Below are 1153433 nucleotides of genomic sequence, written 5' to 3'. Positions count from 1 at the left end.
GGTGACCTCCTTCCAGCCCGACAGTTCACCTTTCAATACGACCCTCTGGAGTCTCCCCTTTAACCAGTTCCTTATCCACCTTACAACCTATATATACCCCTGCCGACCCAGCCACCCGTCAGTTCCTTCTTACCACCCGGTGCCAGAGCCCATGCCCGGCTCACCGGGTTTTAAACCGTGCTCGGCCTGCCACAAGCCGATGCCGACAGGAGATCCGCACAACTCCTGCTTGAAGTGCCTCGGGGAATCGCGCTTGACAGCTAAGTGCCCCATTTGCAAGGCTTTTAAGCCAAGAACAAAAAGGAGCGGGACTTTCACTTATCCCTCCGCCTTCGGCACCGAGCGATGGTCAATCGGCGGGCAGAAGCGCCTCCTCGGCACCAGACCCCACCAGTACTGCCAAGGCCTCTCGGCACCAGCCGTTGCCGGCACTGAAGTCGACTCGGCACTGCTCCCTCTCTCTGAGGTCGAGAAAGCCTACGACTCCTCCTGCCAGTACCTGACAGCTCCCCGGCCGTGGTTGAGCTCCCTGCTCCTGCTGCTTCTCTGCCAATTGCACCGCAGCCAGAGAGCTCATCTAAGTCGGATCGCCCAGCACCGACACCTGCCAAGGCACTGATGATGTCGGCACCGTCGATCCCGGTCCCATGAGGGCCGTCGAATCCAGTGCCTGACAGCTCCCCGGACGCACTGTGGTTGAGCCTACTGTTCCCTCCACGCCAGAGACATTCCCAACGGCGAGGGATCTCATTGCCATGACAGAGTCCATGCTGCCTGAACCCCCGGCACCACCGGTGCAGGTAATACAGTCTCTTGGCAATCCTCCCTTGATATGACCATCCTCTGTTGGCACAGCAGAGCGGCACCGTTCATGATCACGATCACGGTCCCACAGACGCTCCAGGTCCCGTCGGCACTCCTGCTCCCGACACCACTTGCAGTCCTGGTGCTGTTCTCCTCCTCAGTACCGGTCACACTTGCCGCACGAGTCGGTATCCCGTTCGCCAACCTGCTACTCTCGGCACCGTTCCAGCTCCCAGCACCACTACAGGCACCATGATTCCCGTAGCTGCTCCCGATGTCGAGCCTCGAGATCTCGGTCGACCTCTCAGCACCGCTCTGGTCGCAGGTCTGGATCTCGTTCCAGGTACCGGTACGCCTCCTGGTACCGGTCCCTGGTGCCGAGTTGGGCAAGGTCCAATAGAGTCAGAGACTCTGCCCATGGTTTTTCAGCACCTCCATGGCCATCCAGACATGCATCAGTCTCATCCCACGTGGACAGCTCTTACGCTCAGGACCGCGATTCTGATGTGCCCACCAACAACCTGAGAGCCCATCAGGACCTCCTAAGGAGGGTAGCACTCAATATGGACCTCCAGGTAGAGGACCCAGTAGTGGGCACTCTATTGGCAGCTGCCCCACTAGAGGGGCCCTACCCGTTTATTCGGACCATCCAGGCGAATGCCGATACTATGTGGCAGTCCCCAGCCTCTATCCCTCCAGCGGCCAGGGGAGTAGAGCATAAATATATGGTGCCCTCTAAGCCGTACGACTACTTGTATGTCTGTCCTCCTCCCTGCTCACTAGTCGTTCAGCCCGTTAAGGAGAGGGAATGGCATGGCCAGCAGGCGCCAGCCCCGAAATCGAAGGAGGCTAGGCGAATGAACCTACTCGGCCGCAAGGTGTACTCTGCAGGGGCCTTACAGCTCAGGGTGGCAAATCAACAAGTCTTGCTTAGCCGCTATAATTATAACACCTGGGTGGCGGTGGGTAAATTTATGGAGCTTCTCCCTCAAGACTCCTGCCAAGAGTTCGCTGCCCTCTTGGAGGAAGGGAAAAAGGTGGCCAGAGCTTCCCTCCAGGCCTCGTTGGATGCAGCAGACTCAGCAGCCAGGACTCTGGCCTCGGGTGTTGCCATGAGGCGCATCTCATGGCTTCAGGTTTCAAACCTCCAGCCGGAGCTGCAATATACCATTCAGGACTTACCATTTGATAGTAAAGGCCTCTTCGCAGCAAAGACAGCCCCAGGCTGCAAAGCCTGAAGGACAACAGGGTCCTAATGCGCTCTCTCAGCATGCATACGCCGGCGACCAAACGCAGGCCTTTCCGTCCCCAGCCACACTGCCGTACTCTGTGCCTAGCCAGAGACAGGACTTTGACAGACGGTGCGGCCGAGGTGGTCGCAGACAACCGTCAGGACCCCTAGAGGGCCAAGATCAAGGTCCCTCGCAATCACCACTGGGACCAAAGATGAACTTTCGAAGGTGCACCCGAGGGCAGCATACCAGTTACAGGCTGGGATCCCACTCCTCCTTCCTCTTGGCGTGGTCCCAGTTAACTTCAGATCGCTGGGTCCTACACACGGTGGAGTATGGGTACCACCTCCAATTTGTTCCAACCCTGTCCCCCTTCAGGGACCCCTCTCACGAGCAACTCCTCTTACAAGAGGTGCAGACGCCGATAGACAAAAGGGGCAAGGGGTTTTACTCCTGTTATTCCCTAATCCCCAACTCGTACGGAGGTCTCAGACCTATCCTAGACCTGTGAGGACTCAACCAGTTTATGATAAGGTTGAAGTTCCGCATGGTATCCCTGGGAACCATTATCCCGTCCTTGGAGACTGGTATGCCGCCCTCGATATGAAGGACGCGTACTTTCACATCGCCATCTTCCCTCCACACAGGAGATACCTCCGCTTTCTAGTCAACCATCAGTACTTCCAGTTTACGGTCCTGCTGTTTGGCCTTTCTACACCCCCATGGGTATTGACCAAGTGTATGGCTGTAGTCACCGCCTACCTCTGCCGACGTCGGATATGCGTTTTTCCGTATCTGGACGATTGGCTTATCCGAGGAGACTCCAAGACACAAATCACTCAGCATGTGGGCATTGTCAAGGACCTATTCACACATCTAGGCCTGATGATTACTATAGAACAATCCACTCTGGTTCCCATGCAGAGGTTAGACTTCCTAGGAGCTATCCTGGACTTCGACCTAGCCAGAGCCTGCTTACCACAGCTGCGGTTTCAGGTGATGGCAACAATCATCCGAGGTCTGCAGACTTTCCCAGCCACCTCGGCTCGCACTTGTCTCGGTCTCCTGGGTCCCATGGCTGCCTGCAAGTTTGTAACCAAACATGCCAAGCTCCGCCTCCGTCCTCTCCAAGTTTGGCTCAACTCGGTGTACCGCCCGGACAGGGACCCAATGGTCAAGACAGTCACCATTCCCTCGAGCACCCTAGGCTCCCTAGAATGGCGGCTAACTCCCTCCCGGTCATCTTCGAGCTTAAGGCCTTTGGTCTTCTCAGGAGCTGGCATTCCACATCAATGTCCAAAAATGAGAGCAGTCTGCCTGGCATGCCAGGGGTTCCAGCAGCAGCTGTGAGGCTGTGGTTTCTCAGTGTTTACAGCCAACACAACGGCCATGTGCTACATAAACAACCAGGGAGGGACATGGTCCTCCCCCTTTTGTCAGGAGGCCATCCATCTCTGAGGCTTTTGCATAGCCCACTCGATAAACCTGGTAGCGTCCTTTCTCCCAGGTGTTCGGAACGCCTTGGCGCTTCGACTCTCAGCAGGTCTTTCCTGTCTCACGAGTGGTCGCTCTGCCCCGATGTGATGCATTCTGTTTTCCAGAAGTGGAGACTTTTCCCCACATAGACCTGTTTGCTTACCGTGAGAGTAGGAAATGCTAGATGTTCTGCTCCTTCCAAGGTCTCTTCCCAGGATCGATCTCGGACGCTTTCCTGATGCCGTGGAAGGGCCAACTCCTTTATGCCTTCCCACCGTTCCCGCTGGTTCATTGGGTCCTGCTCAAACTCTGCAGGGGCAGAGTGCGCATCATCATGATCACTCCAGCGTGGTCCAGGCATACACCACGTTGCTCGACCTGTCAATAGCCAACCCAATTACCCTGCCACTCTACCCAGACCTCATAACTCAGGACCACGGCAGGCTTCGCCACCTAGACTTGCAGTCTCTTCACCTCACAGTGTGGCTGCTGCGTGACTAAACCAGGATAGCAGGCAGCCTTCCACTTGGTCAACGTACCTGGCCGAGTGGAAGCGTTTCTCCTACAGGTGCGAAACGGTTGATCTTACTCCTACTGAGGTCTTGATCCCCTCTATTTTGGACTAGCTCTGGCCTATAACAGCAGGCCTAGCGGAGTCATCGCTGAGGGTACACTTGGCAGCCACCTCTACCTTCCACCCAGGCTAAGGAGGTCGTTCTGTGTTCTCACACTCTATGGTTTTGAGGTTCCTCAAGGGCTTGGAGCGCTTACACTCTCAAGTACGCCGCCCAGCCCCAACCTGGGACCTCAACCTGGTTTTAACCAGACTTATGTCTCCCCCATTTGAGCCGTTAGCGACCTGCTCGCTGCTATGCCTGTCTTGGAAGACAGCTTTCCTCATAGCCATTACATCGGCCAGATGAGTCTCCAAGCTCAGGGCTCTTACGTTGGTTCTGCTGTACACTATGTTTCACAAAGACAAGGTGCAGTTACGACCACACCCGGCTTTCCTCCCTAAGGTGGTTTTGGCCTTTCATGTTACCCACACTCAACGCAATGGGAGCAACAACTGCACTCCCTGGACGTCCGTAGAGCGCTCGCATTTATATTGAGTGGACAAAACCATTTTATAAAATGCCCCAACTCTGTCACGGTAGCAGACCGAAGGAAAGGCCTACCTGTTTCCTCTCAGAGGATCTCATCTTGGGTGATGGTGTGCATCCGCACTTGTTATGATTCAGGTCTTATTTCCCCGAGGCACATCACCGTGCATTCTACCAGGGCTCAGGCTTCATCTGCCGCCTTGCTGGCTCGTGTACCTACCCACGAGATCTGTCGCGCAGCTCCATGATCCTCTGCCCATAACTTTTGCTTCGCATTATGCTCTGGTTCAGCAGTCAAGAGATGCTGCGGCCTCTGGCTCAGTAGTTTTACATTCTGCCACATCTCACTCCGACCCCACCACCTACGTATGGCTTGGGAATCACCTAACTGGAATGGATATGAGCAAGCACTCGAAGAAGAAAAGATGGTTACTCACCTTTGTAACTGTTGTTCTTCGAGATGTGTTGCTCATATCCATTCCAAACCCGCCCGCCCTCCCCTCTGTCAGAGTAGCTGGGCAAGAAGGAACTGAAGGGTGGCTGGGTCGGCAGGGGTATATATCTGGTGCCACAGTGGCGCCATTCCAGGGGGCGCCCAGCCGACCCACCGAGTGTTGCTAGTGTAAAAATCTTCCGATGAACGTGCACGCGGCGCGCACACCTAACTGAAATGGATATGAGCAACACATCTCAAAGAACAACAGTTACAAAGGTGAGTAACCGTCTTTTATCTATGAAGGGAACAAATATTTAATAATGAGCTCACCAGTCTAGCAGAGAAAGTTATAACATGATCCAATGGCTGGAAGTTGAAGCTAGGACTAAGCTGTACATTTTTGACAGTGAGGGTAATTAATAATTAGAACAATTTACCAAGGTGGAGTCTCCATCACTGACCATTTTTAAATCAAGATTGGCTGATTTTCTAACAGATCTGCTCTAGGTATTATATTAAGGCTGTAAGAACTGCCATGCTGGGTCAACCCAAGTGTCCTACTAGGCCAGGAACCTCTCTCCCACTGAGGCCAGTTCCAGAGCTTCGGGGGGGGGGGGGAGTAGTTGTGCTATAACACTGTTGGAGAGACAGCCACCTTTGTCTTGCTCATCTGGTGTGGGGCAGGGAAGAAACCCTGAGCATTGGGTTATATCCTTGACCATCTTTGCTAATGGCTATTGATGGTCCTATCCTTCATGATTTTATGTAATTCCTTTTGAACTGTCGTACATTTGGTCATCACACCAGCCCCTAGCAGTGGGTTGTCATAAACAGATAGTTAAGGGTTAACAAACAGTAAACCAAAAACAGCTGACCAGAGGACCAATCAGGAAACAAGATACTTTAAAATCTCGGTGGAAGGAAGCCTTTGGTTGTGTTTTTTGGGTTTTGCTTTATTCTCTCTGGATTCTGAGAGGGACCAGACATGTAAGGAGATTCCTCCAATCTTTCTGAAAAAAATCTCTTCTGTTCTAATTTTAGTAAGTACCAGGAAAAGGCAAGTTTAGTCTTTTGATTGTTTTCTGTATTTGCAAATGTGTAGTTTGCTGGGAGTATTTTAAATTGTATTTTGCAGGGGGGAGGCTTCTCTCTAGTGTCTAAGCTGAAAGACCCTGTAACTTTTACCATCAAAATCACAGAGACAACTTTTACTTTTTTTTCTTCATTTTATTAAAAGTTTTGCTTTTTAAGACCTGATTGACTTTTTCCCCTTGTTGAGGCTCAAGGGAATTGAGTCTGTACTTACCAGGAAATTGGTGAGAGACAGGGAGAGAGAAGGGAGGGGGAAAAGGTGGAATCCCTTTGTTTAAATTCACGGAGCTTGAATCTGTCTATCTCTCCAGGATAGCCCAGGGAGGGAACGCCTGGGAGGGGGAGAGAAGGGGGGTGGGGGGAAAACCTGATTTCTCTGTGTTGTGATTCAAGGAGTTTGAATCACGGTGATCTCCTAGTGTACCCAGGGCGGGAAAGAACTGGCAGGAAGAAAGGAGAAGGGGGGGAATGGTTTATTCCCCTTTGTTGTAAGACTGAAGGAATTTGGGTCTTGGGGTCCCTAGGGAAGGCTTTTGGGGGGAGCAGAGTGCCCCAAAACACTATATATTTTTGGGTGGTGGCAGCTTATCAGATCTAAGCTGGTAATTAAGCTTAGAGGAATTCATGCTGGTACCCCATCTTTTGGACTCTAAGGTTCCGACTGGGGAATTATAACATGACATGGGTTCCACAGGTTAACAGTGTACTGTGTGAAAAAGTATTTCCATGCATTGTATTAAAGCTGGTGCCTGTTAATTTAATCAGCTGCCCCCCCCCACCTCATTTTTGTATTGTGCCAAAGGATACATAACATGTCTAGTCACCTTTTTTCACACCATTCACGAGTTTATTGACCTGTACTTCCCCCTTAATCATCTCTTCTAAACTGCACCTACCTCAATTGTTTTTAATTTCACCTCATAGGGAAGCTGCTCCATTCTTGTTGTCAGGTTCTGACCCTTTTCCAGTCCCCTAGCTTGTTTTTGAGACAGGGTGATGCGAACAGGCCACACTATTCAAGGTATAGGCACAGCCTGGCTGTAGCCAGGCTATTGTGCAATTGTTCTAGCATTTGCTTAATCATTCCTAACAGTATTAGCTCTTATGACCACTGCTGCTCCTTCGTCTGACCATTAGAAAGGCAAAGGCACAAAATGAGCTCAAACCAGCTACAGGAATAAAGGGAAACAAGAAGACTTTTTATCAATACACTAGAAGCAAGAGGAAGACCAAGTACAGGGTAGGCCCACTGCTCAGTGAGGAAGGGGAAAGAGTAACAGGAAACATGGAAATGGCAGAAATGCTTAATGACTTCTTTGTTTCATTCTTCATCGAGAAGTCTGAAGGAATGTCTAATATAGTGAGTGCTTATGGGAAGGGGGTAGGTTTAGAAGATAAAATAAAAAAAGAACAAGTAAAAAATCACTTACAAAAGTTAGAGGCCTGAAAGTCACCGGTGCCTGATGGAATGCATCCTAGAATGCTCAAGGAGCTAACAGAGGAGGTATTTGAGCCTCTAGCTATTATCTTTGGAAAATCATGGGAGAGGGGAAAGATTCCAGAGGACCGGGAAAGGGCAAATATGGTGCCCATCTATAAAAAGGGAAATAAAAACAACCCAGAAAACTACAGACCAGTTAGTTTAACTTCTGTGCCAGGGAAGATAATGGAGCAAGTAATTAAAGAAATCATCCGCAAACACGTGGAAGGGGGTAAGGTGAGAGGGACTAGCCAGCATGGATTTGTAAAGAACAAATTGTGTCAAACCAATCTGATAGCTTTCTTTGATAGGATAACGAGTCTTGTGGATAAGGGAGAAATGGTGGATGGGGTATACCTAGACTTTAGTAAGACATTTGATATGGTCTCACATGATATTCTTATCGATAAACTAGGCAAATACAATTTAGATGGGACTACTATACGGTGGGTGCATAACTAGCTGGATAACCATACTCAGAGAGTAGTTATTAATGGCTCCCACTCCTGCTGGAAAGGTATAACAAGTGGGATTCCACAGGGGTCTGTTTCGGAACCAGCTCTGGTCAATATCTTCATCAACGATTTAGATGTTGGCATAGAAAGTACGCTTATTAAGTTTGCAGATGATACCAAACTGGGAGGGATTGCAACTGTTTTGGAGAACAGGGTCAAAATTCAAAATGATCTGGACAAATTGGAGAAATGGTCTGAGATAAACCGGATGAAGTTTAATAAAGACAAATGCAAAGTGCTCCACTTAGGAAGGAACAATCAGTTTCACACATACAGAATGGGAAGAGACTGCCTAGGAAGGAGTATGGCAGAAAGGGATCTAGGGGTTATAGTGGACCACAAGCTAAATATGAATCAACAGTGTGATGCTGTTGCAAAAAAAGCAAATGTGATTCTGGGATGCATTAACAGGCGTGTTGTGAGCAAGACAGGAGAAGTCATTCTTCCGCTCTACTCTGCGCTGGTTAGGCCTCAAATGGAGTATTGTGTCCAGGTCTGGGCACCGCATTTCAAGAAAAATATGGAGCAATTGGAGAGGGTCCAGAGAAGAGCAACAAGAATGATTAAAGGTCTAGAGAACATGACCTGTGAAGGAAGGCTGAAGGAATTGGGTTTATTTAGTTTGGAAAAGAGAAGACTGAGAGGGGACATGATAGCAGTTTTCAGGTATCTAAAAGGGTGTCATCAGGAGGAGGGAGAAAACTTGTTCACCTTAGCCTCTAAGGATAGAACAAGCAGCAATGGGCTTAAACTGCAGCAAGGGAGTTTTAGGTTGCACATTAGGAAAAAGTTCCTAACTGTCAGGGTGTCATAAACAGATAGTTAAGGGTTAATAGAACAGGAGTACTTCATGTCTCTTTCACCTGTAAAGGGTTAACAAGTTCAGTGAGCCTGGCTGTCACCTGACCAGAGGGCCAATCAGGAGACAGGATACTTTCAAATCTTGAAGGAGGGAAGTTTTTGTGTGTGCTGTTAGTGTTTGGTTGTTGTTTTCTCTGGGTTCTGAGAGCAACCAGATGTGCAACCAGGTTTCTCTCCAACCTCTCTGATACAGGCTCTTATGTGCTCAGAATAGTAAGCACTAGGTAGATAAGGTGAGTTAGGCTTATGTTTGTTTTCTTTATTTGCAAATGTGTATTTGGCTGGAAGGAGTTCAAATTTGTATTTTGCTGAAAGGATTTTAATTTATACTTGTATACTTAGACTGGGAGGGTATTCCCAGTGTCTATAGCTGAAAGACCCTGTAACATATTCCATCTTAAATTTACAAAGAATTTTTACTGTTTTTCCTTCTTTAATTAAAAGCTTTTCTTGTTTAAGAACCTGATTGTTTTTTTCTTTTATTCTGGTGAGATCCCAGGGGCCTAGGTCTGGATCAACCAGGGAATTGGTGGGGAGAAAGGAGGGAAGGGGGAGAGAGGTTATTTTCTCTCTGTGTTAGGATTACTTTCTCTCTCAGGGAGAGTTTGTGAGGGGGAGAGAGAAGGAGAGGGGAAGGTGGATTTTTCCTCTCCATTTCAAGATTCAAGGAGTTTGAATCACAGTGATCTTCCAGGGTAACCCAGGGAGGGGAAGCCTGGCAGAGGCAATGGTGAGGGAAAGGGTTTACTCTCCTTGTGTTAAGATCCAGAGGGTCTGGGTCTTGGGAGTCCCCAGGCAAGGTTTTGGGGGGACCAGAGGGTACCAGGCACTGGAATTCCTGGTTGGTGGCAGCGCTACAAGTACTAAGCTGGTAATTGAGCTTAGAGGAATGCATGCTGATACCCCATCTTTTGGACACTAAGGTTCAGAGTGGGGGTAGCAGTTTTCAGGTAACTAAAAGGGTGTCATCAGGAGAAGGGAGAAAACTTGTTCACCTTAGCCTCTAAGGATAGAACAAGCAGCACTGGGCTTAAACTGCAGCAAGGGAGGTTTAGGTTGGACATTAGGAAAAAGTTCCTAACTGTCAGGGTAGTTAAACACTGGAGTAAATTGCCTAGGGAGGTTGTGGAATCTCCATCTCTGGAGATATTTAAGAGTAGGTTAGATAAATGTCTATCAGGGATGGTCTAGACAGTATTTGGTCCTGCCATGAGGGCAGGAGACTGGACTCGATGACCTCTTGAGGTCCCTTCCAGGCCTAGTCTCTCTGGATCTATGTCAGAGCACTAGCCTCACACACATCACAATCTCTTGAGTGGTAACAGCTACTTGAGCCCCACCTCCTACTATACTTGTAGTTGGGATGATTTTATTTCACAGGTACATTACTTGCCCTTTGCAGCATTGCATTTCAGCTGCCATTGAGTTGCCCAGTCACTCAGTTTGTGAGCTTTCCCCTCTAACTCTTCATTCTCACTTTTCAACTTAGCAATCTTGAGTGATTTTTGTATCATCTGCAAACATTGCCCCTTCCCGCTTAGTCCAGGACCGTTTATGTTATGGGACTTCAACAAACACATTTTGAAAATTTAAGTATACTCTATCCACTGTATCACCCTTGGCCACATGCTTATTGACACCTTCAAAGCATTCTAGTAGATTAGTGAGGCATGATTTCCCTACACAAATGGTGGGTCGAAGCTTCCCTAACAAAGTGTATTAAGCTAGGTTAGTGTTTCTGCACTGGTGTGCTATCAGATCCAAACACGTGTGCTGTGAAATGTTTTGAAAAATTAGAGTGAGGGAGAAGCTATCTTCCTCACATGCTTCATGTGAATTCCAATCAGGCTGTCAGTGCACACCATGTGCACAGTCATCAGAAAGTTTTCCCTTAACAGCTCCTGTCAGATCAGCTATGGAGCCCCCTGGAGTGGCACCTTCATGGTACTCAATATATTACCCTGCCAACCCAGCCCCTACTCTGTTCTTTCGTACTGCCAGTGACGGGCACTGGAACTGCAGTCACTTGCTTTGTGTTCTTTCAGATAGTTAGCTTAGCCTAGTTTAGTTATAATTAGTCGAGTGCATATAGTAAGATTTGGGAGCAGGGGTTCCCCACTCTTAACTCCCACCCCCATGCGCTCCAGGGCATGCTGCAAGCCCAAGGCTTTAAACCCTGCAGAACCTGCAGCAAGCCTTTGCCAATGAGTGACCCCTACGCTTCATTTCTGAAGTGTTTGGGGGAGGTGCACCATGCAGAACAGTGCAAGAGTTGCAGGGCTTTCCTCTCCCAAGAACTAAAAAGGAGTGCGATTTCCAAATGAATCGGTTGCTCAGGGAATCCGCCTTTCGTGCCCAGTCTGCTGCGGACAACCCTGCACTAAGCACATCCGTATGGAACGCCCCAAGATCGGTATGTGACACACTGCAAAGGAAGGATGCTAGTCTAAGAAACCCTGGCACCAGCACTCTCCAGCCCCAGAGGCTGCACAGACAAGCAGGCACCGCTCACAATCACAGGTGCCGTACAAGTAGCACAGAAAAGCTGATGGGGTACTCCCCAGTACAGAACGCAGTAGCAGCTGCAGGTGTGGTACCAGGGCGTCCTGTGAAGGAGTCCTTAGTGTCCAGAAAACAAGAGTCTGTGCGGGCAACTTCCAGGATGGGCAGTGCCAGGTGAAGGAGGGAGTTACCCTCCACCACAGACAGGTTTGAAGTTGCCAGAGACTTGATAGTGATTATGGTTCCTCAGGCCCCTCCCGATCAGAGAGAAGCACCAGCACTGCCACAACTGGCACCATCTATAGGCAAACCGGTCATGATGCAGTGGTCACTCTCTCGTGCCTGGCACCACTCCAGATCGCCATCCTTAAGGCACCACTTTCTGGCACTGGACACCCGTGAAGGGTTCCCTGGTACCAGGGCACAACACGCCCCGGCACTGATGTGATAGCCGCAATCCCCAGCTCTGAGAGAGGACCGGCACCAAACCCTCAGCACCAGACTCCCAGTTTTGGTCATCAGACTGGGATCTCAACACTGGTCCCCTGCATCATCAACTCAGCACAGGTCCCCGACACAAGACCACGGTGGCACTGCATGGTAATCTCAATTGAGATCTGTGCCTTCAGACTCGGATAGTGACTCATATTCCCATTGCAGCAGGCACAGATCCAACAGGTGATGGAGGGAAGCACCAATGGCATGGCAACCCCCATGGCAGTCTCTAGCCCAATGGCCTTTTTAGATCCCCTGGGCTCACCATCAGGCCCAGGGCTTCCATTTGGTGGCCTCAGAGCTCCAACCATCCCAGACAGCCAAGACTCATGGTGCTGAGGAGACCTTGGCGCAAGGCCCACAGCCCAGGTCACCGGTGAGGCAACTCTGAGGCATGACCAATTGCAAGGCCAGGCTACTGTCACCTCAGCTACAATCGCCTCAGACACTGAACAGGAGGTCAGGGAGCCGGAGAGTCAGGAGAACCTCGTACCACCTCTGGCTTCCTCATCTTCGGCCCCAGATGAAGCAGTGGCAGGAACTTCAACCTTGGGCCCTCCCTCAACTGAGCACAGGGCCCACTAAGATCTTCTATCAAGGATTGCCCATAACATGGGGTTACAGGTGGAGGAAGTGGTCCAATCCCAAGGCTCAATGGTCAACATCCTTACACCAGAGATATCATCCAGGGTAGCTCTGCACTAACAAAAACTATCCAGAGCAATATTAAGACTGTGGCAGACCCCTGCCTCAATCTCACCTACCGCCAGGGGATACGAGTACCTGTTCTCTCACCTGCAACCATGCTCCCTCAGTATCGGCAGTGAATGAGAGAGAGAGAGAGAGAGAGAGACAAGGGCAGCAAGGGCCGGCCTCTAAATCCAAGGAGTCAAAAAGGATGGACCTTTTTGGCAGGAAAATCTATGCAACTGGGGGTCTGCGGCAGAGGATAGCTAACCAGCAAGCTATCCTCAGCAGGTACAACTTAAACCTCAACATGGAGGCCCACAAGTTGAAGGAGCTGATTCCACCAGACTCGAGTTCTCAGCTGTCACTGATGAAGGGAAGGGAGTGGCATAAACCTCCCTCCAGGCTTCATTGGACTCGGCCACCTGCACCCTTTCCTCAGGAGTATCCACGAGGAGGGGCGGCAGCAAACCCTGCAGGACCCACTATTCGAAGGCGCAGGATTATTTTCAGACAGACTCCAAGCTGCAGAGTCTCGAAGACTCCCTGGCGACTATGAAGTTATTGGGTACGCACAGCCCAGCAACCCAATGACATTTCAAGCCCCAACAGCAACAAGACAGGATTCTTGTAGGCGTAGGGGCAGGAACAGCAGGTGCAAACCTTCCAGTCCCGTTTCTCGGCAGAGGCCAAGGCCCAACCAAACCTTCAGCTTGCTCTAGAAAGGCCTTTTGAAGGGACGCCTGAGGACAATGCACTCGCCATGACACTGGATCCTTCCCCGTTATGAATCATCTGCCCCACTTCTACTGTGCTTGGTCTCAAATAACATCGGACCACTGGGTTCTTCTTCGAGTGCTTGCTCATATCCATTCCAGTTAGGTGTGCGCGCACATTTGTCGGAAGATTTTTACCCTAGCAACCCCCGGTGGGTTGGCTGGGTCGCCCCCTGGAGTGGCGCCACCATGGCACCGGATATATACTCCTGCCGACCCAACCGCTCCTCAGTTCCTTCTTACCGCCCGTGTCAGTCGTTGGAACAGTGGAGCACGGCTTAGCTGTTCTCCACCTCCCTAGCTACTCCTTGTTTCTTCACTATCGTTGTTGTATATAGTTGGTTTTATATATAGTTATAGTTAGTTTGATAGTTCTTGAATAGTTAGTGTATATAGTTACAGCGGGGTTTGGGCATTAACCCCTTCCGCGCATCGTGCTGGGGCCCATGCCCGGTTCACCGGGGTTTAAACTGGGCTTGGCCTGTCATAAGCCGACGCCCACAAGCGATCCCCAAGACTCTTGTCTAAAGTGCCTCGGGGAATCGCACATTACGGATAAGTGCCGTATTTGCAAGGCATTTAAACCGAGGACAAAGAGAGAGAGACTTTCGTCTGAAGAATCTCCTCATGGAGGCAGCTTTGAACCTTCCATCCTCGGCACCGAGCATTGAGCACTCTGCTAGCAGCACTTCTCTGGCACTGGACCGTGCCAGCACCGCACCGTGCCGGCACCGCCAAGACACTGAGGCACCGGCCATCTCTCTCCCCAAAGCAAAAGAGGTCAAAGTCCTCCACTACCTCTGTGCCCTTGGTGCAGACACAGCCTCGTGCGGACCGCCCGGCACCTGCACCTGCCGTGGCACCGACTGCTGCGGTGCCGTCGAGTCCCGTCCCTGAGAGCTCCCTGTCAAGGCGTGTGGTTGAGCTTAAGGTCCCCTCTACGCTGGAGACATTCTCCACAGCCAGGGACCTTATAGCCATGACAGAGTCTGTCCTGCCTCAACCCCCGGCACCGCCAGTGTGGGTATTACACTCCAGAGGCAAGCCAGCCATAACGAGACTTCCTTCAGTCAGCTCAGCAGACCAGCACCGATCACGATCCAGGTCCCGGTGCCATTCGCGGTCTCATCAACGATCATGGTCCTGACGCTGCTCGCAGTCCCGGCACCGATCGCCTACTCGGTACCGGTCGTACTCACAGCATAGATTGACGTCTCAGACCCCGGCCCGGTACTCTCAGTACCGCTCCCGCTCCCGGCACGACGACTCTCACAGCCGTTCCCGCCGCAGACCTTCGAGATCCAGCTCGACCTCCCGGCACCGCGCCAGTCGCAGGTCCCGGTCTCACTCTCGGCACCAGCATGACTCCAGATACCAATCCCCGGTGATGAGGAGATCACCAACGGCGAGAGAGAGGGACCCTTACCATAGTCTTTCAGCTCCTCCCTGGCCGTCCCGGCACCCGTCTGTGTCTTCACAGGTGGACAGTGCATATGACCAAGACAGAGACACCGATGTGCCCGCCACGATTTTCCACGAGCCCCAGGCTCAGGATCACGGACCTCAACAGTGGGCATTCTGGACACCTTGGGCATATCATCAGGCCCAAGGTGCACATCCAGGCCCATCGCGCTCTGCCACATCAGAACACCAGGTGCCGGAAGCCACCATAAGCCGCCCTCCTCCTTCTGCTTCAGAGAAAGTGTCGGTCCAGCCACAGGACTCCCAAATCCCAAGGAAGACAGAGGCTGTCCACCACAATGAGCCCTCGACTGATCGCTTGTCCCAGGTCTCTCCTCATCCTCCTCCCCTGATGAGGCGGTAGCCAGAACGTCATCTGTAGGCCCTCCACCAATCGACCTGAGGGCCCACCAGGACCTCCTCAGACGTGTCGCACAAAATATGAACTTGAAAGTCGAGGAGGTCCCAGAGGTAGAGGACCTAGTGGTGGATATTTTATCCTCTGATGCCCCCAAGAGAGTGGCCCTCCCCTTTATACGGACGATCCAGGCCAATGTCAATACAATCTGGCAGGCTCCGGCTTCTGTCCCACCTGCTGCCCAGGGAGTGGCACGTAAATATATGGTGCCCTCCAAGGGCTACGACTACTTTTACGGTCATCCCCCTCCTTGCTCCCTCGTTGTCCAGTCGGTCAACGAAAGAGAACACCATGGCCAGCAGGCTCCAGCCCCGAAATCAAAAAATGTGAGGTGCGTGGACTTGCTGGGGCGCAAAGTCTATTCTGCAGGGGCGCTCCAACTCCGCGTGGCTAATCAACAGGTCCTCCTTAGCCGTTATAATTATTATACCTGGGCGGCGGCAGACAAGTTCAAGGAGTTGCTCCCGCAGGACTCCCAACAGGAATCTGCGGACATCCTGGACGAGGGGAAAAAGGTGACTAGAACCTCCCTCCAGGCTTCCCTGGACACTGCGGACTAAGCGGCCAGGACCCTAGCCTCTGGGGTTACTATGAGGAGTATCTCATGGCTGCAAGTCTCAGGCCTTCACCCAGAGCTCCAACATACAATTCAGGACCTCCCCTTTGAAGGGCAAAGGCCTATTCTCCGATAAGACAGAGCCTAGGCTGCAAAGCCTAAAGGATAACAGGGTCATTATGCGCTCACTGGGCATGCACACACCAGTGACTCAGCACAGGCCCTTCCGCCCCCAGCCACATCGCTCTTACCCTCAGCCCAGACAGAGGCAGGACTTTGCTAGAAGGCGGGGTAGAACCGGTTGCCGGAGGCAGTCAGGCAACCAAGGGGGCCAGAACACCAAGGTCCCTCCAAACCTTCAACAGGGCCAAAACCCTCCTTTTGAACGTGCATCTGAGGGCGTCATACCAGTATCGTCAAAGGATCTGTTCTCTCCTTTCTCCAACCGTCTCTCCCTTTTCCTCCCTGCGTGGTCCCAGCTAATGACAGATCGCTGTGTCTTACGCACACTGGAATTTGGGTACCACCTCCAATTTATTTCACGCCCCCCCTTCCACCCTCCTTCCTCTTCAGGGACCCCTCTCACGAGCAACTCCTCCTCCAGGAGGTGTAGACGCTCCTTGCCAAAGGAGCCATAGAGGAGGTACCAGAACATGAATGGGGCACGGGGTTTTACTTCCGCTACTTCCTAATCCCCAAGGCAAAGGGGGGGGGGGTCTCAGACCTATCCTCGATCTGCAGGAACTCAACAGATACATGATAAAGTTGAAGTTTCGTATGGTATCCCTGGGGACCATCATCCCATCCCTGGATCCTGGAGACTGGTATGCCACCCTCGACATGAAAGATGCGTATTTTCACATAGCCATCTACCCACCTCACAGGAGGTTCCTCCGGTTCGTAGTCAACCGCCAACATTTTCAGTTCGCGGTCCTACCGTTCGGCCTCTCTACAACCCCAAGAGTATTTACGAAATGCATGGCTGTAGTCGCCGCCCACCTCTGCCGCCGGATACACATTTTTCCATATCTAGACGACTGGCTCATCCGAGGGACCTCCGAGGCACATGTGATCCATCACGTCCGCATTGTCAAGGACCTTTTCTTACATCTAGGCCTAATGATCAATGCAGACAAGTCCACTCTGATTCCCACTCAGAGAACAGACTTCATTGGCGCCACCCTGGACTCCATCCTCGCCAGAGCTTGCTTACCGCTGCCCCGGTTCCAGGCAATGGTGGCCATCATCCAGAGTCTGCAAGCTGCTCCCTTGACTTCAGTTCGCACTTGCCTCGGTCTTCTGGGTCACATGGCAGCCTGCACGTTTGTAATGAAATACGCCAGACTGCGCCTCCGTCCCCTCCAATTGTGGCTCAACTCAGTGTACCGACCAGGCAGGGATGCCATAGACATGATCACCACCATTCCCCCGAGCATCCTAGGCTCCTTCGACTGGTGGCTGACCCCCACCCTGGTGTGTGCAGGGCTGCCGTTCTATCCGCCCCAGTGCATCCCTGACAACAGACTCATCATCTCTTGGCTGAGGTGCTCACTTCGGGCATCTGCGCACGCAAGGCCTTTGGTCATCTCAGGAACTGGCCTTGCACATCAATGTCCGGGAGCTGAGAGCAGTCCACCTTGCTTGCCAGGCATTCCAACAGCACTTGCAAGGCCGCTGTGTGTCAATATTCACCGACAACACAACAGCCATGTACTATATAAACAAAACAGGGCAGGACAAGGTCCTCGACCCTTTGTCAGGAAGCCATTCAACTCTGGGACTTTTGTATAGCCCATTCTATAGACCTCATAGTGTCCTTTCTCCCGGGAGTTCGGAACACTCTGGCAGATCGCCTCAGCAGATCCTTACTTTCTCATGAGTGGTCACTTTGCCCGGACGTTATTCTTTCGGTCTTCCGGAAGTGGGGATTTCCCCATGTAGACCTCTTCGCGTCCCATGAGAACAGGAAATGCCAGATGTTCTGTTCCTTTCAAGGCCTCTCCCAGGGTTCGATGGTGGACGCCTTCCTGATACCTTGGACAACTCAGCTGCTATACGCTTTTCCACCGTTCCCGCTCGTCCACAAGGTCCTGCTAAAAAGTACGCAGGGACAGAGCCCCCTTGATCATGATCGCTCCAGCGTGGCCCAGGCAGCACTGGTACACCATGTTGCTAGACCTGTCAATAGCCGACCCTATCCCGCTACCTCTTCACCTGGACCTGATCACTCAGGACCACGGCAAACTGCATCACCCAGACCTACAGTCCCTCCATGTCACGGCATGGCTCCTGAGTGGCTGACCCAGTCTGAGATGCACTGCTCTGCCCCAGTGCAACAAGTACTCTTGGGTAGCAGAAAACCTTCCACTAGAGTAACATATCTGGCCAAGTGGAAGCGTTTCACATGCTGGTGTGGCCAACACAATGTTCTTCCCGCCAAGGTCTCCATCCCCACCATCTTGGACTACCTCTGGTCCCTTAAACAACAAGGCCTAGCGGTATCATCTTTGAGGGTGCACTTGGCAGCCATCTCTACCTTCCACCCAGGGGAGAATGGTCGCTCAGTGTTTTCACACCCTATGGTATCCAGATTCCTCAAGGGCTTGGAGTGGCTATACCCCCAGGTACGCCGCCCCGCCCCAACCTGGGACCTCAACTTGGTTCTTACCAGACTTATGTCGGCCCCATTCAAGCCATTAGCAACTTGCTCCCTTATCTACCTCTCCTGGAAAACCGCTTTCCTCATGGTCTCACATCGGCAAGACGAGTTTCCGAGCTCTGGGCTCTCACGGCAGACCCTCCATATACTGTGTTCCACAAGGACAAGGTGCAGTTGCGACCACACCCAGCCTTTCTCCCCAAAGTGGTATCGGCCTTCCATGTTAACCAGGAGATCTTCCTTCCGGTCTTCTTCCCGAAGCCACATTCATCGCGCAGGGAGCAACAGCTGCACTCCCTAGACATCCGTAAAGCACTCACTTTCTATATCGAGCGGACAAAGCCCTTCCGCAGAACCCCCCAACTCTTCGTCGCGGTCGCAGAGCGTATGAAGGGCCTACCCCGTTTCCTCACGGAGGATTTCATCCTGGGTGACATCGTGCATCCGCGCCTGTTACGACTTGGCTCACGTTCCGTCGAGCCATCTCACAGCCCACTCTACCAGGGCTCAAGCCTCATCTGCTGCCTTCCTGGCTCACGTGCCCATCCACGAGATATGTCACACAGCTACCTGGTCCTCGGTCCATACCTTTGCCTCTCACTATGCCCTGGTTCAGCAGTCCAGGGATGACACAGCCTTTGGCTCCACGGTGTTACACTCTGCGACATCTCACTCCGACCCCACTGCCTAGGTAAGGCTTGGGAATCATCTAACTGGAATGGATATGAGCAAGCACACGAAGAAGAAAAGACGGTTACTCACCTTTGTAACTGTTGTTCTTCGAGATGTGTTGCTCTTATCCATTCCAAACCCGCCCTCCTTCCCCACTGTCGGAGTAAACGGCAAGAAGGAATTGAGGAGCGGTCGAGTCGGCAGAAGCATATATCCGGCGCCATGGCGGCGCCACTCCAGGGGGCAACCCAGCCGACCCACCAGGGGTTGCTAGGGTAAAAATCTTCCAACAAACATGCATGCGGCGCACGCACACCCAACTGGAATGGATATGAGCAACACATCTCAAAGAACAACAGTTACAAAGGTGAGTAACCGTCTCTTCTTCGCATGGTAAAGGTGGGATATTCTCTCCAATTCTGCTCCTTCCCACCTCCCTTCCCCGTCCCTCTTCAGGGACCCTTCTGATGAGCAACTCCTTATGCAGGAGGTGCAGGCTCTCCTTGCAGCAGGGGCAGTGGAGGAGGTTCCTCAGGAGCTAAGGAGCCAGGGACTGATTCAATTCCCGGTATTTCCTAATCTCCACAAATGCGGGGGCGGGTCTCAGACCTATCCTAGAGCTGTGAAGACTCAACTAATTCATGATAAAGTTGAAGTTCCACATGGTCTCTGTAAGTACAATTATCCCTTTGCTGGATCCGGGGGACTGGTACACCACACTCGACCTGAAAGATCCGTATTTTCACATAGCCATTTGACTGGCACACAGACGATTTCTCTGGTTTGTGGTCGACCAAAAACATCTGCCCACAGTCCTCCCCTTCAGCCTGTCAACAGCCCCCTGAGTGTTCACCAAGTGCATGTCAGTCATTGCAGCCTTCGGCCGAAGGCAGGTGCAGGTATACCTGCCTTGACGACTGGCTGCTCAGGGGCCACACAAGAGACCAGGTGGAGTCTCAAGTCCAACTAGTCATATCTACTTTTGAGTCTCTTCCTCAATGTGAACAAGTCAACCTTGTCACCGACCCAAAGAAAAGAGTTTATCGAGGTGCTATTGGACTTGGTACAGGCAGAAGCGTTTTTGCCAGAGACCCAATTCCAGGTTATGATGGACACTATTCAAGGCCTCAGGCGATTCCTGACCAACACAGCAAGGGGATGCCTGAGTCACCTCAGTCACATGGCGGCCTGCACTTATGTGATCTGCCATGCCAGACTGAGGCTCAGACCACTCCAGGCGTGGCTCACTTCGGCCTATTGCCGACAGGTCACGGTGATAGGGGAAAAAGTTGAGTCCCTCTGATGGTGGCTCGACCCTTGGGCAGTCTACGAGGGAGTCCTATTCAACAGCTCCCAGCCCTCCTTGTCCCTTTCAACAGATGCGTCAGCTCTGGGATGGGGTGCACATTTGGGAGACCTCCAAAGAAAGGCCTGTGGTCACTGGAGGTGCTTCCCCTTCATATCAAGGAGCTCAGGGCACTAGCATTAGCATGCCGGACCTTTCCGGCCTGCCCATGAGGTCAGTGTGTGGCAGTGAGGACGGACAACACCCCTGCCATGTTTTACATCAACAAGCAGGGTGGAGTCCGTTCCTCCCCCTTATCTCAAGAAGCGCTCAGGGAGTTCTGCATAGCCCACTCCATTCATCTGGAGGCATCCTATCTCCCAGGAGCGCAGAACGAACTAGCAGAGCACCTCAGCAGATTGTTACAAAATCACAAATAATCCATCCGTCCAGATGTCATTTACTCCATCTTCCAAGGGTGGAGGTTTCCCCAGGTGGACCTATTTGCTACCAGGGGCAACAGGAAGTGTCCAATGTTCTGCTTCCAGAATCACAGTCCTGGCTCAATCACAGACATGTTTCTGCTTCCCTGGAGAGGCTGCCTGTTGTATGCCTTGTGCGCGAGAGGAATTAGGGAAAAGGTACTTCCCGGTTTGCAGGGACAGACTGGAGGTCATTTGGGTGGCCTTGGCTGGGGGTGGAAGGAGAAAAAAGCCCCTGGAGCTCAAGATGTGCCACGACTAAGAAAAGGGTGGGAACCACTGACTAGGTATCGAATAGTTCTGTTCTATGCTATAGCTTCTACCTCGTGTCTGTCCTGAAGTCACCAGTCTAACTGGAAGGCTCAGCTCTGTTACATTACCTATGTGCCAGTCCTCTAGTACAGAGGCTTGGTTCAGCAATAGGATACACAGCAGTTACTGCAACTTCCTCTTTGAAAAATACCAATACTAATTTCCCCGTACTGTTACTCACACCTTCTTGTCAACTGTCTGAAAGGGGCCACTCATTACCACTTCAAAAGTTATTTTTCCTGATACCCTGCTGTTAATTGATTTATCTTGTTAGACTGACCTCACACTTGGTAAGGCAAATCAGATCTTTTCATATATTTATATCTGCTCCTGTATTTTCCACTCCATGCATCTGATGAAGTGGGTTCTAGCCCACAAAAGCTTATGCCCAAATAAATTTGTTAGTCTCTAAAGGTGCCACAAGGACTCCTCATTATTTTTGCTGATACAGACTAACACAGCTACCACTCGGAAACCTTCCTCTGAGTTCCTTCCAAAGTCTTGGGCAAATGCCAGCTGGTCCTGCTAAGTTACTACTTATACTTTTTCTATTTGTTTGAGTCTATTTGTTCAAATGTGCAGCTGTTTCTGGCCTGTACTCTACAGGAGGTCAGGCTAGATGATCACAATGGGCCCTTCTGCCCTTAGAATTCTCTAAAAGCCATTGGGGTAACCAGAAAGTTTGATAATAGTCAGCTGCATTTGAGTGTTCACTGGGCAGGGGCTGCTCCCATCACAGCAAGGGGCCACGGGACAGCTGTGGGTACTGCAACGAAGTCGGGTTCTCCATAAAGAGCAAAGGCTCAGGCTGCATAAGGCAGAGGAGTGACTTTCTTTGTGATATCATCAGGTCCTGAGTCTAGCACTTAAATGCCCTGACAGAAAATGGAGGGGGTTCACAGCCAAGCAGCCAGTGACTAGTGCCACCCCCTGCCCCACAGCATTGGAACCCAGGCCACACACAGAATTTAGGTCAACAGCTCTATGGCCCTCAGGGGTGTGGAAAACCCACATCTGAGCATTGCAGCTATGCTGACCTAAGCCCTGGTGTAGATGTAGCTAGGTCAATGGATGCATGGTCAGGCCAGTGCTGTTCTCCCCTCACTGTAGGAGTCTGTGCTACAGGACTACGGCAGCATAGCAACGGCACATACCTACAGTGCTACAGCTCCTGTCAGCTAGGCACAGAGAGGGCAGAGCAGGCCCCGGTGCTCAGTCCTGACAAGACTTGAGTGTGGAACAATGCAAGGCTCTGCAGCAGCAGGCAGCCAGCAGGTGGTGCACATGGCCCAACATTCAGGTGGTGGGTTTTTCCTTAAATTAAGTGTGTGGGGGGGAAGGGGGGTAATTGCAGGAGCTGAAGGAGTTTGAGTGGGAAAAGGATGGAGGGACTGGACACAGCCAAATCAACAGCAGGTAAAACTAGAGTCCCCCCAGTAAGCCAGGGAGGAAGCTAGCACTGCTATCTAGGCATTACAAAAGCCCAAAACTGGATGGGGCACAGTGCCACCTGGATGGAGGTTAGGATCCTAGCTCATAGCCCCAAGGGTCTGGGGTAAGTCCATCCCCAGGGTGACCCCCCCCAATGCATACTGCTGCTACCCAGTCTGACTTGCAGCGGAGACTGCGGCCTTGGCTACACTTGGGAGTTACAGCGCTGGCGGTGGCTTTACAGTGCTGTAACTCACTCCCCGTCCACACTGGCAAGGCACATACAACGCTGCATGTACTCCACCTCGACGAGAGGAATAATGAGAACAGCGCTGGTGCTGCAGCGCTAGGGCGCCAGTGTAAACAGGGAATAATCTTACTACACTGTAACTGACGTCCGGAACCTTCCCGTAATGCTTTTAAGTAAAGATTACTCTCTTTGTTTTGTTGTGATGCCTCTCTGTTTTTTGTTGTGAACTCGGGGCTCCCAGAGCTGCTTATCAAAAAAACAAATACAGCTACTGTGAGTTCCCTTTGGAATGCCCACAGCTAGTGTTTCCTTGAAGAGAGGGGAAGGAAGGGGCTTGAGGAGGGCAGCGTGGCGTGCAGGAGGGAAGGGGGGGGGGTCCGTTTCGGGAAGGCTGCTTATCTGGTCTGTGAGGAAAAAAACAAAGAGGGCTATTTGCTTTCAAGGAATGGGTCGGAACTTGCAAAGCAGCTGCTGACAGAGTGTCGACCCCAAAAATCCACTCTCTCTCTCCCCTCCACACTCCACCTCACCCCCCTCTTTTGAAAAGCATGTTGCAGCCACTTGAATGCTGGTATAGCTGCCCATAACGCACCGCTCCCAATGCCGCTGCAGATGCTGCTGATGTGGCCATGACAGTGCGCTGGTAGCCGTCAGTGTGGCCAGACTGCAGCGCTTTCCCTGCTCAGCTGTACAAAGACAGGTTTAACTCCCAGCGCTGTACAGCTGCAAGTGTAGCCATACCCTGCATCCCAGCCACTTACTCTGATGCTAGAGCCTATGTTGCAGCAGGGACAGCCCTGGGAGTATATTAGTTCTATTGTGCCAGCAGGGCTGAGTCTGTCTCCTCCACAACTAAGCTCTAAGCCCCTTCTTGCTCTGAGCCCATGTGGCTATGGCAGAGTTCCTGCCCCCTCCAGCTTGGCTGGCTGCCTGTTCAAACAGCTCCCGTGTGCTCCCATACCCACCACCCTCCCTGCTGCCTCCGTCCCCTCCCTCCCCTTTCCATTAAAGCCAGGAGTTATTCAGTTCTCGGCTACTAGTTGGGCTGAGCCACAGCTGCCGTGTGGAACAGGCAGTGAGCACTTTGGCCCCCGCTGCAGTATCATGGCCTGCAGCATGTGCTAGCCAAGGGGCTTTGGGTGTCCCCATTGCTGACACTGGGGCACAGGCCGCCCTGCCCATTTTCCCGAGACACACTTAGGAGGCATGACTGGGTGCAGAGCACTAGTGCTCCCATTTAACCCCTAGGTTCTGGTCTCTACTCTCAGCCAGGCAAGGCCAGCCGAAAGTGAGTGAGACCCAGCTGCTAGCGCTACAGGACCAGCGGCTGCAGCCCCAGCTCCATCTTGTGCTGTACAGCCTCATTTTCACATCGGGCAGGGGATGGGCTGACCCCGGGCCCCCACCTAGCTTGAGGCCTGGGACAGGGATTTAGACTCTGTCACTTCAGAGGGAGGGTCGATTGTCTACCTTTATTCAACGTGCTAGAGCAGCAATAATCAGGCTGAGGCTTGCGAGCCACAAGTGCCTCTTTAAGGTGTCACCTGTGGCTCTTTGCAGCTCAGGACATTAGAACACTGATTTAGTTAGGAAAATCTTCCTGATTGGTTAATAACATTAACCAACTGTAGTTGATAAAATACTTGGTCATTTTGCTCAGAATCATATACATAAAAACTAAGCATGTCCCTGTTATACTGTTTAAATATGAATATACAGCACTCCAGTACCTGAAAAAATGAATTCACACACCTGTGGCTCTTTTGGGTAATGTCGCTCACTAATTTGGCTCCTTAAGCACTGAGGTCAGAGTATCACTGCAACGAAGTCTCCAGCCAGGGCCTCTACCTGGGCAGCTGGTGTACACAGTTGTCTGACTCATTTAGGAAGACCTTACCCCATACTTAGCATCCATTCTAGGAGTACTACAGGACTGAGCAAGCACATCCCAGCTCATAGCAACCCTCCTCTTCTAGACTGCACTTTTCATCGCTAGCTCTCAAAGGGCTACACAATCTTTAACGTACAGAACCTCACAGCCCCTGGGAGATGGGAGGCATTATTATACCCATTTCACACATGGGGAACAGAGGCCCACCCAGGCTCAGCGACTTGTCCAAGGCTCCCAAGGAAGCCCATGGTGGAGCAGGGAATTGAACATGGCTCTGCTTCATCGTAAGCCTGCAGTGGATCAGCTCGTTGCTTTAGAATAACTTCACTTACCCCTATATAGTGTTGAGCTCTCAGTTCTCTCTAGGAGCAGAGTAGATTGTTAATAGCTCAACGTGCAGCCCTGATCCAAAGAAACAAGGCGGTTGTAGTTACAGGGAGAACACATGGAAGGCATTGCCTCTCCGCTTCTATCCCTCAGTCCCTAGGCTAGCATCCCCTGCCAGAATGCGGTGCTCCAATTGCCTTCACACTACAAGGTGAAGGGAGCCAACCTGGTCCAGAAAGCTAGGCCTGGAAGAGCTCCATTCAAGGAGGGAATAAAAACATTTGGACTAAACCATTTGGAGAGATGACATAAGTGACTCAACAGCTCACAAGAGGCTTTCACCTTCCCCTGAATCAAAGACAAGGACACATCTTAACAGATATTGCTGAGGGAATTCTGCACCAAAAACGTAAAAACTCTGCATACTTTGTCAAAACAACGCAATATAATCACACCAGCTTACGATATTTTGGTAATTTACTTCAAAATACCTGTCAGCAAGTATGTCTGTAACAACAGACAACAATTTCAACAGGAGTAGAGAGCTAAAGAAACTCCTACGACAACCCAATTCCTGTTTCACTGCAACGCTTCTGTTGGGCACCTCACTATGGGTGTATCACACATGCCAACTAGGCACACCTTGGGGGAAAACACTACCCCCTCAGGTCTCAGATACCCACACACCCCCCAGAACCCAGCTGCAGGACACCCCCTGAGATCCCAGGGATCTAGAGAGAAACAGCTTGATGCTGGGTCCCAGGCTTGTGCAGAGTTCCCTACATGCTGCCTCCTTCCTTCAGGACATGCTGGGACCACAGCTACCCAGAACCCTCCAGCTTCTTCCCACCCCCCAGAGTCCTATATTTGAGAGCTAGAGAGCTGGGCTCTGCTGGGTCCAGTGGCCCCTAGTGGCAGCCAGCAGCACCAATTCTCCAGGGAAAAATAAAATTCTGCACAGAAGATTAATTCTGCACAAATTCTGCATTGGTGCAGAAATTCCCCAGGAGTAAACAGACCACATCCAGAATCCACAAAGCCACAAGCAGTAGGACACCTGCCCACAAGATTGAGGCAAAGAGTTTAGCACAACACCAGGCCTTAAATGGATAAGAATATCCAGAGTTGCATTAAACAGGGACAAGCATTCCCATCTTCAGTGGCTGAACTAACCACTCCTGCCTCCACTGGGGGGTGTGTGTGTGTGTGTCCATCATTGTGCTGCCCCCCGCCCCAAGTAGCACTTTCTCCTGTCATTATCAGGTACTGGTCACTGTCACAGCCACAATACAGGACGAGAGTGCTGGGCACAGCAGATTGTCAATCCCTTTGTTGCTAGCCTAGGGTGGATGAGCAATAGAGTGCATGGTGGTTGGAGGTGGGGGGGAAGAGAGCCTAGGAACCTCAGCATTGCCTGAGTCGATTAAACCCAAGGCCCAGCTAGCCCACTATCTTACCTCCAACAGGGAGGACAGCCAGCACTTTCAGAGGAAAGTTGTGAGAACCCCACAGTAGCATGTGTGGGACAACCTGCCTTGCAGAGTAGTCCCATGATAGTCCCTACTAGCTGGAGATAATCTTAAACCCTGAAACAAGTTTTAGTCCCTTCCAAAATGTATCACTGCTGCTACTGAAAGCTATTCCTGATAGTCATCTAAGCATCCAATCCCTTTGTGAACCATGTTAAATCCCTGGCCTCAACAATTTCCTCAGTCTAGTTACATGTTCTGTTCCTTCCATTTACCACTGCTCAGTGGCGCTGTGTGGCTGGTAGGAGCCTGGGCCAGAATCTTCTTACTATCCATCTGATCTGCTTTAACACGCCCCTTCATCCCACCCTTGCGTAAAGCTGGAAGAGGAGGAAGTCCCTGGTCTGGAGGCACTGGGAGTGCACGTGGCACATGCCTGATTTCTGGCCAGCATCCTGCCCCTGGGAACGGTAACGGTTCCTCTCACACACCCAGCAGCTGGAGAACAATCCTGAGTGTGGACTCTAGGGGAAGCACATGCAGGCAGCTTGCTGGCTCTCCACATCAGCCCAACTTTGGGCTAAAACCAAAACGCCTTGGCAGACATTCCCATCTGCTGGAGGTTTGGTTCCTGCCCCATTTCTGCCCTAGCAGTTGCACAGAAGGACCCCCATGAGCAGCAGCGGCTGGACTGCACCCTCCACCCCAAACGCTTTGCTCTCTGCTTAGGCTTTAGCCACCCGTCTGGTATTTGCTCTCAGCTGTGGTTCCCACCTAGGGTTGTCAACTCTCCCAGATTGGCCAGGAGTAGCCTAGAGACAACAAACAAATCCAGGAGATTTTAAATAGGCTGCTAAAATCTAGTGGCACAGTAGGGTTAAGGCAGGCTCCCTACCTGCCCTGTCACCACATGGTTCCTGGAAGTGACCTGCACATCCCTCTGGCTTCTAGGTGCAGGGCAATCAGTGGGCTCTGCACGCTGCCCCGACTGAGCGCCAACTATACAGCTCCCATTACCTGGGAACCGCAGGCATGGTACCTGCAGGCAAGGGCAGCATGCAGAGCTGCCTGGCCGCCTCGAGCCTAGGAGCTGGACATGCCAGTCGCTTCCAGGAGCTGCCCGAGGTAAGGGTCGGGCAGCCAGAGCCTGCACCCTTCACCCCCTTCCACACCCCAACCCCACCCTTCGAACCTCTCGGCCCCACCCTCCCAGCCCAGAGCCCACACCCCCTCCCACACCCCAACCCCTTGCCCCAGCCTGGTGAAAGTAAGTAAAGGTGAGGGAAAGTGAGCGACGGAGAGGGGGAAATGGAGTGAGTGAGGGGGTGGAGCCTCAGAGAAGGGGCAGGACAGAGGCATGGCCTTGGGCTGGGGATGGGGCAAGGGTGTTTACGTTTGTGCCATTAGACAGTTGACTACCCTATTCGCACCCCTACCATTGTTCTTCCCAGAGTGCTCTGAGTCCAGCTGCCTTCCCCAGCAGAAAGTGATTCTAGTATCTGCTGCCTTGTTAACTCCCTCCCAGCCACGAGCAGCTGCCCTCAAGGAAGCGAGTTCACTGCAGGTGCCTGCTGTCTCCCTGTCATGTTCTGCCAGGGAAAGGCACTTCTTTCTTTCACGTCACATCTCTATCTAGCTCAGGCAAGGCTGGGAAGGGTCACTGAGTTCACACTAAAAAAAGATCTTGGAAAACAAGAGGGTAGAGCCGCTTCTCCTTCTGTCTTTATTTCTGGAGATACACAAGAGCAGCCCGGATTGGGGGGGGGGGGGGAAGGGTGCTCACGGTCCCCTACTTCCCCCACAGGATGCACACCAACAAGGCTTGGACTGCAGCCAGAGTGGGAGATGCCCACTGACCAGCTGCTGCACTACTCCCAAATGCAAGAACAGGCCCCTCATGCCAAGTGGAAACACTTACAAGGCACAAAGGGCGCTGTCCTGGGAACCTGCACAAGGGACAGCAGGGCCACTGGGAGGAAGAGGGCTGAGGCCATGCTCTGACCTCCTCTCACTGTGCACACGGCTGCTGGGCTTCAGCGTACTATTGGTCCAATGCCACGGCAGCAATGGAGCAAATTCCAGGGGAGATTATTGCTCCAGTCTTGAGTTTACGGGTATTAAGCAGAGGGAGACAAAAACGCAGCTGCTCCGACACTGGACCAAGCCATAACCTGAAGAGGCTAGCTCTCAGGCAGCCAGCAGAGGCATAGGCAGCCATGGCCAGAATGGACTCACTCGCCCCAGCCAGCCAAGAAAGAAGGGTGCAGGCAGGCCGGGAGCATGCGCTCTGGGAATGGCTTTTCCCCCCCGAGTGTCAGCATGGCCCATGTGTGTGCAAGGCACAGGGTGAAAAGGGTCAGCCAGTGCACAGGGGTGGTAGGCCCAGCCTCACATTCAAGTAGTAACCAGAGTGGGACCTGACCCTGCACCCAATCCAGCTGTCCTGGAGTGCCAGAGCTCTCAGTGCAGGGCCCAGCAACCCCTCGCTATGCATACTGGAGCCGGGAAGGAGCAGCACAATGAAATGCAACGAAGTGGCAAGGACAGATGGTGGATTAGGAGGACCCAGGGTCCTTGAGGTGGGAGTGAGGCCCAGGGCCTTACACTCCCAGGCAGCAGTGCTGAGAGCAGAGGGGCACAGGGAGCACCTGGAGTCAAATGGAGAGTGACTCCCCTCATTCACATAGGGCCCAAACACATGGCAAAGGTGGGGTGGGCTCCATGTTTGGTCCTACTCACCATGGAGCAGCCTCCTGGTGCAGGAAGGGGGCCCTGGCAGAAGGGGCAGACAGGCACTTAAGGGGAAGTTCCTTTGGAGACAACAGAGCAGGGCTGTAACCCCTCTGCCAGCGACGCAGGTGGCTGCTCCTCTGCTCACGTGGCAGGAAGCAGCAGGAGCCTCCCCCACAATGGTGGGAGGAGCTACCCAGAGCAGAGGGGCCGTGCCTGAAGACAGACAGGGCAGCAGGGAGCAGGGCCGGGCACTTGGGATACAACAGTCTGTAGGCACTTGATTTGGCTAGTAACACCCAGAAGCAGGGGGACAGTCCCAGCCACCTCTGCCCCGGGGCTCTCATTGGCTCTGGGAGGGGCTGGCCCTCTAGTTGGCTTTCACTTTGCCGTTGGTGACAGCGCTGTTCTCGTGCAGGCTGATGCCGTTGTGTTGGAGCTGGGCTGGATACTGGGCCCCCTTGGGCAGCCGCTTGCCCTTGGTGTAGGAGTGGTACCAGAAGTTGGAGAAGAGGATGAAGAAGATGGTCCCATAAATCCAGATAAGGTGAATGAAGATGGGGTACTGGTACTGGCAGCCGGGCATGAAGTAGTATTGGGAGATGTGGATGGAGACAATCACGAACTGCGCCTGGGAGCCAGTGTGGAGTGTGCGCAGCAGGAGAAGGAGGTAGAGAGGGGACCAGTTACTTGAGGGGGAGGGGAGGAGAGGAGCATCCCAACTGCAGCTACGCCTCCATCCCCTAGCCCATGGGAGAGCGCCCATTCACACAGGGCACACACTGAGAACAGCACCACGAGGGTGACCCTGGCGGGGGCGAAGGCCCAGCCCTTTCCAGGACAGTATATGGAGCTGCTGCAGACCTCAGCTGGTCACAGCACCCAGACAGGCACAGCCTGCTAAGGTCCTCAGTGTGGGATGGACACAGCCCCACCTGAACCCTAATGAGGGTGCTGGTCCTGCCAGAGGTTGACATGGATCATTTCCAGAGCGACCCTGCCCCCATGCTGTGCCTCCACAGGAACACCCAGCCCCAGGGGTGTATGGGGCATTTGTGGCTGCTGCGCAGCCCCGACTCACCAGCTGGACAGCTGTGATGTGCTTCTTCCACCACAGGTACTTCTGAAAGGCAGGCCCTGCCGCCGAAAGCCCGTAGTAGGAATACATGACGACATGCACCATGGAGTTGATCATGGCATGGAAGGAACCCATTCCCCCTGCCGGGCAGGGAAGAGATAATTAGCGCTGTGGGCCACTCCCACCCTGTGGTGCTGCACCCCCCACCCCCACCTGACAGGGGCATAGGCTCCCAAGCTCATGGATGACCTAAGCAGCAAGCCAAACTGCACTACAGCCCTCCCCATGCCCACACAGGGCTCCCAGCCCCCACAAAAGGGGAATAATGGGTGTGAGGGGTGGGTAGGGAAGGGGTTTGACTCAGCCACTGGCTGAGAATGGGGGCTACAGCCAGGCATGGGAAGACTGTGCATGCACTCCTACAATGGTAGTGATAAGATCTTCCCTTGCAGGGCCCACGGGGAACAAGGGCAGAAGAGCCCTGAGGCCAGCAGGGTGGCGTAGGCCTCTCACTGGGAGACTGGGACCAGATCTCCCCTCCCCTCCCCGCAGGGTGGTTCAGTGTGCCAGCCCTCACCTGGGCCAAACTTAGCACCCCACCACCAGCTCCAAGGGAGGACAGAATGGTGGAAGAGGTGCAGGAAGGTGATCTGCTCATTCTTCTTGCGCAGGACGAAGATCACCTAGAAGCAGAGAGAAGCAGGTGGGTGGCCGAGTCAGCAGAAGCTGGAGCAGGTGGGACAGGACGGCTATTGAAAGTGAAGAGGTTCTGCCAGGGCTCTCAGGAAAAGACGGTTACTCACCTTTGTAACTCTTGTACTTCAAGATGGGTTGCTCATGTCCATTCCAATTAGGTGTGTGCACACCGCATGCATGGCTGTCGGAGAATTTTTACCCTAGCAACACTTAGTGGGTCAGCTGTGGAGCCCCTGGAGTGCCGCCTTTATGGCACTGAATATATACCCCGGCCAACCCATCGCCCCTTCAGTTCCTTCTTGCCGGCTACTCCAACAGAGGGGAAGGAGGGCAGGTTTGGAATGGATATGAGCAACACATCTCGAAGAACAGTTACAAAGGTGAGTAACTGTCTTTTCTTCTTCAAGTGCTTGCTCATATCCATTCCAGTTAGGTGACTCCCAAACCTTACTTGGGCAGTGGGGTCAGAGTGAAGTACTGTGGATTGTAGGATTGCTCTACCAAATGCCGCGTCGTCTCTGGCCTGTCTAACGATGGCATAGCGTGAGGCAAACGTATGCACTGACGACCAAGTAGCAGCTCTGCAGATCTCCTGGATTGGCACCTGGGTCAGGAAGGCTGCTGACGAGGCTTGAGCCCTCATGGAGGGAGCAGTGAGACAAGGGTCAGGGCCCCGGCCAGGTCATAGCAGGGACAAATACATGATGTGATCCAGGACGAGATCTGCTGAGAGAAGACTGGAAGATCTTCCATCAGGTCTGCTATCGCGACTAAGCGCTGCGTCGTTTTCCACTGGGGAGCAGTGTCAGGACCGGGACCGGCACCTGGACCTGGGTCTCAAGAACAATGACCGGTGTTGGGAGCGGTTTCGGGACCGGGACCTACTCCTGGATGGTGACCGGCGGACGGAGTGGTGTCGAGACTGGTGCCGGGACTGCGAGCGGGGCCGGGACTTGCCCGACAGTGCCAGCAGGTGAATAAGAGCCAGTTTGCCCCTGGATGGTGCCACGTGGATAGGTGGTAGTGCCTTGGTCTGTTGAGGGGATGCCGATACAGTCATGGCAATCGGATCCCTTGCCGCTGCAAAGGTATCTGGTGTAAATGGCAACTGGACCTCAACCATGCTGTGAGGTGGAAGACCAGTTGCACTGACTCAGCTCCATCCCCAGGGCCAGAATCAACAGTGCTGAGGCCATCACCTGTGTCCCCGGGCACTCTGCTGGGGGACGAGGTTCTGAAGGCGGATCCGGGAGGGGTGGAGGTGGGCCAACCTTTTCTGGTGCCACTTCTGGTCAGGTGAGAGAGAGCAGTGTCGGACTGCAGAAGTTGATTGTGGTGCCGGGGACCGCAGAGTCCGAGCGCGGTACTGTTCCTGTAGCTGAAGCCGGGGCGCTGCGTACCGAAGCACTTGGCACCGGGTCTTGGCATGCCCCTGGAGGCTCAGGACTAACAGCCACCTCCATATGGAACTGTCTTAAAACTAAAGTCTTGCTCCGTCTTAGTCCGTTGGCAAAAGCTCTTGCAAATCCTGCACTTCTCCGCCTGGTGAGATTCCACCAGACACTCCAGGCAAGAGTTGTGGGGGGGGGTCACTTTTTGGTATGGGCTTGAAGCAGGATCCGCAGGGCTTAAAGCCTAGAGCTTTGGGCATGAGCCCAATCAAATATGGGAAGGAGGGGAAAACCTCTTTTCCCCCACTAATACCAACTACTGTAATAGTTGTAGTTCTAATTACAGTAAACTCTATAACAAACTATTAACAAACTGTAGGGGAATGCTAGGGAGAGTGAAGAGTAGCAAAGCCAAGCTCCACAAGACCATCACGGGAAGTAAGAAGGAACTGAGGGGCCGCTGGGTCGGCCGGGGTATAAATCCAATGCCATGAAGGTACTACTCCAGGAGGCTCCACAGCCGACCCACTGGAAGGTAAAAATTCTGACTGCACGCACACACCTAATTGGAATTGATATGAGCAAGCACTCAAAGAAGAACCTAGAGTGACTGCAGAGGCTCCAGCAGCAGGGAGGGTCCTTCCAAAGCTCAGGTGATGTGTTGGGGAGAACCCACTGCTTCTTGTCCTGTATCCTAACATCTGATTCAGCAGCCACCAGGGATGATGGTGCCATGCTTACCAGGGCAGTGCCAATTCCCAGTAATCAGTGAATACCTGCGCAGCCATCAGGGAAGGTGGAAAAACTGCAACCTGCCCCCGCTCAGGAAGGGGAGAGACTGGCACTGGCATGAAAGGAAGTGCTCATCTCCCATGGACTGGGCTTATTTTTTGGATGGGTCCTGGCTCCCTCACATTCATTTCCAAAGCCCACGAAGGGAATCTCTGGTCACTGCTCCAGGGCAATGACCTGGTACGAGGTATAGGGAAGCTCCATCACTAGCTACCACCCCATGCTCTGGGTATCCCTAAACCTCTGACTGCCAGAAGCTGGGACTAGATGACAGCCGATGGATCACTCGATAAATTGTCCTGTTCCATTCACTCTCTCTGAAGCACCTGGCACTGGCCACTGCCGGAAGACAGGATACTGGGCTAGATGAACCACTGGTCTGACCCAGTGTGGCTGTTCTCATGAAGCTCATTATTCCTAGTCTCTGTATTTTTCCACGAGCACTGCTGAGGCCCAGCACTGGGGTCTGGGCCAGGCTCATTTGGATTTGCAAACCACTCTAGGAAATTTGGAGTGCTGGGGAGGCAGAGTGGGGCTGGGTGCCTGATTACCACTCCCCCAAGATCCATCACTTACCGTGTCCATCAGCTCAATTAACTTGGAGAAGACAAAAAGCCAAGCTACACGGACCATCTGCAACAAGGAGAGAGCATGTGCGTCACAGATCAGGCAATGCCCACCCAGCTCTGCCCTGGTGCAGGGTGCCCCACTGCCCTGTAGTCCAACCCTCCCAGACAGGTTCGTTTCAGGCAGCTAGCAAGGGCCAACAAATGTCAGGGCTGTGACACTTTCCTCTGTAGTTCAGTAGATGGACTCCTGGGTCTCTGCAATCCCATAATGGCACCCACACCCCTATCTCTGGAAGGCACTGCCTCTTTATTCAGCTCCCACTGCTGCTTTATAAGCCACAGGAGACACCCAGCCACCATCTTGGGCCAGAGGTCCCCAAGGCCAATGGCTACAGCAACAGGAAGGAAGCAGCTGCACGCTGCCTGGGGCCTGTGATTAAGGGTTGCATTCTGCTTGCAGCAAGAGGGGAGAACTTACCCGAAGGGCCTTGGGGTCCTGGGAAAAATCCACAGGGTCACATCTCCAGGTGTATCCCGTCAGCCAGCCTGCCATCAGGAACTGCAACAAGGGGACACCGCCAGACCAGGTTTAGCACATACCACACCCCCATGCCCACCCTCCCCCTCAGAGAGAGGGCAGGCCGAAGCTCCCAAGGCAACCACAGGGGGATGCCTCAGTCACCGGGCAGCCAGGTGCCCTCTGCCCGGCAGCTCGGATTGTCCAGGGGCAGGGACTGATGGCCCAAACGCATGGCATAGACCGCACGGCCACTGGCACCTCACCTCATAGACGATGTAGAGTGAGAGGCCCACCAGGAAGAAGTTGTAGATCACCATGAACTTCTTCAGGTCAAAGGGCTTCCTGTTCGCCATCAGCCGGGGGCCCAGGGACAGCACAAAGTAGACATAGCCCAGCAGGATCCCCATCATTAGGAAGGGCGACTGCATCAGTGGGTACTCAGCTATGCGGGGGTCTACAGGGAGAGGCACAAAGGATGCTGGTAAGGATGAAACCACTCCCCAGTCCGAGCCCCTGCTTCCCTTTGCCTGCAGTCAGGGCACTGCTCTGAGTGAGGAGATCTGGACTCTGCCACTGACCCAGAGTATGGCCCTTGGAGACCCCCTGCTCCTCCTGGGCAATCACGGTTACATGGCGCTCAGGGAGGAAGGTGGTTGGGAGCACCTGATGAACCCCAGTAATTCCTAATGCACACCAGGCTCCATGGCAGCCACAAACCACTTTGGGTGAAGGCTCCACTCCAGGACTTATCCCCTGCCCCTCAGATGGCATCACAATACCATGCAGGAGGCACTAAGAGCAGCAGCATCCCAGGACACCCAAAGCAGAGCAGGAGTTCCACAGCATGGCTCAGTAATGGGGGCACCCCAAGGGCATCGGGAGCACAGAACAGGGGTCCTGCAGCATAGCTCAGTACCAGTGTGAATCCAAGAGCTGTGGAACTGTATTCCACTGAGTGCTGTGATAGCCAGCAAGCAGGGCGAGTCCTTCAGGCAGCTCCCGTGGACTCCATGCATCTGAAGAAGTGAGGTTTTTTACCCACAAAGCTTACGCCCAAATAAATCTGTTAGTCTTTAAGGTGCCACCGGACACCTTGTTGTTTTTGCAGCTCCCATGGCACCCAGCTCCCTGGCCAGCAGCTGGGCACGGAAGGAAGATCTCACCTGTTCCCTTCATGAAGTCCCGGTACATTGTTACAATTGCTTCCATAACAGCTGGAGTTCTGCAGAGAGTCAGGGAAGGGTCAGGTTTTCTGGGCTCAGGATCCCCAGCTTCTGCGGTGAGCAGAGCCTGCTGATTTACCAAGCATGCGAGCTTCACCGTAAAAAGTGAAAGTTCACCAAGTGCCACAGTAACCTATAACAATAAATGTGATGGGAAAAGGTGCACAAGGGAGATTTGTTTGAATAAATTCAGTTTGAGGCCCACTAATACGGTGCCTCTCAACCTTTCCAGACAACTGTACCCCTTTCAGGAGTCTGATGTGTCTTGCATACCCTTAAGTTTCACCTCACTTAAAATCTACTTGCTTACAAAAATCAGACATAAAAATACAGAAGTGTCACTGCATATTACTGAAAAATGCTTCTTTTCTCCTTTTTATCATATAACTAAAAAATAAAATGATTAGATTGCCCTCACATTTCAGCGTATAGTATATAGAGCAGTAGAAACAAGTCATTATCTGTATGAAATTTTAATTGTACTGACTTTGCTAGTGCTTTTTACATAGCCTGTTTTGTAAAACTAGGCAAATGTCTAGGTACGTTGATATGGCCCCTGGAAGACATAAGAACAGTCACACTGGGTCAGACCAAAGGTCCATCTAGCCCAGTATACTGTCTGCCGACAGTGGCCAATGCCAAGTGCCCCAGAGGGAATGAACAGAACAGGGAATCATCAAGTGATCCATCCCCTGTCACCCATTCCCAGCATCTGGAAAACAGATGTTAGGGACACCAGGCCTGCCCATCAAGACCTGTGCGGGTACCCCTGGTTGAGAACTATTGCACTAATACATCTCAAGAACTGAGTTAAAATTACGCCAGGTAAACTGGAGAAGTGTGGAACTGGAACTCAGTGGACCAAAGTTGGTGCGCTGGAAGTTAGCCCTAACTCAGGGGTTCTCAGACTGGGGGTTGGGACCCCTTAGAGGGTTGTGAGATTATTATGTGTGTGGGGTGGGGGTTGGCAAACTGTCAACCTCCACCCCACACACCACTTTTCGTCCAGCATTTATAATGGATCTAAAGCCCACAGGTAAGTGGGGAACAAGACATGGGAGATGGGTTGGAAACAGGAGGGAGCACGGGCTATAATGGCAGAGAGGAAGGAGGGTCAGGGCAAAGCTGGGAGGCAAGATCAAACCAGTATCTTAGATGCCTATATACAAATGCAAGAAGTATGGGTAATAAGCAGGAAGAACTGGAAGTGCTAATAAATAAATACAACTATGACATTATTGGCATTACTGAAACTTGGTGGGATAATACACATGACTGGAATGTTGGTGTGGATGGGTATAGTTTGCTCAGGAAGGATAGACAGGGGAAAAAGGGAGGAGGTGTTGCCTTATATATTAAAAACGTACACACTTGGGCTGAGGTGGAGATGGACATAGGAGACGGAAGTGTGGAGAGTCTCTGGGTTAGGCTAAAAGGGTTAAAAAACACAGGTGATGTCGTGCTGGGAGTCTACTACAGGCCACCTAATCAGGCGGAAGAGGTGGATGAGGCTTTTTTCAAACAACTAACAAAATCATCCAAAGCCCAAGATTTGGTGGTGATGGGGGACTTCAACTATCCAGATATATGTTGGGAAAATAACACCGCGGGGCACAGACTATCCAATAAGTTCCTGGACTGCATTGCAGACAACTTTTTATTTCAGAAAGTTGAAAAAGCTACTAGGGGGGAAGCTGTTCTAGACTTGATTTTAACAAATAGGGAGGAACTTGTTGAGAATTTGAAAGCAGAAGGAAGCTTGGGTGAAAGTGATCATGAAATCATAGAATTTGCAATTCTAAGGAAGGGTAGAAGGGAGTACAGCAGAATAGAGACAATGGATTTCAGGAAGGCGGATTTTGGTAAGCTCAGAGAGCTGATAGGTAAGGTCCCATGGGAATCAAGACTGAGGGGAAAAACAACTGAGGACAGTTGGCAGTTTTTCAAAGGGACACTATTAAGGGCCCAAAAGCAAGCTATTCCGATGGTTAGGAAAGATAGAAAATGTGGCAAAAGACCACCTTGGCTTACCCTTGAGATCTTGCGTGACCTACAAAATAAAAAGGCATCATATAAAAAATGGAAACTAGGTCAGATCATGAAGGATGAATACAGGCAAATAACACAGGAATGCAGAGGCAAGATTAGAAAAGCAAAGGCACAAAATGAGCTCAAACTAGCTATGGGAATAAAGGGAAACAAGAAGACTTTTTATCAATACATTAGAAGCAAGAGGAAGACTAAGGACAGGGTAGGCCCACTGCTCAATGAGGAGGGGGAAAACAGTAACGGGAGACTTGGAAATGGCAGAGATGCTTAATGACTTCTTTGTTTCAGTCTTCACTGAGAAGTCTGAAGGAATGTCTAGTATAGTGAATGCTTACGGGAAGAGGGTAGGTTGAGAAGAGAAAATAAGAAAAGAGCAAGTAAAAAATCACTTAGAAAAGTTAGATGTCTGCAAGTCACCAGGGCCTGATGAAATGCATCCTAGAATACTCAAGGAGTTAATAGAAGAGGTATCTGAGCCTCTAGCTATTATCTTTGGGAAATCATGGGAGACGGGGGAGATTCCAGAAGACTGGAAGGGGGCAAATATAGTGCCCATCTATAAAAAGGGAAATAAAAACAACCCAGGAAACTACAGACCAGTTAGTTTAACTTCTGTGCCAGGGAAGATAATGGAGCAGGTAATCAAAGAAATCATCTGCAAACACTTGGAAGGTGGTAAGGTGATGGGGAATAGCCAGCATGGATTTGTAAAGAACAAATCATGTCAAACTAATCTGATAGCGTTCTTTGATAGGATAAAAAGCCTTGTGGATAAGGGAGAAATGGTGGATGTGACATACCTAGACTTTAGTAAGGCATTTGATACAGTCTCGCATGATATTCTTATAGATAAACTAGGAAAGTACAATTTAGATGGGGCTACTATAAGGTGGGTGCATAACTGGCTGGATAACCATACTCAGAGAGTAGTTATTAATGGCTCCCAATCCTGCTGGAAAGGTATAACAAGTGGGGTTCCGCAGGGGTCTGTTTTGGGACCGGTTCTGTTCAATATCTTCATCAACGATTTAGATGTTGGCATAGAAAGTACGCTTATTAAGTCTGCGGACGATACCAAACTGGGAGGGATTGCAACTGCTTTGGAGGACAGGGTCAAAATTCAAAATGATCTGGACAAATTGGAGAAATGGTCTGAGGTAAACAGAATGAAGTTCAATAAAGATAAATGCAAAGTGCTCCACCTAGGAAGGAACAATCAGTTTCACACATACAGAATGGGAAGAGACTGTCTAGGAAGGAGTATGGCAGAAAGAGATCTAGGGGTCATAGTAGACCACAAGCTTAATATGAGTCAACAGTGTGATACTGTTGCAAAAAAAGCAAACATGATTCTGGGATGCATTAACAGGTGTGCTGTAAACAAGACACAAGAAGTCATTCTTCCGCTTTACTCTGCGCTGGTTAGGCCTCAAATGGAGTATTGTGTCCAGTTCTGGGCACTGCATTTCAAGAAAGATGTGGAGAAATTGGAGAGGGTCCAGAGAAGAGCAACAAGAATGATTAAAGGTCTTGAGAACATGACTTATGAAGGAAGGCTGAAGGAATTGGGTTTGTTTAGTTTGGAAAAGAGAAGACAGAGGGGACATGATAGCAGTTTTCAGGTATCTAAAAGGGTGTCATCAGGAGGAGGGAGAAAACTTGTTCACCTTAGTCTCCAATGACAGAACAAGAAGCAATGGGCTTAAACTGCAGCAAGGGAGATTTAGGTTGGACATTAGGAAAAAGTTCCTAACTGTCAGGGTAGTTAAACACTGGAATAGATTGCCTAGGGAAGTTGTGGAATCTCCATCTCTGGAGATATTTAAGAGTAGGTTAGATAAATGTCTATTAGGGATAGTCTAGACAGTATTTGGTCCTGCCATGAGGGCAGGGGACTGGACTCGATGACCTCTCGAGGTCCCGTCCAGTCCTAGAGTCTATGAGTCTATAAATATATATTAAAAAGTGTTTTTAATTTATAAGAGGGAAATCGCACTCAGAGGCCTGCTATGTGCCAGTACAAAAGAGTTTGAGACTCACTGCCCTAACCAATGGGCAAAATAACGAGTGACGGGCTATTCCACCCACCATCCCTTCTGGAGTCCTTAAAATAAAAGGATTTTTTTGGTTTGAGGAAGGGGGGAGGGAGCAAGAAATGAAAAAGCTGTCTGACAAAACCCCTAGCTGATGGAATAGAAGACGACGCAAGCTTCACCATCAGAGCTGCCATCCCCACTGGGTTCCCAAGAGGTATCACACCACCACTGGGTCCTCATCGTCCGGATCCTGAGTGCTATCCTGACCAGACCAGCCCAGGGAAAGAGACCCAGATCACAGCATCACCTCCACCAACTTCAGCCAGATCCCCACCACCACCTGGGATGTAAGAATGTGTCATCCCTCTCTCCTCTGCCCCCCCGCCCTTGTGTCCTTTTCCTTCCCTATCTTACTTCTCTCCTCATCTTTCTAATCACAGTCTGTCTCAATTTTGCAACATGGCTGTGAGCCAGTAACAAAAAGAGACAAACGAAAGCAATGTCCTAAACAGCCCAATGCTGGTACAAGTTTGCCAGGCCTCGGAATGGCTAATAAAGTCAAGCACTGGGCTTGTGTTTCCCCAGCAGCAAGTGAGAGTCAACAGCAGAGACAGAATCTGCATTTTTTATCTTCTGTTTTCTTCTCCCTTCATAGGTTTTGTCTCATCTTCTAGAAAATGGGAACAAATGTTACCAGCAACAGCAGCTCCAGCACCACTCAGCTACCTTCTTCTCTTTTCCCCAAAAAGGACTAAGATCATCAAACAGCAATTTTCCCTTTTAAAAATGTTACTGCTAAAAACCCAAGGGAAAAAAAAAGGGGGGGTGGTTACAACATAAGCCTCACTTAATGCATGAGCTGTTTCTCCTTTTCTGCGTCTTAAATAAAAAGATTTTTAATACTGTGTTTGCCATGGGCTTATGCAGGCTGAGGGCTCTCTAGTCAAACCCCAAACCTTGTTTAAAGTTGAACAGTGTCAGGGTCGTGCTAACACCTTCCCCTGCATCATGCGGGTCTGGAGGTCACTTCCCAGGATTATCTGGACATCTCACAGAATCATTGCCCTGTCATTGCAGGGGCCCCAAGCACTGGTGCACCTCAGTCCCCTCCACTCTCTGCCTGTGGCACATCCCAGTCTAGTTTCCTGTGGGCCTTGTTTTGGTTGCTGGGCTAGTGTGCAAGTGCTGGTGGCCCGTGAGGCACAGGACAGCCTAGATGAGCCATCAGGCCCTTCTAGCCCTACTTAGACACTGGAAGAGCCCAGCTGCAGCAGCACCCGTTCCTCCCCATCAGGCTGTTCTCAGCCGGCTTCTTGCTGCACAGCTCAGTGCCATGTGGGGGCAGGGCTCAATGCCAGCCACATCTAACAGCTTCACTCCATTTGCTGCAGTGGAGAAGCCACTTACGCCAACCCAGTTCCCAGAGCTGGGCCATCTGCACCCTCCAGCACTACCTTCACCCTCCCCACACAGAAGGGGCTTCTTCCCGGACCACGGCCATGCCCAATCCCTCTCACGCCTGAAGAGAGACCCCAGCCCTCCACATGGCTGCAGCCTGATTCCCTCACCGTGCCCCTTTAAGCACTTGCCCAAACCAACTAGGGTGATCCCACTCCTTACACAACAGAGCCAGGAGGGTGCCATGGCACCAACACCCCTCCCTGCTGCTCACATACCCATCATCTGAGCAAAATGAAGTTATTCCTGCCAGGACAAGGGCAAAGAAGGGAGGGGCCACCGCACACAGGCCTCAGGGCATCAATGGCCACCAGAACACTGAACATAAAGCTGTGAGCTTCTGCAGGTCCCAGCCAGGGAGGGGGACAGCCCCTGGGCAGCAGCACCCAAGGCAGAGGAACAGCAGGGCTGGGTGAAAGCTGCCAGCTCAGGCAACTGGACACCAGCTCGCTGGTCTCCAAATCCCATGCATGGCTCCCTATGACCTACCCCTGGCCTTGGGAGGGTGCTAGCCACAGAACCCCAGCACTTCCCAGACCATATGTCTCCTATTGGCCTCATTAGCTGTAGTACCCAACAGTCGTCCACACAGCTCACTCTACCAAGCACACAGCAAGCCAGGTGCTCTCCTGGAAATGGGACAGCAGGCATGGAACAGCTCTGAGGACAGCCATCTGCAGTGCCTTCCTCCACCTGCCATGCCCTCCTCCACCTGCCCGAGGGGTGAGTGGGACAGGAAGGGAGGGGAGAGTGTGCCTGGCATAGCTCTGACTGCAGGTCCAGCCCTGCCTGACTCACTCAGAGCCAGCCCAGAGAGGGAACTCCCTTGGCTCTCCTGCCAAGAGAGACACTCCACCCACCCACCTCCTACAGACAACAGCCCTCTCTCTGCAGTTTCTGTGCAGGGTAGGCCCCAGCCTCTAGCACAGTGAAGGGCCCCAGGGAAGGTGCAGACACACCCCACAGGATGGGGGATGCCAGCCCCCAGCAACCCGCCAGGGAGGACACTGGTACACAGGACAGATGGCACTGAGCTCTCTCCTAGAGAGTCACTGCCTGGCCCACAATGGCCAACCCATGGGCGGCAGCTCCTCCACCACAGGGCACAGTTACAGCAAGAGTGACCCCACTAGACCCCATTCCACCAATCTGTTTGGCCACTGCCCCCCTCTCAGCACCCAGCACTAGTGAGCTGTCTGGGCCAGGGGGATGACATGTTCAATCCTTCCCATCCCCGTGGCACCTATCTGAGGGCTTGTCTCAAGCTACGAATTCTGTCTAGTGAATTGTGGAAGAGAGTTTGCCTGTCCTGGTGGGCATGGGGGAGAAGGGAGAGAAGACAATCATAGGAGGTCATTGGAGGACGAGGGCATTCATGTGGTGCTAACAGGCCATTCTTTGCTCTGGACACATGTTAACACAACTCACATTAATATATTCCAAGCCCAGAAGGGACCGTTTCTGCTCTAGTCTGACCTCCTGCATCACACAGGCCAGACCCATGCCCTGTATTAATTCCTGCTTCAATTCCAATAGCTGTGCTTGAGCATCTCTCTTTGGAAAGCAACCAATCTTCACTGAACCATTTCCAGGGATGGAGAACCCACCACAGCTGTACCAATGGTTAATGACTCATTGTTCCAGCTCGGCACGTTATTTCTAGTCCGAATTTGTCTTGCTTCAGCTCCCACCCATTGCATTGTGGTAGACTGGTTAGCCAAACTGAAGAGCCCTCTACTGTCAAACATCTGTTCCCCATGGAGGTACTTACAGATGTAATCAAATTACCCTCAGCCTGTGGTATGTTAAGGAGCTCAGTCTCTTTCACTTGAGTCTCTCAAAAGAAAGGATTGGAAAATAAGGCCTTACTCTCTCTCAGGGCTCTTCTGTGAGACTCTCCAATTTTGCCATATCCTTCTTGGCTTGCGGATACCAGAACTCAACCTTGGTGCGACGACCAGCGAGAATAACCTAATCCTCAAGAGTCCCCTTTCTACATCCAAGGATTGCGTTAACATAAGAACGGCCGTACCAGGTCAGACCAAAGGTCCATCCAGCCCAGTACCTGTCTACCGACAGTGGCCAATGCCAGGTGCCCCAGAGGGAGTGAACCTAACAGGCAATGATCTAGTGATCTCTCTCCTGCCATCCATCTCCATCCTCTGACAAACACAGTCGAGGGACACCATTCCTTACCCATCCTGGCTAATAGTCATTAATGGACTTAACCTCCATGAATTTATCCAGTTCTTTTTTAAACACTGTTATAGTCCCAGCCTTCACAACTTCCTCAGGCAAGGAGCTCCATTAGCACTTGTGACTCCCACCCTCACCCTGCCAATTTGAATTAAACACACCATTGAAGTTTAGCCGAAACATGTAAGCTATGGACCACAGAATATGCCCCCAGAAACCTTTGCAGCATCCTCTACCTAAGAGAAGTGTGGAGAATGTGAGTTAACGCCTCTGAAGACACATCCATAGAGCAAGAGCTCTTTAGAATATCTTGCCTGCCAACTCAGCAATATAATCAAAGCATTATTGCTATCACCCTCACTCATCTCTTCACTCCTATGCCTTGGGCCCCTGCAGATTCAGGGCAGTGCCTGCACTCCAAAGTCAGAGGGTATTGAGAAGCAGATGCACTGCCCAAACTCCCTGCAAGCCTGGGAAACCTGCCCAGCCTACAGAGCCAGGATGCCTGGATTAAGGGAGAGGTTCACCCAGCTGACCATGGGAATGAAGTCATTATAAACATCAGCCAGCACTGCTGGCACCAGGATGACAGGGGACTACCCAATGTCACCAGCCAGTCAGTGCTAGAGCTGGAAATAGAGCCCAGGAGCCCCAGGTCACGCCTGGTGCTGAGACCAAATGGTTGCTCTTCTTTCTGTGTGCTTCAGAAAGGGAGCTGGAGAGCCAGCAACTGGTTGGCACAGGGCTGGGGTACCATGGAGGCCCTAGCCAGATGACAGAAACAGCTGGCTCCTGTGCCTCTCATCATGCTTGTCAGGAGGCAGGAGCTGGAGAACCATGTGGTGATGCCCAGGGAGGAGACCTCCCCACCCCACCCACCATGCAGAGAAGACCTTTCTGACAACAGCAGAAACCATAACAGTATTGTGTATGGGAGCCCACCCACGCGCACTGCTGAGCATACATCCACACACCACATTTCCTACCACCCTAGAGATCAGCAGGGCATCTCTTTCCCTGAGACGTGCTGAGAATGCTGCAGTACCTGGTGCCAGCCCCGAGATAAGGCAGAGTGTCACACACACACACACAGAGCGCTGGCTGAGCAGGGACAGAGATTCTGCTGCCTAGGAAGAGCAATGCACTGAAAACACCCAAGTGCTTTACAATGGTAGGAGCAGCTGCCAGCAGGAGTCAGTTCTACGGTTGGAGAATCTAGACCCCATGAGGCTGCAGGTGGCAGCCAGAAGACAGGGATGCTGTCAAGGGCCAGGACTTCCCCTTGTTTCCCCCCTTACCCAAGTTACAGAACTTACCTTACACCTCCACTTTGAAGGGCAGGCTGCTCTACCTCAGCTGACCTTGCCCCTTCCATTCCAGGCTTGCAAGCCCTGCTCCCTCCACCCCTCTCTACCAGCACTATAAATAGGGCCTTGAAGGGGTGGGAATTGATTTCTTACTTCCCCTGCTCCCCAATTAACTCCACTGAAACACTGCGCTGGGACAGCCCGATTGGAACAGTCACAGACCTGCCACTATGGGCAGATCTGCACTTAATGCTCCTACACTGACAGGAGAGCTTCTCCCAACAATGCAGGTACTCCACCTCCCCAAGAGCTATGTTGAGGGGGAAGCCCTCCCCTCGACAGAGCACTGTCTACACTGGGCGACACAGGCGTAAGTTGCTAACGTAGATCAAGCCTAGGCAAAGCATCAGAGAGAGGGAGGGGCCCATAAGCAGGAATGCTGACAGCACACAGATCGCAGTGATGGGCCCTTTAGGAATACCCAGCAGCGGGCAATAGGAGATTAGACAGGGGGTTGCACAATGGTATGGCAGCAGTAGAGGCAGATGTGGTTAAGAGCTACAAAGGCAGAGGCCTCATGTCCCAGCTGGGAGGGGAAGATCAACACCTGGATACTACACATCAGAACGGTATGCACAGCACTGGTGCGACTGCACCGGAGGTAGTGCACTACACTCCAGGCACCTCAGTACTGGAGAGGCTGAGGAGTTGGAGGGAAGTCAGAGACTGACTTAGTACATGGCAAACAGCCATGGTCAACGGTTAGGTCACTCGCAGAAGCAGCCATGGGATGCTGCCCAAGCACTTCTAGGAAGATGAGGGAGTGAATAAGCAAGGGCCAAGCAGTACCATCATGCTGAGGATACGCTATGTTCAAAGTTGCCAGGCTGAGTATTATGGGACAGCCAAGCCCATCTCTTCCCCCAGTGTGGTCAGGGCAAAATCTTACTCAATGTCTGCCCCTTAGAAAGTTGAAGCAACAGACCAAAGTGAGGAAAAAAGCACTGAATTTAGGATTGTTCCCTAAAGCCCCAGCGGCACGTGGCACATGAGGAAATTTCTAACTCTCAGAAAGGCAGGAAGCAGCCAAGGACTCCAGCCTCCGATCAGGCTGCCTGACGTGTCTGTCCAAGGAGTAGACCCTCCGGCAGTCTCATTTCCTGACAAAATTAGACTGTAACCCAGAGGTGCTTAGACTTGGGCCTCCCAGAGTAGCTATGGAGATGCCATGCAAACAATTCAGCAGTCTCCTGCACCCAGAAGAAAACTCCAACATCATGGCACCAGCCTCTTGGATTCAAACCTGGCAGAACCAGTTCAGCAGCTTTAAAATAGGGGAAAGGTGAGCTTTCCCTTCCTACTGTTTGATTCCACATGCCTGGTGCAGGCTTGCAAGTCAGAAAAAGACTGAAGAGTTCTGCTGGACCAGAATACTCGAACACCAAGGTCAGTGCACTCCCGGAGAGTTCCCTAAACAGATTTCTGAAGGAGAACACCCTCAACCGAACAGATTCCTATGTCACAGTTCTGAGAGCCCAACTATGCAGCCTGTCTAGGCAAGCAGCCACCCCAGGTCTCCTTCTTACCGACAGGCAGAGTGGCTTTAGAACCCAAGTATGATCGGCTAGCTTGGGGCTGGTGGCCTCACACCAGTGAACTGACTGCATGCTCTGCATCCATTCCTCCAGTGCACTGGATTTCAAAAGTGTACGAGGCACAGGTGTTAACAGGGAGCGTTTAATAAATTCCATATAGGTAGGGAGGGTCTGGGATTCCAAAAAACAAACTGACAGCCCCTCTGCTAAGAGGAAGGGACCTGTGCAGTTACAGCACAGACCTGGAGTCTGCTAGTCCGGAATCTATTCCTGACTCTATTGCAAATCACCAAGTGACATTAGACAAGTCACTTCCCATCTCTGCAAGTCAAGTTTCCCCATCTGTGAAGAGGGGTGTGTTTCAATACCACTTCCTTGCCTTTTAAAGACTTGGACAGGCTGCAGCAATGTTTGTAAAGCCCTTCAAGGACCTTGAATGAAATCTTAGAAAAGGTGGGGGTGGGGGAGAGAGCAGAAGCAAGTCTCAGAACCCAGGTCCACTCATTCATCCTTGCAAGGTTTGTGCTATGGGGATAAAAATAGCAGCATAAGCACTTCTGCTTGGGCTAGAGCCTGGGCTCTGAGATTGTGTGTATGCGGGGTGGGGAGAAATCACTCACAGAGGCCAGGTCTCAAAGCCTGAGCGGGAACATCTGCATTGCTATTTTTATTCCTGTAGCTTGAGCCCCGCAAGCCCAAATCAGTTGACCTAGGCTCTGAGACTCGCTGTCAAGGGTCTTTTTTGGCAGTGTAGACATACCCTTCAATTCTCATTGCCTCGCAGCAGTAAGAGTATCAGTAAAGAACAGCTGCACTAATACCATTAGAACACAGCCTGCACGTGCAGCAGAGCAGCACAGGATCAGAAATGGGCAAAGGTAACAAAGGGAGCAGCAACCAGAGAGGCTTGGGCAGAGCATCTGGAGCAGGAAGGGATGAGATGAGTGATATCCGAGCAAGAGCTCTTCCTGCCCTGAGCTGCCTGCAGCCTATGGCCAGTGTGGAAACTCCAACACCGTGCTAGTAATCAACAACAATTGTGGGGGCAGAAGATTAGACCGTACAGCTACAGGCAGCCCAGCCCAATGATAATTAAGGAGGTGGAACCCAGCAGCTCTATACAAATATCTAAAGAGTGGAGAGGCCAAGGCAGAGCAGAACTAGCTGGGGCACAAGCGGGAGTGTGTGTGGAGGAACAGTGTTACAACCAGTGCAGTTAAGTCCCAAGGGGAACAGCTTCCTGACAGGCACATGGGTTAGGCTGACAGCCTTCCAGAGGCAGAGCTGGAAGTCCCATTCCCTGGGCCAAAGCCCCAGAGGAGCCCACTACTCGGTGAGAGCAGACAGGGCTTCACCAGCACCCACCTCAGTTATTTGAAACACACAAGAGTGCAAATTCCAGGCTGCAAGGCTTCAATTTGATTGTTGGGACAGGCCCTGTAGTTACCAGCTACTACTCCACTCTCTCGCCCTGGCTAGGCCTTGGCTGCAGCATCACACAGACAAGGACTGAACAGACAGCTTGGAGAAGGGCACAGGCACACTAAAGGGTTTGGAAAGTAAGAACCAGGAGAAAAACTTTGAGGGCTCTAACGACTGAAACTCCACCCTTGGGTCAGCCCTAGCTACCCAAGAGATGACACTCCCTTTGCAAGCACAACGTCCCCCGAGAGCTACCACCCAGCAGAATGCGGCTATCAGCCAGCAAAGGAAGCATGGAGGGAGGAGAGAAAGAAAGTTTACCTGGGAGCCAAAACTAGGCTACGGAATGCTCTTCTGCAACATCCAAGACCCCAGGCCCCACATTCTGCTCTGAGAGGTCACTTCCCCTCAGCCAGCATCTCCCTCTCCCACACCCTCTATGTAGGGCAAAGAGTATTTGGTGTTGATAACACTCGGCAGGGGCTCCAATCCTATGGGGAAACCGCATGTCCTAATAAACCCAAGGCACCGAGCATCTTCACCCAGGATCCCCAGCCCCCACCTCAACAATGGAGAGATTTAGTATCAGAGGGGGAGCCGTGTTTGCTGCTTTTACAGATCCAAACTAAGAGTCCTGTGGCACCTTATAGACTAACAGACGTTTTGGAGCATGAGCTTTCGTGGGTGAATACCCACTTCGTCAGACGCACCCACAAAAGCTCATGCTCCAACACGTCTGTTAGTCTATAAGGTGCCACAGGACTCTTTGCTGCTTTCAATGGAGAGACTGACAGCTCAAGACCACAGAGGCAGAGCTGGGATCAGCACCCAGGCTGACCCTGTGCAACAGGGACAGGAAAGACCTGTCCTCTCTGCAGCCTCACTCTTCCCATTGATCACGAGAGAAAAGCATGATCCAGAGTAACCTTTGGATTTGATGCCCATGGGGATGCACCAATCAACCCAGAGCCTGACTGCAGATTCCCAGGGGCCCCAGGAAGAGCCTGGGAGACTCTGGCTGACCTTCATATCACAGGCTGGGATGAGATAAGCTATCCCAACTGTCCTGTAGGCAACAACCAGGACCATGGACTAAGTGATGCTATAACACAGGGAGCGAGCTAGCTGACCATGCCTGGCATCAAAGCAAGGTAGTTTCCTATAGCAGGCTCTTGGGTTTCACTCCCAGTAAACAGCTGCCCACCCTGATCCATTCTGGGGGTTACTAGAGTGAATTTACTCCCATAATGATCCCTGCACCAGGCACAGGATAGGATATAAAGAACCCATGAGATCCCCTGTCCCCAAACATGTCCCCAAACTCTCTAGCCCCCACTCCTCCACTGGAGCTAGATAACGCTCCAAGAAGGCAGGAGAGTATAGCACCCAAACTGGATACTGCTGTTATCAGAAAGTGACAGCTTCCCCAGTGCTCTGGACCAGCAGGGATGTCTGCATTCCCAGAGCCTAGCATCTCTGCTCTTCCCCGCATGCAGAAGTTCTTGTTCTTAGGGACTGGCTTGGAGAAGTTCTTATTCTTAGGGACCGGCTCCTTTCCAGATGCATCTCAACTTGCTCCACCCGTCTAACAGGAAAGGGCAAGACATTCCAGCCAGAGAGCTCCCTCTGCCCCAACAACTGTGCAGTAGCAAGGCACCATCTAATCCAATATGTGGAGGTTTCTTCCAGAGCCTCTGAGGGTTTATGCTCCTCTTGGCCCTGCAGCACTCAGGAAGAGCAGAGCACGGAACAACATTCATCCCTCCCCAACCTCTGCAGGAGGATCAGTGCCTGTACCTGCCCTGCTCAGTCTGTACACAGGCCAGGTACGGGGAGAGAACGCTCTCTCCCTGCTATTACTCTGTGGGGCAAATAGGAGGTTCCCCTGAATCCAGACCAACATGCGTGGGAAGAAGCAATGAAACCTGAGACCCTGGGCCTCTCCCCAACTCACACAGCACCAGGAAGACAGACTCAGCATGGCTCAGAGATTCAGAAAGCACTGGGCTTGCTACTCACTCCCCCACAAATAAACAAGTTTTCCTACCTGCTCTGGAGTGAGTGGGGAATTAGGTCTTGTGCTTCCTCCCACACAACGCTCTGCCCTAGGGGACCATCTATGTCACATACCTAGAGGCATTACTCCTCCCTTCATTCCCCCTGAAACTGCACAGATCAGAACCCAGCAGAGGCCTGGCTTGTGTGTGGCAGGGCCTGGCAGCTCCAGAGAGAGCAGCATGCAGCAGCTTGGAGCCAGCATGTTACCCTCAAGGCTGGGCACTGTCACTGGAACAAAGAATTGCAGGTTGACTGGTATGCACTAACCTCTAAGCCAGGGGAAGTCAATAGGGAGACTGAGGGCCAAATCCAAACGCTTGAGCGGACCCCAAAATCTTATTTACTTATTATCATCACGATTGGGGCGGGGGGGATAATGATTTTTTTCCTCTGGAGTCTGGACCTTGACTATATGTTGACCAAGAAATTTGGACCTTGACAAAAAAATAGACTCCCCCTGCTCTAGGGACGTGTCTACACTGCAGCAGGCAGCAATTCTCCTAGCCCAGGCAGACAGACTCACTCTAGCATGCTAAGAATGGCTGTATGGACACTGCACCTTGGGCAGAGCTTTCACTTCAAACTTATGTTGACCTAGCTCCATTGCCCAGGGACTAGGAAAAACGCATTCTCCTGAGAGACATAGTTAAGCCAACCTAAGCCTCAGTGTAGACACTGCTAAATTGACTTTTCTTTATCAACCTAGTTGCCAGCTCCTGAAGAAGTAGATTTACTGCAGAGACAGAGAACCCCTTCCACTGCTGTAGTTAAGTGTCTACACTGCAGTACTGCAGCATTTCCAGTGTAGACTCTTCCATAGGTTAGCCACCCGAGCTCAAGACCATACAACGGCCCAGGCTTGAGCTCAGATGGCTTGTCTGACTCACTGCCAGAGCCACAATGTCCACATAGCTATTTTTAGCATGCTACCTTGAGCCCCTCTAGCACCTGCCTGCCTATCCAGGCTCATGAGACAGCATCTAGCAAGCCCCTTGCCACTAGGCAAGCTGTTTGATTCAGGGAGCCCTCTGTCCCTGGGAAGCTGTTTAGCAGGTCTTGCTGGAAGGTCAGGAACCTGCCCTGCCCACATTCTGCAAGGTGGGAAGAGGCCCCAGCCCAGAGCCTGTAACCCACAGCAGCTGGATACATGCCTATCATTCACACAATGCTTGTTGCCCTTCAGGCCTGGGGAAGAGACCTTCCCAAGGAGACTCTCCTCAGCTCCCACGCTATCAGCCCAGTCTGCTTACCACTCCTGCAACCACTTGCCTCTCTCATTTCACCCCTCTCCACCACAGCCACTTCTTCACCAGGCTCGTGCCTCCAGCATCTCTGAATTCTCCCATTTCTCTAGTTACTAAGGTACCCAAAACAAAGCAAGTCATCCCAGGGGCAGCTGCACAGAGCATTCCAGAGACTCCCACTCCTGCTGCAGCAGGTGTAAGCCCAGGTGCACACACAAGAACTGCCCACCATCTCCACAATGCCTCTATATATAGCCCCTTCACCCACCACAACCCTAAGGAAAAGCTCTAAAAAAAGGCAACCACACGTGGAGGGGGAAGAAGCGGGACAGTAAGCTGCTGAGTCACCCCTAGTCCCGCCCAGGAGTGGGGGCTGACAGCTACTGAATTATATGGTCCAGGAGATTAGAAATTCCTCTACCTCCTCCCTACACAAGCAGCAGCACAGATCCCCTGTGCATGATAACCACACAAGCCTCACATGAGTCTGGCACTGGCCTCCCAGTGCTAGTGCTGCACACTCCCAAGAGCCTCCTTCCCACAGATGTTCCTGAAAAAGACCCACACAGAGGCCATGCACCTACACGAGCTGGAACTCATGAAAGCCAATGTTTTATTACAGGCAGTGCACAAGGCCTGGCACTGCCATCCAGCACAGGGAGGGGAGGAGGAATCTCTCAATGGGACATTGATGCAATGGCCTAGAAGGGAGAAGGAGCTCTCATGCTACAAAGCAGTCAGCCAATCACAAGAGTCAGACTGCCTTTGCCCTGCAATGCAGAGGTCTGAGCATGGCAACTGCTGCAGGCTCAGCTGCAAAGGGACAGCATGGTGCCCTGCAGCAGGAGGTGGGCACTGTCACGTGACTGTTCCCAACTGAAGATTTGACCTTCTGTGCCCCCAAACAACTCCCCTCAGCGACCTATCAACCTGGGTCCAGGGGCCTTATTTACACAGCACATGCAACTTCCCTCCAGCTTTGGCTTCCGAGTGCAGGAGGTATGAATTTGAAACCAAGAGGAGAGGGGCACTGCTGATGCAGCCCCAGCTGAATTTTACCTTTTCTCCAATCAAAGACGCCTCTCTCAGGAACAGGCCCCTGAATTCTTCTCTGGGTCACAGACGTGTTGCTAGCTGTAATGAGACAGGAACTCCCTTAGAACTGAGGCACTCACTGAGGGAGGGGAAAGCAGTAGCAACCGTTGGGGTCAGGGAGAATGGTCCAGCACAGAGCTGGGGTGGCCCTGGGGAAGAGCTTCAGTAGCCCAGGTGAGAGATGATGCAGGCAGAGAGAGGTGCTCAGAAAGGTAGAGCCATGAGGTTTGTGACAAGGCTGCCAAGGTAGGCCAGTGTATATGAGATGGGAGACAAGAGTAAAGGTCAGAGTGGAGGACTGGGAGTAGCAGAGACAAGCAAGGGTGTGAATGCAGAGGAAGAACAAGATGGCACTGGGCTCCTTTGCCTTGGAGAGATCAGAGGACAAACCCAAAAAGGAACCTGTGTCACCCACTTGACATTTGCAGCTCCTACTGTTTGAGCACCTGGGCTGAGGCAAGCAGGAGGGGCAGGGTGTGTGCCTGGAGACTGAAATGACATCCAGCTCGTGCTTGGGACATACACGTTTTCACCCTATAGGCTGGAATCACTGAAGGCTGCACCTGGTAAGGGGCGCTGGACAGAAGTCAGTCTGCGGCTGGGGTAGGTGGTGAAGCTTTCTGCACAAGAGGAACACGTATGTGCAGTCCCTGCACTAAGTGGGAGCACACAATTGAGTCAGGCCAGCTTAGCCGCACAGCCAGAGGTAAAAAGCCACAGCAACAACTTCTCCCTAGCTCAGCCAGCTGCCAGAGGGCAAAGCCAGGCAGGACCCCTGTCTGCAGGGACTCAGGCTCGTCCCCCGACCTCCAACCCTACCCCCGCAGGCCTGGCCAACACGGCATCCCCCCCCCGGCACCCTTCCGCGGCGCTCTCCCAGGACCCCAGCACACAGCCCGGCCTTGCGGACACCCAGGGGAGCGCGGGGCCCGGAGCCCGCCTGGGCCAGGCCCACGGGAGAACAGCCGGCTCCGTCCCCCCCCCCCGCGCTGGGCCAGGGCTCCGGCAGCCGCGGCCCTTGTGCCCGGGAAGGGCCGGCAGCGGGGCCATGAGGCACCGACGCCGAGCTCGGGCCGGGCCGGGCCCCGCCTGCGGGGAGAGGGAGGGGCCGGGGCCGGGCCCAGGCACGGGACAGACCGACCCGGCCCAGGCCCCGCGGCGCCCGAGCCCCCGGCCAGCGCCCCGCTCACCGCGCCGCGGAGCCGCGCCGGCCTGGCCTGCCCCGCCCCGCCCCCCAGCCGGCTGCCGCGAGCGGCGGGCGGGGCGCCCCCGGCGCTGGGCACCGCCACGGGAGGGGGCGCCCGGGCCAGTCACAGCGGCGGCCCCGCCCCGGGCGCAGACGGAGGCGGGGTGGGGGTGGGGGCAGGGGCGGTTAGGGGCAGAGGCTGAGGGGCGGGGTTGAGAGGGGGCAGGGGGCTGTCAGGGAGGGGCAGGGGAGGGGCGGGGCCGTGAGAGCAGGGGGCGGGGTTCTGAGGGGGCAGAGGACAGCCGGGGAGGGGGACAGGGGGAAGGGTCTGGGGGGGAGGGGACAGTCGGGGAGGGGGACAGGAGGAGGGGTCTGAGGGGGCAGGGGTCTGAGGGGGCAGAGGACAGTCGGGGAGGGGTCTGAGGGGGGAGAGGACAGTCGGGGAGGGGGACAGGAGGAGGGGTCTGAGGGGGCAGGGGACAGTCGGGGAGGGGGACAGGAGGAGGGGTCTGAGGGGGCAGGGGTCTGAGGGGGCAGAGGACAGTCGGGGAGGGGTCTGAGGGGGGAGGGGGACAGGAGGAGAGGGTTCTGAGGGGGCAGGGGGCTGTCAGGGAGGGGGCAGAGGGAGAGGGCTGAGGAGGGCTCAGAGGGCTGTTAGGGAGGGGAAGGCTGGGAGGGGGCAGGATACATCAGGCAGCAGGTGGGCATAGGCTGGGAGCCTCCCCCAGCTCAGGTGGAGGAGGGCCCTGTGGGAAGAGGCACAGCTGCCTTCCCAGCCTCCATGCAGCACAGGCCACTTCTGCCCCCTCCTTTGGTTGTGGCTTCTGTTGCGGTCACCCTCATGCCCCTCTCTTGTGGGGCAGGACCCTCCTTTCCAATAGTCAGTTATTCCCAGGGGTCCTGGCAGGCCACAGGACTGAGCTCTCTAGGGAGGCTTCAGGTCCCATCCTGGCTCTTGCACTCTATATATCAAAATGTGTGTTGTGCCCTGCCCCCATCTACCAGCTTTGCTGAAGGGGAAGTGCCAGCTTTCATAAGCCCCCCCTCCCCATGGCCCCCAACACACCCAAGGGTTTCAAGTGGAACTGGCTTCTCACACAGGGACAACTTCCCAGATAAGAAGGGGCTGCTAGTGCTGCTTGCTGGAGGGTGCATGCTCAGTCCCCGAGGGTAGCATAAATATTTAATTCTCAGGGCATCACCTCCAGACTAATCGGAAAGATCTCAGACCAAACACGCCCCATCCTCCATTCTGTCTCACATACCATCCCATAACATTGCATCAGTATGATGCACTGTTGCCAAAGTCAGTTAAGAGCCACAAACTCCACAATCAACAGCAAAGTTACAGTTCAAATCAGAGATGGGAGAATACAAAGGTTCAGAGTTCAGACAGATATCCACAAAGAGATGCTTGCATGACTCTGTGGAGGCTTCTAATGCTTCCTGTGACCCTCCCTTTGGTAGGCCTTGATTTCCACTCCTTGTCTCCTCAGCAGCACCAGATACTACAATGACTGGAGCCAAACTGATTGCTTACATTTAGAGCCTCTTAGAGCAGTGGTTCTCAAACGTTTGTACTGGTGACCCCTTTCACATAGCAAGCCTCTGTGTGTGATCCCCCTTATAAATTTAAAACACTTTTTAACATTAACACCATTATAAAAGCTGGAGGCAAAGCAGGATTTGGGGTGGAGGCTGACAGCTCAAGATCCCCCATGTAATAACGCTGAGGGGTCCCAACCCCCAGTTTGAGAACCCCTGTCTTAGAGGGATGGGAAAGTTTCGGCACTGCCAAGCTAATATTTAATGGGAAGTCAAAACTTTGAAAGCAGAGACCACGAGTGTGATATCGTAACAAAAGCAAATTGACTGCAGTGTCCCAGTGTGGTACTAGGAGGTGCAATGCGGCAGGAGTAGGGTGGGGACTCATCAGGGGACCCTCTCCCCCCAACGCACTGTCTAGACTAATATTTAAAAGCATGATGCTAGCCAACATTACAAACGCCAACTAGGACAGCACAGGTTACACGCAGTGTGCCATGCCTACACTAGTCCTGAGCACTGGTTGGTAACAAAAGTGTGATGTATGCATATAAATCCTCATCTAGAGAAGGCCTCAATGAGTCCAGATTCCCGTGTCTTGGCCTTCGGCTCCTGAAACTGCCATCTTCCCTGTGATACTTCAGGAGCTTTATTTAGTCAGATTTTTTTGAGGCCAAAGGGAACCATTAGTTCATCTATGCAATTTGCCACCTGTTGACTCAGGCTGCAGGTCTCTTTAATTGGGCTGTAGACACTCTGGCTCAGGCTCCAGCCTGAACTCTGGAACCCTCTCACCACACATGGTTCTAGTGCCCAGCCTCCAGCCTAAGCCCAGAAACCTACACTGCAATTAAACAGCCCCACAGCCCAGTGAGCCCAAGTCAGCAGGCATGGGCCCAGCTGTGGGGTTTAATTGCAGTGTAGACATACTGCCAGTCTGATCTCCTGTCCATCACTGGCTAAACAATTTTGTTAATTTACCCCGGTATTGCGACCAATAGTTTGTGCTTGACTAGAGCACCTCTTCCAGAAAGGCCTCCACTTCCTTGGGAGTTTGTTCTAGAAGTAGATCACCCTCAGTGGGAAATATTTGCGTCTAATTTCTAATTTGATGGTCTGGCTTCAGCTTGCAGCCATTGATCCTCCCATGCCTTTCTCCATTAGATTAGAGAGCCTTTTAGTACCTGCTGTTTTCTTCCTATGAAGGTACTTACTTGCTAATCAAGTCACCTCTGGATTTTTTTTAAAACAAACTAACTAAACAGATTGGAGTTCTTTAAGACTCTCTCACTTTTAAGGCATTTTCTCCAGCCCTCCAATCCCTTGTGTGGCTCTTCTCTGCACCCTCTCCAATCTTTCACTGTTTTTATAGAAAGAGCTTGGAATTGGATCTAGGTGTTTTTGTCAAATATTTAAAAGTGATAAATCTAAATTTCATCTCAACTCCCATAGCAAGAGATAGCCAGACAAGAAAAACAGAAGGGGCACTTCCCCATGCTGTCTCCAAAGGGCCTGAACGTTCTTTACAGGACACACTAAAATGAACAGAACTGAGATATTTGGGGGGGGGGGATGAATTCCAGGGCAGAAGGGCCCTCAGAGAACACTGACTCCAGCATCCTCCATTTAAAACAGAGGCAGCTCAGCTTGATCCTTTACACAGAGCCTTCGTGTTCACAAGTGTCTATGTCTATGCTACAGACCTTACAGCAGCACAACTACACCCGACAATGGCACAGCTGCAGCAGTCTCCTGTGTAGCCGATCTATACCAATGGAAGAGCACTCTCCTGCCAGCATACTTAAACCGCCCCCAACGAGTGGCAGTAGCTATATCGGCAGGAGAGTGTCTCCCACTGACATGGCACTGTGCACACCAGTGCTTTTGTCGGTGAAACTCGTGTCAGTCAGGAGTGTGATTTTTTTTCCACACCCTGAGCAACACAAGTTATACCAACAAAAGTGTTAGTGTAGACAGCCTGAGAATCACATAACACCTTTCACAGTGCAGGGATGTTTGCTGCAGGATCTCAGACATCTCCCAGTGTGAGGTCCTCCACCTTCCTGCAGGTTAACTGGGACTCCATCCTCACCTTCCTGCTCTGAGTTTGCAAGGGGAGGGATCCCCATGCTGTGCAGAGTGCTATGGACTGTAAGTGTAAGGTGTTAGTGTTACTACAGCTATGTAAAGGAAGGGGGAGAGGAAAAGATTGTCTCAGATGTTACAAGCCCCGCTCCCAATCTGCAGCAGCACTTGGAAGTGAGGGAATGGGGGAGAGCGCTAGCTTAGCTCCCCAGAGAGCCACACTCTGAGGGCACACTAAGAATCTTTTTCCTCTGTCCAGTTGCTCCTCACCTCACATCTCAGCTACTCACCCCAATCAAAACACTGCTGCCAAAAAATCAGTTTCCAGGCACATCACTTCAGTGTGTCACAATTCTATCTTCCCCTTCCCACTCCCTCTATAAGTCCCTCCACTGGCTTCCACTCCCGCTAGTTGGGGTTGGTCCTACTTTGAGCAGGGGGTTGGACTAGATGACCTCCTGAGGTCTCTTCCAACCCTAATATTCTATGATTCTTTATTTCTTCAGACACAAGCATCTGATCCTCACCTTTAACACTCCTCATGACCCATCTCTGCCCCACTTTCTGCATCTATCATCTTACTGCATCATTACCTCCTGCCTGTGCTCTGAAAATGTCCATCCTTCACTGTCTCACACAAGCATATCCCTCCCCACTTTTTCACAGCTGTCCCCTGCCTCTGGCACAAACTCTATAGAGTCATCTGTGTTAAGATGCCTCCCAGCCCCATAGCTGATAACAGGTACTTGTTGCAGCCGGCACACAGCTAACCTATGCATAAACTTGCTCTGATTATTGGTCCCATTTCTTCCCACACAACCACCCACTTGACCTCACTTGTCATTAACTTGGGCCTGGGCTACACTTAACATGTAAAGTGACTAGCTACAGTGTGCAGGGTGCACTCCAGCCAGGCTGAGCTAACCGGCAGGGAAGCTGCTGCTAGGCTGATGGAAGAACAGTTCTGTTGACCCAACTCCTGCCACTCAGGCAGGTGCAACTCCGACAGTGAGAGGAAAAAACCCTTTTGTCATTGTAGGCTGTGCCTACACTGCAGGCTTATGGTGACAGCTACAGGGCCATAGCTGTGCTGCTATAGTCCCCATGGTGTAGACATGGCCCGAGACCAATGATACTCAGACCTCAGTGGTTCATTAGCGATCATCATTACCCAAAAGAGCCATCATGCTGTGAATTCATTTCCCTCTCTTTACTATAGCTTCAGCATGACTATGTAGCCAATATGACAGAGGAATATATACATATATTCTCACAGCAATGTGACTGACCAAGTGTTATTATATCAACTACAGTTCACTAACATAGTAAAAGCCTCCTGATTGGTGAATAATTAAATCACATGGTTTTGATATCATGCATGGCAAAGAGTCTCTTGGGACTCACAAGCCTCATTCTGAGTATCACTGGGCAGGGGTTATCACACCTGAAACCTCTCTCCAAGGAACACAGAGGGATAGCCGGTCTCAGCCTGGCCACAGGCTTGGCCCTGGGAAAGTTTTGCAAGTGAGAGAAAGGGTCTCCTCCAGGTAATGGGTAAAGTTGATGCCAACTCAGGATTGGAAGGCTTTCAAAAAGCTAGGCCAGAGCCCAAAGAAGAGCTATGGGCTCGATGCAGGAATCAGTAGGTGGGATTCTCTGGCCCACGTTATGCAGGAGGTCAGAATGGATGATCGTAGCAGTCCCTGTGAAGTTGGCTGAATCAACTTGAGTCTTTGAAGCTCTTCTCTCGCCAATTCCAAGCCCTGCTGACTCAGACCACTACACTATTACTGCCAACCACAGGGCCCACATGTGCAGTGCTGGGGGGAAATGGACCAGACTCTCATCCCCTTCCCCAGCAGGGGACAGGGGGCACCATGTCACCCAGAAGGAGCCACCCTGCTCTCCCCCGAAGAGCTCTGCACAAGGGCTTCCAGCAAGAGATCAGGGACAGTCAGCATGGATTCACCAAGGGCAAGTAATGACTGACTAACATATTTGCCTTCTATGACAAGATAACTGGGGTCTGTGGATGAGGGGAAAGCAGTGGATGTGTTATTCCTTGACTTTAGCAAAGCTTTTGATACGCTCTCCCACAGTATTCTTGTCGGCAAGTTAAAGAAGTATGGGCTGGATGAATGGACTATAAGGTGGATAGAAAGCTGGCTAGAACGTCAGGCTCAACAGGTAGTGATCAATGGCTCCATGTCTAGTTGGCAGCCAGTTTCAAGCAGTGCGCCCCAAGGGTTGGTTCTGGGGCCAGTTTTGTTCAATATCTTCATTAATGATTTGGAGGATGGCATGGACTGCACTCTCAGCAAGTTTGCAGATGACACTAAACTGGGAGGAGTGGTAGATACACTGGAGGGTAGGGATAGGATACAGAGGGACCTAGACAAATTAGAGGATTGGGCCAAAAGAAACCTGATGAGGTTCAACAAGGACAAGTGCAGAGTCCTGCACTTAGGATGGAAGAATCCCACAAACTGCTACAGACTAGGGACCGAATGGCTAGGAAGCAATTCTGTGGAAAAGGGCCTAGGGGTTACAGTGGATTAGAAGCTGGATATGAGTCAACAGTGTGCCCTTGTTGCCGAGAAGGCTAATGGCATTTTGTGCTGTATAAGTAGGAGCATGGCCAGCAGATCGAGAGATGTGATCATTCCCTTCTATTCGACATTGGTGAGGCCTCATCTGGAGTACTGTGTCCAGTTTTGGGTCCCATACTACAAGAAGGATGTGGAAAAATTGGAAAGAGTCCAGCGGAGGGCAACAAACATGATTAGGGGGCTGGAGCACATGACTATGAGGAGAGGCTGAGGGAACTGGGATTGTTTAGTCTGCAGAAGAGAAGAATGAGGGGGGATTTGATAGCTGCTTTCAACTACCTGAAAGGGGGTTCCAAAGAGGATGGATCTAGACTGTTCTCAGTGGTAGCAGATGACAGAACAAGGAGCAATGGTCTCAAGTTGCAGTAGGGGAGGTCTAGGTTGGATATTAGGAAAAATTATTTCACTAGGAGGGTGGTGAAGCAGTGGAATGTGTTCCCTAGGGAGGTGGTGGAATCTTCTTCCTTAGAGGTTTTTAAGGTCAGGCCTGACAAAGCCCTGGCTGGGATCATTTAGTTGGGAATTGGTCCTGCTTTAATCAGGGGGTTGGACTAGATACCTCCTGAGGTCCCTTCCAACCCTGATATTCTATGATTCTATGATCAGGGCTGGGAATCAGATCCTCAGCTATGCTCCTGCATAGCTGTGCACAGCCCTCTCCCCCACCATAGCAGTGCAGAGAGTACCCTTCCCACACAGCCCTGCAACCCCCACCTAGGGTGACCAGATGTCCCAATTTTATAGGGACAGTCCTCACATTTGGAGCTTTGTTTTATATAGGCACCTGTTATCCCCCACCCCATCCCAATTTTTCACATTTGCTGTCTAGTCACCCTCTTGTAATGCAGAGAGCCCCCTGCCAGGGGACCAGTCCTGTGCCCCCTTCCCCGCCCTGAACCCCTGGAATGCAGAGAGGGCCCTGCCATGGACCGGCCCCATGCCCCCCTTCCCTGCACCCCCTGTAATGCAGAGACCCCCCTGCCAGGCACGGCCCTGTGCCCCCCTTCCCTGCCCTGCAACTTCTGTAATGCAGAGAGCCCCCTGCCAGAGGACCAGTCCTCTGCCCACTTCCCTGCCCTGCACCCCCTGGAATGCAGAGAGCCCCCTGCCATGGACCAGCCCCGTGCCCCCTTCCCCACTCTGCACCTCCTGTAATGTAGAGACCCCCCTGCTGTGGACTGGCCCCATGCCCCCTTTCCCTGCCCTGCACCCCCTGTAATGCAGAGACTCCCCCTGCCAGGCATAGCCCTGTGCCCCCTTTCCCTGCCCTGCACCCCCGGAATGCAGAGACTCCCCTGCTGGGGACTGGCCCTGTGCCCCCCTTCCTGCCCTGCACACCCTGTAATGCAGAGAGCCTCTTGCCAGGCACGGCCCCGTGCCCCCTTTCCCTGCCCTGCACCCTCTGTAATGCAGAGACCCCCCCGCTGGGGACTGGCCCTGTGCCCCGCCCTGCACCCCTCAGAATGCAGAGACCCCTCTGCCAGGCACGGCCCCGTGCCCCGCCCTGCACCCCCCGGAACGCCCAGACCCCCCTGCAGGCACAGCCCCGTGCCCCGCCCTGCACCCCCCGGATTGCAGAGACCCCCCCTGCCAGGCACAGCCCCGTGCCCCCTTTCCCTGCCCTGCACCCCCCGGAACGCAGAGACCCCCCTGCAGGCCCGGCCCGGCGCCCCCCGCGCAGCAGGACTCACCCGCCTGGCGCTGCCCGGAGCTCGCGGCGTTTCCTGACCAGCCGACGCGCCCGGCTCACGCTGTCACCCCAGCGCTACGGGGGCCGCCCCCGGCGCTCGGCGGCCGCTGATTGGCCCGGGGGCCCCTCGCAGGCGGGGCGGGGCGGGGGAAGCCGCCCCTCAGCGCCCCCTCCCGGCGCGGGCGCGCACAGCAGGGCTGGCCCCCGCGCCTGGCAGCTCCGCTCGGGCGGCGGCCGCGGGTCGTGCGCGGAGCTGGAGTCCCGCTAGCGCCGCTTTCGCGTCGGAGGCTCCATTGTCCGCGGGCCGTTAGCGGGGGCCGGGCCGGGCCGGCCGGAGCCGCGCTCCAGCCGCAGCCAGGCCGGGCCTGCGGGGTGCGGCCGCGCGGAGCCCGGGACACTGTGCTAGGCGCTGTACGAACAGAGCCGTTTGCCCCTTTTGCAGAGTCTGGGGCAGCCCAGTTTAAAAGACCCCGGTGCAGGGGGGGCTCCCTGGGGTGATCAGTCCCCAGCCTGGTGCCGCTTCCCCTCAGGGGATTTGCCCTGACAGCCACCTAAATTGTTCCTCTCTTCCCTTCATCCATGTACTCTGCAGAATTGGTCTCTCCCCCTTCATGGTGCACAGCCCAGCTATGCCTTTCTCTCCGGTCAGCCTCTCACTTCCTTGCTGTTCTCTGGGCTGTCTCCACTTTGCGCCCATCTCCGGGACACAGTGGAGGCAAGGGCCTTCCTTCCCTGATGTCTCTGTCCCTACAGCGCCAAACAGCAGTGGCCTGTTTCTAGCCCTATTCCATTGCAACCTGTGGGTGCTATTTTGGAATCAAAATGATTTTAGTCCACCCTGGGAGTGCATTGATTATGCCTGAATAGAGCGATTTAAAGACTAAAGTGAATAACATGACAAGGAGCTATTCCAGAATAGTTTATTATTATGAATAGCTTATTATTGTAAGGGTTATAGCTTGTGCCAGTCAGTTTCCCTATCCTGACAAGACATCAGTCAAACAAGAAATTTGGTTCAGTATGGGGTAATGGGGTGAAATTCACTGGCTGTGATATACTGAGAGTCAGACTAGACAATCTAATGGTCCATTCTGGCTTTAGGCTTATGAATTGATGGAGGTCAAGTTCTGATGTCTGCCAGGCCTTGTCTCCACTCAAACTTTCACCTGTGTCAGTGTAGTCAAACTGGTGCAAACCTGGGTGTGGATGTTCTTACTGCAGTGTAATTTAAACCTGCTCCTAATCAATTTAAACCAAACTGAAACCAATGCAGTTTAAACTGAAATTAAAGTGTCCGCACAGCCTCTTTCCAGCAGATCAGCTAAATCAGTTTAAATCCACACCTTCATCTGCATGTAGACATGCTCCAAGCAACACATAGGCAACAGCACCATACTGACCATCCCCTCACAGGTTTCCATGTGGGAGGGTCCTGCCGTGTGGTAGCCAGACATTTGTCATTAACTCAGCAACCCATAAACCAAGCACAGTGCCTTCCATTTCTGTCCATTGAGACAGCACATTGAGAGAAGGCCAGGCACCATACCTAGCTCTAATGGCTCATTGAGACATTGACCATCACCTTCATGCTGACAGCTTTTCATAGAATCACAGAATATCAGGGCTGGAAGGGTCCAGGAGATCATCTAGTCCAACCCCGTGCTCAAAGCAGGACCAATCCCCAACTAAATCATCCCAGCCAGGGCTTTGTCAAAGGGCTTTTCCCACAACCACCTTCATACTTCCTCCCACACCACCTGGTCCCCATGGGGAAACTTCTGACTAAATCTGCTTTGCCACAGCCATCATATTCCTCTGAAAACTCATCTGGGCCACAGTGCCTGCAGGCTGCTGACAGCTGGTATTGGCCAAGGAGAGGAGAGCCATAAATCATGCTAAAATGCAGTGTGCTTGAGCAGTTAACCTCCTTCCCCTATGACCACACCCACCACGCTCTGCTCCACTTATCTGTGGTGCCCTATAAACTGTAAGTGCTTAGTGCAAGGATTGTCTTCTTAATACATGTTTGTTCAGTGCTGAGCCCACAGGGAGCTCTCAGGCACTGCTGGAAAACACACACATCCCCACACACAAGAGCAGAAGCAGGAGGAGCATGCAGCATCCCAGCAGAAGCAACAGCACTCAACATTCTGAAACATATTGCTTCACACAGGGAGACAGACCTTTCAGAACAAGCTGGGTTTAGGGTTTCATTGATTGGAGACGCTCTGTCAGAGAGAGAAAGTGCACTACACATATACCCCAAATTATAGGCAGAGACCCGTGTATGACACAGCCCCACAACCTCAATTTTAATTTTAAAACAATGGTTTCTAGCTCTAATTATGAAGAAAGGCTTGACACCATAAGTGTAACCAAAGCAGCAAGACACCCAATGCCATGTCTACATTAAAAAGCTTTACCAGTGGCCAGCATACAGCTACTGACCTTACTATGTCACCAGAGTGTGTTCACACTTCTTTGCCTTGGCCAGTGCCATATGTCCTTATGGTGAGAAGCTATCCTGGCAAAAGATGTGCTGCCCTGTGAGTAGAGGTTCCAGTGTCCCCTGCACCACCATACGGGACACTGCCTTGTGGGGCATTTCTGCAATGTGTGTAGAATAACACTAGGAACTTGAGGTCATGTTCTCCAAATTCCCTTTGTTCCAACCCACAATCTGCTATTTTTGTGGCTTTCAAAACAATCCCCACAGTTCCTCTGTTATAGCCCATAGGCAGTTTCCCAGTTCTTGCCACTCCAGCTTCCTCTTTATGACCCAGCCTTCACCCAGGTCACTAACTGGTTTCCCCTTCCAGGGTGGGAGACTTTCCAAGTGTCTCTGGACAAGCAATGTCAACAGTCCACACACCCGCTCCCCTGCCTCTATCAGTCCTGCCATGACTCAGACAGTCCGCTAGTTCACTGCCCCGGCAGTACCATCCAGCTGTGGCTGGTAGGGAGCCCAGGCTCTCCCTCTCCTCTGGGTTTCAGACCAGGGTCCTGCAGCAAGCAGTCCAGGTCTGCAGCTTCCCTGACCTTACTACTCTGGACTACTAACTACCTTGCTGCCAATATTCTCGTCAGAGCCCTCTCTCCTAGCATCTGCTAGGTCACCCTGCAGCCCTATCTCTGTTGCGCCAGTTCCCTTCCAATTAGCGGGCTTCTGGTAGCCTAAATCTCTCTCATTTGCTGCTTCATTGGTTGATTTGCCCTGCCTGGTCTAATTCAACCCTCTCTGGGCTGATGTGGGGAGTAGACCCCATCATAGCTGCTCTGGAGAAATGTATGGCCATCGCACTGTGGAAGCTTGCAACTGCGGATTGCTATCAGTCAGTGGGTAACCAATGGGTGACTGATACAATAGGAGCTGCCATCACCAGGTCTGCAAGGCCATTAAGCAAGTCCTGCTGCACAAGACTGTGAGTGTGGGCAGTAAGTAATTGAGGGATTCAATGCAATGGGCTTCCTTAACTGGAGCACGGTGGGGTGACAGATGGGACATGTATCTGGACTATAACCTCCACCTATCTTGCTTCTGAGTACATACAGCAAGAGGGGTGCTTTCCAATGGTGATTTAACACTGGTGGGTCACCAGGAATGTTTCACTGAGACGAACGAAGCATGGTTGGGGAAAGTGCATGATGCTCACAGCTTTACTACTGGTTTATCTGAAAAGATGCAAGCAGGGACATTTTTTTCAGGCTGGCACATTCACATCAGTGAGGCTGCAATGTGGATAGTGACCTTTGGAGACCAGCCTATGCTTTGCTTCCCTGGCTCATGAAACCATACACCGGGTGCCTGGAAAGCGGCAATGAAAGATTTGACTGCTGCTCGAACAGCTGCAGAATGACTGTTGAATGCATTTGGTAGACTGAAAGGATGCTAGTGCTGCCTTCTGACTAGTCTGGATCTCAGTGATCCAAATATTCCCACTGTTATTGTTGCCTGTTGTGTTCTACATAATATTTGCAAACCAAGGCAGGGCAGGGGGGAGTGACCAGCAGAGTGCCAAGGGGAAGTGGAAAGACTCTCTGGCTGTTCACAATCAGCAGACACAAGGTGCTGTACTGCTGAAGGAAGCCTTACAAGATCACTTTAACAGTGTGCCTGGGTCCTGGAGTGTATTGGTTTGGTGTGCTTAGCTTCTATATGAATTTTAACCAATTTGTTAACACCTATTATGAGTCTGGTGGGGGGGCTGATTTCTGCTATCACATGTCTGCTTTAGAGAGACCAGGTGGGAAAGGTAATATCTTTGATTGGACCAACTTCTGCTGCTGTGCGAGACAGACAAGATATTGAGCTCACACAGAGGTTTTCTTCAGGGCTGGGAAAAGTACTCTGAGGATCAAAGCTAAATGCAAGATGGATCAGATTCTTTAGCATAACATTTGCATAACTACTTCTGCTAAACAACCTGTTCCATCTTGCATTTAGCCAGGACACTCAGAGTACCTTTCCCAGACCTGAAGAAGAGCTTTGTGTAAACTCTAGACAAATTCCTGGAGGATGGGTCCATCAATGGCTATGAGCCAGGATGGGCAGGGAGAGTGTCCCTAGCCTCTGTTTGCCAGAGGCTGGGAATGGGCGACAGGGGATGGATCACTTGATGATCCCCTGTTCTGTTCATTCCCTCTGGGGCTTCTCGCATTGGCCACTATTGGAAGACAGGAGACTGGGCTAGATGGACCTTTGGTCTGACCCAGTGTGGCCGTTCTTATGTTCTCAAAAGCTTGTTTCTCTCACCAACAGAAGTTGGTCCTCACCCAACTTGTTTCTCTAATACCTTGGGACCAACACAGGTACAACTGTGCTTTGTGAGACATAAATAAATCATGATTTTTATCAATTAATCTTCTGAGCAGTACAAACAACCAACTTAGTAAATACTTTAAAACATTAAAAATAAGGGTTGAAAGCAAAGTCCAAAGTGCTCACTGCTCCTGCATGAATTCATGGGTCAGCCTATGGACAGTCATAGCAGTTCTCTTTGAATCAGAGAAGATTAAGGTTGGAAGAGACTTCAGAAGATCATCCAGTCCAACTCCCTGCTCTGAGCAGGACCAACCCCAGCTAAATCATCCCACTCAGGGCTTTGTCAATCCAGGCCTTAAAAACCCCTACAGATGGAGATTCCACCACCTCCCTAGCGAACCCATTCCAGTGCTTCACCACCCTCCGAGTGAAATAGTGTTTCCTAATATCCAGCCTAGACCTCCCCCACTGCAACTTGAGACTCTTACTCTTTTTTTGTCATCTGCTACCACTGAGAACAGTCTAGATCCATCCTCTTTGGAACCTCCTTTCAGGTAGTTGAAGGCTGCTATCAAATCCCCCCTCTCTCTTCTCTTCTGCAGACTAAACAATCCCAGTTCCCTCAGTCTCTCCTTGTAAGTCATGTGCTCCAGACCCCTAATCATTTTTGTTGCCCTCTGCTGGACTCTCTCCAATTTGTCCACATCCTTTTTGTAGTGGGGGGGCCCAAAACTGGAAGCAATACTCCAGATATACCTCACCAGTGCTGAATAGAGGGGAATAATCACTTCCCTTGATCTGCCGGCAATGCTCCTGCTAATGAATTTGCTGTCTGAGGAGCTGCATTATGTCTTGGCGCACTTCTCATTGCATCTCTCAGTTCTTTTGCCTTTTCTCAAGCATGTGCACTTTCCAATCCCTTGCTTCTTGTAAATCTCATAAGAAGATCTGAAAAATGTCCTGCCTTGTGTGTTTCTTCTCTCTCCTCAGGTGCGGAGGAATGTGGGGTGGGGAGGAGGACACTGAGGTCGCTCAGGACCAAGACAAAGACATTGTTAGATTTAAAGGCTTCACAAGCAGGAAAAGATACGAATTCCTACAATTTCCCCATGAAGTTCTTCATTATAGTGGTGCTCCTGTTCTGCTGCAGTGAAGGTTGTGTCACGACTTCTCTGCAAAGATTGACCTTTCTAAAATTGGCATGCTTACTCAGATTCCCTTGAAATTTGGTGTTCCTCAGGAGGATGCAGGGTAGTGTTAGTGACTCAAATTTGGGGCCATTTGAGCTAAGAGTTGAGGTGATATAAGCCCTGAAAAAAATAGCCATTTTTGAAAAGCTCTTTAAGTGGTTGGTTTTTTTGGTGTTTTTTTGCACAGAGCTAGGGATCAAACTACTGATGTGACCTTGTTAAAATGGTCTCAGTCTGTCAGGTTTTACCCAAGGCAATGCATAGCACCCATGACACTTTTGGGAGACCCCAGTCCAAGAACATTGTTTAAGAACAGGTTTATTTCTGCACTTGCAGAGATGTGCAGCCCGGAAGGCTTCCACTGCGCATGCACCAATTTGAAAAAACAAGTGAGAGGGTTTCTATGGAGCCACTTTGCACTTGCCTGGGTAGCTCAAAGGAATGTGCTGACACTATTCCCTCTGGGGAACGCCCCTCCGCTGACATTCAAGCCTAAGCTTTGTAAACCTTTACGGATTGTAAAGATTTAGTAACTCATGTTGTTGTTACATCCTATCTCTGTTGTAATATAACATGTTTTATTTTACGGGGAAGTTTACTGTGAACACAGCAGAACAGTCAGCAGCTGGAGTACACTGTGACATGGGGGTTGATGACTACAGGCTGATTGGGATGGAAAGAGGTGGTCTGAGTTGGCATCTTGTTTTGCCCACTCTGCAGCCTCTCACCGGTGATTTACGAGATTGTGAGCTACTGGATATTGTGGTGATTCACTCAGGTTGAAATGATCTGGGCGTTAGTCCTGGTGCACACCTCACAAAAGGTATGAGGGCAGATTTGGACCCCATCAGAGCTTTGTGTCCAGGAGCTGTGATCATTTTCTCTGGGTTGGCAGAGCATCTGAATAGTTGCTTCAGTGATGAGATGAAAGCTGTTAATCAGTGTTGGAAGAACATTAACTGGGAAATTGAAGGGTTCATGGCTGACCAGAAAATGTAGGGAGTGGCACAGAAACATTAGGAGCTCTGACACCTCACTGGTTCTTAGAGAGGGGGTACGTCTAGTGATCAGGGGTTGGAGGATCTCTCTCTCAAACATAAAGCTGTCACTGTTTTGGAACGGAAACCCAGTCTGTGATGTCTCTTGCTGGCCCTGCTACAACTTCCCCCTCCAACCATTCTGCAACACAACCAGACAGTAGGGAGGCGACTCGTCTGGTTTTGATCTTATGTATGTAGTGTCATTGTAGCCCTGTCGGTCCGAGGATCTTAGTGAGACAATGTGGGGGAGGTAATACCTGTTATTCAACCAGTTTTTGTAGGTGAGAGAGACAAGCTTTCCAGCTACACAGAACTTTTCCTCAGGTCTGGGAAAGGTGCAAAGAGTGTCACAGCTAAATACAAGGTGGAACGGATGGCTTAGAACGGGTGGCCAACCTGGGGCTCCAGAGCCACATGCAGCTCTTCAGAAGCTAATATGCGGCTCCTTGTATAGGCTCCAGGGCTGGAACTAAAGGCGCCAACTTTCCAGTGTGCCGGGGGTGTTCACTGCTCAACCCCCAGCTCTGCCACAGGCCCAGCCCCCACTCCACCCCTTCCTGTCCCCTCCCCTGAGCCTGCTGTGCCCTCGCTCCTCCCCCACCCCCAGAGCCTCCTGCACGCCATGAAACAGCTGATCGGGAGGTGCGGGAAGGGAAGGGGAGGCACTGATCGGTGGGATTGCTGGTGGGCAGGAGGCGCTGGGAGCGGGGGTGGGGGGAGCTCATGGGGGAGCTGCTGACGTATTACTGTTGCTCTTTGCAGGGCCGGCTCTAAGATTTTTGCTGCCCCATGCAAAAAAAAAAAAAGTGTCTGAAATTGTGCTGCTCCTGAAATTGTGCCACCCCAAGCACATGGTTGGTTTGCTGGTGCCTAGAGCCGGCCCTGGCTCTTTGGCAATATACATTGGTAAATTCTGGCTCCTTCTCAGGCTCAGGTTGGCAACCCCGGTGTAGAACTTTAGCATAAGCAGTTAGCACATGTTCTAAGGGCCCATGCAAGGTGAAGTGGCCCATTAACACCCATTAATAGGACAAACGGGTTAGTGGGTTACATACTGTTGTAATAAGCCATAAATCCAGTGTCTCTCTATTCAGTCCATGATTTTAATGTCCAGCAAAGGTATGAATTTAAGCTCCCAGGTGCATCTTTTGAAAATGTTGTGCAGCTTTCCTTGGAGGATGAGGACTGAGAGGTCAGATACAGAGTGATCGCTTTGTATCAAGTGTTCACCCACATCTGCCACAGTGTTTTTGTCTTTTAACATTTTCCTGTAGCAGTTCATTTGAGAGCGTGGAGGTTGTGATCTTGATAGTCCTCTTTTGGGGTGGTTTGTCCCCCATCTGGGACAAAAGTGCACGTGCCTTTGTCTGATGTCAGATGGGGGACACCATTTTCAAGAGTGCGCTGCTCCACCACCGGAGGAAGAGTCATGCCAGTGGGGTGGGCCCACATGGTCCCAGGAAGTACCAGGATGTCTGGCAGCCCAGAAATGGGTGAGAGGCCACCCTAACAGGAATACCATGCCATTGTAACATAGCTGTCCTTTGCTCTCAGCAATGCATGCGAGTGGGGTTCTGGGGAGCAGAGGAAGAAATGGCTATAGAAACATTTGTATACCAGGGAGTGATGACTTCAGGAAGACATGTTCCCTGCTTGTGGGGGGAGGGGGCTGAGTACACTAATGTGAAGGGGGCCAGGTTGGAAGGGGAAGGCAGTAAATGGGTTGGGCGGTGTGCTGAAGCAGGGCTGGTGGGGCTCAGCTCAGCTTAGGGGGGACTGGCTGGTTTGATATGAAAAGCATATGACATGATACATACAATTGGCAAAATGACTGCTAACTCCCACCACCATGTCTTCTTCTGTTCAACCCTACTAGGAAATTCAATGGCAAAACCCTAAATTAATGCAGAGTCAGGGCTGCTTGGTGACATGTCATTCCCTTGTAGAACACTGAGCTGAGCAAAATTCAAATGTCTGAAAACCAGGAAAATGAAGGTTACTTACATGTAACTGAGGTTCTCGCATATTCATGCTAATGGGATACCCCAGCTGGGGCAGCCTGAACGGTAGAACTCTAGCTAGCAGTAGCCACTCGAGCATCTCACCCTCCCTTCCCCCACCGTGAATGCTGAACATTCCAGGGCAGGGGTATAAAAGGGCCATGGCGCTCCAGCCGCCTCAGTCCCTCCCATTGTGGCCCCAAACCCCTTGGTAAGTAGGAGGCGGATGGGGAGTGTCAACGTGCAGAGTCCATCTCGAAGCATCTCCGTTACAGGTAAGTCACTTCTTGGGGCAGATTAATAAGCAGTTCTCTGACCCAGGCCAGTGGGACCATGGAGTCCTCACTGGAGGAGGACAGCAAGAAGTCTGTGGCAAATCTCACCTCAGCTCTAGATTCTAAATCTAAAGTACAGTGTAGTAAAGGTGTGACCAGAACTCCACGTTGCTGCTCTGCAAAGCTCTATTAGAGGTGTATGTCTAGAAAACATTATCGAGGCTACCTTTGACCTAGTAGAATGTGTTCTAATTCCCTGGGGAACAGACAAACTTTTATATTTGTAAGTTTTGTTAATACAAAATCTAATCCAGCTTGCAAGTATTTGTACAGAAATAGCCTTAACCTTATCTCTCTTTTCATAGGCAATAAACAATCTTGGAGCCTGTCTAAATTGCTTAGTCCTGTCTAAATAAAAGGCTAAAGCTCTTCTAATAGTTAGCATATGTAATTTAACTTCCCCTTCCTGAGCACAAGAGTTGGGAAAAAATGGTAAAATTATAGAATGATTTATGTGAAAGTCTGAGTCTACCTTTGGCAGAAATTTATGAAGAATTACTTTATCCTTACAAAAGACAGTGAATGGTGGATCAGCCATTAGTGCATGTGATTTACCTATATGCCTTGCAGATGTACTGTACTTTCACCTCGTGTAGTAATAATAATGTTTTTATTAGATTACACATTTGAATTTATATTCTTGCAAAGTGCCGTTAACAGATAGGCCTGCAGTATTTGGGACGCTGTGAATATGTATGTAATCCTAGATAATTATACATGTATACATAGACATCTTAAGATATTTCAGCATGGCCCTCTTTACCCGCGGTCCATTAATACGCAGTCGTGATGGCTTGACTCCCGACATCCACGTGTAAACAGGTCTGTACTGTATTCACTACACAAAACTCTGTTTTAATAGACAGCTGAAACAAAGAACAACTTCCCAAAGGTTCCAAGGGAGGTTTCATCAATTGCAATAGCACTAGGTTCATACCCTAAGAAGGCACAGGATGTCTTAGTGGAAGATATAAATTATTAAGGCCTTTTAAGAATTTTTTGACTACATCATTAGTGAAAACTAATTTACCACCTGCAGGAACATGGAGCTATGGCTGAAAGGTGAACTTTCAGAAGATAGTGAAAGAGTTGCTATCTTAAGAGTCAATAAGCATTCTAAAATATACCTAATTGGTTCTGTATACCTCAGACACAGAGATCCACAACAGCAATCTTTTCCACTTATGACTATAACATTTTTCTGTGCACTCTTTCCTGGAATGTAATGAATAACTTTTTTCTAACAATCCCGGACTCCTATGCCTCTTGCTGCTGGATGAAGAGCCTGAAGATCTGGGTGATAAACCATCCTGTGCTTTTGCGACAAGTCCGGTACTAACGGTAGAGTCTCTATTAGTCCTCTTGATCAATGAATTAAGTCTGGGTACCATTGTTGTGCGGCCCATGCTGATGCTATTAAAATTATCCTGGCTTTGTCTTGTCTTATCTTGTTTATCACTCTCTGAATGAGGGGAAATAGGGGACATGCATATGTTAATCCCTGACCCCAGTGTTGGGGGGTGCCCAATATTGGGTCCCTGTCTCTGCTGGATCTTGAGCAAAAGTTCTGATGCTTCTTGTCGCTGCTGGATTGAACAATTTCCTTTATTGGATTCCTCCAGAACTGGAAGAGCTGTGCTGCTATTTCATCCTTCAGAGCCCACCTGTGCATTTCACCTGCCCAGATGATCTGCTCCCCAGATACAAGATTGCTGTTGGGTGAACATCATGTTTTACAAACCAGTTCCAAAGGCTCTTTGCCTCCAGGCATAACTGTAGGGAATGAGCCCCTCGCACTTTGCTTGTCCAGATAAATATAACACGGTCATATGGTCTGTTACTCTCAATTATCCTGTGTTTGACCTGAGGTAGAAATGACTATAGGGCCAGCCTGATTGTTCTCAGCTCTAATATATTAATATGTAGATTCTTTCATTTTGATGACTAATGAGCTCTGACTAACAAATTGTTAGAGGCGAGGTAGGTGAGGTAATATCTTTTATTGAAATAAGCTCCCCATACCAGTGTAGATGTGTCAGAGGAAAGTATTGCTAATGGCAGAGGGAAATTACAAAGCACACCCTTCATTACATGTCGAGGGTTTGTCCACCACATTAAGGATAGTATCACCTGTTGTGGAATTACTAGTTTGCGATGCATGTTGTTTAAACCTGGCCTGTAACTTATTGCTAACCAGTGCTGAGGATCTCTCATCTGAAGATGCGCATATGGTGTCATTGAGACTGGTGATGCCAACAGACTCAGCAACTGGAGAACAGAAGAGAATTGATTGTTGTGGGGATTGGAGAAGGAGATATTTAGATGTTTTTATAAGTCTCTCCTCTGGGAGAAAAGTTCTTGACACAGCTGAATCTAGTATGGCCCCTATAAAAAACATCCTCGGAATTGGTCTTAGCAAGGAACAACTTTTCCCAGTCTAGTAGTAATCCCAGACGGGCAAAGAAGGACCGTATTTGTTTTACATGTGATGGGATGTAGGTATAGGTGTACACACATCTGCTGCCTTCTTAGGTTCATTGCTATTACTACAGAGAAGTATTCTGTAAACACTCCAGGAGCTCTGGACAGCCCAGAAGGAGCTGCAAACCAAACCTGAAGGAAAAAGGAAGGGATTAAGAGGTAAGAGGTAACAGGAGAAAACAAATTTCTTTATACAAGTGTTTAGTTTTCTTAAATCCAAGATAGGGCAACAGCCTCACCTTTTTTAAATTAGAAAATATCATGAATAAAACCCCATCCCTCTCTGATCTCGCAGTACTGTCTCGATCACTCCTGACTACAGTAGAGATCGAGCCTCTTTTCTTAGCAAATCAAAGCAAACTTGATCCTTGACCTGGGATGAAAGAGGTGGGTTGTTCAGGGGGAAGGATCTCGAACTGAACTGTATAACTGGATCCACCTATCAGATGTTATTAATTCCCACTGCTAATAAAAATGGGACAAACGGTCCCCAAACTGTGGATAAATGATGTCCAACTGGACTGGTTTGTAACCCCACATCCTCACGTCAAACCTGAGACCCTCCAGGAATCTTAGCAGCTGAAGAAGTGGAAGTTTTCCCTTTATTATTATGAGGTTTATACGACTCCTTCGATGTTACTGCTGAGCGAGGCGATACTGAGGCTGGTGATGATAAATTCCTTCTGTGATAATGGTGAGGAATTGATGCAGAGGAAGTCAGATGATGTTGTTGTTATCTGAATAACGGAGTTGCAGAGGCTCTCTTCTCCATAGTAAAAAAAACTTAGAGATCTAGCTGTTGATCTCACATTTTAAATCTTTTCTAACACTTAATCCCTCCGTACACTAAAGAGACCTTCTCTTTCAGAAGGAAGGTTTTCAATCCTCACCTTTGTCTCATGAGGCAGACCTATCGACCTGAGCCATGCACGCCTTCTTATAGCGATGGCTGAAGCTACTGCCACTGCCAAAGGATCTAAAGGAACAAATGCTGCTCCCAACTGATGTTGGAAACATCCTGCCCCTCGGGGAGAAGAGTATCCACTAACCTCAAATGTTCTTCAGGTAAAGTATTGAGGAATGATAGCATTTCCCCCCACAGATGGTACCATACTGGGATCTCACCATGTCAGCTTCATAATTCAAAATACACATGACTAAAGTGGCTGAAGAAATTTTTTTCTCACAATACCATCCAGTGTTTTTCCTTCTTCATCAGAGGGAGTGGAGTCCACCTGAGCACTTTTTGATCTTTGTAATGCCGCTTCTACAACTAATGAATTGGGAGATGGGTGGGTGGGTGTGAAACATAGCCAGAGCTTCCTGTGGAAACTGATATAATTTGTCTGCCCTCTTCACTAAAGGCTGAGACAATGGCGTATTCCATACTTCTTTTGCCAGTTGGAACAATCCTTCCATCAAGGGGAGTGTAACCCTTTGTAGGGTAGCTGCTCCCAGTATATCAAAAACTGATTTTGAAATTATTTCTCCAATGAGCTTGAAGGAATATCCAGATTCTTTACCATGCAATCCATCAGCTCATGGAATGCCACTGCATCTTCTGATGGTGCTGAGGCTGACTTGTCCCCCACACTTTTATCTGGACATGTCATCCCTCCAGAGTCTGGAGCCAACGTCTGAAATTCCATTAGTTCCTTCTCTAACAAGAGATCCCTAACTGCTGTATGAGACCCATCAGGTCTTATAGGGCTTGTTCGACATATCCTTCCTATCCGGTAGTTGAACATCCTCTCTGTACCAAACTGCTGAAAGCCTATTCTCATACCTAGAGAGCTCCAGATAAGGTGCAGGAAAAGCCAGTGTGACCATCTAAGTCAAGAAGGACTTGCCAGTCTGGCCAGAAACCCATATTCAGACCTGATCGTAAATATCTTTGTTCACACGAATCCGAGGTACTCATGAGGTACATGAGTGTCTGGGCCTGGACGTCTGCCCTAATGGTATGATCCCAGAGTAGAGTCATGGTCAGGAATCACATCAAGAATCATAGCTGGAGTTGGAGCCAGAAGCCACGCCCAGCATTAAACCAGCACCAGAGCCAGAAGTCTGCAGCGTGGGGCATGGGTCACTTGCTGGAGGATTCTCTGCAGCTTGAGGTCTTCAAACCACAATTTGAGGACTTCAATAACTCAGACATAGGTTAGGGGTCTGTCATAGAAGTGGGTGGGTGAGATTCTGTGGCCTGCATTGTGCAGGAGGTCAGACTAGATGATCATAATGTTCCCTTCTGACCTTAAAGTCTATGAGTCAAAACCAGAGTCACAGTCATGTCAAGGGTCAAGCCAGAGTCAGCAACTGGGGCCAGGACAAGGGAGCAGGAACAATGAACAAGGTGAGGTAAGAGGAACAGCGGGAACCAGGCATGGAGGCAGGAACTTGGTCTCAGGAGTCACTCAGCAGCAGGCCTAGCGACAGGGCATGAGCAGGAACAGGAATCTTTATGCTAGGTTGTGACAAATTAGCAGTCTGCTGCTAGTTAGCTGAACCACAGAGTCAGCTGGTGTAGCCCATTTGCGGGGTATCAGCTGCAGTTTGTAGCATAGGGGTGCAGAGAAACAGACTCTTTCTCAGCAGCCCTGGGAGGCCTGATGCTCTGCCCACTGAGAGTGGTCCCTGGTTGGCCCAGGACCAGGCTTTTCAGAGTGATCCCTGTAGAAAGCCTGTACTTTTGCAGGGGTGTGCATGCAATCAGCTGGCTCCCAAGGGCGTTCTTTGGGTCCATAACCTTCCCAGTCAATCAAACATTTCATTGTTCCTGGGTGTATTTAGGAATCCAGGATGGTCTGAACTACGTATTCCTTGTGGTTCTGTACCTGAACTGGGGACGGGGGTGATGGACTCTGGCCAGGAAATGGATCACAGAGAAAAGACTTTGAGAAGAATACATGAACTATTGGCTGGATCTTCCAGGATCGAGGGAGCTGCAATTCAAATGCCACTTTATTGATGGTGCAAGTGCCTGCGTATTGGTGGTCTAATTTGTGCCCAGGTCGGCTGGCATGTAGATGCAAGTGGACAGCCACACCTTTTGACCAGCGTTCAGCAGTGCGGTATTTGTCAGCGTGATTTCTGTAGGCTGTTTTGGCAGTCTCCAGGTGATCCTGCAAGTTAGCTTGTGGCTTATGAATAGTCAGTACCAGATCTGAGGCAGCAGAAACCGCCATGGACAAGGGGACAGAGGGATCAAACTGTGGATGAAAATCATAATCGGAGTAGAAAGGACTGAATTGGGTGGAAGTGTGTTCTGCGCTATTATAAGCGCATTTGGCTAATAGGCATAATGCAACTGTGATAGGTGTTCAGATGACTGAATGGCCTAGTGGTTAGTGCACTTGACCTCCAACCTCTTCTCTCTCTGTTTGGGGGGAGGGTCAGTAACAGTCCTGGTTCCTGACCCCAGGCTGGGAATGTCTGGAACCCCCCCCCTGCATCAAAGCCTTTGAATGGAGCCTAGGAGGAGGACCCAGGCCTCCCTCTCCACTGCGACCCACCCCAGGGCCCTGTGGGAAGTAACACTGGCAGGTTCTTCCTTGTAGTAAGCCTGACTCTGCCACCCTAAGCTACTTCCTACCTATGTGGGCCTTCAGTCTGGGGCATGGCCCGTATGATCCAAACAGTCAATAGCTTCCCACAGATCAAAGGAGCAGGGCCCTGCAAGGCCTGCTGGTTCTCAGAGGGTGGTGCCTGAGGGCCTTACTTGCTATGTGGCTCCCTCTCGGGCTCCTTCTGTCTGGCTTCCTGGAGAAGGACTCTTCTCTCCTGCCGCCTGTCCACTACCCCCTGCCTGGGCTTCTGAGCACCTTTGACTCCACTTCTTCAGCTGGAGCATGCTCAGCAGGCCTGTATGGGTGGGGATATCTGGGCCCAGGAGTGCCTTTTAACCCCTTCAGGCTCAGGGTGGGATTTGTATACCCCATCTCAGCCACCCAATTATTTTGGCAGTGGTTTGGGAAGCAGTGTAGATACCATTCAATTACCTGGTTGACCAGTTCCGACTGGCCAACTATCAGGAGGTGGATGCATGGGAACATACATCCAGGAGAATAAACACTTCCTTCCAAACCTGGATAGAAACTGAGAACCTTGATCTGTGGTAAGAAGATTAGGAAGCTGTGGAGGCAAAAACATGCATAATTTGGACTTGTGTAGTAATTTCTGCAGTCAAAAAACATACATGATATAAATGGGCCAATTTGGTGAGCTGATCTACTTATAATTCTGGCAGTTCTACTACGAAATCAAGGGTTATACGTGATCAGGGTCAGGAAGAGGGTCTGGACAGTATCAGGAGGCCAAAAGGCTTGCTTTGGGAGATCTTAGTCAGAGCACGAGTGTTGCAGGACCTGACGTAGGCTAGGACATCATCCTGCATCTGCGGCCACTGAATGAGCGATCTACTGCACGCCAAGTCTTGGATTGTCCAAAGAAACACGGGGGCTGTGAAGGCACATGCGCAGCATCTCAAGTCATGGGGGACCCTCAGGGACATAGAGATGGCCATTAATATAGACGAGAGTGTCAGCCCAGGAGTAACACTGGAGGCTGGTGCCAGGGAGGCCCTCCTTGGATAACATTATAAGCTTTACAAAAGGATTGGTAATGAGGTAAGGAAATCCTATGACACAGATCCACAAAGGAAAAGGTGTGGTTTCAGTATGTCAGGTGGTGGTTCTCTGGGATTCACAAGCTCTGTATAGCATTCTCCCTTCTGTGGAGGCGTGTACTGGTCTTGTGGCCTGGATGGTACGTGATCATGAAGTCAAACCTTGAAAAGGACAAGGCCCAATGAAACTGCTGTAGATTCAGTGCCTTGGCGAATTATACACACTCCAGGTTTTTATGGTCTGTTAAGATGATCATGGAGTGCTTAGCCCTCTCAGGGTAGTGTCCCCATGTCTCAAGCCCCACCTTGATTGCCAGTAATACTTTGCTGGCTGCTTCATAGTTACATTCAGCTGAAGTAAGCTTTTGAGGGGGAAAAAGCACATCCCGTTGGGATCCCATTCTTTTGGGTACAACTGCCTCATTGGCTACATGGGAGGTGTCAGTTTCAAGGATAAAAGGTTGGTCTGGATCTTGGTGGGCCAGGACTGGGGCTGAGTCGATGAAGACTACCTTCAGATGTTCAAATGCTTGATGGGCCTCTGGGGCACAGTGAAACTTTGCAGGTTCATGAAGGATAGTGGTTATGGGAGATGTGATTTTTGAAAAGTTGGGAATAGATCTCCTATAGAAGTTGGCAAACCTCCTGAATTTCTGAATGTCTCAAATAGTATGGGGCTCTGCCCAGACTGAACTGCAGATACCTTCTGAGGATCTATCCATAGCTCTCCTGCTGACAGGATAAACGCCAAAAATTCAATGGATGATGACTGTTCGAACGCACACTTCTCTAGTTTTGTGTACAATCCATGCCGGTGTAATCTTGTGAGAACCCCAGGGATCTGGTGGTCACGGCTGGCTTGGTCAAAGGAGTACATTAAGAGATCATCCAGATATGTGAACACATATTGGTTTAGGATGTCTCAAAGAATATTGTTAATTAGGTGCTGAAAGGTGGCAGGGGCATTAATAAGACTGAAGGGTATTACCTAATATTCTAAATGCCCATAGCTAGTTCTAAAGGCTGTCTTCCACTCATACCCTTTCCTGGTGTGAACTAGGTTATATGGTCCCTAAGATGCAATTTGGTGAACACCCAGGCTGACCATACTTGATCCAAAAGCTCTGGAATTAACAGCAGTGGGTACCAATAGCATATAGTTATTTGGTTAAGTGCCCTGTAGTCCACACAAAATCTCAGAGAGCTTTCTTTTAACAAAGCGTACCAGAGCACCTGCAGGGGAGGTAGAGCCGTGGATAAAGTTTTTTCTAGGTTTTCCTGGATGTACTCTCTTAAAGCTGCAAACTCCAGCTTGGACATAGAATATATGTATCCAAACTGAATTTTAGCCCTTGGTTGAAGACAAGGCAAGATTTTGAAACCTATAAGAGAGAAAACCTACAGGAAAAGAGTAGTCAGCAGGGAGATGTCTTGTTTATTACTAAGATCAAAAGATTATACTTGTGTGACGTAGTAGGGTGCGGGATGGACTGACCTGGGAATGTCGTTTAGTTTTACTGGGACTGTCTGCATGGGGGATGGGAGAGCAGGGGTTGACTTTAGGTGAGAGATGGTACCTGAGCCTGTAATCTGAGCCAGGACGGGGGGTGGGGCGAGTCAACACCTTTGCCGGGAAACTGGACAAAGGGAGAGGGGGAGAGAAGAAGGGGGAGAGAGCCGGGAGGAGGGGTTTTGGGTTTCAGTTTTGGGCTGGTTGGGAAGAGGCAGGGAACCCCAAGTCCGGGGTCTAAGATCCTTGCCCCCCAGAGGGACTTGGCTGAGGGGTCCTGGTTGTACCTACAAGCCCTGTTTGGGACAGTGTTCCTGTCATCTAATAAACCTTCTATTTTACTGGCTGGCTGACTCCCCCACACTCTGTGACAACTTGTACATCAGGTGACTCCAGGAAACACACACAGCATTCTTCAACCAGGACGCAAGCTGATGGCATGGCTTGTCTTACGAAAAAGGCAACACAGCCTGTCTATCTGCCTGGAAAGCACTGGTGAGCAATACTTTATTAGATGTGTGAAATTCTCATTAAATAAGTGTAGATTCCAGACTGTGTTATGATTTTATATGTACCCATTTGTTCCCAACACATCTACTTGCTACCACTCGAATCGCTGGACTTTGTTAAATAAACTTTTACTTGTTTTCCCTGTAAACGTATCTAAGTGCCGTGTGCGAAGCAGAGCAGTGATCTAGGGCGCAACTGCTGAACTGGGGGCCCCGTTCTTTTGGTAGCAGTGACTATGTGAATACTGCGAGTGCCCTGTGAACACTCCAGGGAGATGGTGGGAGGGTTCACGGAGTGTGCCTATCACTAACCTGAAGAGAGAGCAGGGCCTGCACAGGCTGAGATGGGAGTGCTTGTGTGGCCTGTGGCTAGCAGAGTTGGGGAACGGACCCCTAGCACACATAGGTAAGGCTTTCACACACTTACCGCAGATGGTAGCGAGGTACTTCCAAGCTAAGGTGACCAGACAGCAAGTGTGAAAAACGAGGATGGGGCTGGTGGCTAATAGGAGCCTGTATAAGAAAGAGACCCAAAAATCAGGACTGTCTCTATAAACTTAGGAAATCTGGTCACCCTATTCCAAGCCCTGGGAAGCATCACTGTAGCCGGCAGGATCTACAGCCTGTCTGCTCATAAGCCAAGGATCACGCTCCAGACCCTTATGCACCAGATAATACAGATATTGAGAAATTCAAAGGTGAGCAGCTTGAAAACAGGTAAAGATAAAAGGTCACAGTTTGTTATTTTCCATTTGTTTATTTGGGGTAAGGGAAACAGAACAAAGGGAAGGACAAGGTGAGTAAGCCGGAGACATCAGCTAAATATACCACACTGCAGCAGGAAAAGCTCAGTGTCGAGCATGGCCCAGGAGGTCCAGTAAACACTGCAGAGGGGATGAGACCTGTGCTCCTGGAAGATGACAGACATCAGGAGGAACTGACTAATCTATTCAAAGTGCCTGAGGCCAAGAGGGGTGTGGGCTTCGGACACCAGCCTGGCACATGTCCCAGTGAACAGCAATGCAGTTGGAACTGGCCAAACTAGAGATGAGAAAACTGGAAATAAAGGAAAAAGTCCACGAAATGGAGATGCCAGCAAAGAAGCAAAAGCGAGAAGCGCAGACCAGGCTGGTAAGAGGAGGTGTTAGCGAGGTGCCTCCCCCCTGGCTACGCCTGGGAAGGGTCACAGTGTCCTGCCATGGTGAATGAGCCGAGGCTGTCCTTCCCAGGCATGTTTAGTCACAGATTAAAGAGCATCTGCTTCAAAACGTTACTGGGATTGTGCGAGAGGACAAAAAGGGATACATGCAAGATCAGTTAAAATTTCACAAAAGCAGAACTCTGCTGCTGCAGTTACTTAGCTCTTCAAGCCAGTACAAAGCCAAGCCCCCTGAGCCAACAATCGACCATCTCTACCTCCTTGTATCCCTGAATCCAAGCACACCATGTGAACGATTTATTTCGGACTTGTGCTCTGGGACTGGAAAACCAAAGCCCTGACTTTTGCAATGGTGATGTTGCACATTCAGTGTTCAAGTTTATTCATAAGGATCAGGTCATCTGAATGGCCAGTTACTGGACTGCTTGCAAGGGTTATTTGAATTTTTTCGTTTTTTATTTGAATGGCTCAGTATCAGTGTTTGCAAGGAATAAGACGGTTACTCACCTTTGTAACTGTTGTTCTTCAAGATGTGTTGCTCATATCCATTCCAGTTAGGTGTGTGCGCCGCGCGTGCACGTTCATCGGAAGGTTTTTACCCTAGCAACTCCGGTGGGCCGGCAGGTCGCCCCCTAGAGTGACGTCGGCATGGCGCCCGATATATACTCCTGCCGGCCCACCCGCTCCTCAGTTCCTTCTTGCCGGCTACTCCGACAGTGGGGAAGGAGGGCGGGTGTGGAATGGATATGAGCAACACATCTCAAAGAACAACAGTTACAAAGGTGAGTAACCGTCTTTTCTTCTTCGAGTGATTGCTCATATCCATTCCAGTTAGGTGAATCCCAAGCCTTACCTAGGCGGTGGGGTCGGAGTGAGAAGTCACGGCATGGAGCACTGCAGAGCCGAAGGCCGCATCATCTCTGGACTGCTGGACCAGGGCATAATGGGAAGCGAAGGTGTGGACAGAGGACCAGGTCGCCGCCCTACAAATCTCCTGAATGGGCACGCGGGCGAGGAAAGCCATCGATGATGCTTGTGCCCTGGTGGAGTGCGCAGTCACGTGGCCTGTAGGAGTGTGAGCCAAGTCATAACAGGTCCTGATACAGGACATCACCCATGAGGAGATCCTCTGTGAAGAAATGGGTAGTCCTTTAACTCGGTCCGCTACTGCCACAAAGAGCTGGGGGGATTTGCGGAACGGTTTGGTCCTCTCCACATAAAACGCGAGTGCCCGGTGGACATCAAGTGAGTGGAGTTGTTGCTCCCTGCGGGACGAATGGGGCTTTGGGAAAAAGACGGGGAGAAAGATCTCCTGGTTGACATGAAAGGCTGAGACCACCTTGGGGAGAAAGGCAGGGTGTGGACTCAGCTGCACCTTGTCTTTATGGAAGACCGTATACGGGGGATCTACCGTGAGGGCCCGGAGTTCTGACACCCGTCTGACTGAGGTGATGGCCACCAGGAAAGCAGTCTTCCAGGAGAGATAAAGCAGAGAGCAAGTCGCTAACGGCTCATATGGAGGGCCCATGAGCCGCGTCAGAACCAGGTTGAGATCCCAGGTAGGGGCAGGGGGTCGAACCTGGGGGTAGAGACGTTCTAATCCTTTCAGGAATCTGGTCACCATAGGGTGAGAGAAAACCGAACGGCCATCTCCCCCCGGATGAAAGGTGGAGACAGCCGCCAGGTGAACCCGAAGGGACGATATCGCCAGGCCCTGCTGCTTGAGGGACCAGATGTAATCTAGAATACTGGCGATAGAAACCTCCATAGGGAGGGAACCCCTCTCCGTGCACCAACAGGAGAAACACTTCCACTTGGCCGAATACGTCGCTCTAGTGGAAGGTTTCCTGCTGCCCAGGAGTACTTGACGTACCGGGGTAGAGCACCGCAGTTCTGACCTGGTCAGCCACTCAGGAGCCAAGCCGTGAGGTGCAGAGACTGTAGGTCCGGGTGACGGAGCCTGCCGTGGTCCTGGGTGATCAGGTCCAGGTGAAGGGGCAGGGTCGGTTAGAGACAGGTCCAGCAACATCGGGTACCAATGTTCCCTGGGCCACGCTGGAGCTATCATAATCAAGCGGGCCCTGTCCCTGCGCACCTTCAGAAGGATCTTGTGGATAAGTGGGAACGGAGGGAAGGCATAGAACAGGTGCGTCGTCCACGGAATAAGGAAGGCATCCGCTACCGACCCTGGTTCCCGGCCTTGAAAAGAGCAGAACATCTGGCATTTCCTGTTCCCTCTGGACGCGAAGAGGTCCATCCAGGGACAACCCCACCTCTGGAAGAGTGAGAGGGCGATGTCCGGGTGAAGTGACCATTCGTGCAAAGGAAGGATCTGCTCAGACGGTCTGCCAGCGTGTTCCGTACTCCGGGGAGAAAGGATGCCATGAGGTGAATGAAGTGGGCTATACAAAAGTCCCAGAGCTGCATCACCTCCTGACATAGGGGAGAGGATCTCGTGCCGCCCTGCTTGTTGATATAGTACATGGTCGTCGTGTTGTCGGTGAATACCGAGACACAGCGACCGTGAAGCTGATGGGAGAACGCTTGGCAAGCAAGGCGGACCGCTCTCAACTCTTGTATGTTGATGTGGAGGGCCACTTCCTGAGGAGACCACTGGCCCTGTGTCCGCAGGGTTCCGAGGTGGGCCCCCCAGCCCAGGTCTGAGGCATCCGTTGTTAGGGATACCGAGGATTGGGGCGGATGAAACGGGAGCCCCGCACACACTACGGACTGGTCTAGCCACCACCGGAGGGAATCCAATACCTCCTGGGGGACGGTGATAACCGCGTACAGCAGATGCCTGGCCGGACGGTATTGGCTGATAAGCCAGGACTGGAGGGGCCTCATGCGAAGCCGCGCATAACCCGTAACAAAGGTGCAGGCCACCATGTGGCCTAAGAGGGTTAGGCACGTCCTTATGGAGGTCAAGGGAGCCCCTGTAGACGCCGAATGATGGCCGACAGCGTCTGGAACCTGGACAGCGGCAGAACGGCCCTGGCCAAGGTGGAGTCCAGAATGGCTCCGATGAACTCTATCCTCTGCGTGGGAAGCAGAGTGGACTTGTCCACATTGATGATGAGGCCCAAATCTCCAAAGAGTCTGCTGATCTTGCGGACGTGGTTGAGGACCTGTGACTCTGACGTGCCTCGAATCAGCCAGTCGTCGAGGTAGGGGAATACGTGTATGCGACTGCGTCGAAGATAGGCAATGACGACAGCCATGCATTTCGTGAATACCCTCGGGGCCGTGGAGAGGCCAAAGGGAGGGAGGACCGCAAATTGATAATGGTGGCGGTCAATCACGAACCGAAGGAAGCATCTGTGTTGTGGGAAAATGACTATATGAAAATAAGCGTCCTGCATGTCGAGGGCGACGTACCAGTCTCCAGGATCCAGAGATGGGATAATGGTCCCCAGGGATACCATGCGGAACTTCAACTTCACCATATATTTGTTGAGTTCCCGCAGGTCGAGGATGGGTCTGAGGCCTCACTTGGCCTTGGAGATCAGAAAGTAGCGGGAATAAAACCCCTTGCCCTTTTCGTTCTCCGGAACCGCTTCTATAGCTCCTTTGTCAAGGAGCGTCCGCACCTCCTGAAGGAGGAATTGCTCGTGAGAGGGGTCCCTGAAGAGGGACGAGGGTGGGGGGCGGGAGGGAGGATGTGAAATAAATTGCAGATGGTATCCCGTTTGCACAGTGTGTAAGACCCAACGGTCGCAAGTTATTTGGGTCCACGCCGGGAGGAAGAACAAAAGGCGTTTGGAAAACGGAGGGGACGGATCCGTGGAGGAAACTGGTACAGCGTCCTCGGGCGCACCTTCAAAACGAAGGTTTTGGGCCAGGTGGGGCTTTAGAGGAGCCCTGATTCTGCCTCCCTTGGTTGCCCGATTGTCTGCGCCGGCCATTCCTGCTTCGGTGCCTACTAAAGTCTTGACGCTGGCGGTACTGGGGATAGGGCCAGCGCTGCTGCTGCTGCTGAGGCCGGAAGGGTCTGCACTGCGTCCCGGGCGTGTGCATCCCTAGTGAGCGCATGGTGACCCTATTGTCTTTCAGGCTTTTCAGCCTGGGGTCAGTCTTCTCTGAAAACAGGCCCTGACCTTCAAACGGGAGGTCCTGGATGGTATGTTGGAGCTCCGGAGGAAGGTCAGAAACCTGTAGCCAGGAGATGCGGCGCATGGTAACCCCCGAAGCCAGAGTTCTGGCGGCCGAGTCCGCCGCGTCCAAGGATGCCTGCAATGAAGTTCTCGCGACCTTCTTGCCTTCCGCGCTCCACAGTTCCAACGACCGACACGGCGGTAAGAAGGAACTGAGGAGCGGGTGGGCCGGCAGGGGTATATATCGAGAGCCATGCCGGCGCCACTTTAGGGGGCGACCTGCCGGCCCACTGGAGTTGCTAGGGTAAAAAGTCTTCCGACAAACGTGCACGCACGGCGCGCACACCTAACTGGAATGGATATGAGCAATCACTCGAAGAAGAAGTATCGATTTTTGTTGTTAGAAATCCAATCTGGCGGCCTGCGAAAATCTAGCAAGGTTTATGTGCTGGTGATCTTTACAGTACTCTAGTTTTACTGCCAGGGCACATTTCTGAAATACAATTTCTTCTTCAAAAGGCAATATATGTGTTCTCTGTGTGCGCTCTTGGCCACCATTTTGGAAAGGGAGGGAGGATGGAGAAGGGGGAGGTAGTTTCAGGGTCTGTGCAGAGAGTGAAAGGAAAAGAGCAGCATGAATTAATACAGCTCCCTATGCTGCCTTCTGCGTTCTGTCTTGAAGCTTGTCTAGGTCACGTCCTGCTGGGCTCAAAGAACATCTGGCAGTCCACAGGCCCTGAATCCCCTTCCCCAAATGAGCTCGTCATCAGGGCACCGGTTCCTGCCTTCAGGGCTTGTGAGGTGTCCACTGGCACTGGCAGGCTGGTGGGGGGGTCCCCATCAAGGATGGCATTCAGCTCCGCACAGAAGAGGCAGGTCTGGGTCAATGTCAGCTTGTGTTGGTCTCCTTTGCCTTTTGTTAGGACAGGCACAGGTCCTCCCATTCACCCAGCATTGCTGCTCATCCTCCAACTGCAGCACACCCTCTGCAATATCTGAAGACAGATGCCTTTCGGCAGCTGGGTTATTATGCAGCTGTGTTTGCATTGTCCCTTCTTCCCACAGGTCAAGGAGATCCAGGACTTCCCTGGATCTGGGACCAGGCAGCAGCATGAGGTTTAGCTGTAGCTTTATGTGGAGCCAGGCCTGTGTGCCTGCTCCCCAAGGCGGGTGAGCAGGAAGATATGCACTTCAAAAACACACTGGGGATTTTAAAGGGTGATGGGCTTCTGGTCACCACCGCAGGGACAGGGACACTGCAGGAATGTTCCTACCGGCACAGGCAGTGCAGTGTCCATACTGACGCTGTACCAGGCAATCAGTGCCAGCAGGCAGTGTCATTCGGCTAGCAGGTTTTCAGTCACTGCCAGAAAGTCAGAGTTTTATCGCCAAGACCTAGAAGAGGGCATTCATTCATGCCCACAGCAATTACCAAGAAAAGGCAAGTTTTGCTAGTAAAACTTTCTAATGTGGCCCAGGTCTAAGGCTGAAGACAGCCAGGAACAGCTCCGAGAAAGGGAACTCCTCAATCATTTCAATGGGGTATTAAAATTGCAACCAAATTTGGTAGTATCAGAGTGAACACCAAACTAGTGTGTTTACCCCTTGATCTGAAATCATCTCCCCAGCTGCTCAACCCCCAGCTCCCTCCTCACAGTGCAGTCATGTGGGGTCAGTGCCTGGAGCAAAAGCAGACTCATTTTTGGGAGCACATATACCAAGCAGACCAGCACCCCAGCTCCTCTGAAGGCTGCTCTGTGGGGAGAAAAAATGTCCTGTAGCTGAAGCTGCTGCAGAATTTCCATGGACCCAGCAGTACCTAGGAGCCCCGACGTAGAACTTAGGTCCCAGCTGCCATGGGGCACAGGGGCCTTGGTCACCAGGCACTGGCATCCAGAGAGGGGCAGGGGAATTCACTGGAGTCTGGCTGAACAAGCTGCTGTTCTCTGTGGGACAGAGGGACCCATTGTCACAGCAGAGAAGAGAGGTCACACAAATCTGGAATTGTTTCTCAGCCCCCAGCTGGTCTGGACTTTGGCCTCCTTGCATTTCTGAATGCTGAGCATAGAAGTGGCCTGGAGCATTGCTGAAGTGACTGTTACAACTACCACCAGTTACATTCATTAAGGGCCAGTGCCTTTCCAAGGACATTCTGCCCATTGCCCCAGCACAAACGTCCTCTTCTGTGATCCTTCGAAAGCCCAACTAGCAGCAGAGACCTGCCCCGAGCTCTTGGGGTGAGTGGGGAGGAAGAGACTCTCAAACAGCTTCCCAGAACGTATGAGAGGACAAAACGGTTACTCACTTTTTGTAACTGTTCTTCGAGAAGTGCTGCTCATGTCCATTCCATTGTAGGTGTGTATGCTCACCACACACACTGGTGCTGGAAGTTCTTCCCTCAGTGATTTCTGTAGGGGACCGGCTCTGGTGCAATCTGGAGTAGCGTGTGTATCTGTCAGCATAAGGGGCACAACCGGCTCCCACCTCCCTCAGTTCCTCCTTGCTGGGACTCCGACAGAGGGGAAGGAAGGTGGGTATTGGAATGGACATGAGCAACACATCTCAAAGAACACCAATTAAACTGCTCTACAGCCAAAATGCTTCTGAAACAAATGTAGTCCAACTTTACTAATTCTGGGTCACTGAGAACGAAAATGATGCTTAAAATTGTTGATTGGCTCTAGTTTTCAAGATATGCTATTGGGTCAGTATATACGACCCTTGACTTGGGAATGGTGGAGGATAAGTGAGTGAGTTAGAAAGGGAAGGGATCTCAATTTAAACCAGAAATGACTAAAATACATCTTTGACTGGATCTATGAATAAATCTATGACTGGGTTTGGACAGTACTTGCTTTTTAGGCAAAACAATGAATGATGCAATCTGAAGCTGGTATTGCATCATACATGATATGAATTGCATCATGTTATTCCTAGAAGTCATGAATGATGCAATCATAACGAAGCTTACAACAATTTGCTGAACAAATTGCCATATATCAGCTCTAGAAATCATACAGTGTCGTGCTCTCTCATTTGTCAGTGTTTGATTTTGCAAAGGGACACATTTCTGTTTAGCCAAAGTGAGCAGAGATGCCTCATACTTGTGTGAACAGTGCAGATAACTTCTGCTATGTTTGTGGTGAAGTGACTTTTGCATCACAAAAGCGCAGTATAACCACTATGGTTAAGAAAGCCTATCATCTTTATTTTGGCTGCAAAATTGGAGATCAGGACAAGAGGTGGGCCCCACACATATGCTGCAACACTTGTGCAACAAATCTTCGCCCGTGGTTGAACAGGAAAAGGAAATCTATGCCTTTTGCAGTGCCAATGATTTGGAGAGAGCCAACAGATCATATCAGCAATTGTTACTTCTGCATGGTGCCTCCAGTTGGGAAAGGTGTGTCAAAGAAGAAAAAGTGGACTGTGCATTATCCAAATATTCCATCAGCTATACGCCCAGTACCCCACGGAGAAGGACTGCCGGTTCCTGATGCACCAGAATCATTCTCACTTGAGTCAGACGAGGAAGAGAAAGAGGAAGAGGATGAAACTGCTGGTCCTGAACTATCAATGTCACAAGACCCACATTTTCTCCCATCCTCCTCCTCTGAACCACACCTCATAACACAAGGTGAACTGAATGACCTTGTCAGGGATTTGGAACTACCCAAGAGTAAGGCAGAGCTGTTGGGCTCCAGACTACAGCAATGGAATCTCCTGGCAGGCTATCAGGGCAAATGGAGCCCATCAATGCTTGCAGACTACTGCTGGACAGTGACAAGAGATGCTCCATTTAACGAATACAAGAGACAAGCCAAGAAGCACCAAGTAGACACTGAATAGGACTAAACTATGTACATAATAGTTTTTTGCCTTTTGTTTCATAATAAATTTTATTTATATAACCCTTTTGCTGATTTTTAAAGTGTTACATAAACAGGACAGGTGAAATATTATCACGTAAAGCAACCATAAACACATGAAAAGACCTAGGTTTACAATTTATGATTAAAACTCTACTATCTACACAATATACATAGATATAAAATGTAAAAACTTAAATATCTTAGAAAGAGTAGCCAATCAGTTGTTTTAATTGTCATATTTGAATTCAGCACATCAAAATACATAATAAATATCACATTTTATCTCTGAAGCAGACGACTTCTGAAAAATTGTAGACCAGTGTTATGGAAGGTGAGTAACCGTTTTTCTTCGAGTGCCTGCTCATGTCCATTCTAATGTAGGTGACTCCCAAGCAGTACACCTCCAGAGGTGAGTAGTAGTTCATGGATGTGTCGATTGCAACACAGTTCTGCCAAATCCAGCGCCATCCCTGGCTTGCTGAGTGAAATGGAGTCCTGGTAATGGTCACCGTGTTATTCACTGCAAAACCCCCAAACAACTATACTATTGCTGTTATTACAGCAATGCCTAGAAAAAAATTGAGTGTACAAATTCAAAATAATCAGAGTTGTGGTTCCTCAGCAACATTAAGTAGGACATACTTCACATGGGTAACACTCTGTAATAGTGTGTTAATTAGCTGCTGGAATTACGTTTGTACAGTGCTTTAAAGTCGTTTCCCGAAGATGCTGATAGATATCTGAGTTTTTACAAGAATAGAAGGATTCTCTTGTGCAAGGCACTGGACTGGGATTCAGAAGTTCCTGAGTTCAATTCCTAGCTCTGACCCAGACTCTCTGTCTAGCTCTTCAGGACAGGGCCTGTCTCACATGCATGTACAGTGCCCTGATCTCAGCTGTGACCTCTAGGCACTACTGCAATATAAATACCTAATAATAATAACCAGCTGCATCAAACACCAAATTTCAATCTGTGACTCACAGGGACAGCTGCACTCCTCTGGGACAATGCAGCTCACAGCCCATAATGCACCGCAAGAGAGTGGGGATAAAACATTCTCTGCCAAGGGATCTGGCTGTGGAACTTCCAGAAGAGATCTGGCAAATCCAGGCTCCGAGCCTCTGTATGAATTGTTGCAGAACCGTCCTTTTCAAAAGGATTTTCTACCCTAAGAATGACACTCTCACACTGACAATCCCCTCTAGCCAAAAACCCAAGCAGCCAGCCAAAAGGGGAAAAAAGAGGAAACTGGAAATTAATAAAATACAATAAATGAATTAATAAAGAAATCAATCACGCAAACCTTCCCTCAAGCAGGGTCTTTACAAAAAAGCAGGCAAGCCAGAGACCACATGAAATCCACCAGGAACTTTGCTGTCGCTACCATCTTGACGTGGTAGACGCTCATATACTATGGCAATGGACCCCAGGATAAACCCCAAAGAGAGAGAGAGAGAATAATAATATTACCCTAAAACATGGCCAAGTTAATTGCTGCAAGAGCTGTAACTTTTTATTTCCTTTAGGATGCTTACATCTCACCCTGGGCACTGCATTAATGTTGTTTATGCTGAATTTCCTTTTAAAAAAGAAAACCAAATTAACACACCACCCTTTAGCCCAGAGCTCTCCTAGATACACAGGGTCACCCATTCAACGTAATCACAGAGGTACTTATTAATGATGGTGCAGTGCTCATGGATGTAGCTGGAACTGCATCACCGTAGGCAGCCATAAATGTACCGAGAAATCACATCCATCCAAGGTGCTTTCATGGCCTCCGGCAGTGTAAACACTTCCTGATTTCTACTGAGTGAGCTTGTCTGTCAGGGCCAACTAGCTGCTAGCTAAGTGAGCACTAGCCTCTTGTCCCTTGATCACCCTTCCCATGTATTAACAGGGGGGCGGAGGGACATAGGCTGACGTACGGGAGAAGGGCTTAGAAGCCAGACACTGAGGCCTGGTCTACACTAGAAAATTAAGCCAGCTTAACTATGGTGCTCAGGGGTGAGAAAAATCCACTCCCAAGCGGCGGAGTTAAACTGAACTAATCTCCAGTGGAGGCAGCACTAGGTGGATAGAAGAATTCTTCCATCAACCTACCTACCCCTCTTGGGGAGGTGGGTTACCTATGCCGACAGGAGAACCCCTCCTGTTGGTGGAGGTATTGTCTATACTGAAGCACTGCAGTGGTATGGCTGTAGCATTTCAAGTGTAGACAAGCTCCAGGTGACCAAGGAGGAGCTAACACCTAGGGCAGTTGAGAGGCACTTTGTAGGAGGGAGACAAGAGTAAAATCACATGGTTCCAAAAGGCCACATTGCCTATGCTACACCCAGTTCCTCCATCTGCACCTGCATCCAGACAGAGACACCAGCCATGGATGCCTTAATCCAGGCACTGGTGTGGATTTGCAGAGTCTGGGGCCTATGTTTCCCCGTCGCAGAAAGCCAGGTTGGGGCACTGACTGGTGTGAGAGATGCCTACAGGTAGAGTCTCTCAGGAAGCAAGTGGGAGAGCTGCAGGAGCAGGTGCTACACTGAGAAGCATCCGTACACACGAGGAAGCCGTTGAAAATATGCATATGGAGATCTCCAAGGCTGAGGAAGCAATGCAGCTGGAGAAGACTGCAGGAGAGCCACCAGGGCAGGAGGAAATGGCTCCAGCACAGGGCGGAATCTGGCTGCAGGTTATTTCTGGCAGCAAGCATTGCTACACCTCTGCTCCCAATCCACCGTCCCTATAGATAAAAACCATATGCTGCACTGGCATCCAGGTATAAGGAACCTCCCTGAAAGGTGGAGGAGGAGAAGCCGCATACCCCCAAGACTGGGAGGATCATGGCCACCACTCCCAGGAGAAAACAAAGGGTGGTGGTGGTTGGTGACTCCCTTCTAAGTGGGAAGTGAGGCATTCAGCTGCCAGCCTGACACGGCATATCCCGGAAGGGCCCATATCCGAGACATTCCAGGAGGACTGCTGAGGATCGTCCGCCCTCTGTCTACCACTGCTTATCCACATGGGCACTAAAGGTTCTGCAGGATGTGACCCTGAACAGATCAGATAGGACTACAGGGCTCTGGGAGTGGGGGAGTTGGTGGTGCAGATGGCGTTGTCATCAATCCTTCCCATCAAGAGTAGCGGCCCAGGCAGAGCCAGACACATTCTGGAAGCAAAACCATGGCTGGTATTGCCAGGGCTTCAGCTTCCTCAGCCATGAGAGGCAGTTCTGAGAAGGACTGCTGAGCAGAAACAGGGTCGGCCTATCAAGGAAAGGGAAGAATATCTGGATACAGACTGGCTAACCAGTGAGGCAGCCTTTGAACTAAGGCCTGGTCTACACTACAGAGTTAGGGTGACATAAGGCAGCTTACATCAATCTAGCTCTGTAAACATCTACACCACAATGTAGCTCCCGCCAACGTAAGTCGCCTGTGTAGACACTGCATTGCCAGGCGGGGCTGCAGCCGGAGCCCCACCATGTGGCACTGACACCCTGAGCCTGGGTGTGAGGGAAGGAGAGCCTGAGCCCGGGCTGCCTCCTGGTGAGGAACTGGTGGTGGGGAAGGAGAGTCTGACCCCAGGCGGCAGGGCTCTGGGGGAGGATGTGCACCACTGACAGAAACAGCATAGTGTGGGCTTTAAAAGTCAAATTAATTACTCCAGTGGCTGAATGACAACTTAAGTTGACTTAATTTTGCAGCGTAGAAATGCTCTTAGTTTGATGGGGGCAGGAGACAAAGGCCCACAGATGAGTCCAAAACACAATGACCTGGATGAATGGTCAGAATCTGGGGGGCACATGGACAATCATAGCAGGGTCAAAGGAGAGACAGAAGGGAATGTAGGAGGGAAATCTAATGAACATCTTATCCATCTGCATACTAACATAAGAAGTTTGGGGAATTCACTAGTATTTCTAGTTCTTCCTGTTAAGAGTCACAATTACAACATAACTGGTATCACAGAGACTCAATGAGATAATTCACATGACTAGAATATTAGTACAGGAGGGTACAGGCTGTTCAGGAAGAACAGGCAAGGAAAAAACAGAGGCGGTGTTATCTTGTATGGCAAAGATGTCTTCATTTGGATTAAGGTCGAAATAGAAGTGGGAGGCAGCCCTGTTGAAAGTCTCTGGGTAAGGATAGAAGGAATAAAAAAACCCCAAGGGTGATGTCATGGTAGGAGTCTGCACAGACCACCTGACCAGGAAGAAGAGGTGGATGAAGCTTTTTTTAAACAACTAACAATCATCCAAAGAAGTAGTGACAGGGGACTTCAACTTACCCAGACAACTGCTGGGACAGTAAGACAGCAGGGGACAGATTACCCAACAAGTTCTTGGAATGTATTGGAGACAACTTTTTATTACAGAAGGTGGAGAAAGTCACTAACAGAGAGGTTTTACATTTGAGTCTGAAAAACAGAGAGGAACTGGTTGAGAATTTGAAGGTGGAAGGCAGCTTGGTAAAAGTGATCATGAAATGATAGTTCATGATCCTAAGAAATGGTAGGAGGGAGAACAAGCAGAATAAAGACATTAGACTTCAAGAAGGCAGATGTTAGCAAACTCAGAGAATTGGTAGGCAAGATCCTGTGGGAAGCAAGTCTAAGAGGAAAAAAGAGTTCAGGAAACTTGGCCGTTTGTTTTTTTTAAAAGAGACATTATTAAGGGCACAAGAGCAAACTATTCTAGTGCATAGGAAAGACAGGAAGTAAGGTATGTGACCATCCTGGTTTAACCAGGAGATCTTCAATGACCTGAAAGGGAAAAAATGTCGTACAAAAAGTGGAAATTAGGTCAAATTACAAAGGGAATATAAAAAAAAACCAAGACAAGCATGTAGGGACAATATTAGAAAGGCCAAGGCACAACATGAGATTGCACTAGCCGGGGACATAAAAGGTAACAAGAAAACATTTTACAAATACATGAGAAGCAAGAGGAAGACCAAGGATAGGATAGACCTGTTACTTAATGAGAAGGGAAAGACAACAGAAATTCAGCAATGGTGGAAGTGTTCAATGCCTTTTTTGTTTCAGTTTTCACCAAAAAGATTAACAGTGATTAGATGACTAATGCAGTGAACATCAGTGTAAATGAGGTAGAATCTGAGATCAAAGTAGGGAAAGAATAAGTTAAGAATTACTTAGACAAGTTAGATATCTTCAAATGGGCAGGCCCTGACAAAATATAACCTAGAATACTTAAGGAACTGGTTGAAGAGATCTCTGAGTCATTAGCATTTATCTTTGAGATCTCATGGAGGATGGGAGAGATCTCAGAGGACTGGCAAAGAGCAACATAATACCCATCTATAGAAACAGGAATAAAAGTAACCCAGGGAATTACAGACCAGTCATCTTAACTTTGGTACCCAGAAAGATAAGGGAGCAAACAAACAAACAATCAGGTTGTAAGCACCTTGAAGATAATTAGTAACAATTAACATGGATTTGTCAAAAACAAATCATGTCAAACCAACCTAATATCCTTCTTTGACTGGGTAACAAACCTTGTGGCTAGGAGGGAAGCAGTAGATGTGATATAGCTCAACTTTAGTAAGGCTTTTGATACTGTCTCATACAGGGGGTTGGAACGGAGCCCGGAGCTGGAGCGTGGAGCAGCTCCAGAGCACAGCTCCAAAGCCCTGGTCTCGTATGACCTTCTCACAAGCAAAGTAGGGAAATACAGCCTAGATGAAACTACTGTCTGGTGGATGCACAGATGATTGGAAAACCATACTCAGGGCTGGTCTACACTAGGGGAGGGGATCGATCTAAGATACGCAACTTCAGCTACGTGAATAACGTAGCCGAAGTCGAAGTATGTTAGATCAAATTACCTACCATCCTCACGGCGCGGGATCGACGTCCGCAGCTCCCCCTGTCGACTCTGCTACCACCGCTCGCTCCCGTGGAGTTCCAGAGTCGACAGGAGCGTGTTTGGAGATTGATATATCGCGTCTAGATGAGATGCGATATATCGATCCCCGAGAAATTGATTGCTATCCGCCGATACGGCGGGTACTGAAGACGTAGCCTCAGAAAGTAGTTATCAATGCCTCACAGTCAAACTGGAAGGGCATATTGAGTGGCGTCCCGCAGGGACCTGTCCTGTGTCCGGTTCTATTCAGTATTTCCATAAAAGATTTGGATAATGGCACAGAAAGCACATTTATAAAGTTTGTGGATACCACCGAGTCGGGAGGGGTTGCAAGCGCTTGGAAGGACAGGATTAGAATTCAAAATGATCTTACAAATTGAAAAAATGGTTTGAAATACATAAGATGCAATTCAATAAGGAAAAATGTAAAGTACTACACTTGGGTAGGAATAATCAATTTCACAAATACAAAATGGAAAATGACTGCCTAGGAAGGTGTACTACAGAAAACGTTCAGGGGTTATAGTGGATCACAAACTAAATATGAGTCAACAAAGTAATACAGTTCCAAATTAAGTGAACATCATTCTGCGATGTATTAGCAAGAGCATTGTAAGCAAGACCCAAGAAGTAATTCTTCCTCTATACTCAGCACTGATAAGGTCTCTGTTGGAGTACTGTATCCAGTTCTGGGTACCATACTTCAGAAGAAATGTGGACAAACTGGAGAGAGTTCAGAGGAGAGCAGCAAAAATAATTAAACATCTAGAAAACATGACCTATGAGGAAAGATTGGAAAAAAATGGGTTTATTTAGTCTGGAGAAGACTGAGGGGGGACATCATAACAGTCTTAAAGTATGTAAAAGATTATTATAAAAAAGAGGGTGATAAATTGTTCTCCTGATGCACTGAGGACAGGATAAGAAGTAATCGGCTTAAATTGCAGCAAGGGAGATTTAGGTTAGACGTTAGGAAAAAATTCCTAATTGCAAGGGTAGTTAAGCACTGGAACAAATTACCTAGGGAGGTTGTGGAATCCCCGTTCGTTGGAGGTTTTTAAGATAGGTTAGACAAACACTGGTCAGGGATGGTCTAGATAATACTTAGTCCTGCCTCACTGCAGGGGACTGGATCGCATGTGGGGTGACCAGGTGTCCGGTGAAAAGGGACCCTGGCAGCTCTGATCAGCAACCATTAAAAGTCTGGTCAGCGGTACTGCGGAGCTACAGCAGGCTAGTCCCTAACTGTCCTGGCTCCGCGCTGCACCTTGCTGGCTGCTTCCGGGGCACAGAGTGGTCCATGGTGCCAGGACAGGCAGGAAGCTTACCTTAGCCCCCACACTGCGCTGCTGACTGGGAACCGCCAGAGGTAAGCTCATGCCCCAACCCCATGCCCTGAGCCCGCCTGAACCCAGAATCCCCTCCTGCAGCCCAAGCCCCTCATCTCTGGCCCCACCTGAGCCTGCACCCCCAGATGGAGCCCTTACTACCCTGCACCCCAACCCTCTGCCCCAGTCCAGAGCCCCCTCCCACACCCTGAACCCCTCTGCCCCACCCGCAGCCTGGAGCCCCCTCCTGCACCCTAAGCCCTTCATCCCTGGCCCCACCTGAGCCCACATCCCCAGATGGAGCCCTTACCCTCCCTACACCCTACCCCCTGCCTCAATCAGCAGCCCCCTCCCGCACCCTGAACCCCTCATCCCAGCCCCACCCCAGAACCCACACTCCTAGATAGAGCCCTCACCTCCTCCCGCACCCCAAGCCCCTGCCTCAGCCCAGTGAAAGTGAGTGAGGGTGAGGCAGAGTGAGCCACCAAGGAAGGTGGAATGTAGTGACCGGGGGGGAGGGGGAGAGCAGGGCCTCGGGAAGGGGTGGGACGGGGCGGGGCCTTGGGGAAGGGGCGAGGCTAGGGTGTTTGGTTTTGTGGGATTAGAAAGTTGGCACCCCTAACCACATGATCTATTGAGATCTCTTCCAGTTTTACATTTCTATGATTGTATTTACTCTTACAACACTCCTGTGAGATATGGAAGTGCCTTTATCCCCATTTTACAGATAACTGAGGCAGAAAGAGGCTCAGTGCCAGATTTTTACAGGTATTGATTTGCCGAGGGATGCAGCAAGGTACCCAGTGGAATATTCAGAAGCAGCCAGATGCCTCTCTGCATCCTTAGCAAATTAAATACCTTTTAAAACCTGTTGCTAGATGACTTGCCGAAGTCTCACAGCGAGTCTGTGCAGAACAGGGAACTGAAGCTAGGTCCCCCAAGTCCCAGGCTCGCACTCCAACCACTAGGCCCTTCTGCCTCTCCATGTCCCTCACTTACCCTATCTGACATTTTGGAGCACCTTACTCTAAAATGTCTACAAGCAGCTTGTCCTTCACAAGCACTAAGTTCAGGTCCACTGCTTTGGGAGTGATCTGAATGCAAAACCAAGCTCAACATTTCTATAAAGTGTGAGCAGAGCTTACTCTCAACACAACCTCAGTCGAAACCCCTGGGCACATCTGCCTCTGGATCCAGAGCATACATAGGACATGTCCGTCAGAAAGTCATGTCATTAAAGTAATTGCCTCCAGCCATGACTACTGTTCAAATACAAGTCAGTGGCACAGACTGAGTCAGCAAGCCTCAAGTTATGGCTTTGGTTAGGTACAGAAAACCGATACTCCCTAACAGGTTCCTTCCTCCCTGTATATGAAGAGTCTGCTAAACTCCCCTGCTGTAGAGAGCTCTGGGCTGGGTTAGTACATGCAGATAGTAGAAAATCCATCACTAGATGGAAATGGTAGAATGGTCAATACAGATGTGAAAAAGGCAGAAGCGATTATGTTCTGTATCTGGGAAAAAGCCAACCATATAGTCCTATTGTACGATCACAAAACTTTCCATTCCAATAGGAACTTGGGAGGATGTTAAACAGCTACTAAATTTAGACATTTAAAGTGGGTGGCTCAAAGTGCCATGATTTGGCCACTGAACCTGAGCAGCACCTATGTAGTAAGAGTGCAGAGAACATATGTTGTAGATATTATTTTGGGGAAGTTCTATGGCCTATGCTATACAGGAGGTCAGACTAGAGGATCACAGTGGTTCCTTCTGGCCTTGGAATCTATAAATCAGCTGGTCCAGATAACTTGCACCCAAGAGTTTTAAGAGAGCTGCCTGCCCAGCTCACTGGTCTGTTAATGATGATTTTCAATACATCTTGAAACACTGGGGAAGTTCCCCGAAATTGAAAGAAAGCTGATGTTGTGCCAGGGTAAACAGGACTACCTAGATAATTATAGGTCTGTCAGACTGGTATCAAGCCTGCGCAAAATAATGGAATGGATGATAGGGGACTCAATTAATACAGAATTAAAGGACGGTAATATAATTAAGTGGAGCAGATTTATGGAAAATAGAGCTTGTCAGAATAACCCGATTTTTTTTTTAATGAGATTACAAGTTTGTTTGATAAAGGTAATGGTGTTGATGTAATATAATTAGACTTATGTAAGGCAACTTACTTTGTACGGTACAACATTTTGAACTAGAATGATGCAAAACTAACATGGCACTCAAATGGATTCAAAACTGGCTAACCAATAGGTTACAAAAAGCCAATACTGCAACAAAGAAAATGTCCTTCTGGGATGTACTAATAGGAGTGTTGTATGTAAGACCACAGGAGGTAACTGTTCCACTCTACTTGGTGCTGTAAGGCTTTAGCTGGAGTGTCATGTCCAGTTTTGGCAACCACACTTTGAGAAAGATGTGGACGAACTGCAGAGAGTTCAGAGGAGACCATCACAAATGGTAAGTACACCTCTACACCGATATAACACAACCCAATATAACACAAATTTGAATATAATGTGGTAAAGCAGCGCTCTTTGTGGGCGGGGCTGCGCGCTCCGGTGGATCAAAGCAAGTTCGATATAACACGGTTTCACCTATAATGCAGTAAGATTTTTTGGCTCCCAAGGACAGCATTATATCGGGGTAGAGGTGTAGTTTAGAAAACATGACCTGTGAGGAAAGACTGAAAGAAATAGGCATGTTTTTGTCAAGAGAAGACTGAGGGGGAGAATTTATAAGTCTTTAACTATGCAAAAGATTGTTATAAAGAGGACTATGATCAATTGTTCTCCATGTCCACTGAGGATAGGATAAGAAATAATTGGTTTAGTTTGCAGCAGGGGAAATTTAGGTTAGATATTAGGAAAAGATTTTGAACTATGAGGATACTTAAGCACTGGAGCAGGTTACCTACAGATGCTGTGGAAGAGAAAATTACTGATGTTATAACAGGAGGTTCTTTGAACGTGTGGTCCCTATCTGTATTTCCCGTGAGTATGCATCTGGTCCATGCACCTGTACTAGAGAACTTTGAAAGCAGAGTTCATTGGTCCACGCACACACCCTTGCTCTCCTTGTGCCTCCAACTGAAGATACAAAGGGCAAAGTGGACTAGCCACCTCTCCAGTTCCTTCTCTACTGCAAATCCAAGAATGATGCAAAGCAGAGGAAAAGGAGGGTGGGTAGTGGAATATAGATAGGGACCACACAGCTCAAAGAACCTCCACTTACTATAAGGTAAATAACTTTATCTTCTTCTCTGAGGGGTGGTCCCTATACGTACTCCATCGTGGGGACTGACAAGCAGTCAGGATGCAAATGCTATGAAACTTTGTCTCTACAGAATGTGATGCAAGGTGGATCCACCATCAATGCTCCAAGATCACCCACTGCTGCAATGATAAATAATCTTTGAAATTATTAATATGGAAAACCACTAATTTAACCATTGTGGCAGGGCACCGCAAGAGAAGCCCTTAATCAGCTCCTGCCAGTCCAGGGCTGGGTGAACTGCCCTATGTTTGCCTGGTAACCGACACACCTGCCAGCCTCATTAGCAGGCGCTATAAGGCTGGAAGGAAGTGAGAGAAGGGTGCGGGGGGTGGAGACTAGGGGCTGGTCTACAGTGGGGAGGAGAGGGGGGAATCCATCTAAGATACGCAACTTCAGCTACGCGAAGTCAAAGTATCTTAGTTCGATTTACCTGGCTGTCCTCACAGCGGCGAGTCGACTGCCGCGGCTCCCCCGAAGACTCCGCTTACTCCTCCTGCCGAGGTGGAGTACGGGCGTCGATTAGGGGATTGATTTATCATGTCTAGATGAGATGCGATAAATCAATCCCTGACAGATCGACTACTACCCGTCGATCCGGCGGTTAGTGTAGACATGGCCTAGTATTGGGAGATCAGGCTCAGAGGGAGTAGAAGCCTCCTAGTCTGTTGCTGGGCAGGCTTGTGGTAGGCCAAGCAGCTGTAAAGCCCATATATAGCTGGAAACGGATCACAAATAAAGAACACGGGTGTTGCACCAGACTGAAGTGCCCCTGATTCATGGAGGAGAGGGCCCAAGGGGCAAAATCCAGAGGGGTGCAGTGTGTACCCCATTACAACCATAAATTCCTCTATTAAATCCAAAGACAAACTTATAAAATTACTCTAAACATGTCTAAAAAACCTAAATAATAAGCAATGTATCCAAACAGTAACATAACATTATACTACTCTAAAACATGTATAAGTATTTGATCAAGATACTTACAAATGGGCTAAAAGTAAGGAGTGCTTAGACCCACATTGGTCGGCTCCAGCTTGGTCAGGCAGATATTAGCAGTGAACCCTTTAAGAATTTACTATTTATATCTTTAACAAACAAGTTATATCACTTCCAATTACTGACTTCAGCAAAAGACAATTGGAGACAGTTCACCCTTATTTCCAGCCTTAATCCAGGTAAGATTTACAACCTCCTTTCTTCCCAAAGCCTTTCCTCTCTCCTCCTTGCTGTCCAACAGTTTTCCCATTGCACCTGGGTTCACACAGGCGTTAACATTGGTTTGTGGGCTGGTGAAGGGAAGGGTTGGCTCATTTAAAGACAGAATCTCTTTGTTTTATTTAAAGCCATCTACAGCTTCCCCTGTTGGTCAGAGGCCTTCTGTTTAGAAACTTCCCTTTATCTCACTAGTTGTTCTTTGAACCAGACGTCCTCCCTACTTTAGTCCTTCTGGCCTTATCACTTAAGCTAACTTCAATTCTTTAATTTTGTACTTATCCTACACCCACCTCCTGGCTGAGGTTATGGCTACCAGGAACGCAACCTTCATAAATAAGCGAGACACGGAACATGTAGACAGAGGTTCCAGGGGTGGCTTTGTGAGCACCAAAAGAACAAAGCGTAGGCCCCACTGAGGAGCAGAAAGGTTCTAACTCAGCCCTTCCAGAATCAGGCAGTCAGCAGGTAAACAAAAATTGAGTTCCCATATGAAGGTAAGTGGTATGCACTGATAGGTGCCAGGTCAACTCATAAAGAGCTGATGGAAAGACCAGCTGCTTTGACGAAAAGAAGATAGTCAAGAATAAGGGGAATACCTGCAGCTTCTGGGGATATAAGTTGCTGTGCCCAGACAGAGAAACACTTCCACTTGGCTAAGTAGCCTTTCCTAGTGGAATCTTTTCAACTATTAGTAAGGATGCTTTGCATGGCTTCAGAGCAGAAATGTTCCAGAGTTGATGCCCATCCAAAAACCCATGCTTGAGATGGAGCGCTTGGGGGTTGGAATGCTTGATTCTGCCCTTCCCCTGGGTCAGGGTATTGGAAAAGGGCTGAATATTGATCTATGACAAAGATGACAGGAGTATGAGACTCGGGAATCAAAACTGTCTGGTCCAGTTGCGGGCAATGACGATGACTCGTGTCTTGTCCTGATGAATCTTCTGCAAGACTCAAAATAGGAGTGGTAAGGGAGGGAAGGCCTAGTTCAGATGATCTGACCGCAGAAGGAGAGTGTCCCCCTACAAATGAAGCCCTAGGGAGCCTCTGGAGCACTATATGTTTACACTTCCTGGTTGTTTGAGAGGTGAACAGGTCTGTGGTGGGGGTTCTCCATACAGCAAAAATATTGTTTATCATGGAGTCATGTAGCTCCCACTCATGGTTGATAGCAAAGCGTCTGCTGAGCATGACCATTAGCTCATTTTGATTCCCTGCAAGGTAAGCTGCCAAAAGCCTGATCTGATTGCTGATGCACCAATTCCATGGATTGACTGCTTCTGCACATGGGGATGGATCTCACTGCTCCCTGCTTGTTGATGTAAAAGATGGTTGTCATATTGTTCGATATTACCAAGACATGGGGACATTGTATGAATAGGAGAAAGGCTTTGCAAGCCTCTGATTGTCCACAATTCCATAATGTTCATATACATCCTGGTCTCTCAGGATGTTCAAGAGCCCTGTGCTGTATGACTGTCCATCTGGGCTCCCCAGCCTAAGAGGGAGACATCTGTAATGATCACTGTGCCTGGTGAGAGGAAAGGAAGGGAACACCTACGCATATTTGGTGGGATCCTTCCACCACAGTAGAGATGATTACTGTGGTGGGAACTATTACTCTTGTGTTCATGGACAGTTTGTTTGATGAGTCCACTGTCTGAAGCCATGCCTGTAGACAGCAAAGATGGAGTCTGTCAAGTGATGTGATGTAAGTGCATGAAGCCGTATCTGCCGAGAGAGAGAGAGAAATTTTGGTTGATGTTCAAGGGCTGTTTGTGACCTGATCCATAAGGTCATTCATTGCTTGGAACCTGTCCATTGGCAGGTAAGCCCTTGCCGTGACTCAATCTAGGGACACCTGGACAAAGTCTAAAGTCAGTGTTGATATTAGGCCAGCAGGCACTGCCTTCAAAATTCTCCAACTCTGGGTGCATGCAGCGCATGTGTACCCACAGTGGAATACACAGAAGGGCCAGCAATTGCAGAAGAATCTGTTATTGGATGGAAGAGTACAAGGGAACAATGGGACAACACAACTCAGTATGCCGGACAGTGGTCTTAGCACACCAACAGCCTAACCTTAGTCAATTTTTTTGTAGGCCTCGGCAAAGGAGTTTTAAGGAGGCATTTGTAGGAGGATAATGAGGTAGCTTTGTAGATGTTTACGGGGAGCTCCTCCTAAGCCTGAGGGGCAGCATAGGAGAAAGCATGAATATGTTTGTTTGAAAATCAGAATGGATATAAGCAGGGCAAGACAGCATTTGTCAACGCCACACAGAAGGATGTGGCAATAATCAAGAGAACGTGGATGACAGTTTTAGCTCTTTGGGTGGAGAGAAAAAGGCCTTATCTTAGAGATGTTATGCAGAAAGATTTAGCAAGATTAAAACATAGTCTGGATGCAAGGACTTAGACAGGGGTTTGAGTCGAAGATGATGCCCACGTAATGGGCCCAAGTGACAGGCGGGCAATGGTGTTGTCATAGAATCATAGAATGTCACGATTGGAAGGTACCTCAGGAGATATCTAGTCCAACCCCCTGCTCAAAGCAGGACCAATCCCCAACTAAATCCATAGTGATCAAGTAAGCAGGCAGTAAGGAGGACATGGGGGGAAGGTCAGGAGCTGTTTTAGCCACGTTGAGCTTGAGCTGATGGCTAGATATCCACAAGGAGCTGTCAGAGACAGGCCAAGATTTCAGTCTGGACAGGAGGAGACATGCCTGGAGCAAAGGTAGAGCTGAGAGTCATCAGCATCCAGATGGTAGTTGAACTTGTATTTGTGGATGAGATTACCCTGTATAGACGTGTAGAGGGAGAAGTGGACCAAGGGCAGAGCCATATGGAGCCACCATATAATGTTGGAGTGCAGCTGAGGATCCCACTCCAAAGGGCATGTTGAATGTGTGACTAAAGACGTAGGAGGAGAACCAGGAAGGGGCAAAATCACCAAAGCCAAGGGAGGACAGGATTTCCAAAAGAAGAGCATGGTTGATAGTGCCAAAGGTGGCTGACAGATTGAGGAGCTTTGTCTAGGAAGAGGTTATTAGAGACTATGGCAAGAGTGCTTTCAGTGTAATATAAGGGCGGAAGCCAGATTGGAGAGGGCCTAGGATGGAACTCCAGACAGCAAGTTCTACACTTTGTTTTAGGACGATAGACAAGATGATCAACAGTGGTCTCTGCTGGCCTTGATAATCTATTATTTTAGACAGTGTGTTCAATGAGCTTTATAGATGGAAGGGAAATGGGGCAGTAGTTGGAGACACAAGTGGAGTCAAGCGAGAGTTTTTTAAAATAGGAAAGGCTAAAGCATGTTTGTATTGCGAGAGGAAAGAGCACGAGGAGAGTGAGAAATTATGGAGAAAAGTGAAAGTTGGTGCGAGGAAAATCAGGACATGGGATGGGATCAGGGCAAGTGGAGACATTAGAGGTGTGTAGATAATAGAACATTTATGCTTCTGTTCCTGCAGCTCCCTCTGCTGTGACCCTCACAACACGGCATCTTGAAGGGTGGTACAGGGTTACTCATTTTCCCCTTAGATGGATTTTTTTTCATTTTAGGACTGGTGCCTGGGGAATAGCTATTTGTGAGTTTTACAGTAAACAAAAATTATGCTGCTCATGGCAGGGAGTGCTGAGTCCAGGTGAAACCCAACAGCAACTCCTGGATTCAACCTCATTATCAGTATTCAATAGAGAACAAGATGTCACATAAATGGCCAGCTCCATGCCATGTTTAGAGGCAAAGCTGTTCTACAGCCATTCCCAAAGAGAAATGAGAATCAGGCTGTGAGGCTCCTTGGAACCTGCAACACAGACAGCAGTGGTCACACTTGGCATAGTACAGGGTCTTTATTCAACAATGGGAGGCAAGGGAAAGGGAGGAGGCAGTGCAACCTTCATGCACCTCCTTACACAAAAGCCAGGAGAAGAGTTTCCTCTGAAGCCGTTCAGGTTCTGCATTTGGATGAAGAGTATGGGCCCTCCAGGCCAGACCAGGTGGGAGACAGGCTTTCCCTTGTCTAGGAAGCTCCCACCCTAAGCATGTGGCCACCAGCAGCTATGCACAAACCCTCCAGCACGGAATAAAACCAGATGGAGGAGACAGCCTGGAGCTCACAGGAGGGGAGAGCCCACCCACAAATCTCTCTGCTGGGGATGATGAGTGGAGGCTTGAGGGGCTCTGACAGGCATGGAAGGAAATCCTCTAGTGGCAATTGACAAGAAAAATGCTGGTGTTGTGTGGTCAGCCAGGATGAGGCTCCTCTCTGCTCATCTCTGGTATGGATGCATTGAGGCAGATTTGATGTTGGTCTTTATGCCACTGGGTATCTTACCTAGAGAAGAAAAAGGAGTCATGCAGTCACTTGAAAAGAGAAAGGGTCTATGCAGGACAGCACCACATCAGTGCAGAAATAGCCCTATTGGGAGCCATTCAGTCCCAACCCCAGGCTCCAGGGCAGGACGGTTAGAACATAAGAATGGACACACTGGGTTAAACCAATGGTCCATCTAGCCCAGTATCCTGTCTGCCGACAGTGGCCAATGCCAGGTGCCCCAGAGGGAATGATCAGAACAGGGCCATTATCAGGTGATGCTCTCCTGTCATCCAGTTCCAGCTTCGCTCCCATCCTAAAAAAACTCTTCCCTCTTCCTTACGGGTTACACCCTTCCTCACATTTGCAGGCAGGGAGGTTTGCTACCACTGGTCAGTACTTTGGCTAAGCCATACATTATAATTTGTTCTTCTACAGCACTTGCCACTTCACAAGGATCTGAGAGCATTAATGACTAACACTACACTCGGTCTTCCTCCATGTTAATTTAGGGTTAAGGCTGCTGCTCAAAGGTATTTTCCATCAACACTATCATTGCACATCCAGGACCTCACCAGTAGGCAGAGTTACATCCACGCTAGCCTCAGTTAATACCTCCTTCCCCAAACATCATACCCACCATCCCTGGATTCTCTGGCAGCTTCAAGAATAATTTAGAAAATTGAGGTTTTTAGTGAACTAAATAGGCGCATGCGTAATTCAATCAGCTCAGCTTTCCTTATGATATTTAATTCAGTTGTTTCTGGGCTGCCCTAAATTCAGTGTTGTGTGCTACAGAATTCTGTATTGACACTACATTGTCATTTCATTGCCAAAGCTGGGGGTGGAAGTGGAGGTGTTAGCAGCTGGGCCCCCCACACCCTTGGAGTAACACATTAACTTGAGGTTTCTGCTAACAGGACCAACCATGAAATCGCTAACAACGCTGTCATTTACACTGTCATTGTCAGGATTCATAATTTATCACCCCACTGAGATAAATGAGGCCATTCTACCTCTCTGGGCCATTGTTTCAGACTGTTTGCTGACCCCGGCAGACACACTGCACTGGGTATGCTGGGTTATATTTCAAAGGATTCCTTCACAACCCTAAGGGCTAGAAATGTGCGTTTTGAATAAAGCTGAGTTTCTGGAAGACACTTACACATCACAGATCCATGGGCCTGGAGTGGATCCTAGCACCAAACTTAGCCAGGGTCTGCACCTACGTAACTCCCTGCTGCTTTGAGCATCCACAGCACTCACGTTCTATTGCTCGGAGTCATGCCAAGGAGTGCCTTCCTGCTGACTTCGGCATTTCTGGCTAATGACCGATATGACAATCAAGGTCCAGACACCCCGGGGCAGAAGGGGAGTGAGGCAGTGATTTACAGAACAAGAATACCGCATGCAAAGTATATTGAGTAACGTCTTCTATCACAGCCTGTCGTGTTCTGAACGTGGTAGTCATAATGAAATAGGTATACAAACTGGTTATGACTCTAAGTATTTTTATCTATAGAAGAGTGTGCTAATAACCTGTACTACAACTTCAGCTCCACCTCACAGCAAGGAAGGGCACCTCCTAAGGCAAGTGGCTCCATGTAATCATCATGGTCCAGCCCAGGAACAGATAATGAAGAATGATGACAGTTAATGGGGAGACACATGAGACATCCCCTGCTATCACCTCAAGAGGGAATTTCCCCAATCTTAATAACCACGAGTCACCATGGTTTTGGGGGAGATCCCCTTAAAAAGGAGGCTTTCATCCAGAAACCGAGGGACACTTCTAGGCAGGAAGCTGTCAGTGAATGCCAGGTTCCACCCGTGTATTAAGAGAATATAGGTTCATTTCACAGTTTGTGTCCCTTTGTTGACTCCAGCTCTGAGTTAGTATTTTATGGCAATTTGGATCGTATTATGGGTTAACCCAGATCCCCAAGATACCGAAGTCTGCTCAGCTACACCCTGGCGTCCTCCACAATCCCACATCCTGGCAATTATTGTAACTCCGCATGTACGGTTATTTAGCCAGGTCTAAAGTTGTGCGAGTATCAGAGCCATGACAAACTGAATTCTTCTGTTAAGAAAACAGCATCAAATGGAAATAAGATGCAAACAGTGAGGGTAACTAACCTCGAGAACAGGTTCCCAAGGGACATAAGCAAGTTCTCCATCACCTGGTATCTCATGACAGAATTTCTGTCTAAAAGATCTGCTCTAGCTCAGCCACAGGGTACTGGGCTGGAGATAGGAGTCTCTGGCCTGTGCTACACAGGAGGTCAGATTAGATGGTCATAATGGTCCTTTTTAGCCTGAACACCATGAATCTGTGAACAGTTCCATAATATCTAGATTTTAATAATGAGAGGTGTCCCTCAAAGCCAGGTCTCTCCACTTCCATGCTACCTATGCTCTGCTCTCCCTGTCCTGAGCCCCCACCTTGCCCCAAAGAGGTCTCTATCAAAGCCAGGTTTCCCCAGCTCCATACCGCGTATCCCTCTGCTCTTAGAGCGAGCTCTCCCCAGCAGCACAGCGAGCGTGGTGGTTGGGGCAGGACTGCTGATGTGCCTCTTTTTTTCCCCACACACCAAGCACTCTTGGGTGTTCTTATTTACCTGGCTGGCCTGCCTGTGACATCTGCACTCCTCCAAGCATTGGCTGCTGTTGGCTAGAAGCACCTGACATCTGGACCTGCTGGATGCCTGAAGCCCCTGCTATGATGGCACCGGTAGCTGGCTGACTTGCTTGGACAGGTCCCCCTGAGCCTGGAGGCCTCCGGTTCGACAGCCCTTTTCCAAATGCCACGGCTGCCACCAGTGCATTGGTATCAGCAGGGTTAAAAGTCTGCTTGTTCTGCCGTAAACCTGCAGGGAAAGAGAAGATTTCTGGAGCATTTCAACAGCCAAGCCCATTGCACACTTCCCAGGAGACAACCTGGGCTCACTACTGTCCTGACTCTGTAACAATGAACTTGGTGAGGATACCAGCAGATGAAACTGAATAAGGATGGGCCAGCGTGCTAGTGGCACTCAGGAGACTGGGGCTCTATACCCCTCAAGGACTCCTTGTGTGACCTTGTGCAAGTCAGTCTCTGTGCCTCAGTTCCCAATCTGTAAAACAGAGACAATAGCCCTGCCCTGCCTTACTAGGGTGTATGATGGTAAGTTCACTAAAGACTGTGAGGTGCTCAGACACTATGGGACATCTGCGATACACCCTTGAGGCCCCTTTCTCCAAGATACCATGCTGTGGACTGGCAGATAACAATGGAATAAGAAGGCCCAGCCTACCCAGGCTGTTGGAAAATCAAACCTACTTTCAAGAACTGAACATACGTGGGTTCAGGTAACAGGGTCATGCTGTGCGTGATCAGTCCATGTTGGCCATGGATACTGGAAATACCTAAGATCTGTTTTTAAAAACAGTAGATTTCCTGTATAGATAAAAACTAATTTCCCCATGCTAATTTCCCTCTACTGTTACTCACACCTTCTTGTCAATTGTTTGAAATGGGCCACTCTCATTACCACTACAAAAGTGATTTTTCCTCCTGTTGATAATAGCTCATTTCCACTTTTAATTCAATTGTCTCAGAACTGACCCCCTCACTTGATAAGGAAACTCCCATCTTTTCATGTAAACTTTGAAATGGGCCACCCTGATTACCACTACAAAATTTGTTAGTCTCTAAAGTATATATTCTGCCTACTGTATTTTCCACTCCATGCATCTGTAGTAGGCAGAATATATATACATAGTACATTTATTTGGGCATAAGGTGCACAAGCACTCCTCGTTGTTTTAATTTTAGAACTGAGACTCCTAATGGCATATAAAATGGTTATTTGCCTGTTCAGTAACTGCTGCCCTTCACCATGTGCTGCACAAGTCCATTCCACTTCAGGGTGAGCACGTGTCTTCAAGTGCACCAAAGCCAGAGCTCTTTTTCCCATACCAGTACCCATAAAGCAGCGCATGCACTATCCACATGCTTATAATAAAATGAAATAATAATTGGAGATATACCCATCTCCTAGAACTGGAAGGGACCTTGAAAGGTCATGGAGTCCAGCCCCCTGCCTTCACTAGCAGGACCAATACTGATTTTTGCCCCAGATCCTTAAGTGGCCCCCTCAAGAATTGAATTCACAACCCTGGGTTTAGCAGGCCAATGTGCAAACCACTGAGCTATCCCTCCCCTATCCTTGTGTTGCTTGCCAATGGTATAAAGATGTAGACCTGACTTGACCTGACCTGACCTTCCCTCAGTTCCTTCTTACTCGAAAACAGTAAGTTGGAGTCTAATATAGAGGGTAGGAGGGTGGGTCATGGAATAGATGTGTGCAATACAGCTCAAAGAACAATTGTTACAGAACAGGTGAGTAACTTCTTTTTTTTCTTCCTTCAAGTGATTGCTCATGTCCATTCCACTTCAGGTGCAGTGCAGAAAGGAGGAAGGTTTCAGAGTCTATCTGAACAAGAACTGCAATACAACTCATCCAAATATGACATCTTCCCTTGATGCTTGCACTTAGGATGGAAGAATCCCATTCGCTGTTACAGACTAGGGACTCAAGTATCAGAGGGGTAGCCGTGTTAGTCTGGATCTGTAAAAGCAGCAAAGAATCCTGTGGCACCTTATAGACTAACAGACGTTTTGGAGCATGAGCTTTCGTGGGTGAATACCCACTTCTTCAGATGCAAGATGCATCTGAAGAAGTGGGTATTCACCCATGAAAGCTCATGCTCCAAAACGTCTGTTAGTCTATAAGGTGCCACAGGATTCTAGACTAGGGACTGAATGGCTAGGAAGCAGTTCTGCAGAAAAGGACCTAGGGGTTACAGTGGACGAGAAGCTGGATATGAGTCAACAGTGTGCCTTTGTTAGCAAGAAGGCTAACTGCATTTTGTGCTGTATAAGTAGTAGCATTGCCAGCAGATCGAGAGATGTGATCATTCCCCTCTATTCAACATTGGTGAGGCTTCATCTGGAGTACTGTGTCCAGTTTTGGGTCCCATACTACAAGGAGGATGTGGAAAAATTGCAAAGAGTCCAGCGGAGGGCAACAAACATGATTAGGGGTCTGGAGCACATGACTATGAGGAGAGGCTGAGGGGACTGGGATTGTTTAGTCTGCAGAAGAGGAGAATGAGGTAGGATTTGATAGCTGCTTGCAACTACCTGAAAGGGGGTTCCAAAGAGGATGGATCTAGACTGTTCTCAGTGGTGGCAGATGACAGAACAAGGAGTAATGATCCCAAATTGCAGTGGGGGAGATTTAGGTTGGATATTAAGAAAAACTTTTTCAGTAGGAGGGTGGTGAAGCACTGGAATGGGTTACCTAGGGAGGTGGTGGAATCCCCTTCCTAAAAGGATTTTAAGATTAGGCTTGACAAAGCCCTGGCTGGGATGATTTAGTTGGGAATTGGTCCTGCTTTGAGCAGGGGGTTGGACTGGATGGCCTCCTGAGGTCCCTTCCAACGCTGATATTCTATGATTCTATGAAAATATTATGACTCGGGTACATATTTTCATATCCAGGTTGTAGCCCTGCAAACGTCATTTATGGGCACCTTACCCAAGGAATGCAGCTGATGCTGCTTGAGCTCTTGTAGAAATGAAGGTTACCCACTTGTAACTGGAGCTCTTCAAGATGGACTCTGCATATTGCCCCTCATGGGATATGTTGAGTAACCTGGGCTATCACTAGCTCTATACTGAATAGGCTAGCCAATTTAGTCAATTTTATATATTGTCTTTAGGAAACAACAAAGGTTATTGAGATTCGCAGTGTCAAGAGGAAACCACACAACAAAGGTGCTGCCATCTGGGAACTGGTTATCCTAAGAGCTTTGATTTCTTAGATCAGTGGAAATTATACCAGAGCTAAAACACAGAATTCAGCTGAGTGAAGCCAATGTTTGTTTTTACTTGGGTACACACCTGCTAAACCACAGCACACATGCTACAATCCTCTGACAGACCCTGCTCAGGGAAGAAGCTCAGGCTTCACCATGATGAGAGTGGGTTCCTCCACCTCTTACTGTAATAGTGACATCGGACGCCTCCAAAACAGGTTGGAGAGTGTGTCAACAATCTACTACCATAAATATGTATTTGGTGTTTAAACTTCATGAAAACTATGGGATATTATAAGCATTATTTTCACTTATCTGTATCCTGTTATAATGTAATGGCAAACATTTACATTCTCATTTATTTAGTGGCAGAGGTATGACAAAGACGCCTTGTATAATGCAAACAAAGCATTTTAGCAGGAAAGTACTAATTAGTGTGCATTTGAAGGCAAGTGGTAATTGTGTGTGATAATCAGCGATCCAAGACCCTAAATAGACTCTGGGTGGTGACCCTGTCAGTTTGCTTTCTGTAAGAAGCAGCCGTAAGTATGGATTCAGGGAAAGATTCTGCATCCCTGGCCTGTTTGGACTGGATGCAAAGCAGGGGACCCAGAGAATCTGGCACCTTGAAAAGACCATTGGGAAGCTGGCAGTTTGTTACATCGCTGCCATCGTTTGGAGTTACCAGACTGTGGGTATGTCTACACTATGGGATTATTCCGATTTTACATAAACCGGTTTTGTAAAACAGATTGTATAAAGTCGAGTGCACGCGGCCACACTAAGCACATTAATTCGGCGGTGTGCGTCCATGGTCCGAGGCTAGGGTCGATTTCTGGAGCGTTGCACTGTGGGTAGCTATTCCGTAGCTATCCCATAGTTCTCGCAGTCTCCCCCGCCCCTTAGAATTCTGGGTTGAGATCCCAGTGCCTGATGGGGCAAAAATCATTGTCGCAGGTGGTTCTGGGTAAATGTCGTCAGTCATTCCTTCCTCCGGGAAAACAATGGCAGACAATCATTTCGCACCCTTTTTCCCTGGATTGCCCTGGCAGATGCCATAACAAGGCAACCATGGAGCCCATTCAGCTTTTTTTTACTGTCACCGTATGTGTACTGGATGCCGCTGACAGAGGCGATACTGCAGCACTACACAGCAGCATTCATTTGCCTTTGCATGATAACAGAGATGGTTATCAGTCGTTCTGTACCGTCTGCTGTGCCATTTGAGATGACAGTTATCTGTCGTTCTGTACTGTCTGCTGCTGTCATGGGTGCCCCTGGCTGAGGTCAGCTGGGGGCACAAAGACAAAAATGGGATGACTTCCTGAGTCAATCCCTCCTTTATGGTATCTAAAAATAGAGTCAGTCCTACCTAGAATGTGGGGGAAGTGTACTAGAGAACCAGAGAGCACAGCTGCTCTGTGTCAGATCCCGCAGAAATGATGAGCTGCATGCCATTCACGGGGGGTGCCCCTGCAACAACCCCACCCATTGCTTCCCTCCTCCCCCAACCTTCCTGGGCTACTGTGGCAGTGTCCCCCCCCCATTTGTGTCATGAAGTTATAAAGAATGAAGGAATAAGAAACGCTGACTTGTTAGTGAGATAAAATGATGGGGAGGCAGCCTCCAACTGCTATTAGTCCAGGCAGGACATTAAGCGGTGTGGGGGAGAGGAGCCCAGCATCCCACTACAATGATAGTCCAGGCAGTACAGAATCTTTTCTTTACACATGAAAGGGAGGGGGCTGATGGAGCTCAGCCCCCAATTGCTATGATGAAGACAGTTACCAGCCGTTCTGTACCATCTACTGGGAATGACCGGGAGTCATTCCTATTTTTACCTAGGCGCTCCCAACCGACCTCACCTGAGGCCAGCCAGGAGCACTCAGCAGATAGCAAGCATATTGTATCGTCTGCCACCGGGGAAGGAAGAGGAGTGGATACTGCTCTTTACTGCCGCAGCATTGCGTCTACCAGCAGCATTCAGTAGACATAGGGTGACACTGAAAAAAGTCAAGAAATGATTTTTTTCCCTTTTCTTTCAAGGGAGGGGGGAGCGTGGAAGGGGGTACATTGACGAGCTATACCCTGAACCACCCCGGACAATGTGTTTGACCCTACAGGCATTGGGAGCTCAGCCAAGAATGCAAATACTTTTTGGAGACTGCTGGGGACTGTGGGATAGCTGGAGTCCTCGGCACCCCCTCCCTCCCTCCATGAGCGTCCATTTGATTCTTTGGCTTTCCGTTACGCTTGTCACACAGCACTGTGCTGTGGACTCTGTATCATAGCCTGGAGATTTTTTTCAAATGCTTTGGCATTTCATCTTCTGTAACGGAGCTGTGATAGAACAGATTTGTCTCCCCATACAGCGATCAGATCCAGTATCTCCCGTACGGTCCACGCTGGAGCTCTTTTTGGATTTGGGACTGCATGGCCACCCGTGCTGATCTGCGCTCCACGCTTGGCAAACAGGAAATGAAATTCAAAAGTTCGCGGGGCTTTTCCTGTCTACCTGGCCAGTGCATCCAGTTCAGATTGCTGTCCAGAGCGGTCACAATGGTGCACTGTGGGATACCGCCCGGAGGCCAATACCATCAATTTGCAGCTACACTAACCCTAATCCGATATGGTAATACCGATTTTAGCGCTACTCCTCTCGTTGGGGAGGAGTACAGAAACCGATATAAAGAGCCCTTTATGTTGATATAAAGGGCCTCGTGTGGACGGATACAGCGTTAAATCGGTTTAACGCTGCTAAAATCGGTTTAAACGCGTAGTGTAGACTAGGCCTGTGACTACACCATGATAGAAGGAACGCAAGAGGTGAAGTGCTTGATTTTGATGGATATTTTGGATTCTTTAGATACATTACATTGGTATGATACAGGGCTATTATGTTTTGAGGCTGCGGATCCTTAGCCAACGTTGGACCCACACTGAATTCACAAACCAAGGGATCTGATGAATAACCGGAAATGGGCAATCTTTTCCAGCTCTGAGATGTTTCATTCTGGCTTTCCGTTTGCTTGAACCGATGTCCCCAGGTCCAATGTGATGTCAGGGCGTTTAAGTCCTGTGTCCTGAATGGTCTCAGTAGAGGGCTGTACCCTTCTTGCAATGGGGTCTGAATCTTTAGCTACTGAATGCTTGGTTGCCTTGGAACTAGAGCTCAGTGCAGAGGTTGATGCCTTTGGCGTAACCAACTTCCTCAATCTGGAAATGCCCGGGGCTGATTCAGGCCACCTGTTCTTTCCCTCAGATAATTCTGATACCCCTCCAATCCCGAAGGGGTAACAGTCAAAACTTCTTGTAATAAGAGGGCTTGAAATGTTTTGTCTCTCCTGCTGGACATGGGGAGTGAATGTGCAACAGACAGCACAACACGAAGGACGGTGTCTTTTCTCTAGGCATTTAAAGCACATGGAGTGGGCATCCAGAGCTAGGAAACCCACGGAGCATAAAGCGCATCTTTTAAAGCCACACTTCTTTGTCTTCGGCCCCACCATAGACATTGGTACTGGCACTAGATACTAAAACCGAGACTAATGCTATTTACTATGAACTACTGGCTAACAAACTAAACGTACTAAACTGTCTGACTATCCTAAGAGAATAAAGGCACTTATCAAAGCTATTACAGATCCACAAGATCCGGAGAAGGACCATATCCATCCCCAGCGCTTCAGTTGGAAGGAAATGTAAAAGCAGCAAAGAATCCTGTGGCACTTTATAGACTAACAAACGTTTTGAAGCATGAGCTTTCATGGGTGAATACCCACTTCGTCAGATGCATGTAGTGGAAATTTCCAAGGGCAGGTATATATATGCAAGCAAGCTAGAGATGATGAGGTTAGTTCAATCAGGAAGGATGAGGCCCTGTTCCAGCAGTTGAGGTGTGAAAACCAAGGGAGGAGAAACTGGTTTTGTAGTTGGCAAGCCATTCACAGTCTTTGTTTAATCCTGAGCTGATGGTGTCCTGAGCTGATGGTGAGCTTTGTTTAATCCTGAGCTGATGGTGATTCAGAAAGATTTGAGAGCCTGGATTGACGCCTGGTCCCTCTTAGGACTAAGAGGGACCAGACGTCAATCCAGGCTCTTCAAATCTTTCTGAATCATCATCAGCTCAGGATTAAACAAAGACTGTGAATGGCCTGCCAACTACAAAACCAGTTTCTCCTCCCTTGGTTTTCACACCTCAACTGCTAGAACAGGGCCTCATCCTCCCTGATTGAACTAACCTCATTATCTCTAGCTTGCTTGCATATATATATCTATCTATATCTATATCTATATCTATATCTGCCCCTGGAAATTTCCACTACATGTATCTGACGAAGTGGGTATTCACCCACGAAAGCTCATGCTCCAAAACGTCTGTTAGTCTATAAGGTGCCACAGGATTCTTTGCTGCTTTTACAGATCCAGACTAACAAGGCTACCCCTCTGATACTTGGAAGGAAATGAGATGGTTGGGTTGTGCTGTCTCTTTGTGCTAATATTTTTGTTTCCCTTTTATCTAAACCAACCTAGTGCTGTGTCTGAACTGAAGTAATTGTTAACTCCAGTTAAAGTAGTGAACTGCGATTTTGTCTCTTCAGAGGAGCAACAAACTTGTCCCCAGAGAGGGCTGAGCAGTTCAGGACAGATGGTTCTGGGGTGCTTTGGGGCTGGGGCGTGTTGAGGTCACCCTTCAAGTAGTAACCGAGGCTAGGGAAGACTGGGGGAGGGGAGGGCCTGCTGGAGTCAGATCGCTGAATCAGGGCTGCAGAGCACACACCACTCAGGGCACTGCATGCTTGTCTGGTGGCTGTTGTTCTGCAGGCTGAGAGTCACAGCAGCAGAGCAGAGTTACAGGGCCTCTCACTGGCCTGGGTGGAACCCCAAAATGTGACAGCCCCTAATAATGAGTCGATAACAGCAAAGCAAATACCTTAGCCCCCCTCACCCCCACCCTACATTCTGGGCTTCCCAGGGTGTCCTGTCTGTTACACATCTGTCTTGGTTAGATGGTAAGCCCTCTGAAGAAGAGAAAACCTGTATTTTGGATTTTGGACAGCACCACTCACAGCATCAGCACAGAAAAAACAAGAAATAGCAGCCTGCATGGAGCGGTGCTGTTTATGCAGACAGAAGCATGGCTGGAGATAAAATGCAAGGGTGCTCAACACTGTGTCACCCAAAGTGAGTCAGAGCAGGCTGTTGCATGTCTTGAAACATAGGGCATGAACAAGCCTAGGGCAAGGCTACCAGCTGGCACATTCTTGACTCATTCAAAACATGGCTAAGGGGTTTCTTGTTTTCTCCTGTATTTGCATTGTCATTCTAATTACTTTATGCTGATTAAGATACTGTGTGGGGAAACTCCAGGAGCAGCATTTAGGGTCACCTAGAGGGATATAAAGTGAAGTTGCAGAGATGGCCAGAATGACATTCCTGATGGGATCAGAACTCACCTGAATGATGCTAGTTTGGATCAATTAGATTTCCCTAAAGCAAAGAATAGCTATTGCCTGGCACAAAGGAAACTCATCTCATGCCGTCTGGATTCCTTTCTAAAAAATGGCTCTTCTGGCTCAGCCTCTCTTCCCCCCACCCACCCCGAACTCTTTTCCCATAAGGCCCTTCCGCTATCCCCAGGCTCTATGGTTTGTGTTCTACTTGGCCTCTCAAGCCTTCCCCCTGGACTCTCTAACCCACCTCCACCTTAGTGCCATACCTCCACTCTCAGACTCTCGCTCCTCCTTGCTGATTTTCTCCAGCAGATTTGAGCACATTTTGTTCAGGCTCTGGATCTGTTTCTGCAAAGTGAAAATTATGAGAAAATGCAAGGACACCTTCAGCATGGTACAAGACAGCAAGGTTAGCATATAAAATCTTTCCCAGCGGCTGTGTGACTGAATGAGGCATTTAGGGAGTCTGGATCCAATAAAAGGTTGGCGGGGAAGCCATGTGAACGACTGTGTACTCCTCATCTCTGCTGATCAAACAGCAGTTCCTACAGAATGGGAAGTGGTTATGGTGCTGTCACTGTAGGAGGAGGTGGAGCCCAATGGTCTGGGGCAGCTGGAGCAATCACAGAAGGGGAAAGGGAGAAGGGCCAAGAAGAAAAGCAAATTGCAACAAGGACAGAATGGCAGGCTGTAGCAACTCAGGAGCGAGACAGAGAAATGGGGAGCGTGCACCTGTTCTCTTCATTGAAGGTGGGTGCAGCACCTAGCTGTTCCTCCCCTACCTGTGCCACATCAGAGCTGATTCGAGTTGCATCTGTAATCAGCTGCTTCTCCTGCTCCTCCACCTCAGGGTCAGGCTTGGTACGGAGGTGGTCCGGCACCACCTCATGGCTGAAGACTGGCACACGCCCTTCTGTCTGTCGCTGGAACAATCAGAGAATCTACGATCAGAGCCCAACCCTCTAGCAGAGCAGTCACACAACTGGAGCAAAGAATGCTGGCTAGGAAGCTAGAGCCCTGCTAACAATTTGCTGTTGAGGGATTTTGATCTATAAAGCATTAAATGGTTTGGGTCCTATCTAATTAGGTTCTTACACTACGCTTGTCCTCATGGTATCCAAACATTCTAGGGGCTACCCGAGATCGCTCTTCTCTCCCACAGCGATGCCTGCCAGGACAGCCACATTTAGCTGGCATGCTTGTGCTAACAGCCCTCACATTTCAATATCGGGGGGGCCTGGGAGTTCTTAGTGGTGTGTCTTGGACTGTGGTATTTACTACACTGTTGGTCAGTTAGCCGAGGACATGATGCAAGATGCAGACTTTTTCTGGAGAGAGCATGGCTGAGGCTAAGTTCCTGGGCAGCCAGTGGGGAGGCCTGTCAGTACAGGGATGCTCTCTCTGGGGGGCCTTGGCTGCACGGTAACTGCATTTTCACAAAGTGGAACAAGGAATATAGACTGTACCAAAGTGCAAGTTGGAAGGTGAAACCTCTCCACAGAGCCACTCTGGGATGAGCCACCCCTCCCCCAAACTGTTCATCCCCCTCTTCCTTCTGTGGGAAGGCTGTGTGTGTTAAGCATTAGGAGGTTGTAGGTGAGTTGGAGATAGTGCCTGAAGCACATTCCAGCACTCCATGGGTATCTCTCATCAGAGCAAAGCTGCCAGGTTCTTACCATGATCTCCTCATCACGGTCTGGAGATAGCACCAGGGGGATGATGACCTGGTTGCGCATTAGGGGTGTCTTCTCATGCTTCAGCACTTTGTTCAGCGTGTTCAACTGGCCTGAGAGCAGCGCAAAACTGTCCAGTACTGAGGGCCTGGGAAGGGAAAGGGGATGAGTGAGACCTGGGAAGGGATGCAGGAGACAGAGAGAGCTCTCTCACAGCTCAGCCTCGGCTTGTCATCCACTCGTCTCTGCAAGACCCCCAGACCCAGGGGCAGAGCAGGCTGGAGGAGGAACAGTGATTTCTGGTATTTGTGAAAGAAGCCTGCCTCAAAGCAGGGACTAATAACTCCCCCTTTCCCTGTATGATGCCATGGGTAGCGCCATTCCCAGCACCACTGGAATAGAAAAGGGGGAGGAGGTGCCTGTAGGTTTTAAATTACATGCACAGAAAGAGATGCAGTTTTCCTCATCGCTCACTTCCCATTGTGATCCTTATGGCAGTGCCTGAGACACCCTTTTAAGTTCTACCCAGCACCTGGCACTAGGAGTAGAGAACGTGCTCATGGTTTGGCTGTTGAGATTAAGAGCCAACAAAGTAGATAATGTTTCAGGTGGGAAGTTTGCTTAATAAATACCATCAGCGAAGCCCCCTTCAACTTTCTTTGATTTCTTGGAGAAATCATCAAGGAGGTTCTGACAATTCTGCAGGCCTTTTACAATGCTGCATATAAACAGTGACTCTCTCCAATGTTTCACTGTGGTACCTTACATTAAAGAGAGACTCCATAGTTTAGTTAGCAGCTCAGCCATTTTGTCCTGAATGTCCTTCAGAAGGTGAATGTCATTATGTGATTGACGTCAAAAACCTCTATGCAAATGCATAGCAATGTCAAAAAACAAATGCAAGAGCTATGTTTGTGCAGAGGTCAGGTGGCATAGCTGGCAAGACCAAGAAACGTGGAACAAACAATTTACCTATCGTATAGTAAATGTGGGTTTTCAAGATGTCTTCTCCAAGTGGATCCCACTCAAGAAGTGCTTGGGGAGCCATGCACACAGTTTCATGCACTAGGCCCAAGCGCGTCATGTAAGATTCACATGGACAAAGATTCAAAGCAACAACTACGATTTTTACTGCCACACATAGGGTGGGGCTGTGGGGAAGGCCTGGGTAAGATACAGAGACAGATAGTGGCCCTAATCAGGAGTAGTAAAAGAATGAGATGGATCTGGTCTCTCTCAGATCTCAATGTGATTCTGTCTGTGGCTGGAATTAAGGATCTCAAGGCTCCGTTGACGTTCCCAATTTAACAAAGATCCCAGTCTCCCTTGGAATTGTACATGCCTCGGTTTGGTACCAAGGAGTTGCAGGCCAGTGCCGAACCAAGGATGCAGCTCAGAACTGAGGATAGATCATACAAGTCCTCATACATCCCCTCCACTAGAACCCCTTTGGAGGATGACTCCTAGTGGCATGGGCAGACAGATCTGAAGGCCATCTCTAGATAGGGATAAAATCCAACTGGATCTTTCCTTTCAGTGAACTCTCAGATCTGAGAATGATAAGAAAGCTGGCTGCACTGAGGCCTGACCAGATCCACCTGTCCGTGCCTTTGCATATTCATTCACAGATTCACAAATTCCAAGGCCAGAGGGGACCATTGTGATCATCTAGTCTGACCTCCTGTACAGCACAGGCTAGAAAACGGACCCAAAATAATTCCTAGAACACGTCTGCTAGATAAACATCCAATCTCGATTTAAAAATTGCCAGTGACAGAGAATTGACCAAGATGTTTGGTAAATTTTTTCAGTGATTAAATACTCTGTCAAAAATGTACACCTTATATCCAGTCTGAATTTGTCTAGATTGGATCAGCCATTGGATCGTGTTTGACCTTTCTCAGCTAGACTGGAGAGCCCATTATTAAATATTTTTCCCACGTCGGTATCGTACTTATAGTCTGTAAGTCAGTCCTTAACCTTCTCTTTGTTAAGATAAATAGATCGAGCTCTTTGGGTCAATCACTATAAGGCAGGTTTTCTAATCCTTTATTCGTTCTTGTGGCTCTTCTTTGACCCCTCTCCAATTTATCAACATCCTTCTTGAATTGTGGGCACTAGAACATAGTATTCCAGCAGCGGTCACAACAGTGAAAAAGAGAGAGGAAAAATACGACAAAGAATCCCGTTTCACCTTATAGACTAACAGAAGTATTGGCGCATGAGCTTTCGTGGGTGAATACCCACCTCCAGATGCATCTGACAAAGTGGGTATTCACCCATGAGAGCTCATGCTCCAATACTTCTGTTAGTCTATAAGGTGCCACAGGACTCTTTGTCACTTTTTACAGATCCAGACTAACACGGCTACCCCTCTGATAGAGGAAAAATAAACTCTTTTACTCCTATTTGAGATTCCCCTGTTTATTCATCCCAGGATAGCTCTTTTAGTCACAGTACTGGGCGCTCATGTTCCAATACTTATCCACTATGATTTTTTTCAGAGTCTCATAGACTCAAGGACCGGAAGGGACCTCGAGAGGTCATCAAGTCCAGTCCCCTGCCCTCATGGCAGGACCAAATACTGTCTAGACCATCCCTAATAGACATTTATCTAACGTACTCGTAAATATTTCCAGAGATGGAGATTCCACAGGCAATCTGTTCCAGTGTTTAACTACCCTGACAGTTAGGAACTTTTTCCTAATGTCCAACCTAAATCTCCCTTGCTGCAGTTTAAGCCCATTGCTTCTTGTTCTATCATTGGAGGCTAAGGTGAACAAGTTTTCTCCCTCCTCCTGATGACATCCTTTTAGATACCTGAAAACTGCTATCATGTCCCCTCTCAGTCTTCTCTTTTCCAAACTAAACAAACCCAATTCCTTCAGCCTTCCTTCATAGGTCATGTTCTCAAGACCTTTAATCATTCTTGTTGCTCTTCTCTGGACCCTCTCCAATTTCTCCAAATCTTTCTTAAAATGCGGTGCCCAGAACTGGACACAATACTCCACTTGAGGCCTAACCAGCGCAGAGTAAAGTGGAAGAATGACTTCTCGTGTCTTGTTTACAACACACCTGTTAATTCATCCCAGAATCACATTTGCTTTTTTTGCAACAGTATCACATTGTTGACTCATATTTAGTTTGTGGTCCACTATGACCTCTAGATCTCTTTCTGCCATATTCCTTCCTAGACAGTCTCTTCCCATTCTGTATGCGTGAAACTGATTGTTCCTTCCTAAGTGGAGCACTTTGCATTTATCTTTATTGAACTTCATCCTGTTTACCTCAGACCATTTCTCCAATTTGTTCAGATCATTTTGAATTTTGACCCTGTCCTCCAAAGCAGTTGCAATCCCTCCCAGTTTGGTATCATCTGCAAACTTAATAAGGGTACTTTCTATGCCAACATCTAAATTGTTGATGAAGATATTGAACAGAGCCGGTCCCAAAACAGACCCCTGCGGAACCCCACTTTTTATACCTTTCCAGCAGGATTGGGAGCCATTAATAACTACTCTCTGAGTACGGTTATCCAGCCAGTTATGCAACCACCTTATAGTAGCCCCATCTAAATTGTACTTTCCTAGTTTATCTATAAGAATATCATGCAAGACCGTATCAAATGCCTTACTAAAGTCTAGGTATATCACATCCACCGCTTCTCCCTTATCCATAAGGCTCGTTATCCTATCAAAGAATGGTAACAGATTAGTTTGACACGATTTGTTCTTTACAAATCCATGCTGGCTATTCCCTATCACCTTACCACCTTCCAAGTGTTTGCAGATTTCTTTAATTACTTGCTCCATTATCTTCCCTGGCACAGAAGTTAAACTAATTGGTCTGTAGTTTCCTGGGTTGTTTTTATTTCCCTTTTTATAGATGGGCACTATATTTGCCCCCCTCCAGTCTTCTGGAATCTCCTCCGTCTCCCATGATTTCCCAAAGATAATAGCTAGAGGCTCAGATACCTCTTCTATTAACTCCTTGAGTATTCTAGGATGCATTTCATCAGGCCCTGGTGACTTGCAGGCATCTAACTTTTCTAAGTGATTTTTTACTTGCTCTTTTTTTATTTTCTCTTCTAAACCTACCCTCTTCCCGTAAGCATTCACTATATTGGACATTCCTTCAGACTTCTCAGTGAAGACCGAAACAAAGAAGTCATTAAGCATCTCTGCCATTTCCAAGTCTCCCGTTACTGTTTCCCCTTCCTCACTGAGCAGTGGGCCTACCCTGTCCTTGGTCTTCCTCTTGCTTCTAATGTATTGATAAAAAGTCTTCTTGTTTCCCTTTATTCCCATAGCTAGTTTGAGCTCATTTTGTGCCTTTGCCTTTCTAATCTTGCCTCTGCATTCCTGTGTTATTTGCCTATATTCATCCTTTGTAATCTGACCTAGTTTCCATTTTTTATATGATGCCTTTTTATTTTGTAGGTCACGCAAGATCTCGTGGTTAAGCCAAGGTGGTCTTTTGCCACATTTTCTATCTTTCCTAACCATCGGAATAGCTTGCTTTTGGGTCCTTAATAGCGTCCCTTTGAAAAACTGCCAACTCTCCTCAGTTGTTTTTCCCCTCAGTCTTGATTCCCATGGGACCTTACCTATCAGCTCTCTGAGCTTACCAAAATCCGCCTTCCTGAAATCCATTGTCTCTATTTTGCTGTACTCCTTTCTACCCTTCCTTAGAATTGCAAACTCTATGATTTCATGATCACTTTCACCCAAGCTTCCTTCTACTTTCAAATTCTCAACGAGTTCCTCCCTATTTGTTAAAATCAGGTCTAGAACAGCTTCCCCCCAGTAGTTTTTTCAACTTTCTGAAATAAAAAGTTGTCTGCAATGCAGTCCAGGAACTTATTGGATAGTCTGTGCCCCGCGGTGTTATTTTCCCAACATATATCTGGATAGTTGAAGTCCCCGATCACCACCAAGTCACGGCTTCCCAGGATACAGTCCGCATCCTGTATTCTGTTCCCAGATGTATCCATTTAGCTTTATTAAAACACATTATTTGTTTGTGGTCAGCTTAACCAGGAGATCCAAATCACTCTAAATCAGTGAGCTGTTTTCTTCATTATTTACAACTTCCCCTAATTTTTGTGTCATATGCAAACTATCAGTAATGATGTTGTGTTTTCCTCCAGCTCACTGATACAAATGTTAAATAGCGTATGGCCAAAAACTAATCCCTGCAAGACACCATTGGAAACACATCCACTTGATGATGATTTACAATTACATTTTGAGACCTATCAGTTAGCCAGTTTTTAATCCATTCAATGTATGTCACACACAAATTTTATTTCCTTCTAGCTTTTTGTTTTGTTTTTTTCCAGGCAAAATGGTGTGCAGTACCAAGTCAAACACCTCACAGAAGTCTATCTATATTCGTCAACACAAATTCCTTTATCAACCAAACTTGCAATCTCATCAAACAGAGATGTTAAGTTAATTTGACAGGATCTATTTTCCATAAACCCATGTTCACTGGAATCAGTTACACTGCCTTCCTTTAATTCTTTATCAATCGAGTCCTATATATGGAAATACCCCTTCCTTTCCTTGTGGGTGGACACTCCTTTCCAGAAGGACTGACTCACAAGACAAGGTCACTGTAACGAAGTGGGAATGTTCTTGATGTGTTATTTGAATGCTGAGTGGGGAGTATTGACCTGGGAAGGTTGCAGGGGAGTTTTGCTGGGACCATCTGCATTGGGGAAGAGATGATACCTGAGCATGTGACATGAGAACCCAGGAGGGGGGTTGGAAGCCAGGTGACACCTCTGCCTGGGAAATTGGACAAAGGACCCAAAGGCTGGGGGAGGTGGTGGGGGGAGGCTGAGTAAGAGGCTGGAAGGAGTTTCAGTTTAGAGCTGACTGGAAAATGGAGGGGGGGCCCCAAAGGGGCTTCCCAACATGGCTGTGGCCTCCCTGGGGCCCCCAGATGGACCTAACTAAAGGGGGTCCCATTATCTGTACTGACAAGACCTGTTTTGGACTGTGTTCCTGTCGTCTAAATAAACCTTCTGTTTTACTGGCTGGCTGAGAGTCCTGGTGAATCACAGGAAGCCTTGTGTTCCCCCACACTCTGTGACAGTCACATCTCAGAGCACATGCAGTACTGAGTTGTGTAGAGTAATTCTATTCTTTCCAGGGTCTTACACCGTGCCCATCACCACGGCATCTGAATGTGTAAAATGTGGCAATTTTTAGAAGTGGGAAAAGTGGGGAGTTCACCCACCCGGAACTCAGAAACACCAGAAAGGATTGTGCTCAAACTCTCCTATGAAGTTAATCTCTGGGCAAAAACCAAACCTTGAAAATTTCAACCCCAAAGTTGAATTTTCACAGTTGAAAAGTCATGACAGCATATAGGGAGAGATGTATCTCCCTCAAGCACTTCAATACTGTGGTGATAGGCGCTGCATAAAAACCCTAGGACAAAGACCTAAACCGAGATTTAGAAATCAATTGCAATGCTGGACTAACAAGCAAGAAAACCACCCACATTAGATCAGATGACAGAACCAGACCCTTTCTAGCATGAAGAATATCGTGCACAACTATCCTTATATTCCCTAGAAGTTCTGTGGCCTGTGCTACACAAGAGGGTCGACTAGATAATCAGAGTGGTTCCTTCTGGCCTTAGAATCTATACAGAGCAAGGGAGGGTCCCTGCTTACTCCATTCCTGACTGGTTCTGAAGCACACTTTGCTCAGGAGCCAATACAAGGAGCAGGCACCTCTGTAGTTTGCACTTCTTCTACAAGGCTTGTGGCTGCTTCTTTGTTCAGAAGATCATCTGCCAAACCCAGTGTGTGGGCACCTTCCCTCCAAAATCACCTGATCATCATGTGGTAACACCAGCAATTGCTAACATGAAAAGTTAATATTAAGGAAAGTTTTGTTGGGTGGAGATTCTTTTCATGGGATTTATCAGCTGGAAATAAGGGCCACGTGTGCTGTCAGGCCTCTGTGAACCCCAGCAAGCAGAATGTAGAGCACATCTTGCACAACAGGACAGATTAGCCATGACACCCCACACTCGCAAACATGCACACCCTCTTACCATGTGAGCCGGTCATACTCATTCTCTAGCTTATAGATGAAGCTGACCAAGGAATTCTTCAGGTCAGCCACCTGGCTAATAAGCGCCTCCAGGGACAATTCGAGCTGCTTCTCCTCCCTCTGCAGAAAGTGGGAAAGAGAGGGGTTAGGACAAGGCCTAGGGCTCTCCTCAACCCCAGAAATGCACAGAGGTCATCAGACACAAACATATATGTTTTTTTCTCCTGCTGACGATAGCTCATCTCAATTGATTAGACTCTTCCAGTTGGTATGCATACTTCCACCTTTTCATGTTCTCTGTATGTATAAGTATCTCTTGTCTGTGTGTTCCATTCTATGCGTCCGAAGAAGTGAGCTGTAGCCCACGAAAGCTTATGCTGAAATAAATTTTTTAGTCTCTAAGGTGCCACAAGTACTCCTGTTCTTTAAACACATATGCATCGCCCCACTCGCCCTTATCAGATAGAGTAACACCACTCTTCCAGGAGAGAAACACGCTGGAGATAAAATGCCCGGGGTTTCTTCTGTCACAGCCCCATTTCCCTTCAGCCAGGAACTCAATCTCATGCAGCTCACAGGCAGCTGGTCTCTCCTGCATTTCCTAAGCACCACTAGACCCAACCCCCTCGGGTAATCACCTGAGAGTCAGGTACCAGCCTCTTTCCTTCACTCCCTGCCTTTGGTCTTGCACTGACCAGGTCATTTCCAGTGGCCATGGAACCTGTAGGCTCCCATGTTTCATCTGTCATTTTTAATTTGTGGCTGGTGCTCAGACACTGCAGTGATTAGGGTCATATAAATACCTAGACCCACAAAAAGAGTTGACTAGTGCCTTTCATTTCAAAGTGTTTCATACCTACATACAGCCATCTCACTGACATCCTCTGGGATGGAGGGTGGCAGACAACTGGGGCACAGCATGCCACCTAACAGATGTGCGGGTATCTGCAGCCTAGGAAGCTGGGTCAAACCCTGGACTCTTACAAAAAGCACCCTAGGATCTCGGCTATTATATGTTACTTACACAGTAGCAGAGTTGCATAAAATTCTTTATGAAACATAGTTGGACTAGGTCCCTGCCCCAATAATTTACCAATGTAAACCACAAAGAGAATAATACGCCAAGGAGGGTGAGAGAGAGCAACCAAACAATGGGAAGGGAATGCTGATTGGGAAAGCTGATCATGACACAGTCTTTTTACAGGCATCCACCCACAGCTCTCACCACACCCTTCCTGTCTCAGAGCAACCATCCTTCTCCATCCTCCACCTTTCCCCCTCACTGGATCCATCTCCCCATCCTGGTTACATCACCCCTCTATGGTTCCCACCAGCTCTACTCACTCCTCTTCCCATTCCAATGTACCACTCCTCCCACCACCACAAATCCAGATCCCACATTCACATCCTTCTCTACCACCTCCTCCTCCTCACCTCTGCTGACATTTGCACCAGTCCTGGTCCTGTCTGCATCCCTACCCACTCCACCTCCCACACACATGTCCACCATCACCTCTGCTCCCTCATGGCACCATTCCCAATCTCACACCCATTCTCCTCCACCCCCATGCCCTACCCTGTCTCTCTTTGGAACATTACACCATTTCTAAAAAGATTACAGCCATCCACGAACTCTCCATATCTCCCTCCTACCAGGACCTGGTTCTCACAGAGACCTGGATCCCTTTGTCTCATCCAGCCTTTGCAGCTGCCCTCTTACTGAGGCCCCTCCTTCTCTTACATTTCCCACCCTGGATCAGACTGTAGTGGAAGTGTTGGACCTCTCCTCTCCTGCTCCTACCGCTTCCATCCTCTCCCTCCTCCCCTATTTTGAACAGCACTACATGCGACTCTTCTCTCCTCTCCCACTCCACCTTGCTCTCATCTACCATCCACTTAGCTCCTCCCCATCAGCCTCCCTCTGGCTCTCCTTCCTCTCCTCGCAATCTCCCACATTCATCCTCAGTGACTTCAACGTCCATGTTGATAACCCATCCAACCTCTCAGCTGCACATTTCCTTACCCTTCATTTGACCTGCAGCCCTGGTGCCACTCTTGCACTCACCAAAAGGACCATTCACTTGACTCAGACTTCACCAAGCACTGCTCTCTCTAACTCCTGCGTTCCCTCTCTCTGACCATCATCAGCCCTCTTACAGCGCCGCTCATCAGCCCCTGCCCTCCCGCCCTGGCACTCACCTTTTCTGTTTGCCTCCAGCCCATCAGCGCTTCTCTTCTGCTCTCAGCCCTCTCCTCCCTTCATAGGATTGTTGATTCACTCCAGGCTTCACTCACCTCCATCCTTGATTCCTTTGACCCTCTCTCTTATCACAAGGTCCACCTTGTCAATCCCCAGCCTTGGGTCACCCCCAACATCTGTTTCCTCTGTGCCTGCTCTCACACTGCAGAGCATCTCTTACGAATGAGCAGGCTGACTTCCTCCACTACAAATCTGTTCTCCTCCATTTCAGTTCTGCCATCTTTCTACCTAAATAACACTACTTCTTCAACTTCACTGACTCCTATGGCTGCAATGCCAACTGCCTTTTCACCACCTTTGACTCAGACTTTGTCTACACTAGCACTTTTGTTGAAAAAACTTTTGTGGGTTGGGGTGTGAAAAAACATACCCCTGACTGACGTAAGTTTCACTGACAAAAGCACCAGTGTGGACAGCACTATGTTGGCAGGAGACACTCTCCAACTGACATAGCTACCGCTGCTCATTGGGGGTTGTTTAATTATGCCAGCGGGAGAGCTCTCTCCCGCTGGTGTAGAGCATCTGCACAGGAGCTCATATGGCGGCGCAGCTGCAGAGATGTAGCTGTGCCACTGTAAGGTCCATAACGCAAACATGGCCCTACTCTTCAAACACACTCCTTCTCCTGCCACAGGAGCTCACTGATTTTCTTGATGAAATACAACATGACCTTCCCCCTCCCCTTGGCTTGCCTTTCCCTTCACCTTTCCCCTCCAACATCTCTCCCTCTGCACTGTTACACATACAGAAGTGTCTCATCTGCTCTCTTCCTCTAACCCCTCCACTTGCCCCAGTGAACCAATCTCCTGATCTCCCTCACTGCCCACTCTGATCCCCACCCTCACTTTTCTCCTTAACCTCTCATCATTCTCAGGCTCTTTCCTCTCTCACAAGATAAACGTACTTTAGTCTCTCCCATATTAAAAAAAAAACCAAATTGCCTGTAACCTCACTTGCCTCTCCAACTGTTTCCCTGCCTCCTACCTCACTGAACATGCTGTCTACAGTCCATGTTAGACCCTCTTCGATCCAGCTTCCATCCCTTGCACGCCACTGAAATCACTCGCAGCAAATCTCTAACGGCCTCTTCCTAGTCAAAGCTCCGAACCAGTACTCCATCCTCATCCTCATGGACCTGACAACGGCCTATGGCATAGTCAACCATACTCTTCTCCTTAAAATCTTGCTCTCCCTTGGTTTCCAAGATTTGGCTCTCTCCTGGTTCTCCTTCTAACTCTCTAATCGCACCTTCAATGTGACCTCATCTGCCCTTCAAACTTCTGCCATTTTTCACAAGGCTCTGTCTTCGATCCCCTTTTCTTCTCACCTTATCTTTGGGTAATCTCATCTGCAAACTGACATTCAACCACCATTTCTATGCCGATGACTCGCAGACCTACCTCTCTGCTCTATCCTTGTCTCAATCTGTCTCTTTCACATCTCCTTGTGGATGTTTAGCAGTCAGCTTAAGGTTAACATGGCTAAAACAGAGCTCTTCCCTCTTTCTGCCCTATCTCTTCTTGATCACTATGGACCACCTTGTGGACAATGCCACCATACTGCCTGCCACTTGGGCCTGGAAACCTGGGTCTCATCTTCCACTGGACCACTCTCTAAGTCCTCACATCCAAGCTCGCTCTAAATTTTGCAGATTCTTTCTGCTTAAGGTTTGTCAAAGATGGACTGTTGTATCCCTCTACACAAGTAAAATTCTCATGCAGGCTATCACCATTTCACATCATGATTATCGTAGCATCCTTCTCTCTGGCTGTGACAAATGCAATCTTGCCCTGCTCACATTCATTACTTATAAGGAGAGACTGAAGGATCTGCGATTGTTTAGTCTGCAGAAGAGAAGAATGAGGGGTGATTTGATAGCTGCTTTCAACTACCTGAAAGGGGGTTCCAAAGAGGATGGATCTAGATTGTTCTCAGTGGTACCTGATGACAGAACTAAGGAGTAATGGTCTCAAGTTGCAGTGGGGGAGGTCTACGTTGGATAGTAGGAAAAACTTTTTCAGTAGGAGGGTGGTGAAGCACTGGAATGGGTTCCCTAGGGAGGTGGTGGAATCTCCTTCGTTAGAGGTTTTTAAGGTCGGGCTTGATAAAGCCCTGGCTGGGATGATTTAGTTGGGGATTGGTCCTTCTTTGAGCAGGGAGTTGGACTAGATGACCTCCTGAGGTCCCTTCCAACCCTGATAGTCTATGATTCAGAATGCTGCTGCAAAGATCATTTTTGTAGACAGTTGTTTGACCATGTCACCCTTCTCTTCCCATCTCTTTCCTGGCTCCCTGTCCTCTATTGCATCAAACATAAGCTGCTTAACTTCACTTTCAAGGCCTTTGTGACCTGTCCCCACCTTGCCTATCATCTCTCCTTCACCATCAAGTTTTTGACTCTTGTCTCTGAGCAGCCCATGATGTGAACCTTCATCGCCCACTTGTGATATTTTAAAATAAGCCATGCCCCACCCCCACTCCATCTCACACAGTCCCCAGTCATATCCCACTCCCCTCTGTCTCAGAAAGCCCCACAGCCATGCCCCTCCCCCCAACCCCCAGCCATGCCCCGCCCCCTTCCCCCTCCCCCAACCCCCAGCCATGCCCCGCTCCCTCCACCTCCCCCAGCCATGCCCCAGCCATGCCCTCCGTCTCCCTCAGCCATGCCCCGCCCCCTCATCTCACACAGCCCCCCCCAGCCATGCCCCCGGCCCCGAGGGACACGTTCACACGGACTCCGAGTTCGCGGCCGCCTGTGGCGATGACCAGCCCCACGGCTGAGTCTCGCGCACCTGCATGACGCAGCCTCCTGCTCTTCCCTGCGCGCAGGGTGGGGGCTGGCTCGGCTCCCTTCTACTTCCGGGTCACGGGGTGAGAGGTCATCGCCTGCCAGAGAGGGGAGGGCGGAGCGGGGCAGGGCCGACATGGCTGCCTCCGAGCGAGCGGACTCTGAGGTACACCCCCACCGGGCGCGCCCTGCCCAGCCACCCGCCCTGCGCGGCCGCTCCCCGGGGGGCGATGGGATGGGCAGGGGAGCCTGGCGGGGCGGGGCTGGGCCTGGCGCGGGGCGGGAAGGGGGCAGGGACTGGGCCTGGCGCGGGGCGGGGGGAGGTGGGGCTGGAAGGGGGCAGGGGCTGGGCCTGGCGCGGGGCGGGGGGAGGTGGGGCGGGAAGGGGCAGGCCCTGACACTGTGTGGGAAGCTTGGTCAGGGGGAGCTGCGCCTGGCACTGGGCTGGGGCCTGGGCCTGAATCAGTAGAAAGGGTCTGAGCCTGATGTTATCAGGGGGAGATGAGGGTTGGTGCTAGGTCTGGTTGCAGGTTTGGTGGGGACAGCATGTGCTGGTTGCAGCATTTGGGCCCAGGTCTGCCTGAACTGTGCCATTTCCCTAATGAATAGTGTTGGTGCCCTGCTGTGACTGTGGTTGTTCAGGGTTGCAGTGGTGCTAAACCTGGGCCTGTTGTACAAGGGGCTGCACAGACATCTAGCAAAGCACAATCCCTGATCCAGATCCTACAGTTTTGGCTCGAAATGAGGCATGGTGTGTGGGTGAGGATGGAGAAGCATCATGTATCTGCAGAGATGAGCAATATGCAGTTTTAGCTGTAGAAGGGTATTTGTTAATGGGAAGAAATAAGCAGCTTTGCTTTTGTGTTCTCTGGTCATCTCCTGCCTAGTGATATGGTGACCTGTTCCCCTTTGCTGCAGGTGGAAGACGCAGGACAGGTCTTCCTCCTGATGAAGAAAGATTATCGGATCTCCCGCAACGTGCGCCTAGCTTGGTTCCTCAATCACCTGCATCAAGTCATTTGGGCTGTGCCTGAGTTAGAGCTGGTGAGTACGTGTGCCCAGGCAGGATGGCGCTGTGTGCTGATCAGTGCTCTCTGGCTTTGGCAGTTTGGCCAAGTAGGAGAGAAGCTGCAGGACTTTTGGCTACTACTGCTCCTTGGGAGCCTAGGATTCCTGTGAAAAGCTTTCGCCCAATTCTTGTTTGCTCCTTTTCCTGCTCCCCTGCAAGGCTGGCTTTCGCTCACTTGCTGTTTCTTTTATCCTGTAGGTGAAGTCAGATAATGAACTGGATGTTCTCAGCATCCTGCCAAATGGGTGGCAGCCACATGAGTCTGTGCGGCCTAGGCCCTACCTCCTTGTGCCCTCCACACAGGTCACCTTCCTGGCACGACAGTACCGCTTTGTGATTGAGCTCGACCTGAGCCCATCCACAGGGATTGTGGTGAGTGTATGCGTCTCTGCCTCTCCCCGGGTACCCCATGGCTCTGCCCACAAGGCGCTCCTGCTGCCATCTCTGTTTGGGAATGGCTTCCTCTTGTGCATTTACTCCCAGCATGCATCTTACTTCTGTGTGCCACGAGAAGTTGGCTCCCACAGGAAGCAGTGTGTGCCAGTAGTTGCCACTTGGCCAGTGCCACTCCTGGGCCAGCTCCTAGCAGGCAAAACCCATGCACAGATCATCCCTGCAGGAAAATCCCACCCCTTTTACAGGGATTATCTGTGCATGGGTTTGCCTGCTAGGAGCTAGCCCAGGAGTGTTTTCCTCTCCATGCTGGGGCTCTGCAGACTATTTCTAGAAGGATGTATGAGTAACTCCATGTGCTAGGGACCCTTGTCAATACACCAAAGGGGAGCAGCTAAAATTTCCTGTTTGTACTTCTGCAGGATGACTCAACGGGGGAGATCATTTTTGATGAGGTGTTTCATGCCCTTTCCCGATGCCTAGTGGGATTGCTAAAACCCTTCCGAATTCCTGGTTCAGAAATTACTTACCAGCCAGAGATCTTTGTCACTATCCAAGCATATTCCTCCATCATTGGCCTGCAGTCCCACCAGGTAAAGTTCTACCTCCTTCCCTTCCCCCAGTCTTCGTGTGAGAGCACTTTTTGTTGCCCTGGTTGCTGCTGAGCTCTTAGGGAGATGGAGACGGGAGTTGTCTGAGCACTGCTATGTGATGCTGTAGTCTTGCTTCATGAGAGCCTGTAGTCTGAGCAGCTCCTCTAGTGTGAGCACAGCTCCATCGTGTTCTGTGGGCAGGAGGCTGAGGTTTGGCATATGTGGGAAATGCCAGGCAAAGAAGGGGATCTGTGAGCAGCAGCTTGCTGTTAATTAAGGGAAGTACATCTAGGATATATTTTGCCCCAGTGTGACTTGAACTCTCTTCAGTTTACTTTTTGGGTGGCTTCCTGGTGAGATTGGACCGTAGCTCAGGTGCTCTGTAAACCACACATGTAAGGGAAATTCCATTTTAAACAACTTAATTCTGGTTGGTGGGGCCAGAAGGCACCTATGCAGCTAATCCCTTCCCAGCAAAACCTTAACCCTCAAAAATCATGGTGTTACCATGCCATTTGCAGACCATCGCTCTTCTCACCCTACTGATGTGTTCTATCCCTTTCCTCTGTCTTCTGTCTGTGTGTTTGGAATGTAAGCTGCTTGGGGCAGGGATTGCTTATTACTCTGTCTGTACAGTTCTTGTACAATCCTGGTTAGTCCCTAGGCACGACCATAATAAACATAACAAGGATGCCTCCCTCTGTCCTTCCCATTAGCCCTCTGTCACTGATGTCAGCCTGGACTGCCTGCTTGGCCAGTTCTCCCATAACTGTCTGTGTGCTTTGTTCTAGTGCATCTCCCCTAGCGACATTGAATTGATCTGCAGGCCACTATCCTCTCCTCCTTCAGATCCTTTCTCAAGACCCACTTCCTCCATGAGACCTTCAAGAAACTAGCCCGGGGCTGAGGGGCAGATGGAGATTGCTGTGCATACGTGAGGGAGGAGAAGGGTGTATGTGTGCAACTCATCTGAATAAAATTGTCCATATTCTAGTTGTTTCCCTCTCCCCCACTCTGTTACTCATCTCAGGGGAGGAGAATGAAGCTAGCAAGTTGTGTGCCGATTATCTCCTGAACTCTCTGCTTGTATGTTGCATCACATTCCCCTCCATGTCATCTTGTAAATTCTTTGGGGCAGGGGCTCTCTCTTACTCTGGGTCTGTGCAGCACTCAGCATGATGGAGCCCTGATCCATCATGGCTCCATCATGGGGCCTGTGGGTACTGCTGTAATATAAATGGTAAGAGCATCATCTCTAACCTGCTGTGAATTATCTGCTATGATTGGGCTCCCACCTCCCTAACCAGTGGACTTCACTATCCAATTGCTCAGGCTTTTTCCCTAGTCTCTACCCTAATTTTTTTTCTTTTGCTTCAGGCTGCTGTTCCTTATTCCTGCCAGTTATCAACAGGTAGTGGGATCAGGCTGCATGTGAGTTAGAGTAGAACAAATGTGCCTTCTTGAGAAATGTTAGGCTGAAGTTAGAGGCATCTAGGAGCTTGGACAAGGAGCCCTACTTCCTCCTGTTCAGTGCCTTCCCTCTCCCTGACTCCTAGGGCAGCAGGAACCTCTTGCCCCAGTTTGAGGTTGACAGGGGCATGTTGTGGTGGATCCCAGGATCACAACACAGAGGTGGCTGGTATGAGGCCTTTCTTGTCATGACTTAATGACCTGCCATCTCTTGTGTTCCCCCTGCTTTTCCTTAGGGTAGTGCATGTGTGTGTCTGGATCAGTGGGTTAGAGACCGCTGTGATGGGTGTCCGTTTAAAACCCTACGGTAATATCTTTCCCATGTGTCTCTGGCTCAGGTGCTATTCCAAGGCTGTCAGCTGGATGAGACCAAGAGAGAGACCTTCCTGCAGCAAATTTACACACAGCTGTGTGCCTTTGAGAATAAAGTGGCTGAGATGCTCCAACAACAGTATGAACCCAAGCCGCAGGTGAGGCAGGCAAAGGTGATGGATAGACTGGAGGAGAGATCTAGGCTCTCTGGGGCTGCTTTCCTGTCCTGCCACTCCTCTGGGAGAGGCTCATAGGATGCTGGCTTGTACTAAAACGGGCATGCTATGTAAGCCTCAGTTGGGAGTCTGTCCTTTCTGAGGAAAAGCCTCGTTCAGTGGCTGAGAGAACAGTGCCTGCTTGCAGGGATAAGTGGGCTGAGGGGTTTCCATAGTAGGTAAGCAGGACCAAGAGGTACTTAGGAGGTATCGTGGGAAATATTTACCCTAGCTCGGGGTTATACAGTTAAGCAACTGGATTTATGTGAGATCAGTGGTCAGACCCCACCTCTGCACTCCCGCTCCCAGGTAGTTCATATCTCTGAATGGCCCCCAGCAGGGTTCAGTGTTAGTACTTACATGGGAAGGGTGGCTTGTGCGGCTTCCTCTTTGGTGTAATAACTGACTCTTGAGCTGCATAAACAGTGAGGCCCAGCAGTTCCTAATATCATTTTGAAACAATGGTGGCTGAGGGATTTTTAGCAAAGGATACAGATATTAGCAAATTAACAGGAAGTGCCCTCAAGTAGCTGTTCGGGGTCATGGGGGTTCAGAGTTCAATGCGACCCGTCCATAAGAACAAGATCTGCGGAATGAAATGGAGGGGATGGAGGAATAAGACTGACCCTGCAAGCGCCTGTGTTTGTTTAATGGGATCCCCAGAGTACAGCCTGGAACTGGGGTACCGATATGCTCCCATAACTCTCCCACTCGGGCTGTCTCTCAATGCTTTGCTAGTGACAAACAGCCAATCCCTGTAGGCACTGTTATCACTCAGCATAACAGCGTGTGGAGCCCCACACCCAGCTAAATTGCATGAATGCTCCCTGAGCCACTCATGAATCACACAGAGAAAGGCTCCAGCAAATCTCCCAATCCCCCAGCCTTGCACCCAAGAACTGTACCTGACCAGTGTATGTTTATTACCCAGTCCACCCCTCTCTCGATGTGGAGAGAGAGCACACACTAGCCTTTGTAAACTGATCACTTCGACCAAAACCTACTGTTTTAGGTAAAATATGAAACGGAAAGATTGATTGTAAGTAGTTGGCACAAAAGGTCAGAGATAGCTACCAAAGAAAATAAAAATAAGCATGCAGTCTAAATCTTAAACCTTATTTACACTAAGCAGTATTTGGATCAAAAACCTCACTGGATGTTGCACGTAGGTTACAGTTCTTAATACGCAGGCTTCCCCTCTAAGCCTGGGACCAGTCTCCTCAATTCAAGTCTTTGTCTCCTCAGTGTTCTTGTTGCCTCCGGAGTAGGTATGGGAGGAGAAAGGCCAAAGCATGATGCCACTGTTCTGTTTTATATCCTTGGTCCATGTGCCTGGGAAAACACTAGCCCAGACTTGGTCATGGTGGGCTTTGCTGAGTCACAGGGTTGAGCAATCCCCATTGTGTGGTGCTTCTCTTACAGAATTGTAAATCCCTTGTTTACAACTTCCCTGCTGATTTATGGTCACTTACCACCGTCTTGGGAGTGGATCTCCACATAGCAGTGGAGACTTTCAAGTTTACAACATATTTCAGTAACAGCCATCCAGCAAAATCTCATAACTTGGTACACACGGATGATATATCTATTTGCACAGAACAGTAGGTGTCAGCAGATCATGACCTTTCATGACACTAAACTGGGAGGGATTGCAACTGCTTTGGAGGATTGGGTCATAATTCAAAATGATCTGGACAAATTGGAGAAATGGTCTGAGGTAAACAGGATGAAGTTTAATAAAGACAAATGCAAAATGCTCCACTTAGGAAGGAACAATCAGTTTCACACATACAGAATGGGAAGAGACTGCCTAGGAAGGAGTATGGCAGAAAGAGATCTAGGGGTTATAGTGGACCACAAACTAAATGAGTCAACAGTGTGATGCTGTTGCAAAAAAAGCAAACATGATTCTAGGATGCATTAACAGGTGTGTTGTGAGCAAGACAGGAGAAGTCATTCTTCCGCTCTACTCTGCGCTGGTTAGGCCTCAACTGGAGTATTGTGTCCAGTTCTGGGCACCGCCTTTCAAGAAAGATGTGGAGAAATTGGAGAGGGTCCAGAGAAGAGCAGCAAGAATGATTAAAGGTCTAGAGAACATGACCTATGAAGGAAAGCTGAAAGAATTGGGTTTATTTAGTTTGGAAAAGAGAAGACTGAGAGGGGACATGATAGCAGTTTTCAGGTATCTAAAAGGATGTCATCAGGAGGAGGGAGAAAACTTGTTCATCTTACCCTCTAAGGATAGCACAAGCAGCAATGGGCTTAAACTGCAGCAAGGGAAGTTTAGGTTGGACATTAGGAAAAAGTTCCTAACTGTCAGGGTGGTTAAACACTGGAATAAATTGCCTAGGGAGATTGTGGAATCTCCATCTCAAGATATTTAAGAGTAGGTTAGATAAATGTCTATCCAGGATGGTCTAGACAGTGTTTGGTCCTGCCATGAAGGCAGGGGACTGGACTCGATGACCTCTCGAGGTTCCTTCCAGTCCGAGAATCTATGAATATAATAGTTTACGTGCCATGCTTTGTATAAAATAGATCATAAGTGTATGACAGTGTGAATATGGGGGTTCCAAGGTGCTGCTTTGAGGTACAGAGTGCCACAATCTGTACCTTTATGCACAAGAGCAATCTCATTGTAAAGTTATGTGCGTGTGTAAGTGTTTTCAGCATCGGGGCTTAATACAAGAACAAAATTGCTCAAATCCAGGGTAATGAAACAGAAGCTGCTTCTGTATTTAGGTCCTGCTGCTGGTTTTTGTGAGAACCTTAGACAGTCACACATTTAAAGGGGCACCATAAACTTCATATTGTGACTGGAAAGGTTTGACCTACTAATGTCATGAGTAACATTTATCATTCCTAGAACTGAAAGAGACTTGTGGAGATCCTGTTTAGCAGGTACTTTGTCAACATTTTGTGCCAAGTCCCACTCATTGTGTTCCTGATAGAATCAGCAGCCCCTGTTTATGTGGCATTCTGCCACACACAGGGGGAGAGAGAAACACTTATAAACAAGAGTTGTTGTAAAACCACGGAAACTGCCAGTGGCCTTGGGCAGGAGGCTCTGGAGCAGAGGATATGCTAGAACTGGAATTTATTTTTTTTATTTTTGAAGTTGCCTAGATTTTCAGTTGACTGTGTCCTTGCCAGCAAACACTGATGACTCTCTGTTGGATCCAGTGAATTAAAGGTGTATTGATGCCCACTGAGGGATTTTAATTTTTGCTGATCATGTATCTTTCCCTAGCCAAGAGCAGCCCTGTGATTGTGCCTGGAAAGGTTATTTTTACCCTTACCTGTTTCAAGAGTACAAAATAATAGTTATATGGGATGAGGCTGGCAGAGCTGTCCCAAGCCATCCCAGATCAGAAGGGCTCTTGGTTTCATATGACAAATACTTATGTACCTTAGGACCACACACCCTCTTTCACCCATAATAGCCTTTGGGCAAATGAGGGGAAAGACTGGGCAGCATTTGTATCCGTCTTTGTAACAGGACTTGTTCTTCTTGTACAGATCTAAGCAAATAGATACACATTTGTTTATGACCTGAATCCGCAGCACCTCCAGGAGCAGTGCCCCAGGCAGGGTAAAAGAGACCTACCTTTCATAGATGCCCTGCAAGAGAGACCTTGGGCTGCACTGTTAGAGATGCTGCGCAGCAGTAGTTTGCACTAGATTGAAGGAGTTAGGGTCTGTCAGACACCCGCGGCTGGCCTGGGCCAGCTGACTCGTGCTTGGGCTGTGTAACTTTCCTTGCAGTGTAGACTTACAGTCCGGGACCCTATCTGGGCTGCAGCCTGAACCCAGAAGTGTACACTGCAATGAAACAGCCCCACAGCCTGAGCCCTGCGAGCTCAGGTCAGCTGTCAGGTCTAATTGCAGTGTAGACATACATCTAGTGCTGACTGCAAAAGGCTAGTGGCCCCGGCATCTCCTCTACTCACCCCATGGGGAGATCTGGTAAGCCCAGGCTCTACCCAGACAGAATATGGGGCATATAACACCATAGATGCCTTATTCTCAGGACCAGTAGGAGTGAGAGCTCAGGGGAAAGCCACATGAAGGGGATTGAGAAGGGTTAGAAGATTAAAGGTTAGCATAGTACTAGGTAAATCGCATTACCCCAGCCCTAGTGTATGGAGCTGTTAGGCTCCAAGCTCCTGCAAAAGGAGTGAGTGGAACAGGGTCAGAGTGTGGCTGATGGCATCTCATTGGTTTCTTGTTGCTAGGTAGATTTGTCGCCCCTCAGCCAGGAGAGTCCTTGTGCCACACAGGAACTCTCTGGAAGGAAGCCGGGTATCTCCATGGTCACTGCTGACATTGGCCTTGTCAGCATGATCCGACAGGGGATCTTAGCACTGCAGCTGTTGCCTTCTAACTCCAGTGCAGGTTAGTTCCACTTCCTGGGCTCCAAGGAGGCTGGCCTGGAAGTCTGTATCCCTCTAGCCGTAGGCTCAGGGTGGGCATGCCCAAGGAGTCATGTTGGGCCCTTCAGCCGGGGGAGGGGCAAGGCTTCGGGGTAGCAGCTCTGCGGTGCAGCAGTTCATGATCCCATTGTGGTGTGGTAATGCAAATAAAGCCAGCGAGTGCACTGGGGCCGTAGAGTGGGGAGTCTGATCACAAATGGGGGACGGTGCTCTGAGATGGTGCCTTGTTACCTACAGGAATCATCATCATCACAGACGGTGTGACCAGTGTCCCAGACGTGGCTGTGTGTGAGACTCTGCTCAACCAGCTGCGAAGTAGCACTGTGGCCTGCTCCTTTGTGCAGGTATGCCTGGGGCGGGGCACTGCAGGCTGCACCATGTATGCTGGTATGCCAGTCTCAGGCAGAGGGTGGGCGTGGGGTGAGGATGGAGAGATGCTAACCTCTGGTGCGGAGTGGGGACGGGGATGCCAATCCAGGGCGGGGGCACCATGCTGTATGTGCTCTCCCTTTTGGGGGTTTGATGCTCACTTGCCCCTAGCAGGATGGAGTGGAGCTTACCTCTGCAGCTCTCTCTCCTCTCCCCACCCTTTGCTCTGTCTCACATGGATCTCTCTCCTGCACCTTCCCAGGTGGGCGGAGTCTACTCATATGATTGCAGCTTTGGCCACGTCCCCAATGTGGAACTGATGAAATTTATTGCTATGGCAACTTTTGGTGCATACCTGTCCACCTGCCCTGAGCTGGATCCCTTAAGCCTCGACCTGAACGTGTATCACAAGGCCTTCCTGCTGTATTCCTTCCTGCGCACCGGGGAGTCCCTGAACCCAGAGTATTACTGTGGTGAGGAGAGCATGTGTGTCCTGCTCCATCGTATGGGGGGCCTGGAATTCCTTCATGTGGTGGGGCCTGAATACATCAATGTCCCCTTCGTACCCTTTCCTGGTTGCTTCCAATAGCAGTGGATGAGGGAGGCAATGGGGAGAGGCTTTTTCCAGCCCCTTTTACCTACTGCAGTGCACACAAGACAAGGGAGTGGTCCTCTTTTTTTCTCCAGCAGCCACGAGAGCTTGGTTCTGGGGAGGACAGCTTAACAAGCATGCTGCTCAGAGGATTGTAATGTGGTCAAGGCCCGCAGAATTCTAGGCCTTCTCAAGGCTCTGAATACTGGATGCTGGAGCAGAATCTCTGTGGCTCCCTTCCTGGGGCATGGTGCTTTAGGGAGCACTAGCTGGGGAGTTGGGTGCTAACGTGCCTTTCTCACCACTGCTCTCAGCTTGCCTACCCAGCCCAAAGGGGAATGTTTGTGGAAGCCTGAGCACAATCCCCCTTTCCATGGGAGTACAGTGAGGGTGAGGAAACATTCACTGGCCCCTTTGCACATGGAGGCCCTCTGAATGCTGACCTGGTTGGCTGTGCTCTGCAGAGCACATTGAGACTATGTTTGCGCATGGGAACTTGGCTTACAAGGTTATGGTCCCTAGAGAAATGGTCACAATGCCAGCATCTGGTTGCTCCCACTGAGGATGCAGGGGGCACACAACAGTTTGTGTCCATTGAAAATTGGCCTTAAGGCTCCAAAGCATCATCAGTTCTTGGAAAATGCCTGCTGTCTGTGGGGGTGGTTGAGATTCCCCATGCTGATTCAGAGGGGATGTGGCCTGAAGGACTGGGGGGAGGGGTTCAGGTGCTGGGGGAATCTGATGCTGTTTAAAAGCTGTTAGTTGTTAAACCCTGCAGTGAAGGCCGTCAGGGCCCTACTAACCGGTCATTATACAGCACCCAGGGTGGGCATGAGACTCCCTGGGGACAGGGGGAAATGGATCCCTGCCTGAGGAGCTTGCAGGTGGATTAGCAGAGTGGCCTTGCCATTCCTGTCTGGTTAAATACATAACCCTGTTGTGCTGCTCCTGATTATCACACCTGTCCCGTCATGTGCTCAGGCTGGGTCCCTGCCCTGTTACACATCTCCTCTGCACCAGCAGGCCTCTCCTGTCCCCTTCCTGAGCAAGCCTGGAGGGATGTACTACTCACTGGGAGGGAGGGAGGGAGGGATCCCACAGCTGCACTCGCCAAGTGCCTTGGGCTCCTGCTGCAGGCTGGGGAGTGGAGGAGCTGCTCCTGCGTGACCCATGTGCATGCTGCTGTTTGCAGTGTCCCAGCACAGACTGTTCAATGAGCACCTGGTGTCCGCAAGCAGCAACCCGGCTCTGGCCATGAGGAGGAAGAAGCACACGGAGAAGGAGGTGCATGCAGACCTCGTGAGCATAGTCTCTGTCCGGCTGCGTGAGGGCTACAGCATCCGTGAGGTCAACATCACCAAAGGTGACTTGCCTGCGCCATGCCATTCTGTGACTTGGGGCTCCATTCTCAGTTACACAGACTTAAGTGCAGGCTTGCCATAGTCTGACCAGCCTTGGTGGGGTGAGGACAGGAAACCATGGCCTTGGGGAAGGAGCTTGTTCTCCATGACAAATGTACTGGATTGCATGGTGCTTGTGTTCCTGCTAGGCAAATCCTGTCTCACGGTATGGAGATACCAACAGTTCAGAGGTGGGGAGAAGCTACAGGGTGAGGGGGTGCCCCATAGGTGACAGCGATGCAAGGTCTGATGTGGGCACACGTACTGAACCAAGGCTGCAGACTAGGAAGGTGCAAATAGCAGCACTTTATGCAAAGAGAGTAGTGCTGTATTTATAGTAGCCTAAGCCTTCTGCATTCCTGCCAGCACAGCAGTGGCTGCAGCAGAACCAGGTGAGTGGCTGCAGAAATGATAGCATGGGCAGGATTTCAGTAGCACCATAAATGTACCTGGTCCTTCCTAGACAGCGAGAGAGAGAGAAAATGGAAATCTTTAGTGAAGCCAAGTAAAGAATCATAAATTCCAGCAGGAGAAACGTGCAGAGTAAACTATGGTGAGAACAGGACTTTTGAAGAGCAAACTTCCAAACACAAATAGCAAGAAATAATTTGTGTGTGCAGAAACAGGACACCTGCAGGAGAATCATTGTGTCTGTTTGCCTAGCTGAGAGTCAAGGGAGCAGTTGAGAAGGATAAGGCTATAGCAGAAAAGTTATTTCTTTGCATCACTCTTCAGCTCGGAAGGTATTGGGGAGATACCTACTCGGACAGTAAAGATGAAGCACTGTCAGGGGCTGGAGTGTCAAAAGTAGAGTTGCTGGAACAAATAGTGACAAGTCACCTGGGCTGGATAGTGTGCTGAACAAGTTTCAGAGTGAAGTATATGAGCTAACAAAAAACTGCAATCTTTTATTTAAAATCTACACATATACCGGAGGCTCAGAGGGCAGGAAATGTATCTGCATCCTGTAGGATGTTTCTGGGAATTCTGGCATGTAAACTTGCACTATGTAAATTAGTCGAAACAACAGTTTTTAAAATAGAAATTATAAAATGGTTGGAAAATTGGACATGACCATGTAATCAGCACAGCCTCTGCAAAGGAGAAGCAGCAGAATGGAGCTGACCAGACTCTTTCTTATTGGTGTCACTGCTGTGGGTGTGGTTCTGGGCAGCTGCTGACCAGAGTCTAGTTCAGGAGTCGGCAGCCTTTCACAAGTGGTGTGCCGAGTCTTCATTTATTCACTCTGATTTAAGGTTTCGTGTGCCAGTAATACATTTTAAGGTTTTTAGAAGGTCTCTTTCTATAAGTCTATAATATATAACTAAACTATTGTTGTATGTAAAGTAAATAAGGTTTTAAAAATGTTTAAGACACTTCATTTAAAACTGAATTAAAATGCAGAGCCCCCCGGACTGGTGGCCAGGACCCAGGTAGTGAGTGTGCCACTGAAAATCAGCTCATGTGCTGCAGGTTGCCTGCTCCTGGTCTAGTTAATGTCATTCTTGCTCTGGGTAGCTCTGTGCAGAGGAAGCTGAGGCTGGCTGCAGACTCAGGCAGGCAGCACTGCATCAGGTCTGGTTGGGATGATTTGGTTCTGACCAGTGACTTACCTCCTTTGATGGCTTAGCATTTCCAGCCACTCGCCAAGGGAAGGTTTGATAAGCCCTGCTAGCTGTGCAGCACTGAGGACCTAGCGGGGGAACGAGTGAATGAGTCGGCAGTATGATGACCTGTTTGATTGGGTTACGTCCATAGGCTAGCGTGTGGGATGAGTGTTCTGCTCCCCTGGTCCGGCTAGGCTCTCCTTGGGCACTGCCATCGCTCTTCCAGTGAGCGCTTGGAGCGGGCCCCAAAGAGCCGAAGGACTTTGGAGAACAGCCCATGGGGCAGGCTGGCTTGTTCACTTTGGGGCAGGCATGTCTGAGGAGAGATAGGACCAGTGTGACATGAAGGCTGTCAGCCCTCAGGGAACTCCAGCTGGTACTGAGTGCTGCGGTATCCCGTACTCGTGAGCAAACCACATCTGTCCAATGCTCTGCATTGGCTTCCTATAGCCCGCTGAGTTAGGGGCAGGGTCTTGGTTCTAGTGTACATAGTGCTCCATGGCTTAGGCCCAGCACATCTGAGAGCCTAAAGCTCCAGGATGAAACCGCTGGCTGACAGCTCTGCTCCTCTGGCACCATGGAGTTTCCTTCACAAGGGGAGAGCTCCTTTGTAGAGGAGACAGAGCTCTGCTTTTCTAGTCTGAGTCTGCCTGAGGAACTGGCCTCTCATTCCAAAGGCCAGGTGCATGTCTGTGACCCGCACACAGGAGTGTGTGCTTTTCAGAACAGCTCCCCAGTAAAACGCTGTATTGCACAAACACCTCTCTCCCTGGGGGGTCGCGAAAGAGAATGAACCACACATGCCCGCGCTCAGCGTGTGATTGGAAGGTGTTTGGGGGTTAGGATGACACCCGTACAGGACAGAGTAGCCTCTGCCAGTTCCGAGTGGTATTTGGGTGGGCCTGGACCCACATGTGCTCCCATGCTGTGGGGCGCAGAACAGGCAGCACTGGCCAAAGGAAAAAGCCAGGGTAAGTGGGAGGGGGCTTGTTTAGCTGGATGGCCCACCCAGCTGCCAGAACAAGCTGCAAGGGGGCGTTGTGGAGTCCCCATTGCTGAGGAGTCAGAGCGGAGCCTTGTGCTTAGGGCAGGCTGGGGGTGCTGAGTATGGCCCTGACCCCATGGAGGAGAGGGACCATCCTACCCAAAGGATTCTGGCAATCATCTCACCTGTTCAGGGACCCCATGTCAGTTGAATCTTGTATCTTGGGGCAAGAGGTGGTGCTGCTGGGTCATGGCCTGGGTGGTGAGCTTGATCGCAGCTCTCACTGCCTGCTCTCATCCCATGCAGGTGGCTCCCAGCTGGAAGTGAAGCTGGTCTTGCTGTGGAAACACAACATGCGGATAGAATACCTGGCTGTAGCAGCATGGCCCCTGGACCCCTCCAAGCGCAGTACCTGGGTGGAGGTGACAATGGAGGGCAGCTATGACATCCTACATGATATCAGCTGCACCATGAGGAAGCCTATCACCAGCCTGTACCGTACTACAGTGATCCGTCGCTTCTGGAACACGCTGCAGAGGTGAGCCTGGCAGTTCCCTGCAGCTCTCGTAGTCTGACCCCAGCACCTGCTGGCTCCAGGATGCCTCTGCAGCCCCTTTCTCTGCTCACCTGGGCCCCCCAGTGGGGGTGGCCTGAAGAGGGATGTGAACTGACCTGTGTCTTAGGCGGTAGGATTCCCAGAGCTGACGGTGCTGCGTTCCCTGGGCCCCGCTCTGTTTGCTGTCACTAACCAGACCCCAGGCATTGAGAGGGTCTGGGCTGTGAGCAGGGGATGTGTGTCCCTGGCACCACCCTGCAATGCTGCCTTGCTCTGAAGGTCAGAGCTGTGGATGATTCTCTCTCAGGTAGGTGGGGTGTGTGGTTGACCCCAGATGACTTGTGGGCATCTGCCCAGTGTTCCCAAGCTCTGCAGAGGCTGGGGCATCTCCCCCTGTTCTGTGCAGTTGTTCCCTACCTGCTGTGCTTTGAGGGAAGGACTCGGCCAAACCCTTTCCTAACTCTCTCCTTGCTGTCGCTGAGCTCTCTCGCCTCGGGGTGGGCTGCTGCATCCGGGCTCCCTCTAGTTTGCCCTTTGCCAGGCCTGGGGGAATCCTGCTTCCCCCAAGGACATGCCCCCATCTGGCCTTGCAGTGCCACCCGTGCAGGCAGCACAGCTCTGAATGCTCGATTGGCTGGGAGCGCCCCGGAAACTTACTGATGGCTTTTGTCTTGCAGCATCAACCAGACAGATCAGATGCTGGTTCACCTGCAGTCTTTTGACACCGTTCCAGAGCACTTCACCATCCCTGAGAGCACTAAGAACGGAGTGCCCCTTTTCTACATCCCACCAGGCTCCACCACCCCGGTACGCCGCCTCCCGCTGTCCTCAGAGCCCTGGGAACAGGTGCCCTTCTGTTCTGTATCCTGGTGTCAGAGGGCTAATCCATGCAGGTGGCTGCCATGGTAACTGCCTCACAGGAACAGCCCAGAGGCTGTTCTGCTTGCTAACAGTTGCACTGCTCCACTTCCACATGATGCTGTGTGAACCGGCCCTTCTCATGTCCTTTCCCAAACATTATGCGCTCCATGGCACCACTTAGGGTGTCTGCTCCAGCAGCTGCTCCTGGAAAGCCATGGGGTGAATAGCAGGCAGCCCATTCTAGGCAATGTGCAGAATGTTCCCCAGTGAGTGTGTGGGGTGAACACCAGCTGCTCTCCCGCTAGAGAGGGCAGGAGTGCCGCAGGCTCAACCTGCCTCGATACGTCTAGGGATACCTTCCCATTGGTGCGAAAGCCCATACTGTCTGTCCGGCTCCCTTGCTCAGTTACCTTGCTGAAAGCATTCATTCTCCTCAGAGACAATGCTCTTCAGCCAGCCTGCTAGGCTCAGACTCTGGGGAGGCCTGGACCTTGTCCGTGAGGAAACCAACAGCTTGCTGCTGAGCTCTGTAACCCCAGCTCTTTCTTTCTTTCTTTCTCTGTCTGTCTCTCTGTCTCTCTCTGTCTCTCTCTCTCTCTCTCTCTCTCTCTCTCTCTCTCTCAGGTGCTGTCCCTGCAGCACAGCGGCTCTGACTGCAGCCATTCACAGTTTGCCTCCTACTGGAAGCCCATCCTCTCCATGGATGCCAATTTCTGGCAGAGGTGGCTGCATATGCATCGGATTGTTCTCATGCTGGAGCATGACACGTACGTCTGTGGTGGGGCTAGGGCAGTGTGACCTGGGCAAGTCGCTGTGGGTGGGAAAGCGGCCCTAGGGACAGCAGGAGCCAGACTGTGCAGCCAGAGCCTGCAGGAGCTGCCTCGCTGACAGAAGGGGGCTGTGCAGGATGACTCTGTGCACAGGAGGGCCCTGGGAAGGTGTCTGCTAGCTGCATGGCACAGGCAGTAACAGACTGGGCTCTCAGGCATGGGAAGGCCCATAAGCCTGAAGAGACCATGCAGTTTGTGCGTTAACCCCCTGCAGGCTGGGAAGGCATCCTGGCTGGAGGGGGAGGGGAGAAGAGAGGCAGCTCCTGGGAGTATTGGGTGCCTTCAGGGTTTGTCTGTGCCCGAGAATCCGATTGCAGGCTCTCCTGTGGGCCTCCCAGCTGGAATTTCACCCTGTGGCTCAGTAAGCCTCCCTGCAGGGTGGAGAAGCTTAGGGTGTGTCTACACTACAAAATTATGTCAACCTAAGTTACGTGGATGTACAGCGCCGCATGTCCACACTATGCTCTGTGTTTCAGTGGTGCGTGTCCTCCCCAGGAGCACTCACACCGATCGTACGGTCAATGTGGGTCATTGTGGGACGGCTCCTGAAAAGCAGCCACAGTTGATGTAAGCAATGCAGTGTCTTCGCTGATGCTGCATCAACCTAACTACGCTGACTTAAGCCTCTTGCAGAGGTGGAGTTAAGTCATGTAGTGGGCGGGTTACGTCAGCGGGAGCAACATTTTATTGTTGATGCTCACAGAGTTAGAGCAGCATAAGCTGCCTTACGTCAACCTAACTCTAGTCTAGCCCAGGACTCAGTATAGTGGGGCTGTGGCCTCTTTCAGGGGTATCAAAGGATGGGTACAGCCTGTTGTGTCCTGCTGAGAGGGGGACTGCCAGTTGTTCACAATGGCCCTCTGTGACGAACTGGGAATGTTCTTAATGTTTTGGTGCCTCAGTGTCCCCTATGCAGTTCTTAATATCTAGGTGGTGGAATAAGGGTGTGTGATTGCTGCAGAGGAAGGGACCAGTGCACCTAAATGCCTGGCACTCTGTCTCCTAGCAACTAATGTCCTGTGCCCCTCCTCTGCACAGGTGCCAGCTGAAGGTGTTGGAGACAGAGGTCAGGTGACCTCCTGGCCCAGGAAAGGAGCTGAGGAGAGGGGCTGGAGGGGGTGGTTAGTCTAGAGCTGGCTGCGGATGAGGAGTGAAGTGCAGACATAGGGGTCTGGCTCACTGCCCCCCCCCAGAATGGACCCTGCCGAGGGATCCGGTTCGCTGTATCTACAAGCTCTGTTTTAGACCCTGTTCCTGTCATCGAATAAACCTCTGTTTTACTGGCTGGCTGAGAGTCAACATCTGACTGCAAAGTGGGGGTGCAGGACCCTGTGGCTTCCCCAGGACCCCACTGAGGTGGGCTCGCTGTGGGAAGCGCACGCAGGGGCAGAGGATGCCAAATGCTCCAAGGAGAGTCCCAGGAGGTGAAGACGTGTGAGCGTCTTACCATGAACAAGTCTGCTCCAAGGGAGAGGAGGCTCCCCAAAGTCCTGACTGGCTTGGTGGGAAGCAGTTCCAGAGCATCGCTCGGTGACTCTGTGACACCCTCATTTCCGTAAAACGCTGCTGGAGTCTGCTCTGATTCCTGCCTCAGGCAGAGCCCAGGACCTGGAACCTCTGGAGAGCCGGAGGTTCCAGGAGTGGGGCCAATTTGAGTCCTGATATTATGGCAGGTGATTGCTAAGCTCCATTGGCTCAGATGGACACAGTGGCTTGCTGCCCACCCTGACATCATCTGAAGCTAAGGAGGGGAGGGCGCCCTGTCAGCAGGGGGGCTCATCCCAGCCAAGGATCAGTGTGGCTAATCCCCAGCCCTGATCAAAGGCTTACCCCATAGGTCCCTGGAAAGCAGGTAGGTAATGCTACCTCCGTTGTACAGAGGGGGAAGTAGCAGATCAGCCTAGGAGGAGAGCAGGGTTCCTGTGAGAGCAGAACTCCCTGCAGATGCAGCAGAGCCAGACGGTGCCGGAGAGGCGTTAGTGACAGCCTGTGGGGCGGGGTGGGGTGGGGAGGAGCAGGTTGATCCTGCCCAGGCTAGTGAGGGAGGGTGAATGGGCCAGGGGCTCTGCAGGGCCCCTTCCTGGGCCATGGTGGGAGCAGACAGGAGGGCTGGGCTAGTGACGCACTGGTGTGTTCCACAGACCCGTCCCAAAGCACCTGCACACACCAGGCAACAATGGCCGGTACAGCACCATCCAGTGCCGCATCTCCCACTCAGCACTCACCTCCCTGCTGCGGGACTGGAGCAGCTTTGTGCTAGTGGAAGGCTACTCCTACGTCAAACTGATGCCCAGGTGAGAGGCTCCTTGTGCTGCTTCTGCTGTGCTCCATAGAGAGCCTGGCGGGGCAGGGGAGGAGTCAGGGTTCCTTTCGTGCACTAACACCATGGCTCATGGGCTGTTGGAACTGCCGTTCAGGTGTGCCCTGTTCCCCCCCCTTCCATGCACTGCTAGAGCCCTCTTCCCCTCTCTCTGCTCCTGGCCCCCTTTCTGCCCCATCTGCCTGGGACAGGCCCTGCTAACCTGAGCACAGTCCCTCCTCTTGCCAGGAAGCCTTCCAGCTGTAACCCCCATGTTAGTACTCTGTCCTCTCTCACTGGGGCCCGGGAGTGCGTCTGACTCAGCAGCTCTCTGCACGCCTCTCATGCTGTGCAATGGAAATAGTGCAGGCGGATCCCTGCTAGCAGGGCCTGTGTGGCTCCGCCTGACTGACCCCAGTGCTGGTTCTGTCTCTGCTGCCAATTTGCAGTGGAAATCTCTGAATGACTCCAAACCCAGCTTGCAGCTTGCCCATAGCAGGAAACTTTCTGACCTTGCTAGCTGGGGAAGAAGCATCCTCTCTGCATCAGGCCCCAGAGTACCTTGAGCTCTGCCGCTGAGGCCATGCCACGCAGTTAGACTATTCTCCCTGCTACCCAGTCAGTGACTAACTCCTCTTCCAGCTCTGAGGATCCAGCTCCTTCCTCGTTCTATGTGGTCCGGATCATCTCCAAAGCTCCCTGCATGGTTCTCCGGCTAGGGTTCCCCATTGGGACACCTGCCCAGGCCAGGAACCAGGTGAGTCAGAGGGAGAATACTTTGGGGCAGTGGGAACAGAGTGAGCAGCCTGGGAGGCATGAGGGGGCTGGCATGGAGAAGAAGCAGGTGGATATATTTACAGAGCTGACACCTTGACCAGGCAGCTGTTTGGGATTTGGGACAAATGAATTTAAAATGTAGCTGCTGTAGCAGAGATTTGGAAGGTGGCAAGATATTGCACCTGTATTTTAAAGAGGCTCCAAGGATGATCCAGGGAATTGCAGACTAGTAAGCCTCACATCTGTGCCTGGTAAACAGGTCAAAATGATGATTAAAAATAGTAGAATAAAACCTCTGAAGATTATATGATTTGATCTAACCAGCTTGGTTTGTGCAGAGGAAAACCATGACTCCCTGAGCTATTAGAATTCTTTGAGCATTAGTAAAGTAGTGGATAGAAGAGAAAACTAGTTAACATAATTTAGATTTTGACAAAGTCCCAGGCAGGAGTTTACTAAGAAGCTAAGATGTCATGGGCTGAGAGGCCAAGTGAGAGATCAGGATCTATGAAGGAGACAGGAAACAGTGGGATTAAATGTTCAGTTCTCATCCTGGTGCCCGCAGGATCTGTACTAGGTCCTGTGTCCTTTAATGGTCTGGAAAGGAAAGGAGGCAGAGAAAAGTGAAACTCCCTGCAGATGTGGCAGACCAGACAGCGCAGCAGGTGACTTCATAAAGGTCTCTGAAAGGAGTGGACTAGAGAAAGGTAGTCAGGAGCGTTGTTCTGTCTCCTAACACAAGAATAAGGCACGTTCAATGAGGTTGAAAAGTGGCAAATTAAAAACATAAAAGGAAATTTGACTGTGAAAGTCACAGGAAGTTGCTGAGGTGAAAATATAACAAGATTCAAAGAGGGGTAGGGCCTTTACATGAGTACAGAATAACCTAAAAAACCTTGAACTCGGGGGCTTAACCCAACCTGTAACTATTAGAAATCAGGGGACCTTTATGGGGACAGATTATCCCCCACGTGCTACAGCAGGGTTTTTGCACCTTCGTCTGCAGCCATTGGAGCCAGGACACTGAGCTAGGCAGATCTGTGGGTTGGACCCATCTGGCAGTGCCTGTGTAATGGTATTCCTGCAGACCCAGAATGGGGCAAGAGTAGGGATTGGTTCCCCTGGTGCCTCTCTCCACAGAGCAGAGCTGTTTGTTGATCAGGAGTGGGGAAGGAGTGGTTGATTCACAGAGTTTAAGGCCAGAAAGGATCATTGTGATCATCTAGTCTGACCTGCTGTGTGACACAGACCATTACACTGCACCCAGCTACCCCTGTGCTGAGCCCAATAACTTGTTTGGCTAAATCATCTCTTCAGAAAGGCCTCCAGTTGGAGAATCCATCTCCTCCCTCGGCATACTGTTCCAGGGGTTAGTCACCCTCACGGATTGAAAAACAATTCTGCCTTATTTGTCTGGCTTTAGCTGTCAGCCATTGGTGGTTCCTGTCCCAAGTTAAAGAGCCCTTTGGTACTGGGTGTTTTCTCCCCTGGGAAGTACCTGTCACTGGAATCTAGTCACCTTGCAATCTTCTCTTTAATAGCTGAACAGCTTGTGCTCTTTAAGCCTATCACTATAAAGCTTGTTCTCCAGCGCTCAGAGCGGTTTTGTGGCTCTTTTCTGCCCCCTCTCCAATCTTCAATATCCATTTTAAAGTGTGGACCCAGAACAGGATTCTGTATTCCAGTATTAGCCTCACCAATTTCACATGCAAAAGTAAAATCACCCCCTGGTTCACTGCTCCTCTGTCTGTAAATCCCAGGATCACATTCACCCTCCTTGCCAAGGCACTGCTCTAGCAGCTCACATCGAGTTACTTGTCTCTACAGCAGGCAGCATGGACGTAGCTAAGCCCAAGTCTGCAGGACCCAGGCTTGTAGACTCGATGGTTCCAAGCCCTGCTTGAGTATCCATGCTTCATTGTAAATCTGGGTTTGCACTGGCTGGGCCTGGCTCCCTCAGATGGGCTAACACATCCACACCATGCTGCGTGGCCCTTCTGATTGTGGCTTGACCTGCAGCCATGCTGCAAAACGAGAGGGCTTCAGCCCGAGCTGTGGCTAACTCAGGATCTGACCCTCTCCCCTAGCAGGGTCCTAGGCCCCAGGCTCTGAGTGCCTGCCGACCCGGGTCAGACTGATCTATTCGTGGATGGAAGGGGGGCTTGGACTCAGATCTCAGGTGGAATCTGGGTGTAGTGTGCAGTGCAGACACCCTGTGATCCCTAGGTAGAGATGCTCAGGCTTCCTTTTCCTCTGTCCTGCAGATAGTGGAAGAGTTACAGGACCGGATCCTGCAGCTGCGCTTCCCCCACAGGGTTCAGAGCAAAGAGGCAACTCCCAAAGTGAAGAGGAAAACTTTCGGCAGCAGCTCTCCCTCGAAGTCCCAACCCGTGGCTGGGGCCCCGCCAGCCCTCTCGGACAGGCCCTGCCTTGTAGTGCTGCACAAGCCGCTGGAGAAGCTCCTGATCAGGTAGTGGCAGAGGGACAACAGGCTGCCAGGGCTCCTCTTGCTTAGTAGTCGGGGTGGGGAGGGGAAGCACTGAGGGTTAGCCCTATGCCCAAGGAGAGACCAGTGGAAGGCTGGTGCTGCCGGCAGCTGAGGAGTCTGTGCCCGTGGGGTGGCTTCAGCAGGCATGTTCTCTGACAGAGTTATGGCCATGGCCCAGGAGTGGCTGTGACTTGTAGGGCTTGGGGTCAGTGCTGTGCTGGAGAATCGGAACCTGGCCAGAGCGGAGGGAGGAGGAGAGAGTATCACTGGCCTCCGAGGAGGGACTGAAGTGGAGCAGATTCCAACCTTCCTGCTGCCGCCCCCGTGGAGTTAGATCTAGGATCAGGCCTGCTGTCCAGAAGTCCAGGCCTTGTCTGGAGACCCTTCCCCCTCGGCTGGTCATTCTCCTTTCCACCCTTCTAGGTATGAGAAGCTGCCTTCCGACTACCGGGCTCCCTTCATCCTCACCCTGGAGCACCCCCCTGTGTCCGGCCCCCTCACTATGGTGGCCAACCGCACCGCCTCCTCCACCCTGGCTTCGCTCTCCCGCTACTTCTATCACCAGCGCTGGATCTGGTGCATCCAGTCGGGGCTAGCCCCAGCGGTGCCTATTGCAGCTGTTGCCCATCTCCTGTCCACACTCACTGAGTAAGTGTCACGACTGAGGGGGCAGGGAGCTGCCCTTTCCGAAGGTGCGGACCCCAGGGCAGGGCCAGATGGTTTGAGGCTGGGTTGGGGTCCCATAACCCATCTCAGCACTGCTCTGATTCTGTGAGCAGCGGCCAGAACTACTAGGTCTGGGGTGTTCACCCAGTCCTGCTGCCACCAGCTAAGGGAGAGTGGGTTTCCTGACGTGAGGGCGCAGGAGGCATCTCCTGGAGCATGTCACCATGGTCTGGCTCCTACCTCTATCTGAGCTATGTCTGTGTAACATGCCAAGCTACTCCCAGTGTGTTGGGGCTAGCTCAGATCCAGTCCCTGCTGGGGGGGCCTGAGGAGTTCTTGTGGCTGAGGGGCTCCTGTCAGAGGAGGAGGAGTGGAGGAGTTGCTCATCTCCCAGTGCTTTTCTGTGGTGCTGCCCAGGGTCCGTTTGTCAGAGGGCTTCCATTTTGCATCCAGTGGAGACGGAATTATCAATATGGTGCTGGAGCTGCCCATACGGGTGAGTCCTGTCCCTACCACACCCAGCCTGCTCTCCCAGCCCCTTCAGGGGAACATGCTCTCTGAGACACCATGGGAACGAGCGTGGGGAGACCCACTTACTTCCCTGGGGCTCAGCGGCTCCTGTCTCCTCCCCAGCCCTGGGGCTGAAGGGTCCCATGGAGCACTAGGGGGCTCTCTGCTGTAAAGGTGAAGGCTCCCCCTCCACTTCCCTGCCACAGGGTGGGGATTGGGGGAGGGGTGGGGATTGGGGCAGAGGGATGTGGTGGACTCTGTCATGGGATTTGAGGGTGGGCTGTTGCAGGGGCATGGGGAAGTAGGTCAGAGGGATTTGGGGATCTGGGGGAGCAGTGACAGGAGACTGATTTGGATGTGGGCTGTGTTTTGGCAGCATAGTGACTGGCCTGAGGGGTTTGGTGGTGGCAGAGGGTAGGCACACATTGTTGCAGGTGTTGCCAGTCCAGCGGTGGGTTGTGTTTCGGGGGCTGAGGGGTTGGGTGGAGGCAGGGGGTAGGCACGCATGGGTGCAAGTGTTGCCAGTCCAGCAGTGGGCTGTGTTTTCAAGGGCACAGTGACGGGGCAGAGGGGTTGGGTGGAGGCAGGAAGTAGGCACACATTGGTGCCGTTATTGCCAGTCGAACTCATTCAGCATCTTGGCCGCAGAGTGACTCCTCCAGTGATGACTGCAGCGGCAGAGAGAAGCACACTTGCATCGTGCAGTATGTCCTCTTCCCGCCACACTCTACCTCCACCAAGGACAGGTGAGGTCAGGGGTCAGTCTCCCAGGTAGCACTGAGAGCCAGCCCCTCTGGCTCCTGGCCTCGGGCCTGTCAGGCAGTGTGTGGGGATGGGGAGGGCTTGTACCTAGCGCACCTTTGGCAGCTGTTGGGCTGTGGCTGCTTGGAGCTGCAATGCCCATGTGCCTCGCTGGGCATGGCCTGCTGTGGCAGCAGGCTAGCCATTGATGCCTGTTCTCTGGGGGTAGAAGGTGCTACAGGGGTAGGCGGGTGGTGCTTGCCTGGGGGGTTTCTGGAACCCGTGCAGCATGGTGGAGAGGCCTGAGCAAACACCTGGATGTGCAGGATGCTCACCCCACCTTCGCTGTTCTCCAGCTTCTCTACAGATGATGACAATGACACAGAGGTGGAGGCCATCGAAATGGACACCGAGCTGAACCTGGTCACTGAGTGCTGGGTGGAACCACAGAGTGGCCACATCCACAGCACTGCTGAGAACTGGAGGTATCTCCAAGGGCTGCCCTACCAGAAGATCCCCAAAGCTGTGAGTCTCCAAGGGTAATAGTAATAATTGGAGATATACCAATCTCCTAGAACTGGAAGGGACCTCGAAAGGTCATCGTGTCCATCCCCCTGCCTTCACTAGCAGGACCAATTTTTGCCCCAGATCCCTAAGTGACCCCCTCAAGGATTGAACTCACAACCCTGGGTTTAGCAAGCCAATGCTCAAACCACTGAGCTATCCCTCCCCCTACACCACTGAGATATCCCTCCCCCCAGAGGGCAGAGGGGTTGGGTGGAGGCAGGGGGTAGGCACGCATGGGTGTGGGTGTTGCAGGTCCTGCAGTGGGCTGTGTTTCCGGGGCTGAGGGGTTGGGTGGAGGCAGGGGGTGGATATGCATTAGTGCCATTGCTGCCAGTCCAGCTTTGGGTGAGGATGGTGAGCCCAGTCATGTGCCAGGCCCCCATTGGGCCGGGCCCTGTGCAAATACAAACCAAAGATTTCTAAGCATGGGACATTAGATGGTCGGACAGACGGCAAAGTCAGGGAAACAATGGAACAGTATTACTCAGCAGGATGGGCAGCTGTCTCAACACTCCTGCGGCCTTGCCGTTGTCAGGTCTTTTCTGGGCATCATGGCCAAGGAGACCTGGGGAGGTCAAAGCTATCTGGTGGTCCTTTTCAAAGCTCTCCTTTGCTGTGATACCCACAGAACTATGGCAACCATCTGCTGGTGCGCTGAACCCACTACCCATCATGATGATAAATAGGATTTCACTGTCTCTGCGGGCTCCCCCGTCTGCCTGTACCCCTCTCTGTCTTATGCTCAGACTGGAAGCTTTCTGGCACAGGGACTGTCTTTGTTCTGTCTGTGCACCGCTTAGCACAGCCCGTGACTAGGGTTCCTAGGCACAAGGATAAATCATTAAGGGAGATTTGAAGGAGGGTAGTGAGGCAGCTTTGCAGATGTTTATGGGATGCGAGGGGCAGCATGGGAGAAAGGTACAAAGGTGTTTGTTTGAATATATGCCAAGTGGGTGAAGGAGGCTGGCCTTGGGATAGTGAGAGGCAGGAGTGGACACCACAATCATGAATGAGAGAGAGAAAGTGAAAGCAAGTAGCTTACATTTGATGCAGTAAAGCAAGGGGAGCTGGTAAAGAGTTGCAAAGAAAGGAGTTTGGTCAAAGCAACGGGGTAAGAAAATGATCTCTACAGCAGCACTGGCTGCTTTTGGCATGGCCAGGAGGAGATTGTTGCAGCGATCGAGATGTGGAGTGATTAGCACCTGGATGAGTGCTTCAGCTGCGTGCGTGTCTAGGAAAGGCCCTATTTTACAGATGCTGTGGAGAAAGAATTGGAGCGACAGATACCCAGATGTGAGGACCTAAAGAGAGTCTTAGTCAAAGGTGTTCCCGAGTGACGGGCAGGATGGTGATGGTGTACGCAGTGACTGAGAAAGGAGATGCAGGAGGGAGGTTAAGAGCTCTGCTTTTTAGCCAGGTTGAGCTGGAGCTGATGGCTAGTTATCCATGAGATGTCAGGGAGGCAGGCCAAGATTTTAGTTTGGACATGTTGATAAATTGTATGGACAATTGTTTGACTTTGGTTCACTATGAAAGATACTCAGAGACCAAATAGCCAATGTCAGTTAGGTTTATTGCTGAGTAAGGCTGCAATTTTAGTCACGGAATCCGTAACTTCCAAAGACCTCTGTGACATCAGCCAGCGCTGGCTGGCAGGAGGGACCCCTGCCGCTCCCTATCCCCACAGGTGGCAGGGGGGACCCCAGAGCTCTGGACCACTGCAGCTTGGAACCGCCACCGGAGGGGGACCCTGGAGCTCCCAGCTCTCCTCCCCTCCACCCACACCTGAGCTGCCCAGGCTACCTATTTTGTCATGGGTAGTTCTAGTAAAAGTCAAGGACAGGTCATGGGGTTCCATGAATTTTTCATTATTGCCCGTTACCTGTCCGTGACTTTTACTAAAAATATCTGTGACAAAAACTTAGCCTTAGCTATGAGGCAATAATAATGTACAGGGGAAAAGGTTCTTTGTGATACCAGTCTTCAGGAGCCATTTACATTCACTTTATGCAGAAGGTGTGCTCCCAAAACTATGCAATTGCTATAATATTTGTGTTTAATAGATACTAATATATATAATAGTGTGGATAATACCTAGTAATACAAGATAGATAGATGTGTGTATATGCTAGCCAGCACGTACTGGTTAACAGAGACAAGGAGACAGGTCTGTAGCAGAGGTATATCTGAGAGTCGTCAGCATAGAAGTGGCTGTCGAATTTGTGTAGATGGATGAAATTACCTAGAGATAAGGTGTCGAGGGCTAAGCGAAGGGCATCAAGGACAGAGCCCTTTGGAACCCCCCCCCCCCCCCCAGCAAGGTGCAAGACACACAAGGACACACTGAAGGTGAGATTAGAGAATTAGGAGAGGACAGTCACAGAAGCCAAGGGGGCCAAGGTTTCAAGAGAAGCATGGCTGATAGATCATGGAAGGTGAAGGCGGAGCACTGGTTCTAAGCTTTGGTTAGGGAGAGGTCACGGAGTCCTCATCAGAAGTGGTTTCCTGGAGTGCAAGGGGCAGAAGCTGTACTGGAGGGTCTAGGGTGGAATTGGAGGAGATGAACTCAGTCACCAATTTATGGATGGTGCCTTCAGCGATGGAAGGAAGATGGGGCAATAGTTGGAAGTCCACCTTTGACTCCTGTTGCCTCTCCAAGATGAGAGAGACTAAAACATGACAGTATTGTAAGTGAAAGAGCCAGAGGAGAGCGACAGGTTAAGCAGGGGATGAGGGTGGAAACAAGGGAGATCAGGACGGTTGGGATGGACCCTCCTGCCTTCAGACTTCCTCTGCCCTGGGTCGTCTTCTGCTTGAGGCTTGTTCAAGACTGAGCCTGTATCCTTCTTGCAGCTGTACCCCAGGGATCTGGCCTGCATTAGCACCATGCTAACTTTCGAGTACATCAGCCAGCTATGCCAGAACAAGGAGTGGGTGGCCCCGGCTTTGGAAGCCAAGGCTGATGAAGGTGAGTCAAGAATCTGTTTCTGCTCTGGCATGATGGACGGAACCAGGGGCAGAGCCTATTGCCAGCAAGACGAAGTTCTCAGCAGCTCATTCTGAAGCTCTGACAGCTCCCTCTTTCTGTCCGACAGCCTCAGCCTCCTGTGCAGCTCCCACAGATCACCCAGCCTGTGGCTCAGCTGGCGAGGAGGTGAGCGGGCTTGTGAAAGCCGGCAGGCACCCTGAGGTCTCAAGGAAGGGGAGGAGAAATCCTCTGCTCTGGCTTGCGGAGCAGTTCTGGGCAGGGAAGAGCTACTGTCTGTCTCCATTCCCTGTTCCCTGGCTGGGCACTGTGAGTGTCTCAGGTTCTTTGCAGAGAGAATCCCTCTTAGGAGCAGGCGCTCACCTACTGTGGGCTGAACACCTAGATGGACAGCTGAATGTAGGAAGGGTTACAGACCAAACCATGAGGAGCTCCCTTCATGCTCCAGGAGCTCTGCTCTCAGGACCCTTCTGAGCCTCTTGGAGCACTAAATCCCTTAGCTAGAAATTGCAGCTACCTGTCTGTGGGTCATGTTCCCTTGGCACCTCCTGATTTGGTGCACTAGCTGCCCAGAAACCTCAACTCATTTAACCTGGGTGACCATCCCTCCGGAAGCAAAAGGGTCCTGGCGGGCAGCACAGCAAGGGGACACGTTCCTGCTCGTGCAGTTTCATGTTGGCACTGCAGCTAGCCATGGTCCACCAGTGGTACGGGAACTAGAACAGCCCCAGAGGCTCTCTGTCAGCAAGGTCCCGGCAGCTGGCTCTCTGTTGTACAGCTGGGGGCCAGGCTTTCAGGCAAGCTCCGTTCCAGCATCTCCACTGTTCTCGAGCAATGAGTACTTCCCCTGGGAGCTGAGCTGTTCTGAAAGCCCTTCCCACTCTGGAGCCACTGGCCCTATGTTATGTGGCAAGGTAAACCTGGCACCATTGGGCAGTGGGATCTAACCACCAGCCAGTGTGGCTCATAGTCATCCTGTGATCAGTCAATACTCCGAGGTCCTTCTCCTTCTCTGTTACTTCCAACTGATGTGTCCCCAATTTATAACCAAAATTCTTGTGGTTAATCCCGAAATGCATGACCTTGCACTTTTCACTATAAAATGTCATCTCATTACTATTACTCCAGTTTACAAGGTCATCCAGATCTTCCTGTATGATATCCCGGTCCTTCCCTGTATTAGCAATACCTCCTAGCTTTGTGTCATCCACAAACTTTATTAGCTCATTCCCACTTTTTGTGCCAAGGTCAGTAATAAAAAGATTAAATAAGACTGGTCCCAAAACCAATCCCTGAGGAACTCCACTAATAACCTCCTTCCAGCCTGACAGTTCACCTTTCAGTACAACCTGTTGTAGTCTTCCCTTTAACCAGTTCCTTATCTACCTTTCAATTTTCATATTGATCCCCATCTTTTCCAATTTAGCTAATAATTCCCCATGTGGAACTGTATCAAATGCCTTACTGAAATCGAGGTAAATTAGATCCACTGCATTTCCTTTGTCTAAAAAATCTGTTACCTTCTCAAAGAAGGAGATCAAGTTGGTTTGGCATGATTTACCTTTTGTGAAACCATGTTGTATTTTGTCTCAGTTACCATTGACCTCTTTGTCCTTAACTACTTTCCCCTTCAAATTTTTTTCCAAGACCTTGCATACTAGAGATGTCAAACTAACAGGCCTATAGTTACTCGGATCACATTTTTTTCTTTTCTTAAAAATGGGAACTATATTAGCAATTCTCCAGTCGTACGGTACAACCCCTGAGTTTACTGATTCATTAAAAATTCTTGCTAATGGGCTTGCAATTTCATGTGCCAGTTTCTTGGATGAAGATTACCTGGGTCCCCCAATTTAGTCCCATCAAGCTGTTCAAGTTTGGCTTCTACCTCAGATGTGGTAATATCTACCTCCATATCCTCATTCCCATTTGTCATCCTACCATTATCCCTAAGCTCCTCATTAAAGACTGAGGCAAAGTATTTATTTAGATATTGGGCCATGCCTAGATTATCCTTAACCTCCACTCCATCCTCCGTGTTTAGCAGTCCCACTTCTTCTTTCTTTGTTTTCTTCTTACTTATATGGCTATAGAACCTTTTACTATTGGTTTTAATTCCCTTTGCAAGGTCCAACTCTACATGGCTTTTGGCCTTTCTCACTTTATCCCTACATGTTCTGACCTCAATAAGGTAGCTTTCCTTGCTAATCCCTACCATCTGCCACTCCTTGTAGGCTTTCTGCTTTTTCTTAATCACCTCTCTGAGATGCTTGTTCATTCCACTTAGGCAGAAGGTATAGACTGTGACTTTTTTCCCCTTTCTTGGGATGCAGGCTTCTGATAGTTTCTGCAACTTTGACTTGAAGTAATTCCAGGCCACCTCCTGCCTTTAGATCCCTAGTTCCAGATCTATTTTTGTTTATCTTTGCATCTAGTTTGAACTAGTTTTGTCGTCTTACGATGTTTACCGAGGATGTCCATTGCTGCCTCATTCATTACAGCATTGAAATTGTTGATCATTGTTTCTACATATTCGTCTAGAGCAAGCAGTGGGGCAAATTTTCTGCTGATCATTGCTTGGAATGACTCTTCAATGTTTTGGTCTCTGAGTCTTTCTAAGTCAAACTTGGTTCTGGTGAACTTTGGCCTGACAGTTTTCCTTAGCCTCAGCCAAAAATTTAGCATCACAAGGTTGTGATCACTTCTAATATCAGCACCGGAAAAGCTCCTTGTTTTAGCTCTGTTAATCCCAGAATGAAATCAGGTTGGCACCATGATGTAGTCGATCTGGCTGTGACATAGGTGTGTGCCATGTTGATCATCTGGATGCTTTATTTGCTCCTAATGTGTTTGCAAGAACCAGATTGTTATAGCTGGCAAACTCCAAAAGTCTTACTTCTCTCGCATTGGTTACCATGTTACAGAAAGGGCCACAATAATCTCACCAATCTGCCTGTGCGTCAGTACCCATGTTAACATTCCAATCTCTTTGTACAATCAGGATATTGTTCTTGTGTACCTTATCGATGATATCTTGGAGCTGATTGAAGATTTTTACAGTTTCCTCATCGTCATAATCTGTTGTAGGAGCGTAGACTTTTACCACTGTGATATTAAATAGTACTGCCTTTAAACAGATGGAAATAAGCCTGCTGGACACTGGGCAGCATCCTAATACTTAATTCTTGATATCTTTATGCATAAGAAATCCTATGCTGTTGACATATTTGTCCTCTCCACTGTAATAGAGTACATGTCCTTCTTCCATTAGTACCTCTCAGAAGTTCTTCCATCTGACCTCAGAGATTCCTAGGCAGTGCCAGGTGTATTGTTCCATTTCATATGTGAGTTCTTTCAACCTCCCTATTTGTCTCAATGTCCTTACATTCCATGTATCAGAGGGGGAGCCGTGTTAGTCTGGATCTGTAAGAGCAGCAAAGAATTCTGTGGCACCTTGTAGACTAACAGACGTTTTGGAGCATGAGCTTTCGTGGGTGAATACCCACTTCATCAGATGTCATGCATCTGACGAAGTGGATATTCACCCACGAAAGCTCATGCTCCAAAACGTCTGTTAGTCTATAAGGTGCCACAGAATTCTTTGCTGCTCTTACATTCCATGTGACTACGGTGATGTTATCTCTTCCACGGCTCCTCTTTGTTGGCGTTACACCTGTAGTATACTTGTCGCGTCTGCCCTGTTGGAGACGGATGGCGCAGTCATTATTAACAGGGGCTGTGATCAATCTGGTATGGACATCCTTGACTTGCTCATCATATGGTGTCTTGGCAATTTCTAACCTGGTGGAGCCCATCCTTCTCCAGGCAGCCCCCTTTTAGTCCCCTCTTACAATATGCAGAAGGAGCAGTGGGCCTATTCTGTCCCCAAACCCACAGGGAGAATATATACAAAATATAAAGTATTTCCCAGTCATACTGTTTAAATATGACTCTACAGCACTATAGTAAATGAAACAATCACTTCACACGGCTGTGGCTTTTTTGGGTAATGCTGACTACTAATTTGGCTACTGAGATCTGAGTATCACTGCTCTACAGGATCTCACTGATTTTCTTTCAAGAGATAATTGAAAAAATGCATCGTGCCCTGCAACAACTCTCTCCTTCTTCCAGGTCATAGCAGACAAGAAACGTCTGCATCTCTCGCTCTGTAATCTGTTTGCCACTCATCCCATCTCCTGATCTCTCTCCATCCTCTCTCATCCCCCGCCTTGCTCTCCTCTGGCTTTTGCCCCTCACAGGTTTCTCCCATCTTAAAACCAAAAAACCATCCATGGCCCCACTTGCCTCTCCAGCTACTGCCCTGTCTCCTGTCCCTCTCTGAACTCCCAGAATGCATTGTCTGGAGCTCCTCCTGTCCAGTCCCAAACTAGACCCTCTCCAATCCATTTTTCGCCCATTGCACTCCACTGAAAATGCTCTTGCCAAAGTCTCTGATCTCTTCCTAGGCAAAGCTCAGGACCAGCACTGCATCCTCCTCCTCCTGGACCTGTCAGCTGTCTTGGACATACTCGACCATGCTCCTCCTCTTGAAATCTTGTCCTTCCTTGGCTTCTATGATTCTGTCCTCTCCTGGTTCTCCTCCACCTTCAGCATGTCCTTAGAGGATTAATCTTATCCCCTGCCCCACATCCAGCTTTCATGTGGGGCTCCCAGGGCTCTGTCCCCTTGTCTTCTCCCTCAACACCTTCTCTTTGGGTAATCTCTTCCACATCCACAAATTCAACAATCGTCTTTACGCTGATAACTCAACCTCTGCCTTTCTACTCCAGACCTGTTGTCTTCTGTTGAAACTACGGTCTGGGCCTGTCTTTCTCATCTCCTTGTGGATGGCGAGCTGCCAGCTAAAACAGAACCCTAACCGTTGCCAGACAAACCCTCCCTGCTACGTCCTTTTTGCGTCACCGTGGACAACACCATACTATTGGTCACTCAGGCCCTCTGGTTCACGCCTCTACCTGGGTCCTTGCATCTATGCAGTACCTAGTAGTGTGCTTTTACTTAGAATGCTGCAGCGTTTCAGCCTAGACCCTAGCTAGGCCAATGGGAGGGTTCTCCTGTGAGGGTAGGTAATTCAGCTCCCCGAGAGGTGGTAGCTAGGGTGACAGAAGAGTTCTTCCGTTGACCTCTCACTTTCTAAACCAGGGATTAGGTTGGCTTAACTACACTGCTCAGGGGGATGGATTTTTCACACCTTTGAGTGACATAGTTAAGCCGACTTAATTTTCTGGTGTGGACCAGGCAGAAGTCTTGTGTATTCTTTCTGCATGCCATCTTATCAGAGAGAAGTGGGGGAGGGAATCTCCTGTAGTGGATAACTTCTTGGTGATATCACCTCCCCCACCGTGTGTCTGTGATATCCTGGGACCAAGACGGCTACGGTAACACTGCACACATGTCTAAGATACTGCTTTTCTATCTAGCCATGCAGCTAAACCTCTCATCTTGGCTCCTGTTATCTCTCATCTTTTGATTACTGCAGCATCCTTTTCTTTGGCCTCGACCAATGCAATTCTACCCCACTCATATGGATTCTGATGCAATCCTACCCCACTCATATGGATTTCCTGCTGCGTAGCTTTGACCACATTACCCCTCTGTCAAGGTTTTTTCCCCCACTTTGAACTTTAGGGTACAAAAAGTGGGGACCTGCATGGACACTTTTAAGCTGAATTACTAGCTTAAGTTTGGTACGCTGCCACCAGCCAGAATTTAGTGTCTGGCACACTTTCTGTTCCCCCAAAACCTTCCCTGGGGAACCCAGACCCAAACCCCTTGGGTCTTAAAACAAGGAGAAATTAACCATCCCCCTCCTTCTCCCCTCAGACTTTCCCCTCCCTGGCTTGCCTTGAGAGGCTTCACACCAATCCAAACTCCTTGGATCTTAAAACAAGGATGAATTAACCATTCCCCCTCCATTCCCCCCACCAATCTTTAGTGAGTTCAGATTCAATCCCTTGGATCTTAAAACAAGGAAAAATCAGTCAGGTTCATAAAAAGAAAACTTTTAATTAAAGAAAAAAAGTAGAAGTTATCTCTGTAAAATCAGGATGGAAAATGCTTTACAGGGTACTCAGATTCATATAGACTAGAGGGACCACCCCCCCTTAGCCATAGATTCAAAGTTACAGCAAACAGAGGTAAAAATCCTTCCAGCAAAAAGACACATTTACAAGTTGAGAAAACAAACATAAGACTAATCCGCCTTGCCTGGCTACTACTTACAATTTTGAAACATGAAAGACTGATTAAGAAAGATTTAGAGAACCTGGTATGATATCCCAGCCTCTCAATCCCGAGAGCGAACAATGAACCAAACAAAAACTTCCCTCCACCAAGATTTGAAAGTATCTTGTCCCCCTATTGGTCCTCTGGTCAGTTGTCAGCCAGGTTTACTGAGCTTCTTAACCCTTTACAGGTAAAAGAGACATTAACCCTTAACCATCTGTTTGACACCCTCTCTCTGCATCCTTTCACTGGCTTCCTCTTCTCTTGTTATCAAATGTAAGCTCCTTGTTTTTACTTCCAATGCCCTTAACAAGCATCCCCACCCTATGTATGATCTCCCTTGGTGTAGAAAAGCCAGATCCCACCTCCATTTGGCCCTAGGTGCCACCCTCCAGCTTCCTCTTGTTAAATTCTCAAGCAAGCCCTTTTGTGATTTGTCCCCTGCTGCCCCTCACACTTGGGTGGAGCTCCCTATAAACAGCCCCCCAAAGGAACCATTAGCCTCCTGCAAAATCTGTTTTGCTCTGCCGCCTACAATCAATTGTGTGCTGAGACCGCTGCCTGTCATGCTGACCAATGGCATGCCTTTGTGGCCATCTCTTGTCCTTAGATGGCAGCTCTGTGGGACAGGGGCGCTCTCTTTGTTCAGGGTTTGTCCAGTGCCTAGCACAGTGAGGTCCTACTCAACGACTAGGACTCCTAGGTGCTACCATAATACAAATAATTAATAATAAATCCTGTGTGATTCCTCCCCCTCCATGGCTTTAGATGCCACCACACAGTGAGCAACAAAGGCGTCTTTAGTGTGCATGTCTCCCAGCTGGTGCTGCTTCCAGCTGGCAGGCTCTCCTTGTGGGTCCAGCCACCTGGTGCCCCAGAAGGGAGCAGTGCCTTATCTCCCTTGCTCTCCTTGCAGACCCTGACATGGGTGCTGGCTCCAATGTGCATGAGATTCCATTCCAGTTCAGCCTCCTGAAGCTGCTACCCAAATGCCAGCAGATCGAAATGTTCTTCCTCATGCTGACGGGAGGTGAGCACTGACAGTTGTTGGAGATAGGCAGCAGAAGGAGGACAGTGAAGCCTGGGGAACATGACATACTGGGTCGGGCATTCATTGTAACCACACTCCTTTTGCTGCAGAGTTGTTAGCAGGGACAGTCCTTTCCATAGTATTGACTGTGGTAATTGTGCTTTTGGGGAAGAAAGGAGGGCAGGATTTGCTGCTGCTTAGTTTCTTTGTTTCCTTCAAAACCAAGCCAGATGCGCACCTACAAAGGGGAGAGAAAAGCAAAGCAAAGGGGATATGCAGCTGCTGCCTCTGGTGGTGGCTCACTTGCCATCTCTCTGCTGGAGAAACACAAGCACAGCACAGAGACTAATCAGCAATCCAAGCTCTGGGAAACTAGTGCCACCCTCAGGCCGTTCAGGAAATTGCTTTTTGTTGTCTTTCAGGCTCCCACAGGAAAGAGGAAATCAGGTGGGGAAGGAAAAAGAGGGAGAAGGGGCAACAGCAGAAACGAATGCCTTGCGTTCCCGGTGGTGGTAGGGATCTAGCTGGAGCCAGGGAGATGTGAGGTGATCTCTCTCTCTCTGGCCCAGTCTGGCCAGGGCAGCTCTTAGGATCAGGCCAGTGAAGGCCCATCAGTATTGCTGTGGCGCCTGGTGTGCCAGAGTGGGATGGGGGTCTTTCAGCCAGTGCTCTCAGGACCCCAAACGAGGTGATGGGTGCAGTGCCCCAGCGTGTCATTATTTTGTTCACCAGTTGGATCTAATTTATGACACACCAGTTCTGGTCCATCGATTTCTGTCCCGCAGTCCTCCAGCAATATTCCGACACTCTGGGGTGGTATCAGCAGGCTGCCTAGTGTTGGATGGATGTGGTCTGTCTCCCTTCTGTACTTTTTCTGTTAACATTGATTGATGTAGGTGATTGGAACGTTTTTATAAACTTTCATCTGCTTTCGCACCATTGACCGCACAGCTGAGGGAGGCCCCTTGGGCCCCAGTTATTACAGCAGTGCAAGGGAGCTGCCTCCTCTCCTCCCTGCAGTGGTGCTACCTTGTGTCTCCCAGCTGGGGCATGCGGAGTGGCTCCTACAGCCCCGGGGTCACTGACAGAGATGTTGGGGGTTGCTGCTGCTCCTGTGCTTGTGTTAGCTTGGTAGCAGGTCTGTTTGTTAGTGCCAGGCCTGGGTCTCTGTGTTGTCTTGTGGCCTCCTACCTCTTGAACCTTGTCTTCAGCGTGGTTCCAGTATCTGGTGTGGGTGGGTGCAGAAAGGTTTGTGTGGCTGGTAGCAGAGGGCTCCCTCTCAGCCTTGTATAAGCTCACCTTGCAGACATAATGGGAAAACCTCCCCAGCCACATGCAGCTGGCCCTTTGCAATGGCCTGCCTGGCCGGAGGGGTGCTGGGACAGTAGCTGGCTGGAGCGGGTCTCTGATGCTGGTGGTTATGTTCTGGAGCAGAGGATGATGTGATGGCCAAGGACTCTTCGTTTGCACCCAATGAAATGCTGCTAGAGTTCTTCCACGGCTGCCTTCAGCATGACCTCAGCGACCGGGAGATCCCCTTGGCGGACTCGGATCACATGGCCTTCATGGAGCAGGTCCTACAGCGGGAGCGCGATGGCCACCTGCCCCCATTCACGCTCCCAGTGATCCGAGGTAAGGGGTGAGAGCCTGGCAGCTGGAGACGTGAGCAAGGCAGGGCCCTTGGTGCCCTGCTCCTGGACTCCCCTCCTCACAACCTGTCTCTTTGGTTCCAGAAGAGCCCCTGAAGGCCCGTGCACCCCTGGAACAGCAGGATCCCTCTCTGGCTGCTCACCCTGTTGGCAGTAGTGCTACCAGGGACATGAGTGGCTCCACGAGCGCCCTGCAGGTACCTCCCCTGGCTCCATGTCCCTCATGCTGCTGGGGGCCTCATGCTCCCCTGCCCCGGAAACTCCTGAACATGGCACAAAGGGGGCAGCTGCTGGAGCACAGTCTGAGCCCTGTGGCAAGGATTGAGATGGAGCTCTTCAAATCCAGCCCCCGTCTGTGATGACCCACCAGCCTCTCTTGGCTGCCCAGGAACTGGGAGAAGCGAAGGCCTCGCTCTGGGGCAGGCACACAGCTGGCAGAACTGCCCCAGCTGGCACTGCCTATGGAGAGGGCAGCGATAGAAAGGGCTAGGGATGACACAGGACAGGAGCGAGGCTGAGGAGGGCCTGGGGAAGCTGGCCCAGGGCCGGCTCTAGCCATTTCACTGCCCCAAGCACAGCGGCACGCCGTGGGGGGCACTCTGCCGCTCGCCAGTCCCGCGGCTCCGGTGGATCTCCCACAGGCGTGCCTGCGGATGCTCCACCAGAGCCTCGGCACCAGCGGACCCTCCGCAGACACGCCTGCGGGAGGTCCACCAGAGATGCCTGCCACCCTCCCGGCAACCGGCAGAGCGCCCCCCGCGGCATGACACCCCAAGCACGCGCTTGGCGCTCTGGGGCCTGGAGCCGGCCCTGAGCTGGCCCCATGGTCGCCTGTGCTATACCTGCAGTGGGGGAGCCCTAGCCTACGCAACGTGCAGCAGCCCAGGTCTGAGCCAGACTGCTCTGTCAGCAGGTCGAGCGTGTGGACACGGAGGCTGCTGCACCTGAGGGCCGGCCAGCCCCCTGGAGGTGTTTCTGCTCTGTATCATCCCTGCAGCCTTACCCTGCTGTGCTCTCTCCTCAGAGCCTGTGCAGTGCAGAGCTGCCAGAGACCGACGTGTCCCCGGCCAGTGCTGCTGGGCTGCTTCTGCAGTGGCGATGCTACGCCAAGCTGGTCAGTCCACAGCACCTCTTCGTCACCTTCCTGCCAGCCACCTTCCCTGGTGAGTCTGCCCCGCTGAGCCAGAGAGCTGAGTCAGGCAGCAGCGGGAATGCTGAGTGACTCTCTCGGGGGGACAGCCTTCCTGCTGTGTGGAGATGGGCAGAGCTTGGGCCTGAGGGGCTTAGCAGTGGGTCTCTTGTAGTGCTTGGGGACCTGCCTGGCTGTTGTTTGGCTCCCGTGTGGCGGTTTGGTTTTCCCGTTTATTACCACCTGGTTTAGGGCATGCCTAGAGCTCCCCACCCCTGCCACGGGGGGATCTGAGTGAAGCCCGCTGGGGTTCCCAGGAATGAAGGCTGGGGCAGCTGGCAGGGCGTTCTCTGAGGGACCTTGCCTCTCACAGGAAGTGAATATTTTAAGGATTGATACCAGTTACCCAGGCTGAGCTACTGAGTTGGCTGCTTCTCTAACTTGGGTTGAAGGCACCTAGACAGTGGCTGGCCCTCCAAGCTGTCCTTGGGGTGCTGGGCTAACAGTGGCCCCCACCCGTCAGGATATGCGGGAAGGGCTTGACCTCTTTTTCTTTTCTAGATGTACAGAAGCTGATGGCTTGTGCGCTGGAGGAAGCCGCAAAGGAGGACGGCTCTGCAGGAGAGAGCCTGGATCCTGTCTGTGGGGAGCTGGGTAGAACGAGATTCGAAGAGGCGGCTGCGGCATTCCCACCTGCCCTCAGTGTAACGCCAGCCAATGGTACTCGCCTCGGCTCCCCACCCCATGTGTTCTGTGGGCAGAGCCCATTCCGGAGCCCAGGAGAGTCCTCCTCTCCCACTCAGAGTGCCTGCCACCGCCAGGCAGACCAGAGGCTTGTGCAGCATGTGCTGCTCCTGGCTCAGCCTGGCATGGCTGTGTGATATGCCCATCCCCTGGTAGGGGTGTGGGGAAAGGCTGAGGAGTCCCCGAGCAGCACAGCTATGAATGCAGCCTGCTCGGCACCCCTCCAGAGCGGCTGCTCCTTGGGAAATGGACGTCCACTAATCTGGCGCACAGGCTGCAGACAAGGTGACTCTGCCTTCAGCAAAGCAATGGGGCTTTCTCAGAGTGAAGCTCTGGTGACAGACAGACACCAGCTCTTCTGCCATGAAGGCCCCTGGATCTCACACAGACCCTGTCCCGACAGGCTGTTCGGAGTGTGCTGTGTTGATCTGGTAGCATGGAGCGGAGCCACCTGCTCCCTGCTGGAGATCACAGCCCCACAGGGGCAGGGGAAGAGACAGCACTGCAGGCTGGGGGTGTTCAAGCCCCATACAAAGCCCTCGATATTGAAAAGGGGAGGGGGAATCAGTTGGCTGGCTAGTGTCTGAGGAGCAGAGGGTCATGCTGCAGGGGACAGGAGCTGTGGCAGGGGACAGGAGTGGGAAAGCCCTGGGCCAGTGTGTTCAGGTGTGGAGAGTCTAAGGGAAGTTACAAACCGGCCTCATGCTCCCTGTGGGCCTGGAGAAGACATCTGTTGAGGGAGCTGGGAGCAAGACAGAGGGGGGCTCTTGGGAACAAGGATACCAGCGTACTGAGCTGAATGGACAATCCAGTGAGGAAAGGGCAGGCCCAGACATAGTGGCTGGTGTCTTGGGCTGTCAATGGGGAGCTCTCCCTCAGGGCGTCTCTCTTCTGCAGAAGCAGGCCAGGACCCAGGAGAGCCAGGCACGTCTCTGCGAAAGGACATACACATCTCCTTCAACTGCCAGGCCTCGCAGCCCGAGCTGAGCGAGGGCCACCGACTCCGCTGCCCCATCTACATCTATAGCTGCTCCTTGGAGCTGCTGAGGGAGCAGATGGTCAGCCCCCGGGCACACCGGCCTCCGCGGGACATCTTTTTTAGGTAAAGCCAGCTCCCATGGCGCACCCCTTGGGGTGCAAGTGCAGGGACCTCAGGGCTGCACAGTCGAGTCTTTCCTGTGCAGGATGCTGGCTCCAGCCTTGCCCTGGTCTGCTGGCATATTCCTTCTCACTCACAGCACTGCCTGCCTGCAAGAGCTTGTAGGCTGGCCATGGCCCAATCTGGCACAGGTCACCTCGTCCTCCAGGGATGTGACACGCCAACAGGGCTGAGTGGTGACGCTGCTGCTCTTTTCCAGGTCCCAGTTTCTGGAGCGCCCCCCAAATGCCACCTGGCTAGACCACAAGCACAAGGAGCTGGTGAGTTACTGCACGCTGCTTCAGGAGCACTCACACCAGTGCTACGTGAAAGGTAAGGAGGGGCATGGCAAGGAGCTGTGCCTTGGCCTGGAGCAGGGCTGAGCCAGGGCCTTCCCTAGACCCCACTCTTTGGTGGGTGAGGGGAGGGGAGGGGAGAACTCTCTGCCCGGAACTAGTTTCTTGTCAGAGTTGGCTTAAAGATGTTCCTGCATGGCCCCTTGGGTCCCGGGTCTGTGGGCACAGCTGTGGGGAGCTCAGCCCAGAGCGGGCACCACTTGCTAAGCCCTCTCATTGGGGTCTTACTGAGCTGCCAGAGTAACCTTCCCACCTCCCGCCCTGCTGGGCACAGCCGTGCACTCAGCCTGGTGTTGCACCCGCAGGGCTGTTCAAGAGCCTGCAGCAGTCACATAGCATCAGCTCCCAGGACCTTCTCACAGCTGTGGACTACTGTGAGGAGCTGCTGCAGGAGATCGACATCACCCACTTCCTGCTGACCCTCTGCAGCCATGTGCGGGCCTTCCGCGAGAGCCACCGGCACTTCCACACGCACCCCAGGGCAGCCAGCCAGGAGCAGGAGGAGGAGCTGCCCTCCAGGGAGAGGGGCATCCTCATCTCAGAGTCTAGGTAGGAGCCATCTGCCACCCTTTGTATTGACTCAGGGAAGAGCCGTGAGCTCCTGGCCCATCATGGGTCGTTGCCACGCAGAGGAAACACAGCATCATGGAGCAGGAGGGCTAAGGAAGTGATGCGGCATTGGGCTGGTGGCTGCAGTGTGTCCTGCCCGGTTCCCACTCCCTGGTGCTACCAAGGGGTACAGTGCCTAGGAACAGAATGGTATGAGATGTCTGCAGGATGGGTTCTGTGGCTGGCGGACTTCATGCTGAGCCAAGGTCTGTGGCGTGACTGCAGGGCCCTGAATCCCTGCTACGTGGAGTGCGACGAGCCCCAGTCAGCACTGAGCAGGGACACTGCTGCACTCTGCCCACTTCTCCAGAGGCACCGCCCCTTCCCTGCATGGCTGAACTCTGTCAGTGTGTCTATCCAGACCCTGGTCTGATTCCCTCGGCTCCTCTCCTGAAAGCCTGGCAAAGGCCTGGTATAGACTCAGCTCCCCCCCAGCCCTCGTATAGAGTCCAAGACCTTATACCTAGCTGCTGTCCCTCAACTCTTCTTCCTGGGTCCTACCCCCCAGGGCTTAGCGGGGGGGCACAGTACCCAGCAGGGCCTGCGTGGCAGTATGGGTACCTAGTGGAGTCAGCTGCAGTGGACAGAGGTGTTTCCTTCACTTTGGGCTGAGTGGGTTATAGGTCTGGTAGGTGGCTAGGGATGACATTAAACTGGGAGGAGTGGTGGATACGCCGGAGAGTAGGGATAGGATACAGAGGGACCTAGACAAATTAGAGGATTGGGCCAAAAGAAACCTGATGAGGTTCAACAAGGACAAGTGCAGAGTCCTGCACTTAGGACGGAAGAATCCCATGCACTGCTACAGACTGGGGAGCGAATGGCTAGGCAGCAGTTCTGCAGAAAAGGACCTAAGGGTTACAGTGGACGAGAAGCTGGATATGAGCCAACAGTGTGCCCTTGTTGCCAAGAAGGCTAACGGCATTTTGGGCTATATAAGTAGGGGCATTGCCAGCAGATCGAGAGCTGATCATTCCCCTCTATTTGGCACTGGTGAGGCCTCGTCTGGAGTACTGCATCCAGTTTTGGGCCCCCAACTACAAGAAGGATGTGGAAAAATTGGAAAGAGTCCAGTGGAAGGCAACAAAAATGATTAGGGGGCTGGAGCACATGACTTATGAGGAGAGGCTGAGGGAACTGGGATTGTTTAGTCTGCAGAAGAGAAGAATGAGGGGGGATTTCATAGCTGCTTTCAACTCCCTGAAAGGGGGTTCCAAAGAGGATGGATCTAGGCTGTTCTCATTGGTGGCAGATGACAGAACAAGGAGTAATGGTCTCAAGTTGCAGTGGGGGAGGTTTAGGTTGGATATTAGGAAAAACTTTTTCAGTAGGAGGGTGGTGAAGCACTGGAATGGGTTCCCTAGGGAGGTGGTGGAATCTCTTTCCTTTAGAGGTTTTTAAGGTCAGGCTTGAGAAAGCCCTGGCTGGGATGATTTAGTTGGGAATTTGTCCTGCTTTGAGCAGGGGGTTGGACTAGATACCTCCTGAGGTCCCTTCCAGCTCTGATATTCTAGGATTCTATGGAGGCGTTGTACCTGAAGGTGACACTGACTCTGTTCATGGTTCGTATTGTGCCCATCTGGCTTGTATGCATGTGGCCTCATCAGTGCGGAGATGGAGGACTACAGCGAGCAGGACCACAGAAGTTTCTCATGCCCCACTGAGGAGCCAAAGATCAGCGCCAGCTGCTGCCCAGAGTTTCCCCTATCCCTGCTGGAGAATGGCCAACCCTGCCAGGTGCACCCTGACCTGCATAAAATCATCCAGGTGAGGGAGAGGGGCAAGCATGCAGTGGGCTGGGGCCGGAGGGAGTCAGTCTCACATTCACCATCTCATGTCTCTCTCGGCAGGAGAAGTTCCTGGAAATTGGGAGTTTGCATTTTAAGCCAGTGCTCTCGAATCCTCATTATTTCTTCTACTGTCCGCCCTGTGCCAAGAAAGAGGTGTGTGTAGGGTGGGGACTCGGGTCCCTGTGCCTAGCTCTGCCCCAGTGCCTTGGTGGTGGGACAAGTGAACTAGGCTCCTCTGAGGAAGGAGGTGCCATTTGTCTCCCCGAAGTCTGCCCTTTGGGCATCTGCTGAGCTGCTGGGGCACTGGAGCAGTGATGACTGACACGAGGTTGTTCCCCCTGCTCAGGAGGAGGCCTCCCGGGACCAGGCAGACAGGAAGGGCAGCGAGGACATGGAGGGGTCGGAGGCTGAACTGGCAGCTGAAGAAGGTAACTCTCTGTCCTCCCTACGAGAGCGTGTGCCTGGCACTAGTGCCGGGGGGGCTGGACTTACAAGGGAGGGGAGCTCGGCTGCAGTGCACTTAGTGTTCCAGCATCGTTCTTGGAGCAGTGTGAAGATCTCGCCCCCAATTGCCGTAGCTGTATGGGCAGAAGCCCTCGTGTAGCCACAACTATAAATGCAGCTCATTGAGGGGCCAGTCCTGGCCATGTTGGCAATGGAGCACTGCTGCTGTGAGCTGCGTCTCCACTAGCAGGATAATGGTGTGGTTACACTGTGTGCGTGTGTGTGTGCAGGGACCGTGTCTGGCTGCTGCATTGCCACGGAGAGTGACCCAGAGCTGGAGGTGGAGTATCGGGAGAAGCTGGAGAACGAGTTCCCAGACTTGGGCTCCCTTTCGGACTCGAACACCGTCAACCACGACGATGACTCGTTCAGTGTCCTGGGCGGGGACTCGCTGAATGAGCAGGAGCTCCTGGAGCAGGAGATGCCACCGCTCTTTGTGCACCTGACCTGCTCAGTGAAGCTGCGCAGCCAGCACAGCTCCATGCCTGTGCGGTCGCTGCCTACCTGCCTGGGTAAGAGCATGCCTGCAGGCCGCCAAGGCTAGGGCCTTGGCTGCATCCTGAGCTGAAGGGTTCCAGCGGGGAGCCCAGGTCAGTGCCAGGCTGCTGGCTGAGTGAGTGGAGCCCCTTGGAGCACAGCACGCTCGTCTCTCCCTCTGCCTCAGATACTGCTTGCTTGAGGCAGGTTCCATCCCAGGCTGGAGGCCAGATCTCCTAGTACTGTGCTGGTGCCATCAGCCAGCCAGCCCTCCTGGTCCCTGGGAAAGTGGCTCCAGGGTGCTGCACAGGAACAGCAGGACTTGGGCTCTTGCCTCATGGCACTCCTCAGGGGCCTGTTCCACCTGTCTGTGCCGAACCCCGACCTGCCCAGGACCCCCATGCCAGCCCCTTCCCCTGACCACCTGGTGTCCTTCCTCAGGGGAAGTGCTGAGTTGCCTGGAGAGCTGCCAGGCTATGGCTAGCATTGACCTCAGCGACCTCTGTGTGACCCTGGACATCTTTGTGCTGACCTTGCCGCTGGAGATAGAAGGTGTAAATGCTGACCTTCACCACAACAGGTGGGTGTGGGGCTGGGCTGGCTACCCTAGCCCTACAGACCGGGTGCCTGACTGGCCTGGCTCTCCTGAATTGACCCCTCCAGACAAAGAAGATGGAATTCCCCCTTGCATCATGGACCTTCCTGCCCTGATTCCCTGTGATGTGGCACCAGGGTCCCTGGCTATGGGAGAAATGGCCTCCCTGTTTCACAACTGTTCAGCCCTTGCCTGGGGCCCCCGCACTCCACTGAAGCCACCTCCGTGTGGCTCCTGCCTGGGGCTCGGGGGATGTTGTCCCAGCCTGCGCTCTCTTCCCATGGCAGGTACACATCTGAGAGCAGCATCTCCTTCACTCGCTCGCCCGGGCAGCCCTCCTCCTTTCGCTCTGACGAGGAGATCATGCACAACCTGGAGCGGCTGCCATCTACGGGAGGCGAGAGGTACTGCAACCCTTGGCCTGGCAGCTGGGCTCCGTGCTAGGCTGCAGTGCAGGGGGTGCGGGAGAATGAACCCCACTCTTCCCTCTCTCATAGGCACCCAGCGCTCTCCAACCTCCCAGGGGTACACAGACAAGCTGTCGAAGCCACCATGAATGAGGTGAGCCCTGGGTGCCCTCCCTGGGCACTACAGTGCCGCCGCCTTGCCCAGCCAAGCGTGTCTCAGGGCAGGGACCTTTGCTGCTTGCAGCAGGCTGCATGCTGAGAGCAGGCCCCAGGCCTTGCTGAGGACGCACAGGACACTGGCTGTGTGCTGCCCACCTGCTGGGCAGGCCTGTCTGAATCCAGCCATGGCCTGGGGTTGATGCAGGAGTGTCTCTGACCTCTGGCCACCAGTAGGCATGGCTGGGGAGGGAGATAAAGGCCTAGGGTGCATGGTGGGGAGTGTGGGCACAGGTCACCCAGATCATGTCCTTGACCCTTAGATCCGCTGGCTTCTGGATGATGAGATGGTGTCTGCGCTGCGCCATTCGCAGGCGGTCAGCGCCTCCATCCTGGAACGGGTCGCCACTCACGTCTACAGCTCCCAGGGGAGGCCCAGCTGCCACAGCGAGGTGGTGCCACTGCAGTTTGTCTTTGGGCCTGAGCACTCCTTGGAGAAGTTCAGAGAGGTGAGAGCCGCACAGCCCCTACCGATGTACCCTACCTCACCCCTCGTGTGCATGCCCAGCGTGCTTTCTGCTCTGCCCTTGGCAATGCCTGTGCTCTCTGCTCTCCCCTTGGCAATTCCCGGCCCCCCCTTACAGTGCACTCTCCTGGGCTCTGTGTTGCAGGAGTTCCGGAGAATGACCCTGCCGGGCTATGTGCTCAACGTAGAGGGCAGTGATTACCACTACGTCTCCGTCAGCCGCCTGCACCCCCTGGAGACCCCCGCCAGCGCTGTCCCCAGCCTGCAGCAGCCCACGCCAGGAGGGAGCACCAGAGCAGCCCAGAGCCACGTTGGGCAGGAGAGGAGTAGCGGAGCAGATGCCGAAGGCCTCCAGCCAAACCATCCAGTGCCCTCCCTGCTGCAGGCGGCTGAGGGCCTCTGGGCCTGGCCCGTGGGTGAGAGCCAGTTTGGGCCAGACATGAGAAATCCACTGGGCGAGAGCAGCCAGACGCAGGATGAGGTGAGAGGGATGGATGCTGTCAGGACGGCATGGGGGAGCTGAACTTTGGGAACCAGCCTGGGGGCAGGTCAGTAACACAGCCCCTGGTTTGGGCGCAGGAGCCAGAGGAGGTGCTGAGGCCGGAGCCAAGTGGAGCAGTGGGGCACAGCTCGCTGGAGGAGGCAGCTCAGGAGATGACCCCCCTGACCCCTCCCCACTCTCAGTTCCTGCCCTTGTCCTCCGAGAAGGGGAGTGGTGAGAAATTGCCATCTGCAGCAAGCCTGGCTGACTCCGGGACCCAGGGCAGGGAAGGTAGGAGCCCTGCATGGAGCTGGGCTGGAGCCCACAGCACGAGAGCAGCTTCCTTGGTGCTGCCGTGTGGTCCCTGCTTGACACAGGTGTTCTGCGCAGGGGGAGCCCTGCTCCTGGGAACGGGGTGTCTCAAGGCCAGCTGCCTCCCCCTTTCTGTGCCAGCCTGGGGGGTTGGTTCTGCTTGTTGGCACATGGGGGTTTGGAACTGGGCTGTGCTGGGTGTCCCTAGACATGCAGGCCGCTCCAGAGTCAGTCCCAGGCCCATCGCTGTACCTCCTGGCACCCTGGGCCTGTGCTGCTAGTCAGCAGGTGTCATGTCCCATCCTGCAGAGTCTGGGAGCCTAGGGTCTGTGCGCTGCAACAAGTGCTCTGCTAAGTGCTCCCTCTTCCCCCGCAGGTGCCAGCAAGCAGCGTCCCAGCCGAGTGCAGAGCCTAGTGTCAAGCCAGGGCAGCATGGACTCGGATCACTTAGGTGAGATTCCCCTCGGCGAGAGCAGGCAGCGTGGGGCACGGGACTCCCCTGGGAGGGGAGGGTCGCACAGGATCAATCACCCACTACCCTAGGCAGTGGTGTGGGAGGGGCTGGGTTGGGGCACCTCCAGGGCAGCGGGTGGGGCACTGGGCTCCAAGGTGCCAGCTCCTGCTCTGGAAGGAAGCGGAGGGGCTTGTTCACAGGGCCCGTGTTTCTGTGTCAGGTTACGACGGAGGGAGCAGTGACTCGGAGTGCGAGGAAGCCCTGATGAGCGACCATGACCCCAAGTGCCCCCTGATGCCGGATTTCTGGCTCATTGTAAAGATCCAGCAGGACCGGGTGGAGGTGTATTCTCACACACGGTAACGAAGGTCATGTGCCAGCTCCCCTCTTCCCCCACCCCCTCCTGTCACTCACATTGGCCCGTGGACTTCTCCCGCTCTCTGCTTCGAGTGCCTTTGCTCCCCTCTGTCGCATGCTCCCAGCCTTGCTCACTCCTTGTGTCTGCTCTCTGTCTCTGGGGCGCCTTGGTTGCCCCAGCCCACCACTGGGGTGTTTGGGTACCAACCATGTCATACGGGGCCCAGGACAGCACAGCCCCTGTCACAACCCTCACGATCTCAAACAAACAGCTGGGCAGTTGGTTCTTACGCTTGGCAGGGCAAGCTGGGCTAATGCTGCCAATCTCTGTGACCTGAGTTGGGTGGGGCTTCCTGTCGCTCTGCCCTCCCAGCTGCCCCCAGCCATGACTGTGGCCAGGGGGTTGGGGCAGGCACCGAGCCACTCATGGGATAAGCTGCCTTCCTTGCTAACAACTCTGCTGCTTTTTGTCTGAAGCCTCACACCCCACTCAGCAGGACTCTGCTCTAGCTCTGTGGCCTCTGCTGCTCCCAGCCTCTCCCCACTGGCTCCCACTTCCTCCTCTCTGCTGATCCTTCGCACAGCAGACAGAGTCTCGCTGCAGGGTGCGAGTTCTCGATGCCGCTCCAGCATACCTGCCCCAAGCCTGCTCTCGCAGGGTCTGAGAGCCCCTTGCCTGCCCTTCTCTCTAGGACCCCCATGTGACTGCTCTCATCGCCAGCCCTGCGCTCCAGTCCTGGGTCTCTGCTCTCACAGCCCCAGTTCCCATCTCCTTGCCAAGGAGTGACCCATTGTCTCTCCCTCTGTTGTCCTGCCAGCCTGTCCGGCTGCTGCTCTCTCCATTGTCCAGGCGTGGGGTCCTGACTGTGTCTCCTCCCCTTCTCCATCCCTCCTGCCTACTGGGAGACCAGCCCTTTCTGCCGGCGTTCCCTCCTCCCCTGTCCCTGCCAGCTGCAAAGGAGCTCCCCAGTGTGGCTGGGGATCCTGGGCACTGTGCCCGTCGCTGGGCCCCGTAGCTTGCACCCCATAGGCCTGCTGACCTCCCTCTCTCACTCCCACGAAGCAGCCTGAGTGCGGAGCAGGTGGCGATGGCTGAGGCTGGGAAGGAGCCGGCCGGGGAGTGTCTGCATCTCCACCAGACCGTGGTGAGGAAGATTGGCGAGATCTGCAGGGTCGTTAACCAGGTAATGTGGCTCCTGGGGAGGCTCTGACGCTCTGAGGCTCAGCCTGGCTCTTGAATGAACAGGGGTTCCTAGGCTTGGCCCAGCTTCCAGTTCCCTCTGCAGCACCAGTGCAAGGAGGCCTGGGCCCTGGGCTCCAGCCTTGCTCGCCCTGGGGCCCGGGCCATGGCAAGCCAGCCTGAGCCCACCCCGTGTCTGTTGCAGCGCTTGCTGCTGCAGGACCTGCACGACAGCCATGTCTGCAACACGCTGCTGGTGGCGGAGAGCGAGGAGGACATCTGGAAGAGCGAGACTCCCTACAACTCTTACCGGCAGCGCGCCCAGCCCACCGATGGTAAGCTGCTCTCTCTCCTCTCCCCTCCCCCTGCAGCCCCGGTGTGACCAGAGTGCCATGCCCACATGACCCACTCTCTGCCCTGCAGATTACTCCACTGAGGAGAGCTACCAGCCCCGTGACTACCTGGCAGCCACCATGCAGTTCATGCCAGGCCACTTCGCCTGCCCCGTCGTGTGGAGCACCCTCATCCATGTGCACTCCCGTCTCAAGATGGGGCCCAACATGGGGGTCTCGCGAGGTGCGTACCATCGGGGTCCCCTCGCTGCCATAGGGACCGACTGCTCTGCTGACGGGCAGTCAGGCCCTGCCTTTCCCAGACATGCAGCAGGCGGGGGTCTGAGCAGTGCCTGCCAAGGCACCATGTCTGCGCTGGGGAGGGGCAGAGAGCTCAGTGGGCTGCAGAACAGAGCTGTGTCCCGTGTCTCCGCAGCTATCCAGGCACTGCGCTCGGTGCTCAATGCTTTCTGCGTGGTTAACAGGAAGAACATGTTTGTCTACCAGGAGCGATCCACCAAGTCAGTCTTCTACCTCCGGTAAGGAGCCCCCTTCCTCAGCCCTGCCCCTGGTCGCCTTGTCCCTTGGCCATATTCTTCTTCCCCCTCCCCCTGCACCCCCCCCGGGGGGCTATTTCCCTGGATTTCTGGGCTCCTTGGGGCAGGGACGGTCCGTGTCTGGCAGTGCCCTGCACATGCTAGTGCAGCAGCCACAGTGACCGCACCATTCCACCAGTGCTGCCAGGCAGACTGGGTCCCTCTTGCTCAGTGCTGCCTGGCCCTCCACACGGAGATGGGCTGAGCCTTCAGGAAAAAAACCCGTTGAACTCTTGCTCCTTTTCACTGACACCTTAATGCCCCGGACCCCACCCCCTGGGGCTGAGGCTGCTGCCCCACACACCTCTCGTCCCTCTCTCCCTGTGCCCAGACTCTCTGAAACCACCCACAGTGGGAAGGCGTGGGAAGGGGAGAGCATCCAAGGCTGCATGTGCCGCTCGCTGGCTCTGACGCGCAGTCAGGAGCCCATTTACATGGAGGATCAGACAGTAAGTCTGTGTTGCTCTCTGCCCATGCGGGATCTGGGGCAGCTCCTCAGGGTTGTGGAGGGGCGGGTCAGTGGGCCGAGCATGGGCACGCAGTGGTGGTGGGTGCCGAAGGCCTGGGATACAGGGAGCAGACCCATCTCCTCTCTGGCAGGCAGTTGTGGGCTTTGAGGGATTGTGAGGGAGTGCATGTGGGGCATAGGAGGGTTGAGGGTAGAGGTGGGGGAATTACAGGCAGGGTGGGGGGGAAGTGTGGGGTAAGGGGGTTGCAGGTAGGGCAGGGGGCAGTTCTGGGTGGGACTGGATCTAGGGGGCTGCGGAAGCAGGTATGTCTAGTGTAGCCCCCTTTTTTCCCCCCAGGGTTCGCGCTCTTCCCTGGACACAGCCTCTTGCCGCAGCGCAGACTCTGCCCGCCCCGTGGGACAGGTGGACAGACACATCCAGCTCATGGTGCATGGGGTTGCCCCAGCAGGTGGGTCATGACCTCCTGGGAGGGGAGGGGCGCACAGGATCAATCACCCACTACCCTAGGCAGTGGTGTGGGAGGGGCTGGGTTGGGGCACCTCCAGGGCAGTGGGTGGGGGGTGGATTGGGGGCAGGGTCGCCTCCAGGGCAGTGGTGGGGGGTAGGCTGGGGTACAAGATTCTCTGCCCTGGCTTTTGTCTGAGTGATGCCTGGTGCTGAGGCATGGAGTCTGCAGCTCAGCATGGCATGAGGCATGTCTCAGTTCAGGGGGAACAGTTTCTCCCTTGGCCCAGTGTGGGGGGAGGCTGCTTCCTTGTCCGTGCCAGGCCCTGTTCTCCCCTTGCGCCCCAGCTGTGCTGGGCATTGATGCCAGATGGCCCTAGGGTCTAACTCCATGCACCACGTGCGGCCCAGACAGTGCCATGCCTTCCCAAGTCGGTGCCAGGGCTGCTCCTCCGATGGGAGCAGCTTGTTCTGGCACGTGGCCTCTCGGGGTTTGCTGTGACAGGCGGGTGCCCTGCTTGAGGGGCAGGGTGGGACCTCCGTTGGTGGTGCCCCGATGAGCATGTTGTGCTGGGGGCTGCTCTCATCTCTGCTTCTCCCCAGGGCCTGAGATCACAGACGAGCTGGTGAAGGTTCTGCGCAGGCGTCTGGATGAAGCCACCTTGGACATCATCACTGTAATGCTAGTGCGGAACTGCAAGCTGACCCCGGCTGACGTGGAGGTAACGCTTTCCCAGGGCCCACAATCACAGCCCGGAGCCAGATCTGTACCCTTGCTAAAGGCCAGGAGCCATCAGTCCTGCTGCGCCCCTGCTGTCCCCTACCCACGGGCCAGCCACCCTGTCTCTGCACGGAACATCTAAAAATCAGCATCCTCTGCCTTAGGCTGTCTCCACAGCCGGGGTGCCAGGCGCTGGGGTGGCGCAGGGCCCCTGCCAGCTGTCTGAGTGCAGACCCCCTACTTCAGGCCATCTCTGGAACAGGGTGCCTGTGAGCACCCATGGTGCGTCCACTGGGTCCTTAGAGGGTTCTGTGTGCAGCAGCACTCGGAGGGGCCTGTCTGATGCTGCCTCTCCCAGGAATGCTTGGCCCAGGAATTAGCAGGTTTCCTCTTCACAGTTCATCCAGCCCCCAGGCTCTCTGCCCACAGAAGTCCTCCAGTTCACTCTGCCCCCAGCCTCTCTGCCCTGGCTCCATGCTGTGGCCTGTTACCTGCGCCAGAACCTGCTCATCTTCCTGCACACTCCCAAGTACACCGACAGCAACGTTGAGCACCACTTCAAGGTGAGGGGCCGGGGCCCTGTGTGCGGCTGTGTTCCCACAGTGGGCTGGGGGGGATGGCATCAGAGCAGGGCTCCCGACTGGGTAGAGTGTGCAGGTCTGTGGCAGTCTTGCTGCACTCGTGGGCAGTGGCAGAGTGGTCAAGGCTGACGCTTGGCTCCGGAGCCTGAGGAGAGTGAATTCCCACCCAAGGAGAAGAGCCCCCAGGAGCGGTTGGGGCAGGCAGCACTGCCAGGTGCTGGTTCCTTACCCTGCAGTCACCCCCCACTTCCCTATTGCACGGCACTGGGCGTTGTCCCCACGGACAGGCCGATGCCCCACAGAGCTGGGGCTCTGCACAGCATAGCCCAGCTGAGGGCTGACGGGAGTGGGGAGGGGTTTGAGGGGTGACCCAGAGGACAAGGAGGGTGGGGAGTAGGAGGGGCCCAGCTGCAGCACTCATCTGCATTTAGCTAAGTTGATGGTCCTGTTCCCAGCTGTCGCCGTGGAGACACCCCTGCCACATCTGTCTCTTTTCATTGTGACAGTGCCTCGTGGCTCTGTCTCCTGGCCCCACTGAACCAGTGCCTCCCGCCAGCCATGCCACGCCTACAGAATGAGCAGGGCTGCTGTGCCAGCCTCCATGTGGGCGGTGAGCCTGCCCCTGGGTCTGCTGGGGGGAGGGATAGCTCAGTGGTTTGAGCATTGGCCTGCTAAACCCAGGGTTGTAAATTCAATCCTTGAGGGGGCCATTTAGGGGCCTGGGATTGGTCCTCCTTTGAGCAGGGGGTTGGACTAGATGACTTCCTGAGGTCCCTTCCAACCCTGTGATATTGTGATTGGCTCTGGCTTCCTGGGTGTGCTGCCACGTGGCTCTGAGGGCTTCATGCCTTTAAGAAAGGCTCGGCCTACAGCCCCTCCCACTCTACATTGAGGTGTGGAGATGGGGTGGCCGGTGGTGGAGAGTTCGGTGCCCGCTGACCCCCAACAGTGCACTGCTTGGTTGGCAGGCTGTCTGCTCCCCTCCCTTCTAGCTGTGGGGCCTGGCAGGTTGACAGCCATCCTAGGCAGCCTTTCTGGGCTTGTGGGTGAGGAGGTGATGCCACCAGCATGCAAGGCAGGTTACTAGGTGCCAGGGCCCATCAAGTCACAGAGGCTGGTAGATGATGAGGGCCGAGCATGGAGGGCAGGGCTGAAGCAGATGAGGCAGGTTCATGGTTAGCAAGGGACCTGCTTATGTGGCTGGAGGCAATGCGCTTACAGTGGGTGAAGCCACGCTGGGCTGGCACGTGCCCACCCTGAGACAAGGCTCTGCTCGCCTGCCGATGTGGCTGGGGCCGCCTCCCATCGCTCAGCGGGGTGCTTACCCTGGCACACCCTTCACCCCTCTCCTTCTCTGCTCCCCAGCACTACTTCCAGCAGGGTGGCAGTCCCGACCTTGATCTCTACCTGTACAACAAGCCCGGTGGCCAAGGCACTGGTGGCAAAGGTACTGGGGCGCTGGGCTCTCTGGCATTGGGTGAGGGGCTGAGCAGCAGGGAACTGCTTTCTTGTGCTGAGCGTCCCACAGGGATAGGAGGCAGCACGTGCCCTGTGCGCAGAGTGTGGATGTGGGGCTGTGGGGATCATCTGTTCCCTGGAGAGTCCTCCCAGGGAAAAGGCCCATCGTGGCAGCTGGAGCCCAGCACAGCTTGGAGAGGGTCCCCTGCCCCATTCCTTTCCTTTGAAGTGTTGGGGAAGGGCAGGTCCGTGGGGTGCAGGCACCTGGCGATGGGGACCCTTGAGCTGCCGAAGATTAGTTGTGGATGCGGTGCCCTGCCCCCTCTTGTGGGCTGTTGCAGGAGAGCCTGCCCGTCCTGTGCTTGGTGCTGGTCCCTTGTTCCCCTCCTGTGCTGGGTGGTGGTGTCCCGTCTCTGTCTGCCTGTGGCGAGGCTGGTGTGGCCCTCTGTGCCCTCTGAATGCTCTTCTGTTGTGTAGGAACCATGTCGGACCTTGTGCAGCACCTGTTTCCGCTCTCCCACTTTCAAGGTAGCACCTGTGGTTCATGTTGCGCTGAACCGCTTTCCCTCCCCTCGCCTGACCCCTCTGGTTCCTGCCATGGACTGGTTGGGTTGTATTGTGGCTTCAGTGCTGGCTCGTCTTGTGGCTGTGTGACTCCCAGGCTCCCTCTTCCCAGCTGCCTGTGGGGTCAGTGAGCAGGAGGCTGCTGCTGCCTGGGGCCACAACCCTCAAATCCCTTGGAGAGAGAGAGAGTTCTGCTGCTGGCTCCCACCCCCCACTCTGCCCGGGGAGCTCTCTGCAATGGGAACTCGTCTCCTGCCACCAGGGCATGCTGCAGGCAGTGCCCACAGGGTACAGGCTCCCTCTACGGCTGTGTCCACAGGGCCCTGAGAGGTCACCCTGCACCCCAAGACCCAGGTGGCTGCACTGGGGGGTTTATAGTGTGATGAGGCTGGGTGGAGGGGATCCGGTGAGATGGGGCTAGGTGAGTGCTGCGGTCTGGCCAGCACTTCCAGTGGGAACCAGGGTAGGAGGGGACAAAGTCCCCAAAGTCCCAGTCTCCGTCATCGTGGGTCTGGGTGGGAATCCTGGCAGGAAGTGGGGGACCATGTTCTCAGTTGCTGTCCGTCTGGGCTGTGCCTGAGAGTGGGTTTCCAGTTTCAGCTGGGCCTTAGACATCGTCACACCAGCAATGGTTAAGGCTCCGATTTTCTTGTGGAAGTCAGAGTCCCTGACTTCACAAGACCTCCAAGACCAGCCTGCGGCGTCTGGGAGCTGCAGGGTCCACCCGTGGCATGAGGCAGCAGAGGAACCCAAAGCTCCTGGCTGCTGCGGGTGGCCGGGGGGACCCTGCGGCTCCCAGCTGTGGGAGGAGAGGGGCAGAGCTCCAAGCTGCTGCAGGCATCAGGCCCAGCCACAGCGGGGCCCTTGCAGCTCCCAGCTGCTATGCCCAGCCTGGGGACCCCTCTGCTCTCATAGTGGGACTGCAGCATTGGCATCTGGAGGAGTAGCGAGCCCCCTGCAGGCACACCAGTGGGTCTGCTCTGGTGGACCCCAGCCTGTTCCCCTGCTCCAGAGCATTGTGACTGGATCCTGGCTGGCCTCTTGTGCTGGGGCAGCCCATGGAAACCAGCCGTCTACCTGAGGCAGGCACTTGCAGAGCGGGCCTGAGGAATCAGGCAGGTTACAGAGCTTCATGGCTAGCTCTGCCCCAGGGAGGGGGTAGCAGCCATCCTGATGCAGGCAGACAAGGACCAGCCCTGGATACTGTGTCCCGTTGAGGTGTGCACGCGTCAGGGGGATGGAAGGTGCAGGAGTCCCGAGGAGGACTGGTGAGCTGGAAAGCCTGCCTGCTCATGAGAGACTAAAGGAGCTCGGTGTTGGCAAGAGAGAGAAGGGATGACTTAGCACGTCTGAGCACCCTGGGTGGAGCCTCGTGTTCTGCTAGCAGAGGGCTCTTCAGGCTGGCAGACAGGCCGAACAGGCTCCGAGGTGGGAAGCTGAACTAGACAATTCTGACTATAAACAAATTAAACTTTGGACGTAATTAGCCATTGCTCTAGCTCAGAACGAAGTTCTGGGCTGGATCCAGGAATCCCAGGGGAGATTCTCTCACGCCTGGTCAAACTGGAGGATGATCATAGTCCTCGGTGAACGTCTCTCAGCATCCACCTTGCTGGGAATCTGCCACCGATGTTCAGTGCATGTCCTGGGAAGGGCAGGCTGCAGGGAACCTATCAGCGCTCTGCTGCCATTCCAGTCTGCAGAGCTCTGACATGTGGGCACCAGGAAAAGGCACCGCCTCAGCACCTCTCTGGGCTGCCAAGGTGGGTGCTGCGCTCTGGAGTGTGTGTAGCAGGAGGCACCACTTGCTTTTCTTCACCTTCCTTTGTGCCCCCTCCCCCAGGGGAAGTGGCCCAGCACAGTTTGAGGTGCAGCACTAATGGGGTGAAATGGGCTGGAGGAAGATAAAACCCTACCGTTTTGCTGACTCCTGCTCCGCTAGAAGCATCCCCTGGCCTCTAGTGCTGAGTGGAGGCAGGCCCCGGCCACCTGCTGCCCTCCGTGTGTGATGGGCAGAGCTGGTGACCCACTGTCCCAGCTGGGTCGCTGGCACCCATGAGAGTGACTTACTGCGCTCTGCAGGGGAGGGCGTTACCCTCCTGTGAGATAGATTGGAGCAGGGCCCTGGCGGCCCCTGTGATGGCCACTGTTGCTGACATGTAACTGGCGCACCTAGTTCATGGGTCCTGCGTGCGTTCACGTGCCAGCAGCTGTGTGGTGACTTGCCTGCCTCAAGTATCAGAGGGGGAGCCATCTTAGTCTGGATCTGTAAAAAGCAACAGAGAGTCCTGTGGCACCTTGTAGACTAACAGACGTATTGGGTGAATAGGTCTGACAAAGTGGGTATTCACCCATGAAAGCTCATGCTCCAATACGTCTGTTAGTCTGTAAGGTGCCTCAGGACTCTGTTGCTTTTTGCCTGTCTCAGTGCCCTTAAGTGCAGGTTCCTGGGCCACCTTGCACATACTGCCCCTAGGAGAGATCTTGTCCTTACCCAGCCAACTTCCCTGCATCCTCTCCCAGTTGCCAGGGCCCTCCTGGTGGCCCATGGGGAGCCAGCCAGCTCCATGTCCAGAGACACAACAGTGTGGGGACCCCACACAGGACGATGTGTGCAGTGGACACAGTGCTCTTGGCCTCCTTTCCTGCACCGGTGCCTCCTGCATGAGCTGCTGTCCACAAAATAAGCGTGGTGCTGCCACTCCGGCTGTTTGGAGAGCTGCACTGGGAAGCACAGTGTGGGGTTGGGTGGCTGAGTTATGGTCCCAGGGCTGGGCTGTGTCACCTGCTCTTGTCGCTGCTGCTGTCTCCCTCTCCCTCCTCCTCCCGCAGGTGCCCCTTGTCCCAATGGAGACTGCAGACCCCTGGGGACGAGGCCTCTGGCTGTGTGTGGCACAGTGGGGCTGATGGAGGGTCTGGCTCCTGCCATAGAAAGAGCTAACTGCTTTATGCCCTGAGCCCCTCACTCTGTCTGCCCCTACAGGGTGAGTCCCTGAGGGGGTAAAACCCCAGGCTAAGGCTCAGCTCTTCAGAGTGAGGCTGCAGCCCTGGGGCCTTCCCAGCATCACCACCAGGAGCTACAGGTCCTGCATCACTGTGCTGGCCCAAAGGGGGCTACTGACGAGTGTTGGATGCTGGTATGGAGAGGAGCAAGGATACCAGAGCCCTGCCCCTGGGATGGGGAGGGCATGTCCTAGCCAGAATGCTGCGGGGACGTCCAGGAGCACACTGAAGGGCTGGGGGGAGGGGGTGGTTTGAGGGCAGCATAGCTGGACTCCTTGCACCAAGCCAAAAATACAAATGCAGCATGATGGGCACATGACCTACACACACCTCCTCCAGGCATCATGTGAGCATCTGCAGCCCATCCCCTCTGCTCCCCCAGGGACTCCGTGCAGCTGTATACGTGTCGGAATGCTAGCGTGGCAGCAGGGCAGACCTAGCTGCATGCCAGGGGTGGCATTCCCCTATTGGCTGTGGGCACTGGCTGCAGTGGCAGCTCTCGGCAAGGGCCGAGAGTCCTTGTGGGCTGGGGGTGTCCAGTGCAGGGTTGACACACAGTCACTCGGGCTCTTCTCTCCTGCAGGAATTGCGTGCATTGCTCTGTCATTCGTGGATGAGCATGGCAGCCCCCTCTCACTGGCACACTGGGAACGGTCTAGTTCCCTGAAGCTGCCCCCATCCCTGCCTGGCACAGACCTGCTGCAGGATGCAGACTTCGAGAGCCTCACTGCAGTCAGCAGGCACCATGCTGAACCTGGCACCCTCAAACCAGGTGAGAGTGCACATCTTCTGTACTGGAGCCAATCCCTGCCGCTGAGCCTGGGCAGGAGCTGCTGCCTGATGAGGGAGCTCTGGGCACCGTGGACAGTGGGCTCAAGGCTCTGCAGGGGGGCTGGGTGGGGAGCCCGTCCAGCCATGTCCCTGGGATGGCTCGCTGGAGCTGAGGAGGGCCTGCTGTGCCCAGGGGAGAAGACATCGTGTAGCAGTGGGTGTCTGAGCTTGGGGGGGTGGGGAGCGGTATCATCCCTCTGCAGGGGCCATGCAGCTCTGGTGACTACCATCTTCCCACAGCTGCCTGCACCCTGGTGCGCTTGGACGTCTGGGAGAAAGGGAACATCAGCCCCCTGCAGCTGTCCGAGAAGCTGCGCAGCGCCGTGCGCCATGCCCTGTGTGACGCAGTCATGGAGTTCCGAGTGCTACCGGCCCCACTCTGCATGGAGGCCGCCTGCCCGCTGGAGGAGCTAGGCAGTGGGGGTAAGCTCTGGGGCAGGATTGCTGCCATCTGGCTGTGGGGTCTCTTCTGGGTCTTCTCGCCACAGGCAGCTGTGGGGCCAGGACCTCCAGCCAGCTGTGTCCTGGAGTCCAAGGGGGCGGGATGGGCCCTAGCCCAGGAGCCAGTGGGAGACTGGCCCCTTCCCCCTGGCCAGGGAGATCTGGTTCCATGGGGAGGCTGCTCCGGCGCTGGGTCCACAGCCTCTGCCCGGGTTCTGATGTGCACTCTGTCTGCAGGAGGCCTCAGGAGGACCGTGTCGGAGACCAAGGGGCTGGCTCTTCCTGCGGGCAGTGCGGGTGCCAGTAGAGCGCCCCCACCCCCTCTGCACTTCACCTCAGCTTCCAGCTCTAGCTCTGGCGAGCCAGTCACGCCCACAAACAAGATGGGGCGCCGGAGCTTCTGGGACATGCTGGTACTGTCAGAGGGACATGGGCTGTAGCGGGGTGCTCAGACTGAGCCCTGCCCCAGGGCTGGGGTCACAGCGAGGCCTGGGAAGGGAGGAGCTGGCTATGCTGGGTTGGCAGTGGGCGGGGTGGGGGGTGGGTTGGGCCTACAGCTGGAAGTCAGCTGGGATGGGTGGGCAAGGGGAGGTCAGAGCTTTGCCCCCTCCCTCCAGAGTAAGGCCGACTCCTCGGAGCTGGGCAGCCCCAAAACCACTGACGACATCGTGCTGGAGCGGCCAGAGGAGAGTCGCACCCGGCGCCGCCATAAGACAGAGAGCGTCAAGCAGCATCTGAGCCAGGAGCGTGCTTCCGCCACGGCTGAGCTGGAGCAAGCCCAGAGGCAAGTGCCCCGGTGCTTCCTGCACGGCCGGCCAGCTGTACCCACAGCGTTTCTGGCTGGCCTTGCTGCTGCTGCTACTGCTGTGTGCGTGACAGGACTCTGAGCAAGAGGGGCTTTAGCCCACTGGGCCCGAGGCTTGTGGTGACCCACACGGGCATTGCACATGGACAAGATGTGGCCAGACATCATATGTGCCGGGGGCGGGCAGGCACCACATTCACTCATCCCTCTAGCTTCTGCTTTGCACTGCCTCGGCTGCATAACTAGTGCCCTGCCCCCACAGGCGTCAAGTCTGCCAGCTCCAGGAAGGGGAAGTGGGCACCATGCACCCGCTCTTCAGTCAGACCTGCCAGCAGTGGATGGCTTTCATGAGTCGGCTGGGTATGTACCACGGGCCCATCTCCCCTGCCTCCGAGGATGGGGCTGGAATGGGGCTCTTCTCCCCGAAGCTTTGCCAGCAATCCCTGTGTAACCATTCCTTCCTCTGGCCCACGCTGACCCTGCCCTGTGCCTCTAACCCAGCATGTAGGTGCTGTTTGTTTCCATAAAGGCACCATGTGCCCGGGGTATGGCATAAGCAGTAACACGGCCTCCGACTGATGGGCCTGCACTGGCCAGCCAGTGGCCTAGTGCTGCACACGTTAGCCTGGGAGACCTGGTCACTCTCCCCAGCCCATCAGGAGGGCTCGATATTGGAGAATCTCCTAGGCGTCTGCAGCCACAGGGCTCCTGCTAGAGGGAAGAGTCCAGAGCACAAGCCCTACACAGTGGGCTGGAGATTCGGGCACTGTCCAGCTCCACAGAGGAGAACTCTGCCTTTGGAATACCTGCTTGAGATCCTCGCAGCTCCTCCCAGTCCATGCCCTCTGGCTCTGCCAAGTGCATCCCAATTAGGGTACTTACGAACACTCTCTGAGAACCCAGCAGGCTGCTTTTGTAGCTGGGTATGTCTGTGGCTCATGCCGCTTCTCCTGGGCCGGGCAGGGTGTCCTTCGGTGCAGCAGTGTTCGGTGGAGATCGTCTCCCGCTTCCTGCTCTCCTCCATCCTGGAGGAGGTGGTGAGCCTGGTCACGGCCCTGGCGAGCGACACCACTGTCAAGGTGTTCCAGCAGCACTGGTGAGTGTCGCGCCGGGGGGATCAGCCGTGGGGTTGGGAGAAGGGCCCAAGGAGTCGGCTGCCCTGAGCTCAGCTGGGAGGTAGGGTTGGGGGTCACTGCCAGGCTCCCTGTTGCAGCTGGCAGGTATTGGGTGGGGCGGCTCCTGGCGGCCAATGCTCTGTGTGGTGCTCTCCCCTGCAGCTGCCCTCAGGGTGCCACCTTCCTTCCATATAACCCCCATCAGAGCTCCAGTCCTCGGCCTGCAGCCATCAGACATTTCATCCTGCTGGGACGCAACTTCCACCAGTGGCGCTACAAAACAGAGCAGGGTGAGTGCGGGGCCAGGTGCAGGCATTCTGTGGGCCTGGGGGGGCTGCCAAGGGGGCCCCAAGCAAGCAGTGTTGGGAGAGGGCAGGTGCCCAGGCAGAAACTTCTTGTGTCCAGCTCCATGCCCACAAGGCATTTGTTCTCAGACTTGCTCGTGGCCCCTGTCTGACTTGTTTCACCCCAGGGGGTTCCCCCAGGTGGGACTCAGGCTTGGGCAGTACAAGCTCTACCCCAAGGAGCAGTTCCTGTCTCCCAGTCTGCCTGTGTCACACTGAACATGCCACGTGGCACATCCTCCAGGAGGAGCCATTGCTCTGTGACACGCTCCAGGCAACGCGCGTGGTGCAGGCTGTGCCATGCGCCCCTCGGGCCGGCACCAGGCTGCTGCTCCAGCCCAGAGCAATGTGCAGTGGCTAAGCAGAGGGTAACTCCTGGGCCAGGGCCCCCTGAGTTTTTTTTATCCTGTCTCTGCTTTGCCGGAATCTCTCAGCACAGCGAAGGGGGGTGGCTTTTTCCTGTGGGTGGTGCGCTGTATGGAGAAGGGAAGGCCAGGTCCATTTCTCCTCCTCACAGACCGGTCCTACAGGGACTGCAGGGAGGGACAAGCTAGTGCCCCTGGGGAACACACTGTGCTGGTCCCAGACATGCTGCTCCTTCATCAGAGTGGTTAGCTGGCTCAGACGATGCCCACCCTGGCTGGCCTCCCGTGGGGATTCTGCCCTTAGTCCCCATGTGGGGCAAAGGGAGGGGAGTGAGGTGCCAGCAAGACAGGCTCAGAGCTAGTGCTAAGCAGAATGTGGAGAGCAGCAAAAGGAACTTCTCTGGCATCGGCTCTATCAGAACTTCATCCTCCGCTGAGAGAATCACGGGGGGCTGCTGCTCGGTGAGTGGGTGGGTGTATGTGCACCCAGGGTCCAGTCCTTCCCATTAAAATTCAGGCCTGGTTTCTGGCTGGCTGCAGAGCTCTGGGCCTCTGACCATACCAGCACCCAGGGTTGAAGCTGCCAACACTCTTGTTCAGCTCATGCACTCTGCAGGAAAGCTCTTCGGGAAGGGTTTGACCCTCCCATCATGTGCCCACGACCCTGACGGAGCCAGGGCAGATGAGGCCTGATGTTCCTGACTAGAAACCACATCTGCTTCCCGAGAAGGGCCAAGCCCAGTGCCTGTAGGTGGTCTGAGCAGGTTTTGCCATCAGCTCCTCTCCAGCCCTCAGGGTGGGCTCCAGGCACAGGCTGGGCACTTTGCAGCTGCACACCTTCACTCTTGCAGAGCACTCTTCCAAGCCACACCCACAAAATAAGCGCCGACGACGAGTGTCTGCCAGCCTGGTGCTGCTCGGGGCAGATGTCACACACAGGAATGCGCAGCGCCCAAAGCTGCCCTGGGTTCCCCAGGGTGGGGTGTGCACATGCCCCTGGGCCTGGCACCTTGGCTGGGGAAAAATAAAACGGCTTCCCAGCGCCATTCACTCGTGGCTCCAGAATGTGGGCACCCGCAGTAAATTGCACAGGTCTGTGACCCGCTCGCATGGGGGCTGAAATAGTGAGCAATGCTGATGTCTCCGTGATTATCGCAGGCAGAGGCGCTTACCCCTTTGCGCTGTGCAGACCCCTTTCTGCAGCAGCTGCACAGGTGTCACGGCATTGAGGTTTTCCTACAAGCTGAGAGTGGCAAATGAGAGCCGCGTGGGAGAGGTGGCTCTGCATGGTGCCAGCCTGACCCGAGCCCTGCTCCTGTCTTGCCTGAGCTCTCAGCCTTAGCCCTGTCTGGAGTCAGGGATGTGCCCCTGGGCCCATCTTTGGCTCAGGACTGGATGAGGAGAGGGGGCCTTGGCTCCACCCTGGACTTGGCATGGCAGCATCACGGGCCCTTCGTTCAGGCTTGCCTGGGCTATGCTGCTCCTTAGTGACTGGTCAGTATCATGCTGCTTTGGGGACTGGCCTGGCAGACAGGGCTTGGGAGCACAAGGGGAGTGCTCCTTACAGCTTGGTGGCACTCAACGTTTGGTCATTCCCTACATACCCACTGAAATGTACCCACCTCTGGGAGCGGAATGGGTATCAGACATGGGCACAGAACACTGCAGCCCAGCATGGGCCTGGGGCAACTTTGCCAAGTCGCTCTGGGATCTCAGTGCTGAGGGTGGGGCGTGGGCTGGCACATGTGGTTGGGGATTAGGCTGGAACTTAGAGTGCAGCCCTCCTGGCCAGCTGCATCTTGGCAGGCTGCAGCGCTGATACGCTCAAGCTGGGTCCTGGCTAGTTGCTGTCATGGGCTTCCTTCCAGAGGACCAGGGGCCTGTGGCACCCATGTTCCTGCCGATGCCTCCCTACAGGGTGCAGGCAGTGATCAGCAGGAAGGCACATGGTGGTTCTCTCTGGTCTCTTTCAGCCCACAAGGGGCTCCAGCACTTCGAGGCCGTGGAGCTGAGCTTGACTGAGAAGGGCTCCAACTCCAGCCCCTCACTGGCCCCGCGGCAGAGATTCCTTCTCTTGGAGATCCTCGACAAGAAGGTGGGCACAAATCCAGCCTGGCCCTGCAGCCTCTCCGGGCAGGCCTGTGGTTGAAGGCAGCCTGGCCTGGCTCCTCACAGGGCCCTGTGTAACAGTGGGGTGGGGCAGGGCAGAGCAGGCAGCCGAGCCAGGGCAATGCTGGGCAGCTGCCTTCCTGTCTGCCCTTGCACGGCAAACCCGTGGTCTTTCTGTGGCCTAGTGCTGCCACCCCGTCTGGACGGGCATGCTGATAACGGCCATTGTTCCCAAGGGCCCAGGGCCAGCCTGTGCTCCTAGGCACCTTGCAGTCAGCAGCTCTGGGCCCTCCTGCTGCATGGTGATGGGCTGGGTGCTGAGGTGGTGCTGTGCCCCCCATCTATCCTGTAGGGGAAGCCGGCTGGGGGTGTAGCAGCAGGAGCCCATAGGCTCTTGAGTGACAGCGGCCTGGCCATGGCTCAGTTGGTGCCACCCCCCCACCCCCCACCCCCAGCAGAGCACTCACCAGCTCCCTTCCCCTCTAGCTGATGCTCTACACTTACAACTGGTCCCCGGACCTGGGCAGCTCCTTGAACAGCTCACTCACCCGCCTGCTGCAGTGGCAGAACGCCCGCTCCCACATCGTGCATTGCCTCCTCAGCCAGAAACTGGGGCTCTTCCACCACTACTGCCACCTGGACACACCCTGGCATGAGGACAGCAAGCAGGTAATGGCACTGCCAGCCCCACAATGCTTTACTGCTGTAGCGCCCACCTGGGCCGCTCACAGGTCACCACGAGTGTCTGTGTACAGCCACAATTCTGTTTGGCAATTCTAACCCAGAGCCTGTCTGCAAATGCAAGGCACACGCTGGCTCCTAGCAGCCTTGCTTACTACCTGTCAGGTGACCCCAACGCACTCCCAGTCCCGAATTCCGCCCCCCCCCAGAAATGTATGTGCTATTCTGAGCTGTCCAGATAGGTCCCTTGTTCCTGCACGGGAACGACATAGAGCAGCTTGCTGCCTGCAGTGGAGCTACCCCCAGAGCTCACAGCATGGGACTGTGACGATGTGGTTCTGGCGGGACCCAACAGAGTGCCAGTTCAGGACCAATTGCTCAAACAGGGCAGTCACAGCCCAAGGCTGGGGTTTTTCCACCTCTAAGGCAAACCAAACCAGCCAGACAAAAAGGACTTCGGTTTCACCCCACTGGCTAACCACAAGTCACACAAGCAATTTCCTTAGACACTCCAGTCTCCCAGTGTCACCACCAGTGCTACTCATCATGGGGATGAATGGTTATGAAAACCAACACCCCAGTAAAAGAAAAAGGTTCTCTCGATCCCAAAGGACCAAGCCCCGGACCCAGGTCAATATATACATCAGATCTTACCCACAAATCACACTGTTGCCAATCCTTTAGAATCTAAAATCTAAAGGTTTATTCATAAAAAACTAGAGATGAGAGCTAGAATTGGTTAAATGGAATCAATTACATGCAGTAATGGCAAAGTTCTTAGTTCAGGCTTGTAGCAGTGATGGAGTAAACGGCAGGTTCAAATCAAGTCTCTGGAGTACATCCCCTGCTGGGATGGGTCATCAGTCCTTCGTGTAGAGCTTCAGTTTGTAGCAAAGTCCCTCCAGAGGTAGGAAGCAGGATTGAAGACAAGATGGAGATGAGGCATCAGCCTTATATAGGCTTTTCCAGGTGTAAGAACCTCTTTGTTCTTACTGTGGAAAATTACAGCAAAATGGAGTCTGCAGTCACATGGGCCAGTTTCTGCACACCCTGCTGAGTCACAAGGCATATCTGCCTCCTCTCAATGGGTCAGTTGTGTAGCTGATGGTCCTTAATGGGCCATCAAGCAGGCTAAGCAGAGCTAACACCCACTTGTCTGGGATCTTTCCCAGTAACACAGCATAAGTTTGAAATATAGACAGTATACAGCCAATACTTATAATTTCAACTACCAAATGATACATACATACAGACAGCATAATCATAACCAGCAACCCGTAACCTGGTCTTGGACACCTTATATGACCCCCTTTACCTAAGATCTGGTGCCACTACAGGACCTTGGTTGCAACCCATGTTCTATATGGTCCCAGTTTATATCAATAATGTCACAGGAACTAATTTTGATTGAGGAATAAAACCAGTGTCTTTAACAACAGAAGATCAGATTTGAAGTCAGTACCAGTAACGAGGCGTTAAAGTCAGAAGTGGTTACAAGAGAAATAGATAAAGCACATTCTAACCTTAAACTAGCCTTGGTTCAAGGTGAAATTCTTACCACAGGTTTTCAGTAGCGATGTTGACCAAGTTTCAGGTCAGGCTCTGCTCCTAAGGTCGGTGGCTCTTTCTGCTCTCTTACGTGAAGAGAGAGAACGAACTTGGGGTGGTTTTGTCCCTCACCTTTACAGGTCAGTCTCTCTTTGAAGTTCATTTTCCAGAGAGTGACACCTAGATAAAGATCTTTCAGGCTCAGAGAAAGGAGACACGGAGTCTGATGGGAAAGAGGTTTCATGCTGTTGTTTGCTAAGATGCAGAATTTGTTTGGCAAGGAAGGGGGTCAGGAAGAAAGAATGAGTGCTTGAGAGGTGATGGCTAAGGCTACGTTTTAGTCACGGGTATTTTTAGTAAAAGTCATGATCATGGTCAGGTCACTGGTAGTAAACAAACATTTGTGTCCTGTGACCTGTCCATTACTTGTACTAATATACCCCTGACTAAATCTTGGGAGCTCGAGGGGGATCCCCGCTGTTGCTGGGGGCGCTGGCGGGGCTGGCAGAGTTCCTGCCTGGCTCCGAGCAGCTCTCTGGAAGCAGTGACATGTCCCTTAGCTCCTAGGCGGAGGCATGGCCAGGGATTTCTGTGCACTGGCTTCGTGGTGCCCATTGGCCAGAAACTGCAGCCAGCGGGAGCAGCGCCTGCAGGCGGAGGCAGTTCATGGAGCCACCTGGCTGCGCCTACGTTCCTAGTAGCCGAGGGAGGGACATGTCACCACTTCCGGGGAGTCCCCCGAGGTAAGCTCAAGCCGGAGCCCTCACCCCCTCCTGCACCCCAACCTCCTGTCCCAGCCCTGAGCCTCCTCCCACACCGAAATTCCTGCTGGGGTGGGGTGACCTGAGACTGCCCCAGCAGCAGCCAGTGCGGCTAACCCAGGGGCTGTCAGAGCTGCTCAGGTGGCCCCCGGATCAGCTGTACTGATCGCTGCAGAAGTCCCAGCAGTCCCAGGAAGTCATGGATTCTGTTACTTCCGTGACGAACTCGCAGCTTTAGTGATCGCCCATCAACTTCGGTGACACCTGGCTAGAAGCGTCAACTTGTCCGTTGTTTTTGAGAAACTCGTTTACCAGACAAATCTGAGGAATGGGTAAACACACATCAGTCATGATTCCAACTCATGTTCATGCTTTTACGTGTCATGTTGCTACATGCGTTTCACCATGATATTACTGACCAGCAAGTTATTAGTTTTCAAGTGATATCTCACCAGGCCTGTTCGTACACAGATGACTACACTAGTGTGAATCCAGTGTGCATTCCATCACACTTTTTTTTCTTAAGACCCTACTGAAGGGAGCGATGGGTGGAATAGCTCTTTTCCTCATTGTTTTGGTCAACAATTAGACCTAACATCCAACATACCAATTTTGGTCCACTGATTTCTGATCCCACCCTGTTCTTGTTCACCATGCGTGACCTTAACGCAGTCCTCGCGTTCTATCCGGAGGCCCTTTTGTTGGGACTAATTCAGTGCGTCTGCCTTTGGCACCTTTTCCCGCCAACTGGTTCTTATGAACTTTCACTTACTTACAGTTCTGGTAAAATTATCACAGCAGCAGGGGCCAAGGGCATGAAAGTGGGAGGCAGAGGCGGCTCTAGGCACCAGCAAAGCAAGCAGCTGCTTGGGGCAGCCCATTCGCAGGGGTGGCAGCCAGCAGGGATCCAGCCTGGGAGCTGAGAACCAACAGGGGTCCCTGGGAGCTGTAGTTCCTTGGTTAGCGCCCTACCTACAGAGTCAGCCCTGGAGCAGGGAAAGAACTACATTTCCCAGCATTCCCTTGGCCTCGATCAATGGGAAAGGGAGGGGGAGGGAGTATGGTAGCGGAAACCTCATGCTGCAGTTTGCTGTGAATGGAGCGCTCACTGCTAGAGTGAGGTGGCTCTGTGAATGGGGAACAAGTGTGCCCAAGGAGTAGGAGGCTTTGCCCCAGATATCCCCTTCAGAAGACATCCCCGGACTGGATTAGGGATACTGGTGTGACCTCACCTTGCAGCCCCCAAAGAAGAAATTGGGGGGACTAAATGGACAGTGCCCTTCTCTATCTGAAGCCTGGCAAGGGAGGTATATGAGTCCCACTAGAATTTAAAATGAAAAGTAAGGGAGGGGAGGTTCTCTACCTGGGCAGCTTTAGTTACAGCACCAAGCATGTAGGAGGATTTCCACTTCTGAGCCATGGAAGCAGAATTTGACTTTTCCTTCCCAGATGTAGCTAATATTCAGACAGGGAATCTAGCACTTGCCTTCCAGATTTGAACACCTCAAAATTCAGGAGTGCTCAAGCTCAGTTTGGGCAGCTGTTACTTCATTTCTCCCCAATCAAATATACTGATCCACTGCAACCTGCTGTAGAAAAAGTAGATAAAATTGAGCAAGAAATGCTTCCCCATGGTTTTTAGGACTGGAATTGCTATTTTCAACAGCCATTGCCTTTGTTTGTTTAAAAGGAAGACAGTGATACTGCATTGGCAAATTCCCCATAGAAAGAAAGAGTGGAACAAAAGAATAATAAAGGCACATAAACTTTTCCTCATTTATGGAGGCCAGTCTTATAATATGCATCCAAAGATCCTCCAATCACACAAGCTGAAAATTGTTCCACTTTACTGCAGTTCTGTAACCACATGGGAACCAATCCCGTCTGTGTTCTGTGCACATCCAAAATTCCTGCTGAATGACCCACCCTGGGAGCGAATTACCAGTGATCCAGGGCTGGGGCAGAAGGAGGGTGCAGGTGGCAGGGAGTAGGGGGAGAGCCCAGGGCTGGGGTGGCAGGGGAGTGTGGGTGGAGGGGGCAGAGCCCAGTGCTGGGGCAAAAGGGGGGTGCGGGTCAGGTGGGAGGTGGGGAGAGCCCAGGGCTGGGGTGGGGGCAGCCAAATTTTTTTTTGCTTGGGATGGCAAAAAATCTACAGCCGCCTCTGGTGGGAGAGGTAGGCCATGCCAGGCTGGGGAATTCACTGCCTATGGCAGGGGCCACATTAGAAGTAGGACTGGGCAGAGCCCTGGGACTAGGCTGTTGGGCAAGGTCTAGACGGGTGTTCAGGGGCTTTCCCAGCTCCCGGGCTCAGGGTGAGGGGTGTCTTAGGGCTGTCTCTTGCTTACCTAGGAGCCAAACCCCTTCCTGAACTCTACCCTGGAGGTGGATGCCCTGATCCGGAGCTCGAGCCCTCCCCCCAGCAAGGAGCAAGGCCGGCTCAGCAGCTCCGCGCGCAGCCTGCCATCCCTGCACTTCCCACCTGACATGATGCCCTTCGACGAAGCTCTGCGAGATGTCACCACCCTCAAGGGCGTCCCCCTCATCCCAGAGCTGGGGCCACGTGACCCGGTGTCTTGGCATGGTGCCCAGTTCCTGGAAATCAAGAGCCTGGAGAGGAGAGGTAAAGGGGGAGCCCCCCAGCCCCGGGCACTGGTTTCTGGGGATGGGGGTGCTCACAGCCACAGCATTTCAGCCTCCCCTGCTTTCCAGCCCTGGCCTCTCCCAGCAGGAGTGTAGGGAGCCTGGCCCGCAGTTCAAGGGGGGTTGGAGGCTTTACTTTATGTGAGGGGATAGTGTGGGGGGCCTGTGGGGTGGGAGGGGCCTGGCTCTGGCTCCCATGGCCATTCCTTTCCCTATTAGAGCTGGAGAAGCAGATGAAGATTGAGAATCTCTTTGTGACTTGGCAGCAGAGATCGGCACAGTCCAACATGCCCATCAGTGTAAGTGCTACCCATCAGCATGAGCATCCCGCCCCGCTCTGACATGGTCACTGCCCCCAGGGGTGGCCGGGGACATGGGGCGAGGGGAGGTGTTGCCCCAGGGGTGGGGGATCCTGCATTGGGACTGGTGGGGGGGAGGGTTGCAGAGCCAGTGGTTCCCCTGGGCAGGTGGGTTGGCCCTGAAAGGGCAGGACTCCCAGCATGGGCCTGGGGGAAAAGGGGGCTCCCATGGGCCGTGGAGGGGCATGGGCCACCTCCTGCAGCTGTGCCGCTTGTACTGTACAGCTGGCAGACCTGGAGACCCTGAAGCAGTCCTCGCGCCTGGTTCACTATTGTGCCACACCACTGCTCTTCGACCCAGCTTTCCGGCAGCAGATCCAGGCCGACCAGCAGGCGAATCTGGAGGGGAAGGTGAGCGACTCACCAAGTGGGAGTTGTGCTGTGATGGGGCCCACCCTGCCTGAGTTGCAGCTTTGTCCCAGGGAGGGAGCCAGCTTCCCCAGAGCTGGAGGAGGGGCTCTGCCCCAGCTGTGCAGGGCCAGGCCACTGGGCCAGAAGGCCCTCGGAGCTGTTCCAGCCGGGCAATTCCTGTGTTCCAGCACTCGGGGGCAGCAGCTGAGCAGCTATCAACCAGCAGGTCCCTCTCTTCTCGGGCAGGGCAGCGCCTTCTGGCCGTTCTCTACCGCAGGTGCTAGCTTACCCTGGCTCCCTTGTCTTTCAGAAGCGCCATCGCTCAAGCGACTCAACGGCGTCGGGGCGGGACCGGAGCCACAGCTGTGACTCGGCAGAGGTGCTGCCCTGCAAGCTGAAGGAGGAGCCCTGGCTGCAGGAGATGTGCAATGCCTTCCTGCAGCAGTACATTCAGTACCTGCAGAGCATGGGTTTCATCCTGGTGCAGGTGCGGCCCCCCTCACCCGCCCGCAGGTCAGTGTGACTCAGAACCCCCCCCCCCGTGCATAGTGACGTCCGGGCAGGCAGGGCATGTTTGCAGGGTGACTCTGGTCAGCTGACTTTGTTCTGTCTGCCTTGCAGTAGCACGAGCCGGATGCGAGCTCTGGCATTCCTGGGCACTGAGGGGAGAGGCTCCTTCTCCTACAAGCCCAAAGCAGACGGGAGTCCGAAGGTGAGAGCCAAGTGTTGGGGCGGGCATGGGTCACTGCTCCACTCACATGCCTGCTCTTGGCTACTCACCAGGCTGCTGAGAGCAGAGCCAATCACGGGATCCTGGAGGTTCTACACATCCCTCTCCTGGGGCCCCCAGGCATGCTCTCAGCACGCCCGTCCAGTATCTAGCACCCTCTTCTGCAACCCAGCAGCCCCCTGCCCAGTCCCTGGACGCAGTTCTGACCCTTCGGGCTCCTTCCACAGCTTATTCATCCCCTCTCCCAGAGCTCCAGCTTAGTGGGGGGAGGGCGTGTTCTGGGCCCAGGTGCCTCTCACGGGGCACGTGAATAGTGTAACACAATGCAGTGTGATGCTCTGCTTGTTGCACGAGGAAAACCTGCCTGTAGGAGACTGGAGGAGCCCAGTCTGTGGTGGTGAGGGGAATTGGTCGTGGCTGCGGTCACACCTGGGGAGGAGAGCTCCATAGCGGAGGGCTCCTCTGCTGGCTGGGAGCAGAAGCGAGACCACCCAGACTAGAAATAAGGCACAAATGAAGCTGTGAGGTTGATTAACTAGCAGAACAACTCACCCAGGGATGTGAGTGGACTCTCCAGTTTCCGCACCCAAACCGGGAGTGTCTTTCTGCAAGATCTGCTCTAGCTCAGGGTGTGTCTACACTTAAAATGCTACAGTGGCACAGCTGTGCCATTGTAGCACATCAGTGTAGGTGTTACCTATGCCAACGGGAGGAAATCTGCGGGTAGTCCACTTCCCCAAGAGGCGGCAGCTGGGTTGGCAGAAGAATTCCTCCATCAACCTAGCATTGTTTACATGGCGGGGTTAGGTCGACTTAACTTTGCTGTTCAGAGGAGTGGATTTTTCATGCACCGAGTGACCTAGTTAAACAGAGTAAATGCCCAGGCCTCAGCGAGAGGTTCTGGGTAGGAATTGGTTGGGCGGGGGGATCTCTGTGCCAGGCTGCAGGGGAGAACAGCCCCTCCAGTGTCCGGTCAGGCTTAGTCTCCAAATGCCAGTGAAACCACCATGGCCCTAGGTTTGTTGTAATGCAGGTTACGGACCCTTGACCAGAAACCACCTCCCAAGGCGGGAGCCTCCAGACAAGTCTCCTCTTCCCCTTCTCTCAGATAAACAGACCAAGCCCCAGGTGTCCCTGGGTCTCCCTCCTGACTCCAACAGTGGGGGGAACAAAAGCTGGCTCCAGAGGGAGGAATGCCCATGCCAGCTGCATCTCCTAGTTGGTGCCGCCTGGCTGTTGGCATGGATGACAGCTGCTGATGGGCGCCAGCACCCACCTGCCTTCTGACCAGCTCTCTTCCTCTTCTCTGCAGAGCACAAGCCCCCCAGTCACCACCTACCACCTGCAGAGAGCCCTCCCAGGTGGCATAGTGCTCATGGAGCTGGGCTTCCAGGTGAGTGGGCAGGAATCTGTCATCCCCACCCGGGTGCTCTGTGCCCAGCTCACTTAGGGCTCCCATGGAGCTTGTGCGTAGTGTCTGCAATGGTGGGCTGCAGCCAGCCTGGGGCCTTGTTCTCATGTGCCAGCCATGCTCACGCTGTGCTGGGCGCTGCCCCAGTGCGGGCGGGCGCTGCCCCCACCCTGAAGAGCTAGCTGCTGAAGGAGATGAGCCCCACGTAGCAGGTGGGAGCGGAAATGCTGTCTAGACAGAGCTGTCCCTGCCCAGCGCACTTCCTCACAGATGAGCCCAGCAAGGGCCTGACATGCCCAAGAGGCAGCGCGGAGGGTAGTGAGACAAGCAGGGAGGGCATAGGGCTCAGCCACGCCCCAAGGAGAGGGCTTTCATGGCTGGTTGGGACTAGAGTGGTGAGGCCACAGATGGGGGAAGGCCCAGGCCGGGAGATCTTACGCCTGGCGCAGGGGAGCTGAGGCAGGATTGGGGTGTGGTCTGGCTATTTGCACAGGATCCTGCTGGCCCTTTGGGAGGCTGTCGGCAGCCGGGCCATGCCTGCCCATGGGCCACATGCTTAGTGCGCTCTCTCCGCAGGGCTGTTACTTCTGCGTGAAGCAGTATGCGTTGGAGTGCTCGCGGATTCCCATGGGCCAGTCCGTCAACTCGCAGGTAACAGCTGGCCTGCGGTGCTTGCTCCATCCTGGGCAGGCAGGGCTGGAATCTCCTGCCGGGACAGGAGGGCAGGACTGCAAGGGCTTTGGGTAGCACTTCCACCTTTCCCTAGGCCTGGCCTGGGGTGGCTGCTCTGGGGCTCACTTCCTGCAGTAAAAGCAATAGCTCCTCTGCTTCACTGGAACAAGGGGGGAGCAGGGTCAAGAATGCACATGGACCGACCTGGGCTGGGAGACGCCTATCCAGTACCATGCACTGCTATGCCCCCTGCAGTGCCTTGGGGCTGCCCCGCTCCCCATGGAGCCGCAGGGGAGCAGTGATCGGGTGTAGAGCGTGCCAACTTTCCTGGTCTCTCTCGTGAGGAGTGGGCTGCTGCCAGAGGGGCCAGCTGTCCATTGCCTGCTGCCCTAGCAGTCTGTGCTGGCTGCAGGAGGCCTCTGGGAATGGGGCACATGCCCTCCTTCCCCAGGGAGCCAGCACCCTATACGTTCCAGCTGGGCAAGGGGCACGGGACTCGGTCGTACCGAGAGCTGATCACCCCGGCTGGCTGGTGGGGCTGTTCTCCTGGGTTGAAGTCTGCCAGGCCCTCGAAGCAGCTGCTGAGGGTGCATGGAGCCTTCTTTCTTGGGAACCTTTGCGTGGGGCCCAGCTATGAGCTGAGCTCCTGTCACCATAGACCCCTGTAGGCTCCAGCAGGGGGCCAGGTCACCCCAGTAGGTCACCCAGGATTTTGCAGTGGGTGGCAGGCATTGTCCCACCTCTGCTGGGGCATCTGATGAGGAGATAGTGCCCAGTTCTTCAGGGGTGCTTGGCCTCCCTCTGCAGTGCAGGGAGCACTGGGCAGGGCTGGCTAGCATGGGGCTCATTGCAGGGGCTGAGACTGCAGGGTCAGCCTCTCTTCCACAGGGCTGGAGTGCTGTCTCCTCCCTGTGGCCCATGGAGGGCGGGCAGGGCACAGGGGCAGGCTTGGGCAGTGCCAGGCAGTGTCCCCTTGTCCCACTGGCTGCGCGTCTCCTCTCTCCATCAGGGTGCTCTCACGGCCAGAGCTCGTAGCAAGAGCTGCATGGGACCCAGCTCCATCTCTGAGTCTGCGGTACGTCCTCTCCTCCCACTACTGCCATGGCACTGCAGCATCTCCCCGTGCAGGGCTGGGGCTCACCCTGCCAGGCATGCTGGGTGCTCTGTACCCACAGCCCCTTCCTGCCCTGGGTGCTGGCTGATGCTGGGCCTCTTGCTAGGTGGTTCCCATGGGAGAGACATCCCAGCAGGCACCTGAGCCCTCAGGAGAGGGCTTGGAAACAGCCTTGCGTGTCTTGCTTCTCTCTCCAGGGCTGGGGCAAAGGCGCTTCTTGCTGGGCTCACTTCTTAGATCCGCTTGGTGTTCTCTCTGCTGCTGGCACAGGGTCAGGGTACTGCGTCTGGATGCAGCGAGTGCTGCTGCCCCGTCCCCTTGGCTGCTTGTTCACTCCCATTTCTCGAACGCTCGGGGCCAGCTCTGTCCCCTTGGTGCCACTCAGAGGGCATCCCTGTAAGGAATGAAGGTGCTGGAGCCAGCCCAGCAATGCCAGTACCTCGTGGTGAGCTCTGGTGATCCTGGACCAGGGCAGGGACTGCGGCATACACAGGAGTGCCCTTGAGGCTGCACTAGCTTGTGCTCTGGCCCAGTTGGCCTCTGGCTGCCCCAGGATCTGGATGGGGGAAGCCACCTCTGCCTCCTCTCGTCAGGCCTTCTGGGAACTGGCCTTGTGTGTCAGCTGTACTCAGTTAGGATGGGGTGTGTCTGCGGTCAGAGCTGGCCCAGGCAAGCCATCCGCAGCGGGTTCCCAGCAGCTGTGCTGCGTCCTGCAGGGGCTGCCAGTGGCTGAGCTCAGCAGGACGGATTGCATCCAGGGGCGTGTGGGGAAGGGCAGAGGGGGTGGCTGGGCAGGAAGTGTGGAGACTGAAGCAGGCCCTAGCTCCCTGCTCTGGGGGCAGCTCGACTCTCTGCCCTCACCCTGCTGCAATCCTTGCAGAGCGCTGCGCCGCCTGCCCCAGACTCAGAGCCCGTGGCATGACTTTGCCTAATGCCAGCCTGGAGGGGTCCTGACTGGTTGGAGGGCCGTGCAGCAGGGCCAAGATCTAGGCTAATGATGGGAGAGCTGAGCTGCTGCAGGCTGTCAGGTTTGGGGTCCTGCCACTCAAAGCCAGCTGTGGGTCCGTCTGGTTCCTAGCAGCCAGGTGTCCGCAGCACCTCTGCACCAGGGCTTGGAATTGAAGCGACACAGACACAGCTGCCTCGGGCTGGGCGCAGCCTGGGCAGAGAGGGGTGAATGGGCAGCTCCCCACTGCCAGGTCCTGTGCCTTCGCCAGGAGGCTGCTGGCATGTCTCACTCTGCTGCCAGCAGGGCACAAGGCATTTGGGGCTCCCCTGACCCTGTGCCCCTCCCCAGCTCTCCATGCTCTTCACGGAGGAATGTGACAAGGTGCGGGACCTCATGCACGTGCACTCGTTCAGCTATGACTTTCACCTGCGCATCGTGCACCAGTACCTGCTGGGCTCCCACATGGCCCTGCGCCAGGGCTACCACCTCACCAGCTTCCTGGAGGATTTCATTGCCCACCACCCCGACATCCCCAAATTCGGCCGCAACCACGTCTTCCAAGGTGAGCTGGGGAGGGGCGCTGCCAGTGGCCCTGCAAGCCCTGGTGCTCTTGGCTCAATCCATCCCCCCCATGCAGGAGCTCTGGCCCTCGCCCTTCCCCTAGGGGTGGGGCTGCTCCCCAGCTGGAGACGCCTTTCTCAAATTCAGTGCGTCATCCAGCCCATCCGTTCCTTGGCCTGGATGGACCCACTCCGCCTGGGGCACACTGTGCCACTGCCCCCAACCTGCATGGTTCCAGGGCGCAGCTGTCTGGGACTGAGTGACAGCTGGGGCTGTGCAGAGAGCCCTGCCCAGGGCCTGCGGGGCGGGCGACGTTGCCTTGTGAGTGTGCTCTGGGGGCTGGGAAGCAGATACCTGGTGTCCGGCTCTGGGGGCCCTGACCTGCCCCTGAAGACATGGGGACACTCTGGCAAACACTGACTCTTCCTCTGCTAGGCATGCTGGCCATGCCCACCAACATGATAACAGCCCACCAGCTCTACAACTACGTGGCAGACCATGCCAATACCTACCACATGAAGCCCCTGCGCATGGTCCGGCTGGCTGTGGGCAGCGACGGCAGGAAGGGGACCCCGGGCATGGAGCAGAACGAATACGCACTGGTCTCCATCTGGAACAGGTGAGCACCTGGGAGTGCCCGTCCCACTCAGGGCATTGCCTGGCCAGGGCGAAGCAGGACTGGGGCTGGGAGATGCTCTCACACCAGCTGCTGGTCTTGGGCTATGGATGGTGGGTGGGTGCTGCAGCTGGTTCTCCTCACCCCTCTCCAGACACCTCCTGCAAGGCCCTGCTGCCCAGCTGTGGTTGGGAGTGGCACTGCCTTGGCCCCCAACACTCTGCTTGTGCCTGCAGCTCAGGCTCCTACAAAGACTCAGAGGGGTTGCGGCACCATGACGACTTTGATGTGTCCCTGCTGGTGTGTCACAGCGCTGCGCCGTTCGAGGAGCAGAGCGAGGCGGAGAGGCACGTGCTCCGGTGAGAACCAGAGCCCTTGGTCAGGGATGGGTGGAGAGGCCGAGGGGGACTTGGGCGGGGAAGTGCCTGGGGAATGGTTGGGGGTTGGTGCACAGGCCAGCACTGCAGGCCAGGGCTGCTTTCACGGCTCAGTTCCTGGGGACACAGTGTGGTTGTGCCAGTGCAGTCCCAAGGTAGCATTGGCTGGCAGGGGGGGTGAGGACCTGGGTTGGGTGGGCACTGGCTGGCACATCTGCCTGGGGAAGGAGCGTTTCCAGAGGCCCTGGGGGCACAGAGCCTGGCTGGCAGGGGCGCTCCCTCCTCACAGGTGTCTCCTCTTCAGGCTGCGTTTCTACGTCATCATGACAAGCCAACGGGAGCTGTTCCCCCGGCTGACAGCTGACATGCGGCGCTTCAAGAAGCAGCCGCGCTTGCAGCGGGAGAGCACGCTGGAGCCAGCGGTGGGCCGGGCGGCGCAGGAGGTGCCAGAGCCGGGTCAGGGCTGGCAGCAGCAGGCGGAGAGGGAGCTGTGGCAGGAGGTAGAGGATAGCAGCGAGTTCTACGCAGGCGGTGCCCAGGTCAAGCTGGGCCCTGGGCTGTTCTACACCTCGCCGCTCTTCCCCCTGCTGGCCTCCGAGGTGGCCGTAGCCCAGAAACAGCTGAGCAGCATGGTGCAGCTGGCCAAGTGCCACTGCCGCAGGGACAACCTCTGGAAACGCCTCTTCCTGCTGGAGCCGCTGGCCTCCGACAAACTCAAGCTGGGCAAGCTGTCACTGGGGGAGCTGGAGGAGCTGTTGAACGCAGTGCACGGGAAATCCATTGCTGACATCGACCCCCAGCTGGTATGGGGCAGGGGGCACACACACCTGGGACCCATCACCCCACACTGGAGATAGGCATGTGTACACACACCCCCAGGGCCCATCAGCCCCAGCTGGTGGGGGGAGGCACATGCACACGCTGGGGACAGGCAGAGTCCCAGCATGGCGTCTGGGAATCATCGGGAACATTGTCCCCTGCTGGTGAGGGGCGGGAGTGGGCACTGCTGAGGATGTAGCATGTGGGAAATCCCGGCTAGCTGTGGGGCATGGTCCACTGGGCTGTCAGGGAACGGGCTGAGCGCACAGCCTGTGAGTGCTGGAGCTCCTGGGCTGTGTTGCTCCTCTGGCCTGGTGGCCTCACCCTTTCTCCATTCTCACAGGGTTGCTTCCTCACCATGACTGTGCCCTGGTACCAGAGCCTCATCAAAGTGCTGCTGAGCCGCTTCCCGCAGAGCTGCCGCCACTTCCACAACGTTGAAACTGGCACCCAGTATCTGGTAAGGGCCAGGGCCCCTGCAGCCAGACCCCCTGGCCCTGCAGTGCCCCCGCTCCTATGGCCAGGCCCGCCTTTTTTCTGCCCCATCCCCTGCAGCCAGACCCCCTGGTCCTGCAGTGCCCCCGCTCCTATGGCCAGAGCCGCCTCCTGCCCTGGGACGCTTTTTTCTGCCCCATCCCCTGCAGCCAGAGGCGGATCCCCTGCCCCAGGACTCTCTTCTGTCCCACCCGTGTCAGCCCCCATGGCCAGACGCACCCCAGGGCTCCTGCCTGCGTCAGGGCTGGATGTGACGCCTCTGTGCCTGCTTTAGTGAGGCTGCCCTGAGGTGTGATGTCATGAGGGCACAGCAGGAGTCGCAGTGCCCCGACTGCACCATGCACTGACCCCCACCCCACGGTGCTGTCGCTGCTCCCCCTGGCACGCCCCCCAGTTCTGGCACTGTGCCCCCAAGCACATCAGGGAGCCCCCAGCCTGACAACCTGTCGCGCTCTCTGCAGGTCGTGCTCAACCAGAAGTTCACAGACTGTTTTGTTCTCGTGTTTCTGGATTCCCACTCAGGGAAGACGGTAAGAGCTGCTCCCCGCGGGTGCCTGGCGCTGCAGGCGTGCCCGGCCCAGGGGCAGTGGGAGGGAGTGCACTTCCAGTGCCCAGGCAAAGCCCAGAGGGGATTCACCATCAGGCTGGGCTCTGCCCAGAACTGTCAGAGCTAAAATTTTCCCCTCCCTGAAGAGCAGGTGTCAGCTCCCGAATGGGAATCAAGTGGGAACAAATAGGGGGCCAGGCAGGGGCCGTGTCTAACACATGAACCATGCTGCGGAAAGTCCAGGAGCCCTGACTTGCTGCATTTCAATGAGGCAGCAGCCTGGAGCCCAGGTATCCAAGGGCCTGCTGGTGCCCTGCCCCCCAGCTGGGGGTCTCATCCCATCCAGGAGCCTGTGCTGTCCCGTGCCCCCCTGCCCCCAGCTGTGCCTGTCCCTCTGGGAGCCGGTGTTGTTCCCCCCGCTCCCCTGTGCTGGCAGGTGCAGGGATCCTCGCCAAGAGCAGCTACAGGCACTGAGCTGGCCCCAAGCCGGGCAGGGGCTGGGGGCCAGTGGCTCTGCTGTGAGCAGCTCGTTCCTCCCTGCAGAGTCTGACGGTGGTTTTCCGGGAGCCGTTCCCCGTGCAGCCCCAGAATAGTGAGAGCCCCCTGCCGCAGCTAGTGTCCACCTACCATCACCTTGAATCTGTCATCAACACGGCCTGCTTCAACCTGTGGACAGGGCTGCTCTAGCCAGGGGCCAGCACCTCCCAGCCAGACACACAGAGCCACACCCTGGAGCTGACCTCCAGCAGGATCCCCCCAGCACTGCTGGCAGCACGGGGGTCACGTGATGCACGAGTAATGGACAGAGTGGAGGGTGCCTGGGGCTTGGCGGCACCCCTGGACCTGCAGCTAGCCCAGACTCCCCAGAAGGGGTGGGCTGGGGTGTGTCCCCCCTTCCTGGGTAGGGGAGCTGCTGTTAAGGACACTCACGTGTGTTTGACACTGAATGGATCTGAAACGGAGACCCAGGGATGGTCCCGGTGGCCCTGGCACCAGGAACTTCGCACAGCTGCCATCTCGGGGCCCAGAAACCTGGCATCCATGTATGCACATCCCTGGGCTTGGTGACAAGAGGTGCCTGGTATGCTGGGCCAGGGCCAGGCCCAGTCCTGAGGGCAGCGAGCACAGTTGCTGCAGGCTGTCATTTCGATGGGTGGAAGCAGCGTGGGATTTCAGTGCTGGGCCAGCAGAGGGGTGGTTACGAGGATGTACTGAAGAACGTCACTGTCAAATAAACTGCCTCAGACTGGCCCGCTGCTGCCTGGCTCTCAGCTTGGTGCTGCAGGGGGGGTCCCAGCCTTGCCCATGGCCTTCTCAAGCCCAGCTGGCCCAGTGCCCACATGGCCCACTACCCTCTCCCCCCAGCACACTGGGGAGGCAGAACTAAGCCACCCACCAGTCAGCGTTCTCCTGGCCCTGTAGCCTGGCTGCTGAGCTGGGGGAGGAGCCAGGAACAGAGTCCTGTGGCGGTGGGGCTGCACGGAGGGCAGAGCACGTCTTGAAGGACTCTGAGGGCCCTTGGCTGTCGCCGCACCGTCATTCCAGCCACTTGGCTCTGGGCATTCCACAGGTTGGCCTCCCTTTGCCCTCCCAGCCTTTGAGCCCATGTGGGGGGGTTCTCCTGGGTGCCATCAAGGGAGCAGCTGCTCCCTGCCCCTTCTCTGACCCACGCTGCTCAGTAGTGAGTTACCAGTGCTGTTTGGAGTCCCCGGGCTGAGGCAGACAGCACTGGCCCAGTTATTGCTGTTGCCTTTAAAGGGCTGTAGCCACACCCAGAAGGGCTGGCGGCTTGTCTTGGGTAGATGGGCTGACAGCCCAGCCCTCTCGCAGGGTTGGCTGGTGCAGGAGCAACAGCCTTCGCCACCCCTCTGCAAGCCAGATCCTGCCTGGTGCCAGCTGCCTGGTGGGAAGGTGCTGGTTCCCCACTCCTTGCCATCACCTGCGACCCTCAGCAGGGACCAAGGGCCCAAATGGAATGCTCCCAGCCTGACCAGGGCAGGCTTGGCCAAGTAACTGCCCTTTCCCAGAGCTGCAAGCAGGCAGTTTTGGAGCCTCTCCCAGGAAGAGCAGAGCCCTGGACCCAGACCTGCCCCCATGGCAGCTGCCTGCACCTGCTCTGTGTGGGGCAGGGCACTCCTCCGGCTGCAGGTGGCCCTGCTCTCCTGTCCCAACAAGCCTCAGGGAGCAGGTGTGTGTGCTGCTTGCTCTGCACTGGCCTGGCTGCTGGAGCTGGCACACTGGAGAGGCAAGGCAGCCTCCTGCGTAAGCAGGCAGTGTGAAGGGAGGGGCACTGGGCTGTGAATCCCCAGACAGACAGGGGAATCAGTGCACAGGACAGCTGCTCCCTCCACATCTCAGCCATTGATTGCTCTTTATCCCAGCTGCTGCAGCCTCCACCTCAGCTCCACCCATTTAGTGGGCACAGCTGGTGCTGGACACGAGCAGACTAAGCAATTGCTTGGGGCCCTGAGTGGCGAGAAGGCCCCTATTTGCTTTTTACTAAAGAACTTGCCTGTTTTAGCAAGGGGAGGGTTACAAATATTCCTGTGTAGGGCCCCTGCTGGGTTAATACCGGCGTTGCTGCTGGCCTCGGCTCTCCCAGTACGCGTGCAACCAGCCCAGTCCTTCCAGTGTGTCTCCTGCAACAAGAGCCGGATCCGGGGCTTTGAGAGCAGGGCAGGGCTGGTACCAGAGGGAGCAGTAGCTACAGCCCAGTTCCTGCCAGGTGAGTCCTGCAACACTCCCTCCCCTAACGCATGTTCCTCCCCCAGGAGCGCTGCTCCAGCACCCACTGTCTGAGCCACAGTGGGCAGCCCCCTCCCAGCCCGGCAGCGCCTGCCCCTGGCAGGGGCACAGCTCCCAGGCCCTGGCTCTGTCCAACCCCCCCTTCCCTGCCCACTGGATGGAGCTCGCTGGGCAGGGCCTGGCTCCACTCCAGTGTGTGCTGGGGTCCCTGTGCTCCAGCCCCACTCACCTTGCGGGGTGTATTCACAGCCCACGTAGCCCTCGTACCCGAGCGACTCCAGCAGCTGGAAGAGGTAGGGGAAGTTCACCTCGCCTGGGCTGTCAGGTTCGTGCCGACCAGGCACCTGCCCGACCTGGATGTGACCTGGGGGTGGAACCAGCGTCTCTTCAGGGTGTCCACAGCATCACTGTAGTGGGCACAGCCCCGAGCTCCGATCCACAGGGGGGCACAGCCCCTAACGAAGAGTCCTGCCCCCACCCAATGGTATGAGGTGTCCCTTCCCTCCCAGGGGCCAGGCCTCCCCACAGCCCTTGACTCAAACCTCCCACCCCATGCCCTAGGCCCAGTGCCTTCCCCACCATGCTTGGAGCAGAGCCCTGGTCCTCACCAATGAGCGGGAAGTACATCTCCAGGTTCCGTGTCAGGTTCCCATCCATGATCTGGCAGTGGAAAATGTCCTGCAGGAACCAGAGCTGCAGTTCAGGGTCTAGGGCAAGGCTGCGGCTGCGGCTGCAGGGACTGACTGTGCCTCCTGGCATGCCCAGGGGCTCACCACACGGCTGGCAGCAGAGACCTAGTGCCTGGGATGTGTCTGTGACCCTCTCCCCTGCCCCTCGCTGCACACAGCTCAGCGCTCCCTGGGGCCCATGCTGCCTCCTGCTGGCTGGGGAATGGTGGGGGCATGGCTCCACCTGGGGCATGGCATCATCACTGACCCACCGCTGGCCATGCCAGCAGGCTCCTCTGAACTGCTTTGGTCAGGTTTACCCACCTGCTGCACCCTGTGATTGGCACCCACCTCTGGCTTCCCCTGGCACCAGGGGCTGGGAACTTACTCTACTGTAAAGGAAACAGGGCCAGGTGCTACAGAAACCACCAAGCCACAGCCACTCACCAGCTGCAGCCGGAGGTTGGGCCTCCCCACCTTCTCCAGAATGGCTGCAGCTGTAGAGGAAGAGGCAGGTCAGTCACAGCAGGGGCCCTGCAGCCCGAGTGCCCAGCTCCCCTCAGCTCGGTCCGGGGCAGTCAGAGTGCGGCAGGGCCCCCTTACCTTGGTGAGGGGTGGTCAGGAAGTAGCAGGGGTCAGTGATGCGGCTGTTCATAGGCTCCAGCAGGCCTGTCATGTCCTCCTGCAAAGCCACATGTGAGCCCCTGGGTGCTTGTCCCCTCAATGCCTGTATCCCATTGCTGGCAGGGCAGGGCAGCCATGGCTCCCTGCAACCTCACCTTCCTCCCCAGCCACCCCTTCCTCTCCAGCTGGTGCTGGTGTCCCACGTAGGGGCTGCTCCTCAGCCAGAGGCCTAGTCATCTCATGAACTGTGTGGCCCCACGCCCCCCCCCCCCCCCCGGGGAGTCTCTGCCTCTCTCTCATGGTGCAGGAAAGTCCCGGGGGGGCGGGGGCACAGCTAACTCCTAGTGTCCCCCTCATACCTGGGCCAGGATGTCAGCAGCATATCTGAGGTTCTCGATGAAGGTAGCTTCCATCTCCAGAGCCATTGCTGCCCGCTCGGTGCCCGCAGGGAGCCGCCCAGCCATGAGATGGATCCTGCAGACAGACCTGAGTCAGAACCCACAGGCAGGAGCTGAGCTGCTCACAGGGCACAGAAGATGACTGCGCATGGGACGGGAGCAGAGACAGAGGATGCAGAAAATCGCTCCAGGTGCCCAGTGCAGGAGGGGTGAAGGGAACAGCAGCTGCAGCACCACCAGGGCACAGGTCCTAGGGCACTTGCCCTCCTGCAGTGGCTGGGGCGCTGGCCCAGGCCACCCCAGATGGGGGGAGGTGGGGTACCACTCCCTCTGAGGGGGAGATCCAGGGGCCCTCAGCAACATTGCCTCAGGTTGGGCAGGCAAATGTGGGCTTTGATACCTCCCCCTGCCTACAGGCCAGCCCTCACCCCTTGGGAGGGGGTCTCTACCCCTCAGCATGCCCCCCATGTTAGCACACTCCAGCCCTAGGGGGCTGTAGCCACAGGTGCCTTCCAACCAGAGCCCAACTCCAGGGCGGGGGAAAGTGTGTGGAATCTAAAGGCTAGAGAACCTCAAACCTCACCCAGAAGTACACTGCACTCAGATCTCCATGTCCGGAGGGACGGGGACGCCACCCAACCGGATACCACACAGCATGCACAGATAGCATGAGCAGCCAAGGAGGAGTGTGCTATCACCTACAGGCTGAGCAGGGGGAGAGTATTTCTGCTGGGATCCCAGCTGAGCTGGAGTTGGTGTGCAGCCAGGTGTCCGCCTCGGTGATTTACACACCGGCAGCCAGGGGTACATGGCTGTCGATGTGCAAATCACCAAGGGGCCCTTATGGGAGAGGAACACAGTCAGGCCCCTGTGAGCAAGACTCACTGGAATGCCAGGATCTACAAGTGGCTGGCAGGGCAAATGCTGGGGAAGGACACCGCTCAGGGCTGCCACGCCCACAAAGGAGCTACAATCACGCAGGGCCAAGAACAGATGTTCCAGAAATGCCCTTTCTACAAGCTGCTGGAACAGACTTGTGCAATGGAGGCCACCACTGAACCCTAGCACAGGGTGCTGCAATTTGGAGCAACTGCAGGCCCCAACCTCGGGATTTCCCCTGGGCAGCCCAGAGAACCAGGTGCTGGAGACAGCAGCCAAACCCAGGGGGCGAGAGCTGCGGTGTGGTACTCTCCCATGGTGCTGTATGTAATCAGGGCCGGCTCTAGCCATTTCGCTGCCCCAAGCATGGCGCCATGCCGCGGGGGGCGCTCTGCAGCTCGCCGGTCCTGCGGCTCCGGTGGACCTGCTGCAGGCGTACCTGCGGATGCTCTACCAGAGCCCCGGCACCAGCGGACCCTCCCCAGGGACGCCTGTGGGAGGTCCACCGGAGCTGCCTGCCGCCCTCCCGGCAACCGGCAGAGCACCCCCTGCAGTATGCTGCCCCAAGCACGCGTTTGGCGCGCTGGGGCCTGGAGCCGGCCCTGTATGTAATACAACAAACAAACAGCGATTTGAACAACTTTCCTCCGCCCCCTCTCCTCCTATTTCCCCAGCCCTAGCTGTGGGATCCTGTCTGAGTTCTCAGGGCAGCTGATCAGCCCAGGCCTAGGACAAGATGGGCATGGCTGTTCATAGCACTACTGCAAGAGACTCATCCATCGCAAGGCCGGAAGGGCCCATTGTGATCGTCTGACCCCTGCACAGCATAGGCCAGAAACCTGCCCCCATGGCGCTCTGCCAGGTGTAACGCTGCCGCAGGGAGCTGGGGTGAGAGCTACCTGCCCCCATCCCAGGACTTAACTGGAACTGACCATGCTTGGCACTGCCTTGTCTACCTCCCAGCCCACCTGTCCATGGCTGCTAGCAGCCACTCCCCTATGCCAACACCCCGGGGCAATGGCCAGGGGATGAGAGTGGAGCCTTGGCTGAGTTGTGGGCATGGGAGGAGCCCAGGCTGCCTAGCAGAGTGTGGTGGGTCGGGACCAAGGCACGGGACCAGGGCTGGGGGGCCCCAGCATACCTGGCCATGGCTGCCTCTCCCTCCAGCGCCCCTGGCTGGAGAATCCCAGCTCCCACTGCAACTAAAGTGACACCCATGATCTCGTCCTCCCTGTATGTCGCCAAGACCCAGCTCTTTCCCCGGCCCATCCCCTGGCCAGGGCGGGAGGGCTGGGCTGGTTCCCTACCTTGGGCAGCCCAGGGTCTTTGCGTACTTCACGGCCAGGGCCAGGCCTTCCCGGAACGCGGCCTGGCGGCCGGGCACAGCACCCAGCCCCTTCTCGCCTTTGTCCTCATCCCCTAGGGAGAGAGCAGCCAGGACAGCCCGGGTTAGAGGCAGGAGCAACCTCGCCGACCCCTGCCCAGCCAGGGACCGGGACACCTGCGCCCACGTGGGAGGGGCTGGCTCCAGGGCCCTGCATCTGGTCAGTCAGTACCCACATCTGGCCATAACCTGGGGGCTGCAGCCCCCCAGGCGCCAAGACTCCATCCAAGGGGCCAGGGCCCTGAGGAGCTGCCTCCTAGACAGCCACCGTCAGGCAGTAGCAGACTATGGGGGACCCAGGACCAGTTCAGCACTTGAGGGCCCAGATCCAGGTGTGTACCTGGCCGGGGGGGGGGTGGGGGGGGGGTCTGGGCCAGGATCGGGGTGGGTACCTGGCCGGGGTGGGGGGGGGGGGGTCGGGGCCCTGGCCTGGTACCTGGAGAGTTGTCGGGCCGGTGTGACGACGTCACACCGGACCTGGGTCGGTACCTGGCGGGGTTCGGGGGGGCGGGGCCCGGGCCGGTACCGGGCGGGGACGGGGGGTTCGGGGCCCAGACTCGGGACGGTACCGGGCGGGGTTCGGGGGGGCGGGGCCCGGGCCGGTACCGGACGGGGGGTTCGGGGCCCAAACTCGGGCCGGTACCGGACGGGGGGTTCGAGGGGGCGGGGCCGGGGCCGGTACTGGGCAGGGACGGGGGGTTCGGGGCCCAGACTCGGGCCGGTACCGGGCGGGGTTCGGGGGGGCGGGGCCCGGGCCGGTACCGGGCGGGGGACGGGGGGTTCGGGGCCCAGACTCGGGCCGGTACCGGGCGGGGGACGGGGCCCAGTACCGGGCGGGGTGTTGATCAGCACCAGATCCAGCCCAGCCCGGTCCGCAGCCCCGCGCAGCAGCGTCGGGCACCAGCCGTAGGGCCCGGGCACCTCGGCCGCGCGGAACCCGGCCCGGGCCGCCGCCTCCAGCCGCTCGGGCAGCGCCGGGCGCTCGGCGAAGAGCCAGTCCAGGTTCGCGGCGAAGCGCAGCGGGGCCATGGCGAGCCTGAGGGCGGGGCCATGGGGAACCTGGGGTGGGCGGGGCCAGTGGATCGGGGGCGGGGCCAGCGGGGCCTGGGCTGGGGCGGGGCCCTGGGGAGGCTGGGGTGGGCGGGGCCAGTGGAGCGGGGGCGGGGCCAGCGGGGCCTGGGCTGGGGCGGGGCCAGTGGAGCAGGGGCGGGGCCAGCGGGGCCTGGGCTGGGGCAGGGTCTAGGAGTTTGCCACCTGCTCGTGGCTGGGTTCTGGGGGTGCTGGAGCAAAGCTGGGGAGCCTGCGTGTCTGCCAGGATTCCGGGGGCCTGGGTCTTCCTGCCACCGAATTGATGTAGAAGACCTGGTGCACCCTGATGTCCCCGTGCACTATGGCTGACCTCTCCGTGCACCGCGCTGACCTCTCCGTGCACTATGGCTGACCTCTCCGTGCACTGTGGCTGACCTAACGGGCCAGCTGCATCCCTACCCCTTGGCTGGGCTTGCATGGCTCTTAAGTGTGTTCTTGCTCTTGTCACTTACTGAGCCAGCGCCTGAATCCTGCTGGGTGCTGTACAGAGGGAGCCATGGCTGAGCCCCTACCTGCACAGCTCCCAGGCTCTTTTTCACAAGAGTGAATAACATGTTGAGGGAGGGTCTAAGGCACCGCACTTGTCTCTACGTTTCCAGGACATGGCAGTGAGAGCTGGTCCTAAGCTTCAGCCAGGCTGCGCTCTCTGCACCCCAAGCCCCGCCACTGGTCTCTGCAGCCCCTGCCCCTCCAGATCCCTCCACAACACCCGCAGCTGCCCCACCCAGCACCTGATGCTGCTGCTGCTGCTCTGCTGTTTTCTCTGGGATCTGCTTACTGCACTTTCTGCATGAGCTCAGCGGTGGCGATATCTGACTGAAGCACCTGATCCTGTGGGTGCTGCGCACTCTCCAGGCCTAGCAATGAGGACCAAGCATGTTCTGCACTATGCGGAATTGGGCCTGTCACAAACCAATCCATCCGGGATGACCTGCGTGCACTCAGGCCATGTCTACATCTAAAATTTTGCAGCGCTGGTTGTTACAGCTGTATTTGTACAGCTGTATAGGGCCAGCGCTGCAGAGTGGCCACACTTACAGCAACCAGCGCTGCAAGTGGTGTTAGATGTGGCCACACTGCAGCGCTGTTGGGCGGCTTCAAGGGGTTTCGGGGAACGCGAGAGCAAACCGGGAAAGGAGACCAGCTTCGCCGCGGTTTGCTCTCGCGTTCCGCGAACCACCCTGCAAACCGGAGGGAAGGAGACCTGCTTGCTCGGGTTCGGGGAACGCGAGAGCAAACCGGGAAAGGAGACCAGCTTCGCCGCGGTTTGCTCTCGCGTTCCGCGAACCACCCTGCAAACCGGAGGGAAGGAGACCTGCTTGCTCGGGTTCGGGGAACGCGAGAGCAAACCGGGGAAGGAGACCAGCTTCGCCGCGGTTTGCTCTCGCGTTCCGCGAACCACCGTGCAAACCGCAGGGAAGGAGACCTGCTTGTTCGGGGAACGCGAGAGCAAACCGCGGCGAAGCTGGTCTCCTTCCCCGCTTTGCTCTCGCGTTCCCCGAACCGCCGAGCAAGCAGGTCTCCTTCCCTGCGGTTTGCAGGGTGGTTCGCGGAACGCGAGAGCAAACCGCGGCGAAGCTGGTCTCCTTCCCCGGTTTGCTCTCGCGTTCCCGGAACCACCCTGCAAACCGCAGGGACGGAGACCTGCTTGCTCGGGGTTCGGGGAACGCGAGAGCAAGCCGGGGAAGGAGACCAGCTTGATTACCGGAGGCTTCCTCAGGTATGCTGGGATACCTGCTTATTCCACGGAGGTCAAGAAAAGCACTGGTAAGTGACTATACTTGATTACCAGCGCTGGATCACCAGCGCTGGATCCTCTACACCCGAGACAAAACGGGAGTACGGCCAGCGCTGCAAACAGGGAGTTGCAGCGCTGGTGGTGCCCTGCAGATGTGTACACCTCCTAAGTTGCAGCGCTGTAACTCCCTCACCAGCGCTGCAACTTTCTGATGTAGACAAGCCCTCAGGCCCTTCCCCTGCCCTGCCTTGCCGATGCCCGCTGGAGTTTGCATTGGGCACGCAGCTCTGCTGCAGAGGAGTGATGCACAGCGTACATTTGTTTTTACATGATAAAATAATCTGTGCTGATGATTAAATACCATCAACCTACGCATAGAGTTTATTGATACCAGTGTAACTGGCTCTTGTATCAAACTCCAAGCATCTCCTGACAACTCTCCATTCAATACCAGCATTCTCCAAGCTAATCACTCCCATTGACCAGTCAGAAAACGGCCACAGGCATGAGGGTTAGCCATGCAACTTTCCACACCCTGGGGCAGCTGGGTCAGCCCCGAGGCCCCAGAGTGTGTGCGTGACAGGGATTGCTGCAAACCCCCAGGGTACGTGCACAGCCCCAGTGTGAAGTGGAATTTGCAGCAGAGACATTTATCCCAGGTGCAAACATCCCTAGTGTGGCTAAGAACATAAAAATGTAAGAATGGCAGGGTGACCAGATGTCTCGATTTTATAGGGACAATCCCGATTTTTGGGTCTTTTTCTTATGTAGGCTCCTACTACTCCCACCCCTGTCCCAATTTTTCACACTTGCTGTCTGGTCACCTTAAAGAATGGCCAGATTGGGTCAGACGAATGGTCCAACCAGCCCAGTGTCCTGTCTTCCAACAGCGGCCAATACCAGGTGCTTCAGAAGGAATAACCAGAATAGGGCCATTATTGAGTGATCCATCCCCAGTCATCCAGTTCCAGCTTCTGGCAGTCAGAGCTTTAAGGACACTCAGAGCTTGGGGTGCAGCTTCCCTGACGATCCTGGCTAATAGCCAGTAATGAAACTATCCTCCATGAATTTACCTGATCCATTTTGAACCCAATTATACATTTTTGGAGCTCTTCTCTGCACCTTGTCCTATTGTAATATATCTGTTCTGAGATGGGGCAACCAGAACCGCACACAGTATTCCAGGGGCGGGTGTACCGTAGATTTATACAGCAATATTATGATATTTTCTGCCTTGTTATCTATCCCTCTCCTAACAGCTCCTAACATTCGTTCGCTTTCTTGACTGCTGCTGCACATTGAGTGGATGTTTTCAGAGAACTACCCACAATGTCTCCAAGATCTTTCATGAGTGGTAACAGCTAATTTAGACCCCATCAGTTTGTATGTATAGTTGGGATTATGTTTTCCAATGTGCACTACTTTGCATTTATCATCTGCCATTTTGTTGCCCAGTCACCCAGTTTTGTGCGATCCCTTTGTAACTCTTTGCTGTCTGCTTTGGACTTAATCCTGAGTAATTTAGTATCATCTGCAAGCTTTGCCACCTCATTGCTTATCTGTTTCCAGCTCATTTATGAATATGTTGACCAGCTCCAGTCCCTGTGCAGACACCTGAGGGACACTGCTATGTACCTGGCTCTCTCCTCTGTGAAAACCGGCCGTTTCTAACTGCCCTTTGTCTCAGGCCCTTTGGCTGAGCCCTGGGGGGTTTGGCCGGGGGGACTAATGCTGAATTGAGGGGACTCGTCTCTCAGAGCTCAGACTGAACTAAAAGATCCCATGATGCACTGGCCCAATTTCAGCTTGGCTCATTTCATTCTGCCTGTCTAAACTCCCCCTGCAGTCTCACTCGGACGCAGTATTTTTCACTTCCTGCCCTGACTGGTTGCATGATGGTGTTACGTGACTTTCGCCAACCCCATATCTCCCTCTGAGGTGCATGTGGAGAGCTTGTGCTGTGGGTGCTTTGGGATGAACGGCTTTATGGAAATGTAGGTGTAGCGAGGTGGCGTGGGCCGACAGGGAGGAACCAATCCCCGCCCCCTGGTGGGTGGAGCCAGGCCAGGCACGGCCCCCTGCTGGAAGCAGAGGAGCAGGACAGGAAGTATAAGAAGCAGGGCCTCCAGGTCAGCTGGGAGGGAACTGGATGCTGCTGTGGTCCCCTGAGTCAGGGATCGAGCTGTGCCACCCCTCCCCCAGAGGGATACCCCGAGGAGCTGCCCCCCCCCAGAAAATACCCCGAGGAGCTGCCCCCCGGCGAGTACCCCGAGGAGCTGCCCCCCCAGAAAATACCCCGAGGAGCTGCCCCCCGGCGAGTACCCCGAGGAGCTGCCCCCCCCAGAAAATACCCCGAGGAGCTGCCCCCCCCGCGAGTACCCCGAGGAGCTGCCCCCCCCAGAAAATACCCCGAGGAGCTGCCCCCCGGCGAGTACCCCGAGGAGCTGCCCCCCCAGAAAATACCCCGAGGAGCTGCCCCCCGGCGAGTACCCCGAGGAGCTGCCCCCCCCAGAAAATACCCCAAGGAGCTGCCCCCCGGCGAGTACCAAGAGGAGCTGCTCCCCCCAGAAAATACCCCGAGGAGCTGCCCCCCGGCGAGTACCCCGAGGAGCTGCCCCCCCAGAAAATACCCCGAGGAGCTGCCCCCCGGCGAGTACCCCGAGGAGCTGTCCCCCCCCAGAAAATACCCCGAGGAGCTGCCCCCCCGTGAGTACCCCGAGGAGCTGCCCCCCCCGAAAATACCCCGAGGAGCTGCCCCCCCGCGAGTACCCCGAGGAGCTGCCCCCCCAGAAAATACCCCGAGGAGCTGCCCCCCCGGCGAGTACCCCGAGGAGCTGCCCCCCCAGAAAATACCCCGAGGAGCTGCCCCACGGCGAGTACCCCGAGGAGCTGCCCCCCCCGCGAGTACCCCGAGGAGCTGCCTCCACCGTGAATACCCCGAGGAGCTGCCCCCCCTGGCGAGTACCCCAAGGAGCTGCCCCCCCTGGCGAGAACCCTGAGGAGCTGCCCCTCGGCGAGTTCCCCGACTTGCTCCTGGAACTGCCGGCATCCGAGAACCCCAAGGAAGTGAAGGCCTGTGAGCGACGAAGCCCAATGAACAGGTTGGAGTAGGTTTAGCCTAGGGACATCAGACATTAGTCTAGGTCAGCGTGTTTCAGTGGGATCCCTGCTGACCCAGGGGTGGGATTCGCTGCCACTGCCAGGGCCCTGGGCTGGGACCTGGTGGAGTACAGTGAGTCCAGGTCCCCCTGCTGCCAGCCCCATCCCTGGGGTGGCTGCCTGGATTCGTCTACAGTCTGCACGGCTGGTGAGCTGGCTACAGGCCACTACAAGAGAACCTCGGAGTTACCGACACCTCGGGAATGGAAGGTGTCCATAGCTCTGAAATGTCCGTAACTCTGAACAAAGTGCCATTCGGGCTCCAGACTCCGAGCGAGGCTTCAGCAGCAGCTGAGCTCCCTCCTCAGCCCTGGTATGAGTTTGCAACCTTGTCTCCATCTCATGTTGTGTGTGTGTGGGGGGGGGTGTTTAAAAACAGCGCATCCCCTCCCAGTGGAGGAGAGGAAGGGTGAAAGCGGTGCAGACCCCAGTGCTGCTCCTGCTCTGCTGGCTCTGGCAGCTGGTAGCCCTGGCATCTTGCTGCAAGTGGCTGCCCCGGGGTGGGGGTGGGCTGGGGACAGGCAGCCCAGATGTGCCTACCTTTAAGATGCAATACAGGCACATTTTGTGTGTGTGTGTCTGCTGCTGCCTGGCTGGTTACTTCTGGTTTCACTTGGTGGCCGGTTGTTGACCAGTCAGTCCATAACTCTGGTGTTCGTATCTTTGAGGTTCTGCTGTATTGCTCTGTCCCACCCAGAGGGCTGGAGCCTGACTACACTTTGCTGCAAGCTCACCCCAGCCAGGGGGCTGGGCTAAAGGGGCCAGGGCCCTAGACTCTTTACTGACTTACCGTGCTAACCTGCTGTTGATCAGCTCTCAGCTGCCAGGGACTGCCTACATAGGGTTAATACTTGTGTCTCTTATTAGAGCTGCATTTCACATGTGTCTGGCTGCAATAGTGTGGCTTTTTCTGGTGGTGGAGGAACCTACACAGTACTGTGTGTTCCAGCATTTGTGTTTCACAGCTGTGTAATGTTGCCGGGTGCAAATGCAGGCATCAGGGGCCTGAATGACATTGCTGTGGGAACCTTCTCTCCAAAGTCCCTGAGTGTTCTGAGAGCATCTCAGCAAGGTTGCACTGTAGCCACCAGAGCAGGGACTTGGATGACATCATGTATTTAGATTTTCAAAAAGCCTTTGTCCAAGTCCCTCACAAGAGACTGTTAAAGAAACTAAGTGGCCATGGGCGAGAGGCATGATGGTGCCACAGATCAGAGTCTGCCAAAGAGACAGGAAATAAATAATCAGTTTTCAGCCTGGCAGAAGCCTGACATGAGGCTGTACACTAGGACCAATGTTGTTTAATATATTGTTACCCCCTCAGTGGTTAGCCAATGTTTGGGGCTTTTTGGATGGTTTCTATGAAGAGGAAATATTGATTGATGCAATCTGATATTTCTTTGATGCAATCCTGTTTATTCACAAGGAATGTCCATAAATTCTGGTTCTCCTGAACACAGCAGGCTAAACAGGAGACAGTTTCCTTTCTTACAATTCCAAGCCTCTTTCCAATCAGCACTCTGCCCAAAAAGTTCTCTCTTGTGTCGCTCTCTCTCTCTCAGGTCTATGCCACATGTACATTTCTTGCTGTCATTGGCTTTCTGCTTCTTTCACTAGCTGCTCTCTGGCTGCTTTGACTCACACAGGCACCCACACAGCTGCAATGAAATCAGCCTCCAGCCCCTGCGTCTGCATCCGGTCTAGTTTTTGGGCTGTAGTTTCCATAGTTTCACCTCCCACCAAACAAAGAGTCATTTAGTTATTCCCTGATTTAGCTTGAATGGAAGGCAGCTAGCATGCTCAATGAGGTTTGTGACTGCTCATAGATCAAAGACACGATGTGGGGAGCCACCCAGCTGCAAGCGTAGGAATATTCATTAACAACCTGGAAAACAGGCTGAGCAAGTGGCTACGTTTGCCAGTGACACAAAATAATTTAGTAAACACTGAGAGGAACTTCAAAGGAGCTGAAACCAGGTTGGTGAACAGGTAACACGCTGGCAGCCAGGAATCGGTGTTGAGAAATGCAGCATCTCATAACACAAGAACAAGGGGATAATTAAATTGAAAGATAGCAAAACTAATCTATAATAAATGGAAGCCAGGGGCTATTGCTAGTCATCGCTACACATATTATAGATAAGACTCGGAAGCTAGGCATTATAGAAAACTGACAAAATAAAAAAAGGCCACAAGGTGAAATCCATGCCCAGCAGAGTTAAGGAAGTATGTGTAACCCTTCTGCAAGCAGCAACAAGGGCTGGGTTCAGTATCTAGGGATTCCTTTCCATCAATACAACACCAAACTGGCTGGAGCCCCCACCCCGTAACCTGGGAAAATTACACACCACCCCTGGGCGCCTCTGCGAGGAACACTTCCCACTCACAAGCACAGAGTCTCAGTGTAGAAAAGGAACTTTGAATAAAGGAAGGGCAGTAACTCAGAGTTAATTTGGGAAAACACCACAAACAGGGTTAATAAACATAAACCATGAGTAAAAGACCCACCCCGAAGTAGGTTGGGCAGTGCCCTTTTCCCCTCAGGTTCTTAAGTCCAGCTAAACACTTGCTCGTCCCTTCTCTGCATCCTTTCAGGACAGTTGCTGTCCTTGGTCAGTGCAGACCCAGAGTTCAATCTGCAGAGTTCACCTCCTACCCTGGAGGCGGGGAGGGCAAAGAAGCATCTTACTTGCTCCACTGGCCACTTGCTGCCACCTGCTCATCACTCTCGCTGGCCCCTCCACCAGCCACCCTGCTGGCCACTCATCAAGCTCTCTGCCACCGCCCTGCTGGTCACTCATTCCCCAGCTGACTGTCAGTCATCTTCTGCTGCTCTGCGGTGACCTCTGCACACCATTTTCTCAGTGATTTCTACTCTTTTGAGGCTGGGCAGAAACACACTCCTACCACAGCTGGTTTCAGCTCTGATTGAGCAACTAAAATAACAAAAAAGTCTCCTAATAAAGCCTATTTAGCTCTATTCTTTGAACAGTGGGGAAGACCAGGTTAAGCTAGCCTAGAGAGAACCCCTGGAAGAGTTGTACAGTCTCCTGACCAGAACTCCTGTCCCCACCCCTCTTACTTTCACAGGGCTCTGGCATTCGAGCCCTTGGCTTAACCAGGTTCTTTCAACTGAGGGTGCTCCCGCTATCTGGGACAGGTTAAGCATGTCCTGCCTTTCTGTATTCCTACAATAATTATGACATTGGTAACCATATTTCACTACCCTGCATTCAGTACTAAGGGCATTTGTACCTGTCAAGGCTGATTCCCCACTCTGGCTTTTGGAGTGCAGAAGGTGGGGGCCCACAAGGACTCTAAAAATTAACACTGGGCACTCCAGGCTTGTATTAAACTCCCAAGGTTACAGCTTTTCTCTGACCTTGGATTGGTAGCTGCTGCCACCACCCAAGTGCAGAACCTTTTTGAGAGCCCAGGAAGGTGCACGTGGGAATTCCTTCCTGTGGGTTACCATCAAGCCCTTTCACCCGGCCCCTGGGGAAGAGCTGAGAAAGGAAAACAAAGAAATTAGCTGTTGCCACCAGCTAACTAAAAAACATGCACAAATCTCTTAAGACAGAAAAATCCAAATCCTGTTCTTAAAAAAGGTATATTTTATTAAAAATAAAAGAAAGAAAATACATCTGAAAACTGAGGCTATTGCTAGATTTTTAAAAGAGCAATTCCAAAAATTAAGCACCCAAAATAGCAACAAAAGCATCTGGGGTTAGCACAGAGGAATCCACAAGCCATAAGAAATAAACAAAATAAACCTAGTCGTGTCTTTCTACACATTTTCTGATCTACTTACATATCTGGGTTTCCAAATAAGCAATTTCTAGGTATGATTCTGCTGATTCTGCTGCTCCTACAACAACTGAGCCTGCGGACAAGGCTACCCAGGGGGCTGGCAGCAGCCAGGCACCGGAGGACGTCTGTGGTCACTGTCTGTTTAGTCAAGCGGGAAGAGGGGAGCGCTAGGGGGTCTGGCCCAGAGGGAAGGGGGTACCTGAGGAGAGCAGGTGGAGAAGAAGCTGTGGGAGGGACACATGGGGTAGGAAACAGCGAGGCTGGGAACTGAACAGACCTTGGCTGCATGTTGTCAGGTCCCTGGGCTGGAACTCAGCGTACGGGTAGTTGGACAAGGGGCACTGACAGGGCAGTGAACTGGAAGACTGGTGGCTCACTGCAGGAGTGACAGGGTCAGCGCCCCAGTGTGAGGGCTGCCAGATGCCTCTTGAACGGACAAGCCTCCGAAGGACTCGGGGAGCAGGGGATGCTGGCTGACCGGGCCGGGGGGCTGAGCCATGAAGAGGCAGCAGCAGGCCCTGGAGCGAGCGAGGAGCTGCAGACTGAGAGACAGTGCGCAAAGCAGGAAGGGGGGCCAGCCATGCAGAGCTAATCCCATCCTGTGATGAGTACAGCACGCCATCACAGTGCCCAACCCCTGCAGGGGCCAGGGGGGCTGGAACAATTTGTATTGTGGGAGTGCTGAGAACCATTGAACCAAACAATGAATCCTGTATGTGACGGAAACTGCTTCAAGTCAGGGGGTGCTGCAGCACCCCTAGTTCCAGCACCTTTGCTAGGGGCTCCCGAGGCCCCACCCCTTTGCCATGGATCGGCCTTGCTTGGGGTGTTACTGGAAAGAGCCATCCATACAGGGGCCATTTGCTCAGCTCGGGGGGCTGGCACCTATCCCTCTCTGCACTGCTCCCTGGCTTTACATAAGCTGAGGCCTGTCTGGCAGGAAGGAGGACACTGCTCCCATCCACCCAAGCACAGGACCCTGGGGGCCCTGTGAGCCATGATGGGGTGACAGTGAGCCCCTCCCCAGAGCCCACCCAAACAGTGTGTTTTACATAAAATATATGAGGTGAAGAGTAAATCACCGCTCTCCGAGCAATGGGCTCAGGCTCTCTGCAGATACAGGAAGTGTCAATGTGTTGGTCACACTCAGGACAGTTCCCTTCTCCAAGCAATGGGGTCAGACTCTCTGCAGACTCAAACAGACATTGCTGCATCATTTACACTTGGGGCACGTTCTCAAGTTTTTCTTCACAGTCATAAACTGAATTGCTTCTGACCCTTAACTCAAAGCTGACATTCTTTCGTCGTCACGTGACACCCGGTGCTGGGCCGAGGGCATGGATCCATTGTGCCTGTGCCTTAATCCAGCTCCAACACGTGCATTCACACCCACAAGGATACCAGAGCTGCTGAAGTATAGCGCGGTCAGAGTCCTGCGCTCTGTGTCGGGGCGCTGCCTGCCCAGGCCAGGACTGCATGCTGTGCTGGGGGTGGATCTCTGTGCCCATTCTGACGTGGCAGCAGACGGGTCCATAGCACAGGGCTGTGCCTCTCCTTTCCCCGGGTCCAGGAACAGCATTTCCTCCGCTCTCTGATAAAGCATCTTTGATGGTTCCAAGAATCTGAGGCAAATGTCTCTGCTATGGGGACATGGCAGTAGATAGGGCCTCTGCCTGTTGCTCTGTCCCCTGCCCTCCTGAGTCTCTCCTCCCAGGGCCTGTGTTTCTTGCACCCCGATCACCAGCTCTCCGCAACGGCCAGTGAGGCTGTAATGGGGACAGCCTTAGCCTTGCACTTCCCACCATGGGAAGGCCTCAGTGGGAATCGGCAGCAGGTGGCTGCTTGGCTGCATTTCTTCTGCTTCTTCTAGCCGTGGCTATTCCCTGCTTTACGCTGCAACGAAAACGCAGTCCCTGCCCTTAGGTGCTCATAGCTGAGTTCTGCCCATATCGGAGGCTTGCTGCTGGTTTCCCATGCCGAGAGTGACCTGGCCAGGGGCTCAGAGCTGTTACCCTGAGGATCCAGAGAGTCCTAGGCCAGAAGGGTCCAATGTGATCAACTAGTCCGACATCGGGTGTAACACGGGCCAGAGACCTGCCCCGCACTCACTCCCAGAGCAGAGCTGTTAGACAAACATCCAATCGCCATTTAAACATCATCCATGATGGAGAATCCACCACAACCCTTGGGAAATTGGTCCAATGGTTAATTACTTTCACTGTCAACAATGTACCTCTTATTCCTGGCTTCAGCTCCCAGCCCTAGTACCACAACAGACCTGTCTGCTTGGCTGAAGAGCCTGTTATATGTTCTCATGTCAGTATGTATAGACCATGATGAAGTCACCCTTCACCTTCTCTTTGTGAAGCTAAACAGATTGAGCTCTTTGAGTCTATCACTATGTGTCATGTTTTCTGAGCTTTTAATCATTCTCGTGGCTCTTCTCTGACCCCTCTTCAATTTATCAGCATCCTGCTTGAATCGTGGGCACCAGCCCTGGACACAGGATTCCAGCTGCGGTCGCACCAGTGCCAGATCCAGAAGTGAAATAACCTCTCTGCTCCTACTCCAGATTCCCCTGGTCATGCATCCCAGAATCCCATTAGCCCTTTTGGCCGCAGCATCACACTGGGACGTGGGTTAGGGTTAGGGTTTGCTGCTTTGGCTGAGGTGGCACCATGAACGGAGTGCTCTGATTGGGGGGGCCAAACAGCCAGGCAGATCCACTTGTCCACCCACAGAGTCCCCTAGCAATGTTACGAGACACCCCCTCCCCCATCCTCCCTGCCCATGTGCACACGGTGCCCTGGCCTGTTCCCCAGCATCAGTAGGACCCTGTTGCATTCTGCGCTGAGGCTGGCAGCTTTGCTGCCTTTCTGTCAGGCGTTTAATACTCTGCTGCTGAGGTCATTGGATCGGCCACTCCAGGGCTGGCCCTAGTAGGCAGAGCCAGGTTCTCCTTGTTCTGTTGTACACCGGTGATGTTGCTGTCATCACAGAGGGCTGCAGGATGCTGTGAATGACCCAGTGAGGCCTATGTGTTCCCTGGGAAAGGTACTGTCACGGAGTGGGGGGGAGGCAAGGCCCTACACCCCTGGCTTCCTGCGACTCACCATGACTCTCAGCCAGCCAGTAAAACAGAAGGTTTATTAGATGACAGGAACACAGTCCAAAACAGGTCTTGCTGGTACAGACAATGAGACCCGCATTAGTTAAGTCCATCTGAGGCCCCCAGGGAGGCCACAGCCCCGTTGGGAAGCCCAAGCCCCATCAGGGCGCCCCCTCCATTTCCCAGCCAGCTCCCAACTGAAACTCCTTCCAGCCGACTCACTCAGCCTCCCCCCAACTCCTCCCTCAGCCTTTGTCCAGTTTCCCGGGCAGAGGTGTTACCTGGCCTCCAGCCCCTCTCCTGGGTTCTCAGGTTACATGCTCAGGTATCCTCCCTTCCCTAGTGCAGTCAGTCTCAGCAAAACTCCCCTGCAACCTTCCCAGGTCAATACTCCCCACTCAGCATTCACATGTAAGCAGAGTCAGGATGAGCTCTACCCTGACATCTGGTGGTGAATTATGGTGAGTGTGGAAAAGAATTTCAGAAGCTGATCGTGTTTGCATAGACACACCCACCCCGACTAGCATAGCTCACAGCAGCCTAAAATGGTTACTTTGACAGCTGTGGGATCCCAAATTTCTTTGTTATTGGGGCCGGAGGAATAAAGTGTTGTCACTCTGATTATGTGAATGAGGAACTATGAAACTGCTTTATGACAGAGGATCTCACCATCAGTGAAATAGCACTTGCTAGACAAGGGACATGGGTGCCAAAACCTAGTGAATTCAGAAAGGCTGGGGATTGGTGTGTGTATCTGATGGTATGGGTGTCCTTTAAGAGCCTGCAACACCAATTGTATCTGTATCTCCATCTCCATGGTTGACAAGCAGAGTTAATTTTGATTCTATTAAGAGTTCATCTAGAGGCTGCTGAGCTGAGCTCACTTTGGGCTAATGGTGCACCAGCACTGGGGCTCCCCTACTACAGGCTGAAATCACTAAGAGCTGAACCTACTGAGCTGAGATCACTGAGTGCTGTGTTAACTAGTGGGGGAGCCTGAAGATCTATTGCTGAACAGCTGGCAGAGCGGAGCAGTTTGCAGCAGGGTTGGAGCAGCCCCTGGAACAGTGAGTGGAGCCGAGCTGTGCAGTTGTGGGACCGTTGAAGCAGCCCATGGAACAGTGAGCGAGCGGAGTGGTTTGTGGGACGGTTGGAGTGGCTCATGGAACAGCGAGCGGAGCGGAGTGAAACGGTTTGCAGAGATGGCTGGAGGAGCAGCACAGCTGGTGGAGTGGAGCCGGTCATGGTGAGGCTGCAGCAGAACTCCACGGAGAAGAAGGGCAGTCAGCCCCGTCCCACGTAAGGTGCCCCTTAATACCCTGCGTGCCCCCCCCATTTCCGCCCAGACTGGGGGGGTAAAACTCTGCAGATAAACTTTTGAACTCTGGGGTGGCACTGACCAGGGACAGAGACTTTTGGGTTGTTGGGCTTTGGGGTGATTGGACTTAAGACCCTAAGGGGGAAAAGGACATTGCCAAAACTTACTTGGTGGGTCTTTTGCTCATGGTTTACGTTATGAATCCTGTTTGTGGTGTTTCCCCAATATGATGCCACATTGTTTCCCTCCTTTATTAAAAGGATTTTGCTACACTCAGACTTTGTGCTTGCGAGAGGGGAAGTATTGCCTCCTAGAGGCGCCCGGGGGTGGTATGTAATTGTCCCAGGTCACTGGGTGAGGACTCGAGCCGGTTATGCATTGCATTATTGAAACGGAACCCCTGGATACTGAACCCAGCCCTTGTTGCTGCCAACTCAGAGGGGCAGAAGTGTTACACACATAACACACCAAGAACATTCCCACTTTGTCACAGGTGCTTTTGCCAGGTGTTGGCCTGACATGTACCAAGCGCTGTGTTAATGAGTTTCCGGGGGAGGCTGTCTGCAACAATGGGTCAGTACGGGAGATGGCGCTTTCTCTTCTCTCATGGATTCTGCATATTTTACCATAAAATGAAAGTCTCTGGCTGTGCAGAACGGGGATCTCATACCAGATAGCTTGTCCCTGGCTCCCTGCCAGACAGAGAAGCCAGATCTGCAGGTTCCCCACGGAGCCTACCCCCTATCCACAAGCGCACCCCCGTTTTCAGCCACCAAGACCCCTGTCCAGCCCTGCAGCTGTCTGAGCACTGCCCGGCTTCCGTGGGGACTGTTCCCTGGGGCACGGTGAGTGCTGGGCTAAGCAGGGCTGGAGGGCTCAGCCAGGCCCGTCCTTAGGATTTATGGGGCCCTAGGCAGTATTATTAAACTGGTGCCCCTATGCCGGATGGCAGCCCAAGCTCACAGCCTGGTGGGGGAGGGGGAGGAGGGACTTGACAGCAAAGGATAATGAGATGCCCAGCCTGCCTCATGGTGGCGGAGAGTCACAGTTCCCCGCAGAGACTTCCATGCACTCTCCCTCATGCAGAATGGACATGAAGAAAGTACCTAATTAAAAGCACTAAAATTTGGGAATAAAAAATGTCAGTCACAGGTTTTTTGATATGCCCTGAAGTTTGTCAGAGATTTATTTGCAAAAACTTCATAGTAAGGGTGAGTCCGCTGTCCTGCTGAATACAACATTACATATAATGGAATACATGATGCAGCTCTTCTCTGTTTTACTTTTTCTTCATCAGTATTTCTAAGTTGAATTTATATTTTAAATGTACTCAAATCTTAAGCCAGCATTCCATATTACTACATATTTAACTCACTGAAACAAAGACATTCTTTTAAATTAATCAGAGAGATTTAGTGTGTTCATAACAATGTTCATTGCTTTTAGAAAAAGGGAACAGTAATTTACTTTGTGTGATCTCCATAACAAGAGACATGGTTATGAAATGTCACCAACTTTAAAAAAATATGTTTCCAATGATTTTAGGTATAACAAGGATTTTGTCTTACTAAGGTACTGATTTTGCTGGAGGGTTCTTTTAAAACTAGTTTGTCGGATAGTCAGAAGTAAAGAAAGGGAACTTTGTCCAGCTATCTGGAAGGGAAGGACTGTTGTCCCTTTAAGGGCTCTCTTCAGTGGGGAGTGGGGGGAGATGTGGTGAAGGGATGGACAGAAAGGACAGCAAGACTTGGAAGCACTTTTTTTTTTTAACTATAGTAATAAAAATGTGTATTTTAGATAAGGGAGGTCTTTTGAAGGATTTATTTAAAAAACTTTGTGTGAAGATCCACACATTTAAGGCTAAAGATGATTGTGGCATCTAAAACTCTATGCAAGCATTTTTGAGAAATATGATTTTATAATCTTCACCAGCTCACTAATGAAATATTTTTAAAGAAAATTTTAAACTAAGGTCCTGTAGACTGACATATTCTGTGTAAATATTACATTAATGCACAACTGTTTTTGTCAGAAACTGACAGTATAAAAATTTATTTGGGCATAAGCTTTCGTGGACATCTGATGAAATGGGTTCTAGTCCACAAAAGCTTATGCCCAAATAATATGTTAGTCTTTGAGGTGACACAAGGACTCGTCCTTGTTTTTGCAGATACAGACTAACAGGACTACCACTCTGAAACCTGTCAGTATATACCTTAGGGTTGGCAAATGCCTGTTAAATGGTTTTATTACCCCTTGAATGTCTCTCTAACAGTTTCAATGTTGTGCTAATAGGTCTGGCAGGCTGGAGGTTTTTTCACTTTTAACTACTAGATTCCCTCCCAAGGAAGACTCACCAGGCTAGAGCAGCCATCTGTGGGAGCCTGCAGGAAGGGTCAAAACAGGGATAGGAAAACAAGAGGGTGGACACTAAGACCCAGTGGTGCCCCAAATTTTCAGGTGCCCTACGCAGCTGCCTATGTTGCCTATGCCTAAGGACGGCCCTGGGCTCAGCAACCTGGGGCCTGAGCCCTAGGAAAGGGAAGAGTTAAGCTGAATGTCAGGAAAACCTTAACTGAGCAGCTGGGACTTCTGTCATGGACTGAGCCAGCAGGGAAGCTTCCCTGCCCTTGCTCTAAGGCACTGTGCCCCAACGAGGAGTGAAGGCCAGTAACTGACAGCTCACAGCAGTGCCCAGCTTCATCTCCAGCCAACACTGAGTCTGGCTGGAGCAGGTGGCTTTCCGCAGGAGAGCGGTTCTGGTCAGTGCAGGTGGCGGCGGTAGGGAAGGATCAGTGACACTATCCATCAAACAGTTTCAACTCAATTAAGGGTATTGATTAATCAGTACAAGCTTGACTCAGCTTCTCAGCAATGATCAAAATCCCCGTCTGGTGATGAACAGCTGTGCACCGCAAAAACAGAAGCAGATTTTTCAGCACATGCCGGGAATTTCATTGGGCCATTTGGTTTGCATGCTGGGGACCATTCCGGTGCCCAGGCCGAGTGCCGGCTCTGCGTGCTGGAGGGAAATCCCCCAGCCTCATTTGACACTGCAGGTTTTCAGCACCGCAGTCTTTTCCCAGCAATGTTCCAGCTCCCAAGACAGCAGCATTGATGGTGCAAATGTCAGCCATTCGCAAGGGCCAGCTGAAAGATCTGTGAGGTGCCTGTTCTGCTTCTGTTACAGAAGAATAAGGGGATGAACAAGAACACATTAAAGGCAGAAGAATTCAGCCTGTTATAAGGAGATACTTCAGCCACTTGTTTCACACGGGTTGCAGCAAGCCTGGGGAACTCTCTATCACAAGATGTCACAGAGGCCCCAGACTCAGCACAATTCAAACCTGGGTTCTCATACTGTCCTGGGAGGCAGCTGACCTGATCCTGCTCAGCGGTGGATTGGAGTAGCTATGGAAGGGTGACCTCACAGCCAGAGCACTAGCCTGGGACTCAGGACTCCTGGGTTCCATTCCCACCACTCCTGGTGTGCTCTTGGCCAAGCCAGTCTTTCCGCCCCTCACCTAGGCAATGGGGAAACCACCCTTTCCTGTTGGTATTTGTATCCTAGCAGCGCCTAGGCAGGGGCCAGGGCCCACGGTGTTGGGCGCTGGACAAACAGAACAAAGAGCCGGGGGATTAAAAAGACTGCTTGGAGCTGTGCACGACAGAGCCTCCCAAGCCTCAGGGCAGCACGGGGGTGTTTGCAGGTGTAACATATGGGCTGGGGAAAGCGATCCTTGCTGGGCTGTAACGCTGCAAGGCAGGGACACTCTCACTGTGCAGCTGGGCAGTGAATGGACTTGACCTGCCAGGCTATCACAGAGTCCCCGGGCGATGCTCTGGAACTGCTCCCAACAAAGCCAGGCAGGACTTTGGGGAGCCTCCTCTCCTTGGAGCAGACTGTCTTCAGGGCAAGAAGCTCACACGGCTTCACCTCATGGGTCTGACCTTGGAGCATTCAGCACATGCCTCTCCGTGTGCTTCCCACAGTGAGTCCGCCCCGGCGGGGTCCTGGGGAAGCCACAGAGTCCTGCACCCCCACTTCGCAGTCAGACGTGACTCTCAGCCAGCCAGTAAAACAGGTTTATTAGATGACAAGAACAGGGTCTAAAACAGAGCTTGTAGATACAGAGAATGAGACCCCTCAGCCGGGTCCATTCTGAGGGGCAGTGAGCCAGACACCCACGTCTGCACTTCACTCCTCGTCCCCAGCCAGCTCCAAACTGACTCCCCCTCCAGCCCCTCCTCCTCTGGGCTTTGTTCCTTTCCTGGACCAGGAGGTCACCTGATGTCTTTGTTCTCCAGCACCTTTAGCTACCTCCTTGCAGGGGGGAAGGGCCTGGCCATTAGTTGCCAGGATACAGAGTGTCGGCCATTTATGCACACTGGAGACTTAAGAAATGCATTGGGGAAACTGAGGCACCCACACGGTATTCAGAGGAAACATTAAGAACAGTTCCACTTTGTTACCCAGGCACAGGAATGCGTTTGCATGGTGCTTCCGGTCTCTGTTGCACCAGGGTCACGGCAGCGCTCTGGGCTATGGCAGGGAGGCGGAAGAGCAGGTGGAATTGCAGCAGAAGGACAGAGAGCTGCGGGTGGTTCTGCTAACGGGCTGTTCTGTTCCATGGCTGAGGCCTGGCCCTGGACCCCTCACAATCTCTCAGCGAGAGCAGGCTGACAGCTGTGCTGCAAAGCCAGCTAACAAGCAAGGCGTGCCCCATGTGAAGCAGCCCCTGCGTGCTTGGAGCTCGGTTCTGCTCCTCTCCCAAGCAGGCTGGAAGCGTAAGGAGCCGTTTGACTGGCTGCTGCAGCCTGTGCAGAGACTGAGAAGCGCAGAAATGCTGCTGCCTGCTCCGCCCGCTCCCCATACTAAGGGACCACTAATAGCAGCTCCACACTGTGCCTCTCCGAGCTCCTCTCCTGACCCCAGTGCATGCCCCTAGGCCACAGGCCATGGATGGCTGCAGACTGCCCAGGAGTCGCTGGGCCCGGCACAGAGCAGGGCTTCACAGATACAGGAATAAACAACCCCAGAGCACCCGGAGCATTTAGAGGGATTTCCTGATAAACAAACAGCGTAAGCCGGCTGTGCTGGCGGGATCCCAGGTGCAGGTGAGCACGGGCTGCCGGCAGCCTAGCTCTGTGCCAGAGGGAAACGTTCAAAGGGAAACGAGTGTCCTGTATTAGGGCTCTAATGCTGCTGTTTAGGCTGTGCAGGCCACCGATTCCCCAGCCCTTTGCGGGTCACCCCTAGCCTCTGGAACGGCTCCTGAGAGCTAGGTGCAGTGGGGTTTAGTGCCATGGCCTTTCCGGCGTGGGTCTGTGTGCGGGTCGCAAGACATCTGCCCTGGGGGTGCAGCCACGCAGGGCTCAGGCGGTGCTCAGCGCCGAGCAGGGGTTTTAGCATGGCTTGAACTGCCTCCTAGCCCAGGCTGAAGAGCCCTGCTGGGGCAGAGGCAGGCGTGCCCACACACTGGAGGTGTGACCAGCAGCATGGTCCCATGAAGACAGCCCCCAACTTACCGTGGTAGATGCTGTGATTGGATCGCCCTGATCAGCACCCTGATGGGCAATAAATAACATGGACTGAGCGACCGTCAGCCAGAGCTGGGCGCTGGCTGGGCTGCTCAGGCTGGGCAAGGTGCTTACATACGGGCCAGGAGTTCCGGCCTGTGACCCTGTGCTTGGGCACCTTACTGCAGGGTCTGCGTGCCAAGCTCTGGGGCACCCAGCAGCACCTGTCACCTCTGTGGGTGTCTCTCTCTGTGCCCAGGACCCAGGCTCTAGGCTCCTCTCTCTGCAAGTCCTGGCCCCTCTGCTGTGGCGCACTGGCAGCTGGCATCCCCACTGGCCAGAGAGGAGGCTCTGGGGCTGCAGCTGCCTTTCATGCCAACTGCCCTGGGTGTTCGTCTCCCTGTGATAAGTCCAGAAGCAGCCACACTCGACTTGTCGACGTCCAGTTGAACACTGACATCACTGCACCTCTCCAGGCGAGCCCAGCACCTGTCGCACGTCGCTCCCCATCCCTGCGCCGCGCTGCCGCAGCCCTTCGGCAATTCCAGAGGAGGATGGAAAAGGAATGTCTCCCCATCCACCAGGACCTTCACAGTGTCCCTCACCACTGCCTGGCATTGCCTGAGCCTGTTTGGACCCACACGATTCACCTTCCATAGTGCAAGGCCCCACGCAGACGATCCCTGGCTTCGATCTCCCTCCAAGTTCCTGGGCAGCTCTAAACCACAACCACACAAACCAGGGCAGATGCAGATACTCGCTGCACAGATAGAACATTCGAGACTCTCCAGTGGTCACCCAGAGAGACCATGGAGCACAGAACAGCTGTGCCCGATTCACAATGACACAGGCGGCATCACAGTGCTACACTCCGCTGTGCCAGACGCGGGTCTTTGGCTTAACCATCTGTCATGGAGTCACCGGGCGATGCTCTGGAACTGCTCCCTGCAAAGCCAGGCAGGACTCTGGGGAGCCTCCTCTCTCTGAGCAGACTGTCTTCAGGGCAAGGAGCTCACATGGCTTCACCTCCTGGGTCTGACCTTGGAGCATTCAGCATCCTCTGCCCCTCCTTGCACTTCCCACAGCGAGCCCGCCCAGGCTGGGTCCTGGGGAAGCCAGAGGGCCCTGCACCCCCATTTTGCAGTCAGACGTGACTCGTAGCCAGCTAGTAAAACAGAAGTTTATTAGATGACAGGAACAGGGTCTAAAACAGAGCTTGTAGGTACAGAGAACAGGGCTCCTCAGCCGGTTCCATTCTGGGGCCCAGGGAGCCAGACACCGACGTCTGCACTTCACTCCTCGTCCCCAGCCAGCTCCAAACTGACTCCCCCTCCAGCCCCTCCTCCTCTGGGCTTTGTGCCTTTCCCGGGCCAGGAGGTCACCTGATCTCTTTGTTCTCCAGCACCTTTAGCATCCCCTTGCGGGGGGGGAAGGGCCTGGCCATTAGTTGCCAGGAGACAGAATGTCGGCCATTTATGTGCACTGGCCCTTTCCTCTGCAACAATCTCACCCCCTAGAGACTTACGAAATGCATAGGGGAAACTGAGGCACCCACACAGTATTCAGAGGAAACAGTAAAAACAATCTCACTTCGTCACACCATCCGAGCATAAGACGAGAGCTGTTGCTGTGCCTCTACTTCAGCCACACAGAGATGCTCTCCAGGGATGGGTGCTTAGCTGGCTCTTCTAAAAACCACCTGAGACTGATGCGCTATCCTCCGCTCCAGAGCCTGCACGCTGCTCTGAGCTGCACACGCAGCATGGCAGGCAGGGCATAGGCACAGCAGGAGCTGCACACGCAGCGCGGCAGCTGCGACAGGGCACGGCGGGAGCTGCACATATAGTACAGTGGACATGGCAGGGGTCCATCGTCCTATAACTTTCCCCAGGGCCAGGGAGCAAGAGGGGCTCCCATGAGCACCAGCAACCGGTGCCTGCCACATGGCACTGTGGGCAGTGCCCAAGCAGCAGGGTGAAGGCGGTGGGGTAAGAACCCAGGTGCGCCCGGTGGCGTTCTGAACAAGTTCCTCAAGGTGCAGCCCTACCCTGCCAGGGAGGCTCCCACTCCCGCTGGGTGGGTCTGGGCTCTGGGGGTGTCCACATGCTTTCAGCGCTGGGGAGAAGGTAACAATGGGGACTTAGAGGAGCTGCAGCAGAAAGGCCACCCACAGGCCAGAAGCCCTGGACTCGGCTAGGAGTCGGCCAAGGGACGTTCCTGCTGCAGGTCATGACCTGGCAGCGTTTCTGGGATGTTGCCTGGCAGCGCTGAGCATCTGCAAGCAGAGGGATGTTCCAGCGTCCCTGCAAACCGCTTCAGCTTGTCTGTGGCAAGCGGGCGGCAGCCTTGGCCCCAGGCCAGGGGAGTGGAAGGTCGCCCTCTTGTAGAGGCTCTTGTGGCTGGAGGAGTTTTATTCGCCCTGAGGCTCTGGCTGGTTTGACTAGCGGGACGTTTCGGTGCAGACCTGGCTCTGGTCTCTGCCGATCAGTAATGGGAATGAAAAAAACTAGCCGAGTGTCTGCGTTCCCAACCACTCACTGACGGCCAGGCTGCCAAAGAGCTCAGCTCCAGCTCCGCCAGCAGGCAGCCTTGGGGCTAGGGAGACCCCTCCCGCAGCCGCCAGGAGCACTGGGTCTGGAAATTCAGAACAAGTATTAGCTTGTGAGGGAATGAATGGTAAACACGGCCAGCGAATGGCATTAATCTTGTGCCATGCCAGTCACCAGGCTGCTTCGCTAGCCCATAAATCCACAGCTCACTCCACTTCAAAGAGAGCTTTTCCTCTCCTCTGACATTGCTTTAATTTCCACTGATCTTTCCCTGTTTCCAACCACCTGCCTAGCTCCTGGTTCCCCAGTGCGCGGATGGCTGAGGCTGGCCCTGGCGGGGTGGGGGTTTGGGGGAAGGGGCTGAGTGGGGGCGGAGGCTTGGGGGGGCAGGGCTGAGGGCGGAGTAGGAGGTTGAGCACCACCGGCGCTCAGCGGAAGCTGGCACCACGTGTCGTCTGCAGAGCGATGCTGAGTGCAGGGCGAGTTTAGCACTTGAAACTTCATCAAACCCTAATCGCTGCTCTGTCTGTGGCTGAGCAGCTTCCAGCCAAACCCCACCCAATCCCTGTTCCCTTGGGGTCCCCTCAGTAGCAGCCCTTCCAGGCAGCGTGGGCCATCGACTCCATGATACAGACACTCGTCAGCATGTGGCTGGGCAGCACCCATGCTGGGCTGTGCTCCTTCTCCCTTGAGCACTGGGATTGCCTGGCTGGGGAGTCCTTGCCCCATGGAAATGCACAGCAGGGTGGGGTGTGGCCTCAGGGAACAGACCAGGCTTTTCCAGCCCTAAGGTCTATCCCGTCCGTCCTCACCGGTTGCGCTGTGCGGCACCAGGACAGCGGTTGTGCCGTGTCCCACGGGTGGCTGCATTCAGGAATGCAACGTGCTCAGGGATGACATGCAAAGGGGAGGTCATTACAGTAACCAGAGCCATCCCTAGGGTACGGCAAATCGGGATGACTGCTGTGGGCCCTGTCCTTTGGGGGCCCCGCGGGCTGGCACAATTGAGTGGCATGTGAACCACTGGGTGGGGGAGGCTAGCCTCCAGCCACGCCCCTTCCACCCGAGGGAGAGTGCACCGGAAGAGCAGGTGGCGTGGTCCCAGCCCCCTGGAGCCCAGAAGCACCGCTGAAGCGCGGTCCGGGGGGTGCGGAATGGAAGGAGGCTATGCCTGGCTGTTTGAGGAGGTACTGCCTCCCCTGCCAGCACATTTGGTCCCGGAAGTGAGAGATTTGTCACTTCTGCCCCGGGCTCTACACCCCCCTACGAACAACCCTGACAGTAACTGCCGTCTGGCTGCTGCCAGCGTTGGGCTAGTGTCACAGGCAGAGGCAAAACGGACACTAGGGATTGTACAGAAATGACGCAGACTGAACCCAGCAGGCAGGATGGTGTGCTCTGGCCGCCTTCTCACTGCCTCACCTGGAGACTAAACTTCATAATGCAGTTTAAACTTTCCATGCCATCGCCCCCTTTTTCATTTCTCTTTACTGCATTTTAACTATTTTAATTTTTAAAACTGCTTTAAACTAACTTTAAATCTCCACACGTCTGTCTGTTACTCACCCCTCACTTGTCGTGTTTGCTTAAGTGTATGGCCAGAATGGGTCACACCTGGGTGACGAGGCTGGCATTTATCTGCAGCAGCTGGCTCAGGCCGTCTGGAATACGTTCAGCTTCATCTCCTGCTTCCACAGCTGCAATTTGCAGAATTTGCTCAGTCTACTGTTGAGTCTCTGGAACAAACTGAAGATGTTCATAGTTTCCATTGAATTCTGCAGTGTCTGTCTCCATAGTATAGGAGCTGGTCAAGGCATTCTTGTTCTTTACAGCAGTTGGAGTTCTCCATCCTTTTCCTCCATCCAGTTTGAGACAAACATGGTCACTAGGTTCCAGATCAGGCAATTTTCTAACTGAGTGACATTGGCTATAAAAGTGTTCATAAGCTCTTTTAGCCTTGTAATCTGATTTATCTACTCTGCCTACATCTGGCCACTTTGGGACAGGGCCGCCCAGAGGATTCAGGGGGCCTGGGGCAAAACAATTTCTGGGGCCCCTTCCATAAAAAAAGTTGCAATACTATAGAATATTACATTCTCATGGGGACCCCTGTGGGGCCTGGGGCAAATTGCCCCACTTGCCCCCTCTCACCCCGGGCAGCCCTGCTTTGGGGCTAGATTCTTTTCCAGGGTTGGAATGGTTGCCTTCCCATCAGAAGCTGACCTGAGGTACAGCTGGTAGCTGCTAATAGTTTTGATCTGTAGATCAGAAGAGCAGGGACCAGATCATCCTGCTGCAATATTTTTTTTGGCTGTCTGTATAATCCTCTCAGTCTCTCCATTTTCTCATGAGTAACGTGTGCTGCTGGTGATGTGTTCAAAATCATATTTTGTTTGGAATGACATAAATTCAGGTGCAGTGAATTGTGGTCTATTTTCTGTCAATAGTTGTTTTGGAATTCTGAAATGGGAGAATGTGCTCTTTAATTTCTCGATAACACTGTTACATGTTGTATCTTTCAAATATATTATTTCAACATAGCTAGAAAAATAATTCACTACGACTAAATAATGCTGTCCTTTGATTTTGCATCAATCTGCTGCTGGCCTCTTCCAGGGTCTGTCCAGGAGAGGTGGTGTTATTAGAGGCGCTTTGCACTGTGTTGGTCTATCAGTTCTGCAATGTTTGCATGAAGATACTTTATTCTCCATGTCCTTACTGATTCCAGGCCACCACTCTGACTGATTGATCAGTTCACGGCATTTAGTTAGACCTTGATGTCCTTCATGGATGAGGTCTAAAATCTTTCCTCTCAAAGCACTTGGGAGGACAATGTGATCACCGTTAATCATTAGCCCATTGAACTTGCTTAATTGTCCGCATACAGCAAAGTGGTCTCTTGCCACAGCCATAATGTTCTTAGATACTTGGGCTACCCTGCCCAAACGTAGCTAAAAACTTCTTGACGTTGCTTATCTGCCAAGGTTGCTTTTTGTAGTAAGAATAGTCTCCTACTTGACACTGGTCTGTAGGCTTCCACAGGATCCAGGTGAGCCTTTCCATGTTCCTCTAGCTCACAGGTGTTTGAGTGACACTGGTCTCTGTGACAGCGGGTCTGCTATTGTCAGATTTTCACCAAGAATATATTCAGCGACTGAGTTAAATCACATGAGCGTAGTCAAAAGACGCTGGTATCTCAGCTTTACTTGATCCAGGTCCTTTCTATTGATAAAGGTTCCAGAAGGATTCTGGTATCAGAGGGGTAGCCGTGTTAGTCTGGATCTGTAAAAGCAGCAAAGAATCCTGTGGCACCTTATAGACTAACAGACGTTTTGGAGCATGAGCTTTTGTGGGTGAATACCCACTTCATCGAATGCAACAGGATTCTGGTTGGTTATCAGCTTAAAGGAACGCAATCCACACAGCTAGCTGTAGAAGTTCTCCCGTGCTCACACTCTTGCCTGGCATGGCTCTCCAATCGGAGCGTGTTGTTCTTCTGCTTCTCTAAGTGCACGAGGGCAGACAGAACTGGCTTCCACTCAGCTCCATGTCACTGTAAGAGTAACAGTAAAGGCCATGGCTGCTGGCATCAGCACTGACTCCTGGGAGTTTGTTTAAATCTGGAGCAGCTGAGATCTTTTCTTTTACTCTTCTGAAGAGAGTCTCCTGGTTTGGAGCCAGGGTGCATTGGACTTTACTGGTTCCTTCAGGGGTTTGTCACTGTAGAAAAGTCTTGCTGGTATTAGCCAAGATAATCCCCAGCATGTCTCTCAGGACTGGTACACTTGCTGGTGCATTCAATGCTCTAATTGCTTTTACTTTTTCCAGACTAGGACTAATTCCATCTTTGTTTATCTGTCCCAAAAATTCAATCTGATGTAGGCAGAAAACACACTTTATTTAGCTTGAGTCTGGCCCCACCGATTAAGCTCAGAACATCATTGAGGGTTTTGTCACGGTCTTCCGCTGATGACTTGTATACTCGTTAGACCCACAACAGAGGTCTCTCTACGAGATGGGAAGCAGGCAGATACCGGACACAGTGTTAGTATTTAATACTTTAAATGCTTTTTATTCATTCCAAAACAAACCTTACTCACTCCACATTCACACCCCAAACATGCTATACCAGAGTCCAAAGGTCAGAATGGTCTCGATGGCCAGTTGAGATTCCTTCCAATCATAAGATGCAGGGAGCAGGCAAAAACCACATCTATATCCACACGGGACTCTGGATCAATAAACGACTGCAATTTGCAGAAGTTATAGGCAACCATTTATAGTTCATTCCATCATGTTATCAGTTCTTTGCTTTTGTTTACTAGGCTTTCTATCCACACAATTCCAAACAGAAAATCCTGGGCGAGCCACCATGATGTAAGGCATGCCATTTTTTTCAATTTTTATACAAATTTTTATCAGTCCCACTGGTGGTGGTGGTTTTCTTTTCTGATTTTCTACATTTTTCTCCAAATATAACAAGATGGTTTTTGCACAAATAGTTTTAATTGTCCTTGATCTTAAGTTCTTGCTTTGGTTGCCAACTTGCAATGCATGTATTTATGTTAAGCATGTGTCATTCATATCAGGTCATATATGAATCACAATGTGTATATAGATACATATAAAATACCAACATTCCCCCCACTTAATACATGATTAATGCCATTAATTATTGTATCACTTTATAATTTTGCAAGCGATTCAATTTTATATATTACTTGCTTTACAACTGTTGATCACTGATTACTCTTGCCCCTTGCTCCACCGATATGGTCACAAGGTGCCCGTTATCTACCGGGTAATGAGCGTTGGGATAGGGCGGAGGCTCGATCACTGGATGTCCTCGGGAGGGGTGACAAGTGCCCTGAAGGTAGCAATGGGGATAACACAAACAATGAGTCGTGGGGTTAAAATTGAGGGTTTATTGAATGGATCACAAGTGAGGATGAGGAACAACTTAATACTAGTTACAACTTGGGCTTACAATATAATACCAGAACAAATAATAAAAATACTGCAGTTACAAACAGAAGCTGACCCTGGTACCGCTCTAGGTCCCAGTAGTTATTCAGGTCCTTCCAAGGATTAGTAAGGGTGCTATTGGTGCTATTATTAAGCATAAATGCAATTACTTGTCTAAGTAAAAAAAAAAAAAATGCAATAAGACAGTTAAAGATTGCCGTGAGACTCCGGTCAATCCCCCTTGCGTTCAAGGTTTCCTGGTTAACGGGTTTCCCCTAGCAGGAGCCTTGGAGCAGCTGGGATCGGCTTTCGTCTCCGGCTTACAACACGATTACAGGCTCAGTTAGTTAGCAGAATTAGCAGCTAGGCATACTTACACACACAAACCACAAACGTTTCATTACCACCGGCAGACGGGTAGGCTTCTGAGAACACGGAGCCGAGGGAGACTTCGAGTTGATCAGGCTCGGTTACGGGTACAGCTTTCTGCGTTTCTCCCTGCCCACCCTTGCACGGTGGGCAATTTATAAGGGTAATGACGTGTTCAGTTTTTTGGCCAGGTTTCTCCTAATTAGGAGATTTACAGGTGCCTCGTTACCACCCTCGGGGGGGGGGAGGTTCCTGGAAATGGCTGACCACAAAATTTGCCTAGCCCCAACGGTTACTTTCAGGAAATGTTTCTCTCTTGAGAGTACGTGCATGCTCGTTTCCTGAACATGGAGGCCAGGGCAGAACTGCTTAGGGCTGCAGCACTAACATAGGCACTAACAACAACTTTTTGTTGCTTTTTTATTTGGCAGTATAAACATAGCATAGCACAAAATTATTAATGCAAATATTATGAAAATAGGATGTAGTATTACATTTAGAAGAGCTGTGACACTGGGAGACCATTTGTTAAACATTATACCAATGAGAAATTGCCATTAAAAAAAATTAATATTTGACCATTGTGGATTAAAATGTTTATTTTTTTCTTAGCTGAGCAGACTTAGATACATTTTTTGCATATAGCCTGATTTTTTTGCTTTTATTAATTAATTTTTTTAATAGTTTTAATGTGAGAGGTAGTGGGATCGATGCCCACATTCGCCACTGTCTGAGACCAATGCAAGTTTGAGTAAATATTTGATTGAGAGAGGAAAATCAAAATGTGATAGATTGAAATTTCAAACCACATGGCAGTTTATTAATGGGGATAAGTTGCAACTTGGGCCAGAGAAGAGTAATTTATCAACTAGAAATGCTATCAGAATAAAACCATACACAACTTGAAACGGTCTAGTTACATCCAACAACAAGAAACCAAACGATTTATGATCAACTGCTCACTAAAATCCAAAGCACAATCTCCCAGATGGTGTGATGAGTGTATTAGATTAGCACTCTCTTTGGCCAAAGGAATTTGCCAAAAACTACTTGAGGCAGCTAGCTTGGAGACCACGGTATCTCCTGCCACTTTAGGTAGGAAGTTGTCTAGTGCTGGGAGGATATGCTTCCCTTCCATAAACACTTCATTTAGTCTTTTAAGATCCATACAGATTTGTATCTTCCCCGTTCTCTTTATAACAGGTAACTTCAGTGCACACCGTGCAGTTGTCTCAAAGATTGTCTCACTTATGCCATTCTTTTCCATTCTCTTTAACTCTGTCACTGCTTTATGAATGAACAGGACAGGTATTCTGGGGGGCATTTGTGTGGGTCAGCATAGTCTTTCAAAATTATTTCTATTGGCTCTCCTTTTAAAAGTCCAATTGTGACATACTATAGAGCAGTGCAAGGCAGTATATTCCGGAGGTACAAGGCTGGGGGTTCGGGGGATTTGGCTGGGGCCTTTCTCTATGTTATTCATGAGCAGCTCTGGGAGCATTCATGCAGTCTAGCTGGGTGTGGGGCTCCACACGCGGTTGTGCTGCGTGATCACAGCACCTGGAGGGGTTTGCTGCTTGTCACTAGCAAGGCATTGTGAGAGACAGCCCAGGATGGAGCAATAAAGGGACATGGTGGTCCCACAGTCCCAGGCTGCACCCCGGGGATCCCATCACACCAATATCACTAAATATTCCACCAACTCTTCCACCTTGCTCACTAGACCCATCTTGGCAACCATACTGCAACTATGGAGACTGGCAGCCTCTTGTCCTCTAATCAAATAAACATTATAATTAAAGTTTTGTCTTTTTAGGTTGTTTCTGTGGAAAATTGTCCAACACTGTTCAAAATACCTCCCCAGCTATTGAGGACAGGGTCTGCTGGTTGCAGCTCGGACAGGGGTGGAAGGTGATTATAAATCCCTTCTGATACGACAATTACGTTTGCACCCATACGTATTTACATCTATTTTAAAATTAGCAGTCTTTCTACAGATACTCAGCTCCACCCTCCAGGCTGGCTCTGTGTAATCACCCCCATCTTTCCCCCCCATCTTTCCCACATCCTGGGCTCCTGCTCTAAAAAGGGCAACATTTTGCCCGGGGCTGACACCACATTGTCTTTGCGGATTTACTACAATTGCTTTTTGTAACTGTGCTGTGATTCCTATCGTGTAAGTCACTTCCTCAAAGCTTCTTTCTGGCAGTCACTGGTCTCGGTTTTGATTTTTAATCACCTCTGATTGCCTTGCCATTTCTGTGGCTGTGTGAAGGGTTAAATCTCCCTCCATTCAGTTTCTCTGACAGGCCCTTGTCTGATGTCAGTCATGACGCTGTCTCTAGCGCACTTTTCTCCTTTGTCTTCAAAACCACAGCTTTCTGCTGTGACAGGTTGGATCACAGAAATCCCTGTGGGAGCTGCCAACTCATGTGCCAAGACTACTTCTGCCCCTGCTTTCCTGCCAGCTTGGGACTCCAGCACCCTGTCTTGTTGAGCCAGACACACAAGCCTGCTCCAACACAGACCAAGAGTCTGAACTATGTGCCCCAAAGCTGCAGAGTTAACTGAAAGCAATTTAAGAAGTGTTCCTGTCTTTAACATTCAGATATCCAACTCCCAATGGGGTCCAAACTCCAAATAAATAAAGACTGCATGAAGCTTATACAGGGTAAACTCATAAATCGTTCACCCTCTATAACACTGATAGAGAGAGATGCACAGCTTTTTCCGCCCCACACCCCCAGGTATTAATACAAACTCTGGGTTAATTGATGAGTAAAAAGTGATTTCATTAAATACAGAAAGTAGGATTTAAGTGGTTCCAAGTAATAGCAGACAGAACAAAGTGAATTACCAAGCAAATTAAAATAGAACACGCAAGTCTATGTCTAAGAAAACTGAATACAGATAAAAACCTCACCCAGTAAGCTTCCTTTTACAGACTAGTCTCCTTCTAGTCTGGGTCCAGCAATCACTCCCACCACCTGTAGTTACTGTCCTTTGTTCCAGTTTCTTTCAGGTATCCTTGGGGGTGGAGAGGCTATCTCTTGAGCCAGATGAAGACAAAATGGAGGGGTCTCCCAGGGATTTAAATAGACTTTCTCATGTGGGTGGAGACCCCCACCTCACTCCTATGCAAAGTCCAGCTCCAAGATGGAGTTTTGGAGTCACATGGGCAAGTCACATGTCCATGCATGACTCAGTTTTTACCAGCCAAGCCACATTCCTGGGAACGCTCAGATGTGGATTGGCATCTTCAAGTTCATTGTTGGCTTAAGTGTTCTTGATTGGGCATTTAATTTGCACATTCATTTTTCAAGAAGCTGATCAAATGCTGTACTAGGCTAGTTAAAATCAAGCAAGTAGACAGCCAATATTCATAACTTCGAATACAAAAATGACACATGCCTACAAATAAGATGAATACATTCAGTAGATCATAACCTTTACATCGATAAGTTACATGGCATATGTAGTATAAAAGATATTCCAGTTGTGTCATATAGATACATTCATAAGAATATTTTCATAAAGCCTTCTGGGGATCACTGTCACATCTGCCTCGTAGAAAAGATTCCACAGGCTGCCCAGGTATTTGGACACACTGGTAGGCACATGCTCCCTCACACCACATTACACTGCTGAGGTATAAAATGCTCCTCACACTTAGCCAGTGTAACTAACTGTTCTCAGGGCTCCTCGCCAAAGGCAAAGGGTTGAAAGAGGCGTTCAGCTTCCCCGCCGGTGGCCTAGATGAGGAACGTGCCTGCACCGCTCCAGGCTCTGCAGGGCATCTGGCTGCCATGTGAAAATGTGCAAACCATTCCCTCCAGCCCGGGCTGTCGACGCTGATTCTCTCTGAGGCACCCAACTGTGGCACTGGGACGAAATTCTGCAGGATTATTGTTGTTGGGTTAGTTGCAGAGGCAAAATGGACACCATCACCAGCAACCTTATTGCAAAAAATAAGCTAGATTGCCTCCAGCGTGCCGCAAAGATGTGCTGCAGTGGGATCATCTCAGTGCTAGCTAATGACTAAACAGGGTAATGCAGGTTAAACTTTGTGCGCACGAGCTGGGGCTCCTGTCTGGCCGCAGCTCCTGGGAGCAGGCCCTGGGCCTCGTCCATTACCCAGCAAGTCAGCAGTATGGAAGTCACATTGCAATCTACAGTGCATCTCTTTCCATTGGTGCTGGTTGATTCCCCAGGGAGCCCACTCAGTGGCGAACACCGATCTCCCTCCAGATGCTCCTCTTCCCCTTCAGAGGCTCTGAGCCCGGCCCCTCTGCTCCGAGGGCCTCATGCTCCACCGACTACAGGCCCAGTGAAGCAGCTACTAGGTAAGTGCCGTAGGTCAACTCTGCTTCCTCACAGTGGAGACTTCCCTTCCTCACTCAGACTGCTGGCTTAGGGCTCTGCAGCTGGCCCAGCGATGGAAGCTGGGCAAATTTGTTCTCACTGCAGCCCGGGAGGCTGCCAGGCCACTGCACGTGGCTGGACTGGCAGCCAGCAGAACATCCTCCACAGACGTAACCAGTTCGGGGCATCTCCAAGCGGCGCTGCTGAGGGTCCGCTTCAAGCCAGCAAGGAAAGACGTCCCAGGGCCTCATCCCCATGTAACTGCAGGTCTGGCAAGCAGCCTGGGTCGCTGGTTGGATGAGCCCTTCCTCTCCCGAGGGCTTAGCATCCGGACCCCAGAGAAGACTGTGGGACCTCCATGCTCTTGGTGAGGTGCCCATACTGAGAATCCAGCAGGACTCCCGCACTCCCACAGTGCCAGGCAGGGGCATCGGGCAGCCTGGGGCTGGTGCAGAAAAGCAGTTTGTCCCACTGTCCTGCAGGGACTCTAAAGGGCAGGTACCAGCCTCAGGGCACTGTTAGGAACCAGGGCACAAACCCCAAACCGGCTGTGAGGTCTGTACTTGGATTTCACCAACCAATTATGGAGTGTGAACTGCCCAGGCCCTGTAACAGCCTCGCCATGGAGTCACTGACAGGCCCCTGGGGTGCTCCGACCTGTCTTGCCACTCTGATGAGCCTGCCTCTGTGATAGATTCACCAAGGAACACAGCAACACTCAGGTCACTTCCCATCCCAAGGGACCTGTTGCCCTTAGACTCAATTGCAATTGCACCTTAGACTCACACCACAGGCATAAATTCTCCAAAGATGTATTAAGTAGGAAAAGGTCCATCTAGCCCAGGAGCCTGTCTTCCAACAGTGGCCAGTGCCAGGTGCTTCAGAAGGACTGAACAGAACAGGGCAATTATCAAGTGATCCCCCTATCATCCAGTCCCAGCTTCTGGCAGTCAGAGTTTTAGGGACATCCAGAGCATGAGGTTGCATCCCTGACCCTCTTGGCTAATTGCCATGAACATACCTAATTCTTTTTTGAACCCAGTTATAGTTTTTGGCCTTCACAACATCCCATGGCAAGCAGTTCCACAGGGTGACTGTGTGTTGTGTGAAGAAATACTTCCTTATGTTTGTATTAAACCTGCTGCCTAGTAATTTCACTGAATGACCCCTGGTTCTTGTGTTACGAGAAGTAGTAAATAACAAGTCCTTATTTACTTTCTCCACATCAGTCATGATTTTATAGACCTCAATAATATCCTTCCTTAGTCGTCTCTTTTCCAAACTGAACAGTCCCAGTCTTTTTAATCTCTCCTCAGATGGAAGCCGTTCCAGACCCCTGATCATTTCTGTTGCTCTTCTCTGTACCTTTTCCAATTCTAATATCTCTTTCTTGAGATGAGGCAACCAGAACTGCACACAGTATCCAAGACATGGTTGTACCATGGATTTATATAGTGGCATTATGATATTTACTGTGTTATACTACTTATCCCTTACCCAATAGTTCTTAACATTCAATTCGCTCTTTTGACTGCCTCCGCACATTGAGTGGATGTTTTCAGAGAACTAACCACTATGACCCCAATATCTCTTTCTTGAATGGTAACAGCTAATTTAGATCTCATAATTTTGTATGTATGGTTGGGATTATGCTTTCCAGTGTGCATTACTTTGCATTTATCAATACTGAATTTCATCTGCCATTTTGTTGCCCAATCACCTAGTTTTGTGAGATCTCTTTGAAACACTTCGCTGCCAGCTTTGGATTTAACTATCTTGAGTAGTTTTGTATTGTAGTTTTGTATTGTCTACAAATATTGCCAGCTCACTGTTTACCCCTTTTTCTGGGGTTGCATCTGACGAAGTGGGTATTCACCCACGAAAGCTCATGCTCCAAAACGTCTGTTAATCTATAAGGTGCCACAGGATTCTTTGCTCCCTTTTTCTGGGTCATTTATGAATATGTTGAATAGGATTGGCCCCAGAACAGATCCCTGGGAGACACCACTATTTACCTCTCTCCATTCTGAAAATTGACCATTTATTCTTACTCTTTGTTTTCTGTCTTTTAACCAGTTACCGATCCATGAAAGGACCTTCCCTCTTATCCCATGGCAGCTCACTTTGCTTAAGAGTCTTTGGTGAAAGACTTTGTCAAAGGCTTTCTGAAAATCTAAGTACACTATATCCACTGGAGCCCCCTTGTCCAGGTGCTTATTGACCCCCTAAAACAATTCTAATAGATTGATGAGGCATGAGTTCCCTTTACAAAAGCCATGTAGGCTCTGTCCCAATATATTGTGTTTATCTATGTTTCTGATAATTCTGTTCTTTACTAGAGTTTCTACCAATTTACCAGGTACTGAAGTTAGCCTTTCTGGCTTGTAATTGCCAGAATTGTCTCTCTGGAGTCTTTTGTTTAAACATTGGTGTCATGTTAGCGATCTTCCATGCATCTGGGACAGAGGCTGATTTAAGGAGTAGGTTACGTACCACAGTTAATAGTTCTGCAATTTCACATCTCAGGTCTTTCAGAACTCTTGGGTGAATACCATCTGGTGCTGGTGACTTATTACTGTTTAATTTATTGATTTTGTTCCAAAACGTCCTCTAACGACACCTCAGTCTGGTACAGTTCCTCAGACTTGTCACCTAAAAAGAATGGCTCAGGTGTGGGAATTTCCCTCACATCATCTGCAGTGAAGATCAATGCAAAAAATTCATTTAGCTTCTCTGCAATGGCCTTGTCTTCCTCAAGTGCTCCTTTAGTACCTCGATCGTCCAATGGCCCCCACTGATTATTCGTTTGGCAGGCTTCCTGCTGCAGGTGTACTTAATTTTTGTGTCTTTTGATGGTTTCTTTTCAAATTCTTTTGTGGGCAGTGTAATTATACTTTTACACTTGACTTGCCAGAATTGATGTTCCTGTCTGTTTGTCTCAGTAGGATTTGATTTCCAGTGTTTAAAGTTGAGGCCTGGGGACCTTGGCCTGACCTGGCACCTGGTCTACCAGCATCACACAGGTTTTTGGGGTGTTGGGTTTTTTGGAAAGCTCACAACAGAACTTCACACAAGCGGTGGGGGAGGGAGGAGAGCCTTAGGTAGTTAACAGGTTCACGCCCTGATTTGAGCCAGGTTTTCACAGCCCACTGACTCTGCAAAGGCCCCAGGAGCTGGTTCTGCTCACCTAGAACCATGCTTAGGCAGAAACCCCTCCACTCCTTGGCGTGATGCGTGGGATTGGGGACTGTGCACGTGCAAACAGGCACATATGTGCAGGTGCGCACTGGATAGTAGCCATGCAATGTTCTCTCACACACACATATACACACACACCCATGCACACACACCGGATAGTTGTCCCCACATGCGTGTGCACATGCTCAGAGAAGAGCATCCATGCTCACAGATACATGCACCCATGCCTGCCCCCCCCCATGCAGACACACACTGGATGGTCACCTCCCTGTGCACATGCGCACACACACAAAGGACAGTAGCCATGCTCTCACACACATCTGCACACTCATACATGGGATGGTCGCCCCCGTATGCGCTCACAATCCAAGGTAGTAGGGTTGCCACCCATCCAGTTTTTGGCTTCTGTGTCCAGATACCATTTAGGGTCGCCAGCTGCCGGCTTTGGGAACCTGGCAACCCTAAATGGCACCTGAACTAAATTCTTGGTTACCACATGGCACGGGGAGGCACCAGCCCCTGCTCTGCCAAGGCCCCCTCCTGTGTGTAAGCAGGTCCTGAAGACAATCCAGTGAGCCAGGGGAGGCGAGAGCGATGGGGGCGGGGTCTTGGGGAAACAGGTGAGGCGGGGGCAGGGCCTCGAGGTCCAGTTACTAGTTCAAAAGGTGAGAACCTTACTAACTGTGCTCACACTCGCTGCACACGCGTGAGCAGGCACACACAAACACACACTGGATGACAGCCATGTGATCGCTCTCTGATACACACTCATGCGTGTGCACACATCATGGTGGCCATGCTCACATAGAGGTGCACACACACACACACACACACACACACATACCCAGGCTGGTTGCCATATTCACACATGTGCATGCGCATACACACACACACCTTGGATGGCAACCAGGCTCTCTCTCTCACTCACACACACACATATCCTGGAGGGCAGCCATGGTCTCTTTCACACATACACAAACATACACAGTCTGGATGGCTGTCACACTCTCTCTCTCACACACACAGATTTGTGCACGCACACGCACGCGTGTACACACACACACATGGTGGTGCCCATGCTCTCTCTCTCTCTCTCTCTTTCCCTCGCTCCTTGGCTTCGCTGACAGGGCGAACACGAAGGCTGGGGTCAGAGGAGCCAGGCCCACCTGTGCCCGGTGCTCTCGCTCTCTTTCTCACGCTGCCTGGCGCTGAGGGCCGCTGGCTCATGGGGGCCTGCAGCCCTGGCTCGGTCACACGTGCAGATCAGCCCAGCTTCCCAGACAAGCACCATGGCCCCAACGCCCCTGCTGCCTCCCCACGCCCTGTGCTAGCAGATTGGCAGTGTTTGTCGACCAGAGCGCGTCCGGCAGCACAGCCGGCAGCCAAATTAGGGCAATTTGCTATTTTCCTTAACTAACTGGAGCAGGATCCGCTCTTGGTCCATCTGCCTCCTCTGAGAAGCGAGGCCTCGTGGCTGCACTGCACCACTGGAGAGAGTGGACAGGAGCAGTGGGGCAGTGGTGTCAGTGCCAGGGCTGCTGAGAGCTGCGACCTCCTGCGGGAGGGGGCTGCCCAGCACTGTGCCCAGCCAGCGCCTGGTGGTGAAGGGTCTGTCAGACTCCAAGCTGTGGCCTGCTGGGACCCACCTCCGCTGGGCTTGGCCTGAGTCCATGGGGAGCTGCTGGAAATGGGTCTGGAACCAAAGGGTTAATGATCATTGGCTGGGAAGTACCCCAAGGCGCCCCTCTACCCATTTCTCCAGGGCCTGCCAGCGGGCCAGGCCCTGCTACAGATGGGGCAGAGCCATCAGGCCAGGGTGGGAGTGCAGCTTGCAGGGCAGCCGCATTATTAGTGACCGGCTCTTGGTTCTTGCCCCATCCCCCGTCCCCTCCACTTGCTCTAGGGACACAGCACAGAGCGAGCCCTGCCCCAGAGAGCTGCCAATCACGTGTGTGGGCTGTGGTATGGGGGGAAAAGGAGAGCGAATGGGGGGCGGGAAGCCCTGGCATGGGATGGGGCAGGGGAGCCCCAGCATGGTGTGGGGAGGGGAGGGGGTCCAGGCATGGCCTAGGGGGAATGGGGTCTGTGTGGATGGGAGCAGGGCGTGAGGGGGATGGGTGGAGGGGGAGAGGACCCCAGAGTGGCGTGAGGGGTAATGGGATCTGTGTGAGGCCCTGGGCTGGAGGGCAGCATTGCAGGGTTTGAGAGAGGCAGTGTTCATCTCTCATCACTCTCTGTGGTCCCTGGATGGGGAAGGGTCTGTGCCCTGCCCCCCTGCAGGGCTCCACTCAGTCTCCGGTGTGGCCTCCGCCCTCACCAGGCAAACAGCAGCCCAGGCTCTGCCAAGCCCCTGGAAGCCCAGGGGTGCTGGCCTGTTTCCTCGCCCTGGGTTCCCTGTCCCTGCCTGGCTGCTCACAGAGGGTCGGCTGCAGGCGGGATGTCACGGCGAAGCTTGGTTTGCTCGCGGGATCTCACCTCCCAGCTTCTGCTCACATCCCACCCTCCGGGCCGTGAGGTCCCCGGCAGCATGGACGGGATGGGCTGACAGAGCAGGCGTGTGCCGCCCTGGCCCGCTTTCTGGGAGAGGCATGAGGACAGCAGCTCTCACTCACAGGGAGCATGTGGCCTGCGCCAGTGCCCACGGGAAGTGGGGCAGGTGGTAACGGCAGCCCCAGACTGGCTGTGGGCCCAGGCCAGGGGGGCACAGTGCCAGGCTGAGCAGTTGTGTGCTCTGCCCCTACCTCATCTCCTCTGCCCAGCCTGTGCGTTCCCCCTGGAGAACGCTAACGAGCCTTCAGAGGTCCAGGGGCTGGCGAGTGGGAGCAGTGCATGTGGCGGCTGCAGACACGGTGACTCATTAGCTGCCTTTGGGGCCAGCGAGGCAGCTGCATCCCTGGCTGGGCCTTCATTAAACTGCTGGCTCATCAGCCAACCCACCAGCATGTTAATGAAGAATCTTCCTCCAGCTGAACGCCCTCCCAGTCCCCGTCTGCACTTCCAACGCCCTCAATTAGCTGCTTAGCATGGACAAGCCTGCAGCGCCATTGGCCAGGAATGCTGCGCGGGCAGTGGGCTGACTTGCCATCCCTCCGTCGCCCCAGTCTCTGCCTCCATCCCTCTGCCATGTGTCTCCGTCTCCGCAGCAGTGTCCTCCTGCTACGAGCCCCACGGGCCCCGGGAACCCCTTCCCCTCTCAGTCCCACGGCTTCGCTTCTCTGAACAGGGGCCCCACAGCCCGACCGACTCGGCCTGGCCACCAGGGATATTCATCCATATTAGCACAGCCTGGCTGCGTGGCAATGCCTGGCACAGGCAATTCTGCTGGCAGGGGCTGTCCGGGAGTGGGATACTGCACTTCCCAGGCAACGCTGGCACTCAGACATTCTCCTCACCGGGTGGCAGCAGAACTGCCTCCCTTACACTCAGTGTGTGTTCGTCACAACAGTTTTGTCAGCTCTGAGCAATTTCCCTGCACCCCTGTAATCTGGGTGCCAGTCAGCCCCTTAACAGCTACCTTGGTGAGAAGTGATTTCCCAGCCAGCCCAGGGCTTTGTCACTTGGCAAAAATATTTAATCAGACCCTATAATCACGCTGTCAGCAGATCCCTCTCAGGTGCATGCTCGGCCCACGGCGCTGCACAGCCCAGCTGCTTCGCAGTGCCACAGAGAGGGAGGCAGAGCTCTGCCCAAGGGGCTGCCCCCTCCAGAACTCTGGCTCTGGGGCAACTGCTCCCATCCTGCCCTCCCCAAGGGCACGGGTACAGCAGCCCTCTGGGCTGAGCCAGGATAACCCTTCTCTGTTATGGCCCATTGCCACCACTGCCCCTTCCCATGCGCTCAGTGGGGCTGGATCCTGGGCTGCCAGGCTGGGCAAAGCAGGGGAGACGAGAACTTGTTCCCTGGGTGGGGTTTGGTGTGTTTCCCCTTTGAGAGGTGGCAGCTGCAGGAAGGTTTGAGGGGAGAATGAAGGGCATGGAGCAGAGGGCATCCTTAGAAAGATGCCAAGCAAAACACCTGTTGCCTGTGGGAGTTCCTGGCAGCTCATAAGGTCTGTGGCTGCCTGAGCTGCAGGCGAGGGGCCCGCATGTCTTGGGGGATGGAGTGAGGCCCAGGCTCTGGGAGGAAGCAGCAGCACTGAGCAAACACAGGGGAATCTTCCCCCAAAGGCTGCTTTTAATTCCCCAATGAGTGGCAGAGGAACATAGTTACCAGCAGACTGGAGACCCGGCTAGCCCAAATCCTGCCTCCAACAGAAGCTGCAGAGGAAGATGAATTCTTCCAGTCCATCCTCAGATCACAGAATCGTAGAATATCAGGGTTGGAAGAGACCTCAGGAGGTATTTAGTCCCATCCCCTGCTCAAAGCAGGACCAACCCCAACTAAATCATCCCAGCCAGGGCTTTGTCAAGCTTGACCTTAAAAACCTCTAAGGAAGTAGATTCCACCACCTCCCTAGGTAACCCATTCCAGTGCTTCACCACCCTCCTAGTGAAATAGTGTTTCCTAATATCCAACCTAAACCTCCTCACTACAATTTGAGACCACTGCAGTGAGTGGTTAACCTTGACTTCCTGAGGCAGTGAGTTCCACACTCTGATTATGCAGTGAATGGAGAAGTATTTCCTTTGACCACTTTGAATGATCATCAGTGCGGGGTTGGGTGTTTGCCCTGTGCACTAGTGCCTGATCACAGGCTGAGTGCAACATTCAACCCATGCCAGCTTGGACTGGGTTAGCGCCCTACACCGCGGGGGTTGGTCTGTATGCCCTGGCTAGCTCGTCCCACATCAGCCAGGGCCTCATGCTGAGGGCATGGGCCTGGCCCTGGAGAACTGGAGCCAACCGGAATGGGGCTGAGTAACTAAGGCATCCAGGAGCCTTGTGCAGGGTTTCAAAAATTTTGCCAACTTCAAATAAGGCAAAATTCCTCCGAGAAGTGAGCCAGTGTCCTGTGACACTCAGCCAGAGCGGCTCCCGCCCAGCTGGGGCACTGAACACAAGCAGTGGCTTAAGTGAGGGCCAAAGGCTCCGGTTAATATCAGAGACATCCGCCCACGTGACTGCTTCATTTTGCAGCCAACCAGGTGGGCTGGCGAGTCCACGCTGGGAAGTGGCACGTGTAAAATATGGAGCCAGTGTCTGTGTGGCACAGTAATAAAAGCAGCAAGCAGCGCTGGCTCATCGAGCAGGAGCAGAGATTGATCGCAGGCCGTAGCAGCATGTTAGCGAGTCTCGCTGCACATCCCAGGGGGAATTAGTGCAGAGACAAATTAATAGGAACCTCCTGGCCTCAGCTCCTTTCCACGAACAAGCAACAGCCAGAGCTCTGCTCCACGGGGGCTTCCTGCCAGTGACGCCAATGCTGAGACTCTGAACTTCGGCCTGGCCTCCTGCCTGGCTGCTGTGAGCCCATGGCCCCCAGGGAGCCAGACACCACAGCTGTGCATGCCCCTAGGGACCCCGGCCTGCCCCCAGGGACCCAGACACCACAGCTGTGCATACCCCCAGGGAGCCCTTGCCCACCCCGAGGGAGCCAGACACCACAGCTGTGCATGCCTCCAGGGACCCCAGCCCGCCTCCAGGGAACCAGACACCACAGCTGTGCATACCTCCAGGGAGCCCCCATCTGCCCCAGGGAGCCAGACACCACAGCTGTGCATGCCTCCAGGGACCCCAGCCCGCCTCCAGGGAGCCAGACACCACAGCTGTGCATACCCCCAGGGAGCCCCCATCTGCCCCAGGGTGCCAGACACCACAGCTGTGCATGTGTTGCTAGTCACCAGTGCTAGCCCACAATTCCCAGGACCTGCATAGTCCGACCCTTCTGCCAACTGCCTGCTGGCATCCCACGCCAGCTGGGAGCTACCTGCTGGTGGAGCTACAGCCACTGGGTTTTAACCCTGCATGGCTCGTGGCCTGCTGCAACAAGGCACCGCTACGTTAGGCTCAGCATGCTGCTCGGCAGCCACAGGCACATGCCAGGTTCAGCTCAACCTGTGTTTGAGGCATGCAAGGCTGAGGATTTCGGCAAAGCTGCATGTCTGTGATGAGGTCTCCAGAAGGTGAGCGTTAACCAGGCCACTGCCCCATGCAGGGGGCACATCAACATCACAAGAGGAAGGGTGGGACTAGCAGTCCCCCAGCTCCCTGCCCCTCCTGTGAGGAGTTCAGCTGGGTGCTCACAACTGCCCAAACACAGAGCCCAGCGTCCAGCGTGACCATGCCCTGAGCCAGGCCAGCAAGAGGCCGCACTGGCAAAGAGCCTGGGGCAGTAGAAGCACATGCCAGGCAGAGCTGGAACAGGCCCTGTGCCAGGCACTGGATCGGTGAGCCTGTATCCTGAAACTCCATTTGGGGCTGGGCCCAGGGAACAGCCCAGAGAGGCAACGGCAGTCCCCAGGCAGCCCTGGGGCCAGGATCTGTGGGCTCCTTTCCTGCTGAATGGGGTCCAGGACACCCCTCCCCCTGTCTCTGGCATGTTTGCCCAGGGCCCAGCTTAGCGCGGTTAGGGCATCACCTGGGAGGTGGGAGGCTGGTTTGTCTCCGTGGTGCAGCCTGAGGGGAGAAGGGATTTGGACAGTGCTCCCCAAGCCCTGGCTAGGGGATAACCAGACGGGAGCTCCCGGGGCAGCTGTTCCCCTCTGGACACAATGAAGAAGCCGCTGGGCCAGAGCCTGCGAGCTCAGCAGCATGAGAGGAAGCTGCAGCACCCCTGGCAGGCGACGGTGTGATACAGGGCCAGGAAAGCGTAACTGGGAGAGTGAATCACACACACACTGATGTGTGGTATGACTGTGCCTGGTAAACACGCGCCGTATGGGACTGGAACCTCATGGCCCAGAACTGGATATCAGGCCTAAGGGGTGGACTGAAATAATGAGAGGCTGGACTACTGCACCCCCCACACACACATACTCCCCTTTTGGGGTCCTCTCAAAGAGACCTTGCGGGCACTGACAGGCCTGGAGACTGAAAGATGCGAGAGAGGGAAGGACCATGGCTGCCAGCCTGGCCATCTCCTGGCCTGGGATCCGCTGTGGCACTGCTGGGCCTTCCTGGCCCTGACCCACAGAAACGGCCCCTGTGCCAATGCCAGGGAACAGTCTCAACCGAGAGCCTGCGGGAGCCCCATAGCCCAGGGGCTAGGACACTAGCCGAGTGGTGGCAGAGCCCTGGTCAAAGCCCGTCTCCCCTCAGGCCGAGGGGCGTCTCCCAGGGCGTGCTTGAAGCACTAGGCTAACGATGATTCGGGCAGTCATGGTCCCACTGCTCTCCCCACCCAGCGTAAGGGAGCCTACGGGGCCTGGGCCCTGGGGAGCTTGGCACACGCCTACAGTGGCAGTCGGGCACCGATGGCCCTTCGGGAATCTAGCCCTGCAGGCTGGAGACGCACCACGTCTCCCGGAGAGTTGGCCCCCCGGTTAATCCCCCTCCCAGTGTAAATTGTGACAGTCCCAGTCTGAATTGACTTCTTCACCTTCCAGCCAGTGACCTCGTTCAGCCACAGGCTGGGGGCTGCTCCTGAAAGGGGCCGTTGGTGGTGCCCAGGATGGACGTGGCAGGCCCCGCTCAGCCGTGGCCTGTTGCCTCTGGTGGTTAGGGCTGGGTCATGGCAGCGCCGCGCTGGGCTGGGGAGGAGACGAAGGGGAACACGTGCCGGAGTGTTTCTGTACCAGTCACTCAGCCTTGCTGGGGGTAGCAGGGGGCCAGAGGGACCTAGCCATGGCTGAGCAGGCATTGCCCCAAGCCTGGGGGGCAGGGCTGCATGGGAAAAGGGACGAGGCCTAGCCTTCCTCCCACCCTACTCTGTGAATGGTGCCACCCACAGCTGGGCTGCTGCCCCATTGCCCTGCTTTGTTCTGGGTGCCTGGGAAAGAGCAGGAGGGGAAACAATAGGGTGACAGATGTCCCATTTTTAAAGGGACAGGGCCACTCCCCCTGCCCGTCCATTAGCGCAGCCCCTGCTTTGTGCTGGCTCTCGGCCAGCAAGGCCCCACGCTGTGTCCTGTTTCCAGCTGGCACTGGCTGCGAGCAGCAGTAGTTGCTGAGTGTGGGCAGGCACCAGACAGCGGCTGGTTACGAGTCACCTCTGTGGCATAGTTCTGGTTGATTGCTGTTGAACTCGCTTGAATACAAGTAATTTTACCACGTGTCCCGTATTCAGCGTAGGGAAATATGGTCACCCTAGGAAAGAGGCCAAAAGTGGCTAGCAAATTAAATCCTGGATGATGGTGAGGCTGGGTTGCCTGCACCATGCCACATGGGGCCCCTGCTGCCCCACAGGTGAGATCGGGGTGGCTGAGACGGCTGAGAGTCCTAAGGGGGCAGCCCTGTGCCACAGCGCTGCTGGTCTAGTTTAGAGGGCACGAAGCAGCCCGGAGTCGAAGGGGTTAATGGGACCCTGACACTGTCCAACGGTACACAAGAGTCAGGGTTTGGTGTCCAGAGACCTCCGCCTGCCCGAGCCCACGGCGGAGACCCAAAGAAGGGCACCCTCAAGATTGGAGGTTTGCAGGCAGGGCACGCAAGGGAAAGGAGCTAAACCAAGTGACACAGCACGTCATTGGAACGGAATGATTATAAAAACAAATGTAACCAAGCCCTGGGAGGACACCAGTCAGTCTGGTTGTGTGGGCCACCTTGCTTGCTGGGATGGAAGGTTAGTTTGGTCTGCTAGCATGCCAGGGCTGGCGGGGTGGCCCTGCTGAGGTCTGGACTGCTTTGAGGTCGTGATGTGCAGGATCCTGGGCAAAGGACGAAATCCCTGGAGTGGTGCAGAGGTTTGATGGCCTCACGGGTTAGACTAACTCATCTGGCTGATTCATTGCTTGTGTCACGGAGTGTGGGGGAGTCCGGCCCTGCACCCCTCTTCCTGAGACCCACAGTGACTCTTAGCCAGCCAGTAAAACAGAAGGTTTATTGGACAACAGGAATGCAGGTTACAGCAGAGCCTGGAGGCACAACCAGGACCCCTCCATCGAGTCCTGCTGGGGGTTCAGGAAGCTTAGTCCCCTGAATTCTAGCCACCCAGCCCAAAACCGAAACAGAACTAACTCCCCCCAGCCGGCCCCTTCCTTTTGTCTGGCTTCCTGGGCAAAGGTGCTGACCTCCCTCCCCTCCACCTGGCTCAGGTTACAGGCTTAGGTCCTGTCCATCACCTAAAGACATCCCTGGCTCTCCCATCCCCCACACAGACAGTCCCTCTGCATTACAGCTTGTGTCCTTTTCTAGGCACCACTGGGACTACAGGGGTGGCACCATCTTACACCCTTCCCCAGCAAGGTGCACCGCAGATAAGCCTGCCAGCCCCCCGGGGTGACAACAGGGGCCAGCAGGTCCCAGCCAGGTTCACACACACACGCCCCCCGCTCCCAGAGCACTGGCCCGCACAGGCTGCAAAGCCAGCGCCTGGCCCAGAGCCCGGGAGGAACAGTGCAGGGAATCACGGGGGATGCACCAGCTGAGCCACCAGAGGGCACTCTCGCCCCACCCCAGGTACAACCCCGGGGACAGCGCCCCCTGCTCCTCACAGCTGTCCAGGGAGGAACTGGCCTGGCTGCATGAGACCAGGGCTGAACAGAAATCGGCCCCCACAGTGGCAGAGCACCCCCTTGTCCAGCAGCCTTCGCCTGGCAGTATAGATAGTGCCCTTGGCCAGGTCAGGAGGAGGTTGGGGAAGAGGTCTCCCAATCTCGCAGGGAATGGCTGGCTGGCTGCACCATTGTACTGCTGCCCAACACTGCAGTGTCAGGGCACCAGCCCGGTGATGAGCGGGGCGTAGCCAGGAATCTTCGGCACCTTAGTAGAGTGACCAGACAGCAAGTGTGAAAAATCGAAACAGGGTCAGGGGTAATAGGCACCCATATAAGAAAAAGCCCCAAATATCAAGACTGTCCCTATAAAATCAGGACATCTGGTCACACTGTACCTTAGTGTCCAGCACATGCTGCTCCAGAGATCAGGAGTAGCTGAGGAATTGAAAAAAATCAGAGCTTGAATAATGACAACATCTCCCCACTCGCTCTGTGTAGAGGGTGTGTGCGGGCGGGCGGGCGGGCACGCACGCACACACACACACAGCCCCACCCTCCCCAGCCTGCTCATTGCATCTGGTCCACGGCCTCACACTGCAGCAGGGAGCGGACTGTCTCCCTTAGCTCCAGCTGCCGGGGAGGAGGCTTGGGGTTCTAGACTGACTGGGGGCTTGGTGCTGCTTGCTGATGCTCACCCTGTCCCTGTCCATGGCTCTTCTGGTGGTTGACTGGAGGAGGAGTGATGAGATGGCTCCAGGAATCGCTGGGTGGATGCGTGCCCCAGGCTCCTTTCAGCTTTGCAGCATCTCTGGCAATATGGGGCAGGGAGTGGCTGCTGCCATGCTGGGGGGGGGGGCAGTGCCCACCCACAGTGCTCCATAAATACCCTGCACCTGTCATGTTCGCTTGCTGTTTGCATTTGTGCAGCCTGGGAACAGCCCAGCATCCCGGGACCCTGAGGTGCTGAACCAACACTGGCTGCTGCTGGGGAGAGGCCTGACCTCATTCCCCCTGCTGCCAGGACTGGCATGTCTGATGCAGTAGGGACTGTCTGTGTGGGGAGTGGGAGAGCAGGGGAGGACTTTAGGGGATGGACTATGCCAGGGCCTGTAACCTGAGCTAGGTAAGGGAGGGGAAAGGTCAACACCTTTGCCCGGGAAGGGGACAAAGGAAGGGAGTGGCTGGAGGGAAGCAGTTTGAGTTTGGGCTTGGGGCTGGATGGGGGGAATTCAGGGTATCCTAGCTAGGATCCAAGCACCCTGAAAGCCCAGAAGGACTCGGAGGAGGGGTCCTGACTGTGCCTGCAAGCTCTGCTGTAACCTGTGTTCCTGTTGTCCAATAAACCTTCTGTTTTACTGGCTGGCTGAGAGTCACTGTGGGTCCCAGGAAGAGGGGTGCAGGTCTGGACTCCCCCACACTCCGTGACAACTGACCACGTCCATGTCATAGTCCTGCAGGAGCAGGCTCCACCTCAGGAGCTTGGCGTTGGCTCCTTTCATCTGGTGCAGCCAGGTCAGGGGAGAGTGGTCGGTGCACACGGTGAAGTGTCGCCCAAAGAGATATGGCTCCAGCTTCTTAAGGGCCCACACCATGGCCAGGCATTCCTTCTCGATGGCCGCGTAGCTTTGTTCCCGGGGTAGCAGCTTCTTACTCAGGTACACGATGGGGTGTCTCTCCCCCTTTTCATCCTCCTGCATTAACACCGCCCCCAGTCCCGTGTCTGAGGCATCGGTGAACACCATAAAGGGTTTGTCAAAATCTGGGTTTGCCAGAACTGGGCCGCTAACCAGAGCCTCCTTCAGCGCCTGGAAAGCCTCCTGGCACTGCTCAGTCCAGATCACCTTGTCTGGCTTCCCCTTTTTGCACAGTTCAGTGATGGGGCCGGGTATGGCACTAAAGTGGGGCACGAACCTTCGACAGTACCCCACCATCCCAATAAAGGCCTGGACCTGCTTTTTAGTTTGGGGAGCAGGCCAGTCTCTGATCACCTCCACCTTGGCTGGTTCCGGCTTCAGGCAGCCGCTCCCCACCCGATGGCCCAGGTAAGATACTTCAGCCATCCCCACCTTGCACTTCTCAGCCTTTACTGTTAACCCAGCCTTTCGGAGTCGGTCCAGGACTTGTTTAACCTGGGACATGTGGTCTTCCCAGGTCTGGCTGAAGACGCAGATGTCGTCAATATACGCCACGGCAACTCTCCATCCCCCTCAGTAGCTGATCCACCAGGCGCTGGAAGGTGGCTGGCGCTCCCTTGAGGCCGAAGGGCAGGGTCAGAAACTCATAGAGCCCCAGAGGGGTGATAAAGGCCAATTTCAGCCTGGCATCTGCATCCAGCGGCACTTGCCAGTAGCCCTTGGTAAGATCCATAGTGGTGAGGTACCGAGCACCTCCCAGCTTGTCTAGGAGCTCGTCAGGCCTGGGCATAGGGTAGGCATCAGATACGGTGATGGCATTGAGCTTTCGATAGTCCACACAGAACCGGATTGACCCATCCTTCTTGGGGACCAGCACCACTGGCGAGGCCCAAGGGCTGGAAGACGGCTGGATCACCCCCAAAGCCAGCATGTCCCTGACCTCTCTTTCAAGATCCTGGGCAGTTTTACCAGTGACCCGAAAAGGGGAGCATCTTATAGGGGGATGTGACCCAGTCTCCACCCGGTGGACAGTCAAATTAGTGCGTCCAGGCTGGTTGGAAAACAGCTGTCGGTATAGATGCAGCACCTCTCTGATCTCAGCGTGCTGGCCCGGGGTCAGTTGATCAGAGAGGAGAATCGCCTCCAGGGGGGAACCAGTTTTTGTCCCAGGGAATAGATCTACTAAGGGGTCATCTCCCTGCCCCTCCCAATGTCCACACACGGCCAACACCACATTCCCCCTGTCATAGTATGGTTTCATCATGTTCACATGGTACACCCGACGGTGATGTGCCCGGTTTGACAGCTCCACCACATAGTTTACCTCATTCAGTTGCTTGATAACCTTGAAGGGCCCTTCCCAGGCGGCCTGGAGTTTGTTTCTCCTCACGGGGATGAGAACCATCACCTGATCCCCGGTGGCGAAGGCACGGGCCCGTGCCGTGCGGTCATACCAGACCTTCTGCCTTCTCTGGGCTCGGGCCAGATTCTCCCTGGCCAGGCCCATGAGCTCGGCCAGTCTTTCCCGGAAGGTCAGGACATACTCCACCACTGACTCTCCCTCGGGAGCGGCCTTCCCCTCCCATTCGTCCCTCATCAGATCTAGGTGCCCCCTTACCTGCCTTCCATACAACAGTTCTAAAGGTGAAAACCCGGTAGATTCCTGGCGTACCTCCCTGTACGCGAACAGCAGGTGAGGTAAGTACTTGTCCCAATCCTGCGGGTGCTGGTTCATAAATGTTTTTAGCATCATCTTCAGCGTCCCGTTGAACCTTTCTACCAGCCCATTGGACTGGGGGTGATACGCTGAGGCCCAGTTGTGCTGGACCCCACATTTCTGTCATAAGGACCGGAGCAGGGCCGACATGAAGTTGGACCCCTGGTCCGTTAAGACCTCCTCGGGGAACCCCACCCGGCTGAAAATTGTCAGCAGCGTATCTGCCACTGTGTCTGCTTCGATAGAGGACAAGGCCACCGCCTCGGGGTAGTGAGTGGCAAAATCCACCACCACCAGGATGTATTTCTTCCCTGACCGGGTCATCTTGCTGAGGGGTCCCACTATGTCCATGGCCACCTTCTGGAAAGGCTCTTCTATGATGGGTAAAGGCCTCAAAGCCACTTTCCCCTTGTCCCGGGCCTTCCCCACCCTCTGGCAGGGGTCACAGGATTGGCAGTACTGTCGGACATGGGTAAAGACCCCAGGCCAGTAAAAGTTCTGTAGCAGCCTCTGCCTGGTGCGTCGGATTCCCTGGTGCCCTGCGAGAGGGATGTCATGGGCCAGGTACAGCAGCTTGTGACGAAACTTCTGGGGAACCACCAGCTGCCTCCTGATCCCCCATGACTCTACTTCCCCTGGGGGAGCCCATTCTCGGTACAGGAACCCTTTCTCCCACAGGAACCTCTCCTTGCAACCTCTCCTCATGGTCTGTACCGCACTAAGGTCAGCCCGGTCCCTGTGCTTCCGCAAGGAGGGATCTTTCTGCAACTTGGCCTGGAACTCAGCAGCTGGGACAGGGATGGGGACCGGCTCTCTCTTGCTGGCTGGGTCTGAGGCCGCAGCCTCTCTGAACCGTGCCCCTGGGCGTTCCCCGCTCCCTGGGTTAGGGTCCTGCACCTCGGGTCGAGTACCTTCCCCATTGTCGGGGTGCAGTGCCCTTTGCCGACTCCGACTACGAGTCACGACCAGGGCACTCTGGGTGTTACTAGGCCAGTCCTCGAGGTCCCCTCCCATTAACATGTCAGTGGGCAAATATCGGTGTACCCCCACATCCTTGGGGCCCTCCTTGGCCCCCCATTTCAGGTGTACCCTTGCCACGGGCACCTTGAATGGGGTCCTGCCCACGCCCATCAGGGTCAGGTAGGTGTCGGGCACCATCCGATCTGAGGCCACCACCTCGGGCCGGGCCAGCGTCACCTCTGCGCCCGTGTCCCAGTACCCAGTGACCTTCCTCCCATCTACCTCCAGGGAAACAATGCACTCCTTCCGGAGGGGCAGCCCCGCGCCCACCCGGTAAACCAAAAACCCGGAGCCTGGAGCATCCACAGGTGGTATGTTGCCAGCCCCCCTTTCCTGGGAATGTAGCCCCTCCTCCAATTGGGTTTTTACCCAGTCCACCCTCTGCGGGTTGGGTCTGCTTGGTCTGTCCCTGAGCTTGGGGCACTGGGCCTGTATGTGACCTCGTTGGCCACAGCGATAGCAGCCCATGTCTCGTGGGTCCCCTTGAGTGGGTCGGAGGAACCTGCCGCTGGATGTTCCCCTTTTGGGGGGGTTCTCCATAGGACCCCGCTGGGAGGTCCCATGGTGACTCTCTCTCTGCATTGAGGCAGGCTTGCTCCTTCAAGACTCCTCCCTGCCATCCCCTGCCCGACTGTCCACAAATTGGTCAGCCAGCTGGCCTGTGTGCTGTGGGTTCTCCGGCTTCTGGTCCATCAACCACAGCCTCAGGTCGGACGGGCACTGCTCGTACAGGTGCTCCAGTATGAATAGGTCAAGCAGGTCCTCTTTAGTTTGGGCCCCAGCTGTCCACTTGCGGGCATACCCCTGCGCCCGGTTGACCAGTTGTAGGTATGTGACCTCATGGGTTTTACGCTGGCTCCAGAACTTTTTCCGGTACATCTCAGGAGTCAGCCCAAACTCGCGGAGCAGGGCCTGTTTGAACAGTTCATAGTCCCCTGCCTCCGCCCCTTTCAGTCGGCTGTACACCTCCACGGCTGTGGAGTCCAGTAAGGGGGTGAGAAATGAGATCCTGTCTGCAGGGTCAACCCTGTGCAGCTCGCAGGCATTCTCAAAGGCCGTCAGGAAGGTATCTATGTCCTCCCCCTCCTTACGCCGGGGCAGCAAGTGCTTATCAAAGCTCTTTGTAGGCTTCGGTCCCCCCTCACTCACCGCAGCCGGGGCCTCACTTCTCCTCAGCTGGGCCAGGTCCAGCTCATGTTTACGCTGTTTCTCCTTCTCCTCCCGCTCATGTTTACGCTGGTTCTCCTTCTCCTCCCGCTCATGTTTACGTTGGTTCTTCTCCTCCCACTCACGCTGGCGCTGGTTCTCCTCATGTTTATGCTGTTTCGCCTTCTCCTCCAGCTTTTGCCTCTTTAACTCGAGCTTCTCCCTTTCATATTCCAGCCGCATCTGCTCCACGGATGCCGAGCGTTGCCGGGAGGATCCCCTGCTGGAGGGTGGGCTTCGCCGGGAGGATCCCCTGCTGGCCGGGGGTGTCACGGTGCCATCGGTATACACTGGGCTCCTCCCCGCCCTTCCCCTAGGCACAGGAAGGGGGGGTCTCGGGAAGCCCTCGTCCGCCGGCTGACCACTCCCCGCGGGGACAGACCCTGGTGCCTGCGCTGCATCTGCCCGGCTGCTTCCCTCAGAGACAGGGCTCCATTCATTCATGCGGTCTCCCTGCTCCAGCTGGGCAATCAGCTGGTCCTTGCTGAGCCTCCCTGGGTGCAGCCCCCTCTGCTTGCACAGCTCCACCAGGTCACACTTGCACTGCTTGGCATACATCTTCCTGCTGGCCACTCACAGGCCGGGGTGCTCGCCGCTCCCCACGGTTTCCAGGGGGACCCCTAGTGCACCAGCCGTTCTTGAGGTCACCACCTCTCTGCCAGGGTCGAGCTGCAGACTCCTTCGCCCCTGGGACTGCTCGCTGCAATCCCCCGGGGGACCCTGTTACTGCAAAGTCCTTCTCACTGGGCACACATTCCCAGGGGTTAACCACCCCTTCGTTTTACTGCTCCCCAGTCACTTACTGCAGGAAGCGCCGTCCACGGGGTGCAGTATATCCCACCGCTACCACCAGTTGTCATGGAGTGTGGGGGAGTCCGGCCCTGCACCCCTCTTCCTGGGACCCACAGTGACTCTCGGCCAGCCAGTAAAACAGAAGGTTTATTGGACAACAGGAACACAGGTTACAGCAGGGCTTGCACGCACAGTCACGACCCCTCCATCGAGTCCTTCTGGGCTTCAGGGTGCTTGGATCCTAGCTAGGATACCCTGAATTCCGCCCACACAGCCCCAAGCCCAAACTCAAACTGCTTCCCTCCTGCCACCCCCTTCCTTTGTCCCCTTCCTGTGCAAAGGTGTTGACCTTTCCCCTCCCTTACCTAGCTCAGGTTACAGGCCCTGGCATCATCCATCCCCTAAAGTCCTCCCCTGCTCTCCCACTCCCCACACAGACAGTCCCTACTGCATCACAGCATGCACGCTGGCTCTAGTGCTGGTTCTGCCGCCCCTGCTAGTTCAAGCTGTGCCCAGAACTCTCCCCTGGGCCTGGGCGCAGAGCCCCTGCAGCTCCCCACAGCAGTGCTGGCGAGTCCCAGGACAGCAGAGGCTGTGGGCCTGGGCCTGCCCCACACTGGGCCTGGCACTCAGGGTTGCAGGGCAGCGTGTGACCAGGCAGGACGAATGATCACAGCAAGATGGAGAGGAAGTGATGCTGAGCTGTTTCCTTATCTGCAGCATCAGGGCTTTGCTGTCATTACCAGAGCAATTATCATCTCATTGAGAGTCTTCAGCTGCCCTGATCTGCCTCTCCCATGGATTTGCTCTGCAGGCTGGAGCTGGCGGAAGGGAAGGCAGTGTAATAAAAAGGAAAAGGGATCTCTGGCTTCTGCTGTGGAATCTCCACCAGACAGAGCAGCCTGGGGCCAGGTGGGGAATTCGGAGAAGGACATTGCAGCCTGTGTGTGCATCTCTGACAGGGGTGGGTTGGCCCGGGGCACTAGGGAGGTAACCAAAACCCCCAACCCCTTACCCTCTGCTTAGCAGGATGGTTGACCCCCCAGCACCCTGTATCCGCAGGACAAGTTGGGGGCGGGGGTTGGGATTGGGAGAAATTGCTTAAGGGGGACTTGCTCCTGCTTTGCACCAGGGAGGTGCCAGGGCTTCAGCATCTGCCTCTCCTTTCTCTGGCCTCCATTCCAGCAGCACTAGGCCTGCTCCCTCAGCAAGCAGAGAGCAGGACCATGGCCTGGTGTTTAGGACAGCCTGGAGCCGGCAGCACTGTGGGCTGGCTGGGGGACAGAGGGCTTGTGGCCACTAGCAGCTCCTCCCGCCCTGTGCAGCACAAACTGGCCCTGGCGTGGGAAAAGGCTGAGCCCAGCCACGGCACTCAGCCTCCAGCTGCAGCAGGAGGCATGGGGCACATGGACCTCATCAAGGTTTTCTCTGCAAACAGTAGCATAGCTGCCCTGGGAGCTGGGGTTGGGGCCCCAGCAGCGGGAGCTGGAAAAGACCCCTCCCTCACACCAGCTCCAACCCCCAGGGGAGTGGCAGGATGGGTCCCTGCAGGCCAGGCTTCAGCAGCTCACCTGGCATCGGCAGAATAATGCCAACAACATTATAATGCGAATAGATCCATCAATGGCAGAGCTCGTCTGATACTACATACTGGTCCGGGCACCCAGCACAGACAGGGCTGTGCAGAACTAGAGAGGGCTCAGAGGAGCAACGAGAAACATCGCCTGGGAAAACTCTCGTGTGAAGAGATTGAAACGACTAGGACTGTTAGAGGAGATGAACAAGAGAGGTTGTGATTAAGTCTATAAAATAATGACTGGCCTAGATAAGAGAGATTGGGAGCATCTGTTCTCCCTGGCTCCTAGCACCAGGACAAGGGAAAGTTCAATTACATTAAAAGTTAGGAAATGCAAAACATGACAGGAAATTAGACTGTGGAACTTACTGCTACTTGATGTTGTTGAGGCCTAGCACTTGGCAAGGTTAAAGAGGGAGTGATCATTTGTAGGCTAACGAGAATAGACCAAGTTATAATAATTGCTAACACAGGGTCAAGCAGCCTGCAGTAACAAAAAGTGTGATCACCCATCTCAGGGCAAACTTTTAAGAACCAGAACAAACTGGTGGTGAGTTCTATGGTTGCTGGAAGCTAAGCAATCAAGTGTGAACTCCTCAGGCACTGTAACAGCCTCGCCATGGCATCACTGACAGGACCCTAGGGTGTTCTGACATGCCTCACCATCTCAGTGAGCCTGCGTTTATGACAGATGGCCCCTTACACCAAGGATCACAGCAACATTCAGGTCACTCCCCATCCCAACAGGCCCATCACCTACCCCAGATCAATTGCACCTTAGATCTCACACTAAAGACAACACTTCTAGCCACTCCTATAATAAACTATGCACAGATTTATTAATAGGAAAAGGAAATGAGGTATTTATATTGTTAAAGCAGGTAAATATAGATACACAAATGAGTTACAATTTTATGTTTCAAAGGGTAATAGAAGCTTCTATAATTAGTAAGTTCTATATGCTCTTTAGGACTAACAAGCTAAGCAGCTGGAGATCCCTTGCTTATGCCTGGAAAACCTTGCCCACCAGAGTCCAAGTGGAACAGAGCTACAGTTCCTTCTTGTTAGGTGTTGGTATTCCCTCCTCCCCCACCCCGTACTCTGAGCTGAAAACTCAGCTGATGAGAGGAATCTATTTGCAAGACTCATCTTCATGGGAGAGAGCAGAGCAAAGCAACAGAGTCTGTTTTCCTCTTTAATGTTTCACAATAGTCCATCTGGTGTCGATGGACCTTCTCTGGTGGCCAGGATGTAACACCTTCAGTCGCAGATCGCCACTTCACACTAGCTAGTGTCTCTCTCCTGGTGGGCGATTTACATGGTCACAGAAACTCACAGTACCAATGCTCAAATAGCCCTTTACAATATGGGCTACAGATGCTGTAAGTGAGATGAATGGTGGCAGCCATTCACAAACATTCATTAAATCTAAACACCTTCTTACAACTCTAATCCCTATTCCAACAGTACTAACGCACATGTGAGCCAGACTGGTTCCACCTCTTTATTCTTCAGTTGAGACAAAGGGAGCATGGCATGAGCTGGCACCTGGTCTGGCAACACCACACAGAGCATATTAGAAGGAATTAAAAACTTATGCTTTGGGACTTAAACTGGTCTCTAACTCCTAGGTATTAGGACAAGATCTTCATGGGGGATACTATCCCCCACCTGTCTGCTGCAGGTTCTCACACCTTCCTCTGCACCAGCTTCCTTAGAGGTTTTTAAGGTCAGGCTTGACAAAGCCCTGCCTGGGATGATATAGTTGGGGCTGGTCCTGCTTTGAGCAGGGGGTTGGACTAGATACCTCCTGAGGTCCCTTCCAATCCTGGTGTTCTATGGTGTTGGCCACGCTCAGAGATAGGATCCTGGGCAAGGTGAACTATGGGTCTGATGCAATCTCGCAATTACTAGACTTCAGAGTCAGAGATTCCAAGGCCAGAAAGGCCCACTGTGGTCATCTAGTCTGACCTCCTGTACAGCACAGGCCGGAGAACTGCCCCACAATAACTCCTGCTCTTTTAAACAAAATCTACTCTTGATTTAAGAATGGCCACTGATGGAGAATCCACCACAAGCCTCCTAGATGATGTTCCATTTATTCACCCACCTATTAAAAAAAAATCTCTTCCCCTGTGGGCACTTTCTGCTGTGGGACCTCTTGAGGGACACCTGGATAACTCCTTTAGTTTTGCTGCAAAGCAGGTTTTCACAGCTCTGTTTGAAGTGGACACAGTGTCCAGTTGTCATAAACAGATAGCTAAGGGTTAACGTCTCTTTCACCTGGAAAGAAGTAATGTGAAACACCTGACCAGAGGACCAATCAGGAAACAAGACTTTTTCAAATCTGGGTGGAAGGTTTTTTGTGTGTGAGTCCTTTGTTCTTGGGTCTTCTGCCTGTACTCTCTCGGCTATGAGGAGTGAATTTTTCTATTTCCTGCTTTCTAATCTTCTGTTTCCAAGTTGTGAGTACAAAGATGGTTTGTTGTTTTGTATTTACATGTCTATAGTTGCTGGAGTGCTTTAAATTGTATTCTTTTGGAATAAGGCTGTTTATTCATATTTGTTTTAAGCAATTGACCCTGTATTTGTCACCTTAATACAGAGAGACCATTTGTATGTATTTTTCTTTCTTTTTTATATAAAGCTTTCTTTTAAGACCTGTTGGAGTTTTTCTTTAGTGAGGAACTCCAGGGAATTGAGTCTGCAGCTCACCAGGGAATTGGTGGGAGGAAGAAGTCAGAGGGAAATCTGTGTGTGTTAGATTTACTAGCCTGACTTTGCATTCCCTCTGGGTGAAGAGGGAAGTGCTTTTGTTTCCAGGACTGGAATTAGAGAGGGTGGACTCCCTCTGCTTAGATTCACGGAGGTTGCTTCTGTGTCTCTCTCCAGGCGCACCTGGAGGGGGGGGGAAGGGAAAAGGTTTATTTCTCTTTGCTGTGAGACTCAAGGGATTTGGGTCTTGGGGTCCCCAGGGAAGGTTTTTGGGGGGACCAGAGTGCCCCAAAACACTCTAATTTTTTGGGTGGTGGCAGCAGTACCAGGTCCAAGCTGGTAACTAAGCTTGGAGGTTTTCATGCTAACCCCCATATTTTGGACGCTAAGGTCCAAATCTGGGACTAAGTTATGACACCAGTAACAGTCTCACTATTGCTGTATACAGCGGTGATACCATTCGAGATTCCTCTGCTTAACGGTGCAAGGCTCACAGTCACCCTCGTAGGGCTTGTTGACCCAGGGAAATCTACCAACCAAGTCACCCCAGTAGAGCTATGCCAGTCACCTCCCCGAGCAGACAAGCCCTGACTGAAAGCATTATACTGGGAGCTCCTGTCCACCTGGTTTTCTACTCTGACCTCTGTGTCCTTTCCATGTCCTCACATTCTCCTATGCAGTCCTCCATCTTATAAGGGTCTTTGTTTCTAGACCCCTGACCTTGCATTTGGCTCCATTAAGATGCATGCTGCTCAAATGAGCCCCTTTACCAAGGGACTGCTCTGTAGACCTGCCCTGCCCCCATCATTTGCCACGCCAAAAGCTGCAGTTTTATCAGCAATGGTTGTATCCTTTCCTCCAGCCCACTGATAAAGACATGACCTAGCCCTGGGCCGAGAACAGCGCCCTGTGGCCCCTCACCAGATCCGCACCCTGGAGGATGGCTCCCCAGTGGCATTTACTTTTTGAGGCCTGAAGAAGAGCTCTGTGGAGCTCACCAACTTGTCTCTCACCAACAGAAATTGGGGCAATAAAAGATCTCACCTCCCCCACCTCGTCTCTCTTTGCGATCAATCAGTTAAATAGTTTTTAATCCATTTTACACAGGCTACGCTGATGTTGTAGAGTGCTGGTTATTTAAATCCCACTGTCACGCAGGCTGCTATAGAGCGTTTTACTCAGTCCAAAGGATTATCCCTTTTGGGCCTGTCATAAGCAGATAAGCAAGAGTTAACAGAACAGAAGTACTTCTTGTTAACCCTTTACAGGCAAAAGAGACATGTTCAGTGAGCCTGGCTGTCACCTGACCAGAGCACCAATCAGGGGACAGGATACTTTCAAATCTTGAGGGAGGGAAGTTTTTGTGGGGGCTGTTAGTTTTTGGTTATTGTTCTCTCTGGGTTCTGAGAGTGACCAGACATGCAACCAGGTTTCTCTCCAATCTCCCTGATACAGTCTCTTATATGTTCAGAATAGTGAGTACTAGGTAGATAAGGTGAGTTAGGCTTATGTTTGTTTTCTTTATTTGCAAATGTGTATTTGGCCGGAAGGATTTTAATTTGTACTTGTATACTTAGGCTGGGAGGGTATTCCCAGTGTCTATAGCTGAAAGACCCTGTAACATATTCCATCTTAAATTTACAAAGATAATTTTTACTGCTTTTTTCTTTCTTTAATTAAAAGCTTTTCTTGTTTAAGAACCTGATTGTTTTTTTTTAATTCTGGTGTCAGATCCCAGGGGACTGAGTCTGGATCCACCAGGGAATTGGTGGGGAGAAAGGAGGGAAGGGGGAGAGAAAGGTTAATTTCTCTCTGTGTTAGGATTACTTTCTCTCTCAGGGACAGTCTGGGAGGGGGAGAGAGAAGGAGAGGGGAAGGTGGATTTTCCTCTCTGTTTTAAGATTCAAGGAGTTTGAATCACAGTGATCTTCCAGGGTAACCCAGGGAGGGGAAGCCTGGGAGAGGCAATGGTGAGGGAAAGGGTTTACTTTCCTTGTGTTAAGATCCAGAGGGACTGGGTCTTGGGGGTCCCCGGGCAAGGTTTTGGGGGGACCAGAGTGTACCAGGCACTGGAATTCCTGGTTGGTGGCAGCGCTACAAGTACTAAGCTGGTAATCCAGCTTAGAGGAATTCATGCTGGTACCCCATCTTTTGGGCACTAAGGTTCACAATGGGGAATTATACCATGACAGGGCCAGAGTGGTGAGCCAGCATTCATGGCCTTGTGGACTGTTTGCCGCAGAAGTGGAAATGAGCAATGTAGCCAGGTAGTTCTTTGGGTCAGTGCTGTTCACGGACACAGCATGTACACAGCCCTGTTCCCACAACAGGGCAGACAGCTCCCTTGCTCAGAAAGCCAAGCCTGCATTCCCATGTCCCCAGGAGCTCTAACTCTGCATCCTCCTGGGGCCCTGCTCACTACTTCTCCTGCTATCTGCTGGCTTTCTCCCTTTCCCACCCTGAGACACACAGCTGCTCCCAGCCCATGGTTGGAGTCACCCCAAGGATATCCTCTGCCCACCTTGCCATGTGGCTCAATGCCTTGGGCCGGGCAGCAGCTTCCTGTTGCTTCAGCTACCCCCTACACAAAGACCGGAAGAAGAGCTCTGGGTAGCTCAAAAGCAGGAATTGGTCCAGTAAGAGATCTTACCTCCCCCACTTTGTCACAGGACACAAAGGGTCATTTAATCGCTCCTTCCAGTCAGCTCCAATGAAAGGTGGTTGGTTACTGTCCCTGAGTGTCCTAATCTCTGATTGTTCCACAGATCAAAGACATGGCTGGGGGAAGCCATTAAACACTTTCCTGTCTATCTCAGTGTTATCGTTAGCAACCACACTTATGAGCTCATTTTAAAAATGTCAAATTTATTTGACAAGACATATTTCCCATAAAACTATGTTGATTGGCATTAATTATGCTACCAACCTTTAATTCTTTGCTGATTGTGTCCCTTTACTAGCTACTGTTTAACATTCTCTTTCGTAGCTGATAGAATAGAACACACGCAATTATCACACGAAGATATGAATACGTCTTTCTGCTTCTTTCCAAATACAGAACAGAAACATATACACTGAAAACATTTGGTTTTTCTGCATCATGATTGACAATCTTACCGTCCTTATCTAGACTCAGATGCAAACCATTGCTAGGATTTGGTTTGTTCCTGATATATTTAAAAGAATTCATTCTTACTATCAAGTATCAGAAGGGTAGCCGCGTTGGTCTGGATCTGTTAAAGCAGCAAAGAGTCCAAGGAAAGCTCATGCTCCAATACATCTGTGTGACAAAGTTCCTCCTCTACCTTGGTGGGTCCTGTGCTTATTGGCAGATTTGCTCACCTCAGTGATCTTCCCCACCATCTGGGTCAATTCCTCCTGTGTCTGATCAGGAGTTGGGAGGTTTAGGGGGAACCCAGGCCCACCCTCTACTCTGGGTTCTAGCCCAGGGCCCTGTGGATTGCAGCTGTCTATAGTGCCTCTTGTAACAGCTGCATGACAGTTACAACTCCCTGGGCTACTTCCCCATGGCCTCCTCCAAACACCTTCTTTATCCTCACCATAGGACCTTCCTCCTGGTGTCTGATCACGTTTGTACTCCATAGTCCTCCAGCAGCACAGCCTCTCACTCTCAGCTCCTTGTGCCTCTTGCTCCCAGCTCCTCTCACACACACTTCCTCTCCTCTAGGTCCCAGTCCCGGTCCCTGTGCCTGACTGGAGTGAGCTCCTTTTTAAACCCAGGTGCCCTGATTAGCCTGCCGTCATTGGCTGCAGGTGCTCTAATCAGCCTGTCTGCCTTAATTGGTTCTAGCAGGTTCCTGACTACTCTAGTGCAGCCCCTGCTCTGGTCACTCAGGGAACAGAAAACTACTCACCCAGTGACCAGTATATTTGTCCTCTACCAGACTCCTGCACCCCACTGGCCTGGGTCTGTCACAATCTGTTAGTCTATAAGGTGCCACAGGGCTGTTTGCTGTTCTTATTATCCTTAATCCTTCACTGATACAAACAATTGAAAAAGGAAGCTAAAAATGTTTCCTAGGTGCTAATTTGTATTGGTACTCATTGCTATCAGCTTTTCTGTTTGCTAAATATCTATTTTTAATTGCTTCTTCCATTACCCCTCATTACCCTTATGGTTGCAGAATTGTGTTTTTTGAAAGACTGATAAAGTATTCCTAAAGAACTCCAGATTTTCTGTTTCACGTTTAAATATTTCCTTCCCCTCAGTTTTGCTTATGATTGTTTTCAGCTTTGGCAAATGGGCCCTTTTAAAAGCACCAGGTTGTACATATTGCTGTTCAGGACTACAAGGTTAGTGAGGTCGTATCTTTTATTGGGCCAACTTCTGTTGGTGAGAGAGACGAGCTTTTCACACTTACAGAGAGCTCTTCAGGTCTGAGAAACGTACTCAGGCCATGGCTACACTCACACTTTACAGCGCTGCAACTTTCGCGCTCAGGGGTGTGAAAAAACACCCCCCGGGCGCTGCAAGATACAGCGCTGTAAAGCGTCAGTGTAATCAGGATGGCAGCGCTGGGAGCACGGCTCCCAGCGCTGCACGCTACACCCGTAAGGGATGTGGTTTACATGCAGCGCTGGGAGAGCTCTCTCCCAGCGCTGCCGCTCCGACTACACTCACACTTCAAAGCGCTGCCGTGGCAGCGCTCCCACAGCGCTGCCGGGGCAGCGCTTTGAAATTCCAAATGTAGCCATACCCTCAGTGTCACAGCTATCTATAAGGTGGAACAGATTGTTTAGCACAAGTCGTTAACACATCTATCCCTACAGACCAGGACCCACCAACCCTCCCAGAACAAAAAGAACAGGAGTACTTGTGACACCTTAGAGACTAACAAATGTATTTCAGCATGAGCTTTCGTGGGCTACAGCTCACTTCTTCGGACGCATAGAATGGAACACACAGACAGGAGATATTTATACATACAGAGAACATGATAAGGTGGAAGTATGCATACCAACTAGAAGAGTCTAATCACTTGAGATGAGCTATCATTAGCAGGAGAAAAAAAACCTTTTGAAGTGATAATTAAGATGACCCATAGAAGGTGTGAGGAGAACTTAACCTAGGGACATAGATTCAATTAGTGTAATGACCCATCCATTCCCAGATTTGTGTCCATTTATCTTTTGCCTAGAGACTGCCATCACCTACAGCCCCCAACTAAAACCTCTCCAGCATATCATCAAAGATCTACAACCTATCCTTAAAGATGATCCCTCACTCTCACAGATCTTGGGAGACAGGCCAGTCCTGGCTTATAGACAGCCTCCCAACTGTCTTTTCATGTTCTCTGTATGCATAAATATCTCCTGTCTGTGTATTCCATTCTGTGCATCCGAAGAAGTGAGCTGTAACTCACGAAAGCTCATGCTGAAATAAATTTGTTAGTCTCTAAGGTGCCACAAGTACTCCTGTTCTTTTTGCGGATACAGACTAACACGGCTACTACTCTGAAACCTCCCAGAACAGCAGATCCAAAACACACAGACAGGATCCTACATGTGGTGTACCGCATCCAGTGCGCTAAATGCCCCAATAACTACTATGTGGGTGAAACTAGAAAATCACTGCACTCTCAGATGAACTCTAGGGTGACCGAATGTCATGATTTTATAGGGCCAGTCCTGATTTTTGAGTCTTTTTCTTATATAGGCTCCTATTACCCCCCACTCCCATCCCAATTTTTCACATTTGCTGTCTGGTCATCCTAATGAACTGGTGCCTGACTGGCCTGCAGGGCAGCAGGTTCTCATCCTACGCAACAAGAGTCTTGGGGGGGAGCAGATCAGCGTCCCCCTGCGTGATGGTCGTGGCGGCTGGGAGACGACAGGGGCTGGCCTACCCTGCCACTAATGCAGGATCTGAGCCCCAGCTGCCACTCGGCTCAGGCTCAGGGCTGTTAGCTGCACACAGTGTAATAAAGGGCCCATACAGGCCTGATGGCACAGCCCGAGCACAGCCTCATTTCCCATCTGCACCTTAAGCCTCCCAGCCAGCTCGGTGCAAGGGCTGCCTGCTAACAAATGAGGCCCCCTCATTGCAGCCTGGTCCAGAGCCTGTGGCTGCCCTGGCCAGATCCCCCCCCCGCAGCATCCCTCAGAGCTCCCTGCTGGGGAGACAGCCCTGCGCTGGCTCAGTGGCCCTGCAGTCGGCTCCTTTCCGCTGGCCTCACCCTGTGCCCAGCCCCTGCACCAAGGACATATAAACCAGGCAATAGGAGGACAAAGCAGCAGAGTGGGGCTGGGAGGGAAGGGGGTTCTCCCTCAAGGAGCCAAGGACCTGCCCTCAGGCAGGAGCCTAGTGATTTATTCCCCACCACCACCACCCCAGCGGCCAAGCTGGGCGCCATGCTGGGAGTAGCCTCCTTCTCCTAGCTAGCAGCGTGGGCCAGACCCTGGAGCAGCACTGGGGAAGACAGCCCACCAGTGCAAAGGCAGGTGTCCTAGGGCTTGATCCCACACAAAGCCCCCCCAGTGTTCCCCCAGGACAGGGCAGGCCCCACAAAGCCCTCAGTGTTCCCCCAAGGGCAGGGCCCCCCCAAAGCCCCCCGGTGTTCACCCCAGGGCAGGCCCCACAAAGCCCCCAGTGTTCCCCCAAGGGCAGGGCCCCCCAAAGTGCACAGTGTCGCCGAAAGGGCAGGGCCCCCCCAAGGCCCCCCGGTGTTCACCCCAGGGCAGGGCCCCACAAAGCCCCCAGTGTTCCCCCAAGGGCAGGGCCCCCCAAAGTGCACAGTGTCGCCGCAAGGGCAGGGCCCCCCCAAAGCCCCCCGGTGTTCACCCCAGGGCAGGGCCCCACAAAGCCCCCAGTGTTCCCCCCAGGGCAGTGCCCCCTAAAGCCCCCCGGTGTTCCCCCCCCAGGGCAGGGCAGGGCCCCATAAAGCCCCCTTGTGTTCCCCCCCAGGGCAGGGCAGGGCCCCATAAAGCCCCCTGGTGTCCCCCCCCCCAGGGCAGGGCAGGGCCCCATAAAGCCCCCTGGTGTCCCCCCCCCCCAGGGCAGGGCAGGGCCCCATAAAGCCCCCTGGTGTTCCCCCCCAGGGCAGGGCAGGGCCCTACAAAGCCTCTCGTACTCCCCCTAGGGCAGGGCTCGCTGAAGGCTGGGGGGCCCAGGACAGCACCGTGGCAAGGCTTTGGGATGCCATCCTCACAAGCACAGTGGGGGCCACAGGGGCTGGAACTAGGGGTACTGGGGCTCATATCCAGGGTCCATAGTTAGGTTCAAAGGCTCTCAGCCCCACACTATACACATTATTCCAGCCCCCCTGGAGCCGTCTTAGGGGGCAGCTGGCTCCCAGCGGCAGGGCAGTGTAGGGGAAGGGGTGCTCTGACTTGGTCCTCATGCTCCTTCACAGCCCTCACCACCCCTGCATGTTAAGGGGATTCCCAACTCCCCTCCCCTAGGCGTCAGTGCGCTTCTGGGGCAAGGGGGGGCAGGGCTGGCACCTGGCAATGGGGGCCGGGCGAGGCTCACACAAAGGTATTCTGGAGAACGAGGTCTTCAGCTAGAAGCTGGAGCCCGGACAACGGGTCTGAGGGATCGAGAGAGGACAGCCTACCCTGGGGTAGCGGATGCTCGCTGGGGCTGGATGGGGATGGAGGATGAAGGGAGGACACAGTCTGCCCTGGGGGTAGCGGGGGCTCACTGGGGTGGATGGGGATGGAGGGATGGAGGATCAAGGGAGGACATGGTCTGCCCTGGGGGTAGCGGGGGCTCACTGGGGCTGGATGGGGATGGAGGGATGGAGGATCAAGGGAGGACATGGTCTGCCCTGGGGGTAGCGGGGGCTCACTGGGGCTGGCCCCTCATCCTCTCATCAGTGATTTTGAAGTTCTTTGTCCAAGGCCACAGATAGCAATGAAAACAAAACCCATCTTCTGAGCCTTTGCTCTGCTCACTAGACCCCACTGCCTTCCCAGAGCCAAGCATGGAACCCAGGAGTCCTGGCCCCCAGCCTCCCTCACACTCTACCCACAAGACCCCTCCCTCTCATGCACATGGGGCTGCACAGTTCCCCAGTAGCCCCCTTGCCCCCAGAGCCTGCTCCTGCTCTCAGCCCACGACCGCACCCACAGAACACAAGGCTCCCTGTGGGTCGCTCACACGCACAGAGAGGCCCCGGGCCTGGGGCTGTCGCTCAGCCCCTCCGCCCCGGGAGGAAGGACAGGGCTGCAGGACGCCGTCTGTTCACCCCAGCTGCCCAGGCTGCTTGCAGCTCCCCTGCCCAGCCACGTGCTCTCAGGGCACCTTGGGGCGCAGCAGCTAGTTCCCCTGGCTGAAGAGAGCAGCTGGCAGGGCAGGGCAGGGAGCCCCCTTTCCCCCAGTACATCCCCTCAGCCTCTTTCCCTGCCAGGCCAAGAAGCCCGACCCTGGGGGCCTCATGGGGATGTTGCTCAGCACCCCGCCCCTGCCCCTAACAAGGGAGCAGGACAGGCCACGAGGACGAGGCTTAGTTCGCAAAGGAGATGAGCCTAGAGCTGTGGGGGAGACTGCAGGATCATGGGGCTCAGAACGGGCTCTCTCTCTTCAGTCAGTACTGTCCCCCCAATACCCCACAGTTGGGGGGTCCCAGTCAGGGTTCTCCCCCCTCGGTCAGTGCTTCCCTCTAATACCCCACAGCTGGGGGGGTCCTAGTCAGGGGTTCTCTCCCCTCAGTCAGTGCTGCCCCCCAATACCCCACAGCTGGAGAGTCCCAGTCAGGAGTTCTCTCCCCTCAGTCAGTGCTGCCCCCCAATACCCCACAGCTGGGGGGGGTCCTAGTCAGGGGTTCTCTCCCCTCAGTCAGTGCTGCCCCCCAATACCCCACAGCTGGAGAGTCCCAGTCAGGAGTTCTCTCCCCTCAGTCAGTGCTGCCCCCCAATACCGCACAGCTGGGGGGTCCTAGTCAGGGGTTCTCTCCCCTCAGTCAGTGCTGCCCCCCAATACCCCAGAGCTGGAGAGTCCCAGTCAGGGGTTCTCTCCCCTCAGTCAGTGCTGCCCCCCAATACCCCAGAGCTGGAGAGTCCCAGTCAGGGGTTCTCTCCCTTCAGTCACTCCTGCCCCCCCAATACCCCACAGCTGGGGGGTCCAAGTCAGGGGTTCCCTCCCCTCAGTCAGTGCTTCCCCCCAATACCCCACAGTTGGGGGTCCCAGTCAGGAGTTCTCTCCCCTCAGTCAGTGCTGCCCCCCAATACACCAGAGCTGGAGGGTCCCAGTCAGGGGTTCCCTCCCCTCAGTCAGTGCTGCCCCCCCAATACCCCACAGTTGGGGGGTCCCAGTCAGGAGTTCTCTCCCCTCAGTCAGTGCTGCCCCTCCAATATCCCAGAGCTGGAGGGTCCCAGTCAGGGGTTCCCTCCCCTCAGTCAGTGCTGCCCCCCCGATACCCCAGAGCTGGAGGGTCCCAGTCAGGGGTTCTCTCCCCTCAGTCAGTGCTGCCCCCCAATACACCAGAGCTGGAGGGTCCCAGTCAGGGGTTCCCTCCCCTCAGTCAGTGCTGCCCCCCCAATACCCCACAGTTGGGGGGTCCCAGTCAGGAGTTCTCTCCCCTCAGTCAGTGCTGCCCCTCCAATATCCCAGAGCTGGAGGGTCCCAGTCAGGGGTTCCCTCCCCTCAGTCAGTGCTTCCCCCCCGATACCCCAGAGCTGGAGGGTCCCAGTCAGGGGTTCCCTCCCCTCTGTCAGTGCTGCCCCCCAATACCCCACAGTTGGGGGTCTCGGTTAGGAGTTCTCTCCCCTCAGTCAGTGCTGCCCCCCAATACCCCAGAGCTGGAGGGTCCCAGTCAGGGGTTCCCTCCCCTCCATCAGTGCTTCCCCCCAATACCCCACAGTTGGGGGTCCCAGTCAGGAGTTCTCTCCCCTCAGTCAGTGCTGCCCCCCAATACCCCACAGCTGGAGAGTCCCAGTCAGGGGTTCCCTCCCCTCAGTCAGTGCTGCCCCCCAATACCCCACAGCTGGAGAGTCCCAGTCAGGGGTTCCCTCCCCTCAGTCAGTGCTGCCCCCCCAATACCCCACAGTTGGGGGGTCCCAGTCAGGGGTTCTCTCCCCTCAGTCAGTGCTGCCTCCCAATACCCCAGAGCTGGAGGGCCCCAGTCAGGGGGTCCCTCCCCTCAGTCAGTGCTGCCCCCCCAATATCCCAGAGCTGGAGGGTCCCAGTCAGGGGTTCCCTCCCCTCAGTCAGTGCTGCCTCCCAATACCCCAGAGCTGGAGGGTCCCAGTCAGGGGTTCCCTCCCCTCAGTCAGTGCTGCCCCCCAGCCCCAGTGCAGTGATGGGAGCAGGGGGGGGTTCAGTCATGGGGGCACACTCCCCTCGGTCACTGCTGTCCCTTCCCACCCCAACCCCTTGTGAGGGGCAGCCTCTATGGCCTGCCTAGTGCTAACGGCCCAAAGCCTGGGGCTCCCCACACAGCACCCCACAGCCCCCCAAACGCTCAGCCAGGGAGCTTATCCCAAAGTCCTGCCTCTCTCCAGGCCACCCACTCCTCATCCCAGCCTCAGTTTCCCTCACCCCTATCCTCAGGCCTCCCAGCCAGATTCACCAGCCATGCAGCCCCCACACTCCCCCAGCAGGACCGCTCACCACAAGTGAGGGGGGGGGCAGGGCAAACCCAGACTTTAAAGGCCCCAAACTCCTCCCCTTACCCAGCATGCTTTGCCATGCCTCCCCTTCCCCCACTCTGTTGCCACCAGCCCCACATGTGCCAGCCCTGCGCCCCAGACCACGGGCATTGGGGAAGGGGAGCTCCAGCTGCTTCCCCCGCCCCCCAGGAGTCCCAGCTGGGCAGCCAGGGACAGGGCCAGCTCCCTCCCTGGGCAGCTCAGGGGCAGGGGCTTGGGACAATCCACTTACAGGGGAGAGGCTCAGATGGCACCGAGCTGCCAGGGCTGATCCTAGGGCAAGGCCCAAGCCAGCTGTCTTGGGTGCAGAGTCTGTGGGGTGGCCTTGGGAGAAGGGGTCCCAGCACCGGCCAGCTTGTTCCAGGCCTCGGGCACCCTGAGGACGAGCGCAGCGCCCCAGCCCAGTCCCAAAAGGGCAGAGAGCCTGCGTGTGGTGGGCGTTGTTGGCAGAGGGGTGGGGCTGCAGGGTAAGCGGCAGGCAGCCATCTCTCCCATGCAGCTGGGGGGCTACGGTGGCGTGTCGTCCTGGGCTGCACAGGCCCCAGTCACCAGGAGTTCCCTTTGCAGTGACTCCATCCTGTGCCCATCCATCCCAGTCACCAGCCATTCCCTGGGAGCTGTCACTTCAGATAAACTGCTGCCACCTTCCCCTCGGAGCAGGCTCCCACTCCCATTCAGGCTACATCTCAGGCTGTCCTGAAGAGCTGCGACCTGCCAGGCCCGCAGGAGGCCAGCCATGCACAGGGCCCCAGGTGAGTGGGGAGGGAGCGCTGCAGCACACCCTGGGCACTAGACAATCGATCTGAGACAGGACCGGCTTTTGTCCTCTTTAATGTTCCGCTCTAGTCCGCCTGGTGTCGCTGGGCCCCCCGTGCGGCAGGACAGAGCGCCTTGGAGACGTTCTTCACAGTAGTTAGTATCTCTCCTGGCTGGTGAATTATAGTCACAGAGGTTCATGATGCAAATGCTCCAACATTACCGTACGAGGCAGGATACAGATGCCGTAGGTGAGATTAATGCTGCCAGCAACTCACCAGCATTCCATAAAGTGCCAACACTGAACCCTTCTGATAACTCAAATACCTGGTTTACCAGTACTAGGCCATCGGTGAGCCAGCCTGGCTCCAGCTCCGGGCTGGTCAGTGTTCACTGGGCTCCGCTGGGGTGTGGACAGCAGCTCCCCCCCAGCTCCCCCACAGCATGGCAGTGCCATCTGCCCCCGGGGAACGGCACACACCACAGCCCCTCCCCTTGCCAGCTACACTCGTCACAGCAGCTTAATGGAGCCCATTTATATGCAAAATCTCCAGGAAAAAGCAGTAATTAATGAAGTTCCTTTCATTACCATTATGCAAATGTGATTAATTTCAGCTGTTATAAATATGCAAATATTACAATTATTATTTAATTGCCAGCGAGTGTAGGGGAGCAGGGGGGATGATGAATCACAGTCTTGGCCCTGGAGCTGCCAGGCTGGCACATGGCACATGGAACACAGAGCAACAACAGCACCTGGTGCAGCCACTGAGCGCTGGCCGCAAGGGGCCTGAACACAGGAGAGGGGCAGGGCCTGCGGGGGTGGGGGGCATGAAGGCAGGACGCTGGGGTGAGTTTTCAGAGAGGGGAGCAAGAAGCACAGAGAAGTGACTTGCCTGAAGCCATGCACCAAGTCTGCAGAGCAGGAAGCGAACCCAGGAGTCGTGGCTGCCAGTGGGGTCTCCTCAGCACGAAGGCCATGAGCGCAGTTCCACTCCAGTCCCCATGCATCTCTGCTGGGAGGGTTTTGGTGGGGTCAAGGCACCTAGGAAGGGAGGCACTGCCACTCTATGCAGAGCCCCAACAATACCCACCTCACCACCCTGCACCAGGGCAATGGGTGCTCCCGGGATGGGAGGTGCAGGCTGGGGGGCCTTCTCACTCAGACTTGTGTGGCAGGCCCAGCAGAGCCTGCGCCAGGGAGGGGGACACACACCCGGATGGCAGGGCAGGCAGCTGCACCTCCCCCCATCCCAGACGAAGGCGATTCTGTTTCTTCTGAACTTGCTGTGCCGCCTGGCCGCCCTGATGCTGGCCAGCGCAGCCCGGGGGCAGGGCCCTGCACCACACACTCCTCCCAGAAATTATTTATCTACAGAAAACATTTAGGGCTTGTCTACATCAGAAAGTTGCAGCGCTGGTGAGGGAGTTACAGCGCTGCAACTTAGGAGGTGTACACATCTGCAGGGCACCACCAGCGCTGCAACTCCCTGTTTGCAGCGCTGGCCGTACTCCCGTTTTGTCTCGGGTGTAGAGGATCCAGCGCTGGTGATCCAGCGCTGGTAATCAAGTATAGACACTTACCAGCGCTTTTCTTGACCTCCGTGGAATAAGCAGGTATCCCAGCATACCTGACGAAGCCTCTGGTAATCAAGCTGGTCTCCTTCCCCGGCTTGCTCTCGCGTTCCCCGAACCCCGAGCAAGCAGGTCTCCTTCCCTGAGGTTTGCTGGGTGGTTCCGGGAACGCGAGAGCAAACCGCGGCGAAGCTGGTCTCCTTTCCCGGTTTGCTCTCTCGTTCCCCGAACCCCGAGCAAGCAGGTCTCCTTCCCTGAGGTTTGCTGGGTGGTTCCGGGAACGCGAGAGCAAACCGCGGCGAAGCTGGTCTCCTTTCCCGGTTTGCTCTCGCGTTCCCCGAACCCCCGAGCAAGCAGGTCTCCTTCCCTGAGGTTTGCTGGGTGGTTCCGGGAACGCGAGAGCAAACCGCGGCGAAGCTGGTCTCCTTTCCCGGTTTGCTCTCTCGTTCCCCGAACCCCGAGCAAGCAGGTCTCCTTCCCTGAGGTTTGCTGGGTGGTTCCGGGAACGCGAGAGCAAACCGCGGCGAAGCTGGTCTCCTTTCCCGGTTTGCTCTCTCGTTCCCCGAACCCCCGAACAAGCAGGTCTCCTTCCCTGCGGTTTGCAGGGTGGTTCGGGGAACGCGAGAGCAAACCGCGGCGAAGCTGGTCTCCTTTCCCGGTTTGCTCTCTCGTTCCCCGAACCCCCGAACAAGCAGGTCTCCTTCCCTGCGGTTTGCAGGGTGGTTCAGGGAACGCGAGAGCAAACCGGGAAAGGAGACCAGCTTCGCCGCTGTTTGCTCTCGCGTTCCCCGAACAAGCAGGTCTTCTTCCCTGCGGTTTGCAGGGTGGTTCGGGGAACGCGAGAGCAAACCGCGGCGAAGCTGGTCTCCTTTCCCGGTTTGCTCTCGCGTTCCCCGAACCCCCCTTGAAGCCGCCCAACAGCACTGCAGTGTGGCCACATCTAACACCACTTGCAGCGCTGGTTGCTGTAAGTGTGGCCACTCTGCAGCGCTGGCCCTATACAGCTGTACTAATACAGCTGTAACAACCAGCGCTGCAAAATTTTAGATGTAGACATGGCCTTAGTCAGCGATTCCCTCCATAAAAGCCAGTTTCCAGCACAGGCCCATTGCTTGTGCCCTGGTGCACAGTGAGGACACAGCAGAGGCAGGGATGCAGATGGGGGGACTGGCTGGCGATTGGGGGAGGGAGGAAGGGAACTTTCTGCATCTGGGCGAAACAAAATCTCTTTGGAAGCATCTCCTCTGCGTTGAACCAGCGCTGCCCCCTGGCCACACGCAATGGGCCGTGTTTCTGAGCCACGCAGCCAGCTCCTGGCCGGGCCAACCCATCACCACCCTGCTCCATGGAGCCCGACATCCCCAGCCTAGCACTGCGGCTCGGCTGCCAGCAGCACGTGAGGCGCTGGGGTCAGCACTGGTCCCCCAGGGTTCTGAGCCGCTCACAGTCACATCCCTACTCCCCCAGCCCCAGCTGTCTGTGCAAATGCCCGCGTCGGCACGGAAGCACATACACATGTGCACACACATATGTAAGCATCCTGCCATACGCACACCGAGACACACATGCACATGCAGACAGATGCTGGGACGTATGTGCATGCACAGACTGACGGACGTGCCCACGTACACACACACGTACAGAGACCCACAGACGCACAGAGCCAAGCCAAGCCACACAGAGACACGCACACAGCCTGACAGCTGGGAGTGCCTGCGTCACAGGCGGCTCTTGCTGGAGAAACCCTTAGAGACTCGGCTTTCCCGTCACAACTCAGGCGGCCCCGGCTCAGGCCTGGGACAGCTGCCAGCATGGGTCCAGGAGCATGCAGGTGGGCTGGCTGGTCTCAGGCTCAGCCAGGGACGGGACTGGCTCTGGGGGGCCTAGAGTAGCTGGACACTGGCCGGGCAGCAGCTGAAAGCAGGTGGCAACATGCCCCAGGAAGCTGGGTGATGGCCAGGGCCTTGGAAAGCTGAGGCTGCTCTGCCAGACTCCCTGCATGGCCAATTGCCCTGCCTTGCCCCAGGAAGTGTGGGGGTAACGCCAGCCCAGAGCACAGGGCAATCAGACACAGGCTGGGGGGTACCAAGGGACAGCGAGGTATGGGGCTGTACCCCTTTAAATCACTGGGGAGCCAGCTGTCACGCGCTGGTCCAGAGCCCGGTGCCTCACGGCTGGGGCAGCTCGGCAGGGCAGCACCCTCCACTGGCAGCTCTGCACAGAGCTCAAGGTGACTCCAGCATCTCCACAACTTGGGCCTTCTGATGGAGTAAGGACTGTCTGTGTGGGGGATGGGAGAGCTGGGGATTTCTTCAGGTGTGGGACTAGGACCTAAGGCTGTAACCTGAGCCAGGGAGCAGGGAGGGGGGTCAGCACCTTTGCCCGGGAAGCTGGACAAAGGAGGGGGCCGGCTGGAGGGCGTTGAGTTTAGTTTCGGTTTGGGGCTGGGTGGTTGGAATTCAGGGAACGGAGCTTCCTGAACCCCAGCAGGACTCGATGGAGGGGTCCTGGTTGTGCCTCCAGGCTCTGCTGTAACCTGCATTCCTGTTGTCCAATAAACCTTCTGTTTTACTGGCTGGCTGACAGTCACTGTGGGTCCCAGGAAGAGGGGTGCAGGACTGGACTCCCCCACACTCCATGACAACTGGTGGCAGCGGTGGGATATACTGCACCCCGTGGACGGCGCTTCCTGCAGTAAGTGACTGGGGAGCAGTAAAACGAAGGGGTGGTTAACCCCTGGGAGTGTGTGCCCAGTGAGAAGGACTTTGCAGTAACAGGGTCCCCCGGGGGATTGCAGCGAGCGGTCCCAGGGGCGGAGGAGTCTGCAGCTCGACCCTGGCAGAGAGGTGGTGACCTCACGAAGGGCTGGTGCACTAGGGGTCCCCTTGGAAACAGTGGGGAGCGGCGAGCACCCCGGCCTGTGAGTGGCCAGCAGGAAGATGTATGCCAAGCGGCGCAAGTGTGACCTGCTGGAGCTGTGCATAGGGGGCTGCGCCCGGGGAGGCTCTCCAAGGACCAGCTGATTGCCCGGCTGGAGGAGGGAGACCGCTTGAATGAACTAATCCCTGTCTCTGAGGGAAGCAGCCGGGCAGATGCAGCGCAGACACCAGTGTCTGTCCCCGCTGGGAGTGGTCAGCCAGCGGCTGAGGGCTTCCCGAGACCCCCCATTCCTATACCTAGGGGAAGGGCGGGGAGGAGCCCAGCAAATGCCAAGGGCACCGTGTGACGAACTAGGAATGTTCTTAATGTTTGCTCTGAATACTGTGTTGGTGCCTCAGTGTCCCCATGGCAGTTCTTAAGTATCTGGCAGAGCAAGGGGACAGTGCACCTAAATGCCTGACCCTCTGTCTCCTAGCAACTGATGGCCTGGGCCCCTCCTCTGCAAAGGTGCCAGCTGAAGGTGTTGGAGACAAAGGGATCAGGTGACCTCCTGGCCCGGGAAAGGGGCTGAGGAGAGAGGAGGGGCTGGGAGGGGTAGTTAGTCTGGATCTGGCTGAGGGCAGACGTGGGGGTCTGGCTCACTGACCCCCAGAATGGACCTGGCCGAGGGGTCCGGTTCGCTGTATCTACAAGCTCTGTTTTAGACCCTGTTCCTGTCATCGAATAAACCTCTGTTTTACTGGCTGGCTAAGAGTCACATCTGACTGCAAAGCGGAGGTGCAGAACCCGGTGGCTTCCCCAGGACCCCGCTGGGGTGGACTCGCTGTGGGAAGCGCACGGAGGGGCAGAGGATGCTGAATGCTCCAAGGAGAGACCCAGGAGGTGAAGCCGTGTGAGCTTCTTGCCCTGCACAAGTCTGTTCCAAGGGAGAGGAGGCTCCCCAGAGTCCTGCCTGGCTTTATGGGGAGCAGTTCCAGAGCATCACCCGGTGACTCCGTGACACACCGTGACCCCCCGGGCAGCAAAGGATCCTCCCGGCGAAGCTCACCTCCCAGCAGGGGATCGTCCCGGCGACGCTCGGCATCTGTGGAGCGCAAGTGGCTGGCATGGGAGAGAGAGCTAAAACTGGGAGAGCTGGAGGATCATGAGAGACGGAGGGAACATGACCGGGAGGAGAAAGAGAGACAGCGTCAGCATGAGCTGGAACTGGCAAGGCTGAGGGGCAGCGGGCCCCCGGCTGCGGTGAGCAAAGGGGGGCCCAGGACTGCACGGAGCTTTGAGAAGTGCATCCAGGCCTGGCGTAAGGAGGGGGAGGACATGGATGACTTCCTGGATGCCTCTGAGACGGCCTGCGAGCTGCACCAGGTAGATCCTGCAGACAGGCTCCGGGTTCTCACCCCCTTACTGGACCCCAAGGCCATGGCATTGTACCGCCAGCTGGAAGAGGAGGAGAAAGGGAACTACGTACTATTCAAGCAGGCCCTGCTGTGCAAGTTTGGGCTGACTCCTGAGATGTGCCGGGAGAGCTTCCGGAGTCAGGATAAAACCCCTGAGGTCTACTATCTGCACCTAGCCGTCCGCATGGAGGGATACGCCAGCAAGTGGGCAGATGGGGCCCAGACAAAGGGGGACCTGGTTAAACTGCTGGTACTGGAGCAACTGTATGAGCGGTGCCCATCCGACCTGAGGCTGTGGTTGAGGGACCAAAATCCAGAGAACCCGCGACATGCAGGGCGGCTGGCCGATGACTTTGTGAAGAGCCAGTCGGGGGGTGGCAGGGAGGAGTCTCAAAGGAACAGGCCCACCGCAATGCAGAGAGAGTCATCCTGGGACCTCCCAAAGGGGGACTAGGGAGAACCCCCTCCCAAGGGGAACGCCTAGCATCAGGGACAACCGACCAGTTCGAGGGGACCAACGGGACATGAGCTGCTATCAATGTGGCCAGAGGGGCCACATACAGTCCCAGTGCCCCAGGCTCAAGGACAGACTGAGCAGACTGACCCCACACTGGGTTAACTTAGTAGAGACCCAGCTGGACGAGGGGCAGCGTTCGCAGGAAAGGAGGACTGGCCGCGTACTGCCTGCGAAGGAGGGAGGAGGGCCCCAGGTCAGCTCCTCTGTGGGGCTGGATGCTCCAGGCTCCGAGTTTTTGGTTTACAGGGTGGGCGCGGGGCTGCCCCTCCGGAAAGAGTGCCTGGTTTCCCTGGAGATAGATGGGAGGAAGGTCACTGGATACTGGGACACGGGCGCAGAGGTGACGCTGGCCCGGCCCTAGGTGGTGGCCTCAGATTAGATGGTGCCCAACACCTACCTGGACCCTGATGGGCATGGGCGGGACCCAATTCAAGGTGCTCATGGCGAGGGTACTCCTGAAATGGGGGGCCAAGGAGGGCCCCAAGAACATGGGGGTACACCCACATTTGCCCACGGAGGTGTTAATGGGGGGAGACCTGGAGGTCTGGCCAAGCAATGCCCGGGGTGCCCTGGTTGTGACCCGTAGTCAGAGTCGGGGAAGGGCACTGCGCCCTGATAACGGGGAAGGTACTCTGCCCGAGGGGCAGGACCCTAACCTGGTGGGGAGGGAAAGCCCAGGGACACGGCTCCGAGAGGCTGCGGCCTCAGACCCAGCCACCGAGAGAGAGCAGGTCCCCATCCCTGTCCCAGCTGCTGAGTTCCAGGCCGAGTTCCAGAAAGATCCCTCCTTGCGGAAGCCAAGGGACCGGGCTGACCTCAGTGCGGTACAGACCATAAGGAGAGGTTGCAAGGAGAGGTTCCTGTGGGAGAAGGGGTTCCTGTACTGAGAATGGGCTCCCCCAGGGGAAGTAGAGTCATGGGGGATCAGGAGGCAGCTGGTGGTGCCCCAGAAGTTTTGCCACGAGCTGCTGTACCTGGCCCATGACATCCCTCTCGCAGGGCACCAGGGAATCCGGCTGTCACAGAGTCATCGGGCGATGCTCTGGAACTGCTCCCCACCAAGCCAGTCAGGACTTTGGGGAGCCTCCTCTCCCACGGAGCAGACTTGTTCAGGGCAAGAAGCTCACACGTCTTCACCTCCTGGGTCTCTCCTTGGAGCATTCAGCATCCTCTGCCCCTCCGTGCGCTTCCCACAGGGATCCCGCCTCAGTGGGGTCCTGGGGAAGCCACAGGGTCCTGCACCCCCACTTCGCAGTCAAACGTGACTCTCAGCCAGCCAGTAAAACAGAGGTTTATTCGATGACAGGAACAGGGTCTAAAACAGAGCTTGTAGATACAGCGAACCGGACCCCTCGGCCGGGTCGATTCTAGGGGGCAGTGACCCAGACTCCCCACATCTGCACTTCACTCCTCGTCCCCAGACAGCTCCAGACTAACAACCCCTCCCAATTCCTCCTCTCTACTCAGCTCCTTTCCTGGGCCAGGAGGTCACCTGATCCCTTTGTCTCCAACACCTTCAGCTGGCACCTTTGCAGAGGAGGGGCCCAGGCCATCAGTTGCTAGGAGACAGAGTGCCAGGCATTTAGGTGCACTGGCCCTTGCTCTGCCAGATACTTAAGAACTGCCATGGGGACACTGAGGCACCAACACAGTATTCAGAGAAAACATTAGGAACATTCCCAGTTTGTCACACCGGCGCACCAGGCAGAGGCTGCTACAGAACTTTTACTGGCCTGGGGTCTTTACCCATGTCCGACAGTACTGCCAATCCTGTGACCCCTGCCAGAGGGTGGGGAAGGCCCGGGACAAGGGAAAAGCAGCTTTGAGGCCTTTACCCATCATAGAAGAGCCTTTCCAGAAGGTGGCCATGGACATAGTGGGACCTCTCAGCAAGGCGACCCGGTCAGGGAAGAAATACATCCTGGTGGTGGTGGATTTTGCCACTCGCTACCCCGAGGCGGTGGCCTTGTCCTCTATCGAAGCAGACACAGTGGCAGATACCCTGCTGACCATTTTCAGCCGGGTGGGGTTCCCCAAGGAGGTCTTGACGGACCAGGGGTCCAACTTCATGTCGACCCTGCTCCGGTGCTTGTGGGAGAAATGTGGGGTCCAGCACAACTGGGCCTCAGCGTATCACCCCCAGTCCAATGGGCTGGTAGAAAGGTTCAACGGGACGCTAAAGATGATGCTAAAAATATTTATGAACCAGCACCCGCAGGACTGGGACAAGTACTTACCTCACCTGCTGTTTGCGTACAGGGAGGTACCCCCGGAATCTATCGGGTTTTCACCTTTCAAACTATTGTATGGAAGGCGGGTAAGGGGGCCCTAGACCTGATGAGAGACGAATGGGAAGGGAAGGCCGCTCTCGAGGGAGAGTCAGTGGTGGAGTATGTCCTGACCTTCCAGGAAAGACTGGCCGAGCTCATGGGCCTGGCCAGGGAGAATCTAGCCCGAGCCCAGAGGAAGCAGAAGGTCTGATATGACCGCACGGCACGGGCCTGTGCCTTCGCCACCGGGGATCAGGTGATGGTTCTCATCCCCGTGAGGAAAAACAAACTCCAGGCTGCCTGGGAAGGGCTCTTCAAGGTTATCAAGCAACTAAATGAGGTAAACTATGTGATGGAGCTGTCAAACCGGGCACATCACCGTCGGGTGTACCATGTGAACATGATGAAACCATACTATGACAGGGGGAATGTGGTGTTGGTCGTGTGTGGACATTGGGAGGGGCAGGGAGATGACCCCTTAGTGGATCTATTCCCTGGGACAAAAGCTGGTTCCCCCCTGGAGGCAATTCCCCTCTCTGATCAGCTGACTCTGGCCCAGCAAGCTGAGATCAGAGGAGTGCTGCATCTATACCGACAGCTGTTTTCCAACCAGCCTGGACGCACTCATTTGACTGTCCACCAGGTGAAGACCAGGTCACATCCCCCTATAAGATGCTCCCCTTTTCGGGTCACCGGGAAAACTGCCCAGGACCTAGAAAGAGAGGTCAGGGACATGCTGGCTTTGGGGGTTATTCAGCCGTCTTCCAGCCCTTGGGCCTCGCCAGTGGTGCTGGTCCCCAAGAAGGACGGGTCAATCCGGTTCTGTGTGGACTATCGAAAGCTCAATGCCATCACCGTATCTGATGCCTACCCCATGCCCAGGCCTGACGAGCTCCTAGACAAGCTGGGAGGTGCTCGGTACCTCACCACCATGGATCTTACAAAGGGTTACTGGCAAGTGCCACTGGACGCAGATGCCAGACTGAAATCGGCCTTTATCACCCCTCTGGGGCGCTACGAGTTTCTGACCCTGCCCTTTGGCCTCAAGGGAGCGCCGGCCACCTTCCAGCGCCTGGTGGATCAGCTACTGAGGGGAATGAAGAGTTTTGCCGTGGCATATATTGACGACATCTGTGTCTTTAGCCGGACCTGGGAGGACCACGTGTCCCAGGTTAAATGTGCTGGACCGACTCTGGGAGGCTGGGTTAACCGTAAAGGCTGAGAAGTGCAAGGTGGGGATGGCTGAAGTATCTTACCTGGGCCATCGGATGGGGAGCGGCTGCCTAAAGCCGGAACCAGCCAAGGTGGAGGTGATCAGAGAATGGCCCGCCCCCCAAACCAAAAAGCAGGTCCAGGCCATTATTGGGATGGCGGGGTACTATCGAAGGTTCGTGCCCCACTTTAACGCCATAGCCGCCCCCATCACTGAGCTGTGCAAGAAGGGGAAGCCAGACATGGTGGTCTGGACCGAGCAGTGCCAGCAGGCTCTCCGAGCGCTGAAGGAGGCTCTGGTTAGTGGCCCAGTTCTGGCAAACCCAGATTTTGACAAGCCCTTTATGGTGTTCACCGACGCCTCAGACACGGGACTAGAGGCAGTGTTAATGCAAGAGGATGAAAAGGGAGAGAGACACCCCATCGTGTACCTGAGCAAGAAGTTGCTACCCCGGGAGCAGAACTACGCGGCCATCGAGAAGGAATGCCTGGCAATGGTGTGGGCCCATAAGAAACTGAAGCCATATCTCTTTGGGCAACACTTCACCATGTGCACCGACCACTCTCCCCTGACCTGGCTGCACCAGATGAAAGGAGCCAATGCCAAGCTCCTGAGGTGGAGCCTGCTCCTGCAGGACTATGACATGGACGTGGTCCATGTGAAGGGAAGTGCCAACCTGATAGCGGACGCGTTGTCCCAGAGAGGGGCACTGGGCAGAGTGACCCCGCTCAGTTCAGTCTCGAAGAGGGGAGAGATGTGATGGAGTAGGGACTGTCTGTGTGGGGGATGGGAGAGCTGGGGATTACTTCAGGTGTGGGACTAGGACCTAAGGCTGTAACCTGAGCCAGGGAGCAGGGAGGGGGGTCAGCACCTTTGCCCGGGAAGCTGGACAAAGGAGGGGGCCGGCTGAAGGGCGTTGAGTTTAGTTTCGGTTTTGGGCTGGGTGGTTGGAATTCAGGGGACGAAGCTTCCTGAACCCCAGCAGGACTCGATGGAGGGGTCCTGGTTGTGCCTCCAGGCTCTGCTGTAACCTGCATTCCTGTTGTCCAATAAACCTTCTGTTTTACTGGCTGGCTGACAGTCACTGTGGGTCCCAGGAAGAGGGGTGCAGGACTGGACTCCCCCACACTCCGTGACAGGCCTTGCAGGCCTCGCGCTGGTGTCAGACAGCGCCTGCCTCCACTCTTCCCTTCCCCTGCCCTGCATCCTGCCCCGAGTCCCGTGGAGCCGTGGGCTCTGCCTGGGAGGAACTGCTCCTTGGAGGAGCTGGCACGTGTGCCCCTTGCTGCAGCAGCAGCCAATATTTTATTTATAACCCTGTAATTAGTGTTTTCCCTGCGAGAGGCAGAAGCTAAACATTGCTTATTAGAAGGGCTGAGCCTGATGCAAGCTAATGCCAGCGCCTGGCTGGCTGCAGGCCAGCCCTCCCGAGCACCTCTGGCCCCCATGCACCTGCACGGCCCAGGCAGCTGCCAGGGGCCAAGGAGCCCAGCTGGGAAAAGGACATTTCCTAGACTGGCCCCCGGTCGGGTTTGGCCCAGGTGGCAGCATCGCTAGTGGCTAGTGTGGCACTGCCAGCCAGAGCCCTCCCACCAGCTGGGGCCTGGGCACTGCACAGACACGCAAGGCAGCTCGGCCCTGCCCTCAGGAGACATGCCGGATGCACACAAAGGGGAGCAGGCTGCAAAGCGCTTGGCACAGCCCCAGCACTGGGCTGCCTGGGGTGGCTCCCAGCATGACCTGGCTGCAGCCAAGACACTGAGGCCTCCCAAGTGGCAGACAGCTGGGCTGGGCTTACGGAGATGGTGATCACCAGAAAGCCCCTGGTGCTACAGCAGGCAGTACCTGGCCCCAGGGTGAGCACTGGAACATGGCCCCAGTGTAACAGTTAATATCAACGTGTGGCTAGAGGAGAGGTGGGCAAACTACAGCCCACGGGCCACATCCGACCTGCCAGACGATTTAATTTGGCCCTTGAAGTCCTGCTGGGGAGCAGGGTCTGGGGCTCCCACACTTCAGCCAGGGAGTGGGACTGGTGGCCCATCCACATGCACATGCCGCGGCTCTTCGCGGCTCCCAGAAACAGCGGCATGTCCCCTCTCTGGCTCCTATGTTTAGGGGCAGCAAGGGGGCTCAACGTGCTGGCCCCAACCCAAGCACTGCCCTCCCAGGTCCCATTGGCCGGGAACTGCAGCCAATGGGAGCTTCAGGAGCAGCACCTGCGGATGGGGCAGCACGGAGAGCCGCCTGGCTGCACCTTTGCGTAGGAGCCGTAGGGGGGACATGCTGCGGCTTCCGGGAGCTGCCTGAGCTAAGTGCTGCTCGGAGTCTGCTGTCCTGAGTTCCTCCCATGCCCCAGCCCCCTGCCCCAGCCCTGATCCCTCTCCTCCCACCCTCCAAACCCCTTGATCCTAGCCCAGAGCACCCTCCTGCACCCCAAACACCTCATCCCCATCCCAGAGACTGCACCCCCAGCCGAAGCCCTCCCCCCACACCCCAACCACTTGCCCCAGCCTAGAGCCCCTTCCTGCACCCTGAACCCCTCATTTCTGGCCCCAACCCAGAGCCCGCACCCCAATTTTGTGACCATTCATGGCCCACCATACAATTTCCATACCCAGATGTGGCCCTTGGGCCAAAAAGTTTGCCCACCCCTGGGCTAGAGGCATCTTCTAGACCAGACGCTGTGGTGTTTGCAGAGCACCCGAGGAGGCCCATGACTAGAGCACTCAGGCCCATAGCAAGGATGGGCTTGTGTGTAAGGCTGTGGGGGTTTGGCTGTAGGAGCCCTGGGTTCAAATCCCTGCTCTGCCACAGACTCCCTGTGTGACCTTGAGTAAGTCACTTAGTCTCTCTGGGCCTCAGTTCCCATCTGCCCAAAGAGGGTCAGAGCCCTTCCTTTCTCCCACCCTGCAGCTGTCTTGTCTAGTTAGATTGCAGGCTCTTTGTGGCTGGAAATACCCCTTGCTACGTTTGTATATGCTGCCTGCCCAGTGGCATCCTGGTCTCGGCCAGCATGTGACTGTGCAGTGCCTGACACAACAGGGCCTTGATCTCGGTCACTTGGGATCTGGGTAGTGCCCCACACACCAGGGGTGTGCACAAGGGAGGTCAAGCAGGAGCCCAGAACTCCTCTGGAGCCAGGGAGAGCGAGCTGCCCCAGGCCATGGCAGAGATGACAGCTTCTCTGCCTGCTAGGGGAGTGAGCTCCACCAGCCCCAGGGCTGCAGGGGCAGAGCCAGCTCCTTTGGGTGCATGGGGGGAGAGGGGGAGAGCCAGCTCCTCCAGCTGTGCGGGGACACAAAGTGCCTCTCCAAAAGCAGCCACATTTTTATTCCTGTACACGCCCTAACCTGGACCCTGATCTCAGTCACTGTCTCTGCAGCACCTGGCGTGATGAGGACTCGTGGGGCCACCATAATAAAATAAGTTCTTCTTCGAGTGATTGCTCATATCCATTCCAGGTAGGTGTGCGCGCCGCGTGTGCACGTCTGCCGGAAACTTTTTACCCTAGCAACTCCAGTGGGCCGGCAGGTCGCCCCCTAGAGTGGCGCCGCCATGGCAGCCGATATATACCCCTGCCGGCCCACCCGCTCCTCAGTTCCTTCTTACCGCCGTGTCGGTCGTTGGAACTGTGGAGTGCGGCTTGCTGTCCTCCACGTCCCTAGCTCTCCTGTGCTTGTTCGTTGTCTTAGTTGTAAATAGTTCATAGATAAGTAGTAGATAGAGTGTTAGTATAGTAGTTGATTAGAATTTTGTATATAGTTTTTAACATCGCTCGCGGGTGGGCTGTTGCCCTCCCCGGCGCCCGGCACCAGTCCCATGCCTGGCTCGCCGGGCTTCAAGCAGTGCTCGGCATGTAAGAAGCAGATGCCTACGAGCGATCCCCATGATGCGTGCCTTAAGTGCCTGGGGGAATCGCACATCAGCAAGAAGTGCCGCATTTGCAAGGCCTTTAAGCCTCGCACGAAGAAGGAGAGAGACCAAAGACTCCGCGCTCTCCTCATGGAAGTGGCTCTGTCTCCGGCACCGGCGGCGCAGCGGCCAATGCTACTCCAGCACCGGACCGCGCTGGCACCGGCAAGACTCCCCGGCACCGACCATCTCCGGCACCGGGAGCAGACTCACGTCCCTCGGCGTCTGCAACACCATCGAGGCAGGCCCGAGTGGAGCGCCCGGCACCTACCCTGGCCGCGGCACCGCCTGCAGGGCTGCTGTCGACTCCGGGCCCGGAGGGTCCGTCAAGCCCAGCCCCTCCTAGCTCCCCCTTAAGATCAGGGGTCGAGCTACGGGTACCATCTACGCCGGAGACCTTTGCCTCGGCACGGGACTTGATCGCGATGACGGAGCCATCGCAGCCTCAGCCGGCACCCCCGGGACGGGTAACCTCCAGGGGTAAACCGATGCTTCGAGCGCTGTCTCCTGAATCCCGGCACCGATCACCCTGAAGGCGTGAACGCTCGCGCTCGGGGCGCCGCTCGGAGTCCCGGCACCGTTCTCCCAGGCGGTACCGGTTGTACTCGCGGCACCGATCGCCATCTGCACGGTCCCGGTCGGGCTCCTCTCACCGCCGGCACCGAGACTCCAGGAGCCGTTCACCTCGACGTTCGGCTCCTCGGTCAACCTCCCGGCACCAAACCGGTGGTAGGTCCCGATCCCGGTCGACCTCCCGGCACTGCGCCGGTGGCAGGTCCCGGTCTCCGCTGCCGTCCTGGCAACGCACTCATCGAAGGTCACGGTCCCGCTCCCGGCACCGACATCGCTCCCGATCCCGATCCGGATCCCGGCACCGGTCATCACGCCGTTCCCGGTCCCGATCCCGGCACCGATGTGGGTCGCGGCACCGACCCTCGGCACCGAGGGGAGCGTCGGGCTCAGCGCACAGAGCAGCGCCTCCGTGGCCTTCTAGGGAGCCATCGGTATCTTCCCAGGCCAACAGCGCCTATGCCATGGGCCAGGACAGACACTCGGCCCTGTTCCAGGACCCTCCACCACAAGAGCGAGGGCCTCAACAGTGGGGGGTTTGGACCCCATGGGCGTATTGCCAAGCCCAGGGTCCGCAACACATTACCCCCCGCCCTACGGGGGAACGCAGATCACCGGAGGCGACAGTGTCTAGACCCCCTCCCTCCCCGGAAGCAGACGGCATGTCCAGTCACCAGGACCCAGAGCTCCCTCCAGCGACGGAGGTGCAGCCCCACACGGAACCCCCCGTGGACACTTTGTTGCCGGGGGTTTCCTCGTCGTCCTCTCCGGATGAGGCACTGGCGGGTACCTCGTCCTCCAGTCCTCCCCCGCTGGATCTTAGGGCGCACCAAGACCTCCTCCGCCGGGTGGCACAGAACCTGGACTTACAAGCGGAGGAGGTGTCTGAAATTGAGGACCCGGTGGTGAGCATCCTTTCCGCCGATGCTCCCACCAGAGTGGCCCTGCCCTTTATAAAGACAATCCAGGCCAACGCCGCTAACATCTGGCAGTCACCGGCCTCCATCCCTCCGACCGCTCGAGGGGTGGAACGCAAGTACATGGCCCCCTCCAAGGGCTATGAATACCTCTACGTTCACCCGACACCCTGCTCATTGGTGGTCCAGTCGGTGAATGACAGGGAGCGCCACGGGCAAGAGGCCCCAGCGCCCAAGTCGAAGGAGGCGAGACGAATGGATCTCCTGGGCCGCAAGGTCTATTCGGCGGGAGCGCTACAGCTCAGAGTCTCAAATCAGCAGGCCCTCCTCAGCCGCTACTCCTTCAACTCGTGGGTAGCGGCAGGGAAGTTCGCGGAGCTCTTGCCACAGGACGCCCGCCAGGAGTTTTCCACCATTCTGGACGAGGGCAAGAAGGTAGCAAGGACATCGCTACAGGCCTCCCTTGATGCTGCCGACTCGGCCGCTCGGACCCTGGCCTCGGGGCTCACGATGCGCCGAATTTCTTGGCTGCAGGTCTCTGGCCTTCCACCGGAGCTCCAACATACTATCCAGGACCTCCCCTTTGAAGGCCAGGGCCTGTTTCTATAAAACAGACCCCAGACTAAAAGACCTCAGGGACAACAGGGTCATAATACGGTCGCTGGGAATGCATACGCCTGCGACACAGCGCAGGCCATTCCGGCAGCAGAACCAGCAGCAGCAGCGGCGGCCATACCCTCAGTTCCGCCCGCGGCAGGACCTCTCTAGGCGCCGCGGCAGGAACAACCGCCGCAGGCAGTCCGGTGGCCAAACGGGACAGAACCCAGGCTCCGCCAAGGCCCCTCCAGGACCTAAGCCTTCATTTTAAAGGTGCGCCCGAGGGCGCAGTACCAGTTTCCCCTCCGGATCCCTCCCCGCAGTTTTCCAACCGTCTTTCTTTTTGCCTCCCGGCGTGGACCCGAATAACATCGGACCGTTGGGTCTTGCGTACGGTGCAGGCCGGTTATCGCCTGCAGTTTTCTTCGCCCCCTCCCTCCCACCCACCATCCCCGTCCCTCTTCAGGGACCCCTCTCACGAGCAATTCCTCCGTCAGGAGGTGCACACGCTCCTTGTCAAGGGAGCCATAGAGGCAGTTCCGGAAAACGAGAAGGGCAAGGGGTTTTATTCCCGCTACTTTCTAATCCCCAAGTCCAAGGGCGGCCTCAGGCCCATCCTCGACCTGCGGGAACTCAACAAGTATTTGGTGAAGTTGAAGTTCCATATGGTATCCCTTGGAACCATCACCCCATCCCTGGATCCCGAAGACTGGTATGCCGCCCTCGACATGCAGGACGCTTACTTCCACATCTCCATTGCCCCCCAACACAGACGTTTCCTCCGCTTTGTGGTCGACCGCCAACATTATCAATTTGCGGTCCTCCCGTTTGGCCTCTACGGCCCTGAGGGTGTTTACGAAATGCATGGCAGTCGTCGTCGCACACCTTCAACATTGCTGCATTCACGTGTTCCCCTATCTGGACGACTGGCTGATCCGAGGCACATCGGAGCTGCAGGTCCGCGACAATGTCGACAGGATCAGCACCCTCTTTGCTGCCTTGGGCCTCGTCATCAATGTGGACAAGTCTACTCTGCTCCCCACGCAGCTGATAGAGTTCATCGGGGCCATTCTGGACTCTACCCTGGCCAGGGCCTTGCTACCCTTGCCCAGGTTCCAGTCGCTGTCAGCCATCATTCTGCGCTTGCAGGTGGCCCCGCTGACCTCTCTACGAGCATGTCTGGCCCTTCTGGGCCACATGGCAACCTGTACGTTCGTGACGGCATATGCCCGACTCTGCATGAGGCCTCTTCAATCTTGGCTCATCGCGCAGTATCGGCCGGCCAGACATTCGTTGGACACAGTCGTCACTGTTCCTCAGAGGGTGCTGGACTCCCTTCGGTGGTGGCTGGACCAGTCCGTAGTCTGTGCGGGGCTCCTGTTCCATCCGCCCCAACCCTGGGCATCCCTGACCACGGATGCCTCAGATCTGGGCTGGGGGGCACACTGCGGCACCCAGAGAACTCAGGGCTTGTGGACACCTCAAGAAATCAACCTCCATATCAACATACGAGAGTTGAGAGCGGTCCGCCTTGCTTGTCAAGCGTTTGTCCATCTCCTTCAAGGTCGTTGTGTCGCAGTGTTCACCGACAACACGACAACCATGTTTTACATCAACAAGCAGGGCGGCACCAGGTCCTCTCCCCTGTGTCTCGAGGCAATGCACCTCTGGGAGTTTTGCATAGCCCATTCGGTTCACCTTTCTGCCTCCTATCTCCCGGGATTGCGGAACACTCTAGTGGATCGACTGAGCAGATCCTTCCGTTCGCACGAGTGGTCCCTCCGTCCAGACGTCGCCCTCTCACTCTTCCAGAGGTGGAGTCGTCCCCGGATGGACCTCTTCACATCCAGGCAGAACAGGAAGTGTCGAGCATTCTGCTCCTTCCAGGGTCGGGAGCCAGGGTCTCTAGCAGACGCATTCCTGATCCCAGGACAACCCACCTGTGTTACGCATTCCCTCCCGTTCCGCTGATACACAGGGTTGTCCTCAAGGTGCGCAGAGACAGAGCTTGGGTGATTCTCATAGCTCCAGCATGGGCCAGACAGCATTGGTACCCCATGTTGCTGGACCTCTCCGTAGCCAACCCAGTTACCCTGCCCCTACATCGGGACCTGATCACCCAGGACCACGGCAGGCTCTGTCACCTGGACCTTCCGTCTCTGCACCTTACGGCATGGCTCCTGCGTGGTTGACAGGCTCCGAGTTGCGCTGTTCTACCCCGGTTCGGGAGGTTCTCATGGGCAGTAGAAAGCCTTCCACCAGGGCTACTTACTCAGCTAAGTGGAAGCGTTTCTCCTGCTGGTGTTCAGAGAAAGGTCTTCGCCCTATGGAGACTCCCGTCACCACTATTTTAGACTACATCTGGTCCCTCAAGACCCAGGGTCTGGCGTTGCCGTCCCTCCGAGTCCACCTAGCGGCCATCTCCGCATTTCATCCTGGAACGGACGGATGTTCTGTCTTCTCCCACCCTATGGTGGTGAGATTCCTGAAGGGACTGGAGCGGCTCTATCCACAAATCCGCCCTCCTGCCCCTTCATGGGACCTCAACCTGGTCCTAACTTGCCTCATGGGCCCTCCATTCGAGCCATTAGCTACTTGCTCCCTGATCTACCTCTCGTGGAAGACTGCCTTCCTAGTGGCCATTACCTCAGCTAGACGAGTGTCAGAGCTGAGGGCCCTCACAGTGGACCCACCGTATACCGTCTTCCATAAAGACAAGGTACAGCTGAGGCCTCACCCTGCCTTTCTTCCCAAGGTGGTCTCAGCTTTCCACATTAACCAGGAGATCTTCCTCCCCGTCTTTTTCCCAAAGCCCCATTCGTCCCGCAGGGAGCAACAGCTCCACTCGCTAGATGTCCGTCGGGCGCTAGCATTTTATGTGGACAGGACCAAACCATTCGGCAAGTCCCCCCAGTTATTTGTGGCGGTAGCGGACCGGGTCAAGGGGCTGCCAATTTCCTCGCAGAGGTTATCTTCCTGGGTTACCTCCTGCATCAGGACCTGCTACAACCTGGCCCATATCCCGACGGGCCGTGTGACTGCTCACTCCACCAGAGCACAGGCATCATCGCTGGCTTTCCTTGCCCGCGTGCCAATCCAAGAGATTTGTAGGGCGGCGACCTGGTCATCGGTCCACACATTCGCTTCCCATTACGCCCTGGTTCAGCAGTCCAGAGATGATGCGGCCTTCGGCTCTGCAGTGCTCCAGGCCGCGACCTCTCACTCCGACCCCACCGCCTAGGTATGGCTTGGGATTCACCTAACTGGAATGGATATGAGCAATCACTCGAAGAAGAAAAGACGGTTACTCACCGTTGTAACTTTTGTTCTTCGAGATGTGTTGCTCATATCCATTCCACACCCGCCCTCCTTCCCCACTGTCGGAGTAGCCGTCAAGAAGGAACTGAGGAGCGGGCGGGCCGGCAGGGGTATATATCGAGCGCCATGGCGGTGCCACTCTAGGGGGCGACCTGCCGGCCCACTGGAGTTGCTAGGGTAAAAAGTTTCCGGCAGACGTGCACGCGCTGCGCGTACACCTACCTGGAATGGATACGAGCAACACATCTCGAAGAACAACAGTTACAACGGTGAGTAACCGTCTTTTTCCCATTGGGGAGCCCAGGTTCTGCCTCCCCCCATTTCCCCTGTAGGTTTTTGGCTATGAGATTCTCTTGCTGGGCAAGCCCTTCAGCCCGGGCACGAGGCAGCTGCATTTCAGCGCTGGGCCAAGAGCTCTGCAGTGTGGGCTGAAACGCTCCCTAGCAATGTGCTCATCCATCTCCATCCCAATTAATCCTTAGGAGGGAGCCCTGAGTGGCTCCTATCAGCAGCATCTTGGCTCTGCTGCATTTGGGGAATTTGGTAACTAGGCAACTAAGGAAGCAAAGTATTAGAGTGACACTGAGTTACCACTGAAACCAACCTGCAGTTAGAGATCCGTCCAGACCCCGCTCTCCCTACCCGCATCTTGGACACACTCAGCCATGCGGCCTGCACGGGGGCTGTGCCATTACCAGACCCCAGCTCCATGTCAGGACAGTATCTCTAACCCACCCACATGGTGTCCCGTGCTGGCACAACCCCCCCTCCCAGGTTCCTGCTGTAAGCCCTTCTGTCCCTACTCCACAGAGTTTGTCCCAGCCACACGTGTGCCAGCGTCTTGCTGTGCACCTTTGGGCTGATCCTGCACCTCCTTGCACTCCTGAGCCCCAGCCCGCGCACAAGCCTTCGGGGCTATCAGGGCTGTCTCTTGCTCCTGGGGAGGGGCCGACGCCACAGCCTGACCAGTGCTTTGGGGTACACAGTGGGGAAGGGGAGAGTGTGAGTAGACCATTCAGCCTCTCTGGCCTGCAACTCCCTGGAACAGGGTGGCACTCACCTCTCGCGAGCCCCCGGGTGAGCGTGTGTGTCTGCTGTCTCAGTGGTGGTGACCAGGCGGGTTTTCAGTGACTCAGCCCTCTGGCTGAGTCACACACTATGTGGAACAGAACAATCCCCTTCTAGGATATTAAGCCTTTAACTTGTCCCTCAGGGCTTCCTCCCTGGAGGCAGTCTTCCTGCAGCGCTCCCTGGGCTTGGGCCTTCCTCAGTCCCTGCAGCCATCCAGGAGCATAGCACTCTCTCCTCCAGCTCCAGGCAGCAACTGACGGACTCTGACCCTGTAGCCTCCCTCACTGGCTGCTTCCTCACAACCATCTAGGTGACTTGGAGGGCTTCTCTTCTGCTCCTTTCCTGAGACCTCCTGCTCTCAGGGGTGCTCCAGCCACATCCACATTCCCTGCACCCAGGCAGCTGCCAGGCCCAACCTCACCCAATCAGGAGGGGAGATGCCAAGGGCACTCGGTCTCCAGCTGTGTCTGGCGCTGGCCCCGACCCAGGCAAGCTCAGGCTGTTCTGGCAGGTGCTGTTACTGCCCAATGGGAGCTGCAGTTGGATGTGGAGGGGAGAGCCTGTGCTCCTGAGTGGGCTGTATCCACCCCCAGGACTAGCAGCTTCTCCTGACAGGGACCATGTCCCACTGAGGGCATGTCCTGGGCTGAGCGACCTTGGCCACTGCAGAGGAAGAGATTTCCTCCAGAGCAGAACAGTGCATGGAAAGCACAAGGAACGTGCTCTGTCCTAGCAGAACCGGGGTGGCCTGCCCCTGTTCCCTGCCGGCCCAGCAGGGAATGTCTCCACCCCATACAGCCATTGGAGCAGGCGTGGGGCAGATATTCTGCTTTCACCCCACAGCATTGTCCTGAGAGAGTTCGTCTGCAAGGAAGTGTTCCAGCTAGCCCAGCCCCCAGCGGCCATGCACTCCCTCCTCCCGAACTGACGGGGAGCAGCATGGCAGGTGCAGAGGGCTGGGAGTTACAGAGTTCCAGCATTTCACCAGCTTTGTGGGGAACTAAGAGTTACATTTGCAGTGACAGAACGTTGCGGGGCGCAGCCTCACCTGGGACTCCACAAAGCTGCCGTGCTGGTCGGCACCGCCCGAGAGCCTTTCCCAGGCTCGCTGGCACCCGGCAGGAAAAAAGAAGGGAGATCGTTTTCTCTCAGTGACAGCAAACAGCCTTCACCCTTTGTGATTCAAGCCCAGCACAGGGACTCAGCCCCAGGGCTGCCCCTCGGGGACACAGAGACCTTCCAGGGAGGGCTCCCCAGCCTTTGACAACTTCCTTGCTGGATATTCGTAGAAAGTGGGGGACTGATGCCATCAGCATCCGCACCTCACACAGCGAGATTTCTGGCCTCCTGCTAGGTGCTGGACTGGGGCACAGGGCAGAGTCAGGGACACCCCAGCAAGCTCAGCATTTCCAGGCTGGCTGCAGCTTCTCCACTAGGCTCAGACAAGAGAGCAGGGTGGCTGGATACAGGACAGACAGGATCCTACCCAGATGACACCTGGAACCATCCCTGGCCCAGCAGGCAGCTCTGTCCTCAGCCCAGGTACCCAGGCCCTTTCCCTGCGCCACCTGGGAGAGTCCATGCTGGGTCCCCTCTCCTGTGCTCTCAGCCCCCCTCTGTTCTCTCTGGGTGCCTGTAGGAGGTGGGCTAGGACACCAGCGGGCTGCACTCCCACAGCGCATGCTGCAGAATGTCATGCCAAGGAAAAGCTGACATGGGCATGCGCTCGTGCCAGCGAGCTGGTGTCATTCGGGGCTGCAGGCCCCAGGGCTGGCACCTCAGGAGCATGTTCTCTTTCCTGCACCACTGCACTGACACCATCATGCACGGATACACAGAGGGTTTCACCAGCCCAGGGGTAGTTACAACCACTCGCTCGCTCCGTCAGCAGCTGGTCCTGCCATGGGCAGAGCGACTGCACCCCCGCCCCTGTGCGCCTGGCAAAGGCACCTTCCCCTGCGATGGCAAAGCCCCCACAGCCACCTCTCCTTGTCCATGCGCCACGAGGGAGCGAATGTGTGCTGGTCACTGCACCCATGAGATTGCAGGGGCCTATTCCCAGGGCTCTGAAACCCCAGTGCCAGGATCTGCCCCATGGCATCAGTGGCTGGTCCTGTGCATGACTCCACAGAACTGGCATGTGCTGTGGAGCCAGAGGAGTGATGCCAGGCCAACCCAGACACCCTGCATGACGCCTCGCCTAGTGCACATGCCTGGACACACATCACCCCACATGGTAGTGCCAGCCCCACCTGTTCAAAAATCAGACGCCAGACCCCCAAACCCACAACGCTGGCCCCCAGACCAATTTTTGTAAGGATGGAACTGTGCATTTGGGTCCCTGCCTCCTGCCCCTTGCACGCTGGCAAACAGCTCTGCTCCCAACTCATGCCCTTGGACCCTGTGCCAGGAGCACTGGTTAGCGGCACCAGCTGAAACTGGGGCTGCATCATGCTAGACCCCATAGCCACTTGGAGCGTGAGAGTCCCTGCCCCCAGGAGCTTACAGTCCAATGGAAAGTGGTGGTGAGTTTGTAATGCGGAAACTAGGGCCACCAAACTCATCCCCTATAGGGACCATGGCACAGCTGTTCACCCCTGCTGGGCTGGCAGGAACCAGAGGGGGACCCCCAGTGAAAGGTCATTAGCGCACCCTGGGGCAGCAGTCCCTGTAAGCCCCGAGGTGGTGCCTGGAAGAACCAGGCTGTGGAAGGCTGAATTCCTGGGGCGGCCTGGCCACCTGCCTGGCCCTCATGCTGGCTCTCAGCCGGGCCGGCTCTAGCCATTTCACTGCCCCAAGCACAGCGGCACGCCACGCTCTGCCGCTCGCCGGTCCCGCGGCTCCGGTGGACCTCCCGCAGACGTGCCTGCGGATTCCCCACCGGAGCCTCGGCACCAGCGGATCCTCCGCAGGGACGCCTGCGGGAGGTCCACTGGAGACGCCTGCCGCCCTCCCGGCAACCGGCAGAGCACCCCCCACGGCATGCCACCCCAAGCACGAGCTTGGAGCGCTGGGGCCTGGAGCCGGCCCTGGCTCTCGGCTGCCACACCAGGCAGCTCCCACTCACCAAAGCAACAGTGCACAAGTATTGGTGAACCAGCCAAATCCACCTCTACGCACACCGTGTCGCACAGCAGAGCATCCAGCCGGCGCGCCAGGCCTGACACCAACTTTCCAACACAGACGTCAGGGGATTTTCTCCCCCGCCTGGGGCAGTGTCAGCACCCACAGCCCTCAGAGCCACAGCCCAGCCGCCTCCTGCTTCAGCTCCGGGAAGGACTGGGGCTGGGGGGGAGCAGGCTCTTACTCCCACACACAGAGCCACAATACATATGCCACCAGCGGCTTCCTACCAGCACTGGGCCCTGGGCAGCAGCGTTCTTGGCTTTCCCTGGCAGTGAAAACTACAGTCTGGCACTAGAGAGTGACACAACACTGTGCTAATGTCGGTTACTCAAGTCACAAGCTCCTAATCTTCCTGCTGAAAGGAGGCAAAGTGGAGTGGACCTGGCCTGGATATGGGAACCCTCCAGGTCTCCTTCCGGCTCTGCTGAAAATCAGTTTGGGCAAGTTCTTGGCCATGGCCTCTGAAACCTGCCGCCCCAAGATCACAGAGCGGCCTCAGCTTTCCGTGCCATCGCAAGCCATCCTGCAGCAGGGGCCACAAACGCACTGTGCTGGGGAGAGCTGGCACCGCAGCCCAGGGCAGGCTGGCACAGAGCAAGGAGGAGGAAGGTTTAGGCCGAAGCTGAGGCAACGTCTCCCAGTACAGTTACACCAGGATCGTCTCCCCAGGCACAGGGTGGAGCTGCACTGCCTGGGACAGCAGCTAGGCCCCCCGAGCCTCAGTGACGAGGCTGCAGGACCCAGCTAGCGGCATGGGCCAGTGGGGCCATCCCACTCCACTCCTCCATGCTGGGAGTTCACAGCTGGCCCAGCACCGCAGCTGCCGCTCCAGTCAGTTCCCACAGGCACAGCGGGGAACAGGAGTCCCCGGGCGGGAGCTGCAGCTCAAACCGTCCCCAGTGGAGTGTAATCGGCTTTTAATTAGCGCCGTCTCCTCTCACCTCGGGGGAGGGATGGAACTGTTGCCGGCAGATAACTGCCTGAGGCCAAGCAACAGCGGGGGGGTCTGTCGCCTGGTGTGCCGCGCCAATAAACACACCAGGGTGGAGAAGCAAACCAAGTTTATTTGAGATCTCAAAGCGGTGCAGGGAGATTGACTCAGATCAAGCACACCTAAAACAAGCAGTCTGTTCCTTTATATCCATGAGAACTTTTCTCACTGACTAGCAATCCCCCGTTTCCCCTCCCTCCTCCTCCTTCCTCCCCCTGTAGCAGTTACGTAAGCGCAGGTGCATTAAGTAATCTTGGCCGCGGCAGCTCGTTAGTAAGTTTTCCTTCTGCAAGTTATCTTGTCCTTCTGCTAAAGGTGCACAGGCCTCATTATTTCTGCTTTAGACCAGTTAGAACTGTTGCAACTGATAACGGCTGTTACACCTGGCCTTTTCGGTCGATTAAAGTTCAAACATGGAGGGACTCTTGTCTGCTGAGGCCTAAAACCAGGAAGGCTCCATACTCTTGTGGCCTTCCACCCTCCTGAGTTACGTAGGGTTATGCTTAGTGACACCAACAACTCCCTCCTTTGAGAATACTCAACAAACTTTTGGCTGAGTGTTCTCACATTTAAAGGATAACATGTGATTTAGCTCTAGGGAGCTGAAGTGCTTTACAGCAAGCAAGCAAGAGAAGAGTAACAATACACAACACCACACCAGTGAGCAGGAGGTGAACAATGCCTTCCCCTATTTTTCCCAGGTTAAGTAACCAGCCCCAGAGGGAATCAGAAATAGTGGGTTTCCTTTCCTGGGCCTTCCACTGTTTAAAAGCCTGTTTGGCTGACAGGATGTACTTTTTAATATCCTGTGCGTCTTCTGGGACATAAGTACAGCATTCATCCCCTATAAGGGCGCACATCCTGCCCTGGGAAGCCACACTTCCACCCAGGAAGTGTCCAAGTATGTCTCCATGATCACAGATCAGATGGTATTTCTGATGCGTCTGTAAGGGCAGTGGGCCAAGTCTGGTACTCAAGATCACTTCAAATGGCCATCATCTGGTAATTCAGGAAATCCCGAATTCCTAAACATACTAGATCCCACTGCAATGCCTTCCCAGCCTCAGTGATATTCAATACCATCTTTCCTTGGTGTAGTACTATAATACACCTGTTATTTAACTATTCTCAGGTACTTTCAAAAGGCATCAACATTAATAGCATAGGAGGGGGGTTACATTATTAGTCACTCTCCAGGACACAGGGCGCAGCCTGTAGAATAAACCCCAAAATCCAATTAATACCACATTCCCAAACATGGGTCCCACAAATGTCCTCCCACCAGTGTATAATTCTTTGTTTCTTCACCAGGGTCAGTTCTTAATGTTCTTTCTAGTCAGGAATTCCTGGACTTTGGCAATTTCAGTGGAGCGAGTGTTCCTTCTTCTTTCCCAAAACAGTCGTGGTGCAGCATCCTTGTACTTTTTCCCTACTGTCCAGAAGGCACAGTGGAGCTAGAAGGTGAAATAGGCTAATCATCAGTAGGAGAATTCTCCCGATGTGGAGGGGTCTTTTTGCCATGAGAATCTTGGGTCCATGCAGTCAGTCTTTGACATTTTACAGCGACGGTGGTAGTCACCGGGACTTAAGGGCCTTTCCAGGGTGGAGCCAGAGCAGACTTTCGTCGGTGGACCTTTACATCAATCCCGTCTCCTGGTTCCAAAGAGTGGTAGGGCTGCTAGGGTCTTTGGGTAGCGCTTCTTTACCTGTGAGAAAAGAAACTTAACACATTTCATTAGTGCCTGGCAATGTTTTGCAAATCTCATAGCTGCGTGGGCAAATTCAAGCCCTCCTTTTCCTGGTTGTTAGCCAAGTCTTAACTGTGAGCAGTGTTCTTGAATGGAGTCAGTGTCTTATCTATAGCCTGAGCTTGCTATTTTATTTTATTTTTTTTCAGTTAATTCATTCTGTTCTTTGTCCTTCTTCCCTTCTTGGCTTCTTTTAACCTGCAAAGGAAACTTCCACTTTTTACTTATACACCTTCTTCCCAACAATGAAGACATAAACATTGTCATTATACAGTACATTAGTCTTATTATTTAATATATGCCACACACACCCTTTTGCTAAAATAACCTTATTACAGAGCTTTGGAGCAACAAGCCAGGACAAGCACACCCACTTTGAGGAGTTCACTCAATACAACCTCTAGTCCAATAGCCTTTCACCATCCCCAGCCCTCTGGCTAGAAATCTGAGGTAGCCAAAAAGATCCCATGTACAATATGGGGAGTGGGTTAACTTTTCATGTCTTTGCTTTCAAAGACTGTTGGTATGCAAATTTTAACAACAATTTTTGCAATTAACAGTTTGGCCAATGAAATTTCTTTTCTTTACTTAAGGAAATGCATTAGACTTTAGTATATTACATTCTCCTGATTTATCCAAACACTTTGTATTCCAAGTTGAACAAAACAAATATCTGCATTTTAATTTAATCTTTTTGTTTGATTTTAAACTAGACTATTTTATAAAAATATTAAACACAAAAATTCCGGCCACAAGACAAGCACCACAGGACAGAACATAGAACACAAAACATGATTCCTATTGTGCCAGTAAATGCATGGTACGTTGAATGCTGTTCAGCTGGCATCAGTTTTCTCTGATTATCTGAAAGACAAAAAAAAGAGAGGTCTACCCACCCCTTCTGGGCAGACAATCATCGCTTGAAATATACAAATACTCTTGTTGGCTTCAGGCAAAACAGAGGAATTACCCCATAGTTTCTTGTATTTGTTTCATAGGCAGCCCAGGTTTTCAATTACATAACACTGTATACATTCTTCAGCTAATTCAACTAAATTGTTCATAGCCAAACCAAATGATTGCAATCCAATAACTTCTTTTCCTGAATTTATTTACAAACATTTCACAGACACCAAAAACTTTTTTTTTCTTTAGCATTTTTACAAAGTTCAACTGCTGTTTCGTTCAGCAACTACAGAGTTAACTTCTCACTCTCCCTTAAATCACTTGCTTGTCTCCCAACAGCCACTTTTATCAACTTAAATCACCATTCCAAGTAAGTCCTGGGTATTTGAAATTTCCATGCTTACACTTACTGACTCCTTCCTTCCACTACACCCTTAAAGTTTTCCAACCTGTTTTCCAATCTCTCTGTCTGTTGCCTGCCCGCCTGGGCCCGATCCTGCTTTTCTTGCTGAACCGTCCCTTCCATGGGCACCAACTTGTTCCACTACCAGTTTAGCTAGGAGGGTGGGCTTCTCATCTAGCCCCCACCCCTCCTGGTCTCTTCCCTTAAACATTCTTACTCACAAGACTACCCGAGTCCTCCTTCATGAGGCTTGCCACCTGGACAAAAACACATGGCCCATTGGGCAAAGGCCATTTACTTAACATATAATTTAAAGGACTATTCTTAGAGGGTTTACCCAGAGACTCATTCATCTGTTTGACACTTAAACAGAAAAGAGAATTACACAGAGAGCAGAGGGAATTACAGTTTAAGCCAGACTTTCCCACTTCTATACACTGACCGCTACAGGGGACGGGACAGAAGGATCTCAATTCAACCTCAGAACTTTCTTGCACACATGGCTTCCACTCCGAGGAATTACGAACAAGAGGTTCAGTTCTGCCCACACTCCTAACGCCCAAATGAACAGAGCAGAAAAACAACAGTAACCGGTTAAACAGAACAGAACCAGAACCAGATAGCGTTTTCTTATCCTATTAGGACTCACTTTTACTCATGCAGTTCTCAACATATAACACCAACAGTACCAAGCAAAGCAAACACAAAATAACAAGGGTAAAACAAATAGATGGTGTAAATTCTGCAGGGCTCCCCCCTTCTTAATTGCTCACCAAACTGTGACAAATTTCTGTTACCAATCTATCCCTCGTGTCAGGTGATCAGGCTGACACTACAGGATCGTTGGGGGAAGATAAAGAAAACACACCATATAACTGTATTTTAAAGCTCCATTAATAAAATAATAAAACAACAACGGAGAGTGTTGGGAACGCTCCCTCATCACTCAGGAAAACATTAATGCCCCAAGCCCCTTTCATACCCACACACGTACGTCCAGACTGGCCACTTCTGTGTATAATGTTCAGAGAAGGGGGGAGAGGTGGACTGGAGATTATCCTGTATACAGCTTGTCCAGAATTTCTAACATGCTTCTGCTCTTTGGAGGGCTGTTCTCTTGCACCCTGGAATCTTCTGCAGCATCTCTTTCAGAGATTCCAGTCCAGGTCAGCTGCCTGCGGCTTCTTCAGTGTCACCAAGCCACACCGGCTCCGGGGTCACAAAGGCACACTGTTGGATCTTACTGGACAGTTAAGCTTTGCAAATGTATTCTCAATTCTGTAACTTGTATTTCCTTTGCTTCTCCTCTGTCTATATTTTTTCCTTCACAGCCAGCTGGGGCCGAAAGCAGCCCCTCCCTGCACCAAGCACAGTCCGCGCCGATTCCTGACCCTGAACGCAGAGCAATCCTCCCCTTCCATCCCTGGGCCAAGATGATTTTTAAATTAACCCGTTCCTTTCCTCAATAGACAAATTTGCTCACTCTGTGTCAGGGCTTTTTGGTGATTAAACGCTCCTCTTAGATGTATGATCTTATCTAGATTGAAGTACCTTCTAGTGGGCATTATTTAGATGGATTTTCACGGTGTAAATATTCCAATTCTCTAAATACCTGCAGGTTGTTGAACTATAATGTACGTACATGTAATATGCTGGGGTACCCTTAGGGGGTGAGATGGAATGTTTAGACTGCCCCCCACCCATTTTCCACTTACACACACACGGAGGGTGCCCTGTCCGCGCTAGCGGCTCATAAACTAAGGATTTTTCCCTACAGGGTACTCACACAGGAGAGGCTAACGAGGATGGCCACGACCCTCCTACACCTCCCTTCAGCAAAGAGCGTCGGCTAGTCTCTGGGAGACGGCGCCGCTTACTCTGATTGCATCCAGTGAGATGATCAGACTGTCAGTAGCCCACACAGAAAGGAAAGGGGAAGGGAAGATGGGTACACACACTCCTAGACCCAGGCAGCTTCCTCACCGGACGATGCCAGGCCAAGTCAGCCCACCATGGGTTGGACCTCCTAAAGATCCACTAGTTACCGGGCTTGCGTTAGAGTAGTCCTGGTCACGAGCTTTTGCTTCACAGGGTACTCTGGGCGTCTTCCGGTAACAGTCATTCACACTGGCCCCCAGTACCATTCTGCATTTGATCTTGCTTTTTAGCTACAACAGGGAGAGAGTGCACTAGGACATGGGGTCTCCCCTTTCTAAACAGGTCCCTCCTTTGTCCCTGCACTATCCCTAACCTGCTTTTGGATCCCTGCACTCTGCCAGACAGAGGGAAGAACTGGAGCTACAGTGGGGTATTTTTACAAGAGCTCTCCATACAAACAGCTTCAGAAGCTACCCATTTACTGACAAAACAGGAGTAATTGGAGGATCGTGTTATAATTAAGTGATCCTTCCGGTGGCCACCTTTCTGGTCCTCTAGTTGATATTGAGGCCAGTCTACTATACAGAACTTTTTAGTTTGCTTTTAGTTAGTGGATCTGATCCAAGCACTTCCCAATTCGCTAGAATGCATTCTAAGCGTGTACACTGTGCCCTGCCTGTACTCTGTCCCTGCCCCATATCCTAGGGTGACACCGGGCATCCCCAGGTCATAACAGGCAAAAATCCAGACCACTGGACTGTTCCTACCTTATCCAAGGGACCGGTTCCTCACCGTCGCCCTCAACTGCTTCTCCACTACTCGAGCGCGTTGCACCGTTGTGCCCTCTGGGGTCAGTCGAACTGTGTCTCCGCCGAGGCCCCCGGTGAAGTCACCGGTGCGCGCTGGGCGTCGGTCGTCGCCGCAATCCGTCGACCACCAGAAGGGATCCAGGCAAGGCTAATTTTAGCCTCAATGCCCCACGTTGGGCGCCAAGAACTGTTGCCGGCAGATAACTGCCTGAGGCCAAGCAACAGCGGGGGGGTCTGTCGCCTGGTGTGCCGCGCCAATAAACACACCAGGGTGGAGAAGCAAACCAAGTTTATTTGAGATCTCAAAGCGGTGCAGGGAGATTGACTCAGATCAAGCACACCTAAAACAAGCAGTCTGTTCCTTTATATCCATGAGAACTTTTCTCACTGACTAGCAATCCCCCGTTTCCCCTCCCTCCTCCTCCTTCCTCCCCCTGTAGCAGTTACGTAAGCGCAGGTGCATTAAGTAATCTTGGCCGCGGCAGCTCGTTAGTAAGTTTTCCTTCTGCAAGTTATCTTGTCCTTCTGCTAAAGGTGCACAGGCCTCATTATTTCTGCTTTAGACCAGTTAGAACTGTTGCAACTGATAACGGCTGTTACACCTGGCCTTTTCGGTCGATTAAAGTTCAAACATGGAGGGACTCTTGTCTGCTGAGGCCTAAAACCAGGAAGGCTCCATACTCTTGTGGCCTTCCACCCTCCTGAGTTACGTAGGGTTATGCTTAGTGACACCAACAGAGAGAATAAACACAGCGGGGTGGCAAATGAGTGGCACACCACCGGCCTACTGTTCCTGCAGCTGACAGCGCAGCTCTGTGCCACTAGTGCGGGGGGGAGCCCTGCACCATGGGGTGTGGGGGGGTGTAGCTCTGCACCCCAGGGTCTGTGGGGTGGGGGTTGTAGCCTTGCAGCCCAGGGTGTGTGTGTGGGTGGGGGAGTTGTTGCCCTGCACCACAGGGGCAGGGGGCTGAGAGGGGAGTGCTGAGAGGGGGTGGGGTGCTGGGGGGGCTGAGAGGAGAGTTGAGGGAGGGGGCTGAGAGGGAGTGGGGGGCTGAGGGGGACTGAGGGGGGCAGGGGGCTGAGAGGGGTGGGGCTGAGAGGGAGCGGGGGACTGAGGGGGACTGAGAGGAGTGGCCGAGAGGGGGCTGAGAGGGGCGGGGCTGAGAGGGGGCAGGGGGCTGAGGGGGACTGAGAGAGGGGTGCTGAGAGGGGGTGGGGTGCTGGGGGGGCTGAGAGGAGAGTTGAGGGGGAGGCTGAGAGGGGTGGGGCTGAGAGGGAGCGGGGGGCTGAGGGGGACTGAGAGGGGGTGCTGAGAGGGGGTGGGGTGCTGGGGGGGCTGAGAGGAGAGTTGAGGGGGAGGCTGAGAGGGGTGGGGCTGAGAGGGAGCGGGGGGCTGAGGGGGACTGAGAGGGGGTGCTGAGAGGGGGTGGGGTGCTGGGGGGGCTGAGAGGAGAGTTGAGGGAGGGGGATGAGAGGGAGCGGGGGGCTGAGGGGGTCAGGGGGCTGAGAGGGGTGGGGCTGAGAGGGAGCGGGGGGCTGAGGGGGACTGAGAGGGGTGGCCGAGAGGGGGCTGAGAGGGGTGGGGCTGAGAGGGAGCGGGGGGCTGAGGGGGACTGAGAGGGGGGTGCTGAGAGGGGGTGGGGTGCTGGGGGGGCTGAGAGGAGAGTTGAGGGGGAGGCTGAGAGGGGTGGGGCTGAGAGGGAGCGGGGGGCTGAGGGGGACTGAGAGGGGGGTGCTGAGAGGGGGTGGGGTGCTGGGGGGGCTGAGAGGAGAGTTGAGGGAGGGGACTGAGAGGGAGCGGGGGGCTGAGGGGGATTGAGGGGGGCAGGGGGCTGAGAGGGGTGGGTCTGAGAGGGAGCGGGGGGCTGAGGGGGACTGAGAGGGGTGGCCGAGAGGGGGCTGAGAGGGGCGGGGCCGAGGGGGGCAGGGGGCTGAGGGGGCGGGGCTCTACCACTGGTCAGGATGGGGCTGTGCTGGGCCGGACACTGGACAGAGTCCCGGGGAGACTCAGGCCCTGCCCCAAGGAGCTGCCAGTCTAGAACAGCAGAGGCTCTATAGCCATTCAGTCCCCATTCACTTGAGCCCCTGGAGCCTGCACCCCGGCCAGGCACTGCCACTGTCTTGCAGCCTCTTGGCACCCCCTGCCCGGCCCCTGGAATCAGTGCTGAGCCCCCAGGCTCCCCAGGGCTCAAACACCCACTTGGGGGGCACATGGGAGGGCAAAGGCTTAGCACAGCCACATGCTTTGCATGAGGTTCTAAACCACTATTGCTCTCGATAATCACACGAGAAATACACAGATCTGTACAACCTCACGTGCACTTCCCTGCCTCAGCTTCCTCACCACTCCCGAGCACTCTGAGCTGGGAGCAAGGTCACCCGGGGCTGCCGCATGAATGCTTCCTGGGGGTTCTGGCACATGCAGCCTGCCTCTCCCCCCAACTGACCTGCTCTGACCTGTCCAATCTCTTCCCCTCTCCTGGCCACATGCACCTGTGTGGTCCGGAGTCATCCCGGGAGCCCCTTTCATAACCACCTGCCAGGTCCCTCCATCTTTCTCCTGCCTGGGGATTGCCACACTCCACTGCCCCGTTCCCTTCACACAGGAGGGGGAATTTCATCTCCCAGCTCCAGCAAACCCCTTGTCCTCAGGTGCTGGACCCGGGCTGGACAGCTGTTGAGCTCTAATAACTCCCCATGGGCCCTGAGCTGCTGCGGCGGGTGCATAGAGACAGAGAGGGCATCCCTGACACAGTGACTTTCATAGCAACGTCTGCTTAGGGAGTGCATACCATCAACCACAAGGCGTAAGTCGTACATAGGTTCCCCAAACCACCGCTGTTCCTGATCAGACCCAGGTGCCACCCTCTCTCCAGTGGCACCAATTCAGATACTTCTCGGAGGGAGCAAAGTCTGATCCCTGCTGTGACGATGCAGCCCATGGGAGCCAAATGAGGTTACTCAATTAGAGTGAACTGCAAACAAAATGGGGCAGACAAACCCAGATGCTGGTGGTTATTCCAATACTTAGATTCACCAACCAGCACAGAACAGCTCCTGTGTTACCTCACTGGTTACTCAGACGTCCAAACACTACAGTTCCCTTAAAGTGCCCAGTCTCCGGCCTCCATCCAGACACACCTGTCAGATATGATGATGGTTACTGAAAATCTTCTCTCATCATATAAAAGAAAAGGTTCTTAGAACATAAGAATGGCCGTACCGGGTCAGACCAAAGGTCCATCTAGCCCAGTATCTGTCTACCGACAGTGGCCAATGCCAGGTGCCCCAGAGGGAGTGAAGCTAACAGGCAATGATCAAGTGATCTCTCTCCTGCCATCCATCTCCATCCTCTGATGAACAGAGGCTAGGGACACCATTTTTACCCTTCCTGGCTAATAGCCATTTATGGACTTAGCCACCATGAATTTATCCAGTTCCCTTTTAAACATTGTTATAGTCCCAGCCTTCACAACCTCCTCAGGCAAGGAGTTCCACAAGCTGACTGTGCGCTGTGTGAAGAAGAACTTCCTTTTATTTGTTTTAAACCTGCTGCCTATTAATTTCATTTGGTGACCCCTAGTTCTTGTATTATGGGAATAAGTAAATAACTTTTCCTTATCCACTTTCTCCACATCACTCATGATTTTATATACCTCTATCATATCCCCCCTTAGTATCCTCTTTTCCAAGCTGAAGAGTCCTAGCCCCTTTAATCTTTCCTCCTATGGGACCCTCTCCAACCCCCTAATCATTTTAGTTGCCCTTTTCTGAACCTTTTCTAGTGCTAGAATATCTTCCAATCCCAAAGGATCAGCCAAACACCCAGGTCCAATTATAACTTAGATCTTACCCAAATTACATGCTTATAGCCAATTTTTATTAAATAAGCTAAAATTTATTAAAAAAAGAAAAGAGAGAGAGTGTTGGTTAAAAGATCAATATACAGACAGACTTGAATTAATTCTTGAGGTTCAGATATATAGTAGAGATGAGCTTGTAGTTGCAAAAGTCCTTTTAGAAATAGTCCAGAGGTTCTAGTCCAATGTCCATATTCAGCGTGACTCCAGCCAGTGACTGGGGCTCTCAAGCCTTATGGCTTAAAGTTTCCCCCTCTTGAAACCCAAAGCAGATCTGAGATGAAGAAGGGTCGTGTCTCAGGGTTTTTATACATTTCCTGCAGCCTTTTGGCCTAAGAAAACAATAGGCTTAACTCTCCTTCTCCTAAACATTATGGCAATTAGCACAGAGTAATTTATCCATTAAACAGTTCAGATACAGGTTACCACAACCTTCAAAGAGACAATAATACCATTTCACTCAAGTGGCTTCCTAAATGTTAATACTCCTTTTTTGATCTTTGAATCAAAGCTATAGCAATAGACAAGACGTGTTTGCTTACATCCCAAGCCCTGAGCACACAGCTCCCCTTCTATCTCTAACAATGCGGCTGCATTTCAAAGCTCTGTTCATTTACAGATCTTCCTAACCAGTCTCTAAAGTTCGGCCATGGGTCAGGTCAGTCTGTGAGGTAATTAACGCTTTCTGGCCCTGTGACCTTTCAATGAGATATTATATTACACTCATAACGTCACACCTGCCCAGCAGCGACCTGTTCTCCCCTGACCCCCTAGCAGGGCAGCCAGAGACAGCAGAGGCTGAACACTTGCTTCCATAAGGGACCTCTCAGCAGGGCTAAGGAGGAGGCAGCAAAGGACTTGCAAGGCACCCTGCCCATATGGGGACCAAGCACCAGAAGCAGGACGGTGCTGTCCTGCAAAACCAAGGCCTGGCCCTGGGGGCCCCTGTCAGCTCATCGGGGCCTACAAGTGAGCGGCTGTGACAGGGACCCAGTCTCTGCAGTCGCAGCAGGCTAGAGAGAGCCCAGCCAGACACAATGAGCAGAGATCTCCCAAATCCTGCAATCTGCTCCCGGCATCCCCGCTGACAGCTCCCGCTGTTCCCACTTGCACTCAGCTCCTGCACCCTGGGAGATAAAGCTCTCGTGATGCAATCCAGCCATGAGCCGTGTATCTGATCAGGCGAGACGATGCCGACATGGCACAGGGATAATTAGCCAAGAGAAAGGGAGGGTTCCCCTAAGATCCGTCTGTTCTTCTCCATGCCTACAGCCAAACTTCTTGTTCCTGCTCCATTCTGTCCTGCAATGTCCTCCCACCAGGCCTGTCTCTTTGACACCAAGCCCTGCTCCATGGGTGTAGTCTGTGGGGCACAGGGGGCATTGACCCCAAACTACAAGGTCCCCACACACCTCCCCCACTCCATGCTGAATGCGGTCAGTTTCATTGTGACTCCGTATCTGCTATTGCATCGGATTTCAACTCCCTGACACTCCCTGCAAGGCTCCTTGTTGGCCATGGGCCCGTGTGTCAGATCCTGGCAGCTGCGCTCCGAGGTTCTCCCATGCAGCTGTCTGTGCACGGTGCTGCCTCACACAGTTCACACCACCCCTGCCACACTGCAGTCCCACCTCTCCCTGCTGCCTCCAGGGAACCAGGTTGTCTCTGGATAACTCACTGCCTTCCCCTGACCTTGGCCTCCTGGTCTGCCCTAAGATCAGGTCGGGGAAACCCGCCGCACAAGGGGTGCTACCACCAAGAAACGTCGGGGAAATGCTGCCTTCTCAGAGGGACCCTGGCCAGGGCCGGATCCAGGGGTTGTGCCGCCCCAAGCAGCAAAAACAAAACAAACAAACAAAAAGCCACAATTGCGATCTGCGGCAATTCAGCGGGAGGTCCTTCGCTCTGAGCGGGAGTGAGGGACCCTCCACTGAATTGCTGCCGAATACCTGAAAGTGCTGCCCCGCTGCGGAGTGGCCGCCCCAAGCACCTGCTTGATAAGCTGGTGCCTGGAGCCGGCCCTGACCCTGGCACACGGGGGCAATCCTGCAAACCCACCTCGGAGGTATCACTATAAATCCTCCTCCACTGCCTCCCTCATGGCCCTGCTGATGCCAGCCATGGGGTCATTGCAGTAACATCACCAAGGTTACCATGGCCAGAGGCTGATGTCATAAGGAGAGCACTGGGAGGAAGTAGGAGAAGCCACAAACCCGGCCTCATTCAGACAAGGGCTGATGTCCTAGGGTAGCTGTCCCCCCGCAGCACTGCCCCAGCCAGCTTTGCCCCCGGGGAGAACAGGCAGCACAGCCTGAGTTCTGAGTGTTGAGGGGTGATGGGCAGGAGCTGCCCCTTGGGGGAGATCGGCCCCTCTGGCTGAATGTCCTGTTCCTGGCCAGACGCCCCCTGCTCCCTGCTGTGCCACATGGCTGTGGACAGCTGAACCAGGCACTGCCCAGGGAGAGCATCCCCATGTGGCCAGGGCCTGGCCCATGCCAATGTCCCAGCCACATCAGGGCACGGCTTCTGGATCTGCTATCTGCTGCTGGGATCTGAGAGGCAGAGGCCAGCTGGCAAGGTGGGCTGAGCCGAGATCCAGCCAGGCTTAGCTGCCCCTTCTTGCCGCAATGACCCACGTGTGATCCAGCCAGCTCCCCGGTCCAGCTGCCTCTCCCCAGCACGCCCGCAAAGGTGGGGATCGCAGCTCGCTAAGCCCATGCTCCTGAACAAGCTGCGTCTTCGTGGCCCTGCTCTCTGCCCTGGATCTCTGTGCCCGCCCCAGCATGCCAAGCCAGTCAAAGCAGCTCACAGGTACAGGAGCTCCATGGGGCACCTGGGGCATCCACACTCAGACCCTACCCCCCACCCCCCGAGCTCTACAGACACTTCTGGCTCTGGGAAATGAGAACAGAACCTCTTGGTCCCCTGCAGGTGGCTGCACTCAAAGCCCTGGGAGCCTGGGACCACAGCGACCGTCTACAAGGGAAAAGGGAAATAAGCAAAATCCCCAACCACATCTCAGGAGTGTGGCCAGCCCCACAGCTCCAAGTATTAACTGTGCAGCTTCCTGTGTCTGGCCCGCATTACACACCATCCCCACCCACTCCCGGGTCCAAGTAGACTCGGTGTAGTAGAGAGTATCAGAGAGGGGCTCGGGGTGATCGCAGGATGTGTCAGGCGAGGCACTAGATGTATTAATGCCATTGCACAAGGCACTAGGAAGCTCTCATCTAGAGCGCTGTGTGCAAGTCTGGTCAGCCACATTCAAGACAGGTGATTTCATGCTGGTGCAGAGAAGAACTAGTAATAGGATCGGCCCGATCTCATGAGAGGAGACTAGAAGAGCTTGGCTTCGTTAGCGGAGCAGGGATCTGAGTGCTCTATAAAAACCAGGGAGGGGGAAGAGCTATTTTAGCTAAAGAACAATATTGGCCGGGGTTTTCTGAGTGCCCGGGCCCTGTCCTGGGGCCTTCTGCTCCCAGCCAGGACAGGCCCAACTTGTTGGACCAAGGTCTTTCCTTGCAGCAAAGGGGGGTTGGGGCTCAGATCTCCCCAAGATCCAGGCCAGAGCTCCCAGAGCTACAGCATCACACATATATCCCCCAGCACAGCCTGAGAGACCCCCAGCACAGTGCACCAGCTCAGCCTCCCCCACTGGGCTCCTCGGGTGAGTTAAGGGGCCCCAGCTCCTGTGTTTGGGGGTCAGTGGAGTGGGGGAGGGGCCCACTTCCCCAGTGTGTGGTAGGGCCTAGCTCTCCTGGGTGGCATCGGGGAGGGGAGGGTTGCCCAGTAATTTGGGAGGTGGGGGGGGGGAAGAAGCTTCAGAAGGAACGGTCCCTTCTGTTTCTATGGTGACTGCACTTAATGGCTCTTCAGCCTGACAGGTTCATTACTCTGCAGCTGAACTCCTCAAGGAGGGAGAAAGTGAACACCGTGGGCACATCACCCTGTCTGGGGGGATAGTGAGGGCCATGGGCACCCTATCCTGCTGGGGTGGGCAGTAGGGGACATGGCACCCTGCCCTGCCTGGGGGGGGCGGCAGTGGAGGCCATGGGCACCTTGATATGCCTGGGGGAGCAGTGGGGACCAAGGGTACCCTGCCTTGCTGGGAGGGGCGGTGGGGGCCACAGGCACCCTGCCCTGCCTGGGGGGGCAGTGCAGGGGGGGCCATAGGCACCCTGAAGTGGGTGGTGAGGGCTGTGCTGTGACCAATCTCCTTGGCCTTGCCCACTCTCACCCCATCACCCAGTGCTCCAGGGAGTGGGCTGCACAGAGTCCTCGTCCTCCCATCCCTGGCCACCATGCACACAGCACTGTGACACCCAGGGCTGGAGGGGTGGGGCTGGAGGCAGTTGCTGGACCCCAGCTCAGTGCTGTCCCAGTGAGCAGGGGCCAGTGCTGCCAGCAAGATGGCCAGGTGGCTGCTGCACACCTCACGTGGCGTTGCATCTCCCTGCGATGACCGATTCTCCAGCCGAAATGCCCAGCGCATGCTCCGATCCACAGGCTGCGGAGTGAAGCTGCTGGCCAGGAACCTCTGTCTGGGCACAGGGAGCCCAAGCCTAGCAGCATGCATGCGCTGAGACGGAAGACGTATTAGCAGACAGCAACAAGCAGGGCCAAAGCAAGCAGACAGGTAGGTCAGCCCCACAGGAGGAGACGTGTGGCATGTACAGGGTGAGGAGACCAGGGCAGCCGGTGCACGGAGTGGCTGCTTCCCAGCCAGCCAGAGCCCTGTATCTGCACCCCTCCCTTCCAGCCCAGCCCACCACCTCGCCACCCCTGGACGGCCCTGTCACCGAGTTGAGCAGTGCAACCTGGGAAGGAGGGGCACCCCCTGAGGAGCAAAGAGCACCACAGGAATCCACCTCCTGAGTCTTGCTCCTCTCCACCCTCCCCTGGGACCAGCCTTGGCTTCACTCGAGGGCTCAGCCAGGCCCAGCGCAAAGGGGCCCGTGCCACCAGCCACGCTAGCCCGGCGGAGGCAGGACAGGTTGTGCCAGGTGTCCACGCTAGCGTTGCTCTAAACCTGGTTGGGTAGCAATGTCCTCTGCATACCTTCCCCACAATTCCTGGCTCCGCTCCACAAGCAGTGCATTCTGGGAGATTTCAGGGCCACAGCAGCTGGGCTGATTGAAACATGTCAGCCCAACATGCATCAGGCTGACCCACTTCATGTTCAGCTGGGTATTAAACCTGCGGAGAAGAGAGGCTGTCTGCTCCAGCCACGTCTCAGCCTCTGCGCGCTGCTCTGCGGAGGTTCCCCGCCTGAGCTGTACGTGCAGCCCAGCACCATGCGCTCAGGAGATGCCAAAATCTCTGGGCTCAGTGCACATCTGCCAGAGCACAGCAGCGGCCTCCTGTCCCATCCAGCCTGCACAGCGCTGGAGGGGGCCTGAGGGGAGCCCCCCCGCCTCTCTCAGGAGGGGCTATACTTTGCAATGCTTTTCCTTCCACTGGTATCTCTCGACCGAAGCTCCTACATGTTTAAATCAGCAGGCCAGATAGCTTGCACCCAAGGGTTTTAAAAGAGCTGGCTGCGGAGCTCGCTGGACCTTTAGTGCTGATTCTCTGTAGGTCTTGGAGCCTCGGGGAAGTTCCAGAAAATGGAAGAAAGTTCACATTGTGCCAATTTTTAAAAAAGGTAAACGGGCTGATGGGGTAAGTATAAGCCTGTCAGCTTGACATCAGTCCCAGGCAAGACAATGAAGCACCTGCTACAGGTCTCGGCTAACAAAGAACTGAAAGAGGAAAACGTAATTAATGCGAATCAAAATGTGTTTATGGAAACTAGCTCCTGTCACACTAACTTGATAGCTTTTTTGATGAGAGTACAAGTTTGACTGATAACAACAATAGTGCTGAGGTAACATAGACAGATTCTCTAAGGTGTTTGACTCAATGCTGCATGACATTTTGATTAAAAAACTAGAAGAATCTAAAATTATCCTAGCACACATTTAACGCATTATAAACTGGCTAACTGATAGGTCTCAACATGTAACTGTAAATAGGGAATCAGCACTGAGTGAGTGTGTTTCAGTGGGGGCCAGCAGGGATCAGTTCTTGGTCCTAGATCTAAGTTCCCTGTAAGCTGTGTGATGCCCCTGCCCCAGCCCAGCTACTGCCATGGCCAGGGAGAGGCGCCTCTCACCCAGCCCCGAGCTGCTGCAGCAAGAGAGAGCTGAGGGGAGTCCTCTCCCCCCACTGCTGCCCTAGGGCAGCCTGCACCCTAAACCCCTCATCCCTGAGTCCACCCCAGAGCCTGCACCCGCCCTGCACCCCAACCCTCTGCCCTAGCCCTGAGCCCCCTCCTGCACCCCAATCTCCTCATCCCCAGGCCCCCCCTAAGCCCACACCCCCAGCCAGAGCCCTCACTCCCCACACTCCAACCCTTTACCCCACCCCATAGCTCCCTCCTACAGTCTGAACCCCTCGGCTCCACCCCCCACCACACATCACCTGCATTTTGGTGCACATAACAAAATTCATTCCGCACATGGATGTAAAAAAATAGAGGGAACACTTTCCTACACTATTTTATATTTTTATCAATGACTTGGAAGAAACAAAATCAATGATAAAGTTTCCAGATGACACAAAAATTGGGCAAGTGATAAATAATGAAGAGGAGAGGTCACTGATTCAGAACAATCTGGATCGCTTGGTAAGCTGGGCGCAAGCAAACAATATGCATTTTAATACAGCTGAATGTGAATGTATACATCTAGCAACAAGGAATATAGGCTATACTTAAAGGACACAAAAAGAACAGGAGTACTTGTGGCATCTTAGAGACTAACAAATTTATTTGAGCATGAGCTTTCGTGGGCTACAGCTCACTTCTTTGGATGCATGGAATGGAACATATATTTGTTAGTCTCTAAGGTGCCACAAGTACTCCTGTTCTTTTTGCAGATACAGAGTAATACGGCTGCTACTCTGAAACTTAAAGGACGTGGGACTCTATCCTGGGAAGCAGTGACTCTGAAAAATAAATAAGGTCACGGTGGATAATCAATAGTACATAAGCTCCCAGCATGATGCTGTGGCCAAAAGATCTAATGGGATCCTTGGATGCATAAACAGGGGACTCTCGAGTAGGAGCAGAGAGGTTAATTTACCTCTGTCTTTGACACTGGTGTGACCGCAGCTGGAATCCTTCGTCCAGTGCTGGTACCCACAATTCAAGAAGGATGTTGATAAATTGGAGGGTTCAGAGAAGAGCCATAAGAATGATTAAAAGATTAGAAAACCGGCCGTATAATGATTGACCCAAAGAGCGCGATCTGTTTAGCTTAACAAAGAGAAGGTGAAGGGATGACCTGATTACAGTCCCTGAGTACCTAAACTGGGAACTCATATTTAATAATCGGTTCTTCAATCTAGCACATAAAGATCTATAACATGATCCCAGGGCTGGAAGTTGAAGCTAAACACAGTCAGACTGGGAATAAGGTGCGGGGGCGCAGAATGCAGACTGCTGCAGGCAGCAGCACTGGCTGTGAGGGGAGCCCCTGGTTACTTCAGTCTTGGCCGGCTGCTGTAGGGTCAGGGCAGGAGCGGTGGCAGCTCCCAGCTGCTCCAGCCCTGGCAGGGGGCAGTGCAAGGCACAGAGGCCATGGTGCGTGAGCGCTGCATGGCTGCGCCCCCTCTGAGATGGCGGTTGGAGGAGCTGAGTGTTCGTGGCAGTGCCCTGCTGATGGAGATAACACCCTCAGCTAATCACTCTCCCTGCGAGGGCCTGTGTATTTTCTAATCTAATTACATTCAGAGAGATTTCTTCCTGGCAGCAGCAATCGATGAGCCTGTGTTCCGCGCCCCCTCCCCCGCAGCACCAACTATGGATACGGATGAGGGGGAAATTGAATTTGCAGCCATTTTTATTGGGATTTAATTGGCTAGTCTCACCCCACTGCCTTAATCCCCGGCGCTGACACACGGCAGCCCCCCTTATTTATCACTCTTCAGATATTCGCCTTTTGGCAGTTGTGGGAAATCAGTGGCCTTGCCCGGGGCATGCTGGGAGTGGCCACACAGCCAGCCAGGGATCCATCAGCCGCTGCCATTGCTATCGACAATGTGATTGGGCTGTAAGAGGTGCTTTGATAACAGAACTGGCGCGCATTAAGTGCTCGTCACCAGGGATGATCATGACTTATTACAGCTAATTCTTCCTGAACAATGGCAGCAAGCCGAGGCCTCTGCCATGCTAACAGACAGGCGCCTCGCTCTGTGATTGCACTGGGGACCCTGTCTGCCCTGAGTCCCTATGGCCCCACTGGGGACCCTGCCTGCCCTGAGTCCCTATGGCCCCACTGGGGACCCATACCCAACGGACAGCTTGATCCAAAGCTATTTCAACTCACCCCATCTTGGAGGGGGAGGCCTCCAAGTCACCTCAGTCCACCCAGAGAGAGGAATTAGAAATCTCTGATCTGTCCCAGCCCATGGATGCCAGGTGAGCCCAGGGGCCCAGCAGCCTGGGCACGTGGATCCCAACTAAGGCCACGAGTCTGCGGGGCTCTCGGGATAACACCTGCCATTGAGCACACAGCAGCTACGCTGCCAAGCTGTCCTCAGCCCCGACCTCACCCCCAGAGCCGTGGGGCTCAGGGAGCTGTTCGGGCTGAAGAGACGGGATGGGAGTCCCCAGGCTAGGATGCAGTGCGGAGCTGAAGGGCTGCAGGACACTCTCTGTCTCTGCGCATTATGGGGAGCAGTTCTCTGTGCCTTGCATTTCTGTCTCTCTGAGCCCAGCAGAGTCCAAAGGCCAGACCTTCCCAAGAGCTCCGTCCCCATCACGCAGCCGAATACGTGACAGGCTGCTGCGCTCAGCACACTGGGTGCCAAACGCAGGGAAACCCAGCCCCGAGCATGGGAGGACCTGGCCATATCGCCAGGCGCAGTGACGGCAGAACCTGGCTGTAACGGGGACACTCACCTCTTGAGCACCTCCTAGCAGCTGGGCGTGGCACTGCCGTCCTCTTCTAACCCCGGCTCCCCCAGCACGCTGCCGGCTGACCTTGGTGGGTCCTCCACGGCCTACCCTCCGGCCAGGTATCACAGTCAAAACGAACCCCTTCCAGGGTAGCAAAGCCCACCAAAAACGCTCTGCCTGCCCCCACCAGGGGCTTCGGCCCCAGCTCGGGCTTTTACATTCAGCCCTTCACTCGGGCTTCGTCCCCTTCTCGGGGTTTACAGTACTTCACGGCCACTCTGGGCGCCAGCCTGGGGATCCAGCCACGTACAGCTCCCTGCACCCGCTGCTGCCTCCTCCCAGCCCAGCAAACGCAGCCAGAGCCCAACTCTGGTTCTCCCTGGGGCTCTGCTGGGCTCCAATTGGTGCTTCACATGGCCCCTCTAGGCAAGCCTGAAGGACTCACCTTCGCTGCTCTGTCCCTGCCACATTGCAGCTTGCTGGGGAGGGCTGGGGGAAGGCCCCGGGGCCTCGTGTAGGGAGCCGCAAAGGCCAGGTGCAGCCCCATACACCCTGAGCGGGGGGAACACAGGCCCTGAGCACAGGGAACCTGCCCCAAGGCCCTGCCTGCCCCATGCCTGCCCCTGTTTGGCGCCTGTCTTCCCTCACCCTCCTCCAAAGGTGGGTGGAGGCAGTGTGGAGCCGGGGCCCGCGGCCCGTGCAGGACATGCAACCAGACCTGGCTGCGGCATGTGGGGATGCTGCCCCTGCTGGCAGTGCTCACACGTGCCTGAGCAGCACTGAGCCTGGGAGGGGGAGCCCTGCGCTGGCTGCTCGTCCTGCCGTGGGGCTCGCAGCAGAACTGGTCCCAGCCTCAGCGCTGGCTCTGACCTTTTCCAGCTCAGACAGGCTCTCGGTCGGGCCAGCCTACCCCCAGAGCCGCAGCAGCACGCTGGGTACGTGGGGGGGCTCTGACGGTGGGGGGATGGGATGGGGGGGTTTTGCTGGCCAGGACCAGTGCTGTGTGCTGCAAGCTGGTATCAACCTGCCTGGCTCGTCTCCTCCACCAGCCATCGCTCCAAACACAGGGGGCACGAGGTGGGGGGGCGCTGCTCTGCCCTGGCACCGAGTGCTGCTGCCAGGGAGCCAACCCCTCAGCCTGTGTCTCCAAGTGGGAAGGGACGGTCACTCTCCTGCCCCACAGGTGGGGCGCTGGGACAGGCTGCAAGGATCCAGTGGGCTGGGGTAGCCGTAAGAGGTCAGAGTCTGGGCAGGGCCTTCCTGTCATTGCTCCCTATTCTAAACAGTCACCCCAGCTGGGACACATGCCCTCCTGGCAGCTCCCTGCCCTGCCTCAGTGCCAGTGACCTGGGCCCTCAGCCCAGCCGACTCTGCTGCCCTGGCAGTGCCGGCTCTCAGGTGAACGCTGCAGAATTCATTTCGCCACAAGCTTCCAGGAAGCTGGAGCTGGCTGCAATCGACCAGGTCACCCCCACGCTGCCCTGGCCCCTGGGAAAGGGACAGCATAGCTGTGCCCATGCACAGGCTGGCAGCTCCTCCCCCTCCAGCCACCCTCTGGAGCGTAAGCGCTCAGATCGCATCCAGCCAGGCATGGCAATCGCGGGTGCTGGCGTTAGCTGCCAGAGGGGCAGTTTCAGCCCAACAGCTGCTGCCACTCAAAGCTTTTCAGCTCAGGTCTCTGGCTTCAGAGCTGGCCTGGCTCTGCACTGCCTCCTCCCCTCATGTTTCCCGGTGCAGCCCCGGGAGCTGGGGCTGGAGGAGAAGCTGTGGCACATGCTGAGGCCGAGGGCAGCAGCTGCCAGTGCATGCCCAGGGCACAGGGTGCTCTGTCCACGTCCATGTGAACAGGCTGGGCTTGTACAAGGGTGAGGGGCCCTCTAGCTACAAGGCTGTTGCTGCCAGTTCCCAGTCTGCCCACCCTGAGGATCGCTCCCCCACATGTCCTGAGCTGCTCCAATGGCCTGGAAGGGACACGCTGTAATAACGGGGCCCATACGTACCGAATTGTGAGCTCTGCTGTGAACAGCGAATGAAAGCTCACAAGGTGCCAAAATAACCTGTAAACGGTGCCCAAGGGAGACAGAAATAGTCTAAACACCACGGCCTCCTGATGTAACCCCAGCACTGGGCTAAGATCATGTTTTGTAAACAAGGAGAATTGGGGACCAAAACTTAATAAACCTAAATTGCTGTGTCAGATATTAGGCCTCTCTGGTGCACAAAGCAATGAGCTGTCCCCTCATCCCTCCCTTTTGGGAATTTCAGAAAGAGACTTTGCAGGAGAAAAGCTGGCTTCACCTTCATGGCTACCGTCCCCCACCATCTCCTGGGACCCACACCTTCTTCAACCTCCTCTCGAGAGCTGTCCTGATCAGACTGGGCCAGGGAGAGGGACGCAGATGACAGTGCCACCTCCACTGGCCCCAGCTGAATCATACATATCACCTGGGATGTGGGTTGGGTGACCAGGTGTCCGGTTTTCAGCTGGAACTCCTGGTTGAAAAGAGACCCTGGCAGCTCTTGTCAGCATCACCCACCAGACTGTTAAAAGCCCAGTCAGCAGTGCTGCGGGGCTAAGGCAGGCTAGTCCCTACCTGTCCTGGGGCACCGCGCTGCACCCCGGAAACAGCCAGCTGGTCCAGCTCCTCAGCAGGGGGGCCACAAGGCTCCATGCGCTGCCCCTGCCCCGAGCACCGGCTCCGCCCTCCCATTGGCCGAGCTGGGGGGGCGGTGCCTGCAGGTGAGAGCAGCGTGCACTGTGGAGCCTCCTGCTCACCTCCCACCTAGGAGCCGGATCTGATGGCTGCTTCCGGGGCGCAGCCCGGAGCCAGGACAGGCAGGCAGCCTGCCTTAGCCCTGCTGTGCTGCTGACTGGGAGCTGCCCAAGGTAAACCTGTGCCTCAAACCTGAGCCCCCAACCCCTACCCCAGCCCTGAGTCCCCCCCAACCCAGAGCCCCCTCCTGCACCCCAGAGCCCTCACCCCCAGCCCAGAGGCACTCCCACACCCTGAACCCCTCATCCCCATGCCCCCCCCGAGCCAGCACCCTCAGCTGGAGCCCTCACCCCCCCACACCAACTCCCTGCTCCATCTCAGAGCCCCCTCACACACTCTGAACCCCTCATCCCCGTGCCCCCCTGTCATAAACAGATAGCTAAGGGTTAATGTCTCTTTCACCTGGAAAGAGGTAACCTGAAGCACCTGACCAGAGGACCAATCAGGAAACCAGACTTTTTTAGGTCTGGGTGGAGGGAAGTTTGTGTCTGAGTTCGTTGTCTTGTGCCTATCTCCCTCTCGGCTATGGAAAGGATTTCTCTATTTCCTGCTTTCTAATCTTCTGTTTCCAAGTTGTGAGTACAAAGATAGGTTTGTTTTTTTTGTATTTACATATATGTAGTTGCTGGAGTGTTTTAAATTGTATTCTTTTTAAATAAGGCTGTTTATTCATATTCCTTTTAAGCAATTGACCCTGTATTTGTCACCTTAATACAGAGAGACCATTTTGATGTATTTTTCTTTCTTTTTACATAAAGCTTTCTTTTTAAGACCTGTTGGAGTTTTTCTTTAGTGGGGAACTTCAGGAAATTGAGTCTGTGCTCACCAGGGAATTGGTGGGAGGAAGAAGTCAGGGGGAAATCTGTGTGTGTTAGATTTACTAGCCTGACTTTGCATTCCCTCTGGGTGAGGGGGGAAAAGAGATTAGCTCTCGGTACTTCTGATTTCCAAGGCTGGAAACTGGGAGGGTGGAATCCCTCTGTTTAAATTCACGGAGTTTGCTTCTGTTTATCTCTCCAGGAACCCAGGGAGGGAATACCTGGAAGGGAAAAGGGAAGGGAAATGGTTTATTCCCCTTTGTTGTGAGACTCAAGGAATTTGGGTCTTGGGGTCCCCAGGGAAGGTTTTTGGGGGGACCAGAGTGCCCCAAAACACTCGAATTTTTTGGGTGGTGGCAGCTTTACCAGGTCCAAGCTGGTAACTAAGCTTGGAGGTTTTCATGCTAACCCCCATATTTTGGACGCTAAGGTCCAAATCTGGGACTAGGTTATGACATGGTGGTAGCAGTGGGATAGATAGAATCCAGAAGCCAGTAGGAATATTATATTTTTCTTTTCTCTGCTAGGGGCTTTTAAGCAGAGAGAAACAGTTTGGTTTTAAAAGGAACCAGAGAGAATTTTTTTTTTCCTCTGCTCTCTCTTGCAGTTGTGGCTTGCATATTAAGCAAGCAACCATTAAGTAACTATTACGGGTCTTTTGTCACACAATAGCACTCCCATTAGGAGTCAAATACCAGCACTATACACATGCAAATAAAGTGGTTTTTCTGGTTTACTTTACATTGAAAAGATTAGCTAGAGGAAGAAAGGGAAAAAGGCACTGTTGCTAGGCAGATGCCAGGAGACAACAGAGCCTACAGTTCAGACAACAAACACCAGAGGGCACCCCAACACAAGAAAACAGGAACCATGACTTCCAAGGAAAAAAGGGAGGCAGAAGAACAAATCAAAGAAGCTGAACACAGGTGACAACTGGAAAAAAAAACAAACCTATCTTTGTACTCACAACTGGGAAACAGAAGATTAGAAAGCAGGAAATAGAGAAATCCTTTCCATAGCCGAGAGGGAGATAGGCACGAGACAATGAACTCAGACACAAACTTCCCTCCACCCAGACCTGAAAAAGTCTGGTTTCCTGATTGGTCCTCTGGTCAGGTGTTTCAGGTTACCTCTTTCCAGGTGAAAGAGACATTAACCCTTAGCTATCTGTTTATGACACCCCCCGAGCCCTGACCCCCAACTGGAGCTCTCACCCCCTCCTACCCCCCTGCCCCAGCCCAGTGAAAGTGAGTGAGAGTGGGGGAGAGTGAGCCACTGAGGGAAGGGGGATGTAGTGAGCAGGGGGGGCCTCGGAGCAGGGGAAGGACTAGGGTGTTCGGTTTTATGCCAACCCTAGAGGTGGAACTTTGTGCCCCACTCGCACTGCCACAGAGCCTCAGAATTGGTGCTGCCCCCTAGCTTTTCCATGGCCTCTTGGCAGAGCCCCCTCAGTGTGGGAGCCCCCCAAGGAGTCTCATGAGGCCATGCAGCCTTACCCCGCTCCTGGAACAGGACCTGGGCTCCAGCACCCATTTCACACCACGACCCCTGGCAGAGACTTGTGCGCTCTTCGTTCAAGGACACAGAGCTGGACTCAGTGCTGGATGGCCTGAGGTCAGCCCTGAGAAATAAAGCTTCAAGCAGGGCCCATGCTGGACAAGCCAGCGCAAAGCCCCAGCGAGCTGTTGCAGATTCTGTCTCAGGCTCTGACCCTCTGACTGCTGCAGGGAGTCCCAGGCAAGAGCAGCCAGCTTACCAGGAGCCCAGACTTAATTCCCTGCTGGTCACCTCCCAGTCCCCTGTTCTCCATGCGGAGATCACAACTCCCCTTGCCAGAGCTTTCCACAGCTGAGTGTTGAGTTGCTGGAGTTTGTATTTGATCTGGGTTGGTGTCAACCAGTTCCTTAGCGACCCTATTCACCCACCCAGGCAGCGAGGTCACACACACACACACACACACACACCCCAATGTCTCTTGTGCTCTTTCAGAAGCTGTGTTACAAACACCTGCCCCAAAACTGGGTAGCAACTATAGAGGGAAACTGAGGCACACATATGATCCATACAAATATTACCGCAAATTCCCACTTTATTACACCTGATGTGGCCTTTTCCTTCTCCACGTTAGTTCTTCTCTTTCCTACCCCCCTACTTTTTCCTTCTGTCTAACAAGAGCCTGGCTTAGCTGGCCAAGGCTGCGTATTGTGCAATACGGCTGTGAGCCAGCAGCCAGCCCAAGGCAGCTAAAAGCCAGGGGCAGCTCTAGCTTTTTTGCTGCCCGAAGCTCGGCAGGAAGGCTGTCTTTGGCAGCTTGCCTGCAGAAGGTCACCAGTCCTGTGGCTTCAGCACACCCGCTGCCAAATTGCCATCGAATCCACGGGACTGGCAGACCTCCTGCAGGCAAGCCACCAAATGCTGCCTGACTGCCACCCTCGCAGGGACCACCAGGGCGCCCCTCGCGGCTTGCTGCCCCAGGCACAGGCCACCCTCCCTATGCCTGCTCCCCTCCCATGCCCCCCACCTCCCCATGCATGCTCCCCTCCCATGCACTCTTCCAACTCTTACCCCTGAAGTGCTGCATGCTCACTTCTGCCCCTTCATCTCACCCAAATCTGCCTCGCTTATGCCAGGCAGGAAAGAGCATCTCTGACGGGCAGGGTCCTGTAGCCTAGTGAATGTGATGAAGATGAACGGAAGGGAAGGGAGCCAAGCGGGCGTGTGCTGGTGCTGACTGCACTGGTGCAAGCTAGCAAGAGTAAGGAGGTATCACCATCGAGACTACAGGAGTTGAGACCAGGGGAAGTGGGGAAGTGTCACGGAGTCCCCGTGCGATGCTCTGGAACTGCTCCCCACCAAGCCAGGCAGGACGTTGGGGAGCCTCCTCTCCCTTGGAGCAGACTTGTTCAGGGCAAGAAGCTCACGTCCTGGGTCTGACCTTGGGGCATTCAGCATCCTCTGCCCCTCCGTGCACTTCCCACAGCGAGCCCACCCCAGCGGGGTCCTGGGGAAGCCACAGGGTCCTGCACCCCCACTTTGCAGTCAGACGTGACTCTCAGCCAGGCAGTAACACAGAGGTTTATTCGATGACAGGAACAGGGTCTAAAACAGAGCTTGTAGATACAGCGAACCAGACCCCTCGGTCTGGTCCATTCTGGGGGGGCAGTGAGACAGACCCCCCATATCTGCCCTCCACTCCTCGACCCCAGCCAGCTCCAGACAAACAACCCCCTCCAGCCCCTCCTCTCTCCTCAGCTCCTTTCCTGGGCCAGGAGGTCACCTGATCCCTTTGTCTCCAACACCTTCAGCTGGCACCTTTGCAGAGGAGGGGCCCAGGCCATCAGTTGCTAGGAGACAGAGTGTCAAGCATTTAGGTGCACTGGCCCTTTGCTCTGCCAGATACTTAAGAACTGCCATGGGGACACTGAGGCACCAACACAATATTCAGAGAAAACATTAAGAACATTCCCAGTTCACCACAGGGAGTCTCAGCCAGGACATCTGCCGTGGGAAGCTGGTGAAGGGCCCAAGCCCCTGACGGGCAGGAGCCTGGGCAATGACCCAGGGCTGAGTGCTGAAGAGGGGCTGCATCCTGGAGCCTGGTACCCCAGGCACAATGCCAGCCCCAAGCAGTGCGGTTCCTGCCATTGGGCTGCACAGCCCAAAGGGAGGCGGGGGTGGGACGCCACTGACCATGGGAATCAGCCTCCCCTTGCCACCTCCAGAGATAGGAGGCATTTCCTGGGGGGTCTCCTGGTGACTGTGCCCCTTCCCCCAGGCTGGGTGGGGTTGGGAGCAGGGAGCTCCTCTCCCTACACACCCAGGCTAGCAGAGGTCTCCAGGCGGCGGCCAGGCCTACTGGAGCTGTGAGGCGAGATGCTGATGGTAATGAATCCCAGGCGGATGCGTCTCCTCTCCAGGAGCAGCGTGTGTGGCCCACTGATCTCGTCCGACTTCCTGCTGCTCGTACCAGGCAGCCCAGCTTGGGGACGCTCAGCTCCCTTTCAGAGAGTGGGTTTAATTACATCCCTCAAAGATCAAGCCTGTCAGAGATGCTCGTCCTGCCCTGCATGAAAGATGCTGAAATTGAAACAGCCACAGAGCAGAGCGCACTGGCCCCTGCTGCTCCCAGACAGACGCTCCCAGCGGCTGAGCATAGCCCACGTCACAGCCCAGAGCCCCCCAGGGTAACTCTCTGCACTGCCACCCTGCTCCCAGCATCCCCCAGTGCCCACCCAGCACCCCCTCATTACCCAGAGCCCCCCAGCACAGCTCTCCGCATTGCCACTCTGCTCCCAGCATCCCCCAGTGCCCAGCCCCAGTGACCCCCATTACCCAGAGCCCCCCAGGGCCCACCCAGCACAGCTCTCTGCACTGCCACCCTGCTCCCAGCATCCCCTGGTGCCCAGCCCCAGTGCCCCCCCATTACTCAGATACCCCCAGGGCCCACCCAGCACAGCTCTCAGCACTGCCACCCTGCTCCCAGCATCCCCCAGTGCCCAGCCCCAGTGCCCCCCCATTACCCAGAGCCCCCCAGGGCCCACCCAGCACAGCTCTCTGCACTGCCGCCCTGCTCCCAGCATCCCCCAGTGCCCAGCCCCAGTGCCCCCACTCTGTTACCCAGAGCCTCCCAGGGCCCACCCAGCACAGCTCTCAGCACTGCCACCCTGCTCCCAGCATCCCCCAGTGCCCAGCCCCAGTGCCCCCCCATTACCCAGAGCCCCCCAGGGCCCACCCAGCACAGCTCTCTGCACTGCCGCCCTGCTCCCAGCATCCCCCAGTGCCCAGCCCCAGTGCCCCCCCCATTACCCAGAGCCCCCCAGGGCCCACCCAGCACAGCTCTCCGCACTGCCGCCCTGCTCCCAGCATCCCCCAGTGCCCCCCCATTACCCAGAGCCCCCCAGGGCCCACCCAGCACAACTCTCCGCACTGCCACCCTGCTCCCAGCATCCCCCAGTGCCCAGTCCCAGTTTCTCCCCTCTGTTACCCAGAGCCCCCCAGGGCCCACCCAGCACAGCTCTCCGCACTGCCATCCTGCTCCCAGCATCCCCCAGTGACCAGCCCCAGTGCCCCCACATTACCCAGAGCCCCCCAGGGCCCACCCAGCACAGCTCTCTGCACTGCCACTGGCTCCCAGCATCCCCCAGTGCCCATCCAGCAACCCCCCATTTCCCAGAGCCCCCCAGCACAGCTCTCTGCACTGCCACTCTGCTCCCAGCATCCCCCAATGCCCAGCCCCAGGGCCCCCCCTCTGTTAGCCAGAGCCCCCAGGGCCCACCCAGCACAACTCTCCGCACTGCCACCCTGCTCCCAGCATCCCCCAGTGACCACCCAGCAACCCCCCATTACCCAGAGCCCAGCAGCACAGCTCTCCGCACTGCCACTCTGCTCCCAGCATCCCCCAGTGACCAGCCCCAGTGCCCACACCCCATTACCCAGAGCCCCCCAAGGCTGCTGCACAAAGTGGGGGTTGATGCCTGCCGCACTAAAGGGCATGGACATGCAATCGGGTTTCCTCCCCCAAGTCTGGGTGGGGAGCTCCCAGGGACAGGGCCTGGGGGCAGGAAAGGGGCAGGGTGCTGCTATGGCGGGCAGGGCAGATGCTCTTGGAGCTGCTGCAGCGCCAGGAGCCGAGGCAGTGGGGAGGGCGGCATAAGCCAGCTCCAGACTCAGAGCCCAGGGGCTGGCAGGCAGCGAGCAAGGCAGCTGCCACAGACGGAATCCGTCTCCCAGGCCCAGCCACCAGCATAGGGGCAGCAGGCGAAGCTGCCGCAGGCCAGGCCCAGGAGGAGACACAAGCAGCATGGGGAGGCACTGGCAGCGCACCCGGGGAATGCTAATGCTGGCCCAGCACAGGGTGGCTGGGATTCCCCCTCGAACATCCCCTCGGCCCTGAGCAACCCCACTAGGCCCTGGGAGCAGCAAGCAGGCAGCAATCTGGACCAGAGCCTGGCATCATCCGGGATGAGACGCCCCCAGCATCCCCCTGAAGGGGACATGGGAGCTGGGCTGGACTGCTACCAGAGCAATCCAGGGAGGGACCAGACAGCGCGCACACGTGCGCACGCACACACACGCACACGCACACACACACACACTCCTCTTCCTGCCCCCAAGGCCCTGCACCCTGCACAGATGGTACCATGCCCACCATGCAAACCCCAGCACACTTCCCACAGGACCACGGAATGCACAGCACACGCTGCACTTCCCAGGGCAGCCGAATGCCCTGCCTATGTGACCCACACACCTGGGTGTGGTGTTCTGTCCCCTTCAGTGGCACCGAAACCACTTAGCAATTAATGAGTCTGCTGCAGCCTTAGCTAAGGGCCATGTGGCTTGGAGCTCATGCACTAAGCTCCAGAGGTCCCAGGTTTGATCCTGCCCACTGCTGACCGGGGTTACACCTGCACTCTGGGAGGGTCAGATGCCCTCTCCCAGTACAGTTATGGCCACCCCAGGGCTGGCCCAGCATGCACTACACCCAGCGAGGCCCTGGCACAGCCTGGCAGAGCTCAGGCACCTGGGGCGAGCCCAGCATCCATCTGCACGGTGGCCTAGTAGAGCAGCAAGGCAGAAGATGTGCTGTGGTCCGTGCAGGGGGAAGCTGCCTTTTCCCCCAATCCTTCCCAGGCTGCAGCAGACCCAGCAGTGGCCCCACAGGGCAGCTGCAGCTCTGTGGGAAGAGCTCCCCAGCCCCACCCTGCACAACGAGCCCATTAGTGGGAAATCAATGGCAGCTGGAACCAGGAAAGAGAGCAGCTCATGTGTCAGGTCCACACCCAGCCCCTGGCAGGCTCCAGGCCACACTGTGCACTTAGCCCAGGCTCCTTCACCCCCTGGGGCACCACTGCCCGCAAAGCTAGAGCCCTCCGTCCCCAGCCCTGCTCTCCCCATGCTGACCTGGCCAGCGTCTGAGCCCGGACAACCCCTGAGATCCTGACTTTCCTGCAGGAGCAGTACAGCCCCTCTCTTGACATGAGCAAGGTGCAAGCTGGCGGGGAGGATGGCCGGGGCACACGGGGTGGGGGGCACAGTTTCCCCTCTGCCAATCTTGGGGGAGGGCACAGCTCCATCCTCCACCCGCTCACCTCTCCAGCAATGAGCCAAAGTCCAGCAGCCCAATTCCCCTTGCACTCAGGAGACGAGGAACTCCCCGCTGCACCACGGGGCTCCAAACAGATGGTGCCTGGGACCGCCCTGGGGATGTGCACACAGCTAACCGCTCTGGCCAGCACTAGCCCCTGGCTACAGCCCCGGTGGGGCAACAGGATTGAAGGAGCCAGGCTGCCGGGTTAACATACCAGCTGGGTAATTTGTAATGAGAGAGAGCAAGCAGGGCCTCAGCTTTACGGCTCGTTCCAAAGATGGCACCTGCTGCAGCACAGCTGAGCGCCCCAGCGAGCCTGCTCCCAGAGGCATCGCTTCCCCCACACGAGCCCCCACTCTGCTCCCTGCAGCACAGTGCCCCCCTGGCAAGCACCCCCTTCTGTGTCAGCTGCCCCGCTCCCTGCCATCTGGCCCCCCCGCTGGGTCCTCTGACCTGCTCCCTGCAGCACAGTGCCCCCCTGGCAAGCACCCCCTTCTGTGTCAGCCGCCCCGCTCCCTGCCATCCGGCCCTCCCACAGGGTCCCCTTCCCTGCTCCCTGCAGCACAGTGCCCCCCCCAGCAAGCCCCCGCCCCGTGCCTTGTGGCACAGCACCCCCTGCTGAGTCACCCGCCCTGCTCCCTTCCATCTGGCCCCCCCGCTGGGTCCCCTGCCATGCTCCCTGCAGCACAGTGCCCCCCCCGGCAAGTTCCCGCCCCATGCCTTGTGGCACAGCACCTCCTGCTGAGTCACCCACCCCGCTCCCTGCCATCTGGCCCCCCCGCTGGGTCCCCTGCCCTGCTCCCTGCAGCACAGTGCCCCCCCCCCGGCAAGTTCCCGCCCCGTGCCTTGTGGCACACCACCTCCTGCTGAGTCACCCACCCCGCTCCCTGCCATCTGGCCCCCCCGCTGGGTCCCCTGCCCTGCTCCCTGCAGCACAGTGCCCCCCCGGCAAGCCCCCGCCCCGTGCCTTGTGGCACAGCACCCCCTGCTGAGTCACCTGCCTCGCTCCCTGCCGGCCGGCCCCCCCGCTGGGTCCCCTGCCCTGCTCCCTGCAGCACAGTGCCCCCCCGGCAAGCCCCCGCCCCGTGCCTTGTGGCACAGCACCTCCTGCTGAGTCACCTGCCTCGCTCCCTGCCGGCCGGCCCCCCCGCTGGGTCCCCTGCCCTGCTCCCTGCTGTCTGGCCCCCCCCCGCTGGGTCCCCTGCCCTGCTCCCTGCAGCACAGTGCCTCCCTGGCAAGCCCCCGCCCCATGCCTTGTGGCACAGCACCCCCTGCTGAGTCACCCGCCCTGCTCCCTTCCATCTGGCCCCCCCGCTGGGTCCCCTGCCCTGCTCCCTGCAGCCCAGTTGGTGTCAGCCTTGTGTCCAAGTACACACCTTAGCATCATGCCACAGCGCTGGGATGAGCAGCGACTCGGAGGGACGCGCACCCGCACTGCAGAATCTGATGGGCTACCCCCATCTGAGGACTGGCCCAATGTAACTGATCTCAGCTTGTCACCAATGGGAGACTCTGGAACGGGTCTGGCTCCAGGTCCGTCTCTTGCCCCACCTGCACTGGTGCAGACACTGAGCCCTTCTCCAAAGCAAGCCTGCCCGTGTGTTAGGAAACCGCCAGATGCATTTCGTTGAGTCTTGTCGCTTGGACGACATCCAGTAAGGAGCCGCCAGAGAGAAGAGACACTTGCAGCGAGCAGGCTCTGCTGTGGCAGCAGAAATGACTCCGGCAGCTCTCGGACCTGCCAACTTGGCAGGTGCTGGGCGGCTCTGGTAGTGGTGAGCTCAGAAACAGGCCTTTGCCAGCTGCTGGTGCAAACTGATCTTGCCTGATGCTCTCTGACTGGGCACACCAGCTTGGCTCCCGCTGCTCTGCCTACCCTGGTGCAGGGGGTCACCAGATCTCCTCATCTTGATGGGCACAGAAACCCCTCCCAGCAGGCCAGCCCACGGCCCGGATGTAACATGCTATGACGAAGTGGGGGATTTTTTTATTTTTTCATGGTTTTCCAATGGTTTGCACGCAGAGGGGGTGGGACTCAGTGTCCCCGGGTGTTACTGGTTTAATGAGGGGAGAAGAGAGGGAGTTTGTTGTTACAGAGGACTGGAGAGGGGACTTGGGGACCACAGCCAACAGCCTGGAGGAGGGACACCCCAGCGGCTGGTGACCTGATGACCCGGAGACCCAGCTCAGGAGTCGCAGCCGGTTCTGGCCAGTGGGAGGACAATGGGCTGGGGAGAGAGGACCCCGGTGACCTGACCAGCCGGTTCCAGCCAGAGCAGGGTGGAGAGGAGAGGAGGCCCAGACGACCCTCTTTACCTGGAGAGAAGACAATGGACAGAGGGGGGCCCTGGGGCGAGTGATATCAGAGGCCCAGCTGGGAAGCAGGGGGGCTCAGGGCTGGAGAGGGGAAGCAGGCAGAGCCCACCTGGATGCAGGGGGACTGGGATGTGCTGGGCTGAGGGAGGCCAGGCCTGAGGGTCAGAGAGTTTCCTGTGCTGTGTTCAATGCTCAATAAACCCTCCTGTTTTACGCTGGCTGAGAGTCACTTGGGGCTAGAGAGCAGGGTTGCATCAACCCCTTTGGGGGTGAGGAGGCCCGGGGGGGTCCAGAGCGAGGGGACTCTCTGGGGGGGCCCACGGCAGAGACAGACGTGCTAAGGCTCAGAGCGGTGTGGCTCCAGGAGGTGGAGGGGCCTGACCCCAAGAGAGAGTGGACCCCTGAGAAGGGCTGTTGCACTGAAAGGGGCACCCCCCACGGACCACACAGGGCCAAGAGTGGGCACAATCTGTGAGTCCATGACACATGCCAACCCACGGGAAATGCTCCCCCATGGCAGGCTGCAGGAGCCTAGGCTAGAACGGCAGCCACAGGCAGGGCAAGAGGGTGGCTGAATTCCCGGCGACATGCCAAGCTGGGACAGGCAGAGTCATGGGTGCGGGAAGACAAGGCAGGGTCCAGGGCCTGGTGAGAGGTGGCAGGCACAGGAGGAGGCTCCCCTGGCAGAGGAGTCCCCCCGTTTGGGTTCCCAGTCAGTTGTCGTCACACTGCACCTGCTGCCCCTCTGCTGGGCTCCCCCTCTGCACAGCCCTGCTGCCAGGGCCCTTTCCATGTGTCCAGCCCTGCCGGAAGCAGCCTGGGACACACGGGGCTGGACAGAGGCGAAATCGAGCCCCAAGGCCACTGGGCGGAGATGAGGGCAGGAGGCAGGGAACAGCGGGTCGGGCTGGGTGGGTTTCGCACAGGTTCAGGGCAGTCCCTGGGGGCGGGGGGGGGCAGATACCACAGGCCCTCAGTGCAGCCTGCCGCCGGGGAGGCAAGGGGGTGTCAGCAGTTCAGGGACTAATGGGGACTGAATGCATCGTGTACCTGCCTCGGTCATGCACTGGGGATGCGACCCGGAGCCCAGCCAGGGCTCAGCAGACAGCGCCACGCTGAGGGGCCTCTGCACACCCGCAGGCTCACCCAGGGCAGAGCCCCCATCACCTGAGCAGGGTCGGCCCCTCAGGGGCCCTGTCCCCTGCCCTGGCGCAGCAGGGCCCTTACCCCCTCCCCACCACGCCCAGAGCGGCTCTGCATTGCCCTGGCAGTAAAAGCAGGTGCATAGTCAGCCAGGCCCCACGTGCCCCCCCGGGAGTTCCAAGCAGCCAGTATGTGGGCAGGGGGCCAGTGAGGGCTGTTGGGGGGCTGGGAGTGAGGGCACTGCAGTGACACTGCAGGCATGTTACCCCTGACTCTTGGGGGGGGTCCAGCCCGCCCCACCTGCCCCAGGACCTTCCATGGGCGGGGTGTTCACGCTCCCTGCTGCCCCGGGGCTGTGGGAACGCCCCAACTCCCCGTGCCACCCCGTTCACCTCCCCGCCCCCCCCGGCACCGTTGCCGTGGTGACAAGCACTCGATGCCTTTTATCCTTTTCTTTAGCGAGGGACCTAGTGAAACATTTCAAATGAGACTTAATGGGCCTGTGACGCGCCCGCTCCACCCAGGCTGGGCTCGGCTCGCTGCCCAGGCAGACCTGTCCTCTGCCCACCCGGCCACCTCCCTGCTTCTGAGCCCCCTGCATGCCTGTGCCTGCCCCCATCCCTGTGCCAGGTCTGCTCTGCCTGTCCCCACCCCTGTGCCAGGTCCACCCCACCTTCCCCCACCTCCTGTGCCAGGTCTGCTCTGTGCCCTCCCTCCGCCCCCCTATGCCAGGTCTGCTCCGCCTGCCCCCACCTCCCTGTGCTCTCCCCAGCCTGTGCCTGCCCCCACCCCTGTGCCAGGTCCACCCCACCTTCCCCCACCTCCTGTGCCAGGTCTGCTCTGTGCCCTCCCTCCGTCCCCCTGTGCCAGGTCTGCTCCGCCTGCCCCCGCCTCCCTGTGCTCTCCCCAGCCTGTGCCTGCCCCCACCCCTGTGCCAGGTCCACCCCACCTTCCCCCACCTCCTGTGCCAGGTCTGCTCTGTGCCCTCCCTCCGTCCCCCTGTGCCAGGTCTGCTCCGCCTGCCCCCGCCTCCCTGTGCTCTCCCCAGCCTGTGCCTGCCCCCACCCCCCTGTGCCAGGTCTGCTCCACCCTGCCTGCCCCTACCCCCCTATGCCAGGTCTGCTCCGCCTGCCCCCACCTCCCTGTGCTCTCCCCAGCCTGTGCCTGCCCCCACCCCCCTGTGCCAGGTCTGCTCTGTGCCCTCCCTCCACCCCCCTGTGCCAGATCTGCCTTGCCTGCCTCCACCCGTGCCTGCCCTCAATCCCTGTGCCTGTCCCCACCCGTGTGCCCTGGGCCAGGTCTGCTCAGCCTGCCCCCACCCCCTGTGCCCTGCTCTGTGCCCTCCCCAGCCTGTGCTCTGTCCACCCGCCCTCCCCCACCCCAGTGTGCCCTGCTCTGTGTCTGCCCTCAACCTCTGTGCCTGCCCCCCTGCCATGTGCCCTGTGCCATGTCTGCCCTGCCTCCCCCATCCCCCTCTGCCCAGCTCTCTGCCTGCCCTCAATCCCTGTGCCTGCCCCCACCCGTGTACCCTGTGCCATGTCCGCCCCATCTGCCCCCACACCTCTGTGCCAGGTCTGCCCCCACCCCCATGTGCCCTGCTCTGTGCCTGCCCTCAATCCCTGTGCCTGCCCATACCTCCATATACTCTGTCAGGTCTGCCCAGCCTCCCCCCACCCCCCTGTGCCAGGTCCACCCCGCCTGCCCTCATCCCCCGTGCCCTGCTCTGTGCCCTCCCCCAATGCCCTGTGCCACATCCGCTCTGCCTGCCCCCACCCCACCGTGCCCTGATCTATGCGCTCTCCGCACCCCCATGCCATGTCCGCACCGCCTGCCCTTGCCCCCCTGTGCCAGGTCCGCCCTGCCCCCCCGCCCCCCGTGCCCTGCTCTGTGCCTGCCCTCAGTCCCTGTGCCAGCCCCCACATCCATGTACCCTGTGCCATGTCTGCCCCATCTGCCCCCACCCCCTGTGCCATGTCTGCCCCGACCCCCATGTGCCCTGCTCTGTGCCTGCCCTCAACCCCTGTGCCTACCGCCCCCCCGCCATGTGCCCTGCTCCATGCCCACCCCATCCATCCCTGCATTGCTGCCCCCTGGTAGCATGGAGCCGGCTGTGGGGCAGAAGCAGGCATTGGTCTGCTTGGGCAGGATTTTGGCTGCCTTCCATACTCCCATGCCGGGCTCACCTAGGGCTGGGCCTGCTGCTGGGATCTGGGCTTCGGCTGCACCACCCACACGCTGCTGAGCGAGCAAGGCCTCTTCTGCCCGTATCCCACCATGGCAGGACCTCTTTGTTCCTGGGAACCGCGCCAAGCTGGCATCCCAATCCCTGGTTCTGCCTAGGAGACCCAGCAAGTCACTTCACTGCTCTGGGCCTGCGGCTGCTCTGGGCATCCCGATCCTGTGGGCAGAGCCGTGCCCAGCTGCTCCCTGAGGGCCACACGGCTCCAAGCACGGAGACCCTGAGCAGGGACAGTGGGAGGCAGAGCACCATGCCCGTGAGCTGCACCGACTTCCTGCCACGGCCTCCACAGACATCTCCCGCCTGGCTCAGGTCCGGCTGCCCCCCATGTCGCACGAGGAGACTCACCCTGTGGCCAGGGGCTCCGAAAGGTGCTGAGCTCCTAACAGGGAGGAGGGTGGGTGCAGGTGGCGCAAGGCCCACTGGCAGAGGAGGAGCTCGCCTCATGACCGAAACTCTGATTGTGGGGCTGGGAGGGCCCAGGGGGCAGCAGGAACCAGACACTGAATAGGATCCCAAACCTGGATTCCCTTTGGGAACTGGCCTGGAGCACCCAGCACTCCGCAGCAGCGAGCAGAGACAGCAGGGCCTGTGCCAGAGGCAAGGAGACCGGCTGGTGGGTAGCGATTTCCCTGCCGACAGGACGGCCTCCAACAGGCACTGCTGGGCAGGAGCAGCCAGGGGCTGCCCCTGGAGGGGTTTCCCTGTGCTGGGGCGCGCTGCTGTCTAACTCTCTCTGCCCTTCTCCCCAGCGCCCAGGGAGTCTGAGCCCTGCCTGGGATGAGCACAGGAGAACCCCAGCGGAGGCATGTCCCCTCCCACGTGCACACCAATCCCCATGCACTCAGCGTGACGGGGCCGGGACAGGTGCTAGACCAGGTCCCTGGACCTTCGCCATGCCCTGATCCATATGGTGGGACCCCTCCCGTCTAGCCCTAACAGCCCCTCTTGCCTGCTTGTGTCCTGGTGGGGTTCTCCACCCCAGCAGAGCACCCCCAGGGCTGGCTGATGGGGATTTAAACCCAGTTTGCCCCGCGAGCAAGCTCTGCCTTTGCCCTGGAGCTGGGTCCAATCCCCGCCTAGCTGGCTGGCTTCCTGCTGTCTGCAGGAAGGCTGCCATGCTGCACCCCACCCTGAGCTGGCTGGCTAAACCAGCTGGGCCTCCTGCTTCTGCCCCCGGGGCCGGGGGAGGGAGGGGGAAGAAGTGCCAGGAGGAAGCGGTTCCTGAAGCAGCCCAGGCTGCTGCACAGGGGTGCAGCTCGGGCAGCCCACTCCCTCTCACGCCTGGCTCCAGCCACGCTGACAGCCCTACAACCCCTCCCCAACCAACGGGCCTAGTGCCAGGGCAGAGCCAGGCCAAGCAAGCACCCCATTCTCCAGCCTGCCACGCCCTAGGCAGGGATTCACAGGGAGGAGTGCATGCTCTCAGGGCTCCCATCAGCACGGGCTCTGGGCTCTGGGATGGGCCCAGCTATGCAGCAGGAATGCAGCATGTGGGTCCAGTGCAGACATTACAAAGCATTCACCTGGAGTTCCTTGTCAAAGCAGCTCACGCCCATAGTTAGAACACGAGCAGTGACGTGTTATGACAGCACATTTCTGTCCTTCAGCCCCCTCTGTGCAAGGCATCCAGGCAAACGGGGGCCCAGAGCAGGGGAAGGCATGCAGTGATTCAGCAGCCGGGCCAGGGAGAGAACCCAGGTGTCTGGGCTCCCGGGGCAGGGCCGGCTTTAGGCACTGTGATGCAGTAGGGACTGTCTGTGTGGGGGATGGGAGAGCCAGGGATGTCTTTAGGTGAGGGACAGGACCTAAGCCTGTAACCTGAGCCAGGTGGGGGGGAGCGGTGTCAGCACCTTTGCCCAGGAAGCCAAACAAAAGGAAGGGGCCGGCTGGGGGGAGTTAGTTCAGTTTCGGTTTTGGGCTGGGTGGTTGGAATTCAGGGAATCCCTAGCTCGGGACTAACATTCCTGAACCCCAGAAGGACTCAATTGAGGGGTCCTGGTTGTGCCTCCAAGCTCTGCTGTAACCTGCATTCCTGTTGTCCAATAAACCTTCTGTTTTACTGGCTGGCTGAGAGTCACTGTGGGTCCCAGGAAGAGGGGTGCAGGGCCTGACTCCCCCACACTCCGTGACAGGCACTGCAGGGCCCAATTCTGAAGAGCTGCTGTGAAGACAGCAGTGAGACTTTGGCGGCAGCTCAATTGGCTGATGGTGCTTTCGGCGGCACGGCAGCGGAGGGTCCTCATGGATGTCACGGGGTCCACTTCGGAGGAATCGGGTGAATCGCCCTAAGGCTGGCCCTGCCCAGGGGCAGCATTTTGGGGTTTCACTGTTCCCAAGTGCTTGTAGCCAATAGGAGCAGAGCGCCTCGCACAGCCCCAGCTGAGCCCATGTGCATCTACTCTCCAGTCACTGTGACCCCTGCTCAACATCCCCTCATTCCCTGGTGCTCTCGGGAGCCGCCCTTTGGTTCCTGTCTTAAATGCAGGTTTCGGGCTGTTCAAGGCCAGGCCTAGCTCTGTGATGTGTCCTGCACCTGGCACCATGGGGCCAAGACCCCCAAGCGGCAATGCGACAATGTGCCTGGCTCTTAGCAGCCCCCACTGCAGGCCCGGGGTGGCTCAGTGAGCAGGAGCAGAACAGCCTGGCTCCAGAGGCCGCTGCCCACCCCTTCACCTGCCTCGCAGAAGGGCTGCCAGGGTGCAGCCGGGGTTTGTGCCCCGATGAAGGATTCTGCCTACAGCTAAAGCCCAGCTCATTGGATTTCTGCAGCACGATCTATGCCACGGGGAGCCAGGAGTAGTGAGTTCCAGCTCAGCACAGAGACGCAGCCATGTGGAGAACCTGGAAGGGAGAGTGCAGGGCTAAAGCCAGAGCTCCCGGGGCTCGGCCAAGGTGGGCTTTGGGCCCAGACCCCTCAGGATCGTTGCTGAGTACTGGTGTGGGCCCCATGGTGCTGCATGCCTCTCCACCCTCACCCCCTGGGGCATGAGGAGCCAGGCAGCTGAGAACTGCTCCTAGCACTAGGCAGTACTGTTCCAGGTCACTCACGGGGCCTCACGGCCCCTGGGTGAGAGTTACTATAAACCCTGAGCCGCAGGCCAGCACCGCCCAGCAAGCAAGGCCTGCGTGCACCTGCTCCTCAGAGCGGCTTTGCTACACCAGCCTATTCCCCAGAGCTCAGGGCACTTGATACTGGATACATAGATTCACATGCCATCCTGATCTGCACCCGTACGGCTGAGCCCCTGGCACCATTCACGCCCATGGACCTGCCTGTCCACACCCACCTCAGAGCCGCAGGCTTTTACACCTCTATTCCAACGGGCAGTTTTCTGAGTAAGCCACCCCCAAGCAGCCCCTGTATGTCTCACCCTGGCCTGGCAAACCGGGCAGCGCAGAAGATGGGAAATCCAAGTTATGAGGCTAGAGACACAGCTCCTGCCTTATGGGAATCGATTCACAGAGACTAGAGCTGCCATGGCAGCGGCACCGGGGCTAGGGCTTCGCACAAGGAGAATTTGTTTCCTTGTTAAGTGAGATTTTTCTGCGGCCTGGTTATGGGACTAGAACCACCCCAGGCGTGAATTATTCATGAGGCCCTGCAATCACGCGCTCAAAATATCAATTTCTCCCAGTCAAGCCAAGCAGCACTTAGGCCTAAAAGCCTCATTAAATGGAGCTGTGCCCTGGTGATGGGGGGAAAGAAGCCGAGGGTCTCGGCCACTAACGCTCACAGCGTCAGTCTTAGGACACGCTGAGGGCTCAGCAGATGGTTTGCAGGGAGATACTGGGCGCAGCTGAGCCCAGGACAGCAGTGCAGTCAAAGGTGCCATCCAGGGAGACGGTGCCAGCTTCCCCCAGCCCACAGGACCCTTCTGTAGGGCCCTACCAGCTGTGTGCCCTGTGCAGCAGGCTGGCCCCGGTGCCAGGCCCAGAAGGCGAGCTCCTGCCCACTCCACTCTCCCAGCAGGGGCCAGGCCAAGTAGGAGGCAGTCCGAGCCCCTGGGTGAGGAATCGGGGGCTCCCTAAAGGCACGCCTGTCCCACGGTGTGGCAATTGCAGGATGTTTACCTGTGGGTTCTGGAAGGGGCCTGGAGCCCTGAGGGCTGGCACAGAGCTGCCAAGGGTGTGGCAGAGGGCGGAGGCAGCTCTAAGTGCACATGGGGACTAGCTAACCACAGCTCCCTTGGCCGGCACGGCAGGGCTCCTGGCTGAGTGCGGCTCCACCAGGGATCACAGGCACAAGCAGTGCTGGGAAGCAGCCTCTGCGCTGCTCTTCTGGCAGCCGTCACTCAGGGCACAGAGACCTTACCCCCCTAACTAGCTCCCAGGGCCTCTCAGGCTAGCCCCATGCAGCTCCCCCTCCCCCCGGTGTTTGCATTCCCGCGGCCTGCACTTTGCAGCGCATGCCCCCTCCACCCAGCACCTCTGTCCACCGAAGGGCTCTTGTGGGTGCCGCCCCCTCCCCTCCCCTCCCCTCCTTGCTAGCGAGGGTCTAGCCAGAAGCTCCGCTGGGCTTGGGCTACAGGTCTGGGCAGTTTGGAGAACCAAGTGCCCCGTGCCACGCTGCTCAGCTGGGCTCCCCGGCCAGTGGACAGAGCCGCCCACGTGCATCCTGGGGAGCTGCTCAGCAGCCAGCCTCCCCTGACCCCAAACACAGGCCCAAGAGCCGGCGAAGGCCCAGGGCTGGACTGAGCATGCACCAGCCTGTGGGGACACACCCTGCGCACAGCTAGCCCTCCCAGGCAGGCACCGGCAGCAACATGCCCTGCACACGGCTGTGCAGCCACACATCTGCAGCGCACCCCCACTCCTGCTAACCAGTGCCGCATTCCCCAGGCGCAGGCTGCAGGAAACACTCACGCATCAGTGTCGGACTCTTGGCATCTCAGTGAGCCCTGCAGCCCCGCCCAACTGGGCTCAGCTGCGGTGCCACATTCCTCTTCCATTGACTGTGTCTGGGCTCGCTAACCACAGGGGCTTCCATAGCTAGGGTTCCCCACCTCGCCCGGAGACTGGGGGAGAGCTTGGCAGTGGCTGCAGCAAGGCCCACGATGACTGAGTCGGGCAGGCCTCCCACCGGCCCCATGGGCAGGGCCTCTGGCTGGCGCAGAGTGGAGGAAGACGCTAGAACAGAGTGTCAAAGAATTCACACTAAATGCCCCTTGGCCTGGGAGCAGAGTGAAAGAGAGCAGAGGGAGGGCTGCGCCGCACTCGGGGTAATGGGAGCACCCGCAAAGAAAGGGGCAGGAGCGCTGGCTGTGGGACAGGTCCCGGCTACTCCATCCCCAGGAGGGGGCGCTGTGGGGAGTAGGGCAGGAGCGCTGGCTGTGGGGCAGATCCCCACTACTCCATCCCCAGGAGCGGGCGCTGTGGGGAGTAGGGCAGGAGCGCTGGCTGCGGGGCAGATCCCCACTACTCCAGCCCCAGCCGCTCCCAGGAGCTGCTCTGCTCTGCAGGTTTCTGTGCAGCTGAAGTGCCGCGTGGTTGGCAGCCTGGGGCCGGAGATCTGGATCAGGACAGCAGACCCCACTGAGAGCCAGCTGGCTCAGGAGGCAAAGATGCATTGAGGGCAGGAGTCCACTTGGTGAGCGGCACCCAGCGGCCCCTATGCGCAGCCCAGGCCCCGCGCTGCAGGAAGGACCAGCCGTAGCAGGAGCACAGGGATGCCTGCAGGGCTGTGGTTTGATCAGAGCATCCCAGGCGTAGCCCCAGGAGGGCAGTCAGGGCTGCTGGGATGCTCTCCCACTGCAGAGGGGCTCATCGGCCTCCTGGCCCCCACAGTGACGCAGCAGCAGCCTCCGGTTGGGGAGGAAGGGGGCCCAGGTGTGGGGCTGGCTCCTCTTGCCACGGCACCGTCAGGCAGGTGCTGGTTTCCTGGGGGTCACTCTGGAGCTCGTGCAGCAGCCGCTGGTGACCCACCCGGAGCCTGCAGAGGTGGAGCGCCCCCAGCTGGCAGCTGGAGGAGATGGGCAGAATGAGCATTTCCAGGGCTGACTCTACAGTGGGAAGTAGATGCAGTTATGACCCAGAGCCCTGAGCTCCAGAAAGCCACAAGCACGGGGGGCGGGGAGGTCTCCGAATATCCCTCCAGCAGGTCTCAGCACCCCACAGTCTGCTGCAAAGGAGCTAAGAGCCTGTGGCAGCTTCCTGCAGAGGCTCCATGCAGCCTGCCCGCTACAGAACCTGTCCCTGCCATCTATAACCACCCGCCAGCTAGCACTGTCTGGAGATACTGACCGTCACCAGCCTGTACGCAGCAATGATACCAGCCCCCGGTAAAAGCCCGGTCAGCAGTGCTGCGGGGCTAAGGCAGGCTAGTCCCAACCTGTCCTGGGGCACCGCGCTGCACCCCGGAAACAGCCAGCTGGTCCAGCTCCTCGGCAGGGGGGCCACGAGTCTCCACGCGCTGTCCCTGCCCCGAGCACCGGCTCCGCCCTCCCATTGGCCGAGCTGGGGGGGCGGTGCCTGCAGGCGAGAGCCTCCTGCCCCTCCACCCCCCCACCTAGGAACTGGATCTGCTGGCTGCTTCCGGGGTGCAGCCCGGAGCCAGGACAGGCAGGCAGCCTGCCTTAGCCCTGCTGTGCTGCTGACTGGGAGCTGCCCAAGGTAAGCCCATGCCTCAGCTCTGAGCCCCCAACCCTTACCCCAGCCCAGAGCCCCCTCCTGCACCCCAAAGCCCTCACCCCCAGCCCAGAGGCACTCCCACACCCTGAACCCCTCATCTACATGCCCCACCCCAGAGCCCTCACCCCCCCTGCACCCCAACCCCGTGCCTCAACCCACTGCCCCCTCCCACATTCCGAATCCCTCAGCCCCACCCCCCAGCCTGGAGCCCCCTCCTGCAGCCCAAACCCCTCATCCCTGTCCCACCCTGGAGCCTGCACCCCCAGACAAAGCCCTCACCCCCTCGCACACCTCAACCCTCTGCCTTAACCTGCCACCCCTTCCTACATTCCGAATCCCTTGGCCCCACTCCCTAGCCTGGAGCCCCCTGAGGCACCCCAAAATCCCTCATCCCGTGCCTCACCCCAGAGCCAGCACTCCCAGATAGAGCCCTCACCTCCCCCCACACACTAAGACCCTGACCCAACCTGGAGCCCCTCCCACACCCTGATCCCCTCATTTCTGGCCCCACCCCAGAGCCTGTACCCCCATTTAGAGCCCTCACCCCCACTCCTGCTGGCCAACCCCTTGCACCAGTCCAGTGAAAGTGAGTGAGGGTGGGGGAGAGCGCGCAACTAAAGGAGAGGAGATGTAGTGAGTCAGGGGTGAGGCATCCGGGAAGAGGGAGAAGGTGACAAGGCTCCTCCCACAAACCCTGGTGGGTAGGTGGGCGATGATATAGCTCCTTCCACAAACCCAGTGGGCGGGGCGAAGGTGACATGGCTCCTCCCACAAATCGTGGTGAGTGGGTGGGAGGTGACATGGCTCCTCCCACAGACTCTGGTGGGTGGGTGGGGGGAGGTGACAAGGCTCCTCCCACAGACCCTGGTGGGTGGGCGGGGGAGGAAGGTGACATGGTTCCTGCCACAAACCCATCTGGACGCTATATTCTGGGGGGTCGAATACAGAACAGTCTCTGCCTCACCCCCTGAATCTCTCTGCCTCCCTGCACCCCAGGAGCCTGCGTGGTTCCCCCACAGGCCTGGGCTCTGCCCTCCCTGCAGCAGCAGTCAGTTTGGTGGCGGGGAAGTGGGGGCTACCAAATAGTCTGTGTGTCCCCAGGGCCTGGCACGCCAGGATCTGGGCTGCCCTCTGCCCGGGCACCCTGAGGGGGAGGGAGCAGCATGGCTGTGGGGGAATGTGCTGGGCCGGATCACCTCCCCTGGTGTGCCCAGGGCTGCCTGCACCGAGGGCCGGATCCAAAGCCTTGCTCTCGCCCCGCAACCCTGCTGGGGTGGCCCCAGAGCACGCAGCAGCAGCTGACAGGGAGGAAGGAGGCAGCAGCTGGGCAGGAGCCGGCGCTGCTGCCTCTGTAATTACTAATTAAAATGCAGATGCTCCCGAAACTGTAACTTCTAATTTACGGCACAGGCGCTAAATCAAAAGCAACAAGACAGTAAAACCCTGGCTGTGTAAGGGGAGCTGTAACGTTAGCAGGGGGAGGCTGTGCCGCCGAGCTGCACACAGGGCTGCTTCACACGCCAGCCACAGCAGCCGCTGTGCTGCGACACAGACATCAGCCCCGCGGCCAGCTCTGCCCTGCCCAGCCGACAGCAGGGGCAGCTGGCATGGAGCGGGCGCAGCCTGGGGCATGGAGCCCCATGGCAGTGCATCCCCACGGGCCCAGCCACAGGGACACGGGCGTGCAGGGCAGTTGCTCCCACCGGGGACCAATGGGGCACATTGCACTGACCCAGCACCAGACGACCCTAGGGAATGGCCTCAAGGACAGGGCCGGGTGCAGCCCTCATGCCAAGCCCAGCTGGTGAGACCCTCCCTTGCAGGGGCTGCTCCAGGCACCAGCACGCCAAGCGCATGCCTGGGGCGGCAAGCCAGAGGGGGGCGCTCTGCCGGTCGCCACGAGGGCGGCAGGCAGGTTGCCTTTGGCGGCCTGCCTGTGGAGGGTCCGCTGGTCCTGCGGCTTCGGTGGACCTCCTGCAGGCTGCCACCGAATCTGCGGGACCGTGGACCTCCCGCAGGCAAGCCGCCGAAGGCAGCCTGCCTGCCGTGCTCGGGGTGGCAAAATACCTAGAGCCGCCCTTGCTCACTCAGCAGCTGTTGCTGCAGCACGAGCGGCAGCCGGGGCCCACAGGATCCCTGGGGTCCCGAACCGCAGGGTGCAGCCGGCATTGCCTCCCCACCGCCCCCAAGGAATGGAGGAGTCGGGCCTGGGGAATCACCGCCTCAAGGGACTCCGGTTACTGAGCCCTCGTGCCACCAGGCTTTGACAATCAGCTCCGTTTGCACTGGCCCTGCCTGCTGGCGTCACCAGAGCTAGCACTCCCGTCCCTGAGCAGCACAGGCAATGCGGGAGGGACACGTGGGGGCAGGGGCTCCCCAGAGTTGCTGTTTGGCTTGTGCTGAGCATGCTCAGTAACATCTGCTGAAGCCGCTGCCCTCACTCTGCCCCCCGCCACCCCCAGCAGGTTCGGGCCGTCTGCTGAGAAGCACCCCAGACGCCAAGCAGAGCAGCTGCACTTGTTCCCCCAAGCCCCGCTGGCTCCAGACCAGCGACAGCGTATCTGCAGAAAAGCAAGTTCCCAGCAAGGACCGTCCAGCTCCTGGCTGCCTTGGAAATGCCGGCCCCGGCTGCTCTCCCTGTGATGCAGTAGGGACTGTCTGTGTGGGGAGTGGGAGAGCAGGGGAGGACTTTAGGAGATGGACGATGCCAGAGCCTGTAACCTGAGCTAGGTAAGGGAGGGGAAAGGTCAACACCTTTGCCCGGGAAGGGGGACAAAGGAAGGGAGTGGCAGGAGGGAAGCAGTTTGAGTTTGGGCTTGGGGCTGTGTGGGCGGAATTCAGGGTATCCTAGCTAGGATCCAAGCACCCTGAAAGCCCAGAAGGACTCGGTGGAGGGGTCCTGACTGTGCCTGCAAGCTCTGCTGTAACCTGTGTTCCTGTTGTCCAATAAACCTTCTGTTTTACTGGCTGGCTGAGAGTCACTGTGGGTCCCAGGAAGAGGGGTGCAGGGCCGGACTCCCCCACACTCCGTGACAACTGGTGGCAGCGGCGGGAGATACTGCACCCCGTGGACGGCGCTTCCTGCAGTAAGTGACTGGGGAGCAGTAAAACGAAGGGGTGGTTAACCCCTGGGAGTGTGTGCCCAGTGAGAAGGACTTTGCAGTAACAGGGTCCCCCGGGGGATTGCAGCGAGCGGTCCCAGGGGCGGAGGAGTCTGCAGCTCGACCCTGGCAGAGAGGTGGTGACCTCAAGAAGGGCTGGTGCACTAGGGGTCCCCCTGGAAACCGTGGGGAGCGGCGAGCACCCCGGCCTGTGAGTGGCCAGCAGGAAGATGTATGCCAAGCGGCGCAAGTGTGACCTGGTGGAGCTGTGCAAGCAGAGGGGGCTGCACCCAGGGAGACGCACCAAGGACCAGCTGATTGCCCAGCTGGAGGAGGGAGACCGCATGAATGAACGGAGCCCTGTCGCTGAGGGAAGCAGCCGAGCAGATGCCGCGCAGGCACCAGTGTCTGTCCCCGCTGGGAGTGGTCAGCCGGCGGACGAGGGCTTCCCAAGACCCCCCCCTTCCTAGGCGTAGAGGAAGGGCGGGGAGGAGCCCAGTGTATACCGAGGGCACCGTGACACCCCCGGCCAGCAGGGGATCTGCCCGGCGAAGCCCACCCCCCAGCAGGGGATCCTCCCGGCAACGCTCGGCATCCGTGGAGCGGATGCGGCTGGAATATGAAAGGGAGCTGAGACGGGAGGAGCTCGAGTTAAAGAGGCGAGAGCTGGAGGAGAAGGCGAAACAGCGTGAACATGAGGAGAACCAGCGTAAACATGAGGAGAACCAGCGTAAACATGAGGAGAACCAGCGCCAGCGTGAGCAGGAGGAGAAGGAGAACCAGCGTAAACATGAGCGGGAGGAGAAGGAGAAACAGCGTAAACATGAGCTGGACCTGGCCCAGCTGAGGAGCAGTGAGGCCCCAGCTGCGGTGAGTGAGGGGGGACCCAAGCCTACAAAGAGCTTTGATAAGCACTTGCTGCCCCGGCGTAAGGAGGGGGAGGACATAGATACCTTCCTGACGGCCTTTGAGAATGCCTGCGAGCTGCACAGGGTTGACCCTGCAGACAGGATCGCAGTTCTCACCCCCTTACTGGACTCCACAGCCGTGGAGGTGTACAGCCGACTGAAAGGGGCGGAGGCAGGGGACTACGAACTGTTCAAACAGGCCCTGCTCCGCGAGTTTGGGCTGACTCCTGAGATGTACCGGAAAAAGTTCCGGAGCCAGCGTAAAACCCGTGAGGTCACGTACCTACAACTGGTCAACCGGGCGCAGGGGTATGCCCGCAAGTGGACAGCTGGGGCCCAAACTAAAGAGGACCTGCTTGACCTATTCATACTGGAGCACCTGTACGAGCAGTGCCCGTCCGACCTGAGGCTGTGGTTGATGGACCAGAAGCCGGAGAACCCGCAGCATGCAGGCCAGCTGGCCGACCAATTTGTGGACAGTCGGGCAGGGGATGGCAGGGAGGAGTCTCGAAGGAGCAGGCCTGCCTCAACGCAGAGAGAGAGTCAACATGGGACCTCCCAAAGGGGGCCTATGGAGAACCCCCCCAAAAGGGGAACATCCAGCGGCAGGTCCCTCCGACCCACTCAAGGGGACCCACGAGATATGGGCTGCTATCGCTGTGGCCAACGAGGTCACATACGGGCCCAGTGCCCCAAGCTCAGGGACAGACCAAGCAGACCCAACCCGCAGAGGGTGGACTGGGTAAAAACCCAATCGGAGGAGGGGCTACATTCCCAGGAAAGGGGGGTTGGCAACGTACCACCTATGGATGCTCCCGGTTCCGGGTTTTTGGTTTACCGGGTGGGCGCGGGGCTGCCCCTCCGGAAAGAGTGCATTGTTTCCCTGGAAGTGGATGGGAGGAAGGTCACTGGGTACTGGGACACGGGCGCAGAGGTGACGCTGGCCCGGCCCGAGGTGGTGGCCTCAGATCGGATGGTGCCCGACACCTACCTGACCCTGATGGGCGTGGGCGGGACCCCATTCAAGGTACCCGTGGCAAGGGTACACCTGAAATGGGGGGCCAAGGAGGGCCCCAAGGATGTGGGGGTACACCAATATTTGCCCACTGACGTGTTAATGGGAGGGGACCTTGAGGACTGGCCTACTAACACCCAGAGTGCCCTGGTCGTGACTCGTAGTCAGAGTCGGCAAATGGCACTGCACCCCGAAAACGGGGAAGGTACTCGACCTGAGGTGCAGGACCCTAACTCAGGGAGCGGGGAACGCCCAGGGGCACAGTGCAGAGAGGCTGCGGCCTCAGACCCAGCCAGCAAGAGAGAGCCGGTCCCCGTTCCTGTCCCAGCTGCTGAGTTCCAGGCCGAGTTGCAGAAAGATCCCTCCTTGCGGAAGCACCGGGACCGGGCTGACCTTAGTGCGGTACAGACCATGAGGAGAGGTTGCAAGGAGAGGTTCCTGTGGGAGAAGGGGTTCCTGTACCGAGAATGGGCTCCCCCAGGGGAAGTAGAGTCATGGGGGATCAGGAGGCAGCTGGTGGTTCCCCAGAAGTTCCGTCACAAGCTGTTGTACCTGGCCCATGACATCCCTCTCGCAGGGCACCAGGGAATCCGGCGCACCAGGCAGAGGCTGCTACAGAACTTTTACTGGCCTGGGGTCTTTACCCATGTCCGACAGTACTGCCAATCCTGTGACCCCTGCCAGAGGGTGGGGAAGGCCCGGGACAAGGGGAAAGCAGCTTTGAGGCCTTTACCCATCATAGAAGAACCTTTCCAGAAGGTGGCCATGGACATAGTGGGACCTCTCAGCAAGACGACCCGGTCAGGGAAGAAATACATCCTGGTGGTGGTGGATTTTGCCACTCGCTACCCCGAGGCGGTGGCCTTGTCCTCTATCGAAGCAGACACAGTGGCAGATGCGCTGCTGACAATTTTCAGCCGGGTGGGGTTCCCCAAGGAGGTCCTAACGGACCAGGGGTCCAACTTCATGTCGGCCCTGCTCCGGTCCTTATGGCAGAAATGTGGGGTCCAGCACAACTGGGCCTCAGCGTATCACCCCCAGTCCAACGGGCTGGTAGAAAGGTTCAACGGGACGCTGAAGATGATGCTAAAAACATTTATGAACCAGCATCCACAAGATTGGGACAAGTACTTACCTCACCTGCTGTTTGCGTACAGGGAGGTACCCCAGGAATCTACTGGGTTTTCACCTTTCGAACTGTTGTATGGAAGGCGGGTGAGGGGGCCCCTAGACCTGATGAGGGACGAATGGGAGGGGAAGGCCTCTCCCGAGGGAGAGTCAGTGGTGGAGTATGTCCTGACCTTCCGGGAAAGACTGGCCGAGCTCATGGGCCTGGCCAGGGAGAATCTGGCCCGAGCCCAGAGGAGGCAGAAGGTCTGGTATGACCGCACAGCCCGAGCCCGTGCCTTCGCCACCGGGGATCAGGTGATGGTTCTTATCCCCGTGAGGAGAAACAAACTCCAGGCCGCCTGGGAAGGGCCCTTCAAGGTTATCAAGCAACTGAATGAGGTAAACTATGTGGTGGAGCTGTCAAACCGGGCACATCACCGTCGGGTGTACCATGTGAACATGATGAAACCATACTATGACAGGGGGAATGTGGTGTTGGCCGTGTGTGGACATTGGGAGGGGCAGGGAGATGACCCCTTAGTGGATCTATTCCCTGGGACAAAAGCTGGTTCCCCCCTGGAGGCGATTCCCCTCTCTGATCAGCTGACCCCGGGCCAGCACGCTGAGATCAGAGGGGTGCTGCATCTGTACCGACAGCTGTTTTCCAACCAGCCTGGACGCACTAATTTGACTGTCCACCGGGTGGAGACCGGGTCACACCCCCCTATAAGATGCTCCCCTTTTCGGGTCACTGGTAAAACTGCCCAGGATCTTGAAAGAGAGGTCAGGGACATGCTGGCTTTGGGGGTGATCCAGCCGTCTTCCAGCCCTTGGGCCTCGCCAGTAGTGCTGGTTCCCAAGAAGGATGGGTCAATCCGGTTCTGTGTGGACTATCGAAAGCTCAATGCCATCACCGTATCTGATGCCTACCCTATGCCCAGGCCTGACGAGCTCCTAGACAAGCTGGGAGGTGCACGGTACCTCACCACTATGGATCTTACCAAAGGCTACTGGCAAGTGCCGCTGGACGCAGATGCCAGGCTGAAATCGGCCTTTATCACCCCTCTGGGGCTCTATGAGTTTTTGACCCTGCCCTTCGGCCTCAAGGGAGCGCCAGCCACCTTCCAGCGCCTGGTGGATCAGCTACTGAGGGGGATGGAGAGTTTTGCCGTGGCGTATATTGACGACATCTGCGTCTTCAGCCAGACCTGGGAGGACCACGTGTCCCAGGTTAAACAAGTCCTGGACCGACTCCGAAAGGCTGGGTTAACAGTAAAGGCTGAGAAGTGCAAGGTGGGGATGGCTGAAGTATCTTACCTGGGCCATCGGGTGGGGAGCGGCTGCCTGAAGCCGGAACCAGCCAAGGTGGAGGTGATCAGAGACTGGCCTGCTCCCCAAACCAAAAAGCAGGTCCAGGCCTTTATTGGGATGGCGGGGTACTATCGAAGGTTCGTGCCCCACTTCAGTGCCATAGCCGGCCCCATCACTGAACTGTGCAAAAAGGGGAAGCCAGACAAGGTGATCTGGACTGAGCAGTGCCAGGAGGCTTTCCGGGCGCTGAAGGAGGCTCTGGTTAGCGACCCAGTTCTGGCAAACCCAGATTTTGACAAACCCTTTATGGTGTTCACCGATGCCTCAGACACGGGACTGGGGGCGGTGTTAATGCAGGAGGATGAAAAGGGGGAGAGACACCCCATCGTGTACCTGAGTAAGAAGCTGCTACCCCGGGAACAAAGCTACGCGGCCATCGAGAAGGAATGCCTGGCCATGGTGTGGGCCCTTAAGAAGCTAGAGCCATATCTCTTTGGGCGACACTTCACCGTGTACACCGACCACTCTCCCCTGACCTGGCTGCACCAGATGAAAGGAGCCAACGCCAAGCTCCTGAGGTGGAGCCTGCTTCTGCAGGACTATGACATGGACGTGGTCCATGTGAAGGGAAGTGCCAACCTGACAGCGGATGCGTTGTCCCGGAGAGGGGACCCTGAACTTCCCCAGGTCACTAGGCAGAGTGACCCCGCTCAGTTCAGTCTCGAAGGGGGGAGAGATGTGATGCAGTAGGGACTGTCTGTGTGGGGAGTGGGAGAGCAGGGGAGGACTTTAGGAGATGGACGATGCCAGAGCCTGTAACCTGAGCTAGGTAAGGGAGGGGAAAGGTCAACACCTTTGCCCGGGAAGGGGGACAAAGGAAGGGAGTGGCAGGAGGGAAGCAGTTTGAGTTTGGGCTTGGGGCTGTGTGGGCGGAATTCAGGGTATCCTAGCTAGGATCCAAGCACCCTGAAAGCCCAGAAGGACTCGGTGGAGGGGTCCTGACTGTGCCTGCAAGCTCTGCTGTAACCTGTGTTCCTGTTGTCCAATAAACCTTCTGTTTTACTGGCTGGCTGAGAGTCACTGTGGGTCCCAGGAAGAGGGGTGCAGGGCCGGACTCCCCCACACTCCGTGACACTCCCCTGGAAGCAGCGCCACGGATCAGGGCTTGCCCCACTAGCACTGGCCCCAGAACAGCCAGCGCAAGGATGAGGCCACAGTGCCTGGGAGCGGCTCTGTCTGAGAGGTCCCGGCTCAGGGAGCCCATCATGGGCCCTTGACCCCAGCAGAATGGGGGGGCATCGCTGGGCCATGGCAGGCGTCACCTCTGCCCGCTTCCAGCACAGGGACTAGCCCTCATAGCCCCCACAAAACCAGATTATCCTGTCTACTTCGGGAATCAGCCCCATGGGTGAGGCCCATAAGCTGTTGAACAGCTGGATCCTATCTAAAGCCAGCATGTCCTGGACCTCTCTCTCCAGGATCTGGGTTGCTTTCCCAGTGACTCTGAATGGGGAACACCTGATGGGGAGATTGTCTCCCACCTCAGGGAAGAGATCCCCCAGCGGGTCTTCCCCCTTCTCCTCCCAATCCTCCCCTTTCAGGTCCAGGGGTCCCCTCACTCTCCTCCCGGCAGCTTGAAAGGGAAGAACCCTGTGGATTCCTGGGGTACACCAGCTGCCTCCTGATTCCCCCCAGTTCTACTTCCCCTTGGGGAGCCCATTCCCGGTACAGGAATCCCTTCTCCTGCAGGACTTTGTCCCTGCAGCCTTCCCCAAGGGGGTTTGCAGTGCTGTGGCCAGCAAGTTCCCTCAGCTTCTCCAAGGAGGGATCCCTCTGCAGCTCGGTCTGGGATTCAGCTGTTGGGGCAGGGAGTGGGACCTGCTCCCTCTCGCTGGCTGGGCCTGGGGTCACAGCCCCGCTGAGCCCTGTCCCTGGTAGCTCCCTCCCTGCTGTGTAATCACTTCCCAGCAGCACATCTGGACCAGGCAAACCTGGCTGGCAGCTGACTTGCCCTGCCTGGGTGTCCCCCCACTCAGATGGGATCTCAGCTCCCCCCGTGCTCAGCGCTGCCCTTGCTGTCCCAGTGGGGCCAGGCAGCGAGCTCTCTGCTCTGGTCACAGCATCAGAGCCAGCATGAGCCCCCTCTCGGGTGTGCAGGGGGGCGGGGAGCATCTCTCCCTCCCACTCAGCCCCAGGGGGCTGGTTATAGGTAGGCAGGTATCCTGAGCCCAGCAGCCCCTGCCCCCTGCCAGCCAGGTCATTTGCATTTTCACTGACCATTTCCATCCCAGCCAATTGGTTCCCTGGATTTGAATTCAAACCCTCGGCCGTTACAGGAGACAGTCACCCCCCAACAGGGCCTCCCAGCCGATATCCTGGAGAACCCCAACTACCAGCCAGCCCGACCCCTCCTGGGTCTGCACAGGGATCTGGGCCATAGGCAGGGCGAGGGGCTTCACCTCGGGGACCTTCACCCAGGTCCCACAGTCCCTCAGTATCTGGGGCTGCACCACCACAGTTCTCTCTGTCCCAGGGTCTTGCCCCCACAGGCTTGTTTCCCCACTGACCCCTGGGCAGCCCCCTATGTCTCTCTGCTCCACCATCACCAGTCCATGCTGCTGCTGCTTCTCCTGCAGCTTTTCCTCGGGCTCTAGCTTTCTCTCACAGTCCTCTCGCTCTCTCGGGCTCTGCTCCCATCCCATCCGTCTCCAATCTCCTGATGGGGAACCCGATCGTGAAGACCCTCGTCTGATTGGGGACCAGACTCCCAGGGATGCCTGGCTGATGCTCCAGCTGCTCCCAGATCCTCTTGTAGCCCCATCTGGGCCAGGAATCTGCTCCTCAGAGCGGTCCTTCTCCTCCAACTGCACGATTAACTGTGCCTTGGTGAACGTCCCCATGCGTAACCCTCTCTTTGTGCACAGGATCACAATGTCCTTCTCAAGGAGATGGTGATAGGCCATCACTTCACCGTTCCCAAGTGGCTCTGGACTCACAGGCCTGTGTGCTCTTGGCTCCCCCATGGTTTCCAGGAAGAACCCCTGGTGTGCCAGCCCTTCTCGTGATCACCACCTCTTTGCCAGGGTCGAGCTGCAGACTCCTCCGCCCCTGGGACTGCTCCTGCAATCCCCAAGGGAACCCTGCTACTGCAAAAATCGTTCTCTCTCCCAGGGTCGAGCTGCAAACTTCTCTGCCCCTGAGACTGCTCGCTGCAATCCTCAGGGGGACCCCATTACTCCAACAGTCCTTCTCGGTGGTCACACACTCCCAGAGGTTAACCGCCCCCTGAAACCATCTCTCTCTGAGCCTTCAGCACGCCTGGTCCTCATTATCCCTCCTTTGTTTTACTGCTCCCCAGTCATTTACTGCAAGAAGCGCCATTCATGGGGTGCAGTACGTCCCACCGCTGCCACCAGTTGTCACGGAGTCCCCGAGCGATGCTCTGGAACTGCTCCCCCCAAGCCAGTCAGGACTTTGGGGAGCCTCCTCTCCCTTGGAGCAGACTTGTTCAGGGCAAGAAGCTCACCTCCTGGGTCTCTCCTTGGAGCATTCAGCATCCTCTGCCCCTCCGTGCGCTTCCCACAGCGAGCCCACCTCAGTGGGGTCCTGGGGAAGCCACAGGGTCCTGCACCCCCACTTCGCAGTCAGACGTGACTCTCAGCCAGCCAGTAAAACAGAGGTTTAGTCGATTACAGGAACAGGGTCTAAAACAGAGCTTGTAGGTACAGAGAACCGGACCCCTCGGCAGGGTCCATTCTGGGGGGCAGTGAACCAGACCCCCCACGTCTGCACTTCACTCCTCATCCCCAGACAGCTCCAGATTGAACCCCCTCCAGCCCCTCTCCTCTGCTCAGCCCCTTTCCCGGGCCAGGAGGTCACCTGATCCCTTTGTCTCCAACACCTTCAGCTGACACCTTTGCAGAGGAGGGGCCCAGGCCATCAGTTGCTAGGAGACAGAGTGTCAAGCATTTAGGTGCACTGGCCCTTTGCTCTGCCAGATACTTAAGAACTGCCATGGGGACACTGAGGCACCAACACAGTATTCAGAGAAAACATTAAGAACATTCCTAGTTCATCACACACTGGCCCCAGATCAGCCAGCGCAAGGATGAGGCCACAGTGCGTGGGAGCGGCTCTGTCTGAGAAGTCCCAGCTCAGGGAGCCCATCATGGGCCCTTGACCCCAGCAGAATGGGGGGGCATCGCTGGGCCATGGCAGGCGTCGCCTCTGCCCGCTCCCAGTGCAGGACTAGCCCTGGGCCGAGCTAGGCCAGAAGCAGCCTTGGCTGCAGGGTGGCCGGCGTCAGCTCGGGCAGGGTCGTTACTGCAATGCAAGGCCCAGGTTAGCCCCGCCGCACCTGCTCCAGCAGACCCACTCTGGACCAGGACAGAGACTGGGGAGCACCTGCAAACTGTGCACCCCCAGCCCTGCTGCAGTACAGGCTGGGCTGCGCATTAGGCTGGGGTCACCCACTCAGGCCCCCGCCCTGCACACGCACCCGAGGCCACCCAGAAAGCAGCTCGCTGTGGGCACAGAGGTGCTGAGCTGCTCCCCTTGCCCTGAGCAGCACAAATGCAGAGCCGGGTCCTGCAGGCCGACACACTGCGCGCCCAGATGACCTGACATTCCCTCCCGCTCTGCCTGCCCCTCAGCGCTCCCTGCCTCCCTGGCACTGAAGGGCTGCCCTTGGGTCCATGGGCGGCGGGTACCATAGGCTGGGGGAGGCCCTGCCTCCCCAAACAGTCAGGCATGGCCCTGCCCACGCTGCACCCCAAGGCCCCTGCTTCTGCTCTGAAGCTTAGCTCCAGGGGCTGGGTCGCGCCGCCCTCCCTCCCACTGCAGGGGCCGGCGCCCGCGGTGCAGGGACTCTGGGCTCTGGTGGGCGGGGGGCTAAGCTCCCCCTGCGGGCGGTTCACACACCGCCCATGTCTGGGTCCCGAGCTTAGGACATATTCAGAGTGACGCAGCTGCCACAGCACAGTGCCAGCACCAAGGCAGGCCACAGATCCAGGCTGCCCCATTCCAAGCCCCCCAGAACCCTATCCAAGCCCCAGCCTCCCACACCTACAAAGCTGGGTAGGAATCAGCTCCTCTTCCCCTTCCAGCCCCCTGATACTGGGCTGGCCAGCACTGCTAAGGCCCAAGAAGGTGAGTTATGCATGGTCCAAGCCCAGTAAAGTGACCCCCTCCCATTTCCCACCCCCCAGGGCACTCCCTGCTCTGCACACCACACAGAACTACCCATTGCTACTTCTGCCCCCCACCCTGCCCTGCCCACACCAGGGTGACCCTGATCTGGGAGGGTTCTGTCTTGGGGTGTCCAGGTAGAAAAGGGTCCCCAAACCCCAGGAGAGCCTGGGGGGCCACAGGGTGCATCCCCGTCCTGGCACTAAGCTGTCCAATGCAATCCACTCACTGGGCACAGATGGCACCACAGGCATAGTCAGAGGCCAGGTAAGGGCTGGCTGGAGAGATGGCCTCCAGCTGTGCCTGGCACCCCCAAAGCACCCCCCTCCCGCCCAATCATTAATGCACAGCCCTGCCCCCAGAACCCCCAGACACATACCACTGCTCCGTGAGGCAGGGCCCTCTGCCCGGGACCAACGCCTGGGCATGCGGCAAGCTCCAGCCCCTCACCAGCTCTGGGGGAGGGTCCCTCACATCCCAGCCTCTCCTTTCTCCAGGATGTTGCATTTGTGCCATCACAGTGTGACAGGTAGTGCAGGGCAGGAGAAACCCAGCTCCCTGCTGGCGGCTCAGCCAGGCTGCCCTTCGCTGAGCCATGGCAGTCAGCCACCCTGTGGCCAGGCCGGCCTCGGTTAGCTCTGCTCAGGTGTGCATTCTCTCCGGGTCATGAGCCCGCATGCTGATCTACAACAGGAGCAAAGGCCCGGGGCTAGGCTGTGCCTGTGTGTATGGCCCCGCGTTTAGCACAGAGCATGGCCAACCCTTTGGGCTACTCTGAAAGTGTCTGGCCTAGGGCGGGTTTGGGATGTCGGACGTGCTTGGTTGTTGTTTTCCCCAGGGTGGGCGGCCGAGGGCTGTGGTCCCTTCGCATAGGGCCACTGCTCCAGTCAGGAAGTGGGGCAGGATTTGCTGGCAGCTCCAGCCAGTCGGGGCTCTCTGCGAGGTAGGGAGTCCCCAGTCAGGCCCCCGCGTCAGGGCCAGCCCCCCAGAGCTGCCCTGATCAGTGGAGAGGGAGCTCGGCATGTACCCAGAACAACCTCCCCTGGGACTGGGAATGGGCATCAGTGACAAACAGACACGGGGCCAACCTGAAACACAGAGTGTAACCCCATCTGGGGCGGGCCCCACCTTCCTGGGACAGAGCCCTGCAGCTGCTGGGCCAGACCCTTGGGCCACATTTACCCAGCCTGCCATGCCAGCCGTCCCATGGAATTGAGTTTGGAGTGGGTGTGAGAGAGAGACACACTGCGTGCGTGTGTATGAGAGAGAGAGCGTTTGTGGGGTGTGAGCAAGACAGAGAGAGTTGTGTGATGGGGTGTTTCTGACGTGTGGGGTGTGGAGGGGTGTGTTTGTGGGTGTGGGTGAGTTTATTGGGGTGTTCGTGGGTGTATTTGTGGCGTGTGTGAATGTAAGGGGGTGTTTCTGGGTGTGGGTGAGTTTGTGGGTGAGATAAGGAGTGTTAATGGTATGGTTGTGATTTTGGGGTGTGTTTGTGGGTGTGGGAGAGCATAAGGGGGTGTTTTCAGGGTATAAGTGAGTTTATTGGGGTGTCTGTGGGGGTGTTTATTGGGGGGTGTTTGTGGGGTGTGGTGGGTGTTTCTGGGTGTGGGTGAGTTTATTGGGGGGTGTTTATGGGGTGTGGATGGGTGCAAGGGGGTGTCTGTGGGTATGGGGGAGTTTATTGGGGGGTGTTTGTGGGGTTTGGGTGAGCATAAGGGGGTGTCTGTGGGTGTGGGGTGTTTATTGGCGTGTTTCTGGGTGTGGGGGAGTTCATTGGGGGTGTTTGTGGGGTGTGGTGGGTGTTTCTGGGTGTGGGTGAGTTTAGTGGGGTCTGTCTGTGGGGTGTGGGTGAGTGTAAGGGAGTGTCTGTGGGTGTGGGGGAGTTTATTGGGGGGTGTTTGTGGGGTGTCGGTGAGTGCAAAGGGCTGTCTGTGGGTGTGGGGGAGTTTATTGAGGGGTGTTTGTGGGGTGTGATGGGTGTTTCTGAGTGTGGGGGAGTTTATTGGGGGTGTTTGTGGGATGTGGGTGTTTCTGGGTGTGGGTGAGTTTAGCGGAGTGTGTTTGTGGGTGTGGGTGAGTGCAAGGGGGTGTCTGTGGGTGAGGGTGAGTTTATTGGGGGTGTCTGTGAGGTGTGGGTGAGGGCAAGGGGCTGTCTGTGGGTGAGTAAGGGGGTGTCTGTGGGTGTGGGTGAATTTATTGGGGGTGTCTGTGGGCCGTGGGGGAGTGTCTGTGGGTGAGTTTATTGGGGGTGTCTGTGGGGCGTGGAGGAGTGTCTGTGGGTGAGTTTAGTGGGGGTGTCTGTGGGGCGTGGGGGAGCTGCGGGGTGTCTAAGTGCACATGTGGGGGTGTCGCAGTAAGACACTGCTCTCTGCCCAACATGCCCTCACTGCGGTACCCAGCGAGTCTGTTGGCCAGCGAGGGCTGCCAGGGAGAATGGAGTGGGCACTTAATCTCTCCTGAGACGTTTAATTAATGGGCTGCAATGCTCACTCGGTGCGGCTGCCTTAATTGGTACAAGCTGCACACACTGTGGAGCTGGAAAAACACATTTGGAAATGAAAACTATATTAAGCAGCAAACAAATCAGTGACTCTTAATGAGGCTGGTTCAGGGCCGTCTGTCCTGTGGCGCCCCAGCTCACACCAGCTCTGCCTGCCGTGGGGCGGCCGTGCCCTGCTGGCTTTGAATGCTCCCAGGGCACCCCAGCCTCGGTCGCTCCAACATGCATGTGGTGGGTGGCTGGGAGCCGCCAGTGCTGTGCCATCACTCCAGGTCCCCTTGCTGCCAGCACCTTGTCCCCGGGCCGGTCTCCCGGGGCGTCTGTCCCCCTGGTTTGCTGGGTTGGGTCAGCATGGGGCTTCTCCGTCAGCCCGTGGGAAGAGCTGGGCCTGTGGCAGGCTCAGGGGAGCAGCTGCTATCTCAGGTGGGGAGCCGTGCAGCAGGCTCCCAGGGCAGATGCAGGGCCGCAGGCAGCACCAGACATGCTTTATGCTGTTGGTTTAGCAGGTTTGTCTTTACACTGCGTGTGTGTGTCTACACACGGTGGGTGGGGACGGGCCCAGGCTTGATTTGCGTGAGGTGGCACAGGGCCAGCGCTGCTTTGCTAAGGACTGTAATTGCCTTGGCTCTGCACAGAACATTAGCTGTGCTGCCTGGCAATTTACACCGGGGAAAACAAAGTCATAACTCACCCAAGAAACAGTCTTCCAGGCTCTGCGCAAGGAGCAAGGTAGCCCAGCCCTTCACCCAACCCCGCTGCATCAGGCTGACAGATGCTGTCCCGCTACCTCACACACAGCCCAGACCTCCCTGCAGGCTGCACCCAGCAGCAGGTGAGCTGGCGTGCTGACTAGTGGGCACGGCCGTGTGGGGTGGCGAAGGAGCAGGGCATCGGGGCAGGGTGATGTGGGGCAGGGAAGGAGCACGAGGGCATCGCAGGGCGACATGGTGCAAGGAAGGCACACGAGGGTGGGGCAGGGCGACGTGGGGCAGCGAAGAAGCATGAGGGAGGGGCAGGGTGACGTGGGGAAGAGAAGGCGCACAAGAACATTGCAGGGCGACGTGGAGCGGCAAAGGAGCAGGGCGGCGTGGCTGGTTGACGTGGGGCAGGGAAGGCGCACAAGGGCGTGGAAGGGTGACGTGGGGCAGGGAAGGAGCATGAGGACATGGCAGGGCAACATGGGGCAGAGAAGGAGCTCGAGGGTGGGGCAGGGCGACATGGGGCAGGGAAGGAGCGTGAGGACATTGCAGGGTGACGTGGGGCAGGGAAGGAGCACGAGGGTGGGGCAGGGCGACGTGGGGCAGGGAAGGTGCACGAGGGTGGGGCAGGGTGATGTGGGGCAGGGAAGGAGCACAAGGGTGGGGCAGGGCGACGTGGGGCAGGGAAGGAGCACGAGGGTGGGGCAGGGCGACGTGGGGCAGGGAAGGAGCACGAGGATGGGGCAGGGCGACGTGGGGCAGGGAAGGTGCACGAGGATGGGGCAGGGCGACGTGGGGCAGGGAAGGCGCACGAGGATGGGGCAGGGTGACGTGGGGCAGGGAAGGTGCACGAGGATGGGGCAGGGCGACGTGGGGCAGGGAAGGAGCATGAGGACGTGGCAGGGCGACGTTGGGCAGGGAAGGCGCACGAGGGTGGGGCAGGGCGACGTGGGGCAGAGAAGGGGCACGAGGGTGGGGCAGAGAAGGGGCACGAGGGTGGGGCAGGGCGACGTGGGGCAGGGAAGGCGCACGAGGACGTGGCAGGGCGACGTGGGGCAGGGAAGGCGCACGAGGACATGGCAGGGCGAAGTGGGGCAGGGAAGGCGCACGAGGCCGTGGCAGGGCGACGTGGGGCAGGGAAGGCGCACGAGGACATGGCAGGGCGATGTGGGGCAGGGAAGGCGCACAGAAGTCTCCTGAGCTCACTGCAGTGAGCTGGGAGGGGCCTATCCCCACACACCCCTTCCCTCTCCTGGCACCTTATGGCCCTGGCTGGGGGGAGTCCTGGGGATCTACTCAGCCATATCACCCCCCGTTACCCAGTGGGGTCTGTTTTAACACATCCCCCCAGTCAGACGACCAGGCCCTGGGAGGCAAGACGTTCTCTCTGCCATCCGCCCGGCTCAGCTCTGCGGGGAGCACTGTGGGCTCCCGGCCCCACTAACCCAATTGCTGATAGCGCAGCCTCTAATGGGCACGGCCTGCTGTCCGCTGCCTGGGTGCGACTAGGGCTGCCCAGCGCCTGGGGCCGTGTGCACATCGTAACATGGCACATCACCTTACACCCCCAGAAAGGGTGTCAACGGCTGGACTCCGCCAGTCACTCGCCTGTGGCACGAGGACGAATCCTGCTCCCACCACCAGAGCTTTGCTGCCCGGCCCTTAACTGATTGTCCCATTACTGAGGCCTTGGGACTGCAGGGCTGAACCCTTCGTCAGTCCCCCAGGCCGAGCACCCCCAACAAGAGTCTGGGGGACACACACTCCATGTCCTTCCTGGCAGCCAGCAGCGTCTCAGCATTCCTCTTGGAGCAATCCAGCCCCACACGCAGCGCCTGCTCTGCCCCCCTGCCCCACTAAGGGGGGAGGGTCTGACACCACCACATGGCAGGGTGCACTAGCCAGGGCAAGTGCTAGGCTGAAAGGCAGCATGCCCAGTGTGAGGACGGGCCAGGAGTCACCCCACTCCACCCCCGCAGGTTCCCCTCTGGTACAGGGATAACGATCCCAACCCATCTCCCAGGGCCAGCGGGGTTGATGACGACGCTCGTTTCGATTGTGAGCTCTCTGGGCCCGGGACCCAGTCTGTGTCTGTGCACCCCCAGCCCCCCGGGCACCCCGCCATGTCAGCGTTGCCAGGAGCCAGCCTGGGGCCCAGCCTGCGGGTGCTGTGCAGACACAGCCCTAGCGCGCTGGAGTCAGCAGGAGCAGGTCCCACAGCGGAGGGAGAAGAGGGGAGTTTATGACACACCAGCCAATGAGGTTCCTGTGAGTCACACGCTGCTCTGGACGGAGCCTCCTTTGGGGTCTTCCCAGCAAATGCAGGGGCGGGGAGTGCAGTAGGAGATGCCAGCCCTGGGGCAGCTGCTGGCCTGGCCCTGGCTTTGCAGACCACACAGACTGGGGTGGAGCAGCAGCAGCTCCAGCCAGCACAGCGTCTGCAGGGGAAGGCACAGGAACGACACTGCCCTGGACTGCACATGGGGAGCTCCCAGGGACAGCTCGCAAGTCAGGCATGGGCCCCCGGGAGCCAGGGGGGCAGAATCGAGCCTGGGGTCACACAGGTGTGTCTCGCATGTCAAACCTGGCTGCACCAGCCTTGCCACAGTACACAGTTGGGGGCATCTCTCGCAGCGAACCCCCAAGCTGGGATCCCAGCACGGGCACCAAGGCGAATGCCGGAGTCCCCAGGACAGTGCCAGGAGCACGCAGTGACACATGGAGCAGGGCCACTGCAGCCCTAAGGCAACAATGCCAGCAGCACAGCGCCCCCCAGTGCTGCACTGAAGCACCAGGGTCAGCAACAACTCTGGGAGGAGAGCGCCCCCTACTGAGCCCCCCACCCCACTCCCTGCAGGGCCGGGCCCCCTCACACTGCACTGGGGCATGGGGTGAGCACCCCTCGTCACTCACCTCTTCCGAGAGGAAGCCCAGCCGCCCTCTGGGTCTGCAGCAGTTTCAAGAGCTGAAATTTTGTGCTAACCCCATAGTCACCCCCTTAATACTTACCTCCTGTTACACCTGGCCTCGCAACTCAGCTTCTGCAGGGCCAACCACACCGCCAGGCCTGGGTGTAGCTGGGTTGTTCCTGGCCAAATGGATTCTAGTTATCAAAATGGAGAAATCACTGAAAATAACAAGTCCTTTGCCCGTGTTGAGTGCTTCATGCGCTCAAAGCCCTGCATGCATATTCACAAAATCACAGAATATCAGGGTTGGAAGGGACCTCAGGAGGTATCTAGTCCAACCCCCTGCTCAAAGCAGGACCAACACCCACTAAATCATCCCAGCCAGGGCTTTGTCAAGCCTGACCGTAAAAACCTCTAAGGAAGGAGATTCCACCACCTCCCTAGGGAACCCATTCCAGTGCTTCACCACCCTCCTCGTGAAAAAGGTTTTCCTAATATCCAACCTAAACCTCCCCCACTAATGAACCGCATGAAACCTGCCTGAGCCAAGCTTCCTACCCTTTCCCAGGTCTGGGCACCGGCTTCTAAGGTCTAATCATTTCCCACCCAGCAAGCTTATAAAGATAGTGTCAGGCCCGGCTGAGGGTTTGGGCTGCAGAGACCTCGGCCATGCAAAACACACCAGAAAACGGCCTTGTCTCCTTTCCCTACCGGTACAGGAAGAGGGGAGTTCAAACACCACAGAAAGGTGCAGTATTGAGTGAGGCTGTCAGAGTGACAATGTCCCTGGGTCCCAGTCCCTGTAGCTAGAGATAGTTTTTGAAGGAAAAACTCCCTTGTTGGACAGTCTGTTAGCGAGTACTAAAGACAGATCTCTGGTCTTTTGGGCCAAGAGAAGAGGTTAGTGGAGCTGGGCTGGAGCTGCTGCTGAAGCTGGATCCCGTTTCCTAGCTGACAAAACCAGATGAACACACGCGACGGGGGAGAGAAAAGAGCAGCAGAGAGCGAGGCTGCAGCTTCTGTCCCTGGGGTGTCCCTCACTTGCCACCTCCCTGCTGGAGAAACCCAGGCCCAGCCCACATCTGGTCAGATCAGCCATTCCGAGACCTGGCAAACTCGTACCAGCGCCGGGCTGTTCAGGGCGCTGCTTTTAGCTGCCTTAGGCTGGCTGCAGGCTCACAGCCATGCTGCACAATAAGCCAAGCTCTTCTTAGACAGAAGGCAAAGGAGAGAGGGCAGAAGAGAAAAGAACAAAGAGAGGAAGGAAAAGGATACACCAGGTTGAGGAGCTGGACAGTGTGACAGTCTCCCATCCCAGGTGGTGGCTGGGATTCAGCTGGAGCCAGGGAGGCAGCGCTGTGATCTGGGTCCTTCTCTCCCACTCAGTCTGGCCAGGTCAGACCAGCTCTAAGTATCATGGGGATGAAGGCCCAGGGTACCAGGAGATGGGGGTGGCATCCAGGATGGTGCAGCTTGCTTCAGGAGTCAATTTTCCCCCCAAAGTCTCCTTTTTTAAGGACCCAAAAGGCAGTGATGGAAGGAACAGCCCACAGCCTCATTATTTTATCCACCTATTAGGCCTAGTTTCTGAGAAACCAATTTTGGTCCATTGATTTCTGATCCCACCCTGTTCTTGTTCACCATGGGTGACCTTAACACAGTCCTCGAGTTCTATCTGGAGCCCTTTTGTTGGGATTAATTCAGCGCGTCTCCCTTTGGCACCTTGTCCCACCAACACTGGTTGTTATCAGTTATTGTGACATCTTAGCAATTTACATTCACATTTGACAGTTGAGCTCACAATTAGGGGAAATTTGTACTCCCAATTATTACAACACACCTTCCTGCGCCCCCTGGGATCTGCACGCATTTCAGTGACATCTCTCTCTTGCCATTCACCGCGAGTGAATCTATCAGTCCCTTCCCCACCAACTTTATCTGAACACATTTAATGGCGGTGACTCATCTCGCCAAACACAGAATGCTTAGCCGTGGGCTTTGGTTCCTTTCTATTTTGATTGTTGGTTGAGTTACTAGTGAATATTTTATCTCCAGGATTGTGAAACTGTCACATTTCGGTTATCATTGTATATGCATTTCTGGGAATCTTTTGCAAGCTTCAGAGCACACTACAGAACTATAAACCACTGAAGTGCAGGGATCACGTCACTTCACTCACCACTGACATGCAGCTGCTTCTGGAGCAGGATGCAGTAGCTGCTTAACAATGGTACGCAGCACTATGGGAGCAGGGGGACAGGAATCCTGCTAAAGGATGAGTAAATTGCAGTTACTCAGGTCACAAATTCTGCCACCTCTCATCTTGCAAAACAAGGGAAACAGGAAGGCAAGGGGTAAATGGCAGGTTCCCAAGGGTAGTCAAGCCAAACAGAAATCCTTCAAAGTGGAAGTCTAACCATGGCAAAGCCAACACACAGGAGCAGAACTCACAACAGGTGATAAGAAAGAGGAAAATCAGAATGGCCAAAATGGAGTTCGAAGAACCAATATCTAACAGTGTAAAAACAAAAGTTTCTGTAAGTCGATCAGAATCAGGAAGCCTGGGAAAGAACTGGATCACCATGGGTTAAATATCAGAGGGGTAGCCATGTTGGTCTGGATCTGTAAAAGCAACAAAGAATCCTGTGGCACCTTACAGACTAACAGACGTATTGGAGCATGAGCTTTCGTGGGTGAATACCCACTTCATCGAATGCCTGGGTTAAAGGAGCAGTAAAGGAAGTGCTGGACATTGCTGAGAAGATTGAAGCAAATAATTTCTTTGCTTCAATCTTCAACACCAAGGATGTTGGGGAGAGCTGACCCCACACTTGCTGTATTCTGTGACCAGTGCAGAGGTTCTCTCAGAGACTGAGATGCAAGAAGTAGGAGTGCTGAAGCAAATTGATCATTTAAAAACCAGTCCCCAGGCCCAGATGGTCTAAATCAAGGAGTTCGTGAAGGAGTTTAAATATAAAGTAGCTGATCTGCTAACAAAACCCTGCAATCTCTTATTAAAACCAGACACTGTTCTGGAGAACTGGAGGGCTGCAAATGTTGTACCTGTATTTTAAAAAAAGGTCTCGGGGTGATCTGGAGAATTATAGACCAGTACACCTTACATCTGCATCTGACAGATTGGTAGAAACAATAATTGAAAACAGAATAGCAACACCTGGAAGATCATGATCTGGCAAGATCTAGCCAGCATGGATTCTGCAAAGGAAACTTGTGTCTCTCGAATCACTTGGAATTCTTTAAACGTGTCAGTAACATAGTGCATAGAGGACAAGTGGCTGACATGCTTTATCTAAGTTCCAAAAGGCCTTTCACCGGGCCCCGCACAAGAGGCTACTAAGGAAGCCAAGTCATCACTAGGTGAGATGCAAAGTACCATCATGGATCAAAAATTGGCTAAAGAGACAGGAAACAGCATAGGAGTAAATGGTCAATTCTTCTCCCAGCAGAAGGCGAACAGCAGGGCCGCAAGGCTCAGTACCAAGTCCCGTGCTGTTCGATATGTTTATTAATGATCTGAAAAGGGGAGCAAAATCTGCAGCTGACACAGAGTTATTTAGATTAATCAGGACCAGAGAGGACTGGGAGAACTTCAGAGAGAGCTAAACAAGCCGGGTGAATGGGCAACGATAGCAAATGGAATCCAACAGCAAATCAAAGTAATGCACGAATAAGAGGGGCCATGATAAAGCCTATAAAAAAATGCCTGTTCTAGAGACAAGCGATCAGGAACTTTTTTCTTCTGGGCTCACAACACACAAACAGGGGGACATTCAATGAGATTAGAGGGGGAAACCGAAAACCAATACGAGGAAATCGTTTTTCCCACAATGAGTACTTAGCTGGCGGAACTCATGGCAATAGGAAATTGTCGAAATCAAGACCTTAGTAAGATTCAAAAGGGGGTTGGATATTTCTATGGCAAGACTATCTCCAGGGGTATCAATATTAATGGTAACAGATTTTGTGGCAGGGATGGTAAAGCTGCTGCTGTGAGGCTTAACCCATCTCTGGATATTAGGGACCAGGAGGAGAACGAATATGGGGTGCAGATTATTCCACTGCTATTGCAGAGCTTTTGCGCCTTCCACTGAAGCAGCTGGTGCTGGCCTCTGCCTGAGGCAGGTTTCTGGGTTTGGGGCCTCAGGTGGGATAATGCTGCAGTTTGTATGCAGATGCAGCCCGGGTTTTGCTGCCCTCCAGCCAGGTAACCCTGTGCTGGGGTGTTTGGGTCAACACTGACTCAGGGAGTGAGAGCGCCCTGCCCCACACCTGCAGCACAGCAAGACTCTGAGCACCCCTTAGCGAGTCCCATCCAAGTACTGATTAGACACAACCAGGTCTGGCCCTGCCTGGCTTATAAGAAAAACTCACCTCCCATCCTAAGGCAGCATTCAATGCTTTCCTGCCTGCAGCTCACCTGTCACCTCCCCTTGGTTTCAGCAGTCGGCAGCCAGGCCCACACCCAGGTAGAGGAATGCCAGGTGTGCTGGATTCTGGAGGAAGGGTGCAACAAGCCCACAGTTGTGTCGGGAAAGCCACCCACGTCCTCAGCTGAAAATTGTCCCATTGTTTCTGTTAACAAATCCCTCCTGCCTCTACCATGCTCGCTGCCCTCACTCCAGCCAGGCTGTGAGATCCTGGGAGCCCACTGGGTGCCTTGTTCTGCAGGCGCCCAGCTGTGGTGTCCTCACGTCTCTGGCGTCCCATCAGGTGCTCAGAGGAAACCACGTGGCCATGAACACCTCAGCCCAGGCCCACGCTGCGGCAGCGCCAAACCTGCCAGGCATGTTCCAAACCCTCCATAGGGGGAAAGACGGACAGGGGGTGCAGGAAACGGATGTGACGGCCAAGCAATGAGATGGGGGGAGCAGCTTGTTGGTCACACGTTTGTTTGGCTGTCGTCAGCACACTCAATTCTCCCCACTCCCAACCACCCTCCTGCTTTTCTCCCACTCCAGTCCCAGAGGCCTGGCATACCTCCCGAGCCCCCTCCTCCAGGCACGGGGGCGGTTCACTCTGGAGCTGAAAGAGATAAGCAGAGGGCTTGACCAGTTGGATCCTTGAGGGCACCATATGTCAGGGACTGGGCTGTAGCCGGTGTTGTCAGAGCAGGAGTCAGGCCTAGTGGTCAGAGCAGAAAGTCTGAACCAGAGTCCCAGTGCCAGAGCCAAGAGCCAAGACAGAGTCAGAACCAGGAACCCTGGTCGCGGGTCCCTGCAGGAGCGAGGCAGGGACAGGACCAGATCAAGGGCAGGGTCCAGGCTGGGGCAGGGCAGAAGCTCACGTCCAGCTCGTTAGGCCAGGAGGGATTGGAGAGCCACTAGCCTGGGGAATTCAGCGCCCCAGCTGCTCCTTGCTGGCACCCCAGCACCAGCCCGAGGCCTGGCTGGAGAAGGGCTTTCCTCCTCCAGGTCAGCTCCACCCGTATCCCGCAGTGACATCACGACCCTGGGCTCAGGGCATCTGCTGGTGACTACAGCAACGACTATGATGTCACAAGCGCAGAGTTGAGGAGCTGGGGAAGGAGCCACCCAGAGAGCTGTGTGGTAACCATCTCAGAGCAGCCGTGGGACAGGGTGGGGCTTGGCCTCCCTGGAGGTGAAATGTCTGCCCCATTTGATGCCATGGAATGAATTCCAGGGCCAAGAGGTCAGCAATGGAGACAGGAGTAGAAGTCACCCAGCTCCCCAGTGACTGACAGGAAACACTGGGTTTATTCCCAGCAAAGAGTGGCTTGGAGGGACTCAAATTAATAACACAAACTTTGATTTAAAATTCTATTAGGCCATCAATGACTGCCCACATGTCTGGGCACTCTGCCGGCAGCATGCAAGGGCCAGTTGTGATAAATGGTTTTATCGGGATTTCATAAGGGCTGAATTAGTTGCAGATAGGAAATTTTCTGATATTAATTACAATTTTGTAACAAGCTAACAGTTACCGGCATTTCCTCTCTCAGCTGGACTGAGATCCAGTCCCGCTCCCTTCTCCAAAGGAACCCTGCGTGCAGCAGTGAGCGATGCTGCTAGAATCTGCCTGCCTACAGCAAAAGCGCGTGGTCTAATGGATAGGACAATGGCCTGGGACTGGGACTCGGGAAACGTGGGCTTTACGCCATCTCCATTGCTCGCCTGCTATCCGACCTTGAACAGTCACTTTCCCTGCTCTCTACCTGAGTTTCCCCTCCCACCTTTGGTCTGTCTCCATTGTAAGCTTTTGGGGCAGGGACTGTCTTTCACTGGGTGTCGGTGCAGCGCCTGGTACGGTTAGTATGAGTTGTACTGTGGTAGCACCCAGGAGCATCAGTCTTGGACCAGGACTCCAGTGTGCTAAGCACTGTCTAAACAGAACAAAAAGGCACTCAAGCCGCAGAACGTTTACAGTCCTGGGCCCGCTGATCTGACACCGAACAGCCAAAACTCGGTCTGACGGTGTCTATCTGCGCCCATAGCTCCCTCGAGTTGGGAATTGCACCAGCGTAGATGGTGAGGGGCAAACAGTGCCACGCTGCAACATGCACTGACGCCCACCACCCAGTGTAAGCCAGGTGTGAGTGCCAATGACCTGCACGGGGGCCTGCATCATACCACGGGCTGCCACCCAGGACCGGCCCCAGTGTGCACAAGAGCTGAGTGGAAGGGGTGACATTGACCCCTGGGAATGACAGGCCGGGAGAGGTTTCCCCTCGCATGACAGGTCGGGCTGCAGCAGACTTGACCTGCGAAAGATCTGGAAGATGCTTTTGAGCCTTTAATCTCCTGTGAAGAGCACGAAGAGGAGCAGTGTGGGCAGGAAGCACTAATCACCTGGTGCCTGCTGGCCAGCACAGATAAATACATAATTCCTGAAAGCCCAGTGCTGAGTTAGCGCTGCTGTCAGCTACTCTCCTGCCCTTAGTAAAGTGGGGTTTCCTAGCCCGGCTCCAGTCAATTTCATTTTTGCAGAGGTGTTGTGTCCTCTCCCTTACCCTCGGCTGAGCAGCCCCTGGCCCATCAAAGTGAGGCTCGCAGCTGGGGAATGTAAGAAAGACTCGGCGCACAGGGCTCCAGCCAGGATTGACTCTGCTGCACACCTGCTCTTTGATCAGCCAGCGAAGCAGAGGGGTGGGGAGCAGCTGGCAGGCTGTCCTGTCCACAGTAATCAATCCAAGACTCGCCTGCAGGGGAAGGGGGCTGGATTTATCCCTGGGGTTGCAATGAAGCAAGTCCTGAGATGTCGATTCAGATCTGGAGAGTCCTTCCAGCAGGGCCCGGAGCTCTGGCCCTGACAAGCTGTCGCGGAGTCCACGGGCGATGCTCCGGAACTGCTCCCCACCAAGACAGTCAGGACTTTGGGGAGCCTCCTCTCCCTTGGAGCAGACTTGTTCAGGGCAAGAAGCTCACACGGCTTCACCTCCTGGGTCTCTCCTTGGAGCATTCAGCATCCCCTGCCCCTCCGGGCGCTTCCCACAGCGAGTCCACCCCAGCGGGGTCCTGGGGAAGCCACAGGGTCCTGCACCCTCACTTTGCAGTCAGACGTGACTCTCAGCCAGCCAGTAAAACAGAGGTTTATTCAATGACAGGAACAGGGTCTAAAACAGAGCATGTAGGTACAGAGAACCGGACCCTTCGGCCGGGTCCATTCTGGGGGGCAGTGAGCCAGACCCCCACGTCTGCCCTCAGCCAGCTCCAGACTAACTACCCCTCCCAGCCCCTCCTCTCTCCTCAGCCCCTTTCCCGGGCCAGGAGGTCACCTGATCCCTTTGTCTCCAACACCTTCAGCTGGCACCTTTGCAGAGGAGGGGCCCAGGTCATCAGTTGCTAGGAGACAGAGTGCCAGGCAGTTAGGTGCACTGGCCCTTTGCTCTGCCAGATACTTAAGAACTGCCATGGGGACACTGAGGCACCAACACAGTATTTAGAGAAAACATTAAGAACATTCCCAGTTCGTCACATCTCTCCCCCCTTCGAGACCGAACTGAGCGAGGTCACTCCAGCCAGTGACCTGGGGAAGTTCGAACCCACCAAGGTTCCCATGGATGCCCCAGCATCTCTCCCATTTTTTGGTGTGAGTTACACCAGGACAGTCCAGTCTCACGCCCTTCCTTAGGTTGGGTGTGCTTGATGGCACTTGCAGGCCGCATGTGGGAAGGTTTATGCAGCCCACACCCTTTGCCACCCCAATACCCCTGGGGTTCAAGCTGGGATTGGGTTTTTTTCCAGCCCTCTGGTCTGCGATTTGGGCTCTTTTGGTTAAGAGCCCCCATCTTGGCCTTTGCCAGCTTTGGGCTTGGGGCAGCCGCTTCCCACTTTGTGGCCCAGACACAACACCTCTGCCGTCCCCACCTTACACTTTTCAGCTTTTACTGTCAGTCCCACCTCCTTGAGGCAGCCCAGCCCCCTCTTCACCTGGGACACCTGTTCCTCCCAGGTCTGGCTAAAGATGCACATTATCAGTGTCTGTCAGGGCCAAGTTCTCCATCGCCCTTTGCTTGTCTAGAATCTCCCCAGGCCTAGGCATGGGGTCGGCATCGGACACTGTGATGGCTTTAAGCTTCTGATAGCCCCCATAAAACCAGATTATTCTGTCTCGCTTGGGGATCAGCCCCACGGGTGAGGCCCATGGGCTGTTGAACAGCTGGATCCCATCTAAAGCCAGCATGTCCCTGACCTCTCTCTCCAGGTTCTGGGCTGCTTTCCCAGTGACTCTGAACGGGGAACACCTGATGGGGAGATTGTCTCCCACCTCAGGGAAGAGATCCCCCAGGGGGTCTTCCCCCATTTTCATCCAATTCTTCCCCTTCAGGTCCAGGGGTCCCCTCACTCTCCTCCCATTCAGCAGCTCAAATGGGAAGAACCCTGTGGATTCCTGGGGCACCACCAGCTGCCTCCCGATTCCCCCCAGTTCTACTTCCCCTTGGGGAGCCCATTCCCGGTACAGGAATCCCTTCTCCTGCAGGACTTTGTCCCTGCAGCCTTCCCCAAGGGGGTTTGCAGCGCTGTGGCCAGCAAGTTCCCTCAGCTTCTCCAAGGAGGGATCCCTCTGCAGCTCGGTCTGGGATTCAGCTGTTGGGGCAGGGAGTGGGACCTGCTCCCTCTCGCTGGCTGGGCCTGGGGTCACAGCCCCCCTGAGCCCTGCCCCTGGTAGCTCCCTCCCTGCTGTGTAATCACTTCCCAGCAGCACGTCTGGACCAGGCAAACCTGTTTGGCAGCTGACCTGCCCTGCCCGGGTGTCCCCCCACTCAGCTGGGGTCTCAGCTCCCCTCCGTGCTCAGCGCTGCCCTTGCTGTCCCAGTGGGGGCAGGCAGCGAGCTCTCTGCTCTGGTCACAGCATCAGAGCCAGCGTGAGCCCCCTCTTGGGTGTGCAGGGGGGCGGGGAGCATCTCTCCCTCCCACTCAGTCCCAGGGGGCTGGTTACAGGTAGGCAGGTATCCTGAGCCCAGCAGCCCCTTCCCCCTGCCAGCCAGGTTATTTGCATTTTCACTGACCATTTTCATCCTAGCCAATTGGTTCCCTGGATTTGAATTCAAACCCTCGGCCGTTACAGGAGCAGGGCCTGGATCCTGTCCCATGGGGAGACAGTCACCCCCCAACAGGGCCTCCCAGCCGATATCCTGGAGAACCCCAACTACCAGCCAGCCCGACCCCTCCTGGGTCTGCACAGGGATCTGGGCCATAGGCAGGGCGAGGGGCTTCACCTCGGGGACCTTCACCCAGGTCCCACAGTCCCTCAGCATCTGGGGCTGCACCACTACAGTTCTCTCTGTCCCAGGGTCTCGCCCCTGCAGGCGTGTTTCCCCACTGACCCCTGGGCAGCCCCCTATGTCTCTCTGCTCCACCATCACCAGTCCACGCTGCTGCTGCTTCTCCTGCAGCTTTTCCTCGGGCTCTTGCTTTCTCTCACAGTCCTCTCGCTCTCTCGGGCTCTGCTCCCATCCCATCCATCTCCAATCCCCTGATGGGGAACCCAATCGTGAAGACCCTGGTCTGGTTGGGGACCAGACTCTCGGGGATGCCTGGCTGATGCTCCAGCTGCTCTCAGATCCTCTTGTAGCCCCATCTGGGCCAGGAATCTGCTCCTCAGAGTGGTCCTTCTCCTCCAACTGCACGATTAACTGTGCCTTGGTGAACGTCCCCATGCGTAACCCTCTCTTTGTGCACAGGATCACAATGTCCTTCTTAAGGAGATGGTGATAGGCCATCACTTCACCATTCCCAAGTGGCTCTGGACTCACAGGCCTGTGTGCTCTTGGCTCCCCCATGGTTTCCAGGAAGAACTCCTGGTGTGCCAGCCCTTCTCGTGATCACCACCTCTTTGCCAGGGTCGAGCTGCAGACTCCTCCGCCCCTGGGACTGCTCCTGCAATCCCCCGGGGAACCCTGCTACTGCAAAGATCCTTCTCTCTCCCAGGGTCGAGAGGCAAGCTCCTCCGCCCCGAGACTGCTCGCTGCAGTCCTCAGGGGGACCCCGTTACTCCAACAGTCCTCCTCGCTGGTCACACACTCCCAGAGGTTAACTGCCCCCTGAAACCGTCCCTCTCTGAGCCTTCAGCACGCCTGGTCCTCATTATCCCTCCTTTGTTTTACTGCTCCCCAGTCACTTACTGCAAGCAGCGCCATTCACGGGGTGCAGTACGTCCCGCCGCTGCCACCAGTTGTCACGGAGTCCCCGGGCGATGCTCCGGAACTGCTCCCCACCAAGCCAGTCAGGACTTTGGGGAGCCTCCTCTCCCTTGGAGCAGACTTGTTCAGGGCAAGAAGCTCACACGGCTTCACCTCCTGGGTCTCTCCTTGGAGCATTCAGCATCCTCTGCCCCTCTGGGCACTTCCCACAGCGAGCCCACCTCAGCGGGGTCCTGGGGAAGCCACAGGGTCCTGCACCCCCACTTTGCAGTCAGACGTGACTCTCAGCCAGCCAGTAAAACAGAGGTTTATTCGATGACAGGAACAGGGTCTAAAACAGAGCATGTAGGTACAGAGAACCGGACCCCTCGGCCGGGTCCATTCTGGGGGGCAGTATGCCAGACCCCCATGTCTGCCCTCAGCCAGCTCCAGACTAACAACCCCTCCCAGCCCCTCCTCTCTGCTCAGCCCCTTTCCCGGGCCAGGAGGTCACCTGATCCCTTTGTCTCCAACACCTTCAGCTGGCACCTTTGCAGGGGAGGGGCCCAGGCCATCAGTTGCCAGGAGACAGAGTGTCAGGCATTTAGGTGCACTGGCCCTTTGCTCTGCCAGATACTTAAGAACTGCCATGGGGACACTGAGGCACCAACACAGTATTTAGAGAAAACATTAAGAACTTTCCCAGTTCGTCACACAAACATTGACCCTGCTCATTGCCACCAGGTGCCGGCGTGGCTAGCAGTCAGGTCTGTGGGAGCGGAGCGTGCCGAGCAGTGCCCGCTGGCCCGGTAGGCTGAGCTGTCAGCTTGCAAGGCAAGGCGCTACCCAAGGAGCTGGGGCCCGGCTAGAGGTTGCTCTACCACCAGCAGGGGATGTGTGGGGTGGCTGAGAGTTCAGTGGGGCTGGGCCTGTGTGCACTGGAACCAGGAGCTCTGCGTCAGAGCCCCAGGTTACTCAGAGCCAGGATTGAACAAACTCAGGAAGAAAGCTCCCAGCACCAGGAGGGTTTCTGGAGACGGCCAGGAAGGGGTGGTCAGCCCCATGAATTCATTTCTGCGCTCCAGCCCAGCGCGGAAGGAGTTGGAGGGGTCTATTGTCATCCCTAATCCCAGGGCATTCTGCCCACATCTCCCCAGGGAGCAGCACCTCTAACTCCAGCACAAAACGGAGCCTGATCCAAACACAGCCAATCTCCTGCCACCACGGGCTGCAGCTCCCAGAGGCTTTTCCCGTGGCCTCTCAGTGCCGGAAGGAGGACACCCTCTTCCTTTCCTTTCCATCCCCTGCTGCAGGAGCCGCTTTCCCAACTGAGCCACCTGCTGCTTGACTCCTTCCCAGCTGGGTCTGAGGACTTGACAGACCCCGGCCTCCCGGCCCTGAAAGGAGCAGCCCAGCCTGTTACAGGGCCTTCCCATGCTCGTGGCATGCTCGGAAAGCCTATGTCCAGCTGCTAGCTGCAGAGCTGGGGTATTCCTGACCCATCCTTCCGGTCTGCAGGAAGGCCAAGGTCAGAAGGATCCCACCAGCCTAGGGTTGGCAACTTTCTAATGGCACAAACCGAACACCACTGCCCCACCTCAAGCCCGCCCCTTTCCCAAGGCCCCGCCCCTTCTCTGAGGCCCCACCCCCACTCACTCCATCCCTCCGTCACTCGCTTTCCCCCACTCTCGCTCACTTTCACTGGGCTGGGGCAGGGGGGTTGGGTGTGGAAGAGGGTAAGGGCTCTGGGGTGGGGCCAGAAATGAGAGGTTCAGAGTGTGGGAGGGGGTTCCTGGCTGAGGCAGGGCTCCAGCTGGGGATGTGGGCTCTGGGTGGGGCCAGGGATGGTGGGTTTGGGGTGCAGGAGGGGGCTCTGGGCTGGAGCCAAGGGATTCGGAGTGCGGGAGCAGGCTCAGGGCTGGGGCAGGGGGCTGGGGTGTGGGCTCCAGCCGGGGGCTCTGGTGTGGAGCTGGGGATGAGGAGTTTAGGGTGCACAAGGGGGCTCAGGGCTGGGGTTGGGGTGTGGGAGGGGTTGCAGGGTGCAGGCTCTGGGAGGGGATCGAGCTGGGGCAGGGGGTTGGGCTATGGGAGGGAGTTAGGGTGTGTGCATACACGGGCCCAGGAAACAACCTCCTTCACCCTGTAATTGACTCACATGTTGGGTTTCCATCCTGCAAAACAGAGCCCATGCTCATCCTTGGGGTAACTCCTGCAAATCACTTCCCTGCTCCCTCCTGTCAAGGGCCAGCCCCAGCCCCAGCCCCAGTGCAGCTGGAGTGGGATTCCCAGCACTGTAACAATGCTGGTTCTGGCAGGACCCAACTGAAAGTGCCAATTCTGGACAAATTGCTTAAAGCAGGGCAGTCACTGCCCAAGGCTGGGGATTTTCCACCTCTAAGGCAAACCAAACCAGCCAGACAAAGAGGACTTTGGTCTTACCCCACTGGCTAACCACAAGTCACAAGCAATTCCCTTAGACACTCCAGTTTCCCAGTATCACCACCAGTGCCACTAGTTATGGGGATAAATGGTTTTGAAAACCAATACCCCAGTAAAGGAAAAAGAGTTCTGCTGATCCCAAACAACCAAGCCCCAGCCCCAGGTCAATATACAAACCAGATCTTACCCACAAATCACACTGTGGCCAATCCTTTAGACTCTAAAAACGAAAGGTTTATTCATAAAAGGAAAAAGATATAGATGAGAGCTAGAATTGGTTAAATGGAATCAATTACATATAGTGATGGCAAAGTTCTAAGTTCAGGCTTGTAGCTGGGATGGAATAAACTGCAGGTTCAAATCAAGTTTCTGGAACATCCCCCACTGGGATGGGTCATTCAGTCCTTTGTGTAGAGCTTCCTTGTAGAAAAGTCTCTCCAGAGGTAGAAGCAGGACAGAAGACAAGATGGAGATGAGGCATCAGCCTTTTATAGTCTTTTCCAGGTGTAAGAACCTCTTTGTCCTTACTGTGAAAAATTACAGCAAAATGGAGTCTGGAGTCACGTGGGCAAGTCCCTGCATACTTTGCTGAGTTACAAGGCGTATCTGCCTTCTCTCAATGGGTTAGTTGTATTAGCTGATTGTCCTTAATGGGCCATCAAGCAGGCTAAGCCGAGCTGACACCCACTTGTCTGGGGTGTCTCCCAGAAGCACAGCATAAGTTTGAAGTACAGACAGTATAGAGCCAATATTCATAACTTCAACTACAAAACTGATGCATACATATAGACAGCATAATCATAATCAGCAAACCATAACCTTGTCTTAGACCCCCTTTATAGAAGATTTGGTGCCACTACAGGACATTGGTTGCAACCATGTTCTATATGGTCCCAGTTCAAGTCAATAATATGAGACAGCCCCAGTGCAGCTGGAGTGGGATTCCTAGGTGTCAGGGGTACATCCCTCCCTGCCTTATGAGAATGAGCACCTGTGGCTTGGAGGATGTGGAGAAAAAAAGGGGTAACTGCACCCTGGGCAAATCAGCAATGAGGCAACTGCAGAAGATCCAGGCTTCCACTTCAAAAGCCGGTTGGCTTCATCCTTGCGAGTGGCAGGGTCTTCTGCAAGCATCACAGTGCAGATTTTCATTTTACAAGGTCAGGAAACGTCTATAGTCGGCCTGATGAATCGGCCTCACAGCCACATGCATGGGAGGGACTGGAGCACACACAATATTCAGTGCAAATAAAATAAAGAGCAATTTCTGGAGGCCCACAGCGAAGTCTCCCAACCAGCACCTGGGCAGTTAGACAGATTTCTGGCCCCCCTGTATAGGCGCTGACTCTGGGGCTGGAGCATCCGCAGAAAAAAAATAGTGGTTTCATGAGGAACTCCAGCATACGGAGGAGGAGTCAGCTAAGATTAGTCTCCATGTTTCATGCTCAAAGACAAAACTGCAAAATCTAGGACCAGGTCCTCCCACAACTCCAATCTCTCTGAACAACGAAATTGTCAAATAGTTTCCAGCTTCTGCTATCTGGGTTCTATACTTACCAGCTCCTCCAATTCTCACATGGAGGTTCTCTATCAGATTGGCATCGCAGCATCTGCCATGAGCCGTTTACAATGGAGATGGAATCAACATCATCTTAGTATGACAACCAAGTTCAGGATTTATTCGAGCCATATCCTTTCCGTAGTGTTTTACGGCTGTGAAACATGGACACTACGCCGCTGAGACTGAATAAAGCTGGAGGCTTTCCACGCAAAATGTCAACATCATATATTGGGCATAAAGTGAAATGATGTCATCTGTAATGCAGATGTTTATGGTCACTCGGGTCTACAGACTACTGGGGCCATTGTCCGCAAGCGGCACCTTACACTTTTCGGACATGTTGCAAGGATGCCACAAGACATTCCAGCGAACACAGTTCTCCGGGTGGCTTGTAACATCCGGGATAAAATCCCACCAACCGAGAGGTGGAGACGACCCAGAGCAGACCCCCTACTACATGGGTTCATCAAGTCTGTTCCGATGTTGGACTCTCAGGCTGACAAGTCTTTGTGGTTGCACAAGAATGGACCAAATGGCGAACGATCACTACGGCCGACTGTCTGGTTAAGCACTGAAGAAGAGAAAGAAGTTCCCACTGGCAGCCCTGCAGATCAGCGCCTCCCCTCCCAGCGCGTCCCACCCGCCAGCAGCCTCACAAATCAGCTCCTCTCCCTCCCTCCCAGCACATTCCTCCCACCATGTTCAGCTAGCTGTTCACCAGCATGCAGGAGGTGCTGGGGGGAGGAGCAAGACAAGAAGAGGTGGAGTAGGGACTTAGAGGAAAGAGTGGAGTGAGGGAGAGGCCTGGGGTGGAACAGAGATCGAGCACCCCCCGGGATCTGAGTAAGTCAGCGCCTATAGCCCCCTGTACGTATCCTCACCCCAGAGTCTGACATTGGATGCACCTTTACAATTAGCATTCTTAACAGCAAGAGGAGCTTTGTTTTAGTCCAACAAGTTCCTATATCTACAGTCAACCACCACCTCTCTGTGCAAGAGATGAACCTGAGGAACCCATCCGTCCATTCTCCTTCCACTCTGACTTCGCCAGCTCCGATAAGATCTCGATTCCCTACCCTCCTCAACCTCGGCCATAACATCTGATGGGAAGGTCTTTCAGTGCACAGGGCTGGAGGAACTCAAGTACCAGGGAAGCATTAGCACTGCTGGGTCTACTGGCCCTGGATAGTACACGCAAGAGTTCTGAAAGAGCTCAAGTATGAAGTAGCAGAGCAGGTAGCAAAAAAATATGCAAACTCTCATTGAAGAGAGCTACTCTACCCGAGATGGAGGGTAGCAAATGTTGTACCTGTATTTTATTAAAGAGGCTTTGGGATAATCTGGGGAAATGGAGACCAGTCAGCCTTAGATCTGTGCCTGGGAAATTGGAGGTTAAAACAATAATTAAAAATAGAATAATAAACATCTGGAAGATCAGAATATACCAGGCTATAACTAACATGGATTCTGCCAAAAAAAAATCACGTCTCACTGATCTATTAGAATTCTTCACACATGTTCATAAATGGGTGGATAAAGAAAAACCAGCTGACATAGTTTATTTAGCTTTGCAAAAGGCCTTTTGACAAGTTCCTGCTCGACAGGTTACTAAGGAGCTAAGTCACCAAGGGGATGAGAAGCAAAGTATTATTATGACTCAGAAACTGCCCCAAAAGGCAGAAAACAAAGAGTTGGAGTCACTGGTTAATTCTCCTCCCAGATGAAGGTGAACAGCAGGGTCCTCAACGGTCCTACTAGGTCACACGCTTCATATATTTATTAATTCTTTGAAAAGGTGAGCAGCGAGAGGCAAAATGTTCAGGTGAGCCAGTTATTTAGGTTAGTTAGGACCAGGACCAGAGAGGGTTGTCAGGAACTCCAGAGAACAAGGCAGGGAATGGGCATCATGACAAATGAAATCCAGGCCTGACAAAGTAAAGTCATGCACATTGGATAGAAAAACAAATGCCTTGGACACCTGAGAGGGCTCTAAATGAACTGCAACGGCTCAGAGGGGGCCTAGGTGTCACTGCAGACAGCTCAAGGGAGACCTCTGCTCAGCGTGCAGCTGCAGGCAAAAAGGCAAACATGATGTTAGATGGCATCAGGAACAGGACGGGAATAACAGAGAATATTTACACAGCTTGTTGGACACTGGGTGCAGCACTGCTCTCAGCATCTCACAGAGGTTAGCGCAGAACTAGGGGGGCTCAGCACAGAGCACCAAGAATGATCCCAGGGCTGGAAAATTCTCTTAGGAAGAGAGATTGAAATGACTGGGATTGTTACCTAGGAAAGGAGATGAATAAGAGGGGACAAGATAAACCTCTGTAAAATCATGGCTGGTCTAGAGAAGGGAGAGCAGGCGCTACAGTGTACTGTGTCCCACGGTACAAGGACAAACAGTTAAATGAAAAGATGGCAAATTCAGAACTGATCAATAGAAATATTACCACACCAAACGTGTACTTGGACTGGGGAACTCATTGCCATAGGATGCTGTAGAAGCCAGAAAATGTAGCAAGATTCCAAAAGGAACTGGACATGTGTCTGGCTAACAGAATATCCAGTGTTCTCACTATTAACAAATATTGGACAAACATTTAACCTCAAGATTTAAGCCAATCACGGACTAAAGGGCTCAGAGTGGGACTTAACAAGAGGACAGATTATCCCACATCTGCTTCTGGGAGGGTCTTACCACCTTCCCCTGCAGCATCTGGTGCTGGCCACTGGACTAGATGGACACTGGGACTGATCCAGTCGGTGATGCCTACATTCCTAGGACCCCTTTGTAATGCTGCTTGTAATGCAAGGACTCTAGGGTGCGGGTACCAGCCTCAGGGCACTGATAAGAACCAGGGCACAAACCCCAAACCGGTTGTGATCTCTGTACTTGGATTTCACCAACCGATTATGGAGTGTGAACTGCCCAGGCCCTGTAACAGCCTCGCCATGGAGTCACTGACAGGCCCCAAACTCCCATAGCAAATAGAAAAGCCCAGAATCACAGGCCCTAGAGAGAGCCCGAGAGGCTGCGCTAGATCAGGCAGTGCTGGCAAGTCTGTGGGGTGGGGTGCAGGGTGGAGGTGCTTTGAGTCTTGCTCTGCTATAATAACCTGGCAGAAATGGGATGTTTCTCTATCTGCCCAGCTCCACACCCCTCTGCCCCTCTGCTCACACCTCTGTCCTGCTCCGAAACATTACTGGGAAGCCAACAGGAGGCCCCCTCTCCCCTAGCCCAAACCTGGGCTCCATCTGCCCCCTCCAGACCGTCAGTCACGTCAGCCCATGGATGGAAGAGATCGTAAGGCAGCCCCTCCAGGGGTGCCCTCCTCTGATGGGCTGCAGCACAACAGGTGTGTCTGCCTCAGTTTCCCTTCCAGTGGTTCCCAGAAATAGTCCACAAAGGTTTTCCAAGTATGTAGAGCCCATGTGGGGTTAATATGGAAAAGCCCATCTACATACAGCACAACCATTGTCCAGACTTCCCCGGCACACTACAAACCATACAGTCTGTCTTCACGTCTCAAGAGCCTGGCCATGCACCAAGCATTTCTCACCATGCTCATCTCGCCGCTGCCTCCTGCCCCCTCTGCCTTGCTGGCTTTAGCTCTCCTGCTCAGAAAACCTGTCTGCTGCCCTCCGTCTTCAGCCCGCACCCACCTTCTCCAGCCGTGGCAGGCCAGCCCCTCCGCTGCCTTCCTGACAATTCCTTTCTCTTTCCAGGAAGGGCCTGCAGTGTCCGGCAGAGAGCCCAGCGCACCGTAAATCACAGAATAAAGGGACACAGCACTGGGAGCAGCCCAGTCCAGGGCTGGGAAGGTTTAATGAGGCCACCTGGCCCCATGGAGAATGAGAGGAACTCCATTACTAGTAAGAGATTCCTGGCCTGTCCCGCTGCACCAATCCACCAATGGATCTCCTACATGCCTCTGCCAGCCTTAAACAAACACGGCTGGGCCTCGGTGGAGCGCTTCATGGTCACATGGCCCCGGCAGCACACGGTGTGGCTGGCATAGGGTGCACAGAGCCACGCATGGAGCAGGGCTGGCTGACAGCTGGGGCGACCCACAGCACTCAGTGCCCCAGCCTGGGGACGGATACGGCTTCACTTGTGGAGTTACAGGCATTTCTATAGTGCCTCCCTGGGCTGTCTGAGCACAGCCAGGACTTCGTGCCTTGACCCAGGGCAGGCAGCTGTTCCTATCCTGCCCACCCCGGTGGCTCTCACCCACACCCAGGCAGAGCTGTTGTAAATAGCTGCCCCCGCCCCCTGGCAGGGCAGATTTGACCTGGGAATGTTGCCTGGGAGTTACATTGGGGATAAGAAGGAAGCTCCCTGAGCTGTAACCAGAGCCCCGAGGGGGGCTGAGAGAAGTGTCACCTGCCTAGCAGACTGAACAAAGGAGAGGAGGGGCAGAGGGGAGGGGGGAGAAAGCTGCTGGAGGAATTTTTAGTTTCAGTTTGGGCTGGGGGGTGCAATGCAGGGAACCCGAAGCTGGGGCCTAAGCTCTCTGGACCCCCCAGAAGGACTTGACTGAGGGGTCCTGGTTGTACCTACACGCTCTGCGTGGGACAGTGTTCCTGTCATCTAATAAACCTGTGTTACTGGCTGGCTGAGAGTCCCGGTGAATCTCAGGAAGAGGGGTGCAGGGCCCTGACACAACAGGGCCGGGCACTGATAAGAGTGAGTCTTACTGTCCAGTTTCACACAAGGCACTCTCCTGATTCCCAGTCCTGTACTTTCCAGCCTCTTGTCTCACACCCCGTCCTGGATGGCACCAGCCAAGGGGTACAGCAGGCATGTGGGGCAGAAGGTAAGTGGCTGTCTCAGTGCCCATGTTAGGTAATAAAGCAAGTCCTCACTCACCTCTCCAGCACCCGAGTTCGTGCGGAGTTGGTATGGGGCACACAATTCTGTCAGAGACCAGACACCAATGCGTTGATCAACGGGCTCACACTATCCTTAGCTCTCAAAGCTTTAGATTAAGTGTGGCCCCTTTATTAGGGGTGAGCATCAATATTTATACACAGAAGTAAACAAAGTGATTAACAAAAGATAATGGTCATGCATAATCAATCAATATTTTACAGGAAAAGCAAGTTTAACAAGTAAATGCATAGAGATAAAGGCTAATGGCTACTTAATAAAGGGGGTGTCATGAGTAGTTTGCAGGTCAGTGCTTTGTTCGATAAAGGGTTCAGAAAGGATTATGCAGAGACGGCCAGTCTGGGTGTGTTTTGGCTCCCCAAAGTTCACCAAAAGTTTAGACCCAACACCCATATGTAGCCCATCATTCCTGGTGCTGCTGTGCTGGAGGGAACTCGATGGGGGCAGCCCAGCTACATGGCTCCTCCTGGCAGAGACATAGGTGGAACGGGACCCGTAGGGGACAGCCCGGCTGCGCGGCATCCCAGGCAGGGCTGTTAATGGAATGAGAACCATAGGGGGCAGCCTGACCACGTGGTGCCCCAGGCAGAGATATAGGTGGAACGAGACCCGTAGGGGGCAGCCTGGCTGCGCGGCGCCCCAGGCAGGGCTGTTAGTGGAACAGGACCCGTAGGGGGCAGCCCAACTGCTTGGTGCCCCAGGCAGAGATATAGGTGGAACGGGACCCATAGGGGGCAACCCAGCTGCATGGCGCCCCAGGCAGGGCTGTTAGTGGAACGGGACCTGTAGGGGGCAGCCTGACCGCGTGGTGCCCCAGGCAGAGATATAGGTGGAACGAGACCCGTAGGGGCAGCCCGGCTGCGCGGCGCCCCAGGCAGAGATACAGGTGGAATGGGACCAGTAGGGGGCAGCCCGGCTGCGCGGCGCCCCAGGCAGGGCTGTTAGTGGAACGGGACCCGTAGGGGGCAGCCCAACCGCTTGGTGCCCCAGACAGAGATATAGGTGGAATGAGACCCGTAGGGGGCAGCCTGGCTGCGCGGTGTCCCAGGCAGAGATATAGGTGGAACAGGACCCATAGGGGGCAGCCCAGCTGCATGGCACCCCAGGAAGGGCTGTTAGTGGAACGGGACCTGTAGGGGGCAGCCCGACCGTGCGGCGCCCCAGGCTGGGCTGTTAGTGGAACTGGACCCCGTAGGGGGCAGCCTGACCGCGTGGTGCCCCAGGCAGAGATATAGGTGGAATGGGACCCGTAGGGGGCAGCTCAGCTGCACGGCGCCCCAGGCAGGACTGTTTGTGGAACGGGACCCGTAGGGGGCAGCCCAGCTGCATGGCGCCCCAGGCAGGGCTGTTAGTGGAACTGGACCCGTAGGGGCAGCCTGACCACATGGTGCCCAGGCAGAGATATAGGTGGAACGGGACCTGTAGGGGGCAGCCTGGCTGCACGGCGCCCCAGGAAGGGCAGTTAGTGGAACGGGACCTGTAGGTGGCAGCCCAGCTGTGCGGTGCCCCAGGAAGGGCTGTTAGTGGAACGGGACCCGTAGGGGGCAGCCTGACTGCTTGGTGCCCCAGGCAGAGATATAGGTGGAACAGGACCAGTAGGGGGCAGCCCAGCTGCACGGCACCCCAGGCAGGGCTGTTAGTGGAACGGGACCCGTAGGGGGCAGCCCAACTGCGTGGTGCCGCAGGCAGAGATATAGGTAGAACAGGATCAGTAGGGGGCAGCCCGGCTGCGCGGCACCCCAGGCAGGGCTGTTAGTGGAATGGGACCCATAGGGGGCAGCCCGGCTTCATGGCGCCCCAGGCAGGGCTGTTAGCTGTCTGATATTAGATTGCAGCAGCACAGGTGCCTGGGCTGTACTGAACAGCTGATCTGAATGATCAGCTACAGCAGCAAGTGCATGCTGCCCTGGGCATGCAGCGGGTGAATCACCGTGCAGTGGGGGCAGCTGAGAGCTGGTGTCCTGGCCCAGCTTTCCGAGGGTGCTGCACAGTGCAGGTGGGCTGGGCAAGCGTCCTAGGAGCGCAGCAGGTGTCTTGTACCAATGCTTGGTTGCATAATGCAGATACCTTCTGCCCAGGCTTCTCTGAACACGACAGGTTCCTTCTTTGAGCATCCCGCAGCACACTGGTTGGCGGAGCTCCACCCCAGGTGCACTGTACACAGCAGGGCCCCTCCAGCAACGCGCTGTCGCCTTGTGAATCACAGAGCCAGGCTCACTCCAGTGCTGCGCAGAGCAGCTGGGTCCGTGGGGCTGCCAGGACACTGCTGAGCCCAGAAAGACCCCAGCGTGGAACACACTCAAAGAGCCAACATGCGTTGCACACCCCGGCTCAGGCGAGGCAGGCGGCCGAGGTGCTGAAGAGGGTCACGTGGACAGCTGCAGCAGGCCGGGATTTCTCGGTTCCCAGGGTTACTCAGGCCTCAGCAGAGCAAGCTGCCTTCCCCAAGGGAGCTCAGAGGCGCCTTTGTGCTCCCGGGTGCTGAGAGCTGCCATTGCTCACACAACTGCCTCGGACTGGGCTTCGATGGAGAAAGGGCCCCTCCCTTTGCTGGCAGCAGCTCGGCATGCAGGTTCCACTTGTTATGCTGCTGAGCCCCAGCCAGAGCCCCACGGGGGCAGCCCGGCACGTCCCCGACCCCCTGGCCCTCACGCTGCAGGAAGACACACAGCCCCAATTTTCACACAAGCCTTACTGCCGTCAGTGCCACCCCACTGCAGATCCCTGGAGCCAGCCAGCTCCAGCTCCCAAGCTCTAGCCATTTGCAGCACGCAGGCCCCCACCTTCTGCTCCAGGCTCTCCCGGGGGGACATCCCGCTGAATTGAGCTGGCACCTGCAATCTGTATCGTCAGCCCGTGCCCAGGGCTCCTAATGGCACCAGGACAACGACAGCCTACAGCTGGGGGCTGTGGTCCCCCACCACACAGCGCACAGCAAGGAGGAATCATGCAGGGCCCCAGGGAGCCTGGCTGGAGCCCTGCTAACCCGCAGCCAGCATCTGCGCCGAAGGCAGGGAGTGCTGGGGCTGCAAGGGGACCGGGGGGATTTCCCAGAGAGGCAAACGCCACAGGCTCAGCCTAGCACAAAGGGAGTGTGTGATGCCATAACTCCTGCACCTGCCCTGAGCTCAGTCACACCCATGGGATTGCTCCCAGCCTCCGGCAGCGGGGGCTCAGCAAGGCGGGGCGCTAGGAGCAGCACCAGCTCCCGCGGTCCCCCACAGCTGGAGAGGACAGGGCCTGACGCCACATGGGGCTCAGCCTCTCAGGCCAGGCTGGGACAGCCACTCCCAGCCACACTGCAGAAGGCTGGCAGCCTGGGCCTGAGGACCACACCATTTGCATCCACGGGCTGACATGCTGCCAGCTGCTCTCTGGGGCAAGAGCCCTCACAAAGCCTCCTTCCACCTGGCCACTGCACCTCCCAGGAGCCGCCAGGGTGTGCAAAGCAGTGAGGGCCCTTGGGCTGCCTAGTGCCAGTCACCAAAGGGGCAGGACATTGGGAAGTTAGAAGACAACTCCGGCCGGTTCCAGGGCCCCCCAGCACCACCCCATTGGACTCTCCTGCACCATAAGCCCTTCACAGGCCCTGGACCAGTGCAAGGAAGTGGCACTGCCAGTGGGAGGAGCAGTGTGTGAAAGAAAAACTCTGGGAGCTTTGGGGGAGCCCCGGGCATTGCCCTGTCCAGGGCCCTGGCCCTCCCAAGCAGAGGCAGAGACACCCAAACCATGGCCGGCTGGCTCTCCTTTGTGCTTCTCCCCTGCCTCCCTGATCCTGGCCTGGCAGGCTGGCACGGGCTGTGCGGTGAAGCCCCTGGGTCACACAGCCACAGGCAGGGGTGAGATAAGAAGCACAACAGGGGCCTGGCTGCAGGCACATGCCCAGACCGCCCCTCCAGGTGTGTCCACGGCTTGCAGAGGCAGGGCACTGATAAGCGATGAGAAATGTAAACAGCCTCTGCACTGAGGCATCCCAAGCATCTGAAGCAGCGAGTGAGGCCTCAGAGGCAAATTCCTGCCATTGTGTCTGTGCTGACGGGAGAGCCCCAGGGCTCCTCCTGGCTGCCGTGGGAATGCTGGTGGCAGCCAGCGTGCCCAGTGCTGAGTGGGCAGGGGCCTGGCAGCAGGCGACGATGGGGCAGGCATAGCGGGATCCCAGGTGCAGCACGGGCTGGAGGGACGTTCCCATGCAAGGGGCAGTGAAATGGGCACATAGCTTCTCTGCTGCTCTTCTGTTTTCATTCTCACCCCATCTGAGCCTGCGCCAAGCCGCCCAGCCCTTTCCCCCTCTCCCTCTGCCAGCGTCTCTCCCGCTCCCTCCAGCACCTTCAGCTGGGGGATCCCTGGGGAGGTTCTGACAGCACACGGTGTGGTGCTGAGTGCCAACAGGCACTGGTTTGAGGCGGTGGGTGAACGTGCTGTTCGGGAAGGCCAGCCAGCCCCCAGTCCCTTCTCCTCTGCCTGAGGCCTCTCCTCCCTCCCCTGCCAGAGCCTAGAGCACAGCCCCCATGGCCACTGGCCCCCCCGCACACTCCCAGCCCCAGTGCTGGGCAGAGGGCGCAGCCGGAGCCCCCCCAGTGCCAGACAAACAGGTGGCTCAACATGGCCCCAGGCCCCCTAGCCCTGGGCCTTGTGCACACCAGCCCCAGGTGCCTGCCCCACCTCTCGGCTACAGAAGAGCGGGAAGGCAACTAGAGGCAGGAAGAAGAGCCTGGGGTGGGGTGTGGGCGAGGCCATGCCAGGCGGCTTGGGGAGGCACAGCCTTCCCCGACCTATGCTATCCCCTGCCCACGGCTGATCCTCCTCCTACTCAGGCTGTTCTTGTCAGACAAAGAGCGTCTGTTACAGAATTGCCGGAAAGCAGCCAGGGGTTGTTCAGCACTGATTTCAGGAACAAGAGGCCGGGAACATCAGCACTGAAGGACCCTTTGAAGAGGCAGCCAGAGCCCGCAGCGTAGCACGAAACAGTCAGGCCCATGGGCACAGCCCGCAAAGGGTGGGTTCCCCCCTAAGGCTTTTCATTAGTTTCGGAGGGTTTGGTGTCCCCTCGTTGCTAGTCAGAATTCACAGCTGTTCATGGGACCGATTGGCTCTGCCATGATGGCGCTACACAGAGGCAGCTGCTCCAGTACCCCAGTCTGTACAGGACACTGGGAGTAGGGCCTGTGCTCAGACACAGCCTGCTCCCCGGGGGTCTGGGTTTAATAACACAGAAAAGAGCAATACAGGAAAATAAATTCCACCTCAGTGTGACAGTTTCCCCCCGGGTGCCACCTGGAACTGGGGTACCACTGAGCCCTCTGACCCACTAGCCTGGGCTCCCTCTCCCACTGTGCACACTGCAGAGCCCTCCAGCCTGCACTTTCACCAGCATTCTCACAGGTCGGGACACACCCAGCTGCAGTTATACTCAGGCTCTCTAACCACCAGCCTCCCAGCCTAGGTCCCAGAGCAGAACCATCCTTCCCTGGCCAAATCTGGCCAGTCTATGGGTTTAATACCCGGTCTGCTGCTCCCACAGTGTGAAGAGGACAGTGCACACTTGTGGTAACCAAGCTGAGATTTTCCAGACACCTTAGTCAAACGCACACTGGTTTGGGTTAAAATAAGTTTATTAACTACAAAAAGATAGATTTGTAGTGATGATAAGTGATAAACAGATCAAAGTAGATTACCCAGTAAACAAAAATGCAAACTGAGCTTAACATACTAGATAGGTAGGAGATGAATTAGCAAATTCTCACCCTGAGTGATAAATGGGCTGACAGATTCTTAAGCCACAAGCTGCCTTTGCTTTGCAGCCTGGATTTTCCCAGGTTTTCATACACAGGCTAGAAATCCCTTTAGCCTGGGACCATCACTTCCCCCAGTTCAGTCATTGCTCCTCAGGTGTTTCCAGGTGTAGTGTTGACGGGAGAGTGAGGTCCCATCATGATGTAATTTCCCCCCTTTTATATCTTCTTCCCTCTTGCTGGAAAGCTCTTTTGCTGTGACCTGGGTCAGACAGCTCCCACTGTGTAGTGCTAGCTCTGAGAGATTTCCATTGTACACAGTTCCTGGGGTAAACCTGGTTCTTGTGTGCATTTCCTCAATAAGCCATTAATGTTGTTTGGCCTTTTTACTGTTGTACCTGAAACGCTGCTTGTGGGTGTTTTCAACCTCACAATACAGCACATACATAGCCAAACTTCACAACTTCACATACAATGATAGCACATACAATCCAATGAGATATTAATGTCTAGCAGATCCAGACTTTTAGAATATTACCTCACAAGGCACACTTTGTGCAAAACATATCCTAATTACATGTTAGTGGTGAACAAGGGTGTCACACTCAGACCTTCCCCCAGGCTGGGCTGCTCCCAGGGCTCCTCCTTCAGGCTTGCTCAGCCCACACCCTGGGTCCTCTCTCCCTTCCCACGTGTTCAGGTGGGATAAGGAGCCACCTGCCTGAATGAGTCAGCAGCACCCACTTGACCCTTTTCCCAGCTGACTAGGAGGGGTGTTTCAGGTAGGCTGCTCCAGCACCCTCTAAAAGGGCTCTAACAGCCAGCAGAGCTTTGTGGCAGAGCACAGCAGCCTCCCTCAATGAGGCTCTGAGGGGCTCCTGCCAAGGCAAATGGCAGCATGCCCCCTGCACCCGACCTGCACACCAGGCTCCCCAACCCTGCACTTGTCTGAGGCCACCTGCACAGTTGGTGCTGCCCTGGGTCAGGAGCGTTAACCCTTCAACTCCCTGACCACCATCACATGTGGGGCCAGGAAAAAGAGCTCAGCCTCTGGCCAGCACTCCTGTGCAGCTCACCTCCTCATCGCTCCAACCAGCTGCTCGGCCTGGCCTGGCCACGTTAACGGCTGCCCAGAGGCTCAGAGGTCTAGGCACCAGACAGACAGAGGGCCACCTGCAGGTCAGGGGCCCAGCCATCATGCCGACATTTCAGCTGGCCAGACTCGGGAGTGCTGGTTGCTAGGGTACAGCCTGGGGACAGGGGCTCAAAGCCTGGACCTGGTCAAACCAGAATGAGAGCGTGGTGGTTTCAGCCTATTGGGCTTGATCACAACCCCCCGCCCTACAGTTCACCCCAGAAGAGCCCCAGAGAACCGGAAGGGGGCTGAGGCTTGGGCCTGGGGCCTGGCCGGGGCAGTCTGGGGGCTCCGTGGAACTATAAAACACTCAGCCTGCGTGTAGCGCATGCACAAGATAACCCAGAACACGGTTGTCTGCTGAAGGAGCCTGTTGATATGGCAACCCTGTGCAGGAGCCCAAGCTCTCGGCTCTCTTTCACGTCCCATCGTGCCCCAGCCGCGTCACAGATGCCTGGGCAGAGTGGGGAGCTCCCCTGACAGTTCATGGGGAGTGCCATAAAGCGGGACCTGCATAAACAGCTCTCTGGAGCACAGGGGGTATTTTTCCATCTGCTAATCAGAGCAGCCAGAAGGAGGTGGGAACTTGCAGGCGGTGTCTGTCCCTTGCAATACTGACTGGCCTCTGTTTTGCTAGTTTCAGAGGAAAGTCAGAGTGAAGTAAAACCCTCTCACAGCTCCTGTGAATCTGAAATCCTAGAGCTGCTGGGCTGGCAGCAGTGCCCAGACCACGAAGCTTTACACACTCTGCAGCATAGACGCTTCGGGGGTGTGACGATGCGGTTCTGGCGGGACCCAACTGAGAGTGCCAATTGAGGACCAGTTGCTCAAACAGGGCAGTCACAGCCCCAGGCTGGGGTTTTTCCACCTCTAAGGCAAACCAACCAGCCAGACAAAAAGGACTTCGGTTTCACCCCACTGGCTAACCACAAGTCACACAATCAATTTCCTTAGACACTCCAGTCTCCCAGTATCACCACCAGTGCCACCCGTGCTGGGGATGAATGGTTATGAAAACCAATACCCCAGTAAAAGAAAAAGGTTCTCTATCCCAAAGAATCAAGCCCCAGACCCAGGTCAATATACACATCAGATCTTACCCACAAATCACACTGTTGCCAATCCTTTAGAATCTAAAATCTAAAGGTTTATACATAAAAGTAAAAAGATAGAGATGAGAGCTAGAATTGGTTAAATGGAATCAATTATATACAGTAATGGCAAAGTTCTTAGTTCAGGCTTGTAGCAGTGATGGAGTAAACTGCAGGTGCAAATCAAGTCTCTGGAGAACATCTCTCGCTGGGATGGGTCATCAGTCCCTTGTGTAGAGCTTCTGCTTGTAGCAAAGTCCCTCCAGAGGTAAGAAGCAGGATTGAAGACAAGATGGAGATGAGGCATCAGCCTTATATAGGCTTTTCCAGGTGTAAGAACACTTCTTTGTTCTTACTGTGGAAAGTTACAGCAAAATGGAGTCTGCAGTCACATGGGCCAGTTTCTGCACCCCTGCTGAGTCACAAGGCATATCTGCCTCCTCTCAATGGGTCAGTTGTGTAGCTGATGGTCCTTAATGGGCCATCAAGCAGGCTAAGCAGAGCTAACACCCACTTGTCTGGGATCTTTCCCAGTAACACAGCACATGTTTGAAATATAGACAGCATACAGCCAATACTTAAAACTTCAACTACAAAATGATAGACATACAGACAGCATAATCATAACCAGCAACCCATAACCTGGTCTTAGACACATTACATGACCCCCTTTACATAGGATTTGGTGCCACTACAGGACCTTGGTTGCAACCCATGTTCTATATGGTCTCAGTTTATATCAATAACGTCACAGGGGGTTTGGAGGGAAGGCCTGACTTTTCCATTCTGTACAAGCTGCCAGCAGCTTATAGATCTCTCTGGGAACCGGCGTGGAGGGACCCAGAACAACTGTTTTGGAACATTCACAACTTGTTAAAAGAAACAACCAGCAAACATCAGGCGACTTAGCGCTGGGGCGCAGCCCGTGAAATCCAGGCACACGCTGCTGAGAAGGGAAGATTTGCTATTTTGGCAGGAGGACATGCAGATGTATAGGGGAACACTGGTGTTGGATTGCCAGGAAGCACCAGTTCGCATTGGCCTGCAAAGAATGGACCTTTTGCATGTAACCACAGATGTCCCACGTGGCTGGGCCGAGCTGCCTGGAGCTGACACTTTATCTTTCATAAGATAAAGTCTCCATGGCCTTGGGGTGTCACGTAAGCTACCTCCTCAGGAATCAGAAACAGAATTGTTCCTGCAGGTGTGACCTTGTGCCTGTGAAAAGCGCACAGCTTATGCTCCAGGCTGCTCCAGGCCAGTTCAGCCAGCCCTGGCAGCACCCGCCCCAGTAGTTTGTAGTCTGGAAGGAAGCAGGGAGGGAGAAGAAGTGGGAGGGGAGAGCTGGTGAAGGCAGCTTCATAACAGACTCTTAACTCTCAATCATTTGCTTTTTAAAAGCTGCATTTGCACTCAATTCGGAGTCTCTGGTGGCTGCAGACTCCAGCTCTTTAAAATCAAATGATGCTTAAAATTAATTCTCTTCGCTGATGAAAGAATTTTGATTGATGAATTACATTTCTCTGCATTTCTAAATGAACGGGGGCCTGGGGGTCTCTCCACAGCCTCACACCCATCCCCCAACTCCTACACTTTGACCTCATTGCTGTCCCCATGGAAACACACTATGACATCAGAGCGAAGGGGAGAGGAAAGTCCCGGGCCAGGGGGGCGTGGGTTCAGGAATTTGTTTCGGAGAAGGAGGAACCGTTCTCGTTAGTGGCTGCCTGAAAGGAGTAGGGAGTCCTTCCTGCACAGAGCTTCAAGGGCTGGGACTCACCTCCCTCCTCTGTAGCGAGCTCCTCAGCTGGGGCTCTAGCCCATCACAGCCAGGTGACGAGTGAGGAAACTGCTCGTGGACATTTGAGGGCATCAGAAAAGGGATTTGGGGTGTTCACCCCCTGCCCCCGCTCGCCAGCACTCCCCCAGGCCTGGACCAAATGCACTGAACCCTGGGGAAGGCCCTGGTTGGAACCCCAGCACCTTAGCGGTTACACGAGACGAGCGGAACAGGGTGCTGGCTGCCCCTGGCCACACGTAATTCAGTGCCTGACTCCGGCCACCACCGTACAATCGCCCATTTCCCCAGCAGTCAGGTCACTCCGGAATAGCCCAGGAGAGTCTCAAGGAGGCCGCCGTGATGCCACAAGCCACTCCCAGCCTGCCCTGAGGAAGTCACAGGCCCAGAGATGGAGTGCTGCCCTGCCACTCTGTCTCCATTGCACATTCCCAATCCCAGCACAGGTGCCACCATGTGACTCAGGAACCGGGAGTACTTTAGCTATAACAAGCATCAGCTAGCCCAGGGAACAGGTGTGCTCGGTGTGATCGACCCCCAGGAGTGCTTGGGAGAGCACGTTTCCTAGCCCGCTTCCTCAGACGTTGGTCCGGGAAGGAGTTAAGGCCCCAGTCCCACAGCAGGGCTCCATGGGCTGTGGTCCAGAGAGCTCTCTCCAGCATGCAGCATTCTCCAGAGAAGAGCAAATAATGAAATGCCCTCCAGCTGCACCTCAGGGTCTGAGCTGGATGCAGGAATTACTGGGGAGGGTCCCTGGCTGGGACCACACAGTATGGCCCCTCTCTCCTAAGTCTCATGACGTTTGCCATCTACCTTGTTCCCTGCAGGTAGCTTCCCCGGGGGCTCTCCTGCATGCATGCCCACTGAGGAAGAGGGGAGGTGGGGGCGAGGGGCCTCAGTCTGCTCCATCTCATGACAGGGCAGGGGGGTCTCTGGGCTCCTGGTACACTGCCAGCTAAGCCCTACTCTCTGCTGGAGGAGTGGTGCAGCGCCCTTCTCCGCTGACAGCTCTGTCAGAGGGTCTCCATCACTTCACACACCACTCTGTGCTGGAAGGGTTCCTCTGCTCAGCCAACTGCTCTTTACGAAGCTCTGGGGGCTGCAGACGCCCTGCCCTGACGGATGGGGGAGGTTGTGATGGTTCTCACCCCGCTGGGACCTGGCGCTCCTGGTTTCTCCTTCCCCCTGCTGGGTTCTTTTTGCAGCTTGGCGACAGAGCTGGTGGCAGCAGACTGAGAGGAACGTGCTCCCCAAGGACATTACGCAGACACCAAGCCTGCGATTGATCCGGAGGCTGCTGAGCGAGGCACACACAGCAAACACCCCCCTCCGCAGTTCATGTGCTGGTCAGTGGGGAAAGCCATCTGGCAGGCGCACTCAGACCAGGGGCACCAGAATGGGGCGGGGGGCAGAGGGCCATGACCCCCCACTTTTTACCAGCCATAAGAGTGAGCAATGGGGAGAAGGAGCAGAGAGGAGCGAGTGGGGACAGCGTCTTGGGGGGGGGAAGAGGCATCATGGGGGGGCATGGTTCAGGCGCTGGTGGCCCCCCCACTTTTAGGGACTTTCTGCTGCTCCTGACTCATACAACACCATAGGAATGCTTCCATTTTAAAGGCATGGCTCCTCCAGCTCCCAGCCCCTCCCCCAGCCCTGAAAAGCTCGCACTCAGAGAAGATAGCAGGAGAGCGCCACGGTGGTGAGGGGGAGAGGGGGTCACCCCGTCCCTTCCAGCCTGGCGCTACCCCAGCCAGCTTAGCTCTCCTCCCAGGATCGTCTCTGGGCACAGCACAGGGGAGGGCTGCCACGGTGAAAAAAGGACATTTCGTGTATGGGACAAGGGTGCCTGGGCTGCCGCAGTCCTGGATGGCTGGACAGGAGAGAGATTCCCCATGAATAGGAGAAAGGGGAGCGAAATGTGTACCCTGGCTGGCTGGTGCATTGTCCCCGGCAGCGCCCCTGTTCGCGCTCTCCTGAGCCCAGTGGGAGGTTACACAAGAGGTGGAGGCACAGTCAGATGCAGATAGCGAGAAGGCATTAGTAACAGGACCACAGCAATTACCCACGTACGCCATGCCAGCCACAGCCTGCATCAGCTGAGCACCGTGCTTGGGGAGGGGACTGGGGAAGGGCGCCAGGATGCTATTACAAGCGCTGTTCTGTGCCAAGTTAATTGTTAATGGGTTATTGTCCCAAGCCTGCTCCACACAACGATTATTGAGAGCAGTGAGCTTTCCCCTGGGACAAAGCCATTCCCAGAACAGCCGCCCAGCACTCAGCCAATGCACAAAGAAACACCCTGCAGATGGGGAGAGAACAGGGCAGGAGGAAGAACATAAGAAAGATCATAGTAGGTCAGAACAAAGGTCCATCCAGCCTAGTATCCTGTCTGCCAACAGTGGCCAACACCAGGTGCCCAGAGGCAATGAACAGAACAGAGAATCATCAAGTGATCCATCCCCTGTTGCTCATTCCCAGCTTCTGGCACACAGAGGCTCGGGACACCCTCCCTGCCCATCCTGACTAATAGCCACTGATGGACCTGTCCTTCATGAATTTATATAGTTCTTTTTTGAACCCTGTTACAGTCTTGGCCTTCATAGCTTCCTCTGGCAAGGAGTTCCACAGGTTGACTGTGCATTGCGTGAAGAAATACTTCCTTTTGTTTGTTTTAAACTTGCTGCCTGTTAATTTCATTTGGTTCCTGTGTTATGAGGAGGAGTAAATAACATGTCCTTATTTCCTTTCTCCACATGATTTTATAGACTTATCATATCCCCACTTAGCTGTCTTTTTTCCAACCTGAAAAGTCCCAGTCTTATCTCTTCTCCTACGAAAGCTGTTTCTTACCCCCAGTCATTTCTGTCACCCTTTTCTGAACCTTTTCCAACTCCAATATCTCTTTTTTGAGATGGGGCGACCACACCTGCCCGCAGTATTCAAGGTGTGAATGTACCATGGATTTATATAGAGGCAATAGGATATTTTCTGTCTTATGATCTATCCATGTCCTAACAGTTCCCAGCATTCTGTTTGCTTTTTGACTGGCACTGCACATTGAGTGGATGTTTTCAGAGAACTATCCACAGTGACTCCAAGATCTTTCTTGAGTGGTAACAGCTAATTTAGACCCCATCATTGTACATGTTTGGTTTTTTCGGTGAGTTTAGTAAAAATGTAACAAGTTTTAATGATGGCTATTTATACTGGATGTAAGCCAGCAATAACATGACATGAATAAAACAAGGGTTTAACTAATGTCTTATATGTTGTTGGTCCCAAGACACCTTTATCAAGCTGACAAATTTTAAAAATTTTTCATTTTTAGAGGTTTGAGGTGATAAAGAAATTTGGTTTTCAGAATGTGTGAATGTTTGACTCGAGTCCCTTGTAGTATTATACAGCCAAAGGAAAACTGGCAGAGCAGCCCCAGCCAGATGCAACAATAACTCCTCCCTCCCCACAGGATCTTTCTGTTCCTCCCTTGCACTCCCCTCCTTTGCTCCAGAGAGGCACTGAAAATGTGTGTTTTCAGAAAAGGTCAGCAGCGGGGCAGGGACGTGCTTCTCATGAGCCCCAGGGTGCAGCCACTCCCTTTGAGAGCTGGCCTTGCCCAATTCCAGTTCCTGCGGCTGTGCAGTCCTGCCAGCGCTGGCCCCCGGTGCAGCCGAGAGAGATTCTGCAGCACCAGGGAAGGTGCCAAGGAGCTGAGCCTGATGTGAAATCAGGGAGATGCCTTTGAAACTGAGGGGGGAGAGAAAAGGGAAGGGACTCGGACACAACACAGAGACCGGGCTTCCACCCAGCTAGCACACTCAAGGCCCCGGCTCCTGTTTGATAGTGTCCCCAAAGACTCTCACACAAAACTCTGTCATTTGGTTTTCGAACATCGGAGGATTTTCTCCCTAAATTTAAATAGCCACCCCTGCTCTCTGCCTCCCAGAGAGCTGCTCCCGGCCTGCCAGCCAGGCCCAGTGCTCTTTAGATGGTAATGGCTCTCCACTGTCCAGCCCCTGCCGATGTCACCGCCCTGGGGTTAAATCACTATTTGCATTATTCCTGGCACCTTCACCTTGGCCTCAGAGCGAGCAGCACATGGTCAGGGCACAGAGCAGGTCAGCTGCCTGGTTTTGACTCACCATGCAGGGAGCAAGCTCCCGGGAGCAGCCAGCTCCTCCCTCTCCTTTTCCCAGCCAAAAGGGCAGTGGGACCCACCCCGGTGCCACGTCCCAGCACTACACCAGCCTATGGGCTGCAGCCCTCCCCACCCCAACTCCCAAAAGAGCCTAGAACCTGCACCTCCGTTGCCTCCCACTCCTCTCTACTCTAGAGCCAGGTATCAGCAGCCTTCCCTCTGCCCATGGCTTTGCCACAGTACCGTGCCCAGCAGTCAGGCACACAGCCCAGATCTGATCTAGAGCAGCCACCACAGCTCAGCACCCAACACGTCTTCCCAATCCACACCCTGCCTGCAAGAAACACCCACAGCACAGCAGCCAATCAAATGCAACAATACAACAGCTGCTTCACATCAGTTTACAACCAGCAAAAACACACACCAGAGTCTGAGGCTCCAGCTGATCAGTGCCAAGGCTCTGCTCAGAAAGTCCTTTATCATCCACGATCTCATCATGTCCTGGTTCAGTAATGTTTTCATTAATGACTGGGATAACATAGTGGAAAGTACACTTATAAAATTTGCAGAGGACACCAAGCTGGGTGGGGTTGCAAACACTTTGGAGGTCAGTTAGAATTCAAAACAACCATGATAAATTAGAGAATTGGTCTGAAATCAACAAGATGAAATTCAATAAAGACAAGTGAAAAGAACTTCACGTAGGAAGGAAAAAAATCAAATGTACAACTTCTAAATGGGCAGAAGTGGCTAGGCGGCAGTGCTGGTGCAGAGGAACTCGGGTTACAGTGAGTCACAAATTGAACACGAGTCAACAATGTGATGCAGTTGCGAAAAAGGCGAATATCCTGGGGTGTATTAACAGGAGCGTTGTATGGAAGACATGGGAGGTAATCCTACTTGATACTGGTGAGGCCTCAGCCGAAGCACTGTGTCCAATTCTGGGGGGAGCAATGAAAAGGATCAAAGGTTGAGAACACCTGACCTAAGAGGAAAGGTTAAAAAACACTGGGCACGTTAAGTCTTCAGAAAAGATGATGGAGGCAGGACCTGATAGCAGTTTTCACATAGGTTAAGGGCTGTTATACAGAGGACTGTGATCAGTTGTTCTCCATGTCCACTGAAGGGAGGACTAGTAATGTGTTTAATCTACAGCAAGGGAGATTTAGGTGAGATATTAGGAAAATCTAAAGCTAGTTAAGCACTGGAACAGGCTACCAAGGGAGGTTGTGGAATCCCCACCACTGGAGTTATTTTAAGAACAGGTCAGATGAAAGGAGATATCTAGCGGTGTTTTCTCCTGAGCTTTTCCATTTTTTCTTTTGCCACTCTGGAACTCATCCAAGCCTCCTCAACTTTGGAGAAGGGACAAAGTGGCAAAATGAAAAACACAACTATCACTCTGGACCTTCACTAAAGCTGGGGAAGTCCTGGAAAGCAACAATAGCAAAAAGAGAAAAATGAGACGTGAAGGGAGAACTCCTGGATAATCATCCACTTTATAGTACTCAGTGACAAGAGAAACAAGGAGAGAGAGGATGAAAATTGAAATAAAAAAAAATAAATCCTGAATAGATTATTCTGTTTTGAACCCTGCAAAATGGAAACATGTTTGAATTTTTATCATTAAATTGTTTTTCTATTTTTCTAGTCTGGAGTCTAGAAGTGAAGAAAATCAGCTGTCTGAAAGAGCATTCTGGGTAATGACAGCATGCAAATGAGCATCTCATTTCGCTGAAGAAATCCTATCCGCAGCTCCAGCACAAAGCAGCTGCTGAACAGGAAGAGAGTTTAACCAGGCCAGATGTGCAGCTCTAAGGACATGTTTCTCCATGTTAGGACTCAGTAGTCTGGGGTCTGCACAGGACAAAAAATGCATCTATGTGACTAGTACAGGAAATACTAAGAGAGAATTAAGGAGGGAGTAGGCAAAATATGTCAGAGCCCGTCTCTGCACTAACTCTGCAAATCAGGGGAATAAGCAGGAGGAATGAGCGGTTCTCATGCATGAACACAATTGTGATTTTGCTGGCATTACAGAGACCTGGTGGCATGACACGTGACTGGAATGCCAACAGGGGACTACACAGGGAAATGCATCATTAGGGGGAATAAAGGATGTAACGCCATATATCAAAATGTACATAAAAGCCTTGGAGTGCAGACATGCATGGGAGGGAGGCGGAGATAGTGAAAGCCTATGGATGACAATAAAGGAAGCCGAGAGCATTGTGAAGGCTAAGCACCAAGTCATTAGTATGTGAGCCACCGTGCAAATGAGATGATGTAATGTTAATGTGGATGCAATTGTGCTCAGCTCTTGAGCATGCCCAGTGCTAGTCGAGATGTTTCCAGATGCCAGAGCAAAGTCACGCGGAGCCTCATGCAGCCAACGAGAAGTGCGGGGCATTCTCTCCTGGCAAGCCTGGCTCCTGCACGCTCACTAGTAGCATATGGAATCAGAAGCGCTTTCAAACAGCCACCCCCACCAAACCCACTCGACTCACAAGGCAAACTTCCAGAGAGAGTGCATTCGTTTAAGCAACAGTTTGAACCATTTCTCATCACTCCTGAGTCTGCTGAGGAAGCAGCTATGGAGCCAGCGGGATATCTGCCCACATAGTGAGCTGTCTAGAGCAGAACCAGCTGGCTTCATGGCTCTGTTCTGGAGCCTGTGGCGTGGTGCCAAAGACGTGGGCTGAAGTCCAGCTGGCGTAATAAGTAGTATTGTAGGTTCATGATACTTCCCCAGGAGAAAAGGCTTTGCCACAGATTATGGAGACTTCTGAGCAGATCTCTAACTCCCAAAGAAAGTGTTATTTGGAAGAGGGACTCATTTTTATTCATAATTAAGATCACTGCAAATTAATTGATGCACATGTGACAGACTTACACCTTAAAGTTCGAACGTAGGCTCTCAGGAAGCAGAGTGACTCATTAAGAACAGATAGACTCATGTGCAGAATATAATGAAGTAAGTGAAGCACAGAGTGCTGTGGGAAACTGACTGAACCCGACCCTAAGCCAGAGACATCTGGGGTGAAGTTCACCCTGCGCGAAGGAGGGCCAGCAGCAGGGCTATGTCCCACTCCATCTCTACTGGAGGAGAGGGTGAATAGGCCTTGCAGAGGTAAATGCAAATTAGGGCTCTAAATGAACAGCTAGCATATTGTTCAAAGACAGGAAGCTAGATATGAAGGGAAGCAAAGAGGAATCAGGAGTGAACTGACAGGTAATATTCCCTGCATACAAAGACTGGCTGAGAACACAGGCCAAGGACTTGCTTCAAATTTAATCAAATTGGCTATCATTGCAACAGAAAGCCATTTTCAATAGTACGTTGCGCAGTTGTCCCAGGGTGCCCGGCACCATGGAGAACAGTGAGACAGAGCCCCCCTGCCAGGGGCAGAGAGCAACTGCAGAGCCACTGCTCCAGCATGGAAAGCGCTGCAAGGGTCAATGCTAGCAGGGAGAGGCCCAAAGGCACAATGTCAGGTGGGCTCCCACTGAAAGTCAACAGTTGCACCAAGCCTGAGCATTTGATAACGGTGAGTCAGCCTCTAACACCTTTGAGATGTTTGAAACCAACACATTTTGCGTTATCTCATTTGTCTTCTGGACTTTGAGCCTTAGGGGGTCCTTGGGGCCAGGTTTTCAAGCAATTCTCTGCAACCATGAGGGCTAGAAACACGCTTTAAAAAAAAAGCTGAGATTATTTTATCATCACATGACTCCAGGAGATGGGGCTTTAAGGAACAAACACAGCAAATACTGAGATATTCATGAGTTAGCAACACAGAGCTGGACTCCAAACTCCCACATTGTTCCTTTGAAAACCTCCCTCTGAAGCCAAGATTTTTCAAAAGGAACCAGTGACATTGGGTGTCTAACTTGGGAGACCCAAAAGGGAAAAATGTGCTGAACAAGTACTCTCAACACCAGGCCTCATTAGGGCCCAAACTTGAGTGGCCCTAAAGTCATTCACTAGTTATTTTTTAACACCTTGGCTTAAATTTTCAAGTGTCTGTCTGGTGAGTACCCAACCTGAGACAACTGGAGCGAGATTGCCAGAGGTGCTGAACACCCACGACGCCGGCTGAAGTCAGCAGACAATGCAGGTGCTCAGTGCCTCGGAAAACCAAAGTTAGGTGTCCCAGGTAACACTGGGGCAATCAAAAACAGTGGATGCTTTTGAAAATGTAGGTTTAAATGATAGCTTCTAAATTGAAAACAATGCACAATGCAATATTACCTTAAGGACAACACAGAATAGTGCAGCTAAGGAAACTAGTCAGAAGCCTAAAGCGATGCTTTTGTCATAGTTTGGACATACAATATACCAGCACAACAGCTGGTACTTGTTTTAAAAATTAGTATCATGTAATAACTTCCCAAATAATAAATCCCAGTGCATCACCTTAGTTAGAACCCAGAGCCTCTCCTAGCTGTGAAATTAATTAGAGACGTTTGCTGTAAATGCCACAGAACTGCATATAGGATATTCACCTGTGCAGTGGGCCAGCCCAAGTTCTATGCAACAGTTAAGCCCAGACGTTCGCATACAAAGCTTCACCTACGCGAGCAAACTTAGTGCTGGCTTTTCAGCAGCTATGTAGCTGCACTGGTTCTCAAAAACAGGCTCAACATTTGCTATCATAGGCCCTGCCTAGAAGAATTCCCAGATGTCTGGTAAGGCTCAGGTTGTTAGGAAAGAGAATACCATGCTAAGATAGATTAGTGCTCCAGTGACCCATCACAAAGAACAAATCCATTAGCCTGAATAGATAAAGCAAAAATGTAACATAATATGGAAAAATCTGGGGGTTAGTGCCAAGTGCAGCAGAGAGATGTTTTAATGAATAATAATACCCTTCACAATCTTTTAATGTATTTATCCTCATGACAGCCCTAGGAAGCAGGGCGGGCCTCAGACAGGGAACTAGGCACAGAGAGGCTATGCAACTTGCCCAAGGTCACACGGGAAGTCCATAGTGGAGCAAGTAATTGAACCTGGGTCTCCCACATCCTGGGCCAAGGCCCTAGCCACTGGACCATGCTTCCTCCCAGTAATTTATCTCCTTTAAACAACTCTATCAAACTAGCATTACCCTAGGACAACAACTAGCATAGCAGCTAAGCTCTCAAAAGAAAAAAATCATTTTCAGTATTAAATGAGGGACATCTATTTTGGTAAGTAAACGTCAATGAGACAAGCTCCCAGCTAGCTCCTACACCATCTTTAATGTATCCTCTGGCTGTTATACATGTAAGCGAATGCCCTTTAGCATTAGTCCTGCTCCTGACATATTTCAAACAGTAATTGCACAGATCTTTGAGGGTTGAAGTGTTGCAGTTTTGATAGCTGCTATTTTAAATTGGGCTGGGACTCTTAAAAAGCACAACTGAAGACAATGTAAATTTTATAGAGAGCAAAATAGAGACTTCAGAACCAACCTGAAAAGTCAATATTCCCTTACCAGAATAGCTGGCAACTGAAATTGCCTGGCATTGAGCAGACAGATGAACATGCAATGGAAAAACTCTGGTCATTAGAAATCCTGTATCCAGAGTCACTGCAGTCACTAGCCTCCCAAGGCTGCCAAAACCCAGGGGTACCAGGTTGAAAGCACAGAACAAGGCTGGTGTGAGCTGTTAGTGGCCCTGTCCCGAGAAAACCAGCCAGCCACTGAGCACAGAGATAGATTACAGCTGACTAGTTACCCAAGAGCCTTTGAAAATTATTTAAAAAATAAAAAAATCTATTGGCCAGCTTCAGTACACATCACATTCTCTTAAAGGTAAAAGCTTCCCATTCCTGGTGGCTCATTCTGAGCCCCACAGTGCAAGTCTGGCTCCACTGAAGTCAATGTCAAAACTCACAGTGACTCCAGTGGGGCCAGGATTCCCCCCTGGTGGTTTAACTAAGAATTACAAGGTGATGCTAAGAACAGAATGTGAGGTCTGAATATCAAGGGAAACGTGACCTGACAGGGAGAGTTGTCAGCCACATTACTAAGACTATAAGCTCTTTTGGCAGGGACCCTGTCTGACAGGTGTTCATACAGTACCTAGCACCATGCAGCCCTGGCTCTCGGCGTTTCCACAATACAAATAAAGAGCAGGCTGTGGATTCCTCTCCCAAGAGAATCCCTTGAATTGTTTAAGCCTAAAATGGTCCAACCACTGGAGGATGTCCCCCAAAGAACAGGCCTGCTCTAACCCCATTGAAAGTAGGAGTTAAACTGCCTGGTCTCTTCTCCTGGGTGGAGCACTCTGAGCTCTAGGGCTGAAAAGCACTAATTAATACTACTACTACCACAACCACCAATACCAAACTCTCATATTTTCCATTTCTTTAAAAAAAAAAAAAACCCACACTCCCACACACTGTGTCTTCATTGTGGAATTTTTAACCATTTTACAAATCCTATCCATGTGCATATTAGAGACTAAACTATAATCATTACAATAGTGAGCCTTATTCAGTAATATAATTACTGGTCTCTATTTTACAGTGCGTGACCACGCGACAGAGTGAGCACCTTTGCACTACTCATGACATGGTGCTTGTAGTGATTTTATAAAATTGAGTAAATTCTCAGATTACTCATATTTAACAAATGAGGCATGTCTATCAAATGTTCATATTTTAAAAATAAATTAACAGGTGTACTAGGGTTTTTGGTTTTGTGTTTTTTGTTGTTTTTTTTTTTTTGGCAGGTGACTGTATTTTATCTGAGTATTGAATAAATGGTAACCAAACATGTAAGTATCTATTTCTCTTCTGTCTGTTTTGCTGGGTAAGTAATTGGTGAGTTAATTTTCCCATAAACAGCCACCTCCCCTATTTTTTGAACCATTCCTTGAGAACTGAACTATTTTTCTTTTTCCAAAGAAGCCTATCAGTAGCCTAGCAGAGGAGAGATTAATTCTTCATTTTCTTTTGTGGGACCATTTCTGCTAGGAAGCCCCAGGAAGATTACTAAAAGATCATTTGGTAATACATATCAAACATCTTATGATATTTGGTTCTGAATTGCATCCCGATACTCTTTAATGACTGCACACATCTACCGTATATGCATAAAATCTCTTCTTTCACCACAATTTCTCCAACATTTTTCCTCGTTCTATATAGTGAGGTACCACTGAAACAGTATCTTAAAGACATTGTCTCTTACTGTGCTGCAGATGGAGGTTGCTCGTCCTCCTTTCCAGATCCAACCCCATTTGTCTGTCCAGGTCCTTTTCCCAGTGTGTCGTATTATGGCCTTTTTTAGTTAGGAAAGCAGTCTGCAAAGTTTGATATAAATTAGTTATAGTTTTATTAGTTTGTTTCCTAATTGACCAGATGCCATTATTTCTAGACAAATTCAGATTTGAAACAAGGCGTACATTTTTTAACAGAGAGTAATTAATCATTGGAGCAATTTGTAGGGTGACCAGATGTCCCAATTTTATAGGGACAGTCCCGATATTTGGGACTTTTTTTTTTTTAATATGGGCTCCTATTACCCCCCACCTCCATCCCGATTTTTCACACTTGCTATCTGGTCACTCTAGCAATTTACCAATGGTCATGGTGGATTCTACATCACTGACGATTTTTCAATCAAGACCGGATGTTTTTCTAAAAGATCTGCTCTGAGAATTATGTTGGGACAGGTCTCTGGCCTGTGCTAAAACAACGAGGAGTCCGGTGGCATCTTAAAGACTAACAGATTTATTTGGGCATAAGCTTTCATGGGTAAAAACCCCACTTCTTCAGATGCATGGAGCAGTGGATTTTTTACCCAAAAAAACTTATGCCCAAATAAATCTGTTAGTCTTTAAGGTGCCACCAGACTCCTCATTGTTTTGTGAATACAGACTAACAGGGCTACCTCGGTACTTGGTCTGTGCTGTACAGGAGGTCAGACTAGATGATCACAACGGTCCCTTTTGGCATTAGAAACTATTAAAGTTAGTTTTCTGTATAAAAGAGCATAGCCAGAAAATTGAGAACCATAATGCGTCACTTGAAAGTACTGGTACCTGGAGAGACGGAGCCAGCTAAAGGTAGTTTTGATCTCTAAATAAAATTAGAAAAGTTTCTTTGCTGAACAGCTGGCCAACCATACATAGACTCATAGACTCATAGGTCAGAAGGGACCAATATGATCATCTAGTCTGACCTCCTGCACAAGGCAGGCCACAGAACCCCACCCATCCACTTTTATAACAACCCCTAACCCAGGACTGAGTTATTGAAATCCTCAAATTTGGTTTGAAGACCTCAAGCTGCAGAGAATCCACCAGCAAGCGACCCATCCCCCACGCTGCAGGGGAAGGCAAAAAACCTCCAGGGCCCCTGCCAATCCGCCCTGGAGGAAAATTCCTTCCCGACCCCAAATATGGCAATCAGCTAAACCCTGAGCATGTGGGCAAGGCTCACCAGCCAGTACCCAAGAAGGAATTCTCTGCAGTAACTCAGTTCCCATCCCATCCAACATCTCCCCGCAGACCATTGAGCAGACTTATCTGGTGATAATCCAAGATCAATTGCCCAAATTAAACTATCCTATCATAACATCCCCTCCATATACTTATCAAGCTTAGTCTTAAAGCCAGAAAAGTCTTTTGCCCCCACTACTTCCCTCGGAAGGCTGTTCCAGAACTTCACTCCCCTAATGGTTAGAAACCTTCGTCTAATTTCAAGTCTAAACTTCCTTATATCCAGTTTGTACCCATTCGTCCTCGTGCCTATATTAGTACTAAACTTAAATAATTCCTCTCCCTCCCTAACGTTAACCCCCCTGATATATTTATATAGAGCAAGCATATCCCCCCGAAGCCTTCTTTTGGCCAGGCTAAACAAGCCAAGCTCTTTGAGTCTCCTTTCATAAGGCAGGTTTTCCATTCCTCGGATCATCCTAGTAGCCCGTCTCTGGACCTGTTCCAGTTTGAATTCATCCTTCTTGAACATGGGACACCAGAACTGCACACAATATTCCAGAGGGGGTCTCACCAGTGCCTTATATAACGGTACTAACACCTCCTTATCCTTGCTGGAAATACCTTGCCTGATGCATCCTAAAATCGCATTTGCTTTTTTAACAGCCGTATCGCATTGGCGGCTCATAGTCATCCTGCTATCAACCAATACCCCAAGGTCCTTCTCCTCCTCTGTCGCTTCCAACTGATGCGTCCCCAACGTATATCTAAAATTCTTATTATTAATCCCTAAGTGCATGACCTTGCACTTTTCACTATTGTATTTCATCCTATTACTATTACTTCAGTTTACAAGGTGGTCCAGATCTTCCTGAATAGTATCCCTGTCCTTCTCCGTGTTAGCAATACTCCCAGCTTTGTGTCATCCGCAAACTTTATTAGCACATTCCCGCTCTTTGTGCCAAGGTCAGTAATAAAAAGGTTAAATAAGATCGGTCCCAAAACCGATCCTTGAGGGACTCCACTAGTGACCTCCTTCCAGCCTGACAGTTCACCCTTCAATACGACCCGCTGGAGTCTCCCCTTTAACCAGTTCCTTATCCACCTTACAACTTTCATATTCATCCCCATCTTTTCCAATTTAACTAACAGTTCCCCATGTGGAACTGTGTCAAACGCCTTACTGAAATCGAGGTAAATTAGATCTACCGCATTTCCTTTATCTAAGTAATCCGTCACCTTCTCAAAGAAGGAGATCAGATTGGTTTGGCACGATCTACCTTTAGTAAATCCATGTTGCAATTCGTCCCAATTACCATTGACCTCTATGTCCTTAACTACTTTCTCCCTTAAAATTTTTTCCAAGACCTTACATACTACAGACGTCAAGCTAACAGGCCTATAATTACTCGGATCACTTTTATTCCCTTTCTTAAAAATAGAAACTACGTTAGCAATCCTCCAGTCGTACGGCACAACCCCCGAGTTTACATATTCCATGGCTCATTCAATCTCTAGTGCGCCCTGGTTTGTGGTTTGGGTTAATATCTGGATTGTTGGCAATGGTGAGGGGAAAGAACTTCTATCATCTCTGGTTTGGTCCCAAACCCCAAGGAGCAGTTTGCACTAAAGGATGTTGTATACAGTTCTGGAGGGCATGATTTTTTTGTGTTAATTAATCCCACGGTAGCCTAGTAATGTTTACACTGCTGCCATTTTCTTGTTCAATAAAGACCCAGCGTTTAATTGGTTAGAGCAATCCCAGTCCATTACTGCTTTGACCTGGCTGGCTTGTTGGTACCATAGACTATCTGTAAAAGCTAGTCCACTCTGTTTAATGGCGATGTACAAAGTGTCTGCATTCACTCTTGATCCTTGCTTATTTCATATAAATTCTAACATCCTCTGTGTTCCTGACAGGTTTTTATCTGAGAGGATCACTATGACGTTACATTCCATATCTTTATGATAATATGCTTATAATATGGACATGACATAACTGAGATGTACTTTATGCAAGATGGCTCTTGCAAGGTATCATTGGAAAGGTTATGATTTACTGAATGGAATTATCCAATTTGTGTGCATGTATCATCTCTGCAGCTAAAGTTAGAAACATGGACTATGTAACCATTACAACTGAGTGTGTACAGGGAAGACACCCACCAGACGATAGGTCATCACATTTGATGGGCCATCAAAAAGGAACAACAAACCCATGAAGATACTAATCTCTCTCCCTTCTGGGAGGTGTCCAGGGACATCACTGTGACACTGCTAGGTCAGGTGGTCTTGTCACCTGATTCTAAACATTTACAAGAAGTCCTAGGTACTTTCCACTGGAAGGGAAAGGGGATCAAGTTTGGGAAACAAGGGATTCCTGCCTTATGTGAATCCTATTTAAGCGTAGGGAGGAAGGCACACGGGACCCTTCCTCTCCATGGCCTGTCTGCCCAAGAAGAGAGACTGCTAAAGGGAAGGCAAGTGGGGACTCCAGACTGAGATAGGGGCCCAGTCTGAAAAGGAATAGAACTGGAACTCTGAACCACAGAACCTTTGCAACCTGCCTAAAATGACATTTAGGGCACGACATTCCATTCGGTGACCTGCGTAAATAGATTGAGCTTAGCTTGCGTCCTTTGGTTTATTTGCTCTTATAGTCACTTAAAATTCACCTTTTGTAGTTAATAACTTTACCCTGTGTGTACAATTCAGAATTGAACGGGGCGAGAGTAAGAGGCTGTGCGCACCTTCCTCTGCATTGAGGGAGGAGGCAGATTTCATAATACAGCTTTGGGTCTGCACTCCAAGGGAGGTAGATACTTCAGTGCTGGGGCAAGTCCCTTAAGATGAGCCTTCCCAGAGCTGATCTCAGTGTCTGTTTCATTCTGCAGTTAAGTGTGGCCCTGCCTCTGTGTGTGTGCAGGAGGAAGCTTAATAGGTTGACTCAGCAAAACAAGTAAAACAGGGCACCCACGTTGGCATAACAGGCAGGCACAGGGTATCTCAGCACATCAGATGGCATCCAAAGGGGGCAACCCATCACAATCACAGGAAGACTTTAAAACAAGAAAGCTATCCTTGGCAAAATGTTCATTTTGACTGTGGCTGTTCTTCCCAGCCAAGAAATTGCAGACTTCCCCCAGCACCTCAGATCTCTTTTTATTTGCTGAAGAAATGATTTGACATTTAAGTCACAGAGATCATCCAGGTTGCTTGAGATTTTAATTTTTTTTTTCTTCCCCATTTCTAACTTCTGTGGTCATCAAACCACCCTGGACAAGCAATTACTCTGCATGTTTCAGTTAAAGGACTCAACCCTTGGAACTGCTGAGCATCAAAGCCTCAATCCAGCAAAACACATTCAGAACTCCTGATAAGGGAATTTCATAGCTGCTTTCAACTACCTGAAGGGGGGTTCCATAGAGGATGGCGTTCGGCTGTTCTCAGTGGTGGCAGACAACAGAACAAGGAGCAATGGTCTCAAATTGCAGTGGGGGAGGTCTAGAGTGGATATTAGGAAACTGTTTCACTAGAAGGGTGTGAAGCACTCCAATCGCGAATGGGAAAAGGCCCCAAATGGCTGGAAAAAGGCTAATGTAGCGCCTGTCTTTAAAAAAGGGAAGGAGGAGGATCTGAGAAACTACAGGCCAGTCAACTTCATCTCAGTCCCTGGAAAAATTATGGAGCAAGTCCTCAAGGAATCAATTCTGAAGCACTTATTCGACATTGGTGAGGCCCCATCTGGAGTACAGTGCCCAATTCTGGGCCCCACACTACAAGGAGGATGTGGAAAAATTGGAAAGAGTCCAGCGCAGGGCAACAAACATGATTAGGGGGCTAGAGCACATGATTGTTTAGTCTGCAGATGAGAAGATTGAGGGGGAATTTGATAGTTGCTTTCAACTACCTGAAGGGGGGTTCCATAGAGGATGGCGTTCGGCTGTTCTCAGTGGTGGCAGATGACAGAACAAGGAGCAATGGTCTCAAATTGCAGTGGGGGAGGTCTAGAGTGGATATTAGGAAACTGTTTCACTAGGAGGGTGTGAAGCACTGCAATCGCGAATGGGAGGAAGCCCCAGATGACTGCAAAAAGGCTAATGTAGTGCCCATCTTTAAAAAAGGGAAGGAGGAGGATCTCGGGAACTACAGGCCAGTCAACCTCATCTCAGTCCCTGGAAAAATCATGGAGCAGGTCATCAAGGAATCTATTCTGAAGCACTTAGAGGAGAGGAAAGTGATCAGGAATAGTCAGCATGGATTCACAAAGGGCAAGTCATGCCTGACTAACCTAATTGCCTTCTATGACGAGATTCATAGATTCATAGACTCTAGGACTGGAAGGGACCTCAAGAGGTCATCGAGTCCAGTCCCCTGCCCTCATGGCAGGACCAAATACTGTCTAGACCATCCCTGATAGACATTTATCTAACCTACTTTTAAATATCTCCAGAGATGGAGATTCTACAACCTCCCTAGGCAATTTATTCCAGTGTTTAACTACCCTGACAGTTAGGAACTTTTTCCTAATGTCCAACCTAAATCTCCCTTGCTGCAGTTTAAGCCCATTGCTTCTTGTTCTATCATTAGAGGCTAAGGTGAACAAGTTCTCTCCCTTCTCCTGATGACACCCTTTTAGATACCTGAAAACTGCTATCATGTCCCCTCTCAGTCTTCTCTTTTCCAAACTAAACAAACCCAATTCCTTCAGCCTTCCTTCATAGGTCATGTTCTCAAGACCTTTAATCATTCTTGTTGCTCTTCCCTGGACCCTCTCCACTTTCTCCACATCTTTCTTGAAACCCGGTGCCCAGAACTGGACACAATACTCCAGTTGAGGCCTAACCAGCGCAAAGTAGAGTGGAAGAATGATTTCTCGTGTCTTGTTTACAACACACCTGTTAATGCATCCCAGAATCACATTTGCTTTTTTTGCAACAGTATCACACTGTTGACTCATATTTAGCTTGTGGTCTACTATAACCCCTAGATCTCTTTCTGCCATACTCCTTCCTAGACAGTCTCTTCCCATTCCCATGTGTGAAACTGATTGTTCCTTCCTAGAGTGGAGCACTTTGCATTTGTCTTTATTGAACTTCATCCGGTTTACCTCAGACCATTTCTCCAATTTGTCCAGATCATTTTGAATTTTGACCCTTTCCTCTAAGCAGTTGCAATCCCTCCCAGTTTGGTATCGTCTGCAAACTTAATAAGCGTACTTTCTATGCCAACATCTAAGTCGTTGATGAAGATATTGAACAGAGCCGGTCCCAAAACAGACCCCTGCGGAACCCCACTTGTTATACCTTTCCAGCAGGATTGGGAGCCATTAATAACTACTCTCTGAGTACGGTTATCCAGCCAGTTATGCACCCACCTTATAGTAGCCTCATCTAAACTGTATTTACCTAGTTTATCGATGATATCATGCGAGACCAAATCAAATGCCTTACTAAAGTCTAGGTATACCACATCCACCGCTTCTCCCTTATCCACAAGACTCGTTATCCTATCAAAGAAAGCTATCAGATTGGTTTGACATGATTTGTTCTTTACAAATCCATGCTGGCTATTCCCTATCACCTTACCACCTTCCAAGTGTTTGCAGATGATTTCTTTAATTACTTGCTCCATTATCTTCCCTGGCACAGAAGTTAAACTAATTGGTCTGTAGTTTCCTGGGTTGTTTTTATTTCCCTTTTTATAGATGGGCACTATATTTGCCCTTTTCCAGTCTTCTGGAATCTCTCCCATCTCCCATGATTTTCCAAAGATAATAACTAGAGGCTCAGATACCTCCTCTGTTAGCTCCTTGAGTATTCTAGGATGCATTTCATCAAGCCCTGGAAAAATTGCAGGCATCTAACTTTTAAGTGATTTTTAACTTGCTCTTTTTTTATTTTATCTTCTAAACCTACCCTCTTCCCATAAGCATTCACTATGTTAGACATTCCTTCAGACTTCTCAGTGAAGACCTAAACAAAGAAGTCATTAAGCATCTCTGCCATTTCCAAGTTTCCTGTTACTGTTTCTCCCTCCTCACTGAGCAGTGGGCCTACCCTGTCCTTGGTCTTCCTCTTGCTTCTAATGTATTGATAAAAAGTCTTCGTTTCCCTTTATTCCCATAGCTAGTTTGAGCTCATTTGTGCCTTTGCCTTTCTAATCTTGCCCCTGCATTCCTGTGTTATTTGCCTATATTCATCCTTTGTAATCTGACCTAGTTTCCATTTTTTATATGACTCCTTTTTATTTTGTAGGTCATGCAAGATCTCGTGGTTAAGCCAAGATGGTCTTTTGCCACATTTTCTATCTTTCCTACCCATCGGAATAGCTTGCTTTTGGGCCCTTAATAGTGTCCCTTTGAAAAACTGCCAACTCTCCTCAGTTGTTTTTCCCCTCAGTCTTGATTCCCATGGGACCTCACCTATCAGCTCTCTGAGCTTACCAAAATCCGCCTTCCTGAAATCCATTGTCTCTATAACTGGCTCTGTTAATGAGGGGAAAGCAGTGAACATGTTATTCCTTGACTTAAGCAAAACTGTTGATACGGTCTCCCGCAGTATCCTTGCCAGCAAGTTAAAGTAGTATGGGCTGGATGAATGGACTATAAGGTGGATAGAAAGCTGGCTAGATCCTCGGGCTCAACGTGTAGTGATCAATGACTCCATGTATATTTGGCAGCCGGTATCAAGCGGAGTGTCCCAAGGATTGGTCCTGGGGCCAGTTTTGTTCGATATCTTCATTAACAATCTGGAGGATGGCATGGACTGCACCCTCAGCAAGTTTGCAGATGACACTAAACTGGGAGGAGTGGTAGATACGCTGAAAGGTACGGATAGCATACAGAGGGACCTAGACAAATTAGAGGATTGGGCCAAAAGAAATCTGATGAGGTTCAACAAGGACAAGTGCAGAGTCCTGCACTTAGGAAGGAAGAATCCCATGCAGTGCTATAGACTAGGGACCGAATGGCTAGGCAGCAGTTCTGCAGAAAAGGACCTAGGGGTTATAGTGGATGAGAAGCTGGATATGAGTCGACAGTGTGCCCCTGTTGCCAAGAAGGCTAATGGCGTTTTGGGCTGTATGAGTAGGGGCATTGCCAGCAGATCGAGGGACATGATCATTCCCCTCTATTCGACATTGGTGAGGCCTCATTTGGAGTACTGTGTCCAGTTTTGGGCCCCACACCACAAGATGGATGTGGAAAAATTGGAAAGAGTCCAGCGGAGGGCAACAAAAATGGATTAGGGGGCTGGAGCACATGACTTATGGAGGAGAGGCTGAAGGAACCGGGATTGTTTAGTCTGCAGACGAGAAGATTGAGGGGGGATTTGATAGCTGCTTTCAACTACCTGAAAGGGGGTTCCAAAGAGGATGGATCTAGACTGTTCTCAGTGGTACCTGATGACAGAACAAGGAGTAATGGTCTCAAGTTGCAGTGGGGGAGATCTAGGTTGGATATTAGGTAAAACTTTTTCAGTAGGAGAGTGGTGAAGCACTGGAATGGGTTCCCTAGGGAGGTGGTGGAATCTCCTTCCTTAGAGGTTTTTAAGGTCTGGACTGACAAAACCCTGGCTGGGATGATTTAGTTGGTGGTGGTCCTGCTTTGGGCAGGGAATTGGATTAGATGACCTCCTGAGGGCTCTTCCAACCCTAATATTCTATGATTCTATACATATGCTTAACATTAAAGGAGGTGCTTTGCAGGATCAGTGTCCTGTTACTCAGTGTCTTGCATGATCAAGCCCACAATGAGCAGCAGGAAATAGTTAATACTGCTGAATCATCATCATCATCATCATCATCGGGTTTCGGAATCAACATCCTGTTGAAGAGATTGCAAGATGTTCGTCCCTCTCTTAGAGCTATTTTTTTAGGCTGGTTCTTCCTGCAGACTCAGGAATTCAGCACTGCCATCAGGTAGTATTTGGAAAGTTTTCTGTGCAACCAGCATAGCTAGAAACTTAGCTTAAATTATTTTAAAATGTGTATCTCAGAGGCACTGGTAGTGCTGCCAGAACTGAGCTGGAAGTGCAGTCCAGCCTCTTCTAGCTTTCCTTGCAGCCACGTCATACCAGCAAACACGGAGGTGCGCATGCAGTCCCATTGATACCCTCTGATCTTGCAGGTCAGCATACAGGCAGTGCTTAACATTCACACACCGCTGGGAGCATTCGGAGCCTGAAAGCAGTTTCCATAACCTAGGTGATCCTTCAGCATTGGAGGCTTTAGTCAAGGACAGAGTATGGGTCATTTTGCAGTTCAAGGCAATTTTCTGGCACCAAGGCAGAAACCCTGTCTGAGGTGCTGCTTTGCGCTCAGACCCTGTCCATGTTGTGTCTGTGGCAGGAAAACATTTGGGGTAGCAGGTGTCACACTGGCACAGGGCAGTTTTCACAACTCATTTGGTTTGTAAATGGCACCAGCATTAGCATCCTTCAGCTCCTGGGATACCACTTTGTTTCTCCATATGGTCACAGAGAGCAAGTGAGGGTGCCCAGCAAGCGCTTTGCACTGACACGTGTTAGTTTCTGCAGGAACTCCAGCCACCTGGCACCAGTGTGTGCGCTACCATCATCAATCTGCTGTGCTCTGTCTGCAACGCCAGCGGATGCAGTGCCCATTGCCTCATGCCCATTAAGATCACACTAGCTGATAGTCAGATCTTTGTCACTGAGGATAACGGATGACCGGGGGGATGGACAAAGGGGCCAGACCCCATTTTACAGGATGACTGGCTGGCCTGTGAGCATACTTGTCACGGTAAGAGTTCACAGCTGACCCAGAGGTATAAGACAGCCAACAAGAAATACAGACTTAGGAAGGCAAAAAAGCAAAATGAAATTACACACAAGTGAGGTGAGTCGCAGGAAATAAGCAAAGAGTCTATAGAGGCAAGTAGAGCCATGACCTGTGTATTAATACACCAAGAACAATAGGACACAGAATCAGCATAAAGATCAGCAGGTGACAGCCTAACTTTGTACTCACAATACAAAGTCTTACCTGAAACATGCTCAAATTGTGTACATTAAACATCCTTCATTTTAACAGCTTTGCTCCTGCTCACCTTGCAGCAGTTAACAAGGGAACATTGCAATTTAAACACAAGCATAAAAGAGGAGAAAGAAGGACAGAATGAGAGCTGTGCAACAGAAGAGGAGCGAGCTGGGGAGGCTCCACCACAGCATAGATTTCATAGAACTATTTTTGATCACTCTTCAATAATCATAGAAATGCAGGGCTGGAAAGGAGCTTGAGAACCCATCACTTCAACCCCCGGCACCGTGGCAGGACCAAGTAACCCTAGACTATCCCTGTCAGGCATTTGTCCAACCTGTTCTTAACCACCTTCAGTCATGGTGATTCTACAACCTCTCTTGGAAGCCCGTTCCAGAGCACAACGACCCTTAGAGTTAGAAAAATGTTCCTAATATCTATCCCGAATCTCCCTTGCTGCAGATTATGCCCATTACTTCTTGTCCTACCTTCAGTGGACATGGAGAACAACTGGTCATTGTCCCCATTAGAACAGATCTTGACATATCTGAAGACTTACCAAGTCTCCAATCAATTGTCTTTTCTGAAGAAACACATCCAGCGTTTTAAACCTTTCCTCACAGGTCAGGTTTTCTGAACATTTTATCACTTTTGTTGCTCTGCTCTGGACTCTTTCCCAAGTATGTTGCCAAAAATTGGACAAATAATAATAAAATTGGGGAAAATCAGGGAACCTTGTGCAGGAAGCAGAGAACTTATTAGAGAGCAGCTTGAGAGGCCAAGACCAAAAGGTAAGAGTATCTGACAAAACTACACCTATATATTGTAAACCTGCAGGTCCAGATATGGTTTGCCTGGGAATTGTAAAAGAAGTCACTGAAGAGAAGCTGTGAAAGATAATCATCCATTTATCATGGGACTCAGAAGAGGTACCTGGTGCCCGGGAAAGACCAAATGTGGCTCCTGTATTCAGAAAGGGTGGGAAGGGAGGACAGGAGGACTCTACCAGCCAACTCACCACACTTCCTTTGCAGGCAAAATATTCAACCACTTCTCTCTCTCTCTCTTCGTGGGCCCCTCATCTCTTCCCTTTCTTTTTGTTACCCTCTTGCAGAACCTCTGAGTGCTTGCCGAGGGCCCCCACTAAACTACAGTAATCAAAACATTCAGGTAAAGCAGCTTGCTTGTTGCATTCTCTCTCTCTCTCTGGCTTTGTTTTAATCCAGAGGTAGGCAACCTATGGCACAGGTGCCAAAGGCGGTACGTGAGCTGATTTTCAGTGGCACTCACACTGCCCAGGTCCTGGCCACTGGTCCGAGGGGCTCTGCATTTTAATTTCATTTTAAGTGAAGCTTCTTAAACCTTTAAAAAACCTTATTTACTTTACCTACAACAATAGTTTAGTTATATATTATAGACTTATAGAAAGAGACCTTCTAAAAATGTTAAGATGTATGACTGGCATGCGAAAACTTAAATCAGAGTTGTCATAAACAGATAGTTAAGGGTTAATAGAACAGGAGTACTTCATGTCTTTTTTGACTGTAAAGGGTTAACAAGATCAGTGAGCCTGGCTGTCACCTGACCAGAGGGCCAATCAGGGGACAGGATACTTTCAAATCTTGAGGGAGGGAAGTTTTTGTGTGTGCTGTTAGTGTTTGGTTGTTGTTCTCTCTGGGTTCTGAGAGTGACCAGACGTGCAACCAGGTTTCTCTCCAATCTCCCTGATACAGGTTCTTATAAATTCAAAATAGTAAGTACTAGGTGATAAGGAGAGTTAGGCTTATGTTTGTTTTCTTTATTTGCAAATTTGTATTTTGCTAAAAGGATTTTAATTTGTACTTGTATACTTAGGCTGGGAGGGTATTAGCTGAAAGACCCTGTAACATATTCCATCTTAAATTTACAAAGATAATTTTTGCTGTTTTTCCCTCTTTAATTAAACGCTTTTCTTGTTTAAGAACCTGATTGTTTTTTTTATTCTGGTGAGACCTCAGGGGACTGGGTCTGGATCCACCAGGGAATTGGTGGGGAGAAAGGAGGGAAGGGGGAGAGAAAGGTTAATTTTCTCTCTGTGTTAGGATTACTTTCTCTCTCAGGGAGAGTCTGGGAGGGGGAGAGAGAAGGAGGGGGGAAGGTGAATTTTCCTCTCTGTTTTAAGATTCAAGGAGTTTGAATCACAGTGATCTTCCAGGGTAACCCAGGGAGGGGAAGCCTGGGAGAGGCAACGGTGAGGGAAAGGGTTTACTTTCCTTGTGTTAAGATCCAGAGGGTCTGGGTCTTGGGGGTCCCCAGGCAAGGTTTTTGGGGGACCAGAGTGTACCGGGCACTGGAATTCCTGGTTGGTGGCAGCGCTACAAGTACTAAGCTGGTAATTGAGCTTAGAGGAATTCATGCTGGTACCCCATCTTTTGGACGCTAAGGTTCAGAATGGGGAATTATACTATGACAAGAGTGAATAAATGAAGATTCAGCACAGCACTTCTGAAAGGTTGCTGACCCCTGTTTTAATCTTTCCAGAACGTCAGGTGGGAATCCGTTTGAATTTGACCTTTGTTACTGCACCTGGAATCATTCCCCAAACTAAAGCTGTGGAGGTTTTTTGGCAGGCGGAGGGGAGAGAAGTACAGCAAGTCCAGACCAAGTAACCGTTTTGGGTGTTTGTGGTGTCTGCAGTAGCAGGGGAGGCATCTTCCACCCCCAGTTGCTTTGCGGCCAGTTCTGCAGCCTCGGCGTTGGTGTAGCACACCCAGCTCTGGACCCCATTCTGCCCAGAGGAATGGCCAGTGGCCTGTGTAGCTGTGAAACCGCCAGCCCTGACCCATCCCCCTTTTGATTAGAACAATTTTGCTCCCTCTTTACCAAAAGACCATCCTCATTAAATAAGTGACTGCTCAGTCCCCTCACTTCAGTTTTTGTTGCAGCCACAAAATAAACTGGTTAAATTCCAACTAGATACAAATATTTCAGTGTGGGCTAGGAATTGCTGATGAGTCAGGATCAAAGAGTAACCATTAAAGAGAAAACCTCCAACAGGGGTAACAGCTTTGAATAGGTCACTGAAGGAGTCAGCACTGGGACCTGTATTTAAAATTTCATTAAGCAGAGAAAGATGTAATATCATCCGTGATTGATTTTAACCAGATGGACAGTAAACACACAGCAGAAGGCATCCAAAGTAACCCGGAGACACTGAGGCAGTGGACTGCATGAACTGTGATGGAGATTCCATGCCAGTAAATACAAACCCACAAACCTAGGGAGAAGAAATAAATAACAGCAAGTCTGAGCGACTGAGGCTAACAGATGATAGAGCTACTATTGTATGATCCTGAAATATAATGCAGTGGTGAACAAAGCCAAGATCTTTTCCAGTGTGTCTGTATGGGGGTGAGGAGGAGAGAAAATGCATGTCCAGACATGCCTTGGTATGATGTCATCTGGAATGCGGGTGACCCTTCTGGTTTATTCTGTTTGTCCAGGTTCTCCTCGCCATAGTGTCTGAGCACCCTCCAACCATGCAGTAAGCAACATAACTAACATCCACCAGACGTCCTTTGTTCTCTCTCCCCCGCAAGGGGAGCATCGTGAATGCAGCAGGGTGTTCTGTTTTGGTGGGGCTTTGGAGGTTGGTTGAGTATGCATGCTGCTTTGTGTTTATGTTAGAAAGATCCCCAAAGTTTTGGAAAGATATAGACAAAACTCCAAAAATGACACCGGCTTGAAGCATACAGCACAGAGACTATTGGAGCTGAAGTTTTATAATTTAGCAAATGGAAGAATCAGTGGAACACAATCTCTGTCTATAAATACCTTCTAGGCAGGGCCAATGCAACCATTTAGGTGACCTAGGATTTGGGGGGTGGCATTTTCTTCAGCAGCGACAGCAGCGTCCGGATCTTTGGCCATGACGGCAGAGTCCGGATCTTCGGCCGCCCCGGTCGCCACCAGCATTTAGGCGGAGGGAGCTGGGGCAAGGGAGCGTGGGGAGGGCTGCCTGCAGCAAGTAATGGGGGGATGGCATGCAGGGGAACACCCCACCCCAGCTCATGCCTGCCCCGCCCCCTCCCCGAGCACACCGTGGCCGCTTCACTTCTCCCACCCCCCAGGCTTGCAGCGCCAATCAGCTTAGGCACTGCAAGCCTGGGAGGCAGGAGAAGTGAAGTGGCCACGGCGTGCTCAGGGTGCTGTGTGCGGAGCAGGGGTGAGCTGGGGCTAGGGGTGGCCTCAGGGCAGGGGCGCGGGTGGGGGCAGGGCGCAAGGTGGAAGTTTCGCCTAGGGCACGAAACATCCTTGCACCGGCTCTGCTTCCAGGTAACAACATAACAGAAGGAAGGGGATTAATTCACAGTCTCAGAAGATGGTAGGACACAGAGCAAGTTCCTGGAGTTAAAACAGGAAAGCATAGGCTAGATATTAGGTTCTTTCCAGTAAGGGCAATTGGGCAGTAAGATAGGGTTGCCAGGAGTCCGGTTTTTGACTGAATGCCCGATTGAAAAGGGACCCTGGCAGCTCCAGTCAGCACTGTTAAAAGTGCAGTCAGTGGCGCAGCAGGGGTCCGGGGCAAGGCAGGCTCCCTAACTGCCCTAGCTCCACACAGCTCCCAGAAGCGGCCGCCAGGTCCTTGCATCCCCTAGATGCATGGGCACCCAGCGAGGCTCTGCACGCTGCCCCTGTCCCAAGGGCCTGCACAACACTTCCAAAAAGACGAGCCTGGGAGCTTAAATTCATAACTTTGTTAGCCACTAAAAATCGTGGTGTCAGTAAAGATGCTGGATTTATGGCTCGTTACAGTCTGTAACTCATGAACCCCCCTTTTTGTTCTATGACTAGAGAGGCGTTAACTGGTCACTTTCCCTTGAATGGGCTCCTGCAATGCCTGTTAACTTCTTACAAGGTGGGACAACTTGTTTAGTGTATGTAGCTCCAACACTCTGAGGCTTGGCCTACACTACAGCCTTCCGTCCGCATAACTACAGCACTCAGAGGTGTGGAAACCCCGAGTGACGCAGTTAAACACCCTAACCCCCAACACAGACAGCGCTATGTTGACTAGAGGCCTTCTCCCACCAATTCCGCCTCTCAGGGAGGGGCAGTACCTATGCAGACAGGAGAAGCTCTCCCTTGGGTGTAGGGAGCGTCTTCACTAAGTGCTACAGTGGTGTTGTGTGTGTAGACAAGCCCTGCAGTACGCTTGTCTTGCTCACCTGCAGCAGTTGGTCCAAGAATTTATCATCTCACCCACCTTGTATCTAGAACGTGCCAGCTGCATTTGGGGCTTCCGCTCTGTGGCTGCCCTGCTCTAGAAGCAGAACTAGGTCTACCAAACACTTACACTCACTGCCAAGCTCAGCTGGATTAGAGCAGTGCCCCAGATGTTGTACGTTCCACTAGCAACCCTTGAGCCAGGACCCTCCTGAAAGCACACTCTGCCTGATGGCCTGCCAGTGAGCACACTTCCAGTATCCAGTGCTGCCACACAGTGGTAAAGTGGCATTTCAGAAGGCAGGATCTGCAAAGCCTCCTAATAAAACATCTTTGATGGGAGCCTGAGGCAGCAGAAGGGGGTTGGAGCCTCTTCAGACCCCAGAGTACCCTTTGACCAAGCCACGGTAGAAACTAACAAGTAGGAGTGCATATTAAACAGAGATGAAGGAAATCTGCTAGGGGATCAGCTGATCCCCAGCCAGCTCAAATTGTTCCCTCCAGCGTATTCCCCAGGACAATGTCTCCAGCAAGGTTAAAATTGGATGGGTGGGGTTCTGTGGCCTGCCTTGTGCAGGAGGTCAGACTAGATGATCAGATTGGTCCCTTCTGACCTATGAGTCTATGAGTCTATAAGGTTCCACCATCTCCTTTGGGGGAAATAGCCTGCCAGTCTTCTTCTTTCATAGGAGGCTGAGGGGGCAGGAATGGGGAGAGAGATCTGGGACATGCAGGAGCTACCGATACATTTCTGCCAGTTGTCACAATATCTGGTGTTTTTCTCAAAGCCCCAGCTTCTGGAGCCGTTATTTATGATTGAAATGAAATTGGATTGTAATCCCCCCTTCTGATGGCTCATAATGTTCACATACAAACTCCTTTGGGGCTGAAATCTTAGCCCAGATGGGACTGATTCTTTTTGAACCTGTCAGTAAATCCATTCTGAATTCTACCTTTATGTACAAGAAGCCGACAAGCATGTGTCCTGTAATTTCTAATCAGAATGATCATATATGGTAAAACAACAGCGTCTGAACAAATTTTGTTCAAACTTAGCTTGCTCCATAGATCTGAGATCTAAAAACAAGCCCATGTTTGAAGGAAATGTGGTTGTTTTGAAGTTGGGGGTCTATTTTTTTAAAATGCATTTGCCATAGAGATTTTGAGTTTTCAAGTAAATCAAGTACTCAAAAGTCACAGTTAATCATCCTTAATGTAGCATTAATGGTAGGTTTGGTTTTCTTTGACATGGAATTAGTGAGTTCAATAATTTATTGATATTCAGACCTCTGAAGAGAGACGACGAAATCCTGGATCCACCAAAGTCAATAGGAATTTTGCCATTGACTTCAATGGAGCCAGGGTTTCACCCATAGCAATTGGAGCCTTGTTAGACAGCAGAACGGCAGCTCTTAGTGTCTGTAGAGCCCAGCACAAATGCAATGATTGTATAACCAGGCTGGCAGGCCATGCCAACCAGTGAGGGCAACCACAACCCCATTTTCATTTTTTAATTTAATTTTTTTTGTTTTTTTTTTGCAATTTGAATTAGATATTTATAACTAAAATATGGTAAGTTAGTAACGATGAAGCTGTGTTAAAGAAAACATCAAGTTGAAGAGTTTTCCTTTCAATCCAGAATGCGAGTTTGTTAAAACAGTTAGAGTTTAAGTTAAAATGAGACTGAAAGAATGGGTAGCTAAGGCTGCCACTGCCATCCTTAAATCTTGCTGGTATGATCCTTCTCTTTCTAAACCAGAATCCTGTGTGTTAAGGATGGAGTCATCCGTAAATTTGAATGTACTTTACTTCTGCCAGTATATCAGGCAGCTGACATTCTTTAAAGAGAGATTTTCAAGGTTGCAAAGCCCCACATTTGCCACACTTCTCTTCCCATGGCTGTTTGCAAAGTTCTTGGAATTCTTTATATTTGCTTTTCTTTTTAGTAGATGTTATAGAACTAAAAGCACCGAAGCAAACAAACACAACGATATCTCCTCTAGCTCCAGCAGTCATGAGTGATCCTGAAATAACAACTGAGACTACATGGTGGAGTCCTAAGGAGCAGTCCTTTACCAAGTCTGGAATGCACCCCAAAGACCCAGGAACAAAGTGTCAGTAACAAACTAGCATGTTCAGCCTGGAACTCGCTACAAGAGCAAACTCAGAGGCATATTGTCAACACTCAGGATAAACCCTACAACCTAACGCACACAAACACCCCATGCATGCTGGGGTTCAAGAGCAAATCCAACATCACAACACAACACACACCTGCTCACTGAAGGGAAAGATGCTTATTCGGGGCAGAGGGGTAGTATCAGGCTTTCCGGAGGGTGTTATTTCTAGAGTGCTGAGATTATGTGTCTGTTGGAACAAAAGGCAAGGCCCCTGCACTGAAAAGCTCAGAGTTCAACTCAGACAAAGTTTACTCCAAGTTATAGTGAGACGAAAAATGTTTAAAAAGCCTTTAATGACACCCTTTGAAAATCTTATGTCCTGTGGATTTTTCTTAAGAGGTCATAAAACGTGCGCTTTACATATCTTGGCTAAGAGCAAAAGCAGGCCAATTTCTCAAACATGTTTGTGTATGAGCCAAGGTGACTGTTACTGGCTCCCTCTGTCAGGTAAACACGTAATTAGGATGTTTCCAAATGCATTTATTACGCACATGACTGAAGCCAACCCAGGCAGCAGTATAAATATTCTGCTTTTAAACGGTTGCAGAGGCAATGCGGGGGGGCGGGGGGCACCGCAGTAGGGTGACCAGATGTCCTGATTTTATAGGAACAGTCCCAATTTTTGGGTCTTTTTCTTAAATAGGCTCCTATTACTCCCCAACCCAGTCCCGATTTTTCACATTTGCTGTCTGGTCACCCTAGGCAGCAGGGTCAAAGGACCCCCAGATTTCTGCCAGGGTTCCCATCAGAACCTATAAATTGTGTCATCGCCCCCACCACTATTAACAGTTACGTGTCACCTCTGCCTGGCAGAAATCCGGGAGGGCTCAGCGTGGCTGGTCTCCAAGGCTGGCTCAGAGCACGTCTCCCTAGAGCAGCAAGCAGCTTGCCCTGCTCCGGAGGCATCTCAAAGAGCTTTACAAGCTGCAGGGCACCGCTGGGAGTAAGTGGGGGTCCCCCAGCATAGAGTGGGGGAGGTTTCACGTTTAACCTCCTGTAGCTGTGCAGGTGCGTGTGTGTGCAGGGACTGCACCTGCAGCCCTGAGAACTTGGCCCAGCTGCCTTGTCCAAGCTCACAGTGTCCACCACGGCCGTACTGGGCTTACGATGGTCCCAGAATCCAGGCCCACACCCTGAAGGACACCGCTCCTGCACTCCGCACCCTCCCCACCGCTCGCTCCTCTCTGACCCTCCTGCTGTGCGAGCCGCAGGTGGGGCCTTGGGGCAGAGCAGTGGGGTGGGACCACGGCTAGGGCCCCTAAGGTTAATTCGTCTCTCCATCAGAGAGCCAGAAATAGAGCCTCGGAGGCTGGGATCATGCAGCCAAAGGCCGGGTGGGGACTGGGAGTCTGTGGCCCAAAAGTGAGGCTGGCTGGGGAGTTGGCCGGGAGGCCAACCGGGGGGCCAGGAACTGGCTCTGAGCAGGGAATTTGCTTCGCATTGCACTGAGGAAGACGCAGCAAGTGACCGGGAGACCACAAGGCCATATGGCGTGCCCCCTCCCTCCCATGCATCACCTCTGCTGCCAGGGTTCACACCACAACCTTTGAACTGGGCCCACCCCCATATCTACAGTGACATGTCACTGATGGAAAGTTGCATAAATTACAAACTTACCCATGGATGCCCTCTTGCCTGTTCAGCATCTGCTTCTGAACGATCACTTCATGCAGTACGCGTGCAGCTCGCCCACAGGTGCTGTAGCAGAGTCTTGCTGCACACAACAGAGCTGATTTTTAAACAGCAATAGATTGGCTCTTTCAAAATAACATCTCTGCTTCAACTACTGTTTGCCTAATTGCTTCTCAGATTTATTGTTTAATTAAAACTGTTCCTGGGTTATACAAGCAACAAATCTCAGTAACAGTTTGTTTTTTCAGAAATTATTTTCAGAAGGGTTTTGTATCTTCTTCACCTTTTGCAAGAATTCCTCTCTCCAGTCTGAGAGGCTGTTTGCCAAGTTTCACCTGGTAGTAAACGCTGGAAGTTGAAGTCTATAATGGGAACACTGACAAAGCTTTATCTAGCATCACAAGTGGCAACACTAAACACCGTTTGAAAGACCAATGCAGTCGGCATTTTAAAGCAGTGCAATACAACATATTCTTCATTATAGTGCATCCTTCAGACTGAGTGTCTCAAAATGCTTCAGAGAGAATTCATCACAAACGAGAGAGAGAACGAGGCAAATAAAGCTTGCGGGTGACACTTGGAGAGAGGAAGCAGCTTGGATACAGTGCACGTTGTGTAGATGGGGGAAGGGAGACTTTCCTTACCCAAGGAGAGTCATGGGGGAGAGGCAGAGAGGAATGTCATGAACAGGAGATCAGAGAGTCAGGTTGGAGCTATCCACAGAGCCTGTAACTTCAGATAAACTTAGCACTGGAGTCAGTAACTGGGTTTCTCTGGTTCCCTTGTAGGCCAGCCTTGGGAGCTGGATTTTGCAGCTCAAACATCTTTCTGAAATGGATCAGATCTGAACACGGCACCTAAACACCCTGAACTTGGGGAAATTTGGGTGAGGACTTGATTCCAGGAGTGTTTGACACCTGGATTTGCCAGTTGTAAAATCTGGAGTTCAGATCTGAGTTTTCAGTGAGGACTCTTCTACAACAGAAACTCTGAAAATCTGGAAAATGATGCAGAGAGCAGAAGCCTTAGATAATCCAACTCCTGCAGTGATTCTAGGCAGCATGCATACTACAGAGCTCTTTGGTCTAGCAAACAAAGGTATAGGGGATCAAGTGGTTAGAAGATGAAGCTGGACAAATTTGTACTGGAACCAAGGCGCACAGTTTTAACAGTGGGATTATTAACCGTTGGAACAGGTTCCAGGGGGATGTGGTAGATTCTCTGTCACTGGCTGCCTTTCTAACAGATACGTTCTAGGTCAACCACAAGTTATTGGGTGGATGCAAGAATCACCAGGCCTGAGAATTTCACCTGTGTTATACAGAAGGTCAAAATAGCTGATCACAATGGTCCCTTCTGACCTTAATTACTTCCAATCTATGCTGTTAATTTTCACTGCTGTAAAAGTGACGTTGGATCCCACTAGGAAGGTTTACAGGACACTCAAGATGCTTCTTATTTAAAATATGATTCTGAATTGGAGGCCTTTGCAAGCAGGGCACAGTCACACTTCGCATTGGGAGCCTTTCCTCCAGTTTTGAGAGCAGAAGGGAGAGGGGGAATGGTTCCATTCTCTGGAGGCCAGGTTCCCCATCTCTCTCTGGAGTAACCAACAAGGGAAAAAATGGACTAGTTAAATATATCGCCTCAGGTTCCCTAGTACAGGGTGACTGCTTCATGCTGATCTGGCCATGCAACACACCTGAAAAACCCAGCTGAGCTTAGCTGGCTCTGTGGCTGGTTTGCACTACTGGAGTGGCACCACTCAATCTGGCCCATAATATTAGTGTATTGAGTCTGCAGGGCTTCAATATGCACCTTGCTATAGAGAAGCCTTTTAGATTCCACACTTTGGGCTAGGTGATGCCCTCCCCTCTGTGTGCAGAGGATGCTTTCCATCCATGGACCTTTCTTGTTCAAGGCATGGGGGAGGGAGTCAGCAGTCTCAGCTGCACTGCCTGCCTTGTGCCTGGCTCTCTGGAAAGCAGTCATGGGGAAGGGGAATGTGTGGGAGAGAAGGATATCACTCCCCTCAAGCGCTCGTAGTAAAATCATGGAAGAGCTGAGGCAGCCTAGAGCTTGCTTTGTGACTCATTCTTTGCAGTTTCAGGCTTTTATCAATTTCGATTGCTCTAAATTGACTCCTAAGACAGTGCCAGGGCGTTGTGATGATCTATAGAAATGCCTTGCACTCAGCAAAGCTTATTTGTATTATTTTTAAAAGATTACTTAGTATTTCATTAGAGTTAAATTTTCAGTGAAGGTTTGGTTCCTTGCCTACCCAGATAAAGTGAATAGCTGAGAGTTCTTTCCAAATCCCCTTCCCCCACCCTTTTTGCATGTCTATTTTTCTCACCTCTCTTTATTATTGCTCCTTTTTTTTTCAGCTGAAGACTGATGGGCAGGGACCATTTAGACTTTTTAAACCAATGTTGGAGCTGATAATTGCATTATTTTCTTTCAGCATCTTTTAGATAGTAGAATTCTTAATGTAATTAAAAACACAAAGCTTACAGAGAAGAACTCCAAGAGGCTGTCTTCTTGTAAATAGCCATTGTAATAAAAATGTGGGAAGAAAAGTAAAGAGAAAAGGTAGTACTGCACAGGATGTCCTTCTGCTTTTGTGAGGCCTTTCCCAGCTGCCTTGAAGGACATGAATAAAGATTTCAAAATATAGGAATATAAGAATTGCCAGACTAGATCAGCCCCCATGTTCATCTAACCCAATATCTTGTTTCTGACAGTGGCAACATCAGATGCTGTAAAGGTGTAAGAATCCTGCAACTGGCAGATGTGGGATAATCTTCCCCTCACATTAATTCCTATCCTGGTCTCTAACAGCGAGGGATTAGCTTAAGTCCTAAAGCATGTGGTTTAATATCCCTTCCAACTTTTTTCTTGATATTAATTATGACAACTCTGAATATTCTTGATAGCTATATGAATATAGTGCATGGATAAAGTAAAGATTGACTTGCAGCCCAGTCTCTCAGTGGCTGGGGCCCAGCATATCTAAAAGAGCATAAAACTCTTGGACAAAGGCTGTGTGGTCAGCAACTCTGCTCCTCAAGCACAGTGGAACTTTCTACCACAAAAATAAAGCTCAGCAGGGTGGATGACAGGTTTCTCAGAGGCTACTTTTAGACTGTGAAGCAAATTTCCACAGGCACTAAGGACCATCACAAATCTCTCCACCTTCTGCTCCCAGGACCCGGTGCACTTCTCCAACCTGCCTTCTCCACCATAAACACAGAACAGTGCGTACATTTAAAAACAAAAATATCCCAAAACAGGACACTCCACTGCACTCAGGATTCTCCCCTTTGGGAGAGGATGAGAGAGAATGACCTGCACCCAGCAGATGCTAGGCAAGCACTTCAGTGCTCAGATACTATAGGGAGGAGATCAGGATAGAAACCTGTGCAGAAGAGATGTGGCAATGCTGCACACGTAGCAAGTGGTGACTTGTAGATAGGAAAATGTGGGAGGGAAAAGAAAGTACAAGATCAAGGATGGCTTAACTTGGGAGTTTGAGTCAGGAGGAGTCAGAGATGGATCTGATGCTGAAAGAACAGCTAGTTCCCAGAGGGATGTGACTTCAGTCCTTGAAGCATTCAGAGCAGGGAAGCTGGATAGGTCAGGGAGCTGAACAGTGAGGGGTTATCAGAACAGAAAGACATACAAGGCTGAGTAAGACTTTCCAGTTTGAGGAGGGCAAAGGATGAAGCCTTGCAGCTCTCCACACAGAAAGGGTTGGGGAGAAAGGGAACTAAGAAGTGTTCAGCTAGTCAGATTATTTCATTTGTTTAAAATGCCAAACCCTTCAGTTTTGGAGAGAGGTGTCCCCAAGATGCTGAGATGAACAAAAACAACCACCACTCACTCTGCTGTATTTGCAGAGCGCCCATTGCTACGGGAGAGAGCCATCTCTCCCCCGCTTTAAGTGATACCTTTAAAAACTCTTTATTCCAAAGTTCGATCAATGTCCACCTCACATTTATTACTTGACCCTCCCTGGTTTATTGGTCTTGTATGTTTAAATCTGTAGCTTAAATTTGTAACCTCTAAGACTTGGAAATGTATGTTAAGTGGTTTCCATGCTGATGTAAAACCACCCTGAGCATCCTGATGGCAAATATTTATAAACGACATTAATTATTATCTCTACCTTAGCTGCTGTTCTTATATTTACAGGACTGTACCATTTGGATGGAATTGAGATGGGTGGTTATTAAATTCAGACGAAACTGATATTCTGAATATCTGAGTCCCTTGATAGTTTATCCATTTTGAACTTGCAACCCTCCCTCACAGTCCTGGCACTCATACAGAACCATTCGTGGCCTCACAGCTGATGACTCAAGCTGCTCACAAGGCTGTACCTGTTGGTCCTTCTGGCACAGGTGACTTCAGAAACAAGAAAACTATTCTATATAAACACTGATCTAAGGAAATCTCCCAGTATCTTCCCAGATAGTACCCAAATGTCTTTCCTCGGCAAAACCATGTACTCCTCTTGTATCAAATACAATAAATCATGACAACCAGGGACTCATTTGAAGGCAGGAGCCCACAGCAAGAGGTACATATGCTGAAAGGACTCTAACCAAACAGCCTCTAAAATATCAAGCTATGAAATATGTATCTGTATAGGGTGACCAGACAGCAAGTGTGAAAAATCAGGATGGGGGTGGGGGGATAATAGGAGCCTATATAAGAAAAAGACCTAAAAATCGGGGCTATCCCTATAAAATCAGGACATCTGATCACCCTAATCTGCTAGTACAAGAGCATTTTTTTAAATGATCTGGCAAGGCGGCTTGCTCAGGCTTACCCGTAAAGGCTGCATTAAATGCAAAAACACTCAACAGGGGATAGCCTCACCCTGCTCCCATGCTCAGAAGTTTCCCCAGCTGAAATTCAGCGCTGTGCAGAGGGGCTGTGAAAGCCCCATGTCCTGCTCAGACTCATAGGGATTAAATAATACAGAGCCGTTGTACTGGCCTTCTGCCCAGGGGAGACAATCACTCCCTGAGAATAATGGGAGTTCTACACACAGACCAGAGGGAGGACATTATCCTGTGCTGGTGTAACATTAAGACAGAGATATTAATTGTACTAAGGTCAGGATAGGTGGCATTATGGTTTTCCTCAGCAGCTGGGAGGGTACCTAGCCATGCTGTGCATCTGTATTAATTCTGGTCTTTGCAGAAAGCTGTCTACAGCCACATAGCTAGTTACAGTGGGGCATAATCCTTCCTCTCCCACGCCTGTGGCAGGGCATGCACAGCATCTATAGTTTCAAGGCTGCTGTAGTATGCATGGCTAGCTCTGGCTCCTAGACATGAGTTTTGGCCTGGGGATCCAGACTTTCACATATCCACTGGACAGGCCCTCCACTCTCCTCCATGGACCCACTGCAGAGGATTGCTATATCCAAATTCCTCTGCCTGGCTTCTTCAGACACTGACTCTCTTTGCAGAACAGAAACGTGGATTATACTGGCGGTGAGGGCAGGGCTCCTGTGACCATTATAGGCCCAGGAAGAATTGACACAGCCCTTGCTGCATGCAGGGAGAGAGAATACTCACATACAAGAGGTCTGGGATTAGCTGCCGCAAACACAACACATTAATTTTTTCACTTTCTCAGGCTTACAAATCTAACTACAGCGTGGGTCTGCTCTGAAAGGGGACTCTGTCAAAATGGACCTCCCTGCTTATTGTGTTCTCGCAACCTCAGGCTCAAATTTACTCAGTTTACAAATTAATTAATTAAATTAATAAATGTATGTTTTTGTAAGTAGCAGCCTTCTAAACTCATCTTGGGACCTGAAACTCTGTCTCGGATCTTTCCTGTTTGCTTGTCATCCTCAGCAGGAAAGCTGCTGCAGGACCACCCCACACCTCAATGACACTTGTGCAACCCACTGAAGAAGATAATTAGAAATTTGTACATGTGCAGTGAGGAAGAACTGGGCCCTGCAGTCGGAACTCAGGGGCACGAGAAAGGACAGAATGTGTTCTGTAATGCTAAAAAGAATACAAAGCAAAAAAATAATTTTTCTGGTTTCAGAGTAGCAGCCATGTTAGTCTGTATCCGCAAAAAGAACAGGAGTACTTGTGGCACCTTAGAGACTAACACATTTATTTCAGCATGAGCTTTCGTGAGCTACAGCTCACTTCTTCGGATGCATAGAATGGAACACACAGACAGAAGATATTTATACATACAGAGAACATGATAAGGTGGAAGTATGCATACCAACAGGGAGAGTCTAATCAGTTGAGATGAGCTATCATCAGCAGGAGGAAAAAAAAACCTTTTGAAGTGATAATTAAGATGACCCATAGAAGGTGTGAGGAGAACTTAACATAGAGACATAGATTCAATTAGTGTAATGACCCAACCATTCCCAGCCTCTGTTTAAGCCTGAGTTAATTGTATCTAATTTGCACATTAATTTGAGTTCAGCAGCCTCTCTTTGAAGTCTGTTTTTGAAGTTTTTTTGTTGCAAAATTGCCACCTTCAACCTCTCTAACCACTCAGTGACAGACTTGAAGTGTTCTCTCACTGGTTTTTGAATGTTATGATTCCTGATGTCAGATTTGTGTCCATTTATTCTTTTGCGTAGAGACTGTCCGGTTTGGCCAATGTACATGGCAGAGGGGCATTGCTGGCACATGATGGAATATATCACGTTGGTAGATGTGCAGGTGAACGAGCCCCTGATGGCGTGGGTGATGAGATTAGGTCCTATGATGGTGTCACTTGAATAGATATGTGGACAGAGCTGGCATCGGGCTTTGTTGCAAGGATAGGTTCCTGGGTTAGTGTTTATGTTGTATGGTGTGCAGTTGCTGGTGAGTATTTGCTTCAGGTTGGGGGGCTGTCTATAAGCGAGGACTGGCCTGTCTCCCAAGATCTGTGAGAGTGAGGGATCATCTTTAAGAATAGGTTGTAGATCTTTGATGATGCGCTGGAGAGGTTTAGTTGGGGGCTGTAGGTGATAGCTAGTGGCATTCTGTTATTTTCTTTGTTGGGCCTGTCCTGTAGGAGGTGGCTTCTGGAAATTAGAAACAATTAATTTAGGCTTAAACAGAGACTGGGAATGGTTGGGTCATTACACTAATTGAATCTATTTCCCTATGTTAAGTTCTCCTCCCACCTTCTATGGGTTATCTTAATTATCACTTCAAAAGGTTTTTTTTTCCTCCTGCTGATGATAGCTCATCTCAATTGATTAGACTCTTCCTGTTGGTATGCATACTTCCACCTTATCATGTTCTCTGTATGTACAAATATCTCCTGTGTGTTCCATTCTGTGCATTCGAAGAAGTGAGCTGTAGCTCACGAAAGCTCATGCTGAAATACATTTGTTAGTCTCTAAGGTGCCACAAGTACTCCTAATCATTTTTCTGTTACTAAAGGGGGTAGCTATCACTCTGACAGAGGCAGGGACCAGAGCTATTTGAATGAACAGCTGCTATTTTTACAGAATAATTTTTTGAGATCAGAATTGCATTTTAAGATATTTTTCTTGCACTGGTATGCAGTATTTTGTATTACGGCATCTGCTACATGGGGTCACAATTTGAAACTTTCAGGAGTATTTTTGTTGCAGGAAGAAGGTGTTGAGAGTACCCTCGGTCTAAAAAGTACCAAACCCTTTAACAAGGTCCATAAATTTGCTGTAAGACTAAGGTATGTCACTCCCTTTCCCTTCTAAATGCTTATCAGGAAAAGCACTTAATCAAAAATCCACACTTGTACATAGTAGATAGAATATGATAGCAGCATTCCTCATCCCGTACGTACAAGCCAAGTTTGAAGTTTTAAAACAACATTATGTCTAAGATATTTGAGCATAAAAGTCTCTACCATATCAACTTTTCATACCTGCTTTTTTTAATGTTTTAAAACACGTTCTGGTAATAAAGACACAAATAGAACAAGCCAAATTGGGCTAAAATAATAGTTGATAGAAAAGATTCACTCTCTCAGCTTGAGACCAAGCAGGGGATCTTTCAGCCCTAAAGGTAAATTTTATGGCAAAGTTAAAGTTAACTGGGTACAGGAATTTGGGCAGAATATCAGGAAAAAAGTTTCTTGACAGTGAGTTATATTGACCTGTGGAAAAGACACCTTCCTTCCCCAAGGCAAGTATCAAAATCCCCATCACTGGTCCAGGCCAACGATTCTCCCGCAACAAAGCCTTGAGTTTGATTTCAGATCTCAGTCTCTTCTCCAGATTGCAGTGGTCTGTCAGCTGAGTACTACAGAGGTGAGTGGGGGTTGAGGGTGTTCAGTATGGAACCCTGGTGCCCAACCTGGAGAGGACCAACGTTGAAGGGCTCCAGAAGAAGTCCTGGCTAGTTCTCATTTGCTGGGCATAGAGGCCATGCTAACAAAATCAGCAAGAACCTGGAGATCCTCAGAGACCTAAGAAGGGTGGGGAGGAATGGTGGAAAGACTCTGAACTCTAACAGGCAAGATAATGAGATTGAAAAAGGCAAGCTTGAGAGTTTTTATAAGGAGACTATTACATTTCCCAGTCTGCAACTTTGGACCTGTGTGAATAAAGGAAGGTTCTCAATTAAATATTATTTATAGTGGAATGGTGCCTTGAAGCTCCAGCCGAGATCAGGGCCCCAGTGCCGGGTTTACAATGGCACCAGTGGCACCGTGGAGCCAGGCCATACTCATAAGGGCCTGTGGACGAGGGGGTGCCAGGGCACAACCCACCCTGGGGAGGAGGGGAGCCACACCGGCCTCGTCTCGTTGTCCGAGGGCCTCTGCCCTCGGGACCGCAGTCCGCTCCGGCGGTTCGGGCCCTGTGTGTGGGACCGAACAGCGACATAGTGAAATAATAGGGGCCCAGCCCTTGGATCGGGCAAGCACCAACAAATGCAGCAGTAGTTTCTCAGCTCTGGCCCTTTAGGGGAGGGCAGAGCAGCGGCAAAATCAATAGGGGCCCAGCCCTTGGGTCAGGCAGGGCACCAAACACAGTTACAGTTAGCTCTGGCCTTTGGAGCAGGGCAGACCTCTTGACACTAGGCTGGGAAGAGGGGGAGCCTGCCACCCGATTATGGATGGCAGGGGAAACGCAGGCCCACCCACTCCTCTGCGTTCCAGCCCGGGGCCCTAGGAGCGGATGGCGCCGCTAGTGGCAGTCAGTGGGGGGGCGGTCCTGACCGAAACACACTGACACAGGCGCAGGGCCTTCTGCAGCCTGACTGTAGTCAGCTGCCCCCGGGCTACTTCCAGCCTCCCCCCGGTTCCTACCTGGTCCGCTGGGGCGTCCAGCACCATGGGCTCCTCCCAGTCAGGGCAGGGCGGTAGGTCCGGGAATACCTCCGGGACGGCGGGCCAGGTCTGGTCTGGGGGCTCCTCAGGGCCGTAGTGGGGACAGGGCGGCTCCGGCAGCTTCCCGGTGATGAGGGTCAGCGGGCACATCTGCTCCTGCCAGCAGCCGAGCCCTGACTGAGGGCTGGGGCCCGGCTTTTATCCTTCCGGGTCGCCGCCTGACCCTTTGAGGGGCAGGACTTCCTCCCAGTGGTTCCGCCCTGGGGGGTGATTGACGGGGCTCAACCCGCCCTGGGGAGGAGGGGAGCCACACCACCTCTCTACAGGGCCCCTGGCCTGCTCTGCTTGCACTGTGCCCTGAGACCCCACTGGCTCCCCCTGCCCACCACTTGGTCCTCTCAGGCTGCTCGCCGACTGGCTGAGGCCTTCTCTCCACCCCCTGGCCCCACCCTCCTGTTCCTCTCTGCCCCCTGGCCAGGCCCAGTGCACTTCCAGCTCCAGGTGGTCTCTGCATCCCATCACCTGTGGGGCCACATCTGTCTCCCCAAAGCTGAGCTGCCTGGGACTGGTGCAGAAGCCTGGCCAGTTTCAGCCAGGCGGGGGTGGAAGAACAGTGTGAGGAGCTTAGCTGGGCCCCTCCAGGCAAGTGCATCTTGAGGAGCCCAGCCAGGGCAGGCCCTGGCTGATCACATCACTCCTGAAGGGCCGGAGCGATTCCCCACCCCGGGACCAGCCCTGGCTGCGCTGCTGTCTCATTCCAGCATGCACAGTCACCTCCCAGAAGAGCAGGTGAGTGCAGTCAAGAGGCAGGGCACGGGAGAGTGGGTCTCTGGGGTGTGTGCACTGTGAGGGAGTGGGGAAAATGTGTGTTGGGCACTAGAGAGTGGGGGTTTTGTGGGGGTGCTGGGCAGTTGTGGTGGGGGGGCTGGGCAGGGGAGGCTGGGCAGGGGTGGTGTTGTGCAATGCGCAGTGCATTTGTGGGGTGAGGGGAGGCACTGGGAATAGTGGGTTGGGGGGGCTCTGGCTATAGGAAGTCAGGGAGTGTTGGGCGGGGCGGGGGCTGGCTGTATGGTGCAGCATGGGCCTGCCCCCGAGGAGAAGTGACACACTGGCAGCACAGGGCCAGGCAGGCCACTGTGCGTCTGGCAAGTGCTGCTTTGTAAATAGTGCCCTCGTGCTGGGCGGAGCAGGGCCACCCTTGTCATGCCCCATTGCCCCCGCTGACCCCTCGCTCTGGGGACTGACCTCCCCGTGCCAGGCTCCATTGTGTCCATGAGGGCCCACAAATCTGTTTGGCGCTGGGCCCAGAAAAGATTAATCCTGCCCTGCAGGGCCCCATGGTGTTAAGCATTGCACAGACACATGGTAAGACACAGTCCCTAAGACAACCACCACCAGAAACCACCAGAATCGGAGACCTCCTGGACTACGACTGGCAGGATCCCTGAGTGCTCAGTCAGTGCATGGGGCTCTCCACCCTTCAGACCCCCTGAGGGTACACTAGAGGTGGGGGCAGCTTTATCGCCCACCTCTTGGGTTTTCCTTGAGCGGGTCCTGAGAGAGGGTGCTCCCCCCTGCCAGGCCCTCCAGACATTTTCATCAGATCCCTGTCCTGTGAGCCCTGCAGGCCCCCTCCCTTCCACAATCCAAGCCACTTCCGAACCACACCAAGAGAACAACTTTACACACTCGTGCTCCACACATTTCACTTCCTCACCCTCGTGTCCCGCCCCAATACCAAGGGACAGGACCTACTACCACCTGCAGAAGGCGAGGAATTCCAGTTGGCCAGCCTGTACTCCACCCTGGTCCCATGGCCTGCTGGAGATTGGTTGGCAGCTCCTTCATGGAGCCTTGAGCATGGGCGTGTACCTGGCACGGTTCACCCCCTCCCCACTGCCTGTCCATTTTGTGGCATGAGGGAGACCCTGGCACATGCCTATTTGGAATGCACCAGGTTGCAGCCCCTCTTCAGGCTCCTCGAGAACCTCCTGTTGAGGTTCTGGCTGCACTTTTCCCCACACCTGTTTATCTATACATATCCCATCCCTGGCCCCATGAAGTCAATCTCTTCCTGTCCCTGGCCCAATTGGTGCAATATAACCCAGAAAGGGGAGGTGCTCTGTGACTGTGGGGCTATTTCCATTCCTCCCTTGTCTCATGCATCTGAGCAGAGTTCTTCTGGGCGGCGTCCGCTGGCTCCCTGGACAGCTGTGAGGAGCAGTGGGCGCTGTCCGGGGTCCTCTGCTTGGTGTCCCTCTCTGGATCCCTAGTTTTGAACTTGTGACCTTCACTCCCAGCCCTGTTATTCCTTAGTTGTCTCCCCTCTTCAGCTGAGTCCCAGGTCCAGTGGCTCCACCCCAAAGGTTGGGGGAGGGGCCTTTAGTCAATTTCAATAAGGCCCTAAGACAGACAGAGGGTGGTAAGGGAAACAGGGGCTGATTAGTTTTAATTATATTTGGTGAATCATAGACTATCAGGGTTGGAAGGGACCTCAGGAGGTCATCTAGTCCCACTCCCTGCTCAGAGCAGGATCAATCCCTAAATGGCCCCCTCAAGGATTGAACTCACAACCCTGGGTTTAGCAGACCAATGTTCAAACGACACAGTGCATAAGAACAGCCATGCTGAGTCTTCCAACTGTAGCCAATGCCAGGTGCTGGAAATGAACAGACCAGGGTGATAGTCATGTGAAGCGATCTATCCGCTGTCATCCAATCCTAGCATCTGTGGCTGAATCCCATCTAGATGAGACCAGGCAAATACCTGCTTCAATAAAACACAGTTCGAGACTGTCTTCAGACTGTGCCTCCAACCCAAGGATGAAAATGTGTCTGAGTCCTGTGCGGATAATGCTCTCAGCGAGGCATCCCTGTACTTGTAATCCTTCCTCCAGGTGCTGTCAGCAGCAAAAACAGACAGGTTCAATGTTTGAAGATTTAACAGTGGTTCAAGACCACACCCAGAAACCTGGGAAACTATTTACACTACCCTAGGCGGGCAATACTTTCCCACTCGCGAGCAGCAAGTCCAAGAATTTAAAACAAAGAGGGAGGGAGACAAGGGAAAACACAGAAAAACCAGCATCCACAGTCCCAATCTCTGCTCTCCCCTGGGAGTGAGTGGCAGCTGTGTTTGAGCCACTTTCCTCCTTCCTAGCTGGGCTCCCCACTCAGTTTGCTGTCCTGAGTTGGTGGAGTACAAAGATTCTGCAAGGACAGTGCTGCCTGGTCTCCTCCAGGGGCTCTCCCACCTGCCACAGCCCAGGTGATTTCAGCTTTAATTGCTGGATAGGGAGACCACACCTGACTCCCTTAAGTAGGTGGCTGCTGCTGCTGCTCCTCTCTTCAGCTTCAACCCAAGCTTCCTCTGCTCTGTGCTGTCCATTGTCTCAAAACCACCTCTGCTCTTCCAAGAGAAGCCACTGGTATCTAGGCCCCTTAACAGAGTCCTGACAACCAGGCAGAGGCCCTCATCGGAAAACAACATTCTCTTTTCCCTTCACTGTAGCCCAATCCAGGAGACTGTATCTAGCTATGCCTGACTGAGTGACCACAGGCTCATTTGGTAACTGTCTTCTGCCTTCAGCTTCCAACATGGTCAATAGCATTTTGTTGCCCCCAAGCTCGAAACTTAATTGCATTTAACCAAAATGCCCCAGATGGTTACATAAGAGAAAGCAAACAAAGCCTGGACCATTCAGTCAGTGCCCCCGGCTCTCCCACAGATCCTGCGCAGAGCTCCCTCCGCTACAAAGCCCGTCCGTCTGCAGCTTTTACACAGCTCTGGGCTGCACTTCTCCCCCCTCACCAATAGGTGTCAATAGTGAGCTCCCTTCTTTCTGTGGCTTCAAGTCATAGGGTTTACAGATTGAATGTAACTGCACAGAGGTGGACAAACTTTTTGGACCGAGGGCCACATCTGGGAATAGAAATGGTATGGCGGGCCATGAACGCTCACAAAATTGGGGTTGGGGTGTGGGAGCAGGTGAGGGCTCTGGATGGGGTGGGGGCTCCAGGATGGGCCAAGAAATAAGTTCAGGGTGTGGGAGGGGGCGCTGGGATTGTGAAGTGTGGTGGAGTGAGGGCTCCAGCTGGGGGTGCAGGCTCTGGGATGGCACTGGGGGGTTCAGAGGGCAGGAGAGGGCTAGGGCAGGCCAGGGGGTTGGGGTGTGGGAAGGGGTGCAGGCTCCAGCTGGGGATGAGTGGTTTGGGGTGCAGGAGAGTGCTCTGAGCTGGGATCGAGGGGTTGGAGGACAGGAGGTGGATCAGGGCTGGGGCAGGGGGTTCGGGCACAGAGGGAGGCTCAGGGGTGCAGGCTCCAAGCGGTGCTTGCCTCAGGCGGCTCCCAGAAGCAGCAGCATGCCCCTTCTCCGGCTCCTATGTGGAGGCATGGCCAGGAGGCTCTGCACACTGCCCCTACGCAGGTGCCATCCCTTATTCACACAGTTCCTAGCCAGTGGGAGGTGCAGGGGTGGCACTTGGGGTGGGGCAGCATGCAGACCGGAACCCCCTGGCTGTCCCTACACATAGGAGCCAGAGGGAGGACATGCTGCTGCTTCGGGGAGTCAGGTGGAGCAGTCCCCGACCTGCTGTCCGGCTGTAGTGGGGCAAGCCCCAGACACCGCGCTGGATTAAAATGGCTGGTGGGCTGGATCTGCCCCGCGGGCCGTAGTTTGCCCAGCCCTGACCAAGCGTCACCCAATTAAATAGGCAACGGGCAGAGACAATGTGTGTGTGAGGCATGCAGGGTTACGCTCCTCCCCCACCCCCGATTTCTTGGGTCGTCTCTTGCCAGGACGACCAGCAGTGAGGAGGCAGCGTTTCCTCCATGTGGTGGCACCCACCTTATTATGTCTTTGCAGTGCAGGGAGTGAGGAAGCAGCAGGATGGCCAGCTGACCATGGGGATGCTTCTCCTTCTCTGCTGCTGGAGTTCCAGCTCTTTCTGTTGCCTGCTTCGCAGACCACTGAGATGAGGCAGAGGCAATAGGGTGGTGGTCATGAACCCCCCTCCCCCAGAACCTTTCAAATGTGCCCCCCAGCTATCCACAGTTATGTGTGGCCTCAGGAAGCAGGTTTAAAACAAACAAAAGGAAGAACGTCTTCACACAATGTGCAGTCAACCAGTGGAATTTGTTGCCAGAGGAATTTGTTGTGAAGGCCAAAACTATAACAGGGTTCAAAAAAGAACTAGATCACTTTATGAAGGATAGGTCCATCAATGGCTATTAGTCAAAATGGCCAGGGATGCAGCCTCATGCTCACTTTCTGACCTGGGCCGGATTCAAGCCAGTTCCCTAAAGCCATTTCTTTATGAAACCATTAATATGTAAAAGCTGACTACTGAGCATGCATTAAAACTCTTCTGGTATTAATTTATTCATATTAGTGTTGTGATGGTTCCATGTTATGGATCAATGACAAAATGAGTAGGATTTACATTGTAGATAATATGTAGATGAAGTGCACTACTTGCTAAAAAACAAATTAAAATAAATTCTGGGATTAACAGAAAATCACTCCCTTTCCCTTCCTGTGAGGTGTGGGGAAGGGGAACAAAGGCATTGCAAGAACTCTGCTGTTCCCAGCTTGAATGAAGGAGGAGAACCCTCATTTCCCGAGACAGAAGGCTCATTCTAATGGGGTCATTGTCTCCTTGGCTTCTCTGAACCATCCCCTTCCACCCCACCCAAAGTATCTCTTTACAAGATATGCACCATTCCGTCTTTGATGGAAAGGTGACATGCAGTTGCCACAATCTGATTAATTATCTGATTGCTGCTGTGGCTGCCATTGCAAGGCATATGTAGCATCCCCATGGTCTACTGAGGAATCTCTGCCCTTCCCTGCTGAGATTGGGCTGAACCCACCCAAATGTTACTTTTTCAGCAAAGTTGGGGGTGATAAGAATCCAGGGAAGAGAGCAGTGATTGGGGATGAATGAAGGAGTGGAATGATGTAACTAGGTGGGATGAGAGAGAAAAGAGGATAGGAACAATAACTCTGTACTTCTGTATTGTTTGAGGCAAGGATCTGGGAGTGCTTTACAAACATTAGATAATGGAGCATCACAAACCTCCACAGAGGCAGGATTATGAGTCTCTCACAGATGAACAGTGCTTGTATTGGCCCAGTGTGGCTGTGTAACATATCACCACCTTTCTGCTACACACCTGTCCCCCTGGTGCGCTTTTGTTCTTTCTCAAGGGTTGTTGAGCTATGAAAGGTGGTCCAATCCCTGCTGAGGCCCTCGTTCAACCTTATCTGCTCTTCTCCATAAACTTCTCACTAACTCCAAACCCACTTCAATCCTCACCTGCCTCCTATTTTCCCCATCCCTGCCTATCCTACCCCTTAGCACTGGAGGAGCTTCAAAGCCACTTGCACTTACCAGCAAGCTATGTGGATGTACCCCTCAATCATGCTGGATGAATGACATGGCAAAGCTTGTAGCAATAAGACAGGAGTTCTGGAAGCTGGGGAGGACTGAGCTGGGATGAGGGCCAAGGAAGACTCTAAACTGGAGGGGAGCTGCAAGGGAGGAAAAAAGTGAGTTCTGATCTGGTGAGCCTGGCAAAGGAAGACGTGGGCTGACTTTAGTAGGGGAATGAGGACAGAAAGATTTGAATGTAGGAAGAAGAGCAGTGCCTGAAAGAACACAAGGAATAAATCCAACAGAGGAATGGAGGAACAAAAGAAAGCGAGAGATAGGAACTATGAGAACAAATCTACAAGGGATTTAAATATGTTCAGGAGAAAAAAGATGAGGAAGGTGAATATTGTTTATTTTATTGGATTTTTATTTTACAAATGGCAGGGAGAATGGTTTGGATGATCCTGGTTATTGCTCCTTTTTGGTCTCCAGCAGCTCCTTAATTTTGCTGCTTTTGCCTGTCTCCATCTGTCTCTTGTTTCTTCTTTTTGTCTCCATCTTTCTCTCCAAAGGTGGCTCAGATATGGATCTTTAGTAAATGCCTGGCAAATCATGGCCTAAGGCCATGCCTGCCCCAACAAGCATAAACTAATATAACACCATTAAGAGGTACCTGGATTCAAAACATGGTTGAAAATGCACAATGTTGCGATTTTTATTAATGATTTTGAACAGCCCCAGGAATATGTGAGGTGCACTGGGTGCCAGGTTGATGCAATGTGGTGCACACGAGTTCAGGAGGAGCGCCCCTCACAAAAGAGGGATAGCAGGTTTGTTTGCTTCCTGTCAGACATCACCTGCCTCCACTGCGGGGGTGGGGGTGTCCTGCAGGCTATGAGCACCACCTGAAACAACTGTGGAGCACAGGGGGAGGGGAGATCTGCAGCTGAGATTAGTGTGGGGGCTGCTCACACATCCCTGTGAACCCAAAGCACCAGAGCAAGCAATCGTTTCACTCTTCCCTGCCAGTGAGATCACCCAGGGCAGGCTCCATGAGGCAGGCTGGGGACACCTGGGGAGGGCAAGGAGCAGCTGAGCCCAGGCTCCCAGCCCAATGTGGGTGGGGCAAGGATGCTGTGGGGAGCTGGACACTGAGCGGGGAGCAGTGCTGAGGGGAGGAGGGAATAGGGGCCTAGGCACTGAGGGGGACCAAGGCAAGGACGGGGCAGCAGGAGGCTGGGCGAGGGAAGCTGGAGGCTGAGCCCTGAAGGGGAAGGGGCAGGGGAGGCCAGAAGGCTAGGTGCTGAGGGGGCAGGGGGAGGGGAGGGGAGGGACTAGGTGGAGGAGTGACTGAGGTGGGCGAAGGGTGGGGCAGTGGGGTGAGGGGGGCTAGGCACGGAGGGAAGGGGGTGGGGTGAGGGAGGAGGAGCGGGGTGAGGGACTGGGTGGTGAGGAAGGGGGGCAGCAGAGGCAGGGGGCAGTGGGGTGAGGGGGGGCTAGGCAGGGAGGGAAGGGGGGTGAGGTGAGGGGGGGCTAGGCAGGGAGGGAAGGGGGATGAGGGAGGGAGGAGGAGCAGGGTGAGGGGCTGGGCGGTGAGGGAAGGGGGGCAGTGGTGTGATGGGGGGCTAAGCATGGAGGGAAGGGGGTTTGGGTGAGGGAGGAGGAGCGGGGTGAGGGGCTGGGCGGTGAGGGAGGGGGGGCAGCAGAGGCAGAGGGCAGTGGGGTGAGGGGGGGCTAGGCAGGGAGGGAAGCGGGGTGAGATGAGGGGGCCGGGGCAGCGGGGTGATGGGGGGCTAGGCACGGAGGGAAGGGGGGTGGGGTGAGGGGGGAGCGGGGTGAGGGGCTGGGCGGTGAGGGGGGCAGCAGAAGCAGGGGGTAGTGGGATGAGGGGGGGCTAGACAGGGAGGGAAGGGGGGTGAGGTGAGATGAGGGGGCCAGAGCAGTGGGGTTAGGGGGGACTAGGCACGGAGGGAAGGGGGGTGGGCAGTGAGGGGGGGCAGCGGAAGCAGGGGGTAGTGGGGTGAGGGGGGGCTAGGCAGGGAGGTAAGGGGGTGAGGTGAGGGGTCTGGGGCAGTGGGGTAAGGGTGGGCTAGGCATGGAGGGAAGAGGGGTGGGGTGAGGGGGGAGCGGGGTGAGGGGCTGGGCGGTGAGGGGGGCAGCAGAATTGGGGGTAGTGGGGTTGGGGGGGCTAGACAGGGAGGGAAGGGGGAGAGGGAGGGGTGGCAGCAGAGGCAGAGGGGTGAGGGGAGAGTAGGCAGGGAGGGAAGGAGAGTGGGGTGAGGGGGGGAGCGGGGTGAGGGGGGCTGGGAAGGGGGTAGTGGGGTGAGGGGGCCGGGGCAGGGGGGTGAGCAGGGGGCTGGGCACGGGGAGAAGGGGGTGGGGTGAGGGGGGGAGCGGGGTGAGGGGGGCTGGGAAGGGGGTAGTGGGGTGAGGGGGCCGGGGCAGGGGGCTGAGGGGGGCTAGGCACGGAGGGAAGGAGGGTGGGGTGAGGGGGGGAGCGGGGTGAGGGGGGCTGGGAAGGGGGTAGTGGGGTGAGGGGGCCGGGGCAGGGGGGTGAGCAGGGGGCTGGGCACGGGGAGAAGGGGGTGGGGTGAGGGGGGAGCGGGGTGAGGGGCTGGGCGGTGAGGGGACAGGGGGCGGCAGAGGCGCGGGCGCGGGGCCGCCTCTCGCAGCGCCGCTGTGGAGCGGAGCGGAGCGCAGCGCAGCCTGGTCTCGGGCACGCGCGGCTCGCCCCGGCGCTGGCGGGCGGGCTGTCGGCGGCGCGCGGGCACGGGCGGCGGAGCGGGAGCGGGAGCCGGAGCCGGAGCCGGAGCCGCCGGGCGGGCGGGCAGTCGCGCAGCCGGAGCGGCGGGAGGCAGCATGCGGCCGGGCCCCCAGCAGCAGCCCCCCCGGTGAGTGAGAGCCGCTAGTGCGCGCCCGATCCCGACCCCCGGGGCTCGGCGCCCCCAGCTCTGCGAGCCCCAACGCCGCCGCCTGTTGAGCCGGGTCCGGATCCTTCCCGGGGAGAGACCCCCGGGCAGCCCCACCCCGCCCCGGGCAGCCCTACCTGCCGCGGCGGGCTGGAGCCCGCGGGTGGGTGGGACCTGTGCCCGGCCCCCTCCCCCCCCCCGGGGGCTCCATGCGGGCTCCCTCCCCCGCCGGGGGCTCGGTGCGGGCTCCCTCCCCCGCCGGGGGGCTCGGTGCGGGCTCGGCTCCCTCCCCCCCGGGGGGCTCCATGCGGGCTCCCTCCCCCCCCCCGGGGGGCTCGGTGCGGGCTCGGCTCCCTCCCCCCCCCGGGGGGCTTGATGGGGGCTCGGCTCCCTTCCCCCCGGGGGCTCCATGCGGGCTCCCTCCCCCCCGGGGGGGCTCGGTGCGGGTTCGGCTCCCTTCCACCCCCCCGGGGGGCTCGGTGCGGGCTCGGCTCCCTTCCCCCCGGGGCTCCAGCCCGGCTCTGGACACGGCTCGGACCCGGATCCCGGGCCCCGCGCTCAGCCCGGCTCCCACGGGCCGGCGGAGGAGCGCGGGGCTCCAGCGCGCTGCAGGGGCCGGGCCCGGGCCCGCTGCCCCATGGCGGGGGCCGCAGTCTCTCGGAGTGCGGGAACTGATCGTACCAGCTCTCATCCGCCTGGAGCCGAGGTGCTGCCTCGAAACCCGCTTTTAACCTTTCACTGGAAGGCTTCAATTTGCCTTAACCCAAGGAAACAAAATACAAAAAGCTATTTAATCACAATGGACACTCCATCCTGAACTCGGGTCTCTGGAAAAAGGAGAAATGTGAAGCCAGGATCTAGGACTGGAGTTTAGCTTTGTCAGTACTCTGGCTTTGGTTGGCTCATCACAGCCTCCTCTTACACGTTTTTGTATTTCATTGTTAAAAACAAAAAACTGTGTGTGGACACTGAGACCATCCAGCAAATCAGCCCCCCTTTCTAAGGTTATTCTGTTTGCATTCGTTGGTTATTTATAATTAAATAGCTCTTGTGGACTTAGTTGTACTTGATTGTAACTGTTTTATATATTTATATTTATATATTTTTTCCACCTGTGTATTTTAAATACTATTTTTTGGCGAGCACAAAACTCCTTTTTATCAAATGGTGGCATTGGCTGATTTGCAGCAGAAAGAACAGGCACTTTAACAGACACACAGTTAGATGGTTGTAGAAAATCTTCTCCAGTTTTAGTCTTTGGATTTTTAACCCTTTTAAAAACTAATTTACTTGGACAACAAGTGAAACATTCCAGGTACAAATTACCTAAGGAGAGAGGAAGCGGTACTGATGTAATGAATCTTCAATTATTAATGAAAATGGCTGAGTGACCTTTCTTAGTGGAAGAATGTACCTAAGTCATCATGGTTTTGAAAAGTTCATCATTTCTGGTTTCATATAAATGTTTCTCCCATTTGGCACTTTTAATAGGTAAGGAATACACATGATCCAGACGATCTGACTTTACCTGAGGTGCCTATGATAGGAAACCATAGAAATGTTGCCTTTCCTGCTTCTCCACTCAGAGACAAATGTTCAGAAACAAAATTTTGGATTTCAGTGAGGTCTACCAAGCAGTCTGGAAAAGAGGCAATGGGCAATGACACCACTCTAGCAGTAACCCTCAAAACCCAGATGCTTTCAGAATGGCTGCTTCACCCTTTCAAATGGCAACGGAAAGTGTTGGGCTTTTTATCTTCAAAGCTTTGTTCTTTCCACTGCAGATGGATTGAGAGCAAAGATAGAGTACAATGGGTTTCCTGACTTTGGTTATACTGGTTTGTGGTTTTATGCTTTCAGATAGCTTTAGAAAAGTGCCTTCTTGTTTCAAAGTATATGATTACTGATTTAAGCTAAATATGGGGTAATTAGAAAACTACCTACAACACATTTTTGCACTGACAATTGATTATTAGCATTTATCATTTTTACTTCCAAGAAAGAAATGTGTTAAAATGATTTGTGAGCCTCCTACTCAAGCTATTTGCATATTTTTTCTGTGATGAAGGTCAGTGGTGATCACTTTCTGCTCATAGAATAATATTAATGGATGATAAAGAGAAAAATGTTATGAACTCTCAATGTTATGAATAGTGGTAATGGTGATTCTTAAGTATTCAGTAGGTCTTATGGGTGCTAAGAACAAAATGGTTTTGATAAAAGCAGCAAAGAATCCTGTGGCACCTTATAGACTAAGAGACGTTTTGGATAGTAATTCTCAAAGGCCTTTAACAAGGAGTGGAAAAATAATGGAAAAATTCCCCTCAGAGTTAGAGAGGAGGTATTCAGTGATAGCTGTCTGTCTGATAATTTGAAACTGGAAAAAATCTCTTTAAACTGTCAACTATATCCCCTCCTTTTTCTCACAGTTTGTTCTCAAAGGGGCTCTAAAGTAAAATGCCTAAGATTCCAACTTTTGCCCCCTATTGGACTGGTGAAGTGATCTCTAGATTAGAAGAAAAAGGCCCCTTTTTAAAATGCAAATGGTGTAGGTACTTTGTGAGCAGTCTCTCACTCAACCTGTTGATTTGTTTTATTAACAGAGCAGAGACTAACATTGTATGAAATCCCAAAACCTCTGAATTATCAGGATCTAAAGTAGCATTTTTGGTGTTTAGCTTCTAGGAGTTTTTAATCTTCTCGTGCTGGGCTGTATGGCAGTGCAAAAGTGTAAACCGTGAAGTCACAGCATGGAATCAGAGTTCAATTTAGATGACACAAATGTGGCTAGAGAAATTATTAATGTGGAAGAAGGAAAAATGTATGCTCCAAACTAATGCATTTAGCTTTCTGATATTTCCAGTATTTTGAAACTGTTTTTAAACCCTAACTCAGCATTTCAGTTGCAGTTTAAATGCTTAGCATAAATTTAAATTTATAAAAAGTATTTCCACACTATTAAACCAAGATACAGTCACGTAGAAGAAGATGGATTCTATTTCCAGGGCATTGATTGTGTTAACTGTTTTAAAGCATTTTGAAGTTCCATATTTATTTCAACTATCACAGATGTAACTAAATTAAGTTGTACTGTCAATATCAAATAAAATGCTCTTTTGTCACACATAGGATTGAATTATAAAGTGATTTATTCTGGAGCGAACTGGGTAATCATAGCTTCAAATGTGCATTTTGTAGACTATTTGCTGGTTTGGAACTCTCTGAAGACAGTTAACTTGAGCAGGGAAGACAAGCAAATGCATTCTCTTTATATTGCTTGTATAACCACTTTTGTTAATTTTTCAAAGTAAACGTTAGAGATATGACAAATTTAATTTCAGATTACCAAAATCCTGTGCTGTAAATTACTTTGCTTTGTGACTGGGGTGATTGTTCCAAGTCTGCCGACTGGTTTTAAAAACATCTTTATTTAAATAGTGTACAGCACTCCTTATGATAATGTAGGAAATGCTTGGCTCACAAGAACAGTATTATGATGGGTGTCAGTGACTTTAATCCTGATTTTTATTACTTCTGCCAGGGTGGCCTGTTATGGGTCTGAGAACTTATTTGTGGTATGGATCCATATGTTAAAGTGTACAATCAGCAAACTGAACTTTGTAATCAAGAAATAAAAGCTGCATATCACAACAGCCAATCTCCGACCTGAATGTGTGGTAGATAGTAGTCTCAGGTTGTCTGAGTTTCTAATGTGCTTTTAACCCCTTGACTTGACTTGAAGTATGGTTTTCTTGACATGTATCCTATTGCTGGAATAGGATGCACCATGAACATTCATACTAAGGAGTTAAAACAGCTTATGGATGAAGAGTTAATGGATCACTTTAGCTCAAAAGATTTTTTATAATTCAGCTTAGTTACAAATATTGCCATCTGCCATTTTCTTTTTATGTGCATGAACATAGATGTATCTTGGATAGATGTACTGTTGTGGTTCTTAGCAAAATAATAAAGCCATAGTTAATGTTTTGTTCTGATGCATTCTGGTGCTGAAAATGTAAGTTATTGGGAAATTGAAGTGGTTGTGGATTGAGAGGTGTTTAGGTATTTTTAACTTGTTTTTTTGCTTATGGGACTGTTTTTGGGTATGTTTGGACTAGGTTTTATGCTTCTGCCAATGACACTTGCGTGAGCTTGTGATTATAAGCAGAAAGGTCTAAGCTTGTGGGTAACGAAGAAGAAATGTTTTCCTCTTTGTGTCTACATAATGCAGGGCTGTGGGAAGAGATGCTTAATGAGGATGATTATTGCTGTGTCTGTGGCTTTCTATAAATCCCCTTGTAATGGAGGCTTGTACAGTTACTTCTGAATCTGTGCATTTAAAAACTGCAAATAGCGATAATGGAGCTGGCTAATAGCAGACTGTCAAGTAAGTGCAATCCTTGTGATAACATTCAGCTATAGATCTCAATTTAAGTATTACTTTTACCAGCAAATGTTTCTTGTAGTAGTTGCTGTATATGTAGTTAAAAAAAAACATTTGTTGCTGCCTGTTTCATCCTTACTTTCTTGAATCTTCACTAACTTTCTAATTAAAAACAGGTTTTTCTTTCTCTCTACTCTGTCTCAGGGAGACTGTAGAACAGATTCAGACCGTGGATATTTAATAGATTCAGATGATCTGCAGTTCAGCAGGAATTTTTTTTGATGTTCAGAGACTACTAGTAGCCAGTAGGAAGAAGTATAGTAGCCAGTTTAAACAAAAACATGATTCATATGTTCATATTACATAATATGCAGCTACAATTTTTGTAATGTGGTTTCCATGATTATGAATGAGAAGTTGAGACATATATGTCACAATAGGATTGTACAAGTACAAACCCATTAAGCATTTGTTGGATCAGCTAAATGCCACTAGGCAGCAGTTTTATCTGGTCTTGTTAGTACATTATAAAGGGGAAACCTTTGCATTCCAATTTTACAGTGGGTTTTAAAGTGCCTTTTAGAATCTAGACCTAAGAGTTAAACTACTTAGTTCCATTATGCAACTTAAACACATACTAAGATGGCAGGGGAAAATGCTGATGTTATGCTAAGACAATACGGAAGACTTGGTCCACAGTGTTGTGGATGTCTACTTAGTTCATTCATTTATTTTATTATATAAAATGATGACTTCTTCAATATATCAATAATACTTTCTCTTTTCTATTACCATCTTGTATAAGTATACATGCTTCATTTTCTTTCTATTATCTACACAAACGTCTTTCAGTGCTTGGAATATTTAACCAAGGAATCAAGCTCAGAATCTTGCCAAACTCTTTGGTAACATCGCTTGAAATGTATTCACAAAGTGAATACTTAACCCTATTCAACGGGGTAAAGGTGCAGTAATTGCAGATTAAAGGGGAGGGAACTACTCTCCCATTGGAGTGGTGTGGGTTTTATTTGTTGATCTTTCATATTTGTGTTTTTCACTTATTGTGCTCATGACATATTATTGGAAACTCCACAGAACTATAGTGAAATTGATGGCTATCCTCCAAGTTTTGTGATTAGTCTAGGATGCATATGAAAAATTTTTTAGAAAAAGACTTACTGGTCATTAGTGGATAGCAAATTACATATGAAGTTGCAGTTGGAGTATGGATGCAAACGTGACTGACTTTGGCTTGTGGAGAGAGAGGAAGAAAGTCTTGTACCAATAAGATAATAGTCCCCCTCTCTATGGCTTTGCTGAGATTATGTCTAAATGTGCAGAACATCTAAACTGTGGTAAATTATTCTAGTTAGAAAGCAAATCCTACTGATTTGGAGGCCAACAGTGTCCATGGGCAATGCCTGGGTGAGAATCTCATGAATGGCTTCTTGGAGTGTGGTGTTTATTAGTGCATCATGCTGGAAGGACTATCCATGTTTAACTACCTTATTTAACAGGTGGCAAATTTTGAGTGGCATCCCCATCTCTTCCTCCCATTATGTTCTAAAATATCCCTGACCCATCCTGTTACTCATCCCACTCCTCCTTCACTCTCTCCATTTTCCTTCTTCTTTCTCCATTATGGGTGTGTGTGTAATTATCTGGTATCAGTCTCAGGGCCACCCAGAGGTTTCAGAGGGCCTGGGGCAAGGCTGGGTCTTCGGCGGCAATTCAGCGGCAGGTCCCTCTCAGAGGGAAGGACCCGCCGCTGAATTGCTGCTGAAGAATGAAGCGGTGGCAGTAGAGCAGCCTAAGTGCCACTGGTTGCGGCTTTTTTTTTTTTTTTTCCCCCACCAATTGCAGTGCTTGTACTCATTGGGTGGCGCTCTGAGGCTTTGGCAGCACTTCAGCGGTGGGTCCTTCACTCGCTCCAAGTCTTCTGCTACACTGAAGGACCTCGCTGAAGAGCTCGAGCGAGTGAAGGGCGTGCTGCTGAAAACCTGGAGCGGCTCACGGGGCCCCTGCGGGGCCCGGGGCCTGGGACGAATTGCCCCACTTGCCCCCCTCCCCTTCTGGGCGGTCCTGATCAGTCTTCACTTCCCATCTCTTCTGGAAGATGTGATTGGCAAGTGCCAGGAAGTTCTTCTGCCATCTGTGGAAGGTCTGAGATCTTCTGAGACTCTTATTAGAGACCCAGGGAGGGGAGCCTGAACAGTTGCTGCTGTTAATATTTGTATACAGTGTATGGATGCACATTGTGCTTTACGGAAAGACACAGTTCCTGCCCCCAATCAAGGGGCTTACAGTTTGGGAACCTTCTCTTTTCCAGATCTTAGGGTATTGTTGGGATTTTGGGTGCTGGGCTGTGAGGTTCTCCATTGCTTTGGGGAGGAGAATGGGAGTAATATAGGTAGCAAACCCTGATTGGCAGCAGAACTGGAGAAGCATCCCACAGGATCAGGTCAGACCACTAGCAAGAACATCTCTCCTCTAATTCTGTCACCCAGTGCAATCCTTTGTATGGCAGAAGCATGGAGGGAGTATTCTCAGCAAAGGGGCAGAATGCATGCAGAGTAGTCTTCTGATCCTTACCCTTCCTTCAATAAGCATATAAACTTCTAGGATACAGTCTTTCAGAAAGCTATTTATTTTTTAGCACTAAACTCTCAGTTGCAGTTGACATGTAGGTAAGTACTTCCTTCAGGCCTTACCCGTGAGGAGAGGAATTATTTAGATTGGCATGAGGGGGCTATAATTGGGAGTTGCGGGATGAAATTGAATAGAGGAAAAATGTAAGGTTGAATATGTGGCATCTTGTCTCAAGGGCAATTGTAGAACAATATCACTTATTTAAGCAAAAGACTCTTATTTTACTAGGGAGAAGAATCCTGTACTGGGGTAATAAACCTCTACCATTTATAACTTCTAAAATTCTGTGAAGTGTTCAGCATTGAACTGCATGAGTTTCCTTACACTTGTGTTCCAGGGATAAAATTCAGCTCTGTCTCTGTAAGACCCATATAGGGCAGCTGCTTGGAAGTTTTTTTCAGTGTCTGGCTTCTTTGTGTTTCATTTTAACAGATGAAATCAACTGGGATCCTTGAGCTTTGTACCTTTGGGCAACAGGAAGTTATTAACATAGGACACTTGATTCTTGGATTAGATTTCCTTGTGTTTGGCTTGAGAAAACCAAAGTTAGGCCTTGTAGTGTGCCTCGAAGACCACTCTGCCCATGTGGCTGTGGAAGAAAACAGTCTTCACTCAGGTTAGTTGCAGCAAGTTAGAGACAGTTTATTTTCCTGACATTTGCAAGGGGAGAGTACACCGGGACAGGGATTCCCCCAGTACCAGTCAGGTCTCTGTTAGATAAACAATTAGGGCAAGCATTTATGATCATCAACTGCATCTTGTTTATAGGTATACCTTCTGATATCTTACTTTTATCAGTAGTTCCTGCTGCAGTCTGTATTCCATTCATATCTAACACAAGGTCGAAAAACAGTATCTCTTACAGTTTTTTTTGTTCCACTCGTTTTCCACTTGCCCAGGCCCTGCCTGAAATCTCACGTTATTAGAGCTAGTGGTAGCCTGACTATTACTTTATTCCTAAAAGTTAAGATATCTGCATTCAAATTCCTTTTATCCTTTTCTCTGCTTCCACATGGCTGTGTTAGGAAGTTTCTATTTCTCATTTATGTGGGGTAGTTTTTGTAACTGTTGGTATGTCAGTTTGTCAAATATTTTTTTTTTAAATTCTGCATGTGCCTAGAGATGTTTTGATAGGTTCACTATATAAACTGTACCTCTTCTCAGATTCATTTACTCTTTAAAGTGGAGGATAATGTCCTTATCTTTGATGTTATATGTATATATTTTATGATATGTGTTTAAAAATGTAGTTTGTAAAGAGCTTTGGGATCCTTTGAGTTGAAAAAACACTATGGGCTTGTCTACACTGTACTTTGCAGTGCTGCAACTTTCTCACTCAGGGGTGTGAAAAAACACCCCCTGAGCACTGCAAGTTTCAGTGCTGTAAAGTGCCAGTATAGACAGTACCAGTGCTCTCTCCCAGTGCTCTGCCATGACTACACAAGCCACGTTAAAGCACTGCCCCGGCAGCGCTTTAACGTTGCCAGTGAAGACGTGCCCTATGGGGATGGTGCTGGTTGTACACCACATTAAACCTGTCAGATTAAATGTGTTACAAAGATGCTATATCTATTTTGTCTAATATTTATCAAGATATGACATATCTCCAAGGAGGAAAAACTGATAATATGCTCTCTAAGAGAACTTCTTAGTAAGGTGCCTATTACACCTCTACCTCGATATAACGCTGTCCTTGGGAGCCAAAAAATCTTACTGCATATTATATTGAACTTGCTTTGATCCACTGGAGTGCGGTACGGCAGTGTTCGGGGGGTGGGGGGGCTGCACATTATATCGGGTGGCGTTATATCAAGGTAGTGGTGTACTTCAAATGTGAAACAGTTATGTTTGCTTATATTTTGTTAAAGGACTACCATCAGGGCAAATTTGGCCCAAAGTTTAGGTTTTGCAAAATATAAAAACAATAGAAATGTTTCAATTAAAAAAAAATCCAAAGGAAAGTTTTATAAAATACAAATTTTCCATTGCAATCTTTGTAACTTGTAGCATGCATAGAACTTGACAGTGAAAGTGACTGGAAGCTGACAGTGAACAAACATAAGAAATTCAGTAATCTTTTTCATTGTCCAAGCAGAAAGAAATGCAAAAAGTAAATAGCATAAATAGTAAACATTAGAGTACTAAAGCTACAAACGTGTAAGCAGGAAATAATTTCATGCATGTATATAGTTCTATTGAGTTTGGGACTGCTTACATGATTAGGATCTTAATTAGATTTTTAATAAAACCTTTTGTATTAATATAAGGTAAGCGAACCCATTTAAAAAAGAATGTTAACTTGTCAGTTTGAAGTGTGCATTTTTGACCACGTTTTAGTTATCTGTTCTAAAGGTGAGTTGGCCAGATGTTGGTGGTTGAGACATTTCTCTCTTTAAGGTATGTTCACTTTTCTCTCTCCAGGGAGAATTTGATTGCTGAGGTTCTGTTTCCTTGTGCTAGTCTTGTTCCTGGGTAACTTTCAATCACTGCAGTGTTAGATATGAAAAAGAATAAACGCATGTAAACAAATATTCCAGCAGATCGTAAGGTTATGGATTTAGTTTTCCAACATCTCTTGCTATTAAGATAAAAATGGTAAACTTTTGCAAAAACCTGATTGTTTCCTGTAGACCTGGGAGATTGAAGTTTCTATATCTAAAACGGTTGCTTTTCTCACTGGTTTTATTAATGTGCGTGGTTCTTACTAGTATTTATTTGGTGCTTGGAAGCAAATTCTTCCTGCAGGGTTTGAGTGCTAGGACAGAATCTTTAATTTACAGAGTGGTGGGAGTTGCTTCCTATCCCATTGTAAAACTAATTTAAAAAATCCATCTGCCTTAAGTTTAGCCTCCTTCCCCACCACGTTCTACAATCCATATAATTTATGAAGCTGTGAAAGGACTTCGCGATTTTACTTGATTGTGTCCTGTGTCCCCATCCCCCTGCTCTTCATCTGTCGAGGTCTTTAGGCTGTAAGCCCTTCAGGTTTGGGATTCTCCCTTTTTTGGGGGTTTGTATAGCACCTAGCACAATTGGACTGTGATCCCAAGACCCCCTTGATGCTCACTGGCAGAGTTCACTGTTCTGTAACAGTAACTCTTACCATGCCTGACAAACTCACTACACCTAACACTTTGCTGCCATAGTAGTTATAATGTGAGATCTTAAATGAAAGCCAGGATCATGCTGGTCATTAATATCATTATGCAATGTATGTATAGATTATATTTAAAAAGCTATGTCTGTATACTGAAAATATATCCTTATAGTTTGTATTACGGTTTTACTCCCCAGTAGAGGTGAAAAACTGGTTTTGCCAGACAAAGAGAGGTATTTTCAAGCATTGTAAAGCCAACACAATGGAAGATCTATTTACATGTGAAAGTCAACAGGAAAAACCGGTCAACTGGGGAATGTGAAACAAACAGGAGTCTGGGAAGACATGTTGGAGCCAGCACCCCAGGAAGAGAGTCACAGAGGTTATCCCGTCTTTGGGGGAGAAAATAATGTGTTTGGTAAATACAAGGAGAAGCAAAAAGACATTAGGAAGCAAAAAGGACAGTGCTTTTTGTATTATTGAAAGTTGGATCCTGACCATAAGCACTAGCGATGTTGGAAGGTTGCTTTAGGTGAGAAAATATTTTTAGGTAAGGATTTTAGAGTGTTAAAGTTAAGTTTAGGAAGCATCCTTTTTGTTTTACATGTGACCTGTTCTTCTTATCCTTGCTCACTGTCTCTTAAATCTTAATCTTTGTAAAGAAACTTGAATTTGTTTTCAGGATAAGTAGATTCCAATGCTGTGTTATATAGGGAGCTGATTCTGAGTTGTGCCAGTCAAGCTGTGTGTACGCTGTCTCTTTGGGGAGAGCTTACTGATAATTACTGAAGAGTGTCCAGTGATTCACTGGATCCTGCACGGGGTGCTGCTGCAGAGATCAGGGACTGGAATACATCAACTGTTAACCTGCGAGGCAAAGTAGGGGCTGGCAGAGTCCTGAGGGGAGTGCTTGAGTGGCTGAAGGGCTTAGAGTGTGAGAGAGATGAATGACATCCAGCTATCACAAGTAATACTCCTTCTTGCTGGAGGCGGTGATTCTCAATCCTGAACACCCTGAGAAAGTGTTAATAGCATTCCCATCCTGATTGGGGCTTTTTGGCAGGATCATAACATAACTAATACTACTTAGAATAAAATAATTTTATTTTCCTGAAATTTTGCATTCCACGCTTTGTTGTAAGTTAGTTTTTCTGGGAATTTGGCACACTTCCCTAAATTTAACTTTTAAGCTTATTTAAAAACTTTTTGAGGGTTCTTAGTACGTCCAAAAGGACACTCTCTCTATATATTTGGCCATGATGAAATTGCCTTTTAATAATTTGGGGTGGAAGGTGTGAAGGTGTTTTACAGCATTACAAGGTGTATAATAAAACCAGTTTGTGATACCAGGTCTGCACTAGAAAAGATCTAGTGGTATAACTACACAGGCAAACCGTCCTGGTGTAGATGCAGTTTATACTGGCAAAAAAAGTACTTTGGCTAGTATAGCTTACACCAGCAGTTCTCAAACTTTACAAACCCAAGGACCTCCATTTTGATTTTAAAATTTTCACCCTCATTCTACCCCTTCCCCAAGGCCCCACCCCTGCCCCTCATCTTCCCTGCCTCTCTTGCGACATGCGGGAGGCACTGGGGCTGGGGGGGGAAGGAGTTGATCAGTGGGGCTGGCAGCCCCAGACATTATTCCACCCCCTCCCTTGAGTGTGCCCTGTTCCCGCTCCTCCTTCCTTCCACTTCCTCCTGCATACTGCTGAACAGCTGTTCCCTGGTGTGCAGGAGGTGCTGGAGGGAGCAGGAGGAATTGATCAGCAGGCCAGCAGACCCCCTGGTGTACCCTCACAGACCCTCAGTGGTCCACAGACCCGAGTTTGAGAAACATTGGCTTACACTGATTTCCTGAGTAAAATAAAATATACTGGCAAAAACAGGATGGTGGTTGTTTTTTCCCCCTCCTGATACTGCATCTTTGCTGATATGAAAATATTACAGTTACATTGATATAAAGCAGGTTTCAGAGAGGTAGGCGTGTTTGTCGGTATCAGCACAAACAACGAGGCGTCCTTGTGGCACCTTAGAGACTATGCCCAAATAAATTTGTTAAGCTTTCATGGGCTAGAACCCACTTCATCAGATGCATGGAGTGGAAAATACAATAGCAAGTATTTATACATAGGACATGAAAAGATGGGAGTTGCCTTAGCAAGTAGGGGGTCAGTCTTAACAAGACAATTCAATTAACAGTAGAATACCAAGGGAGGAAAAATCACTTTTGTAGTGGTAATGAGAGTGGCCCATTTCAAACAGTTGACAAGAAGGTGTAAGTAACAGTAGGGGGAAATTAGGATGGTAAAATTAGGTTTTGTAATGACCTGTGCCCTCCCAGTCTTTAGTTAGGCCTAATTTGATGGCGTCCAGTTTGCAAATTAATTTCAGTTCTGCAGTTTCACGTTGGAGACTGTTTTTAAATTTTTGTTGTTGAAGAATTGCCATTTTAAAATCTGTTATTGAGTGACTAGGGAGGTTGAAATGTTTTCCTACTGGTTTTTGAATGTTGTAATTCCTGGTGTCAGATTTGTGTCCATTTATTCTTTTGCATAGAGACTGTCCAGTTTGGCCAATGTACATGGCAGAGCGGCATTGCTGGCACATGATGCCGTATATTACACTGGTAGATGTGCAGGTGAACAAGCCCCTTATGTTGTGGCTGATGTGGTTAAGTTCTATGATGGTGTCTCTTGAATAGATATGTGGACAGAGCTGGCACTGGGGTTTGTTGCAGGGTTTGGTTCCTGGGTTAGTGTTTTTAAGTAATAATTGGAGATAGGTATATCTACTAGAACTGGAACGGACCTTGAACAGTCATTGAGTCCAGCCCCCTGCCTTTCTAGCAACACCAAGTACTGATTTTTGTCCATAGATCCCTAAGTGACCCCCTCAAGGATTGAACTCACAACCCTGGGTTTAGCAGGCCAATGCTCAAACCATTGAGCTATCCCTCTCTCCTGTTGTGTGGTGTGTAGTTGCTAGTGAGTATTTGCGTCAGGTTGGGGGGCTGTCTGTAAATGAGGTCTGGCCTGTCTCCCAAGGTCTGTGAGAGTGAGGGATCGTCTTTCAGGCTAGGTTGTAGATCTTTGATGATGTGCCGGAGAGGTTTTAGTTGGGGGCCGTAGGTGACCGCTAGTAGTGTTCTGTTAGTTTCTTTGTTGGGCCTGTCCTGTAGTAGGTGACTTCTGGGTCCCTTCTGGCTCTGTCAATCTGTTTCTTAACTTCCCCAGGTGGGTATTGTAGTTTTAAGAAAGTTTGATAGAGATCCTATAGGTGTCTGTCTCTGTCTGAGGGATTGGAGCAAATGTGGTTGTATCTTAGAGCTTGGCTGTAGACAATGGATCATGTGATATGGTCTGGATGAAAGCAGGAGGCATGTAGGTAAGTATACTATACTTATCTAGAGCATAACACATGCCTTGTGACAAAATTGTAAGAGTTTTATATGAGGAAAGTATGACTGTTTATGCTTAGCTCTTACTATACTTATAAAGCTCTTACGGACTTCAATGACAAAACTGTATTATTACATTAACTCTTACACCTGTGTAATCTCTGCATAGGTCTTTGCTAATGTTAGGGAGCAAAGAGAGGTTGGGTGGCATAAACTAACTGGAGTAAGAGTAAATTCTGTGGCATTGTATGGTAATGAGCCACAGGCTGCATGGCTTTCTGTTGATCTCCAGCCACTTTATAATGTTTGGTACCTTTTAAAGCTGTAGAGTTTTTCTAAAAAAGTGAATAAGAGTTTCTGCAGGGGCTCAGATACAATGGTGATTAGGGCCATGAAAGTAGCTAGATACAGAACAGACCATTGTGTACTTCTTGAAAAATAGCCTTCCCAAAATCACAAGAATCAATGGTCTACCCACAGTGACAATAAGAATAAGGGTTTTAAATACACAACAAATGACATGTTTTGCTCTATTTGTTCAGTTTGCAAGCTGTGCAGGGGAAGGGATTATGTGCACTTTATCTGTACTGTTTGGTGCTGAGCATGTTAGTGCTGTAAAATATTTAATATGAATTTGTTCTAGTAGTGAAAAATATGTTGTCTGTTAATAGAAATCTGAGTTAAAGGTGGAATATTCTAAATTTATTAAACTTTAGTTGTATTTTGGAGATTAATGTCTTGTCATTAATGTATGTCTCCTTTAGCAAGTATGTCAGGGCTGTACTGCTTTTACCTGTTTTTCTTTTCTTTTACTCTTTATCACTAAAGATGTGTGCTGTTTTTAGATGTGATCAGAAGCATTAACATTTCAGTTTGGGTCTGGTGTATTGTCATGACATCTTGGTGCTGGAACTGGCCAAATAAGCATGTCATGTAGCAACTGAGGGGCAAGTGTTCTGACTAGAGCCTGTTGTGAAATTATTGGTTTTCTGTGTATCTTAAGTGAGTTGACAGCTCGCTGGATTCTAATTGCACAGTGTAATTAAAATAAACACTATAATGCTAATCATTTATGTATTTTACCTTTGGCTGAAGTTTTAAATTAGAAGCTGCTATACTTTTGGTGAAAGTAGTTTTAACATTATTTATTTATTTATTATTTGGCTGCCTGTTTCCAGTCCAGTAGTATTTCTGTGAGAGTGGATAAAATATTGTTAGGCAGACTCATTTTCGTTTTTCATTACCTAATAGTATATTCTAGAAATAAAGTAATTATTGATTTTAAGAAAAGCTGCCACACTTGAGTGTTTAATACCATTAGACTCAAGCAGTCACTGATGAAGTGAATAAATGACAGGTTATACATAGATGTAAATTTGCAATTATTTACTTCTTTGAGGGGAAAATAATGATATTTTGTTTCTGTCCAATGACTAGTGTTAAAAATCAAAGCAACATACCAGATGTTTTTCCTAATAACTGCAGTCCAAGCTCTCTCTTGTATGGAGGAGTGTTTGAACGGAGTTCAGTTCCTGTCTTTGTAGTTTCTCTTGCTTGTTAGTGCAGCACTTCTCTAACTGGTTCGTTCAGCAGATCACTTCATGGGAGAGTTCAGTAGACTAACTCCCCTTCCAATCTCCTGCTGCTTCTAAGGGCTTGTCTACATCAGAAAGTTGCAGCGCTGGTGAGGGAGTTACAGCGCTGCAACTTAGGAGGTGTACACATCTGCAGGGCACCACCAGCGCTGCAACTCCCTGTTTGCAGCGCTGGCCGTACTCCCGTTTTGTCTCGGGTGTAGAGGATCCAGCACTGGTGATCCAGCGCTGGTAATCAAGTATAGACACTTACCAGCGCTTTTCTTGACCTCCGTGGAATAAGCAGGTATCCCAGCATACCTGACGAAGCCTCTGGTAATCAACTGGTCTCCTTCCCCGGCTTGCTCTCGCGTTCCCCGAACCCCGAGCAAGCAGGTCTCCGTCCCTGCGGTTTGCAGGGTGGTTCCGGGAACGCGAGAGCAAACCGGGGAAGGAGACCAGCTTCGCCGTGGTTTGCTCTCGCGTTCCGCGAACCACCCTGCAAACCGCAGGGAAGGAGACCTGCTTGCTCGGCGGTTCGGGGAACGCGAGAGCAAACCGGGGAAGGAGACCAGCTTCGCCGCGGTTTGCTCTCGCGTTCCCCGAACAAGCAGGTCTCCTTCCCTGCGGTTTGCACGATGGTTCGCGGAACGCGAGAGCAAACCGCGGCGAAGCTGGTCTCCTTTCCCGGTTTGCTCTCGCGTTCCCCGAACCCGAGCAAGCAGGTCTCCTTCCCTGCGGTTTGCAGGGTGGTTCGCGGAACGCGAGAGCAAACCGCGGCGAAGCTGGTCTCCTTTCCCGGTTTGCTCTCGCGTTCCCCGAACCCGAGCAAGCAGGTCTCCTTCCCTGCGGTTTGCAGGGTGGTTCGCGGAACGCGAGAGCAAACCGCGGCGAAGCTGGTCTCCTTCCCCGGTTTGCTCTCGCGTTCCCCGAAACTCCTTGAAGCCGCCCAACAGCGCTGCAGTGTGGCCACATCTAACACCACTTGCAGCGCTGGTTGCTGTAAGTGTGGCCACTCTGCAGCGCTGGCCCTATACAGCTGTACTAATACAGCTGTAACAACCAGCGCTGCAAAATTTTAGATGTAGACATGGCCTAAAAGTACTTCATTCTGTGGACAACTGGTGAGGCATCTATGGGGTGTAGCTGGTTCATGGCTCAGAGTCTGAGAGCCTCTGTTAAATGATCTATTTAGCTTATGTAATTTAAATAGGTACAGTGTTTTTCATAAGCTATTGACTGATAGTCATGTACAGTTGGGAATTTATGCAAGTGAATGATTAGCTAATGCTGCTAAAGTTCTGCTCCAGTCCTAACCTGTAAAGGTTTTGCTGTCCTAGCCTTGTCCTGAAATAAGACCCTGCCTACCACGGTAGCAGCAACAGTGTTTAAGGGTCATTGTACAATTTTTGTGAAAGATAACAGGCAGGAATATTTTAGTAACACAGTTGAGAGAAAGTTCTTTTTCCAGGGAAACAATGAAGACACGCAGTTGTTGCTAGGATGCTTTTGGTCAGCATGGTTTAGACCAGGGATTGGAAACTTTTTGGCACGTGACCTGTCAGGGTAAGCACCCTGGCGGGTCAGGCCAGGTTGTTTACTTGCTGTGTCCGCAGGTTCGGCTGATCGCAGCTCCCACTGGCTGCGATTCGCCGTTCCAGGCCAGTGAGGGCTGCGGAAAGGCTGGCCAGCACATCCCTCGGCCCATGCCGCTTCCCGCAGCCCCCATTGTCCTGGGACGGGGAGCCGTGGCCAGTGGGAGCTGCGATCAGCCGAACCTGTGGATGCGGCAGGTAAACAAAAAGGCCTGGCCCCTCACGAGGCTTACCCTGGCAGGCCACATGCCAAAGGTTGCTGACCCCTGGTTTAGACTGAATTTTAGTGAATTATGTGGCAGTTATTGTGATATGACAAACCGATTAGTACTGAGATTTCACACTAATCCTAATCAAATTTTATGACACAATCAAGTTTTGAATCTGCATATGGAGAGCTGTAGTTTGTTAATCCACTGTATCAGTTGTTCTCAAACAGGGGTATGTGTACCCCTGGGGATATACAGAGGTGTTCCAGAGGGTCAACTCATTTAGATATTTGCCAAGGTTTACGACAGGCTACATAAAAAACCCTAGCAAAGTCAGTACAAACTAAAATGTCATACAGTGAGTTGTTTATACTGCTCTATATACGATAAGACTGAAATGTAAGTACAATAGTTATGTTCAATTGATTTATTTTATAATTATATGGTAAAAATGAGAAAGTATGCAATTTTCAGTAATAGTGCACTGTGACATTTTTGTATTTTTATGTCTCTTTTGTAAGCAAGTAGGTCTCATGTGAGATAAAACTTGAGATACGCAAGACAAATGAGACTCCTGAAAGGGGTACAGTAATCTGGAAAAGTTGAGAGCCGCTGCACTGCATCATCTAAACCAGAGTTGCCATAGATCACCATAATGATGGGGCTGTTTAGTGTTGATGTTAATTACGGTGATTTTTCCCTCTCCTTTCTTACAATAGGGCTATGTCTACACTACCACCTATGTTGGCAAATCTAATGTCGCTCGGGGGTGTGAATATTCCACAGTGCTGTATGTATTGACATGGCCTCGGTTAAAGTTCTCTCTGCTTCTAAGATGTTTATATACTGCTTCTATGGCAAGAAGCTTTCAGATTTCCTTGGTATGTATAAAAAGCCCTTGAAGAAATTAAGATAGTTCTTGGATTTTATAGAGATTATTAGAAGAGTCAGTTAAAATATATCAGAAAAAACGTCTTGTGGGCATAACTGCTTTTCTTAAAACAATGAAGAGTCCTGTGGCACCTTGTAGACTAACAGATATATTGGAGCATAAGCTTTCGTGGGTGAATATGAAGTGGGTATTCACCCATGAAAGTTTATGCTCCAATACATCTGTTAGTCTACAAGGTGCCACAGGACTCTTTTATTGTTTTTTACAGATCCAGACTAACATGGCTCCCCCTCTGATACTTTCTTAAAACAGAAAAACTTGGCTCCTTTTTTTGTTGAATCAGATTGTCATTCCAAGGTCTCTAAATGGTATAAAAACATAATGTTTAATAGATTCCTGAAAGGAGATTATTTTATCTGGTTCAGTGAACATTCAACACAAGTTTATTCTTGAAATCAATTACATACCTTTAGAAAGACATTGCAAAAAAATTCCACTAGCAATCTTGGTCTGAGATTTGTCTGGGCAGGTGGGCATTAGGGAATTTCATAGTTTTATTTTTATAATGAAATTATGTCGAATTAATATTGATTTATTGTAGCAGCTTGCTAGCACCACTATATCTAAGGGTCACTTGCCAGTTCTGCTTGTATAGTTGTGCCTCTGCATACTTGCTCAGTTAAGATCTGTTGTTGCAGAGGTGAGGGAGTAATGGGGACATTTTATTATTTTTAAAAATCAATTTTTGAAGACTTTATTACCTGACTTAAGTTCTTATTGGGCTGAAAAACAGCACATAAATTCTTGGGGAATAGAGGCAAACACTGTTAGAAATGGGTTAAATTTCCATTTCCTGTCCCCAATTTCTGCACTCAGTCCTAGTGTAAACTGGTGTATTTTTGTTTAAGATATTTTAAATGCTTGGGTTTAACTATGAAGAGCAGCTATTGTCCATTTATGTTTCTATTAACATACATATTTACATTCCGTATCAAGGGTTCTATCAAAAATCCCATTGATTTCAGTGGGAGTCTGACTCCCACTGAAAACTAAATCAATGTTTAGTATTTTATTACATGTTGAAGAATGGTTCATTCATATTGGTGTAAAACAGTTTTTTTCTAATACTGTTTGGGAAAAGTAGGGATGTGACAAATATTCCATTTGTTTGCTTTGTATATGAACAGTCATCATTTCCCAGGCTTTTAATGTAATAATTGTGATCCAAGGAAAAAGAGCAGAAATAATGAACAGTTTTCGGTGATGTGGCAGTTAATCTGATTGTTTTTGAGTGCTGTTTGCAGGTGTGTCAGTGCAGTATTTGGACAGTCAGCATTCCAGTATGGCTAGTCATGCTTCATTTGGTAGGAGGCCTTTTTGGGGGTGTGGGGGTGGGGCAAATTTTGCTTTTATTGTGAAGTCTCATGTTGTGAATACTAGAACTTCAAAGTGCATATTTTGCACTGACTACTAATGCAAAAACTGATACCATGCCACAGATATCAATGGAAGACGACTGTGGGCATGTTAGACAACGATATTAGACAACATTCTCATCTTCTAAAACAGACTTGCACAACTTTATTCACCCACTTGCAGGATAAGTAAATTTTTTGTCATGGCAGACCAATAAATTATTATTTTTAGTTATAATTTTCACCCCGATAAAGGCTGGGCAAATAGACTTTATTTAGTCTGGTAAATTGATAATGAAAATTTTTGCAGGGCTGCCCTGAAATATGTAGAAAAAGCCGTGGGTAATCTTATTATCTAATCTCTTGAGGTAATACAGCTGTAGGCCACACAACAACCACAGTGATGAACTAAGTGAAATTCTAGAATGCCAAAATGTTCTAATTTAAATAACTTCTCAGAAAGATATTTTTCCAACAAACTGACTGCTGTGAAAATATGTAATTCTTTTGCCAGATTTCTTGCTGAACAGCCATTTTTATTGCCAACTAGTATTTGTTGCAAGTCTCTTTAGCCTACTTACCATTGGTTTGACCAATATTTCACTAGAAAAGTTGCTGTTATGTTCTCCTAACCCAGTATTTTGTAGCAGTCATTGCAATCAGCTGGATAGTTGGCCATTTTTAGCACTCAGCCTGCAGCTCAATTGCAGTATCAGATTTAAGAAGGTAAAAATCCATTTAAGATCCATGTTTCACATTATCTTATTTTAGTTTGATACCACCCGTTACTGTGCCAAAGAAATCTATCTAAACATTGACAGCATTACTGAGCAAATCATGGCCATATATGTGATAGTAAGACAAAATATTTTGGAACATTCAATCGAGAATTCATATTTCAAGTCTATTGTTGGTGGGAAAATAATACAATAATCTTTGTTACTGATTCATCAGCATCAGTTGGCTGCTAGTTGGCAGCCAGTATCAGCCAGAGTGCCCCAGGGGCCAGTCCTAGGGCCAGTTTTGTTCAACATCTTTATTAATGATCTGGATGATGGAATGGATTGCACCCTCAGCAAGTTTGCAGAAGACACACTGCTGGGGGGAGAGAGGTAGATACACTGGAGGGTAGGGATAGTGTCCAGAGTGACCTGGACAAATTGGAGGATTGGGCCAAAAGAAATCTGGTGAGGTTCAACAAGAACAAGTGCAGAGTCCTGCACTTAGGACGGAAGAATCCCATGCACTGCTACAGACTGGGGATGGACTGGCTAAGCAAAAGGACCTGGGGATTACAGTGGACAAGAAGCTGGATGTAATTGTGCCCTTGTTTCCAAGAAGGCTAATGGCATATTGGGCTGCATTAGTAGGAGCATTGCCAGCATATCGAGGGATGTGATCATTCCTTTCTATTCGGCACTGGTGAGGCCACATCTGGAGTATTGCATCCAGTTTGGGGCCCCTCACTACAGAAATTAGAGAGAGTCCAGTGAAGGGCAACAAAAATGATCAGGGGACTGGGGCACATGACTTACGAGGAGAGGCTGAGATAATTGGGCTTGTTTAGTCTGTAGAAGAGAAGAGTGAGGGGGGATTTGATAACAGCCTTCAACTACCTGAAAGGGGGTTCCATAGAGGATGGCACTCGGCTGTTCTCAGTGATGGCAGATGACAGAACAAGGAGCAATGGTCTCAAGTTGCAGTGGGGGAGGTCTAGGTTGGATATTGGGAAACATTATTTCACTAGGAGGGTGGTGAAGCCCTAGAATGGGTTCTCTAGGGAGGGGTGGAATCTCCTTCCTTAGAGTTTTTTAAGGTCAGGCTTGACAAAGCCCTGGCTGGGATGATTTAGGTGGGGGATTGGTCCTGCTCTGAGCAGGGGGTTGGACTAGATGACCTCTTGAGGTACCTTCCAACCCTAATCTGTGATTCTGTGATCACAACACAGACCTATTGTATCTTTAAAACCAATGTGTTCTATACCTCTCTTTATCACTGGAAGCACTATACTATCCACTATACTATGCCAAACCTTTTTGTCCCAAAGTCTCTCTTTGTATCCATTATTTGTCAAATAGTGCTAAATATCAAAGAGAATAACTCTCAGCTACTTAAACCCTAGACACAATACAGTATATTTGCAGGATATACTGTACTGTCATATCCCCTACTCTGAACTACTTCAGTAACTTACTATATTGTAAAAACAACGAGGAATCCTTGTGGCACCTTAAGAGACTAACACATTTATTTGGGCATAAGCTTTCGTGGGCTAGAACCCACTTCATCAGATGCATAGAGTGGAAAATACAGGAGCAGGCATAAATACATGAAAGGATAGGGGTTGTCTTACCAAGTGTGAGGTCAGCCTAATGAGATAGATCAATTAATAGCAGGATACTAAGGGAGGAAAAATAACTTTTGAAGTGGTAATGAGAGTGACCCATTACAGACAGTTGACAAGAAGGTGTGAATAACAGTAGGGAGAAATTAGTATTGAGGAAATCGGGTTTAGATTTTGTAATGACCCAACCACTCCCAGTCTTTATTCAGGGCTAATCTGATGGTATCCAGTTTGCAAATTAATTCCAGTTCACTCCTCCTTGTTTTTGCTGATACAGAATAACACAGTTACCACTCTGAAAGCTGTCACTATATTGTGCCTAGGTAAAGACGCTGCACGCTGTTTATGCTGCAAATCTAACCACGTTTAAGCATAGCTGTGAAATATTGTTACGGCTAAACCCTTCTATAACATTTTTGCTTACTGATGTGGACAGAAAATAGTAATTTTATAACCAAATTACAGAACCACGTTTTAGCTTATGTTTGTCTAAAACTGTCTGTGCTAGGCTTTCACCCTTAAAATTTCATGCCATTGCAGTTGCTAGTGAAAATGCTAATGTAGATGAGCTGCTGGTGTTCTGACTCCTGTATAGTCTAACCTAGAGGGCAAGGTTTTTAAAAAGTTGATGATCAAGGCCCCTTGTCTAAACTGGGACTTCCATTGTTGCTATTACCTGTGGAGTTGCACTGGTGGTAGTATTACTGGTAAATTTTAGGGGAAGAAAGGCTAATGTAGAAAAGGACAATAGAGGTTATAATATGCTTCTGTAATATGGTGGTAAAATTTTTCTGTCTATGCCAGCAAGAAAAAAAGCATGTTAATAATATGCGTTGATTTTGTGTGGCATAAGCAGGATTCTACTCTGAATTTTCTGATTGTAGTCGACCCAAACCCTGCTTAACACATCGGTTGGCACACATAAAATGAATTAGAAGTTGGCTAACTGCTGGGTCTCAAAATGTAATGGTAGACAGGGAAAAATCATTCAGTGAGTACATTTCTAGCGGGGTTCTGCAGGGATTGGTTCTTGGCCGTAAGCTGTCTAACATTTTTAACAACCTGGAGGAAAACATAAAATCATCATAGAGTTTGCAGATGACACACATTTGGGCAGTGGTAAATAATGAATAGGACATGTCGCTGATACAGGGCGATCTGGATTGCTTGATAAACTAGGTGCAAGCAAATGTGTGTTAATGACTAAATGTAAACAAATACATCTAGGAACAAAGAACATAGGCCATACTTACAGGATGAAAGACTATATCCTGGGAAGCAGTGACTGAAAAAGATTTGGGGTGATAGTGGATAATCAGTTGATCATGAGCTCACAGTGTGATGCTTTGGTGAAAAGGGCTTCTTAACGCGATCCTTGGAATCTCAACTAGGAATGAGAGAGGTTATTTTACCTCTGTATCTGGTACTATGACCTATCAGGGAAGACTGAAAAAACTGGGTTTGTTTGGAGAAGAGAAGACTGAGAGGGAACAGTTTTCAAGTATATAAAATATTGTTACAAGGAGGAGGGAGAAAAATTTTTCTCCTTAACCACTCAGGATAGGACATGAAGCAATGGGCTTAAATTGCAGCAAGGGCAGTTTAGGTGGAATGTTAGGAAAAACTTCCTAGTTCTTGGGGTGGTTAAGCACTGGAGTATATTGCCTAGGGAGGTTATGGAATCTCCATCATTGGTGATTTTAAGAGTGGATTAGACAAACATCTGTCAGAGATGGGCTAGAACAGGGGTCGGCAAACTTTTTGGCCTGAGGGCCACATTTGGTTTCAGAAATTGAATGGAGGGCCAGTTAGGGGAGGCTGTTCCTCCCCAAACAGCCAGGCATGGCCCTGCCCCCGCCCCCTATCCGACCTCCCCTGCTTCTTGCCCCCAGATGGCCCCCCCCAGGATTCCTGCCTCATCCAACCCACCCTGTCCCCTGATGGCCGCCCAGGATCCCTACTCCATCCACCCCTCCGTGTGCTACCCTATCCAACCCCTCCTCTCCTTCCTGACTGCCCCACCTGGGACCTCTGCCCTCATTCAACCCCCCTGTTCTCTGCTCTGACCCCTAACCACCATCTCAAACTCCCCTGCCCTCTATCCAACCCCCCTTGCTCCCTGCCCCCTTACCACACTGCCTGGAGCACCGGTGGCTGGTGATGCTACAGCTGCACTGCCCAGAGCACCAGGACAGGCAGCTGTGCCACCCGGCTGGAGTCAGCCATGCCACTGCGCAGCACAGAGCACCGGGTCAGGCCGGGCTAAGCAGCTGTGCTGCCCGGCCTGAGCTCGCAGCCCCACCACCCAGAGCATTGCACCAGCGGCACAGTGAGCTAAGGCTGTGGGGGAGGGGCAACAGCAGGGGAGGATCGGGGGCTTGCCTCCTGGGCCAGGAGCTCAGGGGCTGGGCAGGAGGGGCCCGTGGGCTGTAGTTTGCCCATCTCTGGTCTAGAAGATAATACCTAGTCCTGCCACGACTGCCGGAGACTGGACTAGATGATCTCTTGAGGTCTCTTCCAGTCCTACGATTCTGTAAAGAGGAGGGCGATAAATTGTTCTCCTCATGCACTGAGGACAAGACAAGAAGTAATTGGCTTAAATTGCAGCAAGGAAGATTTAGATTAGACTTTAGGAAAAACTTTTGAACTGTAAGGGTTGTTAAGCACTGGAACAAACCTAGGGAAGTTGTAGAATCTCCATGACTGGAGGTTTTTAAGAACAGGTTAGACAAACACCTGTCAGGGATGGTTTGAGTCCTGCCTTGGTGCAAGGAGCTGAACTAAATGACTTATCGAGGTGCCTTCCAATTCTACATGTATAGGTTTGTTTGATCAGCACTATTGCAATGTTTTTAATAGAGTTTACTGAAAAACAAACATTTTTTGGCTGGGTTTAAATTTCAGAAAGTGTTGCAGTTTTTCTTTAGCTTGTGTTCTCAACTAAAACCGTTCTACGCACCTCTGTATAATCTTGTTAATTAAAATAAATGGGTTTTGCATGATTTCTGAAGCATTTCTGAATAGATATTGTTTTTTGGGCAGACCAACAGATTTAGGTGATTCAGTGCTTGAAATACAAGCTTTTAAAATGGACAAGTTCACAGTTATGATTGAAGCATTTGTGCAGAAATGGGTATGCCTTGTGTTTTTCGAAATGTTGATTTGCTGAGAGGAGCACAGTTGCGTATTGCTGTGCACTGGTTTGGAGACAAGGCTATATTAGGATACAGAAAGGGGAATAAAATTAGTTTGATTTGTTGAAATACGTAACACTTTTTGTTCATTTGTTATGGTGCATGAGATACTGTTGGGTTTAAACAAGTGAATAAAACTGCTGTTCTCATTTTTAGAGTGGCTCAGGGACATTTCACTTGTTAAAATATGCAATTGCCACATGTAAGACACCCTTAAATTTTTTGGTCATTTGTCACATACCTTTTAGATTCTGTTATACTTTGGTTTAAGTTAGATAATCCTTTTGAGAGAGCCTATGAGCAGTTAACTGGATATGTATGAATTCACAGAAGGTATATTTTATAAAGGCACCTGTCATCATGAAGGTAACTACAGGAAACCAAACCAGCCTTGTAGCAGTAGGTTCAGGTTTCAGAGCAATTCTTGTGACCTTAACTGTGCACAGAAGAGCTAGGTATGGTACTGAGGAGTTGCATGAAGTCCTGTGTGGATGCTTGCCCTCTTTGGTTAATGGTGGAAATTTTTTCTTTTTTAGGGCTGAGAGTTCCCAGATACCACATTTTTTTTAGATCCTTATTTGAAAGTGTTTTTAACAAGGGACATGAGAGACCGAGATATAAAGAAACCTTTTGAAGTTGAAAGTGGGTCTGCATGAAAATGAACTGTTTGTCTGTAAAAGGAGTCAAGTGTGAAAGAGCAGGATAGTTTCACTAAATGAAGTTGATAGTCTGAATAACACATGATAGCAAGGCAGAGAGGAGAATTTGTAAAGGTCAGAAGTGGTCACATGATCTCAAACTAGGCAGTGGAAAGACATGAAAGGAATTGAGTAGAAATGCTTCAGTTTACATTTTTCTCTTGGAAGTGATCTTTTTTGGTTATAAAGAGAGAACTTTAGAAATTCCCTGAAAGAAGCAGGGAATCTGATTCCTCTGGGATCTTGTCCTTTTTCATTCAACTTTTGCAAAGTTTCACATCTTTGAAAAATCAAAGAAAAAAAGCAGTTCATGCACTTTTCCATTAAAATAACAATCTATGCTACATACTGTATTCATTTAAATCGCCTCTGCACTTTTTTGTCCTACGTACAAGATTTCTTGTTACTGCATGTTTTTTCATTAATGCTGTCACGGTCAACATAATTTACATAATTTACAGATTTTCTAACTGAAATATGTTTAGATTGTGAAATGTCTTCTGAATACCAAATACTGTTTAAAAAGGCAACTAAAATCTAGGACTGTGGTACATGGATGGTCACATTTTGTTCTGTCCCATCCAGGGCAACTGAGATTGCTGAGTTGTGATCACTGTCCTCAGGTTATCTGGATTGAGTCTGGGACGTGGCCTTCTTGGTTTCAAAGCCTCATTTGTGGATGAATAGCTAGCTAAAACTGAATGCAAGTAAGATGTACTGTAGGTGGGCAGAGAGAAACCTTTTGAAGAACTGGTCAAAACGATAATGTTGCCATCATTTGAGGGCATTTGTTTTCTGATAATCAGGCTGATCCACATTGTCTTCTGAACTCACACAAACAGCTTTAGTAAAGAGAAATGCCTTATACTATCTTTAGCTGGTCAAAAGACTCTGCCCTCCTTGCTGAATGCAGGTATGACCATAGTGATCCAAGGGTTTGCAGCCTTCAGACTTGACTTCTGCAGTGCTCTATGCCTATCGCCAGGGCCAGATTTAGGGGCAGGCGGGGTGTGGGGCTTTGGGGCCACCAGGCTCCAGGTGCTGTTTTTGTTGTTAGCGACAAATGGGAAAATAGAATGTTTGAAGTAACATGTTTCAGGTATTCTGTATTTGCTTATATATGACATGAATAAATACAGATTTACAGAGCTTGCTTGCAAATTTATTGTTTTATATGACAGGGATAAATCATGCGTGCAGATCATGCATCAGAGTTGTGAAATGGGCTACAAATGCCAAAAAAAAAAAAAAGGGTATTCAAAAGTTTAACAAGTCGGGGAGGGGCACCAAAGGCTCTCCTTGCCTATGCGCCATTTGTTCTAGGGCTGGCCTTGCCTGGTGCTGAACGTGAATGTGAATCCTGTGAAGAAACACTTAAGACACTTGAGTCACATTCCCACAACACCAACATTGTAGAAAATATTTATTAACCTTTAGGCTGAGATAAAGAATATATGTCCCAAAAGGCAAACATTTGGAAAAGGTCAGATAGAGAGAAATTCAGAGCTACAATGGAAGTCTTGTCCAGCGTGTGTGTGTGTGTGACAGAGAGAGAGAGTGGGAGATGGCAGGGAGAGGGTTGTGATGTTGTTTGCTGTGGCAGGGGACCCAGGAAATCTGCAACTCTGATTCTTATGGGTTTGAGAAGACTAGTTGTCTCTACATTTTTTAGATACTTTTATATACCAAATATTGCATAAGGTCCTAAACCATTAACAAACTGTGTATAAACATAAATTTGTATAAGTATATTTGCATTTGAAACAAAAGACCTTGACTTCATGGCATAGTCTTTCTCATGACATTACGGACCCCATGGCAGTTCTCTGCATTTATTTATTTATTTGTTTGTTAAGCACCAGCAAATGCTACTGTGCAAGATGTGAAGGAGGATGTGTTCGGAGCCCAAGCAGCTTCCACTGAAGATACTGTAGGCATATTTGAGACATACAAATGCTGGAAGACGGAAAGGACAATGTTTATTAAGTGTTAGGCGGTTCTTCTACAAGAGCTGAACACTGAGGTGTAGGCAGGAAACATAACTTTGTTTACTCTTAGACTCATAGACTCATAGGTCAGAAGGGACCAATATGATCATCTAGTCTGACCTCCTGCACAAAGCAGGCCACAGAACCCCACCCATCCACTTTTATAACAACCCCTAACCCAGGACTGAGTTATTGAAATCCTCAAAATTGGTTTGAAGACCTCAAGCTGCAGAGAATCCACCAGCAAGCGACCCATGCCCCACGCTGCAGGGGAAGGCGAAAAACCTCCAGGGCCCCTGCCAATCCGCCCTGGAGGAAAATTCCTTCCCGACCCCAAATATGGCGATCAGCTAAACCCTGAGCATGTGGGCAAGACTCACCAGCCAGCACCCAAGAAGGAATTCTCTGCAGTAACTCAGTTCCCATCCCATCCAACATCTCCCCGCAGACCATTGAGCAGACGTATCTGGTGATAATCCAAGATGAATTGCCCAAATTAAACTATCCTATCATAACATCCCCTCCATATACTTATCAAGCTTAGTCTTAAAGCCAGAAAAGTCTTTTGCCCCCACTACTTCCCTCGGAAGGCTGTTCCAGAACTTCACTCCCCTAATGGTTAGAAACCTTCGTCTAATTTCAAGTCTAAACTTCCTAATATCCAGTTTGTACCCATTCGTCCTCGTGCCTACATTAGTACTAAACTTAAATAATTCCTCTCCCTCCCTAACGTTAACCCCCCTGATATATTTATATAGAGCAAGCATATCCCCACGCAGCCTTCTTTTGGCCAGGCTAAACAAGCCAAGCTCTTTGAGTCTCCTTTCATAAGGCAGGTTTTCCATTCCTTGGATCATCCTAGTAGCCCGTCTCTGGATGCTTTTGCTTTTTTAACAGCCGTATCACATTGGCGGCTCATAGTCATCCTGCTATCAACCAATACCCCAAGGTCCTTCTCCTCCTCTGTCGCTTCCAACTGATGCGTCCCCAATATATATCTAAAAGTCTTATTATTAATCCCTAAGTGCATGACCTTGCACTTTTCACTATCGTATTTCATCCTATTACTATTACTCCAGTTTACAAGGTGGTCCAGATCTTCCTGAATAGTATCCCTGTCCTTCTCCGTGTTAGCAATACCCCCCAGCTTTGTGTCATCCGCAAACTTTATTAGCACATTCCCGCTCTTTGTGCCAGGGTCAGTAATAAAAAGGTTAAAATCCCAAAACCGATCCTTGAGGGACACCACTAGTGACCTCCTTCCAGCCTGACAGTTCACCCTTCAATACGACCCGCTGGAGTCTCCCCTTTAACCAGTTCCTTATCCACCTTACAACTTTCATATTCATCCCCATCTTTTCCAATTTAACTAACAGTTCCCCATGTGGAACCGTGTCAAACGCCTTACTGAAATCGAGGTAAATTAGATCTACCGCATTTCCTTTATCTAAGTAATCTGTCACCTTCTCAAAGAAGGAGATCAGATTGGTTTGGCACGATCTGCCTTTAGTAAATCCATGTTGCAATTCGTCCCAATTACCATTGACCTCTATGTCCTTAACTACTTCCTCCCTTAAAATTTTTTCCAAGACCTTACATACTACAGACATCAAGCTAACAGGCCTATAATTACCCGGATCACTTTTGTTCCCTTTCTTAAAAATAGGAACTACGTTAGCAATTCTCCAGTCGTACGGCACAACCCCCGAGTTTATCGATTGCTTAAAAATTCTCGCTAACGGGCTCGCAATTTCACGCGCCAGTTCCTTTAATATCCTCGGACGGAGATTGTCCGGGCCCTCCGATTTTGTCCCATTAAGCTGTTCAAGTTTGGCCTCTACCTCAGTTGCGGTAATATCCACCTCCATATCCACATTCCCGTTTATCATCCCTCCATCAACGCTAAACTCCTCACTAGTCTTATTAAAAACTGAGGCAAAGTATTTATTTAGATATTGGGCCATGCCTAGGTTATCCTTAACCTCCATTCCATCCTCAGTGTATAGCGGCCCCACTTCTTCTTTCTTTGTTTTCTTCTTATTTATGTGGCTGTAGAACCTTTTACTATTGGTTTTGATTCCCTTTGCAAGGTCCTGTTCAATGCGGCTTTTAGCCTTCCTCACTTTATCCCTACATGTTCTGACCTCACCAAGGTAGCTTCCCTTGCTAATCCTGCCTTTCTTCCACTCCCTGTAAGCTTTCTGCTTTTTCCTAATCCCCGCTCTGAGTTGCTTACTCATCCAGTTTGGCCTACAACTCCTGCCCATGGTTTTTTTCCCCTTTCTTGGGATGCAGGCTTCCGACAATTTCCGCAGCTGCGACTTAAAGTAATTCCAGGCCTCCTCCGCATTTAAATCCACAAGTTCCTCCGTCCAATCCACTTCCCTAACTAATTTCCTTAACTCTTTAAAATTAGCCCTCGAGAAGTCGAAAACCCTAATCCCAGATCTACATTCGTTTATCCTTCCATCTAGTTTGAACTGAATCAGTTCATGATCACTCGAACCAAGGTTGTCCGCAACCACCATTTCTTCTACGAGGTCCTCACTGCTCACCAAAACCAAATCTAAAATGGCATCCCCTCTCGTAGGTACTTCAACTACTTGATGAAGAAATCCATCCGCTATCACATCCAGAAAAATCTGACCCCTATTATTCTTGCAAGCACTCGTCCTCCAGTCTATATCCAGGAAGTTGAAGTCTCCCATAATCTTAACATTGATTAGAATACTATAGCTGTCCCTGTATTTTGTTAATGATATGAGATCCAACAGTGTTTTCACCTTATGTTTTCAAATATACTTTGGTTCACGTTTAAGATACAGTACTACTAATCAGCCTTGCAAAACTCAGTTCACCCACTAGCCTGCAATAAATAACTTTGTCTTTATTTTTTGGTTTTTTTTGGACAGGGCAGTATCATTTAGATTTTTCATCATGACTTCAGTAAGGTCGGGTGAATAGATTCTGCACTGGGGCTGGTAAATTTTCATGATTTTGCAGGACTGTGTTGATATTTTTATTTTTTTTGGGCCTTTCTATGACCTACTTTACAACAGTCATATGGTATTTGGAATCTTACAGACTAGTTTTTGTTTTTGAGAGAGCTTTGCAGTTTGTCTTTAAAGTGTAGCTAAATCAGTTTTTCTAATTAACTAGCTAGAGAACGTTTTAGCAGTTTCCTCTATTTAGTCAAGTTTACGCAGTATAGTTTGATTTAACTGAAATTAAACGGCAAGAAGAAAACAAGTGGACTAGCAAGCTTATTCTAGAGTGATGCGATTAACTACCTGACTTATTTTTCCCTATCACTCTCTCTCTCATATGTTCTGGGTTTGTTTAATCTTTATTGTTTTGAATTCCAAATCTTACTACTTCCTTAAAATATTTTCCTCAGATTTATTCCAATAATGTACTGTTCAAGGAGAAAAATGACCCTTTATGGAGTAGGACAGATATTACACATAAAATGTTAGGAAAATGGTGGATTTTGAAACCCCAATATGGAAATTGGTTTAATAACACGGGTGAGTATAATGTGGTTGCAGAAAAGGAGATTTTTTTAGTTAGATGTTGATGCAGGTACTTTAGGGTTATGGATTCTAAGCTTGATGTATAGATTGGTTAACTGGGCAGTGAACATTTAATTTTGTGATGAAGAAAATCTTGAGGGGGTAATGCAAATAGAAATATAGTTTCAGTGATGCAAAAGTAAGTTTTATCTCTAGGATGCGTGTGTGTTAAATGACATTGATCAGCATAGTCAAGGAGGTCTCAAAATTTTAAACTGCAATTACCTGGATTTCTTCCATTTAATAAAAAGGAAGGGCCAAATCATAACTTGTTTTAATGATTAAGGGAAATCATTTTGTGGGAAAACCCATAAGCAGGAAAAATGTACTCCTTAAAACTTGTGGAGTTAGTCGCTTCTTCAGAAACCATGCTGCAGTTCTCAGCTGCTCTGCCCTTGTTCCACAAAGGGTAGTAGGTGCTGAAAGTGAGATAATGATCTAAACCAGAGGTTCTCAAACTGAGGGGCGTGCCTCCTGGGTGTGTGTGTGTGGAATGTATTGGGGGTGGGGTGGGAGGGCATGAAATGTTTTAGGAACTTACTGCGCATATTGTACCCACAGCAATGAATAGCAAAGCTGATTGCTCCATACATATCACATCCTCAGATGGCACTGTATGTTTGACTCTAGATGGTGTTGTGCATTTTGACAGATTTCTGTTAAACTTGCAGAGCATTATACAAAGTCGTTGCCATCTGTACTTTAATCCTTTTGCTACGATACGGTGTGTACATTTAATTGTAAGCATACCACCATCGCAGTTTTCCTTGGCTCTGTTTGAATCAATGCTTTATTGTTTTTAACATTTTGTGAGAGTTGCATTTTGTTTTTTGTATCGGTTTATGTACTTGTATGGCAGGGGAGGGGCCTAAACTACTACAGATACAAAGAAAGGAGGTGTGATCAAATACGTTAGAGAACCACTCAGGGATGGCTTTGGCAAGTGCGGGGCCTGATTCCTGGGGGGGTGGGGCTCCCAGTCTTCCGCAGCACTTCGGATTGCCGGTCGGGGCTGCGGGGCTTGCCGCGCTCCGGTTGGGGCTGCGGGGCTTGCCACCCTCTAGCTGGCAGGACTTCAACTGGGTTCTTCTTCGAGTGATTGCTCATATCCATTCCAGGTAGGTGTGTGCGCGCCGCGTGCACGTTCGTCGGAGAAACTTTTTACCCTAGCAACCCAGGCGGGACGGCTGGGCGCCCCCCTGGAGTGGCGCCTCTATGGCGCCCAATATGTATCCCAGGCGACCCGGCCACCCTTCAGTTCCTTCTTACCGCCCGTGTCGGTCGTTGGAACTGTGGAGCGCGGCTTCGCTGACCTCCACACTCCCTAGCAGCTCATTTCGCTATCGTTGTATATAGTAGTTATAGTTTATTGTTGTACATATATAATATAGTTATTAGTCAGTTAGTTATCTAGTGTTATTAGTGTAGTTATTAGTTGTAGTTTGAGGGGATCGGGGACCCCCCCCCCTTCCCCGCACCGGGAGCCGGAGCTCATGCCCGGCTCATCGGGCTTCAAGCAGTGCTCAGCTTGTCACAAGCCCATGCCAGTTGGAGACCCCCATGACTCCTGCTTGAAGTGCCTCGGGGAGTCACACTTATCGGCCAAGTGCTCAATCTGCAAGTCCTTCAAGCCGAGAACCAAGAAGGAGCGTGACATTAGATTAAGACAGCTCCTTATGGAAGTGGCCCTGACACCTCCGCCCTCGGCACCGAGCACAAGTCAGCCGGTAAGCAAGGGCACCGCCACGGCACCGAGTGCTGCCACCAAGAAGCCGGCACCGAAACCGACTCCGAGCCACTCCCTCTCCCCGAGGCCGAAGGCGGCGAAAGCGCAGATCATCCCACCACCAACTGCCTCGCAGTCAGAGCCTGCGCCAAAGACGGATCGCCCGGCACCGATACCTGCCGCGGCACCGTCTAAGCCGGTACCATTGACTCCGACCCCACGAGGGCCGTGGAGTCCGGCACCTGGCGGCTCCCCGGTGCACACCGTGCTAGAGCCTGCTTCGCCTTCTACCCCGGAGACGTTTGTCACAGCGAGGGATCTGATCGCGATCACCGAGGCACCGTTGCCCTTACCCCCGGCACCGCCGGTGCGGGTCCTACACTCCATGGGCAAACTGACCCTGACCAGACCAGCTTCGGTCAGCATAGCAGACCGGCACCGTTCCAGATCGCGGTCCCGCTGACGCTCTGCATTGAGGCGTCGCTCATGCTCCCGACGTCGATCTCGGTCCCGGCACCGGTCAGACTCCCGGCACCGATCACCTCGGCACCGGTCAGGCTCCCGGCACCGATCACCTCGGTACCACTCACGCTCCCGGCACCGGTCAGGCTCCCGGCACCGGTCGACGTCCCGAGCGTCAACCCGGTACTCCTGGTACCGCTCCAGCTCACGGCACCGTGGTGGGCGCCGCGCCTCCAGGAGCAGATCAAGACAGAGGCACTCGGGATCCCGGTCGACTTCCCGGCACCGAGCCGGTCGCAGGTCCCGGTCTCGCTCTCAACACCGTCACCAATACCGACACCTGTCACCACTACCCAGAGGTGTAAGGTCTGTCGGTACCTCGGCACCGACTTTCGCCGCTCCACCTTGGCCATCTAGAGGCACGTCGGCATCCTCCCAGGCGGGTAGCTACTACGAACGGGACCAGGATCCTGAAGTACCGCTGGGAGTGTTCCAGGACCCCCACCCGCAGGACGCGGGTGCCCAACAGTGGGGTTTTTGGACAACCTCGGCATATCATCAGACCCAGGGTGCCCCCGTGCCCCAGACACGTTCTACCGCCTCAGAACATCGGGTGCCAGAGGCCACTGTTTCCCGCCCCCCCCGTGGTTGAGTCGGACAAACAGCCGCCACCAGACTCCCCGGGTCAACTCGAGCAGGAACCAGGCCAGGAACAGGAGACTGCACAGGATGCCGTCATCCCCGGAGTATCCTCCTCCTCCTCCTGGCCAGATGAGGCAGTGGCTGGGTCTTCAGCGTCAGGACCCCCACCGACAGACCTCAGGGCCGACCAGGACCTCCTCTGTAGAGTGGCCCTTAATATCAACCTACCTGTGGAGGAGGTCCCAGAGGTTGAGGACCCGGTAGTGAGCATCCTCTCGGCCGATGCACCTACCCGGGTAGCCCTCCCATTCATAAAGGCTATCCAGTCTACTGCCGATAACCTGTGGCAGTCACCAGCCTCCATCCCGCCGACAGCTAAGGGAGTGGAAAGGAAGTACATGGTACCCTCTCGGGGGTACGAGTACCTATATGTCCACTCTCCTCCTTCCTCCCTAATTGTCCAGTCTGTCAACGACAGGGAACGGCACGGCCAACAGGCTCCGGCCCCTAAGGCCAAGGAAGCTAGGCGAATGGACCTCATGGGGCGCAGGGTGTATTCGGCTGGGGCCTTGCAACTCCGTGTGGCCAGCCAGCAGGCCCTACTGGGATGTTATAACTATAATATATGGGCGGAGGTGGGTAAGTTCTCCGAACTTCTACCCCAGGACTCACGCCCGGAATTTAATGCATTCCTGGAGGAGGGTAAGAAGGTGGCCAGGACCTCCCTCCAGGCCTCCCTCGACGCGGCTGACTCAGCAGCCAGAACCCTGGCCTCCGGAATAACCATGAGGCGCATCTCATGGCTTCAAGCCTCCACACTACCTCCGGAACTCCAATATACAGTCCAGGGCTTACCCTTTGACGGGAAAGGGTTGTTCTCGGACAAGACGGACTCCAAATTACAAAACCTGAAGGACAATCGAGTCGTCATACGCTCGCTGGGGATGCATACACCTTCCACCCAGCGTAGACCCTTCAGGCCCCAAGCATGACGCCCATACTTCCCACCCCGTCAGAGGCAGAACCTCAATAGACGGCGTGGCCTGGGGGGCCGCAGACGCCAATCCGGCTCCCAGGGAGGCCAAAGCCAAGGGCCCTCCAAGGCACCACCGGGCTCCAAGTCCGGCTTTTCAAGGTGCGCCTGGGGACGGCATACCAGACGCAAGACAGGATCCTTCCCCTACCTTCTCCAACCGCCTCTCCCACTTCCTCCCGGCGTGGTCCCGGTTAACTTCAGACCGTTGGGTGCTACGCACAGTGAAGCACGGATACCATCTGCAATTTGCTTCCTCACCCCCTTCCCGCCCCCCTTCCCGGTCCCTTTTCAGGGACCCCTCTCACGAGCAAACCCTCCTGCAGGAGGTTCGTTTCCTCCTCGCGGCGGGAGCTATAGAGGAGGTACCTCTAGGCGAGAGAGGCAAGGGGTTCTACTCCCGATATTTTCTGATCCCCAAGTCCAAGGGAGGTCTCAGACCCATCCTAGACCTGCGGGGCCTCAACAAATGGATGCTCAAGTTGAAGTTCCGCATGATCTCCCTGGGAACCATTATCCCATCCCTGGATCCTGGAGACTGGTATGCCGCCCTTGACATGAAGGACGCGTACTTCCATATTGCCATCTTTCCACCGCACAGGAAGTACCTTCGCTTCACGGTCAGACATCAGCGCTTCCAGTTCGCAGTCCTACCCTTCGGCCTCTCCACGGCCCCGAGGGTGTTTACCAAGTGCATGGCCGTTGTGGCCGCCCACCTCCATCGGCGGAAAATCCACGTCTTTCCGTACCTCGACGACTGGCTCCTGAAAGGGACCTCCCAGTCACAGGTGCGGCGACATGTCGAGGCCGTTACGGACCTCTTCTCCCAGCTAGGCCTGCTTCTCAATGCCGGGAAATCCAGCCTGGTCCCCACACAGAGGTTGGACTTCATAGGCGCGACCCTGGACTCTACTCAAGCCAGGGCTTACTTACCTCAACCCCGCTTCCAGATGATAGTCGTGATCATACGGAGCTTGCAGGCCTCCCCAATCACCTCGGCTCGCACCTGCCTCACACTACTAGGGCATATGGCCGCATGCACTTACGTGACGAAGTATGCCAGGCTCCGGATGAGGCCCTTCCAAACGTGGCTTCATTCCGTATTCCGCCCGGGCAGGGACCACCTGAATGTATTGGTGACGGTCCCCCCTGACCCTCTCCGCTCCCTCGACTGGTGGCTGACCCCATCCCTAGTATGCGCAGGGATGCCGTTCCATCCACAGCAACCGTCGATGACTCTAACAACCGATGCATCATCCCTGGGGTGGGGGGCCCACCTAGGACACCTGCGCACCCAGGGCCTCTGGTCGTCCCAAGAGCTGTCACTCCACATAAATGTCCGGGAGTTCAGGGCAGTCCGCCTCGCCTGCCAGGCGTTTCAACGACACCTGCACGGCCGTTGTGTTTCCGTACTCACGGACAACACAACGGCCATGTATTATATCAACAAACAGGGGGGAACCCGTTCGTCTCCCCTATGTCAGGAAGCCATTCGACTCTGGGACTTCTGCATAGCCCAGTCGATAGATCTGGTGGCATCCTTCCTCCCAGGGGTCAAGAACACACTGGCGGACAGACTCAGCTGATCCTTCCTATGCCACGAATGGTCGATCAGACCGGATGTCATCCATTCCATCTTCCAGAGGTGGGGATTTCCCCGCATAGACCTCTTCGCGACCAAGTCCAACAGGAAGTGCCAGGAGTTTTGCTCCTTTCAGGGTCTCTCTCCCAGGTCGATCATGGACGCATTTCTCCTGCCATGGACCCGCCACCTACTGTATGCCTTCCCTCCATTCCCTCTGGTGCACAAAGTCCTGTTGAAACTACGCAGGGACAAAGCGCATCTAATCCTGATCGCACCTGCGTGGCCCAGACAGCACTGGTTCACCGCCTTACTGGACCTATCTGTGGACCCTCCAATTCCCCTTCCTCTCCACCCAGACCTGATTACGCAGGATCATGGCAGGCTCTGTCACCCGGACCTATGAGCCCTGCACCTCACGGCATGGCTCCTGCGTGGCTGAACATGGCGGAGCTCAGCTGCTCCGCACCGGTCCAGCATATCCTCCTTAACAGCAGGAAGCCTTCCACTCGCTCAACATACAGGGCCAAGTGGAAGCGCTTCTCTTGCTGGTGCGCTACTCAGGGGGTGAACCCTACGCAGACCCCGATTCCCACGGTCCTAGACTACCTCTGGTACCTTAAGCAGCAGGGCCTGGCGACATCCTCCTTAAAGGTACACTTAGCGGCCATATCCGCCTTTCGACCAGGAGAGGGTGGCCGCTCCGTATTCTCCCACCCCTTAGTCGCCAGATTTGTTAAAGGCCTGGAGCGTCCCTACCCCCCCCCCCCCCCCGTATGCCGCCCTGCTCCTACCTGGGACCTTAACTTGGTCCTGAACAGGCTCACGTTCCCGCCATTCGAGCCACTGGCGACTTGCTCGCTCACGTACCTGTCATGGAAGACGGCCTTCTTGGTGGCCATTACATCGGCCAGACGGGTCTCCGAGCTGAGAGCTCTCACAGTGGACCCACCCTACACCGTCTTCCATAAGGACAAAGTGCACCTGCGACCCCACTCGGCGTTCCTCCCTAAGGTTGTTTCTGCCTTCCATACCAACCAGGACATCTTCCTCCCGGTCTTCTTGTCGAAGCCACACTCTTCTCGGAGAGAGCAGCAGCTACACTCCTTAGATGTACGCAGAGCGCTCTCTTTCTACATTGAGCGAACAAAGCCATTCCGGAAGTCCCCTCAGCTGTTTGTGGCGATCGCAGAACGGATGAGGGGTCAACCAATCTCCTCTCAGAGGATTTCCTCCAGGGTGACTGCATGCATTCGCGCATGCTACGACCTAGCTCGTGTCCCCTCTAGCCACCTCATGGCACATTCCACGAGAGCTCAGGTGGCGTCGGCAGCCTTCCTGGCGCACGTGCCTATCCAGGAGATATGCCGTGCAGCGACCTGGTCATCGGTCCACACATTCACCGCACACTATGCGCTAGTCAGACAATCAAGAGATGATGTGGCCTTTGGCGTAGCAGTTTTAAATACCGCCACATCTCACTCCGACCCCACCGCCTAGGTAAGGCTTGGGAATCACCTACCTGGAATGGATATGAGCAATCACTCGAAGAAGAAAAGACGGTTACTCACCTTTGTAACTGTTGTTCTTCGAGATGTGTTGCTCATATCCATTCCAAACCCACCCTCCTTCCCCACTGTCGGAGTAGCCGGCAAGAAGGAACTGAAGGGTGGCCGGGTCGGCTGGGATATATATTGGGCGCCATAGAGGTGCCACTCCAGGGGGTGCCCAGCCGACCCGCCTGGGCTGCTAGGGTAAAAATTTCTCCGAACGTGCACGCGGCGCGCACACACCTACCTGGAATGGATATGAGCAACACATCTCGAAGAACAACAGTTACAAAGGTGAGTAACCGTCTTTTTCTAGGGGAGCAGGTTACAAAGTGACTGTTCCTGGCTCTAGGCAGACACATTCCTTTTCCAAATCCATGGAGTTAGAACTGCACAGTGTTTTCTCTAAGGCAGTAGTTCTCACCAGGGTGTCTGTGGCCCTCTGGGGGTCCATGAGCCCTTTCAAGGGGTCCGTGGGGCCCTGCAGCTGAAGCCCTGATCTCCGATACCCCCTGCGGGGCTGAAGCTGGGAGGTGCTGGGCTCAGGCCCGATTCCTGGGGCGGCACTGGGCTGGAGTCCCGATCCCTGGCGCCCCCCGCGGGGCTGGAGTCCCGATCCCTGGCTCCTCCCTCTGGGCTGAAGTTGGAAGGTGCTGGGCTGAAGCTCTGATCCCTGGAGAGGCGCGGGGCTGGCGCCCCGATTCTTGGTGCCCCCCGTGGGGCTGAAGCCGAGAGGTGCGGGGGCTGAATCCTGGAGCCCGAGCACTGGTGCTCCCTGTGGGGCAGAAGCCCTGAGCCCATTGGCAGAGTTACCCCCTGCACGCACACAGCCCCTAGCTAGCCGTCTCCCTGCACCCTGAACTACCCCCCTGCACGCACACTGCCCCTAGCTATCCCCTCTCTGCACTCTGAGGTACCTCCCTGCCCTCTCATAGCCCCTCATACCCCCCTCCCTGCACCCTGAGCTACCCCCTACCTGCACACAGCCCCTAGCCACCCCCAGCCTGCATCCTAAGCTATGTCCCTGCCCACACACAGCCCCTAGCTACCCTCTCCCTGCATGCTGAGCTGCCCCTGCCCCCTAACAGCCCCTAGCTATCCCTTTCCTGCCTCTGCTCACCTCAAATAAAAGTCAAACAATGCCTATGCCCAAGGCCCCTGCCCTGGGTGCCCCCTCCCTCCCCACTGAGCCCTTGAGTTTTCATAGTATGTCTACAAGATTTGCTGCAGTCCCTTAACTAGTTACAAAGATTACTCCTAAAAGAGGATTCTTGCCTGATCATGTAGTTCATTTCTGTACAAAACATCATTTGACTAAGCACATTCACAGCATGATGCAAGCTGTGGATAGATTCTTCAAATGCCTGCAAACTGTGCATTGCAGCCACGGGTATAAGCAATATCTTTCTCTGCTATCATTATGCTTTTAAACTGTTCAAAAAGGTTGCATTTATTTACAGTTGCTCTCTGGGTAATTTTTAGGATATTATCAGTGTGGAATAGTTTGCAAATAACCAAGTGGTAGGTCAGTCAAATAGTAATTTGTGACTCATTTTTGAAGTAACAAAAATACCTTTATTTCATTTAATACATTTTCATGCTAAATCAAAATAACTCAGTTAAAAAAATTCTTCTGATCTACTGTAGACCACCACTTTGAGGTACGCAGAGGCATACTAAGTGTGGGGCTCTCGTAGGCGGTCCATTAGCCACTGGAAGGTTGCTGAGGTGCCACAAAGGCCGAAGGGTATCTGAGTGAATTGGTAGAACCTGCATGGTGGCGAAGGCTATTTTTTCTTTTGACCCTGGGTCCAGTGAGATCTGCCAGTAACCCATGATGAGATCAAGGGTTGTTATGTACTGGGCCTCTCCGAGTCGATAGAGCAGATCATCAATCCAGGGCATTGGGTATGCATCAAATTTGGATATTGCAGAAGTGAAGAGTCCTGTCCAACTTTGGGACCAGCACCATGGGGCAGCATCACTGGCTCTGTGACCTATCGATACCCCCTAGGTCCCCCATTGCCTGGACCCCCTTCTCTAATGCCTCCCGCATTTGTTGCAGGAGAGGTCGTGTCGCCTTGCAGATTATCTCTCAGAGGTTTGTCAGGATGATGTGCCGGACTGGGATGGCTTGCCCTGGTAAGTCTGTGAAGGTCCTGGGAAAGGCCTCCAACAGGCTTCTGGTCTGTCTCTGCTGCTCCTCAGCGAGGGTATGTCTGAGCAGGAGCTGTTCGAATCCATGGTCGGAGCCTGTCTACACTAGCGCTTTAAAGCGCTCAGACTTGCTGTGCTCAGGGGGATGATTTTTCACCCCCCTGAGCCAGCAAGTTAAGGTGCTATAAAATGTAAGTGTAGACAAGCCCTTAGATCTTTATAGGGATCACCTGGCCCTTTCCAGCTGGGTCTGAAAATGGAAGAGGACTGCCTGGGCCCTGAAAGGAGCAGACCATATTGTTATGCTTGTGTTTTATGACGTGGGGGACTGATCTATCTTTGTTTGGCATTGAAATACTGATCAGGGAAAGTTTTTTAATTGACTGTAAGCAAGAACTTTGTGTACTATTACCCTGGGAGGAATTACCCTATTCACATGTTCCCAAAAGCCTGCCCCAAAGTATTACCCAGCTAGTAATATTTTTAGCAGTCTTAGGGTATGTCTACAATACGAAATTAGGTCGATTTTATAGAAGTCAAATTTTAGAAATCTATTTTATACAGTCGACTGCATATGTCCACACTAAGCGCATTAAGTTGGCGGAGTGTGTCCTCACTACCGTGGCTAGCATTGACTTATGGAGCAGTGCACTGTGGGTAGCTATCCCACCGTTCCCGCTGCACATTGGAATTCTGGGTAAAGCTCCCAGTGCCTGATGGGGCAAAAATATTGTTGCGAGTGGTTTTGGGTACGTCGTCAGTTGCCCCTCCCTCCGTGAAAGCAACGGCAGACAATCATTTCGCGCCTTTTTTCCGCACAGATGCCATACTGTGGCAAGCGTGCAGCTCACTCAGCTCAGCTCACAGACACAGCCGCTGTTGTGTCCTGGGTGCTGCTGGCAGCAGTCGAACAGTAGGACTGCAAACCATCGTCCTCCATCGTGTCCGCTGCAACTCTGCTCTCCTGGTGCAATGAATCCACCTCACAGGTCCTCTTGTTGTTCAGTATAAATATTTATTCTCATGGCATATGTTGTCATCCACCGATTCTGCTGCAACTCTGCTTTCCTGCTCTCTTTCCGACACCATAGCACGGCAAGCATGGAGCTCGCTCACTGCTGCTGTTGTGAGCATTGTAAACACCTTGCACATTATCCTGCAGTATGTGCAGAACCAGAACTCACAAAAGTAGGTGAGGAGATGACAACAGCGCGATCATGATAGTGATGAGGACATGGACACAGACTTTTCTCAAAGCACGGGCCCTCGCAATTTGGACGTCATGATGGTAATGGGGCAGGTTCATGCCATGGAACACTGATTCTGGGCCTGGGAAACAAGCACAGACTGGTGGGACTGCATGGTGTTGCAGGTCTGGGATGATTCCTGGTGGCTGCAAAACTTTCACATACATAAGGGCACTTTCATGGAACTTTGTGACTTGGTTTCCCCTGCCCTGAAGCTCAAGAATACCAGGATGAGAGCAGCCCTCACAGCTGAGAAGCGAGTGGTGATAGCCCTCTGGAAGCTTGCAACTCCAGACAGCTACCGGTCAGTCGGGAATCAATTTGGAGTGGGTAAATCTACTGTGGGGGCTGCTGTGATCCAAGTAGCCACATGGGGCCACAACCGTGGTACCCCTAGCCCACCCAGCAATATCGTCAATCTATCCAGCTATACACTCAGCCCAGAAGAAAAGTCTGTCCTATCTCGGGGACTGTCTTTCTGCCCTGCTACCCCCACCAACGTGATACAGTTCTGCTGCGATCTGGAACCCTACTTTCGCCGTCTCCGACTCAAAGAATATTTTCAGGACAACACTGAACAGTGCACTGATACACAGGTACCCTCCCACCAACAGCACAAGAAGAACTACTCTACATGGACTCCTTCTGAGGATTGAAATGACAGTCTGGACCTATACATTGAATGCTTCCGCCGACATGCACAGGCAGAAATTGTGGAAAAACAACATCGCTTGCCTCAGAACCTAAGTCGTGCAGAACAAAATGCTATCCACAGCCTCAGAAACCACCCTGACATTATCATCAAAGAGGCGGATAAAGGAGGCGCTGTCGTCATCATGAACAGGTCTGACTACCAAAAGGAGGCAGCCAGACAACTCTCCAATACCAAATTCTACAGGCCACTTCCCTCAGATCCCACTGAGGAATACACTAAGAAACTGCACCATCTACTCAGGACACTCCCTACACTAACACCGGAACAAATCAACATACCCGTAGAGCCCCTACCAGGGTTATTCTATCTACTACCCAAGATCCACAAACCCGGAAATCCTGGACGCCCCATCATCTCGGGCATTGGCACTCTCACTGAAGGACTGTCTGGATATGTGGACTCTCTGCTCAGACCTTATGCCACCAGCACTCCCAGCTATCTCCGTGACACTACTGATTTCCTGAGGAAACTACAATGCATTGGTGACCTTCCAGAAAACACCATCCTAGCCACCATGGATGTAGAGGCTCTCTACACAAATATCCCACACACAGATGGAATACAAGCTTTCAGGAACAGTATCCCTGATGATGCCACAGCACAACTGGCTGCTGAGCTCTGTGCCTTTATCCTCACACACAACTATTTCAAATTTGATGACAATATATATCTCCAGATCAGTGGCACCGCTATAGGCACCCGCATGGCCCCACAATATGCCAACATTTTTATGGCCAACCTGGAACAACGCTTCCTCAGCTCTCGTCCACTCACGCCCCTTCTCAGCCTACGCTACATTGACGACATCTTCATCATCTGGACTGATGGGAAGGAGACTCTGGAAAAATTCCATCACAATTTCGGTCCCACTTCCTGCCCCAACAGCTGAATCCCACCGCTTCCACCAGTTGTCACGGAGTCACCGGGCGATGCTCTGGAACTGCACCCCACCAAGCCAGGCAGGACTTTGGGGAGCCTCCTCTCCCTTGGAGCAGACTTGTTCAGGGCAAGAAGCTCACACGTCTTCACCTCCTGGGTCTCTCCTTGGAGCATTCAGCATCCTCTGCCCCTCCGTGCGCTTCCCACAGCGAGCCTGCCTCAGTGGGGTCCTGGGGAATCCACCAGGTCCTGCACCCTCACTTTGCAGTCAGACGTGACTCAGCCAGCCAGTAAAACAGAGGTTTATTCAATGACAGGAACAAGGTCTAAAACAGAGGTTGTAGATACAGCGAACCGGACCCCTCAGTTGGGTCCATTCTGGGGGGCAGTGAACCAGACCCTCCACAGATGTGACGAATTGGGAAAGTTCTTAATGTTTTCTCTGAATACTGTGTTGGTGCCTCAGTGTACCCTAGGCAGTTCTTAAGTATCGGGCAGAGCAAAGGGCCAGTGCACCTAAATGCCTGACACTCTGTCTCTTAGCAACTGATGGCCTGGGCCCCTCCTCTGCAAAGGTGCCAGCTGAAGGTGTTGGAGACAAAGGGATCAGGTGACCTCCTGGCCCGGGAAAGGGGCTGAGGAGAGAGGAGGGGCTGGGAGGGGTTGTTAGTCTGGAGCTGATGGGGTTGAGGAGTGAAGTGCAGACGTGGGGGGTCTGGTTCACTGCCCCCCAGAATGGACCCGGCTGAGGGGTCCGGTTCACTGTATCTACAAGCTCTGTTTTAGACCCTGTTCCTGTAATTGAATGAACCTCTGTTTTACTGGCTGGCTGAGTCACGTCTGACTGCAAAGTGAGGGTGCAGGACCCGGTGGCTTCCTCCCTGCTGTGTAATCACTTCCCAGCAGCATGTCTGGACCAGGCAAACCTGTTTGGCAGCTGACCTGCCCTGCCTGGGTGAACAGCTTCCACCCCACCATCAACCTCAGCCTGGACCCATCTACACGGGAGGTCCACTTCCTAGACACCATGGTGCAAATAAGTGATGGTCACATTAACACCACCCTATACCGAAAACCTACCGACCACTATGCCTATCTTCATGCCTCCAGCTTCCATCCCAGGCACATCACACGATCCATTGTCTACAGCCAAGCACTGAGGTACAACCGCATCTACTCTAACCCCTCAGACAGAGACCAACACCTACAAAATATCCACCAAGCATTCTCAAAACTACAATACCCACAGGAGGAAATAAGGAAACAGAGCCAGACATGTACCCAGAAGCCTCCTACTGCAAGACAAACCCAAGAAAGAAACCAACAGGACTCCACTGGCCATCACATACAGTCCCCAGCTAAAACCCCTCCAACGCATCATCAGGGATCTACAACCCATCCTGGACAATGATCCCACACTTTCACAGGCCTTGGGTGGCAGGCCAGTCCTCGCCCACAGACAACCTGCCAACCTGAAACATATTCTCATCAGTAACTGCACACCGCACCATAGTAACTCTAGCTCAGGAACCAATCCATACAACAAACCTCGATGCCAACTCTGCCCACATATCTACACCAGCGACACCATCACAGGACCTAACCAGATCAGCCACATCATCACCGGTTCATTCACCTGCATGTCCACCAATGTAATATACGCCATCATATGCCAGCAATGCCCCTCTGCTATGTATATTGGCCAAACTGGACAGTCTCTACGGAAAAGGATAAATGGACACAAATCAGATATTAGGAATGGCAATATACAAAAACCTGTAGGAGAACACTTCAACCTCCCTGGCGACACTATAGCAAATCTTAAGGTGGCCATCCTGCAGCAAAAAAACTTCAGGACCAGACTTGAACTGAAGCTCAGCAGTTTCTCTTTGATCTGCAAATTTAACATCGTCAGCTCAGGATTAAACACAGACTGTGAATGGCTTGCCAACTACAAAACCAGTTTCTCCTCCCTTGGTTTTCACACCTCAACTGCTAGAACAGGGCCTCTTCCTCCCTGATTGAACTAACCTCGTTATCTCTAGCTTGCATATATATACCTGCCCCTGGATTTTCCACTACATGCATCTGAAGAAGTGGGTATTCACCCACGAAAGCTCATGCTTCAAAACGTCTGTTAGTCTATAAGGTGTCACAGGATTCTTTGCTGCTCTTAAGTAGCCAACACAATCACTGAACTGCTGCTATCAAGGTAACGACTCTGGGAAATGTGCAGCTCATAGTGGATGGCTTTGCTGCAATGGGATTTCCTAACTGTGGTGGGGTGATAGCCGAAATGCATTTCCCTATCTTGGGACCGGACCACCTTGGGATCCAGTACATAAACTACAAGGGGTACTTTTCAATAGTGCCGCAAGCACTGGTGGATCACAAGGGACATTTCACTGACATCAATGTGGGATGGCTAGGAAAGATGCATGACATTCACGTTTTCAGGAACTCTGGTCTATTTGAACATCTGCAGGAAGGGACTTACTTCCCAGACCAGAAAATAACTTTTGGAAACGGTGAAATGCCTGTAGTTACCCTTGGGGACCCAGTCTACCCCTTAAAGCCATGACTCATGAAGCCAGACACAGGCAGCCTGGACATTAGTAAGGAGCAGTTCAACTATAGGCTGAGCAAGTGCAGAATGGTGGTAGAATGTGAATTTGGATGTTTAAAAGCTCGCTGGTGCAGTTTACTGACTTGGTTAGATCTCAGCGAAACCAGTATTCCAATTGTTGTTGCCACTTGCTGTGCGCTCCACAATATCTGTCAGAGTAAGGGGAAGACGTTTATGGCAGGGTGGGAGGTTGAGGCAAATCGCCTGGCCGCTGACTATGCTCAGCCAGACAGCAGGGCAAGCAGAAGAGCGCAGCAGGGCATGGTGCACATCAGAGAAGCTTTGAAAACCAGTTTCATGACTGGCCAGGCTATGGTGTGAAAGTTCTGTTTTATTCCTTGATGAAAACCCATCCCCTTGGTTCACTCTGCTTCCCTGTAAGTCAGCTGCCTTCCCCCCTTTGATCAGCTCTTTTAGCGGCAATAAAGTCATTATTGTTTCAAGATCATGCATTCTTTATTAATTCATCACACAAATTGGGGGATAACTGCCAAGGTAGCCCAGAAGGGATGGGGAGGAGGGAAGCACTGGCTGGGATAGTGGATGAGCGTAGGAGTGAAGGACAAGGCCACACTGCACTTCGAAACTTATTGAATGCCAGCCTTCTGTTGCTTGGGCAGTCCTCTGGGGTGGAGTGCCCCTGCATTCTTGGGCGTCTGGGTGAGGAGGCTATAGAACATGGGGAGAAGGGCAGGCGGTTATACAGGGGCTGCAGCGGCAGTCTGTGCTCCTGCTGCTTCCTGCAGCTCCAACAGATGCCGGAGCATATCAGTTTGATCCCCCAGTAGCCGCAGCATTGCATCCTGCCTCCTCTCATTGCACTTCTGCCACCTCTCCTCTTGCTCCCGCCACCTCTCATCTCACTTGCCCCTCCTGTCCTCGCGTTCATTTTCTGCTTTCCTGGACTCTGACATGTTTGCTTTCACGCATTCTGCTGAGCTCTTTCAGTGCGGGAGGACTGCATGAGCTCAGAGAACATTTCATCGCGAGTGCATTTTTTTTCACCTTCTAGTCTTTCCTAGCCTCTGGGAAGGAGAAGATAGTGTGAGCATTGAAACATTTGCAGCTGGTGGAGGGAAAAAATGGAAGAGTGGTAGTTAAAAAGACACATTTTAGAGAACAATGGGTAGATTGTTTTGCGGTGAACCAAGCTGTTAACATTACATAGCACATGTGCTTTCGGTTTAAGGTCGCATGTTGCCTCTTATATTGAGGGCCTGCCGGTTTGGTGTGAGGGATCACACACAGGGCTGGGCAACAGAATTTGGCTTGCAGGCAGCCATGGTAAGCCACAGTTTTTTGGCTTCGACTTTCATAACACGTGGGAATGGTTTCAAACAACAGCACCCTCCTTTCGCATACCAAGCGCCTGTTGGGTTGGCCATTTAAAAGGAGGGGCTGTACTGGCTGCGAGTGCATCCCAAATCTTCAAGGCAAATTAATCATTAAACACGCTTGCTTTTAAACCATGCATTATATTTACAAAGGTACACTCACCAGAGGTGCCTCCTCTGGCTTCATGGTCCATGAGCCCGGGTTGGGAGGGTATTGGCTCCAGGGTGATAAACAGTTTCTGACTGTAAGGGAGGATGGTTTCTCTGCTTGCGTGCTGTGCACTATCCTCCTCTTCCTCCATCTCCTCCTCTTCCTCATCCCCCAAATCCTTATCCCTGTTGCATGAGACTCCCCCTTGCAGGTGTCCATGGACAGGGGTAGGGTAGTGGTGAGGGCCCTCCCTAGAATTGCATGCAACTCATTGTAGAAGTGGCATGTCTGGGGCTCTGACCCAGAGCGTCCGTTTGCCTCTTCGGCTTTTTGGTAGGCTTGCCTGAGCTCCTTAATTTTCACATGGCACTGCTGCGGGTCCCTGTTGTAACCTCATGCCCTTAGAGATTTTTTTCAAATATTTTGGCATTTCATCTTTTGGAATGGAGTTCTAATAGAACGGATTCGTTCTTCCAAACAGCAGTGAGATCCAGTACCTCCTGTTTGGTCCATACTGGAGCTCTTTTGTGATTCTGGGACTGCATGGTCACCCGTGCTGATCAGCTCGCCGCGCTGGCCAAACAGGAAATGAAATTCAAAAGTTCGCGGCGCTTTTCCTGTCTACCTGGCCCATGCATCTGAGTTGAGAGTGCTGTCCAAAGCGGTCACGGTGGAGCACTCTGGGATAGCTCCCAGAGGCCAATACCGTCAAATTGCATCCACACTGCCCTAAATTTGACCCAGTGATGTCGATTTCAGCGCTAATCCTCTCGTCGGGGAGGAGTACAGAAATCGATTTTAAGGCCCTTTAAGTTGACAAAAATGGCTTTGTCATGTGGACAGGTCCAGGGTTAAATCGATCTAATGCTGCTAAATTCGACCTAAACTCGTGGTGTAGACCAGGGCTTAGTTTCTAAAGCAGGGGCGGGCAAACTTTTTGGCCTGAGGGCCCCATCTGGGTACAGAAATTGTATGGCGTGCCATGAATGCTCATGAAATTGGGGGTTGGGATGCAGGGGGTTTGTGACAGGTTCTGGGGTGGGGCTAGTTATGAGGGGTTTGGGGTGTAGGAGGTTGGGATCAAAGGGTTCGGAGGGTGGGAGGGGGATCAGAGCTGAGGCAGGGGGTTGGGACACGGGGGGGAGGCCTAGTGGTGCAGTCTCCTGGTGGCGCTTACCTCAAGCAGCTCCCAGAAGCAGCGGCATGTCCCTTCTCCAGCTCCTACGTGGAGGTGTGGCCCCGGCCAGGCGGCTTTGCGCTCTGCTCCATCTGCAGGAGATACCCCTGCAGCTCCCATTGGCCATGGTTGCCAGTCAGTAGGAGCTGCGGGGACAGCGCTTGGAGCAGGGGCGATGTGCAGAACCCCCTGGCTGCTCCTGTGTGTAGAAGCTGGCGGGGGGGACATGCTGCTGCTTCCAGGAGCTGCGCAGAAAGCCCCCGACCCCACTCCCCTGCACAAGCGCTGGAGCAGGGCAAGCCCCCGAGCCTGCTCCCCAGCAGGTGCTCGAGGGCCAGATTAAAAGTTCTGACTAGCCAGACACAGCCTGCGGGCTGTAGTTTGCGCACCACTGCCCCATTTAACTTCTTTTTCTCTCTAATTTGTCAGTAAAAGTTCTTTTGTTTAAGGCAACTTGAATAGAATCTCAAAACTGGGGCAGTCACTGAAGGGCACCTCAGAGAAACTATCTTTTAAATCTCCTGAGACAAAAGGTGAGTAAGGTAACATCTTCGATTGAACCAGCTTTTGTTGGTGAGAGAGACGGACGCTTTTGAGCTTACACAGAGCTCTTCTTCAGGTCCCTGTGTGAGCGCGAACGCTTGTCTCTCTCACTAACAGAAGTTGGTCTAATAAAAGATATTAACTTATCTACCTTGTCTTGCTAATATTGTGGGGCTACAGCAACACTTTGAATCCTGTTATGCAGAGCCAGAGGTATGTAGCAGTTTAAGGTCAAAGTGCCAGGCAGAGCAGCAGTCATGATCTCCCTCCCTGAATTGTCAGAGGAATACAGGGAGAGTCCAGTGACATTGAAAGGTGTCAGGTGTGGTCACCTGCACATCAGTCTTCATAGCACCCCTGCCAGGCAGGCAATATCCTTGGTCCACAAATGAAAAGATTGAGGCACAGAGGTTTCATGGCTTGCTGTTTCCTGGATCTGTGCTTGAACTACTGTACCACACCAGTCTCTCAGTGAAAAGACTTTATTCCACAGACATGAAGTTCAATAATTTGCATTTAGAATCTTGTTTAAACTTATTTTCAATGGAAAGTAGACTCCTTCTTGCAGAATTACATTTCTTTTCTCGGTGCCCCATGTCACCTCTCCACCCCAAGACCCCATCATAGATGTTAACAGAAAATCACTTTGTGTCAGAGAAGATTCTGTAGCAAATGCTTATCTGGATTTTGGTGCAGCATATGCCAAAATGATACCATTAATATATTATATTTGGTAAATCTTGTTACAGTAAGAATACAAAATAAAGAATATGATTCAACAAACCATAGAATCATAGAAGATTAGGGTTGGAAGAGACTTCAGGAGATCTACTCCAACCCCCTGCTCAAAGCAGAACCAATCCCCAACTAAATCATCCCAGCCAGGGCTTTGTCAAGCCTGACCTTAAAAACCTCTAAGGAAGGAGATTCCACGACCTCCCTAGGTAACCCATTCCAGTGCTTCATCACCCTCCTACTGAAATAGATTTTCCTACTTTCCAACCTAAACCTCTCCCACTGCAACTTGAGACCACTGCTCCTTGTACTGTCATCTTCCACCACTGAGAACAGCTGGGCTCCATCCTTTTTGGAACCTCCCTTCAGATCGTTGAAGGCTGCTATCAAATCTCCCCTAAATAAGCCTAGTTCCCTCAGCCCTCTAATAATTTTTGTTGCCTTCTGCTGGATTCTCCAGTTTGTCCACATCCTTTCTGTAGTGGGGGGCCCAAAACAGGACACAGTACTCCAGATGTGGCCTCACCAGTGCCAAATAGAGGGGAATATTCACTTCCCTCTATCTGCTGGCAGTACTCCTTCTAATGCAGCCTAATATGCCATTAGCCTTCTTGGCAATACGGGCACACTGCTGACTCATAGCCAGCTTCTCTCAACTGTAATCCCCAGGTCCATATTTCTTTAAAAGTTCTGATATTAATATTTATCTTCATGGAGTTCTGAAATTGTACTTTCTAGGCATGCTTAAACAACGTGTTCTCTGAATAATGCATGCTAGTAAAAATGACTATTACTGCAGAGACTCAAGTAAGTTATACATAGGCTAGGTAGTCAAATGCTCCAGAAAGGGAATGGGAAAAAGAAGCAGGCACACAATAGATGAAGCAAAGGCTGAAATTCACTTTGTTTATTTACTTTTGTTTATGCACTTAGTGTGCTTGGCCCTGTACAAGATAAAATGGAAGACATAATCCCTGCGCGTTATGAGTTTACAATTTAAATAGGTAAAGACTAGACACAGATGTGCATTAGGAGACTCAGAGGATGGTGCTAATTTGGAGTGTAAATTGTTTTGTTTTAGCAGTGGTTTGAGACCCCTGCCCTCCTTTTTTGATTACTGATGTGGATCAGGATTTGCAGGCTTCATAGAAGAAAGTGGGTTTTAGGGAAGGTTTTGGATAAAGAGGATGGACTATTAGTAGAATTGAGAGGAGGCCCCATGAGTTACTCCTCCATCTCCAGCCTGTTCATCCCGATGAGGTATGAACTTCAAACCTAGTTGGAACTATCCAAATGCTAAGCGAGATAGGTAATTTTTTGTGTTTCTTGCTTTCTTTTATAAAAGCAAGGAAAGAAAATACGAAGTGCTGCTAATGCAATATTCAGATGGAACAGTTAAACTTACAAAAAATCAGGAAATATAAAGTCCTCATAGCAATATTCACTCAGTCCCACTGCACTTTTGTAGTGTGTTGTGCTTTTTTGTTGTTGTTGTTACTGGTTAAATGCTTGTAGAACAAAATAATAATAAGTGGTAGAGAGGGGAAGTTGACAGTAAAGAATCTAAATCAGAAGTTAGGAATTGTAGAAAATTGACAAGGGAAGCAAAGGGACACAAGGAGAAATCTATGACCAGCAGAGTTAAGGACAATAAAGAGGAGTTTTTAGAATGTATCAGTAATAAAAAGAATCATGACAATGGTATTGGTCCATTGTTAGATGGAAATAGTAGAATTACCAATAAGGCAGAAAAGGCAGAACTGTTCAATAAATATTTGTTTTGTATTTGGGGGAAAACATGATATAGTCTTATTATATGGAAGACATTGTCCATTCCATTAGTATTTCTGGAGGATGTTAAACAGAAGCTACTCAAGTTAGACATTTTAAAATCAGCAAGTTCAGATAACTTGCATTCAAGAGTTTTAAAAGAGTTGCCTAAGGAGCTCCATGGACCATTAATGTTGATTTTTCAATAAATCTTGTAGCAGTGGGGAAGTTGCAGAAGACTGGAAGAAAGCTAACGTTGTGCCAGTTTTTAAAAAGGATAAACGGTAATATCCAGGTAATTATAGGTCTGTCAACCTGACATGGATCCCTGGCAAGATAACGGAATGGTTGTTAGGGGACTTGATTAATCAAGAATTAAAAGAGGATAGTGTAATTAATGGAAATCAACATGGGTTTATGGAAAATAGATCCTATTAAACTAACTTGATATTTTTTTTTTGTGAGAGTACACATTTTGTTGATAAAGGCGGTAGGATTGGTATAATATACTTAGACTTGTGTAAGGCGTCTGATGTGGTACTGCATAACAGCTTGATTAAGAAGGTAGATATAAAATTAATATGGCACACATTAAATGGATTAAAAGCTGGGTAACTAATGGGTGTCAGTGTAGTTGTGAAGAGGGGATTGTTATTAAGTGGGTGTGTTTCCAGTGGGATACGCAGGTGTCGTTTTTTGTCTGTATGCTGTTTAACATTTTTATCGATAACGTGGAAGAAAACATAAAATCATCATTGATAAAATTTGCAGATGACAGAAAATGGGAGAGAAATTGGTAAATGACGAGGACAGCTCACTGATTTAGAGTGATCTGCATTGCTTGGTAAACTGGGCGCAAGCATGAGATGTGTGTTTTAATATAGTTAAATGTAAATGTATATATCTAGGAACAAAACGTAGGCAATATTTACAGGGTGGGGCACTCTATTATGGGAAGCAGTAACTCTGAAAATGATTTGGGGCTGGTGGTGGATAATCAGTTTCCAATGTAATGCTGTGGCTGAAAGAGCTAATGCAATCCTTGGATGCATAAACAGGAGAATGTTGGGTAGGAGTAGAGAGCAGACATGCCAAATCTGCAGGGAAAAAAAGTAGGAATTGGTCTTGTTTTTGGCTTAATTGGCTTACGAGTTGCTTGTTGGCTAGTTTTTTGCTTGCAGCTTGCTGCCTTTTTGGATTGGCTCCTGGCAAGCAGGGGCAAGGAGGGGAGAGGGGTGCACAGCAGGCCCACCACAGTCTGACTGCATGCCGTGGGGATCTAGTCACATAGAGTGTTGGGGTTCTTAAGAAGTGGCTTGTTTTGGCCTTGTTTTGAAGTAGGATTAGCTTGATTTTTGGCTTATTGTGAAAGTTGGCAACTGTGGTAGAGAGGTTATTTTTCCTCTGTATTTGGCATTGGTTCAACTGCTGCTGGAATAATGTGTTCAGTTCTGGTGCCCACAATTCAAGGAGGATGTTAATAAATTGGAGAGGGTTCAGAGAAGAGCCATAAGAACGATTAAAAGATTAGAAAACATGCTTTATAGTGATAGACTGAAAGAGCTCAATCTTTTTATCTTACAAAGAGATGGTTAGAAGTTGTTAGAGTACAGTCTATAGGTATGATTGGATGTTTTTCTAAAAGATCTGCTCTAGGAATTATTTTGGAGAAGTTCTTTGGCCTGTTCTAGATAGGTGATGAGACTAAATGATCTCAGTGCTCTCTTCTGGCCCTGGAATATGTGAATCTATGAAAATACTCTATTTTATGTTGTTTGCTGTATTTCTGCTGTGAAAATGGTTGTTTTTTTGTTTCTGGAAGAAAGTAAATATGCTTTTCATTCCTCACTGAGAATTTCATTGCTTTTGGCCGATTTTAGAAATCACACAGTCCATCTCTCTGGCCCCAATTCAGAATTGTTTCCTCTTGTACATTTGTTCGTGTCTTGTCCAGTCCAGCTTGAAATGCCCTGTGTGGTGGGGTTTCCACTGCATCCTATGAGAAACTACTCTCTACCGTACAGCTCTGATCTTTCAGTGTGACTTCTATGTGTGTGGACCCCCGTATCTATGCATGGTCAGAGTGTAGGACTGTGGCCTGAGAAGGGGCCACATTGCGATAAACCTTCCAGATACTCATTTTAAGTATTTCCACTTCTTAATTGTATCCATTTACTCCCATGTATAATTCTGATTAATTCCTCCCCCCTCATTTGTGTTTACATCCTTTTAATATTTGTAGACTGTTATTGTGTCCCTTGTTGTCTGTTAGCCAAGCTAGATATATTTAGCTACTGCTGCTTCTTCAAGTAGTGTCCCTATGAGTGTTCCACTTCAGGTACGCATACACCTTTGGAGATTTTCCGTAGCAGTGAAATTCAGTGAATTCTATGCCAGGTGTGTGCATGCCACATGCACAGGTGCTGGATATTTTTCCCTTAGTGGTATCCATAAGACTGGCCCTAATGCTCTTTCCCCCTCCCACGGAGGTAGTTGCCGTCTCCTTGTCCATGGAGCCAGTCACAGGCCCCTCTAACCCATACCCGCCAGGTGATTTCATGGCCCATCAGGAGCACCTGAATAGGGTTGCTACAAACTTGGGACTGGAAGTAGAAGAACTGAAGGAATCCACGCACAGGCTGATTGATACTCTTGCTACAGGGGCTCCCTCCAGAGTGGCCCTGCCAGTCAATGAGCGGTGTTGGGACCAGTCAGGGCACTTTAGCAGGGCACTTTAGCAGACCCCTTTGTCTCTGTCCCCACCTCAAAAAGGACGGAGAAGTACTATGTACCAGCCCGTGGGTTCGAGTACTTATATTCACACCGGGGTTTGAGTACTTCTGCTCCTCCCCCCGGTCCCTGGTGGTGGTAGTCACAAATGAGAGGGACAGACGGGGGCAGTACAGCATCACCCCAAAGAACAAAGAGGCTAGATCTGTTCGGGAGAAAATTTTTTTTTTCATGGGCAGCCTCTAGCTCCGTATCTCTAACCAGCAGGTGTTGCAAGGGGAGGTATGATTTTAACCTATGGGACTCCGTGGTCAAGTTCAGGGTCTCCCTGCTGCAGTAGTTCATGGTTCTGGAGGAAGATAAGAGGGTGGCCTGCCGGTAGGCAGCCTTGGATGTGGCTGACTCAGTGGCCAGAACGATGGCCTTGGCAGTCATCATGAGGCGCTGTTCGTGGTTACAGTCATCAGGCCTCTCGCACGCACTGCAGAAATCAATCCAGGAACTCCCCTTCGAGGAAACCTCTCTGAACAGATGGACTCCAAACTCCACAATCTCAAAGATTGGCCTGTATATGCCCCTGGCCCCCAGCATTTCAGGTCTCAGCAGCCCTACAGGTTTTCAGGGCCTCCAAGGCAGGAACCCTATAAGAGAAAAGGAGAAGGGCTAGAAACGTCAGCAACCCTTCCTTTCTATCTCAGCTTCCCAGTCGGGTTCAAGCAGGTACCCCGATGAGGCCAGACAAGCCTTTTGAAGGTATGCCCGAAGACAACGTGCCAGATTCAACTCGGGATCGATCCCCCTTTTGGTTTTTTGATCCCCCATCACCCTTCTACCCTACGTGGTCCTACATAACATTGGACCGTTAAGTATCCAGGGGTAGCTGTATGAGTTTGTATCCACAAAAACAACAAAGAGTCCGGTGGCACCTTGGAAGTGATTTTTTTAAATTTACCCACGAAAGCTTATGCCCAAATAAGTCTGTTAGTCTCTAAGGTGCCCAAATAAGTCTGTTAGTCTCTAAGGTGCCACCAGACTCATTATTGGGCCGTTAGGTGCTCAGGACTGTGACAGTGGGTACACCCTGCAGTTTTCAGCTGTTCCCCTCCTCTGAGCCCACAACATCATCCCTATTCAGCAGTCCTTCTGATGCGCAGCTTCGTATGCAGCAGGTGCAAACCCTCTTGCGTGTGGGGGCCATAGAAGAAGTTTTTCAAAACTTGAGAGGGAAAGGGTTTTACTTCTGATATTCCTAATTCTGAAGGCCAGAGGGGGCCTGTATCTCATCCTGGGCCTGCATCACCTCAACAAATATCTCAGATGAAATTCAGTGTTGATAAATGCAAAGTAACGCACATTCAGAAACACAGTACCAACTATATGTGTAAAATGATGGGGTCTAAATTAGCTGTTACCACTCAAGAAAGAGATTTTGGAGTCATTGTGGATAGTTCTCTGAAAACATGCACTCATTGTGCAGTGGCAGTCAGAAAAAGTACAGAATGTTGGGAATCATTAGGAAAGGGATAGATAATAAGAGTCAATATGATATTTTCTGTCTATGTAAATCCATGGTACGCCAGCATATTGAATAGTGCATGCAGATGTGATCACCCCATCTCAAAAAAGATATATTGGAATTGGAAAAAGGTCAGAAAAGAGCAACAAAAATGATTGGGGGTATGTAACAGCTGCCATATGGGGAGAGATTAACAAGACTGGGACTTTACAGCTTGGAAAAGAGACAACTAAGGGGGAATATGATAGAAGTCTATAAAGTCATGACTGGTGTGGAGAAAGGAAATAAGGAAGTGTTGTTTACTCATAACACAAGAACAAGGGACCACCAAACGAAATTAATAGGCCGCAGGTTTAAAACAAACAAAAGGAAGTACTTCTTCACACAATGCACAGTCAACCCCGAGGAACTCTTTGCCAGAGGATGTTGTGAAGGCCAGGACTATAACAGGGTTGAAAAAATAACTGGATAAATTCATGGAGGATAGGTCCATCAATGGCCATTAGCCAGGATGGGCAGGGAGAGTGTCCCTAGCCTCTGTTTGCCGGAAGCTGGGAATGGGTGACAGAGTATGGATTACTTGATGATTCCCTGTTCTGTCCATTTCCTCCAGGGCACCCTGGCATTGGCCACTGTCAGCAGATAGGATACTGGGTTAGATGGACCTTTGGTCTGACGCAGTATGGCCGTTATGTTCAAGAAGTTGAGGTTCTTCATAGTCTCCCTGGCCTCCATCATTCCCTCCCCGTATCAGGGAGACTGCCACCCTAGATTTAAAAGACACTTATTTCCACATTTCCATCTTCAGCAGACACAGGAAATTCCTCAGGTTTGTGGTGGGCCAATGTCACTACCAGTTCGCTGCACTTCCGTTTGATCTGTCAGCATCCCCCATGGGTTTTTACAAAGCACATGACAATGGTTGCAGCTTACCTGAGATGTCGAGGCATATAAGTCTACCCGTAACTCAACGATTGGCTGATCAAAGGCTGCTTGCAGGCTCAGGTTCAGCACCGCATTGGCATAGTACGGGCCACTTGTCAGGTGCTGGCCCTGTTAATAAATGAAAAGAAATTGACAGTAGTTCCGGTGTAGAGAATAGAGTTTATGGGAGAAGTGCTTGACTCCACTGAGGCCTACCCACCAGAGGCCACATGGTAGTATATACTTACGTGGTGCGATACGCATGGCTGCTACTCAGATGTGACTGTCACCAGTCTACTATCTGAGCAGATAACACCTGGACTTGGTTCCCACAATTCCGTCGACTGTCTTAGATTCTCTGGCTTGGTGGAGAGACCTGTGTTCTGTGATGAAAGGGTTGCCTTTCGCTCCCTGTATCTAACAGTAACTTTGGTTTCAGATGCATTGGACCTGGGGTGGGGAGCCCACCTTGGCAGACTCAGAACCCAGGGTCTCTGGCCCCAGGAAGAACCCTCCCTGCATATGAACATCAGGGAGCTTGGGGCAATACGCTTGGCCTGCCAAGTGTTCCTTCCCCAGCTCTCAGGCAAGGCTGTGCAGGTCTTGACAGAGTACACGGCTTCAGTGTTTTATGTCAACAAGCAAGGGGGAGCTCATTCCTCAGCCCTGTGTCATTGAGGCTCCCCGACTGTGGGATTTCTGTGTGAAGCACGCCATTCACCTTGAGGAGTCGCATCTCCTGGGAGACCAGAATATGTTGGTGGATCCCCTCACAGGCCCTTTGCCTCTCGCCACAAGTGGTCTCTTCCTGGAGATCATCAGTGTTATCCCCCAGAAGTGGGGGACTCCCCAGGTTGACCTGACCTGTTTGCCACCAAACAGAGCAGGAAATGCCATTGCTTCTGTTCTATACGTGGGCTCAGTTAGGGCTCCCTGTCCGACACTTTCCTGCCTTCGTGAGCAAACGGACTGCTGTATGCCTTCCCGCCAGATCCCTTGGTTCACAAGGTTGTCCTGAAGATCAAGAGGGACAAGCCAAAGGTTATCATGACAGCTCCGGTGTGGCCACACCAGCACTGGTTCAGCACACTTCTAGATCTCTCAGTAGCAACTCCACCAGCACTCACACCCCGTCCGGACTTAATTTTGCAAGACCACAGCCGGTTGCTTCCCCCTACCTGCTTCACCTCCCTACAGCTGGCAGCATGGCTGCAGCATGGCCGAACCCCAAGGAGCAGACCTGCTTGAAGCAAGTCCAGTCAGTCTTGCCAGATAGCAGAAAACCCTTCTTGTTGGGCCTCTGAACAGAATCTTTCTCCATTTTGGTCTTCCATGTAGTCCATTTTAAACTGTGCTCCATCTGACAGATCAAGGTCTGGTCCTGTAATTTATCAAGGTTCAATTGGCAGCCATCTTGACCTTCCATCCTCCAGTACAAGACAAATCAGTCTTCTCCCACGAGATGACGGTCAGTTTCCCCAAGGGCTTGTAAAGACTCTACCTGCAGGTTCCCGACCCAATTCCCCATTGGGACTTACACCTGGTCCTGTTGAAGCTCACGGAGCCCCCATTCAAGTTGTTGGCATCTTGTTCCTTACAGCTTCTCTCTTGGAAAGTCGCCTTCTTGGGGGCGAGTACTTTGCCCAGAAGGGTCTGGGAGATCAAAGCCTTGACGTCAGAACCTCTTTATATGGTGTTCTTCAAGGACAAGGTCCACTGCGCTCCCACCTGGCTTTCCTACCAAAGGTGATGTCACAGTTCTATAACAACCAGGGCTTTTTTCTGCCTGTCTTCTTTTGAAAGCCTCACAGCTCCAATGAGGAACGTTGCCTACACATGTTAGACCAGGGGTTGGCAACCTTTCAGAAGTGGTATGCCGAGTCTTCATTTATTTACTCTGATTTAAGGTTTCGCATGCCGGTAATACATTTTAACATTCTTAGAAGGTCTCTTTCTATAAGTCTATAATATATAATTAAACTATTGTATGGAAAGTAAATAAGGTTTATAAAATGTTTAAGACGCTTCATTTAAAATTAAATTAAAATGCAGAGCCCCCTGGACTGGTGGCCAGGACCCAGGCAGTGTGAGTGCCACTGAAAATCAGCTTGCGTGCCACCTTCAGCACCCATACCATAGGTTGCCTACCCCTGCGTTAGAAGTTAGGCAGGCCCTGGCCGCCTATATTGAGAGGACTAGTCCCTTCTTCAAGTCTACGCAACTTTTTGAAGCAGCAGTGGAAAGGGTTAAAGGACTATCATCATCCCAAAGAATCTCGTCCTGGATAACCATCTGTATCCGCGTTTACTATGAGCAGGTGAAGGTTCCACCTCCAGCCATTGTAACCGCTCATTTCACAAGAGCCCAGTCTTTTTCAGCAGTGTTCCTTGCACAGATACTAATCCAGGACATCTCCAGAGCTGCAACATGGCCGTCGGTTCATACCTTTGCATATTACTATGCCAGGGTGGGCAAACTGTGGCCCATAGGTTGCATCCGGCCCTCCACCTGTTTTAATCCGGCTCTTGAGCTCCTGCTGGGGAGCAGGCTCTGAGGCTTGCCCTGCTCTGGTGCTCGAGCTGGGGAGCACAGTTGGGGGCTGTGGTGTGCGGCTCCCAGAAGCAGCAGCATGGTTCCCCTCCTCCAGTTCCTATGCATAGGGGCAGCCAAGGGGCTCCACTCTGCATGCTGTCCCCACCCCAAGCGCTATCCCCACAGCTCTCATTGAGCAGGAACCGTGGCCAATGGGAGCAGCAGGGGCGGTGCCTGAGGATGGGGCAGCATAGCCCCAACCTACTGCCCCCGCCTGGATTCCCCTCCCACCCTCCACAGCCTTTGGTCCCAGCTCAGAGCACCCTCCTGCACCCCAAAACCCCCAGCCCCACCCCAGAGCCTGCATCCCCAGCTGGAGCTGCCCCTCCTGCACCCCACCCTCCCTGCCACAGACTCCACCTGCACCCTGAACAACTCATTTCTGGCCCCACCATGGAGCCCACACCCCCAGCCAGAGCCCTCACCCCCTCCCACACCCCAACCTCAATTTCATGAGCATTCATGGCCCGCCATGTAATTTCCATACCCAGATGTGGCCCTCGGGCCAAAACGTTTGCCCACATCTGCACTATGACATCACCCAACAGACCTGTGACAATGTCAGTTTCGTGAGAGTAATGTTGCAATCAACATATCCATGAGCTCTGAGTTCACCTCTGAGGGTACCGCTTATGAGTCACCTATCATGGAATGGACATGAGCAAGCAATCAAAGAAGAAAAAGCGATTACTGACTTTCTGTAACTGTTGTTCTTCAAGATGTGTTGCTCATGTCCATTCCATGATTTGCCTTCTTTACCCCTCTTTGCTGTTACCAGCAAGAAGAACTGAGAGGGTGCGGAGGTGGCGGTGCTTCTTATATGGGTGCATGTGCGTGGGGCTCCAGGGGCACCAGGCTGGTTCCATGGATACCACTAAGGGAAAAATCTCCGGCAGCTGTGCACATGGCATGTGTACACATGTAGCATGGAATGGACATGAGCTACACATCTTAAAGAACATTACCTGGCCTCTGTTTGCCTGAAGCGGGGAATGGGCGACAGGGGATGGATCACTTGATCATTACCTGTTCTGTTCATACCTGGCATTGGCCACTGTCGGAAGACAGGATACTGGGCTAGATGGATCTTTGGTCTGACCCAGTATGACCATTGTTATTTTCTAACAACAGTTACGGAAGGTTAGTAAACATTTTTTCTTATAATTGGAATGTATTTTAGGGTTCCACAAATTTGTTCCACACTGGGGGATTTTAATATTTCCTCCTATGTGACCTTACTAGACTTTTAATTCCACAAAAGTTTCTTTCCTGAAATGAAATAAATTCCTTTGTTCTGCTACATGCTGTGAACATTCTCCCATCTCAGTTTCATGCTTTGCTGAATTAGAATAGCTAATGGTCATTGGCATCAAGCTTTTCTATTTTCACATTCTCAATAGGTTCCTTCTTATTGGTGAGAAGTAGATCCAGGATGGCTTCTCCTCTATTTGGAACCTCTTTCTTGAGACTATAAGGTTATATGCTATGTAACTTAGGAACCTCTTTGATGCCTGTTTGGCTGTATTTATACAATGGCTAACTGGCTAATTAAAAACCCTCATGAATAGTCTCTCCTGTGGCTTCTAGTATTTTGGGAGTTGGTCCAGGAATTCTGTCCTTCAGTTTTTGGGGTCTAACAGATCCCACAGTTGTTTCTCCTTTCTGTTTTTTTTTTTTTTATTCCTTGTATGCTTAACAAAATAATTTCACCACCACACTCTTTTTCTTGTAAAAAGTCAGTATTTGTTTTGTTATTGACTTGGAATTTTTTTATTTTCCTGTAATTCTGATTTCTCTTCATAATCCTCAAAAATTGCTTTGCCTTCTCTTCTTCCTACATATTTCATTGCAAGTTCTTATTGTCCCTAGAGCTTTTTTGGTGTTGGTGCTTTCTAGGTTATCTTTCCCCTCCCGCCCACTGAATATCTATTTTGGATTATTTTTCTCCAGCTTTAATTTTTCCAGGTTGAATCTGATTTTATTCTGTTTTAATTTCTGTACTCGTGGTCACTGGGTGGTGTTTTGCTGTTTTCGGTGTCTCCCAGTTTAATATCTGAAAATGTAATTGTGGTGTTTATTCCATCTTTATATTATTAATGCGCATATTAAATATGGCCGGGCCAAATTCTGATTCCTATATTACCTTATTGGGAACATTTCACAGTATGCTTCAATGATATGTGTATGTTAGACTTTCAGTAGGTCTCCAATTCATGTACTGGAGCCCATAGTTATATTCAAGCTTGTTTGAAATTAATTTTTTGAGGAACAGTTTGTCTCCTGAATTTTTTTGTTCCTTTCAAAGAGAAATAACATGTTAAAAAAATTCTTTTTGGTCCTGTACCAGATGTCTGAAGTCCAAAGCTGTCTGTGTTAATACTGATTCTTGGGTGAAACTTTAAATATATGTTTTTTAGCTAGTGGCTGCCAATTTAGTATACAATCTAAACTAGTTAGGTTGGCATGAAATGGTCTAAAGTACAGCCAGGTGGACGTGCTCACTGGCTTTGCATGCTACAAATAAACAGTAGCTCTTAACTGATACAAAATTATCTTCCCTTGCCAATAATGTTTTTTGTTCAACACAATGGCATATAATTTTAATAAGAAATTAATCTAAAATAGCACATGACAGACCAAGAGAGATGGGGTAACAAAACTTGGTTTTTAGAAAAGTGTGTAGTTTTTTAATTAACTGTGGGTTGAAAATATACAGATACAAAGATACAAAAACAGAGCAAAGTCATGTACTTGAGAGGTCTAGTATGGGAAATTCCTTCTGTCTCCATTTTAGTTATAGGAAAACCAATAATTAACCTTTACAATGAACAATATGATGTTGTTTTTGAAGGATATTTAAAATAACATCTGTCAACACAAAAATTGGTAGGTAGATTTTGAGTAGATCTGGTGCAATTTTAAAAATTGGATTTAGAGTAATTTTTAGCTGTAATTCATCAGAAATGAAAACTTATGCACCAACAGTGTGGATAAACTTTAGGGGTAAATATAAAAGTTCCTAACTGTCAGGGTGGTTAAACACTGGAATAGATTACCTAGGGAGGTTGTGGAATCTCCATCTCTGGAGATATTTAAGAGTAGGTTAGATAAATGTCTATCAGGGCTGGTCTAGACAGTATTTGGTCCTGCCATGAGGGCAGGGGACTGGACTCAGTGACCTCTCAAGGTCCCTTCCAGTCCTAGAATCTATAAATCTAACAGGCCTGATAGACTGATATTAAAGCCTGGCTGGTAAGGGTAAAATTGTAAGTTTCGTATGACAAGAAAGCTGCATTAATTATCAACAATCATCTGTCTATTGAACATTATGTATTTTTAATGAACCCAAGACCCTGGGACTTGGTTGCTCTATAGGTAAATAAAGAAGAATCTATTTTATCTGAAAGGGTGCTCAGGATTTTGTCTCTTTTGAAGTGTGATTTTCTTCCTTTGTTTTCATTTGGGAGACGGGTTATTAGAGGAAGGACTTTCACAAAGAGGTGTATTGTACACTGATCTCTGGAAGTGGGCTTAATCTTGTGATGGTGTGGCATTGAACGGTTGGGATGGGAGGGCTGCCACTGAAAGTGCTCAACTCCTGAAAGTTTCATCGTGGTTTTAGTGAGCCAGAGCGTCCCTGGGGATTACAGCTGTTGCTGAGGTGAATTTATGGAGTTCAAAGCAGTCTGAGATAATGGGATCTTTATTATTATAAATGTAAGTAGCAGTCAGGAGATCTCAGTCAGAATTGGGGTCCCTCTGTCACTGAATTCTGTAAAAATAAGCATGACCTTGAAGCAGTTCTACAGTGTTAAAGTGTAGAACAGGTTAAAGTGTACAGCACCAGTGTGATAATGGTGTTCACCTGTTTGTGCTAGCTAGGAAGCAAAATGATTTGTGATGAGGAACAATTACAAACAGTTGCAGTGCATCTCCAAAGTTGTAGGCTGTTACTTATCTTTAAGTGGGCTGTGAAAAACATTTTAAATATTTTTGGAGAAGGCTTGTTCCAGCTGATCAAGTGTTCCAATCTAAATGCTCAATCCAGGGTACCATTGCAGTGATTTGGTAATGCAAGGAAATATGGGGCAGAGTATTCTTATCTTAGCTGGAAAATAAAGTATCTTATTGTTGGGTTTTCCAGTCCAGCAGTTGAGGAGGACCAGTTTTGCATGCTAATTAATATAGCCAAGCAAATGTTATCCAAATTTTTCCTCCCCATCCTCAAAACGAATTCCTGGACTAAGATCACATAGGCTCCCAGTAAAATTGTTCCAGACTAAAACTTGGCAAAGTGATAAACTTCTGAAAACAGAAGCTTATAATGGGAATGCTGATGCTAGCATAACCACAGCGTTGCATATTGCTCATGAATAGCCCGGAGGTAAAAGGATTAGTATTTATTAATACTGTATTAAGTCTGCTACGTTTTTTTTTGGTTGCTGGACTCAACACATACACTGTGTAGTGTATATAAGCTTAATACTATATGAGCCTTTTGCTCTGTTCCATTTTTTCCCTCTAGCTGATCATTCTCTACTGGTGTGAAGAGAAGCCTTTGTTGTCATTTCAAACTTCCTGCATCCTCTACCAGGATTTGTCTGCAGAGAGAATTTAATACCAGAAATAACAACTTCAGCTCAGTTTGTTGTGTTCAATTTGCTGTCTGGAAGTACTTTTGTGTATTTTGTGTTGGGGGAGGGGGACCAGATGGTGAAAGGGGGGGGTGATGATTCTGTCTAAAAACAGCATGCTTGCCCTTTGTTAGGTGAGGCCACAGTACTAGAGGTAAAACTGTAGATTTAACCCCCTTTTATGGAAAGGAATATGGAAAATAAAGTGCCTGCCATGCTGACAGTTAAGAGCTGAAATACTAGCCACATTATGGGATCTCTACAGACAAGCTTGTGGGTTTCTTTATTGGCTATAAAATGAAGTATTTTTGTGTGAATTTGTGTTTGTCTCTATATAAATCCTAAGTTTCTCTTCTTTGACTATTTCCATCATGTAGAAATGACTGCTCCCACTGCAGCCTGTCTGGAAATGCTTATATGTTCCCTTAAGAATGAAAACAAATAAAGAAAATCCTGAGTATCTGGTTAAATAGCTCAGCGTCAGTCTCTTTTTTTTCTCATTGCTGTTGCCATAGTCACCCTGTGGCTGGGCTTTATGCTGTCAACTTTGCAGGGAGGTGTCAGCAAAACATGGTGTATTTTAAATATAATCAGACACCCTCCAGCAGCAAATCAGCTATTTTATTAAAAATCCCTTTCCTCCACAAAATCTTCACTTTATTTAATTTTGTTTCTGGCAGAAACGAGAACAAACTTTCATTACTTTAATTTTTAAACAAAATTTTATAAAATGGATGATATGCATGATTAAAGCCGAAGTACAAGGACTGCTACTGATCATTTACAATAGGAAAGGCCTTGATATACTACTGCTAAGGTAGGTAAATATATAGGAATCATTAATCTATGTGACAAGTGATATCAGTGGAAATTCTGTTGGCCGGAACATAGAGCTCTTGTACAAACATGGCATTACGTTTTTTTTGAGAGTGTGTGTGTTTATATAGTAAGATAAGTATGTAGATCAGGTATGAATTAAAACAATAAAATCTAAGAAATTGAATTATCATTATTGTCTTAATTCACCCTGTTGCTGTACCAAGCTTTTTCAGACTATATAGCTCTGGTTATTTATTATGCGAAGGTCTTGGAAAAGCTGAGTGCGCTTCAGTATGTACTGTGTGGGGTTTGCTGTGGAGAATGAGTTAAAGGGACACCACGGTAGTCTTTTTAATTTCTTTAGCTTTAACAAAAATAAATGCACAAACAAGTAATGTGCATAGTTAGGATACACAGTGGAAGGAAATGACCCTTTATGAGGACTTGAGCTAGCCAGTGTTCTAATTAAAGTCTTCTGTTAATACTTTTTAATATAAACTTTTGGACTTCTGAAGGAGAGTTGTCTTCAACTCAATTACTTTTCCAAGAACGTGAACTCAAATTTCTCAGCTATATTGAGATGCTTCCCCTTTTCCAATTCCAAATTCCACCACAGTGAAACATCACTAATTGGCACTAATCACTAACCAGTCTCAGTAACTGATTTTTTGCAAATGAGCTATTACACAAACAAGTGCAGTGCTTTGCACTAGAGCATTATTCCTACTGATTCAGAAACCAGTTACATTGAATCACTGAGACCACCTGATGTGGACATTCCTATTTTGTACTGAGTACCGTATTCTAATGTTGCTGGAGTTGGTGAGGAGCCGATTTAAGCAAAATCAAAGTAAGGCACTCTTAATCCAAAATGAGTGTGCGTACCATAAGGTGTTTGAAGAGTTCTTGTAGCTGTGTTGGTCCCATGATATTAGAGAGACAAGGTGAGTGAGGTGATATCTTTTACTGGACCAGCTGCACTTGGTGAAAGAGACAAGCTTTCAAGCTTACACTGAGCTCTTCTTCAGGTCTGCTCAATCAGCTCTGCATAGGCTTGTCTCTTCCCCAGCCAAAGGTAGTTCAATAAAAGATATTACCTCACCTGGTTTGTGTCTCTCACATGGTAGGGTTGGATTTATGACATCTGGACCAGCCCTGAAAGGTGTGTCTACACCTCCTGGAGGAAGGGACACGTTGTACTCTGTCTGACTTGGCATAAGACTGCTTAAAAAAAAAAAAGTGTTGATTTTATTTACTTTAACTTTTTACCACTGTCTTCAGCAGCCTTCCACAAGAAACTAAAAATGTTCCAAAATATCTAGAGGATTTAAAACAGGCTTTCCTCTTGAAATGGTTTTCTCTGAGAGGCTTGTATCAGAACGGAAAAGAATCAAATAGGGAAAGGGAGAGCAATGGGCTGTTTGGGGCTTCTCAAATTCACAAGTGCACATGAGTTTGAAAGAAAATTTAAATGGACATTTATATTGCTCTTTGCAATAGTGTCTGAGACTGTCTACACTACAAGCTGTGGTTGGTGCAGGTTATGTCAGCATACAGCCACCAAAGTTTGTGTGGTGTTTGGCCACGTGCATATGCGGCTGCTTGTACTCACCAGGAGTGCTTATGTCGATGCAAAGTGTGGTGCACCACAGATAGCCATCCCAGTGTGCCACACGCTGTTGTCTCATGCAATGCCTTTTAGGAACTTTTCATAATGTGTTGTGGGGTTGAAATGAGCCCCCCAGGGATCTTTGGGAGCTAAGGGCAAGGTCCCAGCATGAAACTTTCTTGAGCCCTAATTGCCATCAATAACTTTAAACACCCATAACTTTTACATCTTTTTTTTTTAAATCCCACAAGAGTGTGTGGTGCTTTTCCGTGTCTGCCATCTCTGACAGGAGCATGATGCCCCCAGAGTGGTGCACTATTCTCATAAACATTGCAAATGCAGATTGTATGATTTTTCCTGTATTTGCAGACCCACAGGAAGTACCGCAACAATGGAGGATATGATTATTTGTTAAAGGGCAGTTTGCAGAGGGACATAGTAAGAAACAATTCAAGGTTATTGGTGGCATTCATGGAGTAGCTGGAGACAGCAGACCACTGCTTGTGGGTCTGAGAAGCAAGTACTGATTGGTGGGATCACATCTAATGTAGGGTTGGGGTGACAAGCCATGACTGCAGAACTTTTGTGTACGAAAGGCCACATTTCTGGATCTGTTTACTGAGCTAGTCTCAGCTCTCAGCGCAGGGACACCAGAATGAGAACTGCATTGACAGTGGAGAAGCAAGTGGCACTTGAGAGCCTTGAAAGGCTGGTTTACTGCCTGTTAGTGAGAAATCATTCTGGAGCTGTAAAATACACAGTGGGGGGCCATTGTCATGGAACTGGGAACCGTCATTAATTGTCTCCTGTTATGCAGAACTCTAACTCTTGGCATTGTGCAGGATAGAGTAGATGTAGTCACAGCTGTGGGGTTACTGACATGTAGTGGGGTGATAGATGACGTGCATATTCCTATTTTAGCACCATCCCACACAGTGCATCAATGGAAAGGGCTACTTTTCTATGGTTTATGCAAAGGTTGATGGATCATCCTGGGTGCTTCACTGGTATCAGTGTGGGCTGGTCAGGGAAGGTGCATGATTGCTCATGTATTTAAAAATACAGGACTGTTCAGAAAACTGCAAGCAGGGACTTTCTTTACTAGCTGGCAGATTATCGTTGGTGGTACTGAAATGCCAATAGTGATTCTGGGGACCCAACCTACCCCTTGCTCTACTGGCTCATGAAGTTGTACACTCAGTAGCACCAAGGAATGATTCAGCTGCTGGCTTAGCAGGTGCCGAATGACCGGAATGTGTTTTTGCTAGATTGAGAGTACACTGGCAGTTTGTACTCACTAGATTGGATCTCAGTGAGAAAAATATCTGAATGGTTATAGCTGCCTGTCTTATCCTGCACAGTATCTGTGGACATGGGAGAGGTTTGCTGACTTTGAATCGCTAGACGTAAGGACCCTTAGAAGGGCTCAGCATGGAGCTATGCAGCTGAGGGAGGCTTTGGTCAGCCACGGTAGTATTCTGTTTTGGATTGTTCTCTTGGTCTGAAGCTTTTGGTGGTTGTAGGAACTGTGCATCACTTGATATACAGTTATAAATATTAGACTGTGTTTTATTGTGCTTATGTGCTCTCTGGTGCTTGCTGTATGTTTACAGTAATGTGTCCTTTGCATAATACCATGGATTCTGCAATACGTGTTCTGAACTAATAAAGATAATTTAATTCTCCAAAGATAGAAATTTATGGAGTGGCAAAGCCAGGGCAGAAAACCAATGTGTAAAAAGTCAACATGCAATGCCATATGAACTTTTAACATAAATTAATGGAAGGGAAGTTTAAAATGGGAAAGGCAGAAAACATTTCTGGCCATTTCAGTGCACATCTGTAGTTTGTGGCGGACGTACACAAGCCGTGCTTCTCACAGGTCAGTGTAAGTGAAACTGTGGTTTTCCTTGCTGTCTCCCAGCATGGAGTGATAGGCATAAGGATGCAGCTTGTGTTGCCATGTGATATGGTGAAAGGTGTAAAGAACTCCTACCATGGAGTTCTCAGAGTTTGTAAAGTGCGGGAAGTCTGGAATTTTGGGACCTGTAGGTCATCCAGGGTCGGCAGCAGTTGGGTTTGGTGCCTGAGAAAGATCCATTATGTCCTGGTGCATTTTCCTCTTGTTTTCTTGCTGGACCTCCTGGTCCTTTCTCCTATCCATGCTGTCTGCCACGTTGGCCCACCAGGCTCTTTGTTCAGTTTGATGAAGCAGTGGCTTGCAGGATCTGGCTGAACACATCCTCCCTAGTCACAGTCTTTCTCTGCCTCATTAGGGGGCAGGCATTTTGCAGGTTTGTAGGGGGCACCCCTCAAGGCTGTGATGGCAGCAGCTGCTGATAAAGGAGATGTATCATTGGATTTACAGTCAAAACCGAAAGGGAAAGCTAAGTTTCAAAACTCCCTTCTCTTATTCCCATAAAAGCTTTTAATAAGACATGGTTATTGACACTTCAGCTTTGGAGTGCGTCTGCACAGCACTGCTCTCCAGTTGCAGCCATGTTGAGCATGTCTGGGGAGTGAGGGGGATTTTGGTTCCATGGAACAATAACATTTTCATCCCTATTCCATGAGTATGAGTGTAGGGCAGTGGCACTGATTATTGGCAATGTTTTTCACAGGCAGTGGTGGTCTTGACTGAGATCTCATGCCCTCGCTGCATTTCACCCCCACTCCCCCATTCCATGTCTTGGGCTTCTCCGACGTATCCATGGTAGTCTGTGAGGTGCTACTGGGGTCTCTGCCAAGTATGGCATGCAGCTTCTTGTAAAAGCAGCAGGTCTGCGACCAGCACCAGATTGATGGTTAGCCTCCCTTGCAAGCCTTGTGGTATCCTTGCAAAGTTTCTTTGCTTTCATGTTGCACTGCTGCTAATCTCTGTTGTACCGCTTTGCGGGCATCCCCCGTACAATCTTTTCAGTGATGTCCGTATTACTGTGTCTCGTCCATAGTTCTGTTTGCACAGCTTCTTTTCCTCCCAGGCCCAAAATATCCAATACCTCGTGTCTATTCCAGGCAGGAGTGCATCTAGTGTGCAGAACTGACAGTGTCAGCTGGGCAGTTGCACACTATAATTGAGAGCACCTAGGTGTGCTCACCAAGGTAAGCAATCAGGTAAAGGTCTTTCAGAAGTGGTGGGGTGGGGCAGTGCTTTTGGTCTAAGTGACCCCTGGCTAGTCTAGTTTATTGCTGTCATAGAATATCAGGATTGGAAAGGACCTCAGGAGGTCATCTAGTCCAACCTCCGCTCAAAGCAGGTCCAGTCTCCAACTAAATCATCCCAGCCAGGGCTTTGTCAAGCCTGACCTTAGAGGTTTTTAAGGAAGGAGATTCCACCATCTCCCTAGGTAACCCATTCCAGTGCTCAGGGAATGGGGTATTGTGGGACAGCTGCCTACACTCATGCTTTGTCGACTTTAGTAGGTTGACTATGGCTCTGCTCTGTTCGGGGAGGTGGTTTTACTATGGCACCATAATGGGGCACCTATGTCAGCCAGAGATAAATGTGAGTGTTAGACGTATGCATAGACACGTTGACGCAAGGCAATTTATGCCAATTTAACTTTGCCGAGTAGACTAGGTGTGAGCAACATGGTCTTAATCTGTGCCTCTATTTACCCATCTGTATAATGGACTTAATACCCTCATAGAAATAATTTTTTGAGACTTGATTGTTTTTAATTAATTTGAGGTCCTTTGTGGGAATATGTTCTATAAATGCAAAGGAATTCTTATTCATATAGTACACTAGGGAATCTCCTGCTCCTCTTTTCTGAAATGATTTCTGCTTGTTCACTTCAGGATCTGCTCACTTATTCTTCAGTACTTAGTATTACTTAAGCCGGTCATGAGACCACTTTATTGTATCAGAAAACAGCTGGTAGAGGAGCCCTTATAAACATATATTGTAAAATATCACTAAGGTTAAGATTTTGTCGTGGTCATGGGCAAAAAACAAAAATTGAAGGAAACCTGCCACCTGTCTGTGACTTTTAGTAAAAATAAGAGGTGGGGGACGCGCGCCAGAGTGACCGCTGCAGGGGAGTGGAGCCCGAGCCCTGCAGAGGGTGGGGGACTGACAACCTGAGCCTTGCTGCAGCTGTGGGGGCTGACAGCTCCAGGCCTCACCACAGCTGGAGGGGACGTGAGGGGGCACAAGCTGAAGAAGTCATGGAGGAATCCATGACCTCTCTGACTAAATATCACTAAGAAATATTACATAGCAATGGGCATTATTTAAAATATGTTTGCAGATTTTTTGAAGTGCCTGTGTAGCATGAACAATGACTTTATTTACATAGGACTATTTCTTAGTATGTGGTAACTTCTTGTTCTTTGCCTAAGTCTTACTCAGACTTATTCAGTCTTAACTAGTGTGCCCTTGCCTTATCTGGAATGTTGGTGTGTGTAGCGAGGCGCCCTGGCTCCCCGCCGCCCCTGAGAGGGACGGGCCAGAACTGACGCCGGAGTGAGGGGAGCCACTGCCGCCTGTCCCCGCCCCCCGGAAGTCCAGGGGTGGGACAGTAAGTATAAAGACCTGGCCCTAGCACTCAGTTAGGCGCAGGCTGCCGGAGAGGACAGATGCTGGTGCTCGAGCTCCCGCATGGCCCAGCCTGCCCCATGCTCGCTACCCTGAGGAGCACTGGCTGAGTCTGCCCTGTGCCCGGTACTCAGAGGAGCGGCCTGAGCTTCCCTACACCCGGTACCCAGAGGAGCGGCCTGAGCTTTCCTACACCCGGTACCCAGAGGAACGGCCTGAGCTTTGCTACGCCTGGTACCCTGAGGAGCCCATGGTCTGGGACCCACCCGTCAATGCTGGCGAGAGACAGGTACCTAGAGATGGGGAGATTGGAAATGGCCCGGGGGTAGCTGACCCCAGTCTGGCTCCAGGGGACCCCAAACCGATGTCAGTGTGTTGTGGCCAGGAGCCCCACTGACTGCAGCGAATCTTTGCCGCTGTTAGGGCCCCGGGCTGGAACGCAGTGGAGTGGGAGGGCCTGTGTTCCCCCCGCCACCTTTCCAAGGGTGGCAGACTCCCCCTCTCCCTGGCCTGAGGAGGCCTTCTTTATAGACTTACTGTGGGAACTGCTGCTCAGCCCCTGCCTGAGGGTCTGAGCCCTGTGCCTGTTTATTGCCCCGCCTTGAACCAGGGCTTGGGGATTTATAGACTTCCTCGTGGAACTGCTTACTGCCCCGCCCTGTCCAAGGGCCTGGGCTTATCTACTGAGTTTGCTCAGCCTGCTGAAAGGCCTGACCGGAACTGGCCGGGCTTATAGACTCTGTATTTGCTTAGCCCCTGCTGAAGGGTCTGAGCCCTGGACAGATTGCTGCTGTGTAGCGAAGCGCCCTGGCTCCCGGCCGTGCCTGAGAGGGACGAGCCCCAGCACCGGACCCTTACAGTGTGTCTTGCTGAAATTCAGATGTTTCACTGCTTTATAAGAGTATATTGTTGAGTGTCAGTAACTTCTTAAAAAAACCTTGTTTTGAGTATGTTATCCTTGATTTCTTAAAACAACATAGTCAAGGGTTTAGATCTCTTGAACATTGTAAAGTCATATTGGCTCTTTTAACTAAACAAGGAGTTGGCAAGCAATAGATCTTCTCTCTGGTCCCAAGAACATTTGTGGCACTTACTTTCTATTTGGGATTTAATTAGGTTCAGAATGGTTTAGGATTTTCTTACATGGGGCAATATTCTGGATTAGCAATTCTGGTCAAGCTCTGTGTCTGGACACACTATTCCAGAATAAAAATAAATGATTCTGGAATAATTGATGTGCTTCCAAATTGGAATACTTATTCTGAAAAAAATCCATAGTGTCCAGAGGTGGAGCTATTCGAGAACAGCTGTTCTGGTTCGCTCCACCCTGTAGATTAGCCTTTACTGTAAGCAGAGACCATGCAAGCTGTTGAACTGGAAGTGTAGATCTTTGCTCATAGTCCTTCTGGCTAGGGACTGTTTGTTCAGTAGAGGGGGCATGTCACTGTTACGCATTGTCTAAAAATATTTTTACTAGTTTTACTCATGTGTTTGGTTTACTCATATATTTTTTGGGCTGCATTTAGTGTATTTGTGAGCAGAAGCTTCCAAGATAATACTGTGCATCTTTCTTATGTCAGGGGTAGGCAACCTATGGCACATGTGCCGAAGGCGGCACGCAAGGTGATTTTCAGTGGCACTCACACTGCCTGGGACCTGGCAATGGTCTGAGGGGCTCTGAATTTTAATTTAATTTTAAATGAAGCTTCTTAAACATTTTTAAAACTCTATTTACTTTTCATACAACAATAGTTTAGTGATATATTATAGATTTATAGAAAGAGACCTTCTAAAAACGTTAAAATGTATTACTGGCACGCGAAACCTTAAATTAGAGTGAATAAATGAAGACTCGGCACACCACTTCTGAAAGGGGTTGGCAACCTGTCTTATGTAATGTTTTTAAGACATATACAAAGTATGGGCTCATAGTGAAACTAAGTACAGCAGAATCTCAGTTATGAGCCCCGGCGTTATGTTTTGACTGGTGAACCACACACCTTATTTGGAACTGGAAGTACGCAATCAGGCAGCAGAGAGTGAGAGGGTGTGCTGCTGGAGGACTGAGGAGTACAAGCATTATCAGACACCAGGAGGAAGGTCCTATGGTGAGGATAAAGAAGGTGTTTGGAGGAGGCCATGGGGAAGTAGCCCAGGGAGTTGTAGCTGTCATGCAGCTGTTACAGGAGGCACTATAGACAGCTGCAATCCACAGGGCCCTGGGCTAGAACCCGGAGTAGACGGCGGGCCCGGGTTCCCCCAAACCTCCCAACTCCTGATCAGACACAGGAGGAGTTGACCCAGACTGTGGAATCCACCAGAGGGGAAGATAACTGAGGTAAGCAACAGCTCACTTCTTCGGTGAGCAAATCCGCCAATAAGCGCAGGACCCATCAAGGTAGAGGAGGAACTTTGTCACAATATAGATAAGAATTGCTCATGTTTGCTTGTATTCCTCTCCTCCACCCGTTGTATGTCACTTGGCTTCTTAGAGTAGAGGAGTGGTTCCCAAACTTTAACAGACTACAAATCCCTTTCACTAAAATGTCAAATCTCGTGAATCCCCCCGCTTAAAAATGAATATTTCCTGGGATTTTCTCCTTTACCTGAGTATAAATTATAAAAGCAGAGATCTTCGAAATATAAAATTAGTTTTGTGACATGCTTATTACACACTATTATTATTATTTATCATTACAGTATTTTATTATATTATGAAAATGGCAACACTCTTCCAAGATCTCACTTTCGTAGCATGTATCACTTTGAATAAACCTGTTATAAGACAAGGCTCCTATATTTCATCAAGGAGTATCAGATGTGAAACAGCATGAAGGTATTTAAGAAGCCAACTCAAAGGTTCCTCCTACCCAAGCATTCAGGTCTTGAGCAGTCTAGGCAGACAACTCATGTTACAACAAAGCTTAAACTTGTTCTTCGTGATAATTTTAAAAACAATACTAGCTGCCTATTTAATTTTAAAAACAGCAAAAAAAAATCCACCTCCTTTTCCTTTTTTTATAAGGAGTCTTGAAGTTTAAATCTCCTCAGTGTGATAGATATGTTTGCTTTGATCTGCTTAGCTCTTGGCAACTGGCCCCGTGCTGCCTGAGGTCCCTAGGAACAGCTCTGTCCGCCATTAGGGATTTTTTCCTGAGAACTCCCGGGGGTTCATGAACCCCAGTTTGGGAACCACTGGAGTAGAGTGTAAGGTCTTTGGGGGAGGACCCACATCTAATTTAGGATTTTACAGAGGCACCTCTTATATTAATAACAATGTGCTTTCCAGGTTAGATTGGAATAGTTGGAGAGCCTAGTGGATTTTATGGAGTCTCTAGCCTCCTGATGACTAGTTTCCCCTATACCTTGGTGTTCCCCTGCAGCTTCAGCGTGATGAAATCAGCCTCCCACCTACTGGCTCCTACTTGGTGGTTTGGGCATAGGTGACCCAAGGCCTACCCATTGGTGAGCTGGTTTGTTGGTCCCTTGGAGTTCTGGTGCCCCCTTCTAGTCCACCTGGTCCTGCCTCTCTTGGTTTCCTGTTCTCCTGCTCAATTTGCTTCATGCTGCCTCAGAGTCCAGGTTCTCATCTGGTCCTTGATCCCCTCAGTACACTCTCTTTCCTGTTTGCACAGTTACATGCTAGCGGTGGGACTGTTGGGGAAGCTGAAGGGCTTGAGAATCATAGAATATCAGGGTTGGAAGGGACCTCAGGAGGTATCTAGTCCAACCCCCTGCTCAAAGCAGGACCAGCTCCAACTAAATCATCCCAGCCAGGGCTTTGTCAAGCCGGGCCTTCAAAACCTCTAAGGAAGGAGATTCCACCACCTCCCTAGGGAACCCATTCCAGTGCTTCACCACCCTCCTAGGGAAATAGTGTTTCCTAACATCCAACCTAAACCTCCCCCACTGCAACTTGATACCATTACTCCTTGTTCATCTGCCACGACTGAGAACAGTCTAGATGCATCCTCTTTGGAACCCCCTTTCAGGTAGTTGAAAGCAGCTATCAAATCCCCCCTCATTCTTCTCTTCTGCAGACTAAACAATCCCAGTTCCCTCAGCCTCTTCTCATAAGTCATGTGCTCCAGCTATTAGGTGAGCTTTTATCAGCAGGAGAAAAAAACTTTTTGTAGTGATAATCAGGGTGGACCATTTCCAACAGTTGACAAGAAGGAATGAGTAACAGTAAGGGAAGAAATTAGCATGGGGAAATAGGTTTTACCTTTAAAAGTTATTTCCCCATGCTAATTCTCCCTCCCCCACCACCACTGTTACTCACTCTCATTACCACTACAAAGGTTTTTCTCCTCCTGCTGATAATAGCCCACCTTAATCGATTACTCTTGTTACAGTTGGTATGGCAACACCCATTTTTTCATGTTTTCTGTGTGTATATATATATCTTCCTACTGTATTTTCCACTGCATGCATCCGACAAAGTGGGTTCTAGCCCACGAAAGCTTATGCTCAAATAAATTTGTTAGTCTTCAAGGTGCCACAAATACTCCTCATTCTTTTCCCCCCCTTATGATGTTCTCCCAAGAGATCCAGCCCATCAGTTCCCTGAGGGAGTCAGTCTGTTTTTCTGAAGTCCAGGGTCCATATTCTGCTGCTCTCCTTTCTTCCTTGTGTCAGGATCCTGAACTTGACCATGTCATGGTCACTGCCTCCCAGGTTCGGATCCACTTTTGCTTCCCCTACCAATTCTTCCCGGTTTGTGAGCAGCAGGTCAAGAAGAGCTCTGCCCCTAGTTGGTTCCTCCAGCACTTGCACCAGGAAATTGTCCCCCATGCTTCCCAAAAACTTCCTGGATTGTCTGTGCACCACTGTATTGCTCTCCCCGCAGATATCAGGGTGATTGATGTCTCCCATGAGAACCAGGGCTTGTGATCTAGTAACTTCTGCTAGTTGCCAGAAGAAAGCGTCGGCCAGCTCACCCCCTGTTCTGGTGGTCTATAGCAGACTCCCACCACGACATCACCCTTGTTGCTCACACTTCTAAACTTAATCCAGCGACTCTCAGGTTTTTCTGAAGTTTCATACCAGAGCTCTGAGCAGTCATACTGCTCCCTTACATACAATTCAACTCCCTCACCTTTTCTGCCCTTCCTGTCCTTCCTGAACAATTAATATCCATCCATGACAGTGCTCCAGTCATGTGTTATCCCACCAAGTCTCTGTTATTCCAATCACATCATAGTTCCTTGACTGTGCTAGGACTTCCAGTTCTCCCTGCTTGTTTCCCAGGGTTCTTGCATTTGTATGTAGGCACTTAAGATAACTCGCTGATTGTCCTGCTTTCTCAGTATGAGGCAGGAGTCCTCCCCTCTTGCGCTCTCCTGCTCGTGCTTCCTCTTGGTATCCCACTTCTCCACTTACCTCAGGGCTTTGGTCTCCTTCTCCCCGTGAACCTAGTTTAAAGTCCTCCTTATAGAAGCACTGCCTGTTGGAACTGCAACACCTCGACTTCTCAAGCTGTTTCACTTTAGGCTGTAGGGTACCACTTGGCAGTCTACTTGGTCAAACTAATTTTTATCCATTGCCTCTGTGCAAGTTGATTTTTTTCAAGTGCTGACCATAACTACTCTGTGGTCTGGTCTGTATTGCTCAGGACAGTGAAAAATTTCACTCCCTGAACACTTTAGTTAGATTGACCTAGTCCCTGGTGTTGATGCAGCTAGGTTGACAGAAGAATTTTTCAATGAACCTAGCTACTGCCTCTTGTAAAGATGGATTAACTATGTAGATGGAAAACGCCTTCCATCAGTGTAAGAAGTGTCTACACTGTAGTGCTGTAGTGACATAGCTGCAGTGCCACTGTAACAGTGGTAGTGTAGACATGCCCTGTGTTTGTGTCTGTTTAAATGCTTTGAATAGCATAGACAGGGCCATAGATGCTTCACTTTGCTTATAGCAAATTTCACTCGACTGTAAAGGACTTCACTGTGCTAATCCTCTTGGATTGTAGCACTTGTCATCTACCAGATAGGTGTTAAATACTGCTTTCAAAGGGGATTATCACCTGCTCTGGTTGCAGAAAGGAAGAAGAGAAATTTCCACTCTTCTTTGAGGAGGTAGTAAAGGGGAATCCCAGTAATATGATTGTAAAGGTTTAAAGCATTTTGGAATCCTGCGGGATAAAATATGGTGTTCTATAAATGTAGGGATTCATGAATTTTATATAGCTTTTAATTAAAAAACCATACTCTGAAGGTGCAGTTATTGTATCACTTGAACCAATGCAAGTTCATCTTTGCCATGTAAAACCTGCATGTTAACATATGATAGTATTACTATATCAACATATGATTCGTTCAGTCAGGCTATGTTGTTCGGGCACTAAATGTTGCATGACCTAATTGAAATTCTGCTCTGCCGTGATTCTGGTCTGGTAGCTGTCATGTTTCACAATAAATTGATATTTTCAATTTCCACAGGTTCTTTAGGTTGTTGCTGATTTTGTAAGGCATAATAAAAATATGTAAAAAATCCACGTTGAGTAACAATAGAAGTGTGTGTGTGAGAGAGAGAAAACAAAAGTGTTGCTAGACTCTGGTCTGACACAGATTTTCTACTGTTACAATATTTTTCAAAAGTAAGTTTAAAAAAGAACAAACAGCAGGGAACGTGGATTGCTGTTGTGCAATAAAGGATCCATTAAGTAGACATATTCAACCTGAGAAAACTCTTCAGCAAGCTTTGCTTGATCTTTACAGACTGTTACCAGTCTTTTCTAATTGAGTTTATTATAGCAGTGTCATATTTTAAAATACAGACTACAAATTAAAACTGATTTTCATCAAGTTATTTCAGCATTCAGCTCAGCTGGTGACTTAATGAACAGCAAATACAGGGTATGACCACACAGCAAAGGAAAAACCTGTGGCTGGCCCATGCCAGCTGACTCAGTCCCACTGGGCTTAGGCCAAGGGACTGTTTCGTTGCTGCGTAGACTTCTGATCTCAGACTGCATTCTGGGCTCTAGGACCTTGTCGGATGGGAAGGTTCCAGAGCTCGGGCTCCAGTCTGAGCCAGAACATCTCCACAGCAGTGAAACATCCTCACAGCCTGAACCCCACAAGCCCAGGTCAGCTGGCACGAGCCAGCTGTAGGTTTTTCTTTGTTGCGTAGACATACTCACAAAGGTAAGAGTTGGCTTCTTGCCAAGGGCAGCTTCTACCCAACAGTATGGCCTGTTTATCCCTAAGAGCCGTACTAGCTTCAGAAATACTATATTAGTAGATGTGCTGCCTGCGCAGTGATGAGGAAAACAAGGATAATGTATGCTGCAGGGAGTTTCTTATGCATCTGTCCAGTTTTATTTTTATATGGTATATTTATACACATGTGCTACCACGCCATTTTAGCTCTAAAGTCAAGTCATCTGATTCTGGGTGTGCAATTTTAAAAGAGGGAAAATGATATAAAGGAAGGAAAAATGACTTGTAAAACCTGGTAGAATATATATGAATATATATTATATATAATCTCATTTTATATATATATATATATATATATATATATATATATATATATATATATATATATATATATATATATATATATATATATATATATATATTAACCCTCCCTCCCAACTTAGAAACATTTTGCTTCTCTAAATGAATTATTGCACCCTGTATGTAGCAAATAGAATTCTGACTTGAGAATTGTAGCAAAATGCTAGGAGATTCAAGCTGTCTGATTGTAGGCTTTAAATACCCAGAATGATTCATCCTGCTTTCTTGTTGTCTAAACCAGTGGTTAAAAATTACCATATACTTTAAGAAAATTGAAGAAGGGTTGCCACAAAAATGGGAAAATAAACATGAATGACAAAACGTCAAATTATTTCAATTCCTTCTTTATAAGACTGTTCTTTGATCAAAGAATGATTATTATTGACCTGCAATGCTATCAAGAAGGAGTTCAGAATTTTCAGTGGAGTTGCCACTCAAGATTTAGCAGTTGTGTATTCAAGAAATGTAGGCGAGTTAAGCAAATTGTGAGAGTTGGCAGTGTGTGACGTGAGCGGCTCCCTTCCTGTTAGATGAGAACTGGAGTGCACAAGATAGCATATACAAACCACTGGTAAATTACCACAGAGATATTGTTTTAGCACCATTTCTCTTTTCAGTCTTCTCAACAAGTCCAGGTATTTTAGTGTCCGTTCCTCCCAATGGTCAGAGACAGATCATAAAGTCTTTTCAGTATGTCAACCCAGCTACGTATAATTCTCTCACTCTCCATCAGACTCTAGTGGCTCCAGCAGGTGGAGGAACAGTAACCCTCCTAGGTTCGTTGACTGAACACTGGAAAAGAGAAGCAGGCCTCCGAGATCGGGAAGTTATCCACCAACACTACTCTGCATGGCTGCCTCCATAGCTGTGCATGAGGCATGTGCAACTTTTGGGCATTCAGTCCCATGTGCAACAGGCACCTTTATCAGTGTTCAGCATTTGCCCAGTTTAAGCCATAAAGGTGTTTTCTGCCAGGCTCCTTTGCAGCCAAGCAGAGCAAGGCCTTCTACTTGAACCGTTCAGAAGAGAGCTGGATTCAGTGGACCCCCCTAGCAGTCAAGTGAGGCTGGGAGCGAGGGGTACTCTTGAAGAGTAGGCCATGGAAAGAGCTACTTCTGGAGGAGTGCACCATGCAACATGTCCTTTCCTCATGCTCATGCCTCTAGGTGCCTGGCCTGCAAATCTTCCAGAAAATGAGAAGAGGAAGAGAGATGAAACAGTATACTTGTTTCTCCCTCATAAAGTGAGAGAAGATATATTGTAGCCCTTGCTCACACACCTCTGGGAAGCATGTAATAGACCCCCGGAGAACTGGTTCCAGCTTTTCCATCCCCACCATTGTGGCTGCAGCAAGAGATCAACTGATTTTCTCCAGCAACAGTGCTTCCTTGAGGCAGGCCAAGTGGCTTGGGGATTAGGATGCACGACTTAAAGGTGCACCTCACAAGTTGGTCTCACAACCACAAGACAGTGCCACCAATTAGGAATAGGGGCCATCTGATGTTTAAGATCATTCTCTGTCTCCTCAGAGTAAACAGGCGGAGGGATAAGTAGAAAGGGTGCCAACAAGACTTCTCTTTCTAGAAAATCCCTCTGTTTTTGTATAATAAAAAGAGATAAATGAGAGCACATCACTTACCTTCTCTGAGCCATTAAAAATAAATAAAAAAAATAATTGGAGGTATACCAATCTCCTAGAACTGGAAGGGACCTTGAAAAGTCATCAAGTCCAGCCCCTTGCCCTCACTAGCAGGACCTATTTTTGCCCCAGATCCCTAAGTGGCCCCCTCAAGGATTGAATTCACAACCCTGGGTTTAGCAGGCCAATGCTCAAATCACTGAGCTATCCCCGTTGATTATTATCTATGTCTCTATCATGGCTCAAGAGAGACAAGGGGGGTGAGGTAATATCTTTTATTGGATCAACTTCTGCTGATGAGAGAGACCAGAAGAAGAGCCCTGTGGAGCTTGAAAGCATCTCACTTTTTATAGGACCACTTTCTGCAGTGAAAGTGTTAACTAACCCACATTGTCTTTCTCATAGCCTGGAACAAACATAGCTACAGCAGCACTGCAAATATCTATTACATCTTCTCTTTTCCATTTCTGTTCTAAACCAGAGAGTCCCAGTCTTTGCTCATGCAAGTATCTCTGGGCTTCTAATAATCTTTGTCACCTGTCTTCCAACCCCTTCTATTTCTACCCTCTGTTTTGAGATAAAGTGACTAGTACTGAGGAATTTTTGGAAGGCTCATTATGCTGTTTGCAAAGCATGTTACTGTTCTTTGTATGGTATTCTCTATGACCAGATGTTTAGTTTACTATTCTGACCTTGCTTCTGGGTCGTTTAGTAATAGGGAATGAAAAGAAATACGCTTATTTTTTCAGTTGGCATGGGAAGATGGAAATTAAACAGTGAGTGTGCAGCTGGGCAATCTAGTCATGAGGGACATACAAAAGGGGAAGGATTGAAGGGGAAAGAAACCAGAAAGTAAGACTATTTTTTGGGATATTTTAGGTCAATACAAGAAACTTCTGGAACTGAGGCTGTCCTTTACTTCAAAAAGGAAGTTTATTACCATCTGATGGCTATTCTACAGGCTAAGGGTATGTCTACGCTGCCCATGTTACAGCGCGGCCGTGGCAACGGAACCGCAGCAGTGCTATGACGTGAGCAATGTAGTTGCGCTTTATTGCCGGGGGAGAGCTTTCCCTGCAATTAAAAAAACCAAACAAACCCATCCTGAACGAGTGGCGATAAAGCACTGTCTATACTGGTGCTTTTTAAAACTTTTGTCCCTTCTTTCACACCCCCGAACGACTAAAGTTTTAGCGCTAAAAGTGGCAGTGTAGACATAGCCTAGGAATTTGACTCAGAACTCTCCAACTTCATTTCATGTAAAAAAAACCCCTACCAACACAACTGGTAGTGACTTCACTTCTCTTCACTGCTGATCTGAAAGGGAGGAGGCAAGAACTGAATAGGCCACAAAGAAAAAACTTTTGTTACCCATATCAGTAGCACCACACCCCATAACTGGTGGGGCAGTGTGGAATAATCTCATTGCTTCTTCATGCTGTATGTCTTGAGGATGTCTGTCTTCAGGACTTCCAGTCCAGCACAGACATGTGGGAGAAACGTGTGAATCCCCCCCTGCTAAAACTGTTAAACTTTTTTTTAAGATTAAAGAAATCCCATAGCTACAAGTTCTCATAGCAATGGGGAAGATGGAGGAATATTTCAATTTTATTATCTAGACTGGGGTTATCATCATAGCTTATCACTACAAAAGTGCTGCCAAAATCCGGTACTCCTTGGGAGCACATGATGTGGACAGAAGGCACTACATCAAGCAATGTTCAAGTGTCCTCCTGGGCTTTACATTTGGGATTGTTCCACAGCTTCTGCTTGGTCATATTGTCACCAGTCTTTGCCACCCAAGCTCTCCCTTGATTTAGAGTAACCCAGTGTTTACCTTTGAGGTCAGTGCCTGGAGGGAGGAGTTTTGAAAGAACCAGGTTCTGCAAGATCGTTATTTCCTGGCATTTGTTACCCCAAAATACCACTGTGGAAGGCTATGGAGTAGGGATTTTCAGAAGCAAAGCTCTTTTTGCACTTCAGCCTCTTAGATGTGGAAAGTGTCCATGAAGGGGATGTCTTGGCTCATGCATCTGTTTTTGATGTCTCTATTTTACTGAAGGCATCTCGTCTCACTGATGAAGTGCAGTCCCTACAAGGCAGTACAGTGACAGTGTGGAATTGCTGTTTAGGAGCTCTGTGATGACCCTACAGGGCTGATTACATTTGGTATAAACTTTGTGTGCATGTTTCAAGCATGACCATACTAGGGCACTGTAGCCCTCCGTTGAGTAACACAGGGTGAGACTGCTCACAGTGTTTGGGGTCAGCTCCCCGTTTTCTGTTGGCCCTTTTCTGGAGTACACAATTCCTGCAGTTCGCTTTCTTTTTCTCCTTCTTAATGTGTGCCCTTTGAATGTCAGCTTTCAGTCTTGTGACCCCAGGGTACACTGGCAATTCATGTAACATCTCCCGATATCTGGAGTTTTTGTTTGGTCTGACAGTGGAAGGTGCAAACTTACGTCTTAGTAGGGTTGGTATTCAGGAACCATGTGTGATAGTTAAGGCAGTGAGTTTGTCACAGAGGTCACGGATTCCTGGGACCTCTGTGACTTCTGCAGCAGCTGGTGCGGCTGGTCTGGGGGCCGCTTGAGCAGCTCAGGTAGGCCCTGGATCAGCCACACTGACCGCTGCAGGGGCAGTTGCAGGCCACTGTGCCCCACCCCAGCAGGAGTTTGCATGTGGGAGGGGGCTCAGGGCTGGGGCAGGAGGTTGGGGCGTGGGAGGGGGTGAGGGCTATGGCCGGTGCTTACCTTGGGGAACTCTCTGGAAGCGGTGACATGTCCTTCCCTCAGGTCCTAGGTAGAGGCCCAGCCAGGCAGCTCCATTCACTGCCTTTGCCTGCAGGCACTGCCCCTGCAGCTCCCATTGGCCACGGTTCTTGGACAATGGGAGCTGCAGAACTGGCGCTTGGGGCAGAGGTAGTGCTCAGAGTCCCCTGGCCGCGCCTCTGCCTAGGAGTCAAAGGACATGTCACCACTTCTGGAGAGCCACGCAGAGCCAGGTAGGAAGCCTGTCAGCCCCACTATGGACACTCCCACCCCTGCATTCACGGTGCCCACCAGACCTCCCCCCCCCCCCACCCCAGCACCCAAGATTTAGTCAGATGTATATAATAGAAGTCATGGACAGCTCACAGGCCGTGAATTTTTGTTTATGGCCAGTGACCAGACCATGACTTTTACTAAAAATACCCGTGACTAAAACATAGCTTTAATGATAGTTTTCTCCAGGTACACTGAGGGAGCTAGTTAGAATGTGCTAAATGTCCTCAAGTGATCCCCTAGACTGTGGTGAAAGATTTAAAAGCAAAGTATGTTGAAAGGTTTCTAAATTACCTTTCTTAATTTAAAATACATTTGAAAATCAGAACTGGTCATTTATAATCTTGTGTTCTGTACACATTCGTGGTAGTGCTGAATCTGATATCCCCCAGTTCAGACAAACAAAGCTTTGCCACTCTTGATCAAGGAAAGTGCAACCACAGTATTATAAAGGTTTGGAATTGCCATATCTTCAGTCCAATCCTCTCTCTGCTCAAAGTGCAGTCTCTCTTTGGTTTGTCTTGGCTCACTGCATGCATGCCTTCGCACTCTCCTTTTGTATTTTATTTATGCCACAAGTCTTATGTTTTGAAGCCTTCTGTATTATCCAAAAGTTGGGGTCCATCTCCAGATTTTGCCCAGCATGCTTCAGATTGTACTTTAGCACTACTTAGACTTGATAACATCACTAAACTTGGTTCTAGTTGGAGCAAGACTTTCATAACAAATATAGAGCTGAAGAAGATTCTTGAGTTCATTACTTGGCCCTGTTAAAGAATGTTCCGTATGATGTATTCTCCAATGCTTTGTCAGACCCAGTTTAATTGACTAAAGTGATGGGACTTCCATGTCTTCACTTGACAGCCTGTTCCACAGCCTACAGAAATAGATCTCATTGTTAGGAACTATCTCTTGATAGCTAACCTATATTTTTCTTTGCTTAATTTCGTCACTTTTCTTCTCGACCACTATATAATAGTCATTTACTTTCCTTGGTGTTTACACCTTGCAGATATTAATTAGATGGTTATCATACTTACCCTATATTTACTGTTAGGCCAAATAATTATACTTCCTGTAGTCTTTCTTTATAGGTTATCTCCTCTAATCCATTATTCAATTTACACACTTTTCTTAAATTGTTTACATATTTCAGTCCTCGCCACACTGCCCAGTATCTGCAAATGTGGCTAATTTTCCCTTATTTTCTAGATTACTAATAAATAGGAAGAGGTCAAAGACTGACTCTTGAGACACTCCAGTGTGTCCCACCTCAACTCAATAAGTAATCAATTAAGGTGGGCTATTACCAGCAGGAGAAAAGAACTTTTGTAGTGATAATCAGGATGACCCATTTCCATCAGGTGAGAAGAAGGTGTGAGTAACAGTAGGGGAAAATGGTTTTACTTTGTGTAATGACCCATCCACTCCCAGTCTTATTCAGGCCTAATTTAATGGTGTTCAGTTTGCAAATTAATTCCAATTCTGCAGTTTCTCGTTGGAGTCTGCTCTTGAAGTTTTTTTGTTGAAGAATTGAGACTTTGCGGTCTGTAATTGAGTGACCAGGGAGGTTGAAGTGTTCTCTGACTGGTTTTTGAATGTTATGATTCTTGACGTCTGATTTGTGTCCATTTATTCTTTGGAATTTTCCTCCCTACTATTACTTGCACCTTCTTGTCAACTGTTGGAAATGGGCCATCCTGATTATCACTACAAAAGTTTTTTTCTCCTGCTGATAATAGCCCAGCTTAATGGATTACTCTTATTACAGTTGGTATGACAACACCCATTTTTTTATGTTCTCTGTGTATATATATCTTCCTACTGTATTTTCCACTGCATGCATCTGATGACGCGGGTTTTAGCCCACAAAAGCTTATGCTCAAATAAATTTGCGAGTCTCTAAGGTGCCACAAGTACTCCTAGTTGTTTTTGCTTATACAGACTAACACGTCTATCACTCTGAAACCTGACTACATGGAGCGCACCACCGTGTTGTGCACTAACTCGTCTGTGTAGACACTGCTGGCATGAACTAAAAATTCCCTAGAGCCGTTTAATGTAGTGCTCTTTCTCTAGCGTGCATTGCTGCTCCATATTGACAAACCCTTAGCTGAAGTTGCATCCAGTTAGTTTTTTAGTTACCCTTTGATGCTTTTGCCTTAATGTTCTCTGATTACTGTCATATTTACCTTTTTCTTAACTTACCCTCTCTCAAAGTTTAGTATCAAAGGAGGCTAATAGAAGTGTAAATTCTTCTGCCCTCAGTTAAAATATGTGCTACTTTAACAAGAGTTGAAGGCCACATTGTGTATGCCAATGTTTCATTGTAAAGCACTTGGCATCTATCAGTATAACATCATGCCATTATCACTTCATTGAATTGGGAAGAAGAATGCTGCTAGTAATTTGCACGGCATCATTTAATCTTCTTTGTCAAATAATTAAGTTGTTATTGATTTGAAGCTGCTGGTTAGCTTTAAAGAATTGTATCTTAACTTGCTTCAGTCATTTTTGTCTAAAGAATGTAGTGCTGTGCTACGTATTATTACATTTAAAAAAATGGTAAAAGAACATCAAGGTTGCAAATTCAAGCACTCAGAAGTTAGGAGATGAATGTCGTCCATGCCATGCACTGAGTGTGACAGATTGCTGTGGAAGAAATAGTACGTAATTGTGTAATTAGACTATCATAATGCATTTGCACAAAGGACTGAATTAAGGTTGCATGGACAACTGTAATTCTGGCATTTCCTAACTTCTAAATGCCTGACTTTGCAATAAAGAATCCTGTGGCACCTTATAGACTAACAGACGTTTTGGAGCATGAGCTTTCGTGGGTGAATACCCACTTCTTCAGATGCATGTGGTGGAAATTTCCAGGGGCAGTATATATATGCTAGCAAGCAAGCTAGAGATAACGAGGTCAGTTCAATCAGGGAGGATGAGGCCCTGTTCTAGCAGTTGAGGTGTGAAAACCAAGAGAGGAGAAACTGGTTCTGTAGTTGGCAAGCCATTCACAGTCTTTGTTCAATCCTGAGCTGATGGTGTCAAATTTGCAGATGAACTGAAGCTCAGCAGTTTCTCTTTGAAGTCTGGTCCTGAAGTTTTTTTGCTGCAGGATGGCCACCTTAAGGTCTGCAATAGTGTGGCCGGGGAGGTTGAAGTGCTCCCCTACAGGTTTTTGTATATTGCCATTCCTAATGTCTGATTTGTGTCCATTTATCCTTTTCCGTAGAGACTGTCCAGTTTGGCCAATGTACATAGCAGAGGGGCATTGCTGGCATATGATGGCGTATATTACATTGGTGGATGTGCAGGTGAATGAACCAGTGATGGTGTGGCTGATCTGGTTAGGTCCTGTGATGGTGTCGCTGGTGTAGATATGTGGGCAGAGTTGGCATCGAGGTTTGTTGCATGGATTGGTTCCTGAACTAGAGTTATTATGGTGCGGTGTGCAGTTACTGGTGAGAATATGTTTCAGGTTGGCAGGTTGTCTGTGGGCAAGGACTGGCCTGCCACCCAAGGCCTGTGAAAGTGTGGGATCATTGTCCAGGATGGGTTGTAGATCCTTGATCTCGGAGACTCTCTTTCTGCCCTGCCACCCAAACCAACATGATACAGTTCTGTGGCGATCTGGAAGCCTACTTTCGCCGTCTCCGACTCAAAGAATACTTCCAGGACAACACTGAACAGTGCACTGATACACAGGTGCCCTCCCACCAACAGCACAAGAAGAAGAACTCCACATGGACTCCTCCTGAGGGTCGAAATGACAATCTGGACCTATACATTGAATGCTTCCGCCGGCATGCACAGGCAGAAATCGTGGAACAACAACATCGCTTGCCTCACAACCTAAGTCGTGCAGAACGCAATGCCATCCACAGCCTCAGAAACGACCCTGACGTTATCATCAAAGAGGCTGATAAAGGAGATGCCGTTGTCATCATGAACAGGTCTGACTACCAAAAGGAGGCCGCCAGACAACTCTCCAATACCAAATTCTACAGGCCACTTCCCTCAGATCCCACTGAGGAATACACTAAGAAACTACAGCATCTACTCAGGACACACTCCCCACACTAACACCAGAAGAAATCAACATACCCCTAGAGCCCCGACCAGGGTTATTCTATCTACTACCCAAGATCCACAAACCTGGAAATCCTGGACGCCCCATCATCTCGGGCATTGGCACTCTCACTGAAGGACTGTCTGGATATATGGACTCTCTACTTAGACCCTATGCCACCAGCACTCCCAGCTATCTCCGTGACACCACTGATTTCCTGAGGAAACTACAATGCATTGTTCACCTCCCAGAAAACACCATCATAGCCACCATGGATGTAGGGGCTCTCTACACAAACATCCCCCACACAGATGGAATACAAGCTGTCAGGAACACTACCCCTGATGATGCCACAGCACAACTGGCTGCTGAGCTCTGTGCCTTTATACTTACACACAACTATTTCAAATTTGATGACAATATATATCTCCAGATCAGTGGCACTGCTATGGGCACCCGCATGGCCCCACAATATGCCAATATCTTTATGGCCGACCTGGAACAACGCTTCCTCAGCTCTTGTCCACTCACGCCCCTTCTCTACCTACGCTACATTGATGACATCTTCATCATCTGGACCTATGGGAAGGAGACTCTGGAAAAATTCCACCATGATTTCAACAGCTTCCACCCCACCATCAACCTCAGCCTGGACCAATCTACATGGGAGGTCCACTTTCTTGACACCACGGTGCAAATAAGTGATGGTCACATTAACACCACCCTCTATCGAAAACCTACCGACCGCTATGCCTACCTTCATGCCTCCAGCTTCCATCCCGGACACATCACACGATCCATTGTCTACAGCCAAGCACTGAGGTACAACTGCATCTGCTCTAACCCCTCAGACAGAGACCAACACCTACAAAATCTCCACCAAGCATTCTCAAAACTACAATACCCGCACGAGGAAATAAGGAAACAGATGAACAGAGCCAGACGTGTACCCAGAAGCCTCCTACTGCAAGACAAACCCAAGAAAGAAACCAACAGGACTCCACTGGCCATCACATACAGCCCCCTGCTAAAACCCCTCCAACGCATCATCAAGGATCTACAACCCATCCTGGACAATGATCCCACACTTTCACAGACCTTGGGTGGCAGGCCAGTCCTTGCCCACAGACAACCTGCCAACCTGAAACATATTCTCACCAGTAACTGCACACCGCACCATAATAACTCTAGTTCAGGAACCAATCCATGCAACAAACCTCGATGCCAACTCTGCCCACATATCTACACCAGCGACACCATCACAGGACCTAACCAGATCAGCCACACCATCACTGGTTCATTCACCTGCACATCCACCAATGTAATATACGCCATCATATGCCAGCAATGCCCCTCTGCTATGTACATTGGCCAAACTGGACAGTCTCTACGGAAAAAGATAAATGGATACAAATCAGACATTAGGACTGGCAATATACAAAAACCTGTAGGGGAGCACTTCAACCTCCCCGGCCACACTATTGCAGACCTTAAGGTGGCCATCCTGCAGCAAAAAAACTTCAGGACCAGACTTCAAAGAGAAACTGCTGAGCTTCAGTTCATCTGCAAATTTGACACCATCAGCTCAGGATTGAACAAAGACTGTGAATGGCTTGCCAACTACAGAACCAGTTTCTCCTCTCTTGGTTTTCACACTTCAACTGCTAGAACAGGGCCTCATCCTCCCTGATTGGACTGACCTCATTATCTCTAGCTTGCTTGCTAGCATATATATACTGCCCCTGGAAATTTCTACCACATGCATCTGAAGAAGTGGGTATTCACCCACGAAAGCTCATGCTCCAAAACGTCTGTTAGTCTATAAGGTGCCACAGGATTCTTTGCTGCTTTTACAGATCCAGACTAACACGGCTACCCCTCTGATACTTGACTTTGCAATGTTACTATAGTTTTAATGTAACTTTTTGTATGTAATATGCAGCACTGCACTATGTAGTTTTTGGTATGAAATAACAAAGCAAAGTAAAAAAAAAAAAATAAAAGTTCCATCGTGTGGAACACACTGATCTCCATATGGTTTATCATCAGGTCTGGGACCTTTCATTGTCCCAGAACAGATCTCTCTACCCCTGCAGCTAATAGAGTAACTGGTAGCTAAGGTGGACCAGCCACTAGAAAAGAATGGAGGATGTGTTTTTGCTAGTGGGATTCACAGCTGGCTTTTAGATAGCAGAGGAATGTTGTGATTAATCAATCATGGGTTCAGTGCCAGGTTGTGGCAGGGAATGTATTGTGGTTATAAACCCTTCGGCCTCTGTCCTAACAGCATGTCCCTGCCACTTTCTCCTAATCTTTTCCCTCCTCCCCCACCCCCTTCCCCTGCCTTCTGTCCCATCCCCCACATTCCTCACCCCTTTGCATTAGAGTCAAGTTGCTTCCTCCTCCTCCATGCTGGCTTGGCACTAGTGAGGAGTGGAGAGAGAAGGGGGGAGGAATCGAGAGCACAGGAGAGAACATCTCAGTTCTTGCAGTGCAGTGTCCCCTGACAATTGGGGGGAGTAATTGTAGGAAAAATCCTGCTGAGCCCTGTGGTGGAGTGTGTGCAGTCTGGCTGGCACACAGGATCTTTGTGGTGATGGACTATGCTCACTGCGGATGGAATCTTTGGAGAATAATATTGCCAACCTCTAACAAACCTCTGAGCATGTGTGAGTGTTCTGATTAACTCTTATGGGTGCTGCTGCGTCCTCAGCAATTTTGGAGTGACTAAAGATATTTTGGATTATTGTGCAAATGAAAGCTATTTAAGTAGAGTGGAATGAAAAAAATTACAAACAGTATGAACGCAGTATATTTTCAACCCATTGTATATCAATGTGCATTTGGTTGCAGCCAAAGAGGTTGAAACAACAGGGCCAACAGAGGTAGACATTTCCAACACTCTACTTTAATTGGGGTGTTTAATATTAAGCTTAGTTATGATTTCGTAAATGCAGCTTGCTCCCAACCCCATTCAAGTCACTTGAATCTCTTCAATAGTACATATAAAGGTAGATGAGTCAAATTTTAGTTTTGAAATAAGGAATAAAAATCTAGCAAAACTAAACTGAACTTTGCCATCCCAATGCCAGCTGAGTGGACTTAAAATAGTGAAAGGCAGTTTTTAGTCTTTTATCTCTCTTTAATGGGCATATTACTTTAATTAATGCTCAGTTTAGCTAGCCTGCATGAAATCAATAATTTTTACAAGTGGCAGATTATTTTTCCTCCTGAACAAAAGAAAATGATATCTCTGCAGATTTAGATTGTCCTTACTCTGAACTATAAAATCACTACTGCTGAGAATTTTTCTCCATTTATAGACCAAACTATATGCTCAGCTTCCAAAGGAAGGATTTAATATTTGGGGTTTTTTGTAGATACTTGAGAGATTTATGCAGTTTGATTCACATTGGCTTTTTAATGATTCACACCTCAAGCTTTTATTACAATGGAAAGAAAAGAAATCAGTTGTTTACTTAAAAGCCTAGCAGAGCCTCCTAAAAGTGTGTATCCCACTCTAAATCCTGTCTTGTGAATGATCCAATTTTCTACACAGTCAGAGATGGGGAAATCTACAAACACTTATTCTTAGTCTTTGTTTTGGAATCACCATTTAGCTACAGTCAGTTTCTGTAAATGAGACCATCTACTCTCTGTTAGAGGAAGCAGGAATGTTTTCTAACTGATTAAAATAAATCAAAAATTCTTTTAAAAAGAAAATTGTATGCAAGATTGCCCTGCTCACATAAAGATTGCATTTGAAGCTTCCAGCATGCACTGGATTAGAGTGAGCTACAGAGAGTTACAGGTATGCTGTGCTGTCTCATTGCCTGCCTATGGGGAGCGTTGCCCTGAAATAATGTCGTCTACAGATCATAAATCGGCATTTTACTGTCAGCCACCAGGTGATTCTCAAATGTCAACTAAAGGTGCATGATCACTCCCAGATTGCTCTTGGAGCTGCCATCGTATTGTACTAGACAGAATTTTTTAGGAGGAAAATTTGACCTTTGTTAAATATTTCAACTATACCATCAGAAGTATGTTTTTAATTAGTCTCTGAAAATTTAGAGCCATCTAGACCGAAATCTGCATCAGAACCCAGAGTATCTGCCCTAGTGAAAAGGACAAGTCAGGAAAAACTTGGCATTATTGGAGTAGGTACCCAGCTCTAACTGTAATTTCCTCTCGTGACAGCAAGTTAAGAAGTTGGCTTCACTGTAACACATCCGTGGTAGATCTGCATATTGACTGTATTTGTGACATTAACTTGTATCTCCCCTTTTAGAGGAGACATAAACCAGGAAAGGTTTTGCAGGACCTTCTTACAATGCTAGACTTTTATTTGAAAAAACTTGTTGAGAAATGTTATGCACTGGGAACTGGGTCTTCAGTTCTGTCCTTATTCTTGAGACTCCTTTGTTTTTTTTATCTTTTAAAAAACTGGTGGGAGAGTGAAAAGGAAAGAGAGCTCAGCTAAAATGGTGGCTTCAAATGCAGCCCTGGCTCTCCTCACCACCCACACCTTCAAGTCACACACAATCAGGAACTGAAGTTAGGAAAGGTATAATGAAAATAGGCAGAAGTTAACTATAAATTGCCAGCTCTCTTATTACATTCACTGTTCTGTAGGTAAACACGGCTGGAGAATAGAGAGAGAAAATAGCATGATCCAAAGTAGGCAAGCATTTGTGTAACATCTTTCATAAAACTGAACGTTAATTGTTGAAATGCTATGAATTGCATCTCATATGGCCAGAGTTTAAAATTACCCATCAAAACACTTTCCACAACAGTGCTCACCAGGTGCTCAGCAAATTCTTTCAGATGACCTGATTTGGGGATTGATATGTATGCAAACCAGAATCATTATGAGAGTAGAGAAGAGGCTGTCTCCAGAGGCTAAGAGACTGCTCCCTTCTCCCTGTATTTTATCTTATTAGAGGCAGTCAGCTGAAAGGTTTGAGCTCACAATTCACTATGTGTATGTAAGCAGGGGCAGGGCTTTCAATGGAACTTTGCATTTCATTCCCCCTGGCATCAGTTGTGTCATTCTTGGGATGAGGTTTGGTGATGCCTTTTATTTGTATAAAGTACCATAAGGGTAGAAGTAGCTGCATCTCATCAATGAAATCAATCTGAGTGAAGCAAAATAGTAAATCTTTATTTGAGAGAGTCTTAAACTGAAATTCTTAAAAAAAATTGTGGTGAAATGTGCGGAGAAGATGACATTCTATTTGGCAGCTGAACTGGATGTCAGTAATGCAAATGAAATTAGTGTTGAGATTGCCACAAGATTTCAGGAAAGGGCAAAGCCAGGCTGTTAAAATATCTCTGTTGGCATAATGGCATGGGAGGGAGGAGAGGGCAGGGGCAGAGGTGGAAGATAAACTCTATGATTTTGTGTTGCTTTAAATAAAAGGTGGGAAAAGCTTTCTAGTCAGGGTGGGCATGAGGATACAACATTCCAAAGCATGGTATAGTAAGACTGGTACCTTTCAGTAGGGTGTAACCCCCTCAAGAAAAACTCAGTTTTAAGACTGATTAATCACCATGAAGGTTGCTTTTATATCTCCCATGGTTGCTAAAATAAGACAGTCTTGTTGGCACAAATTATTGAGGCAAACGTTGAGTCTCTCCTGCATTCAGGAGTCCTTTGAGAGAGAGGTTTTCAAACTTACCCATAAAAGGCACAGTTTGGTAGAGTGGTATTAGCCATCCAAGGCAGAGAAACAAAGTACAGTAATTGCAGCTGACATTTTTAATGCATCCGATGAAGTGGGTATTCACCCACGAAAGCTCATGCTCCAAAACTTCTGTTAGTCTATAAGGTGCCACAGGACTATTTGCTGCATTTTTAGTACAATACAAGCAGCTGAAACTAAATAGATGAGCTAAAGAGGCAGTTTAATATATATAATAATACATAGTTAGATGGTTCACTAATGGTAGCTCCCTTTGTATTTTAGGGTTGCCACATGAGTGGACTTGAGCATTTGGTGTGAAAAGGAGTTGCAATTCCTCCTCATCAAGGTGCTATGAGGAGGTTTGCTGGGCGCAGGAGGACTGGGGTATGGTATAAGAATGGCCAGACTGGGTCAGACCAAAGGTCCATCTAGCCCAGGATCCTGTCTTCCGACAGTGACCAATGCCAGGTGCCCCAGAGGGAATTAACAGAACAGGTAATCATCAAGTGATCCATCCCCTGTCACCTAAGTTCCCTCTAAGATGTGCAGCTGCCCATTAAGAGCCGTGCAGGTGCTGAGGGCTGCAGCTGGGGGAGATACCTCTCCTCCAGACCCAGACCCAACCTAGCCCAGCCCAGCCATGGATCTGCCATTGCTGGGAGAGATGCACCCCTCCCCTGGCTCCAACCTGGCCTGACCTGGACCTGCTGCGGCCGGGGGAGAGACTGCTATCCCACAGCCTCAGCCCCGGACCTGCCATGGTGGGAAGAAATGCGCCGCCCGCTGCCGCCCCCCCCCAACCCAGGTGCTGCTGCGGGGAGAGAGCTGGGAGGAGTTCTCTCTCCCCGTTGCAGCACGAGGCAGCCTGCACCCCATATTCTTCATTCCCAGCCCCACCCCAGAGCTCGCATCCCCAGCCAGAACCCTCACCCCGACGCACCCCAACCCTCTGCCCCAGTCCTGAGCTCCTCATCCCCCCTCACTCCAGCCCTCTGCCCCAGCCCTGAGCTCCCTCCTACACCCTGAACCTCTCGGCCCCACCCCCACCACATGACTCACCTTCATATTGGCGCACATAACAAAATTAATTTCGTACATGGATTGGAAAAATTAGAGCGAACACTGTCTGTCACCCATTCCCAGCTTCTGGCAAAACTGAGACTAAATGGAGTGAACATATGGTTACGTTATTTACCTGCCAGTTTTACAGTTAACAGTTCAATAATTTTTCAGTCATCTACTTACAAAAAGGTGCCAGATTTTTTTTTTTAAATAAATCATTCAAGTGTTTGTTTAAATCTCCATCTTTGTTCCAAAATTGCCAAAGATGGGTCTGGGATTCAAATATGAAAAAATACCTTTGAGCTGTGGAGCAAGGATGGAGAACGGGTAAATGCGTTGTTAAGATCTGAGCATGTTAAAGCAGGGTTAGAATGGACAGTGCATGCAGGTTTAACTGTGCTGCTTGCGTCCAGCTTGATTGCTATATCGTTCAGTGTACAATTTAGGCTTATGGGACTTCCTCGTGTGAGTTTGAGGATATTTTCAAATACACAAATGGCAATTAGGCATGCAGTTCCCATCTGTGCCTTTGAAAATCTTGCCTTTGATGTGTGTGTTTTATGCTTAAGGTAAATAAATCAAACCTCCCTATGGCTGCTGCTTGATTTCTGAGCATCTAATGCAATTCTGATAGATGCTTTTACAAACCTTGCATCTATTTCAATGATGTTTTGTTTTTGTAATGCATGCTCTTGTAGTTAAGAGTGGGCAACAGTTAACTTGTGAGGATATAAGTAGTAGCAAACGAAAGCTGTATTTACTCCTTGGAAGTACAGCCAGTGATTTAAATCAATCCTTTATACTCTCAATCCTACCTACCTCAGCTGGGTACAATCAAATGATTTAACTGCATTTTTTATCCACTGCAATGCTCAAAGAGAACAGCCTTGAAATATTGGGATTTTCATTTATGGTCTCACTTGAGCAGGCACAAGCAGTCCAGTGAATTTGTAGAACTTTGAGCATGCACCTAGATTGTCTCAAAGCTCCTGTTAGTTTCCTTGGTTATATTCTGCCCCACACAGAGGGAACAACATGAGTGATTGGCTCTCTCGTTTCAACATTTTTCTTGAATTAGGAGTATTCCCACAGTTCAGCTAGTCCAGCCACGTCATAAGAAAGTATTGGAAAAGATGAAGGTTGGCAAGGAGAGCTGTATTTTAAAGAAGCCTTATTGAGGGCGCAGAAACAAATCATCCTGCTATGCAGAAAGAATAGCAGATATGGCAGGCAGCTAGCTTGGCTTAACAGTGAAATCTTCGGTGAGCTTAAACACAAAAAGGAAGCTTACAAGAAGTGGAAACTTGGACAGATGACTAGGGAGGAGAAAAAAATAGTGCTTGAGCATGCAGGGGTGTAATCAGGAAGGCCAAACCACAACTGGAGTTGCAGCTAGCAAGGGATGTGAAGGGTGACAAGAACGGTTTCTGCAGGTATGTTAGCAACAAGAAAAAGCTCAGGGAAAGTGTGGGACCCTTATTGGATGGGGGAGTGTAAGGGTGTGGGACTCACCCCTGCGGCGCCTCCTGCTGGTCGTCTCAGGGAATTAGCGCTTTTTCAACCTGGGCGTCCTCTGCAGGCTGGTGTCCTGCTTGTAGCTGGCCCCCTGTCCCCCTCGGACCCCAGTGCCCCTTTACCCTGGGGCTGCCCCCTGGCAATACCCCACTAGTCTCTATGTATCTCCCCTCTCTGGGGAACCCTGAACCCTCTAATCCCCACCTTGCCTCAGTCTGGGCTACTGCCAGTCATCACCAAGCCCCTGCCCCCTGGGGAAGACTGCAGTGTAAAAGCCACTCATCATTGGCGAGGGGGTTCAGACCTGCTGCCTTCTAATACTTCTGTGGGCCTTGGACCAGGCCCTGCAGTCTGGGGGGTTGCCAGCCTGGAGCTCCCCTGCTCTTTTGGCCTTTCCCCAGCCCTGCCTCACTCCCAGTACCCTTTCTGCAGGCAACCAGGCCCTGCTGTCTCCCAGCCTGGAGAGAGACTTCTCTTGGGCCTCTGGCTCACAGCCTTCTTATAAGGGCCAGCTGGGCCCTCATTAAGCCAGCCATAGCTGTGGCTGCTTTCCAATCAGCCCAGCCTTTCTCCTGCCACAGCCCTCTCCCAGGGCTGTTCTAAGCCCGTCAGGGCAGGAGTAGGGTAACCACCCCACTGAAGGAGTTAACCTAAGTGACAGATGATGTGGAAAAAGCTGACATACTCAATGCTTTTTTTTGCCTCGATCTTCACAGATACGGTCAGCTCCCACCCTACTGTCCTGGGAGACACAGTATGGGGAGGAGGTGAGCAGTCCTCAGTGGTGAAAGAACAGGTTAAGCACTGATTAGAAAAGCTGGACATGCACAAGAGCCTGGGTCCAGATCTAATGCATCTGAGGGTGCTGAGGGAGTTGGCTGATGTGATTGTAGAGCCATTGGCCATAATCTTTGAAAACTTGTGGTGATCAGGGGAGGTCCCGGACGATTGGAAAAAGGCAAATATAGTGCCCATCTTTAAAAAAGTGAAGAAAGAGAACCCAGGGAACTACAGACCAGTCAGCCTCACCTCGGTCCCTGGAAAAATCATGGAGCAGGTCCTCAGGGAAACCATTCTGAAGCACTTGGTGGTAAGGAAGGTGATTAGGAACAGTCAGCACGGATTCACCAAGGGCAAGTCATGCCCAACAAACCCGGTTGTCTTCTGTGGTGACATAACTGGCTCTGTGGATTTGGGAAAAGCAGTGGACATGATATATCTTGACTTTAGCAAAGCTTTTGATATGGTCTCTCACAGTATTTTTATTGGCAAGTTAAAGTAGTATGGGCAGGATGAACGGACTATAAGGTGGATAGAAGGCGGGCTAAATCGTCGGGCTCAACGAGTAGAGATCAATGGCTCGATATCTAGTTGGCAGCCGGTATCAAGGGGAGTACCCCAGGGGTGGGTCCTGGGGCTGGTTTTGTTCAACATCTTTCTTAATGATCTGGATGATGGGGTGGATTGCACCATCAGCAAATTTGCAGATGACACTAAGCTGAGGGAGAGGTAGATACACTGGAGGGTAGGCATAGGGTTCAGAGTGACCTAGACAAATTGGAGGATTGGGCCAAAAGAAATCTGATGAGGACAGATGAATCCCATGCACTGCTACAGACTGGGGACTGACTGGCTAAGCAGCAGTTCTGCAGAAAAGGACCTGGGGATCTTACAGTCGATGAGAAGCTGGATATGAGTCAGCAGTGTGTGCCCTTGTTGCCAAGAAGGCTAACGGCATATTGGACTGCATTAATAGGAGCATTGCCAGCAGATTGAGGGATGTGATCATTTCTTCTCTATTCGGCACTGGTGAGGCCACATCTGGAGTACTGTGTCCAGTTTTGGTCCCTCCCACTACAGAAAGGATGTGGACAAATTGGAGTGTGTCCAGTGGAGGGCAACAAAAATGATCAGGGGGCTGCGGCAGATGACTTATGAGGAGAGGCTGAGGGAACTGGACTTGTTTAGTCTGCAGAAAAGAAGAGTGAGGAGGGATTTGATAGGAGCTTTCAACTACCTGAAAGGGGTCGGGGGGTTCCTAAGAGGATGGAGCTCAGCTGTTCAGTGGTGGCAGATGACAGAACAAGGAGCAGTGGTCTCAAGTTGCAATGGGGGAGGTCTAGGCTGGATATTAGGAAACACTGTTTCACTGGGAGGGTGGTGAAGCACTGGAATGGGTTACCTAGAGAAGTGGTGGAATCTCCATCCTTAGAGGTTTTTAAGGCCTGACTTGACGATGCCCTGGCTGGGATGATTTAGTTGGGGTTGGTCCTGCCTTGAGCAGGTGGTTGGACTAGATGACCTCCTTCCAACGCTTTCCAGCCCTAATCTTCTATGATTTTATGATTCTATGAACAGAAAAATAAATAAGTACTTCTCTTGTGGTGAAGCTTTTCATCTTGCTTCAACTAGAAGGCATTGGCTATCATACCAGATTTCTCAATTGCTGTTTGTAGTGATCTGAGGAAACTCCATCCTGGGAAGTAGTGAATCTGAAAAAAATTTGGAGGTGCTAGTGGGTAATCAGCAGAACATGGGGCTCCCAGTGTGGTGCTATGGCCAAATGGGCTAATGGGATCCTGGGATGCATAAATGGGAATCACCAGTAGGAATGAGAGCGGTAATTTTAGCTCTGTATCTGGCACTAGTGTCACCGCTGCTGGAATCCTGTGTCCAGTTCTGGTCTTCACAGTACAAGAAGGATGTTGATAAAACCATTACATGTAAGATGTACAAAGATTAATGTTACATTCTCCATCGTTGGCAATTTTTAAATCAGGATTTGATTTTTTTAAAAAAAGCTCTTCTCTAGGAATTATTTTGTGGCTGTTCTCTGGCCTGTGTTATATACAGGAGGTCAGACTATGTGACAAGGGTGGCCAAACTGCGGCTCGCAAGCCACATGCGACTCTTGTATAGTTAAAGTGTGGCTCTGGGGAGCCAACCATGCCCCACCACTCTCCACTTACCAGATTGGGGCAGGGCGAGGGGTTAGTTTGGGGCTTCTGCCCTGTGGTGGGGCTAAGGGCTTCTGCCCGGCAGGAGGTGCTTGCCAGGGCTTCGAGCTTCAGCCTCTCTGTTGCTGAAGCCTTGAGCATCAACAGGTACCTCTGATGGGGGTGAAGCCCTGAACTCCACCACCCTGCCACAGGGCAGAAGCCCCGAGCTCTGGCAGGTGCACCCGGCTCTCAAACTTCTGAAGATTATCATATGTGGCTTTGAGTATCTGTAAGTTTGGCCACCCTTGCTATATGATCACAGTGATCCCTTCTGGCCTTGGAATCTATGCATCTGTGATATTATTATTACCTCTGTATACAGCATCACTGAAAGCATTACTGGAATACTGTGACCAGTCCTGAGAGCCACATTTCAAAATATACATTTATAAAATTGGGGAAGGGCTCAGAGAAAGCCACAAGAATTATTTGAGTTCTGGGAAACTTCCTTATAGTGAGAGACTAAAGAAGCTGTAAATCTTTGTGGCTTAATCATGAGAAGGTTAAGATGCGACATAATCACCTTAAGTCTATATGTACCTACAAGGAAGAGAATATCTCATAGTCTTTTTTAATTTAGTAGACAGAAGTGTAAGAAGATCCAGTGGCTGGCAGCTGAAACTAGAAAAATCAAATTGGAAATTAGCAGTTAAAAAAAGAAAAAAGTGAAGGAAATTTGTCATTGAAACAAATTACTGAGCATTGTGGTGGATTTTCTTGTGTTCAAAGTCTTTAGATTTCTAAAGATCTGCTCTAACTCAAACAGCAGTTTTGGGCTTGATGCAGATCCTTGTGGGTAAGGTTTTGTGGCCATTTGATACACAGGAGGTCGCACTAGGTGATGGCAATGATCACTTCTGGCTTTAAAATCTGTCACTAGGTTTGTTAGAGTAAAGAAAATGTTACTGTATCCCATCACCCCTTACTGCTTTCAAAATAATACGTAGCCAGTTTAGCCTTATTTTGTTTGTGACCTAAAATATAGACTAGAAAATGAAATGCTCGAGATCTTGTGAATATTAGAATACTGTTATTTTAGTTAATTATTTGGCATTTCATTATTTGGATGTGAAAAACTAGTAGTAGTTTGACACATTTCTTTCAATATCTGATGCAAACAACTAGGTTGGCTCCTACCAGAATTGAACCTTTCCTCTCTGCTGTTTTGGTTTAATCCAGGGGTAGGCAACCTATGGTACGGGTATCGAAGGCAGCACAGAAGCTGATTTTCAGTAGCACTCACACTGCCCAGTCCTGGCCACTGGTCCGGGAGGCTCTGCATTTTAATTTAGTTTTAAATGAAGCTTCTTAAACATTTAAAAAACCTTATTTACTTTACATACAACAATAGTTTAGTTATATATTATAGACTTATAGAAAGAGACCTTCTAAAAATGTTAAAATGTATTACTGGCACGCGAAACCTTAAATTAGATTGAATAAATGAAGACTCGGCACACCACTTCCGAAAGGTTGCCAACTCCTGGTCTAATCCATGCTTAAGATAACTTTCAGGTACAATTTATATAGTTTGTTGGTGAAACTCCTTGTGAAAAGATGGTTGATGTAGCATTGCTGCAACAGGTTACGGTGAATCTTTAAATCTAGTAATGCAGTGTATTTTAGAGTTTAGCTATTTGGATTTTGTTGTAAACCTCTTAGATATGATACAGTGGAATCCTCTTAAACACAAATTCCATGTACCAAGTGACAGAACATAATGAAAGCATAAACTGTAACACAAATAAAACTGTCAGATGCATAACACTACTGCTGTACACAGCTGTGGATTTCAGTATTTCACTGATTTTAGCGTGCTGGATTAGGATGCTTGTTTGGGGGTCAGTTTTGACTTGCATGGAGGAGTTTTCAGTGGTATCAACATGAACTAACATTTCCTGGCTTGAGAGGGAAACATTTGCTGTCAGTATTTTGAAATATCCATACTTATGAAAAATTAATAACTGATCTTACATAATGGTTTACATGTTCATAGCATTGTACAAACATTAGATTGCTAGGAGATGCTGAGTGTCTTGACTATTCAAGTAAATTCCTAAAATTGTGTTGTGAATTCATCCAGTATTTTTACATTTATATACAATAGTTAGATCTATAATAAATAGTATAGTACTCAGCTCTGTAAAAGCAACCATGTTCATAACTCTGGGATGGAGAAAAGGCAGTATCATTATTGCCTTTTTACAGCCGGAGGAACTGAGGGATAGAGAGTGGAAGTGACTTGCCTAATGCCACATAGTGAATCAGTGGCAGAGCCAAAGAATGGACCTTGAGAACTCCTCGTTGTTACCCTGATCTCAGGTTCTGGACCAGGCTGCCACCCATAGTAATAATAATAAAATATTTTGCTGTACTTCTCAGGGAGTTGAAGTAGTTGTGGAAGAAGTAGTGCTGTGCAGTAGCATGGTGTTATCTTTATCTTTGCCAGAACTGCTACTCCTGTTTCTGCTGTAGAAGCAGTAAGGTGTTGGGAGAACATAGGCTCCAATGTGGCTGCCAGCGGCCAACTAGCAGGCACTCCACTATTTTTCAGATTCTTCTTCGAGTGATGGTCCCTAATGCATTCCCCTGAGGGTTATATGCATGTGCCATGCGACTGGAGCTGGAGATTTTAAAAGTAGTCACATGCGTTGGTCCATGCATGTGCCCTTGCTCCTCATGGTTTCGTTCGAGGCGATAAAGGGCAGGGTGGACCAACTGCACCCTTGGTTCCTTCTCATTGCCACGTGGTCTGAGTTGGAGCCTCTTCTGTTCTCTCATCTCTTGTGATGCACTTCTACAATCTGAAAAAAAGACTCCTTTATTCCTGTTAGTATTTTGTTATTTTTTGTAGTATTTTTAGTGTTAGTTGTTTTTAGGGTTTGAAGGACTTTGGGTCTCCGTTTTCACAGGTCTCCCTCTGCCCCCGAGCACCCATGCCTGGGTGCTGGATTATGGTGAAGATGCCGGGGTTCAGGTCCGCGATTCCTGCCCTTGCTCATTCTCCATCAGAGATGAGAATCAACTCTGCCTTTACTCCATGGGAGAGATCCATGTTGCATCCAGGTACAGTATCTCCTTTTCCTTCCCAGCGTGTACCCAAGAAGGCCAGGCTCTCTGCCTCAAGAAGCACCTCATGGAGGTTGCCATGAGGCCGCAGTTGGATCCAGGTTGGAGAACTCCCTTGTACGTCGGCCTGAGGAATCTAAGAGCATGCCTCCTACTGCAGAGCTCCAGACCAGTTCCGCTGGTACCAGCACCATGGACCCCATGTTGGGGCCTAGCTGTGAAGCAAGGAAGCATGCACATAAAGTCTTCCTTTCGGGCCCAAGAAGGATATTGCTCCATCCAAGAGTTCTGGCCATGGAGAAGTGGCACATTCCAAGGTGCACAAGGATGACTAAAAGCTGCACAGACCATCAGTTCTGTCCACCGAACATTGTACTCGTTCTGGGTTGACTCTGCTGAGGTCAAGGGAATCTTTGGTTTCAAGGCAGTCCTCCATTCCGGTTCCAACTGAGGAGCATGTACTGGTGACACCTGGAAGACTAGGGTCAGCCCCTATGCCTCATGAACTGTTTGCGTTAGCTAGGTGAGGTCTCCGTACCCTCATAAACCGTTGCCTCCTCTGAGGATGTGTTCCCCTACAATAGACTTGTCTCTTTCGGGCTGTCTTCCAGCATGCTCCTCTGAGGCTCCTGCAGTTCTGCTAGCACCATCAGTTGAACTGGCCTCTGATTTCTTATGCTCAGAGTACTCGGCTGGAGCATAGGGTCTGCCCCTCCTGTACTGACAGTGACACTACCCCAAGGCCCTGCCAGCTCAATGGCAATATCCTCCTTTTACCTAGCAGCGGGGTCATTTGGTACCTTGTTCCATGCGGCCCTTTTCAGCATCCACTGGAACCGCTGGGATGACTATACTGGGGATCCTGGTTAGAGTATCCACCATCGGAACCTTCCCACTTTACTTGTGAAGAGTCTCCAATTCTCCCCTCTTTGGCCATCATCGAATAGGTGTTCCTAACTGCTATTAGAAGATGCACCACTTAGCCTGACTCCAATGGTACTGCCAGAACCAGATCATTTTCCCCTGGACATCCCCAGATGCCGCAGTGTCTTTGACTCCCTTTTTGCCCCCCAGTGGCGACTGACAATTCTAAGAACTGCTTTGTAGACTGGCTGGTGCTCTCAACATCCCACTGGAGGAAGTGCAAGATAAACGACACCAGCTACTTGATATCTTGCATGTCTGGGTACTGACCAGAGTGGCCCTACCAAACAGTGAGACCATCCTTTATCCACCACACCCCAGCCTACCAGTAAACCCACTCCCAAAGGAGCAGAAAAGAGGTACTATGTGGACTTCACAGACAAATTTCCTCCGCAGGATCAAGCCTGATTCCAAACAATCCTGTAGGAGGGAAAGCTGGTTGTGAGGAAAATGCTTGTGCAGTTCCACCAGTCGCACTACAGTGTGGACAAGGCACAGGCATCTGCTGGTGTTCTTACCATCATGTCCTTTAACTCTGCTCTGCCCAGGGTTAGATGATACTCTGGGTCAAAAACACCCAAGTCTTATGTTTACTGTCGCTTCTATCTTTGCTATACCACTGGAGTTGCACCAGCTGTGAATTACGGCTATGAAGTTTGCTAGTTCAGACTAGGTACATGTACACTAGAAAATGTATCTATTTTCCAGAAATGGTAAAGCTGCAGTGGTGGTAGTAATGATGTGTAAGTGCTAGTGTAGACAGTACTTAGGTGTCCCTACCTATGTATCACCTAATCCTGTTCAGAGCAGGTTTCCATGGTGCCTAACAGTTATATTGCAGCTGGAAAAAGTTACATTTTCTAGTGTATATGAGACCTAATGTTTCCTTCCTGCTCAACTTGTAAAATAGGTTATGTTTTGTATCCTGCTTCCTGGACCCGGGTGCCTTTGATTCATAGAAGTTCGGTAATCCCTTAATGTACTCATTGTATTATAGTTGAATATTTGGCCTCTCTGCCCCTTAATTGTACCAGTATCAGAGGGTAGCCGTGTTAGTCTGGATCTGTAAAAGCAGCAAAGAATCCTGTGGCACCTTATAGACTAACAGACGTTTTGGAGCATGAGCTTTCGTGGGTGAATACCCACTTCCTCAGATGCATACATGCATCTGAGGAAGTGAGTATTCACCCACGAAAGCTCATGCTCCAAAACGTCTGTTAGTCTATAAGGTGCCACAGGATTCTTTGCTAATTGTACCAGGGATTTCCACACGCCTGTGTGGCCTGAGACCCATGAACATGTGTATACATTAAGGCATCTAATTCATTTTGTACAGTACCTAAAATGCATTGAAGTGTTTTGGGCTGCCTGCGTAATTTAAACAAAGTGATTTTCGCCGCAGTGAGGTTACTCTGGTATGAGGCTTTAAGTAATTTGGATGACTTTTGAGTGCATGCAGTTCATATTTTGCATAATGCTGAGTTTTCAGGTGACCTGCTTTGTGACCCAGTATTCACTTTTTCTGGCAGCTTTGTAAATGTATGCAGTGTGAATTTGCTGTGCAGGGCATGCTCTCCTCTGCTGCTACCATTTCCATGAAAAGAATCTTTATTGCAGTGCATGAGAGTTCAGTGAAACTTTGTTACATCATTACTGATATGGCTATTCCATTTGTGTTTGTACAGTCTGACAAATAACATGTTGATAATCTGGGGATAAAGAGACTCTAAAATGTTTTGGTTCAATAAAAGAAACCAAAGCAGAAAGTGCAAGAGGGAGGGGACACCTTATTATGGTTGAAAATCCTGGTTATTGGCTGAGGTAAGTGTAGCCATTGAGTCAGACTATGGAATCACGGTCCTAAAAAGACTGCCTACAAACCTCCCAGCACACTATAAAGGGGGAAATAATGGTTGGTGCTGAGCTGGCAGCCCTTTCAGAGGAAAAAGCCCTACTTTTTAAAAGATTCACTAATGTTCCTTTTTGGTGTAATTTATGGAGGGAGCTTGCATTGTCTGCCCTTACTGAACAACAGAATGTTCTCCAGGAAAAGTCCAGCAATAGAATGCATACTTGAACATATTGCTTTCAGTCATAAAAATTAATTACAGGAATATTTATTAAATCAATCAGTTTATTTCCAAAGTTTATAAAAGTTACTGTTAACAGTTATAAAGGAAGATCTGCTTCTTGTAGCATTGGTCTTGACTTGAAAGTTTCCAAAAAGAGAATTTAAGGCAAATAAAATGAGCACAAAGGGATGTGTTTTGTTTATATACATAAGGATTGTACTTCAGGGATTTATGTGAAACAGAAAACCTTCTGCAAGTTGCATGAAGTGTTATAAATTGTGCCTGAAAACACCCCTAGTTTGACTATAAAGGTCTTATCTCACCTGTGTAAAAATATTTATGTGTAAATGCATATTTTATATTTGCCTTACCATCCTTGAGTTGCTTTATACTTTCATAAATGGCATCTGTGGTATTTTTTTGTAGTGGAGACAGCAAAAAATGTACACTTTATTTGATGTTACTCCTTTGACTATTTTCAGTTTATTTTGGGTACAAAGGAGGATTGAAAAGGCTGGTTAGAGTATAAAGATGATAAAAGCAAAAGTGGAAAGTTGGAGATATTTTTGGAGCTCTTTGTTTAAGTTTCAGGTTAACTTAGCAACTCATCACTTATCCACATTGGTTTTAAATTTTTTTGTTTAGTTTTACATACTGGTATTCTCTCTCCTGGTGGCAGCGCAACCCCCTCTTCAAACTCTAGCCATTTTTCCTCTACAGTAACGTGATATTAACATCAGAGGGGTAGCCGTGTTAGTCTGGATCTGTAAAAGCAGCAAAGAATCCTGTGGCACCTTATAGACTAACAGACGTTTTGGAGCATGAGCTTTCGTGGGTGAATACCCACTTCTTCAGATGCATGTGGTGGAAATATCCAGGGGCAGGTATATATATGCTAGCAAGCAAGCTAGAGATAACGAGGTCAGTTCAATCAGGGAGGATGAGGCCCTGTTCTAGCAGTTGAGGTGTGGAAACCAAGAGAGGAGAAACTGGTTCTGTAGTTGGCAAGCCATTCACAGTCTTTGTTCAATCCTGAGCTGATGGTGTCAAATTTGCAGATGAACTGAAGCTCAGCAGTTTCTCTTTGAAGTCTGGTCCTGAAGTTTTTTTGCTGCAGGATTAACATCAATCTATATTTAACATGTTTCCCAGTGTGCTTCTATTGTTAGGAGGAATAACAAGATCGTAATATTTATAAACAGGAGAATATTGAGTACAGATATCAATGTGATCGCTGTTGGAATATTATGTTACTTTTTGGCGTTAACACTTCAGAAAGAATGTTGAAATTTGGAGTGTATTCAAAGAACTGCTTTAAGAATTATTCAAGTTCTAGAAACACTCTGCAATGAGAGACTTGAGGAGCTCAGCTGAATAATTTATTGAAAAAGATGTGAAGAGGTGACTTGATCATAGTTTATAAGTACCTACCCAGGGAGAAGATATCTGATACTAGGGGCTCTTTTATTTAGCATAACAAGATCCAGTGGGTGATAGTTCAACCTAGAAAAATTCAAACTGGAAATATAGTGCAAATTTACCAGTGAGGGTAGCTATCATTTGGAACACCTTACCTAGGGCTGTGATAGATTTTCCATCGCTTTAAATCTTTTAATTTAAGATTGAATGACTTTCTAAGATATCTTTTAGCTTGAATACAAATAATTGTGTTTGGTACAAGAATCATTGGGTGAGGTTCTATAGTCTGACCTCCTGCATTGTATAGGCCAGATGATCATAATGGTTCTTCATGGCCTTAAAATCTGACTCAGTTTTATCCATCTGAGTCTCAGGCTTCTTTGAAATAAAGAAAAAAATTAAAACATTTTCTGACCTTTTTCTTCTTTTTTGATTTTTGTCTCCACGATACTTGTAGCTGAGTACTTCCTTATCCTTAGACATAATAGATAAAACATATCAAGCCAGACAGATTTACCTAGCTCCCTGGGTCTCCATGTGACCCAGAATAGCCTGCCAAATCATAAAGAGGAGAGTATACCGTTAAAATTGAACGTAGAACACACATCTCCAGAGGTGATCCAGCCCATTGTCTCTCCTGAGATTTGGAACTTGATGAAGTAGGGAACAATTCAATGACTACCTGCAGGAAAGCCTGCCTTGAACTAAAGCATCTTTTTTAGGCTTGTTGAAAGGCAGTGAAAATCTATCTCACTAGCTTCTGAGAAACTGATGAAGGTGAGATTGTAGTAATGTGCTCGGTTTTCCAAATCTTCTAGCCAATGAGGAAGTGAGTGATTATAGAGCCATCTTTTATGGACAAATCTCCCATGTTGAGTGATATGTGGGTCATAGCCTCTGCAGTGTGTTTTCCTTGTCCTTTTTGAAGCATTGGTGGAGAGAACTTTGCAAACCTGATGTTTGTTTTAATTGTTCCACATTGAAGTAGGTACAAATCTCATAGCTATCTTATATATTTCCTGAGCTTATTGAGGTCTTAATCTTTACTCCTTCATCTGCTATCCTTGATGCTAGAAGACAGTAATGCCTCTAGACAGTCTTAATAAGGGAGACTACTGTGTGATCAAGAGAAAAAGCACTTGCAATGTGGCTAACAGAGATTTTAAATCTCCTTCCCCAAAACAAACACTCACACTCTCTCTTTCTCTCTCTCTCTCTCTCTCTCTCTCTCTCTCTCTCTCTCAAATGGAATTATAAAGTCTTGGAGCTTTCCGCTTAAGTCACCATCTTGTCCCATGCTCTTTGACACTTCCTAAGGCAATAATCTCTGTAGGAAGAAATTGGCTGGTATTATAAGTAAATAGCTGTGTTTTCTTCACATTCTTGTTTAGTTATCTGGATTCTTTACATCTCTTAGCTTCCTTTGTTCCCCAGACTTGCTAAAGCTTTTAATTCTCAAATGTAACTTGGCACTTTCACTCAGATTTTTAGGAGTTGGACTGAAGTGTAAAATATTAAATTTCTTCCCATTAATGTTAGCCTCTTCAAATAAGTAGTATAGTAGCAGAGCGGGACTGGCTGTATGAGCTGATAATAATGATCAGTGGAGAGGGGTAATTTCTACTTGGCTCAAATAAATATGTGAGCATTCAGAAGTAAAATCATTAAACTGTAGTTACTGCGATCTCAAAGTAAAACCTTTATGAATTTCCAGCAAATGGGAATCTAACATTTGATATCCTAGACGCCGTATATTGGCATGTCCAATTCTTCACTGGGAAGCCTATATAAGTTTGGTTACAGGGAGGAAAAGAAGTAGCACAAACAGAGCAAATGTTAACATACACTAGAACCACCACCAGAGATTGACGGAAGAGGCCTTTGCTTGCTTGATGACCCTTGAGACAAGAGCACCTTCGTGTCTCCCCCCCCACAGTAACATACTACAGTGTCAGCCTTTGGGATGAGCCCAAACTCTCTGCTGAAACTTGAACCCAGAATATACTAAACATCTAGAAACTGGTTACATTTTTTTACTGTGATACACTGACTGTTGTTTGAATACATGTTGATTTACTTACCAGCAAGGAGCCCTGACATGAATTTATGACAGCATTGTTACCCTGTTATGGAGGAGTTTTATGTTTGCATTTATATAGATATTAAGAAGTATTTATTTGGAGAAGGGAAACACAAATTTTTGATTGTGAAGGAAAGCCACTTGTTTCAAATATGTTTTCATAGAAGGATAATTTTAATTACTTTTTGAGGGCATTGAAGCCCAAGACATCTTGCTGTGATTTCCATGATATTACAATAACTGAATTACAAGACATCTATTTTAACTGCACTTTAAAGAATTTTAAGAGTGCCTGCTGAAGAAGATTATGCTGATTTATCACAATCAATTTAGAAACCGATTTAGTTAAATCAATGTAATTTCTATGTGTAGACAAGCCTGAAATTCATGTACATGGTCAGGGAGTCTGAAGAAAGTTGTAGTATACATGAACCTACACTCTGAATTTGAACCAGAGACTGTGGTAATGCTGCACTAAAACAGTAAGTAAATTATTGTGAATGAACACTTAGGGGTTGAATGTTTCTTGATCATACTAACTTTTATATAAGTTCTAGAGTTTAACTTGAAACCTGTTTCTGCTGTATGGAGAAGCAATGTGATAACGGCTAAAAAACCAGCAGATCTTTAAATCAGTTCGATGCATTTAGAGTATTTACTGGAAAAGGATAAAAGCCTAATTCAAATAACTGTAGCCACAGAATTTAATGGTAATGTTTTCATAGGGCACACAAAAGTCATTACGTATATTTCATCAGAAAGCACAAATCATTAGGGCTTGAGAGCACAGCTGGAGATGGATTGTCAGAAACTCCAATTAAATGTCTGTTCTGAAAGCGGGTAATGATGTAATGCATAACCAACAAATTATGAGTGTCTTTTGGCCAAGAGTCAAGACATGTCTAACTCCCTGCAATTAGGAAATTACTTTGGGTAAAACCAAGATGCAGTATCATAAATAACTGCACAGAGTTTTTGCAGTTGCACAGAATTAATTCTGCACCGTGAAAAGTTGATTGCAAGTCTTAGGGACAGGTTAATAAGAATGCTCTGTTGAAAACTCTCATCTTGATCTGGTCACATAGGTGCCAACTTTTCCCGGTGCTGGTGAGTGCTTGACCCCTCTGCCCGACTCCAGCCCTGCCCCGCTCCCATTCCAAATCCTTCCCCAAAGTCCCTGCCCCAACTCCGCCCCTCCCTGCCCCATTGGACTCTTTCCCCAAATCCCCACCTCGGCCCTGCCTCTTCCTCGAGCATGCCACATTACCCCCCTCCCTCCCAGCGCTTGCTGTTGCGAAACAGCTGTTCTGTGGTGGGAAGAGCTGGGAGCTAGGAGGAGAACTGGGGTCGCAGTGTGCCTGTGGAGGAGGTGGAGGCGGGGCAGTGAGGGGAGCTGCTGATGGGTGCAGAGCACCCACCAATTTTTCCCCATGGGTGCTCCAGCCCCAGAACACCCACAGTGTCTGCTCCTATGGATCTGGACACTAGGTTTATCTTTTTAATTAGTGTAGATTACAATTTTATTTGTAGGCAGATGAAGGGATGATGATGTGTAGTGATCTGGCAGTTTAGAACAATATGCTGGTGTTTGTTTCTCTCTAATTTATATACTTCATGCTAAAAGAGCTGACTATCAGGTTAACAATATTTCTTCCAACACTGTAGTTTTTGAAAAACATTATTTTGCAAAAATCAAACTAGTTCAGAATTACCAGACAGAGAAGAGAATTAAAGAGATTTATTGTAAAATCCCCTCTGTTAAAAATATGTATTTAATATGTATATATCCAGGCAGTACCTAATTCAGAGCATTTTCCTCTGTGCTTCAGAGGCAACATAATTTTTATATATTACATATAGAAGACTCATTCAAATACAGGTTTTGAATTTTTTTTACTGCCTCAACAGCACAGGCTGCATTTTTTTTGTATGAGTGTGTTTTTATTTTAAAAAAAAAAAGCAGCTATGTTTAGAAACATGTTTCCGGAAGATTATTTTTGTGAGTTAGCAGAAAGTACAGACTATTAATGCAGTTGGAACAGCTTAGTAGTTAGTACTCAGCTAAAATTTAACCTGAAATTCTGAAGGGTGGCACTTACTGTTGTAAATGATGCATACTTGAAGTGAACATTCTGTATTGTTATATTAAGCAGTGGTTTAACCTTGATATATTTCAGGACAAATACACTAGGCAAATGTTTTATATACTCATTATGGGGTAATATGTGAATATAAACCTTTTCTGATTATATATTAATGTGAAATAATATCAAGATGCTTTGAAGATTTCTCTTCCTTGTTCTCCTCTCTATTCAAGATACATTGTTTAATCTTAGCACAAGAAACTATACAGACACTGGAATTTGTGAGCTTGTAGTTCATAGAAAAATTGCATTTGGATTTTGACTTGAAACTTTCCATGGAATGGTATATTCTGTTTTAAATACAATTTAAGCAGAGATTATTTCCATACAAAGTGACCTAACAAAGTTTGATTACATTAACATCAAAGGAACATGCCAAATTTAGTTTGAGGAAACTGTAAAAACACGTGGACCTTAAGAGCAGTAAAGTGAGTTGAACAGAGAGTCGCAATATTACAACAAAAAAACTTGAAAAACAGACTCTGAGAGACTGCTGAATTGGAATTAATTTGCAAATTGGACACCATTAAATTAGGTTTGAATAAAGACTGGGAGTGGATGGGCCATTACACAAAGTAAAACTATTTCCTCATGCTTCTCACCCCCCTCCCCTTCCAGTTCCTTATCTCCTTGTCAAGTGCTGGAAATGGGCCATTTTCATTACCAGTACAAAGAGTTATTTTTCTCTCCTGCTAACAACAGCTCACCTTAACTAATCACTCTCCTTATAATGTGTATGGTAACACCCATTGTTTCATGTTCCCTGTGTGTGTATATATATCTTCCTTCTGTATTTTCCACTACATGCATCCGAAGAAGTGAGCTATAGCCCACGAAAGCTTATGCAACAATAAATTTGTTAGTGTCTAAGGTGCCACAAGTACTCCTAGTCTTTTTGAACAGTGTGTGTTATCTAATGAAAAGGAATATGTATTTGAAATTACTTGATTTTGGGGAAGGGGCTGTTTGTGCAGTCACGTCAGAGAGAATTTGGTTGCCCTGGAGAATAATATGCTCTATGTCAATCCAAGTACAAGAAACTGGGATTTTTATCTACGTAGGTTGGGGGTTAAACATCTGTCCTGCTACTTTGATCATTGACCAAGCTTCCGAAAGCCTTATTCTTTAATCAGGGGCATTTCTCTGTGTGTTTGTCTGTCTGTATATAAGGTGATAACTTTTAAATGCCTCATTCTGTTTGTTCCAAAATTTCAGACAAAAGTTCGTTGATTTTGGGAGAAACTGGAGAACCGAAAAGGGAAAAAAGGGAGACATATGAAAGATCCTGCCAGTCACAGCCTCAGCCTCAAATACCTCTGCAACTGTTTGTAGAATCTGTAGGTCGAACAACATGTAGATGGGCTCATTAACTTCTTCCAGTTTAACAATAAACCCCATCTCAAGTCTGCCCATCCTCCCAGTAGAGGTTAACGTGTTGACATTGAATGACAACTCCCAGATAGAGAAGAATTGTGTGTATGGGGGTGGGGGGAAGAACGGGAGGCTTGTGAGGAGTTCCAGGGATTTCCTGATGAAGGAGGTCATGGGAGGGTACCACACAAGGGAGCTTGTGAGGTAGGGACAGACACAGGGAGCCTGTGGGCTGTGTGGTGAGCTCGGCCAACAGAAGCTACAGAGTGTCACACCCATGCTTATGTTATTAAGTTATGTGATTTTATGATCTGTAGTGGAAGCTCAGCGTGTGACATAGGGAAGGAACTTGCCCCTGGAAGCAAGGAATGGGAAATGTCTGTTGCCAGAATCTCTTGCAGTCCGCTGTGCGTCCCCATTGCATGAAGAATTCATGTCAATGCATATCAGGTGCCTGTTGTTCTTTGACTCCTAGACTTGCATTCTTTTATAAGTAAAATTAACCAGGTTTTCTTAATTACAAAATGATCACTGTTTAAAAGCAGCAAAGAATCCTATGGCACCTTATAGACTAACAGACGTTTTGGAGCATGAGCTTTCGTGGGTGAATACCCACTTCGTCAGATGCATGTAGTGGAAATTTCCAGGGGTAGGTATATATATGCAGGCAAGCTAGAGATACTGAGGTAGTTCAATCAGGGAGGATGAGGCCCCGTTCTAGCAGTTGAGGTGTGAAAACCAAGGGAGGAGAAACTGGTTCTGTAGTTGGCAAGCCATTCACATTCTTTGTTTAATCCTGAGCTGATGGTGTCAAATTTGCAGATGAACTGAAGCTCAGCAGTTTCTCTTTGAAGTCTGGTCCTGAAGTTTTTTTGCTGCAGGATGGCCACCTTAAGGTCTGCTATTGTGTGGCCAGGGAGGTTGAAGTGTTCTTCTATAGGTTTTTATATGTTGCCATTCCTAATATCTGATTTGTGTCCATTTATCCTTTTCCGTAGAGACTGTTCAGTTTGGCCGATGTACATAGCAGAGGGGCATTGCTGGCATATGATGGCGTATATTACACTGGTGGACGTGCAGGTGAATGAACCGGTGATGTTGTGGCTGATCTGGTTAGGTCCTGTGATGGTGTCACTGGTGTAGATATGTGGGCAGAGTTGGCATCGAGGTATGTTGTATGGATTGGTTCCTGAGTTAGAGTTACTATGGTGCAGTATCAGAGGGGTAGCCGTGTTAGTCTGGATCTGTAAAAGCAGCAAAGAATCCTGTGGCACCTTATAGACTAACAGACGTTTTGGAGCATGAGCTTTCGTGGGTGAATACCCACTTCTTCAGATGCATGTGGTAGAAATATCCAGGGGCAGGTATATATATGCTAGCAAGCAAGCTAGAGATAACGAGGTCAGTTCAATCAGGAACCAATCCGTGCAACAAACCTCGATGCCAACTCTGCCCACATATCTACACCAGTGACACCATCACAAGACCTAACCAGATCAACCATACCATCACTGGTTCATTCACCTGCACATCCACCGATGTAATATACGCCATCATATGCCAGCAATGCCCCTCTGCTGTGTATATCGGCCAAACTGGACAGTCGCTACGGAAAAGGATAAACAGACGCAAATCAGATATTAAGAATGGCAACATACAAAAACCTGTAGGAGAACACTTCAACCTCCCTGGCCACACAATAGCAGACCTTTAGGTGGCCATCCTGCAGCAAAAAAACTTCAGGACCAGACTTCAAAGAGAAACTGCTGAGCTTCAGTTCATCTGCAAATTTGACACCATCAGCTCAGGATTAAACAGACTGTGAATGGCTTGCCAGTTACAGAACCAGTTTCTCCTCCCTTGGTTTTCACACCTCAACTGCTAGAACGGGCCTCATCCTCCCTCATTGAACTACCTCATTATCTCTAGCTTGCCTGCATATATATACCTGCCCCTGGAAATTTCCACTACATGCATCTGATGAAGTGGATATTCACCCACGAAAGCTGATGCTCCAAAATGTCTGTTAGTCTATAAGGTGCCACAGGATTCTTTGCTGCTTTTACAGATCCAGACTAACACGGCTACCCCTCTGATACTGTTTAAAAGATCAGTATTAAGTTTGTAATTTCATTTTTTTAAGTGGATCTCGGTGTAAATCATTGATTTGTTTCCCTGTATTGTTATAATCACTGGGCCACTGAATAAGTACATCTATAACATCTTGATGTTACCTAGGGCTAGTCTACACTTAAAACACTGCATCGGCGCAGCTTCACTGATGCTGTGGTGTCACTGTAGCACTTGAATGAAGATGCTCTAATCTAACGGGTGAGAGCTCTCCCATCAGCATAGGTAAGTCACCACTCTGGGAGGCGGTCGCTGTGTTGACAGGAGAATCTCTCTGGCCAACATAGCACTGTCTACCTTGGGGGTTAGATCAGTATAACTCCATTGCTCAGGTGTTTGGCTTTTTCGCTCCCCTGAGCAACATACCTATTTTAATATAGGTCTGTACAGTAGACCAGACTGTAGCCTCTTACTCTGGAATCTAGGCCTTAATCTTTCTGTAGCCATAATCAAGTGGATGTTCAGTTTTCCTGATAACTTTTATATTTTCACTTCCAGCCCTGAGAATCCTCTATAATCTTGTAATAATTGTGTGAGAAATTCCTCCTTTGTAATGGTCTAAGTATTTATCTGTTAGTTTTTGGATGTTCTGTATGTACTCCAGACGGTGACTTTTGGAAAGAATAGTCAGCCTTACTTAAGGTCACACATGAATCTTTGTCTAGTAATTCATTTAAGGTGGAGATTTTCTTATGTTTGGTATCCTGCTGGAGCCTTGCCTGTAATGGAGAGTTTAACTGGGTATATTTAAGTTAGTATTGGCTTGTGTTTAACTGGCACTATCGATCATATTCCTTTGCATATATCTCCACATTCATAGTAAAGCAATGCAAAAGACAGTGGTGCAGGGCTAGTTGTAATGTGCAAGCTAATTTGACCGTCCTTGTGGACTATTCTAGCACTATAATGTTACGGGCTAGCATAATGTAAGAGTGTTTTTTTGCAGCAGGGCTAAGATTAGTTGTGCAAAACATAGTATTGTTTGGCATGGCAAAATTCTGTAGTGTAGATGAGACCTAAGAAACTTTATCCATGGGATTTGACTTTGTGTGATTTTCAAGGATGGGGCAGTACTTTGCCCACAATCTTGGAGTCAGTATTTATAGAGAATTCTTTGTGAATGGAAGGAAGCAGAAATTAATTCTGAATCTATTTTGGCTTCTAAAATAAAAATTGTGATCTGTGGGCAAGTATCTCATTTGATAGTCTGGAACGCTGGGATCTAATTATTCTTTTAGGTGCTGAGTGCCATCTGCTATATAGAGAGGTAGCTGTGTTAGTCTGGATCTGTGAAAAGTAACAGAGTCCTGTGGCACCGTATAGACTAACGAATGCTATATGCAATTTAATATGAGCAAAATGGGGTCAGTTCTTCCAAACCAAATATATCTTCTCTATACATATATTTTGCCAATACATAGGTGTGAATTGATACTCATGAATACTGCTAGCAAGCAGTTCAGTCAAAAAGGGTTGTCTACAAGCTTTTAATGAGCAGCTAAGGAGAAGCCAGTCGCATAGAACGGAAGAATAAATTTTGCAGTGATAATTACAGTTTTTAGGTGAGGACTGAAAGTAGGAGAAGAGGCCTCGAGTGCTGTGTGCTTGAATGTATTTGTTTATGCTGTCCTCAATGTAAAATGACCCTTATTAGAAATTTCTATTTAAACTTCCTTTCTTTCCCTTCTCCCCCCACCCCCCCGGGGACCATCCTGAGTATAGGTAATGGGAGAATAATTCTCAGTCGGTAATGTTTCCAGGTTTTCTCTGTATTGCCTGGTGAGCTTTTGGTATCGTGTTGTCACCCCTATAGTTACTAAGATGTATTAGACACAACCTCACTCTAAGATAGCTCTGGGCATTGGTTGATTTTTGCTTGAGTTGCTGTGCATGCCAACGCTAACATGTCAGATGCAGTTTACACAGTTTGAATGAACATCAGCCCTCTAGCAGGGACTTTTAAAAACATTACTCCGTAAAATTCAGTGCAGAGTTGAGGCAGCAAAGAAGATAATCTTCCATTTTGCTTGTTGAGGTGGTGCTTATTTAAAATAGTGCAACTGAAGAGGGTACCTGTTGCTTGCAGTTCTGTGGGGGATCTATGTTAGCATCTTAGACTTTGTGCAAATTTGCATGGTCTCAGAACAGAATTTCTGAGTGGAGTGTCCATGCATTATCTAATTTTAAATGTCATCTGTGCTTTTATGTAGAGAGAAGGCAATTCTTGTCTCCACAGTTATTGTGCTGCCAGCTATACGGGTTTAAATGCAAAATGCCAGTACTTGTACACCTTAAATGTTGGAAACATTGTAGTGCTGTTTGTAAAAGCGTCATGTCCCTTTGGCTTTCGTAGACCTGACCCAGCTTTCTGTGGTTAATTCACTCTCTACTGAAACATTAAGCTTTGCTGAAATTGGGAGGCTGAATCTTAAATTTTAATTTGCTATCAGCCTTAAAAATTAAATCAATAATATGAAGCGCTGAAGCTCCTCATACAGAATAAAATTCCATGATTGTGTCTGACATAAATCTCAGCCCTGAAAGAATAGCAGATTTTGCCGATCTTTTCTTGTGTGCATGTTCTGTTCTCATTGCACGCTATCTGGGGTCTGTGGTGCACCTGTTGTGATTGTGTTTCATTTCGGAGGTAAAAGGAAGTAGAAGATATGGAAAAATGAGAGCTCTGGCCAGCACAGTAATAGAATGAAGTAGATCTTTAATTCAGTTGTTGGCTGGAGTAAATCCTCCCTGCACAAGGTCCACTCTCCTCTATGCCCAGCAGCTTTGTCACTGGGGGCTGCTTCCTTTAGAGGAGTTGCCAGAATGTCAGGCCATAAGCTATTTTCCCTACAATTAACACAGTTGGTAAATTTTGTAACTATGGGAGCTTGATTCCAGAAATCCTTTTACTACTGCTTATATTGGGTTTAAGATCAGAACAAACAAACTTGTTGAAGACTACATCTAAACAGGAGGAGGAAATTTGCCTCATAATGTAAATTCTATAATCTTTTAAAACAGTATTAGAATCATGCAAAGTATGCATTGAGAGCTTAATTGCATAGACAGCGATTTAGAAATGAAATGGAAAAGAGCGAATTCGGTCGCTTGAGGAACTGTCTACCCAACAGAGAGACTGTTTCTCCTTCTGTCCAGCATTGCCATAGCTGAAGTCATTGGAGATGTTTGAGCTGGAGCTCCCTTAGTATATAAGAACTGTAGTTGCCGACAGGGTGTTCTCTCCACTTCAGAATCCACTCACTCCTTGATCTGAATAGCCTGAATCTGTTGCTGTTAAAGGCCGTTACAAAGCCCATCTATTGAGGTTGGCTGTTAGAGTGCTGTGGTGTGGCTTTCTGTTGGCCCACCGTGGCTAATTTAATGATAATTGGCCAATGTATGGATTCAAACTTCTCCAATAGAAAGGCATATAGTGTTCCATATTTAGTCTAAATGAGACATCCTGTATTACTGAGCAGCAGAATGGCAGGTTATTGACTCTTCAGTTCATAATGCACCAGCCAAGAAAACTATACTTACATCATTAAATATGAGATCTTTACACAACTGATATAGCAAATTAGTTATGCAATTTTTATAAGAACTCATACATGTCTAATTGTAATAAGGCTAATTTACTAGCACATTTTAATGGGCTTGTCATACCATCTGGGGAGGTGGTGAAATCTTCTTCCTTAGAGGTTTTTAAGGTCAGGCTTGACAAAACTCTGGCTGGGATGATTTAGTTGGGAATTGGTCCTGCTTTAAGCAGGGGGTTGGACTAGGTGACCCCCTGAGGTCCCTTCCAACCCTGATATTCTATGATTCTGTGATCTGTTACCAGTGAAGAGAAAAGTCATTTAGATAAATTGTTCTCTAACTCTGGTGCCTCGACCACTGGTGGTTTGTGGGAACACTGTGGGTGATTCACCAAGCTGCATTCTGAGAGATGTGGAGCTGCTTTTGTCACAATAGTAAGTCAACCATCAGCCTTCAAAGTGACGCTTCCTGCCAGTTGTAGCCTGCTCTAGGGTATGTCAGGATTTCTGAAGGTTTTATGATCAGCTAAACTCACAGGAAGAAGAAAAATCCAAATATTTCCCCTCAGAACTGCTTCCTACCAAGGTTTTTTTGGTATAAATTCAACCATGATCAAATATGCAGATGAAACTAAAATATGATGGACAATTAAACACTGGAGGACAGAACCAAGCTTTAGAAAGTTTGAAGAGATTAAAGCAGTGGGGATTGCTGGTAACAAGGGAAACTACTAACAAATATGAAGTTCTACGGACTGAGAAAGGAAATGAAGAGCACAAAATTAAATGAAAATTTGCAACCAAGCAGATGCACCAATTGCCTTAAAATTAATGTATTTGCACCATGTTGTCTTAATTTCATCGTATTATCACTTTTTCATGAATTAGGGTACTCTTAATTACTTCAGGGAGGGTGTAGGATTGGGTTAGAGAGAATCTATATTTTAAGTAATGGTCTGCAATGGTCTAAGGACCATTGTTTTAGAGGATTTCAAAGTAAATTACTGAAGTTCTTAAATGTGTGCGCTAACAGGACCAGGTGTGTCTTATTTTACATTCAATGTTTGTGGATGCAAAGAAAAAAACATACTTTGCAATAGAAAGATTACCATTTCTTTGACCAAAAAGATAAAGACCCCTAACACTGAGAAAATAAGCTCCAGGCTGAGAAGAGAAAATAGGTTATTAAGATCCATTGTGCCGTGTTAGGCAGAATTACTGAGAACTTAATACCAAATCTGGCAGAAATGCAAGGACACTTTTCCATTTGAGGTGGAAGGTCAAAGATTTGTTTCCCCTTTTCATACTGTGTTGCTAGATGCAACAAAGGCTTTTGACAGCGGGGAGTGGAACTCCTTGTTCTATATCCTGAGGCCATTTGGAGTTGGACCTTATTTTACTAAAAGTATTGCGCTTCTTTATACCAGTGACATCTAAAATGTGTAGTTTTCCACACTCACGGTTTTCATGCTGTTCAGAGACCCTAGACTATACTGTCCACTACCTTGTAGTTTAAAGCCTCTGGCAATAACCATTAGGAAAAATGCATCACTAAAAGGGATCGCTGTGGGGAATGGATTATACAAAGCATTTTATTATGCTGGCAGTATGCTGCCACTCCAGGGAATTACTATGGATCCATAGAACTTAAGTATTTACTGATGTTTAACAGACGTGTCCAAATTCTGTGACCGTAAAATTAAATAGTTTAGGAAAAGTGTTGCTGTTGTGTTTGGGCTTTCAGGTGGATGCAGTATGAGAGTTCTTGTGGAGAGCTTGCATAACGGGATTGTCTTGACTGTAGAGTAAGGGACAGTATTACTCCACCATGAGGGGATTCTGTTGATATTTCACATTGGGGGAGCTGCATGAACCTTGCATGGAGCTGCGCAAAAAGAGTTAAAGGGCTATTCTGTCATTCAGCTTCAGGTGTATGCACAGTAATTTGCCATTGCTAGTTCCAGTTTTGGCAGAGAAAAAATACAGAGAGTAATTTATGTGGCACCAAAATATCATGGTTAGAAAAGAAGCCCACTTCCCTTGCTGGCTAGTGGGTGAGTCCCAACCGTGATTTAGCTGAAATTAAATTTGCCTCATTCTTTTGCTCTGTGCTTTGTGCTTAGTGAAATGCACAAGTGAAACAGTTCACATTCTTCTAAACTTCACTCAACTGTTTGGAAAGCTGTGGTTTTGTCTACACAACAAAGGGAAAACCCACAGTTGGCCCCTGCCAGCTGACTCAGGCTCATGAGGGTCGGGCTGTGGGGCTCTTTCATTGCTGTGTAGACTTATGGGCTTTGGCTGGAGTCCGAGCTCTGGGACCCTCCCCCCTAGCCAGGGTCCTAGAGCCTGGGCTCCAGCTCAAGACTGGAAGTCTACATATCAGTGAAGCAGCCTGGGAACCCAGACCCTGGGAACCTGAATTGTCAGGCACAGGCCAGCCATGGGTGTGTAGTTGCTGTGTAGATATATCCTTTTGAGAGTAAAAGATATATTGATGTAAAGGCATTTCTATTGTACTCATCACTGTGGTATGTAGCAGGAGTAAAGGATGAAATGGAGAAACTTCCTCATCCTTTTTCTGTCAGTGGACAGGAGGACCGTGAGGACTTTCTCCTGGGGAGTAGAGAGAGTACTCCCATCTCCAGGCAAGCAGGTTGAAAAGTTCCATGACCTTTCTAGCAGGAGGGATGGAAGGAGAAAAGAAAGCAAGTATCCCCTTCCTTAGTAGCCCTGGTTAGAAGGGGGGCAAAATGGAGAAGCCCATGTTAATCGGACATCCACAAACTGAGGCCCATATGAAAAATAGGATATCCCATTTTACATTCTTTGCTCAGTCATTAGTGTCTCTTGCAAAGGGTCCTGTTTTGATTTGTTTGCTAGATTTTCTGTGGCAACCTTACTGATGCTTAAAAATATATTCCTATTTTATGTAGCATGTCATGCTCTCAGAATTTCTAAAAAAAACTATTCTTGGTCAGCACTTGATTTATTCAAACAGTGAAAGGAAAAATGGAGAAGAGAATTAGGAATATAGTTTTTGAACAGTTCAAAGTCTGGATTTATGAACTTTACTAACAGTACTTCAGGGCTCAGTTAAGTTAGCGTGTTCCAAATTGTGCATAGAAGGTATTGGACACCTGCGCTTCTTAATAGACATGAGTTGTGAGAGCCTTGTGCTTGTCAAAGTTGTAGAACAGATTGGGCCAGTGCTATTTAAGTCTGTCTTTTAAATTAAACAATATTAGGGATGAATAATGAATGTTGTTGATAGGCTGCTGGAGTGAACCTTAATTATTTGCTCATTCTGCATTATTTTCCGTCACTTCCTGGAGGCTGAGCTGGATCTAGGGACAGAGGTTCCTTGCTGCTGCCACTCTCCAAGACCAGGCGGCATTGTATGGGATGTTTCTCTTTTCGTGTAACACAGTCTACTGTACATTACGGGATGCCTAGTGGTTTTATTGATGCAGTTCAGAATCTTGTTCCTTTTTCTTATTTATCTTGAATTATATTTATTATTCTTATATGTAGCACAATAGTAGTTGCATTGTGTCTGTATGGTCCTTATTGTGAAAGTGTTGATAGCAGAGTTAGAGAGTATTTTCTAATGTTAGAATACCAGGGTTGGAAGGGACCTCAGGAGTTCATCTAGTCCAACCCTCTGCACAAAGCAGGACCAATCCACAATTAAATCATCCAAAAGATTTTTGCCCCAGATCCCTAGATGGCCCCCTCAAGGATTGAACTCTCAGCCCTGAGTCTAGCAGGCCAATGCTCAAACCACTGAGCCATCCCTCCTCCCTGCCCTTTTTTTTTTTTAAACTGTTTGTTTATTCATTCTGGTGGTATGGGAGTAAATGGCTAGTATCTTAATTTTATACCTATCTCATAGAACTGGAAGGAGAACTTTGAAAGGTCATCGAGTCCAGTCCCCGCCTTCACTAGCAGGACCAAATACTGTCCCTGACAGTGTTTTTGTTGTTGTTGAATTTTTATGTTTTTTTTTGCCCCAGATCCCTAAATGGCTCCCTTAAGGATTGAACTTACAACCTTGTTTTTAGCAGACCAAAGCTCAAACCACTGAGCTTTCTACATTTACATGGCTAGTTGAGGACTCATTCTGAAAGTGAGTTTACAGCATTCTGCTAGATCTCATCATTTACTAATGTGAATGTATTGTGTATGTTCTTTGTCATTGTGTCTTTATGTAGAAGATACAGAAGATTATTGAAAGACAGGGTAATTTAGATAAACAAAATACCTCTACCCCGATATAGCGCTGTCCTCGGGAGCCAAAAAATCTTACCACATTATAGGTGAAACTGTTATATCGAACTTGCTTTGATCCGCTGGAGCACACATCCCCGCCCCCCCGGAGTGCTGCTTTACTGTGTTATATCGGAATTTGTGTTATATTAGGGTAGAGGTGTAGTGAAATCATCATAGCATGCATCTAATGTGTTTACTAATCAAGGCTTGTATGAAGCAGAAGTAAATTGCTTGTTCGTTTTTGCTCATTTCTCACTTTCATTTACAAAGTACATTAGTTTTAAAGTGGTGCCTTCACTCTTTTTTACCCCGTTAGTCTTAAATGAAGTTCTAACCGTGATGCCATTTTTTTCCCCTTTATCTTTTGTTGTATTTATTCAGCTTTCTTTTGACAGGTTTCCCAAGATTTATTTTCAGTATTGTTATCTGATGAACTAATGTAAGTCAAGATCTTGACAAATGGTGGAGCTACTTGGAATATTTGGTGCTTATAGGTGGTCACTGTTCATCTGCATATCTTCACAGCTGATCATTTAATTGCTTTACCAAGGGTTTGAAGAAGAATACCCAATGTATCTGTTAAATGTGGCTTTAATAATGAGTAGAATAAAAACACAATTTGGTCATTTAGTAAAGATTATAATCAAGTTATTATGGAAATGTAAGTAGTTTGGGGGTGTTTAAAGAGAATGCTGTTAAATAGTTTAGGTTTCATATTTGACTGACTTTCAAATTGCTATAATCTGATGGAAAATGTTCTTTTGATTCTAAGTAATTTTAATAACCACTTTGGTTCCCCCTGCCCTCCAATCAAAACAAAGCAAAATACACCATCAGACAATCATGAATTTCAGGCAAAAGACCCTGTGCTCCCTCTGCTAGCCCTGCTGCAGCTGTTTACTAATAAAGTTTATTCTCTAAGCTGAGCTGGTGTGTGTGCACACAAAGTAAGAGATAAACACACACAAAGTTCTTTTAAAAGCATGGGAGGAAAATTCTTGGTTTGTCAGATAGAAAAGGAAGAGGAAGGTGTCTTATTTTCAAGGGTCTAATAAGGTTTTACTAACAGTGACGGAGTAGTAACTCCAGAATAACAAACCAATAAAAAGCAGTGTCCTTTTAAGGTAGTTTGTGAAAGAGAAGATAAATAATTATTAAAAAACCCAGTCATTTTAGTAATCAGTCAGGGAAAGCTGAAGTCCTTATCAGGGTGAAGTAAGGCTCTTTGAATATGATTTGGAGAACCCAGGGAATTAAATGTACTTTTAGGTATAATTTGATCCCAGTGACTTTTTTCTTAGAAACCAATGAATGTGTGTTAAATTTATCTTGGCTTATGAAAAAAGATGTTATGACTTCTGCTAACAAGATAAAGGAGAAGGCAGCACTTAATATCCTAGGTAAAACACAAAATAAAAATGATTTGCATGTCTTCAAATGATTATGCGCAACCTTGTTAAATACAGAACAATACAAACCGAGAATAAATGAGTTACCTAGATAGGATCCTTTTTTGTAATTCGAGACTGCTGTCTACAGAATTCCAATAGATGGGCAAAGCAAACAGAACTTATTCTCCAGCGGCTCTCGAGTTTTTGATAATCATTGTTGGCAAGATGATTTGAGGAGCACGATGAAATCGAGAACTTTAAAAAAGCAATGAAATGTCAGTATGAGATTTCATGGGTTACACAGTTGTGGTTTAGTGAGGATGTGCTCATTAACAGAATCCAAATTGGCTACTTTAAACTCCTCTATACATATTTGTGTTTTTCCCTGATTTCTGTGAAATATAACTCATTAACTCTGGTTTGTTTTGTTTTTTTCCAAAGATTCTCCCAATAATTTGAGAATTTCTGCTTTCAAGCATTTTTCATTCAAATAAGCTCTTGGAGGTGATTCTAGAGGGCAGTTAGTTTATTTGCAGACTGTTGTAATGCATGATGGGACTAGTGATGATAGATAGCCAGCCGGTGTACAATATATTGACTAGTGTAGTGCTGTAATGAGGCATAGGAAGCTTTATGCCCAGTTCTCTCTCTGAGAATTGTCAGCCATGGCTGCATCATGGCTGAAACAGTTTATTGAGTATGACTGCCAAATCTGACACAAGCGCCAGATTAATTTTGATGTATCGTGCTTATAGCAATGACTGTGGATGCTTACTTTCAGTCTCTTCTGGAAAGCCATTAGAGGAAATGTTTAAACAATCAGACCAAAATAGCTGTAGTACTATAAATAATTATCTCTAATTCTTTACAAATGTCTTTAATGGGAAACTAATACTTATGAATGGTGCCATATTTCAAATATAAGACTAGTCTAATATAAAACTGCACTGAGTTCTCAGAGTAGTTATGTCATAGGTCGGGGCTGTACAGAGTGGGGATAAGCAGAGGACACTCAAAGACGAACTAAGTAATAATTTTTAAGGACTGCCTTATGTCTTGTTGCAGTGAATTGAGAGCACCAATTGGATTCACTTAAGTTTCCTGGTTTCTGAAAATGATTTAGAAGTGATATTTACCAATTCAGTGACTTAAGGTTTTGTTGTCTTAGTAGGTCTGTTTGTAGTCTTGGTCAGACCTTCATGGGGTTAGTGTCTTCTGAGGTAATCCCATCCTTGCTTTTATTTTGTTGTTTCTGACAAATGAATTAATCTTTAAATCTATTCCTTAATAAATCTACTTAGATGTGTAATATCTAAATCGATACAACGCTTTGATGGGGGATGGTAGGCCGCACTTCTGCAGAGTGAATAAAGAACACAGTTTTTCCTTTGTGTATCGTACTCCAACTTCAGGATTTACAGTATATTGTTTTATTTGAGTGAAAATATTTAAGGTGGTGAATAGAATCTTCTTAGCACATGTAAATCTTGTGAAATATGACAAGATAATGAAGAGGCCAGAGACCAGAGGCACTGGTGAGGCCACATCTGGAGTATTACGTCCAGTTTTGGGCCCTCCACTACAGAAAGGATATGGACAAATGGAGAGAGTCCAGCGCAGGGCAACGAAAATGATCAGGAGGCTTGGGCACATGACTTAAGAGGAGGGACTAAGGGAACTGGGCTTGTAGTCTGTAGAAGAGAAGAGTGAGGGGGGATTTGATAGCTGCTTTCAACTACCTGAAGCGGGGAGGGTAGTGGCAGATGACAGAACAAGGAGCAGTGGTCTCAAGTTGCAGTGGCAGAGGTCTAGGTTGAATATTCGGAAAAACTATTTCGCTAGGAGGGTGGTGAAGCACTGGAATGGGTTACCTAAGGAGGTGGTGGAATCTTCATCCTTAGAGATTTTTAAGGCCCAGCTTGACAAAGCCCTGGCTGGGATGATTTAGTTGGTGTTGGTCCTGCTTTGAGCAGGGGGTTGGACAAGATGACCTCCCTAGGTCTCTTCCAACCCTAATCCTCTATGATTCTGTGATTTAGCTTGTTCAGTGTATTCTTTGTTTTTGCTGCCTTGAGTATGTTGAATCGAAAAATACTCATTCACTGAAAAGACGAGAGAAACCGAGGTAACATTTGAGATTCAGAATCTAGAATTTATTGGTGATTTGTTATTTATTAGTGGTGAAAAGAAAGTGGTGTCTGAGTTCTGACATTCTAGTTAGTGCTGCATTTTGGATGTTGGATGTCCGTTTCCCCCATCTGTAATTTTTCCTTTTGATAACCATTGTATAAAAGTTATTCAGCATTTCCATTTGGTGTGTTTCCTGTTCACATATTTAATAGAGGTGTATGAATTTTTCTATTTGTATCAGCCTGTAGAAGAAGGACTGAAATATTAGAGCGTTTCTGTGTGTGTTTTTGCCATTTAACAGCTCTTTCATTTGGATGTTTGTGATAGAATGTGCTGATTCCTGCAGGACCAATCTCATTTAGTATTTCTGGCAGCATATATTTGCTTTTGTTACAAGGAAACACTCCAGAAAAGCAAAAGAATGTTTACAAAATGAAAAGCATTTATCATGGTGTCTGTAGTTTATAGGAGGCTTTGGGGAAATGAGTGTGTGTAAGTCTGTATATGAGGCAACCTCACCTTTAATAGTCTAATTCAAACCACCTTTCCCATTCCTGTCTCCACCCTTTCTACTCCTTGTGTAGACAGCAAATCTAATTCTAGGAAGGTCACTGGGATACTAAAAACAAGCAAAACTGTTCTATTTTCTTTTGAGAGCTTTATTGTTTTATTACTTTATTTCTGTTCACTTGTGCCATCAGTGCAATAATTGTCACAGTATCCATTAATACAAAATTTCTCCTCTTGGATCATATTTAGGACATTTAGGATATTTCATTTATGGTTAAAGGGAAGTGGATTGTGCTGCTGAAAATTTGGAGGAGCCTAGTGAGAAGTGATCAGTACTTCTCAGGCTAAAATAACAACTGTGACCAACTCTTACTTCAGAGTACAGAGCTAAAGGTCTTTAGGGATTAGAAAGGGATTCCTCACACCTTTCCACTGTCTAACATTTTGCAGCTGAGGTGCATTGTTGTTTTTTTTAAATCCTCTTCTGAAGTATGAGGTACTGTAGTGACTATTGCTTGAGGTAGGGATACCAGACTAAATGATCTCAGTCACTATAGCAAATTGAACTTTTCTGTGTAGTGCAGCACTCAAGTGGGTTACTCTTCCCTGCAATTCCTAAGTACACCAGTACAAGTTAAGACTACTTTTCAATTCTGTCTCTGAATTGCAGAGAAGCTAAATGAATTCTCTGCATCAGTCTTTATTGCAGATGATGTGAAAGAGATTCCCACTTCTGAGCCACTCTTTCAGGTGACAAATCTGAGGAACTGCACCAGACTTAAGTGTCAGTAGATAAGGTTTTGGAACCAATTGATAAATTAAACAGTAATAAGTCACCAGCACCAGATGGTATTCACCCAAGAGTTCTGAAAGGCCTGAGATGTGAACTTGCACAACTATTAACTATGGTATGTAACCTGTCACTTAAATCAGCCTCTGTACCTGATGACTGGAGGATAGCTAATATAAAACCGGTTTTTAAAAAAGGCTCGAGAGATGATCTTGGCAATTACAGGCCACTAAGCCTAACTTCAGTACCAGGCAAATTGGTTGAAACTACAAAAAAGAACAGAATTATCAGACATATAGATGAGTGTGATATGTTGGAGAAGAGTCACCATGGCCTTTTGTAAAGGGAAATCATACCTCACCAATCTACTATAATGCTTTGAGGATGTCGACAAGCACATGGACAAGGGTAATCCAGTGCATATAGTGTACATGGACTTTCAGAAAGTCTTTGACAAGGTCCATCACCAAAGACTCTTAAGCAAAGTGTCATGGGAAAAGTGGGAAGGTCCTCTCATGGATCTCGGTAACTGGTTAAAAGACAGGAAACAAAGGGTTGGAATAAATGGTCAGTTTTCAGAATAGAGAGAGGTACACAGCATTGTTCCCTGGGGATCTGAACTGGGGGCAGTGTTATTCAGTGTATTCATAAATCGTCTGGAAAAAGGGTAAACAGTGAAGTGGCAAAACATAAGAACAGCCATACTGGGTCAGACCAAAGTCCATCCAGCCCAGTATCGTGTCTACCGACAGTGGCCAATGCCAGGTGCCCCAGAGGGAGTGAACCTAGCAGGTAATGATCAAATGATATCTCTCCTGCCATCCATCTCCACCCTCTGACAAACAGAGTCTAGGGACACCATTCCTTACCCATCCTGGCTAATAGCCATTAATGGACTTAACCTCCTTGAATTTGTCTAGTTCTCGTTTAAAACATCTGCCCAACGTGCAACAGCAGTCAAAAAAGTGAACAGAATTTTAGGAACCATTGGGAAAGGGATAGATAATAAACAGTAAATATCATAATGCCATTATATAAAATCCATGATACAGCCACACCTTGAATACTGCTTGCAGTTCTGGTTGCCCCATCTTATAAAAGGTACAGAGAAGCACTCCTCCCACCCACCCACCCCAAAAAGAAACCAAAAACCGATGAATGATATGGAACAGCTTCCATATGAAGAGAGGTTAAAAAGACAGTTCAACTTGGAAAAGAGACGACTAAAGGGGGATACGACAGATGTCTATAAAACCATGACTGATGTGGAGAAAGTGACCAAGGAAGTGTTATTTACCCCTTCACATAACACAAGACCCATGGGTTACCGAATGAAATTAATAGGCAGCAGGTGTAAAACAAACATAAGGAAGTACTTCTTCACACAATGCACAACCAGCCTATGGAACTCATTGCCAGGGGATGTTGTGAAGGCCAAACTGTGTGACTGGGTCCAAAAAAGAGGTAGGTAAGTTCATGGAGGGTAGATCCATCACTGGCTATTAGCCCAGGTGGTCAGGGATGCAACTCCATGCCCTAGGTGTCCCTACACCCATGACTGGTAGAAGCTGTGACTGGACAACAGGAGATGCATCACTCTATAATTGTCATTTTCTATTCATTCCCTCTGATGCATCTGGCACTGGCCAATGTCAGAAACAGGATACTGAGCTAGATCTACCATTGGTCTGACCCAGTATGATCACTCTTATGTTCTTAATTACCTTCCTTTAGTGGAGTTTTGTTAAATCTGTGTCATAGTGGGAAATAGATTATTACTGTTTGCTAAAATATTTATAATTAAACTCTTTAAAAAAAAAAAAAAAAAGACCGAACTAGTAATGAAGTTGTGATGATCATCATCCTGTAAGAAACATTGTCTTAGCTGCCAAGAATGATTCCCTTGTGGTTTTTATTAATGGAGAGAAATATTTGGCTGTTTTGTTAATTAGGAATCATTACCAATCTGAGTGAGCAGATGTGACTTTATCTGTTAGTTTTCAGATCAGTTATCTGTTTGAGTAGAAACGTTATGGTTAGTATAAGAGAAACTTCTGGTGCCTTAAATTTTGCTGCTGAATGACAAAATTAAAACAATTACATTTATACACAAAATTAGATGAACCATCTGTCTGCCCTTTACCACTATGCTACCTAAGCACTCATTTGAAAGGTTAGTTTGAAAGATCTTGTTGAGAGCTGCACAAGACTAGATTTTAATTGAGGAAAGGCTTATTTAGGAAAGTATTCACTGGTGTATTAGGATCGTTAGAATTGTTTCTAGGTCACTGGTTATTTTTTAATGGCACTGGGTGACTGAGGACCTAATCATTCATCTGAAAAAAAAATCCCTGTCTTTTCAAAATGTAGTCTTAAAAATGTAACTGATAGCTAAGTATGCCTCTCAATAGTTTTCCTGTTGGAAAAAAATAGGAAAAATCACAGCCAGCCTGCCTATCCATCCTCTGACCCCCTACACCAGCTACGTTCTTGCCCGAATCTCCCTCAGCTACTAGCGGCAGAGTGACTAACTCAATTCCTTGCTTTTGACATTGTCTTCCACCCCCGTCTCCTATACTCCACCTAACAGGGATAGGCATCACTGGAGTTTTTATTCTCCATTTACCTGCCCACATATATTTGCTCTTGGTTTCAGTGACTGTGCAAGCAGCCCCATGAAGAGAAAATGAGGACAAAAAATCCTCAATGTTTTTGAATTCCATGTTCATCACAGCAGTAGGCAGCACTATAATCTCTACAATATTTCCAAGCAAATAGTTAAGAATCTAAAGTTATTTACATATCCTTATAGCAAAAAAATAAAATAAAAATTCTTTGCTTTTTTTGTAGGTTTTCTGATCAAAATATTGATCAGGACTGTTCCTGTTTAGATCTAGTCCGATATTACAAGTTACTTTATATATAGGATTTTAGTACTCTTATAATTGTGGTATCTGACTGAAGTAGGATTGTCTTACGGGATTGTAGCAACGTAGGCCTGGAAGGAACCCTCACAGGTCATCTAGTTCATCCCTCAGTACTGAGGTAGAACCCATAAACCTAGACCGTCTCTGACAGGTGTTTGTCTGTCTTGTTCTTAAAAACCTCCAATGAGAGGGATTCTACTGTCTTCCCTGGTAACCCATTCCAGTACTTAACTGTCCTTATAGTTAGAAGATTTTCCTAATATCTAACCTAGATCTCATTACTTAAGATCATTACTTCTTGTCTTACCTTCTGTAGACATGGACCAATTGATCACTGTCCTCTGCATAACAGCCCTTAACATATTTGAAGACTATTATCAGGTTCCCCCTCAGTGGTCTTTTCTCAAGAATTTTTTTAACCTTTCCTCATAGGTCAGGTTTTCTAAACCTATTATCATTTTTGTTGCTCTTCTCTGGACTTTTTCCAGTTTGTCTACATCTTTTACTGTGGTGGTCAGCACTGGACACTACTCCAGCTGAGTTCTCACCAGTGCCAAATAGAGCAGATGAATTACCTCCCATGTCTGACATATGACACTCTTCTTACTACACCCCAGAATATTAGCCTTGAAGTACCTGACTGTATACGTGAAGTATGAAGTGTTAAAACAAATTTGTTTTAGAGTTGTGTACAAGAAAGCAATGGAAAAATTGTCATGGTCATTAAACACTACCTGTATTTTTATAACCCTAAATGAAAAACTGAAAGGATTTTCATCATTTACCAAAAACAAAAAACTCATTCACTACTACCACCACAACCAAAAACTCCCTTACCCACCCAATACAAAACCTTCCTGGGTCTAAAGCTTGAGTCATTTGGTCAACGGAGTGGATTGATTTGAGAGAATAATAAATAAAAACAATCTCTCTGAGCAGGGTCATATTGATGTAGTTTATAGATCAGTCATTGCCAATCTAAGTGACTTGAATGAGTTATCTGTTTGAGTAGAAACATTAAGGTTAGTCTAAGACAAGCTTCTCTTTAAACCTTAAATTTTGCTTTTGAAATGACAATAAAATTAAAACAGTTAAATTTATCCACAAAATGAGCTGAATATTGATGATACTTGTAGAGCATCATACTAGTCCAGCAGACTGTCATGGACTCCAAAGGCGCAAGCACTGTGAATTGGTTATTTCATTAAAAACAATGGGCCACATGACCCTGGTTATTCTAGGGATAGCTCTTCTTGAGAGGCTAATGTTATTGCAAATTGGAACTTTAAAGCATGGAGTCATCCAGTGAAAATGTGTATTAGTTGCTGAGAGCTCAGGTTAAGAAGTTGTCCAAGCAACTTAATGGCTTAACTTCAAAACATTGGAATTGCTTTAATATGTTTTTGTAGCTGCTTGTGAATGTATTGATATACTGATTTGGATTAAGATAAAGCTGCTTCATTATTCAAATATTGATAGTCGTGTTTTTTGAATGTTATGTCTTCCTCTTTTTAAAATCCTTTTATATTCCTATCCCTATTAATTTTTAACTCAGTGGGGAATGAAGGACCTCAGGAAGCTGTTTTCTCCTGATGGTGGAAATAAACATTTGGAACTCCACAGATAAATGAAAGATAACAGATTACTTTTCATAAAGAGTGTGAAAGCCCCATATCTCACCAATAGCTGTTTGAGACAATGATGTAAGCAGCAGTATTCAGGAGAACTCCCAAGCTTGCGTGTTTTGGGTACATGTTGTGCTTTAATGTATTGCAAATTATATTTTTTGAAGATGGGGATAAATTCATTAATATTAATAAAATAAAGACAATAATCAGTGCCCTCTCTTGGCCAGGAACACTTGTTAATGTAGTTTAATAACTTGTGTTTTCCTCTCTCTACATTCTGTAATATCTGAATGTCAAGGTTTGTTGTCATTGCTGGTCAGTTTTAGTGGGTTAGCTGTCCAGTAGACAAAGGTTTTTAAACTGCAGAATGAGCCTTGAACAAGCTTTCAGCGTGGATTTATGTTTTTTTCTGCCATGACGTGGCAAATGACATTACTAATACTTTAAACAAAATCCTTTTTATACAGGAAGGACAAATCAGTCTTGATGAACCATGGCTTTGAGGGAAATGCAGTCATAAAAAACAAGTGTAACTCCGATCTTTTTAGGACTATTTTGTATACTCTGTGTATTGTACAATAAATTGAGAAGTGCCTATTTGAAATGAAAATCTGAAATGCAAATGCAAAATTTATTAGCACCCAGAAAGATTGTGTTAGCACCTAAAAAGGCTCACCAGGGGTCCCATTTGTTCTGGGTGCTTTACAAACATATTAAGATACAGTCCGTGTCCCAAGAATTATCAATCTAACTTAAGAGAAGATGGAACAAATGAATATAACAAAATAAATTCAGGAATGGGGGAGGTAACATTGACAGGAAAACAACATGGTTACTTAGATTGGGTATCTGAACGACCCACAAAAAAAACGAGGAGTCTGATGGCACCTTAAAGACTAACATTTATTTGAGCATAAGCTTTTGTGGATAAAAAGCCCACTTCTTCAGATGCATGGAGTGAAAATTACAGATACAGGCATAAATATATATTGGCACATGAAGAGAAGGGAGTTACCTTGCAAGGAACTTATCCTTACCTTGAAACGATAAATGGACTCAAATCAGGAATGGTAACATACAAAAGCCAGCAGGAGAATCCTTCAATCTCCCTGGACATTCAATAACAGATTGAAAAGTAGCCATTCTTCAACAAAAAAACTTCAAAAACAGACTTCAAAGAGAAACTGCAGAGCTACAATTCATTTGCAAACATAACACCACCAATTTGAGCTTGAATAGGAACTGGGAGTGGCTGGCTCATTACAAGAGCAATTTTTCCTCTCTTAGTAGTGACACCCCCATATCAGTTATTGCGAGTGGACCACATCCACCGTGACTGAATTGGCCTTCAGAATTGGTTCTCCTCTTGTAAGGTAACTGCATGTAACTGGATAGAACATGGAGTACCTTGAGAACTAACTAAAGTATAACTTAAAGGTGACAATTTCTAAGTGTGCTTTACTGTTGGTTCTCTTGCCTCCTCTCTCCTGCATGCTTGTTCTTCTTTGAATGATTGTTCCTATGTGTAGTATACTCCTTGCACGTGCACTCCATTGGCCCAGGACCAGAGAATTTTCTTTAGTAGTGTGTGTAGTCTGTGCATGCATCCCTGCTCTGCACTGGGGAAATATTGGGGCCTGTTGGAACACTTGTGGTCTAGGGGACAAAGCTTCAGTATGCGTGCTGACTTCTTCAACTTCTTGCTGTAAATAGTTTTAACAAGTTTTTATAGTATTAATTTTTAGAACAGTTAGTTAGGAATTAGTTTAATAGCAGTCGGGTTCCTTATCTTTGAACCACACACTGGGGTGGGAATCTGTTGCTGTAGCCTCCACTCTCCTCCTGATCTTCTAGTGGTTGTAGAGTAGTGTGGCAAGGATTCCTCGCTTTTAAAACTGCGATGTATTCCACAAGCTGCTCCTGGTCAAAGACTGCCATGACAGCTGTCTGTACTGCTTGGAAGAAATGTACATTCTTTCTAGGTGCAGTATCTGCAGGTAATTTCTGAGTAGGAGTAAACAGTCTTGGGAATTTTGGCTCTAAGTTTCTCATGGAGAAACCCAAGAAGGTAGGGAACAGCTTTTATCCAGAGAGACCTCCAGTACCTTGGCATGAAGAAGGTAGGAATGACCCTTTTTCTGTTTTGATCCCAGGTGATCCGAAGACCTCCACCCCTCCTCCAGCCCTTGAGAGACATAAGTGTTCCCATACATAAAAAAGGAAAGGTTCCTTGTCCAGGGTCTCTAAGGGGCAGATTTTTCTGTCCCAAATTTAAGTCATTGGGAGCTTCTTGATCTGGAGAGGGACCAAGTGCTACCAGCAAGGAATGTACTGAGTCTTCAAAAGGGAAAATAGTATCAGAGGGGTAGCCGTGTTAGTCTGGATCTGTAAAAGCAGCAAAGAATCCTGTGGCACCTTATAGACTGACAGACGTTTTGGAGCATGAGCTTCCATGGGTGAATACCCACTTCTTCAGATGTGAAGAAAATGTCACAGAGGAAATTACTAAGATTTGTGACTGTCACAAAGCACTACCAGTACGGAGTTCTGTCCTTTGGGCTCTTATTGGCACCGACTGTTTACCAAGGCAGTGTTGGTGGTAGCAGCTCGCTTTCATCAGCAGGGGGTAATAGTTCCTTCAAGGAAAGCCATCTTACCAGGAAGCAATCTCTGTGCTTCTCCATTCTTTTGAGAGGCTTAGCCTCATACTGAATCTCGTGAAGTCCACCCTAGTATCTTCACAATTGACAGAATTCATCAGGAACAAGGCTGGACACTGTTACAGCCAGGGCTTACTTATCAGAGGACAATTTCCCCTGCATACTGGGCTCCTACAGCAAATCCATTTGAGCCTCATAATATCCATACGATCCTGCCTGCATTGTTGGGCCAAGTGGCCATGAGTACTTACATAACCTTGTTTACAAGGTATCAGTTGTCTACAGGCCTGGCTGTGAATTGTCTGTTTCAGGGTAACACAGTTTTGACCTACTAGTTATGATTCCCCTAAGGGATATAGTCCCCTTACAAGTCCGTGCTTCACATCAATGGGTGAGAGCTGAGAGCAATTAGAGTAGCCTGCAAACAATTCCTCCCTTGTATCCGTGGCCAGGTGAGGTGTTGTGTGACAACATTATAGTGGCCTATTTATCAACAAATAGGGAGGTGCACGCTCTTCCCAGCTCTGCATGGAGTCCATCACCCTCTGGAAGTGGTGCATTCCCATGTAGATTACCTCAACTACAGTCCATCTACCGGGGTTCCACAGCTTCTTGGCAGATTCTCTGAGTAGACACTTCTCTGTGAATAGGAGTTGCATGATCTATGGGGAGGAGGTGACCAGCCCTCTGTGGAGAAAAGTGGTTCAGGACTATTTAGAAAAGCTGGACGAGCACAGGACAATGCATCTGAGGTTACTAAAGGAGTTGGCAGATGTGATTGCAGAGCCATTGGCCATTATCTTTGAAAACTCCTGGCGAGGGTCCGGATGACTGGAAAAAGGCTAATGTAGTGCCCATCTTTAAAAAAGGGAAGGAGGAGGATCTGGAGAACTACAGGCCAGTCAGCCTCACCTCAGTTCCTGGAAAAATCATGAGCAGGTCCTCATGGAATCAATTCTGAAGCATTTAGAGGAGAGGAAAGTGATCGGGAACAGTCAGCATGGATTCACCAAGGGCAAGTCATGCCTGACTAACCTAATTGCCTTCTATGAGGAGATAACTGGCTCTGTGGATGAGGGGAAGGCAGTGGACATGTTATTCCTTGACTTTAGCAAAGCTTTTGATACGGTCTGCCACAGTATTCTTGCCAGTGCATTAAAGAGGTATGGACTGGATGAACGGACTATAAGGTGGATAGAAAGCTGGCTAGATCGTCGGGCTTAACGGGTAGTGATCAATGGCTCCATGTCTAGTTGGCAGCCAGTATCAAGTGGAGTGCCCCAGGGGTTGGTCCTGGGGCTGGTTTTGTTCAATATCTTCATTAACGATCTGGAGGATAGCGTGGACTGCACCCTCAGCAAGTTTGCAGATGACACTAAAGTGGGAGGAGTAGTAGATACGCTGGAGGGTAGGGATGGGATACAGAGGGACCTAGACAAATTGGAGGGTTGGGCCAAAAGAAATCTGATGAGGTTCAACAAGGACAAGCGCAGAGTCCTGCACTTAGGAAGGAAGAATCCCATGCAGTGCTACAGACTAGGGACCGAATGGCTAGGCAGCAGTTCTGCAGAAAAGGACCTAGGGGTTATAGTGGATGAGAAGCTGGATATGAGTCGACAGTGTGCCCCTGTTGCCAAGAAGGCTAACGGCATTTTGGGCTGTATAAGTAGGGGCATTGCCAGCAGATCGAGAGAGATGATCATTCCCCTCTTTTCAACATTGGTGAGGCCTCATCTGGAGTACTGTGTCCAGTTTTGGGTCCCACACTACAAGAAGGATGTGAAAAAATTGGAAAGAGTCCAGCGGAGGGCAACAAACATTATTAGGGGGCTGGAGCACATGACTATGAGGAGAGGCTTTAGGAACTGGGATTGTTTAGTCTGCAGAAGAGAAGAATGAGGGGGGATTTGATAGCTGCTTTCAACTACATGAAAGGGGGCTCCAAAGAGGATGGATCTAGACTGTTTTCAGTGGTGGCAGATGACAGAACAAGGAGCAATGATCTCAAGTTGCAGTGGGGGAGGTCTAGGTTGGATAGTAGGAAATCCTTTTTCACTAGGAGGGTGGTGAAGCACTGGAATGGGTTCCCTAGGGAGGTGGTGGAATCTCCTTCCTTAGAGGTTTTTAAGGTCAGGCTTGACAAAGCCCTGGCTGGTATGATTTAGTTGGGGATTGGTCCTGCTTTGAGCAGGGGATTGGATTAGATGACCTCCTGAGGTCCTTCCAGCCCTGATATTCTGTGAACTCACTGGGTGGTGTTTCATTTGTGGGGTCTCCCATCCACTGATCTCATTTCATCCATTCTGCTATAGGGTTTTTGCGGCCCAGGCTGTCTGGGCAATGTATTATTCATAGAATAATTAGGAGATCAGAGAGGCATTTCTCTCAATCCCACTTTTACCTTGAGTGTTGAGGAAAATCAGACAGGACAAGGCGCAGGTCATCTGTATAGCACGGAATTGGGCTTGACAGTTCTGGTGGCCTGTGGTTCTACAACTCTGTCCAACCTCCTCTCCATCTTCCTGAGTGTGGCCATTGCTAACCCAGAACGAAGGACGGATTTGCCACTTCAACCCAGCAGTGCTTCACCTGAGGGCATGGTATTTGGATGGATGTCAGAGTTAGAGACCATTTGGTGTCACTGAGAAAGAGTTTTCCTCTTTACAGACAGGGATGTGCACAGAAATTTAACTTTGACCCCCTGGGGGGAGGCACGTTGTATGCCCCCCAACCCTCTGCTCCAGTAGGAGCTCACTTTTCCCTTTCTTCCTCCCTCGCGCCCAGGCTCCGGCAGGAGCTCACTCTTCTCCCCACGGCCTCAGGGACTGGGAGGAGTTCTCTCTCCTCACCACTGCAGACCCAGGGCTGGAGGAGTTCTGTGCCTCTGACGGTCATTGGGGAAGAGGCCTGTGCCACTGCTTACCCTCCCCCTCATGCACACCCCTGTTTACAGACTAAGATCCCAGATGTTTTGGACTACGTTTTATCCTTAAAATCCTCTGAGCTATCTCTTAGCTCCCTCAGGGTACACCTTGCAGCCATCCATGCATATAATCCACCAGTAGATACCTTCTCTTTGTTCTCTCACCCGGTCACTGCCTGCTTCTTGAACGGTGTGATTCGAGTTTCCCTCTGGTGGCAAAACTGGCACCGGCCTGGGACTTGAATCTTGTTTTATCAACCCTAAGCGTGTCACTGTTCGAGCTCCTGACATCCTGCCCTCTACTACATCGTTCCATGAAAGTAGCATTTTGCTAGCTATCACTTTGGTCACAAGTTGATAAACTAGTAGCACTCAGCGCTAACTCTTCCAGTGCAGGTTTTTACGAGGACAAGGTATGCATTAGACTACAGCCAAAGTTTGTCCCTAAGGTGGTACTGGACTCCCACATCAACCAGAGTATCCACCTACTTGTGTGTAATCTTATCCCTCATTCTACCAGCGAGGAGGTCACGTGGCATTTGCTAGATATACGATAGATTTACCTGCAAAGCAAATTTCCTTTTGAAAGTCCCTTAGACTCTGTCTCTTTTGCGGAATGTATGAAAAGAGAGGCTGTCTTCTCCTAGCAGCTATTAAAATGGATCTCAGGGCTCATCTGACTCTATGAGATGGACAGTGTCCCCCTTCAGGGCAGCAGGAGAGCTCATGCAGCTTTGATAGCTTCCCTTAAAGGCATCTCGATTGGTGACATCTGCAGAGTGGCAACGTGGAGTTCCTTACATCCCTTCACTGAATACTGTGCATCGATATAAGCAACCGTTTCTGATACCTTTCTAGACAGGGCACTACACACAGGGACAATCACTCCAAGGAGAGTTCCGCTCACCTTTTTAATAACTTAACATCTTTGAGATGTGTTGTCCTTAGTGTAGTACATTACTTGGTTTCCTTTCCCCACTGCCCAATTCCCTCTCTGGCACTGGTGGTGGAGAAGAAACTAGGATGGCAGCAATGGGCAGCGCCCTTTATTCCCTCGGTGTAAAGCACGAGGAGAGCACAGGTGCATGTGTGGAGTACACAAATACTGATTCTCTGGTTCTGAGCGCAGGAACAACCTAGCATACGCACTATAATTAGGGACATTGTATCTTGAAGATCTCAGTACAAGGTGAATAACCTTTCCTTATATCTCCTTGTTGTTTCTTGTTTTAGGTTATAATCTCTTTGAGGAACAGTCTTGTACATCACTCAACATGGTGGGGCACTGGTCCTGTTTGGGGCCTGTGAATGCTACTGTAATGGAAATAATAATCTGTGGAAAGATTTTTAATGTATGAAATGAAATGTTAAGGAGTAATAGTTTAAATTTCATATAACCATAGTGATATGCAGTCAAGTTCAAACTGGTTGGAATCGGACAATCAAGACTTCTAATATTCCCTCTCAGTGGGTTACCTGCTCATAAAATTTCTACCAAGCCCATTCACAAGGAATTGAAATGAAAACAGCAATGTGAATGCAGTGTTGCTCGTTCTTTTAGTTCTCAGCAGTCTTTTGTGTTACAATATGGACGTTGGTTACATAGTTGCCCAGCATTCAGTAATACATTTAGTAAGCGTATTGTGAGGAATGCAGCAGGAGCAGCCTCTTCTGGAATTGGTGTAAGGTACCTGGGGATAAGGTGTTTGGGTGCTACCTGTCCAACTAGCTCCTTGTTAAAGTATTTAATTTCTTTGCATGGTTAAGCACTCAAAAGTCGGAAAATGCCTATGTTAGTTTTGCCTCCTTGTTTGTATATGTTGAAACATAACCATTCGATATGCTATCATAGACTGTTTCTTGAACATGAGATAATTGTTCCCTACAACTTGTGTAATACCTTCTAGTATTGTCTACTACTCTGCGTATGCCATTCAAACAACATTTGTGAAAATCAACTATATGAAAAGTGCACAATAAAATGTACTTGCACAACATGCTACAGATTATTTACCATCATAAAGTATTGTAATAGTGAAAGTGTGCTGCTGTATATAACTCAGGTAAATTTGCAGCTAAGGTTAGCTTTGTTATAAATATCTCGTCTACTATATTGCTCTTAAGGAAGGATTCAGTCTGCATGTATGTGCAGGTAAATTAGTTTCATAATTGCTTCATCCCTGGTATTTCATACATAAGGAAAGCTGTGCTGATAGCTGAAAAAAGAATGTGTAGTAACTGGTGGAGAGTGTAGAGGTTAAAGAAGTTACCCTATAAAAATTCTAAGTCAATAAAGATGTTCTGGCCCTACCTGCACGACTTTTCACCTCATTAGGCTTGCTGTGTGTGCCTTAGTACATGCCTCTTATGGAGGAAGGGTGTCCTCTGGTAGAGGTCGACTGTTACCTTTCTCTTTCTGTTGGCTGGTTTTATGTTAAATGTTTGCCCCATCAGTTTCTTGGCCATGGGCAGAGCTTTGTGTTTCTGATATTTAACACTTGTGTTTGAGTAAAATATCTCTGGTGGGGATCTGTGTAGCTATGGCAGCTTTTGTCTCTCCTCGTTTTGATCTCTTTTTATGGGGAATGCTAAACAGATTCTGTTAGAATGTGTCTGTCGACAAAGACACAGAAGAAATGTTGTACCTCTTAATTTCTATGTCCTCCGATAACACAGTGATGAGTACTGTGAAGAAACCCAAATAGAACCAGATAGATTCTTCTGATCCAGACACTTGTCTTTACTTAGGCAAAAGTCCATTTTCTGTTAGTTGAAAGGTTGGTTTATCAGGAATTACGTTGGCCTCTGAGGCCAAACTGGGAGATTTTAGGTGCTGAAAGTACAGCAGTGCAGTGGGGCTGGGGCAGGCTCCCAAAAGTGGCAGGCATGTCCCTGCAGCCCCGGGGAGTGGCAGCTCAGTGTGCTGACCCAGCGTCAACTCTGCAGCTCCATTGGCTGGGAACTGCGGTCAATGGGAGCTGCGGGGGCGGCGCCTGCAGGCACAGGCAGTGCGCGGAACCACCTGCAACCCCTCACCCCCAAAGGTAAGCACCTCCAAGATGGAGCCTGCACCACAGTCCCTTACTCCAGCCCTGAGCCCCCTCCAGCACCCAAACTCCCTCCCAGAGTTTGCATCCCACACATCCTCCTGCCCCCCACCCCCCTGCCCCAGGCTCAGCCAGGAGTTCCCTCCCACACTTTGAACCCCTCGGCTCCACCCCCCAATGCAAAGCCCACACACTCTCCTGCACCTCAACCCCCTGTCCCAACCTGGTGAAAGTGAGTGAGAGAGTGGGTGACAGCGAGAGATGGGTGGATGGAGTGAGTGGGGTGGGGCCTTGGAAAAGGGGTGGGGAATGGTGGGGCCTCGGCAGGAGGTGGCGCAAGGGTGTTTGGGTTTGTGTGATTAGACAGTTGGCAACCGTAGGAAGATCGCAGAATTGTTGCTGGTGTATATGTTTTAGTAGCAGTGTCTAATGCTAATGACTTGGTGTGTGGCACCTGGAAATTTTAAAATCAAGGTTGGATGTTTTTCTAAAAGCTGTATTCTCTAGCTCATATAGGAATTAATTCTGGGAAGTCCTATGGCCTGTATTATACCAGAGGGCAGATTAAATTATCACAATGGACCCTTCAGGCTTTATCTATGAATCTATGCTGTGAAGAGTGACTAACAGTCTTTTCCTGCATTTGGTTTCCCTCCTTAAGTTACTGATTGTTGATATTTCATAGGGTTTTTTTTCTCTTCACCTCACTTCTGTGTAGTTCAGTGTTCATTAAAAGTCACTCTCTTGGGGAATGTGTAAATATGCCAAGTGATAATGGAGGGTGGGATGGAATTCTCCAGACATTAGATAGGACTCCACAAGAAAAAGGTGACCCTAAAGATTTGTTATGTTTGTATCATATGGGTGGTTTTTGAGACCCAGGTATAAAGGGAGGTGGAATGTTCAGCTAGTGAAAAAGGAGTTTACAGTGCCTAGGATATTCTTCTGAGCAGTTAGGCTGTTTCCTTGACATTTATTTCAGACTCCTCTCCCTGGTTTACATTTTCAAGTGATTCTGTAGAAACTTTTAATTTTATTTAAAGGTAAAATGGAATATATATTTAAGACTGCTAGAAGGAGTATCATGCCATATATGTAATTTTCTAAATGTGGTTCACGTACTGTATATTAACTTTGTATGCAACTATGTAAAATGAGCAAGAGACTAGAGTTGTACAGTTGAGCATGAAATGCCTTATCAACAGAACTGAAGTTTATCTAATTTTAGAGAAGGTATTTTAGGCAAACTATGGATTTAATTTTTATTTCAAAAGGCAGATCACGTTGGGGAGAGGAGCAGGAGGCATTGGGAGTTTTCTGACGAGAATGTTTATGGCATATTTTCTCATGGAATTCCCTCCCGAGTGTACTCTTGTATTAGGTCCTATTTCTTTGTTTACTTTGCTCACCACTAATTGAAATAATCACTTCCAAAGTGCTAATATAGTGGGATGGTGGGTGGTGGTGAGGCAGAAACATGAGTCGAGAGAACTCTCAGGGATGAGCAAGTTACCTCTGGCTTGGGTCTTTCTCACAGGTGTATTCTTGCAGTTTTATTAGGTGGATCATGCTTGTGAATATCATACCAAATTTATGTAACTCATCAATTCAAACCAAAAAGTTAACATAACCTGAACTCAGTTTGTACTGAAACTTAATCCTCTGAATGGCTCTTTTGCAAGCACATGAATAATACATTTAAAGAAAACCGTTCTTTAAAAAAAAAAAAAAGGTTAGATCTAGATTTAAAGGAAAAACATTTCATTAACATAACATAAAAACATAAGAATGGCCGTACCGGGTCAGACCAAAGGTCCATCTAGCCCAGTATCTGTCTACCGACAGTGGCCAATGTCAGGTGCCCCAGAGGGAGTGAAGCTAACAGGCAATGATCAAGTGATCTCTCTCCTGCCATCCATCTCCATCCTCTGATGAACAGAGGCTAGGGACACCATTCTTTACCCTTCCTGGCTAATAGCCATTTATGGACTTACCCACCATGAATTTATCCAGTTCCCTTTTAAACATTGTTATAGTTCCAGCCTTCACAACCTCCTCAGGTAAGGAGTTCCACAAGTTGACTGTGCGCAGTGTGAAGAAGAACTTCCTTTTATTTGTTTTAAACCTGCTACCTATTAATTTCATTTGGTGACCCCTAGTTCTTGTATTATGGGAATAAGTATATAACTTTTCCTTATCCACTTTCTCCACATCACTCATGATTTTATATACCTCTGTCAGATCCCCCTTAGTCTCCTCTTTTCCAAGCTGAAGAGTCCTAGCCCCTTTAATCTTTCCTCCTATGGGACCCTCTCCAAACCCCTAATCATTTTAGTTGCCCTTTTCTGAACTTTTTCTAGTGGCAGTATATCTTTTTTTGAGGTGAGGAGACCACATCTGTACACAGTATTCGAGATGTGGGCGTACCATGGATTTATATAAGGGCAATAATATATTCTCCGTCTTCTTCTCTATCCCCTTTTTAATGATTCCTAACATCCTGTTTGCTTTTTTGACCGCCTCTGTGCACTGCGTGGACATCTTCAGACAACTATCCACGATGACGCCAAGATCTTTTTCCTTACTCGTTGTAGCTAAATTAGCCCCCATCATATTGTATGTATAGTTGGGGTTATTTTTTCCAAGGTGCATTATTTTACATTTATCCACATTACATTTCATTTGCCATTTTGTTGCCCAGTCACTTAGTTTTGTGAGATCTTTTTGAAGTTCTTCCCAATCTGCTATGGTCTTAACTATCTTGAGTAGTTTAGTATCATCTGCAAACTTTTCCACCTCACTGTTTACCCCTTTCTCCAGATCATTTATGAATAAATTGAATAGAATTGGTCCTAGGACTGACCCTGGGGAAGCACCACTCGTTACCCCTCTCTATTCTGAGAATTTACCATTAATTCCTACCCTTTGTTTCCTGTCTTTCATGGATTGAGAACTGGTTAAAAGGACCTTCCCTTTTATCCCATGACAAGTTAATTTATGTAAGAGCCTTTGGTGAGGGACCTTGTCAAAGGCTTTCTGGAAATCTAAGTACACTATGTCCACTGGATCCCCCTTGTCCACATGTTTGTTGACCCACTTCAAAGAACTCTGATAGATTAGTAAGACACGATTTCCCTTTACAGAAACCATGTTGACTATTGCTCAACAGTTTGTTTTTCTATGTGTCTGACAATTTTATTCTTAACTATTGTTTCGACTAATTTGCCTGGTACTGACGTTAGTCTTACCGGTCTGTAATTGCCGGGATCACCTCTAGATCCCTTTTTAAATATTGACATTACATTAGCTAAGTTCCAGTCATTGGGTACCGAAGTCGATTTAAAGGACAGGTTACAAACCTTAGTTAATAGTTCTGCAACTTCACATTTGAGTTCTTTCAGAACTATTGGGTGAATGCCATCTGGTCCCGGTGACTTGTTAATGTTGAGTTTATCAATTAATTCCAAAACCTCCTCTACTGAACTTCAATCTGTGACAGTTCCTTAGATTTGTCACCTACAAAAGCCAGCTCAGGTTTGGGAATCTCCCTAACATCCTCAGCCGTGAAGACTGAAGCAAAGAATCCATTTAGTTTCTCCGCAATGACTTTATCGTCTTTAAGCGCTCCTTCTGTATTTCGATCGTCAAGGGGCCCCACTGGTTGTTTAGCAGGCTTCCTGCTTCTGATGTACTTAAAAAACATTTTGTTATTACCTTTGGAGTTTTTGGCTAGCCGCTCTTCAAACTCCTCTTTGGCTTTTCTTATTACACTCTTGCACTTAAGCTGGCAGTGTTTGTGCTCCTTTATATTTGCCTCACTAGGCTTTGACTTCCACTTTTTGAAGGAAGTCTTTTTATCTCTCACTGCTTCTTTTACATGATTGTTAAGCCATGGTGGCTCTTTTTTAGTTCTTTTACTGTGTTTCTTAATTTGGGGTATACATTGAAGTTGGACCTCTATTATGGTGTCTTCAGAAAAGGCCCATGCAACTTGCAGGGATTTCACTTTAGTCACTGTACCTTTTAACTTTTGTTTAACTAATCCCCTCATTTTTGTATAGTTCCCTCTTTTGAAATTGTGCTCCAACAGTGTGTCATTGAAAAAGAACCTCACTTATCAATATAGTATGTCAATGTGTTCACATTCTCCATTACTGGTACTGTAATGTGCCTGCTCTCAGTGCTGGGTGTTTTCCCTCCCACCCTGGCTGAGCTAGAAGGAAAGGTTCTAGCCAGTGGAGGGATGGCTCTGGAGAGAGTCAAAGGCTGCATGAGAGAAGGAGCCTGGGAAAGGGCTACAGAAGGAAAGCCAGGTAGCAGGGATCCTGATTGCGGAAAGCTGAGGGCAGATTAGAAAAGCAGCCTGTTGCTGGCATGATGCCAGTGGTAGTTGCATCAGGAGGATTCAGTATAGTGGTCTGCAAGTAGGAAGCCTGGGGGCAACTGCACATGCATAGCAGGAAGACATTTTGGAGAAGACCCCAACAAGACACCCTTTATTTTCCCTATATTGGGCTGCCCCAAGTGTCTTGGTTAGAAACTGTTGGGTTGATTATTGTAACTTAAAGAATTGTGTAAATACTCCAGGCACATTTTAATTCTGTTAGCGCAAGTCAAATGAATCCTTAGTTACTGAAAATGTGTGAACGTTTAAGCGAAGGAGCCCACAGAGAGGCTACAATCTTTAGAGTCTAGTGCTTAGAGCTTTGAGTTTGCCTCCAAGGTGTAGTATAGTGGGGAGTGTTTGACAACACTGTGTAGTTGGCCTGGTTACAAAAGGGAGGGGTTGGCCTCCGTTTTGATGAGCGTATAGAGCTTTGAAGTTGTTCAGTTTGTGACTAATCATGGCTTTCATCCGTTATAGTTGCCTTCTGTAGTGTAGAGTATGATCAGTTTATTTTCCAGAAATATGGGAAAGTTTGCCTGTTGGAAAATAGTTTGTTCACTACTGTAGTTGCCACACTTCCAATTGTTTTCAATAGAAGGGACCTAACTATGTCCGTAAAGAAAAACGTAGACAAAAGAATCACGCTATATCTTGATTAAATTTACCATTTTATTTAAAAGACAAATGCAAGTTGATATACTGCCAGTAAAAGTTTTTGACTGACACCTAAAAGTTTCCATAAGAAAAATAAGCTAATCTTGGTTAAATATGGAGATCCTGTAGATTATGTTCTTTTTATATCCAATATAATTAATAATGTAGTGAAATAATGTTCTGAAGCAGTACCAAACTTGTGAGATAACTGCAGAGAAGGTCTGATCCCTGTATTAGCAGAGCGGTAGCTCGAAGATGGATAATTTTAGAATTGTCATTTCCCAAATTTATAACTTTCCCTTGCTTAGATGCTGTTACGTTCTTCATGTGCAGCTCCCATGCATTTCTACAGGCTTTAGCAATGTGTTACCCACTATAACTGAAAAGTTTTTGAAGGCCATTGTGTCTTAACGAAGCATTAGAGCTCTCACGTCAATGTCCTCATCTGATGAGAACTGCAACTCCTAAATCAGCGCATTGAAAGACACAGCAGAAATACTGAGAGAGGGTATGCGTCTGGATAGATATGGGAAGGAAGTCTTTCATATACTTACCTTTGGTTTCTCATGGGTTGAACAGCGGTTTCTACTCTCTACATTGCTGAGACTGATATAAAAAGGTAGAGTCCTGTGGAGATCCTCTCACAGGCAAGAACAAAGTTTTAGTCTGATATTAATAAATCAGTATCTTGGGATCTCATTGCTTCTGCCAAAACAAGTGATAGGTGGTTGTAAGCTATTCTGGGGGAGGGCGTGTGTGGGGTCTGATTTCTAAAAAAAAACACTAACATGCCCATTAATTGGTCTGTATAGACGATGCTGGTGCACACTAAAGATTCCCTAATGCACTTTAACATAGTGCTGTTTCAAACAGTACTACAATAAAGCACACTATGGAACCTTTTAGTGCACACCAGCAGGGTCTACCTGGACCAATCATTGTGCAACACATTAGTGTGCTTTAGAAATCACACTCCTGCAGTGCACTTTGCTGTTCTGCGTATAAAAGCTGAAAGCGAGAGAACCATCACATGCTGTAGGGTCTTGATTCTGACTGGGGCTTCTGTGTGCAACTACAATACAAATATTAAATAATTTTGGTTGAATATTTTTCTCCACAATGCTGAAAAAATTGCCCTTGGCCCAACTGTGCCTTTGGGTGAATTACTCTAGGGATGTATCCTACAGATTTCAATTATATTGAAAGAAATTCTAAATGGTCCCCTCCTTAAGAGTACGAAGGATTTCCATTTAGTTTCATAGTGTTTAATTAATGTAAATACACCGAGGCTTTGGCAACTGGTGTATATTTTAAAAATAGAACTACCAAAATTAAATAGAAATAGAATGTTGTAAAGCATAGAAAACTTATAAAATTATGTTGATAGAATGCTAAAAATACAGTTTTAACAAAAAATCCTTACTTTTGAGTGTTTTAAACTGTATCTTTAGCATCCTAGTAACATAAGATGATAAATTCACTAGCGCAAAAGTTTGTGCATTACAGTCACAACAAGGAGTCCCGGTGGCACCTTAAAGACTTAAGGTTTCATAAGAACTGGGATTTTACCCATGAAAGCTTATGCCCAAATAAATGTTAGTCTTTAAGGTGCCACCGGACTCCTTGTTGTTTTTGTGGATACAGACTAACATGGCATTACAGTGTTCATTTCTATTCTATTTAATCTTCATAATTTTATTATTACAATATATACCGATTGTATACCAATACTCAACAATATTGTACATACTGGACCCAGTTTTGTTTGCCCATAAATGTGGGCGGCTCCCGTTGAAGTCAGCATGACTATATGAAGGGATGGTACTGGGATAGATCCAGTTTTCCGTGCCATGTGGATGAGTTAAAAAGTTTGAGTGTTGGTGGTTGAGAGCTTGCAATGTAATTGAGACAATTTACAAACAACGGAAAAGGAAAAAGTGACTCTGTAGAATGTTATCCTAAGAACCCATGTTTATTTTCTCAATGACTTCTGTTTGTTTGTTTGTTCTGATTGGAAAAACGGGTATTTTCCCTACCTCTAGCCCTGTAGAGGTGACTTTATGTCTGTGTGTGAAGCTGGATTCTTCCTGGCATGTGCGTTTGTACTGGTAATAGAGATTCTGCAGGTATTTTAACCTGTTAACCACCACTTCTTTCAAAAAACAACCAACCAACCAAACAAAAACAACCCTCACCAGTGGTCCGTGTTTCTCTTTCTTCCCCCCGCCCCCCAGTGGCATGAACTCAGAGAAACTAATTCTCATAGTCAGCAGTAATCTTCTAGATCAGTGTTTCTCAACTTTTTTGATACCAGGGGCTGGCTTGCTGTCTTCCTAAACTGTCAGGGAGATCTCAGGGACCGGTGCCAGTCTGCAGACTGGTTGTTGAGAAACGCTGTTCTAGATGTAGTCATGGCTAACATATGCTGATAGAACTAAAGGGGAGCAACATTGTAGTCTGCCGAATAGGTTTCATTTGCAGTCTTGCAAATAGTGAAATGCAGTTGCCTCAAGAGCACAATTACCTCTTCTTTTTGGAGGGAAAGGCAGATGTTTTGATACCTTATTTTATGAATGGTGTACAATTTGAAGATATTCTCCATAGTAAATATTAACTGATGCCCCTACACTCACTTTATAGTGTCTGATCGTAGCATACACTAAGATCTAGGTGGCCAGTCTATATTTTTTCAGCAAAATATGTTGCCCTCTGCCTCCTTCAGAGACACTTTGTTTTGTTAAAATTGCTTTTTACGTCCCTTCTCTGGATATTATTCCAGAAGGTTCCTCTGTGAAAAGTAAATTTCTCACTACCTGGTAAAGCTCTTTCTGCAGTGGTCTTTCAGAAATGTTCCCAGAGTCATCCTTCCCCCTCCTTTATCATTGCTCAGCTGCCTCTCGCAGCAGAAGAAGGTGGGTGTCTACCTGAAGTGTTTTCTGCTGTACGTTCCTGGGGTAATTTTCCAGAACAAGTCAAGGAGAAGCTAAATATTTTAAGTATGGGAATTGTTGAATTAACTCACTCCATGCTACTCTGTTGACTGCAAGATCATTATCGCACAAAAATGCCTTTCTCAGACAAGGACTATCAGGTTGATTTGATTCCAGGTGGACTTGTGCATGTATATATAAAAATAGGCATCCAAACCAGAATCAAATGATTTGTGCCCATAAAGTACTGAGTAACTGGACTGAACAGAGTCCTTTCAACATACACTGCTGTTCTGCACTTAGCTATACCTTCTATGTACAAGAGTTCACATATTTTGACAACATTATTGTTCTGCAAAACCTAAATGTAATCAGTTATATGAATGCAAATTATTCAAGCTACAGAATAATTCCCTGCATCTGCCATTTCACATGCTTCATTGTTGTGGACAGAGGCCAGCAAATGATAAATTGCTAGGAAATCAGAAATTGTTCATCTAGAAAGGCTCAATGGGGGAGTGGGAGGAGGACGTGTGAATGTTCTTTTTAAAAACAAACCACAGTCTTCGGCATTGGTAAACAGCAATTTTTCCCCACATTGTTAAACTGAAAAAAACTGTGGAAATAATGAGAATTAGAACCGTCTTTGTCGTCAGCGTAGCAGCATTCTGAACAGAATTGAAAAACTAACCAAATGACTAGGCTGTTGTATTTCAGCTATTGATATTTTGAAAAAACCAGAACATTGTCTAATGTTATAGCCCCAGTTCCGTGGATGTGTTTATTGTGTTCGTGTAGCTGGAAAGTACATCTCGGTCTTGTTGAATTTTATCCAGTAGCAAGATGGATTGAGATGACTTGCATATCTTACTAGTAATTATTTCATCTAATTAATGAGGAGGAAATGTAAAGAATACTGTCAGAATATTTTGTCTCACATGTAGAAAATGTTACTTTTATTGCATTACCTCAAAAATAAACTCATTTACTGCTGCACAAAAATGATTACGCCTTGTGTTGCCTGCTATAGATTTGATTTATTCCTGTAGTAATTAAAGTGGCTGATTTGGTGAAAGTTGAAAACATTTTTCTCCGAGCAGAACAAGACTTCTGTGTTCTCATTGCTGGTGCATCGCAACGCTTTGCACGTGCTTGGTAGACATGACAAAAGAGTTTAATTAAAATACTAAAACATAAAAGAATACATTTGTCTGCATTAACTTTGTACATTTCTTATAATTCTAGTAATAAAAGGAAAAAAGTGCATGACTGAAATAAGAGGTTGCTTTTCCTGCACCAGGAAAGGATTGTGTCAGAGCTGCAGGATATTTTGGTTATTTTACGTCAGACCCTGAAGTGCTATTGGAATTGTAGCTATTGTTAAATAAGCTGGTCAATAGGAAAGATGTGGGTCTTCGCTCACAAGTCTTTAAGGTGCCACAGGACCCTTTGTTGCTTTAAACAAAAGCTTGATTCTCAGCACAGTCATGAGTGTATTATAGTGACCTGGGACAACTGAGCATTTTCAACTTGTTAACAATTTTCAAAAGGCTCTTTCCCATTAAAATGAAACCAACCCCCCAAAACCTGACTCTCTCTCTTTATTAAATACAAGTTTCTGGTGCTTACCTTTTAAGCATCTGATCAAGTATGAGCAAATCACCCCCTGTGATACTGAAGGAATAAGTCCAGTGTATGACAGGCAGATGTGTGCAGTGATTTTGGTGGAACACTAAATAAGGAGAGGGGTTTTCTGCAGTGCAGAACCTGTACGTAATAATCTTTGTGTGTCTCGTTTACTGTTGTAATATTGTAATCACTTTATGAGAGTGGTGGTAATGGTGCTTTAGTTAAGGTTCCAACTGAGTTTTAGTTGGAAGCCTGATTTTTGGCGCCATCTAAAATCCTGCAATCAGAGAATATCAGCCACAAAGCTGGTAGGTTAGCTGTGGGGCTGAAGTAGAATTTCTCTAGAAAACTTCAAGTGATGTTTGACAAATTGCTCCTGAATTGTGATACAAACAGAGCTAGTCACCAGAGTTCAAGAAGTCTGAGTTGTTTTTTGCCACATCTCCCATATTTCTAAAAATCAGCCCCTCTTATCTTCCCCCCTCCGCCACTTCGGAAACAAAGACCCACAACTGCAATGTGGAAAGAAGGAAACTTAAGTTTTTGAGGGTGAAGCTTCTTCAATGCAAACAACGTAGGTACAGTACAAAGTTAAGATATTCATCATTTTTTATTCCTGTTGCAATGTTAAGTTGGCCATTGTGTGAAGAGTTTACTGTTTTATACTGTTACATTTACTACTTAATGCATATCTTTAGTGTGGTCTTCAGTGTTATTGTGGAAACCTTAATTTTATCTTCTGATGCTTACCTTGTCAGTTTTCATAGAATCATAGAATATCAGAGTTGGAAGGGACCTCAGGAGGTCATCTAGTCCAACCCCCTGCTCAAAGCAGGACCAATTCCCAACTAAATCATCCCCACCAGGGCTTTGTCAAGCCTGACCTTAAAAACCTCTAAGGAAGGAGATTCCACCACCTCCCCAGGTAACCCATTCCAGTGCTTCACCACTCTCTGAGTGAAAAAGTTTTTCCTAATATCCAACCTAAACGTCCCCCACTGCAACTTGAGACCATTACTCCTTGTTCTCTCAGTGTCTATCAGCTGGGGCAGGGAAGGTATAGCAGTTATTGATTTCAGGAGCGGAAATCTGAACAGATTCTATACTGTGATGTGCACATCCCCCAAATAGTCTTGGTGGGATTAGTCTAGTGAATCTCCCTCAGCTGGCAAGAGCCCCTGGTGGACACTAGTGTGAGAAATGTCAGGCAGCCCCTGTTCGGAGGAATGCCTGAGGTGTAGCTATGAGCAAGCCTGGACTGCACACTTGGGCTGGAGTTTAATATCTGTCCCGCTTAGTAACTCATGGGTATGTTGTAGGGTTTCAAGGCAAGTGATCAACAAGCAATAACCTGACTCTGTGCTAAGATATCCTTCCCTCAAAAATTTCTTATCCTGCAGTGCACACGTGCATTCCTGAGGACTCAAGGTTTCAAACAGGTTCAGCTCACTGGGTGCATATTGGGTGCAGCTTGGCCAGAAGCTGGGATAGCCAGGGAGCTTCAATGGTCCTATTCAGAGGACCTGTCCCCTGCTGGCTCCTTGTTGTCTTTTCCTGTCACAGGCCTTGCTGGCGCAGTACCAGCAACATCTCTGCCTCGCAATGTAATCCCCACTAGTATGTGAGGGTGTCACAAGAGCAGTCCAGCTCCTCACTCTGCCTCATGGGCCACACTCAGGAAAGAAAAGGCTCAGTCTGTATCCTTTCTGCTAGCTGCTCTACCAAGGCAGCTGAGGATAACCCTGACACAGGGCTTGGTGGAGCACATAGCTTGAAGCACAGACACCTGGGGCCGCTCCAAGTTACGCTGGGAGCCATCTTGGTCTTTAGCCAGCCCAGGACTGGGGAGGCAGAAAGATGGTTTTGAGTCACCCTCTCTCCCTGTTCTCCTCGGAGTGGCAAGTGTAAACTCAGTCCAGCTGAGAATGGAGCCTTAGATCTTCAGATGGATCTTGGATTCAGGAAGAAACATGTTTGTCACCAAATGCAGCCTGGCTGCTTGGACAGCAGCCTTGAGGAGCCTTGGCTATTGATAATATTCTCAGAGTCACTGGAACATGAGTGAGACAGGCCCCATGAGCTCACTAGGTCAGTCCTGGCACTGTTTCGCTCCATAGATTGCAGACAATATCATTGAGATGAGAATATTTTCATGCTACTGGCACTCCACACAAATGGCACACTGCTAACTGCACTCGTTGTGTAAATCCCGTAGATGGCATGCTCATGGCCTTGGGACATGGGAGTCATGAGAAATTAATTTGCAGTAACCTGCTTGAGTCCAGTGAAGGGCAAAATATACTGTGTGGGGCAGAATCCTTGGCATGCTATCGTCCCCCAGGGCCGCCCAGAGGATTCTGGGTGCCTGGGGTCTTCGGCAGCTGGGGGCCCCCGCTATGGCAGTAATTCGGCGGCGGGGGGTCCTTCCACTCTTGGACCCGCCGCTGTGGTGTCCCGGGGACACGCGGCGGGGGTCCCCCGCCTCCGGGTTACCGCTGAAGCGGAACCCGCTGCTGAAGTGCAGCCGGGTCTTCGGCGGTGATTCGGTGGTGGGGGACCCCGCCGCGGGTCTGTGGGGCACTTCAGTGGCTGGTCCCGGAGTGGGGGGGCCCCCTGCTGCCGAATTACCACCGAAGACTTGGCTGCACGTCAGCTGCAGGTCCCGCTTTGGCGGTAATCTGGCGGCGGGGAGTCCTTCTGCCCTGGAGCGGAAGGACCCCCCGCCAGTGAAGACCGGGAGCAGAAGAAATTCCGGGGGCCCTGTTTCAGGGGCCCCGAAAAACTCTCCTGGGGGCCCCTGCAGGGCCCAGGGCTTGGGGCAAATTGCCCCACTTGCCCCGCCCCCCCCCCCCCCCCCCCCAGGCGGCCCTGACGTCCCCCATTAGGCAGAAAATTTCCAAAGTAAGTCTAAGTAGTCAAGCAAAGGGACCTCCGGCCTTTCCTTGGGGAGCCGACCCAACAGCTTGATATTTCTCTGTGTGGAATTGAATTTCCTGGAGCTTTTAAAAAGAGAGGAAAGTTTGAAATAAATAGAGATGTGGAATTAATGAGTTAAATATGAAGCATGTATTGCATTTATTTCACTGTTCTTACACATGTATGCAATTGGATATTAGCTTATTATTTGAATGTATAACTATTAAAATAAATGCAGTAACATGGTTTAGATAATGGTTTATGTGTAGCAGATATATTTTGCAAAATAATGTACAGTGTATGTATAGTATACAATTTTTAATTGCTCTTAATTTTATTATTTCAGTTTTAGCAAAGCACTCATCGGGGATTATATCCATGACAATCTTGAAATGTTTATAGTGAAGCTGGTTTTGACTTCTCATAGAGTATAAAAAGGATATTTTTGGCAAAATATTTTATTTTTGTGTGTGTGTATACACACAAATAAAATACACACACTCTCTCGCGCTCTCTCTCAAACCCACCCTGCTGCCCTTAAACTTCAGAACAGGGTCAGACGTTCCAACCTGAAAGATGCTTGTTGCTTTCAATTTCTCAGTTTGGTTTTAGAATTGAATGGCCATTTTGGCTTTGACTATATCAGGAGTTCTCAAACTTCATTGCAATGTGACCCTCTTTTGACAACAAAAATTACTAGACAGCCCCTGCAGGGGAGACCAAAGCCTGAGCCCTCTCACCGGGTAAGGGGGAGGGCAAAATCTGCACCCAGCTGCCCTCCTAAGGGCTTCAGCCCTAGGAGGGGAGCCTGTAACCTTAGTCCCAGCACCAAGAGCTGAAGCCATTGTGCTTTGCCCCCAGCAAGTCTAACACCAGCCCTGGCAACCCCATTAAAGTGGGGTTGCAACCTAAGCTCACTAAGCTGTGCAGCCGCACAGCAGCCTGTTCAGCAGTGCGCAGTCGCGTAGGGAGCCCACCCGGGGACCTGCCATGGCCAGGGGTGAGGTGCCCCAGCCCTAACCTATCTTGGTCCCCAACCTGCTGCGGTTGGGGCACCCCTCCCCCAGGGTGCCTGGACCTGCCACTGCCCGGACCCAGACCCAGACCCACCCTGGGGCGGTGTGGTCCAGCCTGGCCCGGACCCAGCCGAGACTGGGGTGCCGCTCCCATGGTCTAGACCTGCAGTAGTGCCCATCCCCGGCCCGGACCTGCTGGGCTGGTGGAGGGTCACCCATCCTGTAGACCCAGCCCTGGAGCTGCCTCGGCAGGGAGAGGTGCAGCTCCCTCCCAGCCCAGGTGCTGGTGCGGGGAGAGAGAGCTGCACCCCCAGGCAGAGCCCTCACACCTCTGCACTCAGCCCCGGCCTGGACAATGTATTCCACAAAGTCAAGGTGGTATTTAAATGTCATTCATAGTTTTTTAAACAAAATTATATTGATTTGAATCTCAGATTAGTTAATATCACTTCTGGGGAAAAGGCGTGTTAGCAAGTTATTCAGAGAGGTCTAACCAGTTCCGAAAATCAAGCAGACTATTTATGACCTTCGGAGAAAAAAACTAAAGGTCAGTGCATCTCCGCTCAAAGGCTGTGTAAATGAAAAAGACTGTCCAGTCTGATGTAGGCCAGGGGTTCTCATTGTACCACAACCCACTTCTGACAACAAAAATTACTAAATGACCCCGGGGGAAGCTCAATCCCGCCGCCCCCGGTGGGGGCCCAAAGCCTGAGCCGCACTGTCCTGAGCAGGGAAGCCGAAGCCCAAGGAGTTCAGCTTCGGCCTTTGGCACTGGGGCTTGGTTACAACAGTGACTTTTTTGCTCTGTGTTTTTTCTCCCTAGAGTCACACTGATCCTCCTTTAGCCCTTGCCACCTCAGAGCCCAGCTCCAAATAAAGCTTCTGGATCTAGAAGGGAACTGTGGGCTGGTGGGTGGAATTTAAATCTTGGGTCTATGTAAAGAAGTGCTCAGGGTCCTGTGGCCATAATGCAATAAACGCAATATTTGGAAGGCAAGATCAGGGCCTGGAGTTCACAGTTACAGAGAACAAAAGTTTCTGTTGGCAAGGTCCTCCTTTTAATGATTATTTATCACTTGTATTACAAGAGTGCCAACAATGTGATGGGGTTGGTGTGTATGCATACATATCAGACACACTCCCTGTGTTCTGAAGGGTACGTTTCATCGATTCCAAGGCCAGAAGGAACCATTGTTATCTAGTCTGACCTCCTGTATAGCACAGGCCCGAGAACTTCCCCCAAAATAATTCCTAGAGCAGATCTGTTAGAAAAACATCTAATCTTGAATTAAAAATGGTCAGAGATGGAGAATCTACCTTTCTCTTGGTACTTTGTTCAGTGGTTCTCACCGTTATAGATTTACACCTTTATAATGGTCTGAATTTGTGTAGCTTCAACTTCTGTCCATTGGATTGTGTTATGCCTTTCTCTGGTAGGAGGAAGAGCTCATTATTAAACATTTTTTCCCCATGTAGGTACTTCAAGTCTGTGATCAAGTCACCTCTTAATCTTGTTGTTAAGCTAAGTAGAATGAGCTCTTTGAGTCTATCACTGGAAGGCATGTTTTCTATTCCTATAATGATTTTTGTAGCTCTTCTTTGAACCCTGTCCAATTTATCAACATCCTTCTTGAATTGTGGATACCAGAACTGGCCCCAGTGTTCCAGCAGTGGTCACATCAGTGCCGGATACAGAGGTAAAACAATGTCTCTACTCCTAGTTGATATGCCTCTGGTTAAGCCTTCCAGGATTACACTAGCTCTTCTGGCCATAGCGTCACACTGGGAGCTGTTGTTCAGCTGATTGTCCCAAATCTTTTTTTAGAGTCACTGCTTCCCAGTGTAGAGCCTGCCATCATGTATGGATGGAATACATTGTTTGTTCCAGGATGTGTATGTTTACATGTCGCGGAGTTAAAATGCATGTTGTTTGCTTGTTCCCAGTTTACCAAGCAATCAAGATTGTTCTGAATCAGTGACCTGTCCTCGTCGTCATTTGTCACCCCCAATTTTTGTGCCCTCTGCAAACTTTATCAGTGATGATTTTGTTTTCTTCTAAGTCACTGACCTCTACAGGACCCTATAGGAAAAATGCCCCACTCGATGATTCCCTGTTTACAATTACATTTTGAGACTTGTATCAGAGGGGGAGCCATGTTAGTCTAGATCTGTAAAAGCAGCAGAGAGTCCCTTGGCACCTTATAGACTAACAGACGTATTGGAGCATGAGCTTTCGTGGGTGAATACCCACTTTGTCGGATGCATGAGGCTTATCAGCCAATTTTTAATTAATTTAATGTAATACGTGCCATGTTAATTTTGTCATTCTGTTTTTCTAATAAAATGTCGTGTGGTACCAGGTAAACACATTACAGGAGGGAGGGATAGATAGCTCAGTGATTTGAGTGCTGGCCTGCCAAGCCCAGGGTTGTGAGTTCAGTCCTTAAGGGGGCCACTTAGGGGTCTGGGGCAAAACCAGTACTTGGTCCTGCTAGTGAAGGCAGGGGCTTGACTCAATGACCTTTCAGGGTCCCTTCCAGTTCTGTGAGATAGTCTGTGTATTTGATCAATACTATTACCTTTATCAACCAAACTAGTAATCCCATCAAAGAGCTAGGTAGTTTGACAAGATTTGCTTTAACTATGTTACTGTCCTTTAATTCTTTGTGAATCAAATCCCATGTCAGCCACTCCATTATCTTGCCCAGGATCAATGTCAGGCTGCCAGGCCTATAATTACCTAGGTCGTCCCATTTACACTTTTTAAAAATTGGCACAACATTAGCTTTCCTCCAGTCTTCTGGAACTTAAAGAAAATAAACATTAATCGTTTAGCAAGCTCCTCAGCCAGCTCTGTTAATACACTTGGGTGCAAGTTGTCTGGATTTGCTGATTTTAAAATGTCCAGCTTTAGAAGCTTCTGTTTAACATTCTCCAGTGATACTAGTGAAATGGAAAAAGTGTTGTCACTATGTTATAAAACTCTATCATCTGTTTTTCCCCAAATACAGAGCAGAAATATTTATTGAATGCTTCTGGCTTTTCTGCATTACTGTTGATAATATGACCAATATCATGGTCAGGATTCTTTTTATACCTAGAGTATCTTTTGAAAATCTTTTGAAAAACTCCTTATTGTCCTTAACTCTGCTGGCCTTAGATTTCTCCTTGTGTCCCCTTGCCTTCCTTATCAATTTTCTACGATTCCTAATTTCTGATTTCCATTATTGCCATCTTCCCATTTCCTTCTATGGCCATGGCTACACTCACACTTTACAGCGCTGCAACTTTCGTGCTCAGGGGTGTGAAAAAACACCCCCCTGAGCGCTGCAAGATACAGCGCTGTAAAGCGTCAGTGTAATCAGGATGGGAGCGCGGCTCCCAGCGCTGCACGCTACACCCGTAAAAGATGTGGTTTACATGCAGCGCTGGGAGAGCTCTCTCCCAGCGCTGCCGCTCCTACTACACTCACACTTCAAAGCGCTGCCGGGGCAGCGCTTTGAAATTCCATATGTAGCCATACCCAAAATGTCATATGTTATTTCTTTATAGGTGCCTTCATATCCCCTCTAAACCAGGTTGTTCCTTTATCCAGCTTGTCTGCCTCCTTCAGTTGTGGGATTGTGGTTTTTTGGCATTTTGGAAAGTGTTCTTAAATGATTCCCAATTATCATTCACATTTTTCTGATTAAATTCTTCCTCTGAGGGAAGCAGAGGGATATAGAGACAGTGTGTGCAAGATTTTTATTATACTGTTTTAAAAGTGTGTTGATCAACAAGAACAGGGTCACGGAGTGGAGGAATGTGTGGGAGTACGGGGAGAATCAGGATTAGGAGAGAGGTCACTAGCAGGCTGAGGCACACACTATGTAACTGGTGAATGGGAGGCTAAAATATTGTGCGTATGGGAGTGAATGGGCAGATGGGAGATGAGGAATGGAGGTAGTCAAAAAGTTTGAAAAACCTGGTTGGAAAGTGCAGCATATTGCTAGAGCAGGATTGGGAATGTAGTTCTTAAAGGATAGCGAGGGAGAATCCTTTGGGACTAAAAGGTCACACTTTTCTGAAAAAGCAGAGTGCAGTATTTTGTCATTCAACAATTGGTGAGTTCTTCAACCTTAATTTATTATCAGTTTACATGGTGAGAAATTAACACTCAGTCCAACTGTCTCCTATTATTGGATGCTGATCATTGTATTTTGGGGTTGGAAGGGCAAGGGGATGGGAAAGAGCATACTCTCTGTTACTGCCAGGGAAGAGGAAACCAAATATCCCTTGAGCTAGTTATATTCACCTGTGTGCTTTTGTTTGTGAGGATAATCGCTAGGAGGATTACTATAGAGATCTAAAGGAAATGTTTTATGTTCTAAAAACTTCCCTTTTTGCAGTCTGAGATTTATTTATAATACCATAGGTATGTGACGTGGAATCCCATATGCATTGGCTCCTCTCTGAGATGTGGCTTTTAGCTGCTTCACTGGAAACCCTAAAGCCAAGGATTGAAAGAGCATTTGTGTAGAGGTTCTCCCCATCCTTAGGACCTTGAGGTTCTTAGCTTTCCCTGCTTTAAATCTATTCTCCACTCTAGACACCTGATGTTATAGCCATAGTACATCCTTCTGAGGAGGATTGAACCAGACCTCCTTCAGAGTCCATTAACACCACCCCTTTAATCCCTCAAAAGGGGATTGCTACTGAGTGACACAAGGCAGTCATTGTTCCCTGCCTCACCTCCCCAAATCAAATGAGCTGTAAAGTCATGGGGCTGGGAACATCATTACATTTTAGAGCAGCTGCATAGTTGTTATAAACCTCTGAAGTGAAAAATTCTTGTGGCATTGTAATATGCAGGGAAGTGGAGAGCTGAGTAACAGGTGGGATTTAGAAACTAATTAATATTTGTGAATAACAGTGTGTTACTGGTAAGAAAACAAATCAGCTTGTATGTGAATATTTATGATGGTTTTCAGTACTGCTTGGATCACACAATCCTTTTCCAGCTGCCGTGTCTCTTCTCATGTCATAACATTTCACAGAAAGGTGAAAGCCTTCTACGGTGTGAAGCCATGTTGTTGGGAGCCAGCCAATTGAGCAGATTAGCTGAGTGCAATTTTTGAGCAGAATATTCTTGATAGCTGGATATTAATGGGCCACCAGGTCCCAAACATTTTAAATATTCTTTGCCGGTACAGTAAGCCATTCAATTTAGTTTGAGATTCCATCCCATTAAGAGCCCAGCCTTGCACACAGATAATGCTGTGTTTGAAGTGAAAGCAGGTGTTAAAGGTTGTTCTCTCTCTGAAAGTTGTATACAAGTGTTTTACAATAGATCAAACTTGCTGAATGTAATCTTCATAATACTTTCATTTGAATTGCTCCCTATAGTTTGCGTTTGTGGAAAGAGAAGAATCTACTTTGTTTCCTGGTGGGGTGGGGTTTTCTATTTCACACATTCCCTTTGCCATTTGAAAAGGATAATAGCTTTTTAACCTCTGTGAATGTTCGATTGCTGTATTTGTGCTCATGGGGTTCTGCTGTTTCTTAAAGCTTTGCAGAGAGAGCTAAACTTGCTGTCCAGGTTTTCCAGTACTCTTTGGGTATATCTGCTCTGCAGTTAAAACCTGTAGCTGGCCCATGCCAGCTGACTGGGGCTCACAGAGCTCCAGCCGAGCACCAGTTTAACTGCAGTGTACATCTGGGCTCAGGCTGCAGCTCAGGCTCTAGGACCCTGTGAGGTATTTTTTCCAAGTCATTGGACTTCCGTAATTTTTCACAGTAGATCCCTTGCTGTGACCAAGCTATGGTGATCTTACCAAAATATGAGGAATGTCATTGCTCTGTGTGCCAATTCTATATGAAATTAGAAGCTTGTGGCTGCTCTAATTGTGTATTCTTGTATTAAATAATAACTGTCAAATAGAATCGTAGAAGGGCTGGAAGCGAGCTCTGAAGTCCAGCCCCCTGTGCTGTGGCAGGACCAAGTAAACCTAGACCATCCCTGATGGGTTTGTCCAACCTGCTCTTAAAAACCTCCAGTGATGGGGATTCCACAACCTCCCTTGGAAGCCTGTTATAATTAGAAAGTTTTTCCTAATAGCTAACCTTAATCTTCTTGCTGCAGATTTAGTCCATTACTACTTGTCCTTCTGTCAGTGGACATGGAGAACAATTGATGACGACTGTCCTCTTTATAACAGCCTTTAACATATTTAAAAATTATCAGGTTCCCCCTTGATCTTCCTTTCCCTCAGCTAAACATGCCTAACCTTTTTTAACCTTTCCTCAAATCAGGTTTTCTGAACATTTTATCATTTTTAATGCTCTCTTCTGAACTCTCTCCAGTTTGTCTGCATCTTTCCGAAAGTGAGGTGCCCGGAACTGGACTCAATACTCCAGCTGAGGCCTCACCAGTGCCAAGTAAAGCAGGACAGTTGCTTCTCATGTCTTACATGTGACAATCCTGTTAATACACTCCATAATAGTCGCCTTTTTTACAGCTACTTCACATTGGTGACTCATATTCAGTTGTGATCCACTATAACCCCCAGATCCTTTCCAGCAGTACTGCCTCCTAGCCAATTATTCCCCATTTTGGAATTGTGCTTTTGATTTTTCGTTATTATGTGAAGTACTTGTCTCCGATTTGTCAGGGTCATTTTGAATTGGAATCCTGTCCTCCAAATGACTAGCAACACTTCCCAGCTTGATGTCAACTGAAAATTTTATAAGCATACTCTCCACTCAATTATTCAAGTAATGAATGGAAATATTGAGTATTCTGGACCCAAGACTGCCCCCTGTGAGGCCCCACTAGAGATGCCCTTCCAGTCTAACAGCGAGCCATTGATAAATATTGTTTTGAGTACAGTCTTTCAACCGGTTATGCACTCACCTTATAGTAATGTCATGTGGGACTATGTCAAAAGCCTTAACACAATCAAGATATATCACGTCTACTGCTTCCCCATATTTACTAGGCTAGTAAACCTGTCAAAGAAGGAAATTAGGTGGTTTGGCATGGTTTGTTCTTGACAAATCCATGCTGGCGGTTCCTTAGAACCCCATTATCTTCCAAGTGCTTACAACTTGATTGTTTAATTATTTGTTCCAGTATCTTTCCAGTTATTGAAGTTGTCTGATTGGTCTATAGTTCTCCGGCTCCTCTTTGTTTCCCATTTAACATAGGTACTATCTTTGCCCTTCTCCAGTCTCCTGGGACCACACTTGTCTTCCAGAAGTTCTCAAAGCTAATTTGCTTTAGGGTGTGCGTGTAACCCACTCTTCAGTGCAGGGTGGATTTGATTTAAATCATGATTTAAATCACTAGTCACGAAGACTCAATTTAATCATGCATTTCTACATTAAAAAGTTTATACCCAAATAAATCTGTTCGCCTTTAAGGTACCCACCAGACTTCCCTTTTTTGTGGATACAGACTAACATATACTTGCTACATAAAAGTGCATTCTTTTTGGTTGTTATAACCTTAATACAGATTCTTCACAACGCAGAGATAGATGTAGGTTTCACTTTTAGAAGGTGCACACTATACATTTTTAAAGTGATTTATTTTGAAAACTCTTTAGATTAGTTTTACAGCTATATCAGAAAATGAATGATTGTTTCGTTATTTCATTTATCAAAGGTAATTGAAACAGCTATCCTTGAAGTCATTGGGAGGTGAACTATCTCCAATTCAACAGGTTAATCATTAATTTTTAGCGGATTTCCTTGACATGCTGTATTAGGAGGAGAACATCACCAGACAGACATTTAAATTGTTCTTTTTAACTAAAACAATGTTATGTATTCTGGATTTTTGCCTTCAACAGCAAACATATAATATTTTAACAAAACCAGCATATGAATTTTTGAATTTTATTAAACTTGATTTTAAAAAACATGAATGTTTGTTTGTTTTTGTTAAAATTGTTTTTAACTAAAAAAGTTAAATGAAATGTTTAAAAAAAAAACCAACAAAAATTAAATTGACTGTGTCAGCCAGGTCACCATGAGAAACTTAAAATACAGCTAACTCAGTCGTTTACACCTTCATTTTTGCTGTTTGCTTATAATCTGGAAAAGAAAAACAAGCTTTGCTGCTTTTTCAGGTCCCAAATGATTTCTCAATTTGGAATGAATTAGTCCAAAGGAAGAAAATATTCTTTCTACACTGGCAGAAGAAGCTATTGCTGTTAAAAGTGAGATTGTCACTTCTGCAGTCTCTGAATCCAAGTGCTTAAGTGACTTCCACCAGTTCACTGGTGTGACTTTCTTTAAACCATCATCGGCAAACATATATTTCTTGAATGGTTCATGCTTAGCTCTGAAGTTTATTATAGTTAGCTATCATCCCTCCATAAATGCCATGACATGGACATCCAGCAGACTCCTCCTCCTCCTTCAGCAGTTAAGATTTGACCCTGGTATCGAGTACTGAGAATATCTGCAAGAAAATGAGATGGAGATAGTGCTTCTCCCATTTGTTTTTTAATGCTTGTAATTTAACTCTGTCATTGCATATTTCTCTCTTTAAGATCTCACTTAGTTTCTTCCAAATTTCAACAGCGTCAACAATAAAACAGCTATTTCCCTGCATTTTGTTCAAGGCCACAGAAATAGGCTTCAGGGTACTCAGCATGTGTTCAACGTTTCTCTTAAGCCCAATGTTGAGAACTTTGGCTGTGACAGTGCCATCTAATGTTTCACAATTTTGTTCACAAACTGTCATCAGATTAGGCCAGTTCTTGATATAGTGCTCAAAATAGTCCATACAGAGTTCCATTGCACATCTTGTGGGAGAGTTCGTTTGGTTCCTCCCACTTTTTTCAGAGCAGCTGCTGCAAAGTGGTTGTTACGAAAGTATTTTGTAATTTCAACATCATTAGCCTTTATTTCTGGAACACCGAAGTCTTTGCCTATAGGAGGTGCATAAAATGAGCACTGCAACTGTACGTTATTAGTTTGGGACTCTCGTCTAAATAATTTCTTGTCAAGTATCAGAGGGTAGCCGTGTTAGTCTGGATCTGTAAAAGCAGCAAAGAATCCTGTGGCACCTTATAGACTAACAGACGTTTTGGAGCATGAGCTTTCGTGGGTGAATACCCACTTCCTCAGATGCATGTAATGGAAATATCCAGGGGCAGGTATATATATGTGTGCTAGCAAGCAAGCTAGAGATAACGAGGTCAGTTCAATCAGGGAGGATGAGGCCCTGTTCTAGCAGTTGAGGTGTGAAAACCAAGAGAGGAGAAACTGGTTCTGTAATTGGCAAGCCATTCACAGTCTTTGTTCAATCCTGAGCTGATGGTGTCAAATTTGCAGATGAACTGAAGCTCAGCAGTTTCTCTTTGAAGTCTGGTCCTGAAGTTTTTTTGCTGCAGGATGGCCACCTTAAGGTCTGCTATAGTGTGGCCAGGGAGGTTGAAGTGTTCTCCTACAGGTTTTTGTATATTGCCATTCCTAATGTCTGATTTGTGTCCGTTTATCCTTTTCCGTAGAGACTGTCCAGTTTGGCCGATGTACATAGCAGAGGGGCATTGCTGGCATATGATGGCGTATATTACATTGGTGGATGTGCAGGTGAATGAACCAGTGATGGTGTGGCTGATAGCAGACCTTAAGGTGGCCATCCTGCAGCAAAAAAAACTTCAGGACCAGACTTCAAAGAGAAACTGCTGAGCTTCAGTTCATCTGCAAATTTGACACCATCAGCTCAGGATTGAACAAAGACTGTGAATGGCTTGCCAATTACAGAACCAGTTTCTCCTTTCTTGGTTTTCACACCTCAACTGCTAGAACAGGGCCTCATCCTCCCTGATTGAACTGACCTCGTTATCTCTAGCTTGCTTGCTAGCACACATATATATACCTGCCCCTGGATATTTCCATTACATGCATCTGAAGAAGTGGGTATTCACCCACGAAAGCTCATGCTCCAAAACGTCTGTTAGTCTATAAGGTGCCACAGGATTCTTTGCTGCTTTTAAATAATTTCTTCTCATCTGGGATACATTTGCAGCATTGTCTGTGACCAAGCTGCGTATTAGACATTTGAATTATTTTCCACAGTTTGTTGTAGCTTTTACTGCTACTTTTTGTAAGTATTCTGCTGCGTGGGCATTTCCTGATGCTTGTTTCTGTAAGGAAGACATTCCCTTCTTCTGTTGAGTCACAAGCACACACAACAGGATCATTGTGGTCATTGCTCCACCCATCAAGACTCAGGTTAACAATGTCACCCTCTAGACCTTTAGCACACTGCTCAATTTCTTTTTCATACACATTATCCAGCAATTTGCCTGTGACATCTGCTCTCTTAGGTGGACTGTATCCTGGTCTTAACTACTGAACCATATTAATGAAGTGTGGGTTCTCAATTATAACATTGGGTAGAAAGATTAACCTAAATAATGCTTCTTAATTAAAACCATCTTCAGATGGGCTTTTTCCTCAAAAAGCATTTTATCAAAAAAATCCGAATTAAATAAAAAATATCTGTTGTTTATTTATTTATTTTATTTTTAAAAGCATTGTTTTTTATCCACCCTGCTGCAGTGTGTTCTGTGTCACCCTGTCATGGTATAATTTCCCACTCTGAACCTTAGCGTCCAAAGCTCAATTACCAGCTTAGTTCTTGTAGCGCTGCCACCAACCAGGAATTCCAGTGGTTGCACGTCTGGTCCCTCTGAGCCCCCAGAGTGACAACCAAAAACTAACAGCACACACAAAAACTTCCCTCCCTCAAGATTCGAAAGTATCCTGTCCCCTGATTGGTCCTCTGGTCAGGTGACAGCCAGGCTCACTGATCCTGTTAACCCTTTACAGGCAAATGAGACATGAAGTACTTCTGTGCTATTAACTCTTACTTATCTGTTTGACACATCCTCTATGTCCAACCTACAGAGAAGGAGAATCTGTTACAACCCCCAGCAAGAAAGCCTGGCTCTTCTGCTCAATTGCAGAGGCTCATGCGTCAAAAAGTATCTAGTTTGTTTCTAGGAGTTGTATAAGATCATAGTTGTCATATCTGCATATCATTAATCTCCATTGGTTATTTGCATAGGGGGTGCCTCTTGGATTTGGAACAGTTTGGGTGTATTTTAATGCCTGGCAGATCCATTTCTCTGCTTTCACCATATCTGAAATGGTGATGCATGCTCCGTCTCCTCCTTCTGGTTGAGAAGGTTTTTATGTGGAGCCTTTCTTGCTATGGAAGTCATAGCAGAGAGGCCAAGGATAGAATGTGTGTGATCCCCTCATCTTTGTGGAGAACTTTATACTGCCATTCTCCATGGTATAAAATTTGTGTCAATATATCATCTCCCCAGTCACTGTAGATTCTAATGCCCTGAGCCATAGGTGCCGGCTCCGTGGGTGCTCCAGGGCTGGAGCATCCACAGGGAAAAATTAGTGGGTCCTCTTCACCCACTGGCAGCTCCCTGCCCCGCCCCCCCCAGCTCACTTCCGCCTCCCCCCCGAGTGTGCCTTCTTTGCTTCTCTCCCTAGGCCCCAGGGCTTGCCGCTGCGAGACAAGCTGTGGGAAGGAGGGAGGGAGAGGAGCGGGAACGTGGCGTGCTCAGGGGAGGAGGTGGGGCCAGGGCAGGGATTTAGAGAAGGAGTCCAATAGGGGCAGGCAGGGGGCAGAGTTGGGGCGGGGACTTTGGGGAAGGGGTTGGAATAGGGGCGGGGCAGGGATGGAGTCGGGATGAGGGGTGCGAGCACCCACCGGTGCCATGAGAAGTTGGGGTCTATGCCCTGAGCCTACGTCGTAGAGGATGCAGTGTATTGCATGGAAAAATTCATCACTGCTGGTTAAACTTCTTGTTAATATTTAAACCTAACTAGTAAATGTGCAGTGTTTTTACTCGCCTCTGTGTAAAACAGAAAATATTTGCTCTCTGTAAATCTGGATACACTATCCAAAACTGAATCAGAGTCTAGCATTCGCAGCTGACAGATTACATATAGGTTTGTAACTGAAATTGACAGAACCAAAGACATTCAGAGCTAACGTGAGCATACAGTTTTGACTGATCTTACTGTAGTTGGATTTTTTGGTGGCCTGAAATTGTCTGCTGCAAAATCTGGGCATGACTGAGAGTGAGTTCCAACTTTAACCTTGATTTCCTTGCCCCTCTGTTTGTCTCTGTCCTATTATTTCCAGAACAGAAGGGTGTTTTGGTAGCACATTTCCCTTTTCTATGGTATTATGGAGAGAAGAGCCATTGTGTAAGAGAGTTTCTGATTTAAACTGTCCCTGTTATATAAATACAGTATGTATTTAAGTGTCTAAAAAGAAACGTCAATGTGTAAATAAGTACAGGTATACAATAGGAGACTGCTATTATATATGTTGGGGTTATAGCAAATTACATAAGGTGTCCAGAGAATAAATGTAAAAGAATATAAAAAGCAATATGACAGTTTGCATTAGAAATTGATACTAGAAACATGGGAAATTAATATGAATTGCTGGCTTATATAAATTTCAAGCATTTTCTATAGGTTTAATAAAGGGCTCTTAGAAACATAGAATATCAGGATTGGAAGGGACCTCAGGAGATCATCTAGTCCAACCCCCTGCTCAAAGCAGGGTTAATCCCCAACCAAATCATCCCAACCAGGGCTTTGTCAGGCCTGACCGGACCCTCTAAGGAAGGAGATTCCACCACCTCCCTAGGTAACTCATTCCAGTGCTTCATTACCCTCCTAGTGAAAACGTTTTTCCTAATATCCAACCTAAACCTCCCCCACTGCAACTTGAGACCGTTACTCCTTCTGTCATCTAGTACCACTGAGAACAGTCTAGATCCTTCATCTTTGGAGCCCCCTTTCAAGTAATTGAAAGCCGCTATTAAATCCCCCCTCATTCTTCTCTTCTGCAGACTAAACAATCCCAGTTCCCTCAGCCTCTCCTCAGAAGTCATGTGCTCCAGCCCCCTAATCATTTCTGTTGCCCTCCACTGGACTCTTTCCAATTTGTCCACATCCTTTCGATAGTGGGGGGCCCGAAGCTGGACGCAGTACTCCAGATGAGGCCTCACCAGTGGTGAATAGAGGGGAATGATCACGTCCCTTGATTTGCTAGCAATGCCCCTACTTATACAGCCCAAAATGCCGTTAGCCTTCTTGGCAACAGGGGCACACTGTTGGCTCATATCCAGCTTCTCGTCCAGTATAACCCCTAGGTCCTTTTCTGCAGAATTGCTGCCTAGCCATTCGGTCCCTAGTCTGTAGCAGTGCATGGGATTCTTCCTTCCTAAGTGCAGGACCCTGCATTTGTCTTTGTTGAACCTCATCAGGTTTCTTTTGGCCCAATCCTCTAATTTGTCTAGGTCCCTCTGTATCCTAGCCCTACCCTCCAGCGTATCTACCACTTCTCCCAGTTTAGTGTCATCTGCAAACTTGCTGAGAGTTCAGTCCATGCCATCCTCCAGATCATTAATGAAGATATTGAACAAAACCGGCCCCAGGACCGACCCATGGGGCAATCCGCTTGATACCGGCTGCTAACTAGCATGGAGCCATTGATCACCACCCATTGAGCCCGACGGGTAGTCATGTCTCAAGATAAAACAGCTTAAGTATCCTTCTCCATAGATAATACATCCCAGCATTTAACAAGCCACTTACTGACTGAAATATTGTTGGAAAGCTTCCATTCTGATGTGACTGCCACACTTGCAACAAGGACGAGCTGATGAAGAAGGGGGTGAAAAGGGCCAGTATGGAATCCGTCATCACATTGGTACTTCAGGGGTTTTTTTTTAAGGCATATTTCACCCACTAGATTATTACAGGTCTAAATCCTGTGAATGATATAAAATATATTTAGGGTGGTATTAAAACCTCTAAACATCAGGTTTAGGGTAGGAATGTGAACACAATCTGAATGTTGTAACTGTGAACTCAGACTGTGTGTACATGTGCGCATGTGCATCGGTGTGTGTGTATATATGTGTGTACTATAATATTACAAAATGTATACATTTTTAAGCCTATTTAAGTGTAATTTCTTATAAAGCAGAGGCATTAGTTAGAGGATTGCATTCTAATCTTGCAGAGTGAATGTGCATTATTTTTGTCTTGCTCAGCACTTAGCATACAGTCTGTGCTTAACAGAAAATAAGAAATGATTAATAACCAGGTTTAAGGAGAATACTGTTCAGTGTTCAAAATGGTGCCACAACTCTTCAGGAAATATGTTGTTTTTTTGCAGAGTCTTTTTTAATAACAGATTTACACGTTTGTTTAATCTTAAATAATTTCCTTTGTTTAATAGATGTACTCATTTGCCTTGTTTTAACTAACAGTTAACAGCTAATTCAAGCTCAGACTGTCCCAAACATAGCAGAACTTATGTTGTTTTTGTAGGATGTAAATCTGGGGAATCCATATATTGGATCTGCAACCACTGAGTGTCATGGAGCCCAGTTCCACTGGGGCACTGTGCCCCATCACTGCGTTATGAGGTTGGGGCAGTGCTGAACTGAGCATGAGACTGGTGGATCCATAGGGAATTGTCCCCCTCCATCAGTTTTCATGGTGGCTGAATGGGAATTTGTCACCCCCCACCCCCACGCCAGATACACAGACTTGGCCCTGGTGGGGGATTTATGCCCCCACAATGTGAGGTTTTAACCCTTTCATTCTGTGAATTCCTTTGCTACTATGCTTATGCAGGAGACTTATTTTTATATCTTTTATTTTTCTAGGTACTTTTATGGCCACTGTCACTCTAGTATTTGAGCGGCTCCCAGGCATTTATGGATTTATCCTCAGAACATCTCTGTGAGGTAAGGAAGCATTATTGTTTCCATTTTACAGGCTGGGAATTGAGATACAGTGAGATTAAGGTGAGACAAGAAGTTTGTAGCATAGCCAGAAATTGAAATGTGATTGCCACTACCTTTTGCCTTGCCCACATACCTGCTTTTGTGTTTTTTCCTCTTCTAAGCTTTACTAGAATCTTGGCCGCTGGGGCTGGAGAAAGACCCTATGAAAATATGGCTAGGGTTTTAATGTCCTTTTAAAGTGTTGTTAGAAATGAGCTGAAATGCCTTTTTAAAAATATCAGAACAGTTTATGATGATAAATCACTAATGTGTTGACTTTCTATAGATAAGCTGAAAAACATTTTTGCAAGTTAATTCCTCTTTTATCTACCTGCCTAGATTTGAGGTTAGTGTTCCGTTTTACCCTGTGTGCATTGATGACATATCTATCGCCTAAAGCAATGCAGAGCATGCTGCGTCCTGGTCTGTCTTGGGCGTTGTCATCAGTGCAGACCCCTGAATTCATGTCTGGGCAGATGTAGAATTTTTCACTCACGTTTATGTACGATTACTGCTTCACTTACATAATTTTTCAAAGGTCACTCCAGTCCTCCTAGAATGTTCAGTTTTGCATTCCTAAATTCTCCAAGTGAAATTTTGGTGACTGGTTAGTGATGGTGTTGCTTTTCAAGCAAGTATATCAGGAACCCTGCAATATTTGTGCACATTGAACTCAGATTGAGATTGTAAAATCAAGCATCACGAATAGCAGCCTGGAATATGTCTTTTTTTAAAGCAGAGAAGTTTTGAGTAGGTTCCCCTCTAGTTTTTCCTTCAGTGTAACTAGTTAGTATTTAAAGCATGACATTTACTGTATTGGAAATGTTCTTAAAGCTACAGCAGTGTTACAAATTGTAGAGGAATCAGCAGAATCCTGCAGTTTAATATTTTATTGTCTATTAAAATAAGCAACAGGATTACATGTGATAACATGGAAAAGGGAATATTTCATGCCATCTTTCTAATTTAGCACTCTGTAAAATACACACATTTCACACTATGTATGCATCAGCATAAATCGTAGGACAGGAAGGGACCTCGAGAGGTCGTCTAGTCCAGTCCCCTGCACACATGGCAGGACTAAGTGTTATCTAGACCATCTCTGACAGGTGTTTGTCTAACCTGCTCATAAAAATCTCCAATTACAGAGATTCCACAATCTCCCTGGGCTATTTATTCCAGTGCTTAAACACCCTGAAAGTTCGGAAGTTTTTCCTAATGTCCAACCTAAACCTCTTTTGTTGTAATTTAAGCCCATTGCTTCTTGTCCTATCCTCAAAGGTTAAGAACAACAATTCTTCTCCTTCGAGTGCTTGCAAGTATCGATTCCAGTTAGGTGTGCGCGCGCCACATGCATGATCGTCGGAAGATTTTTACCCTAGCAACACTTAGTGGGTCGGCTGGGTCGCCCCCTGGAGTGACGCTGTTATGGTACCGGATATATACCCCTGCCGACCCAACGGCCCTTCAGTTCCTTCTTACCGCCTGTGACGGTTGTTGGAACTGTGGAGCGCAGCTTTGCTGATCTCCACTTCCCTATCATTCTCGTAGTTATTACTCTTAGTTCGGTTTATAGTTTGAGTTTTACAGTTATAGGTAGCGTTAGGGGTGTGTGTGTGTGTATATATATATATATAAGGTATACTGTATAAAGCTGAGGGGGGATCGGGGATTAGCCTCTTCCCTTCACCCCGGTGCCAGTGGTCATGCCAAGTCACCGGGATTCAAACTGTGCTCGGCACGTCAAAAGCTGATGCCAATAGGGGATCCCCACGACTGCTGCCTCAAGTGCCTCCGGGAATCCCACCTTGCTGACAAGTGCCATATCTGTAAGGCAGTCAAGCCGAAGATGAAGAAGGAGCGGGACTTTCGCCTGAAACAGCTCCTCATGGAGGCGACACTTAGCCCTGCATCCTCGGTACCGAGCGCTCAACAGCCTGTTTCTGTAAGGAACGCCTCTTGGGTGGTGGACTGCCCCGGCACCGTGAAGGAGCCACGGCACTGACATCACTGGGTCCGTTGCCGGCTCGGCACCACTCCCTGTCCCTGCGGCCCAGGAAGCAACCCAGCGTTCCAGCTGTCTCGACATCCGCACAGAGGAAGGAGTGCCCATCAAAGATGGATCTCCCGGCACCGTCATCTGCCACAGCACCATCGACTGCGGCACCGCCGACTGCAGCACCGTCTACTCCGGTCCCGCAAGGTCCGTTGAGTCCGGTGCCTTAACGCTCCCCGGCTCATGTGTGGTCGAGCTTGTGCTCCCATCTACGCTGGAGACCTTCTCCACGGCAAGGGAGCTGATAGCCATGACAGAGACCGCGCTGCCTCAACCCCCAGCACCGCCGGCGCGGGTCATCCAATCCATCGGCAAACCTGCCTTGATGAGGCCACCCTCCATCGGTTCCATAGAGAGACGTCGTTCATGATCTCTCTCTCACCGACGTTCTCGATCACACCACTAATCCCGCTCCCAACACCGCTCGCAGTCCTGGCACCGCTCGCTGTCATGGTACCAGTCACACTCGCAGCACTGCTCGGCCACCAGTTCACCTGTCAGACACTCTCGTTACTGGTCTGGCTCCCGGCACCGTGCATCTTGCAGCCACTCTAGGTGAAGAGACTCGAGATCCCAGTAGACCAACCAGATATGTGGCTCCCTCGCAGAGTCTGTCAGCACCACCGTGGCCATCGAGGCACGCCTCGGTATTGTCACAGGCTGGTAGTGTGTCCTGTCCACAGGATCGTGACTCTGATGTCCCCAGCCATATATTTCCAGAGAGGAAAGGCCACAAGCAAGGACCTCATCAGTGGTCTTTTTGTACACCGTGGGCGTACCACCAAGCCCAAGATGCTCCATCAGCTGCGACGCGGTCTGTTCCGTTTGAACATCGGGCACCAGAGGCAACCATAAGCTACCCCCCCACCATGGGTACGGATGTGGCTCCGGTACCGCCTACAGGCACCCACGTCCCACCTGAGCCTGATGAAGCTCCTCAAGATCAGGAGCCCCCACAGGACCCTCTTGTCCCTGGCCTCTCATCTTCCTCCTCACCAGATGAGGCTGTGGTGGGGACATCTTCCTCTGGCCCTCCTCCAATTGACATAAGGGCCCGTCAGGACCTCTTGCGACGAGTGGCGCAGAACATGAACCTGCAGGTGGAGGAGGTCCCTGAAATAGAGGACCCTGTAGTGGACATCCTATCTGCAGGTGCCCTTACAAGAGTGGCGCTGCCTTTCATCCGCACGATACAGGCAAACGTGGACACCATTTGGCAATCCCCAGCCTCGATCCCCCCCCACAGCGAGGGGTGTAGAGAGAAAGTACATGGTACCCTCCAAAGGGTACGAGTATCTGTACGTACATCCTCCTCCTTGCTCCCTAGTGGTCCAATCTGTAAACGAGAGGGAGTGTCATGGCCAGCAAGCGCCTGCTCCTAAGTCAAAGGAGGCTAGGTGCATGGACCTATTAGGATGCAAAATATACTCAGCTGGGGGCCTTCAACTTCGGGTGGCAAACCAACAAGCCCTCCTAAGTAGGTACAATTACAACACGTGGATGTCCTTGGAGAAGTTCACGGAGCTCCTTCCCCAGGAGTCCCGACAGGAATTTGCGGCCCTGTTTGAGGAGGGTAAGAAGGTAGCAAGAACCTCCATCCAAGTGTCTCTGGATGCAGCAAACTCGGCGGCCAGAACTCTGGCTTTAGAAGTGACGATGAGGCGTATCTCCTGGCTCCAGGTGTCAGGCCTTCTTTCTGAACTACAGAAGACTATTCAGGACTTACCCTTTGAAGGCCAGGGGCTCTTTTCAGACAAGAATGACCCCAGATTACAAAACCTGAAGGACAATCGTGTAATCATGTGCTCACTGGGGATGCACACACCACTGACCCAACGCAGGTCCTTCTGGCCCCAGCCGCACCGTACTTACCCCCACCTAGGCCACGACAGGAATTCAGCAGAAGGTGTGGCCGGGGGAACCGATGGAGGCAGTCAAGGGGGTCAAAATCAGGGCCCGCCTAAACCACCGGCGGGACTCAAACAGACCTTTTGAAGGATGGCCCACCAGTTGTTTTCCCGGATCCTTCTCCTCCCTTTTACAACCACCTCTCCCATTTCCTCTCTGCGTGGTCCCAGCTAACTTTGGATTGTTGGGTCCTCTGCACGGTGGAGTTGGGATACCATCTTCAGTTTGTTTCAACCCCACCTTCCCACCCTCCCTCCTTGTCCCTCTTCAGGGACCCCTCTCACGAGCAATTCCTCTTACAAGAGGTCCAGTCGCTCCTTACCGTTGGAGCTATAGAGGAGGTACCGAAAGATTTAAGGGGCAAGGGGTTTATTTCCCGCTACTTCCTAATCCCCAAGGCAAAGGGAAGTCTAAGACCAATCCTAGACCTGCAGGGACTCAACAAATTTATGATAAAGTTGAAGTTCTGCATGTTATCCCTAAGGACCGTTATCCCATCGTTGGATCCCGGAGATTGGTATGCCGCCCTCGATATGAAGGATGTGTATTTCCACATCGCAATTTACCCACCACACAGACGGTACCTCCATTTTGTGGTCAACCGTCAACATTTTCATTTCACAGTCCTTCCATTCGGCCTTTCTGCGGCCCTGCATGTATTCACAAAATGCATGGCTTTAGTCGCGGCTGCCCTCCGTCATCGACGAGTGCACGTTTACCTGTATCTCGACGATTGGCTCATTCGAGGAACCTCCTAGTCACAAGTGAGACATCACCTGTGCGTCGTCAAAGCTCTCTTCAGGAGCCTAGGCCTGATGCTCCTGGAGAAGTCTACTCTGATACGTACGCAGAGAATAGACTTCATTGGGGCGATTCTGGACTCCAATCTGGCCAGAGCCTGCCTGCTGCAGCCTCGCTTTCAGGCGATGGCTACAATTATTCAAGGCCTCCAAACCTTCCCGACAACGTCGTCTCGTGTGTGTTTCAGCCTGCTAGGTCACATGACTGCCTGCACCTTTGTGACCAAACACGCCAGACTACGCCTCTGACCACTTCAAACCTGGCTTGCCTCAGTTTACAGACCGGATCAGGACAGCCTGGACAAGATACTCACTGTTCCTCTGAACGTTCTAGGTTCCTTAACCTGGTGGCTGACTCCCACATCAGTCTGTGCAGGGATGCCATTCCACCCACCTCAACCTTCGATGGCCCTAACCACGAACGCATCATCTCTCGGTTGGGGTGCCCATCTAGGAGTCTAGTTACTCAAGGCCTCTGGTCGGCCCAAGAACTAGCCCTACACATCAGTGTTCGCGAGCTGAGGGCAGTTTGTCTAGCGTGCCAGGTGTTTCGTCAGCATCTCCAAGGCCGTTGTGCCTCAGTGTTTACAGACAACATAACAGCCATGTTTTATATAAACAGGTAGGGCGGAGCACGCTCCTCCCTTCTTTGTCAGGAAGCCATTCAGCTCTGCGAGTTCTGCATAGCCCACTCAATCGATCTGGTAGCGTCCTTTCTCCCAGGAGTTCAGAACACCCTGGCAGATCGCCTCAGCAGATCCTTCCTAGCCCACAAGTGGTCAATCCGTCCGGATGTCATCCATTCTGTTTTCCGGAAGTGGGGTTTTCCCCGCATACACCTCTTTGCCTCTCGCGAGAACAGGAAGTGCCACACTTTCTGCTCCTTCCAGGGTTGCTCACCGGGCTCCCTTTCGGACACATCCCTAATACCGTGGATGAACCACCTGCTTTACGCCTTCCCACCATTCCCACTGGTTCACAGGGTCCTCCTCAAGCTCTGCAGAGACAGGGCCCACCTGATCATGATCGCCCCGGCATGGCCCAGACAGCGCTGGTACACCATGCTGTTCGACCTCTCAGTGGCAGACCCAATTCCCCTGCCACTCTACCCGGATCTCATAACTCAGGACTACGGCAGGTTCACCATCCAGACCTGCAGTCTCTTCACCTCACAGCGTGGCTGCTGCATGGTTGAGCCGGTCCGAGTTACGTTGCTCTGTCTCGGTCCAGCAGGTGCTCTTGGGTAGCAGGAAGCCCTGCAGTAGGTTGACATATCTGGCCAAGCGGAAGTGTTTCTCCTGCTGGTGCGCTCAACGTAGCACTGTTCCCACGCAGGTGCCAGTTCCTGCTGTCCTGGATTACCTCTGGTCCCTGAAAGAACACGGCCTAGCGGTCTCTTCCATAAAAGTACATCTGGCAGCTGTCTCTGCCTTTCACCCAGGGGACAACAGGCAGTCAGTCTTCTCTCACCCCATGGTTTCAAGATTCCTCAAGGGCTTGGAGTGTTTATACCTGCAGGTTAGATGCCCCACCCCCACCTGGGACCTCAATCTGGTCCTTGCCAAGCTAATGGGTGCTCCCTTTGAACCACTGGCCACCTGCTCGCTGCTGTACCTCTTCTGGAAGATGGCCTTCCTCGTCGCTATTACATCGGCAAGGCGAGTATCTGAGCTTCGGGCCCTCACAGCGGACCCCCCATATATGGTGTTTCATAAGGACAAGGTTCAGCTGCGACCACACCCCGCCTTCCTCCCTAAGGTGGTATCTGCTTTTTGTGTCAATCAAGAAATCTTCCTCCCGGTCTTTTTCCTGAAACTGTACTCGTCCCATCGAGAACAACAGCTGCACTCCCTGGACTTCTGCAGGGCCCTAGCCTTTTATATTGAAAGAACAAAACCCTTTCGAAAGTCACCTCAGCTTTTTGTAGCGGTGGCGGATTGTCTGAAGGGCCTGCCGGTCTCCTCGCAGCGAATTTCATCATGGGTGACATCATGTATCCGCGCCTGCTATGATTTGGCTCACGTTCCAACTAGCCACCTCACCGCCCATTCTACTCAGGTTAAAGCTTCATCTGCTGCCTTCCTGGCCCATGTACCCATCCAGGAGATATATCGAACGGCTACCTGGTCATCAATTCACACCTTTGCATCACATTACGCATTGATACAACAGTCCAGAGATGACGTGGCATTTGGCTCAGCAGTTTTACATTCTGCGACATCTCACTCCGACCCCATCGCCTAGGTAAGGCTTGGGAGTCACCTAATTGGAATCGATATGAGCAAGCACTCGAAGAAGAAAAGACGGTTACTCATCTTTGTAACTGTTGTTCTTCGAGATGTGTTGCTCGTATCCATTCCAAACCTGCCCTCCCTCCCTCCCCTCTGTCAGAGTAGCCGGCAAGAAGGAACTGAAGGGCCATTGGGTCGGCAGGGGTATATATCCGGCTCCATAACGGCACCACTGCAGGGGGCGACCCAGCCGACCCACCGAGTGTTGCTAGGGTAAAAATCTTCCGACAATCGTACATGCGGCGCACGCACACACCTAATTGGAATGGATATGAGCAACGCATCTCGAAGAACAACAGTTACAAAAGTGAGTAACCATCTTTTCTCTCGCCTCCTTGTAACAACCTTTTATGTACTAGAAAACTGGTATCACATCACCTCTCAGTCTTCTCTCTTCCAGACTAAAGAAACAGTTTTTTCAGTCTTCCCTCATAGGTCATGTGTTCTAGACCTTTTAATCATTTTTGTTGCTCTTGTCTGGACTTTCTCCAGTTTTTCCACATCTTTCCTGAAATGTAGTGCCCAGAACTGGACACACTACTCCAGTTGAGGCCTAATCAGCACAGAGTAGAGTGGAAGAATTATTTCTCGTGTCTTACTTACAACACTCCTGCTAATACATCCCAGAATGATGTTTGCTTTTTTGCAACAGTGTTACACTGTTGACTCATATTTAGCTTGTGGTCCACTATGACCCCCCCAGATCCCTTTCTGCAGTACTCCTTCCTAGGCAGCCATTTCCCATTTTGTGTATGTGCAACTGATTGTTCCTTCCTAAATGAAGTTCTTTGCATTTGTCCTTACTGAATTTCATCCTATTTACTTCAGACCCTGTCTCCATTTTGTCCAGATCATTTTGAATTATAATCCTATCCTCCAAAGCACTTACAACCCCTCCCAGCTTGGTATTGTCCACAAACTTTATAAGTGCACTTTCTATGCCGTTATTTAAATAATTGATGAAGATATTGAACAGAACCAGACTCAGAACTGATCCCTGCGGGACCCCACTAGTTATGCCCTTCTCGAATGACTGTGAACCACAGATAACTACTCTCTGGGAATGGTTTTCCAACCAGTTTTGCACCCATCTTGTAGTAGCTCTATCTAGGTTGCATTTCCCTAGTTTGTTTGAGAAGGTCATGTGAGACAGTATCAAAAGCTTTACTAAAGTCAAGATATACCATGTCTACCACTTCCCTGTTATCCACAAGGCTTGTTACCCTGTCAAAGAAAGCTCTCAGGTTGGCTTGACGCAATTTGTTCTTGACAAATCCATGCTGACTGTTACTTAATCACCTTATTATCTTCTAGCTGTTGGCAAATTGATTGCTTAATTATTTGCTCCATTATCTTTCCGGGTACAGAAGTTAAGCTGACTGGTCTGTAATTCCCTGGGTTGTCCTTATTTCCTTTTTTATAGATGGGCACTCTATTTGCCCTTTTCCAGTCTTCTGGAATCCCTCCCATCTTTTGTGACTTTTCAAAGATAATCACTAATGGCTCAGATATCTCCTCAGTCAGCTCCTTGTGTATTCTAGGATGCATTTTATCAGGCCCTGGTGACTTGAAGACATCTAATTTGTCTAAGTAATTTTTAACTTGTTCTTTTCCTATTTTAGCCTCTGATCCTATCTCATTTTCACTGCCGTTCACTGTTAGACGTCCAGTCACCACCAGCCTTCTTGGTGGAAACTGAAACAAAGAAGTTAAGCACCTCTGCCATTTCCACATTTCTGTTGTTACCCCCCCCCCCCATATATTATAATGGTTCCTGTCAGTAAGAATAAAAACTATAATGACTCATGGAACTGTCTGAGAATATACTAAATAAGACTAAAGTGTTGGCCATTGACCTTAACAGTCAATTAGGCTATACATTACTCAACTGGTATTTGGGGGAGAAGGGTGCAGAAAGAAAGCTAAAGCTCATTAAATAGGATACTGTTGTTTGAAACAATTAGGATGTCTGTAAACCAGGAAATTGGTCATGATACCTAAGCAGAGACTTAGAGGAGGAAGATCTTGTTGTGTGAAGTATTCTTGAAAGAACATAAGAACGGACATACTGGGTCAGACCAAAAGTCAATCCAGCCCAGTATCGTGTCTACCGATAATGACCAATGCCATGTGCCCCAGAGGGAGTGAACCTAGCAGGTAATGATCAAGTGATCTCTCTCCTGCCATCCATCTCCACCCTCTGACAAACAGAGTCGAGGGACACCATTCCTTACCCATCCTGGCTAATAGCCTTTAATGGACTTAACCTCCATGAATTTATTCAGTTCTCTTTTAAATGCTGTTATAGTCCCAGCCTTCACAACCTCCTCAGGCAAGGAGTTCCACAAGTTAACTGTGTGCTGTGTGAAGAAGAACTTCCTTTTGTTTTAAACCGGCTGCCCATTAATTTTATTTGGTGGCCCCTAGTTCTTATGGGAACAAGTAAATAACTTTTCCTTATTCACTTTCTCCATACCACTCATGATTTTATATACGTCTATCATATCTGCCCTTTGTTTCCTCTTTTCCAAGCTGAAAAGTCCTAGCCTCTTTAATCTCTCCTCATATCGGACCCATTCCAAACCCCTAATCATTTTAGTTGCCCTTTTCTGAACTTTTTCTAGTGCCAGTATATCTTTTTTGAGATGAGGAGACCACATCTGTACGCAGTATTCAAGATGTGGGCGTACCATGGATTTATACAAGGGCAATAATATATTCTCCGTCTTATTCTCTATCCATTTTTTAATGATTCCTAACATCCTGTTTGCTCTTTTTTTGACTCCTGCTGCATACTGCATGGATGTCTTCAGAGAACTATCCACCATGACTCCAAGATTTCTTTCCTGATTCATTGTAGCTAAATTAGCCCTCATCATATTGTATGTATAGTTGGGGTTATTTTTTCCAGTGTACATTACTTTACATTTATCCACATTACATTTCGTTTACCATTTTGTTGCCCAATCACTTTGTTTTGTGAGATCTTTTCTAAGTTCTTAACAGTCTGCTTTGGTCTTAACTATCTTGAGCAGTTTAGTATCATCTGCAAACTTTGCCACCTCGCTGTTTACCCCTTTCTCCAGATCATTTATGAATAAATTGATTAGGACTGACGCTTGGGGAACACCACTAGTTACCCCTCTCCATCCTGAAAATTTGCTGTTTATTCCTACCCTTTGTTCCCTTTCTTGTAACTAGTTCTCAGTCCATGCAAGGACCTTCCCTCTTATCCCATGACAACTTAATTTATATAAGAGCCTTGGGTGAGGGACCTTGTCAAAGGCTTTCTGGAAATCTAAGCACACTATGTCCACTGGATCCCCTTGTCCACATGTTTGTTGACCCCTTCAAAGAACTCTAATAGATTAGTAAGACACGATTTCCCTTTACAGAAACCATGTTGACTTTTGCTCAACAGTTTGTTTTTCTGTGTGTCTGACGATTTTATTCTTTACTATTGTTTCAACTAATTTGCCCGGTACTGACGTTAGACTTACCAGTCTGTAATTGCCGGGATCACGGCTAGAACCCTTTTTAAATATTGTGTTACATTAGCTATCTTCCATTCTTTGGGTACAAAAGCTGATTTAAAGGACAGGTTACAAACCATGGTTAATAGTTCCACAATTTCACATTTGAGTTCTTTCACTCTGGGTGAATGCCATCTGGTCCCGGTGTCTCCCAAATGCTGCTGGCATGGTCCTGGGGAGGGTGAGAGGAAATGAAGTCTAACGACAAAGCTGGAAGGGAGCAAAAACTGTCAGGATCTAAGTGTTTTAGGGTCTACTCTGCCAAGAAGAGATAATGTTCAAATGGCAACCGATATCAGAGAGAGTACTGGGAAGTGGCTTGTGCAAGTCAGGTCAGAAATAGTGTTAGCTGAAGATGGTAAGAATGGGAAAGTGAGTGCCAAAGTCCTTGTGCTTCAAAGGGAAAATATGACAGAGGGGAAGTTGTTGGCAAGTATGATTGGGATCCTTCTTTTGCTTACAGATGGCAAGTTTTGGGTTCCGGCACATGCTGGATTATTCAACAGAGTGGGTGAGGAACACTTGCACATGTTTGCACACTACTGTTAAGCATTGTTAGAGTTTGTGTCTACCTCTCAAGCAGGTTGGGAAATGGAAAACTGAGGGGCAGTTAATGCTGAAAAAGTACAGCCAAGTCTTATCTACCATGAATTACCCTCAGTAGGTGTTTAATTGGCCCCCTTTTGATTTTCAGCACAATAGCCCCAAGCACATCAGGAAAGTGGATAAAACCTGTCTGACAAGAGGAAACATCAGTGACTGTGTTGGGGATTATACTGTGTGAGCAAGGAGACAAGCCCAGAAATCATGAGAATTATAGGAAATTTCTGTAACGTATGAGAGAGCATTCCATAATTATCTGATTACGTGTGATCCCGTAGACAGGAGCATTCTCTGACTACCTAAGGGAGAGTGTATAGAAGATTGTCCGTGCCCTTAAAGGAGGGCTAGCTAAGTGGTGACATACTGAATCAGTGCGCTGTGTTAATGACTGACTGTCTTTGCTCTGTCTGAATTTGCATTGGTTATTCAGGCTTGATGTTATTGTTATTCAGAGAAACATCAGTTTAGATGAATCTCAAGTGTTTCCCAATTTCATAGCACTTGTGTGCTATATATACAATTAGGAAACACACACTTCTGAAAGTTTTCAGCTGGCCTTGAGTAGTTGTCATTCCATGGTTCCTAATATGGACCTAGCTTTTCTGAAAATCTAAGAAAAATAATTATTTAACACAGGCAAGTCTTGTCCATGCAATATATAGCTGAAAGTGAGGTCTGAGTGACATATAGTAAAATCTTTTAAAGTAACTTTTTTGTTTTACCAGTTAAATTGGGCAGATTCTTACTGATCTAGGTCATAGTTTAACTTGGGGGAGGAGGTTCTTTAAAATAATTTCCTTAGTAAGATCAATCTGAGTTGAATGAAAAAAACCCCCAACACAAACAAACCCCTAACTCCCACTCCTTTGCTCTGTTCCTGCTATTCAGATGAATGGGAGTGAAAAAGAAAAGGAGAGAGTTTTCAGAGTTACTTTTTCAGTCACATCAGGCTGGATCTAAGTCAGAAAGGAATGATTTTACAAGAGAGACCCTAAAGATAAACTGTAACCTAGATTAGCAGAATTCAGCTTGTTTTGTAAAATTTGGTAACTGCGTTACTTCCTGAAGCATGCTCTACAAATTTGTTTTTATCACAAATCTTTGTATTAGTGCTCTTTCAGGAATTTAACATAACACAAACAGTTTGCTTTTGGATATTGTAATCATCAAGTTAATAAACTCCCTGAAGTGAAAAGCTGCTCAGTACAAACTATTTTAAAAGTGCAGTTTACAAGAATTTTCTTTAGAAATATGCATCCCTCGGCGGAGAGTTGAGGGTGTGGGGTGCTTTTTGTTTTTGGTTGTTTTTTTATTTTTTTAACACAGAAACTGCCACAATAGCAGTTTGGAAGGTTCCGACTTAATTTGGAACACATACTTTAAATTGAACTTTCTCTTTGCAACCAATATTCTAATCCCAAATTACAAAACAGTAATAATGATAATTGATGTCATTTTCTAATTCTTTGAGTACTTCTGTTTTTAACTTCTGGGCATTTTGTAAGATGTGTTTTGATGACATGTTTTTTTCACCTGAAAGCATCTACTATGAATGATGGTTTCATATTTATATACCTAGATCACACTGTTACAAAATATAATCAGTTCAGAGTGGCTCAATTATATATACCACTAACATGTTTTATTGGCCAGAGCATCTTATACTTAATTGAAAATTGTAAAGTTCTGGATACTTCTGTCTGCTATATAATGAATCGTTGTTTGCAGTGTTGTAACTGTATTGGTCCCAGGATATTAGAGAGACAATGTTAGTCCAATAAAATATATTATCTCACTTACCTTGTGTCTCTAATATAATGAACATGACTTTCTGGTTCACTATCAGATGAAAACTAGTGAATAACATCACAGAACATTGTGGGCCTATCCCAACATTCCTGCATATCACTGTGTAAGGCCCTTTGGACTCAAGTCATGGTACAGTTCATTTTACCTAACAAATGAGTCAGTTTTCGTGTCCTTGAGTATATTGATACCTCAAGGGGTTAGCTGTTGGAGTTACCATTAGTTGTGTATGTGTTTTAAAGGTGCAAATTTAGACTAGTGTATACTGATGGTGAAGTTCATCTTTTAGCTGAAGCTGCATGCTTACTTATCCTGCATTAGGGATTTCTTTGCAAAACTGAATATCTTAGAAAACAATATTAACAAGCAGCTGAAGATGGTGAAAAATGTAATCACATTTGCAAAACCGAACATAAGCACTAAGGTTCTTTTAACTTTCCTTTTGTTTCATCAGAACATTTCATAGATCACAGAACTGAAAGGGAGCTTGAGAGGTCTTCTAGTCCAGTCCCCTGCACTCATGGCAGGACTAAGTATTACCTAGACCATCACTGACAGGTGTTTGTCTAACCTGCTCTTAAAATTCTCCAGTGGTGGAGATTCCACAATCTCCCTAGGCAATTTGATGGTGGCTTTTGTTTTGACCTAGTATCTACTAATTATTTTTGTTACCTGAAGGTTATATAATAAAGGAGATTGTAGAATCATCATAATTGACAATTTAACTTTGTCATAACACACAGTTAGCAATTGCAAACACTCTGAAGCAATGGGTTTGAATAGCTGCCACACTGTGTGCATGCTTTTAAACCAGAAACAAATGCTGAACTCATTAAAAATACAAAATATACATGTCTGTACGTATAAGGAGTTTTGGTGCCAAGGTCTCCTTTGAGGATACGTTTAATGCTAATTAAATTGGTTACGTTCTATCCGGTATCAGGGCAATGTTGATGTTTGGTTAACTACTGCCAGACTGACTCAGTTGTTAGTATTGGAATAATGTGGGATGGGGTTTCAAATGAGAAAGGACTGTGTAATTAAAAAGTAGCTGGGTATTTTTTGTGGTAGGGAGGAATGGCCCATAAGTTGCCATTCCAGGTTCTTTAGTCACAGTTGGTGACAACAGCTGGGAATCTTTGTGCAGCTAGTAGCCTCTAACTGTAGAGTTTCTGGATAAAAAGTTCCACGCAGAGTGGATGTGTATCACGTTACCTTCTTAGGCAAGACTGAAATAACTGGGTTTGCCATACAGTAGTTGAACAGTTATGTGGTCAGCAGACTCTTCTGATCCAATCCAAACAGCATCTGAATTTTTTCGGTAGTAAACTGGAAAAGGAGAAGTAGAAAATTACTGGTATTTCATTGGCTCTGGCTTTGTTCTGTGTTCTTTTTTTGTGAATCTACCACCAGTGCCAGAAATGGCCTATCTCCTTCCCCCGCTCCCTCCCCCTCCCCCATTTTAACAAAAGAAACATACACACTCTGGGATATTTAAGTATTAATTCTCCACCACTTTGGCCTTGCCTTTCTCCCACACTTTTATAAAGATTTTCAGACCATTGTTCTCCCCCCGCCCCCACACCTGGCTGGGAGGGAGCGAGTCATGACCTAGCCTGGTTGGCCGGCACCAGGGTCCTGCTTTGCATTGATGGTAGCTGGGTCCTTACCTATCAGCTACCAAAACTGCAGTAGATGGTCCTATTGGTGCCGGGGACCTGCTACCTGAGGGCTTTGGGTTGGTCAGTAGGGAGAGAAAGGTAAGGAGAATGTGTGTGGGGCGGGACTGGGGGGGTAGGGCTAAGACTCCGGGCGGGTTGGGCCCTTTGGGGTGTGGAGGGGTCTTTGGCAGTCCTTCTGACGCCTGTGTTGTCTATCCATTATAGCGCAAAGATCATAGTTAAAGGACTGTTCAAATTATGAACAGTTTTTCATTAGAGACAGGCAGCAGGAAAGGTCTTATTGACAGTAATATCTGACATATGAGCAGTTAAGAGGTGCATGTGTTGAAGAAAAATCTTTTGGTATAGTGATATAGGAAGCCTTCTAAACATTATCTGCACTGAAAGTAGACATCAGTACTTTGTGAGCCAAGGGTATGACTGATAGCAACTATCCTAGAGGTAAATATCCTCATACAGATTCATATTTTGGAGTAGACTGTTACAATATTGTCTTGTAATACTGAAACAATCATAGAAATGAAGGACTGGAAGGGACCTGAATAGGTGATTTACTCTAGTCCCCTGCACGCCAGGCAGGACTAAGTAATAATTGGACCATTCCCTGACCAGGTGTTTGTCTAACCCAGTGGTTCTCAATCTATTTATCATTGTGGGCCACACATGCAGTTCTCTGTGTTATGTTGGCCGCATCCACACAGTATATATACTACCTGCATGGCCCTGAGGATGTCACATGGGCTGTAGCTGTGAGCTGATTGGGCTGCAAGAGGACTGTGGGCTGAGAGCCACTGGTCTAACCTGTTCTTAACCTCTTGTGACAGAGATCCTTCATCCTCCCTAGGCAATTTGTTCCAGTACTTATCTACCTTGACAGTTAGGAATTTTTTCCTAATGTCCAACCTAAACCTCCCCTGCTGCAATTTAAGCCTGTTGTTTCTTGTCCCATCCTCAGAGTTTAATGAGAACAATTTTTCACCCTCTTCCTTGTAACAATCTTGTTTGCACTTGAAAATGATCATCATGTCCCCTCTCCATCTTCTCTTCTCCAGACTAAACAAGCCCATGTTTTTCAGTCTTCCCTCATAGGTCATGTTTTCTAGACCTTTAGTTATTTTTGTTGCTCTTCTTTGGACTTTCTCCAGTTTGTCCACATCTTCCTTGAAATGTGGTGCCCAGAACTGGACACAATACTCCAGTGGAGGCCTAATCTGTGTGGAGTAGAGCAGAATTACTTCTTGTGTCTTGCTTACTACACTCAGCTTCTAACACATCCAAGAACGATGTTTGTTTGTTTTTTTGCAACTGTTCACTGTTGACTCACATTTATCTTGTGATCCACTTATAAGACCCAGATCCCTTTCCACAGTTCTCCTCCCTAGGCAGCTATTTCCCATTTTGTAGATGCAATTGATTGTACCTTCCTAAGAGGAGTACTTTGCATTTGTCCTTATTGAATTTCATCCTATTTACTTCAGACCATTTCTCCATTTTGTCCAGATCATTTTGAATTATAATCCTATTCTCCAAAGCACTTACAACTTCTCCCAGTTTGGTATTGTCCACAAACTTTAAGTGTACTCTCCATGCCATTATCTAAATAATTAATGAAGATAATGTAATTGTTATATTGAGTTTTTATAGGTGGCAATAAGTAAGGTTGCATTGCTACAGAAAGGGATAGCTCAATTAAAGATGACAACCAATTTTTTTTTTAATTATTACTGATTTTTGAGGGCTCAGCACTTTCTCAAATCACAGTATTTCAAATTGGGCACATAGGAAATGAGGCACTCAAATCACCAAACACTTTTGAAAGTCTTTGCCAGAATCTCCACTCAGGCTGCACCTTCAATTTATAGGAACATAACCTAGCAGGAATTGCCCTACTGGAACAGGCCAGTGGTTCTTCGAATTCAGTATCCTGTCTCCAGCAGAGTTTAGTACCAGATAATAATTCAGAGGAAGGTGCAGGAAACCCTGCAGTAAGTACTTACTGAATAACCTGCCCACAGGGGAAGCTTCTTTCTCACTCCCTTCTATTAGTGGTTGGTTTATGCCTTGAAGCATAAGAGTTGATATCCTTTCCAAAGCTTACTTTTTAAAATATTTAATCCTTACTATTACAGTAGATCAGTAGTTCATAGAAGATTAGGGTTGGAAGAGACCTCAGGAGGTATCTAGTTCAACCCCGTGCTCAAAGCAGGACCAACCCCAACTAAATCATCCCAGCCAGGGCTTCCTCAAACCAGGCCTTAAAAACCTCTAAGGATGAAGATTCCACCACCACTTCCCCTAGGTAACCCATTCCAGTGCTTCACACCCTCCTAGTATAATAGTATTTCCTAATATCCAGCCTAAACCTTTCCCACTGCAACTTGGAACCATTACTCCTTTTTCTGTCACTTCTCAAGCAAAAATTCTCACTTTTTTTTTTGAGATGGGGGCCCCTCTTTGAAAATATTTCAGCTTGACAACCGGTGTTCCCTCTAATTTGTCCCACCCATATTGGTACACATAACAAAATTCATGTGGTGGGGGTGGGACCAAGGGGTTTGGTGTGTGGGAGGGGGCTCATTGTTGAGGTGCAGGGGTATGAGGGTTCTGGCTTGGAATGTGGGCTCTGGCTTGGAGTGTGGACTCTGGGGTGGGACCAGGGATGAGGGATTTGGGGTGTAGGAGGGTGCTACGGCGCTATGGTGGGGAGAGAGGACTCCTCCTCCTCCCAGCTTTCTCTCCCTGCACCTGGGCAGCTTCAGGGCTGTGGCCAGAGGATAGACACCTCTTTCCTGGCAGGTCCAGGCTGGGGGAGAGGCACCTGGCCTCAGCTAGGTCCAGGCTGGGGGAGGAGTGCCGCGGTGGTCTGGGCTGCCCTGGCTACAGCAGGTCCCCGGGCGAGTTCCCTGAGCACCTGCATGGTGCTAAGAAGGCTGCTGCATGGCTGTGCATCTTACAGGAAACTTAGATGACAATCTTCCCCCCACCCCCAGGTGACGACCCCGCTCCCCATACAATGCAACACTTACTTCTTGCTGCTGCTGGCAGCAGTGCTGCCTTCAGAGCTGGGTGCTTGGCCAGTGGCCATTGTTCTCCACCTGACCAGCTCTGAAGACAGGGCAGAAGTAAGGGTGACAGTGCCATGATCCCCCTGTAATGGACTTGGGACCCCTTTTGGGTCAGAACCCCCAGTTTGAGAATCGCTGCAGTAGATGCTCTTTAAAATCTGTCTTCGTTTAAACTGTCCCAAATAGTCTAGGCTAGTGATATTCTGGCTGAGGCTCGTGACCCGCAGGTGGCTCTTTAATGTGACACTGTGATTTAATTATTAGCCAATCTAAGTTATTAACCGGTAAGAATGCTTTTGCTATGTTATTAACCAATGGTCATCAATAAAATAATATTTTGCCAGTCATTTTGCTTTGAGGAAAAAATGCATATACATAAAAGTAAATATTTCCCTGTCATACTGTTTAAATGTGAATATATAGTAAATGAAAACCACTTAACACGTTTTGTTCCAAGAGTCCACTTTTTGTCTAGCACCTTGTTCAGTATAGTCCTTTGAACCACCATGACTCCCACCTCCAGGGCCGGCCTTAGGATTTATGGTGCCCTAGGCGAGATTATTAAACTGGTGCCCCTGTGCCTGATCTGCTCTTAGCAACACAAACATAAGCTTACAGTACTGGAAAACTTGCCACATTCACGTTATTAAAACCAGTTTAACTTAATTAAGCACACTGTAATGCTGATGGACTAGCACTAAAGAAGCAGCACTATAGAAAATATTCTGATATGACAGAATGATGCAAATAATATATATTTTTTTAATTTATCAACATTTTATTGGAATTTTATATGAAGAGGTATTGAAACAAAGATTTGTTTTTAATTAAAAGCAATCTTTCTGGCTTTTTTGGCTGCAAAATCAGTAATAATGTCATCGTATGACAAAGACAAAGTCGTGTCTTGTTCGATTGCAAGAATAGCAAGACCAGTTAAGCGTTCTGGACTCATTGTAGAGCGGAGATAGTTTTTAATGAGCTTTAGTTTTGAGAAACTCCGTTCTCCTGATGCTACTGTTACAGGAATTGTCAGTAGAATACGAGTGGCAATGTACACATTAGGATATATGTCAAGAAGTTTGCGGGTATGAATAAACTGTACAATGTCCATCACCGATTTTGCATGTGGCAACATTGATGACAGTGTACTCAATTCTTCGTACAGTTCAAGTCCAATTAAATCAAAATGATCACTGTGCTTCAGGAGGCTCTCTAGGTTCTTGCACTTTGTCATTAATTGCTCTTGTTTTCCTATTTCGTTGAATTTAGTTATGTCATACAAAAATCCAAACTGTTCATGGTGTACTTGCAAGGTATTAAACCTTTCATCAACAGCAGATACTGCCTTATCCATCACAACATTAAAAAATTCAACCTCAGATTTCTTTTCTGGATCGTCTATGGGCATGATCTGCTGTACAGATTCTTCACAAAGAAGTGTCCCTGGCCTTTTTAACTCATATTAACTATGTATTTACTTTATGAAAGTTGGAGAAAACATTATGAAAACGTAAAACATTGGCTGCTCAACTTCTGGGCTGGCAAAAGTTATAGTGACTCACAGGGGAAAAAAAAGCAGGAGAATCTTAGTACAGCATATGGTCATTCTATACCAGGGGTCGGGTCGGCAACCTTTCAGAAGTGGTGTGCCAAGTTCACTGTAATTTAAGGTTTCTCGTGCCAGTAATACATTTTAATGTTTGTAGAAGGTTTCTCTCTATGTCTATATTATATAAATAAACTATTGTTATTATCTGAGGTCTTGGCCACCGGTCCTGCTCAGGCCACTGCCAGCTGAGTAAATGAAACCCCAAACCGGCAGCGGGCGGGTGGCTGGAACCCTAGACAAGGATCCCAGGCCCTGCTCAGCCCGCTGCTGGTCTGGAGTTCTGACCACCAACTCCTGCCAGCCAGGATCCCGGCCGCCAACCCCCCTTCAGCCCGCTACCAGCCTGGGATTCTGATCACCCAGGCTGGCAGGAGGCAGAGTGGGGCTGGCGGCTGAGCTCCTGACTGGCAAGGGGCCGGCAGCCGGAACCCCGGAGTAGCAGTAGGCTGAGTGCTGCTGGCACCTCAGACTGGCAGCAGACTGAGCCACTCAACCCCCCACCGGCCCTGCTCAGCCCGCCACCAGCCTGCTCAGTCCGCTCAGCCCGCTGCCGGCTGAGTGAATGGGACCCCAGGCTGACAGCAGGTTGAGTGGTTCAGCTGGCCTGCTGAGCCCACTGCCAGCCTGGGGTTCCTGGGGGTCCCCAGGCCAGCAGCAGGTGCTGAGTGGGGCCAATGGCTGGTATCCCAGCTGGCAATAGGGCAGCAGCCGGAACCCCAGAGCAGTAATGGGCTGAGCCACTCAGCCTGCTGCTGCATACCATCAAAAATCAGCTCACCTGCCACCTTTGACAGGTGTGCCGTAGGTTGCCGACCCCTGCTTTATACGCTAGTAAGGAGATGAGCATATTACAGTTGTTGGAGGGCTCTTATCAGGAGTAACAGGCTACAGGAAAGTCAGTCAACATTTTTTGTTTCTCTGATGAAAACTGGCCCACTCCCTGCCTCAAACCAAACCTGTCACTAATAATTGTCAATAACTTAATTTTCTGTTTTTGGCTAAGATATTGATTTTTTTTTTTTTTTAAAATATTGAAATTGGATTCAGGATTGTTAGCAAGAATTTTTGGCAAACAAAGTTGTTAAATGACAGTCTAAATGGCAACACAGTACTGCTTTCATGCTTGGCTCAACCTGCAGCCCGCTGTCCAACAGCTGTAGTAGAGGAGGAGACAGGTGGAAAACTGCAGGACCCCAAAATCCACCTCTTGGGGTGCAGAGTGGCAACAGCAGCAGCAAACCCTCAGGTCCAATCACACGCCAATGGGCACCACCACCAGCCTTACGGACATGGTGAAGTTAGCACAGCATCTGATCTCAGGGACGGGGCACCCATGGTGCCACAGCAGCTCATCCTGCCCTGTGCAGCTCCCCCCGGATGAGATGGATCGCTGGCAGCTGCCAGCCCGGGGGAGAGGCGCTCCCCAGCCAGGGTGTCTAGATCCAGATGTCCTGATTTTATAGGGCCAGTCCCGATATTTGGGGCTTTGTCTTATATAGGCACCAATTACCCCCACCTAGAATCACCAGACAGAAAGTGTGAAAAATCAGGACAGGGATGGGGGGGGGGAAGGAGCCTATATAAGAAAAAGACCCCAAAATTGGGACTGTCCCTATAAAATAGGGATATCTGATCACTGTACCCCAATCCCCTATCCTGATTTTTCACACATCTGGCTAACCCCAGCCAAGCCCTGTGTGACATTCCAATCCTGGCTGCCTGCCGAGGAAGTGAGTTATTTTCACTTTCATTCCTCAGCAGGCAACCAGCCAGCCTCCTCCCCCCACCTATCCCCCAGCACCTCACCCAACCCAGCCCTGACGGAGGGGAGGGAGGAGAGAGAGAGGGGTGCTCCTGGGGAGGGGGGAGAAAGGAGGGGGTGCTCCCTGGGGCAGGAGGGAGAAGAATAGATGTTATGGGAGACAACAAAGGATACTGGTTCCAGAGCCACAGAGCCTGCCTCACCTGACCTCAGCCGGGGGGAAAGAGTCACACTCACAGGTGAGCTCCTTTCCAAACCCCTACCTCCTCCCCTTCCCAGTGACCCCAGGAGCCAATCCCATTCCTCAGACTGTGCTGCATTCGGCTCTCTCTAGGACCCAGCAGCCCTGCTTCTACATTGTCTGGTCTGCCTGGAGAGCGGTGCCCCCAGGCAGAGTGAGGCCCTACGCGGCTGCCTATTCTGCCTATGCCTAAGGACGGCCCTGCCCACCTCCCCTCCCCACAAAAATACATACATCATTAAATTAATACAACGGACCCCAAAGATACTAAACTTAATTTATAGATTCCAAGACTAGAAGGAGCCACTTTGACCATGTAATCTGACCTCCTGTATAACACAGGCCCGAGAACTGACCCAAAATAATTCCTAGATGATATATTTTAGAAAAAACATTAAATTTTGAATTAAAAATTGTCTGTGATGGCGAATCCACCATGACCTTGGTAAATTGTTCCAGTGGTGAATTACTCTCTCCATTATAAATTAAAGCCTTATTTCTACTCTGAATTTGTCTAGCTTCAACTTCCAGCCAATGGATCATGTTAGACGTTCCTCTGCTAGATTGAAGAGCCCAGTGTTAAATATTTATTTCCATGTAGATACTTAGAGACTATAATCAAGTCACCCCTTAACCTTCTCTTTGTTAAGCTAAGTAGATCGAGCTCTTTGAGTCTATTACTATAAGGCAGGTTTTCTAATCCTTTAATCATTCTCATGGCTCTTCTCTAAACCTTCTCCAATTTATCAACATCCTATTTGAATTGTGGACACCAGAACTGTACCCAGTATTCCCTCAGCTGTCTCACCAGTGATAAATCTAGAAGTAAAATAGCCTCTCTACTTCCACACAAGAATCCCCTGTTTATGCACCCCAGGATCTCATTAGCTTTTTTCGCCGCAGCATCATGCTGGGAGCTCGCGTTTAAGGCTTGCAGAGACCTCCCTGACATTCTCTGCTTCAGCCCCAGGGGCTGCAGGACTCTGGAGCTCACAGCCAGTGGGGCCCTGGCTGGGTTCTGGTGGCAGCAGTGAGAAGTGACGGGGCCCCCTGTAAAGTTCTGGCACCAGGTGGCAGACCCCTGAGGGTTCCAGCAATGGACAACTGTCTCGCCTCGGGCAAGCGGCTGGGGTGCCCTGTTTTCTATTTGGGAGATATGGTCACCCTGCAGCTCCCAGCCGTCAGGGGCAGAGAGGTAACCTCACAGCTCCCAGCCACCACAATGGTGGGGGAAACCACAGAGCTGCAGCAGCAAAAGTCACAGACAGGTCACAGCTTCCGTTAATTTTTGTTTATTGCCCGTGACCTGTCCATGACTTTTACTAAAAATAACCATGACAAAATCTTAGCCTTAGTCATGTTCAGCTGATTATCCATCACAACCCTCAAATCGTTTTTAGAGTCCCAGCTTCCCAGGACAGAGTCCTCCAGCCTGTAAGGACAGCTGACGTTTTTTGTCCCCAGCTGTATTCATTTACCTTAGCTGCGGTTTGTGCCCAGTTTACCAAGCAGTCCAGATTCCTCCGGATCTTTTACGTGTCAGCTTCATTATTTTACCATTCCTCCAGTTTCTGTCCTCTGCACACTTTATCCATGTTCATTTTGTGTTTTTCCAGGTCATTGATAAAAATGTTAAATAGCATGGGGCCCAGAACTGATCCCTGCAGGACTCAAGTGGAAACACACCCTCTCAGTGACAATCCCTCATTTACAATTACATTTTGAGTCCTGTTAGCCAGTTTTGAATCCATTTCGTATATGCCATGTTAATTTTATATCATTCTAGTTTTTTAAACAAAATGTCATGTGGTACCGAGTGAAATGCCTTACACAGGTCTAAGTATATGACGTCAACACTATTTCCTTATCAAAGTTGTAATCTCATTAAAAAAGATATCAAGTTAGTTTGACAGGATCTGTTTTCCATAAACCCATGTTGATTTACATTAATTACATTACCGTCCTTCAGTTCTTTATTAATTGACTCTCATATCAGCCGCTCCATTATCTTGCCTGGGATTGATGTTAAACTGCCAGACCTATATTTACCTGGGTCATCTCATTTACCCTTTTTAAAAGTTGGCACAATGTTAGCTTTCTGCATTTCTACCAACTTCTATTTTCCTTCCATTTGTTACATTATTATTATTTTTTTTTTTATGGCTACCTTCACTTCCCCCCCCAGATCTGTTTTTGAATCGGCATGGCTTTCTTCCTCAGTTGTGGCTTTTTGGGCATCTTGTAAGGTGTTCTTAAATGAATGCCAATTATCGTTCACATTTTTCCATTTAAATTCTTCCTCCCAGCTGATTTGGTTCATATTTGTTTCAGCTTTATGAAATCGGCCCTCTTTAAAGCAAAATATATATCACTGGTCTAGACTTTATTCTGCTCACACATTAAGTGTGATCAAGTTATGATCACTTATATCTAAGATACCTTTATTTTTTTAGTTCTGTGATCAGTTCCTTTTTTATCTGTTAGGTCAAGGTCTAATAAAGAATTCCCCTGTGTTGGCTGCAACACTTTCTGAATTAGGAAATTGTCATCTGTAATGTTTAAGAATTCCAAGGATATTTGAGTACTGCCAGCATATGTCACTCAGACTGAAGTTCCTCATGATCATACAGTTTTTCAATAAAGTCTTGCAAGGATATTGCAGGGAATTGCTGTATCTGTTACAACCATAGCCGTACCCAGTATTCTAGATGAGGTTTTACCAGTGCCTTATGCTATGACAGTACATACGTCCCTATTTCTGCTGCAGATGCCTCACCTGATACATCCTAGGATCGCATTTGCCTTTCTCTCTCAGGGCTGCATCACTTTGGTGGCTAATAATTGTCCTTTGATCAACTTAATACAGCCAGGTCTTTCTCCTCCTCTGTCGTTTCCGATGAGCCCTTGTTTGTGAAGATGTAATCTGTTCATATTTTTTGAAAGGCACTGTTTATACAGAGCACAGATCAAAGGGAGACCAGATCCTGATTGGGGCCTCTGTGTACTAACATTAATCCAAATTATTAATAAAGTAAACAAAAATGTACAGTGTTGGGAAATAGTGAGATGTTTACTTGTATACACACATTTTGGAAACTTAACATTCTACCCCAAATTACTCTCCTTAGTGTATGGGCTGTGCAGCAGGCTGGTGTGCTGGGGATCCCATGGAGGAATTTTTGAGGAGCCAGCACAGCAGTGACTGGCTTATGTTCCAGCTTCAGAGCTGGAACTAAACTGGGAGGAGTGGTAGATACGCTGGAGAGTAGGGATAGGATACAGAGGGACCTAGACAAATTGGAAGGTTGGGCTAAAAGAAACCTGATGAGGTTCAACAAGGACAAATGCAGAGTCCTGCACTTAGGACGGAAGAATCTTGTTCCCTGTTACAGACTAGGGACCCAATGGCTAGGAAGCAGTTCTGCAGAAAAGGACCTAGGGGTTACAGTGGATGAGAAGCTGGATATGAGATGACAGGGTGCCCTAGTTGCCAAGAAGGCTAATGGCATTTTGGGCTGTATAAGTAGGGGCATTGCCAGCAGATCGAGAGATGTGGTCATTCTCCTCTATTCGACATTGGTGAGGCCTCGTCTGGAGTACTGCATCCAGTTTTGGGCCCCACACTACAAGAAGGATGTGGAAAAACTGGAAAGAGTCCAGTGGAGGGCAACAAAAATGATTAGGGGGCTGGAGCACATGACTTATGAGGAGAGGCTGAGGGAACTGGGATTGTTTAGTCTGCAGAAGTGAAGAATGAGGGGGGATATGATAGCTGCTTTCAACTACCTGAAAGGAGGTTCCAAAGAGGATGGATCTAGACTGTTCTCAGTGGTACCAGATGACAGAACAAGGAGTAATGGTCTCAAGTTGCAATGGGGGAGGTTTAGGTTGGATATTAGGAAAACCTTTTTCACTCAGAGAGTATTGAAGCACTGGATTGGGTTCCCTAGGGAGGTGGTGGAATCCCCTTCCTTAGAGGTTTTTAAGGTCAGGCTTGAGAAAGCCCTGGCTGGGATGATTTAGTTGGAAATTGGTCCTGCTTTGAGCAGGGGTTGGACTAGATGACCTCCTGAGATCCCTTCCAACCCTGATATTCTATGACTCTGTGGAGTAGCCCCTATTCCACCCGTACTTCCTCTCCATGAGGGAGATGGCTGATAGTTGTGCATAGCCACAGATCCATCAGACTTGCTCTTTTTGTTGACTTATCCAGAAGTCCCTACTGAGGAGAGGCACAGAGTCCTTGTGCCGCTCCCATGTATACATCCCTGTATAGCCTTCCCAAATCTTACCCGTCCTGCTGTGCTGCAGAAACATACCAGTTCTGCTGCAGACATGACTCTGTTTCTTAAAATAAAAAAAACCCAAAAAACACAAAAGGAAAAGAAATACTCCAGATATCCTTTAGAACAGGATTTACTCCTGAAAGAACTGATGGTGCATATTTTTCAAAAGAATCTTTGACCCTTAAGTACTGCACAGTCTCCTATGATAGTCTTCTGTTTATTTTGGTCAAGGTGCTCTCCTTTATTCCCTGACTAAATCAACATGTGCTACTTAGCATACTGTCATTTAACCTCCTTGGTAAATTACAGTTGCATGTGTACCCTATAATTGCCAGTGAAATAACCTGTAATATTTTTACACAAAAGAAACTACACAACCCTGCATTGTACTGTACTGAATATTAAATGGCGATCCTTGCTTTGTAGTTTAGGGTAAAACATGTGCCTGATCAGAGTGGCACATCATCTTCTGTTGCTATAAACTACTAAGAAAGCATGTTATCAATGACTTCCAATATCTGATTCTTCAAAACATCCCTGCCAAAGAAATAGTCATGAGCTTGTTAGTTGTATACAGTCCATAACATGCAATGGTTGAGCATTAATATTCATAGACTGTGCTTAAAGATCAAGAATGAATCCTGTGGAATGAAACCTAGGCAGTCTGATTGTTGGCTCTGTGAAATTTCATAAGGAGCTCATAGAGATTGAAGTTTTGCCTTATGAAAGGAAGTCACTGTTTCATGAACTTGATGAACAGTTAAATGGAATTGCTTGTCTTGGAAAGGTTTTGCTGATCTAGAATATTGAAGAATTTAGACTAATGTGTCTTTCAAGGGCTGATTTAATCACTTAAAAATGTAGCTAGGCTGCTTGACAAAGGACCAGACTGTTACTCTGAAAGACAAATTATCTTTCTTGCCCATCTTTCCCCATTTTGTTAATCATATAGATGCCCTTTTCCAAGCAGTTCCATTAAATTAATGAGGCCACCTCATTCAAAGGTGTGGCTGATTTAAGATTAACTTCTTTGATAGCCATTAGCAGTCTGCAGAGTCTGATTTCTTCAGTTAGTGATTAGGGAGCTGACCCTGCTTGTCCATTGGAGCATAGTGCTTTTCATCCAGAGAAATGGTATTTATATGGTCCTTTAGAGATTGGAGACCATCTGTGTAATCTGGGTTAATTGCATTATATAATATATTCCTTTCCACTTTATAATTTTTTAAAAGCCTTAAAATTAAGAGTGTAAGAGTTTGAATCCTCTTTTGGGTATCTCACTGAATTCTAAATTGATTCTTGTTTAAAATTTTCCACATTTTCTTTGCAAGTGTTTCCCAGTAGTGTTCCACTTTGTCATCCACCACACAGGGCCAAGGAAAAAGATTTCCCCTTGATTTTTTGCTTTAGCACAATTATTGCCAAATGGCAAATACTTTCTGGCAAATACTTTTGTCTGCTCGGTCAAGGGGTGTGCTGTTGGTATTGAGCTAAGTTTCCCCTAAGCTGCACATGTTTGCAGCAGGCTATCAAGGGCCATGCAGGCGGGGAGAGGCACCTCTCCCCTGGCTGCGGCAGCGCTAGGGCCCGGGGAGAGGCACTTTCTCCTGGCCCTGGGCTGCTGTGGCAAGAGAGGGCTGGGGGGAGTCCTCTCTCCCTGCTGCAGCCTTGGGGCAGGCTGCAGCCTCGGGGCAGCCTGCACCCCAAATCCATAATTGCCGGAGCCCTCAGCGCCCCTCCCCCGTCCCGCACCCCAGCCCTCTGCCCCAGCTGTGAGCCCAGTCCCACACCATGAACCCCCCAGCCCCACCCCAGAACCCTCACCCCCAGCTGGAGCCCTCTGTCCCAACCCTGAGCCCCCTCCTGCACCCCAAGCCCGTCATCCCCGGCCCCACTCCAGAGCATGCACCCCCATCCAGAGCCCTCCCCCTCCCACACCCCAACCCTTTGCCCAAGCCCTGAGCCCCCTCCCACACCCCAAATCCCTCTGCCCCACCTCTACCCCACATCACCTCCATATTGGTGCACATAACAAAATTCATTCTGCCCATAGATGTAAAAAATAGGAGGGAACATTGGTACAGAGGTGTGCGAAAGAAGGAACATTGGATAGGGTTTTTTTGATGTTTTAACTTGCCCAGAGAGTACTACCCATCGGCACTGTCTGAATCAAGGAGTCTTAACTGACAAAACGTGCTAGGAAGAAGGGCTAGTAAAACCAGTCTATAGATGTTATGACAAGTATGTTACATTTTTTCCTCAATAGCAGAGTGACTGATTGGCTGTAGATGTTCCTGACATCATCTGACAGAAAGGGTTACTTTATCTGAAAACAGCACAGTTACAGATGAGAGAGCTCCAGAAAAGTGTCACTCATTTTTACTAAAAGCAGCAAAGAATCCCGTGGCACCTTATAGACTAACAGACTAATAAGGTGCCACAGGATTTTTTGCTGCTTTTACAGATCCAGACTAACACGGCTACCCCTCTGATCATTTTTACTAGTGACATCCATCACTTCCTAATTATAGCTGCTTTCAAGTACAGAAACAAGTTCTCTTCACTGTCCCTTTAGAGACGTTTTTGGTACTGCAGTACCCAGACAGGGTTAAAGCATTTTCTTTATGCCAGTGGCACTGGAAGCAATAGGATTAAATTTATTAACTTAGTGTGTGTATGTATTATATATACATACACGTGCATACACATGCTCTGTGTAAAATTGGCAATGACCACAATAGTCAAGGTTGCATAACCCTTTCTAGTGTAAGCACCTGTTTTCAGCTACCAAATATTGGTGGAGCGTTGAAGGCTGAATTTTTCCATTTTAATGCATTTTTTAAACATAGATCAAAAGAGTTTAAGCAGTTTTGAGAGTAAGAAGAATGGCAGAAAGAGAAAGCTTTTCCATTTAAAAAAATAAATTTGGTAGTGAAATGGAGAGGTGACTTCTACTGTTCTGAAAAAATGTCGCTTTGTGCATGTTTGTTTGTTTGGCCTGGAGTTGTATGTTTTTGAGATGTTAGTAACAAATTATAGATGTGTAAAATTTTCAACAGCATCAAAGTGATTTAGAAGCCTAAATCCCCATAGAAACAAAAAAATTTTGAGGGGTTAAAATTGGTTCCTCTGTAACTCATCTCTTATTTTCTTACTGTTTTGGGGCTCCTCAACATCCATTTCATCCTGATCTCCAAGGCCTGAAATGAGAGGTGTGTCTTTTAATCTGTCCAGGGAGGGCTGGACATGGCTTGCTCCCTTACTCTGTTCCTGGATTCACTGAATGGGTGTTTGGAAGCTCTCTCTGCTTGCTGTGCCTCCTCCTAGGGACCGAGCACTCTGCTACCTCAGGATTGTGGCTTGTGCCAAGGTTTCTTGAAAAGCAGTGTAAAATGGGTCAGTTTTGTTTTGATAGTGGCGTTATGGTGAGCTTTTCAAAAGCATTCAGTGTTGGCCTACCTGAGCTCCCATTGAAGTCAGTGGTAAAGCTCCCTGAGTTAGGTCAATTTTGAGAGCTTTTGAAAAATCTGATGGCCACATTTCAGATTTCTAGTGCAAGCACTGCCTAGAGCTTTCCAGTGCTGATTCCAAAGCCACTTCTGTTTCTTGGCATAAGAGCCGATGTTAGCAGCTGCATCTATTATCTGATGGACTTGTTAATCTGAAAGCTTCCTGTCTGCCGGAGTCCTCTGAATAGTTGAGTATCTGAATTTTAATTTGTTTGATCCTAAATTCCATGTAGGTTTCAACTCTTCTACTGGACACTAAGATTTATTTTCCTTACAGATGGTGTATCCATATGAAAACAATTGGCTTGTATTCACCTTAAAGTGAAAGGAATACGGTAGATTTACTTTCCTGGGTGTGGTATTGTTTACAGTTCAGATAAAACTATATGTCAGTTGAAGTACTATGTGTGCTTACTCACATATATGCTACATGTTGTACCCATAAGAGAACCTTACTGTGCAGATTTCTTTTGCTGTATCTCTTTATATGCTGAACATATATTAAGCCATGCATACATAGGCATGTGGATACCATGCTGTTCGTGTCAATGTAAGTACTGGTGTAGATATATACATATGGTTTGGAAAGGGAAGAATGGAATAATGAAGATTTTTGGGGGTTGCTGTTTAAATCAGATGACTTTGCAGATGGTGAAGAATTTACAGTTGTTAAGACTTTGCATTGCCCTGTGATGTCTTGTCTCTTTGAAGAGCAAGTGCCTTGCAGCCATTTCCTTATTGCTGTAAAAGCAATAATTAAACACACCTGGTAATGACATCCCAGCACTGATACGCATTCTGCCACAGACGCTGATTTCCTGAATCGAGAACTCCCATTACATTTGTACACTGACCCTCCATTGAAATTCAGACTGAAGGGTAAAATCCACAGTCCATAAATGATGTGGGAGCAGATCTCTTATTTCCCTACTAGATACATTCTTGGCTTCCTCTTGGTGAGTAGAGTTTGGGCAGTCAGTATTTTCCTGTGGGACTAAGACACTTGTTTATTTCTTATTATTATTCTTGTAGGCACAACAATGTGCTGGATGTTTTGCAGGGAGATGCAGGCGCGAGGCCCTTACCCCGAAGCGTGCCCAGTGCTGCATACATTTCATAGTAAAGCACTACGCTTGGTAGTTAGTGTTTGCAAACAGCAGGTGAATATCTCCTGTCCTAATCAGACTGGAAAGCTCTCTGGATTTAGGGGTATCCGTAAATACCTGGAAGTTATAAACAAACCTGTTGTAGATTTGAAGGGTTTGAGTACTAATATGGTTGAGTAATCTGCAGCCTATATTTGAGGGGATGAGTACTGTCCCAGTTTATGCAGGTATAGCCTGGTGTCTGTTGCTATTTAGTGGATGTTGTTAGGAAGCATGATGTGTGCTTATACTTCAGTAATAATTTTTAATTTTATTCTCTCCAATTTAAAACACGTTTTTAAATCATGTAAAACCGCACAGATAGAAGCAGAGTATTTACATAGCCCAGCTACAATATCATCTGGGTTTTCCTGTTCAGATAACCTGTGTTTTGGGATCAAAGCCTGGTTTTGTTGCCTTTTTTATTATATGGTTTCCAGAGCTGTGCTAAACATCTCTCAAAAGGCATAGAAAATCCCTGCACCAAAAAGCTTATAATTTAAATTTAGACTTGAGTTAATGGTGAAGGGTGAGAGACAGAAAAGAGCAGAGGGGATAGGTAATAATAATGTGGTTGCTTTGTTTAAGGCACATGCATCTTCCTATATTTTTTTAATGTATGTCAAAATAAAATGGCTCAAATTCAAAAAAATAGTGAAAGTAATTGACTCACTCATTTTATACATTGTGGGAAAAATGTGTTTTCAGAAGAAATGCTAGGTAACTTCATAACAACAGAGGCAGGCTGCAGGAAGCAGCACCATAGCATTCTTATTAGCCACCCTTTCAGTGGCCAGCAAACTGCTGCTGCTAATACAATTGATTTGAAGACCCTCTTCTCCTACCACTTGATAGGGTTGCCAGGCCTCCAGTTTTTGACTGGGACACTCGGTCGAAAAGCGACCCTGGCGGCTCTGGACGGCAGTGCCGACTGGGCCATTAAAAGTCTGGTTGACAGTGCAGTGGGGCCCCGGAGCTAAGGCAGGCTCCTTACCTGCCCTGGCTCCGTGCTGCCCCTGGAAGCGGCCACCAGGTCCCTGGGGACTCTAGGTGCTGGGATGGCCAGGGACTGGGAGGCTCTGTGTGCTGGCTCCGCAGCTCTCATTGGCTGGAAACCACGATCAATAGGAACTGGAGGGGGCGGCACCTGCGGGTGCGAAGGTAGCACGCTGGCCTCCCTTGCCGCCCATGCACCTAGAGGCCACAGGGACCTGGTAGCTGCTTCCTCGGAGCTGCAGTAAGCACCGCTGGAACCCCGCTCCCCCTCCTGCTCCTCTGCCCCTGTCCCAGCCCAGAGTCCCCTCCCTTGAACTTGCTTTGATCCGCTGGAGTGCACAGCACAGCCCCGCCCACCCGGAGCGCTGCTTTACCACGTTATATCCAAATTCGTGTTGTATTGAGTGGCATTATATCGAGATAGCGATGTATTTTAAATATATGTATTATTCGTTGGTGGAAAGATTGAAGTGGATAGTTATCTACCAGCTCCTGAAAGATTCATTTGTGGGGAAGGTGTTGCCAGAGTGCAGTCTTTTACACGGAAGGTGAGTGAGGCCATCTGTCAGGGTTACTCTGTGCTGCTTTTCTGATGCTGTTAGAAGCAGATCGTCAAGGAACAGTCTTTCTGCTGCAGGTAAAGCCTGTTTCAAGTCCTTGTGCACTGATACGGAAGTGAGACATGGGTGCTCCCGGGAAAGTGGCATTGTGAGAGAAAGTGTTCTCAGGTATGCACGTAGCTTAAATGCCATCTTGGATAAAGATAAATCAGATGTTAATTGTCAATCTGGATTCCACTTAGATATTTTTTCTCATTAAAGAATGTAGTCTAATTCAGTGTATCTCAACACAGTCAACTTCTGTGGTTATCCACCATAAAAATGTTCCTTTGAAATAGTTCTGTGATTATGGAAATACATTGTTTTAGACTCATAGTCTTTAGGGTCAGAAGGGACCAATATGATCATCATTAACAGAGGGGAGAATAGATTTTGGAAACTGATTAGGAAGAATGTTCTTTTTGCTAGATTGACTCTGAGGGCAACAGCTGATTTTATCATTTGTTTTGAAGAGGGGTATTACAGGTCCATATTTTTCTCGTCCATTAAATAAGCAGTTTGACTAAAATAGCAGTTTTAATCTGTTTTAATGATGTTTTCCCTGTGTGGAAGGGGCTATGAGATATTTAAGTCTAAAGGTCTAATAGTAATTGACTAAGTTATGGGAATTGTTTACAAATCATACAGTGACTATTGCTTTCCATTGCTAATTATATATAGCTGACCTTTATTCTTGGTGTAAAGTGTAATTAAGGAATACATGCCACTGTGTATTCAAAATACAATAAAACGATCTCATGCTCTGATTACAGTATAGTGAGTGACAGGTACAAATGAAACATTTGTATTTTAACTAAATGTACCTTTTCTTAAGAAAATACCATGATTCCAGTCTTTATTTGAGGACTTCATCAAATATTTTTCTGCTACAGTTCTAATAATATAGCTAGCGAGATCTCTATGTAAACATGATTTTGGCGAGCAAGAGGCTTTTTTTTTTTTTTTTTTGGCCAGTGTAGGTAAGAGACCAAACTCTGTTTCTTTTTCTTTTGTTCATCATGGTGGTATCTGAGCACGTAAATACACAGAGTGAATAGACAGATAATATATGATGGTGTGGTATAAAGATGTTATTGATGTAACTTTTTTAATATGCATATTACTTATACTGGTTTTTCAGATGATCCCCCAAAAGTGCTCATAAAACATCCATTCCAGACTACTCCATGGTGTATTCTCTGTACAGGATATCACATTTTACAATTTTTTTTAGCAGAGACTTTCCTGTACCTCCCACTGTAAAGACAGACTCCTTTATTTACTGTGGGTCCATTTTTAGAGACCTCCGAGGAGAGAGAAATAGATTCTCTGTTCATAATACCATGATTCCTTAGGACTCATATCTCTTGATCTGCCAGGGCTACACATAAGTGTTGTGTGCTGCTGGGGAACCTCTGCTTTCAGAGGTTTAGCACATATCGTAGAATCATAGAATCATTGGAAGAGACCTCAGCAGGTCATCCATATCCTCTGCTTCTAGGCTTGATGATTTCAGATATTGGCGCTTATACCTTTCAGTGGTCCAGGATTGAATATTGTCCATCAGTCCTCAAGGCAGTGCATTTTTAAAGGGGATTTTATATTTGAGGGGAAAGGAGGAGATTTTTCTCTGTCTGGTGGCATAGGGTGACCATATGTCCTGATTTTATAGGGACAGTCCAGATATTTGGGGCTTTTTCTTACACAGGTGCCTATTACCCCCCACCCTCTGTCCCAGTTTTTCACACTTGCTATTTGGTCACCCTGTGATGGCGACAGTTGTTTTTTGAAAGGAAGCTGTGGGGAGCTGCTCAAAAATTTTGAATGTATTCCCGGTGGAGATGCATTTGAAGGCAGAGTGATGCAGTGGTGGTCAAAGCTACATTATAAATAGAGAGTGTATGACATGGGTTTCACTTCCATCCATATTCTTTATGCCATTTTACAATGCTGTGCTGTATACTAGAGCTCCCAAAGCATTCCTGAGAGTAACGCAATCTAATTCAGTATAAATCAGACATTAAAACTGCTGGAAAAGTTGTTTCCACGTGTCCTTGCTCTTTTATTCCTACTCATGCCCATGCATATTGTGCTGGATTGCTCTCCTAGCAGGGGGCACCTGCTGAAGAGGGCATCTTGGTCCTTACTCAGACACTAACAGTCCTTGTCTTCTTCATTACTATTGATTCCACAGTGATGCAGGCATGATAAATGTATAGATTGACCCTCACAAGTGCTCAGATACTACAATGAATGCTGTCTAAATGTTTCGATAGCACAAGACTATGCCAAGGCACAATAACTGTGGAAAAATGAATGCTGCCAATGCATAGCCAATTCCTATGTCAACTGCAATGCTAGTCCAACCTGCCCTGAAGTGCAGGAACTCCTGAATTTCTTCTGCAGCCAATCTATCATTTATTCACAATGGCTGAATTTTATATAAATAGCCCTACCCCACCTTTTTCTCACAGTTGCACTGTTTGAGCCATAAACAGCAAATAGAATGATGCAGTGCTTTTAAAGAGAAGAAAGTAAGCAAGAAAAATGTACCTCCAAACAGAACACAGGCACAGTTTAGAAAACAGTGGCTGGAGCACCAATACTTGGTGAACAATCTGTCCTGCCGTACTGTATGATAAAAGATATCACAGCATGCAGTGGAAAAGTCTAAACACAAGCACATGCACTCTCTCACCCAAGAAAATGCATGGCTAGCTGGAAAGAAACCATAGCTTTCTATGCAAGAAATTGGGTTAAAAAATAATCACCAATATTTGAGGAAAAACACTGCCCTGCCTGAGCACAGTTAGCTGATGTCGGCTCAGACCGGGCTTCCAGTGAGTAAACTTTTATAATTGTCCCCAGAGCAATTGGCTAGTAGCATGCTGTGGAGTATTGTTTTGGTACATATGTCCTTCTCTGACACCTTCCCTATGAGGATCTCAAAGTAACTTAACAAACGGTAAGGAATGTATCCCCACTGCGTAAGTAATGACTTACCAAAGACCTCAAAAACCCTGTGTAGATCATAGTTCTACTTCCAATATTATGCTTTAACCCAAGGGTTCTCAAACTGGGGATCGGGACCCCTGAGGGGTCGCGAAGCGCGAAGCTATTACATTGAGGGATTGTGAGCTGTCAGCCTCCAGCATTTATAATGGTGTTAAATACATTAAAAAGTGTTTTTAATCAATAAGGAGGGGAGGGGTCACACTCAGAGGCTTGCTATGTGACAGGGGTCACCAGTACAGAAGTTTGAGAACTCTTGCTTTAACCACACCACTAACCTTCCTTTCCAAAGCTTTATTTTAACACTGGTAACAGAGTGATAGCGACCGCTTCAGAAGGACACTAATTTACAAAAAGGTGGTTTTCTTTAACCTATATATTGTGTTCTAACCTGCTTGAAGAGGAATCAAAATCCAGCTGTCTTGGGACTTGCTTGTTATTGCCCAGGATTGGTGAAAACAATTTTAAAAGTCCATTGGAACACAACAAATGTTACAAGCAAACAGTCACATTTCTCTAATATTCTCTGTTTCTTTTCCAATTATTCATCTAAAATTTGGTGCATAATCAATTTGTAGTTTACCGTAGAAAGATCAAGACCACAGCAGAGGTATGGTACTCACTTTTCTCTTCCTATTACCCAATACAATGAAGTCAAAATCCTGCATTTGGCATCCAAGTTTGTTGCTTTGCTGACAGATTGACGTCAGCAGCATACATTGTGATCTTACTGAATGGTAAGAAAGTGTAAGGGAAAAGGGCTAATCGCTTTGTATGAACTTATCTTTGAAAACTTTCAAGGTGATTTGGAATAGGATTGTTTACATATTAAATTGAAACTCTATCAGTGTAATGTTATGACTTGAGATTTCAATGCCTAAAATCCAGGAAATATTAATATTAAAACTGTTCTAACAGTTGGCATGTTGCCTGCCCCTTTCTGCCTGTGCATTATGATACTGGCTTTAATCTTTGGTAACACAGAGTTTCTCAAATACAATAGATGTACACTTTTTTGCAGTTATTTAATTTTGGAAATTATTTCATTTAAATTACTTGAAATCTTTTTCTACAAGACCTGAAAATATAAATATTGTATGTGATTCTGGGTTTACCAAATGAGACTTGTGCTCCTAACTCCCATAGGCACTTCTGAAAATCTCCCTCTAACGCGAGTGAATGTATGTATATTTTTCGTATGAAGGATACTATTGAAAGTTAATGTGCTTGAGAAAAGTGGCTTGCCTGGGGTCTGCATGAGCAGCGCCTGGGTCAGCCACACCAGCCACTGCTGGGGCAGTCTCGGGCCACTTACCCCTCCCCCCAGCAGTTTCTGTGTGGGAGGGAGCTCAGGACTGGAGCAAGGGGTTGGGTTGCAGGGGGCATAAGGGATCCAGGCAGCACTTACCTTTGGGGGGCTCCCTGGAAGTAGCGACATGTCCCTCCCTCAGCTCCTAGGTGAAGGCGCTGCCAGGTGGCTCCGTGTGCTGCCTCTGCCCGCAGGTGCCACCCCAGCAGCTCCCTTTGGCTGCGGATCTCGGGCAGTGCTCCATCCCCCCACCCCCTCGCACCAGTGGCTTTCTAGGGCTCCTCCCTCCCCCCCCAAGCACCTGCGTCAGGGGTATATAGTACAAGTCATGGACCCGTCACGGGCTGTGAATTTTTGTTCACTGCCAGTGAACTTCCATGACTTTTACTAAAAATACCTGTGACTAAAACATAGCTTTTCCTATGAGGTACTAACATACTGTGATCAAGTAATCGCTTAACCTTTCCTTTGTTAAACTAAGTAGATTGAGCTCTTTGAGTCTATTGCTCTAAGGCAGGGGTTCTCAAACTGTGGATCGGGACCCCATTTAATGGGGTCGCCAGGGCTGGTATTAGACATGCTGGGGCCTGGGACCAAAGCCCAAGGGCTTCAGCGCTGGGAGGCGGGGCTCAGGTTACAGGCCCCCCTTCTAGGGCTGAAGCCCTTCCCCCTCCCCACCTCACACACACACACCTGGGGCGAAGGGCTCAGGCTTTGGCTTTGGCCTTCCACAATGGGGCCACAGGGCTCAGGCTTTGGTCCCCCCTGCTGGGGTCGTGTAGTAATTTTGTTCTTCTTCGAGTGATTGCTCATATCCATTCCAGGTAGGTGTGCGCGCCGCGCGTGCACGTCTGCCTGAAACTTTTTACCCTAGCAACTCCAGTGGGCCGGCAGGTCGCCCCCTAGAGTGGCGCAGCTATGGCACTAGATATATACCCCTGCCGGCCCGCCCGCTCCTCAGTTCCTTCTTACCACCGTGTCGGTTGCTGGAACTGTGGAGTGCGGCTTGCTGTCCTCCACTTACCTAGCTCTCCTGTGCTTTGTTCGTAGTCATAGTTGTAAATAGTTTATAGATGGTTCATAGATAGTTTGATAGTATATTAGTTAGTTAGTGTATTGTATATAGTTGTTTAACATTGCTCGTGGGTGGGCCGTTGCCCTGCCCGGCACCGGGCCCATGCCTGGCTCGCCGGGCTTCAAGCAGTGCTCGGCATGCAAAAAGCCGATGCCTACGAGCGATCCCCATGACGTGTGCCTCAAGTGCCTGGGGGAATCACACATCAGTGAAAAGTGCCGTATTTGCAAGGACTTTAAGCCTCGCACGAAGAAGGAGAGGGATCAAAGGCTCCGCGCTCTCCTCATGGAAGCGGCACTGACTCCGGCACAGGCGGCGCAGCCGGCCACTTCTACTCTGGCACCGGACCGCGCCGGCACCGGCAAGACTCCCCGGCACCGACCATCCCCGGCACCGGGAGCAGACTCATGACCCTCGGCGTCTGCAACACCATCGAGGCAGGCCCGAGTGGAGTGCCCGGCACCTACCTTGGCCGCGGCACCACCTGCAGGGCTGCTGTCGACTCCGGGCCCGGAAGGTCCGTCGAGTCCAGCCCCTCCTAGCTCCCCCTTAAGATCAGGGGTCGAGCTGCTCGTACCATCCACGCCGGAGACCTTTGCCTCGGCACGGGACTTGATCGCGATGACGGAGCCATTGCAGCCTCAGACGGCACCCCCGGGACGGGTAACCTCCAGAGGCAAACCGATGATGCGAGCGCTGTCTCCAGAGTCCCGGCACCGATCTCCCCGGAGATGTGAACGCTCACGCTCGGGGCGCCGCTCGCAGTCCCGGCACCGTTCTCCCAGGCGGTACCGGTCGTACTCGCGGCACCGATCGGCATCTGTACGGTCCCGGTCGGGCTCCTCTCATCGCCGGCACCGAGACTCTAGGAGCCGTTCGCCTCGACGTTCGGCTCCGCGGTCGACCTCCCGGCACCGAACCGGTAGTAGGTCCCGATCCCGGTCGACCTCCTGGCACCGCGCCGGTGGCAGGTCCCGGTCCCCACTGCCATCCTGGCACCACGCCGATCGAAGGTCGCAGTCCCGCTCCTGGCACCGACATCGCTCCGGATCCGGACACCGGCTACCACGCCGTTCCCAGACCCGATCCCGGCACCGATACGGGTCGCGGTACCGAGGGGAGCATCGGAGTCGGCGCACAGAGACACCTACCAAACAGGCTCAGTGCCTCCGTGGCCCTCTAGGGAACCATCGGTGTCTTCCCAGGCTGACAGTGCCTATGCCTTGGGCCAGGACAGACACTCGGCCCTATTCCAGGACCCTCCACCACAGGAGCGAGGGCCTCAACAGTGGGGGTTTTGGACCCCATGGGCGTATTGCCAAGCCCAGGGTCCACAACACATTACCCCCCGCCCTACAGGGGAACGCAGGCCACCGGAGGCGACGGTGTCTAGACCCCTCCCTCCCCGGAAGCAGACGGAAGGTCCAGTCACCAGGACCCAGAGCTCCCTCCAGCGACGGAGGTGCAGCCCCAGATAGAACCCCCCGTGGACACTCTGTTGCCGGGGGTTTCCTCGTCGTCTTCACCGGATGAGGCAGTGGCGGGTACCTCGTCCTCCAGCCCTCCCCCGCTGGATCTTAGGGCACACCAGGACCTCCTCCGACGTGTGGCACAGAACCTGGACTTGCAAGCAGAGGAGGTGTCTGAAATTGAGGACCCGGTGGTGAGCATCCTCTCCGCTGATGCGCCCACCAGAGTGGCCCTGCCCTTTATCAAAACAATCCAGGCCAACGCAGCTAACATCTGGCAGTCACCGGCCTCCATCCCTCCGACTGCTCGAGGGGTGGAACGGAAGTACATGGCCCCCTCGAAGGGCTATGAATACCTATACGTTCACCCGACACCCCGCTCACTGGTGGTCCAGTTGGTGAACGACAGGGAGCGCCACGGTCAAGAGGCCCCAGCGCCCAAGTCGAAGGAGGCGAGACGAATGGACCTCCTGGGCCGCAAGGTCTATTCGGCGGGGGCGCTACAGCTCAGAGTCTCAAATCAGCAGGCCCTCCTCAGCCGCTACTCCTTCAACTCGTGGGTAGCGGCAGGGAAGTTTGCGGAGCTCTTGCCACAGGACACCCGCCAGGAGTTTTCCACCATCCTGGATGAGGGCAAGAAAGTAGCGAGGACATCCCTACAAGCCTCTCTAGATGCTGCGGACTCGGCCGCTCGGACCCTGGCCTTGGGGCTCACGATGCGCCGAATTTCCTGGCTGCAGGTCTCTGGCCTTCCACCGGAGCTCCAGCATACTATCCAGGACCTCCCCTTTGAAGGCCAGGGCCTGTTTTCCGATAAAACAGACCCCAGACTAAAGGACCTCAAGGATAATAGGGTCATAATACGGTCGCTGGGGATGCATATGCCTGCGACACAGCGCGGGCCATTCCGGCAGGAGAACCAACAGCAGCAGCGGCGGCCGTACCCTCAGTTCCGTCCGCGGCAGGACCTCACTAGGCGCCGCGGCAGGAACAACCGCCGCAGACAGTCCGGTGGCCAAACGGGGCAGAACCAAGGCTCCGCCAAGGCCCCTCCGGGACCTAAGCCTTCGTTTTGAAGGTGCGCCTGAGGGCGCAGTACCAGTTTCCCCTCCGGATCCTTCCCTGCAGTTTTCCAACTGTCTTTCTTTTTTCCTCCCGGCATGGACCCGAATAACATCGGACCGTTGGGTCTTGGGTACGGTGCAGGCCGGTTATCGCCTGCAGTTTTCTTCGCCCCCCCCCACCCACCATCCCCGTCCCTCTTCAGGGACCCCTCTCACGAGCAATGCCTCCGTCAGGAGGTGCACGCGCTCCTTGTCAAGGGAGCCATAGAGGAGGTTCCAGAGAGCGAGAAGGGCAAGGGGTTTTATTCCCGCTACTTTCTAATCCCCAAGTCCAAGGGCGGCCTCAGGCCCATCCTCGACCTGCGGGAACTCAACAAGTATATGGTGAAGTTGAAGTTCCGTATGGTATCCCTTGGAACCATCATCCCATCCCTGGATCCCGGAGACTGGTATGCCGCCCTCGACATGCAGGACGCTTACTTCGACATCTCCATTGCCCCCCAGCACAGACGTTTCCTCCGCTTTGTAGTTGACCGCCAGCATTATCAATTTGCGGTCCTCCATTTTGGCCTCTCTACAGCCCCGAGGGTGTTCACGAAATGCATGGCAGTCGTCGTCACACACCTTCGACGTTGCCGCATTCACGTGTTCCCCTATCTGGACGACCGGCTGATCCGAGGCACATTGGAGCTGCAGGTCCGCGACCACGTCCGCAGGATCAGCAGCCTCTTTGCTGCCCTGGGCCTCGTGATCAACATGGACAAGTCTACTCTGCTCCCCACGCAGCGGATAGAGTTCATCGGGGCCGTTCTGGACTCTACCCTAGCCAGGGCCTTGCTACCCTTGCCCAGGTTCCAGTCTCTGTCAGCCATCATTCTGCACTTGCAGGCAGCCCCGCTGACCTCTCTACGAACATGTCTGGCCCTCCTAGGCCATATGGCAGCCTGTACGTTCGTGACGGCATATGCCCGACTCCGCATGAGGCCTCTTCAATCTTGGCTCATCGCGCAGTACCGGCCGGCCAGACATTCGTTGGACACAGTCGTCACCGTCCCTCAGAGGGTACTGGACTCCCTTCAGTGGTGGCTGGACCAGTCTGTAGTCTGTGCGGGGCTCCCGTTTCATCCGCCCCAGCCCTCAGCATCCCTGACTACGGACGCATCAGATCTGGGCTGGGGGGCACACTGCGGTGCCCAGAGAACTCAGGGCTTGTGGACCCCTCAGGAGAGGGACCTCCATATCAACATACGAGAGTTGAGAGCGGTCCGTCTTGCTTGTCAAGCGTTTGTCCATCTCCTCCAAGGTCATTGTGTCGTGGTGTTCACCGACAACGCGACGACCATGTTTTACATCAACAAGCAGGGCGGCACCAGGTCCTCTCCCCTGTGTCTCGAGGCAATGCGCCTCTGGGAGTTTTGCATAGCACATACCGTTCACCTTTCCGCCTCCTATCTCCCGGGAGTGCGGAACACTCTAGCGGATCGACTGAGCAGATCCTTCCGTTCGCACGAGTGGTCCCTCCGTCCAGACGTCGCCCTCTCACTCTTCCAGAGGTGGAGTCGTCCCCGGATGGACCTCTTCGCGTCCAGGGAGAACAGGAAGTGTCGAGCATTCTGCTCCTTCCAGGGTCGGGAGCCAGGGTCTCTAGCAGATGCGTTCCTGATCCCATGGACGACCCACCTGTTTTACACATTCCCTCCCGTTCCGCTGATACACAGGGTTCTCCTCAAGGTGCGCAGAGACAGAGCTCGGGTGATTCTCATAGCTCCAGCATGGGCCAGACAGCATTGGTACCTCATGTTGCTGGACCTCTCAGTAGCCAACCCAGTTGCCCTGCCCCTGCATCTGGACCTGATCACCCAGGACCACGGCAGGCTCTGTCACCTGGACCTTCCGTCTCTGCACCTTACGGCATGGCTCCTGCGTGGTTGACAGGCACCGAGTTGCGCTGTTCTACCCCGGTTCGGGAGGTTCTCATGGGCAGTAGAAAGCCTTCCACCAGGGCTACTTACTCAGCTAAGTGGAAGCGTTTCTCCTGTTGGTGTTCGGAGAAAGGTCTTCGCCCTATGGAGACTCCCGTCACCACTATTTTAGACTACATCTGGTCCCTGAAGACCCAGGGTCTGGCGTTGTCATCCCTCCGGGTCCACCTAGCGGCCATCTCCGCGTTTCATCCTGGAGTGGACGGATGTTCCGTCTTCTCCCACCCTATGGTGGTGAGATTCCTGAAGGGGCTGGAGCGTCTCTATCCACAGATCCGCCCTCCTGCCCCTTCCTGGGACCTCAACCTGGTCCTAACTCGGCTCATGGGTCCTCCATTCGAGCCATTAGCTACTTGCTCCCTGCTCTACCTCTCGTGGAAGACCGCCTTCCTAGTGGCCATTACCTCAGCTAGACGAGTGTCAGAACTACGGGCCCTCACAGTAGACCCCCCGTATACCATCTTTCATAAAGACAAGGTGCAGCTGAGGCCACACCCTGCCTTTCTTCCCAAGGTGGTCTCAGCTTTCCACGTTAACTAAGAGATTTTCCTCCCCGTCTTTTTTCCAAAGCCCCATTCGTCCCGCAGGGAGGAACAGCTCCACTCGCTAGATGTCCGTCGGGCGCTAGCATTTTATGTGGACAGGACCAAACCATTCCGCAAGTCCCCCCAGTTATTCGTGGCGGTAGCGGACCGGGTCAAGGGGCTGCCGATTTCCTCGCAGAGGATATCTTCCTGGGTTACCTCCTGCCTCAGGACCTGCTACGACCTGGTCCACTTTCCGACGGGCCGTGTGACTGCTCACTCCACCAGAGCACAGGCATCATCGCTGGCTTTCCTTGCCCGCGTGCCAATCCTAGAGATTTGTACGGCGGCAACTTGGTCTTCGGTCCACACATTCGCTTCCCATTACGCCCTGGTTCAGCAGTCCAGAGATGATGCAGCCTTTGGCTCTGCAGTACTCCAGGCCACGACCTCTCACTCCGACCCCACCGCCTAGGTAAGGCTTGGGATTCACCTACCTGGAATGGATATGAGCAATCACTCGAGGAAGAAAAGACGGTTACTCACTGTTGTAACTGTTGTTCTTCGAGAATTGTTGCTCATATCCATTGCACACCCACCCTCCTTCCCCACTGTCGGAGTAGCCGGCAAGAAGGAACTGAGGAGCTGGTGGGCTGGCAGGGGTATATATCTAGTGCCATAGTGGCGCCACTCTAGGGGGGCGACCTGCCAGCCCACTGGAGTTGCTAGGGTAAAAAGTTTCCGGCAAACGTGCACGTGCGGCGCGTACACCTACCTGGAATGAATATGAGCAACACATCTCGAAGAACAACAGTTACAACGGTGAGTAACCGTCTTGTCAAAAGGAGGTCATGGTGCAATAAAGTTTGAGAGCCCCTTCTCAACAGCATGTTTTCTAACCCTTTAACCATTGTCATGGCTGTTCTCTGAACCTGCTCCAATTTCTTAACATCCTTCTTGAGTTGTGGATACCAGAACTGGATGCAGTGTTCCAGCAGTGGTCACACCAGTGCCAGATACAGAGGTAAAATAATCTCTCTACTTTTATTTGGGATGCACCTGGTTAAACATTCCAGGGTTGCATTAGCTCTTTTGGCCACAGTATCGTATTGGGAGCTCTTGTTCAGCTGATTACCCATCATCACCCCCAAATTGTTTTCAGAGTCACTGCTTCCCAGGATGGAGACCCCTGTCATGTAAGTATGGCCAACATTCTTTGTTCCTAGATGTGTACATTTACAATATTCACATTAATACGCTTATTGTTTGTTTGTTTGCCCTGTTTACCAAGCGATCAAGATTGCGCTGAATCGAAGACCTGTCCTCTTCATTATTGACCTCTCCCTCAATTTCTGTGATGATTTTGTTTTCTTCCAGGTCATTGATAAAGATGTTAAATAGCATAGGGCCAAGAACCAATCTCTGTGGAACCCCACTGGAAACATACCCTCTCGATAATGATTCCTTATTTATAGTTACATTTTGAGATCTATCAATTAGATAATTTTTAATGTATCCAATTTCTTCCATGTTAATTTTATAAATCAAAATGTCATGTGGGTACCAAGTCAAACACCTTACACAAGTCTAAATATATGACATCAATGCTATTACCTTTATCAACCAAATTTTTAATCTCATTAGAAAAAGATATCGTTAGTTTGACAAGATTTATTTTTTATAAACGTATGTTGATTTGCATTAATTACATTACCCTCCTTTAATTCTTCATTAACCCAGTCCTGTATCAGCTGTTCCATTACCTTGCTTGGGATCAATGTCAGACTGACATATATACCCAGGTCATCCCTTTTCCCCTTTTATAAATTGGCACAACCTTAGCTTCCTTCCAGTCTTCTGGAATTTTCCCAGTGCTCCAGTTTGCCAAGGTGGAGTTAGAATAAATGAAAGAAAAATATGTATCTGTAGGAAAGGAACAGTAAATGGCATGCAAGCAAAATCCTATTCTTCCATGAAGATGTTCACCACTGACTTTTGTGAGAGTCTATCGTCGCTTCACATAGGCACTTGATATTCTCTGACCTGCTTTGTCTTTGCCTGTACTAGTTCACAAGATGCTGGGGACAGGGTATGCTTTATGTTTCTACAGCTCTGAGCATTCCATTCATGCTTCTTTATTAAGTGACATCAATTTTAATGATTAGAGGGCCAAACACCTCTCTTCTGGTGTGCTGATACAACATTTGCATAATACTCTCCTTGAAGGAACAAGTATATGTCCAGTCTCAGTTCTGGATGGGATGCGCTGTTTACTGCCTTGATAAATGTAAAAGTACGAAGCGGAAGCAGCAGGTACTACAATATCAACAGCAACTCCTGATGCTTAATCAATCTTGATTCATAGTCCCTCAGGTAGGTGACATGAGCATTTCTTCATATTTGGAGTTAGGGAGAATCTCTCTCCCTTGCATTGAATTCCTTGTCAGCCATTACAGTATTTATGGCCATAATGGAGGCTGCAGCAGCTAAACCGAGACAGAATGGAATGTATGTACATCCATATCTCAATATTTTTTTACATCTACTAGTGCTTGGTGTCAGAAAGAATGAAATCTTTGAATCGCATCTTTATTTGTTACAAAAGAGCCATCTGATACCAACATCACATATTCCTTCCTTGCATTCGATTTTCAGTACTGAATTTGGATTGTGTTTTTAGTCATGTTTTGCTGCGTTGAATGAGAACTATTCTCTTGGGCCAGATGGCATCTGCCACTGAAATAGTACCTTGGGCAAAATTACTAGATCAGCTATTTCAATATGTGATTCCAAGAACTGGAAAGTTGAGGAGAATAGATCTTTAGACAACTTAACTCTCCCTGTAGATTCGGAAAACAAATAATTAGGTGAATTGGGGGGAGGGGAAGGAGTAGGAAGCTAGTCCAAGAAATACTACCTTCTAAACTTTTTTTTCTTTTAAATATAGCCCTTACACACAAAGGACAGCGATCAAAATTTTGTTCTTAGTTAAGACAAATGATGAAAAATTTCTTGTCGTATTTCTGGTAACATGTAGCCTATACAGCAGGAGTAAAATATTAAATATGTAAGTTTTCAAATTCTTTACATTTTTTCTTGATATCAATGTTTTAGAAGTTGTTGTATAGTGCAGTATCAATTTTGTTCTCTTGTATTCCTTCTAAATATATGCTGAGCTAATTTTTAAGGTAAGGTATTCTGCATTTCTCTAGGTAAGGTCTGTTGTTTCTAAAGAACGGATCTTCAGCCAGCTCTGAGCGTATGAGGAAGGCCAAACCGAACAGTCACATAGAATGCCAAAGGGCCTGTCAGTTTAGAGAGATGCTGTAGATCTAACTTATTTGTGATATTAAACTGAATAACTGTCTAACAAGTAAAGACCATTTTCTCGTTCCTTCAAATAAAGGAAGGATATTTTCATGTCATATGGATACATTTCCCTATTTTGCCCAAAAGGCTACTGTATAGAAGGGCAAGGTTTCTAACTAGTTCCTGGTGAGAGCCCTTCCTAAAAGACATTTCCTTCCAGAGGCCTGGAAGTCCTAATCCCTGTACACCAGGGAAGTGTACCAATAGATGAGAGAAAAATATTTTAGCAAAGAAAGCTAAATCAAAATGGTAGAATAGCGTGACACATGCTAAACATTCCCGCTCAGCTATGCTATTTATTGTTCCATTGTTATATCTGATCATTCTTCTCTCCGTTGGCCATGTTGTTTGTGCTTTTGGGGGCCAGACTGCAGTCTTACTGGGTTTTTTAAAGTACCTAGAATATAGTGTGTATTATATAAACAGTCTTCTGGTAAATCAGGTGAGCCCTAGTTGTTAATGAGACTAGAATACATGGGTGCTACTGCTGCATCTTCAGTGTCCTCCAAGTACTTGGATGCCAAGCATCTGCCGGCAGGTGCAGTTCTGGTCTGAGTCCAGTGTTGTATGATTCTGACTTAGACTGATTTCTTCACTTTTCCTGACAGAAATTGCGAAGTCTACAAAGGTGCGTTCAGAGAATTCAGCTCTCTATCCATAGGCTGTTTTTGCTCTTCTAGCTACTAAGTCTTTTCTGCAACTCTTACAAACTTTCAGGTGCTATCATGTTTCTACACTTCAATCAGTTGGTTGGATTCCCTGAGCAATTCATGAGAACGAGGCACAAAATCTTTGGTTGGCCTAGGAAGGAGATAAATATCTGATAGTACATTTCCAAACAGGATTTCCCCATATTAATTGGTCATTATCAAGATCTAGATCGTTCAGACTAGGGGAGTAGTAAATCTGCAACTCTTTAGTCTCCTATTCAGAACATCTGTCATAAAGGGTGTGATGCATGTGGCAGTTACTTTGACACAAAATTTGGTTAGACAACCCACAAGTGTTCAGCAATAAACTCTACACTTGTTGGAAGGTGTGATATTCCTGAAGGTACAGAGAAGAATTTCTTCTGTTAATTCTGAAGAGGGGAGAAGAGCAGTCTTTCTGTTTAAAGTCCACCCTTGCTAGTGCTTCCTCTTGGGGTCTGTTGCCTCCAGAAGCAATTTAGACTTTAACAAATTGTGGTCAAGTGTTGTCACTGACAAGTAGAGTGGTTCCTCAGAAAAATTCTATTTTGTAAAAGCGAAAATCCGTCTAAATAGTCCCCTAAATTCTTCTTTAGAAGATGGTAAGGACTTGAACATGCATTTGATATCGAGTCTTTGTTACCAGAGATGGCATATATTATATTATACAACTAAAGAGTATCTGAAAATCCAGGCTCTGCACCATGGCCTAGCGCTAGTTCCTGTAGATTTGCAAGTCTCTTCTACTCATTTAAGGGAATATGTTATTTTTAAATGATTGAAGCCAAAGAAAATTAGACACGGTCTTCCACAAAGCACATGATTACGCTATTAATATCAGCATTGCCCTATTTTATTTAAAAGCTTTGGGATTATAGAATATGAAATTGAAACAAGAATCCTCACTTGAGTTACCTACAAAACAGAAAAAGATGATGTCAGACTGGAGACTAATTTTTTGTTATAATGCGGACCTTTTCTTGAGGGCCTTGAATTACACCTCTACCCCGATATATGTGACCCGATATAACACGAATTCGGATACAACGCAGTAAAGCAGTGCTCCGGGTGGGGGGGGGGGGTGCGCACTCCGGTGGATCAAACAAGTTCGATACAACATGGTTTCACCTCTCACACGTTAAGATTTTTTGGCTCCCAAGGACAGTGTTAAATCGAGGTAGAGGTGTATGTTCTCAGCTGCTTAGTACCCATGTCATCAGTTGTAAAGCTTTTTGGGTAAGACTCTGGTCAAGGGATTTTTCTTTGAAGTGTTTATTGAGTCTATTTAAGGGCCATCATCTTTTTGGAGACAAAATTGACTAAGCACAAAAGATTTGGTAGCTTGAATAAGGTTCTCGGTTTCCCCCTCAGCAGACTAGACTGTTCTTTCATCAGGAACTACACTCTGAAATCTAGATTTGGGTCTTATTTTCAGTGCTTTTATCCTGATAGAGGACAAGGGATTGTCTCAGAGACACCTATATGTTCAAACCTGAAAGAAGGCTAGATGTAACAAATCTACTTTTCCCTGTTGACCCCTTCAATGGACTGGATGGCTTATTTCCAGAGACCAGGAAAATACTGTATTTAATGAAGGACAAATGGATATTTCCGTTATTCAGCGTTCTTTATAGTTGGAGGAATATTTTCTTTCATTTTATTCCATCTAGTAGCTTCAAAAGCTGCAATAAACAAATAATGTTGGACTCAGTTAGTCATTTATATGAAATTAAAATTAGTTGTCCATTCTCTACTCTTGAAGAGTGTGTAGAGGTGCTCTCCGTTCTTTCTAGTTTCAAAAAGAACATAGCAGTTCAGACCTTTACTGCATCTGAAATGGGTGAAACCTTACATCACATACAAGCACTTGAATATGGACGCTGTAATTATTCTTTGCTGCAGTATCAGTAGTAACAGTAAACCGTTTGTCATGGGCAGTTTTCATTACAAAGCACAGTCATGTTCAAATAAAATTAAAACCTTAACCCCTTTCAGGGCAGCACCCCTCTATACCACAGTGCAGTGTTTGACACTTTCAAGGGTAAAATTGACCTTTTAAAGGATCATTTTTAAATGCTTTCCATAATTAAGGTAGCTTGCTATAGCCTGTCATATTATTTATCTTTTGATCTAGCATGTCCCATATTTAGATCTCAGAGCAATTTTCAAAGCTGGATGAGTTTAGCCTCACCTTGTCCCTGTATAGTGGGTAGGTAGGTCAATATTACCCTACTTTACATATTTGGAAAGTTAGGAACAAAGAGGTGACGTAATCTGTCCAACAGTATTGAAGGCAGCTGGCAGATCAAAATAAATCACTGGTGTTGGCATCCTTTTGTCTGCAAGAGATGGTGGGAATTGCAGTCTATGATGTCATGCATCTGAATAAGTGGGGTTTTTTACCCACAAAAGCTTATACCCAAATAAATCTGTTTGTCTTTAAGGTGCCACCGGACTCCTTGTTTTTGTGGATACAGACTAACATGGCTACCCCCAAGTCTATGATGTAGACCAGGGGTTCTCAAACTGGGGGTCGGGACCCCTCAGGGGATCGCGAGGTTCTGACATGGGAGGTCATGAGCTGTCAGCCTCCGCTCCAGATCCCGCTTTGCCTCCAGCATTTATAATGGTGTTAAATATATTAAAAAGTATTTTTCACTTATGGGGGGGCGGTCACACTCGGAGGCTCGGTATGTGAAAGGGATCACCAGTACAAAAGTCTGAGAACCACTGATGTAGACAGTTTAAAAATCCTCTAATGAGGAAAAAAGCAGAGTTTTTACCCCTAAAATGGAAGAGCGGCGGGGAAACTGTGAAGTCTACAAGGGACTTCACTATTGCTATTGATTTTATAAGGAAGATGCTCATAATAGGGTGATGGGCAGCAGTATAAAATTCTTCGATAGATAGGAGTGAAGTTTAAAATCTCCTCCTCCTTTCTAAATCAGCTTTGTCATCCCAGCTGGGGATACTTGTTGGAAAACTGAAGACCCACTCCTCCACGCACTCTGGAAAATGGCCCCTCTGTAGCCTGGGAATTCAAAGCTGGTATATTTTGTAAAAGGGACGGAAAGGACTGAGGGGATGAACATGAAGAAGGAGATTGTATATCCAAGGAGTTTGGGTGGTTAAGGGAGACAGATCAGAGAATGAAGTGTAGAATCCAGATTTGAGATTTCAAAACTGAATGATTCCTGGGGCACCAAGGGTCTACCAGCTGTAAGGATGATCATGGGGAGAAGCCTGGGAGACCCTCGTCTTTCTGCCTAGTCTTTTCTGGAGTTGCTGCTGAGAGGAGAGGGAGCACCGGGGAATGAGGTCTTACATAGGCCTCCTTGTGGCTCTTCTTCACAGACATAGGGCCTCCATCTGGAAAGGGAGAGGGCAGGTTGTTGGTCTCACTGTCAAAGGCAACCTGTGCTAGATCTGGGGAAGAGAGAGTTGCTAGGCAGGCCTTAGATACCCCCCTTCTGCCATTAATTTCTTGATTTATTGTGCCCAAATCTTTAAGATGCTCTGGATACATATTGAAACTTTCAATAAATATACAGTACCTTCAAAATGAGCTGTTTGAATATGCAGCATTCATTGTGGATCTCTCCGATCCACAGTATAAGGAAAAATAAATCAGCAACCTTGTAAGTTGCTAGAAGGAGTTTACTGACACAGTGTCTGTTGTATACCAGGCACCGGGCCTACTTGACTGGCATCAGGAAAGCCTGGGGACTAGAGGTGATGCCAGAATTACTCTGGTGCAACCTTCCTGCTGGTCTTTCCCTCCAAAGCAGAAGATTGGACACAGGTCAGCAGTAAGATTGTCAATGTGCAGAGATGGTTTCTCATTTACTAGGGAGAGATTATCACACAGTGTCTTCAGAGGTGAAAGTAAGCCGGTCCGGTGAACTGGCAAGAGCAGCTGGTAGCTCCGATGGGGATTTAAAGGGCCCGGGGCTCCCTGCTGCCACTACTGCAGCCAGAGCCCAGGGCCCTTTAAATCTTGATTTAAAGGGCCCAGGGGTTTAAAGGACCACATCTTCTGGTTAAGGCAGCACCCCCTGGCTGGGACTCTGGCATACTGGTAAGTCCTTTAAGTTCCTTTCACCACTGGTTATTTTAGACTCCGATTAGTAAAGGTTTTATGAGGAGGATCTTACATGCATCAGTTAGAAGTTATGGGCTTGATGTAGGAATTCAATGGCCTGTGTTATGCAGGAGATCAGACTGGATGATCATAGAATGTCCCTTCCTGCCTTAAAACGTATGGAACCAGTGCAGATCACAGAAGATAGATCTACTGATCCCTTCCCCATGTACTGTCGAGCAACGAAAATGTTATGCTTCCTCTGGTGGCTCAGCTGCAACAGATAACTAATAATAAATCTTGTTTGCAGAGGAGGGCTGATATAATTGAAACTGGAGGTTGTTTGGTATGATAAGGTGCTATGCAAGTTTTTTGTTAAGAGGCTGGAGTCTGTTTCATTTGAAACACGGAAAAAATATTGGACAAATGAAAGAATTAAATCAGAAGGGATACTTATTGTCCAGCTTCTGAGATGGTATTGCTTATATTGAGTGGTGAAGTAAACAAATAAAAAACCCAACTAATGATTTCCCGCAGCCTCCTTTTTAATCTAAAGCTAATTCATCGAAATCGAGGTGCACTTAGTACTCTACCGAGGTATTTCGGGCTCTGGTTTGGCCATTAGTTGCCCTTTTTGCAAGTGACAGGAATTTCCCAGCAGCACCTAGTCAGTGAGGCATGTAGACTCTGCAGCAGCTCAGCAGTATGTACATTTCATAGCTCAGTGGGTGAGTCCAGAAGTTATAAAATGTGCCTATCTTACAGACAGACAAAAGATTTTACTTTTTTACTCTGAACAAAAAAGTTAACTTCCTTTCAGTTTGAAATCTAAACACTGATAGGACATGTAACGTATAAATTCACATAGTTCTGGGCTGAGTAGATCTCACTTCATTTTCTCTGTTGAGGGTCAGAGGGAATCTGTTCTAGCAGAACCTGTGACATCATCCACTTTGCAGACAGTTGTGAGACTGCAAAATAAAGTAGCAGGCTGATTCCAGTAGTTTGGGGGTTGGGCTTTGTGCTGAGTAGGAGTAAAACAAAACCAGCTTTCGGAGGGGTGGTTTCTGTGCTTCTCCAGAGGAGCTGTTAGAAAGTCTAAATGATAGATTTTCTGAAGGCTATTTGAGCAAGGGCAACTAAAAGTATGTGGGTGGGGATGTTACTGGCAGAGCACTTGTTGGAACTCTCAGATGGTTGTTTAAAAAAATTAGAAGTTTCCATTAACTGATGAAGCAGTACCAGTGGAAGGTTTGTAAAGTCTGTTCAGCATCAGTACAGGAAAGCAGATTGCCCGTCTCTGGGAGAAAATACTGGGTACTAACAGGCTCTTTTAGCAGAGGGAGGCAGAACAGGAAGCGATGGCTGGAATCTGAAACCAGACAAATTCAAATTAGAAACCAGGTGCACATTTGTAACAGTGCAGGCGACTAAGCCTCTTCTGGCCTCAAACTCAATTAATCTGAGTCAGAGAAACCAGCTCACTAAAGGCAGATATTTTCAGTAGTATCGGTCCCAGCATCACAGGAGCGCCATTAAGGACCACCAGATCATTGAGTGTGAGCTCCTGTAGTTCCCAGGTCACTAACACTACCCAGTCAACCCTACACCAAGTCTAACAGCCAAAATTAGACCAAAAAAATTGAAGCCCACGTGAGTCTAAACTACTGTGTTCCACAGGTGGCAAATCATAGACTATTAGGGTTGGAAGAGAGATCAGGAGGTATCTAGTCCAACCCTCTGCTCAAAGTAGGATCAACACCAAATACATCATCCCAGCCAGGGCTTTGTCAAGCCTGACTCTCTCCAATTTGTCCACATCCCTTCTGTAGTGGGGGGACCAAAACTGGATGCAGTACTCCAGATGTGGCCTCACCAGTGCTGAATGGAGGGGAATAATCACTTCCCTCGACCTGCTGGCAATGCTCCTACTAATGCAGCCCAATAAGCTGTTAGCCTTCTTTGCAACAAGGGAACACTGCTGACTCATATCCAGCTTCTCATCCACTGTAACCCTTTGGTCCTTTTCTGCAGAATGCTTCTTAGCCAGTTGTTCCCTAGCCTGTTGTGGTGCAAATAGGAGTGATCAAGATGCATCAACTCCTCAGGCCTCTGCAGTGGCAGGGGATTAAGTGAGCTCTACTCCATTGACCCAAGCAAGCAACCTGCGCCTATTTGCAGAGGAAAGCAAAAAAAACCCAAAAGCTCCCTGCCAATCTGAGATGGGTGAAAATTCCTTCCTGATTCCAAATATGGTGATCAGTTAGACCCTGAGCATGTGGCAAGACCCACCAGCCAAGCACCTGAGAGTATTCTCAGAACCATCTCAGAGCACCATCCCATACCATCAAGTGTCCCATCTCTAACCCTGGCCATCCCTGATGCTTTGAAGGAAGAGACAGGGAGAGGAGGAGTCACCAAACAAACTCAGAATACATCCCAACACAGGGCTGGGGTTTCTGTATTGATATTTGGAGGTGACTAGCTGAAGCGTGGAAGCATGAGATTTTTAGGAACATAAGACACAGAACCAGAAGAGACCTCCGAAGCAGTTGAGCCTAGCCAAGCCCCCCACCATCTCTGGCAACCCTATGATATAATCCTACTCGTAGTGTCTTAAATTCTTTCTTAAAACTAATTAGGATATTTGCCTCCACGACACCTATTGGGGGGGCTGTTTCAGAGCCTCACTCTGTTGGTTAGAAACTTGCAAGGTTTGTACATTTTAAAAACAAGCAAACCCTAAGCATTGATTTTCATTTGAGCATATTCAGCTGAATTTGACCAAATGGTTTCTCCGAAGATGCAGATATATTTTGCATTAGTAAGTTTCTAGAGCGTTGTCTGATATTTCTAAAGAAGATAGTAATGTTGGTAATGAAAATCTTGCTGTCCTGCGTTCAGTGTGCGATTTGTTTCTCTCTAAGGTATCCTTGTTTCTATTTAGTATTCTGTGTACCATGCTGAGACCTGGGTCTTGTTTAATCAGTTTGGTTCTGATTGCTTCCTTGTATCCATGGATCACATCTTGAATTCAGTGTTTTGCATTACAAATCGGCTCTCTTGAGATGGGCAGACTATACAGCTCCATCTGCCATGTCTAGTTTTAGCCTTTTTTCAATGCGTTGTGTTAAAAGGTGAAATATGCACTCCGCCCACCCCCAAAGTCTCCAGTATAGAATTAAAAACGAATGCTGACCAGATACTGGACTGCAGCCTGGTAAAACTATTGCAAAGCACAAACGATAGGAGGTGTTAACTTTTACTTTGGGTACAGATCACGTGGCTGGAGTCATGTGATCTGCTTTTACTTTGAATACTGAAATGCATCCTGCAGGTTAGACTGTTCCACCTGTGTGTCCAATTTTAAGTGCCCGTAAAGATAGAAGGAAGGTGGATCACTCAAAGGAATATCATTTGAGCTCTTCTGATCTTTGGGATTTGGCTAGTAATATTTCTGAAATGATTACTTCTCATTATTACTATTACATAAAGGAGTTTATTCTAAAAGCACTATGTGAAAATGCTAATAAAGACACTAATACTGTGATCAAGGCTTAAGTAGGGACTGTTATATTGAATATCTACCGCTCAGCAAGTCTTCTGCTGGAATTGTTTTTTAAAAAGGTGTATTCATTTTTGTACTCTTTCATGGCTGATTCATTTTTGCTTCAATTTTCACCAAAAAAATCACCAGCTGGCTATTGACTCAGCTAGAAAAATAACAGTTTTGGGGGAGTTTTAAGGAGTGAAAACAAGCTAGACTAGAAAATGTTTAGAAACTTAATCTCCTCCAACACTTCTAAAACCCCAGTAACTAGAATTATACCAAGAACCTTCTCATATCTTCAGGATGACAGTAATAATACTTGACAGCTTTATAGTATTTTTCATGGTCAGAGCACTTAAACTGAGTCTCACAAAAGTTCTGAATAAGTATTTTCCCTGCTCCCCTGATGGGGAGCTGTGATGGCGTGTCCACCCCACACAGGGACTAAATACGTAAAACAGGCCAGTTAACCCTGTGACGGGCTGCACATGGAGGAGAGTCAGAGCTGATCAAGTCTCACTGATAATGAAGCCCAGCTGGGCAGGTGCAGGCTGAGCTGGTATAAAATCAGAGGTGAAGAGCAAGAAGGGGCTGCGGGAAGGAACACTGCCGTCATTCCCTAGAGAGAAGGGGAGTGGTGAAGAGAAAAGGGAGAATCCTGGGGGGAGTAAACCCTGGGATCCTGTCTGGGGATTACTGACTCTGACCCTAGGGTAGGGGAGGTTAGCTGCAGGGAGCAGAGCAAGCTCCAGTGGTTACCTAGGGGGTTGGAAGATACGTAAGAAAGTCAGGAAAGAGCCCAGGGAATTGGTCACAAGGTTGGAGCTTGAACAGACCTTGGTTGCTGGGCATAAGGTTCCTGGGCTGGAACCTGGAGTACTGGGTGGGCCCGGGTTCCCCTACCAGCCATCAGAGCACTGGCACAGTCTGGGCAGTGAACCAGAAGACTGCCTGAGCTGGATTGTCCAGTGGGACTTGGTAACCTTGGAAGGGGAAAGCTGTGCTGACTTGGCTGGAGGGCCAAGCCATAAGAAAGGAGTAACATGAATCCAGAGATTGGGAGGAGGAGGGAACCATGGGGCAAGCACTGAAGGAGGGAGTGTGAGAATAGTTGAGAGCTAATCCCCAAATGAAACACAAGGAGGCACTCCCTGCATTGAATAGTAAATCTCATGACAGGAGTGTCATGCAAAGAAGTGAAGACCTTGCCAAGGTCTCAGGAGGAGTCCGTTTCAGAGTTGGATTAGTGCTTTGGGCTACATGATCTCTGGAACCATACTGAAAGCACAACTCTGTGCCACTCTTCCTTTTCCCTCTCTATCTTAATGCACAGAAGTGCAGTACAGCTTTGAAGAACAGATACTTTCTCTCTTCCTGACATCCTTCAAGTGGTAATGAGGGGTGACCCTCAAGATGTATGGCAGGACACTTGTATACATTGGAGGTAAAAGGACATAAAAATCGAAGTGGAAATCAGCTGAAGATGAAATAGTGTAGGGTGTGGCAGGTTCTCCTGTTCATGACTGAAATTTGAAATGTGATATTTATGCTAAGTTCTTTAGAAACAAAATTTTAGAGTATTTACAATGAAGTCAAGTAGCCAGGAGACGTTTGTAAAGTAAGGGTCTGAAGAGCAGCATTTATCTTGGTTTGTGGCACTTGCAAATCAAAAGGAAGGTGAAAATACCTAACTTGGTTTCCTCTTCTGAAAATTCTTTGGCTTCAGGAAAACCTCATTCCAGGGTTTTCTATTTGAGACACTATCTCATAGGACAGGAAGAATTCACCAGCACTGGGAAGTCTAATTTAGCGATGCCACAGAGTACAAGAATTCCTTTTAAAGTGGCATAAGACGTGAGAGGTGCTGACGGACATTTTAAATACGATAGATGGATTTGTTCCATCCCCTTTAAAATGTACAGTTGCCTTAGTAGGTGCAATGTATTTGGCAACTGAAACGCAAAACTTCTCCTTGAACAATATAGATTAAAATTAGGGTCATGCTGTTGCGAGATGAATCAGAAATGTAGATTTAGATTAAAACTATTTCCACATCCAACCTGCATTTTATACTGTGGCTGCCACTAAAACGCCCGCGACTGATGATGGCATCCAGCACTGCTATCGGAGGTAGCACAATTTTTCTTAGCCACAATTATGTCCTACTCTGCATAGTATGTGGTATCTTTTTAGTGGTGACCGCTACACCTGATGGGAGTTGCCTTTTCATTATGTGAGCCTTAAGAACGACGTGCTGCGTAAACTGGCCGCAGCATTTTTATGAAATGTGTAATTAGTCGTCTTCAGCATAGTCGCTTTGAAGCCAAATTAAGTTCAGAGCTGGAAAGCTAAGTAAATCGAAAATGTGAGTGAGCAATGGTGAAGCAGCCCAAAAATGTTTGGCTGATAGACTGGAAGAGTGGCCAGTTGGTCTCTTCTGTGGGGCACTATTTAATTCATGGCAGTGGGGACGGGCTGAGTAATTGGGCTTCTGTGAAAGAGATGTAGGTTAGATTAAACAAAACATTTAACCATTAGGTTCATTTTTAGTGTTGAGATATTTCATATAAACACTAGGGCTCATTTGATAGTTTTATTAGAAAGGTTATTGCCTGTAAAAGGTGTAAAAGCCCAGGCAATAGAAATATATTTATGATGATTACAACTGGTATTCCCCTCAGTGGCCTGATGGAATAGGCAATTTGTTCAGCAGAGTGATGTAAGTTTCGTTATGATTGCATCATCCATGACTTCTAGGAATAACATGATGCAATTCATCTCATGTATGACGCAATACCAGCTTCAGATTGCATCATTCATTGTTTTGCCTAAAAAGCAAGTACTGTCCAAACCCAGTCATAGATTTATTCATAGATCCAGTCAAAGATGTATTGTAGTCATTTCTGGTTTAAATTGAGATCCTGTCCCTTTATAACTCACTTATCCTCCGCCATTCCCAAGTCAAGGGTCGTATATACTGACCCAATAGCATATCTTGAAAACTAGAGCCAGTCAACAACTTTAAGCATCATATTCATTCTCAGTGACCCAGAATTAGTAAAGTTGGACTACATTTATTTCAGAAGCATTTTGGCTGTAGAGCAGTGTAATCATTCTTTGATTTGTGCCATTAGAATAAAGCTCAGGCCACTAGTGGTGACAATACGATATTCTCTGAAGTTGGTTTTGTTATTTGTTCCTGGTGCTATTGGCTTGGGTGCATTTAGAAATAGCTTTAGTTCATTTCTGAAACTTAAGAGTTCTATGCCTCCAACTAATTAAACTTCTGTTTTCTCAGTGCTTTGACTCCAGGTGTGGAGGCAACAGACTCACTTCTTTGGTTGGACTGGGAGATGCTTAGCTGTCAAGCAGTCTGGCTTCTCCCAGCTCTTCCTTTCTCATCACTATCAAGCACTTCATTTGATTAAACCAAGGAAAGCACAGCTGAAAACATCAGTCATGTGGTTTCTGGGGATGCTGGATCCACCATTTGTGAGGCCTCTTGTCTCGTAATTTCATGCTTTTCTTTGTTCTCCCTCCTGTTGAAGATTAATGCAGCGGAATTACTTTTCATAGCTTGGAGGTACACGGGCTTATTGGTGCTGCATTCACTGCACCTGCTGGTTTGCCATACTCTGAAGTCACTTGCACTGGCACCTCTAGCAGCGCAGTAGGTGTGTTCTGTTAGGATCTACTTGGAGTATTCAGCAGCAGCAAGATGGATAATATTAGGATTTTCTTGTTAGTGTGAATTGATGAATATGGGTAAACTGTGCTGCATTAGCTGAATGAATGGCATGTCATTTTATTCCTAACTTTTGAAATGACAGGTGAAAAGCTTCAGCTAATGTGTCTTTAATAATTAATTGGTGTGTACAGGCACATCTTAGAGCCATTTTCATTTTATATGGTATGATAGAACTGTGATTGATTAATCCTGCTTGTAAAGTTGTAATAGATTAGTGCATTACTTAATGGGAGGAAAGCCTGTACTTTTCTTGTCATTGACCAAATAGTAATGAATTGGCTAAGTTGAAGCTTATTTATTTAATAAAAACGTATATATTATATAAAAACATATCTTTTGATTATATCCCTCTTCCCCAGTATCCTGTGCTGCTTGTGCTCTTAGGTTGGACTGACTTTTGTGAGCACTGTTGGAATACAAGTAAGTTAGTATTGCAAAGATGAAGTAGAATAGATCGAACCAGTTAGTTCTCTACTCTGCTTGCTTACAGATTTAAACTACCAGGTGTGAAAGCTAGATCCAGATTGCAAGCAGTGTACTTGGAATCCATCTGTGATGCGAACTCCAACTTTTCCCAGGAGCTTCTTGCAGTAACAAGCACAAGGGGATATGAAAAGGGGACTGAAGGGCAGGCTGAACTTCAGGAGTTCTAGAGCAGGGTCTGCTGCCAGTTAAATTATACGTAAGCTTTATAACTTTGATTGCCTGGGGCATGGTGAGGAAGAGGGACCCTACGAGCAAGTTCTTATATAATCCGTCATAAAGTCTACCGCAAGCTTGATTTTGAATATCAAATGGAGACCTTTATTGGATTTAATATGAAAATAAATAATAGGATAGTGGCCCCATGATTGTTTATTTTGATATTAATTTTTACATGTAGAAACTGTTTTCCTCTGTGTAATGTGAATGACAGGAGTTGTATCTTCTACTTCCGGATATTGCTTGATACTGTTTCATACACCATATATAATCTATAGAATGTGTGTATGTTGTCCCGAAATGTGTGTGTTCTGCTGAAAAAATAGCACAGTGAGAGGAATGCTCAAAAGTATATTTTAAATCAGTACTTCATTGTTCTTGTAAAGGATGAGTGTGTCCCACAGATAGCGTAAGGAAGTATTTTACCACATTAGTGATCATGGGGTCAGATATTAACACATAGCCATCCTGTAGCTTTGTGCATCATCACTATTGTATGAAAGACTGTAATGGTATGCAGTACCTATTCCAGCTATTAAGAGTTCCTGGGGGAGAAAAGCAATAAAGTAATGCAGTAAAAAATGGCCCAGTTGTCTCTGCTATAAAATGCGGTTGGGCCTTCTGGCTGAATGTAGTGAGCAAAGAATGGGGCTGCCCAGCTGTCAGCAGTCATTTAGTAATGAAATACCACACAGTCATTCAATAATTCTCTCTCCTTCCTCAGCACTTTGCTGTTGAGCTCACTAAAGAGAAGAGTCCATGAAATCAATTAACAGATCTGCTTGTTTCATGTTGGGTGGAATTAGTTGCATGGAGAGTTTTCACTCTATTTCAGTATTTGGTGAATTATGAGACCAATTAGTCACCTTAAACTTTCAAGAAGAGGCTTGTGAAAATAGTGCAGCTAATTTGGCATATAGACATCAATAACTTTACCAGTAGTATATGAGCTGGCCTGGTTAGTAATGTTAGCCATTTAAAACCTCAGTCTGCCCAGTTTTTAATAGGATACTAAAATCTTGTGTTTTTTGAATTATTGCTAAAACTGCTCTGCTGCTCTGCCTTCCTCCCACTTCTGAATTTCTTCAGTACACATGTATATTAACTTCGCTTCTACTGAAGATTGGCTGACATGCATGCAGGACTTAATCTGATTCTGGTAAATACATATTCTCACCATTGTGAGATGTGCTGCTTGCCCTTGTGTTAGGTAATGTTTTCTTTAGAAGTACCATATCTACATTTAAAGGACATTTTTGATTCTCTGAACTCCCCACTCCCTGGCCCTTCCTTATCAGTAGCTGAGTATACAATGGATCAAAAGATTGTCTTGTACCGTTCAAGATTCAAAATCACTTGAATAAATTCAGGACTCTACTAAACAAAAGACCACAGAGCTGGTTTTCTGTTTTTTCCCTATGCAGTTGCCTCAGGCTTTCAGCTGTCCAGAAAAACGACAAACAGAATTGGTGGCAAAGCATTTTTTGCTAATATTTCATTTCAAAAGAATTCCAGTCAAATTTTATTTTTGCTGTTTCTAATGCACTGTATTGGCAATTAACAGCTTGAAACCTGTTAAAAAGAGCTTTAAAAATTCTATGATATGAATCATGAATTTACGAAGTCCCAAGAGGTAGACATCTTTCTGTATTAGTGTTAACTGGACATGTTTTAAGGTAATGGTTTAATAAATATTTTAGCATTGTCTTAGTAGAATTTTTGACCTTTTCATTGCCCCTCTGAGCTCAGGATGTTAACAAGGGAAATTGCAAATGATAGGAGTGAAAGGCTTGGGCTAATTTACTAAAGTCTACAGGCCCTTTCTTGTGGGGAAAAAAATATTTAGACCTCTGTAATTTGAGCTTCTTTGCAAGTTACAGTAATTACAAGCAGTACTATTTAACGCTTAACTCACAGGCATTCGACAGAATGCATCTTTGCATACAAAGATGGGAATATGCACACAGAGTCTCTAAAGGGTTAAAAAAGGCTTGTAGTTAATCCAAAACACACACATGCTGTTACAGCAGAATTGCTTCAAGCTCTTTTAAAAGTCCTTTCAAGTTACAATGACATTGCTCTTGGTTTAGAAGTAACATATTCAGTAAAGCAAGCAGGCAGCTCTACTAGCTCTTCTCACTCCCTGGTGATGAAAGGGGGTTTATGAGATTCTCATTCAGCTAGTTGAAGTCTGACTTGCATGCGGTGTGATAAATTAAAATGGAACTTTTTTTTAAAAGACTGGTCCAAGTGACTGTGTTCTCAGCCACCAGCAGCACGTTAGAAATCTTTTAGTACAGCCTGGTGAGAGCAGGGTTGTGTAGTGTGTTCCCAACAAAACAGGGACAGCATCCAGTTGTAAAAGATTTGGTCCTATGGGTCAGACAATTGCCCCTCAGCTAGCAACTTGCAGTTTAAAGCAATCTTTTAGTCGCCGTCAGCCGCACTATCAGCATTATCTGAATAACTGACTGACTTTCTTTATAACTCCCCCCTCCCCCCCGCAGAGCCAGAACTTATGATCAAGTCTCTCTCGTCTCCCTCCCCCGCATAAATGGAAGAAAATATTTCTGGCTTCTCTTGGAATGTGGGTGCTGAATACCGAGGAGTCCAGTAAATAAGATCAGAGCAGTGACATTGGAACATTTTTAGTGATGGGGGTGCTGAAAGCCAGGCCTCAGCCCATACCCGTCTGTCCACGTGCCCGTTGCTTCTCTCCCCCACTTGCCCCCAAAAAGCTGAGACTGCGAGCAGGGCTGTGTCTCTGAGAGGGGTTGACCTGGACAGGTGTAAGGGGACTGAGGCTGTGACTACAGCTGGGGGTGAGTGTGGGGCCAGGAGCAGAGGCCTGGGAATGGGGGGTGGGGCCAGACATGGAGCCCTGGATGTGGGCACAGGGCCAGCGGCCAGGGAATGGGGCTGGTAGCCAGGACCTGAGCCCTGGGCGCAGGACAAGGGAGTGCAGTCCTGGGAGCAGGGCCCCGGGTGTGGAGCCCGTAGCCCCCATGACCCAAGCTGGAGAGTGGATTCTTGGTTGCAGGGCCAGTGGCCCTGCATAAAACCTGGGGGTGATCCAGCACCTGCCTGCACTTCTACTTCCTGTGTCTATGGATCAAAGGGGCGACCCTTTCAGTCACGGTTGTGGTCTCTGCCTGGTCCCTGAAGTGTTTCCTTCTTCCTTCCCAAATCACCTCCATCTTACTAAGGCTGAGCTCGAGCCTTCTGTTTTTCATTCAGTAAAATTTCATATGTCTTCAGTCGTCACTGGAAAGGATAATGGCAACCAGATACAACAGGTTAAAGAATAGTTAGATAAACTAGATATATTCAAGTCAGCAGGGCCTGATGAAATTCATTCTAGGGTACTTAAGGAAGTAGCTGAAGCAATCTTGGAGCCATTAGCGATTATTTTTGAGAACTTCTGGAGAATGGATGAGCTCCCAGAAGACCGAAGAAGGGCAAACTTAGTACCTACTTGGTATTGTCCGCAGACTTTTTAAGTATCAGAGGGGTAGCCGTGTTAGTCTGGATCTGTAAAAGCAGCAAAGAGTCCTGTGGCACCTTATAGACTAACAGATGTTTTGGAGCATGCGTGACGTGCATCTGACGAAGTGGGTATTCACCCATGAAAGCTCATGCTCCAAAACGTCTGTTAGTCTATAAGGTGCCTCAGGACTCTTTGCTGCTTTTAAAGAGGACTGTGGAATTATTCACCAGTTAGCCTAACTTTGATATCTGGCAATCAATTTGTAAGCACATGGAGGGATAGCAAGCCTGGATTTGTCAAGAACACACCATGCCACACCAACCTAATTTCCTTCTTTGATAGGGTTACCAGCTTAGAGGCTACAGGGGAAGCACTAGATGTGATATATCTTGATTTTAGTAAGGCTTTTGATACAGTCCCACACGACATTCTCATATGCAAACTAGGGAAATGCAATCTAGATGAAATTACCATAAGGTGGGTGCACAACTGGTTGAAAGACCATACTCGGAGTACTTATGAATTATTCACTATGAAACTGAGAGGGTTTATGTAGTGGAGTCTAACGAAGGCCAGTCCGAGGTCTGGTACTATACAATATTTTCATTAACTACTTGAATAACGGAGTAGAGAACGTGCTTATAAAATCTGCAGAGGGCATCAAGCTGGGAAAGGTTGTATGCACCTTGGAGGACGGGACTAGAATTCAAAAGGACCTTGACAAATTGGAGAATTGGCCTGAAATCAACAAGATTAAATTAAATAAAGAGAAGTGCAAAATACTTCACGTGGGAATGGAAACTCAAATGCGCAACTACAAAATGGGGATAACTGGCTTGGTGGTGGTAGTGCTGAAAAGGAACTGGGGTTATAGTGGCTCACACTGAATACGAGTAAATAATGTGATGCAGGTATGAAAAAATCTAATGTCACTCTGGAGTGTTTTAACAGATATCTTCTGTAAGACATGACTCAGCTGGAGTACTGTGTCCAATTCTGAGCACCATACTTCAGGAAAGATATGGACAAATTAGAGAGAGACTAGAGGAGAATAACAATAATGATAAAAAGGTTGAAAAAACCTGACCTTTGAGGAAAGGTTAAGAAAACTGGGTGTTTAGTCTTGAACAAAAGAAAATGGGGGGGGGGGGAATGGACTTATCAGTCGGCAAATACATTAAGGGCTGTTGTAAAGAGGAGAGCGATCAGTTGTTCTCCATAACCACGGAAAGTGGGGCTAGAAGTAATTAGTTTAATCTGCAAGAATGGAGACTTATGTTGGCTATTTGGAAAAACTTTTGACAGTAAGGATAATTAAACTCTAGAACAGGCTTTCAAGGGAAGTTGTGGAATCCTTGTCATTGGAAGTTTTTTAAAAACAGTTTGGACAAACTCCTGCCAGGGATACGCTAAATAAATGTAGGCTATGTCTTCACTACCCGCCGGATTGGCAGGCAGTGATCAATCCAGTGGGGTTCGATTTATCGCAGCTCCTGTACTCCAGCGCTGCAAGAGGCGCAAGCAGAGTTGATGGAGGAGTGGCAGCAGTTAACTCACTGTGGTAAAGACACCATGGTAAGTTGATCTATGTACGTTGACTTCAGCTACGTTATTCACAGAGCTCAAGTTGCGTAACTTAGTTCAATTCTCTCTCCTCTCCCCCTTTCTCGTCCCCCCCCCTCCCGCCTCCAGTTTAGACCAGGGCTCAGACAGACACGGTGCAGGGAGTTGATGACCTTGAAGTTCCTTCCAGCCCTACGTTCTCTCTCTCTCTCTCTCTCTCTCTATTTCATAATTTTTATTTCTCTTACGCTTACATTTAATTCTTTGAGTAGTGAGTTTTAAAATGCCCAACCTGTCCTGGCTGCAGTATTTATCCCCATGGTAACTTTTTAAAAATCTATATTATATCTAGGTTGTTTGTTTCTACTGGTGGCACACAGCCGCACATACCTCCATATTGGTGCGCACAACAAAATTCATTCTGTACATGGATGGAAAAAATTAGAGGCAACATTGCAGATAAGTCTGCTCAGTCCATTTCCCTAACGAGTGAGAGGTTGGGAAGGTTTTGGAGGCGGTAATGACTGATCCTGAAAGAGGTACAGATGATTACATCTCCAGCTTTGATACTGAGGCTGAAGTCTATAGTGCAATCTGGACACTATCTGGGACAATCTGGTATTTGCAATAGCTGATTGGAGATCCTTAGCTAGTGTGCTGGGGGGCACTTGCATAGATATTAAAGGCAAGTTGTCAGTTCCATTCCAAGACTTGATAGTATTTCTGCTAGACATGGTACAAATCAGATGAAGCTGTGCAGTGGTCAGTGTACTACTAGGATTCCTTCACTGGGTTTGTCTAGGGCTGCCAACTTTCTACTCTCACAAAACCAAACACCCTTGCCCTGCCCCCTGCCCCACCTCTCCTCCTCTAGTCATTGAACTTTTTGAAACTTTTGCACTTTTAGAGAGAGATCAGGGATTGACTCTTTGTACACAAATTTGCAGAGGGACAATAAGGTTGAGATCTGTTATCGCACCTCTCTCTATATTATTCATTTAAAAACAGTTTTGCTGTTAACAAGCATGTTACCTCTGGAGAGACAAATCTACAGTTTGAAAACTGCAAAACTAAGCATCTCTGATGGTATCTTCTAGACTGAGCACTGACTCCGACTGGGTAGATAGAAAGATTCACCTAAATAATCTGTACAGAAGCCTGTGGAACCCCTTAAAATTGGGTCCCTAATCCATGAACTGTTGGAACTCATTTACAAAACTTTTCTTAAACATGACATGAATATATTGTCTCATACTATAGAATTAAAATTTGTAATCCCCATTCCATGGTGAGAGATCTTTGAGCTAAAATGTATCGTAATTAAAACTATCTTTAGATAGGTTTTTTCCTCAAAAAGCATTTTATAAAAAAAAAATCTGATTTAAATGAAAAATCTGATTAAAAAATTTTTTTTTTAAATAATTGATTTTTATCCACCCTGCAGTAAACAAAAATTCACAGCCCATTACCTGTCCATGACTTGTACTATATACCCCTGATTAAATCTTAGCTGTGGGGTAGGAGGTGCTGCTCTGGGGGGGATGTGGAGGGGCACCGGGGGGCTGCTGTTGGAGGGGATCTGGGGGGGCCAGCAGCACCAGCTGCCAGGGGCCATGAGCAGCGGCTGCTCTGGCTGCCCCCAGGGCTTCCCACCCGCTGCTGCTGAGACGGTCTCCAGGGCCAGCTGTCCAGGGCTGCCCACCTGGCAGTGTTCCAGCTGCCCCCGGGACCACTGAGCTGCAGGTAGTCCGGGGAGCAGCCACACCCAGCAGCCCCGGGGCCGGCTACCCAAGCAGCGGCCAATGCGCCTGGCTGTGGGGCCGCCCGAGCAGCTGGCTGCAGAGCCATTCCAGCAGCGGCCGGTGTGGCTTTCCCCACGGCTGCCTGAGCAGCCCTAGCGTCAGCCATACCGGCCATTGCAGAAATGAAGGTTGCAAAAAGTCCCGGAATCCGTGACAGACACGGAGCTCTAATTATAAGTGCCCTGTTGGAGGGATGACCTTTTGTTCCATGTTTCTACACTGCCTAGTGCAACAGGCTCCTGGTCCATGGCTAGGTCTGCTAGAGCTACAGTAATACAAACACACGGAAGGGTGGGGTGAATGGACATCTGGCTGGGCAGCAACAGTTTATCTATTATCAGAACTGTGCTGACCTTGATTACTTTCTGCATAGGCATAATGAGCTAGCTTTGTTAATGGCAGCTTCTTTAGAAATACAGCCAGGCACTACCAGGCAAGGCAAGTGCCATGATATTACAATGAAAATGTAATAAACATTTTGTGGTTTTAATATTTGAATTAAGTTTTTTATGTATTCAGTCTATAAAATGTGCTGATTGTTAGCTCTTGGTGCATATGGATTATTATTATTGAAAACCACTGGATTAAAACAGAGCCAAGAGATCTCATTAACAGACCAGTAAAAGGAACTTTGCCCTTTGTACCATACCTTCAGGGGAGAGGCTGAGTAAATACATGGTCCTTGCTATATGGCTAAAGGTTAAAAAAAAAAACACCTCTGACTTTTGGACCAATAAAGGATGCACGTAAGTCAGGTTTCTTTCACTGTGAAGGTTCTGTGTCTGGCTCCCAGACACGTCTTTAGAGGCAGTTAGTCAGAGCCTGAGCTCTGTTCATGGAATATGGGGGCACAGTGTCTTCGATAGCTGGAATGCCAGTCATATAGAGTTTTATACCACAAAGCCCAACAGCTTGAATTTGTGCAGGTTTAATATGAGAAACAACTAAGCTAGCAGGCAGCCGATTTGCACATGAAGTGAAATTTCAGAGTGGTGTTCAGGGGTAGCAGAAAATGGAGTTTATTGCTGCATCCAATCTGCAGGTGACAAAGGCCTGGATAGCTGGTGAGGTCCCATATCATAAGGTAAATGTCTCAAGCACCAGAACAATATCTGCTAAGAGGTGCAACAGCTGAAGAGCAGCACTCCATACTTCTGTTAATTTGATATGTTTGGATTTGATGAATAAGATGCTGTCTTCGGTCAGTGGGCGAACTTTAGCATTAGCTCTGTTTAAGAGCATAGATTAGCTATTTCCTTTCCTGGAGGTTTTAGTTGTTGAATGCTGTATGAGGGTTTCCTTTGTTTTTCCTTAATTTGGAAACAGGCTAACAATTTTTTCCATTAAAATTTGCTTTGTTCCTTTCTCCGTAAAGCTTTTGCTTTCAGGAATTTAAGTTTTGGCAACTGACAGAATTAAAATGGCTTTCCTCCTAAGTGCTGTAAAGTGTGTGAGTGTGTTGAATGCAATCCTAATGACTCAGTGTACATTTCAGCACATAAATGCATGAATGGATTGAAAAACCAACTAGCTGTAATTTCTTTCCTTGTAAAATTTTACTGAATGGTATCTCAGGAGGCTGCACGTTGTGTATCCCCTTTATGTCTTATACAAGGTCACTGAAAGGCTGTAGCCTGGAAGGAAAGTGTGAATAACTTCAATAGCAATGGAGTGAAACTTCTACGGAGAGCAGATGGAATGGACCTTTTTTAAAAGGTCTGTCCATTTGGTATCAGCAAAAATCTTCATTACGAAAGGGCACTCCTGTGTGAGATACATCACTCTCTCAGGTGGATCTTTTATTAGGAACCAGGTTTATCTTGAATCAGACTATTAGTATGGGACAATTCCCTTGGTAAAGAGGATATATGAAACTTGTGAGGTGTAATTGAGATATAAAGAAAACATCCTTGTAATTGTGATAGTGGGAGCTTCTAGAGTAAATAAGAAGTCAAACCTGGACCTCTCTCTATTAAAACAAACTTCCTCCTCCTCACTTTTTGATGAAAGATGAGCAAATAAAGAGAGGTGTTCAGCTCTTGAGTGGGCTTATCATGGAAAGTGAAGATTATCATATCTGTCAGATGCACGTAATGTTTGAATGTAAGTCCCTGGTTACTGCTGCAATCTCTCACATGTATAGACTCATAGCCTTTAAGGCCAGAAGGGACCATCATGATCATCCGATCTAACCTTCTGCACTTCATAGACCACAGAACTTCACCCACCCACTCCTGCAATAGACCCATAACCTCTAGCTGAGTTATTGAAGTTCTCAGGTAATGACTATTTAAAGACTTCCAGTTACAGAGAATTCACCATTTACTCTAGTTTAGACCAGCGAGTGACCTGTGCCCCTTGCTGCAGAGGAAGGCGAAAAACCCTCAGGGTCTCTGCCAATCTGACACTGGGGAACTGATCTTTCCCAATCCCAAATATGGCAGTCAGCTAGACCCTGAGCATGTCAGCAAGACCCACCGGCCAGTCACCTGGGAAAGAATTCTTTATGCTATAGGAACTCAGAACCCTCCCCATCTAGTGTCCCATCTCCAGCCTTGGAGACATTTGTTAGTAGCAGTCACAGATGGGTCACATGCCATTGTAGGCAGTCTCATCACACCATCCCTTCCGTAAACTTATCAAGCTCAAGTATCAGAGGGGTAGCCGTGTTAGTCTGGATCTGTAGAAGCAGCAAAGAATCCTGTGGCACTTTATAGGCTAACAAGACGTTTTGGAGCATGAGCTTTTATGGATGAATATCCACTTCGTCAGATGCATGTAGTGGAAATTTCCAGGGGCAGGTATATATATGCTAGCAAACTAGAGATAATGAGGTTAGTTCAGTCAGGGAGGATGAGGCCCTGTTCTAGCAGTTGAGGTGTGAAAGAACCAACCTATGCAACAAACCTCGATGCCAACTCTGCCCACATATCTACACCAGCCACACCATCACAGGACCTAACCAGATCAGCCACACCATCACCGGTTCATTCACCTGCACGTCCACCAATGTAATATACACCATCCTATGCCAGCAATGCCCCTCTGCTATGTACATCGGCCAAACTGGACAGTCGCTACGGAAAAGGATAAATGGACACAAATCAGATATTAGGAATGGCAATATACAAAAACCTGTAGGAGAACACTTCAACCTCCCTGGCCACACTATAGCAGACCTTAAGGTGGCCATCCTGCAGCAAAAAAACTTCAGGACTAGACTTCAAAGAGAAACTGCTGAGCTTCAGTTCATCTGCAAATTTGACGCCATCAGCTCAGAATTAAATAAAGACTGTGAATGGCTTGGTGACTACAAAACCAGTTTCTCCTCCCTTGGTTTTCACACCTCAACTGCTGGAACATGGCCTCCTCCTCCCTGACTGAACTAACCTCGTTATCTCTAGCTTGCTTGCATATATATACTGCCCCTGGAAATTTCCACTGCATGCATCTGACGAAGTGGGTATTCACCCACGAAAGCTCATGCTCCAAAATGTCTGTTAATCTGTAAGGTGCCGAAGGATTCTTTCCTGCTTTTATCAAGTTCAGTCTTGAAACCAATTAGGTTTTTTGCCCCCACTCCTTTCGATGGGAGGCTGTTCCATATCTTCACTCTTCTAATGCTTAAAAACTGTCATCTAATTTCAAGTCTAAACTTGTTGAGGGCCAGTTTATATCCATTTGTTCCTGTGCCATCATTGATGCTGAACTTAAATAACTCCCCTCTCTCCATGGTGTTTATCCCTCCAATGTATATATAGAGAGCAATCGTATTTCCCCATAGCCTTCATTTGGTTTGGCTAAACAGGCTAAGCTCTTTGAGTCTCCCCTCGTATGGCAAGTTCTCCATTCCTCTGATCATTTTAGTAGTCCTTCTCTGCACCTGTTGCAGTTTGAAATGATCTGCTCTAAGCATGGGAGACCAGAATTGCGCATGGGTATTCAGGATGAGATCTCACCAGTGCTTTGTGTAATGGTAATAACACTTCCTGTCTCTATTGGAAATGAATCTTAGGATTGCATTAGCCTTTTTCACAGACACATCACAATAATGGCTTATAGTATTCTGTGATCCACCCTTTACACTCAGATCTTTCTCCTCCTCTTTTGCTTCCAACTGACATGTCCCCAGCTTATAGTAAAAATTCTTGTTACTCCTTTGCACTAGTAAATTCTGTCCTGTTTCTACTACTCCAGTTTTCAAGATCATCCAGATCTTCTTGTATGATAGTCTGGTTCTTACCGTATTGGCAGTACCTCACAACTTTGTGTCATCCACATATTTGTTTAGCAAACTCCCACTTTTGGTGTAATGAAAATGTTAAATAAGTTTTTTCCCAAGCCCAATCCTAGAGGAACTCCACTAGTAACCTCCCTCCAGCTTGACAGTTCACCTTTCAGTATGACCTGTTGTAGTCTCCCTTTTAACCACATCTCTACCCTGATATAATGCTGTCCTCAGGAGCCAAAAAATCGTACCATGTTATAGGTGAAACCACGTTCTATTGAACTTGCTTTGATCCACTGGAGCGTGCAGCCCTGACTCCATCAGAGCGCTGCTTTACTGCGTTATATCCAAATTTGTGTTATATTGGGTAGCGTAATAGCGGGATAGAGGTGCAGTTCCTTATTCACCCTTCAATTCTCAGTATTAATTCTCCTCATCTCCAATTCAACTAATAATTTCCTATATGGAACTGTGTCAAATACCTTATTGAAATCCAGATTAGATCTGCTGCATTTCCTTTGTCTAAAATAAAATCAGTTATCTTCTCAAAGGAAGAAATCAGGTTGGTCTGGCACAATCTACCTTTTGTAAACCATATTGTAGTTTATCCCAATTACCTCTATGTCCTTAACTACTGTCTCTTTCAAAATTTGTTCGAAGACCTTACATGCAATTGAAGTCAAACTATCGGGCCTGTAGTTTTCTGGATCCCTTTTTTCCCTTTCTTAAAAATAGGCACTATATTAGCAATTCTCCGATCATAGTATATGATCACAGAATTTATGGATTCATTAAAAATCCTTGCTATTGGGCTTGCAATTTCATTTGCCAGTTCCTTTAATATTCTTGGATGGAGATTATCCAGGGACTCCTGTTTTGTTCCCAGTAAGCTGTTTGAGCTTGACTTCCACCTCGGATGTGGTAATTTCTACGTCTATAACCTCATTTCCATTAGACACTCTGCCACTCCTCCTAAGCTCTTCAGTACCCTTATTAAAAACTGAGGCAAAGTATTTGTTTAGGTGTTGGGGCTTGCCTAGATTATCTTTACTCTCCACTCCATCCTCAGTGCTTAGCAGTCCTACTTCTTTGCTTGTTTCCTTTTTATTTATATGGCTGAAGAACCTTTTGCTATTGGTTTCAATTTTCTTTGCAAGGTTCAATTTTATTTGGCTTTGGCAGTTCTCACTTTTTCCCTGTACTTTCTGACTTCCAAGAGGTAACTTTCCTTGCCGATCCATCCCATCTTCAATTCCTAATAGGCTTTCTGCTTTTTCTTAATCACCTGTTTGAAATGCTTGTTCATCCAGTTTGGTCTGCAATCCTTCCCTATGATTTTTTTCCTGTGCTTAGAGTGCAGGCTTCAGATAGTGTCTGAGACTTTGATTTGAAGTAATTCCAAGCCTCCTCCACATTCAGATCCTTGAGTTTTTCAGTCCAGCCCACTTCCCTCACTATCTCCCTAACCCTAACCCTTAATTTTTTAAAGTGTGCCCTTTTGAAATTAAGGACCCTAGTTGCAAAGGTGTTTTTGTTCATTCTTCCATTTATTTTAAACAGAATTTGCTAGTGATCACTTGAACCAAGGTTGTCCTTTATGACCGGTTCTTCTAGAAGTTCCTCAGTACTGACAATACTAAAACTAAAGCGTCATCATCTCTTGTTGGTTTGGTGACTATTTGGTGAAGAAACCCAGAATATCTGGGCCCTACCATTATTAGTAATGCTTGTCCTCTAATCTATATCTGGGAAATTAAAGACTCCCATAATCACACTATTCCCGGTAGTTTTTATTTAATTGAAAATATTATTGGTGACTGTCCATATCGGATCATAGAATATTAGGGTTGGAAGGGACCTCAGGAGGTATCTAGTCCAATCCCCTGCTCAAAGCAGGACCAGCCCCAACTATATCATCCCAGCCAGGGCTTTGTCAAGCCTGACCTTAAAAACCTCTAAGGAAGGAGATTCCACCACCTCCCTAGATAACCTATTCCAGTGCTCCTAGGAGTCTGTGGCTTACCCCACACACTATCCCAATGGGTCTCTATTAGCTTCTCCAAAGGGATTTTGACCTGAACAGATTCCGTTTTATCCATTCCATCACTTCATTTCTTTAGTTTACCACCTCATTAATATACAATGCTACTATACTGCCTTTATTTCTGTCTTTCCTGAACAGCACATACCTTCAGTACGTGTACTTCCGTCATGACTACTGGTCCACCATGTTTCTGTTATCCCTAGAATACAGAGGTAAAAGCCACCATAAACAGATATGCGACCATCATATACTCACAGATTTGACTGCTGGTCACGTGGTTTTTGTAGTAATCAGTGTCGTCCAGGTACCACGATACAAGCTGAGTAAGTTTGTAGTAACTCTTACGGCAAATGAAGATCTTAACAGGGACTGAAACAGTCAAATAACGAGGCATAGTGAGAAATGTGGAGGGGTAATTAGAAGCTCTTCCTGTATCCATGCTGCACGTCATTATTTTGTAACTTTATTGCAGCAGCCTCTGTACTTCACTCTCATAGGTCATAGGGGAAGTTGTAATGACTCATGCAGTTAGGATGTATAGTGTGTTCTTGCCCTCTCCCTTCCTCTCTGCCTTTCCAAATCTGAAATGGATGAGGCTGCGTTTTCTTGAAGGCTAGTAGGCAGCATGGAACAATAGTCACCTAGGAGTGTTGCCGTCTTCCTCTCCTGTAAGCTTTCAGTGCTCACATGAGGCAGATTCTGCAGTGCACACACTCCTGTGGTAATATTGCAAACATGTCTTCAGGAAAATATAAGCAGAAAGACAGCTCTGGAACAAATCTTGGCCTGTTCTGCTGGGCAGAGATTTGGGGACTTGCCATTTGGTGTGAAAGGTAGATGTGTTGGACCACAGTCTGTTCATCCCGAAGTGTTTGATTTGCTGCAGTCTCAATGCAACTGTCTGGGCCTTTCAAGCAGGCAGTTACTCTGAAGCCTACCATATTAATCTGCCAAATAAAGAAGAATTGTAATATGTATTAATCAGTTTTCTTCAAAAACAGATTTTGAGCACATGAAAGAGGGTGATAGACTTCAGCCTAGTGGGATATGAAGGCTCTTGTAGTGTTTGTGACCGTACCTCCGATAAGGCTTTACGGAAATATGTTTAGAATGTGTTTTGTGCTACTGTGATAGACCCAGGCCAGTTGGGTATAGCAGAAGGCAGATATACTGGCCACTGGATTAACAGTTTTCTGTTCCTTGACTGACCAGAGCAGGGGCTACTCCAGGCTAATGAGAACACCTGACTCTAATTAATCTGCAAAGAGTCAGGTGAGGCCATTCAGTTTAATGTGACCACCTGACTCTAATTAAGGCCCTGTTGATACTATAAAAAGGGCTCACTTCAGTCAGACAGAGAGGAGCCACGGAGCCAGAGGAGAGGAAGTGTGGCTGAAGGACTGGTTACTGAAAACGCCCTCAGACCATCGTTAAAGGAGCCCTAAGGTAAGGGTGAAGACAGGAGAAGCAGGAGAGCTGTGGGGAAGTGGCCCAGGGAAATGTAGCAACTCTGGCAGTGAAAGGTTGGCTGCCAACAACTGCTACCATTAGGGTCCCTGGGCCGGAACCCGGAGTAGAGGGCGGGCCCAGGTTCCCCCCAACCCACCACTACAAGAACATCTCCTGGGAGGGGAAGTCAGGCCCCTGTCAGGAGAGGAGGCTGAACAGAGACTGTGAGAGTTCTCTCACGAGCCTCCTTGAAGGCCTCCTTGCAGGGCTCAGTAGATGGTAACCCTGGCCCTAGAGAGAGAAGGGCTACATGGAGGGTCACAGTGAGCCACTGAGGCTAGTGTAAATCGCCTAGAAGCGCAGGACCCAAGGGAGCAAGGTCAGAGCTCTGCCACAACTGGTGTAAGGAGTGGGATAGTGTTTGTTCACAGCGTGGCGGAACAAAGAGGTGTTTACTAAAAAACAAAAAAACCAAAAAAGTGCACAGGGGTTTTTGGTTGTGGGTTTTTTTTTGTTGTTGTTGTTTGTAGCACCATGGAGGAGGTGGTGAGAGCACTGGTGCAAGCCGGTGCAAGCCACAGCAGCCCAGCAGGAGGCAACCCAGGCTCAGTCGATGGCACAACAGGAGTCCATGAGGTTACAGCGGGAAACCAACCAATTATTAATGAGCCAGGTGACCCAAGATCGAGCCCTCCTGCGCGAGGTTGTGGACCAGCTGAAGAGCCTCACCACTCAAGCACGGGGGTCCAATGAGACCCGAACCCTGAGGGTCACCGGTTGTCTGCCAAAGATGACGGCAGACGATGATAGAAGCATATCTCCTCTCATTTGAAAGGCCTGCAGAGCGTTAGGCGTGGCCCCTGGAGCAGTGGGCCAGCATTCTCGCCCCTTTCTTGTGCGGAGAGGCCCAGAAGGCCTACTTTGATCTGCCCACTCAGGATGCTGCTGACTATTCCCGGCTGAGGGCAGAGATCCTAGCACAATCCGGGATGACGGCAGTGGTACGGGCCCAGAGGCTCCAGGAGTGGAAATAAGGGAGAACAAACGTCCAGGGTCCCACCTATTCGACCTCATACACCTCGCTTGGAAGTGGTTATGTCCTGAGGCATGCAGCCCAGAGGAGATTTTAGAGACTTTAGTCATGGACCATTACATGCGGGGACTGCCGCCAGATCTCCACAAATGGGTCTGCCAGAACGATCCGTCCACCTATGATGAAATGATCCCTCTTGGTGGAAAGAGGGATAACAGCCAGAGAATTAACCCAACTACCCAAGGAAGGCCCCTCACGAAACAAACACTTGACTCTAACCATGGAGGGTCAGGCGGCCAAACCCCCAGGAAGTCCTAGATGGAAGAAGAGGGAGGTCAAAAACCGGTCGGGAACCCGGAAGGAAGGGGAAGGCCTGAGTAGGGAGAACCCTGAGACTAAATCCCCTAACCCAGGTGATAGGGGAATGACTAGAAGCAATTATAGGTTTTATGGGTGTGGGGAGTTGGGGCACATAGCTGCCCAGTGCCCCAATATCATAGAGCCAAGACAGTGTAACTTGGGGAACGGGGCAGACCCATGCAGCGTACTCAATATTGTAGGGGTCACTCTCACCCCACATAAATATACAAGGCAGGTGAAGTTGAATGGGGTAGAAACCATGGCACTCATAGACTCGGGGAGTGCTATCACCCTGATTTTGGGTAAATTTGTGAAGCGCAGCCAGTTAATGCAGGCCAAGCGGACAGGAGTAACCGGCCATGGGACTGTTAGCTATTACTCCATCATACCAGTAAAAATTGAAATTCAGGGAAATGTCACTGGTGTGAAAGCAGGGGTAGTCCCAAACCTCCCATACCCCGTGCTCATAGGTAGAGATTTCCCTGGGTTTGGAAACTTGCTCCCACTGGAGGAATTGGAGGGAGAGGAGCTCCCCGAACTTCAGGGGGTTTCCGCGGCAGAATGTCACCTCCCATTTTTCGCGGACATGTCCCAGGAGCTATTCCCTGTCCTGGGGAAGGGCAGGAAGACCAAAAGAGAGAGAAGGGCGGCCAAGGCCTTGGGTACCCGAATCCTGATACAAGGACAGAGGGTCACCTGTGTAGGCAGACATACACGGACAACTGAAGGGGAGGTCCCTGAGACAGAGTAGGGGTCAGAGATCACTTCCATCCTCAACCTCACGGAGCCAGCCGAGAGGGCAGACAGAGATCCCTCAGAGTTCAGGCTGTTAAGCCCAGAGAGAGAGACTTTTGGACGGGACCAGGCGGAAGACCCAAGGTACGAGAACGCCAGGAAGGAGGTGGCTGAGATTAATGGGGTACCCATAGAGGGAAAGGCCTGGGGGCCAGGGCCTTATTTTGTGATCAAGAGGAATCGCCTATACCGGGTCCTTCAAATGCAGGGTACACCAGCTCCTAGTCCCCCGGAAACACCAGAAGGCAGTAATAAGCCTCGCTCACAGTCACCTTTTTGGAGGACACCTGGGAGTGGAGAAAACCCAGGCGCAAATCTTTCGCAGGTTCTCCTGGCCGGGAGTACATGAAGACGTCCGGCGGTACTGTGTTTCTTGCCCTGAATGTCAACTGCACAGCCCTCGTCCACATCTAAGAGCTCCTCTGGTACCTCTGCCAATCATCAAAGTCCCATTCGAGTGGATCACCATGGATCTTATGGGGCCGCTAGAGAAAACAACCCAAGGCCACCAGTATGTACTTGTCATCCTAGACTATGCAACCAGGTACCCAGAAGCTGTCCCCTTACGAAATACAGCTTCAAAGAGCATTGCCAAAGAATTAGTGGCAATCTTTGCCTGGGTAGGGCTACCAAAAGAAATCCTCACAGACCAGGGAACACCATTCATGTCCAAGTTGATGAAGGATTTGTGTTCTCTACTCCATGTCCAGACGCTGCGGACCTCGGTTTACCATCCACAAACCGATGGCCTGGTGGAAAGATTTAACCGGACCCTCAAGGCCATGATAAGAAAGGTGGTAAGCAAGGATGGGAAAGATTGGGACAACCTACTACCGTACCTCATGTTTGCCATCCGTGAGGTCCCCCAAGCTTCCACCGGATTCTCCCCCTTTGAGCTGTTGTATGGACGCAACCCCCGAGGCATCCTGGACATAGCCAAGGAAATTTGGGAGGAGGAACCCAGTGAGGGAAGAACGTAATAGAACATGTACTATAGATGAGGGATCGGATAGACTGGATCACTCCCATAGTGAGGGAACACCTAGAGAAGGCCCAAGAGGCCCAGAGAACCTACTACAACCGCCAAGCCAAGCTTTGTCAGTTTCAAACTGGTGACCGAGTAACGGTACTGGTACTCACGGCCGAAAGTAAGCTGTTGGCCCAGTGGCAAGGACCCTTGAAATAGTTGAACCCGTAGGGAAAGTAAATTACAAGGTGCGACAACCAGGACATCAAAAAGTAGAGCAGATATATCATGTCAACCTTTTGAAACCATGGCATGTGCGAGAGGCATGCACAGTGATTCGAGAAGAGCTGCACCCAGGAAACAAAAATCCTGAACAGGTGAGGGTGTCTCCTGATCTAACGACGGCCCAGAAGAAAGAGGTAACTGAGAGAGTGCCCGATATCAAGACATATTTTCGACAGAGCCGGGTTGCACAACCAGGACATATCACCACATCATCACAAACCCTGGGGCCAGAGTAACTTTGAGGCCCTACCGGGTGCCAGCATTCAAAAGGGAGGAAATAAAAGCGAAAGTCAGGAAAATGCTGGAGATGGGGGTCATCGAAGAATCCCACAGTTAGTGGTCCAGCCCAGTAGTATTGGTGCCCAAACCTGATGGCACCACAAGGTTCTGCAATGACTTCCGTCGACTAAATGAGAGATCCCAGTTTGATGCCTACGCTATACCCTGCATAGACAAACTAGTGGACCGTCTGGGGAATGCCCGTACTTGACGACCTTAGACTTGACAAAGGGGTACTGGCAGATTCCCCTAGCCTAAGATGCAAAGGAAAAGACGACGTTTTCTACACCAGAGGGTCTCTTCCAATATACAGTCCTTCCTTTCGGACTACATAGGGCTCCAGCTACCTTTCAGCGCCTCACGGACAAGTTATTACGCCCCCATACCAGTTTTGCTGCGGCCTACTTGGATGACGTGGTGATTCATACTCCAGACTGGGAGACCCACTTGGAAAAAGTGGGGGCAGTCCTTGATACCTTCCGGCGAGCTGGCCTTACTGCGAACCCTGTTAAGTGCGCTGTAGGGTTCACAGAGGCCAAATATCATGGCTACATGGTAGGAAAAGGTCTGGTAAAGTTCCAACTGAATAAGTTAAAGGCCATCCAAAATTGGCCTCGGCTGAGTTGTAAGAAGCAGGTCCGAGCATTTCTAGGGGTGGTGGGGTATTACCAGCATTTCATCCCCCCAATTTGCTACAAGTGCTAACGGACTTAGTGAAGGCCCGTGATCCTGATCCAGTCAGATGGTCCGATGCAGCAGCGAAGGCATTTGCGGACTTACGGACTGCCCTCTGCAGTAACTCTGTATTGTTAGCCCTAGATTTCAACAAGGACTTTATCCTACAGAGAGATGCATCCGAGGTAGGGTTAGGGGCCGTCCTGTCGCAGATGGTTGGGGAGGAAGAACACCCAGTTCTCTACCTCAGTAGGAAACTCCTTCAGAGGGAACAAAAATATGCAGTAGTAGAGAGAGAGAGAGAGTGCCTCGCTGTAAAACAGGTCATGGAAACGTTGTGTTACAACCTGCTGGGGCGCAGATTTATCCTTGTGACTGACCATGCCCCTCTTCAATGGATGCAACGGAACAAGGAAAAGAACACAAGGGTAACCAGGTGTTTCTTATCCCTCCAACCTTTCCAGTTCTGCACAGAGCAGGGAGTCGCCATGGCAATGCAATGGCTTATCACGCGTACACTATCTGGCGTCCCAAGCTGCCCAACCCCTTGGTGTTGTGTGGGGGGAGAGATATGTGATAGACCCAGGCCAGTTGGGTACAGCAGAATAGCAGAAGGCAGATATACTGGCCACTGGATTAACAGTTTTCTATTCCTTGACTGACCAGAGCAGGGGCTACTCCAGACTAATGAGAACACCTGACTCTAATTAACCTGCAAAGAGTCAGGTGAGGCCATTCAGTTTAATGTGACCACCTGACTCTAATTAAGGCCCTGTTGATACTATAAAAAGGGCTCACTCCAGTCAGACTGGGGAGAGCCAGGGAGCCAGAGGACAGGAAGTGCAGCTGAAGGGCTGGCTACTGAAGACACCCTCAAACTATCGTTAAAGGAGCCCTAAGGTAAGGGTGAAAACGAGAGAAGCAGGAGAGCTGTGGAGAAGTGGCCCAGGGAAATGTAGCAACTCTGGCAGTGAAAGTTTGGCTGCCAACAATTGCTACCATTAGGGTCCCTGGGCCAGAACCCGGAGTAGAGGGCGGGCCCAGGTTCCCCCCAACCCACCACTACAAGAACATCAGTTCAAAACTATAAATACAAAACAACCAGGAGAGAACTGACCAACAACAGGAGCTGAAGGGACTGACATACAAGACAAGTGACAAGTATCATACAGACTGGCTAAAAGGAGAGAAGGAATCTGATAACCATCTGTAAGTATGTGAAGTGTATAAACACCATGGAGCGAAAGGAAGTTTATGGTTACTCATGGCTGCACACCTTTGGGTAATGGAATGAACAGAGCAAGGGAAGTTTAGGCTGACTATTCCGATCAACTCCCTGCAGGTCAGATGTAGGAGACTGCGATGCATTAAAGCACATAAAGAACGTTTAGTGCGCATCAACAGGGCCTACATAGACCAATTAATGTGTGCTTTAGAATTCACACCTCTGTAGTGTGCACTACCCACTGCGTACACTAGCCCTAAACTGAAAAAATGAAAATATTCCTTCTGCACCTGCAGAAGAGGCTACAGCTGCCAAAAGCTGTGCAGCAATACGCATAACTTCTGAGACTCTGTTACCATTTTCATGACAAGGATTTTATTCCCTTTACTTTTAATTTTAGAGCTTTTTGACTAACCTTATTTTATTTAAATTGCCCTTTGTGAAGTTTAGTGTCACTGTGTCACATTTTGATACCTGATCTGTCCTGTGGAATCTAATTATATTGTAGTTAATAAAACTTAGTAGCCTCAGCTACCGTCATTTCCTGATATAGCTCCTGTGTATACTCAAAAATACACTGATTGGTCCTTATATTGCAACAGCAGATAGCCACATAGGAATTGTGGTATTGTCTCCTCCTCCTTCTCCCAACAGGCTCTCACGAAGCTTCCATGGCACTGAAAGTGACAAAATCCCAAACATACATTTGTGTTGGCATCTTTTCGTCTGTGAGAGACGACGGGAATTGCAGCCTCTGATGTAGATGGTTTGCAATGTCTCATGTGACCGAATAGTCCAACCCGAGATGTACATGATCTCTGGCAGTTATTGAAAATATATTTATTTTGTTTGGGAGCTGCTTACTTCCTGTGGGCTCTTTTCTCTTCAAGCTGTAGGAGCGAGCTCCTGTCATGGACTCTGTTACCCTGATGGAGACGATGGTGCCACTTGGTACAATCACTTATCAAGATTCCCCATTGGTCAGGATCAGTTCCAAATTCCTTCATATCTCGCTAACATGAGTCTTTATAGTGAAGCTTGAGATGTCCTGTTGCTCTTGTTATCTCTGTTAGCTGCCCAAGGACATGCTATACGGGGATGTTTTCATCTTCCAACCTACTCGGATGGCCCAGCCAGCGCAGTCGTCTTTGCTTTAGCAGGGCTGTCACACTTGGTAAATTTGCCCTTTGAAGAACCTCTGTGTTAGTGATTTTATCCTGCCTTTTGGTGTTGAGCATGTGGCATAAATGATGTAGGTGGAAACTGTTTAACATTTTCTCCTGATGAGCATAAGTTGTCCATGTTTCTCCACCATACATGAGTTCTGAGGATGCAGGCTTGGTACGCTAGCATTTTGGTCTTGATGGCAAGCTCTGAGTTATTCCATGCTATTTTAGTTAGGCTATTAAAGGTGGGGTGGCAGCCTTTCCAGTGCGAACATTTAATTCTTCATCCAGTGAGAGGTTGGTGGACACTATAGACCCTAAATAGCTGAACTTTTGAACTACTTCTGGCTGGCTTTCATTTAAAGTAAGTGAAGGATCTTGTGGAACCCCTGTCCTAATACAACCATTTTCTTACTGATAGAAGAAACGCCTGACGGGCACTTGATAGGCAGTCCATGAGTTCTTGTAGTAGATCATCATTGTGGGCTATGAGGGCAACATCATCAGCGAATAGAAATTCCCTGATTAGCACTTTTTTGACTTTGGTCTTTGACTTAAGTTGGGACAGATTGAGGAGTTTCCCATCTGATCTTGTGTGGAGATACACTCCATCTTTCATGTCCTTAAACGCACAATTCAAGAGTAGTGAGAAGAAAATTCCAAAGAGCGTAGGGGCACAAACATTGTTGCTTCACGCCGCTTTTCATCTCAAAGCTGTCCAGAGTGGACCTGTCAAACTGGAGAGTTTCTCTCATGTTGTGGAATGAAGGGATAAGACTTAAGGTTGGTGGGCATCCTATCTTTTCTAGTACTGCAAATAGATCTGCTCTGCTGACCGTATTGAATGCTTTGGTTAGGTTCATAAAGGCGATCTACAATGGTCAGTTTTGTTCTCTGAACTTTTCTTGGAGTTGACGCAGAAAAAATGTCATGTCTATAGTTCCCATGATGCATTACATCCATTAATAAAACTGTGAAGTGATATCTCTGCACATGTAGCAGTGTCATATTGGCTTTCTTACCTGTGTATTGTATTGCAAGCTCATATCCAGTTTCACCCTAAATCTCTCTTTGTATCAAAGCCTCCCAAATAGCTCTCCCATTGCTTATCTTTCAGATTTGCCCTATAGTTTGCATCTAGCAGTATCACCAGGCTGAGTCTTGTCCATATTGCTACAGTAGTGCCTTTGTATTATATTCCTTACCTCCTCAAAAAACAAAACACAAACACACGGAGATAAAAATATGTTAAGGCTGCAAAGTGAAACAGTCACAAGCAAGTCAGGAACTGCCTACACAACTTTACTTCTGCTACTTTGTGTATGTGCATTATAATAGTCTTTAATTAACCGAGTTCCATATATTTTCCATTCCTCCTTCAGTACGCAGAATGGATGTTTAGCACTGGCTGAAGCCGCTGATCTATACTGATCATTATTCTCACTGTTAATGAAGTAGCCTGCTTCATTCTCTGTTTACCATCCTACTTTGGCACCTGCTTTGCTTGGTCAGTTTTATGTTTTGTTCAGTACACTGAAGTGCTGTGGACACTTCTCTCCATACTGGCGAGTCAGTGTCTTCCTCAGGATCCGTAGGCCGTGCAGAGTCTCCTCCTGGCTATTACGTACAATGCCAAGGGGGTCCCATTATACTGCACATGCAGCATGTCTGGAAGCAGCAGAGAGATCTGCAGCCTCTCTTGGGACTGGGCTGGAACAGTGTTTAGTTCACGTCTCCCAATCTGCATATGTGGGATCGAGTTTGAGAGTATTTTATACTTTTCCACCATTAAAAAGCAGATCCATTTTGTTCTGTCTTTATGAAAAATTGTTCCTTGTCTCCTATGTCAGATAGCAACACAGCTGATGTTCTGGAGTTATCTTCCTGCTCAGAAAAGTTTCTGGAGGGAATCCCATCACATTTCTCAACAAAGATGGGATTGTTCTTATCTTGTGATCATAAGCAAAATTGGATCTGGCACTTCTTCCCCTGTAGAAATCTTTGATTCAAATATCCCTTGTCCTCACTTGATTTTCAAGTTGTTCCAAGCATCTCTTCTTAAGAAGCTTAATTTTAATCAGTGTTTTTTTGTGAGAGTCTCTTGTTCCTCCCCTGGTTTCTTTGAGACTTCTCATCCAGTCCTTCAGTGTGCTGCTCATTGCTGGTGACCCACTTGTTTTATGTATTAGAAGTTCATGGAGGACTGGCGCTATTCAGTACTGGTTATGATTTCTCTCGATATTTTAGAGTTAACCTGCCAGCGGAGCCGGCTTGCTCCCTCTATTGCCCGGCACTGTATGAACCATTGATACTCTTGGCTTTGTTTTAAACTAGTCCAACTTTTCTTGCTTGTTTACTGTGTCTGTTGCATTTTCTTATCAGATTTTTAGTTTTTCTTCCAAATTACAGATAAAAGGGGTACATGGCACGCTAAAAATTCAATCCTTTTTTTTCTTTTTGAGAATGCTAAACTCAAAGCTGTTTACATAGAGCCTGTGGTCCGTGCTGCTTAGCCCCACTCTTTTTGGATTTCATGTTTTAGATTTTATCGTACTGTTTGTGTCACATGAGGAAATGGCAGTGAGAATCTGAGAAGGAACTTTCCCTGTAGTATCTTTGCTCACAGATGCTAGCTTAGTAGTAGGATGCTAGCCTAAAGAAGTGAGGTGAAGAGTGGGATAGGAAAGAGGAGGGGAGTGAGGTCATTTGGTACACGGGAGACTGTGCCATGAAAGGGACAGAGCCTGGAGAAAGGCATGGGATTGTGAACAGAAGATGACCAAAGAAACAATAAGGTGAACAGTCAGCAGATCACAGAGCATTAATTCACCTCGATTTGTGCTGCTCCTGCATTGAGCCTGTATGTTGTTGCTTAGTTCAGTATCAAGTGTATCTCACTTGGTTTGTAGATAATTTTCTTTTGATGCCACTCCTGCACCTAAGGGACGAGCTCCTCTAACAGTCTTGCTTCAGGATTTTTCCCCCTGCCGGCTGTTCTGTATGGGTAACATCTGCCTCCAAAGGGTTAATTGTGCTTAACCTGACTTCCTATCACACTGCATCACATACTAGGTTGTCTGGTTGGGGAGAGCTGTTTGCTTCTAAAAATGGAAGCGCTGAACCGTATACATAGAGGCCCTTTTAATGTTTTCAGTTTAAAAACAGAATGACAGTTACTTAGATTTATAAAAAATTAATGCATTCCAATTTAGAGAGTTTAATATTATATGTAGACAGTTTTTCCATATACACTGCAACAATGGAGAGAGAGAGAACGATTCTTCTTCCTGCTGAGGGACAAAGAAAGACAATGGGGCTTTATTAGCCATAGGGCAATGGGGATTGGGATGGATAGGAAGATTTTTGCCTAAGAAATTTGGTTTCTCTTAACCAAGATGGTAAATTAGTTTAACGGAGTGAACAGTTGCAAAAAGAGCAAGTCTATAAAATACCTTATGGGACAACTGATAATTCATCACTTTCTTATGTTGTAATTTATACCCAGCTCATGGGCCTGAAAAGTCATAAATCTGTCAAACCTGAGACCAGAGCAAATTGTAATTAGTTTGCTGAAGAAAGACAGGAATGAGGAGACAGATCTATTCTCTTAGTTGGGGTTTCTCTGTAAGTTTTCTCTGAATGAGAAACATGAGAAACCATGCTGTTCTTCACCTGACTTCTGAGCATTGTCTGGTGCAGACAGACGTAAGCCAATACTCTTCAAAAATGACTCATTCAAAAGTTAGTCTGGTAAATATCCTAACTGCTTTCTAAGCTAGATGTAAACCACGTTCTCTGCCCTGATCGGAAGTGGAATTTGACACAAAATATTAGTTTTGGCACGGTAATTTTGAATACTTGGTGCCTTTTGTGGGTAGAGCAGCCCTCTTACGGTTCTATTGCTGATGAGTCAGATGGAATAGTGCTGCTGAAAGTGTGCTGCAGAAGATTCTCACTTTATCAGGTTGAATACGTTAGCAGCACATGCAGAAGTTAGGCCATGTCTACACTACCCGCTGGATCAGTGGGTAATAATCCATCTATAGGGGATTGATTTATCGCGTCTCGTCTAGATGCGATAAATCAATCCCCGAATCGATGCCCGTACCCCACCTCGGCAGGAGGAGTAAGCGGAGTCGACGGGGGAGCCGCGGCCGTCGACTTGCTGCCGTGAGAACAGCCAGGTAAATTGAACTAAGATACTTCAACTTCAGCTACGCAAATCTTAGATCGACCTCCCACCCAGTGTAGACAAGCCCTTAGAGGCATGATCTTCACTATTAGTCCAGGCAGTCATTCTCATTCCCTTGTGCTGTTCATGTTTACAGATGTTTAGCACTGGGCAAACCGACTGGGGCTTGAATTGAGTTTCCTATTGGAATAAAGTTGATCCTGTTGGTAATGATACAACTATCTGTATCTGTCTCTGCAGAGCGGGACCTCTTAATGATGTTTTCAGTAACTCTTTTGTGGGAGACAAATGAGGATTTAGGGGTTAGATACCAGCAAGAAGAGAATTGGATGTCAGGCTGTTATGAAAGGCATTTCTTTCAGCGTGCAGAATCCTTCTGAGCATAGCTGGATTTATTTTTGGATTGAGATAATAGAAGCAGGGATGGAATAATCAGTATTCTTTCTGTATCTAGTTTAGAACTAGGTTATTGTGTAAATACCTTCAGATGTCTTGGCTGTAGAAGGCACTACATAGTTATCATGATACAATACAAAGGAAATGTTATAACATGTGAAGAGATTTACTGTATAATACAGTAATGGAGGGAAGAAGAAACATCACTGACTGTTGGATAGTATGATAGGGTGTAAATATTTGCCTTGTTGGATTCTCCTGAGATTTTGCTGAGCCATCATCGTTGCTGCCATTGTCCGAACACTGTTTTTGTCAGAAGGTAACGTTCCTAAAATGCAATGCGTATCATCACCGTCAAAAGTTTTTATGATATCTGTGAATCTCAGAACAAGGTTAAAAAACAAACACAAACAAAGACAAAACAAAAATTCCCAAAAGGAAGAACAGCCAAAATCTTTGTCCCCAGAGCTAGGACTTGAGCCCTTCCCTGAAATGCTTGTGAACAGGAAGAGTGCTGTGAGTAGTGTCGTGTGTGATAAATGATCTCCCCCGTGCCCCACTTTCCTTCCAGAATGCTGATACTATACTTGCAGTGCTTCAGAACGGGGCCCAGGAACATACTACCCAGGTGTGTAACCTGGACATGTCTCATGCCAAGAGGCACCATTGGCACAGCGTTGTTAAAGTAGGAAAGATGGTTAAACCTATGTAAAAAAAAAATCTGGACTTATGATATGTATATTTATTTGCGATTTGGGGTGAGATGCTGGGGCACCATAGTCTAATTTTACTGTCTTGTTCTTGAGATTTGATCCATTTTCTCCTATTCTCTTTGTTTGTAGGAATAAGTCTGCATTTCTTAATGCTGGATGTACTGGCCACTTGCTTCAGACTAAGGAGGACTGGCTCTGCTTTGGAATATGGTGCCTAACTTCTGTGTCCCAGTATGCATTGTGCCAGCAGTAGTTCTGTGCTGCTTGATGCCTTCAACGGAGGCAGACAGTAAGTAACATTCAGACTGTAACTTTCTAAAACCTCAGAAACATTAAATATTTTCTTCCATCAAATATTCACCCGCTTGATTAAGGTATGTGCCGAGAGAGAAATGGACAAGTAACCCTAATGGTCTTTTTGTTTCCAATGTGATTCAACAGTACATGCCTGGGAAGGACAAAATAAAATCTTGTCCTTTTCTTTGGCTTTGAAAAACAAATTGTCAGTAAGAATCGTGTGCTATTGGGGGAGCAATATGTCTAATGACGGTAAGTTTGAAACCTTAGATTTGATTCTTATCAGCTATAGTGGACTAAATACAGCTTCGTATTAGGGGGTGGAGGTGCTACGGTGCACAGGGAATTTCCATTCTTTTATTTTCCCCATTCTTTTATTCATTTCATTGACCCTCAAAACCGCCATTCTGCAGCTGAAGGCTACCAGTCAGATGGTTGCATGGATACTAATAAATTGGAGAGATTTCTGAAAAGACCTATGAGAAGGACTGGAAAACGTGCCATATGGTGAGAGACTCAGAAGCTCAATCTAGCTAACAAAGAGAAAGTTAAGAGGTGACTTGATCACAGTTCATAAGTACCAACAGGGGGAATAGAAATTTAATAGAGGGTTTTCGGTGTAGCAGAGAAAGGTCTAACAGGATCCAGTGGCTGGAAGTTGAAGCTAGACACATTCAGACTGGAAAAAAGGTGTATATTTTTTAGCAGTGGGGATAATTGTACACTGGAACTATGTACCAAGCGTTGTGGTGGTTTCTCCAGCACTGACCATTTTAAAATCAAGATTGGATTTTTTTTTATTTTTTTTTAAAGATCTACTCTAGTTCAAAAGGAATTTTTTTCGGGCAGTTCTGGCTGGGATGATTTACTTGGGGATTGGTCCTGCTTTGATCAGGGGGTTGGACTAGATACCTCCTGAGGTCCCTTCCAACCCTGAGATTCTATGATTGCAGTCTGTGTTTATATGAAAGATGAGGGGGGGAGTGAGACTAGCTGATCACAATGGTGCCTTCTGGCCTTGGAAAGTTTGAATGGGTGGGAGCTGCTGGAGATTGAGGAGGTGGCCCTGCTATAGCACTTCTAGACTCGCATGTCAGTAAAGTGAAGGTACAATATTTCAGTATGGTGCTGCTTTATTTTTAACCTGTATTAACCAACACTATGCTCAAAATGTTCTGCAGCCCTCATACCCGCCATGATTAGCCCAGTCCAGGAGAGAAATTTAAAAAGTAGGGCTGTCGATTAATTGCAGTTAATTCACACGATTAACTCAAAAAAATTAATCATGATTAAAAAATTAATCACGATTAATTGCAGTTTTAATCACACTGTTAAGTAATACAATTCCAATTGAAATTTATTAAATATTTGTGGATGTCTGTCTATATTTTCAAATATATTGATTTCATTTACAACACAGAATACAAAGTGTACGGTGCTCACTTTATATTATTTTTATTACAAATATTTGCCCTATAAAAAGATCAACTAAAGAAATATTATTTTTCAGTTCACCTCCAGAAGTACTGTAGTGCAATCTCTTTATCGTAAAAGTGCAACTTACAAATGTAGATTTTTTTTGTTACAAAACTGTACTCAAAAACAAAACAATGTAAAACTTTAGAACCTACAAGTCCACTCAGTCCTACTTCTTGTTCAGCCAATTACTAAGATAAACAAGTTTGTTTACATTTACGGAAGTAATGCTGCTGGCTTCTTATTTACAATGTCACCTGAAAGTGAAAACAGGCGTTCACATGTCACTTCTGTAGCAGGCATTGCAAGGTATCTATGTGCCAGATATGCTAAACATTCGTATGCCCTGTCATGCTGGCCACCATTTTAGAGGACATGCTTCCATGCTCGTTAAAATAATAATGCTTGTTAAAATAATAATGCATTAATTAAATTTTGACTGAACTCCTTAGGGGAGAAGTGTATGTTTCCTGCTCTGTTTTACCTGCATTCTGCCATGTATTTCATGTTATAGCAGTCTCAGATGATGAGCCAGCAAATGTTCGTTTTAAGAACACTTTCACTGCAGATTTGACAAAACACAAAGAAGGTACCAATGTGAGATTTCTAAAAATAGCTACAGCACCCGACTAAAGGTTTAAGAATCTGAAGTGTCTTCCAAAATCTGAGAAGGATGAGGTGTGGAGCTTGCTTTCAGAAGTCTTAAAAGAGCAACTTTCTGATGCAGAAACTACAGAACCCAAACACCAGAAAAGAAAACCTTCTGGTGGCATCCGACGATAAAAGTGAACATGTGCTGGTCTGCAATGCTTTGAATCATTATCAGCAGAACCTGTCATGTGATGCTTATAAGAAGCACACAGGATCTTTTTCAGGGGAAAAGGCAATATGCCACGTTTATTGGAAATTCATCAATTCAGTCACACACACACACTCTGTCCAGAAGTTGATGTTATAGTTACCAGTCCAGAGTCTGGATCAGTCTAGTGCCCAGCTACGTTGATCACGGGTAGGGAGGAGCCAAGTTCTGTCAGTCACGATACAATGCTTCGAGGAAGTCTTGGCAGGACAAACTCAAAGTTTCATGGCAAAGCACCTAGTTTATATAGCGATTTTCCATGATTGGGACCAATGAGTTTGCTCCGTCATGCTGTTAATCAATTGTCGTTTGAGTGCTTGTTTTCTTATCTTGTTCTTCTCATCCTTTATTTTGTTCTTTTATTAGTTTTTAGGGAGTTACCCCATGCTGGTTTTGATTACAGCTATTTTGTCCCTATTGATGGGTGCCTGCCACATCTTTTAGAGTCGTCAGTCTGCCCTCCTCTGACATCTCAATAGGGCCATGTTGCAATCTCCTGGTGCCTTTACGTCCGTCCTCCATTCGTTCCTTGAACATCTGGTCCGGTGATGGCCTTCACACTTATTTTCTAACATGCACATTCCTCATTCACACACAAAGCATTTGAACAGAAACATCAAATTGCAATGCAAGAAAAAAACAATCATTGCATTCTTTTATTTATTTTAAAATGCTAAACCTACAACAAAATAGTGGTCCTAAAAGGCCTGTCACTGCCTTGAAATCACAAAATTCAAACAGAAAATTCTGGTTAATGCATCATTACCAATGGCACACTAGGCCATTCCTTTCTGCTTTCAGAAAGGGTGGCTGGCAAAATATAATCAAATCGTACATATAAATACATTTAATACATGCTACATCACGTTCTTTATCCTTCTTTTAAAATTATACAAAATAAAAACATAAAATCCTACTACTACAGTCATAAGCATGGGCGCATGTCGTCTGGAATGGTGGTTGAGGATGAAGGGACATATGAATCTTTAGCGCATCTGGCACGTAATTGTCTTGTGATGCCAGCTACAACAGTGCCATGCGAACGCCTGTTTTCACTTTCAGGTGACATTGTAAACAAGAAGCGGACAGCATTATCTCCTGCAAATGTGAACAAACTTGTTTATCTGAGTGACTGGCTGAACAAGAAGTAGGACTGAGTGGACTTATAGGTTCTAAAGTTTTACATTGTTTTATTTTGGAATGCAGTTTTTTTTGCACATAATTCTACATTTGTAAGTTCAATGTTCATGATAAAGAGATTACACTACAGTACTTGTATTAGGTGAATTGAAAAGTACTGTTTCTTTTGTATTTTACAGCACACATATTTGTAATAAAAAATAAATATAAAGTGAGCACTATACGCTTTGTATTCTGTGTTGTAATTGAAATCAATATCTTTGAAAATGTAGAAAACATCCAAAAATATTTAAATGAATGGTATTCTTATTGTTTAACAGTGTGATTAATCACACAATTAATTGCACTTAATTTTTTAAATTGATTGACAGCCCTAGAAAAAAGGAGAGTGGGGAGAGGAGAGGAGAAACTTGGCTAACTGGGCTGCTGAAAGTGCATTCCAGGAGTGCTTTAGTGAACGCATTGCGCATAATTCAGAAATCTCTGCAGGCTCATTTTTCAGCGTTGCTTTTCATTACTCTGCTTGGGCAGCCATCTGTATTAGCTAGGCCTAACCATTGATATTTGCGGGGCTATGTCTAAGGTAAGACAAGATCCCTTCTCCCTCATCTTCCTGTACACATGGCAGGTGCCAAGTCACCCCCTCCTTCCTGTCTGCTTCTTTTTCTGGATGGGGGTGTCTTTCCCTCCCACTTATTTTTGCTGTGAAACTTCAAGACTTCTGGTATTGTCATTCACATGAAGCAGAAATGAGAAGTCAGAGCACAGATTTCTGAGCAGGGGAGATATGGATAATTAAGGAGTTCAGTCGCTGAGACAGTTGTCTGGCACCAGCTTTGGATGGGATAGCTGATGGGGAATAGGAATGGTGCTCTGGCTGGCAGCTGTATGTGTGTGCATGACATGAGTGGGATCTTGTGTCCTGGCTGCCACTGATACCCGTCAGAGGTTTGATTTTTTTTCAGAAAGGCTCAGCAACCAGAAATCTCACTGAAATCAATGGAAGCTGCAGGTGCTTAGTACTTTTTGAAAATCAGGCAGATTCTCAGTTTTTCTTGGAAATTAGAAAGGCAAGTTTGGCGGTAGATGGCTGAGATGTGCTTCCAGTGCAGCTTGTTATAATAGTTAGCTGCTTCTCGCACAATTTTTACTTTGTCATCAGATTTGTAATTAAGCTGCAATTTTACAAACACTAGAGGAAATCACTGTGGATCTTGGTGAGAGCCTGGATGTGAGGAGGGAGGGAAGGGATCAACAGCTTTCAAACCTGAGTGGAGGGAAGACAGTGGGCTTCGAGGTGATGGAAGTAAGATGAGGGATGCATGAGGGGGAATAGGAGGAAAGATAAGAAATTAATATTTGCCAGCAATATCACTTCTGTGCAGCTGGTGGGTTAATGTAATCTCTTTCAGAGCCTCTCTGAGTGGGTCACGACTGCCGCTGGGGGAATGGTCGTTATGCCGCAGCTGTCCCCCTTCCTCAGGTTCTTCTGAGTGATGTTGACTGTAAACTTTTAATTCACCTCATCTGATATAAATAGTTCTTACCCTGTTTTGGAGTCAAGAGAGAACAAGAGGATGCAAGCTTTATCCTCTGAGGTATGAAGGTTCCTAATGGGTAATTATCCCTGTTCTTCTCCTAGAAAGGACAAGGAGCATTGCTCCATCAGATACAAAAGCAGGAGAGTCCAAAGTATCTCAGGATACTTCCCCATGTTTAAATATACCAAAATTGGCCCTGCTTCACAGCTCCAGCTCCAGTTCCAAATACTGATATTTGGGGTGTGAAGCGCTGCCTCTTGGGTGGCAAGCAAGTCTTTTTCTCAGTCTCTGAGTGATTGAATTACTTCTTCCTAATATGGAAGGCAAATTTGTAGAGCTATGACCTGGATGATCCTGCACCCTCGAGAATTGGCACAGATTAACCAAGAGCTTCTATGGAGATGCAGTTTGACCTGTTCTTTCTTTATCCCTCCCCACTGGCTCTCTTTTGAATAACAAGGTGAAACTGTTCAAAACAAATTGGTCTGGATCGTAGCACATGAGGAACAGAAAGGAAGGAAGTGCCTTAGATGCCTGTGGCAGGAGTTAAAAAACAGAGTTTCATTTTTCCTTTCTGTCTGAGGGACAGGGAGGTTGGGAGCAATCAGACTTCCAATTAAGGGATGACGTATCTAGAGATGGAAATTGTGTTTGTAGAAAAGGATATTGCAGCCAAGGTCGAATATGTTGGTGTGTATAACCTTGGGATATCCTTGTTCCAAAGGAGAAAGCTGGAGCTTGAGGTAAAGAATGAGCACCCCTGCCATGGGATTTGGAGCTGGGCAGATATGTATATTGGTGAGAAGTGACCTCTAGATCACCGTGGCTCTTCCTTCTCCCTGTTGGAAAGCCATTTTGGAGGGTGCTACAGAGGTGTCAGGATCAATTAATATTTGTTGAGTGCTCTATGTTCCTCTGGTAAAAGGTGACAGAACAGAGAATATGTGACTATCATTGTTTTTAGATCCCCTAGACTTGGAAAATAATGGAGGGTAAAGGGGGCAGTATGTGTGATCGGCTGTGTCGTGTATCTGACAATAGGCTATTGCCCGGCTTTGTGCTCAAGAGCCCACACGTAACCTGAGTTTCTCTACTTTCTAAGTCTGTTGTTGTCGTCACAACAGATTTTAGTGCTGCTGCTGTAGCTTTTTGACAATTAGGCAACTGTCATATAGCGAGACATTGAAGGGTGAGATAAGAGGTTGAATATGTAGTACATAGTAGTGCAGGGAATTTACTACATTGACTTGCTTGGAATTGAGTTAGCAGAAGCTGGAAGTAATGGTAGTGCTGAAGAATTAGAGGATAATATAAAGGTTAAACATATGTCACTGTTTCAGAAAAGAGGTTAGATTGTGGATTCTGTACTGTAAGAAGAAAGAAGTCAACAGCATCACAAACTTTTCTGGTGAGTTACCACCAGGGATGGGTGGGTGGGTGGATATTAGATGTATGTATTTTATATATACATATTTATAATGCTAGTTTGGCAGAAAGTACTTTCAAAAACCTCCTATTGCTTTTGCAGACTGCTGTGAAGAAATTATTTAATTTTCTCTGTGATCTGACTTGTGTTTCTGTCAGGGTGACCCTAATTCCATTAGAGCAGCTTGGAGCTGATTCAGGATGTTTTACACTTTCTCCGTCAGCTTGCTCATGTTTTTCTTTTATGCACTCTTTCTGCTTCCCCTTCTCTTAGCTCTCAACTATACCACGGAAAAATGGCTTTGCAAATTTCATTTAATGTTCAGTTCAATTGTCAAGGAAAAGATGCTCTTTTCGGGCCTTTGGAATATGTTGCTTGCTTTAATAAAAAAAAAAAATCTTTTCAACCAAAATATGTGGAATCCAGAGAAAAGAAATCAATACTTTCAGCAGAGGCCATCATCACTCTTTCTTTAAATTAGGCTTTGTGTTTGACATCCTGGGCATGGCTTCCATTAACCGAGGGGCGGACGAAGTGATCTAGCAAAGGTCTTTTCTAACCATGTGTGTCTTGGATTATCTCAGGCAGAATTTCAAAGAATTTAAAGAAGAGAGCTTCTTCAAAAGTGACCTTGTAAGGTGGAAGAGCTAAGGCAGGACATATGTCAACTGAGGAGTGAATGTGATATGTGGCAAATATCCAATTAACTATTTTGATGTCTAAAGATTTTGGATGAACTTCGTCGTTATTTATTTAGGGGGAGGCCAGGGTAAGTAATTGGCCAGTAGTGAGCTTGTGCTAATAATTGCAACGCGTTTGGCATCGCAGCAGTGAAAACGGGGAATGGACTGAGAAAATAGGTGCTGACTTTTTATGTCAACAGGCCTCTGTCCCTGTGAGGATCTGTCCTGTATAACATGGAAGGACACATGTATCAAATGGGGTCTTCTACAAGTGGCCACATTGTTTGACCTAGCTTGGGTCAAGAACACGAAACCAAAGATTATGGGAAGATGATAAAGAATTATTAGTATTGCTAAAGCCTGAGAAATGAAAAAGTACTGATGCCATTTGTAGACATTTGACACAAAGCAAGCTCTGTCTCGCTGAGGAGATTTTACATAGTATTTTATATCCCAATATCTGGAAGTTTTGGCAGGGGAGAAAACTGGAGTCTTTTTACTGTATCCCCTTAAACTTTCACTCTAGTGCTGCCTTTTTGCCCTCCTTGCTCTGACTTCCTGGGACCCAGCAGTGAACCCGACTCTTTGATTCAGCTCTACCTTCTCAGGCTTTCAGCCTGCTTGACTGGTGGACGCTCAGCAACTGATCAGCCACAAAGATAACTGGTGCAGGCCAGCTTTGAGGGATAGCTGTCTCCTCTGGGAGAGAAAGGCACTTGCAGAGCCAAGTGGAGAGACCCGAAGATGATGTTTTGAACCCGAGACTTATCCTTTACCTCTTCCTGTTTCTTTATTCCTTGTTTTTGTTATGTCCCTAAAATGATGTGTTTGACTGTTTTTTGTGTGGTTTTTATAAGGTATGATCCAGATACCAGTGTGTTTTGCATTGCAAGTAGTGAAGTAAATGTTCAGGTAATTTTCTACAGCTGTTAACCATGTTATCTTTGGGTAGCTTAACCATCTTCACCAATAAAGGTTGGAAGCAAAGCGTTAAAATATTCTTTAGGGGAATAAAGAGTCTTTGAGTTACACCAAATGCCGTGTGACCTGGATCGTTTGGGCTTGCACAATTAACACATTAAACCTCCCACATTTGTCCCTTCAATCCCAGTGACCCGTGATATCCTCTGGTTGCCCTAAGGAGATGGATGTTACCTTGAGACTGGACAGCCATTGATAACCAAGCCCCATATTGCTCTGTCATGTACACAATCTCCTGTGGCTGCTTGTTTGGGTAGCTACTGTGACTTCTAATGCAGCAGTCCACTGATCAATTAATCTTTCCTTTGTTTTTTTTTTTCTCATTAAACCCATTTAGATCATCATTCACTGTATTTTGTGTCGAACCCTTTTCATCCTGGTTTGTCAAACCTCCGACATCCCAATGTTCGGGGTCCTCCTGTAGACACGCATGTTTACTAATGTTCACAGGAGAGCCAACCGAAACAGTAATAAATCCCCCCCAAAAACAAGACATAAGCTGTTTCTTCTTCTGAGTTTCCTAGTGCCTCTGTATTCTCAGTTTCTGACTGAGACTCGAAGCTCCTTGAACAGGGACTCTGTATTTTGTGTCCCATACAACGCCGACCACATAAGAATAGGGTTATAGGGATTTCAGTGATGAATGTGATATGGAAACTGTCTTTACCCTGCCTTTTCAGGGAAAGGAGTGGAGGCTTAAAAGGCCTCATTTTTGAGAGGGTCAGTTGTGTCCTTCTTGGCTGGGCTGCTTTGGAAAGAGATCAGTAAAGCTTCTCTTTAAAATGTTATCCTCAGCACAGAGTCGTACATTTTAAGCCCCAAAGGGACTGTTATGATCTTCTAGCCTGACCACCTGCATAACACAGGCTGTATGATTTCATCCAATAATTTCTGCATCTAGTTTAACAATTTGGGGTTGAGCTAGATGCAGGGGTTCTCGAGCTCCATTACATGCCACCCCCTTCTGACAATAAAAATTATGACATGACCCCAGGAGCTGGGACCGAAGCCTGAGCCCGCCCTGGATTGGGGGGTGGGGAGAAGGTGCTGAAGCCCAAGGGCTTGAGCCCCAGGTGAGGGTCTGTAACCCGAGTCCCAAAACACAGGTCTGAAACCTGCAAGCTTTGGCTTTGGCCCCAGGCCCCAGCAAGTGTAAGCCAGTCCTGGCAACCCCATTAAAATGGGGTCGTGAGTTTGAGAACTGCTGATCTAGAGCATATCTTTTAGAAAGATATCTAATATTGATGTAAAGGCTCCAAGTGATGGAAAATTTACCCTACATCCCTTGGCGGTCTGTTACAGTGGTTAATTACCACCTTACTATTACAAATTTTCATCTTATTTCCAGTTTGATCGTTGCTGATTTTCGGCTTTTAGCCGTTGGGTCTTGCAACTCCTGTGTCTGCCAGATTGTATCAGTATCTAGTATTGGGTATCTTCTGCCTGTTAAGGTACTTTATAGAGACAGGATGAGGGAGGTAATATCTCTTATTGGACCAACTTCTGTAGGTGAGAGAGACAAGCTTTCGGAAGGTGGGGTGGGTGGCAGTTGGGGGGCTTGCTAGTGGTTATAGATTGTTGTAATAAGCTATAAATCCAGTATGTATGGTGAGACTATTCTGGCTACACTAGATAGGATGAAAGATGTTCATATCCCCATGTGCTGAGGCATAGGACCAGTTGCTCACTGTCTGGGGATAGGAAGAAACTTGGATTCCCTGTGGGAAAGTTATTCAGGAATGGGCCATAGTAATTTTCTATCTTTTTTGCACCTTTCTTGGAAGCATCTGGTACTGATGGTAATCAGACCGGGATGACTAGTCAAGATGGACCAATGGTCTGATCCGTCATCCATAGATTTTAAGTCCAGAAGGAATCATTAGATCATCTAGTCTGACCTATCACACAGGTGATAGAATTTCATTCTGTTACTCCTATATTGACCTCCAGTAACTTGTGTTTCATTAAAACATCTTGTAGAAAGGTATCCAGTCTTGGGTATGGCAATTACTATGTTCCAATACAGTGTTTTACATAAGATGTGCTGAGCTACAAAAAATATTTCTGATCTTCTGATGAGTTAAAGGTCCTGCTTGGTGTCTGTCATTTGCTTGTGCTGCATGTCAATCTCAACACACTTCCAACATGGTACTACATGTATTGCAGCAGGCATGGTACAACTTTTGCACAAATGTTTCCACTCGTTGTTTCAGTTACTTGTAACTTTCTGAAGCTTACACTTTTGGGTGAAATTTTCCCATCTTGGTCTTCAGCTAAAGATAAAAAGTTTTGTTTGTTTGTTTTGAAAGTTTGAGCAAAAATGCTTTTGACCGTTTTTGAGAATGAAGAGCGTGGGGAAAAACATTTGGTGTGTTTAGAGATTAAATTTTTAAAAATCATGCAACATTATTAAAAATACTCCACTGCTGAAATGGCTGAGATTATTAGAAAGTTGTAAATTTGACATGGAATAGTCCTCATAGAATATCATGGTTGGAAGGGACCTCAGGAGATCATCTAGTCCAATCCCCTGCTCAAAGAAGGACAAATCCCCAGACTTTTTTTTTACCCGAGGTCCCTAAATGGCCTGCTCAAGATTTGAACTCACAACCCTGGGTTTAGCAGGCCAGTGCTCAAACCACTGAGCTATCCGTCCCCCCTTGAAGTGTCTTTCAATAGTCACGTGAAAATGGAGTTTGAATTGACCAAGATATGACATGTTGAAAAATATACTGTATAGAGAGATGCGTGGTTTTCTTGTGAAATCATCCAACTCACTCGCCAAAGGATGCCATTTGTCGCTTGTGCATGACTAATTTAGCTATATACTTGAAAAGTTAGTTAAACTGTGCAGTGAATGAAGCAAAAGCCTCCATAAGGTAAAAGTTACAGAAGGGATTCATCACTCTGCATCTTATCTGCATTGTATAGGGCATTCAGGTGGTATCTACTCAAATGGTTCTGTGTTAGAAAATATTTCCCTTTCTATTTCTTAATCAAGTGAATATGTATATAATTCCCAATGTTAAAGGGACACTATGGATACACCTTAGGACACAAAAGTATCAAAATGTCTCCCCTGAGGATGTCTGCTCAACCTTAATATACATTTTCTATAACCCTAGAGTTATATGCGTAGCATCTTGCAATATCTTTTTCATTGTCGTAGGGGTCCAGAATGTGCTTGTTGGCTTGGACATTTTAATAAGTTGGGGTTTTTTTTGTATTTGATTTAGTCAGTGAACACGTGCTATTGAATTTTTTTTCAGCCAGCAGCACAGCCTTCTGTAGGGGGTCAGGCATTTAGTGTGAAGCTAATTTAGTTTAAATTTGTGGCATTTAACTTAATCTGTAATATGTTGTGTTAGAACAGCTTACTGTACTTTTGAAGACATGAGGAACTCTATTTACTTGTCATACATAGAGCAGTATATCACTAGATATTTCGTGTGTGTGTAAGGCTATATAAAAATATAATGACATTATATAAAGAGGATTACTGTGCTGGGATGGGTTCCATCTATCAAATACTGGCAAGAGCATCTTTGGACATCACCTGGCTAACTTGATAGAGAGCTTTAATCCAAGTCCTGTGGGGGCTGGTGAACAAAATCCAGCCAATATGCATCTGGACTCAAGTAACGAAGACAACGGGAAGGGCTAATTTCTGGGTAAGGGCCTAGAAATCACAACTGCATTAAAAAGGCAAAAAGAAAAGCAACAGGGCACTCTGCAGAATAGCTTGGATGCCTGTATATAAATGCCGGGCGTGTGGGGAACAAGCAGGATGAATTGGAAGTCCTGGTATATGGAGAAAATTGACTCAATTGGCATCACAGAGACTTGGTGGGACAACTTCCCCAATTGGAGAACAAGCATTAAGTGATACAGTTTGTTCCAAAAGGATAGGTATTAAAAAAGGAGGAGATGTTGCACTGTATGTCAAGAATATATACACTTGCTCCGAGGTCCAAGAGGAAGTGAGTGGAGACCTACGGAGAGTCTCTGGTGAGGATAACAAGGGAAAAGAGCGGGAGCAATGTTATAGTATTATAGATCATGAAATCAAGAAGAGGAAGTGGATGAGTCATTCTACAAGCAGGCAGGTAACAAAATTAGCTAGCACACGTGAGCTAGTATTAATTGGGGATTTTAACTTCCCCGATATCTGTTGGAAGACTATTGCAGCAAAACATTCTACATTCAGCAAATGTAGTGTGGGTAGGGGACACCTGTCTGGTTCAGAAAACAACTAAGGGGGCGTCAGTTTTGGATCTGATTTTCACCAACATGGATAAATTTGTCGTGAATGTGAATGTGGTTGGGAACTTGGGAGTGATCAAGATCTAATAGAACTCAAGATCCTATGGAAAGCAGGACCTGAGAACAGCAAAACAAGGACACTGGACTTCGGAAAGGTGAATTTCAGTTGTCTCCGAGAAATAGTTGGCAAGGTCCCATGGAAAGACCAGTTAGGAAGAAAAGGAATCAAAGGGCACTGGCCTTTCTCAAAGATGTAGTAGTAGAGAGGCTCAACATCAAGCTATTCTGAGGAAAGATAAGAGCCACAGAAGGCCAACGTGGCTGCACAAGGAGATTTTTAGCTCTCTACAAACCAAAATGGAGACATACTAGAAATGGAAAGAGGGGCACGTCACCAAGGAGAAGCATACATGGGAATAGCATGAGCATGTAGTGGCAAAATCAGGAAAGACAAGATAAGGAATGAATTACAGCTGGCAAGGAATATTAGAGACAACAGGAAGGGGTTCTTCAAATATGTCAGACAGAAAGATCAAGGATGGTGTAGGTTCACTGCTAAGTGGAGAAGGTGAGCTGGTAATATAAGATGATAGGAAGACAGAGCTGCTCAGTGCCTACTTTGCATCAGTCTTCTCACAAAAAAATAACGTGACTGGATGACTAGCGATGTTACTAAAGTCAATCAACGGGAAAGGATGCAGATTGGGATAAGTAAAGAACACATCAGAGATCTTCTGACCAATTTGAATGAATTAAGATTAGCGGGGCCAGATGCTATTCACCCAAGGGTACTGAAGGAATTAGCTGAAGAAATCTCAGAGCCACTGGCAACAATATTGACAAACTCATGGATGACAGAAGAGGATCCAAAAGACTGGAGAAGAACTAACATAGTTCCCATCTTTAAAAAGAGGGGAGAGGAGGAGCGGAGGAGCTGCGAAACTATAGACCAGTCAGCCTGACTTCGATACCTGGGAAGCTACCAGAGCGATGTATAAAACATTCAATTTGAGAGTATCTGGAGGATGTAGAGGTGATTGCTAGCAGCCAGCATGGATTTACTAAGAACAAATCATGCCAAACCAGCTTGATTTCCTTCTTTCACAGGGTAACTGATTTGGTGGATGGGATGAATATGGTGGACATAATATACCTGGACTTGAGCAAGGCTTTTAATACAGTCCCACATGACATTCTGGTAAATGAGCTGGAGAAATACGGGCTTGGTGGAACTACCATTAAGTGGATACATCGTTGGCTAAACATCCCCAAACAAAGAGTAACTATTAATGGAATGATGTCTGATTGGAAGGAAGTCTTGAGTGGGATTCCTCAGGGATCTGTTCTGGTTCCAGTGTTGTTTAACATCTTTATTAAAGACCTGGATGTAGATATAGAGCAAATTGATCAAGTTTGCAGATGGCACAACGCTGTGGAGAATAGAGCTAAAATTCAGAGGATCTTAATAAACTGGAGAACGGGGCTATAGACGACAAAATGGAAATTCAACAAAGACAAATGTAAGGTGCTACCCTTAGAGAAGAAAAACCAAATGCACAAATACAGAATGGGGAAAGACTGGCTTGGCAACAGCACTGCCAAGAAGGATCTGAGAGTTGTAGTGGATCACTGCTTCAACATGAGTCAGCAATGAAATGCTGTCTCAAAAAAAGAAAATTTTAGGTTGCATTAACAGAGGCATAGTATGCAAGTCATGGGATAGTACTGCTCTGCTCAGCGCTGGTTAGGCCTCAGCTGGAGTAGTGTGTCCAATTTTGGTCACAGATGTAGAGAAACTGGAAAGTATCCATCTTTGTCCCTCACTTCTGATCAAAGGGATGGAATGCATGACATATGAACAAAGGCCGAAGAAACTGGGTATGTTTGGAAAAGAGTAGATTAAGGAGCTCTGATAGCAGTCTTCAGATACTTGAAAGGCGGCCACAAAAAAGATGGAGAAAAGTTGTTCTCTTTTGCCACAATGGGTGGGACAAGAGGCAAAGGATTCAAACTACAGCATAGCCAATTTAGATTAAATCTCAGGAAAAACTTCCTAACTGTAAGAACAGTAGGACAATGGAACAGACTGCCACGGGAGGTTATGGAAGCTTCTTCACTGGAGGTTTTCAAAGAACATAAGAACAGCCATACTGGGTCAAACCAAAGGTCCATCAAGCTCAGTATCCTGTCCTCTGACAGTGGCCAATGGCAGGTGCCCCAAAGGGAATGAACAGACAGGTTATCATCAAGTGATCCATGTCCCGTCACCCAATCCCAGCTGTAAACAGAGGCTAGGGACACCATCCCTGCCCATCCTGGCTAATAGCCATTGATAGACCTATCTTCCATGAATCTATCTAGCTCCCTTCTGAACCCCATTATAAAGTATTGGTCTTCACAACACCCTCTGGCAAGAAGTTTCAGAGGTTGACAGTGTGTTGCTTGAAAAAATACTTTCTTGTGTTTGTTTTAAACCTGCTACCTATTAATTTCATTTGGTGGCCCCTTGTTCTTGTATTATGAGAAGAAGTAAATAACACTTCCTTATTTACTTTCTCTGTACCACTCATGATTTTATAGACCTCTATCGTATCCCCCCTTAGTCACCTCTTTTCCAAGCTGAAAAGTCAGTCTTAATTACTCTCCTCATACAGAAGCCGTTCTATACCCCTAATCATTTTTGTTGCCCTTTTCTGAACCTTTTCCAATTCCAAAATATCTTTTTTGAGATGGGGCGACGACATCTGCATGCAGTATTCAAGGTGTGGGCATACCATGGATTTATACAGAGGCAATATGATATTTTCTGTCATCTTATCTATCCCTTTCTTGATTCCCAAAATTCTGTTAGCTTTTTTGACTGCCGCTGCACATTGAGTGGATAATTTCAGAGAACTATCCACAATTACTACAGGATCTCTTTCTTGAGTAGTAACAGTACTTTAGACCGCATCACTGTATATGTAGAGTTAGGATTATGTTTTCCAATGTGCATTACTTTGCATTTATCAACGTTAAATTTCATCTACCATTTTGTTGCCCAGTCACCGAGTTTTGTGAGATCCTTTTGTAGCTCTTTGCAGTCTGCCTGAGACTTAACTATCTTGAGTAATTATCTTGAGTAGTTTTGTATCGTCTGCAAATTTTGCCACCTCACTCTTGACTCCTTTTTCCAGATCATTTATGAATACGTTAAATAGGACTGGGCCCAGTACAGATCCCTGGGAGACACCACTATTTACCTCTCTCCATTTTCAAAACTGACCATTTATTCCTACCCTTTGTTTCCTATCTTTTAACCAATTACCAATCCATATGAGAACCTTCCCTTTTATCCCATGACTGCTTATTTTGATTAAGAGCCTTTGGTGATGGACCTTGTCAAAGGCTTTCTGAGAATCTAAATACACTGGATCTCCTTTGTTGACCCCCTCAAAGAATTCTAGTAGATTGGTGAGGCATGATTTACAAAAATCATGTTGACTGTTTCCCAACGAATTACACCTCTACCCCGATATAACATGACTCGATATAACACAAATTCGGATATAAAGCAGTAAAGCAGCGCTCCAGGGGGGCGGGGATGTGCGCTCCGGCGGATCAAAGCAAGTTCAATGTAACGTGGTTTCACCTATATCACGGTAAGGCTTTTTGGCTCCCAAGGACAGCATTATATTGGGGTAGAGGTGTATGTTCATCTATGTGTCTGACAAAAGGAGGCTGGATAGCCACCTTCCTTGGATAGTTTAGATGCAACAAATTCTGCATCTTGGCAGAGGGTTAAAGATGACCCTTGAAGTCCTTTCTAACCCTATGATTCTATGATATTGTAGTAGGATGATAGGAGTTTCCAGACTACATCAGACCCAAGGTCCAGCTCCTCCAGGGTCTTGTCTCTGAAAGTAGCAGATGTGGGATAACCTGCTCCTATATTAGATCTCCTTTTGATCTCTAATAATTAGACATTGGAGTAAACCCTAAAACAGGAGGTTTAATATCTCATCCACAAAATGTATAATTGTTATTGATAACTTTGGATATTCTGTTAAAATACTAGTCCCTTTTTTAATATTGTTGATCTCTGACTTCCTGTGGCAGAAAGTTCCATAATGTAATGACATGTTTTATGAAAAAGTATTTCCTAGAATTGGTTTTGAGTTTCCCATTTTTTAACTTAAGGTCCCCATTCGCCTATGGTGGGAGAAAAAAGGGAATTATTCACTTTGGATGCCTTTGTAGCCAAAAGCTATATTGATTTTAAAAATCAAGAAATATTGAAAAGAAAGTCAATAAGATAAGTAATTTTTTTCCCTTACATTAATTTTGCCCTTCACCTGTTCAGCATCATGGCTGCTTTAATTGTTTGGTGAGATGATCCCAGGTCTGTACTGTTGGAAGCTGCTGCATGGTTGACATCGAAAAGACCCGAGCAACTAATTGCTTGTAGTTTTACCTGTTTTTACAGACTAGCCATGGGGTGTAGTCACCCTATTTCAGCTTTGTGTCAGATTTCACTTATTGGCTAAGAAGGACAGTGGCATTCAAATCCACACAAGATTCCTTTCCACTTTGTTTCATGTAAGTAACTGTTTACTAGTTAAAGTCTTAGGGCGTGTCTACACTTAGTGTCACAGCGGTGCTGCTGCACTGCTGTAGGGCGTAAAGAAGACGCTACCTACACTGAGGGGAGAGCTTCTCCATTGGAATAGGTATCATAGGCGCCAACTCCGTGGGTGTTCCAGGGCTGGAGTACTCACAGGCAGAGACAGTGGGTTCTCAGCACCCACCAACGGGCTTACCGATCAGCTCCTCCTCCTTCTCCCCAGCGCCTCCTGCCTGCCACTGATCAGCTGTTCAAAGGTGGGCAGCAGTCGCTGGGGGGGAGAGGGAGGAGCAAAGGGCAGGGTGTGCTCGGTGGAGGAGGCAGGGGTGGGGCCTTGAGGGAAGGGGTGGAGTGGGGGCAGGGCCTGTGGGGGAACAGGGGTCAAGCACCTCCAAGGAAATGAGAAAGTCTGTGCCTGCGATAACTACCACCTCTTGGGGAGGTGTAGCACTGTCTACACTGGGGGTTAGCTCGGTATAACTATGTTGCTTATGGGTGTGGGTTTTCCATGCCCCTGAGTGACACAGTTCATGCTGAAATAAATTTGTCATTACACTGATTGCATCTATTTCCCTATGTTAAGTTCTCCTCACACCTTCTATGGATCATCTTAATTATCACTTCAAAAGTTTTTTTTCTCCTGCTGACAATAGTTCATCTCAACTGATTAGACTCTTCCTGTTGGTATGCATACTTCCACCTTTTCATGTTCTCTGTATGTATAAATATCTCCTGTCTGTGTTCCATTCTATGCATCCGAAGAAGTGAGCTGTAGCTCACGAAAGCTCATGCTGAAATAAATTTGTTAGTCTCTAAGGTGCCACAAGTACTCCTGTTCTTTTTGTATTTCCTTATAATAGAAAAGAAACATTTATAAAAAGCAAATAAAGATATTGTCTGCTCAGTGAGTTGCAGAGTCCTGCAAACTTCAGCTGTTCTGTCAGGATGTTCTCTCCAGTCATTCTGTGGTTTTAAATAGTTAATTTTTTTTTGAAAGAGTAAGAATGAAATCTGCAGCCAGTTATGAATAACAGAATATGGTAATATTACAGCAACATACACAGAAACTCTGCAGACTGACAGCACAGCTGCTGAGTGTTAGTTTTTTGAAATATGTACAATCTTTTGTCAACAGAATTAAGAACAGGAACATTACGTGGTTTGTTTCTGCATAAGGGTATTTTGTAAGGAAAGTTAATGATAAACTGTTCTGCATTTTGACCTTTTTAAATTTTCTGAGCTCTTGCATCTTCCAGAGAATTGGTGAGTTTCTGAAATTTAGATGTGCAGAATCTTAATGGCTACTCTGACATTTTGCTAGACCTGGCTGGATACCTGTGCTTGACTAGTTTTCTAATGTGCTTGCTCTGCCATGCCTGAGACACTCGCATTCTGTGCAGTTTCGTTTCCTTTAGAGTGATTGCGCTGTAAACCTCTTTCCAATTAAAAGGGGATGCTATTGTGATAATGGAAAGTTGTTTTATTTTTCCTGTCCCCTGATATGTACGCAGGTAGGCTGTAGGAAAGTGTTATCTCTGGGTTTTTGGTAGTTTGTTCTCTACTACAGATCTCTATATACAGAAAAGTAACACATCTGTGTGGCTGGCTGGCTGATGGTGAATACAGATACGATGATACTTTAGCTATATCTACACTAGCAAGTTTAAAGAGGCACAGCTGTACTGATGCGCTGTTTTAAGATCGCTCAGATAGCTGCTCTATGCTGATGGAGGAGAGCTCTCCTGGCAACATCATAAAACCACCTCAATGAGCAGTGGTAGCTGTCGGTAGGAGAAGCTCTTCCGCTGACATAGCACTGTGCACACCGGCGCTTTTTTTCAGTGTAATTTAGGTCGTTCAGGGGTGTGTTTTTTCACACCTCTAAGTTTCCTCCAAGTTGCACAGCTGTGCAGCAGGCTATCAAGGGCTGTGCAGGTGGGGAGAGGCGCCCCACCCCCAACCCAGCCCTGCCCCACCAGAGCTGTTGTGACTGGGAAGAGACACTGACCTGCTGCAGCGAGAGAGAGACCTGGGGGGCGTTCTCTGTCCTGGGGCAGCCTGCACCCCAAGCGCCTCATGTCTGGCCTCACCCCAGAGCCCACATCGCCAGCTGGAGCCCTCACCTCAACCCTCTGCCCCAGCCCTGAGCCCTTCATCTGCAGCTGCACCCACAGCCAGAGCCCTCAATCCCCTGCCCCACCCCTGAGGCTGCACCCTCAGCCAGATCCTGCAGCCCAACCCTCTGCTCCAGCCCTGAGCCCCCTCCTAGACTCCGAACCCCTCGGCTCCACCCCTGCCACACATCACCTCCATATTGGTGCACATAACAGAATTCATTCCGCACATGGATGTAAACAATTGGAGGGAACACTGCTTGAGTGACATACATTTTGCCGACATAAGTGATAGTGCAGACATGGCCTAGCTGGGGTGCAGAAGGTGCTTTTCTAATCCTAAAGGGTTTTACTAGCTACTCTGTAACCTGGCTGAGGTACTGAATCTTGTTTAGACCATGGAAAAAAATTGCTGGAGGGCGGGAGTAAAGAATCTAGGATCACCTCTGAATCTAATCCTGTTAGGGAGACAAACTCATACCCTCAGGCAAGTGGACTGATGTGCCATTGCCTCTTTTATCGCACCTGTAGAGCAAGGAAATCAGAGAGACTTCTGGGAAAATGGCAGGGAGCTGAGCTTTCTTGAAGAAATAAATATGAAAATCATAATACAGAGGAAGATTCCCTTCGTCGTAACAGGCAATGGAAGAGTTGACTACAGAATTGTGCTGTTAAATGCTAGAAGCAGGTAACAGAGCTAACTAGAGATGCAGGGACTGGGGTGCAGGAAACCAGATACCCTTGGTCAGTGTTGAAGTGCTGCTTGCTGGTTCCCCCTCTCTAACCTGCAAAGAGAGAGACAAATGTTAGCAGTTCACTGATTTTTCTCTATGCTGGCAGTGGATCCCAGAACTGATTTATAGCACTTACTCAGCTTTCAGCAAGCAGCAAATGCATTGCTTAATTATTCATGGCAGATGTATTATTGCCGGAAATTAAGACATCAAGGAAACAAGTAAAAACTGTTACTGAGTAGAACTATAAACAATGGGAGACAGAAGGAGATGCAGAATGGTGCTACTGTGATGTTAGAGATGTCACACTTTCAGAAAGTAATTGGTTAAAATTCCCAGGTCCTTCAGCATGTAACTCACTGCAAGTAATTAATAGCTTACAAGTGGTGTTTCATTTGTTAAATTTGTCATTTAAATTATCACATTTGTGAATGTGCAAACCCCTTACATTGTCACCTTCAGCAGACAAGTTTGTATAAACACACTTTTTCCTGCTGCTTATGTACACCTTCAGCTATCTGTAAAATACCTGCTGTTTAATTTGCAGAATTAGATTAGGTCACCTGTGGAATTACTATACCAAACACAGCAGCAGTTTCTTTAGGCTCTGGACCAAATGCAGCATCCTAGTGCAAGATGTTAACACTTAGTTTTCTCGCAAGCTATTGTACCAGTTTGGTCACACATACATGCTATCGCTGACTGGTGTATAGGATAGGACACATCCTCATCACCTTGGCCTATGAATGATCTGTATCTGTAGGGATTTGCTGACAAGGAATCAGGCAACCTTGAGTTCCAAAAGTGCTGAAACCTGTTTGGTCCTTGGGTGCCATTGGAAGATCAGTCTTCTGCATGACTCTTCTTCCATCCTTCCTGTGTTAGATGAGGTTTCTCTCTTGCAGTAGTTTCAAGGTTCTCTTGAGTTCATGCCCTATAGATTTGATTGCCAATTTTCAATTGTACATTTTGTGCTTCTGAGTAAAAGTAAAGGGGAAGAAGGTGGCTCTCTGCAAACACTTTGTCCTTGTTTTTCCTCAGTCCTCATCCCAAGGGAATTATTTCACTCTAAGAGAGTTGGTAAAAATGCCAACTCCAATACATAACCTCAGGCTTCCAGTTCTATGCATAAAATGGTCATTTCAGTATGACTGTCCCTGGACTATATCTCCATCCAGGCCGTATGCTGCATTTGGTCAGGAATACATTTTTGTTCTTACACTTCATTCTGCTGCCCCCAGCTATTAACTCTGAAAGGCAAAAGTCAACCTGCTGACTCTTCCAGAGGCATTAAAAAGATTTCTTTGACTTCTAAGCCCTTTCCTTATCTCTTGGTTGCAAGATTAGAAAAGGTCTGTTGGGATTGGCACCAATTTTCTATTGAAGTAAAGAAAATTTTTCTCTGTGTGTGGTCCTGGACTGAGCCTTGTAAAAATATTTTAATCTTGGAGAAATTTTCCTTGTTATTCATTGCTCTAAATAAGCAGTTTATATTTCTAGTTGCATAAATCAGACACAGTTGGTGCTAAGAGGCAGCTGAATAAATCATTAGGTGTGTTTGAGCAAGTCTCCCCCCCCCAAATCTAGGAAAACAGAATAGAACAAAATGATGAGTAGCTAGTCTAAAACATTGATATTGTTTTTTGATGATGGAATTTTCTCAGTAGCTGGTATAGGATCTTTCTATCAACCCATCATTTAAAACATAACCGTATATTTAAACTGTACAAACTCTACTACTTTAATTCCCAAGTAAATGTTGTTCTGGTGAAAACCGATAATGTATAGCATTGAGCAATAGTTACATCATGGATTGTAGCAGTGCAGGCTTTCCTTCACATGGATCTCTGCCAGTGAGCCTCAGTTCCTGACATGGAACAATAGCAATGGAGGAGAATTCATTTTCCATGGACCCCTAAATCTTTGGCCTTCATGCTGCAACTACTGAGGCGATGGCCAGTGGTGGTGTTAAACCCCAATCTGCTTGTAACTGAATTGAGGATATTAAGAGACAAGTGGGTGAGGTAATATCTTTGACTGGACCAACTTCTGTTGGTGAGAGAGACGAGCTTTCCAGCTACACAGAGCTCTTCCTTAGGTGTAGAACTGAGGATATCAACTCATTTCATGTACAGCAGAGCAGCAAACATCTATTTTGGCTGTAATTTTTGGTCACGACTGCCTAAGTTGCACTGGTTCCAGTGACCGATGGGAGATATGATAAGTTCCATATCCCATTACCAATCCCCTGCACTGCCTTCCAGTGGGAATTTTAGTGGACTTTGTGAAATAGCAAAGCGGGTGGAGTTGTTTGACAGTGACCCTCTTGGATGATACAGCTTCCTTGATGGGAGTCGTGAATGTGTATCAAGTATCAGAGGGGTAGCCGTGTTAGTCTGGATCTATAAAAGCAGCAAAGAATCCTGTGGCACCTTATAGACTAACAGACGTTTTGGAGCATGAGCTTTCGTGGGTGAATACATGCATCTGATGAAGTGGGTATTCACCCACGAAAGCTCATGCTCCAAAACGTCTGTTAGTCTATAAGGTGCCACAGGATTCTTTGCTGCTTTTACGTGAATGTGTATGTGATTGTTAAATGAGATTCATTCTTCAGATTCCAACTGCTCCACTTTGCTAGATGGGAACTCTGTGTAGATGCTGCCCCGTTTGTTTATTTTTAAATGCCTGGAATAGTTTAGTGTGAAACTGTTGAGAGAGATAATTTGCCCCAGGAGTTGATATATAGGTCACAGAATGAACACTAACCAGGCTCGCATACAGCCTACAGAAGAAACTTTGCTATATCCTTTCCCTTGCGATGCCCTCTTTTAGCATGGAGGCTGAGTAGTTGGCTTTTACCATAAAACACTCAGCCCTGAATGCAGATGGTGTTTTCCTCACCCTCACAAAGAATAGGAGGACCTTCAGGTCAGAGGGTAATATCAGTGTCTGGATAACTAATGTTGCATTTGGCATGTGATGGGAGTTTTAATTTGGTCAGCCTTTTCCTTTACTACTGTGCATATCCATTTTTGAAAGACAATGAAGTCTCGCTAGCATGTGTTACCTGTTGGAATATCTTTCTTCATGGTAGCAGATTCTTCCTTGGTTTTGTCTACTGCTGTTTCTGGGGTTTTGTATTCAGGGCCGGTGCAAGGAAGTTTTGCGCCCTAGGCGAAACTTCCACCTTGTGCACCAGCCCTCCAGCCCTGCGGCAGGTCCCCGCCCCCCCTTACCCTGAGGCGCCCCTACCCTGCAGCAGCTACCCCCTGCACTGAGGCCCCCCCCAGGAGTCGTGCAGCACCTCCCCACCCCAGCTCACCTCTGCTCCGCGTCCTCGAGCACGCAGCCCTGCTCTAATTCTCCTCTCAGGCTTGCAGCGCCAAACAACTGATTGGTTCTGCAAGCCTGGGAGGCAGGAGAAGTGAAGCAGCGACCGCACGCTTGGGGAGGAACTGCTGTAAAAAAAAAAAATTGGGGGCACTGCTTTTTGGCGCCCCCAAATCTTGGCACCCTAGGCAACCGCCTAGTTTGCCTTAATGGTAGCACCGGCCCTGTTTGTATTGCATCTCCGCTCAGTGGCAAAAACAAAAATTGTTTACTAGAGAAATGTATAGGCAAGGCCTTTTTCATGTAATAATGTTCACATTAACGAGTAATTAGAAAGATAAGTGGTTTGAGAACCAGTTGATTAGATTTTGTGGGATTGGCAATGGTTGGGTGATATAGAGATACATGTATATAGAGTAGCAGATTTTAATGAAACCAAATTGTTTCCAAATGCTTTATAGTTGTGTGCATTTCCATTGTAAGATCTATCTTTGAACAAATCCTTTCATATACTGAGAAGATTCAGTACCTGTAAAAATTATGGAGAATGACCAAGATGTGAAATTATAGAATATTTTTTCTTACTCTCTCTTACATTTAGCAAACTCATTTGCTGATATAAATTGCAACTGGATAATTTCATCAATTCCCATCATGAACATTACATGAGGCTATTTTGTCACTTATTTGGAAGATTATGAATAAGGCTGCAAGTTTGTCATGGAAGTCGTGGATTCCTTGGCCTCCGTGACTTCTGCAGCGGCCAGTGCACCTGGCCTGGGGACAGCTCAGGCACCAATCACAGTGGCTGCTTCTGGGGCAGTCTTGGGCTACTGTGTCCTCCCCCGCCCCCACTCCGCCAGCAGCAGGAGTTTGGGTGTGGGAGGTGGCAGGGGGACTGAGGTACAGGAAGGGGTGAGGCAGGCTCTTCAACATTGTTTCAGTTCTTTTGGGCTTTATACACTCATCCTCAAATTTTGTTTTAAAATTACAACTATGAATGAACAGCTCTTCTGGGAGTGGAGTTGGCATACTCTATATTCCACTCCCAGTAAATTCTTTGGCAGGATATTTATGTTGAATTGTCTTCATTGCTTGATTATGACAAGATGTTTCTTTTGATGTAGTGCTTAAATCATTAAGCACAAAGAACATGCTCAGCACTGTACAGATCACAAAATGGAGACTGTATGTGTCCCCAAAAAGCTTCCCTTCTAAAAGACGGGAAGTGCCAAGAGCCTGTTTTAACATGTTGTCTATTAAAAATTGTAGCCACTTTGATTATTTTGTTTTAAATTAGGCTTTGTAACACTAAATTCAATGTGAAAATGAAATCAAATTAATCAAACAGTGATTCAAATTGAACAGAAATTCAACCAGCCCAGGAAGTGCGTGGCAAAGTTTGGTAACATTTTAACATCTGTGTGAAATAAGTGAGAGGCAGGGATCACGTTAGAAGCTGGACATGAATACTGAAGGGGCTCCATTTTTAACAAGTGGCTAATTTACCTGATCTCATAGGGTGAGTTGCAGATTCTTGCTTTAGCTCAATAATTCTGGGCTGACAGCTGCAGGCAAGTGAAAATGAACAGGTCATTGATTATTTGGAGGGGAATCCTAAAAAGTGGTTTGAAGTGCAGACACCATCTGGGCCTAGATAATGCAGATTTCAGTATCTGTATTTGTCCAGAATAGTAAAGACTTTTAAAGCAAACAGTGCTTTAAAATAATGCAAACACAACCCTTTTAAGGATGGCTGTCTGCCGAAATTCATGCTGTTCTGATATTGCGGTGATGTTTTCTGTATAAGCAGCTTCAGTGACTAACGCCTGACAGATGGCTACAGAGGGAACAGTACAAGCAGGGTGCTCCTATAAAACAAATGTCGCAATGCGAACGAGTGTGTGCTGTTTAAATAAAATATTTTAAAAATGTATTCAAAATTTTGGGCCAGACTTCATGTGTGTGTTGTGAAAATTTGAAATTTAGTATAAAGTAGTTATTGTTCTTTTCAGTCTGGTCTGAGCAGCTGTAGTTCCTGGATGGTGATGAGCACATGGGTTTCGAGTGATGTGAACTATGAGTTTTTTCACTCCATAAGAAGATTCTTGTGCACTAATTTTGGCTACCATGTTACTAGGGAGGTGTTTACGATTTTGAGGGAATATGGTGAAGATGATCAGTGCGTTGGAGAGACAAGGGATAAGAGCATAGTTTGTCTTGGCCAAGGAATGATTGAAAGCCCTATTCTGCCAACCTGCTGATGTGTAGTAGCATTTAACTTCATGAATTATCTCATTGGTTTCAGTGGAGTAACTCATTAAGGGGCTACTCATTATTAATATGGGTGGCAGAATTGGGCCCTGAAAGGCAAGGTGGATCAAAAACCTAAAAGTGCTGTTGGTCTGATGAAAATATGTGAACTCCAAGGAGGGCAAGGAATAATTCAAGGGGGGGCCATAACTAAAAGAGGATGGGAGGAAAGGTAAGAAAAGGCAAACATCATTTGGAGGTATTTATAACAAGACTTTATCCCCTTTAAATCTAAAATAAAGTTGTACAGCATCTCCAGGTGGGATCCATAGAGAGTAAAGTGCATCAGAACGCCCATATGTTCCAGCCCACTCTAGGTTTGAGTTGATCATAAAAATATATGAAAAAGTTTTAACTTGCTGATTTTTAAACATTTGAAACATTAAAACTACTCAATTGATTTTCTTCAGAATTGGCTTTTTTAAAGATCTCACTTGACACGTTAAAACCAAACCGAGACTATGAACACTATAGTTAAAACTTTCTGTAGATAAAGGTGTAAAAGAAATTCCATTGTAATATGCTGTATATTGTATTAACTGGCATAATTATGGTACAAAGAGAAACCCTATTTTAACACAAAAGACCGAGGAAGCAGTGTTAAAAGTTAAGCTTCAGATCTTTTACCTCTGCCTTGCCTGACTTTTGAATGCTTGAGTTCTCTCACCATTAGCTTTGCATTAATGCTAGTTTTATGCATAGAGCCTATTTCATTATATCATATGGTCCGACCTGGGAATTTGGTTACTAGATTACTACAATCTGATGTATGCAAACCTGATTTTAATCCCTTATGACACATTATATTTTGTCTGCTGTATGCTAGCCTAAAATGCTGACAATTCGTCAGGGAGACACCTTTTTTTTAACCGATTAAAGGACAGTAAGAACCTATTTTACAAAGTATAATCAGGGACTTCCATAGCAGTGCATTTTAGTGAATTACCCAAGATATTTCTGTGAGCTGCCTCACACAGAACTTATGAAGCCAGATTCTCAGTCTCTTGGTATGACCTATATCTAGTGCTTCAAAGTCCTCACAATCACTGCCCATTACCGAGCGCTGTATTTTCAGTTTGACTGGTGATGTTCTTGTTCTAACTCCACAAATGAACGTGTATCAAAGTACTTTCTTGGGAAAACTTTTGTTTAAATGTATTGACTTGTTAAATCTAATCTCACAGATGTTTTCTCGGTCCCCATAGAAAATTCTTGCAGAAATAAAACAAACTTGTAAGTACAGAAGCCTCTTAGAGAAGAAGAAGATGTAATCCTCTCCTCAGATTGTTCCTGTGAAAAGTCTAGCAGTATGTTCTTTAAGAGGTATAAATTTTGCTGTTGCATGTTTGTGGATGGCTCTGCAAAGGTAAACTTTAAGTACCACTGCTGCGTTAATACTTTTACTCTGTAGCGAGATACAGCTCACTAATACTACCTCATTATCTGGCAGATGAATTGTGATTCCATGAACTGTATTTCCATCAAACTTTAAAGTGAGCTTGTTTTGCTGTTACTGTGACAGGTGATCAAGGTTAAAGCTCTTGAACTCCCAAAAAGTCAGAGATTTCAATCCTAGCAATTCTTTTCTTATCTCTGATGCTTTATATCATAAAGTTTGCATACTTTAATAACCCACTAGAATTTAGTGAGTCTGGAACACAGTTTGCACTTGGTGAATATGGGGGTGCCAGGGTGCTACTCTGAGCGAGAGTGTCCAGGGGCATGCTTAGGGATCCCTGCCTGAGTTTGAAGTCTCACAGGGCCAGAGACATTAAACAGCAAAGAGATGAAAAATCTTCATGTCTGCTGTTTTTATTTCCCTCTTCCAGCAATCAGACGGATGGGAGGAGTCCTTCTGCGCATACGCCTCTACCCTGATATAATGCTGTCCTCGGGAGCCAAAAAATCTTACCGCGTTATAGGTGAAACCACGTTATACTGAACCTGCTTTGATCCTCCGGAGTGCGCAGCCCTGCCCCCCTGAAGCGCTGCTTTACCGTGTTATGTCCAAATCCGTGCTCTATCTGGTCACTTTATATGGGGGTAGAGGTGTACTTCTTCATGAGTGAATCAGGCAGTTAACAAAGCTTTTGTCTTATAATGGCCCACTTAATTGTTGATCGTCCTCCTCAATGGGCGGGGGAGTGGAAGAGGGGAGAATGATTCCTTTGCCGGAAGTCCGCTTGTAACTGAAAGACTGAGGCCTTGTCTACACTACAGAGTTGCAGCGCTGGTGAGGGGGTTACAGCGCTGCAACTTAGGATGTGCACACACTTGCACAGCACGGCCAGCGCTGCAACTCCCTGGTTGCAGCGCTGGCTGTACACCCGGTTGAGCCTCGGGTGAAGAGGATCCAGCGCTGGTGATTCAGCACTGGTCAGCAAGTGTAGACACCCACCAGCGTTTTTGTTGACCTCCGTGGCATAAGCAGGTATCCCAGCATACCTTAGAAGCCTCTCTGGTAATCATGCAAACTCCACTGCCCTGGGCTCACCTGACCCCTCCTTTAAATGCCCTGGGAATTTTAAAAATCCCCTTCCTGTTTGCTCAGCCAGGTGTGGAGTGCAATTAAGCAATCAATCACTCAGCGACCATGCCTCCACGCACCAAACGAGCCCCAGCATGGACCAATGCAGAGCTGCAGGACCTCATAAGTGTTTGGGGAGAGGAGGCTGTGCAAGCACAGCTGCGCTCCAGAAGGAGAAATTATGATACCTATGGGCAGATATCGCAGTCCTTGATGAGAAGGGGCCATGAACGGGACGCGTTGCAGTGCAGGGTCAAAATTAAAGAGCTGAGGAGTGCTTACTGCAAAGCCCGTGAGGGAAATCGCCGCTCAGGAGCTGCCCCACAACCTGCCGTTTTTACCAGGAGCTGGATGCCATACTTGGGTGTGACCCCACTGCCAATCCTAGGAGCACGATGGATAGTTCAGAGCAGGGAGAAGTGGGGGAGGTTGTAGAGGACGGCGACAGTGAGGCTACTGGCGTGGAGGGAGACACCCCGGAGTCCCAGTACACATGCAGCCAGGAGCTCTTCTCAAGCCAGGAGGAGGCTAGCCAGTCGCAGCAGCTGGAAGTTGATGGTGAGGAAGAAGCTGAGGATCGTGCTCGGGGTAAGTAGATTTTTATGTTTTGGGAGAGGAGGGTTTTGGTTATGGCTGCCTGCATGCATGCCTAAACGTGGAATAGCCCATTGATTTGCTCTATCACGTCTCTGTAATCTGCATCGGTAATCTCTTGAAAAGTTTCAGCAAGAGCGTTTGCAATTTGCTTTCTCAAGTTGATCGGGAGAGCCACCGTGGTCCCTGTCCCGGTCAGGCTAACTCGTCCGATCCACTGTGCAGCGAGGGGTGGGGGGGACCATGGCTGCACACAGGCAAGCTGCATAGGGGCCAGGGCGGAATCCACATTCCTGTAGAAGACCCTCCCTCTCTTCCCAGGTAACACGCAGCAGTGATATGTCTGGCAGTAGGAAACCCTGTTGAGAGTTTAGGGATACTTGAGTGCAGGGCGCCAGGTTCGCGTTTCCCCAGCCCATGGCGCTCTGTTGTTAACCCCCCCCTCCCAGCACGTAGCCAGCCACGCGGTGCGCTCCGGTGTTCCCCACCCCCCCTCCAAGCACGCATCCAGCACCGCGGTGTGCTCCGGTGTTCCCCACCCCCCCTCCAAGCAGGCATCCAGCACCGCGGTGTGCTCCGGTGTTATGCACCCCCCTCCAAGCACGCATCCGGCACCGCGGTGTGCTCCGGTGTTCCCCACCCCCCCTCCAAGCACGCATCCGGCACCGCGGTGTGCTCCGGTGTTCCCCACCCCCCCTCCAAGCAGGCATCCGGCACCGCGGTGTGCTCCGGTGTTCCCCACCCCCCCTCCAAGCAGGCATCCAGCACCGCGGTGCGCTCCGGTGTTATGCACCCCCCTCCAAGCACGCATCCGGCACCGCAGTGCTTCCCCCCCGCCCCACTCACCAGCAGGACGGCGTGAACGCGGACCAAAGAACACCCCCCCCCCAAGCAGCTCAACACCTTCCTATTCACTACTGTCCCCTCTTCAGGACACCAGCTACCTCCTGTACCCATTGCTGACGAACCCTAGTGACCCATTGGTCAGTTCCCACTCCCAAGGGGAAATAGGGGCAAAACCACTCACCCCATTGCTCGCCATGACTTAGCTTGCCTGCCCTCTCTGTGTTATGTGAGGTATGTAAGAAGGATGCTACCAAAAGTCTAAAAAGTCCTTCAACGTGTGATAATAAACAATGCAGCCTCTGTGTATTACATGGTTCTATCTCTCTTTTTTCTAGTGACTTGACTACTGCAGCCGGATCACCGGCCTCACGTAGGTTGCAGAACTTGAGACGGAATCCTAGAAAATCAAAAGAGGAATTGATCAAATCTGTTATGAGCCACTACAACAGAGAAAGTAGGAAGACACAGGAATGGAGAGAGAAGACGTATGAATGGAGAGAGAGTGTACATGAATGGAGAAAGAGTGTACATGAATGGAGGCAAACAGAAAGCAGGAGAAAGGAATTGTCTGCCAAAAAAACCACAAAGCAGATGATAAGCTTCCTGGCTCCCCAAACTGAGTCTTTCGAGTCTCTTGTAGCCATGCAGACAAATATGTACCATGGTAACCCACAGCCCTCCCAAAGCCCTCTTCCTTGTTCCCCAGTATTTCCACAAAACAACTTTATCCAGCAGCCAGTTCCTTATTATCCCCAGCTGCCCCCAACACCTGTACGATCACCTACCAGCCCTGATAACTATAATTCTTACCCTGTTCACTCCACCCCCATTATTCTGCAGCATAGTAATCCTGAAGTGCAGCAGACATTGAATAGTGATCAAAATAGGACATATTCAAACCTGTGAATGTACAGTCCACCACCCCAACCCCCTTGCCTGTTATGTACTGTATGTTGAATAAAGATTTTTTTTCTTTTTCACTACGTTATATTATTGCTGGAAGTGGTAAATATTATACACCAAGGTAAAGCAAAGCACATCAAATGCATCAAACATTACTGTTGGCTCTCAGCATCAAATTGCTCCCTTAAAGCATCCCTAATCCTTGAAGCCCTTTCCTGGGCCTCCCTATTAGCCCTGCTCTCTGGCTGAGCAAACTCATCCTCTAGGCGTCGAACCTCGGAGGTCCATTCCTCACTGAATCTTTCACCCTTCCCTTCACAAATATTATGGAGGGTACAGCACGCGGATAAAACAGCGGTGATGCTGCTTTCCACCAAATCTAGCTTCCCATAAAGACAGCGCCAGCGTGCTTTCAAACGGCCAAAAGCACACTCCACAGTCATTCTGCACCGGCTCAGCCTGTAGTTGAACCGGTCCTTGCTCCTGTCAAGCTTCCTTGTATATGGTTTCATGAGCCAGGGCATTAAGGGGTAAGCGGGGTCTCCAAGGATCACAGTGGGCATTTCGACGTCCCCTACTGTGATCTTGCGGTCTGAGAAAAAAGTCCCGGCCCTCAGCCTCCTGAACAGGGAACTGTTCCTAAAGATGCGTGCATCGTGCACCTTTCCAGGCCATCCTGAGTAAATGTCAGTGAAACGCCCACGGTGATCCACAAGCGCTTGCAGAACCACGGAGAAATACCCCTTGCGATTAACGTACTCTGATGCCAGGTGGGGTGGGGACAGAATAGGAATATGCGTCCCATCTATTGCCCCTCCACAGTTAGGGAACCCCATTTCTGCAAAGCCATCCACAATGTCCTGCACGTTCCCAAGAGTCACGGTTCTTCTTAGCAGGGTGCGATTAATGGCTGTGCAAACTTGCATCAGCACCATTCCAACGGGAGACTTTCCCACTCCAAACTGGTTCGCCACCGATCTGAAGCAGTCTGGAGTTGCCAGCTTCCAGATTGCAACAGCCACCCGCTTCTCCACTGGCAGGGCAGCTCTCAATCTCGTGTCCCTGCGCCGCAGGGTAGGGGCGAGCTCAGCACAAAGTGCCAAGAAAGTGGCTTTTCTCATCCGAAAGTTCTGCAGCCACTGCTCGTCATCCCAGGATTGCAGGACGATTTGATCCCACCACTGAGTGCTGGTTTCCCGAGCCCAAACGCGCCGTTCCACGGAGCTGAGCACGTCTGTTACTGCCACAAGCAATTTACTGTCTTCACAGTGAGGCGATTCAGTATCATCGTCTGACTCCTCACTGTCACTGTCACTCTCACTTTGCAGCTGAAGGAATAGCTCCACTGCCATGCGCGATGTGCTGGCAACATTCGTCAATAAGGTCGTCAGCTGCTCAGGATCCATTTATAACAAAAATCGCAGAAAAAGCGCTGTAGAATCACAATGCCGCCAAACTGCTCGGAATGTGTAGCAAAGCACCACGGGGCGCTGGAACAGGAAGCGGAAAGACAATCACACTTCCTTCCCCTTCCTACAAGCCACAGCGCCGAAATGGGACGAGGTGCTCTGTGGGATAGCTGCCCACAACGCACCACTCCCAACAGCGCTGCAAGTGCTGTAAATGTGGCCACACTGCAGCGCTGGTTGCTGTAAGTGTGGCCACTCTGCAGTGCTGGCCCTATACAGCTGTACTAACACAGCTGTAACTACCAGCGCTGCAAAACTGTAAGTGTAGATATGGCCTAACACATTTATTTCAGCATAAGCTTTGGTAGGTAAAAAACATATTTCTTCAGATACATGGAGGCCTTGTCTGGGATCCCAAGTTCAGAGCAAGCATTTTCAAAGTTAGAAAGCAAAATGTACATATTTCCTTATAGCGTGGAATACAGACATTACAAGTGAGATTAATACATGCAGCAATTTACAAGCATTTTACAGAGTTTAAAAACTGAATATTTTCTTATTTCTTTAAGACTAATACCCATTTTAAACAAAACTAACATGCAAGCAGGGTGGATTTAAATCACTAGTTAGGAAGACTCTATTTAATCATGGATTTCTACATAAAAGTGCATTCTTGTTGGTTATAACCTTAATACAGATTCTTCACAACGCAGAGATAGATGTAGGTTTCACTTTTAGAAGGTGCACACTATACATTTTTAAACAGTGATTTATTTTGAAAACTTTTCAGATTAGTTTTACAGCTATATCAGAAAATGAATGATTGTTCCATTATTTCATTTACCAAAGGTAATTGAAGCAGATATTTATGAAGTCATTGGGAGGTGAACTATCTCCAATTTAACAGATTAATCATTAATATTTGAAGGATTTTCTTGCTATTCTGTATTAGGAGGAGAACATCACCAGACAGACATTTAAATTGTTTTATTTAACTAAAAAAAGTTATGTATTCTGGATTTTTTCAGTTCTTCAGCAATCATACAATATTTTAGCAAAACAAGCATTTGAATTTAGTTAAACATTCAAGATTTTTAAAATCAGGTTTATTTCTGTTAAAATTGTTTTTAATTACAATAGTTAATGAATTAAAAAAAATTTAAATCAACCATGTCAGCCAGGTCAACATGAGAAACTTAAAATATTGGCTTCTGTGGCTAACTCAGTCATCTTCACCATCATTTTCCTATTTCTTCATAATCTGGAAAAGAAAAACAAGCTTTCCTGCTTTTTCAGGTCCCAAACGATTTCTCAATTTGGAATGAATTAGTTCAAAGGAAGAAAATATTCTTTCTACACGGACAGAAGCAGCTGCTGCTGTTAAAAGTGAGATTATCACTTCAGCAGTCTGTGAATCCAAGTGCTTAATTGACTTCCATCAGTTCACTGGTGTGACTGTCTTTAAAACATTATCAGCAAACATTCATTTTTTGAGTGGTTCTTATTCCCAAACTGGGTCTCTCTTATGGCCTGCTGCCACTATAGGTTTTCCCTTCTAGTGAGAGAATAGAATGGTAGATCTGAAATCAAGACCTCAAGACTTCTGGAATATGCTGCTCAAACAGTTTCAGTTTTGTTTCTACTGCCTGGCCCTCCGTTCTCACATTTATCTCCAGACTTCTCCTTGTCCAGATCTGTGTTCTCTTCCCCCCCCCCCCCCCAAAAAAACAAACAAACAAACAAAAAACCCAGTCTTCTATTCATTGAACTTTTTGAAAATTTGCACTTGTAGAACGAGGTAAGGGATTGACTCTGTGTGCACAAACATGCAAAAGGACAATAGGGTTGAGGTCTGTTATTTCTCACCTCTCTATATTATTTATTTTAAAACATTTTTGCTGCTAACAAGCATGTTACCTCTGGAGACACCAATCCACAGTTTGAGAACTGCAAAACTAAGCATCTCTGATGGTATCTTCTAGACTGAGCACTGGGTAGATAGAAAGATTCACCTAAATAATCTCTACAGAAGCCCCTGGAACCCCATAAGATTGGGTCCCTAATCCATGAACTATTGGAACTCATTTACAAAACTTTTCTTAAATATGACGTGAATATATTGTCTCATACTATAGGATTAGAATTTATAATCTCTATTCCACGGTGAGAGATCTTTGAGCTATCATGTATCTTATCTAAAACTATCTTTAGATAGGTTTTTTCCTCAAAAAGCATGTTATCAAAAAAATCCTATTTAAATAAAAAAATTGATTTTTGTCCACCCTGCGTACAGGTGAACTGGTTTGATTTCCAGCTATGCGGTCCTCAATTCTTAGCGAGTTCCTTTGGCCTTGGTCAGAGCTGGCATTTGGTTTATCAGCGTCACCCGTTCAATAAAGGATAAATGTTGTTAAATTATAGACAAGCTTCTTGTGCTATTAAATTATAACATAATATTCATGTTATCGTTATTTCTCACCTTATTTTCCCCATCCAGAAGCCAGCGTACTAATGAAAACAATCCCTGTTCCCCTCTTTTAATTTAATTTTACAAGCTGCATTATGACAAAGGTAACTGAGCTAGAAGCAAGGAAAAAATCTTAGTTTTCCATGTAAATGGGACAAATCTGATTGCACAAAGAGGTTGTGTGGGAGGCTGCAGTCACTGTAAGGATTTTAGATGAATATATTATTTTTTTTAATTACAAAAATGGTCTTAGAAGACAGTAGTTACAACCAAAAGTTAGTAACAGTACTGTGGGAAATGGTTGGCATTTGGATTATTGTTCACTGGACTAAGAGCTTTCAGAAGCAGGGCAGTTTGAGAAAATAGCATTTTCTTGATTACATAACCCAGGTCAATATGTCTCCATCTGACATCTGTTCACAGAGTACATTGGGCTGAAGGATAATAGACTGATGGTAAAAGATATGCTTTCCTGACATCTCCTGAGCAGCTTCAGGAACCAGATGCATTTGAAGAATGCAAGCAGGCTAGCCAGTGTAGATCTGATGGGTTTTGGTCTCTGTCTCCTTTGCAGATAGCTGTCCTCTCTCTCTCTACTGTTTTAGGTGTCTTGCCTCTTTGCTGGATTTCTTTTTCCTTCTCTACTTTTGGACTGTTTTCCTTCTTGCTGTCCTTAATGTGGCTTTTGTTTTTAGGAGGTATTGGGACTTGAACATAAGGTTATTTACTACATCATGTAATGTGCTGTAAGAAGGAGCTGATTTCTCCTATTGGGGGTCTGCATTATTTGTAGATGCACCTGTAACTAATCATGATTTCCATGAAAATAGAAAGTATGTATTTTTTAAAAATAGATATTATAGCAGTATCTATTTTAGTTGTTTTTATCTGGTGTTTCTTGCATAACTCTTTGGGTTCCCCTAATCGCTTCATATCCTCATTATGTCTGGGAGGAGTTTGTGTTCCTGAGAGGGCCTCATATACACATACCATAGGAATTCCTATAGGAATGCCAGGAGGCAGGTGCTATATAACGCCGATTGGACTCTTCATCTGTTTCATTGTAGAGTGGCTACCAATGGAATTGCTTGGCGCAACTGTTGCTGTGCTGTCCTGGGGTCACCGTAACATAAAGGCTTCGTAAGTTCCTTCTTGATCAGCCAACAGAGAGAAAGGAGCACCTCAGCGCAGTTCAGCCTAGCCATGTAATTCAGCACCTTAAAGGTAGAAAGTCTTAGAGAGGAATTTTTGAAAGAATTTATTTTGTGACACATTTGTCAGACGCTTACACAGCTGAGAAAGTACCAGTGGAGGTGGTGATTGTGCTGTTCGGAAGCAATACAGTGCTTGTTTGGTAGGAAAAAGGGAGTACTTTTTTGTAAACAGCACCTGTCTGTGTATAGATCTGTCTTGTGCAATGTTGTAGCCATGTCGGTACCAGGATATTAGAGAGACATGGTGGGTGGGGTAATATGTTTTATTGGACAGAGCTCTGTGTAGCTCAAAAGCTTGTCTTTCTCACCAACAGAAGTTGGTCCAATAAAAGATATATCTGTCTTAGGTATTTATGAAATCTGTTGACTTTCAGGGCATGCTTCAAGACAGCTCTGTTTGTGAGGGCTGCTGCAGAGGTGGGCTTTTGAGGGCAATCAGACTTGGCGTGGAGAGGGATTTCGTGTTTAATTTTATTGTTTTTGAAGTTAATGGCAGGGATTCCTGGAGTTTTGGATAGGCACTGCCAAATATCCCCAACACAAAACTGGTAGTCTTTGAGTGCTGCGCATGTCCATTCCAATAGGTGTGCGTGCACCGCGTGCACCGCGTGCACAATCGTCAGAAGGTTTTACCCTAGAGGTACCCAGTGGGTCGGCTGTGGAGCCTTAGAGTGGCGCCTTCATGGCAGTGTAAATAGGTCCCTGCCGACCCCCCGCCTGCTCAGTTCCTTTTCACCACCAGTGACGGTCGCTGCAGCACCTCGTCTTCTGCTTTAGCAAGTGCTTTCCTAGTGTTTTTTTCTTGCACATAGTTGTTAATCATTATCATAGTAATTAGTAAGTTTTAGTTAGTTAACGAGTAAGTTTTCCCTGTCACCGGGGCATGCTGTGGTCCCAGGCATTCAAGCCATGTGATAGGTGTGGTAAGCCTACGCCCAGAGGGGATCCGTATGCTGCTTGTCTGAAGGGCCTGGGAGAGGGACATTTTCAGGACAAGTGTAGTATTTGCAGAGGTTTCAAGCCCAGAACCAAAAGAGGAGGAGACTATCAGCTGAAACTCCTTTAAATGGAGTCTGCTCTCCGGCCTGAACCGGCACAAGAGGCAGACGCCTTGCACTGAGGAAGGACTCGCATACGCTCTCCGGCGCGGAAGGCTGGCTTATCAATGCGACACTGATCACAGTCCCCGGTGCCACATAAGAAGGAAAAGGCGGAGAGGAGCTGTTCCACCGTCAAGAAGAGCACACAGGACACCAGTGTGGTGTGTCCCAGGCCAAGACACCTGAAGGCTGGTCCATCGGTCCTGACACCGTTGACTCCGGGCTTGGGGAGGAGGTCTGTCAAGCCTGGTGTCGGTGGACTCCCTGGTCCGGGAGGTGTTGAAGGAGGGCCTGGACCTTTCCTCCACGCCAGATACTTTCAAGGCCATGTGGGACTTGATTGCCATGACGGCATCATCCCCCACCTCGCATTCCCAGGCTCCGGTTCAGGTGCAGACACCACTTCACGCACCGATGGCGGCACCGGCTATCCGGCAATGGGGGAATCCCACCATGATGCAGCGCTCCCTGGCACTCTGGTCGGGCTCAGACTATTTCTCTGAGTTAGAGGCGGAGTCGTTCATGTCCCGACACAGCCGGTACCACTCAAGAGCCTGGCACCAGTCTCAGCACTGTAAAGTGAAGAACTCCTCAGTACCGATGGTACCCTGGCCACCCCAGTGTCAGGACCTAGCACAATGGTGCTTTTGGACGCCTTGGACCTATCACCAGGGTGGTATCGCAATTTCACATTAACCAGGACATATTTCTACCAGTATTCTTTCCTAAACCTCATGCCAGCAACAGAGAGCGAGCACTCCATTCCCTGGACGTCAGGCGTGGCCTAGCCTGCTACATTGAATGCACAAAGCAATTTTGTAAGTCACCACAGTTCTTTATTGCAATTGCTGAAAGGATGAAAGGGCTTCCCATCTCATCCCAGCGCATCTTGTCGTGGATCACGTCCTGCATCAGAATGTGCTATGACCTGGTTAAGATCCCAGCCCTGGCATTGACAGCGCACTCCACAAGAGCACAGGCTTCTTCCACCACATGCCTTGCACAGGTCCCTATTCAGGACATATGCAAGGCAGCAACATGGTCTTCCATCCACACCTTCACATCACACTAGGCCATCACCCACCAGGCGAGAGACAGTGCAGGGCAGTACTTAGTTCAGCGTCTTGGTGAACTTTGACCCTTCCTCCATGGAAACTGCTTGGGAGTCATCTATTGGAATGCACACGAGCAAGCACTCAAAGAAGAAAAAATGGATACTTATCTCGTAACTGTTGTTCTTTGAGATGTGTTGCTCTTGTCCATTCCAAATCCCACCCGCCTCTCCTCTGGAGTGTTCTGGCAAGAAGGAACTGAGCAGTCGGTGGGGTGGCAGGGGACTATGTACCCCTCCATGAACGTGTGACTCCAGAGGTCTTCACGGCCGACCCAACAGGTACTGCTAGGGTAAAACCTTCCGACGGTCATGCGCACAGCACGCGCACACCTATTGGAATGGACATGAGCAGAACATCTCAAAGAACAACAGTTATGAGATGGTAAGTGTGATGAAGTGGGGTTTTATTCATCTTATGTTGCATGTGAATCTTACTGTCCTATACTAGGCTGCATGTACCTCCGTTTCTCTGTGTACTACACCAATATTTCGGTGGTGGGAATTGGGGGTGTGAGTTTAGCTGAGGCTGCGCAGCTGTCTGCACCTATGTAACCTGAGACCCAGGAGGGGGATGCGACTAGGTGACACCTTTTGCCCGGGAAGCAGGATAAAGGAGGAGGAGGAGGAGGAGAAATGCAGGGTGTTGGAGGTTGGGTCGCTGGAAGCTAGGCAGTCTGTTTTGGGGACTGGAAGAGGAGGTGTCCTGGTCATCTAGCCCAGGACTCCTCAAGATGGACTTGGCTGAAAGTCACCAATTTCTGTAATAGCAAGCTCTGTTCTATGCTGTGTACCTGTCGGCTAATAAACCTTCTGTTTTACTGGCTGGCTGAGAGGTCTGACTGCGGAGTTGGGGTGCCCCGCCCAGGTGGACTCGCTGCGGAAAGCATACGGGGAGGAAGGGGATGCCGAATGCTCCAAAGTCAGACCCAGGAAGGTCAAAGCTGTGTAAGCTTCTTACCCTGGTGACAATATGCTCAGAGAGAGAAGGCTCCTCCGGAGTTCTGACTGGCTTCGTATGGAGTCGTTCCAGAGCATTGGCTCAGTTGCTCCATCACAGTAAGTATGCGTTTTTCCCTCTCTTGGAGAGCTGTTTGCCATGGTCACTGTGGAGTCTAGCAGCTGAAGCTCAGGCTGATGCACATTGTCCCAATTACGTGTGGGAGCTGATGATCATTTTAGGGACAGAAAACCATCAACGTTACACCTAATTATAAATATGTTAGTTTAATCTCGTAATGTTTCCTATTTGACCTGTGCCGCGTCTGATCCTTGGGGCCTATGTGATTGGTGTCATGGCATGCTGTCTTCCCTGAGTGGTGCTTTGTCTGCCTGGTTGGCTTGGCCATGCTTTTCTATGTCAATCCTCTCTAACGCAGATTGAGGTAAATCCATTTAAAGTAAACAGATTAACACATTTTCCCATGTCTGATGTGAGAACTGAGAGTCTGTCATTTCCCTAAAAGCATTGCAAGCGACAGGTCCCAGATGCTGAGCTTCTCTGGGCCAGCTGCATTATTTCCTTGACTGGATTGGTTTTACAGCTGGTGTCCGGCTGTTCTTGGTTATGTTGATCTGCTGTCTCTGGGGCTAATCAGATTAGAAGATAGCATTATCTTGCTAAAGACTGGATTCCCCTCTGAATCCAGGGGGGGTGGGCTTGTCTAGTCTTTGTCATTGCTAAAAGGTGCTGTGCTTTGGGATGTTACTGAGATCAGTGAGACATGGCCACTGGGCCTCAGGGGAATCCCGAGTTCTAGGCTAAACTCAAAGCTGTAACTAGTCATTGCAACGTTCTACTAACCCAGATCAGTGAAAAGCTCGAGGATAAGATAAGATCAGTTAAAAGGAATTACAGTTCATATCACGGTCTCTATTACATGTTTCTCTAGAGGGGTTACCTCCCCTTTCTAAATCCTTGCCCTATTTTTTCTTCAACCCAAGTCACCATTGTTTAATTGTGAAACTGTGGGTGGTTCAGGCAGGGCCACCCAGAGGATTCAGGGGACCTGGGGTCTTCCCCGCTGCCGAATTGCCGCAGAAGACCCAGCACTTCGGTGGTGGGTCCTGGGGTGGAAGGACCCCCTGCCGCTGAAGACCCGGAGTGGAAGAAGCTCCGGGGGCTCTGGCCCCGCGAGTTTTCCGAGGCCCCCAGAGTGAGTGAAGGACCCCGCTCCAGGGGCCCCAGAAAACTCTTGTGGGGGCCTCTGTGGGGCCCAGAGCCTGGGGCAAATTGCCTCATTTGCCCTCCCCCCCGGGGGGGCGGTCCTGGGTTCAGGAGTTGATAATGCAGATTACAGCACTCCCACCATCCCGTGTCATAGAGAAATTATGGTAGTGCCCACTAGAATGGATTTAGTTACTTTTATACTGCCAAAGGTATGCTCTTTCCTTTTCAGAACACAAGTCCTTGTGCTTATGATTCTTGCCATACAAATTGTATAGACGCCAGATACATATATCCAGAGAAGGAGGCCCTGCGCTGCTCCCAGAAGTGGCCGACACCACGTCCCTGCGGCCCTTGGGGGAGGGAGGAGGGTCAGAGGGCACCATGTGCCGCCCTCACCTGCAGGCACCACCCCCTGCAGCTCCCATTGGCCTGGAACAGGGAGCCGCCAATGGGAACTTCAGGAGCGGTGTGGGGCCAGGGCAGGCAGGGAGCCTGCCTTAGACCCACTGCATGCTGCTGCCACTCCAGAGCCTGCACCCCAAACCCATCCCACACCCCTGCCTTGAGCCCCCTGCTGCACCCCTCCTCCACCTCAACCCCCTGCCCTGAGCCCTCTGCTGCACTCCTCCTGCACCCCTGCCCTCAGCTCCCTCTTGCACCCCACCCCCCTGCCCTGAGCCCCCTCATATACCCCACAGCCCTCCTGCACCGCAACCTCTTGCCTCAGCCCTAAATTCATGGCCCTGCATGCAATTTCCCTACCCAGATGTGGCCCTTGGGACAAAAAGTTTGCCCACCCCAGATGTAAAGCCTACAGGTCATTAGTCGTGGAGACACGGTGAAAGAAGAGTAAGTCTGAAGGTGAGGGAGAAAGTTTGGAAAGCGTAGGAAATTAAAAGACGGTTGGTGTTTTCCTGTAGAAGTCTGACTTCAGAGAGTTTATAACTTGCCTGTAAAAATTCCCCTCTGGTCTTAAACTAGGCATAAAACATCTAAGCCTGGGGTCAAATTATTTAGTAATTTATGAAAGTCAGTTTGGCAGGATTTTCAACGTTAAAGTGTTTAAGAACACAATGTGATTAATCCTTGTAAATGTATTTTCTAGATATGTGTTAAAGATATTTGGATTTTTTAAACTAAAATATTCCATGCTATTAATTTTAATGTAGGTAAGTGTCCATCCCATCTAGACTAGGTGAAAAATTATTACAGGAGATTTATGGCTGCAACAGTTGGAACGTCATAAAAATTTGTATGTTCAACAACCATACAGAAAGCTCTGTCCAATAAACCACTAGCTATTGAAGTATTGACAGTACTGCATGGGGTGAGTGTTTTATTGATGGTCTGGCCCAACCAGTTAGTTCTGCAGCTGTTCCTCCCCTCTGCGGATGCCAGGTTGCAAGAATTGCAGGTGCAGTGGTTCAGCATGTTGTCATACTGTCTGAGGAGCCCCTGATGGTGCAACCATCTCATAAGACTTGCCACCCTGGGCACTCTCCGAAAATGCCACCGTATGTGAGAGGCACTGAACTGTTGCAAGAACGAGGGAGGCAGCCTTTACTTGTGTCCTGCTTACCTTTTGGAAATGCTCTGTGTATCCAGCACCATGCTAAGTATGTTAGAACTACATGGGTAACATAAAGTGGGCTATTGGGGTGTAGAAAAGTGTCTACTGCACATGACCTCCTTTTCATCATTTCCCTGCCATTGCAGGGGCCTCAGGCACTGGTGCACCTTGTCCCCCACTCCCCCCCCCCCCGCCCCCATTTTCTGCCTGTGGCACATCCTAGTTCAGTCTCATGTGAGGTGTAATACCTTAGTTTCATTTCGGTTGTTGAGTTTAGTGTCGGGGGGCTGGGTGGTGTTATTGTACCAATTATATTAGACCAGTAAAAACCAGCAGGATCTTATTAAAGGGGACAAGGCAAAGATGCCACATTTATTATGATAACAATTTATGACTAATAACTAATATCTTAATTCTTATACACACACATACATTATACTTAATACCTATATACACACACACACACACACACACACACACATTCACATTATACCTAATACCTATACACACACACATACACACATTCACACACACACACCTACATTCATCAGGTGTTCTGCAGCTGCTGCATAGTTACCAGTCCTGAAGATAGCTTAAGTTCATGGCTTGATTTTGCAACTTGGGTTCGTAGCTTGTGGCAGCTAACTGGCCAGGAAAGCTGGGCACAAGGCTGAGCTGGATCTCTGTTGGGCCTGCACTGATGTTCTTCCATGTTGGCAGCAGAATGTTACCCAGAGTCTCTCATCTCACCCTTCTTTTTTATAGGCTTTTAGTTTGGATTCAAAGTCTATAGGTCTTGCTGTGTCACGCTGCCTCTGGGTTTAGATTGATCACCCATCAATTGCAGGCGTGACTTTCAGCCTTGGACCTGGCTTTGATCTTCCTTCTATTGTTCTGTTATCTTTTTCTTTTTAGGGTGGATGCTTCTTACTTTGTTTAGGGATGTTGTCTAGGTCTTCAGCCGTTGGTATTTGAACTTTATCTCATCAGGACAGGCTGGGGCTGGAGGTTGATTCCATCATTCATACATACCTCATTCACACATCTAAACTAAACTAATAAGATTACAGCAGGGTTTGCAAAAATGAAGATTGGAGGAAGCTTTTACAAAATGGAGTGAGTGTTTTAAAATGGGGTTTGAATTACAATATGGAACAGAAGTTACAGTGTAGGCAAGTGTAGTGAATGGTGAACAGAAGTTACATTAATAAAGTGAACAATTGAAAACAATTTCATTTATCAGTCCTACATTGTTGATGGTCTGTGATATACAGGTCACACTAGATCACCTGGTGGTCCCTTCTTGCCTTAAACTCTGACTCTGATTCATATAAGCCGAGGGTATTTTCCTCCTGTAGGCTGTGGAAACAAGCTTCCCACTCCTTCATATCTGGCTAAAATGCTGCCAATCTCATGCTGATTCTAAGTGTTTGAACAGGCCCTTCATTTCAATGGTGTCTTAGTGTTCTTTCGATTTACTCATCATGGTAGAAATGTGGGTTCACAAATCTCGGTTTGCATCTAGAACCCTAAGACCTGGGGACCCACTGGGGATTATTCAGTGTCGGCAGAACTTCATTTTACGATATAGCTGCAGTGGTTCCATAAGCAGAATCTGAAGCATGTTGTACACCCAAAGGAGAGATTCCTGTGCTGTGGCATTTAGCTGGAGTCCTGTGCAGACACCCATGTTTCAGACTCAGGGCTTGTCTACATCAGAAAGTTGCAGCGCTGGTGAGGGAGTTACAGCGCTGCAACTTAGGAGGTGTACACATCTGCAGGGCACCACCAGCGCTGCAACTCCCTGTTTGCAGCGCTGGCCGTACTCCTGTTTTGTCTCGGGTGTAGAGGATCCAGCGCTGGTGATCCAGCGCTGGTAATCAAATATAGACACTTACCGGCGCTTTTCTTGACCTCCGTGGAATAAGCAGGTATCCCAGCATACCTGAGGAAGCCTCTGGTAATCAAGCTGGTCTCCTTCCCCGGTTTGCTCTCGCGTTCCCCGAACCCCGAGCAAGCAGGTCTCCTTCCCTGAGGTTTGCTGGGTGGTTCTGGGAACGCGAGAGCAAACCGGGAAAGGAGACCAGCTTCGCCGCGGTTTGCTCTCGCGTTCCCCGAACCCCGAGCAAGCAGGTCTCCTTCCCTGAGGTTTGCTGGGTGGTTCCGGGAACGCGAGAGCAAACCGGGAAAGGAGACCAGCTTCGCCGCGGTTTGCTCTCGCGTTTCCCGGAACCACCCTGCAAACCGCAGGGAAGGAGACCTGCTTGTTCGGGGAACGCAGAGCAAACCGGGGAAGGAGACCAGCTTCGCCGCGGTTTGCTCTCGCGTTCCCCGAACCCCCCTGCAAACCGCAGGGAAGGAGACCTGCTTGTTCGGGGGTTCGGGGAACGAGAGAGCAAACCGGGAAAGGAGACCAGCTTCGCCGCGGTTTGCTCTCGCGTTCCCCGAACCTCCCTTGAAGCCGCCCAACAGCGCTGCAGTGTGGCCACATCTAACACCACTTGCAGCGCTGGTTGCTGTAAGTGTGGCCACTCTGCAGCGCTGGCCCTATACAGCTGTACTAATACAGCTGTAACAACCAGCGCTGCAAAATTTTAGATGTAGACATGGCCTCATACTGCATCCTTCGGGAGCAGCGCATGCACCAAGGCAGCATTGATAGTCCCTTGGGGGCAGCCCCTGTATCCCCTTGCTTTGTAGCACCCCATTCAGAAACAATGTTGATGAGGGAGCCACACCCAATTTTAGAATCATAGGTCTGGAAGGGACCGCTAGAGGTCTTCTAGTCTAGTTCTTGCACTCAAGGGAGGACAATGTGTTATCTAGGAAGTAGACCATCCCTGACAGATATTTTTCTAACTCTAATCTACTCTTAAAAACCTCCAATGATGGAGATTCCAAAACGTCCCTAGGTAATTTATTCCAGTGCTTAACCACCCTCATAGTTAGGAATTTTTTTCCTAATGTCCAACCTAAACCTCTCTTGCTGCAATTTAAGCCCATTGCTTCTTGTCCTATCCTCAGAGGTTAAGAACAAATTTTCTCCCTGCTTGTCTCAGCTGAGAAGATGCCAGTTCACTAGGTGTTTGCATAGAGCAGGAGTTATTAGAGAGAGAGACGCAAGGTGGGTGCGACAGTATCTTTGGGTGGACCAATTTCTGTTGGCAGAGAGGAGAAGCTTTTCAGGTGCACAGAGCTCTTCCTCAGACTGGGAAAGGTGCTAAGAGTGTCACAGCTAAATACAAGGTGGAACGGATAGTTTAGCATAAGCAGTTAGCACCTGTTCTAAGGGACCATTCAAGGTGAAGTGGCCCATTAACACCCCTGTGGTCATAGGGGAAAAAAGAGGTTAGTGGGTTACAGATTATTGTAATAACCATGAATCCAGTGTCTCTACTGAGAGCATGATTTTTAGGGTATGTCTACGCTACTCATGTTACAGCGTGACCTTAGTGTCTAGCAGAGTTATGAACTTAAGCTCCAAGGTTTGTCTTTTGAAAGCACTGTGCAAATTTCCTTTGAGGATGAGGATTGAGAGGTCAGATATAGAGTGATCGCTTTATGAAAAGTAGCACTTGTGGCACCTTAGAGACTAACAAATTTATTTGAGCATAAGCTTTTGCGGGCTAAAACTCACTTCATCGGATGCATTCATGTCCATTCTATGCATCCGATGAAGTGGGCTGTAGCCCATGAAAACTTACGCTCAAATAAATGTGTTAGTTTCTAAGGTGCCACAAGTACTCTTGTTCTTTTTGCGGATACAGACTAACATGGCTGCTACTTTGAAACCTGTCCTTATGAAAAGTGTTCACCCACAGGTGATCGGGTATTCTTGTCTTACCATTTTTCTGTATGAGTTCATTTGAGAGCTCAATTATTGTCTGTTTTTATCCACATCGTTGTTATCGGGGCACTTAGTGCACTGGATGCTGTGCACCACATGTTGTTGTAGGCATGGGCAGGACCAGTGGATCTTGAAAGGTGTGTTGTGGGTGTGTTGATCGTTGTAGCAGCAGTGGAGATGTGTCTGGAGGTTTGGTGGCACTGGACCCTGTCAGAACAACAGATGCATGGATTATACATAGGCTTATCACACTTTGCTAGGCACTTAAAATCATGGTCTCAGTGACTGCAGGGGTGTTAATGGGCCTCTTCACTTGCATGGTTCCTTAGAACATGCGGTAACTAATTTTGCGAGAGTTCTAAGCCACCTGTTCCATCTTGTATTTAGCTGGGATGCTCTTAGCACCTTTCCCAGACTGGAGGAAGAGCTCTGTGTGGCTGGAAAGCTTCTCTCTCTCACCTACAGAAACTGGTCCAATAAAAGATATTGTTAAGATCTTTATACACCATAATACAGGAATATATGATGCTGTAAATGTTTTATTACCATGAATTGGGGATAACCATATAAATTGGAGTAGAGTTAGCAATAAAATAAACTGAAAGATTGTGTCAAAGAATCCAAAAAAAGAAGAAAGAAAGAAAAAGTGGGTCAAACAGGATATTTCTCAGTCCTATACTTTGTACTGTGCCTTCTCTAGACCATCCATTTGAGGATCTAAAAGCAATTTCAAAAAGCTACTGGTGAACTAAACCTCATAACTCCCTGTATTGTAGGTCAGTGATATCTACATGTTATAGATGATGAAAGAAAGCCCCAGAAGGGGTTGAAGCCCGATCTCCTGATTCCTGTCCTGTGCTTTAAGGAAAAGATCATCTCTCCCCTGCACCCCAGTACGTCAGGCACTATAGACACCTAAAGACATTCATTTCCAGCTGTCCACTTTTTCTATGGCAGAGACACTAACATGTCCAGTCCATTTCTTTACCAAGCACTGTTCTGTGCTAAGGGTTGCTATTGGAATGGGAGTATGTATCTTCAAACTAAAGTCTGGTTTTGCACATCCTGATAAAAAGTTTAATAAAGGCATTTCTGTTTAATCCCAGCCTATTTTTTTACACACAAACCCTTGCAAAGCAACGTAAGGACACACACACAGCTACTCCTATTCCTCTGTGACCTTTCAGGAAGAAGATGGAAACTTCATCTTCTAAGAAATATGGGCCCAAACCTGCATGGAATGACTTGAAAGGCAGGCAGTAAGTGCCACACCAGAGGACCTTTTTGTAAGATCAGGGGCTGAAACAGTGAACATTTTGCTACTTTATTACTATTCTTACAGCACACAAAGTGCTTTACAGAAACAAATAGAAATCCATGATCCCTGCTCTGAGCAGTGTGCAATTTAAATTAAAGCTCTCCATCTAAATTGATACCTATATGCGAGGCACTGTTCAAGAAATCCTAACTCAGTTCAATCTAAGAACTTTGATATATACTCAGGAGAGAGCGTGAATACTCTTTGTATCGCGATGTGATACGTTGTGGAAAGTCTCGGCTCTGCACATCCACCTTTATTCTCATGCACAGCACAAAAGGGAATGGGGGGCTGTAAATGTCTATACGGAAATCTAGCACTTGTACACAGAACTGGTAGCATCTCCCACATGCATAGATAAAATGCAGTCCCTGCCTGGAACAGAATATAGCCAAGGCAGCAAAACCTTTGTCCTTAGATGATAATTATGCAGTTGACAGGTAAATGTCAAAAGAAAAATGGTATGGTGTTTGAAATGTTAGCTTCCATCTGGCACCAGATCTACAAGCTTACCTGCCATTCTCTCAGCTAAAAAGAATACCTGTTTTATGCAGGCAGGAGGACACAAGTCCACTAAAACTACTTAATGACTAGTCTATGCAACTGAACAGACTATGGTATTTCTGCACACCAAGCATCTGTTACCCTAAGCAATAATCCTGGGAATGAAAAGGCTAAATTTCACAGCAAGCATAGATAAATTGCAGTCCCACAGCAGCCTGCCTGGAAAAAATCACATGCAAGCTGTCTAAACAGTGGCAACCTTTAGTCACTGAATGCTGTTGATTACGATGCCCTGTATGGGGAAGGAGTACAGAGAAACGCCTTTCCAACACACACATCATTTTTTCTGATCTACCTCTCCAGGTCATTAAACAATTTTCTCAGGGAAGGGCTGCTGCATATATAGCCAGCACAAGGGCATAATATCACTGAAAACAAATTTATAACCAGATCCACAGAAGTTCAGAAACACAAATATCAGACCACCGGGTCCAAGAGTGACAGCTATTCAGTAGTGACATGTGCTAAAGGTGCCAATACTGAGAGAGAATGGAACAAACATTAATGCACCTGCACCATGGAATTCCTGTGGAAATTGAATGGTGAAATAAATGTGCAGCCATATGCAGAACATGCACTCTGCTTTGGGGGGCATGTCAGACATGAATGAATCTTTAAAGGGAGGCTCATCCATCCACACAAGTCCTCACATCTCTCATTACAAGTCCTGTACCAAACCAGCTCATCAGAACCCCTTGGGGAAAATCTGAGTTTCAGGTGATTGGTGGAAAACATACCCAGGTTTCCACTGACGCTGCTCAGAAAACACTACAGTCCTCAGCAGGCACAGAAGGCAGTTGGCAGAGCAAATGGTTTCTTGCTTTTTCTGGGTTTCACTGAGGCCCAGAATCTTCTTTACTGACTTTTCTTGTAATTTAATTTAATTCTGCATTTTTCATTGTAATGAAAAATAAGAGCTTGTGAGTAAGGCTGGTCTCTGAATCCCTACACTCATTCTTGCCCAATGTAACTGCTCCTATGCAGTGTTTTTATAGCCGTGTCAGTCCCAGGATATTAGAGAGAAAAGGTGGATGAAATAAGGAGAATATACTGGCTACTAAAAAGCCCTTTAATCTAGCAGAGAAAGGCAGGAACTAATGGCTGGATGATCTAATGGTCCCTGCTGGATTTAACATCTGTGAATATAAATATGGTCCTTATATAATTTAGCATTTAGTAAGATCATTGGTTAATTCCCTTAATATCCTAGAGTCTAGACCCTGGTTTTGTAAATGAGTATTCCAGTTGTAGAGTTACTCCTACACAGAGCCCCATTGACTTCAGGTTAACTGCATTGTGTGTATATTAAAACAGAAATCTGATTTGTTACCTGTCAATTTCATTGAATGTTCCTGTACTCTTATGTTGGGAGAGTGTAAATAGCAGCACATGATCAAGCTTTCTAGATGCAGTTTATTTTATATTTCTCTGGCATGTTCCTTCTCATTTATCTCTTACTAAATTTTAGCATTCCCAGTCTTTTCAGCTCTTCCTCATATGGAAATCTCTCCAGGCTTCTAAACGTTCTCATTTCTTCTCTCTGACCCCTCCCTATGGCAGGGTGAGGTGTGTGTGTGGCGGGGGGAGGGCGACTAGCTCGCTGTAAAGTGTGTCAGAGAGACAAGCTGGGGAAGGTGATATCTGTGTGTGAGAGAGGAGCTTTTGAGCTTACCCAGAGCTCTTCCTCAGGGCTGAGGAATGTACTCCTAGAGTATGTCTACACTGTGCCATGTGACTTGGGCTTCTGGGGCTACGGGACTATTCAACTGTGGTTTAGACATTCTGGCTTGGGCTGGAGCCCAGGCTCTAGGACCCTCTGAGGTGGAAGGTGGAGTGGCAAGTTATATGGGCCTGTGGTTCCCGGGATCCAGGAATATTCAGGGCCCAGGGGCCCAGCTCCACCAGTGTTCAGGGCTGGATCTCTCCCACGGCCCCACTTCCACCTTCAGGCAATTTAAAAGGACCTGGGGGCCCCCAGCCACCAGCACCGGCAGTGCCGCGCAGCTAAGGCAGCGTCCTTCCTATCCTCGCTCCACGCCGCTCCAAGGAGCAGCCAGCACATCCCTGCGGCCCCGGGATGGGTGGGAGTGTCTTGCTACACTGCTCCTGCCCCGAGCACTGACTCTGCAGCTTCCATTGGCTGGGAACTGCTGCCAATGGGAGCTGTGGGGGCAGTGCCTGCAGGCAGCGGTGCACGGAGACTTCCTCTTCACCCCTTGCCTAGGAGCCACTGCCAGAGGGGTGTGTGGGTCACTTTCGAGTGTGCTACACCCCTCACCCTCTCCCCTACCCCAGCTCAGAGCCCGCACCCCAACTCCCTCCCAGAGCCCGCACCCCAAACCCCCTCCTGCACCCAAACTCCCTCCCAGAGCCTTAGGCAGGTATGGGGGTGGGGGCAGGGCTTGGACCCAGTCTGAGCACCACCAAAAATTATACAGTCCTGCTGCCGCTGGTGGAAGGGTCCCAGAGTTTGGGCAGCAGGCTGAGCTCGAACATCTACACTACAGTTAAATAGCCCTGTAGCCTGGGCCCCACAAGCCTGAGTCAGCTGACACAGGCCAGCTGCAGGTGTCTAACTGCAGTGTAAACGGACCCAGGCCTGGTCTACTAAGGCAGCTTACATCGACCTAAATCTGTAAGTGTCTACACTACAGTGGTGCTCCTGCCGATGTAAGTCACCCACTATATCAACTTAATAATTCCACCTCTGCAAGAGGTGTAGCAGTTAGGGTGATGCAGTGTCAGTGTAGACACTGTGTTACTTATATCGCCTGTTGGCTGTCAGCTCTGTGCTGGGCTTACAGAAGGAGCCCCCCTTCCTGCTCTAGAGCTGTGAGGCGCTAGGCTCCGTTTCACAGCAGGGAGCCTACCAGCAGTGAAATTGACATTCTTGTCAATTTTACAGCTGCTATTACTTCACATTTCTGCTTGAGTTGTTGGCTCCAGCTATGAGCCATGTGCTGGGCTGACAGCCTGAGCTGGGGAGGAAATAAGAAAGAATAGCAGCTGTGAAACTTACAAGAATGTGAATTTCACTGCTGGTAGGCTCCCTGCTGTGAAACAGCCGTAGCGGTGGGGCGGCTCTGGCTGTTAGCTCCCTGTGGCTGTCAGTACCCCCACAATGCCCGACGACAGTCAGTGCACGCAATAGAATGTGCATCACCTGCAGAAGGAGGGTGGTATGGACAGCAACAGCCAATTTAATTGCTGTGGCTGTAGGTTGACCTAACTCAGTTGCTCTCAAAAATTTTTTTGCACTGGTGACCCCTTTCACATAGCAAGCCTCTGAGCATGACCCCCCTCCTTATATGAAAATGTGTATTTAATTTATATTTAACACCATTATAAATGCTGAAGCAAAGCAGGGTTTGGGGTGTGGGTGGGGGAGTGTTGTTTAGTGGGTTCTAGCTTGATGTAATAAGTAAGGTTATGTTTTAGTCATGGGTATTTTTAGTAAAAGTTAAGGGCAGGTCATGGGCCCGTCAGCTGTCTGTGACTTTTACTAAAAATACCTGCTGTGACTAAAACTTTGGCAGGGTGCCACAGGTGCTGGGGGAGGTGGCCCGGGACCCTGCTGATGCTGGGGGGAGGGGGACAGGACCCCTGCTGGTGCTGGGTGGGGGAGGGGTTGGTGGGGATGGCAGGGGCTTCCTACCTGGCTCTGTGTCACTGCAGCTCCTAGGCAGCGGAGGGGCCAGGGCATGGGTTCCACTGCGCCTGCCACAAGCACTAGCTGCTGCAGCCCCCATAGGCCAGGAACCTCAGCCAATGGGAGCTGTGGGGGCAGGGGCGGCAGGCAGCGTGCAGTGTGAAGACCCCTCCCGGCCCCTCTGCCGCTTAGGAGCTGCAGCGCCATGCCCATGGGAGCCAGGGAGCCCCCCTCTCCAACCCCCAGCCCTGAGCCCCCTCCCACAGACCCAAACTGCTGCTGCAGCCCCTGAACCAGCACCAGCTGCTGCAGAGGTCAGAGGTCATGGAAGGTCACAGAATCTGTGACCTCTGTGACAGACTTAATTATAAGTCATAAACCGAGTGTACCTGTTCAGTCCATGATTTTTATGTCTATCAAAGTTATGAATTTAAGCTCCCAGGCTCATCTCAGGAAGGTTTTGTGTAGGTTCCCTTTGAGGAAGAGAACTGAGAGGTCAGATGTGGAAAGATTGCTTTGTGAAAAGTGTTCGCCCACAGTGTTAGTGTTTTTATTTATCATTTTTCTGTGTGAATTCAGAGTGTAGTGATTGTCTCATTTCATTCACATAGTTGTTACTGGAACACTAGTGCACTGAATGAAGTACGTGTTGTGATAGGCATGGACCTTGAAAAGTGTGTTGTGGCGGGTGTTGATCATTGTAGCAGTGGAGAAATGTCTATAGGTTTTGCATCTGTTGTTCTGGCAGGTCTAGTGCTACTTTGAATTGATGTGTCCTGGTCTGTGAGGAGCTTGCTTCCTATAATATGCTTGGTGAGGTTGGGGGGTATTTGAAGACCGGAAGAGGGGGATTCAGGAAATATTTCTTTCAGGACATGCCCCCAGTGATGATAGGTTGTAACTGTTTGATGATATCCTGTATTTGTTCCGGTGCAGGGTGGTTGATGACAGCTAGGCGGGTGTGGTTGGAGAGGATTTTATTTCTGTATTGAAGCAGGTTATCTTGGGGTATTTGGGTGGCCTATTCTATGATGCAATCTTCTTCTCTGGGGGAGTGTCCTTGTTTGGTGGTTTTAAGTGTGTGTTAAGGTGTATATCATGAACTTTCTCTTTGGAGCATACTCTGTGATATCTGGATGCCTGGCTGTAGATAACAGATTTCTTGGTGTGTTTGGGGTAGTTACATGATCTGTGACAGTAAATGTGGTGATCTGGGAGTTTCTTGTATACAGTTGTCTTTAGGGTTCCATTGTTGAAGCAGATTGAGGTGTTCAGGAAATAGATGCTAGTATGGGAGTGTTCTAGAGAGAGTTTAATGGATGGGCGATGCTGGTGGAAGTTGTGGTGGCTCTCTATGAGGGAGTTTAGGTCGTCTGGCTGGAGGATGGAAATATGATCGGTGTATCTCAGGTATATCATTGGTTTTGTGGTACATTTCTCCAGGAATTGTTCTTCAAAATGTCCCAATAAGAGGCTGGCATATTGGGGAACTATCTTTGTACCCATGGCTGTTCCCATGGCTTGGGCAACGTGTTTGTTGTTGAATGTACAATTGTTATGATTAAGGGTGAGATGGATAAGTTTGGCGATGTGTTTGGGGTGAATATCTGAGTGTTATCTGTTATCTTATAAATATTGGAGCGAGCAGCAATACTGTCATTGTGAGGGACAATGGTGTATAGGGAGGAGACATCAGTGGTGGCAAGGATGATGTTTGGATGCATCAGGCGAGTTATTTCCAGCAAAGATAAGGAGGTGTTAGTACCGTTATATAAGGCACTGATGAGACCTCATTTGGAATACTGTGTGCAGTTCTGGTCTCCCGTGTTTAAGAAGGATGAATTCAAACTGGAACAGGTTCAGAGACGGGCTACTAGGATGATCCGAGGAATGGAAAACCTGCCTTATGAAAGGATACTCAAAGAGCTTGGCTTGTTTAGCCTAGCCAAAAGAAGGCTGAGGGGGGATATGCTTGCTCTTTATAAATATATCAGAGGGATTAACAATAGGGAGGGAGAGGAATTATTTAAGCTTAGTACCAATGTAGACACAAGAACAAATGGGTATAAACTGGACACTAGGAAGTTTAGACTTGAAATTAAACGAAGGCTTCTAACCATTAGAGGAGTGAAGTTCTGGAACAGCCTTCCAAGGGGAGTAGTGGGGGCAAAAGACATATCTGGCTTTAAGACTAAGCTTGATAAATTTATGGAAGGGATAGTATGATGGGATAGCTTAATTTTGGCAATTGATCTTTGATTATCAGCAGGTAAGTATGCCCAGTGGTCTGGGATGGGATGTTGGATGAGATCTGAGTTACTACAGAGAATTCTTTCCTGGATGCTGGCTGGTGAGTCTTGCCCACATGCTCAGGGTTTAGCTGATTGCCATATTTGAGGTCGGGAAGGAATTTTCCTCCAGGGCAGATTGGCAGAGGCCCTGCAGGTTTTTCGCCTTCCTCTGCAGCGTGGGGCATAGGTCACTTCCTGGTGGATTCTCTGCAGCTTGAGGTCTTCAAACCACCATTTGAAGACTTCAATAACTCGGACATAGGTTAGGGGTCTGTTATAGAAGTGGATGGGTAGGGTTCTGTGACCTGCTTTGTGCAGGAGGTCAGACTAGATGATCATATTGGCCCCTTCTGACCCTAGAGTCTATGAGTGGAGGGAAGTTGATGATGCGGAGTTTCTCGAGGAAGTCAGTGGTATCGTTTGGGTGGTGAATGGGTTGAGGATGGTTTCTTTGGGTCTCGATATTCCTTCAGTATGTGTGCTGCGGCCAGATACGAGGGGTCTGCCAGAGTTCCCTTATGTGTTTTGGGAAGCATGTAGAAGATCCCTGACATGGGTTCATGGGGCATAAGGTGGTAGAGTTTCTCTCTGAGTTGTTTGAGGAAGGATTTCTGAGTTCTTTTTAGTAGGTGGCGACAGAGAATTATCAATTGGCCTCGTTGATGTAATCATCATAGCTGAGCACTATGAGGGCATCCGCTCTGTCTCCTGGTTTGGTATCTAATCCAGATACTATTTAACAAACAAACACCCCCCAAATACCTTTACTAGTAAGAGTTTCTCAGTGTACATAATGGGCACCTGAACTACCCTGCCTGTGCTTGAATTAGATTGTGAGCTTCTTGGAAACAGGGATTGTGTGCTTCTTGTTTGGACTCTGCTCAGTATATGAGGTGTAATCACAAAATAATAGTGGTAATCTTGAGGAAATTCCACGCTCTAGATATGGAAGGGTTAAGCTAATGCTGTTTTAAGAAAGGATGATAAATGCTTTAGAATTAAGATCCTAGGTAAAGAATTGAGTTAGTACTGAACATTGAAATATGTGGATTTAAAACTGTATTGTAAATACCAGGAAGCCATAACACGATTTCTTGTATTAAAGATTAATTTTTTTCCTCTAGCAAAATCATCTCTTCTGTACATCAGAATTTTTACCTGCATTGTTTACAGGTGTTAGCAGTGTGGTGCTGTGAATTCATGCATTGTTCCTGTAGTTTTGTTGTGTGAAGCTGCGCTCTCGAACACACTGAATACTTGGGATAGCTCCTTAACTATGCAATGTTGTGTCCATGTCAGCAGGTAGGTTCTGCAGGGAGGGGCACAGCATTCTTTGCAGTTCAATAAACAAGGTCTTGCAACATGCTGTGACTTGCACGCACCAGTCAGCTTTGCCTAATGTGAGCTTTCTGGGCTGTCGTCATGCTCCCTCTCTCTGGCGGACTGCGGACTGTTATCCTTCAAAAATGCTCAGAGCGGATACCAAAGGTGTATATGTTAAAAGAAAATTTTGCAGTAGGATGGATCTTATTCTTTGGTACTTTCATATACATACAGTGCACAGAATATGAGGCTTCCTGACAAGGTTAGAATTCAGGAACCCTGAGATCCTTGGTTTGTTTTTTTTTTCCCCTTCAAGATTTTGGATTCATTATGATTAGGGTGACCAGATGTCCCGATTTTTGGGTTTTTTTGTTATATAGGCTCCTATTACCTTCCACCCCCGTCCCGATTTTTCACATTTGCTGTCTGGTCACTCTAATTATGGAGCACAGCAGTTACAACTAGGGTGTGGTCAAATGTTTCTGCAATTTTGAAGTGAACCGGTCAAGGAGTTCTTGGATGGCAATCTAGAGAGAGGTCTTGAATGTTGTTCCAAAAGTCTGCTGATGTTTTTCTGCCACTTTGTGGAGGAAAAAAGAGAAATTTAAAACATTGTTACCCCTTAACTGAGATCTAGTTCCCTCTCCTTCATGTAGATATCAGAGCATAACCTGATAGTTAGGGAAGCTTGTCTGGGTGGGGAAAAAAGATCTTTTTTTTTTCAGGCAATTGTCCACGTGGATTCCACTTCTGCCTACATGTTCCTCATGCATGTGTGATTGGATTCTTTTGGCCAACAGTATCTTAGGAGGACGCAGAAGGTGAGAAATACTCATCTTAAACTTTTTACTGGAGCTCTTTATGAGAGCCACCCCAGAATTGTAGACAAAAGGGCCTACCAGTAGTGCACAGGCTTCTTCCATAGTGCTCCTCGGAGCTGGACCTCTACTCCAAGAAGATCCAAAACCTTCATCAGCTGAGTCCAGCAGAGCAGCTGAGTCCTTCTCTACGCAGCAGTTAGAACGAGGTGAGAAGGAATGTCATTCCCGCCAGGAGTGCAGACCTAGGTCAGCTGAGATTGTTCTGCTACAAACTGGGTCCCTCGGACACCTAGGCAAAATCCGGTCTCCGAATGCAGCCGGTATAGTCTGCGAGAGCAGGCTGCACTCCATCAGATAACCCCCTCTCAGTGCTGACATCAGCACAGCACTAACACTGTTCTCAGCAGAAGTGATCTTGTGGTGTTTGCACAGCCTGAGTCACTGTTATTGTCCTCAGCTTGAAGAGTGCCCTTTACCTTGGCACTGATTACCAGCACAACTGCCGAGTCTGTCAGCTGGTCGGCTCCAGTGGCGAGGGACACTCCATATAGGGGTCGCCCCACCTGTAAAGGAGGAGTGCTCATTTTCTTCCTCCACTGCAGAACACAGTGGGGAGGTATCTTAGTGCTTGGATTAGAGGCAAAGAAAATAGGAGGGCCCTTAATGAATACAGATGGTCCTCGAGGCAGCCTGTAGCAAGGTGCCAGAGTACCCCTTGGCCAGCTCCTGTGCTGGCATCCAAAGTGCTGCTGAGCCCCGTTGCAGCAAGACTGCCTTGTCCCCTCTGCCCTAACCCCCTGCCTCTTTTCATTTGCCCCTCCCCCACCCCAAACTGCTCCCTGCTCGTTATCCCCCTTTCTGCCCTACCTCCTCTCCCATCCCAAGTGCTCCCTCCTCCCCTAGCCATTGCACCCAGCCACCTCTCCCTCGATGCCCACCACAGCATCTCTTCTACCTGCCACCATCCTTTACACGCCTGTTGGCCTTTTTGCCCCCCTGCCCATACCCATGTCACCCATCCAACACCCCCTAGCTCTCCTGCTCCATTCCTCACTCCCCCTGCATTTAACACACACTCTACTTCCCTGGCCCCTGATGTGGAGGAGTTGAGTGGTTGGAGGATGACAGCAACATGGAAGGGATGAGAAGAGAGCCCGATGCAGTGCTGCTCAAAAGAGGGGAAAGTGGGAAGGGGAGGTGGGAGGGATTAGAAGTGGCAGAATGAGGGAAAGTCCAGCTCTGCCACCATGATCTGATCCAGGGTGGAGGGTTTGATAGAAGGAAAGGCCTCAATGAGAGAGGGCAGCTGCAGATGCCGTGTTAGACGAAGGTCTCTGTGAGAACTGGGAGCAGGTGGGAAAGACACAGGGCCAAAGCTGATGGCAGGGATGGGTCTGGGAGGTGGGGAGAGTTTTGGTGGAGTGATAGGGCCAGGGTTGGGGCAAACATTACAGGAGGAGGTGGAAGAGAATGGTGTGCCTGTTGGATCTGGATTGGTGTTGGGGAGGGGAGAAGGCGATTGGGATGGAGATGGAAGAGGAACTGGTAGTGCTGGTGGGAACTGTAAAGGGGTGATTGTAAGAAGATGGAGGAGATGGACCCAGTGTGGGGAAGTGCAAAGGAAGGAAGATGGAAGCTGTGATGCAGAGGAGGGGTGTGGTGAGAGCTGTGGGTGAGTGGCAGATCAATAAGTCACTTAGGCAGTTTTACCCGGTGTCAAAAGCAAAGGTATGGCAAGGATAAGGATAGATAGAGACCTCAAGATTTTGCTAGGAAGAGGTGGTTGGAGGTTTTGGTGAAAGCAGATCCAGCAGAGCACAAGGGATGGAGGCTGTACTGGAGGAATTCAAGGATGGAATTGGAGAAGAGGCACTTGAAGTGATGTTCATAGACTGATGGATGTTAAGGCCAGAAAGGACCATAAGATATCCTATCTGACTTCCTGCATACCACAGGCCAGAGAACGTCACCCAATGGTTCCTGCATCAAGGCTGTAACTTCTGGCTGAGCTAGAGTATAAATCATAAATGACACATTCAATCAACCTACAGGTATAAGAGGAAGGAGGGGATGGGTAGTAGCTGGCGAGGCAGGTGAAGTTAAAAGATGATTTTGGTTTTTTAGGGTTGCCACATTTGACACAGCTTGTTTGACACTAGAAGTGAAAGAGCTAGCATCAATACCCAGATTATACATAGATGTCCGGCATTAAACATGACATGCAGTTTCTTTGATAGGGAAGAATTGCAGTGATGGAAGTTTCTGATCAGTTTGTCTGATGCGTTTTGGTTTCTTATCTGAGTATTGCAGGTGATTGTTAGTACTTGCATGGAGCCTGCGTGAGAACATAGGACAGCACTACTCCATGGACCAAGCAGTAGGGATCCAAGCAAATCACACACATAATATATATTGAGTGAGAAACCAGAAGCTGATTCTCAGTTCTGTCTCCTATGCTGATGCCAAATGATTTGACAGCAGCGAGGGCCTCAGCAATAGATCAGCCCAATGTGTCCATGCATTCGTGAAACAGGAACATCCATAGAACTGAACGCTGTGAGGAAATTAGCCAAGAGATCAGTTTTTGGAGTGCGGTTTGCCTCCTTCGCGCTGATTTGGGAAAGTTCTTGCAATGCGGCTGTGACTAAATAGCAATGGTATTTCATTTCTTACAGATAGGGTTGCTATCATTCTAAAGAGAAAGAGAAGGGCATCTTCTCACTTTTTTATTGTCACCGTCAGTGGAATCTGGTCTTTTCCTAATTCTGCCGTCCTTTAGGTTAACTCTGGGGTCGTTAATGTCTTTGATTACAGCCAGCGGACTCTGCCTATTTTTTCCTGTACAGCTTTATTGCTATCAGCAGCCTGAAGGCAACCAGAACCCAGATGGGAAAGGGTTAAGACCAGAAGGAGTTAACAAAGTGTTGATTCCGTAGGTAGTTGGTGGTCTCCACCTTATTGTGCCTATCAGAACTGATGACACTTGACACTTGTTTTTGCCTTGTGATCATCACTGTCTTTTGATAAACTTGAAGCAACCATCTTCTGAGCATTTTACATCTCAAATATGTCAAGGCTGCTTCTTTCTAGAGTGGAAAGGGCAACTGCACAGCTCTTAGGACAGCCAGAAAAGGCAAAATTCTTTGTGTGTGGCTCTGCAGTGATCAGTGGCTTTGTAATTTAGCTACAATTTTAAACTGGAATATTGGTTTGGTACGTTGACTTGTATAGGAGATTAACCTAAGTGGAGACGGCCTGTTGAGAGAAGTGTTGGAAATCTTTCTTCTAAGTAGTTTTGATGTTAGTAATAGGCTTGAGTAGCAGGACCTTTTCCTAATCTATGTTAGGATTCCTGAATAATACTGGTCTGTCCTGGTTTTGTGATGTCGTCCAGAAAGGGGACATTAGTGTAGCAGAGGAGTTGCTTGTTTTCTCCGGATGAGAAAATTAAAGTAGAAATCTTGTGAAGATGCACTTAGTAGTAGCAGGGGCCATTTGGTGTTGGTATGAAGTGATCTTACTCAGTTGGAGCAACGAGTAGGGCAGGTAACTAATACCAAGGAACCTTAAATATTGGCATTAAGGGCCCCCTGCCATCCCAGTGCCACAGAATTTGAAATTTCATAACAAGGATGTTAATGTGAAAGAGATGTGGATGCCAGTCAAGTAACATTGCTGCAAAAGACATCAGAAATGTGCAGGATAATTTCCTGCATAGTGCATGCGGTCTCAGAGGGATAGTGTAAGAAGCAGCTTTTAATAGTAATAATATTTTGCACTTATAGCGAAGATCTCAGTGACTCTCAAACACATTTGTGAAGTAGTTATGGGAGCTATACAGGGATCGCTCTCCTGACAGCTGACATGCAGCCATTGCTGAGATGGGTCACAACAGCTGTTTAACAACACCTCTACACTGCAGCTCAGGGCAGGAAGTGAAGAATAATGCATCCAGGTGTGTAGAGAGCAGAGTGCAGGGTCATTTGCTGGGATGTGACCAGAACATGAGAGTTTACATTTCTATTCACTTATTAAAAATCACCACAATTGGTCAGGATTTGGGCTTAGATCTTCCAAAAGGAAAGATGGTCTTGTGGTAAAGGTACTGGCCTGGGGCTCAGGAAAGATCTGGTTTCCGTTCTTGCTTTACTGCAGACTTCCTGTGTAAACATAAGCAAGTCTGTCTCTGTGCCTCAGTTTCCTCTCTGTAAAGTGGGAACAGTAACTCTGCCCTGTCTCACAGGGATGTCAGGAGAAATACATTAATACATAACTGATTCAGAGCCAGGTCTGGTTCTGCCATTTTGCTGCCACAATCAAAAAAAAAAAAGCCACCTGGACTGTGCCGCCCCAAGAATGGATGGAATGCTGCCCCTTAGCATGTGCCCTCTCAGGCACATGCTTCCTCCTCTGGTATCTGGAGCTGGCCCTGTTCAGAGCAATCTGGATCTCTTGGTAAATTGGGCTCAAGAAGACAATATGCATTTTAATATGGCTAAATGTAAATGTTTACATCTAGGACCAAAGAATGTAGGGCGTCCCTACAGAATGGAGGTCTCTATCCTGGGAAGCAGTGACTCTCCAAAAGGTTTGGAAGTCATGGTGGATAATAAGCTAAAAATGAGCTCCCAGTGTGATGCTGTGGCCAAAAGAACAAATGGGATCTTGGGATGCATAAACAGGAAAATCTTGAGTAGGAGCAGAGAGGTTATTTTTCCTCTGTATCTGAGACTGGTGATCTACATCTGGAATGCTGTGTCCAGTTCTGGTGCCCACAATTCAAGAAGGATGTTGATAAAGTGGAGAGGGTTCAGAGAAGAGCCACGAGAATGATTCAAGGATTAGAAAACCTACCTTCTATTGATTGAGCTCTGAGTATCTCTTTACCTTAACAAAGAGGTTAAGGGGTCACTTGTTTACATGGGGAAGAAGTGTTTAATAGTGGGCTCTTTAATGTAGCAGAGAGAGGTTTAGTATGATCCAATGGACGGAAGTTGAGGATAGACAAATTCAGATGGAAAATAAAGCATAATTTTTTGACAGTGAGTGTAATTAACCATTGGAACAATTTACCAAGGGTCATGGTGAATTCTCCATAACTGAAAAATCTTAACTAAAGATTGGATATTTTTCTGAAAGCTCTGTTCTAGGAATTATTTTGGGGCAGTTCTCTGACCTGTGTTACACCGGAGGGTCAGACTAGGTGTTCACAATGGTCTATTCTGGCCTTGGAATGTATGAATTAAAGAGTGTAAGACACCCAGATGCTGCAGTGATTGGGGTCCATAGGTACCTATGGTTGTGTGCTTAAAAAGGTGGTTACAGCTGTAGAGGTATTACTTGTAGAGTTGCATTCTCCACCTTAAGTAAAAGTTATATCATTTGAACTAGAAATGCTTCTAAAACTAGAATTAACTTTTAAAATGTGCCCGCCGAAGGTAGAAAGAGTGATTTAAACTTCAATATTTTAGTAATTAATTTTCTTTAATAATTTAGTAATTTTAATTCTCCTGTTAAAGATTTTTGACCCAAACACAGAGAAGACATGGGATTATCAAAAGCATTATGCTTTATAGTTGCCATTCTGTAGCATTCTTGGGTCTGTATTTGAGAACACAACTATCTGAGTGAGCTCCACTGTCCTCCTGCCCAGGACGAGTCCATTAACAGTGTGCTTGGTTGCAAGCTAGCCCATCAGTGTCTAATGGAATTACGTGCAATGTAGATATACTCAGAAACCACAGCGGGCAAATAACTGACTTGGATGCCTGTAAATATAATGTGGGCATCAGTAATATTGTTGTGTGTGATTTATTTCATGAAGTTCACTTATTCATAGATGAAGCACCAAATCAGCAAAACAGAAGTGGATGGTAATGTTGTTGTTAATGATTGCAGCAGTCTGAAAGATAAATCCCTGCCTGCTGCTGCAGGGTGGCCTTTGAATTCACAGTACGCTGGATGAGGATCTCACACAACTGGAATCTTAAATACTGTCTCCTTAAATATGAGTTGATGCTACTATGTGAATACAAGAATTTTTAAAACTCTGCCACTGGTGTATAGGCTGCATTTCACTAGTTAATGGGACTTAGTCTCCCCATCCTCCAATACGTAAAAGTTGGATGGTCTCAGAACGAGACGTGCATAATACAAAAGGAAAAGTTGGGACGTTTGCAATAATGTGGGACTGAAGTCTTGTATTTTCTCTAACCTTAAAATCATGCATCAGCCTGTGTCATCAATAATAAATAGCAGGAGAATGTCTGGCTGAAGTAAATTTAGATCTAAAATGATGAGTGGTCCAGAGAGTGAATGCCAGCACATTACAAATCATTTTATGGGACATCATTTTAAACTGGAAGTATTGGGAACTTAGGAAGCTATTTCCTTGCTGTAAATAAGGCTTGTTTCCCCAGTTTAAATTTGTGTTTTGTTACCTTAGGATCATTTTTTAAAAGACTGAGAAAATGCATGTTGAAATACTGTTATGCCAGCTGAAGTGTATATGTTTATTCATTAACTGTACGTCATCCTGACATGGTCACAAAATGCATGTCCTTTCTGAGACCTCTGGCTGGTAAACAGACATGCTCCACAGTCACAGCGAAAATGGAGACTTGGACATGCACTTGGAGTTATAAAGCACAAGTGAAGGGTTTTTTTAAGCCGTTTCAAATGCCCCATGTCATTTTCTCTTTGACAAGCTCCAGGGTTCTCTTGGTATTCAGTTATTACAGAGGTGGGCAAACTACAACCCATCGGGGCTTTGGATCTGGCCCGTGGCATTACCACCCCTGTGGCACAGCGGGCCCTGTGCTGATCTTGGAAACGGCCGGCAGGCACCACGTCCCTGCGGCCCCTGGGGGAGGGAGAGGGGGGATCAAAGGGTTCAATGCATTGCCCTTGCCCGTGCGTACCTCCCCTAAAGCCCTCATTGGCCAGGAACGGGGAACTGCGGCCAATGGGAGCTTCGGGGGAGGTATCCACAGGCAAGGGCAGCGCTCGGAGCCCTCTGCCCCCAATCCCTCAGGGGCCGCAGGGACATGGTGCTGGGACCGGCACGGGGCCAGGGCAGGCAGGGAGCCCCCTCCCACACTCTGCACTCCCTCCTGAACCCCAGTCCCCTTCCCTGAGCCCCTTCCTGCACACCGCATCCCCTCTCACCTCCCACACCCCAACCCCCTACCCCAGCCCTATGTTCATGGCCCTGCATGCAATTTCCCCACCCAGATGTGGCCCTCAAGACAAAAAGTTTGCCCACCCCTGAGTTATTACTATACAAAATTTTTGCTTTTAGAAATATTGCTGCATCAACTGCTATTTGGTACAGAAAACCTAGACTCAACAGCCCAATCAGCATCATGCTTATGTAATCAGTTCCAGCTCAGCAAAGGAGGAAGAGTTCCTTTTGATAGGTAAAAAGAATGAGGAGTCCTTGTGGCACCTTAGAGACTAACACATTTATTTGGGCATAAACTTTCGTGGGCTAGAACCCACTTCATCAGATGTTTGTTCCTGGGGAGTGTAACTGCAGTTGGCAGCCATCTACTTCTCAGCCAGTTTAAAACAGCCAGGCTTTCTGGCAGACAAGGAGTTGTTCCTGCATTGATCATTCTCAAACAAGATCCAGTTGCCAAGTTACTAATATGAGTGAATTGAGGGACTAACAACATTTGTTTGAGGCCGTCTTAACTGAGCAAGGTGTCTTGCAGCTTTCACCTGCTTATGCCAGATTATGTGATGGTTTACACACTAGTGTGTATGTGTATTGACTTGAGTTAGATCAGAAAGGTTCCCACTCTTTAAGTCTCAGCTTTTCACCACATGGAAAATCAGATTCAAATTCTTGTTTAGGTCTGTAATGAAGTGTACTGGGCTGTGAGCACAGCTCCCGGCGCTGGTGCACTGTCTATACGTAGTGATACATGTTATTGTTCTGGGAGAGGTTCAGTCTGTTCAGACACAGATGTTGGAACTAGGGGTGCCGGTGGTGCTGCCGCACCCCCAGGCTTGACGTGGTTTCCATCACAGTCGTTTCCAGTTTGGTTCAGTGGCTCTCAGCACCCCAACTATACACATTGTTCCAGCATCCCTGCCTTCAGGGAGACTTCGTCACGGAGTGTGACACTAACGCATGCAGTGGGTGCTTGGCATCATTACCCTCTTCAGTACCAGCATCACTACCACTCATAACATCTGCACTGGTGATTCCTTACAGCTCTTGAGCCTGTTCATCCAGACACATTCTGCTCCTTTCCCTTTGATGCACATCTTGAGTATATTGAAGACCAAGATTGCTTATGAAGATTAGGATTCACCAGTCAGAAGCACGTGAGGATAATTTACTGGGCGCCTCAATCTTCCCTTCACACTTAAAAACTTATAAATCCATGAAACATACAGTTGAGGAAATGGCCATTCTTCAGCATCTCTAAGAACTCTGAGGAATTTGTCTGCCTTCTAGATTCTCTTTCAGAACCTGAGCTGGAGGGAAGTTCTTTGAAACCCCCCTTTCTTGAGGCAAAATCCAAGAGTCTCTGTGTGTGAATGAGAGAGTGTGTAAGAGAATTTTTGTGAGGTGCCTAACCACATGCTGAAACTTTACACTGTAGTAACTATTTAAATGTATCTACATGAATTTTTGTTTGTCTACAGGCACTGTTTGTGGACTCTGAATGTGAAAGTAGTTTCTGCAAATAGGGAGAAATGACTTGTTTAATGGGAATGCCAGAGTGCATTCATCATTAAGCAGGATGCTTTCATCCTCATCACTGCTAGGGGAAGGACAGAACAATATACAATAGAATTAAAATGAAATGCAGTTTCCCTAGCAAAAGGCCTTTTAGGAGCCAAGGAATTTGTTCACTATTCTGTGATTGCTTACAATGGATTTTAATGGAGTTGGGAGTCAGAATAAAGGTCCTATATTTACAAAATAAGACTACATTCACTTTTAATTCTTAAAACCAGGAAAAACCTGAGCCTGCCAAGGCCCTTTGAACTACTGATTCAAGAACTAGCTGCTTGCAAAGAGGGATTAAAACCTTTTAATCCCTTTGTGCAAAAGAATATTGTGTTTAATGTGGCAGGCATGCTCACTAAATTAATTTTTAAGCATGAGATTCCAGTCCTGCTTGTTCTTGCTCTGCCTTTGTTTCCTAGCTCTGCATCTGCTAGGGGCCCTTTGCACTTTTCAGTACAAAGTAGAACTTTGAAGTTTTGAAGAAAGTTGCAAATAATAAACTGTAGATTAGGAGAAAAATCACAGAAGTGACTAGGAGCAGCCACAGCTGTGTAGACTGCCTGAGGCAATGCTAGTTGTTAATGCCCAGCAGCCAAGACTGCTCATCTCCTGCCCACTGTATGTGATCTAGGAAGACAGAAAAGGCTGTATTTAGACATTAAGGTACATTTATTTGGGTAAACAGTTGAAAGCTCTCAAAAGAATGTTGTGTAAATAATAATAAATAGGAAGCAACCTCCTAATCCTATCCCGAGTCCAAATGGGTTTATAAACACAGAGGCTGAAGCATTTGTTAGCCAAGGGGATGTATATTACTAAGCTAACAGGAAGTGCCCCCAAGCTATAATTACATGGAAGTTTTGGGTCAATTTTCAAATTTTAAGCAAAAATAAAACTGGAAAGCTGCAGCCTGGCTTGTGGAGGTGCTGAGAGGTGCATGGGTTTGGAAATTGCAAACTGTTTGTTGCTTCTTCCTGCCACCGTCTCCTTTTCTTCCTCCCCATATCTCTTATTTTGTGCACATGCTCATCCTTTCACGTCTCCCCAGAATAACTGCAGTACCGTTCGTATTCAATTGTGCTTCAAGACTGACTCCAGTTGGGCAGGCCCGGCCTCTTCCAGTGCAGCCAGCGATGGGAACACACAAATCACTGGTTTTTCTGGGTGCAGGAGCTTCGCTGTGATTGGAGGAGATCAAAGGGAAGTTGGAGGGGAGTGAAGATTTTTTTTCAGTTTCTAGAAGAGTCTTTCTTTTTCCACATGTCGCCATGGAGCAGTTTGAGCCCCATTTTCTTACGAGTAGAGAAAGCGCCATGTTCACTGTGGGTAGTTGTTGAGGAGTATCCGCACAGTGAATACGCACCTCCCCGTCCATGGAATTGCATAGGTGAGAAACTGCAGTTTCATCAGCCTTGCAAAATTGTGAAGACAGGTTACCACCCTTCCCGTTGTTCTGCTCACCCGCTCTTGTCAGGCTGAACCCTACCCCCTGGAAATTTTACCCGCCCATCAACATCATCATTAGCCCCAGGTGAATGGGCAAGTGGAATTTTTCAAAGTTGCTGACTAAGCCCTGGTCTATACCTAAAACTTAGGTTGTGACTAAGCGAAGTTGCTCACAAGTATGAAAAAATTCAACCCCCCGAGAGAGAGAGAGATAACGTTAGCACCCTCATGACCAAGATGGAGTCTGCTCTGCAGGCAGCTCCAGCAAGAGAAGGCACACGCAGGAATGCAGAAGGGAAAGTCCCTTTCACCCCAGGAGCACCTGTTCAAAACTCCCCAGAGTGAACACGAACACACACACACACACACACACACACACACACACACACACACACACACACACACACACACACACACACACACACACACACACACAATATAATGAATAAAGAAAAGAGAAATATTTATTCACAGAGGGTGAGCAGTAACCCAGGGTTGTATAACTCAAGGCTCCACAGGCCCAATGGTACCACAGACTGAAGGGGCAGACACTGAGCAATCATAGGACCGGAAGAGACCTCTAATACATCCCAGAATCATATTCGCTTTTTTTGGCAACAGTGTTATGCTCTTGACTCATATTTAGCTTGTGATACACTATCGCCCCCAGACCCCTTTCCGCAGTGCTTCTTCCTAGGCAGTCATTGCCCATTTGTATGTGTGCAACTGACTGTTCCTTCCTAAGGGGAGCATATTGCATTTGTCCTTATTGAATTTCATCCTGTTTACTTCAGCCCATTTTTCCATTTTGTCCAGGTCATTTGGAATTTTTAAGTATCAGCGGGGTAGCCATGTTAGTCTGGATCTGTAAAAAGCAACAAAGAATCCTGTGGCACCTTATAGACTAACAGACGTATTGGAGCATGAGCTTTCATGAGTCAATGCCCACTTCGTCAGACACATGTAATGGAAATTTCCAGAGGCAGGTATAAATATGCAAGCAAGAATCAGTCTAGAGATAATGAGATTAGTTCAGTCAGGGAGGATGAGGCCCTGTTCTAGCAGTTGAGGTGTGAAAACCAAGGGAGGAGACACTGGTTCTGTAATTGGCAAGCCATTCACAGTCTTTGTTTAATCCTGAGCTGATAGTGTCAAATTTGCAGATGAACTGAAGCTCAGCAGTTTCTCTTTGAAGTCTGGTCCTGAAGTTTTTTTGCTGCAGGATGGCCACCTTAAGGTTTGCTACAGTGTGGCCATGGAAGTTGAAGTGCTCTCCTACAGGTTTTTGTATATTGCCATTCCTAATATCTGATTTGTGTCCATTTATCCTTTTCCGTAGCGACTGTCCAGTTTGGCCGATGTACATAGCAGAGGGGCATTGCTGGCATAGGATGGCGTATATTACATTGGTGGACGTGCAGGTGAATGAACCGGTGATGTTGTGGCTGATCTGGTTAGGTCCTGTGATGGTGTCACTGGTGTAGATATGTGGGCAGAGTTGGCATTGAGGTTTGTTGCATGCATTGGTTCCTGAGTTATAGTTACTATAGTGTGGTATGTGGTTGCTGGTGAGAATATGCTTCAGGTTGGTGGGTTGTCTGTGGGTGAGGACTGGCCTGCCTCCCAAGGCCTGTGAAAGCGAGGGATCATTGTCCAGGATGGGTTGTAGATCACTGACGATGCATTGGAGAGGTTTAAGGTGAGAACTGTAGATGATGGCTAGTGGAGTTCTGTTGGTTTTTTTCTTGGGCTTGTCTTGTAGCAGGAGGCTTCTGGGTACACGTCTGGCTCTGTTGATTTGTTACCTTATTTCCTCATGCGGGTATCGTAGTTTTGAGAATGTTTGGTGAAGATCTTGTAAGTGTTGGTCTCCTTCTGAGAGGTTGGAGCAAATACGGTTGTACCTCAGCGCTTGGCTGTAGATGATGGATTGTGTGGCGTGTCCGGGATGGAAGCTGGAGGCATGGAGCTAGGCAAAGCGGTTGGTGGCTTTTCGGTGTAGTGTGGTATTAACGTGACCATCACTTACTTGTACTGTGGTGTCTAGGAAGTGGACCTCCCGTGTAGATTGGTCCAGGCTGAGGTTGATGGTGGGGTGGAAGCAGTTGAAATCATGGTGGAATTCTTCCAGAGTTTCCTTCCCATGGGTCCAGATGACGAAGATGATGTCAATGTAGCATAGGTAGAGAAGGGGCATGAGTGGACAAGAGCTGAGGAAGCGTTGTTCCAGGTCAGCCATAAAAATGTTGGCATATTGTGGGGCCATGCAGGTGCCCATGCCGGTGCCAGTGGTCTGGAAGTATATATTGTCACCAAATTTGAAATAATTGTGCGTGAGGATGAAGTCACAGAGCTCAGCAACCAGTTGTGCTGTCATCATCAGGGATACTGTTCCTGATAGCTTGTATTCCATCTGTGTGGGATGTTTGTGTAGAAAGCCTCCACATCCATGGTGGCTAGGATGGTGTTTTCTGGGAGATCACCAATGCATTGTAGTTTTCTCAGGAAATCAGTGGTGTCATGAAGACAGCTGGGAGTGCTGGTGGCTTTTTAAGTGTACTCTCTATACCATTTATAAGTGTACTCTTTATAAGAGAAAAGGAGTCCTTGTAGCACCTTAGAAACTGACACATTTATTTGAGCATGAGCTTTCGTGGGCTACAGCCCACTTCATCAGATGTGTGCAGTGGAAAATACAGTAGGAAGAAACACACACACCATGAAACAATGGGTGTTACCATACACACTCTACGGAGAGTGATCAGTTAAGGTGAACTTTTACCAGCAGGAGAGAGAGAAACTTTCTGTAGTGGTAATGAAAATGGTCCATTTGCAGCAGTTGACAGGAAGGTGTGAGGAACAGTATGTGGGGGGGAATAAAAATGGGGAAATAGTTTTACTTTGTGTAATGGCCTATCCACTTCCAGTCTTTATTCAAGCTTAATTTAATGGTGTTCAATTTGGAAATTAATTCCAATTCAGCAGTCTCTTGTTGGAGTCTGTTTTTGAAGTTTTTTTGTTGTAATATTGCAACTTTTAGGTCTCTAATTGAGTGGCCAGAGAGATTGAAGTGTTCTCCGACTGGTTTTTGAATGTTATAGTTCTTGACATCTGATTTGTGTCCATTTATTCTTTTACGTAGAGACTGTCTGGTTTGGCCAATGTACATGGCAGAGGGGCATTGCTGGAAAATGATGGCATACATCACATTGGTAGATGTGCAGGTGAATGAGCCTCTGATAGTGTGGCTGATGTGATTAGGTCCTATGATCGTGTCCCCTGAATAGACATGTGGACAGAGTTGGCAACGGGCTTTGTTGCAAGGATAGGTTCCTGGGTTAGTGTTTTTGTTGTGTGGTGTGCAGTTGCTGGTGAGTATTTGCTTCAGGTTGGGGGGCTGTCTATAAGTGAGGACTGGCCTGTCTCCCAAGATCTGTGAGAGTGATGGATCGTCCTTCAGGATAGGTTGTAGATCCTTGATGATGTGCTGGAGAGGTTTTAGTTGGGGGCTGTAGGTGACGGCTAGTGGCATTCTGTTACTTTCTTTGTTGGGCCTGTTCTGTAGTAAGTGACTTCTGGGTACTCTTCCCAGTCTGTCAATCTGTTTCTTCACTTCAGCAGGTGGATAGTATACTTGTAAGAACGCTTGATAGAAATCCTGTAGGTTTTTGTATCTTAGAGCTTGGCTGTAGACAATGGATCGCGTGGTGTGGTCTGGATGAAAGCTGCAGGCATGTAAGTAAGTATAGCGGTCAGTAGGTTTCCGGTATAGTGTGGTGTTTATGTGGTCATCGTTTATTAGTACTGTAGTGTCTAGGAAGTGGATCTCTTGTGTGGAGTGGTCCAGGCTGAGGTTGATGGGATGGGATGGGATGGGATGGAAATTGCTGAAATCATGGTGGAATTCCTCAAGGGCTTCTTTTCCATGAGTCCATGAGTCCAGATGAAGATGTCATCAGTGTAGCGCAAGTGGAGTAGGGGCGTTAGGGGACGAGAGCTGAGGAAGCGTTGTTCCAAGTCAGCCATGAAAATGTTGGCATACTATGGGGCCATGCAGGTACCCATAGCAGTGCCGCTGATTTTAAGTGTACTGTCTGTGCCATTGTGAATATGTCTGCATACAGAGTTCAGGAGTCCTAGGCAGAATTTCAGTCCAGTGATGAGTCTTGGGTGCTCCTGGTCGTCTTTGGCACCAGTAAACTTTCCCCAACAAACCCCTCTGGTGCCCTCTTCTGCCGCTCTCTGAAAGGCCACACAGAGGGACGACCTCCCCGCTTAACCAGCTAACAGCCTCCCTCCTTATTCCCAATGCAAAGTCACAAGTCCAAGTACTTGCGACCACATACAGCTCTGGGCAGCAGTGATACTGGGTCCAGCTCTGGTTTGTCCTCCTTGGGCAATTTTTCCCTGGCACAGTTCTCCTCCTGGCTCCTGTCCTAGGATGTCCCTGATCTGTCCCTCCCAGGCTTCACGCAAGTTCTTGACTCCTTCACTGTATGCGGGTCTGCTTACTGTAGCACTTGTGTCTGGAGATCCAGACACACACACCCTGTCGCTCTCCTGTCCTGCCTCTTTTTGCTCCTCCTCCCCCACAATCAATCGGCTCTTCCTGCTCAGGAAAAAGATTTAAAAGGGCCATGCTCTCTAAACCCCAGAGGGGTTACATGTAGTTAAGCCAACCTAAGCCCTGGTATACACACCACTAGGTCAACGAAAAGTCCTTCTGTCAAGCTACCTACCATGTCTCTACTACAGCGAGAGACAAACCCTTTCCATCGCTGTGGCTGTGTCACTGTAGTGTTGACTAGAGTCCTGCAGAGGGCCTGGCATCCTGTGCTCCCACGGCACCTGCTGCCATAATAGCAGGAGCAGGCAAAAAGTACTTCGTTACGAGTGGGATTGGGTGGACAAAAAAGCAGACTGTGGGAATTTGTGGGAAAACACTTAATCTCTCCCTAGTTTACCACATAAAAATGGTCTGAATTCCGTTTATATACATGAAAATACATTAACCCACCATAGTTGTTTTTTGTTTTGTTTTAGCAGCAGGGGGGAATCGCTCTCCCATGCGGGATTTGCAGGATCTAAAGTGTTGGATGGTGGGAGTGGGATAAAAATGCAAGAAACAATGTTGGAGAAGGTGGGAGTGGGTATTGTGGGGCAGGATGGGAGCTGGAATAAAAAAATAGTCCCGCGCAGGGCTTTGCTATAGACAGTATAGTATTCCTGCAGCCTGATTGGCTGAACAGTTCCATTTCAGTATGATGCCAGTTAACGTTAGTCGTTTAATCTCTTTTCAGCAATATCTGTCATTCAGTGAGACCGTATTAGAAGTCTGCTGAAGTGCTAAAATACTAGGGCAGGCTACTGCTCTAGTTTATTAATACCCAGCAATCATGGCTGTAACATTTACAAGCATTAACCGCATTCCCATTGCACTTCAGTGGAATGAAAGGGAATTCCTCTCATGATCAGTACTTAACATAAACACTTATTTTTTCTTCTTTATTCCATGTCATCGATGTACACGGATGTTTTTCATACAGATAAACAAGGACACGTGGCTAATCGGAAATGGATTTATGCCAGTAGTATTATACTGATGCTTTAACAAAAGAGGGAATTTTTAAAATAGTCATTTTAGGTGCTTTCTTTTAAAGGAGAATTACTGTTTCTGTCAGACTTTATATCATGGTGGATTCTCTATCACTGACAATTTTTAAATCAAGATTGGATGTTTTTTGAAAATATATGCTCAGAATTATTTGGGGGCAGTTCTCTGGCCTCTGTTATACAGGAGGTCGGACTAGATGATCACAGTGTTCCCTTCTGGCTTTGAAATCTATGAACCTTTAAATCTTATATAAAATCAGTTAAAAAAAATCAAACGACTTCAAGGAATGACACTGAAAGTTTCAACGCTTCTGTGCCACTGGGTGCCTGTGAGCCCTTAGGGGCAGCATGCTCCTGTGAAAGGGCCCAGGATTGGATAAATGGAGCTATGGAGGGAGAACTGGCAGAAACTAGCCTCATCGTTTTGGTGAGAGTGGAGACCATGATTACAGAAGTGTGTGGCTCTGAGGCATTTGTGTGCCAGTAAAATGACAGTTAAGCTAGTAATGGGCACGTCCCCCTCTCTGGCTGAGTGTGTTATAACATACACAAAGTGCAGCACTCTTGCCATTGAAATCAACACTTCTATGCAGTGTTATTGTAGCCCTCTCGGTCCCAGGATAGTAGAGAGACAAGGTGGGGGAGGGAGTATCTTTTATTGGACTAGATTCTGCTGATGAGAGACGAGCTTTTGAGCCACACTGAGCTGGTTCTTAGTTCATCATGTTTTCTGTCAGTACATAGACAAAACAGCAGCCTCTGCTGAGTGATCACGTTTTACTATTTTTCACTGAACAGAATGTTGATTTTTTTTGTTACATAGACGGGTGCAGGATTGTATAATTCTGAAAATTTTAAAAATCATTGAAGATTTGCTTGAGCATGTTAAAGAGTCTGGTACTGAAATGGATTCTTTATCAATTATTCACTTCACTTTATGCGAATCTGTGTAAATATCTACACTTGGGAACTTAGAAGAAGCAATAGAAATGCCAGGTAAAGAGAAATGCATCTTATTTTGAGACATTGATTGCAGATTTGATTACCATGAACAAATGCACTTCAAACTGGAAAAAAACACTGCCATCAAAACGGAACTGAATTACCAGAACAGTTTATACTGGCTTTTGGGCATGTTGTAGACGTGGGAGTCTAAGTCACGTTAAGACTGCAGTTAAACTAGTGTCATACAGAGCTTGCTTTAGGTAACCGTTTATGCTTAAATACAGACCGAGTACTGCAGCACACTTTGGTTACCATGTTGTGAAAATAGTGCACGTGTAGATTACAAAAGAATGGGCCATGACCCTTCAGTTAAAAAAAGGAATGAACACACACCCCACAAGTGTCTTCATCAGAACCAGATAAACTTTCTACAGAGCACATAGAAAATGAACTAACAGCATTATTACTGATACCAGCTGATATCAGTAACCTATTATAAGAACGCCATACTGGGTCAGGCCAAAAGTCCATCTAGCCTAGTCTGCTGTCTTCTGACAGTGGCCAATGCCAGGTGCTTCAGAGGGAATGAACAGAACAGGGAATCATCAAGTGATCCATCCCGTCACCCATTCCTAGCTTCTGGCAAACAGAGGCTAGGGACACCATCCCTGCCCATCCTGGCAAATAATCACAGACAAATAATTGCAAACCATTAGTAAATCAGCTATATTAAAAGGACTTAACAGGATCTTTCATGCTTTAAAATTACAAATTAATTGAGACCACAACCTTTGAATCAAAAGGTATCCAGTCAGATAGTATCAAATAGCCAACTTACAATAATACTCACAAAGGGGGATAAATGTGCTAATTTAGGAATCATGGTTCAACAGTGGAGTAAATCGGGGAGGAAGAAAAAACACTAATCCTTCATACATATTTATGTGAAAGGTGATACAGGATGAAGAGAAACTGCGGCATTCTTGTTTTGTGAAAGTACCCATAGCCTCTGTGTTCTGGTCTTTGCCATTCTAGGACCAACCATGCACAGAGTAAAGCAGTTGTCTATCTAAGGTACTTGTGTGGTCCCCATTTCTATAGTATCTGAGCAGCACCCCATCCTTTAAGGCATTTGTCCTCTCAGCACTCCCGTGAGGAAGGGAAGTATGAGGGGACCTGCAGCATAGTGACTTGGAGTCTATGGCAGAGCAGGGAATTGAACCTGGGTCTTCTAAAGTCCAGGCTATAGAGCTAACCACCTGACCATCCTTCCTGTCTCATTCAGTCTCCCCATTGACTTCATGCAGGCTATTCACAGTAGTAATGCTACCCAATGCAGACATTTCTGCAGATTGGAGGGCATTATTTAGTTAATCTCGTCCATTACATATTTGTTCTCAAAAAGAAGGTAAATTACCCTCTCAGTTTAATCCAAGTGGTGACAACCTTCATATAAAATGCCAGCTCCCTCTGTGTGAAGTCTGTTGTTTGTGGCTGGTCCTCTGTTTTGTTTAGAAACATGGCCAGTCCCCATAACCTGTAGAATTACGATAGAATGATTTTCTCTTTTTTACCAGGTGAATGAGTATTCCGCTGTCTAATTACAGAGCTGTGTTTAATAGTTCCTTTTTTTCACAGACCTCGGTGGTCTCCCCTACTTAAAACAATCCCTGAGAATGGAAGGAATGGTATGATTCTCAGAATACATTAATTTTTTTTATAAACTTTGATTCAGATACAAAATATTGAAAAGCATCAGGATTTGATTTGCATCTAAAAAGGTATAAAAAGGAACCTTCTAGCTATGTTTGTTTTGAAATAAATCCATAGGATAAATATTAGGCTGTTCCGGCAAGTCTGTAAATCCATTTGTATAGGCATGTCTCAAGTTAGAGCTTCTTGGCATACCCTGGACATTACAAAGTTAGTAGGAAGAGATTGTTCCTTGTATAACCACTGAAGAGTAAACATGTAACCAAGGTCTGCACCTGGGGGGTGTGCACATGCCTCAGCACCCAATGTGAAGGCTGATTGGCCAGATGAGTCAGGTGACCAACGGTAACAACTAACAGCTCAACGGTAGTGTTTCCTATAAGAGGGAGCCTGCTCAGTGAGATGGGAGATGCCAGGGGTCAGGGAACAGACCTGTGAGAGGGGCTCTGTGCACAAGTCCGGGGAAGGTTAGGTAGGAGATGTCCTCAGAGAGCAGGGGTTGAATCCTTCACAGAGGGAGGCTGTAAGAAAGACCCTGAGCATGTCCTAGGTTTCAGGCAGGAACTATAGAGTCTACAGAAGATGCGTTGAGTTGAGGTGATGTTCATAACTTTTGTTAGACACTAAAAATTATACCGTGAATAGACACACTGGTTTTATGGCTTATTACAACAATAGGTAACCCATAAATACCCCCTTCCCCTTTCTTTCCTCCCCATGACTGGAGGAGTGTTAATGGGCCCCTTCACGGTCCATAGAAATATGTTTTAACAACTTATGCTGAACAATCTGTTTCACCTTGTATTTAGCTGTGATACTTTGAGTATGTTTCCCAGACCTGAAGAAGAGTTTTGTGTGAGCTCGAAAGCTCGTCTCCCTGACCAACAGAAGTTGCTCCAATAAAAGATATCACCTCACCCACCTTGTCTCTTGTATCCTGGGACCAACATGGCTACAACATTGCATGCACTGAACTATTTCAGGTTTCAGAGTGGTCACCGTGTTAGTCTGTATCGGCAAAACCAACAGGGAGTCTCTAAGGTGCCACAAGGGCTCCTCGTTGGTTGAACTGTTTCAGTAAATAAAGAAAACACTGAAGAGAGAGAGGGGTGTGTGTGTGTGTGTAATTCTGCTGCTGTAGGCAGCTGTGTTCGATATGCTGGCTGGCGAGTAGGCCTCCTGACTCACAAAGTTTGTTGTACACAACATCCAGGCCCCATGAACAGCACAGGACAATAGTGTATTTATAGTCCAAGTTCATAGCTAATGAATTGTGCCTCGGGAAGGCTGTGCTGCTAATTCTTCAATATCCTGGAATGAATTTCCCTCGTGCCTCCCTGCAAGTGTCTGTAGGAGTCCTTCCTCAGCCCCATTACACCTTATAAGATCCACAGGGACAGTTGGCTAATGTACATTTCAAACTCCAGGAGGTAGTCGACGCTTAACTTACCTGCTCATGTACACCTGGCCTTCTCCAGCATCATTCTCGTAGATCCCTTCAAGTGTGAGGAAGGGATCCCTTCTCCTGTGCACCTTAGCACCCTTCCTGAGCCCCTTAAAGTCTGCCAGAGCCAACCTGACTGCTCCTGGGTGTCCCTACTGATTTGTACCAAAATAGCGGTGTAGACTTTTCTGTGACAAGGAAACTAAATTATCCCTCTTTGACAGTGAATCCTTCCTTGGCTGAGTACTTTACAAGCTTAGCCAAAAATCTGAGTATGCTCAGTGAGTAACTATCCAACATTATTAAGTGTGAAATAAAAATCCTTTTGGAAGGGAAGAGAGTGCTGCGTTCAGTGAGGGCTATCACCAGGCAGAGTGTCACCCTACAGCCTCACCTGGAGCACAGCCTTTTTTAATGTTGAAATGCTTTTTTATAGTGAGAAAAGTGTCATTTTCACTCTCTTTGTACTCACATGCTGAACTGCTTCCCCTTCAATTTTCCAGAATAATTCACTATGAGGCAAAGCCCTAGCATGGAAAATGTAATAAAGTTGTAAGCAAATAGAAACAGTTAAGCAGCATTAACTGTAGCAGTTGCTGCCACTCCCACTATAGACGAGAAAATGTGATTTGGGTGAAGAGTGGAATAAAAGTTTCTTTAAGGGTGTGGCTCGAGCACATTCTGGGGATCTGCCACTTTGAATAATGAGCCCCTAGAGGGAAACAGATATTGGTCTAGAGATCTTAAGAGTGTTGCACTGGTGGCGAGTGAGGTCAGGCTGTGATCGGCATTCAGCCATCCTATACCACTCCCTTCACTTGCTTAGAACTTTCCCAGAAGTTTCTCTCTTAGGCTGAAATTTCACAAGCTTGGGCTCATTCCAAAGCTAAATCTTTCTGAGAACATTTGAGTAAAATCTACTTAACTATTCCTGGACCCTGAGCATGGAAGTGCATATTGTTCCCTTGAAAAAAATATTTTATTTTTCACATTTGCAATTTGCCCGCCCCCATCCAACCACTCCCACTTTCTACTCCCTGCCTGCCCCCCTCTGAACCCCTGACCAATCTGACCCTACCCCCTATCCAACCCCCCGCTCCCTGTCCCCTGACTGCTCCAACCCTAATTCACACCCCCGCCCCCTGACAGGCCCCCCCGGGACTCCCATGTCTATCCAACTCCCCGTCCCCCCCCGAACCTCTGCCCCATCCAACTGCTCCCTGCCCCCCAGGACTTCCTGCCCCATATCCACCCCCCTCCCCGGGAGCCTCCTTACCATGCTGCTCAGAGCAGCATGTCTGGCAGCGGCACCTCCCGGCTGGCTAAACACACTGCCACACTGCCCGGCATGAGCAGGCAGCCCCGCTGGCCAGAGCCCGCCCGGTGGCATGGCTGCGGAGTGGGGACAGTAGGGGAGGGACCAGGGGCTAGCTGCCTGGCCAGGAGCTCAGGGGCTGGACAGGATGGTCCCGTGGCCTGGAAGTGGCCTGCGGCCCGTAGTTTTCCCACTCCTGCCATAGGGACTAGTCACTTTGCCCAATTTAAAGTGGGGGAGGGAAGAATTGTGTGATTAAAAAGTTGCATGTTGAGTATTTGCAGTATACAATTTTCTTGCTGTGTCTCCAGTGGCTGCCCGGAGAGAGAGACATTGAAAACAGGATTAACAAACAGGTTAAATGGATTGCTTGGGCCTTTCCCTGGTGCATCCCTGCTTCTTGTCCCTCTCCCCATAACATTTTAGTGGTTGAATTCTAATCTGCTTACTCTGGAAAGAAGTCAGTCAGGCACGTTTTACTCAGTCCCTGTGACACACATACTACACAGTTATGTAGAGTCCCACATTCAGTGATACCCTGACTGAGGACTGTATGGACTATGACCTTTTGGTTAATTGTCACTAAGACTATGCTTTTTTCATGGAGAGTGCAGATGTCATGAAATCTGTGACTTCCAGCAACCTCTGTGATTTCAGCCTGCAGCGACCTGGACCTCCAAGCAGGCCCCCGCAGCTGCCTTACCGCTGTCAGCGGTGTGGGGACCCCTGCAGCTGAGTTCCCCATTTTGTCATTGATATTTTTAGCAAAAGTCAGGGACAGGTCATGGACTTACATGAATTTTTCTTTATTGCCCATGACCTGTCCCCGACTTTTGCTAAAAATATCCATGACAAAATCTTAGCCTTAATCATCACTGACATAGGTTTCAAGAGTTGTTGACATACCCCTAATCCCTGTATGTCGTCAGAAAGCCAGGACACAAGATCTGAGTCTTGGTTGTTTGTAATGTGACTTGCCCCAGGGTGCAACCTGGACTGTGGAATTGCTGTGCTCCCTTAACTCGCTAGCTCGGGGTGTCTGTCTCACTGCTCAGCTAGTGACAAGGAACCGCTTTGGGCTTTGCTCTCACACAGCCATTAGCATGTGAAGGCTCTCACAGCCACTTGTGAACTGTATACAGGCAGACACCACAAATTGCCCCAGCCTCGGAAATGTGCATCTTACACTGCTCAAGACCCCCTTGATCAGAGTAAACTCATTAATTAGTTCCTCGTACCATCAAAGGGTATGAATATGCACCAGCCTTTGTAACCTGAGTAGATTCTCCAAACTTCAATTGAAAACACCCTGGCTTAGATAAAACATTAAAATAAGTTTATTAACTACAGAAAGATAGATTTTTAAGTGATATAAGCATGAAAATTCAAAATTGGTTACAAAGGAAATAAAAGATAAAAACTACAAGCTATTTAATAAACTTTGTCAGGCTAAGTCAAATTTGAAGCAATAAAGTTTCTCTTACCCAAAACTCACCATGTTTGAATTGGCCTTGTTAGCACTACAAAAAGTAATTGTCCCTGTGTTGATATTCACCCCTTCTGATCAGCTGTTGGGAATGGGCCACTTCCACCCTAATTTAATTGGCCTCGTTAGCACTGACCCCCACTTGGTAAGGCAACTCCTATCTTTTCATGTGCTCTATTTTATACCTGCCTTCTTTTTTTCACCTCATTCATCTGATGAAGTGGGTTCTAGTCCATGAAAGCTTATACCCAAAAAATTTGTTAATCTCTAAGGTGCCACTAGGACTCCTTGTTGTTTCTACAGTCTTTGCTGATTGGAAATCTTTGTCAGTTAGTCCCCGCTCCCCCATTTAAATATTTCTTTGTCTTCCAAATTATCTTGTTGCCTCGGGGGTGGGGGGGGGGGAGGAAGAGGTCTGATGATGTCCCTGTCCATTATTTAATACTCTCCTCCAGGTGCTGGAAAGACCCATGTTGTGTGATGGTGGTTAGGCAGGCACATGGTGTAGGTACTCAATCAGTGCTCTCTCATGTGAATGGTAACGCTCTTGTTTACATCTCTCCTACTGGTGAATGGCCCAGATGGTCGTTTAACACCTGGCTGGGTGTTGGTCACTCCTTTGACACCGAAGAGCTAGTCTGTGGGCATTTCCTAGACTCACAACATGGTTCAGTATCAAACAGAGCAAAATTTCTTAACTTCGTTTACAGTGATGATGCACACGTTTTGACAGGATAGTGATGCTCAACAGTTTATAACTTTTCAAATGATACCTCACAAGCCATACTTTGTACAAAACATATACTCATATGCAAGTGGTGAATATGGGGGTACAGGGTGTTATTTGGAGGTACAGTGGGTCACACATATCCCTATCCCTATATGTGGTCAGGGGGCCAGGACATGAAATCTGAGTCTTTGTTGTTTGTATAATTTAGACTCATAGACTCTAGGACTGGAAGGGACCTCGAGAGGTCATAGAGTCCAGTCCCCTGCCCTCATGGCAGGACCAAGTACTGTCTAGACCATCCCTAATAGACATTTATCTAACCTACTCTTAAATATCTCCAGAGATGGAGATTCCACAACCTCCCTAGGCAATCTATTCCAGTGTTTAACTACCCTGACAGTTAGGAACTTTTTCCTAATGTCCAACCTAAATCTCCCTTGCTGCAGTTTAAGCCCATTGCTTCTTGTTCTATCATTGGAGGCTAAGGTGAACAAGTTTTCTCCCTCGTCCTGATGACACCCTTTTAGATACCTGAAAACTGCTATCATGTCCCCTCTCAGTCTCTTTTCCAAACTAAACAAACCCAATTCCTTCAGCCTTCCTTCATAGGTCTTGTTCTCAAGACCTTTAATCATTCTCGTTGCTCTTCTCTGGACCCTCTCCAATTTCTCCACATCTTTCTTGAAATGCGGTGCCCAGAACTGGACACAATACTCCAGTTGAGGCCTAACCAGCGCAGAGTAAAGCGGAAGAATGACTTCTCGTGTCTTGTTTACAACACACCTGTTAATGCATCCCAGAATCACGTTTGCTTTTTTTGCAACAGTATCACACTGTTGACTCATATTAAGCTTGTGGTCCACTATGACCCCTAGATCTCTTTCTGCCATACTCCTTCCTAGACGGTCTCTTCCCATTCTGTATGTGTGAAACTGATTGTTCCTTCCTAAGTGGAGCACTTTGCATTTATCTTTATTGAACTTCATCCTGTTTACCTCAGACCATTTCTCCAATTTGTCCAGATCATTTTGAATTTTGACCCTGTCCTCCAAAGCAGTTGCAATCCCTCCCAGTTTGGTATTGTCCGCAAACTTAATAAGCGTACTTTCTATGCCAACATCTAAATCGTTGATGAAGATATTGAACAGAACCGGTCCCAAAACAGACCCCTGCGGAACCCCACTTGTTATACCTTTCCAGCAGGATTGGGAGCCATTAACAACTACTCTCTGAGTACGGTTATCCAGCCAGTTATGCACCCACCTTATAGTAGCCCCATCTAAATTGTACTTTCCTAGTTTATCTATAAGAATATGATGCGAGACCATATCAAATGCCTTACTAAAGTCTAGGTATATCACATCCACCGCTTCTCCCTTATCCACAAGGCTCGTTATCCTATCAAAGAACACTATCAGATTAGTTTGACACGATTTGTTCTTTACAAATCCATGCTGGCTATTCCCTATCACCTTACCACCTTCCAAGTGTTTGCAGATGATTTCTTTGATTACCTGCTCCATTATCTTCCCTGGCACAGAAGTTAAACTAACTGGTCTGTAGTTTCCTGGGTTGTTTTTATTTCCCTTTTTATAGATGGGCACTATATTTGCCCCCTTCCAGTCTTCTGGAATCTTCCCCGTCTCCCATGATTTCCCAAAGATAATAGCTGGAGGCTCAGATACCTCCTCTGTTAGCTCCTTGAGTATTCTAGGATGCATTTCATCAGGCCCTGGTGACTTGCAGGCATCTAACTTTTCTAAGTGATTTTTTACTTGCTCTTTTTTTATTTTCTCTTCTAAACCTACCCTCTTCCCGTAAGCATTCACTATACTAGACATTCCTTCAGACTTCTCGGTGAAGACCGAAACAAAGAAGTCATTAAGCATCTCTGCCATTTCCAAGTCTCCCGTTACTGTTTCCCCCTCCTCATTGAGCAGTGGGGACCCCCCCTCCCTTCCTACTCCCCTTCCGAACTCCCTTGCAAAACTCCCTGTTAGCAGCTCCTGTTCACTAAGCTCCCTGGTCGCTTGTGCACGGCTCTATAAAGCCCTGGCCTGAGTGAATGCCCCGCCCACTGGTTAAGGCTCAGCCAATTACCAGAGGCTTCTAGCTTTCAAACCTTCCTAGTAGCTCCACCTCCAACTGCCAGCTACAGCACACGGTCCCTCAAACAAACAAACCAAACAGACTGACAAACACAAGCTCAGCACACAGCAAGTAACCCCCAAACACACACACAAACCCAAACACTGCAGACAGTCACTTACCCCACAGATGCTGTATGTGCTCCTCCTTCACCTGGAGAACTCCCTTGCAAAACTCCCTGTTAGCAGCTCCTTAACTCAGAGTTTCCTGGCTTCCAAACTTCAGGGTTTTTTTTCCTTCTTCTTTGGGACACTCAGAATTAATTAATTATGTTTTTTATTGTCTCAAAATGTGTTGTCTGGGAATTTGTTTTATATACGGGTATATCTTTGTAACTCCCTTTGTGACTTTGAGACTCCCTGTGCGTTTAAGTGGTTGCCAGGAAGTGGTATTGCTTAATGAAATGTGTAGGGAATAGGAGATTCATTCCAGTGGTATAAATGCAGGCTGAACAAGGCTATGAATTTTCCAGGTTTCATTCCTGTGCAAGTCCAACTTCCCCTTGTTCCTTTTAAAAAAAGTTTTATTTTGCGTGTTTTAAAAAAATCAATAAGTTCTCAGCATGCACAGTCTGGGGAACAGGTATATAATGCAATATATATGTGAACTATGTTCTTCAAGGACAGAAGTTTTGGATTCTGTTGCATTTGTCATTTAATAAATTTACACTAGTTTACTAGCATCACAAAGTAAATAACAAAATCAAAAGAACAAATCAACTGCAGAAATTCAATACAAGACAAATCAGCTCAACGCCCTGCATTTCAAACCAGTCAATCACCACAATCAACATGAACAGTAAATCAGTATTTCACTAGGAGAGATGGTAGAGGGGAATAAATACAAATATATATGACTATAAATTAAGTAGAAATAGATATGATTACAGATAAGTAAACATGTGGAATCAATGTAAGTCAGGCAACCACAACTAATAATTGCTTGTCTTTAGTGTCAGGACTCTGTGTCTCTGCTGCAGACACGACAAGGAGCCATAAAGTTTGTGTCTCAGGTGTCTAATCTAGAAGCGCTACAGTGGCGCAGCTGCATGGACGCAGCATCTAGTGAAGACTCTGTGCCGATGGGAGAGCCATAATAAAACCACTGCCTCTCCCGTAAACACAGCGCTATCCACATCAGCCAGCCAGTCAGTGTCATTTATATCGCTTGTGGTTGTGCCACAAATGTTATACTGACATAACCTGTGGTGTAGACAAGCCCTTAGAAATCATTCTCTGGAAGCCTATACCTGTCTCATTTCTATGGTTGGGTCAGGTTTGTCTTGCTTTTTTCAGTTCATGTGCTTTTGGGGGAAAAGACCATGTATACCTGTAGGCCCTGTTCCTCTTTGTGACTTTTGGATGCTGCTACAGAACAAACAAACAATACTAATGGTGGGCCACACCTGCTCCTTAGTCAGTCAGTAAGCCCTCATCTCCCATGAGGTACATTATTGAACCATGAATATGTAACAGTTTGTTTCCTGTATGGTTGGGCCAATCAGCGCTCTGTCACTGAGTTGAATAGCACAAGTTTCCAGGCTTCACAGAATCATAGAATATCAGGGTTAAGGGACCTAAGCAGGTCATCTAGTCCAACCCCCTGCTCAAAGCAGGACCAATCCCCAAATAAATCATCCCAGCCAGGGCTTTGTCAAGCCTGACCTTAAAAACCTCTAAGGAAGGAGATTCCACCACCTCCCTAGGGTACCCATTCCAGTGCTTCATCGCCCTCCTAGTGAAATAATGTTTCCTAAAATCCAACCTAGACCTTCCCCACTGCAACTTGAGACCATTGCTCCTTGTTCTGTCCCCTGGTACCACTGAGAACAGTCCAGATCCATCCTCTTTGGAACCCTCTTTCAGGTAGTTGAAAGCAGCCATCAAATCCCCCCTCATTCTTCTCTTCTGCAGACTAAATAAGCCCAGTTTCCTCAGCCTCTCCTCATGAGTCATGTGCTCCAGCTTCCTAATCATTTTTGTTGCCCTTCACTGGAAACTTTCCAATTTTTCCACATCCCTTCTGTAGTGGGGGGACCAAAACTGGACACAATATTCCAGGTGCGGCCTCACCAGTGCCGAATAGAGGGGAATAATCACTTCCCTCGATCTGCTGGCAATGCTGCTACTAACGCAGCCCAAAATGCCATTAGCCTTCTCGGCAATAAGGGCACACTGCTGACTCATATCCAGCTTCTCGTCCACTGTAACCCCTTGGTCCTTTTCTGTGTATGAGCGTATGTTGCCAGTCTTGAAAGGCTCCCCCACTTCACTAGACTCTGTTGTTTGCTGTCATCTACAGAACTTCGTAGTTCACATTTCAACAGTCTCTAGTTACCACTGTTGTGTACAGTGTCGTTGTAGCTATGTCGGTCCCAGGCTATTAGAGAGAAAAGGTGGGTAATATCTTTTATTGGACCAACTTCTTTTGGTGAGAGAGACAGGTTTTGAGCTTACACAGAGCTCTTCCTCAGGTCTCTGACACTTGTCTTACTCCATTTCCTTCCTCAGGCCTCTGCATATCCCTTCTAGAGATTCTTTACAAGGTTGCTGATTCAGGTAGCTGGGTAATCCAGGTGTCTGAGATGATGACGGCATGTTTCTGAATCAGGCTAGAATAGGGCCTTGTCTCATGCTCACAAAGGCTTTGCCATCATCCTTGTTAATGGCATTGGCCTAGAGAAAAATATTGTATATCCGTTCCTCCTAGATCCAGTGCAGTTCCCCTGCCCATGGTAACCAGGCATTGCCTGAGTGCAGTGTAGTTACTGACGAGCAACTTGTGTTGATCCCAAGCAAATAAAGGGGAGTAGCATGTTGTATTGCATATAGAATGTGGGTGGCATTGCCCTTGGCCGCCTGCTACTGTTTCTCTAGGCACTTGGTGGGCGGGGCAGAGAACAGGGTTTGATCCTTTTTGACTTTGTTTGGACTAGCATTACAAGTTGTGTAGTTAGATGGTGCTAGCTGGTTTGAGCTGACTAGCACTCTGCTCAGGCCAGGCCAGGTTGTTTCCATGTGCTAACTGGCTGAGCTTAAGTCTGGGGAAAGACTAGGATTTAACATGACCAGTTAGCACACAGTAAAGTAGAAAGAGAATTTTGGTTTTAGGTGGGCATAGGGTCTCAGTTTTCAATCCAGCCAATGAAAAATTTTTCTTCAGATGTTCTGGCACGTAGGGGGGAAATGGGTTTGTGTATTAAAATTTGACTCATTCTTAACGATATGTATATGGAGCACTGTGGCTGTTTTAGCCAGCCCTTTGCAAATTATTCATCAGGTCACTCAACGGAAGATTTCTCCTACAATGCCAGAAGACCCCCCCCCCCCCCCCCCCCGGATTTTTGTTATTTGTTAGCAGGGAAGGAGAAGGCAGGGAGATGGTTATTCCCTTATCTTTGCGCAGCTACTGAGCTTCACAGGAGGAAGGCTCCCTCTTCTTCCTCATCCCCCGAGGGCTGCTCCTGAGTTCTGCAGGACAGTGATTCCCTACCTAACTACCAGTAATTTTTAACTCACAAGTGGTGAGACGAATTTTCATGGGCTAGTTTTAACTGTGTGTGTCTGTGAGTTGGTGCGTGAGGGGGAGAGATTTATGGAACTGACAGCATGTGTGCCTCACGCTCCTGACCAGGCAAAGCCGTGTAAATCCTGCAAAGAGACCTACTTGAGAAAGAGCTGCAGTGTTCTGTGGGACTGAATCTGCCTAAGAAAACTATGAACCCTGCGTTCAAACCCAATAACTAATTATATCGAGCTGGAGCATAGTCATATACTATGTTCAGACAACAAGGCTATATTTCATGAAATGTCTTCTCTTGATCACTAAATTGATCACTAAATTTCCATTTTTGCTGAGTCACTCAGGCCTGAATGTCCCTTTGGTTTCTCTGCTCACTTCCAGTCTTTTACTGGTCACATGCCAGGCTGGACGGATGTAGGGACCCTTGGATCTTTAGGAAGGTGGGAGCCTACGTTTGAATTAAAGACTCAATTGTGCGTTAATAATAGCGCCCATTGGTTTTGGCTAGATTCTGAACATTCTCAGGTGCAGCATGCGCTCAATAAACCTCAACATCTCAGCTGGTCTGTAATTTCCAATGACATGATCACATTATTCACCTGCAACATTTTCTATTTACAAAATGAACAGATTTTAAATTAGAGCAGAAAAACCTGTCCCAGTGTCATCTCCCTGAGTCAGTGTGAGTGGGAGTCTGCATTGCCTTCATTTCCATGCAGCCAGATGAGCTATTTTATTTAAGAAAAAAATGTTTGAGCTGAAACCGAGCCTCTTATGCTGCAGTCTACACTGAATTGGTATGAGTAAAGTCATTAAAATTGGGTTTTAAAGTAGTGACACTGATGGTCCTAAAACTTGGGATAACATGGTACCCACTTTCTGTACTGATCTATCCCTTGCTTGTCTGAGGTGGCACACTGCTGATGGTGTGGTTTTCTTGCAGGCAAGCCAAGCTTTATGAAAGCTCCCGAAGATCAGATTGGGATTTCTGGAGGAGTGGCCTCGTTTGTGTGCCAGGCAACAGGAGAGCCCAAGCCTCGCATCACATGGATGAAGAAAGGGAAGAAGGTCAGCTCCCAGCGGTTTGAGGTAACTACAGAGATCTGGAACCAAATCTATTCCTTGCAGATCTTAGCTGCACAATAACTAGTGTCAGAGCCTGAGTTTCTGTCAGTTGCTATAGGAGAAGAGGCTGAGAACTGCTGCAAGGGAAATTTTCCCTTCCTTCAATGAGCCCTGCCCTAGGTCAGGTGTTGCCATGGTGAGCCAGAATTTGACTAAACATACTGAATGCCTGTTCTGGTAGGAATCTGGTCTAGGCTTGGTCACCCCAGAACCAGTAGCAGACACTGACTAAGATGTCAGAGCTGGCTCATAACAAACAGTAGATTTATGTAGGATTTTTGTGTGTTAGAGTGGGGAAAGGAAGCCTACTTAGCCTCTCAGCCCCAAGCAGACCGAAATGGGGTACCCAGGCTCCAGCAGGAAGCTTTCCAGCCAGCACTGCTGCCATCTCTGAGTCTGATTTAGATTCAGAATAGGAGTAGGGAGAAAAGGCAAAGGGAGAATCTGATTTTTCTTGAGTAACAGGGATGGGGCAAACCGGGCTTCCCACTCTACATTGTGTTAAGATTTTTAATGGGAAAAGCAATTTGAGTTCCTCTCCCCACCTCTCCTCCTATCTTCCCTTTGGGTCATCCCGTTTTCTTCCCCTCCACCCTTGGGAATGTAACCCTTCCTCTGCGTTTCCAGCTCTTTGATGTTTTTGCTTTTCGTATTGGAGCAGCCTCCCCATACCCATCTTCCCCTTCCTGGCACCTGAAGTGGGTTTTCTTGTGTCAGTTTTCTACCTTGGCCACAGGAGACTTCTCACCAGTGGCGTTTCAGTGCCCCTACTTATCTTTCACCTTCTGTCTGTTTCTCTTGTTTTCTGCCACTTCTTTCATCTCCAGTGGTTTCTGCTGACCACTCTTGTCAGTTTTTTCTTCTTTATCCTTTGAATGTGTAGCATTAAGAGTGTTTCACGGGACACAGCACTACATGCAGGAGAGGGGATCGCATGGTGTCTGGACTTGAAGCAGGTCATCCTAGTGCTCAGTTTTGCTGGCCCACCTCATATGTGACCTGAGTGATAAAATGATGAGGTGAGGTCTGTGCCCCTAAGGCGTAGTCCTGCTTCCTGTAGACCAGGGTTAGGCAGCCTGTGGCATGTGTGCCAAAGGTGGCACGCAAGCTGATTTTCAGTGGCACTCACACTGCCCAGGTCCTGGCCACCGGTCCGGAGGGCTCTGCATTTTAATTTAATTTTAAATGAAGCATCTTAAACATTTTATAAACCTTATTTACTTTACATACAACAATAGTTTAGTTATATATTATGGACTTATAGAAAGAGACCTTCTAAGAACGTTAAAATGTATGACTGGCATGCGAAACCTTAAATTAGAGTGAATAAATGAAGACTCGGAACAGCACTTCTGAAAGGTTGCCGACCCCTGCTGTAGTACCATGAACATACTTGAGTTTTTCATGTGTCCATTGTTTTGCTCCTTTCAGTAATTGAAACAGGATGAGTTTAAAGTTAACTGTGGCCTGAGGCTGTGACTTTGCAATTGCCATTAAAGAGGAGTTTATAATGGTCCTGTAGTATAGCAAGTTCCCCTCTTCTCTGCCATGTAGAAGAGTTGGAGTGATACTTCCCCCACCGTAGCATGATGGAAAGATGAGTGACTATTGATTGTACTAGGAAAGGAACTGTAATTATGTCACTGTTGATTGTGCCACTATTGTGAAGGGCCCAATCCTGGAAGGTACCAAGCATCCTCAGCTACTATTGAAGTTAGTGGTTGCTGAAGTGGATCAGCCTTTTGTCCCACACTTACTGATATTTCTCTTATAATCCACAGGATCTTAGAGTGCTGTTCTTTTATATTTTATCAAGGTTAAAGTTGGCAATAAAATCCGTTAGTGGGATTAGTAAAATCACCAGTGTAAATATAGTTCAGATGTTTTAAGTCAGAGGATCCACATCTGTATTACCAGGTTGATATTTTTTTCAAGTTTTGTTTCATAAAGAACAGCACTGAATCTCCTTTTGTTCTGGGGCTCCCCAAAGGGCAAACATATTCCTAATCCTGAATTTTCTTGCTTCACTGGATAAGGAAGTCTCTTTTGTCAGGTGGTATATTTGTATTTATGGATTCCATTCCTGAATTCATTCTCACTTTCAGTCTCCATTTCAGTAGGAACCAATAAAAAAAAACTCTTTTCTTTTCCTTGTCCAGGTTATTGAGTTCGATGATGGGTCAGGATCAGTTCTCCGGATTCAACCCCTGCGTGTTCATCGAGATGAAGCAATCTATGAGTGCACTGCAACAAACAGTGTTGGGGAAATAAACACCAGTGCCAAATTAACAGTGTTAGAAGGTAGGTGGGAATCTCTCATGTTGGCAGAGTGGCTGGTGTTGTGTTTTCTGGCTTTGATATCTGCAGGTTTTCTTAGTGACTCCAGATAATACGGAGGTATTCTGGATTAGTTCTGGAAGGCCATAGGCCTCCAGTATTATTTGCCATCGTTTCCTTCAATGGCAGAAGTTTTTGTCTGTCAATGTTTGTGAGCAGGAAGGAGCTGTAGATTGTGAGCTTTGCTTTGAAGTGCATCTGTGCCATGCCCACTTCCAGCTTTTGGGATCTAGCCAGACACACACCTTTATGGTCTTCCTCATCTGTCCTACAGTGCCTCTCTCCATGGTGTCTAAGAACCTGCACTTTGAAATGTGAAAAACTTAATCTATATTTCTACCCCATCTGGACTAAATTGCCACAGCTTGTTGTGTATGGGTTTGCAAGCTGCTCTTCAGCTTTTGCAGCTGGTGTGGAATTTAGCTGTTTTTACTTTTAATTGTAGTAACAACTTTCAGTTCTGTATCAGAGGGGGAGCCATGTTAGTCTGGATCTGTAAAAGCAGCAAAGAGTCCTGTGGCACCTTATAGATTAACAGACGTTTTGGAGCATGAGCTTTCATGGGTGAATACCCACTTCATCGGATGTATGACAAAGTGGGTATTTACCCACGAAAGCTCATGCTCCAAAACGTCTGTTAGTCCATAAGGTGCCACAGGATTCTTTGCAACTTTCAGTTCTGTTTCCTCTCTTTACGGAGGACTGGAGTGGCTATATAAAGCACTACGTTTGATATAAAGATCTTGATACTTGCCTGCAGTATAATATGACTTTTATTTTAGTTCTTGTGCCGGTCCTTCTAAATGGTTTTAGTATGTATTTCGTATAAAGGAACAGTGTCTTTAGATACCAATTCTTTTTTCCATGTAATTGTTTTATAGATTGTAATCATTATTGTCCACTTTTGTCTAAGATAAAGCAAATTATTTTGCTATACATGGATATGATAGTATTTGTTTATATAATGAGACTGTAAATTGCCCTGAGGTGCTCAAATGCAGGACTTCCTCCAAGTGGAATTTTTATTTGCATTCGATATCTTTGATAAAGGAGGAAGGGCTGTTTTCCAGCAGAAGATGAAGTAGAATACTTGGTATGAATAAACTCTTGAATAATCCTACAGTGAAGAGGTCTTGACTGTACTGTGAGAACTAAACCACAACATTTGGCCGAAGTTCCTGGTTGGTTTGTTGGTGCCAGACCTAGCAAAGAGGAGCGACGCTCCAGTGGACTGGGCACTAGCCAGAGGCTTGGGAAGCTGTTCAGTGCTTTGCTGCAGTGCCTACTTCCCATGCAGTAATCCTCTCAGTCTCGGGGCCTCCATTCCCCATCTGCCCTACCTCCACTCTAGAGGCAGCACCAAGCCCATGGTGGGCGTTACCACAGTGTAAAATAATAAATGTGTGCTGCTGGCTGTGATTAAGCAGGGAGTTTCATCCCCAAAGGAAGATGTTTAGGAAAGTTCTGAGGGAGGGGAGATGGGGTTTAAAATGGAACGTCTCTTTTAACCCGGTATGTGCGGGTTTGTTGGGTGCATGCACACACGCAATTGTGAGCTGGCAGGGGAGCCAGGGAATCTCCCACTCACATTCCCTGTGGCTGAGGGAGAAGATGAGCTCTGTTTGTTCAAATACGGTACACAGCTAATTAGACGTGGACACAGAGATTTATGCTTTTTTCTCCTTTGAGGATTTTTACAGATAAGTTTTTATCTTTTTAGCCAAATCTTTGCCCTTCTATTCTCAATGCCACTGTTTGTTGTGCCTGTTTCCATATTGCACCTGATGGCTGCTATGCACAAGTGTGGGGGTTTGTGACACTTCTCCTGCATTGTGGCTGTACCTGAAACCACTTCTCTTTGCTCAGGTAATGTCAGCATGAGTACTAGCCCCGGCTAGCTGACCCTATAGGGCACACTCCAGTACTCACATCTCAGGGAATATTTTTTGGCCCAGGGTCCCTTCTCTTGCTTTTCTTCCCCAACAAAAATTCCACCAAGCTATTTGGAAACGGCACATGTTTTGTGTGAAGCAAATGAGAAAATTAAATAGGAGGGTGAAATGCCCAGGCATCTTGGTGGGGTTTGGCTTTTCTCACTGATAGGGAGGTTAATGTAATTTTTGTAATTGCTGTCAGGTGGAAATTGAAATGGTGCAGACCTGCTGTCTTTCAAGAGCTTGACTAGTGCAAAGATCCCAGGTGTGCGGCAGAGCTCTGCTGATCACAGACATTTGCAGGGGTACATGCTGCTAAAGACACAGCACATATTGATTTTACATTTCAACCTTTTGAATTCTTCTCCACAATTTGATCTTTAGAGCACAGACCTTAGCATTGAAGCCAGTTGTTCACAAACACTCAGGGTTTAGCTGACTTCTCTGTTGTCCTCATTGCAGACTAATTTGGAGCTTTGTTTGATTTAGATTTCTGCTGTGTTTTGTGCATCAGTGGCACATTGTCTTTTCTGATTGCTAACTTACTCTATTCAGTATATTAAGAAACAAGCTGGAGTCTCATCTCTTCCTGTAGGAGCCAGGAGCTCAAACACATGTGAATTGTTCTGGAACAGTTTGATTCCCTGCCACATCCTTAATCTGCTGCTTCCATCTCCCTATTTTTTTCTGTCTAACTTCAAATCCTGTTTGTGAGCAGAGCTGCATATACTTAGTGTAATTGAAAATTATTTCTCCTGTTGATGGCGGCGGGTGAGGGAGACATGCGAACACCTCCTCTTCTCTTTTTCTCCTGGGCAGCTGATAAGCTGAATTATGTATGAGTCATATTGAACATTTCTGTCTTTTTCAATTATGACCTGAAGCAGCATACAAGTACACTCTTGCATGCCTAGCAGCAGGGTTAAAGCAAAGCAAACAGGGGAGGGTTCGAATCAATAAATTGACACACATTCCCAAGGAAACCTTCAGGGACAGTTAGTGGGTACTCCACGTAACAAATTAATAAATATATTATTCAGTTGTAGTGTGCAGGATTACATCTAGCATTTTAGAGCTTTTTAAGTAGGGCGATTATATGAAATGTAAATAGAGAAGGATGAGCAGTGTGGCAAGAATTTGACAACATTTCCTACCCTGAACAAACCTGATTACAGGAGTTTCCACATAGTGCTCTTTAATAAAACGCCTTGCATCTTCAGCTTCGTCACTGTATTAAGAAAGGCAGAGGTAATTATGTTCTCCACTGGTCTCACGTAATCTGCATTCTCTCAGTACTGATTTGCAAATTCCAATTGGCAGGCACAGGGAAAAAGTAGTGCAGGATCTTTCACCAGGGTTTACCGTCGCGCCGGCCAGTGTAGTGAGCTCGCTCAGCTGCGAAGCACTGTGCGTTCTCCCAAGAGTTAGGAACATAGGCATTGTTACACTTCAGTTTGTTGCCTTAATAAACAGTGGTGAGAAATTATCTGAACCTCGGTGAACACTGATGCTCTGTGAACAGACTTTTCAGCCTGCTGCTGCCCAGAGCATGTTGTGTCGTATCAAGGCACCATTGAAGAAATACATTTAGAGCTTAATTCTCCTGGTTTTAAGTTTAATGAATGCTAAAATATTATCTCCGTAACTTCCATTTCCAGCATTCGTTTATCGAAATCCCTCATGCCTTGTATCCTAAACTACTTATCTGCTGCATATAACTGAACTTGTTTTGAGTCCCTGTGCGTTCATCTTGGGTGTGCTGCCAAACTCTGCCATGAAGTGGCTCCTGTGGAGAGAAGCAGGATAGCAGCAGAGGGGCTACGTACACAGTCGGCTTTAGTTCCAAGCTAAGCCGCGAGGTTAGTTTTACTGGATGGACTTTCCCTGCCAGAAGTCAGGGAAGTTCTGGTGCATTTTAATGGAGCCCCAGAATCTAGTGAAACTCCAGAGTACATTTTATCGGGGCGGGAAGCACCTCTCTCTGATTGTGGTTCACTGATTACTGAACCATGTCATGAGCTTAATTTCTCTCACCATCTGCTGGCTCCATCTCAGTTCCTGGAGTTACCCAGTTTGAAACACTGCAAATGATAAACATTTGACAGTTGCAAATGATTTCTGCAGAGAGCTGGATCTCCGAAGGCCTGAAACAATATGTCCCATTGTAAACACTCCTCTAACAGTGGTTTCAGCGTTGCAATGGTAAACAAAAGTTAGCTATGTTTAATCCTTATTTTTGCTTGGTTACTTACAAAAGGATCAGTTGGAACATCCCTTTTTGGCTAATGTTTGTCTCATTTTCTTTTACATCTTCTTGCCAAGAAAAAATGTGTCAATAACAGTTATAAAATTAGATTGATTATGGAGAAGAGTTTGGTTTGGTTTAGATGCAGTATGTCTGTACGCAAAGGTGAATGCTGCAACCCCAAATGTTCACTATAGCTCATTTTAAGAGGGATGAAATGTTCCCTTTCTGCAGAAGAAGATGAGATTAGAAATGTCTTGTTCATCCTCCTGGCCAATACACGATCGCTCTCCCCTGTATTTGCTCAAGGAGTCTAGTTTTATATGGCCTAAGTAATAGGTTTTCTATAGTCTCCCTTGGGAGACTGTGCCACAGATTTAAATCCCTCTGTTCTTTGTCACTGAAGTTGGTCTAACTGTATAGAAGAGACTGGTGTGATACTGGGATAAATGCCCTCTGTAAACATTGCATTCCTGAGTGCTGCAGTACAGTGAGTCTCTGCATGCTTTGCTGCATTGGGAAACTTCCTGGCAGCACTGTGACATAGATAGAAACAGAGCTGCCTAGAAGGATTTTTTGCCTTAGCTGGTGGTGTACCACATTTTTAACGAAAGATAAAATTAAGACAATTATTTGTGAATGAGCTATGTATGATGCTCTGCCTTGTCCTGCTGGAGAGCCTCATTCACTGTTCAGTCTCACAGCCCCGGTGGCAAAGTGCACATCCTACTCCTAAGGAAAGTGCCTTGCACTGCTCAACAGCGGGTGCCTCTGTATTGCTCCGGCAGGCTGACTTAGCAGCTGTGGTGACTACTTCAAAGTTTTGTTCGTTTCTCAGCTGCTAAGGTGGTGACTGCAAAATGAGATCTTGAAGATAGGGAGGGGGGAAATAGGAGGCTTCTTGAGGTTCTGACTCCCTGAGAATCATCGGGGTAGAGGTGAGCATTAAGGACTTAACTTCAACTAGGGCTAAGAGCAATCAGAATCACTGTTTAACTCACCTTGTATAGTCTGGGTAATAACAGTTGTTACATCGTTGCATCCTGTGTGTTGCTAATACCTAGACATGCCAGGGTATTCTAGATGACTGTGGTGCAGCTGTTCTGTCTTTGATACCTACAAATCACCCATCACCTCAGAATCTAGATGCTGAATTCTATATTTCCTTACTTATGTTAGATTAAATGAGAAATGTAACATTACTTTAATGTTGTTTTTCTAATTTAGTTAGAGAGTGGCTTTCCTGGCTGCAAACAAGACAGTTGAGAAGTAAATTTGTCAGCCGAAGACCATAAGAACAGCCATATTGGGTCAAACCAATGGTCCATGTAGCCCAGAATCCTGTCTGCTGACAGCAGCCAATGCCAGGTGCTTAGGAGGGAATGAACCGAGCAGGGCAATTACTGAGTGATCTATCCCCTGTCATCTACTTCCAGTTTCTAGCAGTCAGAGGCTAGGGACACCCAGAGCATGGGGTTGCACCTCTGACCATCCTGGCTAATAGCCATTGATGGACCTAGCCTCCAGGAACTTACCTAATTCTTTTTAAAGCTGCTGCCTAGTAATTTATTGGGTTTGCATGTTATGTGAAGGGATGCAACACTTATTTTCTCCACAGCATTCACATTTTATAGACCTCTGTCATATTCCCCTGTTAGCTGTCTCTTTTCTAAGCTGAGCAGTCCCAGACTTTTTAATCTCTCCTCATATGGAAGCTGTTCCATATGCCCTAATAATTTTTGTTGCTCTTCTCTGTACTTTTTTTCAATTTTAATATCTTTTTTGAGATGAGGTGACCAGAACTGCAGTATTCCAGGTGTGGCGGTATTGTGGATTTATATAGTATTATGATACTTTGTCTTATTTTCCTGTACCTTTCCTAATGGTTTCTAACATTCTGGTTTTTTAACTGCACATTGAGCAGATGTTTTTGGAAAACTATCCAAGATGACTTCAAGATCTCTTTTTAGAGTGGTAACAATTGATTGTGACTCCATTAGTTTGTATGTATAATAAGGATTATGTTTTCCAATGTGCATTACTTTGCATTTATCAACATTTAATTTCATCTGCCATTCTGTTGCCCAGTCACCCTGTTTAGTGAAATTTTGGTAATTCTTCGCAGTCAGCTTTGGACTTAACTATCTTGAGTAATTTTGTATCATCTGCAAATTTTGCCACCTCACGGTTTACCCCTTTTTCCAGTTCATTTATGAATATATTGTACAGCACTGGTCCCAGAGCAGATCCTACCTCTCTCCATTGTGAAAACTGACCATTTATTCCTACCCTTTGTTTCCTATCTTGTAACCAGTTACTGATCCTGGAGTGGACCTTCCTCTGGTTCCATGGCTCCTTAATTAGCTTAAGAGCTTTTGGTAAGGGACCTTGTCAAATGCTTTCTGAATGACAACATACACTATATCCCTGGATCACCCTTGTCACATGTTTGCTGACACCCTCAAAGCATTCTAATTGATTGGTGAGGCATGATTTCCCTTTACAAAAGCCATGTCGACTCTTCTCCAACATCTAGTATCCAACTAGATCCAAACATCCAACTAGATGGAGCTCCTATAAGGTGGGTGCATAACTGGTTGGAAAACTGTTCCCAGAGAGTAGTTATCAGTGGTTCACAATCAAGCTGGAAGGGCATAATGAGTGGGGTCCTACAGGAATCAATTCTGGGTCTGGTTCTGTTCAGTATCTTCATCAATGATTTACATAACAGCATAGAGAGGACACTTATAAAGTTTGTGGACGATACCCAAGCTGGGAGGGGCTGCAAGTGCTTTGGAGGACAGTATTAAAATTCAAACTGATCTGGACAAACTGAAGAAATGGTCTGAAGTAAATAGGATGAAATTCAATAAGGACAAATGCAATGTTCCTTCCTAAGTGGAGTACTATAAGTTGCACACATACAAATGGGCAATGACTGCCGTGGAAGGATACTGCGGAAAGGGAGCTGGGGGCCATAGTGTATCACAAGGTAAATATGAGTCAGCAGTGTAACACTGTTGCAAAAAAAGCAAACATCATTCTGGGATGTATTAGCAGGAGTGTTGTGAGCAAGAATCGAGAAGTCATTCTTCCGCTTTACTCTGCGCTAATTAGGCCTCAACTGGAGTATTCTGTCCAGTTCTGGGCACCGCATTTCAGGAAGGATGTGAAGAAAATGGGGAAAGTCCAGCGAAGAGCAACAAAAAATGATTAAAGGTCTAGAGAACATGACCTATGAGGAAAGATTGAAAAAATTGGGTTTGTTTCATCTGGAAAAGAGGAGACTGAGAGGAGACATAACAGTTTTCAAGTACATAAAAGGTTCTTACAAGGAAGAAGGAGAAGAATTGTTCTTCTTAACCTCTGAGGATAGGACAAGTAGCAATGGGCTTAAATTGCAGCAAGGGAGGGTTAGACTGGACATTAGGAAAATCTTCCTAACTGTCAGGGTGCTTAAGCACTGGAATAAATTGTCTAGAGGGGTTGTGGAATCTCCATCATTGGGAATTTTTAAGAGCAGATTAGACAAACATCTGTCAGGGATGGTCTAGATCGGGGCGGGCAAACCTTTTCACCCAAGGGCCACATCTGGGAATAGAAATTGTATGGTGAGCCATGAATGCTCACAAAATTGGGGTTGGGGTGCGAGAGGAGGTGAGGGCTCTGTGGTGGGCCTGGGGATGAGGAGTTTGGGGTGTAGGAGAGGGCTCTGGGCTGGGACCAGTGCATCAGGATCAGAGGGCATTGGGGTTTGGAGGGCAGGATGGCGATCAGGGCTGGGGCAAGAGTGCGGGAAGGGGTGCAGGTTCTGGCTGGGGGTGCGGGCTCTGGGGTGAGGCTGGGGATGAGAGGTTTGGGGTGCAGGAGGGTGGTCCAGGGATTGAGGGGTTTGGAGAGAGGGAGGAGGATCAGGGCTGGGGCAGGGGGTTTGGGTGTGGGGAGAAGCTCAAGGGTGCAGGCTCCAAGCAGCACTTACCTCAAGCAGCTCCCAGAAGCAGTGGCGTGTCCCTTCTCCAGCTCCTACATGAAGGCGCAGCCAGGCAGCTCTGCACACTGCCCTGTCTGCAGGTGCCACCCCTGCAGCTCCCATTGGAGTGCCAGAGGGGGCCATTGGAGCGGGTAGAAGCCAGAGCAGGGCCATGCCGCGGCTTCCAGGAGCCACGCCCCCGACCCTGTGCCCCACCTGGAGCACCGGAGCAGGGATGAGCTGCATGGTGCAGCCCCTGACCTGGCTGGAGTGTCAGAGCAGGGCCAAGCCACATGGTGCAGTGCCAGAGCAGGAGCTTAAAAGCGGGCTTAAAGCGGGTCAGCCAACTGACCGTAGTTTTCCCACCCCTGGTCTATATAATATTTAGTCCTGCCATGAGTGCAGGGGACTGGACTAGATGACCTTTGGAGGTCCCTTCCAGTCCTATGACTCTCACCCCATGAATAGACTTTTATGAGGGTTTTTGACAAAGTCCAAATAAATTATGTTGACCAGTTCTCCTTTAGCCACTATTTTATTGAAATATTCAAAGCATTCTAATAGGTTAGTGAGGCTTGATTTTCCTTGGCAGAAGCCATACTGGTTAGGCCCTATCACATCATGGTATTCTGTTGAAGAAGTAGTGCTGGATAGTCCCTAGCTATCTGAGGGAAGTTGAGAGAGAAGGTGGGGGAGGTGATATCTTTTATTGGACCGACTTCTGTTGGTGAGAGAGACAAGCGTTCGAGCCACAAAGTGCTGAAGGAGTGCTAAGTGTGGCTCAAAAGCTTGTCTCTCTCGCCAATAGAAGTTGGTCCAATAAAGGATATCACCTCCCCCAGCTTGTCTCTCTAATATCCTGGGACCGACACAGCTACATCGACACTGCATACAGCAAGGGAAGTTGAGTTACGCCCACATTGGGGGCATAGTGGAAGACCATGGGATTGCCTGGGTATCACTGTGGCCTGGTTTGGCCTGCAGATCATTTTGCTGATAATGTGTGAGGCAAAATCCAGCGTGTCTCCCAGATCACAGATGGAGTTTGGAGGGCTGGCAACTAGACAAAATATTTTATTTGTGAACCAAGTGCATGTTTGATCAAAGAAATTAGACCTGAAACCCCACAATTCTGTTTTACAGTTGCCTTCTAAGCATAAGATGCACTTGAATGGAGATTGAGTTAATTCTATTAGAAAAGAGACACAGATCTAATTAAATTGTAACTTTGGAAGACTTGAGTAGTTGCATCCATAAACACTACTCATATAAAAAGACGACAAACATCCCATGCATTTCAGTTCTACGAGTGTCCCTCAGAAATTAAAGAATAACAGCTCCATACTTACCACATGTTTCAAGCTCAAAAGACCTTTCTTACTGCTGGATCTTCTTCAAGGTAGCCCGTTCTGAGAGCTTTCATGGAGAAGTATAGCAACCTATGACAGCTGTGCTCTCTTTAGTACATATGTCAACCCTGCCTGATATCGTCTGCTGACTGGTAAAGTTAGTCATGATGTGTGTTTAGAGCTATAGAATAGTCTCCCAAGAGACGTATCAGAGGGGTAGCCATGTTAGTCTGGATCTGTAAAAGCAGCAAAGAATCCTGTGGCACCTTATAGACTAACAGATGTTTTGGAGCATGAGCTTTCGTAGGTGAATACCCACTTTGTCAGATGCATGTAGTGGAAATTTCCAGGGGCAGGTATATATATGCAGGCAAGCTAGAGATAATGAGGTTAGTTCAATCAGGGAGGATGAGGCCCTGTTCTAGCAGTTGAGGTGTGAAAACCAAGGGAGGAGAAACTGGTCCTGTAGTTGGCAAGCCATTCACAGTCTTTGTTTAATCCTGAGCTGATGGTGTCAAATTTGCAGATGAACTGAAGCTCAGCAGTTTCTCTTTGAAGTCTGGTCCTGAAGTTTTTTTGCTGCAGGATGGCCACCTTAAGGTCTGCTATAGTGTGGCCAGGGAGGTTGAAGTGTTCTCCTACAGGTTTTTGTATATTGCCATTCCTAATATCTGATTTGTGTCCATTTATCCTTTTCCGTAGCGACTGTCCAGTTTGGCCGATGTACATAGCAGAGGGGCATTGCTGGCATATGATGGCGTATATTACATTGGTGGATGAGAAACAGTCCGCAGAGAGAACAAAGCATTATAGTACCCATCCAGTTGCAGAGAATTCAGTGCAAATACCTACAAAACATCATTAAATCTTACGCATATGAGAAGCTTCTTACATAACCCTCTCTGGTTAGAGATCCACCTTTTCTTCTCTACTTTCTCACTAAAAAATCACAACCCCAAATAAACCATTCTCAAGATGGGAACCTGTATCCTAATGAGACACCCAACAAACTGTAGGTTTGAAACGACAGTGTGCTAATGAACTCAGATAACTGACGCAACCACAGCGCTTCAGAAATCAGACCTCCATGCTGGGAGAAGTATGATAAAGGAATTTCTCATTCATAGATCACCTACAATCCATGCAGAAGAGGAAATTTCATTTATACTTTTCCCATTCCTTCTCCTCTTCAAGAAGACGTATAATCAGACCGTTGTTATTGATTGACCACCTCTTGATCTCAGCCTGAGGCATTGACAGTACAAAATGAAGTTGGCTTGCAACAAAGACCCTCCAATAGTGATTATTTTAACAGTTGGTTTCAATCCATTGAGCTCAGACACAAGGCTCAGCTCCTGCTTTTTCTTGTGTCTTTTGTCTTTTTTTAAATTTAATTTAATTTAATTTTATTTTTTGGAGTAGGGGAGAGTCTATGGTTAAGGTGCCTGTTAAAATACAAGTGATGAAGAGTCCTGTGGCACCTTATAGACTAACACGTATTGGAGCATGAGCTTTCGTGGGTGAATGACGTGCATCTGATGAAGTGGGTATTCACCCACGAAAGCTCATGCTCCAATATGTCTGTTAGTCTGTGAGGTGCCACAGGGCTCTTAGTCTGGATCTGTAAAAAACGACAGACACAGCTACCCCTCTGATACTTGTTAAAATACAGTACCAGTTACTGATCAGGAAAAAACATTCAGCCCAGTCTCCCAGGAAGTTGGTGCTAGAGATTACGGATAAATAGCATTGCCTCAAGAAGTCTTCATGTTGTTGTTAATTCATTTTTTGCACCTAGTACAATTGGTGCACTGAAGGTTCAAATATTTGCCCTCCATAGGCTCTTTCAGAAGCTCACCTGAATGTTAATCTGTCATGAATCTTACGGTACTCAGACAGCTTCTTCCCCATAGCAGTTGCAAACTGTTGATTGTCTTCTAGGAAATTTCAAAGTCTAATAATACAGCAATCATTCTTATTGGTACCTCTCACCTGCTCAGTTTCCTTCTGCTTAGAGCTCCAGAAGAGCTGTTTAAAAGCCCTTTCTCCCAAAGAAAACCAGGGAGCATGAGGCATAAGAGCACTCTTTTCAGGATTGTCTCTCCAGGATAGATGATGCCAGGGGGGAAAACTGCAGTGTGTTCATCTGGCATGCTAATCCTTTGCTTTGTTGCGTCAGTCTCTTTACCACATGGATCCAGCCAAAATGAAATCTCTCCAAATTCTAGATCTGAGAGTTCAGTGAAGACATGCAAATGCTGATTTAGAGTTGTAACTTCATGCAGTTATATCCCAAAACTGGCATCATGATCTTTCAGCCACTTTTCTTGCCTGGTGGGGATGACTGGAAGCGTTTAAACTGTGGAGTATTTCCTCCAACTTAGAATCCAAAGCCTTGCTTTTTTGCTTCACAAATCCACAATTTTTATATCACCCTTACAAGCCAAGCAGGGTTAAAAATAATCTTTCTATGTCTCTGATTTTAATAGTACCTTTGTCATCCTCACTAGCCACCTTGGAGAGGAAAGAAGGGTAGTGAATGTATTGATGATAAATTGAGGTAAATATTGTTGGCTGGTGGTGATGTTAAATAGTGCTATGGGGAAAGGTATATGTTTGGAGGATGCATGGCCCAGGATCAGATAATATTCAATATAGAGAACAAGAGCAAAGGAGAAAAAGGCTGAATCTGTGGAAGAATGAGACAGAAAAAACAGGCCTTTATATCCTCCACTTTGTGATTCACAACTTCTCATGGCCTGGACATGCACAGCCCAGCAGCTTATGCCTGCACCATCTCAAACAAGATTTATCTACCACATGGTGCTCCACCCAGAAAACACTCCAGGCAATGCCAAGAGATTGCTCACTGTTCCAGGAGTGCAGAAAGAGAGTGGCACAGTCTGTCTGTAGCTAATGCATGGTAACCATCCAGAATCTCTGGAGCATGCCACATACATGGAGATTTCATGTTGGCCTCAAACTTCAAAGATACATTGATCTCTCTTTTCCCAATGGGCAAGGCAGACTAGCACCAGGCAGAATCTTGCTGTGAACATTTTCAAGTGAATGTCTTCACTGGCATTACAGGGGCAGTTAGAGTCACAACTGAGCATGTTGTCAACATTCATCAGATGCTAATGAGGGAAAAATCCCTCTCAAGTTGGCTGTGTAGGTACAGGCTATCAGGGCCGGCTTTAGGCCGATTCGTCCCAGGAATCGGGCCCCGCGCCTAAGAGGGCCCCGCGCCTTAAACACTTTTTGTTTTAAACTTACCCCGGGTCCCTGGCTGCGATCTGCTCCAGGTCCTGCTCCCTTGAGCGAAGCGCAGGCTGGAGCCTGGCAAGCCCCGCGGCCCCAGCTGGAGCCTCGGCTGGAGCGCGGCAAGCCCCGCGGCCCTGCTCTCCTGGCTGGAGCCCCAGCCGGAGCGCTGCAAGCCCCGCGGCCCCACTTTCCTGGCTGGAGCCCTGGCCGGAGCGCAGCAAGCCCCGCTCTCCTGGCTGGAGACCCGGCCGGAGCGCAGCAAGCCCCGCAGCCGCGTTCTTCTGGCTGGAGCCCCGGCCGGAGCGCAGCAAGCCCTGCAGACCCGCTCTCCTGGCTGGAGCCCCGGCCGGAGCGCAGCAAGCCCCATGGCCCCGCTTTCCTGGCTGGAGCTCTGGCTGGAGCTCTGGCCGGAGCGCGGCAAGCCCCGTTCTGCCGGCTGGAGCCCCGGCTGGAGTGCGACAAGCCCTGTGGCCCCGCTCTCCCGGCTGGAGCTCCGGGCCTTTAAATAGCCTCCAGAGCCCTGGGGTAGTGAAGGGCTATTTAAAGGGCCAGGGCTCCAGCTGCCTCTGCCACCCCGGTCCTTTAAATAGCAGCCAGAGCCCTGCCACCCCCATGCATTCTCCAGGGCTCCCGCAGCTATTTAAAAGGTCCAGGGCGGGGTAGAAGCTGGGGAGCCCCGGGCCCTTTAAATTTCCCCCAAAGCCCTGGGATAGCAGGGAGCTTGGGGGCTATTTAAAGGACTGGGGCTCCAGCTGCCTCTGCTGCACCACCTGTCCTGCCCACACCAGCCCCGCTCCCCCTGCCTGCAGCCAGCTCTGCACCCTGTGCCCACAGCGATGTCCTGTCAAACCCCCTGCCATGTCTCTAGTCAACCCCTGCCACACACCCCTGTGGCCCTGTCGAAAGCCAGCCAGCCCCACACACACTGCTGCCCGCACCAGCCCTGCAATCCCTGCCCTGTCTCTAGCCAACCCCTGCTGCACCCCCCTGTGTGAATCCAGCCAGTCACATAGTCCTGTCTCCAGCCCTGCCAACCCCTGCCAACCCCCTGTGGCCCTGCCTGAAGCCAGCCCGCCCCACACACCCCCTATCTCCAACCAGCCCCGCACCCCTTGCCCTGCCTGCAGCCAGACCCTACCTCCAGTCAGCCCCTGCCCTGCCTCCAGCCAGCCCCATGTCCACTTGTGCCCTGCAGTTCCCAGGGCAGTAACCTGCACACCTGCCTCATTGAGGGGGGCAGGGAGCAGCTGGGACCCACACATGTGACACGGCAGTCATTAATAACCAATCAACAGCATATATGATGCAATGTACATAATATATAATTTTATTATTTATATAGTTATGGAAAGCAAATAACACATGAAAGAAATGAAAGGCTTTTTTTTTCCACTTTTTTTTTTTAAGTCATCCCTGTCAGGGCCCCGCTGAAAATGTTCGAATTGGGCCCCGCACTTCCTAAAGCCGGCCCTGCAGGCTATAGGGAGGATCCACAGTGCATTTGCCACTTCCTGCATCCTGTCCTTCACAGGAAAGCTATCGGGTACCCTTGTCTTCATCTACTGTCACTGTCCAATAAAGTAGCACACTAGAGAGCCTAGTGACTTCATTGGTTCAAATTTATCTGCAGGAGCAATGATATCTCATGAAAAATTCTCTGCTGCCAGGTTAACGAGAGTCCACCTGATTAGCAGGGAACGTAATTATTACATTGCAGCTTCATGTGCTTGTGGCTGAAAACTTTGTAACTGATCAGAGGACTAATGCCAAGGCTTAGATGCAGTAAAACTGAACTTTTACCTTCAGAGAGTGTCTTTCACAAAGAAGAGAGAGGAGAAGGATGCAGAAGGATTCTTGTCTTTACTAATCAGACACTAAAAGTGACGGAAGTGTAAAAAGAGAGAGCCCTGTTGCCCCAGGCATGAATTTTACGCACGTTAGTTTGTTGTTCAGTTTGGCTCATTGATCCTGTCACAATTGATAATTCATTAAGTTGTGACTACTGTAGCAATTACAATGTGCAGATGAATCTGCGCTGCACATCTGGGTGACCCCAATGTGTTAATTATTTAAGAAGTACTCTGTAGCTGACCATGCCGTACATTCCAAGTGCCATTTCATATTATCGAGCCATTTGCTGTGGATGGCAGAGGCATGGCCTTTTTATTCCTGTGGTACTACTTGGTCTCTTTTTTCCGCATTTCAAACAGTGGGATTTGGTTGCCAGTGCAGCCTTCAGCCTTTCAGGAAGGAAAATCATAGGGCTTGTAGCTCCTTTCCTATGCTATCTGAATTTTCATCTGTAGCTTATCTTCTCTGTGTCTTTGCCTGTAGTGGGAGAGAGGCTTCTTTCCTTCACTGAGTCACGTAAAGTGTGATAGGTTCATAGAGGTGACCTTCTGGATTCTTGGGTATTAAGATTTAAATGATTGTCATAGCTTTAGGTAATAACATAATGGTAACGACTCACATTATGCATCACCTTTTGTCTCAAAGAATTCCAGGACACTTTACAAACTGTCAAAGCAGCCGCCTTGGAGTTGAAAAGAGGCAACTGGTTCACGTAAGAATGGCCATACTAGGTCAGAACAAAGGTCCATCTAGCCCTGTCTCCTAACAGTAGCCAATGCCAGGTGCCCAGAGGGAATGAACAGAACAGGGAATCATCAAGTGATTCATGCCCTGTTGCCCATTCCCAGTTTCTGGTAAACAGAGGCTAGGGACACCATCCCTGCCCATCGTGTCTAATAGGCTTTGATGGACTTACCCTCCATAATTTTTTCTAGTGCTTTTTGAACCCTGTTATTGTCTTGGCCTTCACAGCATCCCCTGGCAATGAGTTCCACAGGTTCACTGTGTGTTGTGTAAAGAAATACTTCCTTTTGTTTGTTTTAAACATGCTGCCTGTTAATTTCATTGGGTGACCCCTAGTTCTTGTGTTATGAGAAGGAGTAAATAGCATTTCCTTATTCACTTTTTCCACATCAGTCATGATTTTATTAGACCTCTATCATATCCCCCCTTAGTTGTCTCTTTTCTAAGCTGAAAAGTCCAAGTCTGATTAATCTCTCATCACATGGCAGCCATTTCATACCTCATATCATTTTTGTTGCCCTTTTCTGTAACTTTTCCAATTTCAATACATCTTCTTTGAGATGGGGCGACCACATCAGTACGCAGTATTCAAGATGCGACCATACCATGGATTTATATAGAGGCAATATTACATTTTCTGTCTTCTTATCTCTCCCTTTCCTAATGATTCCCAACATTCTGTTCACTTTTTTGACTGCTGCTGCATATTGAGTGGATGATTTCAGAGAACTATCCACAATGACTCCAAGATCTCTTTCTTGAGTGGTAACAGCTAATTTAGATTCCATGATTTTATATGTATAGTTGGGATTATGTTTTCCAAAGTGCATTACTTCGCATTTATCAACACTGAATTTCATCTACCATTTTGTTGCCCAGTCACCCAGTTTTGAGAGATCGTTTTGTAGCTCTTCACAGTCTGCTTTTTTTAACTGTCTTAAGTAGTTTTGTGTCATCTGCAAATTTTGCCACCTCACTGTTCGCACTTTTTTCCAGATCATTTATGAATATGTTGACTGCGCCCAGTACAGACTCCTGGGGGACACCACTATTTACTTCTCTTCATTCTGAAAACTGACCGTTTATTCCTACCCTTTGTTTCCTGTCTTTTAGCCAGTTACTAAGAGGACCGTCCTCCTTATTCCATGATAACTTATTTTGCTTAAGAGCCTTTGGTGAGGAACCTTGTCAAAGTATAATGATATAAAAATCTATGTACAATAGAACCTCAGAGTTATGAACCCCAGCGTTACGAACTGACCAGTCAATCACAAACCTCATTTGGAACTGGCAGTACGCAATCAGGCAGCAGGCTCCCTCTCCCCCCCAAAACACAAAGCAAAAAACAAATACTATAAAGCACAGTACTGTGTTAAATGTGAACTACTCAAAAAAAATTTAACAAGGTAATGTAACTCTTTCTGTGCTTGAGTCATTTACATTAAAATGGTTAAAAGCAGCATTTTTCTTTTGCGTAGTAGGAAGTTTCAATGCTGTATTAAGTCACTGTTCAGCTGTAAAGTTTTGTTCAAAGTTACAAACAACCTCTATTCCTGGGGTGTTCGTAACTCTGAGGTTCTACTGTACAGTATATCCGCTGGATCACCCTTCTCCACATACTTTTTGACCCCTCATCGAATTCTAGTGGATTGGTGAGGCACAATTTCTCTTTACAAAAAACGTGTTGAATCTTCCCCAACAAATCATGTTTATCTGTGTGTCTGATAATTCTGTTCTTTACTATAATATCAACCCGTTTGCCTGGTCTGTAATTGCCAGTACTGCCTCGGGAGCCTTTTTTAAAATTGGGCATCACATTGGTTATCCTTCAATCATCTGGTACAGAAGCTGATCTAAGTGATAAGTTACATACCACAATTAGTAGTTCTGCAATTTCACATTTGAGTTCCTTCAGAACTCTTGGGTGAATGCAGTCTAGTCCTGGTGACTTATTGCTGTTTATCAATTTGTTCCTAAACCTCCTCTAATGACCTCCTCAAACTGGGATAGTTCCTCAGATTTGTCACCTAAAAAGAATGGCTCGGGTTTGGGAATCTCCTTTACGTCCTCAGCCATGAAGACTGATGCAAAGAATTAATTTAGTTTCTCTGCAATGGCCTTATTGTCCCTGAGTGCTGCTTTAGCATCTCAATCGTCCAGTGGCCCCATTGGTTGGTTAACAGACTTCCTGCTTCTGACGTATTTAATTTTTTGCTGTTAGTTTTTGAGTCTTTGGCTGGGTGTTCTTCAGATTCTTTTTTGGCCTTCCTAATTATATTTTTACACTTGACTTGCCAGAGTTTTTTGCTCCTTTCTATTTTCCTAAATAGGATTTAACTTGCACTTTTTAGAGGATACCTTTTTGCCTCTCACTGCTTCTTTGACTTTGTTGTTTAGTTCGGTGGCACTTTTCTGGTTCTCTTACTATGTTTTTTAATTTGGGGTATACATTTATGTTGAGCCTCTATTATTGTGTCTTTAAAAAGTATCCAAGCAGCTTGCAGGGATTTCACTTTTGGCTCTGTACCATTTTGTTTCTGTTTAACCAACTTCCTCCCTTTTATGTCGCGCCCCTTTCTGAAATTAAATGCTTCTGTGGTGGGTTGCTGTGGTGTCTTCTCTCCCCGCGGATGTTAAATTTTATTATGTTATGGTCACTGTTACCAACTGGTTCATATATTCACCTCTTGAACCAGATCCTGTGCTCCACTTAGGACTAAATCAAGAATTGCCTCTCTTCTCCTCTTCAGTCATTTAAGGTGTCGAGAAACTTTATCTCTTCATCCCGTCCTGAGGTGAGATGTACCCAGTCAGTACGGGGAGAGTTGAAATATCCCATTATTATTGAGTTTTTTATTTTAATAGCTTCTCTAATCTCCCTGATGATTTCACAGTCGCTGTTACCATCCTGGTCAGGTGGTCGGTAGAGTATCCCTACTGCTATATTCTTATTACTCAAGCATGTAGTTACTATCATAGCGATTCTGTGGTACAGTTTGGTTCATTTAAGATTCTTACAGAATGCAGCAACCCTGCTCCGTAGTTTGATAGTTAAACAGTGCACACCCCACTCTTTCTTACTTCAGATCTCTCTTTAATAATTTAATTAAATTAATTTTGGGCTAGTCTTCACTAGAAAACTATACTGAGTTCGAATTCCGCCCTGAAGAGTTGCATTCACTAACACCATACTGAGCACGACTTTTCAGACAACGTAGACAGGGACAAGTTAAGTCCAGTAACGTGCCAGCTGCTCATGGGTAAATGCTGGTCATATGACTACTAAGTCATGGTCAGTATTGTGTTAGTTAACACAACTCTTGGTGATCATATTGGAAATGATACTTATAGGATGAAAGGAGGTGCTTTGAAGTACACAGTGTCTCTGTAACAGGCATTGAGGCATCCGCTATCAGGTTGTGAAGTAGGTCTGCAGCTTTCAGCTCCTTAGTGATCTCATCTTCACTCCTCTGGCTCCAGGCAACAACTACTCTCTGCTCTGCTCTGCGGCACCTGGCTACCCCCTACAGCCCTTTTCTGACTGGCTGTGTCCCACACAGCCTCTCGAGGCCGCTTGGAAGCCTCACTTCCCCTGCTCCTTTATGGGATGGGGTGTAATAGGATGCTGAGGCCTCAAAAGGCTGGTACATGCCACCACAGATGCCTAAAAATTATCAAGACCAAAGTAAAAACAAGGATTTTGTAATAAATTACTTTGGGATTGTAGTTAATTGTTATCTGATATCTGTTGTATAATAATGGGCATACCATTTGCGGATGGAATGCAGTAATTTCTGGTTGGATGCTGCTATCTTAAGCAGTACCTCATTGGAACTCTTTTGGCGTAATAAACAACACCGATAATCAGTGCCACTGAACGGCTTCATTTTTGCCGATGTTGGCAGATCAACCTGCAGCGCTCCTTTCATTTATAGTAATCTGTAACATTAAAAAAAAATCCGGTGTCCTGTTCTGAGCAGTAACTGATCACACAGTATTGTCAGTCCAGGGCCATTATTTATCTTTGTGGGGTTTGCGTGTTTGATATCTCTGTGTTAAAGTATAGTTAAAAAACATTGATTTTTAACATTTTCTCAAATAGATATCTGTATAATTGTCCCAGGCTTGTCATGTTTGGTACCATTGTGTTTGAGAAAGAAAGGGCTTTTGAATGATACCCAACTTGACCCATTTCCAAAGATAATGTATTAACATTTCCTTGAACTGCAGGACCTGGAGTTGGGAGCTGGGGGATAGGAAGCCCCCGATCTCTCCGCCAGGGTCAGAGGGTGACACCACTGCATTTATGATTCTGTAGATTTGTATTAATCAGTCATTAACTTGCCCTTTGAAATTACACATGCTGCCAGACTATAAGTAACGTCCGTGTTGGCGCAAGAAGGAACTGGAGCTGAGTCAATATTTCATAGTGTAAGCTGATTCTTTTGCCCATCTCGAATTAATACTTTTAAATGTGTCCTCTTTGTTAGGTGCAGAGTCGCATATTCAATGACTCTTACAAATATTAAAAAGGGGGCAAGAAAAAGAAAAACACGAAGTGTTAAACAGATCTGTCTGGAACATAAGTTAAGTCACAAAACTTGACAGCTTCACTTCCCTAACAACTGTGTCACTAATACTCACTGAAGCACAGAATCAAAATCCCTTATCTTATCATTTAATCTTTTCTTTTATAGTATATATTTAAAAAAAATGCAAACAGCAATGTACAGTAATTCTAAGACTGACACGTGGTGTTTTTCTGTAGCTGAAAAATGAATTGCAAAATTTGAACAACACATAGTGATTCATTATCTTTTGCCTGTTGTTTATCCAGACATGAAGCACCAGGTTTCATGAAAACTGGACCTCAGTGCCAAATAAAATAAGGTTGTCCTCTTGTCACATTAACTGCTGATCTTTGTTCTGGTCTACACTGGAGGGGGTGTCGATGTAAGATACGCAACTTCAGCTATAGGAATACCTTAGCTGAAGTCGACGTATCTTATTCTGACTTACCTCTCATCCTCATGACGCGGGATCGACGGCCGCGGCTCCCCCGTTGACTCCGCTACTGCCGCTCGCTTTGGTGGAGTTCCGGAGTTGACGAGGGGAGCGCGTTCAGGGATCGATCGCTACCTGCCGATATGGCGGGTAGTCTGGACGTACCCTTAGAGTCTAACACTTTGAGCTATTGGGGAAAAGGTGGTGGTCTGGCCTAGCGAAATATCCATGTCTCTGATCCACCACCAGGAGCTACCCCAAGCTCCATAGCTGTGCTAGTAAGAACATCTCCATTGTGCTACCTGCCAATATGAGGCTTTCAGCTTTTTAAAGGTTATTTTGACATTTATTGTAGTAAACTTTTTTTTATCTTAAAGTTGTAGGTGACAAATGTATCTGAAAGTGGAAACTGCATGGTTAACTGCAGGCTTGAATTGCGTTATGGCTGAATTAGACAAAACAAAGTCTTAGGTTTTAACCTCTGGGCTAGTTTGAAACATGGGAAACATGATGAGGAGAAGAGCAATGAATGTGGCTTCCAGTGTAGCAGCTGTTCCGGTCTTTTCTCTGAGTACTATCCAAGTTAGCAAATTTGAAGATAATTTAGTATTTGTTTAAAATCAAGCACTGACTTTTGTCTGTTCAGTTTTTATTTTCTGCCCACTGGCCAACTGTCATAGCTGACTTCCCTCTGTACTAAAAGAGCAAAAGCAGAGGCCACATAACATATTATTTGGGTTTTTAGCAGTCCATACTGTCTTTTGAAAGGAAAGCTGTCCCTAATATTTTGATGCTGATGTTTTTCAAGGAGGGAAGGTTTCATGGTGTGACAATTTCTTTTGTTTCAGTGTGTTTGGTCTTATCACCTCTTTTGTGTTCAGCCAATGTTCAGCCTTTCTGTGTGTGAAAGGATGTGTTCTGAGTATTTTATCTCTTTTGATATATAAATTAATGAAAAAGTGCCCACCATGAGTTCTGGCTCGCTTCCCCACACAGAGTGACAGCTGCTCCTTCATACATTTGGCAAGCCCTGTAAACAGAAAATACTTTTGTTAAATGCAACACAAACTCTTAGTCTGAAGGCATCTGTGCCGTCTATGTCTGTCACCTAATATGCTAATCACTGCAGTATATCAAGGTGCTACAGACATAATGAAGAGTTGCATTACATCTGTCCCTAACTTGACTGAGTGCTCCTCCCATTTTAATCCTCCTCCTCTGTTGGGACCAACTCAGTAGCTGTCTTGAAGGCGTTCTGGGCTATTCTGCTACTTTGAGGCAAGAAAGGCCTTCTTGGAAAGGTGAGCCTTGCACTGCCTTGGGGGTGGTGATACTCTGACTCCCCTCATTTTCCTGGGCAGCTGTTGAGACAAGGGAACCAGCAGTGGATATGCATTGTTTTCCTCAGGGCATCGTTTGTTTACACTGAGGTAGCACCTAATGTTCCTAATCGTGGAGCCTCTTGCAGAACCTGACTGTGGTAGGTGCTGTACAAATATGGAATAAAAAGACTCTCTCTCTCTCTCTCTTCCCCCCCCCCCCCCCCCCGCCGGCTTATGATTTAAGTCTAAGACAAGAGTAGGTGGGTACAACAGATGGATCTGAGGAGCATAAGTAACATTGAGATGAAGTGATCAGAGCACAACCACTGCCTCACCATTGGTGAGATTTCTGTAGGCATCACAGGAGAGGAGAGTTTTAAGGAGGATAGTGAGGGTCAGCGGGAGAGAAGGTATAAATGTGCTTACAGGTGATTGACGCAATATTGGCAGTGCAGAGGTGGGGGCTCAGTGTTTCCATGGTTTGTGTGCGACAGATGTTAGGTCAGGTGGGGTAGGCCACAAAAGGCCTTAAAAGGGAAGATGAATAATTTGTGTTTGATGTAGTGGAGGAATGCAGAGAAGAGGCGTGGCTGAGATGAAGTGACCATCCAGGGAAATGATCTTTTCAGCAGTGATTTGAATGGGTATAATTGGGGCAAGATGGAACTGGTCAAGGTTGGAGAACAGGAAGGTGCAGTAGTTGGGATGTTGAATTGTGAAAGCCTGGAAGAGAGTTTTGGCTGAGTGGACAGAGGAAAGGCCATATTTTAGAGCTGTTGTTCAGGAACAATTTGCAAGATTTATACACGGTCTGAATGTGAGCACCTAGAGAGAGGTCTCCGTTGAAGATGAAGCCCATGTTACAGGCCTGAGTAATAAGCAGAATTGTGTTCTCCACTGTGATCATGAAAGGAAGCTGTGAGGTAGGATTGGCGGTGGGGGTTAGGAGCTCTTTTATCCATGCTGAGTTTAAACTGATGACTGGACATCCACAAGGAGATGTCAGAAAGAGAGGCTGAGATTTTAGTTTGGGCGGAAGGAGATACTTGGATACTATGGTTATTGACACCAGTATAAATGCCTCTGTTGATATCTAGAGCATTAGCAAATGAAACGCCTTTATTTTAGCCGGCAAGTGGTTCGTAATCATTGATATATGCAGGGCAGCCACATGATCCTCCACCTTCACCTCGCAGTATGCAATTTTGCAACAGTCCAGAGATGACACCACATTTGGCGGGGCAGTGCTGCAGTCTGTGACCACATGAACCCCACCTGCCTCCCCTCTGTCGGAGTATTCTGGCAAGAAGGAACTGAGCAAGCAGCTGGTTGGCAGGGATCTATATACACCATCATAAAGGAGCCACTCCAGGGAGCTCCACAGCCACCCTGACGGGTACCGCTGGAGGAAAAACCTTCCGACAATGGGACATGTGATGCCTACACACCTAATTGGAGTGGACATGAGCAGCACCTCTCAAAGAATAACAGTTACGAGAGGTCAGTAAGCTTTTTTGTTCAGTCTGTCAGGTGACAAGTTGGTCTCCGGAGGAGGGAGAGCTATTGGCCATTTTACTGTCGATGACTTGTGAGATGAGAACAAATGAGGCCTTTCTCCTGGAGTCCAGTGGGTCAAACTGCTGAAGTCCCTGCTGCGTAGTATGGTTGACTGGGATTGGCAAGACAGCTTGGTGTTCAATCCTCATAATGTATTAGTCCATTTTAGCTAAATAGAGTTTGAAATGTCATTTATTTGTAATGCAGGCCAATATCTCTGCATTCTAGACCATGCACTGCGTGGTTAGCTGGCAAGGTACCCTCGCCCAGACAAACTCCTTGGAAAGATGATGCCAATTGTTGAATGGCGGGGGATGCTAGTGAATGTTCTGTTTTATCATAAAAACAACAAGGAGTCTGGTGACACCTTAAAGACTAACAGATTTATTTGAGCAGGCGCTTTCATGGGTAATAAAAATCTCACTTCTTGAGATGCATATGAAGCTTATGCCTAAATAAATCTGTTAGTCTTTAAGATGCCACCCGACTCCTTGTTGTTTTTGTGGATAGAGACTAACACAGCTATCCCAATACCTGTTTGATCATGTTCTGTAAGCATGGGGAACAGCCGAAGTGTGTTACCTGAAACTTCAGCGAAGGCTGAGCAGCTCCAAGAACCAATGGGAAAAACGTTCTGTCTAATCTAGATCTCCTTCTAAAGTTCTGCTTACCAGGTATCTGCACAGAAACCCAGGCTCCCTGGCACTAACAGTCCCACAAAGATGCTCACACTTCAAGTACACAGGTGATAGCCGTACAGTTCTACTTACATGGTCTGGCTACAGTAATTAATTTACATCACACAGGTTTATGACCCCAGATAGTCTCATTTTTCCGTGCACCAAGGCCAGCTAAAGAGCATTTCCATGGGGCTATTCATCCCTTTCTCTGGATTCTGCTCTATGTGCCTGAGACATACAAAGCATTAAACAGTGAATGAAGGAATAGGGAAGTATGAACATTTGAATACTAATTTTTTCAGCTGAATAAGACACCAGCTACTTGGGAAACAAGTGACAGCTCTAAATTCTTTTCATGATCAATAATTGAAGCCATTAGCACAATCATTTTCACTAGTTAATAGTAGGCAAACTCCTGAAATGTTGTGGAGTGAATCACTTATGACTGGCTTTACAGTTGGTGTAATCTGACATTTATATTCAGTTGTAAATACTGAAAATGGTAGTGAAATATGAAAAATGTGATGTGTCATAAAAGATACAGCCTCCTCATTACATTTATTCTATGTTTCTGAGATACCCAGCAAATGGAATGAAACTGGGACTTGGCTGCCTCGCAGCATAGTTAAGACATTTTGTGAAAGATTTGCAAATAAGAGGCTGAAATGTAAACCAGACTTTTATCATCTGTAGATTTGAGATGGTCAAACATCAACATAATTATCAGGTTGACCAGTTCTGCTTGAGTGCCCATTGCCTGCAATTGCCTGCGCATCTGTTGGCTGTGAGCTGCTGGTTTCCGCGGAAACTGCATGTACCACTACCTGTGAATAATTGAGAATGACAGCTGTAATGAGGGAATTTGGGGCAAATTGTGTAAATATTCGTAACCAGATTAAACTGATAAAATATTTTCACAGCAGATAAAGACATAACTTCCAGGCTTAAGGAGATCAAACTGAAGAGGAGCAGGAGAGGATCCATCTGTGTGAAATCCAAGGGAAGAGTGTTTTAAAACCTGTAACAAATTCCCACTGTTTCAGAGCTGTGTTTGAGAAAGTTGGATTCTGTGCTCCACCTCAAGGGCCTGAAATCCTTTGTAGTTTTGTTCCTGGGGGCAGGTAATTGGAATGCATGAGCTCTGAATATGTAACTACTCTGTGGGCCGGGAAGGAACAGTCTAGGATGCAGCTGCCTCATTCTCTCCATACTTTGGGGGTACACATGCACACACATGCATGCCCAGACCAGGGAGCTTGGAATAAAAGCTGAATAATAATAACCAGACCCCTTATCCTTTACATCTTTCATTGATTCAAAAAAAATCAGATTCTAGTGTTTTAATATTCTGAGCACTCCTATGTTCTGCAGTGTGATCTGCATAAGCCAAAGCAGAGACTATACTAGCTAGCTATTCTGTGTGTCTATGTGAGGGGAGAGGAAGAGTTAGCTGGTTGTAACAGAATTCAGTGTGATTGCTGCTCAGATTCTGTAGACTTGTATTTATGTTGGGTTGAAATGACCTGAAGAATTTCCATTGCCTGTCTTTGGGTGTATTGTCTCTTGCACTGAGCTTGCAGAAGAAACATTTGCAGTGATGTCAGCAAAGAGATTTGTATTCTGTACTAGCGAAGGTAAAAAAAACAAAACAGTGACTATTTTGTGTGCCGCAACTAACGAGAAGGTTTGGACTGGGACATCATAGTTAATGCTGTACACAATTAACTTTTCCTTTGAAACTTGATTTTTGTTTTTGCTAGCAACAGTTTCTCCCCCTGGGTAAAGCTGCAGTGCATGCCCGTGCAGGTGTGTGTCTGCCAAAGCCAGGGGCTTAAGTGACTTGCAGGAAGAGATGTTGCATATTCTTGGGAAGCGTGTGCAAGGTCAGCTCTGCTGCACTCTTTTATTCCTGATCCCCTCTGTGCAGCCATCGTTATTTCTGCAGTTTGCGGGGAAAGACTATACGATGAAACTGTTTTCTCCCTTGAAACAGTGAACTTTAAAAACTTCAAATCTTGACTGTTGCTAGGTTACTTGATTGGATAAATTTAGAAAGTCTTGCTATGCCTTTCTGAATAGGGTAGGACTTCCATTTGCTATTGAAGGTCTGTTGTGACATGAGGTGGTTGTCCAGGGTAAGTGTCTTTGCAGACCAGGTAGGCTGAGCATCTGTTGTAGTTCTGACTTGAGAGATGGAACTTGTTGTAAACTGCCTCTGCGCTGAAGCTGTTCATTGATTTGGGGGCAAATAGCTGTAATGAGCTTTCTTTGCACCCAACCAATGCCAGGAGTGAAGGGGGGATATACTGGCAGAGCCTGGTTGAAAAGGAATTCATTTCCACTTCTTATAGTCAGCGATACACAAACATCCAGCAGCTGAAATTCTGCATTAAAAAGAGAGACATCTTGGAGGATTTCCATTCTGGTGTGTAAAACAAGGTCCCTTTCAACTTTGTAGGGCTGTTTCTGTGTTTTTGTTTTCACAAAGAACTCTCTGCTGTTGACTGACATGGGCTTGTCAAATTTTATAATAAAGGATGTTTAAATGGAAAGAAATACACTGGTTTGAATCCCAGTCCGTTCAGGATGCCAGAGCCTTTTCAATGTGTAACACAGGCTGAATGGTTGAGCAACTTCCATCTGCTTCAGAATCTCTCAAAGATAATCAAGAATGATGAAAATTGTTTCTTCATTTTTGGCCTCTAACCAACCTGTTAGCCTTGTGTCTATAAAACAAGGGAAGTCTCCGAACTGGACATAAATTCTAATGATGTTATAGATCACAATTCTTTTGTCAATATTTGACGTAGGAAGGGTTTATATAGTTATGGCTGATGTTCATAGTATTCATAAGGAAAAATCCATAGCCAGACCCCCTAAGGGCAGGTACAAATCTTACTCTACCACTTCATGCAGCACGTGACATCCTGGGGGAGAATAAAAGGCAGAGGATCTCCAGATTGCGGAGTCAGCACCCACAGAAGAGAGGTAATTCCCAGTGCTAGTCTCTTTCTAACAAACAGAGGGACTCTCCTTGTCTAGCATATCAACCATGCTGTGTTAGTCTCATGACTAAGAATGCCCAGTCTTCCCTGTTCAGCTCAGTTGCTGCCGGCTTTGCCACCTTGTTGAATGTGTGTTAGATTCCAGCAGTTGGTGGCCCTGGCTAACTTAGTCTGTCGTATCTAATGATGCTGCAAGACCAATTATGTTGCCTGTGATCACCAGGTGACAGCACTGATGATTACACCCACAGCTCTAGATAACTGTCATCTCTTTCAGGGTATCAGTCAGTTCTTCTTCGAGTGATTGCTCATATCCATTCCAGGTAGGTGTACGCGCCGCGCGTGCACGTCTGCCGGAAACTTTTTACCCTAGCAACTCCAGTGGGCTGGCAGGTCGCCCCCTAGAGTGGCACCGCTATGGCACTAGATATATACCCCTGCCGGCCCGCCCGCTCCTCAGTTCCTTCTTACCGCCGTGTCGGTTGCTGGAACTGTGGAGTGCGGCTTGCTGACCTCCACGTCCCTAGCTCTCCTGTTCGTGTTCGTCGTTTGATCGTAAATAGTTCTTAGTTAAGTAGTAGATAGCCTTTTAGTATAATAGTTAGTTAGAATCTTGTAAATAGTTATCGAACTTTGCCTGCGGGTGGGCCGTTGCCCTCCCCGGCACCCGGCACCGGGCCCATGCCTGGCTCGCCGGGTTTCAAGCAGTGCTCGGCGTGCAAGAAGCCGATGCCTATGAGTGATCCCCACGAAGTGTGCCTTAAGTGCCTAGGGGAATCGCACATTAGCGACAAGTGCCACATTTGCAAGGCTTTTAAGCCTCGCACTAAAAAGGAGAGAGACCAAAGACTTCGCTCTCTCCTTATGGAAGCGGCTCTGTCTCCGGCACCGGCGGCGCAGTCAGCCAGTTCTACTCCGGCACCGGACCGCGCCGGCACCGGCAAGACTCCCCGGCACGGACCATCTCCGGCACCGGGAGCAGATCTACGTCCCTCGGCGTCTGCGACACCATCAAGGCAGGCCCGAGTGGACCGCCCGGCACCTACCTTAGCCGCGGCACCGCCTGCAGGACTGCTGTCGACTCCGGGCCCGGAAGGTCCGTCGAGTCCAGCTCCACCTAGCTCCCCCGTAAGATCAGGGGTTGAGCTAAGGGTCCCGTCGACACCGGAGACCTTCGCTTCGGCACGGGACTTAATTGCACTGACGGAGCCATCTCAGCCTCAGCCGGCTCCCCCGGGACGCATAACTTCCAGGGGTAAGCCGATGCTTCGAGCGCTGTCTCCCGAGTCCCGGCACCGATCACCCCGGAGGCGCAAACGCTCACGCTCGGGGCGCCGCTCGGAGTCCCGGCACCGGTCGCCCAGACGGTACCGGTCGTACTCGCGGCACCGATCACCATCCGCACGGTCCCGGTCGGGTTCATCTCACCACCGGCACCGAGACTCCAGGAGCTATTCGCCTCGGCGTTCGGCCCCGCGGTCGACCTCCTGGCACCGAACCGGTGGCAGGTCCCGAACCCGGTCGACCTCCTGGCACCGCGCTGGTGGTAGGTCCCGGTCTCCGCTGCCGGCCCGGCACCGCATTCACAGAAGGTCGCGGTCCCACTCCCGGCACCGACATCGCTCCCGATCCCGGTCGGGATATCGGCACAGATCATCACGCCGTTCCCGGTCCCGATCCCGGTACCGATGTGGGTCGTGGCACCGAGCCTCGGCACCGAGGGGAGCATCAGTCACGGCGCATAGAGCTGCATACCAACCAAGCTCAGCGCCCCCGTGGCCTTCTAGAGAGCCGTCAGTCTCCTCCCACACTGACAGTGCCTATGCCACGGCACAGGACAGACACGCGGCCCTGTTCCAAGACCCTCCGCAAGAACGAGGGCCTCCACAGTGGGGGTTTTGGACCCCATGGGCATACTCTCAAGTCCAGGGTCCGCAACACATTACCCCCCACCCTGTGGCGGAGCGCAGACCACCGGAGGCGACGGTGTCTAGATCCCCTCACTCCCCGGAAACGGACGACACTCACTGGGACCCGGAGCTCCCTCCAGAAACGGAGGTGCAGCCCCTCACGGAACCCCCCGTGGACACTTTTTGTTGCCGGAGGTCTCCTCGTCCTCGTCTCCGGACGAGGCAGTGGCAGGCACCTCGTCCTCCAGTCCCCCTCCACTGGATTTGAGGGCACACCAAGACCTCCTCCGCCGAGTGGCACAGAACCTGAACTTGCAGACGGAGGAGGTGTCGGAAATTGAGGACCCGGTGGTGAGCATCCTTTCAGCCGATGTGCCCACCAGAGTGGCCCTACCCTTCATAAAGACGATCCAGACTAATGCCACTAACATCTGGCAGTCACCCTCCGACCGCTCGAGGGGTGGAGCGAAAGTACATGGCCCCCTCAAAGGGCTATGAATACTTATATGTTCACCCGACCCCCTGCTCGCTGGTGGTCCAGTCAGTGAACGATAGGGAGCGCCGCGGGCAAGAGGCCCCAGCGCCCAAGTCGAAGGAGGCGAGGCGGATGGACCTCCTGGGCTGCAAGGTCTATTTGGCGGGGGCGCTGCAGCTCTGGGTCTCAAACCAACAGGCCCTCCTCAGCCGCTACTCCTTCAATTCCTGGGTAGCGGCGGGGAAGTTTGTGGAGCTCTTGCCCCAGGATGCACACCAGGAATTTTCCACCATCCTGGACGAGGGCAAGAAAGTAGCAAGAACATCGCTACAGGCCTCCCTTGATGCTGCCGACTCGGCCGCTCGGACCCTAGCTTCGGGGCTCACGATGCGCCAGATTTCTTGGCTGCAGGTCTCTGGCCTTCCACCGGAGCTCGAGCACACAATCCAGGACCTCCCCTTCAAAGGCCAGGGCCTATTTTCGGACAAAACAGACCCTAGATTGAAAGATCTTAAAGATAACAGGGTCATAATAAGGTCCCTGGGCATGCACACGCCGGCGACACAACGCAGGCCATTCAGGCAGCAAAACCAGCAGCAGCAGTGGCGGCCATACCCTCAGTTCCGCCCACGGCAGGACCTTTCGAGGCGCCGAGGTACGAACAACCGCCGCAGGCAGTCTGGTGGGCAAACGGGGCAGAACCAAGGCTCCACCAAGGCCCCTCCAGGACCTAAGCCTTCATTTTGAAGGTGCGCCCGGGAGCGCAGTACCAGTTTCCCCTCCGGATCCTTCCCCGCAGTTTTCCAACCGCCTTTCCTTTTTCCTCCCGGCGTGGACCCAAATAACGTCGGACCGTTGGGTCTTGCGTACGGTGCAGGCCGGTTATCGCCTGCAGTTTTCTTCGCCCCCACCCTCCCAGCCACCTTCCCCATCCCTCTTCAGGGACCCCTCTCACGAGCAATTCCTCCGTCAGGAGGTGCACGCGCTCCTTGCCAAGGGAGCCATAGAGGAGGTTCCGGAAAACAAGAAGGGCAAGGGGTTTTATTCCCGTTACTTTCTAATCCCCAAATCCAAGGGAGGCCTCAGGCCCATTCTCGACCTGCGGGAACTCAACAAGTATATCGTGAAGTTGAAGTTCCGCATGATATCCCTTGGAACCATCATCCCTTCCCTGGATCCCGGAGACTGGTACGCCACCCTCGATATGCAGGACGCCTACTTTCACATCTCTATTGCCCCCCAATACAGGCGTTTCCTCCGCTTTGTGGCCGACCGCCAACATTACCAATTTGCGGTCCTTCCGTTCGGCCTCTCTACGGCCCCGAGAGTGTTTACAAAATGCATGGCAGTCGTCGTCGCACACCTTCGACGTTGCCGCATTCACGTCTTCCCCTACTTGGACGACTGGCTGATCCGAGGCACGTCAGAGCTGCAGGTCCGCGACAATGTCGACAGGATCAGCACCCTCTTTGCGACCTTGGGCCTCGTAATCAATGTAGACAAGTCCACTGTACTCCCCACGCAGCGGATAGAGTTTATCGGGGCCGTTCTAGATTCTACCCTGGCCAGGGCCTTGTTACCCTTGCCCAGGTTCCAGTCGTTGTCGAACATCATTCTACGTTTGCGAGCGGCCCCGCTGACCTCTCTATGAACATGCCTGGCCCTCCTAGGCCACATGGAAGCCTGCACGTTTGTAACAGCATATGCCCGACTCCGCATGAGACCTCTTCAGTCATGGCTCATTGCGCAGTACCGGCCGGCCAGACAGTCGTTGGACACGGTCGTCACCGTCCCTCGGAGGGTGCTGGACTTTCTTCGCTGGTGGCTGGACCAATCCGTAGTTTGTGCGGGGCTCCCGTTCCATCCGCCCCAACCTTCGGCATCCCTGACCACGGACGCCTCCGATCTGGGCTGGGGGGCTCACTGCGGCACCCAGAGAACTCAGGGCTTGTGGACACCACAAGAGATCAACCTCCATATCAACGTACGAGAGTTGAGAGCAGTCCGCCTTGCTTGTCAAGCGTTTGTCCATCTCCTTCAAGGTCGTTGTGTCGCGGTTTTCACCGACAACACAACGACCATGTTTTACATCAACAAGCAGGGCGGCACCAGGTCCTCTCCACTCTGTCTCGAGGCAATACGTCTCTGGGAGTTTTGCATAGCCCATTCGATTCACCTTTCCGCCTCCTATCTCCCGGGAGTGCGGAACACCCTAACGGATCGGCTGAGCAGATCCTTCCGTTCGCACGAGTGGTCCCTCCGTCCGGACGTCGCCCTCTCACTCTTCCAGAGGTGGGGTCATCCCTGGATGGACCTCTTCGCGTCCAGGGTGAACAGGAAGTGTCGAACATTCTGCTCCTTCCAGGGTCGGGAGCCAGGGTCTATAGCGGATGCATTCCTGATCCCATGGACAGCCCACCTGTGTTATGCTTTCCCGCCCATCCCACTGATTCACAGAGTTCTCATCAATATGCGCAGAGACAGAGCTCGGGTGATTCTCATAGCTCCAGCATGGGCCAGACAGCACTGGTACCCCATGTTGCTGGACCTCTCAGTAGCCAACCCAGTTACCCTGCCCCTTCATCGGGACCTGATCACTCAGGACCACGGCAGGCTATGTCACCCGGACCTTCCATCTCTTCACCTTACGGCATGGCTCCTGCGTGGTTGACAGACTCCGAGTTGGGATGTTCCACCCCGGTTCGTGAGGTTCTCATGGGCAGCAGAAAGCCTTCCACCAGAGCGACTTACACAGCTAAGTGGAAGCGTTTCTCCTGCTGGTGTTCAGAGAAAGCTCTTCACCCTACGGAGACTCCCGTCACCACTCTTTTAGACTACATCTGGTCCCTTAAGACCCAGGGTCTGGCATTGTCGTCCCTCCGAGTCCACCTAGCCGCCATCTCCGCATTTCATCCTGGAGTGGACGGCTGTTCTGTCTTCTCTCACCCTATGGTGACGAGATTCCTGAAGGGGCTGGAGCGGCTCTATCCACAAATTCGCCCTCCAGCCCCTTCATGGGACCTCAGCCTGGTCCTGACTCGGCTCATGGCCCCTCCATTCGAGCCATTAGCTACTTGCTCCCTGCTCTACCTCTCGTGGAAGACCGCCTTCCTTGTGGCCATTACCTCAGCTAGACGAGTGTCAGAGCTGAGGGCCCTCACAGTGGACCCACCGTATACCGTCTTCCATAAAGACAAGGTACAGCTGAGGCCTCACCCTGCCTTTCTTCCCAAAGTGGTCTCAGCTTTCCATGTGAACCAAGAGATTTTCCTCCCAGTCTTCTTCCCCAAGCCCCATTCGTCCCGCAGGGAGCAGCAGCTCCACTCGCTCGATGTCCGACGAGCACTAGCATTTTATATGGACAGGACCAAACCCTTCCGCAAGTCCCCCCAGTTATTTGTGGCAGTAGCGGACCGGGGCAAGGGGCTGCCGATTTCCTCCCAAAGGTTATCTTCATGGGTTACCTCCTGCATCAGGACCTGCTACGACCTGGCCCATGTTCCGACGGGCCGTGTGACTGCTCACTCCACCAGAGCACAGGCATCATCGCTGGCTTTCCTCGCCCATGTCCCAGTCCAAGAGATCTGTAGGGCGGCGACCTGGTCATCGATCCATACATTCGCTTCCCATTACGCTCTGGTCCAGCAGTCCAGAGATGATGCGGCCTTTGGTTCTGCAGTGCTCCAGGCCGCGACCTCTCACTCCGACCCCACCGCCTAGGTAAGGCTTGGGAATCACCTACCTGGAATGGATATGAGCAATCACTCAAAGAAGAAAAGACGGTTACTCACCTTTGTAACTGTTGTTCTTCGAGATGTGTTGCTCATATCCATTCCACACCCGCCCTCCTTCCCCACTGTCGGAGTAGCCGTCAAGAAGGAACTGAGGAGCGGGCGGGCCGGCAGGGGTATATATCTAGTGCCATAGCTGCGCCACTCTAGGGGGCGACCTGCCGGCCCACTGGAGTTGCTAGGGTAAAAAGTTTCCGGCAGATGTGCATGCGCGGCGCGTACACCTACCTGGAATGGATATGAGCAACACATCTCGAAGAACAACAGTTACAAAGGTGAGTAACCGTCTTTTATCATTTCAGTGGCTGCAGTCTCTGTCTGACACTCTCTTTCTCTCCTCCCTTAGTATAGTAACTTGGCAGAGCTCTGCTGTAGGGAATATCCAAGACAATAAAAGGGGGGTCATTGGGGTCTAAATCCTCTGTCCTGCAGAGAAGAAGTTAAAGATTAGCAGCCTGCTGAGAGAAACCAGAATCGACTGGTGAGGGGAAAAGCATCAAATATACTTGGCTAGTTGAAGCAGTCTCTTGATTTACTGAACTACTAATGCACTTGATACTGCAGAACTGGAATAAACAAACATTGTGTCAGTCAGTCCTTTTCATTAGTCTTCACAACAAACCTAGTAATCATGTGCAGGACAAATCACCTGACTCTTACTTCATTCGGAATGAGAGGATAATGCAGTACAAAGTTGTATTCTGTGTCCTTTACAGAGACCTTCGGCCAGAGCACCCTACCACGCTACATGATATTTGGAATATGTCATGCACTACATGATTTAAGACAATACTTTGGGACAACTGGCCATCTCTCCAGAAATCCCTTCCTCCACTGTTGGCTGCTGAATCTTCAAGAAACTCTGTATAGAAGTCTTGCCTTAGATTAAACTAGTGTGTTAACATGAGGAAAAACTGGCCTGTCTGGAACATCTTGTTCATCAGCAATACTGAAAGGAAGGTTCATCTGTGGAAGGAACCGAATAGAGCGTCCTTGATTGTTAGGGGGTGTCATAAACAGATAGCTAAGGGTTAATGTCTCTTTCACCTGAAGCACCTGACCAGAGGACCAATCAGGAAACCGGATTTTTTCAACTTTGGGTGGAGGGAATTTAGTGTCTGAGTCTTTTGTCTGTCTGCCTGCTTTCTCTGAGCTTTGGAGAAGTAGTTTCTACTTTCTAGTCTTCTGTTTCTAAGTGTAAGGACAAAGAGATCAGATAGTAAGTTATATGGTTTCTTTTCTTTGGTATTTGCATAAATATAAGTGCTGGAGTGCTTTGATTTGTATTCTTTTTGAATAAGGCTGTTTATTCAATATTCTTTTAAGCAATTGACCCTGTATTGTATCATCTTAATGCAGAGAGACCATTTGTATGTATTTTTCTTTCTTTTTATATAAAGCTTTCTTTTAAGACCTGTTGGAGTTTTTCTTTACTTCAGGGAAATTGAGTCTGTACTCACCAGGGAATTGGTGGGAGGAAGAAATCAAGGGGAGATCTGTGTGTTGGATTGCTAACCTGATTTTGCATTCCCTCTGGGGGAATAGGAAAGTACTTTTTGTTTCCAGGACTGGAAACAAAGAGGGGGAGTCACTCTGTGTAGTTTCACAGAGCTTGTGTCTGTGTATCTCTCCAGGAGCACCTGGAGGGGGGAAGGGAAAAAGGATTATTTCCCTTTGTTGTGAGACTCAAGGGATTTGGGTCTTGGGGTCCCCAGGGAAGGTTTTTCAGGGGGACCAGAGTGCCCCAAAACACTCTAATTTTTTGGGTGGTGGCAGCAAGTACCAGGTCCAAGCTGGTAGCTAAGCTTGGAGGTTTTCATGCTAACCCCCATATTTTGGACGCTAAGGTCCAAATCTGGGACTAAGGTTATGATATGGTGTAGCAGTGGTGGGATATAGACAGAATCCAGAAGCCAGTAGGAATATTATATTTTTCTCTTCTCTGCTAAGGGCTTTTTAGCAGAGAGAAACAGTTGGTTTTAAAAGGGAACCAGAGAGAATTTTTTTTTCTGCTCTCTGGCAGTTTGTGGCTTGCATGTTAAGCGAGAAGCCATTACCAGACTGTTAAGGGTCTTTTGTCACACAATAGCACTCCCATTGAGAGTCATTACCAGCACTATATGAATGCAAATAAAGTGGTTTTTCAGGTTTACTTAACATTGAAAATTAGCTAAAGGCACTGTTGCTAGGCAGACTTCAGGAGGCAACAGAGAACCTGCAGTTCAGAAGATAAACACCGGAGGGCACCCCAACACAAGAAAACAGGAACCATGACTTCTAAGGCAAAAATTGAGGCCGAAGAACAAATCAAAGAAGCTGAACACAGGCGAGAGATGGAGATGAAAGAAAAGGAAGAAAGCATGAAACTGGCAGCCTTCCAAAGAGAACAGGCAGCCCAAGAGGCAGCACACAAAAGAAAACTAGAAGAAGAAGAGGTGGCCTACCGAAGGAAACAAGCAGAAGAAGAGTTGGCCCACCGCCGAGAAATGGAAAAACAACAAAAAGAGAATGAAGAGAAGGAAAAACAGAGAAAACATGAACTGGAGTTGGCAAAAGCTGGGCTGCATGTGCCAGCCAACCCTAACAACCCGGCGCCCATTATTGCTCCACAGCACAGGAAATTTCCCACCTACAAGGCAGGTGATGACACCGAGGCCTTCTTGGAAAATTTTGAAAAAGCCTGTCTTGGGTACAGCATTCCCGAAGACCAGTACATGGTAGAATTGAGGTCACAGCTCAGTGGACCTTTAGCAGAGGTGGCAGCTGAAATGCCTAAGCAGCAAATGAATGACTATAAACTTTTTCAAACCAAGGCCAGATACAGAATGGGGATAACTCCAGATCATGCCCGTCGGCGTTTCAGAACCCAAAAGTGGAAACCAGAAGTGTCATTTCCCAAACACGCCTACTACATTGCAAAAAACTATGAGGCCTGGATAACAGGAAACAACATTCAAACCTTGGAAGAACTGCACCTCCTCATACAAATGGAGCAGTTCTTGGATGGTGTTCCTGAAGACATCACACGGTACATACAAGATGGAAATCCCAAAGATATCGCTGAGGCGGGGGAGATTGGAGCCAAATGGATGGAACTGGCAGAAAGCAAGAAAGCTACTGTCAAGGGGAACGATTACCCCAGGGGGCACACAGACCATAAACCCTACAACCGAGGACAGCCAAAGACCCCACATACCACCCAAGTAAAGCCACAGATACCCTACCCTTCAACCTCACCAGTCTCCAGTAACTCACCTCGGCCCAGTGACCCATCAGATGGAAGATGCTTTAAGTGTAATGAACTGGGACATATCAAGGCCAACTGTCCAAAGAACACCATGCGAGTGCAATTCATTACACCAACATCACACCAAAGATCCCCAGGCCCAGATGCCTCTCAAATACCCTTGGAGCGAAGGGAAAATTTGAGAGTGGGCGGAAAGAAGGTTACTGTGTGGAGAGACACGGGGGCACAAGTGTCAGCTATCCACCAATCCTTCGTTGACCCCAAATTCATCAACCCAAAGGCCAAAGTTACAATTTACCCCTTCATGTCACAAGCTGTAGACTTGCCTACAGCTCAACTGCCTGTCCAGTACAAAGGCTGGTCAGGAATGTGGACTTTTGCAGTCTATGACAATTATCCTATCCCCATGCTACTGGGGGAAGACTTGGCCAACCAGGTGAGGCGGGCCAAGAGAGTGGGAATGGTTACACGTAGCCAAACCAGGCAAGCTTCCAGACCCATTCCTGTTCCTGAGCCGTCCACAGAGGCCCCGTCTGTGTTACCAGAGACCCAGACAGAGGTAGTGGATCCAGATTCCATGCCAACCACTGAAACAGCCACAGCACCTCCAGTCCCAGGCCCGGAACTGGAACCGCAACCAGCACCAGCGATTGCAACCCCATCTTCAAACTCAACGCCAGTGGGTGCCAGCGAGCCACAACTGGCAGAAGCAACAGACAGCCATACCCAAAAGGCTCAGCCAGAGCCTGAAATACCCTCAGGTGCACCAGCGGAGAGCGGTTCACCAGCAACGGAAACAACCCCATCACCTACATCGCTTCCAGAGGGACCAAGCCCAAGTCCACAGTCTGAGGAAGAACTGGTGACCCCAGCCTCAAGGGAACAGTTCCAGACTGAGCAGGAAGCAAATGACAGCCTTCAGAAAGCTTGGGTGGCGGCACGGAGCGCCCCACCGCCTCTCAGCTCTTCTAACCGATCCCGGTTTGTTATAAACCAAGGACTTTTATACAAGGAAATTCTTTCTGGTGGACACCGGGAAGAATGGCAGCCGCAAAAACAGTTGGTGGTTCCAACTAAGTACCGGGGGAAGCTCTTAAGCTTAGCCCATGATCATCCCAGTGGCCATGCTGGGGTGAACAGAACCAAGGACCGGTTGGGAAGTCCTTCCACTGGGAGGGGATGGGCAAGGACGTTGCCAAGTATGTCCGGTCTTGTGAGGTATGCCAAAGAGTGGGAAAGCCTCAAGACCAGGTCAAGGCCCCTCTCCAGCCACTCCCCATAATTGAGGTCCCATTTCAGCGAGTAGCTGTGAATATTCTGGACCCCTTCCCAAAAAAAACGCCCAGAGGAAAGCAGTATGTACTGACTTTAGTGGACTTTGCTACCCGATGGCCAGAAGCAGTAGCTCTAGGCAACACCAGGGCTAACACTGTGTGCCTGGCCTTAACAGACATCTTTGCCAGGGTAGGTTGGCCCTTCGACATCCTTACAGATTCAGGGTCTAATTTCCTGGCAGGGACCATGGAAAAACTGTGGGAAACTCATGGGGTGAATCACTTGGTTGCCACCCCGTACCACCATCAAACCAATGGCCTGGTGGAAAGGTTCAATGGAACTTTGGGGGCCATGATACGAAAATTCATCAACGAATTCTCCAATAATTGGGACCTAGTGTTGCAACAGTTGCTGTTTGCCTACAGGGCTGTACCACATCCCAGTTTAGGGTTTTCACCATTTGAACTTGTGTATGGTCACGAGGTTAAGGGGCCATTACAGTTGGTAAAGCAGCAATGGGAGGGGTTTACGCCTTCTCCAGGAACTAACATTCTGGACTTTGTAAGCAACCTACAAAGCACCCTCCGACACTCTTTAGCCCTTGCTAGAGAGAACCTAAAGGATGCTCAAGAAGAGCAAAAGGCCTGGTATGACAGACATGCCAGAGAACGTTCCTTCAAGGTAGGAGACCAGGTTATGGTCTTGAAGGCGCAACAGGCCCATAAGATGAAAGCATCATGGGAAGGGCCATTCACGGTCCAAAAGCGCCTGGGAGCTGTAAACTACCTCATAGCATTTCCCAATTCCGCACTAAAGCCTAAAGTGTACCATGTTAATTCTCTCAAGCCTTTCTATTCCAGAGACTTACAGGTTTGTCAGTTTACAGTCCAGGGAAATGATGCTGAGTGGCCTGACGGTGTCTACTACGACGGGAAAAAAGACGGTGGCGTGGAAGAGGTGAACCTCTCAACCACCCTGGAACGTCTGAAGCGGCAACAAATCAAGGAGCTGTGCACTAGCTTCGCCCCATTGTTCTCAGCCACCCCAGGACGGACTGAACGGGCATACCACTCCATTGATACAGGTAATGCTCACCCAATCAGAACCCCACCCTACAGAGTGTCTCCTCATGCCCAAGCTGCTATAAAACGGGAGATCCAGAACATGCTACAGATGGGTATAATCCGCCCATCTACCAGTGCATGGGCATCTCCAGTGGTTCTGGTACCCAAACCAGATGGGGAAATACGCTTTTGCGTGGACGACCCTAAGCTAAATGCGGTAACTCGTCCGGACAACTATCCAATGCCACGCACTAATGAGCTATTGAAAAAGTTGGGACGTGCCCAGTTCATCTCTACAATAGACTTAACCAAGGGGTACTGGCAAGTACCGCTAAATGAACCTGCCAAGGAGAGGTCAGCATTCGTCACCCATGCGGGGGTGTATAAATTCAATGTCCTTCCTTTCGGCCTTCGAAATGCACCCGCCACCTTCCAGAGGCTGGTAGATGGTCTACCAGCTGGACTGGGAGAATTTGCAGTTGCCTACCTCAATGATGTGGCCATTTTTTCAGACTCCTGGCCCAAACACCTACTACACCTAAAAAAGGTCTTTGAGCGCATCAGGCAGGCAGGACTAACTGTTAAGGCCAAAAAGTGTCAAATAGGCCAAAACAGAGTAACTTACCTGGGGCACCAGGTGGGTCGAGGAACCATAAACCCCCTACAGGCCAAGGTGGATGCTATCCAAAAGTGGCCTGTCCCAAGGTCAAAAAAACAGGTCCAATCCTTCTTAGGCTTGGCCGGATACTACAGGCGATTTGTACCACACTACAGCCAAATCGCTGCCCCACTGACCGACCTGACCAAAAAGACCCAGCCAAATGCAGTTAAGTGGACTGATGAGTGTCAAAAGGCCTTTACCCAGCTTAAGGCGATGCTCATGTCTGACCCTGTGCTCAGGGCCCCGGATTTTGACAAGCCATTCCTAGTAACCACAAATGCATCTAAGCGTGGTATAGGAGCAGTGCTCATGCAGGAAGCAACAGATCACAACTTCCATCCTGTCGTGTTTCTCAGCAAAAAACTGTCTGAAAGGGAAAGTCACTGGTCAGTCAGTGAAAAGAAATGCTATGCCATTGTGTACGCCCTGGACAAGCTACGCCCATATGTTTGGGGACGGCGGTTCCAACTACAAACTGACCATGCTGCACTAAAGTGGCTTCATACTGCCAAGGGGAACAACAAGAAACTTCTTCGTTGGAGTTTAGCTCTCCAAGATTTTAATTTTCAAATTCAACACATCACAGGAGCTTCTAACAAAGTAGCTGATGCACTCTCCCGTAAGAGTTTCCCAAAATTCAGTAGTTAAAAAGTGTTCTTAAAATGTACAAGTCTGTTAGTTATATACTTAGGAGTATATGTAAAGGTGTATGTGTTGTATTAATCTGTTTATTTTCAAGTTCTAAAAGAAAATCGCCGCCAGTGAGCTTCCCCACTGTCTGCAATTTGGGGGTCGTGTCATAAACAGATAGCTAAGGGTTAATGTCTCTTTCACCTGAAGCACCTAACCAGAGGACCAATCAGGAAACCGAATTTTTTCAACTTTGGGTGGAGGGAATTTAGTGTCTGAGTCTTTTATCTGTCTGCCTGCTTTCTCTAAGCTTTGGAGAAGTAGTTTCTACTTTCTAGTCTTCTGTTTCTAAGTGTAAGGACAAAGAGATCAGATAGTAAGTTATATGGTTTCTTTTCTTTGGTATTTGCATAAATATAAGTGCTGGAGTGCTTTGATTTGTATTCTTTTTGAATAAGGCTGTTTATTCAATATTCTTTTAAGCAATTGACCCTGTATTGTATCATCTTAATGCAGAGAGACCATTTGTATGTATTTTTCTTTCTTTTTATATAAAGCTTTCTTTTAAGACCTGTTGGAGTTTTTCTTTACTTCAGGGAAATTGAGTCTATACTCACCAGGGAATTGGTGGGAGAAAGAAATCAAGGGGAGATCTGTGTGTTGGATTGCTAGCCTGATTTTGCATTCCCTCTGGGGGAATAGGAAAGTACTTTTTGTTTCCAGGACTGAAAACAGAGAGGGGAAGTCACTCTGTGTAATTTCACAGAGCTTGTGTCTGTGTATCTCTCCAGGAGCACCTGGAGGGGGGAAGGGAAAAAGAATTATTTCCCTTTGTTGTGAGACTCAAGGGATTTGGGTCTTGGGGTCCCCAGGGAAGGTTTTTCAGGGGGACCAGAGTGCCCCAAAACACTCTAATTTTTTGGGTGGTGGCAGCAAGTACCAGGTCCAAGCTGGTAGCTAAGCTTGGAGGTTTTCATGCTAACCCCCATATTTTGGACGCTAAGGTCCAAATCTGGGACTAAGGTTATGATAGGGGGTTATTCCTTCACCCTCTCACTTCCCTGGTCCTTCTCGCATGAACAGAGAGGAACAATACCTGAAGTCCAAAGGTGCAAACAATTCAATGTTTATTGAGGTGAACTTCCAGCAAGTATGATTCCAGTTTCCTTCCTCAGTGTCCCCTTTCCCAGCTCTGACACCACAGAGCCTTGCCTGTGTCCCTGTTCCCATTCCCTCCCCCCGTTAACGAAACATGATTCCAATTCCCCCACCCCCAGTCCCTGTTCCCATCCCCCGTTACTTCCTGATTGACTGCAGATTGTATAGTAAAACTTGAGTTCTGCTTTGCTATACCTTAACCAATCATTTTACTGAAATTTAACTAACCAATCCTAACACATTGTAACATGGTTATTTAACCAATTATATCTCACCACCTTAATTGGTTTACACCCAACAAAATTAATTATGCAGCAAACAGAAACCTGATAGAGGTTATACAGACAAACAATAGGGAAGTGGAGACTACAGTGATAGAACAATACAGAAATGAGGATTTCACATCCCAGCTATTGATAAGTGAGTTCTTGCCAGACAGGATGCTATCAAACTAACTTTCCTTTTACATCTTCTAGGCTCTTCCCTTTCTCTGGAGGTGATAGGAATATCAGGACAGGATTGTATTCCTAACAGCCCAATAGCACCTTATTTCAATGTGACTGGTTTGGGATGTGAGGATGTGACCATGCATTTCTCAGTTTATGGTTGGCTTCTGCTGCTTAGCCAAAAGCCTTAGCGTAAGAACCAGGCCTCAGACTGTCACAGTAAGAGAAGGCCCTTACACTGGCAGACAGTGATTTTGATTTTCTCTTTTATACCTCTATAACTAGCAAAGTGATAAGAATACACCTAAATTCTTTAAGTATAGGCCTTTGCAGACAGGCCTGAATATCTATATCCTAACACTCCACCTCCTTTTTTTTCTTTTTCTTTTGGGATCCTCCTGCCCAGGTATACCTGGAAAAGCATAGGACATATGGCGACGCATTTCCTGATAGGGCCAGGCATCAAGGTGGAAGGTGTCGACATTCCATTTGTCCCACTACCCCTTGTGTAGTACAGTGCCCTGCACGTGCACCTTCTCTCGTACGGGCTTACCACACCTGTTCCAATTAGTGTTCCAGACTTCCCAGTATAGTGGGCCCAAGAAGGCTGGGTCCAGGTTGTCTTGCACACTGCGCGGTCGGGCAGGCGTACTACATTACTTATAGGTTATCTCCATATGCAACATAAGACAAGTACAGTTAACAATACTCAATTCACAGCAACACCGAGTCCTGTGGTCCAACATCCAAGTCACCACCAGAACACTGCCTCTTCTCTTTGACGGTCAAGATTTTAATGCGTCCATTTGCTGGCAGATGCAACAAGCTGCCTGCAGGTTTTACGTGCTTTTGTCTATATCATAAGTCCATTGAATGTTCCCAGAGAAATGGGTTATTGTTCAAACCAACTTCACCACTTGGTATGGAATCAGGCCGTATGTCCCGCTTTGATTATTTACAGAAATAAGGATTAAAATAGGAAAGTCTGTGTTAGGGCTTTGGCTGCTGCTGGTTATTGGTAGTTTTTGACACATGTGGGTGGATGTGCATCTGTGTGTGGTCCTTTTTTTTAAAGCTTTCTGTCTTTGACTGTGCATTTTAGAAGAATTTACCTTCTTGGGGGCACATTTGGTGTGGTGGGGAGTTGTGTTGCTGGAAGTTTGTGCCAGGTGTTGCTGGAAGTGGGGAAGCACTTGAATCTAATGATTCACTTTCAGGATCTTGCTCACTAGGTGGCCTGCCTGGGATAATAGTTTGTAGTGACCACACAGACTGTTTTTGAAGTGATCCGCATGCCTAAGGCCAGACAGAAGACTGAAGTGGTGGGGGGTTCACCTGAACAGAGGTTAATGGCTCCCAATCCTGCTGGAAAGGTATAACAAGTGGGGTTCCGCAGGGGTCTGTTTTGGGACCGGTTCTGTTCAATATCTTCATCAACGATTTAGATGTTGGCATAGAAAGTACGCTTATTAAGTTTGCGGACGATACCAAACTGGGAGGGATTGCAACTGCTTTGGAGGACAGGGTCAAAATTCAAAATGATCTGGACAAATTGGAGAAATGGTCTGAGGTAAACAGGATGAAATTCAATAAAGATAAATGCAAAGTGCTTCACCTAGGAAGGAACAATCAGTTTCACACATACAGAATGGGAAGAGACTGTCTAGGAAGGAGTATGGCAGAAAGAGATCTAGGGGTCATAGTAGACCACAAGCTTAATATGAGTCAACAGTGTGATACTGTTGCAAAAAAAGCAAACATGATTCTGGGATGCATTAACAGGTGTGTTGTGAACAAGACACGAGAAGTCATTCTTCCGCTTTACTCTGCGCTGGTTAGGCCTCAACTGGAGTATTGTGTCTAGTTCTGGGCACCGCATTTCAAGAAAGACGTGGAGAAATTGGAGAGGGTCCAGAGAAGAGCAACAAGAATGATTAAAGGTCTTGAAAACATGACCTATGAAGGAAGGCTGAAGGAATTGGGATTGTTTAGTTTGGAAAAGAGAAGACTGAGAGGGGACATGATAGCAGTTTTCAGGTATCTAAAAGGGTGTCATCAGGAGGAGGGAGAAAACTTATTCACCTTAGCCTCCAATGATAGAACAAGAAGCAATGGGCTTAAACTGCAGCAAGGGAGATTTAGGTTGGACATTAGGAAAAAGTTCCTAACTGTCAGGGTAGTTAAACACTGGAATAGATTGCCTAGGGAAGTTGTGGAATCTCCATCTCTGGAGATATTTAAGAGTAGGTTAGATAAATGTCTATTAGGGATGGTCTAGACAGTATTTGGTCCTGCCATGAGGGCAGGGGACTGGACTCGATGACCTCTCGAGGTCCCTTCCAGTCCTAGAGTCTATGAGTCTATGAGACCATTGCTGCTGTCCTAGAGCCAGTCAAACCTAGGGGCAAAGCAGGAGAGGATATTGGTTTGCTCTTTAATCTTCTCTTCCTCCCTTTGCTTCGCTTCCCACAGTAGCATCTTTTCATCGCAATCATAGTAATCAGTGAGCCCTCAGGGTCTGGCTCTGTGTTGGCAACCTTCTAGTGAACCATTCGTTGGTTATTGTCATGGTTTCACTGGCTGATGCAGACAGGATCCGTGTTACTGTGATATGGTGCATTCAACACAACTGTGCGTGTTTGTCCCTGTTAGAAGGAAACACGACTGTTTAGCATTTCCCTACCAGTTTTCCAGTACGTGTTCTAATCTAGGCTATGGGAGCTTGATCTACGGCATCACATCTGCCTAAAAGGATTAGCAGAAAGCTCCCACCTCAGCAGCTTATGGTTGTCATACACTGACACCTGTATTTTGGCAGTTGCAAGCTAAGCCCATGCACTTAAACAAATAAACGAGCTGTGTTCTACATGGATAAAATTGTAAGATGAACCTTGCTTTAATTAGAGATGGTGAAACTCCTCAACACTCCTGCTGTTTGCTATCATAAACATATTGTGTTTGCTTGCAGCACAATGAAAAGGAAAGGCTTAGAGGGGCAGGTGTTGTTTTTAAAGCAACAAATCAAGCTCAAGATAATTGAAAAAGCCACAGTTATTTTCAGAGCAGGTGGATAATACAGAAGGGTTTGAGGGAAATGTGGCTGCCAGACATCTGCTGTAAAATTAATAGACATTACAAGATAGAGTCATAGAGTTTAAGGCCAGAAGGTGCCACCAGAAAATGTAGTCTGACCTCCGGTATATCAGAGGCCACCAACCCCACCCAGCACTTGCTCACTGAACCCAACAACTGAAATTAAACCGAAGTATTAAAAGTCACAGGAGACAGACTATTACGTACTACAGACATAGGGCAGAAGAGACTGAGGTGCACCAGTGCCCAAGGCCCCTGCAATGGCTGGCGAATGATTAAGTGAAATATACCCGATAATCATGGCAAGTGACCCACATCCACAATCTGTAGAGGAAGGCAAAAACCCCACAAGGTCACTGTTAATCTGACGTGGGGAAAATTCCTTCCTGATCCCATCAGTTAGACCCTGAGCATATGAACAAGAATCAGCCAGCCAAGCACCTGAGACACAGAATGCTTGGTGTCATCTCAGAACACTGACCTACCCTGTCCAATGTCCCATCTCTCTAACTGTGGCCATCTCTGATGCTTCAGAGGAAGGAGGCCAGCCCTCCTTGCACAGAGTACACTTGGAGAGGATCCCTTCCTGATCCCTATAGGTGGCTGGCTGAAGATCTGAAACATAGGTTCATCGATTCATAGACTCTAGGACTGGAAGGGACCTTGAAAGGTCATCGAGTCCAGTCCCCTGCCCTCATGGCAGGACCAAATATTGTCTAGACCATCCCTAATAGACATTTATCTAACCTACTCTTAAATATCTCCAGAGATGGAGATTCCACAACTTCCCTAGGCAATCTATTCCAGTGTTTAACTACCCTGACAGTTAGAAACTTTTTCCTAATGTCCAACCTAAATCTCCCTTGCTGCAGTTTAAGCCCATTGCTTCTTGTTCTATCATTGGAGGCTAAGGTGAACAAGTTTTCTCCCTCCTCCTGATGACACACTTTTAGATACCTGAAAACTGCTATCATGTCCCCTCTCAGTCTTCTCTTTTCCAAACTAAACAAACCCAGTTCCTTCAGCCTTCCTTCATAGGTCATGTTCTCAAGACCTTTAATCATTCTTGTTGCTCTTCTCTGGACCCTCTCCAATTTCTCCACATCTTTCTTGAAATGCGGTGCCCAGAACTGGACACAATACTCCAGCTGAGGCCTGACCAGCGCAGTGTAAAGCGGAAGAATGACTTCTCGTGTCTTGTTTACAACACACCTGTTAATGCATCCCAGAATCATGTTTGCTTTTTTTGCAACAGTATCACATTGTTGACTCATATTAAGCTTGTGGTCTACTATGACCCCTAGATCTCTTTCTGCCATACTCCTTCCTAGACAGTCTCTTCCCATTCTGTATGTGTGAAACTGATTGTTCCTTCCTAAGTGGAGCACTTTGCATTTATCTTTACTGAACTTAATCCTGTTTACCTCAGACCATTTCTCCAATTTGTCCAGATCATTTTGAATTTTGACCCTGTCCTCCAAAGCAGTTGCAATCCCTCCCAGTTTGGTATCGTCCGCAAACTTAATAAGCGTACTTTCTATGCCAACATCTAAATCGTTGATGAAGATATTGAACAGAACCGGTCCCAAAACAGACCCCTGCGGAACCCCACTTGTTATACCTTTCCAGCAGGATTGGGAGCCATTAACAACTACTCTCTGAGTACGGTTATCCAGCCAGTTATGCACCCACCTTATAGTAGCCCCATCTAAATTGTACTTTCCTAGTTTATCTATAAGAATATCATACGAGACTGTATCAAATGCCTTACTAAAGTCTAGGTATATCACATCCACTGCTTCTCCCTTATTGACAAGGCTCGTTATCCTATCAAAGAATGCTATCAGTTTGGTTTGACACGATTTGTTCTTTACAAATCCATGCTGGCTATTCCCTATCACCTTACCACCTTCCAAGTGTTTGCAGATGATTTCTTTAATTACCTGCTCCATTATCTTCCCTGGCACAGAAGTTAAACTAACTGGTCTGTAGTTTCCTCGGTTGTTTTTATTTCCCTTTTTATAGATGGGCACTATATTTGCCCCCTTCCAGTCTTCTGGAATCTCCCCCGTCTCCCATGATTTCCCAAAGATAATAGCTAGAGGCTCAGATACCTCTTCTATTAACTCCTTGAGTATTCTAGGATGCATTTCATCAGGCCCTGGTGACTTGCAGGCATCTAACTTTTCTAAGTGATTTTTTACTTGCTGTTTTCTTATTTTATCTTCTAAACCTACCCTCTTCCCGTAAGCATTCACTATACTAGACATTCCTTCAGACTTCTCAGTGAAGACTGAAACAAAGAAGTCATTAAGCATCTCTGCCATTTCCAAGTTTCCTGTTACTGTTTCTCCCTCCTCACTGAGCAGTGGGCCTACCGTGTCCTTGGTCTTCCTCTTGCTTCTAATGTATTCATAAAAAGTCTTCTTGTTTCCCTTTATTCCCATAGCTAGTTTGAGTTCATTTTGTGCCTTTGCCTTTCTAATCTTGCCTCTGCATTCCTGTGTTATTTGCCTATATTCATCCTTTGTAATCTGACCTAGTTTCCATTTTTTATATGACGCCTTTTTATTTTGTAGGTCACGCAAGATCTCGTTGTTAAGCCAAGGTGGTCTTTTGCCACATTTTCTATCTTTCCTAACCATCGGAATAGTTTGCTTTTGGGCCCTTAATAGTGTCCCTTTGAAAAACTACCAACTCTTCTCAGTTGTTTTTCCCCTCAGTCTTGATTCCCATGGGACCTTACCTATCAGCTCTCTGAGCTTACCAAAATCTGCCTTCCTGCAATCCATTGTCTCTATTCTGCTGTACTCCCTTCTACCCTTCCTTAGAATTGCAAACTCTATGATTTCATGATCACTTTCACCCAAGCTTCCTTCTACTTTCAAATTCTCAACAAGTTCCTCCCTATTTGTTAAAATCAAGTCTAGAACAGCTTCCCCCTAGTAGCTTTTTCAACTTTCTGAAATGAAAAGTTGTCTGCAATGCAGTCCATGAACTTATTGGAGAGTCTGTGCCCCGGAGTGTTATTTTCCCAACATATATCTGGATAGTTGAAGTCCCCCATCACCACCAAATCTTGGGGTTTGGATGGTTTTGTTAGTTGTTTGAAAAAAGCCTCATCCACCTCTTCCACCTGATTAGGTGGCCTGTAGTAGACTCCCAGCACGACATCACCTGTGTTTTTTACCCCTTTTAGCCTAACCCAGAGACTCTCAACACTTCCGTCTCCTATGCCCATCTCCACCTCAGTCCAAGTGTGTACATTTTTAATATATAAGGCAACACCTCCTCCCTTTTTCCCCTGTCTATCCTTCCTGAGCAAAGTATACCCATTCACACCAACATTCCAGTTGTGTGTATTATCCCACCAAGTTTCAGTAATGCCAATAATGTCATAGTTGTATTTATTTATTAGCACTTCCAGTTCTTCCTGCTTATTACCCATACTTCTTGCATTTGTATATAGGCATCTAAGATACTGGTTTGATCTTGCCTCCCAGGTTTGACCTGACCCTCCTTCCTCACTGCCATTATAGCCCGTGCTCCCTCCTGTTTCCAACCCATCTCCCAGGTCTTGTTCATGAGCTTTTAAGAATGTAAGACACAAACTGGAAGTGAGTCTCAAGGCTGCTGAGCCCTGCCCCATCACCACAAACAGCTCATACAGAATCACAGGACTGGAAGGGACCTCTAGAGTTCACCTAGTCCTGTCCCTGTGCTCAAGGCAGGACTAAGAATTATCTAGACCATCCCTGACAGGTGTTTGGAGATTTTTAAGAGCAGGTTAGACGATGGAGATTCTGCAATCGCTTTAGGCAATTTATTCCAGTGCTTAACCACCCTGATAGTTAGGAAGTTTTTCCTAATGTCCAAGTTAAACCTCCCTTGCTGTAAGCCCATTGGTTCTTGTCCTGTCCTCAGAGGCTAAGAAGAACACTTCTTCTCCCTCCTCCTTGTAACCTTTTATGTAGTTGAAAACTGATATTGTGTTCCCTCCGTCTTCTCTTCTCCAGACTGAACAAACCTAATTTTTTCAATCTTTCCTCATAGGTCATGTTTTCTAGACCTTTAATCATTTTTGTTGCTCTTGTCAGGACTTTCTGCATTTTGTCCACATCCTTCCTGAAATGTAGTGCCCAGAACTGGACACACTACTCAAGTTGAGGCCTAATCAGCGCAGAGTAGGGCGGAAGAATTATTTCTCATGTCTTGCTTACAACACTCCTGCTAATACATCCTAGAATTATGTTTGGGTCTTTTTGCAACAGTGTTACACTGTTGACTCATATTTAGCGTATGGTCCACTATAACCCCCAGATCCCTTTCCGCAGTACTTCTTCCTAGGCAGTCGTTTCCCATTTTGTGTGTGTGCAACTGATTGTTCCTTCTTAAATGAAGTCCTTTGCATTTGTCCTTACTGAATTTCATCCTATTTACTTCAGACCCTGTCTCCATTTTGTCCAGATCATTTTGAATTATAATCCTATTCTCCAAAGCACTTACAACCCCTCCCAGCTTGTTATCATCCGCAAACTTTATAAGTGTATTCTCTATGCCATTATCTAAATCATTGATGAAGATATTGAACAGAACTGGGTCTAGAACTGATCCCTGCGGGACCTCACTTGTTACGCCCTTCCAGCATGACTGCGAACCACTGATAACTACTCTCTGGGAACGGTTTTCCAACCAGTTATGCACCCACCTTACAGTAGATCCATCTAGGTTGCATTTCCCAAGTTTGTTTGTGAGAAGGTCACGTGAGACAGTATCAAAAGCTTTACTAAAGTCAAGATATACCATGTCTACCACTTCCCCGCTATCCACAAAGCTTGTTACTCTGTCAAAGATAGCTATCGGGTTGGTTTGACAAGATTTGTTCCTGACAAATCCATGCTGACTGTTATTTATCACCTTATTATCTTCCAGATGTTTGCAAATTGATTGCTTATTTATTTGCTCCATTATCTTTCCAGGTACAGAATTAAGCTGACTGACCTGTAATTCCCTGTGTTGCCCTTATTTCCTTTTTTATAGATTGGAAAAAGGCAATATAGTGCCAGTCTTCTGGAATCTCTCCCGTCTTACATTACTTTTCAGAGATAATTGATAATGGCTCAGTTATCTCCTCAGTCAGCTCCTTGAGTATTCTATCTAGGATGCATTTCATCAGGCCCTGGTGACATGAAGACATCTAACTAGTCTAAGTGATTTTAATATGTTCTTTCCCTATTTTAGCCTCTGATCCTACCTCATTTTCACTGGCATTCACTATGTTAGATGTCCAATCACTACCAACCTTTTTGGTGAAAACCGAAACAAAGAAGTCATTAAGCACCTCTGCCATTTCCACATTTTCTGTTATTGTTCCCCTCCCACCCACACACACATTGAGTAACAGGCCTACCCTGTCATTGGTCTTCCTCTTGCTTCTAATGTATTTGTAGAATGTTTTCTTGTTACCGTTTATGTCTCTAGCTAGTTTGATCAACTTTTGTGTCTTAGCCTTTCTAATTTTGTCCCTACATACTTATGTCATTTGTTTATATTCATTCTTCGTAATTTGACCTCCTTTCCACTTTTTGTAGGATTCTTTTTTTATTTTTAGATCATTGATGATCTCCTGGTTAAGCCAGGGTAGTCTCTTGCCATACTTTATATCTTTCCTACACAGTGGGATAGTTTGCTCTTGTGCCCTTAATAATGTCTCTTTGAAAAACTGCCAACTGTCTTCAATTGTTTTTCCCCTTCGACTTGCTTCCCTTGGGATCTTACCTACCAAATCCCTGAGTTTGCTAACGTCTGCCTTCTTGAAATCCATTGTCTTGATTTTGCTGTTCTCCCTTCTACCATTCCTTAGAATCAAGAACTCTATCGTTTCACGATCACTTTCACCAAGCTGCCTTCTACGTTCAAATTCTCAACCAGTTCCTCCTTACTTGTAAAAATCAAATCTAGAACAACCTCTCCCCTGTCTCCACCTTCTGAAATAAAAAATTGTCTCCAATACCGTCATGGTATAATTCGCCACTCTGAACCTTAGCATCCAAAAGATGGGGTACCAGCATGAATTCCTCTAAGCTCAATTACCAGCTTAGTACTTGTAGCGCTGCCGCCAACCAGAAATTCCAGTGCCTGGTACACTCTGGTCCCCCCAAAACCTTGCCCCGGGAGCCCCAAGACCCAGACCCTCTGGATCTTAACACAAGGAAAGTAAACCCTTTCACCCACCGTTGCCTCTCCCAGGCTTCCCCTCCCTGGGTTACCCTGGAAGATCACTGTGATTCAAACTCCTTGAATCTTAAACAGAGAGGAAAATCCACCTTCCCCCCTCCTTCTCTTTCCCCCTCCCAGACTCTCCCTGAGAGAGAAAGTAATCCTAACACAGAGAGAAATTAACCTTTCTCTCCCCCTTCCCTCCTTTCTCCCCACCAATTCCCTGGTGGATCCAGACCCAGTCCCCTGGGGTCTCACCAGAATAAAAAAACCAATCAGGTTCTTAAACAAGAAAAGCTTTTAATTAAAGAAAGAAAAAAGCAGTAAAAATTATCTTTGTAAATTTAAACTGGAATAGGTACAGGGTCTTTCAGCTATAGACACTGGGAATACTCTCCCAGCCTAAGTATACAAGTACAAATTAAAATCCTTTCAGCAAAATACAAATTTGAACTCCTTCCAGCCAAATACACATTTGCAAATAAAGAAAACAAACATTAGCCTAACTTGCTTTATCTACCTAGTACTCACTTATTCTGAACTTATTGTAGACCCCTACCATGACATCACCCTTGTTTTTTACACCTTTTATCCTTACCCAGAGACTTTTAAGAAGTCTGTCTCCTATTTCCATGTCAACCTCAGTCCAAGTGTATACATTTAAAATATATAAGGCAACACCTCCTCCCTTTTTTTCCTTGTGTGTCCTTCTTGAGCAAGCTGTACCCTTCTATACCAATAATCCAGTCATGCATATTATCCCACCAAGTCTCTGTGATGCCAAGAATGTCATAATTGTATTCATTTACTAGCATTTCGAGTTCTTCCTGCTTATTCCCCCATACTTCTCTTATTAGTATACAAACATCTAAGATACTGATTTGATTCTCTGCCCCAGTTCTGTCTTATCTCCCTTATCCCTACTATAATAGCCCATGCTCCCCCCAAATTTCAGCCCTTCTCCCATGTCTTCATGTTTTTGACATACAATCACACTCCTGAATTTGCCCAGCTCTCTTTCAAAATTAATTAACTTGTTTGGCCCCACAACTCATATTGGGAGGCTGTTCCAGAACCTCATTCCTCTGATGGCTAGAAACCTTCTAATTTCCAGCCTGAATTTGTTCATGGCATGTTTATACCCATTTCGTCTTTCGCCCGAGTTGTCCTTTAGCTTAAGTAGCTCTTCACTTTCCATGGTGTTTATCCCCGATGTATTTATAGAGATCAGTCGTATCCCTTCTCAGCCTTCTTTCTGCCAGGCCACAGAAGCCAAGCTCTTCCAATCTCCTGTTGTAAGATTGGCTCTCCCATTCCCTTGATTAGCCTCGTAGCCCTTCTCTGCACCTGTTCCAGTTTGAATTCATTTTTCTTGAAAATGGGTGACCAGAATAGTACAGTGTGTTCCAAATGAGGTCTTACCAGTGCCTTACACAATGGCATTAATACTTCTCTGTCTCTGACAGCAGTGCCTCGCCTTGGTAATCCTAAAGTTGCATTTGTCTGTTTCACAGTTACTCCACACTCATGGCTCATTGTCATCCTGTGATCAGCCCACACACTCTGCACTCGCATCCTCCTCTGCTGCTTCCAACTGATGAGACCCCAGATTGTAGATGAAATTCTTAAGTGCATGACCTTGCACTTTGTCCTATTGAATGTCATCTATTTTTTGCTTTCCAGTCATCAAGGTCACCCAGATCTTCCTGGGTAATAGTCTGATCCTCCTCTGTGTTGACCATGCTGCCCAATTTTGTATCATCAGCAAATTTCATTAGCACCCTCCTACTTTTCTGTGCCAGTGTCATTAATAATATTGAATGATTGGTCCTAAGACTGGTCCTTGAGGCTCTCCACTAGGAACCTCTCTCCGATCTGATAATTCACCTTTCAGACCAACCCATTGCCTTCTCTAATTTTAGCCAGTTCCTTCCTACCTTACAATTCAGTATTTCTTCAAGTAGTGTCTTAATGTGTGTCTGTGCCCCTGTGCCACCCTCAGTTCCTTCTCAACTGCCCTTGGCCTGAGATGGAGTGAGTAGCAGTCCAGTTTACTTACTTACCTCTTTGTATGTGTGATGATGTTTAGTTTATAGCTAGTCTTAGAGTTTCTGTTTGTTTTTGTAGTACTTCTAGAGCTTCCGTTCAATTCTTAAAAAAAAAAACAAAAACAGGGTTCTTTTGACCCATTTTCCTGCCTGTTGTTGTGGGATCACCCCTGTAGGGACATGCCCGGTTCCCCCAGTTTCAAAAAAGTGCCTCTTGTGAATGGAGGCAATTCCTGTGATGGACAGACGCTTTCCCTGTGTCTGGTACCTCGGAGACGCACACATTCCACAAAAGTGCAGTTTCTGCCTACAGCTGAAAGCTAGATCCTGAAAGAACTGAGAGCTAAAGCTGAAACCCCTCCTCATGGAGGGTGCCCTTAAACCAGCATCTGACCCTGGTCCTGAGTCCTCTTGAGGATGAAGATCGTCCTTGGAGCCATCAAACTACAGCAAGGGAGAATCTCAGCAGTAGATTAACTCCCGTCACAAAGCCTCTAGAAAAAGAGGGGCTCTGCGGTAGAGAAGGAACTGAGAGTGGTTCACCCCCACAGTGCTAAATAGTGTTGAGGCAGAACTCAAGGGAAGAAGGGCACATGTGCAGGCCGAACAGACACTGCTACCTAAATTCTATTATTAGAGGCACAGGGGCACAGACTCGCATAAAGTGGCGCATCCATAGGGGGACTCACCTCGAAGAACCATCATTACTGCACAGGGTGAGTAACTTTCTCTTCTCTGATTTAACTAATAATTTCCTGTGTGGTGCCATGTCAAATGCTTTACTGAAGTCCAGGTATATTAGATCTACTGCATTTCCCTTATCTAAAAAATCACTTATTGTCTCAAAGAAGGAAATCAATCAAGCTGTTCCGACACTGAGGAAAGATAAGAAGAGCCACAGGAGGCCAGTGTGGCTTCACAAGCAGTTTTGTAGCTATCTAAGAACCAGAAGGGATCCATCTAGAAAATGCATAGAAGGTCATGTCCCCAAGGAAGTACATGGGAATAGTGCGAGTGTGTAAGGATAAAATCAGGGAAGTCAAGGCAAAGAACAAGTTACTGCTGGCAAGAAGCGCTAGAGATAACAGAAAGGGGTTCTTCAAATATGTCAGGCAAAAAAGAAAGATCAAGGATGGTATAGGTCCACTGCTCAATGGAGAAGGTGAGCTGGTAGATGATAGGAAGGCACAGCTTCTCAATGCCTACTTTGCTTAAGTCTTCTCACAAAAAGTAAATGACCTTATGACTAGCGAAGTTACTATAGACAATAAAGGGAAAAGGATGGAGATTGGGATAAGTAAAGAACACATCAGAGATCTTCTGACCAATTTGAATTAATTCAGATCAGTGGGGCTGGATGCTTTCCCCGAGAGTACTTAATGAATTAGCTGAAGAAGTCTTGGTGCCACTAACCATAATATTTACAAACTAATGGGTGAGAGGAGAGATCCCGGAAGACTGGAGAAGGGCTAATGCTGTGCCCATCTTTAAAAAGGAGGAGCCAGGAAACTATAGATCAGTCAGCCTGACTCTGATACTTGGGAAGCTACTAGAGCAGTGTATAAAACCATTCAATTTACAAAATACCTGGAGGATGAACAGATAATCACAAGCAGCCACCATGGATTTACTAAGAACAAATCATGCCAAACCAGCTTGATTTCCTTCCTTGACAGGGTAACTGATTTGGTGGATTGGGGGAATGCAGTGGACATAATATACCTGGACATCAGCAAGGCTTTTGACACAGTCCCACACGACATTCTGATAAATAAGCTGGAGAAGTGCAAGCTTGACAGAACTACCATTAGGTAGATACATAGTTGGTTAAACAACCGCAAACAAAGAGTAAACTGTTAATGGAATGATGTTGGATTGCAAGGAGGTCTCAAGTGGGGTTCCACAGGGATCTGTTTATCCGGTGTTGTTTAACATCTTTATTAATGTTCTGGATGTAGGTATAGAGCATACTAATCAAGTTTGCCAATGACACAAAGTGGGGGGGAGGGTCAATACTTTGGAGGATAGAGCTAAAATTCAGAGGGACCTTGATAAATTGGAGAACTGAGCTATAGACAACAAAATGAAATTCAGCAAAGACAAATGTAAGGGAAGAAAAACCAAATGCACAAATACAGAATGGGAGATAACTGGCTTGGCAGCACTGCTGAGAAGGATCTGGGAGTTGTGGTAGATCACTGCCTCCACCTGAGGAGAGGACATGATAGTGGTCTTCAGATACTTGAAAGGCTGCCATAAAAAAGATGGAGAAAAGTTGTTCTCTTTTGCCACAGTGGACAGGACAAGAGGCAAAGAATTCAAACTACAGCATAGCCAATTTAGATTAAATCTCAGGAAAAACTTCCTGACTGTAAGAACAGGGGGACAATGGAACAGACGCCTCAGGAAGTTGTGGAAGCTTCTTCACTGGAGGTTTTCAAAAGGAGGCTGGATACCCGCCTCTCTTGGATAGTTTAGACACAACATCTTCACAGAGGGTTAGACTAGATGGCCCTTGCGGTCCCTTCAAACCCTATGATTCTGTGATAGCATGGCATGATCTACGTTTGAGAAACCCATGTTGTATTACATCCTGTTCACAGTTTACCTCAATTAATTTAATTAGTCTTTCCTTCACAATTTGTTCTAAAGCCTGGCATACTATTGAGGTCAGACTAACAGGTCTGCTATTACCCATATCACTTTTTTCCCCTTTCTTAAATACAGGTATTATGTTAGCTATTCTTTAGTCATATGGTACTAACCCTGTTTAGACAGAATTATTAAAAATTCTTGGTACTGCACTAGCAATCTCGTGTACAGGGTTTTCAGTATTCTGCGATGAAAGTTATCTAATCTCTCTGATTGGAGCTCATTAAGATCTTCAAGTTTTTCTTTCACCTCAGATACACAGTTGCCAACCTTTACGTGGTAAATAAGCACCCCAACTTTCACAATAAGCTAAAAATCAACCAATCCACTTTCAAAACAAGGCCAAAACAAGCCAGTCCCTGAGTACCCCGACCCTCTAGGTGACTAGATCCCCCCGGCGTGCAGTCTGGGACTGTGATGGGGCCACTGTGGATAGGGTCGGAGCAGTCGGGACAGGTGGTTGGGTAGGGGGTGGGGTCCTGGGGGTGATTAGGGACTGCGGTCTCTGGAGGGCGCGGTCAGGGAACCAGGAATGAAGTGGGGGGGCGGCAAAGCAAGTTCAATATAACATGGTCTCGCCTATAACGCGGTGAGATTTTTTTATCTCCTGAGGACCAAGTTATTTCGGGGTAGAGGTGTATATAACTAAAAGGCCTATTATTTTTATTTTAATCTCAGCAAAGCTAATTCAGATAATCTTTTAGCAGTTCTCACTTTATTTTGACATTTTCTGACCTCTACTGATTAACCCCATTTTCCATTCCCTGTATGCTTTCTGCTTATTCCTAATTACCGTTTTGAGGTAGTTATTCATCCAGCTAGGCATGGGCCTTTCCCTACAAGTTTTTTCCCCCTCTTACTTGGGATGCAAATTTCAGGAGCTTTTATAGTGCTGATCTGAAGAAATTCCAAGCCTTCTCCACATTTAAACCTTTGAGCTCTTCAGTCGAGTTGACTTCTTTAACTAACTCCCTTAATTTCCCAAACTCTGCTCTTTTGAAATAAAAAACCATAGTTGATTACCTGATTTTGATTATCCTTCCATTTAATTTTAACTGAATCAACTCGTGATCACTCAATCCAAGCTTATCTCCTAAGGCCAGTTCTTCTGTGATGTCCTCACTACTTACCAAAATCAAATCTCAATTGAATCACCTCTTGCTGGTGCAGTAACAATCTGATGAAGAAAACTCATCTGTCATATCCAGGAATAACTAGGCTTATACCAGTATCAGTAGCATTTATCTTCCAATCTATATCCAGGAAGATAGTCACCATTATGACACAATTCCTGAAGCATTTCTGTCTCTCATAATAATAATTGAGATCTCTGTCCATAGCTGAGTATGATTCTGTATCAAACCCCTAATGCAACCTCTTACAAACCTTCTCCAAAGTGGTTTTGACCCAGACAGATTCCTGTTTTGTGCTCACAGTCACTTCTTATTTCTTTACAGTTGACTGATTTGTTGATGTTCAGTGCTCCCCCCCCACCTTTACCTTTATTCCGATTGCTCCTAAACAGCGCATGCCCTCCTGAGTGGTATATCACCATCTTACTGTAATCACCAGTTTGACTTCCTGCACCAGTAGTTCCAGACTTCTTATATTCATGTACAAGCATTTCAGTTGTTTCCCTTGGACCTGAACCAGTTTTCTAGCCAGATTGTATCCAGTCCTCTTACTAACTAATATTTGACAACTACTCTAATCAGTGTTTATACTTTTTCTCTTTGCTGTCTATACTCTTACCTTGTGGTGTTCCATTAGTCCTTACTATGTCTTCCTTTAGCTGATTTTCGTCGTCCTGTCAGTTGAAGCCAGGAGTGGAGGTTTCATGAGTCTCTCCCAACCATCCCCCCTCATCTCTCCCTAGTTTAAAGCCACCCTTCTCTGTTGTGCCAGCCTTGATACCAGAAGGTTAATAGCACAGGTACTCAAGTGGAGTCCATCAGTGGAGAAGGGTTGTCTTTCTGTGAATGCCCCCTGTGGTCAGTCATCTCAAAACCTTTGTTGTAGCACCAAGCCTTGAGCCATCCGTGGATCTTAATCTTTTAATGCTGCTTCTTTAATGTCCTCCTTCTTTAGGGACCGTAAGTAGTCCCTGAACGTCATCTGATCTTTCACTTCCTTCAGCATCTTACTCAGTTGAGTGCAGTTGTCCTTGATCCATTCTATTGAGAATCTAGCAGCGTCATTCATCCTAATGGGCAGCTCAATCCGTGGATGTTTTCCTGATCTCATCAGGATCCTTTTCAGCCCAGTGTTCACTTGTCCTATACTTGCTCCTGGCAAACTATGCACTCTTCTCTTCTCTGGGTCTAGTCCGGTTACAAGTCTGTTGATTCTTCTGAGTATGGAGTTCCTAGTCACATAGACCTGTCAATTCCTAGTGTTGGTCTGAATCTGTCTTACGTTCTCTCTTGCAGACCCTTGTACATCATACTCACTTTTCCTTAGGCTCTATGCCCTGGCTGTGTCCAGCATCTCTTTCTCTCTTCTGCAGGGACTGGCTTCCCTTCTTTTCTTCCTCGCCACCCCATCTTCTGCCTGTTTCTCCTCATTCCCCAGTGCAACAAACCTGTTACTCAACTCAATTTCACCACCACTATCTGATCTCTTCCTCTGCCTTGTCCTCATGGTCACTTTCTTCCATGGATCACTCTCCTCTTTTGGCAGTCCACCCTCCGAGTCTTTTTGTTCAGTAGGTGTGTAAAAATCTTGAGTTATGTGTTCTACCTCCTGTCTCCTCTTCTCCATCATATCATCATATCAACATCTGAATTTCATCCTTGTCTTCAGCTGCATCTTTAATCCTTGGATTGCCTCTGCCATGAGCTCTGTCAGGTGACATTTCATGGATAAATAGCTTCCATCGCATGCACACTCAAAGATTATGTATGTCTGGCTTCTGCATCTGACCATCTTCTTTGTCTCCTCCTCCAGTAGTCGTGCTGCTTCAATAGCCCCTTGTGAAGCCTCTTCGACTGTTGCTTGTTCCTCGCATTCTTTTTGTCAAAGGAATCCTAGTCTACTGTACCTTAATTTTGTTGTCTGTTCAGTTCCCTGGCTTTATGCCATACTTTTGTGGCTTTGATTGCACATTACTCTGTAGGGGCCAAATCCTGCTTGTCTCATTCATGCGAAGACTCCTGTCAATGGTGGCAGGTCTACACGCACAGACTTCAGCCTGAATTTCCCCCCACATTTGCTTTCCTGAAATCCAACACCCTGGTGGTGCTGCATTTGTATAGCCCTCTCCAGCCCTTGCTATGCTGTTACCCAAGTAGCTTGTGCTCCCTAGTTTCAAGCTTCCCTTTTGTGTTCAAACTCTGAGTTGTTTCTTCCCTGTTCATGAGAAGTTGATCCCTTTGGTCTGCAGTCTCTTCCCTTGTTTGACCATAAAACATACTGCATCGTGTTTTGATACATGTTTGCTATGTTTGTGTTTTTTCCCCAACCAATATCTGGATAGTCAGAATCCCTCCAGAGCATGATATCTCTCAGCCTGTTACTTTCAGAGTTGATGCCCTCTTTGGTTTCTCCTTTCTTTTTTATTCCTTTGGTTCTAATCCAGAGAAGCACACGCTCTTTTTTGTGGAATTGTAGCTCCCTGGCATAAGTACTTTGGACTGACTCTGTCCCTTCCTCTCCCTCTCTGTAGATTTTACTGAGCGGTATCGATAGTCTAATGATGAAACTCCTCTCACCAAGTTCCCATTGTGCTTAGCAGATCATAATATTCTTCAGCAAGATTGCCAGGCTCCTTGCCTTCAGAAGTGTTGAGCCAGCTTTTACCCAAGTTGCTGGTAAAATAGCCTAAAAATCTCCTTTTAAAATATCAGAGGGCTAGCCATGTTAGTCTGGATTTGTACAAGCAGCAAAGAGTCCTGTGGCACCTTATAGACTAGCAGACGCATTGGAGCATGCATCCGACGAAGTGGGTATTCACCCATGAAAGCTCATGGCTTAGTCTATAAGGTGCCACAGGATTCTTTGCTGCTTTTAAAATAGGAACCGATATGCACAGAGCAACCACATAGAAAAGTTCCTTTACCTCCTGGTTAGTTTTTTGTGATCTCCTGTGGCTATGTTCTGACTGCTTTGCAGATATTAATGAAGGAGGAAATAAAATATTGGTGATAATGGGTGCGTGGGAGTTTCTGTCTCAATAAGAACATCACCCTGCACCTGTTCTCTTAAGAAACCCTGGGATATTGTAAATGACTGTTAATTGTGTTTGAGGGTATGTTCTGGTGTCAGTGAACTGATGGAAAGATCTCCCTCCCTCAGCTGCCTTTGTTGTCCTTTGGGTTCCATGAATACAAGGCATTCTGCTATGAATTCTCTTCATGATTTCATGGAGGCCTTTGCAAATTTGCAGAAGGGAAGGCAGGCTGCAAAAATATCTCAGAAACGTCAGTTACAGAAACCACCTTCTGGAAGAATGGGCTTCCTGGATGGATAAATGAAGGGTTAGAATCCAAAGCCCCCCTGGTATTCTAACCTTAACTTGTCTATATGGTAACATGAATTTTTGAATTGCCCAGAACATTGTTCCCCTGTAAGTAAATAAACCAAGAGAGACTCTTTATCATGGTCATGGTGATTTGCTCTTCAGAAACAGTTGTAGGCTAGCATGCCCTCATACCCTTTCTTTGGGAAAATCAATATTGGCTTTTAAAATGGTTAAAAGGAAAATGTGTAAATAATGTGAATACGTAGATTTAGTTTAGGAAAGAACAAATGCTGCATTGAAAATGTAACTAGTTTTCACTTTTCCCAACCTTGTCAGAGGGTGTTGAATATTTATATACTGTAGGAAAAAGGTAGGGCTCTAGTTTGTTTCATACTAGCTTTTAGTGCAGGAGCAAACAGGTGGAGAATTCTCATATTAGGATTCTGGTTTTTTGCCTTTAGTGCTTGAAAACCAGAGATCAACATGGAGGAATGTGTAGATTGGTGCACGAGCTCCCCTCCATGCTCTGGCTAGGATCTGGGGTGTGGTCTGAAGTATCCCATGGGTTTATTCAAATTGTAAAACAAAAAAGGGGGACTCAGTAATGAGAATTTTGCTCAGTTTCCAGAAAGAAACCCATGGAAATGCTTTATATTACCAACTTTATGGCCTAGAATGATTGGCAATTTCTGATTTTAACCTCTGTACAAGACTGTAAATGCCACAGTGTGTACAGAAGATGCGGTGGTCAGCAGGTCACTGATTGCCTGTGGAGATGGGCCTGTTCCAGCCCTCTCACTGCTGCCCTGGAAATCACAACGGGGATGCTTCACACGTCCATCGGTGTTGAATTTTTTCCTGATGCTGATAAATGTAGAGATTTTAAAGTGAAAACATCTGTGACTTCTCTCTCGGCGAGAGACTGCGCAGATGGAATATTTTACTAGGGCCAGGTCAGAACACTATTTTCACTGCTTACATGGATTTGAAAGTCTCTCTGACTTTTTCTCTTGGAGATTCTTGATTTTTTTCTCCATGGTGGTTGGAGAAGATGAGACACGGTGTTCATTACAAACCCCGGGGAAAGGGAAGAGTGCCAGGGCAGATGTGTGTTCTGTACTCAAACCAACACATCTTAATTTCCCTCTGGTGCAGTCTGCCTCTACTGACCATGCTTGCTCCTATCTCATGAAGATCTGTAAATGGACAGCTTGCCTGCTTCCCAGTGAGTCTGTGTGGTGCTGGGGGGAAAGGGAAGAAGCTGGAAGACCTGCATGCAACAGAGTTTAAGAGAAAATGAACTCTTCTAATAGTGCGAAAGGAGGCGGCACATACGGAGGAGACCTGAACTACTGTAGAAGTCGTCATGGCCCTTCCCTGGCCCATCTACCAGGCAGCATAAGTCCAAAAGCTGAAACTGCAAGTGTCGGACATTTTGAAATACATTAAAAATCTTCCCTGTGTAAAATTTGGCATTAATTAGATCTGAGAAAATGGGTGGGTCTTCAATATCAAAGGGAAGGGAGTTAAACCCTTGCTAGGAAGAGAGAGAATAAAGACTTCACCTGTTTTGATGTTTATAGGCCACACCTATGCCTGTGCAGCTCCCGTAGCATAGAAACCCCACTGTGACCCTGCCATTGTGTAGCACAGAATGGAAATTAACCTGGAGGTTAGTAGGTAATGAAATAAGTAACTTCAGCTTTGTGCATCTTGTAAGTATTGAGGGTTTTAAGTGGGAAGATAAGCATACTAATGGTTTTGGCAGTATTTATCTGAAGGAGGGCATTTAAAACATCATTTCAGTGGTGCAGAGGTTAACAATCTCTTTTATTTGTATTTATTTTGGTCAAGGATCAAACTGTGGGAAATAACGTTTGTTGGAAGGGTCACAGATTTTATAAACTGCGTCTCAGTTCCTTCTCACTGCCGCATAGTGTGAGTCAGAGCTATTATGTCCTCTTGCATGTGTCGCACTTGAAAAAATTTACAATTATACAGAGTTAGTTTTTAGTAGTTTCTAGTTTTAAGAAGTTTGGAAGTCCTTTTTGGGTGGGGATTTTGATTCCTCGTGAATCCCCACATCCACATGCGGGTACTGAACTGTGTCGAAACCCCAGACTTTACAATCTGCACCTCCTACCTGCGTTCCTTCTCAGTCAGCAACGAACATCAATTCACTGCTTCTACTGCTTGGAAGAAACCCACATTTCATCCAGATGCAGTATCTACCATCCTTCTTAAGCCGTACGTGAGAAGGCTGAGCTCTCTGCATTTGGAAGGACCATGAGATCTCATTTGGATCCTGGCCGGGCAACCCCCCTGTACATCGGCTGCCAGGAGAGTGCCTCCCGCTACAGAGTCAGAGGACAGTTCTGGTGGTACTGCCAGAATAGACCCCACACCAGGGCCTAGCCAGCAGGTAAGGAAACATGCACATAGACATAGCAGTTAATCTTCCCCTAAATCTAAGAAGGGAGAGACTCCTTCCATGAGTTCTAGTCATGAGACCAGAACACACTGTAAAGCACACAGGCACAAGAAGAAGCTACATAAAGCGATGGATCCATCAGTGCTGAATGCGGCCCGCACAGAGAGTTAACATGAGTCCCCCGTAGAGAAAAAGAGCCATCTGCTTTGGGGAAGACTACTGCTCCTGTACCAGTTATGGGGACTGAAAAAGTGCCCTTGGATGTTGGGGAAAGCCCCAGAGCCCCAGGAATTGCTTGCCTAGGGAGAACCATGATTCCAGTGCCTTTTGGGGCCCTCAACTTCAAGGGAGACATTATCTGCAGCACCAGATGTGCACGTGAGGCGCTCCTCACCCCCCACTCTGAAGGTGTTCACATTTCCACTGGCTCCAACGGTACTGCCAATGGAACTGGTCTCCAAGTTTTCATCGTCAGAGGAACCAGTTGGGGATCAGAGACTGTCCATCCCCTTCTCGCAACTACAAGTACAACAGGCCTTCTACATTATGGCAGTAATCTCCGCTCCAGCCAACACAGAATCACTGATTCCTTTTGCCCTAGGTCCCTCCACAACAGCCTCTGGATCTACCATACTGACTCTATTCAGGATCCTGGCCCCAATGCCCACCTTCATAACCTGTCCGTTCCGTCAGGGAGGAGTCTCCTGTTTCACAGTCTTGGGTGCCTTTGCACTGACGCTCGGAACCAGTAATGGAAGATGAGCTGCTGGATGTATTTCACGCATCAGTGCCAAGCAGTGTCACTCTACCAATTAATGATGTTATCCTTGAGCCAGCTAAGACAGTTTGGCGTACGCCAACCACACATGTGCATATGCTTACCAGAAAAGGGGCAGAAAAAAAAAGCTGTGTACCAGACAAGGGATTTGAGTTTCTATTCTCACACTCACCTTCCAACTCACTTGTAGTGTAAGCAGCGACAGAATGGACTAGACAACTGCATCCAGCCTCCTTGCCAGCTGCCAGCCCAACCCCCATTGAGGGTTGTTTAGCACTCTAACAATGGACAAGCACTCCTTTCCTCCCTTAAATGTCATCCACCATGGCTTTACGATCAAGTGCATCACACTACCTCATCCACATCTCCCTTTCTGATCCTTCTCAGAGACCACTCTTCCGACAGCATCCTCTCTCTGGAGGTGAACTCCTTACTACTAAGAGGGGCCCTAGAGCAGGTCCCTCCAGATTGTCAAGGGATGGGGTTCTACTCAGTCTTCTTCCAGATACTCAGAAAGAAGGGCCAATGGAGACCAATCCTGGATCTCTGCTGTCTCAATTGTTACATCAGCAAACCTAAGTTTCATATGATCACCTTAGCAGCCATCATCCCATCATTAGAAGAGGGCGGATGGTTTACAGCTCTCAATATGCAGGATGTTTATTTTCACACAGACATACATCTGGCCCATAGACAGCTCCTGAGGTTCACGATTGGCCCTCAGCATTTTCAATGCATCGTCCTGCCATTCAGATTCATCACTGCTCCAAGGGTCTTCACCAAAATTCTCTCCATCATGTTGTCCTATCTCAGGCATTATTGGGTCTTTGTATTCACCTATCTTGATTACCGGCGGCTCATAGCAGCACAGTCCAGAGACAAAGTCTGGATCTCAACCTCTATGTTGTTCAGACTCCTTTCCTCCCTCAAAGTCAGCATCAGCATTGAAACATCAACTTTATATCCCACACAGTCTCTAGGCTTCCTAGGGGCCACCAACAATTCTAGTCACAGCACGAGCTTCCCTACCAAGGGACAGATTCCAAACTCTGCAGGAACTAATAGCCAGAGTAGTCAACAGTCCCTCTGTCCCAGCCAGGACTTGCCTGTCCCTCCTTGGCCACATGACCTCGTGCACATACGTCACCACCTTCGCTGCCTCCAGATGTGGCTTCAGAGAGTTTCCTCACCTATGTGCCATGCTATGGACCTTATGCTGAGAGTCCCCTGAGGTACTCTCTTCCCTCCAGTGGATGGACCCATGACAGGTATGCACAGGGGTCCCCTTTCTCCCATCCTTCTTGGCAAGAATGACCATTACTGATCGTGGGTGAATGGGGAGCACACATGGGACGTAACATGACACTGGGAACATGAACCCCTCGGGAATCCAGGATGCACATCAACTTGCTGGAACTCAGGGCTGTATGGAAGGCATGCCAAGCACTTCTCCCATCCATCTGTTCCAATCATGTTCTTATCATGTCAGAGAACACCACCACTATTTGTTACATCAATGAACAAAGGAGGATGAAGTCAACTTGCTCTGTGCAGAGTCAATCTGTGGAATTGGTGTATCGCCCACAAGACTCTCTGTCTGCAGCCTATCGTCCGAAGACCCAGAACATGATTGCAGATTCCCTCAGCAGCAGAATCATCACTGATCACGAATGGGGGACTCTGACCAGAGACTTTTTCGCCTCTCCCGGCAACAACAAATGCAGCACATACTGCTTCAGGGGGCATAGTGGTCTCCACTCTTAGGGCGATGCTCTCATGCTCCACCAGTTGGACCAGATCAATTATGCCTTCCTCCTTTTCCCACTCTTGCCACGAGTACTCCACATGATCAGGCAGGAAAGTGCAACCGTCATCCTGATTGCCCCATTGTGGCCCAGACAGTTCTGGTTTCCCAACCTTCTCTGCATGTCAGCCAGTCTCCCACTTCTCATTTCCATCTTCCCCAGGATACAAATGTAACACAATGGCAGGATCAGACATCCTAATCTGCAAACACTTCACCTCAAAGTGTTGTACTTGGATGGGTGTGTTCATCAGAAGTGCAAAACATCCTCTCAAGCAGCATGGAAGAGTCCACCAGGTGCTCTTACCAGGCCAAGTGGAAGCCCTTCACATCCTGGGCCCAACAGAAAGAGCTGTGCCAAAAGGAGGTGGAGGTTCCTCTTCTTTTGGATTACCTCCTGTCCTTGAAAGCATCTGGTCTCGCCCTCAACTCCTTTAAGGTCTATCCTGCAGCAGTTAGCGCCTTCCACCCACCCAGGTAAGGACACTCGGTATGTACACACTGGTTGACTGCTAAGTTTTGAAAGGGCCTCTTCAGAACATTCGCACCCATACAACCTATCACTCCTGAGTGGGAACTCAACCTAGTTCTATCAGCATTAATAAAACACCCCTTTGAACCTCTGGCTTAGTGTTCTATGACCCTCCTTTACATGAAAGTTGCCTTCCAAGTGTCTTTCACTTCAACGAGAAGGGTAGGTGAACTTGGAGCCATGATGGTGGACCCTCCATTCACCACTTTCCATAAGGATAAAGTCTCCTTGGGCCTACATCCCAAGTTGCTGCCAAAGTTCATATCCCAGTTTCACCTCAACCAATCCATCACTTACCTGCTTTCTTCCTGAATCCTCATGTCTTGGAAGTGGAATGATGACTTCACCCCTATGGAGGACAAGCTCAATCAGGAAATCCCTTAGATTATTTATTGCAATAGCTGAGAGAGTCATGGGACAGGTGATCTCCAAACAGAGAATCCCTAAGTGGATTTCAGAGTGCATTACACTAAGCTATCAATTGGCAGGACTGCCTCCACCCCCTGGCATGAGAGCCCAGGGTTCCACCCCAGCCACCCTCCAAGATGTACCACTTCGGGGCATATGCCTAGCAGCCACGTGGAGTTTAGTACATACTTCTCCTATGCATTATGCCTTGGTACAAGTCTCTGTGATGGATGCCTCATTCGGTGCAGCTGTCCTCTGCTCAACTGTTCCATCCTTTCCTCGCAGAATCCTCTGACTTAGGGACAGCTTGTTATTCACCCCCAGTGGAATAAAGTAGGAACAATCTCTTGAAGGGGAGGAGGTTACTTTCCTATTACTGGAGGGTCTTGGAATGTGTGGTTCCTATTTGTATTGTCCTGCCCGCCTTCCTCTCCCTCTGCTGCAGATCTCTTGGATTTGCTGTGGAGAAGGCACTGGAGACGCAGTCAGTCCGTCCTGCCCTTTATCTCCTCAGATGAAACCATGAGGTGAATTGAGCGCATGGATGGACCAACGGACACTACATTACACTGTTTTCAAAATCTCCGCCCCTGGGCACATGATGCACCTGGGTAAACCCTCAGTGTAATGCAGATAGGGACCACACATCTCGAAGAACCTCCAGTTACAGATAAGTAACCTCCTCCTACTCACTCTTCTACTTCTACTTCTTCTAGTGATGGTCCCTATTGTATTCCACTGAGGGTGATTAAAAAGCAATGGGAGGAGGGTGCAAGGATGAGGATGGAATGATTAACACACTAACATTGGGCACGAGGAGCTGCCCAGAGGGACAGTTTGTGTGTACACAGGGTTGGATGAAGCAAGAAATGGAGCTATGACAATTAAATCAGTGGAGCATCTGCCTCGTAATAGAGAAGAATAATGATTTTCCCTGTTCTGTAGGGACTGCTTGTGTGTGTGTTGAGGGCCTTGGATGAAAGGAGTTTGTCACAGTGCACAGTGGCCCTGGTTGTAACAAGCAGTGCAGTCAAGTGACTAGCTGGACCTGTGGCTAGACACCTGCCACAGCCTGCTGTTGGCGCATGGTTTGCTCCACAAGAAGAAATTACCATCATTTACAAGCTCTACTGCCCTTACAGAGTCTCTGCCCTGAGGTGACCTGCCAGCCGTAAAATCCGGCATCTGGGACTGTGAGCGCACATGTGGCAGGAGGTGGGATATTGAAATCATCCCATTGTCACAGATTGGTGTTTCTTCTAATGGAAATACATTTCAAGAGCCGCTGCTCTCAGAGAGTCCATAAACGCAGAATGTGAACTCTCCAGGCTGTCTCTGCTGCAGCCATTGTCTGATGCTGTTTTCAAAGCTGCATATAGTATAGAGGCGCAAACAAGGAAATAAACAAAACACCATCTTCATTTCAGCTGTTTGAAAACAAAGGAGGTGGGGAAAGCGAAGGGTTTCAGTGCTTCCCAAGTGGAGACCCTGGTGGGCACAGTGGGTTTGGGGCACAGGGGTGCCCATTTTTCCGGGGTCCCCCAATTGCCTGAGGACCCTGGGCACGGGCCCCACTGGCCAACTGGCTTATCTGCCACTGCATAGCAGCAGCTGAGTTCAGCTTCCTCATGTGGGTTGTGTCTGAACCGGAAGTACTGACAATTGGCTGGCTGGGTTCCTCGCTGGATATTGCAATGACTTCACAGGCAAAGGATCCTAAGTCATTACCACAAGCAGAAGGTGGCTCTGTTGGCACTGGCTGTCTGGAATTGACATTGTGGTGCAGAGCTCACATTGGGATGTCTCCGGCTTGCTACCGCAATGCGGGTACTTCTTTGAGACTGATGTTTGAGTGACTGTAGGGTGCTTGACCACAGACGGAACGTGGAAGAGACAGACAAAAGCCTGGCCCAAGCAGCTTACAATCTACACAGAATAATGGTAGGCACCAGCTCAGACTCTCAAAGCCCTGAGTGACCTGATCGTGGGTTCACCAGACAGCAGGGCAGCAGCTTGTAGCAGACAAAATCCAAAACTGCTGTAAATAAAGAGAGCCCGAATCTTAGCCTGCAGAGAGCTTTGGCAAAAAGAAATTAAAACCTTTACAGCCTTATTGATCCATCCTTTCTGAAAGCAAGTTTTGTAAGAGCTGAGGCATTTTAATTCTGAATCTGGTACCCCCTCATAATGGCTTGCAGGGTGTATTAGCCAAGAATGGTTTCAAGCTGGTCCCTTTTTCATTTTGTGTCTGTTATGTCCACAGATATGATTCAGACCAGCCCTGCCTTACTGTGTTCTGTTCCATGAATCGGTTTTGGGACCTGAGCCCTCCCCTCTCCCCCCTATTCTCAGAGCTCAGTAAATTTATACTTAGAGGAAAGCATCTCCAGAAATAAACTTTTCTTTGGTAGGATGCTGCAGGCCAAAGAGGAATAGGGAGGACAAAGGGAGTAGTTGTGGATCTGTATCTAGTACCATCAGTGCCTCTCTCACCTGCTAAAGAAGATGATTTCCTGTCTGATTAGACACACTGCAGCACTTCTGCAGCTCAGCTCTCTGTGATCAGTACACAAGGCAGGCACTTGGCACGACTGCATCTCGTCTTTTTGGTCGTTCAGTCACCCCTTTTCTCAGAGCCCATTGTGCTCCACAGGAGACATATTGACCGGGAAGCTGTTCCCACTAGATACCGCTTCATTGTTTTGTCCTCTAGACTGTGATGTAAAATCACATCCATCCCATCTCTTAGGAGCAAATGTTTGGGGCCAGCACCTGCTGGGAGTGGCATATGCAGACCTACAGGAAATCATTCCTGCATGGGAAGAGAGAAGTGCAAACAAGCATCCTTGACCCAATCAGGCAGGCAAAGAGATGTGGCACCTTATAGACTTTCCACAACATGCATCCGACGAAGTGGGTATTCACCCACGAAAGCTCATGCTCCAAAACGTCTGTTAGTCTATAAGGTGCCACAGGACTCTTCGCTGCTTTTACAGATCCAGACTAATACGGCTAACCCTCTGATACTTTAAATCACCTACATCTTTACAAATGTCATTGGTGGAATAGAACTTTTGTAAATAAAATTAAGCTCATATAAAATCATAGATTATTAGGGTTGGAAGGGACCTCAAGAGATCATCGAGGTCAGCCCCCTGCTCGAAGCAGGACCAATCCCGAAATGGCCCCTCAAGGATTGAACTCACAACCCTGGGTTTAGCAGGCCAATGCTCAAACCACTGAGCTATTCCTTCCCCTCCAATCATACATGTATGGGGAAGTGTCAGTATGGGAGTGGTACCTGCTAACTCTTCTGAAAGATAAACGGCATGGACTGTTATTCATGGATTGTAAAACCATTAGAATTAGAGTATTTGACCTTTATGTAGAACCAGTAGCTCTTTAACCTTTTCCATCTGCCTCTGAGTGGACTATACAGTGGAAGGACCAATGGAAATTGAAATTTGGGAATCAAATTAAGGTTTTGGAATAGATAATTGGCTGAACTTGTGAGGCCTTTTCTTCAATTTGATGGCATTTCTCTGTTTTGCGGTAATGTGATAACTTTTGAACACCGCCTCAGATCAATTCCAGAATTCCAGGAAATATTCTATGAATCAGTAGGCAGGACCCTATTGATTCTGGTGAAATTTGGAAAACTGGAAGGAGGAAATGGGGATACATGGAGCCACTGGCATGTGGTTAGTAGACCCAGCAGCTTCAGCCAGCATTGGACCACCTAACATACTCTTTCTCCTTCTCTGTGAAGGGTTCATCGCTATGGTAGGGAGAGTTCAGTTAGGACGCTAGAAATAACTGGGAGGAAGCAGTGCTGAGAAAAGCTTCCCCGGTTGGGCCTAGCTTCTGAAATTAGGCAGGAGAAAATAAAATTGACCCTGAAGCTGGAAACTAGATGTAATGAAAGTTGGAGGAAATGGGATCCAAGCTGATGATCCTCACCTACCTCCAAAGAGAGGAAAAAGCAGGCATTTCCCTTAGTGCTACCAACTCCCATTGTTTTATCTCAAGTCTTGCCAAATTTGTGTTTTTCTTAACAGCCCCATTTCCTCAAACCATGTGAGTACCTGAGAATCTCACCTTCTGGCCTCATGGTTGTGGAGAAAAGTTTGAAGTAAAACACCAGATGGCAAAGAAGAAGACCCAGAATTTATTATTTTAAAAGTTGAATGATTTTTAAGCCAGTCTTGTGGGTTTTGCAGGGCCTGACTTGTGACTTTTGAACGCTTTGGATTGTTGATGCTGTTTCCTCTCCCCCTGAAGCCCTAAATTTTGTGCCCATGTGAAGCTCAGCAGAAGTGAAAGTCCCAGTCCATGCTGTAGTGCCTGGAGTAAAGGAGGGTTTGCCTTGCTTTACCAACCCAGGATAAGGATTGCAGTGTCTCTGGCTACAGAAGCAAGCAGGAGGACTGTGTAAGTCTGAATGTGAGGGGCAGGAACAAAAGGAGAATAATTCTAAGACAAATATTCAGTCTAGGGAAGACTGTATATTGTAATAAAGTAGCACTCCTCAGACTTGTTTCAGGGGGATTATTTTGTCAACACTGTAGCGTCAGCTCGACATAAGGCAGCTTACGTTGACCCGATTATATCAGTGTCTATACTACAGCTTTGCTCCCGCTGAGTAGGTGCCCTGCTACACTGATGTAACTCCATCTCCACGAGAGGCATAGGCATATGTTGGTGTAGTTATGGGACACAGTGTCTGTGTAGACACTGTTACTTACCCCCGCTGTTGGCTTTCTTGTCAGTTTCGCAGCAGGGGCAATAAAATGGACAAGAAAGCTGGGCAGCTAGAGCCCAGCTCCCCTCTCCTCTCCGGCTCCTCTGGAGAGCTGGGCGGCTGGACCCTGCTTCCGGCTGGGAGTGCTGTCTGTCTCTTCAATTTCATGGCTCCAGCGTTGACAAGGCTGCCCAGCTCCCTGCAGGGAGTAGGTGGGGGGAGGGTCTGAGAAGCTGGAACATCTGGAACCCACTTCCTGGGGTCAAGACACCATGGGCAGCTTTCCCCTGCTCCTGGCAAGGAACAGGGAGACGCGAAACCCTGGACGGCTTCCCATAGCTCCCAGCAGGGAACAGGGAGACGAGAAGCCCCAGGCAGGTTCCCCCCGCTCCCAGTGTGGAAGGGGGAGCTGAGAGGGAGGGGCAGCCCACCGGGACCTCAGGAGCCTGTAGTGCAGCCGGACGTCTGGCAGGGAGCTGAGACCAGCCTTCAGCTCTCCACACTGCCCCTCTTGGGTCGATGGAAGCGCTCCTGAGGAGGACACGCACCACCGTCCCAAGGACATGTACCACCACAGTCAATCTAATATAGGCCGACTTAAGTTTCTAGTGTAGACTTACCCCAAGGAAGTTACCCCATGATAATGGGGTGAGGGTAGAGAGTGGGGGAGAGATTAATTTTTCCATTTACTCTTGGAAAACTCAGGATGTTTGCTAATTTTGTAATGAATAAGTAGTTGTTAGATGATAGTGCTCTAACCATTCATTTATCTTCTCTCTGGGTTGGTGAGGGGAGACAGAGAGAGGACATACGCAAACAGAGAAAGGGCTTTTACGGGATTGATTTCAGTTACAAATGTAGCTGTAACCCATTTTTTGCTCTGCTGCACCCACAGTGTCTTGAAACCTTTTAGCTCTGGCAAATCAATCAGCATATGTCTATGGTCTGTTCAGTAAATAACATATGCACAGTGTTAATCCTGCAATATGACGGAGTATCTGCTCTGCAGTGTTTATGAAAGTGTTATCTGTTGTTTTGTGCTGGCCTTGTCTCAGCTGCTGTAACAGTGTTTGTGTGTAACGTACTCTCGCACTCCCATTGTGTCTGCGGGTGCTTGGTGAGAGGGGTGTGTGTGAGAGAGAGAGAGAGCGCTAATACTTTCATACTCACTGTGCTGACGAGATAAATGGAATTGCCAGAGGGTTACTAATATCCTTTAAAAGGAGAAATATTCTTTTTCCCTAAGGGATGTGTAGAAAATTAGAGCAATTACCTACGTATCATGAACCTCTGTATCTAAGGGAGCAGGAAAGAAGGCCAAGGAGTAGCGTGAGAGGAACAGGACAGAGAGTTCCTGTTCATGGCTCCAAGCTGCATCGTTGGATGCAAATTTGGGAGGGGAGTAGAGGGAGTTGGCAGTATTTGTCTTATGCATGTTCGCTAACAAAATGAGAAACAATCAAGATTTGTTTGCCTAGGTCACAGGACTGCAGAGGATATTAACAGGCGTTCTAGTTCTACATGGAGTGGCTTGGAGCAGAACTCATTTGCCATGTATGCAAGCAGTGCAGATTCTGTCCAGTACCGTGTCTTGGTGTAGCATGTCTAACAGCATTTCTGTAACTGAGAATGAAAGTAAAGTTGGCTTTTTCTGTTAATGCCAATTGATTTTTCCTTATTAAACAGCTTTCTGCTGCAGTCCTTGCCGCTCTGTAACTGGAGATGCCCTGCTTGCCAGTGTCAATGAAGTTAGTCTATTTTCCACCTGTAAATAATGTTTTAGTGTTTAATGCAATTTATCTTCACTGATATTTCAGAAGATGTCAACACTAAAACATTTGCTTTCAACATAACAAACTGGAGACATTGGCAGGCACTGCTGAGCAGTGGTCGTTGTCAAGAAACATAAATATTTTTAAATAATCTAATACAGCAGCTTGTGCTGGGGCAAAAGTTGACTAGATGCAGTATGAAAGAGCTCACCACTGTTTGTCAGATGACCTTTTGGTAATCAAGAGAGAAATCGGTGCTGCACAGTAAATGCTCTTGAAATGGAGTATGCTCTCTAGGTTCCTACTTCTGGGTCTCGTTCCCTGACTTAACTTCAGAAGCTAATAGTCTTATCAGGTAAGGTTTAGAACCAGCTGTGATAAACTGGTGCACTGAGGGCTTTACTTGCCTAAAATAGTCAGTTTCCTTTTCTCTTGAGCATGCTGGGAGATATCATCAATTTATGCTTGTGCCTAGGAAAAGATTTCTCTGCTTCCAGGGCTTTGATTACTCCGTACCGTCTTTTCTTCTTGTCTCTCTTTTTCACTTTTCACACAGTTTTTCATTTATTTCAGGGCTGTACTGTTTTACATACACAAACATGCAGTGTGCTTTGCAATTATGTTATAAATCATCCTGCATTACCTGAGGTGGTCCTGCTCCTCCGGAAGGTGAGAAGGATGCTCAGGCTGCTTTCCTTCAACCTCTTCCCCTGGGGAAGTAAATAACCAGCCTTGGAGTGCCAGGAGATTCTTACTGAGGCAAATGGAGAGACTCTTCTTTCATTTTCTTCTAAGGGCTTGTCTACATCACAAAGTTGCAGCGCTGGTGAGGGGGTTACAGCGCTGCAACTTAGGAGGTGTACACATCTGCAGGGCATCACCAGCGCTGCAACTCCCTGTTTGCAGCGCTGGCCGTACTCCCGTTTTGTCTCGGGTGTAGAAGATCCAGCGCTGGTGATCCAGCGCTGGTAATCAAGTGTAGACACTTACCAGTGCTTTTCTTGACCTCCGTGGAATAAGCAGGTATCGCAGCATACCTGAGGAAGCCTCTCTGGTAATCAAGCAGGTCTCCTTCCCCGGTTTGCTCTCGCGTTCCCCGAACCCCCGAGCAAGGCAGGTCTCCTTCCCTGCGGTTTGCAGGGGGGTTCGGGGAACGCGAGAGCAAACCGCGGGGAAGCAGGTCTCCTTCCCCGGTTTGCTCTCGCGTTCCCCGAACCCCCGTGCAAGCAGGTCTCCTTCCCTGCGGTTTGCAGGGGGGTTCAGGGAACGCGAGAGCAAACCGCGGGGAAGCAGGTCTCCTTCCCCGGTTTGCTCTCGCGTTCCCCGAACCCCCATGCAAGCAGGTCTCCTTCCCTGCTGTTTGCTCTCGCGTTCCCCGAACCCCTGTGCAAGCAGGTCTCCTTCCCTGCGGTTTGCAGGGGGGTTCGGGGAACGCGAGAGCAAACCGCGGCGAAGCTGGTCTCCTTCCCCGGTTTGCTCTCGCGTTCCCCGAACCCCCGTGCAAGCAGGTCTCCTTCCCTGCGGTTTGCTCTCGCGTTCCCCGAACCCCCGTGCAAGCAGGTCTCCTTCCCTGCGGTTTGCTCTCGCGTTCCCCGAACCCCCCTTGAAGCCGCCCAACAGCGCTGCAGTGTGGCCACATCTAACACCACTTGCAGCGCTGGTTGCTGTAAGTGTGGCCACTCTGCAGCGCTGGCCCTATACAGCTGTACTAATACAGCTGTAACAACCAGCGCTGCAAAATTGTAGATGTAGACATACCCTAAGTCGTGTCCCCGTCCCGTTTCCTCTGCCCCTCCCCCACCCCAGTGCTAGTCTGTCTTTTCTTCCACACGCTTGGTGAAGGTGCCAGGAGAGCCAGTGCAGATAGGTCCAGATTTGTAAAAGCAGATCAGTGCTGCAGCAGTCAGGGTTGCAGTGCTGAACTGATTGAGGAGCTGAGATCTCATTTTCAAACGTGATTTAGGCCCTGAGGAATCTAAACCTCATCAACAGTCAATGGGAGTTTGGTTCCTAGGTATTTGTGAGATGTAGGGTCCTAAAATAGTTAGGCATTGTAAGGCTGAGCACAGCAACACCTAAAGACTTGTATAAATATGGGCTTTGGATAGGAGTGACAACATGCAAGAATGCAGGGAAAGTGGCCATTTGAGAGCTGCCTCTGACTACTCCTCCCAGAGTTAAAAAGCCAGCACCCAGAGGGGAGCATGCCAGGAGAGGTTGTGCATAGAGCTGCAGCACTTCCCTCTCCTTGTGGCTAGAATACAAACACCCAGTTTAATTCGATTCAGATTACTTTGACTCCAGAGAGAAAAGCCCAGTTACAGTATTTCTACAACACTGACAAATTCTCCTTCAGTGCATTGCTATCTCAATAGCTGTTCAGAAATACTATATCCACAGAAAGTCTTTGAGAGGAACTCATCATTACTGCATGTCAGTGAGGAGAAATCTGCAGAGCCAGCAAGTTCCCTTCCAATTATGTTAAGTGATACTTTCTTTGCCTGTTTTGAAAAGTGAGGTATCAGATTAATTTCTGGATTAAAGCAATCTTTTTGTGAACAGATTTAACTAGGCTGCTCTAAATCTTTGTCTTGCATGAGGGAAATAATGTGGGTGATAACAATATTAGTCATTTATTGCCTAAGAAATGGTGGTTATTATGTTTTTATAAGGCAAAACTGAAGAGGCCCAGGAAGGATTGGCAGCCAGTCCTGCAATCTCCATTATTTAGGTTGAGAAGGATAGACGTGCCCACTGGAAGGCCAGGGTGCACTGAACAAACATCCTGTCGTCATAAGGGACGATCCAGCGGGTAGTGATCGATCTATCGCTGATCGATTTTATCGCGTCTAGCCATCGACTCCGGAACTGCTCCACGGCAAGAGGCGGGAGCGGAGTCGTCGGGGGAGCAGCAGCAGTCGACTCGTTGCCATCCGCACGGCCAGGTAAATCGACCTAAGATACGCCGAGTTCAGCTGCACTGTTTGTATAGCTGAAGTTGTGTATCTTAGATTGACTCCCCCCACCCCTCCAGTGTAGACCAGGCCTTAGAAAGTCGTGCAGACTGATATTCCTTGCTGAGAAGGAATATTCGTCAACTAGAGTCTGTCTTCCAGTAGAAGGAACAGGGTGCCCTGGAGTCCTTGAGATTATGAATGGAGCATGTTTAAATGAGAGTTCTTCCTACAATGCCCTTTACCTTCAGAGGACAGAAAAATGATTTACTAGACATGGGAGTTTTTCTCTACCGCACTCGCCCCCTGCACATACACACACGCCATCAGAATGATTCCTGAATGTTTTGAAGTCACCATGCCGCCACATCTTGACTGGAATGTGGCTATAAATCGTACCTCTTGTAAACTCCGCTGAGTAAGTGCTGGAGTTGCTGCAACATGTACTGTAAAAGAATGCATCAAACAACTTGCTCTGTTCCCACACAAGAACTGTTGAGAGCTTAGGACATGTCTGTACTTGGGAAATTTTCTAACACAGTTAAAAACTGACCCAGTTAAATCAACTGTAAATCAGTTAAAGACAAAGCATACACCTTGTAGTGGGTGGTTTAAGGTATCCTGGCCTGTGTTTACCAAACAGGTTTAAAGACCAGCTGAAAATGGGTGTATGCTATAGCTGTAACCTGTTTTAAAATTGGTTGATGGGTTGGAAGATTTCCCCAGAGTAACCATGCCCTTAGAATGTAGGTTGATCAAGTGTATTTCCTCTCATCACAACACTGGAAAAGCAAGGTAAGCATAAATTAAGGCTACATTCACAGTATCAGTCTCCGAGAATTACACTGCTGGCATGACACACACCGTCACCTTAATACCCTCTCTAATTTCAGTACAGGCACACATCAAAAAATGACAATCACACTGCAATGCATAACTTTAACTCCAGGCTTCCAACACGGTATTATTTGATGATTTAAAGAGAGTTGCAATCTTTGCATTCTCATGTGGCATATACTACCACGCACAGGGAGTACACACTGTTTATTACATAGTCAAAATGTCTGACCTTATCAGGACATAAACTTTTACATACATACATTATATATTTCAAAAAATTAGGTCAGCTATATAGTACACATTACTAAACTAAATCATGCACAGATATTAATGAGATGTAGAATCATACACTGTCAAGGTTGGAAGGGACCTCAGGAGGTATCTAGTCCAACCCCCTGCTCAAAGCAGGACCAATCCCCACACCAATTTTTGCCCCAGATCCCTAAGTGGCCCCCTGAAGGATTGAACTCATAACCCTGTGTTTAGCAGGCCAATGCTCAAACCACTGAGCTATCCCTCCCCCCCCATGGGTTGTATTATGTGTAGCCAAAATATATTCTGTGATGAAATAACAGATTTCATAAATCAGAGTTGAGGTTATGAGTGACTATTTTGTACATAGTCAAAGAGAACCTACTACTCCTTTCTAAAACATAGTGCAGGGGGACTGTTTTCTGCCATAACTTCTTGGAAGCAAATTATGAGAGCTGTACCTAAATAATGAAATCCATCCTTTCCTGCTGCAGGGGATGAATTTATTGGGCTATCTTGTTTTAAAATGTATATTTTTTTTAAGTTCATGAGGTTATTTTTCTGATTAGGATAATATGGAAACTGACACTGGACTGTGAGATCACAGAATCTGCTCTTTAGCAAGATGCAATGGTTTCTGAGAAGAAGAGCCTTAGAATTTGAATGATAAACTTTATCTTAAATTAATGTTTTATCTTAAACTTCTTGAGATTTTTCTAGTGTACTGTGCTGAGAAACATGTCTGTATCTTTCTTTTAAGTTTGCGAACCCTACCTGGGTCATATGGCTGAGTATATCAGAGTAAGGCTATGATTTCAAGGATTAATATAATCTGTTGAGAGAACTGATTTTTTCAGGAGATTATGATATTTCTATAAGTATGGCGGGAAATACTGTGTTAGGGCAAAGGACAGAAAAACACTCATGTTTTATTTTTCTCTTCTCAGAGCCTCCATGGCTTTAGCTTGGTGATATCCTTTCAGTTCGCCAAAAGAACAGGAGGACTTGTGGCACCTTAGAGACTAACACATTTATTTGAGCATAAACTTTCATGGGCTACAGCCCACGTCATCGGAAGCACAGTTAGCTGTCCTCCTGCAATCTCTAAGTCTGTTGGAGCTACCCGTGTGAATTGAGTTATCATAACAAAGGAAGTTTCCTGGGCTTCTAGCTTTAGGGATTAGTATTAGATCCTTCACGCCCACCTGTTGGAGAGAATGATTATGCACTTGGCTTACTGCATTACCAGGCTGTATTCACCTTTTTCATAGATTCCCAAGCCAGTAGAGACTGTTATGATCGTCCAGTCTGACCTCCTGCATAGCACAGGCCAGAGAACTGCCCCCAAATAATTCCTAGAGCAGAGCTTCTAGAAGAACATCCAATCTTGGCTTAAAAATTGCCAATGATGGAAACTGCACCATAAACCTTGGTAAATTGTTCTAATGGATAACTATTCTCACCACTAAAATTATTTCCAGTCTCTGTCAGCCTAGCTTCAGCTTCCAGCTGTTGGGTTGTGATAGGCTTTTCTCTGCTAGATTTAAGAACCCACTGTTAAATATTTGTTTCTCATGTGGGTATTTACAAACTGTAATCAAGTCACGCTGTACACTTCTCTTTCTTAGACTCAAAGAGCTTAATCTATTTAGTTTATCACTAAGTGCCATGTTTTCTAATCCTTTAATCAATCTCATGGCTCTTTTTTGAACCCTCTCCAATTTATCAACATCCTTCTTGAATTGTTGGGCACCAAAACTAGACAGTATTAAAACAGCGGTCACTCCCGTGCCAAATACACAGGTAAAGTAAACTCTCTACTCTTACTCGAGAGTCCCCTGTTTATACATCCCAGGATCACATTAGCTCTTTTGGCCACAGCATCACACTGGGAGCTTATGTTCAACTCATTATCCCCAAATCATTTTTACAGGCCACGTCTACGCTACAAAATTGTGTTTACCTACATCAGCATACAGCCACTGCAGTTATTAAATTGCTTGTGTGTGCACACATGGCTCCTTGTGTTGGCAGTGTGCAACCTCACCAGGAGCACTTGTATCAATTGTATTGTCCATGTGAAGCATTGTAGGATGGAGCAGTGCAATGTCTATATTGACACTGCGTTGACCAGATTACATCAATGTTACACCACTCATTGAGGTAGTGGTACTAAAACTGTGTTGAGAGGCACTCACATTGGCGGGAGCCAAATTTTAATGAAGATGCTTCAATGGATAGGTCGATGCAAGGTAGTTTACTGTGACTTAACTGCATAGTATAGACCAGGCCAGAGTCACTGAAAGTCACTTTTGTAGTGGTACTAATTATAGGTGGTAATGCAGCCTCAGTCTGCCTCCTTTGCAATTCAATTGCTGCTGCTTTGAATTGTTGTGCTCTTCCTGTTCTGGGCTGCTTCAGGGAGTAGCATCCTTCATTTCAGACATGACACAGTTGGCCATTAGACAGTATAAGCTGAAGTAAATCAGCAAAGTCCTTATTCAGTGAATCACCACAGTACCGAGAAGCTGTGTAACTTCCTTACGGCTAGGCAGATTCACTGCTTTCACTGTGATGTCAGGTGAATGACAGAGCACGTTTCTCTATGAAGTGGCAGTGACATTCCTTGCTGACTTTGACATATGATGGGATTAATTAGGTACATGTTGTGAATGCTTTTTGGGAACTTCATGTTTAAATGCCAGTTAAAGGATTTTGCTTATGGGTCGAGTGACTTCATGAAGTGATGATGATTAAATATTATCAGCTACTATCTTGACAAGGACACAATTAATTTGGTATGCAACTCAAATGCTTTCAATGGGCATTGCATGCAAATCCAGTAGACCAGAAGAGCAAGCTTTCTTTTTAGGCCCCAACTCTGCCTCATCTATTTGAAAGTGATTCTGAAGGGACTCGACAGTGTCTCGTTTGTGATGTGGAAAGGAGCTGCTGGTTGAAGCCAAATGCACTCTATATATTTTTTTCCCTTGAGGCACATACACTGATTGTCTCTTTGGAGGGCTCTAAACTGTACTAGATGAGCCTGCTAATCAGTTCCCAAAGCCGCATGGGTGAATGAAGACAGATGAAGAATGGGAATCTGTTACCTTCAGGGAACTCCAATTAAAGGAATGTAATGTCCCTTGTTAACAGCAGTGAAAGCATAGTTTAGCCGTCCAGTTCAAATCTTCGTGAGGTATCTCTGGGCGCCTATTGCTGAACAATGTGAGTGCCTTACACAGTAATTAAGATTTGCACAGCATTGTCTGCCGTGAAAACGGTCCCACATTTTTCCATTAATTCATAATAAGATGACAGTCACACACAGAGTAAGTTTTTAATTCCCATTCTTCCTAGCCCCTCTCTGCGTTTTCTGAGTTGGCTCCTGGTTAGGTTGGCGAATGTCAGGTGTATGTTGTTGTTAGTGCAACAAACTTGGTAATAATGGAGCGATGATACAATAGGCTCTTTGTTTTGGAACTTATTAATAAATGGAGAGAAAAAAATTCCTAAAGAGAAAAGACAGGAGAGGGGGCAGCAACTTAAATGCAGCTATTAAACCATATTACTGGGACCTGGGGTTTGTTCTAAGTGGAGGAAAATTAGCAATGCAAATATTTCTAGTCACCAATTATCCTTGATATAAATAGAAGAAGGTTGAACATTTGCAGTGTTAATACCAGCCGTGTTGAAAACCTTTTCTCAGCAGTTCATCAGCAGAGGTTAGTGTTTTCCAATCTGTGTTTGTGTGGTTTGTTAGGGACAGGGGGGGAGGGGAGGAAAGGGAGTGTGGCAACAGGTTTAATGGGCTGTAAGAAGTAAAATTCCTGTGCTACTGTAAACAAGCTAAGCAGTTGAAGCTGTACTTACCTCTGTTTTTAGCTATTATTTTCCTGCATTGTAGCTCCTCTTTAGTTCATCTTATTTCCCTTCCTTTTGGGAATTAAGCTTGTGAACTCAAACAAATAAAGAGGCAACAACATCTGAGGCCATGTCTATGCGCACAGCACGGCAGCAGTGCGGCTGTAGCGATACTGCAGCGTGTCTGGTGAAGAGGTTCTATGCTTGCGGGAGGCATAAAAAGCCCACCTCCTCAAGCAGCAGAAGCTGTGTCAGCGGGAGAAGCTCCCCCAATGACATAGTGCTGTGCACATGAGGGCCCAGGTTGGTGTAACTTATGTTGCTGGGGGGGCCCACAACTGTGAGCGAGTTAAGTTCTGCCAACACAGGCTGCAGTGTAGACGTAGCTTTAGACACACACACTAAGGAAAACCTGGATGGACAAAGCTTTTATGTGAACAGAAACCTGAATGGTCAAGTATCTGCTTATAGCAGGTGCTTTCCAGTTCCGCTGTTTTCCATCTGCTGGTGTTCATATCTTAGCTGCATATGACTAACATTTCTTCTTGGTTTAGACCCAGGAATCTTTTCTGCTGAAGACATACCCTCCAAAACAGGCGATTCACCACTTCTTTCTTTGCTTGTTGAGTTTTAAATGTTCTGATTTAATTGAGCCATAACAATCACCCATCCCCCCTGTTCTTTCATCTTTCTTTTCTGTTCTTTTCATTTCATTGCTAGAGTTAGGATTGGAAAGCAGGCGTCCCTTGGTGACGATGATCTGTTCAGTGCACCAAACCACATTTGCTCTCCTGCTGTGGAGCTCACTGTTGCCATCTCTCATGATTTTATTGTGAGTCTCGCAATATCTAGGATCTTGCTTTAAGCCCCAGCACCTAGAATCAAGCGATTACATGAGCATCTCAGCTCTCATTTGAGATAAAACGAAACTTCTAACCGTACTGGGGGTTACAGAGAAAGCTTGAAAATGTAACCCAAGTGTCCCTGGAGATTCAAAATTCAGAAGTCAAATATTGATACCCCACATTTATATATTTTTTTAAATCTCATGATTTTGCAGGGCTTGGGGTTTAGTGATTGTGTGAGCTGCCCTTTCTTCTGGCCACAGGTCCTGCTGACTATTCAACAGAGGATCCAGCTCAGCAGGCTGGGCGTGGGAAAGGAGCTTTCGAGGGCACTGTCTTCATAGCCACAAATTGGTCAGAGAACCTTTCAAAACACAGGAGGCCAGTGAGCTCGTTTCATAAACCCCAAAGGTCAGATCCGAGCAGCTGCAGTGAAGCTGTGAATTACGTATTCTCTTAACCACAAATCAGGGCCAAACTTTTGACTCCGTGACTGGCTTATATCAGTTTCAGTCTCACAAAGCAAAGGGGTAGGAACTTAAAAAATAAAAGCTGAGTTGATCTCTGACATCTCCAGGCCACAATGTGGAGAAGTTGGCAATGAGCTACAAAGGCCTGAAAGATTACGTCTGATTCTTGGCTGGTGCTGTTGTGTTATATTTGGAGATTAAATTGATTTTTACTGGAAAATGTGTCTGAATGTAGTGTCTCTCTTTAGAACAACATTTATGTTCCTCTGTATAGTCCTGATGTTGTCCTAGTGCTGCAGTGGATGTGCACGCAGCGCTGTTGTAATAATTCTTAGCCCTTTGGCATCTATGGGAATTAAATTTGGTACAATTCATGGATATGCGACAGTGCAACTAGTATCAGCATAATCACCATGAGTGTGCAACTTTAAGTCTCTCCTTCAGATTATATACAGAATCAGAGTGTTTGTAATAGCTTTCTCAGTAATGTTTGCATATGCTGAAGGTGAAATAGAGTATTCTCTTCATCTGATACAAGAGAGAACCTCAGTGAAAGGGGACCTGTGGTGACAGGGCAACAAAATGGCAGATGAAATTCAGTGTTGATAAATGCAAAGTAATGCACATTGGAAAACATAATCCCACCTATATATGCAAAATGATGAGGTCTAAATTAGTTACCACCACTCAAGAAAGATCTTGGAGTGATCATGGCTAATTCTCTGAAAACGTAGGCTCAGTGTCTGGCGGCAGTCAAAATAAAGCTCACAGCATGTTATAAACTATTAGGAAAGGAATAGGTAATAAGATTGAAAATATCATAATGCCACACCTGGAATATTTACCCCTTTACATACTGTGTGAACCCAATGAAATTACTAGGCAGCAGGTTTAAAACAAACATATGTTGCCTTATATATTAAAAATGTACACACTTGGACTGAGGTGGAGATGGACATAGGAGACGGAAGTGTTGAGAGTCTCTGGGTTAGGCTAAAAGGGTAAAAAACAAGGGTGATGTCACGCTAGGAGTCTACTACAGGCCACGTAACCAGGTGGAAGAGGTGGATGAGGGTTTTTTTAAACAACTAACAAAATCATCCAAAGCCCAAGATTTGGTGGTGATGGGGGACTTCAACTATCCAGATATATGTTGGGAAAATAACACCGCGGGGCACAGACCATCCAATAAGTTCTTGGACTGCATTGCAGCAACTTTTTATTTCAGAAGGTTGAAAAAGCTACTGGGGGGAAGCTGTTCTAGACTTGATTTTAACAAATAGGGAGGAACTTGTTGAGAATTTGAAAGTAGAAGGAAGCTTGAGTGAAATTGATCATGAAATCATAGAATTTGCAATTCTAAGGAAGGGTAGAAGGGAGTACAGCAGAATAGAGACAATGGATTTCAGGAAGGCGGATTTTGCTAAGCTCAGAGAGCTGATAGGTAAGGTCCCATGGGAATCAAGACTGAGGGGAAAAACAGCTGAGGAGAGTTGGCAGTTTTTCAAAGGGACACTATTAAGGGCCCAAAAGCAAGCTATTCCGATGGGTAGGAAAGATAGAAAATGTGGCAAAAGACCACCTTGGCTTAACCACGAGATCTTGCGTGACCTACAAAATAAAAAGGCGTCATATAAAAAATGGAAACTAGGTCAGATTACAAAGGATGAATCTAGGCAAATAACACAGGAATGCAGGGGCAAGATTAAAAAGGCAAAGGCACAAAATGAACTCAAACTAGCTATGGGAATAAAGGGAAACAAGAAGACTCTTTATCAATACATTAAAAGGAAGAGGAGGACCAAGGACAGGGTAGGCCCACTGCTCAGTGAGGAGGGGGAAACAGTAACAGGAAACTTGGAAGTGGCAGAGATGCTTAATGACTTCTTTGTTTCGGTCTTCACTGAGAAGTCTGAAGGAATGTCTAACATAGTGAATGCTTATGGGAAGGGGATAGGTTTAGAAGATAAAATAAAAAAAGAGCAAGTTAAAGATCACTTAAAAGTTAGATGCCTGCAAGTCACCAGGGCCCGATGAAATGCATTCTAGAATACTCAAGGAGTTAATAGAAGAGGTATCTGAGCCTCTACCTATTATCTTTGGGAAGTCCTGGAAGTTGGGAGAGATTCCAGAGGACTGGAAAAGGGCAAATATAGTGCCCATCTGTAAAAAGGGAAATAAAAACAACCCAGGAAACTACAGACCAGTTAGTTTAACTTCTGTGCCAGGGAAGATAATGGAGCAAGTAATTAAAGAAATCATCTGCAAACGCTTGGAAGGTGGTAAGGTGATAGGGAATAGCCAGCATGGATTTGTAAAGAACAAATCGTGTCAAATCAATCTGATAGCTTTCTTTGATAGGATAACGAGCCTTGTGGATAAGGGAGAAGCGGTGGATGTGTTATACCTAAACTTTAGTAAGGCATTTGATATGGTCTCACATGATATCCTTATCGACAAAGTAGGCAAATACAGTTTAGATGGGGCTACTATAAGGTGGGTGCGTAACTGGCTGGATAACCGTACTCAGAGAGTAGTTATTAATGGCTCCCAATCCCGCTGGAAAGGTATAACAAGTGGGGTTCCGCAGGGATCTGTTTTGGGACCGGATCCGTTCAATATCTTCATCAACGACTTAGATGTTGGCATAGAAAGTACGCTTATTAAGTTTGCGGATGATATCAAACTGGGAGGGATTGCAACTGCTTTGGAGGACAGGGTCAAAATTCAAAATGATCTGGACAAATTGGAGAAATGGTCTGAGGTAAACCGGATGAAGTTCAATAAAGACAAATGCAAAGTGCTCCACTTAGGAAGGAACAATCAGTTTCACACATGGGAATGGGAAGAGACTGTCTAGGAAGGAGTATGGCAGAAAGAGCTCTAGGGGTCATAGTGGACCACAAGCTAAATATGAGTCAACAGTGTGATACTGTTGCAAAAAAAGCAAACATGATTCTGGGATACATTAACAGGTGTGTTGTAAACAAGACACGAGAAGTCATTCTTCCGCTCTAGTCTGTGCTGGTTAGGCCTCAACTGGAGTATTGTGTCCAGTTCTGGGCACCGCATTTCAAGAGGGATGTGGAGAAATTGGAGAGGGTCCAGAGAAGAGCAACAAGAATGATTAAAGGTCTTGAGAACATGACCTATGAAGGAAGGCTGAAAGAATTGGGTTTATTTAGTTTGGAAAAGAGAAGACTGAGAGGGGACATGATAGCAGTTTTCAGGTATCTAAAAGTGTGTCATCAGAAGGAGGGAGAAAACTTGTTCACCTTAGCCTCCAATGATAGAACAAGAAGCAATGGGCTTAAACTGCAGCAAGGGAGATTTAGGTTGGACATTAGGAAAAAGTTCCTAACTGTCAGAGTAGTTAAACACTGGAATAAATTGCCTAGGGAGGTTGTGGAATCTCCATCTCTGGAGATATTTAAGAGTAGGTTAGATAAATGTCTATCAGGGATGGTCTAGACAGTATTTGGTCCTGCCATGAGGGCAGGGGACTGGATTCGATGACCTCTCGAGGTCCCTTCTAGTCCTAGCATCTATGAATCTGAGTCTGTGAATCTATGAATAAGGAAATACTTCCCACAATGCCCAGTCAATCTGTGGAACTCGTTGCCAGGGGATGTTGTGGAGGCGAAAAGTATAACAGGTTTGAAGAAGAATTCTATAAAGTCATGGAGGCTAGGTCCATCAATGGCTATTAGCCAAGGTGGTCAGAGACGCAACCCCATGCTCTGAGTGTCCCTAAGCTTCAGACTGCCAGAACTTTTGGGACTGGATGACAGGGGATGGATTACTTGATACATTGCCCTGTTCTCTTCACTCCCTCTGAAGCATGTGGCACCAGCCACTTTCAGAAGACAGGATACTGGGCTAGGTGGACCATTGGTCTGACCCAGTGTGGATATTCTTGTGTTCTTATGGTTACTTTGTGAATACATGTGCACTCACAGTGTGAGTCCTTCATGCCGATTGTATAACAATTACTATAAAAACGTTCTTTAGCAATGATGAAGCAAACATATACTGAGAGAGGGATAAGCTGGTGATTAGGAATTTATAGGCTCATAGACTCCAGGACTGGAAGGGACCTCGAGAGGTCATCAAGTCCAGTCCCCTGCCCTCATGGCAGGACCAAATATTGTCTAGACCATCCCTAATAGACATTTATCTAACCTACTCTTAAGACTCTTATGGTCTTTCTGTGCTTGGTAATTAAGGAATCTGTATGTTAAAATTTTGCATGGGATCATTTTCGCCCTGTCTTCATATCACAATTCAGCAAAACATGTAGTTTGAATACCATGATTACGTTATTTGTGTGGACTTCTACTCATCTTCCTTCCCAAACAAAGATTCACAGCAAGTGCTTTTCTCCAGTGGGATCATAGGTTTTCGTTACTCTTTATTCCCAGCTGCCATGTCAGATCAGGCCACAGGTCCGTCTAGTCCAGTATTCTGCTTCTACCCACTTCAGAGCCCACCTAGGGGCGGCTCCAGGCACCAGCACGCCAAGCGCGTGCCTGGGGCGGCAAGCCACGGGGGGTGCTCTGCCGGTCACTGCGAGGGCGGCAGGCAGGTTGCCTTCGGCGGCATGCCTGCAGAGGGTCCGCTGGTCCCATGGCTTCAGCGGACCTCCCACAGGCGTGCCGCCAAACTCACGGAACCGGGGACGTCCCACAGGCAAGCTGCCGAAGGCAGCCTGCCTGCCATGCTTGGGGCTGCAAAATACCTAGAGCCGCCCCTGAGCCCACCACGCCCATATGAGCCTGCACTTAGCTGAATATCTAAGGGTGTACATGTGGGGAGATGATGATTTTCCCTTCTCACCTGTGGGGTGATCAGCTTAGGGGTGCCTCTCACCAGAAACAGTATATCAGTGGCTGTGTTATTTCTACTGTTGTACTATTGTCCTCCTTGGTGAGTTCTTGATCTAATCTGTTTGCACCCTTGCCCTGGAGACATAGCGCCAGCCCCAGGCATTTGCAGTTTGGACTGTAAATAGCAGGGTACCCATGGCAGACTGGGTAACAGCAGCACAGGTGTGTCTTAGCCATACCGAATACACATCTATCTGTTTCAGGCAGGTGTGTATTCAGCATGGTGCAGTCATGTGTTTGCTGCTGATGCTGCCTGTGCTACTGCGGCAATGCTACTATTTATCTTTGTGCTAGCACAAGTATGTTTCTGTGAGCAGGAAACCCACACCCTTAACTTGCAGTGTGGACTGCAACAGAGTCCACTTACTGGTAAGCTGCATCCTTCTGGCTGCTCTGGGGATTAGTTCCTTCCATGTGCAGCACCCTCTTCTGCCACTCATTTGCATGCCTCACCGCCTCTCTCTGCACAGCGTGGGCTGCTTCTCTTCATGGCTCGGCCCTCCGGCCAGGTCACTGTAGTCCTCCCCAGTCTCACCGTACATGCTGTCTCCAGCCGTCTTTCCACTCATGCCCAGGCTGAGCCACTTTCCTCAGTGGCTGGTAGGGGAACCCAGACCTGCCCTCTACTCCGGGTTCCAGCTCAGGGATCCTGTAATTAGCAGCCAGGGTTTGCTCCATCCTAAACCTTGCTGCCATTTCTCTGAGCTTTTTCCTACACCCTCTCCCCCAATGTTTCCTTCCTTCTCTAATGTCCAGAAAGTGGCTACAGGCTCCCTCACTGCAGCCCCTCTCTACTGCCAGCTTCCTGGCTTTATCCCAGCCCTGCCTGTTCCTTCTCTGGGTTGCAGGCCACCTAATGCCCCTCAGCTGTGGCCTGTTTGGTTAATTGGCCCATCCTAGCCTCATTTACCCCTTCTAGGGTAGTGTCGGGTGAACACCTCGTCACATAGAAGTAGCTTCAGAAGTGACAGAAACCGAATAGACTTTCTGCTACATCGAGGGGGTTGGCCCCGTTCACTGACCCCTTCCTGTGAAACACAGAACTCAGACATTCCCCTCCCCCAAAGTGATCACAATCCAGTGGCTTTGCCCCTAAGAGCAGCTTTTCCATTGCTGCTTGCTGCAACGTGGCATATTCCCAGGGCCCAGAGGGAAAGGTAGGAATTGCCTGTTTAAACGGGAATGGCTGCAGATTTTGGGGGGCGGGGCAGTGGGAAGAGTTTTAAGAGTCCATTAAGGCGTGTGGTGACTGAGAGAGTCAGAGTGTTACTGAGCCGGTGTGGGGTAGGGAGAGGTGTGGTCCGGCACCCTGCCATTGCTGCTTTGAGAAGTCTTTCTGCTTTTAAAGCCTTATCTCCTGAATGGCGATTGAGTGACCCAGTGCGGGAGGGAGAGAAACACGTTGGAGCCTGGCTGCACTTGGCTTCCGAGTCCCCATTTGGTTTCTTACGTGGGTGGGCGGCCTGCCCCGTGGAGACGACATCTGGATTGCTGGGGTCATGTTTTGTGCGTCTTGGTTAGATTTGCAGCTGTTGCCAGTCAGGTTAATGTGGACGCTGGTCCAAATGTTTATTACTGGAGAGAAAACCGCCTGGAATGTGGCGATTCAGATCAATCTCTAGTATAGGCCTCGACTCCGTGGGTGCTCCCAATTAGTGGTTGCTTGGCACCCACTTGCAGCCAGCTTCCCCTCCCCCACTCCCTGGGCCCTCCGGCGGCCCTGCCGATCAACTCCTTCCTCTCCCTCCCAGTGCCTTGGAACAGCTGTTCTGGGGTGTGCAGGGGGCACTGGGGAGGAGCGGGGATAGGACGTGCTCGGGGGTGGGGCGGCTGGGACTTGGGAAAAGGGGTGGAGTGGGGGCAGGGCCTGGGACTGAGTAGGGGTTGAGCACACCTGGGGAATATTAGAAGCCAGTGCCTGTGGTCTCCAGAGGTGTGTGACAGATTGAAGCGAGTGGGAGAAGGCAGATATATCAACCCCAGCATGAGGAGGACCCTTTTCCCTATAAACTGAAAATAAATTACCTCAAGTTAATTAGAGAGAAACCTAAGTCTGGTGATCTTTAAAAACCTCTCTTCTAGTGAGAGGAAGAGACGGCAGGAGAAGCAAACTGCAGCAGGGAGAGATGGTCTCTCCTGGATGGAAGGCTGTCTGTTCTCCTTATAGGAAGCTGACTGTTCTTTGGTAAAGGACTGACCACCAGAAGCCAGCGTAATAAGACAACACCCTGGAAGGAGGCAGGGAAAGGTATTCCTTTTTGTGCTGAGTTTTGGGGGTTTTGTTGCTTTGCATCAGAGAATGACTCGGGCCTACCCTGAGGCCACCTTGTAACTATATTGAACAATCAACCTACGTGAAGAATAAAACCTGACAGAGTAAAATTGATTTACTCCAGGCCCCGTACGCCGCCCGAGGGAGAAACTCTGAGGCCAACGAGGCAAGTGAGGTGGCTTGACACGGTAGCTTTCTGATGGCATCACCAAAAATAGCCAATAAAGTAAGGCACTTTTGTTGCACAAATAGGCATAAAAATGAAGCTTGCAGGTGGCCATGCTTTGGAGAAAGTGCTGTGGAAGGCTGGAGCAACCTCTGTGCCAAATGGGTTTAACATGCAAACCACAGATCCAGGTGTGGCCTGTGCACAGTTCATTGGCTTGGCATCATGGTTTATTTCTGGGAAGAGCAGAAATAAATGAAGGGGAGAGAAGTACAAAGCACAAGGAGCAGCAGCACAGGACAGATCGATCGAGACAGAATGTTTGTTAGATCGTGCACAATATATTAATAAACACATCCTCTCCCATCTCACTGACCACTTGTCACCCCACCACCCCCTTGGATCTCTTCACTACCTTCAGATCCTTTCCCAGCAAGTTCTCTTTCCCTAAAGCTGTCTTTGTTGTCCTTTTCTACCCCTTTTCCGTGTCACTCACCACACTGCCAGGAATAATCTGCCTTGTGGTATGAGTGAAACCCGAAGAATGGTATAGTACTAGATGAAGATGGTAAAATTGTTGATGCAGAAAAGGCATAAATGTTCGGTAGCTATTTTTGTTCTTCATTTGGAAAGAAGTAGGAAGATGTACTCATTTCACATGAGGATGATTAAGTTTTCCAGTCCATTAATGACTAAAGAGGATGTTAAACAGTATCCACAAAGGAGAAACATTTTTATATCAGCAGGCTGGATAACGCATCCAGATATCCTAAAAGAGCTGGCTGAGGTGGTCTCTGGTCCGCTGTTAACTTTTAATGAATCTTGGAATTCTGGGAAAATTGCATGAGACTGGAAGAGTGGTAATATTGTGCCAGTATTCTAAAAGGAGAAGCAGTGTACCTGGCTATTGCAGACAAGTTAGAAAATAGGTATGTCAAACAAACCTGATACCTTTTTTTGATATAAGAATACAGGTTTGGTTGATAAAGGTAACTGTGTAGTAATGTATTTAGGAAAGGAAGGAAATACCTCTTCACACAGCACACAGTCAACCCATGGTGGAACTGCTTGCCATGGGATGTTGTGAAGGCCAAAACTATAACTGGGGTGAGAAAGTTCCTCCTCTACCTTGGTGGGTCCTGTGCTTATTGGCAGATTTGCTCACCTCAGTCTGGATCAACTCCTCCTGTGTCTGATCAGGAGTTGGGAGGTTTGGGGGGAACCCGGACCCTCCCTCTACTCCGGGTTCCTGCCCAGGGCCCTGTGGATTGCAGCTGTCTATAGTGCCTCCTGTAACAGCTGCATGACAGCTACAGCTCCCTGGGCTACTTCCCCAAGGCCTCCTCTAAACACCCTCTCACTCTCAGCTCCTTGTGCCTCTTGCTCCCAGCTCCCCACACGCACTTCCTCTCCTCTGGCTCCCCCCCGCCTGACTGGAGTGAGCTCCTTTTTAAACCCAGGTGCCCTGATTAGCCTGCCGTGATTGGCTGCAGGTGTTCTAATCAGCCTGTCTGCCTTAATTGGTTCTACCAGGTTCCTCATTACTTTAGTGCAGCCCCTGCTCTGTTCACTCAGGGAACAGAAAACTACTCATCTAGTGACCAGTATATTTGCCCTCTACCAGACTCCTGTACCCCAGTGGTCTGGGTCTGTCACACTGGGTTCAAAAAAAAATGAGATAAGTTTATGGAAGACAGGTCCATCAATACGGCAACTCCTCACTTAATGTTGTAGTTATGTTCCTGAAAAAATGCTACTTTAAGCAAAACGATGTTAAGCAAATCCAATTTCCCTATAAGAATTAATATAAGTGGGAAAATTATTTTGCCAGACAAAAGACATTCTATACATATACAGTATAAGTTTTAAATAGATGAAAACACAAAATTTAATATTGTTCTCCCCAATGATGATTGTGAAGCTTGGTTAAGATGAGGCGAAGCAGACCCAGCGTTCATAGAATCATAGAATAGAATATCAGGGTTGGAAGGGACCTCAGGAGGTCACCTAGTCCAACCCCCTGCTCAAAGCAGGACCAACCCCAACTAAATCATCCCAGCCAGGACTTTGTCAAGCTTGACCTTAAAAACCTCTAAGGAAGGAAATTCCACTACTTCCCTAGGGAACCCATTCCAGTGCTTCACCACCCTCCTAGTGAAAATTTTTTTCCTAATATCCAACCTAAAACTTAAGGGCATTAAGTGAGCCCCAGGTGTTCTGAGTTGGAGCAGTAAACAGAACAGGTCTCAGCCTGAAGTTGACACGTAAGTGGTGCTGATTAACCATGACCCGGAATTTCTACCAGCAAGTGAGGTTCTTCTTCGAGTGATTGCTCATATCCATTCCAGGTAGGTGTACGTGCCATGCGTGCACGTTTGCCGGAAACTTTTTACCCTAGCAACTCCAGTGGGCCGGCAGGTCGCCCCCTAGAGTGGCGCCGCCATGGCAGCCGATATATACCCCTGCCGGCCCACCCGCTCCTCAGTTCCTTCTTACCGTCGTGTCGGTTGCTGGAACTGTGGAGTGCGGCTTGCTGTCCTCCACGTACCTAGCTCTCCTGTACTTTGTTCGTAGTCATAGTTGTAAATAGTTCATAGATAGTTTGATAGTATATTAGTTAGTTGTGTATTATATATAGTTGTTTAACTTGTTCGCGGGTGGGCTGTTGCCCTTCCAGGCGCCCGGCACCGGGCCCATGCCTGGCTCGCCGGGTTTCAAGCAGTGCTCGGCATGCAAGAAGCCGATGCCTACGAGCGATCCCCACGACGCGTGCCTCAAGTGCCTGGGGGAATCGCACATCAGTGACAAGTGCCGCATTTGCAAGGCCTTTAAGCCTCGCACGAAGAAGGAGAGGGATCAAAGGCTCCGCGCTCTCCTCATGGAAGCGGCTCTGTCTCCGGCACCGGCGGCGCAGTCGGCCAATGCTACTCCGGCACCGGACCGCGCCGGCACCGGCAAGACTCCCCGGCACCGACCATCCCCGGCACCGGGAGCAGATCTGTGACCCTCGGCGTCTGCAACACCATCGAGGCAGGCCCGAGTGGAGCGCCCGGCACCTACCTTGGCCGCGGCACCGCCTGCAGGGCTGCTGTCGACTCCGGGTCCGGAAGGTCCGTCAAGTCCAGCCCCTCCTAGCTCCCCCTTGAGATCAGGGGTCGAGCTGTTAGTCCCATCTACGCCGGAGACCTTTGCCTCGGCACGGGACTTGATAGCGCTAACGGAGCCATCGCAGCCTCAGACAGCACCCCCGGGACGGGTAACCTCCAGAGGCAAACCGATGCTAAGAGCGCTGTCTCCAGAGTCCCGGCACCGATCGCCCTGGAGACGTGAACGCTCGTGCTCGGGGCGCCGCTCGCAGACCCGGCACCGTTCTCCCAGGCGGTACCGGTCGCACTCGCGGCACTGATCAGTATCTGCACGGTCCCGGTCAGGCTCCTCTCACTGCCGGCACCGAGACTCTAGGCGCCGTTCACCTCGACGTTCAGCTCCTCGGTCGACCTCCCGGCACCGAGCCGATGGTAGGTACCGATCCCGGTCGACCTCCCGGCACCGCGTCGGTGGCAGGTCCCGGTCTCCACTGCCATCCCGGCACCGCGCTGATCGAAGGTCGCAGTCCCGCTCCCGGCACCGACCTCGATGCAGATCCCACTCCGGATCCTGGCACCGGCTATCACGCCGTTCCCGGTCCTGATCCCGGCACCGATACGGGTCGCGGCACCGATCCTCGGCACCGAGGAGAGCGTCGGAGTCAGCGTACAGAGACGCCTATCAAACAGGCTCAGCGCCTCTGTGGCCTTCCAGGGAACCATCTGTGTCCTCCCAGGCGGACAGCGCCTATGCCTTGGGCCAGGACAGACACTCGGCCCTCTTCCAAGACCCTCCACCACAGGAATGAGGGCCTCAACAGTCGGGGTTTTGGACCCCATGGGCGTATCGCCAAGCCCAGGGTCCACAACACATTACCCCCCGCCCTGCGGCGGAACGCAGGCCACCGGAGGCGACGGTGTCTAGACCCCCTCCCTCCCCGGAAGCAGACGGCAGGTCCAGTCACCAGGACCCAGAGCTCCCTCCAGTGACGGAGGTGCAGCCCCAGATAGAACCCCCCGTGGACACTCTGTTGCCGGGGGTTTCCTCATCGTCTTCACCAGATGAGGCAGTGGCGAGTACCTCGTCCTCCAGCCCTCCCCCGCTAGATCTTAGGGCACACCAGGACCTCCTCCGACGTGTGGCACAGAACCTGGACTTGCAAGCAGAGGAGGTCTCTGAAATCGAGGAGCCGGTGGTGAGCATCCTCTCCGCCTATGCGCCCACCAGAGTGGCCCTGCCCTTTATCAAAACAATCCAGGCCAACGCAGCTAATATCTGGCAATCACCGGCCTCCATCCCTCCGACTGCTCGAGGGGTGGAAAGAAGTACATGGCCCCCTCGAAGGGCTATGAATACCTATACGTTCACCCGGCACCCCGCTCACTTGTGGTCCAGTCGGTGAACGACAGGGAGCGCCACGGTCAAGAGGCCCCAGCGCCCAAGTCGAAGGAGGCGAGACGGATGGACCTCCTGGGCCGCAAGGTCTATTCGGCGGGGGCGCTACAGCTCAGGGTCTCGAATCAGCAGGCCCTCCTTAGCCGCTACTCCTTCAACTCGTGGGTAGCGGCAGGGAAATTCGCAGAGCTCTTACCACAGGATGCCCGCCAGGAGTTTACCACCATCCTGGATGAGGGCAAGAAAGTAGTGAGGACATCGCTACAAGCCTCTTTAGATGCTGCGGACTCGGCCGCTCGGACCCTGGCCTTGGGGCTCACGATGCGCCGAATTTCCTGGCTGCAGGTCTCTGGCCTTCCACCGGAGCTCCAACATACTATCCAGGACCTCCCCTTCGAAGGCCAGGGCCTGTTTTCTGATAAAACAGACCCCAGACTAAAGGACCTCAAGGATAATAGGGTCATAATACGGTCGCTGGGGATGCATACACCTGCGACACAGCGCAGGCCATTCCGGCAGCAGAACCAACAACAGCAGCATCGGCCGTATCCTCAGTTCCGCCCGCGGCAGGACCTCACTAGGCGCCGCGGCAGGAACAACCGACGCAGACAGTCAGGTGGCCAAACGGGGCAGAACCAAGGCTCCGCCAAGGCCCCTCCGGGACCTAAGCCTTCGTTTTGAAGGTGCGCCCGAGGGCGCAGTACCAGTTTCCCCTCTGGATCCTTCCCCGCAGTTTTCCAACCGTCTTTTTTTTTTCGTCCCGGCGTGGACCCGAATAACATCGGACCGTTGGGTCTTGCGTACGGTGCATGCCGGTTATCGCCTGCAGTTTTCTTCGCCCCCCCACCCCCACCCACCATCCTCGTCCCTCTTCAGGGACCCCTCTCACGAGCAATTCCTCCGTCAGGAGGTGCACATGCTCCTCGTCAAGGGAGCCATGGAGGAGGTTCCAGAGAGCGAGAAGGGCAAGGGGTTTTATTCCCGCTACTTTCTAATCCCCAAGTCCAAGGGCGGCCTCAGGCCCATCGTCAACCTGCGGGAACTCAACAAGTATATGGTGAAGTTGAAGTTCCGTATGGTATCCCTTGGAACCGTCATCCCATCCCTGGATCCCGGAGACTGGTACGCCGCCCTCGACATGCAGGACGCTTACTTCCATATCTCCATATCCCCCCAGCACAGGCGTTTCCTCCGCTTTGTGGTCGACCGCCAACATTATCAATTTGCGGTCCTCCCGTTTGGCCTCTCTACGGCCCCGAGGGTGTTCACGAAATGCATGGCAGTCGTTGTAGCCCACCTTCGGCGTTGCCGCATTCACGTGTTTCCCTATCTCGATGACTGGCTGATCCGGGGCACATCGGAGCTGCAGGTCCGCGACCACGTCCGCAGGATCAGCAGCCTCGTTGCTGCCCTGGGCCTCGTGATCAACGTGGACAAGTCTACTCTGCTCCCCACGCAGCGAATAGAGTTCATCGGGGCCGTTCTGGACTCTACCCTGGCCAGGGCCTTGCTACCCTTGCCCAGGTTCCAGTCGCTGTCGGCCATCATTCTGCGCTTGCAGGCGGACCCGCTGACCTCTCTACGAACATGTCTGGGCCTCCTGGGCCATATGGCAGCCTGTACGTTAGTGACGGCGTATGCCCGACTCCGCATGAGGCCTCTTCAATCTTGGCTCATCACGCAGTACTGGCCGGCCAGACATTCGTTGGACAGAGTCGTCACCGTTCCTCAGAGGGTATTGGACTCCCTTCGATGGTGGCTGGACCAGTCTGTAGTCTGTGCGGGGCTCCCGTTTCATCCGCCCCAGCCCTCGGCATCCCTGACTATGGACGCCTCAGATCTGGGCTGGGGGGCGCACTGCGGCGCCCAAAGAACTCAGGGCTTGTGGACCCCTCAGGAGATGGACCTCCACATCAACATACGAGAGTTGAGAGCGGTCCGTCTTGCTTGTCAAGCGTTTGTCCATCTCCTTCAAGGTCGTTGTGTCGCGGTGTTCACCGACAACACGACGACCATGTTTTACATCAACAAGCAGGGCGGCACCAGGTCCTCTCCCCTATGTCTCGAGGCGATGCCTCTCTGGGAGTTTTGCATAGCCCATGCCGTTCACCTCTCCGCCTCCTATCTCCTGGGAGTGCGGAACACTCTAGCGGATCGACTGAGCAGATCCTTCCGCTCGCACGAGTGGTCCCTCCGTCCAGACGTCGCCCTCTCACTCTTCCAGAGGTGGGGTCGTCCCCGGATGGACCTCTTCGCGTCCAGGGCGAACAGGAAGTGTCGAACATTCTGCTCCTTCCAGGGTCTGGAGCCAGGGTCTATAGCAGATGCCTTCCTGATCCCATGGGCAACCCACCTGTTTTACGCGTTCCCTCCCGTTCCGCTGATACACAGGGTTCTCCTCAAGGTGCGCAGAGACAGAGCTCGGGTGATTCTCATAGCTCCAGCATGGGCCAGACAGCATTGGTACCCCATGTTGCTGGACCTCTCAGTGGCTTACCCAGTTGCCCTGCCCCTACATCTGGACCTGATCACCCAGGACCACGGCAGGCTCTGTCACCTGGACCTTCAGTCTCTGCACCTTACGGCATGGCTCCTGCGTGGTTGACAGGCTCCGAGTTACGCTGCTCTACCTCGGTTCGGGAGGTTCTCCTGGGCAGTAGAAAGCCTTCCACCAGGGCTACTTACTCGGCTAAGTGGAAGCGTTTCTCCTGTTGGTGTTCGGAGAAAGGTCTTCTCCCTATGGAGACTCCCATCACCACTATTCTAGACTACATCTGGTCCCTCAAGGCCCAGGGTCTGGCGTTGTCGTCCCTCCGGGTCCACCTAGCAGCCATCTCCGCGTTTCATCCTGGAGTGGACGGATGTTCCGTCTTCTCCCACCCTATGGTGGCGAGATTCCTGAAGGGGCTGGAGCATCTCTATCCATAGATCCGCCCTCCTGCCCCTTCCTGGGACCTCAACCTGGTCCTAACTCGGCTCATGGGACCTCCATTCGAGCCATTAGCTACTTGCTCCCTGCTCTACCTCTCGTGGAAGACCGCCTTCCTAGTGGCCATCACCTCAGCTAGACGGGTGTCAGAACTACGGGCCCTCACAGTAGATCCCCCGTATACGGTCTTCCATAAAGACAAGGTGCAGCTGAGACCACACCCTGCCTTTCTTCCCAAGGTGGTCTCAGCTTTCCACATTAACCAGGAGATCTTCCTCCCCGTCTTTTTCCCAAAGCCCCATTCGTCTTGCAGGGAGCAACAGCTCCACTCGCTAGATGTCCGTCGGGCGCTAGCATTTTATGTGGACAGGACCAAACCATTCGGCAAGTCCCCCCAGTTATTCGTGGCGGTAGCGGACCAGGTCAAGGGGCTACCGATTTCCTCGCAGAGGATATCTTCCTGGGTTACCTCCTGCATCAGGACCTGCTACGACCTGGCCCACGTTCCGACGGGCCGTGTGACTGCTCACTCCACCAGAGCACAGGCATCATCGCTGGCTTTCCTTGCCCGCGTGCCAATCCAAGAGATTTGTAGGGCGGCGACCTGGTCATCGGTCCACACATTCGCTTCCCGTTACGCCCTGGTTCAGCAGTCCAGAGATGATGCGGCCTTTGGCTCTGCAGTGCTCCAGGCCGCGACCTCTCACTCCGACCCCACCGCCTAGGTAAGGTTGGGATTCACCTACCTGGAATGGATATGAGCAATCACTCAAAGAAGAAAGGACGGTTAGTCACCGTTGTAACTGTTGTTCTTCAAGATGTGTTGCTCACATCCATTCCACACCCGCCCTCCTTCCCCACTGTCGGAGTAGCCGGCAAGAAGGAACTGAGGAGTGGGCGGGCCGGCAGGGCTATATATCTAGTGCCATAGTGGCGCCACTCTAGGGGGCGACCTGCCGGCCCACTGGAGTTGCTAGGGTAAAAATTTTCCTGCAAACGTGCACGCGTGGCGCGTACACCTACCTGGAATGGATATGAGCAACACATCTCGAAGAACAACAGTTACAACGGTGAGTAACCGTCTTTTGCTTGATTTCCCTTGTCCCTTCTAGACACATGCCTACTGTGTTTCCCTCTTGGCAAGAGAGCAGTGTCTGCTCCGAGCTTAGCACTGGAATAGGCTGTTTTGTCAAAGGCTGTGCTGATAAGACAAATTGTTTAATGTGCCAAATTCCTTCTTGCTCCCCCTTCAAAAGTTTGATTCATTTCACATTTAATTGAAGTTGGATATAACAAGTTCAGTCCATAAATGACATGGTGAAACCTGTAATACTTTATAAGCAAGCTGCCATGACTTAGCAGCCCTTCTTATGTGAGTGCTGTGGAAGACGGGGATGGGGGAATACATACAGATACAGTAATGTAAGCTCTTTAAGGCTACGATTGTCCTTTATTATGTTTGTATGGTGCTCGGCATAGTGGAGCTCTGATCCTGATTGGAGCCCGTGGGCTCTATCATAACACACACTAAAAAAATCCCTACATCAATCTAAAGTTAATATGAACAAAGGTGTTCAGCCTGTGTCTGCCTCCATGATTCCCAGCGAGGCAGAAGCACCACCTTAACAACAGGGAATTCAGCACCAAGCGGAATTAAGAGAGGATGCTGGCACGGAAAACCAAATTTTGCCTCGTTGAGAGCCACAAAAACCCTTGATCAAAAGAGATAATTTCTTTCTTTAAAAAAAGTTAGTGTCTTTGGTCCCTGACAATGATGGGGGCTGATTGCAAGAGCTTGAGCTAAATTGCCATATGTTCTCATTTCCTTGTCTATTCTGAGAAGACTTTGCTGCACACGTTGTACCTGATCTGCATGCAGCACCAGGCGTTGTTTTTATACAAAAAGCAAAAATACAAAGAACAAAGTGAATCCCACAGCTGCTGGTCAGTGCTTTGTTTAAAACATGAACAGCATTTCAGTGGTAAAGGTTTTGCTTTGAAAAATAGTTTGAGGCTACACATTACAGCAGAATCTTCTTAATTGGCACAAACCAACCAATCATCATGATTATCAGGACACTTTGGGCTTGTTCATTTCCATTTGTATTTAATTCTTCTTTCTCTGTTTATCCCTGTCTCTCTCTAAAGGACACAAACGACAGTCTTTTCAGAACTGTGTGCTGTAACTGCTCTTCCACACCATTCGTATTCCTCAGCTGTCATGGAATAAAGTTCTTTCTAAAGTTCTCATGTCATTCTAACTTGACTTTTATTCTCAACCGGCTCTATGTTCGTATGGAATCATCCATTCTTATTGCTCATGAAGCACCAACAATATGCTTGGCCTTGTATATGGCACAAAAGGAGAGCATTTCTTCTGGGGAAATTTACAACTTACTGGATTAGAGGTGCCCAGGGAAACCCCACAGGAGGGAAGAACATGGAAGCCTTTTATTTTTATTTATATCACTGTTGACTCCCTTCTCATGGGTGTTATGGAAGGAGAGTGAGCACTAAAGATAGATGTCCTTGTTTGTCTGCGCAGATAGTTTGCTTGTTTTACAGCCTGTGCTGTACATAGACCACAGTGGACAGTGATCTTGCGATGGTTCTGCAGCAGGGGTGTGACCTCTTTGGAGAGGCCTGCTTCTGTGTCCCCTCGATGAGTCCCTCCTACCCCCCGCCCATGGCCCTGGAGCCAGGAGAAGCTTGCCCTCCCCCCGGCCGCCACCCTGGGGCTGGAGAAGTTCTGTGCACCTGATGATGATTGGGGGGACCTGAGCCCCTATTTAACCCCCCTTGTGCACACCCCTGTTCTGCAGCCTCCTCTGGCTCACTGGCATTTAGCCCAGCCCTGGTTTATTCATGTAGTAACAACTGTCTTGGGCTGCCCAACCAGAGTTTTTTCTCTTTCCATCCAGCTGTGGATCATTATGTGACCCTTTGAGGGGAGCAGCACCCTTTCCTTCTTGAAACTTACATGAGACAATGAGTTGGATTTTACGTGTTTATTCAGAGCGGCTTACAGCAAACCTTACCCTGTCAATAGCTAATAAAGTAGAAATCCCAGTCCACAGCTCTCCGGGAGACAGAGAGTTAATAACTTTTTTTTTTTTTTTAAGCTCCACTTCATGCAATTGTTGTCTAATGGAGCTTCATCCTTTGATCTGAAATAGTGAGTCTATTCATTACCTACTGTATAATACAGTTGACTGCAGGCTCTTAAAGTGGGTGACAGTGTTATAAATCAACAAAAGCTGATCAAAATTGAGGCTGAAATAGCACTGTAAATACAGGCCGTGTAATCAGTTATCGGAAATAGTTTTAACAGTGATCTTTCGTCAGTTTCCTTTAAATCAAGGCACATAATAAACTGGTAATAATAATGACAAGCAGCCTCTGGATGTTATGGATCAAACCCAGTGCCAGCTATCACAGAGTATTTATGATGTGCCTTTACAATCTAGGCCTTATCCCCTGTTAGCTATGCTGCACTTTTATCAGTGGTGTGCTTTGGATCTGTACATAGCGTTGCCTTTGCATATATGTTTAACTTCTCCCAGTCCTCTTCCTTTAGAGACCTGCAGGCCAATCTCATGTCTGTGAATCCAGCTCTCAAGACCAGTTACGTTTTTATCTTGATATTTTTATATGGATTTTACTAAAACACATACCAAGTAAGACATTAAAACAGAAGCAAACATCTAAGAAGATTCAAGAGTCGTCCTTGCTGGAGAGTTGACAAAGAACTCTTGTATTCCCTTCATTCCTGTTTCACAGTGACCCTTCATGGCCCTTGGTGTAGTTCCCACCTTCAGCTCTGGCAGGAAAGCTAGCTCGTGTTGCTGTCAGGGCTGTGCTATAGTACACGAGACTGTTGAGCCGTGGACTTCAACAGTCTCTACTCACAGAATAATACATTGCAATGATCAACCCTTGACGAGTGCAAGGTGGTATAATCCCAGCTAACAGTGGTTTTCCAGTAGAGTGGTTGAGTCTAATACTGCTGAGAAGATGCCTTTTTTCTGGCCTCTGTTAAAAGTGGAGGATGGAATGGATGTCATCTTGTTTGGTTGGGGCATGGAGATTTACTCCTCCTTCCATTTCAGCTAACACTAAACTTTCTTCCAGCTGGAACAAAGTGCTCTTTCACTCTAGGCAGCAGTAACTGAAGCTGTTGGAAAGGAGTCAGTCGAGGGCAGAAGATTTCAGTGCGATTTAATATAAAGTTGCTCCCCAGTAGAATGTGAACTTTCTGCCAGAGGCCATGATTAAGACTGTGTTTGAGTCTGCTGGACGATGTCAGATGCCTTTCCCTATGATTTAATTAGCTTTGTCGGGAGGCTTAATGTTGGCTCAGAAAATAAATGGAGTGGAGGCATTTCTGGCCCCGTCAACCAGACTTTGAAGTGTTATGTGAGAATTCAGCTTTTAAAAATATTTTTCTCAAATGTTAACCCAAGTTCTCATCAATCATGGAATAACCATTTAAAACAATTCCCTGCCCTGAGCCTACTGGCGAAGTCCCCATTGGCTACAAGTTTACGAGAAATGAGCTATTGAAGTTTGTTCTGACCAGGGTTGGATGGAGTGATGCTAGATAGGTCTGGGAGCAGGACCGAACATGAGTATGGCTTCCCATACAGGTAAAAACAAGACAATAAGAAAGGCAGTTTCTCCCAGAGCAATCTGTCTGTTCCGAAATGCAGAAGCCAAATATTCACATAGGTTGTATTATCGGCCTTCTGGCTAGAGGGGTGAAAATATTATCTACTTCATGGTTCTTGTGCTCTGTGCCCTCTTATCTATTTTGTAACCAATAACTCCTGGTTCAGACTCTACAGGGAAGTGACACTGCCTCCCGCTGCCTGGTGGAGATTCTGAGCTGCCCTCTTGGGGTCTGGTGAGTTGGAGAATGAACCAAGTCCCAGTTAAAAATGTAAACTAAAGAGCCAAAGACCCAGTTACTTGAAAAAACCTGCAATTCTCCCACCTGCTCGTCTCTTTGGTGACAATTTTCTCACTGTGCAAACCCTCCATTAAACTCTACCGTACTGCAGGATCAGACCTAATAGGGCACATCCATCCACAGTCTAGGTCAGGGGTTCTCAAACTGGGAGTCAGGACCCCTCAGGGGGTCACGAGGTGATTACATGAGGGGGAGGTGTCGTAAGCTGTCAACCGCCATCCACCCCAAGCCCCCACTTTGCCTCCAGCATTTATAACGGGGTTAAATATCTAAACAAGTGTTTTTAATGTATAAGGGGGGGTCACACTCAGGGGCTTGCTATGTGAAAGGGGTCACCAGTACAAAAAGGTTTGGGAGCCACTGGTCTAGGTGAGAGGTGACCTGGGTAGTGATGCTTACAAGCTTATTGGTGGAGTGGAGGACGAGAGATGACTGCAGCCTCTCTTGCTGGTGCTGGACGTCTCGTGGTGGTTCTGAGAATTTTTGAGTTTGTGTCTGGTGCCGTTTCTGAACGGGGAGGCGTAGGGCTTTGCCTGGAGGGAGATGAGTGCTGAAGAAGAGCTTGGAGGAGGGCGCTGCTGGATCATCCCGATGTTTTCCGAGATGGTGGTACTTTTGACTCCTTTCTAACTGCCCCAGTCATTGCTGCCAGGATTTAAGGAGTGCTTGTTCCAGCGGGAAATAAATACACAATTAGCTAGACTAGGGGGAAAGTGAGTATTGTCCACTTAGCAGCCTCTGTTTAAACTGGCTGCCACACTGGCTTCCTCCAGCTAACGTCCTCAGCTCTTGCTTCAATACGGTGGCTGGTGCAGGCTCCATTTGATGCTGCAGGCAGCTTGATAATAGCTACCCTCTCTGCTTCGCTTGTAGGGATCCCATTCTTACCTTTCGTTGCCCGGTGCTCAGCACAGCATGGCCTGAATCCTCTTGTGGGACCACAGAACAGATGATGATGATAAGAAAAGGGAAGTTGCTCATGGAGGTGGGGTTAGGGAGAACCTGAAATCGCAGCCTGTCTCCTGGCTTGTTCCAGTGCTGCTCCCACAGGGATCTTCCACACAGCCAGCCCTCTCCCTGCCAGTAATGTGGGGGCAGGCTAGTGTAGGGCTGTGTCAAGGGGGCAGAACGAATCTGTAGTGATTCCATTCAAATCTGAAAAGCCATTCTGCTTCTGAGAAGGGCCAGAATTTCCTAGATGAAAATGGTTGAAATCTATATCACGCTCTTGCAAATGTGATTGGACGTTGTTTTCGCTTCATCTAAAATATGGTGATTTCAAGTGTAGCAGCCTGTCTTTGAGATGATGGTATCAAAAGACTGTGTGTGTGTGTGCACGTGCACATTATAGGCTGTTCATGAGCTCATCTGTTGTGACACGGTGTGTATAATCCTGCAAGTATATTACACTTTGCAGTTGCATTAGTATAGAGCAGTGAATAGTATTGAATCAAATGCCAGCTGTTATGTCAGGTTTAATCCTGCTGCAAATTAAACCGTGTAAAACCTCTGCAAAACTTGGTTTTTTAATGGAACCGGCAGTTCAGTTGTACTAAAACTACTAAATTAAATTTTTTAAATGATTTTCAACATTTATTTGATAATTAGGGTTTGACAGTGTTTGTTATTGTTGTATCTTGATTGATTCAGCTCCACCCCTTGTTTAACTGAGTCTCATGTTAGCCATGCTGAAGAAATTTATCTGGGCAATGTTGCTTGTGCTGTAAACATGTAATTAGGCTTGTGCCGAATCAGTCTGCAGTTCTGGGTCATTACAGGATTTGGGTCAGCAAGCGCTGAACCCCAGTTTAAGTCCATATCTCAGCTTTGGAGTAACCTCAAGTGATATTTATGCAAATCTGTACAGTGGTGCTTAAACTTTGATTTCAGCTTACTGTCTCTTTTCTTTTAAAACTGGCTGTGTAACCAACAGCTAATAAAAACTTCATCCATTTCCCCCAGAATTCTAGAGAAGTATCTATCCTTTTTTCAGTAATTGACTGATAGGCTCTCTGTATTTCTCCATACAGCACACTGGAAGGTTTTCTGACATTAAAAGTTATAAATCTGAGGTTCTGTCTGAAAACAAAAATAAAACTTACGTGTAATTCAGAGCTATTTTCATAACTGTGATTAATAAGCTATGGCTTTATGAGATAGTTATGATTCACTCAATGAGAACACGTGTAGTTCTGCAATTAACAGGTCATTAACAAAGCAAAAATCTCAATCGTGACTAAGTTTTTGACTTAGTCTGTGAGCTCGACTTCAGGAAAACATTTCAGTGAAGCCCAATAGACAGCACAGCCATTTTCAGGGCAGTAAAAATTAGCTGTGTGCTGAAACCATCTCCCAAAGGCCAGAGTCTGGAATTGTATTATTTCTTTGCAAAATAAATAAGTACAAACATAGGAAGGGTTTTTTCCGATGCTATTTTTATACAGTCGTATCTCAAAAACAATTTTATGTTTTAAAATAAAATTGCATACGGTCTGTGAAATTACTGCTTCTCGTGTTCTGTAAATAAAATGTTTTGACATGGCTGTGATGTGGAAAGCTGTCTGTTTCATATGTGCACTGTGTAATTACCCATCCTAATGGCAATTATGTGATTTAGTATGTTGTTACAAGATTAGAGTAGCTATTTATGTAGTTAAATTCCTGAAATGTTCAAAGCACTAAAAATTATTGTGGAGGGTGAGGCGGGGGGGAGGAAATATAAACATTTGAAAACTACATTTAGGAAAGGCCTTTAGAGTTAGAAGACACACGGCCAAAATCAATGAAATTCACAATCAAAGAAAAACATTGCGAGTCCAGACACAACTCTACTAGTAGTGGTATTGGAAAGCATATGTGGGGGCAGGCTAACATCTGCCCAAACACCTCTGACAGTGCTCGTTGATTACACAAATCCCGTTTGGTAAGGAGAGGGCACATTCAGACTGTGTGTACTCTTGCTAATTGCATACTCACACTGCACCACCAGTGGAGCTCGGTGAAACATGTAATGTAGACAGGGCTCAGGTGTTTTGATGATTGTGTCCTCTAACCCTGCTTTAGCGTTCGATGCTCCCCGTACTCCAGCCTCTAGCATTAGTGCCGTCAGTACAGTGGCACCAGGGGTGATCCACAGGCGCAGCATCTGCTAGTTCTTCTGTGATTCTTTCTCTTCTAGGGGAGCTGTTCAAATTAGGTCAAAAATTTGATGCCATTTTCAAATTTAAGTTAATTGTAAGCATGCCAAATCTTGTGAGTTCTCTACATCTTGGGCCCTTTTCAGTTAAAAGTGCTGGGAGTTATTTCTTTGCTTCTTCCATGGCATGATGGAAAGTGAATCGATTCCTGGGGTTTAGTCCTTCTGGTCAGGCCATAAACGTTAACTCAGAAGAAGAATCATCAGTGTGCAGCTTCAACTAACTCATCATTTGTCTGCCTGTTTCACTGTGAACTGAAGAAAAGTATTGAGAGAATTCAGAATTGTGCTGTAGGGAGGAGGCATCGTAACAGGCAATGGGGAAAAAAGCTACAGAATTATTCACAATACTTTCCACAGGAAAAGCCTCAGAAGGCTAGAGCTCTTAGACATCAGGCTTTCACTATCCGCTCGTGCTTGAAAACAAGACAAAGTTTTTGACCTAACTTAAAGAGCTTCTCTAGGAAAGAGCCCCCTGTAGCAGTGGTTAATGTGAAGGAAGAAAACTGATTACACAGAGCGTGTCCTAGTAAAACGACGCATTTGTCAAGCTTGTGTACTGAGGGGGTGGCGTGGCTCAAGATTGGCAGTGGGATTGGCAGAGCCTGTCTGCCTCGCTCATGGGTTCCAGTTTGTCTAAAGTTGCTAGTGATTGAAAGTTACCATCCAATAGTTATTCAGTGAACTACTTGAAATGAATATTACCTCAGTATTATTTCTGTCAGACAGCTGTTTGCAGCACAAGAGCCACTGTCACAGTTGTCCTATTTGTTGCAGCCTCAGCAGAGAGGCAGGGACTGCTGAGGGAGTTGTCTGATGTGATTGCAGAGCCATTGGCCATGATCTTTGAAAATTTGTGGCGATCGGAGGAGATCTTGGACGACTGGAAAAAGGCAAATATAGTGCCCATCTTTAAAAAAGGGAAGAAAGAGAATCCGAGGAACTACAGACCAGTCAGCCTTACTTCAGTCCCCAGCAAAATCATGGAGCAGGTCCTCAATCCATTTTGAAGCACTTGGAGGAGAGGAAGGTGATCAGGAACACTCCACATGGATTCACCAAGGGCACGTCATGCCTGACCAACCTGATTGCCCTCCGTTGGACTCACTCCAGTTTGTCCACATCATCCCTTCTGTCGTGAAGGGACCAAAACTGGACACAGTACTCCAGGGTGTGGCCTCACCAGTGCCAAATAGAGGGAAGTGATTATTCTCCTCTATCTGCTGGCAATGCGCCTACTAATACAGCCCAATATGCTGTTGGCCTTCTTGGAAACGAGAGCACACTGCTGACTCATATCCAGCTTCTTGTCCACTGTAATCCCCAGGTCCTTTTCTGCAGAACTGCTGCTTAGCCAGTCAGTCCCCAGCCTGTAGCACTGCATGGGATTCTTCCGTCCTAAGTGCAGGACTCTGCACTTCTCCTTGTTGAACCTCATCAGATTTCTTTTGGCCCAGTCCTCCAATTTTTCTAGGTCATTCTGGACCCTATCCCTACTCTCCAGCATATCTACTTCCCCCCCCACCCCCCGCAGCTTCGTGTCATCTGAGAACTTGCTCAGAGTGTAATTCATCCCATCATCCAGATCGTTAATAAAGATGTTGAACAAAACCGGCCCCTGGGTCAGATGGCACAGGGAGAAGAGGAACATTGGCTGAAACACAGATCACCTTGTCTAATATATCTCGTCTGTCTTTCCATCCTTCGGTACTGCTGTGTAAACTTTTGAAACTGTATTCCCATCCTCAATGGCATCAGTCAAGACTTGCTTTGGATTTTTTCTAGATGAGATTATTTTACTGAGTCCAGCACACAGACAGACACATTCATCTTCTCACATTGCATGAACTAAAATAAAGGGTTCTTAAAACCTGAAGTACAGTGTATCTCACCTCTCATTTTCTTCTGCATAGGTACACACTGATGCCGTAATGCTGTGCCGTGTGCCACTGTCAGTCTCATCTCAGACCAATGAGACATTCTAGGATATTATGACTTATGTAGTTGGAATATTTTGAAATTAATTGTTGATATATCTATAGGTGGGGGGTGTTAAAATCAGGGAGGAATTAAGTAGTCTATTTTGCTCATGTCCTCAACAGCTGCTTCATTTCAACCCAGATGTGGCTGTGCTTTAGTGGTGAGCGAAGTGATTTCTGTGTAGAGCAGCGGAAGACTTTGGGATCTATTTAGATGAAAGGCGCTTAGTAAGTGTAAGATGTTCTACCTCATTGTGGCACTGGTGTGCCAAACATAATCATTTTTGGGTCTGTTCATCTTTTCTTATTTGTCAGTCCCTGTAATTCATGGGGAAAATTTTCAAAGGCACAAGGTGACTAATTCCCATTGAAGGTCACCAGGAATTATGTACCTAGATACCATTTGTGTCTTTGAAAAATTTTTCCCCTTAATCACTCTTGCTCTCTCCTCTCTGAATTCCTGTGATAAGTCACTGATACCTTTCAGGTGCTGAGCGCATAATGCTTGGTCCTAGGTGAGTCTCGCTGGTATCTGTAGAAAGGGGCTACTGTTGACCTTCAGGATCTTTGGTGGGAGGCCTCCACATCCCCACATCACATACTTTGGTGTCTTGCTCCCATTTCACCCATATCCAATTTGCCTCCAGCTGGGACTGTCAGGTCTTCCTTAGTGTAACTGCTCCCTGTGACGTTAGTGACGTGAACTGGGACCGTAAAGATCATTGTTGCAACCAAGGTCCTGGAGTGGCACCAAATCTTGTATAAAGGGGGTCAAATAAAGTGTCTAAGACAGGGTTCTGGTTTGCTGGTTATGATTATGCTATCTGGGTGCATGCATCATTTTTGTAGTTAAAGTTATAAATATTCACTCTATACTTTCTGTAGTTCAAACTTGTGCTAGGCTTCTGGGTGACACTCCAGACAAGTTGGTGTCAGCTTGGCCTAGCCTGCTTGATGGCCCATTAAGGACCATCAGCTATACAATTAACCCATTTGAGAGAAGGCAGACTGACCTTGTGACTCAGCAAGGTGTGCAGGGACATACCTATCCGCAGTTTTTCCATGCCATGTGATGAACAGCTTGTCTTTGGGACCAAGAACGCAGAGACCACATGGCAAGAGACTATAAAAAGCTGCAGCAACTCCTCCATCTTGTCTTCAATCCTGCTTCCTACCTCTGGAGGGACTTTGCTACAAACTGAAGCTCTGCACAAAGGACTGAGTGACTCATCCCAGCGGGGGATGTTGTCCAGAGACTTGTTTTTAACTTGCAGTTTACTCCATCACTGCTACAAGCCTGAACTAAGAACTTTGCCATTACTGTATGTAATTGATTCCATTTAACCAATTCTAGCTCTCATCTCTATCTTTTTCCCTTTATGAATAAACCTTTAGATTTTAGATTCTAAAGGATTGGCAACAGCATGATTTGTGGGTAAGATCTGATCTGTATATTGACCTGAGACTGGAGCTTGGTCCTTCGGAATCGATAGAACCACTTTTCTTTTACTGGGATATTGGTTTTCATAACCATTCATCCCCATAACGAGTGGCACTGGTGGTGATACTGGGAAACTGGAGTGTCTAAGGGAATTGCTTGTGTAACTTGTGGTTATCCGGTGGGATGAGACTGAAGTTGTCTCTGTCTGGCTGGTTTGGTTTGCCTGGGTGTGCAAAGGACCCCCAGCCTTGGGCTGTAACTGTCCTGCTCTAAGCAGTTTGTCCTGGATTGGCACTCTCAGTTGGGTCCCGCCAGAACCGCATCGTTACATTCCCTAATTGATTTTTACTGAGCTTGAGTCTCTTTGGGGACAGTACTTCTAGTGTGTCTCAGTCTCTTCCTGTTATGTCTGTCCTTGCTGATATTCGTAGCCCAGTTTGGTATCACTTGCAGATTGCATTAATATGCACGTTTACCTCCTTCTTCTAGATTAATTAAACTGTTAAAAACCCCTGTCCTAATGCCAGTCCCCAATGGTGACGCTGTCATTTATCCTTCCCTTTAGCTACAGACATTCGGTCCCCCGACAGTGTTCTAACCTCAGCCCATTCCAGTTCTGCAAAATGCTGTAGTTCATGCTTTCCTCCAGACCAAAGATACCACATTGACTCTTCTGTCAGCCCATTCACTTTCTAATTCTATCAGAAACACTCAGGTTTGTTTGACATCTTTTGTTCTTTGCACATCCCCAGTGAAACTGCTTATTTTAGGGTTTCTGCTGGCATGAAGGTATGTATGGATTTTCGGGTTGACATTCGTTCTGTGATGGCATTAGGTTTAGCATGCAGTAATTGCCAGGATCACTCCTTTTGTCTTTTCTGCATAAACGTTTGCCTGCCTTTTCCAATCTTCTGATGCCTCAGGCCTCTCCAGGGCCTTTCAAAAATAATTGCTGTTGGCTTAGTAAATTTGTTAGCTAATTCTTTCACAGCCTGGGATTAAACTATTCAGCGCCAGTTTCTTCCTTATTTTTCCTTTTAAAATTGTTCATTGCCTCAGACTCTTCAGACTCCCCAATCTCATCTCCCCCCCGCCTTATTTCCCCTGCGTAAGCTCTAAAATCTCCTCCTCTTCCCTATTAACCCGTTTGGCAGCATTAACTCCTGCTTTTCCGCTGTCTGTATCTCTCCTACGCACCTTGACTGGCTCTGGATCTTTCTTTTCTTGTTTTGTTTCATTCCCTGTCTACATCTCCAGGCTGGATTTTTTATTTTAACCCTCAACTTCTTACGAAGCTGTGCTGGCCTCCCCTTATCTTCTTCCTTTCCAGCATAACTGATCTTTAGGGCCATCTGTTCATCCTTAGAACTCTTGGCAAAGGCAGGAAACTCAACTGCCATCTCTCCTCTCCTGTCCACTTTGTCTGCCAACCCGTCCTCCTTCACGTCCTGGAACAAGGAATTTCCTACATCTCATGTGGCAGAGGCTGTGGCCAGGAGTGGGCACCCATTCTTGGCTGGCAGCAAGCCTCACTCTTCCCGTCCATTGTAAAGGAGCTGCTACTGAGCTGCTTTCTTGTGTGAGAAGGAGAGGACAGAAGGCGCTGAGTGCGTGAGGACTCGTTCTGGCAAAGCGTCCTAACCCACTCCACTCCCAGCAGCCACAGGACAGGAGAGTGGTGTGAGAGCTAATCATTGTGTCTTGAGATTCCTCAGCCTTTTTTCATAGTGCCACATTCCTAGGGGTCCTAATTCCTGAACAGGCCTTCTGGGAAATCTAACAGCCTTTTCCTTCTGACCCCACGTTCAATCTGTGTTCTATTAAATTCTGTCCTGGGTCACGGCACTGCACTTGACATTGAGCTTTGAAGTCCCTGTGAAAGACCTGCAGCTTTAGAAAATGCATGACAGTCGGGGGCGGGGGGAGCGTCTCTAAGGCTTGGTCTACACTACGCGTTTAAACCGATTTTATCAGCATTAAACCGATTTAACGCTGTACCCGTCCACACAACGAGGCCCTTTATATCAATATAAAGGGCTCTTTAAATCGTTTTCTGTACTCCTCCTCAATGAGAGGAGTAGCGCTAAAATCGGTATTACCATATCGGATTAGGGTTAGTGTGGCCGCAAATCGACCGTAGTGGCCTCCGGGCGGTATCCCACAGTGCGCCATTGTGACCGCTCTGGACAGCAATCCGAGCTCGGATGCACTGGCCAGGTAAACAGAAAAAGCCCTTCAAACTTTTGAATTGCATTTCCTGTTTGCTCAGCGTGGAGCTCTGATCAGCACGGGTGGCCATGCAGTCCCAAATCCAAAAAGATCTCTAGCATGGACCGTACGGGAGATACTGGATCTGATCGCTGTATGGGGAGACAAATCTGTTCTATCAGAGCTCCATTACAGAAGACAAAATGCCAAAGCGTTTGAAAAAAAAATCTCCAGGCTATGATACAGAATCCACAGCACAGTGCTGCGTGACAAGCGTAACGGAAAGCCAAAGAATCAAATGGACGGTCATGGAGGGAAGGAGGGGGGACTGAGGACTCCAGCTATCCTGCAGTCCCCAGCAGTCTCCTAAAAGCATTTGCATTCTTGGCTGAGCTCCCAATGCCTGTAGGGTCAAACACATTGTCCGGGGTGGTTCAGGGTATAGCTCGTCAATTTACTCCCTCCTCCCCTGTGAAAGAAAAGGGAAAAAAATCGTTTCTTGACTTTCTTCAATGTCAACCTGTGTCTGTTGCATGCTGCTGGTAGACGCGATGTTGCGGCAGTGAAGAGCAGTGTCCGCTCCCCTCCCCTCCCCTCCTCTCCCCTCCCCGGTGGCAGACGGTACAATATGACTGCTATCCGTCGTCATAATCAGCCCGTGACTGCTCCTGGCTGGCCTCACCTGAGGCCAGCCGGGGGCACCTGGGTAAAAACAGGAATGACTCCTGGTCATTCCCAGTAGATGGTACAGAACGGCTGGTAACTGTCTTCATCATAGCAACTGGGGCCTGAGCTCCATCAGCCCCCTCCCTTTCCTTTGTAAAGAAAAGATTCTGTACTGCCTGGACTATCATAGCAGCGGGATGCTGGGCTCCTCTCCCCCGCACCGCTTAATGTCCTGCCTGGACTATCATAGCAGCTGGAGGCTGCCTCCCCCTCATTTTATCTCAGTAACAAGTCAGTGTTTCTTATTCCTGCATTCTTTATTACTTCATCACACAAATGCAGGGGACACTGCTACAGTAGGCCAGGAAGGTTGGAGGAGGAGGGAAGCAACGGGTGGGGTTGCTGCAGGGACACCCCCTAGAATGCCATGCAGCTCATCATTTCTGTGGGATCTGACACGAAGCAGCTGTGCTCTCCAGTACATTGGTTCTCTAGCACACTTGCCCCATATTCTAGGCAGGACTGACTCTATTTTTAGATACCATAAAGGAGGGATTGACTCGGGGACTCATTCCCATTTTTGTCTTTGCTCCCCCGGCCGACCTCAGCCAGAGGCACCCATGACAGCAGCAGACGGTACAGAAGGACAGATAGCCGTCATCTCATTGCCAATTTACAGTGGCGCAGCAGACGGTACAGAACGACTGATAACCGTCTGTGCTGTCATGCAAAGGCAAATGAATGCTGCTGTGTAGCGCTGCAGTATCACCTCTGTCAGCAGCATCCAGTACACATACGGTGACAGTAAAAAAAAAAAGCTGAATGGGCTCCATGGTTGCCGTGCTATGGCGTCTGCCAGGGCAATCCAGGGAAAAAGGGCGCGAAATGATTGTCTGCCCTTGTTTTCCCGGAGGAAGGAATGACTGACGACATTTACCCAGAACCACCCGCGACAATGATTTTTGCCCCATCAGCCACTGGGCTCTCAACCCAGAATTCTAAGGGGCGGGGGAGACTGCGGGAACTATGGGATGGCTATGGAATAGCTACCCACAGTGCAACGCTCCAGAAATCGACGCTAGTCTCGGACCATGGATGCACGCCGCCGAATTAATGTGCTTAGTGTGGCTGCGTGCATTCGACTTTATACAATCTGTTTTACAAATGGCATTTGCTCTTCTATTTGGGTGTCATAATGGATAATAACAGATTTCTTTGGGAATAATTTCCCCTCATCACTTCAGATGCTTCTGTGGAAATTGTTTCTTCCACAATAATGCTAGTGTAATGGAGTTAGGGTTGTATTGAAATAGTAGGGTGATCTTTTCTTTTAAGGGGTGAATTTCATTTCAAAGAATTAAAAGGAAAATTTGGGTGTTCTGTCTATTAAATCCCTGTTCCACACACATTGCCATGATCAAACATGCATATATATTGTGGAGATTCTGAAATGTTTTGTGTTGAAATACAGGAGGGATGAGCACATGCCTGGAAATCACTTTCCCCTGAGAACTCTAATAATCCTTCACTGGTCATTTTAAAAATGAGGGATTGCAGCAGAGTTAGCTCGCCCTGTGATGCAGCACACGTACCTTTTGGATTCAGCTTGTGTAACACATGCCACCCTGATGAGATTTGAAACAGCGAAGACATGAACACCTGGGAATGAGAACAAACGAAGTTCAGACATCATCTTCATAATGAAGATCAAAAATATATCTCGTTATTGATATGTAAAATGACAAAACAGCTGACACACAAACTGGTTTGAAAGCACGAGAATTAGCTGATGACATTCTGAGCTGTGCAAATAGGTGATGCTATTTACATTTAACATGTTTAAAAATCAGCTACTGCAAATACAGAACAGTGTACTTGAACTACAAAAATGCCATCACTCTCCCTGACTCAGTGATAATGGTCTAATAAGTGCTATACACAGTGAAAATGCCGCAGAAGCTCTACAGTGCAGGCTAGAAACCAGTGATGGGAGCAAAAGCAACATTCGTCTTAAAACAAATTCAAAACAGCACCGAATTAAAAAAACAAAACAAGCTTTTAAAATGCCAAGTTTGATGTAACCAAAGTAGAGCATAAGTGGTCGTGGTGGTTTTCAGCTTAAGAAATCAAAGATAAAAGCTTCAATGTGAGACTAACTTTCTCCCTCCCTCTCTCTTTGCCGCATACATGCATAGAAGTTCATACCCCCGCAATCTGTCTCAACCAGCATGTTTTCCAGGGAAAGGTTTTCTCCCAGTATTTTCAAGAAAAACCAGTACAGAGGTCTGAGCTCACATGGTTGAAAGCAGAATATTGCTTCAGACCTGGTAGGTAAACTGTGGTTCTGTGTTGGGATGAATTCCCTCTAGTCATTGCGATGTCTCCTGACAACTTGTTGCTTCTTCCAGGCATGTCACTGTGTGTCTCCTCAAGTAGGACATGCTGTCACACCTCAGTCATTAGAAGCAGGAAATCTTGCAGGGTGCCAGGAGCAATCCTGAGCCGCTCTGTGCATCTGATCTGGTCTGTCTGTAGAGTTAGCTTAAGCTACTTTGGCAGAGGTCCTCAAACTGGGGCACATCTCCCTAGGGGGATGCGGAGAAACATTCGAGGAGGCACAGATGGGGCCCTGGCCAGTGTCGCCCAGCTCCACTCCTGGCCCCAGGACCCCAGCTGCTGGCCTCCACTCCACTCTTGCCCCCAGCTGTGGCCCCAGCCTCAGCCCCTTTACTCCTGTCTGTTTCCCCCCACTCCCGGCCCTGGCTTGGTGGGGTAGAGAAGGATAAGGTGGGGTGTGAGGTAAAAAGTTTGGGGACTACTGTAAAACGGGGTGAGACCAATCTTTACCACTGTTTGTATGTGTGACCCTGGTCAATGCTGCATATTGTCAATACTGAAATACTAATATGCCGGTGGTAGGCAGGCTCCTAGGGCTGCTTAAGAGAGCATTAAACAGCACAGAATGGAAAGTACCTAGAGGGTTGAAAGTATCTTAGAGCTCGAGAGAGGTTGTGGGGTAATAAATGGAAGTGTTAGGAGACAAATCTTACAGGGGGCTAGTGTTCAGACAGCAGAAGCATGGGCCCTATCTCACACAAATACATTGTACAATCTAAATTGACAGGTACACAACTAGCAGAGAGACACCAACTGATCTGGATGACCACAGGTGAAACGGTTATAGGAGGAGCACTTCTTTCTTGGGTGTTTAAAAAGGGAGACAGATAGACAAAATCTTAGTTGTGTTAGGCTGGTTAAAAGATAGGAAACAAAGTGTAGGAGTAAATGGTTAGTTTTTACCCCAGAGAGTGATAGATAGAAGGGTCCACCAAAGATTGAACTTCACTGGTCCTGATACAAATGCATTCATAAATGGTCTGGAAAAGGGGTGAACTGAGACATAGTAAAGTTTGCAGGTGATACTAAATTACTCAAGATATTTAAGTCCAGAGCAGACTGCGAAGAGCTACAAAGGGATCTCACAAAACTGGGTGACGGGGCTCAAAATGGCAGATGAAATTCAATGTAGATAAATACAAAGTAATGCACAATGGAAAGCATAATCCCAGCTGTACAAACAAAATGATGAGGTCTAAATTAGCTGAAAAGATCATGAAGTTGTCATAGATTGCAGGGAATGGATCACTCGATAATTGCCCTGTTCTGTTCCATCCCTCTGAAGAATCTGGCACCAGCCATTGTAGGAAGACATGATTCTGGGCTAGATGAATCATTGGTCTAATCCAGTATAGCCGGTTGGCTCTCTTTCAGAGCTATAAGTCTCTATACGTTTAATTTCAATACTTGGTAGATTCTTAGTACACTAAACAAGCAACACCAGAAGAACATACTTTGTATGAACTCCTGGTGCCTTCTACTGTCAATCATGTCGGGGCTCTGTGTTTACCCCTTATAGCACCCTCAAAATGTGCACATTTAGTAGGAGCTATCTTTAGAGAAACTCATGTCAACCATGCTCGGAGAAGAGTGCACTGGATCCAGGATTTGATCTCCTAAATCCACTAACAGGCTCTTGATGGACGTTAGGTAAAGCCTTTAACTTGTTCAGATGTGGTATTTCATCAGAGTTGGCAATGCTTTTTTTATATCTTGTTTTTTATAATGCTCAGCTTATGGGGAAGTTGTGTGTTCCTTGCTGGCCCTGGGCTCATTGCCTGCAGACGGTAAAGAAGAATGTCTTTCAATACTAAAAGGAGAGGTGTTGTTTACAAGGGTGTGTCTGCCATCATTTCTCCCATAGATTTGAATCCTATACTCTATGGAGGAGTGAGCAGAGACCTGTGGGGATGTTAAGTCAGCTGAACAGTAATTAATATAATTATATGCAAAATTCTGAACGATGCATGACCCAGAATATGCTCCAGCTCTCTCTCCCAGAACTACATTGATTTGCAAAGTAACAGAAGAAAGACTTGTTTAGCTGTATTTTTGTTAATAAAGTGTGCAGATGTGGCTGACTACACACAGGGAGCAGATCTGCTAAGTAAAAGTACACCATTTTTTATGGTCCTTTTTCTGTCGATAGTCACTTTTTAAAAACACAAAGGATTATTTGTAGATCACTGAGAAATGTTAAATGACTTGATTGAATATTCTGTTACTATGCAGAGATGTGAGAACAAAAAGATGCAGACAAAAGAATTTCTTTGCATCTGCTCATTCTCCTCTGGGTATCAAAGACAAATAACAAATTGCGGGGAGTGGGGAGCAGTTGCTGGGACCTTTGAATAAAACGAGAGCTAGGCCTTTCAGTAGGGAGAAAAGATGAGTTGGGGGAGGCAGGTGAACCGCTTGCTATTTCAGAAATGGGGACAGGGAACAACTATTCTCTGCAGGCTGTGAAGGCAGAAGGGCAAGAATGGGCATAAATAGCAAAGGGGAAAATGCAGGTTATGTATTACATTAGCAGAAGCCCTGTGCAAACAGTCTGGTGATGAGACCTGTTGCAAAGGAAGGTTGCAGATCCATATGCACTAGAGGTATTAAAGCCAAAGACCATGAAGTCTCTTCTATTGTACTGCTGGGGGATGAGGAAAACACCCCTTCTACAGTACTACCCCTCCTAGACAGAACAGCTCTGTGATTCCAGCTTGCCATTTACAATCCAACATTGATGGAAAAGTGAATCATACAAGTGGCTTCACCAAGACATTTTCTTGTTATTAGCATCTGAGAAGCTCTTCTGAGGTGTCTGAGATTTGTTATAGAATCTTTCCTATTCAACTCTGACATACACATCTGAATTTATTTTCTTACTGATCAACTTTAAAGGTGTGTAATCATGCGAAACATACACTGTTGACAGCACAATTTTAATTCTTGCCAGCCACTCGACAGGCAGTCGGTACGACAGGAGCAGAGTGCAGATTCCCACTGTCCCCTTGGTTTAATAAATTCACTGCTATCACAGTTTCATTAATTGCCTCACCTCTAAACACAGTATTAAAACGTTATCAGCCTCTTACGGGCTGTTTCATATTCTTACCATGCTCAGGTGCCGCTACAGAGGACGGCTGGTTCAGGTTCTATATAGGGCAACTGTGAGCTCTTTAGACCAGGGACTTTCTCTTATTCTGTTGTGTATGATGGGCCCTGCTTTTGATTGAAATCTGAGTGCTGCTGCAGTATAAATAAAAAAAATAAAATTTTTATTATAGCTAATGTTAAAAAATGTATAATACACAGATTAAGAAAATAGTGTCTGTACATCTGGGGATAGTGCTAAGATTATCCACAAATACTAAGTTTATTTTAAAAGTCATAAGATACATATAGTGCATAATCAACAGTAACCCAAATTAAGGTGAATACATTTAAGAATGCAGTTTAGATCAGGGGTGGGCAAACTATGGCCCATGGGCTGCATCCAGCCTGTCAGCCATTTTAATCCAGCCCTCAAGCTCCCGCTGGGGAGCAGGGTTGGAGGCCGCGCCGCATGGCTCCCGAGAGCAGCAGTCTGTTCCCCCACTCGCTCACCCACCCACCCCCGGCTAATTACATGTAGGGGCAGCCAGGGGGCTCCACTCTGCACACTTCCCTCACCACAAGTGCTGCCCTGCAGCTCCCATTGGCCAGGAACCGTAGCCAATGGGAGCTGCACGGGCTGCACCTGCGGATGGGACAGCATGTAGCAGAGCCCCAGCCACCCGCCTCAGTCCTAATTCCTCTCCTGCCTTCCAAAGCCCTTGGTCCCAGCCTGGAGCACCCTCCTGCACCCCAAACCCCTCATCCCCAGCCCCACCCCATTGCCCCTCACCTCCTCCTACACCCCAACCCCAATTCTGTGAACATCCATGGCCCGCCATACAATTTCCATACACAAAGATGTGGCCCTCGGCCAAAAAGTTTGCCCACCCCAGTTTAGATATTAAAATCCGAATACTCAGGTACATCACTCATGAGAAGTTATACAGAGAGTTGGTTGTAGAAAGCAAATATATCAGTGAGTGTAGATTGTCCCTCAGTAATTGAGCATTTAGCATAGGTTGTCCATTTAGAAAATAAAATCCATCAGGGGAGTATTTCAGTTACTTTCCCAACTGCGCTTCTCATTGACACTCCCCATAGCAGGGACCGTGTTATTGCAATTCATATATGAAACAAGGGACAACTTTAAAGTTCTCGTCTGGCAAGTAAATCACAGCGTTCGTCCCCCATTAAGTGGAAGGTGAGCGCGGAGAAGAGTGCAGAGTTAAGGCTGCTGTTGTAACTAAAGTTTTTTCAGACTCTTCCTTTGGGCTTTTTAAACAGCTGGTATGACTATTATTTCCTGATTTCCCATTTTTTTGAGCCGCAACATAGTAACAATGTTGTTTTAAAATATATTGTTTCGTTTTATAGCACTGTAAGTCTCCATGGCACTTGAACTTTACCATTATATCTGTGGTAGGGAAGTTTGTCTTGACTCTAGGAACATAACAGTATGAGGAGAAGTGTTGCTAGTGAACTAATTGAGATTGTTGCTAGCAGTAAAAGTGAAGTTACCCCCCGATATTTTGAAGTCCTGATCAGTGGTTGGAGTTGTAAACAATGTCTAAAGATTGTTGGGGAGGAAAGAGGGTGTCAAGGAGTGAGGGGGAGTCAGGGCCCTGCACCCCCACTTCCTGCCATTCACTGTGACTCTCGGCCAGCCACTAGACCAGAAGGTTTATTAGAGATAACAGGAACACAGTCCAAACCAGAGCTTGTAGGCACAAACAGGACCCCACAACCAGGTCCTTCTGGGGGGCAGGGAGATTAAACCCCAAACTTGGGGCTCCCTCCTGTTCCCCAGCCCACTCAAAACTGAAACCCCCTCCAGCTGTCTCACTCAGCCTCCCCCAGCTCCCTCCCCAGCCTTTGTCCAGTTTCCCAGCTCAAGTATCGACCCTCAGATAAAGTCATCCCCTGCTCTCCCATGCCTTATGCAGACAGTCCCAGTAAATTAGACAACATTCCCAGGTCAGTCCGCCCCGCTCCCTGCTGCGTCACATTGGGAATTACAGACAGATCTAGAAAAGGAGATTTTCAGGAACCTGCTATGCCACATGACTGGATTTTTGGGACTTCCCAACCCTTGTGAATAGCACAGTGCTGTGTGTGTAAACCTTATTTCAATGAATCCTGTTTAAAATATGTTGGTCATCAATACTTAAATGGGTTCAATTAGACATTCAAACATATTACAGAATGTAGCTACTGAGAGCCACTGTGTGAAATATAATAGCACTCCGGTGATACAGTTATGGTATCATGTTTAATGACCAAAATATTAAAGAACGTATTGAAGTTCAGTCATCAATCAAGGTAAATTGAGTCTTGTGGCTAAGAATGCAAATGCATTCTTTTTATACTGCATGAATACAAACCACCCAAGCTCTGCTCACGCTTGTTTCTATGGTTATCTGCTTGTGAACAGCTGGGTGAGACATGGGGCAGGGGGGAGAGGAAAAAGTGATCATTAACTTTTCTTTTACTAATTTCTAGCTGGAATTATCATGATAATCCTAATTACTGGATTAGTTCTCACATTCTTCCTTCCTTCTTTCCCAATGTCACAAGCACAAGTGGTGTCTCAAGCACTGTGCTTGGCATGGTGATTGCTGGGGAGTTCTTTGATGTCCATGGATTTTGTTGCAATAGAATTTTTTTTTTAAAATCAGTCTTTCTGCAGTCAGTGTTTCCCTAAAATGTTAGATGTGAGTGAGGGGGTCTCCATGAGTCACAGCAAGATTATCATTATAATCAAGGTATCCTTGGAGTAGTATCTTCCTCACCTGCTGTCGGACCACCTCTGCTGGTTCCCTCTCACCTTCCACCTCCACATCAAGGCTCTTCTCCTTGCCTTCAAGGCTCTTGCACAACTTTTCTTCACCACGATCTCCACTCTTGTTTTTTATGTCTTCCTTTAGCTTGGCCAGTGATGCCAGCCTCACCAGTCCCTGTATTTTCTTCTCCCTTGGTCTGCGTGCACACTGTCCCTGTGCATGGAGCTCCCTCCCTATCACAGTGCCCCAGGCATCCAGCCGTTCTTCACTAAAAGTTCTCTCTGAGGCCCACAAGTACCAATGAGTGTCGGTTAAAGCCCCTCTAAGTTAGCACCATTCTCCGGGTCGGCCAGCATGCTGTGTCATCAGCATGTTTTACTTGGGATACTCCTCAGGGCTGGGAGCCTGTCTCTGTGTTTTTGTACAGCACTCAGAACAAGGTTAATAATAATCTAATATCCTCTGTGACAATGCAGTTGGTTTCTGGTCATGTAAATTGGTGAGAATGAAGAGACATTCCAAACAAACAGTGTGTGCATGAAACTGCCCTCTGAACAGCAAACCCCATGTTCTCAATAGCAGTGTGACTCTCCATTTCTCCTGTTACTGTCAGGACTGCCTTTCATTTCTCTGGGGCCATCTCCTCCCTCTCTCAGGGAGGATGACCTTTGAAGAACTCAACTGCTTATCGCTATCCTCCATTCAGGATTCTACTCTGGGGCACTTTGTTACTTTCCCAAGACACACAGCATTACCTACATGGAGACAGGCAGGCTTTTCTCTCACCCGATTCACCTCAGCTCTGTCTCAAGTTTGATTCTGTCTGTGTGCAGGAGCAATAGCGATCTAATGAGCACTAATGATAAACACTGATCTCCTCTCAGGCTGCCTATGCAAATTTTACTTTAGGCTGTTAAAATGCAAAGTGAGAACAATCCATATCTTACCTCAAGGACAAAAAGTGGCACCTCAAGCTATGGTTACCTCTTCTGAAACCTTGCCAATACTGAGAATATACGTCTGAAAATGGCTGTAGTAAGAATTATATTGTTACATTTCATAAAAATAGCCTCATTAAACATTTTCTTTAAAAGACTAAAATAGACTCCCAGATTAATAATTAATTTTTCCTACACATGCTGCTCTCCATCCTGTTCTTCAAACTAGCTTCGCATATATGTGAGGTAAGTCTCTGAGCACTATATATGTACCATAGGAGAGGATACGCCAAAAACCACCTCTGGTGCTAGAGAACTGGGGTGGGGGTTAAAGAGAAGATGGGTCAACCATTCTCCATGTGGATGCGGATTATTGGAGAGATAACAGCTGCCTGGGACCCCTCTGCCAGCTATTATCACAATACGCTCTGAACAGTAGATTGCCATAATTAAGCCCCTTAGTCCCCCCTTATGGCTGCTTTGTTTGCAGCTTGTTTATTCTGAAATGTGGACAAGTGAAACTCCTGCACACTATTGAATGTCAGTCTGCATCCTGTAGGCAAGTAATGCCGGATTGGTGAATGCCGCGCAAACAGGAGTCATTTACATACATTAGTAGCAAATCATCATCTCAACCTTTGTAGACAGTTTCCAAAAATGAATTATCTGGGTCGTAAATTCCTGTTTTGCTTCTGTGAACAGGGTGGCAGGCTGAGCCCCCGCACAGGGAAAAGCAGCACTGTTCTGATGGGTCACATGAAGGCTCCAGATGCTTTGAGGTTCAGGGTAATTACTGGTGAATCAAGGTGGCCGGTGAGCCCACTAGCACCAGGACATAAAAGTGGTGGTAGCCTCTCTTTGGCCAAAGGGAACTACAGAGCTAGTGCAGTGAGGTCCTATGAGGAAGCTGTAGGAACAGCCCAACTCAGAAGATGCTCACGCTGAGGTTTATGTTGTGTTATTGTTTCTGACTTCACAAGTCAGACAAGAAGGGAAGGGGTGAATTTTGGACATTGACTCTGGGACAGTGTCATCTGTTGGTGGCAGAACATTAACGATAACCACCAGTGTGTGGAACTGAAAATGGAAGTCTCACAAGAAACCAGAATAAGGATGGGCATTGTACATAGTTGTTGGCTCTCATGTCATCAGACTTCCAAAATGGAAATGTTTCTGAGTTTCTCAGAGAGAAATTGGCAAGCCCAGAAGCAGGAAAGGATATTGCTGAACACACCAGCTGACAAAAACTGCTGTCAGATTTCTACAATTGTCAGATAGGACGAGAATAAAATCTAGTACAGAAATGGCAGCACATCTGGCATAAATTAAAGGTGAGCAGCTGTCCTCCAGACTAGCCAGTTAACCATTAGCCAAGAACAAACTTCGTAGAAGAGGCAGCAGCTAACAGATGGTGTGAGCATGTAACTCAGTTATATTGGCTGCTACTGCCAGTCAAATTCCCTTAATGAAAGGGCCTCCTTTTCATCTGCACCTGTAAAGCCTTCAGGAGTCTTGTTCTGAGCTAGCTATGTCTGCGTCACCAAGGCCATTCTCGTGTCACCCAATGCTGATGTGCTAGGCTTTCTAGAGTACTTTGAGGTGCCTTGGCACAATAAGGTATCTAAGTATCTGTGCTAGTTGCAGCTGGAAAACTGTTCTTGCAGAAAGAAGATATGGCCAAAAGTTCATGGTAGCAGCACTTCACAGTCACTGGCACCAAGACTCAGAACAAACTTCTGTATTGGGCAAGCTCTGCTCTAGGCAGGAGCCATATTGGCCACAATGAAGGAGAGGATGATTAGTTCGGAGTAAATGGAGCACTCAGAGATGGGAAGCGCAAATATTCATCCTCCTGTCATCAGCATCAGTGTTTCTTCTGGTGAGGCACGGGGCACATCCATAGATTGTGGGTTGGACTGGATACCTCCTGAGGTCCCTTCCAACCCTGATATTCTGATTCCTGGATTCCAAGGCCAGAAGGGACCATTGTGATCATCTAGTCTGACCCCCTGTATAACAGAGGCCAGAGAACTGCCCCAAAATAATTCCTAGAGCAGATCTGTTAGAGAAACGTCCAATCTTGAGTGGAAAATCTGCTAGTGATGGAGAATCCACCAAGGCCCCTGGTAAATTGTCCCAGTGTTTAATTACTCTCACAGCTGTAAATGTACACCTTATTCCCAGTCTGAATTTGTCTAACTTCATCTTCCAGCCTATTCTTCATTTCCATCTCTTGCCATCCTTTCCCAGAGGGCCCGTTTGATGAAGCAGACCAAATTCCCTCTAGCTGTTTTGCCTGGTTGTGAGCTGCTGCCTTTCCATACTGATGAAATGACCGTGTCTGCTGGTGGAGATTCCTGTTACTTAATGCCTATGTCTCCTTGTTTCTCTTTCCTGTCTTCCCACTTAATAGCCATGATTGTTTTTATCAAGCTTTTGTATTGAAACCTCTTCCCAAATTCCTTACATCACTGCTTGCCAGTAACTCATGTGCATATAATCATTGAGTTCATATAGCTTGTGTATCACTTCATTCTGGTTCCTAGTTGGACTCTTCCACTCCAGAGATCTGTTTTTAAGACGTGCCCAGCTGGTGCGGTCATCCCATTCCCGTCAGCCCCAGAACTGATGTAAAAGATATGTATACATCCTAATGAAGTCATCTCTCAGTCTTCTTTCTGATAAACTGGATAGACAAGGGGGTGAGGTCATATCTTTTATTGGATCAACTTCTGCTGGTGAAAGAGAGAAGCTCTTCTTTGGGTCTGGGAAAATGTCTTTGCTAGATACAGGGTGGAAGAGAAAAGGAGTTAACACATGTCGCAAGAGACCATTCAAGGAAAAGTGGCCTTGGCTACACTGCCACTTTACCGTTGTGAAAAAACACCCCCCGAGCACTGCAAGTTGTACCGCTGTAACGTGGCAGTGATGAGCCACACTCCCAGTGCTGGTAGCTACTCCTCTCGTGGAGGTGGGATTTTTATAGCGCCGGGCAGGGCCGGTGCAAGGATATTTTGGGCCCTAGGCAAAAATTCCATCTTGCGCCCCCCCCCCCCCCAAATCACATACATTATACACAATACACGGTCACAGAATAACATGTTATAATTTAGAATTTATGTTTCCGTGCTTTAAGTTTAGCAAATTTAGAAACAAGTTCCTCCAAGTCAATGTTGTGAGCAATGTCATGTTCTATTGACAAGGTAGATAGCCCAACAAGTCTTTGTTGCAACATTGATGTTCGCGTATATGTTTTTATCAACTTGAGCTTCAAGAAGCTTTGCCCACCACTGGCCACAGAAACTGGGAGAGTCAAGAGGATGCGAAGAGCAATAACTGTGTTAGGGACACTATCTGTCAGTTTATTTTCCCATATGAAGTTCAATACATCTTGGGGTGATGAACTCCTTTTGGACTCGTCTTGCAATAGCTTGCAATTCACTGCACAAGTCAAAGGCATCAATATCTTTGGATTCACCATGTTGCAAAGCTTGCTCCAGATTCAAGCAATGTTCCATAATTTGCTTTGGTGTTTTATTTTGCAAACTGTAAACATCATATATGAAGCCAAATACTGAACTAATTTGCTGCATCAATGTGAATCTTTCTTCAACCGAATGTATTGCTGTGTCAATGACTGCAAAGTAAAAGTTCACTTTGAATTTTTCTTTCGGATCATAAATAGGTTCGTCATCTGCTTCATATGTGAACTGCTTCCTCTTCTTTCTAATACGGATTGGATCTGGTTCAAAAAGTGCCAGTACATCCAACTCGTCCGCAAGTTCACCTGCATCTACCAATGTTTTCTCAAAGGCTGCGTCACTTCTGCGGCCCACAAGAAACTTCTTGGTTTCTCCAAGTTGATTAATGGCATCACATATATCAAATTCTTTTGCCTGAAGTTGTTGGCTAGTTATGTTGATCTCAAACAATATGTCATACCACAAAACAAGAGAAACAAGAAACTTGAAACTAGAAATGGCTTTTGTAAGAGCCTTTGCATCAACTCATGATGTATTGCCAGATGATCCTGTCAGAGTATTGTCTTCATAGATGTCTACCAGAGCATCACAGATGTCACCAATGAAAGCAGGATGGAGAAGCTCCCCCCGCAGAAGACCTAAGACATGATGGCTGGATACATAAACAGACACCTGTCCCTCACAGGCAACTACCTCATAACATGCCAATTTTGCTTAGGACAGAATATCACAGAGGAATACTATGCATTCAATGGTCTCTACACTGGCCAAGCAACAGCATGACAACTAACCTAACCAGTCCATCCAACTTTTTTGACTGCTTCTTGGGCACTGGTGAGGGGTAGCGGTGCCAGACTGAGCCCGGTGATGGATGCACTACAAATCTACAAACTGAGGCAAGGTGCCGGGCCTAGAGTCCTGCTGAGACTGCTGTCCTGCACCAAGTGGAGCACAGCCTCCATGAGGAGAGAACTCAAACAAATATCACGCTCCTTCTGCAGGATTCCCCCAAGCACTTCTTCAGGCAGCTGCTAGGGGGTCACTCACAGGCTTAGGCCTGCCTGTTGCAGGCAAAACACAGGAGCAGGGCTTAAAACTCAGACAGGGCTGCCCAGAGGAGTCAGGGGGCCTTGGGCAAAGCAAAATCGGGGGCCCCTTCCATAAAACATTTGCAATACTATGGTAACATGTATTAGGAAATGTAAAAAATAACTTGTGAAATACATTCAAAAATTAATTTGTAATAATTTGAAAATAAACTAAATACATTATTTAAAAACATTAAAAGCTGTAATGGTCTGTATACATTTGCAATTACATAATGGGCAGTTGCTGGGTGATTGTGATAGTTGGTACCAATGGGCTGTCGTTGCCTGGGGGTGGTGCTGTTGTTGCCCACGGCTGGGTGGGGAGCTGGGCTCTGCGTTCAGGGGTGCCCAGCTCACAGGGGCTGGGCTCAGGGATGTGGGGAGATAGGGTCAAGGTGGTGTCCAGCTCAGAGGGGCTGGGCTCAGAGCTGGGGGTCAGGGCTGTTGGGATGGGGTCAGGGGGTTTCCAGCTCAGAAGGACTGGGCTCGGAGCTGGGGGTCAGGGCTGCGGGGGGGATGCGGTCAGGGGGGTGCCTGGGGGCACTGGGGCAGCTCAGTTCTGCAGGCTGCTGTTCTCTCCAGCCGTCCAGGCACAAGGGGAGCAGGAGCAGGGACCAGCCAAGGACCAAGGGGGCAGGAGCACAGGCACCTGAGGCTGACCCATGGGGAGGCACTTGCTTACCTTGTCCAATGCATGAGCGTTAGGGTCCTCTTTTTTCCTCCGCTCCACCAGACCACTGCTGAGGCTCTTTTCTTCTCCGTGCCCCTCGCTGGGGCTGACGCGGAGGCTGAGCCAGGGGGCAGCCGCGGCTTTCCTCCAGAAGCGAAGCCCTGGTGTTGTGCCGCTGTTGCAGGGCCCCTGCCACGTGCCCTAAGCAGAGCTGCGCAGCTCTGCCCAGCCACCAGCGCCCCCGCCGGGCAACGAGAAAAATGACACAGGCTGGAGCCCCTGCTCTGGGAGGGAGAGGGATTCTGAGCCTCTGCCTGCAGCTCAGGGATTCCCGGGGGTCAGCGCAGCCACCGTCAGCCTGAACCTCTGGGCTGCCGCGGCGGCACGCTGACCCCAGGGGTGCCCTGGGCTGCCGGGCTGCCGTGCCGGCTCCCTGACCCCCGGGGGCGCCCTGGGCTGCCGGGCTGCCGCGCCGGCGCCCTGACCCCGGAGGGCGCCCTGGGCTGCCGGGCTGCCGCGCCAGCGCCCTGACCCCGGAGGGCGCCCTGGGCTGCCGGGCCAGCGCCCTGACCCCGGACGGCACCCTGGGCTGCCACCCTGACCCCGGGGGCGCCCTGGGCTGCCGCGGCTGCGTCCTGACCCCGGGGGTGCCCCGGGCTGCCGCGCAGCGGCACCCTGACCCCGGGGGCGCCCTGGGCTGCCGGGCTGCCGCAGCGGTTCCCTGACCCCGGGGGCGCCCTGGGCTGCCGGGCTGCCGCAGCGGCTCCCTGACCCCAGGGGCGCCCTGGGCTGCCGGTCTGCCGCGGCGGCATGCTGACCCCGGAGGGCCCCCTGGGCTGCCGGGCTGCCGCGGCAGCACACTGATCCCGGGGGCGCTCTGGGCTGCCGGTGGCAGGCAGCTGCTGCCGCGGGCAGCTCAGACTGCCTCTCCAGCAGCAGCGGCTGCAACCATTTAAAAATTTTTTTGAGGGCGCCGCTTTTTGGCGCCCTCAAATCTTGGTGCCCTAGGCAACCGCCTAGTTCGCCTAAATGGTTGCACCGGCCCTGGCGCCGGGAGAACTCTCTCAGTGCTGCTGCTGCAACTACACAAGCCGCGTTAAAGTGCTGCCGCGAATGTTGCTAGTGAAGACATGCCCTAAGTCTCTCTCTCTCTCTCTCTCTCTCTCTGGCATTTTCCTCCAGCTCTCACATAATTTTTGTGTCAACCTTTCCAGCGTTTCAATATACAGTAGAACCTCAGAGTTACAGACACCTCGGAAATGGAGGTTGTTCGTAACTCTGAACAAAACATTGATTGTTCTTTCAATAGTTTACAGCTGAACATTGGCTTAATACAGCATTGAAACTTTACTTTGCTGAAGAAAAATGCTGCTTTTAACCATCTTAATTTAAATGAAACAAGCACAGGAACTGTTTCCTTACCTTGTCAAATCGTTTTTTTTAAACTTTGCCTTATTTTTTTAGTAGTGTACATTTGACACAGTACTGTACTGTATTTGCTTTGTCTCTGCTGCTGCCTGACTGCGTACTTCCTGTTCCAAGTGAGGTGTCTCTTTGACTGGTCAGTTCATAACTTTGGAGTTCGTAATTTTGACATTCTGCTGTACTTTTTAAAAATGAGGACACCAGAACTAGACACATTATTCCAGTATGGATCTTACCAATGGCTTACGCAGAGGTAGAATCATCTTTCTTTTCCAACTCGCATTCCACTAGGAGCTCACATGGAGTTGCTTGTCCTCTAGGGGTATGTCTGCGTAGCAAAAAAGTCCGTACCACACTAAGTCTCAGATCCTGGGTCAACAGACTTGGGCTCATGCCATGGTGCTAAAAATAGCTGTATAGACATTTGGGCTCAGGCGGGAGCTTGGGCTCTGAAGCTTGGGAAGGAGGTGGGTTTCAGAGCCCGAGCCCAAATTTCTACACCCTGTTTTAAGCACCTCTGGCGCAAGTGTCACAAGCCCAAGTCTGTAGACCCAGGCTCACTGCAGTGGGTATTGGTTTTGCTGTGTCGATGTACCCAGGACACTAACTCCTGTTCAGAGTCACTGCTCAGGATACAGTCCCCCGTTCTGTAGGTGTGGCCTACACTCGTTTCAAGCTGTATGACATTACAGTTGGCTGTATTAAAATGCATTCTGTTTGAATGGGCTGAGCTCATCAAGTGATCCAGATAGCCCTGTCTGACTTCCCAGCCCGTCCTCATTGTTATTTCTCTCTCCACCAGTCTTTGTGCCATCCACAGATCTGATCAGCAGCCAGTTTATATTTACTTCCAGATCATGGATAAAAATACTAAATAGCATCAGCCCTACTACTGATCCCTGCGGGACCCAGCTAGCCACACCACATTCTTGCAGCTTCAAAAAGGTGTGATGAGTATCCGCAGACATAACCAGCCAACCTTCCAGAGTTATTCCAAGGCAGGTTAATAAACCAAGTGGAGAAGTGTCTGCTTCGGGCACTTTGAGATATGACGTTCCAAAAACATTTCAAGAGTTTTCACAAAGGGAGAGGAGGGGATTTGTTTTTCAAGCCCTTCAGTACTGTGTCTCAAACACCTTGTTCAGTGAACTGAAGGCTTCCCTCAAAATTCCTCCATTGGCAGCAGTCTGTACATGAGACTTCCTGCACTTGAAAACTGGGAATCCAATTACAGTCGTAACTGTGCAGTCACTGCAAGATGCCTTAGTCTGGATGTACACATAACTGGACTTTGAAATATTTCCTCTTGTCTTTTGTACCACTGGAAGCATCAAGATAAACATTGCCCCAAAAGGATTATCCTATAATTAGTTGACATTTAGAACTGACAACGACCTTATATCTACGTGAGTGAAATTAAACACAGATTAGCAGGAAATTGCTGTTCTAAAGTATAAAAGATTGATGGCCCAGAGTGCTGCTACAGTAGCACTATGTTGTTTTTCAGCACATAAATCTGCAGAAAGAATCACCCTGTGTTGTGCGTACAATAGAAAATCCAGTGCAACTGTTACAAACTTTTTAGAGACTTTTGATAATTGCAAAGCACATTGTATTGTATGTCTGCTCGTACATGAACTTCCTGAATAGTGCAATAAATGGAGCTGTGAAATCTTAAGATTATAGCTTTATAGAAAGAAGCATAGCATGCCTTCCTCTGCATTATGTATTCACCCCTCATGCAGGGTTTTAGAGACCGAAAAGCTGTGCAGTTATATTAGCAAAGATCATAGCCTGCAATCAAATGAGATTCCATAGAGCTAAGTCTTCATAATTAGGAGAGGGAGCAGAGTGTCTGTTGGGTTTCTGTAGTATGAAGCTGGTATTAGAAGCCTCCAAACTTAAGCAGTGCAGCATACTTTAGAATGGGTACATCTGGGAGGGCTGCTACCTGTATTTCAATCAAATGTGGCCGTTATTCTTGGTTTCCCTTTCGCTTCACTTCACCAGTGTCCTATCTCTTCTGTGTTTGGGGAGTCCATTTTTCAGGCTGTGAGATTTGTATGTTTCTGCTAGCTGCAGCTACCAGCCATGGCCTGAGGTCAGCTTGTGTGGATGTGCTGCATCCTTTACATCAGTGCATATCCTAGTGTAGAAGAGACCATAATGTCTGCTAGCTTGGGCTAAACGGGGCGGTGTCTTCTTTATCTCCGGCCAGCTTTGCGGCAGCATCATTTCCTGCTGGATCCGTTGTAGAAGATACTAACTTTTAATCAAAGGCCGTTGGCAGACCTCAATGGAGTTGTGCAGCTCAGCTTGGTTAAACAGAGTATCTGTCAAAGGGCTATTCGAGTTAAAAACACCTCCTCCTCCCTGAGAAGAGTGATTCAGAGAGTGCCTCTCAGAGTGAAATCAGCGATAACTGACAGGCTCCATATCTTCCTAAATCCCCAATAATTGTAATACACACTCAGTGCCGCGGGCCAGTGCTGTCCAGCTGCCATGCCAGCCTGGCGGCTACCGCAGCTGCAATACCAGCTCTTTGTGCACGTGTCCATTTCCGAAGGGATTATTTTCTGTGCGGTAGGCTGAGGGATGCTGCTTTCGAAAAGGTGGGGTGATCCATGCAAGTTCAGACTTTAACTCCTTCCAACTGGAATCTGGACTCAGATCTGGCTGAATCAGCCGACATGAGTTTGGTAGTCATGTCCTACTCCCTGATTTGTTCATATTATTAAACAGCTGCAGCAATGGCAATTTCTATACAGGGGAAATCCACAGTGGAAATAACCTGACCTGCAGCAAACCCAATTTTCAGCAGCAGCTGCAGAGCTCTGAGAGGGAAGGGAAGGCTAGAATAGCAGGGGAGCTGCAGGTTGAAATTGAGGGCCATTGGCAGACCCGTGTGAGAAACCACTTGTAGGTATAAGAGAGGTGAGCTCTAGGTAATGGTAGAAGAACAAAGAGGAGCCAGGGAATTATAGACCAGTTACAGCTTAACTTAGGCACCTGGAAAGGTACTGGAACAAATCATTAAACGGTCAGTTAGTGAACACCATCCTCGAGGATTATAGAGTTATAAATAAGAGCCAACATGGATTTGTCAAGAACAAATCATGCCAAAGTAACCTAATTGTCGTCTTTGACAGGGTAACTGGCTTTGTATGTAAGGGGGAAGCTGTAGATGTGATACATCTTAATTTTAGTAAGGGTTTTGACACAGTCCCACATGACGTTCTCATAAGCAAGCTAGGGAAATTGGTCTAAATTAAATTGCTATAAGGTGGATGCAAAAGTGGTGGAAAGACTGAACTCAGAGTAGTTATCAATTGTTTGCTGTCAAACCGGGAGGACGTCTCTAATGGAGTCCCACAGGAGTCTGTCTTGTGTCTGATTCTATACAATATTTCCATTGATGACTTGGATAATGGAGTGGAGAGTATTCTAATAAAATGTATGGATGGACCAAGCTGGGAGGGTTTGCTAGCACTTCGGAGGACAGGATTAGAATTCAAAATAACCTTGACAAATTGGAGAACTGGTCTGAAATCAATTAGGTGAAATTCAGTAAAGACAAGTGCAGGTCTGGAATAGGCTTCCAAGGGAGGTTGAGGAATCCCTGCTATTAAAGATTAAGAACAAATTGGACAAACACCCATCAGGGAGGGTCTAGGTTTGTTTGGTCCTGCCTCAACATAGAGTGCAGGACTTGATGATCTCTGGGGGTCCCTTCCAGCACAACATTTCTATGATTCTGAGACCATTGGCTGGATACAGGAGTTTTTGTGTGTAGCAGTATGTAATGTAATGGGGTATAGTCAGTGTGATCAATCTCTCACTTTCCTGGGCATGTAATTAACTCAGATTTTAATGGCTGGTAAAATATAAGCTTGAAAAACCATCTTTTTTAGCATATCTAGTACTGCTGACCCTCCTGTCTCTATGTTATGTTGCACTTGCGTACCCTGCAGCTTCTGTTCTCTTTCTGGATTAAGGATGTGAAATTTTATTCACTTTAGGATCTTAAAAAAACAGAGTAGCTAAAGAGCTGCAGCCCAGAGGGTGATTCCTCTGGAAAGTGTCATGTTTAAAGATAATGATGACTGAATTTGTGTGGTGCTTAGGACATGATTGCTTCCAATGGCCAGAGTGCCCCACACTCTAGGAGAGGAGGAGAAGCATGGAAGGCACAGCTGAGTTGAAATAAAATGTTCGAGTTTTTTTGAATATCTTTGTAGCAAAGGGAATTTCTCTCCCTAAAACTAGTGTTTGGGGTCAGGCTGGGTGAAGATGGGTCTTCAAGTAGGAAAACAGCTGTCTGCAGTTTCATTCTTTCTGTTTCTTGCAAGTCATCTTGTATGGAGTTGAGATGAGTTTTAATGAGGTATGGAGTCACTTTGAGGAAACTCATGACTTTGCTCACTTTCCTGTGAAAGGAGGGTCTGGATCCTTTTCTTTGTTCCTTATGTAGCACTGTCAGATCTGATTGCAGAAACCTGATGAGACTCTTAACCTGGGCACCACAGAAACCACCAGTCTGGCCTTCTCTTTATCCATCTTGTTTCTCGGCCAAGTTTTTACTGCAGCTCATCACACTAAGTGTTTTCTGACAAAAGGCAGCCGAGGCCCCCGTGTTCTATTAGCTCTTTATTGGTGCTGGGTGGAATTGAAGACTTTCACATGCAGATATAAAATACACTCAAAGGATTGGAATGACCATTCTCACCAACTCTGCCTTAAAGTGTGTAATTGAGGGGTCAGCCGTGGTCTAGTGGAGTGAGCAGGCTGCTGGGAGACAGGAGACGTGGGTTCTTCTCCACACTGACAGCAACTCACTCAGTGACCTGGACCTTGGGTTTCACCTCTTCTTCCCTCCTTTTCCACATCAGCGAAAGGGGGCTAACGATACAGTGGCAAGTGCTTTGAGACTGACTGCTGGAAAGCGCTCTGACTGCTTCCAGTGTACTGTTTACTATTGGTTTGTGTTTGCTCAAAGTCTGGAACCAGACAATCCAAGGAGGAGGTGGGGAACCAGAATAGCTTCAGACAGGGGGTCATGTGCTTATTACGTGGGAGTCGCGAGCTGTCAGCTTCCACCCCCAAACCCCCCTTTGCCTCCAGCATTTATAATAGTGTTAAATATAAAAAAGTGTTTGGGGGGGGGGCTTGCTGTGTGAAAGGGGTCACCCATACAAACATTTGAGAACCATTGATCTAGAGCTTGTAGAAAGGGCTGTATGTGTGCTCTGTACTCCCTGAGCTCTGACCCCATCTGTTCAAGCCCACTAGAGAAGCCAGCAGGTGTGAATTTTTCATTGCCATTTCATCACCATTCCTCATTGCACGGTGAGCTGCAGTTTTGCTGACTTTCACCGCTTCCTAGCAGGAAAGGTCAGGACCTCATAAGCACGGGGAGCCGAGGAGTGGGGAAATGCAGAGCAGCACTTGGGGCAGCTGATTCTTTTTGGCATTAGAGCACTAATGACTGTTCTGTCATGGTCCTGTGGCTATTTCAGGACGTGTTCTTCTCCTGCCTTCCTGGGCCTCCGAGTTACCAAGGTTACCTGACATGAGTTTCCTAAGAGAGGTAGCTGCAGGTTGGTTGGTCTAGCGTGCCTGCCTCCTCCTGATTGCGCGAGCAAAGAAAGGCCACTCAGCAAGGGGCTTCACCTTCCATTCTCTCCATCCAGCTGCTGCTGCTTCCCTTGCTCCCTCTCCACTGCTGCCTGAGGAGTCAGTTATTCCATTTTATTTTATTTTTTGGAGTAAGGATCATTTTAATTTTGTTTTGCTTGCATAACCTGGACTGTTATCATCTGACTAATTACTCTCATGTTTTCCTTTAGACAGCAAATGGGAGAGATAAAGCTGCTGCAGCAGGTTTATGTGATTTCTGCTTATCAAATTACTGTAATTATTTGAAGAATGGCTTAAAATTATATGGAGTAGTGAATTTAATTATGAGTTTGCAGCAATGCCTTGTGCTGCATGGGGCTCACAAGTGGGCAAGTTTATTAAAGGCTCTTCACAAACTGACAGCGGGCGAGGATGACAGCTAGTTCCTTGCAGAGAGAGGTTCCGACATGTTCACATGATGCCGGGGTGGGGGGGAGAAGGGGGAGCAACAGGGGCATGCTTAGCGGGACAGCTTAACGGATAGTTCTCATGATCTGCCAGCTTGCCTAGTCCATTTTTAATACCAACCTGAGTGAGACAAAGTATCAGAGCTCTCCCAGGACTCTGTGCTGAGGCTTATTGGCTTTACTCGGATATTTTCTGCCTCTCCTGCACTGGCACTGCCATGTGCAGGGGGGAAAACTGCCCTTTTGCCCAGACATTATCAGCTTCCTCTGTGAATTGATTTTGTTTTGGAATGAAACCCTTTGGAAGATCAGCATGGGGGTAGCCAGCTACCCAGGCCAGTTCTGAGGATGCTGCAAACCTGTGGCCACAGGGGCCCCACCTTATCACGACCTGCTCACAATACCATGGTGTTTGCCATGCCTGCACCATGTGCCGCAGAGTACCAGTAGCTTCATGCTACTGAGAGCTCCCCAGGGACAATAACTGGAGTCCCTTGGAGAATCAAGATGTGATCCTTTGGCCTTGTAGCCTGGTCAGACAAGACTCTACATTTCCACACTTATGATGTTTATTAATAATCAGACACTCAGACACTTGTGTTGTTGTTTTGTTCAGGAAAGGCTCTTTCCCAAAGAAGGCTACACAGAAGTTTCTTTGACAAATTTTCCTTTCTTTAAGGGATTGAGGCAGTTTGTCATAATGAGTTGCACCTTGAATGCATGCTTTATTTAAATACTAAACAAGGATATTTATCCATATAATTGAACTCTCCCAGCTTATATAGTGAACAAATACCTCCAAGCCAAAGGGTATCAGAGCATACTTACGCACACGAGGAAGAAATAGAGGAATACAAAGTTAGTGCAGTCCCTCAGAAGGCCATGGATCTAGTTAAGGCAGGTTCAAGACCCTGAGAGAACCCAGAAAATGAGGAAGTCAGTTGGGTCCATTATACCCCAGGTTTATGTAACTTCATGACTAATGTCTGTGACCATAATGAGATTAATACCTACCTACTATCCATGTGTGGCCTTCCAGGTCTCCACAACTACACCTTTAATTACTAATATTAATAAAGTACATCACATTTATGAATAATTCCTATACGTAAATGCGGTCCAACTGCCTAATTACTACCTAGTAACCAGATTGCTAACCCCCCACCCCGCCCTTCATTTCTTGCTAAACTCTGCTGTACTGTACCCTTCATGGTTATTCGTTGATCTCTCAGACTTGTGTGTACAGAATTTATGACCTGAGCTTATTTTCTTAGGCCTGTAACATTTCAGCTAAAACCCAGCCTTTACCGTAACTACTCCCACAAGGCCTCACACTAATACAACAGGCCTTAATCTTAGCAAGCCTCATAACCCACTTATGTTTATCTACTTTCCCCCTTGCGTGTTCAAAACTAATAAGCAATGCACCCCAGTCTATATTATACCTCTGTAGTGTCATTCCACTTACAACAAGCTTAAGATTAGTCATGAGACATGAGCCAGTCCTTCTCTAACTGCTGCATCCCGAGCTCCCTCCACCTACACTCTCACACCAGTTCTGCTGATTCTCCCCTTGCCCTTCATAAAACTGGCTTCCATCTCCATCCCTACCCAGAGTTGGCATGGCCTGAGATTGGGGCAGGTTGGGAAAGAAGATTGCACAGGGACTCTTAGGATATATCTATGTTGCAATTAAAAACCTGTGCAGGCTTGGGCTGGGAAGCTGTTTGGTGGGGTAGATGTTTGGGCTCGGGTTACAGCCTGAGCTCTGGGACCCTCCCCCCTTGCAGGGTCCTAGAGCCCAGGCTACAGCCTGAGCCCAGGTGTCTGTACTATAGTTAAACAGCCCCTTAGCTCCAGCCCCATGAGCCTGAATCAGCTGGGACAGGCCAGACACAGGCTTTTAATTCCAGTGTAGACACAGCCCTAGCCCTTGCAGCCAGTGGGCCCAACTGAATGGCTCTGTGACCAGACTAGGAAGCCCCAGATCTCCTTGAAGTGGCCATGCCCAATGCCTCTTCCTCTGTGCACACCCTGTGTTAGCTTTGCCTTCCTTGCCAGGGGAGTGAGCGACAATGTATACATGCAGTTCCAATTTGTTGGCTAGGATCTGTATTTTAATGGGATTCAAATAGGCAGCTAATTGCAGGGTTATTGATTTACAGAAACAGATTGTTGATGCAGGATATTATTTTACATCCTATGCTGCTGCTGCTATTTATATAGTCAAGGAACAAAGATGCATAGAGCATGGTACAAGTGGGTAGAATGTGGTTGAAGTAAAGGTCTGGGAGAGGCAATGCAGGGTAGGGTGCTGGGTGTGCTTTGTAGCAGAAAAACTTCACAAAACAAGTGGGTCTGGGGAGAGGGCAGCTGTTGGTGCGTGGTAATGGGAAAGCTGTTCCAAGCATGGGAGAGTTCAAAATAGGGAGTGGATGGAGGAGTGAAAGTGGTAGAAAGAAATGTGGATGGGGTTAAGATTTGCAGAGCAGTCAGTGCTGGTGAGGAGTTGGAAAATACTGGATAGTACCGGCCCCAGGACAGACCTCTGCAGGACACCATTAGAGATGTCCCCCCGGTTGGACTGCGAGCCACTGATAACTACTCTGACTGTGGTCTTTGCACTCACCTTATAGTGATTTCATGTACACCACATTTCCCTAGTTTGCTTATGAGAATGTCATGTGAGAGTGGGTCAAAAGCCTTAATAAAACCAAAGTGTGTCACATCTACAGCTTCCTCCCATCTGCTAAGCTATTAACACTGTCAGAGAAGGATAAATTAGGTTGGTTTGGCAGGATTTGTTCTTGACAAATCTATGCTGGCTGTTCCTTAGAAGGTGCTGACAAACTGATTGTTTAATAATTTGTTCCAGTATCTTTGCAGATACTGAAGTTAAACTGACTGGTCTATAATTCCCAGCTTGTCTTGTACAAGCAAAGGAGAAGACAATGCCCCTTGAAACCATAACCTTAGTCCGGTGGTTCTCAAACTATTGTACTGGTGACCCCTTTCACACAGCAAGCTTCCGACTGTCACCCCCCTTATAAATTAAAAACACTTTTGAATATATTTAACACCATTATAAAGGCTGGAGGGGAAGCAAGGTTTGGGGGAGGAGGCTGGCAGCTCACACCCCCCATGCAATAACCTCACGACCCCCGAGGGGTCCCGACCCCCCATTTGAAAACCCCTGCATTACTCAAAACAATTGACATCTTTGCCATGAGCCTGGCCACACTGGGGAGAAAGCAAAGGCCTGTTTTAGTGGGAAGGTGTGTGCACCAAACTCTGTTGTTGCTAATGAGCTGATGGAGTCAGAAATGGAGCAGCATAGAGAGGGATATGGGCTCTTTCATTTGTTGAGATCTATCCAGTCATTGGTCTTTCTAGCTAGGTTCCTGGCCTCCAGAAGTGGCCAACACATGATGATGGCTAAGAGGAGGATAAACCTCCTTATTCCTATATCATTGGCCAGTTGCACAAGTTCTGAATTTGGGACAGGAGAAAGAGAATTCCTTGTGCCCTGCAGCATGAGATGTCATTACCCTTATTGTTATCAGCTTTTATAGCTGCAAATGTTATTAAATGTCATAAAATTGTCCAGTCCTTTTAAGGCCAACCACAATATTTGTCCCAATTTCCCAGCACATAAAGAGAGAAGCAAAGGCTGTCTCTGAAGAAATGAGGAAATAGCAACGTCATCTTAAATTCTTAAATTCACCCTGAAAACAGGGAATAAATTTAGCAATAATATTTTGAACACCGAGCTGCCTTCGGGAGTGATCTGTGCAGGAGGAAATAACGATGGCTAATGTTTTCCTCTCTCAATCATTTCTAAAGGTCACATCATGATCAAAATGCACTTGCTAATTTAATTTCTCTTCTCAATGTAAATTTAAGATGTTGCTTTTCTCCATTTGCTTTGTTCCCAGAGTAAGTGTGACAGGATCTAACCCCAAAGCTGCAGTCCAGCCTCACAGCCATCCATCCCTGTGGCATCTGAGTGCCTCAAAGCACCCCTGCCAGGTGCAGAAGAACTATCTCCGTTGTACAGGTGGGGAGCTGAGGCACAAGGTGGAGTAAACAACTAGACCAAGGTCACCCAGAAAGTGAGTGGTGGAGCCAGGCATTGAACCGAGGAATCCAGAGCCCCACTCCTGTAGCTTAGCCACTAGACTGTCCTTCCTCTTTTAAAAGTAGGAGGCGAAACAGACCTCGAAGATGAAGTGACACACTCAGAGTCACACAGCACATTAGTGGCAGAGTTGAGTTAAGGACCCTGGCTCCCGAGTCTCAGGCCAGTGTCCTTCCCACAAGACCACCCTGTCTACTTCTCAAGTCTTTCCTGGAAGCTTTCCCTTTCCCAGATGCAGCCCCTGCATTTATCTTTTCCCAGTGCTCTCCATCCTGGGGGTGCACCAAGCTCCAGGCAGTTGCTCCTGGGTTTGGGAGATAGGACAGTAGGAGGAGAAGGCAGCACAGCTGAAAATGGCAAGAGTGTGGGAGAAAGAGGAGAAGAGAGGAAGGCAAGGGGAAAACACAGAGCCCCAGAGAGCCCGATTCCCCAGTCCTGTGTCAGAGATACATGATTTCATTTGAGATAGTATCAAATTAAGCAATTTCCAACTCTCCACCTTCCCCCTGTTGTGGGGAAACTTTCCAGGCATTATGAAGCTAGTCCCCACCCCTTCCCTTCAATCCAGGGGGAATGGTTCATTGGGCGTGTACTGAAAAGATCCGTGAGTGCCCTGAATCGGATGCAATGAGGTGATGTGGGGTATGGCCGTGCCAGCCCAGGGGTGTGGCAGGATGACAGAGCACTTAACCTTTTGTCGGCTCAAGGCCCTTTGTGCGTTGCTGGTAATCCTTAGAAATAGGACTTAACGGATGGGTTTATTAGTAACAAAGATCTTTCCAGAGTCATCTCCCTGTCTAAAGAAATTCACAAGAGTGCCCCCTCACTTCTTAGGTGAGAGACAACAGGTCACAATGGGGTCTGGCCATTGCCTGGAGACCATCAGGGCTGTGTCTGTGCTGAGGCTATCAGAGATCCATTGATTACAGAACTCGTCTGGACCTGTGCTTGGTCCCCTCAAGCGGATCGCTGATTCAGCTGTTGTAAGGCCTTCTCTTTAGTGGGGGGCACCTATTTGATGAATATAATGTACATTGTCCTAGGCGATGACCTCTGCTCAAGGCTGCTGTGATCACTCTAAATAACGAAGACTCTCGTTAGGCAGGTTTTTTCCTCTCTGGCATTTGTATCAATCCCTGGTTCAGTGAAGTGAGTGGCTGAGATTCTCAGAGCTGGCTAGGAGACTTAGCTACACATCTCCTGTTGATTTTAATGGGAGTGCACTAAATCCCCTAGTCAGCTTTGAAACTCACGACCAGCGTGTTCGGCACTGCAGCAGAGGGGAGTGCTGGTTAGTCGGGTGATCCCGCAGCGTGTGCTGAGAGCGCTCAGGAGGGGGGCTGCTGTCACACTCAGTTCACGGGAAAACACCTGGAAAGCTGGGGTTAGTTGTGCTTTCTTGTGTCAGAACCAGTGTGTGTGTCTCTCATTTGGTTGTGTTGGGCCCCAGGGCCGCCCAGAGCGTTCAGGGGCCTGGGGCAAAGCGGAGGAGCTGTGGCACTTGTACTCACCTGGCGGCGGTCCGGGTCTTTGGCAGCAGGGGGCCCTGCAGTCGCTCTGCATCTTCGGCAGCACTGAAGGGCCCCAGTCGCAGAAGACCCAGAGCGACTGAAGGGCCTCCCCGCCACCAAAATGCTGCTGAAGACCTGAACTGCTGGTGGGTCAGGGCTTATGGGGCCTGGGGCAAATTGCCCCACTTGCCCCGCCCCATCTCCGGGCAGCCCTATTGGACCTCGAACAGCAACACACATTTCCTGGGATGAGAATATAAAAATGTAACCACCATGGTCTAATCTTCCAGAGCTAGACAGTTACAGGCCGCCCCCTCCATGGCGCCGCCTACAGAAACAGACAGACTGGAATCAGTATCTGCTTAGTAGAGAGTTAGAGAGACAAGGTGAGTGATGCCCAACTTCTTTTCTCTCTAATATCTAGGGTCCAACACAGCTACAACAGTGCTGCGCAGTAGAAAGTTCTCTCCCATGCTGATAGTTACAGATCTGGAGAGCCTCCCCTAGTCCCTGGCTCTTAATTACTTTGGTGAAGTAACTTGGGAGCAGGTTAAATAGTCTCTTGTAATATCAAATAAAGCCAATGTGCTTCACTCAACTCACTCGATGGAAACCACTCTGATTATCTGTATGTATTGTCACGCTGGATATTAAAAGAGCATCTTAAAGGGAAACATGGAATTGTTTAATGCCTCTAAAGACCAGAGAGCAGAAGCTTTGTGGCAAATGCCTCTAATCTAGGATCTGAGATAGACTTGGAATCCAATTGCTTTTGCAGTGTTGTAAAACGTGAGACATTTTGATGTGGTAACTCAGGTTTGTTTCAGAACTTTATTAGCTGTTCTTCATGCACATCAAATGTTGGACACTCAGCCAAATAGCTGTGCTTATGAAGGGTGAAGCTGACTCAAGGACAGAGCTGTTAAAGTGTGTAATACTCAAGATAGGAAAATTAGTTGTCTTTAATTTGGCATAAATCCCCAAAATTCTAACTTTGGTTATTAGGAATTCAGGGCCATTTTTTAATTAGCTGTATCCAGGAATGTGCTCACATCCAGATTCAGGAGTCTAATCTGGGAGCAGGGTTTGTGCCGCTGATCGTTGGCGTGTTAATAAAGGATGGTGCTGTCTGACCTCTTGTATGGTCACTATCAGGTGGCAGCTTAGCCGATGGTCAATCACATCACATCATCGCTTGGTTACAGTTCATTGTCACTGATGTCCTGTAATGAGCAGCTCCACACACCTGATCTAGTGAGACAGTCCATGAAAACAAAATGGCTGGCCAGGTCAGCTGGTGGTGGCTGCTGTTGCATTCACATGCAGTTCATCTGTTCCAGAAAAGGAAGAGTCCCTTTCTGTGCAGATTTTCTTCAGCCATTTGAAATGTAGCCTTGCAGTTATGGCAGCTCTTTCCCAGAAAGTCTCATCTAAGCTGGACCTGGTGTAAGACATTGTGCCTTTTGTATTCGGACAATGGTAGTGACGTCTAGAACAGCCCAGTGATTACAATGTGGGAAAGAATGTGGAATGCATTGCAATGCCCGTTTGACATTTCTTGCACATATAGACAGAGTGATGGGCAGTGGTTCTGGTCTAGCAGCTCTGCTGGCTAGTTAATAAGCAGCAGGAAATGTTAAACAGAGATAGGAATAACATCGTCCCTTGTTGGAAGCTGGCAGCATAAACACTTAAGTCTTCCAGGAGAAGAGAGGGCCATGTGGGCATCTCCCAGTTCGTTTCCCATTTTGGGAAACTTGCCTTTTTTTCTCCTCCTGTTCTATCCAAATATACGAAGTAAAAAACCTCACAAAACACTGGTTGGGCCACTTTGAGCTTACAGCACCAGTGCAATGTCTCATAGCCCCACACCTGTCCCCACGGCCTTACGAGCACTGGCTGTACCTGTGGATCCCATCAAGTGAGCCTGGGTTTAGCTTAGCTCCGTCTGACCTGGGACCCACTATGCAGGTTTCTCCTCAGTGTAGGTTGGAGGTTGCATCTGCTGCAGTTGACCTGGCTCACCCAGTCCTCCTGACTCCCAAGGGCGGCTACAGGCACCAGCTCAGCAAGCAGGTGCTTGGGGCGGCCAAGGGGAAGGGGTGGCATGTTGGGCTCTTCGGCAGTGGGTCCCTCAGACCCTCTCAGAGGGAAGGACCCGCCGCAGAAGAAGAAAGCGGCGCGGTGGAGCTGCCACCAATCACGATCGTGGCCTTTCTTTTCTTTCTTTTTTTTTTCCCTCTCTGCTGCTTGGGGTGGCAAAAACCATGGAGCCAGCCCTGCTGACCCCCCCACCCTGTGCAGCATGTTTTGATGCGGAATGAGGAAGATCAAAAACCCTGGCCCGCAGCGTCTTCACGGGACACTCTGTGATAGGTTGATTCAGAAGTCCCGGAGTGTATTGATACAATCATTGTAAGATGTGCCGTGTGTAGAGGTGCCAGAATGGTGATGTAAAAAAATCTCTGTCTGTCTGTCTGTGCCTCTCTCTGTCAGGCTCCCCTGCTGCCATTCAGGAACAAGTAACAAACCATTTCATGCAATCTATGCCCTTGCAAATAGTTTCCTCAGAGAGACTCCATAATTGCTGTGTTTTAATCCTGGTCTGGTGCATGCTGATTGCAGTTCGGTAAGAGATGGAAATGAACTTATCTGCAATAGTAGAATGAAGAAGTTAAACAGATCTAAGGACAGTTACTTGTGTATCTCTCACTTTGATGTTAGGACGTGTTGCATAACTGAGATAGGGGAACTGTACATGGCCTGCCATGTTTTCCCTTTTCTCTGATTTAAAAAAAGTGGAAAAGAAATCCTTCAAGAAATGAAGGAAGCTCTGAGGTTTCTCCTCTCATGTAGACATGTCTAGGTGCAGTCCATACAGAGACAGAGCTCTTCTTCATGAACACAGCAGCTGCAGTGGGGTTGCAAAGCAGCAAGCTGTCTTTAAAAGTTTGGGGTAAAGTATTGTCTTTTTTCAAAGGAAAAGGATCATCTTAATGTCTAGTTTGAGTTAAACTCTAAGTCTAGGAATTCTGAAGCCTGCATGCTGCATTAAAACACTTAGTGAATGAAGTCGGGGGCTGTTTCTCATTCTCACTCTTCAACCATCATATATAACGTACTTGGAGAGTGGAGAGGACAGGATTCAAGGGCAATGTACTCTTCCTGCATTCAAAGGTGGGAAATGCCCCTCTGCCACAAGCTTACTGCTGAGCTGAACGCTTTCCCAGGGGGAAAACAATAGCGCTCCTTGTACGCCTGTGAAAATGAGAGAGATTCCCAGGCATTTTTCTTATCAGTCATTTGATAAATTGAGACACTGGAGCATGTGCAAATGAGTATAGTGTTCGGAAATATATTTTACTGCGTAATCCAGAGGAATTTTGGTTGATCTCCTGAATTGGTTTGGATTAAAATGGAAGTGTGAAAGATACTATTTTTATCCATAAGGCCCTGATCTGGTTCCACAGCCAACTTGCCATTTGTTTGTAATGTGTTCTTTAATTTCTGAGGGCCTACATAGGGGGTTTGTTTAAAGCCCTAGCTGAAATTGGGAGCCACCACTTTTGCTGTACATGTTACTGAAAAGATGGGCGTTGTTTCAGAGCAGTAAATAGAGGGTTGAGTTTCTGCAACACTTGCTGCTTGTGTAAAAAATGTTATGTCCTCCCATTAAACTCTGATCAGTTATATCAGCCCAACATTAAAAAGCATCACTTGTCAAAAGCCAGTGTTTGTATCCAGATCATTGACTTGCTGCTGGCCTGACACTCCGAGCCTTTCTGCTTCTGCTGTATGTGATCTCTGAAAGATGGTTCACGTAGCCAGGATCCTGCATCCAATTGCAGTCAGAGCCAGGGCAATTAGTGGTTCTTCTCAGAACCCTACTCTAATAGTAAAGGCACCGGCTGGATACTAGAGAGATCTGTTTCTATCCCTGGCTCTGCCACAAACTCACTGTGTTCCCTCCTCTTTGTACCAGTTCCTTTCACACCAGTAAAATACAGACCCTATCTAACTACCTCAAAGGTCTTGCAAGTCTTCATTTGCTAATGTTGGTAGAGCGTTCCCTGCCTCGCAATCAACCAACTTTGCCATCACTAAACCAATCTGCATGAAAGTCCACATTCGTTATTTCATGCCGGGATAGAATTTGTCTTCAATGAAGGTAGTGGGGAAATAGAGCCAGGAAAATACCTGATCTCACCACTGGAATGTTTTCTTCAAGGTTACTTTACTTTACTTTGTTGCTTGTCATAAATCAAAAATAGCTCAGCCTGAAAATCCCGACTTTGTTCTAATGTGGTGTTCTTGACCTGAGCGGGTGCCTTAGACTAGTTTTAAGTGATTTGTTAGCTAAATAGTTCAGTTACGAAAAGCATTTTAATGTACTGTAGGTGCTCGGGTGCCCAGAAAGCAGATGGCTACAGTTGGGGACATGGCCGGTGAGGAGCGTTCAGGGAGCGGACTGCCACTTGATGGGGTGTGGGAGGACTGGGGGATAAGGAACCAGGCAAGGAGGTGAAGAGGAAAGTGGTCTGAGGAGAAGCATGTCTGATTACTGCCAAGTTTGTAAACTGTATCGGAACTCTTCTAACTCAGCAATCCTTAAACACTGCTTTAAAAACCCCCTTCCTTTAAGGGGTAAGTTTGATAAATACTCAGCAATGGGATGAGAAAAAGCAAATGCTAGCCTGGGAATCTGAAAACACACAGTTCATCAGCAAAGCCACTAACTCTGCCTTTCTGGGGCTCTCCATGAACCTTTCTAGTTCTTCCCTGAGATCACAAAGCAAACAGTGTTTGACTTGTTTTCCTTCTTTGAAAAAAGTGTCAGATTTTAAATCTCTGAATTTCCAGAATTGCTTGAACTGTGCATGACCACTCTTGGGTTGGCTCATGTGTTTGGCTTTTTTTTTTAGTGCAACCTTACGTTTCAGTTTCCTCGCTTTCAAATGTGTGTGTTTTGGGAGGAAAACTATAATATTCTCAAGGTTTTTTCTCTTAAGTAATTGCTACAGTGAGAAGGGTGACCAGATAGCAACTGTGAAAAAATGGGAAGAGGGTGAGGGGGTAATAGGCGCCTATATAAGAAAAAGTCATCGAAAATGGGACTGTCCCTTTAGAAACGGGACATCTGGTCACCCTAGCAGTGAGTGCCATTTAAAAATCAACATTTCCCAGTAATTAGTACACCATGGTATCTGGAGAGGCCTCCATCAGTAGCCAGTTTAGATGTAAGCCGATGCTCGCTAGGATGCCATAATGTCACATCTGCTGGCAGGACTTTTCAAAGATGACTACTGTTGATATTTACAAACTTATTCTATCTTAACAAAGATTTTGCCTGGAAATTCTGTTCTCAATGACTTGACTGTTCTCTCTGATGGGCATGACTTTCTACCAGAGGACTCTAGAGATGCCAGCAGATTGGCGATGCAGTGGGCTGCAGGAGCCAAACCGAAACCAGATTTTAGTAAAGTCTGACCTTTCAGGTGACCCAAGATCTTGCATCCTGGGGTGTGAAATGTAAGTGAATGAACTTTGTATCTTAGCTGAGTGACTGCTGGAATTCTTCACGTTCTGAGGCTGAACATTAGAAAGCATGGGAGAGTTACTCTGTCCCATTAACTCAGTTCCTATGCATTTTCGTCTGCATTGAGCTGCAACCCTACTCAAATGGATCACAAGTCAAATGCCCCATTAATTTTAACAGCAGGTTACACTTAATGATATATGGAAATGCTTTATTGATTATGTAGCTAAAAATGAAGATCTCTGCGCTAATAGCATATCGCATCAATGCAAGCGAAGTAGTATGGAAAATGTAATGGATTAATAGATTACTTAAAATAGGAGTAAGAGCCAGTTATATTATTTTCTTTGAAAAGCGTGGAGGTTTTTTTCCCTACATGGGCGTGTGGTTTATGTACTTTGTCACATTATTGCAATAATACAGTAAAATGAAGTATATGACAATATTTGTGTTGAGGTTCTCAATACAAAACATTTTTTAAAAACCAATGGATTGAGAATAATTCTAGGGAAAATTCTGTTGAAACCAACAAATTTACTAGAGCCCGGTGGGCCTGCCTGAAATAGCAACTTTGGGTTCCTTTATTGTTTCCTTACCAGCTGAAACCCCCTGCCAAGGGAGGATTGCATTATGTTTAAAAATGCAAGTAACTCCCAGTTGTTACAACCCTTCCCTAAGTAATATTTTAAATCAACTGCTGGATGTGACCAGGAAAAGTGTATTTTTACCTGGAATCTGGTTATGAGTTCTAAAATTCTTGGAGGGTTTCAGTAGAAAAAAAAATCTCCACTCCCTGGCTGCTTCCTCCGAAGGAGGAGGAAAGAGTGTTTCTCAGTCATGTTCCGTAGCCACTTCAGGGAATTTTAAAGCCTTTCTGTTTTACTTTGTTTGAGCCTCTCCTCATCCACTCTTACCATTTTTCACTGTTTTATACTTTGTCCTGTGCTTACAGTAATTCTTATAGTACCCTCATCACCAACCATATCAGAGTACTTTCCAGTACTGCATTAAATGGCACACCTAGCATCTAATATGTGTGGTACATTCTTTCTCTTATCCATTTCCACGGGAAGAGGGGTGTGTGCAGTGCAGTGGTTTGTTTTTGTAGGTCCTTGCTTTTCAGTTGCTGTTTTAAAAAAAAAAATGTAAACACTGCTCTTTGCTTGTTTTAGAGAAGGCAGGTCAGAGAGGTGCACCTGGCGTTTGGGCAGGTGGTGGGGAGGTTTGAGGTCATCCTTAGTTCCTGGAGGAATTTGCTGCACACTCTCAAATTGGCCCCCAAGAAAGCTCTGTTTCCTGCACAGACAAGCTTTACCCCTGTGACAGAAAGTCCTATTCTGCCTGAGGAGCAGAGCTGCCAACCACTCTCTTCATCCCGGAATTTAAGTCTCTTTTAATACCCTGGGCCTAGGCCGCTGAGTACTTTGACGATAAGTCCTGAGACTTCTATGAGAAGCCAGTGCAGGGAGTGGAAAATAGATTTGATGTGACTATAGGAGTCCATGTTGCTGAGTATTCTGTGCTAGTTGGAGCTTTCTAAGTGCTGAAGACTTCACGCCAAAGTATAGTGTGTTGCTGTGGTCCAGCTGAGAGGTGACGAAGGCGTGAGTAAGAGTCCAGGTCATTATCCGCCAGGATGGGATGGAGTCTCCTTGCCAGCCGGAGATAATAGAACCATTACTCTCATATATTGCTATGTGAGAGCTCAGTGTCAGTCAGGGGTCCCAAGAGTGCACCTAGGCTGTGGTCTGAACTGAAAAACTGAGGATGTGAACTTGCAACCAAAGGAAACTGCACCAGGGTTGCAAATTCTTCCAAATACTTTCCTCTGCCCACAAGCACCATCTCTGTTTTGCTCAAGGTCAGTGTCAGCTGTTCTTCATCCATGAGCAGACCTCATCCAAGTACTGGTCCGTCTTGGAGGTAGTCCAGGAGGTTGAGAATGGATGTCTGTTCTCTTTGACACAAGGAGATCCTTCATCAGTAGCACTAAAGCTAATTCTACCTCGTGTCCTGGCCTGAATCCAGATTGTGCTGAGTCTCATTCTCTGCGAAAGCGGCAGAGAGTCCTGTGGCACCTTATAGACTAACAGACGTTTTGGAGCATGAGCTTTCGTGGGTGAATACCCACTTCGTCGAATGCATGAACTTGCTCGTCTCTGTGAATTTGCTCAGGAATAAGGGTTTGATGCTGGGTAATATATGGCTAGAATGGATGTATCCACGGTGAGTTTCTTTAGTGTCAGTTGCACTGTTGTATGTTTGAACAAGGAAGGGAAGACTCCTGCCCTGGCTATTTCAGTCAGGAATGGCACCAGTTGCTCATGATTCTTTCATGAATCAGGAAGGGCCTGGGTTGGATTCACAAGTCTTGCATCAAGACTCCTGACAAGAGAGTGCAGTGAGCTCTGGGAACACTGGTGTGTATAGGCAGAGCAGATCCAGGCTGTTTGAGAGGCTTCCTGAATGCATGTGATCTTTCCAGCATTGATTAAGTAGGTTACTACTTTGGATGGCTTTTTGGGATGAGATTTGAGCATAGTCTTTGAGAAATTCTTTTTACTTCAACCTGTCTGTTTCAGCCTTTGTTTTCTGCCATCAGTGTGAGAGTTTCTGGCCCTCTCTCTTCATCTGGTGTGGGGTGTTAGAAACTCAAGGAGATTTCCGTGGGCGATGGGGAAAGAGGAACTGCGTGGGGGCTATGTTGTCAGTGGTCAAGCCTAGCATACTCTGGGCTATCCCAGTTTGTTTGGATTGGGGAACTTCCTCTTTGGCTTAGTAATTTTTCTTAGCATTTATGTAGCATGTTGCCTTTGGAGAATGCTATGCCAACATTAACCCTTACAGCACCTCTGTTTGCTAGGCTACCATTATGCAGTTGGGGAAACTGAGGCACAAAATGATTTGACTTGCTGAAGGTCACACATTGAAACGGTGACAGAGCTGGGGTTAGAATGGAGATGTTCCTACCACCTATGTTCATCCATTAGAGTTCCTGCTTCACTGTAGGGCAGGCATTGCTTCATTCTATGATAAACCAGGGGTGGGCAAACTACGACCCGTGGGCCAAATCCGGACTGCCAGCTGTTTTAATCTGCCCCTCAAGCTCCCGCTGGGGAGTGGGGTCTGAGGCTTGCCCCACTCCAGTCCTCCAGCCAGGGAGCGGGGTCGGAGGGCCACTCCACACAGCTCCCAGAAGCAGCGGCATGTCTCCCCTACACCTCCTATACTTAGAATTATAGAATATCTGGGTTGGAAGGGACCTCAGGAGGTATCTAGTCCCACCCCCTGCTCAAAGCAGGACCAATTCCCAACTAAACCATCCCAGCCAGGGCTTTGTCAAACCGGGCCTTAAAAACCTCTAAGGGGCAGCCAGGGGGCTCCGCTCTGCACGCTGCGTCCGCCACAAGCGCCGCCCCAGCAGCTCCCATTGTATGGGAACTGCAGGGGTGGCACCTGCGGACAGAGCAGTGTGCAGCAGAGCCCCTGGCCGTGCCTCCGCATAGGAGCTGGAGAGGGGGACATGCCGCTACTTCCGGGAGCTGCTTGAGGTAAGCGCTGCCTGGAACCTCCACCCCTGAGCCACCGCCGCCCCTGCACGCCAACCCCCAGCCCTGATCCCCCTCCTGCCCTCCAAACCCCTCGGTCCCAGCCCGGAGCACCCTCCTACACCCCCAACCGCTCAGCCCCACCCCAGAGCCTGCACCCCCAGCCGGAGCCCTCCTCCTCCCCCCGTGCCCCAAACCCCTACCCCAGCCTTGATCGCCCTCCAAATCCCTCAGTCCCAGCGCGGAGCACCCCCCCTGCACCCCAAACCCCTCCTCCCCAGCCCAACTCCAGAGCCTGCATCCCCAGTCGAGTCCTCACCCCTGCCCCAGCGTGGAGCCCCTTTCTGCACCCTGAATTCCTCATTTCTGGCCCCACCCTGGAGCACCAACCCCCAGCCAGAACCCTCACCCCCTCCTGCACCCCAACCCCAAGTTTGTGAGTGTTCATGGCCCGCCATACAATTTCTAACCCAGATGTGGCCCTTGGGCCAAAAAGTTTGCTCACCCTTGTGATAAACAGTCCCTGGCAGGAATGTCCATTTGTGTTGGTGAGATAGTATCCATGGCTTGTAAATTGAGATGATTGACACCCAGTGATTAAAGGGCACGGTTAATAGTAGCTTCCTTTCCTGGCACTTTAAGGAGTGCTCTCTTTTTCTTTGCTGTTTCATAGAATCATAATCACTAGCTGAGATCCCACCCACAACACATCTAAGGCTGGGCTCTTCTTAAGAGATTATTTTCTTATACCATGTGGCCCGTCTAGTATCCTCTTGGATTTTCCTTAAATTTCCTCCTCCCTTGCTTCGCATGACTCAGACTCTTTCTTTTAGGAATGGTTCGCTGCTGCTGTGTGAGATTTTGAAGAGGTACCAACTGCTTTGTTTACTTTCAGCTATGACCTGGCGTTTCATGTGCTTCGCCTGGAGGAGATCTCTCAAGGGCTTGGTTTGGGTTTTTTCAGTTAAAATGAAGTTTTTAAACAGCAGTCTCAGCATGACATTTTTGGAGTGACGCCACAGGACGTCGGTGAGTTTGTCATTGAAACCCGTCGATGCCGAGGTTTTCTGTAACTGCGTAACATGTTTGGAGCTGTTGATACTTGCCATCCCAGTCAGTAATACTTTGTTGTCTTTAAAGTACATTAGTTTCACTCAGGCAGGTAGCAAGATGGTGCCAGTGTTTTGGGCGTTCATTGAGCTGCGTGAGACTTGGCACTGGTTACTCTCCTTCCTCCCAGCCACTCCCCACGCAGGCTTTCATGCGGGCAATGGGAGCTTTCAGAGAGCTTGGCTTTAAATTGCACTTCTCTGCTGTGTGTTGACATGGACGTCTGGGGAAAATACAAACCCATAAAGGAAGACTCTTCTCAGAGCTATTAATAACAAGCTTTTGGTGTAGATTTGTTCAACCTGAATAAACCTACCTCAGTGCTGCTTCTTGTCACAGAAAATGATGCCCCTCTGCTGGGCCCCAGAATTGCTCGGTTGCTTTTGATTGTCTTGCGTTAATTGAGCAGCAGCTCTGTAGACTGTGCCGGGGGAGTGTGGGCTGTTTGTTCAGCAAGCAGAGGCACCGGAGTGGATTGTGCATTGGAGCCTTGTTAGCCTGCCTCTTCCATTAGTTAATATTACCTGCCACTCACGGCTTTATAAATGACCATCTTACTGTCACTGATATTTTTCATTTGCTACTGTGTTTCAATGCCTCTGAGGGTGTTTAGGAGGCTTGTGAAATGTAGAAAGTGATCCTGATCGTATCAAGTACAGAACTGTCGTAAAGGTTCATCAGTAGACCGTGCTGTCTCCTAACATGTCTCTGAAATGCCAAGAGAGAACAGAGTGACATACCCAGGATAGCACAGGCCTCTCCTCGGGATCCCTTTAAGAATAAATGATTTCAGCTTGGAGAGAGCTCCAGCCCATTCGTTCTATGTATGTACCGCCCTCTCTGTGCGGTGCTGATGCCCAGGTGGTCAAAAATGCACCACCACCCTCACTCCATCTGCATTCTGCCCCTAATTTCATTTCCACCAAGCCTGTGTCTAGCTCTCCAGACCTCTGAGCAACTTCAAACAGCTGCCAGATGTGAAAGCACAAAGCAGCTTTGGATGTTATTCATTCTTACTGGACTGAGAGAGACTGAGATGAGGGGCGCTATAGGATACTGTATTTCTAGCACAGTGACAGGTTGATGGCCCAGTATCTCACTCGGAATGAGCCGAGAATGTGCCTTTCCAGGGGTATAAAGCTTTTGATGGATTGTGCGAGATTTAACCTTACAGTTAGAATGGAACATATAGAAAAGGTACTTTAGACAATTTTTTGTTATTTTCAAAATATATTGGGCATCATTTTTGCTCTCCCTCTGCAGCGCGAGCAATTGGACTTATGGCACTAAGAGGGCCTGACTTTACAGGCTGAGGGATATGAAGAATAATGCCCATAAAAATGTTTACAGTTTTCGCTATCGTTTCCTCTAAACTAGTCTTTCTGAGAAATACGTTGTCACAAACAAATTCCCAGCTGTTGTGGCATAAAGGTTTTATTGGTCCTGTTTGTGATGGCCTGCAAAGCAGACTCGTGGCTTTACAACGTGCGTGTAAAGGCTCTCACCACACCATAGTGTATTTCTTCTCCCTAACAGATTTGCACGCAGCTAAGGATGGCCAGTAATAGTTGAGTGTTAGGCACGTAAATCTCACCAGTGAGAGAGCAGGCCCCACAGTGTCAGTTCTCTGTGACAGATAGCGTTGACCCTGGAAAGCTCACCAGGCTGACTCCTCAGGATTCTGCTGCCAACTGCTGTATTCACCATGGACTCCTGCTGTCCCCCTATGTCGGTGGCTGTTATGCACGTGTTTACGGCTGCACTTTGGAGCTGATCCCTGTGGTCCTGTAAGACTGACATTTGGGATTGATTACATGTCCCAGGCCTTCACTCCAGCTGATTCTTGGAGCAGGTGCAGCAGATGGGACAAGGGGGCATGTGTCCGATGCCAGTCGCCACGAGAAAAGTCATTGCTGCGCAAGCTGGTGAAGGAGCACAGTGATGGCGGGCCCTGAGAAGAAAGGGCAGAACAGCTGCTTTGGACAAAGGGTAGGAGCAAGAAGCAAGATCCCTCTTCATTGCTCCTGCTTGGGGGAAAGGGAAAGCACAATGAGGGTGCCAGAAGAGGGGTGATGTTTCAGTAGCTGAACCTCAGAAAGGCAAGCGGCCTAAAGTGAGCCTGCAGCCATCCCCTGGGCATACTGTCTGGCCCTCTGCATGTGAGCAGGGCACTCCCAGTTCTCGCCTAGGGGTGGCAATTCCTGCTGTCAGAAAGAGCTCAGCCTGCTCCCATGCTGGTTGAAGTTTCGCCTTTTAATTGGAAAAGCACCTGGCTTTGATTCTCCCTCCCTTCTTCCTGCTGTTACTGGTGGAATGGGAGGTGAAAGTTAGATTGTGCTTTAGCTGGCAAGTGTGTGTTAAAAAGGGCAGTGGTGCCAGGTCTAGGCTTGATGTGGCCCTGAGGCGGGCTACCAGCCTGGCGGCAACTTGCCTCATAGCTCCCACCTTCTCTGTTTTCAAATATCTGAATCCCAAGGAAAGGAGAATGATTTCGGGCTTGTCCACACTTGAAGATTAATTCAGATTAAAGTAAGGTGTGAATTTAAAGAGCAGCAACTATTCCGGAGTAACTGCATGTGTAGACAAGCCCTCAGAGTGGTCAGCGCAGATAATGAGAGTTAAAAGGAGCCCAGCGATGGCTGGGTTCAGTAATTAAACCTAGATTAGATGGTCACCCGAGGGGGACAAGGTGGGCGCAGCTGTGAGCTCGTCTCTCTGCTTACAGAGCTCTGAGCAGGGGATATTTCAAAATCCCCCTCAACAGAGATGAATGAGCCCGGCATCGCTTGCTGAGTGTTGTTTAGTGGGTAAGCTTGAGTCAGTGCTTGTGCCCTGCCCTGCTGTGCAGCCCAGACTCACCCAGCAGCAGCACTTCTCAGCATGTATGGGGGGGTATCCACCCGGCAGAGCATCTGACAGGCTCTGAGGCTACCGAAGAGGCCAGAATCCCTCCCTGACCCACTGGGAGGTTGATATGTGCAACTGATGCCCTAAGACCATCCCCCACGCCTGCAGAAGCTGTCACTTGCCCCTTATATTTAAGCCCCGTACAGCGTGGCCCTTTGGGGGCTACGACAATCTCACCGATAAATGGAGGTGAGCAGGAGGTACTGGGCTCTCCTGGAAGGGCCCAAGGAGAGCTCTGTCCTTAGATGTCCCTGGGCATTTTACCACTCAGCTCTTGGGTTCAGATTTTTGCTCCCTAAAGACATGCTCCTGCACACATACACTTACACTCGCTCTGCATCTGATTGCCACAGGACCAGGCTAATCCTGTGTGGGTTTGGACTTACCACTTGGAAGCCTTGTGTCTCTCCAGTGGTGTGCATGGCATTGAGAGCGTGAGCCCGCACTGTGTGGGACTTTTCCAGTACCCGCCCATCCCAGCCCTGGGAAAGCTTGTGGTGCTGAGGGGTCTGGCCCTTTGTGCCTTCCTGTGGGCATTGGAATGTCCAGCCTTCCGACCAACGGGCAGAAAGCGCGATCCTTGGATCCTGTATTGTTGTGTGGTGGATGCTAAGAGTGTGATACTGTGGGGCTCTTTAAACCCCAAGAAAATTATTTTTAAACTGCTAGTGTGGGGAGGGCCCCAGCATTTTCCTCTCACCCAGATCACCGTCTCCCATTCCTATAGCATGGTCCTAGATCGGTCTCTCTTGTACCCCATGAAGTTACGGATGGAGCCTAACATCGTTTCCTGTCTGTGCTTTATCACAAAATCCTTTCCCCATCTTTGATTTAGTCATGCACCAAAGATGCACAGGTCAGTGCCCCATGTGTAGGTCTGACTCAGACAACTGGAATCAATATTGAACTTGTGTGGAAGATTCCTTTGTCCCATGTGCCTATGGGCAGGGATCACTGCAGATAACAAGGGACTCTCTTGCACAAATGCTTGCTTTTGATTTGGTGATAGTTAAGGCTGTTTTAGTCACGGGTATTTTTAGTAAAAGTCACAGACAGGTCAGGGGCAGTAAACAAAAAATCATGGCCCATGACCTGTCCATGATTTCTACTATATATCCCTGACTAAATATTGGGGGGAGGGGTTCCTGGGGGTGCCACGGGTGCTGGAGGGGAGGGGGAACAGCCCAGGTGCTGGTGGAGAGCGTGGCCTGGGACCCTTGCTGGTGCTGGAGGGAGACAGCAACAGCCCGGGACCCCCCTTTGGTGCTGGAGTGGGAGCGGGCAGTGATGTGCAGCCCAGGACCCAAACTGGTGCTGCAGGGGGAGGGAGGGTTGGTGGGGCTCCACATCTCCCCCACCCCAGCAGCAGCAGTGTTTGGGTGTGGCTTGGGGCACAGGATGGGGTGATGTGGTGCTTACCTGGGGGATATCCCCCTCACTCAACTCCTACGTGGAGGCATTGAGTCATAGAATCATAGACTTAAAGGTCAGAAGGGACCATTACGATCATCTAGTCTGACCTCCTGCACGATGCAGGCCACAGAATCTCACCCACCCATTCCTGTATCAAACCTGTATCTGAGCCTTTGAAGTCCTCAAATCATGGTTTAAAGACTTCAGGGTGCAGAGAATCTTCCAGCAAGTGACCCGTGCCCCATGCTGCAGAGGAAGGCGAAAACCGCCCAGGGCCTCTGCCAATCTGCCCTGGAGGAAAATTCCTTCCTGACCCCAAATATGGTGATCAGCTAAACCCTGAGCATGTGGGCAAGACTCAGCAGCTAGACACCCAGGAAAGAATTCTCTGCAGTAACTCAGATTCCACCTCATCTAACATCCCATCACAGGCCATTGGGCATATTTACCGATAGTAGTCAAAGACGAATTAATTGCCAAAATTAGACTATCCCATCATACCATCCCCTCCATAAACTGATCAAGCTTAGTCTTGAAGCCAGATGTGTCTTTACCCCCACTTTTCCCCTTGGGAGACTGCTCCAGAACTTCACTCCTCTGATGGTTAGAAACCTTCATCTAATTTCAAGTCTAAACTTCCTGATGGCCAGTTTATATCCACTTGTTCTTCTTCGAGTGATTGCTCACATCCATTCCAGTTAGGTGTGCGCGCCGCGCGTGCACGTTCGTCGGAAACTTTTTACCCTAGCAACTCCAGTGGGCCGGCAGGTCGCCCCCTGGAGTGGCGCCGCCATGGCGCTCGATATATACCCCTGCCGGCCCACCCGCTCCTCAGTTCCTTCTTACCGCCGTGTCGGTCGTTGGAACTGTGGAGCGCGGCATAGCTGTCCTCCACGTCCCTAGCTCTCCTTGTTAACTATCGTTATTGTTATAGTTGTTAGTTAGATCGTTAAGTGTAGTTAGTTAAGTAATTAGGTGTAAAATAGTATTGTAGATAGTTGTTCGCCGGGGGCTGTAGCCCTTCCCGGCACCCGGCACCGGGCTTATGCCTGGTTCGCCGGGCTTTAAGCAGTGTGCGGCCTGTAAGAAGCCTATGCCTACCAGCGACCCCCACGACGCGTGCCTGAAGTGCCTGGGGGAATCGCACAGATCGGACAAGTGCCGCATCTGCAAGGCTTTTAAGCCCAGGACAAAAAAGGAGAGAGACCAGAGACTCAGGACTCTCCTCATGGAGGCGGCACTTGACCCGGCGGCTTCGCAGGCCGTGATCTCGGCGCCGGCACCGGATCGCACCGGCACCGGGAAGACTCCCCGGCACCGACCTTCTCCGGCACCGGGTGCAGAGCCGAGACCGTCAGCGTCTGCTACTCCAGCCAGGCAGACCCGATTGGAGCGCCTGGCATCGACATCGGCCGCGGCGCCGCCGGCACCGTCGACTCCGGGCCCGGCGGGTCCGTCGAGTCCGGTGCCGCCAAGCTCCCCCATAAGATCTGGGGTTGAGCTATTGGTCCCATCCACGCCGGAGACCTTCGCCTCGGCACGGGACCTTATCGCCTTAACGGAGTCTACTCAGCTGCCACCCCCGGTACCTCCGGTGCGGGTCGCATCTAGAGGCAAGCCCATGATGTCGGCACCGTCTCGGGACTCGCGCTCGCGATCCAGGTCCCAACGCCACGGCCGATCAAGATCCCACCGCCGCTCGCAGTCCCGGCACCGCTCCCCTCGGCGGTACCGGTCGCACTCGCGGCACCGATCGACCTCCAGACGGTCGCGGTCTGACTCCAGCCGCCGATACCGGCACCGTGACTCCAGGAGCCAGTCCCGCCGTCACTCGCCGCACCGGTCGACCTCCCGGCACCGAGCTGGTGGCAGGTCCCGGTCCCGGTCGACCTCCCGGCACCGCGTCGGTGGAAGGTCCCGGTCCCGATCCCGGCACCGAAGCAGCGGCCGGTACCGGTCCAGATCCCGGCACCGAGACAGAACCCGGTCCCGGTCCCGATCCCGGCACCGCTATGACTCCCGGTACCGATCCCCGGCACCGAGAAGATCTTCGGTGCCGACCCGCGCAGACCCTTACCAGCCGGGGTCGGCCCCGCCATGACCTTCTAGGCAGCCATCAGTGTCTTCACAGACAGACAGCGGGTATGCGCTGGGCACCGACAGGCAGGCGGCACTTTTCCAAGACCCGCCGCAACAGGACCAAGGTCCGCAGCAGTGGGGGTTTTGGACCCCCTGGGCATACCATCAAGCCCAGGGCCCCCAACAGCTTCCTGCTAGGCCTGCGACGGCGGAGCACAGGGTGCCGGAAGCTTCTTTGTCTCGCCCCCCTCCCTCCCCGGATGGAGAGGAAGGGTCCAAGCAGCAAGACTCCGCTCTGGCTCCTGAGACAGAGGCGAGGGCCGAGGGAGACCCCCCATTGGACACTTTCTTGCCGGGGGTCTCCTCATCCTCCTCCCCTGATGAAGCGGTGGCTGGCACCTCCTCCAGTAGCCCTCCCCCGCTGGATCTCAGGGCGCACCAAGACCTCCTTAGGCGAGTAGCTCAGAATCTGAGCCTGCAAGCCGAGGAGGTCTCTGAGATCGAGGACCCGATTGTCACCATCCTCTCGTCTGATGCTCCCACCAGGGTCGCCCTACCCTTCATTAGGACGATCCAGGCCAATGCCAATACAATCTGGCAGTCACCGGCCTCCATCCCCCCTACGGCGAGGGGCGTCGAGAGGAAGTACATGGCCCCCTCCAAAGGCTACGAGTACCTCCATGTCCACCCGACACCGTGTTCCCTGGTGGTGCAGTCGGTGAACGACAGGGAGCGTCATGGGCAGGAAGCTCCAGCCCCCAAATCCAGGGAGGCCAGACGTATGGACCTCCTTGGGCGCAAAGTCTACTCGGCTGGGGCCCTGCAGCTCAGGGTTTCGAACCAACAAGCCCTGCTCAGTAGATACGCGTTCAACTCGTGGGTGGCAGCGGACAAATTTAAAGAGCTGCTGCCACAAGACGCCCGCCAAGAATTTGCGGCCATTCTAGACGAGGGCAAGAAGGTTGCACGAACATCGTTGCAAGCTTCTTTAGACGCTGCAGACTCGGCTGCCCGCACCCTCGCCTCAGGGGTAACGATGCGCCGTATCTCCTGGTTGCAGGTCTCTGGCCTTCCACCGGAGCTCCAACATACCATCCAGGACCTCCCGTTCGAAGGCCAGGGCCTGTTTTCGGAAAAGACAGACCCCAGACTTAAGAGTCTCAAGGACAATCGGGTCATTATGCGCTCCCTAGGGATGCACACGCCGGGAACGCAGCGCAGACCCTTCCGGCCACAGCAGCAGCAGCAGCGCAGGCCATATCCCCAGTTCCGCCAACGGCAGGACCTCAATAGGCGCCGTGGCAGGAATGGAAGGCGTAGGCATTCGGGGAACCAAGGGGGGCAGAATCAAAGCTCCTCTAAGCCCCCGCCTGGACCCAAGCCTTCGTTTTGAAGGTGCGCCCGAGGGCGCAGTAACAGTTTCCCCCATGGATCCTTCCCCCCCGTTTTCCAACCGCCTTTCGTTTTTCCTTCCGGCGTGGACCAAATAACATCGGACCGCTGGGTCTTGCGTACGGTGCAGACGGGATACCGCCTGTAGTTTACATCGTTTCCTCCTTCCCGCCCCCCTTCCTCGTCCCTCTTCAGGGACCCCTCTCACGAGCAATTCCTTCGACAGGAGGTACAGACGCTCCTCAACAAAGGAGCTATAGAGGCGGTTCCGGAAAACGAGAAAGGCAAGGGGTTTTATTCCCGCTACTTTCTGATCCCCAAGGCCAAGGGAGGCCTCAGGCCTATCCTCGACCTGCGAGAGCTCAACAAATACCTGGTGAAGTTGAAGTTCCGCATGGTATCCCTGGGGACCATTATCCCATCCCTGGATCCGGGAGACTGGTACGCCGCCCTCGACATGCAGGACGCTTATTTTCACATCGCCATTTGGCCACACCACAGACATTTCCTTCGTTTCGTGGTGGGCCCCCTTCACTACCAATTTGCAGTCCTCCCATTTGGCCTTTCTGCGGCCCCGAGGGTATTTACAAAATGCATGGCAGTCGTTGTGGCACATCTTCGGCGCAGTCGTATCCACGTGTTCCCTTACCTAGACGATTGGTTAATTCGGGGCACGTCGGAACTGCAAGTTTGCAGCCACGTCCGCGTGATCACCGGCCTGTTTGCTACCTTGGGCCTCATGATCAACATGGACAAGTCCACCCTGATCCCCACGCAGAGGGTGGAGTTCATCGGGGCCGTCCTGGACGCCACCGTGGCCAGGGCTCTTCTGCCGTTACCGAGGTTCCAGGCATTGTCGGCGATCGTTCAGCGATTACGGGCAGCCCCCTTGACATCAGTACGGACATGTCTAACCCTGTTAGGCCACATGGCAGCATGCACGTTTGTGACCGGTTACGCTCGGCTCCGCATGAGGCCCCTCCAGTTGTGGCTCATCGAACATTACCGGCCGGCAAGGCAGCCGCTAGACATGCTGATCACAATCCCCCAGGGGGTGTTAGATTCTCTCGGCTGGTGGCTAGACCAGTCCGTAGTGTGTGCGGGGCTCCCTTTCCACCCTCCTCAGCCCTCAGTGTCCCTGACAACGGATGCCTCAGATCTCGGCTGGGGGGCCCACCTGGGAACCCTGAGAACGCAGGGCCTGTGGTCCCCGCAGGAGGTGAGGATGCACATCAACATGCGGGAGTTGAGAGCGGTCCGCCTTGCTTGTCAAACGTTCTGTCACCAGCTTCAAGGTCGTTGTGTTGCGGTGTTTACCGACAACACGACGACCATGTACTATATCAACAAGCAGGGCGGCACCAGATCCTCTCCCCTATGTCACGAGGCGATGCGACTCTGGGACTTTTGTGTAGCCCACTCCATTCACCTCACGGCTTCCTTCCTCCCCGGAGTACGGAACACGCTGGCGGACCGCCTGAGCAGATCCTTCCTCTCACACGAGTGGTCCCTTCGCCCGGACGTCACCCTCTCAATCTTCCAGAGGTGGGGTTGTCCCCGTGTGGACCTCTTCGCGTCCGGGGGGAACAGGAAATGCCAGGCGTTCTGCTCCTTTCAGGGCAGGGAGCCCGGGTCTATAGCGGATGCCTTCCTTATTCCGTGGACGACCCACTTGTACTACGCGTTTCCCCTGTTCCCACTGGTCCACAGGGTCCTTCTGAAGGTGCACAGGGACAGGGCTCGCGTGATCATGGTAGCCCCGGCGTGGCCCAGGCAACGTTGGTACCCCATGCTGCTGGACCTGGCCATAGCCGACCCAGTTCCCCTGCCCCTTCACCCGGACCTGATTACCCAGGAACACGGGACTCTCTGTCACCCGGACCTGCAGTCGCTACACCTAGCGGCGTGGTTCCTGCGTGGCTGACCGGTTCTGAACTGCGCTGCTCCACCCCGGTACGGGAGGTACTTTTGGGCAGCAGGAAGCCTTCCACTAGAGCGACATACTCGGCCAAGTGGAAGCGTTTCTCCTGTTGGTGCGTGGAGAAAGGTCTCCGCCCTATGAAAGTTTCGGTGGCCAATATCTTAGACTATGTTTGGTCCCTCAAACAACAGGGTCTGGCGATATCGTCGTTGCGGGTCCACCTGGCAGCTATCTCCACCTTTCACCCCGGTGGGGATGGCCGCTCTGTTTTTTCTCACCCGACGGTGTCTAGATTCCTGAAAGGGCTGGAACGTTTATACCCTAACGTCCGACTCCCTGCTCCAACCTGGGATCTGAACCTAGTGTTGTCTCGGCTCATGGGGCCCCCCTTTGAGCTGTTAGCTACTTGCTCCCTACTCTATCTCTCTTGGAAGACTGCCTTTTTAGTAGCTATCACCTCAGCTAGGCGGGTGTCGGAACTCCGGGCTCTTGTGGTAGACCCCCCGTATACAGTCTTCCACAAAGATAAGGTGCAGCTGAGGCCACACCCTGCCTTTCTCCCCAAGGTGGTCTCGACCTTCCACATCAACCAAGAGATATTCCTCCCGGTTTTTTTCCCGAAACCTCACTCTTCAGGCAGGGAGCAGCAGCTCCACTCGCTTGATGTCCGTAGGGCTCTCGCGTTCTATGTGGAGAGGACCAAACCGTTCCGCAAATCCCCCCAACTTTTCGTGGCGGTAGCGGACCGCATGAAGGGGCTTCCTATCTCCTCGCAGAGGTTATCCTCATGGGTAACGTCCTGTATCAGGACCTGCTATGACTTGGCCCACGTTCCTACGGGCCGTGTGACTGCGCATTCTACCAGGGCCCAGGCATCGTCGCTGGCTTTCCTCGCCCGTGTGCCCATCCAGGAAATCTGTCGGGCAGCGACCTGGTCATCAGTCCACACCTTTGCTTCCCACTACGCCCTGGTCCAGCAGTCAAGAGAGGATGCGGCCTTCGGATCTGCAGTGCTCCAGGCTGCGACTTCTCACTCCGACCCCACCGCCTAGGTATGGCTTGGGATTCACCTAACTGGAATGGATATGAGCAATCACTCGAAGAAGAAAAGACGGTTACTCACTTTTGTAACTGTTGTTCTTCGAGATGTGTTGCTCACATCCATTCCACACCCGCCCTCCTTTCCCACTGTCAGAGTAGCCGGCAAGAAGGAACTGAGGAGCGGGTGGGCCGGCAGGGGTATATATCGAGCGCCATGGCGGCGCCACTCCAGGGGGCGACCTGCCGGCCCACTGGAGTTGCTAGGGTAAAAAGTTTCCGACGAACGTGCACGCGCGGCGCGCACACCTAACTGGAATGGATGTGAGCAACACATCTCGAAGAACAGCAGTTACAAAGGTGAGTAACCGTCTTTTCTTGTGTCCACATTGGTACTGAGCTTAAATAATTCCTCTCCCTCCCTGGTATTTATCCCTCTGATATATTTATACAGAGCAATCATATCTCCCCTCAGCCTTCTTTTGATTAGGCTAAACAAGCCAAGCTCTTTGAGTCTCCTTTCATAAGACAGGTTTGCCAGGCAGCTCTGCGAGCTGCCCCCACCCCACTCACCAGCTTCATAGCTCCCATTGGCCAGAAACTGCTGGTGGAGGCAGCATGCAGAGCTGCCTGGTCACGCCTCTGCCTAGGAGCTGAGAAAGGGGGATGTCCCTGCTTCCAGGGAGCCACCCAGGTAAGCGCCACCCAGAGCCCTCTTCACCCCATCCCCTACCCCAACCCTCTGCCCACTCCCACACCCAAACTCTGCTGCTGCCAGGGTGGCCTGAGACTGCCCCAGCAGCTGCCAGTGCAGCTGGTACAGGGGCTGCCTGAGCTGTCCCCAGGCTAAGCACACCAGCCGCTGCAGAAGTCACAGCGGTCACGGAAAGTCATGGAATCCGTGACTTTCTGTGACAAACTCGCAGCCTTAGTGATAGTTTCATGCTAAATCTCCATGCATTCTTTGGATCAAGTTAATTACGTGATATTTTGCTTAGCGTGTTCTGTGTAAACACTTAAACAATCCAGCAAAGACTGAATATTCAGTGTGGTATTAAATTAAAGCCCTTTGGGGTGTCAACCTCCCCAAACTGAACATCTGCTTTCACATGGCAGATAGCAAGGTGCTGGACTTTAAGGACATCTGGCTGTGCGCCAAGGGAATTTAATTGTTTACCACTGTTTTTGTATCTCCCTTCGCAGTTTAGTCTATGCCACACTATACTGTGGTGTATCTCCTGTGAGCTAAGGTGCAATATGTGTTGTGGTTGTGTCAGTGCTGTTGTTGCTTGTTATTGAATGCTGGCTCTGGTGCCTTTCTGTTTAAGCTCTGTATGCATGCATGCCTTTTGTCTCTGAAAATCAATGGAGTGCAAATAAAAAAAAAAAGAACTCGTTTTCAGTGATACCTTTCAAAAAACCTCCTATGTTTGCTGGTACGCAAGAGGTTTCTAGGGAGGCCAGACTGGGAGACAAAATGTGGCTTATGCTCTTAATAAGCCTCAGTAGCTTTTTCCCGTTAGAAAGCCCTGGCTGCCCCTCGCATCCAAACACAGAGGCTACATTCTAGTGGGTTGTTTTGTTTACAGCAGATGTTCCCTTGTGCTGTAGAATCTTGATGTACAAACAGGCGGGAAGTGTCTTGGGGATTCTCCTGAGATCTTAGGAAAGGATGTTTAAGATTATTCACCAAATGGTCCTAGTTTGTCCTGCAAATGTGGAACTTTAAAATAAAAGAGACAATCAAAATAGCTTCCTATTAGTGCTTCTCTGACAGTAGGTAAAATATGGGGAGGGTGGGATCCCAGTGAAAGGAATGTAAAACTGGAAGTATGGTGGGGTCACAATCTTGTGGGACTTTGGGGGAACTGTGGGGCCTGGTAGGTTTGAAATGTTCCAGTGAGTGGAAGGGTCAGATTAGCAGGCGAGGAGACAGTTTGCTGAAGTTCTGCTCTCAAACTAGAGAAAATAGGGGCCTGCTGAAAATAATTGAACTTTTAGTGCTTTTAAGGATCCTTCATGTTTTCCTGGCTCTCTCTTCCCGTGGAAGCGTGTCCTTTTTTAGTGCTGTTCAGGCTTGGGAGAGTACAGTACGTCTTGCCGCAGAAGTGAGTAAATGAACTCTGTCCTGCACTTGTTTGCTGAATGCTTGTTCTGGAGCTTCGTCAGTTTTTCAGCACAGGTCACCTAACGTATTCAGCCAAGCCTGCCTGTGACCATATGGCAGCAGCACCCCGAACTGGCCTTTCCTTTCCAATCTATTGCATCTGTGCTTTCAGCAGTCCAGCATTGTGATGCTTTCATTTAGAATGTAGCAGTAAGCCACGCCAGCGCGTGCATTAGTCATCTCTCGCACACCTCCGATGCCTTCAGCTGCCTGGAGTGCATTGGGAGCTTCCTAATGCACAGCCTAGCATTGCTCGTCATGGTTAGATGTAAAGTTTACATTCGTTTGTCTCTAATAACCTCTTTAACACCAGTTTTTGGGGCAGGAAGAGATTTGTAATGGATTTTTCCATTGGGAAGACTCGTGCCTAGTAGAAAGGAGAAATGTGTTTCTTTGTGCTCTCTTGACAATTTGTATTGTTTAGCGTGCGTGTGTGTTTTTATTTGGCCCTGGTGTTGGCTGCATGTCTGTGTAGCATGCAGAACACATCTCTCTTCTTGCATAAAGACAAACACCTGCTGTTAGAGTTTAACAACAACAGATCGAGCTTACATATCAGTGAAAATCATGGGCGTGTCCCAAGGCAATTGATTCAAACAGAGTTACATTTAGCAGCTGCCCCTGTTGCTGCAATGAGTGCTCATTACAGAGTCTAGAGTACTTTGGGGTTTTGCAGGTTTCTCAGGCCATGTCTATACGTGCAGCCTCTGCAGCACGTCCGGTGAAGATGCTCTGTGCCGACAGGAAAGAGCTCTCCCATTGGCATCAAAACCCACCTCCACGAGCGGCATAAGCTATGTCGGCGGGAGAAGCTCCCCCGCCAACATAGCGCTGTGCACCCAAGTGCTTATGTCGGTGTAACATGGTGCTTGGGGTGGAATACTCACACCTGAGCGAAGTACATTTTGCTGACGTTGGCCATAGTGTGGACAGAGCCACAGTGGGGGAGGTACTGCTGTCACCAGGACTATGATCCCATTACTGTGTGAACTGTAACTCATCAGTCTGTTGTATGTTGTTTCCTGTTGCAGAAGATCACCTCCCAGCCGGTTTTCCAACCATTGACATGGGCCCGCAGCTGAAGGTGGTAGAAAAGGCCCGCACAGCCACTATGCTCTGCGCTGCCAGTGGCAACCCCGATCCTGAAATCTCTTGGTTCAAGGACTTCCTTCCTGTGGATACAGCAACTAGTAATGGACGAATCAAGCAACTCCGTTCAGGTAAGGCCGCAAAGCAAGTAAGGCTTCCCTTCTCCTTCTCCTTCGCTCCTGGCCTCTTGCCATTATAGCTTTTTGCATATTACTCTGAAGTGCAGCTATGCACCTGAACTCAGACGTTAACTTTGTCCCCATTATGATATAAAAAAACAGCCTTTGGGGGCCAGTTCTCTCTGACAGGATATCATGGCCTGCTAGAGATTGAGATTAGCACGGACATGCCTTTGGGCACATCACACCGATTCCTCTGTCAGTCGGGATGTTGGCTGAGGAGGATAGCTCATAATGAGGCTTCCTCAGATCCAGGGCAAGGTCAGACACTTCACTCCAGCTCAGCAGGCGCTCAGATCCTACGGTGATGAGTGCAGTGTAGGAACATCTCTAGAACAGAACAGAGGACACAGCACACAGGATGCTAGAGTCAAGGACCAGAGGCTGCTACATCATGGCCCAGAGCTTTCAAGATAACACTCTTTTTTCTCTTGAAGTCTTTACCAGTCTCCAAATTCTACAGAACAAGGATAAAGAAAAATCAAGAAGCTAAGTAGCAAATAAATGACTGGTCTGTAGATTTCAAGAACAGAAACATGGTTACCAGGATGCACTTTCTTATTTCTTATTTAACGAGTTAAATACAAGAACGTGCAATACATGCTGCAGACTTCTCTCCAACACTCTGGCACAAACTCGTCTGCCCCAATGCAAGGAAATGCACTTGGGCCTCTTAATAATGATCTCTTGCATTTCTGTCATGTCTTTCCATCTTCTAGGATCTCAAAGCCCTTTACAAAATTAAACTATATAAAAGGATTGCTTAATCTGTTGCTCAAGTGCAGCCACATCTGGGGTGAAACACAGCAGCTGTTTAACAACGCAGAGCAGCACTGCACCACAGGGCTGGAAGTAAGGAAGCCTATGGTATTCAGCTGAAAGCGCAGAAGGGAGTGGAGTTGATAAGGGTGCCTTCTGACTAGAAAGATCCTTTGTTGCAATAAGTTAATGCAGCCCGTGTTGCCTGCTGGCACCCAACTGGCATTGCCTTGTCCAGTGCTGCCAGGGCATTCCTATGTTCTCTCCTTATAACATGGACATTTAATGTGTGCCCTCTCTGTGCAAGCCTTCTGTGGTGCTCTGTCTCTTGTGCTAGCATGAAACAGCCTTTAACTGGGAGAATGGGTAATTAGCAACCTCTGTCGCCTACATTAGAACTTAGCCTGGCATTCTGGTTTCACCTAGATATGCTAGTGAGCACTAATTACACTAATACATTTCCAGCTTAGGAAATTTCACAGTGACCTTTAGCTTTTCTCCCCCACAAACCTGGTTTAATCTTGATATGTTTGTGCTGAAAGAAAATACCACACTCGTTAATTATTCTTGGAGGCATTAGGAAAGCAGCAGTAGGAAAGTGCCTATGGATATTTTGCTTTTCATAACTGACTAAATCAGCATCCGCAGGTAAAACTGTACATGAGCGAGGCAGCTCTGATGCACTTGCTGTCTGCATCTTCTTTGTGAGCACTTGTCCATCTCCTGTCTGCTGGGCGAGCTTGGAGAGACAGCTAGAGTGTAAAAACTATAAGCCCTGTTTTGTTTCCTTTTTCCTGTTCTCACGCGACATCTCAATTGAATTTCACTGGGGATTCAAACTCTAGAATTTGACTGCTTGTTGAAGACACTATAATTACTAAGGGAGGCATCAAGGGAACCTTTTAGAAATCAATGAGCAACACACACCCTCAGCCGTGTGAGAGAAATTGATTAGATTTTAGTGTAGTTTCAGCACAGCAGACTTCCACGTGTGGGTGATGGGTTTGTTTTTAGGGGTGGGGAAGGAAGATTCAAAGCCAAGGTTAGGATGAAGATTCTCCCCCCTCCTAACAAAAGTGGTAATCAAGTAATTTACACCATGAGGCTCTCGCTTCTCCTGGGTCAGAATTTAGCGGCTGCCAGCTTGTGTGGTCTTTCCTATAAGTACAATTTGAGCTAGAACTGGGCATGGAATATGGATCCTTCCTTGCCCTCTGCAGTCATCCTGTTTGTAGCAGTGTAATAGGTCAGGCAGTCCCTGATCCAGTCCACCAGCTGCTATTAGAGACTCCAGCAGAATTTGATAATGAAGGAAAGTTGTTTTTCAGAGGAAAATAAATGTAAACAAGCATTTTGTTATAAAGTATTAAATCTTCCTACATAAAGGAGTGTCTGCTCCATTTAGAACAAAATCATCTGATACAACAGTATCTCCCAGGCAGCCTGGTGTCAGCACAGACTGTCTCAGTCTGAGCACAAACTCATTTCATTTAATTTAATTAAAACTAATAAGCCCCAGACCGATAGAATGTAGTTAAAATAGTTGCATATAAAGAGTAAAATCTAGCCATTTCAGATACGTGATTTACTAAGCAAAGTCTTCACCCAATGCACAGTCGTTTGCTATATATTATTTTCCAAAAGGGCTGGAGTTCTACCTCAGACATATTGAATGTCAGTCTGAGAATGCCAGTGCTGTTTTAGAAATCTAAATTCTCTCTTGTGAGAGAGCGAGTTTTTCCTCTTTATTTCTTCAGGCTCCTGGTACAGTATGAACAGCTAGATAGATAATAAGTCAGATAGTTAGAAAAGGTGCTGTCCTATGACACTCTTATTTATATGAGCTGGCAGCACTCTAGGGGGCTTCAGACAGAAGCTTTGAAATAATATGCAGTCAGACCATGTACACTCAAGATGGGCTCGCCTCTGTCCAGCAGTTTTTAGGGGTCTAGTCTTCCTCTGACAGGGGTCCTGGAGAGCATATGCATTGCAAGGAAGACCAGTCGTAGCCTTAGGCAATTTCGGTTCCATAACACTACCAGCCGAAGTCTTTGTCAGAAAGAAAACTCCTATTCATGTGTGTCCCGGGTGTCATTCCTGCCACTTGTCTGTTGTTTATATATGTACATATGTGCATTTTATAGTTAGCCTGGCTCTTCAGGTTCTTTTTATAAAAGGAATGTATCCTCATCCAGGAACAAAATCTTTCTGTTCCTTTATGTCAAGTCTTGTGTATTATCGCAAATTGTGGTGGGGCTATTCCACATACACACAGTTGGTCTACAGAGTTCAACACAGCAGCAGGTACAGGATCTTCTCTAGCTTGTCAGATAGACAATCCAGGATCAAGACAAGGGACTCTGATCCGACCTTGCTGTATTAAACATTTCCGTACTAAACTTACCAGTATCTCCTTCCTCTTGTGGTAAGCAGGCTTTGCAACAAACCAATCACTCAGAAAGACCCAAGTGCTTCTGTCCTGGAAGTACATAATCATGGACAAAAGTTGCAGGTTGTAAGGCCTGATCAGCACTGGAGAAATTTACCCTGACTGCTAACCATTTTAAAACTACAAGGAGTCCGGTGCATATGAAGAAGTGAGGGTTTTTGTCCACAAAAGCCTATGTCCAAATAAATCTGTTAGTCCTTAAGGTGCCACGGACGCCTTGTTGTTTTTGTGGATACAGACTAACATGGCTACCCCCTAATACTTCACATTTTAAAACTGGCTCTGCTGAACTAATTTTAAAACAGCTGGAGATATAGTATTCTAGGTGGTTTTAAAACAGGTTCAGGCAACCAGGAACCTAGTCTACATCATGGCTCCAACTGGTTTTAAAATAGATGTAGGGGAATTTGTTTTCAAACTAGTTAGTGATTTGGAGACAATTTTCCCAATGTAGACCAGGCCTAAGCATTTCTATTGATGCTCAGGAGCTCAGTTTGAATTTTAGGGTCTTCAGCAATGAACCTTTAATTCAGTACAGATCTCTGAAGGACCCTCTTGCAAAATATATGGTATTCAGACCTTTCAACCTCTTAGTCACTTCCAACACGTGCCTTCAGGATTCATATTCAGGGAAGCGTTTCTGCCTTGCTCATGAGAAAATTGTGTGATAAAACGAAGGAAAAAAACCAAAGAGTAAGAAAGCAGTGTTGAAGCCAGATGTTTCATTTGTCCTGAACGCTAACAAAGAATCATAGGTGTAGGACTGGAAGGGACCTCGAGAGGTCATCTAGTCCAGTCCCCAGCACTGAGACGGGACTTAGTATTATCTAGAACATCCCTGACAGGTGTTTGTCTGACCTGCTCTTTAAAACACATTAAACAAACAAAGTCTTTCTCCCTCCACCCCCACAGAGGTTAGAGGAGGAAATGTTTCACTGACACTGTTTTGTGATGCCAAAAAATCTGTTAAACAACTTTGTTTAACAAGAGTCATCCTGTGATGATGTATTTTAACTCATGGTGACTAGAACTGTGTCCTGGAGTTGGCAGTTGCTAACAGGCAGCTAATTTGATATTCAAGTAATGAAACATGGCTCTGCAGAAGACCCCCAGTCACTCTCTGTGTAAGTTTGATGCCCCATTCCATGGCGGTCGTGTATGCAGCTGCTTAGCCAGATTATCCCAGAGCAGTTACGCACTCTGAGTTGTTAGCAGCATGTTCTCTCCAGGTATGCTGCTTCACACAGATGCCTACTCTTCAGATGTTATTTGTGATTGACAGTCTAGAGGCTATTGCTATTGTCAGATCACTGGAGCTCTCAGCCAGCTGAGAAAGTAGCTGCGAGAAGCTGAGCACCTGCTTCTCCCCCTTACATTACAGTAATGCCCAAAATCCCCAGTCAGGCTTGGGGCCCTTTTGCATTGGGCATTCCACAGACGCACCGGAGGGGATAGTCCCTGTCCCAAACAGCGTCCCAAATCCAAGAACATTCCAATTGTTTATTTCATCGAGTGTGGAAGGTGCTCAGAGTCTGGCAGGAGACTCTTGCCTCCTGTCAAGATCAGGCTGTAAATCCAGAAAGCAGATGGGCATCTGGCTCTAAAGAAGAACTGCAGAACAGCACTCCAAGAGGCAAGGAGGCACAGTCCAGAAGGACACAGTTCCCCGGGTGTGAGCTCCCTCAGGAGTGGGCTGAGCAGACACATGGCTCAGACAAAACGTTTAGAGAGATGAACTACAGAGTAAGAATTTGTCATTCTTGTAATGTTTGTCCATGTGGCTGTCAGTGCATGAGGTGTATGCACCCACCAGTAAAGCTCTGAGGGACCACAGTTACTGTGCAAGGTGAGTAACCCTCTCTCTCGTTGTCACATTCCCTGACAATAGCTTACCTTAAATAGGGCTTCGTTCGAAACTAGCCGACATCAGCTGAACTGAGCTTTCTGGGGTGGCAGGATTGCTAAACCCAGCCCCCTGCTACATTCAGTGTGACACACTTGGAAAATGGAGGGGTGAGGGTTACTTCCAGTGGAGATTTAAGGGTGAACTATGTGTCAATGAAGAAGTTCTGGATTGACAGCCTTAAGGTGAGTCTGTGTAAACAGAAATCAGCCTCTCGTTCTCCACCAGTGGGAAGTGCTAGGGCCACCCAGACACTGGTGTTTCTGCTGTGGGTGGAGCCATCGGTCCCAGCAGTAAAAACACTAACGTCCTGTCCACACTAATCCCTCCGTCATCGCTGTGGTGGCTGCAGCTGCACCAGTGGGGAAGTATGGGTCAGGCAAGGCCACAGAGACTGATGTCTACATTTATCTAGAGAACGGGTACATCACAGACAGTGGCAATGCCCGCTTCCCCTACACTCTCCTGCCAACGTGCATCAACCTGCACCTCCAGCAAGGGAGAGGGCCCAGGCTCCATGTCCACTGAGTCCTGGCTAATTTAGTGCCCATTAGTGAGGTGGTGAACTGAGAAGTTCTCCTCACTTACGATGAGCCCTTCAGTGCACACAAAGGACAAGGCTGAAAGCTTGTAACTGGGATGCCCTTTGTCATAAGCCTGTCTGGCCATCACAGGACACAAGCTGGGCTCAGTTATTAATCTTTTCAAGTGTTCGTCATGCTGCCAGCTTCATGGTCTGTGCTGTAGTTAAGCCCATTTGGGTCACGAGGGGAATCAGCCTTATCCTGTGATTTTGAGGACTTCTTGCCTGCGTTCTTTCTGTCACGCTGAGCGTCCCACAGGAAGGTGTTATAGGAGCGCCTCGAATGCCATTTTCCACAGACATCCCCACATCAGTGTTCCTCTGAGTGGAGAAGGAAAACGTCCCAAGCCTGGCAGGGTAATTAGGCCCCTGGATGAATATTGTTCTTCAGCACGGTGAGCCTCCTGCTTACGCTGCTAGGCCAGGGGGATTGAGCTGTAATGCAGGGAGAGGATGAGCCCATTGCACTTAGCTTGAGGGAATCTGTTTCAAATGCACACTTGCTCCTGGAGCTCTGTGTAGACAATTGCATATCAGAGAAAAGGGCCTAGCTACTGTGGTGGGTAGATTTAACGACTGGCTTCAAAGCTCCGTGGTGTCCAGGGCCGGCGCTTCCATTTAGGCGACCTCGGTGGTCGCCTAGAGCACCAGGATTTGGGAGGACCGCATTTTGGCTGCGGGGGGTCCTTCCACGCTCTGGGTCGTCGTCGGCAATTCTGCGGCGGGTCCTTCACTCGCGCCGGGACCTGCCGCTGAAGTGCCCCGAAGACCGGGGGCGCGGAAGGACCCCCCCGCCACAGGATTGCCGCCAACGACCAGGGGAGCGGAAGGACCCCCGCCTCGGGCGCCAAAAACCCTGGCGCCACTCCTGGTGGTGCCAGCATAAAACTATAAACCCCACTTCAGCCAGCCCAGAGCAGGGAAGGGTTTCCTGGGTTCTGCTCCAGGGATGTGTTGTCTGTGTCACTTCCGTGCCTGTGTGGGGAGTGACCATCTGTGCTGAGGCTTTTTATGTGGGGGTGGAATAGGCAGAGAAAACCAATAGCTTCAGAGAAAGCCGAGTACTTACCAAACTCTCCACCTGGGCCATGAGAAATAACCCTCTGCTCCCTGCCTGTGCAGCATCAGTGCTGTGCAAGTATCTCTGGCTATCCCTGTTCTGTCAAGGGTAGCGGCAGTTACCAAGACAGGCAGCAGATTTACTACGGCAAAGGAGAGATTACCCACAACTTCAGCGACAGCAAGATCTTCCCTGATGCTTCACTCATCTGTGGACAAAAATATCAAAAAATATAACCAGCCATAGAGTTAAAATGGAGTAATGTCATCTTGGCTGAGGAGATGGCTACAATAAGCAGTCAGAATTGTTATTCCTGATTTGAACAAGGCCGCTGCCTAAAGGAACAGTAGTTAGGAGAGAGATAATAAGTGTAAATATTTTAATTACTTTTTCCGAGGCAAGTTAAACATGCTTAAAATCTGCCTTCTTTGTATTTACAGAAACTCTTTGAGTGTCTTTCTTTATTTCCCATTGGGTGAGCATTGTTGTGGATAATGGAATGGGGAGCTGTAAATCTGAGATACACAGCACTCGTGTATGCATACTGGTATTTATTAATCAATACACTGAACATGATTTGACACTCTGTGTCCTGTTTAACCCTGTTTTTCTGTCTGTTTAAATTCCTCAGTTTTCTTTGGTAAGTGCTTGGTATTCAGATTTTACAAGTCTGCATAAAACCAACACCTACCATGAACTGCCTACAGATTAGATATGCATGAATCTCTCCCTTGTACTAACAGCCTTCATATGTGCAAAATAATATCAAGGGGACAAAACTGGGGATTAGGGGTTCACTGCCAATTTGCCTACCTAGATTTCCAAACAATTGAATCTATATATTGTTTATTAACCACATAGTAAACTCAGGGCATAATGCTCCACATGCTAATCTTAAAGCCAATGATAAAACAAATTTGTGCTGACTGATGCATCAAGTCAACTGGACCTTGTTACCAAAAGCCCTCCTTATAAGATGCACTGCATTACAGCATGTAAAAGTGATCTTCAGCTCCCTTACAAGGAGGGTAAGGATTCTTTCCTCCAGCTCCTGGGAGGCGTGGCTGTTGGGCCATTGTTTCGTCACTGGGATTCGTAGAAATTCTTCGTCATTTTGTTTGAAAGTATTTTCTGTATAAAGTGAGTTCTACGTTACACTAATCTCCATGCCAGAGGGAACTAATACTGGGTTTGTACAAATGTGCTCTCATGGAGGCTGGCTTTGCTCTTCTGTCCCCTTAATTTCATTTCTTTAAATCAGCAGATTTTGTCCCAGTGGTCATTCTAACCTGAAAGCCAGAATGTGCCCCATGCCAGCAACCATGTGCGTAGCACCGCAACCCTCCCAGCACACTCACCCTCGCGCACACACCCTCACACACCACCCAGTCTCCTCTCCCCCACCCCTGGCTATCCAACAAAGGGCACCGCACCATCTTTCCAGTGTCTCTTCCATGGCAACTGCTTGAATAATAATGAATGCAAGTGGGTAACCAGTCGCCAGCAGCTCCTCTCCAGCGCAGTGGAATGGCATACCCCAGGGTGGGGGCTGCACTCCTGGGAGAAATGAGCTTTACTAACCTAAGAATGTCGCTCTGACTTTACTGCACATCAGTTTCTTTTTATTTATTCCTGTCGCGCTAATACAAATTCTAGCTTTAAAAAACTTTCTGCTTTTTAGTTATAATTTTCTTCCTTTCCTCTTTTGTACTAATGCTTCTCTCTAATCTTATTTGCATTCAAATTACCTCACCAGGTGGTACACCAATCAGAGGTAAGAATGCTGAAATGTGTCACATCACTTCATTTCCTGTCTGCCCTGCTCCTTCTCCACCAGTGTTTCTCATCTCCAGCTTTTTCTCTCAGCCCTAACTCTGCCAGTGCTCTTGCTCATCTGCACTCTCCCACTAGCTTGTTGATTTTGGTTTATTTTTAGTGTGACTCCTTGCAGAGTCATCCATTGCAATGTTGCACTGTTGAAAGGGGGTTATTCAACGGAAAGTTTGCAAACTAGAAACACTTCTCCCGTGTGTCGCAGAGGGGCCGGCTCCTCCTGCGGCTTCAAGAACTCTCTGAACTTCTATTCAGCATGGTACAGCCGTCACCTGCTGGGTGTCGATGTGCAGGGAGTTTTGATCAGTCGCTGTAGTGTCAGTTTAAGATTGTAACATTTTCACAAGAGAACAATCAAACCTTTTGTCACTCTGCTGCTGACAGGCATGAAAATCTAATCAGATGAAGATAAATTCTAGAGAGTTCAGGCAAATCTGGCTGTGAGATAAGCAGCCCCTTGGTTTGAGAGCTGTGTGAAGTACTGTAGTGAGTGAGGAATCAGCCACTCCTGGGGAGTCCTGAAAGCCGGCCCGTCCCACTGGAGCCAGTTGGCTCTGAATTGTAGCATAGAGATTTGTTTTGAGCAAATGAATCCAAAACAGTTCGGGCTGCTTTAAACCTTCATTAGTTAAACCCACCTACAGATTGACAGCCCAGCATGCACAGGCGTTGGCTAGTTTTTCACAGCCTGCATGCACCAATAATGACTTTCCCATTGGAGTATTGTTCTTCTAGCCTAATACTCACAGTTGTCCCTTTATATTAACTTTACTATGTTAATCTCCGTTAAATGGTAAGACCCTTGAGTTCTCTTGTGATTTCTGTTACCACTGTTGACTGACCCCTACATTTCTTGATAGAATTATTACCCCTCCAAATTGATACAGTCTCATTTGTCCAATGCTGCTGCTCCTCTCCTCCCCACCCTCCACTGAATCACTGCTGGAAGTTAATAACTTGACTCTTTGGAACTGGTTCTGTTGCTGTGGATTAATGTTTTCAGCTCCTGTAAAGTGATTTTAGAGCAAATGTGAATTGCTGTTTCTTGTGTTTTTGCATCAAGTTGCCTGTGTGGCAAATCTGGGTCAGGGGAAAAGATTGAAACTATTTAGTTATTTATAACAAATGAATTGGTTTATGTATGTGTCATTCCTACCTTTGGAATGCTTCAAGATAGACATCTGTGATGTTACAAGCTACTTAAACTGCTGCTTCATCTCTATTCCTATTACAAATCCTGAAAGGAAGGGACCGATTGAATAGTAACTAGCTGAGTGCACCCAGCTTCCAGCGCTGCATACACAACACACTGCATTTCTTGGGCCTTTCCTTGCACATTAGCTGACATTAGCGACTCAGCATCAGAACCGTGTGGATGTTCCATATCTCCTGCTTGGGAACTGACCATCTCTCTGTAATAAGAATCATCCATCTCATAAAACATAAATTCCTCCCATTCAAATCCTGACAAGGTATTTTAAGAATGTGCTTGACATTATTTAAAATGTATGTGTCCTGTTTGAATGTCAAAGACGACATTTCTGTGAGTGCAGACAGAAGCCATGTACCCTTTTCTGCCTTTCTCTGACGGATTTCTGCTAGCCTAACGCCTTTTGTTTAAAGCAGAGGTCGTTGAATGTCTAAAGATAACAACTGATTAGCTGAAACCACTTTTCTAAAGGAGAGGTTATTGTCCACTTAGATGTGATACCCCGCTGCACTCTTGTTCCTCCTTACGGTAAGTTCACTGCTTGAGCTTCTCTAGAATCCATGAGCCTGGTCCAAAAGGAAAACTGACTCTGTTTGAACAATCAGTTTGTTAATTAACAATCTGTAATTCTCCGTTGAGAGGTGTGTAGTGTGTGAAGTAGCTTGGGAGTTTCAAGCCTTAGCCCAGTACTTTGAGGACAGGCCAAGACCACTGAAAGACTCCTTTGCATGATCAACAGGGGATTAAGATAAGAAATTCCTTCTAAACAGTCCTCATGGAGCCAGGATGAGATTTATTTCTGTGACTAACCTTTTCTGTAGTGGGGTGGTCACCCGCTCCTGCCTTAAAGCAGGCCGGGAGAGGGCTGGGGCAAAGAAAAGCTGGGCTGATGGAAAAGCAGCCAGAGCTGTAGCCAGTGCAATCAAGGCCCAGCTGGCCCTTATAAGAGGGCAGTGGGCCAGAAGCACAGACAGACTCTCTCTGCTTTCAGAGAGAGAGAGAGAGAGGGGCCTGGCTGCTGGGAAGCTCAGGGTACCTAGAGTGAGGCAGGGCTAGGGAAAGGCCAGAGGGGCTGGGGAGCTCCAGGCTGGCAACTCCCCAGGCTGCAGGGCCTAGGTCCCATAGAGATGCAGGGTTGCAGAGGAAGGCAGCAGGTCCAAACCTTCCTTGCCAGTGATGAGTGGCTGATACTGCAGTCCGCCCCAGGGAACGGGGGCTAGTTGGTGACTGGCAGTAGCCTATGACTGAGGCGGGGTGAGGGTTTCCCGGGGAGGAGACACTCCGAGACTGAGGGGTGTATGGCCAGGGGTCAGCACCCCAGGTAGCGGGGTACCAGAGTCCAGGGAGGGACACGGGGGCCAAGCGGCAGTGGGACACCAGCCTGCAGAAGGCGCTCCAAGGCTGGCAGAGCTAATTCCCAGAAGAGACCAGCAGGAGGCACTGCAGAGTTGAGTCCCACACAGGGCTACACTGTCCTTTTTGTCCAAGCCTGGTGTCATAACTCAGCCACAGGGAGACTCTTCTGTTAGTTATCCGGTATTCTTAGCTCCAGACGTTCTCTCTCCGCCTTTCAGGTGAAGCCCTGGCTAATGGCCAATCCCAGAGTTCTGTTACTCGCTGGTTCCGCGTCCCTCTGAACAGTGTGAGTGGCATGTTCGACAGCAGGTGGACGAGGAATGACAGCCGCTCTAAGTCTGAGGAAATGATGTCTTGCCCTCTGTTTTCAAAGTATAAAACACAATGTTAGTTTTCTGTATTGCTCTGGAATTGAGCTTAATCAACCTTTCAGGGCGTCTTTTGGCTGTTCTCTCCTGCCCTGGTAGGTGTGTGGAGCAGGACATGCCGAGTTCCATGTGAACATTAGCACTTCATAGGTTACATACCAGGTACATGGGCAGCGCCAGAAACAGTAAAGGGACACCGTCAGCTTTGGTATTCCCCATCCTTAACCTGTCTTTGTTACCACACTGCTGTCACAGGTAACACCTACGATTCCTATATGTGAGGGAGAGTACAGGGAAGGGAAGTATTTTCCTTCGTTCTTTTGGTGTGTATCTGTGCTTGTGATGGTGCTTTGTGTGTGGTCGTTTTTGCTGTTTCCCTTCTTGTTTTTACTCTCAAAAAGGGGGGAAACAAATATTTTTTAAAATGCAGAATGTGATTGTAAAACCCCAGATGTTGGCAGGGAGACACAGGCTGGTAACGACTGGAACTGTTGGTCACTCATTGCTTGTAGACTGACTGGACTTCGAGTGGACTCTCACTCTAGAACCACACAAATCAATATTCCTTCTGGTTAGTATTGTAGTTCACAGCTGAGACTGAACCGCGAAGATGTATGGGATCCTTTCCAATACCTGTAAAAGCAGCAGAGAGTCCTGTGGCACCTTATAGATGCATCCGACGAAGTGGGTATTCACCCACGAAAGCTCATGCTCCAAAACGTCTGTTAGTCTATAAGGTGCCACAGGATTCTTTGCTGCTTTGACAGATCCAGACTAACACGGCTCCGCCTCTGAAACTTGAGAGCTCAGAGCCATCTAAGACTCAGTAATGTACCAGGAGACCAAAAGAGCCATGGCTTATATTCTATACCTCCCTTTTCTCCTGTTTGCCCACATTCAGTTTCAGAGGTCCAGTGACATCACCAGCTGCCTCATTGGTGTGTATCAGAGTTGATTCCTCAGCAGCAGCACAGGCATCCAAAGCAGGTCCCTAACATGCCAATCATCAGGGTCTGGGATGTAATGAACATAATGAGCACTAACAAGGAAATTATTTTTGTAGTTATCTTGTTTGCATAATTGGCGCCACTGATGGGCTGGGTGTATTTGTCTATAATAGCTGGAAGCTGAAGTACAAAGTCTATAGTACTGCATGAGCCAGAGAATACTAGAAAGGCTGCTTTTAATTATTAGCTTGTAAGAGACTTTTTAAAAAGTGTTTGGAGTCTGAGTCTGTCCCAATTTTACTTTAGTGAGCACAGATTCTTTAGGGCAATTTACCACAGCATCAAACTCTTGCCATCTCCTCTGATCAGATTCACAATCTATGTCCTACAGTCCCCAATCCCCATGCCAGCCCTTAAAAATCCGTCTGGAGTGCTTCTGGAGGGAGGTGGGTGGAGTGCTCTTCCCAGCTCCAGAGACAGCTCTGCACGTGGTGCTGGGATATCTGCAATGCCTTCAGTGATTGCAAAAGCACACTCTGGTGGATCAGGAAGGATTATCAGAAGCCCAGTAGAATCCCCTGATAGCTGGGCTGTAAAACTCCCCTGTGCAGCTCTCACTTGATCAGAATTGTTTTCCCACATCCAAAAAGTGACCGAAGCCAACTAGAGACCACAGTCCAGACACTGATCAGAATTTTTTCCCATACCTGTTTTATACATGGCTTTCTGCTCTGTTACTTCATTCAGTTTTCATTAGCATTATTAACATGATTCGACTACCAGGTCTGTCAAGGCCAAAACATAGTAAGTGTCAGTGTCTCAGGCAGGTTTTAGAGCCGCAGTGGAGTGAGTGGGTTTGTCACATATCTTTCACATCATGGAGCCGTTTCTGCAGCTTACCCTTAGCCCAGAGTTAGAATTGGTTCTCTCCTCTCTTTATGTTGCTGTGTATAAAGCACAGAGGGCTGCTACTGTTTATTTAATGCCAGTGAGGGCGTTTCTGTTTGAATGGAGCAGGAGCCAGCATGGCTCCATTTTACTGATTTCCATTGGAGATGCTCCAGCCAAAGCGGCGTATGTCAGCAAGAAGTGATCTACAGAAACAGGGTCTTTAAATTACTTTAGACAGCGTCCTGGATTTAAAAAGGAGCTGAGAGGGGATCCGCCTCTCTGTGTGGTGCCTTTTAGTGAGAGGAAATGGAGGGCAGCAGGCCTCAGCACCATGGATTGTTCTGCTCACCAAATGGCTGACATGGAAAGCAACCACGGAGGAAGCCACACATTGGATTTCTCTCTTGTGGAGGACGTGGGCAGGTTGTTCAGGGCAGAGATGGGGAGGAGTGAAATAACTAGGCACTCAGGGATGCAGGTGGGTGAAATTCTGTCTCCTGTAGAGCTGCTGCCTGAACAAGGAGAGTGTCTGCATCAGTAGCTGGGATCCATTAGCACCAGCATTGTGACCCTCCTGCTTACATAAATGCAGTGGAGCTTCCTCTGACTCTTGGGCATTTCACTTGTGTTCATTCTCGTAGTCCAGGGAAAAGACAAAACTCTTCTGGTCTTTGTGCCCTCATGGCTGAGTCCAGGAGTCAAACAGGGGTGCACATGTGCCTGGGAGAGCTCCATGCAGAAAAGTAGCCCCAAGAGAAGCTGCACAGAGCTCCCGGTGTCTCTGCGGGGTTCCGCTGAGCAGCACAGCCTCTCCACTGTCCATTTCAGGGTTCGGGTTTCAGAGAGTTAAACTGGTGTTGGAGCTAGAGAGTTTTTTACACCGAGTTACAGACGGTGGAGAGGGAGGGGAGCCCAGCCCGCCCTAGCGTATCTGCCAGGCTGGTGGCCTTATCAGGATCTGCCTTCCCCATGTTCTGCACAATGTGCTTTTTAAATGCCACTTTTAAGCACCATCATTGCCTCTAATGATTTTTTCCTAAGCAGCACGACTGTATTTGAATAGATAGGAATCTTGGAGAGCTGCTGTGGGGCTGTCAACTGCGCCCATGCTGAAGGAGGAAAAAAACCTCCAAAACGAAGAAGTGATTGGCACGGAGGACCGAGTGCAGAAGAAAGAGCTGCTTGTCAATCATCAGCAGCCATTTCTTCCCTCAGCTCCAGAAAGTCCAGCCTCATCACTGTTCTCCCTGGCCCCGGAGAGCAGCCAGGGGCTCTTCTCACAGCTTGCAGCGCTGTGCTGTGTTGTAACAGACCTGAGCTGTGATCAAGATCAGCTTATCACAACCAATGCCTCTCCTAGCAACCTGTGCTCCCCCTGCCCATGGCTGCGGAGCTAGAGCCCTGCTTGGGAGGCAGGCTGAGAGGAGTGGTTCCATGTCAATGTAGCCTGACACCCGAGGCTCCCTTGCCAGTGAAAGAGCTGGCAGGCATAGCAATGTGCTCCCTCGTTCCTTCGGCGATGCCGTGTTTGTTGTTAGTGTTTTAGGACTTCCCTCCAGGTGTGGTGCTTGCTAGGGCAGGTGGGCCCACATAAGTCGGTGACCTTAGCCAGAGTCCTCGTGCAGCACATGCTGCGCAGGAGAGAGCGTTTGCACGATTGGGCCCTTAAACGTGTTTTAACAACATTTAAACATTTCCAAAGTGTATTTTTTAAAATCCAGTCACAGTTTCTTTGTCTAATCAGCAGAGTGGCTGTCATGGCACTGGGAGGTGGGGCTGGGTGTCTGCCTTCTGAATCCTGCCTAGCCTTAGCCCCACTGGGTGATTAACGCTTATTGAGCAGCTGTTAGCCCTCAGATTTCAAAAGCCTCTCCAAAGGCACGTCGAGTTCTGTCTCATTTTTCCAGGTGTACAGAGAGAGATTGGGGTGGAGAAAGGGAAGAGACTTGCCCAAGGTCACCCAGAGAGTCAGTGGCAAAGGTCTCCAGATTCCCAGCCCTGTGCCCTTGCTATAGGATAGCAAAGCACAGAGGAAATGACAGACATGGCTTTCCCAGCACTCGCAAGTGAGTAAATGGTTAATCGTTGATTTGACAACTATCAATCAGAGCAGTTGCTAAGAACTGATAGAATTTACCAGTGCTTGGAAACTCCCTGTCTCTGTGACTTCCATCAGTGCTGCAGATGGGGGCTGGTCAGTCCTCCAGCCCTGACAGGGCCGCTCCCCGTGGTAGGGTTTCTAGTGCCTTGTCCAAACTAGAGGTAAATTTCTCAAGTGAAGAGGCTCCCAGGAGCCAGTTCCATCACTGCCTGAGGGATTTTCCTCCTCAGCCTGCGTTGTCCCGTTTCCCAGCTGTGGCCTGGCCTGGCCCCCCTTGTTTCTCTTCAGATAATTCCTCTGTGGCATGCCCACCCTGCAGATATTTGGGACCATGTACATCTCCCTGTGTCTGTCACATCACCCTTCGTTTTCCCACTAGAAAAACAAGGCTCGCCGCCCTGCTGGCTGCCATCACAGTATCACAGTGGGGCAGCTTCCTGTTGTTGTTAATTATTTTGCAGGCCCTTCATGTTTGTTTAGTGACGGTTTTGGTTTTGTAGCTGTCAGAATCTCTTCTCTGGCACAGACTGGAGGTTTCCTTTTACCTCGTTCGTCTCCTGGGACCTCTCAAGCGTTCTCCAGGCAGTGCTGTGTGGCCCTGGTCGCTGTTATCTCTGCGTGCCCATAGCTATACTGGACACATCTCGAGTTGCTTGCACAGTGGCCTGAGTGGTGTGAGGACTTGTTGCTGAAGCACAGCAGTGTACACTGAAAGTGGTGTTCTCAGAACCATGCCCCTGTCCACACTGGTCATGGCAAGCAGTGACAGAGTTTGATCTGCAGCAGACCTCTTTGCATCTCTCCCTTGCTCTGACATTTGGGTGCCCTGAGGTTAAGCACCCATAGATTGGCTAAGTAATGGTTACGGAAAGTGGGGAGGTCATAAGGCTGCATTTGCATGTAAGCCCCAGTGAAGTTCACTTGCAGGATAAATAACAAAGAGAGTGTCTTCTTGTGCTGCCCAAACCCCCATCCTGTCCTCACACAAAACCCTCTCACCCCTATTTACTGGGGCTTTCAACCCAAGCCAGCTGGCTCCTCTGGCTGTAGCCTAAAAACAGAGTGAGACTGTCACTTGGACTTGGTAACCTTACGAGAGCCAGTTCTTAATTTAATTGTAAGTTGAGCACAGGATCTGGTCCAAGAGGTGAATATATTCTGGAATTGCTCAGTAATAGTGACCATAATATAATTAAATTTAACATCCTTGTAGGGAGCAAAATACCAAAGAAACCCACCACAGTATCGTTTAACTTCAGAAAGGGGAACTACACAAAAATAAGGAAGCTAGTTAAATGGAAATAAAAAGGAACAGTCACAAGAGTGAAGTGCTGTCAAGCTGCATAGAAACTTTATAAAGAGGCTCAAATTAAATGTGTCGGAGAAAAACTCGGTTCTCACTTTTTGGTTGAGTGCAGCAAAATCAAACACTTTGTTATTCTCAAGCAATTGCAAAGAGGGAGGGAGTGCGCTAGGACACAGGGTTTCCCCAGTCCTAGGCAGGTCTCTCAACAGGTAAACAGTTACAGTACAGGCAATAATAAGCAACAGCTGCATTTTGTTTATACATAGGTCATCCTGATATCTTGTTTTTCTCACTTATTTAACTAGAGTCTACATTTCATATTATCTACACATTATCTACACAAGGTCGAAACAACTCACACAGTTCTTTCCCACTCGCCTCACGCAATCCTCGCTTCTACCAATCTCGCGTTAGTAGGGTTACAGCTAGCCAGACTCTTGCTAACAGAGACGGTCTTTCATTAAGATCCCCTACAAATCCCTGTCAGTTCTTTCTCTACTTCCACAAATGCATACCCCAATTTAAAAAAAAAAGGAGGTAAGAGAACCACACATGAAAAATGACACCTTGAAAAGATAACTCACTTGATATTGCCCTGTTCTGTTCGTTGTCTCTGAAGCATCTGTCTTTGGCCCCTGATGGAAGACAGGATACTGGGCTGGATGGACCATTGGTCGGACCTAGAACAGCCCCTCTTACGTTCTTTTAACCTGCCCACTTTGCGGTGAGGATGCAGGATAAATCACTGCAGATAGTCCTCTAGTACCTTCCCACAATCCCTCCTCCTCTCCACCCCCGTATGTGCCCAGAAGGACAGAAACATTCTCCCATAATTCACTGGGAAGGAATCCTGCAGCAGCGCCACTTCCTGCAGCACAGAGAACCATGGGATATGCGCCGAGAAGTCCTAGTGACGCATGCAGGGGAGTGCAGTTCCAGTTACAACACTGTATTTTAGCTATGGCTTTGCAGGGTGGTGCTCACGCCTGGGCTAAGCTAACCTGGGAGCTCAGCACCTGAGTTAACTCTGCAGTGAAAACACAGCCTAGAGCGTAATAGGAGGAAATTAAGAGGGGGTAAAATAGGCTAAATATCAGAGAGATCGTCCCGCCAGTCAGTGCTGCTCGGTTGTGGCACAGAGTCCCTGGGTAGTGGCAGAAGCGCTGTCATTTGGCACATTTAAAACTCAATTGGACAGAACACTAATACGTTACAATGGGGAGCCATCCCTCATGGGCCCCTGGGTATGCACTAGATAACCTCATAGGTGTTTTCCATCTCTAGATTCTGTTCTTCTCTCCAGCTTGTCAGGGCTGGGAAGCTTCCTCCCACTCTGCTGACTCTGTGAGCATCTGGACATCCAACATTTCCCCTGAATTCAGCAGTAATGCATGAGAGGTGTTGGGCTGGCCCTGCATTCTGAAGAAGTCCAGAGATCTCTGTGGTTTGGGGAAGCTAGCGTATTGAGTGATTGCAGGAGCATCTTTTCTCTGTCTTGCTGAAGCCTCATTTTCAGCCCTAATGCAACAACGGCGAGGGCTTTGTGCATCATTTGTGTTATATGGCAGAACTCCGGGAAGTTCATTTTTTTCCCCCCATGACACACAGACTTCTGCTACAGTCTCAGTTTATCCTTCTAAATAATGTAGATTGCGGTGGTTGATTCACATCACTTTCTCTTCTCTTCTAATGATGTGAAAACCTAAGTTTGACCTCCTCCGCTTGAACTGAGAAGAAGGGAGATGGCAATTTCTGCAGTTATTCACAGTGCTGCTCTCCAGTTATTCTGAACCGTGGCGGATGGAAGTGGGTTCAAATTCTTACGAGCAAAAGGTTTAATATTTTCTTCTAGTTCAAGTCTGGTTTGTGAGCAGAGTTCCCCTCCGACAAGCTGCTGGAGCCAGAAAAATCTGAGCACTTGGGTGCGTTAAAAATGAATTCCTTGTTGCCCTGGGAAAGCAGGCAGAGTAACAGAGAGCCGTACCTGGGCATTTGCCCTTAATAGTGACAGGTTATTTTTCACTCTTGTCACCAGGTGTATTGTGGGTCTCTGTCATTTTCTCACCTCTTCCTATCTAGGCCCCACCTGCAGCCCAGTTAGCAGAGTTTGGGTTTAGGTTCAATCCATACAAGGTGGAGAGCAGACTTTGAAATGTTAATGCCATTCCAGCCAAACCAGTGCTGAACGTGGGTGGGACAGCCCGTATGGATGGGAGTTGACCACAGTTCACCTTAGAGGGTTAGAAATTGCGTGTAAAATGGTCAGGCGCAGGGTAGACATAGCCTTGGTCTCGTGTGGTTAGCGCGACTCTCGCTATGTTCTGGGGGTGGTTGTTATCATTTGTACCCTTGGTGCCCTGGCATGCTAGACATGTGATCACTTCTGTGCCCAGAGATGCTTACAGCCTGAGTGAAATATTCCTGGGGCGGGAAGAGTGGGAACAAAGGTAAAGAGGACTCTGTGATGTCCTTTGTTCTGCAGATTGCTTGCTTTTGCTATTTGGTACTGTCTGTGATCAGGTGAGAGTGAGGAAAGGACTGGCATGGAGAGAGCTGATTAAAGGCAAGTATAAAGATGTGGCTTTTGAGGAGGAATTTGGTGGAGAAGAGGGAGGATGAGCAGGCGGCAAAGCCCTAGTTCCGTTCAGCAGAGGCCATGACTGTGGAGGAGTAAGACGCAAACAGCAGTGGTTAGGCTACTTTTTGTTCATCTGCTTTGATTAGAAAAATCTGATTTTAAAGTCTGTTAAAGGTCCTTTCATTAGACAGGAATCCTTTCCATTCAATGCTGTAATTAACATGGAGCTGTGTGTGTTTTCTTTATTTAATCAGTGCATTTAAGTATCTGTGTCCACTGGAAAGGCATCAATAACTGGTTTTCTCATGCAGTTAAAAAAACTCACCCTCACCAGCCTTTGACAACAGCATGGACACCGTGGGGCTGCAGATAGGTACCCCTGAGAGTCTGAGGGCCGCAGTTTGTGATACACTTGCCCAAGAAAGCTGCTTTTCAAGTAGGGCCTGTGTTTGTCATGTGGTGAAACTGTTCAGTTATCATGTCTGGACTTGCCATAACCTGGGTTGTCTATGTCTTCTTGTTTGTGCACAGGGGCTCTGCAAATAGAGAATAGCGAGGAGTCAGACCAAGGCAAATATGAATGTGTTGCAACCAACAGTGCAGGAACCCGCTACTCTGCTCCGGCTAACCTTTACGTTCGAGGTAAGAGCAGTTCTCTCTCCAAGGGTCACTCTCTCCCTGTTTAATGAACTATGTGGCTTTGCAAGGAACGAAGATGTGGTCCTGTCGTTGTGCATCGATAACGCTTTGAGGATTGCGTGACTTGAGTGGCCATTTGCTCAAGATTTGACAAATTAAATCCAAACGCATGTTTGGATAACATCAGGCTTGACTCAAATTAGCAAGACCTGGAAATCCATCTTCACCAAGCTTGCGGGATGCTTCTGTTGTCAAAAGAGCTGAGCTAAGGCCAGAATTTTAATTCCTTTGAATTTCTTTACTTTGTGGCACAGTTACTTAAGGGGAGGAGGGGTGTTTCAGACTCCTATAAAGACAAATCTTCAGTGGAGAAGTCTAAAATAAAGTCCCATTTAGCTGCTAAGCCAAGGCTTGTCAATTGTGAGTGAGCAGGTCTTTAGCCACCTGCTTCGGAATGTTTAGCCTTAAAAGCTAGAGAATAGAATAGCTTTTTGAAGTTTTCTTGGTCAATCTTGTGTCTGCGCTGAAGATAGATCCTACAGGTATTAAAGATACACACTGAGAACCCTTCTGAAAATTAGCTGCTATTCATGCAAAGAAGCCACTTTCTAATGGTTATTGTCTTGCCTTTTTAAAACTGTTGTTTTCAGAATACAAAAATGACCAGACTTTATGGCTGATGGACCTCTGGCCTAATTTATTTTTCTAAATTAAAGAAATCCGAATTACAAGTTTTTTGGGTGGGGGGGTGGTCTTTAAATAGTTGATGAACTCTGTTCTGTTCATCAAGAAAGAAAAGTGCTTCCCTGGTTGGGATCTGGTATAGGCAGAGCAACCAGGTCATAAACCCTTGAAAACAGTCTTGGGATTTGCCCAAGGGGTGTGATGCTACCTAAAGCTATTTAGGAAGGTGTTTAGAACCCAGCTTTATTTCCACTTAGTAACTCAAGACACTGACAACGGTTGGTAAATAAAATCTCTTCTGAATTTCTTCCTCTCTCTCTCCCCTTTGAGAACAACCCCCAAAGCCACCCTTGGAAGCTACAAATGCTTTGATCTGTGTGAAGAGAGGAAAGGATGACGATAAAACGTCACATGCTGTGCGTTTGCTTCTAGGTGCCGCTTCGTGCCTTGTGCTCTTTTTGTTTGCTTCTAGGTGCTGCTTCTTGCATTGGGTTCTTTGCTTATTTGCCGGGGAGGGGGCTCATTTTGCAGCATCATTTGGATTGTAAGAATCTTTGGCAAACTAAAGTATCAGTTTAAACATGCTCAGAAGATTAAGCTTTCTCTGTGCAGTGGAACCACTCATGTGACTCTCACAGTATAATTATGGGTGATTTTAAACTCCCTGTATTCTTGTAAATTCATTTTTCAGGACGGCTTTAGTAAAATTCATCCCCAGGTTGTCACTTCACATCCTGAGGGAGAGAGTGTTCATTTGAATGTATCACACTGGATGTTATTGCACTGACCTTGGGGGTATTTAGGCTTCGTGCCACAATAGCTGAGTGTTTTCCTTCCTGTACATAAGATCAATCTATGAAACATACCCGATCTTCATAGAAATGCTACAGAAAACACTGCTAGGAGGCCAGTATTTCAGCTGAACGCAGCAGCTTCTAAGGATGGAGAAACCTCATCTTAAATCTTGGTGGTTTCCCATTCATGGATGTTCATTCTTTATTTACCAAGAGAATCCCTTAAGACTGTAAGAAATACAGTAAGCAACAGCACTTGGCTTGCCACACAGAAAGGGCTGCCTGGTCTGCATGGGCTTGGGGATGAGAACGGGTTTACACATGGATGAGAGGCTCCAGATGCTTCATAAAAAGAATGCTCCAGACAGACCTGTGCTCAGTTCATTTTCTGTTTACCAGTGATTTCCTTTTGTATGCTTCTTGGACCAAGCCTCCTTTTATTGCACATCATCTTTACAATGCAAGTCTCCAGCCTGCATGATCCTGATAAAGCCCTGCAGTATACAGAGGACAGGTTACTCCATAAATCGTCTCCAGATGAAATTCCCCATATGTCTTGGTTCCTAGATAATATTTATTGCTGAGGTATCTGATATCTAGTGTTTTATAAAATGTTCATCATGAATTTGCCTGTTAATGGCTTCAACAAGTCAGCCAAACCAAGAACCATAGCGTATACCTGTATCAAACTGAAAAAACATGGTTCCCTTGTCTCTCATATCTGCATTGCAGAATAAAAAGAATCCCGTTTCTGCCCATGTGGTTATTGTGCTGTGTTGTGGTTAGTTAGGAGAATTGGTAACTTTCAATGGAGTCCTTGGAAAGTGCCTACGTATTTGCTAGAGAAGACATTAATTAATGCTAAATTACAGTGGAATTAAGTGTTCTAGCTACACCACCACCACATGATGGTTTCGTAATGATTGACCTTATTACAATGAATACCCAAGGAATTAGCTACTTACTGGAAAGTGGCTGAGTATTGCTTCTATTGTAGCTTTGTGAGCAGAGGTCTTAATTTCCATCCAGTGGTAATTCTCCGGAGTGCTTGTGCCTGCTTTCATTTATAGCCTATTGTGTTTTTAATAGATCAAATGTTTGTTTGTCACTTGGCTCCTGGGGTTTCTAGTTTTTGATCATTTCCTCCCCTTTCCCAGCCCCCCAGGAAATCCTTTGTGGGAACCCAGGGTTACAAAGCACAGGCTTATTAGTATCTTTATTAATCTCGACCCTCACACTAACAGAGAAAGTTCCTGGGTGCTGAGAGTGAGTATCCAGGCACTGCTCAGGGTTTCCCATATCACTAAAAGAACAGAAGGAGGATGGAGCTGGCTACTCTGCAGTGTCTTGCCTCTTTGAATCCTTCAGAGCCAGCACTTCAGCACAGATGGACTTCATTAAAAGTTAAAACATTTCCACACAAGGGATTTGTAAAGGAAAGTGGATGCATTTTCCTTCAAGCTATTATTTTCATTGTAATAAGTGTGCTGAAAAGCAGCCCTCAAAAATGTTCTGCTTCTAAACTGACAGGTGTGTCTGTCTGTAAAGTGAGCACTCGGACCACGCCCCACAGCACAGCCCTGCCCTGTGTGACTGACAGAGCACTTCACGCTGAATGGCCTGCTTCAGCTCAGAATGGTTGACAGGAAATGTTTTGCACTCTCTGGGGAAGCAAAAGCATTGAAGACCATGCCAAAGAGAGGGATTGCAGATCAGAGAGAGAGAATTTATAGTGCTCTCAGTGGGGTACGGCCTCACCTAGCCATTTTAGAACCGCAAATCCTTCTGTCCAGGTGCACTTGGACACTCAACTTTGACCCCTTGCCTAGTCTGTCAGAACAGATGGGGAGTCCAGTGACTGTGGTTTGTGTGCTGTTATTACAGTAACACCTCAGAGTCCTTTTCAGGGTCAGGGCACCCCCCAGGGTGCTGAGAGCTAGGCAAACACATACGAAGTCATGTTTCTTACTGTCTAATTTGAGACAAGACACAATACGTGAATGTAACAGCACGAGCGAAGACGGGCATAACAGTAGTAGGACCATGTTATTACATCGCTGCGTTGTGTGCCCAGCATAATGGTGCTAATTCACAGAAGAAATAATTTTCTTCCATCCTCCACTTGGCCTCTGGTTGCCTTCAGCTGCACACAGAGGCTTGTGAGTCAGCAACAAGCTTTGCACTGCCACGCCACCAGCATTGTCAGGCTCCTCATGGCTCTCATAGCTGGGAGGCGCCGGCTAAACAACTGACTCTGCATGACTAGGCCCTTCCCTCTGGCCTCAGCCTTGGTCTGTCCTGCAGATGGGATCAGCCTCAACCTAATTTATACAAAGCCACTGGACAGAGAGGCTGCATGGTATAGTGTCCTCTTAGAGCGTGATAGTATTCTCTAGACTGGGCCCCATGCTGCTGCTCATGGAAGTGTAACTGTAGGGTACCGTCATGTTTGATTAGGAGAGTCCATATACAGTCGAGTTTGGGGTAAAACAAAAATAGCTGTTGGCCAGCAAATGGCCTTTGTTATAGATGCCACTTTTTGGACCTTCAAGGCATGGCTGGAGCAAGTTGTTGGTGTCTGGGTAGGTGAAGCAGACATGGAAAATTCTCCACTCCAAAGGGTCTGACACATACTGTACATTACAGTGCGGGAACCCGCAAAACTGGTTTTCAAAAGGACAGCTGTAAATAAGGGCCCTGCCACAGAATGATACGTCAGTATGTTAACCAAGATCACAGTCAGTATAAATGGTATTATTCTGATACCTGTATATTTTGCTGCTTTGTCTCTTAAAGGGATGGGTTGGTATTTAATTTGGAGGGGGTAGAATTTGCTTGGGGGCTGAGATCTTATCTGCTGAGTTTCACCCCGGAACCAAATTAAACCAAAATAAAATAGGATTGCAAGTCGCTCTGGTCCTGGCAACAGCAATCCGATGAGAGCGCAGCTAGCATCTCCGGGCGTGTGGCGAGGATCTCCAGAGCTCTCCCTGGAGCCAAATTGGCTGCCTGACTGAGACAATGATTTGTGTGTCTGTAAAGTGCTGAGGACATTGTGGGCGCTGTGCACATCACAATAACGATGCGGAATGACGAAGGTTGGCCTGGAGTAATGGCAGCAGGATTTGAAATATTTCCCAAGGAAATGTTTTGCTTATCTAAAATAAAACCATCTAAAGTAGCAACAACAATCAAAGCTGAAGGCATTGCCGATGGGACAGTCAAAGCTGAGGGCATTGATTGAATGTCGAGTGACCAAAGCAGAGGGTTCTTGAGAAAGAGTGATAGATAATAGGAAAACTGTTCTGCTATGAAATCCTACCCCCAAGCCTCCAGCGCGTGCTCAGTGGCAGTGCCTCTCATTAGTGTTGATCTGGTGGATCTGTACAAATCCAGAGAAGGGCCCTGGCAGTGGTCACATACAAAGAGATGTTGCAAAGACCAGGCCTGGTAAGCTTGGCCAGGAGAAAATGTATTACTAACTGGAATCTGTGACTTGCCATATTGCATCTGACCGGTGGTCTGTCCAGTTTTGCCTCCGGTCTGTGGCAGTGGCCAGCCCCAGAAGTTCAGAGGAAGGAGCAAGAAGCCCTGCAGTAGCAGCTATGGAATGACCTGTTGTCACGGAGTGTGGGGGAGTCCGGACCTGCACCCCTCTTCCTGGGACCCACAGTGACTCTTAGCCAGCCAGTAAAACAGAAGGTTTATTGGACAACAGGAACACAGTTTACAGCAGAGCTTGTAGGCACAGTCAGGACCCCTCCACCGAGTCCTTCTGGGCTTTCAGGGTGCTTGGATCCTAGCAAGGATACCCTGAATTCCGCCCATCCAGCCCCAAGCCCAAACTCAAACTGCTTCCCTCTTGCCACTCCCTTCCTTTGTCCCCTTCCCGGGCAAAGGTGTTGACCTTTCCCCTCCCTTACCTAGCTCAGGTTACAGGCCCTGGCATCGTCCATCCCCTAAAGTCCTCCCCTGCTCTCCCACTCCCCACACAGACAGTCCCTACTGCATCACACCTGTCTGCAGGGAAAGTTCCTTGCTGCCCCCCAATAGTTGGAGCATTGCCTGAACCATGAGGCAGAAGAGGTGGTTACATCCCTTTTACCAGTGGTTTTCAAACTTTTTTTCTGGCGACCCAGTTGAAGAAAATTGTTGATGCCCGCAACCCAACGGAGCTGGTGTTCAGGGGTTCAGGGTGTGGGAGGGGGCTCTGGGCTGAAGGTGCAGCGCAGTGGGGGTGCAGAGCCAGGCTTCCTGCCTGTCCTGGCACCACAGACCATGCTGCGCCCCAGAAGCACCCAGCAGCAGGTCAGGCTCCTAGGTGGAGCCGCACAAGCACTGCCCTTTCCCCCGGCCAGTGGGAGTGCGGAGCAGGTGTTCAGGGCAGGGGCAGCGCGTGGAGCCCCGTGGCCCCCCCACCTAGGAGCCAGACCTGCTGCTGGCCGCTTCCAGGGCTCAGCGCGGTGTTGGAACAAGTAGGCACTAGCCTGCCTTAGTCAGGCAGCACTGTGTTGTACAGACAAAACTACACAGGATCTTTTCAGGGGGCAAGACAAAGATGCCACATTTATTATGATAACAATCTGATTTCTGACCAGTAACTAATATCTTAATCCTTATACACACACATTATACCTAATACCAATACACACATACACACCAGATGTTCTGCAGCTGCTGTATAGTTACCAGTCCTGAAATAGCTTGAGTTCGTGGCCTGATTTTGCAGCTTGGGTTTGTGGCTTGTGGCCGTAACAGGCCAGGAAAGTTGGGCAGAAGGACGAGCTGGGTCTCTGTTGGGCCTGCACCGATGCCCTTCCATGTCAGTAGCAGAATGTTATCCTCCAAAGTCTCCCATCTCACCCATCCTTTTTGTAGACTTTAGTTTGAATCCAGAGTCTATAGGTCTTGCTGTCTCACACTGCCTCTGGGTTTGGTGATTGATCACCCATCAATTGCAAGTGTGACTTTCAGCCTGGGACCTGGCTTTGATCTTCCTTCTGTTGTACCTTTTCTTTTTAGGGTGGACACTTCTTACTTTGTTAGGGCTGTTGTCTGTATCTTCAGCCGGTGGGGTTTGAACTTTATTTCATCAGGACAGACTGAGGCTGGAGGTTGATTCCATCATCCATATATACCTCATTCACACATTTAAACTAAACTAATAAGAGTGCAGCAGGGTTTGCAAAAATGAAGGTTGGAGGAAGCTTTTACAAAATGGAGTGAGCGTTTTAAAATGGGGTTTGAATTACAATATGGCAAACAGTGAACAGAAGTAACAATACAGACAAGTGTAGTGGATGACAAACAGTGAACAGAAGTTACAATGTAGGCAAGTGTAGTGAATGGTGAACAGAAGTTACATTAATAAAGCGAACAATTAAAAACAATTTCATTTATCAGTTCTACAACTGCCGACGGGACTGTTAATGGCCCGGTCGGTGGTGCTGACCAGAGCCACCGGGATCCAGTGCCTTCCATTCCACGACCCAGATCTGGGTCATGACCCACAGTTTGAAAACCACTGGCTTTTAAAACTCTTGGCAGCTTTTTGTTTTCCAGTGCACTACAACAACTCCAGATAGTCTTGTTAACGATATAAACATCCAGTCTCTCCCTTGGCAGTATGAAGCCACTTTAGCGCAGCATGGTCAGTTTGTAACTGGAACCGCCGTCCCCAAACATATGGGCGTAGCTTTTCCAGGGCGTACACAATGGCATAGAATTCCTTTTCACTGACTGACCAGTGACTTTCCCTCTCAGACAGTTTCTTGCTGAGAAACATGACAGGATGGAAGTTGTGATCCGTTGCTTCCTGCATGAGAACTGCTCCTATACCACACTCAGATGCATCTGTGGTTACTAGGAATGCCTTGTCAAAGTCCGGAGCGTCACCTTAAGTTGGGTAAAGGCCTTTTGACACTTATTAGTCCACTTAACTGCATTTGGCTGGGTCTTTTTGGTCAGGTCGGTCAGTGGGGCAGCGATTTGGCTGTAGTGTGGTACAAATAGCCTGTAGTACCCGGCCAAGCCTAAGAAGGATTGAACCTGTTTCTTTGACTTTGGGACAGGCCACTTTTGGATAGCATTCACCTTGGCCTGTAGGGGGTTTATGGTTCCTCGACCCACCTGGTGTTCCAGGTAACTTACTATGTTTTGGCCTATTTGACACTTTTTGGCCTTAACAGTTAGTTTGGCCTGCCTGATGCACTCAAAGACCTTTTCCAGGTGTAGAAGGTGGTAGGGCCAGGAGTCAGAAAAAATGGCCACATCATCGAGGTAGGCAACTGCGTATTCGCCCAGTCCTGCTAGTAGACCATCTACCAGCCTCTGGAAGGTGGCGGGTGCATTTCGCAGCCCGAAAGGAAGCACATTAAATTTATACACCCCTGCATGAGTGATGAATGCTGACCTCTCTTTGGCAGGTTCATCGAGCGGTACTTGCCAGTACCCCTTGGTTAAGTCTATTGTAGAGATGAACTGGGCACGTCCCAACTTTTCCAATAGCTCATCGGTGCGTGGCATTGGATAGTTGTCTGGACGAGTGTTGTGGAAAAGACCACCACCTATTCGATTTTGGTCAGACAGGCCGAGGCACCTTTATTGATAAAACAAGAGTACAAGTATGCATACAGGGAGAGACAGAAATTCCATGCAAGGAAAAACTGCTCTGTCCCTTACAATATTTACCAAGCTTATAAAGGCTAAAACCGCAAAACGTCATATCGATTACACAAGTTATTTGCTTATTTTTGGTAGTTAATATTGCAGATCAGCAGGTTATTTACTGTAAATTCAGCTTGGGGTATTTCCAGTTAGGGGCTTTTGCAATTACATTGTCTTATGACTTTTGATTGCGAATACATATTGCACAAGCTATTAGCATATTGCATAGGTCACACATTTTGGCAGTAATTAAGCTTGTCACTTGACAATGCCACCTGGCAATTTTCTATAAGCAAGCAGTTTTATTATGCTATATTTTGCTTAAAGCCAGACTGGCAGGAAAAGACCCCTGGTCCCTCCCTGCTTAATTCCTCTTTTGTCAGTGTTTCATACCCATATTTCTTAATACTTGGTTTTCTCTCCACCCAGTGGGCTAGACATTACTGATAAACAAGTTAGGCCTGGATATATGGGCCTATAAACCAATAAAGCTAAAAGTATTTATAATTATTACAATATTGTATATTAAAATCACAGAAGCTTATATCAATGTCGGGGATCTGCATCCAGGACTGATTTGCCTTATTATTTCAACCAGGGTTCCGCTGCAGTATCCATGGCAGTGACAGCAAATTCTTAGGCACTGGTTAAACAAGATTTTAGGAAGACAAAAGTTTACAAGTATTTAATTATATTTGAACCGTAGATGCTCATATTACTGTTGGGGACCTACCACTAGGGTACTTGATCGTACATGGTCTTCAATCAGAACCCTAGGGCAGGATCCACACCAGTGACAGCAAGATTCTAAAGGCAGTGGCTTAAACAAGGGCAGAAAGCTACAAATATTCAATTATATATCAGGACCACAGATGTCTGTATTACTGTTGGTAACCCGTCACAAGAGTACTGTTCGTGCATTATTTTCCGACCAGAACCCTAGGGCGGGGTCCCCACCAGCAACAATAAACTTTTAGAGGCAGTGGCCGAAGATGGCCCGAGTTGGCCGGCACTAAAGCTACATATAAAGGGTGAGGGGTTATGATTTCTTTCAATGAGTTACCGCATTTAGCTTACGGTAGTCCACGCAAAAGCGTATTTCCCCATCTGGTTTGGGTACCAGAACCACTGGAGATGCCCATGCACTGGTAGATGAGCGGATTATACCCATCTGTAGCATGTTCTGGATCTCCCGTTCTATAGCAGCTTGGGCGTGAGGAGACACTCGGTAGGGTGGGGTTCTAATTGGGTGAGCATTACCTGTGTCAATGGAGTGGTATGCCCGTTCAGTCCGTCCTGGGGTGGCTGAGAACAATGGGGCGAAGCTAGTGCACAGCTCCTTGATTTGTTGCCGCTGCAGATGTTCCAGGGTTGTGGAGAGGTTCACCTCTTCCACGCCACCGTCTTTTTTCCCTTCGTAGTAGACACCTTCAGGCCACTCAGCATCATCTCCCTGGACTGTAAACTGACAAACCTGTAAGTCTCTGGAATAGAAAGGCTTGAGAGAATTAACATGATACACTCTGGGTTTTAGAGAGGAATTGGGAAATGCTATGAGGTAGTTAACAGCTCCCAGGCGCTCTTGGACCGTGAATGGCCCTCCCCATGATGCTTCCATCTTATGGGCCTGTTGCGCCTTCATGACCATAACCTGGTCTCCTACCTTGAAGGAACGTTCTCTGGTATGTTTGTCATACCAGGCCTTTTGCTCTTCCTGAGCATTTTTTAGGTTTTCTTTAGCAAGCGCTAAAGAGTGTCGGAGGGTGTTTTGTAGGTTGCTTACAAAGTCCAGAATATTAGTCCCTGGAGAAGGTGTAAACCCCTCCCATTGCTGCTTCACCAACTGTAATGGCCCCTTAACCTCGTGACCATACACAAGTTCAAACGGTGCAAACCCTAAACTGGGATGTGGTACAGCCCTGTAGGCAAAAAGCAACTGCTGCAACACTAGGTCCCAATTATTGGAGTGTTCGTTGACGAATTTACATATCATGGCCCCCAAAGTTCCATTAAACCTTTCGACCAGGCCATTGGTTTGATGGTGGTACGGGGTGGCAACCAAGTGGTTCACCCCATGAGTTTCCCCTAGTTCTTTCATGGTCCCTGCCAGGAAATTAGATCCTGAATCTGTAAGGATGTCGGAGGGCCAACCTACCCTGGCAAAAATGTCTGTTAGTGCCTGGCACACAGCTTTAGCCCTGGTGTTGCCTAGAGCTACTGCTTCCGGCCATCAGGTAGCAAAGTCCACGAAAGTCAGTATGTACTGTCTCTTGGGCCTTTGGGTTGATGAATTTGGGGTCTATGAAGGATTGGTGGATAGCTGTCACTTGTGCCCCCGTGTCTCTCCATGCAGTAACCTTCTTTCCGCCCACTCTCAAAGTTTCCCTTCGCTCCAAGGGTATTTGAGAGGCATCTGGGCCTGGGGATCTTTGGTGTGATGGTGGTGTAATGAACTGCACTCGGTTGGGGTTCTTTGGGCAGTTGGCCTTTATATGTCCCAGATCATTACACTTAAAGCATCTTCCAGCTGACTGGTCACTGGGTCGAGGTGAGTTACTGGAGACTGGTGAGGTGGAAGAATAGGGTGTCTGTGGCTTTCCTTGGGTTGTAGGAGGGGTCTTGGGTTGCCCTCGGTTGTAGGGTTTCTTGTCGGTGTGCCCCCTGGGGGATTCATTCCCCTTGACAGTAGCTTTCTTGCTTTCTGCCACTTCCATCCATTTGGCTCCAATCTCCCCCACCTCGGTGAGATTTTTGGGTTTTCCATCTTGTATGTACCGTGTTATGTCCTCAGGAACACCATCCAAGAACTGCTCCATTTGTATGAGGAGGTGCAGTTCGTCCAAGGATTTAACATTGTTTCCTGATATCCAGGCCTCATAATTTTTCCCAGCGTAGTAGGCATGTCTGGGAAATGACACATCTGGTTTCCACTTTTGGTTTCTGAAACGCCGACAGGCATGATCCGGGGTTATCCCCATTCTGAATCTGGCCTTGGTTTGAAACAGTTTATAATTGTTCATTCTGTCCTTTGGCATTTCAGCTGCCATCTATGCTAAGGATCCAGTGAGCTGTGACCTCAGCTCTACCATGTACTGGTCTTTAGGGATGCTGTATCCAAGACAGGCCCTTTCAAAATTTTCTAAGAAGGCCTCAGTGTCATCACCTGCCTTGTAGGTGGGAAATTTCCTGTAATGTGGAACAATCATTGGCGTAGGGTTGTTAGGATTGGCTGTGTTCTGTTGCTTAGCCTTTTCTAATTCCAGGGCCTGCCAGTAGGTCTCCCTCTGGAGTTCCAGCTGTCTTTGGTGGTCTGCATCTTTGGCTGCTTGCTCTCTTTTGTAGGCTGCCTCTCTGTCTTCTTGTTCTCTTTTGTAGGCTGCCTCTCTTTCTCTTTCTCTCAGCTCCATCTCTTGTAGTTTTTTTTCCATATCTCGCCTGTGGTCTGCCTCTTTGATTTGTACCTCTGCAACCAGTTTTGCCTTGGAAGTCATGGTTCCTGTTTTCTTGTGTTGGGGTGCCCTCCGGTGTTTATTATCTGAACTGCTGGCTCTGTTGTCTCCTGGGCTTTGCCTAGCAACAGTGCCTTTTTTTTTTCTAGCGAATCTTTTAAATGTAAAGTAAACCAGAAAAACTACTTTATTTGCATGTGTGTTGTGCTGGATACTTAACTCTCAATCGGAGTGCTATAGTATAACAAAAGACCCGTAATAGTTCCTTGCTTAAAATGCAAGCCAGACTGCAACCAAAGAACAGAAAAAAAAAATTCTCTCTGGCTCTGTTTAAAACCACCCTTTCTCTCTGCATAAAAGCCCTAGCAGAGAAAAAGAAAATAATATTCCTACTGGCTTCTGGATCTTATCTTTCCACACCGCTGTCACTCATGTCATAACTGTCCTACTCAGATCTGAACCTTAGAGTTCAGAACATGAGAAGCTAGCATGAAACCTCCAAAGCTTAATTACCAGCTTAGATCTGATAGCACTGCCACCAATCAGGAATTTTAGGGCCTGATACCCTCTGGTCCCCCCTAAAACCTTCCCTGGGGAACCCCCAAGACTCAGATGCCCTGAGTCTCACCACAATGGGAAATAACCCACTTCCCTTCTCCCTCTTCCCCTCCAGGTGTTCCCTCCCTGGGTTCCTGGAGAGAGATACAGATTCAAGCTCCTTGAATCTAAACAAAGGGATTCCACCCTCTTTACCTCCTCCCAGATTTCCCCGCCCTGGGTACTCTAGGAGATTCCCTGCTTCAAGTCCTTGAAACACAAGTACCGAGAGATCAAAACTCTCTCCCCCGTCACCCAGAGGGCATGCAAAGTCAGGCTTAGTAAATCTAACACAAAGAGATTTTCCCCCTCCCTTCGTTTCTTAGCCTTAACCAGTGAAAAACACTCAAACAGGTCTTAAAAAGAAAGCTTTATATAAAAAGAAAGAAAAAGGACATAAAATGGTCTTTGTATCAAGGTGACAATATACAGGGTCAAGTGCTTAAAGGAAAAAATGAATAAACAGCCTTATCCAAAAAGAATACAATTTAACACGTTCCAGCAACTACACACATGTAAATACAAAAAAAAAATATAAACGTATTGTCTTACTATCCTTGTACTTACAACTTGGAAACAGAAGATTAGAAAGCCTGGAGATGGAAAGATTACTCTTAGAGCCGAGAGGATCACCGAACCAAGACAAAGAACAAAGAACTCACACCCAAAACTTCCCTCCACCCAGATTTGAAAAAGTCTTGTTTCCTGATTGGTCCTCTGGTCAGGTGTTGTTTGTTACCCCTTTCCAGGTGAAAGAGACATTAACCCTTAGCTATCTGTTTATGACACCCTCCTGCTAAGCCTGTGGCCTCGAGGATAATGTGGCACTTTCCATGGGGCAGCTGGGCTTCATGGGGAGACGTATTTACAGCCTTCTCTTTGATCAGAGTGAAATTTGCCACCTTTCAGTTTCATTGTCCTCAGACGTCCCCTGGCTCTTGAGGTGAGACAAGGAGAACAGCTGTTTCCAATGTACTTTCTCTGGCCTATTCATTATTTTGAATATTTTTATCATGTCCCCTCTCATTCATCTCCTCTAGAAGGCAAACAGTCATCTCAGGCTCTCGTCATATGAGAGTTTTTCTGTGTCCCTAATAATAATTGTTATTAAATAAACCGTAGTTCTCTACCCTTTTCTCAAAGCGTTGTACACGTGTTAAATAAATAACCCTCACGACTGATTATTCCTTGCAAAGCCTTTTGCTGGTGAAAAGTGCAGTCTAGGGACCACATCTGATCATTTATAAAACGTGCTTTATGAAACATGGAATCTGATTGGTTGATGTCCAAGGATGTGATACAGCTGCATGGGGAGGACTTGTTAGTTCTATTCCCTCCCTCATACAATATCCTATCATTGTACTAGCTAAGCATCCCACATCCTCTCATTTCCCATGCACAAGGGGCCACACGCAATGGATCTCTGAGATTGTGCCACTGTAACTGGGTGCGGGAGTGTGTGTGCACTACAAGTGGGAAGGAACAGTTTGGTGCCTTGAGAATCCTATTTGTGTCTCTCCGCTCTCGCTAATGCACCCGCATTGTGGCTCCTGAACATCCTGTATCGGTGGTTGTCAGGGGAGGGGAGGGTCTTATTCTCAGTTCATCTGGAATAAAACAGCCAATTTCTCCTTGTGTAGCTCTCCGCTGTTGAGAAGTGTGAAAACTGAAAGTCCCAGTCCCTGGGGCTTAAAATACAGTTATGTGACTGAGCAGGAACAGGTTAATTCCCTCTGGGCTTTCCTAGTCTTGAGGATTTCTGCCTTTAGACTGTAAGGTCTTTGGGCAGGGCCTGTTGATGTAAAGCGCTTTGAGATCTGCTGGTGAGACGTGCTCTGGAAGAGCTCGTTGTTATTGTTGTAAGTTTTATCTCGGGCTGCGCTGAGTGCACTCTTGGTGCTCAGCAAACGCAGAGAATTCCCTGAGCAATGGCAGTGGCAGTTGGACTTTAGCTCTTGTAGGGGTTAGAAACTGTTCGCTGCCCACTCTGCAGCGCCTTGGAAACCTACCGGTATCATGATCATTGTGCTCAGCTCTGTGTGGACATATGGTAGGCACAGGCCCCATCCGTACTACAAGAGCCCACGCTCTCCTGTCCAATATCCCAAAGCAAAGACTCTTACAGCCCTACAGCCCCTCTGTCTGAAGCAAGCTGCTGCGGTAAGAACATTGCTGCTGCTGCTGCATAAAATGATCCTGTTTCGGAAGAGTCTGAACCAGATTCAGTCAGCATGGGAATGTCAGTGTCCAGAGTGCTGGAGCCATCTGATGATCTGTGCTGGCAGGCATGCCTCTGACATGGCCTTGATCTTTAGGCTTCCTCACTGTCTCTCCCTCCACTGGGGAGAGAGTGATTTTTTTCTGTCTGGTGTGATTGGCTGCCCCCTAATCATTCCCATTGTAACTTTACTTACATCAGTGTTCCCAGAAAGGCAGATGAGTTTGAATCCTATCGGGACACTCAGGGTTCATGAGACACTGTGGACACAGGACATGCACCCTTGGGTGCGGACACACACCACATCTCTAAATCCTCTGTGCCCTCATGGCCCAAATTCCCTTGCAGTTTTCACTGTCACTCTTCAAAGTCCCGTGCACTGTAGAAAGGTGACAGGCCTGTTGGTAAGACAGACTTCCGCAGCGTAGGAGTGACGAGGATAGAGACCTGGAGATAAGGGAGAATTGGAATAGGAGCTGGAAGGAGAATCAACTTTCAATTCAGTGTGTATCAGCCTTTTTACAGCCAAAGTAACAGCAGCAGAAATGTAAATATTAGCCAAAGAAAGAAGAGAGCGTGGGGGGCTTTCTCTTTCGCTAGTCTTTGTGAAACGGCCTGCTGGTTATTTCCTAGAGTCCGTTAATATAGTAAGAGATTAAGAGATAATCCAGCAATTAGTGATGAGCAGCAGTTCTTGTCTGGCAGGCTAGAAAGTAATCTGTTTGAGCTAGCTTGTATCACATGTGTCCCTTCACCTCTGTCCCTGTAATCTGAAGTGTAAATAGTTTTGGGAAAACCATTGCCAGACATGCTGACAACCTCCCGAGCCCTTCCAGCTACACAAGTGCAGCAAACACTGTGCCAACCTGGGATTTCAAAGGGGAAACCTGCTGATCCTCTGGCAGGACTAACAGGCATCAGTCTCCCTGCCCATCCTAAAGGCCAGGTTATATATATCTGTGATTCCTTGGGGACTGTAGATATCTAATGCACCCACCCCCAAGGCATGCCATGACCCACTGATGGACTACGGCTGCCGCAGCTGCTGTCTTACCGGACCTAGCCATTAAACTAGGATTGTGGCCTTTGTACCCTCTTCGTACTGCCCTGTTCAGTCACAGGGGTCCATAAAACTGACCTGTTTCCTCACATTTACCCCAGCTCATTTGTACCCGTCTCATGCTGCTGCTGGTACTATTACACACTATGCTAACGTACGAGCTGTCGGGCCGTTTCCGTGTATTGCCTCGCACAGAGCACTGACCTGGGCACCGCCTTGTCTCTCAGTGCACGGGCTGCTAGGAAGTGTGGCCATTTCCTTGAGCTGAGCTAACCTGAATCGCAAACCCTCTCGACCTACTGAGCCCCCAGCAAAAGGTGGGATGTGTTTCTTTAGGGGAGGAGAGTATCCCTCCAGCTTTTCCCTCCTTCTACTGTATGTGGGGGTTTGCCTCTGTCTGTACAGGATGAAGCAGTTCGGATATGAATAACTGGCATGGGGAGAAGAGAGAATCCAGCCTTGAAAGGGACTGAAGGAAATGTGGGCCTGGAATCAGGGCTGTGTTGATAACGGACCTTCAAGAGGTGTGATCTCTGGTCTTAGCATTTGTCCTGAGTTCCCAGCCTGCTGGCTCTAGTGCCTCCCCCCCCCCCAGGTACTCACAGAAATAAAAGCAAGGGTTGTACTGTTCTCCTCCAAGCTCCATTACACTTTCTAGGCCTCTGCTGTAGCATTGCCTGTTGTGCATCATGTCAGAGTGGGTTAAAATCCTGTCCTCTTTGGTCACTGGCAATGACTGACTGACTGTACTGAACCACATGCTGGTTTTTAATTTGCAACGTTTCTCCTGAAAAGCAGGTTTCTCCCCCCACAGCCACAAAAGAATGTGTTTTGTAAGCAGTCTTTAACCATCAGCCCTCCTCTGTGTGTTCTGTCAGCAACGGGAGGGTTACAGATCTCTAGCTGGAGTGATGGCATTCTGGCTAAAGGAGTAAGATGTCCTTTTTCCACAAGGAAAATGTAACTAACCTTTTACTGTCTCTCCTGCAGGAACAAAAACTGGGACCTCCACATTCATTCTGGGTGGTGTTGTTGCTTTGATTTCTTGTCTCTCTCTCACTCCCAGCACAGTGTGCCAGTAAGACTCTCCCGACACTGAGGTCAGCTGAGACTGCACATGTCTGTCAGTTGTCTAATATCTTTCTGCCACAATTAGCTCTTTGGTCGGAGAGGGGAAGCAGCTCTTCATGGTAGAAGACTTTCCATTTACCACCAGGAACATTTTCTCCATATTCTAACGTTATGATCTACATGTCTGTGCTCTGCCCAGTGTGTGGTCAGTGGGTTCAAAGTGCCTTTGCCATCATCTCTATGCTTGGAATGGGAGCACAGGAGTGTTTGGAGCAAATCCATGCGGTGACTAAAGGCGTGTGTATGTGTGTGTGTGTCGCATGTGTTTACATGTCTGTGCTTCGAATACTGGCCGGGAGAGGGGCTGCCCACTGAAAGGCACCGCAGCTGTTGGGGTGTGATGTACACGCCTGTCTGCCATGTCTCCGTGTGTCTCAAGTCAGTCGCCTGGTCAGAGCAGTGCATGTGGAAGCTCTGTGTCCTTTGCGAGTGTGAAGCTGTGTGCGTGCGTTATGGGAATCCTGACTGACTTCTGCAGTCTTGTCTTGTTGTTTCAGTGGTGTGCGGACAGATGAAGCTTGGCCTGTTTTTACTCTCTGTGTTTTTCCTTGTCTTTTTTTTATTCCCTCCTCATCTTCATCGCACTCTGCCATCAAACAAAACAAACTTTCATCTCTCAGATCAGCGAGAAGGTTGGTCCTTTTCACTTCTTATCCATCTACAGTGCGCCACGTCAGATGGGACTTTTCCAGTAGGGAAAGGCGCGCCAGCCCTGAAAGGGGCAGGCCCCTACCAGCCCTGGCTCCCTGCCAGGCACGGCCACAGCGCGCCTGATGAAACCTGCTTACTGTTTGCTATGACTTTGGTGATGGCGTTGATACCCTGCTTGCATGCCTTTGTTGCTTGAGAGTTAAAATGCACAGACTATATTTGCATGCAAAACACCAGCTGAGGGTTCTGTGTTTAAGGGGAAAGAAGTGCATGCTGCGTATGCGGGGTTCTGCCTTCACCCATTACCTGTACCAGGCTCTGCGCTAATACATCTGAGCTGCTTCTGTTTCCTGGTAGGAGATCAAGAGCGCTAATTGGAAGCTTTGATGTGACTGATCTCCCCTCTTGCTGTGTGAGCTGCTGGTGGAGAGCAGGAGCTGCACTTTCTCCTTGTGCTTCATTGTTTTGGTTTTTTAGTTTGCTAAACACCCTTCTGATCACAGCTGTAGGCAAAGGCTCGAGTGCTCCTCTCCCCTGCACCTGTATAAAAAGAGAGGGAGCTGAGGACACTGGCCCAGTGCTCTGGTGCCTTTGTGTAACACGCAGCTTCCTGCTCTTCTGTGGTTCTCACTCCCTTGGCATGCTGGAATCTCCAGGCCTCTGAGCCCCCTTGCATGTCCAAGTGGCAGGGTTTGCCTTCGCCTTCCTCACTTGTGCTGGCTCTTTGCCTTGCTAGTAGCAGAATTTGAAGAGCCCCAGTGACCTCAGCCTTGCTCGGGTGACCCCTTGACAAGCCCAGCTGCTGTCCTACCAGAGCTCTGGGTCACTAGAGAATGTTGCTTTACCCTCCTCTCTGTCCCGATGCAGCTCTGTTGCCCTGAGAGCAGAGTGGACCAAAGAACAATCACACAGTGAAAGGGCATGGGCAGGTCAAACCTTTACAGGGAAAGCTTAGGTCTAGGCCGACGCTGAGGCCTTGGAGATTTGTGACACATTTAGCACCGATGAAAGTGCTGGGTTTAACAGCCCTGCTGACCGGTTTAATTCCCGGGATAGATCCCTCATGGGCAGGCACTTTGCAGGTTCTCCCTGCACCCTCTGAACTGGAGTCACCACCTCCAATGGGGAGTTGTTCTCAGTGGCCCATTCAGCCTGAGGGGGCCAGTTAGCCTGCTGGTATTGTGATGTGCAGCCCTGCCCCCAGGAGCTGGTGGGACCACAGCTTGTTTCACATAAGCCACTGAGCAGCCATCTGAGTTGACTTGATTTTAATAATGATTAAACATGTTTAACAAGTCCTCCGAGCAGTTGTTCCAGTGCAGTATTTACTTAGTTCCCATTTCCCTCCCTGAAACATGCTCCCATTTCAATTGTACTGAGACAGAGGCTCTTGTTTTCCCTCTAAAAATAGAATTCTTGGAGATTAGAATTACCCGCACCTAAGACAGCAGTGAAAAGAGAGAGAACCCCAAAGCCAAGCCCCAGAGCCTCCAGGATGTCACTGACTTGGGAGGCTGCAGAGAAGACTCGGAGATCACAAGAAGAGTGAAGCTCAGGCTCTGTCTGAGCGCGTCTGCATTTCCGTAACAGGCTTTAGCGGCCGGGAGCTGAGCAAGTGAGAAAATGGCTGTCAGCCAAGAGGAGCAGATCATTTCTCCTTCTCTCCTCTCTCCATTGGCCTCCCCTTCTCACCCTACAAAAATCCACACGTGCACAAATATTTAATGTGATGGCAGAAAATAGTTTCTAAATATTCCAATGGGATTTGCAGTGCTTATAATTTGTTTGGCACTGATAATTACATCTTACATTTTTCTAGCTTTACTTAAAACTGTGTACTGCTCACCCATGCATTTAATTATTGCTCTGCGACTGCTACAGGGTTATTTATTAAAGAGTTATTTTATCTTGATACAGTGGATCTTTTCTCTTATTCCCCTCCTTAATGTTGTGTTATTTTCATCAGAGAAATTTCAGAGAGTGAATGCAAATTGCATAGCTCCACAATCTCTGTCTCCCGTACTTTGCTATTAGCATGTCACTATGCTGAATGCTGATGTCTCCAGTGCTGCAGCACTGTAATGATATATCCTCTTTTATATGCGGTTGTCAGCGCAAATAATTAGACCTAAAAGTTATAGCTGAAATATAATCCAAAAATGGTGAGGCCCTGTTTTGGAAATTGTCTATAAAATGTCAGCATTCAAGGATGCATTGGGAACATAAATAGTACAGCATTGTTTGAGCGCAAGATTAGACTGTAAATGCATTTTTCTAGTTCCAATTTTTCCTCTCCTGCTGTTGATTCTGACAATAGATTGTGAGGCTCCAGTAACTACCTTTCCATTTGGAGACCTTGCTTAAAAGAGAGAGATGAATGGTGTCTACAGCTGCATAAACCATGCAGCCCAATGATCTTGTTTCTGGGAGGTTGTCTCCAAAGTTTTTTTTTTTGTTTTTTTTTTTTTTGGGTGGGGGGGATAGCTCACTGGTTTGAGCATTGGCCTGCTAAACCCAGGGTTGTGAGTTCTATCCTTGAGAGGGCCACTTAGGGATCTGGGGCAAAAACTGGTCCTGCTAGTGAAGGCAGGGGGCTGGACTCAATGACCTTTCAAGGTCCCTTCCAGTTCTAGGAGATTGGTATATAGATTCATAGATTCTAGGGTCAGAAGGGACCAATGTGATCATCTAGTCCGACCCCCTGCACAAAGCAGGCCACAGAACCCTACCCATCCACTTCTATAACAAACCCCTAACCTATGCCTGAGTTATTGAAGTCTTCAAATTGTGGTTTGAAGACCTCAAGCTGCAGAGAATCCAGCAGCAAGTGACTCATGCCCCATTCTGCAGGAGAAGGCGAAAAACCTCCAGGGCCTCTGCCAATCTGCCCTGGAGGAGAATTTCTTCCCGACCCCAAATATGGCAATCAGCTAAACCCTGAGCATGTGGGCAAGACTCACCAGCCAGCATCCAGGAAAGAATTCTCTGTAGTAACTCAGATCCCATCCCATCACCAACCACTGGGCATACTTATCTGGTGATAATCAAAGATCAATTGCCAAAATTAGGCTCTCCCGTCATACCATCCCTTCCATAAACTTATCAAGCTTAATCTTAAAGCCAGATATGTCTTTTGCCCCCACTACTCCCCTTGGAAGGCTGTTCCAGAACTTCACTCCTCTAATGGTTAGAAACCTTCATCTAATTTCAAGTCTAAACTTCATAGTGTCCAGTTTATACCCATTCGTTCTTGTATCTACATTGGTACTAAGCTTAAATAATTCCTCTCCCTCCCTAATATTAATCCCTCTGATATATTTATATAGAGCAAGCATATCCCCCCTCAGCCTTCTTTTGGCTAGACTAAACAAGCCAAGCTCTTTGAGTCTCCTGTCATATGACAGGTTTTCCATTCCTCGGATCATCCTAGTAGCCCGTCTCTGAACCTGTTCCAGTTTGAATATCTCCAATTCTTTCTTTCTTTTGTTTTTTCACTCCTTCCCCACCTCAAGCAAGTGGCTTGGAGAAAGAGAGGGACTTGCAGGCAGTAGGCTTGGAGTTGGGGTGCCAAGACATTCCTCAGAGACGTCTCGTCATCTCCCCAAACCTAGGACATTCCTAGCACTGCTCCTTTTCGGGGTGGGGGGGGGAGACACGGCTGCTCTTTTCCCAGGAGGGAGCGATGAGGAGGGGAACTGGGAGTAGAGGGTTTGGGTGCAGGAGGAGCAGCAGCTGGGAGACTGGGGGGTCCCTTCATGCCCAGGAGAGCAGCAGAGACAACGCAGCAGCAGAGGCTCCTGTGAGCATACATGGGGGGGCAGCACTGATTGGCTGGGGGGGAAATCTGCCTGCCCGTCCCTTACCTGCCACTCTGTGTGATTGGCCAGGGGAGTGGGAGCTGGGGATCGGGCTGGTGCCACTATGGCAGGGCAATGAGAGCAGGAGGGAATCGGTGGGAGCCAGGTGCATGGAGTACAGGGCAGTGAGGGGGAGGGGCATTGAGTTTGTTGGGGGGAGGGGCTATGGGAGCTAGAGAGAGGGAATCTGTATTGGGCAGGGGCAGGGTGACCAGATGTCCTGATTTTATAGGGACAGTCTCAATATTTGGGGATTTTTCTTTTATAGGTGCCTATTACCCCCGCCCACACACACACACCCTCTGTCCCGATTTGTCATATTTGCTGTCTGGTCACCCTGGGGTGGCGGGGGAGGAGTCAGCTGCTGTTGCCAAGATAGCTAGTGGGAAAAGACAGCTTCACTTCCCCCTCCCCAGTGCTGCTGCCCTTGTTTCCCTCTGGAAGACAGACAGACACACTCACTCACTCTATAGCATTCCCACTGGGGCCCTGCTCTGCTCCAGCCCACGAGAGATGTGATGGCTCTAAAGATCTAGATTAACCCGTGAGTGTGTGAAGCCCTTGGTTGGTGCCCGGAGTCTCCAAGGCTGACCAGAGAGCAGAGAGGAGGGTAGAGCTGCGGGCTCTGCGTGTGCTGAGGTCACTCTGATGGAATCAGAGACTTGGAGGAACAGCCACTCCAGTGGTGAAAGGAGCAGGGCTCCTTGCGCCAGATGCAGGGAATGTGCACGCTAATGCATGCTAAATTATTAACTCTTCTCAGTCTCTTCTGTCTGTGCTGTGGTGTTGCTTCTTCTCCCACGTCTCCTTGGAGAACGTGCTGCTGGACTGTGCTGCACAGTCCTTTCACCCTCTCCTGTATGACCCAGAGCAATGGCTCAGGTTGCATTGGGTGATTTACCACCTTGGGGTTCACTTTCCCTTCCAGGCAGGGTGCTCAAAGGGGGAAGCTTGCTGAATTGCGCTGCATTACGCAGCCGTTCATAATGCCCAGTCCTGGGATGAATGGCAATGAATCTCGTTTTTGACAGTCTGCTGGTTTAAATTAACCTCTGAGTGATACTATTGTCTGTTGAAATCATTTTAATATGCACAGCAATTTCCCCCATGCTGTTCTTGCAAAACCTCCAAACACCTTTTTTGATCTTGATCCGAAAAGAAGATTTTTTTAAAAAAATGCAAATTCTTGTCAAAAAAATCGTAATAAAAAAGGGAGGAAGTTACTGCAAGAAATGGAGAGTAACAAAAATTTCCAAAGCGTTTTGGTGGCATCACGGGCTGCACTAGCTGTTGTGATTTGATTTGTAAATTGGAGAACATTTCTGGAGAGCTGCTCTTCGAGGGAGCTATGCTGGTTTAAATTATTAGTGGGTTCTTATGCTAGGGGAAGCAAGAGACTTACAGAACTGGCTTGAGCCAGATCAGGGGGTGTGGGTGCTGTATAAGCTTCTGAGCGCTCTGCCCGCGCTCTCTAATGCTAACTGACAGCAGCTCTGCTTGTCCCACCGGACCAGCCACTGAAAAAAGCTGCCAGTTATCCCCAGATGATGTGCTGGTTCGTGAGAGAGTTCACCTCCTGTAGTTCCCATACTGACGGTCTGGCTAGATTAGAATCATGGCCAGATTCATAACTAAAGGCATCTCCCAGCCTCCCCCTCTCTTCCCCCCTCCCCTTGTTTAAAAGCGCAGCCCTGATATCCATTGTTACTAGCTGAGAAGGTGTAGCTGAAAGGATGCTGCCCCTCACTCCACTTAGCAGGGAGCCCATCTGAGCCCACCATTGATTTCCCAGTCCCGCTCTGGTGAGGGACGGGGCAGCTTTGTGGCAGTTCCGCAGTGCGTCACCAGCAAGATTGAATCAGTCTCTCTGAAGTAAACTTAGGAGGCCACGTTAATCTCCTCACATCTTAGGTGTGAGCGCATGATGGAGCCTCCTTGCCAGCACCGGCTGCTCTTGGTACCACTGTGAGGTGTGGGCAGATCAGCTTTCCCTGGGCGCTCCAGCTAGACATGCCCAGACACTGAGGCCTGGCAGGGGGGTGCAGCAGGGGCTTGGGAGGAAACAGAGGCCCTCAGTCGCCCACGGGTCTGCAGAACCCTGGCTGGTTCACCTCCGGGGCGCACTGCAGGGCCTTCCTGGGCCGGCCTTTCCCTGCTTCGGTGGCCAGTTTCCCTAGTGCCCCAGGATGTTCTGTCAATTCCTGTTGCTTTTCTTTTGCAGTCATTTTAACCTGGTGCAAATTCTGCACAGATAGGGACCCACAGGGGCTGCCCAGGCCATTTTGGTCTCTTTGTCATGGTGAGGCCAGCATAACCCCTCTGTGGAGTGAGGCCCAGGCAGAGGGGGTTCCTAGGGCCCCTGGTTCCCAGAGTGTGGGAGAAGAACAAAGGCAGTGCTGTTTTTCCACCCATCTTCCCAGCTGTCAAGTAGTGAACCATGTCCAGCGTTGGTGGGAATGGCTTGGTGACACTCAGCTTGGGGATTGGGCTGACCCAGAGTAATGGGGCATCTGCAGTCAGCTGCTGAGCCCTCAGGAAGGGTGAGGAGCTGTTCCCATCTAGAATGGAGGAACAGTGCACACATGGGGCCGGGGAGGGAGGACAGTCCTTTAAGTAAAGGAGAAATTGTGCTAAGATGTAACCAAGAGGCCTCCTGGGGCCATCTTCCTACCCCACCAGCCTATGCGACTGACACTCAAGGACAAGGGTTTGCCTAGAAACCTTTTCCATGTATTGATCCACCCTGGAGAGGGGAGGAGAGAGTATTTTCTTTGCCATTCATCCCTTCCCTAGGCGCACAGATCCCCATCTCCAGTATATTGTCTAGCAGCCTTTTCTCTTCCCCTGCCGACAGCATAGTAAACAGCAGCTTTGAAAAGAGGCCAGAGGTTCTCTCCATAGCATGCTGCAGAATGCGAGGAGGCCTTTATCGGCAGATTTACAAGCTGTGTTCCTTCCGAGCAAGGGCTGACCGCGTTCCTCACCCTTACAAAGGAGAGCCAGGGACTCGAATCTGAGGGCTACGTGTCAGTGGGGCCCAAGGCTCTCTGAGCCTGAAGTGGATGACGGGGGATAGGTTGGGGAGCAGCTGTGTCTGCAGCAGGGGCCCTGTCTATGGGGTGGCAACAGGGGCCATTCTAGCCCTGTTCTCGCAGGACTGGGCTTTGAGGGCTGTTTCTGCATGCTGGTTTTTCTGAGAATCTAACCCTCCTGCATGGCCTCGCTGGGAGAAATCGAACTTGGTGTGTTTTCCATTGTCTGCATACCTGAGTCAGTGTGCATCTCCCTATCTCGTTCCCTTCGCTGTGCGACCCCATCCCGGCCTCTCTTGCCTGCCAGGTGCATGTCAGGTGCATGAACAAATGCTCTGTGCAGACCTACAGCTTTTCTCTCTTTTTTCCTTCATTTTGAAAATGTGGGAGGTGCGGGGAGGTTGCTGGCCCTGGACTGGGACTGGCTGAAAGAATCCAGCACCATGTCCATTGGAAAATGAAACCTGCCTCCTAAGGAACGGTGCTGGGGGCTTTGCCTGAAAATACACACCATCATGTTAAACCCATCGCCATGTCCATCGAGTCCGCGCGGTGTTCTCGTGACTGTGTAGCGCTCGAGGAGAGTTTCATTTCTGTCTGGTTGGGGGAGCGCTCCCCTGTCAGGCAAGTAACGCCTCGCTGGCGATCACACATGTACCTATTGATTTGAGATTTAATAATTGATTAAAAGAAACAACCAGCAAGACTTTGGATTCAGACATCTTAAAAAGCACACGTTATCCTTCCCCCTGGCTGGTAAGGAGCTAATGAGCCCTGTTTTGTCTCCAAGAAGATGTGTAGTACACACACATTGTTGACAGCATTGTCTAATTTATCACCAAGTCATAGCTCTGTTGTGCATCTAGCGTGGGGGCTTCTGTGTTCAGTCTATTTCTGCAAGTCTGTTGATTTGGAAATGAATCATCAAAGAGCAGAGCTATGAAATGTGATTAGGCAGCGTCAGCCTGTCAGACTGAGCTGATGCTGCTGAGGCACGTCAGCTGCTGAGGCACGTCAGCCGCTGTGCAATTTCCAAAGAGTTTTTGCAGTGCCAGGGCTGATGTGGTACGATGCCCAGTGCCACCGTGCTCCCCATGGGCCCTGCATCAGAGAGTCCTTCCAACTTCCTGGGACCTGGAGCTACCGGGATTCCCTTTAAGATTCTGCTCTGTGACTGTTCGCTGCTCTGCCAGCCGTGGTTGCACTGATTGAGAGTAATTGGGAATGGATGGCTCTGTGTGAGTGGGTCAGTCGTGAACCTTCCCTGGGCTCTAACATTTCCTTTCCAGTGGAGAAGGCTGGGGAGTGCGAGGGTTCCAGGCAAGACACGTTCAGGCAGTTTCCCTTTTTAATTACAGACCAAACCGCATTAGCCCAGAGCAGGCAGAGATTTACGGAGCACAGTAGTGTTTCTCTGCCCCTGCTTAAATAGGCCCATAACACTAACGCTGCAGAATGGGCCTCGTTGCTCAGTGCCATTTCTCTGACTGAAATGCATATGGCTGGCAGCTTTAGAACTTTATTGTTGCTGAGAGTTGCTTACAAATAAGTCTTGGATGAAATGCTCTGCATAAGATTGCTATGGAGAGATGCTTTGCGATGAAATAAGGAGAAATAGGTCTCCCAAAGATGGGACGGGTTCTGGCAACCCAGCACTCTCCTGTCGAAATGGATGTGATTTCACAGCTGTCAGGATTAGTGTTTCCTGCCCAGCAAGGTGTTCGGATCAGGCTGTGACACTGTATTGCAGCTCTGGTGATTCTTTCTTTTTCTGCAGTAACCTCAGTGCTAATTCAGAAATAAAACCTCCCGCACCCCCTGCCCAAGCCCAGTGAGGTGTAGGGAGCCGGTGGCATTGCTCTAAGCTAATAAACTGAGCGGGTAATTCCATTTTGCAGAGCTTCAGTGGGCCCTTTACAAAGAAAGCGTGTGAGTGGCATTTGTGCATGCTTTCCAATTAGAGGGATGTAATTTAAATGGGGAATGGTTCACGTTAGTAATAGCCTCAATTTGGGGGGAGTGCATGGGCGAGCCCTTAATGAGTGGTTCTAATAAGATGCCAGTGGCTAAGGAAGGAGAGCAGCATGTGTGCAATTTGACAAAGCAGCAAACAGCTTTTGTGCTTTGTCATATCTATCTCTATGGATAGATATATGCCCTGTCCGTGAAAATGTCGAGCCCCCTTGCTGTAGCTGAGTGCCACATACTGATCCAGTGACACCACTAACTGTCTCCTCCTTGTTGCAGTGCGGCGTGTCGCACCTCGATTCTCGATCCCTCCCAGCAACCACGAGGTGATGCCTGGGGGGAGCGTGAACCTCACGTGTGTGGCAGTGGGCGCACCAATGCCCTACGTGAAGTGGATGGCTGGCGTGGAGGAACTGACCAAAGAAGATGAGATGCCTGTCGGCAGGAATGTCCTGGAGTTGAACAACATTGTGCAGTCTGCCAGCTACACCTGCGTGGCCATGTCCTCTCTAGGCATGATCGAAGCCACGGCCCAGATCACTGTCAAAGGTAAGACACGGCACAGCCACCCCATCCCTGGGTGAGCAACCTCTGCTGCTTTTCAGAGGGGTGTGGAAGTGCCTAGTCCTCCCATGGCCTGCCGTTGGGTGCACTCTGTGCACTGCAGGGGCATCGCAGCGTCATGGCCCTGCTGCTCGGGAAGAACGTTCACAACCCGTGACCTGATTTTTCCATTTGTTTTCCAGCTTAGATTTAACTGTTCACGCCTGCGGCCTGTCTCCTCCCCCTGTGCATGGAGCCTACGCCTCCCTTGGCAAGGGAGAGTGTGGGAGGCTGCTTGCCTGTGGGCAGGCCCTGATGTGCCAAGAGGCATCACTGGGGCTACAGGGTCTGTTTCCGGAGGAATTCTGACTCAAGTCTCCAGCCAGCGAGGCCTGGCTCAGCCCCTGGCAGGTTGCAGCTGCATCTTAGCAAGGGCACCCTGAGGCTCCGTGACCCAACCCTCCTCCTTGTCAAGAGACCCATTTTAAACAGGGATAAACCCGTTGCGATGCCCTTGGGCTGTGTGCATAGGGACTCACCAGTGAGTGAGTTCAACTACCCGCTATGCCCTCAGCCTCTCTCCTCCCATCCTGCACTGTCTCTAAGGTATGGTTCCTGCTGTAGCACTGACAGGCATTTTCTTTACTTGGCCGCAATGTGAGCTTCTCCTCACTATCGATTCCTGTGGATGCAGAGCGCTGCGCCTGCGTTCGGCCCGAGATTCTGGCTCTGTATCTCCAGCTAGTGCCAAGGCAGGCCCAGAACAGCCCTGCCCTCCTCCCCCAGCAGGCAGGCTGTAACTCTCATTTCCACAGGCGCGTTGTTCTTCTAAATTGGTCTGTCCTCCCAAGCCCCTGCTGTCTCCCAGTCCCCTTTTAGCACCAAGGCCTTGCTCAAACAGTGCCCCGGAACTGAGACTTGGTCCCCTTTGACCTGGGAGTTGAACACAAATTCTCCTTCTCCAGATACCATTCGCAAAAGCCTTTAAACCCTCAGCCACTCCTTGCATTCCCCGTCACTTGGTCCCTGCCTCATCCCTGGGTTTGACTGTTTCTCCCTGCCAATACCATGTCCGCAGCTGAGAGCGAGCGCGCAGAGGGGGTGGGAGGCACAGCTCCATCGCACTGACTGCTCTTTGTATTAGCTCCTCACTCCCTGTCCGCTGCCTGCTCTCCCCACACCTGGTTGTAGAAGGTGACACCTGCTGTTTAACACAGGGCTCAAGCCCTCACACATCAAGCTCTCTGAAGGGGCCTAGGGCTTTCTGCTTACTTCTCATTAGGAGCAAAGATCTTTAAGCCCCTTCCACTCCATTTCTCTCTTCCCCCTGTAGACTGTGTGTTCTCCTAGGCGCCACAGTTTCATTTCATCTGGTGCCTGCAGAAATGCAGCTCTGACACTGGGTGGAGCAGAAGACGCGTGTGGTCAGTGCTGGTGAAAAGCCATTATAAATTAGCAAACTATGTGGTTCCATACAGTGTGTCCTAAACGTCAGTGCTCCCACACACTGGCCTGCATGCTAATACACTAACTAGACTTGCTTTTAGGGACCATCTACGGTATATATCACGTGTCCCGTCTCTGCCTCTGGAAATCAGTACTCACCTGTCCCCCGGGAACATGTGATTCCCAGTGCAGAGCTATCGGGAGGAATGCTTCACTCTCTCCAAATACTCCCAAGTTATGTGACTTGTTGGGGGAGAGCCTGTCCCTGCCACCAGCATGCCCAGGACTGAGTGAGCATCAACAGTGATTTAACGGTATGTTGCAGTAGCACCCTGAGGCCTCAGTCAGAATCCAGTTTTCAGGGTGCTCAGAGCTGTACAAGCCCACATGGATGTGGTTCTGTCCTGAAGAGCAGACATTATTCGGCTGTATGTTCCAGGGGGGCTTTCTGTAACTTTCTGGTCAAACATCCAGAGGTCTGACCTAGAACTGGATTGCTTTTCTTCAAATCAAGATAGTTGGGCACTCATTTTGGGACAGGGTTCAGTTCCTTTTTGCTCAGACTTGGGCATTACTGCAACACAAATAATTAATAACCGGTTACCTGGGCCAGTACATCGGAGACTTCATTACTGGACACTTTAATTCATGTATTAGCTTAATGCTCTGCAGATTTCCCTTGCTTTGTTCGTCTGGTAAAATGGCAAATCTGGAAATGTTTTGTTGCAGCAACTGCAGATCTCATTAACCTTTGCCAGAGGATGTTATGAAGGCTAAGAGTATAACAGGGTTCAAAAAAAACTAGATAAATTCCTGGAGGATGGGTCCATCAAAGGCTATTAGCCAGGATGGGCAGGGATGGTGTCCCAAGCCTCTGTTTGCCAGAAGCTGGGAATGGGTGACAGGGGATGGATGGATCACTTGATGATGCCCTGTTCTGTTCATTCCCTCTGAAGCACCTGGCATTGGCCGCTGTCAGCAGACAGGATCCTGGTCTAGATGGACCTTTGGTCTGACCCAGTTTGGCCGTTCTAATGTTAACACTTCAGTGATCTCATTGCCAGAATTCCTGTGGGCCAATGTATTGTCTGGTTACGGTTTGACATGCCACCGTGTGAAGTAATGGCTGTGAAAGCTGGTCATTTCTCTGGCTGCATCCTGGCTGCATGTGCTGTGATATTTTCAAGGCATCCTTGTCATCAGCCCATCTCACTGCACTGCAGCCTAGGATGTTGTCTCTGTGGAGCTAGTGGTGTGGCCCCAGATTGTGTGTGGTGCTTAGGCCATTTTGCGACATCCCTTTGTGACGCTTGCTCCTGGAGGTGTAGCCTAGCCCAGGTGAGCACCTTTCAGCTGCCAGCTCAGGACCCTGCCACCAAACATTCCTGCATCCCTCTTAAATTACCTTTATTTAGCCTGCTGCTGGCAAGTGCTTCAAGCATGTCTAATAATATGAGTGCTCTGTTTATCCTCCCATTAAGAACCACTTCATGCAATATGTGATGATATAAAAATGCATGTTTCAGAGTATGAAATGATTTCTGCCTGTTAAAGAAGAATGTTAATGGAAGGTGGCAGCTCCATTTTTGTCCCTCTGCACATTGCAGGAGTTGAGCTGACTGAATTATTTAAAATGCTTCTCTCTCCTTCCAATACCAGCGCTGCCGAAGCCACCGACGGAGCCACTAGTGACTGAGACAACAGCCACCAGCGTGACCCTCACCTGGGACTCTGGCAACTCAGACCCCATCTCTTACTATGTCATCCAGTACAAGCCCAAGTCCTGGGAGGGCCTGTTTCAGGAGGTGGACGGCGTAGCGACAACCCGCTATAGCATTGGTGGCCTCAGCCCGTTCTCGGAGTACGAGTTCCGCATCATTGCCGTCAATAACATCGGCCGGGGGCCTCCTAGCGAACTGGTGGAGGCACGGACCGGAGAGCAGGCTCCTTCCAGCCCACCCCTGAAGGTCCAGGCACGGATGCTGAGTGCCAGCACCATGCTTGTTCAGTGGGAGCAGCCTGAGGAGCCCAACGGACAGATCCGAGGGTACCGGGTTTACTACACGACGGACCCCCATCTGCCTCTGAGCATGTGGCAGAAACACAACACAGACGACAGTCACCTCACCACTGTGGGCAGCCTGATAACAGGGACCACCTACAGCATCCGTGTCTTGGCCTTCACCTCCGTGGGCGATGGGCCTCCCTCTGACATCATCCAGGTCAAAACACAGCAGGGGGGTATGTATGAAACCTTCTTTTTAGTGCTGCCGTCCTGCTCCCAGTGCTGTGTGTCCCTCACGATCCACCCTTGGCATGCTGCTCTGCAGGGCACCTTCTGTGTACCTGGCTTCTGAGCCATGCTGAGTGCTTCCCCAGTCGCATGTCAGGTGACAGCTCAGGGCCAGAGACAGCAGCTTCAAACCGTTAGTGCCTGTCGGGGGGAACCTGTGTCAATTTCAGCAAAAATAACGACTGTACCTACTTGTGTTGGACTCTGGCTGGACCCCCGGGGAGGCCGAGTAGTGCACGCCTGCAGTCGTGCTGGGCTCTCTCTGGGAGGGTATGTGTCTGTGCAAAGGAGGAGGCCTTGGGTGCCAATTGAATCAGTGACTAGAATGATCGTGGCCTGGGTAGGCTCTGGTGGGTCTGCGCTGGAGCTGGACGAAGTGATTCCCAGCCCCGGCAGACAGATGCACACGAGTTCTGATTGAGCGAGTGTGCTAAAACTAGCCGTGGAGCAGCGGGAGGGGCTGACCGCCCGAGCACCCACCTAGGTTTTTGGATGGGATTGTACTGGGGTCGCTGGCCCCTCCCGCCGCCATGGCTGCACTACTGTTTTTAGTGGGCTAACTCGGGGAGAGCTCAAGTGGGTCTGTCTGCTCGAGCAGCCCACACACCCTTCGTCACCGGCCTGGCCGCTGAGACTCATCACCTGGCCTGAAGCTGGGGAGAGGAAGAAAGGGCCAAGGTTAAATACAGATGATCCTTTCCAGGGCTAGGTTCAGCCTATGGGAGCAAAGTCTCTGCCGCCCTTTGTAGCGCCCAGGCCATCACTAACTATTTTATTGATCCCCAGTTCCAGCCCAGCCAGCTGATTTCCAGGCAGAGGCAGAGTCTGATACCCGGATTCTGCTGACGTGGCTCCCGGCCTCACAGGAGCGCATTACAAAATACGAGCTGCTGTACTGGGAAGGAGAGGATGGGAGTCAGGTGAGGAGTCTGCCTTGGCTTCGGCCAGTGAATGGGAGGGTCAGAGAGTGATGATCCAGCAGCGGGAAAAGGCCACCGCTACCTTAGCTGGAGTATCTTGGGCTCTGCATCGCAGGACGGTAACAGAAGTGTTTTTTCCCTTTTGGATCTTTGGCGTATGGTGAAACCTAAGCTCAGCCTGTCTCTCGTGCGCATTGCTTCTCCGGCACGGGGCTTGATTCCCATCCAGTTAGTCTGTGGTCTGTGATCTGAAGGTTTGGTGCCTTAAGAAAGCACAGTGCATTGATCTCTGGGTTTCAGCAAGGAACTCCTAGTGTGGGGCTGGCAGGGGACATGTGCAGGGTGATGAAAATAAAGCTTTCAAATGGGATGCAACATTGACTACAAAATGTAGCTGCACGACTTGAGCAGAACTGCTTTGGAGGCCAGGCGGCCTTGGCAGCTGGACCTTCAGGAACGGCCATTCAGCCCAGGAGAAGGATGTGGAGGTGTCCTGGGGAGAGTCCCTCCAGAATCCATGTCAGGTCCCTGGAACAATCAACACCAACCCAAAGCAGCCATCTCAGATCTATCCCTGGTGCAGTGCAGCATAGTAGTGATAATAGAGACCCATTGCTGTGTGTGTACATGGCCCGGTTCCCTGTGTGTTCTGCCAGAAACAATACCAGTCGCTTTGCAGGTTGAACTCCGCTGAACAACAGTGAGTTCCTGTAAGCAAGCCACTTGCCCTTCCTGCAGGACAGGTGTTGATGGAGAGCTTCAGGGGACCGCCCCCCGCATGGGCATCTCCAGGCCTGCTACAAACACTAGCCAGTCCATGAGGTGGGGCTTTCTCCCCATGTCACAGCTGGGCAGGGGCTCCCCAGAACTCAGTGCAAATCTGAGACCGAGCAAGGAATAGAACCCAGCTGTCCTGAGACTTAGGCCTGAATTTAATGAGGCTCCCAAAACCTGTCACAGGGAATTAGCGCTGTGTAGACAGCCACGCTGCAAAGGCAGCATCGTAAAGCTGAGCACCTTCACTGTGGAGTCGTCGCGGTTTCATTCAAGCTGAGTAAGAAGCTAGGACACTGGAGGGGTGTTTGGCAGCATGGAGAGGCTGTCTGGGCTGTGTGGCTCAGGAGCTCGGGGCAGTTCTGGGAGCGTGGCCGCTGGCCTCGGGAGAAATGTTTATCTGCTCTTCTCTAACTGTGAAGAATAATTAGTCTCCCATCCGTTTTCCAGCGCAAGGTGAACTTTGACCCAAGCTCATCGTACGCAGTGGAAGGTCTCAAGCCTGACACACTGTACAAGTTCCAGCTGGGAGCCCGTTCAGAGCTGGGGCTCGGGGTGTACACCCCAGTTCTAGAAGCCAGAACTGCCCAATCCAGTAAGTGTCCACAAGGCTGTTGGTGAGGACAGAGCAAAGGCAGCCTGGTTTCCACCTGGCACGGGGCGTATCAGGGCTCCTGCCCCTGTATTGTCAGACCAGCCACTGGCAAGTAGCAATCCAGTGTGGGTTAGGGAAAGCCAGGCAGCGCTCCGGTCTCAGCCTGGTTGGCAGAAGGCGATATGGTAAGTCCTGTCTGTGTCGTTCAGCCATGCCGTCCTTCCCTGCAAGCAGACCACAGAGACGCTGCAAAGGGAGGAAGGTGGGCTGGCAAAGTGTCTGGGAGAGGCTGCGGGGCTGGGGCATGCATCTCTGTGAGTTTACTTACATGCCGTCATGCCATTCAGATGGGCAGGCCAGGCTCAGACTGTACTAGACTCTGGCAGCTTGAGAGGCCTGTCTCCCAGGCTGTGGGACACTCATTCCTCCCCCTCCCCTTCCCAACCACCTCCCCAGCTGCCTGTCTGCTCAGGGGGCTAGTCGCAGGACTGTGTTAGACACCTTTGCAAAGCAGGGCTCCCCTGTGCTGACTGGCGGCTGGGAGACCAGCCATGGGAATGCAGTGCTGTGTGTGAGTGAGTGAGGCTGCTGCTGCTCCAGGGACTGGAGACACGAGGGAAACAACCACAAGCAGCAGGGAATGCGTCTGACGAAGTGGGTATTCGCCCACGAAAGCTCATGCTCCAAGACGTCTGTTAGTCTATAAGGTGCAACAGGACTCTGTCGCTTTAAGCAGGGAAGTTAATCAAGAGGCCAAATTCTGAGGTGACCCTGGCACTATCCCTTTCCTCCGCTCTCTGCCCTGTGTGATCGCAGAGCAGAGTTCACTTGGCTGTGATTGGCAGCTCAAAGTGCTTCCCATAAGCAGATTAGGGCTATCAAAGGGCTCTCTGAGCTTATCGCTAACCAGTTCTGGGCTTGCTCTCAGGAAAGGAGCATTGAAAGGGGCGGCAGGAGCCTCTGTCTGTCTGGGATTTGGTGACCACGTGGGGTTCGCAGTTGATGCAGGCAGCCGGCTTTCTCTGCATGGAGAGCGTCTCCTGTTCCTGCTGCGTTGGCTAGGCTGAGGTGGCCATCAGAGCAGGAGGGCAGCGGTGCCACTCATGATTAGAATGACCTTCCTTTCAAGAAAGATGCTGCAGCCCTGTTTTTTCCTTCCCCGTATTAGCATATCAATCACCAGGATCCCAGCAGCCCAGTTAAACTCACGCTCCGGCTAATGGAATCTTAGCGCCTGTGCAATAGATTGGAGAGAAGCTCAGCTCAAGCCATTATAAATATTTGAACGCTGGAGAACGTGCTCTGAATGTGGGGATTTGTCACTCTGTTTTTTTGCTGGTTTTGATGCCACTCTGTGATTGATAGACAAAGAGTTGGACACCTCTTCCGCCCCTCAGCTAAGAAAGCCAAACAGGCAACGTGTCGATGGGATTTAGCTAACGAGGAGCAAGGCATTCTGTCCCCACACAGTCCATCCATCAAGGGCACTCCATGTGTAGACAAGCCCTGAGGAGCCCTGCCATAGTCAGACTAGGAGAAGCCACTCCTTGGAGACAGACTCCTCAGGAGGAACAGACCCTACCTGCTCTCTGGGCTCCTAACCTACTCTGCACACACAGCTACTCACTAACTTCCCAGGTCACCCTGTTAGAGATTTGGCTTTCTTAACAAAGACAACAGCAGTAACATAGCAAAGTTCCCCAGTTCGGGTGCCCACACCACAAAAAGGCTGCTGACAAATTGAAAAGGGCTCAGAAAAAAGCCACAAGGGCAATTGAGGTCTAGAAAACTGGGGATGTAGCAGATTCTCTGTCACTTGGAGTCTTTATGTCAGCATTGGACATCGTCTAAAAGGCCTGCGCCAGCTCAGCCTGAAGTTCTGGGCTCGATGCTGGAATCAGTGGGTGAAATTCTCTGGCCTGCTGTGCAGGTCAGATAGGTTCCCTCTGACCGTAAAATGGTCTCGTCTGTCTATACTTCAAGTGATCGTCCCCTCTGCCTTTCCATCTGGGTGCCCTGGAAAAGTCGTTTAGATTGCCAAGAATGGCAGGCAGAAGTAGTCAAACTTGTACTATCCGAAGAGCCTGTTTTGGATGATATTCCTGGCACTGATGAGCAAGACCATTATGGGTTGTTAGCTGGGCTTTCCCCTGCCAGGAAGGCTCTGCAGAGAGGGAACCAGCATTCATTGATAGACCAGGGGCTGGGGCCAGGGTTCACCTTCCGCAGCTATACTGTCTATGCAGGAAGCAGAGGAGGATGTGCAGCCTCTTAACATAGCCTCCAGCAGCACAGATAGGACCCTCAGCTCCTGAGGTGTCTGGGCAAAGAGTTCTCCATTCCTAAGTGCTTGGTTGAGTGGAGTTTTGCTTGGACACCTCATTCTCCTGAGGGTCCCAGAGGCACAGCAATCACTACAGTCTTGCAGGAGTCCACAGCAGCACCATACTAGGGGTGTAATTTAGCAGAGGAACCCCTGAGCTGTGCCTGGCAGGGGACGGGGGTGGAGGGGTGTTGGATGCTGAAGGGGACCTGTTTTGGAAGTAGTCTGTGTATCAGTGAATAGCTACGAGTTGCCTGCCGGTCAGAGACTGCCCTGGTGGTGGGAGCACAAAGTGTCTGCAGAAGCAGGGGCACGGCCCATCCTGTGCATAGTGAGAGGCTAGTTAGGAAACTAGTTGAAATTCACCTGCTAGGGTTCTGCAAAGGGATCTGGAAATTAAAGGGGCTGACGGTCCCCCAAGCAGGTGAGGGAGACAGATGGAGTAAGGACCCACAGATCTCCTCACCATCCCCAGTTCAAGCTGCTCTCCCTCGAGATATGCCAGGGTGCTTGGGGCAGATTTTCCCCTGGTAAGGAGCCTCTGAGCTGGGTAGGGGCACAGGCCCGCTCATGGCCAAAGCCAGGCAGCAGTACTCACTCTCCTGGCCCTCGGCCTGCTGTGAAGTGGAGGCAGCAGCATGTCTGCAGGGAGTGGTGTGTGTGTATGTGTGTGCGTGCGTGGACCTGCCGCCTGCCCGGAGCGGGGGAAGGGCATTTCCATGCCGGGGGTGCTTTAAGTTGACCTTGCTTATGCCACTGCCTTTTATTTTATTCCCGTAAGTGTTAAGCGACTGCTTGTGTGTTTTGCACATTGTCTGTGTGACTCTTACCCAGCCAACAGGCAGGATGGAAAGGCCAGCGAGACATCTACCTGTGCTGCCTTGCAGAGAGGGCCCTTATTAAAGCAGCTCCTCACGTTAGGTCCCGGGAGACGCTGTGCAGAGCAAATGGCTGAGCGAACGCTGGCCTGCCTGCTTGGCCTTTGCAGCTGGTAGTGGAAGGGAAGGGCTTCCTGTAGCCTCATGGCTCCTCACTTCGCAGGCACCGACTCTGTGGTATCCCCCGAGACTCCATTCTCTCCCTCTGCCTTCTCTGTCCTCTGTCTGACTGTCGTCCAGGCTGCTGATACTCAGCTTTCTGTGTGGTGTCTGTGCCTTTGCTCTCTCCTGGCCTTCAGTTCCTGAGCACAACAGAATGGGCCTGTCCTCACCGCAGGCTGCGGGTAACCTGTGAGCACCTTCTGCAGGTCGTTGTCCTTTGCTAATTCCCCTCCTGCCCCATATTCTCTTCCTTCCTTGTTCCCAGCGGGGCCAGGGGTGGTCACCTTCATAACAGGCCCCTCACCATCTTCTGTCCCCAGCTCAGAGCTATCGTTCCTGCTGGTGTGGCTCAGAACTTACTGTTAGAGGCAGATGATTTTCACGTCCACTTCAAAGCGAAACCTTTCCTGCCCTGCCCTCCCTCCCCCAAGCTGGGTATGAGGCTAGGGTAGGGTGGGGTCTGAAGCCCATTTACAGGTAATGAACAGGCTGGGCCCATTTCTGGGTGTCCCCACAGCCACATCCCTGCCAGCCTCAAAAGCTCCCCAGGCTCCCATGCTGGTTCAGGATACAGTGCCCAGTTCCCTCTCTGGATTTTGTTCCAAGTGTCTTCTCTCTGTTCTCCTGCTCGATCTGCCCTCAGCTGGCCCCAGGCACCTCTCTGCCCTTCACTCAATGTCCCCACTTCTGCTGCAAGCGCCTTCTCCTCTGTCGCTTCAGCCTTCTGGGATTTTGCTGCCTCTTCAGCTCTTTTCGTTTCACATCTCAGCTGAAAGCATCTCTCTTCTCCCTGGCCCCATGTCTCTCTCTCCCCCACTCCATGCTGTTTAACGCTGTCACTGCATGAAACCCCAGACTGCTGGGGAGGCAGTCTCTGAAATGGAGCAGTATTGTGTTGCAGTGCTGCCGGTCAGATATTCAGATACAGATTGCCCCAAACGAGTTCTCAGATTCCCTTTAAAGGAGGAGTGGGAGAGCCTGTATTTCATTGCTACTTCAGTGCTCAGTTGGCTGGGTAAGAGTTCCCTCTACATTTTGTTTTTCCTTCCGCTCATTTCCCTTCATCTCCCCACTATCCCTAGCCCCTTCCGCCCCACCCCAAGAGGTCGAGTGTGTAAGCACCAGCTCCACTACCATCCGGGTAAGTTGGGTGCCACCGCCTGCTCAGAGCCGCAATGGGGTCATCACGCAGTACTCCATTGCCTACCAGGCGGTGGACGCAGAGGACGGCGCCAAGCACGTAGTGGATGGAATTGGACGGGAGCGCTCCAGCTGGGAGATCAAGGACCTGGAGAAATGGACAGAGTACAAGGTGTGGGTACGGGCCCACACAGATGTGGGGCCTGGACCGGAGAGCTCCCCGGTGCATGTGCGCACTGATGAGGACGGTAGGTGTCACCAAGATGCTCCTTCAGCCACTTCCCTGCAGGTATGCAGGACCCTTCCTTGCTGTTCTCCTAGCACTCCTCAGCCTGTGCCCAGGGCCTGGAACGTGCTCAGCTGGCCGGCCACAGCGGGACCAACGCCTGCATTCCCTTCGGAGAGAGGTTCCTTCTCTCACACCACGCACCAGCTTTGCAGCCTCTGCCACGTGCCCCTCTCCTGCTGCACTGACATTTCCTGTGCCTTGCGTGGGGAGCTCAGGGCAGGTGCCAAGTGACTGGATAGGCAGAGTCCTGGATACCAGCGCTGCAGCTGGCCCATTGCATGTCCCCTATTTGATTCCCACCCCACAATCCTGGGCCTGCTGGGGAAGTGAGGAGGCCACTTGCCTGGCACTCGGAGCGCAGCTCCCCTGCTCTGGCCTTCCCCTCCCTGTCATGGGAGCACTGTAGGGCGGGGTCCCCCCAGGCAAAGGCTGTAGGGTGGGGTGGGGTGGGCCCCCCTGGCAGCGGCTGTTCCCTCCTGCATTGTAGGATCAGGATTTAAAGTTTGCTTGTTGGCTAGAAATGCAGAAAATCAGAGAGAGGAAACAAAGTCCATTCGAGGCTCGTGGATATTGTTGGAAAGCTGCTTTCCACCCTGGCTCCCAGACAGGCCAAAGCTTACGTAAATCTGTTCTTCCTCTCCTGTGCCAGAATATCCCATGTCCAGAACGCGTTCCTGGCTGGGATGGCCTTAAACAGAAATTGCATTGCATTAGCAGGTCTGTCAGTTATGTCACCAGGGCTTCAGCCATTCCCTTTGAAAGCGCCAGTGCTCGGAGTGACAGGGGTTTCTGCTGACCTCAGAGACTGCGCATGGCAGTGGGAGGGAAGCGGCAGAGGCACGAATGGAGAAGTATCTCTGCATTGCCCAGCCAGCTTCACAAATTGAGACCAGACATTTTGCAGTTTCACTAAATGTGCTGCCACTATCCCTTGTGCCTCTTCAGCTGTGGGATGTGGTGATATGGAAATATTCATTGACTGTTTGCCTGGCTCGATGAATACATCTGTGTGTACTGCTGCCTGTATTGTTTGCTTCAATTCTCATCCAGCCAAGTCACAGCCCAAGGGAAGCTGCTACCCTAGAAATGTCACAAGCAGCTCTCCTAGTTAGTTTTAGGGCACCGTGCTTGGACATCCCAGTTCAGCTGTCAGAAATGATTTCAGATTCCTCCAACATGCTGATGCTCAGGAGATGTCCCCAAGGAAGGAAAGTGAAATGCAGAACCATGAGAGAGATGAGAACAAACTGAACTTTCCCTCTCCAATCGCAGACCCATCCCTTGCTCACATCGCTGGCAGCACAGCAGAACCCGCTCAGGCCCCTCAGGACCGGATTCCTAGCAAACACCGCGCAAGCATCTTCACCTTCGTGTCCTCTGCAGCCAGGGCTGATGTTCTGGTACCCAACGAGCTCAGCTCAGTTCCCAGCTAGGAGCAGTGGGGGTGGGGTTGAGCTCACACGCTCGGGAAAGGAAGCCATGGGACTCACCCAAGGTCACTGAGTGGGTTGCACCAGGCTTGTGGTGGTAACCACTTGGCCACAGCCCCCTGCACTCTGACACCTTCACTGGCCTAGCAGTGCTGAAATACCCGCTCCTTCCCTTCTCCGTTTTATTTAATTATCTACAATTAAGAGAGACATCTGGGGAAAAGACTGAATTGCCCTGAGGCTTCAAAGTCATGCTTTTCTGCTGGGTAGCTGTTTCTGCCCATCTAGTTAGTTGGAATATCAACATTCATTATTTCTGCATGTCAGCTCTCCATCCCTAATTACCTAATTGGGATGATTTCTGGCTGTGCTGGGAGTTGGGGCATATGGGCCTTTTACAGGCCTGGATCCTTCCCAGGGAAGGAAGAGTGGGTGGGGGCCCCTCAGCAGTGGGAAAAGGGACCTGAGCTGTTTTCTGCAACCAGCTCCTCGGCTCTCACATGGCAGCGATACCCTCCAAATGGATGTGACTCTGCTCCCAGCTGCTTCAGCACGAGGGAGCTTTCCAAGAGCAAGGGAGAGGCAGCTTTTTCAGCACTGACAGCGTTCAGTCAGCGCGGGAGCAAAAAGGCTGAAGGCCGTCATGTTTCCAAAGACGGACAGGGTGTAAATAGACCTTTAAAAGTGCCTCACTTGGCAAGGAAATTGGTATTTTCAGGGCACAGTATGTTTTCATTTTATTCTCCGAAAGCATTCAGCAAGCCAGGCATGAAGTGCAGGCCCCTAGGCCCCTCTCTCTGGCCGGACTCAGTGACTGCTCTCTCTGCACTCTGCGTTGCTGCTTTTCCTTCCTATTAACCTTTTGTTATTCTAGCAGTGTTGGTGTGGGATCTGGGCAGCGGTGGTCATGTGGGGACGTGTGTCAGTTTCAGGGCCCGTGTTACATCTGCCTAGGGCAGCGTGTCTGTATTTGAGTGGGGTGCCCGCCCCAGGGGAAAGTAAACAGCAGACTGCAGGCAGCATCCTGGAGCCCTAGGCAAGCTGTGCTCCTGTAGCTCACAGCCTGACCCATTCCCTTGGGGACAGTATGGTTCTGTGTGGACACCAGGGAGAGCCGGGCGATGGGACTGTAGCTGTGCAGGAAGGTGTGTGGGACCAGGTGTCATTCTCATGGGGTTTGAGAGGAGGCGGGGGAATGAAAGTACCGTGGTGGTGGGAATAGTGTGACCTCTGCCATTAACACTGTCTGTCCAATGTGTGTTCTAGTGCCCAGCGCCCCACCACGAAAGGTGGAGGTGGAGTCTCTGAATTCAACAGCCATCCGGGTCAGCTGGAAACTGCCACTCTCCAACAAGCAGCATGGACAGATCCGGGGATACCAGGTCACTTATGTGAAGCTGGAAAACAATGAACCGCGAGGGCAGCCTGTTATCAAAGATGTCATGTTAGCAGAGGCCCAGGTACAGCATGGGGACCGCGGGCTGGTGGGTGTGGGAGAGTCACTATTGCTCTGCTCTGCACAAACGCCTCCCGTTTGCAACTACATGGAGCTTCCCAGGCCAGACGTACACTGTGATGTGCAGGACACAGGATGCAGCCAGAGGCAACCAAGTCACTGGCTAGACCCAGGGACAGACCAGGCTGATTCCCAGAGGAGACTTGTGGCTTGCCCCCTTTGGAACAGGGGTTTACTGGGCTCATGGGCTGGTGACAAGGTCAATGAGATAGTGATTGCACTGGCCGTCTCCCTTCCACCCCGCTGCTCCTCTGTGGTTCTGGGGGAGAGGGGAGAGCTCAGCTGGCAGGGATTTGTTTCCTTGTAGTCCCATCCCTGCCTGTGAGAGGGACGTGGGGAGCAGGCACGTAGTGTCTGCACCTTGCCACGCAGGGAGTCACCCTTCAGAGAGCTTTAAATAAGTCTGTCTTGTCTGCTTCCTTTTGCATTGCCAGTGTTCAGCCAGGGGCAGAGCCACTTTAAGGTTCAGCTCCCCAGGCAGGACTTGCTTCGTGTTTGCCCAGCATCAAACCCAGCCCCGCCTATTTGCACATTGCGCTGAGAGCCATGAAATTCCCCGTTGCCAGGTGCTGCCGTAGGGCTCCAGCCAGCCATGCCCATTTACAGCTCTGTTTTCATCAGGTGAAACTCAACCTGGGTTTACCTTTGGAAAGACAAAGGTAAACGGAGCAGGCAGGTCTGAGAGGGCTGGGCAGGAGTGAAGAGGTAAGGCGGAGCTTGGGAATGGATTCCCTCCCTGCCTACTCCACTCACTCCATGCCTTGGGCTGCCAGGAGGCTGCACAAGACTCCTGCAGTGTATTCCATGGGCGGGCCCTCACCCTGGTCAGCCTAGACTTCCAGCACAAGGAAAAGCAATCGCCCCTCCCTGGGAGTAACTTTCCTGGGGCCAGGGAAGTCTTCAGAGCCTCGCCTGAGGAGAGCCCCGAGCCCTGCACGGGATGGACCTGGGCCATTCTCTGCAAAGAGAATTGTACAAATCCCCAGCTGCAAGTGACAAGTGGCCGATTCAGACCTCGCCTGCTTGAATCAAACCCAATATAAACACTGGAGAGCTGCAGCCATTAATTGATCCATTTCCTGAGTGCAGCTATGAATCATTTACACATTTCTCAGCAGGGAGCACAGTGCTCAGAGCAGGTTGTTTCCCACTCAGACTCTGAAGGATTAAACCCTGTAGCGTGTGGAATAGGACAATGTAAAGGAGAGGAAATGGTCTGAGAGCTCACTGAAGGGCTGGACAGAGCACGTCGCTGGGATTTCACATGCTTCTTTATTTGAATACGTAGAAAAGCTGCCTAATGGCCTTTTCTTTTCCCATGACAGCGTCATCTTCATGCTGTAGCTTGACCAGTTTATTGCCTTCCTGTTTAGCTTGGGGCTAATGGGTTAACGCCAGTTTTAGGCCAAGGCAAGCACTATTGCTCTCGTAGTTGCCTTCAGAACCTTTCCTCTTCAGCCTGTCAATCTCCTTTTCATTTCTTGCTCATTTCCTAGACACTGGGGAGTTTAGAGAGAGCAGCTCTGGTCTCTGGAGCCCCCTGCTAGCTCACTGCAATGAGGGTCGATTCCAAGGCTAGAAACTTTCCGATGAGTATCCAACTCCTGTCAAATGTTCCCTAAGCTCCTTTTTGTAGGGATGTGTCCCTGTCCCTGCAGGAGGGGTATGGCCTGCTGTGTGTGTGTCTGAGACCATGTCGGTATTTCACAGCGCCTGAGCAACTGTTCCATAGCCAAAGATGTACAAAGGGGGTAGGTAGTCCTCGTTAATTAACTGTCATCTTGTCTTGCTAAAAGATTTACCCATCATAGGCCTTGGGCACCCAGGGATGGTGTTGGTTTGTCCCAAGTGTTTTGGTTTGTTTGTTTTTCACACACAAGTTGTGGTCAAGGAAGCAAGTTGCAGGGTTTTTTGGCCCTGTGGAACGCTTGTCAGTCTCTGACATTATGTGGGAAGTTCATTCCTAGCTATGGATTCTCCCAGGTACTTCTCCAAGCTACAGATCATCCCAGTCCCCTCCATTTCAGGGAAGTTCCATGGAGTGAAATTAGAAGGGAAGCTAAGGCAAGCTGGTAATTACCTTGAGGAGTATTGCTCCTCAAGAACCAAGTGGCTGCAGAGATGAGCTGATAACTTTGCAAGGAGAAGTCTTCCGTGAGCAATTAGGAGAGAACTTTCCCAGCACCGTTTGGGGCGCCAGCAAGGAGGAGCTACTGATCACTGCTTGTGCAGGAATGTTAGGCTCTTCCAGGTGGACAAGACACAAGAAGAGAATTAAACTGATTGCATATCTGGGGTCAGAGAGGAAATTGTCTTCCGGGCATGTGGGCAGGGCCCCTCTTGAATGATCTGCTGATTAAGAGTGGGCATAGTCTACCCCAGGGGTGGGCAAACTATGGCCCACGGGCCGGATCTGGCCCCTCAGGGCTTTGGATCCAGCCTGTGGGATTTCCCCCCATGGCGCCACGGACCCAGCGTTGCTCTCAGAAGCGTCCCTCGGGTGGGGGGGCAGAGAGCTCCGTGTGTGTTGCCCTTGCCTCCAGGCACCACCCCCCGCAGCTCCCATTGGCCGGAAATGGGGAACTGCGGCCAGTGGACACTTCGGAGAGGTACCTGGAGGCGCTAAGGGCAGCACATGGCGTCGTCTGGCCCCCTCCCCCAGGGGCCACAGCACTTCCTGGAGCGGCGTGGGGCCAGGGCAGGCACCCCAACTCCCTGCCCTGAGCCCCCTCGTACACCCGGCACCGCTCCTGCACCCCAAGCTCCTGCCCTGAGCTCCCTGCCACACCCTTCCTGCACCCCAACCCCTGCCCTGAGCCCCCTCCTACAACCTACACCCCTCCTGTGCCCCAGTCCCTTGCCCTGAGCTCCTTCCTGCACACCGCACTCCCTCCCGCACCCCAACCCCTGCCCTGAGCTCCCTGCTGCACCCTTCCCGCACCCCAACCACCTGCCCTGAGCCCCCTCGTACACCCTGCACTCCAACCCCTGCCCTGAGCTCCCTGCTGCACCCTTCCCGCACCCCAACCCCCTTCCCCGGCCCTGCATACCATTTCCCCACCCAGATGTGGCCCTCGGCCCAAAATGTTTGTCCACCCCGGTCTACCCAGTCTAGGCCCTGCAGTGGTATAAGACTTTGCTGCTAAAGCTGACTCCAGACTGGTCCCTGTTTGAAGCTGAGAAAGACAGGGAGTAACTGGAGCTGAAAGGCAGAATAGAGGGAAATGGAGATATTCGTTATCCAGATAATAGAGAGCCACGGTGATCCAGAACCAGTTAAGCTGTGTGGGAAGCCAGCAGTGAGGCAGCAATCCTGGTGCAGGAGAGTGTTTCTTTTCCTTTGCCAGCCGCCTTCCTAGGGACTGTGATTGGTTGTTCGAAAGGTTCTGTGGGGGAGTCGAGACCTCTCGTCTGCCAGGGCTGTTGCTGTGACTGATTTTCCCCTCAAAGGTCTTTATATTTAAGTAAATGTTTAGTCTGTGGCCTTGCCCCCGACGGGCAGGCAGCAGGGCAGATCGGGTGTGGCCTTGGGGAAGACCTCACAGATAGCGGCAGGTGCTGTGGTATCGCAGACTTCGGCCTGAGCACAACCACATGGCTGGGCTGCATCTCCCATGTGGACTCCCCTGGTGGCGCAGGAGATAAGCCAAGGCTGGATGCTGGCAGGGGCTGCCCTCATCCGCCGCGCTGGTCTTGCCAGGGGAGGCTCCTGACTCGGGGCTGCTTTGGGAGGACCCACGAGAGCACAGGAGGAGAGCAGGCGACTTGAAGCAGACCAGTTTCTTTCACTTGTGCTGGGTCTGTGGCTCCTGAGTCCTCGTGGGCTCCATACACGGCCTGAGAGAGTGTGATCCTTCCCCATGGAGCTGAGTCCTGTGGCCATCAGAGCTTGCTGACTCCAGGTTCCAGAGCAAATGGGGAGCCCCACCCAGATTCGTGGGGTACACTGCCGCCAGGCAGCAGCCTTTCCACTCCCTATGTGCTCCGTGAGCAGTAACCCCGTTCTTCCCTTCCTCCTGGGCAATCTTGGGGTCGTGGGTGTCCCCAGGAGAGAGGAGCAGGATCCGTGACCGTTCCTCACCTCCCCAGTTGCCAGGAACCGGCCCATTACGCTGCAGATCCACATAGTGAGCCAAGGTGGGACCAAGCAGGTCACACCTGGAAGGCAACAGGACATCGGCCCCCATCTATAGGCTCAGATTCAGCACGGAGAGAGGGAGCAGCTGTGTCACCCAGCTGTGGAGATGGGCCGTCTCTGTCACTGGGGCGCTTACAGCTTCTCTGGCGCTCTGCTCTCAATGAGCCCTCGCCAGACATGCTCCCCGTGTGCTGACCCTCTGCTAATCGAGGAGGGCTTTCCCAGAGAGCGTCCAGCTCTGGGAACCAGCTGGCCACGCTGGGAGTGAAGAGAAGTGGCTTCTGCTTCGACTGCTCCATTCTATGCTTCAGCCACGGAGCACGTACAGTCCCAAGGGAGAGCTTCATAGTGAGGCTGAGGGTGGGTGTCACAAACAGCCATGCTGTGTCCATCTGTCCGGCATTCACAGACCGTCTCAGTGCATGTCCTGCCAAACTTCTCAAAAATAGCAGAGGAATGAAAACAGGTTCTCTGTGAGTAGTGTGCCTGGGAAATTAGTGAGCCCCATTCCCCTGTGCCCTCCCCTCTGCCCACCCCGCACAAGCATCAGCAAGAAGGCGTGTACTGAGCCCCGCTGCTCTGCCCGTAGGGTGATTTGCAGAGACCCCTTCTGAAGCCTCCCTTCCCCTGTCATTAGTCACCTGACTTGGGAGGAAGACTCAGTGCCCTGCTTTCAAAAATGGGGCAAACGTGAAAAGCATCTACCAAGAGCAACTCCGGAGCAGGAGGTAATGCAACAGGCTAGACCACTGGGGCCTCTCTGCAGCCCGAGTTCTGAGCAAGCGCTGCACGCAATGGGGATCTCACTGTCACCACTGCATTCAGCGGACAAAGAGGGTCAAAAATCTGCCTTGCACAGGTGAGCTAGTCGAGAAGGGCCCTAAGTCCGTGTTCAGGGGAGGCGACTGGTTCCTTGGAGAGGGACATAACTGCGACGCGTGGTGCTGAAGTGCAAAATGAAATGTCGTAAATGCATTGCAGCGGCTATAAATACAGGCTGTTAGCTTTAGCACTTCCTTGTGCCATCTTGTCTCCTGCATGCAGCACCATCTGAATCCCGTTTATCAAGGCTTCTGCGTTCTCAAGATCAATTTGTCTTGCTCAGCACCCTTTAACACTTACGAGGTAATTGAGCTGTTTTAGGAGGGAAATGTTTTTATCCGCAGGTGATATTTTCGTAATGAAACTGAATTTATAACTGAGTCTGTGCCCAGGCGTGGCATCTCAAACATGTTCCTACAGGATCTAGCCCCACTCTCATCTGAAAGAAAATTGCAATATGCAGAAGATGTAAATTTAAATGGCTCCATCATAGTAAAAATTCCTCCTCAGATCTTCTGTATCTCCTGTATGCAGCTATTGCATGTACATGGTTGGCTTATTACATCCCCTCTGTGTGGTGTGAGGAGGTTAGTAGGGGCACCAGCCTTCAGAATCTGCATCTGCTCCATTGTTCAGCACATAGTCATGGGGTTGGCGGCTCCGTGATGCTGCTGCAGGTGTTCTCGGTCGGAGTCTGGACAAACTCCGAAGTAGTATTTGGGATGGGGCTTTAATCAGGCTTCATAACCTGCGTGTTCTCCCCTCCTGCCAGAGGCACAGTGCTTGGCGCAGGAATGGATTCCTGAAAGGAAAAGCTGCCGGTCCTTTGAGCCTTTCTCCAGCAAGATTTTCGTCAAGCTGTAGGGCAATGGAGTGACCTGCAGAGGTGGTCAGCTGCACACCGCGCACTTCACCCAGCTCAGGATGGTTAGTGCAGGTAGAACTGGAGCCAGGAAGAATGTAATTACTCGAGTTGGAGTGAAGAAAGAACACTGGAGATAACACCCAGACCTTGTGAAAGAGGATCTTTAATGATGGCATTTGGTCAGGACCTTGGTTTTATATGACATCTCTGGGGATGACCTGACCTCTTCCTTGAAAGAGACTTTTAAGATGGTTTATGGGCACAATTTTAGTTGCAGTATAATGCCATTCTGTCGGTGCAATATAATAGAAATTCAGAGGAGCAGTTTAGCCAATAGCTGGTTCCCGCTGAATTCAGAGATTTAAACAGTAAAACGCTGAAGATGTGCCAGGCATTTTAATACTCCAAGGTTCTACAAGAGCCCCCGTCATTCAGACACAGCCCAGTCTATGAGAGCACCTCGGCTACCTTGTGGCTCTGCTAACGTTAGCTCTTCAAGGGCATCTGCAGCTCTCCAGGCCCATTACAAACATGAATGGGGCTTCGGGGTGGGAACCCTGCCTATTGCTGGGGGCCGGGGGTGAAGCGCAGAGCAGTGAAGTGACTTTTCCAGGGCCTCACCATAAATGAGCCTCAGAGCTAAGAACAGAACTCTGATTCCTGACTCTAGTTCCTGTGCGTTAACCACTAGACAATGCTGCTTCTGCGCAGACGCTGTAACTCACGTCACTTAATGCACTGCCTTAGCCAAAGGAACCTCGCCATGATTTCTGTGGCCATTCCTGCTGCGTGCAGCCTGCCAGAACCTAGCTGCCGGCATGGGCAGTAGTAGCCTAGCCCTGCTTGAGGTTTAGTAACCGAGATGCCATTGAATGTCTTGCAGGCTCCTGTCCATTTGTAGCAGTTATCAGCAATCGGTGCGCTCTCCCTAGGATGGCAGGTGAGCCTGCCACAGTTTTGGCGCGCTACAGGAAACGTTCCATAGCCCTGCCTGCGGGGAGCTCTTCCTGCCCAATGTGCATCTGCCACTTGCCGTTCTTTTGTTACACAGTAGGGGGCGTTGTTCACATCAGGATTTCTCATCTAAGTGTTCAGCAGGTTTGATGCTCTGGTTTGCTCAGCCTGTGACTTCGTGTGCGCTGGGGTCCTCTTTTGTACGCTGCGTAGGTGAGGTGGGGCTTGCAGCTCAGCTTTGTGTGAGCCCAGAGTGCCTCAACAACATAAGAACGGCCATTTTGGGTCAGACCAAAGGTCCATCTAGCCCAGTATCCTGTTTGCCATCAGTGGCCAATGCCAAGTGCCCCAGAGGGAATGAACAGAGCAGGTAGGTAATCAATGAGTGATCCATCCTGTCACCCATTCCCAGCTTCTGGCAAACAGAGGCTAGGGACACCATCCCTGCCCATCCTGGCTAATAGCCATTGATGGACCTGTCCTCCAGGAATTTATCTGGTTCTTTTTAGAACCCTGTTAGTGTCTTGGCCTTCACAACATCCCCTGGCAAGGAGTTCCACAGACTGACTGTGCATTGTGTGAAGAAATACTTCCTTTTGTTTTAAACCTGCTGCCTATTAATTTCATTGGATGACCCCTAGTTCTTGTGCTATATGGAGGAGTAAATAACATGTCGTTATTTCCTTTCTCCACACCAGTCAAGATTTTATAGACCTCTGTCATATCCCCCCTTAGTCGTCTCTTTTCCAAACTGAACAGTCCCAGTCTGATTAATCTCTCCTCGGATGGAAGCCGTTCCAGACCCCTGATCATTTCTGTTACTCTTCTCTGTACCTTTTCCAATTCCAGTATCTCTCTTTTGAGATGGGGCGAACAGATGTGTACACAGTATTCAAGATGTGGACGTACCATGGATTTATATAGAGGCAATAGGATATTTTCTGTCTTATTATCTATCCCTTTCTTAATGGTTCGCAACATTCTGTTCATTTTTTGACTGCCGCTGCACATTGAGCGTTTGTTTTCAGAGAGCTATCCACAATGACTCCAAAATCTCTTTCTTGAGTGGTAACAGCTAATTTGTATCCCATCAGTTTGTATGCATAGTTGGGATTATGTTTTCCAAAGTGCGTGGGGGGGGAGGGATAGTTCAGTGATTTGAGCATTGGCCTGCTAAACCCAGGGTTGTGAGTTCAGTCCTTGAGGGGGCCACTTAGGGATCTGGGGCAAAACCAGTACTTGGTCCTGCTAGTGAAGGCAGGGGACTGGACTCAATGACCTTTCCGGGTCCCTTCCAGTTCTAGGAGATAGGTATAGCTCCATTTTTTTTTTATTAGTTTGCATTTATCAACATTGAATTTCATCTGCCATTTTGTTGTCCAGGCACCCGGTTTTCTGAGATCTCTTTGTAACTCTTCACAATCTGCTTTGGACTTAACTATCTTGAGTAATTTTGTATCATCTGCAAGTTTTGCCACCTCCCTGTTCACTCCCTCTTCCAGATATGCCTTCTTGCAGATGATGACTTTTGAACGTCACATCAGCACTTCCTCTGTTATTTACTGTGTTAATAGCTCTGGTTTCCAATGAGAGACAATGGCTGGAAAGTCACCATGCACAACACTCTGGAGCAGAGAGCAAATCTGTAATTGGGTTCTGGGCCAAAAATCTCTCTCGGTTGCTGCTGCTCTCAGTTCCCTGGGTGGTGGCAATAGGGGAAGCCCTAGTGAGGATAGGTTTGTAGGCAGCCAGCATTGTCCAGAGCAGGTCTGGATGACCCAGTCTATATCAGGGCTCCCCTATTGCTGGCACCAGTAGAGTTAGCAGAAAAGGCGAGTTGTAAGCAAGGCAGAGAAAGGGAGGGGCCCAGAGACCCCTGTCTGCAGAGTTAGCAAGTGGTCATCTCTCCATGTCCATGAGAGGGAAGCTGCTTGGCCTTGCTTTGTGTGTGTTCTCTCAGCCCTGCTGCACAGGCTGGCTGCATGTAGGGGATTGCACTGTATCCATGTCTGTCCTTGGATACAGCCTGTGCTGAGTGATCCTCTTGTGTGTAAGTGTTATAACCCATACCCCGTCCTGCTAACCCAGGCTATTGTCATCTCCCCCACTTCCTAGAAGTCCTCCCTTAAAATTCTGTCTTCATTTTTCTCTCCTCCTTCCTTTCTCCCCCATCAGTGGAGGGCTGAGGACTCCATCGACCATGTAAGTACCACTCCTGTGTGTTCTCATTTGGATCAGAGGGGTCTGGCAAATCGATGTATGAATTTTGTAGACATAGTGCTGTCAAAACATCCCTTTCACTCCCTTAATGAGGCTGGAGAGTTGCACTGTGAAACCTTCCACAAGCAGCAAATCCAGAGAAAATTGGCATTTAGATTGCTGCTAAATGCAGAAAAGCAATTGACATTTTCTATAATCTGTGTTTCCAGCTTGTTGCAATGCAATTTTAGGCAGACTCAAGTGATCGACTCAGGAGATGCATCCTACTCTCTGCGGTACTTGGCTCAGCTAGGTGTATGGTAAAATCAGATATAGAATCTTTAAACCTCATTGATCCTAGTCATGAAAAATAACCTACACGCTCAACCGTGACCTTTGGCTGAAACAGAGACTGTAATAGGAAAACAATCACATGTAAACAGTTAAATCCAATTTTTCCCAAGCAATTTTGAAATATAAATTTGGAGGAACAAACTAGAAAATGACCTTTTTAGAGTCAGCAATTCCCTTCCCGCCCCCCGTCCCCCCAGGGGGCTTCCCAGGCCCAGTCCGTTTCTCCTGCTGTTTAAATGGAGGCATTTTCCTTGGAGTGGTTTTGTGATGACAGCCCTATGTTTCCATCGTGTAACCATCTCTTCCTTGCTCCATCCCCATCTTACTTCTCCCCCCCCCCCCCCCAGTGGCATGAGACCTTGCACGAGAATTTCTCTTTGCATGGGGTTGGGAGGAGTTAATCCTCGTGGGCGGTTCCGAGTCTGCAGGTGCTCTGTGGGGTGCTCGCCACGGCTCTGTGGGCACCAGTTTCCTGTGCACTTGCTTGCTCACACAGGTAAGGAGTGGAGAGGTGGGATTTCGCTCCTGTTCTGATTTTGGTGTCATTCTTGTTGGTGCTTGTTGATTTGTGTCTCTGGCTTTGCTGGTTCCACAGTGACAATCAGGTGGCTTGGGTGGAATACGGCTGGGCAGGCACCTCACAGGTGGGTCTGGTGTTTGGGAGACCAATTACTGGGCGAGCAGCAATGATTCCAGAGCAAACAAACAGAAGATTCCTTGAAAGGCCTTGAAGGAATCCCTGGAAAGTAGACACAAGTCCCAGGAGGCATCGCATCTCCCCACCCCCGCAGTGCCAGTCCTACTCTGGCCCCTTCGCGCATGAGTCACCCTCCCTTGCCGCCCTGGCCCGTTATCCCTTGTGTTTGTTTTCATCCCGTAGCAGTGCATCTCTCGCCCCTGGCCAGTGGCTCTACCGTGGTGCATGGAGGGTTGAGTCTGAACAACTGAGCCCGTGGCTGTGGCACGGCAGAGAACGGGGTCTGTCCTGCTTGGCCCCGCTCAGCTTGGGGAGTCGAGTGGGGTTTTGCCTTTCCAGGAACGTCCCTATGTTGTCCAATAGGCAACATGGAGGAGAAGTGGGGGAGGGGCTGTGGGGGGGTCGACAGGCTTTGGTGGAGGTAAATCCGTGGCCCCTGTGGAGCAGGGATACAGAGGGAACGCACCAGAGGCCAGGCTCTGTCCTACAGAGGTCATTAGTGTGCACTGGGGTCCCTGCTACAGCGCTCCCTGTTCGCCTCTTAGCCAGGACAGCCTGCGGGAAGCTCAGCAGAGTGCTACGGCCTTGCCCTGCCTTCTGGGGGCTGTGCTTCCCAAGGCAGATCCCGGTCATAACGTCAGTGACAGCCATGTCCTAGGGGTCGTTTTCCTCAGCCTGTCCGCAGAGTCTGAGAGCCGCTTGGCTGCCAGTCCCAGGCCCTTCGCGGGTGGAGGCCCATCAGCTGGAAGATGGGCATGCTTGGTTCTTTGAGTTAAATGTGCCTGGCAGGCTCATACTCTCCCCGGGAAGGGTGGAGCTGGAGGGTGGGGGTGCTGCACAGCAGCGAGGCATTCTCAGCAGGAGCTGTGACGTTCTGAGCACGTCCTCCTCTCCAAGCCTCAGTTACTTCACTGCTAGCAGGGCCTTCCCTCCACCGTCAGCAGCGCAGCGCTTCCACGGCTGGGCTGCGAGGCAGCTGTTGGACTGAGCTGGAGTGACCCCAAGTTCCTGCCCCCTGGCCAAGCCCACCTCAGAGAACTTGCCCCACCTTGCGTATACATGGACCCTCTCTGGCAACAATGGTGCAGCGGAGTTTCAGCCTGGGGCAGCCAAAGCAGCAATGCCCTGACAAGCCCCTCTCCTGGAACGCAGCGGCTCCCCCACCCTGAGTTGTCTCCCAGGAGTTCCCAGCAGGATTCCAGGCTGCTTCAGGTTCCAAAATCAGCCCCAGTGCGGGTTGCACTGATGTACCCCAAGCTGGCCTTCTGCTTTTGTTGGTGGCTTTGATTGTTGTGATCCTCTCGTGCTTGCTGGCAGAATCCTGGCTGTCCCTCAGGGCTTTGCCTAGAATGCAGCTTCCAACCCCAAACTTTCTGGAAACAGCAGCTGTGGAGGCAGGAGTAGGGACAAGGCTCAGAGGAGTTAGGGTAGAGGTGGGCCTCATGCCCTCTCAGCCTCGGTTTCCAGGCAGGTTTGCACAGGTCTGGTGACCGCTTTGAGTACGGGCACAAAACCCAGAGTGTCAGAGAGGTGGCATCTTCCTGAGAGAGGGCAAGTGAGATGTTAGAAATGGAACCACTGGAACGAATGTTGTCATCATTCCATTAATGCCACACAGGCGCAAGGTTAGAGACCTTCCGGGGGTGTGATGCACGAAATGAAACCAGCCAACATCAGTGCGTTTCTAGCTGAAACCCTCCTTCCTGCACCCAAGCAGTAACAATATTTGTTGTTTCTTGCTTATTTTCTGCTCATCTTATGAATGGTACTGCAGGAAACCATCATAGGAGGCCTTCTACCTGAAACCACCTATTCCATCACCGTCGCAGCCTATACCACCAAAGGAGATGGTGCACGCAGCAAACCCAAAGTCGTCACTACGACAGGAGCAGGTGAGTGAGTGGTGCTGCTGGGCGGGTTTATGGGATTCCTTGGGACCTGGCACAGCGGATACTGCTGAGGACGCACGTTTGGAAGGAGTGGGCAGGCTGGGGAATGTCATGGAGATTTGTACTTCTGCAGTGGGGGCAAAGGATGAGAGGGCAACCTGCATCCCTTACGCACAGGCTTTACATGTGGATCAGTTGTGCAGGGTTCACACAGAGCAGAGGTGCAGGTGGGAAACGGACTGTCACTGAGAGGGCAAAGGGGGAGAAAAAGCAGCTGCACTTTAGAAGAGATCTGTGAAAACCTTTCAGCCTTACCACACCCCTCAGCCCAGGGAGTAGGGAAGGGAAAGCCAGGTCTTAGACACCAGGCCTCACCCCACCTCAGAAATGAAGTCCTCACACAGCTTTCTGATGCACAGACATCTGGTTGGGGCGGTTGGAGGGATTAGCCACGGTGGCTGTAGAGCCTCCTGCAACAGCCTTCATTGCACTGAAGGGTTGAGAGGCAGTTAGAAGTGGGTCCAGCCCATTTTTGATGCTGCACCTCTACATGTAAATAGAAACGCCCAGCTTAAACCAACACCTGCTGCTGCAGAAGTGCAGCAGAATGCCGTATGCAGTCTCCAGATCCTGCTGAATCCAGCCAGAGTTTGTTTCCAAAATTCTACTGTCTAAACAGACACGTGTGTCTAGTGCGTGCCCAGAAGAACGCATGCCCTGGTTCAGGGACACCATGAGAACACGTCAGGCACTTGGCTTTTCTCTGGGAACATGATGGGAGCAGATTTGGTTTGTTCTTGAGAGAGAGGACCAGCTAGCCGGCATTGCCTCGTCATTGATTTTTGGATCACTAGCCCTGTCCTCCATGTAGTGGTCCTGCTGTTCAGCAGGCTAACCCCAGGCATAGTCTTTATTGCTCATTATAATGGCAATGCATTTTGCATGAACTGGAAATCTGAGTTCCTGCATGGCCCCGCTCAGCTTGGGGAGTCGAGTGGGGTTTTGCCTTTCCAGGAACATCCCTATGTTGTCCAATAGGCAACATGGAGGAGAAGTGGGGGAGGGGCTGTGGGGGGGTTTGACAGGCTTTGATGGAGGTAAATCCGGACCCAGGAACAGCTCTCTCTCCATGCTGCTCCAGATGGCCCCAGGATAACTCTGGAGGTCATTTCCTCTGTCCGCATCTCAGCTGCACTATCCCCCATGCCGCACTAGGACGTACGTTCTGAGGAGTTCACACAGCTGTCCTGCAAACAGGAGAAGCTTCCGAACCATCCCACTTCTACACCCTAAAGTGCAGCAGATCATCCCTCCTCGTGATGCACATTTGTAGATAACGATATGTTGAATCAGCTTTGAAAAATCATCTGTTCCTAACTCCTGGCTGCTGTTAGCGATTGTGTTGTGAGGTCGAGTAATGGAGAGAGCGACATTAGCAATGTATATTGAATTATATGTGCTTAAATAGTAACAGCGTCCCCTCCTACAGCTTTGTCCAGCTCCTAGGGACCTCAGAAGGGAACAGTGTTGTGGGCCTCTGAGGGCAGAATTGGGCCAGAACATCATCAAATACAATGTCTGGTTCATTATCACCAGGACATCATCCCACTGATTAGGAATGTTTTCCCTATCAGTTGGATTGTGTACCAGTCGGATCTGCTTCGGAATGGGGACACCCTTTGTGTAAGTAGTGGGGAATCCAGGTATTAAATCCTCGATTCCAAACTAACGGTTCTTAACCTGTGAAGGCAGCAGCCCTTCACTTGCGCAGCATGAGCAGAATTTCAGTGGCTTGTGTGACGAAGTGGGAACGTTCTTACTGTGTTCTTGGAATGATGAGTGGGGAAGGTTGCAGGGGAGTTTTGCTGGGACTGTCTGCATTGGGGATGGGAGACTTTCCTTGAGGGATGATACCTGAGCAGGTAAGATGAGAATCCAGGAAGGGGGTTGGAGGCCAGGTGACACCTCTGCCCGAGACACTTCACAAAGGGTGGGGGAGGAGCTGGGGGGAGGCTGAGTGAGAGGCTGGAGGGAGGTTCAGTTTGGAGCTGGCTGGGGAAATGGAGGGGAGCCCGGACAGGGCTCAGGCTTCCCAGCGGGGCTGTGGTGTCTCTGGGGCCCCCAAGATGGACCTGCCTGAGGGGGGTCCTGTTGTCTGTACCTGCAAGGCCTGTCTTAAACTGTGTTCCTGTCATCTAAATAAACCTTTTGTTTTACTGGCTGGCTGAGAGTCCTGGTGAGTCGTGGGGTGCAGGGCCTTGTCTCCTCCACCCTCCGTGACAACATTCACGTCATGAATTGGTTCATCAGCTAAACCTAAATATATTCTGACTGCTAACAGCCCACCCCACACCACTTACTGCCTCTGCAGATGGTAAAATTACAAGGTTTGGGGATGACATTTTTCTGCATTCAGATAGATCAGGATGCTGGGTATGGGGTTTAGTGCATCTGTTGCAATACAGTACATCAGGGTCCTGGTTTTCCTGGTGCTATGGCACTTGTCTGCAGAGAGGTACCGTTTGGAGAGGTCCACGGAAAAATGTGGCTGAATCCAGAATGATCTGAGAGACAAATGCGGGGTTTTGAGGTGTAATCAAGCCATTGTACATCAGGATCTGGATTTTTCCATTGCAATGTCAGCTGCTGCGTTCACTGCCCATTTAGACAGTAAAATTTGGGGAATCTGAACCCAGGATTTGCTGGATCCAGCTTTCATCAGCACCTGGATTTGGGTCCATCTGTGTCTGTGCATCTAGGTTTGTATGCTGCGTTTACCACTATGTTATCTGAGCATAAAGTTACACCAATCCTGGACCCAGTAGACCCGAGTTTCTCTCCTCTCTCTCTCTCTCTTTCCAGCAGCAGGATGGGTTTGTGGGTGGTCACAATGTTTTTATGTTCCAGTCCCGGGCAAGCCCTCCATGCTGATTAGCACGACAGCTATGAACACAGCTCTCATCCAGTGGCACCCCCCAAAGGAGATGGTCGGGGAGCTGCTGGGGTACCGGCTGCAGTACAAACGCACCGACGAGGAGAAGATGAACATCATGGACTTTGAGAAGAATGTCCATCACTACACTGTGACCAGCCTACACAAAGGTGCCACCTACATCTTCAAACTGTCTGCCAAGAACAGAGCCGGTCCAGGGGAGGAGTTCGAGAAGGAGATCACCACGACAGAGGACGTGCCCAGTGGCTTCCCGCAGAACCTGCGTGTGGTGGGGCTCACTACCTCCACCACAGAGGTGGCCTGGGACCCCCCAGTGTTGGCGGAGCGAAATGGGAGAATTACCAACTACACAGTTATGTACAGAGATATCAACAGCCAGCAGGAGCTGACCAACATCACCAGGGAGACGAGCATCGTGCTGACCAACCTCAGACCTGACACTACCTATGACATCAAAGTGAGGGCCTGCAACAGCAAGGGGGTGGGGCCTCTCAGCCCCAGCATCCAGTCCCGGACCATGCCTGTTGAGCAAGGTAACAAACCTTACAGTCCGGCCTCATCTCCAGATGGTGACCCTCCCTGGGTTCCCCGTGGCTCTGATTAACGAGGCCGTACATCGTCTGGATTCCTCTAGTCAAACTGGCTCGGCACAGGGAGCCTCGCTGAAGGCTTCCCTCACGTTGCCTGTTAATAGGAGGAGGATTTTTTGGTGGGAACTAATTGCCTTTGTCACTTCACAGGCACACTCCCATTTTGTCTGTACATGAAAGGGTCTCTGCTGGCTCGGGTGCAGACCTGAGAGCTGCTGGCTTTTGATTCTGGCAGAGGGCCAGGAGAGTCCTCAGGGGGAGAGGAGAACTACAGTTCAGTCTAGACCTGCCGGTCTCTGATGTTCAAGAACGTAGTCAGAATCGGAAACCCAGCTGGGCCTGAGAGACTTGGGGAAAGGTTGCTGCTCTCCTCTGCTTGTCTCCTTTCCTTCTGCAGCTGAATTCAGTAACCTGTGCTGCTGAGTCACTGCTGGGCCATGCCGGCAGTTCACAGGTGTTGTTTTTAATTTCAGTGTTTGCTAAGAACTTTCGCGTCAACGCTGTGATGAAAACGTCTGTGTTGCTGAGCTGGGAAGTGCCTGACTCCTACAAGTCTGCGGTGCCTTTCAAGGTAAGGACCAACTGCACGGGATGCCAGGGTGCCCCCGTGGCAGGTGAGCAGCATCTCTACCGACCGCCAGGCTGTCAGGCAAACAATTGGCTGAGCCAGGTCCATTGCTTGTCAGCTCGGGGATGGTTCTGCGGAGGCCTCCGAGCACAGCAATAAGGAACTGCTGATGCTTTGGAAAGCAAAGATACTAACCCAGAGGTGCTGCTGCTTTCTCATCCTCTTTCTCGGCATCTGGTCTCTGGCAGGGCTGCAAGCCAGAGCCATGCCAGTGAAGGGGGTCGTGTGGTAAGCCAGGATGGCGCATGCCACGCTAGGTCATGGTCATTAGACTGCACCAGTGCTGGGAGGTTCCTTCTCGAGAGGTCACTAGGGGCCCCCAGAGGGTTGCTATTAGTGCCAGGCCCAGGCTGCAGACACCGAGCGAGCTCAGCATCCAGCCATAGACCTGAGCAGAGGAACATTGACTCCAGGTGCTAAGCCTCCACCCTTCGCTGGCGTGGGCCCACTGGTTCCTTTCCACTCTATATTCTCCAACGCATCCCCCTGTTCTGCTCTTGGGTAAGCGGGAGACTTGTGCAGTCCTCCCAAGGCCATTATTAATACCTCTCCCCTGCTCAGCTTTGAGGGGCTCATACTGTCTGCCAGTTCCAGTGCCGGCCCCACTAGGTGTCTGGAGCCTGGCTGGAGGAGGGTCCCACGTTCAGCCAGCCAGGACAGCCCCCGGCAATGCTAGTGTGAGGCATTCCTGTTCTCGGTGTCCGAGCAGGCTCTGCATTTGTTTGTAATCCAGGCTGGCCCCACAGCACAACAGAGCTGGTGGTGCCTTACAGAGAGCGGGAGGGGGAGATGCTCCTGGACATAAGGGGAAATCTCAAGGTTGCAGTGTCCATGAGAGCTGGAAATGTGATCTCATCACAGGACGTGAACAAGGCAGAACAGCCTGATAACCAGGCAGCCACTCCACCTTAGCGTGACTTCCTTTGCCCCGTCCCGGCCAACCAGATCGCCTGTTTGCCACAGAGCTATCAGAGCAGCAGCACAATCCCGAGCGGTGGTTCCAGGAAACTGTTTCCATTGTAGCAATACATAGTCCCCTCTCTGACGGCTGCCTGGGCAGACTCTGCACAAACAGCTGCCGCTCTCACTTGTCCAGCACAACGCTGGGTTTATCAGCCTCCAGGCCCAGAATGCCTTATTCACGTGGGCCCAAGCCTGGCCTTGTCCCTTCAGCAGCCGCAGCCTGGATTGCGCTTTGGGGAGGAGCCGAGGCACGCAGGGTGGGGGATTTCTGCAGAGGTGGTCCGGGCTGGGGAGAGAGACTCTTTCAGTCAGAAGCGCTGTATCTCTGCTCAGAGAGTTTGCTTACCGAAGGTGCAGACGGGCATGGAGGCTGACTCGCCAGACTCGTACAGAGGTGATCACTAACGCTTCTGGGCATTGCGCCACTTTGAATTCTGAAACACAGTGCAGTGAAACGTGAGCTCGACAAAACCCTCGTCTCTGGAGTCCGAGTCCAGAGCTGGAACATCTCACCGCTTAGCAGTGAGACCAAGGTCACCAGGTCCCTGTGGTGAGAGTGAACGTCTCCCAGGGGAGTTCTGCCAGGGGGCGCGGTGCAGGGTGCGTTGCCCGTCCGTACTGCATGTGTAGGAAGCGCATGCAATGGATGAGCTGAACACAGGGGGATATGACCACACCACGGGGCAGTCTCTCCACAGCAAGGGGGAGAAACGTCTAGAATGGCTGCCTGTATTTGTGTCTCTCTCCCGTGCTTGCTCATCCTGCCTCTCGATTATAACGCTCAGTCGGAATCACTCTGAACGTGCAGAGTTTAGCTGGAAAGAGACAGGGAATCAGGGCACGGCTCAGCTTCCCAGGGGCCGAACAGCCCAGCTCCCAGGTTGTGCAGGGCGTTGAATGGCCAGTTTGTTTTCCCTTCCTAGCTTGCTGGGTGGGATGCTACAACCTGGGGGGGTGGGCAGAGCAGGTCAGGTGCCAGAAGGAATAGCGCTGATGCCTTGTCTCTGCCTTGTAGCCAAGACTGGGGACATGAGTAGCGATTCATTCAGTGTCTGCCCCTGCTGTGACACAGGAGCAGGTGGTGTTAGTTACCTGTCAGCTGAGAGCAGCCAGGCAAACAGGAGGGTTGTTAAAGATATTTCTCCAATAGTATCTTTCTTCTGTTAATACTCCCAGAAATGCAGGTGCATGTGAGCCTGGAGGAACAGCCCCTGGGCTTTGACTGCACTGGTAGAAGTCTCAACCTCCGGGAGTTTGTGTTTTACAAACAAGGTTCACAGCTTTGCTCTCTGCTTAATGCAGGCACATTAGATGCAGAGGACAGAGCCTAATAACCATAGCAAAGAGCCTAATAACCATAGCAAATAAATCTCCATGGGAACAATTAGTATTATCTGCACTTGATAAACAGTCTCACACTAAATCTACATCCCATAGGGTGTCACTTTCCATGTTAACGGATTTAATTAAAGGCGAGTTTGTTCTGATTGTGAGTACTGGCAGAACCTTATGTTGGTTTTATGGGGGGATGAATCTGAGACCTCTGGAATTTTCACTCATGCCAAATCAGTAAAGCAGGTGTCAGTTCTCTTCAGGAAACTTCATAGCTTCATCTGGGCTGGGGATAAACTCCCTGCAATGTGCCGCCTGGCTTTGGTGGGGTATTGTACAGGAGATGTTACATTCCAGCCCTCCTGGCCATAAGCCTCGGACATTGTTCCTAGGTTCCAGGGACTTTCCTCCTTGCATATTTTCCAAGTAAAGGTTTGACAATTTGACAATTGCTGGATTCTCCTCATTTTGAGCTAGGAGCTGGTTTGGGCAGTTGCCGTGCTTTCATGTAAAGCGTGAGGCCAGCCTTGGTGGTGGTTTTTTCATTTCCTTGACAGACCTCCCTGGCCTTGCCCAGGACAGAGGCTGTGTGATTGTGGGCAGCCTTGTTAGGTATTTTACAGGGGGGGAAAAGATTCTAACTCCCTGCCAAAGTGCAAGATTCGTTGTGTCTGCACCATCCAAGACAGATACTATCCAGACTCCATTTGAAGGAGCTTCCATGACCTCCTGAGACATATGTTACATTGGCCTACTGGTCTGACAGTCAGAAAGGTTTTCCTGAGATTTAATTTCAAGCTGCTGTGCTTCATTCTTTGCATGATTCTATTCAACATTGATGAGGCCTCATCTGAAGTGCTGTGTCCTGTTTTGCGCCCCACGCTACAAGAAGGATGTGGAAAAATTGGGAAGAGTCCAGTGGAGGGCAACAAAAATGATTAGGGGGCTGGAGCACATGACTTATGAGGAGAGGCTGAGGGAACTGGGATTGTTTAGTCTGCAGAAGAGAAGAGTGAGGGAGGATTTGATAGCTGCTTTCAACTACCTGAAAGGGGGTTCCAAAGAGGATGGATCTAGACTGTTCTTAGTGGTGGCAGATGACAGAACAAGGAGCAGTGGTCTCAAGTTGTAGTGGAGGAGGTCTAGGTTGGATTTTAGGAAACACTATTTCACTAGGAGGGCGATGAAGCACTGGAATGGGTTCCCTAGGGAGGTGGTGGAATCTCCTTCCTTAGAGGTTTTCAAGGCCCAGCTTGACAAAGCCCTGGCTGGGATGATTTAGTGGGTGTTGGTCCTGCTTTGAGCAGGGGGTTAGACTAGATGACCTCCTGAGGTCCCTTCCAACCCTGATATTCTAGGATTCAGTTCAGCACATTTTTTAGTGAGCACAGAAACAGCCACATGAATGGCAGTTAGCCTCGGCTGCGTTATAACCAGCCTTTAGCAATGACATTTGGACCCACCTAGCTTTACAAGCCTGTCTCTGCGAGCTAGAGCAGCACTAACAGGGATTTTATAGCAGGCCTGGTGTGGGTCAGCCCAGTGTTCAGCAGTTTAAAGCCCTTTGGCCACGTTTCACTGCTGACGAAAGTAGGTGTCACTGAGCCATTCGGCAGCCTCTGGTTGGTCTGCCAGCTTCAGGCCGCTGGCCTCCTACACAGCAGTGACTTTGTCTATCCCTGTGCCCTTCCATCATCGTACAGTTCATGGAGAGGTGCTAACTAATGGTGCATAGCACTGGAAAAGGTAATGCAGAGTAGCAGGTAAAGGAACACAGAACAGTTGTAGGGAGAGGGGCTGGGAGCTTTGTTTCCTTGTCTTTGGACACACGTGTCTGAGCAGGGCAAGGAACATCGTCTTCGGATGTCAGCAGGAACCCATGCAGTGCAAGTTTGTGGAGCTTTTCAATCAAACACAGAGCAAGCAGGGAGACTCTGGCTGAACGCCCCAGACTGTCCCTCCAGTCTGCAGCACTCGTGGGCTTCCCTGCCCCCCGCCCCCAGAGAAATACCGCACATGGGTTCCTGTTCCTGGAGCTGCCATGTTTCTGCACCAGCAGAGATGGTGGGTTGCTGACTCAGCAGACCGCGATGTCTTAGTGCCGAAAGCTCGGCCAGGTTCACTGTCAGCAAAGCTCGGTGTCAGTGCCCGGCTTGCTGGTTACCGGCACACTAACATACGGACACCTGTGACAGCAGAGGGGTCATCTCCGTCAGCATGGTGGTGTCCCATAGGCCAGTACACAGCTGCCCGTCCTGTTGTACAGCGATACAGACAAGTTACGTGCTGCGCTCCAGATGTTACTAGTTACCTCACCCATCGTAGTTCATGCCACGTGTCTCCGTTCAAGCTGCGATGAGGCAGTGTCCCCATTGTCCTTTCCTCCCCTCCGGATCTTACGTGGGTCTTACCCCCCCTCCAGCCCCCCAGGAGAGCATTAGGTGGTTACTTGAGAGGTCTGCAGCTTCTGTCAGGAATGCGTTTGTGTGGTCAGCTGATTCCTAATGTTACTGTTCTAACAAGGCCGCCCTTGCCTTGTACTTTTAACTATGCCTCGGGCTCCAGCAAGGCCTACAGCCTTCACACATGTGCATCATGTAGACAACAGGCCTTCCTAAAGCACAAGTTGGAGATCCCACCTGCTGCTAGTCTGGGATCGGGAGCAGAATTAGAGCTGGGTTTTTGTGTGACCTTAGTGTTTCAGGTTTGTTTGTGTTTGAGTCTGAGCAGATTTCCTGAGCTGAGGCAGGGAGTCAGGTAGGAATCTGCCTGCAGAGAGGTAGCCCAGCCCTGTTCTTGTCTGGAATATGGTGCCCACTGCTGCAGTATTCTGTTAGTGCTTGAAGGAGTTGATGCAAGGGTAGACTGCAGAGCTCTGAAGTAACCACCTGTTTCTTCTGGCTTGGCTGAGTCTGGTGTGATTTGAGCAGGAGGAAACCTGCCAACTAAACGTCTGACGTTCCAGAGGCTTTAAGCGGCATTTCTGGGTCTGGCTGCTTTGCACTCACTCTAGTGCCTGTCTGATGTGTCTCTCTGCAGAGAAGGGATTAAAGCCTCGGAAGAAATAGTTTCACAGGAGTCACAGCAGAGAACACTCCCTCCGCATCGCCTCTGCACGGGGAGCCAGCAGAGGTCTCATCGCTGCAGGCATCCTTGTTATTTTAGCAGCAGGGCCCATCCCTAAAGACGGGAACATGGGTCATGTCTGTCCCTCTCTTGCTGAACTCTCCCTTTGTGCTCTGTTACCGGCTGACCAGGTCCTGCAGGCTGCCGGAGAAGAGTCTGTATGTGAGTGGACCAACCTCAGCAGAGTGCAGTGGCCAAAGCCGCCTGGGCATGACTATGTAGCTAACCCAGAGCAGCACTGTGCATCTCACACTGCGTTTGCTCCCTGTGCCTGGCTGCCCCAGGGGTTCTGCAGGGCCTGCTGCTCCCCTTCTCGCTAGCTCCCCTGGGAAGTTAATGCATGGCACCTGCCCCAGTGAGACAGCAGCTGCTTCAGGGCTCTGCTGGCTGCTTGCAGTGCGGGCTGGCAGAAGTGTCCCACCTCGCTCTTGTGCTGCTTCACCAGGCTCAGCAGCACCCAGAGCCCAAAGGCAGAGCGTGTTTGTGGCGTGAGGCAGCAGTCTCCACCTGGGTGCTCTAGGCTCGCCCCCTCCTTGGTTCATGACAGCAGCTCTCAGCATATGGTCTCTTCAGAGCACTTCATGTGCATTAATTGATCTTGCAGCCTCCATTAGATTCAGGAATACCCCATAGAGTGCTGGGGATTGCCTAGCAGAGAGGAGCCTGCGTCTCTGCTGCAGCCGAAGGCCCTCCAGTCCTCTCACCAGCACCGCAGGTGTCTGTGGGGGTCGCTTGTGTTTCTGACTCTGCCACGTGTCTCCGTTCAAGCTGCGATGAGGCAGTGTCCCCATGCTGCTGGCTCTCTCACTGAGAGGTTGAACCAGGGCTCAGATCCAGATTTTTGGCCTGAAACCTATGGAGCCCAGCGGGTGCCACTCTGCTCGCGCAAAGCAGCCACTGCAGCCGGAGCAAATTCATACTGAGCACGTGGGGCAGCAGCAACCACCAAAGAGCACCCACAGCCCCTCGCGTCCAGGAGAGCAGCTCTCGGTCAGCCAGCTAGGGTGGCTTGAGCAGGCAGCCCCAGGGGCATGGTTTCTTGTTTCCTCGTGATACCACGTGGCAGTGCCCTGTTCCATGCCAACAGGAGAGTGCGCTATCCATTCTCTCCGGCGGTGAGGCTGGGTACGGTTCTTTGGAAGACCACCCCAGGCAGAGGTAAGGTTTGAGCCCCAAGCTCTGTGCTCGGATTGCAGCGCGCCAGCAGCTGTTGTGCTGGTGCCCTGGTGTCACACCAGTGAGGTGGTGCTTCTGGGTGTGGGTGTGTGAGATGCGTTACTGATTGGTCAGGAAACTGATTATTCTAAGAAACAAATTATCCCTGTAGTTCCCGTCCTGGGAAGGGGCTGCTCTGTGTTCACCCTTTGAGTGTGTGTTTACTGTTAGATAAGGGTTGAAACCACTTTAGAACCAATGGGGTTTTATGCCAAAAGTCCATTGTATGTCATGCCACCCCAAGGAAACAAAGACCCATTAATATGAACCCATCTGTACTGTCCTCCTACCTATGCACCGAAGAGACGCCGTGGTGGGTTATCGCTGGGCATGCGTCTGGTGGAGTCTTTGCAGTGTAGGATTCTAACCACCCCGCTGGTGTTTGCGATTCCGCACTGTGGCCGTGAGGAGCAGTGAGTGCTGCTCTGCTGGCTGCTGGACCTCAAGCTCTGCGGCTCTTTGTGGAATGCGCAGAATGGGAACAATCTGGCTCTGTGCTCTACCTCAGGTGATCAGCTTTAACGCTGCCTTCTGTTCTGAGCATGTTTCGTCAGCAGCTGCCCTGCTGCATGATGTGTCCTTCCCTTTGCAGATCCTGTACAACAGCCAGAGTGTGGAGGTGGATGGCCATTCGATGAAGAAGCTCATAAGCGACCTTCAGCCAGATACAGAGTATTCCTTTGTGCTAATGAACCGTGGCAGCAGCGCTGGTGGGCTCCAGCACCGGGTATCTATTCACACGGCTCCTGATGTCTTGCAGAGCAAACCCATCTCCACAAACAAATACATGCAGGAAGGAAAGTTCACCCTCACCCTTCCCAAAGTCCAGACCTCAGCGCCAGTTAGGTAGGTGCTCCCTGCTAATAGACCAGAGGGCAAGGGGAGGTAGGAGGCTGGATTGTTCTCTTTATGTACCCACTGAGTCTAACCCATTGATTCAGTAACATGGTAGGATGAATGCCAGAGCAGCCCGCAGATGCTGGAGCCAGGTTTTCCCTTCACCACATGACAGCGCATTGCTGGCATGTTCTGAGCTGATGCTTTTGTGAGATAGGGTAACACAGCTCCCCGTCACTTCTTGGGGTGGAACTGAGACCCTCCCGGTAAAGCCAGCTGAGAATCCGGAGGTGCTTTCTCTGTCGCTGCACAATAGCTTTTGAATAAATCATGTCTTTAAAGCCTTGAGGAGATTAAAAGAAGCCAGTTCATAGAAGTCTCATTTGTAACTGTGCTATTCTCATGTTGAAACCCGGTTCCCCCAGGGCTCCAGCTACAGCCAGTTTATATAAGTGTCCTTACCCCAGCTCCTGCTACCATCCTCTAGCGTGTGGTCTGTGTATCTTCGTTAACCTAATGATCGCAAGCAGGGAGCATTCCGCTCCTCAGCACCGCAGGAACACTGGCCTCTGACTCAGTGAAGCCTTTTGTCCATTACAGAAGGGGAGAAAGGAGATTTGGGGAAGGGGTTTTGATGGGAGGCATCTTGAACTTGTTTCTATTCAATCACCTGCTAAAGAAATGTCTGACATCTCCTGCTAGCACCAGCCACCTCCCCTGACCCTTCTTTCCTCCCCAGGTGGTACTATATTGTGGTTGTGCCAGTAGATCAAAGCACCAGCAGCCGCACGGCCAGGTGGCGGACGCCTGATGAGATGGAGCTGGACCAGGTAGGAGTCAGAGAGACCTGCTTTACGTGTGATCTTCTAAGGCTTCCTTTTGTGCTTGGCCCACTCTGCCTGGGCCCTAGGAAAGGTGGCTTCAAGCTCCAGCTTGTGTGCGGTGAGGGGCCCTGCCAGGGGCCAGGCTTGCAGAGAAGGCCCCAGAGCTCACTTTTCCCTCCTGCCTGATAACAGTCCTGATGCTTAGCACTTCCACAGCCTGCCAACCATTCCACCAGTTCCCCCGAGTCGGGCCCCGCACCCAGTGAGAGTCCCTTCCCTGGCTAGAGGCACCTTTTTCAGTTTTACTCACCTGGCTGCGCTCCGGGTCTTCGGCAGCACTTCGGCGGCGGGTCCTTCGCTCGCTCTGGGTCTTCGGTGGCAGGTCCTTCAGTGCTTTACATGCTTTAACCATCACAACTCCCTGTCTGTCTGCGGAGCAGGATTTGAATCGTGTGCAGTAAATATGGCCCAGGGGCCACACTTTGAACAAGGAGAAAACGAAATACTGAACAGCTGCTCGTTGCGTCCGGTGCGCTGAATGAGGCAGGGTCCTGTGGATAGCGTAGTGTGTGACTGTTTAATTAAAAACTCTCTCATAATACACAGGCACCGGGGGGCGGCTGAAAGCTGCCTGGGCAACATGCTTTCTGGCATTTCCTGCATTCGGGTGCTTGACTTCACAACCTTAACGTTCTTTTTATGTCGTTCTTTGTATGGAATATGCATGCAGGTGACAATAGCATGTAGAAACTCCAGTCAGAAATGAGGCCCCCTTGTGCTGTGCGTGGGGCAAGTCCAGTCCTGTTCTCTGCCCCAGAGCGTTTGTGTCATTTCAGACAAGATGCAGCAAGTGAAGTGAGGGTCACCCCTTGGGTCTATAGTTCTGTTTTAGGAGGTGTTAGTGTATGTTAGCTCACAGAGCCGTACGCTCTAGCTACAGCCCAGAGTTAGACACAGGTGGTTAAGTCTCATCCACACTAGGACTTAGAGGTGTGTTACAGGGTAACACAGAGCTAAGCCCTCCGAAGAGGAGGCTGGAGGCAGCACAGGACGGGGGTTCGTGGTGACAGTAATGTTTGTTCTGAAGCACACAGAGGTTTGGTTTTTTCAAGTAGACACTAGAAGGGGCTTTCATTGATGCCAGCCCCTTGTGCACGAGCCCGTCTGCACTGCCACATTGTGAGCAGGCAGCAAGGTCCTGTGGTGGTGCCAGCCGAGCACAGACTAGGAGCTGCCTGTCGTCATCCTAGGCTAAAAGGGACTGAAGGGTGACAGTGGGCAGCAAATGTGTGTGGTGCAGGTGGAACTGAGATGTGCTGGCTGTAATCCGGCCCCCCCCCGCCCTGCTCTCTGTACCGATGTGCAGACCTCACAGTCCGTTTGCGTTCTCCTGCCTTTCCTCCCCACGGTTCCCAGGATATTCGTCTGTAAACACGAGGCTTCTCCTTTACCTGGTTCCTTCCGTGAGGTTACAGATGCTGGCCTTCCTGGCTCACTGCAACAGGGGCTCGGCTGCCAGGGGAGAGGGGCTGGGGTGCTTTGACGGCCTCTGTGTAAATACCTGTGTTCCCAGCCCCACATCACTCTCGGGCCCTGTCTGCTGACAATGCGGCACGTCGGGCTGTGAAATGTATTTCATGCCTCCTCCTCCATTTGAAATTAGAATTTCTGCTTGGAGCCTGGCATTCATTTTTATTCACTAGAAAAACTTCCTCAGCCACCGGCGAGTCGTTTTCAGCAGCGTAATTGAATGTTGGGGTGTCTGTGCTTTTTTCAGGAATTTGTGGCCATCTATGAAATGTGCCATTTTTGCACTGAGCGTCCCATGAAATCTGCTGTGGCTCTGTGTGATCTACACGCAGCCCTGCCGGCAGCCCAGCAGCAGGGGAACTAGCGGAGCTCGGACAGGGAGAGATGCACAAATGTCTCTTTTCTTGACAGCAGCTGCGACTGCCGTTCACTCCCGGTGTCTGTGGAGACCCAAGCGGCTCTCCATGCCAACAGAGCACCGAACATGGCCGGCTTCCCTTGCAGCCAGCTGGAATCCATTAACCCAGGGCGCTTGGGGTCCGAGCAGTGCCCCTCTCATGAAATGACAGAGTGAGCGTCACAGCGGCCGAGTCCCCAGGCCCAGACCTCTCTCTGTGACGCCAGCCTAGGTGTGAAGCGCTTGCAGCAGATCCCAGGGTGATGGGAGCCCTGACAATGCCTGCGACAGCTGGCGGTTCAGCCACTCCCCCCTTGCTTTGCTGCATGTTAACTGTAACTCAGCCAGGAGCCTTTCCTCCCCTGCCCCAGCCCAGCCTCAGCCCTTGCCCTCGCCCTCAGCCTGTCGTCACAGAAATGAGCATGAGCTTGTCAATCCAGCCCTCTGACTTGAGGCGTGCGAGGGGCTGCCGGGGGTCAATGAAATAAGTGAGGAGGAAAGTTCTGAAGCACCTGCTCCTGCCTGGGCTTGGCCCAATCCACGTGCTGGTCCCCTGCTGTCAGTCAGGGCAGCGCTGGGGAGAGCCATGTAACGACCCATGTTCTTTGTCCTCAGTTACTGGAGGCCATCAGCCAGGGCAGGCGCCAGCGGCGTCAGGCAGACAGGCTGAAACCCTATATTGCTGCTCTAGTGGACATGTTGCCAGAGACCTTCACCTTGGGAGACGAGAAGACCTACAAGGGCTTCTACAACAAGCCACTCTCTGAGGATCTGAGCTATCGCTGCTTTGTGCTGGCGTCGCTGGAGGACGGCGAGACGGTAAGGGCTTCTTGCAGAAGGGGCATCCCGCTCTCCCGCCCGAGGGGCTCAATGCAGGGAGCTGGCAGCCTGTTCAGTGGAGTTCCCTGCAAAGTGAGGCGAGCCAGGCACAGTAGCTGGTGTCAGGGAGAGGAGGCGTCCATTGGAACTGACTTGATGTATGGCGTTTTCCAAGGGAAAGGGCAGGTATCTTTGACGTGCCAGATGAGAGCTGAGGGCAGCACTGGGAGTCGAGCTCCACCACTGCAGAACTCCAGACTCCGCTGTGATGGAGGCTGGCTCTGAGCCGCGTTTCTGCTCAGAAAAGTCACTGTGGAGCAGCCCCGTGAATCCAGGCCTGTGCGCTTGCAGGGACCAGGCTCGGAGATAGCCCAGCTGCCTCACCCACCCTTCCTAAACTGCTGCTGTGCTCACCAGACTTTCAGCTGGGCTTCTAGCCTCTAGCTGTGGGGGCTGCGGAGAAACCTCTGAACTGGCATGTGGAGAGGAACACGCCGCCACCGGGTGTGGGAGGAGGGCTGCTCCATGCACCCTGGTGTGGGTTAGCTCCTGTGCCCTGTAACAATAGGTTAGACATCAGCATTGTCTGAGAACCACCACTCTTTTCTCCAGTCCCCTGGCAGTAACACACCAATCCTATCTGCCCCAGGACAAGTCGGAGCTCCAGGAGCACTGAGATGCCGCTGGGATCTGCAGAGCAGTTTTGCTCTCCGCTTTGTGACCCTGTCGAGTCTAGAGTCAGCCCTGATGCAGGAGGTGGGGGCCAAGTCCTACACACTCTGGACTCTGCCTGGCTGAACAGGGCTGACTCAGAAGAGACATGGAGGGAGCTTGGAGAGTCACTTTCCTGATCAGAATCTCCCTTGAAAGGGGCGTGTAAGGGAGTAAATTCACCTGTTCCCACAGTAGCAGGGTCTCTGGGGGGCGTGAAAGCATGCGGGTTCCCAGCCCTGGTGTCTCTCCTTGCTAAGGGGAAATGGCGCGTACCTGGATGGCTAAGAAAGGCAGCTGGCCCAGCACGCAGAGGTCTAAGGGAGGGAGAGGATGGCTGCTGTGGTGAGCATGAAATAGCTGAGCAAGGCCTGTGCCGTAAGATCCTCCTGTAAATTGCTTGTGGGGGAGGGAGGAGAGAGGTGGCAGCGGCAGTGTGTAAATAATGGGAGATAATAAAGATGCTCTGGACCCTCTGCTCAGCTCTCGCGCTGGGGCTCACTTCTTCAGCCTCATTTACTTGTAATGGCTCATTAGCGCTGGTCAAACTCTCCATTACTCATCTGGCCATGGTGGGAAGAGTCCCAGCTAGCAATGCAGAGGTCTCAGATCACACCGGCCAGGCACGCTGGTAGCTTTTCTACCCCCAGGACTCTGCCCTGCTAGATGGGGCCCATTCTCACAGAAAGCCCAAGGCAGTGTCCAGTCGCAGGGCTGCTTGTCCCTACACAACTCCTGCATTGCCTGCTGTGTCCCGAGAGTCGGGCCGAGCATGACTCATCCCTGGCCAGGCACTGGGAGCGCGGCTCATCGGGGGGCACCTGCTCCGCCTGGAAACAACATCCTCATGATCCTTGGGCTGGCAGGGTCTCCTTCCTTGGTCAGAGACACCGAGTGACACTGGCGTCTCAGGCCCCTTTGCAAGCCCAGCAGGGCAAACGCTCTGAAGCGCTGCTGGCTGCCTGCACTGGACCCAGGGAAGAGGCTCCATGTGATAGAAGCGTTAGTCCTGTCTTCAACTGTAGCTAGATGCTTCTGTGGGTCCTGTGTGCCTTCCGCAGCAAATAGCGCAGCAATGAGCCCCTCGCTCCCGCTGCCCACTTACCAGCCCTGCCTCTTGTCTGTCGGAGCCGGAGCCGGAGCCGGAGCCGGCTTGTCCCCCTCCCAACCCCCATGTCAGGTCTGGGAGAGCACTAGGAGGGTGCTGCTGTCTGAGCTGTAGAGCGAAGTTTTGTCTACACGCTGGTGGGCCCAAGCTGCCTCCCTAGTGCCTGTAGTGGCCACACGCAGACATTGGCCAGGAAAGGAGAAGAGACTGAAGCCTGCAGGACCCTATGGGGGGAGACGTGCAAGGGCACATGGCCCGCAGCAGAACCTACTGCAGGCTGCTGATAAACCCGACTAGCTGCACCTGAGGGTCTGACCTGTGTATTGCCAGCAGGGAGTCGTAGATAGCAGGCCCAGGAGAGAAGATTCCCACCCGCCCCTTCGCACCTGCACCCACGCCAAGTGTGTGTCTGAACTTGACCATAAAGCAGGCAACATAGAGATCCACAGACACCTTTTCTGTGACCCAAACTTCCTGTCTATGGCAAGGCTGGAGAGTTTCTTGTTCCCGAGCACAGGGCAGCAGGTGCTACCTGCGATCCCCCAGCGCTTGGCTGATACTGCTCCTGCTTTCTTGCTAGGTGGAAGGGATTGCTTTTCGCAGTATTTAACCCTTCTGACCCAGTGAGGCTGAGCTGTGAAGCGATGCCACGGCGACGTAAGCCTTAGCAACCGCGGCATAACAAGGCTGCAGCTGGGCGTTGGGTCTGTTAATCCTGCCCTGCTGCACTCCGTCTGAGAAGCAGCCTCTTCAAGGCTGTAGGTCACTGTGCCACCACCTTGCCTCATTCTTTGGAAGGACCCTGCTAGCGAGAGACCCCTGCACCGAGATCTCTGCTAAGGGAGCTGAGACACAAAACGTCTCCTCCTTTTGTTCCCTCAAGACGTGTCTGGCCTGGCAGGGGTTCTCCAATACAGCCTCTCCTGGGGAGCTGTGTTGATATCAGCATAATGAGTGTTATAAAGCACTTAGCACTCGGCAGCGGGCTCGGATTCCAAGCCTGGAATTTGCTCCTAGGGAGCCTGGTGCTCTTAGCTGGGCTGTTCCATTTCGGCACCTAGGGAGCTCACTGACTGACTGGCTGGAGAATTGCTCTAAGTCGGATGGTGCCATTTCCCAGGAGGAGGAGGGGGACAAGGCGGATTTCCATGTGTGCTGTGTCCTGGCTTGCTGACGTGATGCCCTGGTGCATAGGGAGCCCTGGATGTGGGAGCCAGGCCCTCCCCGCGCTGGGCAGAGGCAGGGTGCCGTACAATAGGATGGGAGGTGGTTGTTTCCGTCAGCCTAACGGATGTTTGCATTCTCTGCCCCCCGGCTTCTGCAGAAGAGGTATGCAGCCAGCCCCTACTCGGATGAGATTGTGATGGAAGTGTCTTCAGCGAAGCAGCAGGATGAGCCCGAGATGCTGTGGGTGATGGGACCAGTGCTGGCTGTTATATTAATCATCATCATCGTCATTGCTATCCTGCTCTTCAAAAGGTGAGAGCCAGGCCTGTTCCCCACGCAGCATGTCAGCACCAAGGGACCTCCCTCCTGCCGTCAGACCCAGCGTTCCCTATCTGGATCAGGGCCTACGGGCATGGTGGAGGGCATGCGAAGCAGCATACAGGGCTGGTTTGTAAATAGACAGTAGAGAACCGGCTGAGGCATGAATGTGAATCCCCAGGCACAGAAAGAAGAGGGAAGCAGGAGGTGTCCCAGGGCCCCACGGGGCAGTCGGGGGAAGGGGAAGCTATCTGTCCTTGGTGGCATGCTAGGAAGAGTCCCACCACTCTTGCGTTAGCTTCCTCAGGTGGTTTCCAGAGTGTCCTGGTGAAGTTGAAGATGTGGGAGCCTGATTGGCCCCTCTCAGGTGCCCCTACTAAAGAGCCTGCCTGCTTCGCTCCGCCCCTTGGCAGGCCGTGGACACTAAGCTAAACCCAGACAGAAATACTGCTCCTCCTCCTGACATGTCCCGCTGGCGCCTTGTGCTCCACGCTGAAGGACCAGCCCTCCAAGCTCCGTGGGTTAGTCCTGATACATGGGCCGTAAGCGCTGTACTGTGACCCTGTATTGTAAGTCTCTGTGATGAGCTGTTGGTTCATTTACATGAGTTTTTATGGCCCGCTCAACTGTAACCAGGTAGAGTCTATCCGCTCACCTCCTGGATTCTCGATCTCTATGTGTATTTTGTGCTGGGGGAAGGGACCTGGCTTTGTTCTCGGATTAAATGGAGCTCTGTGCTGTGCATGTGCAGTCAGTGCCTTTCTGTCTCAGTGATCACCTCCTTTCTTCTGTTGCTGCTCTTCTCTGGATCTAGTAAACAAGAAAGGTAGGAATCCGTTTTCTCTTCCCTCTTTGTTTAAAGTTTAGAATCTACGTCCCCATTTAAGAACCTACAGCCTGATGTGTCCTGGCTTCCGTATGTGCAGGCGTGGCGTAAGCCAAGGGTTGAAGGCAGTGGCCACCTCCTACCCCTCAGCCTTTAGCGATTCACGTGGCCGACAATCACAGGTCACAGGATTTGTGACAGAGTGTTTCGCAAATGGGTTACAAATCTAGAAATGCGATTGTAAGTGGTTATAGGGGTTTCTTTGCACCTCCAGTCTTTCAACTGAGAACTTAGGTGCCATTCATCTGTAACATGGATCGTTGTCTCCTGCAGCTGGTAAAGTTTACCCTAACCTTGCCACAGGTGCGATGCCAGCCTGAGGCCGTTGCATTGACAAGGGACTGTGCTGCTTGGGAAGGTGTCATCTGCGCTTGGGCTCCATAATTCAAATCCTGCCTTTACGCATCAGCCCACGTCCAGGTGGCCCTGTGTGGTAATTCACCCATCTCCAGGAAGGTTTCTTTTAAGGAAGTTGACAGACACAAGCGGTTTCTGAGCCACCACAAGGAATGTTTTGTGGAAGCCCAGGGCAGATATTCCCCTATCTGGGTTTCCCTGTCTCTGTCTGTCTGCAGGTCCCTTTGGGTGCTGGGCCCAGCTTGGCTTAGTTTTGTTTTTTCTGTGGCTCCCCAGACTCCATTGTGAGATGGACGCTTCAGAAATTAAATAACTCTGTTCCATGGTGCTCTTCACTTTCCAGCACCTGACACCCAGTGCCTCCCAGCTCTCCTTCGGGCTCTGAGTCAGGCTGCTTTCTCCTAAGGCTTTGCTCTCTAGCGTCTTTTCTGAGAGGTTTTCTCCCTGGAGTTCTAAATCTCAAATGCAAACAGCCTGAGTCCAGCTATTGGTACATTGCATGACAGTCTGGCCAGCCTGGATTTGTTAGTTTCACGGAAGCCCTGTGTGGACTTTTGAAACGGACTAATATCAGACACCTTTTTGCCTCCTTCCCCACAGAGTCCCAAGTCACATTGCCCAAGGACTTGGGAACCAAAGCACGATAGCATATGCCGTGTCCCACCATGGCGTCCGCGAGCAGGAGAGATGGTGCTGTTGTGTGCGTTTGTCCCTCTCCTTCCATTAATGCTGTAAAGTCCGGGAGCTCTCCTGTCTGGCTCTCAGAGAGTCAGAGGACTTGGTAAATGCTTGGATGACTCCACATGGTGTGAGGATCACATGCTGCTGCTCCTCTGCTGATGACCCCCAATGTCTTGTAGTCCCAATGTCCAGATGTTTTGGCTGCAAACTGAACTTCAGTCATAGTTTGGGTGCCCCCGAGTGAATGAAAGTTCTGCTGCATAGAATCAGTAAATAACAAATGACATCTTGCTGCTCCCCACACCAGGCACCAATGCAGAAACCCGTGTGCACAGCTCTGTAGCAGTGTGTAAGTAGTAACACCCTGCACTGGAACAGCACCTTCCCTGGTCGTGTATGTGAGACTCCGGTCACGCACCAGTCTGAAATGCAGCTACTTCTGGGCAGAACATGGCAGCTGTTAACAGTGCCCAGCAACAGATTAGAAAGGGGAGGAAAGCTGGTGAATTTAGATGGGAGGACACACTAAAATTGACCTGGGAGATGGATGACAACCTGCACATCTCCTACAGAAAGCTGTGGGGTCTTCGATATTCACCAGTGAGGCAACCCCTCTGGGTTTATGTTTTGTCCAAAAGGCAAAGCCTCCAGTATCCCAGCAGCACCCTCTAGTTCTACACTGCGGCGTTTGGGTCAGCACTGACCCAGAGAAATGTCCCTGCTCCGCGCAGCACAGCGCCCCCAGCACCACACGGGGGCATTCCCCCAGGAGGAGAGTGGTGCCATCTGAAACATCCACAGCGCCTCTTGCAGGTCTCCCGTCCAATTACCAATCAGGTCTGTCCCTCCTTGGCTAGTGAATTACACCAAGATCAGCGCCCGAGGTGGTGACATAAATACAGCATTAAGAGACAAGAGTGTGTTTTATTGTCCCGTTAATACACGCCTTGGGTGCCTTCAGCCATTCAAGACCTGTATTAATGGCCCAATAAAACACACCCTGAAGAGTCTTTACACCATTACGCTATGGTTCTCAACATTTCATTTCTTTTACTACTTGGGGGGAAAATTGACTCTATCCTTCCGCTACAGGAAATAGTTCCGAGGGAGAGTAAGAGGTAATGGGGCTTTGCTTCTGATAAATACATTGTCCAGAATATGGCATCTCCTAAGGGCTTCCCACACACTTGCTGGCTAAGGCCCTGTCGTCCTTCAGTGGGAAGTCAGAGTGCTCATCCATGCACTATAGGTGGAGAACCTTAGGCCAGCAACATGGTCCCACAGAGAGGTGGTGACACAGCTGGGTCTCAAATGCAGGAGTCCTGACTCCTCCTGGCTCCCTGCTCTGAGCACTTCCAGCAATCAGCATGGCCCCCGGCTGCAGCCCGGGTCGGGCAGGGAGGGCTCTTACGGGGTTTTGCTTTCACTTGTGACAGTAACTGTGGGGACTGATTTACCGGCTCAGAGGGGAGTGCAGCAGCTGAGCTCACAGGCAGAGACACCCATCAATATGTTCAGCCCCCTGTGTCTGCCCTGGTGGCCAGGCAGCTGCCTGAGCGCCAGCTGTGTGCATGGTCGTCATGCTGGTCTGTGGGACATGCACTTCCTCGCTGGGCCCCTCAATTGTGTGTTTTCCTTCCCTAGGAAAAGAGCCAACTCCCCCTCGTCCAAGGACGAGCACTCCATTGGCCTCAAGGACTCCCTGCTGGCTCACTCCTCCGACCCTGTCGAGATGAGGCGCCTCAATTACCAGACCCCAGGTAGGATGCTGTTTGCAGTCCCTGCCCTCTGGGGTGTTCCGGAGCTCCCTCCCGCCCCCGGCAGACACTGGGCCGAGGGGATTTCGCTCCCAGCTATAGCGATAACGCCAGTGGTCTTTGTGCAGAGTCCCCACGTCTCTGCCCTGTGAGCTGACATGCTGCTCCCCGGCCGTGTCACCACAGGCCTGCAGGAGGCAGAAACCTGGTGTGCGTCAGGCCCTCCCACTCCCTGCTGATAAGCAAGGCTTGTACCCTGCAGGGTGTGGCTGATCAGGAGGAATTGCTGAGGCTCTGGCAGGGAGACTTCAGGGCTCAGGGGAGCTCTGAGGATTTTCCATTCTGACCTGCCCCAGGGCGCTGACCATGTCTGAGGAGTCTCAGCCTTGCTAACAAGCCAAACGAGGGAGACGCAGTGCTGTCAGACAGCAGCTGTGTCTGGGCAGGGTGGGCCTTTCCCATGCTGAGATCTGAGCAATGGCTGAAGAGGAGATTACCCCTGCTCTGCTCGTGTGGGGAAGAGAGGGGAGCTGTGAGCATAGCTGCTCCCCAGCGCAGAGAGAGATGCTGCTGGAGGCAGTGCTGGCAGGCCAGAGGACGAGGGTTCGGTCACACCCAGTGATTTCTGCATGCAGTCTATTGCCGTGGAGCATCGCCAGTCTGCGTCGACGGTGTGTCAGCCACTGGAGGCAGGTGTACTTTCCAGAGCAGAGACGTCGCATGCTGCTGCTTTGTAGCCCATGTGTCTCTGACGGCTCTGAAAGCACCGGGCCTGTCATTAGCGTGATCAGAGACCAGCAGGCCCAAGCTAATTGAGCTGCGTCGTCGATGCAGCAGAAGGGCGGTGGGGCTCTCCGCGGTGGGGGCAGTTAGCAGTAAATGAAGGCACGCCCCGGTCCCTGCTGCCTTCCAGCCTTCCTAGGACATAACCTACTTTTCCTTTCTTCCTGCTGCTCCTCCGGCTAAAAGCTTTTGTCTAATGGGAAGCTTTTGAAGGGAGTGTTTCCTGATGGAAACCTGCTGGGTCTGGGCAGGGAGGGGGAGCGAGAGCTGGCTGTTGGAGCCAGCACCATTTCCCAGCTCTCCCCTTCCTCTGCCGAAGAATCAGCGCTGCTTGTTCAGCACAGCGCTATCCTGGGAGCGGCTTGAGAGGGGAGGTTGGACAGGGCCAGGATTAGGGGGCTGCTCGGCAGTACTCGTGCCAGGCTCGTGTTCCAGATTGGATGGGAAGGATGTGGTGACAGCTCTGCCATAAAGAGTGGGCTGTTGGTCTCCTCAGGGTATGAAATAAGGCAGATATTATGCAGAAGATTGTTTGCTGCTGTCTTGGGAGAGGGAGGAGCAGAGCTCTCAGCCAGGGCTTTGCCAGCGCACAGCGTGCAGGGCTGAGACTGGGGCTGGGGACAGGTGAGTTGCAGCAGCAGGGCCCTAGGGTGACAGTACCTGGGGGTTTGCTCAGCCTGCTTGTGTGCTGGACACGTGCTTTCCATGCCCCAGCGAGAAGCAGCCCTGGCTGCTTGCAATTATTTGAGCACTGGGGCTGGTTGGGATTTTGAGTAGGTTCCTGTCCCTGCAGGGGCCCTGGATGCGTTCATAGGCCTTACCCTTGCGTACTCCAGAGCATGTCAGATATGCTTCTGTCACATGCTGCACAACGGGGCAAGACCTACCCAGACCTGCGCAAGAACCACATTGGGTGGGCAGGGGGATGCAGGCCACCCCCTGCCCCATCCTCCTGGCATCAGGACAAACGGAGCAGGCGTAAGGGAAGGAAAGCCCAGTTCCCCAGAGGTGGCTCCGTTCCCTTGGCCGCTGAGCCCATTTCTCCTGCCATCTGGTGCTTCCCTCCCAAGCAACATCACTTCCTGTCCCTCCAGTGCTGCTGCTGAGTCTCATGGCTAGAAATGAGGAGAGTGAGCTGGTGAATGAAGGAGCATTGACGGGCTCTGAGCCCGAGGGCCCAAATGGCACCTGTACTGTCCCCCCTCCGAGATGCATCCCCAGCACTGTACGGGCACAATACGAACAAGACCTGTTGGAATCTGACCTGCTCGGGCTGGTGGCTGATATTCCCTGCTGGAGACCACAGAGGCAGGGAAAACCTTGTTTAATGCATAATTAATCCGCCTGCCATTATTAAATATTAACCCTTATCGCTTTAATGGTTCCTGCTCCAGGCCCAGGTTAGTTCACGAATTGTCAGCCTCTTGGTACTAATGTGCTGTTTTGCCAGGTAGTGTCTCTGCTAAGTGGTAGAGGCGTTGTGGTGAGCCCAGCTGTGGCAGCTGGAATTCCAGAGGCAGATAGGTTGGCAGTGCCATGTTCTCTGTCCACCAGGAAGAATGTGATTCCATCCCCCTCCCCAGTGCACGTCCGCGCCTTAACCTCACCCCTGCCTCCCCCGGAGGCGTGGGCAGTGGTAGGTTTGCAGGCAGATGACAGAGGGTCAGGGTGGGCTGTGTATTCATTTCAAATGCTCGGAGCAGCACTTCCCTTGGTACCCCAGCTGCAGTAGAGTGCGCTGGTGGGGGTTAAAAACGTACTCTTCCTTGTCCGCTCCCCAGCCAGGCAGCGCGCCCATGTGGTTCAGCTTAGTGCGGGAGGGAACCTCCAGCTTGCCCTTGCTTTTCTGCAGCAAACTCTGCTCTTTCCTTTGCATCCTCATCTCTCTGCCTTTCCCTCTGAACCTCTGCGATGATTGTCTGAAGGCTAATGGGATTTCTGTTCTTGCCCCGTTTTTTTTTCTTTGCAGGTTCCAGTGTCCCCAGTTGCCCGAATATCTCAAGTTAGTTTTCACTCCTCCTGTATTTATCTTGACACTTTGCTTTTCTTTCTCTTCCCTTTCTCTCTTGTCTCTGTAATTTTTGTTACGATGTCATTGAAGGTCACTCTCACTCTCAGCAGATTAGAGTGGCAGTAATTTCACTTTTGAACATGATTAATGGGCCAAGACCTCCCACACAGGCCAGGTTCTGGTACTATTTGCATCACACTCCAGCAGTTCAGCACAGCACAAAAGCAGTCTGGGGGCTGCAAGGCTTTTGGCCTTGAGGAGCTCACTAAAATCATCCCGGCTGATTAGCAAACAACTGTTTCTCTTCAGAGCTGCATTCCAGTCCCAACTCATGCAGCCCAGTCTGCTGTGTTGCTTGGCAGATCGCTGGGCACAACTGGGCAGGGGGCGCTCTGCAGCTGTGAAGTCCCATCTCAGGTGTGGGCAGGACAACAGACATTTCTTTCGAGATGGCCAATTAATCCCCTAAAAGGAGAAATTGAAGGGTTTTCCGTCGCCCGGGGTTGAACACACTTTCCTTTCGCCTTGGATGGACCAGCTTCCAGTGTGGCTCTGACCACTGGTGAAATGCAGCAGAGGGGACAGGGTATCTGTGTGCTGAGGGCCACTTGTCAGGGCTTGTCTACACGTGGAGTTATTCTGGAATGGCTGGTCCACTTTAAATCCACACCCTGCATTAATCCAGAATACCTTCAGTGCATACACAGCCCTCAGCCTTCAAATCACCATGCAGCTGCCCAGACCGCAGGCCCTGGCTGAGAGCCAAGCCCAGAGCAGCGTGGGAGCGGAGGTGCATGGGTAGCTGGAGTCTCGGTTTCTCATGAGCCTCAGACTGAGTCCACCCCCAAATAACCATAAAGGTCTGTCCTTGCTGCTGCGGAGCACACGAGTACAGGAGAGAGACCTGGGAATGGCACCCCCTGGCCAGTGCTAAGGGCTTTGCAGTTGCAGGGGATTAGTGGGGATCTGTGGCCTCCCCCACGAAGCGCCTGCTGGAGCGTTCCCAGCACTTCTCTGCTCTCCACTCTGCCTGCTACAGAGGCCTCCCTGGAAAAGCGTGTTGAAGTCATGGAGCTGTGCAGAGCAGAGCCCTCCAGACCCCTCCCCCTGGCATCTGTGGGTGCTGTTCTGGAACCACTGTGCTGGGGAAGGTTTTGCACCCCCCCCACCCCCCAGAGCTGCTCTTGGAGCTCAAGTGCTCCCAGCCTGCTGCAGCATGGCCCTGACCAGGGATCCCACCTGGCATGGAGCAGCTGCACCTGTGAGGTGAGCTTGGTCCCTTGGCTCTGCCGTCCTGAGGCAGGGACTGCACTAGATTCACACACAGCACACACCGCAGGTACCTTCCGGCCGGTGCCCTTTCCCTGCCAGCTCTCTATGCCCATTCGTTGCAAAGGCTACTCCCTGGTGCCCTGACTCAGCGTGTGAACAGCCAGGGGCTACGGAGCGCTGATCTGTGCCTTCTGCCTCAGTGTGGAGACTGGCAGCAAGTCGCTGGTGAGACGACCCTAATGCCAGGTCGGTTGTCCGGCAGTGCTCTCTGCCACGGTACGGGTGGTGCTCGCGACACTTGGCAGAGGGAGGCAGCACGTGTGGGGTGGACTCAGAGCAGTGTGCGGGTCCCTTTATATGGTGGTGACAGGCCCTCATGGCTGGGAAAGCTGGTGGTTTTCCCAATGGCTGCATTGAAATGTGCAGCGACACTTGCACCTGTCACCTGATGTCTTGTCACTGCTGTGTGAGATGCTTCTGCTGGATCGCCCCAGCAGCCCATCGCTGCCAGCCAGGGCACCCAGAGGCTGCCGAGCTGTCAGAAGGCTCCTGGCTGGTCTCCAGCCTGCCTCCCTGTGTGCATATCAGCAGCATCGCCCATTAATCATCATTAACCACGTGGGGTTATGAGAGACCCACGGAGGAGCCTGCTGTATCCCAAGCCCCAAGAACTTGGATGGGCTGTTTTACAGCCACATTCCTGTCAGTTCGTCAGTTCAGGATCAGGGCAAAGGGTCCTTCGGGGCCTGGGCTGTAAACGCCAAGTGCTGTAATGAGGCTCTCTCCTCTGCCCTCTGTCCTGTCCCCGTGTGATACAGCCATTCCTCCTGGGGCTCTGCTGCCAGACGTGCGCTCCACTGCCCTGCACTTATCACCAGGGACAGGCGCTAGCCAGCCAGACCTCCCAGCAGGGCCGTGTGCCATCAGCGCTCAAACACACTGGCCATGGGTACTTGAGAGATGCAGGCCAGCTCCCTCCAGGGCACCCAGCTCCCACCAGCCTGCCCGCACAGTGGTGGAGGCAGTCAGGCAAGTGGGTGCGAGGCCTGCGGTACACACAGTGCTCTCACTCACAGCGGCTGGTTTGAGACGCAAGGGGGCGGGCCTACAGCCGGGAATCGGGCTGGCCTGCTCGGCGGGTAAATAGCATCTGGTGCGCATGCCCCTTGGGCTGCTGCGAAGACTAGCCATGGCAGGGGCTCAGTAGCCCCTCTGAGGACCCTGTAATCGTTAGGGGTAAGTCCTGAGACCACCGCTCTCCCAGGGAAAGCTGGCGCTCTTGAGAATCAGTGTGTTCAACCTCAGGCTGAACGGGAGCCCCGGCAGAGCAGTACCCACCTCCTCAGCCTGTGAACGGAGTGGGGCTTCCCCTCTGCACGGCCCCCAGGCCCTGGGCCAACAGCCTGCGGTGCTGTCATGTCTGAGCATGCTCACCTGGCCATGCCCATCCCATCTGTTCTGTCACCCGCGCAGCATGCCGTGTGCCATCCACCCCGCCCAGCGCGTCCCATCCTCACTGTCCACGTGCCGGCCGCGCACACCTCTGGGCCTGGGCGCAGAGCAGTAACTCTCCCCTCCCCCTCTCTTCGGCCCGCCAGGTATGCGAGACCACCCGCCAATCCCGGTGACGGATCTCGCTGACAACATCGACAGGCTGAAGGCCAACGACGGGCTGAGGTTCTCCCAGGAGTACGAGGTGAGCTGCAGAGAGGGAGACAGGTGTGCATGGCATTGCCCAGAGCCGGGCGCCGCAGGGAGGCGCTGGGCCATGGCAGCATCCCCCAGAGGAGGCAGCGTTGAGCTGCTCCCGTGGGTGACAGAGCTGTACGGATGCGGCCCTACCCTGGGGCATGTCCTTGGGCAGCAGAGCGCTTGCTGGCCCTGGTAGTGCCAAGAGCCTAGTCTGGCTCAGCCCGGTTACAGACGCAGGGAGCGGTTCCTGGGTCTCAGAGGGGTTCCTGGGTCTCAGAACAAGTGCAGCGACGGGCGTGGCGCTGTTTGACCCAGGCCTAACACGGGCACTCGGGCTGCAAGCTGCGCCCTGCAGCTCTGCCGAGGCTCCTCAGGCCAAAGCCCCAGCTCCTTTCATGCTCACAGCTTTTCTGTGCACCTCCCGTGGGGTTACCCCCTTTCCAGGCTAGTCCCTCAGCTCCAGCCCCCAGCTGCTTACCTCGTCACACGGCGTAGCTGTCCTCAAGCACCCAGGCCTGGTCTGCAGCGCCCTGGTGTCCCACATCTGTCCTGTCCTGTGACACTAAACGCTCTGCTCTGCTGATACCCCTCGGTCCTGCCCTGCCTCTCCCTGGGCTCCCCCTATTCCTGCTCTGCTGACACCCCTCAGTCCCGCCCTGCCTCTCCCTGGGCTCCCCCTATTCCTGCTCTGCTAACACCCCTCAGTCCCACCCTGCCTCTCCCTGGGCTCCCCCTATTCCTGCTCTGCTGACACCCCTCGGTCCCGCCCTGTCTTTCCATGCCCCCCACACACACCAGCTCTGCTGATACCCCTCAGTCCCACCCTTCCTCTACCTGGGCTCCCCCTATTCCTGCTCTGCTGACACCCCTCGGTCCCGCCCTGCCTCTCCATGCCCCCCACACACACACACGCTCTGCTGGCACCCTCGGTCCTGCCCTGCCTCTCCATGCCCCCCCCCCACACCCACTCTGCTGACACCCTCGGTCCCGCCCTGCCTCTCCATGCCCCCCACATACACACACACCCACTCTGCTGACACCCTCAGTCCCTCCCTGCCTCTCCATGCCCCTCCCCCCCCCCACACACACACCCGCTCTGCTGACACCCTCGGTCCCGCCCTGCCTCTCCATGCCCCCCCCCACACACACCCACTCTGCTGATACCCCCTCGGTCCCGCCCTGCCTCTCCCTGGGTACCCCCCTGCACCTCCCCTGCTCTGCTGACACCCCTCAGTCCCACCCTGTCTCTCCATGCACACACACACCCCCGCTTTGCTGATACTCCTCGGTCCTGCCCTGTCTCTCCCAGGGCCCCCCCTACTCCCACTCTGCTGACACCCCTCAGTCCCACCCTGCCTCTCCATGCACACACACACCCCACTCCCCCGGAGTGGGGCCATTCGCCAGGCTGGCTGATCAGTTTGAAAACTTGTCTTGGGGGGAGAAGCTCCCATGCAGCCATTAGAGCCGCAGTGGCAGTCGGAATGTTTTCCCTGGCTTGCACACATCCCTGGGGCAGCTTCTGCTGTGTGAGGCATAACTCGTAAATCCCCCTCCCTCCGAAGTATTAGAGTGGCTAGCTTGGGAAGGATCCCTGTGCATGTGTTATCGCGGCTGTTTGAAACGTTATCTGCCTCTGCCTGTGGCCTCCCATTGCGGGAGCCTGTCTCCATTGATTTATGAGATGGGATCGGACACTTCCCCAAAAGGTAAGACTATACATGCTGGAAAGGAAGCGAGCAAGGTGAGGGACAAATTGCAGCCAGATGGAGAGGTGCTGTGTGATGGAGGAGACTGGGCATATCGACCACATCGTGCACAGCTCTCCTGAGCCAGGGAGATGCCGTGTCACCATTAATGCCGCTAGCTTGCAGCTCAGTGTGTGTGCCCTGAAATGCCATTACCCTCATTTTGTGTGTCTGCGTGCCGTGAGCACGGGCAACCCTGTGCACACACCTACCTGCCTGCCTCATTCTTTTGTCTGAGTCCAACTGAAATTTAAAGCAAAACTCTCAGATCTGCTGTAACCTGATTCTATCTTTTCTGTATCCCATAAAAGGCCTGTGGGTGCTTGGATGCAGTGTCCAGTGCTCTGGGTATCCGCCTGTGGGATTTGTCTCTGCCATTCAGAGCCTGCCACACAATAGCGAGCTCTTGAACTGGTTCAGAAAATTAGCTGTTAAGTAAATTCCCTTAACCATTTTCCTGTGCTGCTCTCTTCTCATTCTCCCTTTTTAGAATATCATGGCTGGTTGAGAGCACCAAATCAGTTGTACTTTCCATGCTGAAGCAGCTATTAAAGAGCTGATTGTTGCGTGTAATTCCTTCCCGTGGATTCTGCCGCATTTGACTCCAGATTTGGGTGGAGTGACTGAACGCAGCACGGTCATAAAGCACCAGCACTAGGGTGGGCTGGAGTAGGTGTGCACCAGGTGCTCAGAGTCACTAGTGCAAATGGGGTTGTCACACACCCCCGGGTCAGGATCTAGGAATGGAATTAGCCAGGGAGCCTGGCGCTCCGGGCTGGATGTCCTGGGGCACTTGGAAGGGAACCATGCTCCAGGGATGTGGAAATAGCACAGGGAGAGCTGAGAGCAGCGCGCTGCAGCCTGGGTGAGCTCGTGGAGGAGGCAGCAACTGCTGCTCCCTGAGAGAACTCTGCACACTCGGAAGCACTGGCCTCCAGTGCTCACTGCCCCAACTTCTGCAGTGAGAGAGCAGACGCCAGCACTTAATCCTTGTGCCTGGGCTGGCTGCAGGCCTGGCCTGGGGAGCAGTGCAGCGGGGTGAAGATCGCCCCGGAGGCCCTAGTTTTAGGAAGAGCCATAGTTTGTGTTTTCCCATAGAAGCCAACAGCCCGGAGTGTGTGTGTGGAGTGCATTCCAGGCGCGGCAGGCAGCCCAGACTCAGGGCAGATCTTTAACAGCTGGGAGTGAGCTGGGCTCAAGAGTGCAGTAACCTGGGCGCCTGGGCATGGAGCTCCAGAACAGAGCCGGGAACCCCAGCTCCTGCCGGTGGGCCGACGGCACCCTGGGCGCGGGAGCTCTCGGGGGCTGCAGCCAGGTGTGAGCCGGCAGGGTCCACGCTGGAACGGAGCAGGGAGCAGGCAGGGTTAATGGACGGGTGGAGCCCTGGGGCTGCCAGGCATGGGGCAAGCCCCAGCTCGGGGTCTGGCAGCAGCTCTCCAGTGAGAGCCCTTGATTTACAGCCCGGGATTAATGGAATTAACGAAGGACACGGGAGGCTCAGCCGGTTAATTATTTATCTGGCTCTTGATGGGTTTGGGCTGAGGCTGTGTTAGAGCTCCCCCTGTTGGACACCTGTCTGCACTGCAGCCGCGACGTGCCCCGCAGTCTGGGCAGGCTGCACCCCGCTGGGGATCGCTGGGTCGTGTGGTTCCTGCCCCGGCGCTGGGGGGGGCACTCTGCCCAGACACCGGGGAGCTGGCAGCGCTGCCCCCTCGCTGACGGGCACGAGCCCTGCCCAGACGGGCCTTTTCTTCTCCCATTTCTGGCCTATGTCACAGAGATCTTAAGATGGCCAGGGGGCTGGCACCGCGGCTGCACCATGGTGACAGGAGGGCGGGCAGAGGCCGCCTTCCCCTTTCTCCATTCTAGAGAACCGCCCTAGTCAGTCCCGCCCCACCTCCCCTAGCCTGGGAGCCCGGTCCCACCCCTCTAGCCTGGGAGCCTGGCGCTCGCCCGGTCCCGCCCTGCCCCCCCAGCCTGGGAGCCTGGCGCTCACCCAATCCCGCCCCCGCTAGCCTGGGAACCCGGCGCTCGCCCAGTCCCGCCCTGCCCCACCAGCCTGGGAGCCTGGCGCTCGCCCGGTCCCGCCCTGCCCCACCAGCCTGGGAGCCCGGCGCTCGCCCAGTCCCGCCCTGCCCCACCAGCCTGGGAATCCGGCGCTTGCCCAGTCCCGCCCCCCCCCAGCCTGGGACCCCAGTCCTGCCCCGCCCCCCTCAGTCTGGGAGCCCAGCACTCACCCGATCCCGTCCCCCTAGCCTGGGAGCCCGGCTCTTGCCCGGTCTCACCCTGCCCCACCAGCCTGGGAGCCTGGTGCTTGCCCAGTCCCGCTCTGCCCCACCAGCCTGTGAGCCTGGCGCTCACCCGGTTCCGCCCCCCCCTAGCCTGGAAGCCCGGTTCCGCCCCGCCCCCCCAGCCTGGGAGCCCGGTCCTGCCCCCCTAGCCTGGTAGCCCGGCGCTCACCCAGTCCAGTCCTGCCCCCCTAGCCTGGGAACCCAGTGCTCGCCCGGTCTCATCCCGCCCCACCAGCCTGGGAGCCCGGCGCTCACCCGGTCCCGTCCCGCCCCCCTAGCCTGGGAGCCCGGCGCTCGCCCGGTCCCGCCCCGCCCCCCTAGCCTGAGAGCCCGGCGCTCGCCCGGTCCCATCCCGCCCCCCTAGCCTGGGAGCCCGGCGCTCGCCTGGTCCTGCTGTCCGTATGACTCGGCCTGCACTGGAGAGCCGGGGCGGAGGAGCAGGAGAGCTGCAGCACAGAAATATGGCAGGAGGGCCAGTTACTGAGTGGAAACGCCCTTTGGAAAGTGAGTGGTCTCTGGCCTGGTGCAGAGGAGCAGCGGTTTTCTGCTGTGGGTGTTCCCCGATGTGCTGCCCTTAGGGCTGTTTAGGGCATTTCCATAGCCCACGCTGGCGAGAGGCTTCTCAAGGGCAGGGGTTGTGTTAGGTACCTAGGGCTGTGGAGGGACTCACTGGGGATGCTCTTGAGTGTCCGCGGCCAGCCGGCTCCACGCTGGTGGGTTGGCTTCACTAGTATGTCCAGGCAGCTCCATCTCTAGGGCCTCTACTCCATCGCCCCCACTCCTGGAAGGTGCAGCTGCCCAGGCAAGACACGTGCGGGTTCCCCAGAGATGCCAGCCCTCTGCTCGCAGGAGGGATGGCGAGTGCTGCCGGGGGGAGGCACTGGAGTCATAGCAGCCATGGCCACGTCGGGAAGGGAGGGGTCTGGGCATGTTATCCCCAGCTGAGCTCTAGGAGATGAGGGGAGGGGTCAGCATCTCGTGCACCCCGAAGTAAACCTCTTTCAGGTGCCGATTCCAGCTGAGCAGCCGGCTCCTCTCACATTCATCCACCTTGAGGAGGGGCCGGGCCCCGCCCCAGGTCCCTCAGCAGGCCAGTAGCAGAGCTGGGACCAGGCCTCAGGACGTTAAAGCAATAGCCAGCTGCTGAGACAGGGGCTCAGCTTTTAGCTGCCCCTGGAAATAGCCTGTGTAATGTTATCAGACAGCTGTGTCGCGGGTGGGAGTGCCCGGAGCAGTGCTGAGGCCTGGGAGCTGGGTAACTGGGACCCCGACCCCCTGGCTCCTTCTCATTCCCACCTTAACCCACTGCCCTGGGAACCGCGGGAGTCCTGTCCCCGACCCCCGAGGCACCAAAAGATGGCAGGAGAAGCAGGGTTGGGGAGACCTTCAGCAGTACGGGCTCTGCACCCTGGTCCCTCCTCCCGGTACAGGTAGCCTGCAGGGCACTGCAGGGTCCCTCTGACTGCCCCTGGGCCCCAGGCCTCGCTCAGCGTCACTCCTCTGGCAGTATGGTAGGTCGTGAGCTGTGATCCTTGGGTCCCAGAGCGGTGCAGGGTAAACCTTGTCCTGTGTTTGATTTGCTTGTTCTAATGTGAGCTGCTGGCAGGCATTCGGCGCGGGCATTCCAGGAATGTGACTAATAAGGTGAAAGCTTTGCCAGCGATGGACTCAGGAGCACGTTATCTCCCCATTTAAGACGTCATGTAGATTGATGGCAGTCAATGGCTACGCTAATCTGGCTGCGCTGGTGGTGGGGCTCGGCAGGCCCAGCAGATCTCCTGGGGCCAGTTTCTAACAAAGCGGGTTCCCGAGTGGCTTCTCTGGGACGAGCCTGCGAGGCTTAAAGAGCTGGCAAGTGACTCTGCTGGTTCTTCTGTATGCGCCCAGGGGCCACGCAGCACCCAGGTTCTCGTCAGAGCAGCTCTGCTTTCCCCCCATTTTGCACATGGCTACGGATGAGCAGGGAAGACTTTGTAGTCATCTGCTAAGGGGCTTTGTGATCTCTGCTCCTGCGGTTCTCAGGGGAATGGGCTCTGCTCATCAACTGCTGTATGGGCAGAGGGGACAGACAGCAACTGATCCCCCTGGCTGAGACCTTGTGCAGATTGTGGTCCAGGTACCTGCCATTGATTCCTTTAGGGGCCTGCGGCAGGACATTCTGTTCCTGGCTTTCCAGTTCCCCCGGCGTAAGAAAACTTGGGTTCCTGGTGCTTTAGCCATGATTGTAAAGCGCTTTTGAATCTGCTGAGGCAGACATGTTCCCCACTGGAGCTCCTGCTGCCTGGAGCAGCCTCTGTGTCTACACGTTATCTTTGCAGGCTCCCGTGCTCCTTCCCACGTGCCGAGTCCTGAAGCTGTAATAACCCATAGGCTCTTAACGAGGCACTTGTCTGATGTACTGCTTCTTGCTTCAGGCTGGGAGTGACTTGAGGCTCGTTTACTGGGGAGTTTACAAACCTGGGATGGTTTGAAGCTTTTCCTGGAGTCGTTAAAGCTTTGGACCCTCCCATCGCTTGACACCACTCGGCTTTTCCTGGTGAAGAAGCAGAGGGAAGAGAAGTGTTGTGGGGTTTGTAACAGAGCTAGGAGGGAATGAAGCCGCACACTGGGCCTGTACGGCCCCTCCCGGCTGGGGCTGGCCAGCGGCAGAGCAGAGCTCTGCATAATGGGCTTCAGCTGCATTCCAAGCAGCCCATCAGCCTCCCATTTCTTTACTCATTTGCTTGCCTTCCAGGGGTGCCAGGTGCACATTAATTCATCACCAGAGCTCAAATTAAATCATTTTACTTCTAAATGAGTCACTCATTTGCAGGAGTATTTACTTAGCACCTCTTCGCACCCAGGTGCTCCATTGCTCCTGCCTTCTCACCTGTTCGCCCTCCTAGGGGGCTGCTGGTGATTAGACCGGTTTTGCACATCCTCGCTACACAGCAAAACAATTACCCTAATGGCAGTGCCTCAGAGCCACTCTTCACAACTGGGGTGCTTTGCAGCCAAGCCCACCTGGAGAAATGATCCTTCCCCTCTCTGCATTCAGACTTGGCCTGCGAACTGCTCCCGTCCCACCGTGGAGCCAGGCAGCCCTGGATCATCTTCCTTCCTGAGAGCGCAGCTCCAGCAGGAGCCTGTCACCCCTGGCCCCTGCTGTGGGGTGCATGCTTGTCCAGGGCTGGGAGAGGCAAAGATGTGTGACCCCCCAGTCTGACCTGTAGACACGGGCCATTAAATGTCACCTAGTGACCCTCACCCCACCCTGCCCCCTGCTGGGCCCTCCCTTCTGCCCAGCCTCCTCACCCCACCCTGCTATGGTCCCACCATGCCTCAGAACAGCACCCCTACCAGCCCCACTCCAGTGGGACACATGGCCACCAGGCCCTGCTCCTTGCTTGCCGCAGTTTTAGTTTAGATGGAATAAAGGGGCCCAAAGAATCGAGGTTTGAACGTGACTCAGTCACCGCCCAGCTCTGAACGGTGCTAAACAAGGGTCGGGGTTTGGTGTCCAGAGACTCCCGCCTGCTCTGTCCCAAGCAGCGACAGCATGAACAGCTCATCACCCTTTCGTTCCAGATACATACCAAGGGGGAAGGGGGGCAGTGCTAAGTGAGGCTGTCCCTGTAACGGCAACCCGTGGTCCCTGGCAGTTTAGCTGGAGGGAGGTTTTAGAGACAGCTGGACAGTCTCGAGGGGAATCACTGGCCTTTGGGGCAAAGAGATGGGCAGGAGCTGCTGCTGCTGAAGCTGGATCCCATTTCCTAGCCGACAAAACCAGACGAACACACGCGACGGGGGAGAGAAAAGAGCAGCAGAGAGTGAGGCTGCAGCTTCTGTACTGGGGTGTCCCTCACTTGCCACCTCCCTGCTGGAGAAACCCAGGCCCAGCCCACATCTGGTCAGATCAGCCACTCCGAGACCTGGCAAACTCGTACCAGCGCCGGGCTGTTCAGGCTGCAGGCTCACAGCCGTGCTGCACAATACGCAGCCTTGGCCGGCTAAGCCAGGCTCTTGTTAGACAGAAGAAACAAGGAAAAGGGGACAGGTGGGAGAGGGGCAGTAACACAGTCCCAGGTAGTATTCGAGATTTGGCTGGAGCCAGTGGAGGTGACTGTTTCCCCGGCTCCCTCCGTTCGGCCTGGGCTGGCCAGGCTATGGCTCAGGAGTAGGAAAGAGGAGGCCCAGGGTCCCAGGAGATGGTGGAGTGACAGCTGTGAGGGTGAATCTCATTCTCGTAACCAGTTTTTCTCCCCTGAAGCCCCTTTCGCTAAGGAGTGCTGAAGGCAGAGATGGGTGGACTAGCTCATCCTCTCGGTATTTTGTCCACCCCTTAGGCCTAGCTTCTGACACACCAATTTTGGTTCACGGATTCTACTTTCATGCTGGTCTTTCTACCAGGAGTGATCTTAACACAGTGCTTGAGGTCTGTCAGGAGGCTGTTTTGTTGAGTCTAATTCAGCCCTTTGTCTCCCTTCCTATCTTTTCCCATCACCGTTTGGTGTTGCTGGCTAGCGTGACCCTTCGATGAGTTTTTGCTCACTTCTTCGACTTAAACTTGTAGTTAGGGTAAATTTTGTAGCCCCAGTTACCACAACAGTACGTGCCCTCTCCCACCCCCTGCCTGGGCCTGCGTCTCCTCGTCCTCTGCCCTGTGGGCCCTTTCAGTAACATGGCCTGCAGCCTGGCTCTCAGCGAGCAGCCTCGGCCCGCGCGCCCACAGCAGAGGGTGAAGAACATTTCAAAAGGAAACGTGACAAAATTCTCTGTTGTGCAACGTGTGAGATCCGAGCAGCCGCACACGGGGGCTGTGGAACAAGCCAGTGGCCAGCGTTAGTGCAGAGATGTGTGTGCAGGGAGCCTAACAGCCCCCCAGTGGAATACCTGGCTAAACGTTCAGCCAGGAATGGTGCTCACGTCCTCTGCTCCCCCAGCCACAGCGCCCTGCGTGCCGCCGCCGCTGCTTAGTACTCTGATAATAGAAGATTACAGGGTTTCTGTCGGAAACATTTATTTACATTCTGCATTGCCCAACCCCCCTATTAGCTCCGCTGTGATGCCTCATCTCCCTGCCAGGCCCTGTGTGGGGAGAGCGCTGCCACCAGGAAGTGATGTGTGCTGTGCAAATGGCAAGCAGGGCACAGCTCCCTCTTCCTTCTGAGAGCTGTGGAAGGGCCTCTGCCCGGTGACAGTGTCAGGACAGCCCCTCTGCAGGATGCCAAGACCCCGCATAAGACACATACTATCCTTTATTTAGGTGCCGATATCAGAGCAGGCTCATGGTGACCTTAACTATGCTACTGATCGAAGGGCAGCTGCAGCAAACACCAGAAGGGGTGGTGCAGGGAGTAATCACATGGGCTGGTGTTTGCACTTTGTGCCTTTCCCTGGGTGATCAACAGAAGCAGCTAGTCTCCAGCCTGACACCCCTTCAAGGCTTTCATAATGGTTAAGGACCATTATGTTCATCTGGCCTGCCTCCTACATCACACAGGCCGTAGTGATTCCTGCAGCCAGCCCATACCTCGTGCTTGAGCTCGGGCCTAGTTTTGAGAAGGCACTGACGAGGCTGGTAATGCAACTCCCCGCGTTTCATGGCCTGACGATAGCTGCCCTCTTGTGGGTGCATCCAGACCAGGTGTGGGAATGAGGAAGGCTTTGATGAAATGTGTCCCTCCCAGCTCAGAGAGACGTGTTTGGGACAGGCCTTCATATTCTCTTCTGTTTTGCATGTGAGAAATGTGACTACAAGGATGCTGCATTTGGGGAATATGGTGGCCAGGCAGCCCTGTGGTGGATGGGACATGTTGGGTACGCAGTGTATGTGCTGTGTTGAGCACGGGATGGCACAGGATTTGGGATGGGTCACAGCAGATATACGGGGGGAAGGGTCCAGGAGGGGCTGTGGTGGGTACATGCGGGGCTCCTGGATGGGTCACGGCAGTTATGCAGGGGAAGGGTCCCGGAGGGGCTGTGGCGGTTATGCCGGGCATGAGGTTTCAGCCCCACAGCAGAGGGGCTGCGTTCAGTACTTGGGGCAGGTCCCGACAGCCATGTCAGGTGCATCACAGGGGCCAAGCTGGCCCCACAGCAGAGTCTGTTGAGTACGTGGGGCGAGGATTCTTTGACAGGGAGACAGGCGAGTCGCATGTTTGTTTCCAGCCAGTCCCTAGCATATGGGCCCTACACATGCTTATGGCCCTGTCCCCAGGTCTGCGGTTCCTTGTCACGCCATGAACTGAAAGGAGAGATGTTCACCCTGCGGAAGCAGCTGACGCAGCAGCTAGTGACCTGTCTGGTTTCATGACTTCTCCCAGCAGGAGCCTTGTTCACTCTTGTTCTTTAATATCCAAATCCCCTGGCACGAGGCTCTAGAGGCTTCTCTGTTTCCAGGGGCTGCAGCTCGCTGACTGATAAAACCACTGGGGTCAGTAAGCGTGTGCACGGCCCAGCAGGAGCCAGCCCTGCTGCAGTAATTGAGATAGAAGAGTTTCTGCTGAGGGTGGGGGGAGCTTGGACTAGGGAGCTTTGCCTGGGGAGAGGAGCCCCCCCGCGACCCCCACCACCAGCCAACCCTGCATGCGCCCCAGCAGAGAGGCTGTTTCAGTGACGGTCAGACTGCTCCAGGGCAGGTTTGATTTCCTGGCAGGGCATTGGGATTGGCATCAGCTGAGCACCAGCCCAGAGAACGCCTTGCTTCTCTGGCCCTAGCACTACAGTGGGGTGTAGCTGGGTGGCAGGCCGGGGCGTGGCAATCCTGCAACTCCCAGGAGAAGTGCGTCTCCTGCAGACGGCCCAGCGTGCCGTAACAGCCTGTCCTCTCTCCTGCAGTCCATCGATCCAGGGCAGCAGTTCACCTGGGAGAACTCCAACCTGGAAGTGAATAAACCAAAAAACCGCTATGCAAACGTGATCGCCTACGACCACTCACGGGTCATCCTGACCTCTGTCGATGGTAAGCGCGGGGCTCAGGGCCTGTTCCAAGCGCTGTCTGAGGGAGTGGCATGAAAAGCTGCCTGGTGGGGTCATTGTAACACACAGCGGAACGAGGTTACTCCCTCAGTGTGGCAGGGCACACCGCCAGGTGAGGGGGATGCGTGTCCATGCTGCGCCCACACTGCTCAGGGAGAGTCTAGCAGCCAGCCCAAAGGTGCATGTTGTCTCCAGACCCTGCAGAGGATAAGAAACAGCAGCAGAATTCTGCTGGCCCCTTCCCCAGCGGTGCGACAGCTGCCCTCCTGCCATGCCCTGGCCCAGCTCTCTCAGCCTAGGTGTAAGGGCAGCAGACCCTGGTCATCCTCGGGTGGGATCATACCTGGAACCTCAGGAGCTCAAAGCCACATGGCTGGTTGGGTGAGAGGAGCCGGCTTGTCAGCCCTGGAGACAGGAGCTCGTTACAGCTCCGCCTGTAGTGAGCACACACCTGCTGCCAAGGGGCTGCGCCTGCCCCATGGGGGAGTGGAGCAGATAGCCCATGGCCTGCCCTCCCACCCCTGGGAGCCTCAATGTGAGCCTTCCTTTGTGCAGTTCTGTTGCTGCTGCCTGCTAGGCTGCTCCTCTGCTGGCCCCTCCCAGCACCAATGTGCCCCTTTCAGCCACGCACCCAGTTGGCCAAGTGCCCTGGCTCTGGGCCCGGTGTCTAGGGACCAGGAAAAGCAGGTCAGCTCAAGGTGGCAAATCAAAGTGCTGCTAGGCCCCATCTAGTGCATCCCAGGCCAGGGCAGGACAGGTTTTGGCCCATGTAGGTTTGGGTGCCAGGCGGTGGCTCCGGCTAACCAGGACGGGCGTGTTGCATTCCTGTCCCCTGCCGCAAGGCCCAGCGTTGCCCAGGGGTGAGAGGCAAGCGCCTGAGTGCTGAGTGTGTATCGCCCAGCAAGACCAAACGCTGACCCATCCGCCTCCCACTCTGTGCATAAGAGGCTGCTGACCTCTCTGACCTGCTTTCCAGTCCCTGTGCACTGCGCACTGTATTACAACCCTCGCCTGTCGCACACACACAAACGCTCCGGCACTGGAGCCTATGACTGGCTGCTGGCTGAACGCGTGAGGGGAGCCCAGCTAATTAAATGCTGCCCCCTTTGGTGTTGAGGCTGGAGCTTGCTTGGGGTGCAGATGGCCGTGCAGCCTGGTCTCTCCTCATCCCAAGCAGGAACAGCTTTCTAATGCCAACGGGCTGCTCTTCCTCTGCAGGAGGATCAGCCTCTCTCCCTGTAGCTGTGTGGGGCTCCCCTATACCGAGGGGCTGAGCTCTGCACTGGGAACCCACTTTCTTGGAGCAACCCTGGTCCTGTAAGCAGGTTCTGTGACCGAGCCATTCCCAACCTCTCTCACGGCAGGAGGTGGCAGCCAGAGAGAAGAGGCCCACATGAGTTAGCGTGGCTGGACCAGGGGGCAGCCAGCACAGAACTCTGGCTGATCTGGTCTTCAGGCTCCAGACTGGGTTATGGCCAGGGAGCTTCTCCTCCCCCAACGTCTCTTCCACTCATTCTGCTTGAGGCTGCTGGGAATCGGCAGGAGATTCTGCAGAGCCCTCTCAGCCTCCTTTAAGGGAAAACATGAGCTCGCCCTCCTGGGGAACCCTGGCCGGGTCCTAGACCTGGTGCTGAGGGGCGGTCGCAGCCCCCGCAAAGTGCTCACATTCAGCTCCGGGAGAACTGTGTTAACTTTGTTTCAGTAACTGCGGGGGCAACGTGCGGAGGCTGGAGGGGGCACTGCATCTGGGGGGCAGCCTGCGGAGGCCAGAGGAGGGGGAGCGTTGGGGAGGCACTGCATGCAGAGGCCAGAGGACGGGGAGTGTTGGAGGTCGCTGCATGTGGGGCGCAGCCTGTGGCGACTGGAGGAGGGGGAGCTGGGGGGAGTGCCAGGGGGGCACTGCATGTGGAGGGCAGCATGCAGAGGCCAGAGGAGGGGGAGCATTGGGGGATGCTGCATGCGGGGGGCAGCCTGTGGAGGCCAGAGGAGGGGGAGTTGGGGGGAGTGTCAAGGGGAGGCACTGCATGTGGGGGGCAGCCTGTGAAGGCCGGAAGAGGGGGAGAGTCAGGGGGCGCTGCATGCGGGGGGCACATGCAGCGGCCAGAGGAGGGGAAGCTTTTCTCATGTTCCCCTTTGCAAACAGACATGAGAGAGCGTGAAAGTAACAGAGCAACAAAACCTGTCCCGAAGTCCTGCAAGGCCGCAGCAAACTGCCGGCCAACGTGAGACAATTATTTCAGTCTGTTGCCTGGGGCTGTACTTGTGAATTTCCCTTTGTGTGTGAGGGGGCAGCTGTCTCTGCTCCCATGTTGCCTGACTGCTCCAGTAAGGTGTTAGCTGGATGGTTCCAGGAACGCGCTCGGGCGCAGCACTCACCGGATCTCCCTCTGAGGAGGGACTGGCTTAGCGCCTGGCAGTCAGCCCGGCTCCCCGGGTAACCCGGCTCCCTTGGTCTCCGCAGGGGTGCCCGGCAGTGACTACATCAACGCGAACTACATCGATGGGTACCGGAAGCAGAATGCTTACATCGCCACGCAGGGGCCGCTGCCAGAGACGCTCAGCGACTTCTGGAGGATGGTGTGGGAGCAGAGGACAGCGACCATAGTCATGATGACCCGGCTGGAGGAGAAATCCCGGGTATGGGGAGCTCGGGCCGGGACGATTCTGAGCCTAGTGAAACACGGGTCCTTGCTGCAGGCACAGGGTGGGAACAGGTTTCCCTGAGTAATCCCGCCTGCCCGCCCGCCCGCCACACACATGCTAGTTCCATGCCCCACCCCCACCCCGCTGGCCTCCCCTGCCCCACCCCTCGCCCCTGTTAGCCCCCGCCCCCCACTAGCCTCCACCCTCCCTCTCCACACTCAGGTGCCACCCCCACCCACACGTGCATGCACCCACCCCAATGCGAAGCCCTGCAATAGGAGTGTTGGAACTGGCCCCAGGCCCAGCACCCCTGGGTGCCGTGTCCCTGCAGAAGCAGGGTGATGAGGCTGGTAAGGAGCATTGTAAGCGTTGGACAACCTGCTAGGGCCACGGCATCCCTGCGCTGCAGAGTTGCTGGTGGAATCTCCTTGCAATGGCCAGGCTGACCTGTCCCTGGGCCAACGCCAGACAGCTGCAGGGATTTTCCTGTCTCGCTGGGCTGCAGTGCAGAGCCCCTGCGGAGCCGGGAGAAAAGGAACAGGGCCCTCCTTTGGAGATGGGCTTGTGGCTGCCCTGCCCTGCCCTGCCCACAGCGCCACCCTGACCATCTCTCTCCTGACTTCTTTTTCTCCCAGTATTTCACCGTTGCCATGCCAGCCGCAGGCAGCGGGCAGGTGCTTCGGCTGTGAGCTGGGGCTGCAGGAAGGGAGAGCCGGGGCCTTGGGCTCAGCTAAAAGCCAAGTTCTGTGGCGCTCTCCCCGTGCAGACGCTGGGGTGGGAAGCCCCTGCGCACGACACGGCTGGTGTGGGAGCGCCTCTCAGGGAGGGACCCAGAGGCTGCCAAACAAGCTGCTTTCCCCCATGGCCCAAGCAGGCCTGGCTTCAGGCTTCCCCTGGCTGCTGAGATCAGGCCAACTCCTCCCCGGGCAATGGCCAGTCCCTCGCTAGAGACAGACGCACACACGGGTGCAACTTTGTGTCCCCTGCTGGCCCTATAGCACCTGCCCCAATGCTCTGCCGGGCACTGGCTGAGCCCCCAGGACAGCGCACGCCGAGGGAAGCAAACAAAATGGAGCCCTGGGGTTTGTGCTCCAGCTCCAGCGCTTGCTGCATGGGCAGAGGTGCGTCCTGAAAGGAGAAGGAGCCGCAGTAGCTAATGGCCCCTGTGAGCAGGGGCCAGTGGCTAAAAACACCTGACTGGCCCTTTAAATTTTTTTTTAAAAATTACCTTTGAGGTGTGAGAAAAAGCCAAATAAATCACTGTCATGTCACTTGTAGGCAGGTGACTTATCGAAAGCCACTGCGGAGTGCATGCTTCTCTATGATAACGAGTGTCTCTGAACCCTGCCGGGACCTGCCTGCCTCCTGCTTCCCTGCTCCTGAGACGTGCGTTATCTCCCCCTAACACACTGGCCTTGCTGCCCGTCCTGGAAACATGGGGCAGGCCCTGGGCTGGGCATGTGCAACCTCAGCCACCACAGCAAGGATGAAATGAGCGGGGAGCCCCGGGCGCTGTCCATGCCGCATGCCCCTCACACCGTCAGAGACAGCCCTTCCCATCATCCCCAGCAGGCAGCACTGCCCAGAGAGACAGCCTCCGGGGAGGAAGTGGGGAAAGTATTGGGGTCAGCCTGAAACCGGTTACCCACAGCGGTACTGTGAGTACCCTACAGCAGCCCTGTTCTGGACAGGAGGCCTGGTGCTTCCCTGCTGACCTGGCATCTCTGGGAGAGAGGGGAACAGGGCATGCGGGGGGGATGGGGAGGCTGGCGGAGGGATGGAGGTCGAGGAATCGCTTTTCCATGAAGATTCTCTGGATTGCGTTTCCTTTCCCAGTGTTCCCTGGCAAGAGACCTCCCATCCCCCTGCGATTTGGGATTCAGTCGCTCCCATACAGCCTCTTCCCTTGTCATCTCCGTCTCACTCGCCCCATCCTGCCCCATTGCCCTCAGAAACAGACATTGTGGGGTTGGTGCTTGCCTGGAGCTCTTCTTGGACTCTGCTGGGAGCGTGGACAGCCTCAGCGGGCTGGTTCCCTTGGCTGGGCACCACTAACCACTGTGTGTTGATCAGCCACCAGCATGGGGCCCGGGGGAGGCTGCCCCCCCTCGGAATTTCTGTGGAACAGCCCCAGTGTTTCTGGGGCCAGTCCTTGTGCACAAGCCTAGTGTAATGCATCACAAAGTGCTCTGGACCCAACACCCCCATTGTCTCTTGAGGTCACAGCGGGACAGACGCAGCAATGTCAGGGGTTTGTCCTGGAAAAGCCTTTTCCAGCTGGCCCCCTTCTCGAGTGTCCCATTGGCCAGCGGCTCAGCACAAGAACACAGCTACAGCTGTGTAGCCTGTGGGCCAGGCTCTGAGGCTGTGGAGCCGGGTGCATGATGCCGAGCGGGTTCTGCCTGATTTCTGAGCCGAGAGCCACACGTCCCGCCAGTAATGACAGGTGGAGATAAGCTGACCTGAGGCCAGGCACAGCTTGCAGCCCTGCGGGGTGACAGCGCTTTAAAGGGCTCCTGGGCTCTGGGAAGTGGGGCACAAGCTGCAGAAAAAATTCTTTAAAGAACATCAGCTTTTATGTCAGCAATCTGAGCCGGCTTGATGGTCCAAATCATCCTCCCTTTTCATGTTTGCACAAAGCGAGAGCCACATAAAGGACCGAAGCGTCTGGCTCGGGCAATGTAACTGCCTTCAAAGCTTTACAGTCAGTTTCTGAATCGTTTGGTGGTGGTTGGAAACACTTCGCTTTCCCAGGGTGCTGAGCCCTGGCACTCCCCACTGGCTGTGGGGAGGTGTCAGCGCTGGCTCCTGCGGGCCCGTCGAATACCCGGAGAGCCCACCCCGGAGGCCACGCCTGCTCTGCGGCTCCCCTGCCACTTTGCCGACAGTGGCACCAGAGCAGCGAGGGAAGATGAAGCCTGATGCACTCCTCACCAGCAACCCTGGCTCAGTGGGCAGACGTGGAGGCAGGAGGGGCCACTCAGCAAAGCTGGCTGTAAATGTCTGTTCAGGACATTAGTGTGTTCCTCGCCTTAATGAGAAGCGAGTGCTGCCCGAAGAAACCGTCTCTTATCGGCTTTAGTGCCACAGTGCATCGGCTTCCGCATAAAATTTACAGAGCTTGAAAATGGGACATAAACATTATGGGTAAATTTGGCAGAAAATGTGACTGACTCTTATCTGGTCATGAATAAGTAATTTTCAATTATTAGCCCCAGCGCTGCTGTGAGCCCGACACAGGATGCTTCAGAAGTTGGGTTTGTGTTTGTCAATCCCAGCTCCGTGGTTTCCACTTGTCAGGGGAAGAGAGGCTGTCTCACGAGGCTTTCCAGTCTGTCGCTGTGAGAGACACCGCAGGCTGGTGGGGAGGGCGGGCAGCAGATCTCTGGCCCTAGTGACACTGAGAATCTGGCTCAGATTAGCCAGGGTTTGCTTCCTCCTGGAGCCAGGAGTGGCTCTGGGCTGGCCAGAGGTGGAAGTTGCTGGCTGCAGCTGCCACTGATGCGCAAGGATTGGATCAGTTTAGCCGTGACCTCAGCGTTAGTTACGCAGCCAGTTCTGTTCCATGCCCAGCGATGGGGAGATACACGTGCAGGCCATGCTAGGGCTGTGGAGGAGGAGGCTGGGCTCCAGGCTGATTGCAGGGGGGCAGCTTTCCCGGGATGTGCCCCATCTCTCCTCGTGGCCGTCGCAGGGGGGAAGTGTGCTCCGGCCGCGGGGTTTGAGCAGGAGTCTGCATCTACGGCAGGGTGGCCTTTGAGGCCAATTTGAGGGTTGTCTGGGCCCCCTACCAGCCCCCCATGGGCTGCTCCCGGCCCGGTGCCCGTGGCAGCCTTCCCTGCAGTGCAGAGAGCGCCAGGCATGGAGCGCTGCGTGCTGGGACCTGTCACTCCCACAGGGCCTCGCCACCTACCAAAGGTGGGGACAGCTATGCTGCGTGGGGGCACCTGAAGGACCAGGCTGCGGAGCTGCTGGAGGGCGGTGCACTCACCCCTAGTCTGGCCTCAGAGCCGCAGGAGGCTCCTGTTTCTTCCCTCCCAGCGTGGGGGAGAAGGCCCCTGGGCTGGCTGGAGATTGCCGGGTCACTGGCTGTGTCTCTCTCACCCCCACCATCCTTTCAAGGGCAGACTCTCTGGTCCCTCTCCTCACCTCCTGACACTTCGCTGGTTAGCAAAGAAAATTGCTTCCAAGCCCAGGTTAGTGATGCCCTGCGGGGCCCAGCTCTGCGCCTGCTGCATCCCCGTGGGGCAGGGTTGGCAGCCCCCAATCATGCCAATGCCACAGTGGGGTCTGGAGCAGAGGATTATAGGTTCTGGGCAGGTGCCTGCAGATGGGGAGGCAGCGAGTGCGTTCCTCTGCGGACCCCAATCTTCCCAAAGAGCAGGTAGAGAACAGGAAATTGTAGGGGGGAGAAATTGCTTTTTTCATCAGTGCCTCTTCTCTGCACTCGTTAGCTTCCTCGCTGCTGTCCCTGCATTCTGTTCACCAGCCACCTGGCCACCCCGATCATTCCTGCACCACGAGCTCATCCCAAAGCAAACCCTTTTGAATGTGGGCCCAGGGGAGCGCGTGCTGGTGCTGCGAGGATTCAGAGCGGCAGTGGAGGGACCCAGGAGAGCGCATCTCAGGGCGCTTTGGGTTCTCTATGCCCGCAAACTGCATGTTACATTCAGGGAGGGCTATAAAGCCCCGACCTGGGCCTCCTGCAAGAGCCTGGCCAAGCCGTGACCCACCCTTTTTTGTCATGCTGCAGGTGAAATGTGACCAGTACTGGCCAGGCCGGGGCACAGAGACCTACGGGCTGATTCAGGTGACCCTGCTGGACACCGTCGAACTAGCTACCTACACCGTCCGGACGTTTGCACTCTACAAGGTAATGGGTGGGCCGTGGCTGTTCTGCCTCTGGCCTGTACGTGGCTGTGCCCTGCACGCCTGGCCCTGGGGATAGCCAGCCCCACGCGCAGCCCCTGGCTGGTCACACAGCTGGGCTGTGTAGGCAGTGACTGGATCATGACCAGCCTATGCAGGATCTTGGCCAGGACACCTGCCCCTTGGCTGTGCACGTTTGCCCCTGTGGCAGGACCATGGGGTGCGCTAGCCCTGTGCTTCTCTCCACCGGGCAGAGCATGGAGCTGCTCGCCACGCCAGCTGCTCCTCTCCAGCCTGCTGCATTTCTTAGCCATGCCCGCAGAAACCCCCGCACTCGGCACACAGCAGCGAGGTGCCCGCAGAGGCAGGCTTTGCAGCAGGCTAAGTCTGGATCCTTCAGGGACCCTGCACCCAGCAGATAGAGGGTCCCCATGCAGAGGCTGATGGCACGGCTACACAGGGGGCTTGCTCACTCCCCCAGGCAGGAGGCTTGCACTCTAGGAGATGGGCCACCTTTGGCTGCCCAGCTGGCTCCATAGAGAACTACATGTGCACCTTGTCCATCACAGGCCAGATTACCCCACCTGCAAGGCTCCAGCTCCCACTGTCCCCATGCTTAACCATCCTCAAGGCACCAGGCATCAGTGGAGCAATTAGAGCAGGGAAAGTCCCCCCTTCTCGTTCCTTTGTGTCTCAGTTTACCCATCTGGCCCATCCTTGTGCGGTGCTGAGAGCTGTTCACCTTCTCTTCAGTCTGATCCAGATCCATACAGCGCACACGGCGCTTTCCCCAGATCAGCTGTCTGTGCTCAGGGGGCCGCCTTCCTGCCTCCTTTCCCGGGCTCAGGAGCATGGCTGGGGTCACGGTGCTGAGAGGGGCTCACAAGAGGGAGTATTTGGCCCTCTGAGACGCATGTGCCCGTTTGTGTGGGTGTTGAACACCCACAGTGACGCACACGGCTCATTGTTCCATGGCCAAGTCCCCCCAGAGACTGACTCGTTCTCAGCCCCGGCACGACTCTTTGGCTTCCTTGGCAGAATGGCTCCAGCGAGAAGCGGGAGTTACGCCAGTTCCAGTTCATGGCGTGGCCGGATCATGGGGTGCCAGAGTACCCCACCCCCATCCTCGCCTTCCTGCGCCGGGTGAAAGCCTGTAACCCCCTTGACGCTGGGCCCATGGTTGTCCACTGCAGGTAAGAGTCATTGCGGGAGGAGCTACTCTGTCCCAAAGGCTACAGGGGGCATGTGTTTTAGCAGTGAGACCCTTGAGCTGCTGTAATAGAACAGGTTTGGCTTATTCCTGCTCAATGGTAACGTGCCTCTCGCTGCAGCCTGGGCTGTGGTGATGGGAGTGCATCCCCTGGGAACCCCCCTGCCAGTGTCTTCGCATTGTTTGCATTGTGGCTCCACTGTCAGATGAAACAGCGCGTTGCAGTTCTGATCAGAGAGGTGCAGAAGCCACAGTTCTCTGAGAAGCAGCATAGTTCAGAATTACAGCTGCCCAGAGCTGCCCGGCCGGGGGGATTCCACGCCCGGATGCACGTGCCCCCGCACAGAGCATTTATTGTAGCTCTCCGTGAGGGGTGAGAAGGGCTGTATTTGCTGGCGCTATTAATCCACTAAGAATCAGCATCGTCTCTGGCCCGAGATTTATCTCCCCCAGCAGAGTGAAGACTATCACTCAGCAAACCACTGCATCCCTGCTCACTTGCAAACGCTTTGGGTTCAGTATTTACTGCTCTTCCTTCGTGCCCAGTTTCAGAGTGGGGTATTGTTAAACCCAAAGACGCCACATTCAACCCCAGTTACAGATCTGACTTGGGCAATAGCAAGGAAGTGTCCTGGCTCCGTATCTCTGCCTTGTGTTCCTGCATCAGGGCCCGTGGCTGCTGCCTGCCGGGGTGAGCCCAGCAGAGATCACCATTGGCTAATGCTCTCCCACACGCAGCGGCAAGCCAGCCAGGTGTGTTCTGAGCCCAGGTGCAGAGTATTAAATACAAAGTGCACAACCCCCTTCTCTGCCCTGGCCGGAGGGGTAAGTGTAACCACAGATGAGGGAAAGGGCTTGCCCAGGGCCGTGTAGGGACTTGGGATCATGGCCAGGCTTAGAATCCAGCTCTCCCAACTCCCCCGCCTGGCATTTAAACCCTCGTGGTGTCTCTACTGGCTGCTCCCTGGACAGAAAGGGCCCTGGGGGAGCGGAGCTGAGACGGCTGGGCTCTCCATCAGGATAGTGCTAACTCTGGCACCGTGCTGTGCTCCTGCAGCGCTGGCGTGGGCAGGACGGGCTGCTTCATTGTCATCGACGCCATGCTGGAGAGGATGAAGCATGAGAAGACGGTCGACATCTATGGCCACGTGACGTGCATGAGATCTCAGCGTAACTACATGGTGCAGACCGAGGACCAATACATCTTCATCCACGAGTCCTTGCTGGAGGCAGCTACCTGCGGCAACACCGAGGTGCCCGCCCGCAACCTCTTTGCTCACCTCCAGAAGCTGAGCCAGGTGCCCCCGGGTGAGAGCGTCACTGCAATGGAGCTGGAATTCAAGGTAAACGAGCACGCGTCCATGCCCCCCAAAACCCCCTGGCTTGGGCCCTATTGGTACCAGGCTGTGCGTCTGTCCCACACCCCTGAGAGCAGCCAGCGGCTGCGGAGCTCACTCGGCATGGAGGGAGGGAGACGGATTGGGCTGGGTATAATGGGTCTTTTGTTCATTTCCAGGCCAGGTAGCAGCTATTAAAATCCATTTGAATTGTGGAGTTTGTGCTGCCCACACTTCCTCCCCGGCTTGGCAGGGAGGATCTAGAAGGCAGATACGAGAGTCTCAGCAGCACATTCTGCTCTTGGTTCACAGTGCGGCTGGAGCTGCATGTGAAACCAGATGCAGATTGTGTGTTCGGGATAATTGATGTGACTGTGAACAACTTGTCTGGAAATGGCTCCAGTGTAAATATCAGAGCTGTTTATAGTCCCATCCTCGTGCTGCTGAGCTCGGTTATCATTTAACCTCCAGTTAGGGTGTCAGGCTGTGGTGACAGCAGCATGTGAAGGAACCTAGGAGAAGGGTTTTAAAAAAACAGCCCACCTGCTGCTGAGCATGTGCGTGTTGGCACTGCGTGTGTCTGTGTGTGTTGGCGCTGCGTGTGTGTGTGTCTGTGTGTTGGCGCTGCGTGTGTTGGCGCTGTGTGTGTCTGTGTGTTGGTGCTGCGTGTGTGTGTGTGTGTGTGTGTTGGCACTGCATATGTGTGTTGGTGCTGCGTGTGTGTGTGTGTGTGTTGGCACTGCATGTGTGTGTTGGCACTGTGTGTGTGTGTCTGTGTTGGCACTTCGTGTGTCTGTGCTTGTCTGTGTGTTGGCATGTGTGTGTCTGCGTGTTGGCATGTGTGTCTGTGCATTCATGTCTGTGTGTGTGTGTGTTGGCATTGCTTGTGTGTCTGTGCGTATGTGTGCACGCATGTGTGTCTGTGTCTGTGTGTGCGTGTGTGTTGGCACTGCGTGTGTCTGTGTGTGCATGTGTGTTGGCACTGCGTGTATCTGTGTGTGCATGTGTGTTGGCATATGTCTGTGTCTGTGCGTGTCTGTGTGTTGGCATGTGTGTGTGTCCATGCATGCGTGTGTGTGTGTTGGCATGTGTGTGTGTCCATGCATGTATGTGTGTGTGTGTGTGTGTGTGTTGGCACTGCCTGCGTGCATGTCTGTGTGTGTGTGTTGGTGCTGTGTGTGTGTGTGTTGGCACTGCGTGTGTCTGTGTGTGTCTGTGTGTGTTGGCACTGCGTGTGTGCGTGTCTGTGTCTTGGCACTGCGTGTGTCTGTGTGTGTGTCTTGGCTCTGTGTGTGTGTGTCTGTGTGTGTTGGCACTGTGTGTGTGCGCACATGCGTGCGTGTGACTGCCTAGCACAGATGTGTATTACAGCCGTGGAGATGGAAACCGGCTCTGATAAGTGCCCGTGTGCTCCTGTGAGGGGCATTAGTCCAGCAGACGCATGCCGGGGATATGGCTCACGCAGGGAAGCAGCCGACCGTGGAGGCTGTGAAACGAGCTCCTGGAGTTCTGCTTCGCCCTGGGAATCTCCTCCAAGTAGAGACGGGGCTGGGGAGGCCAAACCCAGGGAAAGGCAAAGCAGCTTCGTCCTGTGGTCACCTCAGCATTAGCTCAGTCTCCTGTGAGCCAGTAAGCAGGGACTGCCGTCCAGCTGAGTCGGTCGGTTGGAGGCTGGGGCATGTGGGAGGAAGGAGGGTACGTGAAGGTGAGGGGGGTATTGGCACATCTGCCAGGTCTCGCACATTTACAAGGCGATTCCCTCGCTCCGGACTGTGACGTGAGGCTCTTTAGAAAATCTCTCCCTCCTGGGAGGATTTTGTGCGTGAGAGATTTTGAGCCTCCAGCCCTGTTTACACTGGCACGGGGTGACTCCCTGCCCGAGGGGATGTACTTGCACTGCGGCTGAGCTAGGGCACCACAATGACAGTGTGGCCGTGGGGGGAGAGCTGCCCCAAGTACCTGCCTAGGGTCTCGGCGGGCTAGTCTGCCCGTGGCTTTGTTGTTTGCTGTGGCAGCAGGAAGCGCCAGTCTGGCTCTTCCCACTGAGGGTCAGACCCCCGCTCACAGTGCTGAGGCCAGACGCCCCGTAGTTGTGCAGTAAGCCCTGCCAAAGAGGCCACTCGGGGACCCACACAAACTGGGTCTGAACAGAGACGCTCTGCTAAGAAAGGTGGCCCCAAATCGGACTCCCTCTGGAAGCAGTGCTGCCTGCTAAGGATGGTCTGGTTCGCACCCGTCCCTGTGTCCATGCATGGGCACCTGGGGGGGGAGGGTTCATCAGCATGGGGGGGAAGCTGTATTACTCCCAGGTCTCCCTTGCTGGCCCCTGCACCATGTGGCACCGGGGCCGGGGAGAAGGTGGTTTGGGGTCCTTGGCAGTAAACCCAGGTACCGCACTGACCACAGCCACTGCCATTCGCCAAGGCAGCCTCGAGACGTGACCCGAAATGGATTTTTGTGGACCTGAAAATGTCACCGACTTTATATTCCATTGTCATGCTCCCAGGGGATGAAAATGAGAACAGGGAGAGGGGGCAAGTGGGCGGAGGGCAGGCGAGGCCATTAAAGGTGAACGACCAAGGGAGATCTCCCCCCATGCAGGGTAATGTGCACATGCACCAAGCATTGTGGGCGCAGAGTAACAGCTCCACTGGGCTCTCGGCTGCGGCTGCCTTGGGCTGAGCTCGAGGGAAGCAGGCGCCGGTGGGGACAGGGTGCTTGGCAGTCTGCACAGAGCAGCTTGTGCGGTGCGGAGCCGCGTTCACGTGGTTCAGCAATAGCCACTGGTGCTATGATGGGATGGAGCTGGCGTTCGACGCGGGGAACGAGTAGGCCCAGCATAGCCCATGCTGCAGGGCAGGGCTCGGGTCTTGAATGGAAACCTTCCCTGTCTCCAGGGAGGGCAGCCAGCCCCAGGGATCCTCTTCTCGAGGGACAGCATCTGAGGGCAGGACTGGCTAGGGGCTGGGAGAGGTTGATTTTCTGAACCGTCTCTACCAATTTCACGGTTCCTGGTGCCAGGGCACAGGCAGCGAAAGCCTTTAGAGGGCAGGTATGCGCCAACCCCCGGCCCAGCTGCTCCGCCATGTGGGCCGTGTTCCCCTGCCTCCAGCCAGCTGCTCCGCATGTGCGGGGCTGTGTTCCTTTCCCCCCTTCCCCCCTACACCCTGCTGCTCTGCGTGCGGAGCTGTGTTCAGCATCTTCACTAATGATCTGGAGGGTGGACTGCACTCTCAGCAAGTTTTCAGATGACACTAAACTGGGAGGAGTGGTAGATACGCTGGAGGGTAGGGATAGGATACAGGGGGACCTAGACAAATTAGAGAATTGGGCCAAAAGAAACCTGATGAGGTTCAACAAGGACAAGTGCAGAGTCCTGCACTTAGGACAGAAGAATCCCATGCACTGCTACAGACTAGGGACCGAATGGCTAGGCAGGAGTTCTGCAGAAAAGGACCTAGGGGTTATAGTGGATGAGAAGCTGGATAGGAGTCGCCAGTGCTTCTTGTTGCCAAGAAGTCTAACAGCATTTTGGGCTATATAAGTAGGGGCATTGCCAGCAGATTGAGGGCTGTGATCATTCCCCTCTATTCAGCACTGGTGAGGCCTCATCTGGAGTACTGCGTCCAGCTTCGGGCCCCCCACTATCAAAAGGATGTGGACAAATTGGAAAGAGTCCAGTGGAGGGCAACAAAAATGATTAGGGGTCTGGAGCACATGACTTCTGAGGAGAGGCTGAGGGAACTGGGATTGTTTAGTCTGCAGAAGAGAAGAGTGAGGGGGGATTTGATAGCTGCTTTCAACTACCTGAAAGGGGATTCCAAAGAGGATGGATCTAGGCTGTTCTCAGTGGTGGCAGATGACAGAACAAGGAGTAATGGTCTCAAGCTGCAGTGGGGGAGGTTTAGGTTGGATATCAGGAAAACCCTTTTTCATGAGGAGGGTGGTGAAGCACTGGAATGGGTTCCCTAGGGAGGTGGTGGAATCCCCTCCCTTAGAGGTTTTTAAGGCCCGGTTTGAGGAAGCCCTGGCTGGGATGATTTAGTTGGGGTTGGTCCTGCTTTGAGCAGGGGGTTAGAGTAGATACCTCCTGAGGTCTTTTCCAACTCTAATCTTCTGCAATTCTCTGATTCCCTCCCTCACTCCCTCGTCCACCCCCAGCTGCTCTGCTCGTGGGGCTTTTTAGGCAGGCCTGACTAAACCCCCAGGCTCCTGTGTACTCCTGACCCTCCTCTCCTTCCAGCTCCTGGCCAACTCCAAAGCACATACCTCGCGGTTCATCAGTGCCAACCTTCCATGCAACAAGTTTAAGAATCGCCTGGTGAACATCATGCCATACGAGCTGACCAGAGTCTGCCTGCAGCCCATCCGTGGAGTCGAGGGCTCTGATTACATCAACGCCAGCTTCATAGACGGCTACAGGTAAGAGTCACCAGGACGCATGGGCCCATCCCCTCAGGCCTAGGAGCAGCTGGGACTGGCCATTACGGGCGCTGGGCTCTTCTGTCTGCCAGGCGTTGCCTCCTGGCGCTGGATGGAAATGGAGTGGGTTGGATTTGAGTCTAATCCTGTTTCTCTTCATGGCGTTGGGATCCTGGCTGAGGTCAGGTACTGCGTGACAAGCGATCGTCAGCCAGAGCTCCCCTCTTCTAGCTCCCAACGTGTGCGCTCTTTGCCCCGTGCTGACAAGCACTTCCTAGGGTAACTGTTCCCATCCTCTGTAAATGTTCCGCACGGGCCCCTCTGCTGAGAGCCCCCCCCCCACCCACCGCTCTGTTTCTGGCCTCCTGGGAAGCCCAGTTGAAAGCTCTGCAGTAGCTGGAGCAGCCTCTGTGAGAAGGGGCCGTTTGGCATTCAGCAGCGACTGGTGGCAGCCAGCGGAGCAGCCTGAGGCCCTTGGCTACAGGGGAGCTCTGGAGGGTCTCAGGCAGAAGCTTGGGACGGGCGGGGCTGGAGCCGGGCACTAGTGAGACCCGTGCAGCAGCCTGCTCTCGGGGACGCTCTGTACGGAGCATGAGCAGGCAGTCGGTGTCCCACGTGACACGTTCCCGTGGTTCCGTGCAGCATGTTCCCAGCTCCTGAGCTCCATGAGGGCAGGGCAACGGCTGTGCCAGGTGCACCGAGGAGCAGCTTCGCCCAGCCACTAACCCCGGCACAGAGCCTCCCCCAACCCTATCCCTTGGCATTCAGCATAAACGGGCGTGCCACTCGCCCACCAGGAACTGGGCCAGCAGATTCCTGCCTTGGGTCCCCCCGCTCGACGTCCAAGCCACAGACGCTGCAGGAGTGGGAATGAGTGAAAGCCTGCCACATAGGATGCCAGGGCCCAGGGGTCCCCCCAGGGCCAGCCCAGGCACTGCTCTCAGGGAGTGGGCAGGTGGGGTCAGTGTGCTCCTAGCACGGCAGCCTGGGGCTCCTGGGCAGAGTGGGCCAGAGGGCAGTGAATGCAGTCAGCCCTGGAGTGCTGTGTGGGAGAGGACAGGCCGCTTAGAGCTGCATGGAGCCAGGTGGCAGCGGGCAGAGCTGGCCTCGTCTCTCTCTCATGCCTGGCACCAGTGCAAACGCCAGCTCCCAAACCGGGCCACTTCTGGGGCTGACGACTGCGGGGGCTGTGCCCATGGCTGCCTTCCAGCACCAAGCCTTGGTGTGCGGTGTGCTGGCGAGCGATGCTGTTTGTGGCATGGAGGAATGGCTGCCTGCGCAGCAGGTGTTACCACGTCATGGCCGACCTATCGCCTCCCTGAAGGGCTCTGTTATCTCCTGTCCATTCCGCCGAACTGAGCAATCCTTCTGAGGCTGATCTAACGAGATCAATGGACCCCAGCTCCTGTAGGCATCGCTAAAGCTGCATCTTTATTAGCTCCGTTGTTTCTTCCTGCCCTCTTACTCTTCATGCTGATGGTGCCGTATAAGCCCCCCGGAAGCAGCGTCCATCTCTGTCCTACAACAAAGTCATTCATTTTTAGCACCAAAGGAGAGATTTGATGATGGTAAGTGCCACAGGCCCCTATTCTGAGATCTCCAGCACTACGTAGTGGTGGAAACGTGAACAGCTCCTCATTATTGACGCCCACGGCCCGGGAGTCTCCTCGGTCTTGCTGATTGCTGTGCTTTTCCCTGCGCTCACCGAGCACGGGGCACCATGACCGCTGGGCTTATCCTGGCACGAAGCTCACCCAGGCAGTGCCACCGGACAGCAGCGCCTGTGCCTGCCCCGCTGCTTCCCTTGTGGCGAAGTCTGATCACGACAGCCGGACTTGCACTGGGTGAAGGAGCCTGTCCACGGGTCCGGAAGCACCCTGCAGGACACGGGGGCAGGGCCTGCCTGTCCCAGGTCCCAGCACACACCCCTGGCCTGGCTGCTGTGGCCAGCGGTGCAGCCAGGGGAGCAGCGTTCTGCCTTTGTTCACTGCCCACTGTGCCAACGACACGCGATCCAGGCCTGCTGCTGTGACTGCCGCTGCCTCAGTAGCCGGCCTGCGTGACCCGGGTGAGCTGCCTCGAGCTCCCTGGGGCGATCAAGGGGCATCTCTGGATGCCAGTGCCGCTGGTGGCAGAATCAGCAGCTGAGCCCAGGCGGGGCCGTGCAAGGCCCCAGAGACGCTGGGGGAAGGGCTCTGTGCAGCAGAGGAGCAGTGTGCAAAGGGTGGTTGTCAAGGGGACAACGGGTTCTTGGGGGCTCAAGGACTCCTCCCTCCCCGAGCCCCAGGGAGTCCAGCACACAGAGCCGCATCCAGCATGCTCACCCCCTTCCCGTGGGCACTGCCCACAGGGACACCCTCCACCCAGCCCTCTTGGGCACTGATCCAGCTGCCGCAGAGCCCCACGCCCAGCTCGGTGAATGCTCAGCCTGAGCCCTTTGAATGGGCATGGGCTGCCTGGGGACCCCTCACCCGCTGTTCTGAGGGTGGCTTGTGTGTGTTTGCAGGCAGCAGAAAGCCTACATTGCCACGCAGGGGCCCCTGGCGGAGACCACGGAGGATTTCTGGCGTATGCTCTGGGAGCACAACTCCACCATCGTGGTGATGCTGACCAAGCTGCGCGAGATGGGCCGGGTAAGGGCTGGGGGGCAGGAGACTGGGCTGGGGAAGGGCTTTGGGGGACTGAGCCGGAGAAGGGCTGCCAGGAAGCGGGAGCAGAAGAAGGGCTGAGGGCTGGGCCGGGGAACGGCAGGCGGGAGCTGGGGCCGGGGAAGGGCTAGGAGGCGGGGGGCGAGGGCCAGGGAGGGGATGGTGGGAGGCAGGGGCTGGGTGGAGGTGGGGGCCGGAGAAGGGCTTTGGGGGGCAGGGGCAGGGGAAGGGCTTTGGGGGGCAGAGGTGGGGGCAGGGGAAGGGCTAGCAGGAGGCGGGGGCAGGGGAAGGGCTAGCAGGAGGTGGGGGCCGGAGAAGGGCTTTGGGGGGGCAGGGGCTGGAGAAGGGCTGGGGGGAGGCAGAGACTGGGGACGGGGTTTGGGGGGCTGGGCCGGGGAAGGGCTGGTTGGAGGCAGGGGCCGGAGAAGGTCTTTGGGGGACGGGGGTAGCGGAAGGGCTGGGTGGATGCAGGGGCAGGGGAAGGGCTGGGTGGAGGCAGGGGCAGGGCTGGGGGCTGGGCCAGGGAAGGGCTTTGGGGGGCAGGGGAAGGGCTGGCAGGAGGCAGGGGCCAGAGAAGGGCTTTAGGGGACGGGGGCAGGGAAGGGCTGGGTGGAGGCAGGGGCAGGAGAAGGGCTGGGGGCTGGGCCAGGGAAGGGCTTTGGGGGGCAGGGGTGGGGGCAGGGTTAGGGCTGGGGGGCGGGGGCTGGGGGGAGGCAGGGACTGGGGAAGGGGTTTGGGGGGGCTGGGCCGGAGAAGGGCTGGGGGCTGGGCCTGGGAAGGGCAGAGGTGGGGGCTGGGGAAGGGCTGGGGGGAGGCAGGGACTGGGGAAGGAGTTTGTGGGGGCTGGGCCGGAGAAGGGCTTTGTGGGGGCTGGGCCGGGGAAGGGCTTTTGGGGGTGGGGGCAGGGGAAGGGCTGGCGGGAGGCTTGAGCTGGGGAAGGGCCGGGGGCTGGGGGCTGGCGGGAGGCAGGGGCCGGAGAAGGGCTTTAGGGGATGGGGGCAGGGGAAGGGCTGGGTGGAGGCAGGGACCAGAGAAGGGCTTTGGGGGGTGGGGACCGGGGAAGGGGTTTGTGGGGCTGGGCCGGGGAAAGGCTGGGGGGCCGGGGAAGGGGGGACTGGTGAAGGCCCGTGGAAGAGCCATGTGCCACTGACCTGGGCCGTTTCCTGCCCCTGCTGGCTCTTTCCTTCCTCTCTCCTGAGCGTTACTGTGGGGCCCGTGCACTCAGCAGGAGCGTCCCAGCCTGGCTAGCTCCACGCTAGGGTCCCGGAGCGCAAGGCTAGCCTGGGCCCAGCAGCTTTGGGAGCTGTCCAAGGGGTGGAGATACCCGATGGGGACACGGTCCCCGACCACTGCTGCTGCAGGCCAGGACTGTCCCAGGGAAGCCAGCTGGCCGCGGCTGCCAGACGCCGGTGCTGCTCTGGGGGCTGGCAGATGGCAGGTTAGCACTGGCATCCTGGGCACACTCCCCGCTGCACAGGGGGGTGGCCCAGCCTCTAGCCAGGCCAGCTGCCCTCATTGGCCTTGGAAACGTTGCCCCATTCCAGGTCCAGAGTCCGCAGTGTTCAAAGTGACCTGCCCGTGACTGGGAGAGGGTGGGGAAGGGGACCCCACCCTGGAGAAGTCCTTGTGGGGGGATTGGGGAGGCGGCAGGGCTGGAGATACACAGGCCCCCTGGGTGAGGCCCTGGCTTTGCTCCTTCACGCGTCTCCTCTTGCCTGCAGGAAAAGTGCCACCAGTACTGGCCGGCGGAGCGCTCGGCCCGCTACCAGTACTTCGTGGTGGACCCCATGGCAGAGTACAACATGCCCCAGTACATCCTCCGTGAGTTCAAGGTCACCGACGCCAGGGTGAGTGGGGCCGGCGGTGCTCTGGGGCGCATCCCTCCCGCGGGAGCAGCTCACCGAGGCCGGACAGTGACGGGGCTGGGATCCCCTCGAGGGCCCAGCAGGCTGTCGCTCCCGGAGCTGTTCTCGTCTCTGGGGCAGGAGCTGGTGGCCAAGCCCCTTCCCAGCGCCCCAGCAGTGACAGAGGCAGCCAGACCCCTGGGCTGGGGCTGCACCTTCAGCTGAGTCAGCCCTGGCTGGGCATCCCGGCACTGAGCCAGTGGAGCCCTGCCGTGCCCCCTTCTCCCTGGTGTGCCCACTTGGCACCAGCCAGTGGGGGAGGAGACTCAGGCCCAGAGGGATAGCTCAGTGGTTTGAGCATTGGCTTGCTAAACCCAGGGTTGTAAGTTCAGTCCTTGAGGGGGCCACTTAGAGATCTGGGGCAAAAATCGGTCCTGCTAGTGAGGGCAGGGGTCTGGACTCGATGCCCTTTTGAGGTCCCTTCCAGTTCTAGGAGATTGGTACATCTCCAATTATTACTAACAGCGCAGGGGAACGAAACCTGGCCAGACTCAGTCCCAGGTCTCCTGTCCCACACCCAGGCCTGGTCCAGGTCTGCGGAGCCCGGCCCCTGCAAGGCGAGGCCCAGCCCAGCCTGGGAACCCACCCCTGGGGCAGTGCAGAGCCCGGCCCCGGCCTGGGAACCCACCCCTGCAAGGCCCAGCCCAGCCCTGGATCCCGGCCCGGGAGCCCACCCCCAGGGCTCTGCAGAGCCCAGCCCCCACGAGGCCCAGACCAGCCCCATCCCAGGAACCCACCTCTGGGGCTCTGCAGAGCCCAGCCCCCCCCAAGGCACAGCCCAGCCCAGGAACACCCCCCCGGGGCTCTGCAGAGCCTGGCCCCGGCCCAGGAACCTGTCCCCCCCACCAGGGCTGTGCAGAGCCCAGCACCCCCAAGGCAGCCCTTGGGCTGTGCAGAGTTCGGCCCTGGCCTGGGAACCCACTCCTGGGGCTGTGCAGAGTCCGGCCCTGGCCTGGGAACCCACCCCTGGGGCTCTGCAGATCCTGGCCCCCGCAAGGCCCAGCCCGGCCTGGGACCCGCCCCCCCGGGCTCTACAGGCTGGCATGTGAGCAGGGCCCACACAGACATCTCCTCCCCGCAGGATGGGCAGTCGCGGACCATCCGCCAGTTCCAGTTCACGGACTGGCCCGAGCAGGGGGTGCCGAAGACGGGCGAGGGCTTCATCGACTTCATCGGGCAGGTGCACAAAACCAAGGAGCAGTTTGGCCAGGATGGGCCCATCACAGTGCACTGCAGGTGAGTGCTGGCCGGGCTGGTGCGGGAGCAGGGCCGGCTCTAGCATTTCGCCACCCCAAGCATGGCGGCATGGCATGGGGGGCGCTCTGCCGCTCGCCGGTCCCGTGGCTCCGGTGGAGCATCCGCAGGCACGCCTGCAGGAGGTCCACCAGAGCCGCCTGCCGCCCTCCTGGCAATTGGCAGAGCGCCCCCCCGCGCCATGCCACCCCAAGCGCGCGCTTGGCGCGCTGGGGCCTGGAGCCGGCCCTGTGCGGGAGGCTGCCCAGGGTAGACAGAGCTGGGAACCCCACCCCACCCAGAGCCACCGTCCTCCACAGAGCCACGAGGGGTCCTGCTCAGCAGCACTCCCTGGAGCCCTCAGACGCTGCCACTTGTACAGCGGGGCAGAGCTGGGAACGGCTCTCCTGCCCCCCGGCAGCCCTGCTGGGAACTGTTCTCCTGCCCCCATGCCCCCCTGGCAGCCCGGCTGAGAACCGTTCTCCCGCCCCTCGGCAGCCCGGCTGGGAACCATTCTCCTGCCCCCCGACAGCCCTGCTGGGAACCGTTCTCCTGCCTCCCGCCCCCCTGGCAGCCCGGCTGGGAACCGTTCTCCCGCCCCCCAGCAGCCCAGTTGGGAACCGTTCTCCCGCCCCCCGGCAGCCCGGCTGGGAACTGCCCTCCTGCCCCCCAGCAGGTACAGGCTGCCACACAGGACATGGAGGGGAGCCCAGACCTTCATCAGGCCCCAGTCCTGGGAAAGGCACGTGGGGCGCTGCAGGGAGGCCGGGTAGTGCCCGCAGTGCAGGGGGACAGGAAGCAGAGGCCCCCAAGAGTCTCTGCAAGCCCCTTCCCATCCAACATGCCCCCCACTGGCAGAATGGGCCTGGCTCCCTGTGGGCCCGGGTGACAATGACGGGGCAGGGCTGCGGGGGGACATGGGGCCTGGGGTCTCTGCTGACAGCCCCTCTGCTCCTTGTGCTCACAGCGCTGGGGTCGGGCGCACTGGAGTGTTCATCACGCTCAGCATTGTCCTGGAGCGCATGCGCTACGAAGGGGTGGTTGACATGTTCCAGACGGTGAAGACCTTGCGAACGCAGCGACCAGCCATGGTGCAGACAGAGGTGGGTGCCCACGTGCCCCCTGCTGACGGAGGGCAGGACTCCCCCAGGCTGGGAGCTGGGCTGTGCCCAGTAAAGGGAGGCTGCACTCCCAGCCCGGTGCCAGGCACTGCCCTAGGCCTGTGCAGAAGGGTCTCGTTTCAACAGAGCTGAATCTGGCAGCAGGTCCCAGTCTCTGGGCTGCCCTGGGCTCCAGGCTGGATCAGGAAGCCCTGGTGGGAGGAGGGTTCTTGCGCTGGGCTGTGGGGGGGGTTGGGGGAGGGGGGAGCTGGACTTCCCCTCTCTGCTTTATGCTGTGCCCCCCACCCGGAGCAGCCAGGCGGGTTTGCAGGCACAGGTGTCTCTGTCCCGCTCCGCAGGCCGTGGCCAGGCCGCTGGTTAATGTCTGGTGTCTTGCTGCCTGGGCCTGGGCAGCTGGAGCCTCAGTGGGGTTAGTTCTGAGCCACCGGCTGTGGTGGCCCTGGCTGTGCTTGGAGATCTCGCTCTGAGCTGGAGAGCCCCTCGCCAGGGCCGGGCCTGGCGCTGCCCTAGGGACAACCAGAGCGGGAACCAGCAGCCAGGGCCCCAGGGGCACCTTAACCTCTGACCCTTCAACCCGGCCAGATCCTGCAGGACAGCCAGCCAGGGTGACCAGACAGCAAGTGTGAAAAATCAGGATGGGGGTGGGGGGTAATAGGGGCCTGTATAACAAAAAGACCCAAAAATCAGGAATGTCCGTAAGCCCAGTGCATGCCCCTCTCCCTGGAGCTTGGGTGAAGTGCAGCCTCCATGCTAAAATACCAGCCTGCGCTGGGCTAGGCTGGGCTAGGCTGGGAAGCACCCTGCCCCGACCCTGTCGAAGGGCCCCACCTGGCCCCCGCCTTGCAGGCGGTTCTCACTGTGCAGAGGGCGATGGGGCCAGAGAGACGCAGGGGCCAGGATGGCACAGGGCGTCAGGAGCAGGGCAGGTCTCCCGAGTCCAGGGCTAGTGCTCTAAGCACTGGGTGGCCCTGCCTCCTACCTCTCCTTTGGAACATCACAGCCGCTTCGGGGACAAGCTTGGCCATGTGCAGGGACTTGGGCTGGGGCCAGCGCCTTTGCTCAGGCTGTCCCCGTGGTGAGTCCTTGTGCCGCGCCGCACAGCGCCCCTGTCTTCTGCACAGGGCACCTCCCTTCACACGCCTGCCCTCTCTCCGTGCAGGACCAGTACCAGCTGTGCTACAGGGCAGCGCTGGAGTATCTCGGCAGCTTCGACCACTATGCAACGTAGCTAGTGCTTCCCCCAGTCACAGTGGGAATGTCTAGGAGCGGAGAGAGTCCTCCTGAGCCACAGCTGCCATTCTTCAGTCCTGTACAGACGCTGCTGCTGCCGAGGCAGCAGACCTCCCATGGCCGACCAAATCTGACCACTGCATTCAGGAGCATCGCCCTGTGCTGAGCAAGGGAGTCCGACTCCAGCGGCATTTCCAGTGTCCCGTCAAACGTCTGCTCACTTGTCTCCCTCTCGGCCCCCTCACGCGACTGCATTTCACAGACAGGCTTTAGGTGGATGGAACGGGATCTTTTTTTATCTGTAAAATAGTTACTCGTGTTTTTATAATCCTTTCTCTTCGTTTGCTAGTCTTACCGTCTGGCTGGGGCAGAGCTGGGTCTGTCAGGCCTTCTGGGGGTTCCTTTCCTGTTGCCTGTTTCCCCTTCTCCTGTGTTCGGATCCACCCCTGCCTTTGGTGCTGCCCATTTTAGTGCAGCCACTTGGAGACCCCAGCAGTGACTGGCTCACAGTTCCAGACCCTCCATTCCCCATAGGCTGCTTGTAACCCTCTGTAGAATAGAAACGTTCACCGAACCGGAGCTAAGCTACTGATGATTTCATTAGCTGTTTCCCCTTATTTCCTGGTGGGGGAAGGGACTTGGGGTCGCGGGAGAGACAATTCCATCGCAAGCTCGAAACTGGTCAGTCCTATTCAAGTGCGTGTTAACCCAATCAGTGCCCATGTGTGTTGGCAGCTCCCAATCTGACGTGACTTGTCGGGAGACCCAAAATCCCAGACTCCTGGCCTGGGGGCCTCTCTGTGTCTCACTGGGGATGGGGCAGGAAGGCAGCAGAAGCCGACCACAGTGTGTCCCTTTCTGCTCGTGCTGCGGTGGTGGGTGTGCAGGCAGCTGTCACCAATGAATGCATCACCACATTTCCAAAGGGAAGGAGCACAATTCTAGCAGCTCCCACAAGGGGGCTGCGGGGGCTATTTTTGGAAAATGGGGTACGTCAGGGAAGGGGCAGCGGGGGAGGGGGGACATGTTTTCGGAGGTTGGGTGTATCTATGATTTCTGCTATCTTGCAAATGTTTAAAGTCATTAGAATATTGTACTTTCGGCTACTTCAGGACGTTCTAATGAACCAATGTGGCAAGTCTACTGGACTTAATTTAATGGTACTATATCTTACTACTCCTTATCCTATCGCGCTGGCACTAAAGACGGGCTAGCTGCCCTCTCGGGTGCACAGAGTTCTCAGTAAAGGTGGTGGGAGGGTGGCTAATTGTATTATCGAATGTATTCCAATGCTAAGAATCTGAGCGCCGGTGAAATCCGCAATCCGGGGTGGGGATATTGGAGGAGACGTTCATTTTTCCCTTGTGGATGCATAGTGCCGTAGGGGTCGCTGGTGTACACAGTCTGTTTTCTATTTGTTAATAAAAAACAATCTACAGCATCATTGCCTAATTCTTGATGTTAATAAATTTGAATAATCAGGTTTCATACAAGCTGGTCTTGCTGCCTTCTTTGTTCAGCAATAAACAGAAGCCAGGGGCCTTTCTGCTATGGGCCCTCGTGAGCTCCCACCCGCAGGGGACCAGGGCTCGGGTGCTGCTCACAGGGACGGAGCCCTAGGGGCCTCTCTGCTGCCGCATTCTTGGCAGCTGACTGGGCCTATAGCGGACGTCGTGGAGCCCAGCCTGGCTGCGAACAGAGGAGCAGGGGAAATGGGGCTGTGACCCCTCCCCATCTTCTGCCCTGGCCATGAGAAGCGCAGTGAGAAGGCACGAGCCCTGTCAGAGGCTTGGCAATGGAGCATCTGCATTACTCGTGCTTTGAACCTGTCGCAGGGGACAGTCAGCAGAAAGGGTTGAAGAGCCGCAGAGCCGTTCTTGTCCCAGTGCGGCAGCTCTCTGGGGCGGACGCTGCTCAGCTTCCTCTCCTGGAGAAAGGAGACGCTAAACCTAGCTCGCTGGGCTCTGACTGGCTGCAACGGACTCTCCTTCCAGGGGCGAAGGGGAAAGGGGGCAGCTCTGCTAACTGTGGCAGGGGTGCTCCCCTTCCTGGGCTGGGTGGGGCTCAGCTCCCTGGCCTCTGTGGAGCGAAGTAGGGGGGATGGGCACTGCCAACAGCAGCTGGTACCTGGCAGGGAGGGGGCTCCCCACGTCCTTGCAGTTCACAGCCCCTGGCACGCAGTGATGGGTCCCAGCTGGGCGTCTTCTCCTCTAAGGGAAGAGCTGTCCCTGGCATTGGGGAGGGGAACCAGGCAGGTCCCTCCCCTCGATACAGATGCTCCACGCCAGTGGGGTGGATGGGGGGCAATGCAGGCCAGGAACCCCTTTTTGATACAGTATGTCTCCCCCTGTGCTGCCTCCAGCCCAGGGAGCACGGGACCCTGTGCTGCACGTAACTGTGAGCCCGGAGACGGAGCTGCGCCTGCACTGCGCTGGAACCATGGCCCCCCGCAGCACTAGGGCACTGCTGGGCTGCCGGGGGGGCTGGTGTCTTCTTAAAGCTGGGACCCTTCCCTGGCCAGGCCACACAGCACAGTAATGCGTCCCCAGTGCCTGCATTGCCATGGAAAGTCGCCCTTTCTGTTGCGGTACAAGGTGGGCTAGTGCCAAAATAGGGCTATGGTCTAGCTCTTGCCCCACCACCAGGCAGGAACCTCATTGCCACAAACCCAGCCACTAGTTCTTGCACATGGCCGAGAGTCACCATTCCGCGTAGCAGGAGATGATTCGTGGCACTACACACTTGCATGACAACGGCCCCCACTTGGGATTTTTCCAACTCCAAAATAATTTCCCACAGACCGGTAGCAATCTAATGTCACAAGTGCCTTAAATGCAACGTTTGCTTTGTGAAACCACTCTGACAGCTTGGCCTGCTGTCTGGCTTAGCTGGGAGGAGAATGCGCTATGTCGTCTCACAGGCAGGCAGGGAGGGGTCATGGAGCTGTGAGGGCCGCGTATCAGTCAGCTGGCAGGAGAAGCATGGAGATCACTCGAGTCCCTCCTCCACATCTGGGTGTCATGTAACCCCATCAGCAGCACAGGAGCCTGGCAGAGATGTGAAGTGGCCCGTTCCTCGCAATGGGATTCGCACAGCTGACGGGATGAGTGACACCTGAGGCCATGGCTACACTAGCGAGCTTACGGGGCACAGCTGCAGTAACATCGCTCATGTCGCTGCTCCGTACAGCCAGGCAAGAGCTCCCCCCAACGAGCGGCGGGAGAGCGTCCCCCAGCACCCCGAAGTCCAGCACCTATGCTGGGGGTGGGGTCTTTTCACACCCCTGAGCAACATACATTGACAAAAACGCTAGTGTAGCCATAGCCTGAAACAATAGCTTGTGACGTGCTCCATGGACGGGCTCATCCCCCTATCCCTGCTTGGCTACACCCAGGCGTTGTACGGCTTGAGCAGCCTAGTTAACATGGTGCAGCCACCGAATGCGGATGCAAATGTACTGCTATAAAAGCACTTATACTGGTACAGCGTATTCCTGGCTGGGAAGGGGCCTGAGCACGTCCAGCCCAGTGTAACTACATCCTTATGCTCCTGGGCCAGAACTGACGGAATCTTGCACCAGCCTCTCTGGGTCATTGGCCGTGTGGTAGCCAATCCCTCCCATTAGCCTAGTCCAACACCACCGGGCCAGGCTTCGTACCTTGCTCACGGTCCTGCTGTAATGGGATATGTCTGCCCGGGCTGCAGCCGGGAGCCTTCCTGCCCAGCTTGATGGACTCTCGCTACCTGCACTCGCAGCATCACCTAAAAATACCTGCATAACCGGCACTTTGAACTGGACAGGAGCCTGGGCTCTGAGGCCCACCCCTCTTCCTGGGCTTCAGGCACCAAGCCACAACGTCAGAGTGCTGGCTATGCAGGTACTTCTAGAGCTCTAACATGAACCCAGATCCACTACCGTGGTCTGGGAGGCTCCCTGCCATAGGCTGCGTACGCATTTCCCTATGGCCCAGGTGGCTTCAGCTAGCCATCCCTGTTCAATCAGGCCTGCCTGTGCCATCATTAGCTACCTCCTAGCCTAAGGGGGCAGCCTGAAACACCTGGGCCTCATAAAACTCCCTTTGGCAAAGAGATGACAGGGAGCAAACTGGGCTTCTGCAGAAGGGCCTAAAGAGGAGCTGGAGGGCTCCAGGGGAGGCGCCTGGGGGCCGGAGCTCTAGTCCAATGCAGAGAGCCTTGCCGGTAGCCCAGAGGGGCTGAGTGTGAGAGTGGGAAGCCGGCTGGGAGTCAGCGCTCTATCCCAGAGCCAGAGCGTGGACAGTAGCCCAAAGGGACTGGCAATGCTGCCTGGAGGGCAGGCGGAAGAAGAGCCTTTCTGTGTCTTTCGATCTGAGTTATCCTGAAATGAGACTGAATGAGACACTGACCCAGAGGGAGAACTGAGCCATGTGAATTCCCAGGAGAGAAAAAATCCTGGTAAATTGTATAAAAAGCTCATGGGGGCAGGGAGGCTCTATTGTTCAAACAACCCAAACTTTGGATCCCTCCCCCCAGTCCCTCACAAAGCACAGCAGGTTACAAGGCACTCTGAATGTGCATGTGGTGCTCAGAGCCCTCGAGAGAATCAGCTGTTAAACAGTAAGACAGTCTAAACCTTAAATGTAGTGGTGACCTTCCCCAAGTTACACCCTGCTTGCTTGACCTTTTTTAGATCCTCAACGTGTAATGCCCATCTGCAGCTGGTCCTATGGACCAGGACGTCATTGTTTGCAGTCTATACTCGTTCCCTGCCCCGTGGGTGGGAAGAGGGCCTCGGCAGAGATGTGAGCTGCCCCATCCTTTGCAATGGGGTGTTAATGCCAAAGGCTGACAATGGCAAGGTAAAGGCTAGTAAGTGGAATCATGATAAGAGCAGTGCTTAGCTAATGTGTTCATCTGATGTGGCTGGAGAATCAGATGATGGTTTATTCAGCACCACAGCTGAGCACAGGGTTAAGAGCCATCAGACCATAACCCTGTGCTCTGAGGGGATTTTCCAGTCGACTTTTAAATATTTCACTTCCAGACAGTGAAGCACTGGGGCACTGCACTTCGTAGGCTAGTCCACACTCCGGCACAACTCACTCCAAAGTTTCGCCTGTTTCAAAAAAAAAAAAATCTGTATTTCATCCCAATACTCCTAATCCAAGCTTCTATCTGAGCCACCAGACAAAGGAGAAGAGGTTTGAGATGGGGCTCCAGTAGCCACCAAACAGGAGGGAGGAGGGCAGCTGAGGTGCCACCAAAGGTGGAGGTGGGACTAGTGAGGAGTGAGCATAGGTCCTGTACCTTTTTTTACCACATTTTGCCCTGGAGGGGAATGGCCTGTGAGGGCCCTGCCCTCACTTTATAGGTCTCCTAGTAACGCTAAGCAGCATACTGCCCATGCGCTGGCCTTTGGGGATTCAATTGATTAAAGGTGGTTTTTACTGGTACATTTGTTCAATAAGACAAGAAATGGTTGCACCATTTAGCAAGTAATTTCTCTGTTTGCTTCAGGTGGACATCCGGCAGCTCCTTCCCGCCCACTCCCAGGGTTTTTCTTGCCTTCAGCTGCTTGCATAAACATTTTCATTTGTAAAGGTTCCTCTTTTGCCTGTTCTGAGCTGGCTCACGATTGGGAGCGGAAACATTCTGGGCCCTTCAACTAAAGCTGCCTGATGCTTTCCCATTGGTTTTTAACAAGCAATCACTGCCTGAGTATCAGCCATGGCAACAAGCCATTGCCCCGATTTCTCTACCTTCACTCCATTTACCACGGAAAATGGCTTGCATCAGCCTAATACGGAAAAGTTGGTTCAGGATTCTAGAAATGAAACAGCGCGTGCCTGCCCAATGACACACACACTTCTAGTTTTCTGCTATCTTGCACCCTCCCACAATACAAGAAAAGTTTTTCAGACCATATCTGTGGAAGATTTTGGGTCCTCTGTTTGCCTCATTTGTATTCATCTCAGGTGCTAGTTCTGGCCCTTGAGTTCTCCTGATTGTAATTGAATTGTCTTCTCAGAAGAGAGGCTCACCTGAAGCTTGTCTGGTCTTGTGCTGGGAAGGTTCAGCAGGACCTTCATGGTTGCTTTATGACAATAACCTGACAGCAAGGAGACCCCCGGTGAGAGAAACGAAATAGCATCCTGGTATGAGTGCAACCAGTCATTTTGCTCATGGGTTCGGGGCATGGTTGCAGGCTCCTTTTAGGATGGTTATGTTCATCCCCATTGCTGTGCTCTGGTGTTTATGCATTATAACTAAGGCCTTCCTTACTCTGCGATAATGCAGATCCTGCAATATTAAACTCCCACCACAATTTTGACAGTGGGAGCCCCAGCCGCCCTGGGATCAACAGCATGACCTCCCACTCTCAGCCCTGGGCAGCCAAACACCGGGAGCCCCCACTGTCAACAGCAGGATTCTGCTCTCAGGCCTGGGCTGCCGACAGTGGAAAATTGCAGAAAAGTCATAGACTTGATTACCGCAAATAAGGTCCATTATTACTTTTCTGCGATTTTCCAGGGCTTGTCCACAACTCAGCTGCAATTTTTTTTGACAATCATCCTGCAATTCAAGTAGGGCTTTAATTATAAAGCATTTAGCATAGCAACATAACCAGCACGTCCCCATCAAGTTCTGACGCATGTCAGATCCCGCCAGGCATTTCCCTGGGTCATGGTGAATTTGGTGCCAGATTATTGTGTAGTGTCAAACTCTGCTGAGGTTTTGTTTACACACACAAGTTGTACCAGTTTAACTAAATTGGTTTAGAAAGTGAATTAGCCAAATTGGCAAGAATCCAATAGAGTGGACATCCTTAAACTGACTGATAACAATTAGCTAAAATCAGGAAGCAACAGATGTAAGCAGAACTGAAAGTGGGCACACTTAATGTGAAATAAGTGTCCATACAATGGAGTTGCTCGTTTAACAAAATCACTGTCAAAACCCGTTAGTACAACTTGTGTGTGCAGCCATGCTAGGTGTGTACATGGCGTCCACTTCACCCTAGTCTGTAGCCAGTGCTGGGTGCCGCCCGACTGCCGATGTGGGCTCAAGGAAGACAAGCTCCTTGTGCCAAGATCTCAGACCTCTGCTGGCATGTGCCCTGTGGGGCCAAACCTCTGCTGGCTGTAATGGAGATGGGAGGAGGCCTCAGCCAGTTAGCACCAGTGGGACAATCGCCGTGACAACCCCATGAGGACAGAACTACTAATGGGAACGATGCCGAGCAACTCTGGACTCACCCTGGCGCTGCAGACCACACCAGCAGGTCCCCCACCTGCCCCCAGCACAGGGCCAGGGCCCCCCCTCCCCGGGTCCCCCCCCAGCACAGGGCCAGGGCCCCCCCTCCCCAGGGTCCCCCCCCAGCACCGGGCCAGGGCCCCCCCTCCCCGGGCCCCCCCCCAGCACCGGGCCAGGGCCCCCCCCTCTCCCTCCCCGGGTCCCCCCCCAGCACACGGCCAGGGCCCCCCCTCCCCAGGGTCCCCCCCCAGCACAGGGCCAGGGCCAGGGCCAGGGCCAGGGCCAGGGCCCCCCCTCCCCCTCCCCCCCAGCACAGGGCCAGGGCCCCCCCTCCCTGGGTCCCCCCCCAGCACAGGGCCAGGGCCCCCCCTCCCCCTCCCCGGGTCCCCCCCCAGCACACGGCCAGGGCCCCCCCTCCCCGGGTCCCCCCCCAGCACAGGGCCAGGGCTCGGGCTCGGGCTCCTGTCCGCCCTCCGCCGTACGGAGCCTCGTTGGGCCTGCAGTTCCCTAGCAACTGCGCCCCCCAGCAGGGGACGCTAATCTGCCTGGCAACAACCTATTCTCCTTTCTGATTGGCCAACTTCTACCGCCCCGTTTAGCGGCGGCTCTAATTCGTATTGGTTGGAATCGCAGGCTGCGCTGTGATTGGCTTAGCCGATGGAGAGGCCGGGAGGAGGTCGTGCGGTGGAAAGCCGCCCGGCGGATTCTTTAGCCGGCGCTCCGAGAGGAGGGATACCTCTCACGTCGCTGCAATTTCACATGACGTGACATCGTCGCGCGCAGCCGTATATCCATCCGCGCCGGAACTGATTTCGGGAAGCGGGAGAGGTTGGTCCGCGCTCGCCGCGGTGGGGGCGACGCTGGAGGAAGAAGAGGAAAGTGATTGGCAGGTGCGCTGAGCGAATGAGGAGGCGCGTCTGGTGCGGACCCTGTGGCGATTGGCCCGCGGCGGCGCTGCCTCACCAATGGGATCGGAGATCGGGGCGGGGCGGGGGACGCTGTTTTCTCTTTCCTTCTTCCGAGCGGCGGCGGGGCCCTGGCGGAGGGAGCGCGGCGCCGGCCGAGGTGGCCGCTCCGCTCCCGCGCAGGAACATGGCCGCGGAGCCGGAGAGCCCGAACCCCAGCGCGCGCATCCTGACCTTCCGGCCCAGCGCCGAGCAGTTCCGCGACTTCGGCCGCTACGTCGCCTACATCGAGTCCCAGGGCGCCCACCGCGCCGGGCTGGCCAAGGTGAGCGGCCGAGGGGGGCCGGGGCCGGCTCCCTGCCTCCCTCCCTCCCGCGGGGTGCGGGGGGCCGCGGCTCGGTGCTGGGGGGCCGGGCCCCGCTCCCGTTCCCTTCCTCGGGGTGTGGGGGGGCCGGGCCCCGTTCCCTGCCTCCCTCCCTCCCGCGGGGTGCGGGGGGGGCCCGGGCCCCGCTCCCGTTCCCTGGTGCGGGGGGCCGCGGCTCTGTGCTGGGGGGGCCGGGGGCCGGGCCCCGCTCCCGTTCCCTCCCGCGGGGTGCCGGGGGCCGCGGCTCGGTGCTGGGGGGCCGGGCCCCGCTCCCGTTCCCTTCCTCGGGGTGTGGGGGGCTGCGGCTCGGTGCTGGGGGGGGCCGGGGGCTGGGCCCCGCTCCCGTTCCCTCCCGCGGGGTGCCGGGGGCCGCGGCTCGGTGCTGGGGAGGAGCCCCTCAGCCGGCCCGTCAGGCTCCGAGCTGGCAGCACATAGCTCTCAGGGTGTAACCCCGGGCTGGGGTCTCCCTGCACCCGCCTCCGCACCAGCCATTGCCATGGCCAGGAACTGGGTCAGACAACAGAGACAAGAAGAGACCGGTCTGGAGAGGTTTTCCTGTCTGGTGGTGCCTGCATCGCATCGCCTGCTCCAGTCCCATTCCCGTGAGCACCTACGGACAGGGGTAGTACCACTTACCGCTTCTGTGTGGACACTTCAACGTGCCGCTTTCAGAGAGCTAAGCCCCCGGAAATCCCTGTTAACTGAATGGACTCTGGGAGATCAGCATGTCCAGAGCTCAGACCCCTATCCCCTGCCTCAGGGCTGTATTCTGCTCCTCAGTCTTTGTGCCTCTCAACTGTAGGAGAACTGCCATGAGCGGGAGGTAGTGCAGAGACAAGGTGGGGGGCGTAATATCTTTTATTGGACCGACTTCAGTTGGTCAGAGACCAGCTTTCCAAGCTCACAAACCATAATGAAAAGTAATTCTAAGAAGTTTGACGTCTTGCTCTTGTTGCATTTGTTCCCTACTGAAGGTTGCTGACTGAATAATCATTGTCCTCTAGATAAAGCTCCTCTCATAGGCAGGGTTTTCTGTGCAGAATGAATTTTGTTACGTGCACCAATAAGTGATGCGTGACACATCAACTTCTTATCGGTACACATAACAAATTTAATGTGATGGGGGTAGGCCGAGGGGTGTAGATTGTGGGAGGGGGCTCAGGGTTGGGGTGTTGGGGGATGAGGGCTCTGGATGGGGGTGCAGGCTCTAGGGTGGGGCTGGGGATAAGGGGTTCAGGGTGCGAGAGGGGCTCTGGGATGGGGCAGAGGGTTGGGATGTGGGGTTTGGGGTGGGGGGGACGACTCAAGGCTGGTGCCGGGGGTGAGGGCTCCCGGGTGGGGCCAGGGATGAGGGTTTGGAGTGCAGGAGGGGGCAGAGGGCTGGGGTGTGGGAGACTGTGGGTTCTAGGGTGGGGCCGAGGATGAGGGGTTCAGGGTGTAGGCTGTAGTGGGGAGAGAGTACTCCCCCCAACCCCCTCTTGCCATAGCAGCTCGGGTCTGGGGAAGAGGCGCCTCTCCCCAGCAGCTCGGGCTGGGCTGGGCCAAGAGAGAGGCTCCTCCGCAGCTGGCCAGGGCAAGTCTGGGGCAGGCCCACAGTGGGGAGGGGGCATTCCTTCCTGCCAGCAGCAGGTCCGTGCTGGACCAGCGGGGAGGGGCACCTCCCCCTTCCGCAACCCTAAGCCCTTGTAAAGGGGCTTAATAGTCAGTTGTGCGGCTGCACAGCTTAGAGGGAACTTAAGCTCCCAGGTTGAATTTCTGAGTTTTCTGATTTTTGCCTTTTATTCTGTGAACCATCAGGTAATTCCCCCAAAGGAGTGGAAACCGCGAACATGCTATGATGATATTGATGAACTGGTCATCCCGGCTCCAATTCAGCAGGTGGTGACTGGACAATCTGGCCTCTTCACACAGTACAACATCCAGAAGAAGGCTATGACTGTCCGGGAATTTAGAAGAATTGCAAACAGTGACAAGTAAGAGTGTTTGTGCCTGCAGTTTCTTACATCTGTGGGGCTTTTGCATCTGTTACCATCACATAGCTTTCTCTCTATATAGTGTATCGTTAAATGGATTCTCTTGGGTAGAGATATGTAGCTTGTTAACCTTTAAAGAAAACTTCAATGATAACAAAATTTCAATAACACAATGACAATGCAAAAATGTCATATTTAATTAACAGATCTATCTTGCTACATTTTACTTCTTGAAGACAATGGAATTGCGCAAGGATCGATAGCATAATTTGGCCTGGAGAACCTTTATTACATAAGAATGAGCATGCTGGGTTAGACCAGTGGCCCAGTATACTGACTCTGACGTTGGGCAATGCCAGATGCTTCAGAGGGAATGAACAGAACAGGGCACTTACCAAGTGATCCGTCCCTTGTTGGCCAGTCCCAGCTTCTGGGAGACAGAGGTTTGGGGACACCTGGAGCCTGACCATCTTGGCTAATTGCCATTGATGGACAGTGTCCTCCATGAACTTGTCTGATTCTTTTTTTTTTTTTTAATCCAGTTACATTTTTGGCTTTCACAGCATCTCCTAGCAACAAGTTCCATAGGTTGACTGTGTGTTATGTGAAGAAGTGATTCCTTATGTTTACTAGGCAGCAGGTTTAAAACAATTTTACTGGGTGACCTCTGGTTCTTGTATTACATGAAGGGGTAAATAACATTACTTTATTCACTTTCTCTATACCAATCATGATTTTATAGACCTCTCTCAGGTCCCCCCGCCCCCCAAGTCACCTTTTTGTAAGCTGATCAGTCCCAGTCTTTTTAATCTTTTCTTGCATGGAAGCCATTCCATACCTCTAACCATTTTAGTTGCCAATTTGTGTACCTTCAATTCTAATTATCTTTTTTTGAGATGGGGTGACCAGAACTGCACAAAGTATTCGAGATGTGGGCATACCACGGATTTATATAGTGGCATTATATATTCTGTTCTGTTTTATCTATATCTTTCCCAAAGATACCTAACACTTTTTGACTGCCGCTGTACATTGAGTAGATGATTTCAGAAAACCATCCATGATGACTCCCAAGATCTTTCTTCGGTGGTAACAGCTAATTTTTCCCCTTCATTTTGTACATATAGTTGGGATTATGTTTTCCCATGTACATTACTTTGCCTTTACCAACTTTGAATTTCATCTGCCATCTTGTTGCCCAGCTACCCAGATTTGTGAAATCCCTTGGTAACGCTCTGCAGTCTGCTTTCAGCTTAATTATCCTGACGGATTTATGTATTACCTGCGAACTTTTCCACCTCATTGTTTGCTCCCTTTTCCAGATCATTTATGCATATGTTGAACAGCAGTGGTCCCAGTACAGATCCTTGGGGGACCCTGCTATTTACCTCTCCATTCTGAGAACTGACCATTTATTCCTACCCTTTGTTTCCTGTCTTTTATCCAGTTACTGATCCACGAAAGGGCCTTCCCTCTTATCCCATGATTGTTGAGTTTGCTTACGAACCTTTGATGTGAGACCTTGTCAAAGACTTTCTGAAAGTCCAACTGTATTATATCTACAGGATCACTCTTGTCCACGTTTGTTGCTCTCTCCCCCACCCCCCTGATCATTCTAACAGATTGGTGAGGCATGATTTCCCCTTACAAAATTCATGTTGACTCTTCCCTGACACATTGTGTTCATCTGTGTGTCTGATAATTCTGTTCTTTGTTATAATTTCTACCAATTTGCCCGATATTGAAGTTAAGCTTAGTGGCCTGTAGCTGCCAGGATTGCCTCTAGACCCTTTTTAAAGAATGGGCTTTATATAAGCTTTCCGCCAGTCATCTGGTACAGAAGCTGATTTAAATAATAGGTTACATACCGCAGTCAAGTATCAGAGAGGTAGCGGTGTTGGTCTGGATCTGTGAAAAGCAGCAAAGAATCCTGTGGCACCTTATAGACTAACAGATGTATTGGAGCATAAGCTTTCGTGGGTGAATACCCACTTCATGAGATGCATGACGAAGTGGGTATTCACCCACGAAAGCTTATGCTCCAATACGTGTGTTAGTCTACAAGGTGCCACAGAACTTTGTTGCTTTATACCACAGTCAGTAGTTCTGCAAAGTCATGTGAGTTCCTTCAGAACTCTTTGGTGAATATCATCTGGTCCTGGTGACCTGTTACTGTTAAATGTATCCATTTGTTCCAAAACCTTCTCTTCCAAGATCTCAGTCTAGGACAGTTCCTCAGAGTTGACACCTAAAAAGAATGGCTCAGATGTGGGCATCTGTCATAAACAGATAGCTAGGGGTTAATGTTCTTTTACCTATAAAGGGTTAACACAGGGAACCAAACACCTGACCAGAGGACCAATCAGGAAACAAGACTTTTTCAAATCTGGGTGGAGGGAAGTTTTGGGTGTGAGTTCTTTGTTCTTTGTCTTGGGTCTGTGCCCTCTCGGCTCTGAGAGTGATTTTTCTATCTCCAGGTTTTCTAATTTTCTGTTTCCAAGTTGTAAGTACAAGGATAGTAAGACAATAGGTTAATATTGTTTTTTTTTGTATTTACATGTGTGTAGTTGCTGGAATGTTTTAAATTGTATTCTTTTTGGATAAGGCTGTTTATTCATTTTTTCCTTTAAGCAATTGACCCTGTATATTGTCACCTTGATACAGAGACTATTTTTAATGTCTTTTTCTTTCTTTTTTATATAAAGCTTTCTTTTTAAGACCTATTGGAGTTTTTCTTTAGTGGGGACTCCAGGGAATTGAGTCTGCAGCTCACCAGGGAATTGGTGGGAGGAAGAAGTCGGGGGGAAATCTCTTTGTTAGATTTACTAAGCCTGATTTTGCATACCCTCTGGGTGACGGGGGGGGAGAGGTTAGATCTCTCGGTGCTTGTGGTTCAAGGACTTGAAACAGGGAGGGTGGAATCCCTTTGTTTAGATTCACGCAGCTTGCTTCTGTATATCTCTCCAGGAACCCAGGGAGGGAACACCTGGAGGGGAGGAGGGGAAAGGGAAACGGTTTATTCCCCTTTGTTGTGAGATTCAAGGCATCTGAGTCTTGGGGTCCCCCAGGGAAGGTTTTGGGGAGACCACAGTGAGCTAGGCACTGTATAATTCCTAGCTGGTGGCAGCAATTACTAGGTCCAAGCTGGTAACTAAGCTTGGAGGTTTTCATGCTAACACCGATATTTTGGACGCTAAGGTCCAGATCTGGGAAGAAATGTTATGACAGCATCTTTCACATCCTGTGCAGTGAAGACCAATACAGAGAATTCAGGTAGTTTCTCTTCAACTGCCTTGTCTGTCTCGAGTGCTGCTGTAGCACCTTGATTGTCCAGTGACCTCAGTAATTGTTTGGCAGGCTTCCTGCTTCTGATGCACTTAACATTTTTTGTTTTTTTTGCTGTTAGTTGTCTTTTAACATAAGAACGGCTGTACTGGGTCAGCCCAAACATCCGTCTAGCCCAGTATCCTGTCTTCTGACAGTGGCCAATGTCAGGTGCTTCAGAGGGAATGACGGAACAGGTAATCGTTGGGTGATCCATCCCCTGTCACTCATTCTCAGCTTCTGGCAAACAGAGGCTAGGGACACCATCCCTGCCCATCCTAGCTAATAGCCATTGATGGACCCATCCTCCATGAATTTATATAGTTTTTCAAATTCTTTTTTGATCTGTCCAATTATATTCCGTAGTTTATGCTCCTTTCTACTTTTCTTCAGTAGGATTTGATTTCCAGTTTTTAAAGGATGCTTTTTTTTTTGCCTGTCACTGCTTGTTTTGCTCTGGTTAACTGTGGTGGCATTTTTGGTCCTCTGAGATTTTTTTTTTTTTTTAGAACTGATGTACAAGAAGGAAAGGATGCAAATAGACCTGAAGTCCCTACGTATAGTTTAAGGCCAGAAGAGAGCACCAGGTCGTCTAATATGATACCAACACCTCCCAGCACTTGCTCACCAAACCCAACAACCAAAATTACAAGTAGTTTGCAGGGCTGGAAATTAGGAACAAATGGTTCTTCATGATTAACTGGTTTCAGAGTAGCAGCCGTGTTAGTCTGTATCCGCAAAAAGAACAGGAGTACTTGTGGCACCTTAGAGACAAATTATTTGAACATAAGCTTTCGTGGGCTACAGCTCACTTCATCAGATGCATAGAATGGAACATATAGTGAGGAGATATGTGTACATACAGATAACATGAAAAGGTGAGAGTTGCCCAACCAATTCTAAGAGGCTAATTAATTAAGATGAACTGTCAGCAGGAGAAAAACTTATGTAGTGATAATCAAGATGGCCCATTTAAGACAGTTTGACAAGAAGCTGTGAGGATACTTAAGATGGGGAAATAGATTCAATGTGTGCAATGGCTCAGCCATTCCCAGTCTCTGTTGATTGTATCTAGTTTGCATATCAATTCAAGTTCAGCAGTTACTCGTTGGAGTCTGTTTTTGAAGCTTTTCTGTTGCAAAATTGCTACCTTTAAATCTGTTACTGAATGGCCAGGGAGGTTAGTGTTCTACTGGTTTTTGAATGTTATGATTCCTGATGTCAGATTTGTGTCCATTTATTCTTTTGCGTAGAGACTGTCCAGTTTGGCCAATGTACATAGCAGAGGGTTTAACATGATTAACTGAGCGCTCTTGTTCTAGAGTTATTGAAAGACCACAAATTTGGAATCCAGCAATGCTATTTTTATAGTCACTTACTCATAAAACTGAGTTTTAGCCATTTTATTGCAGTGTTTGAAACCCCAAATATGCATTACTATACTAGTTCGTGAGACCCAGAAAGTGAAATTCTGATTAGTTTCCATTGTTCTAGCTGAGAGAAATGTGAAAAATAAACTAGACTTGCATGGTACTGCTACTTTACAAAATAATTGTTAGTAAATTAACTTTTTGAAAAGATATTATTCCCTCACAAGATGTGGCTTGAGAACTAAAGAAGGAACTAATAAAATGCTCATTATTCCATTTTGTACAATGCAGGTTGTTCCTTTAAACAGTAAAGGATAAACTATATGCTTTGCAAAGCTTGCAACTTGCTGTGGGAGTTACGCTGGGGATTAGTATTTCAGTAGCACCTACAGATCCCAACTAAGGTAAGGGTCCCATTTTGCCAGACACTGTACAAAAAGCAGGCGAGGAAACACAGGCACAGAAGTGAAATGACTTGCCCACTGTCACACAACAGGTTATGGCAGAGCAGGAAATAAAGCCTGGGTCTCCTGACTCCCAGCCCAGTGCCCTAGCTGCTAGGAGATATGCTAGATATGCCTCTTTATTCTTTCATTAACTTTTTGAATATAGCTTTCTATCTGCTTTCTTAATTCTGTGCTGTTGCTCTAAACTCTAACGTATTGAGTTGCAAAGTTTTTATTGATTAAATGAGTTGATGGAACAGCTTTTCTTTTTTTTTAGGTACTGCACACCCCGATATACTGACTTTGAGGACCTTGAGCGGAAATACTGGAAGAACCTCACTTTCAATGCCCCCATCTATGGTGCTGATGTTAATGGCACGCTCTATGAGAAGGTGAAGGAAAATGCTTTGTCTTCTAGTAACATAATCATCCTTGTGAATCTTGATAGGGTTTATCATGTAAACAATCTGCCCTGGAATTCAGCTCTGCAAAGTTTCAGAGGTATTTAATGGAATTCATAGCAAATTTCTATCTTCTGACATATATTACCTGGGAGATGCAATCAGTTGTACCTCTAACATATTTGTCATTTAACCAAAATTGTTGAGGCTAACTATAAGCCACAGCATTGAGAGTATTTGTGTTTTTCCATTCATTAGTGCTTCATTGTAATACAGTTGGAAACTCCTGGGAGCCAAAATTAATTGAAAATATAAATATAGGTAAGGTACAAAGCTGACAGTAGTGCTAATGTGCTTACGAGTACAAATGAACTTGAAATGGAAAGTATCAGGAAGCACGTATCACCTGTGTATCCTGCTGCTGTACACCGTTTTGTGGGGGACTCTTTGTTGTTTGATAAATTTATTGTGGTGTGACTCACCCTGATAGCTGTGACATGCTGATAACTATCAGAACTGAGTGCATAATCTTGCAGCCACATTTTGCCTGTAAGAGTTTTAGACTAGAACAGTAGTTTTCAAACTGTGGTCTGTAGCCCTGTGGGGGTCCTCAAACTGTCTAAGGGGTCTATTCCAGTCTTTTAACGGGGTTGGAAGAAAACACAGTGATAGGAAGGAAAACATGACAGTTCTGGATGCTGAAATCCTCTTCCCATTGGACAGGGCTGGTATAGTGGGTGGTGGTGCATGCTTTCTACACCTGTCCTGAGAGTCTGTGGCCTGGGCTACACTACGCGTTTAAACCGAATTTAGCAGCATTAAACCGATTTAACCCTGCACCCGTCCACACAACGAGGCCCTTTATATTGATATAAAGGGCTCTTTAAACTGGTTTTTGTACTCCTCCCCGACGAGAGGAGTAGCGCTGAAATCGGTATTGCCATGTCGGATTAGGATTAGTGTGGCCGCAAATCGATGGTATTGGCCTCCGGGAGGTATCCCACAGTGCACCACTGTGACCACTCTGGAAAGCAATCTGAACTCGGATGCACTGGCCAGGTAGACAGAGAAAACCCTGCGAACTTTTTGAATTTCATTTCCTGTTTGGCCAGCGTGGAGAGCTCACCAGCACAGGTGACCATGCAGAGCTCATCGGTACAGGTAACAATGCAGTCTCCTGAGAATCGAAAAAGAGCTCCAGCATGGACCGCACGGGAGGTACTGGATCTGATCGCTGTATGGGGAGAGGATTCCGTGCTAACAGAACTCCGTTCCAAAAGACAAAATGAAAAAACATTTGAAAAAATTTCCAAGGCCATGATGAAGAAAGGCCACACCAGAGACTCAGTGCAGTGCCGTGTGAAAGTTAAGGAGCTCAGACAAGCCTACCAGAAAACCAAAGAAGCAAACGGAAGGTCCAGGGCAGGGCCGAAAACATGCCGCTTCTACGCTGAGCTGCATGCAATTGTAGTGGGGTCCGCCACCAGTTCCCCACCCCGTCCCTGGATTCTGAGGGGGGGGTAGTAATCTCAGCCATGGCTGAGGATTCTGCGGACGGGGAAGAGGAGGAGGACGAGCTTGCAGAGAGCACACAGCACTCCGTTTTCCCCAACAGCCAGGAGCTTTTTCTCACCCAGACAGAATTACCCTCCCAAGCCAGTAGCCCAGACAATGAAGCCATGGAAGCGACCTCTGGTGAGTGTACCTTTGTAAATATAAAACATAGTTTAAAAGCAAGCGTTTTTTAATGATTAATTTGCCCTGAGGACTTGGGATGCATTCCCAGCCAGTACAGTTACTGGAAAAGTCTGTTAACATGTCTGGGGATGGAGCGGAAATTCTCCAGGGACATCTCCATGAAGCTCTCCTGGAGGTACTCCAAAAGCTTTTGCAGAAGGTTTCTGGGCAGGGCAGCCTTATTCCGTTCTCCATGGTAGGACACTTGACCACGCCATGCAGGTAGCAAGTGATCTGGTATCATTGCATGACAAAGCCTAGCTGCGTATGGTCTCGGTGATTGCTGGGATTCAAGCAACATCCGTTCTTTATCTCACTGTGTTGTCCTCACGAGAGTGATATTGTTCATGGTAACCTAGTTGAAATTCAGGAATTTAATTAAGGGGACAGAGATGGCCATTCCTACTGGGCTGTTTGCCTGTTGCTTAAAATAAATCCTTCCTTGCAGGTAGCCAAGCAGGGGGAGGGGAGGTGGGGGGGAATGGTGCTGAGCTTTTTCGTGTTTGGCTAGCAGGGATCTTTCCTGCTACCAGCCACGCGGTGCGGGGGGAAGAGGAGTGTTTAGCAGTGATCTTCCATGATACTAGCCATGCGGTGGGGGGAGGGGTAAAGCAATCATCCCAGAGAATTGGATAGGGGGGTGGTTTCTGCTACTGCATGTTAACAGGAAAGAAGCAGCACTGAATGAGATTTGCTTGGTATTTGGGAAAGGAGGGCACTTTGTATATGAAGGCTGCAGAAGCCGAAAGACAATGGCTTACCATGGCCGCATGCAAGCTGAATTCTGCTGCCCGGATCTGCATCTGTGAGGTCTCTAACACCAGAGCCGCAGGCGCTCAATATTAAGATGCAAAATGCAACCTTGTAATGAAATCACATGTGCTATGTAAGGTGAATAGTGTTGTTCACCATGAAAGAGTATAAGCATTATTCTGTAAAATGTATCTTTTTAAATACTTCTCTCCCTTTCTTCCCTCCCTCATGCAGCTGCAAATTTTTCAAGCCTCCGTACTCCATCCCAAAGGCTATCTCAGATAAGACGGCGGGAACAAAAAGAGACGAGACGAAATGTCATGGAAGTGACCCGCAATGAAAGAGCTCATCTGAATGAGTGCAAGGACATGGTATCAATTACAGGAAAGATGCCAGTGAACGTGAGGATAGGAGGGATGCTCGAGACGAGAGGTGGCGGCAGGAAGATCAGAGGTGTAGGTAGGAAGATCGGCGGTGGCGGGATGCAACGCTGGGGCTGCTGCATGATCAAACTGACATCCTCCGACGTCTGGTGGAGCTTCAGGAACAGCAGCAGGATCAGAGTGCCGCTGCAGCCCCTGTGTAACCACCCTCACCATGTTCCATATCTTCCTCACCCAGATGTGTAAGAACACGTGGGGGAAGGCTTCGTGCACCCACCCACTCCACCCCCGTGGACAGCCCAACCAAAAGGCTGTCATTACTTCGATATTTTTTTAGTGGTCTTTTCCTTCCCTCCTATCCTCCTCCCAACCACATCCGGGCTACCTTGTCATTTCTCTCCCTCTTTTTATAATGACTTAATAAAGAATACATGATTTTTAAACGATAGTGACTTTATTTCCTTAAGCAAGCTGTAATCGAAGGGGGAGGGTGGGTTGCTTATAGGGAGTGAGTCAATCAAGGGGGGGTGTTCATCATGGGGAAACAAACACAACAGTCACACCATACCCTGGCCCGTGATCAAACTCGTTTTCAAAGCTTCTCTGATGCGCACCGCTTCCTGGTGTGCTCTTCTAATCGCCCTGGTGTCTGGCTGCACGTAATCAGCGGCCAGGTGATTTGCCTCAGCCTCCCACCCTCCCATAAAGGTCTCCTCCTTACTCTCACAGAGATTGTGGAGCACACAGCAAGCAGCAATAACAATGGGGACATTGGTTTGGCTGAGGTCTAAGCGAGTCAGTAAGGTGCGCCAGCACGCCTTTAAAGGGCCAAATGCACATTCTACCACCATTCTGCACTTGCTCAGCCTGTAGTTGAACAGCTCCTGACTACTGTCCAGGCTGCCTGTGTATGGCTTCATGAGCCATGGCATCAAGGGGTAGGCTGGGTCCCCCAGGATAACTACAGGCATTTCAACATCCCCAACTATTGTTTCCTGGTCTGGGAAGTAATTCCCCTGCTGCAGCCATTTAAACAGAGTAGTATTCCTGAAGATGCAAGTGTCATGAATCCTTCCTGGCCCTCCCACGTGGATGTTGGTGAAACGTCCCTTGTGATCCACCAGTGCTTGCAGCACCATTGAAAAGTACCCCTTGTGGTTTGTGTACTGGGTGCCCTGGTGCTCTGGTGCCAAGATAGGGATATGAGTTCCATCTATCGCCCCACCACAATTAGAGAATCCCATTGCAGCAAAGCCATCCACTATGACCTGCACGTTTCCCAGAGTCACGATCTTTCGTAGCAGCAGCTTGATGATCGCTTCGGCTACTTGCATCACAGCAGCCCCCACAGTAGATTTTCCCACTCCAGATTGATTCCCGACTGACCGGTAGCTGTCGGCGTTGCAAGCTTCCAGAGGGCTGTTGCCACTCGCTTCTCAACTGTGAGGGCTGCTCTCATCTTGGTATTCTGGCGTTTCAGGGCAGGGGAAAGCAAGTCACAAAGTTCCATGAAAGTGCCCTTACGCATGCGAAAGTTTCGCAGCCACTGCAAATCGTCCCAAACCCGCAAAACTATGCGGTCCCACGAGTCTGTGCTTGTTTCCTGGGCCCAAAATCGGCGTTCAGTAGCTAGAACCTGCCCCATTACCAGCAGGATCTCCAAAGCGCAGGGGCCCACAGTTTGAGAGAATTCTGTGTCCATGTCCTCATCACTCTCGTCGCCGCGCTGCCATAGCCGCCGCCTCCTCGCCTGGCTTTGCAGGTCCTGGTTCAGCATAGACTGCACGAGAATGCACGAGGTGTTTACAACGTCCAGAATTGCGGTCTTGATCTGAGCAGGATCCGTGCTTGCTGTGCTATGGCGTTTGCACAGTTCACCCAGGAAAAAAGGCGCGAAACGGTTGTCTGATGCTTTCACGGAGGGTGGGGTGAGGCTGTACCCAGAACCACCCGCGACAATGTTTTTTGCCCCATCAGGCACTGGGATCTCAGCCCAGAATTCCAAGGGGCGGAGGAGACTGCGGGAACTACGGGATAGTTACCCACAGTGCAACGTTCCAGAAATCGACGCTAGCCTTGGTACATGGACGCACACCACCGAATTAATGTGCTTAGTGTGGCTGCGTGCATTCGACTTTATACAATCTGTTTTACAAAACCGGTTTATGTAAAATCGGAATAATCCTGTAGTGTAGACATTCCCTGTGTGGCTCACCCAGAAGTGTTTGTCTGTAGAGCAGGGGTGGGCAAACTGTGGCCTGTGGGCCGGATGCGTCCCGTCAGGGCTTTGGATCCACCCTGCGGGATTGCCACCCCCGTGGCCACGCGGGTCCCACGCTGCTCCCAGAAGCGACCGGCACGATGTCCCTGCAGCCCCTGGGGGATGGGGAAGCAGAGGGCTCAGAGTGCCGCATTCACCTGCAGCTACCTCCCCCGAAGCTCCCACTGGCTGGGAATGGGGAGCCTGCCTGAGCCCCGATGTGCGCTGCTGCCATCCTGGAGCCGCTCTAGGTAAGCGGTGCCAGGTCAGAGCTTGAATCCCTCCAGCACCCCATAGTCCAATCCACTGCCCTGAGCTCCCTGCCCATAGCACCCTGTTGTATTCTGCACACTCTCCTGCACCCCAACCTTCTGCCTTGAGACCCTCGTAAGCCCTGCACCCCTTATCCGCCCCAACTGCTTGCCCTGAGCCCCTTCCTGCACACCACACCCCAATCCCCTGCCCCAGCCCGACGTTCATGGCCCTGCATGCCATTTCCCGATCCAGATGTGATCCTCAGACCAAAAAGTTTGCCCATTCCTGCTCTAGAGTCTGGGGGATTTCAGATTCACGTCATGCATGTCCCTCTGATTTCTGGCCTTTATGCTGAGATGTTAATGAGGGGTGTAATTTGTAGCAGTTAAACGTAGGCTAATGGAAAATGAGACTTGTATTTAAAAAGGGAGAGGGGGGAGTCACTGGGAGGTGAAGACTTCGAATTGCTCAGCAAAATTGAAAAACAAATCTCTGTCTCAAAGTACAGAGTGATGTAGGGGTGAGTGTTTATATAACTGCTGTCTTGCTAACAAGTTGCTTTCCTTGTTGATTCTTGCTTAATATGAGCTTCATGTTTTGCAGCATATACGTGAGTGGAATATTGGCAGGTTGAACACAATCCTGGACGTAGTGGAGAATGAAAGTGGCATAACCATTGAGGGAGTCAATACCCCTTATCTCTACTTCGGCATGTGGAAAACCTCATTTGCCTGGCATACTGAGGACATGGACCTCTATAGTATTAATTACTTACACTTTGGAGAACCCAAGTCATGGTAAGGTTTCTTGGAGCAGTCTCCAATAGTTTATGGTATTCTCTTTTTAGTAAATCTTGGAGTCCCTCGATAAATGAGGAGGGACAGATGGACAAACAAGGGATAGAGATTACTAGGAATACAGTGGGGTTTTTCCTCCTTCTCCTCAGGCTACTGCTCCCTTACGCCCTGGGAATTGTGTGCCACTGCGCATGCACATAATTCATGTCCCCCACAGATTTCTTTCCTTCCCTGCAGAAAAATTACTTCCAACGGGAAAGCCAAGGGAAGCTACAAGAGAGGTCATGTGCCCCTCCCCAGTAGTGCAGGTGCATCATTTCATGCTCCAGCAGCTGGTGGAGAAAGCAGGGCTGGGGACACCCTGGCCAGTGGCTCATACCCTGCGCCAGGCTCAGCTCTAATCCTGGCCTGGGTGGGGAAAGAGGAGGCTGGGACTTCCTCTTCCTCTGCAGGGAGTGGCCAGGGCTGAGACACACCCACTCCCAGAAACCTCTCCCAGCTGCAGGGAGCTTTGTACTCTCCTGCTTCCTGCCACTATCACTCCTTGGCCACGGGAGGGGTCACTGTACAGGGAACTGCTCCCCCATCTGCCCAACCCCTGTGCATCTCCAGATCTCCCTCACTGAGCTTCACCCCTTGCGTCTGGAGCCGTCCTGCACCCAGACTCCCCGCAGAACCCCACCCCTCCCTTGCATCCAGACCCCTGCTAAGCCCCCTGCATTTGAACTCCCCAACCCAGCTGCATCCGGACTCCTATCCCACCAAGCACCACTCCCCCACCACCTAGACTTGCCGTGGCAAGTCCCAACCACCTTCACCTGGACACCTCTGCAGAGTCCCATTCCCCTGCACACACCCATGAGCCCCTCTGCAGCCAGATTACCCAGGCCGCTCACTGAACCCCTGTGCATCCAGATTGGCCCAACAGAATCCTCTCACCCCACACTAAACCCCTCTGCACTTGGATCCTGCCAGGAGGAGCCTACCCAGCCCACATCTGGATCAAGGGTCAGGGCTGGGCATGCATGTGAGACTTTGTCTCTCTTGCTTTGTATCTTGGTGCGCCTAGTGTGTAGAGACATGTAGCACCAGTAGTGTGGGAACAGAAGGATGAGAACTGTTGAGTTAAATTATACTAGACCTACCAGAAAAGCCTCTCATCTAGGTATTTTTAACGTCATCGATGAAAAGAGTTAGTTGTGTTGCACCTTAGAACTTGATTGCAGTTGACTGTTAGGAGACCAATAAATGGTGGAAATTCTCGCTGCTTAGTGCTATTGTTTCAGTTGGGGGCAATTAATTACTGCAGCAAGAAGGGTTAGAAATTGTTTCGGGGGGGGGAGGGGCGGAAACAAAGTGTAGAGTACATGAAAGGAATATGCATATCCTTAAAGTGCAAAGCTTGTGTGAGTGCTTTATCTTCTTAATCCCTTCCACATTAGTACTATGTTCGCTAATGTAGTTCCAACTTCTCCCTCTTTGTTATGCCTTTTGCTGCACAAACATGCTATGATTTCAAGTACTTCAGAGACTTCTCCCCAGACTTTTGCCTAAGCAAACAAGAGATTTGATATTTTAGAGGAAGTGATGACCAATTATTGGGTTATTTTACGTAGAATGCAATAGTGACATGTGCTTGATAAAACACCCTTACTACAATTTTTATCAAACTAAGCAAATGTGTAGTGAGAAGAATTACGTAAAGTGGAGCCTGGTGGACAGACAGTTAAACTGGTCAGCCTGTTGTAATCCTCAACAGTGAGGGGGATTTTAAATTCCTCTTGTTGTAACTTAAAAGGGTGGTGGGTCATCCTGACCTAAATGTTTTTCTTCTCTATTTGGAGGTTTCCAATGGGGAGCCCTCTCTCACTGGAGGAACTGTGCATTTCCAGCACAGGGGTACAGGAGAGTAGGGGAGCACTCTTTGATAGGAGTGCTTTGAGTGCATGGTTAGGAATGCCTTAAAAAGAATGGAGTCCTTAGGGGCGCAGTTTGGTACCTTTGTCAAGCATGGCATTTTCTGTAGTGCAGACACAGCATTGGATCTGGATATTTTTTCGGTGACGGATGTCTGCCAGGAAGGGCATCTATAGCAGAGGTGAAATTAAATGTTGCTCTTTTTTTCTGTTTTAGTGTGAATCCAGGTGGGAAACTGGCTTTTCCAATGGGGGAGAATAAACTATGTAGCGGGATCCTCTGGGAGACCCATGGGCTCCCTTGTATTACCCATGTCTCAAACAATGTTCTCTTCCAGCAATCTGTCTGCAACTAACAGGAGGCTCAAATGCTAATTTGAACTATCAGGTACATTTCCCAACTTGTTCATGTTGGAAAGCAGCTGTTTAAGTTTCCAGGCTGTTGAAGAGACAGAAATAGATGGATTTTTCCTGTATGTAACACCGTCAAATCAATACGTCACTGGCCTAACTGATCGTTTCACCAGTAATTCTCTTGTCCGTCCTTAGAGAAAAGGTAAAATTGAGTGAGCTAATAAAGGCTGGTGGGATAAGTAGGCAATCTACATCTTGCTGACTGTTCTATATTTGAAGTTGTAAGTGGATTTTTTTTAAAAGAAGCAAACTCTTTCTTGTCCCCTTTTTTACTGGTTTACTCTTGTGACTCCAGGTATTCCATCCCTCCAGAGCATGGGAAGCGACTGGAGCGACTTGCCAAAGGTAATAATTCAGTTCTTCTTGGTCCTGATCCTACATGGGGTGGGGGGATAATTATGATCGGCTTCAGGTCAATGCCTGACTGTAACTGCTTACTGTATTCATGTGGGTGTGGACCATAGTTCTGTATGTGGTGATAGAATTGTTTTCATAACTTGTCACTTGATGATATGGGGTTATTCCTGTGTGTTTCTTTCTGTAAGAGGAACACTCTAGACAAAAATGTTTTATAAAGTAAAACTAAGGCTATAAAAACTGTACTCACTCCACTGTTCATCTTCAAGTTTTTGCCCTTAATTGAGCTTGGTCTATGGAATTGGACTGATTTAATCTTGCATTCTGCATGATGCACAACCATGAACATAAGAACGGCCGTACTGGGTCAGACCAAAGGTCCCTCTAGCCCAGAATCTGTCTACCGACAGTGGCCAATGCCAGGTGCCCCAGAGGGAGTGAAGCTAACAGATAATGATCAAGTGATCTCTCTCCTGTCATCCATCTCCATCCTCTGACAAACAAAGGCTAGGAACACCATTCCTTACCCATCCTGGCTAATAGCCATTTATGGACTTAACCACCATGAATTTATCCAGTTCCCTTTTAAATGCTCAGAGGGGTAGCCGTGTTAGTCTGGATCTGTAAAAGCAGCAAAGAATCCTGTGGCACCTTATAGACTAACAGACGTTTTGGAGCATGAGCTTTCGTGGGTGAATACCCACTTCTTCAGATGCATCTGAAGAAGTGGGTATTCACCCATGAAAGCTCATGCTCCAAAACGTCTGTTAGTCTATAAGGTGCCACAGGATTCTTTGCTGCTTTTAAATGCTGTTATAGTCCCAGCCTTCACAACCTCCTCAGGTGAGGATTTCCACAAGTTGACTGTGCGCTGCATGAAGAAGAACTTCCTTTTATTTGTTTTAAACCTGCTGTCTATTAATTTCATTTGGTGACCCCTAGTTCTTGTATTATGGGAATAAGTAACTTATAAGTACAACTTTTCTTATCCACTTTCTCCACATCACTCATGATTTTATATACCTCTATCATATCCTCCCTTAGTCTCCTCTTTTCCAAGCTGAAGAGTCCTAGCCTCTTTAATCTTTCCTCATAAGGGACCCTCTCCAAACCCCTAATCATTTTAGTTGCCCTTTTCTGAACTTTTTCTAGTGGCAGTATGTCTTTTTTTGAGGTGAGGAGACCACATCTGTACACAGTATTCGAGATGTGGGCGTACCATGGATTTATATAAGAGCAATAATATATTCAGTCTTATTCTCTATCCCTTTTTTAATGATTCCTAACATCCTGTTTGCTTTTTTTTGACCACCTCTGCACACTGTGTGGACATCTTCAGAGCATGCCATTGCTTATGGGTTTTAATAATACAGGATTATTATTAAATCCCCATGAGCTGTCTTCATTGATTGTTACTAAAATTTCAACACCTGGTCTGTTCATATTGTTTTTGTTGAACTTCTTTAAAAGGCTGCATTTTGAACATAAACTACTTGGTTGCCATGTATTAAAAACTTAACTTTCCAAAATAGGAAGTTACCCATCCGTTGCTGACACTTGAATTTGCTTAAAAGGCAAGAAAAGAATATGCAGACTGTCTTTTCTCTCTTGATAAAGGTTTCTGTTGACTTGGGGAAGGTAACTGCACCCCATACCCCCCTATATTGTACAGAAGGCCTCTTTAAGGTCTGCAGCTATATCTGCTTAGGTCACCAATCTGATTTCTGACCATGTCTTCCTTACATAGTATAGTCCAGAATGGAATACACCTATTCTAGGCCAGAGACAACATACTTTGTGTGAGCAGTAACTTTCCTACTAGAGTACTGATTAACTAACTTACTCTTTCTCGATTACAGCAGCAGAGCGTTCAACATCTCTCCATACTTTTCTTTAAACAGGCTTCTTTCCAGGAAGTGCCCAGAGTTGTGAAGCTTTTCTCCGTCACAAGATGACCCTCATCTCTCCATTGATATTGAAGAAATATGGCATCCCATTTGATAAGGTGAAGGGAAAAGGCCTGGGATACTTTTAAGTACAGCAAATTCAGTCAAAGGTTTCCAGAATGTCTGCTGGATTGCAGGGTGGGGATTTCTGAGGAGGGCAGATGAGAAGGGATTTTTTTAAAGCTAATCAGCAAAAGAAAATTTTTAAAGTGTAAATTCTTATGCACATGTGGCTAGGACTTCTAGAAGTATGCACAATAAACCTGTATCTTCTGTGGTCTTGGGTTGTCTGACATTGTCTGCTTATGTAGATGAATTGCTGAGGACCTGTGTTTTGCCAACAGTTTTCTGTTGTATATTCAATACTGTGCTATGGAGACTAGTTTTGAACTGTAGTTCATTACACTGCAATAGGGGACCTGAGTAGGGCATGAATCTATTTGCTTGCCTGGCCAGTATAACTTGAAATAAACATTTTAAGTCATTTTGTCGTCTTTGCAATTTTACCAGCTGCTGCTGAGTGAGTCTCTCCTGCATGGTAAGGAAACAGTGAAAATTCTTGCATAAGAAGAGAGTAAAGGCAGCTTGTATATCAAACCCAGGAGAATGAGAACTGTTTTTTTGTGACCCAGTTAACAGTCTGCGTGGACTTCCCTTCTTTTAGGTGACACAGGAAGCTGGAGAATTCATGATAACATTCCCTTATGGTTATCATGCTGGCTTTAATCATGGGTTTAATTGTGCTGAATCTACCAACTTTGCTACTCTTCGGTGGATTGAATATGGAAAACAGTCTGTGTTAGTAAGTGGTCTATTGTCTTTTTTTTTATTGCATATGAAAAAACCCACTTTGGTGTATTTTTTGACAGCTGATTCTTTGATGCTCTAGAAGAAACCATTGTTTCTATCTAATATAACTACAGGCAGCAGAGTCAAATGAGCCTCTTATCTAATGGTTTGGTGCCCATTTAGAATCTGGGCAGCAAATAATGGAACATCGATCTCTTCTTCTGGATATATCAGGTTGGATCATATTAAGGGTTTAGAGCATAATAGATTAAACCTATAACTGCTGTGTAAGGCTGAGGTGGTACTGGAAGGTTGCACATAATGGCATGGTCTTAGGCCTAGTTTACACAGAGTTTTTGTACTATAGCTATTTCTCTTAGAGATGTGGTTTTTGTACTGAGGTAATTAAATTGGCACAACCCCTAGTGGGACATTATATCATTATAAAGGTGCCTTATACTAGTATAACTTATTCTGCTTTCCTTAAGGGAATAGACTACATTGGTATAAACACCTTTATATCGATATAACTGGTTGTACTGCCCTACTTCTGCTAGGATAGTTAAAGTGATACAACTTTTGTGTGTAGACAAGCCCACAAATAGAATGCTGTTTGCCAGAGGATTCGACTAAAAAAATCTATGAAGTGCTAGAGCCTGTTCAGTCCAAACAGTCGCTCCCTCTCACCACCATGCAGACTATCCTTACTTTCCCACCCTGGACACACACTCACTGCTTGAGATTTGCTAGCCCTGGAATTAACTCTGGACAAGAGGGGTCAACTTTTAGCCACTAAGCAGAGAACTTTTGAAGTGAAAGACCTGTCCATGGACCCAACTGCATTCTCATCCAAGCTACAAAGTTATTTAAGCTTCATCTCTGCAATGTAAAGATCAGAGGACCCAGAGCAGAAATTTCTGTGAGTGAGTTCCAGCAACCTGCAAATTGGGTTGGTGCTGTTAACTAAGTGGATAACTCCACCAGTAGGCTGATACACTCTGGCCTGGTTTTTCTTCTTGGCTAGCAACCTGCTCTCTCTCCTTGTTTCTGTTCTTTCATTTTTGTTGGCTTCTTTGCGTGATCTTAGACAAGCCATTTAATCTTTGTCCTCTCTGATTCCCCGGTTATAATAGGTGGACAATTCTGACAAGGGAGATTTTAGATGTGAAAGTCTCACCACTTGAAGATATTTCGGATCAGTTGAGCAACAAAAAAACAAAGTGGTATTGGGTTGGAAAATAAAATGCTTGTGTAATTGGCCTAGTGTCTTCTGTGCAACTGCAGTGCTCATGTCGGAAGGATATGGTGAAGATCTCCATGGATGTTTTTGTGAGGAAATACCAGCCAGATCGCTACAAGCTCTGGAAAGCTGGGAAAGATGTGACTACCATTGACCACACTCTTCCCACACCAGAGGCAGCAGAGTTCTTCAAGGGGGAGCTTCTCCAGAAAGTCAAGAATGGGAAGCAGTGCAGTGAGGAAATAGAAGCTGAGGAGTCATGTAAAGAGGATGTGGACATGGACGAAAAGAAGAGGTATGTCACATAGTGGTGAACGCTTCTCTGTTCAATGACAAGCCAGTGCAATCTGTTGCGTTGGAATGCTTTACGTTCCTATGGAACAGTAGCAGCTGGGACTGGGCAGGTTCCTGTCTCAGGAAGAAGATTTGCTTTTCACTAAAGTGGTTAGGTCCAAGCTGATTTGTGTCTGTCAGGGGAGGATTGACAGGGAGCCATACAACAGCACTAGCTTGGTCCACCATGGTTTGCCTACTTGGGTCATTGCTGTGAAAAGCCTGAAGTTGGGGAGCAGTGCTGTATGTTGGAGACCAGAGCAAAGCAGCATTCTGGTGGGATTATGGAAACATTCTCCATGGCCAAATTCCAGCAGCATCAGTGCTGGAGCTGCCATGATAGTACACAATTCCTATTCATTGTTGCTTAAGGAATAGTTGAACAGTGATGTCTAAGGTAGAGGTCTTGAATTTTACTTAAGGGAAGGTGATGTCTCTGGATGTACTCTGGCATCTGTTAATCAGACATTGTGAGGCTGAGGGAAGAGTAAGTATGAGTGGTACTACACAAGGCTATTTTGGAATAGCCAAGAGAGTGCATGGCTTGCCCAGTGCTGGTTTCTAAAAGGCCTGGCATCAGGCATATGACCCAAACCAGCCGTTTCTTGAGGGTACTGACCTGACATTTCACTTAAGTATTCTGTGTGATCAACCACGTGTGGATTTGTTTCCTGCAGTCTGCCCAAGCATCGCATAGGAACCAAGAGGCATAGGGTCTGCCTTGAGGTGCCCCAAGAAGTGAGTCAGAGCGAAGCCTTTCCTAAGGAGGAGCTGAGCTCTGTGCAGTATGAGCTGGAAGTGGCAGAGCCTGCTGTCAGATCCACTAGTGAGCTTGTGCAGCAGGGTGAAGATGGACTCCCAGTTTCAGGTAATCGCTTCTCAAGTTCCATCTTACTGTATAGTATAAGTTTGTGTTTTAAAGGTCTGACAGATCAGAGGCACTGGTGCTGAATCCAGGTCATTCCCTCTTAAATAAGAGGCCATTTGAGTTTGACAGTGTGTCACAAAGGCCTGTCTGAACCTTGACAAGCAGAGTGTTTGGAATATTCATGTGCCTGGGGTTTCCTTCTCCAGAGTCCCTCTTTAGGAGGCTTTCAATTTATTGCCCTCTGCTCCTGGGTGTGTGGCATTTTTGCCTCCACCACTGGTTCATATGGAGACCACTGCTTGTTTAAATGATTTTGTTGGCACCAGACTTGTAGGAGGAGACCAACATGAGGAGGGTGGAGGGAGGGGAAGAACAAGGGTGCAGACAACTGTCTTGTGGCTGCTTGGATGATTGAAGATGTCCTTGGAGCTTCTTATTTCCAAGAAGCCTGAAAGGAAAGAGGAAGTGTTTGAGATTTTTGCAAGAAAGCTGGCCCTTTTAGCTTCAAGACGTATCTAGTCTTTCCACTTCTTCATTTCCCTCTGTCTAGAAACATACTGGGTGCTTCAACAGTCCTGGCCAGCGAGCTTCTATGGCATTAGACAAGTGACTTGACAGAGAGGAAAAGAGCAAGGGTCAGTCACTCAGTAAAGCACGTGCATATCTTACTGTAGGATCCTGCCTGCTAAGCAGTGTGTGAACCTCCTAACAGGATGTTTCAACCAATCAGCTGCTGTTTCCTGATTGTGCATTTCATTCCTTCTGCACAGCCAGCAGCCTCCTGTCTGGTGGTTGTCTTCTCCATCACTTCCTGGCATCTAATTCAGGCAGTCTCCAAGCTGCCCTGACTTCATCAACAATCTATCTTTGTTTCAGATTATGTGGATTCTTCAGAAGTCAAATTTGAAGAACTGAAAAATGTGAAACTGGAGGAGGAGGAGGAAGAGGAGGAAGAGCAAGAGACAGCTGCACTGGATCTTTCCATTCCTCATTCAGTCAATTCCACCTCAGCCCTCGCTGCTTCTAAGCAGAGTTCAGCTTTCAGCCTTCAGTCCAGCTCTCCAGCATATTCTACTTCTTCAGACTCTGAGTCAGCTGAACTATTGCCCAGACGAACTCTTGGCCAAGCCGGGGTTCTTACTGTCCATAGCTATGCTAAAGGAGACGCCAATGGCGCTGACAGTGCACGTGCTTCAGGGAAGAAAACCAGCACTACAGCCAGTGTGAATGAGCAGGAGCTGGCAGAGGTATGAATGGCAGCTGTTAATCAGAAAAGTTCAGAACTGCATTATGCTGTGGTGAATTTGGTGGATTTGTTAAGTTGTCTGTCTATTGCACTCACACTTTTGATTCTACTGTTGTCAGTACAGCAGATCTCCTTGCTTGGTAATTTCTGTCATTTAATCTTTACAATGGGACCTGACTGTAATTTAATTTAAATTACCAACCAGACCGTCAGTGTTTCGGTACTGTCACCTCACAAATTGGATCAAGAGAAACCTTTTTCCTTTGGATGTATAATACTACCTGGGACACAAGTCAAAAAGTCACACATTTTGAAAACCAAATTTCTTTATCAACTCAAATCTCTAAAGTGAACATTTCAAAAAAATTTCAGGTTGATAAAAGGGGTCTTGGGACCAACAACGTATAAGACATTAATTAAACCCTTGTTTTATTCAAGTCACGTTATTGCTCTTATATCCAGTATAAATAGCCATCATTAAAACTTGTTACATTTTCACTAAACTCACAGAAAAAAAAATTATAGAGCAAGAGAAGGAAAAAAAAATATATTAAAAAAAAGATTGGGTCTAAATTAGCTGTTACCACTCAAGAAAGAGATCTTGGCGTCATTGTGGATAGTTCTCTGAAAACATCCACTCAATGTGCAGCAGCAGTCAAAAAAGCTAACAGAATGTTAGGAATCATTAAGAAAGGGATAGATAAGACACAAATAGCATATTGCCTCTCTATAAATCCATGTTACACCCATATCTTAAATACTGCTTGCAGATGTGGTCGCCCCATCTCAAAAAAGATATATTGGAATCGGAAACGGTTCAGAAAAGGGTGACATAAATGATTTGGGGTATAAAACAGCTTCCATATGAAGAGAGATTAATAAGAGTGGGACTTTTCAGCTTGGAAAAGAAACTAAGGGGGGAATATAATTGCAGTATATAAAATCATGACAGGTGTGGAGAAAGGAAATAAGGAAGTGTTATTTACTCCTTCTCATAACACAAGAACTAGGGGTCACCAAATGAAATTAATAGACAGCAGATTTAAAACAAACAAAAGGAAGTATTTCTTCACATAACACACAGTCTGTGAAACTCTTTTCCAGAGGATGTTGTGAAGGCCAAGACTCTAACAGGGTTCAAAAAAGAACTAGATAAATTCCTGGAGGACAGGTCCATCAGTGGCTATTAGCCAGGATGGGCAGAGATGGTGTCCTTAGCATCTGTTTGCCAAAAGCTGGGAATGGGCAACAGGGGATGGATCATGTGATGAGTCCCTGTTCTGTTCATTCCTTCTGGGGCACCTGGCATTGGCCACTGTCGGAAGACAGGATACTGGGCTAGAGGGACCTTTGATCTGACCCAGTGTAACCGTTCTTATGTTCTATAAAAAATTGAAATTAAAATGAAAGCAGTACAGCTTCTCTTGTTCCACTTCCCTTTTGTTGGATGGTCTTTTATAGTAAGAAACCCTTTCTTTAGTCTTTCTAAATGGTTTTACTGGTTGTATTTTAGGGGGGAGATTTTTAGTTCTGGTAGCTTTGAGTTGGTGGTGCTGAAACCAGCTCAATTATCCTTTAAAACAAAATATCACAGATTGATCAAGTTAGCATGTCTTGATCAGTCTGTGTAAACCCCAAAAATATAAAATTCAATACACACACTTGATGTCTTTAAAGGGCCAGATTTACAAAACTAAAAAGTTATTGACCAAATCAGGAACATGCATCCAACAAAGTGGGTATTCACCCACGAAAGCTCATGCTCCAATACGTCTGTTAATCTATAAGGTGCCACAGGACTCTTTGCTGCTTGTGTAAATGGTCTTGGTCCATTACTAGATGGAAGTTGTAGAATTGTCAATAGTGCTGAAGTGTCCATTTAAATATTTCTGTTCTGTATTTGGGGTGGAGCGGGGGATTCAGATGTGTGCGTACTTCACAATGAAATACTTCTCATTCCAGTAGTAACTCGGGAGGATGTTAAACAGCAGCTACTAAAGGTAGACCTCTTTAAATCAGCAGGTCCAGATAACTTGCTTCTGAGTTTATTAAAAGAGCTGGCCAAGGAGCTCTTTGGACCATTAATGTTGATTGTTCAGTAACCCTTGGAATACTTGGGAAGTTCCGGAGCACTGAAGGAAAACTAGGTAAATAGGATGACCGTAATAATTATAGGCCTATCAGCCTGACATTGATCCTGGTCAGAAGAATGCAACTACTGATACAGGACTTGAATAATAAAGAATTAAAGGAGAGTAATGCCAGTTAACTGGGGTTTATGGAAAATAGATTGTCAAACAATTTTTTTTTTTTGGAGGAGAGTATGTTTGGTTGATAAACATAATAAGTGGATGTAATTAATATACATAGGCTTCTGTAAGGTATTTGATTTGGTACCACATGACAGTTTAAATAAAACTAGAAAAGTACAAAGTCAACATGAGACAAATTAAATAGATTGAGAACTTGTTAACTGATAGGTCTCAAAATGTAATTGTAAATGAGGAATCATTAAGCAGTTGTGTTTCTAGTTGGGTTCTGCAGGGATCAGTTCTTGGCCCTATGCTATTTAATACTTTTATCAGTGGTCTGGAAGAAAATAAGCATTCATATGCAAAACTTTATTTGTAATGACCCAAAGATTGGGGGAGTGATAAACAATAGAACAGGGCACTGATACAGAGCTATCTGGATTTCTCTTCAGCTGGGTGCAGGCAAACAATACATGATTCAGTGTAGCCAATAAAAGGTATACTTACAAGATGGCGAACTCCTATTCTGGGAAGCAGGGACTCTGAAAAGAATTTGGGTCATGGTGGATAGTTGGTTGAACATATGTTCCCTATATGATGCTGTGGCCTGAAGGGCTAATTTAACCCTTGGATGTATAAAGTGGAATCTTGAATAGGAAGTTATATTACAGGGGTTCTCAAACTGGGGGTCGGGACCCCTCAGGGGATCGCAAGGCTATTTCATGGGGGGATCGTGAACTGTCAACCTCCAACCCAAACCCTGCTTTGCCTGCAGCATTTATAATGGTGTTAAATATATTAAAAAGTGTTTGTAATATATAAGGGGAGAGGCTTGCTGTGTGAAAGGGGTCACCAGTACATAAGTCTGAGAACCCCTGTTGTATTACATCTGTGTTTGGCCCTGGTATGACTAAAATTCAAGGATGATGATAAATCAGAGAGGGTTCACAGAAGAGCCGTGAGAATGATTAAAGGATTGGAAATATGCTTTATAATGAGAGAGTCCAGGAGCTCGGTCTTTTCCGTTTAATCAAGAGAAGGTTAAGGTGTGATTTGATCAGTATATAAGTACCTACTTGGGGAACAGAACTTTGATGATAGAGGGCTCTTCAGCCTCACAGAGAAAAGTTACAAGAAGATCCAATGACTGGAAGTTGAAGCTAGCCAAATTCAGACAGAAATAAGGCTCACGTTTTTAACAGGTGGGGTAATTAACAATTGGGACCATTTTTGAAGGATTGTGGTGGATTCTCCGTTACTGGACATCTTTAAATCAAGATTCAATGTTTTTCTAAAACAGATTCTGTAGTTCAAACAGGAATTAATTCTGGAAAGTCCTACTGTGTGTTATACAGGAGGTCAAACTGGATGATTACAGTGGATCTTCTGGCTTTATAATCCATGAATCTTTGGAAAGGGGAAGAGAAATCTTCTGTTTGCATCCTAGCCACAGAGAAATTACAGACTTAGCATGTGGGCTTATCAGCCACACGGAGATCTAGCAAACTTTCACCTGTGTCAGGTTGTCTAAGGCATTGCTTTTAGCTCCTTTTCTGATCCCAGACTTACAGTAATGTTGCAGAAATTGGAGTGGTCTGAGCAAGCTAAGCCAGTTTCTTGCCAAGAGGGGGGAAAAGGTGCAGTAAGGTGGGGAAGAAGGGTGATGGAAGAAGGTGGATGACAGTAGGAGCCTTGGAGTTATACTTGAGATTTTCATGATTTTAGCCAAAGCCAGAAGTGGTGTAGTGAAATCCTCTGGTTACTTCTCTCTCTGGTTTGATCTAATCAGGACATCTTTTAGGATCAATATGGCAGTAGTCAGCAATGTTGCATTGGATCATGGGCTCCCAGGAGACAGTGCTGGGAAGCATCAGTTCTAATAGCAAAGCTCATTCCTTCCAGTCCAGGCATCCTACTGACTTTTTCAGTGTCATGCGCTTATCCCCCCCAGATAAGTGATATCCAGAAGATCGTGGCAGTCTCAGCCTTTAACTCGTCAAAACACACTTAGGTGACTTCAACTGTAAATGTTTTCTCCCATTTCTAGAATCTTTCAGCGTGTCTTCATATCAACCCAGGATTTTACTGGGAACGTTGAAGACCCCTTACCACTGTTTTTAACTTAAACAATCCAGTTTGCTAGTGTCTCTTCAGCTTTAGCTTGCCTTATGTAAACAAACTTGTATAATGGACTGAATTAGGACTTGTATAACACAACAGATCTAACTTACTTTTCACCATTAATTGGTTACTGGTTAACTGTGTGCATTTCACTCTGCTTGAACAATGAAAACAGTCACTTTTGCTGTCTGGCTGTCCTATAGCAGTACAATGCTAAAATACTTGGGTTTCAGATACTTTCACAAGCATAAATCCAAAGTTTAATATACATATTAATATAAATATTTCTTTGTTTTTAATGTCTTGTAAAAATGCCCTCTTTTTAAACTTGTTTTGGGCCAAAATGGATCTGACTGGCTGTAACATCATGATTGCTGAGTTGCTGCTTTGCCTTGTCCAGGTGGCGAAGGAGTACATGAGATCAATGAAAGAGAGTAAAAAGTCAAAGGGTCGTCGCCAGCCCTTGAGCAAACTTCCTCGTCATCATCCTCTTGTGGTTAAAGACTGCATCAGTGATGATGGTAAGTTCTACATACTTTAGTCGAGTAGGATTCAGCTATATGGGGAAACCTTGGATGGGAAGGTAGAAGGGGGGCTCAAGATGTATGAGGACAATATGGTACGTTCCATGAGATAACTGAAGATACATGGGAGGCATCTAGGCTTGTGTCTTCTCTCCAGCTTAGGAGAGGTTCTTAGTTCTGCTTGGAACTCCTGCTTCATTCTCAAGTGCATGACCTCAGCAGTGGAATTGTTTCACACCCGAGTGTTTACTCTTTCCCACTACTTTCTTTGGAATGCGAATTTTTTTTTCCAGCCACAGAAAGTCACAGCTGTGCGTACCAGTCAAACTCTAAACATATCTGAACTTCATTTCTGTATTTCACAGATGCTTCCTTAGAGCTTTCCAATAATCCACTAAATATCCATATTGTTTTCAAATACGGATATTGACTGATCATTTAGCCTGTATGTGTTTTGGATCTGATTAAATTGTAGGCTCCAAGGAGCCGTGTGAAGAGGTTCTCCTCCTTGTGATTAGGTCTGGGAATTAGCTTTCACTTCATCGGTTGCTTGTGCTGTGAGCTCCCTGTCTCTGAGCATGCTCAGCGTGCTCCCTGTTTGTGACTTGGCCCTCCAGTAAGTCAGTATATAGTCCGCCCGCCTTCCGGGATAAGAGTCCTGCTAGACAAACTGTCCAGAGATGTTGCAGACAGTCTTCCTTTCCAAGTCTGCAGATCCTGTGCCACTTTCAAGTGGCTGGTAGGGGAGCCCAGGCCCTCCCTCTACACTGGGTTCCAGCCCAGGGACCCTATAACCAGCAGCCCAGGTCTGTGCAGTCCCACTCCTTGCTGCTGTTTCCCTGGGCTTCTTCCTACCCCACCTCTATCTTGCCAATCTCTGGTTTGCCACTAGAGATTTCTCTGCTCTGTATGGCTGCTTCTCCATTCTCTGCCTCTTGTTTGACTCCCCACCCTAGGGCAGGAATCCAGGTTTACTATCCCCCTGGATCTCCTTTTCGGCCCTAGCTAACTCCCTTTCCCTCCAGGGAGTGACTGCAGACCTCTTCCCTGCAGTCCCTTCCTGGCTTATAATCCTGCCCCAGTTTCTTCCCCGTACGAGTGTCATTTGCTATTCCAACCAGTCCTTGGTTACCCTCCAGATGCAGCATATAAGGTTAATTGGCCCCTTCTAGCCCCTGCTCAGAGCTTGTGTGGGCTGGTCACCCCATTGTAAGCAGGAGCAGGATTATGCATGCCTGTACTTCTCATCTGTATCACTCTTTCTGGTGTACTCAGCTCATGTTTCTGCTAAATTCCTCATGTTTTCAGAAGGAAATAAACGTTTTCTCACCATTCCTGGCATGTATGTACTTCCCACTGTCAGAAATTGGAGCCCCTTTCCTTACCATTCTTAATCTTAGTGGTTATCTTAAGCTCTCCTTGCAACACTGTGGCGGCAGCAGGACATATCGCTAACAGTAATGAAACCATTTCTTGTTGCAGAGATGTCAGAACAACTGACTCCTGAAGAAGAGGCTGAGGAGACAGAGGCTTGGGCCAAACCACTTAGCCAGCTGTGGCAGAATCGCCCTCAGAATTTTGAGGCAGAAAAAGAATATAATCAGATCATGGCTCAGCAGCCCCCTCACTGTGCTGTATGCATGCTCTTCCAAACATACCAGGTAAGCACCCTGGACTTCTCCCAAAGCTGTTCTTTGTATGGCAGAAGCTGAGGGAGAAGGGAGCTGCCACATTCCTCAGGATTTTGTAAACTAGTAGATTGTGAATTTATTTTAGAATAATGTTGTTTCAGTCTGTTGCTAAATAAGACTGCAGGCCTGTGTGATCCGGTAAATAGTATTGCTGTCCCCTTTACCACCTCAGGTTGCATCAAACTTCCTTGGTTGTTTCACAGCTGCATACATTTTGAAACTTCCCTCCTTAACTCTGGCTGAGCTCAAACTTGTTAAATTCCTTTCAAAGTTATGTGCATAGCACCTCGCTTTCAGATTAATTCTTTCTTGAAAACTAAATTTTAGAGATTCACCTTAATCCTGCTTTCTGATGGCAGGGATGGGGAAAGAACATTCCCATGTTTAAAATAAAGGGAGAGAACTGGATTGAACCTGATGACTGTCTGAGTACATGCAGAAGTAGAAGCTCTCTTCTCTCAGGCATTTAGGGTGAAGGAGGACTGCTAGGCTAAATCTATAATGGTTTTTGGGACCACCATGATTGTGTTGGATCTTGAAACTAATATGTTCGCTTCTGTATTGGAAAGGAAAATGGGCAGGTCTTTACTGAGGTTATGCATCCTAGGATGATCACTGTTTTGTGACAGGATCACAGGGTGACTATGAGCCGCCAATGTGATATGGCCGTTAAAAAAGCTAATGCGGTTTTAGGATGCATCAGGCGAGGTATTTCCAGCAAAGATAAGGAGGTGTTAGTACCGTTATACAAGGCACTGGTGAGACCTCATCTGGAATACTGTGTGCAGTTCTGGTCTCCCATGTTTAAGAAGGATGAATTCAAACTGAAACAGGTTCAGAGACGGGCTACTAGGATGATTCAAGGAACAGAAAACCTGTCTTATGAAAGGACTCAAAGAGCTTGGCTTGTTTAACCTAACCAAAAGAAGGTTGAGGGGGGATATGATGACTCTTTATAAATATATCAGAGAGATTAATATCAGAGAGGGAGAGGAATTATTTAAGCTTAGTACCAATGTGGACACAAGAACAAATGGATATAAACTGAACGCTAGGAAGTTTAGACTTGAAATTAGATGAAGGTTTCTAACCATTAGAGGAGTGAAGTTCTGGAACAGCCTTCCAAGGGGAGTAGTGGGGGCAAAAGACATATCTGGCTTCAAGACTAAGCTTGGTAAGTTTATGGAGGGGATGGTATGATGGGATAGCCTAATTTTGGCAATTGATCAGCAGGTAAGTATGCCCAGTGGTCTGGGATGGGATGGGATCTGAGTTACTGCAGAGAATTCTTTCCTGGGTGCTGGCTGATGAGTCTTGCCCACATGCTCAGGGTTTAGCTGATCGCCATATTTGGGGTCAGGAAGGAATTTTCCTCCGGGGCAGATTGGCAGAGGCCCTGGAGGTTTTTCGCCTTCCTCTGCAGCATGGGGCACGGGTCACTTGCTAGAAGATTCTCTGCAGCTTGAGTCTTCAAACCACAATTTGAGGACTTCAGTAACTCGGACATAGGTTAGGGGTTTGTTGTTATAGAAGTGGATGGGTGAGATTGTATGGCCTGCGTTGTGCAGGAGGTCAGAGTAGATGTTCATGATGGTTCCTTCTGACCTTAAAGTCTGAGTCTATGTGACAAGCATATAGAGCACTGCATTCAGAGGGCTAAAATGTAAAGGAAAGAATGAACCGTCTCTAAGTTCTGCCTCAAAGAAGTTGGTTGCCCCAGGTCAGGTGCAAGGAGACTGTTTGTCTTTGGCTCTTGCACGCATTTTGATACTGTAGACAACAAAATGCCTGGGGATTTTGTTAACTCCTGCAACACATACAATCACGCATTTGTGCAGATAACTCTGGTTATTGTGGTCTCGTCTTGATTTGTAAATTGGCTAAGCAGATACTTGGGCAAAAATAGTTGGGCAGAGGAGCAGCTAGAGGTGTCTTTTTACACCAGACAGCAAAGTTTTTCAAGAGGACTGAGCCTGAATTGTCAATCTTGACGTCAGTTACCTAGTCCTCCAGGAGTTGGAGTCGCAGTCTGTTAGAAATGCCTTACGTTTTAATGTGTAATGTCGCAGCCTGAAGAAGTTGGTCCAATAGAAGATTACCTCACCCATCTCGTCCCTTTAAATTTTAATTGGTGTCTAATTTGACACTGAGTTTGTGAAAGTCTCTTGATTTTTTTTCAATGGAGAGATGCATTTCCAGCATCTGTCTGCCCAACAAGAAGTTTCCATTTGAGACAGTAGTCGTGTTCACAGCTTGGCCAGGTGGATTGTAGAATAGACACTGCACGTCTAGCTAGCATGAGTATAAACAGCCGTGTAAATGGTGAGACACTGTTTAGGTGAATAGAATAGACACACTTGAACCTTAAGGTATATATCCTGTGCAGCTCTGTATATCCCAAGCAGTGCCTCCCATGTCTATGCTGTTCTTTTTAGCAGTGTGGTATCTCGCTGCCAGAACCTTTCCCAGCCACCGTGAAAAGCTCCAACAGTGTGAAAGGCTTGGGTAGGGGGAGGTAGAAGGGAAGGGTTCCAGCAGACTTGCCCTGCTTCCTCCCCTGCCAGAGCCTTTCGCTGCTGTGTAGCTACACACTGCTGTGTGGACACAGCCTACTTTTCACTGTAGCATATCACTCCGTGTACCCTACACACTGTTGCAAGGGTAGACAAGGTCCTAGAGTATGAAACAGCTATGGAGATGTTTAAAAAAGTTTGTATATTCTTTAGAATCTTAGGCTATGTCGACATTACACAGCTTTTAGCAATGTGGCTGTGTATCCGCTGTTTGTCAGCTCTCCTGCTGACAAGACTTCTGCTCACCAACAAGCAGCATTTGCATTGTCAGCAGTAGAATGCTTCTACCGACAACATGCTGTTCACACTGGCACTTGTTGCGGCAAAACTTTTGTCTTTTGGGGGCGGGGGTAACCTCTGAAAGAAAGGTTTGTCATTCAATTGCCTGTGTAGACATAGCCTTGGAGATAAGAGGATATAACTAAATGCACAGTACAGCATATAGTAGCACTGCAGGCTTCTGTGACTCTGAATCTGTAAAAGTCTAGGCATTGTAAAGCTGTGCCACAGAGACCCTTATGGGGAAAGGGAGAGGCCTTGTGATTCCAGGGGGCACATACAGACAAATATATCTCTCGCTGCTTGTCACAGAACGATGTGTTTCAAACATCTTCAGGCTTACTCTAGAGAGAATGGGAATACCTCTGGATTTGAAGCTGCTCTGGCTGAAAATTCTGTAGGGCACTGAGAGAGTATGGAACACTAGTGGAGGGTTTAGTGAGTTTTATTTCTTCACACAAATGTGGCTAGGTGTTTTTCAAAAGCATGAAATCTGAGCTGAGACCAATTTTTAAAAAAAGGCTCCAGGGCGATCTCATTAATTACAGGCCGATAAGCCTAACTTCAGTACCAGGCAAATAGGTTGAAACTCTAGTAAAGAACAGAATGATGGTGGATGAACACAATTTGGTGGAGGAAGAGTCAACATGGTTTTTGTAAAGGGAAACCATGCCTCACCAATCTATTAGAATTCTTTAAGGGGGACAACAAATGTCTGATCAAGAGTGATCTGGTGGATATAGTGTATTTAGACTTTCAGAAAGCCTTTGACAAGGTCACTAATGCAAGGCTCTCGAGCAAAGTAAGCAGTCATGGAATAAGAGAGAAGGTCCTCTTATGGATCGGTAACTGGTCAAAAGGAAACAAAGGGTAGGAATAAATGGTGAGTTTTCAGAATGGAGAGAGGTAAGTAGTGGTGTCCCCCAGGGGTCTGTTCTGGAGCCAGTCCTATTCAGCATATTCCTAAATGACCTGGAAAAAGGAGTCAAGAGTGGGGTGGCAAAATTTGCAGATGATACAAAACTACTCAAGATAGTGAAGTCCCAGGCAGACTGCGACGAGCTACAAAGGGATCTCACAAAAGTGGGTGACTGGCAACAAATTGGCAGATGAAATTCAGTATTGATAAATGCAAAGTAATGCACATTGGAAAACATAATCCCAAGTATGCATACAAAATGGTGGTGTCTAAAAATCAAGAAAGATCTTGGAGTCATTGTGGATAGTTCTCTGAACACATCTGCTCAATATGCAGCAGCAGTCAAAGTTAACAGAATGAGAGGGAGTCCAGCAGAGAGCAATGAAAATGATCAGGGGGCTGAGACACATGCCTTACAAGGAGAGGCTGAGGGAACTGGGGTTATTTAGTCTGCAGAAGAAAGCTGCTATCACACCCCCACCCCCCCTTCTCAACTGCCCAAAGGAGGGTTCCAAAGAGGATGGAGCTCAGCTGTTCTCAGTGGTGGCAGATGACAGAACAAGGAGCAGTGGTCTGAAGTAGCAGTGTGGGAGGTATAGCTTGGATATTAGGAAACACTATTTCACGAGGAGGGTGTGAAGTACTGGAGTGAGTTACCTAGGGAAATGGTGAAATCTCCATCCTCAGAGGTTTTTAAAGCCTAGCTTGGCAGAGCCCTGGCTGGGAGGATTTAGTTGGTGTTGGTCCTGCTTTGAGCAGGGGATTGGACTAGATGACTTCCTGAGGTCTCGAACAACCCTAATATTCTATGATTCTATACTTGGAACTATTAGGGAAAGGGTAGATAAGAAGACAGAAAAAATCATAATGCCTCTATATAAATCCACGATACGCTCACATCTTGAATACAACAGGCAGCAGGTTTAAAACAAATAAGGAAGTACTTCTTCACACAAGGTACAGATGACCTGTGGAACTCTTTGCCAGGGATATTGTGAAGGCCAAGACACTAGCCAGGATGGTCAGGGATCCAACACCATGTTCTGAGTGTCCCTAGCCTCTGTTTTCCAGAAGCTGGGACTAGACAACAGGGGATGGATCACTGGATGATTCCCTGCTCTGTTCATTCCCTCTGGGGCACCTGGCACTGGCCACTGTCGGTAGACAGGACACTGGGCTAGATGGACCTTTGGTCTGACCCAGTGTGACTGTTCTTATGGCTTGTGCTTCTCTTTAAAGATGGGATCATGTTCTGAATTACGCTGGACGTAAAGCTTGCTGTTGTGTAGCAGTTGTATTTGTCTGAAGAAGCTGGTGGTAAGAATAACAATGTGAGAAGTAAATCTGAGGTTTTCAATATTCCCGGTAAAATATACCTCTATTCCCCACCTCACTTTCATAGGCAGAATGTGGAGGCCATGGTCAGAGCCCTGGAGTTGCTCCAGGTACTGCCACCAGGAAGGCACGAACCAAACCTCTGATTCCTGAGATGTGCTTCACTGCAACTGGCTGCAGCACTGACCTCAATCTCTCAACCCCTTACCTGGAGGAAGATGGAACCAGTGTCCTGATCACCTGCAAAAACTGCAGTGTCTGTGTTCATGCTAGTGAGTACAGCCAAACCCCACACCCAGGCACTAACTTGCCCTGCAGTCTGATCTTGTACATTGTAACAATTCCACTTAAACAGAGTTCATTTCTCAGGTGGATCATGGAGACCTGCAACACAGGGCCTTGTGAATGGTGGGGCGAGGGTGGTATACAGGCAAACTTGAGGTGTATGGAACCCTCACGCGGGGATTATGACGTGACACCCAAAGGCTGTAATTTTCACATTTCCTCTTTGACCTCCAAGGTGAGATCTGTAAGATTAGTCCAGTGCTGTTTTCCCTAAGCAGCTTGTTTCCATTATAGGTTGTTATGGTGTGTCCCCTGATAAGGCCACTGAAGACTGGATGTGCTCCAGGTGTGCAGACAATGCTTTAGAAGAGGTAAGAAAATTGCTTGTACAAGCCTCACATGACTTTCTCTGTAAGGATTCGGGAGGATCCTATTAGTCAGGTATCCAAGCTGTGTGGAGCCCGTGGGAGGACGGGGGGCGGGCAAGGTCAGATGAAAGCTAGTTGCAGAGCTCTTCCTGAAACCTTCCGTTGTGCAGTGTCTGCTCCCCTTTTGTGATAAGGCTGTAATTTAGAAAACACCTCGAGAGTGTAATTCTCTGCCATTTGGCCTTTTGATTTAATTTCTTCTGGCTTAAAGAACCCGTGCAGTGATTCAGGCTGTTGTGGTGGTCAGAAATGGAGAAAGGAAGTTCTGCAGCAATGTGGTGGTCTGTTTATCTCTGATCTCTCCTTGTATGAAACACCTTCTGCTATACAAAATGCAGCCAACTTGTTGCTTAGCAGTGGCTGTTGCAGTGGCAGGGGATACTGAAATCTAACTCATTGAGGAGGAAGGTGGCCCAGAGTAGAGGGGTTCTTTCAGAAAGTGTCATGGGCTCTGGACCAACAGAAGAGACCACTGCATCTCTTCCAGGGGCCAGCCCCTTGAGTTGCATCCACCAGAGGGGTTTGTTCCCAGCTTCAGCTATGCCTGGTTGGGATAGGATTTTATTTCTCTGGTATGAGCTCACAGCATTGGCTCTCAGGGTTTTTCCCACCCAGCTTTAGAATAGCTCTCCTTGTTTACTCCACCTCTATGAGTATCTAGAGAACTATGAGGTGGGTCCATTTCTGAAAAGCAGGAGGCTGTTGATAGCTCTTAATTAGGCTGTCCTCTGCAAAGTGATTGTACCAGTGGGGCTAATTGGCAACAAAGAGCTATTTCTCTGAATGTGTTGTCACAGTGAGACTTTCTGGCTCAAGCTTACGTCTTCCTTGACAAATAACATGGATCCTCGTTTTCTTCCTTGTGGCAGGACTGCTGCTTGTGTTCATTGCGAGGAGGTGCGCTGCAGAGAGCCAATGATGACAAGTGAGTATTCCAACTTTTTCTGTGGAGCAGTGCAGCACATGAGCACTTGTGAGGTTGTTAAATGTGCATTGCTTAGTGCGAGTGTGCTGCAGGGATGATGTAGTGACCAAGGGCATCTTCCAGATGGATTGACAGAATTGATGCAGAGGGTTGTAAACATATATTACATAGTTCAGGATGTGAGCATATGGTGCCTGTTGCACCAGGACTTGGGTGAGTGGTGCAGTATCACAGAGACTGACTGCCAGTCACTAACTTCCCAAGGAATTCCCCATCCCAAGGTGGTGATAGCTATTAACTGCTTAGTCTCTTGATAAGTAAAATTGTCTTTGGTTCCCAGAGCCATCTGAAGGGCTGGGAACTCTGAATACCAGGTTACAGAGAGATCATGCCTTATACAACAACCAAAGGCTCCACGTACCTCATCTCTGCCAATAGACTGTCTGAATTTACACTGCTAGTGTCTTCAGCTTAGGGCTTAGCTGCAGGCGTCTGCATCACAGGACAGCCACAAAGGTTCCTCTGACTTTTTTCTCAAATGGCACTTCGCTGGCTTTGGGAGATGGGGCCTCCTATAATGCAGCATGTTCTGTCTCAAGGCTGACTTGGGGCAGCTACAGCATATGCGACTGTTTAATGGAAAAGGACGCAGATTAATTTGGCTAGTATGTCTAAAGTTCTTGGATGCAAAATACATTGGTATTTAGTATCTGAATCTTAATGTGCAGTGCTAAGGGGTAAATTATGGGAACTTGGCCTGAAGACTCTGGGAGTGGCCTTTGACCTCTAGGTCACTGTTTCAAAACCGGGTCAGTAGTGACTGTAAATAGTTATCTAACAGGTCTGTGGCCTGAGTCAAACAAGCTTGTAGTGCACGTGTGCCTGCAGCACAAATACCACCAGCACAAGTCTCACTCAATCACTCCCTTGTTCACCTCAGTGGAAAGGCCAAGAACTGAATGGGATGAAGTCCACTTTTGCTCCTAGACGTCTCCATTATCAGGACTAATGTGAGGGAGGCTTGCAGTATGTGAGCTCCAGTCTGCTGTATGGATCAACAAAGGATTTCATTCTTAGGGCCGGAGGGTTTGCCAATCTGCTACACTTCATTAGCACTAAACTTGCTTAAATACTCAAATGTCTTTCTCCAGTGTGTACTGACTTTTTTTCCCTCTCCAATTCTGGCAGGTGGGTCCATGTGATGTGTGCTGTAGCTGTACTGGAGGCAAAATTTGTGAATATTGCAGAGCGCAGTCCGGTGGATGTTGGCAAAATCCCCCTGCAGCGCTTCAGACTTGTAAGAAACATCTGAGATTCACAGTTTAGGCTTCAAGTATCCGAGGGGTAGTCGTGTTACTCTGAATCTGTAAAAAAAACAAACAAAAAAAAAAAAAAACAACAAAGAGTCCTGTGGCAGCTTATAGACAGATGTATTGGAGCATAAGCTTTTGTGGGTGAATACGTCTGACAAAGTGAGTATTCACCCACGAAAGCTTATGCTCCAATACATCTGTTAGTCTATAAGGTGCCACATGACTCTTAGTTGCTTTTTACTGTTTGGCTTGTTGTTTTCACTCAGGTCGTATCTGTGGAGTTTTCTATTCTCCTCCTGAAGGAGACAACTCCTCTCTGTTAATTAGGTCAGAGAAAATCTGAGCTCTGATAGTTGGGAGATGATTTGTTAAATAAATCCAGTTAGTGTATTCCCTACTCTCCAAAGCCTAGCTTTGTTCTTGGGTACTAACACAGAGCACAATAATTACCTGAAGTTAGAAGTAACAAGGGGGTTTAGTATAGAGTCTTGTTATAATTTAGCTAGTGATTTGAATTGCATAATACAGTAATATGTTGGTATCTTATGCAGGAATCTCTAGGCACTTTAAATTAAAATAAAAGCTGGGTCTGGTTAGCTTGTCTACAAACTCAGTTTAAAGAACATTAGATTCACCCTTCCTCCTCTTCTATCTAAAGGAGTGAGTTCCCTTCAATCCAGAAGGAAAGAGCTGAGCTTTGTATGGCTGTGTCACATGATATCTTGCTATTAACTATCCAAGCATGCAATCTAGTGCAGCACTAGCAGAAGAGGTGGGGTGGGATTTGACCAGTGGACTTGGAGGCACTGGTCCAGCAGCATAATAGAGAGGAGACCACTGCCAAGTACATTCTCAACCATTGAAGAGTCTGAGGTGACAGTGATGAGATTGGATCGTGAACGTAGCCCCTAAAGCATCTCTGCATGTGTATGATAGGTAGATCTGTTCCATCTGAGGAAGCCTATTCTGCACATGAGTGAGTCCTGGGCAGCTTTTTCATTTTTAGTGTTCTTTTTTTTTTTTAAAGGATTTTTACAGTCTAGGCACTCGTGAGGTCTGAGACTCACGGAATTAGGAGAAGGTGCAAATACTTAATGCTTATTTCTTATATATCACTTTTCATCAGCTGTTCTCAAAGTGTTCACAATCATTTAATTTATCCTCAAAACCCCTGTACCTAAAAATGAGAATGGTCTGAACCACTTTGTTAAAAAACCTTCAGTATTTCGGGGCAAACAAGGTGAGAATTTTTAAATAAAAAGCTGTATGTTGACTTTAGCTGTAAGATATGGGACTTCCTGGCTGGCACAACTAATTTTTAGAAATACATATATTTTAGAGCCTTTTCCTCCATTTGCTCAATCCTGCTTTAAGGATATAAACCAGTGTTTGTGACGTCCATCAGTTACCACAAATCTGCTGGCCCAAATCTAGCCTTCTGCCTTTAGGATAAGGTTATGGAATCTGCATCTGTACAAATTCTCCTCAATTCTTCTCTCTTCTGAAATTCTGTCTCTGGCTTTATGAAATCCTTTGGGGTATAATGTTACTCTAGCCCTCTGGCCTGTTTCTGTCCTTGTACAACTACAGCTAGGAATTGCAGTGGGCCATTAACTTTTGTCCTTGCTGAAATGTGGTAGAATGACGTGGGTCCAGATCTCCTTTCCTTACAGACATTTCAGTTCACATGTTTTGCTATTCAGCTTGTTGGATTGGTATATTATAGTCAGTTACTTTTTTCCTTTGTCCCTATTTGTCACTCCGGAGATTCCTTCCCTGTTATGAAATAAAACAAGTGCCCTTCTCTCTCTAGAATATAATAAAGCATGGTGCCTTTCTGGGATAGAGATTAATTGGAATAATGTAGTAACAAAAAAGGGTATTTCTGGTAACACCTGGGGAGTCTGTCAGCATTCTGTGCCTGGGGAAAGCCAAAGCTGAGCAGTAATCACTAGTTTCCTGTCTGCAGAAATGTATCTTCTGTAAGAAGCGGAGGAAGAGAATTTCAGGTTGCTGTGTGCAGTGCTCTCATGGTCGCTGTCCTACATCCTTTCATGTCAGCTGTGCTCAAGCAGCTGGAGTCATGATGCAGCCTGATGACTGGCCATTTGTCGTCTTCATTACCTGCTTTAGGCATAAGATTCCATCCCAGGCAGAGGTGAGTATTTGGGACACAACTAGAATTTGTTCTGGAGTAGGCCGGAGTATCAAGGGAAACTGAAAAGCTGTCAGCTGTGCTAGAGGTAAGATGGATGAAGTAATGTCTTTGACAGATCATACCAATAAAAGAATTCCTTGTGCATTTTAGTCAGCATAGTCTAATGACCTTGGCTCCCATCCCATGCCAAGAACTGAGCCCTCATCTCAGTCCTGCTGCTGACTGCTTGTGGCCTTTAGCCAGTCACTTTTCCTGGGTTTCAGTTTTGTCTATAAAGTGACTGAGAACCACCTCCCCCTGGAGCTGTCATGAGAAGGAATAGCTTGTGTGTGTATGTGAAAAGTCAGTGATACTAATATGCAGAGTTAGTACTGGGATCCCAGTGGAATGTCATGTTCTGTTGACCAGCCAGCGAGTAACATTCCCATGCAGCCCTTCTACCAAATGAACTGCAGCATTCTGCTCGAGAGGGGCCTGTAGAGGGCTTGCTGCAAAGTCCTCAAAATGTCTTAAGGAACTTACTCTAACAAGCGAGAGCTTGTAACTCTCTAGGTAGTGTTGTGCATAACTCAGGCCATCTTGGTCGCTGCAGCTGACTGGTTTGGTTTTTAAGCATTTAAAGCACTCTTTTAAAGATTGACTTCAGTTCACTGGTGGATCCTATGTATAATTAAGAACTCTTAGCAACAACGTAGTTCTGTCTCTTCTCATCTGCCAAGGTCCATGTTCAGTGCCAGTACACTGACCTTCATTTCAGCTGTCTAACAAGAGCTCTTCTCCTCTCAGCGAGCTAAAGCTGCTCTGCAGGATCTCTCAGCTGGTCAAATGGTAATCAGCAAGCACAAGAATGGTCGTTTCTATCAGTGCGAAGTGGTCAGTCTTACAAAGGAAACCTTCTATGAAGTCAACTTTGATGATGGCTCCTTCAGCGATAACCTCTATCCAGAGGACATTGTGGTATGTTGTGAAATAAGAGAGCTGCTCCACTAGAGGGCATGTGGTACAAGGAAACTATCACCATTGTGGGAGCAAATGTGTCTGTCTTCCAACATCTCTAGGGGGTTAATGACCATTCATATGGTGGAAAATACTGTAATCTGAGCAGAGAATTTCTTACAGCTTTTTAGATTTCTTCCCAGTTAAAAACCTGTCCTTGTCTAACTTCATGCTTTGGTTGCAAAGTGCCTGTATTGGTCTTCTTTCTGACTTATGAGCAGCCGTATTCATTGTCCTTCTCAGGCCTTAGTTAGCTGTTGTCTTTGTTTTCAGTTCTGTACCAAACTGCATGGGTGGGCTGGGTGGGTTTTATATACAGAACAGGGCAGTTGTGGCTGAACTGTAGCCTGTAGACAGAAGGCTTATTTGCTGGTCGCCATATCTTCTTCAGTGATGTTAATAGCAGCATGGAGCTATTCCTGTGCCAAACTTGCATTCTCTGTGCCTCAGGCACCTTGGAAAGGCCCCTTTTCAGAGGCACTTGATGTATGGAGGTGACCATGTGGCTACTACGCAGGGCTGGGAGGTGCAGTAGTGAAGGGCAAACAACAAGGCAGTGCATTTGCACAGTTGTCACTGAGGATGCAGCTTGTGTTCAGGGTCTCTGTAACGAGCTGAGCCAGGAGAAGGAAAGGATCCACGAAGCTTGACTTTGAAATTGCAGACCATTTGAAATAGCTGGGAGCAGGAAACACCCTGTTTTTATGAACTGATGGTTTAGTTGTGGCACAATTTCCCTGTCTCTAGATGGGAATTTCCACCTATCTCAAGGGCTGTTCATAAGGTGCTTTGGGACTCTGATGGAAGGCCCTATACAAATGGGATGGATCTCTCTGGGCTTGCTGAATCTTTATGCAAATATATAGAAGCTGTTACTGCTCACTTGTCCACATCTCCCGACATTCCTTCTTGTGCCATCAGAGTCGAGACTGTCTTCAGCTGGGTCCTCCTGCTGAAGGAGAAGTCGTGCAAGTCAGATGGACAGATGGACAAGTCTATGGAGCCAAATTTGTGGCATCACATGCCATCCAGATGTACCAGGTACCAAGCTCTTATTCCTTTCCACTGCCCTCCACCTCTCACTATTTGAATAAAATGCTCATGACAGTAGTCTCTAGACACCTCCCCGCAGCCTGTTTTAGAAGCTCTTTTGTAGAAGTGTGGTACTACTGGCAAACCAAGACCTAGGACCCTCTTTAATTCCTGCAGTCAAGTCCCACTCAGGAAGGGACGGGGTCGATATGGGTTTTTTTCCTGGTATATTGTAAGAAAAGCTGCATAGAGGAAGAGATTATATTTTTATGACAGTAAAAATCTCAGCCTTTAGTCTGGATGGAGCATAAATGCTGAATAACTGGGTGCTGAGGACCCTGTAATCGCCTAGATGTCCTTTGTGACCCACCGATATATAGCCGGGTACAGATGAGTGGTTTATTCACCCCTTCCCTTCTGCACTAGAAACACAAATCCATGGGATATGCAGAGAAGTGATTCCATGCAGCAGGTTATAGGAAACGGGCATCTAGTCTGTGTCTGCGCTGTGAGCTAAGCCCTTCTGCCACGAGCCTCAGCAGTGAGCCCTGCAAGTGCAACTGTTGAGCTTCCAGACATCCTGGGGTCATGCTAAAGGGGTTGGGCTGAGCCTGCAAAACATGGGCACGTTCCAAAGACTCAAGTGTGAAAACAGCCTCATTTTCAGAGGTGCCGAGCACCAGCAGTGCCCACTGAACTCAGCAGCATTCTGGATGGCTCACCACCTCTGAAAATCAGGCTGCTTTTATCTGACTGCCTAGCTGCAGGCACCTGTATTTGAAAATGGGACCCAATATTTAAGCTCCTGTAGCTGAACCTGGATGAAGCAAAGTTCTTTATTTACAAAAAACCCTTGAATTTTAGAGTGCTCGTGTACACCTCGTCCTCTTCTCCCAACCCTGCTGCTTGGGTAACATCCAGAGTGGCATTGACGCACCCAGTTTGCCTGATGAGTAAAAATCCCCAGTGAGGGGCGGACTGGCATATTGAGAAGTTGTGCAGAAGTGTTCTGAGACTATTCCTAAAACTGGTCATTCCCTTGACCCTAGGCAGATTGGGCTGCACCACTTCCTGCTCCTCTTAGGATTATTGCTTGTATAAAGTCTGTTCCCAATACTAGATATTAACCAGCTGCTGCGGCCTCCCTCATTTACACATGACCCCATGCTAAGCCAGAGAGTACATGTCTATCGAAAGCATTTGTTATGGGAGCTCACTTAGAGAGCTGGGACTGAACAAGGAGACTCTGCAGTAGTGGGGGCATCTGGCTTTTGTGACCTCGGGCAGTACAGTATCATTTATGTGTTAGGTGGAATTTGAAGATGGATCCCAGCTGATGGTGAAGAGAGATGATGTGTACACCCTTGATGAGGAGCTTCCAAAGAGAGTCAAATCAAGGCTGGTAAGTAGCAGGGGTGTGCATCTGTACTAAAAGTCCACTCCATCACCTTGATGTCCATTTGACTTCACCTGAGAGTAGCCTTACCTTCATGGGAGCAAATCCATTGACGTGCACAGCAGCAAGGGCATTGCAAGGTGAGACTTGTGCTGGAAGTTTAATGTTTGCTATCTGTTCCTTAGCTGATCTATCTTTCTGTAGATACATTACTTCAGCTCACCTCTAGCTGAGGTCTGTAGTCCTTCATTGTTCACTAACTGACAGTTTATGGGACTTAACTAGTGAAATCCTGCATCTCTGAAATAGTAAGGTACACCAGGAAGTGCCTTGGTGTCCTTGGCCTGCATCGCTCCAGTAAGGCATTATCTCCGCAACCATTCACAACCCAGGCACATTGCTGACCTGAGAGGCAGGTCCTGTGTACCCACCTGATTGTCCTAGCTCAGGTGCAACACTTGTTAATAAGCATGCAGAGTGTCCGAGTCCAAGAAGGGTGGGGCGGGGCATTCATGCTGAGTGGGTGTTTAAATCTGCCTGTCTCAGTAGAGTGGAGCATGCTGCAGACATCATTGCACTGACCCTCTAGCTCTCCTTCACACTTGGCATTGAGCTAGAATCCTTTGGCCCTCAGTATTGTTTGTCCATTAATCATTTCAGTGGGTCTAGTGACTGCAGGTTTGTTAAGCTGCTTCTCTCTCCATGCTGCAGTGTCACGTGGGCTTGTGCATAACAGTCCCGTCACCCCCTGCCCCACGCGATTTCTCTGCAGTGTGGGAGAGCTTGTGGGTGAGGGGTAATGAGTGAATCTGAGCGGCGCTTTGGGTGTCTAACCCTGCTTTACTCTTGCAGTCAGTAGCTTCAGATATGCGCTTCACAGAAATCTTCACAGAGAAGGAGGTCAAACAAGAGCGGAAGAGACAGAGAGTGATCAACTCGCGCTATCGGGAGGACTACATCGAACCTGCACTGTACCGGGCCATCATGGAGTAAGCACTGCCTGTGGTAGAGAAGGAGAGATGCCAACCTCCCAGTGGATTCTAAAACTCCAGTACAACAGAGGCCAAACTTGGACATTTCAAATCCATGGGTTGTTTTTTGTTTTTTGTTTTAAAAAGGAAGCTACAATACTGTACCCTGCAGTAGCTGAAAGGAGATTGTTGGACTGTGGAACTGTTCAGTGTTGCAACAGCGGATGCCTGCCTGCAGGCTCCTCCCTTGAAGTTGGCTGCACCGAACAAGTATATGGCAAGCCAGCTTGGAGTCCTGCCTTCCACAGCTTATCTCCTCAAACAGTCTCTCGTTGTTTCTTCTTCTCTGAGATAAAATTGACAGGTGGCAAACTCTTCTGGGAACTTCACCCGGGCATCTTGGCAGCTGCAGGAGGATACAAAGTGTGTAGTTTTTGTTGAATAATGTTCCTGATTCTGGGAGTCTCTCCCCAATGGCCACACCTGCACCGAGCAGGCAGTATTACTGGTGCTTGACATTGAACCCCTTTTTATATTTATATCTGTGTGTTTTGTCTGGAGCAGCTTCAGTTTCTTGTTTCTCAGCATCTCCCCTCTGAGGGTGGAGCCCTATGCTGTGCAGAGCCAAGTGGATTGGAGGCGTTTGTGTGAAGAGATGAAATGTGAAAATCAAATCCTATTGGACGAGCTATTTAACCCTCCATTTAGTTTTTGTTCTGATTTGATATTTTGAGACTTACTCGTGTTCAGTTGTAATGGTCTGTGCCTACGTATAAATAAGAATCTGTCTGGAGCCTCCTGCAGTGCAGCCCTCTAACAAGAATATTCATTCAGCCCCCAAAGAGTACTTGAGCGTACACTTCACTAAGGCAATAAAGACCAAAGGGTCCTCCTGGAGAGCCAAACACCACAGTATTGGATATGACAGGGCAGCAGTGTCTGTAGAATCCAGCACCTCGTCTGTGGCCATGCTGCCACCGGCTATTACCTAGGATAATTAGATCTGAGTATAGGACCCAGTTACAAGATGCACTGAACTGTACTTGTTGATGAAGGGTTGTGTAGTGCCACTCAGAAGCAGAAGTATTGCCACATTCTTCTGTCTGGCCACAGCTGGTGGGGCATCTGTTTTTAAATCCTGTGTAGAGCATTAATTGGACACACTCTTAGTTGTATTGGATAGACTTGACTATCCCAACAATGGAAAGCTGTCTGTTCAGGAGCCATGCATTGCTTGTATCCTGAAGATGTTCTGACGTGCTCCTGGTAAAGCATAAACAAGTTAAAGCAGCAATTGTTTAAGGATGTGTGGCTTTCCCACCCTCTAGGAAAGGGATTTTAGATTGAGGGCAGACTGGCTGCCTTCCAGCTGCATGGAGTGACTTGGGTAGTTTCCCTTTGTTGAGAAAAAATCGTACAAATATACTCAGTTATTTTCTTTTAATTCTCTTCACTGACATAGACACATCGCTGTAGTAAAGGGACCTTGTGTACACAAGACCCCGATTTATAGCAGTTTCTTCTTTGTTTATATAAACACTATAAACCAAATTATTTTGAAATCTGGTGCATCGACTTGTGATTAGCAATAAAATGTAGTGTTGTGCAGTGACTTTTTGACTCTTGATCAGCAAAGTAATAAACAAGCTTTTTTGAAAAATAATCCTGTTTATACCAAAACTCTTCTAGGATCAGGATACTGATGTGACTAGTGACAGTACAAATTTCTAGTGCTCAGGCTTGCTCTTGTTTGTCCTTCTCTCACAATGTGTGGGAGAAGCCCTTGATAATCAGCATTTGGGCAGATTCCTGGAAGGAACGGGGCCTTCACTTTGTACGTTTTCCCAGTAGCTTAATTCATCATGGTTGGTTTCAAATGTTGATGAATCATTCTGGTAAGCATTGGAATTGTTAACATGTAAAACTGGGACATTGTAAAATTGCCATAGTATTGCAAGTGTGCAAGTTTACAAAATGAGAATCAGTTAGAGCTGCAAGTAGTCGACTCCTTTTGATGCCATTTCTGTGGCTTACAAAAGGAAGGGAAGCTGCCAGCATCTCTGAATCTGCCCTCTAGTCTTCTAATGTACCTGGGTTTCAATTTAATTCCCTCTAGACTGAATGCTGTCCTGTTCATCACTGGAAAATATATTCTGCTTTCCCACCCCCAAAAAGGTCCAGTTTAGCTCTCTGGATGATGTACAGGCTTCCTGCCCAATCTGCTATATTACCTGCATGGACTGAGTTTTCATTCCAGGTGGTGATACTATATGTCTGGTATAAATACCTATCCACAAAGAAGGCTCCCACCCTAAAACGACAATTCAGTGCAAGGCAGCTGGGCTTGTGCCCTGCAAGTGTTCCAGGCCAGTCACACCGAGCTCTGTCACCTGCCTCTCTCGGTACTGAGTGACGTTCAAGAGAGTTTCCCATGCTCAGTATTAGTTCTGCTCAGGGAGCTCTGACCTGATGTGACCCACAGTGTTCTCTGTAAACAGACTTCAGAGTGATGGTCTTGTCATCTATCTGTCTTGGAAACCACTGCCATCCTTGCTGAGTTTCCTGCATCATTGGATAAAGAGAGGTTGTCTCATAAACTACACTGTTAAATAAACATATACGGATGTAAACCTCATTTCTGAGCAGTTTGTACTGGACCCCCTTTCTGGTGACGTAGACCTGCACTCCAGCACCAAGCTAGGTGTACACATTGAAATGAGATCAGAATTCCTCATGTTTAACACACCAGGGAGTCCATGTCCTTTTTTGACTCAAAGTAAAATCCTTACATATTTAGACCGATTCTGTGGGCACCTCCATTATTGTGCTTAAAATATAAGGGGCAGAAAATAGCTCTTAAAATAGCAGCTGTACAATATTTAACTTGTGTCCCTACATTGTCCTGTCTTGTGAGAAAACTGACCATTGCTCTGACACATTCTGGTGTGTGTGGGTCCTTCACACAATATTTCGTCATTCCAATCTCAGGACAAGTGCCATTAGGATGCCAGTTGGGCAGGTGCTTTTGGAATATATTTAAAATAGGAAGTTAGTTCTAGAAAAGTGTTCAAAACACAAATGTTGATGCTAACCTATCCCATAGGGAAGCTCTGTGTAAGAGCTATTCATTTGCTCCATTTGGTGTAGCATTGCAGATCATGGGCTGCATCCCCTTTCCTCTCATGCTAAGTCTGATTTTTGGTTCAGGTTGGGCTCTTAGCAAATTCTAGAGTGGAGCTGTCTGGATGTAATCCTGGGCAAGGCTGGCGGTTTTTCCTTTTTAGAACTGGAAAGCAAGTGTCCTGTTTTTGCTAACTGCATATTGTAGATCCCCTCTTTGTGTCCAGACTTCTAGGAGAACTCCTGCTCCACTAGCAGGGCCTTATGACAGGCAGGGAAAGTAGTTTCAGTGGTTACACCCATTTTCTAAAGATCCTTCCAAATTTCTGAATGAGACAGAGCTCCGATCTGGGGTTAAATGAGTTCTGTATTGGTGTGATCAGGAATGCCTGGGATGAGAGGTGTGTCACCCTTCTCTGGCCACCCAGCCTGAGGCTTCCATATGTATCTACAGTTCCCATGCTCCACTTGGGCTCCTGTTGTCTGACCTGTCCACTGCTGTGCTTTGTTTTTTTTAATGCGAACATGGGAGGGAATAAGACTCCAGCAGCCTCTGTATTGTTTTTAATTTGATCTAGTAATAAACATAATTAACTTCAAAACAGACAATCTCTGTACTGATTTAAATCTTTAACAATTTTACTTGGAAATCCTCACAAGGCTTTTAATTCCTTTGTCTAGTTTTATTACCTATTAACCACCTCCAAATCCTCCATTACACCCTCTCCTTACATGGCTGTCCAGTGGTCACATGACAGCTTGAGTACCTTTAGTAAGAGTGAGTGGTGGTTGCTGCCCTTCTATGATCAAAGAAACTAAAGGTAGGGACTTAAGCTGTGCACCCCTAACAGTTCACCACGAGGATGGAGCGTGCCTCAAGAGTTCACCACTGTCTGGTGGTTTTTGTTTTTTTTCTCCTGGAAGGATAATATGATGAGACAAGATTCATTCTGCTGCTGTTCTAACCGGTTCAGAATGCAATATGCTGGTAAGGTGCTTAGTTTTATTTAACATATCAGTAGGTTATTGTGGTCTCCAAAGCCTCTTTTCTTACCAGCCATCTCCACCCCTTAGCAAAAGGAAACCAGTCACTCAGCCCAAGCTGTTCAGCTGACTCCTTCCTCAGGAGCAGTGTGCTTAGGCACTGTGCTGCCCAGCCAGCAAGAAAGACGCTCTGAATGCTGGAACAAACAACCCAGCTCTTCAAGTGAGGGAGTGTCCGTGTCCATTCCACTGCAGATGTGTGCGCACCTCATGTGCAGTTGTCAGAGAATTTTTCCACTCAGCGGTACCTGTTGGGATGGCTCGAGTGTGTCTGTCGCTACATACCACTGCCTGCTCGTATGAAGGGAGAGGTGCCCTAACCCCCCGTTAGTTCCTTCTTAACAACAGTGACCATTGTTGAAGTACTAAGGCCTGGTCTACACTACGAGTTTAAACCCAATTTAGCAGCGTTAAACCGAGGCCCTTTATATTGATATAAAGGGCTCTTTAAACTGGTTTCTGTACTTCTCCCTGACGAGAGGAGTAGTGCTGAAATCAGTATTGCCATGTCTGATTAGGGTTAGTGTGGCCGCAAATTGATGGTATTGGCCTCTGGGCAGTATCCCACAGTGCACCATTGTGACCGCTCTGGACAGCAATCTGAACTCGGATGCACTGGCCAGGTAGACAGGAAAAGGCCTGCAAACTTCTGAATTTCATTTCCTGTTTGCCCAGCGTGGAGCTCTGATCAGCACAGGTGGCCATGCAGTCCCAAATCCAAAAAGAGCTCCAGCGTGGACCGTATGGGAGATACTGGATCTGATCGCTGTATGGGGAGATAAATCTGTTCTATCCCAGCTCTGTTACAGAAGATGAAATGACAAAGCATTTGAAAAAATCTCCAGGCTATGACAGAGGCCACAGCAGGGACTCAACACAGTGCTGCGTGACAGGCGTAATAGAAAGCCAAAGAATCAAATGGACGCTCATGGAGGGAGGGAGGGGGTACTGAGGACTCCAGCTACCCCACAGTCCCCAGCAGTCTCCAAAAAGCATTTGCATTCTTGGCTGAGCTCCCAATGCCTGTAGGTTCAAACACATTGTCCGGGGTGGTTCAAGGTATAGCTCGTCAGTTTACCCCCCCCTCCCACCCATGAAAGAAAAGGGAAAAAAATAGTTTCTTGACTTTTTTCAATGTCACCGTATGTCTACTGCATGCTGCTGGTAGATGCGATGCTGCGTCACTGAACAGCAGCACCCTCTCTTCTCCCCTCCCCGGTGGCAGACGGTACAGTACAAAATGACTGATAGCCGTCCTCATCATCCTGTGAGTGCTCCTGGCTGGCCTCGGTAAAAATAGGAATGACTCCCGGTCATTCCCAGCACATGGTACAGAACGGCTAGTAATCGTCTTCATCATAGCAACTGGGGGCTGAGCTCCATCAGCCCGCCCCCCCCCCGCCCCGGCCCTTCATGTCCAAAGAAAAGATTCTGTCCTGCCTGGACTATCATAGCAGCTGGAGGCTGCCTCACCCTCATTTAATCTTACTAAAAAGTCAGTGTTTCTTGTTCCTGCATTCTTTATTACTTCACACAAATGGGGGGACACTGCAATGGTAGCCCGGGAGGAGGGAAGCAACGGGTGGGGTTGTTGCAGGGGCACCCCCTAGAATGGCATGTAGCTTATCATTTGTTCAGGATCTGACACGGAGCGGCTGTGCTCTCTGGTTCTCTCGTACACTGGTTCTCTAGTACACTTGCCTCATATTCTAGGCAAGACTGACTCTACTTTTAGATGAAACATAAAGGAGGGAACGACCTGGGGACTCATTCCCATTTTTGTCTTTGCACCCTTGGCCGACCTCCGTGAAGGCCAGCCAGGAGCACCCATGACAGCAGCAGACAGGGCAGAACGACTGATAACCGTCATGTCATTGCTAATTTACAATGGTATGGCAGACAGTACAATAGGGTTGGTAACCGTCTCTGCTACCTTGCAAAGGCAAATGAATGCTGCTGTGTAGCACTGCAGTACCGCCTCTGTCAGCAGCATCCAGTACACATACGGTGACAGTGACGAAAGGCAAAATGGGCTCCATGGTTGCCATGCTATGGCGTCTGCCAGGGCAATCCAGGGAAAAAGGGTGCAAAATGATTGTCTGCCGTTGTTTTCACGGAGGAAGGAATGAGTGACGACACTTACCCAGAATCACCCACGACACTGTTTTTGCACCATTGGGATCTCAACCCAGAATTCCAATGGCAGGGGAGACTGCGGGAACTGTGGGATACCTACCCACAGTGCAACACTCTATTGACACTAGCCTCGGTACATGAATGCACACCCCGAATTACTGTGCTTTGTGTGGCTGCATGCATTCAACTTTATACAATCTGTTTTACAAAACCAATTTGTGTAAAATCAGAATAATCCTGTAGTGTAGATGTACCCTTAGAGTCTTGCTATCGAAAACTAGTTGTCCTCATTCTATGTACAATCGGTTTCTCTTTTCATGGTTAGATATAGTGTGTCATTAGTGTTAGGTTTTAGTTTTTACGTCCCCTTTGGACCAAATTTAATTCTCAGGACTGGATCTCCTGGGTTCAAAGCTTGCCAGTTGTGTACCAGACCGATGTTAGTCAGTGACCTATACCCCAGCTGCCTAAAATGTTTGGGAGAGCCAACGATCAGGACAAGTATCACATTTGTAGAGGGTCTAAGCCTTGCTCTAAAAAAGATGGAGCAACGAGTCTTGTATTTTCTTACGGAGGTGGCACTTTGCTCTCCATCAGCGCTGTTGGATTCAGAGCGGGCTCCAAGCATGGCATCAGGAGTACAGAGTGTGCCTCCTGAGATGTCTCCGGCACTGTGTTTTGTGTCTCTAAATACCAAGGACACAGTACATTGTCCAGCAAGATCTTTAGTACTGAGGCCAGCCAGAAGCAAGAAGTGTGGCAGGGATGCTGAGAGGAAGTGTTCTCTGGAGTACTCCCCTGCTACAAAGGGGGCTTTGTCAACTCTGGAACCTGTGCCAGGTTCATTGAGGGCAGCCCCTGAAGGATCTGTACAGCAGACCCAGTTCTGGTACCAACAATGCTGGAAGCATATGCTGCTGCCAGAGAATTGGTAACCTCTTGGTACGAGTGTCCCTGGCAACATAGGAAGGGTTACTGTTGGTGCTGGCAACTGTGGTCCCCACACCAGCTCCACGAGAGCATGCAGTACCGATGCCAGTTCTTGTACCTAGGAGGCCGGTCCATTCCGGGGGGCAAGCCACCATTAACATCCCCAGTATCACCATCTCAGGGTTCGGCTTACCTGTCTCCTGTCCGCACGAGTTCTGCTCCACCAGGACTCAAATCCTCTTCATTGGATTTGTAAGAGGATTTGTCGTGTAGCTGACAGGAAGCTTATCCTCCATCTGAGCTGGGGGGGTCCATGGATGTCTCAGCAGTTACCACAACACAAAAGGCAATGGCCTGTGCAACCAGGGGGCCCACCACCACCACCAGACTAATGGCCTTTCTGGGTACTGTGGGGTGTCCCTTCCCCTGCTAGGACATCTTGTCCATCTGAGAGGGCTTCCTTAAAGGTGCCCTGAGATCGGCACCACACATGTTCTCCAACCCCCGGTATCGGGACCAAGTAACTGGAAATTGCTCAGACAGCTCTTCCGTGGCAAGAGTCGGACCAGCCATTGCCTCAGCATCCTGGTGCATCCTCTTTCTCATCACCAGACAAGGCTGTAGAAGTGATGAGTGACCCACCACCACCAGAGGATTACAAGACTCACCAAGAATTGCTTAAGAGGGTGGCCTTGGTTTTAGATGTTAAAGAGGAAGAGGTCTGTAGGAAATACCACAGCCTCGTGCAGGGCCCTCCAGAGAGGCACTTCCAAACAACACAATTTCTGGAATCAGTTAAAACACTGGCAAAACCCTTCTTCCCACCCACCCGTGGCTAAATGGGCAGGGAACATACTATGCCCCTTCTAAGGGCTTCAAACACTTCTACTCTCACCCGCCTCCAGGCTCTTTGGTGGTGATAGCAAATGAGTGGGAGATGCATGGGCACCAAGTGTTGACACCAAAGAGCAAAGAATCAAAGGCTGGACTTGTTTGGCCATAAACTATTCGACAGGAGACCTACAGCTAAGAATTGCTAACAAGCTCTCCTAAGTCGCTACAACATAGTCCTCTGAGAAAACATCATGAAGTTGAAAGACAGGCTACTGGAAGACTCCAGGAAAGAATAAACTTTCATGGTAGAGGAGGGGCAAGCTGGTGGCAAGGACAACTCTTCAGGATAGTTTGGATGTGGCTGACTCACCAGCTCTATCCATGGCATCCACCATATGTATGATAAGGTGTTCATGGCAGCAGTCCTCTGGTCTCCCTCCTGAAGTACAGCAGGCATCCAGGATTTGCCATTTCAGGGATTGTCCTTTTCTGAAAAGACAGATGACAGGCTGCACAGGCTTGGAATTTACACATTGGCTACAGGGGAAGCAATTTTTGCCCTAGTAAGCTCACAGATATCAGAGCTTTATTTTTCTGTCCCAAGACCTGACAAGAAGAAGGGGCAGGAATTACATGAGGGGGACCACTCATCTGCGACAGCAGGTTCCTTTCATCCAGCATCCCAGTCTAAAAACTTGCATTTTGATGGGTTTGTCAAGGGCAGTGTGCCCATACTTGCAGAACACCTTGTTCCTACCCATATTTTTGCAAAGTGATTGTCCCACCTTCTTCTGTGCTTAGATTTGCATCACATCAGATCCCTGGGTCCAAAGCACGGTGGACATGGGATATTCCCTTTAATTTGTTTCTATCACCCTCTTCCCCACTCTCATAAGGCCATTCTTCAGCAGGAGATCTAATCTCTCCTGGCAGGAGCCATAGAGGAAATTCCTCTACCTCTAGGCTTTTATTTCTGCTATTTTCCTTATTCCCAAAGCAAAAGGCAGCTTGACCTATTTTGGATCTAAGAATTAAATACCTGAAGTAAACAGGTTATCCTAACTTCCATCATTCCTTCTGTGGAACAGGGTGTCTGGTTTGCTGCCCTCGGCTTAAAGGATATCTGTGTTCTATGATAAAAATCTTAAGTGATCTCCTAGGTTTAAACAAACAAACAAACAAACTTCAACTGCTTTACAGTTGAGAATTGCCAACTACCAGGCTTTAATGACGAAGTGCAACCACACAAATTGTACCAAGCTGAACTCTTATTTAATATCTACTGACAAGAGCAGTTCTAGGCAATTATTGCAGAAGGCTAACTCCTCACCAGGATATCTCTGCAGGCTTCTATTGTCACGGGCAACTGTGTTGGCAGTTCAGTTTCTGCAGCAGTAGTTATGAGGAGGGTCTTCTGGCTTCAGCTCTCAGGATTCCCTAAAGACCATTTTCAGTACGGGTTACCTATCATCTGCCTCAAGGGTCTTCTCAATGGTTGTGTTGGTAGTAGCAGCATGACTCTGCAGGAATGGAATTTTGCTCCAGAACAAGGCTGGGGCACCGATCCTTGGGGGTTGCCTTTCATTGCCAGTGGTCACCAGGTCTTGTGTGTGTGTCCCTCCAACTCCTCTGAAGCCTCCCCCACACAGAGGTGAGTACGAGTGTCATTCCTTGGATATGAGGAGAGCTTTAGTCTTCTAATTGGACCGCACCAGACCCTCTAGAGCCTCAACACAGTTACCTGTCATGGACGGTGAAAGGTAAACCGGTTTCTACTCAGAGGATTTCCTCTTGCATTCATTTGTGCTGCCAGTTAGCTAACATCACACCACCCCATAGACTATTGGCTCTTTCGACTAGAACGCAAGCTGCTTCAGCTGTTTTCCTAGCGCAGTTCCTATTCAGGACATTTGCAAAGCAGCAGCTGGTCAGCCAGCCACACTTTTGCACTCATAGTGCCATTTCCCAGCAGTCCGGGAATTATGCCAGGTTTGGATGGGTTGGTCTTAGGGCTGTCAATGAATTGCAGTTAATGGATATGACTAATGCAAAGCAAACTAATGTATTGAAACATAGTTGCCATTAATCACAATTTTAATCACACTTAATATTTTTAAAATTTTGGATGTTTTTCTACATTTTCAAATATATTCAATTAAAACACAATACAAAGTGTACAGTGCTCACTATATATTTTATTACAAATATTTGCACTATAAAATAAAAGAAATAACTGTTTTTCAATTCACTTCATACAAGTCCACTCGGTCCTACTTCTTGTTCAGCCAATCGCTAAGACAAATAGGTTTGTTTACATTTACAGGCGATAATGCTGTCCGCTTTTTATTTACATCACCCGAAAGTGAGAACAGGTGTTCACATGACGCTGTTGTAGCTGGCATTGCAAGGTATTTACTTGCCAGATATGCTAAACATTCATATGCCCCTTCATGCTTTGACTTGTAGGCTCTGAAGTTTTGCATTATTTTATTTGTGTGCAATTATGTAAAATATCAAAACATGTAAGTTGTGTTTTTCATGATAGCAATTGGACTACTATACTTGTATGAGGTGAATTGAAAAATACTATATCTTATTTTTAGAGAGCAGATATTTGTAATAAAAAAATTTAGGGCTGGCAATTAATTGCATTTAACTCGTGCAATTAATTAATTAAAAATCATGATTATTCAAATTTTAATTGCACTGTTAAACAATAGAAGACCAATTGAAATATTTTGGCTATTTTTCTACATTTTCAAATATTGATTTCAATTGAAACAATACAAGTGCTCACTTGATTTTTATTACAAATATTTGCATTGTAAAAATGATAAACAGTATTTTTCAGTTCACCTCCTACAAGTACTGTAGTGCAATCTCATTATTGTGAAAGTGCAACTTACAAATGTAGTTTTGTTTTGTTACATAACTGCACTCAAAAACAAAACAATGTAAAACTTTAAAATCCACTCAGTCCTTCTCATTCAGCCAATCGCTAAGACAAGCAAGTTTTTTTACATTTACGGGAGATAGAGAATGCTGCCCACTTCTTATTTACAATGTCACCTGAAAGTGAGAACAGGCATTCGCATGGCACTGTTGTAGCCAGCATTGCAAGGTATTTACATGCCAGATATGCTAAACATTCATATGCCTCTTCATGCTGGCCACCATTCCAGAGGACATGCTTCCATGCTCATAATGCTTGTTAAAATAATAATGCGTTAATTAAATTTGAATTAATTGATTAAATTAAACTGAACTCCTTGGGGGAGAATCGTATGTCTCTAGCTCTATTTTACCTGCATTCTGCCCTACATTTCATGTTATAGCAGTTTCAGATGATGACCCAGCACATGTTGTTCATTTTAAGAACATTTTTGCTGCAGATTTGACAAAATACAAAGAAGGTACCAATGTGAGATTTCTAAATATAGCTACAGCACTCGACCCAAGGTTTGAGAATCTGAAGTGCCTTCCAAAATCTGAGAGGGATGAGGTGTGGAACTTGCTCTCCAAAGTCTTAAAAGAGCAACACTCCGATGCAGAAACCACAGAACCCAAACCACCAAAAAAAGAAAATCAACCTTCTGCTGCTGGCATCTGACTCAGATGATGAAAATGAACGTGCGTCGGTCAGCTCTGCTTTCGATTGTTAGCAAGCAGAACCCGTCAATGGTGGTTGAATTGTGAAGGGACATATGAATATTTAGCGCCTCTGGCACATAAATATCTAGTGACGCTGGCTACAATAGTGCCATGAGAATGCCACTATTGTAGAATGTGAGTGTCACTTTCAGGTGACATTATGAACAAGAAACGGGTAGCATTATCTCCTACAAATGTAAACAAACTTGTTCGTCTGAGCAGCTGAACAAGAAGTAGACTGAGTGGACTTGTAGGCGCTACAATTTTACATTTATTTTTTAATTCAATTGTTTTTACATAATTCACATGTGTAAGTTCAACTTTCATGATAGAGATTGCACTACAGCACTTGTATTACGTGCATTGAAAAATGCTTTTTTTACAGTGGAAATATTTTTAATATAAAGTGGGTGCTGTACTCTGTTCTGTGTTTTAATTGAAATCACTATATTTGAAAATGTAGAAAACATCCAAAAATATTTTAACGAATGGTATTCTATTGCTTAACAGTGCGATTAAAATTGCGATTGACTTTTTTACTCTCAATTAACTGTGATTATTTTTTAATAGTTTAGTTAGTCTACAATTGCTGTTCAGGTAGACTCCAGGCCTGCCTCCACATTAATCTGCTCGTGAGTCACCTCCAGTGGAAGAGGCATGCAGAAACATAGTTGTGGCACAGGTGGGCCATGGAGTTTTTATAGTGTGGTGGGAGGGGCTTCAGAAAGAGAGGTTGAGAACCCCTGATCTAGAGAAGGGGGGAGCACCCTGCTCTCAGCTCCTGTGGGATTTGAAGCACATCTAGGAAACCAATTAAATCCTTGAACAGAAGGCACTCAAGTACCAAGTGCTACTGGGACTAGTCCCACTATCTGAAGAGCCATGTCAAAACTTAATCAAAACTGTGAAATGCTCACATTGCTCTGAAGACACAGAAGATGCTACTTTAAGCTTGAGAAAAATGGGAGGTAGCATTCTGGAGAGAGTTTTAAAAATGAGGCCTTTTCAATATTTTTCAGGTCCTTGCATTGAGTGAGAAAAAGCAGCCTTTGCAGAGTTGATCAGGAACAGTCAACATGGATTCACCAAGGGCAAGTCAAGGCTGATGAACCTGATTGCCTTCTATGAGGAGATAACTGGCTCTGTGGATGAGGGGAAAGCAGTGGACATATTATTCCTTGACTTTAGCAAAGCTTTTGATACGGTCTCCCACAGTATTCTTGCCAGCAGGTTACAGACGTATGGGCTGGATGAATGGACTATACGGTGGATAGAAAGCTGGCTAGATCGTCGGGCTCAATGGGTAGTGATCAATGGCTCCATGTCTAGTTGGCAGCTGGTATCAGCCAGTGCCCCAAGGGTCAGTCCTGGGGCCAGTTTTGTTCAATATCTTCATTAATGATCTGGATGATGGGATGGACTGCACTCTCAGCAAGTTTACTGATGATATTAAACTGGGGCCAGAGGTAGATAAACTGAAGGGTAGGGATAGGGTCCAGAAAGACCTAGACAAATTGGAGGACTGGGCCAAAAGAAATCTGATGAGGTTCAACAAGTGCAGAGTCTTGCACTTTGGATGGAAGAATTCCACGCATGCTACAGGCTGGGGACTGACTGGCTAGACAGCAGTTCTATGGAAAAGGGGTTACAGTGGACAAGAAGCTGGATATGAGTCAGCAGTGTGCCCTCCTTGCCAAGAAGGCCAACGGCATTTTGGGCTGTATAAGTAAGAGCATTGCCAGCAGATCAAGTGAAGTGATTATTCCCCTCTATTTGGCACTGGTGAGGCCAAACCTGGAGTATCGTGTCCAGTTTTGGTCCCCCCACTACAGAAAGGATGTGGAGAAATTGGAGAGAGTCCAGCGGGGGGGCAATGAAAATGATCAAGGGACGGGGCACATGACTTACAAGGAGAGGCTGAGGGAATAGGGATTGTTTAGTGTGCAGAAGAGAAGAGTGAGGGGGGATTTGATAGCAGCCTTCAATTACCTGAAGGGGGGTTCCACAGAGGATGGAGCTAGGCTATTCTCAGGGGTGGCAAATGCCAGAACAAGGAGCAATGGTCTCAAGTTGCAGAGGGGGAGGTTTAGGTTGGATATTAGGAAAAACTATTTCACTAGGAGAGTGGCGAAGCACTGGAATGGATTACCTAGGGAGGTGGTGGAATCTCCTTCCTCAGAAGTTTTTAAGGTCAGGCTTGACAAAGCCCTGGCTGGGATGATTTAGTTGGGGATTGGTCCTGCTCGGAGCAGGGGGTTGGACTAGATGACCTCCTGAGGTCCCTTCCAACCCTGGTATTCTGTGGTTCTGAGTTTGTGAGGGGTAAGTGGGTTAATACTGGAGTTCCCAAAGTGAGCCCTGCATAGGACAGATAGCTGCAGGTTTCCTCTGACCTGGTAAGTGTGATGGCGAATGGGAAACATGCAGGCCCCAGAGGAGAGTGGAGCCTAGGGGTAGACTGCAGCAGGCAGGGGTAACTACACATGGTTTCCTGCTGCAACACCCATAATCAAGCAATGTTGGAAAGGAGAGAAGGGGAGGAAATGACACTCCTGGAAACCAAAGGCAGTTCTAGCACAACCTAGTTAAGGTGGACCCTGACGATTAGAATGGGGGCAGGGGCTCATAAGTCTCGTTGTTTCTTACTAACTGATAGCTAAGAAACAGAGTATGGAAATGCCCAGCCAGGATTGCTCCCAGTCACAACTCTGTCCTCTGTCTTTGCCGGCACACTACCCAAAATTCAGAACAGCCTACTCTGCCTTTCCCTGGATGTAGAGGCAAACATCTACAGTGCCACAACTCACCTCCTTCCCACAGAAGACTGGTGCTGCCACAAGTAGAGAACATTCATACCTTGTCTCACAGTGATTTCCCTACACCCCCCCTGCCCAGTTTTTTGAACTAGTCACATGCCAAATCTGGTGACTGGACTTTGTCCTCACCCACAACTATTTCACATTTGAGGACAATATATACTGTGACAAAGTTCCTCGTCTACCTTGGTGGGTCCTGTGCTTATTGGCAGCTTTGCTCACCTCAGTGATCTCCCCCACAGTCTGGATCAACTCCTGTGTCTGATCAGGAGTTGGGAGGTTTAGGGGGAACCCAGGCCCACCCTCTATTCCAGGTTCCAGCCCAGGGCCCTGTGGACTGCAGCTGTCTATAGTGCCTCCTGTAACAGCTGCATGACAGCTACACCTCCCTGGGCTACTTCCCCATGGCCTCCTCCAAACACCTTCTTTATCCTCACCACAGGACCTTCCTCCTGGTGTCTAATCACGTTTGTACTCCATAGACCTCCAGCAGCACAGCCTCTCACTCTCAGCTCCTTGTGCCTCTTGCTCCCAGCTCCTCACACGCACTTCCTCTCCTCTGGCTCCCCCCCCCCCCCACTTCACTGGAGTGAGCTCCTTTTTAAACCCAGGTGCCCTGATTAGCCTGCCGTGATTGGCTGCAGGTGATCTAATCAGCCTGTCTGCCTTAATTGGTTCTAGCAGGTTCCTGATTAGTCCAGTGCAGCCCCTGCTCTGGTCACTCAGGGAACAGAAAACTACTCACTCAGTGACCAGTATATTTGCCCTCTACCAGACTCCTGCACCCCACTGGCCTGGGTCTGTCACAATACCCTTCAAGTCAGTGGCACTGCTATGGGTACCCGCATGGCCCCGTAGTATGCCAACATTTTTATGGCTGGCTTAGAACACCACTTCCTCAGCTCTCGTCCCCTAATACCCCTACTCTACACTGATGACATCTTCATCTGGACTCATGCAAAAGAAGCCCTTGAGGAATTCCACCATGATTTCAACAATTTCCATCCCACCATCAACCTCAGCCTGGAGCAGTGATAGGCAACCTATGGCATGGGTGCCAAATGTGGCATGCGAGCTGATTTTCAGTGTCACTCACACTGCCTGGGTCCTGGCCACTGGTCCAGGGGCCTCTGCATTTTATTTAATTTTAAATGAAGCTTCTTAAACATTTTAAAAACCTTATTTACTTACATACAATAGTTTAGTTATATATTATAAACTTATAGAAAGAGACCTTCTAAGACCCTTAAAATGTATTACTGGCACATGAAACCTTAAATTAGAGTGTCTGAATAAAGACTCGGCCCAGCACTTCTGAAAGGTTGCCAACCCCTGGCCTAGACCATCCACACAAGGGGTCCATTTCCTTGACACTACTGTGCGAATAAGCGATGGTCACACAACCACCCTATACCGGAAACCTACTGACTGCTATACTTACCTACATGCCTCCAGCTTCCATGCAGGACACACCACACAATATCCTTGTCTACAGCAGGGGTCGGCAACCTATGGCACGCGTGCCAAAGATGGCATGCGAGCCAATTTTTAATGGCACGCGGCTGCCTGCTGGGACTCCGCGTGTCATTAAAAATCCTGCCGATGCGGCAAGCCGCAGGGTCCGCAGTCCTGCGCCAGAGCGCAGCAAGCCACCGGCCCCTCCTCCACCTTCCCCCAGAGCCCTAGGGGGCTGGAGCTGCGCTCCCACGGGGCAGCATTTGGCTCCGTGGGGAGGGAAAGATGCTCCCCGCTCACCCAGAGCCCTGCTGCCGGGCGCACAGCGCTCTGAGGGGCGGGACGAAGCAGGGCTGTGCGCCGGGGGGCAGCGGTAGGGCTCCGGATGAGCGAGGAGCCTCATGTTAAGGGGGCAGGCTCTGGGGCTGGGGGGGGTTGGCTAAGGGGTGGGGGCAGTCAATGGAAAGGGAGCAGGATGGGGGTGGTATACTGGGGGTGGTTAGGGGTGGGGGGTCTCTGGAGGGGGCAGTCAGGGGGTGGATGGGGCATATGAGTCCTGGGATCTGTTTGGGGGGTGGATAGGGGTCAGGGCAGTCAGGGGACAGGGAGCAAAGAGGGTCCTGGGGGAGCAATTAGGGTGGGGGAGGTTTCTGGAGAGGGTGGTCAGGGGACAAGGAGCTGGGGGGTTGTTGGATGAGTCGGGAGTTCTGAGGGGACTGCCAGGAAGTAGGGGTGTGGATAGGGGTTGGGGCAGGCAGGGAGCAAGTGGGGCGCGTTGTATGGGTCCAGAGTTCTGGGGATCCTGTCAGGGGGCGGGAAGCAATCAGATAGGCTTGGGAGTCCAGGGGGTCTGTCTGGGTGTGGGGGTGTGGATAAGGGTTAGGGCAGTCAGGGGACAGGTAGGGGGTAGGGTCCTGGGGGGGCAGTCAGGAGATAAGGGGCAGGGAGGCTTAGATAGGAGGTGGGGTCCCAGGAGGGGGTAGTCAGGACAAGGAGTGGGAGGGTTGGGGGTTCTGGGAGGTGCAGTCACCCAGCCCTCTGCCCTGAGCCCTGATTCCCCCCCCACACACACACACACCCCTCCCCATCCCTCTGCCCTGAGCCCTGCACCCCCCCACACACCCCCAGGCCCCTGCCCTGAGCCCTGTACCACCCAGCCCTCTGTTGACTCCTTGAACCCCCCATGACCCCAGCCCTGAATGGCACCCTCACACATACCCAGCCCCCCCTACCCTGACACCTGCACCCCCCCCCACATGCCCCCAGCCCTCTGCCCTGACTCTTGCACCCTCCGCCACATCCCCAGCCCCCCCCACATCCCATGCACCCTGCGCATCCCCACCTCCACCCTGAGCACCAAACGGGAGCCCCTGCACCCTCACTCACATTCCCACCTGTGCCCCTCAGACCACATGGGAGCTGCCCAGGTAACTGCCCCCACACCCAAACCTCCTGCCCCAACCCTGAGTCCCTTCCTTCATTTTAGCTCCTGGCCAGACCCTTCACCCCCACCTCTGTGTTCAGTCCCCTCCCACCCTCAGTTCAGTGCAGAGAGAGGAAGAGAATGGGCCAGAACCAGGGAGAAGGTAGGTCCCCACTGTATGTGGGCAGGGCTGGGACCCCAGACCGGCAGTGGGCTGAGCTGGTCCGGCAGCCGGGATCCTGGCTGGCAGGAGCCGGAGGATGGAACCCCAGACCGGCTGTGGTCTGAGCCGGTCTGGGGTCCCTGCTGCCAGCCCCGCACAGCCCGCTGCCGGTCTGGGGTTCTGGCTGCCAGACCCTTCCCAGCTGGGGTCCCGGCCGCAGGCCCCACTCAGCCCGCTGCCAGCCTAGGTGAACAGAACCCCAGACCAGCAGCGGGCTGAGTGGGTCGGTGGCATAAGATCAACCTTTTAATTTAATTTTAAATGAAGCTTCTTAAACATTTTGAAAACCTTGTTTATTTTACAATACACTAGTTTAGTTATATAATATATAGACTTGTAGAGAGAGACCTTCTAAAAAAACATTAAAATGTATGACTGGCACGTGAAACCTTAAATTAGAGTGAATAAATGAAGACTCAGCACAGCACTTTTGAAAGGTGGCCGACCCTGGTCTACAGCCAAGCTCTAAGATACAACCACATTTGCTCCAACCCCTCCGACAGAGACTAACACCAATAAGATCTCTATCAAGCATTCTTACAACTACAACACCCACCTGCTGAAGAGAAGAGTACTCAGACGTCACCTACTACAGGACAGGCCCAACAGAGAAACTAACAGAACGCCACTAGCTGTCACCTACAGCCCCCAACTAAAACCTCTCCGGCGCATCATCAAAGATCTACAACCTAGCCTGAAGGACGATCCATCACTCTCACGGATCTTGGGAGACAGGCCAGACCTCACTTACAGACAGCCTCCCAACCTGAAGCAAAAACTACACACCACACAACAAAAACACTAACGCAGGAGCCTATCCTTGCAACAAAGCCCGATGCCACCTCTGTCCACATGTCTATTCAGGGGACACGATCATAGGACCTAATCACATCAGCACGCCATCAGGGGCTCATTCACCTGCACATCTACCAACGTGATATATGCCATCATGTGCCAGCAATGCCCCTCTGCCATGTACATTGGCCAAACCAGACAGTCTCTACGCAAAAGAATAAATGGACATAAATCAGACATCAAGCATTATAACATTCAAAAACCAGCAGGAGCCCACTTTAACCTCTCTGGCCATTCAGTAACAGATTTAAAGGTGGCAATTTTGCAACAGAAAAGCTTCAAAAACAGACTCTAACAAGCAACTGTTGAACTTGAAATAATATGCAAACTAGATACAATCAATTTAGGCTTAAATAGAGACTGGGAATGGCTGCGCCATTACACACATTGAATCTATTGCCCCATGTTAAGTATCCTCACAGCTTCTTGTCAAATTGTCTTAAATGGGTCATCTTGCTTATCACTACAAACGTTTTTCTTTTTTCTCCTGCTGACAATAGCTCATCTTAATTAATTCGTCTCTTAGAGTTGGTTGGGCAACTCCCACCTTTTCATGTTCTCTGTCTGTATATATATCGCCTCACTATATGTTCCATTCCAGGCATCCGGTGACGTGGGCTGTAGCCCACGAAAGTTTATGCTCAAATAAATGTGTTAGTCTCTAAGGTGCCACAAGTACTCCTGTTCTTTTTGTGGCTACAAACTAACACGGTTGCTCCTCTGAAACATGCCAATTTAGTGACTGGAAATTAGAATTGAAATTAAAACATTAATACACACTTTTAAAAGCATATACAGTGTATGATAAAATACATGTATCTGAAAAAGGATACTAGATTTGAAAAGTAGGAACATAGACTAGCTTCCTTATAGAGCCGTAGTTTTTTATGACAGTGTCAGTGCATTCATTTCAGTGATGTTGGCCAATCTAATAATTTCAAATGATGATTTGTAAGCAAAGTCTAAATGAGCTCCCCCTGACAGCTAGTGATGAGCTAGGGGCTGGGGTGAAAGGCTTCAGGACCAGCTTGTATTTACATTCATACGTAATCTACCTAGGTATTCAGCAAACAGAGCTATGTTGCCCAAGTGATAGATTTTGGCTGGGGTTGGGTTACAAGTCACTTGAATGCAGGGGCTGGGGATGGGAGTGTGGGGGAATGAAATGTTCTTGTATGAGTAAAGGGCAGCAGAACTGTAGCCTATGATGATCTGAAGGCATCAAGAGAGAGGGTGGGAACCTGCCCCTCTCCACTGTTTAAAGACAGAGCTGATTAGGTGCCATAGAGAATCTTTTGTTCTGTTAAGTGACCACTGCAGCTGAAATCACTGACAATCAGGTCTGTGCTTAGCCCTGCTGTGGGGACAATTTTTGTGGCAGAGACGGCCCAGACGGCCCTAGCAGTGAGGTTCCCCCACTGAGAGCTCAGCTGAAATCACTGAGAGCTGGGAGGACCGCAAGAGACCAACTCGCAGAGGTCACAGTGGCGGGTGGCAGCAAAAGGTGATGGCGCAGGGCCATTGGCAACAGAGCGGTGGAGTGAACAGTGGCACAACAAACAGCTGTGGCCAGAGCGAACAGTGAGCAGCTGGAGGAATGAGCAAGGTGCCTTCTTGCCCCCCCACCTGGGAGGTGAACTCATGTGAATGCACCTCTGCATCTCCACTGACCAAAGACAACACCGGTGAGTAGGGTGCGGTGGAGGGAAAAGTGAGGGGCACGTTAAATAAACATTTGTTTCTTGGACTATATTTTAGTGCCTTTGCTCCAGAATGCTAGATTTGTGACTGGGAATGGAAACTTAATATAAATATGTTTCCTAGTAGGCCAAGATGTCTAAAATGCATTATTTGCCAAGGTTGTTATCTCACATCATTGCTCTCTTGAGAGGTCATTATGTTGGGGAGCAAACATTTGTACTAAAATAATAATAATAAATTATAAATAATAAAATTATAGTAATAAACATTTTTATTATTATAATTAGTTTTTACATAAGAATGGTCATACTGGGTCAGACCAATGGTCCATATAGCCCAGTATCCTGTCTTCCAACAGTGGTCAAGGCCAGGTGCTTCAGAGGGAATGAACAGAACAGGGAATCATTAAATGATCCATCCCCTGTTGGCCATTCCCAGCTTCTGGCAAACAGGCTAGGGACACTCAGAGCATGGTGTTGCATCCCTCCCCATCCTGGCTAATAGCCACTGAGGGATCTATTCTGCAGGAATTTACCTAGGTTTCTTTTTCATCCTGTTATAGTTTTGATCTTCACAGCATTCCCTGGCAAAGAGTTCCCTGGGTTGACTTTACAGTGTGTGAAGAAGTGCTTCCGTTTGTTTTTTTTAAGCCTGCTGCCTATTAATTTCATTGGGTGACTGCTAGTTCTTGTGTTATGTGAAGGATTAAATAAAGTTCCTTATTCACTTTCTTCACACCAGTGAAGATTTTATAGACCTCTATCATATCCCTGCTTAGTCGGCTCTTTTCTAAGCTGAAAATTCCCAGTCATTTTAATCTCTCCTCCTGTTTCATACCCCTGATCATTTTAGCTGCCCATCTCTGTACCTTTTCCATTTCCAGTATCTCTCTTTTGGGATGGGGTGACCAGATCTGCACACAGTATTCAAGGT

General features: G+C 49.5%; 6 protein-coding genes and 1 long non-coding RNA gene across 34 annotated transcripts; 3 read left to right on the top strand and 4 right to left on the bottom strand.

Annotated features, from left to right (window-relative positions):
- Positions 1 to 28372: 28372 nt before the first annotated feature.
- ELOVL1 (ELOVL fatty acid elongase 1) lies at positions 28373 to 61342 on the bottom strand. 5 transcript variants are annotated; one of them, XM_050961240.1, is made up of 9 exons: positions 61248 to 61342; positions 52096 to 52170; positions 35612 to 35804; positions 34712 to 34902; positions 34407 to 34487; positions 33936 to 33992; positions 31058 to 31163; positions 30484 to 30620; positions 28373 to 30033 (listed from the first exon to the last, which is right to left on the bottom strand). In XM_050961240.1, exons 3-9 carry the CDS (start codon positions 35655 to 35657, stop codon positions 29773 to 29775), a joined length of 879 nt encoding a protein of 292 aa, XP_050817197.1. In that variant the 5' UTR covers positions 35658 to 35804; positions 52096 to 52170; positions 61248 to 61342; the 3' UTR covers positions 28373 to 29772. The 5 variants fall into 5 exon arrangements, with proteins under 5 accessions (XP_050817197.1, XP_050817196.1, XP_050817195.1 ...); XM_050961239.1 differs by lacking the exon at positions 61248 to 61342 and adding an exon at positions 53322 to 53368; XM_050961238.1 differs by lacking the exon at positions 61248 to 61342 and adding an exon at positions 52547 to 52843.
- A 43040-nt stretch (positions 61343 to 104382) lies between these two features.
- On the bottom strand, positions 104383 to 130068 carry MED8 (mediator complex subunit 8). 2 transcript variants are annotated; one of them, XM_050961231.1, is made up of 7 exons: positions 129982 to 130068; positions 124931 to 125049; positions 117860 to 118004; positions 116966 to 117106; positions 116450 to 116531; positions 107487 to 107735; positions 104383 to 104886 (listed from the first exon to the last, which is right to left on the bottom strand). In XM_050961231.1, exons 1-7 carry the CDS (start codon positions 129985 to 129987, stop codon positions 104822 to 104824), a joined length of 807 nt encoding a protein of 268 aa, XP_050817188.1. In that variant the 5' UTR covers positions 129988 to 130068; the 3' UTR covers positions 104383 to 104821. The 2 variants fall into 2 exon arrangements, with proteins under 2 accessions (XP_050817188.1, XP_050817187.1); XM_050961230.1 differs by lacking the exon at positions 129982 to 130068 and adding an exon at positions 129550 to 129681.
- A 5-nt stretch (positions 130069 to 130073) lies between these two features.
- Positions 130074 to 206900, top strand: SZT2 (SZT2 subunit of KICSTOR complex). The gene is made up of 72 exons (XM_050961273.1): positions 130074 to 130143; positions 130896 to 131021; positions 131245 to 131418; positions 131862 to 132032; positions 133841 to 133972; positions 138265 to 138424; positions 138700 to 138806; positions 139094 to 139304; positions 140616 to 140786; positions 143722 to 143953; positions 144649 to 144778; positions 145457 to 145599; positions 147804 to 147956; positions 148604 to 148718; positions 151003 to 151208; positions 151650 to 151874; positions 152310 to 152388; positions 153051 to 153148; positions 153500 to 153668; positions 156564 to 156678; positions 163862 to 163975; positions 165410 to 165607; positions 165709 to 165821; positions 166649 to 166787; positions 167315 to 167473; positions 168395 to 168599; positions 168856 to 168968; positions 169297 to 169540; positions 171208 to 171367; positions 171451 to 171543; positions 171737 to 171818; positions 172125 to 172406; positions 172813 to 172951; positions 173254 to 173370; positions 173464 to 173527; positions 173853 to 174038; positions 174201 to 174536; positions 174635 to 174827; positions 175225 to 175299; positions 175523 to 175661; positions 176723 to 176843; positions 177045 to 177174; positions 177263 to 177415; positions 177608 to 177710; positions 178099 to 178216; positions 178574 to 178685; positions 179285 to 179403; positions 179801 to 179965; positions 181349 to 181430; positions 185592 to 185780; positions 186080 to 186262; positions 186518 to 186693; positions 186898 to 187064; positions 187348 to 187445; positions 188049 to 188181; positions 188363 to 188490; positions 190883 to 191004; positions 191505 to 191687; positions 196358 to 196628; positions 196868 to 196947; positions 197233 to 197358; positions 197669 to 197871; positions 197980 to 198070; positions 199401 to 199481; positions 200076 to 200150; positions 202583 to 202796; positions 203231 to 203414; positions 203648 to 203770; positions 204093 to 204591; positions 204951 to 205067; positions 205564 to 205632; positions 206193 to 206900. The coding sequence occupies exons 1-72, from the start codon at positions 130114 to 130116 to the stop codon at positions 206334 to 206336; spliced, it is 10857 nt and encodes a 3618-aa protein (XP_050817230.1). The 5' UTR covers positions 130074 to 130113; the 3' UTR covers positions 206337 to 206900.
- Positions 206901 to 208103: 1203 nt separating this feature from the next.
- On the bottom strand, positions 208104 to 213387 carry HYI (hydroxypyruvate isomerase (putative)). Its single transcript, XM_050961242.1, has 8 exons — positions 213178 to 213387; positions 212271 to 212382; positions 210046 to 210160; positions 209666 to 209744; positions 209510 to 209559; positions 209003 to 209072; positions 208624 to 208758; positions 208104 to 208288 (listed from the first exon to the last, which is right to left on the bottom strand). Exons 1-8 carry the CDS (start codon positions 213374 to 213376, stop codon positions 208215 to 208217), a joined length of 834 nt encoding a protein of 277 aa, XP_050817199.1. The 5' UTR covers positions 213377 to 213387; the 3' UTR covers positions 208104 to 208214.
- Positions 213388 to 306574: 93187 nt separating this feature from the next.
- LOC127054897 (uncharacterized) lies at positions 306575 to 309924 on the bottom strand. Of its 2 annotated transcripts, none has more exons than XR_007775357.1 (2): positions 309153 to 309924; positions 306575 to 307763 (listed from the first exon to the last, which is right to left on the bottom strand). It is a non-coding gene; the product is annotated as an uncharacterized LOC127054897 (long non-coding RNA). The 2 variants fall into 2 exon arrangements; XR_007775358.1 differs by having other exon boundaries at positions 306575 to 307737.
- Positions 309925 to 452811: 142887 nt separating this feature from the next.
- Positions 452812 to 1081281, top strand: PTPRF (protein tyrosine phosphatase receptor type F). Of its 15 annotated transcripts, none has more exons than XM_050961087.1 (36): positions 452812 to 452830; positions 609695 to 609775; positions 695068 to 695227; positions 780477 to 780622; positions 782818 to 782959; positions 945678 to 945866; positions 954425 to 954442; positions 965790 to 965900; positions 992284 to 992553; positions 995653 to 996234; positions 997073 to 997206; positions 998431 to 998575; positions 1003021 to 1003326; positions 1006064 to 1006257; positions 1015268 to 1015294; positions 1018117 to 1018234; positions 1021139 to 1021717; positions 1022248 to 1022345; positions 1029631 to 1029884; positions 1030615 to 1030705; positions 1033242 to 1033445; positions 1036589 to 1036743; positions 1040318 to 1040433; positions 1043183 to 1043215; positions 1046095 to 1046192; positions 1057047 to 1057170; positions 1059649 to 1059824; positions 1064584 to 1064703; positions 1065738 to 1065892; positions 1066967 to 1067252; positions 1071490 to 1071668; positions 1074175 to 1074301; positions 1076038 to 1076163; positions 1077302 to 1077456; positions 1078421 to 1078556; positions 1079734 to 1081281. In XM_050961087.1, exons 3-36 carry the CDS (start codon positions 695146 to 695148, stop codon positions 1079800 to 1079802), a joined length of 5745 nt encoding a protein of 1914 aa, XP_050817044.1. In that variant the 5' UTR covers positions 452812 to 452830; positions 609695 to 609775; positions 695068 to 695145; the 3' UTR covers positions 1079803 to 1081281. The 15 variants fall into 15 exon arrangements, with proteins under 15 accessions (XP_050817044.1, XP_050817042.1, XP_050817041.1 ...); XM_050961085.1 differs by lacking the exon at positions 452812 to 452830 and adding an exon at positions 482261 to 482316; XM_050961084.1 differs by lacking the exon at positions 452812 to 452830 and adding an exon at positions 563191 to 563296.
- A 6464-nt stretch (positions 1081282 to 1087745) lies between these two features.
- Positions 1087746 to 1145249, top strand: KDM4A (lysine demethylase 4A). Of its 8 annotated transcripts, none has more exons than XM_050961117.1 (21): positions 1087746 to 1087927; positions 1090104 to 1090279; positions 1095697 to 1095811; positions 1101812 to 1102005; positions 1104631 to 1104680; positions 1106594 to 1106697; positions 1107303 to 1107440; positions 1108712 to 1108962; positions 1109678 to 1109868; positions 1110745 to 1111115; positions 1115888 to 1116008; positions 1117494 to 1117672; positions 1122876 to 1123080; positions 1123388 to 1123464; positions 1124391 to 1124446; positions 1125635 to 1125743; positions 1127729 to 1127917; positions 1128704 to 1128874; positions 1129835 to 1129954; positions 1131255 to 1131347; positions 1132194 to 1136034. In XM_050961117.1, exons 2-21 carry the CDS (start codon positions 1090239 to 1090241, stop codon positions 1132332 to 1132334), a joined length of 2916 nt encoding a protein of 971 aa, XP_050817074.1. In that variant the 5' UTR covers positions 1087746 to 1087927; positions 1090104 to 1090238; the 3' UTR covers positions 1132335 to 1136034. The 8 variants fall into 8 exon arrangements, 7 of the variants coding, with proteins under 7 accessions (XP_050817074.1, XP_050817071.1, XP_050817073.1 ...); XM_050961114.1 differs by lacking the exon at positions 1087746 to 1087927 and adding an exon at positions 1088045 to 1088267; XM_050961116.1 differs by lacking the exons at positions 1087746 to 1087927; positions 1131255 to 1131347; positions 1132194 to 1136034 and adding exons at positions 1088045 to 1088267; positions 1145047 to 1145249.
- Positions 1145250 to 1153433: the final 8184 nt, after the last annotated feature.

Source organism: Gopherus flavomarginatus, chromosome 7 (genome assembly GCF_025201925.1).
Source record: "Gopherus flavomarginatus isolate rGopFla2 chromosome 7, rGopFla2.mat.asm, whole genome shotgun sequence".
Classification (NCBI taxonomy): domain Eukaryota; kingdom Metazoa; phylum Chordata; order Testudines; family Testudinidae; genus Gopherus; species Gopherus flavomarginatus.
The sequence above is the reverse complement of the archived record's forward strand: the minus strand, read 5'-3'. Positions and strand labels throughout refer to the sequence as shown.

Bases quoted from the DNA above. Each gene is read 5' to 3' on its own strand.
- ELOVL1 (XM_050961240.1), bottom strand. From the start codon at position 35,657: ATGGAAGCAATTGTAACAATGTACCGGGACTTCATGAAGGGAACAG. The intron at 34,903-35,611 runs GTGAGATCTTCC...CTCTCCCTGTAG, and splicing joins GGACTTCATGAAGGGAACAG to ACCCCCGCATAGCTGAGTAC. The intron at 34,488-34,711 runs GTGAGGTGCCAG...CCCTTGTTGCAG, and splicing joins CACTCTACATCGTCTATGAG to TTCCTGATGGCAGGCTGGCT.
- MED8 (XM_050961230.1), bottom strand. From the start codon at position 129,672: ATGGAGTGGGGGTGGGGCATGGCTTATTTTAAAATATCACAAGTGGGC. The intron at 125,050-129,549 runs GTGGGGACAGGT...CACTTTCTGCAG, and splicing joins AAGGAGAGATGATAGGCAAG to AGGGAGGAGAAGCAGCTCGA. The intron at 118,005-124,930 runs GTAAGAGGGTGT...TTCCCTTCCCAG, and splicing joins GAGTATGACCGGCTCACATG to GCCCTCAGTACTGGACAGTT.
- SZT2 (XM_050961273.1), top strand. From the start codon at position 130,114: ATGGCTGCCTCCGAGCGAGCGGACTCTGAG. The intron at 131,022-131,244 runs GTGAGTACGTGT...TTTATCCTGTAG, and splicing joins CTGTGCCTGAGTTAGAGCTG to GTGAAGTCAGATAATGAACT. The intron at 198,071-199,400 runs GTGAGAGCCAAG...TCTTCTCTGCAG, and splicing joins AAGCAGACGGGAGTCCGAAG to AGCACAAGCCCCCCAGTCAC.
- HYI (XM_050961242.1), bottom strand. From the start codon at position 213,376: ATGGCCCCGCTGCGCTTCGCCGCGAACCTGGACTGGCTCTTCGCCGAG. The intron at 210,161-212,270 runs GTAGGGAACCAG...GTCTGTCTGCAG, and splicing joins AAGACCCTGGGCTGCCCAAG to GATCCATCTCATGGCTGGGC. The intron at 209,745-210,045 runs GTATGAGGGGGA...GTGGCTTTGCAG, and splicing joins CTGCTGACATCCTGGCCCAG to GAGGACATGACAGGCCTGCT.
- PTPRF (XM_050961087.1), top strand. From the start codon at position 695,146: ATGGTGCCTAACTTCTGTGTCCCAGTATGCATTGTGCCAGCAGTAGTT. The intron at 1,040,434-1,043,182 runs GTAGGATGCTGT...TTTTCTTTGCAG, and splicing joins CCTCAATTACCAGACCCCAG to GTTCCAGTGTCCCCAGTTGC. The intron at 1,059,825-1,064,583 runs GTATGGGGAGCT...GTCATGCTGCAG, and splicing joins GGCTGGAGGAGAAATCCCGG to GTGAAATGTGACCAGTACTG.
- KDM4A (XM_050961114.1), top strand. From the start codon at position 1,088,130: ATGGCCGCGGAGCCGGAGAGCCCGAACCCCAGCGCGCGCATCCTGACC. The intron at 1,123,081-1,123,387 runs GTGAGTACAGCC...TTTCCATTATAG, and splicing joins CAGTGTCTGTGTTCATGCTA to GTTGTTATGGTGTGTCCCCT. The intron at 1,124,447-1,125,634 runs GTGAGTATTCCA...CAATTCTGGCAG, and splicing joins CAGAGAGCCAATGATGACAA to GTGGGTCCATGTGATGTGTG.